At 42.3% G+C, this 1147150-nt stretch overlaps 7 protein-coding genes and 1 non-coding gene across 12 annotated transcripts; 5 read left to right on the forward strand and 3 right to left on the reverse strand.

Annotated features, from left to right (window-relative positions):
• The first annotated feature begins 165461 nt into the window (after positions 1 to 165461).
• On the forward strand, positions 165462 to 718907 carry KLHL29 (kelch like family member 29). Of its 3 annotated transcripts, none has more exons than XM_054024034.1 (14): positions 165711 to 165789; positions 251798 to 251907; positions 377984 to 378289; positions 525521 to 525662; positions 526450 to 526989; positions 627156 to 627294; positions 643845 to 644044; positions 649465 to 649724; positions 670983 to 671181; positions 675605 to 675787; positions 679984 to 680164; positions 690455 to 690648; positions 705313 to 705457; positions 716519 to 718907. In XM_054024034.1, the coding sequence occupies exons 3-14, from the start codon at positions 378029 to 378031 to the stop codon at positions 716700 to 716702; spliced, it is 2628 nt and encodes an 875-aa protein (XP_053880009.1). In that variant the 5' UTR covers positions 165711 to 165789; positions 251798 to 251907; positions 377984 to 378028; the 3' UTR covers positions 716703 to 718907. The 3 variants fall into 3 exon arrangements, with proteins under 3 accessions (XP_053880008.1, XP_053880009.1, XP_053880007.1); XM_054024032.1 differs by lacking the exon at positions 165711 to 165789 and adding an exon at positions 169033 to 169094; XM_054024033.1 differs by lacking the exon at positions 251798 to 251907 and having other exon boundaries at positions 165462 to 165789.
• A 17128-nt stretch (positions 718908 to 736035) lies between these two features.
• Positions 736036 to 898707, reverse strand: ATAD2B (ATPase family AAA domain containing 2B). 2 transcript variants are annotated; one of them, XM_054023138.1, is made up of 28 exons: positions 898414 to 898707; positions 877753 to 877907; positions 873904 to 873950; positions 871670 to 871823; positions 869086 to 869188; positions 868431 to 868539; positions 860575 to 860691; positions 859141 to 859216; positions 844714 to 844812; positions 843061 to 843172; positions 842507 to 842622; positions 840526 to 840700; positions 837722 to 837810; positions 837178 to 837337; positions 834395 to 834485; positions 827178 to 827489; positions 815188 to 815317; positions 811846 to 812032; positions 808610 to 808795; positions 801926 to 802061; positions 801409 to 801590; positions 799038 to 799197; positions 786495 to 786617; positions 780378 to 780515; positions 754497 to 755198; positions 742309 to 742436; positions 741385 to 741513; positions 736036 to 739531 (listed from the first exon to the last, which is right to left on the reverse strand). In XM_054023138.1, exons 1-28 carry the CDS (start codon positions 898558 to 898560, stop codon positions 739490 to 739492), a joined length of 4305 nt encoding a protein of 1434 aa, XP_053879113.1. In that variant the 5' UTR covers positions 898561 to 898707; the 3' UTR covers positions 736036 to 739489. The 2 variants fall into 2 exon arrangements, with proteins under 2 accessions (XP_053879113.1, XP_053879112.1); XM_054023137.1 differs by having other exon boundaries at positions 801394 to 801590.
• A 19808-nt stretch (positions 898708 to 918515) lies between these two features.
• Positions 918516 to 942867, forward strand: UBXN2A (UBX domain protein 2A). The gene is made up of 6 exons (XM_054023398.1): positions 918516 to 918569; positions 921672 to 921807; positions 929686 to 929799; positions 932146 to 932276; positions 938354 to 938515; positions 941574 to 942867. Exons 1-6 carry the CDS (start codon positions 918529 to 918531, stop codon positions 941761 to 941763), a joined length of 774 nt encoding a protein of 257 aa, XP_053879373.1. The 5' UTR covers positions 918516 to 918528; the 3' UTR covers positions 941764 to 942867.
• A 4122-nt stretch (positions 942868 to 946989) lies between these two features.
• Positions 946990 to 1004365, forward strand: MFSD2B (MFSD2 lysolipid transporter B, sphingolipid). Its single transcript, XM_054024569.1, has 14 exons — positions 946990 to 947196; positions 954848 to 954973; positions 957807 to 957931; positions 961814 to 961937; positions 964739 to 964817; positions 969550 to 969728; positions 978061 to 978151; positions 978248 to 978369; positions 980141 to 980224; positions 989663 to 989743; positions 994461 to 994570; positions 995926 to 996069; positions 998484 to 998660; positions 999792 to 1004365. The coding sequence occupies exons 1-14, from the start codon at positions 947074 to 947076 to the stop codon at positions 999847 to 999849; spliced, it is 1623 nt and encodes a 540-aa protein (XP_053880544.1). The 5' UTR covers positions 946990 to 947073; the 3' UTR covers positions 999850 to 1004365.
• Positions 1004366 to 1021569: 17204 nt separating this feature from the next.
• TRNAK-UUU (transfer RNA lysine (anticodon UUU)) lies at positions 1021570 to 1021642 on the forward strand. Its single transcript has one exon. It is a non-coding gene; the product is annotated as a tRNA-Lys (tRNA).
• Positions 1021643 to 1023370: 1728 nt separating this feature from the next.
• Positions 1023371 to 1037106, reverse strand: LOC128833429 (WD repeat and coiled-coil-containing protein-like). Of its 2 annotated transcripts, XM_054021297.1 has the most exons (4): positions 1036886 to 1037106; positions 1030890 to 1032823; positions 1028399 to 1028516; positions 1023371 to 1024064 (listed from the first exon to the last, which is right to left on the reverse strand). In XM_054021297.1, exons 2-4 carry the CDS (start codon positions 1032801 to 1032803, stop codon positions 1023793 to 1023795), a joined length of 2304 nt encoding a protein of 767 aa, XP_053877272.1. In that variant the 5' UTR covers positions 1032804 to 1032823; positions 1036886 to 1037106; the 3' UTR covers positions 1023371 to 1023792. The 2 variants fall into 2 exon arrangements, with proteins under 2 accessions (XP_053877272.1, XP_053877273.1); XM_054021298.1 differs by lacking the exon at positions 1028399 to 1028516 and having other exon boundaries at positions 1023917 to 1024064.
• Positions 1037107 to 1042261: 5155 nt separating this feature from the next.
• On the reverse strand, positions 1042262 to 1075251 carry LOC128834291 (WD repeat and coiled-coil-containing protein-like). The gene is made up of 5 exons (XM_054022900.1): positions 1073329 to 1075251; positions 1057639 to 1057759; positions 1050367 to 1050522; positions 1043999 to 1044072; positions 1042262 to 1042381 (listed from the first exon to the last, which is right to left on the reverse strand). Exons 1-5 carry the CDS (start codon positions 1075249 to 1075251, stop codon positions 1042262 to 1042264), a joined length of 2394 nt encoding a protein of 797 aa, XP_053878875.1.
• A 12825-nt stretch (positions 1075252 to 1088076) lies between these two features.
• FKBP1B (FKBP prolyl isomerase 1B) lies at positions 1088077 to 1145227 on the forward strand. Its single transcript, XM_054022961.1, has 4 exons — positions 1088077 to 1088250; positions 1095502 to 1095549; positions 1139451 to 1139563; positions 1144554 to 1145227. The coding sequence occupies exons 1-4, from the start codon at positions 1088214 to 1088216 to the stop codon at positions 1144680 to 1144682; spliced, it is 327 nt and encodes a 108-aa protein (XP_053878936.1). The 5' UTR covers positions 1088077 to 1088213; the 3' UTR covers positions 1144683 to 1145227.
• The last annotated feature ends 1923 nt before the right edge of the window (positions 1145228 to 1147150 follow it).

Raw genomic sequence — 1147150 nt, forward strand, 5'->3', positions numbered from 1 at the left:
AAAATATTCTGAGCCACTCTCAGTATGAACAGTGTTAAAGATAACTCCTGCATATAACATGCACAATTGGCTAGGAATCACTAGTGCAGATAAATAATGGAGATTTATTACCTGACTCATAATTCAAGTAGAGTAAACTGAATTACAGAGTAAATGTCTCAAAGGACAGTTCTCCAGCATACTCTTGCAAATTCAGAGCATGTACTCCAAGCCATAAAACCCCATTTATGGTTGATAGAATATGGCTTACAGCTTTTAAGGTATGAGAAACTGAATATAGTGGAAATGTAATTTTCTATACTCTGAAAAAACAACGAGGTGGAATAAACAGTCATAGCAAGACATTAATATATCCCCTGAGATGAGAAAACTGATCACATTAAGACAAATGTTATAGAAGATATAACATACAGGACAACAGAGGAGGTCGAAAATGAATCAGCCCTTGAGCATGTATGTCTTTAAGAACTAAAGAGTTACTATACTATACATTCTACAGATCGAGAATACTGAGCTGCTAGTAATGCAACTTCTGAGGGATAGTTGCCTGCCCTGAGACAGGTATGGAAGAGAGACAGACAGCTGATAGGAGAGCTCATGTTACCCTCTCTCAGGAATCCTCACCCCTCCTACACCCAGAGAATTATTTTCCCAAATAGCTAGAGGGACTATGGTAGGACCCAAAAGGATCAACTATCAGTTCATAAAACTGGGCTTTGATCAACAGGGCAAGAGGTTCACAAGCCAGGTTTTTCTCTCACTCACATTAGCTTTACACTGGTGTGACTCCATTTTCTTCAGAGAAGTGACTCCAGGTTTACTTCAATGTAACTGGGTGAAGAAAAGTCAAGCAAAACTTGCAGGATTAGACACTTCCATCTCTACTGAAGAATGCCCCAGGTAAACATGCATTATGAGACTATGGGTAAAATTTTCAAAAGGGCCTGAGAATTAGGAGTTTACAACCCATTTTCAAATATGTCAAGGCCGAGATGAAGGTGGCCAGGTCTACTGGTTAGAGCCAGAGCTAGAATTAGAGAGTCAAGCCAAGGGTCAGGCCAAATGTGAGAGCTGGAGCTGGAAAGACAAGCCAAGGATCAGAGCTGGAGCTAGAACTCAGGGCCAAGGATCGGGAACAAGGCAGGAAAACAGGAACCAGGAACAGGTCAGTGAACCAGGAGTCAGGCAAGAGGGCAAGATCCAATGTAGCAGTTGTGCAGACGGCATCCTGTGTCTCTCTTTGGATTTAAATAAAAAGCCCTGACCAATCAGAGTTCTTGGTGTTCCTCCAGAGAGGCCCAGGGAAGCCGTCCCGGATGTATCTTCAGGTATCATGGTCTCTCCTGTTCAGCTGGTTAGCAGCAAGCCGCTGGGTGGGTGCAAGACAGTAACTGTTGAGTAGGACCCTTGAAAAACCAGGTTCAAGCACTGTGGTATCATGACAGTGCCCTCTCCCCAAGAGAGCTCCTGGTTGGAACCTGTAGTTTACAAAGAAAAGGATTTGACTTGTGGATGCATGATCTGTACTCTTGTATGTGAATTCTGCATATGGTAACAGCGAGGACCAATCATCTTGATGAAAGTTGGATTAGTAGTGTAGGTACAGCTCCAAGATTTGGTTTACTCTCTCCATTTGCCATTGGTCTGAGGATGCAGAGGAGAGGTGTGTGGACCCCCAGAATTTAGAGTGTCTCGCGCTAGAACTGAGAGATGAATTGCAGACTATGATCAGAGATACTGTGATTTAGGAGACCATGGAAATGGACAGCATAGATTATCCATAATTGGGCTGTTTCTTTGGATGAGGAGAGGTGGGCACAGGGAAGAAAATGGGCCATTTTTGCAAGGCTGTCTGTGACTGTCAGGATTGGTATAAACCCATTGGTCTCTCACAGTTTTATAATAAAAATCTAATGCTATACTTGCCCAAGGCCTAGGTCAAGTTTCCAGGGGTTGAAGGAGGCTGAAGGGTTTACCATGTGATGTCTTGGCATAAGCACCCATATTACAGGAAGCAACAAACAACTGTGTTGTAGAATGCATTCAGGGCTGCCAGAAGAAACAGGATACAAATGTTGGGTTTTGAACTTCCCTAGTTGTCCCTCTAGTGGGAAGTCATGGCATAGTGGTAGGGCCGCCAGGTACAGAGGAGCAGGAGGATTTTAGATACAGTCCTTCAAACGTGACTTAGAATCATAGAATATCAGGGTTGGAAGGGACCTCAAGAGGTCATCTAGTCCAACCCCCTGCTCAAAGCAGGACCAATTCCCAACTAAATCATCCCAGCCAGGGCTTTGTCAAGCCGGGCCTTAAAAATCTCCAAGGAAGGAGACTCCACCACCTCCCTAGGTAACGCATTCCAGTGCTTCACCACCCTCCTAGTGAAATAGTGTTTCCTAATATCCAACCTGGACCTCCCCCACTGTAACTTGAGACCATTGCTCCTTGTTCTGTCTGACTTCCTCCCTAGTGTCATGTGGTTCTTCGTTTATTCCACTTGACTCTTTGGAAGTTTTCCAAAGCAGAGGCAGAATGGATTAAAGAAAATAAATCCTGTCATATGGTGGCATTCAGGAAATTATGGGGTTTAAGTGTATGAGGTGGAGATGGCGATAGGAGACAGACTTGTTGAAAGTCTCTGGGTAAGGATAAAAGGGGTAAAAAACAAGGGTGATGTTATAGTAGGGGTCTACTACAGACCACCTAATCAGGAAGAAGAGGTGGATGAAGCTATTTTTAAACAACTAATAAAACCATCCAAAGCACAGAATTTGGTGGTGATGGGAGACTTCAACTACCCATACATCTGTTGGGAAAATAACACAGAAGGGCCCAGATTATCCAAGAAGTTCTTGGATAACTGGAGACAATTTTTTTTATTTCAGAAGGTGGAGACAGCTACTAGGGGAGAGGCTGTTCTAGAATTTATGTTGATAAATAGGGAGGAACTGGTTGAGACTTTGAAAGTGATCATGAAATGGTAGAGTTCATGATTCTAAGGGAAGTAGCCTTTTATTCTTTTGAAAGTGAATTTTGTAATGTGGTATTACACCACTGTGGGTTTTGCTCTGTTGGCTCCAGTTTCAGATCAACAGAGCGAAAGCCACCTCTGCTACTTGTTTCAGATTTAGAGTTTCTAGGAACACATAAAGACTAAAGATAGTGACCACACACAAATGTACAAGTACAGGGTCTAGTCTGCTTTACAAGTTTTATTAAAGTTACAATTAAAGTCATGATTACCCAAGCATATAGAAATTCTATAAAGTCCTATTTACAAGTTACAAATATAGTCATACTCATATCTTCCTAGATAGTGTTAGGGTCTGATGGGTCTCATGGATTGATCATCAGTAGAGGGATGGTTCCTGTGGAGTTTCCCATTGAGAGCTTAGTTGTCCTAATCTGGGAACCCTCTTTTTAGAATATGATTCTGAGTCTACCTCATTAGAATTTACACACATAGTGCCCCACCACTTAGGGCATGTGTTAGAAAAATGTGACTTCTGGGTAGCTTGTAAGCAAAAAATTACTCTTACTATTAATTTTTTTGCAATATCACCTATTAGTACATCTTTTCCCACAATCTTGTAGCATAGGATCATTCTCTGGTCACTTACTTATGTCAAGCATTTCTTAAGCCTATGGCCTAGTACAGCTAAGCTAAAATTTTAGAGGCCTCAGACTGTAGGCCTTGTGTTTCAGCCCTACTTAGATACCTAATACATAAATATCCCTTCTAACTACTGATCAATCTTATACTTCTATAATCCTACAATTTAACTCTATTTAGCATATATATGGCATAACATGTTAGTTAATCAGAACATTACACAATAAATGAACAATAAACTAAAATCATTGGCTACTAGTCTAAGGGGAAGAACAGTTCAAGAGAGTTGGCAGTTTTTCAAAGAGGCATTATTAAGGGCACAAGAGCAAACTATCCCACTGCATAGGAAAGATAGGAAGTATGGCACCCCGGCTTAACCAGGAGATCTTCAATGATCTGAAACTCAAAAGAGAGAGTCCTACAAAAAGTGGAAACTAGGTCAAATTATAAAAAATGAATATAAACAAATAACACAAGCATGTAGGGACAAAATTAAAAAAAACAAGGCACAAAATGAGATTAAACAAGATAGAGACATAAAGGGTAACAAGAAAATATTCTATAAATACATTAGAAGCTCTCAATGGGAGGGGAGAGAGGAGGCAGACAATAACAGAAAATGTGGAAATGGCAAAAATGCTAAATGACCTTTTTGTTTCAGTTTTCATCAAAAAGCTAAGTAGCAATTGGACATCTAACTTAATGAATGGCAGTGAAAATGAGGTAGGATCAGAGATTAAAATAGGGAAAGAACAAATTAAAAATTACTTATACAATTTAGATGTCTTCAGGTCACTAGGGCCTGATGAAATACAACCTAGAATACTCAAGGAGCTGACAGAGGAGATATCTGAGCCATTAGCAACTATTTTCAAAAAGTCATGGAAGATGGGAGAGATTCCAGAGGACTGGAAAAGGGCAAATATAGTACCCATCTATGAAAAAGGGAAATAAGGAAAACCCAGGGAATTATAGACCAGTCAGCTTAACTTCGGTACCTGGAAAGATAATGGAGCAAATAATTAAGCAATCAATTTGCAAACACCTAGAAGATAAAGTGATAAGTAACAGACAGTATGTATTTGTCAAGAACAAATCATGTCAAACCAACCCCCTAGCTTTCTTTGACAGAGTAACAAGCCTTGTGGATGGGGGGGGGGGGAAGCAGAAGATGTGGTATACCTTGACTTCACTAAGGCTTTTGATACTGTCTCGCATGACCTTCTCAAACAAACTAGGGAAATGCAACCTAGATGGAATTACTATAAAATGGGTGCATAACTGGTTGGAAAACCATTCCCAGAGAGCAGTTATCAGTGGTTTGCAGTGAAGATGGAAGGGCATATCAAGTAGGGTCCCACAGGGATCAGTTCTGGATCTGGTTCTGTTCAGTATCTTCACCAATGATTTAGATAATGGCATAGAAAGTACACTTACAAAGTTTGTGGATGATACCAAGCAGGGAGGGGTTGCAAGTGCTTTTGAAGGATAGGATTAAAATTCAAAATAACCTGGACAAACTGGAGAAATGGTCTGAAGTAAATGGGATGAAATTCAATAAGAACAAATGCAAAGTATCCACTTAGATAGGAACAATCAATTGCACACATGCTGTAGTGGGGCGAACTGCCCCACTCCCAGAGTATGGGCTGCGGCAGGCCAGTGGGCCTTCACAGCTGGACAGCCAATGGAAGAAGAGCTTATTGAGAGCCAATCAGGGCCCAGGTTGGAGACAGCCAATCAGGGCCAGGCGCAGCCCTATAAAAGGCTGCTCAGGGAGAGAGCAGTCAGTCTGTCCCAGGCCTTCAACAGGGGAAATTCTGTCTCCAGAGGTGAGAGACTAGCACCGCGGACAGCGCAGTGCTGGCCAGGCTTGGGAGCAAAAGGGAACTCTAGCCTGAGGCCTGCCAGGCTGCAGGCCCTGAAGGGAAGGGCCTAGCGGATGCAAGGGGCCATAGGGGAAGCGGCCCAGGGAAGCAGACAGATGAGGGGAGAGAAGGAGGACAGCGAGGCTGCCGCCAAAGGGTAGTGGGCGGGCCTGGGTCCCTCCCTTTCCCCCCTTGCAGTACATACAGCCATCGGCCGTAGGGAGCGGCCATCATAGACCCACCAGATCCCCGACAAGAAGGGATTAGACTCAAAGGGTGTGGTTGGGCGTGGTGGCTGGAATGTAGGACTGCTGATCACCCAATCCACGGAAGGGGATATGGATGGACTGAGGGGCACTGCCAGAGGGCAGTGGTCCTGAAGAGGATGCCGCAAGTTGGTAAGTGACATGGGCTCAGAAGCAAGGGCAAGACAACGGGCGGGACACCACCAGGAGAGGGCGCTCCACTGGACTGAGCTAATTCCCAGAGGCAACCAGTAGGAGGTGCCGCGGTGGTGAGTCCCAACCCTGTTACACATGCAAAATGGGCAACAACTGCCTACGATGGAGTACTGCAGAAAGGAGTCTGGGGGTCATAGTGGATCACAAGCTAAATATGAGTCAACACTTGCAAAAAAAAAAAAAAAAGAAAACATCATTCTGGGACGCATTAGCAGGAGTGTTGTAAGCAAGACACAAGAAGTAATTATTCTGCTCTACTCTGCACTGATTAGGCCTTAACTGGAGTATTGTGTCCAGTTCTGGTGCCACATTTCAGGAAGGATGTGGACAAATTGGAGAAAGTCTAGAGAAAAGCAACAAAAATGATTAAAAGTCTAGGAAACATGGCGTATGAGGGAAGACTGAAAAAATGGGTTTTGTTTAGTCTGGAGAACAGAAGACTGAGTGGAAGACATAACAATTTTCAAATACATAAAAAGTTGTTACCCCTGAGAATAGGACAAGCAGTGGGCTTAAATTGCAACAAGGGTGGTTTAGGTTGGACATTAGAAAAACTTCCTAACTCTCAGGCTGGTTAAGCACTGGAATAAATTGCTTAGGGAGATTGTGGAATCTTGATCATTAGAGATTTTTAAGATCAGGTTAGACAAACAACTGTCAGGGATGGTTTAGATAATACTTACTCCTGCCATGAGTGCAGGGAACTGGACTAGATGATCTCTTGAGGTCCCTTCCAGTCCTATGATTTTCAATTTTCAGCGAGACTCTGAGCTAATAAGTCTCAGCTGTTTCCCTTTGTTTCTAACACCTGTTGTGGTGATTGTGCCTACAAATTTACCTTAATTGTGAGCACAACTGTTAAAAGTGAGTGAAAGTTCATAAAGTGTTACAATAACATATAATAATAAATGTTCCTGGGGAAAGTTGCAAAAGGTAGACAGACTAAATTAGTACAAACAAAAAGGCCTCCTGATATAACTGTAGGACTGTGTTAAGATGGTAAACAAGAACAGTGTGAGACTCAAAATTAAAAAACAAAAATTGGTATGTCAGAAATTAGGCCTAACTGGTATATAAAATAATGAGGGGATAGGCTGTTCTGTCTATCACTCCCCTTTGGGGTCTTTGAGAGGAAAATTGATGGACAAATGGATGGAAGCTACCATCCACTGGCTGACTAAAAGGTGAGAGGAGAGGAAGAAGCGAGCTTCACCATCATGGCTGCCATCCCCACTGTCTCTTCGAACCCTGAGCCTTTGTCATTCTGATCCTGAGAGATGTCCTGACCAGACCAGGCCAGAGAGAGGGACCCAGGTGGCATCACCACCTCTACCAGCTATGATTCAACGTTCTAGTTTTGTGCACTGGCACATGAGGGGAGTGGGCTGGCAGTTACTAAAAGATGTAATACTAGAGGCTCAACATCAAGCTATTCCAATGCAGAGGAAAGATAAAAAGAGCTGCAGGAAGCCAACATGACTGTAGAAGGAGCTCTTTAACTATCTAAAATCCAAAAGGGACGGTGATTCATAGATTATAGGACTGGAAGGGACCTCGAGAGGTCATCGAGTCCAGTCCCCTGCCCGCATGGCAGGACCAAATACTGTCTAGACCATCCCTGATAGACATTTATCTAACCTACTCTTAAATATCTCCAGAGACGGAGATTCCACAACCTCCCTAGGCAATTTGTTCCAGTGTTTAACCACCCTGACAGTTAGGAACTTTTTCCTAATGTCCAACCTAGACCTCCCTTGCTGCAGTTTAAACCCATTGTTTCTGGTTCTATCCTTAGAGGCTAAGGTGAACAAGTTCTCTCCCTCCTCCTTATGACACCCTTTTAGATACCTGAAAACTGCTATCATGTCCCCTCTCAGTCTTCTCTTTTCCAAACTAAACAAACCCAGTTCTTTCAGCCTTCCTTCATAGGTCATGTTCTCAAGACCTTTAATCATTCTTGTTGCTCTTCTTTGGACCCTTTCCAATTTCTCCACATCTTTTTTAAAAAAGCACGTGATGGGGCACGCTTGCCCTGCACTGGTCCAGCAGAGGTTAACTCCATTCTGTCAGCGGAGGAGACCATGCCCCCTTGGCCCTGCCGGATGCTCCTGTTGGAACCCAGGTATAAAAGGCAGCTACTCAGCTTGGGAGCCACCAAGTCTCCAGAGAGTGAAAGTCAGGCATGCTGAGACCCAGGCAAGCAGCAAGATGACAGAGGATGCCCAAGTGGGGTTGGAGCCACTGGGAGCTGCCCAATCCACAGAATCCTGAGACAATGGAAACACACAGGCCACCACATGGGGAGACAGGACAGGAAGTGGCCCAGGGGCACTAGCCTTTGGGCCATGCACTGTCAGCATGTTTTGGTTGGATCCCCGCTGACCCAATGTCGGAACACTCTGCCACTGTTAGGGCCCTGGGTTGAGACCTGGTGGAGTAGGATCAGCCCAGGTCTCCTTACCCCCTGCAAACCCCACTCCTGGGGTGGCTGCCTCCCTACCTTAGGGTCAGAGGCCTGTGTTTATCTGCCATCCACCCGAACTGGGACATCAGACAAAAGGCTCTTTGTTTGTGACTCTGCCCTGCTCAAGGCTCTGAGCACCCCTAAAATGTTTGTTTGTGTCTCTGCCCTGCCTGAGGACCTCAGCTGCTATACTGTTTGGTGCTCCACACTGCCTGAGGGCCTGAGCCCCCAGACTGTTTGGGGCTACCCCCGCAAGGGAGAAGGCAGCCATATTGACTCTGGCCACTAGGCCACACAGCCCTGAGGGAGAGGGCCATTATATTGACTCTAGCCATTGGACCACACAGCCCTGAGAGAGAGGGCTGCCACATTGACTATGACCACTATGCCACACCACCCTGAGGCTACGGGTGGTCAGGAGGATTCAGCCATGGGGCTATAGCAACCCTTACCCATCCCAAAAGGTGTTGCCACACAACAGGGACACACACAGAAAATGGAAAAAGGGGCATGTCACATAGGAAGTATACATGGGAATAGCGGTAGTGTGTAGGGACAAAATCAGGAAAGCCAACACAAAGAATGTGTTACAGCTTGCAAAGAATGTTAGACAACAAGAAGGAGTTCTCCAAATATGACAGACAGAAGAGTAAGAGCAGGATGTGAGTCTTCACACAAAAAATTTAACATGTGACTGAATGACTAGCAAAGTTACCATAAACAATAAAGGGTAAGGGATGCAGATCAGGATAAGTAAAGAACACACCAGATATCTTCTGACCAATTTGAATGAATTCAAGTCAGTGGGCCTGATGCCATTCACCACAGGGTACTGAAGGAATTAGCTGAAGAAGTCTTGGAGCCACTGGCAATAATCTTTGCAAACTCATGGATGACAGGAGAGGTCCAAGAAGATTGGAGAAGGGCTAACAGTGCCCATCTTTAAAAAGGGGGGAAAGGAGAAGCCAGGGAACTGTAGACCAGTCAGCCTGACTTTGATACCTGGAAAGCTACTAGAGCAATGTATAAAACATTCAATTTGCAAATACCTGGAGGGTGGATCCAGGATTTGCAAATACCTGGAAGGTCATCACTAGCAGCTAGCAAGGATTTATTAAGAATAAATCATGCCAACGCAGCTTGATTTCCTTCTTTGACAAGGTAAGGTTTGGTGAATAGGGGGAATTTGGTGGACATAATACATCTGGACTTCAGCAAGGCTTTTGACACAGTCCAGCATGACATTCTGATAAATAAGCTGGAGAAATGTGGCTCAGCAGAACTACAATTAAGTAGATGCATTATTGGCTTAAAACCACAAAGAGTAACTATTAATGGAATGATGTCAGGTTGGAGGGAGGTCTGTGGGGTTCCACAGGGATCTGTTCTGGGTCTGGTGTTGTTTAACATATTTACTAATCTGTTTTTTCAGATTTTTAGATAATACAAAGCTGAGGGGGTTGCCAGCACTTTGGAGGATAGAGCTGAAATTCAGAGAGGTCTTGATAAATTGGAGAACTGGGCTATAGACAACAAAATGAAATTCAGCAAAGACAAATGTAAGGTACTACACTTAGGGAAGAAAAACGAAATGCACAAATATAGAATTTGGGGATAACTAGCTTGGCAGCAGCACTACTGCGAAGGATCTGGGAGTTGTGGTGGATCACAACCTCAACATGAGTCAGCAATGTGATGCTGTTGCAAAAAAAGCAAATGTAATTTTAGGCTGCATTACCAGAGGTATAGTATGCAAGTCACGGGAGGTGATAGTACCACTCTACTCAGCATTAGTTAGGCCTCATCTGGAGTACTGTGTCCAGTTTTGGTCACCAATGTATAGAAAGGATGAAGAGAAACTGGATAGGATCCAGAGGCAAGCAACAAAGATTATCAAAGGGATGGAATACAAGCCATATGAACAAAGGCTGAAGAAACTGGGTATGTTTAGTTTGGAAAAGAGGAGATTGATGGGGGGCATAATGGAGGTCTTCAACTACTTGAAAGACTGCCAAAGATGTAGCTTTGTAAATATTTGAGCAGTCCCCCCATGAGCCAATATTTCAGGAATTAGGGACGGAGGGTATCAATTCTGGATTGTGATTTGATTCAAGGCTCAGTGTTCTACACAGAGGCAAAGGCTGCTATCTTTCTTCTTATAGAGAGTACTGGTGCTCCAGCTGGTGATGTTGATTTACAAATGAACCTTTTAGGTAGGTTTTCTTGGTGATAATCTCATAATGCTGACAATTTGAGCTCTGACATAGTGTAGATTCGTCCAAATGGACTCTGAGCTCCTGATTGCAAATCCATTGGGCAATCATAGGCTTGGTGTGGTGGGAGGATATCTGCATTTTTCTTTTGAAACATATCAGCGAACTCTTGGTATTTACAGAGGAGTTCTGCCATGGGCACTATGGCACTACCCTTCTAGGTAGCCACTCTTATTTGAGATGTTCTTGGGTTGGAGGTTGGATCAACATCAGTAGCTGGCAAAATTCTGAAGGGAAGCTGATTCCTTGTCTTTGCCAGTGGATGAGGGGATCGTAGAGTGCCAGTCAGGTGATCCCAAGGATCAATGGGAAGTGTGGAGAGTGTATCACCCCAAATTGCAATATTTCCCTGTGCTCCTGGACAAAGACTTCCACAGAGACTGGCTCTTGGATTATGAGTCCTAAGGACAGGAGTGAGCCATCAATAGCCTTGATCAGATGATCTTAGGCTGTAAGAAGATTTGCAGTGTGCAGGCTGCCACAGTTCTATAAAGTTGTCAGCTCCTCCTAAATAGATCAGGGCCTGCTGTATTGGGATTCACAGGACCTCTCCAAGGATACACAGCTGAATTGATACTGGCAGGTGGGAGTCCTTCTTAGGAAGTTGGGTTCATGAGCCAGTCAGAGTTGAGGTTTCAAGCTCAAGGGCTTCTTTTGATTTTTATGTCCAGGCTGATCCACCATATTGTGGCTGGGTCAGTTCATCTCCTGAGTTCTTTAGGATTCATATGGGACAACCGGAAATAGCATGACCAGATTTGCCACAAATAAAAACATAGGTGTATTTTCAGCACCCTTCCTTCTCTTTGCAGGCAAGCTGCCTGAGGGCCAGGTCTATCTGCATTGGTTCGGTAAGCAGGGCACACATTGATGGACCTGCATAGAGACAAGATGGCTGGCAGGACCCCTTCTTTTCCTGTCTTCATTCTCATAATCGGCCATCAGTTTGGACTGCAATATCAATGAAATCATCCAGGCCTGCACAATCCTCTTCCCAGGCCAACTCCTCTTTAATTTCTTCCTGAAAGCCCCATCGGAATCTGTATCATTCTGCTGCTTCATTCCATTCAGTGTCTAGAATAAGCTGCCAGAAGTGTGCCATGTAAGTGGTGATGGTGCCCTGTTCTTGCTGAAGCTTCCTTAAAGCAGCTTCTGTCAAGTGGACACAATGAGGGCCATCATACATTGATGATATTCACTGAAGAAAAGTTTCCCAGTTTGACAATAGCAGGATATTGCTTTCCAGCAAAGGAGAGACCCAGTTCAAAGCTTATCCAGACAATAAACAAGTTACCAGGCCTAATCAAAAGTTTAGGGCTGGGGATGGAATAAGAACTGAGGGCAGCATTGATTCCTAAATCCCCAGAACCTCTGACAATTACCATTAAACCATTCCAGCAGGGGTATCAAGGAACTCTGCTCCAGGACACATACCATGGATTGTGGCGGCAGCATTGTGTTCTGAGTGCAGAAATGGCTCATCTACTCCTCCAGCAGTTGATTCTCACTGGTCAGTTGCGCAATTCAAGCCTGTAATGCTTGGTTCTCTGCATGGAGGCAGGCGGCCCATTCAGGCAAGCCCAGATCTTATCAGAGCTGAGGTTGACCAATTGGTTCCATCCTCATTCCTTTCTTGGGCACACCTCTTGGGGTAGTGGTCCACACAAACCGATGAGGCTGAGATGGAGGTGGGCAGGTCTAGTAGTTGGACCGGGAATTTAAGACAAGGGTCAGAGTTGAAATCAGAATCTGAGAGTCAGGCCAAGGGTCAGAACTGGATTCAGAGATCAGGGGCAAGGATCCGGAACAAGGCAGGAAGTCAGGAACCGGCAGGAAGGCAGGGAAGCAGGTTTCAGGAGTCAGTCAAGAGAGCAAGGTCCAACACAGCAGCCAAGAAGAGCCCAGCTGTGGAGACAACCTCCTTTACCTCTTTTGGGATAAAATAGGAAGCCCTGACCAGAATTCCCAGTGTTCCTCCAGTCAGACCCTGGGAAGCCCTCCCTGATGTATGTTCAGGTTTCATGCTCTCTTCTGTGCAGCTGGCTAGTTGCAAGCCACTAGTTGGGAGCAGAGAGGCAGCAATAAACCAGGAACCCTGCAGACCCTTGTTCAAGACCTATGGGGTCATGTCAAAATGTGTTTAGGAGGTTAAATCCTGCTGATTTTCAATGAGATTTTGGTTCCTACGTTTCTTTGTCAGTTTTAGAAATGGGACACAGGCTTCTAAGTCATGTGGACACTTTTGAAATTTTTACCTAATGTCCGATAACACATTTATAATGTTAACTTAGCAAGATATAAACATTTGCCACATCGTCCCCTTTATCTAAAAGATGAGACAAGCAACACTATGGAACAGGTACATTTCTCTCACCCAAATTAATTCAAAGCTAGGAAAAGTCTATTGGTTCTTACTCCCCAAGGGTATATGCTAACACACACATAGCTTAAAATTCTCAGCAGCCCAGGTGACACTTTAGGCAGCAGCCAACTGATGTGAGTCCATAAATACTGTTTCCTAATAAATCCCCCACCTCTTCCCCTTGATTAGGTGGCAATGAATGCTTCTGAACTGTAATTTTTCAACAGTGCTAGAATGCAAGTCAAGGGCTGCTCTCAAGCTACCAGAGAATGAGAGTCTATTTCTGGAAAAAGCCAAACCCGTGAGAGTGTATGGACTTCCCTAGGAAGTTCATTTAAGTGAATACATTAGAGTCACTGCATGCTGGCATGCCACAGAAAACTACCGAACATGAGGCAAACAGATGAGAACTTGTGCTTTCCACAGAATAGAGTCTCCCCTGACTGCAGAGAGTGTGATTAGGGAGTGGATCTGACATATGTAACTGAAAAGGCTAAGTTCTTCAGTCACTAAGCAAAAAGTAAAAGCACAACCAGGCTGTGACTCAGTTACCAGCAGGTGATAAGCTGTTGTTCAGTGTTTCCAAGTGCATAGAGAGGATATTGCCAGATTCCTCCATAGGTCTGTGATCATATTCATGGTGGCCAAATTCTTTTCTCTTACACCAGTTTAAATCCTAAGGAATTCATTGACTTCAGTGGATCTGCTTCAGATTTACACCAGTCCGGTGAGCATAATGTTGCATCTTTACTGTATCCCAAAACACTTGACATATCAATTAAAGAAATGGAGTTGAGTCATGCACCTGGCACAGATGTGTGCTGATGTACAGCAAGACATGGATGGCCCAAATATCAGAAAATACATCAGAGATTTTACCAGGTTGTTGCTATTCAATGTTCAATAGATATTAATAGGAGAATACATATACCCTGTTATCGGTTTAAATGATCTGATCATTATAACCCTTAATAAACATCTGGAATCTAAACATCATTATCCTTAACAAACATCTGGATCCAATACACATTGACATCAATGAAAACTCCATTGACTCCAGTGAGTATTGGATCAGGCTCTAAAAGTGGGAAAAATTTCCACAGATTCTTTCTTTCAGAGCACCCTTTAGAAACCAACTCGTACCTCCCACTCAAATCTTTTGGTTTTTTCTCCACAGCTCAAACACCCTCTCATACTCTGAAATAATTATTAGCTGGAAGTACATTCTTGATTCCTACCATTCCAGATGAGAATGACAAGTCGTTTCCAAAGGAATTTGGGCCATCGTATTTCCCCAGGCTGTGTTTGAAAGTGACTGACATTTGAGTAGGGCTTAAGCAACTTTGCAGTTAAGGGATATTAGGGGCCACTTTGCCAGCATGAGAAGTGATGATATGTTCACTGCAGAAATTTCAATGAATCCTCCTTACCCCTTAAAGCTGTCTGAGCACAGGAAAAAGATATTTATGAACCTACATTTAAATAAAAGCTGATTTTGCTTGACAGTATTTTATTTGCTTTCCACAAGGAAGCAAGATTTTGCTCACAAGAATGTTTGCAGAGAGAGAGTCGTATGAACACCTGGGCAAATATATATTCTCCCAACTATTCACACTGGAAGTTCTGCCAATATGTATCTGAGCCACAAACAACGTATTCCAGCTCTCCTACAGTTTCTAAAAGTTTCATTTATCTAAATAGGAAATAGAAACCATGCCATGTCATTTAGGTTGTCAGGCGGAATCTGTATTAGGAATGACAGATACTTGAAGCCATAGCTGAAGTGAACAGTTCTCAAGCAAACTGACAGTTGAAATTTCATCACAAGAAAAGTTCATTGACTATTTTCAATTGATGTACAAATTCATAAAAAATAACCTAAGCCTCTCCACAAATAATTTACAAATAAAAAAGCACTAAATTTGTTCAATAAATTATTTTCTGTTAATTGATGTTCCAGCAGTATCAACCATTTAAGGTGTGTGAGGCTGCCGTTTGGTTCTGCTCCACAGTAAAGTCCATATAACATGGGGAAAAACACCACTTGATTTAAATGATTCAGTAAATTGATAGTCATGCTGAGCATATTTATAGTGGCACTTTAACCATGTAAAGTGCTGTAATGAATTAATCCTCACACTCTCGCATGGTAAGTATTGGTCATCACATTTTGTACATAGGGCAACCTGAAGAAGAGAGGTGAAGTGTCTTGCCCAGGGCCAAAAACATGACCGTGCCTGAGTCAGGATTAGAATTCACAACCTGATGGGTGAAATCCTGGCTCCCTTGCAGTCAATGACAAAATTCCCATTGATTTCAAAAGGACTAGAATTTCAATCCCTGAATCTTAACCCTGTACTCTGCCCTCAAACCATGCTGCTCTGATTTCTTTGTATGTAACCTTCCTTGTATGTAACTCTCTGATCAGTATGTATTATAAGTTAGCCTTTGCACTGGAGCTACAGAGGCTATGAATCTGCTATAGATGTCAACTAGGGGACTTAGTCCTCTAACTTAAGCAGTAGGGGCTCATTCTTTAGCTCTTGAATTCCCAGGTGCAGTTCCCAGCGACATAAATTGTGCCCCTATGCTGAATTAAGCACCCCATGGAGAAATCACTAGCTTCCCTAAGCAAAGAAGATTAAACTGCAAACCAAAAAAGGCATGCACTTGAAAGAACATTGCATACTTTTCCCAAGTGCATGAGGGACACAACTCATAGGTACATTATTTAATAGGGTATTTTTAATGAGTCCTATGGCAGCTATTTTATGACCAAAAAAATCCTATTGTATTTTCCAATAAGGTCACTGTACATGCGAGTTCCCAAATTAATTCATTGGCCTCCCTTGAAGAGCAATTCTTAATGCTCTCTATTAAATTAAATCTCTTTGGTTTGAGAGAATGAATTTACTTACTCAGTTGTAAGAAAGCTAAGAATATCACCAATCACTTTTTGTTATATCTCCACTCCAGCAACACTGGGTTATGCAGTGACTGACAACTGAGACTTCTTCTGTAGCTGAGAAGAATTTAATAAAATTGACTTTTACAAAAAAAAGTTGTTATATCCCAGAACAGAGTTGATAATGAGATTTTTAGCTAACCACCTTTCACTTGACAAATTATGAAGAGATAATTTCCTCCCCCGCACATTAGCCTCTTCCTCATTAATGACTCGGCTGAAGTCAACTACTCCTTCACTTGTAGTTAATGGTACACAATCTTTGTCTTCTGTTAGACTCTGATAAAGAAAAATGTGTAACAGAATAAAATCAATGGTCCCTATTTAAAGTTCACAGGGAAATATTTTGGTTTAAATTAAAAACTACTCTCACTTAAAGGACACATAAGGAATATATTTCAGCAAGAGGTCATTAGTCTAAAACAATGACAGTTCAATGTAGAATTGGAAGGCCAAAACCTCAGTGGTGTTGAGCACCTGAAAATCCCCGGGATTGGCCCAATGAAGTCAATGGGAGTTTTGTCATGAGTGTCAATGAGGCCTCCCCACTCTTTGTTGCGTTCACTCATTGTGTGATGTCTAAAATAGGACTGAACCCTCAGGGCTCAGCCATATCGATTATTATTAATTTATTATTTTTTTTATTATTATTATTCCCATAAATCCCAATGATTGACCAAGGCTTCATTATGCTAGGCATTGTCCAACACAACGAAAAAGACAGTCCCTGCCCCCAAAGAGCTTATTTGTTGTCTAAAGTACACTCTGGCATTGTATAGAATAAATAATCCTAATAATACATAAGACAGATGCCATGACGACTGCTCTTCATGCCTGAATGTACCATGTGTGCCCCAAATTTGTGATCTTGTCTCTGTTTTATACCAACCCAGGATATCAGATTAAACTCTCCCTCTCCCAAATATTGCCAGTATTCATACCAGGTCCTGTAAAAATAGTGACAGATACTATACCTCCTTTTAATGGGCTACAAGCAAAATTAAATACTTAAGGATTCATTTAACCTCAGATGATCAGTACACGTATAAAGCAAATTTTGTAGAGATAATTCATCAGCTTCAAAGAGAAGCTTGCGTACAGATACGTTTATTCATTAACTGGCTGGAGAGAGCCAATGAAGCATGAACTGACTACCTCAAATACATTATCTTTGCTAGATGCTGCCAGCTGTGGTTCCTTCTTCCTTTTTGTAGTACTTGAAATAGAATCATGATTTCTGTTATTTGGCTTAGAAAGAGGCTAAGTTTGAAAAACTCAATAATAGCTGAAGGATTGGCTAAGACCTGATCTTCAAAATTATTATTATGAAATCCAGTTCAGAGCTAATTTTTCCTTGGAGAGTTGAGCTGATATGGTGCTGAAATTGCCCTACGTAGATAAGAGCAGGTGTGGGTAGAAGACCTTAAAGCTAGGGAAAAGTCTGCTTGGAAATTATTTGATTTATCTCCCCTCCCCAACAATAGCAACAACCCTAAATATATGGGAAAACATTGTGCAATACATTTACAACCAGGTCAGACATTGATATGACACAATATGCATTACCAAGCTGCCAATTTAGAGCTATGGGATACAAATATGGAACTGAAGGGTTTTATATATTTCTTTCCGGCTATGATGAGCTGACTTCTTGTCCCTCAGTGAGAATAGGATCAAATGGAAAACACCAGATTTTTCTGGCAATTACATTTCTCCCTAGAGGCACACTCCTCTTTGAAACAGTTCTCACTGGGCCTGATCTAAAGCCCACAATAGTCAGGAGCCGTCTTTCTATTGACTTCAATGGGATATGGGTCAAACCCCAGTATTTTGACTGTCATGACAGCCTCTCAAGAAACTTATATAAAGCACTCATCCAGAATGACATACATTTATTTATAATAAAAGTATGTTATTTTTAATGCACTTCAGCTAGTTTTAAAAAGTGAGATGGTTATTTCCTAGTGCTGGTCTATGTAGCCTCTGCATTTTAGCTGATAACAGTATTGCTATAAATGAATTATAGCAGAGCAGTTGCCTTTTCAATATTTACTTTGCATAGCTAGGTAATGTTACCTCAGTATTTGCACTGTTCTCTACATTGTTTCCATAGTACTCCATGCTAACCTAGAAGCAATGAATCAAATTCATTTGGATCCCAATTTCAACCCATGAAATGGCTTAAAACGAGTTCTGGGTAGTTATTTTTTAAATGTCATTTTATACCAAAAAAAAGTTCATTCGATTTTCAATTCATTTTCTTACCACTTCTTTCCTGCATTAAGTTAGCAGCTCCAGATTCCTCATCACATGCTTCACTGTAGGTATTTCACAAATTAAATACAATTGTAAGATGAAAGTTTTATTTCATGAGGAAAGGCATATATATAATTTATGTGTTTGGGCATTTTCGGGTGGGTTGTTAATTATTAATATAAAAATGAATAACAATTATTGTTATTTCATTTTCACCTCAGTCTCCATTCCATATTTATTCTTTTGTTGCATTTTAGGCTAGAAGAGATAATACAAGATGACTGTGCTCTTTTCCCAAGCCATAGCCTGTCAGATTTTTGAATTAACAATGCCTAGTCAAGCAGCATAGTAGAGAAAGATCTCATATGCCAATTTCCCCCACTTGGTAACCATTTTCCAGTCACTGGAGGAAACAGCCAAGGCCATTCGCTCTCTTGAACCATGGAAGTGAGCTGAACTCTGCTGTATAGCAGATATCCAGGGGCAACAGGTAGTTGAACAAATTATAATATAGACACCAATAAGTTGTGTGCTATTCTGGAGTCTGTTGGCCATCTGCCTTGTTATAAATAACAGCTTACATTTTTTTTTTTACTGATTTTCACTCAACCCCAAAACTCTCTTTAAAAAAAATCTAATAAAATATGAAGTGATTAAACTCCTTTTGTCTAAGCCAATTTACAAATCAAATACTTATTTCAATATCCAAAAATATACAGGGCCAGATCCCCAGTTTGTGTAAATTGCCACAGTCCCACTGAAGTCAATGGAGCTATGACTATTTACACCAGCTGGATATTTGGCCCACATTTTGCAATAGTAATCTCAAATGAAAAGCAATGTAGTGTTATATTGTCAAGGGCATTGGGAAATATTTTAATGATGACCACCATAAATGTCACATACACACCTCAACAGAACTGCCCAAAAGTTGTTAATATATTGTCAAGCAATCTTTATCAGGCTATAAAACTACTATCAGCCAATAGTCCATCAATATCTGCCTTCTTCATAGTGTACACCAGGGGTTGGCAATCTTTCAGAAGTGGTGTGCCGAGTCTTCATTTATTCACTCTAATTTAAGGTTTCGCATGCCAGTAATACATTAACGTTTTTTGAAGGTCTCTTTCTATAAGTCTATAGTATATAACTAAACTATTGTTGTATGTAAAGTAAATAAGGTTTTTAAAATGTTTAAGAAGCTTCATTTAAAATTAAATTAAAATGCAGAGCCCCCCGGACCAGTGGCCAGGACCCAGGCAGTGTGAGTGCCACTGAAAATCAGCTCGCATGCTGCCTTTGGCACGCATGCCATAGGTTGCCTACCCCTGATGTACACTATCATACATATTCACCTCAGATTTAGACCTCATGGTAGCCATTAACAGTCATGCTATCAGGCAGAAATAATATTTTATGTCTAATGCACAGGATTGGGAGTTAGAACATCTGGATGCTAGTCCTGTCTCCAAAATGCTTTCTTTGTGATCTTGACAAATCTCTGAATTTCTTTTTGCCTCAGTTTTCCCATGTATGGAATGAAGATACTAGTAATTCTCTTACTTACTAGCATGCTATGAAGATTAATTTGTGAATGTTTGTACAATACTTTAAGATGCTTGGTTGGAAAGCACTATACATGTAAATTATTAATTATTATTATTATTACCATCCTATCTAGGAAAGATAGGATCCTGTTGTGGATGAGATGTGTAATGAGATGTATATAAACCTATATCTTCAATGCAGCCAGCACCCCAGTAATTCTATGAATTAGAGAGGAAAGTATGTGCAGTCTATGTTTTCTTCTATAAAATTAGAGCTGTACACATGGCAGAAAATGAATTTATAAATGGACCTTATTTGTGGCATAGTGTGATTTGTCGACTTTAAGCAATAATACAGTGTTACATTAACCACTCCTGTATTCACACCCTACACACTATTGTAATAACCTTTATACAAAATATGCCTTGTAAGGTATCATTTGAAAACTAATAACTCACGGATCATTAATATTCTTGTGTTATGTATGTAAGTGACAGGTATTAAGAGTTATGAATATACACTGGAATTATAACTAAAGTGTGTGAACTAGGTATGTCAGGGGGAGTTGTTAAACAAAGGAATGTGTGTTTACTTCAATTTACATATAAGTAATAAACAGAGCCATCAAGCTAACAGGAGGTGGAGGCAAATCTCACACTAACAAGTGGGGGAGAAAAGATAGCATGGTGTCTACACACAGCATATGAATCCATTTCAAAGGTTTACTGGTCTATAAAGATAGGGGGGCTGAACCATGTGTAATAAGCAATTGAATCAACTGATTGACTACAATATTACTGGATTACAAAAGTGTATAGAATGAGGTCTTTTCTGAAAGCTAATGACACACCAGTGATTAATATCTTTGTGAAATGTATGTATTAACACAATGTAAGGAATTATGGATACTCAATTATATCAGGCTATACAGTCTGCCAAGACAGGAGAGACTGTCACAACCTGAAGCAAATACTCACCAGCAACTACACACCACACAACAAAAACACTAACCCAGGAACCTATCCCTGCAACAAACACTATTGCTAACTCTGTCCGTATATCTATTCAAGGGACACCATCATAGGACCTAACCACATCAGCCGGGGCTCGTTCACCTGCACATCTACCAATGTGATATATGCCATCATGTGCCAGCAATGCCCCTCTGCCATGTACATGGGCCAAACCAGACAGTCTCTATACAAAAGAATAAATGGACACAAATCAGATGTCAAGAATTATAACATTCAAAAACCAGTCAGAGAACACTTCAATCTCCCTGGACACTCAATAACAGACCTAAAAGTGGCAATTCTTCAAAAACAAAAACTTCAAAAACAGACTCAAATGAGAAACTGCAGAAGTGGAATTAATTTGCAAACTGGACACCATCAGATTAGGGCTGAATAAAGACTGGGAGTGGATGGTCACTACAAAACCAATTTCCCCATACTAATTTCCCCCTACTGTTACTCACACCTTCTTGTCAACTGTTTGAAATGGGCCACCCTGATTACATTGCCCTCATTACCACTACAAAAGTGATTTTTCCTCCTTTGGTATTATGCTGTTGAGAACAGCCCACTTCCACCTTAATTGAATTGTCTCGTTAGCACTGACTCCCCACTTGGTAAGGCAACTCCCATATTTTCATGTACCTGTATATATATAACCTGCCTGCTGTATTTTCCACTCCATGCATCTAATGAAGTTGGTTTCAGCCCATGAAAGCTTATGCCCAAATAAATTTGTTAGTCTCTAAGGTGCCACAAGTTCTCATTGTTTTAACCATCTACCTGTCTCCTATGTAAATTACTCACGGTGGAATCCGAAACAATGTGAGCCTCATCTGCACACAGGAAGGGAAGAACAGCACGAGGTCACCTTGCCTCTTGAAACAAGTCCATTGAACTCTGAAAGATATAATTAAAGACAGAAGCCATCTTTGACCCCCCATCACTAGACAGACACAAGGAAACAGAGCTCTTTCTAGCTGAGAAAGATCTGTCTCTCAACCAAGGGAGAGGAGGTGTTGAGGTCTCTGGAAACTGAATATAGGTGAGAAACCTGCTTTGGCAAAAGATTTTTTACCTAAGAAGACAAGGGAAGTCAGCATCTTGTACTTTTGCAAAAGGTCCTAACTGAGGGAAAGTGAGCCTGGCTGGGAAGAAACCATCTTGAACAAAGCCTGCTTCTTGCTAGATTAAGTTTTAGATCTTTACAAGTGTATATTGTTTTGTTTTACTTGTAACTCTTTCTATCTCATTCTTCATACTTGAACTCATTTAATTCTACATCTTTTTCATTAACAAATTTATATCATTTTTACCATAAACTATCTCAGTGCTGTGTTTAAAGGGAAGGGTGTATTTACCCCCAGTTAGGTTAATAAGCTGTGATATGGTTTTGTCATTTTAAAGAAACAAACCAACCATACTGTTTCTTTGAACTGTCCAGGAGAGGGCTAGATAGGGTGACCAGATATCCCGATTTTATAGGGACAGTCCCGATATTCGTGGCTTTGTCTTATATAGGTGCCTATTCCCCCCACCCCCCAACTCCCTGACCCGATTTTTCACACTTGTTATCTGGTCACCCTAGGGCTGGACATTGCAGAGCACATGGTCTGGGGAAAATTTGGAACTGGCAGTGTTTTGGCGTCACCCTGCAAATGGTAATCCAGGCCAGTGGAGGCCAGAGTGAGGTTGTAGGGCTGTCAACAGGCTGCTGGGGTCAGAGCTGCTGAACCAGGGATGTCTACCACACACACACTCAGAGTGCGACTGGTGCATGCTGTTTGGTTGGGAGTGGGTTGGGAGCTACAACAGCAAAGCATCATGAGGCCCCCAAGAATACAGGGCAGGCAGTGACACAGCCCCTCACTGGTCTGGATTTGCACCCCAAACCAATCGGACCATGACATACAATCAGACTGCTACTAGTGAATCAGAAAACAAATGAGCAAAGCAAAGAGATAGAGGCTTAGGATGCTTCTCTTGCATTACTTAAGTTTTATGTATCTTAGTGTACTCTAAATGAGAAGACTACAGATTTCTGACCATCCAAATGAAACCTTCAACTGGGCATTTCAAAACTCCCAGATTTTGTTCAATTTATATAGCAGGATGTTTGTATCTAATAACAGATACAACAAATCTCCTGGTGCAACCTGCTCCAAAGAATGAGTTAAACTGTGGAAACTGAGTATTTAAACAGCACCTACCTACTTGGCAGATATGCTCCTTGTGCATATTAAGAGGCACATCCAGTTACTTGTTGGAAAAAATACATTTCACTCCTCTTACCTCTGCAGAACCAACACAGCTAAGAGAGAATGAGAATGAGTCTATTTCTACTTGTGCATCATCAGCAGAACAGTTTACAAACTTCCTAATCCACTGAAGGCAATGAAGCTGCACAGATGTCATCGAGGGTAGAATTAAGACTTGGTGGGAGGAGAGAGAGGAGAGAAATCATCAGATTCTCAGTTTTCTTGGACCTTGTCTACCATGTACACCTGTGCAAAGTGAGAGTCATAGGCTCCCGTGTGAGAATTCTCCACGCACATACACAGGTGGTAACATTTTACACCCACTTTGCACAGGTATTTATACAGCGTAAGGCACAAGACAGTGGAGAATGAAGTATACGGTTATTGTATAATTTGCCCTATGGAGTCATTATGGCTGTTGATGTTGCTCAAGAAGCAAAGAAGTCAGCTTTGTTCTGAAAGCTCAGGCTGAGTTTGCTGCACTGGTTTTTAGGAAAATAGATTTTATTTTTACTTGAACTCATTGAGACATGATAAACATTGTGCCCTATGATATCACTTTTACAGAGTCTCTTTCATAGAAGAGCCTCACTTTAAGGGCTTAATTATAGTTCTTGAGATCCTTCAGCACCCAAGAAAAGAGGCTGGAGACATTAGGCCTCTGTAAGTCCTAATGCATCATCAACATTGGGAGATAGCATGGGCTATCTAGTGCTCCTCAATGCTGCTCCGCTGGAGCCTGCAAATGCACAGGGGAAGGGATAGAGTTATTACCATGATCCATGCTATGCCCAGCAATGCCCTTCGGGGGCAGCATGTACTAGAAGCAGTGCTAGCTGGCCTTCCTCTGCAGCATATGCAGCAGTATGATGGGTGGGTCCACTATGGGAATGCGAGGGGAGAAGGGGCTACCTGTATATTGTCCAACCAGACACCTGCACACAGGCTGCAATGACTTGACTGCACTATGCTTTTCCAAATTTTAGAAATGTTTCAAAAAGAGCATCATGCCCTGCAGTTAGAGCAACCTGCGAGGAAAGGTATTAAAATACTGAAGAAATAAAGAGACTAAATTGCAAAGGATGCCATTCACACAGGAGGGGATTTTCTTTACCACACTCTTTCTACTGGTGATATAATGCTGTTCAATGATACTGTAGTGGCAATCCAGTTAATAGAATAAGGGTCTCTGCCATGGCTCTCTGAGCCATGTGGCTAATTTTTCACTTTCTATGCAGCAGTAGGTGCACCAGAATTAGGGCCAATTTATGCCCTTGGATGAATTGATACAAGCTCTTATTTACTTCAATCTAAAGGGAGGATTTAGCTGTTACAATTTTCACTTCTAGCATTTCAGTGGATCACTGCACAGTTTTCACCCATCAGCATGGTATGAGGTCATTGTGTTTTCATCCTAATTTAAAGCAGGATCCTTCTTCAATTAGAGTCAATGACAAAACTCCCTTTGTCTTCAAATCAATGGAAGTCTTTGCACTGACCTCTTCAATGTACACTGGACCAGTAACATTAGAGACAGATTTTTCAAAGGTATTTAGGCACCTACAGATGCAGAAAGGCACCTAATGAGATATTCAAGAACACTTAGGTGCCATACTCCCAATGGGAGTTAAACATCTAGCCTTGAATCTGGAACTCTTCACCAAGGGGGCAAAAAGCCTGTCTCTTTATTTGACTAGAAAGCTCTATGTTTCCTTCTTGTGGTTCTACATCAGGGTTTCTCAAACAGGGATCGCCACTTGTGTAGGGAAAGCCCCTGGCGGGCCAGGCCAGTTTGTTTACCTGCCACTGGTCGCTGATCGCTGCTCCGGGCCAATGGGAGCTGCTGGAAGAAGCAGCCAGTAAGTCCCTTGGCCCGTGCCACTTCCCGCAGCTCCCATTGGCCCGGAGCAGCGATCTGCGGCCAGTGGGAGCCGCGATCGGCCGGACCTGCGGACAGAGCAGGTAAATAAACCGGCCCGGCTCGCCAGGGGCTTTCCCTACACAAGCGGCGACCCCTGTTTGAGAAACTCTGTTCTACATAAACTACAATTAAAACAGATATTGACATTATGAAAGAAGACCTACACACCAGCAATTTTCAATAAAGTGGCATTCATCACAATACTCTATTTTAAAGCAGAGGGCAAAAAAAGTTGCCATGGAACAGGTTGGAGGTTGTTGGCTTATCATTTTGCCACTGAGTTATATGACATTACAAAAGACCAAAACAAGAAGCCCTGAACAATGAAAATCTCTTGTAAAGTACACCCAAGCAGTGGGGGCGGGGGAGGGGAGAGGAATAGTGCAATACACTATTTCAATCACCTAGTATTAGCTGGAAGAAAAAAGCTGAGTGTTTAACCATATCAGATAAGCAGGGGGGAAAGAAAGTAGAGTACCTGCTAAATCATCCTTATCCAGATGTGATCAGACTTCTGCAGAAAATGTGAAGACTGAGTTCAATTAAAAAGACTGAAATTGCAGTAATTAAAGTTGATAAGGTTGTTGTCATTTAAAAGCTAATAGAACTGTGCAAGAGAGGGGTACTAAGGTTTTGCAGTGATGAGGGTCATATGAGTAGATAGATAGATATAGATAGATATGAAAGAGAAGGGAAGTTCAATTTAATTAAAGGGGTAAGGTACCCTGAATTTAAGAGAGGCTGTTCTAGTCTCTACTATTTTCCATTCTGCCAGAGAAAATGAAAAGGGGGGCATTGGAAGTAATGCATAACGTTGCTACTGGATGGCAGAGAAAATCAGCTAATGCACCCCAAGATGTAAGAAAGTCAATGGACCAATGAAGTTTGTAATCACACTAGTCTGTTTTACTTTGCATTTAGCCTAATTTCATAAGATTCCAGGCCTTACCCTAAACCTGCCCAGGTTTTACTGACTTCAGTGGAGTTATTCCTGATTTAAACCAGTGTAAGTGAGATCAGAATCAGGTGCTTTACACTCATCTGATTAAAAATAGTTTTCACAGAGCCACCCAGATAGCTTAACTTTACAAAAAACAAAGGAATAGAGTCAACAATGGAGTTTCTACCTTACAGGAGAAAAGTACACACACCTGCTACTGTCTAATACATTAATTGCTACTCATTAGGCAGTTCCCTATGTAATAAGAATGTAGCACATAGGCATTCTGGAAAGAGACTAGTCTTCATGTCCTGGCTTAATCAAAATACAGAAATTGCCCATGGGTCAGGGTTACAAAAAGTTATACCCCTATCACATGACCATGGTCAAAATCCACTGATGCCTCCTACTGGCCACATTATGATCTGACACTTTTTCATAGCAAATGAAATGTCTCCAAATCCATTACAGTGTCCGTGGAAAAAACACTGCTTGCAGTTAAATAAGGAATGGGTGAATCTAACATGGCAGGGTGGTAAGATTCAGTTTTGTCCCTGTCCCATCCATACACCAGTAGCTGAACAACCATTTTTGACACAATGCACCACTTGTGAGGGGCAGGGGATTTCCGTGTTTTACACCCATGTCAAACATAGCAGTTTCTGTAGCTTAGATAGAGCATTGATGTCTGGTTTCTATGAAAGGAAATCTAAGTAGGATGTTTTACTTTGAAATGACATTACCAGTACACGACACACAGTTTTATCCACATCTTCAGTTGACAGCTTACTCTCTGTAAACTGTACAGAAGCATCGTTTGGTCACAAAAAACTGACAGTTGGGAATCTAATTCAACTTTTATCCAAAGCTGATGTATGAGTCCCAACAAACTTTCCAAGTTTTATAGAGCTCTCTAACATACAGATGAAGAAATGACTGCCTGACTATACAGTAGTTAGGACACACATACAAATAAATCAGTAACTAAAGAAAATATGTCCCTGTCCACCCTATAGCTTAAATCATGCTAGTGAGAGCTGTGTTCAAAACAGTTGTCAACCATGATTCTACAGAACTGGGTTTGACTGATAACATTTCAGAAGTGCCTAAGAGGCTCTCAGTAGTACACAGCCAACAGAGTCACTAAAGTACTATTGAAATTTTTACCTTATATCCACTTCCCAACACAGTTGTTCCTAGTACAGATTTCCTGTCTAGTGGGGAGAGAGGCTTTATTTCATTTTTTGAGAATTGAGTTACTTAGATTTTCAACTGTCTTTTTGTTTGATGTCTGTACACAGGGTCCTGGTGCATGACTGGGGCTCCTAGTTGGTATGATAATACAAATAATAATAAATAATAATAATAATACTCCCAGCCTTGCTATAGACTGGTAGTCGGTAGCAAGCTTTCTAACCACAGCTGTAGCATGGTTTTAACCATATCAAGTGTGGACATAAAGCTTATTACAATCATATTAAAGTATAATGATATTTGAAAATGGTTTCAGACCCAGTTAAAAGCCACCCTGTGGACAAGGCATTATATGCACCACACAGATGAAAGGTACAAGGAAACAGGACCTTCAGTTCTGCAGCAATATGGCCAATGAAAGATTACTGCACTCACATGATCCAATGTCAGTGCACTAGTACTTCAGACAAAGCTTGCAATAAATTTGAAGAGAGCCCCATAAATCTCAGAAGGTGAAACTGACCCAAGACTGATGATAAATGAACTGAGATTCAACTCTCCAAGTGATAATTCAGTGAGAAATAATAATGAGCTATGCCTGAAGATGAGAGGCTAAAATAATCCCCGGGACACAGAGGGCTTCTCCATTCCATATTAAAAGAAAGAAGATATTGTTATCCGTGTGACACAATTCCTGTAATAGAAGCTCACTTCATAACACCTCAGTGCTTCTCTAGCACTTTTAGCTTTTCTCTAGTGCTGCTCATTAAAAAAAAAAAAAAAAAAAAAAAAAAAAAAGCCACTTCCCACATTGATTCATTAATATGAACAGTTTTGGTTACACACACGGTAAGCCCACGTGACCCTGTGCTTTCCTTACTGTTATCCTCAACTTCCCCTCCCCTCCACCTCTGCTATCACATGCTACACCTACCCGTTGCCCACCCCCCATCCCAGGCTTCAAAGTCCGAGTTCCAGCCCAAGCCACAACTTCAAAACACTGTCTATTCAGCTATTTTAGGGCACTAGTGTGAGCCCTGCTAGCCCAAGTCCGTTGACCTGGGCTGGAAGGCTTGCTCCAAAATGCTGCACAGACATACTTGTAAGGTCTTGGGACCAAAACTGTCTGCTAAGGTAGGTTTATAGAGTGCCCAGCACAATGGGGTGCCAGTACTGATGATTGGCTGTAGGCACTATTGTAATACCAATAATTAATAATAAAATTAACTCTTATAGAGCACTTTATAGTAATTAATTGCTCCTCACAACACCACTGTAGGAGCAGTATTGTTGTTCTTCATTAACAGATGGAAAAACTGAGGCACAGAAAGATAAAAAAGAAATTTTTGCTAAAATTGTGTCTACAGACACAATCTGCACACACATCTTCTTCTTTGAAATTTTGGCCGTAAATCACTTGTCTGAGGTCACATAGTAGGTCAGCAGCACAGTCAGCATTAGCAGTACAATAGAGTTAAGAATTATTATTCATGAATAGTGTACTGACTGCTACACAGAATTTTACTTCAGCCATGTTCGTACCCGGTAAGGATATTTTAGAAGGGGAGATCGCTTTTCATAACTGTTCATATGAGCAAAGACTTGTTCAACAAATCATCACAGAAAACAAATTTTAGAATCATTTACTAATGAAATGCTTGAACATCAAATTGTGAATATCAAATACTTTCAGAAATAATAGTAGCAAAATATGTCTGCACAAAACATTGTGGAACAAACTCAAGTATCAAACAAATTTGTAAATATTACCATCTGTTTGTAGACAGATAAATACAAACAACTAAATGTGTGACTAACAAAGTATGCCAGTCATCACCTTGATCATTAATTTGTGTGTTATTTCCCTGTCCCTACTCTTTATTTGATCCTGTGCCTTTTAGACTCTGAGCTCTTCAAGGCAGTGGCTTTTTATATGTGTGTATGTTTTGTACAGCACTCAACACAATGGGGCTTCAATTCTGACTGAGACCTTTGGTACTACCATAATATGGATAATCACAATAATAGTAGCAACCTGCATGGAACATGGAGGGTGGAGGCAAATCCCCCCCCCCCCCCCCCAGAGTGATGACAGAAACAAACAGTGGAAGACTGATTCAAAGACCATCACATCTGAAGGACTTTGGGGCCTAACAGGCTGGCAGTAAAGGCTGTGTCCCTACAGTGGACTATATACTAGTAAGCAAATGCTGACACAAAAGACAGTAATTGTTAAAAAAAAGATGTAACAACCTGCATGGAACTTGAATGGAGGAGTACAGGTGGCAGAAGGGAAGAGTTTGGAGGAAGCACCAGGAAGTTAGTCTGTGTGCACATGGCTGAAATACTATCTACTACAGTTGCAGTACCTCTGTAATCAGTTCTCTTAAGAAAGAGCCAGTTTAGTATTAGGAATATGGAATCCTCTCTTGTTATTATCCAGCACACAGTACATGTAACAAAAATAGAAAATTTACAAACAGGAAAAGGGGCTAAAGACATCCAATAACTTATGTGTTGTAAATTGTGCACTTCGGCTCTGTTAAGAACTCTGGAGTTCTTGGCTCACAGCTGCATGCTCAGTCCACCAGACCAAGCTGCCTCCCATTTTAATTATAATGAGGGCAAGGATTAAATGTTGGACAGGTACACAAAGCCATTTTGTCATTAGTCCCTCACCTAAATACTAGCGAGAAAAATATTTATCTAATGCTAAGTGAGTTTGCTAGCACCAATAAGAATAAAGCATTCCAGCATTCCCTTGCTGTTACTTTGAAGGAGTGGAACAGAATTTCCATGATTTTCTATTAACAGATCTGGATTCATTTTGATATTGTGAGATGGGGGTAACATTTTCAAATGTGTTTAAGTAGAAGCCTAAGTTTTATTTGTAGGGATGCATAGCTCCCGAATCGCCAGCCCACGGGCGCAGCAAACTGCTCCCATGGCTACGAGGCAGGAGTGACCTTCAATCCAGCGTTTGTGTTTGGGAAACGTATTTGGCTGATTTGATTGTACCCTCGCAGCTGGTGTTCACGCGCTCAAGAGATGGGTTCGTTATCTTATGTGCATGTATACTGCCTGGCTCTTCTATGCGCAAGAATGTAACCACTAAGAAGAGTTGTAAACAAAGTAAGGAGAGAAATAAAAACCCCAGGAAAAGTTTTCCTGGGAGGCTTTTTGCAAGAGGCTTGTAAAGCTCTCTAGCTACCACAGACCTGGCGTTCTGTTTCCTTTCCTGCGTCGTCACCACAGCTGGTGACCCCGACGTGATACCCCTCTACTCACCGGCTGGATACGCCGAGCGCGCCCGCGGCTGTTTGCCGCCCCTTATTCGTGAGTATGGGGGGGAAACTTTCCAGTGCCCAGAAGGAGCACGCAAGAGAGTTACAAGAGATTATACGACAGCGATCATGTGTCGCTGTCCCGGTCGCTCATATTGAGGACCTCCTAAGGGAAATAGATCGCCAGTGCCCCTGGTATCCAGACTGCGGGTCATTGCAGCTTTTTGATTGGATACAGATTGGGATCACCTTGTATAGTAAACCCCGTGCCCCAGTTCAGTGCCTGCTGCTCTGGCAGCGTTGTAAGGAGGCACTGGAGGGGATCGGCCCCAACAGCCCCAAGCCGGTCCCCCTTTTGCCCCCAGGTGATGGGCCACCCCCCTCCTGCCCACAGCTGACCCTCCCTGCGCCGCCGCCCGTGGCGGCGCCCCCCTGCCTACCGGTCGGGCAGGGGGGCGCTGTCGCCGCGGCGGTGCGGCAAGCGCGTGAGGCCGGTCTCTTGACCGATGAGGAATCCAAGTGTGGGTTCGAGGCGTTTCCCGTCTCTTGGCGGGATAATGGAAATGGGGGGCAGATAGTGGACTGGGAGGCTCTCCCCTACTCAGTTCTGCGCGAGCTCCGCAAGGCAGTTCGTGAGACCGGGGTGCGGTCCACTTTCACCCTGGGGATCTTGGAAGGTGTGTCAAACGGTTACTTCTTGCTCCCCCAAGATTGGAAAGACATGTGTCGCATGGTGCTGTCTCCCGCGCAATACGTTGTGTGGGATAGCGAGTACCAGCGAGAGGCGCTTGCAGCAGCAGCGCAAGGTGGGGGGGCTTATCTTGCTGAGCAGTTATATGGCACAGGGCAGTTTTCGAGCATCCCCGAGCAGGCGGCGGGCACGCCCCGGGTAGCTTTTCCCATCATTGGCCAGTGTGTCCGTCGCGCGTTCCGCAGGGTCCCCGCTGCAGGCGAGTCCTCTAAGTCCTTTGCGGTTACTCGGCAGGGTGCCACCGAACCATTCCACCAGTTTATTGACCGCCTCCAAGAGGCAGTCCAGAGGCAGATTGATAACCCGCAAGCCCAGACTGAACTAATGATAAAATTGGCTTACGAAAATGCCAATGCAGACTGCCGCCGTGCCATGCAGGCAGTGGTCGGGCGCCCCGGGTATACCCTGGCAGAATTGCTGCAGGCGTGTGCTGACGTAGGCACTCAGACCCATCAGATGGCCCTGCTGGCAGCTGCCCTGCACAAGGGGCAGAAGCCTCAGGGGAACTGCTTTAACTGCCAGAAGCCCGGACATTTTTGGCGGGAGTGTCGGGCCCCTGCGGGGGGCATGTGTAAAAACAAACCCAAGCCCCGGACAGACCAGAGGCCCCGCACGCTGTGTCCGAAATGCAAAAAGGGCTACCATTGGGCTGCGCAGTGTCGCTTGGCCGGGGGTGACAGCCGGGTCTTGGCTGCTAACCGAGACAACCCCCCGGGAAACTAGTAGGCGGGCCTGCGACCAGCCCGAGACCCAAGGCCGCGCCCCTCTCCATGCACGACGCCCCCGCCGCCACAAGGGGCAGTGCGGGGATTGACCTTGTTAATCAGGAAAATATGGATATCACTCTCCCCGGGGAGGTCCTCCTCATGCCGTCCCAGATTCAGGGCCCGCTGCCGGAGGGCATGGTGGGCCTTGTCCTACCCCGCTCGTCCGCCAGCAAGCAGGGCCTGTTTGTGGTGCCTGGGGTGGTGGATTCGGACTATGGTGGAATTATCCATGTTCAACTGTGGAGTCATCTCCCGAAACGGCTGTTTCAGGGAGATGCCTGGGCGCAACTCATACTTGTGCCCTACTCCCTTCCGGCAGGGGGAAGAAACGTTCCCCGAACCGGAGGCTTCGGGTCCACCGACCAGCGCACTATTCACCCACAAGTGGCAGCAGTTGTTAAAGACATTGGAGCACCCCAACCCAAACGCATTTACTGCCTCAACGATCAGCCGTTCGAGGGTGTTATCGACTCTGGGGCAGACATTACCGTCATTGCCGCTGCGCAGTGGCCCGCCCATTGGCCCACAGAGCAGGCTCCGGCAGTTTGGGGTGTGGGCGGGGCACAGGACTCACAACGAAGTGCCCGATGGTTGGAGGTTAGGGCGCCCCAAGGCATCCGCCGCGCCCGTATCCGGCCTATCATTCTCCCCGTCCACCTCAACCTGTGGGGCCGTGATTTATTGACACAGTTCACTGCCACCATCCATATCAATGATTAGGCATACGGCCCTCCCCCTCCGTTGGCTCACTGACGAACCCGTATGGGTTGCGCAGTGGCCGCTTCCTTTAGAAAAGCTGGAGGCCCTCCAGCACTTGGTTAATGACCAGCTGAAGGCAGGACGTTTGGAGGAGTCCACTAGCCCCTTTAATACCCCCGTGTTTGTGATTAAAAAGAAATCTGGCAAGTGGCGCCTCCTGCAGGACCTTCGCGCCATTAACAAAATTATACAGCCTATGGGTCCCCTGCAGTGTGGTACCCCTAATCCCAACCTTATTCCCTGTGATTACCGGTTATTTGTAATAGATTTAAAGGATTATTTTTTTACCATCCCCTTGCACCCTGAGGACCGGGTGCACTTTGCCTTCACTGTTCCGGTTTTGAATCACTCCCAGCCCACTCCACGCTATCAGTGGAATGTGCTCCCTCAAGGCATGTTGAATAGCCCCACCTTGTGTCAGCATTTTGTTGCGCAGGCCCTACGGCCCTTCCGCGCAGCACACCCAGATGCCTTAATTTACCACTACATGGATGACATCCTGGTGGCTCACCCCGTCCTCCCTGATGACTGGCTGGACGAACTGCGCCACCAGCTTGCGGCGTGTGGCCTGGTTGTGGCACCGGACAAGATCCAGCGTCAGCCACCCTTTTTGTATCTTGGTCACCGCATGCTCCAGTCATATGCCCGTCCAGTTTGTCCCGAGTTGGTATTGCCCAACCCTCTTACGTTTGTACAGCTTCAACAGTTATTGGGGTCCCTTAATTGGATTCGTCCTTTTTGCCCTCTGACTACCTCCATGCTGTCCCCTCTTTTTTCTGGCCTTCGGCAGGGCCGTCTCCCCGGAGATATCATTCCCGTTTCCCAGGAACAGCGCCAAGCGGTCACCCTCATTAACCAGACCCTGGCCCAGGTGTGGGTCGACCGCCGAGAAAGGGAACAGCCCCTTTTTGCCATTTTGCTTCCCACACTCTCACAACCGACAGCTGTCCTCGCCCAGGAGGGGGCGGCAGCGCGTCTTCGTTTAATTGAATGGATTTATTTGACCCACTCCCCTCCGCATACTATTCAGACACTCCCTCAACAGGCCGCAGAGCTGATTTTTAAAGTGCGAGAACGGTCCCGTACCCTCTTGGGTTGGGACCCCGTTGCCATTATTGTCCCCATCCCGGCTAAAGACTGGGAACGCACTGTCTCTTGCAGTGCCACCCTCCAATTGTCTCTTGCTGACTATGTTGGGGAAGTTAAATATCACATTCCCCCTGACCCCCGTCTTTCATTCCTACAACAACGTTGCCTTCACCTCCGGCCGTCCTTGTCAACCGTCCCCATTAAGGATGCACTTACCCTTTTTACGGACGGCGGCCCAACACGAGGTGCGGTCAGCTGGCAGGTGCAAGGCACTTGGCAAGTCCGCTTTACCCTGCCTCAGCGCTCCCCACAGCGCGCAGAGTTGGCTGCTGTCATCCTGGCCTGCCGATGCTTCCAGGATGACCCTTTTAATTTGATTACTGACAGTCTTTATGTTGCTAATGTTCTTAAGTCTCTTCCAGGTTCCTATGTGTCGCCCTCCTGTGATGACAATTTGTTGGCCCTTTTTCTTACCCTGCAACAGCTCCTTTCCTCCCGCTCTAGCCCACTGTTTGTGGCACACATTCGCAGTCACACCACACTACCGGGCCTATTAACAGAAGGCAACACGGTGGCCGACCAGGCGGTCAAATCGGTGGCCTCAATTTTTTCCTCCCCAATCGAAAGCCACGCCTTTTTTCATCAATCCGCCAAGGCCCTTGCCAAGCAGTTCACTCTCCCATTGTATCAGGCGCAGGCCATTGTTCGCCAGTGTGACCTTTGCGCTTCTCTCTCCAATAGCCCGGAGGTAGGGGTTAACCCTCGTGGAACCTCGGCCAACCAGCTCTGGCAAATGGATGTTACACATTTCCCTCCCTTTGCCCCCTGGCAGTATCTTCACGTGTGTGTAGATACCTTTTCCCATTATGTGTGGGTCACCCCTCAGAAGGGTGAGGCCTCTCGTCATGTTATTAATCACATGATTCGCGCTATGGCAATCATGGGTCACCCATCCCATCTTAAGACCGACAACGGCCCCGCCTACTGTAGCTCGGCCTTTGCCTCCTTCTGTACCACGTGGGACATTGTCCACACGTTTGGTATCCCGTATAACCCCACAGGCCAGGCCATTGTGGAACGAGCCAATCGTGCGCTCAAACAAGCCCTGGTCCGCCAAAAACAGAAAGGGGGGATTCCCGTAGGCCTTCCTCCCCGCCAGGAATGGCTGGCTGCAGTGCTTTTTACCCTGAATCATTTGAATTTGACTGACAACTACTCTGCAGCAGAATGTCATTTTCGCAGCTACCAGGCCTTGCCCCGCCCCTTTGTTAAATATCGCAAGGCCCCAGACCCTCAGTGGCATGGCCCAGTGCCCCTTATAACGTGGGGACGAGGGCATGCTGCCGTTTCTCTTCCTACAGGTCCGTTGTGGGTCCCGGCGCGTAACGTCCGCCCGTGGCACGGCGATGGCCTGGCACCAGGGACTATCGAACCCCATTCCACAGTTCAACCTACATCTGCAGGATCCCGAGCATCCTCGCCAGCGCCCCCCGCGGGGGCCCCCGCAGCGCATAACCTGGGGACAGGTTAAAGCCCTTTCATTGCAGGCCGAGCAGCTGCGAGTGCAGCAGCAGCTAGAACCTACCGCAGAAAATTACCTTGTGACATTGTTAGCTTGCCTTAATGCTAATTCACTCCTTATTTTGTGTGTATTGGGGAGTTTCCTGTTGGCCCCTAGCTGCCAAGGCGAACCCCAGATGGAGCAGCGGCTGCAGTTTAACACCTGGGTCCACCTGGCAGAAGTATTAAATCAATCTGATTTCTGCCTGGCCGTTGCCCCGGAAATGCAAGGTCTGTTAAGTACCTGCCTTGTTCCTGTCTGTAAACCACCCAGCAACATCTGGGGTGTGAGACAGTGAAAGAAATGTGCTGTTTTAAGCTTGCTGATAATAGTTTTGTATGCAATAGCAAATTGATATGCTGAAATGTTATGTTTAAGTTATCCGCTAAGACGTTTTTCTTCCTTAGTGGGATTATATCTAGTCATAGCTACTCTTAGAGTGGATAAAGACCCTCTTATAGTATGGGGTCCTAGTTTTGATGTTTGACGTTTTACTTTGCTGCTTTGTTTAATGTTTACCCAATCTAGTGACATTGTGCATGCTACCCTGCGAAGGTGCTTTGTTTAAACACTGCATCTATGAAATAAAACAGGGGGGGATGTAGGGATGCATAGCTCCCGAATCGCCAGCCCACGGGCGCAGCAAACTGCTCCCATGGCTACGAGGCAGGAGTGACCTTCAATCCAGCGTTTGTGTTTGGGAAACGTATTTGGCTGATTTGATTGTACCCTCGCAGCTGGTGTTCACGCGCTCAAGAGATGGGTTCGTTATCTTATGTGCATGTATACTGCCTGGCTCTTCTATGCGCAAGAATGTAACCACTAAGAAGAGTTGTAAACAAAGTAAGGAGAGAAATAAAAACCCCAGGAAAAGTTTTCCTGGGAGGCTTTTTGCAAGAGGCTTGTAAAGCTCTCTAGCTACCACAGACCTGGCGTTCTGTTTCCTTTCCTGCGTCGTCACCACATTATTTTCAAAAGAGATGTATGCATTTTGGAGCCCACATCTCATTGCCTGTCTCTGAAATTTAGGTTCCTAAGTGCCTAAGTAACTTTTGAAAATAGGATTTAGGATTCTAGATTATTTAGGACCAAATTTTTAAAGGCATTTAGGGACCTAATTCCCATCCCAACATTTTTTTAAAATCTGAATCTAAAAACATTTTTAGGCTTTTTTGAAAATTTTACCATAGTCTATTGACAAATCATTTCCCATAACTTGATCAGCATTTTATGGTATACAATAGTCACCAAACCCAACCTACAGATAGGTCAAGAATCTGTGTCCATTAAGGGCCAGATTTAAAAAGGTAGAAACTCAACATGTTGAGTGGTGAGCTTCTTTGATAGCATAGCTACAGGTGTCACTAGAGGAGTTTCTGGCCCCATGCTCATTTGGAAATTGGCTTTTATTTATGTGTCTAAACAGGAGCTGAGATCTTTTGAAAATCTATTTCCATGTGGGGACTTGCAAATCTTGCGCTAAAATAATTTGAAGATTTGCCCTCAAGAATCTACATGTAGAAAGTTTCCTTGTAGTAATGGGAACAGATGGATACTACAATGTGGCCAAAATTTTCGCTCTTAGGTGCAGATCTTACATATATGTCCTGATTTTCAGAGACACTCCCATTGCCCTTAGCTCTGAAAACTAGGAAGCTGCTTCAGCTGTGTCACCTCCAAGAGAAGTGAAACAAACATTGCTTAGCTAGCACAGTGGCACAGGAATGTCCGTTCTCAGCCTCGCAATCCAACCTTCCACCAGAAGATGCAATAAGATAAAGTATTCTTCTTTTTCTGCAATAAACTTGTGTGCTCTATGTTGCTGTTCACTGCTAAACAACTGCAGTATCTAGACCAGGGGTAAGCAACCTATGGCACGCGTGCTGAAGGCGGCACACGAGCTGATTTTCAGTGGCCCTCAAACTGCCTGGGTCCTGGCCACCGGTCAGGAGGGCTCTGCATAGAATCATAGACAAAGGTCAGAAGGGACCATTATGATCATCTAGTCTGACCTCCTCCACAGTGCAGGCAACAGAATCTCACCCACCCACTCCTGTATCAAACCTATGTCTGAGCCATTGAAGTCCTCAAATCATGGTTTAAAGACTTCAAAGTGCAGAGAATCTTCCAACAAGTGCCCCACACTGCAGAGGAAGGCAAAAAACCCCCAGGGCCTCTGCCAATCTGCCCTGGAGGAAAATTCCTTCCCGACCCCAAATATGGCAATCAGCTAAACCCTGAGCATGTGGGCAAGACTCACCAGGCAGACACCCAGGAAAGAATTCTCTGTAGTAACTCAGATCCCACCCCATCTAACATCCCATCACAGGCCATTGGGCATATTTACTGCTAATAGTCAAAGATAAATTAATTGCCAAAATTAGGCTATCCCATTATACCATCCCCTTTTAAAAACCTTATTTTCTTTACATACAACAATAGTTTAGTTATATATTATAGACTTTGTGACAAAGTTCCTCCTCTATCTTGGTGGGTCCTGTGCTTATTGGTAGATTTTCTTGCCTCAGAGATTCACCATGTGGGTTGGGGAACAGCCCAGAGACCTTCCCCTCTGGAAGAACCCACTGTCCAGGTCAATTGGGAGGTTTGGGGGGAATCCGGGCCCACCCTCTACTCCGGGTTCCAGCCCAGGGCCCTGTGGACTGCAGCTGTCTATAGTGCCTCCTGTAACAGCTGCATGACAGCTACAACTCCCTGGGCTACTTCCCCATGGCCTCCTCCAAACACCTTCCTTATTCTCACTACAGGACCTTCCTCCTGGTGTCTGATAACGCTTGTGCTCCTCAGTCCTCCAGCAGCACACCCTCTCACTTTCAGCTCCTTGCACCTCTTGCTCCCAGCTCCTCACACTCACACCACAAACTGAAGTGAGCTCCTTTTTAAAACCCAGGTGCCCTGATTAGCCTGCCTTAATTGATTCTAGCAGCTTCTTCTTAATTGGCTCCAGGTGTCCTAATTAGCCTGCCTGCCTTAACTGGTTCTAGCAGGTTCCTGATTACTCTAGTGCAGCCCCTGCTCTGGTCAGTCAGGGAACAGAAAACTACTCATCCAGTGACCAGTATATTTGCCCTCTACCAGACTCCTGTACCCCACTGGTCTGGGTCTGTCACAACTTATAGAAAGAGACCTTCTAAAAACGTTTAAATGTATTACTGGCACGCAAAACCTTAAATTGGAGTGAGTAAATGAAGACTCGGCACACCACTGCTGAAAGGTTGCCGACCCCTGATCTAGACAGATGGATGACTGACCTTCTGTGGTCCACAAATTTCATAGACTGCACTTTTTACCCATTCAACAAGCAAAACAATTGTGGCACCACCAGTGGAAAAAGTAGGAAAAACATTGTGAGTTGCAGCTGCAAGTTTTCCTTCCTCCCCAACACTATGCGCACCTAGAGAAACCATCTAGCCTCCAGGCAGTAAATAGAGGCAAAAGACAAGAAGAGAGAGAATGAGGTCTGGTATTCAGCTCTGACAAGAGGGCAGTCAAATGTAGGTAAAGTTAGCACTAAATCCAATGGGTGCCTCTGCTGACAAAGAATGGAAATCCGTTACCTTTGAATGTAAATGCCAGCCCTGTGGGTGACTGTGACAATGTTCTAAGGCTTTCTTTTACTCATCAAAGCATTTTAAATATGTTAAGAGATTTCCTCAACAAACAATTCTTGCATATTGGAGCCTCTGATCATTGTTACTTCAAAGCCAAGAATGTTGAAGCATGATCCTGACTCTCACCAGGAGAAATCACTCATGTAAACTAGGAGGCAAGGTGTCATTGTACTGTGCATTTATACTGCTGTATGTGTTCAAGTGGATGTAGGTTCTGCTGAAGTATGCTGCACATAAAGTCCATCTCCTGGTTGTGGATTTGATATTTCTTACACCTTTCCCAGCTGCAGAGTTGATAATGTGCATGACTCTTGGAAAGGAGCACAGCATGGGAGGGTGCAAGGCGATTCCAACGTTCCCTGCGCAAAGATTAGAGGCAACCGGAGTCCCTGAATTAAAGGAACTCAGAGGCTGCTACCTCTGTTTGTCTCTCAATCCACCTCAGTGGGGGCGGTAAGGAGGCCACTCCTCCGAACCATGCTGAAGAACAGGCTGGGCTGCAATTGGAATGGTATAACCAGCCCACTCCCGCAGCACTTCCACTGGATTGATGCAGCTCCACACCCTCCCCAATGCAGACCAGCAGGTAAATGGTACCATCTGGCCCATACAGGATGAATATACAATGGCCAGAATTTGAAGTCACTGCTCAGCATCTCTGAAGTTCAGATCACTTATTTGGGGATCTACATGTGGCTTTAAGAGCATCATATTAGGCACCATGTTTGAATATTTTGGCTGGGATGTGTAGTGGCAGTGACTGCCATAGTTAAAGTTGAATAATGATTTCTATTCCAGCATTGTGATTTCCAATGCTTCCTTTCTGGGCACCTTAGCAGTTCCACAGCTATGGGACTTCTGCTGGGGAAGTTTGAGAAAGAAGGAGTTGGATGGCCCAAGAATCAGAGGAGAACAGGGGGAAAGGGTGTTGAGAGGGTCAGGTAGCCAGAAAAGTTTGAGATAGAGAAAGGTTTGGGTGTTGGGGGTGGGATCAGGTTGGACAGAAACCCAATAACATTGAATCTCTTTATGTGAGAAACTTAAAGCAAATAAAAATTTCTATGTGAACCAAGGGAAGCCTGTAAACTCGATGAGCCGGGTACATACATTTGTCAGCACCCTAGAAAACTGACTGAAAACAAAGAGCTAGAATGCAACTTTCCCCACAGCAGTCACTGTCCATATATACACTGGGGGCTTGATCATCATATGATGTATACAGACCAGCTCTGCTGACTTCAGACATGTTGCTAGATAGCTATGGTAGATAAGCTCAGACCTGATCAAAATGTGATGCTTGTGTTTCTACAGTCATACAATTCTGACAGGCTTATATTGGGGCTGAGTCTGTTGTCATATCGGGAACATTCCTTAAGGAATATAAGTGCCATAGGAAGGAAATATCACAGGGTGACCCCAACTATAGGCAAAGTTCACGGTGCACAGGTAGACCTTCCATCAAAAAACCCAGTACCAAAAGGAAAGGTGACTGCCCTAAGTGAGAACTGGCCCTAGAAGAAGAAATAACCTAAACTATAGAAGCCTTAATGTTAGACTCCTGCCCCACAATTAGGACCCTGCATTGGTTCTGTAGCCTTCATTGGAGACTTGAGATGTAACTTTTCTATTCTCCTAGGTGACGAGAATTTGACTCTGAGGCTGTTCCATTTAGAGGATAGTATTCCAAGATTGGCTCCAGCTGGACAGATTCTATATCCTCATCCAACACTGCAAGGAGCAAGAAGGAATGATGTTTAGAATATCTATCCAAGAAGTCACCAGCTCCCAATGTATTAGAGCCAAAAGGAGCCATTAATAACAACAGTGTTATTACCAGTAGCTCCTTTAAATCAAGAATAGATGTAATCCTTGTTACAGGAGTGATCTACATCTTGATATATGTAAATAGTTAAATAGATATGGTGCCAGTAAATAGTACTTCAAAATATATAGCATAATGTCTAGGTTTTGTAGAACCAATAATACTTGTTGTTGACAGCAGATGGCTTCCTCAGGCTGCTCTTTATATTGGCTCTTAACAATCCTGACTCCTTCCTCTGATACACTGCAATCCTAGAATATGTCTGGAACATGAGGAACTTCTCCTCACCAAATTCAAATGTCTCAAATGCTTATTTAGCTTTTCTTTTTCTTCATCATCAAATAAGCGAGACTCAATCATGCAAGACACCAACTCTGCCTCAGCCCTGGGAATGGCATGGGGAGCATCCAATGGTTTTGATCAACTCTTAATCTTCCTTTTAAGGTCTGAACCTGCTGACAGACATTTTGTAGTCTAGGGTCTATCATCTCATATTGGCCACAAACTGTGTTTAAAGAGAGCTGGATATGAGGAGAGTATGATTTAGAACAGGGGTCGGCAACCTTTCAGAAGATATGTGTCGAGTCTTCATTTATTCACTCTGATTTAAGGTTTCGCGTGCCAGTAATACATTTTAACGTTTTTAGAAAGTCTCTTTCTATAAGTCTATAATATATAACTAAACTATTGTTGTATGTAAAGTAAATAAGGTTTTTAAAATGTTTAAGAAGCTTCATTTAAAATTAAATTAAAATGCAGAGCCCCCCGGACTGATGGCCAGGACCCGGGCAGTGTGAGTGCCACTGAAAATCAGCTAGCATGCTATAGATTGCCTACCCCTGATTTAGAAGCTGAAAAACCAGTCTCCCTAAAATGGCACTGATGAGAAGCCAATTCCTTTTCCAACAGAAAAATGTACCATCTATACTCCCCATGCACTCTCCTTGGCATAAAGGCAACACATACTGAGACATCTTGAATGAGTTCTCAGATAGGCACTCCAGATAGCAAATGCATTGCCCCAGCAGAGGCATCTTGCTATTGCAAGACAATACTACGTTAAACCCCTTTATTTCCAACTTACGATTGAGCCTCCATTCCACAGAATTTACTTCCAAGGGCTGGGCAACATATGTTGTATATAGGGCCGAAGCCCAAGAAGGATATAAAGAAGGAAGGTCTAAAATCTTTTGGCAAAGTAGTTGTTTAAAGCCTTTCAGAAGCCTGTTAAAAGTTTGTTTTAAATGTGCTTTTTGTGAGCCAAAAAGTTTTCTACACAATTTATTTTCTTGACAAAAGAGATGTGTTTTAAAACCAGACCTGCCATGCTGATCCCTCCAACAATGTAGCTTTTTCTTTTTTGCAAGTTGTGGTTGCTTCTTAACACTGTAATTAAGTCTGAATAATGCTGCCAAAGTAAATCATGTACTTTGTACAATTACTGTAGCGAATGTAAGGGGAAAATATGACGTGAGCTTTGTTAAACTTAAAATACACTTGGCAACCACTTAATCAACTGCATTCTCTTTCTGAAAAGCTACTATGTTAAAGATGATGCTTCACCTCTCCAGAACAGAATAATGTTACTTCAGATGTGGAGAAACATATCCTGGCCTACCAGCTACCACTCAGTTATTTATCATTATTATGAGTATTAGTATTAGTATTTATATTACCATAGCCTAGGAACTCTTTTCGAGGACCCAATTGCGAGTTTTTTCTAGGCATCACAGCAAGGAAACTTTTAAGAAGGGATTTGAAGAAAGGCAATGAGTTAGTTTGGCAGATGTTTACAGGGAGTTTCTCCCAGGCATGAGGGTCAGCACGGGAGAAAACAGGAAGGTGCCTGTTTGAAAATTTAACAAGTGGGCGATGGAGGATGGCATCATGGGCTGGTCAGAGGTGGGAGCAAATGAAACATGATAGGTAGGGGGGATAGGCTGGTAAGGGTCTTCAAAGTGAAGACAAGTAGCTTATGTTTGACACAATAGAGGAGGAGAGAAAAGGGAGGGGTGCAAAGATAGGCAAAATGGTGCTATTACATTCATATATAAAATACAGCCTGGGAATTAAGAAATATGTGAACTATTCCCAGCTCAGCCAGTGACCTGCTAGGCAATCTTGGGCAACTCACCTGAGCTTTCTGCACCTCTGTTTCCACTCCCATCTTTTGTGTGTCTTGTCTGTTTAGGAGCTACTGTAGTATATATTAAGAACAACAATTAATAGAATAAGGTGGGATAAAACATCCCAAATGCTAATAATTTAGATAAGGACAAAGTTCATGGTTATTGGTTAACCTAGTTTTGTTATTCCTGTGTTTTTATTAGTGTTGGTTCCTTTCCTTTAATATTTAAACATTAGTTATTTTCAAGGTAGTTTCAATTTCCTTTTTCTATATTTTTTTCTAGGATCCTTGTAAACAGCTCAGTAACAGTATTAGAATCTGGCCCTTTATCTTTTTAATCTGCTTCCCCCTACCTTGTGGACACTGCTTTATTTTTAAACATCTTTAGCAATATAATAGAGGAACTCAAACATGACCACTTTAAAGTTGTGAAACTCATTATTCGTAGATGGAACCAGGGAGATGAACTTTAGTCTTGGAGAACTGCCAGAATGATGGAAAGGGGTCTTACTATGAATTAGAATTAGTTTCTAATGTGACAGATTTTTGTTACCTATTTGCCTGGAGCGTCAGGTGATTAGGCTGACGCCAAGATTGTTTGGGGAGGAGATGACGTAACACACCAAGTGTTTAAATTTTAAAGCTTTATTAATAAAATAATAAAATACAGCCGAGAGTGCTAGAAAAGCTACCACGTCACTCAAAGGAAGGAGGAAAGCATTAATGCCGCAAGCCCCAAGTCCTAACCCAAATTCATAGTCACATACACCCAACCCAAAGCTGGCCAGGCCTGGGTGTAACGTAAGATGAAGAAGAGGGGGAGGGGTGGATGGGAGTTCTTGCCCTGGGCCCAGGTTGTTCGGGGAATCCGCTGTAATCTCCGAATTGCTCCAGCTCTCGGGAGGGTTTTTAAGTACTGGGTTTTTTGGGGGTGTTGTTATTCAGTGCCTTCTGTGCCTGGTGCTTTTTGTACCAGTTTTAATTAGCTTGCTGTGGCCTTTTTGGCTGCTTAAAACACACTGGCTTTGGAGAACTTGTTTGGGTTTTTTTGTTGGCCTTTACCGTCGCCACCTCATTCACTCTGTTTTTGCTGCTATTTTTGCAGCTTTGCGTTTTAGTGTATTTTTTTTTTCTTATGGCTGGCTGAAAACTGTGAGAGTTAAATGCAGGTGTAGATTTTTTGTTTTGCGCTGCGACCTTGGACTGGGGCCAGTGTCTTATCTTCAGACTGAGCTTGCTAGCTGCAGTGTTGAGTTAACCCGTTCTCTGCTCTCTTCTTCTTTCTCCCCCCCTCAGCCTCATATACCTGCAAAAAACACTTCCACTCCCCACTTACACACCTTTGACTCTTCCCAGAATGCTTTGCAATGCTTGCAACAGCGTTTGCCACATACAATGCTAATCTGCCTTCCCCGGGGATTCCCTGAGGGAGGGGGCCATTGGGGTGTGACATTCCCCCCCCTTGACCTCGAATCAACATTTTGTCGGTAGGGGTCACCATTTAGGTTTAGACCTCCCCTCCCCCTGGATACGGTGGCAAGGGTTACTGTTGGTTTCTTATTTAAACAGCAATACGGCATGCACCTGATTGTTAGGACAGCAACAACTGCATACACCAGCCAATAATGACTTTTTGTCTTTTATAGTAACATAGGATAACATTTCCCTTTTGACATAGATGTCCCATCCGGATGGCTGTGGTAAAGGCAGCTTTCATGTGTGTTTTAACATCGTGGAGGAGGAGGCATCTGTCTGGAATACAGAAAGTTGCTTTTGGGTGTGTGCCAACGGAAGAAACACATTGGGCATTATTGATGAAAAATTAAACAAACATAGTTAGAAATATTAACAGTTTGTTGCAGAACGGTGGGCCAAGTGTTGCCCTCTGCAATCCATATGTGCTGATAGAAGACGTAGTCAGCACATACTGCTTAGCCATGTTATTGGAGGGAGCCACCTTCCACACGTTGCGATGGACCACCCAATCACAGATAACATGTGATGTCACATTTTTAGAATGCTAAGCCACAATTGCCCTTCCTCCCCCCGCCAGTGGATAATTGACCGTTTTTTTTTTACCATGGCCAATTTTGAACAGTGGTAAAATTAACAAAGGAGGACAAAAGCGTTGGACACCCGAGGATGCCCATAGATATGTGCCACTATACATACATGATTTTGCCCTGACGAATTTTGCAGGCTTGAAGCAAGCAAGAGCGTTTCCACCACTTTTGTTTGGGGTGTTTTTAGGCTCCCGCTGTTACTGCTTTGTTCTGTTAACAAAGCAAGAGGGAAAGAAAAAGAACAACATAAATGCACCTACTGGGCAAACTGAGGCACGGATGAAAACTCCCTACATTATTAGTTGTTTCGTTACAGCCCTGGCTTTCGTTATGGATGTTGTTTGCCTGGTTTAGGCGGTTACAACAACCATATTACATCCCAAGATCAGTAATTGCTATTGCTTGCCAAAGGGCTTCCCATTCCACTTTTACTTTAGGCCACCACAGGAGAAACAGGGTTTGTTTTTATGGGGTCCAGGGGAGGTTCAGGGCCACTCACCAGGTATTTTGCTGTGGCCCTACTGTGTTTATTTGCAAATGCACTGTTTCCCAGGCAACTCCTCTTTAGCCTTGCGCCACACTGTGGCTTGGGCCCCATTAGCAGCTTGAGCCAGGGTGAGTCTTTGGAGGGTTTTTTTTTTCTTTTTTAATTATAATTATCCAGATAATCCCATGGATAGTTAGAAACCCGGATGGTCCAGGCAGATGGCTGGTTTACAACCGAGGCCCACAATGCCATGACCAGAAATTTAGGGAGAAACTTATGTTTTGAGCTGATTGGCATGTGCCCATTTCTATTTGCCTGGTAGCTGAAGCTGGTACACTACCAGGGAGATGCGATTTACAATGGAGTACAGACCCACCCACTTGGCGTTTAGAGTGTGGGCCACCTTCCCCAGCTTTTGCAACATTACCTTGTTTTTAATTTGCTATTCCCAGACGTCTTAACTGACGATATTTTTACGCTTGCCTTTTATGTTATTGAAAGCGGTTTTTACGGCTTCACGGTTTTACATAGCTTTTTTTTAACTGGGCAAAGCTGAGACTTTTTGGTTGTGGCAAACAGTAAATGTAATTATTGGTAAACACAGTACTAACATTACATTTACATTTGTTTATTAGCGGGCTGCTAACATTTTTATTTTTTTTAAATACTTTTTTTTAAGAATTGACACATACCCATTGCCCATTATACAGTACTTTGATTTTATTATTTAATTTATTATTTATTATTTTATTTTATTAATTTATTATTATTCTACCAAAACTGTGACAGATTTTCATTACCAATCTGCCTGGAGCGTCAGGTGATTAGGCTGACGCCGCAGGATTGTTTGGGGAGGAGATGACGTAACACACCAAGTGTTTAAATTTTAAAGCTTTATTAATAAAATAATAAAATACAGCCGAGAGTGCTGGAAAAGCTTCCATGTCACTCAAAGGAAGAGAGAAAGCATTAATGCCCCAAGCTCTAACCCACTTTCATACTCACATATGCCCAACCCAAAGCTGGCCAGGCCTGGGTGTAACGTAAGATGAAGAAGAGGGGGAGGGGTGGATGGGAGTTCTTGCCCTGGGCCCAGGTTGTTCGGGGAATCCGCTGTAATCTCCGAATTGCTCCAGCTCTCGGGAGGGTTTTTAAGTACTGGGTTTTTTGGGGGTGTTGTTATTCAGTGCCTTCTGTGCCTGGTGCTTTTTGTACCAGTTTTAATTAGCTTGCTGTGGCCTTTTTGGCTGCTTAAAACACACTGGCTTTGGAGAACTTGTTTGGGTTTTTTTGTTGGCCTTTACCGTCGCCACCTCATTCACTCTGTTTTTGCTGCTATTTTTGCAGTTTTGCATTTTAGTGTATTTTTTTTTCTTATGGCTGGCTGAAAACTGTGAGAGTTAAACGCAGCTGCAGATTTTTTGTTTTGCACCATGATCTTGGACTGGGGATAGCGGCTTATCTTCGGACTGAGCTTGCTAGCTGCAGTGTTGAGTTAACCCGTTCTCTGCTCTCTTCTTCTTTCTCCCCCCGCCCAGCCTCTCGTACCTGCAAAAAACACTTCCACTCCCCACTTACACACCTTTAACCCTTCCCAAAATGCTTTGCAATACTTGCAACAGCATTAGCCACATACAATGCTAATCTGCCTTCCCCAAAAACTCCCTAAAAAAGGAGGCCATTAAAATGGAACACTAAGCAATGAGTCTTCAGCTGCATCTAGTCTACACTCCACACAGCTAATAAAGGAGTGGAGAAAGGTGGCTGTAATCCACCTTTCTACTCCACCAGTCCTAGCCCCATTGGTAGGGCTGGCTCTAGCTTTTTTGCTGCCCCCGCAGAATGCCGCCGGGCTCCCCCCGCTGCCCCTTACCAGGTGCCGCCCCAAGCATGTGCTTGGGTGCCTGGTGCCGGCCCTGCCCATTGGAGCCTAAATGGTTCCTGATGTAAATTAAAGCAGCCTCAAGACTGTTCTAAATTATTCTGCTTGCAGAATCCAAGAATCTGGCAAAGCACCAAGTGTGCTGTCTCACTGGCCAGCACTCCCCTGACATGCCCGTCCACTGTTGGCAGGGTTGGATAGGCTAGAGCTGACAATACTATCTTTGCACCATCCTGTATTTCCCTGTGCCAGAAGGAACCCTTGGCTGCTCCCTTAGAGTAGCTTTCAAGCTGCTTTGGGCCACTTCAGACAGTGCCAAGGATTGAGGTTCAGAATGATTAAAAATTATCAAAGCCAACTCTAATGTAAGATAATCAGACTCAGTTGGGCACATAGACAGTTTTTGTGCTACATAGATTCTGGGTTAAAACATGATATTACCACTCCTTCTACCTCCTAGTCAGTCACTCCGTGGGAGAACCATTACATCACATTTGTTAGACAAGCATTTATACAGCCCCTTCTCTCTTTAGCTCTCATTTTGATGATCTGCTGGTTAATTAATTAAAACACTCTGCCAACTCCAGCACAGGTTTTCTAACTCAGTGAAATGGACTTCAGCTATTTAATGAAGTTGGATGGATAATGGGAGGCAGGGGGCATTTGTGAAAATATCACTAAATTTTAACTCAATTTTTTTCATTTATGTTTGAAATTTTGATGAATAATGTGGGCCAGCTCTGTCTGTGAGTTTATTGTAGAATATGCTGTTATATGTGATTATTCTTTCAGACACTGGAAAATATGAATGACCTATTTTTTTTTTAAAGACAGCTGGGTATTTTTTAAGTATCTCCATCCCCAGACAAAAGGATCTTCCCCTCTACAGAGTATCAGTGTGGGGAGGAAGGGAACTGAGCCCAAGAAAGAACTAGGGCAATTCAGGTTAATACACAATTTTTCTTACCAGAAGGTAAATCAATAAATGGTTACCTAGATCAATTTTCTGTCATATCTATGCAACATTCTGAGAGAATGTAACAAGGGAAACCTTTGAGGATGTGGCAGAGAGGAATAGAACTGGCATTTAGATGATTGCCCATGTACCTAGGGAGCTTTGAATCACTAGGTTTTAAATGTGCGGGGAATTTTTTCATAGATAAATTCAGGCCCACATGAGACTGAGTTGTGTATGCATTGCACGTATGCAGTACTGCACTTGTTGTTTATGGTCACTGATTAACTGTACAAAACATTATTCCATTTAAGTGTGAAGGTCTCCTGTAAAATTAAAGAAATGTATTTATGGAAGATGCCATATGTACATCAGTTGTGTATTAAGGTCATTGGTATAAAATGAATGATAGCATCTATCATGACTATCATTACAGCACCGATCATAAAATATATCCTGGGTCATCTTGCCAGAAGCAAACAGCCTCTCCAGGATAGAGCTGAGGTTGATGTGGGGAAAACTTACACTGCTGCTGCCTGTGCTCTGCCTGTACTATGGATAGAGGACTTCTAGGGCTGTTAAACTGGCTCCCTGCACTGAATTCATTAAATGCTAGCATCTGACAGATGATGGGTTAGATTCACCAGCCTGTTAAGTCTGCTTTGCCACTCCAGTGGTGCAAAACAGACTTAAAGCTAGCTTTACTTGGCTATTGGGAATTGCATTGGTGTAGGAGATTTCCCAGGTGGCATAGGACAGCCTGGCTGTTCCTATGCCTCCCGCTTTCACTGGCCCCAAAATAAAGAATCTGGTCAAGAACAGTGGCATGGCCAGGGAGCTACTATATACCCCTGATCTCCAGTTGCCCTAGAGGCCCAAGGGAGCTGGTACCTGCCAGTCCCAGGATCAGAGACCTATACAGGTGGTCTAATACCACAACTGCCCTTCCTCATCCCTCCCCCAGATACACCGTCTTCCAGCATGGCTCAGACAGTCTGGTGAATCTGAGCCTACATTTAAAAATTCCATCCACTCAGCTTCTAAAAATGTCTGTACCAAAGTTGGAGAGACAAAGTAACAGGGTTTAATTTTTGTACTGTGTTAGGCAGCTGCTTTAGATTGCATGTAGCTACTGGATCCTCATTCAAAAATGCAGCACTGGGAATGATTGGGGAAATAAGAGCAAAGGTTTGGGTTGCGGGGGCAGGTCTTTTTGCTTTTGGCGTCTTATCTTCGGACTGAGCTTGCTAGCTGCAGTGTTGAGTTAACCCGTTCTCTGCTCTCTTCTTCTTTCTCCCCCCCTCGGCCTCTCGTACCTGCAAAAAACACTTCCACTCCCCACTTACACACCTTTAACCCTTCCCAAAATGCTTTGCAATGCTTGCAACAGCATTAGCCACAACACAATGCTAATCTGCCTTCCCCACAAACTCCCTAAAAAAGGAGGCCATTAAAATGGAACACTAAGCAATGAGTCTTCAGCTGCATCTAGTCTACACTCCACACAGCTAATAAAGGAGTGGAGAAAAGTGGCTGTAATCCACCTTTCTACTCCACCAGTCCTAGCCCCATTGGAGCTTAAGCTGGATAACATGGAGGCGCCACATGGCACAGTGCAGGTGAGTCAGTGGAAGTAAGGACTCCTGATGAAAGTTTCCATCTTGTTCATTTGTGCCAGATTTTTCAAGCCTACACACAGCTAAAATAATCCAATGGCAACAGGAGACTCTAAGGAGAAAATTCCTACCCCACTACCTAGAGGGGTAGCATCTTTTTTCAACATCCTCAGAATCTTAAGCTCTCTCTTCTCCTCCATCAGCAAACCAGTATTTAGAAAATACATACCCTTAGGAAACCTAATCACAGTAACTTAGACCAGCCACAGGTGTTTATTACAACCCTGTGTTCACTGTCTAGTCACCAGAGAGAATGAGTTCATTACGACATGCAGACGGATTTGACAGACAGCTGGACATCTAAGTACCTTGTTACTAGGTAGAAACCAAGGTCAGCAGGAAGCATTATGCTCAGCAGTGTTTTTGCAGGGTGGGGTGCCAAGTTCTGACATCTGGATTAGCTGTTAGTTTGATGGAGAACAAACTGCTTAGTAATGTTGTGATAGAACCAAGCTACAGTTTATAGCTCTGAAAGAGACAGCCAAAAAAAAAATTGTCATGCAATTATTTTACTTCATTCCAAAAATGTGTTGTGCAAAGCACAGTAGCTTTGGGAGGAAGCTTTCAGGGCTACAGCAGGAGGCATGCTGGGATCTTTGCCTTCCCAAGAGGGAGTTTAAACACCTGTGCTCCAATAGGTAGAAGCAAGGATGATGGAAAATGGAGGATGCTGAAGCACGGGCAATAATTCTGTTGTCTGTGTTTCCATGAAGGCAGGACCAAAGAAGGCTTTAATATCCTTTGTAGGTGTAGCATCTCATAGTAGCAAATCCAGGGACAACAAACAGGTATGGGGTTAATGACTCTTTTATTAGCAGAGTTCTAGCAGTCTGCTCCACATGCCAACAACTGATGTACTAGACTAACCTCCAGCTGTGCTGAGGTTGTCAGATTTGTAACAGGGAGCTGAAATACTAACCTAGGAATAGGCCTGAACTACAACATTCAGATCCAGACCCAAACTTAGCCAGAGTTCATGGATGTTTTATTTCCATCCATTGTGCAGACAAGGGCCAGTATCAAAGTTCAGATTTTTTATCTGGGCCTTTCTCTGGTGAATGAAAGGAGTATGTTTGTTGAGGAGTTTAAATATTTGTAATAAAAAAATAGCTTTGGCCTTCCCTAGGAAGTTTAATCCTACAAATTCCAGCAGGAAGGAGTGTGAAGAGCAAAGGAGCCAAAGGCTAATATCCTGCCTAGTGGTGTTTCCTTGAGGGTACACTGGAACAGATTAAATCACCTTCCTGAATCTCTCTGCCCTCGTGTGCTTGGCTTGAGGTACATGTGTACACATACACATACGCTCCTCAGACAACGGGCCTCAGTTCACAAAGAAAACAAAAGTTTGTGCCACTTAACCTGGAACTACCTTATGTTGGAATAAAAAAAAAATATTGCAGGATTATTACCACCACATTGTGGTAACAGAGGTGATTGCCCCTTCGAGTTAATCTAATATATTGTTTTTAGAGAGGGAACTGGACAACTCAGGGCAATGGGTATGGAACAATTACTCGGGCCATGGTCCTTCAGACTGACTGGTCATATGTGCAGCGGCGGCTCCAAGCACCAGCGCTCCAAGCGCGTGCCTGGGGCAGCAAGCCGCGGGGGGCGCCCTGCCGGTCCCTGCAAGGGCAGCAGTCACGCAGCCTTTGGCGGCTTGCCTGCAGGAGGTCCGCCGGTCCCACGGATTTGGCGACAATTCGGCGGCGGGTACACCGAAGCCGTGGGACCAGCGGACCTCCCGCAGGCAAGCCGCCAAAGGCTGCCTGACTGCCGCCCTCGCAGGGACCAGCAGGGCGCCCTCCAGTACAGAATTTAAAGGTAGTTGTGGGCTAGTTTATGAGAGAATAAATATTTAAGCACTATTAAACAGCAATGTTTCCTTCTAAAAAAGATCATAATGTACATAAAATAAACATCAAAAACTGGAAATTTGAACTATAAGGCAGAAAATGTCTAGTATGCTATTTCAGCTTGGATTAAGCTGAAGTGGAGCATAAATCCATCAAAATATTGCTTTCCTCACCTGACAGTCCCTCACAACTGGATGGACACCCCCACACACACACACACATACCACATTGCTCTAGCTGAATCCAGAAAATGTTGAGACATCATTGATACTTCTTCTGCAGCACATGCATCAGACTGATCCCTCTTCCATCCTCCACTCCTGTAGATGATTTCATAGGGTACAAGGCAGTGGAGAATCAAGCCCTCAAAAACTAAAGCTTAATTGTTTATTATTGCCTGGCCAATACTCCAGATGTTCCATTAAGTTCTTCCTAAGCAAAGGAGCAGGGGTGGCCAACCTGTGTCTCTGGAGCCACATGCAGCTCTTCAGAAGTTAATATGTGGCTCCTTGTATAGGCACCGACTCCGGGGCTGTAGCTACAGCCGCCAACTTTCCAATGTACCCTGGCTCTGCCACAGGCCCTGCCCCCACTCCACCCCTTCCTGTGCCTCCCCTGAGCCTGCCATACCTTTGCTCCTCCCCCTCCCCCCCAGAGCCTCCTGCATGCCACAAAACAGCTGATCAGGAGGTGCGGGAGGGAGAGGCACTGACTGGCAGGGCTGCCGGTGGGCGGGAGGCACTAGGAGCGGGGGTGGAGATGAGGAATTGATGGGGGGCTGCTGACGTATTACTTTCAGAGTAACAGCCGTGTTAGTCTGTATCCGCAAAAAGAAGAACAGGAGTACTTGTGGCACCTTAGAGACTAACAAATTTATTAGAGCATAAGCTTTCGTGGACTACAGCCGAAGAAGTGGGCTGTAGTCCACGAAAGCTTATGCTCTAATAAATTTGTTAGTCTCTAAGGTGCCACAAGTACTCCTGTTCTTCTTTTTGACGTATTACTGTGACTCTTCGGCAATGAACATTGGTAAATTCTGGCTCCTTCTCAGGCTCAGGTTGGCCACCCCTGCAAAGGAGAATTTAGAGCAATTCATGAAGTGAATGTTACATATTCTGAGGATCATCTATGGAGTGTTTTATTTGCTCATTTGGCCTATCTAGCTCACAGCTATTATGATGAAATTCACAGTATAAATTTTATGGTGTTCATTGCTTCCAGATATACCAGTGGAATCCCCTCTGTCATTGCTATTGCCCAGCATAGAGGAGAACAGAATTTGGCCGTGGATGTCAGAAATGTAAAAGGCAATGCATACATTTTTAATGGGATAATTTGCAGTATACATGTTATATAAAAAACAGAGCATTTCTAAAGGGGTCTCCCGTCCCTCTATAAACCTGTGGTCATAAAAGTCCATTTTCTCATCATACATTGTAAATTATTTTCAAAGTTGGATTTTGTTTCATTCCATATGTAGCTGGACTTTACTAGTTTCCTCAGAGGGACGATATTAAGCAGTTGCTTAGATCATGAACTCCAAGCTAAAAAGCATAAAATTCCAGACAACGAAATTCAACCTTTTTCAGCCATCACTTCTTTGCTTTTTTTAATACATTAGGACAAAACTCAGAATTCTTTCAAAAACAGGAAACATTTCCAGTTCCTACTTTTTTTTCTCTAAATAGAATGCCGAAAGAGTTAACCTTTATATTTATCCATCTGTCCCGCTCAGCCTACAAGTATCTCAAAGCACCTTCCAAGAATCAAATAAATTTAAAATCAGAAGTAAGCAAAAAGGTTCACAGCTAAATTCTAAATCTCTCTCTCTCAAACTCTTCCCAACGCGACCAAACATTGAAGTACTGGACACTTGCAATTCGCAAATATGAAGTGACTCCAAGAAGGAAGAATAATCTTGCGCTTTAGCACAGGAATGAGAGTCAGGAGAGTTCAGTTGTATTCCCAGCTCTGCCACCGCTTTCCTGTATGTCACTCATCCTCTTTGTACCTCAGTTTCTCCATCAAATAATAAAATAAATTAATAACCCCACTGTGTTCCTGTGCAGCTTAGTATTCATAAAGTGCTATGAAAATCCTTCGGTGGTAGGTGATGTAGAAATGACTAGTGTTAATAATAATAATTATTTGAAATTTAATTTAAATTTCAAGTTGAAAGATGGGTCACAGCTTCAGCAGCCATTGATTATTTAGGAGCCCCAAATATGTACCAGAACCCCATTGTTCTAGGCACTGTACAAACACAGAACAAAAAGATAAGACAAGAGACAAAGATGAATGCAGACAGACAGATGAGGGAGTACAAAGAAACTATAAGCAATATTGATCAACATGACAGGCAGCTTTCCTACAAGACGTTACTTGATACACTTCTATAGTACAATAGTACTGTATACAATTAGTTAGCTCAATTGCTTATTCTTTGGGGTTCAGATCCCCTATTCTTCTCCTGGGGTGTCTAGACCTGATTGTCACAGATGGCTAGCAAGGTGATTCTTTGGGAGACATTCCCTCCTTACAGACTCATTTCATATCAAAAACATGTCTTAGGGCCCTCAGCTTTCTTTTGCAGAAGTGGTGCCCAGCTGCTTGCACTGAAATCGTGCATAGCTGGTAGGCTCACGAAGGACAACTGGTAAAATTGCACATTTTCAAAAATTACATTCACATGGTTCAAAAGCAAACTGTATAAAGGTCTGTACTTCAACCAAACTGGGTACAGTAACGAATTCCCAGAGATTTTGAGGAGAATGACAGTTAAACACAACGAATGGCATGCCTGCCACTATAAACATGTGATTGAATGAGACGTGCCATTATTATTATTTTTGTATTATTATCTAGAGGCCCGATGTCAGGATGCCAATGTGCTAAGCACAGAACAAACACACAGCACAAGATAGTCCCTTCCCTGAAGAGCTTTAGATCTAAATAGATAAAACACTCAAAGAATTGGGAGAAAGGAATTTTACAGATGGGGAATTGGAGCAAAGAGATATTAATTAACTGGCACAAGCTTTACACTGGAAATTTGTGGCAGAACTGAAGACTAAAGATGGACTTTCTCACTCTCAGTCCAATGCTTTAACCACACTGCTAACCCTCTATGGGTATCTCTACACTGCATTGTAAACCAGGTCTGTGGGATCTAGGCTTGGTACTCGATGTTTCCAACTCTGCACTCGAGCATCCGCACTGCACTGTAGACCTGGGTTTACAATTGTTGGATCCAGGACTTACAGCCATGCTAACATGCCTCCATCCTGCACTATGCAGACCTTCTGACTCAGCCAGGGCCACCCAGAGGGGGGGCAAGTGGGGCAATTTGCCCCAGGCCCCACAGGGGCCCCCACGAGAATATAGTATTCTATAGTATTGCAACTTTTTTTTAATGGAAGGGGCCCTGTGGTGGGGCGACTACCCCACACCCAGAGAGACTGGGCTGCGGCAGGCCTAGGCGCCTGCGTAGACGCGCAGCCAATCAGGAGAGGGCTTACTGGGAGCCAATCAGAAGGCAGATTGGAGCCAGCCAATCAGGGCCCCGCTTAGCCATATAAAAGACTGCCCAGAGCAGGAGCAGTCAGTCTGTCCCAGGCCTTCAGAGGGGAAGGTCTGTCTCCAGAGCTGGGAGGCCAGCACCACGGACAGCGCAGCGCAGCCTGAGGCCTTGTCTACACTACGAGAGTAGTTCGATTTTACTTAAATCGAATTTTTGGAATCGATATTGCAAAGTCGAACGTGTGTGTCCACACTAAGGACAGTAATTCGACTTTGTGAGTCCACACTAACGGGGAAAGCGTCGACATTGGAAGCTGTGCACTGTGGGCAGCTATCCCACAGTTCCCGGAGTCCCCGCTGCCCATTGGAATTCTGGGTGGAGCCGCAAATGCCTTCTGGGTAAAAAAAATGTGTCCAGGGTGCTTTTGGGTAACTGTCGTCATCCGTCCATCACTCCCGCCCTCCCTCCCTGAAAGCGCCGGCGGGAAATCAGTTCGCGCACTTTTCTAGTCAGTGACAGCGCGGACGCCACAGCACTGCGAGCATGGAGCACACTGCGACCATCGCTGCAGTTGTGGCCGCTCTCAACGCCTCGCAGCTTATCATACACCTTTCCCTGAGGCAGATGCAGATAAGTCAGGCGAGGAGGCTACGTCACCGCGGTGATGGCCTGAAGTCCGAGAGTAGCACAGACCTCTCAGAAAGCAGGGGACCCAGCGCCGAGGACATCACGGTCGCAATGGGTCATGTTGATGCCGTGGAACGGCGATTCTGGGCACGGGAAACAAGCACTGAGTGGTGGGACCGCATAGTGCTGCAGGTCTGGGATGAATCCCAGTGGCTGCGAAACTTTCGCATGCGGAAGGGAACTTTCCTGGAACTTTGTGAGTTGCTGTCCCCTGCCCTGAAGCGCAATGACACCCGGATGCGAGTAGCCCTGACTGTCCAGAAGCGAGTGGCCATAGCCCTCTGGAAGCTTGCAACGCCAGACAGCTACCGGTCAGTCGCGAACCAGTTTGGGGTGGGCAAATCTACTGTGGGGGTTGTTGTGATGCAAGTAGCCAAGGCAATCGTTGATGTACTGCTACCAAAGGTAGTGACCCTGGGAAACGTGGAGGCGATCATAGATGGCTTCGCAGCGATGGGATTCCCAAACTGCGGTGGGGCCATAGATGGAACTCACATCCCTATCCTGGCACCGGACCACCAGGCCAGCCAGTACATTAACAGAAAGGGCTACTTTTCCATGGTGCTGCAAGCACTGGTGGACCACAGGGGACGTTTTACAAACATCTACGTCGGATGGCCGGGCAAGGTTCATGACGCTCGTGTTTTCAGGAACTCTGGTCTGTTTAGACGGCTGCAGCAAGGTATTTACTTCCCGGACCACAAAATAACTGTTGGGGATGTGGAGATGCCTATAGTCATCCTCGGGGACCCAGCCTACCCGCTAATGCCCTGGCTCATGAAGCCCTATACTGGCGCCCTGGACAGTGAAAAAGAACTCTTCAACTACCGGCTGAGCAAGTGCAGAATGGTGGTGGAGTGTGCTTTTGGCCGTCTCAAGGGGAGATGGAGAAGCTTGCTGACTCGCTGTGATCTCAGCGAAACCAATATCCCCATTGTTATAGCAGCTTGCTGTGTGCTCCACAATCTCTGTGAGAGCAAGGGGGAGACCTTTATGGCGGGGTGGGAGGTTGAGGAAAATAGCCTGGCTTCTGATTACGCACAGCCAGACAGCCGGGCGATTAGAAGAGACCAGCGGGACGCGCTGTGCATCCGGGAGGCTTTGAAAGCTAAGTTCCTGAGTGAGCAGGGTAACCTGTGACTGTAAAGTTTGTGTACAGAGAAGCCGAACCTGCCCCCGTTTCTTTACCCAGTTTATGTTGACTATCCTCTCCAGTTACATACCCCCTTCTCCCCCCCTTCCAACACACGTTTCGAAATAAAATCAGTTCTACTAAGTTAATGAACACCGTTTTCTTTACTACTGTTTTCGCGGGAATTTTTTAAAACTGGGACGCGGATTGTGGTGCGGAGCGGGTGTAGTGTAGTGACGCAAAGAAAGCTTCTAAACTCAAGGATTGACAGGCTCCGCTGTGGTGGGCTGGTTCTTTCAATGGAGCCTGTCACCCCTCCTGATCGGGACTGTGTGTATGGGGGGGCTATGTGACTTTGTGGCAGGGGGAGGACGGTTACAGATCTCCTGCTGTGTGGCTCTGTGATCCTGCATAAGGACCGCCGCTTAAGATCTGTAACTGCCCTCCCCCGCCACAAAGTCACAGAGCAACCCACCCCCCACTACAGAACATGAAAACCACCTCCCAGACTGACCAGGGCAACTAGTCACTGCACTGTGTATGTGCCCTGCTGCTGTACCTGCCCCCGCCTATGTACCCTGCCAAAGGTGACTGTCCTGTCCAATTACCATCCCCCTTTCCCCCCCTCCTCCAAAAGAACATGATGGAAACATTAGTTAACAGAAACATATTTTTTATTATCAACTACACATGGAACTGGGAGGTGAAACTTGGACGGGGGCTTGTGTCAGGCGGGAAGGAAAGAACTTGTCAAATTTTGGGGAATGAGAGCCTTCTGCTACTAGAGCTCTCTGCAGGGGTGGAGTGAGAGTTGGCGTGGACTCTGCCGCCTCTCCTTCTGTGCACTTTGGGTGAGGGGGGTATGGGACTTGGTGGCGGGGGAGGGCGGTTAGAGATGGACTGCAGTGGGGCTCTGTCCTCCTGCAGAACATCCACAAGGCGCCGGAGCGTGTCCGTTTGCTCCCTCAGTAGTCCAAGCAGGGTTTGAGTCGCCTGCTGGTCTTCCTGCCGCCACCTCTCCTCCCGATCCATGTTTGCTTGCTGCATTTGGGACAAGTTCTCCCGCCACTGGGTCTGCTGTGCTGCCTGGGCTCGGGAGCAGGCCATAAGCTCTGAGAACATGTCCTCCCGTGTCCTCTTCTTCCTATGCCTAATCCTCGCTAGCCTCTGGGAGTGTGATGCCAGGCTAAGTTGTGAGACAGTCGCAGATGGGGCTGTGGGAATGGGAAAAAGGGAGTGAATTCCTCAGAAAGATAAATGTAGTTGTGAACAAAGAACATAGTCTTTCTCTGTGAACAAGACCATGCACAGCACCTATCACATGCGCACTCAGCACAAGGTCGAATTCTCGGCCTTCGCATTCAGTGCCTGGGGTCTTGCACAGCACATTTGAGAACCGTGTCAGGACAACGGAATTTCTGTTGCAGGCAGACATGGTAAGCCGTAGACTCGTGGCAGCTTAAAACTTTAATATTAGCAATGGCCTCATTTCACATTGAAATCAATGTCGGTCCCTGCTGCCAGCAATCCGGCAAGCAGGAACTCTGCTCCTGTCCCACACCCTCGCGGCTGTCCCCGGGAACGATCCCTTTCGGCTGCCCCTCTCCTGCCTCCACCGCGTGGCTGCAAACCAGCGGTTACAGTTCTGTAAAGGAACGGTAAAGCAGTCCCAACACTAACATTCCCCTACCTCATTCAAAGCAGGTCACCATGAGCGATATCACCCTCATGAGGATCTCTGACAGCGAGAAAGAGAGAATGCTCCGGGAAAGCCTCCAAAGACCAGGGCCGTATGCCGCCCTGCTGTGCAGAGCAATGATTCCCGAGTACTTGCTTGTCTCGTGGCGCGGCAACGTGTCGTACTACGGAGGACCCAATAAGGCCGCTCTCCCCAGGAACCTAATGCAACGGATTTCCAATTACCTCCAGGAGAGCTTCCTTGAGATGTCACAGGAGGATTTCTGCTCCATCCCCGGACATATAGACCGCATTTTACTGTAGCTGCTGTAGCAGTGACTAAACAGTAGAGCGGCTTGGGCAGGACAATCATGCAAAACTGGACATTGCTAGATTTTTTTTTCAATAGTTGCACTGCCCATGACTGAACCGTTAAGCGCCTAGGGCAAACTAATCATGAGAAACCCATTTTTTTAATTGTTAATATTCCTGTTCTGTTAAAAATAAATGTTTAGATGTTTACAACACTTACTGGCTGATCCTTCCCCAGATTCTGTGTCCGGGGTAACGGCTGGGGATGGTTGGTAGGGGATCTCTGTAAGGGTGATGAAGAGATCCTGGCTGTCGGGGAAACCAGCGTTGTGAGTGCTGTCGACTGCCTCGTCCACCTCTTCTCCTTCCTCATCTTCCCCGTCCGCTAACATGTCCGAGGATCCGGCCGTGGACAATATCCCATCCTCAGAGTCCACGGTCACTGGTGGGGTAGTGGTGGCGGCCGCACCTAGGATGGAATGCAGTGCCTCGTAGAAACGGGATGTCTGGGGATGGGATCCGGAGCGTCCGTTTGCCTCTTTGGTCTTCTGGTAGCCTTGTCTCAGCTCCTTGATTTTCACGCGGCACTGCGTTGCATCCCGGCTGTATCCTCTCTCTGACATGTCTTTAGAGATCTTCTCGTAGATCTTTGCATTCCGTTTCTTGGAGCGCAGCTCGGAAAGCACGGACTCATCACCCCACACAGCGATGAGATCCAAGACTTCCCGATCAGTCCATGCTGGGGCCCTCTTTCTATTCTGAGATTGCACGGCCATCACTGCTGGAGAGCTCTGCATCATTGCCAGTGCTGCTGAGCTCGCCACAATGTCCAGACAGGAAATGAGATTCAAACTGGCCAGACAGGAAAAGGAATTCAAATTCAAATTTTCCCGGGGCTTTTCCTGTGTGGCTGTTCAGAGCATCCGAGCTCGTACTGCTGTCCAGAGCGTCAACAGAGTGGTGCACTGTGGGATAGCTCCCGGAGCTATTAGCGTCGATTTCCATCCACACCTAGCCTAATTCGACATGGCCATGTCGAATTTAGCGCTACTCCCCTCGTCGGGGAGGAGTACAGAAGTCGAATTAAAGAGACCTCTATATCGAACTAAATACCTTCGCGGTGTGGACGGGTGCAGGGTTAATTCGATGTAACGGCGCTAACTTCGACATAAACGCCTAGTGTAGACCAGGCCTGAGAGAGTGGGAGAAGGCCCTACTCCATAGCCTGCAAGGTGTCAGGCCTGGGAGGAGGAGGCCTAGCGTAGCGAAGGGCTGTTGGGGAAGCGGTCCAGAGGGATAGTCAGAGGAGGAAGGAGAAGGAAGACAGTGAGACTGTCGCCCGAGGGCCTCTGGACCGGGACTCAGAGTACTGGGCGGGCCTGAGTCCCCCCTCTTTCCCCCCCCTTGTTTGCTGTACTGCCCTACGCACAGCCACAGGCCGCAGGGAGTGGCTGGCCAGAACCATGCCTGGTCCTGGACTGTGAGGATCGGACTCGAAGGCGTGGGGCTGTTGTTTACCCCCCCCCGGAAGGGGGTGTGAATGGACCAGGGAACACTGTCAAAGGGCAGTGCTCCGGAAGAGGATGCCGTACGTGGAGAGCAGCGCAAATCCGCGCACCCAACGAAGGCGAGACGACAGGCGGGATGCCACCCAAAGAGGGCGCTCTACTGGCTAAGACTAATTCCCCGAGATGACCAGGAGGGGGCGCCACAGCGGTGAGCAACCGACCCTGTCACAGGCCCCCAAAATTGCTTTGCCTCTGGACGGCCCTGGACTCAGCTCTCTGCCTTAAGCTGCATCCACACTGCAAAACGACAGAGCTTGGACTCAGGCTCTGACCTAACCCCCCAGAAAGGTCCTGGGACCTGAGTGCTTACAGAGCCAAGTCACACTGATTTGTGTGCAGACAGAAGGAGGGCTTGGGCTCAAACCTGAATAAAAGCCCAGTCTAAGGGTACATCTACACTACAGGGGGGAGTCGATTTAAGATGCGCAAATTCAGCTACGTGAATAGCGTAGCTGAATTCGACGTATCACAGCCGACTTACCCCGTTGTGAGGACGGCGGCAAAATCGACTTCTGCGGCTTTCTGTCGGCGGCGCTTACTACCACCTCCGCTGGTGGAGTAAGAGCGCCGATTCAGGGATCGATTGTCGTGTCCCAACGGGACGCGATAAATCGATCCCCGAGAGGTCGATTTCTACCCGCCGATTCAGGCGGGTAGTATAGACCTAGCCTTAGTGTTAAGTGTAGACATCCCCTATTAGTCTCTATTATCACTCCATCATAACATTCTCCAAAATGTTCTGATAAGGCTACATTTTCTCATGCTCGGCCTCAGTGCAAAGGCAAAATGTTTTGAGTGATAGCTGAATTATATCTGGGTTGTTAGAAGAGTGGGGAAATATGTCTGTCCTTTTTGACAATGTTAGATGCCCCTTTTCACTCAATAACTCAAACAAATTCCTTTTTATCTTATATTGAACTTAGCTAAAAGTGAACATTTTTCCTGCTGCACCTGTGTTCAGTTGGAAATGAAAAGAAAAACAAAGTAATGTGCAGAGATAATATGCCTCATGCAATTTTGCAACTTCTCTTTGTGATTCAGATTTTTTCAGACACATCAAAGGAACTTGTCCTCCCTGAGATCAGAGGCCACTTTTCTAATGTTGTGACTTTAAAGACAAACCTGGTTTTTAGTTCTCCAAGGGTAAAATAATAAAACCTTACATTTACATTTGTCTTTAGTCTTTTTAGATTCTTACAAACAAGGGTTTTCTTAAACATTTTGCTGTTCACCTTTGAATAAAAACATTAACGTTGAGCACTTAGATAGGACTTATACCTTCAAAACACTGCACAAGCAGGAATGAATTTGCCCTTGCAACGCCCATGTAAAGTGGGTCAGTAATTAGTATTAACCTGATTTTGAAGACAATGCAGCACAGAGGGCTGATTCTCCTCTGTGCACTCTGGCACCTTGTGTCACCATTTACACCTGTGACATGGAAGTGTAAAATGCTTCCCAGTGAGCACAGCTCACTTTGCAAAAGCATAAATGGCTCCATAAGGCAAACGAGAATCAAGTCCAGTATATGTGGGAGGGTAGTATTCATCATGAACAGGCTGGCAGCATTATTGGATGACAGACCTGAGGCGTGTACCCTGAGGTTCACATGTGCTTATCCAGCCTTCTGCCAATCTCAGCTGGCCAGCAACTCCTCCAGGTGGCCCATCTGCTAGAGCTTACAAAAACCAGGACAACACAGTGCTTGCTGTGAAACCAGCAGGAATGGGGCCTGAAAGTAGAGACAGTCCTTGTTCTCCATCACACATGTTTGCCATGTTGATTTATAAAACTTGGATAGTTTTGTCCGTTCTCATGAATGCAGGGTGTGGTGTCATCCCGGTGGACAAAAGGCAAGGAGCTATTTTGGGTGGCCAGGACTGGAGTCAGTAATTTTTTTCTGCAGGGTGACTAGGTAGAGGGGCAAAATGTTATGCAAGCCTGGCAATAAAATGGTATGGCCAGCCCTGGATATCATTAGATATCTTCTATCTGTTGGTTTGACCCTGATTTCCTGTGATCCTGGCAGTGCTACTTTATATACAAGGGCCTTGACTGTGATAGGCCTGTACATATGCAGTGTTGTTGTAGCCATGTTGGTCCCATGATACTAGAGAGACAAGGAGGGTAAGGTAACACCTTTTATTGGACCAACTTCTGTTGGTGAGAGAGACAAGCATGAAGAAGAGCTCTGTAAGCTCAAAAGCTTGTCTCTCTCACTAACAGAAGTTGTTCCAATAAAAGATATTACCTCACCCACCAGGCCTTTATGTCGGCATATAAGGGGATGGGGAAGACAAGGTGCCACTCCTCCCCATTTATTATTCATTATCAATTTGCATTTTAGTAGCACAGAGGAGTCCCGGAACAAGGATCCCATTGTGCTAGATGCAGTACAAATAGTGTCCCTAGCCTCTGTTTGCCAGAAACTGGGAATGAGTGACAGGGGTTGGATCACTAGATTACCTGTTTTGTTCATTCCCTCTGAAGAACCTGGCATTGGCCACTGTGGGGAGACAGGATACTGGGCTAGATGGGCTCTTGGTCTGACCCAATATATCCATTCTTATGTTCTTAAATACAGAACAAAAGGACAGTTCCTGCCCCAAAGATCCATAATTGTAGTCTCTGTACTTGGGGGAGTGCTCCCTAAACTGCCCCATGAGATGCGTGTGATCCCAAAGGGATGAGGGACACTCAGTACATCCCAGGGTACATATTTACCTAAGGGAGCAGGGAGGAGCATAAAAGAGTAGTGACAATGGCTGTGCCCCTTCCGCATTCGCCTGCAGAGCAACGCCCCCACAGGCCACACCATCCTGAGGCACAATCTTCCCCCAGGCTCCCTTTGGAATGGGAGGTTCATCATCGCCGCTGACTGGGGTTAGTGACCTAAAAGCCACAATCTGGCCCCAAGCCTCTTAGGAAAGACAGAATGCACCTGGAACACAATTTACTAAGAGAAGAAAGTAGAAGAGATGAGCAAGAAGCAATAAGATACAGGCTGTGTATGAGCTTTGTAAAAAAGAGAAAATATAAGCAATGATAGAGAAAGGGACCAAGAATGTTTATTAAGAAGCTGTCGAGAGGAGGGGAGCTTTTTAGGAACAATCTGAGACAGCACCGAGGTATAATGAAACAAAGCAACACGAGAAGTTTGGTCAACCAATGTTGGGGCCAGAGGAGGGGGAAGGGACAAGGAATGAAAACTCTGCCCTCTGCAGCTCTGGGAGTCTGTGCTGGGGAAGGAGTGGGAGAAGACCAGCCAGTCTGTGTGCTGGGTATGGGTGGGAGCTGTGAGGGGAGGAAGCCATTTGGGACATTAATGAACAGGGAGATGGCTGCAGTGGGAGAAGGTCAGGAATAATAATAAAAAAATGAGAAAGAAGCTTGCCTTTTATATAGCACCAGTCATCCAAAATGAATCTGTCTATGTACTGTCTTTGTATTGATACAACTATGTCAGTTAGAGGTGTGATTTTTTTAAACCAAATATTTATACCAGTACAAAACCTAGTGTGGACACAGTTATACCAGGATAAAAGTGCCTTAGGCTAGGTCTACACTACCCGCCTGAATCGGTGGGTAGAAATCGATCTCTTGGGGATCGAATTATCGCGTCTCGTCGGGACAAGACAATCGATCCCCAAATCGACGCGCTTACTCCACCAGCGGAGGTAGGAGTAAGCGCCGTCAACGGGGAGCCCCGGAGGTCGATTTTGCCACCGTCCTCACAGCGGGGTAAGTTGGCTCCGATACGTCGAATTCAGCTATGCTATTCGCGTAGCTGAATTTGCGTATCTTAAATCGACCCCCCCCTGTAGTGAAGACCTGCCCTTATATTGGTATAGCTTAGGGTAGGTCTATACTTACCTCCGGGTCTGGCAGTAAGCAATCGATCTTCTGGGATCGATCCCGGAAGTGCTCGCCGTCGACGCTGGTACTCCTGCTCGGCGAGAGGAGTACGCGACATCGATGGGGGAGCCTGCCTGCCGCGTCTGGACCCGCGGTAAGTTCGAACTAAGGTACTTGGACTTCACTACGTTATTCACGTAGCTGAAGTTGCGTATCTTAGTTCGAAGTGGGGGGTTAGTGTGGACCAGACCTTATTCCCCTTCTTGTACAGGAATAAGGTATACCAGCATAAGCACATTTATACTGGTATGATTGTCTACATTAGTAGGTTTCTACCACTTTAACTTCGGGGAAGCAAAAGGCATAATTGTGCAAGAACTAGAAGGTATCACACACCTTCTATGCACAATTTTTTAAAATAATTGTGTTTGTTTTTAACTCTATTTATCAGAGTCTTACCTTTCAACTAGCACCCAGCATAATCTGAAAAAGCCACACTAATTTAACCAAGGGAGTAGATAGAATCACTTTATGTCCAGCATGTAAATTCGAGGAACTGCTTAGATTTAGTGGAGAAAAACTTGTAATATCTTAATGAGACAATTGATAAAACTTGGAGGGTTGGTACATCTCACATATGGTTAGAGAAATCAAAGGACACAGCAGATAAAGATCTATATTACGCCAATGTAATACACTGACAGGGAGACTAGGTCTAATAAACATGCTGAACTAAGATCAACGTGAGCAACATAAACAAGTCATTGTCGGAAGAGTACTCCCAACGTTCATAATACATATTCTAAATCAAGTAACTCATAAAAGGTGTTGATAGACAATTCCAGTGGGACATAGATCAAGAGGTATCTGTGGAGCCATCATAAATACAGCTGTTGTGGCTAAATCAGAAACTAGCAACCTCACTGAATATAGTTCAAGAGCAAATGCATTAAATGAAAGAGCTGCTTGGGATGGAAATCTGGAAGTTAGAGCAGAGATACAGGAGTCAACTTTTATACCTTATTTTGCTGCTGACGCACTGTTTGACCTCGGACAAGTCACTTCCGACTTCATCCTGCAAGATGCTGAGCACTCTATATCTTACCAGCATGGCACTTAGGCATGTGCTTAACTTTAAGCATTTTGAATAGTCCCACTGACTTGTGAGCTTTGCTGGATAGGGGACAGAGTGCTCAGGACCTGGCAGGATTAAGCCCTGTAGTGGCACTCCCTTCTGCATTCCCTACACTTGTTTATATGCCCAAGCGGTGAATCAGGACAGAGCTGTGGGAGGGCATGGTCTGGGCTAAGGTGACCAGATAGCAAGTGTGAAAAATTGAGACACTTTTTGCACTGAAGCCACCGATGCCAACATAACCCTTCCTATTGGCACTCTTCCAGCCTTCACTGAGCATACCCACACCCACTCTGCCCCCCCTCCGTTGAAAATCATCACAACTTATCTCCTACTTGTGACCCCAAATAATCACCATATTGGGAATTGCATATATGAGGGTGGTTAAAATCGGGTCTTTAATTTGCTGGGCCTGCTTCTTCTCTCTCTGGCACCAATTTTACACAGAAAACCCCAGTGATTTCAACAGTTACTCCTGATTTACACAGGGATGAGTGAAAGGATGATTTACACAGGGATGATGTGCCCCATGTAAAGTGGGGATAATCATCCTTACCTACAATGCAGGGGGATTGTAATGTTTAATTAATTAGTATTGTAATTCACATGGAGTGCCTAGCAGTCTATAAATGAAATGAAAAGGCACCCAAGGGAGTGCAGATAAAATTGTTCTTCCCTGAAATTTTCAAAAAAATTTGAAAAGAAAAAAGTAGACAGCCCCAAACCCAGATCCAACCCCCCTGAACATTTTGGTATTTGAGATCTGGATCCAGATGTGGATTTGGGACCCCTCTCCAGAAAGAATGTGATGAAAGTGAAGGATTTATTGTGGCTTTCCTCTTGAAAGCAAGGAACACTGACATTGTCCTTAAAAGTAAATTGTTGTCAATGCAGCCAAAGCAAGTTCACAAAGGGGCCTGCTTTAAGTTTAGTCAAGTAAAGAAACAAGTGAAAGAACCTTAGACATCACTGACCCAGAGCTTCTTTGGCATTTATAGTCATAAAAGCTCAGAATATGGACCCAATGAATTGCGAGATAAATTCCCAATACAGATGGTTAACTTGCCATTCTGCCCTTCAATAGTGAAAAAGTCAGAAAGGTGACAGAGTCAGATGTAGAGGGCTATTCCCGGATCAAAAGAGCAAAGTATGCTATTTAAGAGCAATGAAAATGCAGAGGAGGGTGTTTCTTTTACATTGTTGGATCACGTGAATTATGACTCTAATGGGGACCATAGCTTTCTATACTAGTTGGACTGGAAAAATAGCAGGGCTTTGGAGCGGAGCCTGGAGCTGGAGCAGCTCTGGGGCAGTGGAGCTGCAGGTTTTTACCTGGAGCTGAAGCAGAGCCGGAGCACAGCTCCAAAGCCCTGAAAAATAGGCACTCTTCTTACTGCAATCTCCATTTTCAAACATGTCTCCTTTCATATGACACCCAAACATACTTAGGTACTCAGATCAGCATGTGGGTGCATAAATGGGTTATGTTGTGTCATTGTATAATGGGGTGGCACCGACCTCTTGCGAGTGGTCCCTCATCAAGTCTGTGCATGCCTGCAGTTTTCCCTCAATTTCTTGGCTCCCAGTGCTCCCCCATCAGCCACTACACTTGTCAAGCATGTCTTCAGTGACTCAGCCCTCTGGCCAAGTCACTACTCTATTCATGTGCGAAAACTAAACAAAACAAGTCCCTTAGCATCATGGAAGAGACCTCAGGAGGTCATCTAGTCCAACCCCCTGCTCAAAGCAGGACCAATCCCCAACTAAATCATCCCAGCCAGGGCTTTGTCAAACCTGACCTTAAAAACCGCTAAGGAAGGAGATTCCACCACCTCCCTAGGTAACCCATTCCAGTGCTTCACCACCCTCCTAGTGAAAAAGATTTTCCTAATATCCATCCTAAACCTCCCCCATTGCAACTTGAGACCATTACTCAATGTTCTGCCTTTGGGGTACACAATCCAACTGGGCCTACCTCAAAGCCCTGTAGCCCTCCCCAGGCTCAGTCCTTTAAACAGCCCAACGGAGCCCATCCTGGTATCCTCAGTTGATCGTGTCCCTGCCACCTTCCCTGGGCTCAGTCCTCAGTCTGACCAATAGGGCCTATCTCAGTACCTTAGTTGGCCAGCTTGTGTGCAAAGGTTCCTGCTCTGGGATGCAGCAGCACTCCCAGGGCTTTCTCCCTGGAGGCTCTTCACATGCCCTTTAATCCTCTGACCCCAGCTCTCCAGCACGGTCAGTCTCAGTTCAGCCCTCTTCCAGGGGTAACAGTTCCATGTACAGTCCCTTCCCTAGGCCTGTCTAAACTCCTTTTTCAGGGCACAGCCTCTTCCCCAATGGCTGTTGGGGGGGAGGGAGAGGGACTCAGGCTCGCCCACCCACTACTTCAGGTCCCAGCCCAGGAACCCTCTAAGTAGCAGCCATTTGCTACATCCATTTAACTAACTGCATTTCCCTGGGCGACTGCCCTATAGCCTGTTTTAATTGAGTCCTGGCGGCCACTCACTCCCTTCCTTGGTCCCTGCTAGAAACTACCTGTCTTTGCCCTTGCAGCCCCTGTAGCCAGTCAGGAGCAACTTTTGCTCCTCTAGTCCCTGCAAGCAGACTGAACTCACTTTGGCTATGCAGCTCCTTTTATATGAGCCTCTTAGGCACTGATTGGCTGCCCCTTGCAGCCCCTCTTATTGGCTGTGTCCCACATAGCCACTCTAGGCAGCTTGGAGGACCTCTCTATTGTTTTTTTCGTTTTTTTTCTGAGATGAGTATGGCAGGGCCCAGAGGCCTCCAACATTCACTAAAGGAGGAAGGATCACACATTGTTCCCCATCACACATTGTTATTTATTATTTCTATTATAGTAGTGTGTAGGGACCACAGGCAGGATCAGGTCCCTTTGTGCTAGGCTCTTACAAATAAATAGCACAAAGACAATCCCTGCCCCAAAAAAACTCAAAATTGAGGCACCTAAGTGTCCATTTCTATATCCAAATGTGGGATTGAAACATCCTTTTAAAATACATGTTTGAAGATTGCACTCTGTGTTTCTGATAAAGTATGGGGAAAGGTCTGCAAAGGGTGATTAAAGTCTAATACATTCATTATTTAGTGGGTATTTATTTTCCTGTTCACTCTAGCTTCCATTCCCACAAACCGAGCAGGAGACCAAATTCTGATCTCAATCACAACAGTGTAAATCTAGAGTTAACACCACTGGAAAATCAGTGTAGTTACATCAGATTTGCATCACTGTAACTGAGATCTGAATCTGGCCCAAAGGACGTACGTTTAAAAACATACTCAATGTACTAGCCAGCTTTTTCTATTCAATGCAGCTAGAGTGAAGCTCTTACACAGCTATACATCTAAGGGCTATTTCTGTCCTCAGGTAGATGAGCACAGATCTAATTGAAATCAATGGGAGTTACTACCTTACCTATGATGGGAGAGGTGGTCCTATTAGGTTATTTTTCTTGGCATGACTTTCATATAAGTAGCATGGTAGCGCTGGATCTGCTTCTTTACACATATATGTTTGATGCTGAGGTCTTCTAATGAATATTCTGCAATCACATGCCAATGTAGGAGAGGAGTGTATTCAGTACAGAGGGGCAGATCCTTCCTCCTTTAGTGAATGTAAATCAGCATGGCTCCATTGACTTCACCAACTTGAGTGACACTACACCAGTTTACACCAGCTGAGGATAGGGCCCAGAAGAAAAACAAAGCCTACCCCCAAAAAGCCTTTACTGTGTATATTTAAAAAAAAACTTTAAAACAGCTAAACATAAGCAAATGATTCTGGTTTCCAGCAGAAAATGTCAACATCACAAAAGTACCATCCTCGTTAGCACTCATGCCCGCCCCCCATCCCCCTCTCAGCTGGCAGATTGAAGGAACAAAAGACTGATCCAAATCCCTTAGGTGTTCAGATTAAGGATGAAGTACATTGGCAGGACAGAATGAGGAAGGTTCACTGATGCTGTACATGCTTCTATGTGTGGCAGTGTGCTCCAGGAGTTTGGGCACTGGACAGGCAACCTGAACCGTTATCTGCCCTTAGGCAAGTAATTTAACCTCTCTGTTTCCTTTTGTTGGGCTTATCTATCTTGACTGCGAACTCTTTGAGGCAGCACTTAGTAGGCGTTTGTACAGTGCCTAGCACAATAAGACCTCAATAGGGATTGGGGCCCCGAGGAGGTATTGTAATATACACAGGTTTCAGAGTAGCAGCCGTGTTAGTCTGTATCCGCAAAAAGAAGAACAGGAGTACTTGTGGCACCTTAGAGACTAACAAATTTATTAGAGCATAAGCTTTCGTGGACTACAGCCCACTTCTTCGGATGCATATCATATGTTAGTCTCTAAGGTGCCACAAGTACTTCTGTTCTTCTTTTTGTAATATACACAATTAAAATGGCTTCTCTCGCCAAGGTGGACCCTCCTGCAACTTTCCCTGATAAAGTCAGGTGAAAAGTGATGAATTAAAAAATATCAAAGCAATTAGTTTTAAAAAGATGGCAAACAATTATATTTGAATTAAGTAGGTGATTTCCTGGGCTAGTGGAACCTATTTTTAATGTACAGTAATGAGCGGTGTAAACCCTGCACCTGAAGCCTTAGAGAGTGGGGAGCTCATTATTGATTCCTGTTAGTGAACAGAGAGAAGAGCAGCCCAGAGCTGCTTCAGAACTCCAGGTGGACTGAGGCTCCATTGGAGGAAGCTCTCTGCTGGCATTATATATATATATATATATTTAGTTTGGGGGCAATAAAATGCTATTGACCCTGTTGGGAAATGAAGGTACAAGAGAACTACACCAAATGTGCCTGAGATGAGGGGTCATCCTGACTGAAACCATAATCAGGCACAACTGGGTAAGGAAGCCTGGCTAGGAAAGAGGGAGATGGGGAGAAAGGGTTCTTGCTTTCTGATGGAAGTGCTTCTCTTGCATTAAGGACTTTCTTAATGGTCTACATACTACTAGTCCCTCTCTACAGACTCAGCAGAGAGGCAGGTTTGAGGTGGTGGGCAGAGCCAAGGCAGCAGGCAAAGCTAGATCGAGGCCTGGGCTGAAGCCACAGATAATAGCAGCCCACCTTAGGTGGGGGTCTCCTTTAGGGTAACCAGATAGCAAGTGTGAAAAATGGGGACAGGGGGTGGGGGGTAATAGGTGCCTATATAAGAAAAAGCCCCAAATATCAGGACTGTCCCTATAAAATCAGACCATCTGGTCACCCTAGTCTCCCTGCCCAGCCCCACAGCTAAAATCACTTCAGCTGGGTCCGGTGGTAGAGCCCCCAGAGCAGCCCAGGCAACACTTCCCTTAGGGGCTGAAGACAGATTTGCCAGAATTCTTGAACTCCACCAACTCTTGACAGCAAACTGAGAGTTGGGAGCTGGGAAGGAGGGAAGTGACAGAACACATTAGTCACTCACAGCAGCCAGAGGAGGACTGAGGTTGGGATTATTGTTAAAAAAGCTCCTTCAGGGGATGGAAATCTTACCTAATAGATATTTTTAATATATTAAGTGCTGGCTTTCCCAAATCTATTCTATTGTTCCTCTTTCCTCCTCTTTCTCTCCATAAAGTTCTCTTTGGTTTAAGCCCCTGGACTCAGAGCTTGTGAGTGAAGAAGTACTGTCCATCAAGGGCACCCAGAATGGTAGATATAGTTTCCCAGGTTTCTGTGTTGGGGCCTGAGGAGGAGTTATTTATGTTTTGAGAAGGAACCCCTAGAAAACTGAATCAGGCCCTTTTTGCTGTCAGCATTAGCAGGCAGAAGGGTCACAGCAGTATTACTGAGGTAAAGAACTACCGGATATATTAAATACACCCATCTTCTGGGGAGGTTTACAGAAAGCTCTCCACGTCTTTTCTCTGAATGTTTTGTGTTTGGGGTGTGGGGTTTATGAAGGATCAGCCTTTGAAAATCTCCCCCAATATCTCTTTGAACCTGTTTCCCTGCGTGTAAAAATGGTGATGATGATGATAAAAATATTTATATTGCAATAGTGCCTAGAGGGCAACTGTGTTAGGGTCCTATTGTGCTTAGTGCTATACAAATATATGGAATAATGACAATCTCTACCCCCATGACCTTGCAATTGCTTACCTACATCAAAGAGTTCTTGTGAGGCTTAATGTTTGTAAAGTGCTTAGAAAGCCTGTGGTGAAAGGTGGTCTATAAATGCAAAGTACTATTATCAAAGGTAACCGATTCTTTTGTGGTTCAGGGAAAGCCACAAATAAACACACAATGCTGCGCATCAAAATTAAAAAAATCAAAACAAGGCATCATCAAACAGGAAAGAAGAGTTTTGTCACCATGGACTCTGATCAGAGAAAGTGGTGGGTAGGCATCAGTTCAATAGTTCAATTATACAACTTCAGATCCAAAGGAAACTTCAGCTCAGCATCGCCTAGTGATACTATTACTGAAAATTTTGCAAGAATGAAATTGAATTGGAACAGCGCATAGGGGAAGTAATTTACCAGAGGTCGTATTCAGGAAACATTAACCTTATAAATGCCATGGTCATAGGAGCACTGATTACTGTGGTAGTTGCTTATCTCTGAAGACATCGATCAGCTGCATTTATTTATTCACACCTTAAAACACAGGAGAGATATGGCTTTGAATAGACCATAGTCAGTCGTGGAAGTGAGCTTTGTGGTTTCATATGAAGGAACATTTGCTCATGTTGCGCAATTTGAAATTGGAATTGCCACACGGCATCAGACCAGTGGTCACTTAATCCAGTATCCTGGCTGACAAAGTTAGCACCAGCTGCATCAGTGAAAGTGCTAGAAACCCCATCAGTAGGAAGTGATGGGATAACCAGCCTCAGGGAAGTTGTCTCCAATAGTTGGAGGTTAGCTTATGCTCTTGAGTATTAATTTATATTCTTTCAAAAACTCTTGTTTTGTTCTTTGGGTATTTTTTTTAAATTTTTACCATTATAGCTCTTGGTCTTGTTATCCATGTACAAGACATAATTCCTCAATATGTGACTGTAGGCTGTATGGCCATCCCTGTCACTGAGAGAGGCCACGCCTCCTCGCTGTCACATACCTGTAAAGGTGAGCTCAAAAGGGGGGAAACTAGCTGCCCCTAGTGTTCTGGCCCTCCAGCCAGGCAGAGCAGTATGGCAGTCTATGAGCCCTAGGCCCTCGGGGCAGTAAACAGTGAGTTGGCTCTGGCCTGCAATCATGGCAGAGCGACTACGCAGTCTATGAGCCCCAGGTAAGGGTAAGCATCAGCAAAGTCTAGAGGCTCAGGTCAGGGTGAGCACCAGCACAGTCTAGGGCAGTAGTGGGCAACCTGTGGCCCATCAGGGTAATCCCCTGGCGGGCCGTGAGACAGTTTACATTGACCATCCGCAGGCACAGCCACCCACAGCTCCCCATGGCCACGGTTCGCCCATTCCCCCATAAAAAGTAAGGAAAATACATGACTGAGCCTTGATGTGTAGTAAATATACTAGAAGGCAGCATGTGTGACCTTTTGAACGTGCACTAGGCAGTTAGTCACTATGACCACATCCCTGATGGAAGTACTCTATGTAAAGAAGCCTGGCAGGAGAACATGGCACTCAACGAGTAAAGCCCTTAATCTTGCTAGACAGCTGGGATAAACATTTATATAGGAAACATTTTCAAAAGACTAGGCAGATTATAAAGGCACTAGGAGTCACTGAAATCTTGTTATACATTGTTCACTGCATCACTTTAGATTTTAGTTTGAACTTACACTGTCAGATAAATTCCATTTATCTCCTGAATACTTTTCCTCACTGTGAGTGTTTGTTGCTATGAATTCACACCTTCAGTAAAGATTTACATTTCTTCCTTGATCGAGATGAAGATAAATGCTCAGTTTCAATCATTCTTAAGCATCTTTTTTTCCCACTTAAAGGGGTCACTGTTTCTTCATGTGACACTGAGAGCATGAGTTGCTCGTTTTGGCAGGTAGGGCAGAGAAAGATGATGATCTTGGAGTTAAGGCAGAGGATTGGGTCTCAGGAAAGCTATGCTGAATTCCTAACTCTTCCTATCTGACTTTGGATAAGTCACTTAGTTTTTCTGGGCCTCAATTCCTCATCTGTCAAATGGGGATATTACTACATTCCTTCTCCCTGTTTTCAAGTATCAGGGGGTAGCCGTGTTAGTCTGTATCTACAAAAACAACAAAGAGTCTGGTGGCACCTTAAAGACTAACAGATTTATTTGGGCATAAGCTTTCGTGAGTAAAAACCTCACTTCTTCGGATGCATAGAGTGAAAGCTACAGATGCAGGCATTATATACAGACACATGGAGAGCAGGGAGTTACTTCACAAGTGGCGAACCAGTGTTGACAAGGCCAATTCAATCAGGGTGGATGTAGTCCACTCCCAATAATAGATGAGGAGGTGTCAATTCCAGGAGAGGAAAAGCTGCTTCTGTAGTGAGCCAGCCACTCCCAATCCCTATTCAAGCCCAGATTAATGGTGTTGAATTTGCAAATGAATTTTAGTTCTGCTGTTTCTCTTTGAAGTCTGTTTCTGAAGTTTTTTTGTTCAATGACAGTGACTTTTAAATCTGTGATAGAATGACCAGGGAGATTGAAGTGTTCACTTACTGGCTTGTGTATGTTACCATTCCTGATGTCCGATTTGTGTCCATTTATTCTTTTGCGGAGGGACTGTCCGGTTTGGCCAATGTAAATGGCAGAGGGGCATTGCTGGCACATGATGGCATATATGACATTAGTGGATGTGCAGGTGGCCAAACCGGACAGTCCCTCCGCAAAAGAATAAATGGACACAAATCGGACATCAGGAATGGTAACATACACAAGCCAGTAAGTGAACACTTCAATCTCCCTGGTCATTCTATCACAGATTTAAAAGTCACTGTCATTGAACAAAAAAACTTCAGAAACAGACTTCAAAGAGAAACAGCAGAACTAAAATTCATTTGCAAATTCAACACCATTAATCTGGGCTTGAATAGGGATTGGGAGTGGCTGGCTCACTACAGAAGCAGCTTTTCCTCTCCTGGAATTGACACCTCCTCATCTATTATTGGGAGTGGACTACATCCACCCTGATTGAATTGGCCTTGTCAACACTGGTTCGCCACTTGTGAAGTAACTCCCTGCTCTCCATGTGTCTGTATATAATGCCTGCATCTGTAGCTTTCACTCTATGCATCCGAAGAAGTGAGGTTTTTACTCACGAAAGCTTATGCCCAAATAAATCTGTTAGTCTTTAAGGTGCCACCAGACTCTTTGTTCTCCCTGTTTTGACTATCTAGATTGTAAGCTTTGGGACAGGGACTGTCTCTTTCTCTCTGTGCGTATGAATGTACGGGATGAGCACAATGGAGCCACAATTTTAACTGGGGCATCTGGGCACTACTTTAATAGAACTAATAATAAAATAATAACAGGGGTTTAACTGAAATTATTACTTAAAATGAGTCCATAAATACAAAGTCCCCAGGTGGTATTTTTAGAAAATTCCCATAAGCATTCCTGCACTTCCATTTGATCTTCCTTCTCACTGCTTACAAAATAACCTGAGTGCCATTTTCCTTCTCCATTTATAGTCTACCTTCTCTTTCTGTCCAGCTTTTTCAGTGATGCCATTAAACTAGTACTGAGAGATGCACCAAAACTGGAAACATTTATCTAAACCATCCCACAAACATTGATGTTTCAGATAAAATGGGACCTTAGTACAAAACAGGTCCAATTTTAGTACTACAAAAACAAACTGAACTGACACTCAAATTTAGCTGACAAATTTAAATGACACTGCCCAAACTCTACTAGAAATTAATTCTTTCCACCCCTTTCAATCCCTCTTTATTGAAAAGGTGTGGAGAAAAGATATCCCATGCTCCCTTTCACCTTTTTCTGTACCTTTTCCAGTTCTTGAACATCAAACTAAGAAACAAACTCTGCCCTCAAATGAGCCTGCTTGGTTCCCACTTCATTTAGCACATCCAAGGTCAAATATTAGCCCTGATTCACACTGGTTTAAATCCAAAGAAATTCTATTTAAGCCAACAGAGTATATTTTGCATACCGGTACACATGAGGCCAGAATCTGGTTCATTATCTCTAAATATTTAATATGGAGAGAAACAATGGAGAAATTGGTGTACAGAGAGGAAAAGACTTAAGGAGTTGAGGCTAGATTCTGTGCTGTGTCTCCAAAAGGAGAGGAGGGACAAAGAGGGCTTTAGGCTACATTTTCACTCCCTGGATCCAGAGTTACTGTATGGGCTTAAACAGCCCCTGGTGCAAGCAGGGCAACCTGAGGGCTGTCTGAGATTATCCAGGACTGCCTACCAACTGTACTGCAGCCTAAAATCTTTGCAATGCTTCTCTCATTCTTGGCACCTCCCCATGCTAGGGCTTGGAAGGAAGTGCAGTATAGGATTTCATGCATAGGTTTGATATGCTGCTGCCTGTGGAGAATTCTCTCCTGGTCCATTGTGGCTCATTTATGGCTCCTATATACTACTGGAACAGCTTCCGGAGCCTAGACCAGAGACTACAATCAGCTCCTTAAAGTCTCCATGGAAAGGACCTTGTTTAAAAGAGCTGGACATTTGGTTTAACCTGCAAGAGGGGGGGGAAATCCAGAAATCCTAGAACTACTGAAAACGCAAAGTGATATTTTTCCTTCCCGGCAGTAGTAGTACTATGCTGAAGTCATTGGTAAAAGCATTAATTTATCACAAGGCTTTAAAGATCTCTATCTCTGTCAGTAATGAAATAAACACATGACAGGGTAGCCAGACTGTTCTTGTTTATTGTGTGTGTTATTACAATAATTAAGATTAATAGTGATTACCTGTCATGTTTGTTGATATTTTCTTGGTCAAGTAATTGTCATTTAATATAGCTTACAATCTAAACAAATGTTTGGATCACCACTCAGTGGTATATAATCCCTCCCTTCTATGCAGCAAGGGCATTGTGACAAAACTCACAGACGTCAAGAACTAATATGCAGTAATCAACTCACTGGAATTTACAGGGCGAGTAATGTCGGGATAGGGAGGGGGGATTATTTGCAAATATATTTGCAAAATCCAAGCTGAGATTCAGTCTGACCAGACTGTTCCTTTTTCACTTGCTTGTGAACATGCATGAAATCCTATTTTGTTCACACAAATATCTAGTCAGAGAAAAGAACAGGAGAACTTGTGGCACCTTAGAGACTAACAAATTTATTAGAGCATAAGCTTTCGTGGACTACAGCCCACTTCTTCGGATGCATACAGAGTGGAATAAATATTGAGGAGATATATATACACACACATACAGAGAGCATAAACAGGTGGGAGTTGTCTTACCAACTCTGAGAGGCCAATTAAGTAAGAGAAAAAAAACTTTTGAAGTGATAATCAAGCTAGCCCAGTACAGACAGTTTGATAAGAAGTGTGAGAATACTTACAAGGGGAGATAGATTCAATGTTTGGAATGGCTCAGCCATTCCCAGTCCTTATTCAATCCTGAGTTGATTGTGTCTAGTTTGCATATCAATTCCAGCTCAGCAGTCTCTCGTTGGAGTCTGTTTTTGAAGTTTTTCTGTTGTAATATAGCCACCCGCAGGTCTGTCATTGAATGACCAGACAGGTTAAAGTGTTCTCCCACTGGTTTTTGAGTATTATGATTCCTGATGTCAGATTTGTGTCCATTAATTCTTTTGCGGAGAGACTGTCCGGTTTGGCCAATGTACATGGCAGAGGGGCATTGCTGGCACATGATGGCATATATCACATTGGTAGATGTGCAGGTGAACGAGCCCCTGATGGTATGGCTGATGTGATTAGGTCCTATGATGATGTCACTTGAATAGATATGTGGACAGAGTTGGCATCGGGCTTTGTTACAAGGATAGGTTCCTGGGTCAGTGGTTTTGTTCAGTGATGTGTGGTTGCTGGTGAGTATTTGCTTTAGGTTGGGGGGTTGTCTGTAAGCGAGGACAGGTCTGTCTCCCAAGATCTGTGAGAGTAAAGGATCATCTTTCAGGATAGGTTGTAGATCTCTGATGATGCGCTGGAGAGGTTTTAGTTGGGGGCTGAAGGTGACAGCTAGTGGTGTTCTGTTATTTTCTTTGTTGGGCCTGTCTTGTAGGAGGTGACTTCTGGGTACTCGTCTGGTTCTGTCAATCTGTTTTTTCACTTCAGCAGGTGGGTATTGTAGTTTTAAGAATGCTTGATAGAGATCTTGTAGGTGCTTGTCTCTATCTGAGGGACTGGAGCAAATGCGGTTATATCTTAGAGCTTGGCTGTAGACAATGGATCGTGTGGTGTGTCCTGGATGGAAGCTGGAGGCATGTAGGTAAGTGTAGCGGTCAGTATAGGGTGGCATTGGCACCCTAACATCAGGCTTGTCTGGTTATGTGGACTCTCTCCTCAGACCCTACGCTATCAGCACTCCCAGCTATCTTCGAGACACCACTGACTTCCTGAGAAAACTACAATCCATCGGTGATCTTCCAGAAAACACCATCCTGACCACTATGGACGTAGAAGCCCTCTACACCAATATTCCACACAAAGATGGACTACAAGCTATCAGGAACAGTATCCCCGATAATGTCACAGCTAACCTGGTGGCTGAACTTTGTGATTTTGTCCTCACCCACAACTATTTCACATTTGGGGACAATATATACCTTCAAGTCAGCGGCACTGCTATGGGTACCTGCATGGCCCCACAATATGCCAACATTTTTATGTTGGACTTAGAACAACGCTTCCTTAGCTCTCGTCCCCTAAGCCCCTACTCGCGCTACATTGATGACATCTTCATCATCTGGACCCATGGAAAAGAAGCCCTTGAGGAATTTCACCATGATTTCAATAATTTCCATCCCGCCATCAACCTCAGCCTAGATCAATCCACACAAGCGGTCCATTTCCTGGACACTACTGTGCTAATAAGCGATGGTCACATAAATACCACCCTATACCGGAAACCTACTGACCGCTACACTTACCTACATGAGAAAAATAGTGATTTGCAAGCAAACTGAGTGCATGAGCCTCAGCAAGATGGAGAGTGGAAGATGGGGACAAACTGCAGGCAGAGCAAGTGAAAGGATTCTTGCTTAGTTGTACAGTTCTAAGAACATGAAGCAGGGTGTTTGTGGTGGGGACAGATATAGAAGCCGGAGGATCAGTGCTCAGGGACAAACCACTCTATAGAACCAGGTCTACACACAGCATAGGCCATACTCATGGTCCTGCAGCCAGTTAGTTGGCTGCAACCAGGGCCGGCTCTAGGCACCAGCAAAACAAGCTGGTGCTTGGGGCGGCACATGTCTAAGGGCGGCATTCTGGCGCCGGCCATGCCGCCCCTAAAAATGTGCCCCGGCCGCCCTAGCTCACCTCCGCTGCTGCCGCTCGTGCGCCACGGCGCGCGAAACAGCTGATTCGCACGCCACTGCTCCCCCTCCCTCCCAGGTTTGAGAGCCTGGGAGGGAGAGGGAGATCCCAAGCGGCCGCAGCGCGCAAAACACCTGATTGGCGCGTCGCTGCTCCCCCTCCCTCCCAGGTTTGAGAGCCTGGGGGGAGGAGGCAGGGCTGGGGATTTGGGGAAGGGGGGAGTTGAGGCAGGGCCAGGGGTGGAGTAAGAAAAAAACGGGGATGGGGGGGGCGGCCAAAATTGTTTTTGCTTGGGGCGGCAAAAATCCTAGAGCCAGCCCTGGCTGCAACAGCAACATCAGGGAAACCCCATCATAGATTCACAGTGGAATAGTTACTTTCTTCCTCTAAGACCACGATTAAGCAAATCAATGAGTATATATTTAACTTTAAGCTTGTGCTTAAGTCCTCTCATTAAAGTTAGGCATTATGCTTAAATGCTTTGCTGAATCAGGCCTTAAGTGGATACAGGATTCCATCTAATCCACGAGAAATTAATCTACAGGGAAAACTGGATTCCAGTGAGAATATTCTAATACTTTCTCCTTGTGTACACTTTCTGTCCCAAATTGTTGAGTAGTGTTGCTCTAAGGTTTTAGACAGCTGCAGCATTCCGTCCCAGAGGGGCTTGCAGTTCAGTGCTGAGGGAACAGATATATTAGGCTTGACCGAGTGTGCAAAGTGAATTAGCATCCTTTGGGAAGTACAAAGCTATAAAAATGCAAGGTACTGTACTATCATTAAAGTGATTAACTAAGTTACCATTAAAATGCAGGAGGAACTGACAGGCTGAGAGTCTGACAAACAACTAAACAAACAATTACAAGAATCTCCATTTTGTGAGCTGGGCTTTAGCCAGTTTTGATATACACAGCCGTGAGTGTCATGTGTACATTGGCGCAGCATAAAGATGCTGGGTAAAGATGCCTGGGGTAGCAAAACATACAGAGCCTTGCTGTCCTCTGTGCTGAGAGAAACACTTAGGTTATAAAAGTTTGATGTAACCAAGGGAAGTGGGATCCCGGCACATAAACGCTAAAGAGGATAGGAGCCAGTATGGAGCACTGAGGGAACCACAATTTATCTCAGAGTAGCAGCCGTGTTAGTCTGTATCCGCAAAAAGAAGAACAGGAGTACTTGTGGCACCTTAGAGACTAACAAATTTATTAGAGCATAAGCTTTCGTGGACTACAGCCCACTTCTTCGGATGCATCCGAAGAAGTGGGCTGTAGTCCACGAAAGCTTATGCTCTAATAAATTTGTTAGTCTCTAAGGTGCCACAAGTACTCCTGTTCTACAATTTATCTCATCAGGCTCAAATAGAGCACTGTCTAACAAGATAAACTGAGCACAGACAGAGAGGAAAGATTTAAACCATGTAAGTACCATAGCAGAAAACCCTGCATACACCTCAAGTTGCTCCATGATCTTGAGAGGCCAGAGCATTTTAAACCATTAGAAATAACAGGAGACAAACAGTAGCTTGTTGTCATGATGAGAATGGCAAAGTACAGCAGCCTTCCTTATAGTAGCTGTCGGCAGGGGATTAGTGAGGACTTCATATATCACAAAGAAAGAAGGTGTTAACACATCATTAGGGCATCAGGAGAATCTAGTAATGCTGAAGTGCCAACATTCTTAGCAAGCATAGACAAAAGAAAACAAAGCAGAGACCACACAGTATATTAATAAACAAATATAATACAGAGGGAAGAAGGATGGTCTTGTTGTTAAGGTACAAGGGCTTTATGACAAAGAAACCACTGTAGATATTTTGCAGCTATTAAGAAGGATAGTCCAGTGATTAAGTTGCTAACTTGGGACTCTGGAGAGCAGCATTAAGTACCCTGTTTTGCTGCAGCTACCCTGTGTGATCCTGCGGGGGGGGACTTGTCTCTACAGAGAGTTAGTGCGCAGCAAGCTGGGGTATACACTGACAGCATCCTAGCTTGCCACACGCTAACTGGCAATGTGGACCTTGCACTGAAAGTTCCAAAGTGCACTTTCAAACAGGAGTAGATCAAAGTGCACTATGGAACTTTTAGTGCCTGGTAGCAGGGTGCAGTAAGTTAATGTGCTGTAGGTTTACACCCCAGTGCTGTAGGTTTACACCCCAGCTTGCGTACTAACTCTCACTAGAGATAAGTCCTTAGTTCCTCTGTGACTCAGTTCTTCATCTGTAAAATGGGGATTTTAGCACTTCCCTATCTCACCAGGCTGTTCTGAGGATAAATACATTAACGATTATGAGGTGTTTAGATGTTACAGAAATTGAGACCTTATAAGTACCTACAATAGGTAGGTATTCAAACACTGACAATTCATCTGTCTTATGTCTTTGTAGATACTAAAGACTTTGGGTCAAGTTCATCGCTGGTGCAACTCCACTGATGAGGTCATGATTTTCCAACTTCTGCAATGTCTGTCTTTATCTTACTGATGAGAGAAATGACACCCAGATCTACTGAAGAATGAGGGAGAGGTGATGAGAGATGCTCCTGTGCTTAATATCCAAAGTGACAAGTCTCTTGTAAGAGATTCTCTTGTACAGAACACAGCGATGAGGCTTGAAAGCAGCCAGTTGCTGGATTAAATAGGGTAATTGCTGTACAATTTGGTACAAGCACTTAACTCCCCTATTCCAATCCTAAGTTACAGTAACAAAAATTCTTTTATTTTGCCTTTTGTGCTTCCTGGCTTTCAAATGCTCCTTTCTTATGCTGCTCAAGAGAAAAAAGGGGAAGAGTGTTGACTCATTTCCAGTGCAAGTGGTACAGTGTTCCTCATGCACTCATGCAATACGTTCTACTGATTCCTAAACTATAACAGCCTTCGTCTAACAGCACAGCTGAGTCTATGACTACATTTCCGCCTTGTGAAAACACCATTGGTTAAGATGCAAAAGAATGTTCATGAATGATCTTTCCTGGGGTTCCAGAATTATATCTTGAACTTATCTGGTAAATTACTCACCTGAGCAGACATGGGATACAGGTCAGGGTCCCATCATTGTGATTAACTTCAGTGTACACTTACTAGCGACAGTGGTGAGCATATGGGGAAAGAACTCACGCTTGTATCTTTAAGATCCCATGATGTTGGAAGTTGAAACCCCCAAGTCTGACATATAATTGCAAAATGTATCTGGACAAAACTTTACACAGTTGAACGCTGAGATCCAAACCCAAAGACAAGATAGCAGGTTCAGTATAAGGTGCACTAATTTCAGTATTTTCGTTGTCTAATTAAAGACTACAGGTTAGATATTAAGGGCCAGACTTTAAATTACATTGTTGCAAATCTGGAACAACTCTACCGACTACATTTAAACATATGGAGATACAGCAAATTTATCCTGGTATAACAGAGCAGAATTTGCTAGTGACCACAACACATACAATAATTGTATACATTTATGCACAGTTTCAGCTTTGTAAACTCTGTAATTTGAATCTGCAGAAATTTAAATAGCAAATGCAGCCTCCCCTTCCTCCCTCAAATCCCACCACCAACCCTGTTACTTTTAGTCACCTTCCAATGCTGAACTTATCCTTCTGCAACAATTACATTAAAATAAGTAAATAAAATATAAAAGTGATGCAAGATACAAGAATAATAGGAACTGACCCAACTTGTGCTATGCTCATGAAAATCCTCATGGCACTACATTTTGTAAACCGTGTCTATCTATTCCTCCCTCCTCTGCTCCTTCTTTCACTCACACTCACTCATGCCCGTCACCCCAATTGGGGTATGGGCCGCCAACCACAGATCTCCAGAGTCCTCTATCCTGGGCCATTTGCTCTAACTGGTTCCAGCTATAGTCCATTTTTATGCTATCAGCCTGAAGGTCGCGTCACCAGGTGTTTCTTGGACGGCCTCTTTTCCGCTTGCCTTGGGGATTCCACCGCAATGCCTGTCTAGTGATGTTGGTTGGCTGCTTGCGTAGTGTGTGTCCTATCCAGCCCCACCTTCTCCTTCTAATTTCTTCCTCTGCTGGAAGTTGACGGGTCCTCTCCAAGAGGTAGATGTTGCTGATGGTGTCTGGCCAACGGATCTGGAGAATCCTTCTAAGGCAACTATTTATGAAAGTCTGGATCTTCCTGGTGGTTGTTTTAGTTGTCCTCCAGGTTTCAGCTCCATACAATAAGACTGATTTCACATTGGAGTTGAACAGTTGAATCTTTGTTGCCAAAGACAGCTCTCTGGAGCTCCAAATGTTCTTGAGCTGCAAGAAAGCTGCTCTTGCCTTACCGATCCTTGCTTTGATGTCTGCGTCCATGCCAACCTGTTGGTCGATGATGCTGCCTAGGTAGGTGAAGGACTGCACTTCTTCCAGAGGGCTTCCGTTCAGTGTGACTGGATCATTACTGATGGAGTTAAACTTGAGGATCTTGGTCTTGTCCTTGTGGATGTTGAGGCCAACCTGTGATGATGTGGCTGCCACTACGTTGGTCTTCTCTTGCATCTGCTGTTTGCTATGCGAGAGGAGTGCAAGGTCCTCAGCAAAGTCCAGGTCATCAAGCTGGGTCCACAACGTCCACTGGATTCCGTTCCTGCGATCATAGGTGGATATCTTCATAATCCAATCAATGACAAGGAGAAAAAGCAATGGTGACAACAAGCATCCTTGTCTGACTCCGGTTCGCACCTGGAAGCTGTTTGTAAGCTGCCCTCCATGGATCACTCTACAGTGTATGCCGTCATATAAGTTCTTAATCAGGTTAACCACCTTTACTGGGATGCCATAGTGCCGAAGGAGCTTCCAGAGAGTCTCTCGATCCACGCTATCGAATGCTTTCTCATAGTCAACAAAGTTGATGTACAACGAGGAGTTCCACTCCATAGACTGCTCGACTATGATGCAGAGCGTTGCTATCTGGTCCATGCATGATCTATTTTGCCAGAAACCTGCCTGCTCATCTCGTAGCTGTGGATCGACGGTATCCTTCATTCTCTCTAAGAGGACTCGGTTGAAGACCTTCCCTGGCACCGACAGAAGTGTGATTCCTCTGTAGTTGGCACAATTGCTGAGGTCTCCTTTCTTGGGGATTTTAATAAGGCAACCCTCTTTCCAGTCTGCCGGAATCACTTCTTCTTCCCATATCTTCTCAAAGAGGGGGTACAGCATTTCCACTGAAGCATCCAGATCTACTTTCAAGGCCTCTGCTGGGATATCGTCAGGTCCAGCCACCTTCCTGTTCTTCATCATAGTGATGGCTTTTCTGATCTCATCTCTGGTTGGTCTGTCACAATTGATTGGAAGGTTTTCGTTGGCTGGGTCAATGTCTGGTGGATTTAGTGGTGCTGGTCTATTCAGGAGTTCCTCAAAATGCTCCGCCCATCTATTCATCTGTTGTTCTATTTCTGTTATAGACTTTCCCTGCTTGTCTTTGACGGGACGTTCTGGCTTGCTGAACTTTCCAGACAGTCGCTTGGTGACGTCATACAGCTGTTTCATATTACCATTGTATGCTGCCTGCTCCGCTTCTGCTGCCAGTCCATCCACATAATCTCTCTTATCCTGCCTAATATTCCTCTTCATGGCTCTATGGGCTTCAGCATACTCTTTTTGCACTTTAGCCTTTGCTGCTCTAGTCCTGCTGTTATTAACTACTGCCTTCTTTTTCTTCCTATCTTCTATCTTAGTCAAGGTCTCTGCTGTGATCCACTCTTTCTGCTGGTATTTCTTGATCCCAAGCACTTCCTGGCATGCTGATCTAAGTGTCTCTCTCACTTTCTGCCATCTGTTGGATACACTGTCTTCCTCAGACCGATCCTGTAGTACTGAAAACTTATTCTTCAGCGTCAGTCCAAAATCTTCCTTGATCTTATGATCCTTCAAAAGGCTGACATTGTACTTCACTCTTCTATCTGACGTGTCTATCCAGTTCTTCTTCAACTTCAGCTTCCATCTGGCCACCACTAAGTGATGGTCGGACGCTACGTCTGCTCCTCTTCTAACTCTAACGTCCTGCAAAGATCTTCTAAACTTCTTACTAATACAGACATGATCGATCTGGTTTTCTATCATGCCTGCTGGCGATACCCAGGTACTCTTGTGGATCCGCTTGTGAGGAAAGATGCTACCTCCTATGACCAGGTTATTAAGTGCACACAGATCCACAAATCTCTCTCCATTCTCACTCATCTCTCCCGAGCGTGGGTCCCCATGACTTGTTCATATCCTGTATTGTCAGGTCCAATTTTGGCATTAAAGTCTCCCATAAAGGATGGTGATGTCTTTGTCTGGGAGAATCTCTAATATTTTCTGAAGTCTGTTGTAAAAATAGTCTTTGTCCTCCTCTTCACTGTCATTGGTTGGAGCTTAGCACTGTACAACATTCATCTTAATCCTCTTCGTTTTAGTTCTGAAGGATGCTGTGATGATCCTGGAACCATGTGCCTCCCAACCAATCAGTGCTCTCTGTGCCTACTTGGACAACATGAAGCCTACTCCCTGTGTGTGGGGTGCGTCGCTCTCTTCATGTCCAGAATATAGCAACAGCTCTCCTGTCAACAGTCGTATCTGTCCAGCTTGCGTCCATCTTGTCTCGCTAATGCCTAGTAGGGTCAGGTTGTTGCTCCTCATCTCTGCTGCGACCTGCGCCATCTTTCTTAACTCATACATGGTCCTCACGTTCCATGGACCGATGGTAATCCCCAAGGTTGCAAGAAGGGTAATCGGCTTTGTGGCTTCCTCACGACTTTCACCACCCAGCGTCATGCTTCTTCGAGTCGAAGACCCTTCTTTTTCCAGGCTAAAAGTCTCTGTTATCTCTATTTTTGGCGTTTCTGTAGCAAGTTGATTTTTTACGGGGTGGAGTTGCTAGCCCCATGCCCAACCCTCCTCCTTTATCCTGACTTGGGACAGCAGATGGCCCCAAAGGATCTCTCTGGTGGAGTTTGCTTCTTCTTTGTCTGGTATTATCTCTTCCTAGGCCACATTCAGAAAAGCATTGGTATTCAGGACAGCAGTTGCCTATTGAAGTCAATGGCACTTAAGCATATGCTTAAAGTTAAGAACATATTTAAGTGCATTCCTGAATGAGAGCCTACCACATACCTCTTGAGAGCTGCTCAGCATGTTCAGCTCAAAGGGAGCCTAGGACATTCAGCACTTCCCAGGATTAAGTCTGCAGTTGATAAATTGTTAAATTCCTTGGGGCAGCACCTGTCATCTCCTTTGTGTTTGCAAAGCACCATACAGACCTACAGGATAAACCAATAATAATATGCCCCAGCAAAGCAGAGCTTCTTCCTTACATTTCTTGTATTGATTCTGCTCTTACTTATCATCAGTGCAAATTAGGAGTGACTCCTGCAAACATAATGGAGTTGTACTGGGAAAACCAGTGTAAGTGAAATAAGAATCAGGCCCTTTGCTCTCAATAAACTCTTAGGTCTTACAGAGACTCCTATGCCCAAAACATATGTCACCTCAAGTCACACAGCATGATTTTTATCCAGTTTCAGAAATAAAAAGTAGAAAAAATCTTTACTATCATGTATGGAAGAAATGAGCTCAAAAGCTGTCCTTCCTGAAACATCCCAACAAACATGTCCCTCGAGGGTTCCAAAGAGACAGTAGCATTTCTGTGTGTGCTAAGTGTTCTCTACCTCTTACTTCTCCTTACAAGTCCATCTATCTTACCTTATAGCAGGAGTTCTCAAACTAAAGGTCTCCCACCCCGAGGGTTTGTGAAGATCCCCCTAAGCAGGACCACAGTCCCCCAATACTGAACTCCTTGGAACAGTGGAAGCCAGTGAACATGGACACCATTGCTGCTTCATTAGGAGCACACAACAGCCCTCAGCTCTTTGCCTGCCCCTTTTCCTTACACTCGGTACCCAAATGAGGTAGCACTGGTGGCTGTCCTCAGGTCTCAGCCTGGTCACCTCCACAGCTTGAGTCACTGCAGCCAAAAGGTGTACAGTGGAGACAGTGGTCTCATGTGAGTCATCACTGTATTGTCTGTTGTATGTGCTCTCTTTAGATATATGCAACCAGCATCAAGGAAGAGTATGCTTGAGATGAGGTTCAGATATTAAGGAGTTGTAGTCTTCCCAGCTGCTATGAAGACATGCTGGTATTTTAAAAAGAAGAACAGGAGTACTTGTGGCACCTTAGAGACTAACAAATTTATTAGAGCATAAGCTTTCGTGGACTACAGCCCACTTCTTCGGATGCATATAGAATGGAACATATAATGAGGAGATATATATACACACATACAGAGAGCATAAACAGGTGGGAGTTGTCTTACTAACTCTGAGAGGCCAATTAATTAAGAGAAAAAAAAAAAAAAAAAAAACTTTTGAAGTGATAATCAAGCTAGCCGAGTACAGACAGTGTGATAAGAAGTGTGAGAGTACTTACAAGGGGAGATAGTCAACGTTTGTAATGGCTCAGCCATTCCCAGTCCTTATTCAAACCGGAGTTAATTGTGTCTAGTTTGCATATCAATTCTAGCTCTGCAGTCTCTCTTTGGAGTCTGTTTTTGAAGTTTTTCTGTTGTAATATAGCCACCCGCAGGTCTGTCACTGAATGACCAGACAGGTTAAAGTGTTCTCCCACTGGTTTTTGAGTATTTTGATTCCTGATGTCAGATTTGTGTCCATTAATTCTTTTGCGTAGAGACTGTCCGGTTTGGCCAATGTACATGGCAGAGGGGCATTGCTGGCACATGATGGCATAGATCACATTGGTAGATGTGCAGGTGAACGAGCCCCTGATGGTATGGCTGATGTGATTAGGTCCTATGATGATGTCACTTGAATAGATATGTGGACAGAGTTGGCATCGGGGTTTGTTACAAGGATAGGTTCCTGGGTTAGTGGTTTTGTTCAGTGATGTGTGGTTGCTGGTGAGTATTTGCTTTAGGTTGGGGGGTTGTCTGTAAGCGAGGACAGGTCTGTCTCCCAAGATCTGTGAGAGTAAAGGATCATCTTTCAGGATAGGTTGTAGATCTCTGATGATGCGCTGGAGAGGTTTTAGTTGGGGGCTGAAGGTGACAGCTAGTGGTGTTCTGTTATTTTCTTTGTTGGGCCTGTCTTGTAAGAGGTGACTTCTGGGTACTCGTCTGGCTCTGTCAATCTGTTTTTTCACTTCAGCAGGTGGGTATTGTAGTTTTAAGAATGCTTGATAGAGATCTTGTAGGTGCTTGTCTCTATCCGAGGGATTGGAGCAAATGCGGTTATATCTTAGAGCTTGGCTGTAGACAATGGATCGTGTGGTGTGTCCTGGATGGAAGCTGGAGGCATGTAGGTAAGTGTAGCGGTCAGTAGGTTTCCGGTATAGGGTGGTATTGATGTGACCATCGCTTATTAGCACAGTAGTGTCCAGGAAATGGACCGCTTGTGTGGATTGATCTAGGCTGAGGTTGATGGTGGGATGGAAATTATTGAAATCATGGTGAAATTCCTCAAGGGCTTCTTTTCCATGGGTCCATGGAAAAGAAGCCCTTGAGGAATTTCACCATGATTTCAATAATTTCCATCCCACCATCAACCTCAGCCTAGATCAATCCACACAAGCGGTCCATTTCCTGGACACTACTGTGCTAATAAGCGATGGTCACATCAATACCACCCTATACCGGAAACCTACTGACCGCTACACTTACCTACATGCCTCCAGCTTCCATCCAGGACACACCACACGATCCATTGTCTACAGCCAAGCTCTAAGATATAACCGCATTTGCTCCAATCCCTCGGATAGAGACAAGCACCTACAAGATCTCTATCAAGCATTCTTAAAACTACAATACCCACCTGCTGAAGTGAAAAAACAGATTGACAGAGCCAGACGAGTACCCAGAAGTCACCTCTTACAAGACAGGCCCAACAAAGAAAATAACAGAACACCACTAGCTGTCACCTTCAGCCCCCAACTAAAACCTCTCCAGCGCATCATCAGAGATCTACAACCTATCCTGAAAGATGATCCTTTACTCTCACAGATCTTGGGAGACAGACCTGTCCTCGCTTACAGACAACCCCCCAACCTAAAGCAAATACTCACCAGCAACCACACATCACTGAACAAAACCACTAACCCAGGAACCTATCCTTGTAACAAACCCCGATGCCAACTCTGTCCACATATCTATTCAAGTGACATCATCATAGGACCTAATCACATCAGCCATACCATCAGGGGCTCGTTCACCTGCACATCTACCAATGTGATCTATGCCATCATGTGCCAGCAATGCCCCTCTGCCATGTACATTGGCCAAACCGGACAGTCTCTACGCAAAAGAATTAATGGACACAAATCTGACATCAGGAATCAAAATACTCAAAAACCAGTGGGAGAACACTTTAACCTGTCTGGTCATTCAGTGACAGACCTGCGGGTGGCTATATTACAACAGAAAAACTTCAAAAACAGACTCCAAAGAGAGACTGCAGAGCTAGAATTGATATGCAAACTAGACACAATTAACTCCGGTTTGAATAAGGACTGGGAATGGCTGAGCCATTACAAACGTTGACTATCTCCCCTTGTAAGTACTCTCACACTTCTTATCACACTGTCTGTACTCGGCTAGCTTGATTATCACTTCAAAAGTTTTTTTTTTTTTTTTTCTCTTAATTAATTGGCCTCTCAGAGTTAGTAAGACAACTCCCACCTGTTTATGCTCTCTGTATGTGTGTATATATATCTCCTCATTATATGTTCCATTCTATATGCATCCGAAGAAGTGGGCTGTAGTCCACGAAAGCTTATGCTCTAATAAATTTGTTAGTCTCTAAGGTGCCACAAGTACTCCTGTTCTTCTTTTTGCGGATACAGACTAACACGGCTGTTACTCTGAAGCTGGTATTTTAGTGAGGCTTTAGACACAGTCCCACATGACATTCTCATAAGCAAACTAGGGAACTCTAGTCTAGACTAAATTACTATAAACCTGGTGCACAACTGGCTAAAAGACCATTCTCAGAGTAGTTATCAATGGTTTGCTGTCAATCTGGGAAGATAAATATGTAGTGGGGAGTACCAGGGTCAGTACTATTCAATATTTTCAGTAATTACTTGGATAATGGAGTGGAGAGTATCCTTATAAAATTTGTGGATGACACCAAGCTAAAAAGGGTTGCAAGCACTTTGGAGGATAGGATTAGAATTCAAAACAACTGCAACAAATTAGAGACTTGGTCTGACATCCGTAAGCTGAAATTCAATAAAGATAAGTGAAAAGTACTACCTTTAGGAATTAAAATCAAATGCACAACTACAAAATGGGCACTAAGTGGCTAGGTGGTAGTACTGCTGAAAAAAATGGGGGTTATAGTAGATATGAATATGAGTCCACAGTGTTCAAAAAAGGCAAATATCATTCAGCGGTGTAGTAACAGAAATGCTGTATGTAAGACATGGGAGGTAATTATCCGTCTCTACTCAGTTTTGGTGAGGCCTCTGCTGAAGTAGTGTCCAGTTCTGGCTGCCATGCTTTGGGAAATATGTGGATACATTAGAAAGAGTCCAGAGGAGAACAACGAAAATGACAAACTGTTTAGAAAGCCTGATTTCTGAGGAATGGTGAAAAGAACAGAGCATGTTGAGTCATCAGAAAAGAAGACTGAGGGGGGACCTGATAAGGGCAGGGATCAATTGTTCTCCATGTCTACTGAAGGTAGGACAAGAAGTAAGGGGCTTAATCTGAAACAAGAGACATTTAGGTTGGATATTATGAAAAACTTTCTAACTCTAAGGGTAGTTAGGCTCTGGAATAGTCTTCCAAGCAATCCCCATCACTAGAGGTTTTTAAGAACAGGTTTCACACCTGTCAGGGATGGTCTAGATTTCCTTGGTCCTGCCTCAGCTAAGGGGACTGGACTTGATGACCTCTTGAGGTCCCTTTCAGTCCTACTTTTCTATGATTCTGTGCCATCTTAGCTCTGAAATGAAGAAAGCCCTGATTACTCATTACATTAAGGCTTGTTTATGCCACGGTGTACTGTACAGGGACCTCATTATATAGCTGATGTAAGGGCTCTACACTTCCTCTCCCCACTCCCAGCTTTTGGCAAAAAGAGAGAAGGCAGAGCCTGCAGCACCATTCACTACATTTTCGGGCAGTCAGAGGATTCCCCAGTCTCCAGTATAAGTTAGAGAAGCTCTGACTTACACGCTCTCCTCTCCCAAATATCTACCAGAACCTATGGGCTCAATGCAGGAACTACTGGGTGAAATTCCTTTGTTATACAGGAGGCAGAGTGGATAATCATAATGGTCCTTTGTGGTCTTAAGATATATGAATGTGACTATTGAGAGTGCAAATGTCCCAACTTTGTCCTGCCACAACTTGTTCCAGCCCACAAGCAGCTATGGAGTAGCTGAGTATTGGGCCCTTTAGTCTCTCAGCTGTGCTTTCTTGTGATCCTTCCTGAATTCCAGAACTATAGTGACTGCAGCTCATTCATGGACATTAAATCTTTATAGTCCATGATACAGAATATGATACATGCAGAAGAGAAAGGATATGGGATAGTGGAAAGAACCTGCCCTCAGCTGAGAGGTGGGTGCTGGTTCCTCTTTACTCCTATGGTAGCCCTAGAAGTAATGTGATTCTGGCTGTAAACATCCTCACCCTACAGTGGAAGGAGACAGGGTGACCAGATGTCCCAATTTTATAGGGACAGTCCAGATATTTGGGGCTTTCTCTTACATAGGTGCCTATTACTCCCCACCCTCTGTCCTGATTTTTCACACTTGCTATCTGGTCACCTTAGAAGGAGAAGGCAGGAGAAAGTGGCAGGGACCTAAAGAAGAGAGGATAAGGGAATGGTAAAGGAGACCGAGATTTCACAATAGAGAAGTGAACCAGAATTTTAAAGAATGAAGATGAAGTCACAGAAAGAAAATGCCAGCGTTAAAAAATCAAGCTCAGAGAAGGAAAGAAAAGGGAGGGGGAAACAATCTTGAAGGGAAACAAAGAAAGATGTTCTCGTGAGTAAATAAACTGATTTAATATTTGAAAGCATCAATCAGGAAAATTGATGGAAAACACTAAAAATATCGAAAGGCATACAGCTGGTCAAATTATTCAATGCAAGTAAATTGTCCAAACTCATTTAGCATTTTTATTTGTTTGTGAATCATTGGTGAACAAACCCTGATTTCTGCAAATTCATTACTAGCAAGTATTCGCCAAGTAGTCTAAATGAAAAATTCAGTGTCATGGAGGGATGTTGACTTTAGCCATTCAATATTTGCAATTCTCATGGCGCATGACTGGTTTCTTATGTCACTGGATATGAGTTTTGCTCCCAGATTGGATGACTGACTTAAAAAAAAAAAAAAAAAAAAAACAGAAGAACAAAAAATAACAATTGGTGAACCGAAAATACTTACTCCATGGGTATCCTTCTTCACATGTGATTATGGACAATGAATTCTCGTTCCTCAAGTGTTTCAGTGAACAAAACCCCCTTTTCACAAATGTTCATTAGTAGCAAATAATGAGCAGTAAAAATGGCCGACCTGGGCAGATGTTCAGAATGTTCATGCACCCTGGTTTAAACACTCAGAGACTTTAAGGCCAGAAGGAATTACCACGATCACCTAGTCTGACCACCTGCACATTGCAGGCCACAGAATGTCACCCACGCACTCCTGTAGTAGACCCATAAACTGTGGCTGAGATACTGAAGTCCTGAAATCATTATTTAAAGACTTCAAGTTTCAGAGAATCCACCATTTACACTAGTTTAAATCTACAAGTGATGCGTGCCACATGCTGCAAAGGAAGGCAACAACAACAACAACAAAAACCAGGGTCTCCGCCACTCTGACCAGAGTGAAAATTCCTTTGTGACCCCAAATATGATGATAATTTGGACCCAGAGCATTTTAGCAAGACCCCATGGCCAGACACCTGGGAAAGAATTCTCTGTAGTAACTCAAGCCCTCCCCATCTAGCGTCCCATCACCGATCATTAGAAATATTTGCTAGCAGTCACAGATCAGCTACCTGCCATTGTAAGAAGTTTCATCAGACCATTCCCCTCCATGAACATATCAAGCTCAGGCTTGAAGCCTGTTAGGTTATTTTGCCCCCACTGCTCCCCTTGAAAGGTTGTTCCAAAACTTCACTCCTCTGATGGTTAGAACCCTTTGCCTAATTTCAAGCCTAAACTTTTTGATTGCCTGTTTATTATCATTTGTTCTTGTGTCCACACTGGATGCTTAACTTAAATAACTCCTCTCCCTCCCTGGTATTTATCCCTCTGATCTAATTAAAGAGAGAAATCATTTCTCCATTAACCTTTGTTTGGTTAGGCTAAACAAGCCAAGCTCTTTGAGTCTCTTCTCAGAAGGTAGTTTTCCAGTCCTCGGATCATCCTAGTAGCCCTTCTTTGTGCCTGTTCCTTCTTAAACAGGAGAGACCAGAATTGCACACAGTGTTCCAGATGAGGTCTCACCCGTACTTTGTGGTACGGTAACACTTCCATCTCTCTACTGGAAATACCTCACCTGATGCCAGTGCCGCCCAGAGGATTCAGGAGGTCTGGGGCAAAGCGGGGGAGCTGCGGCCAGGCCAGCTTTAGGCACCGCGGGCCCGACTCGAAGAAGCTGCCGCCGAAGTCCCGGCACTGTCTTCGGTGGCATTTCGGCGGAGGATCCATCCTCCGCACCAGCGATTGAGCTTCCACCGAAGACAGTGGCGGGACTTCGGCAGCAGCTCTTTCGGGACATTGCGGGGCCCTCTTAGGGGTGCGGGGCCCAATTCCAGCCCTGGATGCGGCGCTTGTACTCACCCGGCGGCAGTCCGGGTCTTCGGCGGCATTTCAGCGGTGGGGGGCCCTTCAGTTGCTCCGCATTTTCGGCAGCACTGAAGAACCCGCTGCCAAAATGCCGCCGAAGACCCAGAACGCTGCCGGGCCAGGGCTCACAGGGCCCCTGCGAGGCCCGGGGCAAATTGCCCCACTGGCCCCTCCCCTCTAGGCGGCCCTGCCTGATGTGTCCTAGGACTGCATTAGCTTTTTTTCCACAGCTGCATCACACTGGTGCCTTGTACTCATCCTGTGATCAACCAATACACGCAGGTCTTTCTCATCCGCTGTTGCTTCCAACTGATAAGTCCCCAGCTTATAGCAAACATGCTAGTTGTTAGTCCCTAAGTGCATGACCTTGCATTTTGCGTTATTAAATTTCATCCCATTTTTATTACTCCAGTATTCAAGGTCATCCAGAATGGAAGCCTCAGCCCTGAAAAATACTTAAGCACAGGCATAACTTTATGCACATAAGTAGTCCCAATGACATTAATGGGATTATTGACCTGATTAAGTGTTTGAGAAGAGCATAAAAATGGAAAAGAAAAGAAAAAGAGAAGGGAAAGAAAAGAAGGGAAAGAGAAAAAACAAACAAAATATTGCATATTAATGTTTCTGCAAATGATTATGCTGCTAGAACCAAGACATAAATATGCAAGTCTGCAGTTCATTAAGACACATTAATCCCATATTTCATTGTCATTTACATTTCAGACTAATTAGGAGGAGATAAAGTGAAGAATTTCCTATTTCCAATTTGCAGAAAAAATATTTTTGCCGCTATTCATGTGATGTTTCAGTGTAGCTCACAGATTTGTTGTTGTCACTTTGAAAAAAAAAAAAAGAAAAACACTGTCGTTAGTTAAAGTAAATATTCATCCAAACGATTTCTGAGGGACTGTGATTCCAGGCCTCTTTGATTTATGACTTTTTAATCAAGCCCATAACTTGCTCTTGTCTGCCCTCTTTAAGATATCAGCAGCCTCTACTGGTCATATGACAGTGTATCTTCAATGAATTTTGAGGTATTTCATGGATCAGGTCCATGGGTTTTGAAAATACTATTAAGGAATGTTGAGTGCCACTGCTGTCTGGTAGCATTGATCCTTGACTACTGTCAGTCAGAAACAAAGATGAAGCTCTTCTCTAGTGCATCCGAACAGGATTTTCTCCTACCCCAACCCTGTATTATAGCTGAGAGAGAGAGCCGGGCTGGTGGGGAGAGGAGGTGCACCACCTGAAGAGAGGCACTGAGTAGGAGCTGAGTTAGAAGCAGCAATTGTCCTACTATTGACAGACTTCTTCACTAAATAGTTGTGGAACCAACAAGAGGTGACACCATTTTAGATTTGATATTGGTGAGTAGTGAGGACCTCATACAAGAACTGGTTGTAGGGGACAACCTTGGTTTGAGGGATCAGGAGCTAATTCAGTTTAAACTAAATGGAAGGCTAAACAAAAATAGATCTGCAACTGGGGTTCTTGATCTCAAAAGGACTAACTTAAAAAAATTAAGGGAATTAGTCAGGGAAGTGGACTGGAACAAAGATCAAGGATCTGAATGTGGAGGAGGCTTGGAATTACTGTAAGTCAAAGTTGCAGAAACTGTCTAAAGCCTGCATCCCAAGCAGGGGGTGGAAATTTGATAGGGAAAGGTTGCAGACCAAGCTGGATGAGCAAGCATCTCAAACAGGCGATTAAGAGAAAACAGAAAGCCTACAAGAAATAGAAGTTGGGATGGATCAGCAAGGAAATCGGCCTCTTGGAGGTCAGAAAGAGAAAGAAGTTAAGGACATAGAAGTTAACACTAATTAGGATAATATACAACATGGTTTGACAAAATTTGGATCGTGCCAGACCAACCTTATCTCCTTCTTTGAGAAGATAACTGTTTTTTAGAGAAAGGAAATGCAGTAGCTCTACTGTACCTGGATTTCAGTGAGACATTTGATACAGTTCCTCATGGGAAATTATTAGTTAAATTGGTGAAGATAGTGATTAATATGAGAATTGAAAGGTGGATAAGGAATTGGATAAAGGGGAGACTACATCAGACTGGAGGGAGGTCACTAGTGGAGTTCGTCAGGGATCGGTCTTGGGACCAATCTTATTTAACATTTTTACTACTAATGTTGGCACAAAAATTGGGAGTGTGCTAATAAAATTTGTGGATGGAAGACTGGAATATCATACAAGAAGATCTGGATGACCTTGTAATAGAAATAGAATGAAATTTAATAGTGCAAATTGAAAGGTCTATTACAGGAGTGGGTGGGTGAGGTTCAGTAGCCTGCAATGTGCAGGAGGTCCGACTAGATGATCACCTTAAAGTCTATGAAAAAAGAACAGGAGTACTTGTGGCACCTTAGAGACTAACAAATTTAAAAATGTAGATTATAATGGATTTTTTACCTTTAGTCCTTTTGGTATGATGTCCATCTGCTTGCATTTGGAAAGGAAGATGATGTCTGTCTGTATCTGTACGAGTTTTTTCATGAGGTTGATGGATTTCCACTCCATACGGCTAAATGCAGTGCCTTGCATAATGACAGGTTTCAGAGTAGAAGCCGTACAGACTAACACGGCTGCTACTCTGAAACCTGTCATTAAAGTCTATGGTCTCCCCTGTACTGTCTGTATCTGCAGACCAGCATGCAGAATGGGAGGGCTACATCTCTGCCCCATCATAATCTATCTGTAGCCTAGGGCTCTACAGTCAGACTACAGTCTACCTCCCCATGCCATTGGATACAATCAACTAAATTATAGCTGTCTCCTAAACATGTGTGTAGGGGAGAAGAGACTCTCTTTCCTACATTCATCTACACAGGGTGTCCAGGCTTAGAGCCCAGAGTTCACAACCAGCAGGAAGCTCTCACTACTGTCTCGTATATTGCAATATTGACAATACAAGCCTGGACACTTCTGGTTACATCAGCCATCTTTATTTGTGTAGTGCCATGTGACCCACAGAGGTTGCCTCTTGTTCCCTAAATGTCAGACTGGATGATACAGTGAATAGGGCTCAGACTTCCTGTGTGACTTTGGGTAAGTCATTTAGTCTCTTTGTGACTCCGTTCCCTATCTGTAAAATGCATTTCACTACCTCACAGAGAATAAGTATATTAAAGTTTATGAACTGCTCAGCTACTATGGTAATTTGGGTCATACAAATGCCTAAGCCTGTGGTTCTCAACCAGGGAGGAGTAGGTGTACCCCCAGGTACACACAGAGGTCTTCCAGGGGGTACTCAACTCATCTAGATCTGTGTTTCTCAACCTGGGGGTTGTAGCCCCCAGGGGGGTCATGGGACAAGTTTAGGGGGAACACAAGTGTAGGGCCTTAGTGAGTGGCAAGCAGGCCAATTGCCCAGGACCCCAGGCCAGAGGGGGCCCGTGAAGCTAAGTTTCATAGATTCATAGATTCATAGATTCTAGGACTGGAAGGGACCTCGAGAGGTCATCGAGTCCAGTCCCCTGCCCGCATGGCAGGACCAAATACTGTCTAGACCATCCCTGATAGACATTTATCTAACCTACTCTTAAATATCTCCAGAGATGGAGATTCCACAACCTCCCTAGGCAATTTATTCCAGTGTTTAACCACCCTGACAGTTAGGAACTTTTTCCTAATGTCCAACCTAGACCTCCCTTGCTGCAGTTTAAACCCATTGCTTCTTATTCTATCCTTAGAGGCTAAGGTGAACAAGTTTCCTCCCTCCTCCTTATGACACCCTTTTAAATACCTGAAAACTGCTATCATGTCCCCTCTCAGTCTTCTCTTTTCCAAACTAAACAAACCCAATTCTTTCAGCCTTCCTTCATAGGTCATGTTCTCAAGACCTTTCATCATTCTTGTTGCTCTTCTCTGGACCCTTTCCAATTTCTGAACATCTTTTTTAAAATGCGGTGCCCAGAACCGGACACAATACTCCAGCTGAGGCCTAACCAGAGCAGAGTAGAGCGGAAGAATGACTTCTCGTGTCTTGCTCACAACACACCTGTTAATACATCCCAGAATCATGTTTGCTTTTTTTGCAACAGCATCACACTGTTGACTCATATTTAGCTTGTGGTCCACTATAACCCCTAGATCCCTTTCTGCCGTACTCCTTCCTAGACAGTCTCTTCCCATTCTGTATGTGTGAAACTGATTTTTTCTTCCTAAGTGGAGCACTTTGCATTTGTCTTTGTTAAACTTCATCCTGTTTAACTCAGACCATTTCTCCAATTTGTCCAGATCATTTTGAATTATGACCCTGTCCTCCAAAGCAGTTGCAATCCCTCCCAGTTTGGTATCAAGTTACATGCTTCAACCCCATCATCTGGGGCTCGGACTTCAGATAAGGTTCACAAGTGAAAAACAGGCTCAAGTATCACACTGAAATGTAAGTACAATATTTATATTCCAACCATTTTATAATTATATGGTAAAGAGAAGAAAGTAAGCAATTTGTCAGTAAAAGTGTGCTGTGACACTTTTATATTTTTGTGTCTGATTTTGTAAGCAAGTAGTTTTTAAGTGAGGGGAAACTTGGGGTATGCAAGAAAAATCAGACTACTGAAAGGTGTCAGGTATCAGAAGGGTGTTTGCCTCTGTTTGTTGCTTTTTACAGATTCAGACTCAGGGTCCTGTGGCACCTTTAAGACTAACAGAAGTATTGGAGCATAAGCTTTCATGGGTAAAAACCTCATTTCTTCAGATGCAAGTCTGAAGTCTTGCATCTGAAGAAGTGAGGATTTTACCCACGAAAGCTTATGCTCCAATACTTCTGTTAGTCTTAAAGGTGCCACAGGATCCTCTGTTGCTTACTACTGAAAGGATGAGAACCACTGTCCTAAGCCATTAAGAGACTTCAACACACATCTTATTCAGGGAGCTGTTTAAAAAAAGCCACACTTTCTTTTTCATTACTAACAAAATCAATGTTAATATTCAATATTTTGGAGGTCTCCGTTTCTTGAGAGTCTCCTAGAACCATTCAGCTCATCTTCCAGCCATTGTCATTACATTTATTTCTAAGCTATTTTCCTCTAACTTCATGTGCCTTCTTTCCTCTTAAGATCATATGCCATCTCTCATCTCTTTTGAATTCTGCATAAATCAGAACCCTCTCTGCTTGCTTCTCCCTAAAAGTGAGTTAGTAACCAGGCAGTGTGGTCACCCAAAAGCGATGCCTGCTTCTGCCCACCTCTTCACCCCTTCCAGATTCATTCTTAAGTTTTCAGAATGTTTGGAAAGCATTTGTCAATTTTCCAGTCCATGGTATGTTGTCTAGATACTTGCTTTCCCCGACACATTGTGCCATGCCTTAGATCAGAAATATGTATTTACAGGACACCGATGCTGATAAAAGATATGAATTTTGCATTCAACAAGAGAAGAGATTTTTCGTTTTTCATCAGCCTATAAGTCTTGCTCTCAAATTCATTTCTTTCCAGTGGATACAATCTAATGCGGTGAGAGAGTATCCGAGCAATCTCAGTGCAGCACCTGTTGAAATATACATGGCCACCTCCTGGGGTGTGGATAAAACCTCAAAATGGAGAATAAATAACTTATTATAAAGAACTAGATTTCCTGTCGTTATTCACGGTAATATGAAAGGGCTCCTGCTTTATAATTTAGAAACTCTATCAGGGTCATACCTTTACAGAACATTGAAGGCATGTATCAAGTAAGCATTTACTTTTCCATTAGAAAAGATGTGGGGGGAGACGGAATGCAATGCAGTTATATTTAAGCCACACACAAGCAAGAAATCCTGAGACGAAAAAGCTATATACATTGCCATACAAACAAACAATGATCTTGTTTTTAAGTTGATCATGAGAGGAATATATTAAAGAAGGACATTAACGGCCTTAAACAAGAATAAAAAAGCAAAACAATCTACTGAGCCTGAGGGTCACAGAGTCAGGAGACATCAACATGAGAACAAATTTGTGCTCCTGGCCCCAAGCCAGGGGAAGAATGAGTTCCAAATGGAGGTGATGTGTTCCTATTCTGTGCAAGGCAGGGCACTGGCCACATTAATCATCCATGGTGTCTTAGTGGCAAATCCATGGACCAATAAGGCAGCTAACACTGAATTGAGCTCCCTGACCTCTTGGCCAGAACAAAATCAAATGCCATGATATCACAGCAAGTGGAAATGAAAAATACAATGTAGCGAACAACAACAACAACAACAAAACAGGAAAAAGATTTGAGGATACCTGCAGTAGGCTGACATTTGGACATGTGTTTCCATTTCAAAACAGATGGCTATTATGTGAAAGCCATGAAATATGACATTTTTCAATAGCTAGCAGTGGGATTCTTGTTATATCTGTTACATGCTCTCTGCGTGTGTGAGAGAGTGCATTCATTTATTACACCCTTGCACAGCCAAAAGCAATCTAAACTGCCTGAAGACTGAGCTAGTTTCCTGCTCTTGCATTCCTGACTGGGTTTTTGTGTCCCCAATTCTTGGGGCTGGGTTTTCAAAGCCATCTAGGGGATATGGACAAATCTCAGCACTGACTTCTTTAGCCATTGTCTCAGACAGAGCCATGTTGCCCTGTGATCTAAAATAAAGTATCTCTCTGAGGTTGCTGCTTGTTCATTCATAGATTCCAAGGCCAGAAGGGACCATTGTGATCATCTGGTCTGACCTCCTGTGGAACGCAGTCCATAGAACTTCCCCAAAATAATTCCCAGAGCAGATATTTTAGAAAAACATCCAATCTTGATTTTAAAATTGTCAATGATGGAGAATCAACCACAGCTTTTGGTAAATTGTTCCAATGGTTAATTGTTCTCACTGTCAAAAATGTATGCTTTATTTCCAGTCTGACTGAGGATAAAAAGAACATACACTGAAGTTATTTCAATTTATTCCATACTTAGCTGAGCAGCTGAGACATATTTACAGGCTCCTCAGATGCTTTCAAGGTTTGACATGTTGTAGAGCACAGATACTCGGTGAAACGATAAGTAAAAGGACCAATAATATACAATGAATTACAATAATTATGAATAATTTTGAACAGTCTTGGGAGCACCAGAAACTCATCATCTTTATGAATAAAAATAAACTGAGCAGGGAAGGGTCATCTTGTGGTTAAGTCACTGTACTGGGAGTCAGGAAATATGGTTTCAGTTCTGAGCTATACCATAGGTTTCCTGTGGGACTTCGGGAAAGTCTCTCAGGCTATGTCTACACTACTGCGGTAAGTTGACCTACACTATGCAACTCCAGCTACGTGAGTTGAGCTATGTAGCTGGAGTCGACTTACCTTAAGTCGAGTTACCGTGGGGTCTACACCATGGGAGGGGGGGGGCGGTGATGGGAGAAAAATCTCCTGTTGACTTACCTTACTCTTTTCATCGGGGGTAGAGTACAGGGGTTGACTGGAGAGCGATCTGCAGTCGATTTGGCGGGTCTTTACTAGACCTGCTAAATTGACAGCCGGTAGATCGATCTCAGAGCGTCGATCTCTGCCGTAGTGTAGGCCTGCCCTCAGTTTTTCTGAGCCTCCACTCCCCATCTGAAAAACTGGAATAATAATACTTGCTTACTTCCCTGTTTGGATACCAAGCTTCTCAGGGCAGTGTGTCCCCTAATGTGGATTTGTACAGCTCCTAGTACAATGGCCTCTCAGTTGGGGCTTCTAGGCTACTGGAATACACATAACAAAATGGTACATTTTGAATAGCTTTATCAATTCATATAATTAAAAGTGTATTTTCGCTGAGCACGCCGGGTACCTCAGAGGTTGATGTGCTGCCACAATGTTAACATTGATCTATCTTAGGCTATTAGAGAAACAGGTAGGGGAGGTAATATCTTAGGCTGTGTCTACACTTACAGCAACATGTAGAGTACATGTACTTCAAGACTCCCGAGCATAGCTATAAATAGCAGCATAGTGAGGCACAGAGTAGTGAGTAAACATGCAGCAGAATATTAAGGTTGTATCCCACACAGCTCTCTACACACCAAGCAGTGCCTTCCCCATCTACACTGCTTTTTTAGCAGTGTAGGATGCAGCTGCCTCCCCCATGCTAGAGACTGGCATTGTTACACCTTGCTGCCCACCATAGGGTGGATGCAGCCTGCTTTTCAGTGCAGCATATAGTTACACAACTCACATGCTGCTATATTATAAGCATGTCCTAAGTGACTTGCTTAAGGTTACATAGTAAGACAGTGACAGAGCAGGGAATTTAACCTCCTTTTCCTAATCCCCATGCTGATGCCCTAACCACTGAGCCATCCTTCCTCTCAAAATTGCTTTTCCTCCCTGAAAAAAATCAGGATCTTCTTTCCTGCCTCAACAAAAAAAATCCATCAGGTGACTCATCCTGCAGCATCTAGCTGTGGGGCAGTGGCTCAGGTGAGAAGGGGGTCCCCAACCAGTGGTGAGCTGGGCAGTCAGTTGAGGAACCAGGTATACTTCAATTGCTCAGGTCTTGCCCTAGATTGTGTGAGGGATTGGGAGTGGAAGTAGGTTTCTCATGAGTGCTGAATGATGGGGGAAGGAAATAGGGATCCAGATTTCCTCCCACTAGTTCTGGGTTGGCTGGGTTTCTGAGCAGGCAGGCACTGGTGGGGAGAGACTTCACTCGCTATTATTTTAAAATCCATGATGGAGTTAAACAATTGCAGAGATAAGTTACACAGGGCAAGAGAACTAAAGAGCAAGGTTTTAAAGCGAATATAAGGTTAGGAACTTTTTTTTTTTTAAGGCGACTTCTCCAGGAAATACTAGATCACAAATCAACAAGAAAATATAGCTGTTACTGGTTCTTTTAGGACATATGTCATTCTAAAGTGAGAGCAACTGGTGAGTCAGGCCAGAAGAGGAATTTAGCAAAATAGGAACTTGGGCAAGCCACATCATCCTCTCTTTTCCTGCTGTTTGATTGTGTTTTAAAAAAACTGAGGTGGGAAGGCTAGTTTTCATTTTCAACACTCTTTTGGAGATCACCCAAAATATTTAATGCAGGTCAGCACCTCAGCCAGGGAACAGGAGGTAGTTAAATTACAGTTGTCCAGGCTGGTTGTTGAGCTGTTGTGGGTGGCCGAACAATAAAACTTTTCCCAGACTGGAGAAAATATCTGTTTTCCAATGAACTTTACATAAAAACATAAAAACAGCCATACTGAGTCAAATCAACGGTCCATCTAGCTAAGTATCCAGTCTCTGATGGTGGACAGTGCCAGATGTTTCAGAGGAAATGAATCGAATAGGGCAATTTCAAGTGATCCAATCCCTGTCGTCCAGTCCCAGCTTCTGGTAGTTGGATGTTTAGGGACACTCAGAATATGGGGTTGTATCCCTGACCATCATGGCTAATAGCCATGAATGGACCAATCCTCCATGAATTTATCTAATTCTTCTTTGAACCCAGCTATACTTTTGGACCTCACAACATACCCTGGCAATGAGTTACACAGGTTGGCTGTGCATTGTGCAAAATACTTCATTTTGTTTGTTTTAAACCTGCTGCCTATTCATTTATTTGGGGAACCTCTGGTTCTTGTCTTATGTGAAAGGGTAAAGAACACTTTCTTATTCACTTTTGCCATACCATTCATGATTTATAGACCTCTGTCATATCTCCCCTTAATCATCTCTTTTCTAAACTGAACAGTCCCAGACTTTTTAATTTCTCCTTGTATGGAAGCTATTCCATCCCTTTAATCATTTTTGCTGCCCTTCTCTGTACCTTTCCCAATTTTAATACATCTTTTTTTGAGATAGAGTAAAACCTGTAACATCAACAGACCCTGGTTGCTGGTGGGCAGGATCAAACCCGGGACCTTGTTAGCTCAATGCCTGAGCCTCTACTATATGAGCTAAAATCCACATGGCCTTTAGCTCAGGCTGTAGCAGACTCATTTATCTCTACGTGGTCTCGGTGCAACTAAAGGGGACAGAGCACCACACCCAAGAGGTGTGTGGGTTACAATGGGACAACCAGAACTGTTCACAATCTTCAAGGTGTGGGCATATCATGGATTTATATGACATTATGATATTTTCTGTTTTATTGTCTATCCCTTTCCTAATGGTTCCTAACAGTCTGTTAGCTTTTTTTGACTGCTGCTGCACATTTAGTAGATGTTTTCAGAGAATTATTTACGATGACTCCAAGATCTCTTTCTTGAGTGGTAACAGCTAATTTAGATCCCATCATATTGTATGTATAGTTGGGATTATTTTGACCAACATGCAATACTTTGCATTTACCAACATTTAATTTCATTTGCCACTTTGTTGCCAGTCCCCAGTTTTGCAAGATTTCTTTGTAACTCTTAGCTGTCAACTTTGGATTTAAGTTATTTGGTATAGTCTGCAAATTTTTCCACTTCACTGTTCACCCCCTTTTCCAGATCATTTATGAAAGTGTTGTTCAACACTGGTCCCTTTAGAGGTCCTTGGGGGATCCTGCTATTTACCCTTCTCCATTGTGAAAAGGGACCATTTATTCCTACCCTTTGTTTCCTGTCTAACTGATCAATGAAAGGACCTTCCTTCTTATCCTATGACTGCTTAGTTTCTTTAAGAGACTTTGGTGAAGGACCTTGTCATAGGCTTTCTGAAAGTCCAAGTATACTATATTGACTGAGCCCTTGCCCATATGTTTGTTGACCCCCTCAATGAATTCTAATAGATTGGTGAGGCATGATTTCCCTTTACAAAAGCCATGTTGACTCTTCCCCAACATATCATGTTTACCCATGTGTCTGATCATCTTGTTCTTTACTGTAGTTTCAACTTTGTACACCGATTGAGAGACAATGAGTCAGAGAGATACAGGAAGGATGCTCAAAATGGTAGGAGCTGCAGAGGAGGAAGATATTGTGCCTACATGGGCTGTACAAACGGACATTGAGAGGTTTGTGCAAGAACAGAGAGGGTGAGAAAAGCAGAAGAGGGAATAAAAAGGCATATACTTACAATCTAACTTCCTCGGGGTAGTTTGTAGTTTGGAACTCTGTCTTTATTCTGTGTTTATATAGCACCATGGGGTCCTGGCCCATGACAGGAGCTCCTGAGTGCTAGTGCAATATTATTAACACAAATATTATCATTATTATTAATAATGATGAGGAGGTAGGCTGGAACAAGCCCATGAATTATTTTGGATCCAGATTCTGATATGATAGGGAAGCCAGTGGCATGGTTTGACGAATTTGAAGAGACAGTTGTGCTTCTTTGTTTGAGAAGATGGGCAAGTTTCAACTGTGGCATCTTTCTTCTCCATGAGCTCCCCAGGTTCCAGCTCCTCAGGCTCCAGCAAGTGCAGAACTCAGTACAACACGCTGCTAAAATACTGCTTTAATTTTGATAGGTAGTATTTCAGAGACTATTTGCCTCCCCACACTATCCTGGTCCTCCTGCCCACAAAAGTTCTCTTCAGAATGAAAAGAGGATGTTTTACACAGCATGCCAAACACACACCTCATTTGGAGTGTTTGGTTTTCAGCACCTCTGAAAAGCAGGCCTCTTTTATTTAGGTGCCTAAATATAGTTAGGTGACTAAAGCTAGGCTCCCAAATTTGAATTTTTTGGTTGAAATTACAGCTTGCAATTCTGTCCATAATTTGGTACAATGTTGAAAACTCTGTCTCACTATTTTACAAATTTTTAATTTTGTATATGCAATTCACACCTAACAAAAAGCCAGGTGACAACTTTCATCATATGTTGTTTTGTTACTCCTGTATTTATGTTCTTTTAGTACTAGTTTTTGCTTAATATGCTTTTCCCCATCACTCTGCTCTTAGCCTCTGTGTGTAAAAGGGAGAATCTACTCCAAAATATATACTTTGTACAAGAGAATGTTTTCCATATTTATATGATCTTTTATTTCAATCACTTCTGTCTGCATACCCTCTTTGCAAGATGGGAACAATGTGAAAAATTTAGTTTGTCTCAAAATAGTTTAGGCTCCAAACTTAAACAATTCTTTGCCTGAGTAGTCTTTACTCACAAGTGTTGCTCTACTCAAGCCATGGGGGGGGGGGGGGCGGGGAGGACAGATAGCTCAGTGGTCTGAGCATTGGCCTTCTAAACCCCAAGGTTATGAGCTCAATCCTTGAGGGGGCCACTTGGGGATCTGGGGCAAAAATCTGTCTGGGGATTGGTCCTGCCCCAAGCAGGGGCTTAGATTAAATGATCTCCTGAGGGCCCTTCCAACCCTGATATTCTATGTCAAAGGACTACACACAAGCATAAGGACTACTCAGATGTATGAAGGACTCCACAGTTGGGTCTTAGATTGAAAGCAACATATTTTGTGCCAAAAATAACTCATTAGGAAGATAAAAGTCTGAAAAAATAAACATCATGTGACAATTTTAAAACACAGCTGTATCTTCTAGCTAATTCAGCTGGAGAAAGACATGTTAATTGTCTTAATTAACTAGCTTAATTTGGTCATAGAACCACAACAGTGTTGGGCTGTTCTACAATTTTGCATAAGTAGAAAATTGACAGAGTTCCAAACTACATTTTAAGTTGGGTGTGAACTTAAAGCACATGCAGAACCATACAGATGGGAAGGGAGAGAAAGGAAACACATGATAAGAGATACAGTTCTGTTCCTATGCCTCGGATTTATTTCTTGTCTTCTCCTATATATTGATCTATTAATTTCAATTTAATCTAAAGGGTCTATTCCCCTTAATTCTAGGCACATACACATCAATTAAAATATAGAAAGAGATTTTAAAAGTCCCTGGGAAAAAAAAATGTTAAATTAGATGAGACAGCTCTGCCTAATATATCACCCTAAGAGATGCCAACATCCACAATAAACACAGCTCTTGACTCTCTCCCTGGGAGAAGATCTAAGTGGAGTGCCAAAATGATTGACAAATCCAGGCTCTAACAGACCAAGGAGGTGATCTGAGAACATCTACCAGAAAAACATGCTGCAGAAAACTCCATCCCATTTAAAACAGAGGTGTCTAGGCTGAACACCTCCACTGAGCACAACTATATTCTCCCAAAGAAACAAGTGAAAGCTTTATAGGTTAAAACCCATGACTTGAACTCCAATCAGAAGTTAAGGATATGTCTACACTGCAGTTAAAAACCTGTGACTGGCCAATGCCAGCTGACTCAGATTCATGGGGCTCATGCTCAGGGGCTATTTAACTGCTGTGTAGACATTAGGGCCCAGGCTGGAGCCTGGGCTGTAGGACCCTCACAAAAGGGCCTCAGAACCAAGGCCCTGAGTTTAGCTCTTATAAATAAGGTAATTTGTTTTCTTAACCATACTGTAGGACATTATTGCTAATGAGTTCTGAAGAAGCTCAAGTATGAAGTGGCTGAGCTGCTAGCAAAAATACACACTTTCTCAATAAAAACAGCTACTACATCAGAAAATTGGAGGATAGCAAATACAGAACCTATATTTTAAAAAGACTCTGGGGTGATCCAGAAAGTTACAGTCCCGTAAGCCTTACATCTGTACTTGGTAACAGTGATAATTACAATTAGAGTATCAAAATTACCTGGAAGATCATGATAGACTGATCTAACCAGTATGGTTTCTGGGAAGGGAAATTGTGCCTCACTAAGCTTTTAGAATTCTTTGAATGTGTCAATAAAGTAGTGGATAAATTCACTTTGATTTTCAAAAGTTGACAAGGTCCCTCACAAGAAGTTATTAAAGAAACTAAGTAGTGTGAGCGGGGCAGGTGGCAAAGTATTGGAATGGATCAAAAACTGGCTAAGAGACAGAACACAAAAAGTAAGTAGTAATGGTCAAGTTTCTTCATAACAAACATTTAACAGCAGGGTTCCTCAAGGCAGTGCATTAGGTCTGGTGTTGTTTAATATGTCTATTAATGACCTGGAAAGGAAACAGAACAGTGAGGCAGCAACATTTGCAGATGTCACAATGTTATTTAGGTTATTCAGGTCCAGAGAAGACTAGAGGAACTTAAACTAAGTGAATGGGCAATATGATGGCAGATGAAGTTCAAAGTAATGCACATCGAATTGAAAAATACCAAACTACTCATACTCTTTACAGTTTTCTAAATTAGCTATGATATTAGGAAAGGCAGGTGGACATTGTGGACAACTCAATGAAGATTGCTGCTTAATATGTAACTGCAGTCAAACTAGCAAAAACTGTGGTTGGATGCATTAGGAGTGGGATGAAGCATAATATGAAAATATAATGTCATTATATAAATTAATAGTGTGGTCTCTTCTGGACTACTATGCCCAGTACTGGTCACCTGATCTAAAAAGGATATTTTGTAAGCAGGGTCCGAATGAGCTCCCCCGACACGTAGTGATGTACTGGGAGAAAAGACCTCAGGAGCAGATTATATTTGCTTAGACACCTACTTTGTCTAGGTGACCAGCATACAGACCTGCTTTGCTGAAAGTAATCACTGTATTGAATACAGGGGTAATGAAATGTTGCTATGCTTATTGCATGAATAAAGGGCAGCAGAAGTATATTTAGCATGCCCTAATTGAGAGGATAACCCTAATGTTAAGCTCAGTCACTAAGTAGGGGGTAGTGATGCCAAATCCAAGTTAAAAAAAAAATCAAAGAGGGTAGGTATATACATACCTGTCTGATAGTGAAGACTGTTTAAAGAGTCCTAGTTACCATTTGACCTTCTTCCTCTAGTTTAAATACAGTGTTGATCAGACTCAATTTAGAGCTCTTGTTTCTGCTCAGTGATTAACACAGCTGAAATCACTGATGAGCAAGTCTAGAGGCTGAGGCTTAGACCTGGTGTGGAGACAGTGTTGCAGCAAAAGACAAATGCAGTCGCAGTGAGGTTTGCTGCTACCCGGTGAAATCATTGAGAGTTAAAATCACTAAGGACTGAGCTACATGGTGGAACCTCAGAACAAAGCATTAGAGACAAGAGGAGATAACAGCAGCACATGCATTGCTTGACTCCACTTCCTTTAGAAATGGGGGGTGAACACCCCCTGAATTCTGAGATTTCACTGACTTTGGAAAACCAACTGGGAGTGGGGTGCAATGGAGAGACAGGAGAATGGCATGTTAAAGGGACATTCATCCATTGGACTTTCCTGCCACAAGGTGAGAAACTGAGGCAAGGACACTGCCCAATATACTGTGGGGCGGGTGTTAGTTACTTAGGATTTGTACTTTTGAATCATTGTTGTGGTGTTTTCCCAAAATAATGCTGAGTTCCCTCTCCCTTTTACATGATAATATATATATAATATAAGAGACCTTTTGAAATCTCTATTGGGGTGTCGGAGGAGGACTGTCCGTGGGGCCATCTGCCCCTGTTGGGCTCACGCCATCCGAACTTATTGACTGTGCAGCAAGGTCAGATGCTGAGCGGCGTAATAGGGGAATTGTTTGCCGCCCCCTGTAAGCATATGCTAAGTGCATAGGGTTTGCACCTGTGTTGAGGGGTTGTTACCGCCTCAAGAGGGGTTTTTACCGCCTCAAGTGATGCATCGAGGTACTTGGGAATAGTACCTGGAGGTACTCAGGAGTAGTATCTGGTATAAGGCCTTGGTGTGTGTGTGGTCTGTATGTGTGTGTGCACAGTGTGAATTGAGTGTTACCGGAAGACGCCCAGAGTACTCTGCGAAGTCTTTTGGCTCGTGACCAGAACTACTCTAACGCAAGCCCGGTAACTAGAGGATCTTTTAGGAGATCCGACCCATGTAGGTTGACTCGGCCTGGCATCGTCCGGCGAGGAGGCTACCTGGGTCTAGGAGTGTGTGCACCCATCTTCCCTCCCCTTTTCCTCTCCGTGTGAGCCACTGACAGTCTGACCGTCTCACTGGATGCAACAAAGTAAGCGGCGCTTTCTCTCTGAGATTAGCCGTTGCTCTTTGCTGAAGGGAGGTGTAGGGGGTCATGGCTATCCTCGTTAGTCACTCCTGTGTGAATACCCTGTAGGGAGAGTCCTTAGTTTATGAGCCGCTAGCGCGGACAGGGCATCCTTCCCCTTTTGAGTGTGTGATTGGAAAATGGGTGGGGGACAGTCTAAGTCTTCCCTTTCACCCCCTAAGGGTACCCCAGCTTATTTCATGTACGTACATTATGGTCCGAAAACCTGCAGGTATTTAGATAGTTGGAATATATGTGAACGATGTTGAGGGCTGCCATCACACCATTGATGATGTTGCAGGCTACAAGATCACCTTCCATGAAGAAGAATGGGACAAGATCCTTTTGACGGTCACGGAACATGGAAACCCTAACATCACCTGCCAGGAGATTCCACTGCTGTAGTCTGGAGCCCAACAGCTCTGCCTTACACTTGGGTAGTTCCAAATCCCTGACAAGGTCATTCAGTTCACCTTGTGTTATGAGGTGTGGTTCAGAGGAGGAGGATGGGAGAAAATGTGAGTCCTGTGACATTGATGGTTCAGGACCAGAAGTTTCATCTTCTTCCTCTTCCTCGTCTGACTCAAGTGAGAATGATTCTGGTGCATCAGGAACTGGCAGTCCTTCTCCGTGGGGTACTGGGCGTATAGCTGATGGAATATTTGGGTAATGCACAGTCCACTTTTTCTTCTTTGACACACCTTTCCCAACTGGAGGCACCATGCAGAAGTAACAATTGCTGGTATGATCTGTTGGCTCTCTCCAAATCATTGGCACTGCAAAAGGCATAGATTTCCTTTTCCTGTTCAACCACTGCTGAAGATTTGTTGCACAAGTGTTGCAGCATATGTGTGGGGCCCACCTCTTGTCCTGATCTCCAATTTTGCAGCCAAAATAAAGGTGATAGGCTTTCTTAACCATAGTGGTTATACTGTGCTTTTGTGATGCAAAAGTCACTGCACCACAAACATAGCAGAAGTTATCTGCACTGTTCACACAAGTACGAGGCATCTCTGCTCACTTTGGCTAAACAGAAATGTGTCCCTTTGCAAAATCAAACACTGACAAATGAGAGGATGACACTGTATGATTTCTAGAGCTGATATAGGGCAATTTGTTCAGCAGAGTGATGTAAGCTTCGTTATGATTGCATCATCCATGACTTCTAGGAATAACATGATGCAATTCATATCATGTATGACGCAATACCAGCTTCAGATTGCATCATTCATTGTTTTGCCTAAAAGGCAAGTACTGTCCTAACCCAGTCATAGATTTATTCATAGATCCAGTCAAAGATGTATTTTAGTCATTTCTGGTTTAAATTGAGATCCCTTCCCTTTATAACTCACTTATCCTCCACCATTCCCAAGTCAAGGGTCGTATATACTGACCCAATAGCATATCTTGAAAACTAGAGCCAATCAACAATTTTAAGCATCATTTTCATTCTCAGTGACCCAGAATTAGTAAAGTTTGACTACATTTATTTCAGAAGCATTTTGGCTGTAGAGCAGTGTAATTTTTGGTTGTGCCTACCCCCAGCCACAACCAAGACAGGCTGAGTGGCCTGCTGAAGTGAATCAGGGGGTGGAGGCAGCACTCCCTCCCTGGACCTGCCCTATGGAACTGGCTTGAGCCCCACTGGTCCCTGCCCCCAAAACAGAAGTCATACTATTCCTATGGCTGAAGCCCCCCACTGGGCCCCAGAGTTTTTATAGCATTTGGGGAGGGGGCTACTGCACAGTTCTGATTCATTGATTGCCATCGAACTTGCTTGAATTTGAGCAATTTTACCAGGTGTCCTATATTCAGCATAAGGGAATATGGTCACCCTATCCTATACACATCTTTCTTTACACATTACAGTATCTAATGAAGGTGAAAGCTTACATATTGTTGAATAGTTCATAGAGTGGATTTTCTATCTATTCTTTTTTCCCCCCATGATAGATAGCACAGCTCTCCTTCCTCACATTTACAAAGATTTTTCTCAAATGAACTATGAATAATTAAAATCTAACTCCATTTGTTCTTTTTTCCTTAATTGAAGAAATTAAAGATGTATGCAGTATCACTTCAAGCACTGCATAGAAAAAAGGTATACATTATTTTATTCAAGTATAGTACTTTAAACGGTACAGTGCATATATTTTTTTACTAATTCATGCCTAGTTCTAGATAAATATGTGGCATATTAAGCTAATGAAAACAATTTCATCAGACAGTGGTGTTTGTGACATCTGCACACTCTTATTTCTACAGCTTTCTGAATGGTAATATCGTTTATCTCCTACGCTTTTTCTTTTCTCCTCCCACCTACATTGAGTTATTGCATTTATATTATTAATCAGCCTGTCCACAACTAAATAGCTGGAATATAGATTCATTAAGAATATATATATATTGATACTTCAGAGTATAAGCCAACCACAAACTGCTTGGGGTTAGGAAGAAATTTCTCCTAAGGGCAGGATATTGTATAAATGTCCATTATGAGATTTCTTGCTCCTTCTGAAGCACCCATTGATGGTCGCTGTTGGAGATGGGATATTAGACTGATGATTTGGCAGTTCCACCTTGGCAATTCCTCTCATACTAAACTACTGCTATTGGAAAACTTATGCAAGAGTATCATTGGAACTGAAGGAGAAAAGAAAAAGTCAATGGAGGATATATTCCATATGGCCCCTTTGTCAATTAATTCCTTCCATGATCAAAGCAAAGTTTCTGGAGCAGTGTATGTATTTGCACACAAAGCTCCCTCATTGACCTCTATTTTCTATGATCATTGCAAACACACCTCAGTTATGCACTTCCTATATACTCTAGAGTGCATTTTCACCGATAGTGGCTTAGAAGTGGTGGTGAGAAAAAACTAAGAGAATCTGAATGTTGATTTCCAACCTTTATTAGTTTGCCCAACACCACTTTATTTTACTAAGAAAGAAAGAAATCCTTAGAAATTCCATAGAAGTATTTTAAAGAAAAAGTTGCTAAGTGACAACTGTGACAGACTAACAATTTCTTCAGTATCTTGAATGGACTTGTTGAATTAGGTTTAATTCCTGTGGGGTCCATTGTGCTAAAAATGCAATTGTGTATGTGTTGTGGCATTGTATGTACCTTCTCTAGTAGGAAGGGGATGCTAGTGTACTTCCTCTGTTATCCACCCTTTGAAGCCACCCCTTAGAGAGGTACATATATACTAGTTCAAACTGGATTCTCCAGGGACTGACAGACAAAGAAAGGATTGTTGGATAAATAGACTGGTTTTAAACTAGCTCACGGACTTTTTTCTGATCAAGCAAACAGACAGGACCTCTGGTCCATGGAGGGCCCCAATCCTTAAGGAAGGCTTAGAAGGGCTAGGCCTACTGAGGCCCCATAACATTGTGTGCTTGTTCTGAGCTGTAGCTGTGAAGAACTAGTAACCACAACAGTGAGGTGTTGAAGGACTGCTCCTGCCAGAGTCCATGTTACTGGGGAGGTGAACTCTGGTAAGCTTATTGGCATGTGCATGGGTTGTTTTATTATTTTAAAATGTTTTATCTGTAGTGATTTTTTACCTTAAGAATAAAATAGTTTTGCATAGAAAGAACTATGTGGTATGTATAACTGTTGACAATCACTCTTATCAGTCTCTGAAGAGAAAGCTAAGCAGGTGTGTTTGAGCAGCAGCTAAGGTAGGGAATTGTGTAGCCTGGAAATACCCCAGTCAGAAGGGCCAGATGTGCGTTTCCAACCAAAAGTCAACGGTTGGGGAGCTCAAAGCCTGATAGCGGGTGCCCTGGCTGAACCACTGAGGGGAAAGACAAGATCCAGTTGCCCTGAACAGTGACAACAATGTATGTTGTTTACAAGGTTTTAAACTGTCAGCCGACTCAGGCTCGTGGGGCTGTTTCATTGCTGTGTGGACTTCCGGGCTTGGGCTGGAGCCTGGACTCTGGGACCCTGACGGGTGGGACGGTCCCAGAGCCCAGGCCCCAGCCCAAGCCCAGACGTCTACATAGCAATGAAACAGTCCCACAAGTCAGAGCCCGCCAAGCCCTAGTCAGCTGGCACCGGCGAGCAGTGAGTTTTTCTTTGCTGTGTAGATGTACCGCTAGGGTATGTCTACACTGCAATAAAAACACCCATGCGTGGCCCAGGTCAGCTGACCCAGGCTCACAGGGCTCAAGCTGCAGAGCTGTAAAACTGCAGAGTAAACGTTTGGGCTCCAGCCCAAGCCTGAACAACTACACTGCAGTTGTATAGACCCACAGCCTGAGCCAGTTGACATGGGCAGCCACGGGTGTTTTATTGCAGCACAGACATACCCTCTGTTGTTTGACACTAAATTGCCTTTCCTTATCAATTTTGTTCTTTCCATTTTTTTCCTTTTGAATGGTGCCTAAACCAGCACCACTCTCTCTTTTGTTTGTTTGTACACCAGCACCACTGATAATCTTAGCAGAGCTCTAGGGATCAGTGAAATTTTTGATATTATTGATATCTACCAATGTGATATAAGCCATCATGTGCCAGCAATGCCCCTCTGCCATGTACAATGGCCAAACCGGAGAGTCTCTACGCAAAAGAATAAATGGACACAAATCTGACATCAGGAATCATAACATTCAAAAACCAGTAGGAGAACACTTCAACCTCTCTGGTCACTCAGTAACAGACTTAGAGGTGGCAATCTTGCAACAGAAAAGCTTCAAAAACAGACTCCAACGAGAAACTGCAGAACTTGAATTAATATGCAAACTAGATACCATCAATTTAAGCTTGAATGGAGACTGGGAATGGCTGAACCATTACACACATTGAATCTATTTCCCCATGTTAAGTATCCTCACACCTTCTTGTCATTATCACTACAAAAGTTTTTTTTTCTCCTGCTGATAATTGCTTATCTTAATCAATTAGCCTCTTAGAGTTGGTAGGGCAACTCCCACCTCTCAGGTGCCCCAAATACTCCTGTTCTTATTACTCAACCAGTGCTCCCTCTTCTGGCTCTGAAAAATGGAAAGCTCAAAACAATGTTGGAATACACCATAAAGGTCATGGGCCTGGTCTATGCTACAAAGTTAGGTCGACATAAGTTGCCTTACGTCAACCTAATTGAGCATGTATCTACACTTAAATTTGCCTCCCACCCATGTAGTGCCCCATTACACTGATGTAGTAACACCAGCTCCCCAAGCAGTGTTGAGCCATGGTTGATGTATGGAGGTTGATGTATGGAGGTTGACACAGTACAAGTCTAGACACTTATCTATGTCAACCCTAACAGTCCTCCAGCAGTCCCACAATGCCCACCACTGATCACGCATCACAATTATTAATTCCACTGGCCAGGAGCCACATAGACTGGAAGCCCCCCGCCCATCCTTTAAAACCCCTGCAAATTTTTTAAATGCCTTTTCCTGGTTGTCCAGCTTGGTGAGCACACCTCTATCCGCTGTGTTGTGCGCAACTGCCCAGCTGACCTTCCCAGCTACACACTCCACATGCACTCCTGCCTACGGCAGGAGATATTGGATTTTCTTGGCCTGTCAGGAGAAGAGGCTGCAAAGGCACAGTTCTGAACCAGCCATAGAAACATTGACCTCTATGAGCAGGTTGTATGGGGGATGCAGGAGAAGGGGTATGACAGGGATAAGCAGCAGTGCTGTGTGAAAAGCCAAGGAACTGCAGCAAGTGTCCAGGGAGGCCAACCATCAATCTGGTGCCAAGTCACAGACCTGCTGCTTTTACAAAGAACTGCATGCCACACTTCTCAGAGACACCACCACCCCGCAAACCATGTGGATGCCTCTGAGGAGTCCAAGTCACAGGCCCCTGCCATGCCTGGCAAGGAGGAGAAGGTGGACAAGGAAGAGAAGTATGGGGGCAGGCGACCCAGAGCCACAACCTATTTTTGACTCTACCGCAGTCCAGCCAGTCCCTTCAGCTGAGCACAGGAGATCCCGAGGTAGGGAAAGGAACCTTGGGTAAGAGGGTAAATAAGTTTCCTGTTACAGTGACGGGACCCCCAACTTAGCAGGATGCAGCTATTGACTTGTGATTGATGTACCTGAGGCAGTGGTACAAGAGTGGCTATCTGCTCTTCATTCCCCTGGAGAGTTAGGGGGGGATTCGAAGCAGGGGCAGGGGGGGATTCAGAGCAGTTTGTTTATGTACACAAGGATGTCCCTTGACTCCTCCTGTGAGATCTCAATGAATTTTTCACGTGGGCACACTGCAATCCCCTCCCAAAGGTTTCTAGGGGTGGCAGCCTTATTTCTTCCTCCACCGTAGGCCAGTTGGTGATTACAGTAATGGTGCCTGCCACAGGCTAGCAACATACGGGCATGGGTGGCTTTGGGATGCCAGCAGCAGCATTCTCTGTGCCTTTGTTACCCTCAGGAGTGAAATACCAGCTAAAAACCACCAGCTGTGGACAATGGTGCCAGTATTCAGTGCCCTTGCCTTATAGTCCTAATTTCATGCAATCAAGCAATTCTCTCCTTGTTTCCCCCAGTCCCTGGTGGGCTATACTCACCATGGCTTAAACTGAGCAGGACACTGGGCACCAGCACTCCAAAGCAGAAGTGTCAATAAGCAGGTCTTGTTTAACACTTTAAGAGAGCAAGGGAATGGGAGAGTTCTGAATCTTACCTTTCTGGTCCTACTATACAGCTCGTGGTACCTCGATTTATCTGTAGCTGAGGCCATGAGGGGTTCCCCCTCCACACCAGCAGAATGACTGACCCAGATAAGAAGAAGGGGTGGGGAAAAGAGAGATGGGAGGGGACGTTCTGAGAGCTCCTGCAAGCCAGTGCTGCATCAGACCTTGAACAGCCAGCCAGAAGGGTGAATATTGCAGACTGACTCAAGAACGAAAGAGTGGACAGCAGAGTCGTAACTAGATATTTTAGCACCCAGGATGAGCAAGCATATTTGCACTCCCTACCACTTTTTTCCATCAGTTTTCCACCCAGAGGCGATGCGTGGGGGAGCACACAGGGTCACGTCCACCCCCCCACCCACCCCCCCGCAGATTTTTCTTGCTGGCACTCCCAATCCAGACAGGGTGGAGGCCCACTGAGGTGAGTTGGGGAGTGAAGGTGGCACTCCCTCCTCAACCTCAGCCCACCAAGCCCCGCTACGCAGGGCTTTACATGTCACCTGTGTTTCCACCCAGTTTTTCAGACCATGGCTTTGTGCCCTGGGTGGCTGTCCCACTCACCCTGCCCTGGTTACGGCCACAGTGGACAAGAGAAAGGCACAGGAAAAAGAGGGAGATGCACCAGGACATAATGGAGCTTCTCCGTCAGCAAGCTCAGAGGCTGCAGACTCTTGTAGATCTCCAGGTTCAACAATCCCGGGCTCGACTCTCATTGCAATCTGGACAGCCACGCTTCACATACATCAACTGTGGCTCTCACAGATCAGTGTATGTGTAGCTTGAATGGACATCTATGTTCCTTCCTAGTATTTATTTGTTAAGGTTCCTAATTTTTTTTAAGTTAAAATGTGTTCACTTTAAAGTTCTTCAGATCTTTTTTTAGTTGTTTTTGTAAGTGAATAAAGCTTTTGTTTTGAAAGTTATTCATCTTTGTTAGCTTACAAACACCTGGTGCATAATGCCTGCATGCAGTGAAAGTAGTGGTCCTGTACATTCACAAGCAGCAGAATCAGTGTCAAACAGTGTAGTCATCATACCTGTAGAGGAAGCACCCCAACATTAATATGTGCAGTCGCCGTGATATATGCACAGATGTGCAGCATGTACTACACAGTTCCTAACAGGCCTCCAAACTGCAGTGCCAGGTTGAGCGTAGCACACCACAGTATATTTCAGTGTCCTGCCGGTAAAGTGCTTTTTCAAAGCCTCCCTAAGCCATATAGCTCCCTGTTGAGATCCCCTGATAGCCCTTGTGTCTGGCTGTTCAAACTTGGCAGACAGCTGTTCCACCTCTGCCCTCTACCCCTGCAGCAACTTTTCCCCCTGGGCTTCACAAATATTTATGGAAGACACAACGGGCAGCTATAACCATTGGGATATTTTTCACACTGAGATCCAATCTGGTGAGTAAACAATGCCAGTGCCCTTTCAATCTACCAAAGGCACATTCAACTGTCATTCTGCCCCTGCTGAGCTGGTAGGTGAATCTTTCCTTGGTGCCGTCAATGCAGCTGATCTACGGCTTCATGAGGGGTACGGGGAAGGCTGGATTCCCCAGGATCACTACTGGCATTCCAGCATCACCAGGGGTAATCCACCAGTCAGGCCAGAAGGTTCCTGCTTGCAGTTTCTGAACAGTCCTGTGTTCATAAAGATGCACATCATGCACCTTCCCTGACCAGCCCACACCAAGGTCAATGAAGTATCCCTGGTGATCTACCAGAGCTTGCATAATATGGAAAAGTAGCCCTTTCTTTTGAGGTACTCCAGGCAAGGTGCTCTGGGGCTAAACTAGGGACGTGCATGCCATCTGTTGCTCCACCACAGTTCAGGAACCCCATAGCTGCAAAGCCATCCACTACCTCTTTCACATTGCCAAGAGTCACAGTCCTACACAGCCTAGGGTTACCATATTCTGTACCTCCAAATGGAGGACACTCCACGGCCCCCGCCCCCGCCCCCAGCCCCGCCCATACCCCCTCCCCAACCCCGCCCCCTCCCCAAAGTCTCCGCCCCCTCCCCTGCTTCCCGCGAACATTTGATTCGCGGGAAGCCTGAAGCAGGTAAGGAGGGTGTGGGGGGGAGGAGGCGCAGCCCAGGCTAGCCCCCCCGGCGGCTCCAGCCTGGGTCGGCTCGGGCCCTGGGGTGCCAGCCCCGGCCCACCACCCCCGGCCCGCCCAGCACTGCCGGACCCCGGCTCCCCGGCGGCCCGGCTCCCCGTGGGCCCGGCCGACCCGGCTCCCCGCGGGCCCGGCCGACCCGGCTCCCCGCCGGCCCGGCTCCCCGCCGGCCCGGCCGGCCCGGCTCCCCGCCGGCCCGGCTCCCCGCGGGCCCGGCCGGCCCGGCCGACCCGGCTCCCAGCCCGGACCCCGGCCCGGCACCATGCCCCCGGCCCCGCACCGCCGGCCCCGGCCGAGCACCACCCAGCCCTCCCGATTTTCCCGGACATGCCCGGCTTTTGGGGATTTCCCCCCGGACGGGGATTTGAGCCCCCAAAAGCCGGACATGTCCGGGAAAATCCGGACGTATGGTAACCCTAACACAGCCAGAGATGATTAATGGCCCTGCACACTTCCATGACAACAGCTTCCACAGTCGATTTTCTGACTAAAATGACTTCCCGCTGACTGGTAGTAATCTAGCATTGCAAGTTCCCACTGTGTGATTGCCACTTGCTTCTCAACTGTCAGTGCAGCTCATTCTGGTGTCCCCATGTTGGAGGGCTGGTACGAGCTTGTCACACAGATCCAAATGTGGCCTTGCACATCCAGAAGTTCTTCAGTCACTGTTTGTCACCCCAAACCTGCATTACAATGCAATCCCACCAGCCAGTGTGCATTTCTGAGGCCCAGAAGCAGTGCTCCACTCTTTGACCACCACCAACAACCTTGAATAGGTTCTCGATATGTCCAACAAAACTGACCACTTGGAAATCATCATGTTCCCTGCGGTTCTTCTTGCAGTTCTGCAAATACTGGAAGATAGTGAGTCCTGTGCTTGCAATGCTCCTGACAATAGCACAGAGATGTGCAAGCTTCATGCTTCTGTCAGAGATGGCAGACAGCAACAAGTCCTGCATGGGTTCATGGGAAATGGAAAATAGGCCTGAACATGATGGGATAGCGATATTATAGGATGGAGATCATTGCATTATGGAAAATTGATCCCTTGCTCCCAGTCACTCCTGTGTAACTCGTTTCTGCCCCACAATGCATTGCCAAAACTACCCAAGACACTGTGCTGAACAGTGGCAACTTGCACAGAGGAATAACTACCCATAGTGCACTGCAGCACTTGACACAAGCACTCCCAGTGAGTACACGCAGCACCAATGCAAGGAGTCAGGGATGCAAGCACACAAGCGATATACTAACTGCAGTGGCTGTATGCTGATGTAACTTAGATCAGCAAAACTTTGTAGTATAGACATGGCCTACGTCCTGCTTGTTTACTCACAATAGTAGTTCTGTTCTTGCCTTACTCACGGAAATAAAGTAAATCGATGATGGGGCTGCAACTGGCCCAACTAGAACTATTAATTTTATTTAATTAATTTCCCAGGCTTTTTTATTAAAATGTTTAGAATCTGACATTAATACTACTAATATTAATCTGACAATTTTTACTAAAAGCAATATTTTAGTAAAATCAGAAAGAGATACCTCCCCAGATCATAACTATAAAGTGCAGTAGATCAAAATCTTTTTCAGTCTAAACTACTGGACCACATCAATTTACGGATCAGGAATAAGGAGCCTAGTAGTCTGACTTTAAGTTTATTATTGATGTATATGGGTTTTTTTCTAGGTGCACTTCTAAGTGCTGTACAATTTCAGATCCCTCAGCAAAGACTAGACTGGCAATACTAAATATGTGCATGCTTTCATAATGATATACTGTATATGCTAAAAAGCTGGCCAGCAATCTATTGACTTTCAGAACAGCTACCCTGACCAAAGAGTGCAGCAAAGTAGGCAATTCTAGTCATATATTCATACAGAGCTAAACTGTCTTTGCCATTGCTGGACATCTTCAGAAGCAGAATGTGAAGCAGATTGAGACTCGGAGTTGAGACTCACTCTGCCTCCAGGTTCACCCTTTACTCCTATATCTGACCTATACCTGGCACAGGATGTTTCCCCTGACACATTTATAGGGGCCAGCATGCTAGGGGGTGCAGCCCACACCATTCACATGTGCGTCGGACTGGTTGGGCAAATGAAGGTGACATAGCAGCCCCATGAAGGCTGCTTTCCCATTACCACAGGTCCCAATGGTATGGGTAGCCCACGCAAGGGAATATTGGGGCTGCAACATTCTCCCTCACTTCCCAGCATGGCTGTGCAGAGGCCGTGACCTGGCCCTCCCTATTATGAACTTAGCCCACTAGGTTCACATTTTCCATCAAAATATTTTAGGTCAAACTAAGGAAAAATCAGAGGCCTGGTTGTGCCTGCAGATCCACCGTGTGATGGCTTGATGTACTTTGTAAACTAAACAATGTAAAATAAGTGCTACTGACATAGCATTCCCTTAAATGTTACATGTGTAACTTCTATCAGTCAGGATTTATTAGCCATGAATCCTGCCTACCTAGCTTCTTTTCCTATGAGTTCTAGTGTCCATAGGAAAATTTAGGGTGGGAATTGGAAAATATCCTTGTATGCAAATCAGCATAGAAGAATACTTTTTAATTTATTGTTTGGATATTAGGTGCTATGACAAGATAAGTCCTATGATGTGTAATTGGCCCAGTGAGGATTTAGTGGTGTGTATAATGTATACGCTTTTATTAAAGTACAAAAAGAAAATTACTTTGTCAATCATTTCCAAGCGGAAAAAAACAGGGCCTGGAGGAAGCATTAATTCTGCTACTGTCACTTTGTGCTGGTGTAGCCTTTTCTATGCAAAGTGTTGCTACTGCACTTTGATCATAAACAATGTAGAATTTTCATTTCTGATCTGATACATACAACTGTTCAGACTGCGCGCACACACACAAGCACCATTTAGCTGGGTCGGGGTTACATGCATTACATGTCTATTGTTGTCTCTAGACTACCACAAAGAGGCAAATCTGTTAAGCTTTCTAAGTACAGTATCTATCTATCTTAGGCATTCCTAATGCTTCTGTCACACCCATGTTATCAATGTGCATTCCTTTTTAAATCTATTGCTAGCTTCTTCCACCTGCTCAAAAATAAGCAACCATCAAATAATCATCATATGAATAAAAGTATTTCCTTATCTTTGTTCTTACTTTGGCCTTATCCACAATGAGATTAATTAAGTTCACAGATCTCTAATGAAAAAAAAAAAGTCTCTCACATCTCTCACAGCAGAGAATAGCAAAGGTCTTACCTCTTGGAGCGCTCCTTTACAACAGAAGAAGCAGACACAATGAGGCTGCTCTACACCGACTCTCTGCAATCCAGATGCCCACGGTTCCATCCAACCACTGCAGGGAACAAGGTCAGAGATCTCTGACTCCTGCCTTAGTCATTTCATCTCCCATGCCAGCTTTCAGGTGATTGTACACTGTTCTTGGGAAGTAGAGCAAAACCATCCACAAAGCAGACTTATGCAGCAAAGTGGAAAGTTTCTCTCTTCAAGCATAATAGAAACATATCATCCCAGCACTTGAGTTTAGAATATTTACTATCTTTTTATGACATCTAATTTGGCCTCTAAGCACAGTGAACTTCCATACGGTGGTCAGACTAGTTTCTATGCACAGAAACTCTGTGGTTAAAAACGTTCTTGAAGTACTGATTCATGCTGTCCCATCTGTGCATGAACTGCCAATTACATGGGACTTGACTCTAGTTCTTACTGAACGGAATAATTCAATACACCATCTCTCCTTGGAGCCGTATTCCTGATAGCGGTAAAATCATCCAAGAAACTCAGTGAGACGATCGAAGGCTGATCTTATTTAACATGTTTCACAAGGATAATGTTGTAGGGTGGAATTTTCAAAAGCATTCAGTGTTGGCCTAATTCTGCTCCCATCAATGGGCCTTTTACTATTGATTTCAGTTGGAGCCAATTTAAGCCAATGGTGAGCACTTTTGAAACTGCACAGGATAGGTAACCTTAACTCAGTCATTTCCTAACTTTTAAGTGCTTGACTTTGCAACCTTAATGATGTTCCTTTAATATAGGTTTGTGTGTGCAATTTCCTACATCTTTATAAGATAAAAAAGTGAAAAAAAACTAGAAATTCCATCATGTGGCAACATATTGACACCCACATGGTTTAGCAGCAGGGTTGGAATCTTCAGAGCCACAGCACAAACTCTGCTATGTCAGGTAACAAAGTAACGAATAGTGATAGTAAGTCATGATCTTCTGCGCAGGCCAGCCACTAAGGCAGGGGTTCTCAAACTGGGGGTCGGGACTCCTCAGGTGGTCACGAGGTTATTACATGGTGGGTCACGAGCTGTCAGCCTCCAAACCAAACACCTCCACCCCAAACTCCATAATTTATAATGGTGTTAAATATATAAAAAGTGTTTTTAATGTATAAGGGGGGCAGAGGGTCGCACTCAGAGGCGGGCTATGTGAAAGGCATCACCAGTACAAAAGTTTGAGAACCACTGTACTAAGGGGAGATGAAGCACCTATTTTACCATGTGTCTTACAGGTATTTGCTATTTGCAGAGGACTGTTGAGACTCATGAATCCTGGGTTCTATTTCAGGTTTAGAAGGGAAATAGTCCATTGGTTGCAGACCCTGCTGCCCCTGGAACCCCAAGCCTGTCCTTGTTTCTCCCCCTTCTATTCCACATCCCAATCCTAGTCCTTCCCCCTCCTCCAGCTCTTACCAGCCCCCATGTTCCTCATCCCCACACTCTCATTCCTGTTCCCAATTTCAACCCACTCTCGGTTTCTTGTCGCAGTCCCCCACCACTCCCAATACTTTGTGACATTCTCTCCCCTTTTGCCACCCACCTCAGGCCCAGCTCATCACTCCCTCTGCATTGAGAGCATGGGAGAGACAGTCTCCCATCTCTCCATTCCTGTTCCTGGCACCACAGCAGCCCTGGCTGCTGGGAAGAACAAGTGCATGGAAAGTCCTGTTCAGCCCTTGAGTCCCTGGGATGGAGTATATGCAGTGCAGATAGAAATCTTTGGAATATTTAGCTGCTGGCTTCTAATAAGTCTATACTTAGAATGTGCAAGCAGACATATTGAGAGGCTCATAGTTTGGCCAAATTAGGGCAGATTTTCACAAGGATGGCAAAAGGCACACCCCTGACACAAAAGCAACCAACCTGCCAAATTTCAAATCACTGCTCCAAAGCATGGGGGCACTGGACCTTGTCAATAAAACAAGGGTAAAAAAAATGTACATGATCAATACAATGTATTTTTCCTTAACCGCATTTGGAGAAACAGCTGAACCATTTTTGCTGAAATTTACCCAAACGTTCAATCTGAGGCAGGCACCTGGCATGGAAGTTTTCAGATCAAATAGTTAAAGTTTGGCAAAACTACAAGCAACTGAAAACAAGGTCTTATCATGGAAACTGTGAATGACCTTAACTATAGGCTTGCTCACTGCACTGCCTATAATCCACCTCCTTTGATACTGCTAGTTAACCGCAGAAGTGGAGATATATACCAATAATAATTTGAATAGACTCTAGGATTTCCTTTAACCCTAAATTTCCTACATTCAATGCTTGACTTTGCAACCTTAATGTTCTTTTGAGGTGGGTTTTGTGTGTGTAGCTCAAAAGTGCATGTTAATTAGCCTGTTGGAGTTCGCTAACGAAAGAGAAATACTCAATGCTCGTGTGTGTGTGTGCGCGCACATGTCCATATAACAATACAGTCACTACCAAGCAAGTTGCAAATTCAGGTTCTTGAAAGTAACACTAGAATTAGAGCTGCAAGAGTAACTGATTTTTTTAGTTCTCTGACAGTTCAAAAAAATGGCAAAATGAGGGGAAGGGGGGAATTGTTTCTGCTGAACCCAAATCAAAATATTTTTGAAATTTTCAGTAAATCAAAAAATTGGGGGTGGGGAAATTGTTTCAGGTCAAACTGAAGTTTGACCTGAGTTTCATTTCATTTTCAATCTTATTTTAATTATAAGATTGAGAAGGAAATTTCAAGACAAAGTTTCAAATAAAAAAGAATCAGAAGATCTCAATTCAAAAGTGTGAAGATCAAATGTTTCAATTTCAGAATATATTTGTTTGTTTTCAACTAAAACAATTTGGCAACATTGATACAAATTCACAACATGTGTTGGTTTACCCAAATCTGCATTTTTTTTTTCAGCTAAAAAACCTTTGGCCCACAAATTTCACACCACTCTAATGAGAGCATACAATCTTGTTTCCTTTGTTACCCAAGGAAAAGGAAATTCTTCAATTCCCCAGTGGCTGGCAGGGGAATCCAGGTCTATCCTTTAGACTGGGTTCCAGCCCAAGGACTCTACAACAAGTAGTCAAGGTCTGCACAATCCTGATCCTCACTGTTGTATCTTTGGGCTACTACCTACTTTGTCTTCTTGCACCCTGTCACATTCTGCAGTCACATTCTCTACAGCCCTTTCTGTTGCCAGCTTCCTGGCTTTATAATAGCCCAGCCCACACCTGCCTAGATGAGCTCCATCAAGGGTTGCTTCTCTAACCTAATCCCCTCATGCCTGGCCTAATCACACTAATTAACCCTTTCTCAGCTTCCTTAATCCTCTCAGGGCTGGTGTGTGGTGAACACCCAATCACAGTGTCATAATACTTTGTCATTCCTATCCTGGCACATGAAATGTGCTTCCCTGCACTGTTTCAAAAGAACAAGCATTTCAGACCAAAAGAATAGTAGTGATAAGTTGAATCAACATCCCTAATATCAGCTGCCATGCTTGGTACAATTGTATTAAATGATCCTGTCATATATTTTATAACTTCAAATTAGCAACATGGAGCTTTTTTCTTTTCTTTTCTGGTTTGTTTTAAGGGTGGCTGATATTTTTTTTGCTTGTCTAAACTTCATTTAATTCAGGTCCCATCTGCCCCTCTTTGATTTTATTTCCAAATCCTAAATAAAAGTGATAACTCTCTCTGATAATTGTAACAAACCTCTCTTGTCAGTTATTGGTTTGTGGAGGGAAAAAATCCTTAAAAACTTAGCTGACAGCTCTAAACAAAAACAAAAACAGAAACATAAAAAAATAATCCCGGCCTTTCAAAATGGCCCAATATATTTGTCACAACCTCTTTACCGAGTTCATGTATCTTCTTTATTGTTCTTCATAAACAGGCTATTGGATCTTTCTAGTTTCCAATGTGAAAAATGAAGGAATTTCCTCTCATTCTTGCTTCCCTTATCACATAATTGTTTTGTTCGGAGCAGTAGGGGAGACCAATATAAATGTCTCTGTTGTTTTATTTGTCCTTTTCAAGCTCATTCATACTTTTCTCCAGGGCATTTTTTCTCCCTTTCTCTGTATCTGTTTACTGTTCTGTACATCAAGCGAGCTAAATTGTTTGAGATTTTATTGCAGAGTTTTATGTAATGTAGATAAAAGAAAAAATATTTAAAAGTGAGATTTCATGGTGTCTTGTAAGAGGTAAAAACAGTTAGGGATGAATTCTGCCACTGGTAATACCAGTGCAACCACATGGAATTCAGTGCGGAGGGACATTCTCAGACCTGTTAATCTTCTGGACATGCTACATAGGCCATCTTTTCTCCCCGACACTTAGGACTATATTGTCACAGCACTTACTCTGCTCTAGAGATGAGAAAGTGTCAGGAGACAGCTGAGTGTAGCCAGCTGAGAATTCCTCCAGCTTGAGGGAGCTCACAGCTGATGCGGGGATTGTAATACCAGTGGTACTAAAGAACAGGGGTCAGGTTTCAGGAGGAACCTAGTTTGGCATGACTCCAGGGACACAAGCTGGAGTGAGGCTGCTAACAGAGAAACTCTAGAGCCTGAACATGTAATACTGGCCTGTCAGCATGTTTAATAAAGATCTCTTTCCTCAAACTCTGCCTGCCTTCCTGCCACATCACATTGCTAATGAAACAGGGTTAACATACCCATCCCCTGTACTTCCCCCACCTTCCTGGCCCCCATAGAGAGAAGGGAAGATAACACACTGTGGTCTGGCTTCTTTAACCTATGACAGGGTTCAGACCTTCCCTGGCAATAAAAGCCATAACTTGCTCCCCGATGACTCCTCCCTTTGCTATGCTGAGTGGAAACTTGTCATAACTGGACATCTGGGCCTCCATTTTCACACAAACACTTTTAGGCTATGTCTACCTTGGTGCGCTTACCCGAGTAGTGAATCATGCTCATGCTGGTGCGTGCCAGCCAAATCCACCCCAAGAGTCCACTTTTACTCTGCTGGAAACGCATAGAACACTGTTTACATGCACGTACCTGCGTCCACACTGCTGCTCTAGGTACACAAGGTTAATGCTACCACTTCAAGTTCTAGGGTTCTATGCATCACACACAGCCACTCTAGGAACCACTTTGTAGTACATTGTTGGTACTGTTCCACTCTTTCAGACATCTGTTTTTGGCACCTCCAGATCATATTTCCCCTTACTTTTACCCATGCAAAAGTGGGTTGAAGTCATGAATTAATTAGATGATATCTTTCTCCTTACTGCAGGACAAATGTTTATGCAGTGGACTAGGCACTCAGGGAAATGCTGGATGGCATTTCAGCAGCATTTTCTGACAAGTCAAAGTTGGCATGTCTTGAGGAAGGATGAAAATTAATTTATGACACAGTGGACAGATATATTGAATGCTGCTATTGCAATGGAATCCCCTTTGGTTTATCATAGATTCTGGTGCATGAGAACTAGCACGATGTGGTGCAATCACATGATCCTGGAAACCTGGAATGACCAGTAGTGGTTGTGGAACTTCTGTGTGAGGTAACATCCTTATGGAGCTTTGTGAGAAGCTTGCACCAGCATTCCAGCACCAGAACATTCAATTCAGGGATCCCATACTAGTTCAGAAAAGGTGGCTATGGCCCTGTGGAAGCTGTCTACACCAGACAGCTACAGGTTCATTGCAAACCACTTTTGAGTTGGAAAGTCCACTGCTGGGGTTGTGGTTGCAGAGGTTTTAGAGGCAAGTAGAGGTTTACCCATGTGTGGCTGGCATAAGAAAAGTCCCAGAAATAATAGCTGCTTTTCAGAGGATGGGGTTCCCCAGCTGTGCATGAGCCCATAATTTACCTGCAACAAGGGGCAAGTGAGCATGTGAACTACAAAGGACACTATTCCATCATTTTGCAAGGCTTGGTGGGCCATAGATGCAGATTCATTAATACTAATAAGGGGAGCATGGGAAAGATTCATGATGCCAACATGCTGAGGAGATCAGGCTTGTTCATGAAAAAGGAAGCAGGGACTTTATTCCCACAAATGATATTGCAGCGTATCTGTGCCAACTGCTGATTTGGGGACCCCACATAAGCACTGCTGCCATGGCTTCCGAAACAATACCCTGATGTCCATGGCCCTGGAAAAAGGGAGTTCAATTTCAAGATCAGTAGTTGTAGGATGGTGGAGGAATGCACATTTGGTAGGCTCGTTGGCACTGCCTGCAAACCTGTCTGGATGCCAGAGTAGCCAACTCCGTGCATATGATCACTGTGCACTGCACAATATTTGTGAAGGTAAAGTTAAGTGTTACCACTTTGGTTTGCAAACCTTGTACAGATAGCCAGATCCTACACATGTGCACATTGGTCCTGGATCCAGGCAGGCAAGGGAATGCCATATGTCCACAGAGCCTAGCACAGCAAGGAGACGGAAGATGACATCGGCCTATGCTTCTGCTGAGGCCACTTTTACAACCTTTCTGGGAAGCTGTTTCAACTTACATAAGGGCACATGGCAATGAATGTATGGGGCTAAAGGGCTTCTGAAAGTTATGGTATAATGTGATTTGCACTTCCTTAAAGTTGATAATCTGTTTATGCCTGTCACATTGCAAACCTGAATAAAACCTGTCAGTACAGAGTACCTAGAATATGTTTACAGCTGGAGGTGGGGTTTTGGATGTGCAGTTGTGGTGTGATGCATCCCTTCTCCACTGTATTTGCCCATCTCAACAACTTTGAAGAGCTGTTGATACATCTTGGGTTGGGTCTGCTGGTGGCAACAGCATTGCTTCTAATTTTCTATGTCCTTAATCCCAATTTCCAGGTCTATGGGGAAACCCACTTACCTGAATTTATACAATGGTTTAATGGTTCATTTAGCAAGTGTCACTGGGGAGGGTCACAGTCCTTTTTGTGACCTACCGGGCTTTGAATTACTTTACTGACTAACACAATCCACAGCTGAATGGACACCTTTTAACAAAGGTGTTTAAGGTGAAGTGTTGATCTGGGGAAGGTGACAAATACAGCCATTGTGTGCCATTATTCCTTTTCAGTACCTGCCACAATTCAAACCTGTGTTAAACCCCTGTTAATAGGTATCCTTAAATGTTTTTAAGGTTTGGGGACAGATTGCTGGGGGAAATGCAGCCATTCTGTCACTGTTTTGACCACAGGCGCCAACTTTTTCCTTTGCCTTGGGGTCCTCAACCACCACTCAGCCCCAGGCCCTAACCCTGCTCCACCCCTTCCCCAAGGCCCCACCCTCGCCCTGCCTCTTCCTGTCCAGGCCCCACCTCTTCCCACCCAGTTCCACCCCCTCCCTGCTCCCTCCCCCTCCCAGTACCTCCTGCAGGCTGCAGAACAGCTGACCGCAGCCGGTGGGAGGTGCTGGGAGGGAAGGAGAGGAGTTGATTAGTGGGGCCACGGGCCCACTGCAATTCACAGTTGTTTTAGACCCCTCGTAACAGGTCTGATGGCATGACTTTCAGATTTGTTTGAGGGGAGGGGAGGGGGTACAGTTGAGTGAGAGTCACTGTGATTCTTAGCATGTTCCATGTTGTTGTTTTTTGGTTTGTTTTTAATATTCAACCTGTGCAATAAAGGCATTAAGAAACACAGATACTTACCCTTTGCTGATGATGTGGAGGACACCAGCTATGCTGAAAAGTAGCAAATGTATTCCAGCACAGAAAAAATACCCACATCTTTCCCCATCTCTGATGTGTATCCCTCAGACTTATGAGGTTTCTGAACTTTGGGGGTGATTTTAAAAGATTTCCACAGTCATCCCAGCACAATTTTCTACACCATGCACCAGGGTAGAAAACATAAGCCTCATTCTACAACCAAAGACATACTCTCCGTTCGCCATACACAAGAGAGAAAAGACACACAGAGTGAATTAAATTTGAAATTTTACTGAAACTATGAAGTAGATGATCAAATATATAAAGAAGTATAATATGAACAAGTAAAAGAACTTCTATGTACAACATATGTTGGAGATCTCTTGCTGCCACGACTAAAACATCCTTGGAATTTCTAAATATTAGATGGCAATTTCTTAACTTAAAAAGTGTTGCATCCCACATGAGGGAATTCTACATTAGACCTTGTCTTGACAGATAAAAAGGAACTGATCAGAGAACTAAAAATTAATGGTAGCTTAAGTACATGTCCTGACTTGATTACATTTATAATGTACAAACAGAATAAAGTCCAGACTAGTGTTATATATATTATTATATATATTAATATATATATATATACTTGGGACTTTAAAACAGCCAATTTCACAAAGCCAAAAACAGTTATTAGTCAAATCAGCTTGGAGGAAGAATTTGATCAGAAAAATGTGAATTACAATTGGGAATTGTTTAAGAATTTTACTAGAAGCCTAAAAAGACCACAATCTCACAATTAAGGGGAAAAGCCATATTAGTTTAAAAACCAACCTAGTTTAGAATAGAAGTGAAAGCAGCCATAAAAATTATACACACACACACACACAAACAAAACAAATTGAAGAAAGGGAAAGTTGATAGTAATGAATATAAATCAGAAGCTAGAAATTGTTGGAAATTGATAAGGGAAGCAAAGGGACACAAGAGGAAATCTATGGCCAGCAAAGTTAAACACTATAAGAATGAGTTTAAGTGTATTAAGAACAAAAAGAATCCAAACAATGATATTGGTCCATTGCTAGATAGAAATTATAGAATTATCAATAATAATGCAGAAAAGGCACAAGTGTTCAATAAATATTTTAGTTCTGTATTTGGGGGGAAAACAGAAGATGTAATTGTATCATATGATAACACACTTTCCATTCCACTAGCATCACAGGAGGATGTTAATCAGCAGTGCTAAAGTTAGACATTTTAAAATTAGCAGGTCTAGATAACTTGCATGCAAGAGTTTTAAAAGAAGTGGCTGAGGAGCTCACTGGACCATTAATATTAATTTTTAGTAAGTCTTGGAGCTTAGGAGAAGTTTCAGAAGGCTTGAAGAAAATTAACATTGTGGAAATATTTAAAAGGTGATAATGGAATTACCTGGGCAGTTATAGGCTGATCACTATGACATTGAGACTGGGCAAAATAATGGGGCTGCTGATACTGGATACAATTAATAAACAATGAAAGGAAGGTAATATAATTAATGTAAATCAACGTGGGTTTATGGAGAATAGATTCTGTCAACCTAACTTTATGTATTTTTATGAGATTAAAAATTTGGGTGATAAAGGTGATAGTGTTGATCTAAAATACTTAAACTTCTGTAAGGCATTTGAATTGGTACCACATGACATTTTGATTAAAAAAAACAGAATGATATCAAATTAACATGGCACACAGTTAATGGATTGAATGCTGGCTAACTGATAATTCTCAAAATGTAATCATAAACAGGGAACCATCATTCAGCAGGCATCTTTCTAATAGGGTCCCACAGGGATCAGTTCTTGGCCCTACACTCTCAATGTCCTGGGGGAAAAAATCATCACTGATAAAGTTTGCAGATGACACTAAAATTGGGTGAGTGGTAAATAATGAAGAGGGCAGCTCTTTGATACAGAGCCATCAGGATTTCTTGGTAGACTAGGCACAAGTAAATGATATGCATTTTAATATGGTGAAACATAAATGCATACATCCAGGAACAAAGAATGTAGACCATATTTACGGCATCGGGGACTGTAACCTGGCAAGTAGTTTCCTTGGAAATTATTTGGGAGTTGTGGTGGATAATCAGCTGAACATGAGCTTCCAGCGTGATGCTGTGACCTAAAGGTCTAATGTGATCCCTGGACATATAAACAGGGGAATCTTGAGCAGTAGTAGAGAGGTTATTTTACCTCTGTATTTGGCAATCTTGCAACTGCTGCTGAAATACTGTGTCTAGTTCCAGTGTCCACCATTCAAGAAGAATGTTGATAAATTGGAGAAGGTTCAGAGAAGAGCCACAAGAATGATTAAAGTATTAGAAAACCTGCCTTATAGTGATGGAGTCAAGAAGCTCAAGCTATTTAATTTAACAAAGAAAAGGTTCAGGGGCGACTTGATTACCATCTAGAGTTAAAGGTGTTATCATGACTTTGAAACTGTCCAACAGTAAACAGATTTAAACAAGGGCTTGGGATTTGGTATCCAGAGATCTTAGCTTGGCAAACACACCATTAAATATTTTTTAACCTTTTAGAAACAAGGAAAAACAAGGAAAAACAGTTAAAGCATTTGAAATGTAAACAATAAAGCAACGCTTTCGTTTTCATAACATCCCCTTTCCCTTTAGCTGGAGAGAGATTCTAGAAGGAAAAAAACCCTTGACTGATGGACTTTTACATGGTATCGAATATGGTAGTAACTGTCCTTTTTGGGGAAAAGAGAAGTTGGTTGAGATGGGCTGGAGCTGTTATTATTGCTGTAGTTGTGAAGTCCAATTCAATTTCCTAAGAAGCAAACAAGACAAACACACACAAAAGGGGAGAGAAAAGAACAGCATAGCTGAAAAATGCAGATGCTATCTGTGGTGTTGCCTTTCGCTTGCAACTTCACTTCTGGAAAAACACAGGCACAACAGGTCTCATCAGCCCCTCCAAGCCCTGGCAGATTTGTACCAGAATCAGGCTGGTTAGGGTATTGCATTTAGTTACCTCTTTCTGGTCACAGGCTTGCAGTAGTGTTGCAACACATACTGTCCTGGTGGCTTCACCAGACTTTTATTACAGAAGGAAAAAGGAGAGACATTGGAAAGAAAAGAAATAAGGTAGGGAAGGAAAAAGACACAGGCAGGGGAAAAGGCAGGAAAAGTCTCACAATCCAAGTGGTGGTTGGGATTCAACCAAAACTGGTAGAAGGGAAATGTCACCTGTGTCTCTTTCTCTGGCCCAGTCTGGTCAGGACATCTCTGAGGATCAGGATGACAAAGGCCTGGGATCTGTGGGGGTGACAGCCAAGATGGTGAGGCTTGTTCCAGTAGCCAATTTTTCCTGAAAGTCTCTTTCTTTAAGGCCCTCAAAAGGGAGAGATGGGTGGAAAAGCCCATCCTTTTATTATTTTATCCACCACTTACCTAGTTTCTGACACATCAGTTTTGCTTTACTGATTTTCAGTTCCACACTTTTCTTGTTTACCAGGCATAATCTTAACACAGTCCTCAAGTTATAGCAACAGACCTTTTTCTTTGGACTAATTCAGTCTTTCTGTTTTACTTTTGTACTTTTTCCCATTGACATTTGTTGTTACAGGTTATTGTGAGTTTTTTATGAACTTTCACTCACTTTTTACAGTTGAGCTCACAATTAGGCTAAATTTATAGGCCTCATGTTCTCAACATAATTGAGGCACAGACAAATTAAATGACTTGCCAGTAGTCAAAGGAAGTTTGGGACAAAGCCAAAAATTATAGAATCATAGAAGATTAGAACTGGAAGAGACCTCAGGAGGTCATCTAGTCCAACCCCCTGCTCAAAGCAGGACCAACACCAACTAAATCATCCCAGCCAGGGCTTTATCAAGCCTGTCCTTAAAAACCTCTAAGGAAGGAGATTCCACCACCTCCCTAGGTAACCCATTCCGGTGCTTCACCACCTTCTTAGTGAAATAGTTTTTTCTAATATCCAACCTAGACCTCCCCCACTGCAACTTGAGACCATTGCTCCTTGTTCTGTCATCTGCCACCACTGAGAACAGCCAAGCTCCATCCTCTTTGGAACCCCCCCTTCAGGTAGTTGAAGGCTGCTATTAAATCCCCCCTCACTTTTCTCTTCTGCAGACTAAATAAGACCAGTTCCCTCAGCCCTCCTCATAAGTCATGTGGCCCAAGCCTCGTAATCATTTTGTTGCCCTCCGCTGGACTCTCCAATTTGTCTACATCCTTTCTGTAGTGGAGGCCCAAAACTGGACGCAATACTCCAGATGTGGCCTCACCAGTGCCAAATAGAGGGAAATAAGCTCTTCCCTCGATCTGCTGGCAATGCTCCTACTAATGCAGGCCAATATGCCATTAGCCTTCTTGGCAACAAGGGCACACTGTTGACTCATATCCAGCTTCTCATCCACTGTAATCCCAAGGTCTTTGACTGCAGAACTGCCACTTAGCCAGTCGGTCCCCAGCCTGTAGCAGTGCCTGGGATTCTTCCTTCCTAAGGGCAGGACTCTGCACTTGTCCTTGTTGAACATCATCAGATTTCTTTTGGCCCAATCCTCCAATTTGTCTAGTCACTCTGGACCCTATCCCTACCCTCTAGAGTATCTTCCTCTCCTCCCACCATAGTGTCATCTGCGACCTTGCTGAGGGTGCAATCCATCCCATCATCCAGATCTCCTGAGTCCCAACCCAATGCCTTAACCACATCATCATCCTTCCTCTCTTTACTTCTAGAGGTCAACAGTTAAGTCTTTTCAAGGACTGTGGCTGCTTTAGCTTAGGTTCACCTTCATAATAATAATAATATTTGGCACTTAAGTAGCTCTTTACATCTTCAAAGCTCTGCACAAACATTAACTAATTTAATATTGCAAGACCCCTCTGAGGTAAGTACAGACTACGCTTCTCAAATGCACGCTCTCTCACTCTCACTCTGCCTCTTAGTGTGCAGTCAAAATTACAAACAAAATGAATAATGCATTTGTGTGGTAACCATGGTAATCACCTGTATTAACTACTGTAAATAACAGTATATCCACCAAGTCATCATAGAAGCAGACCTACTACAGTTTCGGACGACAGCTTAGGCGAAGATGGCCTAAAGGTGATTAGTGACTTTGGATATTTCTGGTTTTGGGGGCCCTACCTGTGCCTGGATGGTCCAGTAACAAGGCCCTGAGCAAGGATATAGAAGACCTAAGTTCAATTCCCTGCTCGTCCAGGGACTTCCTGTGTGACCTTGGGCAAGTTACTTGTCCTCTCTGTGTCTCATCTTCCCATCATAGCTCTTCCCTACCTCATAGAGGTTTTGTGAAGATAAATATATTAAAGAGTATGAAGTGCTTTGACATCCAGTGGCACTGAGACCACTTCGAGAGAGAGAGATTAATGAGTCTGCTCTACAGTCTTAGCTAACAAGCAGTTGGCTTTTAGCTCATGCAGTAGAGACTCATGCACTAAGCTCCAGAGGCCCCAGGTTCAATCCCGCCCGCTGATGACCATGGTCTGTTGGTGTCACAAAAGCAGCAGATAAGTGTATTATCAAAGGTTCAAGATTCAAGAGAAAGGATAATGGAAATAAAAGGGCTGCATATAAAACAAAATCATAACAACCTTTCTAGAGAATAAACTTAACATAACAGCCTAACCTTCTGTCTAAAGAAGTTTATCTCACCCAAATGTGCTTTGCAGTGTTTCAACCAAGATTGGTTGTGATCCTGTTTTCATGAATGTAATCGCACTGTTTGATTACTTTGTACGTGCAGGACAAAGCGGTGCCTTCTCCTTATGTTCCCCAAAGTTCATAGTTTGTACCTAGGAGTCAAGACAACACCCCACCCCCGATAACTCAATTTCCAGTAAGCTCCTTCCCTGTTGATTTCACACACACCCCATCGACTTTATATGTAAATGGGGCTCCCATTGTGTTGGTTTACAATGCTTAATTTGCATGCAGACTAAGACAGGCAGGTGACTAAACATCCTTTGCCTGACAGGAACCAGTTTCAACTCTGGCTTGATATAGATTTTAGGAACTTATTTTTCAGTGTATATACATAACTCCTTACATAGAATCTGTACATACATTTCACAACAATATTAATGACCAGTATGACCCTGGAGTTCATTTAAGAACTCACATGAAATTCTTTGGTGCATTAGAATGTAAATATTCTTGTAACCCCTTTGCCAGCTGGCATTGAAGGGCTTATGGATTACAATGTGTGCTAAGTAAACAGGACATTAAGAGATTTTCTGCATTCAAATTGGAATGCTACAGGCAACTGCTGCATGTTAGGTATACCTATGCTTGGAAGGATTCAATTTTTATCAGTAAATGTTGGTAAACGTCAATTTCACCATACACACACAAAGCAAAGAAAAATATTTCCATTGATGATCATTGAATTTGTAGCTAGGCATAGGAAGAAAAGTGCTGCTTGAGAACATATTTGAGTTGATTTAAGGATATTTGCTTTATATATTTTGACATATTTGTGTTTCAACAGTTATAAAGTTTTAACTTTTTGAATCTTAGCCTCTACTCTCATTAAATAATCATTGTCTTATCCCCCCATTGTCTGATTCCCCTTATAACTTCCCGCAATTCTAAAAATTTAAATCAACAAAAATAAAAATAAAAAAGCTTAAACATAAACATCAATATTAGCCATTGAAATTATAAAAAAATATAGACTGAATTCTGTCAAGCATAGCTATAGCTCACAACAACTAATGAAGAGGTAATTGTCCATTATTTACAGCATAACTGGAATGAAACCTGATATCTCCAAGTTGACCAATGAAAACTTTAGTTTGTGGGACAAGTGGGTCGGAAGATTGCCAAAGCAGAAGGCGCCCCCAGAAAACATGGTTCCACAACATGGCTGCCTGGACAGGATGCTGCATGGTGTATTGTGAAGACTGAGAAATGTAGAGAAAGATTGTTGGCCAATAACTCCCATGTGTTGGGTTTACTGTTCATTGTGATGTGACTTTGTGGTGCATTGCTCTATGAGAATAATAAAATAGTAATTTGAAAATGTCCTGGCATATCAGGAAAGACTTCATCTCCAGGAATGGATTATTTCCCTTTTAGGATTGAAGAGCATGGGCTCAGACTCATGACATTCTTTTCTAATCTAGATTTATTTACAGTATGACATAGTTCCTGTTACTGCTTTAAGCAAGGATGACTAAACCACTAAAATAACAGTGACACTTCCAAAGGTGTAGCAGCACTTTCAGAACTCCAGTAATACAAGTCTCTCTTTAAGACCCAACACCCAAATCTACTCAGTTTTTCTGCCTCTTCAACTATGGTGGTTTGAAACTAGTATAGTGAAAGCAGTTCTGCTCCCTAGTGTGGATGAAGTTATTATACAGGTGCATATAGCAAAATAGCTTATTCCCTTAAAATTATTCCTATGGGTCATAGAATCATAGAATCATAGAATATCAGAGTTCGAAGGGACCTCAAGAGGTCATCTAGTCCAACCCCCTGCTCAAAGCAGGACCAATTCCCAGCTAAATCATCCCAGCCAGGGCTTTGTCAAGCCGGGCCTTAAAAACCTCCAAGGAAGGAGACTCCACCACTTCCCTAGGTAACGCATTCCAGTGTTTCACCACCCTCCTAGTGAAATAGTTTTTCCTGATATCTCAGATATTTATTTCAGTAATATTATTTGTTTCAGATTGTTATTCCTTTTGCTACATCAGTATCATATGACCTGCTTTAAATACAGACTGCTTGGCTTAATTATCTTGGATCCTTTGTGTGCTCTTCCAGTCTCATGAGTAGGTTAACGCTCACATCATACATGTGTTCATATAATTGTGCACAATGAATTGCATAATTCGGGGAGTTGCAGGGGAAGTGGAGCACATTACAAAGAAATTATCATTAATCATTTAAACTAAACAGGTCTATAGTGATACACTGATATGAATTTACAGATATGATTCTACAGGTCTGTAGTGATAGACTGAAACTTCTACTCTGAATGTTAGATTCGTTACCTCAAGATTTGCTATTTTTTGTCCAAACACACATACAAATATGTACAATATACATGCCCGATCTAGCAATGCTTTATCATGTGATTAGGCCTTAGTCAATGGGAGCACTCACATGAGTCAGGGTTATAGGTCTAGGCTCTAACTCTTTAATAATACTTCACATTTCTATGACAATTTTTTTGCCACCATGTTTCACAAGCTTTATATACACAGCACCATAGGCACTTCTGGGTGGAGAGGGCAGTAGATAACCAGAAAACAGAATAGAGGACAAAAGTAGAGGGGAAGGAGAAATTTTGACAAAGGACACGAAGGTAGCATGCAAACCCAGACTTTTGAAACATGCCAAAGGATATTAGGCCCCAATCTTGCAATGATCTTCTGTAGGGCTCTGTGTGAGTATAGATGTTCACCTGCACAGAGCTCACCGCAGGACTGGGGCCTTAACATCTATACAGGAAGAGACAAACCCTCAACTATTAAGGTTTCATTCGAAAGATCAACACACATTACTTAATTAATCAATCTATCAAACTTAGAAGGATAAAAGGCTGAGTTCAGGTTGCTGGAATTTGACCCTGTGGGTCTAATAAGTACTCCAAACCTGATTCTTCAACTACAACAGCATCTTCCCTATTCAGGAATATGTTCTTCTTTGGAAGCCTCCATTAAAGATAGAAGGAACTTATGTAAATCTCACTGTTACAGTCTATGTTTTGGTAGGGTTTTGTTTGGGGTTTGTTTTCTTTTTTAATGTACGTGCTGCTATAAGTTTATGTTAGAGAAGGCATGTTGAATAAGTGAACCTTGCTTGCACTTGAAGCCAAAGGTGGTGAGGTTTGTTATAGTCCTAAGTTCTTGTGGGAGTTTGTTGATTGGGAGGAGAATATACCTTCTTAATTTGCTAATGCTATTTTAATAACAGCATGAATGGAAAGGAGAATGTAGTTTGTTAGCCATGTTTTCATTTTTGATTGAAATTAATTGGGGAATCGCATAAAACTTCTAATGCTGAGCCTTAAAATGGATAAACAGAATTCAGTTAGTTTTCCAGCATATTCAAAGGCAATCTGACTTCTTTCCACAACTAGAACTGTGGCATTTGTAATACAGCTCTGATGTGCATTTGAAAGAAGTTCTATGAATGTGATGACAGAGAATAAAGTGCATCTCCCTCTGGTGGCCAAAGCTCCAAATTAAAAAGGAGCAGCATTGACCTTCCAACCTAATAGTAAATACAGATTTGCTTACACATTAAAGAAATGTGAATACAACTGTGAATGTTTCCCCCTTCCTACCAAAAACTACCAGCATTAAAGAAGAAAAGAAAAAAAGAAATTTGAAATTGTTAAAAAACCTTTCATTGTCATGTTTCTATATAACTACAAGACGACTTTGGAGGTGCAGCTAAATTAAAGACAACAATATTCCTTCTGACTATTTAATATTTATGTTTTTGACTGTTGAAAGTCTTTGACTCAGTTCAGTTAAATAAAAGGAGCTACTGTATTATATTATTTGGATATCATTGACTATACCAGAGCCTAAGCAACCAGAGGGACAGACATTGGTGATTGTGGCATGAAACAGGAAAATGAAGGAGCAGGAAAAGCAATAATCAGCAAAGGCAAACAGCAAAAGAAGGATCTAAGGAGATGTGAGGGAAGAGTTCCCGGTTTGTTTGTCTTTTTCATCCTGAAATGCAAATACATTTAATTGTTTATCAAAGGGAGCTGATAACGCTTCTGCCTAGAAAAAGAAACTTTCAAAAATTGAAGATCATGTTTATGAAAAACAAATGGGAGTTTAAAATCTTTTGCTAATTTAGAGACACTGTTTCATAGAGAAGGCTCTTTTAATTGTAGACTATACCATGGATACCACTAAAAATAATTAGCATTTACCAGGCCACAGCATTGACATCACCATAGCATTCTGCATTATTTCCTATGATTCAAATATATTACCAAATACAAATTTTAAGATCTTTCATGTTTTTCTGTACATAAAGATCAACCGTGTGCTATCAGTTAGAAGGACCTTTATTTTCACATATAGAGATCATGAAATCAAGAAGGAACAAAAGTAATCTCCCCTGCAAGAGCAACTGATTCTGATTGCAGGGCTTTAAATGTGTCCGTGTGTTTCCTGTAGCATGCTACATCTCAGAAAAAAATCTCCACCAAAGTCTTCAGCCAAGGAAAGGTCTTAGAAATTTAAAGGTCCAGGACACAAAAAACACACCACAAGACCACATACTACTGCAGAGTAAAAGCTCTTTTTTTAGTGGTGACATTAACTTGCACTTTCCGAAGTCCTTTGCACAGAAATACAGTATACATCTGTTTATTAGAAGCCTTGGCTTTTGTTAACTTGAATTATTTTCCACCTATGGCTTTAACCTGAGGGCATCTTCTCTATACATTTAATTACTTTCCATTTTAGATTGTGTGATGATAATAACAATAACAAAATTTTTAACTTTACATAAGTGTACCTGGATACTGGTGAATGGGAAAAGTATGACAGTTAAACAAAGGTAGCAACTAAGCAAAGATACATGAATGTACTTAGCCAGGGAAAACCTTCCATTGTGTCTCTTGGTAAGATTTAACATCCTCCTGTTAAAGAAGGAAATGAACCATAACTTATGAAAGCTCGACTCACTAGAGATCCAGAGAGGTGTGAGGGGTTTGCCATTCCATTTTCCCTGGAAATCAATTACATTCTCCGACTACCTGCTGTCATATAAAGCGAGCATATTACTGTGCTCTCTCACTGTACAGGTCTCTGTTATAAGATTGTTGTTTCCATTTTCAGTGAAGACTAAAATTTGCCAGATATTTGTTGGTGAAAAAAAAATGTTCAATATAAAAATGGAAAAAGGTTTGGTTGAAAATTTCCCCAAAAACATGGATTGGATTTCCCACGTGCCCTCTCTCCCAAAGAGCATTACAACCCCTCCCCCCCCCAATTAAATTTTGCAGGGTTCTCATAGGGTATAACAGCAGGATTCCACTTGGGTATATCAAAAGTCACTATTTAACCTGATAGCTGAAAACTGCAGTGTCATTTATTCCCCCTAACTCCTATCCCGAGTAAAATACCCTGTCGTACCTAGCATCACCATAAGGGGATTCCATAAATCCTGTCTGGACTCACAGTCATAGATGAGGATCCTGATAACATTATATACATCACTATAACATATGACATTTTTGGCATGATCTTGGTCTGACAGAGAACAGAACTCTATCTAAAGCTGTGTTTATATTTACATCCTGATCGGTCTTTTTCATTCCGTGAAATTCTACTTTGAATTAATGCTCTGGCCAGTTGGATCCATTGTTTTGTTGCCTATTGCAAACAACATCTTTGGTTTTAAGTTTTACATTGCAACTAGTTGCCAATGTGATGAGCATCAGATAAATATCAGAGAGGTAGCCGTGTTAGTCTGAATCTGTAAAAAGCAACAGAGGGTCCTGTGGCACCTTTGAGACTAACAGAAGTACTGGGAGCATAAGCTTTCGTGGGTCAGAACCTCACTTCTTCAGATGCAAGGGTCTGACTTGCATCTGAAGAAGTGAGGTTCTGACCCACGAAAGCTTATGCTCCCAGTACTTCTGTTAGTCTCAAAGGTGCCACAGGACCCTCTGTTGCTTTCATCAGATAAATGTTTATGTTTATTTAATTAATTTATTAAATGGCAAATCCCTTATGGAAATTCTCCTATAGAATTCCCTGGTCAGGTATAGCAGAGTAGCCGCCCCCGTAAACGAAATTGGGCCCATCTCTCTCAGTCCAGTCCAGTTGTGCCCTAGCTTGGTATAATGTGGAAGGTGGGGCTACCCCAGGAGTTACAAAGGAGAGACAGCCCCGAGGAATGAGAGCGTTCAGAGTTCTATGAGGGGGAGTTCAGCATTTAGCAAGGGAGAGAGTCTATAACCCTGAGCTGAGAGAGAAGAACAGAGCTAAGACCCTCTGGGAAGGGGATGCCCCTGAAGGAGGGAGCAGAAAGAGTTCTCTAGTGTACAGTGGAGCCAAATCGGGTTGATGAAAGCGGAAAGTGGGGGTCACCTATAGACTTCCCCAGGACAGACAGCAATGGCCAGAGAGGGCTGGAAAGGGCTGAAGGTTGAAAGCGGCAGAAGAAGATGCCTGCTGGCTTTCTGAGCCAAAGAACTGAAGCTAGAGGACTGGAGAGGGCTGAACACTGGGGAACAATGTAGGGGTGAGTCTGCTGATGTCTCCAGGCAAGAGCTGGAGCCATACCTGGGAAGGAAACAGGGCAGAGAAGCATCCTGACTGGAGGAGCTGGGGTGAGGAATGAGGAGAGACGACAGATTTGTACTGGAGAGCTGGGCTGTGGGGAGGAAAGCCAGAGCCATACTGGAGAGCTGGACTGTGGTGAAGGAAACCAGAGCCGTACCAGAGAGCTAGGCCGTGGTGAGGGAAGTCAGAACCGTACTGGAGAGCTGGGTCATGGTGAGGGATGCTGGAGCCATACTTTGCGTGTGGATGGACTGTTGGGACTCACAAGATTGAATTTACTGTTTGGAGTGTGCTGGGGAATTCTAGACTTTGGTTGTGGGACTTTTGTAATAAACTAACCCCTCAGAGGACTATTTATATTCAGAAAGCTTGTGTGGAGTCACTGGTGACTCCATAACAAAAGGGGAAACTGACACAGGTGCACTGATCATACCACAGCCTGCTGCCAAAGGGTGTCCCAAGCAGCGGCTGTCCTATCATATAAGTTGGAGAATATGAGTGGCCCCTGACGGGAGGGGAACTGCGAGTGCCTGGAAGAAAGGAAGTAAGGTGGAGGGGGGCACATGGAAGCCACAAGGGGGCATCCTGGAGGCAGCCACTTATGACACAGGGCTATATATTTCTCTGAAATTTTATAGACAGCTTAAAATATTTAAGATGTTCTCACTTTTTCATTAAATTCTATAGAGCTTTTCAAAAGGATGCACTTTGAATTTTCTGATAGACTGGCATTGAGGTCAGTATCCATGTTTGCAAGGCTTTATAATATACAGGTCTAACTCTGATCTTCATTTTTACATCTTGATTGCATTCCATCATAGCAGCCAGACACTCCAGGTGGTGATTTTAGGGCAATTACTACAATTCTCAGGTGGTCACTCTGCATTAGATTTCATGCTTTATAAAACAACAATAATCACTCAGAAATATACAGCCTTTCACATCCTATTGCTTAATTAAGGAGGGTGTTTCGCAGTGCAGATACTGTTACTAGACTGTGGTTTTTAATTTTACTGTACAGTAAAACTTCGCTAATTCACAGTAATAACTGGCAAACTCACTGCAGATTAATGAATTTTGTGAATTAGAAAGTAAACAAACATGATAAAAAATGTCAAGAATACTGCAACACGCAAGGAACTTTGCTTATTCTGACAAATATAGTTTCGTTTTAATTATGCTGATGCTTGATAGTTTATTGCAGCAAAATGTAATGGAGGATTAGACCTGAATCCTACTATCAGCATTCTGTGATTGGACTCTTGTGTGTGCATTGAGCAACATTGACTTTACCGAGACGCCGTACGACAGCCCCCTGGGTGGAGCTCATCTCAATTTTGAAAATTTAGTAACATGACACCCGAGCTATTGCATCTTTGCTGAGTCTGGTGGGTTTTGTGGTGATCAAATTTGTGGAATTGTGGAGTGAGAAATAGTGAGCTTCTATTATAAAAAAATACTGTAACTTTTAAAGCTGTGTTTGCATGCTGTTTAAAGGAACACTGGTAAATAGATAAATCACAATTCGACCTGCTTGAATAAAATTACTGTCATCTGACTAGCAGTGTGCTCTGATCTCAGATACCTCTCATTTTGTTTATAAGTCCACAGTGTGACTGCTGGGACATTCAGAGTGATAAACTACACTAACCAATATTATTTAGAAGTGCTAGTGTTTTATGATCTTGAACTCCCCCCTCCACAAGAAATTAACAAACATTAATATCCCGCGCTGTCTCCCCAAATTATTTTTATGTCATCAGTGCTCACCTTCACATGGAATTAAAAGACTCTTCCCCACCAGGTCAGACCAGTTACCATCAAACTTATTATGCCTAGTGCAGTGGTTCTCAAACTTTTTGTATTGGTGACCCCTTTCACACAGCAAGTCTCTGAGTGCAACCCCCCCTTATAAATTAAAAACACATTTTTATATTTGACACTATTTTAAAATATTTGTATATTTGTTAATATCACTTTTCACAGCAGACTTCCTAGTGCAGACTTCACAGCAGACTTGCTAACTAGCTGGGAGGAGTGTACTCACGACTCCCCACATAATAACCTTGTGACCCTCTGAGAGGGGTCATGACCCCCAGTTTGAGAACCCCTGTCCGAGTGCTTCCAGTAATAGCCTGTGCCGGAAATTTATAACAGAAAGAGTGGGGAAGGAATTTCCCAATGAGCAGGCTATTTCATAATTGCCCATTTCAAGGTTTTTTGCTCCTTCTGCAACATCTGGTGGTAGTCACTGCCAGAGACAGGATACGGGGCTAGATGGGCTACTGCTCTAATCAGGTGTAGCAAATGCTGTTGGCGAAATTGTGGTCCTATTGAAGTCCTTGGGACTTTTGACTTTGATGGGGGCCAAGATTTTGCCTTATGTTTTTAAGGCAAAATCTACCTTTCATGTGTGAAAGGAGCACTCTAGCCCCACCTGAACTGTAATATCTGAATATGTGTTATCATTGGTCAAAAAATTACCCCGCCCCTTTTTAAATTCAATTTGCTTATCTGACCCCCAGAAGCAGCGAACAGAATAGGCTGCTGGCATGACATGTGAAGAAATATTTCTTTTTGTTGGATTCAAATTTACCTGCCATTTATTTCAGTGTAAAACATCTCTTTCCTCTTCCTATGGGAAAATGAAAATAGAATCAACAGCTATGTTTTTATTTATCCCCTTCATAATCATAAATACTGCATTAAGTCTTTCTTTTACAAGGCTAAGTAATCATACATTGCAAGCTCTCATCACAGGCCCAATCTGGCTCTTATTGTAGAAAATGGCAAAACTCGTGTTGATTTCCCAGGGAGCAGGAGTAGGCCCAGTATATAAGCTCTCACTGTACATCTGGCCATCTGTGCCGAAGTAAATAAAAAGAGCAAAAGTAAAGTAAAGCTGAGATGGAAACAGAAGAGGGCATGGGGAAGTACCAGCAATTCCTAAATATAAAAAGATAATCCGTTCTAAAAAGGTGCTATAAATAATAGATAGTAAAGAATTCAGAACTATATATGTAGTCTAAAAAGCATAGTCATTTTCTTGGATTCTTTTTCTTCTTTATAAAGCTGCTAGAATTATTTAGGGTTGAAGGAGGAAAAACACATGTATTTCATTTTTTTTATAAAGTTTGTTTTATTTTCTCAAGGACAGAGGCTTATTAATTACTATTCTGATCCTGCAACTTTTTCTGAGCAGCTAGTACAATGCCCTATTATTGAAGAAGCCTATTAACTTCAGTGGAGTACCGTGCTCTACCCCTTTGGAACAAGCTGCAGCATTAGGGTGTGAGGGCCCACTCCTGCAAACTTGATGACGTGGCATGGGTGCCAATTCAATAAAACATCCCTAATTCAGGAAAGAATACATGCTTAAATCTTATTGAAGTCAATGGGACATGGTGTTTTCTTGAATCAAGGCCATAAAGCACACAGCCATACGGAGTCCCATGAAGTTCAGATGATAAGGTTCACAGGATCAGACCCAAATTTTGGACAGCCTCCAATGACACTTTAAGTTAGTCTCTCTTTCTTCCTCCTCCTCTTCTCTTTGCCACAAGAGCTATTTTTGCAACATACATTCTCTTGTCCACATCCAGAAGAAAAAGAATCCAAGAATTATATTCGTTGTTTATAGAGGTGTACAGAAAAAACATTTTAATGGAAGAGAGTTCTTGCTGGGTTGCAGGATTTTAACAAGTGACTACATAACTGGACTACTTTGTCCCTGGATTTGTTAGTCACAGGATTAACTCCAGACTGAACTGCAGTTTCTATATCAAGTTATTGACTTTAAAAATTCTCATGCTGCTTATCAAAACAAGCTGCACTGAAAGCACGTCCTTTCTACAGCCCAGTATGGTGGGAAAGCCAACCTCCCCCTATACAGCAGCCCTTACTGTTACCCTAGTAGGTCTTTGAAGTTTGCTTTATTTAGAGACCCATCCCCAAGTCACACTAAAGAACCAGCCTTTTCTGTCTTCTCTCCTGAAATAAGCAAGGTCTGGAGAGCACAAGGCCTGCTTCAGACAGGATTTGTTTCTTATTTGAAGTAAGCTAGGGGTCTTTCTATGCTCTTTTGCGCTAAAGGCATGATCCAATTGGCATTTAAAATTAGTGCAAAGACTCCCATTGACTTCAATGGAAGTTGGATCAGGCTCTAGATAAGGATATTACATAGGTGAAAATACCAAAGATGAAGAAAACATCTGTCTATCTCGGTATTTACTCAGCCCTTATCACAATAATATTGTGAGTAGACGTGACTGGATTTTTTTCCCCCCAAAGCCAGACAACTTTTCACTGACAATAGACAAAAACCAAAACAAATTTCATCTGAAAGTCAAAAAATGTTTGGATTTCAACCAACACATTTTTGGGGTTTGGGTTTCCAATGAAAAATTGAACCTATCTGAGGAAAGTTTAAATTTGAGGACAATTTTAACAACACACCACTCAGTAGTTTTATATGTCATTCAGGTGGCTGGAGTTTTCTTTCTTTCACTTAAAATTAGATTATTTTATTAAAATTCCATAATCAAGTGCCTTCTAGTAAAGGCCACTGTCCTGTAAACACTTGCACACATGTGAAACTGTATACCCATGAAAACTCCCATTAAAGTCAGATCTCAATCAATAGAACCCAGATGTTCTGAGTCCCAGTCCAGTGCTGAGTAGTATCACTAGTGACTACCATTATATAATTACAAAATGGAGACTTTCTGGCCCAGTACTACAGCTGTGCCATGCATGGAATTGCCATTGGCTTCAATGGTAGTTCTGCATCAGTGTTTCTGCACACTGACAATTGCAGCATCACATCAGGCCCTAATATTTCTTCACTGAATGCCCTGGGAAATATGCACTAGTATATATCCTGCAAAGGGACCCAGACATGACCCCTGTGAGATTGTGCTGTCAACAGAAATAGAACAGCTCTTAAATAAAAATAAAGGCCATTCAAATGAGTTAAAAAGAAAGCAACATGTGCTTCTAAGTGATTTACATCACTTCAGAGAATTGCCAGACAGACATTTTGCCATCTACACTGCCTGTACCATTGCCGGATCTTTCAAAACACAGATTGCTCTCTTGAAAGAAGAGAGTGGAAACTGATCATGTTATTGAACAGTGATTAGCCCCATGTGGATTGAGTATTACAGGGTTGGACTGGCTTGTTCACAGGCCAACATGCTATGCTACAAGCATGGTCAAAAATTATATGGCTTTCTACCTAATGCATGCAGATACTTGGCACTCTCCTCTTCCTTTCTCCAGTGCAGGAAGACACCTTTCTTAAGTTCCTGTGGGTGCTGATGAAGGACAGCAGTGCTAGGACTGGAGTGGGAGGTGGACTGAGTGCAGAACTTTTTTCCTTTGTTGGCAGAGGTCCATGGCCAGTGCTTAGAAAAATTACTGGGTTTGAAAACATTTCTTTTGTTATCTACCAAAGTATTATTCTGACCTGGCAAGATGCAAAAGATTAGATATCCAAGATTTGGTACAACCTAATTCATTAATTTTTCATTATTGTTGGTACTGTTTAATATTCGTCATGAAAATCTTCAATAGTCTCATAAAATTTCAGAAATATTTTTGTACATCTTTTATTCCGTCTCACATCAAGTCCAAGATGCTGTTTTGAATTTCATACTATAATGACATCACAGGCAGTTCCTGTGTCCACATTCCAGAGAAGCCATTGCATTATTAATTAGTATTATATACACGTTTATATAACACCCATCTTTTCCCCCCTAAATTCAATACTTTTACCACTGACCATCACTGAGCCATTATAATTCTCTATAATGGAGATATGTTTAGGATGTTGAGTATGAAACAGAGTCAGATTTTGTTGGGAAAGGGAACCACAGCCAAAGTTCACATTTAGCTTTTGGTTTGTGACATTATGGAAGTTTTACTTAATTATCAATCAGTAACAAAATATAGAACAATATTTACATAAATAAGGTGACACTTTAAAATCATGTCCTTCTGATTACTCTCTGGTCTTCCCCACCACTTCAACTCCTACATGACTTTAGCAGCCAATGGTCTGAAACACCTGAGGTTAGAAATGAATGCTTTATACTAGAGCTGGATGAAGAACAGGAAAACTTTCTCAATTTTGCATTTTTTCTACCAGCTCTACTTTAATACCATTTAGAAGCTGGGATTACAAACTTTCCAATATCTAACAGCTTTGGTCCCAGCTTGAAGAGTTCTCAGAACAGCAGCCACTGATGTCAGTTAGGGCTTGAAGCGAGGGGTATAAAGGCTAGATGATAATCAGAATGTTGTGCTTTTAAGGTCTGATAACTACTGAAAGTGAATCGCAAGGACGAGAAAATACAGCTATACACTCTTAGGCTCCAACCCTGCAACCACTCATACTCTTGTTTAATTTTACAGCCATGAATAGCTTCATTTAAGCCAATGGGACTGCTTGTGGTAGTGCCTCCCAGCCCGGGTAGACAGACGCACTAGTTCTGCTCATGCTACCATATTAAAAATAATAGCATGGATGTTGCGACAGGGGCCAGCTGCCTAAGCTCGGACCCAGGGAGTCAGGTGGGCTTGTACTCAGACAGCTAGCCTGTGCCATCGCCTGTACCGCAACATCCACACTGCTACTCTTTGCCAGAGGATGTTGTGAAGGCCAAGATTATAAAAGGGTTCAAAAAAGAACTAGATAAATTCATGGAGGACAGGGTGTCCATCAATGGCTATTAGCCAGGATGGGCAGGGATGGTGTCCCTAGCCTCTGTTCGCCAGAAGCTGGGAATGGGCAACAAGGGAGGGATCACTTGATGATTACCTGTTCTGTTCATTCCCTCTGAAGCACCTGGCATCGGCCACTGTCGGAAGACAGGATACGGGGCTAGATGGACCTTTGGTCTGACCCAGTATGGCCGTTCTTATGTTCTTATGCTATTTTTAGAATACTAACTCAGGCAGAACTACCATGTCTGTCTGTCTCTCTGGGCCTGGAGACACACTCCCAGCTGCAATGTAGACATGCCCTAGAAGTTTGCAGGCTCAAAGTCTTAGATATTATGGGGTCCCAGCTTTTCAAGGTATAAGCTTCATCATTTGCTATTTGTATTATTGTACAGCCTAGGAGCCCTACTCATGGACCAGGGCAAGGATAAGAACAAGGGAGTTAGCTGTGTGCTTGGATAATAAGGTCAATCTTAGATCTTATGCAGCAAGAATCAGTAAGAGTTAGATATAGCCTGGATGTGAGGACTTAAGGAGAGGTCAGAGTAGAAGATGACACCCAGGATATGGGCCTAAGTGAAGCCAGGATGGGGGTGTTGTCCACAGTGATCCAGAAAGGATTTTATTTTATTTTTCGTGGCTCTCAAGATATCATACCTTAAAATAGTCATCGGTGCACCAGACCAGGCAAAAATAAAAGTCATTTACCAAAGAGGCCAGGGTGTTTTTAGCATCCCAAATATCCTGAGACAGTCTGTCATTGGTCAGTGAAGAGTGACTACATTTAAATTCAAAGTTCTTACCGTACATTTCTTACTAATCTTAAATTTCTAAAAAGAGTAGCCATTTATTGGAAGTCACGCCAGCTAGCATAAAAGTTATAAAGGTTAGCAATCCACATGTATCAGCTAATCAGCAGCTGGAGGTAGGAAGAAATCTCTCCCCTGGTGGTAGAAGCTTACTCAAATATTAAATGGAGTCCATCGTTGTGCTTTGCCTTTAATAACTCAGACGGTGTTTGCCATATCCTGTCCTAGAGCCTGATATCAATGGGAATTTTAATTCAGTAAGGCCAGCAACATCAGCCCCATAATGTGTGTCCACTGTTTTGCTTAGGGGTTAATACAATGTCAAGTTGGGCATTTCAGTTTGTAAACAACTTCTGAGCACAGGAAGGATTGTTTGGCAAATGTGTAAAGTAGGGAGGGTGAGGGTGGGAATCTAGGAGAGATGAGAATTCCTAGGAATCAGACTTTGATAGAGGACAAATGTCAAGGTAAGTAACTTTTTATTTTTTATTTAGCTATTTTAAAGCTGTCCCTTTAACTTGGAACTGCTGTACAGCTGCAATCAAACCACTTTCAAAGAAGAGTTATTCTATAATGTCTCTAGCCACATTGAAATGGTAATTTAGACATGTTATTCATATGCTGGGTTTCTTACAAAGGAGGAAATAAACCAAAGGAAAATGCCTTTCATCCGTAGTTAAAAGAAAATGAATTTGGGAGAGGCCTTAAAATCATTGATGGGAGTTAGAAATTGCCCTGTTTATATAGGGGCTGAGGTGTAGAAGGTGTTATGGAGTAGTCTTCTGCAATTCTATCCCTCCAAAAACATATAGAAAAGTTGCCCAATAGACCCCCCTCAACAGAAGGCATAGGAAGGACATTCCAAGGAGAGGCTTGCGGGTCAGAGTCCATAGTCAAAGGCTGTCCCTATGCGGCTACTATCTCCTGACAGGAATAATTCATGCATTGGATTGTTGGTGTGAATGGCTCATCAAAATAAGAGCATGCAGTAGTGCTGCTTTTATGCAGTCTATTAATATGATATAATATTACAGTGGTCCCTGGAGGGCCCCATCAGGGATCAAAGTCTCTTGTACTAGGTGTTATACAAGCATGTAGTGAAGAGTGAGGCTCAGCCCAAGACAGCTTACAACTTGGACCCCTATCCTGCAAACACCAAGCCACATGGGTGATTTTACTCCTCTGAGTATCCCCACTGAAATCAGAGGGGTTACTCATGTGCGGCGTTATACATGTGATTGTATGTACCCATATTCATGACTGGGACACAACCTGGCCCTCCTGTAAGTGTTCAGAGATTGTTCTTTGTGTTGTCAATCATAAACCTACTTTTCCTAAGGGATTTTGTGGCAATCATAAATCAGCTACTTACAGAATATGTCTGCACACAAATTTAATCTAGCTAAGGTGAGTAACAATAGCAGTGAAGGTGCATCGGCACTGGCTTAAGCACTGGCTAGCTACCCAAGTACCAGCCCTTTGGATGCGTACTCAAGTTGTTGGCCTGTGCTGGGGTCCATGCCACTGCGTCTTCACTACTATTGTTCCCCATGCCAGCTAGATTAAAGCTAGTGTTGCTGTGCCTATGTGTGCTACAGTTACATCTTAATTTACAGTGTAGACATATCCATAGAGAGAATTACTTGAATTCTGCTGCTGCTGCTGGAGATTCATCATTTGAAGTCCAACAGTTTGAATACTTTCAATATTGTTAAATTAACAATCTCTATATATATTTATATGGAGAAAAAGGGAATCTATCCCTACAAAGAAAAACATGCAGGTCAGGAAGTTCCTCAAATATTCATCCTTTTATACGACACAGTACTTTCAAAATAAAATAAGTTGCCCTTTATAATATAGATTCTGGGCTCTTATGTGACATACTCCCTAAAAGGCAATACAGCAAACATTTTAATTTAGAAAGAACAATAGATGAGGTATTTATAACATGATTTGCTTACAATTTTTTGAAAGGATGATTTTTTTCGTTGGATCTGATACTGAAATTACATAGGGGAAATGGACTAGATGAGGAAAAGGCTTCACTTTTGCAATAGGCTGGCATTTTCAAAAGTGCCTAAGGACCACATTATTAAAAGGATTTAGGCATCTCAAGGCACAAACAGGTGCCTACTAGGATTTTCAAAACCACTAAGCAGGTTAGGTGCCTAAAGCTTCATTGCAAACAATGGTAATTAGGCGCCTAACATAGATGCTTTTGCATATCCCAGTAAGTCTCTATGTCCATCTTTAGGCACCTACATAGCTTTGTAAATCTGGCCCCTAGCCATGGAACTATGGGCTTGATCATATGAGATGCTAAGTGCCCTCAATAGAAGTTGGCATCAGGGGGAGCTTAGGGCTCTCATTATGTGATGGGATTGGCCCATAGAGATACATGTCTTCGCTGACTGAAATCAAGGTGGGTGTTTACAAGTAAGCAATTTCTGTGAAAACCATAAGTAATATAAAAAGAAAAGTCCTTGCAGAAAATGACATAGTATTAGTTAAGTGAAAAGATAGCACTACACTAAACACCATCTCTGAAACAGCTAAATTGGTAGCAAACCACTTTTTAGAGAAATTGCTGTTGATGTAGATATACTACAGTGTCTCCCAAAATACCCATCTATACCACAAGACATACAGAAATATACTTTCCAAAAAGATAATTGCATCTCATTTCTACAAAATATACCACTGAACACTTTCATATGCTGCATGTGTTGGGCCCTAACACATTGTATACATTAACATGACTAGGGCTTGATTCAGTAAACACTTACACAGATAATTTACTCATGTGTATAGTCCCACTGGACTAGATCATCCCCTTACACAATAAAAACCCATGGGAAGGGGCTTTGGGGAGAGAAGAAGCCTGCACAAGGATACATTCATGGAGATACCCCAACCCCACACCGACAGAAGGGTTTTCTCTGTCCCCTTGACAAAAAAGGCTGCAGGGTCTCCCCAGAAAACTTATGAATTCCCAAGGATCCGCACAGAGGTTCTTGCATCTGAAGAAGTGAGGTTCTTACCCCCAAAAGCTTATGCTCCCAATACTACTGTTAGTCTTAAAAGTGCCACAGGACCCTCTGTTGCTTTTTACAGAGGTTCTGTGACTCTGCATTAGTTCCGGCTTTTGATGCCATCTCCCATCCTATCCCCTGGCTGCCCTGAACAGATAATTGAACCTGTAGATTCTCTGCAGGAGCTGGAAGGACACAATGTGTGCTCCCTTGGCTCCCATCTTCTGTGGAGCTCAGAGTGCCCTCCTTCAAGACAGAAACTGGTGGGATGACACTATGGAGGCAGCTTAGCCCCCTTCCATGGGAGAAGAATGATATACACATAGGAAGGCTCCCTTCCGCCCCCCCTCCCCCATGTTCAGGTCTCGGGGCCATTGAGTTTATGTGAGTAAAGTTCGTTGTGAGCATAAGTATTTGAAAGATCAGAGCCACAGGTGGTAACTTTCAAATGTGTTTGAAGTACATGTGACACCTGCTATACTGTGCTCTAAGGCCCCAATTCAGCAAAGCGTATAAGGACATGCTTAACTTCTAGCACTTGAAACCATTTAAGTCAATTACACTTAACCACATAGTCCAGTGTTTTGCTGAATTGGGGCATTAGGACCTGATCCAAAGGTCCACGGAAGGCAATAGAAGGCTTGTATTAATTTAAATACATTTTTAATCAAACCTAGATTAGACTTAACATTCAGGCCCCTGTCCCATACCCCTCATGCAGGCTAAACTCCTTGTCATTTCAGTGGGAACTCACCTGAACATACCTGAGTTTGGTCCCGAACTGTGGACTACTTTTTTATGAAAGGAGGGGAGACTGCTGGAAGTTCATAAGAAGTTCAGTTCCCTGCTTTTCCACCCACCCCAATATGCTCAACAAAGATCATTCTGTAGCTAGAGCACTTCTCTAAACAGACCTTGCAGAATTCAGGCTGCTATGGATTTTACCATAGTATCAAATCTCCTACCCCAAGACCCCGAGGGACAATTTTTATAGTGGCACAGTCCTTTCTCCACAGTGACTGTGGATGCTTCTCAGAACACCATGTCAGCTTAATGAATGAGGAAATGAATGAGCAATGGATCTTGAAACCTCTAATTCATATTCCTAGATGATGGGACACTTTGCACTTATGCAGCACTTTTATCAGATGATCTTAAAGCACTTTGAAGCCCTGTGGTCAGCCGCACCTTAAGTCAGGTAGTTAATGGCAATACTACTACACCCAATCATTTGTAGAAGGGTAGACTGAAGTTCACAGGAGTTTTATCCAAGGTCACACCACCAGAATACAAATTGTAAGTGAAATGTACATATTTTTATTGGGCTGTATCAGCCTTTCAAAACTGTCATAACAATTTACCGGCTAATAAAATATACTCACCCACATTGCAACAGTGATACTTGCCTATTTAAAAAAAAATACTTACTGTTGTTGAGCTGAGTTTTGCCCACAGGGGTTAAAAGAAATAGAGTTAAAAAGTACTTCTAGGCAACTTTTATTTTGTGGGTTTTTTTTATCTAAAGGTACATTAGCTCGGGTCCATACTATAAAAATAAAATATCAGTATACAAACGTACTCTTTTTCAAACACAGGAAACTAAACTCACACATTGCCTGAAAGTTGCTGACAAGCTCCAAGGAAAGGTGCCCTTTTCCTTTCACTGTCAAACAGAGGTGATCCTGTCATTTCCCTCCACCTTCAGTGGTTATGTCGTTGCTGAGGTCAGTTTTGAACATGACTTGGCTGTTTATGAAATGTGAAATCAACATCAACAATCAGTATCAAGTTCAAGAAGAGAGCCCTGGGCTAACAAATAAAAAAAATCCTATTTTTCCCCACAATCAGAAAAATCTATACACAGCCACTACCTAAGGGCTTTCATTGCCTTGGGCACAGACGGAATCCATATTTAGAGAGTGCAGTCTAAACATTTTCACTCACTGCACTCATTTATTTTAGTGGCAGTCTTCCCTCTACCAGACAATGTTGCCAGTCATGAATCCCTATTTAGATTAAACATGAAAGGGGGTCTATCCTCCCATCAGCACAGTGGGGATTTATTTATACAGCCCAAATTAATGTCCTAATCAGATCTGACAGAACAGAACTCAAAATATCCCATCTCTGGAGAGCTAAAGAAATATAGTCTGAATCTGATCATTTGAGAATCAGCATGGCCACATATTTCAATAAAAGAATTCATGGAGAAAAGTGCTAACAAGAATGAGGTGAATAGTGTGTGTGTGTTAGGGTGACCAGATGTCCCGATTTTATAGGGACAGTCCCGATATTTGGGGCTTTTTTTTATACAGGCTTCTACTACCTATTACTCTGTGTGCAGGGGGTGGGGGAGAATTATCTGAACATTCCGTTAAATTCTAAAGAGAATGCAATTCAGCTCTACTGTGACCCTTCTTATTCATTTGAAGCTAATACTCATAGAGCAATATTTTTATTCAAAAGAATGTGTGTGGAAAGCACCTATCTCATACATACTTGTCTGACTATACATTTGCATGCACATGTTTTCATTCTGCAAGTTTTTGCACGAGCCTGGGTTATGATTCTCCAGCCAACTTGCTTGTAGAACATGTGGTTACCCTTTCAGACTACTGCCAAAGGGGTGGGTAGGAGAAAATTCCACTTTCCAAAATGTTTTTTTCTGTCCTTAATAATCAGGAACAATTCCTTTCTGGGACTGTCCCCATTGCTTGTGAATGTGTGTGTCTCTGTGTAATAGTGTACCAAAGCAAAGCTTGATAACACCTAAGCTCTGCACAAAGGAAGTGACAGAACAGGGTTACACATAACCAAATCGTTATATAATCTGACCAGGTTTAGACTTGTAGTATTTGCTCATGGGGTTTGTATATCCCTAAAGAATCCTCTGAAGTTCAGTGTGGGTAATTAACTATTCAAACAACCTAGTGAAGGATGTGGTGGATTCACCATAACTTGAAGTCTTTAAACCAAGATTGAATGTCCTTTTTGAAAAAATGCTCTTGCTCAACTACAAGATATGGGCTTGCTGTAGGAATTACTGGCCGAAGTTCTATGGCCTGTGTTATGCAGGTCATCAGATTAGATAATCATAATGGTCCTTGGAGTTCAAATTTATGAATTTACATAGATAGCCAGAATGTTATGCAGAATATACTAAATGAAGACATTGTTAATCAGGTATAGGGCATCACATCACTCACACAAACACACTATATAGTATATAGGAGCTGTCCATAGATTTTTAAAAATAAGGTCAGAAATTAAATTCTAGACCTCTGCAAAGCATTATCAGGAGCAAAAACAGCATCAGCACTTTCATTCTCACCCTCACCTATATGCAGGGTTTCACATAAGCAGGATAACCTACTATTAAATCACTGAGCTGGGATTGCAGAGATCTGGGATCAATTCCCAACTCTGCCACAGACTTTCTTTGTGACATTGGGCAAATCACTTAATATCGCTGCCTCATTTCTCCACTTAATGGGATTTTGTAAGGACAAGCTCTTTAACATCTGTGAATCGCTCAGATATACCACAGTAATGGAGGCCAGTACCTACAAAGATAATGTGTAGTTGCTGAACAAACATCTTCTTGCATAAATTTAGGCCTATATATTAAATTAAAGAACTCAGGAAGTAGCAAAAGCAGCAGTCGTAGCTTCCACACATATACAGGTTGTCACAGGGCTATTTCTCTCAGAGCTGAAATGAATTGTTTGACAAGACTCTGGTAAATGATGTCTCTGTTAAAGTAAATTTGACTGAATATTCCTGGACACTGTTTTTGTCCTGTCTTCCAGCTCTAGTGATACTGTAGGTGATGAATATATGGACTACACCAGTATATGGTAGGAGGGGACATAACGCTACTGCTTAAAAATAACACCATAGACACTATTTCTCCAAACACCAAGCCAGAACTCTGGCACTAATACAATTAATTCAATGACAGTGAAAAAGGATAGGATCAGAGGGCACTTGAAAACAAAGTTAAACAAAGTCTTAATAAGTTTTGAAAAATTTCATCAGAAGGGCTGACTTTTCTACAATAAAGCCCAAACTAATAGGCACTGCCACATAATAATTCAAGACTTGGACACCACCCATACAGTAAAGTGATTTTACTTTTATTACTGTCCATCATAAATCAAAATGACTCCAGCAGAACCCCCTTCTGTCTTCTGGAGAAGTTGTAGCAAGTGACTTTGTCATATGTAATAGAATTCAACTCGGTATATATATTGCTTGTTCTTCTAGGAATAGGTTCCCTTCACACCCCCACCCACTCCGAAGACAAAGTCATTTCAGCTTACACAACTAAAACCACATTAACTCTTATTTCACCAGTTTCAAGCAAATAACCCGGCACCTTTGCAAATAGAACTGTGCATGTACACACAAACAATTTTTGAGAAGGTGGCAGGTAAAACCTGAATGTCTACAGAAACTCAGGTATTTTTTAAAGTCTGAGATCTACAAAATATAACACCAGAACTAATACTCTTGTGGAAAAAGGCAAAGGAAACTGTTTAAAATTCACTAAAACTCACTGCTGATATCCTGCTAAAGTGCTTCTTGCTCTGTCCCACTCGGAGAGTATCAAACTCACAGTGGCTTAATCAGATGTGCTCCTCTTCTTTATAAAAGTCATCCAAACAGAGAACAGAAACACTACCATGTGACTTAGGTAACCAATCAGGACTTGTGTGAAAGATTGTGAGTACAGAACACTTGAAGTGAACAGTTCATGAACAATCCATGCACAGGAACATGTTCACTCACATTTGTTGAATCACATTAATTGACAACCACATATAAAACACATCCATGCCATGGACAATTTACAAAGGGAATGAAAGGGCTATATCTGAGGAGGAAGTTGTTTCTTAGGAATTGTTTGCCTAGTTGTCACTAATAAGCTCCCTGAAAACTACCCTATAAAAAGACATTGTTCGAGGTGCATGTGTAATAGCAAATATCAACATTAGAAAATCTCCTTGCTCACAGAGGGTAACGGCAAAGATGTATGTTTGCTACAAGTCTGCTATCAATATCGAGGCCCAATATAACCCTTGGGAAGGGGGGTATTACGGGGATGGACCACAGGTAGGAGGAGGTGTGGGACTAAACAAGGTCCATGGCAATTGGGACACAGAAATGAGGACTCAAAATTGCCTCAGTCCTTCTAGTGCTGCCAAGGCCAAGCAGGAATAAATTTTCTCTGGAAAGTCTGTATCTTACATGCAGGTTTTCAGGGCGGGAGACCAGGATGCTGTAATATAGGTACAGAGAACACAGAGTTTCTGTGTATAGTTCAGCCTATGAGAACTCCTCCATAACTTAACACATTTAAAGCTAGTCTGGAGACAACATTTGACAACATAATGTGGGGAACAATCCTGCATTGGCAAGGTAATGGACTAAAAGCCTTAACAGGTCTTTTTCAACTCTATTTTCTATTCTGTTTACCCTGTTGTGATCTTTAAAGGCCTCAAGGCCAGATATTTAAGAGTATTTGGGGACTGTGATGGGGCGTATAAGCCCCACACCGGGGAACCAAGGGTTAACGAGCAGCTCTGTGCCCAGAAGGCCCCGCTTAGCCACACCTGCTGGGCAATGGAGGCCCAGCTCAAAAGGGAATAGCCAGCTCAAGCAAGGTGGATAAAATAAGGGAATGTTCATATACTGTTTGCTCCTGCTGAGAGGCTGCAGGAATGCCACACCATCTGGACCAAACTCTGTTGCCAAGCCGCTGCAGACCCCCTTGGAGACCAGGAATGGTGGGTTGTGATTATAGGACAAGAGCCTCCGGGTCACTGTCAAGAAGAACCATCCCTGTGAGTCCATAAGCTGACCTTGTTGTGACTTTGGAGGAGAAAAGGCTGAGGTTGGAAGGGACCCAGGGAGTAGGCTTGGTGGTGTCTGCCCCCAGGCAGGGCTGGCTGTAATTTTTTTGCCGCCCCAGGCAAAAAAGAAGAGCGCTGCCCCCCGCGAGCGCCGCGCCACCGACCCCCCCCCCGCGAGTGCTGCGCAACCGGACCCCCCCCCAGCACCGCCGAAATCTCTGCTGCCCCCGAGCACCACGCTGCCCGAAGCCCCGCCCCCGGAGTGCCACGCCGCCTGAAACCCCACCCCCTCCAGGTGCCGCAGCGCCCGAAGCCCCCGCCCCTCCCTCCAAGTGCCGCACCAAGCTACCGCCCCCCTCCAAACGCCGCTCCGCACCAAGCCCCTGCCCCCTCAGTGTCACGCTGTGCCAAGCCCCCGCCCCCTCCGAGCGCCGTGCCGCGCCAGCCCCCGACCTCCCAGCGCTGTGCCAAGCCCCCGCCCCCATGAGCACCATGCCACCTGAAAGCCCCGCCACCCTGAGCGCCACGCCACGGAAACAAAAAAAACCCCTCCAGCACTGCCCCGATGAACCAATAAATAAATAAATAAATAAAAACCCGAGCGCCGCCCCGCCCCAAGGTGCTGCCCCAAGCACGTGCTTGATCGGCTGGTGCCTGGAGCCAGCCCTGCCCCCAGGCCACATATCTGACCTGCCAGTGACAGGGTCTTGGGCTAAACCTGGTGGAGGAGGGAGAGTCCAGGTTCCGCTACAGCTGACCCCACAGACTCTCCCTGTACTGCTGCAGACTCTCACCATGGGGCAACACTGTCCCTCCCCCCGCCCCAACAGGGACTTCATGGGATTTTCAAAAGCACCTAAACTCATTGATTTCAATGGATGCTATGCACCTAGATGCTTTTGAAAATACTACTAGGTGCCTAAATACCTTCAAAAATCTGGCCCCAGCTCCCAAGCCTCATAACGTTCAATATTTAACAGTCAAGAAGAAGTCATCTTGGGCCCATTCCTAATGTCTCAGGTACAACTCAGATGGATTTCAATGGTAGTATTTCCTGAGTAATGGCTGCAGGGCTGGACATTTTATAGACCATAGAAAAAATAAATTGACAAGAATTCCTCTATAACCAGATAATAACTAAAGGTTATTGTTTCTGTTAATGTCAGCAATAAAAACCCAGGAGGATTGTACAATCTTACATTTAGATGGGTAGCTGAACAATAATCCTACATAGCAAGTTCATATTATGTTTTACTTTCAGATGCATTTAAAATGTAAAAATATGTAACAAGATAAGCAGTTAAACATGAGAGGAAAAATCCCACGTAAACTGGATAGTCTTGTGCTCGAAGCAGGAGTTCTGGCTTAGTCACTGAGGCCTGATTTTCAGATGTGCTGATTACCTTGGCTTCGATTCAGTGAAAGTAGGTGCTCAGCACTTCCGAACATCAGGCCTAAAGAGTCTCAAGCTCGCCATTCAAAATTAGAGGCTGCTTTTGAAATGTTGAGTGGTAACCTCTCTCGGGTTCAGTGTGTAAAACAAAAACAATACTTTTCATTAGTGTTTATAAAGGACTTAAAGATGACCATGAAGGGAAGGCACTGTGGAAGTGCAGAAGTATTGTTATGTAGTGTGAGCTGGTGAGGTTCCCATCTTGCTCTCAAATACTGCCCACATACTATTTAGAGTCCAAAGTCACCGGCTTCTTGGGGTTTGCTTTTATTAGTACATGACATAAAGTTCAGCTCAAACCTCCCTCCAGCTTGGCTGTTCCTAGGGCTCAGACCACAGGACTGCTCTATTCCCACTCTAGAACCTTTGTCTCCCGAAAGCCACTCCCGCCTCCCTTATCCAACCACCTGCTCCAGTGAGCCAGCAGAACCCACCATGTGTTGATTCTGCTGTAAAAGGTTAAAAGGATGAGGTGTTTCACCAAAAACTTGCAGTCTGGTATGTACGGCTATACAGTTGGGGTTAAATCCTGGCTCCACTAAAGTCAACGGGAGTTTGCCATTGACTTCCACCGGGCCAGGATTTCGCCCTAGACATAATAGCAATATAAAACGTATATTTATTTTAGACAGCTAATTCAAGCTGCAAACCTTCTACAAAAAGATTTTTAAATGTCAATTTCTATTCCTCTGATTTTTAAAAAAATGAAAAATTAAGGATAATTGAAACACATAGGCAGACAAAACTTAAAAGCACAAGTACAAACTAACATTCTCACTGTGAAAAACTAATGAAATTATATTATTATAAAAATGTAATACACTGGGCCTGATTTTTACTCACATTAAGGCCCCAACACACTGCTCCGAAAAACTCGTAACAGGCTGCTGGAATGAGTAAAAGACTTATTTGGAAGTTCATATATCAAATTTCTCAATACTCCTTTACACTGCTCTGGCATACTTTACTAGAAGAGGTGTGTTCTGACCAGGGCTGGCTCCAGGGTTTTGGCCGCCCCAAGCAGCCAAAAAAAAAAAAAAAAAAGCCGCGATCGCGATCTGCGGCGGCAATTGGGCAGGAGGTCCTTCGCTCCGAGTGGGAGTGAGGGACCATCCGCCGAATTGCTGCCGAATAGCTGGACCTGCCGCCCCTCTCCGGAGCGGCCGCCCCAAGCACCTGCTTGCCAGGCTGGTGCTTGGAGCCGGCCCTGGTTCTGACAACATCCAACATGTGAACTTCCAAAAAAAGTCTTGTGGTCATTCCAAAACTCTATTACTAGAATTCCCAGCAGCAGAAAAATTACAGTGTTTCAAATACGTACTACTAGTCTCCCCATTTTTGAGGATGACGTTGACAATCACAGTTTGTTCCAATGGGTCTTCACATAGCTCCATAGAACAGTTTGGAAAGAACATTTACCGCACTGATCACAGAGGCATTGGCCTGGTTGAGTTAATTGAGCTGTGCCTTGATTCCATGCCTGGAACTGCACTTGGAGCTGTGTAACGCAGTTCTTCTCAAAGTCATGGACACTCACCCTTACAGCGTAGTAAAATATCTGTGTACATGATAAGCAACAAGGAGTGCTGTGGCACCTTATAGACTAACAGACGTATCGGAGCATAAGCTTTCGTGGGTGAATACCCACTTCGTCAGACGCATGTGGTGGAAATTTCCAGAGGCAGGTATACGTCTGACGAAGTGGGTATTCACCCACGAAAGCTTATGCGTCAATACGTCTGTTAGTCTAAGGTGCCACAGGACTCCTTGTCGCTTTTTACAGCTCCAGACTAACACACTAACCCCTCTGATACTTGTGTACGTGATAAAGAAGATGTCCATTGGTTGAAAATGGATCTGGCACTTAAGACACAAAGTTGTGATGCAGAGCCAAGTTTCCTTGCCTCTGGTGGCAGACACTTCTCTCTGGCTACTGCTTAAACAATCTCTGGTGGCTAATAAAAGTTCTTTGGAAATTAAATCTTTTTGCTTTGGACTTGGACCAGATTGTGCAAAAAGGCAGGAATTTTTTAAAGCATCCCAATACCCCTAAAATAAATAAAAATGTCCCTCATCTCTCCTTTCTGCAGCACACTCACTCCTGAGACCTGGGGTTTATCACAGGAAAACTGGGTAATGTTTGTGGGAGCCCCTTGATAAAATACTGGCACTACCCTGGTACCTGCATTGTGCTGCCAACAGCTGATCTGACTGCAGTGTCATCAGCTATTTTGAAGAACGGAACAAAATGTACAGTAAAGTAAGTAGTATGTCCTCTGATATTGTACCAAAATATGGGCCTGATGCTGTGACAATGCAAGACACCCTTGGTTTCAATACAATCAGTACAGATAAAGGCAAATAGCAGTACTCCCATGCTAATATAGGGTTTTAATATAGTACTGTACACTAGCATGCAAAAATCTCCCCTTTCTGGAGAGTAAGAGGATCCACTTGCACGCTACCAGCTGACTGTCTCATCTCAAGGTGCTGCCCTTGTATCTCAGGATTTTCATAAACAACCTTCTATCTTCTCCTCCAGTCACAGCTCCACAACTTGTTTAAAAAACAAAACAAAACACAACTTCTGGTTCGCTGTAGACTGACCCTCTATTTCATCAGTATCCAAACTTTTTAGGAAATTAAATGTGGGAATCTTGTTTTATCAATATTTTTATTACCCACACAACCCATATTATTAATCCCTAAAAGAAATGCTTGGCAAGCTGCCAACCCTTTTTGCATAATGAAAGTTAGCAATCACATGTTGTAGATAGCACTGGGTCATTCCCACTATCAGGAACAGTGTCCGAGGCTCAGAGAAATGTACTGAAAGATCAGGCACTGATCTTGGTTTTAAAGCAATATATGCCACCGTGCACACATTGATTCCACTGCTCTATGAACAGGATACCCAGAATCATTTTTCCATCCACCTGCCCCCTCACAATGCCAGGATGCAAATGGTTCATTGGGAAATTAGGAAAGCAGGTTTTTCTTCCAGAAATGCACAAAACAGGAAGAAAGAAAATGAGTGCAACTGACCAGAGTTAAAATGAACTGCCTTCTCCTGAAATCATCACAGTTAATATGACAAGAAAATGTAAATGCTTAAATTCACTGACAATATAGTATTTATTGTGAAATGTGTATTCACTGTTAGTTTGATCAGTGGGGAAAACTATGGGCTATATTCTGAGTTACTCTGGTTTAAAACTAGAATACCTCCCTTGAAGTCAATGGAGTTACTTTGAATTAGATCAGAATCTGGCCCATTTCCCCTGAATAGAGCAAATGGGTAATAGTAATATTTTGAGGAGGAAAAAATCCAGAGCAAGATTTAAACTTCCTCTGCCTTATAAAATACTTTGAGGTGAAAGAGTATGAAATACTTTCTAAAATAAAAACATTGGAAAGTGGTGAGAACACTTGAAAAGTATTGTACAAGTGTTAACTAGTTAATTATCACAAGAGACCAGTGAGGGAGTGAAATGGAAGCACTTATGCTAAAAAAAAATTAAAAAATAAAAAACAAGGTCTGTCCCACATAACTGCAAGATTTTGTAAATAATAAACAGAGATGATTGGTCAAGGTCATGAAGCAAAGTACTAAGTATTAAGGGATAGCAAGACAAACCAGTGCTCCAAAATCACTGTGTATAATTAAGGATTCTGAAGAACCTCTGCATCGTGCTCTCTTCTGTCTTCACGCATTCACTCCGAGAACATTCAAATGCCATGGGGAGACTGACATGCTACTTGTTAGGTCAACAGTCCCATTGAGATTTCTTCTCATCAGATTCTGGGTCAACTACATACTCTGGGCAAATAACACAGCACCAGGGCAAATAACATTGGACTGGGCTGTTGTATTTTAGAAAACAGAAAACTTGCATGGAAATCAAAAGAGTGTGTCGCTTGTGTTTGTTAAATAATTCAAACTGTTCTGAACTTCTGACCTCACATTGCACAGCAGTGTAAAAGACTGAAGATTTCAGTGTTAATATACCATATATCATCAGCAAGAATTTGTGGTGTATTAACACAGTTCATTCCTATTTCAGAGTGAGACCATGTTCTGCTAAAAGCATTCTAATAGTAATAATCATCATCGTTATTTTTAGAAATCTCTTCCACTATTGCAATAAGATATTTTCATTTTTGTGTGTGTGGATGGGAAGAGGGAGGAAAATTAAATTGTTCTTTTAACCTACCTCTCTGTTGCCTCCTAGGCAGTAAAAAGGATATGTCCTTTCTTCAAACATTTTTTCATTGCCCATTTGTGTACAGTGGAGCTTCCCTGCTCTTCGTTGTTCTGGATGATACTTTAGCTGTTTTGTGGCATCTCTCTCTCACAGTACATGTGTTAGAGCATATATATGTCCTTATTACGCGTTCTAGAATTTTAAAAAAACTGATTGGATTACACTTATTCTATGTCTATATGAACTATGATAGTGTTCTGTATGTTTTTAAACTATTGCATTTACAGTACATGCACAGATTAGAAAATCCCTATGATACAGCATATCATATAATATATATAATCTGCAGTATGTACATATATGTTATACTGTACAAGTGTACATGTTTTTTTAAAAAATCTGGAATGAAAAGTGCATAGGAACTTATCCAAAAACTCCCACCGACTTCACTGGGCTTTGGATCAGGCCCATAGATAAATGCCCATGTATTTCTCATAAAATATAGTATACATATTACTTTTGAAGATGACTGGGAGGTTCATGACATTTGCAGAAATATTATATATATATGTGTGTGTGTGTGTCTATGTATGCATATATATATATGTATTTGTATATATATATATATATATACATTTTACTTTTGAAGACGACTGGGAGGTTCATGACATTTGCAGAAATATATATATATATATGTATTTGTGTGTGTATGTATATATATACACACAAACTCACATAGGCATATACTGTACAGTATATGCCTACACACGTGTATACACATACCCACCACAGTATACATTTCTTAAAATGGCATAAACCTGGTACTCTTAAATTATGGGAAACATGCAGATAATCTCTTCGTGCTTTTACCTGGCCTTAAAAACACGTTTTGTTTAAGTGGATTTCTAAGTAACATAACAGGGAACGCTAAACGCCTGCACGTGGTTACTCGTGTATCGTCTAAGCAGGAAGAAGTCCGGTTTTATTCTCAGGCATATTCATGGACAGATGATTTAGCGTGGCAGCCAACAACCATGTGCTGTATGTGTGCACGGGTACAGACGCAATGGATGGCCGTGGGAAACATGCATGAGTCCCGGCGCAGGTGGCAGACAGAACTCCCCTATCTCGCTGTTTCTTTACCAGCCGCCCTCTGATCCCACATGTGTGTCTAACTTTCCCGGCGAGTGCTGCCATTGATCTCTCGCTCGGGCTCTCCCTCGCACCCCCGGGAGTGAATGCACCTCCCAGCCTCGCAGCTCAGCGGCCGCCGGCCCAGCCCCGCTCCCTGGGAATGCCCCCTGCCTGGCAGCCCAGCCGGAGCCCGGGGCCACAGGCAGAGCCGCGCACGCCGCAGCCTGGCGGCTCTCCTGTGCCGAGTGCCCGCTGCAAACCCCTCCCGCAGGGGGCGGCTGACACATCGGCGGGGAGCCGGGAGGAGGGCTCGGCTCCGAGGAGTCCCCGCCTCCCCCCTTGGCCCTCCCTCCTGCTGCTGTGATTGGTTTCGCCCGCCCCTTGCCTGGGCTCGGAGGCCGCCTCCCTCCCCATCTAAAGCGGACAGTCTGTGAACAGGAGGGAGCCAGAAGGGAGCATGGTACCGACTCTGCACCAGCCTCCTCCTCCGCTCTGCGCACACAGCCCCGCCGAGCCCCCTGCTGCCTGCGCCGCCGCCTCCTTGTCGCCCAGGCTGCGGAGCCATCTGACCGGCTGGGCAGCAGCTGAGAGGCAGCCCCAGCGGTGCGGGGCTTCGCATTAGGGGGGGAGGCTGCAATGCATAAGCCGCCGCCTCCTCTTCCTCCCGCCGCCGCTGCTGTCTCGGTGCATCTGCCTCCAGCCTGAAGAAGACACCGTGTAGCCGCTTCGCCTGCCAAGGACACGAACCCGCGTTTGCCCCCCGGTGCGCACCGCCCAGCGGGGAGAGGTAGGAGCCGGCCGGGCAGAATCCAGGGCAAAGAGGGATGGCTAGAGGGGGCTGTGCAGCCCTGCCCGGAGGGCTGGGGGGGCTCGGCCCCCAGGTGACAGTCCTTGGGTGTGTGTATGTGTGTGTCGGTGTTGTGTGCCCCTTAATAGTGTTGTTGTTGTTGTAAAGCTTGGGGTTTGCCAGCAGCAGCAGCCTCCCGTGTATTGAATGCCTGGCTAATGAATCCCTTGCGCCTGCGCTTGCTCTCTGCATTAAAAACTTCCTGCCTGTGTGTTTGTGTGGCAGCGAAAGGAGGCGGGTGCCATGGGGTAGTTGAGCTTTGGGGAGGGGTGTGTGTATTCCCCCTCCCCTCCATCCCTATACAAACTCCACTACAGCCACACAACAAAGTGAGTACCCCCTCCCCATACAAACAGCCCAACCCACAACTTCCCACAGTTGGTGTAGTCGTGGGCACCTGACACATCCAGGCGAGGGGCTGCTGACAATATTTTAAACGAGGGTGGTGGTTATTTTTTAAGAGGCATCTGTTGTAAATGCCTCCTTGAAACGCACACCCACAGCAAAACCATCTACCCCAGAGGCAGAGGCTAGCTTTAAAACTGCCTCAGAATGAATACAAAAAATGGGGAAGTCTTTCTTCCCCAAATGAGAGCTGCCAAATCTGTATGCCCTCATTTTTACATGTTGCCTTGAGAGTATTTTTTAAAAGCATGACATGAATATGTTGATATCTGAGTAACTTCAAGACAAAACATTGATTTTTTTTTAAAAAGTGAAATCAATAAATCACTTCTAAATCTGTTTCCCACTCATTGTGTAGTCCCAGATGAAATTTATTACTTGTTTTTTATTTATCCTTGTACAGTTTTGTAGGTGTTCTGTGCATCATCCCTTGGGTACCTTTTTTTTAATCTGAGGTCTTGTTAAGGTTGAGAATAGAGTAGGACTTTTTTGTTGTTCTTGACATTGAGTGGATGTGACTGTCTTTGTCATACTATAATGCAGGTCTGTGGACATCATGATTTTTGGTTCAGGTCCCCAAATAAAGAGCGGGAAAAACCTTCTTGGGGGCTTCGCTGAGGAGTGGTGTTGCTATTAATACTCTCCATACATTCTGCATGCTTATGATCTGTCTTTTTTCCTCCCTGTAATCTTGTTTATTAAATAGTGAGTTCCTAGATTTTTGAGATGTTATGATCATTCTTTTACCAAAAAATGCTGAAGGCTTGCTTACATAAAATTTGATTGATTGATTGTTGTTGTTGTTTTTTTTTAACTGAAAACTGCTTAGAAAAATAGTATTCTGGCAACTAGTTTAAGGGAGGAACAATCCAAATTTTTCATCAGGGAAGGAAAACTAAGATGTGTGAATGCTTGCTGTGGGCATTTTATTTATGTTTCTAAGGTTCATGTATATAAAACTGGTAAGCTGAGAAACTGTTTTTCTTTGTTGGGTATATCTTTTTAAAGTGTGTGTGTGTGTGTGTGTGTGTGTGTTTTTAAAAATGGTTTAAATATACTTAGCAGACTATCTTTTGAGGTCAGTTTTCAGCTACTTAAAAGCCAAACTACTGTAGCTTTAAGGTGACTGCAGATAACAGTATTGCTGTCTCTTATAATTAGCAATCTGCTGAAACTTTAAATCCCCCTTGATAGATGTTATGATCCGTGTGAGAGAAGCAGCAGTTTTGCAGCCAGCTTTCTTTCCCCCCCCTTAAATAAGGCAACAGTGTGTCTCTTTATTGTATTCTGGATTAAATTGATGATGACACTTTTTTCTTTAGAAAAGTAAAGGACAGCTATGTTTTACACTGATGTTCAACTGCTTCAAACTTTAGTTATGCTCAGTAGAATACTTACTCTTCCCTGAATAACTAATGTACGTTTTTTTTGTTATAACCTGTCCTCGCGGTAGCTATTTATGGAAGTCTTTTCCAATGTACAAGGCAGACATGAAAGTAATTTGGCATACTGACCTATCTAGATCAACACTTAGCAAGTATATGTAAATTTCAACTTTCATTACCTCTTCCTCATAAGACCAGTTCTGACATTTTAACAAGAACTCATACCTTAAATTTGTAGGTTGCCTGAATTATTCAAGATATTTACTCTTTTCAAAATGTGTAAATATTATTATAATTTATTTTAAAGCCAATTATGTCCAGTGGTCATTTTACAGGTAATGGTCATTAAAGTTTCATTTTGACCTGTTGTAGTTCATGCTCTGCAGAACTCCAAATAAAGTAGTTAAAAATTAATGATATAGAAGTTAAATTGGATTCAAGTGGGCTTGGAAGAACTACTGTGTATTTGAAAATTCAAAAACTCCCAAGTTTTCAGTGTGTATCTGTCATCCTTTGTAACTTATGAAATGCAAGTACGGTGTGTCAACCTTTCCCTTGACAACAAAACCCATGAACAAATGTTCAGCATGAATTATATTGCTTAAATAAAATCTATGGTTGTCATAGTTACAAATAGAGTAACGGTTACTAGTTTTCATCTGAATGCAGTGGGATGGGGGGAGAAATTTACATTCCTCATGAGAGGTGGTCATACTTCAAGTACCCAATATGTGAGCGAACCTAATTCACTATTCTGCTTTTTTAAAAGACTTGCTGGACCAAAAAGTGGTAGAATGTAGGAGAAAATCTTTTCTTTTTCTATCACTAGACTCATTCTATCCCTGTTTCTACCTGCAGAGTAGTATTCAGTAAAATTGCTGCTCTTACTTTCCAAACAACAATAAAAAGTATATTGCATGTAGAGTGACTGGAACTTCTAATGATTAAAGGAATGCAGCACATGCTTCAGTAATACACAGTTCTAGAATTTAGATTTGTGTATTTATGGTATGGCATCACCACTACTAGCACTTTTAATGTCCACTTACAGTAAAGAACACATTTTCCGCTGGAGTCTTTTATTTATCCATGACTTCCTTGCTGATCTGGGCAATTCTTTTTATTTTATTTTATGTGCTCATTTGTACTGGGCCCAATTCTCCTGTCTCATGCAGGTATTAATCCATTGACTTTGCTAGAGTAATTCCACCTGTATACTGTTTGAGAACAGAATCAGGCTCTTGATATCTTGGCACCTAACTGTTGGCATCCGTCCCAGTGCTGCTTCTCTCATCTATTGTTCACTCATCTGAAATTCAATTTTGTCCATTACTACTTGTTTTTCCTGACCTTTTAATTTAGTTCCTAAAACGGGTGTACCCGATGTTTCATCAAGCACACCAGAAATGAAGAGTTCCCTTTCTCCCTCCCATCTGACTCCAATAGAGGTTACAGGTGTGTATGTTAGGAAAACATATCCTTGGATGTGTAAACAGATTAGTCCCATTTCTTCCCTGCTCCTCCCCCGGCAAGACATGACTGCATTGTACTATTAGTGTTTCTTTTTCCTTTACTAAGTTTATTAAAGAAATTGAATTGTTAACAATTTGACCAGTAAAAAGACGTTGTTGGATGTATAATGTAATACAGGCGAGCTGAATAATGTAGGTCATGGATTAAGGTAAATAGCATGCTATTCTAAAAGTTCTATGAATGACTTGTTTGGTGACAACACGCTGTTCCACTTGGATTTATTGCTATATGATGCCTTTGGAGTCTTCAGAACCCTATCATTCCATAAACCGTGTGCACTCAGTAAAAACCTAATCTTGCAGTTACTCTGGTGTGTAGTCCAATCATGTCAGAGGGGCTACACGCAAAAGGACCTCTTTCCAATAGTGCAAAGACTAATAATCTATCTAGTTTAGTATAATTTCTCCAATATAGAAGAGCAAATTCTTTTTGGTGCTGATGGGTTTTTGCCTGGAAGCATGAGAATTTGATAACCATTAGCCGTGGTACTATTACAATAGATTCTATGATTATTCATGTGTCTGATACTTTTATGTATATTTACTAATCTCTCTGCCCAAATAATACCCTGCAGCAATGAGTTCCATATTCATATATATCCTAAACGTCCAAAAATAAATGAGTGGATTGATATTACACGTTACTCTTTAAATAAAGGGTAGTCAAAATTTCGGGGTCCATTCAAATGCATCTGGCAGTCTGGATTTGGTCTGCCTATTGACTACCCCTGCTTTAAATAAACCTATGGCTAGTTCAAATGATCATATTATACTTGTGCAATTCTCTTGGCTGTTTTTGTGAAACCTTCTTCTTAAAAAGACAAAGGACCAGCTTTGTTAGCTCAGTTAGCTAACTGTGTTAGCAGTACCATACATTTAGAGCCATTAATTACTGCTGTAAGGGACGGTAATGCAAATTTCCTCCTAGAAATATCTTACCAACAGCATCTTTAACTGCAGGAATATATGAAATGTAAATAGCTTTGATATGCCTCTATCATCTTTACATTTCTTCTGTTTCCAGTGGTGCAAAGGCTTCTTTCTGAGCTATAACAAAATGTATTAAAAATCTAATATGGGAGTACTGTGTCATTGGATTAATAAAAAACCGCATGCTTCACAAATCTTGAGTACATGTTGTTGTTGTTGTTGTTTAATTGTAGGTTATTGTTTGTTGTTTTTAACTATGGTTTCATCGGAAGTTTGAAAACTGTTCATATTACTCTGTATGAAGCAAGTTCTCTTCAGACTGTAATTCGTGCGTGCTCTTGATCATAATTTAGTTTCAAGTCACACTTTCCATAAATATTTTTGAAGCTTTTTTTTTTTTTTTTTTTTTTTAAGCTTGGAATTAGATATTTAGAATAGCTGGAATAACAGCTTTCTTGGAACATTTTCCCTAATAACTATGTTATGTTTTCTTTTTGTTTTTATTGGGACACGGGGTCTAGATTTTAAAGTGATAAATTTGGCTAGTTACCATAACTGGCTTTAACTTTGTAATGTCAAACCTCTTCCTGACACCATTAGAAATTTGAGGCAACCTGCAACCTTTACATGCAGTAATACTGACTTGCACAACAGTTTCATCTGTAATCTATAGGGGCTATAGAGAAGACTAATCCCTTAAAGCTTGGGTACTGTATGGTAAACTCATCATTACTTTTTGCAGTAGTGTCACATGTTAAAAATGAATGCTGACTCAGTCTGTAATAAAGCATTTTTATAACAGGTGATTATAAAATGAAAGGGCTATTACCAGTGCCTTTTTGTTAGGGATATTAGCGTGCATTTTTGTGTTTATTTGTATAGATCATGATTCTTCTCCCTGGAACGCTAGACCAGAAAAGTTTGCCTAAATGTGGGTGAAAAGTGCACCTTTGGGTCCAATAATGTTACTCTTTCTAAGGGTACGTTTTGAAACTGAGACAATGTAGTCAAATGCAAGGAAATCTTCCATTGTATTGTAACAAATGAATCTTATTAATCAACTGAAAACTGTCAAACAGATGCATGTTGCAGGAATCTGCATCGTAAAGCGCATATATAGTGCGGAAACTCTGTAAAGAATCCCTCAAATTCACACACAAATAATTCAGATGATACTGCTCTTATGCAGCAGGGCTCATAAATTCAAGATCTGCCTAATATGTCGAGCTGGACTTTAATCATACATCTATTGATATTTTTGAACATTGAGAGAGACTCATTATCTGTGTTCAACTCTAAAAAGCATGATTTGCATCACAATGCAGACAGTAAAAATCCTGGACTTAAAGTGTGATTTAAAAGCTTTTGCTTCAGACACTTCTTAAGGTCTGTGTTGATGAGTAATTAATATTTAAATCAGATAATACCGTTCTGAGAGATGCTTTGTCAGACCTTGTTATAAGGCTCTGATTTTGTTTTTGGTCTGTGAACACTACTAGTGGATATGCAGATCACAGTGTGCTGAACTGCTCAAAGAAAAGTTTCTTTTCAGTATGATATTCAAACGCACTAGCTTCTGTAATGAAGAATACACAGAACTCAAATGCTTTGGTTTTCCATTTTGAACAACAGTCGGATAAACTACAAATAAAAAAAACAACAAGGGAATGATGGGGAAAGGTTCATTAAACCCACAAAATCAAGTAAGGTATGGTCAGGTAACTCGATTAAATGTTCACATGTTGAAACAAACACAGCTGTGTTTCTTTTAACTGCTTATTGAAATATAGGTGAGAATATATGACATGACAATTGGAACATATATATTTTTTTTAAAGAAAATGATTTGTGTACGACACACTTCTTTTAACCGTATTTCTCAGCTAGTATATTCCTACACCTGTCAACTAATGAGACCTGCTAAGTTGGAAGGTTTTAAATTAAAACAGTTCTTGGGTTTTTTTTGTTTGGTTTTGTTTATCTAGTACAAAAAAAACCCCACTTGTGACTCATCACAAAATGCTTCAAAAAATAACTTGCAAGCTAAACGGGATTCTGTCAAACTTCTTGCTCCCCTTCTATGGGTTGAAAAGCAGTACAAAAAATGTCACCTCAAGAAACTAACTTTTTATCTTTTCCCCTCTCGAGAGCGTCAGATGGCCCTGCAACCAGAATGAAAGCACTCCCTCTACCACACTCAATATAGATGAACAGGACTATCCTGTGTAGTGCCTGCTCAGTGGCTAAAGTGCTGGGGCTGGGAATAGTGACAACGAATGAGGGATTTTTATTTATTTTTGTGGCTTTGTGTGTGTAGTGACTTTCTTTACGTGTTTGTTTTGCCCCCCTCCCCCCCTTCTGCCCCCCGGGTGTGTCCGGCTTTTGTTTAAGAAGATAAAAATGGAAGCAGTAAGGGCCTCATGTGGAGGGATGTTGTAAATGTTGAAGTGGTGGGATGGAACAAATTTACCTCCTTTAAAAATAAGGTACTAGATAGTCCAGTGGTATGCCAGAGAGTTGCCAAAACATAAAGGTAGATGGCTGTGTCTAGTGTAAGAAAGTGAAACTCTAAAGTAAATGTTTCCTTTTTAACTCTGTAATACTAGCTCTAATGCTTAAAGGTGATCTCAGCGGGACCTGAGGGTCATATCAATGACAGTCACAACTGTAGTAAGCCATTTTTCTCCCCTCTTTGCCATCATAGCTGCTGATGGGGGCAGATAAGGAGGAAAGGAAGGTGGCAGCCATAATGAAGCCTGTTTAGTGTTCTGTGTCCATTGCTGAATCATTCCTCCCCTCATTTTTCCCCATGCTAGCAGGGAGCATTGTGCAAGTGCTCATAAGGTTGACTCACATCCCAGGAAAGGAGTTTGAGGCCTATAGGACTCTGCCTATTGCAAGTAGCCTTAGACAAAGGTGGTGTGTTGCTTTTAGTCCTAGAAACACTCACTGGAGTAGGCAGGCACAAACCCCTCCAAGGCTCTTGTTGAGTGATGTCTAAGGCCCGGTCTACACTAATCCCCCAATTCGAACTAAGGTACACAACTTCAGCTACATGAATAACGTACCTGACGTCGACGTACCTTAGTTCAAACTTACCGCGGTCCAGACGCGGCAGGCAGGCTCTCCCGTCGACTCCACGTACTCCTTGCGCCAAGCAGGATTACCAGAGTCAACGGGGAGCACTTCTGGGTTCGATTTATCGCATCCAGACAAGACGCGATAAATCGATCCCAGAAGTTCGATTGCCTGTCGCCGAACCAGTGCGTAAGTATAGACAAGCCCTAACTTATCAAGTATCATACTAGTTTTAGGCTTAGCACATTTTCCCTTTTTAACTCTCTAACTGTGGTTATTTTGACATTTAAAGACACTTCCCCTTGCCACCGCTCCCCCCTCCCCGCCCCGTTTCACAAACCACTTGACCTCTTGCATCTGAGAAGCTCAAATACTAACACAGGCATTCTGTACTCTGTCCTCCTGGGAGCAGAGGAGTACCAGACATAGTAAGTATATTGTGTGTTGAGGGATTATGAGAAACACTGTACTTGCCTCTTGAGGAGACGGGAGTAGAGAGTGTGTGGTTAGTGTTTCCAGTGCACTCTGACAGACTTGCTAACACAATGAAAGGCGCAGTGTTAACCATACTGCATTGCCCTCATTCTTTTTTTTTTCAGACCCTATTTTTAGCTATTAATAGAAGAAAAATGTATGGAAAATCCACTGCTAAATTGGTCTCTCTCTTGCACTCCTTTTAAAAAACAATTTTTTTTTTCTCTTTAAAGATTATTTCAGATTTCCAAACATCAGGCATGCTGATCAATATTCCATTAGAAGTGAATTAATTTGGGAGAAACTTGCATGTATTCACATGTGGTATTGCTTCTTTTTCTGTATCCTCTGCTTTAATAACAATTTAGCCAGGCATGCCAATTGATCTTCTATTAGCAGCCACTGTCTATTTTAATTTTTTCTATCAATATATGTTGCTGGTACAATATTTTGCAATAGCCTGCTTGTAGGTAGGTATGGTAGGTCAGTAATATTAATATGTACTTTGTTTCTGTTTTTAATATTTAGGCATTATAGTATTAGGCTAGGGGTCAAATGCTGCTCTTAGGGTACATCTACACTACCGGGGGGAGTCGATTTAAGATACGCAAATTCAGCTACGTGAATAGCGTAGCTGAATTCGACGTATTGCAGCCGACTTACCCCGTTGTGAGGACGGCGGCAAAATCGACTTCTGCGGCTTTTGTCGGCGGCGCTTACTACCACCTCCGCTGGTGGAGTTAGAGCGCCGATTCGGGGATCGATTGTCGCGTCCCAACGGGACGCGATAAATCGATCCCCGAGAGGTCGATTTCTACCCGCCGATTCAGGCGGGTAGTATAGACCTAGCCTCAGTTATTCATGCAATTCCTCACAAAACAATGAAGGAGTGTACTGATGTAAAAGAGTAGAATTTGTCCCTTGTAATCAAATTCTGGTTTCATGGACACTAATGTCAGTCTAGATTTTTCTCTAGATATATAACCAGAATTGCTAACACCGAGTGTTTAAAAAAAATCATGAGATTATTCAAAATAATACATTTTGGGATTATTTTTAGTTTTGCTTTTTTGTCTTTAGGTTCACTTTTTTCCAGCTGTTTTTTCTACAGCCATGAGGGCTACAAACTCACTTCTTAAATATAAGATGTGTCTCTTGTTATCTCATGATTCTGAGAGCTCTGGCTTCAAGGGAAAACATCAAGTATTGTGAGAGATGGAAAAACTGTATACCGGTGTGGCTGAGAGTAGAATTTGGCTCTAATTGAAGCTTCTGGACACACCTTGGTTTATTTCATTTTGTGAGTTTGTAGACATGCAACTGAACTGAGGGCCAAATTCTGAGCTAACTTGCATCTGGGCAAGCCTGATGACCATGGAGTTAACATGCTTTAATGCATGTTTGGTAACACATGATACACTTGAATCACAAAGAGCAAACCTCCTTGTATTATCAGGCCCAAAAGTGAATCCTCCTGAAGCTTGTGCAACTATTTAACTAAATTCCATCCTCTTTGCTGGAGGCAAGAGATAGCAAGAGAGAGATTTGTTAAAGACTGGCTATATTTGCTGATCTCCTGATGGATGGGATAAAGCAAGTCACTTAAAACATTGGTTTTGGGCTTTTTTAAAATGTTTTTGTCCAGATCAATATTATATAATGGGCCAAATTCATCCTTGTCTCAAATCTGTTGAAATAAATGAAGGTACATTTGGGGCTGTAAAATCCTAGGTAAACATTGGGCCTTGTCTTCAAGATTATCAAATCACCAAAGTAAATAAAAGCCTATTTTCTAGTACACCTTCCTCCGTTTAAAAATACAATTTTATAACTAAACTTCTAGGGGGTTGGCGGCCTTAGCTTTGCAACATCAGGCTTATCTCTCCAGGAATGAAATGGAATCATTGTTTGGAGGAGGAAAAATGCTGGCATAGGAGGTAAGAAAACAAAAAGGCTTTCCTGAAATGTGTATTTAAAAAAAAAAAGGCTGCCTTTCAAAGCAGTGGGGTCACTACATAGCTGAATCTCTAAGCTAAAGAAAACTATAGGCTATTTGCTGTCATAATGTCCCATATTAGATTTTTTTCATCTTTCTTAGACAGAAGTGCTTTGCAGTCTGTGTTAAAATTTGTGATCTTCACAAAAAGAAATTGCATCAAGTTTAGGGAAAATTCACTTGGTTTCAATATCACACTTGAATGGTTCACACCAGTATCCATCAAGACTTTGAAAAGGGATTTTTAGATAACAACAACTCGCCTCCCCCTCCAGAAAACCACTAAAGTTGCCATAACTAAGTTATTGGAGTGTATATTATCTTTAAAGAACATTGGGATTTAAGATTAAAAACAGACAAAGTCAAAGTGTGCAACACTTCCTGCTTCATTCTAAGAATATTGTATGGCTGCAACTTTATTGGGCCAGAGTTAAGGTTGTGTTGGCTAGAGTGCAAAACAGTGCCTTCTCTGAGAAGTACAGCTTTAGCTCTTAGCTTCCTCAGTGTTTAATGCTTCCTTTTTGTCTTAAATACCTCCTCAAAAGGTAGTATATATTTGAGGATCATGTATATGGAACCTCAGTTTCACATTAAGGATTTTTATTTAGTTAATCAGTTTTTGTTTAGTCTTTTTATCTGGAGCTCGGGAATGGATGGGGGTGTTTTTACATTTTTTCCCCTTCTCCCCTTTTTGTTGACTTCCTGAGGCTTGGGACAGAGGAGCCTCACTAATGCACAACCCAGGGATCGGCAACCTTTGGCAGGTGGCTCGGGCTGGCTTGTTTACCTGCCGCGTCTGCAGGTTCGGCCGATCGCGGCTTCCACTGGCTGCGGTTCGCCGCTCCAGGCCAATGGGGGCGGCGGGAAGCAGTGGTGAGCACATCCCTTGGCCCGTGCCACTTCCCTGCAGCCAGTGGGAGCTGCGATAGGCCGAACCTGTGGATGCGGCAAGTAAACAAACCGGCTCAACCCGCCAGCTGTGTGCCAAAGGTTGCCGACCCCTGGCATAACCCATAATGCCCACAGGAGGGGATCAGCGCAGGTGTAGGATTCTGACTGGGTAAGCTTATCAACCCCTTACGCTTGTTAAGAGGATCATTTCTGCAGGGATAGTGGAGAGTTCCTGGGGCCTCCTATGGAGGTCATGGTGGTGAGGGGAGGAATCCCCCTATCAATCTCTAGGAGGCAGTTTGACTTCCTTTAGAACCCCAGCCCCCACAAGCTATAGTAGCTGACCCCGAAAGCCTTAGCAGGTTTGTTGGTGACCACGCTGCTTCTGTCTCATTGGGAGTCTCCATTCCAAATGCACTAACAGGCTCCTTTGCCTCTGAGCCAATTTTGGCTTGTCTGGATCCTAGTAAGGCCTGTGGGGAGTTGTGGAGTGACCACCAAAAATTGCACAAGACTCTCACGGGGGGGGGGGGGTGTCTTACTTGAAATGGGAGAAATACCCCACTAACCTCCTCTCTTCAGTTGCCACCCTCATTCCTCCCCCATAGACCATCTATGGGCCAGAAGAGTGGAGCTCTTGCAAAGTTCAGGATGTATGTATGCAAGTGGAAGGAAGTAATAAGAAGACAGGGAGCCTTGAAAGATGTAGAATACCCATCTCTTTTCCCCTCTTCCTGAGGCTCTGTGCAGGAAATCATGGGCCCCAGTGGTGTTTCTAGCATTACAGATGAGCCAGAATTAGCTTACCAGCACCTGATGTGTCATGCTGACATTTAATATCTAAAAAATCTCAAATTTTAATGTAAATCTAAGTTTCTAATACTTGGATCTCTGCACTAGATATCAACTACATGAGTCTTGTGACCCATAATTTTTCTCATTATGTGTAAAAGTTTTTGTTTTTTGCCTCTTTTGTAAGGAGGAGAAAAAAAGCTTTAATTCTGAAAACTTCTCTTTGCATGTTGTAATTCATGAACCCTTTGTCCACCTGACCTTAATTTAGGCAGAAAAATTCTACTTCAACCTAAGCTTTCAAGTTTGAGGCCAATATTCTGTGGTGGTTCAGCTGGACTGAAGGGTCTGACAAATTTGGGCTTATAATGGAAACTCAGTTGAATCGTTAACTATGAAGCAGCTGCCGCCTCTCCATAATGCTGTATTCTTGCGTATCTTGATCCACAGTTTGACTTGCTGTAAAGAGAAGTTGCCAAGCTAAGAGCAGGATTCTTGTAAATCTTCATGCAGGAACGGATGGCAGATTGGTCAATTGACTTTCCAGATGTTCATATATATACTCTGCTATTATTGTGACAGTCAGGCATTGAGGTGATGGTTTAATCAGGGTCTTAGGCACTTTTGCAATCTAAAGAAGCTAGTAGTGTAGAAAAATCAATTGGATCTAAATAAGATTCTGCTTAACCACTTCCTTCCTGTTGCTTTCAGGCACCATGGTTCTCTTCCAATCATTCGACCTTGTCAAACATGAATATTTGATGGGTCATATATCCTTCAAGTATTTATAAAAAAGGTTATTTGTAAAGGATGGCACGCTGAAAGTCTTGCAACTATCTAAACTCCGATCCTTCATAGAATAAAGGTCATATACTAAACCTGAGTTTGGTTTTGGATTTGGGGCAGAGTTGTAACCATTTGGACTTGACTATAGCCCTTTCCAAAATTTGCTTTAGGGGTATGATAATTCTTACTTTTATGAGCCAAAATCTGCACTTGTGGACATCAGAATAAGGATTCCCATTGAAGTTAATGAGAACAATATGTGTATCCTTGGGCAGATATTTGGCCCTGTTTTTTTGTTTTTCACTACTAAATTGCTATGAAACTTAAAGACCATTTTTGTGGATCCCTTGTTCTTGCCTTGCATACTGGTATAAAAACAGGAGGGACATGTAATTTCCGCTTGTCGTCTCTAATAAGCAGGAAAAGATTCATTGCTGTTAGTATCAAAACCGAATACCTAGAATTAGTTGTGTACAATAGCAACTGTTGAACAATAGTGATAAATTATACTGAGTTGCTGGGGTATGAAATCTTATATTCAAGCTTTAAGAGGATATTACAAATGTAACACCACAGCCCCAGATGGACAGTTGGCTGCAGGGACCCAAACATGGGATCTCTGGATCTTATAGCATCAGCTTCTACTTCCTGAGCTCTGTTATTTTAAATTGCCTGTTAGCCAAGGCTGTAGCAGGGTCAATATATGACCTAGCCACCACTAGAGAGGGACAGAGCACTGCACTGTGTGGGTGTGGGATACACAAATGAAGGGGTTTCTTTTTTGTTGGTGTCAAAAAGGATAAACTGAAACCCTGATCCTGCCGGCTTAAATCTAGGATTAACTTTACATAAGTGAATAGTCCCATTGACTTCAAGTTAATTATATGCGTAACTGTTTTGTAGGATGAGGGCCTAAAAAGGGATACTGAGAAGCGTTCCACAAACACCATGGAACTAAAACTAACAAATTTTACTACTCTAAATGAGCAAATAAACTTTGTTTTAAAATTAAAATTCTATATAAAGCTGCAAAGAGGGTGGGGTGTAGGGAAGGTAAATGGAAGCATTAATATCTTTTTGAGGAACCTCTCTGCAAATCAGTGCTGCAGGGAGGAAAAAATGCTTCGGTTAATCTTACACCACACATCCACACTTCTTTCCTGTGGTGTAAGTGTTTTGTACTACTTAGACTCTTATAGCAGTAGCTCTGCAGTTTGACTTTGGCTGTACTGAAAAACTCTTAAGTGTATAGTGAACTACAATGAGGTATAGGTTAGTTCTGATACAGATCTAAAAGACATCTTGCATTCTGTGAAATCCTGGTGCTTCTTAGCATTGTAGTTCATATCCTTTCTGCTCAGATTTCTCTAAGAGTTTATTTCGTTTCGATTTTTATTCCTTAGACACAAGAAAGGGAGCATTCGTTTGTCCAAACAAACAAACGAACAAAACCCCCATCAAAACCCACAACAACAAAACCATGTAGTTGTTATAGTAAATTGTGGCTACATTGAGGATAGCAGTGCTTTCATATTTGCACGGTTTAGAACCCTAAAACGTGTATGGATGAGATACTTAGTAACCAAATATAGTCTTACTAGGGTCTGTGGGTATCCACTTCTGCTGGAAAGCAAGACTGTGCTTTCCCTCATTAAAATTAAACAGAAATTTTCAGAAATATGTGAAGTCTCTGTAGATTCAGGAACTCTTGGTGCTACTGAGGTGGTCCACGCTCAAGTCCACAAGAGGGCATTTTATCACCAATTACTGGAGAAAATAAAATGGTTTTAAAGGGAAGATATAATATTAATAAAACATGGAAGGAAAAAAATATCCTAAATTTGCACTGATAGCTTCTTGCAGTTGATGTGTATAAATGTTTATTTTCTGGATGAATTTGGTATGTTGCTGGCCAGATATGTCAACATAATCTGTTTTCCCCCCTGTTCACTGCTTGAATGATTTCACATCTTACCTAGAACTCATCTAGAGATGGAAGAATTTTTTTTTTTTTTTTACAAGTGTCTTGCAGCTGGTTCAAAACCCCCCATTAGTAATCAAGAAAATTTGGACTATACATAGTACAAGTATGACAAACACTGAATAATCACAGTGTACCTCTGCTCACCTCCTTCTAGGGATCTCAAGAGGCAAGGATTCTATTCAGGAACACAGCTCACCTAGGAGATTGGAATTTGCAAATACACCCAACCGTAAATCCACTGAATCTTAAGGAACATTTGGCAGCCCGGGAAGTATACATGTGCCAGATGGACCTGATATCTTTTATTTGGCAGCAGTTAATGCAAAAGGCATAAAATGATTGGGAGATTGGGGGCGACATCCTAGTTGTCGCTCTTCTTTTTATTAAAAAAAATGTAATTTTCTCTTGTAAATGTCTTTGCATTTTCCTCCTCTCTTCCTCATCCTTCTGCTGGTAATGATGGCATCTGTGCTGAAGGTCAGGCTGCCTAGTTCTCAGATTTGTGACCTTCCTCAGCCTTTCACAGTGCACATAATGAGATTAATTCAGTTTGGTTCCCTGTGGACAAATATATTCGCGCTATAGCTGGTTTGCAGCCTCAGCATATGCCAAAGACTGAATAGGCCATGGGGATGGAACTGCCAGACTAGTGATGATCGGGCTTGGGCAGACATATTGGCAAGGCAGTGTGGCAAAGCTTTCACTGCCTACTCTGTACTTGTTCTATAGAGGCAGAGGGTTTAAGGTTCAGATTGCCCCTCCCATTGAAAATCTTGCAGGAAAAACCTGGGAAGGATAAGAGGAGTTTGAGTTACCCCAGGTATAGGCTTCCTCAAATTGTTCTGGATCAGGCTGTGGATTCATGTGGAACAAACAGGGGTTTCTGTCCCCAGTCCATGCAGATGCCCTTAGTTCCGTAATGAGGCCTTCTGCTTGCACTGGTTCTGGAATCTCCCGCCCACACCCTTTAGTGTGGAGCCAGTCGTGCCATCAGGGCTTCCCCGGCTGATGGCTGTCCCTGAAACAACCATTAACAGAGATCTCTGCAGCATGGAGAGAGCCATTAGTTGCACTGGCGTCTTCTGTGGTGTCAGTAGGTGGCAGGGTGATGCAAAGTCTCTATTTCTCCATCTCTTCTCTGTATTCAGAGCTCTCTGTGGGAGGTCAGAGGGGATGCTGGAAGGGTGCTGTGGAATTAGATGACTCCTTCCCTTTCCATGGTGGAGAGCTGAGACCCTCCACAAGTGGCTTTTGGGTATTAAAAGGACATAAATTCTCACACCTTAAAAATGAGGGGGCGGGTGGAATTAACCAAGACTAGCTCCTCTTTGATCAGCAACAGGCAGTCTCCTAGTCAAATGTCTGAATATTTTAAAACTCTTAATTCAGATGAGATATTTTGGCCAGGAAATATTTTTCCAGCTATATTGATGTCCCAGCAAATAAATGATTTTATAAAAGCATTTTAGTATCCCTCAAGGACTGGAACTTGGAGTACTATTTTATTTTTAGCTTGGGAGACATTTGCTTTCCAGAAGTGTCCTAAAGTCACTTGTTGCTCTCACCCTGTCACTTTTGGGCAGAACACTGGATTTGGTAGCTTAACGTCTACTAGAATAGTAAAAGGCCAGTTGTTGCTGAGACTTAAAGAAAAAATGTCAGGCATTTGATGATTAGTGCAGAATAGTAAATCTTTCTTTTCAAGTCTCTTATGTGTGGGGATAAGGTGAATTCAGGCATAATTTTTGTGGAGATTTGAGTGAGCCCAACTCAGTGCTGAGTCAGTAGGTAATGAGATAGATGTTGGGAGAAAATGTATGGAGAAGACAATGGGGGTGGGAGGGGAGTTGGGGGTGGCTTGTGGAGGAGATGGATGCAGAATCCAGTTAGTGTATATGTGAGACAATCATAGCAACAACATGCAGTCCCGTAACATATTAATAGTTCCAGTGTTCAGATTAGTGAAGGAATCTTAAATCCTGGTTTTCCCTGCTGTTCTATTGGGATCCAGCATCATTGCTGCCTCCAGATTCATTAGCAAAGTCTGCATGACCTCTAGGTGTAGCTTTGAGGTTTCCCACAGATTGAAATGAGGGCTTGACCTGGCTTCTGTTCATGTCTTGGGACTGTGTATTACCAGTAATCATGGCATATAAGAGCTACTTCATTGGCTTCTGAGATATAGAGAAGAGAAACTATGCTACATTTTAATTTCAGCATACCTTTTTTGGCTGGGAGCACAACTCCGTGAAACAAAGCTGTAGCATCCTTTTTCTCAATAGGCATACCATGCAGGACATCAGCTGTCTATGGCAGAAGTAGTTGAGAGCCTTTCCAGACTAGACAGAAATCTACTTATAAAATGTTATCCTATGTCTGAATTAATGTATTGCTTCAGCAGAAGTCTTTATTATTGTAAACAACTACTTGTCACCTTTTGTAAATATGTGTTCTTCACTTCAGCCTCGTTTTAAACACTGAATGATTCAGGGAACATTTCCAATGTATGACAGTGGCTTAAAAAACAAAAACAGTATGAAAGCCAGGGTCATATAAATTGCTTCCTGGCCCACAGAGCAGTTGCTACTGCAGGGGTCCACAAACTTTTCATGGTTGCGCCCCCACCCCCAGGTTGCCACCCCCCACAACCCAGGGAGCCAGGGCTGGGAGCGGGACTGTGGTTCGGGAGAGGGGTGTGGAAAGAGGTAAGGGAGCCAAGGCTGGGGCCGCAGCTGGAGGTGGGGCTGGGAACAGAGCCGCGCTCAGGGGCTGAGGCTAGAGGTGGGGCTAGGACGAGGGCCGAGAGTGGAAGCCATGGTCAGGCCACGGTCGGGGGGCCAAGGCTAGGGACAGGGCTATGGCTGTGGCCGGGAGCAGGGATGCATCTGGGTGTGAGGCTGGAGTGGGGCTGGGTGGTACTCTCTGCCCGCCCCCTGTGGGGGCTAGCCCAGGCCCCACTGCACCTCCCAAACATTCCTCTGTGCCCCCTAGGGGGTGTTCCCCACAGTTTGAGTGCCTCTGTGCTACTGCCTCATTGCTATCCACTCCTTATCTCCAGCAGAAAAGGAACCCAAGTAAGATAATACTAGCAAGATTACAGATGGTTACAAGTCGCTGTGGAGTTGAAGGGCTTAAAAAGATCCTGCGCCTGTTAAAAACTAGTCCTGATTTGTGGAGTCCTGTGTCTGCAGAGCAACTGTTGGGTGTCTTCTATAGAAATGAAGGAAGAGAGAACATACCTTAGAGCAGTGGTCTCCAACCTTTTTAGGCCCAAGATCACTTTTTGAATTTAAGGGCAACTCAGAATCTACCCCACCCCTTCCCCGAGGCCCCTTCCCTTCCCTGCAGCCCCACCCTGCTCACTCCACCTGCTCACCCCCGTCGCTCACTCTCCCCCAGCCTCACTCACTTTCACTGGGCTGGGGTTGGGGTTCGGGAGGGGGTGTGGGTTCTGGGCTGGGGCCAAGGGGTTCGGAGTGTGGGAGGGGGCTCCGGGCTGAGCCTGGGGCAAGGGGTTGGGGTGCAGGAGCAGGTGAGGGGTGCAAGCTCTGGGAGGGAATTTGGGTGCAGGAGGGGGCTCCAGGCTGGGGCAGAGTGTTGGGATGCAGGGTGCTTGCTCTGGAAGGGGGGACAAGACAGGGCGTTGGGTGCTGGCTCTGTGAGGGGGCTCAGGGCTGGGGTGGGGGCTTGGGGTGCAGGAGGGGGGTAAGGGTGCCGGGGCAGTATGGGGTGCTGGCTCTGGGAAGGGGATCAGGTCTGGGGTTTGGAGTACAGGAGGGGGTTTGGGGTGCAGGAGCAGGTTTGCTGGCTCTGGGAGGGGGATGGGGGTTGGGGTGCAGACTCCTACTGGGCGGCACTTACCGTAGGCAGCTCCCAGTTGGCGGCACAGTGAGGCTAAGGTAGGCTTCCTGCCTGCCCTGGCCCCACGCCACTCCCGGAATGGACCAACACGCTGCTGTGGCCCCTGGGGAGGGAGCAGGGGGCACGTGGTTCCGTGTGCTGCCCCTCTCTGCTCCCATTGGCCACAGTTTCCCGTTCCCGGCCAATGGGAGCTGGGGGGACGGTGCTTGCAGGCAGGAGCAGTGCACTGAGACCCCGGCCCCCCCACCGCGGGGCCGAGCTGGCCGCTTCTGGGAGCGGCATGGGGCTGCGGCAGGCAGGGAGCAAGGCTACCGGCAGACCCGCTGCACCACTGGAGATCGTGATCGACTAGGAGAGTTCCCAGGATCGACCAGTCGATTGCGATCAACTGGTTGGTGACCACTGCCTTATGGCCTGTGCCCATGCTCGCAAGGACAGGCCCTTAATCTCTGAAAATGTAAATCCATAATGTTATAGGAAATGTTGATTTATCTTACCTTTAACAGGGCCTGCCTGACTTTCAGTGAGTGGGTGCCCCATGCTTACGGAACACCAGGCCCCTTTGAAATGTCTAGTGAGGCACCCAAATTTAGTAGTCATTCTAGGAAACTTAGGGCCATGTGCAGAAATTTCTGACAAACGTCTTCTGAATATGAAAGAGTGTCATAGGATTGAACAATCTAGCACTAGAATTCATTCTCCCACTGAATCTCTTATTCTCTCTATTAACACAGTCATCCAAACTACTCAACAATTTCATTCAGTATTTCTTTGGAGAACAGCTCTGGAAAAAGTTGTTAAAATTACTGTAACAGCAGACATAAAAACATTATGCAGCTCCAAGTACAATCATACTGAGGGATCATACCTTTACAAAATAGTCTTGCATAGCTTTTATTTTAAAATGCTTGCTGTCTATCTGCCATGCCTTTTTGCTCGCCTCTTGAGTAAATCTAGCCCTTCTTTTATGATAAATGCTGATATAAATGAAAGATTTTTCAGATTCAAACCTTTTGATATTTAAAATGTATGCAGATAAAATGTCAAACATTCCTTTAATGGAACTGGATAACTGAACAAAATGTTATCCTAAAGTAAAGCAAAAAAATTGTATTTTAAAGAGACCCTGTCATCTTGAAATCTAATTAGTTTCATATACCACACCTTCTCCAGAGTCTTCCAACCATTTTTGTGGCTTTGGATTTTACAGTTGTTACTCTGTTCTATGAAACTATAGACCAAATTAGGGTGGATTGCTGATTTAAATGACTAAAATTGGTGATTTAAATTGCTTTGATTTATATCAATCAGGAAACCTTGATTTTTAAATCATCCATTTTAATTGTTTTGCATTTGTACTTTTTAGTTATTTGCCCAAAGAGAGGCTGAATTTCAGTGTTTGGTACCTACTAAAAAGGTTGATTTGCAACTAAATATAGCCTTTACACTAAATTTGGTGCGCGCTCTCTCTCTTTTTTCTTTTCTTTTCTTTTTCTTTTCTTTTTTCTTCTTTTGCTAATCAGGAGGATATGTATACATACTTCTTAAAGTAGTTACATAGCTTAACTTATATCTGTCCAGACTCTTAATTTTTACCTTTTTATTATATTAGAAAATGGTGAACGATTCATTTCTTTACTGGGTGATTATTTTTTACTTGGGATTTATGTAAATGTTTAGTTAGATGGACATTCAAATTCAATTTAAAATGCACAAAAACAAAATTTGAATTTTAAAAAGAATTAAGCTACCTTAAAGGTTCTGAATACTTAAGAAGAAGAAGTTTTTATCAAAACCCATTTTTCAGTTGTAAAATGAAATTCAACAAAGGCAAATGTAAGGTGCTATACTTAGGGAAGAAAAACCAAATGCACAAATATGAAATAAGGGATCCCTGGCTTGGCAGCAGCCCTACCCGAGAAGGATCTGGGAGTTGTGGTGGATCACAACCACAACATGAGTCAACAATGCGATGCTGTTGCAAAAAAAAGCAAATGCAATTTTGGGTTTCGTTAACAGAGGTATAGCATTTGCAAGTCATGGGACGTGATAGTACCGCTCTACGTGCTAGTTAGGCCTCAACTGGAGTACTGTATCCAATTTTGGTCACTGCTGTATAGAAAGGATGTGAAGAAATTGGAAAGAATCCAGAGGCAAACAACAAAAATGATCAAAGGGATAGAATGCAAGCCATGAGCAAAGGCTGAAGGAACTGGGTATGTTTTGTTTGGAACAGAGGAGATTAAGGGGAGGACATGTCTCCAAATACTTGAAAGGGCGACATAAGAAAGATGGAGACCAATTGTTCTGTCTTGCCACAGAGGGCAGCACAAGAGGCAATGGGTTCTAACTACAGGATAGCAGATTTAGGAGATTTTTTCCTTGGATTTTGTCCAACTGTTCTTACAGTTAGATTATGGAACACACTACCTACGCAAGTTGTGGAGGCTCCTTCACTGGAGGTTTTCAAAAAGAAGGTGGATAGCCATCTGTCTTTGATGGTTTAGACACAACAAATCCTGCATCTTGGCAGGGGGTGGGGGGTGTAGACTAGATGACCCTTGAGGTCCCTCCTAACCTTGTGATTCTATGATTTATAACTAACTGATTTATTAAACAAAGGAAGAATTGTCTGTAGTTAGTGAATTGAATTGATTGTTTCTGGTCACAATGTCCTTCAAGATTTTAGAGCTAGTAGATTTCATCCTCTCATATCTAATTTTTATTCATTGGAAGAGGAGAAAAAAACAAAAGGAAAAGTGTATTCTGCATGTGCTTCCCCAAGCCTGCACTATGGTTTGGAAATGGTGGATCTTGTGGAAATGGAAGAAAAGAAGATACATGTAGTAGAAAATAGTACATGGAGGAGAATGGCAGGCAGGTGGAGGGAAGACAATGTGTGCATGGAGGAAATTTGGGGGAAGATGAACTTGGGACTCTCAGTGATAGGCTGGAGAGCACACAATTGAGTTGGGCTGGGCATGTTTTAAGAATGAGAGAAGAATGACCAGCAAAGAAAGCATGGGAGGAAGAGGACATCAAGGAAGGACATGGAACACAGAGAATATGATGGAAAAGCTCCATCAACAGAAGTCTGAGGAGAAAAGGACTAGAACTCCAAAACCTATTAACCTGTGCCATGGAGTAGAAAGAGTTGCGAAGAATCATGGGCACCTCTTACCCCATGTAAACAGGAAATGGAGTCAAGAAGTGAAATGAAGATTGGAAGTGGAAAACTAGCTTTCCTGCTTTTTCAACTCCCAATCAGTTTCTTAATTTTGAATGGCCTAGCCATTGAACTGAACTAGTTGAATAAACTGAAAGGAATAAAACATTTTGTCTGCACCTGCAGAAGAGGCTACTGCTGACAAAAGCTGGTTTGGCACTTTAACAAACTCTAATTCTTGGTGACTTCCACCAGTTCAGTGATCTGACTTTCTTTAAAACTTGGCAGCAAACATGTCCTTCTTAATATTATTTTTTGTATTTAATTTAAATGATTTGAATAGATTATAGTACGTTTAGGACTGAAATTATGTTGTTTAAAATTCAATTTTAAATTGGATTATTTAAAAATATATTTAAATAGTTAGTTATTTTTTTTAAAACCCACTTTTAAAAAAATCCCCACTGGACAAAATGCTAATATCCAGCAAAGATTGTGGGAGGGAGGAGAGGACAAATTCAGGCTGGAAATAAGGTGCAAATTTTTAACAGAGGAGGGTAATTAACCATTGGAACATTTTACCAGAGGTTATGATGGATTTTCTAGTTCTCCAGCACTGGAAACTTTAAAATCAAGATTGGGCGTTTTTTCTAAAATATATGCTCTAGTTAAAGCACAGCTATTGAACTTGAAACAGGAATTAATATAGGGAAGTTCTATGGTCTGTGTTATACAAACTGTCAGATTAGATGATCGCCGTGGTCCCTTTTGGACTTAAAATGAACCTATAGGAAAAATGAAGAAATATATTTTTGTTACACTCCCTAGATTAGTGTAAAAATATAAGTAAAACGATCTTCAGAGAAGTATGAAATACCTAGATGTATTTAAAAAGAAGGGACCTCTCCAACTTTTTTTTTTAAGTTAGCCCTATGCATTTTTGAATTCAAAGTCTCCAATACAAGAATTCTTAAAGTTCAATTTAACCATTAAAAGAATTAAGAATAAAGATGGAGAAAGTACGAGGAGTGAAATACAACTTGGACAATTCATTTAAAAACAGTGTACCCTCTAATGAACATCCTGGCTCACAGTGAAATATCTGCCACGTTGATTTGGGGATGGAGACTAAAACCAAACTGGCAAGATAATCTTATTCTAATATAAACCACTACAGTTCCATAGAGTGTGTGTTCTTCCAGATTCCATTTACTTTTAACAATTCCTACATGGCATAACTCCAATGACTCTTCTGCTTAGCCAGAGCAGGAGACAGAATTAATCAATTAAAAAATATGCAATTTACAATCTGCATTAACTAGGTGTTTTGACTCATTAGACCAAATAGCTAATACAATTTAAAAAAGAAAAGGCAAGAGTGTCCAAAATAAATAAAATAATGCTCCATGTAATGTGCCAGCAGATTCTAGCTTCTCATCCAGGCTCAAGTATTTAAAAAAGAAACATGTCTATACCATTATGAAGCTAACTGTTACAGCTACAGTACAGACAATTTTACTTGTACAGAAAGTGACTCTCCTACTGTTTAAACATCGGGAGCCTTTTAGAAAAGAGCAAGCACAAGCCATTGTTGGAAAATCTGGGACTTCATGACATTTAAAGTTTTTGTTGTTGTTGCTGCCTCATAAATATAACGAATAGATTTTTTTTGTCTAATTCACAGCTGAAATAATACACAATAGCTATAATACATGGTTTTTCTATCAATGTAGAATGGGAAGGCCATAATAATCTTACATGTATCTTCTTTCATTCTGAAGGATTCCCAAGGGACAAGAAATATCATAGGTTCTTTACTCTAGAACCATAAAATACTGTCTGAACATTCAAGATGAAGCTGTATGCACTCGATTTTAGTTGAACACTCATTCCAATACAGATACATTCATGTAACTCAGAGAATATATTTCTTAAAACTCTCAATATGTTAGGGTAAACCTATTTAATTTTGAATCTGAACAAACATCCAGAAAATCAGATTCAATTGGAACATAGGAATTGCCATACTACATCAGAGCCATAGTCCATCTACTACCGTATCCTGTCTCCAATTGTGCACAGTACCAGATACTTCAAAGAAAGGGGCAAGAAATTTTGCATTAAACTGACATGAGATAATCTGCCTCCCATATTAGGTCTTGTCCTAATTCTTAGGTTTTGAGACTAGCTGGAAGACCTAAAGGGGGCATGATCTTTCTCTTCCAAAACTTATTTGCTATTATAACGCTGGATATTCTTACTGTATAATTGTCCAATCCTTCCTTCAGTCTTGCTTAGTTCTTGGCCTTAGTGACACAACAGTACTTCAGTGAGTGACTTCTGTGGCAGAGAGTTCCACAGCCCATGCGTTGTGCGAAGAAGTATTTCCTTCTCTCTGTTTTGAATTGGCTACCTTTCATTTTTATTGTATGTTTTTGTGTTAGGGAGCCCAATCTGTCTCGTATCTTCTCTGTAACATTCATTATTTTATATACTTTTATCGTGTCCCCTCTATTTCAGCTTGTTTCTAAGGTGAATAATTCTAGTCTCTTCAATCTATCTCCATATGCGAGTCTTCATGCCCCGTATCATTCTTATTGCCTTTTTCTGAACTCCTATTGGTTCTTCAGTATCCTTTTTGTGATGGGATGACCACTACTGTATGCAGTATTCCAGATGAGGCCACACCATTGATTATTTAATAGCATTATAACGTTTTCTGTATTATTTCCCATCTTGTTAATTGTGCATGCTAAAATCTTGTTTGCTGTTTTCTTTGCAGCTCACACTAAGCAGATGTGGTCTTTGAGATGTCCACAATGGTTCCCATATCCCTTTAGATACCCCTCTGGTATCTGATATTCAGAGGACATACTCTGGGATTGCTCTGTCTAGCTATACCACAAGCATTTGGATATTAGATATGGAATGGGTTGAGGTGCACTGTAGCTCTGTATGCAGAGTTTTCTAGCTACATTTTAGTAGCAACAAGGAAAGTCCCATCTCTAAAGTAATGGTTCTGGAGAGATTTCTGCAGATTAGAGCCTTTTGGAATTCTGCATTTTGGGAATCTGACTGTTGTGTCCCAAAACTGGGGTCCTCCAAAGAAGTTTACATCAAGACCTTCATTTCCCATTTCTATCATCTCTCAGCCAAGGATTCAATCCCATAGTTACTCCCCTCCCTCACATATAGGTTCTCCTTTACTATATCTTGTTTATTTCAGTGAGACTCTGTGAGGGAAGAGCTATGCTTTGGTGAGTTACTGTCTTCAGGATTGGGCCTCAATTCATCCACAAAGAAGGTCATCATATGGAAGTTTAATAAAAAGGGAAAGGGAGGGAAGGATTATGTGTATAATACAAGGACTTGGTATACTGATCATGCCTCCTCTACGGGTTGGCTTCACTGCTCAACTGCTCAAGTTGTGGCATCTGTACGTATAGCCCTGGCTTATTACAACATCTTGTGTTAAGTTTCTTTTTTTTTTTTTTTTTTTTTTTGTCTTAATTGTCAAACCAAACACTATAAATCAAGGATTCAAGACTTCGATATCACTAGATTTCCTACATCTCATCATCTGTTTTCTCTGATTTAATCTAGACTTACTTTTTGGGAGAGGTCTCCTCCTCTGCTCCCACACAGAGCTTTAAACAATAACTCCTCTCAAGTCTTTTTTAATAAACATTTTGATAGAAACAAGCAAATGTGGCTTTGACTTGTCATTTCAGGTATCTGGACAATTGCCATGGGGATTCTGCTGCTCTGTTCAGTTACGCTGACTTTAACGGACGTAGACTGATTGTACGAAACATCCTTGCCATTCTATTAGATACCTAAAAATATCTACAAACTGATCAACTTCATAGAAATATTTTCCCTAAGATAGTGTTTGTCTTTACGCTAATTTTAAGAGTATGACAAACTTATGACTATGTACAATAGGCCATGTGTTTGTTAAATACACACTGACAAATGTGCATAAAGTAAATATCCATTTTCTATAAATACTTTAGGCTGTAATGCCACAAACATGACTACTGAAGAAATAAAACATTTGCTATTTTATTATTATTTACATATATAAAAAAGCAAATATTTTATTGCTTGTTTGTGCAATTTGTTGTTTAGCTCTGCAACATACTCCTGTTGCTGGTTGCTAATTAAAGTCACATCAGATATGCTTCAAAGTCAGATTGAGTCATAAACACTGTAGGGAAGTCATGCCCAAGGTCAGCCAATAGCAGACCTGGGAAAAGAACTTGAGTCTCAGTCTAGTGCTAGACCCTCTAGACTACACTGCCACATCTGCCTATGGTGGCAGACAGACAATGCTTTCTGGTGTTCCAAAGTGCTGTGTGGCTGTAGATCAGGGGTCGGCAACCTGCTGCCAGCTGGGGCCCGCTCAGCCCACTGCCGGCCTGGATTACGGAACTCCAGACCAGCAGTGGAGTGAGCCACTGCCAGTCTGGGGTCCCGGACACCGGCCCCTTGCCAGCCGGGGTCCCGGCTGCCGGCCCTGCTTAGCCCGCTGCTAGCCTGGATGGATGGAACCCGGGCTGGCAGCAGGCTGAGCAGGGCCAGCAGCCGGGACCCTGGCTGGCAGGGGCTGGTCTGGGGTTCCATCTGCTGCCCACGCTGCCGGTGTGGCACGCGAAACCTTTTACTGGCACGTGAAACCTTAAATTAATGAAGACTTGGCACTCCATTTCCCAAAGGTTGCCAACCCCTTCTGTAGATTTTTCATAAACTGATTCTCTCCTCGGTTTCTAGTAAACATTGTACTGTGATAACCCCCGGTGCGACATCCGGCCCATAGAGGGCAACGTAATCCCTCTAGCACAAGCTCCTGGACTGCCAGAGGTCAGAGAGGGCAGAATCTGTATATGAGCAAAACAGCAGGCTGGGAGTTAATAGCAGTGAGATGGCCAGGCTCCTCAAGACCTAGGATTTAAAGGCTGAGAACTGACCTGGGAAGCAGCTCCTTGCTGGCAAAGGGGGCAGGGGTGGTTGTGACAGACAAATACTTGGGCATAGATGCAAACAAGGGGGCTGCATGGAAGGTCCAAACAAGGTTGACTAAGGGACTGAATGCTGGCTGGGGAATGGGCGGGCCAGCATGTGACTGCCTCCTGTAAGGAGTAGCCCTGGCACTAGGCTGGAGGAGGCCCCCCTTTGTACCCAGCACTGGTCTCCGTGTTGCCATCTCATGGGATTTCTGCCTGGCTGGAGCCAGTCTGGCAATTTGAAGCCAGAAGCCCCGGCCCTTTGGGAACTGTAGCCCTGCTGGTGAGGGGGTGCTTGGATTGGCTGCCTTCCCAGCCTCCTGAGGAAGAGCAGCCAATCAGAGCTGCTGCAGGAGGCAGACGGCGCTCACCCGCCCCTCAAAGCTCACACTAGGGTTGCCAACAGTCCCATGTTATAAGGAATGTCCCTTATTCAGGGCCAGCGTTAGGGGGTAGCAAGCAGGGCAATTTTCCAAGGCCCCACGCAACAGGGGGCCCTGCAAAGCTACATGACATGATATCTGCACAGTCACTCTGGGTAAATGTAACGCGAGTATTACAGTAATTTAATCTCTAAAAGTGGAAATAAATCACACTAAAGTAGAGGTTTTAAAACTGTGGGGTGTGTCCCTTAGGGGTGTGTGGAGGAACATTTGGAAGGGTGAGCTGTGATGCCAGACGGCTCATGCTTCAGCCCCGGGAGGCAGGACTTGGACTTCGGCTTCAGCCCTGCACGGCAAGGCTCAGGGTGGGGGCCCACTTCTTAGTTTCTGCCCTGGGCCTCAGCGAGTGTAACGCCGGCCCTGCCCTTATTTAAATAAAATATTGTCTGTCCCATACTAAATAAGCACAGGATACCTTTCCTCCCATATTTCAACCAGGGTAGTGCCTCTGGCTGGCAACTTGACCTGGTGCACAGTGTCACAATGCCACTCAAATTTGGCCCAGCCACCCCTTGGACCTCTGAGTTTCTCCTGTATTTTTGAATTACAGTGTTGGCAACCCTAGCAGACAGCCTGCCCCCCCCCTCCTCTCGTGAGCAATGGAATGGCTTCTGTACAACCCTCAGCCTTGGGAGGGGGAGATGGTGACTCCCCAGGGAAAGGGGTGAAGAGCCCCTGCAGTTGTAGGAGGAGCAGAAGTGAGGCTATGGGGCAGATGTAGGAGGAGATTTGATATGAAGACTTCAGGAACAGGCTTCGTGGGGGGCAGAATTAATTGCTAGGCAGAAGGATGAGCTGATGTGGGGGTTGAAGCTCCTGCAGCAGGAGCCACAAGCACCTTATTCAATAGATGTGGGAGCACTGATAATACTGACGTGCCCATTGGGTATGGAGAGCTAAAAATCAAGTCCGACTAAACCCTTCCCCCCAATATAATCTTTTTACAAAACTGATGTTTTGGGGCCAATCTTGTGATTCTTTGGTGGTGTGGGGGATGGGGTGGGTGCTGCAAGGCTGCTTGTGCATTATGGTGAATTTTAGGTTATTTTTTCTCTGCCTCTTTAAAGGAATAGTGCATAGCCATCCAATAGCTGGAGACACTGGGGGGCCTGGCCCTCTAGTTAATTAGCATTTTTCCTTGCAGTTTATTTCTGTGTCTAGAAATAATTTGAGGAAAATATTATTAAACCATTCCAATCACGTTCTTAAATACAACTTGATCATGCTGGGTATAGGGAGCAGGGAGCAGAATGGACAAATGACCCTTCTTCTTTTGTACCCAGGGGCCTTGATTGTTTTAATCTGCTCCTACATCTCATTTCTTCCCATCTGTAATGAAGACACTGAGGCATGAACTCAGACAAGTCCTAAAGTTTTGAATGGTGATCATGGCAGAAAACAGGTACAAACACCTGCACGTCAGTTGGTGCTGGAACTAGGGATTCTGGAGGTGCTGCTGTACCCCTTGGCTTGTTGTAATAAGAAACACCAAATACATGGTTTCTGTCAGCTGCATCCCATTCTAAAAATTGTTCCAACCCCCCTGCCAGGCCTCTTAGGAAACATTCTGCATTTTGGACAAATCTGATGTATTCATTTCCCCATCCCAATTTTACATGTAAGTTAAGTGAGAGACAGCACAAGGTCACTTCAAGAGTAACTAGCAGGCACTAGAACCTACTTCTCCAGAATGGCAACCCCAACACTCATCCACTGAGCCATACTGTCCATTCATAATAAACATGTCCAATTATGCACCTACCTGTCTTGTTGGTGACTGTCGCTCCAACTCCTAGTCCACATTTCCTTTCCCAGAGTCAGGAGCAGAGCCCAGGAATCTTGCTTTTCCCCCCAACATTCTACTGGCAAAGTGTGTCACATCCTTCTCTAGATGTTGATAGGGTTGCCAGGCGTCGGTTTTAGACTGGAACGCCCAGTCAAAAAGGGACCCTGGCGGTTCCGGTCAGCACCGCTGACCAGGCTGTTAAAAGTTTGGTTGGCGGGTTAAGGCAGGCTCCCTGCCCTGGCTCTGCGTGGCTCCCAGAAGCGGCCGGCATGTCCCTCTGGCATCTAAGCAAAGAGGGAACCATGGCCAATAGGAGTTGCGGGGGCAGCACCCACCTAGGGACATGTTGCTGCTTCCGGGCAGCTGCCTGAGGTGAGCGCTGGCTGGAGCCCACACCCCAAACTTCCTCCCCCACCCCTACCCCATCTCTGAGCCCCCTCCTGCACCCAAACTCCCTCCCGGAGTCCACACCCCCTCCCATGCCCCAACACCCTGCCCCAGCTCGGAACCCCCTCCCACACTCCGAACCCTTCAGCTGCAGTCTGGAGACCTTCCTGCACCATGAACCCCTCATCCCCGGCCACACCCCAGAGCCGCACCCCCAGCTGGAGCTCTCACCCCCTCCGGCACCCCAACCCCCTGTCCTAGCCCAGTGAGAGGGCGAGGGTTGGGGGAGAGCGAGTGATGGAGGGAATGGGGGATGGACTGAGCGGGGGGCAGGGGCTCGGAGAAAGGGCCAGGCAGGGGCAGGGCCTCAGGGAAGGGGTGGGGCAGGGGGCAGGGCAAGGGTGTTCAGTTTTCTGCAGTCAGAAAGTTGGCAACCTTAGGAGTTGATCCACCTAAATAACTGTTATCCTCTTAGCCCAAATGGCAGAGGTTTGTGTTTGAACATCTGAAGGCCCATGGCAGAGGGATGCGTATGGCTGCACATGATAGTTTTCCAATTTTTAAAAAAGAAAAGCTCATTTATTTAAGACAGTGAGAAAACATCCTTTAAAACACATTTGATAGTTAAAAAACATTTTCAGTTGTGGGGCAACACAACAAAACACAAGTGTTCCATACTTTTTTATGGCACATGACACACATTGGCAGGTTTGAAGGTTGAGCAATGCTCTTAATAACACTGGACTATAAAGTGATAATAGTCAGTCTCATGAGTGCGGAGCTTGCTTACGTGATTTTAGCCAAAGAAGCTGGTCAAAACAGAAAAGGAAGGAAAGCAAAACTTTCTAGAACTACAGAGTAAAGTGTGCTCTGTTAAGTTTTAAACATAGCATGGAATGGCACCCTCTTTCTAATCAAGACAGACTGCATTGCAAGAGTGACCTGAACAAACAGGAGGAAATGAGGCACTGATTCAGTCATCAAAGAGTAGGGTTACCATACGTCCGGGTTTCCCCGGACATGTCCGGCTTTTCACTTTTTAAATAGCCGTCTGGGGGGATTTCTAAAAATGTCCGGGATTTTCCCCCCGGTTGGCTATTTCAAGAGCAAAAAGCAGCTGACATGGCGGCCGAGCGCCGCTCGCATTGGGGCCTCGGCAGCCAAAGCCCCTTCCTGGCTCCCCACATCCCCTGCAGCCATAGCACTCCGCCCGGCAGCGCTGGGGGGCGGGGCTGTGTGCCTGTGAGGGAACGCGAAGGCGGGGCTGGCAGCGGCAGCCAGAGCCCCTCTCCCGTTTCCCCTCCTCCTCCACAGCCTTAGCACGCCGCCCGGCAGTGCTGGGGGAGAGCAGACACCTGCTCTAAATCGAACGGCATGGTAAGGGGGCTGGGGAGTTGGAGAAGGGGGCCAGTCAGGGGACAGGGAGTGGGGCGGTTGGATGGGTCGGGAGTTCAGGGGGGAGGGCTGTCAGGGTGGTAGGGGTGTGGAGAGGGGTTGGGACAGTCAGGGACAGGGAGTGGGGCGGTTGGATGGGTCGGGAGTTCAGGGGGGAGGGCTGTCAGGGCGGTAGGGGTGTGGAGAGGGGTTGGGACAGTCAGGGACAGGGAGCAGGGGGAGTTAGATGGGTCGGGAGTTCGGGGGGGCTGTCGGAGGCAGGGGTATGGAGAGGGGTCGAGGCAGGCAGGTGGCAGAGGGGGTTGGATGGGTCAGGAGTTCTGGGGGTCCTGTCGGGGCGGGGAGCAGTTGGATAGGGCATGGGAGTCCCGGGGGTCTGTCTGGCTGTGGGGGTGTGAATATGAGGTAGGGGTGTGGATAAGGGTCGGGGCAGTCAGGGGACAGGTTAGGGGGGGGTTCTTAGTATGCGGCTGTCAGGGGACAAGAAGCAGGGAGGCTTAGATAGGGGTGGGGTCCTAGGGGACAGTTAGTGGCAGGGTTCCCAGGAGGGGACAGTCAGGGGACAAGGAGTGGGGTGGGTTGGGGGTTCTGAGGGGGGCAGTCAGGGGGTGGGGAGTGGATGGAGGTGGGGCAGTGCGGGGGCAGGGCTAGAGCAGGGCTACTCCCCCCCACCAGTGTCCTCTTTTTCGATTGTGGAAATATGGTAACCCTATCAAAGAGTAGCCGTAGAGATTATACAAACCAAATCTATTATGCTCAAGAACTAGTAGTCCCATTGGAGTGGACCCTAAAACAAGCAGGTTTTTCTATTGCTAAGGCATCTTAGGTGGATTTTTTTTTTCTTCAGGGAAGTACAGCTATCTCAAAATCTACACTTTCCGAGGAAGAGGTCGAGGGCCAATAAATATGGATCATCTATCATGCAAGTGACCCCTAGGTCGGTATTCCTACTCTCCTGTGATAGAAGATCACCCACATCCGTAATTTAGTACCATTGCAGAGACTGCAGTATTTTGACAAAAACAGACAAGTGAATTAATCTTCTATGAAGTGTCATAAATAATTTAAAGCAAACTACAATTGTCAAAATAAATGAACAGAGCACATTCTGTGATACTTTAACTTGTTCACTCACTTGCTAATTGGCAAATTCAGTAATTTGCAATGAGTCTCCCACTCATTAGTGAGCATTAATTAGATTTGACCATAATAACTATTGGCAATTTCAAGATTAGGGTGAGAAATAGAAATAAAAATTAAACAGGTCAGAATTGGCTGTCTGGTAAGCACCTGTTGACTGACTTTACATTTAAAGGCATAGAATAATGACCTACTAATTGGATGTAGGCACATGTCTGCAACCATTCAGGGGAACATCACTGTTCTAACCTCAGTCACAGCCCAGTTATATTGCAGCTCAACTTTGATTTGAAAGTGTCAAAAATATTATGTGCTTTTTTGGTGCTGCCTAGCTGGGGTGAAGAAATCCATCAGTCCACCCTTCCTTTTATCTTCCTGACTGTTTTGAGAAGAGGAAGAGGATCTTTGCTACTCTTGCCTATAAGTACAACTCCCTGCAAACAGCATCTGCCTCTTCTATTACTCAGAGCTTTCCCAGGAAGGTGCAAAATGAAATTGATGTAATTCTTGCCTGGGTTTCAGTTGTCCACAAGGCTGTGGATAGCATTCGTGAAAACTGATCGTAGTAGTGTTGCTGCTTGGATAACTCATAGCAATGTCAGTAGCATGGAAGATGAGTGCAGTTTTAGGAAGAAAGCACTGCATTGGATCATATATGCATGGCTGTCTTTGCAGTAATCAAAGCTAGAGGTTTTTTTTTTTTTTTGGGGGGGGGTAAATTAAAGCATTAATTCTGCAGAAATAAATGCCTTGGTTCTCAACCCAATCCCACAGCCTATTCACCAGGAAAGGGTTCCTCCTTCCCATATGTGTGTGGATTTTTCAAGTTCTAATATTAATAGATCTAAGGAAAGAAGCATGGGAAGGAGACTGAATTCCATAGGCTTCAATTTAATCCGATCAGAAGCTGTAACTGTAGTTTGTAAGGGTACTATAGCCTATCTACATCAACACATTTTTGGGCACCAGTAAAACAAACAAGAATTATGTCAATTTCATTCCAGTGCTGTTGGTGAAAGCTATAAGCAGGGATTGGTAAGGGAGGCAGGGCCAATCTGCTCCCCTGCCCCGAAGCTGGAGAGTTAGTGGAGTAGTCTTCAGTGCCCCCTCCCCTCCACTCCCCCCGCACTGTCCGTCTCCCTAGAGAGGAGGTTTGTGAGGTAATACCTTTTATTGGACCAACTTCTGTTGGTGAAAGAGACAAGCTTTTGAGCTTTTCTTCTTCAGCTTTGTGTAAGTTTGTCTCTTTCACTCACAGAAGTTGTCCAATAAAAGATATTACCTCACCCATCTTGTCCTAGTGTACTAGAGAGACCAACATGGCTGCAAAGAATCTCCCTAATGGCAGCCAGGAGTATGAGAGGTACAAAATTTCCATCCCACTGAGTCTGTCCCTAGGGGACAGGTACAATAGCCACTCTGCTTTTCTCCCACCACCATCACAGCCATGAGTAAGACTCTGATGCAAGGAAAGAAACTTCCAGAGGCTGATGTGAAAAACAGAGCATCAGAGCAGGGTCTAGAGACAGCACTCTCCCTCTTCAGTAGCTGGGAGTGGGGATGAGCTAGTCTTATCACCAGAACATTATCCCTGGACCTCGCCAGGGTCCTGCCCTGCTAATATTTCTTATCTGCCTCTAGCTAGTAGGTCAAGTTTTCAGGCCCTGATTAGCCCTTCTTTTAAGATGCACCTTTTTGATGTTCTCTCTCTTCCTGAACTTTGCATTGGCATTGGCTAAATCCTGCGTTCAACAATATTATTTTTATTGGTCTGGTGAATCTAGCACAGAGGTTCCTTTTCCTTTTCAGTTGTTGCTTGGTCTGGGCCACAACTTGGCTAGAGCATGCTGCTGGTATGTTGATTATGAATTTGTCCTAAGCCTCTTGAGTGGAATACAGTTTTAGATTACAGAATTACCAATATAGCAAAACAAAAAAATGCAGCAAGTAAAACTGAAATTGGATGGGTTGGTTACACTTTGTCGCTAATGTTCGCTGACTACATGTTGCTGCAAGTTTTGTAAGTCTTTCGGATAATGTCTTTATTAGTCTAGTGCTGAACTTTTGTTTTTTATTTTCAGGGAATTATTCCATTCTAAAATAATACTGAATGACTTCAGTTACTTTAGGGAAAACAAAAGTGAATTTAGTACTTGTGGAAAACAGCTATGCTGGCAGCATGGAATAGCTAGAGCAAGAGGAATGGTAGAGTAGTATAATCCTATATGCTAAAAAGTCTAATGTTCTTCAGAGCCTTAATTGATCTGGGCCCAGGCCAATCTCAGAGACTACCTTCCTCCCATGATTTCCTGCTGGCAGCTGCAGTCAGTGGGGGTGTTCAAACTGGATCCCCCTCATTGTCAAAATAAATAAATAAAAACAGGGGGTTGTTCGCAGAATGTCTGCTGTGTTGGCCTCTGGACTCTGAAATTTGCTCCACATCCTTGGTCTGAAATAGCCAGAACTTGAGGACCCTCTGGACATACTGCAAATGCAATTTATTTGGCAGGGTTGATAGGGAAGGTTGAGAGTATGTTCATGGGGGAAAGGAAGTTTAATTTGTTATTTGTGTATAAATTCTGGGTTTTTTAAATTGCTGCTTAGTAGTCATTGTAAGCTTAATTCCTAGAGAACCTAGGCCCAGATTTTTCAAGACATCTAGGCATTATTGCTGTGCTCAGTGTCACACCACCTAACTAATTAGGGACCACATCTCTTTCAAAAAGGACGTAAAAAGAAGAACAGGAGTACTTGTGGCACCTTAGAGACTAACAAATTTATTAGAGCATAAGCTTTTGTGGACTACAGCCCACTTCTTCGGATGCATATAGAATGGAACATATATTGAGGAGATATATATATACACACATACAGAGAGCATAAACAGGTGGGAGTTGTCTTACCAACTCTGAGAGGCCAATTAATTAAGAGAAAAAAAACTTTTGAAGTGATAATCAAGCTAGCCCAGTACAGACAGTTAAGAAGTGTGAGAATACTTACAAGGGGAGATAGATTCAATGTTTGTAATGGCTCAGCCATTCCCAGTCCTTATTCAAACCGGAGTTGATTGTGTCTAGTTTGCATATCAATTCTAGCTCAGCAGTCTTTCGTTGGAGTCTGTTTTTGAAGTTTTTCTGTTGTAATATAGCCACCCGCAGGTCTGTCACTGAATGACCAGACAGGTTAAAGTGTTCTCCCACTGGTTTTTGAGTATTTTGATTCCTGATGTCAGATTTGTGTCCATTAATTCTTTTGCGTAGAGACTGTCCGGTTTGGCCAATGTACATGGCAGAGGGGCATTGCTGGCACATGATGGCATATATCACATTGGTAGATGTTCACCTGCACATTTATACTCTTGGGCAGATGGATTACCTACGCCAATGGGAGAAGCTCGTCCATCAGCATAGGTAGTGTCTTCCCTGCAGCTGCGCCTCTGCAGCGGCATTCTAAGTGTAGACAAGCCCTGGGTGCAGCCACCCACAAGTACCTTCAAAACTCTGGACCCAAATGTGTTTCTTTATGTAGGTTCTTTATTGTTTTAAATATAAAGAAAGCAAGTCTGATACACTCTGATCCTACAAAATGTCTTAATCCCCGTAGAATTCAGTTGAGACTGATAGTCTTCTAAAATTATTCTGTAGAACTGTATAGCAGGACTATAATTAGCTAGGACTTTTCCATGCGGGTAGAAGGCTCGCACTGTGTCTTGTGCATGTCTACTGGAGCATAGAATGTCCCCTGCTCAACTCTTTACTTTTACATAATTGTACTCGATTGGATATTAAATAAGCATTCATGCTTAGCTCTCTTTATTTTAAACTGCTTTGCATAGTTTGCCTTACCCATGGTGCCAGAATGCATCTATAAAAAGTTGCCAATGTGAGCAAAAAAATAATAGTACCGGTAATAGTAATTTAACCACCAGGAAATGTATCCTAAGATCTATTGGTATGGAAAGAAAATGGGCTAAAAATAAGTCTGTCATTTTAATACTATGATGATGAGAATCTGATAGGAGTTTTCCCTCTTCTGTTTTTCCCTTTTGTTGGTTAATATAAGATTCTGATTGAATAGGGATTAGGAATTTTAGCCAGCCAGGAAATAATTCAGACTAGAAATAAGGTGTAATTTTTTAATGGTGAGTGTAATTAACCATTGGAACAACTTATCAAGGGTCTTGATGGATTCTCCATCACTGACAATTTTCTAAATCAAGATTGGATCTGCTCTACAAATTATTTTGGGGAAGTCTTATGGCCTGTATTCCATAGGAGATCAGATTTGTTGATCACAGTGGTTCTTTCTGGCCTTGAAATCTATGATTCAAGTACACAAATAAAATAAAATACACTTTTAAACAATACCTTCCAGTATTTACTGGTGCTGAGCACATCCTTCTTGCTGCAGAAGGACAGAGAAGAGAGCACTGCAATAGAAAATGTGTGCTTTTGTTTTAAAGACAGCAGTAATAGGATTTGTTTTTGGTGCTTAAATATGTCAATTTTTGTAAAGAGCCAGCAACCCACCTTGTTTTTAAATGTTTAAATAATCGTTCATATGCTGTTCCTTATTGAATTATGAATATGTCACAATTCAATAAGAAACAGCACATGAAGGACACATATATTGTCTTAACTTGAATTTTAAAACCAGACAGGAAAGTTGTCTGTCATTATTACAAAATAATGCTAGAGAACTCTGAGCAGCAGAGAGGCACATCATGATGGAATCCAGCCAGGAGGATTAAGGTATCTTAGAATGTCTTTGCCTCAGGCTTAATCTAGTGGTTGAGGGAGCACATAATTCCCCCTTCCCCCTTTTTTTTTTCCTGTACAAGGCAAGGGGAGCCAGTCAAAATTCTGCTGTTGCTGTGGAGGGATATGGGGAGTGCCCCAAAACCAAATCCAGTCTGGTTTGGTGGAGGCCTGGGAACAGGGAGGGGAATTTAGAGACATATGGACACAGAAAGGAATGGATTGTGGAAGAGTGTCACCATCTGTAAGGCATTAGATACTATCTCGCATGACCTTGTATCAAACTAGGGAAATACATCCTAGATCAGTGATTCTTGGGGGCACTCAGCAGTCTTACAGGGAGTACATCAACTCATCTAGATATTTGCCTCCTTTTACAACAGTCTACATAAAAAGCACTAGCAAAGTCAATACAAACTAAAATGTCATAGACAATTATTTGTTTATACTTTTCTGTATACTGTACACTGAAATGTAAGTACAATATTTATATTCCAGTTGATTGATTTTATAATTATATGGTAAAAATGAGAAAGTAAGCAATTTTTTCAGTACTAGTGTGCTGTGACACTTTTTTGTATTTTTATGTCTGATTTTGTAAGTTTTTAAATGAGGTGAAACTTGGGAGTACACAAGACAGATCATACTCTTGAAAGGGGTACAGTAGTCTGGAAAGGTTGAGAGCCAGTGACCTAGATGGAGGTACTATAAGGTGGGTGCATAATTGGTTGGAAAACCATTCACAGAGAGTAGTTAGTAGTGGTGGTTCTCAGTCAAGCTGGAAGAACATATCAAGTGGGGTCCTGCATGGATCAGTTCTGAGTCCAGTTCTGATCAATATCTTCATCAGTGATTTAATTAATGGCATGAAGAGCACATTAATAAAGTTTACGGACGATACCAAGCTGGGAAGGGTTTCAAGTGCTTTGGAGGATTGTTTTGAATTTTAATCTTATCTGGACAAATTGGAGAAATGGTCTGAAGTAAATAGGATGAAATTCAATAAAGACAAATGCAAAGTACTCCACTTAGGAAGGAACAATCAGTTCCACACATACAAAATGGAGTACTGCAGAAAGGGATCTGGGGGTCATAGTGCATCACAAGCTAAATATGAGTCAACAGTGTAACACTGTTGCAAAAAAAGCAAACATCCTTCTGGGATGTATTAGCAGAGTGTTGTAAGCAAGACACGAGAAGTAATTCTTCTGCTCTACTCCGTGCTGATTAGGTCTCACCTGGAGTATTGTGTCCAGGTCTGGGTGCCACATTTCAGGAAAGATGTGGACAAATTGGAGAAGTCCAGAGAAGAGCAACAAAAATGATTAAAGGTCTAGAAAACATGACCTATGAGGGAAGATTGAAAAAACTGGATTTGTTCAATCTGGAAAAAAGAAGACTGAAGGGGGACATGATAACAGTTTTTAAGTACATAAAAGATTGTTACAAGGAGAAGAGAGAAGAATTATTCTCAACCTCTGAGGATAGAACAACAAGTAATGGTGCTTAAATTGGAGCAAGAGTGGCTTAGGCTGGACATTAGGAAAAAATTCCTAACTGTCATGGTGGTTTAGCACTGGAATAAATTGCCTAGGGAGGCTGTGGAATCGCCATCATTGGAGATTTTTAAGAGCAGGTTAGACAAACACCCGTTAGGGATGGTCTAGATAATACTTAGTCCTGCTATGAGTGCAGGGGACTGGACTAGATGACCTCTTGAGCTCCCTTCCTCTCACTATGTTTCTAAGAAAATGAGGGTGGACTTAATCATTACCCCTTATTTGAACGGCAAAAGTTTAAAGTCAGGATTATAGTAATGAAAACCTATTATTTCGATATTGAGGCTGGATTGGCAGAATTCTGTGGGGATCTTCACTTGATATTAAGTGGGTGCTGCCAAGTTAAGCCCTGTTTTAGACAAACATACCATGTTGCCTCAGATACTAACAACATGTTGGATTTATTAAAACTGATCACTTGAAATCCAGTTCATTTTGTGGGGTTTACTTGTTGTTTCTTCTTTGCATGTCATCCTTGTTATTTCTAATGTGACTGTGCCCGTTGTGCGTGAGCACTAGCAAATGTCTTTACATAAGATCAGTTAAAGGAACTATTTGTTCATCTTGGAAAACCAAAGAAGTCAGTTTCACTTTTAGATTCAGTATTTTGGGTTGTAAACATTGCAGTGGAATTTTTCTTTGTGTAAACAATTCTTCCCCCTTAGAATTGGAAAAAAAAAATAAAGTGAAAACTTTCCATTGGTTTAAAGTTTTCTAAAACTTGTTTCTCCAGAAATATAGATCTGGGGTCAAAATTGAGTTGACATTGCTCCTTTAATACTTACACTATCAAGTTCCACAACATAATTTCTCTTAATTAATCCCCATGTTCCAGTGCCTCCATTATCTAGTCTGTCCACTTCTTTAAAATAACATTCTTCGTAGCTATTTTATTTTGCTTTCAAGATGTTGAGCACTTGTTCCCTTCTCCTAAAATCCTTTCCAAAAGAGATTAGAAGGGTGACTTGCTGCCTGTTTTTTTTAAATCCTCTTTGAGAACTTTTTATTTTTTTCCCATTTAATATTTTTCCGTTTTTTTTTCTAAGGCAGTTTGCAGCACAACACTATTCGTATAACTACTGAGAAGCTCACATTTTGGAAGGAAAACATAAAATCTGTTTAATCTTTTTTGAGATCTAGTTTTGATGCTATCCTGTTTAGTAAGTAGTCAGATGGCAGGTAGGCTGGGCACAGGCCTCAAATACACAAACATTCAACTTGGTTAAGATTTGCTCAGGCTTCTGGAAATATCTGTTAACAGTGGCAATCTCAGAGATTTAACATGGGTATTATATAGTATGGACTATAACACAGATCTTATATACTATAGGATTGACTAACATTATCGAATGATCATTTTACTGGTGTGAGAAGGTATGCTACCTACCCGATCAGGTGCAATTTATGAAAAACTACTAGAGAAGATTTATACAGAGCTATGTGGTGGGGATATTTGGGGTGGAGGAAGGTTGAATGCAACGACCGATTTGGGGTTGTAATTCTTTGCATTGATGTCCACTGAAGATACCTGACTAATTAGCCAGCGTAACCCCTCTCCACCTACTGCAGCTGATAAATCTGTCTCATAGAGCTGGAAGGGACCCTGAAAGGTCATCGAGTCCAGCCCCCTGCCTTCACTAGCAGGACCAAGTACTGATTTTTGCCCCAGATCCCTAAGTGGCCCCCTCAAGGACTGAACTCACAACCCTGGATTTAGCAGGCCAATGATCAAACCACTGAGCTATCCCTCCCCCCTTTAATCAGTGCCCAGTTCAGGGATTCTCTCTTGTCCCAGATTCCCAGAGCATACCAAATCAGAATCACGGGTCCCAGACACATGATGTTTGTTAGTTTATCTCTTAGGTCTGCTTGCAAAGTACAAGGCACGTTTTGGATTTTTTTTCTTTTTTTCAAATGATATCCATTGTCTTGTGGTATGCAGTAAAATGCATCTAAATCCTTTTTTGCTTAGACTATGGAGTACATGTTATAGCCTCTTAATTTTGTTGTAGGCATGATCTAATGCAGCTCAACTTGCCAAAAACATAACAAATGGTGAAGGCCTTTATTAATCATTCTTTTCTCTACTCTTCATTAAATTGCCATAATTAGTGCTAGATGAGCCTTCATATTAGCAAGGAAAAAATGCAGACAGCAAGATGAAAGCCTAGTCTGCATTGAGCGCTATAATGTAAGTGTTGATGAGATAGAATTGAAGAGGGAGGCCATCTCGTCATTGTTGTACTATTAAATTTTGCTCCCAAAACAGTAGCATATAAAGCTCCATCTATGTGGCTAATCATGTTTGCATTGTTAAGCATTTCCATAGCACAGCAGCGTTCACAGTGCTGCTTTAGATTAGATTAGCAACATACTGTGTTGAATAGATAGCATTTGAGTACCAATGTGTCAAATTACATGGCCAGAAGAGAAATTGACTGAAGCAGAATCTCTCTTCCTTTCCTTTCCACCCCCCAAAAAACCCACAATCTTGTCTCTAGGAAACTATTTAAACTCTTATTATTTTAGGGTTAACAGCCAGTGGTGGTGGTGCTGTTGAGAAAAGCTGATCTGAAAAAGAAAACGTCTCTCTGTATTGGAGAGAGAGCAATTTCGCATTCTCTTAAATGTTAATTTTAAAAACAACCATACAATCAAAACCAAGTGAATCTTGCATATCCTATAAAGAGAAAATTCACTGTAGCCCAATTGCATAGCAATTTTATGATCAAATCCGAAATGCAGAGGACATACCACCTGCTCTCACTAGTCTAAAATTCAGCAATAGGCTATCAAAGAGAAGAGTTGCTCTTCTCCTGTACATATTTAGATCCCAATTAGGGAGAAATCTTCTGGATATTAATAACTGGGAATGGAAGGTGGTCTAACATCCTGTCGTGTATATGTGTTGTCTATTCATATAGCAGTGGGGTACATGCCTACGAAACTATATTTTTCATAGCTGATTGCCACTTGGATGTCATTTTTTCAGTCTCTATATGTGTTCAGAATTCTTGCCGCGTTGCTTGCCACACTGTGGGATTGTACCTTTTTGTTGTTGCTGTTGTTATATAGCTCCACTTTAAAATATGGTTGTGGCAGCATGCATTGCCATGAAAGCGATGTTTGTTTTTAAGCATGAGCTACTGTGTTGCATGCCAATTAATCTTTTCCAAAAATTGTTAAAATTATAGAATGGAGAAAAAAAGATCTCATAGGCCAATTATAATAGTTTTATCCTGACTCGAGTCCAAAGATTCGATCCCACTATTAGTCATACCAGTGTGTTTTTTAGTACATTAAGAAATGTCATGACTCAGACAAGCAGACACTCAATTATTAATGACTTCTCTACAAAAAAAAAAAAAAAAAAATTAAAAAACAAGCCACAAAACAAAGTGCTAATTAAGACTTGGTAACTGAGTTTCTATAAGAGTGAGATCTGCTTCAGTTTGCTTCCCTGCAGAAGAGAAGTTGATTCTACTCAAAAAGTAAGCAGACCTGTTGATTCTATGCAAGTCAGAAAGGAGCTCGTGCATTAATGTGTGGTTAGAGACTGGATGTGGAAATCAAATACCAGGTGGTTTATAGGAGGCCAAAGGAAGTTTCATTCCAGAAGCAAGTTTTAATGTTTTGGTCCCTTTATTGCCGTTGCTCCTTTTGGTACCTTGTTGTCTTGCTGACTTCAGACTGCTTTTCATTGATTTCCAAGGGGTATCATCCTAGACGGAGTACCTCAGATTTTGTTGGTTGTTGCTATCAGATGCCTTGTTCTTGTCTCCAAAAAAAGGACTGTAGTGAGTTATCCCAGAGATGGTGTAAGAGCCAAATGTCTTAAATACAACCAAGTTTTTTGGAAAATTTAAAGGAAATGAAAACAAAAGTAGAACAGTAATTAGGACTAAGCCTCCTTAGCTTCACCTAGGCAATCCCAAACCCCTTGAGATAATCTAATGCTTGCATCAGTAATCTGCTGTGCCTGTCAGTTTTCCAGGCCTGTTTTCTAATTATCGAGCATCATCAACCTCCAGTCCCTGTGTGAGTGACCTTCAGTCTGTCAGGAATGTCTTCCATCCCCCACCCCTTTGTCCTTCATGCCTGCAAATTTAAATTCTTGGAGCCCGTTAGGTTGATGTGGTGTTAACTGTCATTATCTTATTAGCTAAGGAATCTTGGCTTTTATTCAGATCGAGCAGATGATGTTTATGCCAGTCCACTACCTTTGAAAATGAATTCCTCTTTAGTTACCTGGGCAAATAGTTATAAGTCTTCATCTCTAGTCTCTTAAGAAATATTGATTCACGATTGCCTTTGGAACTAACATTAAATTATCTGCTTCCTCACCCATACCTTTCTTGCCTCCTCATTTTGGATTTCTCTTATGTTTATGTAGCTTTGCTTTACAGGTAGGTTGCACCTGTTGTTTTTCCATGCTTCCTTCTCCATACCCACTTTCCATAGCCTCTCTATATTCCCTTCATTGTTACATCAAGGGTTTTCAAACATTTTCACAGTGTGGACCGACCTTGTCTAGTCCCATTCATGATCACCTGGTCTCCCCTTTCTTTCCATTAGCAATTTGTAACATCTGTTTGGTAACTATAGCAATTGCTTACGTGGAAAAGTAATATTAAGGGAGTACTTGATATAGCTTAATGAAATATGGCATGCTATCTACCACAGCAGTCCTCAAACTGGACTACAGAACACTTGTTGGTCTCATGGTGCTGGTTCTCCTCCTTGTTTCATTCTCATTAATTCTGCCATTGCCTTAAAATGCTGATATTTTCCATACATTCAATTTTCTCAATCCCATCCATATAAAATGTCAGCTGGCAGTATCCAGACTGTCAAATGACTGATCTTAATAAAATCCAATACTCATAACATTACCGGCTTTTCCTCAAGAAATTCTGTAATTGGAGGAAGGCTCTAATTCAGTTACTTGGAAGAATAGACTAAGAGTGTTCACTTAAGATCTCAGCATGTCTTTTAATCCACAGACTCACTTAAAGAGTGGCTTGAGACAGGAAGCTCAATGAAAATCAAGAATATTAAATTCAAATTAAATCCCACATAGTCCCTCTATTTTAATTAAGTTATTTTATGTCTCCTCTATGTTTCCTTTCCAGAAATAAGTTGCCAAGTATTCAAGGTTGCATGAGGGGAAACTGTTAATGAATCTTAAGTCACAGTATTTCAATGTTCTCAATTAAAATTAATACTAATAATAGCCTAAAGCTTGGCAGTGCCTGTGCAGAAATTCATCATCAGCCAAAGTTGGCTGCTAGTGAAGTCTTCTTCTTGTAGACTTGAATTAGCTGAAGGATTCTTTAGGATGCAAGCATTCTGTCCTTCTCTTTGAGTCAAATGCTATGGAGCAGAACTCTTCTGTATGAGAGTGCTTTTGAGAGGGTGGTGTAGGTTATCAGCTGCTTTCAGTTAGGTTCTAATTGCACAAGGATCAAGAAACTTTTTCATCTTTCTCTTTTTAGAGTTTATTGAAGTGGGAGAATACATCTCTTTTTGGTAAATGGAAATTGATTTGATTCAGGGATCAGAACTTAATGCATCTTGATTGGTTTAGCTCTTTATGGGCTGAGCTTGGTCACTTCTTCATTGATGCAATTACAGGGAAGCAGTAAATGATATGACAAAGAAAATGTGCAGAGGAGTCTTTATATGTTAAAGGGTTGTGTTGTTCTAACTTGAAAGCTGATGCTGGAAAGAGTGGCACTGTGGAATAAAATCTTTGTTTTGCCCCACTGACTCCATATTCAGTTTGCTTGGTTAACAACTTTGCTTTTCTCCATAGCAGTTCTGTCAGGATGGGTTCGCTCTGGTTTAGTCTTCATCACCACTAAAGGTGCTACAGGTTGACTTACTACTCCTGGGAAAATTCTGCACTACTGAGCACATGCATAATTAATGAACTGGGCATATTTTTGAATTTTTGTGCAGAAAAAAAGCGTCTATTGAAATGTTGCTGCAGTTCCACCTTTTGCCCACCAGAGGGCACTGTGGTGATAGAACACAGCAGCAGCTCCCGGCCAGGAAAGGAAGAGAAAGAACCTGCCTTCTTCACAGCACCTGTCAGGCCAGGTCAGGAGACAAGGGCTATGAAGAGACTGACATCATGGGGTGCTCATAAGGGGCACATAAGGGCTGGGGCAGGGTGCAGGGGCCGAATGGGAGTGGAGACGCAGGGCCACAGGGGGCAAGGAGGTGCAGGGCCACATGGTGATGGGGGAGGAGGTGCAGAACTACATAGGGACAGGGGAGTGGCTGGGTGGGCGCACAGAGCCACATGGGGACAGGGAGAGGGGGGTACAGAGCCACATGGGGACAGGGGGAGGGGTGCAGGGTCACATGGGAATGGGGGGAGTGGGTGTCTGAATGGGGGTGGAGGGACACATGGGGATGCAGGAACACATGGGGACAAGGGCAGATGTGCCTGACTGAATGGAAAAGGCTAAGGGTCAGCCAGGGTCTGCATGGGGGAAGGTCCCTTCCCCACCCCCCAAAAAACCTGTTCTGTACTTTTTCCGCCCATACCGAACAGCCCTCCAAGTTCATACCAAGGCTCCTTCCCAGCAATTTACTTCTCTCTACCTCAACTACTCCGTTCCCCTGAGTCCCCCAAGCCTTTGAACTGCTTCTGAAGGGTGGGGGAAATATTTTTCTGTATTGTGGCTTAAATGAATTATTACTCAGAGTTCTGAATTAATATGCCTAGTAAGGAATCTATTTGTTAAAAAAGATTTCTTGATTTTTGTTGTTGTCTGTATTGTTGCAGACATACTTGCTGACAGGTATTTTGAAAAAAAAATGACCAAAAACAATTGAAACTGGTGTGATTATATTGTGTTATTTTGACATAAAATATGAGAATTTTGCAGAATTTTAAAATATTGTGCACATAATTTTTAATTTTTTGTTGCAGAATTGCCCCAGGAGTAGACTTATGTGCTCTTTTACACTTGTGTAATCCTACTGAAGGCTACTGATTGCTACAGCTAGTGTAGAAAGCACATCCTGTTAGGCTTTGTCAGACAAAAAATGCATTGTGCATCAACACTCTGAAGACTACACTGGTTTTCTATTTGCTTCTCTCTGCATTTTAGGGTTTTGGTATTGATCTATCAAGCCCTATATGCTCTGGGTCCTGAGACACAGCCTCCTTTCCTGTGAACCACCTTAATTGTTTGAGTTCAGCTGGGCCACTCTTGCTAACATTGCCTACATGGTGTACTAAAGATAGGGTCTCTCCATTGAGAAAGTGCCAACATTGGCACTTGCGTCCCTCACTGCTCCAATAGAGGTAGTTTGTTGAGCATCAGGGTGCAATGCTATTTTTGCGCTTTACGTAAAAAAGGTGGGAGGTTGTGCTGGTGATTACTGTTTGGCCATGTACTTAGCCTATTGTAGCACATAATTGTCTTTTATCCATACTTGGTAAAATATTTGTAACGCTGTATCTTTCCCTAGGAACACTTTGGAGGAGGCATATTTTTAATAGATCAAAACTAATCTTTATAATGAATGTTCACTTCCATAGGGGTCTGAAGTGGATTGTCTGTCTTGCTATTAGGGCTGTAACACAATTTTGATCCATTTGAAAAAATTGCATGTGTGTGATCCATACGGAATACTGTTTGTTCAGGTAAAAACACATTTTGTGTAGATGCAGTGTCATTGTGTGTACTCTTTTGTAGTCTGTATGTTAATATATATTTTCTGCCTTAATGTTTCTTCTGCTAAACATTATGAAGCATTAAGTAAAATATCGTCTGCATTTTTAACCTGGCTGAACAGTCAACCTACTTTCAAGCTCATACTCTTGATGGGTGCTGAAATTTATCTCAAACCATGATTGAGAGGAACAGCTTGTCATTGTGGAAGATTAATGGCATTGCCACCTGCTGTGCAGCCTTATAAGTGGTAACAGCAATCCACACTGGAGTGTACTTTTAGCTGAGCCTGAATTCAAGTTACAGATTTTTTTTATTTTACTTTTTTCCCCTGAAGCAAGGATCAGCTGAAAGAAAAGTTCCTACGTGCCTTTAAAGACGTAGGAGCACAACCAGAAAAATTGCTTGGAGCAGATGCTTTCCAGTAAGGATGTGGCATGGTATATTGGTGGAAAGAGCAGATTGCAGTGTTGTTTATGTTTCAGTTGTGTGTAATAGTTTATATAAACAAATGAACATAACAGTCTTTGCAGACTAGGCGCTTTCCCGTTTGGAATCTAGTAAAGAGTTGGTTCAGATGTGCAGCGGCCCCTTGGATCAAAGAGTCATCCAGACTGCAATGCTTTGTGAAATCCTAAAATTCCTGCAGGCAAGTCCCACCTCCCTAAATCTATGGTTTAAGTCTTGTTAGTACTAAATTAACACCACACCTACCTGTTCCCTAACTGGCTACCCTTGTTGATGGTTATAGCTAATTCTTGCTTGGCTTCATCTTGGGTCAAAACCTCACCATGAATAAAGTTAAGCATTCAAGCCATGCCTCCACATACAACATAGATAAATCTTATCCAGTATCTGAGAAGTAAATGCACTAGATCAGCGTGAAATATACTCCAGCAATCATCAGTGATCCCTCCATTCCCGAACTCTGCCACAAACATGCTTAAACATACTCCTTGCCTTGTGAATACCATTCTAGGCCTGGCCCTATATAGGGACTATTAGATAAGAGATAGCTTAGGGTGTGTCTACACTACAAGTGCTACAGCAGTGCTGCAACTATGCTGATGTAGTGCTGCAGTGTGTTATGACAATGAAAGATGTTTTTCTGTCACTATAGAAAATCCACCCCTTCGAGAGGTGGTCGGCAGGTCAATGGAAGAATTCTAGCGATGTCTTCAGTGTGGGGTTAGGTCGAGTTAACTATGTCACGTAGGGTGTGGAATTTTTCACACCCCTGAGCAATATAGCTAGGTCGACCTAAGTTTTAGGTGTACACCTGGCCTCAGACCATAGAAACGCTGCCCACGTGAAACATGCTTATCTTTTTATCATTGCCAGTAAACATTCATACGTAGCTGTAGCCAAACTATGACTTCCTAAAAAGCATGATCCTACTAGAGTGGACAATAGAGAACTTTAAAATCATGCGTTGGAAGCAGAGACTGGTCCTGCTTCATTCATTAGGAGTCTGAATAACAATGTTGGGCACAAGTACTGCTTAGAATTGGGTTTGGCCTGGTGTATGTTTATAACAGAAGTCTTTCTGAAAAGACTGTCTGCTTCTAGCATCACATGATACCAACCCTTCAGCATCTCTCGTGGTAGTAAACAGGGTAATTTACAACTTTTCATGGTGGAAATTGCACACAGGCTGAGAGAAAGCAGTGGAATCTACTAACAACCTAAGAGTTACAAAAGTTGCTTCTAGTTGTGAAAAATCTGTGAGATGGCCGTAGGGGGAAAAAATCAAATACAATTGGTATTTCTAGCTACCTGCTGGGAGTAACCAACATGCTTAAAATTTGCCGACATTTTTGACACTTGTAGTATAAAAGCCCTATGTGTCAGATTGTTTAAAACAGGGTGAAATTCTGTTGACAGAAAAGTGTTCATGTTCTATATTGAAATTTGTTCCAGGATACTGACTGTTCCTAAAAACATAGGGCTGTAGTTCTCCAGTCCTGCTGGATGTGGAACTATGGGTGAAGATATGTGGTTTTAGCTGGTAAAATGATTGATGATTTAGGCACTTAGTTTCCAATTGTATTTGATCATTTATTCGCGGTGAGAAGTGCGGCCATGTCTAGTGTTCTCAACTCTCTGGGCTGAGTAAAAGCTTGACATTTCCTTTTAAATGATAAAAATATAAGTTTCCAATGCCTATCTTTTGAATGGAATAGCAGAAAGTATGTGCATTGCCTGCTCTGTATCTTGCATATGGCATGCTTTCTGACTGCAGCATGACATTAACATCGTTTGTCTTCAAAAAATGTTAACACGTTATGTACATCCTTATGTGACAGTGTAATAGGACCACTATGTCCAGCCTTACCTCTCTCTTTTTACACACTGAAGAGATGATACCAGTTGAAGTAATGAGGGAGGCAAATACAGCAACTTCCTCTGTGAAGATAAACCCAGTACTCTTATTCTGGCGATATAGAACTGTCTCTTCTACTTTGGACTAAGGAGAAATGAGATACTGTAGATCTCCAGTTCCCACAACTACTGCTTTGTTCTAAACAATGTGTAAGTGGCCACATTGCTTAACATGTCTGTATAGGACATAATGTTTGATGACAAATACATTGCACAAATACAAAATGGAAAATGACTGCCTAGGAAGAAATACATCAGACAAGGATTTGGGGGTAATGGTGGATGACAAACTAGATATGGGTCCACAAAGCAATACTGTTGCGAAAAGAAAAAAGAAAAGAAAAAGTGAATGTCATTCTGGAATGTATTAGCAGGAGAGTTGTAAGCAAGCCATGAGAAGTAATTCTTCCACTCTACTCAGCACTGATAAGTAAGGCTAAGATTTTGTCATGGATATTTTTAGTAAAAGTCACGGACAAGTCACGGGCAATAAAGAAAAATTCACGGAAGCCCATGACCTGTCCCTGACTTTTACTAACAATATCCATGATAAAATGGGCAGGGACAGGGCAGCTATGGGATGGCTGGGAGCTCTGAGGCCCCCACCACTAATGGGGGCTTAGAGCTCCAGGGTCCCCTGCCACCAGCGGCGGAGAGGAGCTGCAGGGTCCCCCTGCCCCCTTCCCAGCAGTGGGGAGCGCTGTGGGAATCCCCCTGCCACTGCCTCAGTGGGGAGCTGCGGAGGTCCCCCTGCCCGTCCCCCATGGCAGCTGGGGGCTGCGGTGGTCCTCCTGCCCCATGGCGGTGGCAGAGAGTTGCTGGGGTCCCCCTGCTCCCCTACGGTGGCAGCAGGGGAGCTATGGGGGTCCCCCTTCCCTCCTGCAGTGGCGGCAGGGGAGCTGCCAGTGCCCCTACCCCATAGCGGGGATCCCCCTCAGCAGCCGGGAGCTGCAGAGTACCCCCCTGCCTGCAGTGGCTGGGAGCTGTGGGGTACCTCCGCTGCTCACGGTGGCTGAGAACTTGGGGGCTGCTGCCTCAGGCGGCGGGAGTACTTTACAGCTTCCTGCCACTGCAGGAGGCGACGAGATCCTGCAGTTCCCACCTCCCGGGGCTGAAGTCACGGAGGTCTTTGGAAGTCACAGATTCCGTGACTTCCGCGACCTCTATCACAAAACTGTAGCCTTACTAATAAGGCCTCAGCTGGAGTACTATGTCCAGTTCTGGGCACCGCACTTTGAGAAAGATGTGGACAAATTAGAGGAAGTTCGGAGAAGAGTAACAAAAATGAGTAAAGGTCTGGAAAACATGACCTATGAGGAAAGATTGAGAAGACTGAGGGGGGACATATTAACAGTCTTCAAGTAAGTAAAAGGTTGTTATAAAGAGGAGAGTGATCAATTGTTCTCCTTAACCACTGAAGACAGGACAAAAAGCAATGGGCTTAAATTGCAACTAGGGAGATTTAGGTTAAACATTAGGAAAAACTTCCCAACTATATGTGTAGTTAAGCACTGGAACAAATTACCTATGAAGGTTGTGGAGTCTCTGTCATTGGAAATTTTGAAGAACGGGGTTAGAAAAACACCCTCTCATGGGGAGCCGCAATTGGCCGAACCTGTGGAACCTGCGGACGTGGCCAGTAAACAAACAGGCCCAGACCGCCAGGGGCTTTCCCTACACAAGTGGCTGACCGGCTTTGAGAAGCACTGGTCTAGAAAATACTTATTCCTGCCTTAAATGCTGGAGACTAAACTAGATGACCTATCAAGGTCCCTTCCAGTCCTACATTTCTATGAAATACCTGATCTGGTATGCTGCACAGATTTACATTTGTGGGGGAGGAAATACAAGGAAACATTTGGATGATAGAATAACTTATTTTTATTTATAGGCTCACATTACTGATGTATCTGAGCACCTTGCATACATTAGCAAATTCTCCTGAGAGTTAAGGAAATATCCTAATCCCCATTTCACAGTTAGGGAATTGAGCCACAGAGAGACTGGCACTTATTAGACAGGATATCTGTGCCAAAGCCAAGAATAGAACCCAGATCTCCTGAGTCCCAGTCCTCTGCCTTAACTACAAGCATCCATTCTTTTAGGGAGCTAATAAATCCTGGAACATTTGAGTAATCAGATTGGCATGATATTGGGCATTGACCTTAGGCACTGAACATTTTCACTTGGGATTTAAATGAGTTAGAGGCTGTAATGCTCTCAGTGATAATATTAAGAACACTTTTACTGGAGTGTTGGAGAGTATTTTGGTTTTTGATACATCACTTTAATGAGTTTCATAGAAACAATGCAGTTGTATTTATTCTTTGATACCAAAAATGTGGATTGTTTTGCATTACAGTTATATATCTGCAAAATGGGGATTATAATATTTCCTGTGTGGAATTCTGGCTCCATTGAAAGCAATGAAAGTTTTGCTGTTGACGTTGCTGGGGCGAGAATTTCATCCCCTGTAGCGTTATGAGGCTAAATTCATTAATTTTAGTAAGGCACTCAGATGCTATTCTGCAAAGCAACACAGACAAGTCTATAAACAGAAACAATCCATAGGTGGTGCAGGGTTTGTATGGTGTGCAGTCTATGAGATATGGGGTAATATAGCATTAAAGGCAAGGGTTTAAAAGTTGACCAGGGAAACTTTAATTTTATTTAATTTTATTTTGTGAGTTAAGCACTCAACATTCTTTTAAGGTAGTTTTTAAAGACTAAAATTAATTTTGTTCTAAAGGCAAAAGCGCAGTTAACAATCAGAAAAAAAGTGACTAGGTAAACGGATGAGATCTTGCTCAACAAGTCTGCTCGCTATCTGTATTTCCAATTGAATTGAGAAATGTTCCTGCCTGCTCTGCAGAGCCAACACAGCTTTGAGAAAGGGAGCTGCATGCTTCTCCTAATGCTGAATAATCATCAGAGTTATTAACTGCACTGCCAAATTCTGCCATCAGTGACATCTGTGCAACCCCACTGACGATGATGAGGATGCCCACGTGTCACTGAAGGTAGAATATGACTTGCAGGAGTGTTATTCCTGGTGGTGATGCACAAAAAAGGAAAGAGCCCAGTTTGACTCTGAGTATTATTGCGGGGCTGGCCAGGAGGGGAAAGGAGGAAAATCTCTTTTATTTGTAAATTGAGCAAACTTCATATGGAAGCACTGCGCAATCATAAATATGGGATCCCCTGGGTGCTTCTTTTTAGAGTAATTTTTCAGAGTGAAATCCTGTTTTAAGCCTTCTAAGAACAAAGACCTATTTCTGAAGGGTGGGAAAGAAAACAAAAGGGAAAATGCTAGAACTCCAGCCAATTGCTTGTAGCATCTCTCATTTTGTGAAAATAAGTGTGAATGAGTTGTCGTTTCTGGAACAATTTCCCTCTGGATTTATGGTATAGCATGTATTAAAAAAAAAAAAGGCAAAAAAAAAAATCCCTGCTGTCCAATTAAATATTGGAATTTTGAAGAATTAAGGATAGTTATAACGAAGTACAGCAATTTTTCACTTTTAATTACCTCAAAGCACTTTGCAAGCTGCAAATAGGTGCCATGTCCCATAATCCACAAAACTGAAATGCAGGCAAGTCTGGGACAAAACCAAGGGTATGTCTACACTGCAATTAAACATGCGTGGCTGGCCCGTGTCAGCTCATGGCGCTCAGGCTACGTAGGCTGTAAAACTGCGGCATAGATATTTGGGCTTGGGCTTGAGCCCAAGCTCTGGGACCCCACAAAGGGGGAGGTTCCCAGAACCTCGGCTCTAATCTGAGCCTGAACATCTATACTGCAGTTTTATAGCCCTGCGAGCCCGAGTCAGCTGACCCGGGCCAGCCATGGGTGTTGAACTGCAGCGTAGACAGATCCAAAGTGGCTGTTTAAAGAGGGCACAGTGTTAGGATAGGAAAAAGTTTCAAAATTACATTTAGGGATGATACTAACTAGGAAACTTGGGTCCATATGTGACAGTTAAAGGATCTATGTGTATGAAGCTAGGTGTACGGTTGGGGCCTTAAGTAGGTATATTATGTTTCTAATTCTGCCAATATATCTCTCTGCTCTGCACACAATTCCCTCCCTGCCCTCCCACCAAACAAAAGAGGGGTGTTTCAAATTTCTGTATTGGATCTTTCAAGTTTCATACTTTGAGTTACTTACTTACTTATTGTCGATGTGATAAAGTGGAGGAAAGCTTATCCTTTTAGTAAACACATCAGTATCTTTTCCATCTGGAATTATTTCACAATTTCCTTTTAACTGGGGGAACAAAAATAATACCCACAAAACATGTCAAAAGAAAACCGAGTTTTTGAAAGGTAGCATTTCAAGGGGAAAGGAAAGCATTCTCTCAAGTTGTCCTGGCTGTTGATAATCTTTTCTTTTATATTCTGACATCAAGTGCTCTTAACTATAAACATATGAAACGCACAGATTCTAAGAAATTCTTCAGTTAAAAAAGAGACTGTACACTATCAGTGTGGGATACCATCATCTCACTTAATAGAGATTGTAATGTTTTAGCCTTTATGGATGTATCTGATGGGCATCAGTACACTGCACCTGGATTTCTGGAAGGATGTGATTCCAGTTAGAGATTCAAGCAGGGAACAAAACTTGATTGGTGCAACCAGAACATCTAACTAATTGCATGGCTGTGAACCTAGCAGTTCTAAGATCTTACTGCCTATTCGTTCAGTTAAAAAGAGATTATAACACTGTCTGTAATAGTGCTATCTAGAGACTTACAATAATGTTAGAAGTCTAAGGCTAGATCCAGGAGTCAGTTTATCCAGAAGGGACCACCAGATTAGCTAGTCTGACCCCACCCAGCACCCGCACACTAAACCCAACAACAGAAATTAGACCGAAGTATTACAGTACATTCCACAGGAGTTCTAGGAATTATATTATGTGCCCCTGTGATGGCAGGGAAATGATTAAGTGAGATATATCCAGATAATCCTGGCAAGTGGCCCCCACCCACACATCACAGAGAGAGGCAAAAAACATCCAAGATCATTGCCAATCTGACCTGGAGGGAAATTCCTTCCCTTTCCCACATACGGTAATCAGTTAGACCCCAAGCATGTGAGCAAGAACTAGCCAGCCAAGCACCTGACAGAGAGAATTATCTGTACAAAACTGTTATTGAAGTTTGTCACCAGGCCTGGCTTCTCCTGCGCTCCAAAGCATGCACTGCCATGCCCCGTGGTTTGCGAGGAGGTTTTTTTTTCCTTAACAGAAGTTAGCAAAACAAACAAAAAAACAGTCTCTTAACTCATTCCTTTGCTTCAGGCTTCAAGTCCACTTCTCCCAGGGTTGTCTGGCACCCCTGCTCCTGGGAGCTTCCCAGTTTCAGTCAGCCCTGCTCCCTTCTGGGAGCAGCCACCCCAGGGCTGCTTCTCTGAGCTCTTCCTCCAGGGATCCACCACAGGAGCTAACTCCACTCTTTTTCTCCTCCAGTCTATCTTAGGCTATGTCTACTCTGAGAGCTTACAGTGACGCAGCTGTACCGATGCAGCTGCATAGCTGTAAGGTCTCTAGTGTAGCTGACGGGAGACAGCTCTCCTGTAGATGTAATAAATCCACCCCCCAGTGAGTGGCGGTGGAAGAACACACTAGCTCTTATGCTGGTGTAGCTTATGTCGCTTAGGGGGTGGAATACTCACTCCCACTTATGTCGGCAAAATTTATATCTTTCAGGGAAGTGTAAATATAGCCTTAGTTCATCTCATCTGCCCACTAGCAACCCTTTATAGGCCCAGGTGGAGCCCAGCCCTTTTTAATTACTTGGATTGGACTCCCCTGCCATGTTACTGGGGAGCTGGGTTTAGTCTATCCACAGGGACCAGCTATCCTGTGACAAATTCATTGAGAGTTTTGTGTGTAAAACAACTAAAGGACTTGGGTACATTGGACTCTCCGGTTTGGTGGCTTCCTTTCTTTGGCAAGACATGCTTAGAAAGCTGAAACATGTGAGAGGCCTGCTTGCAAACTGGCAACTCTGCAGTTGTTACGAAACATGTTTAAGAGATTCAATCACTCACTGGAGTGACTGATACTCAGGATTCCTCAGGATTCTGTTTCCTAAGCTGCTGATTTTTATATTTGACCTTAGGATGTGGGTTTGGCAAGCAACCATATATAGACTCTGGTTTTTGTTTGTTTGGTTAAATGTAGTATTGCTTAGCGAAATACTTAATATGAATCTTTTTCTACAGAATTCGCTAATGCTCAACACCACACTCCCTATAATCTTTATCAGGTAATTACAAATTTCAAACAAAATACCCTAAAGGCAATAAGAGGCTTTATCTTAAAAACACAAAGTCCTACATGGAATAGAGAATAAATGCTCATTGAATACTGCGTTGGTGTCTATTCCCAGCCACTTTGCCCTTGCTCTGAAGAAGGTGAGGTTGTTGACCTTAAATATGATAGAGGCTGTTTTTAATATTGAAAGGCAGCACATTCTAATGGATTGAGCCAGGGAATGAGAGACACTAGTTCATGAGTGCTACTCCTATATTGCCTTGGGATAATTCGTTTCTGTTCTCTGTCTCAGGCTACGTCTACACTATGGGAGGGGGGTGGGGGGAGAGGAATCGATTTCAGATACGCAAATTCAGCTATGGGAATAGTGTCACGGAATTCGACGTATCTGATCCAACTTACCCCGCTGTGAGGATGGCAGCAAATCGACCGCCGCGGCTCCCCCGTCGACGGCGCTTACTCTTACCTGGGCTGGTGGAGTATGCGCGTCGATTCGGGGATTGATTATCGCGTCCCGACGAGACGCGATAAATTGATCCGCAAGAGATCCATTTTCTACCGCAGATCCGGGCGGGTAGTGAAGACCAGCCCTCAGTCTGTAGCTGTAAAATGGGGGTGGTGATAATCTCTTTCAGCAGAGCGTAGTGAGGAATTGGATGTGACTGAATTCTGCTCTCATTGAGATCAGTAGAAAATGTAGCCACAGACTTCAATGTTTGAATGTCCTTTACCAAAGCATTTTGAAGGTACTGCAGCTTTCTGGGGTGAGGAAGATCCCCTGACATGTACCCAGAGCTATGCAGGGGTCACTCCCCCACCCCCCACACCTCCTCTGGGGGCCCATGCAAGCTATGTGGGCTGGGGCAGAGAAGTATTCCAGGGAGGAGCCAGTCCCCCAGGCCAGCAAAACTAAAGCTGGCAGAACAGACACAGACCAAAGCAGCCTGAGCAGGTTCTGCAGCAGGAACCAACAGGTGTCATCAGCTGCTTTTCACAGTTCTCATTCTGGTCATTCCCTCTCCAGCCCTCTTGCTCACCTCATTGTCACTGCACCTGCGTTTCATGCCCCGTCCCTTTCGCCACCTTTCCCCCTTCATCCCCCTCTCTTCTGTGTCCTTTCTCCATTCCTTGTCTTTCTGGTTAGCTGACTCCCTCTTAACAAAATCTTACCCCCCCCCAATAAACTCAAAACTGACCAACATCAATAAAAATGACACTAATGTTACATTTGCTGCCATCACTTCATCACTTTGTGTAAGTATGTGTTTGTGTGTGTGTGATACCCTTACTCTTATCTGTCTTGTCTATTTAGATTAAAGGCTTTTCTGGGCAGGTGCTGTCTACTACTGTGTGTTTGTACAGTGCCTAGCACAACAAGCCCTGAAGCACTATCTTAATAAGCATAATAAATAATAGTGAATTCAGAGTGCTATGCCTGTTCCTTTTTGGTATTGTTTGGCTCTTCCCCTCTTAGAGCTCTCCTAATTATTTAAAAGGGAGTAAATAGCTTGTCTTTCTTGTAAATGCTGCATTCAGTTAGAGAGGATTGCTTATCTTCATCCAGATATTTCAAGCTGAGAGCTTTCCAGAATGGTCCTTAAAATTCCACATCCATCTCATGTGCGGCTGACATAGCAATAAAGTCCACTGGCAAGTAGAGGTTTACTCTAGAGCAGTGCTGCTTGCAGTTTTTTTGTTGTCTGTCACTTTTAATGCTCATGCAGACTGCCGTAAAATTGCAGGTGCTGCTAAGGTCTATAATTAGCTGATGGTGTCTTTAAAAAGTTGAAGTTTTGGACCAGCTACCTTCCTTTGCTCCCCTTGGGTTACAATGAATGTGACTATCATAAAACATACAGCAAAAAAAAAGTGTTCCATCACCAGAACTCTGAGTTAAAATTATTGCATTGCACTGAAGGGAAGCACTTGTTAATTTCCTTTTAAAGAGATTTCGAAATTGTGCTGCCACAGTTGATCTGGGTCTTTCTAATTTAATGTCTGGACTTTTTTTTTTTTTAACAGGAAACTATTCTTTCCTCCAGCTATATTCAGTGCACCATTCCTAGAATTTTATAGAGAAAGGAGAATATTTAGGTCACATGAAGTATTCTGTAGGAAAGCTTGTTTTAGATGTATTCTAATTTCATAAGAGTTATAAAAGGGGGAGAATAGTCGCCTCTTATGGTACTATGTGACAAGTGGCTCAGCTAAGATATTAATTAAAATATCTGAAATGCTGTGGAATGCTGCATTACACTGTGAGTGACCCAGAACAGACATTTTGTGAAATTGTTTATGGGAAAAGTGAAGTTTGTTGGGTTCGCCTTTTGTGTCTAGGGATGCAGAAGGGAGACGGAGTGACACTTCTTGGGGTGCCAGAACTGGGAGTTACTTGTTACCCTCCTGTCTTCAACAAGAAGAAGAATTGCTGGTGTTTCACAGGGTGTCAGTTTCCTAACACTGCCGGTTTGCTAATCACCCAGTCACCACAGGGCTCTGTCAGCCCTTACTTTGCCTTGGAGGTTAACAATAAGTGTACCCCAGCTCTCAAGTACCTTTGAAAGTGTTCCTCTGTCACTGGACACTCATAGAAAATTACCAGGTTTGCTGTCCACAAGGGAACAGTATACTCACAGTTCGAAGGGTGTCAGGATCAGGTCCTTTACAACAACACAGCACTGAGATTTATTTATAGTGGAAACAGTCATAAATCTATTATCAAAGGCTAAGATTTAAGGAAATAGTGATTAGGGATAACAAATGGAAACAGAAATGATTACATATAAAAGAAAAGTATAACATGCTTTTTAGAAATTCAACTTAATTTAGCAATCTAACCTTTTGTCTAAAAAAGTTTATCTCACCCCAAAGCCTTTTCCAGCATTTTCAACCAAACCCTGGTTGAGATTCTGTGCAGTATCAAAGGGTGTCATTTTGCCTTCCCCTCATATTCACCAAGTCAGCGTCGTCGTTGCCATCCCTCCCCCACCATACTCCCATCCCCCCACCCTGGCCTGGAGACAGCACAACCCTGTTGTGGTTCAATCTCTGGTCTCTTGCTTCGCTGTTGATTTACCATCCCCTATTGACTTCATATGTAAATGGTATTTCCATTGTGTTGACTTAATCTACATGGTCAAAAGAAAGAGTGGTGAATCAACATCCTTTGTCTAACCTAAAATCTGTTTGCCAGCTCTGCATTGGATGCTGACTTCAAAATATATTTTAATCACATATAGACAACTCTGCAAACATCATCCATGTTATGAGGATCAATATTAAATGAGCTTTTATTAGAGACTTCACATGACATCATTTATGGATAAATACTGTGAAAGCAGAATGCTAGCTGTAGTGAGCTTGTCAGGCCTATTAGGAGTTGATGTTACACAACAGTGAAGCCTTTGTCAGTTGGCACCAAAGGCTGCGTGAAAGGGTGTCGGTAACATTGGGAGCGCTTGACTTGACTTTAATGATTTGACGAAGGGGAAAGAAAAATAACTAACAAAGCAAAGCAAACATCATAGATCATTTACATTCAAAATGTATGTGGTCTGTCCTAAGAGTGATCTCTGTGTGGGTCTTTAACATGTAACACACTGTGATCTACCAAACGTGTAATTTTTCATGTATTTTTAATTTTACTGTGAAATTAAAATAAATATATAATTCTCTCTCTTTCATTCTATAGTTATGATATATCTAGGTTTAAAGAACTGACCTACTTCTACGATTTTTGATAAGGGGGCCGAGAACATATTTTGAGAACCAAAGGGGTGCAGGCTGCAGTAAAGGTTATGAACCACTGGTGTTAAGTGTTCTGAGATTTACACGCAAAAAAGTGCTGTATGTGCAAAGTATTTATTGCTGAAAAACAGGTTGCCGCTGAAAGACCGTGGAATGACTCTGCAGAAACAGGTTCAATCGGCAAGGTCTTTTTCTCAGAGGTTGGTGTTTATACCAAAAAAAGTAAAATAAATCATCATCAGAAAGTTAAAAACTGGTCAGGTTAAGGTTCTGTGGCCCCTATGTGTGAGTCTCAGTTTCCATTCTGTCTCCCAAGCACTGCTCGTAGTATAGCCCTTCACCTTTGCAAGCTAAGTTGAAGTGAACCTGTTGTCCACCAAGTACCAGCTAGTTTCCCAGCATTTTCTCCCAGTCTCCTACTAGCTCTGTTAGGTAATTGTTCTGCTCTTCGATTTGTTTGCAGCAGTTGCAGGTAACAAGCATAAACAAAGATAGGCGAGTCACAAAGTAGATTTTCCTCTGGGGGATGATTGTTGTTTGTAGTCTAAAAACCACAGATGCATGATCAAAGTTTTTTTCCTTAATTTTGCATTAATATCCTTGAGGATTACAATGGTGTAAACACGCTGTTACTTCCGCAGGCATATGAGGCAGTTTTAATAATCCATCTCGATTTCCCCTCTCCCCCCTCCCCCCCACATCCGTCTCTTTTGTGTGAGAGGTATTCGGTGTACTTAGCACATAGATGCAACTAAAGTAATGTGGTGATTGGTTGACTTTTTGTAACCAAAAGCTATAATTTTGAATTATCCCTTGGACTGGAATTCTGTTTTGCAGAACGAAAAACAGGGCTCTGATTGTTTGCATTTCTTCGTACCTACTGGGAGCACTGAAGAACAAGTTGTTGTGGGACTGAAAGATGAATGGGTTTAAACAAGTTTTCAGTAATGCAAGTCGGGGGGAAAAAAGACCCGGAAACAAAATGTAACTGTTTTTCACATATGGAAAATGATCTAATCAGGAAAAAGATTGCAGCAGAAACAAGGTTGTTTGAAAATAGAGTATTTATGTCACTGTATAACAATACACAGTTGTGGCTTACCTTTCTGTTCGAATGGTGTACAGTGATGGGATTGTAAATGTCACTCTGTGCTAAATGTATGCAAACCAAATTCTATGAAGCAATGATTTAAAATAACAACCGTCTTTCATCTTTAGAAAAACCAACAAATATTATAAAAATCTAAATTGTCTGGCAGAAGTAGCTTATCTTCAGATCCTGACAGGATTCAGCATCTGAAATGTATAAAATGTGCTCAGTTTTAGCTTTCAAGCCTAGATTTAGTGAGATGCTCAGAAGGAAATCTTTGGACCAGTTTATATAAATTGTAAAAATGGGTCCCTCTGTAGTCATAAATAAACTATTTTATCAACTTTTGATCCATTTATAGCCAATGATTTTTATCAAGTAAAGAACCCAACCCAGGCATTGTCTGTCCTTTTAAGAATTAATTGTGAACTGCAATACTTAGGCCTGGTCTACACTGGGGGGGGATTGATCTAAGATACGCAACTTCAGCTATGAGAATAGTATAGCTGAAGTCGACGTATCTTAGTTCGACTTAGATTGACTTACTTTGCGTCCTCGCGGCGCGGGATCGATGGCCGCCGCTCCCCTGTCGACTCCGCTTCCGCCTCTTGCCCTGGTGGAGTTCCGGAGTCGACGGGGAGCGCGTTCGGGGATCGATGTATCGCGTCCAGACGAGATGTGATACATCGATCCCCGATAGATCAATCACTACCCGCCGGTAGTATAGACATACCCTTAATCATTTGGGAGGGAGCACAGTCTCATAGTTGAAGCTAGGAAATGGGAACTGAGACTTCAGCACCCAGAGCCTTCAATGAATGCTGCACAAACAGAGCCCCGGTAGAGCTCCATAGGGTGCAAGGAATCAGTCACACAGAGCTCATTGTAGGATTGAGGCCCTAGTTTCCAGTTTAGGATTTTTCTGCTAAAAATGTGTGTTTAGATGTAGGTCTGGCATCCTTGTTATCTGTTGAAAAGACCACTAGGGCAAGATTAGATCAAGCACATCAGTGCATGTTTGTATTTAACATTGGTTTTTTTTTTTCTCCCACAACATCACTCTGTCTTGTTTCAAATATCCCTAAGCCATGGGACATCTATTCCTTCCCTTGGAAGGCTATTTCATGGTCCAGTATAATAGAGCTCACTGGCAGGAAATGATTCCTGATACTTGGCCTAAATTTTTCTGGTCAGCTGGATCTTCCATTTAGTCAGAGTTTTACCATATTCACTGCTGTCTACTCTTTTTTTCTTGCTTATATTGATGCAGAGAAACATGAAAGTTATACGAAAACTATATTTAAAAAAAAGGCAAATGCAATAATACATCTGGAACCAACAAGACTCGTGCCAAACCGTATCAAATTTAATGATTTTTAAAATTTCTCCCCTTTTTCTTGCGTCCAGTATATAGCTTAAATCACAAACTTTTGGGGGCAATGACTGAGTCTTCCTTAATATTTGTAAATTCATAAAGTGCCATGTGCACAAATAGCACTAGATTATTACAGTGGAGTCACCAGATGGTGCTGTCACACATAGTTTTAAAAGTCCTTTTTCTTAGTGTGTGAGCATTCTTCAGTCTATGAAGAAATGTTGCATTGTCAGTTTTATTATGGAGTTTATTTTTAGAAGAGTGGTTACAAGCAGTAATAATAGTTTGCTGTCTACCTTGATCTCTCTAACTAGAGAAAATTCTTGGGACAGAGTTGTTCCATGGGAGTTGCACATTGGTGTTGGGTTAGGATTCCTGGAAGAAGAGAATGCCCTGCATGTTGTTTGACCACCACCTCTCAAGGACTAGTGTATATAAATAAATAAAACAAGTTACATTAAGAAAAGTGAATATCACTGACCTCTCTCTTCCAATGCAAAATCAACACAAATCATAGAAATATAGGGCTGGAAGAGACCTTAAGAGGTCATCTAGTCCAGCCCCTTGCACTGATGCAGGACCAAGTAGACCATCCCTTGCAGGTGTTTGTCTAGCCTACTCTTAAAAACCTTCAGTGACTGGGATTGCACAAGCTACTTTGGAAGCCTATTCCAATGCTTAACTATCTTCATACTTATGTTAGATGTTAGGAAAAACTTTCGAAATGTCAGTTCCTGCAAATTAAGTCCAAAACTTCTCCTACCTTCAGTGGACATGGAGAACAATTGCCTTCTTTGTAAGAATCCTTACCGTACTTGAAGACTGTATGCAGGTCCCTCCTCAGTCTTCTTTTCTCAAGACTAAACATGCCCTGTTTTTTTTTTTTTTTTTTTTTTTTTTTAACATTTCTTCATAGGTCAGGGTTTCTAAACTTTTTATCATTTTTGTTGCTCTCTTCTAGACTCTATCCAGTTTGTCCACATCTTTCTTAAAATGTGGTGACCAGAACTAGATACAGTACTCCGGCTGAGGCCTTGCCAGTGCTGAGTAGAGAAGGACAATTACCACCTGTCTTACATATAACATTCCTGTCAGTACACCCCAAAATGATATTAGTCTTTTTTTCAACTGCATCAAATTATTCATATTCAATTTGTTATCCACTATCACCCCCAGATCCTTTTCAGTGGTACTACTGCATAGCCAGTTATTACCCATTTTGTAGTTTTGCATTTGATTTTTTTTCTTCCTAAATCTAGTATTTTGCATTTGTCTTTATTTAATTGTTGATTTCAGACCAATTCTTCAGTTTTCCAAGATTGTTTTGAATTTTCATCCTGTCTCCAAAGTGCTTGCAACTCCTCCTAGCTTGGTGTCATCCACAAATTTTATAAACATACTCCCCATTCCATTTTACAAAACATTAATGGAAATACTGAATACTACTAGACCCAGGACTGACCCCTGTGGGGACCCACTACATTTGTTCCCCAAATAATGACAGCATACTCTTTGAGTATGGTGTCAGGTTCCAGAGGGGGTAGCCATGTTGTTCATTCAGCCAGTTACGCACCCACCTTATAATAATTTCATCTAGACCCCATTTCTCTAGTTAGCTTATGAGAATGTCTGTCATGTAGGGCTATATCAAAAGCCTTACAAAATCAAGATATATCATATCCATAGCTTTCCCCAATCCACTAGGCCAGTATCCTGTCAAAGAAGGAAATATGGCATGATTTGTTCTTGACAATTTCATGCTGACTATTCTTTATAGTCCTCTTATCCTCTAGGTGCTTACAAAGTGTTTGTTTAATAATTTGTTCCACTTTCTTTCCAGGTATCAAAATTAGGCTGACTGGTCTATGATTCCTCGGGTTCTCTTTGTTCCCCTTTTTAAATATAGGCATTATGTTTGCCCTTCACCAGTCTTCTGGGTTCTTACCCATCCTCCAAGTGTTCTCAAAGATAATTGCTAATGGTTCTGAAATTGCTTCAGTTAGTTCCTGAAGTACCCTAAGATGAATTTCATCGGGTCCTTTGACTTGAATACATCTAACTTACCTAAATATTATTTCTTTAACCTGTTCTTTCCCTATTTTGGCTTACTTTCCTTCCCCTTTATCAGTGATGTTAATATTGTTAAGTGTCCTGTCACAATTTACCTTTTTAGTGAAGACTGAAGCAAAATAGGCATTAAACAATTCAGCATTCTTGATGTCATCCATTATTAGCTGTCCTTCCTCGCTGAGCAGACAACCTACACTTCCCTTTGTATTTCTCTTGCTCATAATGTATTTATAGAGCCTCTTCTTTACTGCTTTTTTGTCCCTTGTTAGGTTTAATTCATTTTGTGCGTTAGCTTTTCTGATTTTGTCCCAACATGCTTATGCTATCCTTTTTGTATTCATCCTTAGCAATTTGTCTATGTTTCCATTTTTTTTTTTTTTATAGAATTCCTTTTTGATTTTCAGGTCATTAAAGAGCTCCTCATGGAGCCATATTGGCATCTTACTATTCTTCCTATGTTTCTTGTGCATCGGAATTGTTTACAGTTGTGCTTTTCATATTGTCTCCTTCACCACTCCATTCCATATCCCCCAGCATATCCATTAGTGGAATCCAACTAAAGCAAGTCGACAATTTACCTATCTCGGCAGCAACATCTCCAATGATTGATCTCTTGACAAAGAGATCACGAACAGGTTACAGAAAGCTTCTCAGTCACTAGGAAAGCTATGCAACAAAGTCCTGAAATCCCACAACATAACCCTGTCAACAAAAATAAAAAACTTTACAATGCTTTTGTGCTCACATCTTTCCTCTATGGTGTGGGACCTGGATACCATACAAATGGCATATCAATCAGCTAGAGGCCTTAAATATGTGGGCTCTGTGTGCCATTATGGGGATCTGCTGGCAAGACAAAATTACCAACCTGGAGGTTCTCTAAAAGCATTGAGGCCATGCTGATAAAAGCCCAACTACGCTGGGTTGGACACATCATTAGGATGCCTGAACATCAACGCCCCAGAAAAATTTTCTATGGAGAATTGGCACAAGGATGTTGAAATCATAGCCAGCCCAGAAAGTGCTACAAGGACAGCACCAAGAAAAGCATACACTTTGGTGCAATAAAACCAGATGATCTCGAGCAGGCTGTGTCAAATAGATCAGCATGGTGACACACAACACTCCGAGCTTTCCAAGTATTTGAAGAGGATGGAAATAATTGATTATAAGCTGAAAGGGAAAATCATCATACCACTACTATAGCTACCAAGACGCTCACCAATAACTTTGTCTGCCTGATCTGCTCACGAGCATGCGCGTCACTCTTTGGGCTTCAGAGTCACTCTCACTCCATAATCCACAAAAAGAGAGAGCATGAAAACGTCATTGTTGAACCGACGGACTATGTGAAGATTGTCTCCTTGAGAAACTGGCAGTTCTCCTGAGCTCCTTTTATCCCTTAGGTTTTCTTCCCATGGGACCTTACCTACAAGTTCTCTAAGTTTGTTAAAGTCTGCTTTTTGGAAGTCCATTGTCCTTATTCTGCTGCTGTCACTCCTTCCTTTCCTTAGAATCATGAAATCTATCATTTCATGATCACTTTCACCCAAATTGCCTTCCACATTCAGATTCACAACCAGTTCCTCAAACAACCCCTCAACATTTCCAAGCTCATCATCAGAAGTAACCTCACCAGCCAGGACATACTGACTCAAAGCAGCATCAGAGCCTGCGGAAACAACAGATGCAAACTCTCCAGACATATTTCCACTGCTATAATGATTAATTCACCCCACAACACACCTTTCAAGATCCCTAGATCCTACACATTCCTATCACAACATAGATGCACTGGACGAGGTACATCACGAAGCTCCAAAAACAACTATGGGTAGGTCTACACTACGGGATTAATCCGAATTTAGATAATTCGGATTTGAGAAACAGGTTGTATAAAGTCGAAATGAGTGCGGCCACACTAGCACAGTAATTCGGTGGTGTGCGTCCAAGTACCGGGGCTAGCGTCGATTTCTGCACCGTTGCACTGTGGGTAGCAATTCCATAGCTATCCCATAGTTCCCGCAGTCTCCCGCGCCCATTGGGATTGTGGGTTAAGATCCCAGTGCCTGATGGGACAAAAAACATCGTCGCAGGTGGTTCTGGGTACAGCCTCACTTCCTCCCTCCCTCCCTCCCTGCATGAAAGCAACGGACGGCAGACAACCATTTTCGCGCCTTTTTTCCTGGGTGGGTGAACACTGCAGACTCCATACCACGGCAAGCATGGAGCCCGCTGAGGTCAAGACAGCACTCATGAATATTGCAAACACCTCGCGCGTTCTCGTGGAGTTTATGCTCAGCCAGGACCAGAAAAACGAGGCGAGGAGGCAGCGGCGGCGGCAGCGCAGCGACAAGCATGATGAGGACATGGACACGGACACAGAATTCAGTGAAACCACAGGCCCCGGTGCTTTGGAGATCATGTTGTTAATGGGGCAGATTCTATCCATGGAACGCCGATTCTGGGCAAGGGAAACAAGCACAGACTGGTGGGACCGCATAGTGTTGCAGGTCTGGGACGATTCCCAGTGGCTGCGGAACTTTCGCATGCGTAAGGGCACTTTCATGGAACTTTGTGACTTGCTGTCCCCTGCCCTGAAACGCCAGAATACCAAGATGAGAGCAGCCCTCACAGTTGAGAAGCGCGTGGCGATAGCCCTGTGGAAGCTTGCAACGCCAGACAGCTACCGGTCAGTCGGGAATCAATTTGGAGTGGGCAAATCTACTGTGGGGGCTGCTGTGATGCAAGTAGCCAAAGCAATCACTCAGGTGCTGCTACGAAAGTTAGTGACTCTGGGAAATGTGCAGGCTATAGTGGATGGTTTTGCTGCAATGGGATTCCCTAACTGTGGTGGGGCAATAGACGGAACCCATATCCCTATCTTGGCACCGGAGCACCAAGCCACCGAGTACATAAACCGCAAGGGGTACTTTTCAATGGTGCTGCAAGCACTTGTGGATCACAAGGGACGTTTCACCAACATCAACGCGGGCTGGGCGGGAAGGGTTCATGACGCTCGCGTCTTCAGGAACACTACTCTGTTTAAAGGGCTGCAGCAAGGGACTTACTTTCCGGACCAGAAAATAACCGTTGGGGATGTTGAAATGCCAATAGTTATTCTTGGGGACCCAGCCTACCCCTTAATGCCATGGCTTATGAAGCCATACACAGGCAGCCTGGACAGGAGTCAGGAGCTGTTTAACTACAGGCTAAGCAAGTGCAGAATGGTGGTAGAATGTGCATTTGGCCGTTTAAAAGGTCGCTGGCGTTCATTATTGACTCGCTCTGACCTCAGCCAAAGAAATCTCCCCATTGTTATTTCTGCTTGCTGTGTGCTCCACAATCTCTGTGAAAGTAAGGGGGAGACCTTTATGGCGGGGTGGGAGGCTGAGGCAAATCGCCTGGCTGCTGATTACGCGCAGCCAGACACCAGGGCGATTAGAAGATCACACCATGAAGCGCTGTGCATCAGAGAAGCTTTGAAAACCAGTTTCATGGCTGGCCAGGCTACCGTGTGAAATATCTGTTTGTTTCTCCTTCATGAAAACCCTCCCCCTTTACTGACTGATTTTCTGTAAGGAACCCACCCTGCCCCTTCCCCCATCTTTCTTTCAAACCAAATAAAGTCACTATCATTTAAAAATCATTTATTCTTTATTAATAGATTAGAAAAAGAGGGAGGGAACCCGGGTGGTATTTGGGAGGAGGATTGCTGGGAAGGAAAAACCCACAAAGAAAAGGTTAAAAAAATGACAGCCTTTTGCTTGGGCTGTCTACTGGGGTGGAATGGGAAGGTGTACGGAGCCTCCCCCCCCGCGTTCTTACACGTCTGGGTGAGGAGGATACGGAACATGGGGAGGAGGGAGGGTGGAACAGGGGCTGAAGCGGCAGTCTGTTTTCCAGCAGCCGTTCCTGAACCTCCACCAGACGCCGGAGCAGCCCCAGCGTTGCATCCTTCATCCTCTGGTCTTCCTGTCGCCATCTCTCATCTCGATCGTCTCTCCTCTCCTCACGTTGGTCCCTCCTCTCCTCACGTTCACTGACTTCTTTCCTATACTTTGAAACTGTTTCCTTCCACTCATTCAGATGAGCTCTGTCACTCCTGCTGGATTGCATAATTTCAGAAAACATGTCCTCCCGCGTCTTCTTCTTACGACGCCTTATCTGTGATAACCTTCGGGATGGAGGAGGGAGGCTTGAGGAATTTGCAGCTGCTGTAGGGAGGGGAAAAAAGAGAGAATTGTTTTAAAAGCTACATTTTGCAGAACAATGCTTATACTCTTTCACGGTGACCAACACTGTTCACATTACATAGCACATGTGATTTCTGTGCAAGGTCGCATTTTGCCTCTTAATGCTGAGTGCCTGTGGCTTTGCTGCTAGAGATCACAGGTCTGGGCAACAGAATTCGGCTTCCATGCGGCCATGGTAAGCTTCTGCGCCGTGCTTTCCCACATACCAAGCATAGCTTGTAGAGTGCTGCAGAAGCCTGGCCAATCAGCCAGTTGGGGGGGGGGGCAGTGTGGTGGGGCTTGTCTGGGCCCCTTCAGGCAAGTAGAGTGCTGCGGTTTTTCTGTTAACATTCAGCAGCACCAGAAAACAAACTAACCCCCCCCCCTCGCCATGAATTCTCTGGGATGATCACGGTACCCCTCCCCCCACCGCGTGGCTGGTATCAGGGAAGATCCCTGCAGGCACCAAACTACACCCCCTCCCGCCGCCGACCCCCCCCCCCCCGCCATGAATTCTCTGGGATGATCACGGTACCCTCCCCCCACCGCGTGGCTGGTAACAGGGAAGATCCCTGCTAGCCAAACGCGAAAAACTCAGGGCCAATTTCCCATCTGCGCTTGGCTAACTGCAGGGAAGGATTTATTTTCCGCCACAGGCAAACAGCCCAGTAGGAACGGCCACCTCTGTCCCCTTAATTAAGTTCCCGTATTTCAACCAGGTTACCAGGAGTGATATCACTCTCCTGAGGATTACACAACAAGATAAAGAACGGATGTTGCTTGAATGCCAGCAAACACCGGGACCATACGCTGCCAGGCTTTGTCAGGCAATGATACCAGATTACTTGCTGCAAGCATGGCGTGGTCAAGTGTCCTACCATGGAGGAGGGAATAAGGATGCACTGCCCAGAAACCTTCTGGCAAGGCTTTCGGAGTACCTCCAGGAGAGCTTCATGGAGATGTCCCTGGAGGATTTCCGCTCCATCCCCATACACGTTAACAGACTTTTCCAGTAGCTACAGACTTTTCCAGTAGCTGAACTGACCGCGAATGCAAAGTCAGGCAAAGTAATCATTAAAAACCGTTTGCTTTTAAAACAAGTTTTATATTTTAAAAGGTAAACTCACCTGAGGTCCCTTCCATGGGGTCAGAGTCTTGGGTACTGGCTTGGGAGGCTTGGGAGGGTACTTCAGTCAGGGTGATAAAAAGATCCTGGCTGTTGGGGAGAATGGAGTGCTGTGTGCTCTCTGCAAGCTCATCCTCCTCCTCCTCCTCCTCCTCCTCTACCCCATCGGCAGAATCCTCAGGCGTCGAGACTATCCCCGACCCAGAATCCACGAACAAAGGTGGGGTAGTGGTGGCAGCCCCCCCTAGAATTGCATGCAGCTCGGCGTAGTAGCGGCATGTCCGCGGCTCTGACCCGGAGCGACCGTTTGCCTCCTTTGTTTTTTGATAGGCTTGTCTGAGCTCCTTGACCTTCACGCGGCACTGCTCAGAGTCCCTATTGTGGCCTCTCTCCATCATGCCCTTGGAAATTTTTTCAAAAGTTTTTGCATTTCGTCTTTTAGAACGAAGTTCTGCAAGCACTGAATCCTCTCCCCATACAGCGATCAGATCCAGTACCTCCCTCACGGTCCATGCTGGTGCTCTTTTTCGATTATCAGCCTGCATGGTTACCTGTGCTGATGAGGTATCTGTGGTCACCTGTGCTCTCCACGCTGGGCAAACAGGAAATGAAGTTCAAATGTTCGCGGGGCTTTTCCTGTCTACCTGGCCAGTGCATCCGAGTTCGGATTGCTGTCCAGAGCGGTCACAATGATGCACTGTGGGATAGCTCCCGGAGGCCAATACCATCGAATTGCGGCCACACTAACCCTAATTCGAATTGCTAAAATCGATTTTGGCGCTACTCCGCTCGTTGGGGTGGAGTACAGAAATCGATTTAAAGGGCCCTTTACATCGAATTAAATGGCGTCGTTGTGTGGACGGTTACAGGGTTAATTCGAATTAAAGCTGATAAATCCGAATTAAAGTCGTAGTGTAGACCAGGCCTAAGTGGTTGAAGCCGGACTGGCGCTACTCTTTCGAATGAACTCACACAGAAAAATGATAAGACAAAAACACGCTATCACCCACAGGCGAACACTTTTCAGTCCTCATCCTCAAAGGAAACCTGTGCAACATCTTCAAAAGACAAGCTTGGGAACTTAAATTCATAACTCTGCTGAATACTGGAAACCATGGTCTTAAAAGAGGCACTAGTTTTATGGCTCATTACAACAACTTGTAACACACCCTGCTGCCTACTAAACCTTCTTTGTCCTACAGTGGCAGAGGTGTTAATTTCCTTTTTCATTTTAATTGGTTTCACGTACTGTGTATGAACCCCTTATGCTTAATAATCTGTCCCATCTTGTATTTAGCTTGGATACTCTAGTTACCTTCTCCGGATCTGAGGAAGAGCTCTGGGAAGCTTGAAAGCTTGTCCCTTCCACCAACACAAGTTGGTCCGACGAAAGATACCTTACTTACTTTGTCTCTAAAATTATATTTGTCCATTTCTTTTATCACCTGTGTGTTTTTTTTCTTGTTGCAGCCATTGTTCTAATTTTCCAGAAACCTACTTTCATAGTTTGTTTTGCTTTTAGTAGAGAACTTTTCAGTTTTGGGCTTCCTGATGGCTTTCACCAAGACTCATCACTTTTACCAAGACAGAGTCCGTAACTTTGCCATGCTGTTTGCCAGAATGGCTACCTTCCTGTATTAGTGTGACTTAATTTTTTTTTTTTACAAGGATAGGTTGTTGCTCAATTACAAAACTGGAGAACCAGTTGACTGTTTTGCATCTGGTCCCTACCCTTTGACCTGTCTGGCTTGGGTTTGAAAACCCTATCAGGATTGAAAACTCCCACCAACATAGCTTGTTGATTCAGTGCTGCACACAAGCATTCCCACTCTATCAAGGTGCAATCCACAGGGAAGATATTCCTTGGACTTTATTGCTTTTAAATGTTAAATAATTTCTATGCTTTCTTAGTATTACACAGCCAGTTAACTCTCTGCCCCTTAGCCAAGCTATATGTATCTACTTTTAAAAAAAAGTTGTAATGATAATCAATTCATCCCCTTAATCATTTATGTTGTTTTTCTCTACTTCTCTAACTTTTTTTGGAGTGAAAAACAAGTGCTGCCAGTGTATACAATAATGGACTGTCCCTTCATAGCACAATGATGAAATGTCTCTGCATCTGAAATCCTAAATCACATTGGCCTTGAGCCATATAGTATTGCATGCTGATCTCTAATTGACTATCCACTAACTCCTCTAGGTCTCTTGGCGGTATTATGTGCCAGGTTTCTCTCTCCCATGGAATGCCTGTACACTTGTGTGTACATAGAATAATTTCTTATTATTACTTTGCAGTTGTGTTCTAACTGGCACACAAATGCTATTCCTAGGGTCTCCTTATAGTTTAATATGTCATGTAGCTAAACCAAAAAAAGCCTCCCAAAACTCAAACCATGTACACATATGCATCAGAGGGTGCATCTACACTGCACTCCTCTTTCGGTACTGTGTAGAGTACATACCCATGTAGCTCCCCTAGTAGGGGTATAACTAGCAGTATAGACTGGGAGGCATGCTTAGGCGAATACAGTAAAGCAGGGGTAGGCAACCTATGGCACGCAGGCCGAAGGCGGCACGCGAGCTGATTTTCAGTGGCACTCACACTGCCCGGGTCCTGGCCACCGGTTCGGGGGGCTCTGCATTTTAATTTAATTTTAAATGAAGCTTCTTAAACATTTTAAAAACCTTATTTACTTTACATACAACAATCAGTTAGTTATATATTATAGACTTATAGAAAGAGACCTTCTAAAAAAGTTAAAATGTATTACTGGCACGCGAAACCTTAAATTAGAGTGAATAAATGAAGACTTGGCACACCGCTTCTGAAAGGTTGCCGACCCCTGCAGTAAAGACATGCCTGAATGGTGTGGGTATATATTTGAGTATATTCCCAACATGACTGTCTACTTGCCAAGCCGTTGCCACCATGTCTACACCACCACAGCGAAAGGCTTCAGCAGAGGGGAAAGACTGTGGCCGGGAGAAGCAGCAGGGAAAGGCTTGGCCTTTTCCCCGCTGCCTCTCCTTTGCCAGAGCCTTTCACTGGCATGTGTAACTACACACCATGGTGTGGACGTGGTGTGCTTTTCGCTGCAGCGAGCAGCTACACATACACTAGATGCAGCTGGCGGTGGTATAGAAGTGTAGACGTGGCCTGAGGTTTTTCCCTGAGACTATATTAAGCAATGTTGTTTAAATATACTCTTGAGGGAAGAAAAGAATTCTACAGTGCTTTTCCTGTTGCTGCTTGTTACAATGTGGGGGGTAGGTTTTTTTTGTTCCTTTTTTGAAGTAGGTTAAACTTAGGCATCCTTTTATCATCTCCCAAGAGGTGATGGCTGCTAACATTAAGATGCTACATTTTCTCCTTTACCAGTTGCAAAGCTGTGGAAAAGTGTAGGTTTGTCTCCTGGGTCTCATCAGTTCATTTAAAGTAGCCAGTTCATATTGTGTATTTGGACGACTGGCATTTTTGCTCTGTGAGATACTGGTTAGGTTAGGCTTGTACTTTTGAGAGCGCTTTAAGTCTTAAATAGTCTTAAATACAGAGCTGTAGAAGACCCAATCTAAGTTAAACAAAAAATCATAATTACTGATTATTATAAGAAATGAACAGAAAATAGATGTTTCAGTCCTGGGTGAGGTAGCAAATACTTTGCCTCATGGAAACCGTTATTAAGAAAATTTGATTTAAGAATATATTTTTATAAAGTTCACCAGGCCATGTTCAGTTAGCTACTTGGCTAGGGTTGAAATGGTTTAAATCAATGGTGCAGTTATTCATACAGTAGAAACTAAAATGATGCTCCCCCACTAGTCTACTTTCTTCAGAGGAAAAAGTATCTTAGGCTAGATCTACACTAGGGAGAAGGATCAATTTAAGATACGCAAATTCAGCTACACGAATATTGTAGCTGAATTCGACGTATCCGATCCAACTTACCCCACTGTGAGGACGGCTCCCCCGTCAATAGCGCTTCCTCCTAGCTGGGCTGGTGGAGTGCACGCGTCAATTCGGGGATCGATTGTCGCGTCCCAACGAGACGCAATAATTTGATCTCTGAGAGATCGATTTCTACTCGCCGATCCAGGCGGGTAGTGAAGACAAGCCTTTAGATTCAATTCCCTGCTCTGTTACAGACTTCCTGTGTGACCTGGGGCAAATCACTTAGCCTCTTTCTTCCTCAGGTTCCAGTCTGTAAAATGGTGATAATAGCATATGTACATTAAAAGTTTGTGAAGTGCTTTTGTGATCTACTAATGAAAAATAGTGTAAGAGCTGAGTAGTACTATTAAATAAAACAATCCCATAGGTCTGATCCAAGGCCCATCATGAGCTTCAATTTAGGCTCCAGGGGTATGTCTACACTGGGGGGGAAAAAAGCACAGCAAGTCTCAGCAGCTGGGTCAACTGATTTGGGCTGGTGGGGCTCCTGCTACAGGGCCAAATATAGCACTGTATAATATATTCCCATCAGGCTGGACCTCAAGTTCTGAAACCTGGGGAAGAGGGTGGATCTCAGCCTGAGCTCCAGCCCAAGCGGGAAAGTCTAAACTGTGGTTTTGAACCCCATAGTGAGAACCCGGGCTCTGATGCTTGTTTCCGCAGGTTTTTTTCTGTTTGTTCTACAGTGTAGATATACCCTATGAGACTACACACAACAAGATGAGTAAATAAGAAGTAAAGAAAGGTGTTTTTTTTTTTCTAATACTGAATGTAGACCGTATTAGTGGCTTATTTTAATCTCAGAGCCTTTACGATATTAACTCTAACAGAATTGATTTGATGTGTCATCTGAATAAATAATGCTAAAATATAAATGAACTTTCGGTACATCGCCTGCAGAGAAATTGGGTCTGCAGTAGTCTAATGAGTGTATACATCCTCATTTGAGATTTTACATGGAGTTTAAAGTGAAGAGGTAGAAAGTTTACTCTCATGTGATGAGCGCTACCTTTTTTTAATACAACTGCATATATTAAATAATGGATTTGCATCATAGCAAACTAAATGCTGAAAACCTGAATATTGTTTTCGAAATGCTTTCTTCCACGGTGTCTCTGTATTACAGTGCTCTCTGGGTTTAGCCCTTTCATCATATAACAAACAAGTCAGATCCCAGTTCAGCAAAGCACTTAAAACATGTTTAAGTCTAATTGAATTCAGTGGAACTTAAATTAATGTTTACATGCTTGCTGAACTGGGGCCTCAGTTTGCAACTGTAAAAAAGTGTTGAGGAGAGTGTTGAAATCTAGATTTCCTTATCCCTCCAAACCACTACTAGTCAACTTGCATATCTTCCAACTTGCATATCTTGCACTGTGCAAGCCAGCTGGGGTCTAGTAGATTCATAACATGCTATCCCTCTGGAGATCAGAGTGCAAGATTCTAATTAGGTCCTTCAGGTCCTCAGCTGGGAGTGCTGTGGAGTTACTATACTTTACTCCTGGGGGAAGAAGAGTCTTTTCAAAGCTTTGCAGTGATACTTCTGGACAAATCAGGATTAGCACTAACTGGCTCCAAAGGGAGTTTAGCTCAGTCCTCCTTGTCAAGAAGACCTGGAGTCTTCAGGGTGGAGGAAGGAAGGAATCTTGAGGCTCAGAAGTCCATAGAGGAAGAACAACAAAGCATTCTATGTAAGTGTGAGTTTTACATTTATTGTAAAAGAAATGTGTCGTGCTAATTAACCATCTTCACTAACTGAAAATCCCAGTCCACAATAATCATCAGATCATAAAATGGCTTAAGGAAAATTATTTCTTCCAATTCTACAGAAGCTGTAAAGTGCATGATCAGGCAGAATAAATACCTTCAGAATAACTAGGTGTACAAAAACATATTCCCATAGAATTTTATTTGTCCTCTTTTTAGGTATCATGCAGATATTGGTACCTATGAATTTTTTACTGCATTTTTGAGGGTTTTTGCTGCCAAGGTAAATTCCTTCTTAATACACTTGACTCCCAGTCCCTGAATAGATGCAGTTACTGTGACAATTCTGAACCAGATTTTTTAAGCACCTTTTTCATACTACATTTACCTCTGAAACCTCAAGTTATGAGACTTAGAAAATACAGCCTTGAGTTGACTAAATTAACTTTTCCTGATCCAAGAGATTAAATGTTGCTGTAATTTTTTAAGTAGAACCTGTTTAAGTAGAATTTGCCATCAAAGAAAATCTTGTGAAGTTGAGCAAATAGGATTTAGGGAAAGAGTTCTCCTGGGGAAACTGATTAGTTAATACTTAAGTAATCTTTGTCTTTTTGTCATCCCCACTGCACTTCCAAACCTGCAACAACACAAATGATTCTTGGATCAAGGTGATACTTGAGTCCTTTATTGGATAAATATAAAAAATAGTAGATTATTTGTTTTTATTTTGGCCTGAGAACAGGTATAGACTCTTGTGATTCCTTTAATAAAACTCAAAGTAGGTCATAATCCCCAGCACTGTCTCCTTTAACTAGTTTTATTCTCAGTTTCCAGAGTTTTAATTACAGTGGTTGCTCCCATTAGGTGGTCTTGTTTCATGGCAGGATGTTAGACAGCATTCTCACTCTCAGTCATTTATGTGGACTGCGGGTATGTCTGTCAAACCATAATGAGCAATGAAAGAATGAAGAATGTTAATTTAACTGATGCTGCTTTTGCTGTTAACGGTAAGTACCACCAGCTGCACCTCATAAACATTGCTGTTTGTCTGCCTGAGCCCTGCTATTCAGTGAGGCCTGGCTTGATTGATAGAGGCGGAATTAGAATGATGGGTTGCGCGGAGCAACTTTCCTGTAATGCTACTTCTGTGAGTGGTTTTTTTATTGTGAGAGACAGCTCCTAAATTTTAATTGCTTTTCGAACTTGCAAGTGCTGCTTGTGTCAAATGTTGATAATTGGTTTATGACAGAGGTATTCTAAATTAAGGAGAGGTCAGCACAGATAATTTGCATATTACCTACTAGAACAAAAAAGGTTCTGTTGAAGTGACACTTCGCTACTAGGAGGACTTCACTCTTATGTGTAAAGTTTCCATTACCGATACATGATTTCTTAAACAATGAGTCGTACTAGGAAAGGAATATCTTGAATAGCAGAGTGCAAAGTCTATAATTAGTGAAGTTACTGAACAATGTACAACTTTATGAAGAGTTTGGTTCCAGCACATTCAATATTCATGATAACCTGCAAAATAAAGCTGGACGCTTCTGTAAATCTATCCGTCTCCGTATGTGTTAGGCAAAATATACACTTTGCTTCTGCTGAATGCTTCATCATTATATCGGCCAATATCAAGCAAAGAACATAACACTGGCCACTTGTGCTCTGGTGCCACCCTCACCTTGTGAATCTCTCCTTCCTTTGGTAGCCATGGGGCCTGTGTTCTGGTTGCCCCTATGGTATGTCATCCTTTCCAGTGGTTCCCTGCTTGGTCTAAATGCCTTGATCCTTTCCTAAACTGTTTTTATTTTTTGCATGACCCCTTATTTGTATATTCTTTCCCCTTCTCACTTTTTAGACCAGTTTAGACACCCTTAGTTTGATGATGTTTATTTGCATTTTACTCTGTGTGCATGTGCATAAAGCATTTAAGGAGTGGGAAGGGAAAGTAAAATTAAAATTTTAAACTTTCTCAGTAACATTATATTATTTTCCCCTCCCTTCTAATACCTATCCCAAACTCTGCATGCTTAACTATTAAAAGGGACAATAATCTATGACCAATCAAAGTGCCATCAAACACTTGATTGGGCCACCATTAGCAAAAAAAAAAAAAAAAAGCCATTAATATTTTCCAACACCCTACTTAGGTATGGAAGTACATAGCCTTCTCTAGTTCTTTTGTTTTCTGTATATCGTTAATGAATAAACGGAAGAAGGCAGTGATGGAGTGCTGGGATGGGAATATACAAACCCTAGAGTGAGCTAGGTGAGGAAGGTGTTAATAATTTGGCCTTCAAATAGAGGACTGCAGTTAGTTCCTCTCTGCAACACCTGTGAGAAATATTCAACTTAAAATAAACAACCTTCCAAGTGGAGACGATAAAAGGGAGGAAACAGGCTTTGGAGAGCTGGCTGCCTTGCCAAGTGGAATACAACCCTTCCAGGCTCAGAAGGACCTATCCTCACAAGGACTGAGAACTACAGCTACAAGTAGAGGACTGAGTTTTGGTCTGTAATTTGGGTTAGGGGTCAGAATGCTGGAGGAACCCATGCCCTGGTTGCATTTCTTGTCCCCCATTTGTGCCTGCTGGCTTGTTTGCAGGCAGATGCTAATCCAGGGGTTTCCTGGTGGTATGGAAGGCTCATTTTAGAGTGTCTGGCTGCTTCCAGAGTGGGACAGAGTACGCCGGTTTCCTTGATATAGGGGAAGGCCTCTAGACAACTAATTCGTGGGATTTTGTTCATCTGAGCCGGTGTATGGACTGACCAATGGGCGAATAGTAGCAGCTGACCAAGGCTTGTCTAAAGAAAGCAAAGGCCTTGTTATGGACTCTGTGACTTTGGAGACTAACCTCAGCCTACACTTGGCTTGGAACAATGATCTTTATTCAACTAGATTTAACTTGTGAATTTAAATAAGCACCGCTGTCTTCCCAGCTTCCCGCTGAAGGCATCTCTGTCATTTATTTGTCTGTAGCCTGCTGATCCTCCCACTGAGGGCACCTGCATGCTTGCCTAGAAGCCACAAGCCAGGATCAGAACTCAGGAGTTCTTGGCTCCCAGTCCAGTGCTCTGACTGTGCCTCTTACATGAGTCATTACATTGAGCATCACCCTTCTCCGCCTTCCTCTTCAGGTGTTTATCTGTCTTCTTTCTGGTGTTGATCTCATCTTTGCCACCAGTAGAGCTATGATAACAAACGTTCCTTAGTAACTGGATTAGATTTTCTGTCTTTAAAATGGGGTGAGGGAGGAAGAGAACTAGTTTTCTAAACTTCTGATCACACGTGAGGTAATTATTAACTTCAGGCAGACTGCATTAAACAACAAATAAACAAAATCTTTATTTTCAACAACTCCATCACCGTTGTGCTCATTTTCCTCAGGCAGGGCATTCCAGATAGACCTCTTAATGTACTACTAACCATTATCTTCTCATCTAGTTTGCTCAGTATTGACAGTTAATAGATGATCCCATTACAAATAAATTTGACACTGCATCCACGAAGATGTGAAAATTGGAGTCTCTCATCATGATTTAAAATGTGTGCTCCCTTGCTCAAATTGGGTGTAAGACTCTACTTGCAGATAAAGTAGGCCAAATTGCTGGAAAGGCTGCTTCAGTGGCATACAGGTTAATGTAGATGTATTATGTCTTTATGTAACCCATAAGAGGATAACTTTTTAGCAGATGATTTGGGCTGAATGTGCACTTGATCAGGGATCCTCATTTATAACTCATGGTCACACTACTAGTATGGCATGAAGTCACCCCTATAATCATGAAGATTAATTCTATAGCTATACAACGTAGATTGGGAGGAAAGATCCTGAGGCCTTGTGATTAAGGCACTGGATTGCGGACCCAAGATACCTGGATAATATTCTCACTGGCCCCTTGTGTGCGCATGGGCAAGTCACTTCAATCTCTTTACCTCAGTTCCCCATTTCTAATAATACTTCCTTTCATGCCCCGCCCCATCATTTTTTTTTTAAAGACTGTATTCTCTGTGGGAAAGATACTGTCTCTTCCTATGTATATGTACAGTACAGAGCACAATCTGGCTCCAATATTAGTTGGGGAATTGTACGCACTATTGCAATACAAATAATAAATAGTTGCCTTTGTTGAGGGGAGGGGAATAATTTCCCTGCAACTTTCCATATGAATTGCAATAACACCTTCGTCAAAATATAGCAAATAACCTACTGACACACACGTGACTTAATTCAAATAGAGGAAGAAGTGACATGATTCATGTGTAACCATGAGCATATGTCATCTTTTCTTTGTAACTCTTACCCCCCACATCCTTTGCCATCTTTTGCTGTGCTATGTCTGTCTTTTGAGTGTAAGCTCCTTGGATCATGGACCTGTCACCTTTATTTGCCTGTGTCACTTCAGTGGTTCATACTGCAAGCCTCTGTGAAACGAAACAGCCCCACTGTGCAATACAGTGAAAAAAGCCTTTTTTGTTTGTTTGTTTTGTATAGTCACTTTCATGCAAAAGTCCCCTGTCTGGGACACCCAACGGAGCAGGCGAGTGACTGTTCATGTGACCAGCCTGCACCATTAAATGCTCCATGGATCGCTGTTTTGAGAGCTTCTGATTTTAAATGACAAAAGAGGGACAGAGAAATTGAGTGAGGAGAAGTTCTGAGCTGAGACTTTAAATGAGATGAAGTGTGTGACAAAGGAAGAATGTTCCCAAATAGCTGGAGATGCAGAGGAGAAGGCTCTTGCACTTGTAGTGGGGTGAGCGTGTGGCAAGATGGACAGGGATTAATGTTAGCTGAGCAGAAGGAGCAGTGTGAGAGACATTCCATTAGGTAAACTGGAGCATGTTTATCTTAGTCTCAACACATACACACATCAGTTTATTGAATAACAAGCTTCTCATAAATCTTTACAGACAGGATGCAGAACCATGCCTGGGTCTATAGTGCATATAACATTGGCCTTCCAACTTGTATTGTCTAAACTCACTTTTGAAAAAAATGTCTAACACAAATTCCTGACTAACAAATCAATATTAGTGTAGACCTAATACATTTAGGTCTTTCTCCCTTCCATGTATCTATATAAATCCAGCTAATCTTGGTGAGAGGTGTAAGTGTGTGTGTATCAAGGGAAGTGTTTTAGTTCTACTGCTTACCTATTAGTGGCTCCCTAGATAAGATCAAAGGAGTGAGAATGGAGGTAAAAATGACATAACAGGACACAAGTTTGCTTTATACTTTGGCAAAACACATTAAAAGTGGCAGGGGTCAAGGTGGTTGTTTGAGGGTTGGCAGGCTGTCTCAATGGCTTAAGCAAGTGATTTAACCCACCATGCATTATCCTTGTAGTTACACCACCAGCCATTTGGTTGGCATTTCTGGGTTCAATCCTTACGTTGTTGCCGGGTGCATTGAGGAGAGACTGGGAAGGCTCTGGAAGAGTGCTGCCTCCTATTCTCTATCCCCAATTCCATGCATGCACATCTGGACTATGATGAATTCTAGTGACTGTTGGGAGAGTTTTTATGATGCTGGGCCAGTGTGGTGCAGGAAAACAGAGGCAAAAAATCTATGGCACCACTGCTGCAACTCCTCTAAAAGATAGATTTTAATTGTGATTTTGTGTGTGTGTGTGTGATGTTGGTCGTGTGCATGCATTCCACAGCTTCACATGGTTCATTCCTCCACAAGTCTCAAATCCCACCCATCTTAAGTGTTGGAAGTAGCTAGAAGACTTTGGCTGCTGAAGCAACTATCTTTGCTCACAAGGATTCCAGTTACCCCGCTCTAGGATGCAGCAGCTCTTCAATACTTCATCTTTTAAAACACATTTTTCTTTGTATTAAACACCCTCAGCTGCCAGTGTCTGGATTTTTGGCCAATTCTGCTTGTGTTTTTTGCCACATGCTTTTTTTTTTTTTTTTTTTTTTTAATGTGGTGTTTATTTTCATTTAGACTTCAGTTTAAATCTAGTGAAACCAGAACAAGCCCACAAAGTATAAGTTGACTGTAGAGACCACATAATAGTGGGGAAAGACAGATGTGTAGTGCTCCTCAGCACCACATGGAAAGGCCGCAGACTCTGGGTTTATATAGCCTAAGTCACTTTTCATTTTTATTATTTTAAATTGAACAGCTCAATTTTCATGGCATATCATCCTTAACTCAGTTGAATGATATCTATAGTACCAAGAGAACAATGACATCTATAGTATCAAGAGAACAAATTCTTGCTGTGAACACATTATTTTAGATTGTCATGGGATCCAGAACTCCCATCTGCTTGCTTGACTCTAAGGTACCCAGCCCCCTCCCACACGCAATCAGCTTCCTTCTCCCTCTTCACCTCCAAAGAGCCTTTTTTTAAGGCAGGAAGAGCCGGTAGTCTGTTATATCTCTGTGGTGGCATCCCCCAAGGACAAGTCAGGGTGCTGGTGGTCTCTTAAAACATAATGGGGAAAGGCAGGTTAGGGCTCCTATGAGTGCATGAGGATGCTGCCCACAGCTAGTCTGTGCCTCTGACTGGCTAAAAGGGATACCATGTTAGATTTTCAGCTTAAGGCTCAAGCCCCAGCCAAAATAAGAGTAGGGATCTTTTCCCCCCTCCAACCTTAACACCCCAAGTGGTCGAGTGAGAGCACACACAATGCATCTTCACATCCCTCTGCTTTAAATAAGTAGAAATCACTTTTGCCAAACCTTCTGGACACATGGGAGAAATTCAGCTAGTTAAGGAACAAGAAGAAATACCTGTTACTTCAGCCAGAATGTAATAGGGATCTTATCGAAGTTACTCCTGTAGGTTTTGAAATCCTTTCTGCAGGAATCTTTTTAACCACCTGTTTCAGGGTGCTGTCCAACTCAGGCCACCCCACAGTGGGGCAACGCAGTCACCCCATCTCATGTTCCCTAATTGGCACTCACTCAGGCATTTCAAAATAATGTTCCCTCTCTTGGGTTCTGGCATATTAAGCCGTAAAATAAAATAATCAGTTTGGCCTTTCTAGGCACAAGCCATTCTTCCCAAGTCCTGTTTAACACACACTTCCTTCCCGTTTTGCAGCAGCAGGCCAAGGAGGTTTCTTCCTAGTTTCTGCTGTCTTTTGGCTCTTTGCTAAACCCAGCATGGTTCCTTTTAGCTCTGTGATCAAAGTCTTCCTGCCTGTGGTGCAGGGTTTCTCTACCGTCTTCCTTCTTAGGACAGGGTTTCATAGTCTGCTATCATCCTGGCTCTACTGCTGCAAAGCCTTCTTGCTCCCTTCAGGTCTCTGTATCCGTGTGAACACACAGCCCATCTTACAGAATGCATGGCCTGGCTACCTCCTCACATGACCTTTGATTATCTGACTCAGCACAGGCCAGAGCTTGGGGGAATGAATGGGTTTGTGCCAGTTTTGCTTGCTTACAGAGAAGGCCTGAAAAAAGTTTCTCAAGGGCAAAAACAAACATAGTTTTATTTACAATGGACATTTTAGGTATTTTCTATCTTGGCAGACTCTGGAATACCTGTAAAACTTTTAACATCTCAGGATACAGAGGCTGAAAGTTGAGCAACAGGTGTAGAAAACAATTAAACTTTAAAAGTCTTTATTCTTGTTGGTGACACCTGTAATTCCAATGTCTAACAGCCGTTTTAGTGAGAAGGGTGAATTTTGGTTAAGATACAATAGCCACTGCTTCAGTTAAGAGATTAGAGAGCTCTCAACGTACTGTGTGCCTCCGAGACGCTCACCAAATCCTCAAGAAAGCCAGAAGATCATAATGAGGCATGAAAAGTTTGCTGTGAATTTTTAAGGACATCCAGCTAGTGTAGCAAGCTGCTCGTGTCCAACTTCAAAGAAACTGTATTGCTGAGGTGAACGAATTTGCTCAGAATACTGCCTGTTCATAGAAAAAGACTTTCTAGAGTCTATTTTTTTGCATCTGAATATCCTGTCTTTGAGCGCCACATATTGCAACATCAGTTTTCACTCAACATTTTTTGGGAACATTTTAGATAATTTAGAACAGACAAGAACTTCTCCTTTGCAGCATGACAGTTATCTGTATGCATTAGCTGCTAGAGATAAACATTGTCTGGATAATGTAATGACCATTAATAATGGTCTAGAGTGGTCCAATGCAAGAGAAGGTAATCACATCTCATGCTTTGGGGGTCTAACCTCAGGCTTCATCTCCATGTGCAGTATTGCACAAATATGCATATTAGAATTTTAACTTTCATTTAAAGCAGTGAACGCTTTGGGGTTCGCAAAATGTATCAGGGGGTCTCAGAAAAAATTCTGTAATGGCGGACAGATCCGTCCCTTGGGCCGTCAGCCCAAGCCCCGTGACCATAACTTCCTGGCAGAACATAAACTTTGGTTGGATCAGTACACTAAAACCAATATAACTGCACACCTAAAAGGACTTGGCACAACGTTCAGGCAATACTTTCCAGTTATGTCAGCTGATAGTGGCTGGATTCGCAACCTCTTTGATGATACCACTTTCTCAACGCAGATAATAAAATAAAAATAATAATATATGGAGATATCCTATCTCCTAGAACTGGAAGGGACCCGGAAGGGTCATTGAGTCCAGCCCCCTGCCTTCACTAGCAGGACCAAGTACTGATTTTGCCCCAGATCCCTAAGTGGCCCCCTCAAGGATTGAGCTCACAATCCTGGGTTTAGCAGGCTAATGCTCAAAACACTGAGCTATCCCTCCCCCCAATATTGAGACCTGAGGAAAAAGAGAAATCGATTGAGATCTCCTGTGATTATGAACTAAAAAGGAGTTTCAGGAGTCTGTCATTGATCAACTTTTGGCTGAGTTTAAGAAACGAATACCCCCTGCTGGCAGCAAAAGCTACTATAGTTTTGTTACAGTTTTCAACAACTTACTTATGCTAGAAAGTATTTTCCTCATATGCACATCTGAATACCAAATACAGAAGCAGACTCAATGCTGAACCAGACCTGAGATGGTTCTAGACTTCCAAGAGCTATGCAGATCAAAGCAAGTACATCCATCACACTCAGGAGATTTAAACTTCAAGACTCCTTATGAGAAATGAAAAGGGAGGTGGATATTTTTTGCTGTTTCTAAAATTAAATAGGCTGCTAGTGTTTTTTTTTAAATTATTGTGAAGAACAAGTTTAAGCTTTGTTGTAGTCGTGCGTTGTTTGCATGGACTGCTCAAGACCCGAATGCTTGTGGGAGGAATTCTTTATTTGAGTTGGCTTCTTAAATACCTTCATGCTGTTTCAGGTTTGGTACGCCTTGATGAAATATGTAGGAGGATTAATCGAAGTGATATGAGCTACAAAAGTGAAATCTTGGAAGAGTGTTGCTGTTTTCATAATGTAATAAAATTAATAATATAATAATGTAATAATAAATGTGTTAGAAAAACCCCAAATTATTTCCAATATCACTGCTTCTATAATTTATGCTCAGGTAAGTGAGAAAATCCCTGGAAATATTCTTTTTTAGGAGGGGGTTTGCAAGATTTGATATTTTCGTGAAAGGGGTTGGTGGGTTGTTAAAGTTTGGGAACCACTGATTTAAAGCATCAAGTGTAGACCCCTTCAGGCAAAATACCAGATTAGATTTAACACTATTCCATTATGAAATGGCCGGTCATCTTTCCCTATAGAGCTGCGCACCCAGAAATAATCTGTGGTCCTTGTCTAATATTGATTGTGTGCACAACTTCTAGCAAAATGCCCCTCTCCCCTTCCCTCCCCTCCTCTTTCCCAGTAAGTGCTTTGTTTGCAAAGGATTCTGGCGAGCTTTTTTGTAATACTTATTCATTGCGTTTGAGTCTGTGTAAAATAGCTTTGTTTATGATCTGATATTTTTAATAGCATATTTCACTGTTTCCATTTAAACTGAGAAGTGACATCTTTGTTTTTCCCTTTTAAAAGGCAGCATAATCCAGATGCCTGTCAAAGGAATTGTTGATGTAGCATTTTATGAGCAATCCTTCTGTTTGAGTTTATTTTTGTTTTGTCAGAAATGTTTGCCAAGCTCTTGTGAACTCCCCGTGAATATTACTGAGGTATGCTCCCTTTTTAAGAAATGATTATCCATGCAGGAATACAAATTGTACAGTCAGTCATAATTCTGGGCCATGAAAATTTTTTAAACCTATGGAATGCATTAGGAGGGGTGGGGTTTCATTTTTGTCTTCAGTGTACATTATCCAGCATTGTATATCTTTAAAATCACTTTCTGTCTCACCATTGACTTACGTGCTGAGGTCTGTGTGCTCCAAAAGATGGAGATGATATCAGCCCACAACACCCAAAGTAATTGGATATTTGAATGCTAAGCTACACTCCTGTCTCTGACATACAAAGATGCTCATTTTCTGCAGTGCTAAACAGTGGCCCGTCTACCTGGTGTCTTATGTTCACAAGGTAGTTGATGTCTGAAAATATAACACATTAAAAAGAAAGTGATAACTATCGGGTAGGGAGTTTAAAAAACCCTCTCTTCTCTAATTTGGCTCATACAGGACATGCATTTTGTTTTAATGGCTTAGAATTTTATGCTGAATCTGCAGTTGTTACAGTTGTTTTCTTAATGCAATCTGCTATTGAACCACAACTAAATTTGTTAAGATTAAAAAAAACATCTTTTAGAAATCCTTTTCAGGATTTTTTGCTGCTAGGTATGTAAATAGCAGCAAGTTTAAACACACTCTCTAATCCTGTTTTTGTGTTGCCCATATAATAATTTTGCCTGCTCTTTGGGACAGCGGGTGGTGGAAGTGGTGATCAAGCAAGGATTTTGGCATAAGCCCTTCTTTATAAACCATTTTCATGGTGGAGGATTACAGCGCTCTCTCTCTCTCTCTCTCCCCTCCACCCCCTTCAGACTGCCTCTGTCTAGCTGTGCCTGCCATTTTTCCCTCTTCTCCACCTCCATCTACATTAAGGAGCAATACTGCATCTGGCTGTGCTTAGAGCACCACAGAAGTCAATTTGGCTCCGTGTAGGTGTGAACTCAGTCTGCCTGCATGGAGCCAGTTGCAGATTGGGGCCTTCGCTGTTTGGGTATTTGAATAGTGCTTAGGACACTATTCTGTATGGAGTCTCTGCATGCTAAACTAATACAACAACCTCTCCCAACATTTTGCTTTTGTTATTGCTGTTTTCTCTAATAGCACATCATGCAATTGGGGGCTTTATGAGTCCTTAGAATTTATCATCTCTTGCTTAAAACCGTATGTTGCAACATACTCCTCTTATAGATATTGTACTCAGAATTTGTGCCATTCTCATTAAACTCCATTAAAGGAGATATAGCCTGGCCCTGTGGATAAGGCATAGGAGTGAAGAGGCCTAGGTGCTTTACACTTACCCAGAGTCACATGGCAAGTAAGTCACTTCACCTGCTTCTATTTCTGTTTCCCTTCCCACCCTGTGGCGTATCTATTTGGATTGTAAACTCTTCGGGGCAGAGACTGTCTCTTAACGTGTGTTTGCACAGATTGTGTTTGAGGCTTCTAGGTGCTGCCATAGTAAAAATAATTGATGGGAATACTCAGTGGGGGGAGGGCCATGAATGCTCACATCTCATGAGATGGAGCATGTGACTGTGGTGCAGCGTGTAGGTAGAGCCCCTGAATCGTTTTGTGCTGATTCAGAATGTATCTAAAATGTAAGTAGTGTGTATCTGTCAGTGCAAAGTGTGTGTGTGTGTGTGCTGGGGGGAACGCTTAACTTGAGGTATCTGGAGGAAAGAACCACTGATTGCATTGTTCAAGGGAAGGAAGCTAGCTGTAAATTGGGAATTAATTTATACTAACTCATTTACCTGTCCAAGGATCTCTTGTCACTGTAAAAATTTTCTCCATACAGCCCAAAACTCAAAGTAAAAATGTGAAATCAATAGGTAGTGTTATATTCAGTTAAAATAATTGTATTGATTCCCAGATAATGGCAGCAGTTCATTCTTGCAGGGATACATGCCACTTCCTCTCATGAAGATTACTTTCACATATATTACATCTGAAAGAGGGAACATAGGCATAAAATTGCTTTGTTATTATGAATAGTGACTTTACACTAGGCATTAAAACTATATATATATTTATTTGAAATTGATCTTCTGGGATTATTTTTACTGCATAGGCATGTTTCAGTACAGTCATATAGCTTTTAAATTATCTTGGTCCACTTTGTCTTGTGCATGTGCTTGTGTGCTCTCTTTTTTGTAGCAGTTTATTAAAGAGAAGATTGCCACAACCCCCTGGTTTTTTTCCATCTTGATAAGAGGGTTAACACCATGTTACCTGGGGTATTGGCCATTCTCTGTTAAACCCTAATAATCCACCAGGAACCTGGCTCTCTACACTTCATGGAGATTTTTGTCACCTCTGGGAGATTAAAGTTCTTCATGCCGATCATGGTGACATTTAACTTCTCCGATTGTGGAGCTATTTTTCACTTGTGCTGTGCTCATTGGAAGGCTCTTCTTATTAAATATAGATTACTTCATCTTCAGATAGAAAATAGCCTTTTTTTTCTTCAACTCTTTCTAGGTAGTCTGGTTTCCCAGAAATCTCCTGCTAAATGCAAGGATTTGCTGTCCTGCAGTTTACTTACTGTATTGCCAGAAATTGAATTTGACACAGATTCTGGAAACCACAAGGTAAGAGTACAATTATTTATTTTTTATAACCTAGAAAACAGTTTGTTTTCATGAAAGCAAGTCCACCTATAAAATCTTTTCAGCTTTCTCCTTCATGACCTTTTGTCACCTAACAAATACAATTTGGGCCCTGTTTTATCTTTCAATGACTGCAGTAAATCTGTATCTGGGCAGATGCAACTGAATTGCTGCATTACAATATAAGAAGTGGGGAAGTAGGGTAAAAACTGATTCTGCAAACACTACCACGAGGAGTCCTATTTCAATTCAGTGGGATGACTCAGAGAAGTGAGTACAATGTCAGTACTAAGACTTCAGAATCAGGCCCTACATTATGTAACCTTTACAATAAGAAGCTATAAACTGGGTGGACAAATTTTATGTCTTAATTTATATATGTGCATGCACACACTTTATTATATATTACACACAAAAATATGTTAAACAAACATTATTAAGGTTGCAAAGGTAAACACTCAAAAGTGAAGAAACGCCAGAATTAAGATTGCCTACGTTTTTTTAAACAAAACAGACTAAAAAAATAGAAATTCCATCATGTGGCATCCACGTGGGTCATCAGCACAGTTGGAAGCTTTAGATCCACTGCACAGACCTCTGCTACTTGAGCTAAAGAAGTAAATAATAGCAGTAATCGGTTGTAATCTTCTATGTGGACAAGCACTAGCGGGAGATGAGATTTGCCAAATACCTGCCGACAGCAGAGGAAAGATGGGACTCTGGAATCTTGGGTTCCAATCCAAGGCGGGGTGCTCTATTGGACACACTCTTCTGCCTGTTTCCCCCAAGTGTGACCCCTTTGCCCCTAACCAGACCCTGTCTAGTCATGTCTCTTTCCCACCCATCTCCTTGTTCCAGTGCTATTCGCTTTACCTAGACCAGCAGTTCTCAACCAGGGGTCTGAGGCCTCCTGGTGGGCTGCGAGCAGATTTGAGGGGGTCCGCCAAGCAGAGACTCACTGGGGTTCAGGGCAGAAAGCTGAAGCCCCGCCACCCCACGCCCTGCCACCTGGGGCTGAAGCTAAAGCCTGAGCAACTTAGCTTCACTGGTCCCTGTGTGGCGTGAGGCCCCAGGCAGTTACCCTACTTGCTACTCCCTAATGCCGGCCCTGGCTTTTATATGCAAAAAAACAGTTGTTGTGGCACAGGTGGGCTGTGGAGTTTTTATAGCATGTTGGGTGTGTGTGTGTGTGGGGGGGGACTCAGAAAGAAAAAGGTTGAGAACCCCTGACCTAGACAGTATCTGTCTCCACTCCTCAGGTTTCTTGTCCCAGTCCCAGACTTTCTCTCTCCCCTCCCAGACTCAGTCTTCTTGTCCAGCTATTTCCAGTTCCCTCCACCTCTGATCCTTGTCCCCAGTTTTCTTGTCTAGCCCCTCCTAGTTCCCAGTCACACCCCATTCCTCATCTGATCTCTCTCTTCCCCCTCAGCCCAAGTTTCCAATCACTCTTATGCCCATATTCTACGTTCCCCCAATGGCTCTGTCTCCCTCCCGTGGTTCCTCATCCACTTTGTGTCCTCACCTTGGCTTCTTCTCACAGTCTCTTTTCCCAGTCTCTTCCTGCCACCTACCAGTCCCCTCCCCACCCTAGGTCCTTGTGCTGTGCTCCTTCCCAGGTCTGGCTCCTGTCCCCTTTGCATTTGAATTAGGCAGCTTCCTCTTCCATGCTGCCTGGATGTCCGCAGGGGGTTACTGAGGGAACAAGAGAGGCTTCCTGCTCTTAGTTCTGGTGCCCTGATCCCGACCTGGCACTGTTGCTGCAGGAACTGCAATTACAGGGAAAAATCCTCCTCATCTCTCTGCACCTCCGGCTGGAGCATGCTCACCGCTCTGCCAAATTTCAAGCCCCTGCTCCAAAGCATGGGGGCACTAGGTCTTCTCAAAAGGTCTTTACTAAACTAGGGTTTAACAGAGACAAAACAACCTATTTTTCCCTGGTCTCAGTCTTGGAAATGGATGAACTCTTTTGGCCAAAATTTTCCTGAGGCAGACAGACACCTAGTGTGGAAAATTTCAGCCCAGTCTCTTAAAGTTTGGCAATATTTTAAGTAAATGAAAACAGGGTCTTAGAATGGGAAGTATCGGGCATTGTTAATACTGGACCTGCCTATAATACATGCGCACACATATGCAAACACATTACATTTCTGAGACTTGCACCATCCTTTGGTGAAACCATTAGCTTGCAGCTTCTTAATGTGTGTTTTACAAATTAAGGGCCTGATCTCACACGCACATATCGGTTGGGAGACCGTGTGTGTATGCACATTATTAGAGTGCTCGGGATAGAACAGAGAGATATATAAAATGGAATCATTTTACTGGCAACGGAGATTAAAAATGAAATGTGATCATAGCCCAGCTGTATAAATATAAAATAAATGTATTTGAAAAATAAACCAGAATTGTGAGTAAGGTTTTCGCCTGGAATTGTATTCTAGTTGTAGTAAAAGTAAATGTTCAATTATGTATTTAAAAAGTAGCTCTGTTTCTGTATGTGTTGGTAGAGCATAACTTGGGCCACCATCCAGGAGACAGACCCAGTATGGATACTCTGCCAAGCTTGGCCTGGCCAGGGGTGTGTCAGCTGATGAAAAGGTCAGCAGGGAGAGGAAGAGATCTCCTGCCTGCTTTGCTGACTAACTCATTGGTGGGTGGGGAGGGAAAAAAGAGAGAAGAGTCCCTGTTGCAGTGCTCCAACAACAACTAGTACTCTGGCCAGGGTGGCTGGAGCTTCATGTGGAAGTACCTTGGCTTGATATGTGCAGGGAAGGAGATGAAAACAGCGGCTCAAGAGGCAAACAGGAGTCAGGGGAGTCTGAGGGAGAGTGTTTAATAGAGTGAGATGGGAAAGTACAGTTAAGAGGAGGGAAAATGGGCTAAATGAGAGGAATTTGTGTTTGTACAATACAGACAAATGAATTTATTTTCTGTTGTGCTAATAACACAAGTTCAATTCGTTGGGCATGTGGCAGTATAATACACTTGATATGAAATTAAAAAACCTTCCTCTGATGTTCCGAGGATGGTCCTTGGCTGGCTACCGAAGTAAAGATATTGTGACATTCCTCCTACTAATATTTCTGAAACAATGTACTGTGCCTGTTACTTGATGACAGGAGAACTCTTGTGGTTTTGTTAGAGCAAATTATAATCTATTAATAAAATTGTCATGTGTATATTCGTATGAAGTCTGAAATCTGACATCGTTAGTTTCTCCCCTTACGCTGACTTTCATCCGGAATCATAATTTTTTCTAAGGTGTCCGAGTCTGTCTCCTTTTTCCTTGTCCACTGCTGTAGTGGGCTGAGAGTATGAATGACCCTTTGGTCTTCCTGGCCCATTTTCAGATGTTCTCAGTCTTTGTTGCTTCCCTTAAAATACATTTTAATCTTTTATGTAGGGGTAGGGGAGCTGTTCACACATCTTGTTCGAGGCGTTATAAATCCTGACTATGGTGCAGAGTATGGAAATAAATCTTCAGTATTCTAAGTGGGCAGTTACATAGGAATCTTTGGTCCCTGATTCAAACTGACATCAGTTTTGACTATATGTAGCATTAAAAAACAAAGTAATTTGAAATGGAGGAAACGAGTGTGAGAGCTGTGATTGTAATGCAGTTGTTTTAATAGCTGTGGCTCCTCCAGCACAGCAGAATAATTGCTTTACAGAGTACTTGCTACCTGAGGAAAGTGTGGGAGAGGCATGTAAACGATAAAGTGAGACTTCTATTGACCACATGCTATTAGATGCTTGTCTACTCTACCACTGAACAGCATGGGTTTTAGCTGTATGTTGCAGTGGAACAGTGGGTCACATCTAATGTGATACTGTGTGTAATCTATATGGTAAAGAACAACTGACAATATAGTACGGAGAAACAAAAGGGGCCACAAGAACGTCTCCATCCTCTGAAGTATAAGAGCGCTGCTTTTATCTCTGACACAGCCTTGCTGCTTTAACATTTCTGTTCTGCATCTTAGGTGGTTTGAAGCAAAGATTTCAGTTTTCATTGACTCATTCAGTTGGGGAGAAAAGCAAGTAAAACAAAGTTGAAAAGGCTCGCTGCACTGGCGTCCAGTATCTATAACCTTAAGTAGGAGTCTAATGTGATATGTATTGGCATATGGCACAGAAACTAAGCAGGTTTCAGAGTAGCAGCCGTGTTAGTCTGTATCCGCAAAAAGAACAGGAGTACTGAGCACCTTAGAGCCTAACAAATTTATTTGAGCATAAGCTTTCGTGGGCTACAGCCTACTTCTTCGGATACAATTAAGCAGAAACTAAACAGTAACTCTCCTTCACACTGTGGGAGATTCACTTATCCAGAAAAATTCAGAGTTCTATATCTTAAAAAGAGATTGGATTTTTTTTTTTTTTTTTTGCCCATTAACCATTGCTATACATGTTAAGATGAGGCAATCTAATCACATGTCTGCAAATCTGCTAAACAGTATTATTCTGGGAAGCATGCTCCATATGCACGGGGGGAGGGATAGGTCAGTGCTTTGAGCATCGGCCTGCTAAATCCAGGGTTGTGAGCTCAATCCTTGAGGGGGGCCACTCAAGGATCTGGGGCAAAATCAGTACTTGGTCCTGCTAGTGAAGGCAGGGGCTGGACTCAATGACCTTTTGGGGGTCCCTTCCAGTTCTATGAGATAGATATATCTCCACATACACTCCCAGTATTGCACAATGAGCTAGTAGCATGATTTCAGGAAGGGAGGTGGATTTTCTCTAGCTGAGACACAGGAAATACTAACAAATATTCTATGAATGTTGATCAGGGGTTGCCTGTCTGAATTCTGTAAGTGAAAGGGAGAAATATGGTCCTGTTGATTTATGTATTTATATAGCTTCTATCGATAGCCACAATTCTAGCCACAACATCATAACTCCAGGCTTACAAGTTATATCTGGGTTCTCGTCCCAAGGAAACTGAGGCACACGCTTCCTTTGTAACTACTGTGCCTCATCTTCCTTGTCTTTTTAAATGGAGAGTCTATCCTTCTAATTCACAAGGGTGCTGTGAGACCTCCAGAAACTGTTCAATATTTTTAGTTCCTTGGGAAAAAGACGCTGTAAAAAGGTCAAAATATGTATGTTTATAGTATAAAATTATGTTATCTCTGCAATGTTAATAGGTTGCTTTTAAACCAGAGAAGTACAGTTTCTAATGTTTTGTGTTACTATACAGATTAGATGCTTCTATCTAAATCACTTGTTAGAAGTCAAAGGAAAGACACATGAGGGTTGCTATGAGGCTGCCATCTTACACAGTCAAGGTTTAGGACTAGAAACAAAGCCTGGAAACGTGATATCTTTTTAAATTAAGTTCCTTTTACAAGAGCAGTTTAAAATATTTTTGCCAGCTTTAATAATAATGAGCTCATCTAGGACTGAGATGAGTGATAATTATGAATGGATCATGAGTCATCAGGCCATGATGTTGCCTGGATTGCAGATTTTATTTATTACAAATGAAATTGTTCACCACAGAGGATATTTTTGTGCATGCAAATTATATGGAGTTCTGCTGGATAGTTTTTTTATTTTGTATTGACCTTACCCTCAAGGCATTTCACATTTCTGTCCTTCCCTTCTAGTTTGCTCTTATGTCACACCTGTACTTTTGCTCCATCAGTGGCCTGAGCTTCACATGTTTGTTTGCTTACTTCTTGCAACAAATGTTGCCATATCTTCTTCTGTGCTGCCTCTCATCAATGGGCCTGTTTCCTGAGATGAAGGAACTCCTGATCTCTTTGCCAGATTCAGTTCCGCCACAGTGTGCAGAGGAACTCAATCTCTCAGTAATGGCTTGTGGGATGGATGGGGGGGAATGTTGGCACTTGCTTTATAAGTTTAATGGGTTGCGGGAATTATAACTGTATATTAAAAATTGTATCCTTCTCCCCTGACTCTTCATATCCCACTTTTCTTCTTAGACTCTTATTCATTAAAGCACTTAAGCACCTTCTTCACTGTAAATGCATGAACAGTCCCTTTGTATTCAGTTGGACTACTCCATGGGCTTAAAGTTATGCATATGCTTAAGTACCGTATTTTCCGGCGTATAAGACGACTGGGCGTATAAGACGACCCCCAACTTTTCCAGTTAAAATATAGAGTTTGGGATATACTCGCCGTATAAGACTACCCCTCTTCCAACGCACACCAAAAAAAAAATTAAAAAAACATCAGATTTGATTTCAATATGGTAATTTTAATTCAAATGCTTATGACATGCAGGTACTTAGCAGGAAAACTGTCACTTATAAACATAAGGCTGTTTGTCATCAAACATGTAAACATAAAACAGTGCAAGTGGATTAAACTTTTCCTAATTCACTCTAAAGCTGAAAGGAAGGATAAGACAATAAACCCATGGGAGCTGCCATGCTGTTTGTTTTCTAAGCTGTCAACCAAACTGGAACTGATGATGATAGGAGGAAGATAACAAACAAGAGAGAGAGAGCAAGTGCTGGGCAAGTCCCTGGCGAGTTAGCAACGCCCATCATAACTGCAAGCTACGGTATTTTTACAGGTTTTGCTGGCGTGACAGTTTCCCTTTAAAAGCCTTCAAAATCCTCCTGTTCGTCATCTGATATCATAAGTACATCAATGACATCTTGTGATACATTTGTAAGGCAGTCATCGTATGGATCGAATTCCGTATCAGATGGTGTGGTCTCAGCTTCGGCTTCCTCTTCATCTTGCCACAAGTAGTCGTCCTCCATACCATCTAATGAATTTGATATGCCACACTCCTTGAAAGACTTGATTACTGTTTCTGCATCAATATCATTCCAGGCTTTTATGACAAACTTGCACAAAACATCCAACTGTGGAGCACGCATGTTTCCTCCTTTTGTGAATGACTTTTCGCCGCTAACCATCCATTCATTCCACTGTTCTTGAATGCGATCTTTAAATGGCTTGTTTAGGCACACATCCAGTGGCTGTACCAACGATGTCAATCCTGCAGGAATAACTGCCGCATCTGTGTTTAGTCTTGCAAGCATTTGCTTGGTGCTGGGAGTTAAATGAGCCCTGAACATATCCCACACCAGTAGACTACATTTTTGAATAAGTCCACCTGGTCGCCTGCTCCATACATTGTCAAGCCATAGCTTTACCCCTTCTTCATCCATCCAGCCTTTTTCATTCACATGTACAAAACAACCAACAGGGAACTTGAATTTCGGCATTGTTTTTCTTTTAAAAATAATCATTGGTCTCAGTTTGGCGCCATCAGCTGTGCATCCTAGTACCACTGTAAAACTGGACTTCTCATGTCCTGTTGTTTTAATTAAAATTGTTTTTTCACCTTTTTGATGGACAGTTTTATTTCCAACCATATCAAAATTCATTGGAGTTTCATCCATATTTCCAATACTACTTAACGCATAGCTATGTTTAGTGCGCTGTTGTATTACGTATCGATGGAAACTATTTACTTTGCTATCAAGATCTGCAGGTAATTTTGGGGCAATTTTCATCTTTTGCCTCAGTACCATATTATGCCTTCCCATGAATCTAGTACACCAGGATACAGTGGCCTTAAATCTGTTGCTGTGATCTGGGTTAGATTTGGCCCACTGAAGTGCAAACAAATGTATTTTATTTCGTGTCACTACATAACCGTTTTGGCGATGCTCATTCACCATGTCTGCTACATGTTTTTCGAGTTCTGGCCAATGTGGAGTGCCTCTTCTTAATGCACACTTACCCCTTGGCATACTCTTTAATGCTTTTTCATTTGCTTTCCAGTCCCGAACCATCTTTTCTGTTACTCCATATTGTCTTGCAGCAGCGCAGTTATTATGTTCCATGGCAAAGTTTACAACTTTAAGTTTGAAACTGGCTTCATATTTCTTTCTTCTTGCTGGTGGAGCCATGATGGGGTTTTGACTGTTGGACATTTGTATACTGTACTGTATGTACTGGTGCTATACTGTATGAACAGGTACAGATACTGGTGCTGTACTGTATGTGGTACCCAGTATACAACAACCAGCCAATCACAGCAAGCGATGTACCTTACCGGCGATTGGCTGGTTGTTGTATACAAAGCCTGCTTGGATTGGTCAGCTCTCCCTGCCTGCCCAGCCCTCCCTGTCTCCAAGACTATCAGAGCGGTAGCGCAAACACGCCTCTTTCACCCGTCTGGCCCGCCCTTGTATCCTATTACCTCCTTCTTTGCCTCTCAGATCTCGCACATGCGCGCCTGCGCCGCTTCACTGCAGTCCTCAGGAGCGAGATCTGAGAGGCAGAGAAGGAGGTACGGTAATAGGATACAAGGGCAGGCCAGACGGGTGAAAGAGGCGTGTTTTTCTGGGCACAGCGCCGCTCTATCTCTTTTTTCCATACCCCGGGCGTCCCGGACGCCTGCAGCTTGCTCCGCCCTTCACTTACACCTTCCCGGTGAGGCGCCCCCTCACCTCGTCATCGGGCGGGGATGCGGCCGCGGCCGTTTTTGAGCTCCCCCCACCATATGCGGCGACCGCAGATTCTCCAGTCCTGCTCGGAAGTTTCAGCACCCGCCCTATAAGACGACACCCGGCGTATAAGACGACCCCTGACTTTTGAGAAGATTTTCCTGGGTTAAAAAGTAGTCTTATACGCCAGAAAATACAGTACTTTGTTGGATTTACACTTTAGACTAAATTCAGCTGAGAAAGGACAGCATCTTCCCATGTGTTTGAGAAACACCTAGGACAATGGATATTATCATAGTATAAATATTAAAAAAACTGTGCACCACTTATTCTTTCTGTTGTGGTATTAATGTAGGTGCCGATTCTGACTCTGATCCTGAAAAGATTTGGGTGCACGCATGATTATATGCATGTCATTAGTCCCATTGACCAAATTCTGCACATGCTTAAGTTTTGCAGGATGGGGCCTCTGAGAGATGCTGAGCTGCTATTGCTGCTTTTAACACTGGCAGGCCTGATCCTGCTGTTGCTGATGTAGCAATGTGGGTTAGTGCCTAGGCCTGGGGTGCTTAATAATAATACTTATTACAGGAAAGCACACATTGACTTCAATAGTGCAGAACTGAGCTCTTTCAATTGATGTTGTAGGTACTCAGTGCTTCTCAGGATCCACCTCTGTACAGAGTAACAGATATTCATCATGGCACAGTAGATTTGAAAGTGAACTACATTTATGTTCAGGATTCTGGCCTAAAAGATACATATTTTAAAATGTATATGAGGCCTATGCATCTATTTCCTAAATTTAATGTTTCAAAACCTATAGATTGTGGTCTCAGATGAAATGAGACATTTAAACCATACAACGTATTTCAACACAAAATTACCCAGACTAAAATAACCATCACTATGGTAGATGGTGCAGATACCTCTGTTTCAAGCTGCAAACGCTTCTGCTAAAGTCAGATGATACAGACTTGTCAAATTGCTCAAGAAAGGAAAGATCACCGTGGGATAGAATTAATTTGCGGCATCTCGTTTACCATTTTGTGTTTTGTCAGGAATTTCCCCCCATGCAGTCTGAAATGTCAAGTGAGAGATTTTCAGTGAGAGGTAATATAACATATTAAGAAAATGTTATTGATCACAGTATGCTGTTACTGGAAGATGGCTTTTTCTAACTGGAACACAAGGGACTTTCTGTTGTTATGATAGGAAAATATATTGTAACATGCAAAAAGGATCATTATAAAGGTCAGAGTATCTTAGCACTAAATTTTTCTCTTAACAGTGTTGAGTTTCTTCACAGCAAGCTCAAGATTTTCAGTGGGGAGGGGGAAACCTTACAAATAAAGCATTACATTCATAAAGGAAGGCAGTAAGAATTATGTCCACCATCACCAGAGATCAGAAATTACAAAGTGATAGGCATTACTGTAAATCACATTCTTGTGAACATGGACTATTGTGAAACAGTGGGGCTAGATTAGAACCAGTTTATACATACTCTCTAGTCACGTGTATATTTATACACATGCACAAAATTTTGTATCCACAATAAAACATTATACTCCTCTTAAATAAAAACAATTGTAAACCAAGATGTTTTATTAGGCTTCTAGTATAAAAAAGTTAAGGGGAAAATCTTCATTGCATACAGAAGGTTTGCTGAGCAAATGTACATCAGCACTTCACAAAGAGTCGGGTAGCAAGCTATCTCACTCTGTAGCAGGGTGCCCAGTTCGTGCAACTTTTAAAAAAAAAGAAGTCTTAAATGTATTTAAAGAGGACTCCCACAGCATAATCAACAACACTGAGCAACTTTTTTATATATATATAATCTCCAATGTGCAATATGAATATAAATTATGACTGGTCTCAAAATAGAACTTCAAGAATAGACCCGTCATGAATATGATGCCCAATAAAGTTATTTCAACATATTCCTAACCAAACACTCCAAAAACATGTAATGCAAAACATAACTCTTCACCAAATATATTATTTCAATACCATGAATAATATTTATGTGGTATATACACAAAAAACCACATGCCTATTTCAAATGAGCCATTGCTGGTCTGCACAGTAAACCAAATAAAATAATGTTCTCAATATTTGTTTTCTTTTGTCCAGCTCCACTTTCAACATGTCTCCAGTGCCTCCCTCAGTCTTTGATGCAATCAATCTCCACTTCAGTGGATTTGAAAATATAAACTTGACCAAGAAAATTCATTTGTGTTACTGCAGCTGGTTACTAAACCACTGGCGGTTCCCATATCCCAGAATGATTCTTCACTTCAGCAGCCCTTTTCTTCACAAACAAAGCACTGTAGCATCTCTACAGAAATGCCAATTTTTTTCTTGTGAAATTTTCAGTATTTGGTTTCTACTTTGTAGACTTTAAGCAAGTTGTTCCTGTTTCTCTCAGGTATCCAAAGTCACAGGAATGGTTCTAGGTTATGTGAGAGCTTGAGTTTTCCCATCCCTACCCCCGCACACGGAAGCCTTTGTGCAGCAGTAAAAGAGAGCTTGGGTTCTCAAGCAGGCAGTCAACATAAATAATCTAAATTTTCAGATACATTTTTCCCAGGGAGTTAAAAAATTTTCAAGCTATAGATTTTCTCTCATTAACTGCACTGAGGCTGTTACAATCTACTGCAGCAATAAACATGACCTCAAGTGTAAGAGCACTGGGGATTCTCTACAAGAACTCTCTCCATTGACCTCCAAGAGTATATCCATTTCCTGGTCAACCACTCAAGTCTTTTCATTAATTAAATCCATACCTGTTGATCACGGCAGTTTCAGTATGAATTCTGAAAGCATTTAATAAAGATTAACTTACCCTCACAACACCTTGATGAAGTACCTCTGTGGAAAGAAGGGATTATACTGAAACTACAAGGGAATTTTAGGTAGATGGAATAGGGTTATCTGAACTGGAATTTTCCCAGAACACAAGGGAGGGATTTTAACCCTGAAGAAAGTGCTATGTGATCTTACCATGACTGCAGTTGGTTAGAATATCAGTTGTACAAGTCAACCAACAGACTTTGTTGCAAAGGATCATCATCACTAGGTTGGAATACAAGTTCATTACTGTCGCAGAAGGAAGAAAGCCACTAGCTCAGGGGCGGGCAAACTTTTTGGCCTGAGGGCCGCATCAGGATTCCAAAATTGTATGGAGGGCTGGTTAGCGGAGGCTGTGCTCCCCAAACAGCCAGGCATGGCCCGACCCCGGCCCCTATCCGACCCCTCCTGCTTCTCACACCCTGACAGACCCCCCGGGACTCCTGCCCCATCCAAACCTCCCTCCCCCATTTCCTGCCCCCTGACAGCCCCCGGAACCTCCGCCCCTGACTGTCCCCCGCCACCCCATCCAATCCCTCCTTTCATTCCTGACTGCCCCCCCAGGATCCCTGCCTCCATTCAGCCCCCTGTTCTCCACTCTCTGACCGCCCCGACCCCTATCCACACCTCTGACCACCACCCCAAACTCCCCTGCCCTATATCCAACCCCCACCCCCTGCTCTCTGTCCCCTTACCATGCTGCCTGGGGCACCGATGGCTGGCAGTGCTACAGCCACGCCTCCCAGAGTGCCAGGACAGGCAGCCACGTCACCTGGCTGGAGCCAGCCACACCACCGCACAGCACAGAGCACCGGGTCAGGCCCGGGCTCTGCAGCTGCACTGCCCGGCAAGAGTTCGCAGCCCCGCCGCCAGCCGCGCAGTGAGCTGAAGCTGCAGGAGAGGGAGAACTGTGGAGGAGGGGCTGGGGGCTAGTCTCCCGGGGCAGGAGCTGAGGGGCTAGGCAGGAAGGTCCCACGGGCCGTAGTTGCCCACCTCTGCACTAGCTGAATGGTCAGCATCACATCTTGTAAGGTGATCTTTGGTGGCCACCAATACAGGTGAAAGACCAGACTACACTTGGCTTTTGAAACCTACTGGGATCTTATCTTGAGCTGACATGGCTGTAGGATCAGATGAGCAAGTCCCACAGCCCATGCTGCAGGAGTTAATTTTCACAAGTTAAGTCAGCTTCTACTGCAGCCAGGCTCCCCACCATTTAAAAAAACAAAAATGTACTCATCTGCTTATTCTCCATGGAAGAATTCTTTTGTAGCCCTCCCTTCATACCCACAGACATAGACACAGAAATGAAAAATAAGACTTTTGAGCAGGAGCAATTCTACAAAATAAGTGTAGCATTTGAGGAGATGGCTGGTATTGTGTCCCCCTCAGACTGGGTAGAGTTTCATCATGTGCTATAGAGCAGTTTTTGACATAAACACAGCTGTGCAAAGTTTCCTATAAGCCTTTTGTGACCATCACTACAGAACACTCTTTAAAATACTATTTGAATCAGCTAAATCGGGCTAGCACTGTGGATGAACTTTGGTGCTTAGTTAGACATGACTGTAAAAGAAATGAATTATTGAAATATAAATCCTCTTAGTTCCCATGTTTCTGTGTTCATGGAGTGAGAGGTTGAGGGAAGATGAGGGAGAGAAGAAAGCCAGTGGCAGAACAGATTGTGCTGTGTAAATGATAGCTAAGTTTTTTGTTTTGTTTATTTGAATTGGAGCTTGGTAGATGATGTAAATATATGTATATTTTACACCAGGGGTAGGCAACCTATGGCACACGTGCTAAAGGCGGCACGTGAGCTGATTTTCAGTGGCACTCACCCTGCCCGGGTCCTGGCCACCAGTCCGGGGGGGCTCTGCATTTTAATTTAATTTTAAATGAAGCTTCTTAAACATTTTAAAAACCTTATTTACTTTACATACAACAATAGTTTAGCTCTATATTATAGAGGTATAGAAAGAGAGCTTCTAAAAACATTATAATGTATTACTGGCACGTGAAACCTTAAATTAGAGTGAATAAATGAAGACTCGGCACACCACTTCTGAAAGGTTGCTGACCCCTGATTTACACTTTCACTTCATTTTGCACTGAGTGTAAAAAATTTAGTTTTAAGCAGAAAATTAGACAACTTGCAAACTCGTTTTAGTAATTTTCTGAAAGAGGTTTGTATAGTGATAAGAACCTTTAATTGTAACATACTAAAGAATTGTATTTCTTCTTACTGATACACGAGCAAAAACAATTGCACTGAGTGTCTCTTATGTTATTAAGGAAGGATAGAGTTCTTTAAGCATGCAAAAAGATTTCTAATATTTCACTGGTTACAGGAATTAAAAACTGCCTTTTTCACAGACTAGATAAACTGAGAAATGCAGAACCCCTCATCTTTGCCTGCTCTAAAGTTATAGTAAGAGGATTTTAGTAAGATTAGAATCTTCCATTGCCTACTTAAAAGTCTACTCAGAACTGCTTTACATCCCTATGAAGGGAAAATCTACACTAGCTAGATTTGAATAATGGAATTGCCATTAATATCTAGCATAAAAGGATGATTGGTTGTATATTTGATTTACGGGAAGCTGAAATTGACAAAGTGTACTGTATGTGTGAGGGTATATTTATGCTAGCAACCCTTGAAAACCAATCCAATCTTATTATGTTCACTAAACATTTAAATGGCTAAAACAACAATTTATGCTGCAGTAAATCTAGTTACTGTAATTCTGATAGTTTTGATAATGGCTTTGGGTTAGTAAAAAATTGTGCAAACGTTCCACATTCAGAGCAAGTCTGACAAGTCACCATTTAGTTACTGGCTGTTACGGGATTATCAGCTTTGAACCAAAGGAAATAATTTCAAATGTACTAGGGGTTTAAGGTATATTGTTTCTTCATCAATTGCTAATACAAGAATTGTGTTTTCCAATTTATGTGCAAATGGGCTTCCAAAATCTTTACTGTGAATTGAGATTTTGTTGTCAGTTTTTTTTTTTCTATTTTTTCTATTATTTTTGTTTATTATTTTACCCCTGTTTTGCTAATATCCATCATATTGCATATGTGTGCAGCCGTTTCTTGATTTTGCTTTGCCTGCAATACCTAATTCTCTGATCTGTATTGTCTGGTTGCTTCTCAAACAAGGTGTCCTTAAGATATTCAGCTATGCATTCATTTTTGAAATGTTCTGGAAATTATTTGATTTTAGGAGAATATCTTGTTGATTCAAATCAGACAAATTACTTAAGGGTGTCTAATGTGTTTTGTGTATTGATAAGTCTAGTGTATGTACTGCACTCATCATACTTTGATATGTATCTATCTAGAACATACAGTAGCTCAATAAAATTCATTTGGCTTAAATATACGATATTAGGTTGGGCTTCCTGCTAAGTAATTTCATGTTATGAGGCATTTGTCCCAACTTGCCCACATAGTTCAACTGGAGTAGTTCACAGACTTGGTGCAATGGGCCCTCTTGTAGGGGCGGGTTGGTGTTGTTATTCAATTACATTAGTAGTAGTTCATGCTGCTTGGTGCATTTGGAGGGCACAAACCAAAACTATTTGTCAGAAGTATATTTTATGAGCTTGGGATAAATCCTCTTTGGCAGGGACAGTTTAGCAATATCCCTCCAAAGTCCCCCCTTTCAACCCAAGCTGTGCATTTTTAGCCATTTATTTCTCTCACCCACTTGTGGAATTCTTAGCCACCAAACCTTTCAAATTAAAGTATTCCTCATCCAATCTTAACTCACTACACAACTTTTTCATTATTATTTTGAAAGAAAATGTTTAATACTAAGAAAATGCAGATGAATAACTCACTCAATATGCTTTGTGGGCTTGAACCAACATGATCCATGCATCCAAATTATGGCAGCTTTATCTAGTGTGAATGAGATGCTACTTACATTTGCAGGTAAAAAATCAACAACTATTAATTTGGCAGAATTATTTATTTCTTACTGATGATTTTTGCAGTGTATCTAATCAGAGTGCTCATGAATAGAAATGACACAATTTAAATATAGAGGCACTGCTGTACATTGTATGATCTTGTTTTCTCAAACTGTTCCATAATGCAGTGAGTAAATTTATCTCTTCTGAAAAGACTTTTGCAGAAATCACACACAGTGCGTTCACCTCTATTATTTAATATGACTGTTTTATAACTCTCATAAATCGGTGATTTTTCAGGTGCCAGTAGCAGAAGGAGAAAGGAGTTCATTCTGAGGAGAAAAAGAAGAAAGGCAAAATCATATGGAAGCTAAAAGTGAAGCTAAATGCACCAGAAGCACTTCAGTGAAAATGAGCATTAAAAAATAGTTACATAGATTTTGCTGAGATCATTCCCCACCACCCCCTTGTCCGGCAATCCCCAGGTAAACATATAGAGGGCGCTCTCCCAGTGTATATCTCTCCATTCCCTTGTGGAAAGGAGGTGGTGGTGGATCAGCAACACCTGGTCTCCTTAGGGTATGTCTACACTGCAATTAAACATAAGGCAAGTAGGATCCCAGAGCTTGAATTTCAGCCTGAGACCAAACATCTACATCACAATTAAACAGCCCCTTAGCCCAGCCTGAGACAGCTGACAAGGGCCAGCTGCAGGTGTTTAATTGCAATGTAGATGTACCTTTAGAGGCCCCTCTTAGGGGCTTCACAGAGGGAGAGATGTATTCTAGGCAGGCTGGTGAAGGAGTGGGCAGGCAGTGAGGTGTGGATACCATTGGCCTGTCATCCCCAGTCCTATGGAGAATCTCTGGAAAAGAGTGGGATGGGTGAGAAAGGATTGGGTTTATGTCACTGCCAAATGACATAAGACAGCATCCAGTCAATGGAAGATCTGGCCGCAGTGTGTAAGTGCCTCCATTCCCCTTTAGACATCACACTACTGACCAAATAGAGGCCTACATATGGCTCTCAGCCTAACCTTGGCAGTGGTGGTTGAGGTGTTGAGAATCCTTGGGACAGAGACTTCCATATTGAAAAGAAAGTGAGTCTGGAAGCACAGTGTTACAGATAGAGTTGGTTGAAATGTTTCATTGAAATTACTCATCCAAACTTCACATTTAGACTTTTAAAAAAAATCAAGGACATTTTTTTTAAATTAAATTTCTTTCATGTTTTTTGCACAGCTTTAGCTTCAGCATTAACATTGGGGATCTTTATTTGTCTTGGGTAATTGATAACTTAAGCAGAATGGAACCGCCATAATCTTAGAACCGCCATAAAGAACTGGAAACCAATGCGTTAAGGTGCACCCGAGTCTTGTTAGTGCGTGAAAGATACATTCATTAAGTATCTTAGCAATTCACATTATTTTCCCTTTCTAAGCACTTTGATGTGCAGTTATGCACCCTGTGTTAGACCAGCTCCTGGTAACCAGAATCTCTCTCCCCCTAACCTAACTGCCTTAAATCACAGTAATGCATTTCTCAGTACCTGTCTTTGGTATTGTAAAAGCATATTTAGCGTCCTTCATTGTGATACGCTACATAATTTTACAAAGCTGGAAAAAGCAGAGCCTGTAATCCTCAAGGGAAGGTTGAGGACAGCCCAACTGAATCTAGCTGCTACTTTAATATTCCACCTCTTTTAGACTTGTGGTATTTTAATCCCACAATGAATTTCAACATTTACATGTGCTTGAAAACCTTACTGGGAACCAGCACCTCCTAATCTTCTACATTTCTTGTGATTAGCACTGCCTACTAATCCTAACACTAGACCCAATACCAACTGTTAACTGCACTACTGTTTTCCAGCTAAATCTAATCCTTCTAGCAGTCTGAGACCGGCATTATATTGATCGCTCTTAAATTGTCAGCTGTAAGATGTTGTGGCAGTTGTTGGGTTGTATTTTTTTTTCTTCGTCACAGGCTGATAAATGCAGTGATTAGTATGAGATTATTTTGTATATGATGAATGGTACAAAAACAAAACAATAGTCTCTTTTGTATGTGAGGAAGTATTTCACTTTCTACTTACATTAGTAATTAGTAGCAAGATGTGTATGTGTAATGACTTTCCTTAGTGGCAATTCCCCCCTCCCTGCCCCCCACCTTTAATACATTTGTTTTAAAGCTTTTGCTATTAGGTTATGTAGACTTTGTTTAATGTACTAGGAAAGATAACACACAGTCAAACCCATCCAGGTCCCAACATGCAGACAGCTTTAGAGACAAACATCTGGTTCTAGCAAAGGTTCATTGTGTGTTTATCCACCCAGCAGCAGTAGATTTTGTACCTCAGTCATATTGAACTACCTAGATGAATTAAGAGTAAAGAAGCTTCTATTGTGTTTTGTTTTTTTTTTTTTTTTTATGGAAACTTGTGTAGGTGTATAAAATCTCCAAGAGCTGTTCAGAATTTACATTAGGAGAGAGCAAAAGAGACTGCACTTGATCTTAGCTCAAAGAGCCGAGAAGAATAATTCTTTGTTTTTTTTTTTTGTTAGCAACAGGACCCTCTCCCCTAAATAGTTTTTAAATTGCACTGAAAATAACAGGGAAATTAGACATAGAATATGAAATTACACTTCTATATAAATGGAGCTGATATGGCTGGCAGTTCCCTAAATGTTTCTGCTGTCATGGTTGTATTTAACATGTCAGTCACACGGCCCCAAAAAAGGATAAACAATTTTTGTTATTGACATGGTTTTCTTACCTATGTGATGGTCTTTGTAGTTTTAAATGGGAGAAAAATCTAAAATTGTCTGTTGATCAAAATGAAGGTTAAAAACTCAAGTGCATGCTTTTTCTAATTAACTTACTAAAATACATGATTATTTAAACACAAAACCCTCTATTTTAACTCCATTGCTACTAAGAGTTGCTGTCTAGGAATTGGAGTGGCGGTCTGGGTGTCAGGAGACAGGGGTTTTAACCTCTACTCGGACAAAGACTTGCTGTGCAACTGTGGGCAAATCAATTAGGCCAAAACTGCCTGCAGACTGCATCCTATCCAAATGGACATAGATGCTCATGTTCCCTTCTAAAAGTGCCTTTGTGAATTTTAACTTTGTCCAAAAGGAACTTTTAATGTGGATAAGAGTGTCCAGGCAGGGAGTTAGTGTGGAATAGCTATTGTACTTTTAATCCATACCCTAGATTATTTTACACTATCTTTCCTGTGTAGAGGAGCAATTAGGCTCTGAAGAACCTAAGGCTAGGTCTACACTACCCGCCTGAATCGGCGGGTAGAAATCGATCTCTCGGGGATCGAATTATCGCATCTCGTCGGGACGCGACAATCGATCCCCGAATCGACGCTCTTATTCCACCAGCGGAGGTGGGAGTAAGCGCCGTCGATGGGGAGCCGCGGAGGTCGATTTTGCCACCGTCCTCACAGCGGGGTAAGTTAGCTCCGATAGGTCGAATTCAGCTATGCTATTCGCGTAGCTGAATTTGCGTATCTTAAATCGCCCCCCCCCGCCCCCCCCCGTAGTGAAGACCTGCCCTAAGTCTCACTGAAAGTAACAAATCTGAGTCACACCAGACTTTCAGTGAGACTTCGGCCCAGATTTGAAAATGGGACTTAGGCTTGTAGAGTCACTTAGGTGCTATTGAAAATTTTACCCCTTTAGTGGTGTAGCTTTAAAAAGAATTTTAAAGGATTGTTGCTACAAAAATAGTTTTTATAGCAAAAAACTGTTAATGTTAATAAACCTTATCAGAGGACTGTAAAAAGTTTTAGCAAATGTGAATCATGAGAATTCAGACATGAATTTCTAAAGTGATGATGACTCATAATGTGTGATGAAATGGAACTGCCGTGCTTTTTAGTTAATTCATTGCTACACATTTTTGAAATCCTTCCCTCCTACATATCACATTTTTTTCAGAGGTTGAGAGTTACAGATGCCAGCAGCCGAGAATCAGGCTTCATAGTCAGATTCTTGCAGAGGCTTGTGCACCTGTTGGTCTCTTTGGGGAAGCTCAGCAGGGGGCAATGAGCCCTCTAGCTATTCTGAATTGCTAGCACTTTCAGCTGCAGGAGGAGAAGATAAAGTGAGAGCTGATCTGGGAACTCTGGAGATGTTCTACAGTTACATGTAAAGAAGCCTCGTGAGTTGCTACATGTGCAACTCTCAGTAGAATGGAGCTAGTAACACCCCTGTTGGTGGAACAGACACTAAAGTTCAGGGTTCTAACGCTGAAATTATTGTTCCTGGCTTCAGTGGGAGATTGTTTGTTTGAATAAGGACATTGGATTTATCCCCCAAATGTAAGGAGAGACTGGGAAATGACTGACAAGGTTGAAAGTCAGGAGAAAAACATAACTGTTTCCCCCCGCTTGATCCCCCCCAAAAGGGCAAATCCTAGTACAAAAAAGTAAAACAACAATTTCGGGAGAATATGCAACTAAGAAGAAAGCTGGATACCTTGGAGAAAGCACAAAGCATGGGAGAGTGAAATTTACAAAAGCAGTTGTCCTATTGATTTTCACCTAGTGACTTAGTATATAAGACTTATGTTAGGGTTACCATATTCTGTACCTCCAAATGGAGGACACTCCACGGCCCCCGGCCCCGCCCCCAGCCCCGCCCATACCCCCTCCCCAACCCCGCCCCCTCCCCAAAGTCTCCGCCCCCTCCCCTGCTTCCCGCGAACATTTGATTCGCGGGAAGCCTGAAGCAGGTAAGGGGGGTGTGGGGGGGGAGGAGGCGCAGCCCAGGCTGGCCCCCCCGGCGGCTCCAGCCTGGGTCGGCTCGGGCCCTGGGGTGCCGGCCCCGGCCCACCACCCCCGGCCCGCCCAGCACTGCCGGCCCCCGGCGGCCCGGCGCACCCCCGGCCCGGCTCCCCGGCTCCCCGGCGGCCCGGCTCCCCGCGGGCCCGGCCGACCCGGCTCCCCGCCGGCCCGGCCGACCCGGCTCCCAGCCCGGACCCCAGCCCGGCACCGCGCCCCCGGCTCCCCGTCCGGCCCCGCGCCCGGCCCTGCACTGCGCCCCTGGTTCCCAGCCCGGCACCATGCCCCCGGCCCCGCACCGCCGGCCCCGGCCGAGCACCACCCAGCCCTCCCGATTTTCCCGGACATGCCCGGCTTTTGGGGATTTCCCCCCAGACGGGGATTTGAGCCCCCAAAAGCCGGACATGTCCGGGAAAATCCGGACGTATGGTAACCCTACTTATGTGCTTTTGAAAAGTTTACCCATAAACTTCTGTTGATAACATTCCCAAGGACTCTCAAAGTTTAAGCAACACTGAAAATGTCTCTTGAAGTCTCTGAAAATTCTTTCTATCTATTCGCCCCCTCCTTCAGGGTTTCATGCACTGTATAGCACCTATCTACAGTACATAAAGAGATTTCCAGAATATGAACACGAAAAGAGAAAACATACTTAGCAAGCATTTCTCTGCTTTAACAAAGTGGGAAAATCTGTTCCTTTGAAGTCTTACAACTGAAAATCATGTTGAGAATTGATTGATGTGAAAGAAATTGGCTCTTCCATTTCCTTAGCCCCTACTTTGAATTCCAGCTACAGAACATGCATGTTGGGCTGATGAACCCATTATTGTGCTTCTGCTTTGCTCCATCTGGTGAGAAATTATTTTGTACAATATGGGCTGTAAAAATCAATATTCCAGTTGATGGAGACAAGGGAGCATAATACAGGTCAATGCTTAGAGATCTGTGATGTCTTAGGTGCAAGTTTGCTTTATCTGTTTTTAGATTTTGGTCTTAATCTCCCATATTTCCTACAAATGGCCTCATTACCAATATCCATACTGCTTTGACTTTTACTGGTAATTTTTAAGGGGCACAGTTGATCAAAGTTGCTGAGGTCCAACACTGATATTACAAAGCATGTGTCTGTAGGAAAACACTTCTGTAAAGAAACAGTGTTCTCAGGGGGTGATGCTCCCATTACCTCCCTCCCCTCCCCCATTGCAATGACTATCATTCATTCTTTCACTACCACAAATGCAATTTACTTGGTATTTTGTGAGCTTCTCAAACAATATTCTGCAGGCCACTGTGTACCTGAAGTTCCCCACTAATAGCAGCAGGAATACTGAAGGTTAAGGCCGAAAAGGGAAGACAAATTTAAACTTTAAACTCAGCTCCTTGCAAAAGGCTTTTAACGGCAATTGGGCTTTCTCAAGTTCAGGAACCTTGAGACCCACTGATATAGGGCCCTGAATCACAGCCAGATAGTAACAATTCTTAACCAGAAATGTATTTCACTACCAATTCTGTGTTCAGTTAGTTTATACCATTTGGGGGAAGGTTGTTTGCACTACTGCAGGAGCCTGCATAGGCATCTATACCAGTGTCATAGGCTATGCAAGTAGGAAAGCATATAGATGTGCTGTGTTTTAACTACTTGAAACCTGGGGACATATCCCACCAGATCAAAATCTATTTCAAGGTCTGTCAGCATCAAGGTTTCACCAGGTTGCCAGTGTGGCTCTTTGAACATGCCCGTGAAAATAATTGTAAACAATTAATTTTAATTATAGCTGGTTCAGAGTAGATCGTTGAATAATGATGTGAGGCTGGATTTCATATAAAACCTGTCTCGGTGCTGTCTGAAGCAGGGGGTTCTCCAACTTCTTCAGAGTGTGGAGTTTCCCACAGCTCCCAACTCTCCTGTCATTCATAATCACTTAGTATCATTGTGGCAACTATAGCAATTTCCTACATGGGGAACAACATGCCAGACAGTGTTTAATGTAGTCTGAATGGAACAAGTTTTGAAAAATAATCCTGGTTATTTCTTCTCCTTTAATCTCCCTGTGATGGAGTCTGTCGTGACTTTTCTGCCCCATGCTGGAGGCTTTGACACCCTGATACTCCCTGCTCAGGAAAAAAACCCACTCAGGCTGGACTTCCAACAAGACTTACTCCTGCAGGGGCCTAGGCGGGCCAGGAGGAGACACTAACCAATGACGAGCCAGGAGGCCATTTAAGAAGGCTTGCCGGCAGTCATCTCAGGGAAAATGTGGGAGGGACAGGAGAAGAGCTCCTTAGTCCTAACCCAGAGCCCCCATGCCAGACCCAGCCTTTTGTTTGAAGTGCTATGTCCAAGCAGGTACCATTTGTGTGTCTTTACCGGCTTAAAGGTGCAGATAGCCAGCCAGTTTCTGAGTTTATTTGTTGATTCACATTTTAAAGGTCCTCTTGCTCTGGGCAGGCTGCCATGCTGTCCTTCCCACTTGTTGTTTCTCTCCAGTCTGGAAACTAGCAGAGATAGCAGCAAGTGACTAGCCATGGACCACAAATTGAGACCATCTGGTCTAATCACCAAAGAAATGGGTTTAGAGGGGATTCTTTTAACACTTAGAATGCACTTTAAAATGTCCTCCATCACCATAGTATCTGAGAACTTCAGAATTTTTAATGTATTTATCCTCGCCGTACCCCCATGAGGTAGGAAAATACTATTAACCTCATTTTACAGATGGGAAACTGAGGCACAGACAAAGTGAGTTGATTAGTGCCATAGATGATGCTTGTGGAGGAACAGGATCTGAACCAGGGTCTCCCACAGCTCAGGCTAGCACTCTAACCACTGACCAATCCTTCCTCCCTGCAGCTGAACTTCATTCTGGTTTTAGAGCGATTCCCTGCTTAAAATGGGGTATGCCATTAGAACCAGTAGTATGAGAGGCAGTATGGTCTAATAGATAGAACACTGACCTGGAGCTCTGGAAACCTGTATGCAGTATGACTTCTCGTCTGGGTGGTCACTTGACCTCTCCATTCATCTGTTTCCCCTCATCCTTTGTCTGATATGTAAGCTCTTCTGGGCAGGGACAGTTTTTTTGCATTTGTACAGTGCTTTGTACAATGAAAATTCTGGGTGTGACCAGAATTTAGACTGTTTACATGTATGCAGGAAAAAACTCCCTTATTCTGAAATGGCTGCACATGGGGATGTTCGAACTGCCCATATCTGCTCTAGGTACGTGGCACTCAATTAGCAGTACTATAAATTTGGACCAAAATTATATATTGATCAATGGGGTTGGATTTTGTTTCTGCAAAGACTAAGGAATATTGATAAAGCCAAGCATAGGCACTGACTCCGTGGGTGCACCAGCAGCCCCCATATCAGCTTCACCCCCTCCCCCTAGCACCTCCTGCCTACTGGCAACCCCGCTGATCAGCGCTTCCCCTTCCCTCTCAGCTCCTCCTGCCCACTGCAATCAGCTGTTCTATAGCATGCAGAAGGTGCTGGGGGAGGGGGGAGGAGTGAGGTCACCGCACGCTTGGGAGAGGGGGTGGGAAGAGACGGGGCAGGGTGGGGCCTTGGGGGAAGGGGTGGAATGGGGCCAGGGCCTGGGGCACAGCCGGGGGGAGGACCCCTCCCACTATATTAGAAAGTCAGCACCTCCGAAGCCAAGTGCTTCTATGAGCCTCGTGAAGAAATTCTTCTTCTGAACTGAACTTTCTGCTCCACAGAAGCCCAAATTCCAGAACTTTTAATGTCTTGCTCAGTATAGCCTTAAGTGCTGATAATACACTGTAGTATTTTATCCTATCTAGCTACTTTTTATGATCCCTAGCAACACAATTTCAGGTTGCCTTTCAAGTATTTGTGGATTTATTCATACAATGCCTACCTGTAAGATACAGAAGTATTAATATTTCCCAAGTAGCTAATGGCAGAGCTGGGAATTGAGCCCAGGTCTCCTGAGTCAGAACTGAGTGCTTTAGATCATCCCTCCTCTGTCACTAACAAATGGAGTAAACTGTTTTCATAGCTTACTGTGAAGGCGAATTCCATTGCTCAGACTGGTTGTGCTCATGTTAACAGAATCCATTGGTTGCCATTAAACAACCAGCACTTGCTGACAGTTTTCAGAATAGGAAACAACTGCCAAATATCAGATAGAGGGAAAATGTCAGTTTTTTAATGATAACCACTGTACAAAGTTTGTGTTTAACCCTCTTTCTTTAGCTCCATTGGCAGGACACAGTGACCACAAGAGAACTGGCAATCTGCCATCATATTATCTATAGAGAGAACCCTTTTTCCAGGATAATAATTCTGACAGTATGATAATCCTCTGGACCCTCTTTAATTCAATTAGCCAAAACAATAGCAAAATTTTATTGGAACTCTAAATTTAATATAACTGATTCATTGTCTCTGATGGAGACTGACCACAGACACATTCTTTGTCAGCCTTCATTGTTTTTTCCCTTGTGTTGCCACCTAAGTCTGTGCACTGATTATTTGAGCACAGTTCTTTTCAACCAGCTTCCTACTTCTTTAATCTTTCTAGAGGAACACGTGCCTTTTTGCATAGTTCTTTCATCTGAAGTTGTTCTGTATTTTTCCCTCTTTCATTTATTATCTTTCCACCTCTATGTATCTGCCTTGTTATTAACTGCTAGAGTAATAAGGGGTCAATAGGAAATCTATTAATTATTTTGGCTTAGCCCTGATATTTTGTTTGATCTTTCAAATGTGAACACAGTTTCATGTCATTCTTTCCCCTACCATTTCACAATAATCTATCCCTCTTTTAACATTTACTACAGTGCCCATTACTTGCTACATGCTTTTTTGTCTCACTTCCTGTCTCCTTTCTTTAAAGCAATATGAAGATCGAAATATGTGCATACAGAACATACGATACACAACAAACCATAAAACAGAAAGAAAAAACTGTATTACAAGTCATGTCAGAGTATGTAATTCTTTTTTCTTCAGATTTTCCTGGCATAATGGTGTCTAGCATCATTCATTGCATAGTCTATAATTCTGTGGTTATCCAAACAACTTTTTACAGTATTCTATATGGAATAAAAGTTGAGTAAACCATCTTTTCTTTTTCAGTATACAGCTTTATGATTTCAGGTATATTTAGTATGGAAGAAATCCAAGCATTAAAAAGGATTGGAATTATCCTTCCAGGTGAGTCCATCTAATTTAACTGCCAATCTTACTGTAAATTGTGGAGCATGGTTACCTTTTTTTAAATCATACCGTCTTGGTTAGAACCTCACTCAATTTAATAAAAACAAATATTAATTTAAAAAAACCTAACATTGTAGAATGGGGTGTGGATTGGGTATCCATGGAACTAAACCTGGAGTCAAGGGACTGGGTTAAGCAGCATGGCTGGAGAGGTACGGACAGCAGAGGGTAAGAGTTAGTGGGGAGTCCTTTTCCCTCTGTCACAGTTCCAGGCAACTGCAACTCTATTTTCCCTCAGTGGTCCGGTAAGGGAACCCACTCTAAAGCTTCTGGCTCCCTGAATGTCACCTCTCTGGGGTGGAGACCAGCGTCTCTCTCCCTTTCGACCGGGTTATTTCCAGTCTGCATAGTTCCCTGCCTTCACTGTGTTAATCCCCACCTGCTTGCTTTCCCTTCAGAGGCAATCAGGTGTAATTGCTACAGTTATAAGTACCACACGGTTCTTTCTATGTAAGCCTATTTTATTCTGAAGGTAAAAGCACTACAGCAATAACATATTAAAAACAATAAAATAACCGACATGTGTGCTAATAAGCTTACCAAGGTTCACCCTAACATGGATTCTGGCAGGAAAAGTCCTCCCCCAACACCCCAGGACTGCTTGCGGTTATAAGTTCATCACAGCTTCTGCTCAGAACAAGCATCCAGGCTGATGAGGTCTCAGTAGGCCCAGTCCCTCCAGCCTACCCTAAGGATTAGGGCCCTCTGTGAACGAGGAGGTCCCATCTGTTTGCTGAGTCAGGAAGAAGGTCCTGAGCCAGTTTTAAACCATACTATTTATCCAAAAATCCTTTTTTTGTTGTTCCCTGGATAATCCAGTTTGAACTAGTATATGCACATCTCTCCAGTCAGATGGCTTCTCTGGAGATGTTACAACCTGAGTGAATTTGCCTAATCACCCGCTGCTGTTCTCCTGTTTACCTTCTCATAGAAATACATATAACTCGACAATAACATACACAGTTGCATTTTTAATACAATGTACCCCAACGATATTAACCCTATTTCAGTAAAAGTTTATCCTAATTCCATATGGTTTGTTCAGGATATTACAGGATGTTGTCAGTCTGTCACACCATCTGCAAGGGGGACTTGGCAAAAGAGGCTTGCTTTCCCATGTAGGGTCCTACAACCTCCTGTACAGAGGGATTTTTGTTTTTGCATACCATAAGGAAAATTGCTAAAGCTTAGAACCATTCCTGCAGTGTCAGGAAATAAGGGGGAAGCGTAAAGAACAAAATAAAAGCAGCTGGATTTCTCCTATTATTTAGGCCTATTGCTAAAAAACAAACAAACAAACATTGAAGGTGCTTTGTTGTTGAGTCCAGTTACAGTAAACCCTTGCACCTTCCCATCATAAAATGGTACAGAGGAGGTGGAAATATCTCCCCATGCATGTAATGTTGAAATCCAAGTCCCAGTTTTTTTATCCATTTGCAGAGAAGATAAAACATTGTACATGGAGTCATTTTGCCTTGTCTTAAATGAAAGGTTTCATTTCCATTTTCTGCAAATGAATTGCGAATGAATTTCTGACATCAGTTACACAACATGAGCCTTGATATAATAAACACAGCATTGTGATTTCAGTGTAGAAACCAGCTGAAGGTGAGAGACGTCTCTTAATCGCACTCGCCTATCTTAAAGCACAGAGGAACGTGCTTTAAAAAACGAAGTATCAGCAAAGTAAATTCTCTTTCCCTCCCTTCTTTCTTCAATGTGACAGCGCCTCTGGAAGCTATATTATAATCGCCATTATATTATTCATGCAAATGAAAAAGTACAGCTGAGCTATTGCTGAGCTGAGGCACTGGCTTGCCTCTGTGAGCCAAGGACAAGCTTAGCTGGAAAGAATGTTCCCTTATTTTAGTGCTGGCTTCATGGCAGTGCCAGGATCCTGTGGTGCAGCCCATGAGCAGCCCATAAATCTTAAGAGTGAAGCTTTGATGGGCTGTGCCACCTCTATTTTGTAATACTAACACCTCTTAAAAACAACGAAAGCACGTGGGGTTTCAATGATGCTGTGTCAGTCTGAGGAACAACTGCTTTCTTGAGTCTATGCTACGGGGCAGGGGAAGATTGACAGCTCTGCAGACTGAAGTTCTTGTGTCATTCACAGAACAGGTCCAAGACAAGGAATAGCACCGGAGCAAGCTTTACTTTGCCACCATGACGCTATGGATCAACTCTAGCCTTGTAACTGCCAGTAGGTCATTTCTTAGACTTTTTGCTGGGTTTGCCAATTGTTCTTTTGGTCTTTAGGAATTAACTCCGAAGTGGCAATTGGGCTAAGACTGACAACTCATTTTACGCAGACCTGAATAGTCATTGGACAGTAATTAGTTGTACTAATCTACTAAATTTGAATCAGCTTTCTGGAAGTGAAAGGCATCCTAGCTCATAATAAATCATCAGTGCCATCCAGTATGCTGAATTTTTTAAGGCTATTTTAAAGAAATGGCTTGTTCCAACTCCTGTGAGTGCAGTTATTAAAGATAAATATGCATTGGTGCTTTTGTTTATAAAGCACTCACCTGGATTTTATGGGTCTGTGCACATACATCCTGAGTTCCCTCTCAGGCGCAGAACTTGTTTATAATGCTGAGGGAAAGAGGGTTTGAAACCATTAAATGTTAGAAAGGTGCTGCTGTCAAATACAGGCTGTAGGTAAGTGGTGCTGAGTACCCCAAATTAGGGATCATATGGCACTCTGTGTGTGTGTGTGTGTGTGTGTGTGTGTACAAGTATGTATGTGTACACACACACATGTATATACACTGTACTTGATGAGCAGTTTCTAGACTTCATTTAGATTCCATGTGGGTTTATGTCTCCATCCACTTGGATCCTTTTGAAGATTTCAGACCTGCAGGTACAAATAATAACTGCATTAAGGTAGGGCCCACATTATGCTAGGTGCTGTCCAAACATATACAGTAGTGAGATACAGTCTATTTCTCTCCACTCCCAGAACACCTTTCGCCAAAAGAGGGGGAGAAAGTGGGGAATCTAATAAGCCTCTTCAGAGTTATTGTGTATAGGTGTTGAGGGGGAGGGATAGCTCAGTGGTTTGAGCATTGGCCTGCTAAACCTACGGTTGTGAGTTTAGTCCTTGAGGGGGCCACTTAGGGATCTGGGGCAAAATCAGTATTTGGTCCTGCTAGTGAAGGCAGAGGGCTGGACTTGATGACCTTTCAAGGTCTGTTCCAGTTCTAGGAGATAGGATATCTCCATTTAAAAAACTTAAACTCCCACTGATTTCATTGGGGCTGTCTGAGTGGCAGCAGGGATCCACAATATGTCGTCAGGATAGATTATTTTCTTCTAAACTGTAATTGCTCTTGCCCTTCAATTGTCCTGGGAGCACTGTAAGTGTTGCCAATTCTCACAGTTTTACAAGAAGTCTTACAGTAGTTGGTGTTTTTCTTAGAGCCTGACCTGATGGAGTGCCATGGCGTGACTTGGCTATGTCTACACTACGAGCTCGGGTGTCATTCCCAGCTCACGTACACTTACTCACGCTAGCTCCCATCTGAGCTAGCACACTAAAAAAGTAGTGTAGCTGCAGTAGCACCAAGCAGCAGCAGCACAGGCTAGCTGACCCAAGTACATACCCAGGGGGATCAGGCGGGTTTGTGCTTGGGATGGCTAGCCTGTGCTGCTGCTGCCATTGCCCATTCTGTCCTGGCTACACTGCTATGTTTAACATGGTAGCTCAGATGAGAGCTAGTGTGGGTACATGTCTGAGAGCTGGGAATCGCTCCCCTAGCTTAGAGTGTAGTGGAGTCCCACGATTATGTAAGAATTTCAGCTTTCACTTTAAAATAAAAAGTAAGTTTCTAGCCCTCACGGCTGTGGAGGAAAACGCTCAAAATATGAACCCTAAAGAGTCAAAGAGAAATTAAAAGAATACAAAATGTATTTATAAATCTCATGATTTTTAAGCCAGCCTCAGGAGTTTGAGGGCCTGACTCATGATTTTTGAATACCAGTACTGCTATTGCTTTTCTTCATTTTCTTATCCTTTCTTTTCTCACCTCCTCTCTTTTCTCTTTGGTTGTTCCACTCAGTTTCACTCCTGTAACATCCATGAATATAGATGGTCCAAGAGGTGAATATAGTTGGAACCACTTGGTCATAGCGACCATAAAGTAATTTAAATGTTACATCCTTGTTGGGAGGAAAATACCAAAGAAATCCACCATAGTAGCACTGAACTTCGAAAAGGGAAATATAGAAAAATGAGGAAGCTAGTTAAACAGAAATTAAAAGGAACAGTCACAAGAGTAAAATGTCTGCAAGTTGCATGGAAATGATTTAAAAATAGCATAATAGATGCTCAAACTAAATGTATACTCCAATTAAAAAAAATAAAACTAAGAGGACTAAAATAATTCCACCATGGCTAAACAGTAGAATAAAAGAGGCGGTTAGAGGCAAAAAGACATCTTTTAAATTTTGGAAATCAAATACTAGTGAGGAAAATAGAAAGCAGCATAAACAAGTGTAAAAGTATAATTCAGCAAGCCAGAAAAGAATCTGAAGAATAACTAGCAAAAGACACAAAAACTAACAGCATTTTTTTAAGCACGTCAGAAGCAAGAAGTTTGCCCAATAATTAGTGGGGCCACTGGATGGTTGAGTGCTAAACAAGCACTCAAGGAAGACCAGGCCTTTGCAGGATGTGGTGAAGATTGCCGCACCTGAGCCATTCTTTTTAGGTGACAGATCTGAGGAACTGTCCCAGATTGAGGTGTCCATAGAGGAGGTTTTGGAACAAATTGATAATTCAACAGTGATAAGTCTCCAGGAAAAGAGTTCTGAAAGAACTCAAATATGAAACTGCAGGACTACTAACTTGTATGTAACCTATTGTTTAAATCAGCCTCTGTGCCAAATGACTGGAGGGAGAATAGCTAGTCTAATGCTGATTTTTTTTGGGAGGGGGGGTTTTTTGTTAAGGCTGAAGAGGTGGTGCTGGCTGATAAATCTAACTTCAGTACCAGGAAAATTGTTTGAAACTATAGTAAAATACAGAATTATCAGACACAAAGATGAGCATATGATGTTTGGGAAGAGTCAATATGGCCTCACTAATCTATTAGAATTCTTTTGAAGGTGTCAATAATCATGTGGACAAGGGTGATCCAGTTGATATACTGAACTTGGACTTTTGGAAAGCCTTTGACAAGGTCCCACAGCAAAGGCTCTTAAGCAAATTAAGGAATCATGGGATAAGAGGGAAGGTCCTCATATGGATCATTAGCTCATTTAAAATATAGAAAACAAAGGGTAGGAATAAATGGACAGTTTTTACAATGGAAGAGGTAAATAGCAAGGTTCCCCAACAATCTTAACTGGGACCTGTGCTGTTCAACATACTCATAAATTATCTGGCTAAAGGTGGTGAATAGTGAGGTGGCAAAGTTTGCAGATGGTACAAAATTACTCAAGATATTTAAGTCCAAAGCTGACTGCAAAAAGTTACAGAGGGATCTCACCTGACTGGACAACAAAATGGCAGATGAAATTCAATGTTGATAAGTGTAAAGTAATGCACTTTGGAAATAATAATCCCAACTATACACGCAAAATAATGGGTTCTAAATTAGTTGTTACCACTCAATAAAGAGATTTTGGAGTCATTATGGATGGTTCTCTGAAAACATCTGCTCAGCATACAGTGGCAGTCAAAAAAGCTAACAATGTTAAGAACCTTTGGGAAAGGAGTAGATAAGACAGTAAATATCATAATGCCACTATATAAATCCATGGTATGTTGAGAAGGGCAACAAAAATAATTAGGGGTATGGAAGTGCCACTGTTGGAAGACAGGATTCTGGGCTACATGGACCATTAGTCTCAGCCAGTATGGCCATGCTTATGTTTTTTATTATAGGCACCTGTTATAAATAATAGTTTTGTAAAGTTCCTTGTTACCTCCATTGTTGCAACTAAAACCTTATAAAACAAATTATATACATGCCATCCCACCGATGCCATCCCACCGATCCACTCTTCTTTCATAAATCTGCAACAGAGCCTACCTTGATAAGATAATGTCCTTTTGTTCAGATTCAGATTGTTTTTGTAAAGGGGATATTTCTTTTTTTAAACTAAGAACATGAAATGTGGGGAAGCTGTTTTGGTAACACAGTTGTGATATATGTGTACTCCTCACCTTTACTCTAAATTGTTTTTAATATGGTGGATTCCAAATGAACGGCCCACTATTGTTCCATTTCCTGTTTTTTGTTGCTTTATTTAGTACCAATCTAACATTTTTACTTTATTTTATTTAAAGTTTTCCCTATCTGTATTGTTCCGTGTCCTGGGTTAAAGGAACTATGTAAGCCCAACATTTGACTTTCTAAAGAAGATAATAATACTTAAGCTAAAAAATTACCTGTTAATTTAGCCACTTAGTAGGTTAAATACTGATTATATGCACAAAGTCGGTCATAATCTAGGTGGTTTTGTGTGTGTGTGTGTGTGTGTGTGTGTGTACACGGCGCCGTAAGGTATCCCTTTTTATTTCTCTCCTCTGATTCCCATACCATCCCTGAAATATCAAACCTCCTACCTGTGAATTCTGCTCCTAGAGATGGACTAGAAGAAAGTATCCTCATAAAAGCATTTGCCCTCATTTGCTGTCTTTCACTGTAATGTGACACATCTATGACCCTTGTCTGAGCATTGGTGTCTTTGATATTTTGCCCTTTTTAGTCCCTTTCATCTGAGGAACTTTAAGGACTGTCTGTCAACTGTCTAAGGCTCTCAACGTTCCATTGATAGTGATGTCACATGACTCCCCACTAAAATACAGGTGTCACACAACCCTAGAAGAGCTGCTCCAGCTGGACACTCATCAGGGTGCTGTGTTTGGGACCCTCCTCACTAGGCCACATGTGTTTTAAACTTCCTGAATCTGAGCAGATCCCAGGCGCTGCCCTCTGGCTTTGGGTTTCTAGACACATTCTCAGGGTGCAGATCCTCTGTCTAGCATCCCTTTATGAAGACTGAGACCTGGCATTCCACCTGCCTACACTCTGAAACTACTGCTGACTCCCCCAAAGTTGCCTAGAGCTTCAGCACACCATCTTCCAGAGCTCTAACGCTGTGGGCACTCTGGGTGTACAGGTCACCTCTTCAGGTGTACATGGTAGGTGTAGTACATAATACACAGACAGGCTTTTCAAAGGTTTCTGCAGCTCTTCACTTCTCCTCCAAGTCATGGTGTGAGTTAGAGTGCATGTAGGTGTGTGTCTCTGGGTGTGTGTCCATGCATGTGTCTGTGCACTCTCATCTCAGACCCCTGCAGACGGTGCCTTCTGTTCTCTGTCTCCAGAATGGCAAGTGAGAGATCTTCTCCTTTATAACCTTCTGTCCCCTTTGTCAGGTGACCCTCTCATCAGAATTGTCAGGTGAGCCCTTGTTTATTTATGTCCCCTCTGGAGTCCAGACTTGAGAATTGCTTTGGTGGCAGCCATTTCTTTGCCTAAGGATGTCTCATTTGAATGGACAATTGTCAAAAATTAACAACCCTCCATTGTTAGCCCTGTGCTTGGTGCAGAAATTTCTCCTTTAACCTCCGGTAGGTTTTAGCTTAATGTGCAGACAAAAGACAGCAGAAAAGGCAAACCAGCTCCACATTCAAAATGAGTTTGCCATCTGACACAGATACAGAGAGTCCACAGTATCAACCAGAATCCATAAGCTGTACACAGATTCCCTCACATCATATCACTCACAATTAAAGTACAGTCTCTTATGGCGTGGAATGCAGCAGTTTATCAGCACGTAGACCCTGAATTAGGAATGCATCCTTTTCCAGGAGTGCACTTGGCTGCACAGATTCAATTTACACTATTGAAGTCAATAGGAGTTAAGCATGTCCATAAAGTTGTGTGTAAGTGGTTTCTTGAATCAGAGCCACAGAGATGCTATACATCAGTTTGTTTCAGGAAGTGAGGAAAAAGGTGAAGAAGAAATTGTTAAGAAGAATGGAATTATCCAGAGTTCTTAATTTACCCCGCAAAATCAGGTGTGGCACCCCTAATCTTACAGACGTGCCAGGGGATATCTGTACAGAACCTTGGTTTTACATCTGACGTGCAAAGACTGTGCTTTCAACGGCTCCTGAAACTGGTTCAGCATTGCCTCAAAAGGAAGAATGCAATCCAGAGAGCCACCAGGATGAACTCCTGTAGCACCTAAGTGCACAATTAAGCGCTTCTGCTTTTAAAGAACTAACCCAGCTCAACCCTGCCTAGCTTGTGAGATCTGATGACCTCACATTGCAAGATGGTAAAACTGCTAGACATCTCATTCCCAAACCTGGCTGTCTTTTATGCAGCACAATACACTCTTCTTATACCACTCTACTATGGCTTGTAGTTATGGTTTTAATTAACATTGCTCTTGTAAGTAACTGTACTGCATTTTGTCTGCTGCAAAAATACCAGCTCATGTGTGGTGAATTATTCTGACAGCTGGCTGTCACCTAACAGCGGGGAGAATAGCAAAGCATTACTGTCTAGACCTACTTGCAGAACTATTATGGTGAAAAGGAGTAATCTTACAGGAGAGGTACCCATTTCCGAGATCTATTTGTACGTTCTGACTCTTCTCTGCATAATAGGATTACACATTTCTTATCACAACCACAGGCTGGATGCATGCCAGCCATAAACTGTGCATAGTGTAACAATATGATTGGAGGCAATTTTTCTCTCTCTGTCTCTGACTCCTATTCTGGGTTAAAAAAAAACTGTCATGTTAGACAGAGCACCACATGTGACAGTGTATTTATCACTTTAAACGTCACTGTGGATTGTTGGGCATAAGGAAAACATCTCAGCTTGTGGAAACTATAATTACAGATAAAACTGCATAAAGAAAGGCAGAAAGCCTTACATTGAACAGATAAAAACTGTCCTTAATGCATTTATTCTAATTTTGGACAGGAAAGTTGAGGCCATACTATCATATTGGGAACTTCATCTACTGATACAGTTGTTTGTAGTTGCAACTTTAGCTGAACAATTCTGTGCACAGATTACACTCAATGATTATTTTAGTTAACATTTGTATATAGTGCCATACAAGACCAGACAATGCAGTGATGCACACTGTATTAATGTCTAGACTTCCATTGTTGGGTAGGTTAAATATTGGGACCTACAATTGTATAAACCTAAACAGACTGGGGGGAAAAAACCTTCCATAAGTGTCACCACTTATTTACTCAGCTAGACTGCCACAAAACTGAACTTTGGAGTCTTTCTTCTGATATGTTAATGTGTGGACCATTGTAGCTGAAGTCTCTGGTTTGAATATATAATAATGGTCTGTCTTTTTACTTCAAGGAATTCTGACCTGTCTGGGGACTGCTGATTCTATATGAATGTGTGGCATGGAGAGCAGATCAGACTAGAGGTTTTGTTTTAGCACATTTTGCTTTTATTTAGTAGATTTAGTTTAATGGGATTGTTTCCTTAGCTTTACTAAATTCTAATCGTGTTTAGTTACTGTTAATGTAGCTGTAAGCATCCAATTGCGGCCTTAAAGAAGGGCTTTCATAACAGAACAACAAAAAGCGTTATAAAAATACTTACCTAGTATATATCTTCCTTTTTCTATTAATGAAAGTAGTTTAAACACAGTTGTTGCTAATAGGATTTGAGTATGGTTTCCCTGATCAATTCTGACATGGATATTTAAAGGCTACTAGCCAAACCATACTAAGAATACCCGTCTTATGTCTACGCAATAGAAAGCTACCATGTTGCAAGACCTTGTTACAGTATGATAGTTTAAAACATGATTCTTTCTGGCAGAGTTGGACTGGGATGTTTAAACGTGTTGGGAACTCTCATGTTGTAAATTGGGCCGTCCTATACTGTAGCATTCAGTACCCTAGATGGGACCATAGATAGCCTATAGTGCGACTTTATAACCCTGTTCTAATGTGGCTCTCAGCCAATAATATCTCCATCTAGTTTAGTAAGGAAACAGTGCTAGAACCCTGCTTGAAACAACAGTGTGTCAATGTGGTAATGGTTAGCATGGTTCCTCAGCTGTCTACGGGACCTTGTTTAAGCACAAAATAGAAGACCTGCTAAATGACAGGGGAAGCAGGGGAAGGGAGACTGGGTCTCCCACTTCCTAGGTGGGTGCCCTAACCACTGGTTTATTGACTCTCTCTCTCTCTCTCTCTCTAAAAATTTGTAATGTGCCAGGCTCCAATTATATGTACTGCCGGGTCTGAGCATGTTACATACAAAAAAAAATGTTTATTTCAATATGTATTCCTAAAGCTAAAGGTAAGTGTAAGAATCAGATAAATAAACAATGTTAGTAAAATTGCACATAGAAACACAGCAGAACTCAAGTGCAGTTATTTCAGTGTCTGATCACTTGCTGTCTTCCCTCCTTTATTTTAAACCAGGGGAATTCAATGTAAAAAACTGTTAATGCAACATTAAGGTTGTGAATTTAATATACAAAAGGCAGGAAATTCAAAGTTATGGTTCCCAATGTAACTGTAATTCTGTCATAATGCATATATATGAAGGCATGAATTTCTCACCATATACAGCAGTATAAAATTCTGCATATGCGCAAAGGGTTCATTACAGTTGTTATGGGAATTACAGTTTTGTGTTTCCTGACAAGTGCATTTAAATTCTGAATCTTAACATTCCATTAACCTGTTTTTTTGTTGTTTTTTTTTGCCAATCTACAGTATGTTCTTTGAGTTTTCCTTTTTTCTGAAAAAAATAGAACTACTCAATATATTTAAAATCAAAGAGCTGTAGGTAGAAAAATATCACGTTACCAGATTGTTTGTTTTATATATATATATAATAATTATATATATAAATATAACAATTTATATATATAAATCAGGTCTGCTGCAGCTTCATTATGACTAAATGTTAGGCCACTGATGTAATAGTAAAACTGTCACTAATTTCATGGGGACTAACCATGGGCCACTGTGGAGGCCCTCTTGACTCTCTGTGACTGAGGAGAAGGGTTTTTTGTTTTTTTTGCTGCAGAACTGTTATGGATTTGCAGAGCGTGTGCAGAGATTATTTGCCTCCTGTGTGCCATGGAGCCCTGATCCACAGGAGATCCTAGAGCTAGGAGGGCAGGAGTGGGACAAGGGTAATGGATTTGTTGCTATGTGGTTCCTGCTTCTGAAGAGTGCTGACTGCTTCTCCCCTCCCAGTCTCTAAGGTGCACGCTGGATGCATCTTCACTTCAGTTAACTTGAGTGAACCACACTCTGGTCATTTCTCTTGTATTACCCTAGCATAAACTAGAGTGGCCATGTTGCAAATTAACACTCAAGTTGCTGCAATGCCCTGTGTCCACGCTGGCACCACACTGATTCTCATGTAGCACTGACGTCTAGGGGCAGATCCTATGGTCTGTAGCACGTTCTGTGAATTCTTTTGCAGTATGCTGTGTGAGAACTTGTCTGTCCTTTCTGGGCGTGAGGCCGGAAGTGATGTTGCAACTCATTAAAGTCAACCACTTCTACCCTGGCATGCTCCACAGTTCTGTCCACAGAACTGGTGGCAAGGTCTGAAACCAGCTCTGAGCAATGACCCGTGACAAACATTGGTATCAGTGCAACCCATCTAGGTGTTCATGCTGTGCACTGGGGAGGATATGGATGCTATGGTATTTAATAATCAAGAAAGATTGGCAAAAAGAGGAAGCAATGGGAGTTAGAGGTTGTAAACCTGTAGAGGTTGTGGGGAGTCGGACAGGGAATTCCACAAGCTGAACATTTCTCTCTTCAAAGCTTGTGTTAGTGCATGGCCATTTATATTATGTGTTTAATGCAAAATTGGCCTTATTTCTGAAACTCTTCTGGTTAAACACTTTATCTTGCCACAGCCAACTGCTGGAAACTCCACACAAAAACAAGAATAACCAAATCTTTTAAGACTTAGTAGCTGAACCTGTTTCAAATATAATAAATAGCAAAAGCCATTGTTTACGATAAGTGTTATCTGATTGCTGGCAGACCTGTGTTTATTGCCTTTGTGCATTACGGTCTCTTGTAATTTGAACAGCCAAAAATTGTATTCCTTTATGCAGTGTGTGAGGCGATTTGTAAGTAGTGAGGCATCTATAATTACACTGAGTGGAATTGGAGAGCTTCATAGAGGCATAAAATAAAATTGCCTGTTTTTAATCCGAGTAGTTTCACATCAAATTTTCCACTTTTTTTACATTTCTCAGAACAAATTTGTTTTTCTTTCCTTGGATAATCAAGGGAGGATCTTTAGTGAGTGAACTCAGACCTATTCTTTCTACAGACAGTTCTCTCATACTTTTGTTTTTTTGAAGCATATGTGAAAAGTCAAATGTTAGGCGCTTATTGTGCTAGTGGTCATCAATGAAAGCTGTAAAGTAGGTTCCGAGAAGTGTCGATGAACATCTGAACTGAATTAATCATTCGGAATATATTGTGATTGAGGATTTTTTCCCATTAAAGACTGTACCTGGACCTCACAGTTCATTTTTCCTATTCTGTCACTTCTGTTTAAAGCCCATGCCATTGTTTCACATGTTGAATGAAGAGCACAAAACTCAAATTTTGTAAAATTGGAAGCTGTGGAAGGGGAGAGGCAGCTCGGATATAATTCTCCTTATAGTCAGTGTACTCTTGACTTAGTGGCTTTTATTGCTTATTTACATGCATAGTTTGTTTGTAATAAACTAACTTTTTCTTTCCTCTGAAGGTCAAGGAATATTCATATATTATTTACACCTTGGACTGTCAAATAATACAGCACTTTACACATTCAAAGCGTTCTAAACTAATCCTTCCTACAGTCCTGTGAGCTAGAGAAGTGTATGATCCTTCACAAACATTCATCATTAATAAAACTTCACTGCCTATGCTCCTTTAAAAAAAAAACGTGGCTTTTGAATAACCAGCTAAAGTTGGAAGACAACACCCCACTGCTGTTCACTATCTCTCTCATTAACTCATTTGTACCTTCTAGGCCAAAACAACGGGAGTAGGGGAAAATGAGAGTTTCACCCAAAAGATTCTTCATAGATGAGTTGTTACTTCCCAGGCCAATGGAAAATTCTGTAAATTGTCATTAACCCACCCACACTAGGAACTTTCGTAAATATCAGGAGTTGGTAACCAGTGTGTTACTCACCACAAAAGATTTTGAACCAACTAAGGAATGTGTGCTCTGTGGATATTTCCATCAGTGTAGCTCCACCAGCATAATGATACACAAGCAAACCCTCAGTGTGGATTCACTCCACTGGCTACACTAAGAGTGCATTTACATACACTGTGTCTCTGCATCAGTATAGCTATATCTGTACAAATACACACAGTATAGGCAGGCCCTAGAACTGTTATTTTTTTAAAGACTACTTAGCAAACATAATGAGCAACACAGAGGGATTTTTATGCTTTTAAACCAAAGTCTTGAAGTTGCCCTTATGAAAGAATACTGTACCTCTTGTACTCTTGTATTTGTCTTGACTCCAGGCATTTTATCCTAGTGTAAACATTAGATTCTTGTGGTTGCTTTAGTATATATAGAGAAAGCAGGTTCTCCAAAACCCAGCCTCAAACATTTGATATGTCATAGAATATGAATGTAGAAGTAGTTAGTTAAATCAATTAACTGAATGACAGGACTGTGCAGCCAGTTTTCCAAAGAATCCCTATAGTTGGGGGACGGGGAGCTGTTCTTTAGTAACATGAGCTGCATTAAATAAATAGAGAAAACATTGTAATGAATGAAACTAGATATATTAGAGATGTTAAGGAGAGTAAAAGGAAATTCTTTGAAACTCTTTAACTAAACAAGGAACATTAGCCACCTGGTTATGTCTTTGATATCGGACTATGATCCATACATAATATGCTGACGCCATCTACTAAACTAGAGAAAATTCAATTCAGTGATACTTTTACAGCATGACAAGCTCTGTAAGCGTTGCAGCGGAGAGAAAAAGTGACAGATCACTCAGGTATTTGTTGGAGGTAGGTATGATGGACAGGCAAACACCTATCTTCCCCCTGTTCGTTGATCGCTCTGGGGCTTCGGGAGATAGGCATCTGGATGCCTAGAGGGAGGCAGCAGTGCATATGCCCAGAAGCAGTAACTTAGGCACCCAGAGAATTTTTTGTCTGAAAACTTAGGAGCTGAGTGAGTTTAGGCACCTACAGGGTTAGGCGGGAGTTTTGTGGATTGTAATGGAGCCTACAATTCAGAGTTTGGGTATGTCTACACTGCAGTTAGACACCTGTGACTGGCCTGTGCTAGATGACTCAGATTGATGGAGTTTAGTCTAAGGAGCTGTTTCATTGCAGTGTAGCGGTTCAGGCTCAGTCTGGAGCCCAGGCTCAACTCTCCCAGAACTCAAGCTCCAGCCCAAGCCCAAACATCTACACCACAATTAAAGAGCCCCTGATCCTGAGCCCCACGAGCCCAAGTCAGCTCGCACAGGCCAGCTGTGGGTGTCTAATTGCACTGTAGATGTACCTTTAGGAGCCTGAGTGCCTTAGTGGAGCTAGGCCTCTATGCCTTAATTCCCCATCTGTTAAGTGGGGATAATAGGACTTCCCTATCACAAAAGAGTATTTGTATTTATTCTCTCATTAAAGATTGTGATGTGCTCAGATAAAACAGTAATAGGAGCTGTAGAAGTACCTAGGATAATTCGAGGAAGCCATTCTCATTTTGGTAAGTGCTTCATTTTAAAGGCTCACATGCAAGTCTCTGCTGACCCTCCATAAGTGTGAACATTCTCTTATGAATCCAGGTTTCTGATTAACTTAGTATGTCATTTGCCAGCACTGTCTGAATGGGCCTGTGAGCCCAATTAGCAGCAGAAGCGGAGCTAACACTCTTCACCTGCTGTGCTTACCAGTCTTCAGATCAGGAAAAGAAGGGAATATATCAAAGACTCATGGATGAAGGGAAGCTTAGAAAAGGGTTGAGAAAGGGTGAGTGAAATAGATATCTTTTATGGTTACTGTGATATTCCCCTCTGGTGTTATCTGGACCGGTGATCTGCTAGGTCACTCCAATCCTTGACTCTGGGAGCCAGCCTTACCCTGCTCTGCTGTGAGAACCCCCACTCCTGGGCTGTTCACGCACAGCCTCTGGCAAGGAAGCTGCTCCTTGGATTGTGCAACTGAATGACACTAGCCGATATCTCCGGTCCCAGACACAACCCTAGGAACCTCTGTCTTGCAGTTATGCCCACTGGACGCTGCAAGCTTATATGAGTTCATCAGTTTAACAAAGAAATTGATATGTACCAGGCTTGTTATCCCAAGGGGAGTCTCTGACATGCTTTAAACCAAACACATTGCTTCAGGTAGAATAAACAAACAGATTTATTTACTACAAAGATAGAATTTAAGTGATGATAAGTCAAAACATAGCAAGTCAGATTTGGTCAAATGAAATAAAAACAAAACACATTCTAAGCTGATCTTAACACTTTCAATGTCCTTACAAACTTAGATGCTTCTCACCACAGGCTGGCTGGTTGCTCTTCAGCCAGGCTCTCCCCTTTGATCAGCGTTTCAGTCGCTTGGTAGTGTCTGTAGATGGAAGAGAGAGAGAAAGCATGGCAAAGTCTCTCCCTTTTATCATGTTCGTTCTTCCTTCTTGGCTTTGCCCCCACCCCTTCAGAGTCAGGTGAGCATTACCTCATCGCAGTCCCAAACTAGACAAAGGAAGGGGGGTGACTCACTCAAGAGTCCAACAGATCCTTTCGTTGCTACCTAGGTCAGCATCCTTTATTCCTGTGAAGCTAGGCTGGGTTTGTCCCATACCTGCTTGATGAGGTGTGAACTGCCTCTGTGCTATGGAGAGTTTTTGCCTGGGCTTATTTTAAGTCATGAGGACACATTTTCAGCCTCATAACCCAATACATGAAATTATAACCTATAACATTACGTAACAACAATGCTCAGTGCATCATGAGCCTTCCAAAGACACCCAACATGACAAACTTTGCATTGGATACCACACAATCATTTTACAAGGATGAACATGGGGGTGCTGGGTGTTCCCCTGAGGTACAGAGCGTCTCAGTTACTAAAAGAGAAAACGGAACAAATGGAGACCTATACAGATGGGTAATGTACTAGACCTATGGGAGATGTTACTACAGATCATGCAGAGGGTTAAAAATAACAGTTTCTGAGCTTGCTGAAGATGTGCCACCAGATTGCATCCCTCCTTGTTTACTGTAAAGTGTGTTGGGGAGACTATGGGTGAAATCCTGGACCCATTGAGGGCAATGGCAATTTTGCCATTGACCTTAGTGGGGCCGGGATTTCACCCTAGGTAGTCTGAGGAATTAGCATTAGATTAGGAGTCAGGTCATCTTTGTTTCTTTGGGAGGTTCTGCCACTCATTGTCTCCAACCCCTTTGACAAGTCACTTAATCTTTCTATGCCTCTGTTTCCCCAGCTATAAAAGGGAGACAATTGATTAATATTTGTTAAATGCTTTGGAGATATAGAGTGCCCAAACAGTATTAAGCCAACATTTTCCTGTGTTAGTAACCATGCTTGCCACAGCTTTCTGCTTTAAAGCAGTTTAAAGAAGGTTGTTATTCATAATATGGTCAGATAGACCTCTTGGGGCCCTAGGAGCATTTCTGTGCATTTTTATTGGTGCCTGCTTTTTAAAACTTAGTCTGTTTTCTGAGATCATAGAGTTTGTGTGACTTCATCTGTCAACTGCTAGCTAGCTACCAGTTAGAGCCCACACATCACTGATCAGCTTGGCAATAGTGCAAATAGAGAGGCATGACGTAGCCTTAAGCAGCTGGATTGTGTTAGATAGAGAAGGGCACTCATGAATTCCCGATGACTTAATTCAGTCTGGGTGAGAACAGCTTCCTCTGTGGCCTTGGGTTTTTCCAAATATGAGTATCTAAAGCTAGAAAATTAAAGGCGTGGCTTTGTTTTCCATAGGGGCCAAGCATCTTTATTTCCCAGCTGTAAAATGGATATGATGATGATGCCGTGTCAGAAAAGAGGAGAGTTAATCCCTCTTTCCAATTGTTTTAGCACCAGTCTGCTTTTCAGATACATGTTCTTCGTTCTCAGTTTTCTGAAATGAATTTAATGCTCCAGGTCCGTGCAGAGCATATCACACTAGCAGATATCTCACCCGTGGGAAGTGTGCAGAATTATGGCAGACTCTGATCAAATACAGAATTGGTGACCATGAACTAGCGGTAGAAATTGGGAGGCACAAAAGCACAGTGTAAACCCAGGGAGGAGTGACTTTTGCAGCATGACAGAGAGGTTAAGATAAAGATACTTTCTCCTCCAACATCCAAAATACAAGGAACCACGAGGAAGTGTTCCTCCAATCATCAGAAATCATACACAACTTTAAAAAAAAAAATGGAGGAAAATCTCTGCCTGAGTCTTAGAAAAAAGAGAGATGGCATTGTACTATATAGCAGCTTGCCACCAGCTCAGCAACGGGCAGTAATGACAAATAGAGGAGGTAAAACCCCCAAGACTGTGTTAATTCCCTTGTGGGCAGATCTTTCATAGATTCCAGGGCCAGAAGGGACCATTGTGATTATTTAGTCTGACCTCCTGTATAACACAGGCCATAGAACGTGTTTTTAAAAAAAAAAAAAAAAAAAGCCTGAGGTGGGAGAAAGGATTTGAACAGGGGTCACCAACCTCTCAGGAGAGTGCTGTGACTGCGGAGTTTTCAGATATTCTGATGTAGGGCTCCCTCAGTCTCTCCTGTTCTATTCTGAATAAATAATTTAAAAGACTCATTGGGCCAGAGAGAGAGAGAATGACTCTAGTCTGGTGATTCAGGCCCACACCTGGGAGGTGGCAGATCCAGGGTCCTGCCCTCCTGCTCCTGTGAGCCACTCTACTCCCCTCACTTTACTTTGTGTGGAGTGAGCAATTCATAGATTCTAGGACTGGAAGGGACCTCGAGAGGTCATCGAGTCCAGTCCCCTGCCCGCATGGCAGGACCAAATACTGTCTAGACCATCCCTGATAGACATTTATCTAACCTACTCTTAAATATCTTCAGAGATGGAGATTCCACAACCTCCCTAGGCAATTTATTCCAGTGTTTAACCACCCTGACAGTTAGGAACTTTTTCCTAATGTCCAACCTAGACCTCCCTTGCTGCAGTTTAAACCCATTGCTTCTTATTCTATCCTTAGAGGCTACGGTGAACAAGTTTTCTCCCTCCTCCTTATGACACCCTTTTAAATACCTGAAAACTGCTATCATGTCCCCTCTCAGTCTTCTCTTTTCCAAACTAAACAAACCCAATTCTTTCAGCCTTCCTTCATAGGTCATGTTCTCAAGACTTTTAATCATTCTTGTTGCTCTTCTCTGGACCCTTTCCAATTTCTCCACATCTTTTTTAAATGTGATGCCCAGAACTGGACACAATACTCCAGCTGAGGCCTAACCAGAGCAGAGTAGAGCGGAAGAATGACTTCTCGTGTCTTGCTCACAACACACCTGTTAATACATCCCAGAATCATGTTTGCACGTTTGCTTTGAATTGCCTAACTCATTCTTACAAGAAATCACATAGGCATGTAAGCTGCCTGACACCAAGAGTGGGGTTCCCGGTTGTGAATCATTAACCAGAGATAGGCACCTCCCTGCAACCTGGACTTAGGTGCCTATTTCCATGAGAGGGATGGGGTTTAAGACACACTGCTCTCTTTTGCCTCTCCCATTGGTTAGTTTAGGTAACCATGTGTGGTGGCTTTTTTGGATCCCATTCTGTCTCTCCCCATGCATTGTAGAGGCAACATAGGCACCTAACTCAGACTTTGTGGATCTCCGCAGACTCCTGTGATTTGCTAGGTGCCAAAAAGTTAGCTGTTGCAATGCTCAGCATTGCAGCACCTACATCCCTTTGTGGATCTGAACCAGAGAGACTTAGGGCTTGTCTACACTTGAAACTCTGCAGCTGCACAATTGGAGCTCTTCATTGTAGACACTCAATACACAGGCAGTAGCTAGGTCAACGGAAGCATTCTTCTGTCAACCTAACATTGTCTACACCGGGGCTAGGTGAACTTAGCTATGTCATTTGGGTGTGTGATTTTTTTCACACCCCTATGCAACGTAGCTGGGTCAACCTAGCTTTTTAGTGTATACCAGTCCTACAGGTACGTTTACACTTTGAGCTGAGGCATAATTCCCAGTCTGAGGAGACACACGTGCTAGTTTTCAAAAAATAGTGTAGCTGCAGCAGTGCGAGTGGCTAGCCACCCAAAGTACATACACCTCAAAGACCCAAGGCATGTCCTTGGGGCGGCTAGCCCCTCCCACCCCATGAATATGTCTCCTGGAGTTGGGAATTACACTCAATATCAAAAGGTAGACATGTCGTTCAGTGGCTTGCTCAAGGTCACTTGGGAAGCTTTTGGAGGAGCAAGGTTTGAACCCATATTTCCCAAGTCCGAGCCAGCACCAAAACCACTGGGTCATTTTTTCCTTTACATCTTTAAACCTAGCTCAAACTCCTGAGGCCCTGTAGAATGTGAACAATCCAGGGCAAGGGACTTTGTCTGCAAAGGCCATGCATGACTATTTACTTTGTCAGGAGAAGTGTTCTTTTCTAGTTTCTCATGTGTTCCCTCTGTTCTCGGCTTGCTCAGATGATGATATCACTCTCAAAGCACTGGGCAGAAGCTCGTCTCCCTTTCCTCAAAAATACGGCAGGAACAGCAGCTGCACTGGCATGAATCTTTCGTTCTTCCCACGCTGCTGTGGTATGGCATTAGGAGCCAAAGACCAAGCCTGATTTGAGCTCTGGTCTTATTCATGGTAGTCACGTGGAAGATGTATGCTAAAAAGTGATTTTGCTGTGTCATTCTTTTAGTCACACAAGCCAAGAAACAGTTCACTCCTGTTTGCTCACAGGCTTTGCATAAAAAGCACAACAAGTGAGGTAGATCTAGCCTAAAGAAGAAGAGACTCTAACGTTAGCACAGCATGGCACAGGGGAAATGAAAATAAGATATTGAATGCATCATTTCCAGGTCACTTGTCAAACCCAGCCTAGGTCAGTGGAGACCTGAAGTCCTTGCCATCTGTCAACTGTTTCTTGTGACTTCTGGTACAGGAAATGATTTGTTGGCATGCCCACATCACAGAAGTGAATATGACAATTAACACCTTTTTGGCAGCCTTTGAATACAGCCAAAAGATTGAATTAGCAATTCATTCCCTGTGCTCTCCTCTGTAGAGGTGGCCCTTCAATCAGACATGCAGCAGGGGCTCGTACATCCTTTCTATTGTTCCTCTCCTGTGAGATCCCAGTCAGTTAGGTACCTTTGTGTTTGTTCTCTTGTATCAACAATTGTGCTTCCTTGGTCTTTTCAACTAACTCCTCTTATTGGTCCAATTATGCTGTTGTTCCTTCTTTGGTGATATGTAATTCCTTTAAAGATGTACAGTAATTGCTTCTGCATTGTACATGGCTCAATCAAGTAGGATTCCCAGGTAAATTCTCCTGTGCATGCATCCAAAATTCATGCCAGCAGCCTTCCATAATTGACAATTAACTTGTGAATCCGTTCTCACACTTTTTTCTTTCACCTTAAGCACCCGCCATGTTGGATCTCTGCCACCTCATATTTCCTGGATAAAGTCACTTGTTTTAGAATGTGCCTGACTCAATTGTTGATCTCTTGCAGAAGTGAAATTGAACAAAAACAAAACATATTGGGGTTTTTTAAAGGGAAAAGTATCTGTTGCTTAAGAATAGTGTTCATGGAGGAAAGAGAAAGTGAAAAGCATTGATCTCTCCCCAAATAAATAAAATAAAAGCTTGTTGGGAAGTTACCTATTAGATGACACAGTTGGTCAATACCCTTGGCAAAAGAGTTACTGTATTTTCTGGCGTATAAGACTACTTTTTAACCCAGGAAAATCTTCTCAAAAGTCAGGGGTCGTCTTATACGCCGGGTGTCGTCTTATAGGGCGGGTGCTGAAACTTCCGAGCAGGACTGGAGAATCTGCGGTCGCCGCATATGGTGGGGGGAGCTCAAAAACGGCCGCGGCCGCATCCCCGCCCGATGACGAGGTGAGGGGGCGCCTCACCGGGAAGGTGTAAGTGAAGGGCGGAGCAAGCTGCAGGCGTCCGGGACGCCCGGGGTATGGAAAAAAGAGATAGAGCGGCGCTGTGCCCAGAAAAACACGCCTCTTTCACCCGTCTGGCCTGCCCTTGTATCCTATTACCGTACCTCCTTCTCTGCCTCTCAGATCTCGCTCCTGAGGACTGCAGTGAAGCGGCGCAGGCGCGCATGTGCGAGATCTGAGAGGCAAAGAAGGAGGTAATAGGATACAAGGGCGGGCCAGACGGGTGAAAGAGGCGTGTTTGCGCTACCGCTCTGATAGTCTTGGAGACAGGGAGGGCTGGGCAGGCAGGGAGAGCTGACCAATCCAAGCAGGCTTTGTATACAACAACCAGCCAATCGCCGGTAAGGTACATCGCTTGCTGTGATTGGCTGGTTGTTGTATACTGGGTACCACATACAGTACAGCACCAGTATCTGTACCTGTTCATACAGTATAGCACCAGTACATACAGTACAGTATACAAATGTCCAACAGTCAAAACCCCATCATGGCTCCACCAGCAAGAAGAAAGAAATATGAAGCCAGTTTCAAACTTAAAGTTGTAAACTTTGCCATGGAACATAATAACTGCGCTGCTGCAAGACAATATGGAGTAACAGAAAAGATGGTTCGGGACTGGAAAGCAAATGAAAAAGCATTAAAGAGTATGCCAAGGGGTAAGTGTGCATTAAGAAGAGGCACTCCACATTGGCCAGAACTCGAAAAACATGTAGCAGACATGGTGAATGAGCATCGCCAAAACGGTTATGTAGTGACACGAAATAAAATACATTTGTTTGCACTTCAGTGGGCCAAATCTAACCCAGATCACAGCAACAGATTTAAGGCCACTGTATCCTGGTGTACTAGATTCATGGGAAGGCATAATATGGTACTGAGGCAAAAGATGAAAATTGCCCCAAAATTACCTGCAGATCTTGATAGCAAAGTAAATAGTTTCCATCGATACGTAATACAACAGCGCACTAAACATAGCTATGCGTTAAGTAGTATTGGAAATATGGATGAAACTCCAATGAATTTTGATATGGTTGGAAATAAAACTGTCCATCAAAAAGGTGAAAAAACAATTTTAATTAAAACAACAGGACATGAGAAGTCCAGTTTTACAGTGGTACTAGGATGCACAGCTGATGGCGCCAAACTGAGACCAATGATTATTTTTAAAAGAAAAACAATGCCGAAATTCAAGTTCCCTGTTGGTTGTTTTGTACATGTGAATGAAAAAGGCTGGATGGATGAAGAAGGGGTAAAGCTATGGCTTGACAATGTATGGAGCAGGCGACCAGGTGGACTTATTCAAAAATGTAGTCTACTGGTGTGGGATATGTTCAGGGCTCATTTAACTCCCAGCACCAAGCAAATGCTTGCAAGACTAAACACAGATGCGGCAGTTATTCCTGCAGGATTGACATCGTTGGTACAGCCACTGGATGTGTGCCTAAACAAGCCATTTAAAGATCGCATTCAAGAACAGTGGAATGAATGGATGGTTAGCGGCGAAAAGTCATTCACAAAAGGAGGAAACATGCGTGCTCCACAGTTGGATGTTTTGTGCAAGTTTGTCATAAAAGCCTGGAATGATATTGATGCAGAAACAGTAATCAAGTCTTTCAAGGAGTGTGGCATATCAAATTCATTAGATGGTATGGAGGACGACTACTTGTGGCAAGATGAAGAGGAAGCCGAAGCTGAGACCACACCATCTGATACGGAATTCGATCCATACGATGACTGCCTTACAAATGTATCACAAGATGTCATTGATGTACTTATGATATCAGATGACGAACAGGAGGATTTTGAAGGCTTTTAAAGGGAAACTGTCACGCCAGCAAAACCTGTAAAAATACCGTAGCTTGCAGTTATGATGGGCGTTGCTAACTCGCCAGGGACTTGCCCAGCACTTGCTCTCTCTCTCTTGTTTGTTATCTTCCTCCTATCATCATCAGTTCCAGTTTGGTTGACAGCTTAGAAAACAAACAGCATGGCAGCTCCCATGGGTTTATTGTCTTATCCTTCCTTTCAGCTTTAGAGTGAATTAGGAAAAGTTTAATCCACTTGCACTGTTTTATGTTTACATGTTTGATGACAAACAGCCTTATGTTTATAAGTGACAGTTTTCCTGCTAAGTACCTGCATGTCATAAGCATTTGAATTAAAATTACCATATTGAAATCAAATCTGATGTTTTTTTAATTTTTTTTTTGGTGTGCGTTGGAAGAGGGGTAGTCTTATACGGCGAGTATATCCCAAACTCTATATTTTAACTGGAAAAGTTGGGGGTCGTCTTATACGCCCAGTCGTCTTATACGCCGGAAAATACGGTACATTTGGGTTATTCTGATGCCTGAAAAGGTTCTATAAACTATTTGCAGGGATACCTTATTTCCACTCCATATAAACACATACAATTCCACTCCAGTGTGGCTGTGAAATTCTAACCTTTAAAAGTTATGAGCTGTGACAGAGAAAATTATAAATTCCCATTTGTTTTGTTCACTTGTGTGTGGAAATTTTGTCTCAGCCCAAATGACATCAAGTCCTGTGTCTTCATGAAGCTTTTTTTCTTGATTCGCTTGCAGCTGGTGTGTGTAAGTACAAATTCCGTTACCGCACCTGCAGTAAATGAGCAATATATAAATGTTTCCTAACTTAGGAGGATATCCATTAGTGGTTGAATTCAAACCTTTAAAAGTCTCTTGTTTCCTGATTGTTAGGATACGATAACTTTTATGTGCGATTTTTAGCATGTTTTGAAGTGTTAGGCCAAGTACAAAGAGCATCTAGGTGACAGTTGTTAAGGTACTTGAAGAGCAGTATGCTCCTAATAAAAAGGGCTCTGTAAATAAATAGAAGCTAAACCTGGTTCAATGTAGCAACTCTTGTCTTACATATATAATACTGTAGTGGAAGGTTATAAATAGTGACTCATCAGGCCTGAATCCAGTGGCTTTGGGCCTTGTTGGTACTTCTTCATCCCAAGGCTTTTGCTGCAAAGGTAACAATGATGATAGGCCACTGTGTCACAGGAAAAGGTGAGTGGAAACTAGTCAATACTTGTTAACAAGCTTCCTCTTTCCCCCCCTCTTAGCATTTTCCTGGGACTGAGAGATATATATGTATTGTATCTCAAAGAGCTAGAAGGGACCCTGAAAGGTCATTGAGTTGAGTCCAGCCCCCTGCCTTCACTAGCAGGACCAAGTACTGACTGTACCCCAGATCCCTAAGTGGCCTCCTCAAGGATTGAACTCACAACCCTGGGTTTAGCAGGCCAATGCTCAAACCACTGAGCTGTCCCTCCTCCCCGGCTCTGAGATTAGGATGGATCAAATTTCTCTGCTGCTTCTTTCCATCTCCTGACCCAGGATTAGGGTGTTGAAGGCTTCCCAGTTTTAGGGGAGTGACCAGAGAACAGGTCCTAATCTAAATCGCCTCAGAATATGAGTTTGAGAACCTGAAACTGTCTTACATGAGAATGTGGGTTTGGGGCTCATGGGATAGAGTGGGCTATTCCCTTCAGACTGGTGAATGAGGGAGCTGTTCCCATGTTGGGTTAGAGGAGGGAAAAGACCTAACAGGGACCTTATGACAATGCTACTCCCATAAATGCTCCTGACTTGCTATTCCTGTAGTGTCCCAAAGCAAGATAAACCCACAGGTACTAGTCAGCAGTCTAGTGGCTGAAGCACAGCACTAGTAAGACATGGGTTTAAGGTGACCAGACAGCAAGTGTGAAAAATCGGGAGGGGGGTGGGGGGTAATAGGAGCCTATATAAGAAAAAGACCCCAAAATCATGACTGTCCCTATAAAATTGGGACATCTGGTCACCCTACATGGGTTCCATGCCTGACCTGGATACTGAGTTCCAGTATGACCTTGTGTAGTTGTTTTAAAGCTAAATTGTGCCCTTGTCTTGCTTCCCCACAGAGGGGGAGTAAGACCCATTCCACCACACTGCTTGGCTAAGACCCGTATCCTCTGGACCTGTGAAAAGTGCAGCCCACGCTCTCTGGATGCAGTCTCTGTGATAGTGGATGGTGAAAGCGAGAATCAAGACCTTGTCTATCTTTTCCCTCCTTTTTCCTCCCTTCTGTCCCAATTTACCAGCCAGCACAACTGGAACAGCACAAGGAAATAAGCCAGCTGCAACTCTTTCAGGGCTGCAGGAAGTTGCTTCCCCTCCTTTTTCCCCACTCCCACGCCAGAAAGTGTGGGAGAGCATGGAAGGACTAATTCTGTTACATTTAGGTCCTGGGGCATCTCCTGCACCTACCCCCCCACCTTCCAAGGGCTGAGAGTGAACACTCTGGATGGGATAAATGGCAATGGAAATCTGTCTCCATTTTTTCTGTACAGTCTCTCCCCCTCACGTTATTTTAATTTCTCACTCCCATTGTTATCAGGTCCACCTTTCAGTTCCCAAGGGAGTCTGTGAAAAGTATTTTTATTTACTTTAGCTTTGAAGATTTTTAACTTCATCTGTCCCATAACTTTTGTTTCCTACAGTGTTTCTCAGCCCTCCCCCTCCTCCTCCCCTCCAAAAAACATGGAATTCACAGCATGCATTAAGGTCCTTCTGGAAAATGTCCTTCTTCCCTAAATATGATGCAATATTAGATTTATCCTGTGCTGATTCTTTCCTGTAGGCCCATAAGATCATATGATTTTCATCTAAATCCATCTAGACCATTCTTGATTCCAAAAATACTTGAACAGATTGGAGGATAGGGATCCCAAACTGTTTATTTTCCATTGGACAGATAATCCATTTGGCAGTTCAAAAGTATATATGTAATATAATTTCCCATTTGGTTTAACCAAAAAGCATGGGCAACATATCAAATAATAGTAGTACTTGCACAGTGCCTTTCAGCTAGGGTGACCAGACCTCCAGATATTAGGGGCTTTGTTTTATATAGGCATCTATTGCCCCCACCCTGAAAAAAAGTGTTCCAATTTTTCACACTTGCTATCTGATCACCCTACTTTCAGTCAAGGTTCCAAAAGCCATTTACAAGGTGGGTCAGGAATTTCTTCCCCGTTTAATAGATGAGTTAACTGCCCATGATCAGAATGAGCTAGTAGTAGAGACTGGTAACGAAGCCTGCATCTCTTGACTCCTATCCATGAGATTAAGTTGCATCACTACTCTTAGTCTGCTGGCCAATGGCAGAATCATGACCTTGGCTGCCAAAGTGTTCTAGGTTAGCAGTCCACTGGACTGCTGATGTCCTGTCTAAACTCTCCCAAGGGACAAAGTTCAATCAGCTTTCACTTATAAGAGCATTACCAGTATATAATACTAATCCTATGTAAGGTTATTCTTAGCTTGTAAGGGGACTTAAAGTAGATTTTTGGCATCAGAGATAACCCTTTTGAGATCCAAAATTTAGAAAATATCACTCTGGTACAGAGACTTTGTCAAAGTCGATAAGCCAAATGTACCTTTTAAAAAAATATTTACAGTCTAGTTACTAGTTACAATCATATTGCTCTCCTGATGATTGGAAAAATCCATTTTTGCCCCATGGACTGCAGCACACAGGTGCTAATAGTTAACATGCAGTGAAGTCTGAGTTATAGCAATTCCTGAGCAGTAATTGCTGGTCCACATTGGTTTGGTGTTTTTTTTTAAATAGAGACCATTGTGCCTTGAATTAAAAAAAACCTGCCTAGTGATTGATCCTCCCGGGCACCTTTCTTTATGTTACACCAGTCTCTTGTGTGTGGGACAGTAAAATGTGCATTCAAATAAAAACCGAGCTGGTAGATGAAATTTCAGTTCTTCCAGCCTTGACAGTATAATTTTGATTTTTTTAATGTTAAGGAAAAAAGGGGAAAAAAAAAACCCTCTTCATAAAATTGTAACAGATTCTCTAAAAAAAGAACAGGAGTACTTATGGCACCTTAGAGACTAACAAATTTATTTAATTTGTTAGTCTCTAAGGTGCCACAAGTACTCCTGTTCTTTTTGCGGATACAGACTAACACAGCTGCTACTCTGAAACCTAATAGCTTCTCTGTAGCACACCCAGGGTGCAGTCAGGATTCTCCTATCCCTGATATTATTTTTTAATCCAAATAATTAGAAACATTTTCAGGGTCACTCAAACTCTCAGAAAACTATGGATTTATTGTGGCTATAGATATTATGCTATTAGGAGGAACTAGACCAGGGTTCCTATTCGTTCACAACCCTGTTCTATACCCTTTTCCTTCATATTATGTTACCTCCCTCCTGTCTCCCCTCAACCCTCTGTTTGTATTTCTCTCTCTCTCTCTCTCTCTCTTTGCATATTGTGGGGTTTTTTTTATTGTGTTCTTCCCTGATATGCCGCTCTGCTGTGTGCACTATAAGCAGCAAAGTGAAATTGACTAAAATCGTGATCTAAAGCACTGGCACAGAGTGCTTTCACACATTAGGATTTTAGTCCATTATACTCAGCTTCAACCAGAGCAGAGCACTGTAACAAGGAAACACAATGCAGGAGCCAGAGGTTGTGGCTCGGAACCTTAGCCTCAATCCCTGTGCACAAGAGAAGGCTAGCAGGTACCTTGGGATGCACTTTTTGTATAACTTTTGTTTTTGTTGAACATGTTATATAGAGTATCAGGGCTTTAAATTTACTAATTAGGACTTAAGTGGAAAGGAAGAACTATGAGAGGTAGTAGGGAGACTCCTTCTCTTCCATAGATCATACTTTTTGATGACATATTAATCAGAAAATATTCTTGTTCAAAAAAACTTTAGTCTTGGTGTTGGGAATGCTCCATCTGTCTGACCTATTTGTTGCCACACATCCTCTCCATTTCTCATCTGCTGTCCTGGTTCTTTCCTTTCCCATTTTTATAGCATTTTTATGTTGTACTGAAAGCTGAAGGAGAGAATGGACTTAGATTTTGCTATTGTCTGAACAGAATTGCAGTCACAATTGCTGTCAGTTTCATACTGCTGCTATAGCCACTGCATGTAAAACACCAAATGTTAGCAGGGACAGGATCTAGGTCCTGGTCAATTCCATAAGCTTCTCAAGTTGCAGTTTATGGGGTATTGGGAAAAGGTGAGTTTAATGCAGTCTAGTGCCATCATAATTAAAGCCCTCGGGAAATATGTACCTTACACTAATTTTGAAAGAGCCATTTGAATGACTATTGTCCTTTTTAAAAATTTGGTAATGTTATTAGAGGTTATCAAATATGGGATAAACACACAATATATAGTGTATAATGTCCATCAATTTAAGGACATTTCGTTTTGTAAATATTAACACTGTCATTGTTCAGTTCAACTGCACCTTGTATTTCCCCTCAGTGGTCCAGCAAGGGCACCCACTGTCAGGTTTCCAGCACCCCAGCCATTACCTTTTTGGGTGGAGACCTTCATCTGGCCTCTCTGACCAGGTTATTTCCAGGCTTCATAGTTCCCTGCCTTCGCTGTGTTATTCCCAGCAGAGACAAGCTGCTCAAACACTCCTGCTTGCTTTCTCTTCAGAGATTGATAACAGAGCGATTGTCAACAGTAATAAGTACCACACAGCTCTTTCTATGCAAACCTATTTTATTTTTAAGGTAGAAAAGCTCTACAGAGAAAACATTAAAACAATACAAGAACCCACGTGCATGCTAATAACCTTATCAGGGTTCACCCCACCACGAACATGGATTCTGGCAGGAGCAGTCCTTCAAATCCTCACACACACGGATTCCTTGTGGTTACAAGTTCACCGCAGCTTCATCTCAGAACAAGCACACAGTCTTATGGGGCCTCAATAGGCCCAGGGCTTTCAATTCTTCCTAAGGATTGGAGCTCTCTCCGGACCAAGGATCCTATCTGTTTGCTGGATCAGAAAGAAGATCCTGAGCCAGTTTAAAACCAAGTTATTTATCCAAAAACCCTTCCTTTGTCAGCTGGCCTCTGGAGAATCAAGTTTGAACTAGTATGTGAGCCCCTCTCCACAGGGTGGCTTCAAAAGGCTGATAAAGGTGGAAATAGATTAGCATCCCCCTCCTGTTAGAGAAGGTACATGCAATGCCACAATAACATACACACAATTGCATTTTTAATACAATGTTACCCCAAAGGTATTAACTCTAATTAGGTAAGGTTAAACTTCATTGAATTAAGTTAATCTTAATTCTATAAGGTTTGTTCAGGATGTTACAGGATATGATCAGTCTATCACAAACACCTTTTATTGGCTATGTTTAAATCCTTTTTGAGCGATTGTGTTCCGTATTATTTAGGAGTGGAGGGAAGAAATACCCATTGTTAGAGGAAATTCTCTCTTTCACAATGATGAAATATTTCTCTAGCACGGGCTGGGGTTTGTGCCAGTGTCTGTCTCTTCCTAAAATTCGGAGAATCTTACTGCTGTTCTGCCCAGATGCTCCCATCTTCCCCCGCAGGCTCATTCCTCCTCCTTTGAGTATTACTATGTCCGACTCCTCGTCCCTCTCTTTTCCATGCAGCACTATTGGCACTTCTTCCCTCCTGCTTCCTTTCTAATTTATGATGCATCGCTCTTCCTCTTTCTTTGCCTTGGATTCTTCTACTCATCCTCTATGACATTAATTTTCACACTAGCATTCCTTCTCACCATTTAGCCTCCTACACTCTGGCCCTCACATCCTCAACTGACCTTTGACTCTGAATCAGTTCTGTTATGCATGAAATTGGCCACTCGTTGACCCTCATTCCACCAGCACTGCTCCTTCTCTTATTTTTTTTTTATCACAGAATTCCCTCTTTCTGATCACTGTCCTATTTCCATCGGTATTGTGTGCTTCCCTCCAGCACCTAAACTTGCTTCCTGCCTCCTCTGTAACTTCTAATCTAATGCATCAGCATCCCTGAGTTCTCTGCTACTCATGTTCCATTCCTGTCCTCTGTCAACCCCATTTTTCTCCTTCACAATTGACTTTTCTTCCCCTTTCTCTCACTGCACTGTCATCCCACCAAACCCTGGCCTTAGCTAATCCCTGTAGCCTATTTTTTCTGTTCCTACTATCATACAACCAAATGCCACGAAAGGAATCATGTGACCCCTCCATTGGATTTCCTCCATTACATGCCTGTTTTCTTCTTTTATCACTGCCCCCTCACTCACAAAGCAACTCTGCTTCTCCCTCATTGAGTTCAATGCCTGTCGTCCCCATAATCTGTTCATCACCTTCAACTACCTCCTCAAGACTGTATTCCCCCTACATCATCTGTCTCATATCCAGGATCTTGCCAACACCTTAAAGGAGAAGGTTGACAGGATCTCAAATGATATTCTTCTGTCCCATTTACTCCCCTCTACTGCCATGCTCCTCTCCCAACTTCCTCACCTTTCATTTTTCTCAGTCACCAAACTTGAGATCTTCCAACTACTCTCTTCTTCCATCTGGCTGCTTGGCCCTAGCTCCTCCTCCTTTGTCTTGCTACCCTTTCTACTTCCTCATGCTGAACCTTTTGTTTCTCTGTGTAGAAACATACCTTGGTATCCTTGGAAAAGCAGACCGTTTCTTCTTTGTGTCTCTAACTGCTGTCCTATCTCCTTTTGTCTCCTTCACTTATAAACATGTCTAGCACGTTGTCAACAACAACCACATGAACTTCTTCACTGCAGATTCACTGCTAGTTCTGCCCCAGTCTAGCATTTTCCCTCTCTACCCCATGTGAACTGCTCTCACCAAAGTTCCAGTGGACTTCTGTAAACGAGGTCTGGAGGCCTGAATTCCATCTCCTTTTACTTTTATGCTGTTTCTTATACTGTTAATCTCTCCTTCCTCCTTGGCATCTTGTCTGCCCTTGGTTCTGCAGCTCTGTCCTCCCTTGAATATCCTCCAGTCTCTCCACCCACATGTTCTACATCTGCTTTGGCAGCAATTTCTGCTCTTCCAATCACCATCTATTGGAGTCCCTCAGTGTTCTTCACCTCCTCCTCTTTTTCCTCTAGATTCTGTCCTAGGGTGACCTCTTCTTATCTCCTCTGCTTTGAGGAGAGACTGACAGAGCAGCCTGGGAGATAGGAGGAGAACCAAGATAGGAGAGTCATGGAAGCCAAGAATGTCAGGGAAGGTGAAATTATCAAAGGTGTGTGTATATATATATAAAAGGTTGTAAAAAGGTCAAGGAAGGTCTGGATGTATTCTAGTCCTTCAGACATAGTCAGGAAATGATCATTAGGGACTTTGATAGCAGTTTCTCTAGAGTGCACAGGGGAGAAGGTGGGCGGAGGGGATCCAGCAGAATCACCAACTTGTAAAAATATTTACAACATAAATATGCCTTAGATTAGTAACCAGTTGCCTTAACGACTGTTGGATTATACTGTAAATAGATGTGTAATGTACCTAATGACATATTTGAAAAATGGTTAATGAAGGGTTCTGATGGGAGTTCCCTCTTCCCTCCCTAAATAAAAGCATGGGAGGAAGAAAAGAAGTTTTGCAATAGGGGTATTTTTGTTGACTGTCCTAGTCAGTGATAACCCTGCTTGCATATGCTAACCTAACCTGATGCACTTTTCTGACCCATAGGTCTATTTTGGGTTCTATGTGGAACCATTTCCATGCCAGTGATCATAAAGTTCTTGTAATGAATCATCTGCATTTGGGATTGTTAACATGTCTTGAGATAGTTCTGCACACAAACTTTTGGTTCTTCCTGATATAACAAGAAGGGGACAGCAGTAGGGTACCTTTTCCTTTTCCTCTACCCTGCACCCTATAAAATTGTTGAGGCAAAGTGCCGAGTTACGCTGAGCACCACATGGGAGAAAGACAGAGGAGAGAGTACAAGCAGTTAACCCCTGACACACACAGTAACATATTTTAACCATGGTCTGATTTATTAGATAGCAACGCTATGTCTCCAGCAGGTGTATGTAATTAAAACTTGGCCGATTCACTTTCAAAAAATGCAGACATGCTGCATTTTCTATTAGCACTCTTGATCTCTGCTGGCTTGCCTGCCCTGCTAGCAGTGCTGACCTGTGACAACGGACCTCTCCTAATGTGGAGTTGCGGGGCAGAGGAGGTGGCTGTTTATAAGCATAAAGGAAAATTTAAGCTTGTATTTAACTTTGCATTAAAAAAGTGTCTAGACATTTCTTCTTTGCAAATAACCTTCAAAATGTAAACCAACATAATTAATGCACAGTGGCCACTAGGGCTGAAAGCTCATCACCAATTTCATTTTCCTAATGGTTGTCAGTCTCTCACAGTCGCCCAGGACTGGCCTTCAAGGTCTGGAAATACTATGGCCATCGGTCCCTTGATTTTCAGGAAGACCCAAGATCAGTTCACAGCTGGACAGAGCAGGGATGCCCAGGCTACTGCTGATAGAACTCAGGTTGGTGCTTGTATAACACCGACAGACCCCGGTCATCGGCAGGCGGGATCAAACATGGGACCTCTGGAGCTTAGTGCATGAGCCTCTAATGCGTGAGCTAAAAGCCACTGGCTGTTAGTTAAGGCGGTAGAGCAAACTCATTCATCTCTCCTCCTCCCCTCCTCAGTGATCTCGGTGCCACTAGATGGGACAGAACACCACACCCAGGAGGTGTGTGGGTTACACTTGCTCCCTGTAGTACATTGTGTGGAATTGAGCCAGCTTCTCTGCTGAGCAGCCAGCGTGACCCCTGACCTCAGGCCAGCTCAGGGGTAGCTAGTAACATGAGAGGCAGCATGGGTTAGTAGAGTGAGAGCAAAGGAATAATCTCTGCTCTGATGCAGTTTCCTGCTGGGGTCACTAAGTGAGACAGACCACCCTGCAATCTGGATTGGTAGCCATATGGTAGCAATTCAGCTGTGTAGCCTGTAAATTTACTACTTGTGTCTGTGCCCAGAGTCTGATTCTACATGAGGTCGGCCTGCATGCGTGTGCAGGGTAGTGTTAGACTCTAGTGTTTGCTCACTGGGAGGCTTCATGGAGAGTAAGGTGGCAATAATCTTGTGTGACAGACCTCAGGACCATCTAATGGGACTTCACCCAGCTTGCTGTCAGTTCCACTGGCTCAGCTGGCCAGCAGCTCCACAAAAAACAGATGATACATTGTGTTGTGTGACACAAATGAGCAGACCCTGAAACCAGATTACCCTATTTGAGTGTGAATTGTTCTGGGATTGTTTTATTTCTAATTAAGGCAGAGTGGGTTGTGAGCTGGAGGGTGGCCAGAATCAGTGTTTATATATATATAAAATCTTTGGGAGGTTGGGACATGAATGGACTGCTCAGCTGGTGGCTGGATTGATGATGCACAGGATCATTTGTGCCAGGTTTCTCCGGGAGCTGATGTCTGTAAAATCCTGAGTCTGGAAATTGTTGCTACTATCAGCCCTGTGAAGTGTTGAGTGGAGTATGGAAGTGAGATCTATGGAAGCACCTGTCATATAGTTACTTTCGTGCCTTTCCTGCATGCCAGGTTTTCCTAGCTATTCTGTTTCTTCTGCCAAAGCATGTTGCAGTATTGACCCTCGGAACCAGGAGTGTTGCAAGCATGTAATATCTTGGTTTAAGCATCCCTTAAAACCTTTAATTCAGAGGTCCCCAAACTGTGGGGCCCACCCCCGTAGGGGGGCATGGAGGAACATTTGGGGGGCATTGCATGGCCTGGGCCAGCCCCCCTGGAGTGGGCAGGGAGGGAGCACCACCCAGCCCCGCTCCGCTCCCAACTGCGTTCCGGTCCTGCCCCTAGTCCCAGACCCGCCTCCAGCTGCGGCCCCAGCTCTGTCGGGTCCCCCATACGGACAAGGGTAAGGGAGGGCGTGATGCTGAAAAGTTTGAAGACCACTGCTTTAATCATTCTACAACTGGTCAGTCCTCTTCAGACCACTGGCATATCATTATCTGGTGTCTAGTTGCACACACTGAAACCATCAGTTTTCCTTTGAAAGCTCCATTTCACATTTCAAGAGTATATATTCATTCTCTATCATTTGTTTATAGCACACCAACCACCGTCGCATATAGGCATCGGGAGTTGTATGACTTGATGCGAGGAGGCTGCTTCAGCAAGCACATCCCTTGTGGTGGTCTCAGATGATACATAACGGTTGCATCATGTTCCACTAAACTGGGAGTAATGTCGCCTAAGCAGTAATCATGCACATACTGTTTCTGTTCATGAAGGTGCTGATATATGTATGTAAAATACAGTTCCACCTGGTAGGGACATCTTGGATTAGTTTAAATAGCCTTTTCTTATTTTAGCTGTATTCTAAACAGGCTATTCACAGCCTTGGAAAAATTGCTAAAAGGAACCCCCCGTCTTCTTCTGCACACTCACAAAGAACTTCTGTTAAGTTCCATACCTTTTCTAGAAACCATAAACTAAAGGTTGGAATAAGGCATGCCATATTTATAAAGCCACCCTCGTCATCTGTTCCAATGTGCACTGCAGTGACAGTAAACCCTGTTCTCTGTCCTTAGCCATTCTCATAATTGTGGTTCAAGTACATATTGCAGATTTTTAGCTAAAACAGACTGACAAAAGGCTTCCAGAAATGACAGTTCCACTATTATTAGGGCTTTATTGAAGTAGTCAGAGTGGCGGATGAATGTTAAGCAATGGGATAGAAGATTAATTGTTGGATGGCATGTTGCTAATTCTGGTTGCAGTAGGACAATGAGGTCACTAGTATGAGTTCTAAGAAGATTCCTAGGAGGTAACTTTTGGTAACCTCGTTGTTTTGTTCTAAGAAGTAAGACGTGTGTTATCCTATAGAGAATAACTTACATTTAAATGCTGTTGAGCAGAGAGCGAGGAGGAATGTGACCATGGATAAGCTCACACATGCAGCCTACGGCATTTCCAAACCCACAAGACTTAATTGGCTCGAAATTAGGCTGAATATCTTCTTTCCCTCCATAGAGTCTGTTATTTTTTCACATTGTTCTACTTTTTTTTATGCCTGTGCAGACGATACGTTATGCTGGCATTCGTTCACTGAGTGTATTTGTCAGCAGTAAAATGAATGAAATCCTAGAGGCAGAATTTGAACCAGCTGCTGCTGTTTACCAACCAGGCTAACAGTGACCCCTTACATCTATAAATACTTTCCCAGTGAATTAGAAGCAGTGAACTAAACCCTATTTCTTTTACTCCTGTTTCCCTGATTATCTTTCTCACTCTCACTTTTTACTTTTCATGTTCTCTCTCTCTCTTTTCTTCGCCACCTCAAAACTGTCAAACCCTACAAGAGAGGGATTAATTTCAAGTGACGTAATTAATCATTTGTTAGGAGTGTATCAAATTGTTTGCCTGTGTAGACCTGTAAAGAATTTAACTCTTCTCTTGATATGTGTGATGCTGATTTTTGACAGTGATGGTTTTAAAGTACAAGTTTGGAATCTTAAAAATACCGGATCACTGTTAGAATTTATCACTCTTAATAAGGAGCCAATTTCATGTCATCAATTAGTTAATATGTTGTAATGTCATCTTAGCTTTAGGTGAAAATATGTGTAAAAAGATCACAATTTCCATCCTAACCTACCACCCATACTCTTTATTTTTATTTATTTAGGCTAGTTTTAGAAATTGGAATGGGACAGAGTTTTATCTCAGACATAATACTCAAGTTACATGTTGTTCCAGTTTGGGTTTCCCCCAAGGAATATTTACAATATTGCCAGCCTTAAGCATTCAAAAATCTTCAGTCACATCCCAAAATATCATGAGGTTGGATTAAAAATCATGAGGTTGTTTTTCAAAGTTGGATTCTTTTATTTGCCTTTCGGGTATATTGGGGTAATATTTTTCAACCTTTTCTCTGCAAGCATGAGGGTTTGCATCTTACTTTTTCTTTTTAATGAAAACTGAACTTTCCTAGCCACATGCCTCTAAGAACTGGTGCTGTAAGAAAAACATCAAATATCATGACAGTTGCAACAAAATCACAAGAGTTGGCAACACTGCATTTATAACAAAACAACTTAACACAAGCGTATGTGTACTCATGTGCGTGAACACATACGCACACACACTAATGTGAACAGAGAAACCAACCTAGCTTGTTGTTCAGCCCAACTCTGTGATCCCAGATAATTTAGTTTTTCCTGCCCAAAACCGTTCTCCCCCCAGCTGTCTTGCAATCAGCCATTTTTACAGCCTTTTTCACTGCACATCTTTGTAAGAGGAGGAGGAAATTTCTCAGTGGTAACACTCTTTTCCTTGATGACCAGATAGTGCCCCTTGTGGTTGAAAAGAGTGCCACACTATAACAAGATGGCCCCAACCACACATTTAGGGACTAGTCCTGGAGCTCTTCCTCATACACGCAACCACATTAACTTTGTGATCCTCCTGGTAAGTGTTGCAGGATCAGGCTCTTAGCTCATAATTGCCCGCTTTATTAAGAAGAATTACTTACAAAAACACTTTCAAACTTATTCAAGGAAGAAATTATTTTTACCTTTTGGACGTATGTCCTGAGCATCATAGGTAGAATTTCCTTTCTAAGACAACCTTTGTGAGGTTGTGAGGAATAAAGATACTGGCCACCTGACCCTGTAGTAGTGCAGATTATTATTATTTTTTTGTTTAAAGGAGGAAATTAATTGTTAGACTTTTTTGTCTAAATGGCTGAGCTTTGCCTTTTACCTGCAATCTAAAAGGAACATTCAGTATTGTTGAAAGGAAAGATTGTAATGATATGGTAAAATTGTTTCTATTTTCTTCTTGAAAGACAAAGAAAAATCCAGTAGAACAGATGGGAATCTGCAGACCTGTAGTATTCAAAAATAATTGCTCTACCCAATATAAGGTGCCGAACTGCTATAATTTCAGTGTGGTTTTGCTTGTCCACTTCCTGGGTTGCGATGTTGTTTGATAGGCTAGTCCATATTTGCTCTGCTAGATTAATTCTTTTGGAAGTGGCATCCTTTTTATTCCCTGGGTTGTTATCACAGCAAGAGGAAGAGGAAACGTGTGATGAATGAAGAATGTTCACATTTCTGTATGCCACACATGACGTTAGGGATCCCCTGGGATTTGTTTGTGTTCTTGTATATGTGTGGATGAACATCTGTGGAATGACAGCCTAACAACTTCCTACTGACATTATAAAGGGACCATAATAGCATTAGATTTTTTTAAGCCCTAGCTCATTTTGTTAACTCTTTCAGCTTCCACTTGCTTCATGCCCTTCCTCACTCTTTCAGTTGATAAGAAAGTTGCAATAGCCAGGGAGTTGATTAGACCTTGAAATTAAAACCAATAATGTCAGAGTGGTAAGCCTTGATCTATGGGGAACAAGAGTTCTGATTTGAGCTCTTTTCCTAAATCTATATTAACTTTCTTTTTGCTTCATGATTGCTTTTTATTCCTCTGTTTCCCTCTCTAATCTATTCCTTTGTGTTCTATTTTCTGTTCTTTTGCAGTAAGATAAAGAACATCCCATTTAGTGAAATTGACAATTATAGCTCCACAACCTGGAGAAGTAAAGATGAATATACTTTGTGCCTGATAGGTAAACCTATAAGCTGAGAAGTCTGCAGAGATGTTAAAGTTCTCAGTAAAGTATTTCAACACCTCAGGCCTTATACGAAACTCATGGGAAGTCAATGGAGAGACTCTATGTATGCATGAAACACACAAATATTCAGATTGTTGCATTGCCTGGTGCTGTCCACTACCACACTCTTTTATTTTAGAAATGTATATTTTCATAAGGTCTGAGTCTCGCATTTGTAAAATAATTTAGCTCTCAGCAACAGCTCCTTCATGCCTGTATTTTGTGTTGTTGCTTTTATTTTTTAACTCTACATTTTAATTCATGTTGGCTATTATGATATTGCAGTGCAGATAATAAACTCGAGAGTCTAAAAACTGGTCCTTTTGCTCTGATGGCTTCATCATGTGCTCCAGAATCTAAGCCGGCAGTTTAAAAACACGTTTGCCTCTAGCCATTATGAATTGTCAAGACAGCCTTCAAAATGTGAACCAATGCAATGGTATTTTCCAGAATCTACAGGCATCCTGACACGATTATTCTGATTGCTGTGAACTGCGCTTTTTCATTCATTTTTGAGAGAATGTTAATTGTGAAGATTAAGGATGACAATTTAAATGCCATCATTGATTATTTCACTGCGGATAGAAAGCATGCTACAGAGAAGACAGATAAACGTGTTTTGAAGATTTGCTCAATCTAATGTTAGTGGCATTTCATTTTCATATAATGAGTGGGTGGAGCTTGGGGGAGAGTACCATCACTCATGTTTGCAATCTGACTCAGAGTCCATGAATGCTGTTCCCCTCTGATAACCTGATTACATCGATTTGAAGACCAGAAGGGATCATTATGATCATCTAATTTGACTTCTGCATTAATACAGGCCATAGAATTTGACCTAGTGATTCTTACATCATCCAGCCCTGCAACTTGTGGTTCAACTTTGAAGTTTTTCATTTCCTTTTTGACAGTTTAAAGTCTTTCAGTATCACTCCATAGTTGGTTGTACCATTGGTTCTCAAACTGCTGCTGGGCTGCAGAAATTGGGCTAATAGTATATTTCCACCTGCTAAGTTACATTAAAAGACATGAAATAATTTCCAGGGAATTAATTCTCCATGAAAGCAATTGCTGTACTTGCTACAGGGATGTTATCTGATTGTGAACAGGGGTAAGATGAGGTCTGCACCATGACAAATGTGAGAGGAGATGCTCCATAAGTCAATATCTCTATAAGATGTAGTCTGCACTGAAAACATTTAGGAAACTCTGCTCTACACCAATTGTCAAACTGCTCCTAAGGCCTTCTTACAAGGCAATTACAAAGATCCCTGGAGGGTTGAGGTCTATATTATAGAATGTGGAATACGTAGCACGTTGGTGCTCTGAAATGTCAGATGCTACTAAGTGACTTTTGATAACATTCAAGGTTTTTCTAATAACTAATCCATAGATTTTTAAGGCCAGAAGGGGAGGACCATTATGATCCTCACTAGTCTGACCTCCTGCATAACACAAGCCAAAGAATTTCACCCACTAATCTCTGCATCAAGCCCATTAACTTCTGTCTCAGCTATAGTACATATTTTAGAAAGACATCCAGTCTGGATTTAGAAATGGGGAGTCCACAATGTCCCTTGGTAAGTGGTTCCAATAGTTAATTACTCACTGTTAAATATCTGAACCCTAGTTCTAGTCTGAATTTGTCTAGTTTCAGCTTCCAACCATTGGATGTTGTTATACCTTTTTCTGCTAGACTAAAATGCTGGGTCTACTTTCCGAAATCTCTTCCCCAGGTAGATACTTAGACCATGGTAAGGTCACCTCTTTACCTTCTCTTGGCTAGATTAAATAGATTGAGCTTCTTAAATCTCTCCTATAAGGCATGTTTTTCAGACTTCACATCATTCTTGTAGTTTTTTTCTGAACCCTTTCCAATTTTTTTTAAACATCCTTTTCAAAGTACAGACACCAAAACTGGACACAGTATATCAATAATGGTCTCATTAATGCCATATACAGGGGTATTACCCCCTCCCTACTCCTACTTGATAATATCCTGTTTACATATCCAAGCATCCCTCCTAGCTACAGCATCACACTGGGAACTTGTTCCATTGTTTATCTATCAAGAACCCTTCTTAGCTATGGTGTATTGATTTTCCTACCCTGTTCTCAGGAAAAAAAGTTATTTAAAGGTTAGAAATCCCCTTCATGGCTCAACTTAATATTGATTAACATAATCTTCCAAGCTATTAAGATCTATCAAATAAAGTATTCAGAGACTTTGAAAAATGCACACTAGCCTGCAGGTAAATAATAAAATATCTAAAATTCTTAACTCTTAGATTAGACTGTTCAGCTACTGCATGTGAGAATTACGTCAATGTGCTAAAAATCTTTATATATTTGTATTTGGGGAATTGGCAGAATAGATGTTCATTTATGGAAAACCAAGGTTCTATATGTTAAGTAACCCAGTAATGCACATCATAGACAAAGAACCTAAAAAATTTCAGTTTTAAACCAGTAAATGTACCAGTTTTGTGTACTGAAAGCTCCCACAGCACTTTATAAATTATATGTTTCAGAGTAACAGTCGTGTTAGTCTGTATCCGCAAAAAGAAGAATAGGAGTACTTGTGGCACCTTAGAGACTAACAAATTTATTAGAGCATAAGCTTTCGTGGACTACAGCCCACTTCTTTGGATGCATCCGAAGAAGTGGGCTGTAGTCCACGAAAGCTTATGTTCTAATAAATTTGTTAGTCTCTAAGGTGCCACAAGTACTCCTATTCTTCTTTTTATAAATTATATATGCAGCAATCCAATCATAGAATATCAGGGCTGAAAGGGACCTCAGTAGGTCATCCTAGTCCAACCCCCTGCTCAAAGCAGAGCCAATCCCCAGACATATTTTTGCCCCAGATCCCTAAGTGGCCCCCTCAAGGATTGAACTCACAACCCTGGGTTTAGCAGGCCAATGCTCAAACCACTGAGCTATCTCTCCCCCTTTTGAGCTATTCCCCCCTCCCCTTTCCACTCAGCAATGAAATGCGGGCAGCTCTGGGGTAGGACATGGCAGTCTTTGAACAGAACGCAGCAACACTGCACGACTGTAGGATGGACATTAAAGAAGAATATTCTATCTAATTGAAACTCTGTGGAATGTAGGAGGACAGAATGTAATTATCTGATTTGAAATTTGGCCAAGACACCTAGGGTTAACACTCCTACCGCGGGATAAGTGCCATGAGTCTGACTAGTGTTCATGTTCTGTGCTTTACATCTCATCTGAAAATAGTCATGAAAGCTAGTTCAGCTGTAAGCACAGAACAATAACCGTCTGACATAAATAACTTCAGTTTAATGGTGTATCATCCTTTGTGCTTTTAAGATCTACAGTACTATTGTTATTATTTATTATTAAAGTTATATATGTACATCATGTACTTTAACAAAATCTAACAAGAAATTGAACACATCTTTTGTAAGTTACTATTTTCTGGGGAGGGGGTCCTGCATTTGAATAGATTATTTTTACCTGTCATATAAGAAAGCGTTTGGGTTTTTTATATGGGACCTCTTCTCAGATTGCAGCCTGCAGCAAATATTTTAAGTAACATCATAAAACACCCCAAACTGAGCTTTATAATGGAAACCTGACCAAACATTTCTTACAGTGCTATAATTGCAAGTATAGTGGTAGTTTCTATTGTTCTCCTCACATGAATGTTATGTCTTTTTGGTTGGCAATGACTAGACAATTGGAAGCAATTTATAGTTCTGCTTTGTAAGGCTGAACATCCCCTTCCTCATGCTGTTGTCTCTGACAGCTGGATGTTACTCTCTAACACCAAGGAGACCAAATGTCTCTGGTTTACTGTGTGCTTTATTACATCTTTACCTACACTTTTGACCTGAAGGCTAACCCTTTGTGTATTATGGGGTGTTTTCTTTGCTGATCTAGTGGCAAAAAGCTGCTTAAGGTGGACCTATAATGCCCCGATCCTGTTAATATGACGTTACTTTTGCAGTCAGAAGAGCAGCCTGTTCTGATATTTACCCTGAAAATTGAATTATATAAGTACACCAAGAATATGGGATGGGTGCTTGTCTGCTTTATGGTAATTAAAATAAATACACCTGAGCAGGCAAGGTCAGGCCTTGGAATGGTAAAATCCTATGTGTAAGGTTATATTCATCTCTGGGATTAGGTAGCAGAGAGAAATTTGTAGCTTTTTTTTTTTTTTTTTTTTTTTTTACTGGATACTGGATTTATTCTTGACTTGTTATCTCTGACCCAAAAGTTTTCTATACAGTTGCAGTAGAAGATCCTTTTAAAAAATACTTCTTGTTTCAGCTGATTCCTTGGCCAGTAATTTTGTGTCTTTTGCTTTTCTCCTGCAGTTTTCCTAGTCTTTTGGATAAAATAATAAAAAAACACTTAGGTTTTTTTCCCCTCCCTGTAACATTTAGCCTATCTCATTATAGCAAAATATTGCATTTTACATGCCAAGCATTAAAACCTGCTTTCTAAAAATGGTAACTGTATTTAATAACTAATTACTCTAATGATCCTGCAGAAGTGCTTGAGACCTGTTTTAGTAGTGGTGTCAATTACAACCATCTGCACAATGAATAAAGGAACCATGGCCCAGCTGTAGAGTTGAAACATGTTGGCATTTTCCTACGGGCAACCATATGGTACTTAACGAAAGCGAATTGTTCACACTGCAAACTGCTCTGCTCCTGATGAATGATAACGTTTTGTTCTGGAAAATAGTTCCACAAATGCGTGGAGTATTTTTAAATGCCGGAGGCGTCTGTAAGTGACAGGCTATAAAGGGGAAGGCCCTTGGAAAAAAAAAAAAAAAAGCACACGTTGCTTAGGAGTTCTAGCACATCCTTCCTGGTTCTTAATCATAGTGTCCCCTTTGTGAATATGCAACCATGATTCTGTAAATTGGATTCAATTTAGTATAGGAAGGATAGAACTAGAAATGTAATTCTGATTTGCCATAAGCATGTCAGAGCTTGAAGTTGGTATGAGCTTTAAAATAGCAAATCTGAAGCTGTGTAGAATTCATAACATTTTGCCTTGCGTATGTGCAAAAATGTGTGCACCATCTAAAAGAAACTTAGAGTTGCATGGTAACTGCAATAATTAGGTTTCACACAGGAGTAGGGTTACCATACGTCCTCTTTTCCCCGGACATGTCCGGCTTTTCGGCAGTCAAACCCCCGTCCGGGGGGAATTGCCAAAAAGCCGAACATGTCCGGGAAAATGGCGGCTCTGCTCCTCCCCGACTCTTCGGCTCTGTTTAAGAGCCGGGCTGCCCGAGCGCTACTGGCTTCGGGCAGCCCCCGTGCCTCTGGACCCTGTGCCCCCAGCCGGGCACTTCCCCGCCCGGGCTCCGGCGGCGCAGGGTCCGGAGGCACGGGGGCTGCCCGAAGCCGGTAGCGCTCGGGCAGCCCGGCTCTTAAACAGAGCCGAAGAGTTGGGGAGGAGCAGAGCCCCCATGACTGGAGGCTCTGCTCCTCTTCGGCTCTGTTTAAGAGCCGGGCTGCCCGAGCGCTACCGGCTTCGGGCAGCCCCCGTGCCTCTGGACCCTGCGCCGCCGGAGCCCGGGAGGGGAAGTGCCCGGCTGGGGGCGCAGGGTCCGGAGGCATAGGGGCTGCCCAAAGCCCGAGCGCTACCGGCTTCACGGTTTGCTGGGCAGCCTCCAGACCCTGCGCGTCCGGCTGGGCGCTTCCCCTTCCGGGCTCCAGCTGCGCTGGGGAAGCGCCGGCTGGGGGCACAGGGTCTGGGGGCTGCCCGGCAAACCCTGAAGCTGGTAGCGTTGGGGCAGCCCTTTCCCCCTGGCTGGGAGTGGGAGGGAGGAGGGGGCGGAGTTAGGGCGGGGCTAGGGGTGGGGAAATGGGCAGGGCCAGGGCCCGTGGAGGGTCCTCTTTTTTTATTTATTAGATATGGTAACCCTACACAGGAGTGCTGGTTATAGACTGGTCTCTATTTCCTGGCCTTGGTCACCTGACATTAGGCAGGGTGGCAGAATGTCTCATGAAATGAGTCACTTTCTTTTCTTTTCTTTTTAAGGAGATATCCTATCTCCTAGAACTGGAAGGGACCTTGAAAGGTCATCGAGTCCAGCCTCCTGCCTTCACTAGCAGGACCAAGTATGGATTTTGCCCCCGATCTCTAAGTGGCTCCCTCAAGAATTGAACTCACAACCCTGGGCTTAACAGGCTAATGCTCAAACCACTGAGCTATCCTTTCAAATTGACTCCACTGGTCACTGTTACAGCACCAACAAAATGTAGGTCTTTTCTTAGAAAATTGCCCTCAGTCCTTCTCCTTAGAAACAGTAGTGCATTTTGTTTTCCTGTTTGTGCAATGGAGGGCTCAAGAAACTGGTAATGGGATTCATAGCCTTTCACTGGTTTGAAATCTGAACCAGATCAACAGTGATAGAAAGCTGTTGCCATTTCATAGTTGGTAAGTAATTATTTGGACAATGTGAAATGAATTTGGTCTCAGTACATTTCGTACCGTCCATCTTGCACAAATAGCCATCATCAGTTACCTGAATTAACGATTTTATTAGTGTCAGAAATTAGCTATTTTTTCATGTTATTACTTTTTAGTGAAATACAGTTGTTAAGGAATTTTGTATATATTTGATGTTCTGTTTGGATGGTTAATAATAATAATAAACATCCCAAACCTGGGAATTTTAAACTGTTCTGTGTGATAGATTGGGCAGCTTTTGTGAGCATTGCCTTGTTTCTGTGTTGATGCATATTGATGGGGCAGTAAAGGGCTACTTTATTATTTTTTTTGTTAATTAATCCATCACATTTCAGAAGCGCTGAAGTAACTTGAAACAACTTGATAGATCTTGCTGTTGCTTATACAGATGAAGTTGTAACAACTCTTTGCCTTGGACTTCAAGGTTCTCATTACACTCAAGCACAGTTCTGGCTTCAGATCCAACAGCTGACATCCCAGGCCAGGTTTCAGCAGCAGCTGAGCTCCCTACGCAGCGCTGGCATGAGTTTGCAAGCTTGTCCTGCTCCCTGCAGGTAGGTAGGTAGGGTGTGTGTGTGTGTGTGAGTGTGTGTGTGTGTGTGTGTGTGTGTGTGTGTGCGCGCGCGCTCTGCTCCTGCTCTGCTGGCTCCGGCTGCCTTGGTCTGCAGTCCCAGCGTCTTGCTGTAAGTGGCTGCCCTGTGCGTGGGGATAGGGTTGAGGTGGGAACAAGCAGATGTGCCTACCTTTGAGATGCAATACAGGCAGAATACAGTATTTGCTTTTTTTTTTTTTTTTTCTCTGCTGCCCTCCTGTTTGGTTACTTCCAGTTTCACATGGTGTCCGGTTGACCGGTCAGTCCGTAACTCTGGTGTTCATATCTTTGAGGTTCTACTGTATTTGCAAATTCACAGTAGCAGAAGAGATGCAACTCAGGAGATCTTGGAACAGGAGGACTTGAGCTAAAGGAAAAATCTTTGTTAGCTATTAGCAATACAGGGTTGCGAAACATTGTTGAGAGACTCTAGATAATGCTATTGCAGATGGACTTGCTAATACTGAATGCCCAAAAGTTAGCACTAGAAAAAAAATGCTTATTCTTAGCTGGGATACAGTTTATTGTGGAGGCAGTGTCTGTCACCTGTAAAATGTGGGGTGGGGGAGATTCCCCCTGGAACTCTCTCTAAGATCTATTTTCTGACATGCAGTTATTGCCTACAGGTTCTGCCCAACTATACAGGAAATCAAATCACTGCATGGTGCAAAAACACTGCAGGGCCTGTGAAATACAAACAGCTGTGATCTAAGATGCACTAGCCAGTTAATTACTGAGTGCAATATGCTTTATACTTCTTGGTATTTGATCTGTTACAGAATCACCATTTGGTTCAGTAAATCTTCCTTACTTTTAATTAATAGTAACTCATTGGTATTGTAATAATTTCAGTCTAACGTTTACTTTAAAAAAAAAAAAAAAAACTTTGTGCAGGAATGTAGTGGGAAATGTTTCTTTACCTGAGAGGCAAATGTTTATTATAATTGGGAGGAAAATATTACTAGTGTTTGTTGAGTGCTGACTTTATGCTCTATACCAGGGGTTGGCAACCTTTCAGAAGTGGTGTGCCGAGTCTTCATTTAGTCACTCTGATTTAACGTTTCGCGTTCCAGTAATACATTTAAACGTTTTTAGAAGGTCTCTTTCTATAAGTCTATAATATATAACTAAACTATTGTTGTATGTAAAGTAAATAAGGTTTTTAAAATGTTTAAGAAGCTTCATTTAAAATTAAATTAAAATACAGAGCCCCCCAGGCTGGTGGCCAGGACCCAGGCAGTGTGAGTCCCACTGAAACGCAGCTTGCGAGCCATCTTTGGCACGGATGCCATAGGTTACCTACCCCTGCTCTATACGATACAGAAAGGAAGACACAACCCCCTGTGCAAGCTTGTATTCAACTTCAAACTCAGTCAAGGCAGGTTAGATATACCTGTACAACACCTGCTAACAGCTCAGCCTTAGTTTACAAGCTTATTTAAAGAGTTAACTCCTTGGGGCAGAAACCTTGTCTGCTTAATAGCCATAAAGCATCATGTATGCCTCTGGAGGTATATAAATGTATGTCTGAAGGATTTGAAGGAAGAGAGAGGTAGGTCATACTAGGTGTAAGGGAGGCATGAAAGACTTTTAGAGAGTCAGTGGGAGATAGATGCAAAGTGTCTATAAGGAGGGAAGTTGGGATGAGAATAAGTACTGAGAGGGTCCAGGGGGAGGAATGAGAGTGCTGATGTATGTGGGTGAGGAGTCATGTAGTAACTTGAAGTTTATAAATATTAGGTACCGGGCACATAGCACTAGTCATAGTATAACTTCCACAATGTTTGTTCCTGAAGGGAATGAATTAAAATATTACAAACTATGGATACTCCCAGCACTGGGCTACTTAGCATACAGGTAGCCCATGATGTTTTCTTACAAGGAAATATGCAGAGAGTAGATTAAAGGGAAACATAATGGTGACAAATTTAGTCAACACCCGGGTTTGAGAAAAGGGGTCTGAAGCACCCATCCCACAATGTTGCCAGCTCCTATGATCTTATCATGAATCTTGCGATATTTGGTGTTTTGGTAATTTGTTTTGTTGGTGGGGGTGGGAGGTTGGTAAAGGCTCAGCTTCTGGATTCATGTGAGTAGGTGAGAATTTTTCAGTTTTCATTAATACATTTTTACAAGATTCTAGCCCTCATATTTATGGAGAAAACCTTGAAAATGTGACCCAAATGCACCATAATGGCTCAAAAAACAGAAGGCAAATTAACATAATCCATTTTTTTATAATCTTGCGATTTTTTTTAAACCAGTCTCTGAGTTTTGAAGACATGAGGCTGGCAGTACTGCCACCAGCCACAGCTGTGCATCATGTAGCTAGTCTCCAACACACCACAAAGGAAACAGCCATGTATTCCTTTGAGAGTCCATATCTTCAAACCTTTCAGTCAGTTAAATGTTTTAATGCTTGGTCACTCCTGTAAGGATGGATGAGTTGGGCGGGTGCTACTTTGTTACTCACAATCTAATATGGCAACGCTAGTAGAAGGAAGCGTGAGCACTTCGGGCTGATGAGAACACTATAGGCAGCATAGGTCATTGGTGTTGCCAACCATAGGTACCGACTCCATAGGTGCTCCAGAGCTGGAGCAGCCACGGGGATAAAAACAGTGGGTGCTCAGCACCCACTGGAAACCCCGCGGATCAGCTCCTCCCCTTTCCCGTTCCCCCCCAGCGCCTCCTGGCTGCCAATGGACCCCTCTGATCAGCTCCTCCTCCTCCCTCCCCAGCACCCCCTGGGAAATCACAAAGCCAGTGCCTCTGTTGCCATCTCTCATGAATTTATCATGAACCATGTGGTTTTTGGTCCCTGCTGCAGGAGCTGTTGTGAAAATGTTTTTTCATAGAGTTGAAGGCCATAAGGGACTAGCTAATTATTTAGTCTGACCTTGTGTATATCTCTGGGCACCAACCCCACCCAGTACCCAAACACTAAACCCAACAACCAAAACTAGACCAAAATATTACAGCCCACAGGTAACTATACTGTTATGTGCCACAGCTAGAGAATAGGAGGGATTGAGATGCGTCAGTGCTTGAGGCCATCCCAGGAACTGGCCTGCACTCAGTGTTGTAGAGGAAAGTGAAAAACTCCCAAGGTCATGGCCAATCTGATCTGGAGGAAAATCCCTTCCCAACCCACACGTGGTGATCAGTTAGACCAGGGGTGGGCAAACTACGGCCCACGGGCCGGATCCAACCTGCCCCATAGGCTGGACAATGACATCCACTCAGGGATGCATTCTTATACACAGGTACAAACAAGTTACACATCACTTCTGACGCATCGAGGTACAACCCCTCTGCGTGTTGGGGTGCTGCCTTTCTCCTGGTACACGTTGGTTTGAACAAACAAGTCTATCCGTCATATTCTTTTGACCCTGTCTTTTAGGATGGGTGAGCCTGTTCCTCATTATCTCTGTGGAATGTATTCGTACTGGAATGTTCTGGTGCCATCCTGGCACATGTTTATCCTATTAGTACTTGATACCCTTTAGATATGTGTATACGTCCAATTAGCAGCCTTCTTCTTGCCAACTTTTATGAGCAGGGCCTACCTCTGGCTCACAGCTTAACTTTGCTTTATGTTAGCAAAGTCTTGACCATTACTTTAGTTCAGGCCTCATACCTGGCCTCTGATACCAAGGATTTATGTTTCAGGACCTCATCTTACTACAGAGCTCTTTGCCCCGCCTCCCCCAGGGGCCACAGGGACGTGGTGCTGGCCACATCCAGGAGCGGCATGGGACCAGGGCAGGCAGGCAGGGAGCCTGCCCTGGCCCCAGTGCACACCGCTGCCAACCCGGAGTTGCTCCAGGTAAGTGGCACCGGGCCGGAGCCTGCACCCCAAAACCCTCCTGCACCCTGCCACCCAACCCCCTGCCCTGAGCCCCCTTGTATACCCCGCAGCCGTCCTCCACTCCAACCCCTTGCTCTGAGCCCCTTCCTGCACACTGCACCCCCTCCCACACCCTGCCCTCCCTCCCGCACCCCAGCCCCCTGCCCCAGCCCTACATTCATGGCCCTGCATGAACTTTCCACACCCAGATGTTTGCCCACCCCTGAGTTAGACCCTAGTATATGAGCAAGAACTAGCCAACTAAGCTCGTGAGAGCAACGAGCACTGTCCCACTCTGCCCAGCATCCCTTCTCCAGTGTGATAAACTCTTGCTTTAATGTGTTTTTTGGAGCACATAGAAAGTCCTCTTACAGAATGTCTTCATAATCCTTGCTATTATTAAGGCCTCATATTACTACTTTCGGAAATAACTATCGTTCAGCCATCTTAACGGGTGTGATTGCTCAGAGCTTCCACAAAGTCAATTCAAGCATAGCTAGGATTAGGACTCAGGATTTTAATATAACAGATCCAAGTCTTGTTCACTTTAGTACACTGATTTTCACAAGGAATATGCCAGATTAGGTGCTTGTGTAACCCATGCTAACGCAGTGGGCTCTCTGTCACCTTCTACGGCTAGGTCAAATCTAGAGGTTTGATTCTGCTATTGCCACTATGCTAATAGGCCTGATCAGCTCATAGCCCCTGGGTTCCATCCCCAAAGATGACCAAACCGGGGCATTGTTATCCTTGGCTAGACAGTCTGTAATGACTAGACCACACTCTGCTCCCAGCAATAGGAATTAGCAGTCCTATGCCTAGCATTCCATTACTGTCTCACCTATTGGCAGTGTGTATAGATGACTCCCCACCCTCTTTCCACATTTGATAATGGCTCACCAGTACACAACTTAATACTTTAAAATACAGTTTTCTTTTAGAAAATCATTTCTAGTTAGCAAAAATATATTTGCAGAAAACAAATACCCATGTTGGTGAGTAAAGGCACACTGTATTTTAGTTTCCAAAATTAGGCATACAGGGTCTTTTCCTTAAACTTAATAAAAAATGAAGCTTTAAAAACAAAATCCTAATGAAAAGTATTTTCTTTGGGTCTAAACCTTTTTCTTCACTTGCCAACTCCCTTTGGTTAGGGGATTAAAGCTCTTGTGTTCATCTCTTGGTTTTGTTTTGTTTTTCTTTAAGTAAACTTGTGTATAATTTTTTCCACTAAAAGTCTCCCATGCCATGGCATTTCAGTTACATTCAGTATTGGCAGTCTAAACCATATGGAACTATACTAGTGCATGAGTACGAGAAGGTGAAACTAATTATGAACAATGTAAAACAGAGCTTATCTTCACTTCCCAAACAAAGTGAATTGCAGAAAGTAAATGCATAAGTGGTGAGAAGTTAATTATATATTTTAAAATCTTGCTTACTTTTAATAATCTAAAGTGGTGATAATAATATATGTAAGAAGATATAAGTAATATATGTATTAACTTAATACTATCCCATTTAAACACCATGGTGTATTAGTAAAATAACGAACCAACCAATCCCCTTATGCCTGTGTGAATCTGACCCAGTGTCTGCATTAATATTTTCTAAAAGAAGCAAAGATAACTCCATTGCCAAAGCATATACAACACTTTGTTTTTGTTTAAATACTTTCCACCAGAACTGACAAATTCTATTGAATTTTGATCAATTGATCATATTGATCAATACAATAAATTATTCTAATTTCCAAACATTTCCTTTGACGTGAAATACCAAATAAACTGTACATAGTCTCAGAAGTGACTGAAAGTCAGATCCTCCTCTGGAGCTCACTTCCTTAGAGGTTTTTACAGTATAACATTAAACTGAAAGTGACAGAAGTGAATTTAAGACATGGCAGATAGTCATTGTACTTTTGAATGTTTTATCCGCTTAATCCTCATTCTTCTTCCCTTTACAGAGTGTGTTAAAATATAGGATAACACTGTGATAATTGCTGCTTTGTTGATTCAGTATAGGCTGGTTTGCAGGTATTCTTCATTATGAGATGGTTACTTATATTGAAAAGGCAGAACCTCTGTATTGCATGGATAAAACTGCTGCAAGTGTAGATTTTCTGCCATTGGTTGGCAGTAGAGAGATGACTATATATATATATATATAATTTTACAGTAGGATAAAACACAGCTTTCATTAAAGCAACCAGCAGCATATAGTTCACTTCAAGTTTCAGTACTGATAAGGAGAGCTTCTGGCACAGAAGCTGACTTCTTACATGGTCAGTAGCCCAGTACACAATATCATGCCAACCCTTTACTTCATCTCTTTACCCAAAGCTTACCTGTCTGGGCCCCATGCTAGCACATCTTAGCTTCCAGTGTAATTTAAAGGAGAGGACTGCATGAGGAGCCTCTGTAGTTTGTCAGTTCTAGAACTTTCTGGTACTGGTACGTTACCTTTCGTCCTGGAAGATCCCAGAGCTCTTTACAGACTCTGTAGAGGAGTCACTTCATTCACTGCAGAAATGCAGACAGTTCTGAGGTGGAATTGACAAAATCTAATTTTGGCCTGGACACAAAGGAAACAGCATTATTCTTAAGGGTGGGCAAAAAAAGTGACATGGGATTATTTAATGGCCATATTTTTATAATTATTTTAAATAATAATTTTAAAATAATTTAAAACTTGTTACTTTTATTATTTATATTGTGGAAGTCTCTACACACACCAGTCATGGACACAGACAGATAGGGAAGCACAAGGAAACAATAAGATAACACTGGTCTGCACGCTAAGCAGTGGTCCCTGCATACCGGCTGCCTGTCGGGTGTTTTGTAGGCATCATGACAAAGGACAGAGATTGTGAGGGATTTGTAGGATGACAAGGAGGTAGCTTTGTGGATGTTCACAGGGAGCACCTCCCACACTTGAGGGCAGCATGGGGAAAAGCATGAAAGTGCTTGTTTGAAAATTTAACAGATTGGTGATGGAGGCTGGCCTCATGGGTTGATCAGAGGCAGAGTCAGCAGCATATTAGAGATGATGGGTTGGGTGGAGATGGGCTGAGAAGGGCCTTGCACATATGAGTACAGGGACATAGATAAACAACTACATAGGGACATAAGACTAAGGGACTTCCTGGGTCATCATGTTCAATCTCCTGCTATCACAGGCAACCCCATCATAACACCCTGTTCATGAATTTATCAAGCTCCATTTTAAAACTAGTTAGGTTGTTTGCCCTATTGTTTATGAACTTTCACCCACTTTCTACAGTTAGGCTCACAACTGGGGTAGGTGTACTAGGCCCCAGTTACCACTACACCACACTGCTCCTATTGGAAGGCTGTAGTTTGTTTGATATAATGGAGAAGGGGAAGCCAGGAAGGGATGCAAGAGATGGACATTATGAAAATGACAAGCTAGGAAAATGATCTGTGCAGCAACATTTTGAATGGATCACCAGCATCACTTCCTTCAGTTCTTGGCCTTGATAAATCATGAGATTTACTGTGATTACAGCCCACGTGATGCAACTTATCTGAGGATGGGGAATGTTGCTCCAGTTCTAAATGAGCCAAGTTGTATGCATTTTCATCTCAAGGAACATAAAAAGCTATTTAAAAATTGATGTGTATACATTAGAACTGTTCTCTGGTCCTTCCCCTACCCTAGTTTTCAAAAGTAGTGACTGAAAAGTCAGTATAAAATTACTTTATAAAATTATAAAAGGGGACAAACTAAAAATTACCTTCTGTAGTTTAGAAATAGCGGCATCACTTTTCTCAGCATTAGTGCAAAACACATATAATTAACACAATGCAGTGGTAGCACGAAAACATTTTAAATGCATTTAGGGGTGGAAACATGAGATGCGCTGAATATTATGGAGAGACAGTAGTGTTGCTATAGCTAAAGTTATGGAGAGACAGTAGTGTTGCCTTTAGGTTTCATAAATCCATTCTGAAGCCTCCCACTCCAATTCCTAAAATTTTTGCTAAGAAAAATTGATTCGTTCTAAAAATTGCCAGGCTTACTCTGAAGGCCAAATAGAATTTTTCTTCAAAGTTTAAAAACAATGGTTGAACTGTTTTTGATCTGGGCATTAAATGAGACTTGCAAAGGGGGTAGGGGGAGTGGGCTTTATGTTCTTTTTTCTTCTTCTTCTTTTCTTGCTTGTTTGTTCAAATTTCAGTTTTATACAAACATCATACGCAAATGCACCCAACCAGAGCTCTGAGTGCCCTTATGTACATTTAAAAACACACAAATGTAGGAGATTCAAAGTAAAATGTGATGATTTAGAACCGCGTGAAAAGGAGGCCTGAAAGCATAGTGGTGGTTTTGTTGATGATGATGATGTTTTGATTGGTTTAAAACAACTTTTTAGGAGCCTTTCTCTACTCGCTTTTAACATTAGAAATAGAGGGTCAGCCTGCCTAGGCTGGGAAACTTGAATGACTCGAGAGCTAGTGCAATGTTGAATTTTTAAAAGGAGAATGGAGTTTCAATCAAACTGTTTAGAACTTTTTTTTTGTCAGTTACTATTTAACTTCAGTGCCTAAATCACCACACAGACTTTCACTGATTTAATTAAATAGATTTTCTAAAACCAATTTAGTTACGGTAATTATTTTGGTGCAAGTCGGTGCACAAACCATCTCATCTCAGAATGAAAGTAGTTAAAGGTGAGTTATCTAAAATACACGTTCTCAATCCATCTTTAACAACTTTTATTGTGAAATACAAGTTCTCACACAAAGTCTTGTACTGAAATAGCTGAATAGATTTTAATTTGCACCTTTTGATATTTTGGTGCAAGCCTGTACAGAGACCAGCCCTAACATTTTGACTAAAGGAAGGATTTGTTAAAGATTCAACAGCCTTGCCCCTTCAGTTAAGATGATAAGAGCTAATAATAAATATCCTTTATCACTTTCAGAGGTTCTCCTAGAAAATCAACATTCCTGATGTGTCTAACTTAAGAAAAAGCAAGCAAAAATGTAAATAAATGAATAAATAAATTTCAGGCCCCCTGTATCTTAAAAAAAAACAACAACAATTAAAACAATCAGATAATTTTCATTTGTAAAAAAAAAGAAAAAAAGAAGGGTGTGGGGGGAAATTTTCTAGTTATTAACATTTTGAAATTTAGACTTCTATCTATGATTTTTTTCCCAGTTTTGAATGAGTCTAAAGCTGTTGCTTTAGAGTCTGATCATCAACCAAGGCAATCCATCTGTTGTCCTTTGCTTTTGATAGTGATACTTCTTCTGGGCCCCTAGAAGAAGTATTTTTTCTATCAGCCTCTGGCATGGGGAAGGTTTATGGTCTGATTGGTAGATTCCAAGCAGACCTGCCAAGCACCCAAAACCACAATTGTTGGTCTGATTTTCAGAGATGGTGAAGAGTTGCTGCTCCCAGGGAAGCTAGTGAAACCTGTGGTTGCTCAGGATCTCTGAAAATCTCTAGCTGTGATTTGAACATGTATAATAATATTTCCCTGTAAATATCCCTATGGAACACAGTTTTTAAAAAAGAAACCAGGTGACTCTGATAAAACGTTTATTTATAACGTCTATCAGAACATTAAATTGTTTTAAAAATCAAGTATCTTTCAAAAAATCTGAGAGTTGGAATAACTAATATAAAACGTTGGTCTTTCTCCCATGCCGACCCCCCAAAAAATATTCTAGAACCTTTACTCCAGATTTCTGCCAGGAGTGGATACACGGCAACTTTCTTAACTGGTTGGCTGGAGAGCTGCCTTTATTTTGAATTCAGCTACCTTAGAACAGTATCTGTGGTCCTTTTTGCACTGTAGGAAATAAAGCAGGAAATTCTTAATCTTATGTGTGAAATTCCTCCTGTGTTTTGAGATGTTAACATAATCTAAATGACTCAGATGGCAATAAGATATTGCCCAAGGGTAAAAATAGTTTGTGAGACCGTGCCGTAGTAGATAGTTCGAAGCTTGAAGATATGTTGTGACGTTGCACAATCAAGTTATTTTCACCTCAGGGCAATTTCTGTTTTGCCCTAGGGCAGTTGCTGCAATTGCCCCTTAAGACTGCTGCTACTCATCAGAAGAAGCAGTCATTATACTTTGCCAACTGCATTGCGCTCACCATCTTCAAAGCATTTTATTAAATAACACTTAAAGCACAGCTGAAAGGTGGAGAAGTATTAGCCCCATTTTATAGTGTAGAGGGGGAAATTGTGGCAGAGATGTTAAGACCCACAATTGTGGAAGATCCCGCTAATTTTGGGTGCCCAACTTGAGAACTCAGGCTTCCCCACAAATGCTGGGCACTGCACCTCTGATTGAAGCAGGTAAGATCTGCAGGTTCTGAACACCTCTGAAAATCAGACCCCGCATCTCATCTCTCACTTTCATCCTCCTTTGTGGAAAAATCAGTTTATTTATACCTCCTCTAATACTTTTATTTCAAATAAAAGTGATGTAGTTGTACTGACTAATATGGATACCTGTGTAGCTGCATTATCTACTGCCCAGATGACAAACTGTTTGTTGAGCACTGACAGTGCACACAGCACTGTACAGAACAAAAAGGGTAGCGGGGAAAGGTTCCTTCTTCTAGAGAGACAAATAATGCTAAACAACAGTTCACAGCTGAAGCATCACCAAGATGGAATCACGGTGATGCAACTGGGTGAAGAAAAGTGGATTTGTGTGTGTTGGTTTAATGTATAATAAATAATGAGGGGCAGATTAGCATTGCTTGGCTTCATGATTGAGGAATGAGTTGGAAAAGCAGAGGGTGGAAATCTGTGTGAAAAGAATAATGTGGAAGAAGCAACAAAGATGAGAATGAGAGAAGGCTACAGAGAATTATGAGAGAAGGCAGGAGCCAGGGAAGACGGGGCAGTAGGAAGAAAAGAGGTTGGAAACACAGGCAAGGGTGGAGCTATGCAGAGTTTTGAAGGCAAGAATAAGCAGCTGTAAACTTGGTGAGCCAATAAAAGGATTTGCTGAGGGCAGTGCTGTGATCAGAGCCTCTGGGTTTTTTTATGTGAACATTAATTCTCCTTTTGGGGTCCCACAAAATGAGGCCAACAGTGGAAAGAAGTTGGAACCAGTGAAGGAAATTTGCATGCCAAGAAGTGAGCTAGTTCTCCTGCAGACCATTCTAGGGTGGAAATGAAGAAGATGTAAGAGTTCAGGATACTGTTAGGTTGCGGTAGCAGGAAGAGCTCTGGAACAGGCCCGATTTGCACCAATGGCAGGATTTTCAAAAGGATTTGGCGTCAGCCTAACTCTGCTCCCAACGGAGTCAGTGGGAATGGAGCTCGGCCAAAGGCTTTTGAAAATCGAACCTCTTCCCATCAAAGGGCACTTTTGCCAGAAGGACAAAGCGTCCCTGAGCCTTCCCCCAACAAGCAACTGATAGGGAAACCTTAGAAATAAATCCCCCAAATTAAGAATTTAAATTTGCAAGGCATGGCCTGAGCACAGGACTGAGAACCAAGGACAGTTGAGTTCTGGTCCTAACTTGGACACTGTCTTCACAAAGCCCATTGTTTTCAAGACTGACTCCTAATTTTTTGGGTGCACACTCTGACACCCACAGTGATTTTTTTTTTAAATCCCCTTTTACTCTATGTAAACATGTCTTGTTTATAAAAGAAATACTCACACTGCTTGTGTGTTCCAGGCTCATAAAAGCCTCTTTAGGTTAAAAACTTCCGTTGAGGTTGGAGTTCTGAATGTTTTCATATCTACTTAGGTCTTTATGACAATCTCTCTGTGATGCCTCTTGGATATTTTGCAACTCCTAATACAAGACATTTCACCATATAGCTCTTAACTGGATAGAGGGCCGGCAATGTAAAGTTTGGTAAAATAATGTTCGTAAAGTTAAAATCACAATGTTATTTGGTTAGTGTATTTCGCTAACTTTTTTTTTTTTATTCTGTTTTTTCTCTGAAATGCACTGATCCATGTAAAGGGGGAATGCAGTATTGGTTTGGGAGAGGGACAACAAACCTGCATGAGGAAATTAAAAAGTTGTTTTGATTATATATTATTTTCTGCCTTTTTATGAATGTTTGCCTTATTTTTTTTTGAAAGGGGCATTTAAAATATGAATGTAAGAAATAGTAAGAGCACATGCTTCCAAAACCATTTTTATTGAAACATTACTCAAGTATTCATTTAGCTATAAATATATATTGATTCAATTTTGTGCCCGATGGAGGGAAAGTGCTTTTGATTCGTTTGAAAAATTGTAAGCCTTATGACATACAGTACTGTTGATTTACAGAAGAGCAATATTGGATTTCTCTGTTATGTCTGAAAGTTAGATATCAGATGGAAAGTTATTGCTCTCCTGCTTACTCTAAAGAATTGCTCCCAGACTGTTCCTTTTTTTATAGTCATAAAGTTTAAGGTCAGAAGGACCACCTGATCATCTCATCTGACCCCCTGGTCATAGACCACCAACACCACCCAGCACTTACACACTAAACTCAACATCTGAAAATAGACCAAAGTATTACAGCCCACAGGAGACTAGACTATTATGTGCCACAGGTGGAGAACACGGGAGGCCAAAGTGCACCAGTGTCCAGGAAATGATTAAGTGAGAGATATCCAGTTAATTCTGGCTAGTGACCCACACCCACACACTGTAGAGCAGAGGTGGGCAAACTATGACCCAGGAGCTGCATCTAGGCCCTCTAGACATTTTTAATCTGGCCCTTGAGCTCCTGCTGGGGACTGGGGTTGGGGCTTGCCCCACTCACCAGAGTGGGGAGCGGAGTAACGGGGTTGCCCCACTCAGCATGGCTCCCAGAAGCAGTGGCATATCCCCCCTCTGGCTCCTATGCATAGGGGCGGCCAGGAGGCTCTGCACGCTGCCCCTGATCTAAGCACCGCCCCTGCAGCTCCCATTGGCTGGGAACCACGGCCAATAGGAGCTGCAGGGGTGGCGCCTGCAGACAGGGCAACACACAGAGCCGCCTGGCTGCGCCTTCGCATAGGAGCCAGAGGGGGGACATGCCGCTGCTTCTGGGAGCTGCTTGAGATAAGCGTCGCCCAGAGCCTTCACCCCTGACCTCCTCCTGCGCCCCAACCCCCTACCCCAGCCCTGATCCCCCTCCTGCCCTCCGAACCCCTCAGTTCCAGCCCAGAGCACCCTCCTGCACCCCAAACCCCTCATCCCCACTCCAGACCCCGCACCCCCAGCCGGTGACCTCTCGCCCTGCACCCCAACCCCCTGCCCCAGATGTGGCCCTTGGGCCAAAAAGTTTGCCCACCCCTGCTGTAGAGGAAGGTGAAAAAAAATCCTAAGGTCACTGAGGGGCGGTTTCTGACCTGAGTGAAAATTCCTTCCCAACCTCAGATATGGCAATCAGTAAGTAGACCCTGAGCATGTGAATCAGCCAGCCATACACGTGGGAGAGAGAATGCTTGATGTCACCTCAGAGCCATGTGCTCATGGTATTTAGACTCTTTTATTGGTTGGGATAACTTCTGTTGATGCATAGCATGAGTTGAGCATTTGCAGTGATTCCTGAGAGAATGTTATATTGTGTGTATTGTGATCTTGCTATGAAACTAGTGCACACATTACAAGAAAAGTATATTCACAAATAACCAGTAAAATATTGAAGATTTTAATAGAAGAAAAAAAATCTTCCTAACCACCCTTTTATCCACAGTGTATAACATTGACTAATTACACATGGATATGAATGTGATGCTCAGGTACCATGGTGATGGATGCATTAGAAACAGCTAGTGCAATAAAAGTTGGTATGCAAATTTCCCTTTGTCTGAGGTACATATAAGGCTTCTTTCACATTAGTGAAAAGGCGGGGAAAGCAACCTGGTCCAGTCAATAGGACACAGAATTGAGTTGGCAGACCTCGCTTTTATTTCTGTCTGTGCTCATGACTGTGTGTGTGACTTTGGGCAAGTCACTTCACCTCTCCCTGTAAAATGAGAAAAATATTTACCCTACTTTTGTATAGCAATTTGTGATCTACAGATGAAAAGCACCGTGTAAGTGCTCTGTGTTTATTTAGAAGAGCAATGAAATTTCATTGGAATGACTGCACCATTATTTTCAAAAGACTGTAAAGAACTACCTCACAATTAGGGTGACCAGATGTCCCGATTTTATAGGGACAGTTCTGATTTTTGGGTCTCTTTCTTATATAGGCTCCTATTACCCCCCACCCCCATCCCGATTTTTCACATTTGTTCTCTGGTCACTCTACTCACAATAATAGCCAGAGACACCTTGGAATAAGAGTATTCTGTTTTTTGTGCCTCTTATATGGGGTGGCACCACTCCACAAGAAGAGTTTGTTTAATAAAAATAATGCAGAGTGATACTATTGCCAATTTATATTCATGAATAGAGCACTTGTACTATTAAATCCAAGGGCACTTGAAATCATTATAACAATAATACACTTTGCGTCACTGGATTAAGTCACACTTGCTTCTGTTTAAAAAAAAATTCAGTTGTACCCTGTACATTTTGGAGTATCTGTACTCCCTGCAGTCTTCTTAGTATCTCTTGGATACAGTTGCTATAAACATATACAATGGTACTTTCAGTGGCATACCATAGATAATTGTGAAATATGAAATATGTTTACTGATGTGCCTTATGTAAAAAGATTGTAAATATGTGATCATTTGTGTACTTCGGGTCTGATCTAGTCATGATTATGAGGCCTCTCTCTTTATTATATAGTACTCCTTTAATAAACAGGATCGTATTGCAGTGGTCTGATGTTTGCACCATTTGTATGAGCAGGACTTGGGGCTTATTTTTTTAAAGGTGGTGAGCACCTTAAAATTATTTTCTTAATTAACAATAATTAAGAGGATGCCTCTTACAATTTGGATTTCAGGGACTCTTCTCTACATTTGAGGTATATACAGTCTGCTCCCACTGAGCTCAATGGAAAGAGTCCATTGACTTTAATGGATCAGGCCCCTAGTCAGGCCAGTAAGAAAAACATGAAGTCATCTGTACAAGACATTTAAAACCTTTCTTGGTGATTGACTGAGCTGCTGCAACCCCTGTTGTATGGGGTCTCTATGGAGATTATTAGCTAATTTGGTTGGGATTTATGACCAGACCCACTTTTTTCTGTCACAGATGAGGATATTTACATAATAACATTTAAAAATGTTAACATAAGCCTCCGGAAGCAGCATTAGGAGTCTGAGATGAACCTCCCCCTCCCCCCGCCCGTCCCAAAAAAGAACATTCGGAGCTCAGTCTGTCAGTTTGTCCATGACTCAAGTGGTTGTTCACGGGGATGTAGCTCGTGTAGTATTTAAAATCGTTCACATCTCTTGGGTCTCCTGACCTGTTGAACCTGATCACAGTAAGGTTGAACGAAGGATGGAGTAGGAATATTTGACCCTGAATATTAGTAGGTTTAATTCAATACACTAATACGTTAAAGTTTTAGGCTATCGCAGCTTGTAGGGCAGAGGTCCCCAAACTGTGGAGAGCACCTTTAGGGAGGTGCGGAGGAACATTCGGGGGGTGTGCCTGGGGCCTGGGCCAGCCCCCATGGGTTGGGGGCAGAGAGGGAGCGCCAGCACCCAGAGCTACGCTGCCAACCTCACATCTGCTCCCGGCCCTGGCTACCGGCCTTGCGCCCGGGGGTCCGGCTACTGGCCTTGGCCCCCAGCCGAGACTCTGCTTCCGCCCCCACCCCCAGCTGTGGCCCCAGCCTTGGTCCCCTTACCCCTGTCTGCGTCTCCCCCTCCTGGAGCCGCGGCCCCACTTTTGGGGACGGGGATGCCGGACAGAGGTAAGGGGGGGGTATGAGATAAAAAGTTTGTGGACCACTGGTGTGTAGGTTTGTGGAGCCACATGCCACAGTGAAAAGCAAGCTGCATCCATGCATGCAGCTATATGTCTCTCATTGAAAGACTCCGATAGCAGGGAAAAGGTTTGGCAGCTCCCCATTGCCAGAGCCTTTACCTGCAGTGAGGAAAGGCGCTGGCAGGAGGGAGACAGCCAGAGCCTTTCCCTGCTGCTGGAGTTTTTCCCTGCTGCAGAGAAAGGTTCCGGCAAATGGGGACAGAGCCTTTCCCTGCCCTCCCCACTACTGGAATCTTTCCCTGCGGTGGGGAAAGTCTTCAGCAGCAGGGAGGCAGCAGGACATTACACTACTAAAAATAGCAGTATGGATGGGAAGGCACAGCTTGGGCGAGTAGACAGCCATGCATACGTGCTTGCGTAATACCGATACCCCTGAGTCTTTACTCACCTAAGCCATACTTCAGCAGCTACACTGCTGTTTATACCCTGTCCTAGGGGAGCTATGCGCATATGTACTCTGCATGCTGCAGAAAGAAGTTTGCATCCTAGTTTAGTTTGCACCATAGCTACATTAAAGACATTATTATATAAAACACATACATATAATATCATATATATATACCTCTACCTCAATATAACGCTGTCCTCGGGAGCCAAAAAATCTTACCACATTATAGGTGAAGCCGCGTTATATTGAACTTGCTTTGATCCACCGGAGTGCGCAGCCTCCTCCCCCCCGGAGAACTGCTTTACCGCATTATATCCAAATTTGTGTTATATCAGGTCGCGTTATATCGGGGTAGAGATGTATATATATAGAGAGAGAGACAAATATCTAATGTAAACAGTGCCATTTTGCAAGTAGTGTTCATTTTCAGGCTAAAATCATTAGTATCCTAAAACCAGACCCTTGGATAGTTTTGGGAGAAGTCTTTTCTACCAAAGGTATGTTAATGTGAGTTTGGGGAGCCTAAGGGTTCAGAAAACTTCAAAGACCTCACTCCAGGGTGTTTTTTGCATTGGAATGATTGGGTCTAAAGCTGTCAGTCCCTCCCGCTGAGTCACCTCTTCCCTCTCCCCTACCTCATGCTTTTTTTCTGATATCTTGAGACTGCCATGACTTGAGTGTGGCTCTGAGGAGCTCATAGACTGCTTCTCTGGAAACACAATTCTTTGTTTTTGTATCTGTCTTGGCAAGTGCACTTGTGTCTATATCTAGGCCTGATTGTGTAGAATATAATTGAGTGATGCTGAACTTGCAAGGAGAACAACCAGAAGCTGTATTGATTTTTTTTCTTTTCTTTTTTATTTTTGGTTTCTTTTACATCTTGAGATCGAACAAGAAACTCTCCCCGTTTCTTTCTCCCTGGAATATTTTCACCGTATTTGGATAATATTTACTCTTCCCATGCACTTTGTTACTGTCTTCTTTGTTATATGTCTGTACAGCACCTAGCGCTGTTGGACCCTAAGTTATGGTTAACTAATAACTCTGAAAAATTGTAACTTAATATTTTTCTTACATAAAAATTAGAGAGGACCCAGAAAATCATAGAAAAATGTACCATAGCATAGTATTAAAAGGACACACTGTCAAGATATAAATATCTTAAAAACAAGTCCTTTCCTGTGTTAATAACTTTAGTTTATCACAACTGAAATATTTTTAAATCAAATTTGTTTCTCACCATTTGTGCTGTTTATTTTTTAATTTTTACTCAGTTTGGACAAAGAAATTTTATTGGCCACTTCACTTTATTGGTGGCAAATGTAACTTGTTGGTTATTATGGCTGAGCGCAATATTTTTGTGTCTGGATTTCCAGTGGTGTAGAGGAATGTTTAATTCATAAAAATACTACTTTGATTGTTCTTTTCTTTTTAATTGCATGAAATTATTTCTATTATATTCTACAGTTCAGCAAGTAATCATGCCTCTCCCAGCCAAAATGAATAAATATGTGTTTTGGTTTGGGGGGAGGGGGTTTGAAACCTAAACTAAGTTGACAACATTTGTTCAGGGGAGAATAGTCTAGTACACATTGTTCATTTAAATCAGAAGAGTTGTTTTCCCAAGAAACACAAGATTCCACTTAGCAGATCACTGTGGAGTTGGCTGGATGTTCAAAGACTTGTCAAGGAAGACGAGCTTGGGTATTCTGCTCCTCATTCTTTCAGGGTTTACATTTTCCTCCAAGTTCTCAAATTTGCATCAAGGCACCGTGAACATTAAGGCTCTAGAGAACAAAATGAGTCGGTTCCTAGTCTTCAAGCAGCTTTCCAACCAAGGTTGAATTCCAGAAAATTCTAAAATCAGACATCTAGGTCCCCATTGGAATTTTGGCTTCAAACGCCTATTCATGTCTGCATCAGGTAGCAGGATGTCTAAGCTTCAGTCTTAACTGTGCCTTCAGTTTTCCCCTTTGAATGAAGGTTAGCCGGCATGTTTGTCCATTTCATGCAAAATGTGCCACAAATTTGGCTCATATATGCATCTGGGTTAGATTACAATTTATCAGAAATATTGCAGTTTTAGCTATGTCTGAAGGCTTAATACTGCATAACCTCTAGTAGTGTTTGCCCTCATCCAGTCATTTATCATAAGACATCTGAATTTTATGTTCATTCCATAGTTCTCACAAGGGATTGTGTGTGATGTTCCTAAAGTAGGCCAGCAGTAAGCAATCAAATGCGTGGCTTTTCTCATTTCCACTTTTCTCATTTTTTAAAGAAAAGACTAGAAATAAACGTGGAACTTTTATATCTGATATGTATATGTTATGGTGTCAGACAAGGAGGAAAAAAGTCACTGGCTAATGAGTCTTAATTGTACCAAAACATCAAATCATTGTCATTTCCTTTGCAGTACTTGGCACTCATTAAATTAATCCACTCTATTACAGAAGTATTTTAGAGAGAATACCATGACCCTACTGCTTCTGTAATAATAATAAGCTGAAGACATCAGTGTGGCACTATTAAGAGTATTAGAAAGCAGTTAGATGTGTGGCACATATGACCTGAAGCAGCATCATCAGTCTCAGGTAGCATGTTTGAAAAAATAAATTACTTTAATTAGAGAAGGGAAGGGACTGAGGCAAACCCCCAGATCTGAACATCTCTGAAGTTTGGTGCTGTATGAAATTCAAACCCAGATCACAAGCTGAATTTTTGCAAATGGCTCCATTTGTCCTCCAGATAGGAGGCCAAACCAAAAAAAATGCAGATGTTGAATTTGGGGTGGGGAGTGTCAAAATCTGCTTGCTGCTTGGTTTCTTGCTGTTTGAGTCCATCTCTGACTTCAAGCCTTCAAATCATGGGGTTTTTTTTCCCCTATTTTTTTCTCCTAATATTGCTACCTTGTGAGCTGTGTTGTATCCCAATCCCTTTTTTTATAGCACTGCCATCAAAAATTTCTGTCAGGAGTTGATCTGACGTTTAACAGTGTTATATTTCATACTATATGCGTATATACACCAACTGATGATATGCAGTACTTGTCACTAGGGTATGGCTGGCTTTGTTAAACAACTCCCTTGCCAATGGTAAAAGTGAGCAGCCATAGGAAAGAGATGCAATGAGGAGAAGAATGGTCATAGCTGTATTGCAGCGCAGGAAGAACCTCAGGAAGAAAAGGATGAACTCTAATTGGCTCTGAATGCAACAGCCTACCTATGTAGCAAAACAGGCTTCCGAAACCATATTGGCCTGGTGCTCCATTTTCTGCACTGCCTTGCCACTGAACAAAGCCTTCTTTGTTTGAAAACTGTAGTCTTCATTTTCAAAGCCCTCCATGGGCTGGCACATGCTACCTTCTGAGGCTAGGGGATTCAACAGCACTCCAATAAATGGAGGCCAGTACCAAAGCACATTTTGGCCCTGAACAAATAAGATAAATGAAAATTTGTCAATGAGACATTGCACAGAGCTGAGCGTTCGTTGGCTGTCGAGTTTTCAGTAACTGATGTGTATGTGTAACACACACACCTCCTGGGTGTGGTGTTCTGTTCCATGTAGTGTCACCGAGACCACTTAGAGAGAGAGATAAAATGAGTCTGCTCAACAGCCTTAGCTAAAAGGCAGCTACCTTTTAGCTCACGCAGTAGAGGCTCATGCCCTAAGCTCCAGAGGTCCCAGGTTCAATCCCGCCTGCTGAGGACCGGGATCCTCTTGGCATTACATATGCATGCATTGCAAGTGGAATGCAGGAATTTAACATATAAACATTCTGTTGAGAGCCAGTGTAATCCATGTGCCTAATGGAGAGATATCTCTTTCAGAGACCCATTGGAGGGGTGTAGGAGTGAGTTGTGTCTAGGCCCTTGTTGCTAGGCAAATTTAGCACTTCACAGCCAGAAGCTTCATAGCTGGAATTGGTTGTGGTCGTTTTGGGTGTGCTCCAATAGGTTCCCTGTTGCTGGGGTCAGACTCAGACTCCATGAGGACAAGCAGTCAGAGCAGCTGCTTTACAAAGGGCCATGGCCCTGTGTGAGTTGGGAGAAGCTGAGCCCAGGAGCAGAAAGTAGGCTGCTGTCCCTAACTCTGAAGCATTTTGCATCAGGTTATTGATATTGTTAACTCTCTAACAGGGAAGCCTGGGCAATGTTACAGGAGTGGGTGGGTGAGATTCTGTGGCCTGCATTGTGCAGGAGGTCAGACTAGAACAGTGGTCCCCAACCTTTTTCGTCTGGCGGGTGCCAGACGACAAGCCACCGTGGACTGTGGCCAGCGGACGAGCATCCGCCGAAATGCCACCGAGAAGCGGCAACATCAATAGGCGTCGCCGCTGACAAGCAGCGTCATCCAGAGGCGTCGCGGCCCGAAATGCCGCCAAAAATCAGCAGCAATTCAGCGGCAACGCCTCTGGATGACACTGCTTGTCGGTGGCATTTCGGCGGATGCTCATCTGCCAGCCAGTACATGGGAGCACATAGATGCCCCAGCAGGCGCCATGGTGCCCACGGGCACCGCGTTGGGGACCCCTGGACTAGAAGATCACGATGGTCCCTTCTGACCTTAAAGTCTATGAATCTATAATTGTATGCTTTGAATGTTGTTTTGATTTTAGCCAAACTGTTCTAGTTAAATTGTCTCAACTAGTCTGAGTCACCAACTTTTCTTTAAATGTGATAACAGGGAAAGAGTCATTTCTATTTTGCTATTCTCAGTTTTGTATTTTCTTGTAACAGGGTTTTCTTTAAATCTATACACTTTGCTGAGTGGTTGGTTAATCCGTTAGCTGACTGGCTAACAGTGATTTCAGCAGCGGAAGAGTCTGCATGGATTCCAACTGAAGAGCCCTACAAGCAAGTGGAGGGAAGAAGATGTTGTTTTAGACTCAGCAGACTGTCTAGATTTGGTGATCAAAGACTCTAACTGAGACTTAGGTGAACTAAACCTAAGCTTTTGGGAACTTTCAGTTTCTTCTCACTGTATTTCTGTGGGGACTGAACTGTTCAGATTTTAATTTGTTTTCTTTATTTATGTTTATGTATAACTGACGATAATGTCTGTGGATTATAAAATAGCCATGTCATGCTGTAAAAATAGATTATTTGTTTATCATAAGATTTTATAAACTTATTTAATTAAATACATTTCTTTGGTTCCTTTTGGGACTTGAATGTAGGGAGGTTGACCCTGTGCAATCCTTGCTGAAAATCCTTAGAGACTGAACTCTGGGTCTCCAGCTATCTTCTATGGGAGTTGGGTATTTTTAGGCACTGGGGAAGGGCAATGAAGTAAACAATAGTCCACCTAAAGGTTACACCAGCACTTTGCTGTCACTTGCAAAAAGGAATAACAACATGTTTCTTGGCCTTACTGGTAGGCCCAAGTGCTCAGGTATCCCAGGGATAATCATGGGATGGATTGTACTGTTTGTATCTTCTGAATCCATGAATTCAACAATTTTCCCCCCCTAGCTGCTGCTGAAACTGTTTCTAGTAAACTGATACACTGACTAAGACTCCTGGGGGTCGTCGTGTGCCCATCACTGGAGAACAGAATTAAAATTTTAAAAGAACACTATCAAGTAACTTTTTTGAAATACAACTAGCATCTTTTTTTATCTGTGTTGGGTGAAATGCTCTCTTAGAATCTGAACAATTACATTTTTTTCTTTAATGTCCTCTTCTGTTTCACCATTTCACCATCATTGATATCCCACCTGCTCCACTCACACCTTTCTGTGGCTGAAATGTAGATAGTATTTTTGTTTCTGTTTAATGATATCAGCTTACCAAAATCTTTTTGCGCCATGAGGTCAGGCCTCCTTTTGGCCTAATGTTAGTTTAGTTGCTGTTTTTCAGAGAGTGTGAAATGGTTTTGGAGATGGTCACGAAAGTTGTGGCATAGGGGCTAGCTAGGGTGACCAGATGTCCCGATTTTATAGGGACAGTCCCAATTTGGGGGTCTTTCTTATATAGGCTCCTATTACCCCCCGCCCCGTCCCGATTTTTCACACTTGCTGTCTGGTCACCCTAGGGCTAGCTAGTAGGCAGCGATTTACGGAGTCCCTTTGAGCTATGGCTCTGATCCAGCAAAGACTTACACACGTGCTTCGCTTTAAGCAGATGAGTAGTCTCACTGACTTCACTATGATTACTCACCTGCTTAAAGTAAGCCATATCTTATATGTCTTTGCAGGATCAAATCCTTTATCATTGTGGAGTATGGGGAGAGTTGGAGCTGTCTATGCTCGTAGTTTCTGCATCTGGGAAATCAGCATAATGCTTAATGTACCTAGTGCACAAGACTGTTGTGAAGCTAGTTTTACCAAAATTTAATTTATCTGGGATCTTTGGTGAAAGGCATTATATAAAAGTCCCATGGTTCTATGACTGTCTTATTTATATCAATCTTTATTGTAGTGATTCCTGGAGCTTTTAATATCCTTACTTTATAGTAGTATTTAAAGAAAAATAACATTTAAAAACCCGTGAAACTTTACTATTATAATGAATATTTTATTCTTTGTTGCTGTAGCAGCCAAAAACCCCAGCATCATTGATGTACTAGGCATTGTAGAAACACCCATTAAGAGAGAACCGGTTAACACTGGGTCTTACTGTATAAAGACTATAAAATAGAGGAAAGGAAATGAAAAGTAATTCAGCACAGGGGCATAGTGGTCAGAGTGATTGGCACATGTGTTTGGTTTTTTACTTCTTTTTACCTTTAACCCTTTGTTAACATTATTTTCATTTATTTGTATTACAGTAATACCTAGGGCTGAGAATGGACCCCACTGTGCTAGACACTGGGCAAACACAGAATAGCAGACAGCCCCTTCCCTTAAGATCTTACAGTCTAAATAGAGACGACAGAAAAAGGATAGGGGAAAGGGATATTATAGACTAGCAGAGTGACAACATGGGAGTTCCATTATTTGGGGAGTGGGGTGTTCTTTTTTGTTGCTGGGATTTTATTATTATTTCGTGGTGGGGTATGGACCGGGGGGCGGGGACTAGCTAACCAGTAAGACAAGGGAAGGAAAAGGAGACATAGAGGGGGAGGTGAAGGAGTAAGGCAGGGAGGAGGGCAGCATGGAGGATAGGTAGAGTGAAGCTGAACTGCCCAGACCGTGAGGGAGGGGGGAGCTGTAGCAAACAGCCAGTAGCCCAGGGGAGGGAACATCCAGCCTATAGCAAGCAGCATGAAGATGTAACCCAATGATAAATATCTGTAACAGGCCCCCTTTGTGCATATCCACAGAAGATACAAGTTGCTACAGAGCCTTGGCGCTTCAGCTCAAGCTGTAGCAGCTCATGCTTTTGGCTCTAGAAGTCCCCAGTTCAGTCCCAAAAGTGTGCTAGAGGTGTCTGAATACAGGTATAAGGTCTAGCAGCAGACAACCTCATGGACAGTATGACACAAGTAGGAGGAGAGCAGGGAGGGGTGGAAAGGGCAACATCAGTAACTGAAGTAGAGTTACACAATGAATGGGTTTGGCCCTCCCCCACATAAAGTCTGACACAATTCTGCTGCTGTGTTCTGTATAGGTTCTTGTACTGTGCTTATCACCATAGCATCTGAGCACCTTCCATTAGTGCATTAAGCGTCATGACTATACCTCTGTCACCCACTTCCCATAAGTCATTTACAGTTTTATTTCTCAGTGTGAAAGGGCCCTCAGCACAGGGAATGCTAGGGCATCGCACTGAGCACTTAGCTAATTACATCAGGACCATACTTCATGAGATACAAAACCAAACCAAAAAAATTAAGATAAGTTTTAGTATTTAAAGCTCTGTGTGCAGAATGCTGTGCCTCTCTGGTTACTTAGGATTTTCAGCTCACGTTGCTCAAGCTCGCTTTATTTTTTATTTTAATAACTTTTCAGGTCACCTTTAAAGTACAGTACTTGCATTGCACGGGAGCAGGATAGTCAGGTTTTATTGGATCTTTCAGAGAAACAATGCTACAAGATTAAAAGACCAATAGTGCCAGCAAGCTGGGCTTCACTGGGTTCTGAAAAGTGCTTAAATGGAGTGTTATTTGCTATTTCCATAGCTGAAAAGGACTGAACAGTCATATTTCTTTTTTTAAATGACTGTGTGAATAATTCTTTTCTCAAAGCAATTAAATCTCAGTCATTTTGCTAATGTATAAAATTCCCTAGAGGAAATTTGATTTTTTTTCTTCCATATTCAGATTACTGACACAACATGAATTGAGTTCTGTAGACTTTACTGTAACCTGTACTTTAGCCGGTCAGTGTAATTTATTACAGAAAAGCTACATATTATAATGGCATCGCTTTTCTCCGACTTGTGTGTTGCCTACATTATGCTATTTTACAGCAGTGCTACACAATATTTTACCAGCCTCTGTGTAAATCCTATAATCTGTGAAACCGGAATGGCAGGAACAGCTTCTGTCTGACTGATAACCCAGAAGCATGTACTTTATGTGGGTGCCTTAGTAAGATGGGGCAGGTTCCTTAATTACTGCTTTGTGTATGACCTGGCTCCTTTTAGTGGCTTCCTCCCAAATAATAGTGGGGGTGAAAGCATAAGTGTCCTCCCTCAAGGTTTTTGTCTGTTTGTTTAGGGAAGCAGCTTTAGGTAGTGGCAAAACCTGCGCAGGAGCCCAGTTAACAAAGACAGATGAAGAAATATACAGAATCAGCTTGTATCATGGTTTGTTCTCACCCTCCTTAGCTAGTGCTCTCCCCTTTGGGCAGTATTTGTTCCTATGGCTCCAACCCTAAGGTGGGGAAGTGGGGAAGAGGATAGGTGTGGGAGAAGAGAGAGGGAACAGAGGAGGATCGCATGGAGGGTAGGTAGAGTGAGACTGAAGTGGAGAGGGCAGGAGGTGGTTGACCTTAAAAAGGATGGGTCAGTGTTTTGGGCAATACCCCAGAACTTGGGAGATCTGGGATTCCTGCTCTGCTACAGATTTTCTGTGTGGCACTGGCCATGTCAATTAGTCTCTGTGTGTCTCAGTTCCCCATCTGTAAAATGGGATTAATAGCATGTCCCTACTTTACATGGATGTTATGAGAATAAATACATTAAATATTGTGAGGTCCTCAGGTATTACAGTGGCGGAGAGGCCATATATAAGTACCATAGATAGATAGCTTCCTTCTCTCTGCCAACAAGTTGTGTGTGTTTTGGACAGCGTCATATACCTAGCTTTCTGCCAGTTAACCTCCTTCCATCCTCAAGTGTACTTCCTGTGGGGACCTTACTCCTAGGTGCATATCGGTAGAAGTCTGCTTAAATCTGAGCTGAATCTAACCCTATAAATGTAAGGAATCCAGAATGTAGTATAAACAATATCAGTGGCCTTCTTTGCTGCTTCAGTTGTACGTGAGTAAGGGCCGGATCCTTTCTGTGTGAAGTCTGGTGATCACCCTAAGTCAGGGGTCGGCAACCTACGCCACGCATGCCAAAGGTGGCACGTGTGCCGATTTTTGATGGCACGTGGCATGGGCTGAGACGCTCAGCCCGCCGCCACTCTGGGGCTTTCCGCAACCGGCTCCTGCCAGCCGGGGTCGTCTGGCCACTCAGCATCCGCTGCTGGCCTGGGTGAAGGAACCTCAGGCTGGCAGCGGGCGGAGACCCCAGCTGGCAGGAGCCAGTGGCTGAAACCCCAGAGCGGGAGCGGCTGAGCCGCTCAGTCACTGCTCTGGGGTTCCGGTTGCTAGCCCCTTGCCAGCTGGGGTCCCCCCCCCGCTGCAACCCCACTCACCTTGCTTCAGGTTGGATTTCCAGCGCAGGTCCCCTGCCAGACAGGGTCCAGGCTCCGGCCCTGCTCAGCCCTACCAGCCGCCAGCTCCACTCACCTCAGCTGCTGATCTGGGGTTCCAGCCGCTGACCTCCTGCCAGCCAGAGTCTGGATCTCCAGCCTGGCTCAGCCTGCTTTCCGGCCTGGAGTCCCAGCAGGCCACCCTGGGCTCTGCTCCTGGCCTTGGATCAGTGCTCTGCAGCCTCCCCACTGTGGCCCACTGTCCCCAGCCTGGGACAGTGAAGGTTGCACACAAGGCAAGAGGGGGTGCAGCTCAGCACCTCCATCTTAAAATTACTTATATCAGACCCCACTGTGTTTGACCTTGTGCCTGCCTTCTATCGCCATGTTTTTTCCCACTGAGAGTTGAAGGGAACATTTGACAAAATGGCAGCTCCTAAGAAAGCAAAGCTAGATGTCCGATCATTTCAGCCTGCTTGGACAGACGTATTTGGATTTATTGAAAAGAAGGACCGTGCTATTTGTGCTTTCTGTTATGAAAGTGTTCTTTGTCGCACATCAAGTGTTCGACGACATTTTGAAATGAAGCACGAGAAAAACCTTTCTTGATGAAACAGTCAAGACTGAATCAATCAAAAAGGCAGTAGCAGCCTATGAGAAGCAAAGCAGTGTTTTTAAAAGCTTAAGTGTAAGTAAAAATCAAGCTACAGAAGGAAGTTACAAGATTGCACAGTGCATTGCAAAAAACGGAAAGCCGTTTACAGATGGGGAATATATAAAAGAAGTTTTTCTCAGCAGTTCAGAGATTTTGTTCAATGATTTGCCAAATAAAGATACAATCATATCTAGAATAAAAGAACTGTCCATCTCTGCCAGAACAGTTGAGAGATGCATAAGTGAAATGGCAGAAAACATTAAGGAAAAGCAGATGACTGCATTGAAAGACACAGTGGTGTTTAGTATTGCAGTTGATGAGAGCGTGGATATAAACGACATTCCACGTTTGGCAGTTGTTGCAAGATATTGTGCTTCCAAAATCCAAGAGGAACTTTGTTGCCTAAAACCCCTTCATGGCACAACAAACGGGGAAGATATACTGGAAAATTTTGTAAATCATTTTGAAGAACGAGGAGTTGACATCAGAAAAATATTTTGTGTGACAACAGATGGTGCTCCTGCCATGGTCGGAAAACAGAAGGGATTTGTAAAGTTACTTGAAGAGCAAGTTGGCCTACCGACAGTCAAATTTCACTGTAGCATCCATCAAGAAAACCTGTGTGCTAAAATTTCTAATTCAGAGCTCAATAATGTGATGAATACAGTGGTGCGAATTGTGAATTTCCTTGTTGCTCGATCTGCTTTGACTCACAGACAGTTTTAAGCACTGCTAGAAGAGATGGACAGTGCTTATAACGACATCCCACTTCACAGCAACATTCGGTGGCTAAGTCGTGGCAAGGTTTTGATGCGCGTTGTAAACTGTTTTGATGAAATCAAGGCCTTTTTGTCAGAAAAAGAACAAACTGCCCCGAACTGGATGATGACAAATGGCTGTGTAAACTCATGTTTCTAACTGATATCACCGCTCACCTAAATGAACTCAACCTCTGTCTCCAGGGTGCAGGGCAAACAGTTCTGGATCTTTATGAAGCCTGGAAAGCATTTGTTGTGAAACTAGCAGTTTTTTCCAGGGATATTCAAAAGTCTACTTTCCGCTACTTTCAACTCATAAAAGAACTATCGACATGTTGCACTGTCAATGTTGATGAGATTGGAAAGTACATGCAAGAACTGGAATCAGAATTTTCTGACAGATTTCAAGATTTCCAGCGATTTGGCCCAATGCTTTCTTTTCTAATTAAACCTGAAAAGTTCAACGAAAGCGACTTGGATTTCTCTGTATTTCAATGGATGGGTGTTGAAGATTTCATTCAGTTAAAAAGCTCAGAATTGTGGGCATCAAAGTTTGGAGATCTGCGGAGCGCACTTGAAGCTACTGAGAGAGATCATGGGGCCTCTATTCTGACCTGCTGGATGCCCTGCCAGTGAAATTTAACTGTGTGAAGAAAATTGCGTTTGCAATGCTTTCAGCATTTGGATCTACATTCCTGTGTGAACAGGTATTTTCACACATGAAATCTGTCCTCTGTCCCTCTCGGAGCTGGTTAACAAGTGATCACTCAGAAGCCTGTGTGCAGCTTAAAGTATCCAAATACGTGCCAGACATTGGAAAACTCAGCAAGGAAAAGCAAGGGCAAGGATCACACTAAACTGATAAGATCTGCATTTTAATTTAATTTTAAATAAAGCTTCTGAAACATTTTGAAAACCTTGTTTACTTTACATATAACAGTAGTTTGGTTATATATTATAGACTTATAGAGAGACCGTCTAAAAAACGGTTAAAATGTATTACGGGCGTGCGAAGCCTTAAATTAGAGTGTATAAATGAAGACTCGGCACACCACTGCTGAAAGGTTGCCGACTTCTGCCCTAAGTGAAGAAGATGCACTCTGTCACTGAACCTAAGGCTGCATTTGTCTTTGTACTCGGATGCCGTGTTAACAAGAAACTTCAACATAGTCATGAGTCACTAGAAGGCAATTAGACTGTTTTATGAATAGTGAGTGGGTGCTGGATAGTATCTTCTGGTTCTGTAAGCCCATCCCTAGAGAATGGAGGAGCTTTCTTTTAGATATGGAAAGTTCTTTAGAGGCCATAAAATAGACTTCTAATACCAGTCCGACACTCTGCACTTGTTCTCATAGAACATACAGTTAATGTTACATACAGAGTTTGTTTAGACCTCCTGCCTGGATGAAAGAAATGCTGAAGTTAAGTTCCATTATTCTGGAAACTTTATGTAGCAAGGTGCACCTCTTCAAATGACTGATTAGCTTTTTGTTATCTTGTTGCAAATCTTAGCATTGGTATTCTTGTACTTTATTTTAAAAGGCTTTTGCTCTGTGCAATTGAAAATACTGTAATCTCCTTATCAAATACTAAAGCTCTTTACTGAAGCCATTTTGGAACAGACTACAATTGTTTTAAATTGCAAATTTTTCTCTGGCTTGAAGGTCTGTGTTTTTTGGTTTGGGTAGTGTTTGGGAAAATATGTCTCAGAAAATGTTGTGTGAATGCACTAATTATGCCCCTATCTGTGAAGATGATTGTTTTTGCTAACACTAAACATTATGTGTGTTGTGGTTTACACTGTAGGGCACTGCTAGACAACTTCAGGATACAAGAGAACCTCCCCAAAGAAGGGTGGCAAAGAAGAACGAGGAAATTATTAAACAAATTATTCTGTTTAATCTGGCCACAATAGGTAATGGAGCCAGTATGGGAATGTTTGAGAAAAACATGTCTAATAATAGACTATGTCTTTTAAAACGTATGCCAAATCGATCTTATAGCCTCTTTGGATGTCATTATTGACTTAAGGTACAGGGAATCTGGTGGGTATATGCTATCTGCAGTAAAGCAACTGATGTGGCACCACATCTGAGTGAGTTTGTAAACTGTGTGTTCTGTAAAGCGGCGCAGACATTTATAATGTATAAATAATATATAGTAATGGGGAAAATAGCAACTTGAACTAATATGCCATAACGTGGATCAAAAATTGGTTAATAAACTGGGAATGATGAGCAAGTGTTCCCCAAATCGGAAGCAGACTCAAGTGAGTTACCACAAGTGGGGAGAGGGGGGCCTTTTTTTCTGTGATGGTTTATCACCATAATATCTGAGCACTTTGTGTGAACAAATTAATTTATCCTCGTAGTGTCCCTGTGAGGTAGGGGAGTATTAGTGTTTCCATTCTACATATGGGGGGACCCCAAAGTGCAGACAGGCTAAGTCACTTGCCCAAGGTCACGCAGGAAGCCTATTGCAGAGCCCTGACCTGTGGAGTCCTAGTCCAGTGTCATAACCACAAGACCATCCTTCCTCTCACATTCGGGTAGTATGTTTATTAATTAATTTAAAACCAAACATAATCAACTTCACTGGGGATCAGAGGTGTCCAGCCTCCCTGCTATCCACTTGCTAGGTTCAGGGCCGCCCGGGGGTGGGGGGGCAAGTGGGGCAATTTGTCCCAGGCCCCGGGCTCCACAGGGGCCTCCACAAGAATGGCTGAGGCTCTCTCCCCGGCCCTGGGGGACGGTGAAGGACAAGGAGCAGGATGGGTCGGGAATTCTGAGGGGGGCGGGCAGTTGGAGGGCAGGAAGTGGGTGGGGGTCGGATAGGGGGCAGGGACAGTCTGTTTGGGAGGCACAGCCTTCCCTACACTAAAGCTCATTCAGCAGTTTGAGGTTTGCAGAAGAGCCAAGCTGTTAGCTTTTCCATTACGGCTGCCGTCCCTTTCACTTCTCAAATGCCAAATTATAGTCTATATTTAATTTCAGTGCCATAGGGAGATTCATGTCAGGGGAGGGTAGCTTCATTTAAAATTAGCCATTGGGGGAGGGATCACATGAGAAGAGCAATATCATACACCACCTACCTCCTTCCCAACCCTACCAAGGGAGATGCCCCCACACATTCCCTGAGGCTTCAGAGGAGTTAATTCAGTGGTTATCAAACTTTTGTACTGGTGACCCCTTTCACATAGCAAACCTCTGAGTGCGACCCCCCCTTATAAATTAAAAACACTTTTTAATATATTTAACACTATTATAAATGCTGGAGGCAAAGCGAGGTTTGAGGTGGAGGCTGGCAGCTCGCGACCCCCAGTAATAACCTCGTGACTCCCGGAGGGATCCTGACTCTCAGTTTGAGACCGCCTGGGTTAATTTAATTTTAGCACCCTGTGTCCATTCACATGCATGTGCTATTTTGAGCATTTCAATTTTCACAACATAGGCTAATCCCAGATTCGGGAACAAGCTCAAATGCTCAGTTCGTGGAGTATGTACATAGTTTATACTAAAGACAAACCTACAGTAACCATCTCCAGTTTGTGCGGGACCCCATGGAGCCAGTTACTAGGAAACAGAAAAATGCATGGAGGTTAAGTCCATTACTGGCTATTAGCCAGGATGGGTAAGGAATGGTGTCCCTAGCCTCTGTTTGTCAGAGGGTGGATGGAGATGGATGGCAGGAGAGAGATCACTTAATCATTACCTCTTAGGTTCACTCCCTCTGGGACACCTGGCATTGGTCACTGTCGGTAGACAGGATACTGGGCTGGATGGACCTTTGGTCTGACCCAGTATGGCCGTTCTTATGTTCTTATGTTCTAACCTAAATGAACCCAAAGTTATGGAGACAGATATAAGTCAAGGAAGCCAGCAGAGTATCAGAAACCTGGAAAAATCTCTGACTGGATGGGCTCAGGCGTTTGGTCACAAGCTGAGGTGGTTCAAAAGTTTTGGATTTTTTTTAAGCAGAATTTTGTTTATTGTTTCTTTAAACAATCAAACACAACAAGCAGCAAATATTTGGCCACACACTTCTGAAACCCCAAACCATATTCAGGTTTTGGCACACTAATTTCAGCTTTTCAATTAAAAAAACCACAACAAATTTTGAAGGAAAGCAGACATTGTCCGTGATTTTTTTCTGATTTTTAAAAACCCCTAGTTTTCGATCCAAAAAAAGTTTTGACGGAAAATATTTGTCCAACCCTTTTAATGAGCTTTAGTGCCTTTTAGCACTAGCTGATGCTGAGAACCAGTGATACCTTGTAAAGAAGTTTTCTCAAAACTGGGTTTGTGCCGAGATGCGGAAGGTTTATTTTTCCCAGGGCCGCCCATGGGTGAGGGGGGGAGCAAGTGGGGCAATTTGCCCTAGGGCCCGCAGGGGCCCCCACGAGAATATAGTATTGTATAGTATTGCAAATTTTTTTTTATGGAAGGGGCCCCCGAAATTGCTTTGCCCCAGGCCCCCTGAATCCTCTGGCCGGCCCTGGCTAGGTTTCTACTGAGGTGCTGTGCCTGGATCCTGTTTGACTTCTGGAAGAGATGAGCTTTTTCAGTCTCTTCTCTGCTCTGCTTCACTCACCCAAGAGCCTCCCAGCCACGGTGAAGTGCACAGGTGTACAGCAAAGAAATCCCTGGAAGGGAGGTATTAGGAAACCCTCTGTCTGAATGGTTTGAAGCTGAGGAAAGATTAATTTGGGTAGTTATTAGGAAGAATATCTTAACAACTAAGATCCATTGGTCACTGGAATGACCCAACACAGACAATTTATAGAGCCTCCAACTATTAACAGGTTGGATATGTTTAGAATAAGTAGGTGTTCTTTCTGCACTATAGTTTATCCACAAGATATTGTGTGCGATAACAAAAGTTTTCTTGGTGAAACTGGATGGCCTGTGTTTAGAATGTTAGACTAGATTATAATAATGGTTCTTGTGTTTTCTGGCCCATAAAAATATATGTGTGGGTAAGTCTGATGGAAATAATGTAATGAGTCAGCCTGCAAAATGCAAAGGATCAGACTCGCTGAACCAAAAGATATCATTGTGGCCCAGCTTTCACTGATTCTTTGATGGGACCTGAGTCAAAGAAGAAATAAATAGAATTGTTAATGGAATGCAGTGTACCTGGTGCACCTAAGTATGCAGTGTATCTGTGCTTTACCTTCTACCTAAGTATAGTACCATTATATTTACAGTATGGGTATTTATGCATGTGTATTTTTAAGTTTTAACATGTCCATGTAATTGCAAATTTCTTACTTAGGATGTGGGGTCTTGAAAGCATTATCTTTGGCTTCGTCATTTCATATTTCAAGATAACAAAATTAGATTTTGCCTTTGATACCTTTTCCTAGTGCCTAAAACTGACTTTAACTCTCAGATGATACAGAACCATTATGACTGTTCTCTGGGGGTTTAGTGTTATGGTCATCACATCACTGCTGCTGGCTCTGCTGCTGACATCAGGCAACCAATTAGGTTTCACTGCTTTGCAGATTTGGACCTATGACTTTGCTCCTGCTTCTCCAGAGGTCTAGAATTTCTAGGTGAATTGATATAGTATACCATCGGTTCACTACTGCTGCTGTGGGCATATACTCCTCTTCAGAGTGGCAGAAGTTGTATGTCCCTGTAGCGGGGTGAACACCCTGCTCCGGCCCTGGAAGGGTGAAAGCAGCCCTGGAGAGTGCTGCAGCAGGGTAAGAGTGATTAAGAATGGCTGGGGAAGCTGAGTGGGTAGCTGACCACAGCTGTGGCCAGCTTAATCAGGGCACAGCTGGCCCTTATAAGAGGTCTGTGGGCCAGACGCTAAGAGACTCTCTCTCTAGCTTTGAGAGGGAAGGACCTAGAGCTGCTGGGGAACCAAATACCTAAAGTGGGATAGAGCTGTGGAAAAGCTAGAGGAGCTGGGGAGCTCCGGCGTGGAAACCCCCAGGCTGCAGGCCTTGATAAAGGCTGGAAGGGGAACTGGGGATGCAGAGGGCAGCCCATGGGTAGGCACAGGCAGCAGGTCCAAACCCCCCTTGCCTATGAGGAGTGGCTTTTACACTGCAGTCTGCCCCAGTGAGTGGGGGCTAGATGGTGACTGGCAGTAGCCCAAGACTGAGGCGAGGTGGGAATAGGGGGTTGGTGGGTAGGGGAGACCCAGAAACTGTGGGGTACTGCAGGGGGCAGAACCCTGGCAGAAGGGGCACTGGGGTCCGGAAGGGACAGGGGGGCCAGCGGCAAGACGAGACACCGGCCTGCAAAGGGCGCTCCTGAGTCGAAGAGCTAATTCCCAGGATGACTGACAGGAGGTGCTGCGCCAGTGAGTCATCACCTCGTTACAGTCCCCATCAACAGAATTTAGATCTACCTGTCATTTTGTATACCACTGTGAAAATGAACTGCTTTATAAGCGTACCACTAATGCAATACAATTGTTTGTTTTAATATATCTAATCTAGTCCGTCACAAGTTATTTATATACACAGTTGGTTTTCTTTCTGATGTTTTTAGTTGAGGATGGGGGGGAAATAAAGACCAACTAAGCAGGAAGATGATCCATTGATTCCCACCTCTTCCTCCACCCCAAAAAGAGTATAACTAAAATAACTAAGTGGCAATGATGTAAAACCACTATAATGTACATGAAGTATGTGACTGCAGCAAACTAGGTAGCCAGATACAAACATTGTAGAATAGAAACACAAGATTTATCTAAAAATAAACAAAAAAGGAACAGAAATCTATGCTTCAGTTTCTACACACAAGCTGTTCAAACAGTCAGGTCTCAATACTAGATTTAAAAGTGTCAATAGAAATGGCCTTGTTTTTTTGCATGGTTAAAACTTGGCAGCAAATTCAGTAGCCTGAATGATGATAATGCTAAAAGGCTTACAACAGACTGTCCTTGGTGTATTTAAAAACAACAGAGACAACAAGCATCTGTTGACCTGAGGTCAGGATGGGACTCTCAGGTCACTGTTGTAGGCTGGGGAGCTTCTTGAGAAAGGAGCAAAATCCATGAAATTATTTCATTGCTTAACCATGCAGTGAAAGGTCAAAAGATAGCAGGCATCTTCAGATTATATTTAGTAACTGTGAGAATCCTGCATGTAGTAATTGCTTTGCAACAAATACATTTCTACACACACACACACACACACGCTGCTCTTACCTCTCCTGAAAACGATAAAGTGTGTATTAGCAATGTTTCCATTGTGCAACAAGCCAGACAGATTTTTTCTGAAAGCAAAAAGAAATGATTCAAAAAGTCCAGGTATGATTATCATGAGATGATTCTGAGGATGCAGGGACAGGACAGTAGAAACTAATAAAGATTTGATGCCTCCAAAGATTAAATGTCCCTTTGATACACTCCTGTAAATTGAAGTGACTGCTGTTGCTGTTAAGGTTGGCTTAAAACATATTTTTTGCTGGTGTTGACATCTACTGGATAAATTTGCAACTGGCAGGGTGAATATATTATATATTTCATGGAACAAGAAAACAGCATCTATTGCCTCTCAAGAAGTTTAAATTCTGAACAACGCGCTCTCTTATAGGGTCATATACTCTTCCTGGTTCCTGATATTATTTCCCCCCAAACACTCTGTGAATAAAAATTGAATTAAAGACAGTAAATTGCAAGAGGGTTTGAGCAACAAATAGATAAAGCAGCTGCAGTCTTCCCCCCTCCCCCCCGGGACTTGAATTTTTGAGTTCTGCCTGAGGCTTTAAGTGAAATTAATTTATTAGCTTCACTGTGGTCACTGGCGAACATCATTCCACATAACAAAAATACCACATTTAATTTGGAATAATTGACCAATCAGGAGCAAAATCCACGAAGTGAGCTGACGGGAGACTGAATTACATTGTACCCCTGGGGTGGTCAATTGGTTGGGTGAGATTGCTGAGGTGTAACAAGCTCATATTACATCTATCTGTATATTACACTTGGCCTGTGAGGAAGGTAATGCACCATTCTGATGGTACCTCACACAAGCACCAAATCTAAAATGAGTTAAAATGATTACATGTTGCTGTAACTCAAGTTAGTCTCTGAGTAAATGAATGAGCTATGTACTCAGATGAATTCCACATCCAATAATTTGAACTTCTCATTTACAGCAGTACCCATGTGTTTCTTTCCTTTCATTTTATGCTAATGTTATATTGCCAAATGCAATTTTTCAAATATTTAATTTTTCATTAGCACTTCCAGTGATTTACCAGTAACAATAGCGCAAATTGCTAGTAAAATTAGCCTCATAGGAAAACTATCAGAATGCTGTGTGTCTCTTCTTCCATTTTTTAATTAACTTTATTTCATGAAATAAAGACAGGAGGAGAAAAAATCTTGTAGGATTGTTTATGTGGCAAATATATGAAAAAGAATTGGGTGCAGACTTTCAGTACATATAGGCAGTTGGCACATGTATGTGACTGTATTTACAAAATTACACAAAAACTCTGACCAACTTTGGTTAAACATAACATGAATTATTGCTACCCAGGATCAATGTTTTAGCCAATATTTTCAAAACTGAGGGCTTAAGTTAGACTCCTAAATTCATATTTAGGTTTAATTTTTGCTTTGATTTTTCAGAAGTGCTGAGCATTCACAAATTCAACTCAAGTCAATGAGAGCTGTAAGTGCTTATCACTCTTGGAAATCAGGCTTTTTTGTGTGTCCCCAAATGTGGATTTAGGCGCTTAAGTTTAGGGACCCAAATTTGAAAATGTTGGTGGCTGATTTCTTTTTATGTCAATATGATTGTGGGCACACGCTGTAAATATTTAGGAAAGTGCCACCAATTCCTGAAGTACTAATGTAAAAATAAGAGACGTAAGAAATGACCATGGAACAACAGATGTCTGTGATTACTTATAACAAGCACTGGAGCAGTATAGCTGAGAAGTGGTTAACTTTGGCTTTGGGGTTTTAGTATTCATTCATTAGGATAGTGGCACTGTCCCTGTCATTCTTGAGGTGCTGGCTTTCAGAATAAAAGAAGTAAGCGATTCGTTTTTATTAAGCTAACTAAAAATAAAATGGGTCAATTTTATATATAGTTAGTTCAATAAAAAGGTAATGATCTGTGACTGCGTACATATGGATAATATGGTCTCCAGCCAACTGCAAAATGACATGCACCAGGAATGGAACTCATGACCTTGGACTTGAAAAATATCCGCCTCTGTTAGGTGAGTTAACAAGAACAATCCCATCAGTTCAGTCAATGAAAGGATACTGATACATAATCAGACCTGCAGAAGCAAATGTCTCATGGAAGCATACAGAAAAATCTGCACCCCCAAAACCTCTCTTACTATAAAGGACCAGAGAACATTATGAGAGTAGAGGAAAAAAGTGGTTCTGAGATAAGGAAAAGGATGGTCAAGGGGAAAGGGTGGTAGCCTCGGACTCAGAAGACCCAAATAGAGAGGAAGGATAGTCCAATGATTAGAACATTATCCTAGGACTTTATAAACCCAGGGCCAATTCTCTGCCCTTCCGCAGCCTTCCTGTGTGACCTTGGGCAAGTTAGTTAGTCTCCTTGTGCCTCAGTTCCCCATCTGTAAAATGGGGATTATAGCACTGCCTTACCTCACAGAAGTGCTGTGAGGAAAAATGCATTAAAGATTGTGAGGCATTTTGATACTATGATAATGGGAGTCTGTATAATATTTCTTCGTAATTGTTATTGAAATATTCTGCAAACTCTACGCTTTCATTGTTTAATAAATATTTAATTCCTATCTCTTGCTGTTGTGTCAATGTAGCCAGTGCACTGGAATCTGATGTGCTGCTTCCCATTAACCAGGTTTATCCGAAAACTTGCAGCCAAAAAGCCCCAGCATCAGCCCCAGATGAGGTAATTTACAGCCCTCTTTGGTGCCACTCACCTCAAGGAGGTGTTAACTTTCAAAGCTACTTGAAGCTATTTATCCAGACCATTTATGAATATGTTGAACAGCACAGGTCCCAGTATAGATCCTTGGAGGACCCTACTATTTATCTCTCTCCACTGTGAAAACTGATAATTTATTCCTATCCTATGTTTCCTGCCTTTTAACCAGATATTGATTCATGAAAGGAAATTCCCACTTATCCCAGAACTGCCTACTTTGCTTAATACCTTTGGTGAGAGACCTTGTCAAAGGCTTTCTGACAGTCTAAGTATACTATACACTGAAACATTCTTGTCCACATATTTGCTGACGCCCTTAAAGAATTCTAATAGATTGGCGAGGCATGATTTCATTTTACAAAACCCGTTTTGATTCTTCCCCAAGATATTGGGGGGAGGGATAGCTCAGCGGTTTGAGCCTTGACCTGCTAAACTCAGGGTTGTGAGTTCAATCCTTGAGGGGGCTACTTGGGGATCTGGGGCAAAATCAGTACTTGGTCCTGCTAATGAAGGCAGGGGGCTGGACTCAATGACCTTTCAAGGTCCCTTCCAGTTCTAGGAGATGGGAATATCTCCATTAATTATTATTGTGTTCATCTATGTGTATGATGATTCTGTTCATTACTATAGTTTCAACCTATTTGCCTGATACTGAAGTTAGGCTTACTAGCCTTTCATTGTCAGAATCACCTCTGGAATTTTTTTTTTAAATTGGCATTACATTAGCTATCCTTCAGTTTTAACTTATTTAAACGATAGGTTACATACCACAGTTAGTAATTCCACAGTCTCATATTTGAATTCCTTCAGAACTCTTGGTTGAATACCACTGGTGACTTATTACTGTTTAATTTATCAATTTGTTCCTCTATTGACACCTCAGTCTGGGACAGTTCCTCAGATTTGTCTCCTAAAAAGAATGGCTCAGGTGTGGGAATCTCCTTCATATCCTGTGCAGTGAAGACCAATGCAAAGAATTAATTTAGCGTCTCTGAAATGGGCTTGTCTTTCTTGAGTGCTACTTTATCACCTTGATAATCCAGTGGCCCCGCTGAGTGTTTGCCAGGCTTCCTGCTTCTGTTGTACTTTAAAAAAAAAATGCTGTTAGTTTTTGTGTCTTTTGCTAGTTGCTCTTCAAATTCTTTTTTGGCCTGCCTAATTATACTTTTACACTGGATTTGGCTTTCTGTTTTCCTCAGTAGGATTTGACTTCTAATTTTGAAAAGATGTCTTTTTGTCTCTAATGCCTCTTTTATTCTGTTGTTTATCAATGGTGGCATTTTTTGGTCTTCTTTTTTGTTTCTTTGCTTTTTTTTGTATTATTTATTTTGGGGCATGCAGGGACTGACGCTCCATCCCCCTTTCCCAGGGCACTCAAGCAGAGTTTAAATATGGGGAAATTCTAGCAGTAGAGGGCTAGTGCAGCGCAGGTCCCTTTCCTTTCCTTTCCTTTCCTTTCCTTTCCTTTCCTTTCCTTTCCTTTCCCTGGTTTGCATCAGCAACATTTCCCCAAATCTCCCCTTTCCTCCCTCCCCATCTTGGCTGGTGGAATGTTAGAACCTCCTTCTGTTTCCATCTGCTTTAGTCCCTTCTGCTAAATGTTGCAAATAGGAGTCCTGCCACATGTTCCCTCACCCAGCAGGAGCATCAGACATTCAACTGGGTTGCAGATAAAAGCTGCAGCTTCTTCCACAGATGTGGAGGGCTGCAGTGGGCACCTGGCTTCAGGCAGTTAAGTGGCCTCTCTGTTCTCCATTTGTTATGCAAACACCAAGGGACTCTGGAGCCCCCAGGGGGAGAAGGAGGCAGCAGCAACTGATGGGGATGGGCAGGGGATTGAGGTGAGTGTCTACTTGAGTGTGCTGGCAAAGGGTGACGGAGCTTCAGACCCAGGCAGCACAGGCAGGCAGCCAAGAGTGTCTTCCTTGTGCGTATCCTGCAGCTTCAGTATTTCAGGAACACAGAGTGAGATGGGGCATATGAAGTTTAAACGGCAGCTCTCTGTGTTAGATACATAACAAGATGTGTCCTACAGACTCTGAGCATCTAGACCCTGAGTGTGCCTGCATCAGTGTTAAGTGTCAGAATTTACTTTCTGGTGGTTCTGATGCAACCTGTGTCTCAGAAGATATTAGTGTCGATTCTCATTTCTGGTTTTCTGGGACAGGTAGAATAATAAAAAATTAGGGTTGGAAGAGACCTCAGGAGGTCATCTAGTCCAACCCACTGCTCAGAGCAGGACCAACACCAACAAGGTACTGCTTGTTGTTCCTGTGAGTCTTCCAGTGTATCTGTTGTTGGCACTGGCTGACCTTGTCTTAAGTGCCTGCTAAAATGTCTTTAACTTTCTCCTGTACGTGTTTCAATATGGTATGACCATGGCTCTGGAGATATGGCTACCACCTCTTGGTGGTTGTCAACATTGTGTTTTCTCCATACATATTGGGTCTCCATAATGAACACAGATAGTGGCTTAGATGTTCAGTCATAGTATTTCTTTTGTCTTTCCCATAGGTGCTTTAATCTTGTGTGAGACAGCTGAGGTATTTTGGGTTGTATCAGTGCATGTGACAATGGAAACATTGTTCTCAACATCCTCCCCATTCCATACCTCTCAGTGGTGTATTTCTCAATTCCAAAAGAGCTAAGCAGGATCTCTACCCACTGCAGCTGTTTTGTGAAACATAAATTTTGTTGTCTGAATGTTTCTCTCAGCCATTCCATTTGATTGTGGGTATCAGGACTGAAGTGAGGAGTTATAGTCCCCAAGATCTTTTCAAGTTACCCATTGCTCTGCTCACAGATGGAACATGGATATTCACTAACTCTGCTGGGATGCTGTGTTTTGCAAATCCAGCTCTCAGTTTAGCAATCCTGGAATGTGCTGACTTGTCTGGCAGACACAGGACCTCTGGAAATTTGGAGAAGTAGTCCACTAGGACTAGATACAAATATCTGCTGAAGTCAAAAATACCTGCAGCTATCTTGTGCCATGGTGTCAGGAATCTCCTGAGATTATAATGGTTCTTTTTGGTTATTTGGTCTACGTTCCTGACGTACTCTGCATCCTTCTGTAAGATATTCTGTGTTCGGTCATACCTGACCAGTACATTATCTGCTTAGTTCGTGCCTTTGTTCTCTGAATGCCTTGATGTGACTCATACAAGCAGTTAAGCATTCCCTGCATTGTATTATTAGGAATAATTATCTTGTCACCAGCCATTAACAAACCTTGTTGTAATGAAATAGTGTCTTTCACCACCCAGCATAAATGTAGTCTGGGATTCACTTTTCTTCTGCAGGGCCAGCCCTCACATACAATAGCATGTCAGGCTTGCACTACAGGAACTTCCCATATGTTCTCCTTCAGTTTGTTTAACGAAGTGTAAAGGTGGCCTGATCATCTGGTTCTTTAGTATGTTCCACTGCAGCTCTCGATAATGGGTCTGCAATTAACATTTCTTTACCGGCGGTATGTTTTAAGAACATATTTTTGTAACTGAAGTAGCATGTGGTATAGCCTCACGGGTGCTTTTCCAAGAGATTGGAGAAGATTGCCTCCAGTGGTTCTGATCAGACTGTATCTCAGTCTATACTCCATATATGTACTGATGAAATTTCTTTGTGACAAATCCAATAGTCAGTAGTTCCATCTAAATTTGGGCATAATTTTGTTCTGCTCTGTCAGAGCTCATGATGCCTATGAAACGAGGCCTCTGTCTTACAGTAGACAAGCTTGTAAACCATCTTTGGATGCATCTGATTGTGTGGTGACTGGCTTGTTGGGATCATGGAATCTAAGTATTGGTGCATGACAGAGTGCTGTCTTTAGCTGTTGCAGTGTATTCCCATGATCATTGCCCAGTTATGTTCTCATGTAGTGGTTGTCTTAGTGGAGTAGTCAAAGATGCTTCACCTAGGATGCATTGTGCAAGGAATCTAATAATCTCCAGGATCCTCCATAATGCTTTCTTGTCTTATGGAGGTTTCATGTTAACTATGTCTTCAACCTTATTGTCATCTGGCTTGATTCCTTGTGATGAGAGAATGTGTCCCATGTATTTCTCTTCTTTTACTATGAACTGGATTTTATCTGGGTTGAACTTGATATTCTCTGCTTGAGCCCTTGCCATCATTCTCTTCAGTATCTGATCATGTTCTGCCTGAACTGATGCTGCTATTATCATGTCATGGCTATTATATGGATGCCTGCAATATCTCCAAATATTTCATTATTCTTTTGTTGAAACACTTCACTAGCTGTTTTTATTCCAAAAGGTAGACGGAAAAACTGTATCTGCCCCAGTATTGAAAGTGCATAGTTAAGTTGACTCTTATGTGATTTGCCAATATCCGCCTTTCTCATGTGGAATAGCGAATATGCTTTTACCAACTAGTTGGCACTGAACATTGGCTGGCATGTGGGTGGAGTAATACTGCCTCAGTACAGCCATATTAAGATCTCGTGGATCCAAAAAATCCATATTTAAAGTCTGGGTTGATGCCACCAGTAGCATTTCCCCAAAGAACAAAGAGAGGGGCGACTTTCAGACTCGATGCAAACCCCACAACGTCAAGTGTACCTGAGTTGTGTACCCAACACTGTGTAGGCTCTTTTCACCTCCTATTCTTGTAGAATGAATGGGCGAGGGGGGCTGGGGGGTGGAAGAGTGCAAATGGCTTCAGACTTCCAAAAGTAGGATTACCTCATGATGCTGGGGTACATGAACAGCAAATACCAGCACGTGTCATTTAACCCCCTGAAGCTGCGTAGGAATTAGCATCTGAAAACAAATGATAAACTATGGAGAATTATCAGATTTGAAAATAAATTTCACTTTGAAATTCTAAGATGTTTAGTAAGAAAAAATTAAATAGAATGTATATATTTAATTGCTCTATTAAGAAGATGTCTACTTATCTTGGGATGAAACCAGACTTACAGGATTGGGTATCATTGACAATGTGGCTGTTTTTATTGCCTTAAATATTCTTGGGTCCTTATCTCTTTTCTTATCTCCAGAGAAATCTCCATATCCCTCCTAAGTATTTTAGAATAATAAGTCTTTGCTTTCCTATAATGTTTACAATCTGAACTACCAAATCTGCCTTGTCATTCTTGGGTACAGACTTCGTTACCAAAGAATGACGACACTGTTGTGTTGGTGCTCTGATTTAAAAAAACAAAACAGCAGCAAAAAATCCCATTGTATTATCCCCACATATAGTTAGAAAAATTAAATCCTCATTACTCTCTTAGATCTTCTGCTCTTTTATCACTTACTGGTGGGGTTTTTTAGATCTGACTAAGGTGGCTCAAGTCTGTCTGCCTTGCCTTGGATTTCACAGGAGCTTTATAATTGTTTACCCTATTTACAAGCCTAAATCAGGGATTTACAAAAGTAGACCTTGCTTGATAATAAAGTGGTTTCCTTGCCCCTCAAATATTTCTAGTTCTTATCTTTCTACACAGCTGCTTGTAAGTTCAGCTTTACAAAATCTCGATTGGATTCCTACCGATGTAGTCTAACAAAGAAGTCTTTCACTGAAGTTGTCCAAAATAAATAGATAAGTTAAGCAAAAATGTGAAAATGGATTAGTTGGATCTATGTAGGCCTAGAACAATGATTCTGTACATGTATAAGAAATTCCTCATAATGTATAAATACTGTTGAGCATGAATAAAACATTTTGTTTATTTATTGCACTTGTATAGAATAAATCAACTCCCAAAGCTGGCTCACCCTAAAAAGCATAGGAAAGGTGATGTCCCAACTTTGACCTGACCTAGCAGACTTATGGAATTCCACTTAGAGATGGAAAAGCACCACTTATTGCAGCAAGATTTACTATAATCTGTAGTATTACATAGATTTACTATAATCTGTAGTACTATAATACTAGATGAAATGTACAAATAGGCATTGTTATGAGTTTATAACTCACCCATGATGATGATGAACAGAGCTGTCTGACCTAGCAGTTTTATACTGTATTGTTTCCAGGATTTTTTTAAAGCCATATTTATATGGTTATGTGTGTGTTGTGTGTCCTTAAAATTTAAAATATCCTGAGTGCTTGTAAACATAGGTATATTTTGGGATAATGGTGGTTTCTGATATGTGAACATTGTGTGGTTAGCCCTATGCTGGAGGAAGAAGCGACTGTATCGGTATGCTCTGATAAAACTGCATCCAGTAACATTTTCCCTCCAGCATGTATCTGAAATCATTCAAGCATAAGTACTTAGACATTTTCTCCCTATCAGTTACAGTTCTTCATGTTAGAGCCGATTACATCAAGTCTCTCTCCTCCTCCTCATCCCTGTTTTTGTGTAGATCTCATAAAATACTTATGCTATGCATATACTTAACTGATTGTGAAGCTTTCTAATAAGCTATTTGATATGTGCTTCTGTTTGTCCAGTCTGAACATTAATGATGCAGTTTAGCTGCTTATTTGAATGTTTCATTTCTCTTTTATTTTCTTCCATTCCTCTAATAACCAAGTAGCCACTTCGGTAGATGCCTCCAGGCTTTCATGCAAATGGCATATCATATTTCTCTCATTTTACTTTGTTTTTTTTAATATTAAATTTAGAAACAGAAGCTTATCCAGGAAAAATTTAAATTAAAAGGTTGACCTTTAGTTTTGAAGTCACTTAATGAAGCTGAATCTCTAATAGTCCAAGAAATCTGATTCTGTAGCTTTAGACTGGCTGCAAGCCTGTTTTTCCGGACAGGCATTTTAAGGAGTCTGAGGCTAGATGAATGTGGAAAGCAAGGGGAAAGCTGCCCTAAGGCATAGGCTGGGCTGTCATTTAGAAGAGCATGACCGGGAAAGTTTTTCTACAAAACAGTAAGTGTTCGGCTTGGGGGAAGGAGGACTCTGATAAATGTTGAGCACATAATATAAAATGTTAAGCACTAAAATTTACCTTAATGATCTGCCTAAACCTAGCAAAGTCTGTGCAGTGCAATGCAATTGCAAATGCTTCTAATGTAGCTCTTGCATCCGTACATATGTGTTTGTTTAAGATAATGTGTTCAATTCCACAGTTAATATCTAAGATATATGCTGTGAATGGGATGTAGGTGCTTTTGAACATAGGATTTAGTCTTTACGTCACTTAGGTGCTTTTCAGAAAGTTATCCTTGTCTAGAAATTTTATCCGTAACGTCAGTATAACATACCCTTCTCATTCCAGAGTTGGAAGGGCTTTGTTGACTCCTTTTGAAGTTCATGGGCTTCACATAGTTAAAATATTCTGCTTACATACATACTTGATGATTACCTGCTCTGTTCATTCCCTCTGGAGCACCTGGCATTGGCCACTGTTGGAAGACTGTTCTTATATAAAATACCTCTCATTTTAGTCCCATAGTTACCTGCATTCTACACAGACCTGGTGTCCCTAAGTTTTTATTATTGAATTTTATTGTTGAAAATTACTTGCATGAGAAATAATCATGAAAATCTGGTTATAGAAAGCGTTATTTACCTTTATGGAAGGAATCCCACTGCATTTTAACTGTCCTGCATAGATAATAATTTTGTCTCTCTCCTTTCTAAGGGCTTTATCTACATTGAGTTGCACATTTGGACCTTGACAGGTTAAGAGAGATGAAAGTTTATCTCATAGTTTTGTATATAAATCCCCCCCTTTCCTGTAAATGTAAGATGTGGGGAAGTGATGCCCTTCTTTTATTAGCATTGTAGCAGGGTTGATGCAACCAATATGATGTCAATAGCCTTACACATCCTTTCCCTGAAATTTTAATGGTTCTAAATGTTTGGTGTGAATTTTGCACTGCACGTGCAGTGATGAGTTATTCTTGGGTTTAGTGGACATTGGTATAGATTGGTGGGTTGCTCCCTCTTCCATATCTGTATATCGGGTTTCAGCTTGCCAGAGGATTTTTAGACCATTCTGGTGGCTAGATCTCTCTTCTCCAGCCTATTACCTTCTTCTAAACCGTCCACCTAATTCCATCTTGATCTCCTTTCTGTCTCTAAATTTATCATTTCATCCAATAACTGCTGGGTCATCCCCTCCCCCCCAAAAAAGTATTTGTTCTTCCCATTGGTTGCGCGCTCGCGCACACACACACACAACTTTTGATTGCATGTGACAAACAGGAACAAGGGTTGCCCTGTCTATTTAAAATTAGAGGTATTCTAATCTACAGAAGCGGTTGCATCTTATGTGTAGAAGGCTGTCTTGTTGATGCTGCACCTTCGCAAAGCTGTATGATGAACAGCGGATTAAGACAGTGTAGAATGTGCTTCACCTCTGCAATGTGTAATTTCCCCTTCTACAGAATTCCAGCCTGACCTTGGGCAAGTTACTTACTCTTTCTGTGCCACAGTTCTTCATCTGTAAAATGGGGATAATAGCACTTCCTAACCTCATGAGGTGTTGTGAAGATAAACACATTAAAGATTGTGAGGTGCTCAGATGCTATGATAATGGGCATCATAGACATTAAGTCCAGAAGGGACCATTATGATCATCTAGCCTGGCCTGCACAGAACGCCACAGAACCTCACTAACCCACTCCTGTAATAGGCCCATAACCTCCGGCTGAGTTACTGAAGTTCTCAAATCTTGATTGAAAGTTATAGAGAATCCACCATTTACTCTAGTTTAAACTAGCAGGTGACCTGTGCCCCATGCTGCAAAGGAAGACAAAAAAAAAAAACACAGAGTCTTTGCCAATCTAACGGGGGGACGGCGGGGGGCAGTGGGGAATCCTTCCAGACCCCAAATATGTCAGTCAGTTAGACCCTAAGCATGTCGGCAAAACCCACCAGCCAGACACCTGGGAAAGAATTCTCTGTAGTAACTCAAAATCATTCCCACCTCATGCCTAGTCTCCACATATTTGCTACTAACAGTTGCAGATGGGCCACATGCTGTTGTAGACAATCTCTTCATACCATCCCCTCTATAAATTTATCAAGCTCAGTCTTAAAACAATTAAGATTTTTTACCTCCATTATTTCTTATGGAAGGTTGTTCCAGAACTTCACTCCTCTGCTGGTTAGAAACCTTTGTTTAATTTCAAGCCTAAACTTATTGATGGCAAGTTTATACACATTTGTTCTTGTGCCAGCACTGGCCTTTAAATTAAATAACTCCTCTCCCTCCCTGATGTTGTTCTCTCTGATGTGTGTATATATAGAGAGCAATCAAATCTCCCTTCAACCTTTATTTTGTTAGGGTAAAGAAGCCAAGCTCCTTAAGTCTCCTCTCGTAATGTAGGTTCTCCATTCCTCTGATCATCCTAATAGCCTTTCGCTGTACCTGTTCCACTTTGAATCAATCTTTCTTAAACATGGGAGATGAGAATTGCACACAGTATTGCAGATGACGTCTCACCAGTGACTTCTGTAATGATAATAACACTTCCCTATCTCTACTGGAAATACGTTGCCTGTTGCATCCAAGGACTACATTAGCCTTTTTCACAGCTGCTTCACACTGGTGGATTGTAGGTATCCTGTGATTGACCAATATACCCAGATTTTCCTCTTCCTCTGTTATTTCCAACGGATACATCCCCAGCTTATAGCAAACATTCTTGTTGTTAGGTGTTAATCCCTAAGTGCATGACATTGCATTTTCACTATTAAATTTCATTCTGTTTCTATTACTACAGTTTTCAAGGTCATCCAAATCTTCTTGTATGATATTACCTCCCACTTTTTGTGCCAAGGTCATTAATGAAAATGTTAAACAAGACTGTTCCGAAGACTTATCCTTGAGGAACTCCACTATTAACCTTCTCCCAGCTTGACTTTCAGCATGACCTGTTGTAGTCTCCCCTTCAACCAGTTCCTTACTCACCTTTCAATTTTTATATTAATCCCCATCTTCTCCAGTTTAATGAATAATTTCCAGTGTGGAACTGTATCAAATACTTTATTGAAATCCAAGTAGATTAGATCTACTATTTTTTCTTTGTCTAGAAAGTGGGTTATCTTCTCAAAGAAAGAGATCAGGTTGGTCTGGCACGATCTACCTTTTGTAAAACCATGTTGTATTTTATCCCAATTGCCGTTTGCCTGTATGTCTTTAATGACTCTCTCTTTCAAGATTTGTTTTAGGATCTTGCATACAATTGAGGTCAAAGTAATGGGACTGTCACTTTTGGAATCTCTCCCCCCCCCCTTTTTTTTTAAATATACATATTATATTTGCAATCCCCTCCCTTTTTAAATATACGTATTATATTTGCAATTCTCCAGGCATCAAGTATGACTCCCAAGTTTATAGATGCCACTGGGCTTTCAATTTCATGTACTAGTTCCTTTAATGTTGTTGGATGGAGGTTATCCAGGCTCCCCAGTTTGGCCCCATTAATCTGTTTGAGTTTGGCTTCTACCTTAGATATAATTTCTGTTTCCATATCCTTGTTCCCATTACCCACCTTGCCACTGCCCCAAGCTTTTTATTACCCTTATTAAAAGTTGAGGCAAAGTATTCATTTAGATGTTGGGCCATGCCTAGATTATCTTTAATCTCCACCCCGTCCTCAGTGTTTAGTGGTCCCACTTCTTCTTTCCCTGTTTTCTTTTTATTTATATGGCTAAAGACCCTTTTACTATTGATTTTAATTTCCTTTGCAAGGTCCAACTCTGCTTGGCTTTTGGCACTTCTTACTTTTCCCCTACACTTTCTGACCTCCAAGCGTTTATCCTTCCATTTAGTTTAAACTGAATTAATTCATGATTGATTACTCATTAAAAATGTGTAACAAAAGAAAAGTTCTTTGAAAAGAGACCATGCCTGGAAATTTTTAGCCTGGAAAGTGAACATTTTGGAGCCACTGAAAACTGAGTTAGGATGGATATGCATATACATCCTTAACTATAATGGTTGCTGCCATCCCTGCTACTGACGAGAATAATTTGCAATCCCATTTCAGTGCAGTTTTTCAAGAGATCTTACACAGGGCTGTGATCAATACCATGTAGAGGGATGTAATAATTATGCTCCATTCATTACATAGTTTCAGTGGGATAAGCTTGAGTTATGAGTGTAGGTGTGTTTGCACATTATGTCACTCTGGCCTCACCAATTAAATAGGGGAGGGAGATGACCTGTAAGCCATGGCTCCATAAATATATTGCAAAATTCAATAACCTGTTCATGAGCAACTTCCTCTCTCTCTCTTCCCTCGCCCCACATAGCAGCTATTTATGGGACTATTTTATATTAGTTTTTATTTAAAAAATAATAATAGCAAGCACTGGCAATTGAATTCTCATGCATTATGTAGCCATCACCACAGTCTCACTTTTGCACATCTTGTTGCTGTCAGATCTTTGTCGTCAGCCAAAAGTGATGTGTCTAAACTAGTAGCATATGTTTGATGACGTATGTAGAAACAGTGATGCTTCCGGTGTTTGATCTTAACTTTTATTGAGAACATCAGAAAATGTTTTTAAGAATGGCAGCCATGGCGTGGAAGGAGTTTGCTCATAAACAGGGTATAGGGTTTTAAATAAACTTCTTAATAAATAGGTTCTTTGCAGCCCTTTCCTCTGCTAGTTATTGGTGTAATTGCCTGTCAGTATCATCTGATCGTGGAACTGCTGGGGGCATGGTGTCTTAGATCATGCAGTAGAAACTGCTAGGTGTTGACTTACGTGCATGTTTACCACTGCTCTCTGCTGAGTGACATGTCAATTCTGCTCAAGTAATAGTGCGTTTGTGGGGGTGTACATTCAGGCATGATTTGATTCACTCTAGATGGTTGGCCTACAGAAGATTTAAACCTGAATACTAATACAACTATGGAGATTCCCCTTTAGCTCAGCTGGAGCGGGCCATTTGATTCCCAACCACCTTCCAAAACAAGAGCCCACAAAGATGTCCCCAGACACACGTGCAGGTTGCACAGATTTAGGGGCAAAAATGTAGAGAGACAGACTTCTCCAGAGATATAAAATAATAAAGTACTATGATGCTGGCAGGCCACGGGCCAGCTCATGCCAAGGCCACTGGGCCTCACTGAACACTGACAAATGCAGAGCTGAAAACCGCCTTTGTGTTAGTATTGTTAAAATAGGTTATTAGAGTTATAAGAATGTGTTTAGCGTTTAGACTTTATGAAACGCTTGTAGGATGCTGCATGTATTCATGTTACTTATAATTAGGATTGCCAGGTGCCTAGTCAAAAAGGGATCCTGGCATCTCCGGTCAGTGCTCTGACCGGGCCGTTAAAAGTCCGGTTAGTGCGGTGCTGGCAGACTCCCTGCTCTGGCTCCACGCAGCTCCCCGGAAACAGCGACGTCTCTTGGCTCCTAGGCAGAGGGATAGCCATGGGGGCTCCATGCTCTGCCCCTGTCCTGCCCTGAGCACTGGCTCTGCAGCTCCCATTGGCTGGGAACCATGGTCAATGGGAGTGGCGGGGGTGGTGCCTTGCGGGTGGAGGCAGCGCGCAGAGATGCCTGGCCGCGCCTCCGCCTAGGAGCCGATGGACATGTCGCTGCTTGCAGGGAGTCGCCCGCAACCCATACTCTGGAACCCTTCCCGCACCCCAATCCCTTGCCCCAGCCCTGAGCCCCCTCTCGCACCCAAACTCCTTCCCAGAGCCCACACTCCTCACCCACTCCTGTGTACCAACCCTCTGCCCCAGCTTGGAACACCCTCCCACACTGCAAACCCCCGGCCCCAGCCTGGAGCCCCTTCCTGCACCCCAAACCCCTCATACAGAGCCCCACTACAGAGCCCCTGCCCCATCCTGGATCCCACTCACTGAACCCCTCATTTCTGGCCCCAGCCCAGAGCCCACACCCCAGCCCAGAGCCTGTATCCCCTGCCCCAGCCCGGTGAAAATGAGTGAGGGTGGGGGTGAGCGAGCGACCGGGGGTGGTAGAGTGAGCAGCGGCGGAGCCTCGGGGAACGGGCAGGGCCTCAGGAAAGGGCCAGAGAAGGGAGGCGGGGCAAGGGTGTTTGTGTTCGGTTTTGTGCAATTAGAAAGTTGGCAACCGTACTTGTAATATTGGTATCCCATGTTATAAGGTAATATTTAAGTGTTTGCTCTGGAAATATAAAAATGTTTGCTAAGACTGTAAATGCCCTCAATCAGAAGAGAAGCATTACCAAGTGTGAAATACTAGTTTACCACAAGAGGTCTCATCTTCTCCCCAACACAAGAAGGCCTATAGACACTAGTCAAACCATTTTGTTGATTGCTTCCCCCTAACCCATGAATCATAGAAGATTAGGGTTGGAAGAAACCTCAGGAGGTAATTTTAGTCCAACCCTCTACTCAAGGCAGGACCAATCCCAACTAAATCATCCCAGCCAGGGCTTTGTCAAGCCTGACCTTAAAAACCTTTAAGGAAGGAGATTCCACCACCTCCCTAGGTAACCCATTCCAGTGCTTCACCACCCTCCTAGTGAAATAGTGTTTCCTAATATCCAACCTAAATCTCCCCCACTGCCACTTGAGACCATTGCTCCTTGTTCTGTCATCTGCCACCCCTGTGAACAGCCTAGCTCCATCCTCTTTGGAACCCCCCTTCCAAAGTAGTAATAGTTGAAGGCTGCTATCAAATCTGCCCTCACTTTTCTCTTCTGCAGACTAAACAAGTCCAGTTCCCTCAGCCTCTCTTCGTAAGTTATGTGCCCCAGCCCCCTAATCATTTTCATTGCCCTCCAATTGACTCTCTCCAATTTGTCCACATCCTTTTCGTTTGGGGGGGGAGGGGCAAAATGAATGCTGGGGGAAGGGAACAAAAATTTGTTAAGGAGAGAATGTTATCACTATGCTGCTTGGAATTTGGAGAGGGCAATATTTCTAAGCATAAGCAAGGGATCACCAGCTGCTTGGCTTGGGTTAGCCCTAAAGGAAATACAGAGCTTGTATGTATAACAGCTATCACCTTTTGGAACTTAAGACTGTAACTCATTTGTGTGTATGTTTTCATCCTTTAGCATTGTAAATAACTCTGTCCTTTTTTTTAGGGCTTGTACACACTTGCACTTACGTCAGTATAACTTATGTCACGTGGGGTGTGTGAAAAAGTGCCCCCTGAATGATGTAAGTTACACCAACCTAAGTGCTGTTATGGACAGTTCTGTGTCGGCAGGAGATATATCTACTGCCTCTCACAGAGGTGGATTTATTATGCCGATGGGAGAGCTATCTCCCGTCAGCACAGAGCGTCTGCACTAGCAATGCTGCATCAGTACAGCTATGCTGCTGCAGCGATTCTAGTGTAGACTAGCCCTTTGTTAATGGTCCTTTCATTAGTTTATTATAGGATTGGCAACAAGCATGGTCTTTGGTGAGTGATCTAGTAAGATCTTGACCTGGGGTAAGTGTTTGGGACTGGGAGTAACCTGTTGTGATTTTTGGTATACGGGACCATCTATCACAAAGACAAGCTTCCTGGGTGGCTAGATAGACCGGCGTGTCCAAGGAGACTGTCTGTGACTCCATGGTAAGGCTGTTATAGTGCTTGAGGAATTCACACTTATTTGGTTGGTGAAATCTAATTGTGTAACATACAACCAGTTTGGGGTTTGTGCCCAGTTCCTTGACAGTCTGCCCTGAGGTTGGCACTCACAGTAGTGAGCCCCTCTCCACAGCTTGACAAGTACATTTTAAAATTGTAAATTTGAGTTGATAGTGCCCCTTTTGATTACAGTGTGTGAAGTATTTTTAGACCATGATGCAAGAGCTGCTATAAAAGTTTTAAATTATTTAAGTCTTAAAGCTACATTTCTGGTACGACTGTTCTGTGAGATGGCAGTCATTGCTCACAGAAAATCTCCCCGCCCACTATGTTTTTAAAAGTTTTTTATTTAGACAAAGATGTTCTATTTACTGTACCCTTGTTGATGCACAGTGTGCCTCTAATTTTTGCCATAATCAGAAGTTGGTATGTCACTTCTATGTCATTTCAAAAAGTTTGAGAGGCATCCTCATAAACTGCATGTCAGAAGGGCCATGAAATTCTGTTTGAACAGGACACAAGTATCATGAGTTTACTGAGAGCTCCCCTAGAAGACTGAGAGCCCCCCCTTCACGTATTTCTGAAGCATAGGCTGCTCAGGGCAAACCTTGCCCTGCCGCCCTTCCCAGGAGAAGCAATGCCACCTCTTGGATGAAGAGGTGCAAAAAGTTCCTAAACAGCAATTACAAAAGCTGATATGTGGGCCTCTGCACACAATTTTACTAGTCATAGAGTAGAAGGACAAACCTCTGCAGATGCAGTTTTTGGCAGAATTTTTCTTGTTTATGTTCTTGAGAAGTAGTCCCATGTTATAAGGAATGTGATATAAATCCCCTCTAGTACAATTGGAGAACATTCTTTAAGCGTAAATGGTATATCTCTGATGGGCCACGTTCGTCTCTAATACGCCAGCTTTACTTGCCATTCTGTTGTATTACCAGTTGTGTTATTACTAAAGTTGTTCACTTGCTACTGTCTTACAGTATGTCTGAATTATATCTCTTGAGGACAGTCTATTAGTGGCTTAGGTTTGAACTTTCTAGATACGTTTTTTTCCACCTTACACTTAAGATAAAGTAGTCTCACTCAACAGCGTGAAGACATTTGTGGTGGACAAGCTAATAGGAGCCGCAGGACAGCTTGTGTCGGTGCTCAGAAATTCTGCTCATTCTGTGATTGTTCATGATGATAACATAAGTAAAACCACACATAGTGCAATGCTGACCTTATCCAGCAGAAAAATAACAAGAAGTAATATCTCTTCAGCTATCATAAGCTGGGATATTTTTCTTGTCCATTTTTGTTTTATGCATTCTTAAATACAAAATGAGTTTCACTGATCTCATAATAAATTGGATTGTGTGATGCAAGTAAAATAGATGAGTTGCTGTAATGATTTATTAATGCGAGAAACTGTATTTAGCATTTATATATAATATTCTTCACTTCCTAATGCTGTACAAATGTCACAGTGTCACTTGGAGGATATTCCCATTTTAATCAGAGAGGGTTTAGTGACTTGCTCGAGGCCATGTGTAGCGGGATTTCAGGCCACTGGGGGAGAAAAAGGAGGGAGAACACCCCCTTTTTGTGAATGTAGCTCCTTGTGGTCAAGGTAGAGAGGCCTAGTGGTTGGAGATCAGGGGGCTGTCCTTATCCTCAGGGCAGTGAGGCGTAATGACCACAGTTTACAGAGCTACCCTTGCTCTCAGAGCAGTGAGGCTTAGTGGCCAGAGTCCATGAAGCTGCTCTTGCTCTCAAGGCTGCGAGGCCTCCTGGCCAAAATCCATGAAGTTGCCTTTGGCCTCAGGGCAACGAAGCCTAGTGGCTGGAGTCTGTGTAGCTGCCTTAGTCCTCTGGGCAGCGGGGCCTAATGATAGGTGTGGAAAGGGGTAGAGGGATCTGGGCCCATCCTACTCCACTGGGTCCCAACCCCAGGCCCTATGGAACCAGCAGTCCTGGCTTCAGGTTCAGGTTCCCCTCTCAACAAACTTCCTACCCTTGCTTCTGGATCCCCCTCTGGGATAGTGGCCTGCCATATCCCTCATCCTCCGCAGTTGCCTGGGGTCCCGCCATGGATTTAGCACCTTCAGCCTCCACAGGCTGGCACTCTAGCGGCTCCCTGTCAGGAGACTGCAGCGTGTATCCACTCTCCTTCTCAGTCAGCCCAGACTGAGCTAAGTCGCCTCGTTTTATATACTGCTTCCAACCAGAGCATGCCAAGCAAGTGCATGGGAGCATTGACTCCTGGGCCCGAAGTGCGTGGCCAACCCTTGCTAGGCCAGTGCAGGCTTGGTACACCCCATCACACAATGTAGAGTGAAATTGTCAGAGCTGGGATTTGAACTCAGGAGTTTCTGCTTCCCTGTTCTGTGCTGAGATGACTTGCCCTCTGCTGGTATAATTTGCAGATGACACAAAGATTGACAGAGTAGTAAATGATGATAAGGACAGGATAGTCGTACGGAGTGATCTGGATTTCTTGGTAAACTGGGTCCATTCAAAGATTATACAACTAAATGCAAAGTTATACATCTAGAAAAAAAGAATGCAGGCCACACCTACAAAATGGGGACTGTATCCTGGAAAGCAGGGACTGAAAAGGAGCCTTGTGGGAGGTCAGAGAGGACAGACAATTCACTGTGAGCTTTCAATGCAATGTTCTGGCAAAAAAGGACTAATACGACCTTTGGATGTATAAGAAAAGTAGTAGTGAGTAGGACTAAGGAGGTGATTATATCTCACTACACGGATTTGGTGAGACTGATACTGTAATACTACATTCAGTTCTGGTGTTCATATTTTTAAAAAGATGTTAAAAAATTGGAGAGCGTGAAGAAAAGAGGCACAAAAATTATTCAAGACCTGGAGAACCTTAAAATAAGAGACTTAAAGAGCTTAATCTGTTTAATTTATCAAAAAAAAATTGAAAGGTGACTTGATTACAGTATATAAGTATCTTCACGAGGAGAAAATAGTGGGTACTAAAGGGCTCTTTAATCTAGTAGAGAGAAATATGAAGTAGAACCTCAGAGGTTACAAACACTTCGGGAATGGCGGTTCTTTGTAATTGTGAAATTTTCGTAACACTGAACAAAACGTTATGGTTGATCTTTCAAAAGTTTACAACTGAACATTGACTTAATACAGCTTTGAAATTTTACTATGCAGAAGAAAAATGCTTCTTTTAATCATCGTAATGTAAATGAAACAAGCACAGAAACAGTTTCCTCACCTTGTCAAATCTTTTTTGTAAACTTTCTTATTATTTTAGTAGGTTACATTTTAACACAGTACTGTACTGTACTCTATTTAATTATTTTTTTTGGTCTCTGCTGCCTGATTGCATACTTCCAGTTCCAAATGCGGTGTGTGGTTGACCAGTCAGTCAGGGCCAGATTGACACTTTCCGCACACCTAGGCACAGCATCTTAAGTGCCCCCCGCCTACAGCTGACCTTTGTGTTGCACCCAGTTTCAGAGAGGTAAGGGGGACCTAGAATGCTGGGCACATGCCTCCTGTGACTAATTGGAAATCCGGCCCTGCAGTCAGTTTGTAATGTTGGTGTTCGTAACTCTGAGGTTCTACTGTAAAAGAACCAACGGCTGGAAGCTGTAGCTAGACAAACTCAAATTGGAAATAAGGCTCAACTTTCTACCATGAGGATGATTAACCATTGGAACAAACCACCAAGGAGGGTGGTGGATTCTCCATCTTGATGTCTTTCAGTCAAGTCTGGATGCCTTTCTGGAAGATCTGTTTTTGTCAAACACAAGTTACTGGGCTCAAAAACGGGTAATTGGGTGAAATTTAATGGGCTATGATATGCAGGAAGTCAGACTGGACAATCTAATGGTCATTTCTGAACTTAATGAACTCTGTGAATGGATCTATGAATCTGTATGTGTTGAAATAAATGAGCGGCAGGAGCAATGACAAATATAAAGGCTTTCTTTTCATCTTCTCCTCATTGGGATTGGTGGGGTGGACATTTCTTTGGTGCAAGATCCATGAAAGATTTAATTTTCAAAAGGACATCTTTAGGAAGCTGTCAGAGAGGTTGGATGATGAATTGGTTCTAACTTGGTGTTTCGTTCTTTGTGTATTGCCTCTTGAGATCCTGCTAGAAAGTTTGGGCATGTGGAATTCCCTGGAAAATGAGTGACTATTCTCTCCACCACATGCTCAGTCAGTATTCTAACTCTCTCATTTCGATTTTTAATTAAGATTGCTACAAACATAATCCCCTCTTCTGATGTTTGATTGGCACAATTTCACCTGTACTGCGAAATAGGCATGGTGGCGACTGGCAGGACTGGCCCAAATGATTGAGTAGGAATTTTACTTTGGGCTTACTTTATAACACCTCTTTGCTTTTAACATTTCAGGCGAGCTCTCGAATTCCCTTTGAGAAGAAGCCATACTCGACCGAGATGTCACGGCACCACAGCCGATTTGAAAGAGATTATCGCACTGGGTGGGATCGCCGAGAATGGAGCTCCAACGGGAATCATGTGAACAGCAGTAACTGTAACAGTACAGCGAGCAACAACTGCAACAACAGACCTGGGCTGTTGCCTTTGCCAATTGTTCCCTCTCGACTACCTACTCCAGCCACGGCTGCTTGCACCACAGTGAACAGCGACGTGATAACGAGTCTTGTGGCCAACTCATCTGCAGGTTCAACTACCAAAGTAAGAATTTACTTGTTTTCAGTAATGATGAGCTGGAGGAAACTACAGATGGGGCAACACTTGTCCCCTTCAGAAGCCCCTTGTTTATGATGTGCCATGGGAATAAGAAGTCCAATGGCCGTTTGCCTTTTTCCTTCTGTTGGTCATTATGTGTGCTGTTTGTGTAGTAAGATGACCTTCATGGGCTGGCGGATCGCCCACTTCATTCCATCACTGAACAGAGAGAGCAATCAGTTCCCTATATCACAGAATGAGTTTCATGCTTTTATTAATTTTTCTGAAGCACTTAGTTCTCAGTTTTGTTGTTGGGAATGATCCACTTTGTTTGTCTAATTACCCGAGGAGTGTTCCAAATGGAGCCACAGTTTTCCTACGCAGATCTATTTTTATGTCACAAAGAGCAGAAACTGAGCAACGTACATAGGGGTTTTTTGTTTTTGTTGCTTGGCCCTTTCCTATAAGTCGTCCAGAGTGCCTTTCCACATTGCCATCTATAACATCATAATAGGAATAGCGGGAACCCACAGTTGAGACAAGGCTGTCTGGTTTATACATAAATACAGTTTAAGAAGGAAGAAAATGTCAGGTTTCAGAGTAGCAGCCGTGTTAGTCTGTATCCGCAAAAAGAAGAACAGGAGTACTTGTGGCACCTTAGAGACTAACAAATTTATTAGAGCATAAGCTTTCGTGGACTACAGCCCACTTCTTCGGATGCATATCGATATGCATCCGAAGAAGTGGGCTGTAGTCCACGAAAGCTTATGCTCTAATAAATTTGTTAGTCTCTAAGGTGCCACAAGTACTCCTGTTCTTCTTTTTAAGGAAGAAAATGTTAAAGAGCAAAGAAATAAAATCACTAGTGGTTTTTTATTGATTTTATTCTACTGACTAGTAGTGTTTTTTGGCTTTCTTTTAACTTGTAGCTCCTCTTAAGTCTACAAAGTAAAAATTTTTATATCGGTGAAAAGTTGTTTGTTGCCTTCCTGCGTACAAAATTGACTAGGGAAGCTGAAGTGGGGGTGGAGCGTGGTGGAAAACCCTAGCAAATTGTAAAGGTATCCGTAGCTTTAGCCAAGCGAGCCAGATGCCCTGCTGCTTTTCTTTTTATGATATTTAAATTTTTCTTTCAACTTGGTTTCATGTTAATAAATTCAAGTGCCAAATACAACAGACGCAGACAGGGGAAAAGAAGACAATGAAGTTATTTAAAGTAAGCCAAGAACAAGCTGAAATTTTACTGTAATACCATACCATATTGATTTTTTTTCACACAGTAGAAAAACAAGGTCAATGCTGCAGAAGGAAACAGTGGGCCAAAGTTTACAGCGTGAATGTTTTTTAAAATGGTTCATAGTATTTTTCATTTATTTTTATTTGACAACAGGCAGTAAGTTCCCAATGAAAATGAATATGGGATTTCCCCAGATGTCCTCCACAATAGATGCATTTTGGTCACGCTTTGTCTGGAGAAGATTATAAAGCAAGTTTTGAAGCCAGCACAGTGGTTTCATTTATCATGACCTCTGTACTGCTAAAAGTCCAGCTGCTGGCTGGGGTTGATCAGCCTTTGCTGCAGATGTTTAACAGCCCATTGAGGTTGAGCTATGATACTAAAGTGTTTGCTTCTTGGAGGAGGGAGGGAAAGATCAGCATTTTAAGTGTTTTGTGATCATATGTTAAATGTGAAGCATTTTCTAAATTATCTTATTAGGCAATTTCCTAGATGAGTTTTACTAGTAAGAATGGTTTTGACACCACTAGATCAATGGGAAGAAAACAAACGGTGTGTAGGTGATATAGGATGATCTTTACCAGGAAAGCTACTAATCACCTGTGTGGTCTCCCATCCAATTCATGTATAAAAAGTCCCAGTGTCCCCACTCTCTCCTCTGTTGCTGAGGATTACCTGAGCAAGTCTGACAACTAAAACCACATGGATTGAGGGGGAAAAAACTTTGGAAACAGAAGTGGGTGAGGAATCTGAATAGTTGATGTAAGGGGATGTTGTCTAGGAAACTTCCGACAAACTACATGAGAGAGTTTTGTAAATGAAAAAGTGTGCTCTCTGTCTCGCATACTGCAGATTTACACTTGTGGTTCAGCTCAGATTAGTAGTATCCCAAACCGATGAGTTTGCCTCCAACCGTTGACTATCCAGCTAATGGTTAACCATAAAAATTTAAATCCATGTAAATGGAAAATCACAAACCAGAAGAATGTACAGTTGCTTAGTCTATTTTAAAAACAGATATATACCAAGTTCTGAGCCTAATATTGAGCCCAATAACACTGATCTACAATTTTTGAGACGTCGTCTGCTGCAGAGATAAAATGTGCTATTTATTATGTATTTTGATGTGCTGAATTCAAATATGACAATTAAAACAACTAATTGGCTTCTGTTTCTAAGATATTTAAGCTTTTACATTTTATGTCTATTTATATTGTGTAGATAGTAGAGTTTTAATCATAAATTGTAAACCTAGGACTTTTCATGTGTTTATGGTTGCTTTACATGATAATATTTCACCTGTCCTGTTTATGTAACACTTTAAAAATCAGCAAAAGGGTTATATAAATAAAATGTATTATGAAACAAAAGGCAAAAAACTATTATGTACATAGTTTAGTCCTATTCAGTGTCTACTCAGTGCTTTTTGGCTTGTCTCTTGTATTCATTAAATGCAGCATCTCTTGTCACTGTCCAGCAATAGTCTGCAAGCATTGATGGGCTCCATTTGCCCTGATAGCCTTTCTCCATTGTTGCAATGTCCTGGTGAAATCACTCGCCGTGCTCGTCGCTCACTGCTCCGCAGTTCGGTGGAAAAAAATCTAGATGAGAGTGCAAAAAATGTATCTTTAGTGACATGTTGCAACCAAGGCTTTTGTATGCCTTGAGGAGGTTTTCCACCAACAACCTGTAGTTGTCTGCCTTGTTGTTTCCAAGAAAATTTATTGCCACTAACTGGAAGGCTTTCCATGCTGTCTTTTCGTTGCCACGCAGTGCATGGTCAAATGCATCATCTCGAAGAAGTTCACGAATCTGAGGATCAACAAAGACACCTTCCTCTATCTTAGCTTCACTTAACCTTGGAAATTTTCCATGGAGGTACTTGAAAGCTGCTTGTGTTTTGTCAATGGCCTTGACAAAGTTCTTCATCAGACCCAGCTTGATGTGTAAGGGTGGTAACAAAATCTTCCTTGATTCAACAAGTGGTGGATGCTGAACACTTTTCCTCCCAGGCTCCAATGACTGTCCGAGTGGCCAGTCTTTCTTGATGTAGTGGGAATCTCTTGCACGACTATCCCATTCACAGAGAAAACAGCAGTACTTTGTGTATCCAGTCTGCAGGCCAAGCAAGAGAGCAACAACCTTCACATCGCCACAAATCTGCCACTGATGTTGGTCATAGTTTATGTACCTCAAAAGTTGTTTCATGTTGTCATAGGTTTCCTTCATATGGACTGCATGACCAACCGGAATTGATGGAAAAACATTGCCATTATGCAGTAAAACAGCTTTAAGACTTGTCTTCGATGAATCAATGAACAGTCTCCACTCATCTGGATCGTGAACGATGTTGAGGGCAGCCATCACACCATCGATGATGTTGCAGGCTACAAGATCACCTTCCATGAAGAAGAATGGGACAAGATCCTTTTGACGGTCACGGACCATGGAAACCCTAACATCACCTGCCAGGAGATTCCACTGCTGTAGTCTGGAGCCCAACAGCTCTGCCTTACTCTTGGGTAGTTCCAAATCCCTGACAAGGTCATTCAGTTCACCTTGTGTTATGAGGTGTGGTTCTGAGGAGGAGGATGGGAGAAAATGTGGGTCCTGTGACATTGATGGTTCAGGACCAGAAGTTTCATCCTCTTCCTCTTCCTCATCTGACTCAAGTGAGAATGATTCTGGTGCATCAGGAACCGGCAGCCCTTCTCCGTGGGGTACTGGGCGTATAGCCGATGGAATGTTTGGATAATGCACAGTCCACTTTTTCTTCTTTGACACACCTTTCCCAACTGGAGGCACCATACAGAAGTAACAATTGTTGGTATGATCTGTTGGCTCTCTCCAAATCATTGGCACTGCAAAAGGCATAGATTTCCTTTTCCTGTTCAACCACTGGCGAAGATTTGTTGCACAAGTGTTGCAGCATATGTGTGTGGCCCACCTCTTGTCCTGATCTCCAATTTTGCAGCCAAAATAAAGGTGATAAGCTTTTTTAACCAGAGTGGTTATAACTGCGCTTTTGTGATGCAAAAGTCACTTTACCACAAACATGGCAGAAGTTATCTGCACTGTTCACACAAGTACGAGGCATCTCTGCTCACTTTGGCTAAACAGAAATGTGTCCCTTTGCAAAATCAAACACTGACAAATAAGAGAGGATGACACTGTATGATTTCTAGAGCTGATATAGGGCAATTTGTTCAGCAGAGTGATGTAAGCTTCATTATGATTGCATCATCCATGACTTCCAGGAATAACATGATGCAATTCATATCATGTATGACGCAATACCAGCTTCAGATTGCATCATTCATTGTTTTGCCTAAAAAGCAAGTACTGTCCAAACGCAGTCATAAATTTATTCATAGATCCAGTCAAAGATGTATTTTAGTCATTTCTGGTTTAAATTGAGATCCCTGCCCTTTATAACTCACTTATCCTCTGCCATTCCCAAGTCAAGGGTCGTATATACTGACCCAATAGCATATCTTGAAAACTAGAGCCAATCAACAATTTTAAGCATCATTTTCGTTCTCAGTGACCCAGAATTAGTAAAGTTTGACTACATTTATTTCAGAAGCATTTTGGCTGTAGAGCAGTGTAACTTGTGTTTGGCTAAAGCATATCTTCCAGAAGGGCATCCAGTCTTGATTTTGAAGACATCCAGAGATGGAGAATCTGGTAGCTCTCTTCCTACCTTGTTCCAGTGTTAGTGACCCGCCCTATTAAAAATGTCTGTCTAATTCTACTTTGAATTTATCTGGCTTCAGCTTTCAATGGTGATTTTATATTTATGGTCAGACCATTGATGAAAATGTTGAATAGCTTCAGGCCTAGTACTGATCTCTTCAGAACCCCACTGGAAACACCTCCATTCAATGATGATTCTCCATTGACAACTACTCTTTGAGATCTGTCAGCCTTAATCCAATTAACATGTGCTTTATTGATAGTGTATATTGGTATTTTTTAACTGCCCTACAGAAGTCTAAGTATATTACATCTACGCAGTTACTTTTGATCTCATCAGAGAATTATACCAGGTTTGTTTGGCAAGACTTATTGTACATAAAATCTTGTTGACCACTACTAATTACACCTCTACCTCGATATAACGCTGTCCTCGGGAGCCAAAAAATCTTACCGTATTATAGGTGAAACCACGTTATATTGAACTTGCTTTGATCCACTGGAGTGCGCAGCCCCGCCCCACCCCTCCTCCCCCAGAGCGCTGTTTTACTGCATTATATCCTAATTTGTTATATCGGGTGGCGTTATATCGAGGTAGCGGTGTATATTTCCATCCTTTTATTCTTTATTAATTGAAACCCTAGGTGAAAAATCAGAATGGATAAAAGGAAATATATTTTCACATAACATGTCATTAGACTGTGGAACTCATTGTGACATGATGTCATTGAGTCCCAGAGTTCAAAGATCCATAGGTGTTAAGTCCAGAAGGGCCCTTTAGAATATCTAGTCTGAGCAGACAAAATTATAACAAGAATATCCAGAACTATAATAACTAATGGTAACAAAAAGAGTACTGGAAGGAATATAAAACTTTGTTTTGGGGTTTAAGCCAATTTCTAACTATTAGGGATGAGGTGAAACCTTCATGGAATGCAGGTCATCCTACATCTGCCTACTGTGAGGTTCCTTGCACCTTCTTCTGAAGCATCTGGTGTTGGCCATTGGTGGAGACCAAATACTGGATTAGACAGATCTGATTCATTGTGGCAACTCCTGTGTTCCTAGAAGGTGGCCTCAAAAGTACTTGTGCTTCATATCACAGACAAAACATTGATATGTGTGTGGACAAACTATATTACTAAAGATATGATGCAAATCTTCAGTGTTTAATATTACTCGCCGGACATACCAATAACTTGCTAACTGCAAGTGAAATTCCTTTCAACAAATCACACATACCTGTCTCTTATTGTCTTGAAAAATTGCATGTTTGGCCTGGGTTATTTAAAATAAAAATGTGGTAATTTTTATTTTTTCATTTTTACTGAACAGAAAAATAAAAAAGGACTTTAGGCTACTGTCGCCCTTTTCATCTGAGGCTCTGAAAACACTTTTCAAACATTGTTTAAGCCTCAATGCCCCTCTAAGGTATGTTAATATTATAATCCCTATATAACGATAGAGAAACTGAGACACAGAGAAATTGTGATTTTGCTCAAGGTCACTGAGCAAATATTCTCACCTTTTTGTCAAGCTGGGGCTCCTGACTCTCAGTCCTGTGTGCAAGCCACTGGGCCACAGAGCTTCCACCTGGGGAGGCTCATTCTGAATCCTAGGGTCAAAATCCCCAGTTGTGGAGTACTTTCTGCATTTGGCGTCCTTTAATTGCTGAAATGTTTGGCAGGAGAAAGCGGGTGACTCGTAGCACTAAAGGGCAATGTGCAGCTTCATTTTGACACACTCTTATTCCCATCGCGTATGATTATTTGGCTTAGTTTTTTCTCCCAGGGGTTTATTTGCTAGTAGAACTATCAAGGAAATCCCCATAAAACTGCAGCATTATTTAAGATATTGGCAATGAAACACTCTAGAATCCGATTAAGGGCGCCACACAATATTCCAACCATGTTATCTGTTCATATTAGCAGCACCTCTATTCTCTGTTGCTTTTCCAAATTACTTTCTGTGTTACTTGTACAATTTTCTCCATCAAAGCTTCTGCATCACAGCTGCAATTTAGAAGTGTTGTCATGGGCTGTAATTTGAAATTTTATTACCAAGAGATTTTTTGGTTATAGAACATTTACTTTTATCATCTGGATATTATTTTTAAATGCCTGAAAAGATTGATACGTCAACAGGATCTGTGCGGTGTCAGGCACTGTCTGATTATTTTTTGTTCGGCATTAATTTAAAAAACCCTTTGCCTGGAAAATGAATTGATTCCTAAGCCCCCACATGCTTAATGATTTGTTAATTTCAAGGTTAAACCTATGACAATGGGTATAAAAAATCCAGTCGCAAATTCTGATAGGATTTTCTCCAGCATAACCGAGGGTAACTGTCTGTCGTGTAGTTACTCTGGGCTTACCGGGGAATAACTGAAATCAGAGCCTGGCCTTCTATGTTTACAGTGCTCCCATATAATTTAAGGGTTGTGTGTTGTTACTAGCAGAGTTTTGATCCTAGGGTGGTTCGGCTCAAAGGAAATGTGGGAGGAGAGAAGGAGAGCGTAAAACGTTTTGTTAACCTCTCTGGAAAGCAGCACAGGGAATGCAGAGGGAAAAATCACCCTCTGTCTCACCATGTTCTGGCTTAACCAAGTCAGATAAAACAAATGAGCAGGAAAGTGGGGGAAATTCTTGTTTTAAAGGAGAAACAAATCTGTATGGCTGGAGAATGCATTGTAAAAGGAAGTAAGATAAAATACTGTAGAGGTAAAATGTTAACACATTTATTTCCTTTGAGATCCAAAATAATTTAGTTCCCCTACCTCAACTGGTAAAAGGTTCTCACTCTTCAGTCTGTTACCTGCCGACTGTTTACTGTACATAGAATCATATGATTAGAAGGGACCCCAAGGGTTATCTAGTCCAGTGGCTCTCAACCTTTCCAGACTACTGTGCCCCTTTCAGGAGTCTAATTTGTCTTGCATAACCCCAGTTTCACTGCACTTAAAACCTACTTGCTTACAAAATCAGACACAATAATACAAAAATGTTTCAGCAGACTTACTGAACTTCGGTGTGTAGAGCAGTATAAACAACTCATTGTATGAAATTTTAGTTTGTACTCACTTTGCTAGTGCTTTTTATGTAGCCTGATTTAAAACTTGGCAAATATCTAGATGAGTTGATGTACCCCCTGGAAGACCTATGTGTACTCCTGGTTGAGAACCACTGACCTCATATAACCCTCTGCCAAGATGCAGGATTTGTTGTTTCTAAACCATCCAAGACAGATGGCTATCCAGCCTCCTTTTGAAAACCTCCAGTGAAGAAGCTGCCACAGCTTCCCAAGGCAGTCTGTTCCATTGTCCTGCTGTTCTTACAGTAAGGAAGATTTCCTGAGATTTAATCTAAATCTGCTATGCTGTAGTTTGAACCCATTTCCTCCTGTCCTGCCCTTGGTGGCAAGAAAGAACCATTTTTCTCCATCTTCTTTATGGCAGCCTTTCAAGAATCTGAAGATTGCTATCATAGAATATCCGGTTTGGAAGGGACCTCAATAGGTCATCTAGTCCAACCCCCTGCTCAAAGCAGGACCAATCCCCAGACAGCTTTTTGCCCCAGATCCCTAAATGACCCCTTCAAGGATTAAACTCACAACCCTGGGTTTAGCAGACCAATGCTCAAACCACTGAGCTATCCCTCCCCCCTTAATGGCCTCTATTCCAAACGAAACATATCCAGTTCCTTCAGCCTTTGCTCATATGGTTTGCATTCCATCCCTTTGATCATCTTTGTCGCTCGCCTCTGGATCCTTTCCATTTTTTCAGTATCTTTTCTATACATTGGTTACCAAAATTAGACACATTACTCCATCTGAGGCCTAACCAGTGCTGAGTAGAGCAGTACTATTACCTCCCGTAATTGGCATGTTATGCCTCTGTTAATGCAATCTAACATTGCATTTGCTTCATGTGCATCTCATTGCTGACTCATGTTGAGGTTGTGATTCACTACAACTCCCAGGTCCTTCTCAGCAGTGCTGCTGCCAAGCCAATTTCCCCCCCAATCTGTATTTGTGCATTGGGTTTTCTTCCCTAAATGTAGCACCTTACATTTGTCTTCATTGGATTTCATTTTGTTATCTATAACCCATTTCTCCAATGTATCAAGATTCCTCTGAATCTTAGGTCTATCCTCCAAAGTATTGGCAACCATCCTTAGCTTTGTGTCATTTGCAAACTTGATCAATATGCTCTGTATACTTCCATCCAAGTCATTAATAAAGATGTTAAACAACACCAGACTCAGAACAGATCCCTGTGGAACCCCACTTGAGACCTCCCTCCAATCCGACATCATTCCATTAATACAGTGGTGGGCAATAATTTTTGCTGGGGGGCCACTCCATGAATTTTGGGTTGCACATTTCTACTATATTAATGGAGGTGGTGCGGGGAATGAGAGGGAGTTTGGGTGCAGGAGAGACCTCCGGGCTGGTGCAGAGTGTTGGGGTGCAGGAGAAGGTGAGGAGTGTGGGCTCTGGGAGGGAGTTTGATGCAGGCGGGGGCTCCAGGCTAGGGCAGGGGATTGGGGTATAGGAGGGGGTGAGAGATGCAGGCTCTGGCCAGGAGTTGCTTACCACAGGCGCCTCCTGGCCGGCAATGCAGCAGGACTCAGGCATGCTGCCTGCATACCGTGGCCCCACGCTGCTCCCAGAAGTGGCGGCGGCTGGTTGCTGCTGGCACATCTCTGTGCGCCCCTTGACGGGAGGAGGGCAGCGGGTCTCAGTGCGCTGCCTGTACCTGCAAGCACCACCCCTGCAGCTCCCATTGGCCGGTTTCTGACCAATGGGAACTGTGAGGACGGTGCTGGGGTGGGGGCAGTGTATGGAGGTCTTCCCTGCCACCGGGGGCACGAAGAGACATGCCAGCAGCAGCCAGCCACTTCTGGGAGTGATGTGGGGCCACAGCAGGCAGGCAGCCTGCCTGAGCGCCCACTGCGCTGCGGGACTTTTAGCGGCCCGGAGATTGCGAGGGGGCAACCAAAGAGCCTGGTAGGCTGGACAGAAATGTTAGATGGACCAAATCCCCCCTTTTAAAATATGGGCACTATATTAGCCCTTCTCCATTCTTCCACGACCTCTCCTGTCATCCATGAGTTTGTAAATATTGTTGACAGTTGCTCCGAAATTTCTTCAGCTAATTACTTCAGTACCCTCAGGTGAATAGCATCTGGCCCCACTGATCTAAAATAAAAATAAATAATATATATATATATATGGAGATATACCTATCTCACAGAGCTGGAAGGGACCCTGAAAGGTCATTGAGTCCAGCCCCCCCTGCCTTCACTAGCAGGACCAAGTATGGATTTTTGCCCCAGATCCCTAAGAGGCCCCCTCAAGGATTGAACTCACAACCCTGGGTTTAGCAGGCCAATGCTTAAACCACTGAGCTATCCCTCCCCTTGATTTCATTCAACTTGGTCAGGAGATCTCTGACATGTTCTTTACTCATCCCTATCTACATCCCTTCCTCTTTATTGTCTGTGGTAACTTTGCTGGTCATTCAGTCATATGTTATTTTTTGTGAGAAGACTGAAGCAAATTAGGCATTCAGCAGCTCTGCCTTCCTATCATCTTCCATTACCAGCTCACCTTGTCCATTGATCAGCAGACCAACACCATCCCCAATCTTTCTTTTTTAACTGACATATTTGAAGAACCCCTTCTTGTTGTCTCTAACATTTCTTGCGATCTGTAACTCATTCTTTGCCTTGGCCTTCCTTTCTAGTGAAGACCTGCTAAATTGACTGCCGATCGCTCTCCCATCGACTATCACATTCACAACTAATTCATCCCTGTAGGCCAAAAGTAGTTCCAAAATGGATAGCCCCCTAGTTGCTAAGAATTTGCAGGACGTATTATGTTTTGCTGCAATAGTCTTCCAACAGATATCAGGGAATTTAAAATCCCCCATTAATAAATGCTCATGTGTGTTAGCTAATCTTGTTACCTGCTTGCAGAATGACTTATCCACTTCCTTTTCCTGATTTGGTGATCTATACTAGGCCCCCACCATAATGTCACTACTGTTCTTTTCCCTTCTTATCCTTACCAGAGATTCTCAGGTCTGTTGCTCACTTCCTCTTGGACCTTGGAGCAAGTTTATACATTCTTGACATACAGTGCAACACCTCCTCCTTTTTCCCCATACCTATCCTTTTGAAACAAGCTATCCCTCAATGCTGGTATTCCAATCATGGGAATTGTCTGTCCCACCAAGTCTTTGTGTTGCCAATTAAGTCATAATTTTCTTCATTTACCATGACTTCCAGTTCATCCTATGTGTTCCACATACTCCAGGCATTGAAGATATTTTGCAGACTACCCTGTTGCTTTTCTTTTTGCCTTTTTAATGCAGTTGTAATTTCTAGAAATTAGCCCCTTTCCCTTGTCTTCGTTACTTGAGCCTAGATGCGCATTGGCTGGATTTTTTTCACTGCCCCCCGCCCACCATATGGCCTAGTTTCCTGGAACATCAGCTTGTTGTCAAAGAAGCCAAAGCACTACCACAGTTTGACAGTCCTTGCCTGGGCCTTTTCCTTCAACAGGGAGGTTGGACAAGAACACCACTTGTGCCTAAAACTCTTTTATCCTTCTTCCCAGAGCCATGTAGTCTGCAGTGATTCATTCAAGGTCATTCTTGGCAGTACCGTTGGTGCCCATGTGGATAAGTAGGCACTGGAAGCAGTTGCCCCTCACCTAGTTCACACTCCAGTCAACCACTCAAGGCCCACTTGGAACAAAGCATTCCCACTCACACTTTTCAAACAGACATACACACAGTCAAACAGTTCCTGTAACTAGCTTCAGTCAAGCCAAGGGTGGGCAAACTTTTTGGCCCAAGGGTAGGGAAATTGTATGCAGGGACATGAATGTAGGGCTGAGGCAGGGGTTTGAGGTGTGGGAGGGGGTGTAGGAGGGGGGTATGGTGTGCAGGAAGGGGCTCAGGGCAAGGGGTTGGGGTGCGGGAGGGGTTCAGGTGTGGGCTCCGGCCCAGCACCGCTTACCTCGAGTGGCTCCAGGGGTGGCAGCAGTGCGCAGTGAGGCTAAGGCAGGCTCCCTGCCTGGCCTGGCCTCATGCCGCTCCCAGAAGTGGCCAGCATGTCCGGCAGTGGCTCCTGGGGGTGGGGTGGGAGGGAGGGAGGGGGCTGCCCCGTGCGCTTCTGTTGCCTGCGGGTACCACCCCCGAAGCTCCCATTGGCCACGGTTTCCCGTTCCCAGCCAATGGGAGCTGTGGGGGGGCGGTGCCTGCAGGCGAGAGTAGCGCACGGAACCCTCTGTCCCCCTCTCCTCCAGGAACCATAGGGACATGGTGCCGTCTGCTTCCGGGAGCCAGGTTGAAAGCCCTGACCGGCCAGATCCGGCCTGTGGGTCAAAGTTTGCCGTCCCCTGAGTCAAACACTGGCCAAACAAATGGTCATAGTAGACAGACACTCAGGTATTCAGATATACATCGCTGTATTTAGTATTGTAGGATCTTGTCCTTTCAGTTCTGAGATAACTGCCTAAGCTGGTGTTTGGCTTCTGTAAATATTTAAAATATCGATTAAGCAGAGGAAAAGTAAACATGAATTGTTTTTCAAGTTGTGCCTTATGTTGTACACGACCAATTACATGCAACAATTTGTTGCTTTACACAGTCACTAAAATGTATGTACTCTTACTATTATAAAACATAAGCGGCTTGCATAAAGAGAGATTATAAATATTGGAATATGTGCTTGCTAGAAAACAGTAAATATGCCATGATAAAATATACGTGACTAGCAGTGCAGCTTCTGTGCACTGGTCTACTGTAGGGTCTCATGGGGTCTGGTATTGACAGCTGGCACTTTTTTGTCAAAATTTCTGATGGAACACTGTTCTCCTTGGGTAGTCCGTCAATTCTTTTGATCTGGACACAGTGGAACAGCACAGACCAAGTGCAGAGGTGAAAAAAGTCACACTTCAGAGCCTTCCTTTTTTTTTCCTGTGGCAAATTACTATGATTCCAAGTCAGATTTCAGACTGTGTGTGTCAAAAAGTACAACTGTTTGTTCTAGGGAAATGGACTTGCAGGGGAAAAAAAAGTTTAAAACGTAGCACTGTCTGTGCTTTGTGGTTTTCCAGGTGCAAGCCTTTCCTGTGTCAGGCGAAGGATAGTGTTGTACATACAGGTCTAATTAGATCACTATATGTTTTTTAAATCTGCCGTCTCAAGAAACATCAAAAGATCAGAGCAATGTTCCCAGGTGCATTAGCACCAATATATTTGTAAGGGTAGACAGGGACATTTTTCCCTACCCTCCTTGTAGTTCACTGGGTCTGAAAGTTCAGTAGCTTTGCATGATTTGGTAAATACCTTATGATGTGATGTGTTATTTAATGTGGTCCACAGCTTCCAGACTTCTGTGTGGCTTCCCCTTCTTTAGGAATTTCCCAATGTAATCAGTGCACTTCTTCTTCCTTTAATCTTCCGCACCTTCAGAGGCACAGGGCATATGCTATTTTCTGCTATGTATGTTGGTCTTGTGCTGGTCTGTTCAGGCGTCTGAGAATCATGATGGTGGATCTGGCTTCTTTCTCTCTTGTTCTGCATAATGTTTCTCCAGGTCTCCCACTTTTTCTCTTCCCAGGTGATGTCCATATTATCACTTTTTGTGGAAGTCATGCTGGTGGCATCCTTAAAGCATACCCTAAATAGTTTCATTGTAGTCTTCTTACCATGTTTGATGCTGTAAGTTGGTTGCTCTACTTGAATTTTCTCATGTTGTAAGAAAGTCTGTCCAGTGGACTCTGAATATCTTCCACAGGCATTTCCTTTGAGTTGATCTTATCAATTTTGGCTGTAGATTTCCATGATTCTGCTCCATAAAGGAGGCCAGACATGATGCTGGTATCAAAAATTAATATTTTGCATCTGTGCCAATCATGCTACTTTTCCAGTTTTTTTCAAGTTTATGGAAATTGTTTGCTGATTTTGGAATTTGTCACTTGGCATCTAGCATGGTGTCACCATCATTGCACATCTCACTCTCTAAATAAGTAAAAAGACTTATTTCTAGCATTTCTCCATCTACTCTGATGCTTGCTTTTGGGACACTGATAGTCACATATTTTGTCTTGTCCCTCTTGATAAACAAACCAGTTTGTTTTGCTGTGTCTGCCAAAACCAGGGTCTTTTCTTCCATTAAGTTGTGTGTTGAACTAAACGGACAATGTCAGGAAAAGCAAGGTCATCCAGTTGTGCTTTATCATTTGTCCTTAACTATCTTGGTTGCCTTCTACAGTTACTTTCCTCATGACAATAGTCATTGACCAGTGCAACCAGTAGTGGGGACATAATACATACACCCTTGCCTTACTCCAGTGGTCAGTGCAAACCATTGGCTGTTGATGTCACCATCTGAAACTGAACATTTGGCCTTATGTAGGTTTTTGATCATTCTAATTATTTTTTGCTGGTATTCCATCATATGCCATAATTTCCCAAAGACTATTTCTATATAAGATATCAAAAACCTCCTGAAAATCTATAAAACAATATGGTCTGCACATGACTTCTGTGGTGTCAAATCTGCTTGTTCCTCTCTATGCTGGAAACCTGTTTGTTTCTTGATACATTCCAAGATAATGTTGAGCATGATTTTCCTAAGAATAGAGAGTAATGTGATTTCTCTCTAGTTATTGCAGTTGGTAAGGTCACCCTTCTTTGGCAGTTTGACTCTAAGTGGAATCTCTTCCACTGTGTTTGGTTCTTTTCTTCATTCCATAGTTGATCCGAAAACATAAGGAAAGTATGGAGGGATATATATATATTTTTTTTTTGGTCACTCATTTTAAGCATTTCTCCAGTAATATTATTATCTCTAGGTGTATTCCCATTTTTGAGTTTTCTTCTGGTTTCCTAACTTCTTTCATTGTGACATATTCAAAATCAATATCAAGCTCTGGTGGTAGGTCTTCATCACATATTTCAAGTGGTTCATTTGGGCTTGTTCTATTTAAAACAGCCTGAAAATGTTCTGCTCGTCTTTTCCTTTGTTCTTCCTCTGTACTAAGAGTCTTTTCATTTGCATCTTTAATAGTGGATTTCCAGTACGGCTAAAGTTTCCTGTTAGCTGATTGACTTATAGAAGGTTGTAAGGTCACCTCTGTGGCTAGCATTCAGCCTCTGAACATTTACTATCAATCCCTTTAATCCCTTCTATTACTCCTTTTTGCCTCTCAATTTAGAACTCAATCTAGAATCACTGCACATAAATATGTAATGGGCTATAGGCTAGTAGCTGCATGCTGCCTTCAACTGCACCATGCATTCTGGGAACCAAACCACCAAAGGAGGAGAGCATAGTTTCACTGCAACCTCCTGCTAACTCCCAGATGCTCATGGTAGGGGCTTTTGTGGGGGTGAGTGGGACATGGACCTGGCAGAGGTAAGGGGAGGAGCTGGGGAGCAGCTGCATTACACAGCATGCTCGTTGGCTCATGGCAGGTTTCTGATTAGAAATTGCCCAAAACCTGCTGCTGGTTGAACCCAAACAGTGACGTTTTCTACATGGCTGCAGCAAACGTGTCCAGCCGCTACGCAACTGCCATGGCAGCCAGGAGGAGCTGTGTTCCCATAGGGATAGGACAGCTAAGATCCACAGGCTGAAGGGGTTGACCCCACTTCCATCTCCAAAGGGGAATCATTTGACCTCTTATTTTCCAATTTGACTGAAACTCAAAGGAGGATTGAGGAGTCTCCTAGGCCCTCTCCTGGTGGCTTTTCCTGCTTACTGAAGATTGGACAGAACCAGAAGACAAAATCTCAACACACCCAAGCTTTGGGGAATTTTGGATTGACTCTTGATCTGAACTCTGCAGTTCAGACCATTTCTTTTTCATGCCCAATATACTGCACAGCTGTCACTTGCATTAATACTTCCTGCTTGGTGAATGTCTCAACAATGTGGACGCCTACAAAACTTGTGTAGTTAATTTATAAATTTCTCCTTACAGCTCAGGGATATTTTACTGGCTTGAGACGATTTAAATTTGGTAAGCACCGATGCCCTAATTAATCCATATAGTTAGTAAATAACCATGCTCGTTTTTGACTTGCAATGTGTTTATCATTTGTTGAAAGACCTAAGAGGTCAGGCCAGATTCTAGTCCCAGCTCCATTTGAAGATGAAAGGCAGTGTGTTTGCAACACTAATTGATGTAGCGAAGTAATTACAAAATCACAAACATGGCAATTTTGGGTAAAGGGGGAGGGGGTGTTTCCAGTCCTTGACGTTTGGATCCAAAAGTATCTTGACTTCTGAAAATGATAAATATCAGTAATATCCAGTAATCAAAATGTGTGCTGGCCAAGAGGTGAGCGCTTGATTCTTTGAAGTCCTTTTCATTTCCAATTCCTACCTTTCTTTTCAAATTTTGTTTTAATATTGCTTAATATTAACAGTCGATACAATTGACACAAGAAATCTTAATACAAGTCATTGTTGTCATCATCAGAATTCCCCAGGTTTCAAAATCTTCCTTTTTTAAAAAACAAAACAAAAAACCTTTGCACTTGTATGTAAGGTTTAGCTTCTTGTTTGTTTGTTTGTTTATCATTGCAAATGCTTAATTTTGCCAGGTGGTCTACAGAAATTTCTTTAAAGAGAACTAATTTTTTTTCACTCAATAAAACGTTGACTGCAATCATGCATTGGCAGAACAAAATTAGGAAACATTTTAGAGGGGTTGGAGAGGGCACCAATTTTCTATGGGATCTCCATGCAGACTCTGATTTTGAGTCTGCAGTTTTGCAGCTGTGGTTGGATGGTTGAATGTCTACATTCTGTCATTTGTGTTTGCAGTTTATGATGGGCAAAAATTAGTAGCTCTTTTTGAAGCCTAATCTATATCAGGCAAAAAAATCTTCTTTGTTTTATTTTTGTTGGGAGGATTGTTTTGTTGATACTACCATTTCATTTGCCTTCCTCAACTTAGAAATTGCTTGCAAACCAAGAAAAGTGAACTAAGCCTGACCAGTTAGCTCAGAGACCTGTGCACCTCTCTGCATGTTATTTCTGAGGGGGTTCACTTACCGTGTTTCCTTTGGCTTCACTTGTAGGTTTTTCCAGTTACGGGGTTGGTTTTCTTCTTGGCTTGGAGGTTAACACTTACCAAGTCTTAAAAGCCTGGGTCTTTTTTGTTAGCTTCTATAACATTTTGTTCTTGGAAGAGACACACTTTCCTAAAAATAAAAGGCATGTGTTTTAATTGGTGTGTTGGAGGAATTCACTGTTCAAAATTCTCCCACAAGTCTGTTTGCCTCTTCTTTTTTAACTGTGTTCTGCTGCTGTCAGGCTGAAATATATGTGCCTGTTACTCACTGCGATGTAGTATATCCAAACTGATGCACTTTTGAAAACAAAACAGAGAAGTTCTGTTAAGAAATATGTGCTGTCTGTAAAGCAGCATTTGTCTCTAAAGTCCAGTGCACCCACTGTATAAATAATAAATAATAAATTTCCCATGTCGCAAGGCTACTTTTACATTCTGCGATCCTGGATCTTTCATGATAATCCTAAAACAAAACACCGAGAAGTACATGAATAATAATTATTATTCTTAAGTTGTTGCACAAATATGTCAAGAAATGGAGGCTTTTTTGGCTTGGTAACTGCAACATTCTAGAACATATGCTGTTTATACAATACTAGTATATACATATAAAGTAACTTTCATCCCAAAAGATTCCAAAGCATTTTACAAAGTATATCCGTACAGAGGCACTGAAGTACTGCCCTGAGTGGAGTGGAGATCTCTGTTCTATGTTCAGGGAAGGAGAACCAGTGACAGGCCCTCACTATTACCCATTTGCCTTGCCCTCATATGTGGTTTCCCCTCTAGACTTTGTGAGCTGCATTGCCTATCATGTTACATGTTACATTGAGTAGCAGCTCTATGTAATATGTGGTGGAAGCACTATAGACTGCTGTAGAAAGGACTCTGTGAAGGAAAGATTCAAAAAGATAGAAAGGTAACATTGGGATATACAGTATAAAGGATAGCCCCCTTCTGTATTTCCTGCTTAATTTAATTTCTAGAAGCTTGTGATCGGTCCTGCCAGAGGCTTTCAGTTAGGGCTTGGCTCTGTAGCAATGGCATGAAGCAGTTACACTGAATATTGCTGGACTCAGTCTTTCTGTAGTCTGCCTCCTTACTGTGATCGTCTCACGAGGCTGAGTTGGCAAGGGAGGGGCTTCGTATATGTATCGTCTAAGAGACGATAACTGTCAAACTCCTCAGGATCTCCTGACTACTTTTCCCTCCCACATTTTCAGCTCCCAGTCATCAGGCTCAGCATGGCAGCCACCATTCTACCCTTGGAGAAAGACTGGACAAGGCTCCTTTCAAAGCTGGTCAATGGGAACCAGCAGATTGGAGGGAGAGACGTCCTTATTCTCACCATTTCCCCCAATTTTCCTATTCTAGGCCAGTTAACTCAGATTCCCCTGACATTTCCCAGTGTCTTAATTGGCTTTACTGGAGGCAGCACTTCCTATTTGTAACTGAAAAATGTTGTTTTACGGAACATTCTAGTGAAAACCAAAACAAAACCAGCATTCCCAGCACCTGTGTAAACCTTTCCTTGCATTTCAGCAATACTTCTATATAGACTATCCAAATCAGCCCGCTGCTGCAGTAAATCCCTCAGTAGAGAGTATCCCTGAGAAGTAAAATGGGTAGAAAATAAAATAAATGGGTAGGAGGAGCATGAATATTTTCACAAAATTTCATTTGTTTTTGACAGTTTTCCGGTTAGCTCTGCTCATCATGGAAATGCCTTAATGTTGGCATGAGTTAAATGGGTTGTAATTGGGATTCACAATTTCAAGCCTACTGAGATGAATCTGGGCATGGTGGGGGACATTCTCACCTCTGTTTGTGCTATTCTTTTAACCTGCTTGCAGACTCGATAGGACAATGGTTCATCAGTTTTGCATTGTGATTAGAGTCGTTGCAACCAGGAACGCTCATGAGTCTCATTCTTCCTTTTTAAATAGAAGCTGATGTTCTAGGGAACACAGTAGAAGCCACAGAAAGAGCCTATTCCTGTTGTTTAGTAGAAGTCTTTGTGGCACTGATTTGCAGAGAACCTCAAATAGCTAATGCCTTCAGTTCCCGTGCCAGAGTGAAGAATGTGGTCTTATACATTTCTGGTGCCAGAAAATGAATTTTTGGGGTCTGGAAATGAGAGACCATGTTAGTTATCGGATGAATGCTGACATATTTCTAGTATGAAAGAGCATGTTAATGTTGACATATATCTAGGATGAAAGAGCATGTTATCAATTAAGTGCTGAAGTAGAAACATCTCTCACTACCTGCACAATTGATTTTTCACTTACAAGATTGTCTATTCACTCTTTCACTGCAACATTGAATAGTAAATAATAGTTCTTTCTGCCAGCCAGGGTCCCATAAACCTGTGCTAGTTTCCAGGACTGGGAAAATTCCAAGGCTATGGTTATATCTTTTTGTTAAGCCCAATTTTCGCCTCCCCTCTTCCATTTCCTTCCACCTGAGATACAATTTTCTGTATATTTTGTTCTCTGGAAATGGATCACAAATCCCTTTTATTAACAGAAGTCGCCTGATTACTGTCATTTCATGAATAGAGAGTTTCAAACTGCCTCGGTGATACCCTCATGTAGGGTTGCAAGAAAACTGCTCCAGATTCTGATTGTCCTTCAGCATTTTAGTTTATCTAATGAACCAAGTGCAGTTTTCAGCCCCAACAAATAGCTGCTGCTAAACACCTACGTATCATTCCACATGTGGAGATGACGCTGCGAGCAAAATTCAAGTGGTCCTCCTGCATGTGTGTATCTCAGGATGTGATGGTTTGGGCCCTGGTTTTCAATCATAGTTGATAGATGGTTTCATGATTGTGAGGCTGTCCTGTGGCAGATATTGTGTTTTGTGGATTTATCAAAACGTGTGTGCAATGGGTAGTTTGCTTCCACGTGACAGAGCCTGGACTGAATTCCATGAGTCTACGTTATGTTTGGTAGACTTTTTATCAAAAGAAGACATACAAACAACACTTTGGTCTTCCTCGCTTGTGCTGCTATGTGTATGGACCCAGTGGCTCACCTTCTTCACCATACCAGCCTTAACAGGCTGCCAAACTTCTACAGATCTCTTGAAGTACAGTTTAATCAGGTCCATTTGATGGGTGGCTCAGGGTTAATACTGGGTATTGTGCAATTAAGATTCAGTCACTATTACCAATGTGAAACCATTACTATAAAGTGGTTATTCAGTCAGCTGTGTAAAATGAGCTGTTGATCTCAGTCCATTTCACCTCCACGTATGTACATCATCCTTGTTTGTAGTCTTTTATTTTGGAACTGGCCTTTCCTGGACAAAGTTAAGGCACATTGATGGTGCAGTGTGAAAAGGCTTGCATTGCTACAGCCCATCTTCTCTGTATGTATCTCTATACCAAGGACATTGGTCTTCAAAGCTGAAATCTTTCACTAAGCCAAAACTAACTATGTTTAAACAAAAAAAAAAAAAAGCCATTTATGAGAAGTGGATCTAAATAGGCTTGCACGCCGCCTTTTTCAATTTATTGAGGGAAGTATCTCGTTTTTTCCCCATATCTTTCAGCCTTTTAGATTGTTAAATCAAATTGAGCTAGTTGCGCTGAGACTGGGTGATTAGAATAGAAGTTCTGAAAACCTTCTCTGTTAAGCGACCGTCTGAGCTCTCTCACAAGACTCTCTGCACAATTGGTTTGCTTAAATTTGCTGTAATAACCTTTTTAAGAGTCCTGTGCCCGTTCTTCATTCATCATCACAGACACTGCTGTGCATTGGGATTGTGTTATCTGTTGCCTTCCTGAATGCCTAACATGGTAAAAGTGATTTTTTTTTCTGTTGCAAGTTTTTCCTTTCAAAGTATAAACTTATATTGCTATGTCTCTCTCTCCCTTTTTTCCCCCCTTAAAGTTTCTGCTTGTAAGTATTGAACAAGCATGCAGAGTAGCTCTGATAATGAGGTAATTTGAATTCAGGGATGAATCTTCACTGTTAAGATGGAAGCTGTTTATGCTGTAAGGCGATGCTTTCTGTCTCTGTGTAAGAGCGAATGAAATGCCCTTTATATCATCACTGGTTGCCAGCCAGCCAAGGGTACAGTGTTGAGTGCAAATGCAATTGCATGCCCTGCTCACCCTCTTTCTCAAGAACAGCAGCAGATGTTGACAGTGAATATAGTGAAGAGGGAATGGGTAAAATAATGAACTGAAGTGGTAGCTTAATGGAATTATTAATGGGATTTGTGTTCAAATAATGAACAAGGACTGATTTTATTAATATAGGTTTTACACATGTAAACCTATGCCAAAGATTATAAAATTCTTTTCCTTCTCTAGTAAAGGGTTTATAGAGTACATTGTGTAAGCAGAGTTCTCTGAACTTCTTTAAATATTGCTCTTTCTCCCACTTATCACACTGTACTTGTCAGTGTGCAGCACTCCATATAAATCTGTATAATGCACCTGAACAGTTAATTAAGCTGCAGGAAAATCTTGAAATTAAAGTAAAAGAGGGGTAGCCGTGTTAGTCTGTATCCACAAAAACAACCAGGGGTCTGGTGGCACCTTAAAGACTAACAGATTTATTGGATTTTTACCCATGAAAGCTTATGCCCAAATAAATCTGTTAGTCTTTAAGCTACCACCGGACTACTCACTGTTATTGAAATCAAAATGAAATTAAAATGTTAAAAGGAAAGTTGAAGGTGTGCATTGATAGTTCAGTGTTTTGACTTCATTTTTGTCAGAGTAAGAAGGGGAAACATGTTAGATAATGCCAGATGTTAAAGAGCAGAGTGCTCTGTGCCTTGGGTCATCTGATAAGTTATGTGCGTACAAGTTGGTGGCATAGGTGCTGGAACTAGGGGTGCTCCTGCACCCCCGGGCTTGAAGTGGTTTCCATCATAGACAGAGGTTACAGTTTGGTTCAATGGTTCAGCACACTCATTATGAAAATTGTTCCAGCACCCCTGGTTGGTGGTGTCATAGTTAAAAGCTGACATTTAAGAAAATGTTGGAAGGACACAGTTCTGTCCCTGCTTATCCGTCCTTTTTTCTTTTCACATTTCCTCTGCCCGTGCATACCCTCCGCTCTTCCAATTATAGCAGCCTTGATAACCCTTTGTCTGCTTTTTTGACAGGCATATCCACGCCTCCCTAAAACATAGAATGCCCTTCCTGAGCTCATCTGCAAGACCCCTATCCACTTTGCATACAGATTCTTACTAAAGGCCCCTTCTACCATGACACCTGCAAGAACTAACCTGCGGATTATGGTTAGGCTGTGGGTACTTGGTGAGAGTATGTATGTACGTGCCATGTAATATATATGCACATACCCAGTATTGTCCAATATCCACTGTGTATGTATGTATAAAATCCTAGATAGCACAGTATTAAAATATTGTTACCTAACATAGCCAATTATCTTTTACCATTTTACTTGTTTGTGCCATTTTCCTCTGCTCATTGTCTTCTTGTCTTTTAGTTTGCAAGCTCTTCAGGGCCAGGACCGTGCCCTTTCTGACATTTTGAAAGTGCCTAGAACCTCTACACCCTCTTCTGTTTGTCATTTTTTGTTTTTTTTCCATTTGGCAGACTTGGAGCCCCACCCCGTCTTAGTCCCTTTAATTTAATTCAGCTTGTAGTTAAAGGGGAGGAGGGTCTCTTTGTTATACTTCCTCTCTTGTGCACCAGCATCAGCAGTGATATTGGCACAACACTGTGAGTGTGGTTTAGTATTGAACAGACACATTGGTTTATGCAGTCCCTAAATATGGGGGGCAATTGATGATGAGTTTTACTTGAATTAGTTCTCGCTTTTAGAGCAGTGGATTATTTTGTTTTGTATTGTGTATCTAGAATCCAGGGAACATTCTTATTATATAAACTATAATAGCTGTAAGGTAGTTCAATGGCTACTAGGTGGTCATATTCTTCTTAATAAAAGATATAGAAGCCAGATTTAAATAGAACAAGCTGGTTATTTATGTTCAAATACCCTTAACTGAAAAATTCTACCTGTCTACTGTCATGGAGGAAGTTATTGGTTTTGTAAGGTATATAAAATATATTTTTTTTTCATTATTGCCTATTGTTATGGGAAAGGGGGATCAATAGATGTTGGGCTAGTACTTGACCACTTTACAAGGTTTTACAAGGTTGATGAAGATAAAAAGGGTTAGATCCAAGGTTGTTTGCCAAATGTGGGCGTTCTCTTTTATCTGTGTAATAAAGGACCACATATATGTCTTAAAATGACTGCAAGTGTGTCTTAAAACGGTATGTATAAGAAACTTGGTGTGCCTCAAAGGAAAAGCTTTGCTGTGGGGCCATTCCAGCTATGCCTCACGTTAACTTTCAGGTATGTTGCTTGCCATTAAAACCCTATATTCACCAACAGCTCTCACCACGTGGTACTCGTATCTGCGATACCACAGATAGGGCTCAATACTCTAAGGTGCTGAGCATTCTGGCCCTAGTCCAGTAAAACACCTAAGCATGTGCTTAAATTTAAGCATCTGTGTAATGCTATTGATATGAATGAGACTATTCTCATCCTTAAAATTAAACAGATGCTTAATTGCATGGCTGGACTGATGCCATACATATCACAGAGCGGCAACTGTTGGTAAATATTGACATTTTAATGGCAACAACTATAATTCTAGGTTATTGCTGCAGTTCTGCAAAACAGGCAGGCACAAAGTCAAGGTTAAATGTATAGTATCAGATATTGAGACTAATTTACAATGACTTTTAATGCTTTCTACTTGAGAAATGTGCTGACTGTGATTTTTATTGTAGAATCATGTCAGGGCTTGGGGTAGATGATATTGGGTAAAATATATTGTACCCATAATTCATATTAATGGAAATTCAATAATGGCAACCTGTCATCCACTGAGATTAGAAATAAGTGAAAATATTGTGCTATAAAAACATTAAAAAGGCATTATGAATTAGATTCTATTCCACCACTTTGTGTTCCATATAAATAATAGAGGGAAAAGCCGGTCCTTGAAGTTTTTGGATTGTCCATTTTGAGAGAGCCCAGCAATTACTTTCTAGAGCTGACTGTGCACCATTGATCTGACATATGGATTTCATAAATGCAATGGTCTGGTAATTTAATAAACTTATTCAATCTACGTTTTTAAACAGAGTATAGTACTTTGAAAAATGATTTCCTTTCAAACTAAAATGAACTCTTATGGCTTTTAAACATTAGATTGTGATTTTTGCTTCTACTTTTCATTAAAATACCTTCTGGTTTCACATTTTTTTCCTAGGATGGTATAGAAGCCAGTGATTCATGTTTCATTATATTAAATACTCATATTTCATTTATGTTTGTTTGGAAAAGAGTCATGAATTGAGACCTTAGACAAACTTTATTTGGCTCTATATTGGCAATAAAGATTCCATCTGCCCACAAAGTTTACATCTACTAAAAACTCATATAATCCTTGGATGTAATTGTTTAATAACCTAGGTTTTGCCATACTATATTGGATAGAATGTAGCCAGTACTTCAGGCTCCAGACAGATATGGGGAAAAGTCCACAATGCGTCTGATAAATTGTGCAGTGCAGTGAATATTGTGTGTATTTGGGGCGGGGAATTTCCTCTTAACTCCTTTTATATTCTCAAGCATGAGATTTGAATACATCTGTTCTGGCATTTATAACCACAGTATGTCATAAAACTGTCCAGCTATGCATGTAAATCTATAACATCGGTGTAGGACTTTGGCTTATAGAGATGAAACATTGTGGTGGCAAATTTCGTTACTCAGGCTTGGGGCGAAGGGGATGGGTGGGAGAAGGTATAGTGATCTGATTCCTATTAACTTCCAGAGAAACCTCACATCTAAATCTCTCCCCTATCACTGAAAATGGATACCTGTTTGTCTAATCATATTGTGCTTTGGAGCATACAGAGTATTTAATGAACAAGGTCTGATGTGTTAAATGAGTTCTGAACTTTATACTTCAGAACCTGTCCCTTCTCCACAGTCTACTCAGCATTTATGGTATCATGACACATCATTGAAAAGGTAAGTGCCTAGTCCTGGGTTAAGTGCCAGATTTAATTTAATTGTTATCAAGACCAAGAAATGACAGCGACAGAAATAATTATGTTCTGCTGAAAAGAAATGGAGAAAAAATGTATACTCTTCAACTAAAGGTGCAGATAAGGGAGAGTCAGGCAATTATATATATCATATGATTTTGACCTGTGCTTTAATTGCGCTTGACAATGTTTAAAAGGTACTACAATATATCCTAGCCAAGGAATAACTCTGTTCAAAGAAAATCCTTGCAACTGTTACCTTATTTGTATTATGTGTTGATAAAGTCGCCATTCAGACATGAGTTCCTGCGCAAAATCAATAACACATCTGCAGCACAGTCAGGAGTGCCGCCAGCTTTTTTGCCGCCCTAGGTGGCGGAAGGTCTCGCCCCCGACAGAGGCGGCGGAAGGTCCCGCCCCCGAAATACTGATGACGACCGGGGCAGCCAAAGATCTGGCTGCCACAGTCACCACCCCCAAAATGTTAGTGCCCTAGGCGACCGCCTAGGTCGCCTAATGGGTTGCTCCGGCCCTGAGCACGGTACAATAGGGGAGGCAGTTTGGTCCCTAGGGTTGGCAACTTTCGAATCACACAAAACTGAGCACCTTTGCTCCACCCCTTCCCTAAGGACCCACCCCTTCTTCAAGGCCACGGCCCCCACTCACTCCATGTTCCCTCCCTCCATCGCTCACTCTCCCCCACCCTCACTCACTTTCACTGGGCTGGGATTGGATTGGAGTGTGGAAAGGGGTGAGGGCTCCGACTGGGAGTTGTGGGCTCTGGGAAGGGGCCAGAAATGAGGGATGCAGGAAGGGGATCTGGGCTGGAGTCAAGGGTTTGCAGTGCAGGAGTGGGCTCAGGTCTGGGGCAGGGGATTGGGGTGCGGAAGGGGGTATGGGCTCTGGGGTAGGGCAGGGGATGAGGGGTTTTGGGTGCAAAAAGGGTCTCAGGGCTGGGGCAGGGGGTTGGAGTGCAGGAGGGGTGCGGGCTCCGGGAGGGAGTTTGGGTGTGGGACAGAGCTCAGGGCTGGGGTTGGGGTGCAGACTCCAGGATGGGGCTCAGGGCTGGGGCAGGGGGTTAGGGTGTGGGCTCTGGGAGGGGGTGCGGGAGTGGGTTCTGACCTGAGGCCAAGAGTTGAGGTGCGGGAGGGGGTTTGGGGTGCAGGCTTCAGCCAGGTGGCACTTATCTCAGGTGGCACCCACTCAGCGGTGCAGCGGAGCTAAGACAGGCTCCCTGCCTGCCCTGGCTCTGTGCTGCTCCCGGAACTGGCTGGCATGTCTGGCTCCTAGGTGCAAAGGCGGCCAGGTGGCTCCACACCTGCAGGTTCCACTCCTGCAGCTTTCATTGGCCGCAGTTCCCAGCCAATGGGAGCTGCAGAGCCGACGCTTGGGGCGGGGGCAGCGCGTGGAGCTTCCCTGATCACCCCTGCACCTAGAGGCCTCAGGGATATGCCAGCCGCTCCTGGGAGCTGCGCAGAGCCAGGGCAGGCAGGGAGCCTGCCTTAGCCCCGCTGCACCGCTGACTGGACTTTTAACGGCCCTTTTAGTGGTGCTGACCGAAGCCACCAGGGTCCCTTTCTGACCGGGCATTCCGGTCGAAAACCAGACACCTGGCAACCCTACATTTTCCCTTTCTGCTCTCCATTTCCCCATCAGTAAAATGGGGATGATAAAAATACTTTGCTAACTTTTTCTCAGTGCTGTTACGATGATTCTTTAGCCAATTTTTTACAGCACTTTGAACAAAGTGCCTAAAAAGGTGCCTAAAAGAGTTAGACCCAACTCTTATGAAATTCAGTGAGTTTGGGGTACCTGATTCCTGAGTGTATTGAAAATTGGGCTTATAGCAGGAGCTAGATCCTCCTGCCCAGCCCCTGAGCTCCTGGCCCCCGGCCCCTCCCCCGCTGTTCCCCCTTACCCGCAGCCTCAGCTCACTGGGTCAATGCTCTGAGCAGCGGGGCTGCGAGCTCTTGCCGGGCAGCGCAGCTGCAGAGCCGCAGCCTGACCCAGTGCTCTGCGCTGCATGGTGGCGTGGCTGGCTCCAGCCGAGCAGCACGGCTGCCTGTCATGGTGCTCTGGGCGGGGGAGTTCAGGGTAGTCAGGGAGCCAGGGGCTGGATAGGGGGTGGGGCGGTCAGAGGGCAGAGGGTCCCGGGGGCAGTTAGGAAGGAGGGGTGTTGGATGGGGCAGCAGGGGGCAGTCAGGGGCTGGGGTTCCGTGGCGGTCAGGGGACAGGGAGAAGGGGTGGTTGGATGGGGCAGGGGCCCCAGGGGGCCAGTCAGGAATGAGAGGAGGGGTTGGATGGGGCGGCAGGGGGCACTTGGGCAGAGGATCCAGGGACGGTCAGGGGATAGGGAGGGGTGGATGAGGCAGGGGTTCCAGGGGGCCGGCAGGGGACAGGGAACAGGGGCGGTTGGATGTGGGGTGAGGGGCCAGGCCAAGCCTGGCTGTTTGGGGAGACACAGCCTTCCCTAACCGGCCCTCCATACATTTTCGGAAATCCGATGTGGCCCTCAGGCCAAAAAGTTTGCCTACCGCTGAGCTAGATTCAACTTTAAACAGGGTAAAAGCAGTGTCCCATATTCCTTAAAGTCATTGGGAACTGCTTGGTACTCAAATTTTTGAAAATCAGACCACTTATTTGGGCACACAAATATGGATTTAGGAGTCTAACTTTTTAAAAATCTTGGCCCAAGCATTTTGCAGTCCTCCAAGGAAAGGGGCTTTACAAGTGCAAACGACTATTCAGCCAGGCCAATAGCTTAGTGGTGGTGCTATGCACCTCTTGTGCACTATCTGAATTCAGCTTCTCAGTCTTTGGGCAAATTCAGGAGTTGGGGATATTTCACCAACCACACAACTCTTCAATGAAGGCCTAATCCAATGCCCACTGCAGTCAGTTGAAGGACTTCCATTGAAATCACTGGGCACCTGATTGGGACTTAAATCAGGAGTTAGGTAGCAGGCATGGCAAATATTCCAAAGGTATTTTCCATCTGAGCAATGGGTTACTGAAGTGAATAGTTTCCCTTTGGCTTACTGGGTCATTCTGTGGTTTTTCCTCCTCTTTCCCAACTGTCTCAGAAGTTTCCTCTGTTCCGCGCAGAGCTTTCTTTCTGATTCTCCATCTTTTTATTTTATTTTTTTATTTTATTTTATTGTATTGTATTTGCTCTTTCTCTAATGCAGAAAAAGCTGAATTTCTTTTTAATGAAATTTCCTATATGAAAATGGAAGGTTTCAAAATGGCTCATTGATTTTTTGCTTTGTTGCTCGTTCATCAAAAATGAAATAGAAGAGACATAAATGAGACCCCGCTCGTCTCTTGTTTTTCGGTTTGTCTGAGATGGCTTTATTTCTCACCCTTCCTGTGCAGACATGATTTGCCTTTTTTTTTTTGTTTTGTTTTGTTTTCCTCCTCACATCTCATCTGTTTTTTCATTTTACAACTTTCCTTTCCACCTCCCTCTTCCTCCACCCCGAACAGTTTGTGAAATGCTTCTCAGAGGCATCTCTGTGTTATATCAGGAGGCAGCATGGATCTTATGGCATACAATGGGAGTTGCGTGATCTGGGATATACTATTGTTTTGCTGTGTGGCCTTGGGCAAGCCACTTAAACGCTAGACCTCATTGACCCCATCTGTTAAAACAGAGATAATGATATCTTCATACAGTGCTTTGAGATCTAAACATGAAAAGCTCTATATGCTGTGAATACTTATTAATATTATTATGTTTTACCTTCTAAAGGGGGGAAGTCATATGTTGCTTAAGCCCGTTTGGCTCTAGTAGCAGAAACTTTGCCAAATACTTAGAAATAGCATTTTTTCTACATACGTTTGTTTCCCTCTTAATATCTCTTTTCATTTTCATTTTGGTATTTCTCATTATTGCTAATTTTGCTCATTTGTTACACGAATGAGAGATATTTGGCCCATTGCACATAGCGTACTAATAAACAAGAGCTCTTGTATTTCTCATGAGATACAAAAGAGAGAATTTCGTTCTGGATTGGCAGATACATTATCATGCTGAAGTTTATTATTGTGAATAATTTCTATACAGAAGCTACACTGAGTGTCAATTTTTTGACAAATTAACAGCAAAAACAGCATAAACATACTGTTTATGATCAAACTGTTCAATTTCATTTATGGGGGAATAGGGTTGTGTAGGGGCATATGGAGGTAAACTAGGAGAGGGTATGGGATGTAGGGAGCCATAGAGTGGCTGGAAGGAGTGGAGAAGTGTGGGCTGGAGCTCTGAAGTAAGCGAGGAGAATGGAGCAAGGGGAAAAAAAGGATCTGGAGCTGGGTTCTGATGTGATTAGAAAGGGAGCAACATTCTGCTCTGACAAACTACCTGTGGTTCATCTGAGAGGATCTGTATTCTAATAATCCTTAAATAAGGTTTGTAAATTCTGTCAATGCCTTGGTACATTTTAAATCCTGGGCGTGCACATAAGTAAGCAAATTTGTTACTAACAAGCTATGCTTCAGCCAAGCACAAATTATTTGGCTCAATACAGGTGTAACCGGGTGAAATTATATAAGAACATAAGAATGGCCCTACTGGGTCAGACCAAAGGTCCATCTAGCCCAGTATCCTGTCTTCCGACAGTGGCCAGTGCCAGGTGCCCCAGAGGGAATGAACAGAACAGGTAATCATCAAGTGATACGTCCCCTGTCGCCCATTCCCAGTTTCTGGCAAACGGAGGCTAGGGGCACCATTCCTGCCCATCCTGGCTAATAGTCATTGATGGATCTATCCTCCATGAATTTATCTAGTTCTTTTTTGAACTCTGTTATGGCCTTGGCCTTCACAACAGCCTCTGGCAAGGAGTTCCACAGGTTGACTGTGCGTTGTATGAAGAAATACTTCATTTGTTTTAAATCTGCTGCCTGTTAATTTCATTTGGTAACCCCTAGTTCTTGTGTTACGAGAAGTAGTAAACAACACTTCCTTATCTACTTTCTCTACACCAGTCATGATTTTATAGACCTCAATCATATCTCCCCTTAGCCGTCTCTTTTCCAAGCTGAATAGTCCCAGTCTTATTAATCTCTCCTCATACGGAAACCGTTCCATACCCCTAATCATTTTTGTTGCCATTTCATTTTCTGAACCTTTTCCAAGGTCCAGTATATCTTTTCTGAGATGGGGCAATCACATCTGCACACAGTATTCAAGATGTGGGTGTACTATGGATTTAAATAGAGGGAACATGATATTTTCTGTCCTATTAGCTATCCCTTTCTTAATTATTCTGTTTGCTTTTTTGACTGCTGCTGCACATTGGGTGGATGTTTTCAGAGAACTATCCACAATGACCCCAAGATCTTTCTTGAGTGGTAACAGCTAATTTAGACCCCATCATTTTATATGTATAGTTGGGATTATGCTTTCCAGTTTGCATTTATCAACATTAAATTTCATCTGCCATTTTGTTGCCCAGTCACCTAGTTTTGAGAGATCCTTTTGTAGCTCTTCGCAGTCTGCGTGGGTCTTAACTATCTTTAGTAATTTTGTATCTGTAGATTTTGCCACCTCACTGTTTACCCCTTTTTCCAGATCATTTATTAATATGTTGAATAGGACTGGTCCCAGAAAAGACACCTGTGGGACACCACTATTTACCTCTCTCCATTCTGAAAACTGACCATTTATACCTATCCTTTGTCTCCTATCTTTTAACCAGTTACCAATCCATGAGATCACCTTCCCTCTTATCCCGTGGCAGCTTACTTTGCACAAGAGCCTTTGGTGAGGGATCTTGTCAAAGGCTTTCTGAAAATCTAAGTACACTGGATCCCCTTGGTTCACATGCTTGTTGACCCCCTCAAAGAATTCTAGTAGATTGGTGAGGCATGATTGCCCTTTACTAAAACCATGTTGACTCTTCCTCAACAAATTATGTTCATTTATATATGTCTGACGATATTGTTCTTTATTATAGTTTCAACCAGTTTGCCAGGTACTGAAGTCAGGTTTACAGACCTGTAATTGCCAGGATCACCTCTAACGCCCTTTTTAAAAAGTGGCCTCATATTAGCTATCCTCCAGTCATCTGGTACAGAAGCTGATTTAAATGATAGGTTACAGACTACAGTTAGTAGTTCTGCAATTTCACATTTGTGTTTCTTCAGAACTCTTGGGTAAATACCATCTGGTTCTGGTGACTTATTGCTGTTTAATTTATCAATTTGTTTCAAAACCTCCTCTAATGATCCCTCAATCTGGGACAGTTCCTCAGATCTGTCACCTAAAAAGAATGGCTCAGGTCTGGAAATCTCTCTCACAACCTCAGCCGTGAAGACCGATGCAAAGAATTCATTTAGTTTCTCCGCAATGGCCTTATCGTCCTTGAGTGCTCCTTGATTGTTCAGTGGCCTCACTGGTTGTTTAGCAGGCTTCCTGCTTCTGATGCACTTTAAAAAAAATTACTTTTTGAGTCTCTGGCTAATTGTTTCTCAAATTCTTTTTTGGCCTTCCTAATTGTATTTTTACACTTCATTTGCCAGGGTTTATGCTCCTTTCTATTTTCCTCACTGGGATTTAACTTTCACTTTTTAAAAGATGCCTTTTTGCCTCTTGCTGCTTCTTTTACTTTGTTGTTTAGCCCCGGTGGCTCTTTTTTGGTTCTCTTACTATGTTTTTTAATTTGGGGTATACATTTAAGTTGAACCTCTATTATGGTGTCTTTTAAAAGTTTCCACGCAGCTTGCAGAGATTTCACTTTTGGCACCATACCGTTTAATTTCTGTTTCACTAACCTCCTCATTTTTGTGTAGTTCCCCTTTCTGAAATTAAATGCTACAGTGTTGGGCTGCTGTGGTGTTTTTCCTGCCACAGGGATATTAAATGTAATTATATTATGGTCCTGATTACCAAGCGGTCCAGTTATATTCACCTCTTGGACCAGATCCTGTGCTCCACTTAGGACTAAATCAAGAATTGCCTCTCCTCTGGTGGGTTCCAGAACCAGCTACTCCAAGAAGCAGTCATTTAAGGTGTCAAGAAACTTTATCTCTGCATCCCTTCCTGAGGTGACATGAACCCAGTCAATATGGGGATAGTTTTAATCTCCCATTATTATTATTATTATTATTATTGAGTTTTTTTATATTAATAGCCTCTTTAATCTCCCTGAGCATTTCACAGTCACTATAACCATCCTGGTCAGGTGATCGGTAATATATCCCTACCACTATATTCTTATTATTAGAGCATAGAATTTCTATCCATAGAGATTCTGTGGTACAGTTTGATTCATTTACAATTTTTACTTCATTTGATTCTACGCTTTCTTTCACATACTATGCCACTCCTGCACCAGCACGATCTGTTCTGTGCTTCCGATATATTTTGTACCTTGGTATTACTGTATCCCATTGATTATCCTCATTCCACCAAGTTTCTGTGATGCCTATTATATCAATATCCTCATTTAATATGAGGCACTCTAGTTCACCCATTTTATTATTTAGACTTCTAGCATTGGTATATAAGGACTTTAAAAACTTGTCTCCTTTTAGCTGTCTGCCATTACATGATGTAATTGAATGGGACTCTTTTTTATTTGACTGTTTCTGATCAGATCCTGACTGTATTTTATCATTTTCCATCCTCTCGTCCTCACTAGGACATAGAGATTCTCTATTAATAGATCCTCCATTAAAGGATGTCCAAACCATGCGCTCCTCCGCACCTGTTGGCTTTCCCCCAGCCCTTAGTTTTAAAACTGCTCTATGACCTTTTTAACGTTAAGTGCCAGCAATCTGGTTCCATTTTGGTTTAGGTGGAGCCCATCCTTCCTGTATAGGCTCCCCTTTCCCAAAAGTTTCCCCAGTTCCTAATAAATCTAAACCTCTCCTCCTTACACCATCGTCTCATCCATCATTGAGACTCTGTCCAGGTTTGGGCCGCACACTTCAAGAAGGATGTGGAAAAATTGGAAAGAGTCCAGTGGAGGGCAACAAAAATGATTAGGGGGCTGGAGCACATGACTTATGAGGAGAGGCTGAGGGAACTGGGATTGATTAGTTTGCAGAAGAGAAGAAGGGGGCGGGGGTTGATAGCTGCTTTCAATTACCTGAAAGGGGGTTCCAAAGAGGATGGATCTAGACCAGAGGTCGGCAACCTTTCAGAAGTGGTGTGCCAAGTCTTCATTTATTCACTCTAATTTAAGGTTTCACATGCCAGTAATACATTTTAACTTTTTTAGAAGGTCTCTTTCTCTAAGTCTATAATATATAACTAAACTATTATTGTATGTAAAGTAAATAAGGTTTTTAAAATGTTTAAGAAGCTTCTTTTAAAATTAAATTAGAATGCAGAGCCCCCCTGACCGGTGGCCTGGACCCGGACAGTGTGAGTGCCGCTGAAAATCAGCTTGCGTGCCGCCTTCGGCACTCGTGCCATAGGTTGCCTACCCCTGATCTAGACTATTCTCAGTGGTACCAGATGACAGAACAAGGCATAATGGTCTCAAGTTGCAGTGGGGGAGGTTTAGGTTGGATATTAGGAAAAACTTTTTCACTAGGAGGATGGTGAAGCACTGTAATGGGTTACCTAGGGAGCTGGTGGAATCTCCTTCCTTAGAGGTTTTTAAGATCAGGCTTGACAAAGCCCTGGTTGGGATGATTTAGTTGGGAATTGGTCCTGCTTTGAGCAGGGGGTTGGACTAGATGACCTCCTGAGGTCCCTTCCAACTCTGATATTCTATGATTCTATGATCCGCAACCTTTGCACCAAGCAGGCAAGTCACCATGTGGTTCTCCCAATCATCATAAACCCAGCTATCTATGTTTCTAATGATCGAATCGCCCATAACTATTACCTGTCTCTATCTAATAGCTGGAGTTCCCTTCCCCAGAGAGGAATTCTCAGTGTGAGAGGATACCAAAACATCATCTGGAAGGAGGGTCCCAACTATGGAATTGTTCCCCTCTGCTCCTCTGCTTCAATTGGATGTTCTCCTTCCCTGGGACTTTCATCCTCCTCAAAAGCACAGAGGCTGTGAAACCAGGGGTGGGACCATCTATGTACCTCTCTGTCTCCCTCAGGTCTTCCAGTTCAGTCACTCATATTTAATGGCCTGTGATATCTAGTGGTCCCTTCTAACCTTCAATTCTATGGGGATGTATACACTGGATTTTGGATGTGTGATTTCCAGTGTGGGCAAACAGACTTGTTCTAGTTCAAGTAATCCAAACTAGTTGAGGCTTTTAGGCACAAGCCAATAAAAATGTTAAATCCATCATCATTATCATCATCATGAAAGAACAAATGCACACACATATAGAGATTTGGGTGTTCCCTTACTTCAAGCTCGGACCTACGAACTCGGGTGGGTTTGGACTCAGGTGGCAAGCCGGTGCCACCATCTGTGTCACAACATCCACAATGCTATTTTTAGCATGCTAACTCAGCAGAGCCAGCATGAGTCTGTCTGCAGGAGCTGGGAATCACACCTCCCAGCCACAGTGTAAACATACCCTATATATTATAGATTCATAGAAATCTAGGGCTGGAAGGGATCTTGAGAAGTCAAGTCCAGCCACCTGCACTGAGGCAGGACCAAATAAACCTAGACTACCCCTGACAGATTTTGTTCAACATGTTCTTAAAAACCTCCAATGATTGGGATTCCACAGCCTCCCTTGGAAGTCTATTCCAGAGTTTAACTACCCTTATAGTTAGAAAATTGTAGAAATAGCTAATCTAAATCTCCTATGCTGCAGTTTAAGACCATTACTTCTTGTCCTACCTTCAGTGAACATGGAGAATAATTGATCACAGTCCTCTTTATAACAGCCCTTAACATATTTGAAGACTGCTATCAGGTCTCCCCTCAGTCTTCTTTTCTCTAAACTAAATGTACCCGTTTTGTTTTTTTTTAACTTATCCTCATAGGCAGTGCCAGGGCTGAGCCTCAGCTCCTCTAGGCTTGTAGCTCCTCTAGTTCATAGTTCCAGCACCTCTGGGCTTGCCACATCAGTTATGAAAGTAAAACAATTACTTGAGCCCCGGCACCTCTTTCATTACAAATTAAGCACTGCTCATAGGTCAGGTTTTCTAAACTTTTTATCATTTTTCTTGCTGTCCTCTGTACTCTCTCCAATCTGTCCACATCTTTCCTAAAGTGTGGCACCCAGAACTGGACACAGTACTCCCGCTGAGGTTTCATCAATACCCAATAGACTGGTGCAATTACCTCCTGTGTCGGACATACAATACTCCTGTTCAGACACCCCAGAAATACATTAGCCTTTTTCACAGCTGTATCACATTGTTGACTCATATTCAGTTTGTGATGCTCTACACCCCTGATCCTTTTCAGCAGTATTTCCACCTACCTAGTTATTCCTCTTTTTGTTGTTGTGCATTTGATTTTTCCTTCCTAAATGTAGTACCCTGCACTTTATTGAATTTTATCCTGTTGCATTCAGACCAATTTGCCAAGATCGTTTTGAATTCTAATCCTGTTCTGTTGCAACCCCTCCCAGCTTGGTGTCATCTGCAAATTTTATAAGCATACTCTCCACTCCATTATCCAACTCACTAATGAAAATATTAAATATTATCAGACCCAGGACTGACCCAGGTAAGACCCCACTAGTTATGCTCTCCCAATTTGTCAGCAAACCATTGATAAGTAGTCTTTGAGTATGACCATTCAATCATTTGTGCCTTACAGTAATCATGTTGACCACATTTCCCTAGTTTGCTTATGAGAATATCATGTGGGAATGTGCCAAAAATCTTACTAAAATCAAGATATATCACAGCTACACCCTATCCACAAGGCCAGTAACCCTGTCAAAGAAGGAAATTAGGTTGGTATGACATCATTTGTTCTTGACAAACCCATGCTGACTTTTCTTTGTAACCCTATTATCCTCTAGGATGGTGCTTACAAACTGATTGTTTAATAATTTGTTCCAATAACTTTCTAGGTAACAAAGTTAGGCTGACTCATCTATGATTTCCTGGGTCCTTTTTGTTGCCCTTTTTAAAGATCTATTTGCCCTTGTCCAGTCCTTTGGGACCTCATCCTTCCTCCATGAGTTCTCAAAGATAATTGTTAATGGTTCCAAGATTTCTTCAGCTAGTTCCTTAAGTACCCTAGCATGAATTTCGTCAGGCCCTGCTGACTTGAATTCATCTAACTTACATAAATACCCAGCCATCCCACAGCCTGACTCCTGCACCCCTCACACACCTCCAGCCCCCCCACACCCCATGCCCTGACTCTTGCACCCCCCCCACATCCCCACCCCCATCCTGAGCAAACAGGAGCTCATGCACCCTTCCCCCCACATTCCCACCTGCACCTCTCGCACCAAATGGGAGCTGTCCCAGGTAAGCGCTCCACACCCAAACCTCCTTCCCCAATCCTGAGCCCCCTTCCTCATTCTAGCTCCTGGCCAGACCCTGCACCCCACCCCCAGCTTGCTCCTTCACCCCCAACCCTGTGCTCAGTGCACTCCCCACCCTCAGCTCAGTGCAGAGAGAGAGGAAGAGAATGGGCTCGAACCAGGGAGAAGGTAGATACCCAATCTATGTGGGCAGGGCCGGGACCCCAGACCGGCAGCCGCTCAGCCCACTGCCGGTCTGAGGTCCCGGCGGCCGTCCCCTTGCCAGCTGTGATCCTGGCCGTAGGCCCCCGCTCAGCCTGCTGCCGAACTAGGTTAACGGAACCGGCAGCGAGCTGAGCAGGCCGGCGGCGTAAGATCAGCATTTTAATTTAATTTTAAATGAAGCTTCTTAAACATTTTGAAAACCTTGTTTACTTTACATACAACAATAGTTTAGCTATATAATATAGACTTATAGAGAGAGGCCTTCTAAAGAATGTTAAAATGTATTACTGGCACGCGAAACCTTAAGTTAAAGTGAATAAGTGAAGACTTGGCACACCACTTCTGAAAGGTTGCCAACCCCTGCTATATAGAATAGAATAGCATCTTGCAAATGGTGAGTATCTAGTTTTCTGCCTTCTTATCTTTCTGTCTCTCTAGAACCTTGTATATCTCAGCCCCAAACATAATAAAATATGCCATTCTTATGTTCTTATAGTATCCAAGTACCTTCTTTGTAGTTATGACCGGATGGTCTGAAAATATGTGCTTTCTTTAAGGCAATGCTGAATCCCAATTGGTCTTGAGGCAATAAAATCCTAATATAGTTCTCCAGAAAAGCATTCAAGCATCTGTCTTGTGCTTACACATGTTACCAGTCTGTTTTATTGCATTTTTCATCCAGTTGCTATTTATGTCTTCCAGTGCTGCCAACCACAGATGTTCAAATATCATGAGTCAATCCCCTCAAAATCATGTGACTGGCTTAAAAATCATAAGATTTTTTTACAATAATCTTTTTATTTCCCATCTGGCTTGTGAGTCCGTAGGGTACACTCTACTCACAGTTCCAGCTCTCCTCATGACCATGAAGCTTAGAAACATATTTATTTTTTAAGTGAAAGCAGAGGGGTGTGTGTGTGTGTGTGTGTGTGTGTGTGTGTTTGTGTGTAGAAGCTGGGGCTTTTAAATAAAAACACAAAAATCATGAGACTCAAGATGAGATTGTAGAAGTTGGCAAAACTAAGTTCTGCAGATGACCATTAATGCATGATTTGTTTGGGGTTTTCAGTGCTATGAGAAAGCAAGGTGCCATATCTGCCTTGTCTCTCATATTTTTTGAGGAACAGCGAATTGTCAAGCTAAATTGTCAAGCTGTCACACCTCTGTTACTATTACTAATAGTCAGATTATTAAACCTTTAAATTTTAAAATTATCACATGCATCTACTTTTGCTTGGACAGCAAAACTGTTTAATTTCACTTCTTGGTTCCAATGCACTGACACAAGGCTGTGCTGTATGTTTGCCTCTGTGTTCTCAGATCTTCCAATGAAAAGGGCTATACCAGTGTAAAGTAGAAGGCTATCTTAAAGGCCAAAGTGTGGGCTTTAAAAATGTCTTGACTTAAAGTTCTGTACAAATTTATCAAAACACTTCAATTCTGCTGTCACCCTCTTCCTCTCCCAAAACCATTTGTTCAATAACCTAAATTTCAGACCCCAAACCACTTGGCAGTTGTTCCATTTCTCTCTTTTTTTCCCCGAGATGTATTTGAATTCACCCCTTTGCAGAGGGCTGGTGCAAGGCCCATGTGCTGCTTAAGCCCCACTTAAGGGATGCAATTTTCAAAAGTTCCTAAATGCCATTTTCAAAACTGACTTAGGCACTTATGAGCCTAAGTCTTCTTGAAAGTCAGTGGAACTTAGAATATGAAGTGCTTAAGACACTTTTGAAAATAAGATTCAGGCTGCCAAGTCACATAAGCACTTCTGAAAATTTTACCCAGGCCCTATTTTGCGGTCCATTATAGATGGCTTGTGCTACGTGTTTTCCTCCTCCTGCTCTGCTGCTCCTGTACATGAAATCAGATTGCTGCTGAATTTTTTCCAGCTGTTCTCCCATAGTCACACAACCCTTACTGGTATTTTAAACAACATTCACTACTCTCCTCCCAGTACTGAAATTTCACCCCCATCACTTAAGTTAATGCTATGGAAATATAGTCCCTTTTCCTTAGTGTCATGCATTGGGAGGTTAGGTTCCTCAGACTTAGGGCTTGTCTACTCTCCATTTTTGTAGATGCAAGATAAGCCGACAACCAAAAACCGATCTAATTATATTGCTTGTGCATGTTTACACCATGTTCCTTCCATTGGCAGAGTGCGTCCACAGTTGGTGCTCTAGCATCGACATAAAGAGCAGTGCACTGTGGGTAGCTATCCCACCGTGCTACTCACCATCTTCTGCAGCTTGGATTTGTGGGAAGGTGGAGTGCATCACAGTGCATCATGGTTGTGGGCTCAACATCCCATGATGCCGTTCTTTCCGTCCTAGCATTCCATGGGCCTCTGACTGCGTTTCACACCGTTTTTCAACACCAGCAGTTTACTGTATGCTCGCCATCTCTGTCTGAAAGGATGGATCCTGCACTGCTCTCTACTGTTGTAGTCACTGTTATGAACACATTGCGGAGGATAATGCCAAGGACCCTTTGGCAGAGGATTGGCAAGTACATCCAGGAAAGTTTCCTAGAGATCTCTCTGGAGATCTAATGGATTGCATTAACACACTGCTACAGCACACTGCTTAGATACATAAGGGAATGTGAAGCACATGCAAACACAGCGAGTCTTGTACATTTCTATCCCTTCACCCACTTCTAGAATATACAAAGCAAAGGGCAGCTCTACCTCATATAACGGAGCAGCATCAACTCAAAAAGGTCACTTACCTGGTCTCTCCTCTCGTGCATCATGCGCACCAGAGATGGAATGCTGGGACTGGCTAGACCCTTCCAGAGTGGACTCGCTGCACCACAGACGACCCTGCCGTGTGCTCCACATCATCCTCCAACTCGACCTCCTCATCCACGACTTCATCCTTGGGGTTGAGTCCATTGTCTGCTGCCTCCAGCCCCGCCGAACTATCCAAAGGGCTCTTAGCGGTGGAGGTAGGGTAATCACCAACAATGGCATCCAGCTCCTTATAGAAGCAGTAGGTCTTTGGCGCAGCACCAGAGCAAGTGTTTGCCTCCCTCGCGTTCTGGTACGCCTGCCTCAGGTCCTTTATCTTGGCACAGCACTGATGTGTCCCCTTCGTAGCCCTTATCCAACATGAGAAATCTGACTGTAGGTATTAAAGTTCCTACTGTTGGACAGAGCTGGGACTGCACAACCTTCTTTCCCTATAGAGACAGCAGTTCCAACAACTTAGATGCTCTCCAGGTGGAAGAGCGTTTGCTGCATGGAGCCACCCCAGTCATCTGGGAAGACATGATGTGAGCTGCCCATGCCGAGCACACAGGAAGTGGAATTTCAAAACTTCCTGAGCCTTTAAAGTGGGGGGGAGATGCCTGTGTATCTGGGGGCAGGGCAGAGGAGTTCAAACTGCTGACCAGAGTGGTCAGGACGGCCATTGTGGGACACCTCCTAGAAGCCATTTACAGTGACATAACCAAGTGTGGTGTCTACACGGACACTTTGTCGATATAACTTTGCTGCAAAAAGCTCTACACCTCTCTTTGAGGTGGTTTTATTTTGTCGGCAAAGCAGGAGAGTTTTATTGTCAGAAGGAGCATTGCAGTGTGTACACCTCCACTGTTTTGCCGATGAAAGCTGACTTTTGTTGACAAAATTGTGTAGTGTACACGAGGCCTTAGATTTCAAATGCTTACCTAATTATTCAAATTCTAAGCAAGGTTGCTTTTGTTTTTAGGGTATATACATAAATTTGCCTGTTTTGCTGCTGTTCTTTTTTGGGTTGGAAATGAATTTCATGATTTTTAAAAGGTGGGTATTTTGTTTTTTAGCGCATTAGGAGAAGATGGTTCATTAACTGATACAGACTTTCCAGACAGAGCAAGACTTATCAGCGACTTAAAAAAAACAAAACACCAAAAGACTGAACAATGAGTCATGCTCTAGGATAGTTGGCTAAATACAACTATATCGAAATTGCTAACTCAATAGTGGTGAAAGAAGAATGCAGATATGATGTTTGATATTTTCTTTAAATGGCAGTTCTAGAAAATTGTACTTGGTTTAGTAGAGAGGCATTCCAATATCCATAGTGGTATCCATTTGCTATGTGGGATCTGACTATATGGGATACCTGACTACTGTGTCTGGTATCCTGCATCTGACAGTGGCCATCTGATACATCAAAGAAAAACAAACTTTCCTCACACTGTACCTGAACAGTTCTGTGCTGTTATACAAACGTATTGGTGGGGAATTCCTGCCTAACCCTTATTGCAGTCAGTTTTGTTCCACGAAGCCAAATATTTTATTACCCAGGTTACTTTAGCATGCATGCCCAAAAATATTGCTGCTATTTGTAAAATTAACCAACTCACCTATAAGTCCTGCTGCGGTGTTTGACTCTTTGACCTCCTGCTGCAACACATTTCTCAGGCTGAGTAAACAATATAAAGTCTTTCCTTTTTATTAATTAGACATTCACTGGCCTTTAATTTCAAAAAATGACCCCCTATTCTTGTTTTATGAGAGAGTGTAAAAGCAGAACCCTGATCAGTTTCCTTTATACCTCTTTGTCTTAAATACCTCTCTCAGGTCCCTTTTAATTCTTCCCCTTTCCAAAGGGAGATGACTACAAAGATTGGGAAAGCAAACCATGTGCTGAAGACTGACAGTGAATGAAACTGTGGCGCAGCAGAAAAAAATATAATAGAAGTATGCAGTATAAATGTCTTGTCAGGACTCCTGTGTGTAGCACATATGGAAGCTAAAATATTTAAAAGAAAAGAAATGGAATTCATTAGTGAAAAATTCTTGGAGTAAGGTGGTTACAGCATGTGGCTCATAGATTAGTGCTAAAATTTCCAGATGTATTAAGTGCATTCAGGAAAGGGCATAGTATTTGCTGAGCATTTGACATGATTATTAGTCCTCCCACTCCCTGGATAATTGGGTGGCATGCTAGAATGAATACAAGGAAAATGTATTAAGTAGGTGGGGAAGAAAATAGTTGGCATAAGGGGTTACTACTTAAGTCTTTAACTTCAGGAATCCAGAGTTCAATTCCAATGGTAGGTTTGCCAATGAGTGCCCAATCCTTAACGTTATTCTACACAAGTTGGTATGATTGTCTCAGTCTGAAAATGCTCAGGACTAAAATAATATGGTTTATGCAGGTCAGAACTTAGATTGGCAGCATAGAGTGAAGAAGAATTTGTGGGTAACCAGTGCAATCAGTTCTACACTTCCTTAAGCACCAACGTTTAGCGTAGGCCTACTGAAGGAATCCATGTTAACAGAGCTTCACTGATCCACAGAGGGCCTAAAACCTGTGTTGTAACCAAGATACCCTTGAAATTTGAGAAGAGGGAAATTTTAAGCTAATAATCATGGGAAACCTGCTAATACTGAGGTCTATATGACTTCCATGTGATGGAATGGAAGCCTCGGTGCTTTTGACTGCATGATTGGACTGGATAAAGCACTAGAAAACATGCTAGGGACCAGTCATGCATTATCAGGGTTGGACTGGATTAGCTAATGGCTCTTTTTCCTGTGTAATGTCTGTGATCTAATGAGGAGGGTATGTAGCTGGAATGAACTAAAGAGAAATTACACAGTGGATAAAGATATTACACCGAAAATAAAGGGTTCAGGTTCCTGTGTGTATCCTTAGTCATAAGAAAATCCAGTCTTCCAGTGTGTACTAACACCTTTAACTCACGTTTTCTTAATCTTCAACCTAAAATAATTTCTTCAATGATTTGAATTCTTTTTCCTGATTAATTTTATTGGACTGTAGAGACAAACATTTAAAGAAAGGAAGTGGTAGGGAAGCAAATGTTAATGTTATAGCTTTTTAATTAGAAGTCTTTTAAATTACGGCAGTGTTTTACTATGGTAAGTTTTCAGTGCCATTTAGATTCTAAAATACCTGCCAGTTGGGAAAGCCAAAAGTTCAATTGTTGATTTTTTTCCTCCCTTCATTATTTTCCCAGCAGAATGGCTTTTATGGACATTTTGTTTACACTATGTTACCTGTTGATGCTTTTCCTTGTGATACTACATAATGCTGCACATGCTTCAAAATAGCTTATTGTGTACTAATCACTTTTGTACCCCACAGTTGTCCGTGTTTGTGTGGGACCAAGGGAATCAGTTATATTTCCTTGTGGATGCAATAGGTTGCTTAGGGCTTACAACTACTGGAAAAGGAGAAAAAAAAAACCCCACAAAACAAACACCCTGTTCTGCTTTTCTTTTGTCTGCTTACTGTTTGCTTCCTGCATTCACACTGTTGGTTGGTGCCTGAAAAGATCTGGAACAGTGACATTACTTGACTCTCATTTGTCACTCCATTGGAGAGTACCAATAGTAATGTTAAAAGTCTAGCACAACCCTCTGTTTCATGAATATTTTAAAGTGTTTGCTGGCATAGTTCTTACTGAGTGGTGTATTATATACTGTACATAACACTAGAGTTCTAGATTATAGTTGGAGGACAGGGAGAAAAGATGATGTTTCATCTTTGGGTTTTTATATTATTCTTGGACAAACACTTGATTAAGTAACATAACCTTGACGGGAAAGTTTGGGAAAATTATCCTCCACTAGGTCAGATTTGTATATCATCCAATGAGATTTGACTTTGGGGTAGGTCAACTATATACTTAACAATAGATGTTTTTGTGATAGTGTCCCTACTTTTTAATTTTTACATTGTTGTTTGTTTTTAAATTATCTTCATACTGTTCAGCAATTTTTATGTAATAAACACTGGGATTTGTTCACAGAGGCTTTTTTCTTTTAGTTTTGGCAACAGAGGCTACTGTGGGGGGTGACTTTTTTTATCTTACATTATAGTCTTCATCATATGTATGTGAAATGATGTGAAGTAATAATCAAAGTACATACCATCTGATCTAAGTAGACCAGACACTGCAAAGGCCCTGTCGTTGTACTCAGCAAATGCCTACAGGGTCTGTCAATATTGTTTTGTGTTAAACTACTGGCTGTGTAGGTCTGGATGGGGCATTAGAAAAGGTTATAGGACCTTTGATGTTGCATAGCAGGCCACCTGTTGTTTATCAACAAGATAAGATTTGGCATGCAAGCTAGCCAGAGGTATTCACATTATTTTACCAGAGTTCACTTTTTCTTTAATGCTGGTGCATTTTGTATTTCTGTACCCATATACTTTGATTACAGGATGGATTTTGTTGTTTTCTTTTGTTTTCTCCTCCCTGCATGGTTGCTGATAAAATCCCTATGTTGCTCATTTCATTATATTATTTATGGCCTGCCTGGGTGATGTTATTGCTGTTGATTACTCACAAAGGTTATTTCATCAAACTGTTTTCACGATGACTAAGAAATGGAGAGGTAGAATTCTATAATTAATAATTAATGCTGCCAACATGATTTGTAATAGATGTGTTTTTCAATATACAGAAACGAATAAACACTTGAATGCTTTTTATTTAGCTTTTAATGTCTTTGCTGTCAAAAAAGCTACCCTTTTCAAGCCTTCCATTTTTAGGCTACATTTAGTAACCTGTCAGATGCAGGTTAACTGCATAGATGGACTGAATTTGAAGAGTATAATTGACAAGTGCCCAGTCCAGCAGAAAGGAGACTCTGCAACGGGCCCATAGATGCTGGGAGGGATAGCTCAGTGATTTGAGCATTGGCCTGCTAAACCCAGGGATGTGAGTTCAATCCTTGAGGGGGCTATATGGATTTGGGGAAAAAATCTGTCTGGGGATTGGTCCTGCTTTGAGCAGGGGGTTGGACTAGATGACCTCCTGAGGTCCCTTCCAACCCTGATATTCTATGATTCTATGCTTAAGAAGAACATCTTAAGGCTTCTCCTAGATCCAGGGGAGGTATTTCTCTCTTTGATAACATCAGTATAATGCCTAAATTGGTGGGCCCAGTTCAGAGACTTTCTTCAATGCTCCCTCTTCCCCAGGGTCATGGTCAAAGCTGTTCCTTTCTGAGGGGCACAACAACAGGCTCTGCCCAGCTTGATTGTTGCATTTGGCAAATGACATCTGAAAACTTAGTGAGCATGCTCCATGCATCCCTCGAACTCCTAACCTAGGAATAGGGGTCTTCCCTGGCTGACTGATGTTCCCTCAGTTGGGAAAGAATTTTAAATGGTCTTTGTGGCTCAAATACATCTCTGGCTGACAGCTCTGTTGCATAGGGTTGTTTTAAATGCAAGTTAACTGTCAAGACTGAAGCATACAACATGAGGTGAAAACTTAAATAGTAAACTTCTGCTTTTCAAAGTTTTGTGGCTGCTTACTTTCAGGCTTCCCCCTTATTCACCCTGGGGCACATTGAAGAAGGAGCCAGCGATCCATAGCAAAGCTAGAGTATCATGGGACCTAAGAAAGGGGTGAATTATAACTAGTAACTTGCTGAATGGCTACCCTCCCCCCCATCCCACTTGCTTCTCCATTGGGGCATTTGGCATATATTGTTTAAAATGGATGCAAATATTACCTGGTTGGAAGGTCACCTTTAAAAGCCAGACAAATCACGCAATAGTTATCTGACAGATTCTAGCAAAGAGAGCACTCCATAGCCATCGGCCACACAATAAACACAGATGTGGCCGAGACAAACAGGCAAGAATGAGAATTTGAACGTGAAGTGAAAGCAGTTTTTGCATGTAAATGTGACTGGAAAATTTAGTAAACCGAGAAAATTTATCAAACACTTAAATGGATGCTTGTCATATCCAGCATGATTCACAATAAGAGAGAGATCTGTAATACAACACATCTACAAAGTGAAACAACTGTGCTGTAACCAGACAGCCAACATCTTAATAGTTCAATTAATGTGTTTGAGTAAATAACATTATTTTATAACACTTTAAGATTCCAAATCATTAGCAGACTATTTGTGTAAACTTGACCTTTCCAAATAAGTTTTAAAGCAAAATATTTGAAGATCTGTTTCTCCATTATTTGTCAAATGCTGACTTCAAAGTTGTGTATTTCTTTCTTCTGCAGTTGTTGATGAATCACTAATGCCTTTGGCTGTGTAGAGAATGAAGGTCTGGCTTTGTTTCCAGGTGCTAGTGATTCATCAGTGGTTGCTGGAGAAAGAAAGAAACCCGAACTCTAGTTTTAGTAGGTAAAAAAGCTTTTCAGTTCATCTTTTAATCTTGAAAAATATAATGAAACACTGAGTGAGGAAAACAAAGAACGTTATATAAATGCTTAACTGCACATATTGAGGAGAGATTAGTATGAATTACCTGGAATATAATAGTTATCAATCAAAAATAAACACTAGGTAAAGGCAATTTAAAAGTTGCAGCTTTTTTAGGTCAGTGAACTGAACACTTACTTGGGCGAGACCTATGGTCTAGTCCCAGCTGTGGTTTGTTAATCATTGTATTGTATGTGGTTATTTATTCTGCAAGTTGCTGAGAACTCTCTCTAAAGACAGTGAGATATGAAGGTGCTCAGGTGAGACTCAGCACCTTGCAGGATCTGTCCCACTATATGCTGGTGTACGCATGCATATGAAAATCTTCCTATGCCGTCCCATCTGGTGTCTATGACCTAAGCTTTTCTTTGCATAAGAAACTAGTGTAGTGTAGAGTAGTGATTAAAGAGTTTCTCCACTCTAGTTTAGTTTGGAGCAGGGGTCGGCAACCTTTCAGAAGTGGTGTGCCGAGTCTTCATTTATTCACTCTGATTTAAGGTTTCGCATGCCAGTAATACATTTTAATGTTTTTAGAAGGTCTCTTTCTATAAGTCTATAATATATAACTAAACTATTGTTAAAAGCTACAAAGAGTCCTGTGGCACCTTATAGACTAACAGACACTTTGGAGCAGAAGCTTTAGTGGGTGAATACTCATGACATGCATCTGACAAAGTGGGTATTCATCCATGAAATGCTTATGCTCCAAAACGTCTGTTAGTCTATAAGGTGCCACAGGACTCTGTCGCTTTTTACAGATCCAGACTAACACGGCTATCCCCCTGATACTGAACTATTGTTGTGTGTAAAGTAAATAAGGTTTTTAAAATGTTTAAGAAGCTTCATTTAAAATTAAATTAAAATGCAGAGCCCCCCGGACTGGTGGCCAGGACCCGGGCAGTGAGAGTGCCACTGAAAATCAGCTCAAGTGCCTCCTTTGGCATGCGTGCCATAGGTTGCCTACCCCTGGTTCGGAGTGAGAGAGAGCACCAGGCATGGAATGTTGGGGAGGCAATTGCTAGCACCAGCCCTGAATGTGCCATGTAAATGAGCCAATTGGCTGGCGTGCGTTCCTGTTGGCTGACGTTTGTAGTGGCTTCTGCAGTTGCATTTGGAAAGAGGACACCTCTTTTGTACTGTGGGTGGTGCACATTTCACCCTAGAGTAACAAAAGTAATGAATATTTGCAAAAACTAACACACGCAAAAAAGTTATAAAGCAGATTTCAGTTCTTGCCTAAATGTTGAATAAAAACATATGTGAAGAAAGCCGAGAGAGTCTATTCAGAATGCCATGGATAAATTCCAGGTGTGCTGTAGATCATAACACACTGTATTTTAAGGTTAAGCAAATAAAATTTGACACTCAGTAGGCTAAATATATATTCAGGACCCATATGGATATGTTTTATCTTTTTACCACCCATACACTCTATCCACTTCTTTGAGGACGCACACACAGTATACAGATTCTAGGTCTTGTGTTACTTGATCCACATCTACATCAAACTGCAATTACGATCACACCAGTTATAGCACCTCTTTAAAATGCTCCGAAGATGAAGTGAACACTTGCTTGATGACTTACTGTAGCTGCTATTTTGTGTTGCCACCTAGGAGACTGTTCAGAAGTAAGTTCACCATTCACTACTTGTGCTAGCTTTTGCTGCATGAAGGTGTATCAATCTCAGAAGTGTGCACATGTGGTGGAGGTGGCGGGGGGAGCGTCTTTGTTGCAGCTGACATTGGAGAGATGCTGCAGTGGCAGGGAAGCTGTCTATCCTCTCCCCCTGGATACAGCTAAGTACAACCATTGTGAGTTCTATGCTGGGGTGGGGGGAAGGTAGCATTATGGTCATAGATCTTCTAATGTTTCTCTTTCCTTAACATTCTTGATCTTTCATATTCCAGCTGCTTTTCTAATCCATTCCAGGGTCACACCACTGAACTGATCATCTCAAATTCTTTTCCCCCCCATCCCCTTCTCTGATCCCATCATCTGCAATCATTCTTCTTAAGTGCTTTGTAGTCCCTAAACTATTATTTCCCCCTTCATTCCTTTTGTCCCGTAACACACCTTTGCCTTTTGATTCTCTGCAAAAGAACAGTCTCCTACGAATATAGGCATCGCTATACCAGATTGGCCCAGGGTTCATCTTGTCCAGTATCCTCTCTGACAGTGGCCAGCATCATATGCCTCAGAGGAAGATACTAATAACCTCCCACCCCAAAAAAACCATAAGGTAACACAAGGTCTAGAGGCCATTGGTGCCTAGGGTTTTGTCACTGAATAATAATAATATAGGAGGTGGACAAAACACTGAACGCCAGGTGGTGGAATTTTAATGACAGTGTGGTATATTTAGGATACATAGATTTAGAGGGTAGTTATAGTCAGAAAAATAAACATGTAGTAATTGTTCTTATATAGGTCCTTGAGTCCTATTGAATAAAACCAAGTTTTTATCTGGTATTTGTTACATAGCACTAACTACTATGGAACAGGAGAGGTAGATTATATTCTGCCTTGTGCATCAATAAAATAGCCAACTGCATTTTAATTGGAGATTCTTTTTTACTGGTGCTGGTGGATAATGTTGAGATTCCTTCTGAGACCTCTTCAACTCAACTTATTCAGAACATCTTTTTCCAGTTCTGGGAGAGCACCTCATGCAGTTTTCTGAAACTCAGTTCGACTCCAGACTTCATCACTCAGGTTCCCTTATTAAGCATACAGCTAAGCTATACTGAGATGATCAGACTCAAGTGTAGGGGGTGGTTATTAGGTGGACCTCACATCCAAAAGTTACAGAAAAACCTTCTTCCATCTCATTGCATTTACTTTACATTACATCACGCATTTTTGGATTGACTTGGTTACTTTTTAGGAACAAATCCTTGTGGAGCTACTCTGTCCATGCTCAACCTCCCCTTTACATTCCTAAATTATATTGTCCCTTGTTAGTAAATGGTTCCCTGGGTGTTCCCCCTCTTACCTTAGCTAGCTCAAACATTGTCTTTTTCAACCGAATGATTTGTTTACCTCCCTAATTCTGTTCTCCAAGAAATGAGGCCTCCCTCTCCGGTGTTAATTACTCATGTCAGGCCAGGCCTCAGCCACAGTAAGTGACTATGGAGTCTTGACCTGCTGTGTGAGGCTTGAGAAAGTCACTTCACCTCTGTGTCTCTTTTTTTCCCTTTCGCCCATTTTGGTCTTGTTTATTCAGGTTGTAAGCTTTCCGGAGCAGGGATTCTTTCTTATTATGTATTCTAATAGGTCCTACCTCCAATCACAGCTGGGGCCTCCAAGTGCAATTGTAATACATATAAATAATAGTAATAATTCATAGTAAGAGGAACAAACTACCCAGCTTGACTTACAGATCCCAGGAAGTTAGCAGCAATGACAGATAGGAAAGTAACTTGCTGCTGCTGCTGTTGTTTTGTTTTTAAACTGCATAAGGTTTACATAGAGATCACAGAAAATAAAGGCTGCCCAGTTGTCAGATTTACAGTCACACTTCAACCAACAACCTGCAATTAATAACTTCTATTTATGGAGAAAATTGAATCAAGTCTACAGATTAACATATGAAAAAGTAAATATTCCCCCAGAATAAACATGACATTGAAGATAGGAACAGTTTGTATTATATAGCATATGCAAGCTCAGAGCAACTATAGTAGCTAAGTAAATATTTAAGATACTGTGATGTGTTGTATTGAACACACAGTAGTGCATTACTAGTTATGCAGCACTTATCAGTGTTTCTAATGGAACTACCAACTTGTATATCACAGTAGCTCAGTAAGTCATGGCTGTATATGGTTCTTGAATAGCTATGAAATTAGTAATGGTATTTCTTTGAACTGTAGTTGTTAATTCCAGAAATGGAAGTTAACTTTTTCAGAGGCTACTAAAAATTGCCTTTTTCGTTTCATGAAATCAATTTTAGAATTATACTGAAGGAGACCCCACAAGTTCTAATTTTTCTGCACGTTATGGAATGAAGACTTTAGCAGTTAGCATAACTCAGGCTTTACTTTCTCCTTTCAATTCAGCCACTCTTCTGACTTAAAAGATGGTTTTATGTTTTCCCCAGTTTTGCTTATCTTTAAAGTTGAACGGCTGAGATGGAATCATCTGCTAGTGTCTTTCGAATGACTTCTTACTTGTAATTAAAACCTTTTTTTGTTAAGTAGATTCCTTCCATTTTTTCTTCCATAAATTAAGCTTCTTGAACTGATTTTCACAGATTCCACTCTAATCCTGAAAGCAGCTTTGTTTTCCTTCATAGCTTAATATGGTGTTCCATGTTTTATTTTGTCCAGAGTGGAAACCAGACTAGAACTTAATAGGATGAGAGGAGAGACAGTGTCTCATTGGTACATCTTGTCTTGGCATTGTAGTGATGCATGATACAGCTGCTCTCAGAGACATTAGAGATGGAAGAGACCTGTTCTGTCATCCAGATAAGGTGCCCAGCAGTGCTTCCACTGTAAAACTCACTTCATTAGGATTTGATATCTTAACCATTCCAAATAGTAGCAAGTTGAAAAAACCGGCTATAAAAGTGATTTAAGGACAGGTGTGGCAGCAGTCTCAACTCCAAGATTTCTTGCATTTTTTTTTTAATCTAGCGTTTAATGTTACTGTAAATGAGACTTTTTCATCTAATCATTTTGGGGCTTTTATTCTGTAGTTGACATTGTTGCCTAAGCCCTTTAGTCTGCTGCTCTGTGTGCTATTTAAAGGTTCCCTAAGATTGTCATGACATTTTAAAAAAGAGACTCCCTCTATTACTTCAGGGTTCCTCTCAAAATCTTTTTTTTTTGCGGTCAACTTCAATTCCGTTTATTTTCGACATGTGTTTCCTACTTCATAGACCACAATGGAGAGCTTTACATTTCTGTCAGACTTCATGTTGCATGTTCCAATCCCTCAATACTTGGAAGTTTTCTTTGTCTTTCCTCATCTCCTTACCTACATTACCCCAACTCTGTTTTTAATGGGACCATTCATAGATTAAGGTACAACTCAATGTGAGGGTTCCATAATTGGGACCAGTAGTATTATTTATTATTGTTTATTTTATTATAATAATTGCTACTGTTTTAATAATATTTTATTCATCACTAATCTAGATAGTGCCACATTTCAGTGTGGACTTCGTAATATAGATACACAAGACAAACGTTTCTCCTCTGAGATGTTTGCAGTCTAAATACTTGACCTTGCTATGTTCTTTGCTCCTCCAACAAGGTCCTGAGTATCCTCAACCCCAAATTAAAATTAATGAATTTGAGCTTGCATGCATTGAAGTCAATGGCAAAAGTCCCATAGACTTCAGTGGAATATGTCATGCAGTCTGGAGTGGCTCACAACTGTGAGTGCCTATCTCAGGGAAGACTGCCAAAAAACAGGGGCAGACACCCCAAACTGGTGGTTTGTTCTATAATTAGATTTCACCAAGCCAGTAACAAATGTGAATTCCTGGAACACTATACCAGTCTTACTGTATAGTCACAGACAGTCCCCTTAGCCTCTCCAGTCTATCCTGCCACCTAGACAAACTGAACTTCATGATAAAAGGTTAGTTAAACTAAAATCACACTACATGAGGTTTCTCCAAGTCCCAAGAGACAAGTCACATAACCCAGATCAATTGGTACTCCAGATTTCACACCAAAGACAACACTGGCAGCAAATTCTATAGTAACCTAAAGATTTACTATAGAAACTAAACTATAGAAACTTTACTAACTAAAGATTTATTAGCTAAGGAAAAGAATGAGAGTTATTGAGAGGTTAAAGCAGGTAAAATATAATACCAGGTAAATCACAGTTTGTAACTCTCAGTGGTGGGAGTGATGTCATAAACTGCCGGTTTCCCAAAGGTCTTTCAAGGCTACCCAGAAGAATTCTTGGGATCTCCATTTTCTCGTTCAGTTATTCTGCCCTATTGGAATCCAAAGAGTCCAGAGATAAAGGATCTTTCTTTGAATCCATATTTATAGTATTTTCACACAGAAAGCAAGCTGGCAGTGTGTCTATACATGTGGGCTTTTCCTTTGATGAAGGTGGGTAAGGAATGCACGTAGACTTTTGACCTCCGACCATATACATAATGGCCACTCACTTTGAAATTAGCAATTTCTATTAAAGTCCTTAAGTCCATCATTAGCATTTCACAAGATTTCTTTGGTGGATAATTTAGTTACAAGGGTATGTACCATGTAAATGTTTGCTATTACATATGACAGGAACAGATAGGATGTTACATGCATTGTTTTCACTTATTAGTTTTATGAAATTTGAACACCCAAAACACTTATACGTTTACAATCGCTTTAATTTAATACACAGTGAATTGACCTGAGTACACTCTAGCATGATCTGGTCAGCCAACATCACAGATATGCGTTTTGGCCCAGTGGGAATCAAGGATGTCCCACACTTTATAGAGTGGGCCCTTAATGGATAGGAAACATAAGTAGTAAGATTAAAATAGCACTCATAACATGGTAAGTGGTGCTTAGAGAAAGATGGGCAAACAGATAGTGAGTAGGAGGTGATAAGGAAGTGGCGCGAGACAATAGTAAAAGTGGAAAAAGGGTGGATTACTAGGAATGGATTATTTTACAAGGAAAGCAAATTGAGCACATTGTTTAGTTTTTCATCTTTCTTTTAAATCATCCTGGTCAGGGTCAGAAGTAAAGGCTGCCATGGCAGAAGGTTGGCCGAAAGAGGTGCACTTTGATGATGGAAATGAAAGAGGAAGAGAGTGGTATGGGGCTATGTACAGCAGCTTTGTCCCTTTCATAGACAATGATAGTTGAATATTGGGAAACAGCATGGTCTAATGGTTGGAACACTTGACTGGGATTCAGGAGACTTGGCGCTATTGTCAACTCTGCCATGACCAGTTATGTGACCATGGGCACCTCACTTCACTTCTCTGTTCCTCTGTTTCTTCTCCAACCCTTTGTCATTTTTTGTCTGGTAACATTTAATCTCTTTGGGGCATGTGTGTATAGTACATGCATATACAGTGCCTAACACAGTGGGACTCCGATCTCAGTTGGGATCTCTAGGTCGGAGGTTCTCAAACTGTGGTCCAGGGACCACAAGTGGTCTGTGAGCTCCATTCAGGTGGCCCGCAGATAGTTCCCTCTAAGGTGCATGCCTGGGTGGCCGCACATGAGAGAATGAAGGTCCACCCACCTAATTAGTGAAACCGCGCAGGCGTGGCTCCACTAATTAGGTGCCTGGAGAAGATGCACATGTAAGGTGAGGTTGTGGCCTTGTGGGGAATAGTGGGTAGGTGGGAGGGGGCAGTGGGTTGAGAAGAGGGGGTGGGGAGAATTTGGGATGTGCAGAGTTGTGGCGGCCAGAGAAAGAGGTGACTATCCCCAGCTCCAGGGCTGCAGCTGCCAGAGAGAGATGGCCCTCCTTCCCAGCCTCAGCTCTGTGGCTGCTGTGGTGGGGGAGAGAACCGCCTCCTTACCAGCCACAGCTTGGGGGCTGCTGCGGTGGGGAAGAGAGGGAGAGAGAGAACCCCCTCCTTTCCAGCCCCAGCTCGGGGGCTGCCATGGCGGGGGAGAGAGAGAGAGACCCCACTCCTTCCCAGTACCAGCTCGCGAGCTGCCGCAGTGGGAGAGACGCCCCTCCTTCCCAGCCCCAGCTCAGGGGCTCCTGCGGCAGGGGAGAGAGGGCACATCCATAACATTAGAAAGGTGAGACTACTGATATTAAAATATCAGTTGTGTGCTTTTATCTGTAGAACAAAAAAGTTTATTATTAAGTTTTTTTAAATATATATAGCGCTTTTATCCAAAGTGCTTTACAATAGTTATCCAAAGTACAAACAACATTTGGAATGATCATTAAGTGGTCCGCCGAGACCCTCACCAATTTTCAAGTGGTCCATGAAAAAAAAAGTTTGAGAACCACTGCTCTTGGTGATACTGTAATACAAATTATAATACTTTCACTTGCCAATATGCCAGGGGATCTCATTCCTGAGATGTCCCCTAAATTGAGAACTGCTATGTGATGTTCAGAGAGAACTAACTGCCTTTTCTACCAGCAAGTCATTCAGAAGATTTTCTTTTATTTTGTTGTGATAGTTTCTGACATCACATATTAAATTGCAGCTCATCAAATTATGTCCTTTTATGGTAGCTGTGATGTGCTGCTGCATTACAAAATGTATGGTTAATTTCATTCTAAAGTATTATTTCATATCGTTTCATAACCCAGTGCCATATTTACTGATTTCTGTATTCCATCTGGAATTTATCAGGCTTTCCATGATGACTGCCAGTAGCCCAAAAGTTTCTCTCTTGATCTTCTCTAATACCCTAGGAAAATTTCCATCTGGTCCTAGAGATTTGTTACTTTTTTAGTCTCTCTAGGTTATTTTCTTCCTGTCTTGCTGCTGCTGAAATCAACCAGGGTAGTTATGACACTGGCATTTTCCCTCTTTTTACAAATACATTTAGAATTTACTTATTTATTTTTAGCTCTCTGGGTATCCTGCAGTTTTCTTCAATTTTCTTTCTGATTCCAATTTCTGTGATTGAAATTCTTTTGTTATTCTCCATTAGGAATTGGTAAAACAGCAAAAGCAAGAAATTAATGTCCCTAGCCCCTGGGGCTTTTCACAAAGTTAGATGAAATTAAAGTAAAATAATGACTAGAGACACAACTGTATTTTTTTCTCCTTTGATTTTCCTTTCATAATTTATTAGTAAATATTTTTTCCATTCCATGCTTTCTTATGGTGCGTGACTTGATATCATTTGAGTGAATTTACATACCAAATGGATTTTAATGTTATTTTTCAGCTTAGGGTCATGACTTGTATTTATTATTATTGAAACACAAGTGGTTTTAATTATTTTAGTGCTACTTGTGCAACTCTGGATTGCTGCTAGCTACTGAACTTCTACAGTTTTTGTTCATGTTATTAATAAGTACTATTTTTAATTTCATGAAAATTTACTATTTCTCTGCTATTTAAATTAAAACAATCACTTACAATAGAAATGGAGCTTTTAATAAATTCCAGGAGACTTCATTTCACACTTAGTCTGGGGGGTTGAGTTCTTCCCGGGCTTTAACCATCAGCTCAAATCAGATCAAAATTACCCTTTCAGAAGTCATAAGGTAGGTTTCCAATCAAAGATGATGTTCTTGTCTAACTGCTAATGGCCATGGTAGCATCAGTTTCTCCTTTCTCCTAGTTGTTAATGGACTGTTTACATGCAAGAGTGTTGACTTTTGGTCATAATATGTGGTGGCTCTGCTTCTGTGCATTCCCACCAGGCTATAGCTGAATGCTCCGCAGCATTAAAAATATGTGTCTGGGCATGACACATTAATTTCAGTCCATTCACCCAGGGATAAACCTTACAGCGAGGAGCACCTTTAATCAGTGGGATTAATCAATCCTGAAATCATCAGGACTGCTCCCAGAGTAAGGTATTTCTCAAGCTGAGTGAAGGTGGTGGAATTTGGCAATAGAACAGTATTTTTCCTTGGGATCTGTATTTTCAGTGTTGCTCTAGAAGAGAGAAACTCCAGCTAATGCAGATGCTGTAATGTAAATGGTGTGAGGTAGAAAGGGATGTTGAATGCCAAGTAATTTTATCCCCAAAATTACTAAAAATATATAGTCTAGAAAAACAAGAAATGGTAGGGGCCTAATCTTAATAATTGCCTCTCTTAATGCCAATTCAGGGATGTGACTCAGACTGTTGTAGTCACATGGGGTTTTCTTCCCTTGTTTTAGGGGATACCATGATTAAAGACAAGCAAAATAATCATAGTTATTAACTATGACTATTTTATTATCAACGAAAGAAAAAACAGAATGCAAACAAGTAATAAACAATGACTACTTCAGTTACAATCTCTTCTGTGAAGACCTTTCAGCAAAGCTTACCCCTTAGTAGTGGGGCTGCTCTGGTGTGGACTCTAGGTAAACTAAAATCAAAGTACATTATTCCCAATCAGTAGTGAGTCCTACCTCAGTATCTAGTACTGCACGTCTATTCAAGTGACACCATCATAGGACATAATCACCTCAGCTACACCATCAGGTGCTCCTACCAATGTGATATATGACATAATTTGCCAGCAATGCCCTTCTGCCATGTACATTGGCCAAACCGGACAGTCGCTACGCAAAAGAATAAATGGACACAAATCAAACATCAAGAATTGTAACATTCAAAAACCAGTAGAAGAGCACTTCAATCTCCCTGGATACTCAATAACAGACTTAAAAGTGGCCATTCGTCAACAAAAAAATTCAAAAACAGACTTCAATGAGAAACTGCAGAACTGGAATTAATTTGCAAACTTGACACCATCAAATTAGGCCTAAATAAAAATTGGGAGTGGCTGGGTCACTACAAAAAGTAATTTTCCCCTCTATTGATATTCACCCCTTCTTGTCAAGTGTTGGGAATGGCCACATCCACCCTAATTGAATTGGCCTCGTTAGCACTGATCCCCCACCACTTGGTAAGGCAACTCCCATCTTTTCATGTGCTGTATATTTATACCTGTTTACTGTATTTTCCACTCCATGCATCTGATGAAAGTTTATGCCCAAATAAATTTGTTAGTCTCTAAGGTGCCGCAAGGACGCCTCATTGTTTTTACTGATTCAGACTGACACGGCTACCCCTCTGAAACCTGCTACCTCAGTATGTCATAGATAACTAATTAAATCCCACTACTTCTCTGTTTACCAAGGTCAACTGATGTCTCCACTCCAGCTGTTAGCACCTTAAATTACAGTAGCATTTCAATATCTCATTAAAATTGTTACCAAAAAAATTTAAATCTATTCTCTTGGTAGTGCTTTTGCAAACTCCATCTCATCAACAATGCTGAAGTCTTCAGTGATGTCATCACACTGCAGAAGCAGTGCTGAGCTGGGAGGTTGCTGCTTCTTCATGCTGTGTTGTTGATTCTCTGTTCTTCTTAGCTGTCTGGTTGCTGCTGCTCTTTGCTTGTAGAGGTGCCAGGAATAGGCTGAACTAAGAGGAGAGTGCTGTGATGAGAGTGGTGCTGTTTGCTCTCTCAATTCAGAGAGCATTATACACTCCCTTTCCATAGTCTCGCTGAAGGAAGAAGGTATACTTCTTTCAAGGGCTTGGTTAGGTTCAAATATCAGATGCTGACACTTTTCATTGGCTCAACAGCTTCCTGGGATTGTCTTGTTTGTATCTTCAGCTCATGAATATGCAGTCTGCTAATGCATAGGCAGCGGGAATGTAATTGCTTTTGTCCTTGTGGTGGGAAACTCTCAGAACATCTTTAAAGCTAGAGTTTTAACTCTTTCTTTTGTTCAGTCCATTTTCTGAGATCTCTTTGAATTCCATCGGGGTTTACTAGGCAGGCTCCTATTTCCTGTATAAAGGTCTCTCTGCTCTCAAAATAGTATTTTTAAATTTAATTCTTAAACACAATCTTTAAACTTAAATAGTTATCAAATAAATTATTGGGGTTTCTTCTTACCAGTCTTTAGAGAGGTGACTCTTGTCTCTCTTAGTTTGTTAAGGAGTTGCTTAAGCGCTAGATAACTAATTCACAATTAATATCAATATTTTATACTCAAGTGGTTTTTATGTTATGTGACAGACCCAGACCAGTGGGGTACAGGAGTCTGGTAGAGGGCAAATATACTGGTCACTGAATGAGTAGTTTTCTGTTCCCTGAGTGACCAGAGCAGGGGCTGCACTAGAGTAATCAGGAACCTGCTAGAACCAGTTAAGGCAGGCAGGCTAATTAGGACACCTGGAGCCAATTAAGAAGAAGCTTCTAGAATCAATTAAGGCAGGCTAATCAGGGCACCTCGGTTTTAAAAAGGAGCTCACCCCAGTTTGTGGTGGGAGTGTGAGGAGCTGGGAGCAAGAGGCGTAAGGAGCTGAGAGTGAGAGGGTGTGCTACTGGAGGACTGAGGAGCACAAGCGTTATCAGACACCAGGAGGAAGGTCCTGTGGTGAGAATAAGGAAGGTGATTGGAGGAGGCCATGGGGAAGTAGCCCAGGGAGTTGTAGCTGTCATGCAGCTGTTACAGGAGGCACTATAGACAGCTGCAGTCCACAGGGCCCTGGGCTGGAACCCGGAGTAGAGGGTGGGCCCGGGTTCCCCCCAAACCTCCCAATTGACCTGGACTGTGGATTCTTCCAGAGGGGAAGGTCTCTGTGCTGTTCTCCATCCCACATGGTGAAACTCTGAGATAAGAAAATCCGCCAATAAGCGCAGGACCCACCAAGATAGAGGAGGAACTTTGTCACAGCTAGTAACCAGTTATAGCATAAAATGACCTTGCTACATTAGTACATATAACAATATAACATAACATAAAACAAACATTGATATCAGGCAGTTATATGAAGGCTTGCATTTAAATACATAATATTTGCAAATATACATTTCAAAAGACGTTTGTTATCTTAAGCATTTGAGGAAAAGGTTTTTACCTTTCAGTGGAAATTATTTAGAAGTAAAACATTTTTCAACCATAAATGTTCTTCTTACATTTGTAGAATGAAAACTTTAGATAGCTTATAAAAGAAATCAGTTTCAATAAAGATATTTTTAGTATTCTTTGTGTGGGTTTAAACTAGAGGTTTTCTTTGCAAAGGGGAGGGACGAATTTATGACTTAGTTTATAGCTCTGATAACACACATCCTAAGCATTACTCCTCTTTGGAATTTCCTGAATAAAGAGCATCCTTGCCTTCTTTTTACACAATTGGTTCTTTTTCTAAAACATGAGTATCTTACAAAGTCTGTTTTTCTTGAGGTAACAATCATATCTATGCCAAACTAGTATCTTACAGGAGAGGGATGTGTCTTTTTCTTTGATAAGATACTCTGGTTGGCTTGCTGCCTTTTGACCAAAGGGTTTCTAGATTGACAACTCACTATTTACACTAGTACATTTACAATTTGCAGTTAAAGACTCCTATCAAGTACTCCGTACAAAGCATGAATCCCCACAACTAACATGTATATACATCTTTCAAAACATAGTATCAAAGAATCATAGAATATCAGAGTTGGAAGGGACCTCAAGAGGTCATCTAGTCCAACCCCCTGCTCAAAGCAGGACCAATTCCCAGCTAAATCATCCCAGCCAGAGCTTTGTCAAGCCGGGCCTTAAAAACCTCCAAGGAAGGAGACTCCACCACCTCCCTAGGTAACGCATTCCAGTGTTTCACCACCCTCCTAGTGAAATAGTTTTTCCTGATATCCAACCTGGACCTCCCCCACTGCAACTTGAGACCATTGCTCCTTGTTCTGTCATCTGCCACCACTGAGAACAGCCGAGCTCCATCCTCTTTGGAACCCCCCTTCAGGTAGTTGAAGGCTGCTATCAAATCCCCCCTCATTCTTCTCTTCTGGAGACTAAACAATCCCAGTTCCCTCAGCCTCTCCTCATAAGTCATGTGCTCCAGACCCCTAATCATTTTTGTTGCCCTCCGCTGGACTCTTTCCAATTTTTCCACAAATCAAAGAAAATAGTATGGAATGCTAAAGCTAAATAGAAGCTATAAAGCTGCTTTCCAGAATCTGTTTAAACGCACGTGAAGGAAATAGACATAGTTTTATGGGTAAGGAGATATAAAAATAATAGTATTAATAATAACAATCGACAATAACTAGATCTTATGGAGCACTTTTCATCAATGCATCTCAGAGTGCTTCACAGTTTAATGTATTTGTCCCCACAACACCCTGGTGAGGAAGTGTGTGTTCTGCTATCCCCACTTTACAGATGGGGAACTAAGTCACAGAGAGGCTAAGTGACTCGTCTAAGGTCACAGAGGAAGCTTGTGGCAGAGCAGGAATTCCCAATCTGGGTCTCTCAAGTCCTAGGCTACTGCCTTGTCCACTGGTGTATCCTTCCCTTCCTTATCACTCAGGGGCTGTCTGTGGTTAGCAGAAAACAGATTCTCTAGAAATTTCCTTAGATTGGCTATTTCATATAATTACATAAGCATTGCTATGATATTCTCTAAGCATTGTAAGTAATTCTTAAAAGTGCAGGCAAGTTTGTTCTAACCTAACATTGTAAAAATAAATTATAATCATTTTATTAATAACCATTTTTGCATCAATGTTGAGATTTATCCCCCCCAGAGAGTCTGCTGAACATTGGTTTGGGCATTACCTGTGCAAATTGTCCATTAAGAGTATATACACACATTTACCAACAGATAAAATATTTTGGGGTATTTTTCCCCCAAAGGACAGCTCTGCCAGTTAGCCAGGGGTGAGAATTGCGTGTGTGTGTTCTGGTGAATGGCACATTTAACATAAATATCTTAATTATCACGGCCTCAAGCATTTTGAAGTTTGGATAAGTGCCCAACAGCATTGTATGGGAATGATGGATGGTCTCATAGTCCTTTGTCCCCAACAATGCCCCTCTTCTCCAAGGATTCCCCCAACTGGCACTTGTCTTGTGAGTGAGGCCAGTGTCTTACCTACTTCCCTCTAAGCCAGTGGTGGGCAAACTTTTTTTCCCGAGGGCCACAACGGGGTTGCAAAACTGTATGGAAGGCCAGGTAGGGAAGGAAGGCTGTGCCTCCCAACAGCCTGGCCCCCGCCACCTATCTGCCCCCTCCCACTTCCCGCCCCCTGACTGCCCCCCTCAGAACCTCTAACCCATCCAACCCCGCCCTGCTCCTTGTCCCCTGACCGCCCCCTCCTTATTCCCTGACTGCCCCCCGGGACCTCACCCCCTATTCAACTCCCCCTGCTCCCTGTCCCCTGACTGCCCCGACCCCTATCTACCCCCCCCCGCCTCCCGACAGGCCTTTTGGGACTCCCACATCTATCCAACTCCCCCTGTTCCCCATCCCCTGACCGCCTCCCCAGAACCCATGACCCATCTCACCCCCCCTGCTCCTTGTCCCTTGACCCCAACACACACTCTTTCTGGGGCTTCTTTATTCAATTGATGGGTCTTGGTTGTCTAAAGAGAGAACAAACGGGGCTCATGTAGGGAAGTTCCATGAAGAGATCTGTCACTGGGAATGAGAGGGAGAGTTCGGAGCTCTAAGGCAGCATTAAGTTGGCGAGAGGGGACTGATGTTGACGGTGATATTGCTACTCCCGTCCCTACTTTACCTCATTTGTTGCCTCAGCAGCTGTCAGCTCTGCTGGAGGCAAGAGAATGGGGAGAAGTTACTTGCTCATCTGCCCTCTCAATGCAGTTTTTTCATCGTCACGCCGCTGGAGGCTGGTATTTTTATAATAAAAAAACCTTCCCACATTTTTTCCCGCAAGGGGTCTGGGTCTGGTTTCTAAAGCAGGGGATAGTCTCCACCAGATTAGATAATTTAGCAATCTTATACATCACATAGTTCCACCAGCTCAAGGAGGTAAAAGCCTAATGCAAGTTCAAGGTCCCTCAGGGCTTCTCATTTTAGTTCTGAATGTTCACATTTTTGCTTTCAAAAAGGAGCAATCCCTAAATAAAGATCTTCTTGCCCAAAACACGAGCTTTTCCCAAGGTGTTCGCTTCCTCTGTGGCTTTTCATCTTGAGAAAATTCAGTGAGTGTTTATGGGTAGAGAACGAAACTATCCCACGCCCACGTTTTGTGCTAAGATGTTAGTGATTGGCATGGCTGTCTCGGAATTTGCCCCAGTGTCTTTGGAATCGACTTCTGCATAACTGGAGGTAGCATCTTTGGACCCTTGGCAATGGTGTTAGCTTTTATTAGATTTGTGCTACATAACACAAAACACTGAAAGGATAATATCTATGTTTCTGGTAGTGGCACCAGGCAGGCCAGTTTTTATCCCACATACACAGAGAACTTCCATGTAATGGCTAGGTACCTTTTTCCTTTGGTACTATTAAAAGTTTAAAGGTCATTACCTTTGGGTGTAATGCTGCTAGAATGAGTGCTGAACATCTGATTTTGGGGGTCCTATCTGAAGCAACACTCTCACAACCCTTCTCTGTGACTCTTCTCAAAAGGTGGCAACCACCTACATGTATTCAGAAGCCTGGAAATAGCACTGAATCATACCTATCTCTTCTAATTCATGAATGGGGACTGGTTTAAAAAATTCATTGTTTGGAGATGTAAACCATGCCTGCGCGGTATGGTGCTCTGTCCTGCTGTAGTGATGCCTAGCCCAGCTGGAAATTGAGTCTGCTACAGCCTTGGCTAAGAATCATGCGGCAGAAGCTCATAGGCTAAACTTCAGAGGTCCCAAATTCAATGCCAACGACCGGGATCTGTCAGCATTACACAGGCAGCAGAGTTAGAGATGGCACTGAGGATGAGAACTGAGGCTTGTGCATTCGTGAGTGGGGAGAGGTGAGTATGTAGTTTTGGGGGCCTGGAAGAATGAGGCTCCATGTAAGTGCATATGTTGTGTTTGTCATCAGGCTTTGTTCAGGACAACGCAAAAAATGGCCCCATTGAAGTCAATGGCAAAATTCTTATTGACTTCAGTGGGGTCAGATTTCATCCAAGGTCTTTGGGTAAGCAGAGATCCCAGAATGTCTGAGTCACTGCAAGGGGGAAAAAGCCTGGCAGATTTTATGCCTTGGCTTCACAAAAGTCTATATGATCTCTACAGGAGTTCACGTATAACTAGTTTTTACAAAAAACGTACTTTACCATTCCCCTTGGTGAATGAAAGATGAGATTGTGTTGGATGGAAGCCAGCAATTTAGCAAATCTTTTAATTCCTTGCATGTGAACATTTTCTTCTAAATTTAGGATACAAAGAGTTCTTTTACAGGAATCCTGGGAGACTGCAGCAAAATCACTTCAGACAATGGAAGAAATATTATTTTTTAGACCGTCTACTTCAGATACTGGCAGCTTACTTGGTTTCCTAGTAAATGTAAACCCAGCTACAATTGTCTGGTTCACCTATATTTCTCATTTTCTTTTTTTATTAGTCATTGTAGTTACCTAGATAATTCTACTTCTCAATCAATGTCCTCATATATCTGTTGTATTACTGTACGTACTTTGGATATTTTAAATCTCAATGGCACTTCAAGAATAAACCAGGAATTAATTTGATAAGAGGGTTTTGAATGTGCAGCAATTAAATGAAATCATTTTCAAGATAGTTTTATTGTATAAACCTTGTACAGATATAACACAAGCTATAAACATCTACCATAATTTTATATTAAAGAAATTCATTGTATAGCTAGACACTTTATAAATCCTCTGGGACCTTAAAGTATTAATTTAGGTTTTTATAGACTTTTATTGCATATACCAATAGTGATCCAGCCACCCATGGGAGTATCTTTAAGGCAACAACATTTTCAGAAACTATTATAGTAATTGTCCTAGGGTTCTTAAGCAGGATAGAACATTTTACACTACTGGAAGGCTAAAGTTTTGTGAGAGTGGGAGGTTAACAGTCCTTGACTTTAAACTACCTTTCTAATCAGAAATGTTTAAAATTATGTGTGACTTCAAAATGGATTTGGGCCCCATTTTGCGACCCTTACTGAGGTTGAGTGGTGTCAGAGTCTGACTCCTTAAATAGATGGAATAAAGCAATAAGAGTAATGTGAAGCTACTTCAGTAGTTGAGCAAATGAGAAGTTAGTTCTTGAATTGAGGTGGCATGTCAATTATCTGGTTAGTTTATTCATTTATGTATGTAAATTGTACTGACTTGTTTTTGGATTTTTAAATAACAGAGATTATTCTAGTGTGAGCCAGGGTTCTGCTGCCTGGAAAGTCAATGATAAAACTACCATTCACTTCAAGGACAGTAAGGTATCAGCCCAATCTTCTTGACCCACTCTTGTTGCATGCTGAAATCAAAAGAAGTCCTCAGTTGTGACACTAAGATTTTAACTAAAGCTGGCTAACATTTCTGTTTTGCTGAGGCCCTATCTACACTGGCAAGTTTCTGCACAGTAAAGCAGCTTTCTGCGCTGTAACTCCTGAGGTGTACACACTGCCCAGCCACTTAGTGTGCAGAAACTGCGCAGTTGTAGCGCTTTAAAAAAACTACCCCGCCGACTGGGACTCCAGTACTGTGGTGCCAGTGTAGACACCGTGGTCGATTATAGTGCTACGATTGGCCTCCGGGAGGTGTCCCACAATGCCTGTTCTCACCTCTCTGGTCATCAGTTTGAACTCTACTGCCCTGCCCTCAGGTGACCAACTGTCAGCCACACCCCGCATATTCCTTTGGAATTTTGAAAGTCCCCTTCCTCTTTGCTCGGTGATACATGCAATGGTCTCAGCGCATCTTTCCGGGTGGCCATGCCTGCTCCACGCACCAGGCAATCCCCCGCTTGGAGCAATGCCGAGCTGCTGGACCTCATCAGCATTTGGGGAAAGGAGGATGTCCAGTCCCCCAGCTGCGCTCCAGCTGTAGGAATTAATTATGATACCTATGGACAGATTTCATGATGCATGATAGAAAGGGGCCATGATCTGGACACATTGCAGTGCAGGCTCAAAGCGAAGGAGCTGCGGAACACCTACCACAAGGCGCGGGAGGCAAACTGCTGCTCCAGTGCTGTGCCCACAAGCTGCCGGTTCTACAAAGAGCTGGACACGATATTCAGCAGTGACCCCACCTCCACTGCAAAGACCGCTGTGGATACTTCGGTGGCTCGCGTGCCAGTTGAGAGTGGACCGAGCCAGGAGGAGGAAATCTTGGACAAGGATGTGGAGGGGGAGGGAGACCCAGAGGCAGAGGACAACTCGGAGGTCAGAGATGCATACAGCCAGGAGCTCTTTTCTACCCCGGAGGAGGCTAGCCAGTCACACCTGTTGGAGCTTGGCGGAGCACAAACAGGAGAGGAGGCCCATGGTAAGTGGATCTGATTTTGGGAATTGCTGAAGTGAGTTGTTGGGGGCAGGAGGGCTTCAGAAAGCAGGCTTGTCTCCCACTCCATGCCTAGTCTGAGCGGCGGAACAGGCTCCCTCACTTCACAGGAATCTCCCTTAGAGATCTCCAGGAAACTCTTGTGGAGATACTGGGCAATCCGCTGCTGCAGGTTCTTTGGCAGAGCTGCTTTGTTTCTTGCCCCATTAACGGTAACTTTCCCAGGCCACTGTGCCATCACAGGCGGGGACCATTGCTGCACACAGGCGAGCAGCATAGGGGCAAGGGCGGAAGCCGTAGGCTTGGAGAGGACCTTCTTTGATTCCCTGATCACCCTCAGCAACAAGATATCTGCCATAATGATCACATCCTGTGGAAAGTGTGGGGACAGGGAAGATTATCAGGTCCCCCCCTACAGTGCTGTCTCTCCCCAAAAACCATGTGCCCAGTGTACAGTAGGGTCTGGGAAGTGTGATTTACCCTGCCTGCCCCTGCGGCTACTCACCATTTTGAGGGTCGTGTGGCTCGTGTGCTTGCCTGGGGTCAGCCAATTAGTGACAGGTGTGTGAGTACTGGCTGTGTTTTAAATCACTGAATCATTGTTGTCTGTGTGGCAAACAATACTGCTTCTGTAAAATGTTGCATTTAAACTTCACAGAGATGACCTTGGGAGCCCAGCCTCCCTCTTTGTTATCAGCGGCTGAACGGTTGTGCAGAATTAGAAAGTGGCCAAGAAGAACTAAGGAGAACTTTCTGCGTGATGTTATGATGCACTCTGCCATTGAGAAACAGGAATTGAAGGAGTGGCAGGACAGCAAGAAGAGGGACCAAAAGAAGAACGCAGCACACCAGAATGGAGCCACGGAGCGGCTCTTATGGAGCGCCAAGTGGACACACTCTTCAAACTGAGCAGCTCCGCGCCCACCCTCTCCTGCAGCCACTGTCGCAAATTTCTTTCCTGTGTGCACGCCCCCCCCTCACACACACACACACACACACACATCGCCAACACACTCTTATCAATCTCCTGGCTCAGGTCTATACCTGTGGCATTTCACTCCTCCCACTTCACAGTCCAGCAGTGTGGACTCCCACTACCCACTGCACTCAACACCCATCCCTCTGCAGTTTGGCCCTGCTGAAGTACAGCACCCGCTGCATCGTACTCTAAAGGAGAAGGTTGGATATGATCCCTGGACATACACAAATCTGTAGCCGTCATGGGACCCCTCCTTCTCCTGGGACCTTCCCTTTCCCCATCCCCCTCACTGCTGATGGCTTTTTTATGTTTGACTCTCTCCTCTGGTTGTTGTCTTTTAATAAAAGAATTATGTTGGTTTGAAAGCAATCTTTATTCTATTAATTGAAAGCAAAAAGAGTTCTGCAAAGCAACATGTAATTATGTTAAACTCACATATTGCATCATGTGCACCGATCACCTCCTAGTATTACAAGCACTGAACTCCCAAGTATATCAACAAATATTAGTGGCTATCAGCTTCAAATTGCTGCCTCAAGGCATCCCTGATCTGTATGGCCCCTCTAATAGCCCTGGTCTCTGGCTGTTCAAACTCAGCCTCCAGGCACTGAGCCTCTGCGGTCCAGCCCTGAATGAAGCTTTCACCCTTCCCTTCACAAATATTATGGAGCATACAGCACGCGGCTATAAGCATAGGAATATTGTGATCGGCCAGGTCCAGCTTCCCATAGAGGCAGTGCCGGTAGGCTTTTAAACGGCCAAAAGTACATTCAACAGTCATTCTGCACTCACTCAGCCTATTGGTTAACCGCTACTTACTGCTGTCAAGTTGCCCCGTTTATGGCTTCATAAGCCATGGCAGTAAGGGGTAGGTGGGGTCTCCCAGGATCACAATGGGCATTTTGATTTCCCCTACGGTGATCTTCTGATCCAGGAAGAAAGTTCTTGTTTGCAGCTTCCTGAACAGGCCAGTGTTCCAAAAGATGCGTGTGTCATGCACCTTTCTGGACCAGCCTGCGTTAATGTCTGTGAAACGCCCACAGTTATCCACAAGCCCCTGAAGAACCATTGAGAAATACCCCTTGCGATTAATGTACTCAGTGGCTAGGTGGTCTGGTGCCAGAATTGGAATATGCGTGCCATCTATTACCGCTCCACAGTTAGGGAAGCCCATTTGTACAAAGCCATCTACAATGTCACACACGTTGCCCAGAATCAAGGTCTTTCGGAGCAGGATGTGATTAATGGCCCTGCACACTGTGTCAACACAAGTCCAACGGTCAACTTTCCACTCCAAACTGGTTAGCCACTGATCGGTAGCAGTCTGGAGTAGCCAGCTTCCACAGTGCAATCGTCACGTGCTTCTCCAGTGACAGCCTAGCTCTCATTCTCGTGTCCTTGCGCTGTAGGGCTGGGGCGAGCTCATCACACAGTCCCATGAATGTGGCTTTCCTCATGTGAAAGTTCTGCAGCCACTGCTCATCATCCCAGACGTACATGACGATGTGATCCCACCATTCTGTGCTTGTTTCCCAAGCCCAAAAGCGGCGTTCCACTGTGGTCAGCACCTCCGGGAAGGCCACAAGCAATGTCATATCGTAGCTACTATGTGTGGCTAAATCAATGTCTCACTCCTCTTGCCTTTGTAGTTTAAGGAATAACTCCACTGCCGATTGTGACGTGTTGGTCAGAGTGAGCAGCATATTGGTCAACAGTTCGGGATCCATTCCTGCAGCCCAAAGAGGCAGGGCGTGCAGTACACAAACTGTTGAAAGATGGCGCCAAATGCGGATGGAAGCACAGGGATTGCTGGCATGCTAAGCAATGCAGTACGGGTCATTGGGACAGAACCCAGGTTCCCCGCAATTCCCTCTGTCTTCCCACAAGTCTTAGCGGCATAAGAGAAAGAGATGCTCTGTGGGATAGCTGCTTAGAGTGCACCGCTCCGAATTCCGCTGCAAGTGCCGCAAGTGTGAACACGCTATTGCGCAGGCAGCTGACAAGTGTGAACACAACAGTGGTTTCTCTTCAGCGTGCTCTGAGCGGCGTTGTAACTCTGCCAGTGTAGACATGCCCTTATATTCTTTATCACTCTAAAGATTTTCATTTTAGATTTTTCAGGGCTAAGATATGTAAACTAAACTCTTACATGTACAATTTTAAAAAACAATGGCATAATCTCTGAAAGAGAGGAATGCTTTTATTTCGTGTCACTCTTTAATACTCCTCCAGGTTAACACCACTCCCACCTCAGTCAAACAAGGAAATAAACAAACAATTCCAGCTGAGTGAAGTTCAATTGAAGGCTGGTAGCAAAGGAAGTAGATTGCTTTAATGTTGCAGCTGTTCCTTTTCTAGGTTTAGATTGATGCACACTATACAATATTTGAAATAAGGATGTCCCTATGACATTAGTCATTTTGAATAATTTCATATAGTACCAAAAAATCCTAATATATATTCTAATCATACGTATTCTAAAGGGCTCTGAGGGCAATAGCTCTACATTTTGAACTTGCACATATGTCCTTGGTTAGTTATATACCTCTCCTATGACTCCACAATGGCATTTTCTATTTGGTGCAGTGGCTTTACACATAGCCTTATAAAGGCATTAGCAGAATATATATATTTGTGTGTGTGTGTGTGTATATATATATATATATATACTAAATTGTATCCTGAAATCCCTTTCTATCATATAGCGCAAGCCTACATTTTGACTTCTTATACTTTGAAGGTGACCTGCAAATGGAAAGTTTGGCTGATTTATAATATACTGAAAGGTGTTTCTGAAAATTACTTCTTCTTGCTTTATATATTAGAACTATTTTGTACATAACTTATTCCTTTTTGCTGGACAACTCCTTGTCATCTATCAACCAAGCTTACTTGTGAGAACTGTAGCTCATGATTTGAGGACTTCAGTATCTCAGCAAGAGGTTATGGGTCTATTACAGCAGTTGGTGGGCGAGGTTCTGGGGCCTATAATGTGCAGGAGGTCAGACTAGATAATCATGATGGTCCCCTCTGGTCTTGAAATCTGTGAGGATACCTAGGGGCATCAAATCCAGGACAAATGGTAATTTTATACAGATCAACTAAATCACTGACAAAATGGTCTGTCAGAGAAGCAGCATTCTCTTCTGAGGGCTCTGGAAGTTCCCACTCCAGGTCTTTAGTACTCACTGGAGTCCTTCAGCAGAAATAAGGAAGAAGAGACTTGTTATTCCTGATATTGCTGTAGTAAGAAGTGCAGTCAGGAAAGTAACAAATACTTTCCTCATGGATTGTATTTTCTAAATAGAGAACCAACCTAATTCTCAGTTACTAAGGGACAAGCCCCGCTCATTGATATATTTAGCTTTCCACAACCAAATCCGTGTACAACTTTTTATGAGTGATGTACCTGAGTATTCGGATTCTAATATCTAAACTGTATTGTTAAATCTATTCACCTAAATTTGGGTTATTACTGATTATGTACTCTATGTATCATATGACTTTTAAAAAATTAACTTTATATTTGTGGATAATCTAAGCACTATACCCAGATGTACAGACACTCTTTTCCCAAGCTATGTATTATATAATTTTTTTAACATTAGCTTTAATAAAATTTTAAAATATAAGAAAGCAGAGAAAAAAATCATTCAAGCCTGATTTTTTTAAAGATCACCTTCAATTATAAGAATAGCATAGTTTATTATGTGTTATCTCATCTGAGACTGATTAGTTGATGAGTGCTGCTGATTCTCCCCCATCCCCACCCACCCCCTCCCCGCCCCAGTCTCAGTACACATTATAAGCTGGTTTGCATCAGCTTTAGCTTGTATGCATTTGTCTTTTTTTCCCCCAGTTGTCTTGCTCTCCAGGGGAAGGTCCTTTCTGGCAAAGTTTGACCCCTCTGTTAGACTTTTACCCACCCATATACTCTTAGAAGCCTGTAGTTTTTATGCTCACAGAACGCCAGTGTTGCGCTAATTAAAAGGAGATTCCTGGAATGTGTATTTCACCGTAAACTATGCAAAAATTCAGTGGTATGATGATGGCATAAAATATTTTGAATAATGGTACATCTATCTGTTGCCCCAACCAATAGCCCCTTTACGTCCAAACTTAAGTGCTTGTAACATTTTGAGGCACTTAATCATCTAAAAGTAATTACCCTGAGACTTGGAGTTTTATTCCTTTATACAGAGACTGGCCTAAAAGCCTTCTGGAAAAGACAGGGTCCTTGTGCTGTTCACTAGTACTCCCCCCCCCCCCCCCCCCCCCGTTCCCCTGACCCCCAACACACACTCTGCAAAAATGTTTTATGGTCTCAGACTGAACCATGTCACCCTGGTGGAGAAAACCATCTGAAACTTTTAAATCCTCACAAATTACAAATGTTATAAAGCTGGGATGTTTCAAACCCAATGAGATCAGCAGGGGGATAATACATAGAAGATCCAATCTGTATGATTCCCTTCCTGCTATCCGCCTACCCTCACAATTGTTGTTATACTGAGTTATTAAAAATGGACCCAAAAGAAGACCATGATATGGTGGGCATGTTACTGTGTGCCAAGGTGGAACTGAGAGAATTGATCAGAATATCTGGCACAGTGATTCAACTGATTAAAGACAAAAGGAGAAAATCTGGTCACACTCTCAAACTGCTTTGAGCATATTTTTCACCTGTGTCTTTACATAGCTCAGAATGGAGGAAACTTTAATTACAAGAATGAGGGACGTTTTCTGAGTAGTCTTTGAAATATGTGTTCGTATCCAAGGATTCCCATCACAGGAAATATGAAGACCCAGGAAACTATGCATGTTGAAATCACTGAGATTTTTCCTGTCCACACACTTGTTGCCTCCAGTGCTGCAAAACCTCAGGCTGACCTGGGATGTATAGGAAAATCCTGCCTACCGGGAGATATACGGTGAGGGCAGGGGGTACTTGTGCAGAGTCTCAGTACCCCCAGCCTGTTCACAAGCCCACTTCTTTTTCTGTGGCAGTGTGACTTCTCTGAACCCATACTTGGAGCTCAGCACGCTGAAGAGGACTAAGCAGAAAACAATACAGCCAGGGTCAGCATTACCTTCCATGAGAAAATTCCTGTATCTGCATCTATCATTAAGGGAGTATACTATGGACAGCAATTGGTGCTGCAGCCCTGACCCGGCACTTCCTCCATATTCAATGTGCAGACCCTGAAGCTTTGAGACAGAGAGGCTTCCAGAGGATATGGCGGGGCGGAGCATGCTGCAGAGGTACTGCGCTGTCATGCTGTGCGTTTTCTGCAGTTTTCTCTGGGTTTGTTTTTTGTATTATGAGCTACAGAAATTAGAGAGGATTAAAAGAAAACTCTATGCCCATCCTTTTGCCAAGATTAGACCTGTATCCTTCAGTGTTCTTCCAGCCTGGTTTTAAAATGACCCCAGTGACTGAGATTTTTTTACTACTTTTGCTGGAGGCTGTATTCCATAGTCTTGTAGCTCTCACCAAGAGAATTCAGCTAAATATTTTTTTTTCTGATTTCAGCCATTATACAAAATTAAGATGTAGGCGTCACGGTGTCTGGAGTGGGTTACGGCCGTGAACACCAACCTCAGGGAAGCAGGGCAGAGACCCCCAAACTGCTTGAATGTTCTTTAATTAGATTTCACCATCTCAGTAACAAGTGTGAACTCCTACAGCACTATGACCAGGGCCAGCTCTAGGCACCAGCAAAACAAGCTGGTGCTTGGGGTAGCACATTTTTAGGGGCGGCATTCTGGCGTGGGCCATGCTGCCCCTAAAAATGTGCCCCGGCCGCCCTAACTCACCTCCGCTGCTGCCGGTCGCGTGCCGCTGCTCGCCCTCCCTCCCAGGCTCTCAAACCCGAGCGGCCGCGGCGCACAAAACAGCTGATTGGCGTGCCGCGGCCGCTCAGGATCTCCCCCTCCCTCCCAGGTTTGAGAGCCTGGGAGGGAGGGGGAGCAGTGGCGCGCGAATCAGCTGTTTCGCGTGCCACGGCCCCTCGGGATCTCCCCCTCCCTCCCAGGTTTGAGAGCCTGGGAGGGAGGGGGAGCAGTGGCGCGCGAATCAGCTGTTTCGCGTGCCACGGCCCCTCGGGATCTCCCCCTCCCTCCCAGGTTTGATAGCCTGGGAGGGAGGGGGAGACCCCGAGTGGCCACGGCGCATGCGCTGCTTCTCCCTCTCCCTCCCTCCCTCCTAGGCTTGAGAGCCTGGGGGGAGGAGGCAGGGCTGGGGATTTGGGGAAGGGGCGGAGTTGAGGTGGGGCCGGGGGGGGGGTAAGAAAAAATGGGGTGGGGGGCAAAATTGTTTTTGCTTGGGGCGGCAAAAATCCTAGAGCCGGCCCTGACTATGACAGTCTTACTACGGAGTCACAGAGAGACTGGAATGCCCAAGGGGACTATCTTGCCACCCAGGCAATCTGGACTTAGTGATAGATGGTTGCTATACATCAAAGATTACAAAATATTCAGGTTGCTCACAGTCCCAAGAGACCAGTCACTTACCCTGTTAGGATATAGATATTCAGGCCTGTCTGTAAAGGCCTATACTTTAAGAATTTAGGTGTATTCTTATCACTTAGCTAGTTGTAGAGATATAAAAGAAGAATCAAAATCACTGTCTTTGTAAGGGCCTTCTCTTACTGTGACAGTCTGAGGCCTGGTTCTTAGGCTAAGGCCTTCGGCTAAGCAGCAGAGGCAGCCATAAACTGGGAAGTGTTTGGTCACATCCTCACATTCCAAACTAGTCACATTAAAATAAGGTGCTATTGGGCTGTTAGGAATACAATCCTGTCCTGATATTCCTCTCACCTCCAGAGAAAGGGAAGAGCCTAGAAGATGTAAAAGGAAACTTAGTTTGATAGCATCCTGTCTGGCAAGAACTCACTTATCAATAGCTGGGATGTGAAATCCTCATTTCTGTATTGTTCTATCACTGTAGTCTCCACTTCCCTATTGTTTGTCTGAATAATCTCTGTCTGGTTCTGTGATTGTTTCTGTCTGCTGTATAATTAATTTTGTTGGGTGTAAACCAATTAAGGTGGTGGGATATAATTGGTTAAATAACCATGTTACAATGTGTCAGGATTGGTTAGTTAAATTTCAGTAAAATGATTGGTTAAGGTATAGCTAAGCAGAACTCAAGTTTTACTATATAGTCTGCAGTCAATCAGGAAGTAAGGGGGGGAAATGGAAACAGGGAATGGGGGTGGGGGAACTGGAATCGTGTTTTGCTAAGGGGTGGGGGGAAATGGGACCAGGGAATAGGAACAGGGAGACAGGCAAGGCTCTGTGGTGTCAGAGCTGGGAAGGGGGACACTGAGGAAGGAAACTGGAATCATGCTTGCTGGAAGTTCACCCCAATAAACATCGAATTGTTTGCGCCTTTGGACTTCGGGTATTGTTGCTCTCTGTTCATGCGAAAAGGACCAGGGATGTGAGAGGGTGAAGGAATAAGCCCCCTAACATACCCCAAGTAAATTTATACCTTACATCTCACACTAAAGACATCGCTTGTAGCCAATCCTATAGTAAAGTAACTAAGGATTTATTAACTAAGAAAAGAAATGAGAGAGTTATTACAAGGTGAAAGCAGGCAAACATATATACATAAATGAGTTGCACTCTATGGTTTCAATAGGTGACAGAGTTTTAGCAATCTATCAGCTCTGAATGTCTTGTAGGGCTAACCCAAGTTGACTCTGGGGATCTCTGCTTCTGGTTCATAGCTCTGGCCCTGTGAGAATCCAGATAGCAAAAGAGATGAAAAAATTTCTTGTCAGCTATTTTTATTTCCATCTTCCAGAATTCAAGCTGATGGGCTGAGCCCCTTTGCAAGTTGAAGGACATAAATCCACACCGTGTAGAGGTCAAGCATAGGAGTTTATTACACACAGCGCTGGCGGAGTGTCACCTGGCTTATTAGGCTCAGAGACACTGTCAATCTATTGATTACAATAGAATATATATATTTTCCATAGGCGGGGGAAGGTGACGGGGTAGGCAGTTCCACACCCCGGGATAGGTTTTGCAGCAAGACAAGATAGCACATTAGCCAAAGGTTAAAAGGTTACATAATGTCTCCGCCCATGGTCTCAAGTTAGCAAGTTAACATTTAATTAATACTTTGATAAAATGTTATTAGTATAAAATATATATGTTGAATTCTGATTTGGGGTCCATAGGAATGGAGCAACTCCTCTGATTGTCCAACCGGTATATTCCTAGGGGTTAAAGCAAAGAAACAGTGAGAGTATATGGCAATAGAGATTGTCTCCTTTATGTCTTAAGGCAGGGCATTGGTCCCTGGGAACGGAGGTGGAAGGATGCCATATTTTATACTGACATGTGCCAATTTTCATAAACTCAAGGTTGGATCTGTGGGAAGAAGGTTCCCTACAGGAGAAACACAATAGGAACAGGGATCCTTTGTTCAATTTGAAACATTGGATGAAACATAATTATTCAGTTATTGCTTCAACATCTGGCATTTCTACTGACCAAGCATATCTTAGCAAAGGCAATGTTATCTTGTTTAGCTTTCTCTTAGCTGATCACTATTAGCTAGGCCACTGGTCTCCAGACCAAACTCTGGACTTTGAGTCTGGAAAAGAGCTGGCACAATCCACATACCAGGTTGTTATATAAAATGCACATGGATTTTAACCCTTTACAAGTAGCCTCTCCAAGAGTGTAAAGGGTAATTTACAAAGTCTTTGTAATGTGATGTCCACAATGGCCCATTTAGTTTTGATAGGTCTTCTTGATAGGCAAGAGATGATCCCTCCTGACTAGGTTCACAGTTTCAGAGCAAACATTTTTTATAGTCATAAACTAAAAACTTAAATATTACCTTATAGCATCCAAAAAGAAATTATAAGTGAGATTAATGCATGCAGCAATTTACAAGCATTTCATAAAGTGTAAACACTAAACACATTATTATAAGTCCGATACCCATCTTAACCATATTAACAAACAAGTGAAACAGACTGGTTTCCAGCAATGAATTTGTTGGTGCTTGGCTGAGGCCTAAAGCTTTGGCAAGAGCTGGCACATGTTCTGCCAGTGACACAATAGGAACAGGAGGGTATCTTATTGTTTATGTGTTTGTGCAGCACCTAGTACAGTGGGGCCAGGATCGAGGCCCTTAGGCCCTTTCACAATACAAATTAATAATTATTATTATTACTAATAAAAGTGGTAGTAGAGATCATTGTGAGAATATGCTTGTCTATATTGGGAAAAAGAATCTCATCAAAATACATTACATTAATCAGTTTCTCACCTCTTTCCCCTTCCATACCCAAACATACATACACCCCTACCAAAAAAAGAAAAAGGTCTGAAATTACTGGTGGGAGCTGGATTTCAGTTATTAACATATGATATGTATACTGAAATGCCTTATTTTAGCTTGACATGAGCCAAGTCCTACAACTTCTGTGCAGTCCTGCCTCTCTCCTTACTCAACAAAACACGTATTTAAAAAGCTTTGCTTTAGGGGGTGGAATGAGTAGTGACCGCAAGGTTTGGCTCTCCATTGCTTCAGTGGTCATATGTGAGATTTAATTTTGTTGTATAACTGTTTGGCAGATATATAGGCAACATGTTAATCTTCATAACTTTCAAGCTGGTACTTCCATTTCCAATCTTACTTTTATTTTAATGGGGAAAAGTTAAGCTTTTTAAGAGTATAATTTTTCAAATGGTATTTTGATTCAGGGGCCTGGTCTAAAACTTTTATCGGCATAACTTTCATTTAGGGGAGTGATTTTTTCCCCCCACCAATATTGCAATGCTAGTAAAAGACCTACTGTGGAGACAGTTATACTGATCTAGGTGTGTGTGTACTATACTGGGAGTATAAACTTTTTTATTCCAATACTGCATCCACGCCAGAGCATTTTCCCATTTTATCTATATAATATATGTATACCAGAAAATCCTTCCAAGTGAAGACAAGGCCAAGATCTGTTTTAAAGACATTACCAAAATTCAAGCATGGGGAAAAGGTCAATTTCTCAAGTTCAAAAAAAAGTGTGCATTTTATTGGTCGCCTTTGGAGAGTTTGGGACTGTTTTAGAACATACTCAGAGAGGCCAGTCTTCTTTACAGCATATCCTGCCAGGTGCTCCATTCCCATTGAAGTCATTCAGAGTTGAGGGTGCTTCTTCAGGCTTGGGCCCTTAATCATTTTACATTTACCAACTAGGAATGGGGAAAGGCTAATTCTGTCCAGTAGTTATGGCTGCAGGGAGGTTAATTAAGCATTCAGTCGTTGTCCTTATTACCTCCTTTATTTTAATGTAGCGGCCACATGGAATATGTGGGGTTTGCATGTGTATGTGCTTTTGTCTTGTAAAACAGAATGATGGCTTCATTTTTTGCCATTGAAGGGGATTTTTTATAGCTTTTCTTCCTTTCTAATGTGGACCATTGCATTTATTTATGACTCTTTCACTTTTTGGTTTGGAATCAATAAATACCATTGGTTTGTTTGCCCACTGGGAAGTGCACATGCAGCTTCACCTCATTCAGTACAACTCCTGTTTAAAATAGAAAACTTATATTTATTTGTGGGGTGAATGCAGGGTGGGGGAGAAGTTTATCCCAGTGTATTATCTTGAGTGCTATATTACCTAAAGGGTGATGTTATAGAAATAATTGAAAGTAAATACTGCAAGACTGTTGAGATAAATTTTGACATAAAAATGTAGGTAGGTTCATAAAAGGTTGCAGTGACAATTCGTTATAGTGACAGCTTTTCAACAACTGTATAAGCCTCCAGATGGAAAGGAATTTGGCTTAATGAATTATAGGCAGCCTGTGTTAACACAAACGTCTTTTATAGGAACAGATCAGAAGAAAGAATAAAGTTATTCATACAGGCATGTGTTAAATAACATCATTGTTAAAAACACAGAGTTGAAAGAAAGAGGGAAAAGTGTTAAAGCTGTTAATATTGAAGGACCTTCAGGTTCCCAACCAGGACACTGCACAGTCGTTCATTTACTGGCTGATAATGAACATTGTTGTCAGCAGACTGCAGAGGCTGACAGTCTTCCGGTGACAAGATGCTAATGTTACAGGACCTTCTTTAGGGGTGTGCATCCTTGGCTGAGCTGATACAAAGAATATTTGGGTGGGTTTGTAAAGGAGGACATTTTTGGTTTGTTTTTCAATTTTTTTTAATACCTTTTCCTAATGTAAAATTTTAAATAGAAAAGAAATGTACACACCGTTTTAATGTATTTTATGCATTCTAATACTGATACAGCATATCCACTGGGAGCTATTTGTTTACCTGAACAGTTAGATATTGGGAGATACGAAAGGGCTTGACAGGACTCCTAGGTTTTGTTTCCAGCTCTGACAATGACTGGCTGCAGAACACTGGGTAAATCACTTAACCTCTCCTTCGCTATCCAGAAAATAAGGATGATACTTATCTCCCTCCCTCAGGGGGAGCAGTATGGCTTAATTAAGGATTGGAAAATGCTCTTAATTTCTATGCTCTTAGTTCCTATATTGAAAGGTGCTTTCTAAAAAAAATTATAATTTAAATAGTAAAAGCAAAAAAAATCTGTGTCAAAGTAATATAAAGGATTAAACCACCTCTAAGAGCAGTGACAAAGTTAAAGTCACATAATTTGTGATGTCACTAACAGAAGAGTATGACTAGAGGTTGAGAAAAATAGCAGATCTGAATGGCCCTAAAACAGCAAATCCATATTTCCATTTTTGCCAAAGTATTATAGCTCTTTCAGTAGGAAAGACTAACCATAGTTCATATTCCATCTCATGGGATTTTAAGCACAGTGAGTTAAGAACAGAGTTACAGCATTAAATCAGAATTCCTGAGTCAATGCCTGTCCCTTAACATTATTTCTAGTAAAGCAAATTAAAAGCCACAAGATTTAATTTTCTATATGCAAGAATAATTTCTGTAAAACCCCTTTGCTCATGGTCTAGTAGAACATCAAGTTACATATCTGAGATCTTGTATGTCTCCGAACAGACGAGGAATATGTCTCCAAAGGACAAGTCTCTTGATGCCGGTGGCTTTAACAGAATCCAGAAAGGGACTGTTTTTAAAAAAGTCTGGTATACAATTGCATAAAGAAAATTCATGTGCATTTACCACAATTGTGGTGAATTGCACAGTAAGTATTTTCTCACACAAAGGGCCAGATGTATAACTGGACAATCCAGTGCTTAATTTGTGCCAGGGCTTGCCAGGGCTGAGCCCCGGCACCTTTAGGCTGGGCAGTTCATAGCCCTGGCACCTCTGGGCTTGCTGCGTCAGTTATGAAAGTAAAAAAATTGCTTGAGCCCCGGCACCTCTTTCATTACAAATTAAGCACTGGGACAATCATTTATCCAAATCCCTGGTTCACTTTAATTGTGCATTCAAATCAGCGGTGTACATTTTTTGTGCATACAGTTGTGCACTTGACATCTTGAAAATCAGGATCCTTGAGCTGTATAAGAGCTTTTACTTTCAGAGTATTTTTTACATTCAAATGCGCCCCCGCGCGTTTACCTTTCCCCGTTGGTCTTAGTGAAGCTGGTTTTTAAATGTCCAGTATGTGTCAGATATGGATATTGTTCATTGCATTCTCACAGAGTAGGGAGTCTTTCACAGTAACCATTTGTGCCTTGCATTTTTATAATAGCGTGACAAATTTTGTGAAACAGTTTTTACCTGTACCTAGACACGCTCCATTCTGTGTTAAGCATTCCCACTGAACACCAACGTGACAGGTAACCTGGAACTGTGTGGCCTTTGTGCTCCATCTTCCTTGTCTGGTTAGGCTGTAAGCTCTTTGAGGCAAGGAGTAGTCTGTTACTTTGTGTTTGTAAAGTGTCTAGACCATTCTTGATCGGTCCTTAGGCACTACCATAATAAACATTAATGTAAAGAGAACACTGACTAGCGCCAGGGTGTCACTGTCAGTATTTTCCTTCCTTCTAGGTATTCATGTCTCTCTTGGAGTACAAAGCCACATTGTATGACACAGAATGACAAGCTGTTCTATATTAAGTAAGACATGAAAATACAGCTCATTAGAAGCCACACGGTTGATTGAAAGCATAATAAATGGCAACCTAACAACAAAGATTGTTTCTCTGGGTAGATAATCTGATTAGTAAATATTTATTTCATTATAAAACCTTTTTTAATATTTTGGATCCAAGTTCAATCAATGCAACTAACTGACCCTTTGAACAATTTAAATTGGATCTGGAAGTTCTATAGTTTGAACCAGAGATACTGCTAAACAAACAAACACATTCTGAGCAGTTAGAGGTAGTGGAAAGAAACGTAATAGTATTTATTTAGAGAAGCTTAACAGGGCATACATTGTTTGATTAGGCAGCTTATTTGCTTTGAACTCCTAAATCGTTTAATCTTAAATGTTTAAAAGATGCAGCCCACCCCTGCACAACAACAAATGTCAGTCCTTCAGTTACTGGTCTTCTAGAACAAGCAGTATTACTGTGGTTCATTAACCCATTTTTTTTATAAATCAGTGGTGTAGTACATTGCACTGTACCTGGTCTATTCAAGCAGGTAAGCAAGTGCATTCTGCCTGGGCCTGCCTGGTATTTTCAACTGTCAAGGGATTAAGATGGTGTGCTTTAGCTTGAACATCATGTTGGGAATTGTCCATACCAAATAAGAATGTGATTTGTACTTTCTTACAGGGTGTTCAATTATAAAACATACTTGGAAATTGTTAATTTCTGTTGCAGTTAATCTGGCCGAAAGGCAACAAGCAACTAATTAGTGAATTCCACTGTTGACTTTTGAACCAAGATAAGACGTGAGGAAGACCATAATCTGGTTTTATCAGCAATGCCGATGTGTTAGATCCACCAAAGTGAACCTCACAAATTGCAAGACCTTACCAACTGCATTCATTATAAATATATATCGCACAGAAGCTGCACTCTGTCTTTATGAACTCTTAAATTTAATGTTCAAGAGCTGGGGAAATAATAAAAGCCCTCTTCCTTTGTCCAGGGGGAATGTTTCAGATAAATGAATGCAGATTTAAGTAGGAGAGTAGAGTGCATTCTCTTACTAGAGGTTGTGGGTTTAGCTTTAAATTCAGAAAGTGCTTGGGAGAACCTTATAAAATGTAATAACATTCCCCCTGTCCTAGCACACACTCTCAAACTGATATTGTACTGCAGGAACTTGAGATTCAATAGTGTACTTACAGAGCTGCTGCGCTTATTACTTAGATATTAGAGATGCCCTGGTGATGTACAAACATTTGAATTCCAAAGGGAAATAAAGTCTGTATTTTCAGCTTATTATCGGGCAATATTGTAGACACTCTGCAGCGGATGTCTGGGAAAAAAATCATTTTCTCTTTCCCCCTAATTTTCACCACATAACGTTTTCCCCTCTGCTTCATACCTCTGCTGCAAAAGAAAACATCCGCTTACATTTCCAGTCTCCTAGGCGAGGTATTACATCCATAACTCCTATTATTGTTAATGTTGTTTGTGCTCATAATTCATTGTGCTAGCAGAGGTGGCCAGGATTTGAAATTATCAAGCCACCTGGCTCCGCATGGAAATCACTGAAAATGCCAGAGAGCAGTTTGCTAACCAGATGCTATTGCATCTCCTCTCTCACCCCATCTGACATTCTGTTTTAGCTTTCCCCCGCCAAGTGGGCTTCTAAGCATAGTTGCTCACCTGCTTACACAGCTCTAATGCTATTGCTTTAAGGGAAATCAGAACAAAGCGGTACCACAGATGCACAAATGCACCTTGGAATGAATGGGTTGTGGATACAGAGCCCTTGCCGCATCCTTATAATCTCATTTTCACTTGCACATGCTCCTGTGGTGTTGTGGGAATATACTGGGTGCTTGATCACCTGAATCCCAGTCTTGTTTTATTCTTCTGTCTACAAACAAAATAAAAATTCTCTGTTCTTGAGAAATGTAGCTGGGTGGACGGGGTGAGCACTTGAGCATGTGTAGTGATAGGGTAAGATTAGGAGGCAAGCCCATCCGGAGGGCCAGCAGCTGATCAATGTTTCCTACAACTCAGTCAACAGTCATCTCCCTTTGCTATGGACAGGAGTCCATATAAATGATCCACGGTGGGATCCTGGGGCCTGGGAAGACGATTTAGCGGTAGACTCATGAAAGGCTTACATGAGTGTACGCAGCCAAAGCTTTTTGGCATTTTCTCTCATCCTTTTCCCTTGCCCACAGAAAGGTCCTCGGGAACTGAGCAACCCTCTACTCTCTTAAAGAAGCAGTGGTGGGAGCAGCATCAGTCGGTTGTGGCACTGGTAGCCTTCCCACTGGGCCTTACTGCCACTATATATTAATACTCACCTTAATTAAAAACTACTTCTGGGTTTTACATTTAATCCCAAGAGTATGTTTATATAGATGCATTTCGAGCCATTTTCATTAGAGGTAGAGTGATGGATAAAGTGGGGAGGGATAGCTCAGTGGTTTGAGCATTGGCCTGCTAAGCCCAGGGTTGTGAGTTCAATCCTTGAGGGGGCTATTTAGGGAGCTGGTGCAAAAATCTGTCTGGGGATTGGTCCTGCTTTGAGCAGGGGGTGGGACTAGATGACCTATTGAGGTCCCTTCCAACCCTGATATTCTATGATTCTAAGTGCACCATGCATCTTAGGGGACCCCTTAATATGCTGCACCTTCTCCTCTACCCAACACATACAAAATCTTGTTGCTAAATAAACCCGGAGGATGAAATCTTAGTCCAATGAAAGTCAATAGGAGTTTTAACAGTGACTTCAGAAGGGCTAGAATTTCACCCTAAGGTTTTCTCTAAAATGTGATAGCCCTTCCTTTTGTTTGGTGCTTCACTGTGGCTGTGTATTTTATAATGTGATTATTGAAATATTCATATAACAGTTGAGTGTATATGTGCATTTCTTATTATACTTATGCCAACAGTAGCACTGTACAATGTAAGCTAATCTCCTTTCTATTTTATTAAGCCTGTTGGGGCTATACCCTAGCTGATTGGAAAGTGTCTGCCAGCTTGACCTTCTGGTATGATTTATGACTGTTCTACCAAAGGCATTCTCATTAAAACTAATTATAAAAAGTTAAAGGGATACTCTTAGCCTGCTTAAGTGAGTTGTGACCAACTTCAAAATTGTCCTAAATCCCTTCAGATTGCAAATATTTAGCTAAAGCACAAATACACCTTCAAGTCTCTCTTGCAAAGAAAAAGTGTGTAAAAGAGATTGAAGTATAGTGCACACATTCTGTAGTCAATGTTTTTGTATTAGCTACCTATCAAATTTCAGCAAAACCAACAAATAAACTCAATTTCCATAGATGTTCTGGCATCACTGATGAAGCTGGTGAACCAAAACCAAAAAAAGAAATCTTAATTTTCTGCTCCATTCAAAAGAAGGAGAAAAAAATCCTTGTTGGCAATTTTTAAAACAAGCAAGGTAAAGACAGAGAAATACTTTATTGTTGTTTTTGTTAACAGCAGTATTGTCCGTCCCAAGTGTTAAATAAAATCATGAATCTGGACCCAAAAATCTGAGAGTTTGAGAAATAACAAATTTTGGATTCTTTTTACTTGCTTTCTGGATTTTGAAGCTTTGCTCTGCAACTCTGAGTGCTAGAAACACTTTTCGTATTTTTATTTTTTAATGACACTTGGCATTCTGACACAATCACAATACTCCAGAATTTGGGCCATTAAGGAAAACACCAACTGTTATGAGACTGACAATAAAATAGTGACAATTGGCAACACTGTAGTGGTTTCAGTTATTTTAGACCATATCTTCTGAAAATAAGGGAAATTATCGTGTAGAAAACCTTCCCTTGCTAAACATAAAGAGCTGGCAGTACAGTAGAAGTCCATTTTTATCAGTGATGTACCAGCTGTGAGAGTTTTCACATTCAGTGGTTCATTTCTACCAGCCTAAATTTCTTTCCTCTGAACATTAGATAGACAAGGTGCATGATGGATTATCTTTGGTGGACCAACGTTTGTTCGTGAAAGAGACATGCTTTCGAGCTACACAGAGCTCTTCTTCAGGTTTAAACATGGAGCCCATTACCAATACACAACAGTTTAGGTCAGCAATTGTGCAACAATACTGGAGCCAACTCACTTTATGGGCTGTTGTCCCAACCCCCGACATGGTTACTCTGCTTTCAGTACAGAGATCACTGGATTCTCTTCTTACTTGTGACAGCGTAAATAGAAAGTAATTCTCCTGAAGTTAATGAAATTACACCAGTGGAAAGCTGGTGTAAAGGTAGAGGAGAATCCCCAGTTTGTAAAGCATTTTAGGAGTCCTTTAGGTCAGGATAACAGTAATAAGGGTTATTAGTAATTGCTCCCTAACCTTTTCTTGTGTTATGTTTCATTCCTTTTCATTTTACATTTGTTCTGAGTTTTGCATGATTAAGTTTCTGCTACCAAACCCATTGCTTTACATGTATGCGCATATTGCTACTTGACAGTACTGGATGTCCTGTCAGTTGGATGCATTGACATTCAAGCAGACAGAACATTGGAGAATGTGTATTGACATTTAGGAATTCTCTATATCAATCAAAGATTTATTTGCTCACATGAAAAAGAAAAATCCAAACCAAATAACCAAAAAGTCCTTATGTAGTCTGCAAGCTCAGAATGTGTCTTCAGCTGCTGAAGATAGTGGTAAAGAACACACACTCTTTTACCCTAAATAGCATTTTCCTTAGCAAAGTTCTAGTGTACAAATCATTGAGATTGATTGATGGCTGGAGGTTGGCATGTGAGGTTTTTCACCCTTGGTTTCATACATTGTGTAAGTTACAGGAAAAAAACTAGTCAGTCTGAAGAATTACACAAGGCTGAAATCATTCAAGCCTTGGAGATAATTAGATAAGTTGGAGGAGTCTAAAAGTACCCCATATGCAGAACAGAGTTGCTAACTGAGATTAGTTAGTAATGTAGCCCATTCCGCTACAGACTGATGATGTAATTGTTTATGCTGCACTTATTCTGCCATTTATGCACATGCATTATGGCAAATAAACACTCAGGATCACATTCGGACCTTAGAATGTGCTTTTCCAGTGGACATTTCTAAGGGATGAATTTTTGGTTTATGATTTTTCCTACCATGTCTTGGTTTTAGTTTCGCAGGGTTAAGAAGGTTAGCTCCAGCGGTTCTGTACTGTAAACATTAGAGGCTTGATTCTTTCTGCACTAAGGCATGTAATGCTTCTTTGGTATAAATCTGAACCAAGCCTTAGAAGTTGCTTTTAGAAATAAAATTTGCTGAATAAATAATTTTAGTAGTAACATTCTTTGGGCGGGAGGCATGGTCCTAACTGCCCTGTTTATATCCTTTTTCTTGTTAAAGCTCCTTTACTTTTCTTGTTCAACAAGAAATGCCTTCTCTGCATCAGATACCTACCTTCTGAAAACACACCCTTTCCCCAAAGACTTGCATCAATGATCTCTGAAAATATCCATGCTACTTCACAGGGAGCTGGTCTCCAGTGTATTTGGACGTCAAACTGTCTAGGCTTGGCGCAAACGCAGCCTCATTTATATGCACAGCATCACCCTGCACTTGGGACAGCGCTCAACAAATAAAAGCATGAGTTTTATCTGTTCTATTTTATGGTAAAAATTAAAAAAAAATCACAGTCTAGGATTGCCTGTTTGTCCCCACAATCTTCCGCATTTTTAAATTTTTCATGCCCCATGCTTTAAATATTTGTATTAACCTAGGAAAGCTTTTGGGCCTAGATTCTCAAGTCGCCTAAGGCCCCATTGCACAAAGAGACCTTAACCCATCTGGATAGTCCCAGTGGAGAATTCCCCCTGGATAGGGGGATTTCCTATGGCATACATCTGGTGGAGGCAGCATAGTCTCCTCCAGTGCTAGCTGCTCTTCCTTCCCAACCCCAAGAATAAAGCTGAGGGAGCGGTGTGTTAGGGGCTGTCTGGAGGAATATCAGTAGCAGAAGGTAAGAATTCTTACACCATCAATATGAGTTAGAGTAGGACCCCTCTTTATCTAACTTGCACCTGGGCTTGGTGGCCCCCTGCAGTCACCGTCTCCACTTTGTCCAAGCCCCGCTTGGATGAAGAATCAGGGCTGTGAATCAGGAAAGAAGCACAAATGGGGGATTTTAGGAGCTATTAGACTGTCTGTTCCAGGGAAGTGAGAATTATTCTGAAAAGCTACAAAATAACATCTTTAGCAAAATATTGAAGTACATAAGCCACAGTGAAACTAGGCACCCATTCAGTCCATTTGCCTAGAAGTCTGTAGGTCCCATTCCAAGACAGATGAAAGCAATAATAATTAGTAAGACAAAAACAAAAATTAAAGATAATCTGCATCCAGAATATTTGAATAAAGTGCCTGAGTTTGGAGTGGAGAGTAGGAGCTGTGTATAGAGGAAATGATGGGGCAGGGGAGGGTTTGAAAGGAGGGTTGTTTTAGACCTACAGTACCAGCTTTGTTTGCTGTTAGAAGTGTGTATGTGCACATTTCACCATCCCTTCCTCTCTGCCTGTCAGCCCCGTTCTTCTTGAACAGGCAAGATATACACGTATACTGTTCTCCACGGGATATCGCATAGGTAAATGGCAATTAATCTGCAGGGTGACCAACCAGCTTCAACACCCCGGGGCTCTGGGTTTGTTTGTGCTCATGAGCATGTCTGCACATAACAACCTCTCTCTGTTTGGAAGCCACCGGAGTATTGAAATATACAGGGTTCCCGCCCCTCGCAGAGGTACTGATTGCAACCAAACTCGGCATTCTGACCTGTTTGTTATATAAACATACATGAATATAACCCTAGTCCATTTGTCCCTGATACCAGATGTTCTTATAATTCACAGATATGGAGGAGTGGGAGGTAATGTCAATGAAGAGGAGAGATTATAATGGTCAAGGACGGCCTGACCTGCTTGGTCTTATACTGAATGGTTGAATGAGGCAACAGTGCAAGTCCCTCAAGGAAAGAGTTCTACAATCAGGAGCACTGAACTGAGAAGACCTGACCTCAGTATAACGAGGGGCCAGGGAGCATGAGCAACCCAGCTGCCTTAGCAGGATATAGATGGCCACTCAGGTATCTTGGGCATAAATTGTAGTTGGCACTTTAATAATCTTGCAGCCCTTGCTTTGGCAGGCTAATATATTTTTTCAGAATCAGGAGGACATTTGAAAAATTTATTTTCTAGGTTAGGTTTTAATTTTGGGGCCTGCCAACCTCGGCAATGTCCTTTTTAAAATAAGGTCACTGCGAATTCCTTAGCCAATAGAATGTGTACATCTTCCCAATCATTTAAATCTTTGAGAACTAATGTAATTCACGATGCTGTACAAAATGCTGTCGCATATTCTCAGGGTTGCCAACTCTCATGATTTTACTGCAGGTCTCTCATCCTATTTCATGGGGGAGGGGAGGTTCTTAAAGCCCCAGCTCCGGGGATTGTGTGATTATGGGAAAACGTTAGCTTTCATTTTAAAAAATAAAAAGGATATATCTGGTCCTCCTGGTTAGTGAGTAAAGCTCAAAAACAGGACGCCCTATAGGTTTAAAAAACCCATAAAGCAAATGAAGAGAACCCCAAATGTTTCATTTTCAAAAATCTCATAATTTTTAAGACTCACGATTTTTGAGGGTCCTGACTCATAATTTTTGAATGTTTGGGGGCAGGCAATCCTGTATACTCTAAGGAACAATCTCCACTAACAAGGAAGTAAACTAGCTGGTCTAATAGAGCTTTCATCTCTGAAGAGATCATAGAAATGGAAGTTAATTTAACCTTGTTTTACTGTATTTGATTCTCTAGATCAGGGGTCGGCAACTTTTGGCACGCAGCTCGCCAGGGTAAGCACCCTGGCAGGCCGCGCCAGTTTATTTACCTGCTGACGCGGCAGGTTCGGCCGATCGCAGCCCCCACTGGCCGCGGATCGCCGTCCCGAGCCAATGGGGGCGGCAGGAAACGGCACGGGAAAGCGATGTGCTGGCCGCGCCGCCAGGGTGCTTACCCTGGCGAGCCGTGTGCCAAACGTTGCCGACCCCTGCTCTAGATGAGACCAAATTAATGCTGTCTAATAATGGTGCTGGGGTCCAACCTATACATTGTATTTGTACTGCCTTGATTGTACTAATTTCAGTTCAGTCCTGCAGTTGCATATTGCAATGAGAACATTGGTGACTTGCTCAGTGCTCCATGTTTTGTGACCAGTTTGTATTATGTACAATATCCATTACTTTGCTTGATTCTTTACTTCATGAATTATGGTAATTACAGTCTCCAGCTTATCAGCAGGGAGCTGCATTCTCCTTTTACTCAGTCAGGTGTTTCAATTATCTCAGTCCTTCTGTATTAATTATTTGCTCTGCCTCCCAAGATAGAATCCCTAACAAAATTGGAAGTCTTGCTTTCAGAACCTTCCAAATCACTTAGAATAATAATAAAAATAACAATTATAATGATATTCTTGGTGTCAGTATTGATCCTGTGTGACACTTTTCCCCAGCCTGAAAGTATCAATTTATGACCACCCCTTTGTCTCTTACCTCAAAGCTTTTCTTACAGCATGTCGATTTTCTTCCTGTCCTAGATATTAACCTGTAGTGAGAAACAAGGTCAAAGGGTTTTGCAAATCCAAATAGCTAATCTTTGCTGTTCTTTCCTTGTCAAACATGGCAGTAAATCCTCAACGATATCCAGAAAGTGAAGCATGATCTCTCTCTCTCTCTCTCTCTCTTTTCTCCTTGCCTGAAATAAGATTGAAAAATAAATAAATAACCCATACTGACTGCCTGCATTGAGTAGTATTTTGAAATTTCATTTTATAATAATGCATTTGTTCCCCACTCCTCATTTTCCATTTGGTTTCTGATTCAGGAAAACTGTCACCATCTTACAAAGTCATTTTAATAAGCTGTCTTCTGTTTTCCTGGCTCCTTTGAGCAAAACAGAAGAGGTTAGGATTGTCAACTTTTGAAATTTGTCAAATTTTGCAAGTTCATAGTGGAAGCTTTTTTTATAGATTTCTGCAAACTTGAATAATTTCTTGTTCAAGGTGTGTAAATGAACACTATAGGCAAATGACTTAAAATCTAGTGGGCTCTGTCAATTAGTTCATAGAAAAATGATTCCTGTTCAGATTGCCTTCTTTAGAAAGAGCCCTGTTCAACAGTGTGTAAATATTAGCAGACTTCAGATCTGTATAATGGTGTTCAAAGTGGCTAAATGTAAGGGATTTTGTTATACAGTCTTCTCAAAAATGTTTCTTTTTTAATAAATCTCATTTTAAAAAAGTCTTTAGTTGGTGTGGTCATCGGAAGAATAACAGTTCTTTGATGTTTTGTCTGAAATCTAAAGCAGGTTGGTAGCTAGACAGTAAGTGACAGATTGATTGTGCTGCACATATTCAGCATCCCCGGCCCTATACTATTAGGGGTTCCTAATAGAACATGGTTGAAACTGCAGCTGAAACCTGAAAACTACAGCAGTGCTGCAGAAGGAGAAAATGGGTGGGTTACCACCCATCATTTGGTGACATAATATCCCACTTCCCAGGTCAAGCCAATAAAGAGTGCAAACTAACCTGTATTTTAGCAATAATCCGTGCAAAGGATCACATACGCCATAACACAAATGCATGATCTTGTACCATAAAAAACTCATGGTGGATTGCTGTTCCTTATAATGCCTTGTCCGCTATTTGTCATACAGTTGTTTTGTCCTTTTTTTTAAAAAAATCCTTGGAATGTAACAGGGAGGTTTAAAACTTGGCCCAATTTATAGAAAAAGCATGGAACAAATCATGCAAAATTGACCATTAAACATCCTAGAAAGAGTGATGTCTTTTTAATACTCTGCAACAGCTCTGCTATCGTAGACTGTGTTCAAATAAATTACCTATCTGTCTACGTATTTCAAAGCCACTCATGGCTATAATATCTAGGGGCCTAAAGTGTTTCCATATCCCCCTACCACAATCCCCTGAGCCAGACAGCTCCCTGAAGCAATGGTGTTTTTAACAAATAATGATTTTTTTAATGCAGGCAAATGAAGTTGAATACAACAAATATGTGGCATAATAAGAAACCTTTTATGAAAGATAATTTAGAGTTACCTTGGTATTGCCTACAGCTTCACTGCACTTGTACTCAAGGTAATCAATGAATTTTGCATGCATAGAACAAGGTATTCTAAACAAGAATACAATGGTTGGAAAGTTAAAAGATTAAAGTGCAGCTCAAGGAAAAGAATCTTCTTCTGTCTCCCTTGCTTACCTTCCATAGTAAGTGAATAATTGACTGACTCATCTCTGGCTGTATCCTCTCTTTGGCTGTGGTTTATAGTTGCTTTTGCATCATTTATTCATGTGTGTTGTTTATGGTTGCATGTTAAAGGCCGAGTCTTATGCAAGAATGCAAGAACTAACGTCAATTTTAAAACCAGAGGCCTGATTTTCAGAGATGCGAGCACCTCCCGCTCCAGCATTCAGCATTTCTGAAATTCGGACATTGTGTCTATGTGTATATGAGACAATGGATGGATAATGAGAGAGTGATGGGGGAGCCCAAGGAAACAATGATACAATATTGGTCAGCATGACAGGTAGGGGTCTCAGCACTCCCGCAGCCTAACCATTGTCGAGTTTTTTGTAGGCATCACAGAAGAGGAAAGTTTTAAGAACGTGTTTGAAGGAGAACAATGAAATGGCTTTGTGGATGTTTACAGAGAATTCCTCCCAACTCTGAGAGGGAACATGGGAGAAAGCATAAAGGTCCTTGTCTGAAAGTTAACAAGCGGGCAAGGGGGACTGGTGTCATGGGCTTATTGCAGGCTGGAGTAGACCTTTTGATAACTGAATGAGAGATGGTAAGTTGGATGGGGAGGTCATGAAAGGCCTTAAAAGCAAAGACAAGTAGCTTATGTTGATAGAAAACAGGGAGCCAGTCTTCTTCTTATCAGATGTGGAGATTGCCAAGCCAATTCACGAGAGGCTCATGAGCAAAGAGCAGAGACCTCAGAACACTATCAGATCCAGTCTGAGGGCAGTCATCAGTTATGTGAGACACGGTCCATCTTTGGCCACAGCCACATCTGAGACCCTCTTGTTGGCCCCAGGAGTGAAGGTAGCTGCACGTTGACCCTGACCAATTCAAAATCAGTTCAGAGAGCCCCAGAAGCGGTGTGGCAAATCAAAGCTGAGCACACGCATGATTGGGTCAGTGACAAGGGATTGGTTTCTGACATCAGCTGCAGACCATTTTTCATGCCACATTGACATTGCAAAGAAACCTGGGAAGGTCAGGTGGGTCCACAATGGGTACCTCAATGATAAGTCCACTATTGGGTGGTCGAAAAGATCTATGTATACTGCTAGGCCCAGGTTTGCCCTGATCATCTCAACCATTCTGACTGTAGCAACCTACCAACAGATATGGAAGAGTGATGTTGCTTAACATGGGGAGCTTCAGAACTGATGTGGGTTGAATCCTCCCAGTTATGATGCATATGTTTGTATAAGTTGTGTGTCAACCAACTTGACATGTGACAGATGGAGCCAGACAAGAGCACAGTATTCTGCTGCAAACTAACAGAGGGCTAAATCAGATGATCAGAGAGTCTGAGCATTTGCTCCCCGTGAACTGAAGTTCAGCAGTCTCTCTTTGAAGTCTGGTCCTGAAGTTTTTTTGCTGTAAGATGGCTACCTTAACATCTGCTATTGTGTGGCCAGGGAGGTTGAAGTGTTCTCCTACAGGTTTTTGTATATTGCCATTCCTAATATCTGACTTGTGTCCATTTATCCTTTTACGTAAGGACTGTCCAGTTTGGCCGATGTACATAGCAGAGGGGCATTGCTGGCACATGATGCTGTATATAACATCAGTGGACGTGCAGGGGAATGAACCGGTGATGTTGTAGCTGATCTGGTTAGGTCCTGTGATGGTGTCACTGGTGTAGATATGTGGGCAGAGTTGTCATCGAGGTTTGTTGCATGGATTGGTTCCTGAGTAAGAGTTGTTATGGTGCGGTGTGTGGTTGCTGGTGAGAATATGCTTAAGGTTGGCGGGTTGTCTCTGGGCGAGGACTGGCCTGCCTCCCAAGGTCTGTGAAAGCGAGGGATCATTATGCAGGATGGTTTGTAGATCACTGATGATGCGTTGGAGAGGTTTAAGCTGAGGACTGTAGGTGATGGCCAGTGGAGTTCTGTTGGTTTCTTTCTTGGGCTTGTCTTGTAGCAGGAGGCTTCTGGGTACACGTCTGGCTCTGTTGATTTGTTTCCTTATTTCCTCGTGCGAGTATCGTAGTTTTGAGAATGCTTGGTGAAGATCTTGTAGGTGTTGGTCTCTGAGAGGTTGGAGCAAATGCGGTTATACCTCAGCGCTTGGCTGTAGACCAGGGGTCGGCAACCTTTCAGAAGTGGTGTGCCGAGTCTTCATTTATTCACTGTAATTCGCGTGCCAGTAATACATTTTAACATTTTTAGAAGGTCTCTTTCTATAAGTCTATAATATATAACTAAACTATTGTTATATGTAAAGTAAATAAGGTTTTTAAAATGTTTAAGAAGCTTCATTTAAAATTAAATTAAAATACAAACACCCCCGGACCGGTGGCCAGGACCCGGGCAGTGTGAGTGCAACTGAAAATCAGCTCGTGTGCTGCCTTCGGCACGCATGCCATAGGTTGCCTACCCCTGCTGTAGACGATGGATCGTGTGGTGTGTCCGGGGTGGAAGCTGAAGGCATGAAGGTAGGCATAGCGGTCGGTGGGTTTTCGGTATAGGGTGGTGTTAACGTGACCATCACTTATTTGTATTGTGGTGTCTAGGAAGTGGACCTCCTGAGTAGATTGGTCCAGGCTGAGGTTGATGGTGGGGTGGAAGCTGTTGAAATCGTGGTGGAATTCTTCCAGAGTCTCCTTCCCATGGGTCCAGATGATGAAGATGTCGTCAATGTAGCATAGGTAGAGAAGGGGCGTGAGTGGATGAGAGCTGAGGAAGCGTTGTTCCAGGCCAGCCATAAAAATGTGGGCATATTGTGGGGCCATGCGGGTGCCCATGGCGGTGCCACTGGTCTGGAGGTATATATTGTCACCAAATTTGAAATAATTGTGCGTGAGGATAAAGTCACAGAGCTCAGCAACAAGTTGTGCTGTGTCATCATCAGGGATACTGTTCCTGACAGCTTGTATTCCAAACTATTGTTGTATGTAAAGTAAATAAGGTTTTTAAAATGTTTAAGAAGCTTCATTTAAAATTAAATTAAAATGCAGAGCTCCCTGGACTGGTGGCCAGGACCCGGGCAGTGTGAGTGCCATTGAAAATCAGCTCGCCTGCCGCCTTTGGCATGCGTGCCATAGGTTGCCTACCGCTGATCTACGCTATGAGCCAGAGATATGATTACCAGCTCGCAGACACATATGTTAGCTTTCATTGAGCTAGCATGGGGATTAGTGGCAAGAGTAGAGATATGGCTCAACTGTGCCAAGTACACTCACCCCAAAACCAGTGCATATGTACTTGGCATGGCTAAGCCATGCCATCGCTATCTCTGCTACTGCAGCTGCATTATTTATACTCACGTTAGCTTGGTTAGAGCTAGCATATGTATGTGTCCACAAGCTGCAAATCACACCCTAGCTTGTAGTGTAGACGTCTCTGCTCAAGGCATAGGACTGAGGATTGCAAGATCCAAATTCTCTTCCCATTGTGCTGAAAACACTCACAGGCAAGTCATTTAAATCTCTCTCTGCCTGAATTTCCTCAGCTGTGAAAATCACGATAACACCAACTTTCCAAAAGAAAACCTAATATTTAAATTTCTTATTGTACAGAATCGGTTTCCTTGGCTGCTTTTTTTGCTCCTGTTTGGAAGAAAGAAGTTTGTATGACTAGTCTGTTGGTACAATATACAGCTGCATAGACTGCCAGTTTTAATATATACACTGCCACAAGTTAAACTGTGTGGGGCCAGGAAGAAGCCCAGGTCTGTGTAGTGATAGAGGAGATTATGATCTAAAAATATTAACTTGCTGCCATGCTGTTGAAAACAAAGGGATAACATCCTCCTTTTTTGGCAGAAAATCGATGTATAACATCAAGACTGTATATTGACAACTTGATTATAAAGGGCACTGAATACGCTTAACCCTGGAATAACACAAGAGTGGAATAGAACAAGACATTTATGCAGCACCAACAACTCTAGCATGCATTAAATCTTACTTGCTCTTTTCATTTATGGCTGGTGGCATTATATTGCGGTTACTTTTTTTTTTTTTTTTTTTTTTTTTTTTTGGTGACTTGTGTTTTGCCTTTAGCTTTCTTGAATTCTTTGGCATCAGTAGTCATTGGTGAATGGGTAACTAGGTGTTAATTTTGTGTGCTGAAATTTAAACGCATCATGTCAATCCTCCAATATCCTGGTGCATCAGCTAGTGTGGTTGTGGGGAAGACGTTGGTTTATATCTGAAATAGAATGAGTGCTAAATTGCCTGGCTGTCTGACAAGGTGCAGCCTGGATTAGACTGCTGACCAGATTCCAACTTGGGGTTCATGGGCACAATCCCATTGAAGCCAGTGAAAATGCAGTATTTGCATCAGGTTTCAATTTGGTCCTCTGAGCATAACAGCAAAAGAACAATTTTCCTGCCATTTCTCTATATTTTATTGCTTACGTTTTCTACCTCATTTTATACATTTTCACTCTCGTACCACGAATGGGTCCCCAAGTGTGGCCTGTTGAGTGCTAACTGATCACATAGTGCTGGGTATCCTACTTGTTTCCAGCTGAAAGATGAGAGAGAAATTAAATAAAAGGCCAAAGTAGATTAAGTGATTCCTGTGACGTTGTGCAGTCTATATGGTTTTATAAAAACATAATAAGAAGTGAATAGTTTTATAAAAATATAAGTGAATATAATGTAACTGGAATATGCGTCATGCAAAAGGTCTCTTGTAAGGTATCATTACAAAGCTTATAATCTACTGAGTGTGATCATCCTATTTGTATAAATGTACCACTCTTGTATCTAAAACTAGAAATATGCAATATAACTCTGAGGGCCTATTGTAATTATGCAAAGTGTGGGCCATTAATGGTGGTTTGGAATCTTGATGACTCCCATTAACCAGGACCATTGTCTGCAGATAGCTGTGTTTACCTGTTAGTCTTCCTGTATATGTGTGTGCTGGCAAGTGGGTAATGAAGTCTTGCAGTGACATGTGATCATGTCACCTGACCTGGAATCCATCTTTAACCTGGTGCTAGGGTGACCAGATGTCCCGATTTTATAGGGACAGTCCTGATATGTGAGGCTTTTTTCTTGTATATGCACCTATTGCCCCCCACCCCCTGTCCAGATTTTTCACACTTGCTTTCTGGTCACCCTACCTGGTGCTTTTTCAGTGGGGGGGCAGGGTGGAAACCCAGAGGGACAAAGGGTTCCCCCTTTATGCAAAAGATATATAAAGGGGTGGAAGAGAACAAGGGGGGGAGAGAAGCCGTCATGAAGAATTCCCTAGCTACCACCTGAGCTGCAACAAGAGCTGTACGAGGGGAAAGAATTGTGCCCAGGCCTGGAAGGTGTCCAGTCTGAGAAAAAAACGTACTGAAGCATCTCTAAGGGTGAGATTATCTGTATTTAGCTTGATTAGACATAGATTTGCGCATTTTATTTTATTTTGCTTGGTGACTTACTTTGTTCTGTCTGTTACTACTTTGAACCACTTAAATCCTACTGTCTGTATTTAATAAAATCACTTTTTATTTAGTAATTTACTCAGAGTATGTATTAATACCTGGGGGAGCAAACAACTGTGCATATCAGTGTTATAGAGGGCGAACAATTTATGAGTCTGCCCTGCAGACTTTATGCAGGGTAAAACAGATTTATTTGGGTTTAGACCCCATTGGGAGTTGGACCTCTGAGTGCTAATGACAAGCATACTTTTGTGAGCTGTTTTCAGGTAAACTTGCAGCTTTGGGACAAGTGATTCAGACCCTGGATCTGTGCTGGAGCAGACGGGAGTGTCTGGCTCAGCAAGAGAGGGTGCTGGACTCCTGAGCTGGCAGGGAAAACAGGAATAAAAGTAGTCTTGGTACATTAGGTGGCAGCTCCCAAGGCGGTTTCCATGTTCCAACCCGTCACAATTCCCTTTCCTCAGAAAGGGACGAAACATTGAAGACAGTTAAAAGTACCTAAATGCTTTCCTTATATGACCTTTCTATGTAGGCCATAGCTGTAGTGGCCACAACAATTTTATGCAATCACAAATGAGTGGCCCATGAATCAAACTCTGTTATGATGTGATTGGCACTATGAACAGTTTGAGAAGTCCTGTTTACACAGAAAAATAGTCTTCTTACTTGTGTGTCTCTTCTGCTGCTTTGCTTCCTGCCTCTTCTATATTGTCTGACCCTGTCCATTACAAGCTCTTATAGCATGTTTGTCATATAATAATCCACTGTGATGTTAGATTGCATATCCCCATCTTGTTCTATTCGCTGTTCCTCCTCTCCCCATTTACATCTTTTTGCTGCAGTGTCTCCACTAACATTTTCCTCAGAACTCTTCACTTCCATATCACAGGACCTTGCCTTATTATTTCTTTGTAGTCGGGACAATTTTCAGAGGCTCCTAAATGGTTTAGGAGCTTAAGGCCTATTTGCAGAAGTCATTTAGATATCTGGGGGAGCTAAGGCTCATTGAAACTTTGAAAGTCACTTTTGAAAATGAGACGTAGGCTCTTTAGTGATTTAGACACTTCTGAAAGTTTTACCCACTAAGCATAGTCTAGTTACTCTTCCTTTTTTTTTTACCTTTTTGTGTGACAGTAACTCAAGGTTGCCAGTAATCCTCTCAACGTTCATTGTTAATAGGGTTAGCAGTCAGTGGTTTAGCTGTGGCAATGCTGAGTGCTCATCCCCAGAGTGTTAATTAAGACACTTAGATCTTGTCGCCATGTAATAACATTCACTTTATCTAAATGTCAACTTGTCTGATATGGATTTCATCAGACTCTAAGGCCGCTTCTAAATGTTGTCTGGTTCTCCTCCCCTCATAATCATTTTACTCTCTTTTAAAAAAAAAAATTCTTATCCCACTTACTTCCTGGTCTGTTGCATCATCTAGCCTTTGAGGAGTGAGGGAACTCCTCATTTCATCCTCACACTATTGGTAATTTGGGCACCCACACAGTCAATGCTTAAAAGACGCCTTCCATACTCGATAGGTACTGAGGTGATTGCTGTATGGTCAAAGTGAAATAGCTTTGCCATTGCTATTTCACTTTGACCATAGGAAAAGTTTGACCATAGGAAAGTTAAATAACAATTTTGAGTTCCATGTTAGCTTATATCCAGAGATTCCCAAAGCGCTTTACAAACGCTGAGTCTGGCGCATCATTGTGAGGTGGGGAATTAGAACCATAGAATCATAGAATATCAGGGTTGGAAGGGACCTCAGGAGGTCATCTAGTCCAACCCCCTGCTCAAAGCAGGACCAGTCCCCAACTAAATCATCCCAGCCAGGGCTTTGTCAAGCCGGGCCTTAAAAACCTCCAAGGAAGGAGACTCCACCACCTCCCTAGGTAACGCATTCCAGTGCTTCACCACCCTCATAGTGAAATAGTGTTTCCTAATATCCAACCTAGACCTCCCGCACTGCAACTTGAGACCATTGCTCCTTGTTCTGTCATCTGCCACCACTGAGACCAGCCGAGCTCCATCCTTTTTGGGACCCCCCTTCAGGTAGTTGAAGGCTGCTATCAAATCCCCCCTTATTCTTCTCTTCCGGAGACCTAACAATCCCAGTTCCTTCAGCCTCTCCTCATAAGTCATGTGCTCCAGACCCCTAATCATTCTTGTTGCCCTCCGCTGGACTCTTTCCAATTTTTCCACATCCTTCTTGTAGTGTGGGGCCCAAAACTGGACACAGTACTTCAGATGAGGCCTCACCAATGTCGAATAAAGGGGAACGATCACGTTCCTCGATCTGCTGGCAATGCCCCTACTTATACAGCCCAAAATGCCATTAGCCTTCTTGGCAACAAGAGCACATTGTTGACTCATATCCAGCTTCTCATCCACTGTGACCCCTAGGTCCTTTTCTGCAGAACTGCTACCTAGCCATTCAGTCCCTAGTCTGTAGCAATGCATGGGATTCTTCCGTCCTAAGTGCAGGACTCTGCACTTGTCCTTGTTGAACCTCATCAGGTTTTTTTCGGCCCAATCCTCTAATTTGTCTAGGTCCCTCTGTATCCGATCCCTTCCCTCTAGTGTATCTACCACGCCTCCTAGTTTAGTGTCATCTGCAAACTTGCTGAGAGTCCAGTCCACACCATCCTCCAGATCATTAATAAAGATATTAAACAAAACAAAACCGGCCCCAAGACCGACCCTTAGGGCACTCCGCTTGAAACCGGCTGCCAACTAGACATGGAGCCATTGATCACTACCCGTTGAGCCCGACGATCTAGCCAGCTTTCTATCCACCTTACAGTCCAAAGTATTCTTTGTATTTTACAGATGGGGAAATTGAAGCACAGAGAGATTAAATGACTTATCCACGGCTGCTCAGCACGCTTGTGGAAGAACTAGGAACAGAACTCTCATCTTCTGATCCAACTCGCAACATCAGCCTCCCTTGCAGAAAAAACGTTCATGTCATTAGAAGCACAATAGGAAATGGTTATGTAGAAAACTAAAATGTGTGTGTGCATGTGCACGCACATGTGTTTTTATATACCATCCAATCCTAAAATAAGCTGCTTCTGCAGTGGAACATTGCAACTATTTAAAGTGCATAGCAACACTACAAAACAATTTCAGACAGGAAGTGAAGAGTATGTTTTCCAGGTAAAGGTACAATGGGAATCTTGGGTAGCAAGTGTGAACTTGGCCTTGCTTCCTGGCAAATTATTATTGATTATTATTATTTTATTTATGTATGTGTATTGTGTTAGCACCTATAACTCCCATTCTGCTAGGTGCTGTGCTCACAGTTAACTAAAAGATAGTCCCGGCACCAGAGACCCTTTCAGTTTATGAGGCGAGACAACAGGTGGATGTAGCAAACTGAGGGAGAAGGACTCAAGGTAACAGTGGGATAATTATATTTACCATAATAATCAATGGTCACATTGCACCAGTTCCCTAGCCATTTGTATTCAAAATTCTGGCCCTTTCACTTCTGAATAGTGCCATGAAATCTTTAATGACCACAAGTAATCAGGACTTCAGTTTTACATCACATCTGTACAGCATTGTTTGGAAGCTGTATGCTGCTTTTTGAGACAATTTACCCAGGTGTTTTGCTCTGGAAATAATCCTGCCTTTGGTGATGGGATGCATGCCGTTATTAGAGCACATTTTCATATACTCGTTTGTTGTTGTAATTTGTGTAGAAAGGCCATAAGTTAAATCTCTAATTCACAACAAGTTTTAATGTAAATTGTATCCCATTACAGTACATCATAGTGATATAATACAATATGCTAGTTTGCCCTAAGTGGATGTATTTGTCTCTGTGTTCTGGCTCAGATAATAGTTACCATCTGGGTGGTGTTTGTTTGGGTTTTTTTAATCGTTTGCAAAGCTTGTTGTTTTAAAGCTGAAATGAGTAAATTTGAAGCTGATTTAGGAAATCGCCCGGAGAATCAAAAAGAACATCAGCGACTTTAAATGATTTACATTTTTAGCCTATTACTAAGAACATTTCAATAGGTCAGCTTTAAGTCATTGTCCTCCCCTCCTGCTCTAATGCCCATTGTTGTGTATCTTGTAAAACAGTTGCTCTTTGGCTGAGCTGTGGATGGCAGGATTGAGCCCCAAATGTCAAATCCTCTTCTTTTACCTGGACTTAGCATTGTGAAGGATTTGGGTGTGTTCCTCCCTGTGTGCAACAGAATGGACAAGAAAATGTTATAAGGATTGGAAGACCTTTACAGCCTGACACAGAATTTCAATGTGCATATTTCTGACTCTTCTGAGCTAAAAATCTGTCTTGTAGAGGAAGAAACCACTGTATATAGTATATAATATACATTATCTATGTATCGCTATCTACACGTATCTGAAAGTACATGTTCACTGGGTGTTTAAATAAAAACATTGCCCTGCATTCTGTCTATCCAGAGCAGCAGTCACCATAGGATCTAGGCACTGAACATAGTCAGCTAAGACTCGAAACAAGAGCTCTTCTCTCTCCTAGAAGTTTGGTGGCTTGTATTTCTGTTTCATTTTATGTTATGAAATTATTCTGGTACCTGCGCTTGATGGGGAGGCATTCACTAAAAGGAGGGTTTGGTATGGTCCCTAGAGGTTCTCAGACAAGTGCACGTTCTGAGCTGCTATGGTAAAGGGTTAAACAGCCAAGGGCCCAGCACTGAAAATGCCTATTTTCTTGGTGTCTCAATCTAGGTGCAGCTGATTTCTTTGTCCCTAGTGAGCCATGAATGATATGGTAGTCCCTGTACTAATCTGGTTCAATCCTAAAACAAGGTTTAGGATTTTCAATTGGATCTAGTTTCAAGGAACCAGGGATTTTGTGCTGCAGTATTCCAACACATTCCTTTACTGTTTTGAACCCATAGGGCAGTATTCTGGATGTGGATGGGAAAATCTAAGGGAGGCTCCAAACTTGCATACAAATTAAGTGAAGGATGTTTCAGAAAAGCACATCTGGAATCTAGCTCATTCCTCACACAGAGGACGGCATGTGTTGTAAAATGATGGAAGTCCATGAGTTTTCAAACCACCCGAACATAAGAACGGCCACACTGGGTCAGACCAAAGGTCCACCTAGCCCACTATTCCGTCTTCTGACAGTGACCAATGCCAGGTGCTCTAGAGGGAATGAACAGAACAGGTAATCATCAAGTGATCCTTTCCCTATTGCTCATTCCCAGCTTCTGGCAAACAGAGGCTAGGGACATCATCCCTGCCCACCTTGGCTAATGGCCATTAATGGACCTATCCTCCATGAATGTATCTACTTCTTTTTTGAACCCTGTTATAGTCTTGGCCTTCACAACATCCTCTGGCAAAGTGTTCCACAGGTTGACTGTGCATTGTGTGAAGAAATACTGCCTTTTGTTCGATTTAAACCTTCTGCCTATTTATTTCATTTGGTGACCCCTAGTTCTTGTGTTATGAGAAGGAGTAAATAACACTTCCTTCCTTTCTTACTTTCTCCACACCAGTCATGATTTTATAGACTTCAATCATATCCCCCGTGAGTCGTCTCTTTTCCAAGCTGAATAGTCCCAGTCTTATTAATCTCTCCTCATGTGGCAGCTGTTCCATATCCCTAATCATTTTTGTGCCCTTTTCTGAACCTTTTCCAATTCCAATATATCTTTTTTGAGATGGGATGACCACATCTGCATTCAGTATTTAAGATGTGGGCATACCATGGCCCACCATATAATTTCCATACCCAGATGTGGCCCGCAAGCCAAAAAGTTTGCCCATCCCTGGTCTAAGAGGCAATATGATATTTTCTGTCTTATTAGCTATCCCTTTCCTAACGATGCCCAACATTCAGTTCACTTTTTTGACTGCCGCTGCACATTGAGTAGATGTTTTCAGAGAACTATCCACAGTGACTCCAAGATCTTTTTCTTGAATGGTAACAGCTAATTCAGATCCTGTCATTTAATATGTATAGTTGGGCTTATTTTCCAGTGTGCATTACTTTGCATTTATCAACATTGAATTTCATCTGCCATTTTGTTGCCCAGTCACCTAGTTTTGAGAGATCCTTTTGTAGTTCTTCGCAGTCTGCCTGGGACTTAACTAAAAAGTTAACAACTATCCCAAGAACTGCGTAAACATCAGTCTAAATCACAACTCTAGTGCACAACTGTCTGCAGGAAATACACTCACCACCCCAAAGATACTAATACATAGGGTTACCATATTTCAGCAAGTAAAAAAGAGGACGGGAGGAGCCCCGCCCTAGCCTCTCCCACTTCCCGCCCCCCCCGCAGAACCCCCAACCCTCCCCCCGCTCCTTGTCCCCTGACTGCCCCCTCCTGGGACCCCTGCTCCTAACTGCCCTCCAGAACCCCACCCCCTACCTAAGCCTCCCTGTTCCTTGTCCCCTAACTGCCCCCTCCTAAGACCCCCCACACCCTAACTGCCCCCCAGGACCCTACCCCCTACTTGTACCCTGACTGCCCAAAACCTTATCCACACACACACACCCCCAGAAAGCCCCCCCCCGAATTCCTGACCCCCCCGTCTCTTGACTGCCCCCTCCAGAACCTCCCTGCCCCTTCTCCGACCCCCTGGCCCCCTTGTTGTTGGCCTTCGCCTAACGTCTCTGTGAGCTTGCTCAGGAATGGCCTGAGCCGTTCATCCCGGCACGCTGGGGAGCGGGGGAGGAGCTCCAGACTGCCGGAGGCGATGTGCGAATGCAGGGAGGGAGGGAGTGATCTCTGCTGCAGGGGAGAGGAGGGGGAAGTGGAGGAGGGGCTCTCTCTGGCTGTCGGAGCCCCATGTAAGTGGCACCATCCGGCCGGCTGCCCTGTTAGCCGCGCGTGCTCTGCATGGGAGGGGGGAAGTCCGGACATTTACAAATTCCCCCTGGACGCTATTTTTAGCTCAAAAGGCCGGACATGTCCGGGGGAATCCGGACGAATGGTAACCCTACTAATACAGGTGTACATTTAAAAATGGGAGAGACCATAATCTAACATGTGGCAACAAAGTGCCCCAATCAAGCTGAATCTTGGAAAGTCCCAGGGAGTGCACCTCTCTGTTTTCATGCCAGGATTTCCCCCCTTTCCAAGTATGATCTGTGATCGCTCATTGTCCCTTCTCTGAGACAAGGAGTGCCGAGCTTGGTGGTTTACGTTTTCTGCATGGAGAGGTTCTAAAGGTTCAGGATCTACACCTGCTTGTGGTTTGCCATTGTCATGAGTGTTTTGGCAGCTCTGCCATGGTTGATAGTTGGCTGCATACAGCTAGTACTAAATTCGCTTGGAATGGAGCTTGAATGAGTAGTTTTAGCATCTGTAACAATAATCCTCTGCACAGTGATGGGGCATCTTCTCTGTACTCCCTACAGTCCCAAACAATCTCTTCAGCCTTAGAGTTATGCAAATTTTGAGTCACATGAATTTTCCCAGTTTGTGGCATGTAGCATAAACCATTACTCCTTTTGGTGATCTGCTGTGTCACTCATGCAGCATCCATATTCTGTAGCTACCCTAAGCCTCCTTTTTGTTGACTCGGAATCACTTATTAGTTTTGATAAACTAGTTTTCTAGTCTCCTTTTGGTCCCTTTACTATATTAGCTTTTCCTTGTGTATATATAAGGGAAGCCAGAATTTGGCTTGCAGTTTTTCCAAAAGTTATAATATTCAACCACATTATAGCTCCCGAACAGGACACAGTACATACATATAATGAAAGGGTGGTCTCTGTCCCAAAGAGGTTGCAATCCAAATATATGATGAACAACAACAAATACATACAACAAACAAATGGGGAAGGGGGGGCACAAGGTTTTACTTAGATCAGGGATGGGCAAACTTTTTGGCCTGAGGGCCACATCTGGGTATGGAAATTATATGGTGAACCATGAATGCTCACAAAATTAACAATTCAGAGATATTCAAATAAACTTTATTTAATAAAGGTACATTTTAGTGGAAATAAACATCAAACCTTACTTTTATAAATATTCCATCATAAAGTATTACAATAACTAAACCAAACTTACTTCCTTTCCACGCCCCCTTTGATTAATGTGAACAATGCAGCTGGCACTCCCTGGCCAACGACTCTTTGTTTTATCCTCAGCAATGGAAAATTAACACTATTAAAACAGCAGAATCACCAAAGCCAACAAGTAGCAGGCACGGGGGCTTGCACATTCCAGGCTCTGATGGCGTGTTTGGGTTGTGCAGCCACAGTAACAAGCGTGCTGTCGTGCAGGTCCCACCTGAACACATGGGAGAGTCAGGCAAGCAGAGTGGGGCAAGCCCCCAACCCCATTCCCCAGCGGGAATGCCAGAGCGGGGCAAGCCCATCCTTCTGGGGGGGCCGGATTAAAAGGTCTGAGGGGCCAGATGTGGTCCGCAGGCCGTAGTTTGCCCACCCCGACTTAGACAATTATGATTACAAGCAGTCATGGTCAACACAGTTATTTTCGTTGTTCACAGTGCTCTTATATAATAAAAAGAGCAAAAAAAAGTTACACCCTAGAAAACATTACAGAAATAGCATTGCAATGTGGCTTAACAGACAACCAAACCGATGGTTTCTAGAGCTAAGTCCACAGCACTACCTGGAAATAACTATGAGCTGCAAAAGCCCTCTGGGGTTTACTTGAAATGAGCCCAAGAAGTATTTTTCATTGATTAGAATGTTAAAGCTAGCTCTGTCACTGACATAGGTTTTCAAGTGCAGTAAAGTTTATCTAGGCCAGATACTCAGCCACAACATAAATTGCCCTTCTCTTCTCCTCTTGCCCCTCCAGTCAGTATGGATTAGCAACCTAAATGGGAGAAATAGAACAAATTGAAAATGAAAGGATTGGGGCATACTTAGCTATGCCATGAGTTCTTTTGATTGCTCTGCACCCTAGTATGATGTGCAGCTTTTCCCATGTTAGTCTCCATCACCTTTATCAAATTAAACTGTATAAAATATATGCCAGATAATTTAAATTTCGCTTATTCAGGAATTTCAGAGATGAGGCAAGGAAATTTTATATATCTGCATAGCGAAGAATCTTTATTAAGTGGAACCAGATTTACTTCAACAGAAGAATGGCCAAGAGCTTTAAAGGAAATTAAAACGAGCCATAACAATTGGAATTCACACAGGAGTATAAAGGATCTTCCTAAGATAAATAAAACATGCATTAAAAAAGCATTGAGCAGGAAAGACTGTGATAATGGAGATTATATCTCAAAAGCAAAGGAAAACAATTGGGCAAATAAAAATAAGACCTTTGAATGCAGAACAAAACTCTGTCACCATGCCTACCAAAACTCCGGCTTCAAGCAGAAGGCTCACACATCCGTCCCATATTTTGTGTGTCTTTTTCTCTCATGTAGCAGTGGCTTTCATCCCTGTGTTCTCATGCCATGGAACTTATTAAGTATTGGTAAGCATACCCAGTCCCTGGGAGAAGAGCAAAGCCAGCCCCCAAGCAGAGTCAAAGTTAGGCTTAGTGGAACTTCAAAGTGAAGTTTGCTGTGTTGACAGCATGCTGGGTTAAGGGAGTGTCAGGGGAAGAAGAACAGCAGCTGTGAGGTGGGTGATCAGCTGTGGGTAACCAGGATGAGGGTGAATGGAAGGAGAAAAAAGGAAAATACTAGGGAGACAGTGTGTGAGCAGGTAACAGACTTGAGGAACAGGTCTTTGTCTAACTCTAGAGCACCTCATCACTATAGAATCTGGATATTAAATAAAAGATGCACCACAGCAGCTCAAGTAAGGATGGTCTTATCTACCACTGTTCCCGCAGGCTCACACGTTTGTGAGGATCACATCTTTGTAAAGAGGCAGAACCATAGTGGAAAGGGTGGTGTCACTTGGTCATTTTGTAGCATTAACTAGGAGGAGGTCTGGGCAAAGAGAGGTGTCTTTAATTGTGCTCCAAATAAATGAGACAGTAATGTATCATGATCTCCAGAGGCAGAGGGCACCAAAGACCCAGCGCGTTCCTAGTGATTGAAGTGTTCTCTACGGCTGCAGAAAGACAGGTGGTCTCTCGGGCAGCTAAGCTGCAGCCCGTTGAGGGCAAACTGGCTGCAACATCCCCCCCTACTCCTACCAGCTACGCATGTGCTATAAGTTCAAATTCTCTCCTTAAATGGCTTCTCATCCCTGTTCCTTGCAGTGCTCTGTTAAACGTGTGATCAGATCAAGGTGCCAAACTCTGATGAAAGAGATGTTGAGCATCACATCGCCCACCTTTTCAGTGCCTAGAAATCACAGGAGTAACGCTGTGATTCACAAAGCCTGAGTTAGGTGCCCAGGCTTCTTTATCATGAATGGGGACACTGGGATTCACAAAAGCCAGCATGCTAGTTGGGGAGCCACCTAAGCTAGCCAACGGGAGATGCTAAGGAGGGGGATGTGTGCTAGCCCACTCCTCTTGGGAGATAAGCATCTCTCTGAAGCCTATCTCTGCTAGTGATTGTCAGTGGTGAACCCTCTCTTGGAGCTGGGTGCCTAGGGCATTTTGGCAGGAAGCTGGGTGGGAAGAGGAGGAGGAGGAGCAGTCCTACCAGATCAGGCCCTGCACACGAGTTAGGCAGACAAGTGCCTATTTCCCTAGTTTGTGAATCGCTCTGGGTCTTAGGCGGGAGACAAAGGCAGTGCTTAATTTGTGTCAGAGCTTGCCAGGGCTGAGCCCCACAACCTCTAGGCTTGGCAGTTCAGAGCCCCGGCACCGCTGGGCTTGCTACATCCGTTATGAATGTAAAATATTGCTTGAGCCTCTTTCATTGCAAATTAAGGGAACTTTTTACTGCAAAAACTTAGATGCCGAGTGAATTTAGGTCCCTACAGGTTTGGCAGGAGTTTTGTGATTTTTGCATAGGTGCCTAAGTCTGGGGTTTAGGTGCCTAAGTCTCTTTGAATCTAGGCCATAAGCCTTTTCATTAACCCTAAAGTCTTTGGGGCCTGATCCAAAGCCCACTGACGTTGAAGGGAGTATTTCCATTGACTTCGTTGGGCTTTGGATCAGGTCCATGTGTTTTGTACATATCCAATATTCAGCTCCCTATTTGTGTGCACTTGAAAGGAGAGCTGTTATGTCTGTCCAGGTTTCATCGCCTCTTAATCTACTCGGTGATATCTGGAACTCTTTTCCAGGATGTTTCTGCTCACCTCCTCCTCCAGACTGTTTTGATGACTTAAAGCATATAAGTAGAAGCCTTCACCATCAAACAAAGCCCATCAAATACACATCCTTTGATGTACCTCAGGTCTTGGAGTGAAACTGCTCAAAAGCATCAAACAGAACAACAATTACCAATATTGTGTATAGACTTCTAAGCTTTTAAAATAAAGCTTTCTTTCATGTCTTCCATGAGTTAAAGGCAAGAGATAGGCTTTGGCCCTGATTCTCCAGAGATATGCCTTAAGATAATATTTTTTTCCTTGATTCCTTTTCAGGGTTTTTTTCATGCCACTTTAAAGTCAGATTAACTTTTTTTTTTAATGACAATTAGGAAACAGACTGAAGAGTCATAAAGAGAAAACTAATAATCCTAAAATAAGTAAGCTACAGACAGTGTGGAGAACATCTAATGAACTGAAAAATTCAGTGTCAGCATACATCCGATAAATGTGTCGTTAAGATCACTTTTCCTTGCTCCATATGGATTCAATACATCTTGTGCCCAGTGTCCTTATTTTTGTGAGAGTGGTAACGTAAATCTATCCCCACAAGGGACAGCAAGTCCTAGAGCTCTCAAGGGCAGAAGTAAATGTTTTGTAATAATTCTCTTTTTCATGTTACTCTTCTAAAGGGAATTTTTAATCCAGTGGTTCCCAAACTGTGAAATCTAACAGAAATATTTCATGACTGCAGATATTTGAGCCCATGTAGTGCTCTTTTATTTTTGATCATGAGGTCAACAGTACCATACTGGATGGGCTGCCAGTACAATGAGACAAAGCAACCCATCCAGCTCTTCCCAGCCTGAGAGAGACCAGTAAAGGAGAGGGACCAGGCCAACCAGAGGATGCCCCAGACTAGGAAATGAACCAGAGTCTAGATCACTTCTGTTGTGACTGACCTGCCAGCCTACAGCATCCATCTGAGACTGACCTGCCACCCAGAATCCTGAGAACATCTACATAAGCCTTGTCTCCTCCACCTTCACTATCATGTCTCTTCTCCCTTTGTATCTGTCTCTTTGTTAAAATCAGGAAAAGCAACCATCCCGCACAGCTTGGAACTTAGCAACTAAACTAACCCTTTCCTCCCCACTGAAAAGGACTGTCCAACTGATATTCCCTTAAAAGCAGGCTCTGATATGTTTGGGTTAAGTTTGCTTTGCATAACCATTTCATTTCAATTTTAAACCACACTGTAACTTGGTTTAAATTCTTTTCTTTTACGTGTCTTAGTTAATACATACTAAACTTTGGCATGAGTTTCTTAGTGTGTTTGCCAGGAAACTAACCTGGTTTAAAACTGTTTAATGTTGGACTGTTTCAGGCTTTTGTTAGTACCTTTAACTCTTTGCGCCCATGTATTCCATCTAAATTAATACAACGGGACACATCTCTGCTTTTCTCATTAACCACCAAGTCCAAATACAACCAACATCTTTCCAAGTAAGAGGAGTTAGATGTGAATCCCCTTGGAACCACTCATTGCTGCTCCTTAATTAGCAAGAGAGTTTGCTATTGAATAAAGCAGCCCTTTGCCCTCCTTACTGAATTTCTCTGTAGCCTAGCCTTCCTTTTTTCTTCCCCATCATGAATTTTGTTTTGCCTTTTTCATAGTTTCATAGATTGTAAGGCCAGCAGACCAATATGATCACCGACTGACTTTTGCATAACAAAGCCATAACATTTCACTAGGTGATTCTTGAATCAATCCCACATTTTGTGGTTGAGCTCAAACACATTTTTAGAAAGATATCCAGTCTTGATTTAGACTTGTAATGGGGAATCCACCACATCCCTTGGCAAGATGTTCCAATGGTTAATTACCCTCAGTTAAAAATGTGCACCTTATTTCCAGTTTGAATTACTATCTACTTGAGCTTCCAAACTTTGGATCTCATAGTCCTTTATCTGCTTCATTAAAGAACCCTTGACTGTAAGAAATCTTCTCCTTTTATAGCTACTGATTGACCATGATGAAGTTACCTATTGTCCTTCACTTGAATAAGATGCCCTTACAAGCCCTAGCCAAATCTCTATACTCGTGTTTGGTGTTGTGGGTACAAAGGGCAAGTTTACATATGAGTTGAGGAGTTCAGAACCAAATGATTTAATCCGCCCCAATTATTAATATTATAGTCTGAAGAAGCAAAGATTACATGGACTAAATAATAAATCATTGTTTTTTATGATAGAGGATTAGGGATGTGACCCCACTATTAGTGTCATGCTATAAAGGTTCTTTCTATGCCTTAGATTATGCCATGATAGATACAAGCAATCAAAATCAAAGTTATTAATCATTTTTTCTGAAGGGAAAATTAGAAACAAAAATAAGCAATAAAATTTAGTGTGCTAGTTCCATTACTCCTGGTTGAAAACTTCCATTGGCGATCATACCTCCCATTCAAGTGAGATCTGCTGTTAGATGTGTTACTTTAGAGGACATTTGTCTGTAAGGAAGTTGAAACAGGAGTTAATAAGGTAGAGCCTCTGTAATCATCGTAGATAATCCAGGCATTTTTAAAGACAGTTTTTAATGTTTAAAGGAAGGTGAATCATGCTTTTTATCGTAGATAAACTAGAAATATTTATAAATAGACAAAAGTAAGTCCCACAAAGTTTGGTAGCTGGAGAACTTTAATTCCATTACTTGATGAAGCAGTTCTAAGAGTATTCACTTAAAATCTCAGTGTGTTATTGAACCCCCCAATTTGTTTAAAGAATAGTTTGAGACAGAACATTTAATGAAAACTAAGCATCTTAAATTCAAGTTAAATCCCCCACAGTCTCTCTGTCATACCTTAGTCGGCTTATGTTGTCTAGCTATTTGGGGTTTAACAGGATAAGCTGTTAATAAAACTCAAGTTACAATAATATTTCAACATTCAAATTAAATCATTTTCAGTGACAAAGTTAACCCTTGGCCATGCTGGTGTAAGACTTTATCTCATTCAGTGAAGCTTGGGACTTGGTGGCACCATTTTTTCAGGGGAAGTGCTGAGATTGTAGGGTTCTTCTTGGGTCTTGCCTCATTGATGGTCCTTGCTTTGTCTGTGTCATTTCTGAGCTTTGTGTGAGCTTCTCAAATTGCAGTGAGTGACCTTGCATTGGCTTGAGCCTCCCATTCTGTGTTGTGTAATGATCTCCTTTGTCTTTTCCCTTCTTACCTTCATCAGTACATGCCTTTGAGGGGCTTGGTAGGATTCAAATATTGAGGCTTGTTGCTTTTGCATCTCTTTGTCGGGCTGGTCTCAGTTGCTTCTTCATTTAAATCTCTATTTTGGATAGTGCAGAACACTCTGGCTATATCCAGCAAAGAACTTAAGTGCATGCTTAACTTTAAGCACACAGTTAAGTGCTTTGCTGGATCAAGCACTTGATTCATATGCTGTAGGAGTTACATATGCACATCAGAAAGTATTTCTGATTCTCTGTCTTGGCAGGGATGTCTCTTAGACTCGCTTTGAAGTTTTACTTTGAAAACTTTTATTGGGTCCATTTTCTGCAATATCATTCCAGTTCCACAAATGTTTAAGAGTACTTGAAGAGCTCTTTCAGTTGAGTATAAATATAGACAGACTATGTAAAAGTTTCTTAGCTTTTTAGAAAAAGTACTTTAAAGGTTTATATTATTAATATAACATACTCACTAGAAGTACCAAAATAATCTCTCCAAAATGTAGCTTCTTCTATTAACACTTCTTCAGGCTGCTTCCTGTAACTTTAAGTTTGATCAGTACATTTCATAAGCATTCAAAATAATTACCTCCTCAGTTAAAATTATATATTTGAGTGACTTCCCAAGTATTAGAAAGGAGAAAATATCAATTATTTCTAACAACATTTTTGTTCTGTGATTGTGGCAAGTGCATGTCCATTGTACAGCTCAAAATAGCAATAAGTATTTATAATAAGGAATATTTACATTTAGAATTGAAATATTTATATAATTAAGAAAATAAGCAATTTACAAAATTTGAAGGAGAACATAAGCTTCTATAGTTTCTAAGCACTGAAGGACAAGACAACAGGTTTTCGCCTTTAAATAAAATCATGAGTTTACAGTGATTCTAATAAATTTTATCAAATGTTTCCTGCTGTGTTGTGGGAGCTGTGTGGGTCCCAGGATATTAGAGAGATAACCGGATGAGGTAATATCTTTTATTGGGCCAAATTCTGTTGGTAAGCAAGACAAGCTTTTGAGCTTACACAGAGCTCTTCTTCAGGTTTCAAATGTTTTCTAACTCTTAATATCTGGCTGATAAAAATGTCTTCCTTAAACTCTTGTACTGTGTGAAAAAGTGATAATTGTTTTATATGAACTTTTATTCTAGGATTAGTCTCAAGAGAAAAACTTCAAATAATTTTGTCAGGAATCAGGAGGAGATAAGATGGCCCATTTGCTATGGCCAGGTTTATGGTTGAAACAGATGACCAAGATTGCTTTGTACTCAGTGTATTCCTCTCAAAATGGTATTTCTAATCAAACCCAATTCTTTCTTTTGTTGTAAAGGGTAAATCTATCAGGGTTTATTAGGCTAGTCATTTCTTGACAAAAACTTATGTCTTTGCGGCACCTTGAAGTTGTGACTTCTCTTAAAAGAAGGTAGGGTTTTTTTGTCTTTTTGGCTTTGTACAGATTTTAATATAATTAATGATTAAATCTGAGTTTACATAAAGCAACAAACATTCTAAATATATTTCTTCATAACACATAGGAAGTTGCACAAAAGGTTTGTGGGGGAGCAAGAAGTAGGATCCAGGTTTCCTTACTCTCTTATCAACTTTTGCTATCCTTCTTCCCTTTTTATTCACTAGACTCACTAGAGGTTTTAATTTTACAATATTGCTATATTAGAATCTAATTCTCTCATACTGCTGTGCTCCAAAACTCTTTATGTTGTGGAACAAAATTAGTCTTTTTAACAAGTAATTACGTAAATTACCTTAATTAGATAATAATATAAGGTCAGCAACAAAATTATGTATACTCTAGCTGAATCATTATAACGCTGATGACAGTAAGTGCCAGACACTATGTTCCATCCTATCTTCTCCCCAAGCCAAGGGCTTGTACAATTCCCCTGCAGTTTACTCAGTGTAATTTCTGTCGAGGTGTTTATCACAGTAGATATGGCTGGAAAAGTATTTGGAGTAATTAGTTAAGTGATTTAATAACTGCTGAAACATCTGTCTGACTTAATCTCAGCAAGGTAGCCATTTTAATGAATTTAAAATATTCTCATAGTACAATAGGCAAAATAGCTACATGGAAGTCAATGGAGTGATATCAGGGAGGAATTTGGCCCGTCTATTAGTCTTGGGTTGCCTACTGTATAGGCCTTGTGTTTTGAGATGACATGGTCAGGTTCTAACTCAGTTCAATAAGTCGTTAGGTGCTTGTAATAAAACTCCATTAGCTCTTTCAGCTGTGCCATTCTTCTAAAGAGCCTGCATGGCTCTTGTAATGAGCTGGATGTTTCCTTTGTATTTTCTCTGACCCTTGATGTGACTCTGTTACAGTCTTTACACTTGTTAGGACTCTAATGAGGATCCAGGAAGGTGTTTTCTTCAAGATTCCATTATTTGTCGTTTCAGCAAGCTGCACACTACACTTCACGATTTCAAAGCCAATAAATGAAGCTACACCTTTACAAACAATTCTTTATTTAAAGGATTTAAAAAGAAAATATACAATGTAATAATTATTGAGAGCTATCATTTTGGTAAATGCATACAGCTAGATATCCGGGATAAAAAAAACAGCCTTATAATATAGGCCAACCATGGAGACTAAAGAGTGGCATTACTGTAGCTGTAGTCTTAATATATTTAATTTCCCACAGGTTGAAAATAAAGGTCAGGGGGATTGGTTGTGGGATAAAGAGCCTTTCTTCTCTAGGTCACTGGTTGGTATTTGGCTTAGTTCCACAATGTCATTGGGTATTAGCAACATTACATACCATCTAATAGCTGTTTGGACTACGTGAAACAAGTTTCAGGTCTCAGTTCTGTTCTTAATGGACAGCTGGTGAAAAGCAGTATTATGACTGGCAGTCTCAGCTGAAAGATCAAGGACTCAATGATTTTGTAGACAGACCTACCCTGTCATCACTACAGATGATCCCATCCAGTCAAAATTAAGGCACAGTGGCAGAGTGCTGTAGGGAAGCTTGCATTGCTAATACTGGCCCTGTTCTGTGCATAAACTTTAGGCAGACCAGACTGTGAGTCAATAAACCAATGAACGAGGACCAGGCAGACAGACAGACATTGGATCCCTGGATAGGGGTTTTCTCATGTATATTCTCCATGGCTATTCTAGAAGTTGTGAAGTAGCAATAGGTAGGGATTGACATCAAGGCCTGGGAAAGTGAAAGAACCCAGGAGACTCCAAAGAGTAAGGAGAACAGCAAGGAGGGGGTGGAACAGAGTGGCAGTGTAGTAGAGGAAAGGGGATTGGTAGGTGGTGGGAGACAAAGCACGAATTCATTATTTCTGTCCTTGAGTTCATAAAATATTCCTACCCTTCACTAGTTCCGAAGTGATGTTAGCATGTTGAGCCTCTTCCCCATAAACACCCTAGATGGCAGAGGATTAAATAAGAACTGGTGACTTCAGTGATCATTTAAAGTTGGTCAGTGCAAAATACTTTCGTTACCCCTGAGTTGCCATTGTTTGTTCAACTCTACGAAAAAATGAGAGGAGAACATTGCTTCAGACTACTGGCCTGGATGATTCCAGGCCACCAGTTTGACTAGTAACGGATGATGGGCTCTAGGAAGAATAGACAAGATATGACTCTGAAAATATGCATTTCAAAACAGAAAACAACAAAGCAGCTTGAAAGTACCATGTTATTTGATGGCTGCCTGCTTTGATGCTAAGCTTCAATGATGTGCTTGAGTGCTTAGAGACTGTGTTGACACAAATAGCCTCAATTCAGCAGAATCTAGGGTTGGGACTCCTGGAATTGTTATAAAAGAAGCAGAGCTTACTCCCCTTCTGTTTAAAGAAAGGAATGAGGACAAGTAACCTGTATAGCTGCTGCTTCCCCTACCTCAACTCCCCCTCCCCATTTTTAAAACCAGTCTCCAACATGTTGATGAAAAGGTAAGAATAAGATCTGGCCAACTGCAGGTTTGTGTGCAATGGACAAGAAATATTGTAAGGTTACTTGGCTGATTTGGATGGGGAGGCGGGGGAAAGGTGTTTGATGGAAGTGGTGTGAACGGTGTTCAAAGAAATATCACAAGGAAGCTCTGCTTAAGTGCAAGATGTTCTTTCTTTTTCTACATCACAGGGATCACTGCTGAGTAGACATCCATGTTCCTGGGCATCTTACAGTAGAAAAAAGGATAATGTGTGAAAAGACATTGGAAATAAGAACACTTTTTTCACCACTTTCAAAGAATGTTCAGATTTTTTTTTCTTTTCTTTTTTCCTGGGTTGATCTTTTTCAAAGACCCTTTGAAATTTTTTTTGGTTTTTGTGATGTCTGAAAAGTTTCTTAGAAATGAGGACTAAGAAGTTTTAAGTTCAAAAATTTTGGGAAATGTTGAATGGCATTGTCAGACCCCAGTTTACTTCTTAGTATTTTCATCTATGTTTTTCATAAGAGAGAATGTTTTTGTGCTACTATGTTGGTCATAATATACCAGAAAACCATCTAAGAATGAATTTATTGGTGACATCTGAAATACTATGCATCAAAGCATAAACATGAATGCTTGAAAAGCTGAGCTCTCGAATACTTAAAATCTAGTTACTTTAACTGGAAGTAAGCATGCAGTTAAATCAGTTTTAACATAGTCCTACAACACTCAAGTTCTCTTTCCTTTTGGTAAGAATTCATTTATTTGTTACCTACATTTGCAGAAAGAAGCAATAAAAAAGCATTCAAATGAAAATACTCTAGGATTTTATAGTAGTTGACTATTGATTTGTTGAATCCTAATTCTCCCCTGTGTTCTTTATTTTCCAAAAGAGGGTCACGAATAGCACAAATATATTGAACTAGCAGGCATTGGTCAAAGAGAGAAATACTTCAATAGTTGCAACGCTGTTCCTTTTTTTAAAAAAAGGAAACTGCATATTGTACGGAGGTGTAAGTCTATCTTGGTATAATAGAGGGGATTCAGAAATGGGCATCAAAAATGACCAGAAGCATGTGAAGTAAGATTTAAAATATTAGGGAGGTTTAGTTTAGAGATGAATAAAAGGGGACATGATTTTCTATGTGTATATGTCTCTGTCTGGTTGTACGTACGTACATATCAGTGTGTGTGTGCATAAAGCATAATAAAATAATTAATGGTGTAGAGCAATAAAGTATGTGTTCCTTTAAAAGAAGCAGTGGAACAGTCAATGAAACTGAAGGGCAACAAAATTAAAACTAATAGAAATATTTTTACATAGTACATAATTAACCCGTGTAACTCACCCACAAGATGTCTGTCTTACAGGGCTTGCTATACTTCTGCTCCTTTTACAGTCTGTCTGAAGCACTGACTTCAGGCCTTGATCCTCTTGTCCTTAACTGTCTCAGCATACATTCTCGTGATTTTTCCACTCTCAGACTGGGGCCTGGCTACATTGCCCTGTGTATACCAACCCCTTATCGTTTTGCAGGTTCAACTGGGGTTGGGGCACCTGTATTTCTTCCTTTTGGGAAGGGGTGGCCAATGATAGAATTACCAACAGCCTTCTTCAAACATTGTTTTTATTTAGCAAAGCATTAGGGAAAAAGGCATTTTAGTACAACAGTATTACGCACATATTTAGTCTTATCTCACCTTACACTTCACTACAAGCTAAGTTAGATAGGCTTTCCTCTTAGGTTTCAGGAATAGAATGGACTTGCATTCTTTTAAGAATCCAAGGACCAAACCAGGTCTCCGTTTGTATCCCAGTCTGTTCCCTTCTTCCAGGGAAACTGGGCTTTCTGAAAGCATGCACTTTCAATTATTATGCTGTGGATCCAATTATTATGCTGCTCTGTGGTCTTTGTTACATGGCCAAGGGGTGAGATCTTCTTTTTGCCTCATATTTGTTTTTTTCCTCTCAGCAAGCCCAGTCATTTTTCAGCAGTCAGACCCTTTCAGCCTTAATGGCTTGCAGTCACTAGTCTTGTGATTGTATCTACTTGTGGAGAAGAGTGTATAAGCTCCCAGGGTATGGGCGACCCACCTAGTAAGTGGAGCAGGACTTTGCCTGGTGGTTGCAATGGCAGTTCGAAGTAATAGTGAACAGCTATTCAGGAGTCAGGTACCAGGCTAAGGATGAAGCCAGAGTCAGGGTCAAGAAGCCAAGCCAAAGGTCAGGACCAGAGTTGGGATCAGGAACACCAAGGCGAAGGGTAAGCATTCTTGCCAGCAAGTTAAAGAAGTATGGGCTGGATGAATGGACTACAAGGTGGATAGAAAGCTGGCTAGGTCATTGGGCTCAGTGGATAGTGATCAATGGCTCTATGTCTAGTTGGCAGCCGGTATCAAGCAGAGTGCCCCAAGGGTCGGTACTGGGGCCGGTTTTGTTCAATATCTTCATTAATGATCTGGAGGATGACGTGGATTGCACCCTCAGCAAGTTCACAGATGACACTAAACTGGGAGGAGTGGTAGATATGCTGGAGGGTAGGGATAGGATACAGAGGGACCTACACAAATTAGAGGATTGGGCCAAAAGAAATCTGATGCAGTTCAACAAGGACAAGTGCAGAGTCCTGCACTTAGGATGGAAGAATCCCATGCACTGCTACAGACCAGGGACTGAATGGCTAGGCAGTTCTGCAGAAAGGGACGTAGGGGTTATAGTGGATGAGAAGTGTATGAGTCAACAGGGTGCCCTTGTTGCCAAGAAGACTAATGGCATTTTGGGCTGTATAATTAGGAGCATTTCCAACAGATCGAGGGACATGATCATTCCCCTCTATTCGGCATTGGTGAGGCCTCATCTGGAGTACTGTGTCCAGTTTGGGCCCCACACTACAAGAAGGATGTGGAAAAATTGGAAAGAGTCCAGTGGAGGGCAAGAAAAATGATTAGGGGGCTGGAGCACATGACTTATGAGGAAAGGCTGAGGGAACTGGGATTGTTTAGTCTGCAGAAGAGAAGAATGAGGTGGGATTTGATAGTTGCTTTCAACTACCTAAAAGGGGGTTCCAAATAGAATGGATCTAGACTGTTCTCAGTGGTAGCAGATGACAGAACAAGGAGTAATGGTTTCAAATTGAAGTGGGGGAGGTTTAGGTTGGATATTAGGAAAAACTTTTTCACTAGGAGGGTTGTGAAGCACTGGAATGGGTTACCTAGGGAGGTGGTGGAATCTCCTTCCTTAGAGGTTTTTAAGGTCAGGCTTGACAAAGCTCTGGCTGGGATGATTTAGTTGGGAATTGGACCTGCTTTGAGGTTGGACTAGATGACCTCCTGAGATCCCTTCCAACCCTGATATTCTATGATTCTAAGCTGAAGTCAATAAATCAAGTCGCAGGCTCAAGGCAGGGAGGCAAGGACTAGGTTGGAGAGGACAAGAGTCAAGGTGGGACAAGGCTGGAGCAAGGAGTGGAGGAAGGACTGGAAAATGGAGCAGGGCAAGTGCATCTGCAGGCCTGGTACACGATGAGCAGCCACTGTGCTGCTGCTGGAGATTAAATAGCATGCCACTGGCTCCTCTGCACAATTGGGAATCCAGGACAATTTGGAGAAGGCTCATTGGGCCCAGCTGAGCTTCCTGGGTTGCCTAGCATCAGGATGGGAACCAGATGTGCTCCTGACAGTTTGCTGAAACTCTCTGCTCCCCTATAATAGTCTAACACACCATCTCAGAAATCTAATACATTAGCCACATGATGGGATACAAATCAATATTTGTTACCGAGCACCCCCACATTTGTCACAGTGCCATAGAGGCGAAGAGCGCTCTACAGTCAAAAAGGGGATTAGACGTTTAACTGAATAATGGGAACATCCATGGTTGCAGGAGAAATGATAAAAATGTATGAGGGATATAAGCCCTCATGTTTCAGGGTTGATTGTATCTAACCACACTAATTGTGGGGTTAGGAAGGAACTTCATCGATGAGCAGATTATTTCATAATTGCCCATTTTGGGCATTCTTGCACCTTCCTCTGAATCTTCTGGTACCATTTGTGGAGGATGTGGGACTGCTATATATTAGTGCATGTGCACTAATTATGTTCTGTGATTCTCCAGTTCGTGTAAGGGAGATTTTTGTCTGACTCCATGGAGCTCAGTCAAAAGGAAAAGCAAAGCAGGAAATGAAACAACTAGAGATAAGATACTTCCTGGGAAAACTCTTCAAGGGTCACTAAGAAAACAGTGGCTGGGCTATTCATTGGGAAGGGCCCACCTGCCCAGTCTGGAACCCACGTAAAATCAAAAGGACACTAAACAGTAAGCCTAGGCCCTTTTCTTAATTACGCAGAGAGGTATTGTGGAGGGACTCTGAAGAAGTAAGGCCTACCCGGCTAATGTCAGGTGGGAGGGAGGGATGGTCAGCTCCACATACATAGGCCAGTGCTCCTGCTGTGAAGAATAAATGCTACTTTGTTTTGAAAAGTCTGGTCACTGGGTGCCACTGTTCACCTCTCCCGAGGAGCAGAACTGCAGGTACCGAACGTAACTCAAGCCTGCTGAGGTAATCGCATGTTAGCACACGGTGGGTTGCAAACCAGATCCTACTCTAAGACGGGGAATTGTATGATTCCTCCCTAATGGAGAGGCACATCACCCGTAGGGGGGTTACACATGGTGCAACTGTGACGCCAATCACTCTCAGAGACTAGATGGCTACGTAGTGTTTGAGGTAGGAATGAGAGTGGGGTGGATGGATTGGAGGCAGTAATCCAGAGGACTGAACTGGAAAAAGGAACAGCAGCAGCTCCAAATCAAAATATTAGGTTGCTCTTTTACGTTGGCTCCTTAATAATTAAGGGAATTTTGTAAAGTGTTTTCAGTGCTCTCTGTCTGTGCCTACAGGGCTGTGAAGTGAAATGGAGGTGTCCTCCTTGAGGGGACTGGTTTGGTGGAGGCGCCAGAAGGAGGAATTGGGTATCCATTGCAGGATGGGAATGGCAAATGGTGTTCCTGAAAAGTTATTTGAACAATCTTTATTTGAGGCCCCTCAGTGGTTAGCTCCTGTCACTCACAAGTGAGGCCTGAGTTCTGTTTCTCGGTCCAGCACAGAGCTGGGCAAATGTTTTGTGGCAAATAGTAAATTTGCCAGAAGTACATTTCTCAAGACACCAAAACTATTTGTGAATTCAAGTCGAACTTGGCGAGTATTTTCAGCTGAAAAAACCCTGAAAAAAATAGAAATGTCAATGTTGTGTTTAAACATTTTGTTTTGAATCAACATTTCATTTTGGAAATGTCATTTTGCCTTGACCTGAATGACTTTTTTTTTTTTTCCAGTTTTTCATTTTGGTGAGGGGGAAAAATCCATTTTGGTTTGAAACAAACTGGATTTTTTTCTAGATTTTTCAATATGGCCACCAAACCAAAAAATCAATTATTTGCTCAGCTCTAGTCCAGTCCCTCACTGAGGAACTAGATATTCCTGACATAGACAATTTACTTGATGAGCAGCCAGGGGTCTGGTTAGACAGGAATCTCACTGAAGAATGGTATAGAAGAAGTCTAATGGGAGACCCATCTGACACTTTTTTCAATGAGGCTTTTCTTTATATATACATATATGTATTAGAATTTTTTAAAGTTATATTTAATTGATATAGCCAATTTGCTGGACACCTTAACAGTGGACAATTAACTTTGAAATGTCCATTACATAACCTTGTCTCTGAATTCAAATAGCCAGATCCATGTTTAATGTAACTGCTGTAATTTCAGGAGGTTGTCAGCAGACATTAATGTGTCCTCTGCTATGCTCTCTTGCTGTCTAGTGATAGGGCCTGAAATTGTTTGGACTGTTGTTTAAAAGTGCAAATATTTCAAAAATACTACTAACAAGCTGAATATATTTTGATTCAGCGAAGGCCACAAATAACCTGGCTAAATGAGACATTAATTGCAAAGCTAATTGTAAATGTTTTTATTTCAGGTCCCTGAATTCACACTGACCGTATTCCACTCCCTTGAATTACCCTAGTGCGTAACACTATAACATTACAGCTGCCCCAGAGCCCTGCTGATCAGAGAATGATTTGCCAAAGATTTTTACAGAATGATTATCATAATTAGGGTTACCATACGTCCGGATTTTCCCGGACATGTCTGGCTTTTTGGGCCTCAAATCCCCATCCGGGGGGAAATCCCAAAAAGCCGGACATGCCCAGGAAAATAGGGAGGGAGGGCCCAGCGGTGCGGGGCCGGGGTCCGGCGCGGTGCTCGGCAGGGGCTGGGGCTGTGGGTGTGTGGCTGGGGGCCGGTGCAGTGCTCGGCCAGAGCAGGGGCCGGGGGTGCGGGCACTTGGCCGGGGGCTGGCGCGGTGCTCGGCCGGGGGCGCGGTGCTCGGCCGGAGCTGGGGCTGGTGGCGCGGGCACTTGGCCAGGGGCTGGCACGGTCCTTGGCCGGCCGGCTGGCCGCCAAAGGGAGCCGCTTGGCCAGGGGGGCCGGACTGGGCCGCGCTGCACGCCGCCCGAGCCCCAGCTTACCTGCTGCCTCCCTGTTTCAGGATTCCCACGAACATTTGATTTGCGGGAAGCAGGGGATGGGGAGGAGCAGGGGACGGAGCGTTCAGGGAGGGGGCAGAGTTGGAGCGGGGCTGGGGGCAGGGAAGGGGCGGAGTTGGGGCAGGGCCAGGGCCCCATGGAGTGTCCTCCTTTTTAAAAATTAAAATATGGTAACCCTAATCATAACATCTCAGAGGTGTAGGGTTAGAAATCCGTTGCAAAATCAATCCATAAACTGTAATAGCTGTGATATCAGCAAGAATGATGAATGCTGGGGCATCACAGCTTACATTGTCTCTGAATGCCATATGGGTGCAGGGTACTTTTAAAATTTATTTCCTGCTGAATGCCCCTCTTAGAATTGGGAGCAACTCAGCACGCGCGCGCGCATGTGCGCACACACACACACACACACATACGCTTGGGGGGAAAACACATGGAGGACACCTTTAAGAAAACCCACTAGTGTGGTACTTTATAGTGTCTATCTTGCAGACTGCAGCCCAAATTACTGTACTCTACTAATAGACACAGTAGAAAAATCAAGTTGCACAAAAGTGAAAATAAGATATATAGCACTTTTTACAGTTGCAATGCACACAGCATTTTGTGTAACCAAGAGATAATTGTGACCTAAACTTCCCCTAATGACTCCATCCTCTAAGCAGTAGTGAGAATTATCCCCTATTCCTCGTTTTTGATATTTTTTCAGGTAATCTCTTCTTCTCTGCTTCCCCTCCAACACTCTTTATGCAATTTTGTATCCCTCTCGAATTGCAGAATTGCATTTTGTAAAGCAAATGGAATTTGAATACATATATATAAAATGACAGGATTGATATTAAAATTTAAATAAAATATTACCATTTTTTAAATAAATTGCTTCAATAGCAGCAAATTAACAGTAAATTGATAGAGAAAGGTAAGCACAATCCTTTAAATCATAGTGAAGTTTTTAACATTCAAGCTAGAAGTGTCTCAGTTTAACACATCATTGGTTAGTATTATTAGAAATTTCATTGGGTTGTGGAGCGTATTATGGTTATGGTCTAAAATTGAAAGTACATAGACTCAGGACTTCTACAGTAGGCTGAGTTCTTATGCAGTTACTGATCAGTGTGCAGCAACTGACATGCCTTGTTAATAAGCACAGGCAAACTGCCACTAATACCCTATTTGCCGCTGTACAGAAAGATTTTTAATGGTACTTATTTTCTTGTTTATAGTTCGATATCAATCATGAAATGGGAACTGAGAAACCAGTAAATGTCATTTACTACTTCTCAACTGGCATGAATTTATCGTCTGCATTGCATTTAATCACATTCATCTACTCTCCTCAAAACAGGGTAGGGGATTAGAGTAAAAATGTGGCTTGAATCATTAAGAAGCCTGCTTAAATTAGTAGCATAAATGAAACTAGCAAAGCAGTTCCAATTAGTAGTTAGAGGAATACCACTGATGATTGTCTGACCTCCACTTTTATTATTTTGAACTTTATTCTCTGAAAATAATTCAAGCATTTGCTTTTCTTGATCTGCCAAAAAAATGGAGAGAAAGTTTTGGATAAAGAATTAAATACTCAGAGGACATTAATTTGCAAATCATTGTTGCTTCTTTCAGCAGCAGATTTGACTGTCATTTGACTCATGTTCCCTGGAAGTTCTATAAAAGTTATGATGTGACATTTATTCTTTGTAATGTAGAAGTTACACTAAATACTGAGGGAGTGTTTTGCCAAGATCATGAGGCTGATTTGATTCAGCTGATTGTTCTAGCATTTTGTATAGTGAGTAGGGTGGCCATATGTCCCATTTTTATAGGGACAATCCCATTTTTGGGGACTTTTTCTTATATAGGCTCCTATTACCCCCTATCCCCTGTCCCATTTTTTCACAATTGCTATCTGGTCACCCTAATTGTGCGGGACCTAACAAGCTACAGAACAGTCTGTTGATAACCGCATCCTGTGTTGTGCTAAAAGAGCATCACCTGGTACATTAATAAGGTTCCTCAGCTCCTGTCTAGAAAGATTTGACCCCCTTTAATGTTAAGCACCTTTCTTTAAGAAGTTCCTGAAAATCCATATATTATACATTGCTTCCTTTTGCATGTCAATTAAAAACAAGTTATGTGTGTGTGTATTTGTGGCATGTTTGTGATAAGAAGCTGCTGGTTTGGGAAAACAATTTGTTTCGATGGTTTATGAGATACTCAAGATAAACCAAAACCTGGCATCCAATCACCCCAGAATGCTGAGGAAGTTCAAATCCAACCTTTGCAGTTTAGTCCCTTTTCTGTCAGGTATGAAAGGAGTTAATTGCGTGTGTACATACCTTACCATTGTGATAGGGATGTGTTTGGTTAAGTGCAGATGAGATGCTGGGTATGGCTCTTTTAAGAAAAGCAGCAAGTGGATCAACTGCACTTGTGATAGAATGCTGCACTGAGACATTCCACTGTGGAGCACTTCTGAGCCAGACAGTCTGTTTTCTTAACGGAGCCAAGACTGGGATCTGAAAGACCGATTGCTTCTCTGCTTTTAATTAGCACCGATCGAATACTATTAGTTGAATAATGTATTTGATGAATAATGCTGTTGTCTGTCAAATAAATTATTCAATGAATCTTTTTTGCATTATCCAAACAGCTCTATAGATGGTTGAAAACATCCATTGAGTAATATATTAGAATGATGCATTGTTTTTCAAACATATTATTCAACAAATAATTGCATCCTGCATTCAACAAGGTCTGTCCTTAATTATAATTTGCATGTATGTAGCAACTTCTGCCTACAGGATCACAAAGAATGTAGGTAGCAGGAGAGGTGGGGTGGGAGGAGTGGAGAGAAGTAGTTCTGTGGCTTTGGATGATTTTTGTTTGTAACTCCTGTAGTATTGTGTTTTTAAGAGTATGTCAAGGGCACTGAGAGCTTGGAATGGAAGTCCTTTTTGGTATTGGACTTTTAGACTCATGAGTGCCACAAGTACTCCTGTTCTTCTTTTTGCGGATACAGACTAACACGGCTGTTACTCTGAGACTTTTAGACTGATATCCAAATAAATATACACACAACACCACACAAATGAAGCCACCTCTGAAGGTTGGATGGTATGCAACCATCACTATGCAACATCATGGTGATGAGAGCACTGGGACAAATCCCAACTCCGATGAAAAGAGTCTTGGGATCTTCAGTGTTCTCAGAGCGTAGACAGATCCTTAGTATTTATAGTCACAACCTTACTTAAACTCTGGATTTAAGGAGTTCAGGGATTCCTGACCTGATGTTTAGACTACTAACTGCCTTAGACAATTGAAAAGCTTAGGACAACAGAGAACGTAGTTTGGGGAACAAGCTCAGACTGACATTAGGGAATATAGAGCAATGGCTTACTACTACTACTCTTAGGGTACATCTACACTACAGGGGGGAGTCGATTTAAGATACGCAAATTCAGCTACGTGAATAGCGTAGCTGAATTCGATGTATCGCAGCCGACTTACCCCGTTGTGAGGACGGCGGCAAAATCAACTTCTGCGGCTTTCTGTCAGCGGCGCTTACTGCCACCTCCGCTGGTGGAGTAAGAGTGCCGATTCGGGGATCGATTGTCGCGTCCCAACGGGACGCGATAAATCGATCCCCGAGAGGTCGATTTCTACCCGCCGATTCAGGCGGGTAGTATAGACCTAGCCTTAGAAATCAAATATATCAATAAAAGGGAAGTATGACTTAGGCTTCAATGGTATACAATTAAACAGCCGATTCCACTTCTCCTCCCTGAGTTCTATGCTAACAACACTTTCCACCTTTTGATGTTACTGGATTTTACCTGGTTTAAGTCTGTCATGACTAAAACTAGTTACCATGTTATGTTTGTTCAATATTCCATGTGAACAGAGCCATTTCAGTTGTCACTTTTGTTGGCAGTTGAGAGGGGTCTGAGCCGTTGTGAAGTATGAATCCTGATCCAAATTTCTCCAAAGTTTTGGACACCTTCAGATTTGGAACTCTGTTTTCAGCCAATTTCTTATTAGCAGATTCAACAGAAAGCTGGGGGATGGGCTAGTCATGGCAAATGAACTACTCTTAGTCTCCTTTTCGGCTTCCTCTGCAACATAGGGCCCAGGTCATTTGCAGGTTTAAATGAGTGTAAATGGTGGATTCTCTCTAACTTGAAGTCTTTAAATTATGGTTTGAGGACATCAGTAACTCAGCCAGAGGTTATTGGTCTATTATGGGAGTGGGTGGGTGAGGTTCTGTGGCCTGCAATGTGCAGGAGGTCAGACTGGATGATCATGATGGTCCCTTTTGGCCTTAAAGTCTATAAGTCTACCATTTCACTTACCTTCTCCAGGTGAAGGTTGGGGTACACTGGTGAGGGAGTCTAAGAAGACTGTTGTGCTGCTACCTGTGCTGTCCCCAGGGAAAAGATTAAGTGTCTATGCTAGGGGTATGGGTTCTGCAGTCAGAAGTGGCCTAGATGAAGCTATGAGTAGCACAGGGAGAAGCACAAAACAATGGCTACCAGCTTCCTAGAACATGTGAGATGAATGTGACCTAGAGAAGAGGAGGAGAACCATGACCAGTGAGTGTTCCAAATCTTCAGTGTTTCAAATCTCCTGTTCAGATGGCAGGTAAAATTTTGAAAAGTGTCTAAATTCCATTTTCAAAAGTGATGTACACACCTAGAGCCAGATTTGCAAAGGTATTTAGGCACTTGAGGATGCTGATAGGTGCCTAGAAGGATTTTTAAAGTACCTAGTTTAAAAGCTTGAAATCTATGGCCACCTAATATGCTTAGGCACTGTTAAAAATCCCACTGGGTGCCTATCTGCATTTTTAGGCACCTAAATATCTTTAAAAATCTGGCTCTAAGGGGCGTTGGCAAATATTACCCAGCATGCACAGTACATACTGTCAGCTGGGTATGCTGTGACAGTCTTTTGTGAGGCACAAACATAACTATCAAATGCTAGTTGTGGAGTCAAACCTGGTATATTCTTAAGTAATCCACCTTTTAGCTGTAGTCATTCTATGGACAAATGGGATTGCAGCATCTAGGAACTGGTACCTTTCACTAAAATTCTCTGAAACAAATAAAATAATAAAATTCCGTGCCTTGTTTTGATTTGGGAGGAGAAAACAAGTCCCTTACTATTACAATTACATTTCCCTTTAGCTCCCAGTTAGCAGAATTAAAGAATAATTTAGAGGTTCAGAGGCTCTCCATGAAGTATGAAATAAACCAGTCACAGTAGTAGTTTCAAACTAGTTTGGGGACCTCAATGATAGCCAAGGCTCCTGAATAAAGGCCCATTAAGGTCATCTGGTTTTTGTCTCACCAAAATTAAGTATGTGTTGATGTCAAGTACCAGGCCAAGAACATTTTAGAAAAATCCTACTGGGTTATGTTGCTCCCCCTGGGAATTTTTTTACAACAGCTAACTGTCTTGTTTTAGAGTAACAGCCGTGTTAGTCTGTATCCGCAAAAAGAAGAACAGGAGTACTTGTGGCACCTTAGAGACTAACAAATTTATTAGAGCATAAGCTTTCGTGGACTACAGCCCACTTCTTCGGATGCATCCGAAGAAGTGGGCTGTAGTCCACGAAAGCTTATGCTCTAATAAATTTGTTAGTCTCTAAGGTGCCACAAGTACTCCTGTTCTTCTTTTTGTCTTGTTTTGTGTGTCTAACTTAGCTATATTTTCCTTTTATTAAAGTTAAACCTCCTATAATCGTGGATTTAATTTAATGCAAACTAAATTGTGTCTAGACAACATGATCTGACTCTGTCATGGAAACTTGTATTTAATAACGTTCCTCATGCACTAAGTAATAGCTTTGTTGCAGCATATTAATACAGTAAGCCTTATTTGTTTTGCTAATAATGCAGACTGTATGTTTCCTGTTTAGAACTAGTAACAAGGTTGAATTTTACACACCCTTAGGGAGAAGGTTAATTTATTTATTTATTTATTTACTTATTTCTGGAGTTGTTAAAAACTAAAAGTGGATTTTATGTGTGGATGAGAGAGAAGGAGAACACAAATTCTATGAAATCTAATTGGCATAATGAGTGACACTCCAGGGTGAGAGCATTAAATGATTACCCAAGGATAAAGAATAGTCCTGAGATCCAAGTATATTGCCTGAAGCTAAGCAGAATGCAAAATGAAGGCACTATTTTTACCGAAGAGCAATTTTTACTGTTACTGACCCTGCACGCACTTTCTGTTTCATTGTTTTCATGGGCTGTTTTTGTGCCCCATATTTATGCACTGAGTTACCTATAGAGATATAAAGGTAAGAGTGGATTAAGACTATGTAGGAACTCTTTCAAAACTGAACACCTCCACACTTCCAAATGGGCTTACGTAATTCATGTTGTTCTGTTAGGGAGCGCCTATCTGCATTTTATTTTACAAATCAATGAAAGTAAGTGTGAGCGAGAGTATGCATGTGTGTGTTTAAAAACATCAAACCAAACATTGTGTTGATTTTTCTTCTGAAACTTTTTGCATTAAAATTACTACAGGAAAATTTAACAGATTAGAGTATTACATCTTCCTTGGTTTTGGTCTTCCTTCTCTTCGCTCAGTCTCTTTTTTATCTTTCTTTCTACCTTGTAACTTGGAAGATCTTTTTTCCCCTCTCACGATAGTTTTGCTGTAATGCTGTATGACTTTAGGATAAGATTTTCAGAAGTGTTCAGCTTTGACTTAACTCTTCTCCCACTGAAGTCAGTGTTAAAACTCCCATTGATTTCAATGAGAGTAGCATGAGGTCAAAGCGGAGTGCTTTAAAAAAATCCCCACCCATATTATATACAGAATGTTAGTTTGGTTTGTTCTCTAAGACAACTTTTTCTTCCTTTCCTGTTTCTTCCTTTCTTCTTTAGTACTTTTTTCTCTGGGGCTTTTTTCAAATTCTCTTTCCGGTGTCTTATTTTCTTTCTCTTTTTTCCTTTTCACCCCATTCCCTCTAGCGTACAGAAATGTACATAAACAGATACATACACATTGCTCTGATTTTGTTAGTTGTTGGGACTTTTTGTTGGTTAGTCTTTTAATGGTAGCTGTTTGAAACTGCTTGGGTGTGTCAGAACACTAGAAATGGTCCCAGTGAAGAGTGGACAGAAGATGGGTAATACAGCCAAAGGTGTCATGTGATGACTTGCGTTTCTCATGCTTCTTTGTCTACCTCAGCTGCCCTCTGTTCACAAAGTCATCTCCCTAGAATTTATTCTAACAATCCAAATCCCTGACCAACTTCAAACAGCTGCCTTGTTTTAAAAATCAACCTGCCAAAACAACCATTCCTTCTGTCTCTCTAAATGTGGAAATTTCCCGCAAAATAACATTGGCCCGAGGCCCATGATAGGCAATAATCAGTCCTGTGTCAGTGACAGCTTTCAGGACAGATATCTTGTAACTATGCACAGCTAGAGAAGGTGTTTCATGCCTTTGGAAAGGGAATATTTCCAGTTTCTGATGATGGGATCCACAGCACTTGCTTATCAGCTAGGCCCTGAAATTCATGATATTTTTACATATAGAAAAGATTTTTTCAGAGTTTTTTAAATGTATTAGTTATATATACATTCTCTTGATATTTTATGCCGACAGCATTCCGAGACCAGCCGTTGAAAAAGCAGGTCTGAGCAGATCTGCACCACCCAGGCCAGTGTAATGAATACCCCTGCCCCTTTCCCATAATGACATTCCCATCTCCTCAGCAGTTCAAGTCCCTAAATCTGGCCCAACTCCCGAGTCCTCCAGAACCAGCAGGCGCAGACGCTGGCTCCATTGCGCATGGCAGCATCCCAGGAGCCAACAAGGGGGGGAGAGGGCGAGGCCTGGCGGAGAATTTCGGGGAAACAAGCCCTCCGTGCTCTGCTCGGGGGAAGCAGAGCAGCGGCATTTATTTTTTTTTTTCTTTTTTGGGGGGGAGGGATAGCTCAGTGGTTTGAGCATTGGCCTGCTAAACCCAGGGTTGTGAGTTCAATCCTTGAGGGGGCCACTTGGGGATCTGGGGCAAAATCAGTACTTGGTCCTGCTAGTGAAGGCAGGGGGCTGGACTTGATGACCTTTCAAGGTCCCTTCCAGTTCTAGGAGATGGGATATCTCCATTATTTTTTTTTTTTTTTTTTTTTTTTTTTTTTTTTTTTTTTTTTTTTATAGTTGGACCAATGCTAACTAAAGCACCCGGCCTTTCTGGTGGAGGCAAGATTCAGTGCTGGGTTTGGGTTGGATTTTCAAGACATTGAAATGTCACAACTTTAAAACTTGATATCTTTCTGTTCTGCATAGCCAGAAAGTACAGCTGTATTCCACTGAGAAGGGGGGATTCCCAGCTTCCCAGTGGAGTCAGTACTCAGGGCTAGCCTTAGGAAGGTCCAAGATATCTGAATTTGTGTATCAGAAAGCTATTTGAAATCAATTTTTGGAGGTATTTTACATTTATTAGCTTGAATTTCTCTCTCCCATTGAGCCTTGCACAATTGAATTTTTGCTTACTAATACACAGGAGTGCCGCCAGCTTTTCCGCCGTCCCGAAATGCCGCCCCCCCAGGGAGGCGGCGAAAGGTCCCGCCACGGAAATACCGCCGCGGTCGCCGCCCCCCAAATCGCAGCGCCCTAGGCGACCACCTAGGTTGCCTAATGGGTTGCGCCGGCCCTGCTAATACATGTATACAGATTCATTCAGAAAATGAAAAGAAATTAAAAGCAGATGTGAAAGTTCCTGAGGACTCGTTCTATAGCAGATAAATCATATTTAAAATAATAATAATAACTTTCAGTTTTCAACCCAAAGAATCCCAAGGCTTTTTAAAACATAACTGATATATAAACTATATAAAGGGATATGGCCCTGATCCTTGTTTGGTGGCTCTAAGCACTACTTTAGTAGAAAATATAGCCAGATATTTGGGATAGATTAATATTTGTATTCTGATCTGTTAGCATTTCTATTAAATCTGACAAACATTTGGACAGTCTGTATGAATAAATACAAAAAGTACCTGTTCATCATATTTTTGTGACAGTTTGGTGAGTCCTTGACATCTTAACGCTCTTGAAAGAACTGGTGCACAGTCTCTGTTTAATTTGTAGTGCTGAGTGAATTTATTTTGCCTAACTTTGATCCCATTTGCACATTGTAGATATGAAAGTTCAATTCTAACATGAATATAATTGGGTGTTCCTTCCACTTAAGAAAGAGTGTGATTAGGAGGGCATAGGAGGAAAACAAACATGGAAAAATAAGGTAAAAAATTGAGTTGAGATTTATCAGGAAGGAAAACAAATGCAGGGAGACTGTGAAAAAAGGAGCAGAGGAGAGAGAATTAAATATATATATATTACACATACTAATGAGACACTTTTGGAGGGGAAAGAGGTTCTTATCCCCAATACTGATGTTTCTCTGGCTAGAAAATCATAATGTTTTAAAATATATTCACACTGTGGAGGGAAACAAAAACAATTAGCCTTAAATTACAAGAGAAAAAAATACATTTGCAATCCTGAATTAGTGTTGCAAGCTCAATAGAGACGTTTGCAAAACCTTAAACCCCACGAGAGTCACCTGTCCTTACTAATTAGCATCTGAAATGCACTAGAGACTGTGAGCTAGTAGGATATAACACAGAGGCATGCTCACACACATGTGCCTACACCCCAAGGGCTTCTGATGACACCAAGTGAATTAATCTAGACTTGTTTGTCATCAGAATCCGGAGCAGTCCTCTTGCAGCTGTTTCATTTGTAACCTGTCTGTGTGGGCGGGGGCAGGGGGCATGTGTGCACACACACATGAATATTTGAAGGATCTCTCAAAATTTTAACTTTTTCAATGAACTTGGTGCTCATAAAGATGCAAGACTGGGACAGAGATAGAGATTCCACAACCTCCCTAGGCAGTTTATTCCAGTGTTTAACCACCCTGACAGTTAGAAACTTTTTCCTAATGTCCAACCTAAACTTCCCTTGCTGCAGTTTAAGCCCATTGCTTCTTGTTCTATCCTTAGAGGCTAAGGTGAACAAGTTTTCTCCCTCCTCCTTATGACACTCTTTTAGATACCTGAAAACTGCTATCATGTCCCCTCTCAGTCTTCTCTTTTCCAAACTAAACAAACCCAATTCTTTCAGCCTTCTTTCATAGGTCATGTTCTCAAGACCTTTAATCATTCTTGTTGCTCTTCTCTGGACCCTCTCCAATTTCTCCACATCTTTCTTGAAATGCGGTGCCCAGAACTGGACACAATACTCCAGTTGAATTATTCCCCTCTACTCCTAGATACATTCCCTTCCCCTGTTCTGAAGCCTTCCTTTGCCTGAATAGGTTTGGACATGGAGCCCCTTTGCAACCCATCCAACACTGCTCCCAGCTGTACCACGGGGGTTGTGGCAGAGTTGTGTGAGATGGCACTCCTCTCTCTCTGCAGGTCTGTGATCGTCTGTGAAATAAAGACCTACGTCAGGGATTAAAAATGAAAGTGATATTTGTACTTCATTTAATTTCATAGTTATTAATCTTGTTGGCAGCTGCATCCTTGGCAGACTCAGGTCTCTCGTAAATACTTCTTGTTGGATGGTGGTTTCTTTGAGGGCTCTCAGTTCATGCCTACTGCTGATGTCACAACATTAGGTACGATTCGGTGCCATTATATGAGATTGCTGTGCCTATCCTACGTTTATCATCACACACTCATTTCTGTTACTGTGTACTCCCCCGTCTCTCTTGCCTTATGCAGAGGTTGTAAGCTCTTTGAGTCTTTTTATTATGTGTTTTAACAGAGTTTAGCATAATGGGTTCCTGATTCCCTGCACTCCAAGGTGCTACCACAATATAAATTATAATAAATAATTTCAGCACTACCCATCATTGTGATACCGAGGCTTTCCTTGTCATGTGTGAAGAACTGTTGTGAAACAAAAACAATTTCATTTAAAATGGTCGATATATTCTCTTACAGAGCGGGGGAAATTCTGACATTACAGATCCAACAAATTCCCAGAAGTACAGACATGTTTCTTATTTTATATAGCGACTTCTACCTAATGTGATCCTGGTGAACTAAATCCTGTTTCATTTGATTGGATCCTCAGTAACCAAATCATTTGTATTGTATTTTCCCTGGTATTTTGATAATTTCAGCTGTTAATTTGATCAGGATTGATTGAATCAGTCATTGAAAATGAATCAAATAATTAATCACGTGAAGCATTAGAAAAACAGACATGTTGCCAGTCTCTGTTTTAATTCCCCCCTGTTTTTTTCCCCTCTTTTCTTTCATCAGTACACGGGATGGGGGTTTCTTTGGCAGGAACTGGAGATAGACATTTTCATAGTACTCATATTGCAGCCATACACATACATGCACTCCCTTTTGAAGGCTCAATCTTATGTATAAGCACTATTTTGTCACCTCTTCTGTTTCATGTGTATATGAAGTTGCTATAGGGGAGGTGGGGCATAGTCCTGTTCCCAATGACCTCATTGGGATTCTGATGAATTTTAGGGGTATTGTGAGTTGATCCATATTAAGCCAAGATGGTGTGGCGTTGTCAGTATATAAATGAGACGCAGCTCTGTGTTTCATTCTAACCAGATGGATGTTCTAATGTGTGCTTTCAAAGTGGTTGGCAGTGGCTGGGATTGGGACTGGAAAACGTCAGCCCAGAATAGACAGTGGTGAGGTTGGTGGGTTGGGGCAGGGACCTTGATGCAAGAAGGATGGTTTCTGTCACTAGTTGTTGAGGGGGAAGGAGGTTATTCCATCCTTCATTCAGTAGGGTCACAATTTTCAGTGCTCTTTGGACTTTTTCTAATCCTAGTTGGCATTTGTGGCCAAGAGTGCCATTTTGATATTCAACTGGCAAGATATTTTTACCCTTTCTTTCTAATCCCGGGATTATCATAGCAAACCAAGCCATTGTGGCATCTAGATCAGATTATTACACATGCTGTACCTGAGACTACATTTAGACCACTTAAAATTTACAGTAAGTGCAGTGTGCGGCTGCCTACCTCTTAGGTAGTATTATCCAAAAAGAATATGTTACCTGAGTTCTCCAGGAACTCCACTGGCTTCCTATCCACTTCTAAGTGTAATTCAAAGTATTGACTTTGATCTGTAAATCCCAATAATTAGGTTTAGATCTGGCTGCCTGAGACACCACCCATCTCCTAATCAGTCACCACAGTAGGTCATTGAGGTCATTTTCTGAACTCACAGTAACTGTCCATCGATTTAAGCATTTTGGGATTGTTGGGTTGTCCCCAATGGAGGGCCCTTTAACACTAAAATTTGATTCCATCATTGCTGACAGTCTCTGATATTTAGAGGTCACTGAAAGGCTCCTCTTTTCTCCATTCCCCCCCCCCACACACACACACACACACGTTTGTCTTTGAGGTAGTGAGTTGTGTGTGGCAGGGTTCTCTTGGTGTTGTGGAATATCCTTTTCATTGTTTTTGGCTTCTTGGAGAAAGAAATCACAACTGTTGTGTTTTTATTAAGTGTGATCAAATTTAATTTGAAGATAAATAATAAGGCTGGGACATTCAATAGCATTTACCATTGTCCTAATTCTGTTCCCTCTGCACTCAATTCTTCTCTCCTGGACTCCAGTAGCCACTAACAAGCACTTTTGAAAATCCCACCCTACATGAATTATATACACCTCTACCCCGATATAACGCTGTCCTTGGGAGCCAAAAAAATCTTACCATGTTATAGGTGAAACCGCGTTATATCGAACTTACTTTGATCCGCCGGAGTGCACAGCCCCGCCCCCCCAGAGCACTGCTTTACTGCGTTATATCCGAATTCGTGTTATATCAGGTCGTGTTATATCGGGGTAGAGGTGTATAATGAATGTCGTCGAGTCCCGTGTCAAAGGAAATGAAAAATAAAAAAAACCCTGAAAGAAGTTGTTACCTTTTAAAATTCTCCAATATACTCTGGCAACCAACGAGAAATGTTTCATAAAATGATGTAGTGACAACAAATGTATTGAGGGATCGTCCGGTTCATATCTCAAAAATAAGAGGAATGAATTTGAACGAAAAAGTGGAAGGCATCTTAATACAACTTCAGCATGCCTGTCGGCAGTGCTAGTCACAGTAACACCATGATCTGTTTTAGTTACACTGTGTGGCTCTGGACAGCAAAGTATTAGAGAGGCAAGGTAAGCAAGGTAATATCTTTTATTGGACCAACTTCTGTTGACAAGCTTTTGAGCTTTCCCAGAGCTCTTCTTCACATCTGAGCCTCTCACCCACAAAAGTTGGTCCAAAAAAGATATTATCTCTTCCCCCCCCCCCCCCCCCCCCGTTTCTCTAACATCCTGAGACCAACACGGCTACTACAACACGGCATGCAGCAAAGTATGTCTAATAGCAATGTGCTAGATTTATATTTCTTGGTATGCAAAGCTTTTGCCATAAATCTCTTAGAAGAATGAAGCTTGAAGCAGCTCAAGCATTTGTACCAATATGAGAAGTCAGTTCTACAGAGAGAAAACATATAGGGGAATTTGGCAGTTTCCTACTGGTAGGTCAGAGGTATGGAAACAAACCACACTTACCAGCCTCTTGTTTTGATGTAAGACTACAATCCAGTAAAATTAACATGGTAATTCTGTATTCCAGAAACCTTATATACCAGTAGTGTCTTATAAGTCAATCTAAATAACCATCTAAGGGCCCGATCCTGCATTGACCTACTTTCATGATTAAAGCTACATGACTGAATGTAAGCAGGATTGAGCCCTAACACTTTATGCCTGCTTGGCAGCTCCGTTTTGGGAACACAGTCAGAACAGCTTGTGGAACGTTAACCTCCTTTCAGAAACCAACAGAGAAATTCAAGGGTAAGGATATGTCTACGCTTATACTGCTACAGCTGGAGTGTTGAACCTGCACCACTGGAGACTGCTTCAGTGTAGACACTCACTACAATGATGAGAAGGGTTTTCCCATTACTGTAATTAATCCACCTGCCCAAGAGGCAGTAGCGAGGTTGATGGAAGAATTCTTCCATCATCCTTGCACTGTCTATACTGGGGGTTAGTTTAGCATAGCTACGGCTTTTTCACACCCCTGAGAGATGTAACTATGTGGATGTAAGTTCCCAGTGTAGACCAGCCCTAAGAGTGGTGTTTTGAACAGATATGTTGGAATCCTAAGGCCTGGACTACACTAAAAAATTAGGCCAACCCAGCTATACAGCTAAGGGGGGTTGAAAAATCCTCGCTCCTCAGCAATGGGTAGTTAAACTGACCTAATCCCCCGGGATGGACAGTGCTATGTTGACGGAAGAATTCTTCTGTCAACCTAGCTACCACCTCTGGGGCAGGTGGATTGCCTATGCTCCCATCAGCATAGGTAGTGTCTACACTGAAGCATTACAGCTGCAGCATTTCAAATGTAGACAAGCCTTCAAATGCATTTTCTTCAATCCAGCCAGAAGAGAAGTTTGTAATAAGAACTATCCAGATATAAGATTTTGGATGAGAAAAAAAGAGGGCTATACTCTTTAATATTTTTGCTGTAAAACATGATTATTTTTTCTCTGTGTAACCCAGATGTTTAGCGTGATTGATGCAGTTCCAGCAAACAAGCAGCATTTTGGGTGTTACCGTGTATGCATGAAAAGGAATGGATTATTAAAGTGTATATTCTCCTTGACAGGTGCAGATCTCTAATTCTGTTTTGCACCTCTTAATTTTAGTGGCCATATAACTCACCTTCAGAAAATGTTTTAATTGAACATTCATATTGAATTTGAGTAAATTCTAATAAGTGGGGTTTCTTCCATGCCCTGTTAATGTATGATGTGAAATTTGTTGCACATAATGTACATGTCCCAGAGCTAAGTGTTTTATCTTGTAAGTCAGTTTCCCCTCATCCTTCAGGTAGCTTTTACTTAAAATGTAGACAGTAAATAAATTCTATTTTGGAAAGTCTTTGTTGTTCAGCAAAAGAAAAGAGAATCAAAATTATAATATGAAAGGATTTTTGGTTGTTGTTTTTTATTTACAATTGCTCAGTGAGTTCAGAATTCACTATCCTTTAATTATGCATAGAGTAAACAATTTATTAATGGAAGACTATCAAAGCTGGGATTTGTAATTCACTTTAGGCCATATTAATCCCTGGTTTAATAATTCTGTTGATGCTAATGGAGCTACATCAGGGATGAATTTGGCCCTATGAGTTTATATTGCTACTTGCTATAAAAAGTAAACATACAGTTTTTACAGTACTGACTATCCTTTTGTTTGAGAGTTGACCAAATATACTTTGATCCCACTTTTAGAAAAATAATTCTCTGTTGTCCATTAAAGAAAGCTCTCCCGAGAACTGGATCAGATTATGGAAACTCGGGTGAATGTGCATAAGTGCTAGTTAGGAAGTGAAATTTATGAAGAAACAAAATAGGCCCTTGACAATAGATGTATCGATCAAGCCAATATCATGCAACACTATTCAACAAACCCACTCTTATATTTTTTTTAATGTTCCTGCTGTGTAGGCAAGGAACATGCATTTTCCTGCCAAAGAGAGTGCACTACAATTGAAACACTGAATTCAGAAAGGTTTGAATGTAAAAGGTTTGCATCCAGACCAACAAAAGGAAACACTGTAGAAACAACCTAATGCATGAATTGGAGTTTTAAGTGACATAGCTTTTCTTTTTAAAACACCCTTCTGTATTTCTCTAATGCTATAATCCTTATTGATGGTGGCATAAAACAGAGTAAGGAGTTCAGGGCAGTTGTTTAATTTTCAACATGGTCCCTTGTTGGGCCATTCCAGGGTTGCTTTGTTGACTCGCTCAGAAGTCAACTGGTATGTTAATTTCATGCATGTGAGAATGTGCTCAGAGGAGAAAGTGCTCTGTTCTTACTCCATTAAAAAAAATATTTGTGGTAAATTGAGGTTCCTCCCTCCGTTATAGCATTTGCAGAATCACAAAGAGCAAACTTATGCTGTGTACATGTTCTTCTGGGTGATGATTCACTGGCTTCTTATTATGAGAATTTTTTATATCTATATTTCATTAATTTGGATGGAGTTGTGCACATCCATGGTAGCAGAGCAGGAACTGCTTGAGCTGAAGCAGAGCTTCTTTGCATGAGTTTAGGCCAATGTTGCACTGAGGTGCTGAATGTGCTGGGAAAACTTAGTTTCACAAGCTGGGCTTTGGATCCATATGCCAGCAGTGTTCCCTCCAGATTGGTGGACATTAGTGGTCAAATATTTGATCCTCTAATGATAGAGCTTATCAAAACCTTCTTTAGGAAAGAGTGCCATGACGTTTGTTCAAGAAACCTTGGTGCTGACAATCTAGTCAACTATAGAACTTTTTCTGTCTTCCATTTCTGGTTAAGACAATGGAAAAGCCTGTGGTGAGACAACCCACAGTATTTAGACACCTTGGATCTCCTTGACCTATGTCAATATGGCTTCAGACCTATGTATGGCACTGAGACTTACTGGTAGTATTAGTCAATGATCTCCTTCTGGTGATGGATAAAAATCAGGTGTTCATGCTGATACTGTTAGATCTATCAGCTGCCTTCAAAACCATTAACAAGGAGGTGCTGCTGACTTGCCTATGGACCCAAACTGGCAGAGTTGGGATTGCCTTGTGATGGTTTGATTCTTTTCCTTCTGAGAGATCAGAGAAGGAAGGTTTGGGTAATTGCTTTTTTGGCCCAGGGATTCTCAAATTGAGTTCTATTACATGACCTTTCCTGATCAATGTGTATATGAAGTCTTAGTCAAGAAGGGGGTGGAGTTGATATATTTTCAGTATGTTAATGATGCTCAGCTCTCTCTACATTGTCTGATCTAGAGGGTTTAATTGAATGGCTATCTCATGTTATGGTAATGATTGGAGCATGCATGAGAATGAGATGGCTGAGGCTCAATCCAGACACGATTGGGGTGATTTTGATTGCTTAGGGGAAGCAACCAGAGGATATGGGGAAAATTATATCAGCCCCTCTGATTAAGTATGTGTTTGCCATTTGTCTGTCAGCTTGTCTTTTTAGACTCACAGCTACTGATAGATGATCATAGCAGCAGTGACGAGAGGACTGTTTTCCATCTGCAGTTGTAAAGAAGGTTGCAGCTCTCTCTTGGATGTGGACCTCACCACTCTCATCTGTGCCCTTGTGTCCTGGAGATTAAATTATTAAACTGTATGGGAGGCTGCACCTTAAATCATTTTAGAAACTGGAGTTAGTGCAGAAGGCAGTGCCTTCCTGTTAAGTGATGTATCGTATCTCACTTTGAGCATATCCCACCAATGCTCCATAATCTTCATTGGCTGTCTGTTGATTTCTGGATGGAGTTTAAGGTGCCAGTTATGAATTATTCACTCAACTCTACTAAAATTTAAGACTTCCTTTATTTATTTATTTTATCTTTTTTTGCTGGATTCCAACATTTTTCCTGTGTGTTAACTATATTATTCTCTTTTTCATTGCTGCCAGATAAGCTTTGAAAAGAGAATACCAATGCTGCATCATAGTTGAATTGGCTGTTAATGAGAAATGTAAGGTTGATGAGTTCTTCTCTCCACTCATGAACAAGTTCCCGAATGAGGTTTTATTGCAGGATAGCTCATTTTCTGCCTCTCCTGCACACTCCTCGTGTTTCAGATTTTTAATTCATTACGCTAGAGTTTTAATATATTTATTTCCCTTTTAAAATAGCACTATTTCCTGTCAATGGACCAGCTCAAAGGCCTTCTTAAAACATAAGAATGCCCATACTGGGTAAGACCAATGGTCCATCTAGCCCAGTATCCCGTCTTCCGACAGGGGCCGGTGCCAAATGCTTCAGAGGGACCAAACAGAGCAGAGCAAATAATCAAGTGATCCACCCCCTATTGTCCAATCCCAGCTTCTGCAAGTTATATTTTAGGGACATCCAGAGCATGGGGTTGCATCCCTGACCATCTTGGCTAATAGCCATTGATGGACCTCTCTTCCATGAACTTATCTAATTCTTTTTTGAACCCAGTTATACTCTTGGTCTTTACCACATCCCTGGCAAAGAGATCCACAGTTAACTGTGTGTTGTGTGAAGAAGTACTTCCTTATATTTGTTTTAAACCTACTGCCTGTTAATTTCATTAGTTCTTATGTTATGTGAAGGGGTGAATAACACTTCATTAGCTTTCTCCTCACCCCATTTATGATTTTATAGACCTCTGTCATATCCCCCTTAGTCGTCTCTTTTCTTAGCTGGATAGCCCCAGTCTTTTTAATCTCTCCTCTTGAGAAAGATGTTCCATACCCCTAGTCATTTTTGTTGTCCTTGTCTATGTCCTTTTTCCAGTTCTAATATATCTTTTTTGAGATGGGGCAATCGGAACTGCATACAGTATTCAAGGTATAGGTGTACCATGGATTTATATAATGGTATTATATTATATATCCCTTTCCTAATGGTTCCTAACATTCTGTTAGCTTTTTTGACTGCCGCTGCACACTGAGAAGATGTTTTCAGAGAACTGTCTACAATGACTCCAAGATCTCTTTTTTGGATAGTAACAGCTAATTTAGACCAATGTATAATTGGGATTCTATTTTCCTACCTGCATTACTTTGCATTTATCAGCATTGAATTTCATCTGCCATTTTGGATGGAGCCCATCCTTCCTGTATAGGCTCCTCCTTTCCCAAAAGGTTCCCCAGTTACTAGCAAACTTAAATCCCTCTTCCGAACACCACAATTCTGCCTGTCTTATTGGCCCTGCACATGGAACTGGAAGAATTTCAGAGAATGGTACCATGGAGGTCCTGCACTTTAATCTCTTACCTAGTAGCCTAAAAATTTGGCCAGCAAGGTCTCTCTCCTACCTTTCCCTATGTCACTGGTACTTAGATGTACCATAACCCAGGGCCGTCTCTAAATTTTTTGCTGCCCCAAGCAGCAAAAAAAAGCGCCGCCCCCCCGAGCCCACCGCCGAACGCCGCGCTCCCCCCCCCAGCGCCGCAGGAACACACACACACACCCCAGCGCCGTGCCCTGCGCTGTCCCCCCCCACCCCCCCCGCTGAGCCCATCCACTAGTGTTCTTTGTACAGCATCAACACAGCAGGGTTCAACTCCTGTTTAGGGCTTGGAGTTGTTGCTGGTTACAGCTAGTAATAACTAACTGTTTAAGGGGAATTTGCTCATTACATTGTAGCTGTTTTGATCCCTGATTACCTCTATGGGAGGGGATGTTTGCCTCTGTGCATTTGTCTGTCTGTGCCTTTTTATTTTCAGTGTGGGGAGAAAATAAAGTAGGTTGCATATTGGATACATTATCTCGGTATTAAAGTGCCATTCCCAATCTCTTTTGGATAATTGGAACAGAGAATCGCCACTCTTCATCCATCACTTTAAATGAAGGCCATAGTAAAATAGCTTCAGCTGCTGGGAATCACAAATAAGAACACTTTATCCATTTCAGTTCCCTTTTGCCCATGAAACTGTTTGAAGAGGTTTTAGCACTTTGAGCAGCAGCAGGAGGCATGTCAGCAGTTTTACAAGCCCCTTGGGGGATTGCTAAAGTGCACTGTAAGGACCTCCCAGGAAGTGTTTCATGTTCTTGGGTGTTTTTTTTTTTTTAATTCAACTGACATATTGTGTAGCGTGTTATTTGTATCATTTGATCCTGGATTCTCACTGACCGTAAAGGTCTCATTGACCAAAAAACTAGGTGTCATTTCACTGTAGCGTTCTAAACCATGTTACCTTAAGGTAACAAAGGCTATTCAAAGATAGGTTACCTTGACAGCTACTAGTGACCTAGTAAACCTATGTAATATGGGCTAACCAGGTGACTGTGGGTCAACTCTGCTCTCAGTTACCCTCGTAAGACTCTGGAGTAATTCCATATCTTTCCATTCATCCTTTATATTTGTAATGGAATTAATTTTCTTATGAATTGAGAGGGATTGTTTCTGACGGAGTGTTTTTTGTTATTTATAGCCAGATAAAAGGGCTTCTGGCTTTATTTCTGTGGTTTAAGAACCAGTCTAATCCTAGTTTTGTATTCTCTGTATGTCTTCGAATAATATAATCACTACATTTTACTCTTTTGAAAGCTGCCTGTTTTGAAGGACTGGGGCATAGGCAGTCTGGTCTAGCAGTCACGGTGGGGCTGGTGCCCACAAGTCAACGATGGCCAGGAGGCGGTAGGCACTGAGTAGGAGTTGGAGTAATCGCTAGAGCCAGGATCGATATGCAAGAGTCAGGGTCAGAGTCAGGCAGGGGTTGGAGATCAGAGATCAGAAAATGAGGTGAAGTCTGGAGTAGCAGCAGGCCAGGAGTCTGTGGGGTTGCCCAGACAACTTCATGAGGCATCCAGAAGGGTTAAATAGTATGTGTGGGCCAATCAGAGGGACGCAGAGTACTGTCACTATGGATGTTTTGGGCAATACATCCTATGGCACCTAATCTCCACGGTGCTCCTTGGATGTGGCTCTGCATGGCCTCCTGATGGTGCTGTGGGAACGTCAGCTGTCTCAGGCTCCACAGGACCAGGTTCTAGTACCATGGATCCAGACACCAGCCAAATTTAAATGGGTTGGGGGTGAAGTGTGAGTGGGAAGATAATCTGTCTCCTGTGAGGTTTGTAAGGTAACGCACCAAATCAGGATTCGATTGCATTCTTAATGATAATCCAAGGAAACTGAGCAAACTGCTTCAGGAGAGGAAGGCTTTCCATCAATTTTGAGGTGAAAGTCACTTTTATCATTTCATCAGTCCCCTGAACCATCCATTTTTTATTTAGGCCTAAGAATTTACTTATCCTGACAATGAAACCCATGCTACCATTTTTTACTTAGAGGGTTACATTATTTTTCATACATTATCTTTCAAACAGATCCTTGCTGCATTTTTGAGATTCATCTGATGCTGAAAGGCTCCAGCTTACGTGTGGCCTATCCGGGAAAAATCAAACTTCTTTTCATTACTCTTGATTAAAAGGGAAGGCCCTTTATAAAAAAAGAAAGGCGTACGAAAGAGAAAAATGCAAGGAACCAAACGAAGCCCAGTAGAGTGATGGAATTGTTCAGCCAATTGTTAGTAGATCTGTAGTTGCTATAGCCACAAACTAGCCAGTCTATTGTCCAAAGCAATTTCAGGTTGCAATAATTTATTTACATTTGATTAATTTACTGTATTGACCTTTCTATAATGCATGTCACTGTGGTATCTGAACGCCTGTGATAATACTTTGAACTTTTATAGTGCTTTTGACCTGAGAATCTCAAAGTGCTTTACTAACATTAAAGTATTGAAATTTACAACACCCATAGTAAGGAAATGAGGTATAGAGTGATTGGTTAAGACCATGCAGAAAATCTGTAGTAAAGCTAGGAGTAGAACACAGGTCTCCTGACTTCCAGTCGTGTGCCTTAAACACAGCTCAGCCTTCCTCCCCATTGTCTGACTCTGTGGCATTCACTCAACTTGCAAGGTGTAAGATGGAGTTATATACGGCAGCTCATGGGTATTAGCTTATTTAATTAGTTTAACTCTAAGCTAAATAAGACTGCTTATTGACACTTCTGCTTCAGAGTGCTTGTGCACAGCACCACTCACATCACCAGCCATGGTGAGTAGTGCCCTCCAGGGGCAAGGGAAATGGGGAGAGAATTGCTTGGTTGCATGAAACTATGAGCACAGGGCAATGGCACTGAATACTGGTACAATTTTACCCAGGCAGTGGTGATTTTAGCTGATATCCCACTCCTGGGGATATCAGAGGCACAGAAAGCACACCTGCTACTGGCATCCTGAAGCCACCCAGGCCCGTATGCTGCTAGCCTGTTTGTTGCAATGGTGCCTGCCAAAGTTATTGCAGACTGGTGTGGGAAACTATTCTACTATGGAGGAAGCTATAAGGCTGCCACCCCCAGAAACCTTTGGGAGAGAATTGCAGAGTAGCACCATGAAAGTTTCATCGAGATCTCTTCAGGAGGATTTAAGGGACATCCCTGTGTACATAAACAAACTGCTCCACATGGCCTGCCTGCCTAACTCTAAAGGGGAATGAAAAGCAGATAACAACGCTACCTCTTTATCGTACCACTACCTCTTCTAGTACGAGTAAATTAATGAAATGTCAATAGCTGTGTCCTGCTAAGTTGGGGGCGCCATCAGTACATCATTGTAATGGGAAATGCATTTACGTACTTACCCAAGGTTCTTTCTCCTGCATTGGGCTTGCCCATGCTCGAATGCTGGGACTGATTGGACTGTGGTGGAGTCTCAAACAGGTCCTGGCTCGCATCATAGCTGGATCTTCTGGTCACCTGTCCCCCATCCTCCTCTTCCTCCTCCTCCTAATTCCTTGCCTGGGGTCTGTGTCTTGGGCTCCTTGGAGGTATCCATGGTGGTCTGCAGGCTTCTGGTGGTGTCTCCTCCAAATATGGCATGCAGCTTTTTATAAAAGCAGCAGGTCTTCAGCTCAGAATCAGTTTGATTGTTGGCCTCCCTGGTCTTCTGGTATGGCTGCTGCAGTTCCTTCGCTTTCATGCAGCACAGCCGCTGATCCCTGTTGTACCCCTTTTCTCCTGCATCCCTCGTCCAATCTGCTCATAGATGTCCACATTTCTATGGCTGGTCGTCCTGTGCCTGCACGGCCTATTCTCCCCTCAGGCCCAGGAGATCCGATATCTCCTGTCTACTCCAGGCAGGAGTGTGTAGCCAGCCTGGTCAGCTGGGCAGTCGCACACAACAGTGTAGAGCTGCTAGGTGTGCTTGCCAAGATGAGCAATCAAGAAACGGTATTTCAAAAATTCACAGGGTTTTTAGGGAGAGGGGGGCTTATGGTCTCTGTGATCTCTGGGCAGTGGAGTTCACAATTGTGACAAAAGCAGTGTTGGGCATTGTGGGACAGCCGCTGGGAGACTGTTAGGGTCAACATAGGTAACGAACGAAGTGTCTACACGTGCACTGCATCAACCTCAGTACATTGACCATGGCTCAGCGCCATTCGGGGAGGTGGGGTTACTGTACTGTCATAATGGGGCACTTACATCAGTGGGAGACAAATTTAAGCACAGACATATGCACTACTAGGTTGATGCAAGGCAGCTTACGTTGACCTAACTGTTGTGTAGCCTAGTCCTAACACCTTTATTTATACCACCACACGTAAAGGTAGTTTCATTTGATGTTTAGCTGTATATCAAACTGATAAAAGCAGCAGGAAGTTCCAAACTAAAGCTAACAGACTCTTCAGAACTCACCTCTCTGTATTGAAAATGTAAAATCAGTCACTGTTCAGAGTGTTCATAATGTAGCAGGTTTCAGATGCAGTTTAACCCTCAACTTACAATTTATATACCTTTTAAAATGAAACTTTAAACAAAACAAAAAAGTGAAAAAACTCCTACCTAGATTGTGTGCGATTTACCTGTAATTAAGAACACAGAGTGAATGATACATATAAAGGGACTCTGAAAATATGCTGAGTATTGATTGAGTATTCTCTGTGGTCTATTGTGTGTTTCAGCCATTTCTGAAATGCATGCTGTTGATGAGATGGGCTGTAATAGACCTTCTAGAGACCTTCTTGTCTTTTCATATAAATAGGCATTTGGCAGCGTTTTTAAATGCATACCTGATAGAATTTTGTTTAATGCATTTCACTTTTTTCATGTGTTCCTTGTTTAATTCCAACAAGCATCTGACATGAAAGCTAAAGATAAAAGTGTGACATAGTACAATTAGCTTCTGTGAAGTCTGCATAACACTAATGGAACACAGCTCTTCCCTATGCACAACTAGCATAATGCAGACCATTTTTTAGTCATTTGTGTTATACATGAGAAGGTGAAATGAGTACTTTTGTCCCCCCGCACACACATAACCAAGGTCCCTATGTCTGATAATATTGGAAATAATTAATCTTTCCAAATATGAAAAGCAGTAATTTCTGCAATCAAGTCAGAGACATGTAACACTTGTAATGTAAACCTTTGTACAGTAAGAAAAATAACCTGGAATTTAGAGCAGAGTCTAGAAATACAGTAAATATCAGGAAATTTTGTAAGCTGCTTTCACCTTTTTCCATCCAGTATTGTCTAAATTGTGCCTTATTAGTGCGTGTTGTGATTTCATACCAACAAATTTGTAGCTGTTTCTAGTCAAATAAATACAAGCTTAAGAGTGCAGTTTGAAATCAATGTGCTGGACTTGTGCATTTAAATCCACTGAACTGTTAAGAAACAGGATTTGTGAACATGCTTTGTGAAAATGCTCTCTTGAAAAAGTTCTAATATTTTGCTGAAGCAAAATAGATTTATTATTGTAGCAAACCAGCAGGGTTCTTCCCACTGTGGTCATGCTTTTTTGTTTCCTTTGGCCTAAGTAAGTGTCTTTCCTACATTTCATAGTTATAATTAGAAATAGGTTCAAGCTATGGAGTTTGGGTCCAGATGCAAATGTGAATTTCCCTAAACTTCAGGGTGTGTTTGGATTTAGTGCTGTGGTTTGATCTGCTGGAGAGACAGCCTCAAGCTGTGAAGTTTGGGACTGAATTTTCCCAGTGTTTGGAAGGGGGTTGGACCTAGTGCTCTATTTTCAACCCACTTCTGGATATACTATGGGGGTTCTGCTACAGTTATGGCATATGTGTGGCCCTGTATCCATCAGGATGCTGATATAATTTCATCTGCCTTTAGAGCTACTCCACTATTTACCCTAAAACAATTTTGGTGTCCGGGTGTGAGAAAAGTTGCGCTGATAAGGTCTGATGGTTACTTCATTATGTTCTGCACCTCTTGATGATGATGTTACAGTTAATTTTTAAAAATGCTTTATAAACACTTCAGCCAGCCCCAGAACTTACAACAAAAAAGCACAGCACATAGCTGCCAAATTTAAAATAGGAGCACTTAGAAAGATGCCACAGATGGATTGTGTCATACATGGGGGTTAAGTATGAATGTTGGGTTCCTTCTGGAAAAGGTCTTGCCTCCTACCCTCTACTGATTATATATTGCATTTGCTGCTGTAGAACATAGGTGTGGGGTAAATATAAAAGGTACAGGAGAATATATTGCAGCCAGTTTGCTGGCAGGGAACAACAGCATTGCATTTCTTCTACCAGTTTTCAGTCCTGTGGAGGGCAGTTCAGCAGTGCTCGGTGTGGTATCTGCAGTGCTCCATCGCCTGTGCAGAGTGGCTTGGCAGCAGTTGAGTGGTGCAGCTGTTGAGCGGCGCAGCTGCGCACAGAGAAACATGTCTGGAGAACAGCGGGTCAAAAAAAAAAAAAAACCTAACCATTTTTTCCCCCTGTGAAAAATTTCTAACAAATTTTAATTTGAAATTTTTCACATGAGATGCTTCACAGGCAACTTTCCAAACTGAAAAATATTCAAAATTCCGATTATTCCCTCCCCCTCCGTTTTTTGCTGTTGAACTACAGTATAATAGAATTAATGCTATCTAGAGGATTTTTTTCCCTTCATTTTTTCCTCTATCTCTTTGTTTTTTCCTCCTGTTGACATTTTCCAAAGTCAAAAATGTTTTGAAATGTTACAGAAGGAAAAAAATGTGAAAAAAAGAACAAAACCAAAGCCTGGGCTTTATTCATTTTATTGTGCTTAGTGGGAATAGTGGGGGAGGCAGAAGGTGAGAAAAGTGGTAAAAACAAAAAATTAAAAATGTAATTATTGATTTTGGAGAAAAAAAAATAGAAACCAAATTTTCATTTCATGACTTCTCATAAAAAATCATCAAAAATTACATTTTTATAGGATAAAAGTACAGTTTTAACCAGAAAATGTTTCTCTGGAGGAGGAGTGTTGATGTAGCCGTGTCGGTCCCAGGATATTAGAGAGACAAGGTGGGTGAGGTAATATCTTTTATTGGACCAACTTCTGTTGGTGAGAGAGACAAGCTTTCAAGTTTACATAGAGGTCTAATTCAGGTGAGCTCTCTCACCAACAGAAGTTGATCAAGTTAAAAGATACTATCTCACCTACCTTGTCTCTCTCAAGCTATACTGTGCTAGCAGCTGGCCAGCAGGGAGAGCAGCACAAAGAAGGCTGTTTGCCTCTAGGCAGACTTGGGGAGGGAGAGGTTCTGGCTACTGGGTTTAGCTCTCCCCACTGCTCTAGGAGAAAGAAGGAGAACCCCCGGCACCTTCCAAAGCTCAAGGGAGAAAGGTGCTATTGGTGAGGGGCTGGCGATTAAGAGGAAGCAGAGCCTAGAGGTGAAATGAGGGAGTCAGAGGGGATTGGGATGAAAACAGGGGGAAACGTTAGCTAGAAAGATGAGGGGCAGAGGTAGGGTGACCATATTTCCGAAAGGGAAAACAGGACACCTGTGGAGCTAGTTTGAGCGCCACCCTCCCCCCCTCCTGTGCAGGACTGTCCCAAGTCCTTCACCCCCCTCATGAGGAGTCGCTGCTCGCCCGAGCCCTACCCGCCCCCCACACACGAGAGGCTGGGGCTGGCATCACTGCTCACTAAAGCCCTGCTGCCCCCGCCCAAGCCTTGCCTCCCCCACCTGGGCGGGCATCACCACTCCCCACCCTCACCCCCGATCATGTTGGCAAGAGCAAATGTGACACATGCCCACTTTTGCCAAAAACATCAGGACACCCAGGATGGTTTAAAAAAGGGACTGTCCTGGCTAAAATGGGGTGTATGTTTACCCTAGGCATGGGGACATTCTGAGGTAGGGGGAGTAGTGAGAAATTTGATGGATTTGGAGTGGAAGGGAAACAACTGATGGACTTGGTGGAGAAGCAGATGTATTTTGAGGGGCTGGAGATGGGGGAGTTGATGGGTTTGATAGAGGGGATTTCAGGTTCTGCTGAGGGCAAATGGGTTTGCAGTTCTGACAGAACTTGCAACTGGGACAGCAGCACCAAGAGCATTTATAGAGCCAGCTTCTTGTCCCTCAGCTTTAGGGCCAAATTACTCCTCTGAACATAGAGCAGCAAGTGGTCAACCTGGCAGGCAGGATTTATGTGCTTGAGGGCTCTAAATATTGTTTCAATGCTCATTCACTGACTAATCGGCAGCTTGTTCCATTTGTTTTATGGTTGCTAATACCAATAAACACTTTTAATCCCCCAGCAATGAAATAGGCTGCAGTTCTAGAAAAACTGGACCTGCTGGAGCACTCAAAGGCATCTTTTCAGTAGGATCATGAGTTGTTTGGGAGGAACCAGGAAAACTGTATGGCTGCCTAGCTGAACATTTAATCCTGTGTGATTGTTTACATGATTGTCATTCTGATTATGCCCCCGTCCATGATTAGTGAGCCTTGCTCCTTTCACTCCTTTACAGTTATGTTAACAGCTCTAAAGAACTGCCAGCATAGCCACTTTAGCAGCAGACAGTTACACTGTGCTTTTTTTATTATTATTAGTGTTCAATTTTAAGGGTTGCCAGACACTAAATACTAAGTCTTCTCTTTATAGTTCTATGGTAATTTGTCCTGCAGTTATAAAGTAGCTCTTTTTTTTCCTCCTGCTTCCTGCTAAACAAAAACTCATTTTTTTTTTAAAAGACTGAGCAAACAGAAAATTGTTCCATTTTTTATATAAACGGTGATTATATGAACAGATATTATCAAGGTTAAAAAAAGAATGCAGAGCAATTTATGTCTGAAAATCCTGGTTGGGTTGGGTTTTTGGGTTGTTTTTTTTTTTTGTTTGTTTTTTTTTTTGTTAATGGTGGTTCTATTACATTTTTCCAGAAATATTTTTTCAAATGCTGTTTGTATTGCGGTACTGACATTTAGTGCAAGTCTGGGTAAAAATGATATTTAAAGATCTTAAGATATATTCTTGTTCTACAACAATAAATGCTGCTAGCTTTCAGGTACAATTAGTATTCCATCTATTCTTAACATTTTTATTCCATGTATTCTCTCTCTTTCTGGTAGACGCCTTGCATTTCCAAGACTGAAAATCAGCCTCAAGGACTTGCAACTAGTGTTAGGTGGGGACAGACACCCATCAATCAGTCTACACCCTGGGACACAGATGAACCACCCTCTAAACAGATGAGGGAGAATGAAAACCCAGGTATGTTTTCAACCTTATTTGTAATTCTACTAGGGAAAATAGTTCAAAGCAAATTCAATACACTATCTCCAATTACCTCTCTCAATTAGACTTTATTGTAAGTCATATATATATATATGTATGTGACTTATGAATATATATATATATACACACACACACACACTGCAGCTGGATTTTTCTCTCTCGTTGTAAAGACCCCTTCAAGTTTCCTATACACCAGGTATCAAGAGGCCTGCAAGTTCATTAATGTGTTTTTCCCCTTCTCTGTTTTTGCCAAAGTAAAAAGCACTGGGTAGTACTTTAAGATCTCTTTTATGTCCAGAACTACCTAAAACGATTTCCAGCTTCCAGACACACACTGTACATTGTGCAGCTATGCCAGATGCCTAATTGCAACCTCTTTGTAGTGGCTGGAGCACTACTATTACACATGCAGGGTGTTTGTCAGGGAGCCATGAAAGCACGGTGGGGAAAGAGGTTAATTTTCTTGGAAGCATATACTTAAGCTGCATAAAGCACGAAATACATAAAACATGCTGCATGTTACCTGATCAGTATTTTAACAATTGCACTCACATCACTGCAGCAATTTTAGGCACTTATCAGTTTGGAATAGTTCCAGATCCTGCACCACTTTATATATTGTAAAGAAAAAAGAAACCTTAGGTGCTACTAAAAGGTTCATTTATGGGCAGCATTTACATAAAGAGAAAGTTTGTGTGGTGTGTTTTTTTTTTTGGCCAAAATTGTTCTTATTGCTAGCTTTCCTTTTTCCTCTCTGTTCCAGGTACAGCACCATGGGTTACAACAGTTGCAGCGGGTAGTCAGCCAACTCTTATAACTCATTCATATGGAATGACTCAGCCTCCAACCTTCAGCCCAGCAGTGAACGTCCAGGCCCCTATCATTGGAGTTACACCCTCACTCCCTCCTCACGTTACCCCTCAGCTTCCATTAATGCCAGCTCATTATCAGCTTCAACAGCAGCCTTCACAGCCTCTGAATAACATGGTTGTGAACCTGCAAAGCCAGCCTTTGTACACTAACAGCCAGCCGATCATGTCCTCTATGACTGGGGTTGGTCAGGTGACTCACCCAGGCCACACTGCAGTAGGGAATGGTCATATGACTTGCCCTATTCTGCCTCCACCACCACCTGCTCTGCCTTCAGCTGCCCTACCCAATAGTGTTCCAGCTACCAATGGGCAAGCTGCTCCTCCGCTTCCTCCCAACCAGACGGGCAATCAGGAGACCACAAATGGGGTACAAATGCTACGGACTATTGGCGTGGGAAAGTACGAGTTCACAGACCCTTGGCATCCAAAAGGTAAGTCAGACTGGACCTCTTAATGTTGTTTTTGGTACACGGTGCCACAATACACGGGCTCTCAGGAATGAATTAGGCCACAGTATTCAAGTTGTGCCAAGAAAGCTGTAAAAGAGGTGTAGCCTAGCCAATAAAAACATCTTTACTCTTGATGTACTTGTGCCAGTACTCCAGCATCAGTTTCCTGTCTTGTGCTCCGCAGTAGCTTTTATGAATTAAAGATGACAAAACCAATTCTTAAGAGGGGGAGAAAGAAAAGCTTGGACTTTTTTTAGTATTGAATGACACCTTTTAGGGTCCATCAAAGAATCTGGTATTCCACATCTCAAAGCACATGAGATGGCTGCTGTTCAGTGCTGCACAGTTTCTATGATTCCTTTTGAGATGTAATATATTTATTTATAAGTCAGACCACTTTCTTTGGCTTGAGTTGAGCCTGAGCTACAAGAGTAAAAACTTGTTTTTAACTGTTTCCTTCCTGTGCATTTCAAAGGGAACCAAACAAGTGAAAGTTACATTACTGACTGGAGCCAAAGAAAGCCAGGAAGTTCAATGTTAAAGGTGAAGGTCTATGTACTATCCACTTCATTGGGCTTAAGTGTTACAATAATTTATGAACAGTGGATCTTCAAAGATTGATCCTTCCTGAAGAGCAGCTTCGAAATGTGCTACTGTACTCAGGCACAATGGAATGTTATGTTCAGAGTTTCAGTCTGATACCAGACCCTGGAATGTTGTTTTAATCTAGTATCTGTGTGGTGATCATTTTTATTTCACTTTTTGGGTTTTGCCCAGCTTCTAAAAAAATCATTAATATACCATGTGTGAAGCTGAAACAAAATTTAGCTTAAAAAAAACACAAACATCCTGTCAGCAAAATCTATTTAATTGATGCAAAAGACCACAAAGAATCCATTAGGTCAGTGGTGTTATTTTTATATTTGTATTTAGGCAAGGCCCATGTGTAAATTATGTACTCACTATGAGCTATTAAAGTCTATTGTGTAAATCTGTGTTAAGGCCAAGGGATCTTTATTAAAAAATGGTTAGCCCAATAACCCTTACTGCTTATTATATAAATTATATTTTGGCAGGTGCAAACCCTTACCAACACCTCTTGAGACACCAGTACTGCACATGCTCAGCAGTTATTTTCCAAAGCAAAATATTGTGACTGCTTTCTAGTCTTTCAGTCCCAAACTACCAAATACAACTAAACCCCATTGCAGGCTGTTGGCCTTCCTTATTTTTCTCTCCTGTAAAAGCTTAAATGAACTTTGAGTGATACAAGTACAGACAAGCAGTTGAAAATGGGTAAACTGCTGTTTTGAGTGTTTTTTGTCAATTGTTTCCCTTAAAACGAATCCCTCTGGTCCAAGACCTTGTTTTCCCAGATGGTTTTACATGTTATAAACGATTGAAAAAAAGGGACTTCTAGACAAAACCTGAGAGATTCTTAGCTGTGGTGTTTCTATTAGATCCTTCTCTATTATACTGAAGCCATTCCTTTTCCAGAGCAATGTTTCTCAACCTTTATGGCCACTTACCTCAGTTTACCAGACAAAGGGTGTGATTACATTACAGCGGCTGCAGCAGCACAGCTACATCGCTGCAGCTGTGCCACTGTAGCGCCACAGTTTAGATGCCTCCTTCATCGACAGAAGGGATTTTCCATCAATGTAGTTAATCCATCTCTCTGAAAAGCAGTAGCTAGAAGAATTCTTCCATTGACCTGGCTGTATCCACACTGGGAGTTAGGCTGACCTAACTACATCGCACAGGGCACAACATTTTTCACAGCCTTTAGCGACATAGCTAGATCGATCTAATTTTTAAGTGTAGGCCAGGCCTAAGGCCTGATTCAGCATGTGCCTAGTTGTAAGTACTTGTGTAGTCCCATTGAAGTCAATGGGATTGCTTAAAAACCTTGCTTAATCAGTGCCAGTAGCTTCAGGTGTTCCAGATGCAACCTACCACTCCCCATCCAATTGTGGGTATTTAACTTGCAATATAACTCTGGCTGCTTCAAACCATAGTCTAATCTCATTAGGGTGACCAAATCACAACACTAAAATATTGGAACACATTGGGGTGCCATCAGCCCCACCCACAGTCCACCCCACCCCTCACAGGGTCTGCCCCCACTCTGCCCCAGGTCCCGCTCCCTCCCTGTTCACCCCCTCTCCACCACGCCCTTCCTCATCCCCCCAGCCCCCTGTTGGCTTGCTGCGTCCCTCCTCAGTCCCCCACCCACCTCTTGCCTTTTCACCCTCGCCACCCGTCACTCACCTCTTCACCCTCCCGCCCACCACTCACCCCTACGGCGCCAACTTCCCCTCTGCTGGGTGGGTGCTCACCCACTCCCCACCTCTTCCCACCCTCGCTCCGCCCCCATTCCACCCCTTTACCCCAAGTCCCCGCCCCTGCCCTGCCTCTTCTCCACCTCCTCCCCTGAGCGTGCCGAGTCCCCACTCCTCCCCCCTCCCTCCTGGAAAGCGCTAAGCGCCGCCAAACAACTGTTAGGTGGCGGGAAGCACTGGGACGGGGGGAGGAGTGGGGACGCAGTGTCCTGGGGGAGTGGGGGAGAAGAAGACGAGGAGGGGGGAGCTTGGCTGCAATTTTTCCCCGTGAGTGCTCCAACCCTGGAGCACCCACGGAGTTGGCGCCTCCCTCACACTCGCCTCCTTATCTGAATATCGGGACAAATGGCATCCCAATCGTACATTGATCGGGATGCGGGACAAAGGGCTAAATATCGGGACAGTTCCGATTTTATCGGGACATCTGGTCACCCTAAATCTCCTGGCGGAAAATTCATCATCATGGCAAGCTTTTAATACTGGTTTTCAAACTCTTGACTATCAATGACGCTAACGCTGCTCCAAACTCTAGGCTTGCAGCTGTAAAAGTACACCTCTACCCCAATATAACGCGACCCGATATAACACGAATTCGGATATAACATGGTAAAGCAGTGCTCCGGGGCGGGCGGGGCTGCGCGCTCTGCCAGATCAAAGCAAGTTCGATATAACACGGTTTCACCTATAATGGGGCAAGATTTTTTGGCTCCCAAGGACAGCGTTATATCGGGGTAGAGGTGTAGTCTCAGCTCCGTTGTGTGTTAGAACACAGACATATGAGGCAGGGAAACAGTGGGATACTTGAGTTCAGAGAAGCTCCTACTTAAGGGGAGGAAAGGGTACAGAGAATGCCAGTCATACAAGGCTAAAGCAGAAGAACTTAGTCCCCTATGTGTGATTGGGAACCTTTGTACCTAGGACATGTTCAGAAGCAGAATATGGAGAAAACCACCAATTCTAACCAGTGTTAACTGGTAACCGATTAGCCGTGCTATTTTTCATAAATTGCTGGCTAGACAGCTGTTTTCCCGGGAATTAGATTTAACTAGCTTCCCTATGTAGGGTCATCAGCAACTAATTTATTCCCTGTCTTTTAATGGTAAAGAGAGACAATGAAGCATGCATATTCAAATGCCTCAAAAGCAGAGCTTGTTTTGCAAAAAAAAAAAATAGGGCATTTCTTCCTCCGCTTCTAATCTTGAAAGCCTTTATTTATAAAACTATAATTCGACTTGGCAAATCGAATGTCAAACAAGCATATACAAGAAAAAAAGGGGGAGGTCAGGGGGCCAGGGAGGGAAGAGAGAAGAAAACTGAGTTTTGAAACCCGACCTTAAAAACTTGCTGTGGTAGAGTAGGATTCTTATTGTAAACCATGTGGGTTTGGATGTGGGTTGTTTTTTTTTTTTTTAATTGTTTTAATTTCTCCCCTAGGGGATGTAAGGCTCTACAGTCCAATTGATTTCACGCTCTTACATGATAGACGGCTTGCTCTCAGAGAAGGAATGGAAACACATGTGATGATATCAAGCCATTGAAACATTTAAAGTCAGAACTGGTTCTTTACCATTTTTTAAAAGATTTTCTCTCTTTTTGGGGGGAACCTTGGTCAGCAATATAAGACGATCTGCTGCAGACAGCCTTAGGATCTCTCTTATTAAATTCTTGAGATTTTCTATTTTATTGTTTGACTTGACAGTCCAGTCTTGCACAGGTCTGAATAATTACAGAACAATCCCCTAATTGAAAGAACAGATCTTGCCAGTCAGTACTCCCCTTATTCTGATATTTTTAGACTTCATTAGTGAACTGATTTGAAATTTCACATTTTGTTTCCTATAATTATGTTTCATTTGGCTGAGTTGTATTCCTGTAGGGGCCAAATTAGAATGCATTCACTCAAAACTGTGTTTCTTAATTGGTTACTTCTATTTAAAGCTAAGCAAATAAATTACAAAAAATTAAAGGCACTGTTGATATGCTGTTTCATTTGCAATAGGTCAAAGTGATCTTCTGTAATGTATGACTGAAGAAGTCAGATTGTTTGTGTTTTCTTGAGTGTTAACAAGAATAGTTACATACAGCAGATTTTCTTTCTATTTACGGTGTAAAGGACCAATCCTGCGATGTTTACTCATGCAAGTATTCCCTTTAATTGTAATATGACTTCTTGCATAAATAAAGATTTACTCACATGAGTCAGGCTTGCAGGATTGGCCTTTAAGTCTTTCTTCCTAACTGGGTTGTGGGAGGCGATCCTGTGAGGGTTTTTTGTTGTTTGTTTTTGTCACATATTAAATACAATTTTTTTTATATTTACCCTCATTAATGGATTTCCTATTTTAAAAGCAGCTATTATGGGAAAAGTAAATAGTATTTTAAAAAAGAATTACTTTTATGCATCATGTGTGAAGAATTGTATCTCTGTGCTTTGTGAATATGTGGGATCTATTATCATACATGATCAACAGTAGTACTGAGATGTGACTGGTTTAGACAGTAACTGCCTTTGGGCTGAATTTACAGTAAGCATTTCTAGCTGTCATCCAAAGCCATGTCACCTTACTACAGAAATGTCACACAAATATTCTAGTACAGAATTAGCTATTGCACTTCATCCCTGTTTCAAGTCCTGTTCTGTCTTGGAAAGATAAGTGTCATGGGAATTAGAAAGGAAAGTATATTCAGAAGTATGCGCTGAGGATCTACTGAAGCTCACATAAATAAATGTGTACATGCTTGCTGTAGAATATGAAATTATAGCAAGTCAAGAAGAATGTTCAAGTACAATTTTAGTATCTTGGGGCTAGACTGTCACTTGCCCAGCCCACCTGCTTGGAGGAGGAAGGGGATGTAAGTCGCCCCTTTACTCCCTCACACATGCTACCTGCATTGCAATTCATAGCACAATGTAGGAGAGCAACCTCTTCAGGGCTGCTGTTTCACCTTCTGCACTGTTGAGCCTGGAGTGGGGCAGAGCACAGCTGAGCCAGCACATGAGATGGGTGGAAGTAATATGTATCAGATAAAGGACTGGAACAGATTACATCCCTTCTGGAGTAATGGGGGAACTAGGTACCAAACTGAGATTGAGTCCTCATGGGGCCGCACAACCGCATGTTTCCTCTTACTGAGGGCCTGTGGAAAATCCACAGAATAGTCCTGCCATGTGTACAGTACTACATTCAAATTCCAAGACAAGCTCTGAGAACTTCTCTCAATATGAAAAGTGTATTTTTAAAGCAATTTGATATAACGTCAACCATGGAGGCTAACAAGGTTCTGTACTGCAGTGCTTTCCCCTGCAATTTATAATTAATCTTGAGAGGCTTTGGTTTTAATTTATGAATTTTGATGGATAATATTGCTGTTTATTTCCAAGTATTTTTCTTTTATATTTTATTGGTTTTATTGTTTTTTTAACTAGCAAGGAAAATAAATCAGATGCTAATTGTGGTTCAGAAAGAAATAACTGTAGAAGTCATCATAGATAAAGAAATAAAATCTGAGCATTTTTTACCTATAATACTAATTTCTCAACACTTCATTTTCAAGCATTATCACACATCATGAATTAAAACCAAGGTGATGCCTTCAAATGAATACTGTTGCACCATCACTGACCTAATCAAAGGGAGCATTTATACTCTTCACCCTTGACCTCATTACATTGGAACTCTCATTAGCCCTCAGACAATACTAACTTTTATTCTTTGTAAATGTTGACTTGGTACAATGCAGGGTTTTTTTGATGATAATCATTCATTTCTCTTTCTATGCAAAAATGATGTTTACTGAGTTAGGGCTTATTTTTAAAGGGGCTTCAACTTGACCTGCAGTTTTGTGACTGTAACTAATTCTGAGCGGAAAATTAACTGCAGGTGCAAAAGCTAACTTTTAGCCCTCTAACTACCTAAGAGAAAGCAGGGTCCTGTGGTTAAGGCTTTGGATTGAGACACAGAAGATCTGGATTCAATTTTTGACTTTGCCACAGACTATTTGTGTGCCCTTTGGCAAGTCATTTATTCTACGTGTCACACTTCCCTGTTTGTATAATTGTGATGATAATACGTCCTCTCTAATCTCCTTCATCTGTTTTGTCTATTTAGACTGTAAACTCTTCAGGGTAGTAAATGTCTTTTACTATGTGTTTGTAAGTGCCTAGGACATTGATGTCTTGATCTTGTTAGGCCAAAATACAAATAAATAATAACCTGTAGGCCCAATGTGGTACCTAGATATCAGCATTCTAGCATATTCACCCCCTGTTTTTAACTTGCAAATAACTGCGTGTACAATATCAGATATAAATATAATATACATCTTTAAATATAATCTTTCCAAGATTAAATATAATGATTTTAGGGAAGCTTTAGGCACTCAGACACCACAGTAATCAGCAGAACGAGGTTGCAATAATAATTTTCACCAATTCATGCTCCAGCGGGATTGTTTTCAAAGTTCACCACTGTATCTTAATGCCACCATGTGTCAATTCTTCACATACAGAGAGTTTTAGTGGAATAGTCAAAGAGAATTTGTAAGAGTTCTATTACTTACAGAATGGACGGTATAAAAGATAGGTATTTGATCTGTAGTCATTTTTTTTTGATTGATGAACTGGCAATCCATAGCAAGTGCATGTCTTCTAATTTCTGATTTACAACCAGCAAATGAGAATCTAATTGCTACAGTGTATTTTATTGGGACATTTGCAAATTAATTAATGAGAGTTGCCTAACTCTCTTAAAAGTAATCTGCTGCCTGATACCTTGTTTAATGCTACTTTTTTAAATAGAGTCATAGGTACCAGACCTGGTACCCTTGAGTTCACCTCCTTTTGAAAGTAATGTGTGACCAATCTTAGCTTGCTTATGTCTTGTACTGGTAGGTGGTGTGGTTCTGCCACCATAAGACCCTGTCCATGATAGAAATGGGGATATATTTGAAAATATGATTTAAAAAAAAACTGAACAATTGAAACAATTTCTCCCTGCCCAACTTCTTCAAACAATGGGTGGGGATTAAGGCTTTGAATGGGGGAATTGGTTTTGAATGTGGACTGTGGAACAGGTCTATGTCCAAAACGGTTTTGAAAAACCACACTCAAGACGAGGTTCCACAGAATATGGTTTCTGAATCCCTTTAGCCTTGCCCATGCCAACGTCAGCCAACTATTTTCAAAATAAATGTAGGGGGAGTCATGTCTGACCTTTGTTTAATTTTATTTTCAAACACTGCTTGCTCTGTAATTTGGTCTTGTCCATTCAGTGTTGTAGCCACATGGAACAAAGTAAGGACTTTTTTTTAGAGTCCTACAGGTGTCTGGGTCACCCTTTGGATTCACACCATGTAAGCAGCAAATTCCCATGGACGATTTGCAAAATTCTTTGGCAGGCATTAATTATTATGCCTTGGCTACTGCATTTTCCTCCTCTCTGGCCTTTGACACCCTGACTTCACCCACTTGAACCCACCAAAAACTCTGCTTCAGCATTCATTTGGACCATCTTAAAATCCCTTCACTGGCTCCCTGTATCCGCCCAAATCAAATTCAGACTCTTTGCTCAAGGCTCTTACATTTACTTTCTAATTTCTATGAATCTATCTCCCTTTGTTCCCCCTCTTCCTTGCCCTTCTTTCTTAGCTTGTGCCACTTATATGGATGTTCCATTTGTGTCATTTTATATGCCCACCTGTCTACCTGCTTTCATGCTATTCCGTATGCTTAGAACAACCTTCCTCGGGTTTTTCTTTATCAGTGACTAAGACACAGTAACAAGATAAATCACAAATTTCTGCTTTGAGCTTGGCTGTCCCTGGCGTTTCTCTCAGGATTTCCTCCCTTACCACGGGAGCGACTTCCACTTCCACTATAACTTCTTTAATTTTCTAGTAGAGTTAACAAGAATATACTGAGTCAGCAGAAGTTCAGCACCTTACCCGCTCAGCATTAACCTGTGCAGATGGCATATCAAACAGGTGGCGATTGTCAAATAGACGGAAGCATCACAGACAGTGCTGGAGGATGCTCAAAAGATGTGGACACTTGTATAGCAGAAGCCACCGCCATGTTCTGAGCCCTTCAGCAGCTTCTGTGGAGACTGTCACAGAGTCTGGTCCAGGGTCCCCAATGCGGTGCCTGCGGGCACCATGGCGCCCGCTGGGGCGTCTAAGTGTGCCTGCGTAGTGGCTGGCGGATGAGCATCCGCCGAAATGCCGCCGATTTCCGATGCCTCTGGATGACGCTGCTTCTCGGCGGCATTTCGGCAACGACGCCTATTGATGTTACCGCATCTCGGCAGCTTTCGGCAGATTCTCGTCCGCCGCCACGGTCCTCCGTGGCTCGTCGTCTGGCGCCCGCCAGATGAAAAAAGTTGGGGACCACTGGTCTGGTCTAGGCCTCAGCCTGTAACCTGTCTCCTGGAAGTGACCCCTCTAGTGTGCTGGACCCCAAGGACACATACACAGTTCCACAGGAGCAGGCTCATGGCCTCTAAGACTCAGAGATTGGGCCTTTGACATCAGTGATCCATGTCTCTCTCCATGGCTCATTCAGCCAAGCCAGACTCCTGTGGGAGGCTTGTACTGTGCCCCTTCAGGACACAATGCTCTCAGTGAGTATTTACAGTGACACAGGCAGCCATTTCAAAATAAGGTCACCATTTATTAGAAACCTGGCACACACAATCTGAAAGTCCTTAGGTTAGCCCAGAGAGGCAGAAGTTATGCCATAGTCCACCCTGTGCCATGATGAGTCGGCCAAGCAGTCATGGCCTCCATCTGCAGTTTTCTCTCTCTTCCTCTTTCCCCTCCTCCGTTTCCTTATCTGTCTTCCCAGGGTTTTCTGCTGTTAGGTGCCGATGGTTCAGTCATTGGGGTGTCTCTTTGTCTTGCTGGATGCTCTGATTTAGGGTCAGTTTCAGTCAGTTCTTTAATGACCTTACTTATTCCACCCTGACATACCTCATGCTTCCTGCGCTGTTTTAGCAGGAGACAATGTTTTTTACAATGTGAAGTGCAGTGGGAAACTGAGGCACACATAGGATTCATAAAAATGTTTCAGAAAATTCTCAGTTGGTCACAAAGACATCAAGACATGAAGCTTACTGTGAAGTTGAAGATTAGAACCACATGTATGCCAACTGTATTGTATGGCTGTGAAATTTGGGTGCTGAGGAGGCTAAAGAGTGGTGGATTGACGATTCTTGTCATCTTCAGCAAATGCTAGGACAAGATCAGCAATGAGGATATTCATAGGCAAACCCAGCAACCACCGCCATCACCCCTGGTTTGGTCGTGGCAGTTTTCTTGGTACAAACATACATTTAGGATGGAAGACCAGCAATTTACAAAGTGCATTTATGAAGGGATGCCATTTCACGGTTGGCAACCACATGGAAACTTCACTGGCACAGTAAGACCACCAATAATGGACATAGACTGAACATCCATCCAGAACATCTTAGCTAGAGATCAGTCCGGGCAGCAGGGGGTTCTCAAACTGGGGGTCGGGACCCCTCAGGGGGTCAATGAGGTTATTTCATGGGGGGTCGTGAGTTGTCAGCCTCCACCCAGGGGTGAAAGTAGAAATAGGGACTTACCGGTAGCCCCCGGAAGGGGCGGGGATGGGGGGTCAGAGCCAGCCCCGGCCTGCCCTGTACCAGTAAGTGCCCTCCCCCTCTCCCGCCAGGGTAGCAGCAGCAGCCAGGGGCTCTGGCAGCAGTTTAAAGGGCCCAGGGCTCTGCCGCCGCTACCACCCCGGGCCCTTTAAACCACGGCTGGAGCCCCGCCATTACTCCAGGGCTCTGGGAGCTATTTAAAGGGCCCAGGACTCCCCTGCTTCTACCGTCCTGGCCCTTTAAATAGCCCCCGGAGCCCTGGGGTAGCGGCGGCGGGGTTCCGGCGGCTATTTAAAGGGCCGGAGCCATAGAGGCAGCGGGAGCCCTGGGCCCTTTAAATAACCCCCGGAGCCCTGCTGCCGCTACCCCAGGGCTCCAGCAGCGGGGCTCTGGCAGCCCTTTAAATTGCCACCTGGGGAAGCCGGGCCACCCCGGTACGGCGCACCGGCTCTTGCCGGTATGCCGTACTGGGGTGTACCGGCTTACTTGCACCTCTGCCTCCACCTGAAACCCTGCTTTGCCTCCAGCATTTATAATAATGTTAAATATATAAAAAAGTATTTTTAATTTATAAGGGGGGGTCGCACTCAGAGGCTTGCTAAGTGAAAGGGGTAACCAATACAAAAGTTTGAGAACTACTGATCTACAGGGAGGCTACATTCCTTTGGGATTTGATGTTATGATAATGGTGAGTCAACAGAAGAGCCCTGCCATCCTGTTACTGTTCTCTGCTTTATACTTTATCTGTGTAGCCCATTACACATCTATGGTGCTATTGTGAGCATCACAATATATATACACACACACACACATTCTGGAGATTCTGAAGTGGGCTATCTTAGAAGAGAACCAGAGGCCTCGACACATGTGGATTTATTGAAGTACAAATGTTTGGGAGTCTCGCTCAAAATGTTTGGGAATATAGGAGACCATTGGTCACTCATCTGAAAACAGAGCAGTGTCTGAACTTTCTTCAGAAGAAGTGTGAAGGAATTATTTCCTCCTTTTTGTCTACCAGAACAAGAACCAGAAGGATTCTGTCCTATATTACATTGTTTTTAAAAGTCTCAACGGGCTTGTGAAATAGAAACTTTTCAGAACAGAAACGCTGCTCACCGTGCTGTACCTTGAGATTACCGATGATATGCTCCTCTAACCCACGGCAAAACTGGGCTTTGAACAGCAGCTATTTTAAATAATACTAATACTGTAGGACTTATATAGCGTTTTACGTCTTCAAAGCACTTGACAAACATTAATTTAAAAAATTAACTGCTTAACTGGAAATAATTGATGTTCAGGTTTTGTAAGACAAAAGGACATAAGGACCTTGTCTGAAGCAAAAGCAGGAGTAACCATTGTAAACTTAGATTTGGAATAAGGAGATAGATAACTGCCCATTTGAAATGTTTTGTTGCGTGTTAGTTTGAGATGTTCTCATATGTAATAAAGTAATTACTGATTTCTGTTCTGTATGTTTAAAATCCATAAAAATACATTTTCCAAAGTAGGAAATTCTTTGAGCGGCAATCATAATGGTTTGTGTAAGAGAATTCTTACCAGCAATAGGTTTTTCTGATGCATTTCTGCACATTTACCACAAGGATGTGCAGCTAAGTCCTCCATGTTGCAATATATGAGTTTAATGATCTGTAGAAACTTGTATTCAGTCTGTCTTCCATTATGGATATATTCAAAACCTGTTGTTGTGCTATTTATATATCTGAGGTTGACAACATATCTATCTCCACCCTCTTCTTCCCCCTCCCCCCCCAACACCAATGACACCACACCATCTTTATGTTTGCAATTTAGAGCAATTGTTTTCCTAACTGGATGCTCTGGGAAGAGTGGAATGTAGGGTAAATTCAGGACAAGCAATGAAGTACATGAGATAGCAGGAATGATGCTTTTACATATATAAGTCCCTGGGCCAGAGCTACACATAAAGCCTCTGCAATATTGCCTTCTATCAAATGAGTTCAGAAGTCATAGGATATGTCAAAAGCAATTAGCTTTTCAAGTAAGAGCCTCACCTCTGTGGAGAAAAAAATCCATGGAATGTTTTCAGGAGCCGGAGACTCAAGATAGTGCTTTGTCTGAGAATACACGCATGCAAAAATCTAGTGTATTACAGGGGTCGGTTATCTGATAAAGCCTAACACCGGTAAGATTTCCTTCCACGGAATCTGCTCTTGATAGAAGCACCATGTAAGTCTTTATGTAATGCATCATTATTTTACCTTTTTGTGAGGACTGCCTTCTTGACACACCACGTGCAGCAATACAAACAAGTGAACTCAAGGCGTTATCAAAGATCCTTTAATTTACTTTCACGGTGGTAAAGTGGTACTGAGAATGCCTCCTGACCTTAAGAATAAAGTCAGTTCAGAATTTCACCAAAGCCCGGAAATCATTTTACCATTTCTTTTTCTTCCCAAACTCTTGGAATAAAAAGAAAGGCTTAAATTCATTGGATGTGAGTGAAACCCTTAGCTACTATTTCAATAAGACTTGATGTTCCTTAAAGTTAAAATTCTCTTTCTTTTCAAAGCCTATGGGAAAGGGCAACATAGAAAATACTTGTACAAAGTACAGTACTGTAGTTATTTATGAAGTGAAAGGCAGCTATATAAGTGGACAGAAATAATTTCTTACTATAATTACAATGCACAATATAAATATATAAATATTTATTACAGAAAATAAAGCTATTTTATGGGAGAAATGGCTACTTCACGTGTACTAATGAAAATGATTTAATACAGTGCTTTTCATACCAAAGTGCCTTTGCAGACTTTACTAAATTATCAACTATAGGCTTGCTCCTAATACCTTTGGACTCAGGGGGAGCAAGATTGGGCATGAGGAATTATTTTACTCAGCATTGGAGTGTGGCCATCTCTGGGGCAGAATGTGGCAACACTATAAAAGTTTAGGACAGGAAGTGAATAAGTATATTGGATCCAATTGAAACAAAAAGGAGAATTTTAGGAATATAGATTATAATTATCTAAAAAACCTAGAATAATATGCTAACTCCTGGAGAGTAATGACATGGGATATTTAATGGCCACATCTGATTAGGATTTGGGTGTTCTGTCTCATTCAAGAGGCAGTGCTTCTAGTAGCATCGCATCCTCTAAGCATTTAAGCATTGGATCAGTCCTGACTTAGAGAGAAGAGTGCCACTTTGAACTGCCAGCACCACTTCCACTTGTGTTTGGGCTTTCCTGGCAGTTTCCTATCCAAGTGCTGACCCAGCCCCAAACCTGATCAGTTTCTGAGATCTGATGCTCACCACACTCTTTTTTTTCCAGGCATTGGTTTGGCCAGACTGCTTTTAGGCAGAAGAATTCTCCATGCAGAGGTCCTTTAGATATTCCTCCCCCTAGAGTCAGAAATACTGTTTCTTGGTATTAGTAATGTAGTGGAAACATCATAACTAGGAACCTCTGTAAAACGGAGTTTTATGAGTTTTTTTATAGAGGTGAACCCTCCCCCTTGGATGTGTTTGTTGGGGAAAGAGTAATTTCTGTTTCTGGTATATAATGATACAGTGAATTGGTGTGCATGCATGCTTGCTAAGCACTGCTCACTATTGGATGGAATCAGAACTACTGAACTTTGTCTCACGAGCCTATATTGAGATTTATTTGATAATGTAGATTCTCCTTTAGTTCAAATGGTAGGGGTCTGCATTTTTGGAGCAGGAAGATCTGAGTTCTTTTACTATGAACAAGACAGCTCTAAAGTGTTATTAATAAAAAAAAATCCTTTAATCCACTTTCACAATGGAAAGTGATGCTGAGATCACCTCCTCATTGTAAAGTCAGCTCAGAATTTTACCTCAATCAGGAAAACGTTTTGCTGGCAAGAGGACCAATCAAACCATCCTGATCTGAAACTGGGGGAATTAAAGGACCAAATGCTGAAGATGGGGGAGGGGGGTTCTTTTTAATTTATGAAATTACTAATAAACTTTCATGATAAGTGACACTCTAGGTTGGCTGGCAGAAATATTACCCCATGTAGTTAATTACCATTATTTTCACTGCTCTATTCTATTTCACATCATAAAGTGGGCATTATGAAACGAAGCAGCTGATTTGGATAGTGAATGTTCAAACTGGGCAAAGGTTGGATGAAAATGCACCGTCTTGGACACTGATACTGATACTTGCTAGTCAATAGTCAGGTTTTCAAAGTAAGGACATATACAGTCAATCCTTCAGCTACACTTTCATTCACCTAATGTATATCTTCACATCCCTGATTCCAATATTGGTGCACATCCACATGACCACTTCACACCTAAGTGGCTATGTGCATTAAATACCTGATTCTTTGTGCACCTATTAGGTATTTGCAAACCGATGCTTTTTGCCCAGTTTCACGTGCCTAACTTTGAAAATCTGGCACCAAAGAGAATTTCTGTTGTGCTGGTGTGATAAATTCTGGTTCACATTGGTTGATAGACTATTAGTATCATTGTGCAGAATTAAGTGTTTTAAGTAAATTGTGTTTTCGTATGGGTCAGGTTGATCTTGTAGCAACTCCCACAAGTGCAGAAGGGCTACTTATAAATTAAATAGATTCTCCTCCTGTCAAGCCTTTTTTGGTATACTAAGGAAACAAAAAAGAGAGGAAAATATAAATCAAAATAATGTGAATGTAAGTCCAAGTTTCAATCTTCTGTCTGTTGTAGGTAATTACCCATTAATTGGCTAAATGACAGTTTTCTATTAAAGAAAAGTTTTGTTTAGCTTTATCATGATGAGAAATTATGTAATTGCTATCATCCCCACATTGAAAATGATGAAAGCATTGCTCTTGTGTGATACTGCTTTTAGCCAGTATAATATCAAAAATGATAACAGTATGAAAATTGCACTGGCTGCTTTCATATTGTCTGTGTTGAATACCTCAGTGATATGGTACAGGTAATGACAGGTACTTTGCAATGGATTCATTTGCTCCTTTTTCTAGGCTTAATACTACAGTGAAATTAAAGCACAGCATTATGCAAACCAGGCGTGCCTGGATACAGTGTAGACCCAGTGTTAGAGACTGAGCACTGTTAGACTTTGCTATTCTAGTTATGATAATTAGATGATTATAAATAGGGGTTGGACATTAAATCATTTGTTTCGAAGTTAACAAGTGAAGAGGAAGTATCATTTTTAATTTCAGACCATATTTGTTGATTGATTTTTTTAAATTAAATTCTGCAGAAGCATCTGCCCCATATTCTGGTCTTGATGGTTTTAGAGATTCTAATTAAAAATAAAACAAATAAATACCAAAGTTGTTTAACTTAGACAAGCGATTGCTGTAACTGTGCTGTAACAGTATTTTCTTTGTTGCTATGGCTTGGATTTTTATACAAATTTTGCAAATATAATAAAGCTACTGGAGCGCCTCAACCAAGGAAATGGGTATATTCAGGGCAAATAAATTACATTACTACTGAGCTCTACAAAGTGCATTTATCCTTGTGAATTTATATAGTTTTAGCAAATCTATCCCAAAAAAAGGGCATGTTTTTGACTGTATTTTAACTGCATAGACTTTATTAATATTTCAGGATGTCCAAGTCAAATCTGAGCATATTGCAAATCCAAGGGAGGGGATTTAATTTTCTGATGACCTATGCCATGACCGCTGCTCCTAACAGACTAGGAAGAGTTAACTTTTGAAAGTTGAGATATACGCTAGATATACAGTCCCGTCTGTCACAGCCAGTATTTTTAACAAAGAGTCACGTAATAATTTCAATAAAATACTATGGCAGGCACATATGAGTCATGTTAAATAGTCGGTGTGCCTCAGGATAAAGTGACAAGCTGAATAAGGAAGGAAAAGGGAATAACAGTGGTTCTTGTTTAATATAAAACTCCCTACAACCAGTTTCCTCCTCTCCATCCTCCCTCTTTGCCAAAATTTGGACCCTTTTTCTATGGACAGGTTTTTGTGGTGGGGGGAGTCTTTGGGAGCAGGGTGGGGTCTGGGACACAAGGGTGTTCTCTTATGTGCATTTTGGTGAATTTTAGGTTATTTTACTCCTTTTCTTTTTAGAAGGGTGGTGAAGGGCAGAGAAAATTACCAAAATGTTATGGGAATGCTTAGGATGCGTGCTCTCTCTGTCTCTGTGAGCAAGGGACTGAGTGAGAGGGTGCTAGAATTTCAGACCCCCAGCTTACCTGAAAAACTGTCCCTTCATTATGTCACCCTTCCCTGCACTCCCTCCCATGTCACTGTGATCAGAGAGATGAGACCTCCCCTCTCTCTGTGGGGAAGGGAGCACAGGGAGTGCTATGTGTTCACCTCCCCACAGCACCCCTCATTGTGCTTCTCCTTGTTCCCCCAGCCCTTATGTCAGGCTCTCATTCTTTCCTTACTTTCTTGTTTCAGTTCTTGAAGGAGAATGTTGCATCTCTCAGCCTGGCCTCCCCAGCCTCTCAGATTCAGTGGAAGGAGCTGCTTTCAGCTCCCACTGACAGCACCTGAGGAGAACCAGTTTTGGTGCTGGGAAGAGTTCTGAGGGACCGCAGAGGGAGTGAGAACCTGCTCACATGTTGTCTGGATAGTTGGAAAGGTGCTTCCACACATTGTCAGTGCTCTAGCAACGCTGAAAATACCCAGGAACAATTTCCAAAGCTCAGGGCAGTTCCAGGCTAACTGGGTCTGTCACATAAGAGCTGGCCATACAGTCGCTACACTGGTTGACAGTAGTTGTCAGCAACAGCTCCTCTCCTGAACTGGTGAAGAAGACAGTTTAACTGGTGGTGCAGTTGGGACATGGCCATTTTCAACACCAAGAGAGAGAGCGTGATTAAGATATGATCTCAGCCCAAGTGACTGTGCTTATTCACTTGGTCTCAGTCACACTCCCATATTGCTTAAGAAATAAGGTTGTCAAAGCCAAAAGGAAACAACAGAAAGCCAGTCCTCTTCAGCTAGTTCAACACTAGCATCTTAAAAATGTGTACAAGAGAGTGAAATTGGGGGCAGACTCGGGGCTTGGACTTGAGCCTGGCTGATTCTTTCTGGGGCTCAGGTAAGAACTTGGACAGTCTTTCCCATGCTGCCCTCAGAAATCCACTTTTTTCTATCACATTCTCAGAAGGACTCTTAGGGCTTGCCTACAGACAAAAGTAGTATCACTTTAACTATATGTATATAGTTAAAGCAGTGCAACCCCATCCCCCACCCCCAGTGTGGATGCTGATATACCAGTATAACAATGCTTATACCAGGACAGGTGATTCCTGTAAGGAAAGGAAAATAAACTATACCAGTATAACTACATCAACACTAGGGGTTGTACCAGTATAACTATTGTGGTAAAAAAAATCACAGTCCTAAGCAACATTTCTTATACTGGTACAAACCTATGTGTAGACAAGGCTTTAGTTCAGAGTACTGTGTATTCTAGGACCACAGATTCCAGGCTCCATAAGCAGGCATTGTCAGAACAGAGTGTAGCAACTCCAAAGGAGCTATGTCATTGATGCATGGGTTAAGGGCCCCGAAGTGCACACTAATGAAACCATTATCTTCTCAGTGATTTGTGGATTAGAGCCATTCTTGGCAGACTCTGCTATGATCATACATTGGAGAACATAGGATTTCAGTGACATCTTTATGATTTATTTACATATTACCATAAAATAATCAATTTAACACACAAAACTCCATATTAAAAATTACGTTAAAGGTTTAGGTCAAATGGCTGAGAAATGAGGATTTGCAGACTGCTCAACCCTTGATACCAAAAGGCTTTGAGAATAATGTGAGAACAGAAAGGAAATGTTATCCACTGGTTAGAGCAGGACTGGAATTCAGAATTCCTGGGTTTTAGCTATGACTGTGCTACGAGTTTTTGCACAGCTCACTTACTACACATGCCTATGGAAATCAGCAAGAGCTGTTGTGATAAATGAAGGTGGGGGTAGCTCCCTTTTATGGACCCAACCAGCCAGTTAGCTATAAAATCCCTCTTAGTAGCTGTCCTCTACTTGCTTTACCTGTAAAGCATTAAAAAGTCTCACTGTGATGCATAGGTAAAAGGAAGAGAGTGGGCACCTGGCCAAAAGAGCCAATGGGAAGGCTAGAACTTTTTAAAATTGAAACAAGACTCCCCTTTTGTCTGTCTGTTGTTGTTCTTGGGGAGAAGCAGACACACAGCAATGATGCTGTAAGAAACTTGGGGCCAGGTATGAAAAATCATCGGTATCATACCTAGAAACTACTCATTTGAAATCCCAGATATGTTAGTAGATCAGGAAGTGTCTAGGAAGACGCGATTAGGTTTGTCTCTTTTTATTTCTTTATGACTTATGGACTCCTCTATGCTAACCCCAAATGCTTTTGTTTTGCTTATAACCTTTAAGCTGGACCTCAAGAACGATATTCTTAATGCTTAACTCTTGTAAGTGGGGGTTTTTTAAATCTAGCAATAGACTGAGTTTCCAGGTGTATTTTCTTTCTTTTTGTTTTTAATAAAATTTGTCTTTTTTAAGAACAGGATTGGATTTTTGTGGCCTAAGAGGTTTGTGCACCTGTTGTTTAATTAGGTGGTGGCAACAACTGATTTCCTTTGTTTTTTTTCTCAGTTCTTCCCCGGGGAGCGGGGCGAAAGGGCTTGAGGGTACCCCACAAAAATGGAATTCCCAAGTGCGCTTTCCTGGGTTCTCAAAGGAGTTTTGCACTTGGGTGGTGGCAGCATCTACCCATCCAAGGTTAGAGTAAAGCTGTAACCTTGGGAGTTTAATACAAGCCTGGAGTGGCCAGTATTAATTTTTAGAATCCTGGCGGGCCCCCACCTTCTGCACTCAAAGTGCCAGAGTGGGGAATCAGCCTTGACAGCTGTAATCAGAGTAGAACCTTACTTTTGCAAGGCCTAAATACTGTTTAAAAATCTGGGCCTTAATGTTTTACTGCAGGGGTGACCAACCTGTGGCTCTGGAACCACATGCGGCTCTTCAGAAGTTAATATGCGGCTCCTTGTATAGGCACCGACTCCGGGGCTGGAGCTACAAGTGCCAACTTTCCAATGTGCCAGAGGGTGCTCACTGCTCAACCCCTGGCTCTGCCACAGGCGCTGCCCCCACTCCACCCCTTCCAATCCCCTCCCCTGAGTTTGCCATGCCCTTGCTCCTCCCCCCCCCCAAGAGCCTCCTGCATGCCATGAAACAGCTGATCGGGAGGTGAGGGAGGCGCTGATTGGCGGGGCTGCCAGTGGGCGGGAGGCACTGGGAGCGGGGGTGGAGATGAGGAACTGATGTGGGGCTGCTGACGTATTACTGTGGATCTTTGGCAATATACATTGGTAAATTCTGGCTCCTTAGGCTCAGGTTGGCCACCCCAGTTTTACTGTATGATGTTTTATGGGTCTCGTATCAGGCCCCATTGACCCAAGTATAGCTTCCTTACAGAACTGTCAATGAAGACTCAACTATGATACATCATGTAGGGTACTGAGTGCCTCCCACAAGTTGCTGACCACCCTGAAGTCTCCATGAATTGAGATCTGGATTGAGCCCTATTATTGCTTATGAGACTGGAGCAGATCTGAATGATGGAAAGACTTATGGCAGCCTGCTAGCTCTCCTCAGCAGGGAAAATTAAAAAATGTTTATTAATAAAAACCTTTGACATGGAATGCATGATATGTACCCCCTACACAAGGTCCATGATTAATAACACTAATTATGAGGAGTTCATTACAGTCTCAAGAGGATATGTTGTGTAAACCAGCCAGAGAGTCATTGTAAATTACCATTATTGTCCACTTTAAGTACAGCAGCTATCTATAGCAATCTGGAGAGAACTACAGTGGTTATATACACTAACACCACTTTTTTTTTTTTTACTAAACTGTGGTATGCTTTTACCACTAAAGACTATGAAAATATAGTGCCCCTCTCCACAGCTATGGCACCCGTAGTGATTCACTGAAGGATGGTGCAGTAAAAAACTACACAGCAGTTTTCAGCAGAGGATGCTAAGCTCCTTGCCAAAGCTAGAGAGAAACGAGACAGTTTTAAAATCTGTTTCAAAGTGGTCATGATTCTTATTTTATTGCAGATGAAACAGTATATAAGCAGATGGATTTCCCACGCTGGTCCAGAATTAGACACAGTGGACTATCTTCTCAGCTGGTGTAAATCAGCACAGTTCTATTGAAGTCAACGGAGCTACACCAATATAAATCAACCGAGGAGCTGGCCCATTGTATATATTGCAAACGTACCTCTTCCTATGCTTTGGTTTTATTGTTTACTCAAAAAACAATACCAAAACATTAACCTTGCTCTAGGTTTTGTCCCCAAACTTGAGTTTTCTAGAAACTCCTTGCAAGACCTCTTCTATCCCAGCCCCTAGTTACCACTGCCCCAGCATGAGTCAACAGTAATTTCTCTGCATCCTGATGCAGGGTTCTAGTATCTGAGCATAAAGCAACCAAGAGAGAGAGACACTGTATTTCTAGGGAGGGTCCTAGAAACCGTCACCAAGTAATGTGGTCATTTAACACCAATATGTGAATATGAAAGTTCTAATACCTATTGTGCTTTAAATGCTGTACTTAGCATTCTCTTGTCCCACCACTGACATGCCACCAACTCTGGGGTAGAATGTGGCAGCTGTTAGGCAGCATTCAGCAACCATATTTAGTATAACAAGTAAAAAGAATATCACATTGAGTTGGAACTGTAAAGGGAGAATTGGGATTTGGCTAGAATTACAGGTTTAGCAGTCCTACTGATGTAAAAAGTGCCATAGGGTTATTAAGAACCTCAATCAGTCATAACCTTGGTTTTACATCTTGCCTAAGAAGGCACCTACAGCAGAACAGTGTCGACTAGGTAATATCGGGACACTAGTCTGTACTGATACAGAGTGATGAGTGCCACTGGCTTTTTCACCAGTGCCGCCACCTGAAGCACTTTGTTGGCTTCCCCTCTAAGAACTGACCTTGCTTTGCAGTTGAGATCTGAGCAGATATGACCATTGGCTTTCTTAGTGATTTGATACTAAAATGCTGTGCACTGTTTTTAAAATGTATAGACATAATTTTAACAAGCCCTTCATTTTGTCCAAGGTTTAAAAAGACAGTTGAATTTTCCTAGTTGTCTATCAAGAGGAGTAGGTGACAGAAAATAAATACACAGAAATCCTAAAGACCAATTTTCATTTTGATATCCTACCTTATTTCTTTTCTATTTTATCTAGGTACTTACATGGCCCTCTTACAGTACTATCTAAATGCCCTTCTTGCTGTGTATAGAGTCTTTTGAAGAGAAAAAGCCCTTGCTTGACAGTCTCTCAAATGGTATCAAATGTCCTTGCTGGGAAAAAGAGCAACTCAGTTTTAGGAGGTGCTCAACTTCTGATGTTAAGATTATCTGTGCTATTTAGACAAACATGACAAATACAAACGAGAGGAAGAAAAAGGATAGAGAAGAAAGGTAAACATCTGTCTCATTGATGCTTGCTTTATTCACATGCTGCACAGCATCTGGTCCATAGACAGGTCAGTTGCAAACAGGTGTGCTTTAGCCTCTAGGCCCCAGCTCATTTCCCCATTCTGGGATGACATCTGGCTGGTATGCTCTGGTTTCCTTCCACCTGTAAGCTTTTACATTGGGCCAAGGCAGCTCATGCCGTCTCAGCCTGTTATGCTGGTTATGATGATGACACCATGCAGTTAAATTAATTTCAAAGCTGGCCAGGCTTGGAATCAGTTAGACAGAAAGGAAGATAGGAAAGGGAGAAAATAGAATAGGAATGAAGTCACACAGGAGGATGAGGAATAGCAGGAATGTTAAAACTTGCATATCTTGGGACTGACACAGCTACAACAACACTACATATACTAAAAGTTGCTCGGGATCCATTCAGTACTGCAGCAATAGTCTGACATTCTCACTGGTCGTCTTGCAGCCTGAGTATACCAGAAATCACACCCAAACCCCAAGCAAAGCTAGTGCCTATTCAACGAGAGGATAAGATCCCCAGAGGACCTCCACAACCCTAAGGAATTGCCTATGCTTTTCTTATTAGAATGTCTAGAAGGGCTGTGGTTAACCATAAGGTTGAACGAAATGCTTTGACCTGAAATAATATTTTAATTAACTTTTTGATTTGCCAAAAATTCAGGAAAAATTCATTTTCAGTTTGACCTGAAACGAGTTTAAAAAAACCAAAAACGAACTTTCCAGTGGACCAAAAAAGTCCATTATTGGCACAGCTCTAGTTATAGCCAAGGCTCTGTCCCTGGAACTGTTTGCATGTGAGCAGGTCCCTGTGCACTTAGTAGGTGCTGGAGTTTGGCTGCAGAGTCCATTGCAAGATTGGGGACTTAGACTGTAAACTCTTTGGGGTGTGGACTGTAATTTTAATGCATGTTTGTGCAACACCTTGCACAGTAGGGAAATATTCCTTGATTAGAACTGTAGGGGCTACTGTACTATAAATAATAATCTTGGCTTTGCTGTTCTACCAACTTTTGACCTTGTAAGTGTCGTTGAAGATCAGTTTACCAATATGCTTGAACCTAAAAAAAACTCAGTTCATGTTTTAGCTCCCTTTTATAATTATTTTATCTATGTATATATATATATATATACATAGATAAAATATATATATATATATATATATCAGGGGTAAGCAACCTATGGCACGCGTGCCAAAGGTGGCACGCAAGCTGATTTTCAGTGGCACTCACACTGCCTGGGTCCTGGCCACCGGTCCGGGGGGCTCTGCATTTTAATTTAATTTTAAATGAAGCTTCTTAAATATTTTAAAAACCTTATTTACTTTACATGCAACAATAGTTTAGTTATATATTATAGCCTTCTAGAAAGAGACCTTCTAAAAACGTTAAAATGTATTACTGGCACGTGAAACCTTAAATTAGAGTGAATAAATGAAGACTTGGCACACCACTTCTGAAAGGTTGCCGACCCCTGATATATATAATACATGTGTAATGGTCACATTGGATTTTGTCACCTTTTACTTACTTTGGATCAGCAAGGGTTTCTAAAATTATTTAAAAAAAACTTTTTAAAATAACATGTTTTCACAACAACTGCTCTCCTGAACTACAGTAAAACAGGCTAATGCACAGGTCAGTCTTAGAAAATTAGGATGGATAATGAAGGTTTATTGCCATTAGTTCCATAGTGTTTATTACTTACGTAAATTATTTTTATTTGGTTTTATTTACTTTCTCTTAATGCAAATTAGCTAAATCACCATTCATACTAAAAAGCTCTTTTGCACTGGGATGCAGAGCAACAAAATGGCAAATGAAATTCAGTGTTGATAAATGCAAAGTAATGCACATTGGAAAACATATGCATACAAAATGATGGGGTCTAAATTAGCTATTACAACTCAAGAAATTGATCTTGGAGCCATAGTGGATAATTCTCTGAAAACATCCACTCAATGTGCAGAATATTAGGAATCATTAGAAAATATCATAATGCTACTATATAAATCTGGCCTGCATCTTGACTACTGCATGCAGTTCTGGTTACCCCATCTCCAGAAAGATATATTAGAATTGGTAAATGTATATAAAAGGGCAACAAAAATTATACTTCTGTATGAGGAAAAATTAAAAAGCCTGGGACTATTCATCTTAGAAAAGAGACGACTAAGGGGGGATATGATAGAGGTCTCTAAAATCATGAATGGTGTAGAGCAAGTGAAAAAGAAAGTGTTATTTATCCCGTCATATAACACAAGTACGAAGGGTTACCCGATGAAATTAATAGGCAGCAGGTTTAAATCAAACAGAAGGAAGTACTTCTTCACACAACAGACAGTCGACCTTTGAACTCATTCCCGTGGGATGTTGTGAAGGCCAAGAGTATAACTGGGTCTAAAAAAGTTCATGGAGGATAGGTCTATCATTGGCTATTAGCCAAGATGGTCAGAGGGCCCATGCTCTGGGTGCCCCTAAATTTCTAGCTGTCAGAGCTGGGACTGTACGACAGGATGGATCACTCAAAATTGCCCTGTTCTGTTTATTACCTCTGAAGCATCTGACAGTGGCCACTGTCAGAAGACAGAATACTGGGCTAGATGGACCTTTGGACTGATGCAGTATGGCTATTCTTATGGGGGGAGGGATAGCTCAGTGGTTTGAGCATTGGTCTGCTAAACCCAGAGTTGTGAGTTCAATCCTTGAGGGGGCCACTTAGGGATCTGGGGCAAAAATCAGTACTTGATCCTGCTAGTGGAAGCAGGGGGCTGGACTTGATCTTTCAAGGTCCCTTCAAGTTCTAGGAGATAGATAGGATATCTCCACTAATAAAAGAAATAAATGTTATCTACTCTAACTATAGAGTGTATTGTAATGTAACTTCACTTTTGAAATTTGCTACCAGTGGACAAAAACTAAAACCACAACTTAAATAAAGTGGAAGCATGTGAGGGATATGCTGCAGAACAGCCTGTTTTTTCTGGTAGTCTCAATGTGAACTGTAGAACAGGATCTTGAGGTAACTTAAGGTGGGAGGGTGTGAAAGAAAGACCACAAAGAAAAGAGTAACACGACTGTTGGTTTGAGACAGTTCACATTCATTCCATTGGCAGACGACTTGTAAGATAAAACATGGGCTGTCCTGCAACTATTTTGCTGTACTCCAAGTGCAAAGCTACACTAAAACCGGCATAGGCAGCAACAGAATGAGCTTTTGGTGTAGGGAATCTTCCAGTGGTGCAAAGGGGGTGTAGTGGCTCTGACCCTCCCGGTTGCCTGTGTAGAGGGTGTGGCCATGGAAAAGAGGACATGGCCAAGTCTTCCCTGCATCCCAACTGTGGTCAGCCGTAAGGGCTGTTCTAGATTATATCTGTAGAGTGGCCAGTACATTATATATAGATTATATCTGTAGAGTGGCCATAGAGCCCTGTGCGGATACAAAATTTGTATCCACATCCGATCCGCAGTCTGCAAAAATGGTCCGCTGGTATAAAGCAGATATCCACAGATTTGCAGGGCTCCAGATACAAAATTTGTATCCGTATCTGAGCCGCGATCTACAAACATGGTCATGGATAGTGGATATCTGCAGATATAAAGCGGATCTGCAGGGCTGATAGCTAGTCGGAGAGTTAAAGCCACTTTCCTGTGCTCCCCAATCCTGAAATGCACTGTGTGTTGCTTGGGCTCAGCCTGTGTATTTTATACACACAAATACTTCTTCTCAGTGCAATGTAATCACATGTTCTCCTTTTACAGAATATTTTCCCTGATCACATGTGATGGGGGGGAAAGCAGCTGTAGGGAGTCTCAGGTAAGACAAATGTTTGCTAATATTTAGCACAATCAACTCATACTTGAAGAAACTCAGAATCCAGTGAGACAATCAGGATGGATTTTTCAGAAATCTGGAGTGGTGGGTGAATCTTAAACAGGTTTCCTTTGCAAATTTAGGCTTCAAGGAATCTTGTCTGTTACCAATCAGTGACTAGTTACCTGGGAATGGAATCCACTATAGGAATCCTTGCCAAACCTAGATGAATGTACCGAAGCTAATTTTGAAGTTGGACGTCACTTTCTGAGCTTCATCTTTAGGGTTTTTTATTTGTAACCTTTTCCCAGGGTTTAATCAGTTCACAAGGGGAAAAATAATCCATAGACAATAGTGGAATTAGCTTAATCACAGTTTTGTAAGAAAAGCAATAAAGATATTTCAGCAGTGCTAGAAAACCTTAGTACTTTAGAAGCTTCTTTACTAAACCACTCATAAAAGCTTCAGCATAATAATCCTCAGCAAGATCAACAGAGCAACAGCCCTTCCCTACCCCTCATCCTTTGCCACGGTTTATTTCATAGGCACCTGACTGTTATTTTTATTATTTAGTTACTATGTATGTGCATGTGCTTTACAGTGTTTAAAAACAAGCAAACAAAAATACTAGTCCTCTGCCCCAAGGAATTTGCCGTTTAAAAGCCCAATCCTGCAAACATGTAAAACCAGGTACGGGGCTTGTTAATAAGAGTGGCTCCAGTAAAATCAAAGGGATTATACCTAGTATGTGCTACGCCTGGCCATAAGAGTTTACTGGGTGAGGCCCTACATTGCTACATGAGACTTCAATTACACTTACAACAGGGAAAACTCTTATAAGGTTCTAGAGGTTGTTTGTCTAGATGCTCGTCTAAGCAGCCTCACAAATGCTCTCCATAGTCTATTCTTATACTCAGCAAAGAGTCCTGTGGCACCTTATATACTAACAGACGTATTGGAGCGTGAGCTTTCGTGGGTGAATACCCACTCTGTCCGATGCATGTAGTGGACATTTCCAGAGGCAGGTATAAATATGCAAGCAATATAAATATATTTATACCTGCCTCTGGAAATGTCCACTACATGCATCCGACAGAGTGGGTATTCACCCACGAAAGCTCACGCTCCAATACGTCTGTTAGTCTATAAGGTGCCACAGGACTCTTTGCTGCTTTACAGATCCAGACTAACACGGCTACCGCCCTGATACTATTCTTATCCTGTGATCTTAGCTATGCTCCCGGTATGTCCCGTAGGTCTCTTAGCAGTGTTCTGCCTCCTTACATGTCTTGTCTGCAAGTTAACAGAAGATTTATTGGTCTGTGCTAGTTTCTAAGTTCAGGCTCCTGTTCCCAAGTGCAAAGCTCAGGTTTCCACCTTTGTGCCAAGGGTTATTTGAACCGTCCTATTCCTTAAATCCAGTTCAACTTTCAGTTTTAAGCAGTCGCAGTTCCATTTTGCAATTAAATTAGGTGAGGAAAACCATAACTTCAAATGGATAGGAGAGCTGCTTAGGGGTACTGGACTCAAAACCCCCTCTATGCTCAAATAAATGTGTTAGTCTCTAAGGTGCCACAAGTACTCCTGTTCTTTTTGCAAATACAGACTAACACGGCTGCTACTCTGAAACCTCTTTGAAAAGTTTCTCTTCATCAGCAAGCTGGATTGTGGCCTCTGAGCTCTTTTTGCTCTTTTTGGCCTTTCTCTGATTCTTATGGAATTGGAAAGAATGCTGGACGTAGCAGCTTTCTCCAAGGCTCATGGGAACCAGAATGGGTTAGAAGATAAATACAAAAGATAATTTTTTAGGGGTGCAAATGCAGGCGAATTGGAGCTCCTATATATTTCTATAGTAGAGTCTCAGATAGTTCAGTATTTCAAAGGGCAGGGAGGTTTCCCTGTGTGAGGGGTAGCAACTTCATTAACTAATTTTATCTTGGGACTTTTATAACCTCATCCTTTCGATATGCTCATAACATTGTGAAAAACTCTTCTATGGAACTTAAAACATGCCATGCTTGGTCTCAGTCCAGGTGTGAATTTTTGCTGCTGTTTTTGTGTAAATGTGTGCTTGAGTATGTGTGTGTGTGTGCACGTGTGTATGCACACATGCTTCAGGAAAATCTCTTCCGCTGCAGATAAACATATACTTTCCTAGTGTGTTAGGAGCCATTTTGCGGTCCAGCAACTTAAAAAACTGCTTCACAGCAAAACTCCATATCTTGCAAGCGAATAGCACTTACTGAGGTATCTGTGCTTTACTAGATTTGGGTGCCCAATTTTAAAATAATAAAGCTATAAGTAAATGGAGCATGCTCAAAATGTTAGCAGAGACTACTAAGCCCTGCCCCTTTGTGAAATCATAACAAATAATTTCCCATATGGCCTGTATATATTCCACCTCCTGTATTTTTCCAGGTGAAGGATTACTCCCCACTAACATTTACAATAGCTTATTTTTGGTTAAACATTGTGATTAGTAACCCTCCCTTTGCAGGCTCCCCACTTCACATCAAATTCAACCTTTTTGACTTTGCTTTCAAGTAGAGCTGGTCAGGAATTTTTTGACAAAATATATGGGTTTTGATGAAACTTTAGTCTGGAGCGTTTCTCAGGTCCAGGTGGAATGGGGGTGGGGGGAGAGAGAGAGAGAGAGGGAGAGAGACACCAGAATAGCCAAGAGCTGAGTGATAACAGCATGCACCTGGGTTTCCTACCGTCTCGGTGAATGTCCTAACTTGCTGTTCTGGGGCGGATCTCTCTGCTTTTCTGCAAAAAATATGAAAGGTCTCATTTTCATTTTGGTGCAGAATAAAAATCAAACTCTGGAAACTTTTTAATTTTGCATGAAACGGAATTTGTATTTTCCAGCTAGCACTACTTTCATAATTACCATCCTTCCCTACTTCTTAGACCTGATCTCTTCTCACATCTGTTCTGAATATGACACCATCCTCACTGCCCTTTTCATCTCTTTCTGTCACAAACATTGCCAGTGCCTTCTTCATTCAGGACATACCGGTATACATGTTTAATGACTGCCACCAAATCCACCACCAGTTGCCAGAAAAAATAAAACCGTGGGCTCCTTTCTAAAGCACAGACCTCTCTCACTGGAGTGAACTGCGTGACTCTGTTAGTGGCTAACAAGCAGTAGGCTCTTATCCTATATGTAGATTGCATTAGATGAAGCAGTCACTTAGCCAAGCAGCAAATGGGCTGCAAACTCCCTCTGCATCACCATTTGTCAGTGAAGATAGAACCCTGGATTTTCAGCTCTAAATCATGCACCTCTACTAATTGAACTAAATGCGTACTTGGCTCTCGTCCTCTATGCGTATATCTACACAGCCCACAGCTGCAAGCCTCCTAGCCTGGGTTGACAGACTAGGTCTAGCAGGCAGGGCCGGCTTTAGGCACCGCGGGGCCCGATTCGAAGGAGCTGCCACCGAAGTCCTGCCGCTGTCTTGGCGGCAGCTCAATCGCAGCCGCAGAGGAAGGACCCTCCGCCGAAATGCCGCCGAAGACAGCGGCAACGATTGAGCTGCCGATGACGACAGTGCTGGGACTTCGGCGGCAGCTCAATCGGCTGCTGGTGCCTTCGGCGGCACTTCGGCGGAGGGACCTTCCTCCGCGGCAGCGATTGAGCTGCTGCCGAAGACAGCGGCAGGACTTCGGCGGCAGCTCCTTCAGGACGTTGCGAGGCCCTCTTAGGGGCGCAGGGCCCGATTTCAGGGAATCGGCTGAATCTCCCTAAAGCCGGCCCTGCTAGCAGGGCTCATGCTAGCACTATAAAAACAGCGGTGTAGACAGCAATTTGAAGTGCACAAGCCCCGCTAGCCCACGTCTGTTGACCTCGGCTGGGAGGCTCCCTTCTGTAGGCTGTGAAGGCATACCCTGAATGTACCAACCACGAAAGGGAGACATGAGACAACAGCCTGTGTTACACCTACTTTACTGCGCTAATACTAAGGCATCCTGCCTCTCCACTCCCCACCTTGTCAGTTTACAACCCTCACTTGTCATGTCATCTCCGGATTTAGATTGCAAGCTGTTGAAGGCAGATACTATTTCCTTACTTGTTTTTGAGAGGCCCCCCGCAAACAATTGCAAAAAAATAAATAGTAAAAAGGTGGGATTTTTGTTTTACTATCAAGAATTCTCAGATTGTTTTCTCTCAGCAGTTTTAAGTATTTGTCTCTGCAGTGGATGTGGGTAGCCTAACATTGCAATGGCATGTTGATTCATGTAAGGATTTTTTCCTGCTTTCAAAACTCAAGAAACACAGTGCCTGCAGCAGGAATTGATCTGACCATAGCATTTCTGAGCGACACCCTGATAGATTCTATAATGCACTTAGCCTGGCTTACAAAATGGCAGTCAGACAGGCATATTAGCTGTATCCTTTTAGATGCAGGCCTTAAAGTTAAATCGTGTTGGCTAATCTTCCCTCAGGGGAAATTGGCTTTTTGTTGTTTTCCGCCTCCCCCCCAACCCAGTATAAAATATTTAATTGATTTTTAAAGTCTCATTTTCATTAGGACACTGGGCATTTTAATTGGCTTAAAGGAGGCACTCCTATAGAGAGTCTATTGATTAGCATTTTCATGTCAGAATATTTTTAAATGACACCACTTCCAGAGGCATTTTTCTTTGAACATTCATGGAATGCCAAGGCCATAAACACAGACTGTAGATGAACATGGATTTCTAACTTCTACCTGCTCTTCCCTCCCAATCCTTCTCAATTCCTTTAAAAAATAGCAAATGTCTGAAGATTTTTTTAGTGCCTCTTTTCCACAGTCCCTCTAGGACACCCTGTGTTAGACATAAAGTTAGGCATGTCACAGTGTTAGCCACATGGAAGCAAGCAAAAGTCACTGCTGGTAATATGATTGTTGGAGACATTTCTAAGAAGGTTCGAGTCAGTTGCAAGATCTCATTAGTTTTTTGGAAGCAGGCTCTCTGTCAGAAAAAGTATTTTAGCTTTATTTATTTATTTAGTCATTCCAGAGAAGTTGAAGTGTCTGTTTTATAATGATTGCAATATATATTTTTGACAGGAAAACCTTGGTGACCTCTGTGAGGGTTTTGTCCTCTCTGGTTTCCTGTGTTTGCTAGATTTAAATGAGTCACAATTACCAATTTCTGATGTGACAATCCCTGAAGTTGAAACTGTAGAGCCTATTTTCTATTTTACATCTGCATCAAGCTCAGTTTTCTTAGTTAATGGTGTTACTGATGACCTAAAGTCATGTTTGCTTTACGTTCAAGAGCATCTCTTGAAGACACAGTTCTTTCCATTCATGTTACAGCTTCTGCTCTACAGAGTATTAGTCATATTCAAAACTGTAAAGTGCTGCCTGGTTTCTTTCTTTTAACTAGCACACTGAATGTTAGAATTTCTGTAATGAGATGGCAGCAATACGTTTGTGAATTTTTATTTTATAATAACAATTCCTTCAACAATACAAACACTCAAGTTACAAGACCTTTTTTAGCACTAGAGTACAGAAATACTTGAGAGCAAGAATGTTGAAGTGAAGGCATTTCAGAGGTGATCCCAAGCCAATCTTGTTACACTGCTTATCACCAAAATCCAGTGCTTAGAGGCAGAATATTTTTGAGCAAGGGCCAGGCTTTCATATATTTTGTCTGTATTTTCCTTTATAGAAAGCTTCATAATGGTACTTTCCTTTGCCTGGAACTTGGGCCTAACGGTACTTTGCATTCATTTGGACCCTGGAGATATATGTAATTTTAGAACGTGGACCCTTGAGACATACGTAATTTTAGAATGTTTCAGATGTTTCTTCTGACCACTGAGGAACTAATTTTAAGAAATCACCATGAATTGCTTTGCTTTCTTAGCATGGTTCAGCTTTATCCTTAGTCAATAGACATCTTATCAATCCTTGTTCAAAGGCATTCTCTTGCTTCCCCTGGGCTAATGCTGGTGACAAATAAAAGGTCTGCAAGCCTGGGTTGTGATTTGTCAGTCTGAAGTTATTCAAGGCAAATGTATAATAAACAAATTTTGAAAGTCCACCCAGTTCTTTAAAACACTCAACAGTCATTTGGAAGTGTGGTGGGGTTTCACAGGGCTCTCAGCTTCATAGCCTGGCCCACGATGTTGCATATACAAACCAAAATGTAACATAAAGAACACTTCTTTCATCTTCACAAAGAGTTTGTCATATGCAGTTTTAAAGACCTTCAGATCTTGCTATTTCTGAAAGTAAGATCCATCATCTTTTGGAATCTCTCAGTATATATTTCAGAACTCGCTTAGCAAATCGTCCTTTAAAGTGCTGGGTTAAATTTCAGTGTGGGCTAGTAACAAAGTTTCTTTCTTTCTTTCTTTTTAAACCTCTACCCCGATATAACGCTGTCCTTGGGAGCCAAAAAAACTTTCCACGTTATAGGTGAAACCGTGTTATATTGAACTTGCTTTCATGCACCGGAGTGCGCAGCCCCGGCCACCTGGAGCGCTGCTTTACCGGGTTATATCCAAATTCATGTTATATCGGGTCGCGTTATATCGGGCTAGAGGTGTACTTACAGGGGTCATTAGAGATTATCCCTAAAGTTCAGAATAGCAGAATTGCCTTCCGAAGGCAGTGTCTGGCAACTATCATCGGTTTCTTTCCTGTGCTTAAATTGGCTTTTCACTTGAACCAAGAAATAATTCTTACCATCACTTTATCTTAATTCTAAAAACTTCCCTGTAGAACAAATTCAATTTTCTTTAATGTCAGTATTGTTAAAAAAAATTCACACAACTGAATGGTTTCATAAGAGCAATTTTTCTCTGTTAATGTTAAGAATGTTCTAAGGCTATGAAACTAAAGTACTATCTCAGACACAAACTCTTTGATACTTCAGTAGTAATTATAGGTCATTTCAAAAACTGTATACCTTATTGATTTGTCCATGGGTACATGAAAAAAACATAGGCAAAGCCTCCACTTTAATGTGCATTCAAATACAATATTCTGCAGCCAAGATACACCCTCTAAAGGAATCTCTACATCCAGCTAACCAGATCTCTGTCCCTGATTCCCTGCTATCTGATAGGCTTTTAACACATCCATTAGTCTAAAATACACAGACATCCCCAAATGGGAAAATTATAAAGAATTCCTGAGTTGAGCAGGCTTAACCATTTGAGGATGCCGCAGAAAGAAAAACATACCAAAACAGGCATTAAAAAAACACATAGATTAGCTCTGATATGCAACATGCTCTGACTAAAAGAACAAGAAATGACATCAGCAGTGTTGTTTGTTAGCACCACACAGTGAGACAGGTGCATTGGGTAGACAAAATAAAGGCACATGGTGAAATGCTGGCATCCATTCCAGTGGGGCCCCTGTTGCTCTGGGTGGCATGGGTGGAGTCGTCTGCCTCATCCTCATAGATGCACTAACTGACTTTTTGTAGACAATACTCTAACTGAGAACCTTAGATATTATCCAGCATTGAAATGTCTAAAGGGGAAAAAGATCAGATAAACGTATAGAGGTTCCTGAAGGTATAGCATCAGGAGAAGCCGTGGCCACGTTTCCTGAATACATGGTGAAGGTTCTGGGGATGGATCGTTTTCCGATCCTTTTACAGCATGCCATTGCCTGTTCTCACCTTGGAAAAGCCAGTCAGATAACACCTGAGATTTGGAATAGGAAATTATCAGAACAAGAGTTCCTCAGTCATCAGTCCTTAAAACATAGTATGATGAGTGGAACTGGAGAAAGAAGATCAGGTTTCTGGAGGGATTTAGTTCTGCGTGTCACCATAGCTGTGGGATGCAAGTGGGATCCCGGCCACTTGCACACAAACTCTGGAGCGGCCCCATGTAACACTGGACACTGAGCATACTGAAAAAAACCTCTCCCTTACACATTTACCTGCCACATCACTTACTGTTACTGAAATAAAACAGTTACCATGAAAAATTGACTGTAGAGTGTTCAGAACTGTTATAGACTTATCTTCTGCAGGTTAAAGCATTTACAGCTATGTGTGTTAGAGAGACAGAAGCTATAGGCACTGAAAAACTGTTATTTATCTGAAGGAAGCCAGGTATACCCAGGCCTGATTTTCAGAAACAATGTATGCATAATTACAGCAGAATTGTCTTTTTGACCAAACGTTTTGGCTTACCAAACTGCATACATAGGAGTTGCTATGCTGAATCACACATGTGGTCTGTCTAGTCCAGTATCTTGTCTCCAGAAATGGCCAGTACCAGAGTCGTCAGAGGAAGCTGTGAGAAACCATTCAGGAGGCAGCTGTGGGATAATCTTCTCCTAAACTCATCATGCTATTAAAGTTGGGGTCATCATTTGAGTGTTCCTCCAGCAGATGTTGCAGAGTTTCTGCATAAGGAGGAGGTAGACCATACCCAAATGTTGGATGGATGGAGGTAATGGGATTTTCTGTCTGTTAGAGATTATATTTTTTATGCTGGGTTGAAGAAAAGGTTATTCCTCCTGCTGGGTTTTTTTAAAGAATTTATGTGCCAGGAATTTTAATCACTTGCTGTTATTGCTTGCTTCTATGACCATTCCAAATTGCACTGGGAAGTCTAGAGGTGGTTTTTCTTTAACTGGAATCTATGGCCCAAATGCTGCCCTCATCGGTATTCCACTAGCTTCAGGTGTAATTGAGAGAGGAATTTGGCTCTATATCTTTTAGCTGTACGGGTATAGAGAATAATGCAACTAAGCATAAAATACGGTTAATTGGAATGGTGCAGAGTAGTCTGAATTAAAAGTACTGCTTAGGGAGTAGCAGTTGCTTAGAGCTAAGTATTTGTGGAGGAATTGTCTCATCATTCTGTAGACTGGAGTAGGTTCTTGGCATGGCTTATGGCTTGATTGTACTGGCCATTTTCATGACTTCAGCAAATCTGCAGATACCTGGCTGAGAACAAAGCTCAGACTTTGCTTCCACCCCCCAACTTCATGCTAACAAATCTTCAAAACACTCTGTTAAAAATAACCCTCTATTGTGTTTAGTTTCTCTTTAGCTAGGGCTCTCAGTTGCTTTACAAAGGCAGGTATAACTATCCCCTTTTTTTAGATGGGCACTGAGTTGCGGTGACTTGCCCAGGGTCACACAATAAATCTGTACACAGCTGGCAATAGAATCTAGGAGTTCTGATTCTCAGCACTCTCGCATAGCCATTTGTTTCCTCCCTTTTTGAAGTGAGTATATTTACAACAAATATATATAACACCCAGTATTAGGGGTGTGTATGTAATGTGTGTTATATATAACATAATCTTATTGCTAGAATTTTACTATAAATGGAATTGTAATTTGCACCCTGCAGTACATTGAAACAAGTTGTAACTTTCAATATGAAGAGGGCTTATTTAGGCCCTGATCCTCCAAACACTTATTCATGTGCTTAGCTTTACGCATGTGACTGGTATGGGGCTGGGGCTTAGAAGAGTGTTACACTAGTGTGTGTGTGATCCTGTGGATTATACATCAAGACTACTACAGTGACTGTTCAGAAGTTATGTCAGTTTGGATGAGTTTGAATTTGGAATAAGGGTTTAATCGTGATGGTAGGAGGGGCTGAAAAATTGTCTAGACTTTAGAACAGGGGTAGGCAACCTATGGCACGGATTTTCAGTGGCACTCACACTGCCCGGGTCCTGGCCACCGGTCCAGGGGGCTCTGCATTTTAATTTAATTTTAAATGAAGCGTCTTAAACATTTTAAAAACCTTATTTACTTTACATACAACAATAGTTTAGTTATATATTAGAGACTTATAGAAAGCGCCCTTCTAAAAACGTTAAAATGTATTACTGGCACGTGAAACCTTAAATTAGAGTGAATAAATGAAGACTCGGCACACCACTTCTGAAAGGTTGCCGACCCCTGCTTTAGAAGCATTTTCTTAAGGTTTGATATGGTAATTTATACTGGCATATGGTTTTTGGTGTGTTATCATTACGTTATCATGTGTTGATATGCTTATCCTAAACCCCAATTTAAAAAAAAAAAAAAATCCCAGCCTAGAGAGGAGGGAGTGAGGCAAAGTTTGGACTAGCCTGACTGCTAAATTACTTTTCATTCCTGGAATGGTTTCTCTATGATAGGATTAAAAGGTTGTCAGTGCACGTTCATACTGCCTGCCCTGTCCTCTGGCTAAGGATAAATAGAGGCTTGGCAGTTTCCAGTACAACATATTGTTTAACCTCTACATGTACCAATATTTACACAGAAATTTTAAACAAAGCATTCATCCTTTCCTTACCGGAGAGTAACAGGAATACAAAGTGGCTAGTCATGTCCATTGCATGTCTCTGTTCCCCGGGGGGTTCCTTTTCATTATCTCTCAGCTGTCTCCTTTTGTTTAATGTGGGAGTTGAGTTATGAACTGCTCAGAAATTCTGGACCCATTACAGGAGTGTGCTTTGCAGAGAAGGCTCTGTGTTAGTTATTCAGTGTTAGCCTGTCTCTTACCCAATGGAATAGAACATAAAATGAAAGATTCACCATTCTATATTATACAGCACAGGAATTCAATATTATGATGGCCACTCTACCAACTCTACAATTGAGGTTTTGTCCCAATTTCCATTTAAAACCTCCAATTTTCTATTTCCCCCAACTTTTGTTTGGAGAAGCCTTTTATTTTTTAAAAAAAAGTATATAGTTAAAATAGCTTAGTAGAAAAAAAATGTTTGGTGAAAATTTTGTAGATCCAAACTATGCATATGGCATTTCATTGCAAAATGTACCCTAGCATCTCAAGATATTTCTCTCATGTTTTCCCAGCAAAGAATAGAGTTTAAAAGTCTGAGAGTGGTCCATGTGATACATGATTTTGGTGTGCAATATGTTATCTTGTGTTGATATACTTATCCTTAAGCCCAATTTAAAAAACAAAATCTCAGCCTAGAGAGGAGGGAGTGAGGCAAAGTTTGGACTTGCCTAACTGCTAAATTACTTTTTCATTCCTGGAGTGGTGGATAAGGTAGTCTTCTAACAAAATGGAGTTTTTAACAGAAAAAATAGTTTAATAACAAATCTTCACATCGTGGAAGGACCCATATCAGGCAAGCGGGGTTGGAAATACATAACTTGATTGGCCACTTAATGTGTTGCAGAGGGAAACAGACTGTCAGATCTCTAAGCTGATTTACCTTCGCAGCACAAAGATATCAAAGCAGAGCCTTCAGTGGATCAAGTGGCTCTCCAACATCCCTGGAGTCTCCCTACCTGCTTCCCCTGATATTTCAGCCACTTCTACAACTCCCCTACTGCCATCTGCAGCCTGCGTGCCTACTCCATCACAGCCTCCACTGCTATCCTCCAGCACTCACTGCAACCCGTTTCCACCACTGCTTCTGTGCTGTCCAGCCCCACGCTGCCCCTAGTCCCTTTTGTGCTATTCACATTTCTCCTCATTCCCCAATTCTATTTCCCTTCTGCTCCCCAAGGTTGTTTTGGTGCTGCCCAGTGAAATTTCCAGTGTATGGCTGTGTGACAGTGAATGCTGTATTAAGCTTAGGGTCAGAATTGTATATTTAATCTTAGCTGGTGATTTCCCTCCTTTGTAATATTTGTGGGGGTTTTAATGCATGACGCAAACAGCATGTCTTCTTTGGACTCGTGTAACGCCGACAGAGCTCAGTCGTCAGTGAGCGGGATCGAACCTGGGTTCGAACCTCTGAAGCTTAGTGCATGAGCCTCTACTGCATGAGCTAAAAGCCACATGGTTCTTAGCTAAGGCTGTAGCAGACTCATTAATCTCTAAGTGGTCTCGGTGCCACTAGAGGGGGACAGAATACCACATTAGGAGGTATGTGGGTTCTCTAGCACTTAGCAACTTGAAATGCTAGCTAACTAAGTCTCTTGTTTGGTAATCTTATATTCATAGATTCTTCCATTTTAAGGCCAAAAGGGACCATTAGACCATCTAGTCGATCTCCTGTATGTCACAGACCATTAAATGTCACCCCGTTACCCCTGTATTGAGCCCAATAACCTGTGTTTGGCTAAAGAATATCTTCCAGAAAGACATCCCCTCTTAATTTGAAGACAATTGATATTTTCGTTTATTTTTTTTGGCTTCATTGTTGTTGCTATTTATTTGTACTGCCATACTGCCAAGAAGCCTTAGTCATGGACCAGGATTCCATTGTGCTAGACCCTTTGCAAACACAGGACACAAAAAGATAGTCCCTGCCCCAAAGAATTGACAACCTGAGTATAAAACAAGAGACGACAGATGGAGATAGACAGACAAAGAGGGGGGCACAAGAAAACAATGAAGCAGTGTGGATCAATAGGATAGGCAATAGTTTCAGAACACCACCAGCCTGTTATCAAGCTCAAAGGGTATTTTACAATTTTATAAAGTATGTACCTCGATTGCAAATCTTATTAACTGGCAACACCCTAGAAAATACCACATTTTCTGTATGAATACCATAGCTTTGGATGATGATTCTAATAGGTTGGGTGGAATTTTTTGTTTATATCATCCTTGTGGTTAAATTTGCAATAGAGATGTTGGAAGACTTTGAGTACCAGATATTATAGTTTGACTATATAGCGTTTGGGCCAAATTTACTGCTGACCTAACCCTTGGTTTTAATGGATTGTATTGATTTCAGTAGAGATGCACCTGTTTACACCAATTGGATTTAGCCCTCATGTGTGTAATATATACACCTCTCTCTGTGTGCCATAATGCCATTTCTGAAGTCAGCAGGGAAGTATGAGCTGGATCACTCTAGTTATAAAAGAGAGGGGGCAGCTGGCAGGGCATATTCCCTGTGAAGGCTCCAAGACTCAAGCGCTTGCTCCCCCCGGTCCAGAATAGCCTGAATTTGGTGAGTTTTTGAGCACATTGCCGAAGACACCTGCTTGAGAGGGCTTTTGGAGAAGTCTGAGATGATAAAGGGGGTAGGTGGCCAGCTGAGTTCCTGTGGATCGGATGATTTTGATGCTGCTGAGATTTAATTTAACTGTATTTATTGTATCATTATGATGTTAGGATGCCTAGAGCCTTGAATATTTTAAATCTAAATAAATAAATACATGGGGCTACCATTAAAGAGAACTCAGAAGCTACATCTGAAGCAGAATGCCTCTGCTTGGCATTGTTAGTTGTAGAAAGCGTATAACACCAATTCTCTGAAACATTCTGAAGCATTCTGTTTGCTTCCAGCTGCAATTTAAGGTGATCTATGACGCCCTGGATGGTTTGGGTCCTGCCTGTCTGAGAGGAGGCCATGCTTCTAATTCTGGCATATCAGTGGAGGCCAACTGGAGCACTCTTACATAACACTCCCTATGTTTGAAACTTTAGAGGATGGTGGGATGGAATTTTGGAGTTCACCTTATCCACTGGCTGCCAGAACTCATCTGCTGGGCTTGAGTCCATGGGGTATAGCCCATTTCTCTTCTTATGGCTTTGTCTCAAGGGGAGGGGGGTCATTGTGGATACCAGTCCTTAAAGTTGACTCAGTACAAAGTAGCATAGCAACCAGGGAGTATGTGAATGGGTGTCTTTTGTAAATCAATTAATGAAATAAACCCACGCCAGTTACAGGTATTAGATATCAGGAGAAGAGCTAAAATGTATTATTTTACTTTTCTTCTAAGAACACAAGACGTTTTAGTGACTTGTGCGATATTAAATTAAAATTTAAAAAAAGAACTCCACAGCACTTTTACTCTGTATTCAACAAATTTTCACCCATGGCTGGGCTGCTTTCAGGTTCAGCTTCTAAATTGGGTGCCTTAAATAACTTGTCAGTCTAGCTTTCCTGCTGGAAATCAAAAAGTTGAAAGCTTCACACAGTTGCTGCTGAAGAACTGTTGAATGTGCAATGGCAGCTGAGCTGATGGGGGAATGGGAAGGAAGGGTGGGTAGCAGGTTGGCTCAGAGTATTTGGGAAAGCAAAGCAAAAAAGTTACACACAGAATGTTTTTTTTAGTAAAAGCATTTGGAGAGACTGTTGGTCACCTTTGATCATCCTTGTGTCAAAGGTAGGGTTACCATGGTGCCGGGCCGGGAGCCGGGCCGGGCGTGCGGTGCCGGGCCGGGGTCGCAGTGCCAGGCCGGGCTGGGCGCGGTGCCGGGCCGGGGTCCGGTCTGGGCCCGCGGGGCCGGGAGCCGGTCCGGGCCCGCGGGGCCGGGAGCCGGTCCGGGCCCGCGGGGCCGGGAGCCGGGCCGGGGTGGCGGGGCCGGGAGGCCGGGGCCGGGAGCCGGTCCGGGGTCGCGGGGCCGGGCCACCGGGGGGTGCGCTGGGCCGCGGGGCCGGGAGCCGGGGGGCCGGTCCGGGAGCCGGTCCGGGGGGGCGGGGTTGCGGGGCCGGGGGGCCAGTCCGGGGTCGCCGGGCCGGGGTCGCGGGGCCGGGCCGCTGGGGGGTGCGCCGGACCGCCGGGGGCCGGCAGTGCTGGGCGGGCTGGGGGTGGTCGGCCGGGGGCCGGGGCCGGCACCCCGGGGCTGGGGCCGGCACCCCAGGGCCCGAGCCGACCCAGGCTGGAGCCGCCGGGGGGCCAGCCTGGGCCGCGCCTCCTCCCCTCACACTCCCCCTTACCTGCTTCAGGCTTCCCGCGAATTAAATGTTCGCGGGAAGCAGGGGAGGGGGCGGAGACTTTGGGGGGCGGAGTTGGGGCGGGGCTGGGGCAGGGGCGGGGCCCCGTGGAGTGTCCTCCATTTGGAGGCACAAAATATGGTAACCCTAGTCAAAGGCACATTGTGAAAATATCACTGACTATTCAAAGGGAATTTTCAGTGTAATTAATAGACCTAGGAAAGTCATATCCCTGTTTTAGATAATGGAGAGCTTTGGATAATTGAGCTTTAGGAGGAGGCTGGGCTACTTCCTGCTTGTGAACACTGATCCTCCATCTGCATTACAGGTTCTAGATAAGGAGGATCCCTCTGTAGCTGTAAAGAACAGGGAGAAAAGGGTATTTCAAGGTGGGGGAGAGCTTAAGATAGAAAAACTAAAGAGAAATCCTTAGGTTGAGAAACACTCTCACCTCCAGTGCAGTAAGAGGAAAATAAAAACAAAGAATTTAAAAAAATCTGCAATTGCAGTAAGTCACCTAAGCATGTGTTTTATGGGGCTTTTATTACATATATCAGGCCTACTCTGGGGCTCAAAATCACATGCATCTGGTCAGATTACTTGGTAGTGCATATACTGTAAGAACCTAAATAGAATGCAATTATTTTAAAAGGAAATTAGAGTCCCACTACCTTCTGTCTAGCTAATGTCCCTATCTTTCTCTTTTTAACTTTTATCGACTCTTTTATCTTATTTCTAAGATGCCTTTCACGTTCCTATCTACCTTGCAGTCCCTTGGTATGTACAAAGCCAATTTGGTACATGGCTCAGTGCTTTGCCTGTCCTTTCTGACTGTTTACAGCTGGTTTATTAGGTAGGCTTTGTCTTGGGCTATCACTGCTGAGAAGAGGGGCTAAACTGCTCATTTTGCATTAGGCCTGTGTACTCATGTGGAAATATCCAGCTATGCCCCTCAGCAGAGATATCTGTGTTAAAATTAAACCAACTTTTAATCTGAAAAAAAAATTAATTTATTACCAATGCAAGGCTATTACTTTTACCATATAATCCAATGTAAGTATGTGATATTACCTCCACCAAAGAGTCCTGGGTTCTTGATTAAAAAGTGCCAGGGGGGTGTGCGTGCCTCGCAACCGCTTATCTGCCCAGTTTTCAATTTCACCTGCTACAATATTCCATTTGGACTCTTTCTGAGAATTTGCCAGCTGGAGTGAAATATTTGACTTTCAGATTGGGCTGCAGTTTTGGAGTGAGAGACCAGATACATGAGGAATTCTTTCTCTTTCCCTCATACCCTCCCATGCTCTCCCCAGAAATACCCTATCAGTGCCTTTGGCAACATGGTGATTAGCTATAATGGAGAACGGTCAGGGAGAGATTACTGGCTTTATGAAGTGGCATTTTTCAATGTGACTGTTCTTTGTACCTTCCAGTCACTTAGTCCTCTGTACCCACAATGCTATTTGTTTATTTTGATTTATTATGTAAGTGTCTCTGTGCCAGGCTCCAGATGCTTTTATTTCATGTTTTAAAAACAACATGAAATGCACAGTATGTATCAAATAGAATGGACTTACCCACGTGATACGTTATAATCTTTGTCCACTATAACAATAAACCTATATATAACCATCCACTCACTCGCCAGATGTCCATGAAGAAAGATGCATCTTGCAGCATGTCTAGAAGGTTAACAAATCCAGACTCTGGTGTACCAAATGAGAGCACAAATTCCACAGTCAAGGTCCACTCGTGGAGAATGCTTTGTCAGCATATCCCTTCCTGTTTAAGCTAGAGTGCTTCCACTGTGAAGGTATCAGGTATCAGACATGGTGAAAGGTGATTTCCCTGGCAAGCAAGTCCCAAATCATTTAAGGCTTTTTAACCAACACCTTAAACTGAAGCCAGCGCAGTTCACTGATCACTGATGTCATGTACTCTCAGTCTGAAGCAAAGGCACCTATGCAGGCAGCCCAATTCTTCACTAGGTTCATCTTCTCCATAGTATCACAGGGTAGCCTCTAGTAGGTATATGCAAGTCTTTCTTTGGATCGGCTTGAGAGGAAAGACTGCCACACTGCAGACTGCATGTCTATGACCAATGCACAGGTTGTGATAAACACTTGTACGTTTTCTACCATATGCCATTCCCCATATTTAGTCCTGATTCACTAGATCTCCAAATGTGCCCAGCAAATCTCTATAAAAAGTTTACTGGAGTATAGCTGAACTCTTAAAGGAACTTTAGGCGCAAAGATAAATCCTGAAAGGTTTAATCTGTTTGGCTCAGGTTAGCTTTTCTCTTTTCAATGCTTGCAGAAGATGGAATCTCCTCCTCCAGTCCAAGAATAAGGAAAGTTAATCCCAATTGCACTTTGAAGTCAGGGGGTAGGGCGAATACACACAGCGATAACAATTCTGTTCTTAGCATCGTATCCTTAATGCTTATTGTTCTGATAATGTAATTTACCTTAGAACATTTTCTGCATGCTTTTACACCTCCACCCTGAATTTGTAACCCTCAATGGATACCCCCGACTGTATGATTTTAACCAGATCAACAAAGGCTGCTATTGAAAGTTTGTGTGTTTTAATCTAAAGGAGGGTTTTTAAAAAATAATAAAAAAAAAGGATTAGCTCCAGACACTATCCAGCTAGTGCTCAAAGATCCTTCACTCACCAGTCATGTAGTTCCTTGATTATACTTCCTCGGAGTTAATCTTTTCTATATTAACATGCAACTAGAAATTTCATACTGCTCATTTTTCTCACTGAGCACACTATGCAGTTCATTTGTGCACTGAACAACATAGTACTTAGCTGAGCATATGCAGTATTAACAAAGGGAGAAAAAAAGAAACTGACTGTTATCTGTGATCTTCAATGACAGCAGCTGTCCCTGCTGTTACTATGGTAGCCTGTTCATATGCATAGATGCACCTGTGAGAGTCCTTATTCTGTGGTCTGCTGGCTTTTAGTGTTCCCCTAATACTTTGTCTTGACCATTCTGAGTTTGGACACCACTCTGGACACATATATAAGTGTGTGTGTGTGTGTGTGTTTATTTTTCCACCCTCCCAAAGACAGGAAGCAAACATATTGACGACCACTCCTTGGAAATAGGAGGAAACTGTTGAGGGAAGGGTCATTTCTTCTCCAACCCCCATCTGAAAATTGGGGGACAAACTGCCTTGGATAAGGGGAGAGGGAACCAGCTCCAAGCCCTTAAATCAGGCTTTTCTCAGAAGCACTTCACAGCCTACCATCGTAGCAGCAAGGAAGAGAACTGTTTTCATGGTAGAACTGAGATGTTAGATGCAAACTATAAAAAATCATATGTACATATACTGAAAAAAATAGTAAAAAGAAGAACAGGAGTACTTGTGGCACCTTAGAGACTAACACATTTATTAGAGCATAAGCTTTCGTGGACTACAGCCCACTTCTTCGGATGCATATAGAATGGAACATATATTGAGGAGATATATATACACATACAGAGAGCATATGCTTTGGGAGGGTGGAAAAATAAACACACACACACACACTTATATATGTGTCCAGAGTGGTGTCCAAACTCATATGCATATGCTCTCTGTATGTGTGTATATATATCTCCTCAATATATTTTCCATTCTATATGCATCCGAAGAAGTGGGCTGTAGTCCACGAAAGCTTATGCTCTAATAAATGTGTTAGTCTCTAAGGTGCCACAAGTACTCCTGTTCTTCTTTTTGCGGATACAGACTAACACGGCTGCTACTCTGAAAAAAAATAGTTTGGCTCTTATCTGTCACTGTCACTTTTCTGGTATTGTGTATTTACAGGAGGCAGTAGTATCTGCCTTTCTCTCTCCTGTATGAGGGCGTTGGGCATACAGTATTATTGTACAAAAAAAAGTGGAGTTCTTGCTATTGTTTTCTTTCCTCGAGTCTAGACAGAACAGTGTCAAGTTTTTTCCCACTACCTGACAGTCCCCTGGTTTTAGTCAGTTCATGTGCAAAATCCCTTCAGGTGTTTTACGATGCACAAAGCTATAGCCGTAAAATGGATCTATCTAGAAGGAGTATTTCTATTAATTGCCCCATAAGCACTTCCTTATTTTATTATTGCTTAATTATCTACAGCCTGTTGCTGCAAAATGGCATGTGTAATAGATGCTTGTGTGTATATATTATATAAAGGAAATAAATTTTGTTTTAGTAAATTCTGTATTACTGATGATACAAAGTGACTTTATTTTAGCATGTCTTCTCTAAATGTGCTTTTGATTTTTGGAGTGTTAGTGATGATATTATTACGTACATTGCTGTTAGCTATTGACTGAATGATTGCTGTTGTATTCTGAATGTGCTGATGCTGAAAATCTGCGATATAAATAAACTTCCTCTGGTAGCATCATTATAATAGCACAAGCAGCAGAAATTTATGGAAAGAACAGATTAAATGCTTAGACTTAAATTCTTCAGTGTGCAAGTCAGCTTAAACTGCTGTGTCTGAATTTTGGCTTGCTGAATCAGGTGGAAAAAATCAAAACTGACACATCGCTTGTCTGTGCATTTTTACTATGATATATTATGTTACTAAAAGAAAAAGCTCAAAAGCTACCATTGATAATCCTGGCAAAATTTGGAACTTAATTATTAAAATCTGTAGTTTCTTTTCAGAATGACCTGGGACTTGGTGCGTATATCACAGCAAGGAAATGTAACATCAGTATGTAGTTATGGATTGTGACGTGGGGCATTTTTATGTCATAATTTTATGTAATAAAGGAGCGCTTTTCAACCTCTGGTCCTCGGACCCCTGCCCCTGGTGGTCCGCAGACTATGTCTAAGGGGTCCGCAAAAGGTAGTAGTTACTATAGAATTGTGGTTTTCAACCTGTGGTCTGTGGACCCTGAGGGTCCACAGACTATTTCTAAGATTTCCAAAGGGGTCTGCACCTCCATTCAAAATTGTTTAGGGGACACAAGTGAAAAAAAGTTGAAAATCACTCTAATAAAGCATTCACTATACAAGTATGTTTATTAAAGCATCAGATATGAAGGTCAAGAATTTGACACAGTTAATTATATTGATGTAGCCAATTAACATATAATAGCATTAATCATAACACACATGAGCATTTAGAAAACAATTATCATATGAAAAAAATCATAATTAATGTTGGTTACCAATAGATGTTTAAATTTATTTATTTAGATTTATAAACATCTCCGTAGCTGGCCATTTAGAGCTCTGGTCCCTTATCCCAGAAATTTAAAAAGCACCATACAAAGTACAACATCAAGAACTTTCCATAGATAAATATACACCCACCAAACCTCTCCAGTTCTCCTATGTAATCTCTTCCCTGCAATGGAAATGATTCCCTCAAAGTCAGCTTTACTTAGCTGTTGACAACTCATTTCTTAGTTACTTATACTGTGTGTCGGGCATCAGTGCTTTCCATAAATAAACTGAAACATACTATTGCAATTACAAAATATGATTAGTGGAAAAAAAACAACTTTTTCTGGTTTGCTAATAGAAGTAAGTTTGTTCACTCCCTCTCTATAACTTTATTGGCATGGCAAGTTACACCAGTATAATATGCTCAATATGATATTCACTGCTAAGGTAAGTTAGTGATCACTGTACGAGCTTTTTCAAAATTAGCTTATCTCACAGGTCACAGTAAGACAAATACAACAGCAAGATTTTTCTTTAAAAGTCTAGAAACAGAAGGTGGTGGGGTGGAAATTGTGAATAGCAAGCATTATATTAAAAATAAAATGATATTTAATTTATACATTTGTAACAAAGCTTAATTTAGTACTAGTAAATTGCTTAAATGGATAGATGTGCAAAAGCCAGAGAGTATAATCATTTGTAGCAAGTATTATAGCAACACATTAGCAATGCTATAGTTATGGCTGTGTGGGAGGCATTTTCATATGCCCTTGTTTTCAGATTTTTATAATTGTTTTGGAGAAAAAAAACTTTGGGCTGAAAATGTTCATATTCTGAGTGCTGTGGTGCATTTTTAAATTGGCAACATTCTGTTTGGCCATTTTTGAGTTATCAGTACATGATAAAACTGTTTTTCTCCCGTTTAAATTTTTTCAAAGGTTTTGGGGTTTTTTTGTATGTTTGGTTTTTTGGTGTTTTCTTTTTTTGTTTTGTTTTTTGTAGGGCTGTCAAGCGATTAAAAAAATTAATCGCGATTAATCGCGCTGTTAAACAATAATAGAATACCATTTATTCAAATATTTGTTGATGTTTTCTACATTTTCAAATATATTGATTTCAGTTACAACACAATACAAAGTGTACAGTGCTCACTTTATATTTATTTTTAATTACAAATACTTGTACTGTAAAAAAAAAAGAAAAAATATTTTCAGTTCAGTTAATACAAGTACTGTAGTGCCGTCTCTTTATTATGAAAGTTTACCTTACAAATGTAGAATTATGTACAAAAAAACTGCATTCAAAAATTAAATAATAACTTTAGTGCCTGCAAGTCCACTCAGTCCTACTTCAGCCAATCGCTCAGACAAACATGTTTGTTTACATTGACGGGAGATACTGCTGCCTGCTTCTTATTTACAATGTCACCTTAAAGTGAGAACGGGCGTTCGCATCGCACTGTTGTAGCTGGCGTCGCAAGACATTTACATGCCAGATGTGCTAAAGATTCATATGTCCCTTCATACTTCAACCACCATTCGAGGACATGCGTCCATGCTGATGACAGGTTCTGCTCGATAACAATCCAAGGTAGAATGGACTGATATAACTCAGTGGTTTGAGCGTTGGCCTGCTAAACCCAGGGTTGTGAGTTTAATCCTTGAGGGGGCCACTTAGGGATCTAAGGCAAAAAATCAGTACTTGGTTCTGCTAGTGAAGGCAGGGGGCTGGACTTGATGACCTTTCTGGGTCCCTTCCAATTCTAGGAGATAGGTATATCTCTATTTTCATCATCTGAGTCAGATGCAACCGGCAGAAGGTTGATTTTCTTTTTTGGTGGTTCAGGTTCTGTAGTTTTCACATCTGAGTCTTGCTCTTTTAAGACTTCTGAAAGCATGCTCCACACCTCGTCCCTTTCAGATTTTGGAAGGCACTTCAGATTCTTAAATCTTGGGTCGATTGCTGTAGCTATTTTTAGAAATCTCACATTGGTACCTTCTTTGTGTTTTGTCAAATCTGCTGTGAAAGTGTTCTTAAAACAAACATACTGGGTCATCATCCAAGAATGCTATAACATTAAATATATGGCAGAATGCAGGTAAACAGAACAGGAGACATACAATTCTCCCCCAAGGAGTTCAGTCACAAATTTAATTAATGCATTATTTTTCTAATGAGCATGATCAGCGTGGAAGCACATCACCCAGAATAGTGGCCTAAGCATGAAGGGGCATATGAATGTTTAGCATATCTCGGACGTAAATACCTTGCAACACTGGCTACAAAAGTGCCATGTGAACGCCTGTTCTCACTTTAAGGTGACATTGTAAATAAGAAGCAGGCAGCGTTATCTCCTGTAAATTAAACAAACTTGTTTATCTTAGCAATTGGTTGAACAAGAAGTAGGACTGAGTGGACTTGTAGGCTCTAAAGTTTTACATTGTTTTGTTTTTGAGTGCAGTTATGTAACAAAAATAATCTACATTTGTAAGTTACACTTTCTCGATAAAGAAATTTGCACTACAGTACTTGTATAAGTACTTTTTCTTTTACCATTTTTACAGTGCAAATATTTGTAAACAAAATTAATAATATAAAGTGAGTACTGTACACTTTGTATTCTGTGCTGTAATAGAAATCTATATACTTGAAAATGTAGAAAAACATCCAAAATATTTAATAAATTTCAATTGGTATTCTATTGCATTCAATCGCGATTAATTGCGATTAATTTTTTTAATCGTGATTAACTTTTTTGAGTTAATCGCCCTGAGTTAACTGCTATTAATCAACAGCCCTTTTTTTTTTGTTTTGTTTTTTTGATACTTGGTTTGGTTTTGGTTTTTGGGGCAAGCTGGGGTTTTGATTTATTGACGTGGAAGGGGGTTTGGGTTTTGGTTTCATTTTGAGTTTGTAATTCAAAATTGACTTCAGCCCCAATCTGGCACATGCTTAAGATGTCCCATTATGGAGTCCCATTTAAGTCAATGGAACTTAAGCCTGTACTTAACTTTAAAGGAGGTAGGGATAGAAACTGTAAAAAAACAAACACCCCTGAGTGACATAATTACACCAACCTAACTGCCCCCAGGTAGACAGATTACCTTCTGCCAACATAGCTACCTTCTCGGGGAGATGGGTTAATTATACTGACAGGAGAGCTCTCTCCCGTCAGCTTAGAGCGTCTTAATTAAAGTGCTAAAGCGGCACAGCTGCATTGGTGCAGCTGTGTCGATGCAGCATTTTAAGTGTGAACGTGTCCTAAGTTTCCCAGACTTGAAAAAGAGCTCTGTGTAAGCTCAAAAGCTTGCCTCTGTCACCAGCAGAAGTTGGTCCAATAAATGATATTACCTCACCGACCTAGTCTCTCTAATATCCTGGGGACTGACACGGCTATAACAACACTGCATATACAAAGATTATCATTTTCTCTTAAACCCTATAGAACTTTTCCATAAGAGTAACGGTGACTTATCATTCTTCATATACATTCTTCATCTTGGTGTAATTGGTGTGATTCATCTGCCATCAGCACTAATAAGTAATCAGTCCTTTGTGATGAAAACTAATGGAGAACAAAAGCATAAATTGATGCTGCATAGTTTAATGTATAAAACCAGAATATATTCTGATAAAAATGTTATAATCCATAAAATATATAAAAAGACAAAATCTATATAATTGTGGTAACCATCACATGAACTACTGTATTACATGTTGATATATAATATTCAAACCACTGTATATAGGTTGACTTTGTACTGCTCAGGCTCTGCCTTCTACACTGACATTATAGGCCCTGATCCAGCAAGGAATTTAAGCATATGATTAAAGTTTAACACATAAACAGTTTAATTGACTTCATTGGGACTACTCAGGTCCTCAAGTTAAGCACATGCTCAAGTGTGTTCTAAGTACAAAGCCAAAATAACTGTATAATGTGTAAAAAGCAACAGAGGGTCCTGTGGCACCTTTGAGACTAACAGAAGTACTGGGAGCATAAGCTTTCGTGGGTCAGAACCTCACTTCTTCAGATGCAAGTAATGGAAATCTCCAGAGGCAGGTATATATCAGTGTGGAGATAACGAGGTTAGTTCAATCAGGGAGGGTGAGGTGCTCTGCTAGCAGTTGAAGTGTGAACACCAAGGGAGGAGAAACTGCTTCTGTAGTTGGATAGCCATTCACAGTCTTTGTTTAATCCTGATCTGATGGTGTCAAATTTGCAGATGAGCAGTTTCTCTTTGGAGTCTGGTCCTGAAGTTTTTTTGCTGTAAGATGGCTACCTTAACATCTGCTATTGTGTGGCCAGGGAGGTTGAAGTGTTCTCCTACAGGTTTTAGTATATTGCCATTCCTGATATCTGACTTGTGTCCATTTATCCTCTTGCGTAGTGACTGTCCAGTTTGGCCAATGTACCTCACCCTCCCTGATTGAACTAACCTCGTTATCTCCACACTGATATATACCTGCCTCTGGAGATTTCCATTACTTGCATCTGAAGAAGTGAGGTTCTGACCCACGAAAGCTTATGCTCCCAGTACTTCTGTTAGTCTCAAAGGTGCCACAGGACCCTCTGTTGCTTTTTACAGATTCAGACTAACACGGCTACCCCTCTGATACTTGTGTAATGTGTATATGTGAATCATTTCTTTCCACAGTAAGGTGGGAGGGTAATAATATTTATCCACTTTTCAAATCTCCAAATCTTCTAATTAAAGGTGCTATATAAGTGCAGGGTGATATTACTATTGTTATAGTCACCAACTAGTGGTGACCCTTGGGGAACACCACTAGTTACCCCTCTCCATTCTGAAAATTTACCATTTATTCCTACCCTTTGTTCCCTGTCTTTTAACCAGTTCTCAGTCCATGAAAGGATCTTCCCTCTTAGCCCATGACAACTTAATTTACATAAGAGCCTTTGGTGAGGGACCTTGTCAAACGCTTTCTGGAAATCTAAGTACACCATGTCCACTGGATCCCCCTTGTCCACATGTTAGTTGACCCCTTCAAAGAACTTTAATAGATTAGTAAGTCATGATTTCCCTTTACAGAAACCATGTTGATTTTTGCCCAACAATTTATGTTCTTCTATGTGTCTGACAATTTTATTCTTTATTATTGTTTCAACTAATTTAATTTGCCCAATACTGACATTAGCCTTACCGATTTGCAATTGCCGGGATCACCTCTAGAGGCCTTTTTAAATATTGGTGTTACATTATCTATCTTCCAGTCATTGGGTACAGAAGCTGATTTAAAGGACAGGTTACAAACTATAGTTAATAGTTCCGCAATTTCACATTTGAGTTCTTTCAGAACTCTTGGGTGAATGCCATCTGGTCCCGGTGACTTGTTACTGTTAAGTTTATCAATTAATTCCAAAACCTCCTCTAGTGACACTTCAGTCTGTGACAATTCCTCAGATTTATCACCTACAAAGGACGGCTCAGGTTTGGGAATCTCCCTAACATTCTTAGCTGTGAAGACTGAAGCAAAGAATTCATTTAGTTTCTCTGCAATGACTTTATCATCTTTAAGTGCTCCTTTTGTATCTCGATCGTCCAGGGGCCCCACTGGTTGTTTAGCAGGCTTCCTGCTTCTGATGTACTTAAAAACATTTCGTTATTACCTTTTGAGTTTTTGGCTAGCTGTTCTTCAAACTCCTTTTTGGCTTTTCTTATTACATTTTTCACTTAATTTGTCAGTGTTTATGCTCCTTTCTATTTACCTCACTAGGATTTGACTTCCACTGTTTAAAAGATGCCTTTTTATCTCTTACTGCTTCTTTTACATGATTGTTAAGCCACGGTGGCTTTTTTTAGTTCTTTTACTGTGTTTTTTAATTTGGGGTATACATTTAAGTTGGGCCTCTATTATGGTGTCTCTGAAAAGTGTCCATGCAACTTGGAGGGATTTCACTCTAGTCACTGTACCTTTTAATTTCTGTTTAACTAACCTCCTCATTTTTGCATAGTTCCCCTTTCTGAAATTAAATGCCACAGTGTTGAGCTGTTGAGGTGTTCTTCCTACCACAGGAATGTTAAATGTTATTATATTATGGTCACTATTTCCAAGGGGTCCTGTTATAGTTACCTCTTGAACCAGATCCTGTGCTCCACTCAGGTCTAAATCGAGAATTGCCTCTCCCCTTGTGGGTTCCCATACCAGCTGCTCCAAGAGCAGTCATTTAAAGTATCAAGAAATTTTGTCTCTGCATTTCATACTGAGGTGACATGTACCCAGTCAATATGGGGATAATTGAAATCCCCCACTATTATTGAGTTCTTTATTTTGATAGCCTCTCTAATCTCCCTTAGCATTTCATCGTAGCCATATGCTACAGCTACCAGTCTTCTTGAGGAGATAGGGAAAGGCATCTTGTTGTTAGTTCTTGTATTACCATAGTACCTAGGAGCCCTAGTCGTGGACCAAGCCCCATTGTGCTAGGCACTGTGCAAACACAGAATAAAAACAGAGTCCCCATCCCAAGAGTCTTACAATCTAAGCATAAGGCAAGAGAAAATAGACAGATATAGACAGACAGAGAGCATAAGGAAACAATAAGACATGATTGGTCAGCGTGGTAGGCCTTTTTTTTTTTTTTTTGCAAGCGTCACAGCAAAGGAGGGATTTGGAGATGGATAATGAGTTTTGAGATCTTTATGGGAAGCACCGCCCAAGCATGTGGGGCAGCCTGGGAGAAAGCACAAAGGTGTTTGCTTGAAAATATAACAAGTGGGCAATGGAAGCTCACATCATGGGCTGGTCAGAGCAAGCATCGACAGCTCAGTAGTGAGTGAGAGATCACAGATCGGGTGAGGATTGACCATGGAGGGCCTTCAAAGTGAATACAGCAGCTTATGTTTTGTGCAATAGAGAAGGGGGAGCTAGTGGAGGGATTCAAAGAGAGGGGTGACATGTTCGAAGTGATGAATTAGGTAAGCGATCTCAGCAGTAGCATTGTGAATGGATATGAGCAGGGCAAGGTTGCATTTGTCAAGGCCAGAAAGAAGGACGTTGCAGTAACGAGATGTGAAATGATGAGAGCCTGGATGAGAATTTTAGCTGTGTGACTGAATAAGAAAGGCTATAGCTTAATGATGTTATACAGGCAGAATCAGCAGGTTTTAGACATAGCCAGGAGATGAGGACCTAGAGAAAGGTCAGAGTCAAAGATGACGCCCAGGTTACGGGCCTGAATGACAGGCAGAATGGATTGTTATCCACAGTGATGAAAGGAAGTTGTGGGAGGCATTGTGAGGGAAGATGACAAGGGGGTTGCTGGTGCTGAGGGAGGGTGTGCGGTTGTAGAGACCTAACAAGCTGAGATAGGTTTTGTATTCTAGTGAGTTTTGGATGTTCTTGAGGTTTGTCTGTCACTTGTCTCATGCTACAAGCTTACACATTACAACAGTACTTCATTGTGGTCATTTAAATATGTATTTTCAGGGCCGGTTGGGTTACTGTGCATTAGTTTTTCACATTGTTTCCAGCAAGTAGCTGAATGTAGTGTGCTGTAGAATATAGCAGCTTTTGTGAATTTTGTGCTATGATTATAGAATAGTTCATCCATAACAAAACCAGATCTCGGTCACCAGGAGATTGCAGCAACAAAAAGGGCATTTAATCATTTGGTTAGAATAGGAATAGAGAGGAAAGCACATTTCTGTTGCTGTGGTCTGACTACAGAGGAGAAGCAGCCAGAAATGAGCCACCAGGATAGGATTCCATCCATCTGCTCCCTCCTTTCCCGTTTTCTAATTTTTGTACCACTTTAATTACGATAAGCAGAGGTGTTTGACAGAAGCTCTTTGTTCTGATAGGTGTATTAGGCCCCTTGATTTGGAATGCAAACTTTAATTTCTGCATTCCTCCTGCTATGAACAGCAGATGAGCACTACAGAAGCGGAGATAGGTTATAATCTCTGGAGGTCCTTTTCCCTCACACTCACACTTGGAAGGACAGGCACGTTTTCCCCTCAACTCTGTCAGATAAGATACTCTGAAGTGGAACCTTAAAACCTGTTTCACGTGTTAGTATGCAATGTCTGATGCTTTCACGTTTCTCAAAGGCTTCTAAAGTTGTTGAAGCTTCGTGACAACTTAGCTATCTTTGGGATCAGAGGGCTCAGCATCCCTTGGGCCTGCCACATCTGATGGTTCATTTGGCAAGGGGAACACTGGTTTAGAGCACCGGCTCCCACTTCCCAAGACAAGTGGGGAATATATTAATTGCATGGTATAAGTTGTCATCTGTATGCTCTGGAAACAATTCGAGAAAAGTTTCCTAATTTCCAGGGGAAGCAGAGCCTGTGATTCTGTGAAGCAAACTAAGGCTTTGTCTACACTTTTGTCATTCAGAGGTGTTAAAAAAAACACACGCGCGTGAAAGACAAAAGTTTTGTCGATGACAAGCACTACTTGTTGTTAGTTCTTGTATTACCGTAGTACCTAGGAGCTGAAAAAAATGTAATGCTTTTTGTTAGTCCTTATTTCTGATCTTAATGTGTTACCTGTAAGGTATTCTGAAAGTGACATTTATAAATTGTTTTCTAGATTCTTCTGGATGTGATTATATACATCTGTCAGGAAAGTGGTCAATTGATCCTTTAAATATACTAAAAAAAGCACGCATAATAATAATGCTGCATTTCTCTGGCAAGTTTTATCTATGATCTCAATGCTTTACAACTGTTCCCCTAGCTTACAAAAGAGAAAACTGGAGCTAAATGACTTGCCCAGTGTTACACAATGGGACAGTAGCAATAATGGAAATACAGACTAGGAGTCCTGATTTTCCTACTTTAATCACACCCTCCAAGGATCAAGGGATACTTGCATGTCTTCCCTATGCTAGCACACAGTGCAGTATAAAGAGCAGCAAATTAATGCCTGAGGGTGTGTACTGAAGAGAAGTTAAGCTTCACCAGTTTAAGCAATCAGATCAATCTGCCTTCCTCATAAGTTAATGCAATGAGTGGGAATCATAATGTACCATGAAATAGGAAGCTTTGCTGTGAAGGTAAAAATATTCTGGTGCTTAGATAAACTCTAGAAGACAATGGCTTTTGGTTCCTGAACATGCACTATCAACTTCAAATAGTTTAATAGCATAAGAAATGACTTTTGCATCTGGACCGCTTCTAAATGAGGGTGTCAGGCATAAATGAATGCATTTGGACCACTAAAAGCGAATGGAAAAAATAAAGGGTAGATGCAGAGGCATTTCAGTTGTTCAAAGCAACTTATTTGCAGTTGTTCTTTGAAATCACCGAGTAATCCGTGAGGTATATCAGCATATCTGTGAATAAACTTCCTTGATATTTTTAGGCACTAGAAATTCTATTATCAGGCAAATATCGTTTAAAGTCATTATTCAAGCTACAAGAGGCAACTATATGTCTTAGGAAGTTGAAGATGCCACACTGGCGGAGCTGATGTTTCTCCAGATTTCATGACAACATAATCTTGTTGTTAGGTCTTCGTAGTAATTGAAACAGGTCTTCTGATGGATGGAATAACATTGTAGTGGTTTTTACTACTTTATACTAAGCCTATCTTATAGGAGTCACATCTTAACAGTGAAAGTGCAGTATCTTATTTCCAGGAAAGTTGCAGGGTTACTGAAGAGTCCAAATGACATCATAGTCAGGGATGTGCCTTCATGAAAAATGTAGCAAATTGCTTAGATTTTTTCCCCCTAGAGTGTCAACTAGTAAGATTCCCTGTAATAATAAAAGGGGAGGTGAAAACCTTACTACTGTGAATATTGATTCCTGGATAGTACACTGCTTATCCTGTAGATGACCCAGATCCTCAGTTCCCTACGGGTTTTGAATAGTAGCAGACAGAATGTGGGTTACATAACTGATCTGATACAGGTTAGTGACTTTGCTGACATTTTTATTTATTTGATTCTTTTAACTTGCTCCTCAGATTAACTGTCTTTCATTTATTCAAGAGAAGCCAGAAATTATTCAGTGGGATTGGCATTGACAGCATAGTATAACTGACTGTTTCACAAAATGTTCTTCCTAAACATCAATTTAACATAGATTCAATTAAAAAGTTACTTCCAGCAAAGACCATTTTTACTTAGCAAGCCGGTTAGATTTCTCAGCAGGTTAAGTGAATTGGTTGTAGCTCCTTCATGTAATATGCTGTTGGGGCTATATGTTGGTAGATACATATATGTGCAAGGACTTCTCTGAAGCCCACGATGACAGTATCTCCATGTGCTATAGGGAAGGTATAGCCACTTGGAAAATTAAAACAAAAATCAGAAAAAACTTGCCAATTTGTCCAGTATTTATCTACAAGATGAACTGTTGCCAACCGCAAGAATACAAAAATCATGAGTTAGCCCCTCCCCCCCCCCCCCCAATCATGAGATTGGCTTTAAAATCATGATTTAAAAAAATGGGGTTGGGTTCTTTTTATTTTCCTTCTGATTTCTGAGCCTTCAGGATGTGCTCAGATCAAATTATTAGTTGTCATAAGATTCTCAATTATATCTCAAGACTTGGCAACACGCTGGTCAGGATTAAAAAAAAAAAGAACACCTATAATTTCAGTGTAAAATGGGAAATTCCAGCAAAATTTTTCATGGGTGTCCCCTCCCCATTTTTTCTTTGATCAGTTATAAGGCGATTAGACCTGTTTGTTATTGATGACAAGTTTTATGCCTTCTCTGAAGATTGTTCCCGTCTCTGTACTCTCGAGGAGCACAAGCAGAATAGAATAAAAGTCCATTCATGCTCAGAAGTTTCTAGTCTTTTCTTGGTTTCTGTTACTGTGGGTTCATACATAGAGACTAGATGATCTTCAATGTCTGTTTTTTCTTTTTTGCAACCCTCTGGCCTGCTAATTCAGTTGCACGCCAAGTGCAGAGGAGAAAATTCAATATGTATAGTAGAGACAACAACAAAAAATTCTGTCTAGTAAGAGCTTTTTTGTCGTAAAACCTTCACCAAAGTGACTTGAATGTTCTCACTCAGATGTGTTCTTTATCCATTTTTCTTACAGTTGAGTGGTGAGGGAGTAAAACTTTTAATGTGGTAAGAATCATACAGTATCCTGTCTACAAAGTGGATGGTGGGAGTAGGAGTGTGTGTAATTACTACTACTGACATTAGAATTATGCACATTTATTAGAATAATAAAAGGTAGATTTAAATAACAGATATTGATTTTTAAACATAGAAGAAGAATTCTCAAAATGTCATGGAGTCCTGCAAGTTATAGATAATAATTTGGTCCAACCTGAGGAAAGATGCCTGAAAATGAACCCCTATACTTGTAATAGACATCTAGATAGAAAATAAGTAAACTAGTACACCTCCTGTAATAACTACTACACCTCCTCCATGTCTGATGCCAGTAACAAAATATGGGAAAGGGATTTGTTAAGAAATTAGAGTGTATTTCTGCAAATGTTGAAAATAATAACAATAATTATTAATAAATACTCTTGGGCCAGAAGGTTAGATGGTTAGATAGCACGCTTGCTTGTGCATTGTAAAACCCAACATACTTGAAAATCCAGCATACTTGGTTCACTTACCAAGAGGATAATCGTCCAAAATATTCTTCTAAATTGTATAAACGATTTCAAATAGTAAAGAGAAATTTGAGAAACTAATCGGGATGGAGCAGCCTACTCTGAGCCATGACCTTAAGCACCTTGAGCAAATATGGGATTTATTTTGGTCAGATGCAGTAGCTACAGTGACTTATATATGTCAAGCACATCCTGTTGCACCAAGTGGTCATACAACACTCAGCTCTGGGGCAGGGAAATAACTTTAGCATCTAAAGTTATTTCAGACAGTTGTGGTTTTGTTAACTTAATTTAATGCTGCATTTGGAATGAATCAGCAAACATTTTTATTAAAAAAAAAAATTAGGCTTGAAATTAGTTCACTATTTCATTTTATTATCAAAGGCAAAATACCTGTGTCAATCCCTTGAAAGATTAAGGGACAGAGGTTATGGCAGCGGTGGAGCAAAACCATTATGAATTCAGATTGCAAATGAATATGCAAGGCTGCCTAAGAACTGCTATTGCATTAACCAGAAGGCGGGGGAAAGCTAGAATTGTCCAAAGCGGAGAAAAACTTATCCCCATTTGTAAACTGCAAGGTCTCACAACTTAGCCGACACATTATAAACAACATGCAAACTGGGGGGGGGGGGGAGAAAGGTGTCCTTTGCTACAATACTTCAATACTTCACTAGTGGTTACTGGTTAGTAAAGCTACCTTGGTTAATAGCTACCTTAATTTAAAAGTCTACCTTCATTTTCTATGAATAAATTATTTCTTTGTCATTGTTTTTGTCAGCATTGTTAACTACGGAATATATTCAGGCTGGTCATTTTAAGTGTCCCTCTTATCAGTATTGTGCCTGGAATTCATTATCCTCTTATCTACCTGCCATTTCTCTCAGTAGAGAGGTAAATGGATTGATTACTTTCCCTGCTGAATTGGTCAGGATGTACAGCAAATTCTCTTCAGCTTTACAGCTAATTCATCATGGATATCCCCTTTTTCCCACCCCCAACTTAAATGTTTAATTCTCTTCATAGTCAGTGGAAACCATGAGCAGAGATGAGAATCCAACAGAAGTACCTCTTATCACACATTTACTGCAAAAACCTGTCATTGCAAAACCATGACTCTTCTTTTCTCCCTGATTATGCTGCTCAAAAGGAACTGCGTGCCTCTGAGCCTCTAATTCAGCAACCTGTGTGTTTTCTAGAATATTGACTGACCATCATTACTCTCTCTGTGAATTATGAATGTGTTTTATAGTTAACTCTTCTGTGGCATTTGAAGGCGATGACACTACTCTGTTAAAAAATTAAGGGTGATGTTGGATGTGAGGTAGCTAAATCATCTGTATACCACACAGTATACAAAACAACTCGGCATTTAGCAGATACCCTAGCTGTGAGCCAAAAGGGTGTGGTCTGAGCTGAGGAGCAGGAGTCAGAAACTGTCAAAAACTGAAAAGTCTAGCACCAGGGTATATTGGGGTAGAGACTGTTTCCCTGGAGCAGTTGCAGTCCCCCCTCTGTTTGATCAGGTGACTGCAATTCCCTTTGGAGACTTGCCATCCTTAGCAAAAATTTCCAGGCATCAGCAACTTGCCTTTAGACACCCAGGTGAGGGATCAAAGAAGCAGCAGCTCTGTGGGGCAAATTAAAAGTAAAATGATCCAAGGAGACCCTCCGTCCCACGCGCACACACACACCTCTATCTTGCTAGGAAATTCCTCATCTGTGCCTCCCCTATGTGAGTAAGACAAAAGGACAAAAGCCAAGCAGGGTCCAGCCCTCACTCCCAGATCCTCCCTTTTTCCCTGTGCCCAAAACCCTGTTCATTTTAAACTCAGAGTTGCAGATATCTCCTAATCTCTTTCGGACTCTGACCGAGGATGCTGTAGCTTGCCCTTATCCAAAGCTCTGGTCTGGAAAGAAAAAGGCAAAGGTTGTGAAAAGATAACCTTACCCACTGGCAGAGTCCCAGAGTCTGGGCTTCAGCCTGATCCTGAATGTCTACTCCACAATTAAACAGTCCCATAGCCATGTCCCAGAAGCCCAAGTCAGCAGACACAGGTTCACCCCAGGGTGTTTAATTGCAGTGTAGACATGCCCTGGATCCCAGATTCTTCCTCTGTGCATAACTAGTCTCAGTTCTTTCCTGTGCAGACAAATGGCCACCTGCCATATTGGGTAAATGGGTATCGGCCGTAGTCCGAGACATACTCAGTAGAATTAACCAGAATAGCCAAGTTTTGTTTCAGCTTATTCCATTGCTTTGAAATATGCATACATATCAAAAAAGAAGGTATCCCATCTCCTTCAGACTGGGATTATAGAGGAGATTCCTACCCCTTGAGAAAATGGGCGGGAACAGAGCACTTCTGGATTTGAAGTGCCTGAGTAAGTTTATGTGAAAGCTGAAGTTCAGGGAGGAGCTGTATTGCAAGGGAAATTCTCCTAAGCCAAGTCTTCAAGAAGACACATTGCCATATCCCTAACTGCTCATTCCACAGCAGGTTCACTCAGTTTGCTTATAGTTCATGTTTCAGATAATGATCCTTACCATCCACCTTATCACAGCTCCATAGAATCATAGGACTGTGAGGGACTTCAAGAGGTCATCTAGTCCAGTCCCCTGCACTCAAGGCAGGACTAAGTATTATCTAGACCATCCCTGACAGGTGTTTGTCTAACCTGCTTTTAAAAATCTCCAGTGATGAAGATTACACAACCTCCCTAGGCAATGTATTCCAATGCTTAGCCACTCTGACAGTTAGGAAGTTTTTCCTAATGTCCAACTTAAACTGCCCTTGCTGTGATTTAAGCCCGTTGCTTCTTGTCCTATCTTCAGAGGTTAAGGAAAACAATTTTTCTCCCTCCTCCTTTTAAGTACTTGAAAACTGTTATCATGTCCCCTCTCAGTCTTCTCTTCTCCAGACTAAACAAACCCAATTTTTTCAGTCTTCCCTCATAGGTCATGTTTTAATTATTTTTGTTGCTCCTCTCTAATTTGTCCACATCTTTCCTGAAATGTGGCGCCCAGAACTGGACACAATATTTCAGCTGAGGCCTAATCAGCATGGAGTAGAGCGGAAGAATTACATTTCGTATCTTGCTTACAACACTCCTGCTAATATATCCCAGAATTATGTTTGCTTTTTTTTTGCAACTGTGTTACACTGTTGACTCATATTTAGCTTGTGATCCACTATGACTCCCAGATCCCTTTCTGCAGTACTCCTTTCTAGGCAGTCATTTGCCATTTTGTATGTGTGCAACTGATTGTTCCTTCCTGAGTGGGGTAGTTTGCATTTGTTCTTATTGAATTTCATCCTATTTACTTCAGACCATTTCTCCAGTTTCTCTAGATCATTCTGAATTTTAATCCTATCCTCCAAAGCACTTGCAACTCCTCGGAGCTTGGTATCGTCCGCAAACTTTATAAGTGTACTCTGTATGCCATTATCCAAATCATTGATGAAGATATCGAACAGAACTGGACCCAAAACTGATCCCTGCACAACTCCACTTGTTATGCCCTTCTAGCTTGACTGTGAACCACTGATAATTATTCTCTGGGAATTGTTTTCCACCCAGTTATGCACACATCTTAGGTTGCATTTCCATCTAGGTTGTATTTCCCTAGTTTATTTATGAGAAGATCATGTGCAACAGTATGAAAAGCCTTACTAAAATCAAGATATACCACTTCTCCTTCTTCCCATCCACAAGGCTTCTTACCCCATCAAAGAAAGTTATGATGTTGGTTTGACATGATTTGTTCTTGACAAATCCATGCTGTCTGTTACTTATCACCTTATTATCTTCTAAGTATCTGCAAACTGATTGCTTAATAATTTGCTCCATTATCTTTCCGGGTACTGAAGTTACGCTGACTGGTCTGTAATTCCCCGGGTTGTCTTTATTCCCCTTTTTATAGATTGGCACTATATTTGCCCTTTTCCACTCCTCTGGAATCTCACCTGTCTTCCATGACTTTTCACAGATTAATCACTAGTGGCTCTGATATCTCCTTGGTCAACTCCTTAAGTATTCTAGGAAGTATTCCATCAGGCCTTGGTGACTTGAAGATATTTAACTTGTCTAAGTATCAGCGGGTAGACGTGTTAGTCTATATCCACAAAAACAACAAGGAGTCCGGTGGCACCTTAAAGACTAACAGATTTATTTGGTCATAAGCTTTCATGGGTAAAAGTGGTTTTTTACCCATGAAAGCTTATGCCCAAATAAATCTGTTAGTCTTTAAGGTGCCACCAGACTCCTTGTTGTTAACTTGTCTAAGTAATTTTTAACTTATTCTTTCCCTATTTTAGCCTCTGATCCTACTTCATTATTTTAACTGGCATTTATTAATTTAGATGTCCAATTGCTACTGAACTTTTTGGTGAAAACTGAAACAAAAAAGTAATTTAACACTTCTGCCATTCTACATTTTCTGTTATTGTTGCTCCCCCTCATCGAGTAATGGGCCTACCCTGTCCTTGGTCTTCCTCTTGCTGCTAATGTATTTGTAGAATATTTTCTTGTTACCATTTATATTTCTAGCTATTTTGATCTCATTTTGTGCCTTGGTCTTCTAATTTTGTCCCTACAGACTTGTGTTATTTGTTTATATTCATCCTTTGTAATTTGACTTACTTTCCACTTTTTGTAGGACTCTTTTTTTATTTTTAGACCATTGAAGATCTCCTGGTTAAGCCAGGGTGGTCTCTTGCCATATTTCCTATCTTTTCTATGCAATGGGATTGTTTGCTCTTGTGCCCTTAATGTCTCTTTGAAAAACTGCCAGCTCTCTTGAACTGTTTTTCCCCTTAGACTTGCTTTCCATGGGATCCTATCTACCAAGTCCCTGAGTTTGCTAAAGTCTGCCTTTTTAAAATCATTATATTTATTGTGCGGTTTTCCCTCCTACCATTCTTTGGAATTATGAACTCTATCATTTCATGATCACTTTCACCCAAGTTGTCTTTCTCTTTCAAATTCTCAACCAGTTCCTCCCTATTTATCAAAATGAAATCTAGAACAGTCTCTACGTGTTGATGTAGATCCTGGTGATTCTACTAGAACTCTCAGACAGGAAGTGGTTAATATTGACACCTTTTTAAATGGCCTGACTCAGCCACCATCCATTAATGTGGCCCCAGTGAACACTTGGCATGCAGTCGAGGACTTCATGATAAATAAAGAGAAGAACTAGCTCACAGCTGTTCAAACAATTATTCATACGGAGGTGCAGAAAGAGACAATTCATCACAAGACATTTTAGCTCCCAGGAGCAAAAATGGAAGTCAGTGAAAGTCATACAGATGATTCAGTCTTCCTCACAATCCACCATACAGTGCCTCCTGAGTCTCTTGATGATGACGATGTCTTGCATGCAAACCACCATGGATCAAACTCCATAAGAGATGGAAATTCTGACCTTACTGTCATGGCCAACCAAGTTCAAAGCCCTGTCAGAATTACCCAGGGCAGATCAATAGTGGATGAAAAGAGAAACCTCCATTCCTCAGAAGCAGACAGATCCTAACCACATATGGTGACCTGGATGAATAGGAAGAATACTTGAACATGGTAGTAATCCAAGGCATAGAATCCTTCCATACTCAAGAGAGACTATACAGCTATACCAAACAGTTCACCCATCATGATGTACCTAAAAAAGTAAGTGGGAAAGGTGAATCCGGGTTGCTCACTCTTGAGATCATACTCATATGTACAGAGAATCTCTTTTTGCCTGTGTATTGCACAAATGAACAGTCAAAGCCGGCAAAGAATAGATCAGGAATAATTGACCCTACTTCCAGAGATGTAGACAGTACACAGCTAGAACATTGACAAGCAAGGAACTGGTCTCTTTGTTTGTAGGCACAATAACATATCAACTGTTTTTGCCAGGTGACAAGATTAGGGATCGGTATCCACAAAAGTGCTATCCCATTCCTGGCCAAAGTACCTGCTGTATGGCTTTCTGTTATACATCCCAGCCATAAATACAAAATGCTGTTACCACTCAAGAAAGAGATCTGGGTGTCATTTTGGATAGTTCTATGTAAACATCTGCTCAATATGCAGCAGCAGTCAAAAAAGCTAACAGAATGCTAGAAACCATTAGGAAAGGGATAGATAATAAGACAGTAAATGTCATAATGCCACTATATAAATCCATGGTACGCCCATACCTTGAATACTGTATGCAGTTCTGGTTACCCCATCTCAAAAAAGATACATTCGAATTGGAAAAAGTACAGAGAAGGGCAACAAAAATTATTAGGGGTATGGAACGGCTTCCATATGAGGAGAGACTAAAAAGACTGGAACTGTTTGGCTTGGAAAAGAGACGACTAAGGAGGGGGTATGATAGAGATCTATAAAATCATAAATAGTGTGGTGATAGTGAATAGGGAAGTGTTAATTACCCTTTCACATAACACAAGAACTAGGGGTCAACCAATAAAATTAATTGGCAGCAGGTTTAAAATAAACCAAAATAAAAGTACTTCTTCACACAACACACAGTCAACCTGTGGAACCCACTGCCAGGGGATGTTGTGAAGGCCAGAAGTATAGCAGGGGTCAAAAAAGAATTAGACAAGTTCATGGAGAATAAGTCTATGACTAGCTATTAGCTAAAATGGTCAGGAATGCTGTGGGTGTCCCTAAGCCTCTGATTGTCAAGTGTTACAACTGGACGACATGGGATGAATCACTCAATGAGTGCCCTGTTCTTTCCCTCTGAAGCATCTGGCACCAGCCACTATTGGAAGACTCTGGACTAGATGGACCACTGGTCTTACCCAGTATGACTGTTCTTATATTCTCATGTATGCTGCTCCTACTTCTGCTCCAGATAATACAGAAAGTCAGGAAGAGGAGAGAGCTGTTGATTTGAACAGCATTATATTTGCTGCAATACATTGCTTATATATTTTTATAAAGTGCCTGGCACAATGGGGCCCAGATTCTTATTGCAGCGTCTAGGTGTTACCATAATATAAATAATGATAAGTGCAGAGACTGTGATTATCGGGCCTAGTCCGCCTAACAGAACTGCCCCTGTTCCTGACATTTAGAAAGGACCTGTTTACCTAGCATCCCATCACACAGCTCAACTCTGACAAAGCTGATTGTCTAAAATGTAAAAGGAAACCATCTAAGAAGAGGCAGGTAAATCTTTACTTTTTTGGCTGCTAGAGAAAAGTCCACCAACAAAGCGGTTTAAGTTGGCTAAGGTTTAAAAACTGGCGAACTAGTAGCAGCAATATATCAAGAGCAGAAAAATATATTACATGCTCACATTACTTCAGGACTGCCTCACTCTGGATTTAAAGACATTCAATTTAAAGTATCAGCTGTACTCAGTGTACTGGAAATGTCCAGAGGGAAGAATATATCACTTCAGCCAGACATCAAAAACTCTCTAAGCAACCCCTTGGATACTTCCCTGTCTCTCTGACATGTCCTCTTGGATGCCTTGCCCACATCTCTGTCTCTGACATATTCTCTCAGATGTCTTATTATTGGCTTAACTGCAACATGGCCAAAACCAAAGTTCTGATCCTTCCTCCCATAGTTTTCCCATTTCCCTTCTGTCACACTCAACAATATCACCATCCTTCTCTTTGCTCAGCACTAGGCATATTTATAGTTACATTTATCAATGACCGGTCAGATTTCAACCTCCAGAGCTAGAAGCATGCTGAAGGCCCATCATAGGCCCTGTGGAGTTTACTGCTTGAAGAAAGAAAATTTCTGGTAAGCACCAAAATTCCTACATGGAATTGCTAGTAAAGGAACCAAGTTAGTTGTGGGGCGGAAACTGAAGTTGTCTTTATCTCCGGACTGTCTTAATTTGTCAGAGCTATTAACATCCTTACCCCTTTATCATTTCCTGCATTTCTCACCGTATGTTGTCACCCTTTGCTTCATGCTGCTACAGGATTTAAATGTAGAGTCAGAGAACAGGGTATTTGTTGTCTTCAGAAATGTCATTTGTCCTGCATCACGGTATTTGATTTCCTGGCACTTTTAGCTCAAATTCACAGTTCACAGTGCGGGTAATGCTCTGTCTCAGTGACCCCATCGCACTGTGGCACAGCACTGTAATTCTTTCAGGTCGTATGTGCCCATGAGAAGAACAGTTAAAAGATTCAAATATTAAATTCTCCCACAAAGAATGATGCGTATTTCAGCTGAACATTCTTTATTTAAAATTTGACAGCCCCAGACATGGAGTGTTGCCATACCAGATGCATAGAAGAGTGATGCAGTTTTCAGTTTATCATCTGGCAAACCAAAAATATGTTTCAAATTTGCCTGATTTGTGGCTAGTCAATTTAAAAAAAAAAAACCAAAACCCTCAAACCCAGATTAGCAACATCTCCTGGATGTTGAGAGCATATTGTCATTGTAAATCTATCTGTGGAAGAGCCCTCGGTGTCAGCTGTATGCTATGATGGTTCATCTAACAGAGCAAGGTGCAACAATTTGCTATCTTATCTCTCTACCTGTATGTCCTGACCAGATGCCATAGCCTAGACACAAGTCTCCTTTCACAGCAAGCACAGCAAGATCTTTTAAAGCCCTGCTACCTTTTTCTCCTTCCTTGTCTATGTGAGGCTTCTGCTTCCCTGTGTGGTGTGATGTTTGCAGCAGACTAGAGCAATAAAAGGTTGTTTTGTTGTCCTGATCAAGAGAGTCACAATTTAGTACTCTGAACACTGGACTGAGAGCCAGGAACTCCTGAATTTTGTTCCTGGCTCTGACACTGGTTATTTCTGTGGCTTTGCTCTCATGATTTCAAATTGGAGAGCCTAAAGTTAAGTTATCTAAAAAGTAACCTAATTTTCAGAGGTACTAAGAATCCACAACTTCTATTCCTAATCAGGCTATAGCAGGGGTGGGCAAACTACTGCCTGCGGGCCAGATCCGGCCCCTCAGGGCTTTGGATCCGGCCCGCAGGATTGTTCCCATGGTGCCGCAGGCCCTGTGCTGCTTTCAGAAGTGGCCGACACCATGACCCTGCAGACCCGGGCGGGGAGGCAGAAGGCTCCGTGCATTGCCCTTGCCTCCAGGCACCGCCCCCCACAGCTCTCATTGGCCGGGAACGTGAAAACGCGGCCAATGGGGGTTTTGGGGAAGGTACCTGGAGGCGCGACAAGGGCAGCGCACGCAGAGCCCTCTGTCCCCCCTCCCCCAGGGGCCGCAGTGCTTCCTGGAGCGGCGCGGGGCTGGGGACAGGGCAGGCATGCAAGGAGCCTGCCCTGGCCCCGGTGCGCACCACTGCCACCCCAGAGCCCCTTTAGGTAAGCGGTGCTGGGCCAGAGCCTGAACCCCTCCTGCACCTCACCCCCCAACTCCCTGCCCTAAGCCCCCTGCCTGCACCTCGCACCACTCCTACACCCCAACTCCCTGCCCTGAGCCCCCTCGTATACTCCGCACCCCTCCTGCCCCCCAACCCTCTTCCCTGAGCCTCCTGCCACACCCCACACCCCTCCTGCACCCCAACCTCCTGCCCTGAGCCCCCTGTCACACCCCGGACCCCTCCTGCACCCCAACCCCCTTCTCTGAGCCCCCTCATATGCCCCGCACCCCTCCTCTGCCTCAATCCCTTGCCCTGAGCCCCTTCCTGCACACCGCACCCCCTCCCACACCCTGCACTCCCTCACGCACGCCAACGCTCTGCCCCAGCCCTGCATACAATTTCCCCACCCAGATGTGGCCCTCGGCCCAAAAGGTTTGCTCACCCCTGGGCTATAGAGTATCAGACCACATATTTTTGTGCCAAAGTATGAATTTACTATAGATTATGATCCAGAGACTGGATTTACTTTAAGCACACAAGTTTGACAATAATAGCCTCAATTTCTCTTTGCCTGTTTTCTAATGCATAAAATAGCAATAACACTACTTCCTTAACTCATAGGTGTCTTGTAAGTAAGGCTGTGTGAAATACTCAAAGTAATTTGAAAATGGGAGCATTTTAAGGTTTTATGGGGGGTTGAAATTGGTCCAGTTTCATACAAAAAATATAGAATCTACCATTATTAGCCTATTTTAATTCAAGAGGGTGCAATTTTCAAACAAGCTAAAAATATTGAAAATTTTCTTTTGTTTTTCAGCTTTTATATTAAACACCACCTACAATTTTGCCATTTTGATTTTTTTAGAGAAAATGCCACTTAAAGAAAGATACAGCTCAGAACAATTTAAAAAAAAAAAAAAAACAAATAAAAATATTTGCCACTTTCATAGAATCATAGAATAATAGGGTTGGAAGAGACCTCAGGAGGTCATCTCGTCCAATCCCCTGCTCAAAGCAGGACCAACACCAGCTAAATCATCCCAGCCAGGGCTTTGTCAAGCTGAGCCTTAAAAACCTCTAAGGAAGGAGATTCCATCACCTCCCTAGGTAACCCATTCCAGTGCTTCACCACCCTCCTAGTGAAATAGTGTTTCCTAATATCCAACCTAGACCTCCCTCACTGCAACTTGAGACCATTGCTTCTTGTTCTGTCATCTGCCACCACTGAGAACAGCCTAGCTCCATCCTCTTTGAAACCCCCCTTCGGGTAGTTGAAGGCTGCTATCAAATCCCCCCTCACTCTTCTCTTCTGAAGACTAAATAACTCCAGTTTCCTTAGCCTCTCCTCGTAAGTCATGTGCCCCAACCCCCTAATCATTTTTGTTGCCCTCCGCTGGACTCTCTCCCATTTGTCCACATCCCTTCTGTAGTGGGGGGACCAAAACTGGATGCAATACTTCAGGTGTGGCCTCACCAGTGCCAATAGAGGGGCATAATCACTTTCCTCAATCTGCTGGCGATGCTCCTACTAATACAGCCAAATATGCCATTAGCCTTCTTGGCAACAAGGGCACACTGCTGACTCATATCCAGCTTCTCGTCCACTGTAATCCCCAGGTCCTTTTCTGCAGAATTGCTGTTTAGCCAGTCAGTCCCCAGCCTATAGCGGTGCATGGGATTCTTCCTTCCTAAGTGCAGAACTCTGCACTTATCCTTGTTGAACCTCATCAGAGTTCTTTTGGCCCAATCCTCCAATTTGTCTAGGTCACTCTGGACTCTATCCCTACTCTCCAGCATATCTACCTCTCCCCCCAGCTTAGTGTCATCTGCGAACTTGCTGAGGGTGCAATTTATCCCATCATGTAGATTATTAATAAAGATGTTGAACAAAATCGAGCCCAGGACCGACCCCTGGAGCACTCTGCTTGATACTGGCTGCCAACTTGACATCAAGCCATTGATCATTACCCGTTGAGCCCAACAATCTAGCCAGGTTTCTATCCACCTTCATCCAAACCATACTTGTTTAATTTGCTGGCAAGAATATTGTGGGAGACCGTATCAAAAGCTTTGCTAAAGTCAACATATATCACATCCACCACTTTCCCCATATCCACAGAGCCAGTTATCTCATTATAGAAGGCAATCAGGTTGGTCAGGCATGACTTGCCCTTGTTGAATCCATGTTGACTGTTCCTGATCACCTTCCTCTCCTCCAAATGCTTCAGAATGGATTTATTGAGGAGCTGCTCCATGATTTTGCCGGGGACTGAAGTGAGGCTCACCGGTCTGTAGTTCCCTGGGTTCTCTTTCTTCCCTTTTTTAAATATGGGCACTATATTTGCCTTTTTCCAATCATCCGGGACCTCCCCTGATTGCCATGAATTTTCAAAGATAATGGCCAATGGCTCTGCAATCACACCAGCCAACTCCCTCAGCACCCTTGGATGTATTAGATCTGGATCCATGGACTTGTGCACGTCCAGCTTTTCTAAATAGCCCTTAACCTGTTCTTTCACCACTGAGGGCTGCTCACCTCCTCCCCGTACTGTGTTGCCCAGTGCAGCAGTCTGGGAGCTGACCTTGTCTGTGAAGACCAAGGCAAAAAAAGCATTAAGTACTTCAGCATTTCGTATAACACTAGCTGAGAGAATAAATTGTTTCCTTGTTAAAGGACATTGAAGATGAAAAGCTCTACACATAAATGCTAAATATTAACATTATTGTTTAAAAAATAATTTGAAAAGCAATTTTCATTGAACTAAAGTTTGATAATATATTTTACATTTAATTAATTTATTTTTTTGCTTGGATTCATACTACTGTAGTGGCATTTTACTATTAAGAGATTTCTCACCGTTCTTGCTATAAGAATAGTCTCTTTATGCGCCTTCAGATCATACAGAGTTTCCTCTGAAACATTGACACCTAACTTAAGAGGTTAACATCAAGGTTTTGCTTTGTTTTCTCTACAGCTATCTTGGATAAATACTGTATAGTCTAGGTTTCATGAGAACAAAGAGACATAAATAGCTTTAAATCTTCTGATAGAGACATTGAGTGTTTTTATTGTATGTGAACTTTGAGGAGGCCATTTTCAAACTGTGATGGAATTCTAAACTTCTGCTTCATAGTAACTTTTAATACAGGATCAGTAAGATTGAAACGACCTACTTTGAGATTGGCATTTAGCTATTGTGCACTATAATTTAAATGACAGGTCCATTCAGCCCCTTGTAGGCTACACATAGAGTCCTGTTATATAAACATTGTCGGGGCTTAGATTTAATTAAATTTAATTCCATGTAGTTTCCATGCACACTCATTCTCTCTCTGTGTGTGTGTGTGTGTGTGTGTGTGTGTGTGTGTGTGTGTTCAAATGCCTGTTGCTGGGGAGGTGGGGAGTAACATTAAATTCTGCCAGTGTAGCAACTAAACATTTCATTGTCAACAGAGAGATTCAGATTGCTGGGTAGAGCTGGAATACTAAGCCCTAGGCTGGCTGAAGCTGTAGATGTTAAAATGGCATGTGCTTAGTTTCTAAGGAAAACCGAACCACATCACTTTTATCATAAAATTCATTTAGAGAGAGCACGCCATGTTCCAGGTCATAGAGAGAGACATTTGGTTACCATGTGAATGCTGCCAACAAAGGAGAGAGACAAGGTAGGTGAGGTAATATCTTTTATTGGACCAACTTCTGTTGGTGGAAAGGACAAGCTGTTGAGCATCACACAGCTCTTCCTCAGGTTTGGAGAAGGTAACCAGAGTGTCCAAACTAAATACAAGGTGGGCCAAATTGATACACATAAGGGGTTCACACATGCTGTAGGAGACCATCTAGAAATGAAGGGCAGAACTAAGAGGTAGCAGGCTGTAGGGTGTGTATACAAATTGTTGTAATGAGCCATAAAACCAATGTTTGTTATGTCCATGGTTTTTAGCGTCCGGCACAGTTATGAATTTAAGCTCCCAGACTCATCTTTTGAAGGTATTGTTCAGGTAAACTTTGAAGACCAGGACTAAGCGGTCAGATATGGAGTGATCACTTTGTGAAAAGTGTTCACTCATGGGTGATATGGTGATTTTGTCTTTATCGTTTTTCTGTGTGAGTTCATTTGAGAGCATAGTGATTGTCTGGTTTCACCCACATAGTTGTTGCTGGGGCATTTGCAGCACTGAATGAGGTACACCACATGTTGTGATAGGCATGCATAAGGAACCCTGGATCTTGAAAGGTGTGTTGTGGGGTATATTGGTCATTTTAGCAGTGGAAGATGTCCGTTAGGTTTTGCATCTGTTGTTCTGGCAGGGTCTGGTGCCACTTCGAGTTGTTGTGTCCTGATCTGTGGGGAGCTTTCTTCTAATGATGTCCATGGCGAGGTTGGGAGGTCAGATTAACTGCTCAGATTAGTGTGGAATGTGAGTTCTGCAGAGAGGTGCTTCTTCCAGCTTGTGTCCCTGGGGCAGGGAGTCAGTGTTTTGTTTCAGAGTGGTAGCCATGTTAGTCTGTATCAGCAAAAACAACGAGGAGTCCTTGTGGCACCTTAGAGACTAACAAATTTATTTGGTCATAAGCTTTTGATGGCTAAAACCCACTTTATCAAATGCATGGAGTGAAAAATACAGTAAGCAGAATATATATTATAGCACATGAAAAGATGGGAGTTGCCTTACCAAGTGGGGGGTCAGTGCTAACAAGGTAGATTACTTGTTGAATTGTTTGCGGTTTAAGGGCTAGCATTGAAATCTTCCCCTCATTTCCCCTAGCTGACTCTATGCAATATCACTGTCTTGACGGTAATAGAGGCAGCAAGGGAGCAGATACTGCAAGCGTCTAGGTACAGACCTGGCCCTTTCGCTGCAATGCTGTATGCTGCAATGATGCCAGCAGAATTAATACTGGAATGGTGCGGGAAAGTGTCCTACCGTGGTGGATGAAATGAGGCAGCCCTTCCCAGAAACCTTCTGCAAAGGATTGCAGAGTACGCCATGAAAGCTTCCTAGATATCTCCATGGAGGATTCCTAGGCCATTTCGGGCAAATAAACAGTCTTTTTCAGAGAGCACCCTCGGTGACCACTAATACCCACTTCACCTACTTTTTTGTTCAGATTAAATATAAAAAATAATAGCATGTAACCCCAATAGTTTGATTGGAAATGTGTACTCACCAGACGTGCCTTCCCCAGCATCACGCTCCACCACCAGCTGGTCCTGTGAAGGGATGGGCTCCTGGGTTAAAAACTGTTCTTGACTTTTGGGGAGAATGGATCCTCCGCTTGCCTGCCTCACATTCTCCTCCTCCTCTTCCTCGTGAACTTTGGCATTTCCCTTTCCTTTCACTTATGCTGATTCAAGTTGAGTTAGCTTCTGACATCATGTAACAATGGTAAAAATTCACAGAAAAGGTAATTCCTATCTAACACTGAATTAGAAACTTGATCAGAATAAGAAAAATGGTACTATCCCTACAGCTACTCTATCTCTGTCCCTCTCTCTGCATCACTTTAGATCTCTGGCTAGTATCCTTCCCAGACTTTGATTGCTGACTTGCTGATACCTATTTAAAGCAGGGCCGGCTCCAGGCACCAGCTAAGGAAGCAGATGCTTGGGGCAGCCAATAAAAAGGGTCGGTGGGTCCGTCAGTCCCGCTCTTCCTCTTTGAGCTGCTGCCGAAGTGCCGCTGCAAAGGAGGAGAGGGAGTGAAGGACCGGCCACCGAACTGCCACCAAAGAATGGAGCGATGCACTCGAGCTGCCGCCGAGCGGCATTTTTTTTTTTCCCCCGCCGCTTGGGGCGGCAGAAAACCTGGAGCCGGCCCTGATTTAAAGGAACAGTACACATCCTTATAACCTGGGTATCTCAATGGAATGTTAACTCTGAAGCTTATTCATTATTTTTTGAAATGTCCATTGCTGATCAAAGCACACACAAGAAAGAAGAAGAATGACCATATGAAAAGCTACATAACTCCTATGAGTGGCATCTAGTTTTGGAACCACAAGTGGGCAGAACTTAGGTTAAAGAACATAACAATGGCCATACTGGGTCAGATCAACAGTCTGTCTATCCCAGTATTTTGTCTTCCAACAGTGGCCAGTTCCAGATACTTCAGAGAGAATGAACAGAACAGGGAAATTTATCGAGTGATCCATCCCCTGTCATCTTGTCCCAGCTTCTGGCAGAGGTTTTGGGATACCCAGAGCATGGGGTTGTGTCCCTGAACATCTTGGCTAATAGCCATTGATGGATCTATCCTCCATGAACTTATCTAGCTCTTTTTTTAACCCAGTTATAGTTTTGGCCTTCACAACATCCCCTGGCAATGAGTTCCACAGGTTGACTGTGCGTTGAGCGATGGGGGAAGGAGGACAAGGAGCGAATGCGGGGGCGGGGTTTTGGGGGGAAGGAGCGGGGCAGAGGTGGGGCCTCAGGGGGGAAAAGGGAGTGCAGAGGAGATTCTGGCACTCCTACTGGAGTGTCCGGTTTTTAAATATTACAAACTTGGCAACCCCACCCACAGCCCCTCAAAATGTTGTCAGCAGAACTTGGGTTGTGAGCAGAGCTAGTGATTACGATCATTTTTTCCTATTCTAACACCTGGATTCTACATCTAAAGAATAGATAAAAATTAGCTGTTTTTTTATGGGTGGGTTATTCCATAACTGACTCCCTCAGGGTTTTTTGCACTTTCCTCTGACATATCTGGTAGTAGCCACCATCAGGAATATGATACAGTAAGTAGACAATTGGTCTAAACCAGTGTGGCAAATCCTGTGTTTCAAAATTGACCTTTTCAAGGGAAAAGAGCTAGATTAATATAACCTTTCATCAGGTTATCATGAACGACAGAAGAGATGAAAAACAGAACATGAAGTTTTGGCTGAATCAAGCTACCAGCTCAAATGTTTTAGAAATGCCATTAGCTTGCCTCGGGGCAAAGGTATTGTCACTATTAACCCAAAGGAACATGATCATGTTGTACAAGTTAACAGCTCTAGATGTCAGACTTCCAGTTAATGTGAAAAATAACTCTGTCCACCACTTTAATTCTAACTGCTTAGTGAATTGAAGTAGCTATCTAAGCTGACAAATCACAAAGCTGTACAAGCACTTCCAAATTTGGTTCAAGAATGAGGTGGAAGGCAGCCTTCTCAGATTTTTTCTTAAATACTTCTTAGACAAATACATTCCAACATGGCTTGACATCTGCAGGATGATTGTACAAAAAAACCTCACTTGTTCTTCAGATACTCCTTATGACAGCTGGAAATCTCATTACTATATAAATATTGACTTGCTGGCCGGATATGGTTAATACTTGAGTATTAACAATCAGTGCTTTGTTCTTGTGTGATTCTCACGTTTGATTCCCAGTTTGGGGCAGAGAAAAAGGGATTTTAACTTAAGCAGAGGCTTTTTTTGTCTAGAATCCTAGTCACATGGGAAAATAGCCTTGATTCACCACTGTGTTAATATAGATTTACTTTGGTGTAACTCCAATAAAACTGGAGGAACAAATTGGTGAACCAGGCCCAGGATTTTTTTAATATCTTCTGAGTCAAGATCTGAAATCCAAGCAGTATGAGCTTTGACAGTGAACAGAAGAGTTGGTTAATTGATTTGTTTTTTTGTTAGATGCTCTTCTAACTACAGATGAATATTTTTCATAAGTTCTTGGTTAAAGCAGTTCTTAAATACCTTTATAGGGATTTCTGAAAGAATTATTAAAAAAACAGTGCTTAACTACAGAAATTCCCCTCCCCACTCCCAGCCCTTCCATTTAAGTCCAGACAAAATAGGCTTGAAATGTAGTAGGTGACAAAGGATATTTTCCAGAAGGAGAAGGACTGATGATAATAAATTTAATAAATAAATAACTTTTAAAATTGCATGAAATCCTTTGGCGAATGCTGATTTCTTAGGTTCCACCTTGGAATATCAAGCAGTTGACTCCTTCGTGATTCTTTCAGTCTCTTTCTGGAAATATTGGGGCAGTTCTCTTTCTTCAGTTTGTTTCTTGAGTTAGTTATAGCTTTGAGATAGTGTGTCTTTTTCCAGCAGGGCAGAGAGGAGGATGGTAAAGGTTCTGTTTTCTTTAAGATGTTTAATAAAAATTAGGAAAGTTTTTAGGATCTTTAAAAGAGGGGGGAGGGATAGCTCAGTGGTTTGAGCATTAGCCTGTTTAAACCCAGGGTTATGACTTCAATCCTTGAGGGAGGCCACTTAGGGAATTTGGGGCAAAATCAGTACTTGGTCCTGCTAGCAAAGGCAGGGGGCGGCTGGATTCAAGACCTGTCAAAGTCCCTTCCAGTTCTAGGAGATGGGATATCTCCATTAATTTAAAATTAAAAAAAAAAGTATATAAACTTCCTTCCCTTTTTGTAAATCTGTTAACATTTTTAACATTTCAAAAAGGAAGATAGAGAACTAAGATTAAATACAATTTCTGATGAATAAGTAATTTCTCCTTATGAAACTGGTAATAGAGGAGTCAAAATTGCTATTTTCTGTTTGAAAAAAATGCACACTAAACCATTCTACTTTATTTGTCTTTATGGCAAGAAAAGCCATTTGAAGAATATTGTCTTGGTTTTAAAACATGATTAAATGAACTGACTTGTTTTAAAAGCTCCTCATGCAATAAGTAATCACAGTACATGCAGTAAACAGTCTCCAAAGCGTAATTCATTTCTACCTTCTCCCCACCCCCAAAAATGTTGCAATTCAGATTAGACTTTGAAAGCCATTCAGCTGACCAATCAAATAATGTCAATTGATCAGTCAGTTGATTTCATATTATTTGAAAAGTTCAAATATTGTCAAATATTCCAAAAAGAATGCCCTGATGTAAGCAGACTGAACCATGGTTCCTTCAGTTAGCAAGCCTAGGAATGTCTTGATCACTCACTTTACTAAATGATAATGCCACTTGTTGGGAAAAAGGTGAGCATCTTGCATGCCTGGAATCTTCTAGAACAAATATTATATGAATATATGTGCATCATTATTTGTACAAGGCAGTTTACAAAGCACATTAAAGAAGTTAAAAGACAGTCCCTGCTGTGAAGACCCTACAAGCTTAACTTAGTAGACAAACATACAGAATTAACTCAGAAGGGAGTTGAGGAGGGAAAGGAGGGTCCACAGTCATTAAACCTCCTCTCCCACCACAAAAAGGAAAGATGCACAACCATTAAGCTGCTTGAAGAGTTGGCCTGCTGCCTCCCTAGCAGTCCATTTAAAAATGACTTTTTCTTTTATAGTTATGATGTTTGTTTTATTTCTGTTTAATTTCCTTTTTCTTTTCCTTTATAACTGTCCAGTCTTGAATAATATTCACTTTTAAATCTTAACCTAACATTGCTAAAAGGCAATAATTATTATCATTATTATTTCATTTTTTAGAACTTTATTTTATTCTGTTTTGCATTTTTCTGAGTTAAACTAACTCAGTTAAGCAACTTGTTTTTTGTTAATTAGGTATAAATATCTAAGATTAGCCTAATGGAGACCATAAAGTCTTAGGCCTTGTCTACACTGGCAAGTTCCTGCGCAGTAAAGCAGCTTTCTGTGCTGTAGCTCCCTAGGTGTACACACTGCCAAGCCACTTAGTGCGCAAAAACTGCACAGTTGCAGCGCTGTAAAAAAAACACCCCAACGAGAGGCATACAGCTTTCTGCACCAGGGCTACAGTGCCGCGGTGCCAGTGTAGATGTCCTGGTCGATTACAGCGCTGCGATTGGCCTCCAAGAGGTGTCCCACAATGTCTGTTCTCGCCTCTCTGGTCATCGGTTTGAACTCTACTGCCCTGCCTTCAGGTGACCAACCATCAACCCCACCCCTTAAATTTCTTGCGAATTTTGAAAGGCCCCTTCCTGTTTGTTTGGTGATGTGTGCAGTGGTTTCAGCGCATCTTTCTAGGTGCCCATGTCTGCACCACACACCAGGTGATTCCCCGCTTGGAGCAATGCCAAGCTGCTGGACCTCATCAGCATTTGGGGAGAGGAGGCTGTCCAGTCCCCACTGCACTCCAGCTGTAGGAATTATGATACCTATGGACAGATTTCACGATGCATGACAGAAAGGGGCCATGACTGGGACACACTGCAGTGCAGGGTCAAAGTGAAGGAGCTGTTGAACGCCTACCACAAGACTCGGGAGGCAAACCGCTGCACCGGTGCTGTGCCCATGAGCTGCCGTTTCTACAAAGAGCTGGACACGATACCCGGTGGCAACCCCATCTCCATTGCGAAGGCCACTGTGGATACTTCAGTGGCTTGTGTGCCAGTCGAGAGTGGACCGAGCGAGGAGGAGGAAATCTTGGATGAGGATGTGGAGTGGGAGGAGGACCCAGAGACAGAGGACAACTCGGAGGTCAGAGATACATGCAGCCAGGAGCTCTTCTCTACCCCGGAGGAGGCTAGCCAGTCACAGCTGTCGGATCTTGGCAAAGCGCAAACAGGAGAGGAGGCCCTTGGTAGTGGCTTTTGATTTCAGGAATTGCTGAAGTGAGTTGCTGGGGGCAGGAGGGTTGCAGAAAGCAGGCTTGTGTCTGTATGATTCACATACCACCACATTCCAAGTCTGAGTGGCGGAACACGGTGTTGATTGACACTCTCACTTCACGGGAATCTGCCACATAGACCTCCAGGAAACTGTCATGGAGATATTGGGCAATCCGCTGCAGCAGGTTCTTTGGCAGAGCCTCTTTGTTTCTTGCCCTATTAAGGGTAACTTTCTCACGCCACTCTGCCGTCACTGGTGGGGGACCATTGCTGCACACAGGCGAGCTGCATAGAGGTCAGGGCGGAAGCCGCAGTCTTGGGACAAGACCCTCTCTTGATTCCCTGCTCACCCTCAGCAGCGAGATATCTTCCATAATGAACACAGCCTATGGAAAATGTGGGGACAGGAATGATTATAAGGCCCCCCCCTACAGTGCTGGCTCACCCCAAGAGCCACGTGCCCAGTGTACAGTATGGTCCTGGAACACTGATCTCCCTCGCCCCTGCGGTTACTCATGATTTTGGGGGTCTTGTGGCTCATGTGTGCTTGCCTGCGGTTTGCTAGTTAGTGACAGGTATGTGAATGCTGGCTGTGTTTTAAATCAGTGGTCTATGTGTTGCAAACAATACTGCTTCTGTAAAATTTGCAGTTTGGTTTCACAAATATGACCTTGGGAGCCCAGCCTCCCTCTTGTTATCGCTGGCTGAACAGCTGCACAGAATTAGAAAGCGGCCACGAAGAACTAAAGAGGACTTTCTGCATGATGTCATGATGCACTCTGTGGCTGAAAAACAAGAATTGAAGGAGTGGTTGGACAGCGAGAAGCGGGACCGAAAGGAGAATGCGGCGTGCCAGAATGAAGCCACAGAGCGGCTCTTAAATGTTATGGAGCACCAAGCGGACATGCTCCAGGCATTACTAGCACTGCAAACCGAGCAACTCTGCGCCCGCCCTTCCCTCAGCCACTGTCACAAAACTCTTTCCCATGCGCCCCCCAGACACTGCCAACACACTCTTATCAAGCTCCTGGCTCCAGTCTATACCTGCTGCATTCCACTCCTGCCCCATCACTGTCCAGCCCTGTGGACTCCCAGTACCAACTGTACTCAACACCTGTCCCTCCGCAGTTTAGGCCTGCTGAAGTACAGTACCCACTGCATTGTATTCCAAAGGAGAAGGTTGGATATGATACCTGGACATACACAAATCTTTAACTGTCCCGGGACCCCATCTCCTCCTGGGATCCTCCCTTCCCTCATCCCCCTCAGTGCTAATGTGATTTTTTGTTTGTCTCTCCTCCGGTTGTTGTTTTTTAATAAAAGAATTGTTTTGGTTTGAAAGCAATCTTTATTCCACTAATTGAAAGCAAACAGAGCCCTGCAAAGCAACAGGCAATTTTCTTAAACCGTGATAGTGCATCATCTGCACCAATCACAGTCGCTTCCTAGGATTACAAGCACTGCACTCCCGCACATAGCAACAAATATTTGTGGCTTTCAGCTTCAAATTGCTGCCTCAAGGCATCCCTGATCCTTATGGCCCCGCCCTTCGGCCCTCTAATAGTCCTAGTCTCTGGCTGTTCAAATTCAGCTTCCAGGCACTGAACCTCAGCGGTCCAGCCCTGAGTGAAGCTTTCACCCTTCCTGTCACAAATATTATGGAGCGTTTGTCATCGGCCAGGTCCAGCCTCCCATATAGGCAGCACCAGCGGGCCTTTAAATGGCCAAAAGCACACACAACAGCCATTCTGCACTTGCTCAGCCTGTTGTTGAACCGCTCCTTGCTGCTGTCAAGTTGCCCCGTGTATGGCTTCATAAGCCATTGCATAAAGGGGTAGGTGGGGTCTCCCAGGATCACAATGGGCATTTCGACTTCCCCTTTGGTGATCTTCTGGTCCGGGAAGAAGTTCCCTGCTTGCAGCTTCCTTAACAGGCCAGTGTTCCGAAGGATGCTTGCGTCATGCACCTTTCTGGACCAGCCTACGTTAATGTTCCTGAAACACCCACTGTGATCCACAAGCGCCTGGAGAACCATGGAGAAATACCCCTTCCAATTAATGTACTCGGTGGCTAGGTGGTCTGGTGCCAGAATTGGGATATGCGTGCCATTTATCGTCCCTCCGCAGTTAGGGAAGCCCATTTGTGCAAAGCCATCCACAATGTCACTCACGTAGCCCAGAGTCATGGTCTTTCAGAGCTGGATGTGATCAATGGCCCTGAACACTTCCATCAACACAAGTCCAGTGGTCGACTTTCCCACTCCGAACTGGTTAGCGACCAATGGGTAGCAGTCTGGAGTAGCCAGCTTCCACAGTGCAGTCGCCACATGCTTCTCCAATGACAGGGCAGCTTTCATTCTCATGTCCTTGCGCCGCAAGGCTGAGGCAAGCCCATCACACAGTCCCATGAATGTGGTTTTCCTCATCCAAAAGTTCTGCAGCCACTGCTTGTCATCCCAGACATGCATCATGATGTGATTCCACCACTCAGTGCTTGTTTCCCGAGCCCAAAAGCGGCGTTCCACTGTGATCAGCACCTCCATGAATGCCACAAGTGATCTTGTGTCTTTGATCTCACCACACATAGTAGCTATGTCTCACTCCTCTTGCCTTTGTAGTTTAAGGAATAACTCCACTGCCACTCGTGACGTGTTGGTCAGAGTGAGCAGCATACTGGTCAACAGTGCAGGATCCATTCCTGCAGGCCGAAGAGGCAGAGCGCGCAGTACACAAACAGTTGAAAGATGGCACCAAATGTGGATGGAAGCAAAGGGATTGCTGGGATGCGAAGCAATGCATCACAGGGCATTGGGACAGGACGCAGGATGCCCCACGACTCCCTTCGTCTTCCCACAACTCTTAGCAGCAGAAGAGGAAGAGATGTTCTGTGGGATAGCTTCCCAGAGTGCACCACTCCAAATACCGCTGCAAGTGTGAACACGCTATTGTAGAGGCAGCTGACAGTGTGAACACACAACAGCAGTGTCCCTTCAGCCCTCTCTGAGCAGCCCTGTAACTGCCGGCACTATAACTTTGCCAGTGTAGACATACCCTAAGGGTACTCTTTTGTTACTGTTCTACTAAATTTACGAGATTTGACTATTTTTGACATTATTTGACAGGACAATTGTCCTATTATTTTTGGACCAACCCTAGATCAGAGTTACTGTTTATCAATCTCAATTTATTTTTAACCTATTAAAAGAGACTTTCAAAATTTGTTTCAACCAAACTTCTAATGCTGGGGGATTCAAAAGTGTTTGGTGCTTCACTTTAACAGGCTTCAGAGTCACATTCTTTGATACTGAGCACATTGAAGGTAGGTAGGTTCTTTGGGATGTGAACTGCATCTTTGACTAAGGAAATAAGGGGGCAGCTTATTATTGTTTCATGAACCCAGTGCTTTGATTAATCTAGTCAAATATTAACATGCCTAGTGGGGTAGACCAGAATGTCCACTAAGCCTTTGGATATATAAATATTCATATACTAACATCTGCCACAGCTGCATATTTACAGTTCTGTTTTCATGGGAGTAAAAAAGTTTCTTTGAGGAAGGTCCAATATAGCAGAGGATTTCTCTCTTCATATCTGTCACTGAGGAAGTTCCATAATTGATCATTTTAATATCTTTCATTACATTGTTAGCCTAGTGCATGAGGATTTAACTCCCACATGACTGCCATTAATGGGCTCCTCTTGGTATATATATGTATCTATGTCTATGTGGCGTTAGGCTAGTATATTTTTTAATTATGTAAAACAACCTCTGATACTTTTCTAGTCTGGTTTCAGCCATTGACAGAGTCCTGAAACTATCCCTTTGTATGTGGTTAATGCTCTTTTCTCATGTGGCCTTGGATTTTTCTTCTCATCCTTCTTGACCTCCGTATTGTTTTTGTTACTGTGGAACATTCCATCCTTTTCTATGACTTAGCACAAGTCTCTGGCATCTCAAGATCTTGCTGTCTTGGTTCCCCAGCTGCCTAACCAACCTTTCCTTATTCATGACTCCCCGACTGCCAGATGTCTTCATCTTGGTGTCCCTTTCCATTAGGTTCAGTCCCTGCCCTTCTCCTCTGAACTCTGTGTTCCAATTTATTTTGCCACCTCCTTTCTGATATTTAATCAGCAATATTGTTTCTTTATGGACTATGCATAAATCTATAATCCCTTCACATTATCAGCCTCTTCCTCATCAAGTGTTGCTCTTACTTTTTTAATTTTACATGGTTGAACTCTTTCAGGCTGTATACTTTGAGCATATGGATGATTTTTGATGCACAGTATTCCTTGAGCAGTTGTGGTATTCTCTTTTAAATGTCAGAAACGACTAAAAAGGACCAGTTTCAGGTAGAGTCCATTCTAGTCACTAATGACTAAAGTCCAGTTCTTGATGTACAGACCTTTTGTCAGGTTAGATAGAGGAGTACAATAGTGTTTGTCATTGGGTTCTAGACATTGCCTTTTGTGCTGATGAAGTCCCCTTTTCTCTGATTGGAGCTCTACTTGATACACAGTAGCTTTAAAGGTCTATATTTATTTCAACTAATTTCCAGAATAAATGCTATAAACCATGAGAATTGGGAATAAATGTCTACTTTCTGGTTTTTTTCCCAAGTTTCTGAAGGGAAAATAACAGAAGAAAAAGTGTTAACAAGAGGAAATTCTACAGTTACAGGTCTGGACTCTGATTCTTTCACTTACAAAAGTGTTACTCAAGTAGAACACAAAAAGCCCAATGGAGTTAAAATGTTGTAAAACCAGGAGAATCATATCTCCACCCCCCTCACACACACACACACTTCTCTTGCAGAAAGTTTTTCCTGCTTGAATGTGAACCCATTCTTACCTAAGGTAGGCAAATTCCTGCAGAATAGATAAAGTTTAAGGGTCCAGCAGTGTACTATGTAGCCATTTTATAGTATTGGTCTCCTCCCTCAAAATATTACCTTTTACTAATATGCAATCTGACCCTATTACTACAGATGTTAGTATCAACATTTTCCTTTTATGACAAATTATATATAGGGTAAAATTTACAAAAGCACCTAAATCACTTAGGGTATGTCTACACTGCAATGTAAGCCCGTTATTTGAATTTAGGCTCAAGTCTAACTTGACTTCCATCTATAGAAAAATTGTCTTAACCCAGGCCTTGGATCCAGGACCCAGTGGGGTTGGAGAGTCCAAGTCCAAATCAAGACAGGGCCCAGGATTCAAGCCCTATTGCTTTGCAGTGTAGATGCTGCCCCACTGGACACGTGCTCTTGGAGCCCACCAAAAGGATCCCACAATCCCATGAACTGACTTTCTTTGTCCTTGGACAGTCAAGTTTGGTGGACAGTCAAGTTTTCCTGGTGGACACTGCACCATGAACAAGGAGCTAGAATGGCCACATTTTGGGAGGGTGCTAGGAAGTCTGGGATATGGGTGGTTGGACTCAGGCCCACATAATGCACTGTAGATGCTGGAGCCCCTGGTTGGGACCCAGGATTCAACAATTCCTAATCTACAGTTATGAATGAGTGTAGATGCTCAAGCCCTAGGTTAAATCCAGTATCTCCTAACTCGAGTTCTACTAACTCTATGGGAATGTCTACACTGTAATGTAAGCATAGGGGTAGTGGACAGCCTACACTTAGTGGAACTCAAGTCAGCTGACCCTCGGTTAGAGAACTCAGGGCTTGAGTATGTACATTGATTGTCAACCTTAGGTTAAAAATTTTGTACCCAAGGCCCAAACCCTGGGCTCCAGTGTCCACACTGCAGTACGCAGACCTGAGTTCAACCATCCATATCCCAGATTTCCTAGTCCTCCTGAAATGGGGCCACTCTAGCCCTTTGTTCGTGATGCAGAGTGGAAAAACTCGAATGTCCACCAAACTTGACTGTCCAAAGGACAAAGAAAGTCAGCTCATGAGATTGTGGGATCCTTTTGGCATATTCCCGGAGCATGAATCCGGTGGTGCTGCATCTATACTGGCAAGCAATAGGACTTGAACACTGGGTCACAGCTTGATTCAGACTTGGACACTCCACCCCCATGGGGTTCTGGGGCCGGGGTCCAAGCCCTGGGTTAGCATGATTTGTGTGTAGACAGAAGGGGGGTAGCATTAAGCCTGAGTTTGAACCCTGGGTTTACATTACAGTGTAGATATACGCTTAGAAGCCTAAGTCCCAGGGTCCTAAGAGACTTAGCCACTCTGGAAAATGTAACCTAAATCTTCTTTTAAAAAATGCAGAAGACCCCTGGCTACTACTTCATTTTCAATCTTACTTTGCACTTACAGTATTACATATTTAAGGGGGGGAGGGGTTGCAGCCTACTCTAGATACCATGTCAGTCTTTAGCAATTTAGTGTTATAAGGAATGCACTAAATTATCCTAATCACATTCTACTGTGATATATTACCACCTTTAAAAATACTGCTAGGAGGAAATAGCAAGTACACAAGTGATAGTTACAAAATAAAGATCTAACACTTTTAAGGAAAAGAAAAAAAAACAGGTTTAGCAGACTAGAATTTTTTTTAAGAGCCTAAAACCATCAACAAAACCATACTTTTTCCTTAATCTTATTTTGATGGTATTGTATGTTAGTTTCAGCATAAATGTATTTGAATATATATATATATACACACACACACACCACCATACTGGTGTAAGTAAAAGGAGAATCAGAGTCCAGAACAATAACGGTAGACTCTCCTCTGGCTAACTATGTTTCTTCTCCTCCACTACACTACTGTCTCGACTGGACCCTGCTGAGCCGCACCGCAGGGGGGGCCCCGAGCCGCGCCGCGGGGGGGGACGGGGGGCCCGAGCCGCGGGGACCGGGCCGGAGCCGGGCCACGGGGGCCGTGCTGGGGCCTGCGGGAACGGGCCGCGCCTCCCCGGAGCCCTTCTCCCGCCCCCACCCCAGCTTACCTCATGCTGCCGGCCGGCCCGCCCCTGCTGCTTAGTCTCAGACTTCCCGCAAATCTCTGATTCGCGGGAAGCAGGGGAGGGGGCGGGGCGTGCAGGGGAGGGGAGGAGGGGGAAGTGAGCTGAGGGCGGGGCGGACAGCTGCAGCGCGGGGCCCTCTTGGCGCGGGGCCCAATTCAGCCGAATCGGCTGAATCGGCCTAAAGCCGGCCCTGGCCCCAACATTTCCTGCTCTTCAGGGAGGAAATAAATCCTTTTCCTGCTCCCCCCGGCATCACCAAAGGGGAGTAAGAAATTGAGTTAAACTAAATCAGTATAAGGAACTCCTAAACTGATTTACGATTGTTCACACAGAGAGGCTGTATAAGCTGAATTAAATCAACTGTATCAATTTAGTTAAATCAGTATAACTTTCATGTATAGACAAGGCCTAGGTATTTGCCAGATCAGGGCCTAGGAGTAACTCTGTTAAATTGTTCCAGATTTACACTACAAATGCATTTTGGTGTGCAGCTTGTAGTACTTGACTCTGGACTAAGAGATCATGAGTTGTCTCATCAGAACTTGGACATCTTCCCAGAGCTGAAACTGCATTGCAGTACTATGTTTGTGCTGCATTCCTATGTGTAATACTTTACTTTTAGTATGTTAGCAGTAGAGATATCTGTTAAATAGTACAGGCATGAGGTCATAAATGGTAAATACACTGAAGTAGTTATGTCAAACTAACATTTCAGTTTATAGGGTGACATGCTTGAAGATTTATAATGCCCACCTGGTGACGGTATCTTAAACTACAGATTTCTGCTGCCCACCTTTTTTCGTTGCCCATGTGGAAATTAAAATCCTCTTGCACTTTATGAAAAAAGTTGGCTTTAGCTTTTCTGTCCACTGAGATTCTGCTATTTAAAAATAAAAATTATAATGTCCATTCCTATACATATAAACTTCAGCTGTGTGCATAATGACAGCTGAATTTCCCTATGTAGTATTGCAGTGACTAGTCACTAACTCATTACTATGTAAACCACTTTAAGATACCTTGAAAGCTGTTATAGAATTCACTTTTAAATAACATTTCGCCTGCAGAAAGTAGGATGTTTCACAAATCATAAGAGGTTTTGTAAAGTATCAAGACAGGTGGCTATAAAGAAGTGGCAATGTGCTACCACAGGGTGAAAATCGCAGGCATCAAATTGAAGTACTTTCATATATTACATTAGATATAGGATACTGGGGGAGTTTCTATGGGGCCTGGAAAGTCGAGATATGAATAGAAAAGATGCTGGCATTCATCTTAAGGTAGTTTGTATGCCATAAAAATACATCTAGGCACATGTGAATTTGTGAGAACAGCCATATTTACTATTTATTTTTTAAATGTTAGTCTTCCTACTGCCATGCAAAAGAAAAAGATTAAGGGTGAAATCTTGTTCCCATTGAAGTCAATAGGAGTGTTTCCATTGATTTCAGTGGGGCCAGGATTTTCCCTGAAGTCTTTTATTTGTGCTTGTAAGGTATAAATAGGGCCCTACCAAATTCATGGCTGTGAAAAATGCGTTATGGACCATGAAATCTGGTCTCTCCCAGTGAAATCGTGTGCTTTTACCTTATACTATACAGATTTCACAGGGGAGACCAGCATTTCTCAAATTGAGGGTCCTGATCCAAAAGGGAGTTGTTGGGGGGGTTGCCAGGTTATTTTACTGGGGTCGCAGTATTACCACCCTTACTTCCGCTCTGCCTTCAGAGCTGGGCAGCCGGAGAGCGGCGGCTGTTGGCCAGGCACCCAGCTCTGAAGGCAGCACCCCCCTAGCAACAGTGTAGAAGTAAGGGTACTTAGATGGCATGCTATGGTAGTGCCACCCTTATTTCTGCGCTGCTGCCTTTAGAGCTGGGCGGCCGGAGAGTGGCAGCTGCCGACTGAGGGCCCAGCTCTAAAGGCAGCAGCACAGAAGTAAGGGTGGCAATCCCATACTATGCCATCTAAGTTCCCTCTAAGTTGTGCTGCCGCACAGCAGCCTATCAAGGGCCACACAGGTAGGGAGAGGCACCTTTCCCCCAGCCTCAAAGCTGCCACGGACAGGGGAGAGACACCTTTCCCCCAGTCCCAGCCTCAGAGCTGCCGTAGCGAGAGAGGGCTGGGGGAGTCCTCTTTCTCTGCCGCAGCCCCGGGGCAGCCTGCACCTCAAACCCCTCATCCCCGGCTCCACCCCAGAGCCTGCACCCCCAGCCGGAGCCCCCCCCCAGCACCCCAACTCTCTGCCCTGCCCTGAGCCCCCTCCCACACTCCAAACCCCTCAGCTCCACCCTCGCCACACATCACCTCCATATTGGTGCACATAGCAAAATTCATTCCACACACGGATATAAAAAATTAGAGGGAACATTACATGCCATCCTTACTTCTGCGCTGCTGCTAACGGCGGCTCTGCCTTCAGAGCTGGGATCCCAGCCAGCAGCCACCACTCTCCAGCAGCCCAGTTCTGAAGGCAGCAGCAGCGCAGAAATACGGGTAGTAGTACTGTAACCTCCCCTACAATAACCTTGTGACCCACCCCCCCCAACTCCTTTTTGTGTCAGGACCCCTAGAATTACAACATCGTGAAATTTCAGATTTAAATAGCTGAAAGCATGAAATTTATTATTTTTTAAATCCTATGGCCATAAAATTGATCAAAATGGACCGTGAATTTGGTGTGGCCCTAGGTATAAACACTACACAGCTGAGTCCAATTTTAAAAGAATGTGTATTTAAAGGAATGATGAGCATTAAGAATTGTAACCCCATTTAAAGAGGGATTTCTGACTGGAGCAAATCTGAGTAAAGGAACATTTTGTTCATAAAAAATGTGCACGTCCAATATTTCTTCCTATTCCCTTTGCTCTTGTGGAAGAAGAAAGGGGATGTTGGATTTGGTTTGGTTTGTTTTTTGGGGGAGTGGGGATTGGTTTTCAAGAACATCTTTCATTTTCTCATTCTCCCTCTCTTCTGGTTAATCTCACAAGAGACTCACAAACCCATATGTAGTCTTGTAAATATACTATATAATACAGCCTCACATATACATATGCATAAAATTGTGCAACTGACAAGTAGTGTGATCATCCTTATCTCTATGCTTCTGTGTTTTAACCTTTTGCCCCACCAATTGACTGTTCTTTTTAGACTGTAAACTCTTCAGGACAGGAACTGTATCTTCCAGTGCAGTGCCTTGTATGTTTTGGGTTCTGCCACAATCTAAATAATACATAGAAACTAATATACAAAAAACTTAGTTATGAAGCCCTTAAGGTTGCTGTGCACATAACATACCAAATACAAACCCACAAAGAAAGGAAATGAAGGCAAGCCACTTAACAATACATATTCCGTATTCCTCCATCCCGACAGACAGACGTTACCTCTGTTGCAAATACTGTACCCCACAGACCATGTGCCACAGCCTGATCTCAGCCCCCCCTTAGGGATTCCATTATTCCATCATCTTCTTTACCAAGCAACCACCTCCAAACACAACAGACTACTCCTTAGCATTCTGCACACTACTCCTTCCCAACACTATTAGTTGTGGATATGTGGTGTAGTAGTTTGGTGTGTTTGATTAGCTCACCTTTCTACCAGTGTTTGTAGAATGTTGTGTTAGAGATACAATCTGACATTAAGAAACCCTGATAAATTGTAGCCAAGACCAATTTCAAAAAAACTTCTCATTCAAACTGTATTACACAAAACCAAACAAAAACTACATAGAAAAATCAAAGGGTATAAAAACTGACTGTACTGGGAGATGTACCCTGAAAGGGCAGTTACATGCAAAAGACAAACAGAAGAGTGTGCCCCTCTTCGAGTCTGTTAAAGAACTCATTTTTACTGATGGTAGGGACTGTGCAGTGATTCTGTGCCTCTTTGAGGCTCCATTTCACACATTTTCACTCCTTTCTGCTCCAGAAGGGTTATCTTCTCTGTTTACCCCCAGCCCGTTTCATCCTGGTTGCTGCTCAAAAGAAAGGGAATGACTCTGGCAGCTCCAGTCTACTATTTAGCTGTCTCATGTGTGTCCAGCAGAGCTGTGAGCATTCCCAAAACCTGGCACTATGTTGCTCTAAAATATTCTGGATTAAACACATAAGGAATGCTTCTGTAATGATTCCCTGACAAGTTGTCAATACCCTGTATGTATAACACACTGGCTAAATGTGTGAAAATGTGTACTGTGGAAATGTCTACTTTCTCTACTAGATAAGTAAATAAAAACAAAATCCATTTATTTGCGTGTGACTATTGGTGACATCATAGCAGGATTTTTTAAAACCTTCTCAATCCATTGCTGTTTTTGAGCACTCAGGAGCTGACCTCCCGGTAATCTGTCCCATAACATCTATCCATCTCCTCACCGATCATCTCCTACCACCATGACCTACCCCCATTCTTTCCATGAAAACTTTCTTGAGGTTATTTCCATCTCTATGCTTGATGTGGCCAAAAGGACGTACATATCCACCTGTTGATTTCTGACAGCAGGCTCCGCTTCTCTCCAATAATATTTCTAACACAGACATTTGTCTTGTTTTCCATCCAGGAGATACACAAGAGTCTCTGCCAGCACCACATTTCAAAGGCTTCAATTTTCTTCTTGTCAGTAGCATTAATCTCCCACAATTCACATCCATAAGTCGCTGGGGGGGGGGGGGGGGATTAAGCTTTTTACCAGTTGAACTTTTGTACATTTCAAGTTGCCACCATTTTTCCAAACTTTCATAAGGGAGTTCCTGGCTAAGTGAACCATTCCTAGTCGTCTTCCTCATGGCTAGTCCACATAAAAGATAAGAGCCTACTACTGCCATCAGCTAATGAAGTTATTCCTTTAAACTCAAATGGTAGAAGACTGGATTTTGGTGTTGAAGATCTCAGGTTCTATCCACTAAGAGCCCACTGAATATCTAGAGCCACACATCGAGTCTTAATATTTTCATCATCATCATGTTCCTATTACGCCTCTGGTATTTAGTGCAGTGACAAAGCTCCTCCACTCCTGTCTGTTTCTGGCAAGTCTTTCAATGTTCCCCAGCTGTGCCCCAGGTTTTTCAGCTCGGCTTCCACAGCTCTTCACCATATTGTTTTCGGGCGGCCTCGTTTTCACTTGCCTTCAGGTGTCCATCTTATTGCTACTCTGGTGATGGAATCAGTTTCCATCCGAAGCACATGACTGATCCATCTCCGCCACCTCTTGGCAATGATGGTGCTCAGATCCTCTTGGCTGCACTTTGCCAATAGATCTTGGTTTGAGATTGTTCTGGGCCAAAAGATATGTAGGATTTTTCTGAGGCAGGTTGTATGGAATGAAGACAGTTTGGACATGTCCTACTTTCTTATTCCCCAACATTCTGCACTATAAAGTAGTGTTGAAAGTACTCAGCTCTGATAAATCTTGAGTTTGGTTTTGGTGTTATATTTTGATGATTTCCAGAGTGTATTTAAGCTCCCGAAATACTTCATTTTATACATATACTATTTGTGGAGGGCAGATCCCTACCCCAGTCAGGAAAGGGTTAAAAGAGCTCCATTTGGGCACAATTGGCCTCAAACCAGTGCACCTGTGGGGCTTTTGTAGCCTGGAGATGGGCAGGTCCTTAAAAGGGAAGATCCTGGCTCAATGCAGGGCAGTGCTCTGAATGAGCACAATTGCAACTCAGAGCTCCTTGGCTTCTGGAAGCGGGGGTTGTTGACTGAGGAAACAACTTGAGAGCTTTGGCCACCTATGCTCTCGCAAAAAGGAGAGGGCTGGTACTTTTCTCATCTTTTTCTTTTTTTTTTTTTTGGTCTTTGGCATCCCAAAGGCCTCAGACTCTGGTTATTGTGGGCTGTGGAAGTATACTGACTTTTTGTTTTGGATTCCTTTAACTTCCACCCACAAAGGGGCCAAGTCCTTGAACAGAACAGCTGGAGGGCTGTGTCCTGGTCTCTGAGAGGGGAACAGTCCTCCCTGGAGAGAAGTGCAGAGGGGCATCAGTACACTCTTGTGACTGTAGACTACGCCAGCTGATACCCAGAAGCCATCCTGCTGTGCTCTGCAAAGACAGAAATTTCCCCAGAACTCATGTAACTCTTCTTTTGAGTAGGGGTCCCTCAGGAGATACTGACGGATCAGGGGACCAGCTTTACATCCCAGGTAGTGCAGGAGCTATGGTTCCTGGTGAAGATCAAGTTGCTAAGAACATCCGTCTGTCATCCACAAGCAGATGGATTAGTTGAAAGATTCAACAAAACCCTGAAGACAGTGGTATGAAAAGATTTGTAGCCTCTGATCCCAAACATTGGGACTGGCTACTTTCTCCTCTGTTTACTATAAGAAAACCTTCACTGGGTTCTCTCCGTTCAAGCTGTTGTATGAGTAACAGCCTTGAGGAGTATTAGACCTCCTACAGGAGGGCTGGGAATAGCAGGACCCGAAGGCAACCAGTACAGCCCAGTTGTTATCCAACTTAGGGAGTGCTTCATGAAGCTGGGGAGGGAGTTGCTCATGAAAACCAGTTGGGGACCCAGCAGGCACAAGAACAAACATCCAACCAGGGTGCATGCCTACGGATCTTCCAACTTGGGGACCAAGTACTGATATTGCCTCCCAGCACGGATTCAAAGTTGCTAGCCAGGTATCAAGGACTTCTTGAAGTGTTTCATCAGCTTGGCCCTGTGGACTAAGAGGTCTGCCTGTCTGGGAAGTGTAAAGAAACTAAGCTATACCATGTGAACCTGCTAAACCCTTGGAAAATTAGAGAGGGGATGTTAATAACTCCTTACCCACCAGAACCATAACTAGGGCCTCAAGCACCCAATTCCCAAGAGCCAGTGCAAATGCAAATGGGCACTGAACTTCTACCTGAACAAAAAGTCAGACCCAGCTGTTACACCGCCACATCAAGCTAGCCCTGGGACAGTGGGTTGGAAATAACCCTGGGCCCTTACCTCAGAAGATGTGGGAGATAGGCCTGGAGGAATTGTAGGCTATGATGGATGTAAGAGTGGTTGAGGAATCCCAAAGCAACTGGCAAAGGCCCATCATTCTTGTTCAGAACTGATGGTTCAACATGTTTCTGCATAGACTTTTGAAAAGTTTATGCCATCTGGGAGTTGAATGTGTACCCAGTGCCATGAGTGGACAAGCTATTGGAATATTTAAGGACTGCCAGGTATATCAGCAACTTGGATCTTACAAATGGGTATTGGCAGAGCCCATTTTCAACTTCATCACAAGAGAAAACAGTCTTTTTAACACCCTTTGGGCTCTTCCATTTCAGGACAATGCCCTTTGACTTACATGAAGCAGCTGCAACATTTCAACAGTTAATGGACGGAGTACTCTGAGGTCACCAACACTATGCGGCTGTGTATTTAAATGACATAGTTACATACAGTGACAACTGGAATGACCACTTGCAACAGGTATGGGCAGTCCTCCAATCCCTGGCTGAGAGCCTCACAGCCAGTCCAGCAAAATGCAAACTGGCAAATCAGGAAGTGACTTACCTGGGTTACACTGTGGGAGGCGACCAACTTAGGCCTCTAGTGAGCAAGGCGCAGGCATTGTCAGCATATCCCTTTTTTTAGATGAGGAGGCAGGTAAGGCACTTCCTTGGGTCAGCTGGCTACTAGAGGCAATTCATTCCCAGTTTTGCCACCATCACCGCCCCTCTGCAGACAGGATAAAAGATGGGAATCCAAGGAAGGTCCCTGACACAACAACCGGTGAGAAGAACCTTAATGCCTTGAAAGACTGACAGTGCCAGGAACCTGCCGCCTCCCATCCAGATTTTTCCAAAGAGTTTGCTTTATAGACAGACACCTCTGATGGAGGCTTATGGCAATACGTTCACAAGAGGTGAACCCTGAGGAGCACCCAGTCTTGAATCTAAGTTGCAAGCTGTTTCCCAGGGAAAAGGGCTATTCAGTGATCAAAAGAGGAAGCACTGGCAGCCCTTAGGGACTGTTTATTGGGTAATACTTTCTCCCTCATTATGGCTCATGCCTCCCTCCGGGGACTAAGTACAATGAAGGAAATCAGCCCATGTTTTTTTTGATGGTACTTGTCTTGCCAACCCTATAGTTTAGAGTACAATACCATGCAGGAAAGAAACATAGTAATGGAGACTTATTTTTGCAGGAAGTGGGGCTTTGACTATGGGATCCTGAGCTCTGCCTTGAGGGGGAAGATATGTGGTGGGGCAGAACACCACCCCAGTCAGAAAAGAGTTAAAGAGCTCCTCTGGGCACAATCAGCCTCAACCCAGTGCACCTGTGATGCTTGTCAAGCCTGGAGATGGGCAGATCCTTAAAAGGAAGGATCCCTGCTCAGTGCAGGGTGAGTCCCTGAAGGACCAGGACTACAACTCAGAGCTTCCCAGGCCCTGGAAGCAGGGATTGCTGACCTGGGAAATGGTTTGGGAGCCTTGGCAGACCAGGCTCCTTTTTCTTTTTTTCTTTTTTCTTTGTTTTCTCTTTGACTTCCCAACACCTCAGACTCAGCTTTTTGTGGGCTGCGGGAGCATACTGAGTTTTTGTTTGGACTCCTTTAACTTCCCCCCTTGCAAGGGGGCTGATGCCTTGAACCACACAGCCAGAGGGCTATCTCTCGGATTCCAAGACAGGAGGCGCTAGAGAGGTATAGCGTGCTAAATTCTTCTATTTTATACTCATAGTATTTTTGTTTTAGATAATGCATTATGCCTTTTGAAAGTGTGGGGTTTCATGGCTTCTCTTTTAAATGTCATACAGTAATTTGAACAGTTATAAAATGGCTGTTACAATTGATGAATAAATATTGACTTCTCTCCAAGTTGTACTTTACTTATATCTGCCTCGTGGTGAGAGGAAAAGCCCCCAATCCTGCTCCTGTGGAAGTCAGTGGGAGTTCTGCTATTGACTAAATTGGGCATAGAATAGGGGGCTAATTCATTAAGTATGTAAAGTGCTTTGGTCGCCTCAGTTGACGGGTGTTATGCAAGTGCAAAGTATTTATTTATTAACCTCTAAAACTATCTGTAATTTCTGTTGGATACACCACTAATTAATTGTAAGAAATCATCTCACTTTTTTTAAAAAACTGTGGACTTTTGTGATTTGTACAGTTTGGCAAGCAAGCGTTTCCTTTCTCTGTGTGTGAATACTTCGTATGTCGTTTTTGTTTTTTATTCCATCTGAACTGGTCAACACTTGACGATTGCTGACATGTAGGGGAGCCTTTAATTACACTATCAGTTGCACAGATGGGTGCTTCTTGTTCAGAGCTTTCAAAACTAGAAAAATGTTCAGTTATGGCCTTGCACTACATAAGGACATCAAAAAAGGTCTAAAAGCTATCTACTAGTCTTCTGCTACAGGCAATTAGGATAAAGCTGAATCCATCCCAGATCACACAGTAATAAATATTTTAGCTGTCCCATAAGCATCTATTGATATTCAGATCTATCTTCTGGCAAATAAAACAACCAGGGCTAGATTTCTGTTTAAAACCAGGCAACTCTGAGTTTCCATGCTTGGATTTGTATCTCTCTGTCTCTGGAGAAGATAGTGGTCTGACTGGAAACCAGATTACAGTCCTACATGAAATAGTGGCATGTTGCGTACAGAACAGAGGGCCGCATTGGCAACTTGCCAGGATCCCCTGGGCTATGCCAGATTTGTCTAATGTGGAGCAGATTGCTGCCAGACTCATATTTAATCAGAAGGGACCCTCAGAAGCCTACAGATCTTGGCATATGATGCTCCATCTTAATCTGCACATCTTGATGGACCTCTGCATGTTGGAACTGTAGTCTCACTGCTTGTCCGTCCAGTGATCACAGGTCGCATTGGAGAACACATAGACCATATTTTTTCTATAATTGTCTTCTTTTTCCCATTCTTCCTGTCACCCCACGTATAGAGTAAAACCACTTCATTTCCCAAGCTAATCAAACAGGTTTTCCTTAGAGAGATTGGCAACCCCCAGCACTCTCAAACTCTCAGGCATATTGTCTACTCCACTAATTTTACAGTATAGAAGATTTTACTCTGAGAATGTGTGAGTCAAGATAGCTGAAGTTTGGCTTCTTATATGGGCCCTGAGTACAAAACAGACTCCTTTTATATTATATTTTTTAAAGCATACCTTATGCCAGCAATGATTTCTCCAGTAATACATTTTAAATGAATATTCTGCAATCAGATACTTAGCTCTTTTTCATCTCTGGATGTAAAAAGAAAAGGTGTTAAAATTATACACTAGAATTATCTCCATGACATAGGACTGGAAAATGTCACCTGCATAACATGTGAAGAGGTTTCTGTCCTCAGAGTACATCCTAATGTCAGCAAAGATGATGACAATGAACTACAAATTGGTGGGGGAAAATGATGCTCTAGCATTCCAGAGTTTTGAGTAACTTGAAGAAGACTAATTACAGGCCTAATCCTGCTCAGCTTCCTCCTTATTGAATAGTAGTCCCACTAACTTCAGTGTCCATTACTCACATGGGGAAGGCATGCCGGAGTTGGCCATATATGAATAATGGAAACCCCTTTTTAGCACCACAAGGCATCTCCTCATCACTGGCACCATTCTTGAAAATGGGAAAATCACTGACTAGAAGATGAAGTGTCTTTTGAAGGAAATGATCTTATGTAACTATCTGTTCAATGTTGAATTTAAAAATGATCTAACACTCCCTCCAGCAGCTAGGTTATTGCTTTCTTTGTCAGCATACATATTTAAAGTTGTCCACAATACTAAACTGACAGAAAACCCGGTCAGTGAGTTTGGGTTTTGGTTCCCCAGTACAGGGTGCGGTGGGTTTTTTTTTAATTGCTCATTTTATCTGATGTTGGGCCATATGGAAGTGAACTGCTCATAATATTGACCAGAAATCGATATGCATTGGGGTCACAATGGCCGAAGATCCCGGCTCTGCAGCAAACTGACTATTTGGGAGGAAGGTTGGTCTGCTGTGGACAGGTCACAATAAACACCTATAATTGTTCACACTGGGGAGGAGAGCTTTATATGAATGATTCTCTGCTTTACCCCAAACTTCAGACTCATGCCAGGGTCACAGACCAATGGATGGGAGCTCTCTCCTGCCCTCTATTGTTGGAAAGTCACTTATCCCCCTCCCCTCTCCTCCTACTGTTTTCTTGAGGAGGCAGGAGAGAATGATGGGCCTTTTCCTTTCCCTGACTCCTAAGTACAAATCTGTTATCCAAGGAGATGTTTTTGTCTTCACAGCATATGGAATCTTCTCCATCTGTCAAGTGGGGAATAACCAATCCCCATGTCACATCATGCTGGAATGTACAGAGTGATCAGCACAGTCATAGACAGGTGTGCAGTGTCAAAGTGCCACCTTGGAATAGAGAACAGCCTTAGCAGCTGCATAGCCAGGGAGGTCTAGGTACTTCTGATGGATGAGTCTAATAGCGTGTCTAGGCATATCGTTGAAACTTGCCTACACAGTTAAATCAGTCCTGTCATTAACACTATTGCCAGAGTAAGGGGACCAATTCAGCGTAGCATTCCCCATTCTTTTTACTTTTTTTGTCTGTGTGTTCATGTATGTTGGGATGGGGTGAAGAAGGGTTTTTCAAAAGATGCTAACAAAATGTGAGACCCAGTGCAATATCCTGCCAGGTCACATAGCTGGCTATGGTTCTGTGACTTGCCCTCAGAAATAACCATGCATCTCAGGAGGGGGCATTCATCTTGTTTTCCCAGGGAGCTACTCAAGTGAAGCAGCTCACTACTGTACAAAATTTTCTGTCATCATTACATACCTGACTCATTGTTTTTGCTTCATAATTGAACTTCTCATATGAACTTCTCAGAGTTTAAACTAAACTAATGAATCTATTATTACAAATGGAAGGAAATCTGAGGGCATTATTAAGAAACAAGTTAAGCCTCCAGGGATTGTGTTGCCAGTCCCCACTGTTTGAAATACAGTCTAAATGTGGGTAACCAGTTACTTTGTAGGCTGTTATAGCAGTATGATGGGTAGTTTGGAATAGGGTTGACTAGTTTACTTCTGCTCCCTTTGCTGGCTCTTCAGGAGTAGAACACAAATAATGTTGGTCCTACTGCAGCATGGTGATTGGGCTTTTTTGGCTTAGTTTGTAATTTCTCAGTTGAGTGGGAGGGACTGTTGTCCAGTGGTTAGAGTTGGAAACTGGGAATCAAAGATGCTGAATTCTGTTCCTGACTCTGCTACTGACTCACTGTATGACCTCAGCAGAGTCACTTCAACATTCTATGCCTCTCTTTCTCTTGTGAACTGGGTATAACGGTGTTTAAAGTACCTCCTAGCCATGTTGTGAAGACTAATAGTGGTAAAGTGGTAAAGTACCTCTCACCCCAAACTTTGCGGAGCTGTTTGGAGGCAGGGTTTTAAATCGTATCCCTTAGCCCAATGGCAGAGCCCATGGAGCTATGGGAGAGCAAGCTGGATTCTATTCTATATCATGCATCATCAGTTTTCAGCCAGGTTCTGGTTACAGGATCCTTAGCATTAGTAATGTTGTAAGCAACAGAAACGGCCCAGCTTAATTTCTTAGATCCTATAGTGAGTGGGCACATAGGAACAAATCCTTTGACTTGTGAATTGAGTATATCGGCTATGGAATCACTGAGGGGAGAAAACATTGGGGCCCATCGTGCTAGTTTTATGGTCTTTGGGTATGTCTGCACTGCAGTCGGGAGGTGTGATTATCACACACATAGGCATACCCATAGCTTTGATCAAGTTAGCTCGCTAAAAATAGAGTGTAGCCACTGCGGCAACATGGGTTAGCCAACCAAATACAGCCCTGCCCACAAGCCTGGCTACGTACTTGGGCAGCAGCTAGCCCTTGCCGCTGCTTGTGACACCGTGGGTACACTGCTATATTTACACGTGCTGCAGTTCCAGCTCTCCAACTCCCCGTTGCAGTGTAGATATTCCCTTTCCTCTATTTCGCTAGCTGTGCATATAAGTGGCTCCCTAAAGAAAGAAAGAAAGAAAGAGACTCCCTCTTTAAAAGCAAAGAAACCAAAAGAATAAATGAATAATACCCCACTGCGCTCCGTTATGATTCTTTTAGGGAATCCCATCTTTAGGAGGAAAAGATGAAAATCGGAACTCCAAAAAAGAGAAGCAAGGGAAAGCTCAGATCATTTTTCACTGCCAGGACTGCAGTGTACAATTCATCGGCAGGCATTATTACCTGGTGAAAAAATTTGTTTTGCAACTGAGCCTGAGTCCTCATAAATCATTAATGCCTGGCTAAGCACAGTATGAGCATTACAAATATACTGAGAATAAGGATACATTCTGATATAGCCTTGTATCCAGTACTAATGCCTGCTAGTTATTTAGTAATACAAAGGGGGTCTCAACAAGGAAGATCAATGAATCAATGGAGCTTCCTGACTTTCTCCTTTCTTCCTTCTCTTTTCTCCCTGCCTTGTCTCACTTTGATTCAGAAACTGAGCTACATAACAAAAAGGACTGTTCAGGGCGGTCTAATGGGTCAGACGGGAGAGGGGGGAATTATAACCTCAAAATTGCAGTGGCAAAATAGAAGCCTTTCTGCTGCTTCTCAGGATTTGTTCAGGTTTATATTGTTATGAGCCAAACTGAACCTTTGCTGCAGACCTGTGTTTTGTGATTTGCATCCCTTAATGAATGCGTGAAGTATACTGCACAAGTAAATCCTGCTTGCAAACAATGTAGACAGAGAGTCTAACAGCTACAGGGTTGGGTGTAATCAATGAGTGCTGTGTAAAGCCCAAGTAATCAGGCTTTACACGATGTATTGTGTAGGGTCTCAGGCACTTAAAAGCAACCATCCCAAATATGGGGAACAGCCCCTCAGTAGCCTCTGCTCCAGCCTGTGAGGAGGTATAGTGGTTGAATTCTGAATCCTAGTGTGAAGGAGTTCTTGGCCATGGTCATGGATCCAGTGACTCCCATCCCTGTTGTCTTTAATCTGTCCACAGGTGTAGGCATTGCTGCCAGATCCCACACACCTTCCATCCCAGCATGTTCAGAATGGTATTAAGTACCACCCACCCGCCCAGTCTGAAGGAGCGGCAAAGGTCCGCATGGTTGCTCTACCTGCAGCCCCCTTATCTTTCAACATCATAAATCTTGACTTAGGGGATTGGAGTGCCTGACCCTGTGCACAAGAGTAAGCTTTATTCTGTCTGACTGTATCGAAGGAAAAGATGTACCGAACTCAAAGGATCCATCTCCTTTCCCATTACCTGGATCTCTTATATGTGGAGGATTTTTTAATGGCTAGGCTATGTAGATATGGCTACTGGGGAAAGGAAGGAGGATTGACTAGGCGATTAAGAAAGGCAGAAGTGTAGAGAAAGGAGGAAAGGAAATTGGATGGGGAAATTTGAAAAAGAGATACAGAAAACAAAGGATGAAATATATAGGAGAAGAGACAGAATCAGAAAACATGTTTGAAGGAGAAAATGAGGTGTAAAGGTATAAAATGACAGAAAATTGGTCTGAGGAAGATCCAGTTACTGAAAATTAGAGAGGAAAAGATTGAGCAGATCTAGCAAAATGTGGTGTACATATGAAGAGAAAAGGGAAATTAAAAATAACAAAAAACCCAACATGTTTAAAAATAGCATCTAAAGATGTTCTTGTGGAACCAAAGACCTCGGTCACTTAGGCCTATTCAGGCAAAACACCCATTGGTGCCCTTGGATTTTCAGCAGGGTTTTTGACTGAACAACGCCTGCAGGGTTCAGGCCCAGCTCAAGCTTTGGCCCATGTTCTAGAGTCTATCATCAAATGTTTGCCACAAGCAAAAGCTTAAAACTTCTCTAGATAAGAGGGAACACTTTCATCCCCATTTAAGTTTTGCATTGGCTTGAGCAATAGTGTTATGTTTTAGTTTAAAAGAATGTGTTAAAAATAGTCCATGGTGTAGCACCCACAGGACAGAGTGGTATATTTTCCTCTATTATAGATCTGACACAAGCCTACTGTTATTTCAGTGCCCTCTCTAATGATCTGCTTGCTCTCCAGAGAATGCTGACCCATTTCAACGCATAGTAATTAGCCTTTCAGACACTACTGTGTTTCCATTAAATAGATATAAATGTGCAAGGTGACATTTGTTTACTTAGTCCTGAAAAATGTTCACCACAGATGTTGGGGTTTGGGTGGATTTCAGTTTGCTTTTTAATGTAGCAGTTGAGTATTTGCATGCTTTTTTGTTGCTGTGGGATAACTGAGGCTTCTCTAAAATGACACTTGTTTGATGAGTTTCATTTTAGAGGCAGAAGAAACATGACTACAGCATAAGATTATTTGGTCCTGATTCTCTTTTACACTAAGGCCCCTTTATATCACTCTGCAATATAGTGGGCATAAATACAATTATAGCCCTTTAAGATGCCTTTACACTGTAAAGGGGGCTTGCATGTGAATGAGAATTGGACCCTTTAGATGTAAAGATCTATCTGAAAATGGATCTGTACATGATTTTATGATGTTTGAGGAAATGAGGATGTTGACCTATTGCAAATATATATATATATATATGTGTGTGTGTGTGTTTGTGTGTGCACGCACGTGTGTGTATATGTGTGTGTGTATATACAGATATAGATATAATGTGCATATATAGATAGATGTGTATATATAAAACACATTAATATTAAAGTCAGTTTTATCATCTTGATCACTGTCTTCAACCCCGCTACTCCCCCTCAACTTAACTGTATGTTATTTGTCCTGCTAATTATTCTGGTCTCCAATCTTAGTGAAAGGCTTTCACCTAAATGATCCAACAGGCGTATAGAACATCTAGGTTGCTTAATAGTTCACATTCACATATGAAGACATGTGGCATGCTGTTATTTCATTCTCTCAGTACCGAGAGGCTGTGTGAGAGGAGGCATCATGAGAGGTAGGTGCTTACTGCAGGACAGAAATACTTTCAGAGGTTATTTTTGTCATTGTGAATCTCTTGTGATGTGCGAAAGTTGATTGTTGCTGTAAATGAAGCTATCAAAGGCTACAAATTAAAAATGCTGAAATGGTGAAAATCCTCTGAGTGTAAAAAATGGGAAATAGTTAAAAAAACAATAATTTACTCTCTCTCTGATTTTTTTTTTTAATCATAAGAATGCTGTTAAAAGATTGGCTTAACATATTACATTGTCACCTATAGTGTAAAGATATTTTATGAGCTGCATTGATAATCCTGGTTAAACTTTAATACAATATAGTATAACCTAATACTTACAATTAATACTATTGTATTTTGTAGACTGAGAAGCTTCACACATTCTTAGTATGTTTGAGTTTAGGATATGCTGTTTTTGCAGGGTTTGTGGTTTTATTCTTTTGACACATATCCAGTTCATATTACATCAAAATGCTATGTTTTTACTTAATATTATTCCAATACATTCAAAAGTTAGTTGCATTTGGAGAAAAATTATGTAGTTCTCACATTCTGTTATAACAAATTATATTCAACTTTCTGTGGTGATGCGTTATCTGTGTGTCTGATTTGCTGATGCTCGAATTTTTAAATTTTTGTTTTTAACCCCTACAAGTTTAGGATTTTTTTTTATTATTTAGACCTACTGGTTCCTGCTTATTTTTTTTAATACCCAGTTTGTTTATTATTTCTTTGACTGTCAGTGTTGAGCCAGTCTTGCCAACAAACAATATCAAGTGTTTCCTATTTCTCTACTTCTTTACAAGAAAAAAATAAATAAAAACTCTTAATGGGAACCCTGGCACTGTCTGTCTTCTCTGTTCTGCAGAAATGTTGAAGGAGTTGAACCAGCAACGCAGAGCGAAAGAGTTTACAGACCTGAAAATTATTGTTGAAGGCAAAGAGTTTGAAGTCCACCAAAATGTTCTAGCTTCCTGCAGCTTGTATTTCAAGGACCTGATTAAAAGGTTTGCCTTCCTTCCAGCTGTGATCTGGTCTGTTCTTTTGTAGGGCGCATTTGTGTCGCTTTTTTCTTCCCCTCTCTTGCAGGTTTATGAAGATTGAATCTCCTGTCACAGAGCCAGTAGCCATTCTTTCCACCTCCTTTGAATGTATTTTCAAACCGAGACTCAGATCCATTTGTTACACATCTGACTCATACAGTGTAATTATTTCTGATCAGTAATGGCCTATTTTGGCTGAAGAATGTGTTCCATCACTAAGAATTCTAAGCTTAAAACAGAACTATTAGTAGTAATCCAGACCACATGATAGAACTATTGCTATCAATATTTTAAAGGGATTCCATTACATAGTACAAAACTTTATCCTTCAGGCTACAGTAAGCCATAAGCTTTCCTGTGAATGATGCTGAAACTTCATAACAATAAAGTATTTAGACAATGTTAACCCCTTCAGCCCTGAAATCTTTGTCACATGCCATGTGTGGCACTTAGGAGAAAGGGGGTTAATATTTATAAAAATATTATTTGGGGCCTTTTTAAAGGCAAAAAGTCAATTGGCAAATTTTCATAGGAAAAATTGGAAAGAGACAATGTTAGATTAAAAATATAACTCAGTCTGCATGTTAGACTAAGAGGAGTTTTTCTTAAGCAAACACTGCTTTAGCTTAGAGTAGATGTAATATGTACATTTCTAAACCTCATGTCTCCGCCTTTGCATTCCCCACCCCCAGTTTCTAGCTGATTGATTCTAAACAGTGCATGATAATCTTTTTTTTCCATTACATTGATTTTTCAATTTGTATGCTTCATATACTCGATAGGAATAAATTGGTGCTTTCATATTATTAGTAAGTTAGAGTAGCAAGAAGGGAGGGATAAAAAAAACTACCACCAGGATAACTTTCATTTTTCTCTCAATCATCAGCAAATTAATGCAGCTGCTGATTTTGCCTTGCAGTATTTTCCTAAGCAGACTGAGCCTGGACTGTGCTAAAAAATGGAATTACAGAACATTTTGCTTGCTTTCAAATTCTGTATTTAAATTTTACCAACTAACACAATAGTGATGGTGTTTTATTTCAGGATGGCATATTGGCTGGTATCTCCTTTTCAGTGTATTATGTCCTTTTGCACAAAGCTGTTTTTCTAATTGTGCATATATATTACATTACTATGATATAATTGTGCTTGACTGCCTTATCAATTATTCATAAAAAATATGTTGGCCTGGTAGCTTGTTATTTTCCCTCTGTAAACCTAATGATTGCTAGCTCTAGCTATGATAGATCTCTTTTCTGTCCTTTTTCTCCTGTCTGCTCATTATCACTTGCTAGTTAACGCTACAGTATATGCCTCTCACAGAGATAAGGTATTCAGTCTATAGGGAAAGGAGATCTTAGACATCATTTATAGAAACCCAGTAATTGATTGGCCAAGGCGTGTCATTTGGATTTGACTGTGAAGACGTTGGTTCATCTACAAAAGTCATCAGGCACCATCTATTTCTAGAGAGACTCTGGGGAGGATTGTAATTTAGTTGTCGAACGGAGATGAACCATAGACTGAATGCTGATTTAACAGAGCAATCATTAAAAAAAAAAAAAGTCTTAAATGCAGTTCTCCTCTGAAAAGTGACTCTGTGAAAGTGGAATCCTGGAGTTCCACGCTTGTCTCTCTGTGACTCATATCAGACTCACTCAGTTTCCAACTGAAAAAGGTGGCTGTTTATTCCCCCTGAACTGCAGGCTCTGAAAACTCAACCAGGAATTTGAAAGTCAGCTTGTGTTCTTTTCCTTCTCACACATCTGCAGCAGTTGTAAAGTGTTCTCAGGTCAAATTCTGACCTCAGTTAGACCATTTCAGCCCCACTGTCTTCAATATATGGCCTCACTCTCACTCATGTAACCTTGATGAATGCTTATGGGGCTACACAGGGGGATCCAAGGCAGCAACATTTTTATTACTGGTGATGACACTTGAATAGGGAGGAACCCACCTTGATGCCAGGTTGAGTTTTCAGGCTGTCTGGTGGGGAAAATAGGAAAAATAAATGTTCACCTGTTGAATGTGCAAATTGGTGCTAGAGTCTTTGAGAGACCTTAAACCTGGGACCCTGAGGTGCCATTTTAAAGATGCACTTTTCAGGGACCCCATGGAAGTTAATGGAGTTGAGGACACTTAACTTGCAAGAGGCAATCAGCACCTTGTGGGAGCATGCCCTTAGTAATATAAAATCATGACAGTTCACAATGGCAGTATATTTATAAATATAGCATGTTTAGAATGTTCTCTTGATAATGGTCACCTGTTGCTAACAGCTCCTTTGAGGAAAGATGAAACACAGATCACACGTAAAGCTTAATGTGATTTATATTGCACTCTTTCTATTATCATAAAAATAAAAACAGACACAGTTGGATTAAGTGGCTGAAGAATAAGTAAATGTCTTTGTATTTCCTAAATATTTATATAAAGGACATTGAGTTCAGTGGTACAATAGATATAAGATCTGATTCTGCTCCAGCTGAAGTCAGCAAGAGTTTGGTCCCTGACTTCAGTGGGAACAGGATCATCCCCATAAAGATGCTCTGGGTATGTGTCTACATGTCCCCGTGGATATACATGTTTGCAAAATACCTTTCAGTGTACTTGCATCATATATCCTGTACTATGGACAAACTACTGCCCTAACACATCTGGTTATCTGCATCTGATACCACTGGGTGTTGTAGGTGAATATCTGAAGGCAGAATAGCAAGTTTCAGAGTAACAGCCGTGTTAGTCTGTATCCGCAAAAAGAAGAACAGGAGTACCTGTGACACCCCAAATGAGTAAAAACGGAATGTTAGAAAATAATTAAGGCCAATTACAACAATGTCTTTAAAGGATAAATCCAGCACTCAGACTCAGTGTACCACATTGTAATGAAAAAGACAGTCAGATTTGACTGACCCAAAACTGAATATACATTTTAAAACAAACATTAATTTATTTATATGCCATTAAAATATTTAGATTTTCAAATAAAAACATATTGTTCTCCTGATCCTAGAAGATCTGTTGGTTCTTAAAAATGGCTTGATCCTGTAAGGTGCTGAGCCCTCTAGCCCCACACCAGCAAAGCACTTAAGAGCATGAGTAGTCCCATTGACAATGTACTTACAATTAAACACAAGCTTGTACGCTTTGTTGGGTGAAAGCTAGAGTGCACCGGACCAAGCCCAAGTTGTGCTTTCAGCCAATATTTAAAAAAAAAAAACAAAAAACAGACTCCTATGCTGAACAACCCAACAATAACAAGTCAATAAATTGGGCTTCTTCACTGTCTGGCATTCTTTCCCCATCCTGCTGCTATACCTATATGCTTCATTCCTACAAGCAGGCAGCATATTGAAATGTGTCTGAACTCTGCTCCAGGTTTCTTGTACCCTCCATGCTCACAAGAATGAAGCAGACAGGCAAAGCAGAAGGATTGGGTGAGATGTGTGTGCCCTCAAACCAAAGCACAGCTGGCAGGCCTAATTATATTACTATCATTCTTATGCCCCTTTACTTTGTAGCTTTCTTAAACATCAAACTCTTGGAACAGACTTACTACTCTTTATGTTAAATTTGTAAGGATTTTTTTTCTTGGTGACTCTTTTGGCTAATGTTTAGAACTTTCCTCCTGAAAGAGATGTATTTCATTACTTGATCTTATCACTTGCTCCTAGAGCTGGTGCTAAGATAGACAGCATGTTCAGCCCTTGTTGGAGGGAGTCCTCTGGCTAATCAGGTGGCATTACTCAAGATCCTATTCAGACTTGGCCAACAGGAGGTTACTGCAGTAGACGACCTTGAGGGTGAGCGAATGTTAAACAAGGGTGAGAGGTGGAGAAACAGGAGGATCCCCTGTAACCTAAATAATATCCACATATCTTGTATGTGTGCATTGGAGTTGGCTCCTAACAGATACCCCAAGCTGAATTCTTTCCAATTATGGAAGTGAGGTTGAAATGCAGACCTGAACCTGAGTTTTGTGGCTCTGGCTCAACCCGTATGTGTATGCTATATGTGTGTATATGTCAGATACATCTGTGATCATCTTTACATGTCTAGAGAGAGACCAGAATCCAAACAGCCCTCCCTCCAACTTTGACACACACACACCATATATTTTTATGGGGGGTTAGAGGGCATGTTTCAAAATCCAAATCTTAATTTTTACATTGGGCTCCATCTCTATAATAGGCCAAACCAAAACCCCATACCCAAGCATCCCTCCCCTCCCAACTTTGGCAAGGTTGTCCACATTCCAGAACCAGATTTTACAGCTTCATTTGTAACTAGAATTCCTTGTTTTGACTGTGTGTATGTTTCTTTGTTTTGATTGTGTGTGTGTCTGGAAGAAAGGGATGGAAAATCCAATGATGTGGTATAATGTTTTTAAACTGCATCCTAAGTAGACAAATACAGCTGCCATATAAATGGAGTGTATGATGCTTCTAAGGCAAAGTGAACTTCACCGGGGCTCTTTAATTAGCTTTATTTTTTTTTCTAAACCCCAAGTCCTGGAATCCTTACCAAATTCACATTGATAGGAAGCTCTTGGCTTAAAATCCCTTTCTTGGCCCAAATACTGGCTCTTATAAGCAAACCTCAGAGTTGTATTTCTTTGTGAGGCAGCAGTACAGAGAAGTTCAGATAGTATTCTGTACCTTTTAACTGTTCAAGATTTGCTTTTAATGATGCTCTTAACTTTGTAGCCCTGAGGGCTGGCTAATTCCAGTAGCGTACAGCATAAAATACACACAGCAGGAGATTAGATCACAAAGCCAAGAATTTTGATGGAACATAATCTGGCAACACTCTGGTCCTCTTTCTTTTCCAAAGGAGCAAAGTCACTTTAGTTCATGACTAAATTGTTTTTCCAGGACAGCCTGCATCTTTTCTCTGTTGTTTTGTTTTTCTAAAATGGGGTAGCAGGTCCTCTTTCTGTATCTGGGACCTGGGTCCTAAAGCTAGAGAGATAATTTTGGACTGTTAGGGCCAAATTCTGCTTTCTCTTGCACCCTTGTAAATCCAGTGTGACTTCATTGAAGTCATGGGAGTTACTCTGGATTTACACCATTGTAAAAGAAGGCAGAATTTGGTTGCAAGAAGGAGAAATCTGCCTCTCTCCATCTGAAACAGTATGACAAAACTGCAAAAGCATTCAGGTGTCTGGAAAACAGACTGTCTGGTTTGTGTTTACCTTATGAGAAGCCAAAAATGAGAAATAGCAGATGAAAATAAAATCCACTCTTAGCAACCCCTTCCTGTTTTGCTTCTTATCAAGAACTTTTGCTTTTAACCCCAGTTGAGAAGTCGGGAGCATATCTGCACCTGTCTCTTTCAGCTTCCCTGTAAAGATAAAACGTTTGTGAAAGTAAATCCTTCCTTTATTTTTTTTTATTTTATTTTTTTTGAAAGAGGAGGAGAAAGTCTTGAAAATCAGATACGTTTTTCAGGTGCAATCAGAGATGTACTGTCCATAGAGGGATATCATCAGTCGTTTCTGTTAAACCATTTATGGGGCCTATGAAAAAGGAAAGTTTAATGGAAAGTACAAAGTGTACTGTTCCTTTGCTGCGAAGGTTCAAGTAATGCTATAAATGCCTTTCCTCTTAAACAAGTAACTCATAGCTACAGTATGTTGGGCTTGAAATACTGCCATGGGAAGTAGATTTATGCTCCTACAAGTGGCAGTCATTGCTGTTCTCCTGCCGTTTGTATTTTGTTAAGCAGCAGCAACACTCACACCCTAATGTCACAGCTGGCCGCTAGGGTTTGATACTACGCAGCTGCCAGGCTCTGAAAAACATGTTTTCACTGAGCAGAAATTTACATGCTTCACTATGAACAAACTGCAGGTTACAAATACTTAACTGTGCTTCTGAACCAAAGGGCCAAGGAACTGACACAGAGTCCAGAGCAGACGTTTCAGTGTGACTGTATTCAGCCAAGCAAACGCAGTCGTGGATTGGTGGGGTGACAGGCTTACTCTTGATGCTTGCTCTGCATTGGCAGGCAGATAAATTCATTCTGTTTTGAAAGACAAAACCTGGCAAGTGAGGCAGGGCAGGTCCATCTTGAAGCTCAGGCTATGGCGTGGAAATCAAGCATCTGCCTCAGGACAGTTCCAGCTTGCAGAGGTACCATGCAAAATCACTTAATCTCAGCCTCCTCTCTCTCTTTGGTAGGCAGGGGCTTCTCACTCACGTAATTTCTAGACAGAACTACAAATCCTACAAATCCAAGAAATGACAGACTAATCACTCTCTTGCCCTCACTCTGGCTAGACTTATCTGCAAGCCACATTGCTGTCATGCAGCCGCTCGGAAGACACTGATTCGTGTGACCTAGCTATATTTACTTACATCTCAGGGCCCAGTCTGGGCTTGACTGTGTTGTGGACTTGCAATTTACCAGCAACGGGGAAGAGTTATGTTACAAGAGCCAGTTCAAGCTAAATGGATCAAAGACAGATAGGCAAAAACTGCACAGTCCAGGGACTGGAACCACGCTGTGGTTTTTGGCCACCCCCCAAAAGCTTATCTTGACCTAAAATTAAAATAATCAAATATGATGGTTCAGGATGCTAGAAGGTAGCTGTAGAGGGTCAAGGATGACTCTGACCCTGCCTATGCCACTTGTGTTTACAACACTGCACAAGTTCATTTTGAGGTGGGATTTATTTATTTATTTTTGCCTTTCTTTAACATCCGGTATTGGCCACTGCTGGATTAGAATACTGAATTTACGTTAATGATATGATCAGCTTTTGCCAAATCCTTTGTTCCTGTTGCACGAAACACTGATGAGCAAAATGTGCAGAGCAGTCCTTGAAGTTTTGCTATAGGTAACAAATCCCCAGTACCAATAATAGGAGATACGTGAAAACACACTACCTGTTACGTGGTATAATACCTTTCACTTATATATTTCTTAAAAGTACTACATGCCTCTTCTAAGGGTTTGCCTCTACAGGGACACTCAGAAAAGTGAATTAAGCTAAACCAATTAAGGCCACTTTAATTTTGAATTAGAGTGCCCACACAAGGATCTAATGCAGTTTAACTAATTCACTTTAAATTCACACATTTAGTTAATGCAGATTAACTTTCCTGAATGTCCCCATGTAGACAAGGCTTAACTGTATTACAAAGATGTAACTGTAAGACCCTATATCAAAGAGCTAGCACCTTGCAAAATTCATTCTAATCCTTGAAATGCCAATTAGGGCCTTAGGGCTACTACCTTAATATAAATACGTAATCATAATAATTAATAAATAATTATTCCCCCCAGCGTTGAAAGGGAGCCTTAGATATACCTACATAAACACTTGTGTAAATTTCACCACATCCAATGAAATAGATTTGTTATTATTTGTATAATGCCAACTGTGTAGTAAGCTGTTTTATTATTGTGCAGTAAATATGATCAGAAGAGATCAGATCTGAGTGGGATGAGGGGAACCTTTAGTTTTTAGAATTAACTTCTTGCCGGACATGACATTTATTTTTAATTCTTCTTCCTTTGTCTAAAATCCCCAAAGCAAAATTTTTGTTCCTCAATATATTTTGCTGTTTTCTTTTCAAATAAGGCTTTTGCAAGTATGTTGGTGCCCAGACTCTTAAATCTGTGGCCCAGTTTTTCATTACTCCACAAGTAGGGACTCACTTTGTCCCCAGGCCCTAGCAAAAGAGTCCAGAGACAGCAAATGTTGCTCTTCCAAGAGCCATTGGCTCATTCTCTTGCCACTTGTTTAAGCTGACCTCTTGAAGCTTGTCTGTTTCTTAAGTCTCAGCAGGGAGGCAGATTTATATTTCAGTCTGTGATCTCAGCTACTATAGCATTACACCCTTCAACTGATCCTGGCCTTGCCTTTTTTGAAGCAGCCCGTATAGAGCAATTAGATCATGTTCCATCTTGGAATAGCCTTAAAAGCATATATGAGATTTGCCTCGTTTGTTTGTTTGTTGTTTTGTTCTGGCCATGTCTCTTGTTAACAAAAGCATTTGTTGTTAATCGTATAGTTCGTCTTGGTCTAAAATTATCATTTGTCTGATTTGTGGATGGTGCATTAGGAGAAAATGCCCGATACACAAACAGATTTACACCCATGGAACTCCACTGACTTTACTGGGGATTGAACAGCTGCAAACTGAGAGCATTTGGCCCCTGGTATGCCAAACCAGCCTTGCCAAATTCTATTTGCCTGGAGCAAGTAATAACATTATCTGCATCAATGTCATGGTGAAGCATGGACAAGTAGATTTTGTGCCTGGTCAGGTAAATTTTCATGATGAATTTGCAAGGCTGTGTTTAAACACTAATTTATTTAATCTCATGATTTTGCTAGTTCTTTACCCTAATCACACTATAGCATCATTACAGTACGTGTTTTTCTTGTTTCATGAGACAGATGGATAGTAACTCAGGCTCCAGATAATATTTATCTCTGAGATAGCGTAAAGAAGGCAGAGATTTGCAAGTTAGTACATTTTGATATCGATAAAATAATTCCAAAAGAGAAGCCATGCTAGGGTATAATTTATTTTTAAAAAATCCTATATAATAGAATATCCTCCGCCTTATGGCACATGTATTGCAATGATGTTGCTCTATAAATGTCCCTTGTTGTCATCATTTACATGACTGATTATCCTGCAGCTGTATAAACTCTAGTAACTCAGTAAATAATGTGTGACCACAGTGTGTACATGCATCTTGGGGTCTGTGTTGTGTAAATCCATGTTGTGTTTGTGTATCTGTACATTTATATCTCATGATGAGCCTATAATTATACAGAATCGTAAATCAAGCTCTTAGGCATGAAACATTGCTTTCCATGCAGAGTACAATATCTGTTCTCTACTTAGCTAGAGGTAAGCTATACATGTCATTAAGCTTCTTTTTTGTTTATCCCAAGATAAACAGACATGTGACTTTGAACCATTTAATAATTTTGATGATGAAAAGTCAAACAGTGGACAGTTAGTATGCAGCAATGCTGCACTTTGTTTTTATTTGTCTGGAGTTTCAGTACCTCCAGGATTATGTTCCACAGTAACCAAGATATTCCGCCTAAATTGTGTAGACTTGAACAAAAGTTTTTAATGAGCACATAACTAACAGACTCTTCAGCCTCATGAGAAGCTGCCAATCCCAGTCTAGTGTTCTCTATTTGGTAATCAAAACAATTTGACAGAGATAAAAAGAATTAGCTGTTCTTGGTTTAAGTGCTTCATCTCATATTCTAATCTTGGATTTCCTGTTTCCTTTAGACTCAAACAAAGTGTCCAGGGAATGAAGCAATTTAATTTCTGATTTTTTTTTTATCCCGTTAGCATAGGTAGCAAATGTTTTGCTCTAGTGAAATGAGAAAAGAGAACATTTGCTCTTATATTAATTATGTCCCTCACTATGAAACCAAAACCAATAAGAACAGAATGTCACAGTACATTTAGGAGGTGGAGCAGAAGCTGGAAGTTCATTAGGTAGTTGGATATAGAAGACAGCAATCCTAAGGGCCATATACTACAGTCTGTGTGTGCAACTTCCAGCCACACCAATGGCATCGGGGGGGTGGGGGGGGCAATATCATGGCTCTCGGATGCAGGTGTCAACATATGTTGTAAAGAATAGAATGCATGTTCCACTGCCCTCTGGATAGAATCAAAACTGCTAATTTGTTTGGGCCACAAGCCCTATTATGTTAACAGAAATCTCCTTTAGCACAAACCGTAGAGGCATGTGCTTTTCAAATACAGGGGTATCTGAGTTCTATTGCCATTAAATTCCAAGTGGCCAAGATGTGCAGGATAATGATCAATAGGGAAGTCAAAGATGCCCACAATAGCTGAATCTATCTGATAGAAATCAATTTAATTTTCTTGGCTGGTTAAATTTTGTTTGTTTGTTGATTTGTGATGGGCCCTGGATAGAAACAGAGAAAGAGGCAGACTCTAAACACTGCATGCTGGTGGGGTTGTGAGGGGTGTACAATACCAAAAATGTCTTTATTTTTAGGTTAAACTTTTATTCGGTGCCCATTTTCATAGGGAGAAGCTGTGATGTATGACATGCGTTTGAGGTTGCACCCCATGTAGTCATACTGCTTCAGACGTGAAAAGATGTCACTGAAAGGTCTATTAGTCTCCCTGTTCACATACAGCATGATGAGGCAGTGTGGGATAAAGTTTAACCAACTGTTCCGAGTCAGAAATGTACATTTACATAAAGCGTTTTGCATTATTCATGTGCATTCCTTGCAGGCGGCTCCATTTTGAATATTTTGAATTTGTTTTATGCAGTGTTGTTGTAGCCGTGTTGGTCCTAGAATATTAGAGACAAGATGGGTGAGGTTAGTCCAATAAAAGATATTACCTCACCCACCTTGTCTCTCTGAATTTGCTTTGACTTTTATTGTGACTGTAGCTTGTAAACAGTGAGAACTGGTTTCTCCACTGCTCATAGGTAGCTTTTCACATTTGAAGTGAAACTGAGTAAGATTGTAGCCAACTCTAAGAGGCAACCAGACCATTAGTCAATCAAAACAGTTTTGCAAGCCAGTTAGAGGCAACAGTATCGTTGTCTGTAAATTGATGAAGTGAAATACTAGGAGAACTCCGTATATAAGGGGACTTCAGCTGGAGTCTAAATGCTGCTTTGACACTCAAAAGCATCTCGTTATAAAATTTTTCGTACTGCATCACAGAAAGGTTATGTTAAAAAGAACCTCTTAATAAAATGATGCAGTGAAGTTATTTTATATAATACACCAAGTGCATTAGCTCATGAATAGAATTTATTTTTATATATATATGTATTCAACTTTATTCAGGAGATGATGAAGAAAACTTAGTTATGTCTGTACTAAGCATGAAACACTAGTGCTGATGTTTGTCTATGTGTGCTGGATCTCAGGAAATGCATTTCAAGGACAAAATTACTGGTAATACCAAGAATTCAGTGTGTGTGTGTGTAAGTAAGTAAGTAAAAAATTTTCCAGAGCACAATCTTGAACATTGCAAGCAAGGATTTTTTCCCCCCTTCTAATATTAATCCTACTTTACCGGTGTGCATTTCTATTAGCTTCCCTATATAGATTAACTCAATGAAAGGGCCAATAACTTTGTTCTTTGGGTTCCAGTTTATAACTGAGATGTCCTTTGCTTTAAAAATCTCCCTGTGCCTATGACCTCTCCAAATTAAGTTATTACATTGAAAGTTGTAACTGAGCTAAGTGGACAGAGCATGCCCAAGGACCCTGGCTTTATTTAGGTAGATCTAATTATCCCAAACAGTAAAAAGTTGTTTTGTTTATTTAGTAACTCTATCTGTGCAGAACTAATATGTGGTTTTGCTTATCTCTTCATTACATTTTGTTTTCACATTTTTTAAGGTCTACAATCACCCCATGGGAGGCTATATGATTTGTAAATCTGAAAAAATTCCCTGACAGCTACAATATAGTTAAGTTGTAAAAGAACTCTCTTAGCTTGTTTAAATATAGACCTAATCTAACCTTTTTGCTGCTTAGCCCAAGATGCATCTTTTTAAAGTTCTATTCTAAATCACTTCCTAATTTTAATGAGTTTATATATCAGGAATTACCGGCTTTTTACTCTAGCTGTTCTCTGAGATTGCAGCAATGATAAAGTAAGGTCTAAAATTGTTTATTACACATTATTCTTTAGAAGCAAAACTTTTTGCCCCCAGTGGCTGTTGGAAGAGTTATTGATTTTCTGTCACAATGTGAAATGTTTGACCTTTATAATATGAGCGATGATTGGAAGGCCCATAAAATGACATTGTTCCATTTAAACTTTAGAGTTCACAGAGCAAATAGCAAAATGTGCCTTGTTTAACTATGTCCATGGACCTAAAACATACATTACCCAGCTTCAAGCTAGAATAAAATCCTAAGAAGACAGTCTATCAGATGTCCAAAATGCATTGTGTATGTGCATGTTCTTATTTATATCTATAATGAGCTTCCATTAACATGTACTGTGTGTGCATGTGTTTATTTGTGTGCACTTTTGTCAGTTACAGACAAATTCTCCCCAACAGAAGTTTTGCTGTTGACCTCTCTGAGAACAATGTTAGACCATTAGGGTCTCATCTTGCACCCACTGAAGTGAGTGACAAAACTCCCATTGATTATAATCGTGCAGGATCAGACCCCTTGTGCACATATGTTTTTTCACTTGGTCAACTGTGTAAGCACTTACAGCAGGGCTAAATTCTCCTCGTGGTTATATTTGTGCAACTTCCTGACTTCACTGGGGTTGCACCAATATAACCGAGAGGAGAATATGGCCCACATTTACGAAGTCTGCTAGGTGCATAGAGGATCTTTATATCCCGCTGCATATAAAATAAGAAACACGGGAACCACTTTAAGAATATCATTATACAATACATCAGAGTTAGAAAGGAAATACCTAGGAAAAAGTCTATTATAAAACCATTTCACTAAATCAGACCCCAGAATCCCGTTTCAAACCACACTAATACTCTCTGTGATTTCTCCAGTCATAAGGCAGTCTCCACACACGTTTCTCTTTCTCTGTTTCTTTGAAAACTCACTGTTGATCCCTTAGGACTTGCTTTAGACAATAATCCATCTGGTTTCCAGGCTGAGTAAATCTACAGAGCCCAGGTCATCAGCATGGAAGCCATGCAGGCTTGTTATTTTACTTTGTTGGCTGAACCAGGCCTGTTTTAGTATGCATCCCAAGTAAGTGATGCCTCTAAACCAGTGGTGGGCAATCTGCAGCCTGTCAGGGTAATCCACTGGTGGGCCACGAGACATTTTGTTTACGTTGACGGTACACAGGCACGGCCCCATGCAGCTCCCAGTGGCCTCAGTTCGCCGTTCCCAGCCAATGGGAGCTGCGGGAACGGTGAACCACGGCCACTGGGAGCTGCGGGCGGTCAATGTAAACAAACTGTCTCACAGCCCGCCAGTGGATTACCCTGACGGGCCACGTGCAGGCCACAGGTTGCCCACCACTGCTCTAAGTTGTGCCCCTGTTGCCCAAGCACCACAACATGCTACTTTTAAAGCATCCGAGGCAGAAACTGACACAACTCAGTTTCCATTTCTGGCTGGTTGAGTAATATGAATAATCTCTATTGCTTTGTATTATACTTGCCATAAGTGGCTTTTGTGATTGAACACCTTAGCTTTGTTTTGGTATTTAATCAATTGCAGCAGCCATTTATTGCTTGGTGTATTACAAAGGAAAAGAGATTATAACTTAATTATTCTAAAGACTGACAGGTTGGAGTCGTTGCTTAAATTGGTATTTTCTTTATTCTAATGTCTAATGTCTAAGGCTACTGGTTTTGCACTGTCTGGCCTGTTCACTGCTGCAGTCACAGTCGGTGCACATGATTAGTCACCCAAAGAGCTTTGTTACCATGTCAGTGCACGCACTCACCCCCACAACATTTGCCAGCACAAATGGTATTAATACCGTAGACAATTATTTGCTTGCAACAGGCCTGCCTATCGTACAAGGACTCAATCCTGCCATTGCCGAATGCCATAAAATCCCATTTAAATTAGTGAGTGCTCTGGCCCAGATTGTTAAAGGTATTTTGGTGCAGTAATGCCTAACTGATTTAGGGTCCTAAATCTCATTTTCCAAAAGGGATTTAGGCACTTAAGAGTCTGAATTCCATCAGAATGCCTAAATCCCTTTGGAAAACGAAATTTAGGACCCTAAATCAGTTAGGTGTTGTGCTGCTCAGCACACCAATACCAAATGTGAGCATCTATGCCCAAACATTGAATAACATTAACCAAACCTGCCTGATGAACTCATGTCAAACAGTATGGTAGAGCAAGAGAACTTTTTACCTCAAGGTACTTCAGATACCAGGGAATCCCTCTGAGGCATGGCATCCGAAGAACCTTGTGATCGAAGGTTCTCTTGCTCTATCATTAGGTAGGTTCCGTATCTATACAGACCTAGAGATTAGGTACAGAGGACTGTGAGAGAGAGACTGTATTATGGGCTTCCTCTCAGGGCCCAACCAATCTTTACTTCTCTATCTCATCGCAAGAGGAATTGTAGCCTGAGCAAAATACTGCTTACATGCATGACAGTTCTGAGAGCATACAGCACGCCTGTTAAAAAGTCAGGGTTTAGTACAATGGGTGCATGTTGGGCAGTATAAGCAACCTGCTTAATGTACATGCTTATGCATCTGCTTTTGGAATATGGCATCACCCACAGGCTATGTCCACACAAAGGGATGACCCAGTGTTTAGGGCACTAGCCATGGACTTGGGAGATGTGGATTTAATTTCCTGCACTGACACAGATTTCCTGCATGACCGTGGGCAAGTCATTTAGTTTCTCTGGGCATATCTACACAGTATTTTGGAGTGAACCTCACAGACAGGCCAGCAGGGCTTGCACTAGTGCTCTAAAAATAGCTGTGTACACAGTGCTTTCCAAGTTGCAGTTCAGGCTGGAGCTCAGGCTCTGAAGCCTAGGCATAGGGGTGGGGTTCAGAGCCTGAGCTCCAATCTGAGCTGCATCTTCAAAGTGCTGTCTCTACAGCTATTTTTAGAGGGTTTGCACAAGCCCTGTTAGTCCAAGTCTGTTGACCTGATCTGGGAGGCATGATCCAAAATGCTGTGTAGACATACCCTCTGTAGTTCAGTTCCCCATCTGTAAAATGAGAATAACAGTACTTTGCTTCCTGGCCAGGGTGTTATGAGCATAAAAAGATTGTGAGGTGCTGAATATTTGTGGTAATTGAGGCCATATAAGTACCTTAAATAGAAATATGAAGCAAATTTAAGACTCCAATCCTGCAAAGACTTATGCATGCGCTTAATTTTACTCACTATCAGTACCATTGTATTAAATAGGACTGTTCACATACATAAGCTTTTGTAGGGTCAGGGCCTAAGTATGGCTTGTTCTATTACCTGAAACCATTGTCTAACTCAGAGGTATTAAAAAAAAGTGACAGGGCATGCCTCAAATTTACAGATCCCCCAAGTTGCTTTGTGGATTTTTGTATGTGTTTATGGGGAGATTGGCAGAATCAGAGTATGAATTTTTACAAGGGAAAGAAAATCTGGCCTTGTATACTTTGTCCTCTGGTTCCAGGACTAGAAGGGGATATCTGACCATCAGCTTCTTCACAGCATTGTGAACCTTGAACATGTAGGTTCCCAAGCAGTTGCTAGAAGTGATTCTTGCTTGTATTTAAAGCTGGCCCTGGCCAGTGGATAGTAATGTGACCATTTATTATGAAGAGTTCAGTGGTCTCTGTGATGCACATTGGTGCTGGTCGTGCGGTGGTTTTCACGAGAACTGTAGCAGTGATGGAGTGAGCGGACTTGGATTGTCTGGTCATTAGGAGAAATTAATGTTTCTGTAAGAAGATGCTGAATGGCTCTAACCACTAAAGGAGTTTATTTTCTTACTTTAACAGATTTTCCCCCCATTCTTGACGTTACCAAATTTATTATCATTTTTGTCTTTCAGGTGTTACCTGTCCTTAGTGTTGCAGCTACACCAGCCAACCATGCATTAGGAACTGGGCCCTTATTTTAATATATTACTATTACTTTTTGTCCCATAGTTTCACAAGCACTAATGCACACTTCAAATGCAGGAGATATTTTGATCCCCAAATTGTTTAGCACTTTATGCAGGAAAAATCGTAGACCACAGTCATGAAACTTCCTAGAGGATGGCTGCTGGCTTCCTGTGGCAGAGCTGGTTATTGTTTTCCCACCCCCCTCCCTTCTTTGCTCTAACCATTTTGTCTGTCTATCTTGTCTTGTATTCAGTTTTCAAAGCAATGCCATGAGGGGCTTCCTTTTTTAGTACCTATAAGGGAACAATATATTTTTAGAACAAAAACATAGATATTGTTACATTAACATTGATTGCGGAATCGAGCCAAAAAAAAAAAAAACCCACCAGTTTTTACGATCTTACTATTATTCTGGCTGATAGAAAAGGTCCTTAAATAGATCTCAAAATGCGCATGACATTTAAAATATTATTCCATGTTCTGGATGGGGATATGCTCTTGAAAAACTAGGTGACCTTTTCTCTTGAAATTTAGAATGGTTTTGCCTTACTATGTCATAGTATGCACAAAAGATGAGATGTTAACTCTGACTGTTAAAATGTATTGTTTCCCTTTGAAAGCTAATCCTGGTCCTCATTCTCATTAATGTTGGCTCATTCTTTTCTTTTTCTTTCTTTCTTCCTTTTTTTTTTTGCAACCTTCTTTTGCATGAAAATGCGGAGTAGCAATAAACTGATTTTTTTTTTTGTAAAACTCGCTTTAAGACTCTTCTCTTTCAGATCCAGTTAAAGTCTTTAAGTTCAGTTATTTTAAAATACAATACTCTTCAATTCCTTAAAAATATGGAGAAAGTTAATGAATCAGTTTTCTAGCCCTCACTAATTGGTAAACAACAACAAAAGGGGGATGGCATAATGTCCTGTAAGAATGTCATTGTCTGCTGTTACCAGGTCACCACGAGACAGTAGCAGAGGCGGGGAGAAGCTGGAATTGGCCATGTCAAACCTCACTGCAGAAGTCCTGGAATTACTACTGGAGTTTGTTTATACAGGTTCTTTGATCATAGATTCTGCCAACGCAAAAACTCTTCTGGAGGCTGCCAGCAAGTTCCAGTTTCATACTTTCTGTAAAGTCTGTGTGTCATTTCTAGGTAAGTGTCATCCCCATTCCATCTTGTGAGTTTATAGGCCTTAGGATTTTTTTTTTTTTTTTAATTTCGTAGTTCTGCTAGGAAATTCACGATTAAATGTTATTTGAAACACAATAGAACTTCATTTGTTTGGACTGAGATCTGAACGTAAAATGTTCCCATTGTTGCAGCACTAAACTGATTTACAGTCAGTAAAGTTGTTTGTGCAGCTGAAAAAAAAATCCAGCTGCATTCACATTTTGGATAGATTTTTTGTTCCTGGTATCAGCATCCCATTTAATTTGATGGTTGCACTTTATGCAGACACTGAGTTCTCAAATGCACAGGATGTCCCACTCATATGGTCATTACAGTAGATTACAGAAGCTATGCCAGACTAGGTTTGTTATAACAGTAGATGAATATGGACTCCCCATTAAGGGTCAGAGTCTGCCATTTTCCTGCACCCCTGAAAAACAGATTCTAAGGGTCAGGTGAAAGATCCTTGTGGCCACTGAAGTAATAGTCCTGGCACTCTCCAAAGTCTTATAAATGAGATCCATCTTAACCACAACAAGTAGAATGGTCACACTTTTATATTAAGGTTCCGTTAATAAATGATTAATAGATATTATAGTCAATGGTTATATGTTGATATAGAGTCTCAACAGGAAGATAGATTACCTATAACCATGCCTTATAACCATCTATAACACCTTGTACTGGTATGCCCATAACTACCTATAACACATGGTACTCATTTCTGTGACATGCTTATAAGATCTATTAATGTTTTGTTAACCCTGTATAAACCATTTATAAATGGAATCTTATTAATATAAAGTTTGACCCAGATGTTGTGTTGCTTTCAATACACATCATATCAAGACTTTTTTTCATGCCCTTGTTCTCTCCTTCCCTAAAACATATCTCTTAACTCTTCCTCATTGCAAGACATGTCATTCCCTTTGGAACCAAAATTTACCTCTGTCCCACATGAACCTGGAGTCATGTCAAGAGTTTGTCATTGTAAATTGACATCAGAAATGCAGAGTCTTGAAGATGAGCATTTAGAAAATGTTACACATGTTCAAAAATCAAAATCCAACCTTGGGTTTGGTTCATCACTGTGTTACTGCCCAGTGCAATGCTGACCTAACTGACTGCAATGGGGCTACACAAGTGTAAAACTGGAGTGATGCAGTAATGAATCAAGCCATTATTTCAAGCTCCCTCTTTCAATAAATTTTGTTGTCACTTGTTTAAAAATGTGAAATTCTTGTTTAAAATGAGTGTGCTATGGTAGGTTGAAAACTGTCTCTCTCAGTCCCAATTTGTTGGTTGTGAACCTTGAGTATAGGTTCTTGCACTGACATTGCTTTTCTGTAGCTTCCCTCCAGTCCCTTTTTAAATGAATATATCTTACAGCTTTCAATGATCACTAGATGTATTTAAGTACATTTTCACTAAAGAAAGATTCAGCCAGAAAAACAAAATACACTTATTTCACTAAATCAATGAGAGATTTCCCTTTTCCAATATTTAATATTTTAATTCAGTGAACCATGTTATGGTATGAACTAGGAGAGTTGGATATAAGTTTAGTGATATATGGGGAGTCACCAGAGTTTTAGATTTTCATTTGGAGAATTCATACAGTTCATTTGGAGAATGAATTTGTAGCTTTGACTGAATTGTGCTTCAGATATAGCGGAGTCTTTGCCATATAAATGTTTAGGAAAAGTATTTTGTTTTGGGCAATGACCTGGGATTTGTAATTATCCCCCAGTAGAAGCCAACTGAACCTGCAGAATTGGAAAATGGCCCTTTCTTTTGGACATAATGGCTTCAAGCACAGGGTATATTTCCTGTGCTATGTTTGCTAGTGGTTGATGATAACAAGGATTAAAGATTTTACTTACAGTGCCTGGTGCATGAACAAGCATTCTGGTGCATGAACAAAGAGAAAGGATGGCTTTCTTGTTTTGTTTCAGTGTTGCAGAGGAAACTGGATTAAAAACAACTCCTAAAAGCCACCCCGATGTAGTTAGTCTGTGCACCCAGGGAACAAAAAGGTTTGGGGCATGTGAACCAAACCAGAATTCAGGAGATATATCAGTATCTCAGTTGGGGTCTGTGAGGAGGGGGCTGCTGTCACAGGAGTGAACTAAACAGAGGGATTCTGGGACTTACAGTACAGTCTGGAACAGTAGGCTGATCACAAAGCATGTTGAGTATACAAGGGCCTCCTTTCCTCAGTCTGAGAGAGATGGTGGGACCTGCTGAAGGTCTGTATGTCAAGGAGGCAACTAGAGAAGAGCAGAATCTCTGATTTTTTTTCGGAGAGAAGAACAAGTTTCCAAAAGAAGCCTGAGAGGAAGCAGTGAGGGGAGCATTTGGGAGCCCTGCATGAAGAGAGGTCCACCCAGACCCTGCCCAAGAAAGTGTTCTGGATTGTTTTTGTTTACTCCAGATGGGGAATTTTTGGGTCAGCTGGAAAACCAGACCACCCAGCCAGTGAGGAAACTGAGGCACTAGACAGTTTGACGATGGGAAAGTGAGACCATCACAATGGCCTTGTGATCTTTTGGAGGATAAATTACATCCAGAAGCTTATAGATATGACCAGACAATATGCCACTAGAGGCTTGTGTGAACAAGCAAGGATGGACTCCCATTAACTAAATGGATCACAGCCTGTAACAGAGAGGTGTGTTTGTGCTGATTTTAGTAATGCCTAGCTCATATGCTCCATCCTCCCTAAATTAAAAAGACAATATTCAACACAAACCGATGGGACCTCACACTAATTATTGAACTCCTGTTACATTGGTACCACAGTTCTGCCAAGTAATCTTTCATGCATACTACCAATCTCTCCCTATATCCCTGCTGAGGCATCCACTCCATCCCCAGATACTTGGGATAAAAGATGGGCTTTGTAGCATGCCTGGAAGGTTAACAAATACAGACTCTGGCAGATCAACATAGGGAACGAATTCCAAAGTCAAAGCATAAGTAGAGAATGCCCTGCCAGCTCAAGTGCCTCCGTTGAGCTCCATTGCAACAGTCTGTCAAAGGTTAGAGAGGTGATCTTGTATTTAACCAGGTCTCAGACCATTTAGGAATTCGTAGGTTAAAACTGACATCATTAAATTACACCCAGAAATCTGTTGGCAGCTATCCCGTAGCACTGGTGTAATGTGCTCTCTACTTAACAATTGAATAATCTAGGGGTGGAGCCCCATGTGGAGTGCAATTCAAGTCTAGCCTTGAGATGACAAAGGCATGGATAATTGTAGCAAGGTCTGCATCAGAGGGAAAATGGAGCACTCTCTTATTCAATCATAGATGGAGCAAAGTGTTCTCCAGCCTTTCTTTGTTGCCTAGGCATCCAGAAGTATTTCAAGATCTAATCAGACACCTATATGATGAACTACAGATGCAAGTAGTTGGTGAACCCTTTCAATTAAAGGTGCTGAGATAATTTTTGCCAACTGCTTCCCCCAACATTATTATCCCCCAAATGCTTCCCCCACTAACATTATTTCAGTCTTACCCCAGTTGAATGGCATCCGGCTAGCCTACATCCGAGCTCTTATCTCGGAAAGGCACCGAGTCATTTGTTCCACTGTACCAGCCATGTTAGAATTGATGAAGTGTCATCAACCTGTTGAATATATCGCAGCCCGCACCTCTTCACAACCTTCTTGATGGCCTTATGTGCATGTGGGAAAGGATAATGATATAGAGCCCTTGGAATGCCACAAAAAGGTTTCTCAGGGAAGAACAGCAATTGTCCAACACTACCCTCTGGTCCTTCTAAAAAAGGAAAGACTGGGCCACTCAGAAACATCTGTCTACATCTACAAGGGATTAAAGATAGGTAAAATACCAAGATCAGATCTAGAAAAGTCAGCACAGATATATGATCATCATCCCCCATTCAGAGATGATAGGCCACAGCCAGTGCAGTTGTCCTATACCCAAGCCTGTTACCCGATAAACAGAAATCTGAGAACTCAAAAGACCCCACTTGCAAAGGTGTTGAAGTAGGCTACCTGCTCTCGTATGAGTAAAGGCATTCCACCAGATGTTTTCCATTGTGCAGAATTAAAGATATGTGTAGGGCTATGCCCTGGTGGTCTGGCTGGGGCATTTCTTTTAAAAATTACAAGATTGATGTGACTCCAGTGTCAGATTTGCTTTTTGGCTTTAGTTTTCCGAATATTGGTGGTGATAAGAATTTAGATTTCTATCGCCTGCTTATTTTATCCACCTAGTTTCAAACAGGTTTGTGTGTATATGTGGGCTTGTTTACCCATTAAAGTTAATCCAAAGTAAGGCAGGGTGTGAGTTTAATGCTGAGAAGCTATTGCTGATTAACTCCATGTATGCACACTCTATTCCAGAACAAGAGTGCTGCATTTTGGGAATATTTTTAATATTTTCTGAAACCCAGCAAGGGGTCAGAGTCTTGGAGCCCAGGATCCAGCCTAAGCAGGAACATCTACAGTGCTATTTTTAGTCCTACAGCCTGAGCCCCACAAGCCATGAGCTTGGTGCCAGGGGTTTCTCTTTGCAGTGTAGACATACTTTTTTAGGCTTTGTGCCTTGAATCTTAATAAAATGTATTCTGCTAATGCCTTGGCTAGTAAAGCTGAGACTCAATAACCTGTTAGCCTCTCTTGCACAAATTTCCTATTGGTGATTTTTTTTTTCAGAGGAGCTGAAAGGACAGCAAAGTGTACAGCATAGCTCATCCTTAACATACTACTACACACTGTGCAGTTGCTTGTTTGCCAGGAAGCAGATAATGCTGTCTCCTCTGTGCATGATTTGCTTTGAAACACCACTACACAACATTTAACAGAAACCATTAGTATAATCTGTGTTTTGCATAAGGAATGTCATCACATTCTATAGTAACAAAGTTCCTGTGGGGAATTTTTTTTATTATTATTTGAAGTGGCTTAGTAGGTAAGTAGGACATAACTTATCATGAAGCAACTGTAGCATCCTCAAAAAAGTCCTCAGAGCCGTTTGAGTTTATTCTTAAAGCACCTGCACTAGGGTTTACGTCTTTGCTGTTTCTTAAAGGAACATGGTAGGCATTAGAATTAGCAGTGGTCTCACTACTTGAGTCCTACTAGAGAAGAGGTCCTTAATTATAAGGTTATGTCAACAGTTTCTCCCAACCACACCACTAGACCACACACTGAAAAACAAGCCCAGAAAATACCTTCCACCCAGTTAAAGATTTAAGATGCAGATCTAAAGGAACTGCATTTGGTAGACTTTTTTCTTTTAATGGTGACTCATTGGAATAAGCTGGGTGCTATTCAAAGTGAACCAGAGTTATTTACGTTCATAGCATCTATTTGTCAGTGAAATAATGCCATTTTTCATTCATTCATTTATATTTTATTTGCTCCTTTTAGAAAAACAATTGACTGCCAGCAACTGCTTAGGAATATTAGCCATGGCTGAAGCTATGCAGTGCAGTGAACTATACAACATGGCCAAAGCATATGCCCTACAAATTTTCCCAGAGGTGGCGAATCAAGAGGAGATCCTTAATATCTCAAAAGATGACTTCATTTCCTACATGTCCAATGACAGCCTGAACACCAAAGCAGAAGAGCTGGTGTACGAAACAGTGATAAAATGGATTAAAAAGGACGCTGCACTCAGAGCTCAGGTAAAAATAATCTGAGAAACCACTCTCCTCCATTCTCATAAATACCTCTTTAAAGTAGAAACTATCCCCATGCAATTTTAAATGTGAAGATGAATAAAAGATGGGATTGTGGAGGTAAAAAGAGAGCAAGCGACTCCAGGTTATGCACAAATTGTATGCCATTTCAGAATCTGATTTCCCCCATCTGATTGTTTAGAATTAAAAGCTTCTCATTTGCTACACGTATATTAGAAACATAGACTCTTGGAATTGTTGGCTGCAGACTTGGTCAAAGATAAATCTTGAAGGTTTATAATTGCATGATATGTTACCTCAGGAAAGGGATACATTTTTGGGAAGGCATGCACATTCAGTAACAGTAGGAAGCAAAAATCCTCAGTAAATCACAATTTTTTTTGGTGCTGAATTCTAATAGCATGACCACCTTATAAGTACACTATGTATAAAAAATTATACTGTACCTTTACTGGCTATTCAGATACCCCCTCTGGTAGTATATAAATATTTATTAGGGTTAGCTTGTCTGCACCATTTGTCTGAGTTATGCAGTTGCCCTTAACTTGTGAAGTTAAATGTATTACCTTGCCTAGCACTATCTCCAGATAAGTGTTATAAATAGTGACTGGTTTTGAGGACAATAAAGGCAAAACATGGTCCTTGAGATAGACGAATTACATTGGTGACACTTAAAAACCTGCCATTCTCCTTAGATATAACTAAATAAGATTTGCAGTTAGCTGATCTTGGTAGCTAACTGTGGTGATAAGGGGATCTCTGAGTACCTAAATTGATTGTTGGTTTGAACCCCAACCTTAGTATTGGGTCAGAATGTTCCCTCTTGCAGATGGGCTCTGTCCAGGCCCACCCAGAAGGGAGAATGCCTCCCCCATGTTATTGTCGCTTCCCCAGTACCCTGCTGAGCTTCTGTTTGGGGAGTGGGGTGGGAGGGAAGGCCAAAGCAGGTGCTTGGCCATTTCTGGCTATCAGGCTCTGGGTTCTAGACTGTCAGCCCTGGTGGTTAGAGTGGTGGTTGAGAACAGGTACCAAGAGCCAAAGCTGGACATAGAATCAGGACCAGGCTGAGAGTGGTGCTGAAATCAGGGCCCCAAGTCAGGCTGTGGGTCAGAACTGGGGTCAGAATCTGTAGAGAAGCCAAATCAGGATGGTAGTTGGAGTCCAGATGCAGGTCAAAGGTCGGGTTGGTATCAGTCCAAGTGTCTGGGGTCAGGAGGCAGGTGCAGGGCTGAAGCAAGACAGGAACAGGGTTGGAGCAGGGCAAGAATAAGATACAGACAAGGCTGATGTGCGCTGGAACAAGGCTCGAGCAAGGCTGGGGCAACAGGATCGAGGGCAGGCTGGAAGCCTAAGGAGTCTGTAACACTACGTGGCAGCTGGAGGGTTCCTAGCTGAGTGGTGCTGTTTCACATACTAACTTGTGGCTCTGGTAGTGAGAGTGAAATACATTTGCCTGAAGGTCATCTGACCCCACTCCTGCCCAGGGATAGGCTGCTGCAGCATGCCTGAGTTAATGAGTCAATGCAGGCTTTGCTGAAGGGGTCAGTCATTTTAACTAAGTGAACAGCCCTGGTCTTGCTGCTTTTTGGCTCATACTGGCAGCTCCAACCTCAGCTGATCCCACTCTATTTCCCCAAAGAAATACGACCACGACTTGATCCATTTTAGAGTATGTCTACACAGGAGCTTTAGGTGTAATTTCTGATCAAGCTGGCATGCTACAAATAGAAATGTAGCCACAGTGGCGGGACGGGCTAGCCCGCCCAAGTATGATCCCGTCTGAGAGCATAGCTATGTAGTCAGGTCGCTAGTTCTTCGTGCTGCCGCAGCTGCGTGTCTGTTTTAGCGTGCTAGCGAGATCAGAGGTAGCGCAGATAGAACCGTCTGAGGTCTGGTGTACACATACTCGCAGAGTTGCATTAGCTCCCCCTGGATCCTTTCCAGGGTTGCTTAAAGAAGGAGGATGGTCCAGTTGTTAGGATACCAACCTGGGACTCAGGAGACCTAGGTATTATTCCTTGCTTTGCCACAAACTTCCTGTGTAAACTCAACCAAATCGCTTAGTCTTTCTGTATCCCAGTTTTCCATCTGTAAAATGAGGTAATAGAACTTCCCTACCTCAGAGCGGTGTTGGGAGGATAAACGATTGAAGAGGTACTCCGTTACTGTGGTAATGACTTCCATGTAAGTACCTAAGATAGACGTGCGGCCACAGGGGACTCGTCTGATGGCAGCACAGTTCCTGCAGTCAGTCTGTGGCTGTAGGGAGCCACCTCAAAACTTCTTCTCTCCTCTTCAAATGGACAATGTACATGAGACTCTGAGGGGAACTTCACAGAGTTTTCTTGCCTCTGTGGCCACCTTCTAGGCTTCTCTTCTGGAGGGGATTGTCTGGGCCATATATTAGGGTTACCATATTTTGTGCCTCCAAATGGAGGACACCCCCAGGGACCCCGGCCCCGCCCCCAGCCCCGCCCCCGCCCCCGCCCCAACTCCGCCCCCTCCCAAAGTCTCCGCCCCCTCCCCTGCTTCCCGCGAACATTTGAGTCGCGGGAAGCCTGTAGCAGGTAAGGGGCGGTGTGGGGGGAGGAGGCGCAGCCCAGGCTGGCCCCCCGGCGGCTCCAGCCTGGGTCGGCTCGGGCCCTGGGGTGCCGGCCCCGGCCCACCACCCCTGGCCCGCCCAGCACTGCCGGCCCCGCGGCCCCCCCGGCTCGCGGCCCCGCGGCCCCCCCGGCTCGCGGCCCCGCGGCCCCCCCGGCCCCTCCGGCTCGTGGCCCCGCGGCCCAGCGGACCCCCCGGCTCCTGGCCCCGCGGCCCAGCGGCCCCCCCGGCCCAGCGGACCCCACAGCCCCCCCGGCCCAGCGGACCCCACGGCCCCTCTGGCTCGCGGCCCCGCGGCCCCTCCGGCTCGCGGCCCCGCGGACCCCGCGGCCCAGCGGATCCTCCTGGCCCCGCGGCCCAGCGGACCCCCCCGGCTCGCGGCCCAGCGGACCCGCCGGCCCAGCGGACCCCGCGGACCCCCCGGCTCGCGGACCTCCCGGCCCAGCGGACCCCGCGGACCCCCCGGCTCGCGGACCTCCCGGCCCAGCGGACCCCACGGCCCAGCGGACCCCCCCGGCTCGCGGCCCAGCGGACCCCACGGCCCAGCGGACCCCGCGGACCCCCCGGCTTGCGGACCTCGCGGCCCAGCGGACCCCGCGGCCCAGCGGACCCCCCGGCTCCCGGCCCAGCGGACGCCCCGTCTCGCAGCCCCGCAGACCCCGCGGACCCCCCGGCCCTCGCAGCCCCGCGGACCCCCCGGCTCCCCGCCTGGCCCCGCGCCCACCCCGGACCGGCACTGCGACCCCGGCCCGGCACCGCGCGCCCGGCCGGGCTCGGCACCATGCCCCCGGCCCCGCGGCCCCGGCCAAAGAGCCCTCCTGATTTTCCCGGACATGCCCGGCTTTTGGGGATTTCCCCCCGGACGGGGATTTGAGCCCCCAAAAGCCGGACATGTCCGGGAAAATCCGGACGTATGGTAACCCTACCATATATATTATTATGTTTATCGCAAAAAATGTATACGGTGCTGTTGATTTACTGAAATGGGCCCCTTCTCAGCTCCCACTGGCCTTCGGAAATGTGCAGTACTGTTTGTGTGTTTCTCTGCTTGTTTAAAGATTGATGAAGACAGTCCGTTCTGAGCTGCTCCTGTACTGAATCAGAACTTAATGGAAACTATGGGATTATTCTCGAGGGCAGTAGTGGAAAGAACCTTGCAGAATGAATCTGTTTCTCTGTCACAAACAGAGGGTGTCAATCACCATGCAATCTAGGTTATGTTTTCAAGATTGCTGGTTTAAATATTTCTTTCTGCCTCCTACTGTGCTGATGTTATGAATTTGGTTTTTTTTTAAGTGGTGGTTTTTGTTTTCCCTCTCACTGCTGCCACTGCCACCACTACCTCCTCTTCTTTCACTTTCATGTTGCAGCAATCGGGGTGGTTTTTTTTTTCCAAGTTGCATTCCTTTTTGCATTCCTGCTTCTGAAGTGCTTTTATAGCTCTATTTGTTTCTCCAAATTTCTCACTGTGGTGTTTGATTTCCTGTGTTTTTCTTTCAATTTTTTATATGTATCTACCGGGAGATGAGTGTTTTGAATCAATTAATGTTAAAGGTATCAATAGTTGGCTGCTTTCATGTCCAGTCCTACTGCTAAGCCAGGTTTTAAGGGTGGCAGGCTGGCTGCTCTAACTTTTTCTTACCTCTCTGTATCCTGCTGTATTATATATAAGGCTCTTAGTCAGATGCTTATTTTCTGAAAGCAGAAGCTCTTGCTTTTTAGATTTACCATGAAACACCCTCTCGTTAAAATTTTATAGTGGCATCTACATTTTCAGAGCTCAGAAACAAATTACTCTGGGGATGGCTATAAAGTCAGACTAACCAGTCTTCTGTCTGATAAAGATGGTCTGTAGAAATTTTGATGACGCCTCCTTCCAGCATGAGAAATGCCGAGCCCAATCCTACCAGATCCGCAGTCCCTGAATTCATTGGGAGTCCAGGGTGCTCAACACCTTTACAGAATCAGACCCACCATTTCTGCCGAATCTATCAGGGTAATGTGGTATGTACATTGACCACTTCTCAAATGTGAATGGATATGTCCATTTAATCGGATGAAGTGGATTTTAGCCCACGAAAGCTTATGCCCAAATAAATTTGTTAGTCTCTAAGGTGCCACAAGTACTCCTCGTTCTTTTTGCTGATACAGACTAACACGACTACCACTCTGAAAAAAGTTTCAAAAGGTAATAGAAGCTTCTATGATGATCAAGCTCTATATGCCTTTTAGGGCTAACCCAGGCCAAGCACTGGGGATCTTATGCTTAGTCATCCTTGTCTCCCAGAGTCCAAGCAGCATTGAGATATAGTTTCTTCTTCTTGTCAGGGATTTTTTTATTGCCTTCCCCCCAGAGTTCAAGGTGATGGGACGAGTTCATGTGCACGTTTCCTCTTCATTGGGGGGGATGAGGGCCAATAACAAAGTCTTTTGTCTTCTGATGTTCCACAATGGTTTGTCTGATGTATATGAGCCTTTTTTTCTGTTGGGCAGGAGGAGATAATACCTCCTGTGGCAAACTAGTATTTCACATGTGGTAGTGCTTCTCTCTTGACTGGAAGTTTACAGTTTCAAAGAAAACACTTTTATGGTTATAGAGCAAACACTTAAATATTATCTTATAACATGGGATACAGCTATTATAAGTGAGATCAATACATGCAGCAACTTACAAGTCTAAACACTAAACATGTTTTTATAAATCTAATCCCGGTTTTAACAATATTAACACACAGGTGAGCCAGACTAATTCAGCTATGTATTTGTCAGTGTGGTGGCACCTTAAAGACTAACAGATTTATTTGGGCATAAGCTTTCGTGAGTAAAAACCTCACTTCTTTGGATGCATCCGAAGAAGTGAGGTTTTTACTCACGAAAGCTTATGCCCAAATAAATCTGTTAGTCTTTAAGGTGCCACCAGACTCCTTGTTGTTTTTGTAGATACAGACTAACACGGCTATCCCCTGGTATTTGTCAGTGTTCAGGTGAAGCATAGGGGCTTGGCATGAGCTGGCACCTGGCCTGCCAGCATCACAGGATGCTCTAACTTCATTCAGGGTATAATGGGATTGATTCACCCAGGCTCTGTCACTGAAGACCCCTTGGTACAGGGAACCAGAGGGTGCAGGGAACCACAGTAACTGCTTCAGTAACCAGCCAGCAAAGCCACAAAAGTGGGAGGCCCGAGAGACCGATTAATATGCTGGTTCAGGGCAGCCCCCGGGCAGCCTCTGCTAGTGGGGGGGTCCTGTGGAGCTCCAGTTACAAATTAAAATTCCTCTGGAAGGCACAGTGCACCCCTCACTGCTGTCCTTGACCAAGGGTGAATCCTTGCAGGGGTACAGCTGGTCAGGGGTCTGCAGTTTAATGGTGGAGAGTATGAAGGGCACACTCTTTAAACCACTATATTATATCCTGTATGGTATATGGATGGTGTGTCATGTGTGTGCATGGGGCTTTTTGAAAATACATTAAGACAAGGTCTTTGCCCAGAAGCGCTTGCTGTGTAATTCATAAAGTTGACATAGTGAGTAAAGGCATCGACGCATGGGAAGGCAGGTGTCGTGGTTACAGAGTGAGCTGTGTTTTAGATCCATTTTTCTCCTTCTAAAGTGCATGGAACCCTGTGGTTCAACTACTCTGGGACTGGATCTCTGGGCTGCAATCACCCTGTTTCCCAAGCATGTTAATCCTGTAGGCCCAGCTCTGTTTGGCACTTGTAAGCCCTTTTCCTTAGGGAGCTCAAAACAAAGCATTATTATTCACCCAGAGTTACATAGCAGGCAGAGCAAAGAGTAAAACAACAAAAGGCCTATATGCCTGGTTCTTACCTGCACCTCATTCTTTCCTTGCAAGTGCTGAGTGAGTTCTACTTAGCCCAGACATCCCTGCTCCTGGACTGGGGTGGGGGGGAGCAGGCTACCTGCTGCATCTTCTCCCTCTCTGTGTGTCTCTGGCAGCATCTCCCCCGAGGCAGCTGCTGGCAGCCCACTCAAGCCCCCTTCCTTCCTAGGCCTGGGGGGCTTTAATGGTTCAGTATCCCCTTCATGCTTAGACTGAGAGATGGAAATCATAAACCTAGCCAGACTGGTTGAAAGCTGGCCAGGGGCATTCCCCAATTAATAGTTCCCCGCATTGTTCCCTTAAGGAGCCTTATTTCTGTCACGGTCTTGTTCCTGTTTGTTCCCCCTTCCTCCCCCAAACATCCTCCTTTGATTGAACTCCATGCAGTCAGGCAGGATAATCTCAACTGGGTGAACTGAGATGATATTTATAAAAAAAAATTACACATAGCTCTTCATTCTCCACAGCAGGGAGTAAGTAGGGGGACAGCTCCAGGGAGGAAAAGCTCTTTGGAAAGCTGCTATTGCTTGTGCACCACCTTGGTTGTAATCACCAGAGTCCTCATATTATGTTAGCTTCTTCGGGGGAGGTGAGGGGGAGGTATATTTTCAGAAGCACAAATGGGATTTAGTCCCCTGTTCTCACTGCAAGAAAATGAGGATCAGGTGCCTAACTGTTCTTTGTGCCATTGAAAATCTACTCCTTGGGTATCAAATTCTTTTTAGTGTTGTTAATCCTCTTAAGGCCAGGCTCAAAGTGGCAGTGGGGGGCGCCTGAATGGACATGGGCTGTGGAAAGCAGGGTGAAAGGATATACCCTCGCCAGTTTTAATTCTGTTAAGTGTGCCGTTTAGGAGTCTTACGGTGCTATATAATAGAGCTTTATTGCTTTACAGAAAACTGCATCTAAGATGTGCTACAAAGGGAGAGTAACAGCTTTCAAAGGTCACCGATCCATCTACATAAGACTGATAGTGAGCTCAAATAATGAAATATTTATTAAACTAATATTTGGTAAATAACTGTACCCCAGTGCTTTGGAACGGTATGCCAATTGCATATGGCAACATTTATATAACTCTTTCAGCCCTGCTAGTAATGCAGTTGCATAAAATCAATCTAACTGAGAGAAATGGCATCTGATGTCAGGTTCCTGAACGGTTAGGTAATTTCCGGTGGCAGTGAAAGCAGACCACTGGTTGTAGGGATTCCTTTTATTTGTCACTCGGAAATCTCGCAATAGACTGACACATCTAGAAAAGCTGGATTTGCTGGTTTTCTATTTATTTCTCTTCCAGACTGATTGAGGAGATGGTAGGGTTTATCGTGGTAGTTATTCCTTTTAACCTTAGTTTACCTCTGGGGAGATCATACAAAATACATATTGCATAATAAGGCACTGTCATGTGAAAAGCATCATGGTATAGGGGTCGGAGCACAGGCAGGGCTTAATTCCAGAAACTCTTGTGCTCTAATCCTAGTTTAGCCATAGTCTCACTGTGTGGCCTTTGTGTGGCCTTGGGTAAGCCAGTTTACCTACCTCCACTTTCCTCTCTGTGAAATGTGTGTGTGGGGGGGGGGGGGGCAGGGGAATACCTGTCACATGGAGTGTTGATAGGATATACTAGATACTGGACCAGATCCTCAGCTAGTGCAAACCAGTGTTGCTGGGCTAACAGTGAATGGATTTATGTCAATATACTCAAGTTGGAGATCTGGACCAATGTCTATTCAAGACGTTAAAGATCTAAAGTAGTACATTTATTATCTGACCAGAGTGCCATATGCTATGTCACCATTCTCTGTGATCCATAAAGACATGATAGTGTGCCCTTTTTAAAAAAATACTGTTTATCATCAAAATGTTCACTTATAAAATGAAATGTCTTACCCATAAAAAAATTAATGAGCTGTCTATGAACTTGTGTCCTTAGAGCAAGCTCTGTCTAAATAGTATCTTAATGGCACCTGAGAACCAGAGATTTGTAGACAAATTGAAGGTAATTTAGAGAAGAACAAAACAAATGATTAAAGGACTAGAGGAATTGATTTTGAAGGAAAGATTAAAAGGATTGAATATGCTTGACTTGGTCTAACAACAGCTAAAGGGGGATAACTGTCTACAAGTATTTGAAGAGGAAAGGAGAGGAATTACCTAGGGTGAGGCAAGGGAGCATAACCACTGCAGGGGCAATGGGATAAAATTGAGACAAAGCAAATGCAGGCTGAATGAACACCATGCACACCAGTAAGTTTAGTAGCTAGGAGTGATGGAAAGGGAAGACAATGTGGAGAAGGAAAAGTGGCATTATGTCAAACGTTATATACGCCAATGAGCTACCTTTTGACAATTAAAGAGAATGGCAATAAAATGACTTTGGTTAGGATGCAGAAAATGACGAAGAAGAAACAGTGGATTTCTGGAAGGAAGAAAAATGGGCAACTCTCAAGGTGTCTGGATACCATAGTCGTGGAGAATTTTAAATACCCAGCTAACACATATCGTCAAACATGCAGCAACAGAAAGGTTCCATAGTTATGAAGAAGCTTAATGATACAGAAAGTATCAAAAACACTCTGAGCCTTTTCCTTAGCAATGGGTAGAAAATGATAAGAAAACTCAAAATGATGACATTCAGTACCAGGAAGCTACTTAAATTCATCATAGTAAGAAATGAATTCACTTAACAATGCAGTCCAAGAGTGTTAGCTTTAGGAAAGCAAATATGGGCTAAGTATGAAATGAAGGTTGGGATTTTCAAAGGAGCTGATAGGAGTTAGGCACCCAACTTCTTTTAAAATTTAATGAAATTTGAGTGCCTAGCACCTTTGGAAACCCCATCCTTAGTGACTACAATAATAGCAGAATGCATTGAAAGCCTCCCCTTTGGAAAGCAGAAGAGTCCTAATGGTTGCCATAATTGCAGTGTAACAAACTCCAATTTCTCGGAAAGTGAAGAGTGCAAGGAATGAGATGTAATCATTGTGTCTTCACATAGTGACAAACTGCTCAAAGATCTGGGGTTTAAATAAGTCCTTTTCTAGGGGGCCAAACAAACAAGAATTCACAGAACCAATGCAGGCTTGGAGAGAGAAGAACAAGAGTGGGAGGAAACAGAATGAGTGAGTTAATACTAGTCCCAGGGATCCAGGGGAATAATAAAAAAAAACACATCAAGAGAAGAAGTGATACAAGAGGGAAAACAGGTCCACTAATTAATAAAGCAGGGTAAAGGTGGAGTTCTCTGTTACTCACTAACGGCTGGTATACGGCACTCTTTATTTTTAAGGGATACTACCATCAACTTGAAATCTAGTTTATTTATTTATTTATTTATTTTTAAGTTGAAAGTAGCTTTGGGAGTTGCACCTGTCCTGAAATCCCCTCTCAGTTTTTTGTGGCTTTACCAACACATCTTCCTACTTTTAACAGTGTTTTTCTTTCTTCTGTTGCTGAGGAAACTGAATGACTAAGGCCTCCATCCTGCAAGCACATGCACATGCAGAGTAGCTGTATGCATGAGATTACTTGCATTCCACGTAGTCACACTTATGTCAGTGGCAGAATCATGAAGAGAACTCCTGACTCCCAAGTCATCCGGTCCAAACATTAGGCCACACTCCCGGCTTTTCTGAATGGAAAGGGAAATGAAGTTCAGGATTGCATTATAAATAGGAAAAAAATCTTTGTATGTGTGTATCACTATGCTGTATGTGTCAGGAGCGCGCTTCCTTTTTAAAGCACGTTATAAACACCATTTAATCTTGACAGCATGTCTTTGTGGTACATATGTGTGTGTACAGGTGTATATGTGGGTGTATATTTATAACCGGAACAAATGAAATGCCAATCACTGGTTGTTGGATGGTTTGTTACTTTCTGAGGACATTTATTTTGGTAGAGTTATTCTGCTGACTAAAGACGTTTGTGATAAGATTCTTTATTAAAATGTCTGAGTGTGAAATAAATTCTGAGTGTAATGAATTAATGATTCATCATCCTGTGTGCTTAAATATAACCTCATCACATTACATCTAGAAATACATGTTCACGTGCTGCTCCATGAACTGTTTGGAGAACAGGATAGCAGCTCCTTTTCTGCAACACTGATGACATTATGGTGTTTAGTCAGCTGTGCTGCCATAAAGATGTCATGTTAAAACTTCGTTTCAAGAAGTGAGGCGGGTGCTATTTTCCTCTTGCTGTGCATGGGATTTCTACATGTAGCTCCCTCCCACTGAGTCACTGCGTGAGTCCGGGGCCTGGGAACCAGACTTCATTCCAAATGTTCATCTCATTATGTTATAAGGTTTCCAGCTATAATGATACTCAAGCTTTATAGTTAGTGGATTTTCAGTTCAAAGAAATTGAACCAATGCAAACTAAACAGTAATAAATAGTAGACAAATGCTGTGCACACCAGAGAACAGAGATTTGATTTGGACTTGTCCTAACACTTATAAATATGGAAGAGATTATTAGAAAGAATGCGTGCCCTTGAGGCACCCATGGGCAATATGCATTGAAGTGGTTGCCCTGATCACCAGGTAGCACTGTGGTGCCCCAAAAATAAAGCTTTGCTTTGTTCTAGTGAAGCTTCGAATCAGCAACTGGTGCTGCTGTCTCGAGAACTCTGTTTAAACTTTCAAAAAACAGCCAGTTCCCCATTGTTGTTGCACTTGGACACCTATAGTTTTGTGAAGGCTTTTTGGTGTCATATAGGGAGTTCTAGTTCAGAAGATCATGGAGGATTTCCAGCAGCAGCGGGAAGGTGGGGACAGGTCAAGACTCTTGCCTGGCACTAACCTAGGGTTACCATTCGTCCGGATTTACCCGGACATGTCCTCCTTTTCGCGCTAAAAATAGCGTCCGGGGGGAATTTGTAAAGCACTCACAATGTCCGGGATTTCCCCCTCCCCCGGCACAGCAGAGCGAGCGGCTGGGAGGGCTGCAGAAAAATCCCGGGCTGGACTCCTGAGCAGCTGTAGAGGAGCCGGAGCCGCCCTGCATTCTGAGTTGGCCTCTCCTGCAACCCGGTCCGGCAGCACTGTGCAGGGCCAGGGACCGGGTTTTGTTGTGCTGGGGAGCGCAGCCACGTGTCCGGCTCGGCTCGCACAGAGCCCAACACCCTGTTCTGAGCAGCAGGGTAAGGGGGGCAGGAGAAGGGGCAGGGAGGTTCTGGAGGGGGCAGTCAAGAAACGGGGGGGAGGCTTTTGGGGGGGTGGAGAAAGTTTTGGGCAGCCAGGGTACAGGTAGGGGGTAGGGTCCTGGGGGGCAGTTGGGGGGGGTCTTAGGAGGGGGCAGTTAGGGGACAAGGAACAGGGAGGCTTAGGGGTGTGGAGGGCAGTTAGGAGCAGGGGTCCCAGGAGGGGGCAGTCAGGGGACAAGGAGCGGGGGGGTAGGGAGCTGGGAGTTCTGGGGGGGGCTGTCAGGGGGCAGGAGTGGGGAGAGGGATCGGAGCAGTCAGGGGACAGGGAGCAGAGAGGTTTAGATGGGTTGCGAGTTCTGGGGGGGGCTGTCAGGGGGCAGGAGTGGGGAGAGGGATCGGAGCAGTCAGGGGACAGGGAGCAGAGGGGTTTAGATGGGTCGGGAGTTCTGGGGGGGGCTGTCAGGGGGCAGGGGTGGGGAGAGGGATCGGAGCAGTCAGGGGACAGGGAGCAGAGGGGTTTAGATGGGTCGGGAGTTCTGGGGGGGGCTGTCAGGGGGCAGGGGTGGGGAGAGGGATCGGATCAGTCAGGGGACAGGGAGCAGAGAGGTTTAGATGGGTTGCGAGTTCTGGGGGGGGCTGTCAGGGGGCAGGAGTGGGGAGAGGGATCGGAGCAGTCAGGGGACAGGGAGCAGAGAGGTTTAGATGGGTTGGGAGTTCTGGGGGGGGCTGTCAGGGGATGGGGAGTGGTTGGATGGGGCGTGGGAGTCCCAGGGGTCTGTCTGGGGGTGGGGGTGTGGATAAGGGTTGGGGCAGTCAGGGGACAAGAGGCAGGGAGGCTTAGATAGGGAGTGGAGTCCTGGGGGGCAGTTAGGGGCAGGGGTCCCAGGAGGGGGCAGTCAGGGGACAAGGAATGGGGGGAGGGTTGGGGGTTCTGGGGGGGGCGGGAAGTGGGAGGGGCAGGGGCGGGGCTAGGGTGGGGCTCCTCCCGTCCTCTTTTTTGCTTGCTGAAATATGGTAACCCTAACTAACTCACAGTGCCTTGTCTCTTTGCCACTGGAAACTTCTTGATTTCTAGCATTCATTGCCAGTGCAGCTCAACATGCAGTTCATCATCTGACCACCAGTCCAGGAACTAAGGAATAACCTCTTCTTTTTAAAAACATGTTCCCCCTACAGGTCTCAGTGTGTTATTGTGGGTGTAGCATTGCTATCACTCAGAGTCATCTCATAATTGTTTAACAGCACTGCTGAGTTTTTGCCGCAACTGTCAGATTAGAATTTTTTTATTTTGTCTCTAAAATCCAGTTGAATTTGAACCCAGTCTCTGTGTGAGAGGGCAGAGAAATCTTTTTAAGGCTGTGGTGTATTAATCTTCTTAGTCTCTCTGATGAATTGAATGTATTCCTAGTTCAGTTTTAAAATGCTAAAAAATAGTCTCTTAGAATTATGCATTAACAGCTGAAACAGCAGTGTGTTGGACTAAAAACCTATCTTAATATGGATAATCTTACTTCTGTATGTGTACTTCTAGCTAAAATATGTTTCTTTAGGCAGCTAGCACAAAGGGTCTTTTGTATGAAAGAATAGTAAAACAGAGACAGAGAGATGAGCTATAAGGCATCAGGGAAACATTATTTTGACCTCTCTGGGCATTACTTCAAAAATGTCAAAAATCTTGATAGCTTTCCAGTGTAATATTTAAAGAGCAGGAAATTTGATTCTGCAACAATAAACATATTTCCTAAAACTAGCAGTATACTATTGTGACAATAGCCTAAGCAGAAGCACAGTGATAGTCGTTTAAAGAATACCTATGAGGATTTTACTAGCTTGGGGATTTCAGAGTAAAAAGCAATTTTTTTAAATGTGATACTGAAGAGAGTTTTGAAAGTCAGGTATCAGACTAAAGCCCACTTTCTATAAACTGCTAATAATACAGATATAATTACTAGGGGAAGAAAGGTCACAAAAAGTTTAACAAAGTAAACATCCTCATTCAGACCACCGAGCAGAAATGTAAATGGCATTAAAATATTCTGTGATCCAATTGGAGAGCTGTTCTGACTGCAGAAGTGGAGAAAACATATACAGAAGTTAGGTGGATAAACTATGCAAGGTTAGATATATGGATGAGACATCTCGAATCAGCAAGAAATAATCTTGATGGTACAACAGGCAGTACCATCATTCTGAGTCAGTACTGACCCAATAATATTTAACACTTACATCACAATTTATATCTTCACTATGCTGTGAAAACTGTAACCAGTGAATATCCCACTGTAGTACTGGGGGCATTATGGTGTCAGAGGTGCCATCCTTTCAGAGGAGATCTTAAACACACGTCATGACTATGTGTGGTCATTAAAGGTCCCACAGGATAGGGCCATTAACCACAAAGGCTTGGCCAAATTCCAGACTGGGTTATTGCTTTCTGCCTACTAGAAGCCCAGCGACATATGCGCACCACTGCTCAGTATGATCTGATTGGTATAACCCTGAGCTATCCCACTGCATGCGACCTTATGGTTTGTTTCTCTCGCTCACTGTGTCACATCTAAATTTAGATTGTAAGCTCTATGGGGCAGGAACCCTGTCTGTTTTGCAACATAAAGGCATTTTGTCCTGGGTTTTATAAATCCTCGGGGACTCAAGCTATGTGAAGAAGCTGCTGGCCAGCTGAGCTAATGCAATCGATAGCAGTCTGGCAAATGTATATGTGCCTCAGGAGCCAACCCACACCAAATCTGTCTACTCCTTCCCTCGTAGCCAGTCCCCCTTACTCATGAGTTGTCAAGCCAGCTCTCCTCCCCTGCCACCCCCACCCCCCATGGAGAGCAAACTCTACAAAGAGTCAGTGAGGGGGTCTAGCCTTCCATCCCCAACTGTCTGTGATTCTATGAGCCATATCCTCAGTTGGAATAAATCAGAATAGCTCCATTGATGTCAATGGAGCCACACCAGTTGAAGAGCTGTCCTGTCTGTTCCCATACTCATGCCTCATTCATTCTTTGTATAGGGGGAGGGATAGCTCAGTGGTTTGAGTATTGGCCTGCTAAACCCAGGGCTGTGAGTTCAATCATTGAGGGAGCCATTTAGGGATCTGGGGCAAAAAACTGTCTGGGGATTGATCCTGCTTTAAGCAGCAGGTTGGACTCGATGATCTCCTGAGGTCTCTTCCAACCCTGATATTCTATGATTGCAGTGATTGAATTTAAATGGTGAACTGCTTGGAGTAGAGCCTTGTCTAAACAATGGGCTAGATGCTCAAGGGGCTGAGATGTGGCCTGCCTTTTACCACCTGAAAAAATGAATTAACAGATTCATAGAATTTAAGGCCAGAAAAGACCATTATCGTATCGTAATCTAGTCTGACCTCCTGCATAGAATTACACCAATTGATTGCAGGTGCAAATCTGAATATTTGCATCTCTGACTATCCAATTTGCACTTGCATTCAGAATGTGAGAAATGAATGCTCTAAAAAATGTGTAGCCACAGTGGAATTACAGGCACAAACTGTAAGCCCATACTTGCATCCACAAAAATGGAGGCTGCTCTTTGAAAGTTTTGCCGTGTACATTTTGAAAAGTGCCCTTCACATCTATTGTACTATTTTATTATTAATAATAATAATATTAATAATGTAAAAGGGAACCATATAAGTTTTATATGTGTACAAGGAGCAAGGGAAGGAGAAAGAAAAGGAAGAAGAGCAAATAAGAGATGGTAAGAAGGTTGAAATGCTTAATAGTACTTATTCCAATCTTCAATAAAAAGGATAATGGTCACAAGCTATTTAATACAATCATAGCTAACGAGGCTATGAAGCAGTCACAAGGCAGAATCAGAAAGGAATAGGCTACAGAATCCCTAGACCACTTGGATGTACTTAAATCAGAAAAGCCAAATGAAACTCGCCATCGACTATAGTGCTTAAAGGAGCAAGTGCGAAAAGCCACTGGTTTATAAAAGCCTCTACCATCCTCTAGAGACAGTGAGATTATACATACCCTGCAAATCCCTTGGTAAAAAACAATAAGATGACACATACCCTTAATGCTAGCAGTGATGAAGCAGAGCAGCAACTGTGTGTGCTCTCTTTCTCACACACACATACAGCTGTATTTCTGTAGCTGTTTGGGTGGGGAAAGAATAAGAGTGAAATGTGACATTAGCTTTGATATGTGACATTAGCTTTCATGCTGATGAGAGAGAGCGACATGTTCTAATTATTATTAGCCTTCACAATGAGCCACAAGCTCAGACAGAGGAAGAGAGGGAGAGAAACACAGTTAGAGTTTCTCACTAATCTAATTAAGGAAAGGTGGGCGAAAGAGAGAGTGTTTCACTAATTCAGCAGCCGTTGCCTCATTTATTCTAGGAGGCCTGGGGGGAAGAATGCAGTATCTCTGCGGGTGGAGTCAGGAGAATTGCCTCTCGTTGCTGGAGGGGAGCTCTCCCCTAAATGCCAATTTAAGCTAAACATGGAGACATCCTGGTGTCTAACCCCAGGTTCTCATTTAATGACATGAGTATTTGCTTGCGTTTTGTCTTACTTGGCAGTATGGCTGCGTCCTGCACAGGGCCTATTGGAGAGGCAGAAGGGGCAGCTTTCTGATGAACCAGGATGCTTAGGAAGATTGTTTGGCCTGCCTTAGCTGTAGATTTGTGCATATTCCAATTTCTCCATTACTTAAACTATTATTTAGCTATTCCTTTTAGTTCATTACAGCATGGGATTAGCATCCCCATTAGAGACTCACTGGCTAAACTTTGATGTCCCCATCAATAGCCTCAGTATTCCTGGTGTCCTGATTCTGCATTTCATCTTGGCTCCTCTGTAAGGTTAAACGCCCCCAGACTTCTTAAAAAAGGCACTTCCTGAAATCGGAGCTTTGCCTCCCACTGCCATATGTCGACTGTGTTCCCTCTCCCACAAGTTAGCATCATTTTAATGGCATTAAAATGTCTGCAGCCAAGTCCCTGACATTTGTGACTCTAGGGAAAGGGCAGAACTTCCCTCCCCCCCTCCCCCCCCCCGCAATAAATTTTAGTAGAGGAAAGAGTCACGGAAGCATCTTTTATTTCACTGTACGGAACAGTGGCAGATGGCAGGGCTCAGATTCTTACCTGTGCCCAGCTACTCAACTGATCTTCTGCCAGGCAAAATTTAGGGGCACAAGTGAGGTCATTGAGTCCCCCTGATCCTGGGGCTGCTTCTATGGGGCCAACCTAGAGTTTGATGTAGATTAGAGTAGTCTCACACAAGTGACCATGACCCCCAAGCAGACAGATAGGAATTGCTACAGGGCAACCTGCTAAGACCGCACCTCCTGCATGCTTCCCCCACCTTTGACATGCCCCCTATGCTGCAGGCTGTAGGACGGGTCGCATAGACCCAGGTATAGATGGCTCTATACTCACTGAGGACGCCTCCTACCCCAGAAGGAGAAACCCTGTTGTTTTCTACTCCCTTTACACCACTTCCTTGATACAAGTGGAGCAGCGTGATGCTCAGGATTGAACCCAAAGGGTCCTTCCTGGAAGCGTTTGGCCTTATGCAAATACATCTCCCAAATCTCATGTTGTATTAAGGAAGTCTCCTGAATTAGCGGTTAGACTAAGGTAGTCAGCATTTGCTTCTGGTCATCTTTCTGTCACTCTGACATTGGGCAAGTCACTCTAATTGTTTTGCCTCGGCTTCCCCATCTGTAAAACCTGCCTGCCTCCTGGCGTATTGTGAGGCTCACAATAATTAGTGTGTGCGCAACATTTTGAGCTCTTCTGACAAAAAAGATGCTTCAGAAGTGTAAGGTGTTATTACTGTGTTATTTATTATAGTTGTGAAGTTCAGAGGTGTTACTGTTATGCAAACACACACTCATCTCTTCTCAGAAAACTGGACATTTCAGACTGCCAAGCACTTCCATGTCTGTTACACTCTGTTAAATGAAGTGATTGGATTTTGTGAAAACCCATATTCTTCTCTCTGCCAGACTGAATCCATTTCAGTCACATCACATGCTCATTTTAACTTAGTTTATATCATCACGGTGACATGGCTCTAAGGAGGTAGGTTAGTGCAAACTCCTACTGGAAAGAGATAATTGCATGTCCTACCAAACTGATGCCTCTGTTTTAAATTTATTGTAGGGAAATGGGAAGTGGTAGAAGATGTTCCTGTGATGAGTATGATCGCTTATCACCTAGCAGGGTGGAACCAATTGTGCACACTAGAACTTGAGAAATATTTCTAACCAACAACTGTTCACTCATCTTTCCTTTCTCCATCCCTGTATCTCTACGTTCTTCTTCCACTGCAGCTGTCACCTGATTCCCAGACACTAGAGGCACTCACACACTAAAAAAAATGAGGAGTCCTTGTGTCACCTTAGAGACTAACAATTTTGGGGGGCATAAGCTTTCATGGGCTAGAACCTACTTCATCAGATGCATGAAGTGAAAAATACAGGAGAAAGTATAAATACGTGAAAGGATGGGGGTTGCTTTACCAAGTCTGAGGTCAATCTAACGAGATAATTCAATTAACAGCAGGATACCAAGGGAGGAAAAATAACTTTTGAAGTGGTAAGAGAGAGGCCCATTACAGACAGTTGACAAGAAGGTGTGAGTAACAGTAGGGAGAAATTAGGATTGGGGAAATTAAGTTTAGGTTTTGTAATGATCCAACCACTCCCAGTCTCTATTCAGGCCTAATCTGATGATATCCAGTTTGCAAATTAATTCCAGTTCTGCAGCTTCACATTGGAGTCTGGTTTTGAAGTTTTTTTGTTGAAGAATTGCCACTTTTAGGTCTGTTATTGAGTGACCAGAGAGAAGTGTTCTCCTACTGGTTTTTGAATGTTATGATTCTTGATGTCAGATTTGTGTCCATTTATTCTTTTGCATAGAGACTGTCCAGTATGGCCAATGTACATGGCAGAGGGGCATTGCTGGCACATGATGGCATATATCACATTGACAGATGTGCAGGTGAACGAGCCCCTGATGGTGTGGCTGATGTGGTTAGGTCCTATGATGGCGTCCCTAGAATAGATATGTGGACAGAGTTGGCACCAGGGTTTGTAGCAGGGTTTGGTTCCTGGGTTGGTTTTTTTGTTGTGTGGTGTGTAGTTGCTGGTGCGTATTTCTTTCAGGCTTTGTTGGGGCCTGTCTTGTAGTTCTCGGTACCCTTCCGGCTCTGTCAATCTGTTTCTTCACTTCACCAGGTGGGTATTGCAGTTTTAAGAACTCTTGATAGAGATTCTGTAGGTGTTTGTCTCTGCCTGAGGGATCGGAGCAAATGTGGTTGTACCTTAGAGCTTGGCTGTAGACAATGGGTCATGTGATGTGTTCTGGATGAAAGCTGGAGGCATGTAGGTAAGTATAGCGGTCAGAAGATTTTCAGTATAGGGTGGTGTTTATGTGACCATCGCTTATTAGCACAGTAGTGTCTAGGAAGAGGACCTCTTTTGTGGACTGGTCCAGGCTGAGGTTGATGGTAGGGTGGAAATCGTGGAAATCTTGGTGGAATTCCTCAATGGCCTCCTTCCCATGTGTCCAGATGATGAAAATGTCATCAATGTAGCGCAAGTAGAGTAGGGGCGTAAGGAGACGAATGCTGAAGAAGCGTTGTTCTAAGTCGGCCATAAAAATGTTGGCATGCTGAGGGGCCATGTGGGTATCCAGAGCAGTCCCACTGACTTGAAGGTATAAGTTGTCCCCAAATCTGAAATAGTTGTGGGTGAGGACAAAGTCACAAAGTTCAGCCACCAGGTTTGCCGTGATGGTATCGGGGATACTGTTCCTGATGGCTTGTAGTCCATCTTTGTGCGGAATGTTGGTGTAAAGCGCTTCTACATCCATAGTGGCTAGGATGGTGTTTTCTGGAAGATCATCAAAGGATTTGAGTTTCCTCAGGAAGTCAGTGGTGTCTCGAAGATAGCTGGGAGTGCTGGCAGCGTAGGGCCTGAGGAGAGAGTCTGCATAGCCAGATAATCCTGCTGTCAGGGTTCCAATGCCTGAGATGATGGGGCATCCAGGATTCCCAGGTTTATGGATTTTGGGTAACAAGTAGAATACCCCTAGTCGGGGCTCTAGGGATGTGTCAGTGTAGATTTGTTCCTTTGCTTCTTTAGGGAGTTTTTTGAGCAGATGATGTAGTTTCTTTTGGTAATTCTCAGTGGGGTTAGAGGATAATGGCCTGTAGAATGTGGTGTCAGAGAGTTGTCTAGCAGCTTCTTGTTCATATTCTGACCTATTCATGATGACTACAGCACCTCCTTTGTCAGCCTTTTTTATTATGATGTCAGAATTGTTTCTGAGGCTGTGGATGGTGTTGTGTTCTGCACAGCTGAGATTATGGGGCAAGTGATGCTGCTTTTCCACAATTTCAGCTCGTGCACGTCAATGGAAGCACTCTATGTAGAAGTCCAGTCTGTTCATCACTAAGGTGATGAACATGGTCTAAACAACTAAACAGATAGATGGATTCCAGAAAGTAATGATCACCTGCAGCTCAGTGGAAGTTTTGGGTGTTAAGCGCCTCTCAGGCTCAACCCCTTAATCTTCAAGAATATTTCCTTGAATCTTGGTCCCAATCCCAATTGGGGCCTTTGGGCGCTCCGATAATATAAATGTTTACTAATAACAATCATCTTTGTTGCTTTTAATAGTCACCTTTCTTTTACTGTCCTTCTAAATATGCAGCCATAGTTAGTTCTTATTGTCCTGATATGTTCCCTATACCCAGCTCCATAAATGCATTCTCCAGCTCTTCTATCTCTCACTGTGAAGTGTTCTGTGATATGCTGTAAGATAAACAGTGATTTAAAATCAGTTCTCAGTGAATGGACTCTTCATTTATCAGTTGCAATTTTCACTTTTGTGGTTTTATTTTCCTTTAAGCAATAACCGGCGACAGACAGCTTCATTTCTTCCAATGTCCTTTGCACTACAAGGTTTATTTTATTTATATAGAAGATGGGGTGTAGTGTCAGTATTTGCGTAGCATCCACAGGAATCTGATTTCTAGGGAAACTTTGAAGTACGTGATTTGTTTCACCAACAAATAAATCCTACTAATTAAAAGATAGTTAACAAATTGGATGGTATTTTTCAGTATCCACCATAGAGGCTATTCAAACCCAAGCTGCTCATCTGCTTTTTTCACACACAAAATGCTAGAAAAGCCATTTGTTTTCAATGTAGCAGCCAGTCTTAAATTTCAAGGTGAATTCAGGAAGCTAGGAAGATGAATGCCTGTCTCCTGTGCATAAGGTGTTATATTGAGCATAAGTTGAGAATCTGCTTTTACAACAAAATCTCTGTATAACAAGAATTGTCAGCTTTTGAAGATTGTTTTTGTCTCCATATGGAACCCCTCCCCCCCCACAAAAAGCCTTCAGAGTGGAGCAGCTAAGGAATGTGTTGTCTTTGTGCTACCTGAACAATAATGAAGGTTTGGGGAGTGTATGCAGGGTCCATGAAAATCAGGACTGTGTACAACAAAGCTCAGGTACTAAGGGCAGCTCAAAGTATAATATATTCCCAAGTTGGGCAATAAGGGGAAGTGTTTGTGATGGGGGAGGAGGAAACGCCAAATGGTTGAAATCAAGCACTAAGGCTGTCATGTGTTCTTTCTCCAGTATGCTGCGGAGTTGCTTGCAGTGGTCCGCCTCCCCTTCATCCATCCCAGTTATCTGCTAAATGTTGTTGACAATGAGGAGTTGATAAAGTCTTCAGAGGCCTGCCGGGATCTAGTGAACGAAGCAAAACGTTATCACATGCTCCCACATGCCCGACAAGAGATGCAGACACCAAGAACCCGGCCCAGGCTATCAGCAGGTAAAGCAAAGCTAGCTTCAGAGGAAAAGCTCTCTGATCTGACACTTCCTGCAGTCCAAGACTGAATGGTTCAGACTGTCTGTAGTTCGCATAGGAAGGGAGGAGTAAGTGTCATTTCTTTTCCATTCACCACCTTTCACGAGCACAGGATTGGGAGCCAGAGAGTCCAGAGTTCCGACTCTGTCTCCTTCTGTGTAGGGTGACCATACATCCCGTTTTGGCCGAGTCAATCCCTTTTTTTAAGCTCTGTCCCGGCTGTCCTGACTTTTTGGGCAAAAGTGGGCATTTGTTCCATTTGCTCTTGCCAAACTGATCAAGCAGCAATGGCAGCCCCATGCAGGGGAGGAGGCAGGCAGGGCTGGGGCGAGCAACGATGCCAACTCCAGCCTCATGCAGGGGGGAAGGCAGGGCTCAGGCGAGCAGCGATCTCGGAACAGCCTTTGGGAACTATGGTCACCCTATCTAGTATGTGCATCGCTGCTCACCCAAGCCCTGCCTTCCCCTGTGCAAGGAAGGGGGCTCAGGCAAGCAGCTTGGGCCAGCTCTGCGGGCGAGGAGTGGGATGGGGAGGAGGTGTAGGTCTCAGGCCAGCCACTCGCAGTGTCCTGTTTTCTCTTTGAGAAATATTATCACCTTTCTTCTGTGGCATTTAGGCAAGTCACTTAAGGTCCAAAAAGTTTCCCCTCTTTTGGCTTACTCTATTTTTGGGAAGCCAAACTTTTTAGACACATGCACCAAAATGATCAAAGTAAGGTGCCTAAAGCTAAGCACTTGAATCCATATTTAGGCAACTAAATGAGTGGTCTGATTTTCAGGAATGATTAACTTCAGTGGCAGGTTGATCAGCACCTGTGAAAATAGGGCTCTAAGTACAGTAACTCCTCACTTAAAGTCGTCCCGGTTAACCTTGTTTCGTTGTTACGTTGCTGATCAATTAGGGAACATGCTCGTTTAAAGTTGTGCAATGCTCCCTTCTAACGTTGTTTGGCAGCCACCTGCTTTGTCCACTGCTTGCAGGAAGAGCAGCCCGTTGGAGCTAGTGGGGGATTGGAACCAGGGTGGACCAGCAGCCCCCCTATCAGCTCCCCGCTCCCCTAAGTTCCCTGTGTGGCAGCCACCCAGCAGGCTATCAATTGCCAGGCAGTTCAGCTGTCCCTCCCCCCACTGCCATGTGCTGCTCCTGCCCACTGTGCCGGGGGAGGGGGGAATTAATGTCAGGGTGTCCCCGTCCCCCCTGCTCCTGCACCCCACTTACCCCATCTCCATAGAGCAGGGGGAACACACGACAGGACTCAGGATGGAGGGAGCTTCCTGGCAGCAGCTGCCGTCTCAGCTTGCTGATCTACTTAAAAAGACAGTGTACTGAGAGTGGGGTCAGCCTTAAAGGGGCAATATGTGTCTCTGTCTCTCACACACAGGGTGTGTCTCTCTGTCTGCCATGCTGTCTCCCTTCCCTCCATTCCTGCTGCCTTTTAGTGTGTGAGACTACATTAACAACAATGTATTAACCCCTGAGGGCTCAGCCGAGTACTAGTTCATCATTTAGCAGTAAGGCATTCTCTGGGAAATATCCCTCCCTCTTCCACCCTCTAACTTCACCACCTCAACCAAGCTTCACAATCATCATCGCTGTATACAGTATTAAATTGTTTGTTTAAAACTTATACTCTGTGTGTGCCTGTGTATGTGTGTGTATATATCTATATCTATATATATCTATATCTATATATATATAGTCTTTTGTCTGATGAAAAAAATTTCCCTGGAACCTAACCCCCTCCCCCCCCCCCCATTTACATTAATTCTTATGGGGAAATTGGATTTGTTTAACATCGTTTCGCTTAAAGTCACATTTTTCAGGAACATAACTACAACATTAAGCGAGGAGTTACTGTATTTAAAGTTGAGCCCCCACACCTAGACAACACTTCTAAAAATGTGGTCCTTGTCCTCTCTACCTCAGCTTTTTCAGGACAATAATATTTTCTTACCTTCCTCTCAGGGTATTGTGAGGATCAGTTGATTAATTATTGTAAAGCAGTTTTCCCTTTCACAGCACTGTGTAGATGTATTCTTATTTCAATACCACAAGTCTTACAATATCAGATCAGGCTGTTTGTCGCATTCAGATCAAAAGGATCACACAGATATATTATGTTTAAAACACACACACACACACACAATCTATGAAGAAAGCGTTGCTTCAAGAAGCTTTCCACATGGGGCATACATGTGTTTTTTGTCTAGCAAAAACAAAGAAGAAGCAATTCTCCAGTGTAATAAATCAATCTGTTTCAAGGTAGTGTTAGAAAATTTCTAAATACTTGTTACTCTGGAAGTTAGTACAAATAGTATGTATCAAACAACTGCAACAAATAAGAATCAGATGTGGAAGAAATAGGTGAAACTTTCCTGTGTGTTTTGCTTGGTGCTTCTTCCGAGCAAGTACAATGACAAGGCTAAGCAGACTTCCTGATGTACATGGCTATTGAAGCTAGTACGTTATATGTACTGTATATCAAGCCTCATCATTTGCAGCTTGTGGAGACTGCCTAATCAAAGCACTTTTCAGAAGGAGGAAACATAGATGACTTTCAATAACAATTCACACTAAAAAGTCTTTTGCTGAAGACGGCTAATGGTGTGATGTTTGAAGATTTTTGAAAAATGCTTATTTTATCTTTGTATATAAAATTATAGATGTAATGCAAACCTTTTACAGAAGCTTGTTGATGAGGGGAAAGTAATTCTTTTGGGATAAGGGAGGGTGATTATATTTTTTTAGGTCAGAGTCTAATTATATAGAACCATTTATTTTGCATATTGTCTACATTTATGGATGCACAAAGGATCTCCAAACACCCTTTGTGGGTCTGCTGCAGGGTGTGAGATGCCCTCTCAAGGTCATTTATTATCAGCATATTATCTTTAGCACATACATTTTCTGGTATGTACTAAAAATAATGATCTCTCATTACTAAGAAATATTTGTTTAAAACTGTATAGTATTTTAGGTTCATATCTTAATAAGAGAGTAAACTTGTTTGAAGAACACTTCAATATAAAAACACAAAAATCCAGATGATGGAGGACAACAATCCAATATCCTGGTGAATAGTTCTTTGCACCAGGGCCTGCTGTTTCTGCTGTTACATTGAGCACTAAATCCAAAATATCTCAAGCACTTGACAGTGAGTGTTTCAGGCCAGAGGGTGTCAAACAGTTAAAATGTGATGTACCATAGGGATCCGGTATAGGGGCAGATCCTGAGAGTCTTGCTCAGATTTACCTCAGTCCAGGCACTTAGTAAACTGTGAGTTAAAACCTCAGTAGATGGGCCCCAGTAACTACAGTGGTGTATCACCCATTCACACTAGCAGGGAAATTGGCCCACTGTACACCTAAGATTAAAGGTTTTGGAAATCTCCGTCTGCGCAGGTAAATCTAAATCAACAAGCTCTTTAAGGAAGGGACTGCCTCTTCGCTGTGTGTTTGTACAGCACCTACCACAGTGGGGACCTGATCCAGGACTGAGGTTCCTGCGCACAACCATAATGCACATATAAAAATAATAATTAATAACTAGGCAAAGTTTATTTGGGATAATGTAACCTCTGGTGTGATGTTCTGTCCCATCTAGTGGCACCGAGACCACTTAAAGAGAGAGATTATGAGTTTGCTCTGTAGCCTTAGATAAGAGCCCACTGGCTTTTAGCTCATGCGGTAAAGGCTCATGCACTAAGTTCCAGAGGTTTCAGGTTCGATCCCACCCACCGATGACCAGGGTCTGTAGGTGTTACATAAGCACACAAGAGTATTTTGAAAAGGGGCCCCTTTGAAGGAGTGGATGGAAAACAAACTTAAATGTTGAAGAAATGCAGCCAAGAGGGATAAAGCCTAAAAGTTTTCAATACATCAGTCTTTGGTGTGAGGATACATTAATCAAGGACAAAGCCAGATGGCAGTTTAGATACTTAAGATCAAATCCTGATCCCATCATTGTCCATCTTTTGATATAGAGGCCTTTATATTATCTTCCCTATTGTGTGGGGGTGGGGTGGTATGCAAATACAACTGGTTCCAACCCTCCTTATTAAATCCTGCTATGTTTAAATTGTATCTCCTCACTCACCATTATCACCATGTCCTTTTCACCTTCTCCACACCCGCCTCCTGTTTTATCATTCAGCCTAAATATTTTTCATAGATGAGCCTTTAATAAGCTGCAACAATATTCAAGAAACCAAATTATAAATGATAGGCTAGCTGCAGACTATTGGAGACCAAAAAAAGACTTGTTTTTCTAAGGGTATTTTTAATGGGGATAGAGAACTGGATTGACTGCAAAGTGCTTTTAGATAGCTTACCTCCCCGGTGAGAGATGACGCTTTCTTAGAATGTATTTTGGTTAATTGCATCCTAGGTGTGGCCGAGGTAATAGTCCTAGTGGGAGGTCGTCAGATGATTGGCATGAACCAACGAGCTTTAACGGCGGTCACATGTTTAAATCCTCAAAACAATAAATGGTACCCGTTGGCCAGCCTGCCTTTCTACGATCGGGAGTTTTTCAGTGTAGTCAGCGCTGGAGACAACATCTATCTTTCAGGTAAGTAGCATACCCATTAGGAGCAGAAAAGCACTGGCTCCTCGCAATCTGTATTGTACAGTGTAAGCAGGGAGAAACGGTTGCCAGTTTTATTCAACCACCTCTCGGGGAAAGGAAAAAACAAACAAATATGCTTTTATCACTCTCCATTTCACTTCAGCTCCAATTTCGTCCCAGAGCAGTCAACAGCACAGACTAGAGAATAGGTTCGACAACCATCAAACCTGTGAAAGAGGTTTCCAGGTTGCAGTAACATAGTTTAAAACAGTGGCTGAAGTTGGGTCTAAATGGTGGGTTGCTGCATTCAAGATTGACTGAGCTGCTGAATATGTGACCTACACTTAAAATATTTGTTTACAAGAGTGTTGTTGAAATCTTTCTTTTGATAGAAGACTGTAGCCTAGGGTTACCATATTTGAACATTGAAAAAAGAGGACACTCCACGGGGCCCCGGCCCCGCCCCAACTCCGCCCCTTCCCCTCCCCCGCCCCACCCCTTTCCCCGCCCCTGGCCCCGCCCAACTCCGCCCCTTCCCTGCCCCCATTCCAACCCCTTCCCCAAAGTCTCCGCCCCTTCCCCTGAGCACCCCACATTCCCCCTCCTCCCTCCCAGCCACACGAAACAACTGCACCAATTCTAAAGTCAGGCACTCCACTAGTATAGACTCCCATGACTTTAATGAAGCTGCTCAGTGGAGGATCTGCCCCAGCGCTCCGTTTTTGGGAGCGGTCAGGACACGCAGCTCACACTGTTCTGTTTCCCAGCTCCCCAGATGCCTTGGAGCACCCAGTTCTCCTCCCTGCCGGGTAAAATCCCGGACATTTTGAGCTATTTAATTCTTTAATTCTAAAACGTAATTCTTTATATGTAGTGAGTCCTTTCCTTTCACCAGTTCTTCAGTTTTCTTTCTCCTCATGTGCCCACGCATACTTCTCTGCAGATCGCATTTTTCTCAGCAGTGGTTGATTGCTCTTTAAGAAGGCATGAAAGTCTTTACAAGAAGTTTGTCTGAAGTTGTACTGTACAAGTAGAATTCCTTTCAACGACTCAACATTCAAGTTGGTCCCTTCCTTTGTCCACTGGCTTTGCATCAGTGAAAAAATTCGCTCTACATTTGCATTGTGAGAAGGAATAGCAAAGAAAAACTGTGCAATCTTTAACAGTTCTGAATGACACTCAATGTTTTTGGATTTCTCAAAATATTTGGTCCACTTCTGGTGTGCTAGCAAATTACTGAACTCTTCATCACTGTTGCAACTTTCTGTAAACTTCTTCAGGTTGCTGAACTGATCAAAACACTTCACGTCATCAATTTGCATCCCCTTATCGGTCAGGTACTTGATACAAGGTTCCACATCACTCCAATTCGGTGTCTCACTCAGGGTAATCCACCTGAAACAAGAGAAGTCTTCAAGGGGTCTAAGCCACATCTCCAAATATTCTAAGCATCTGCTGTACATGTTATTCACTTCAGCACAGAATTTGTCACACTCTTCATCAATTCGCAGTGATCCACCACACTGCTGTGTCTCATCACAAATGGGGAGCTGAGTGCCATACAGCACACCCCAGCCCCAGGAGCTCTGATCCACTTGCAGGCAAGGCAGCCCGATGCCCATCGCAGCCAGAGCTCTGATCCCTCTGCACACTCCTGCCTTTTTCACACTGCCCTCCCTTCCTCCCCCACCAGTCAGTGCTTTTTGGCGACTCCCCGGAGCAGCTCCCCCAGCGCTGCCCCCCACCTGTGCAATCAGCGGCGCATGGTACTCCCAGCTTTGCTGGCATCCCTGGCTTACCTTAGAGCAGGCTCTGGCGACTGCTGCTGCTCCCTGACTCTTCGGCTCTGTTTAAGAGCCGAGCTGCCCTAGTGCTACCGGCTTCAGGCACTTCTCCTACCTGGGCTCCAGCTGAGCTGCTCCTCCCAGCTCAGACTGTAAGAGCCGAGCTGCTGGCTTCTGGCAGCCCTCCCCTACCTCAGGACCCAGAGCTGGCTGGACACGTCCCTTCCCCAGCTCCAGCCGAGCTCGGCTCCGCCCCCTCAGACTTACAGAGCAGAGCTGCAGGAGCCAGCGTTACCGGCTTCAGGCAGCACCCCCCCTGCCTCGGGACCTTGCACCGTGGGAGCAGCTCAGCTGGAGCCGGGTAGGAGAAGTGCCTGGCTGGGGGCTCGGGGTCCGGAGGCTGCCTGAAGCCAGTAGCGCTTGCTCGGGCAGCTTGGCTCTGTAAATCTGAGAGAGGAGGAGTGGAGCAGAGCCACAGGGGGAGAGGAAGTGCCGGCCATTTTCCCGGACATGTGTGGCTTTTCAGCAATTCCCCCCGGACGGGGGTTTGATTGCTGAAAAGCCGGACATGTCCGGGAAAAAGAGGACGTATGGTAACCCTACTGTAGCCCTATAATCTTGTTAGGTTCAATGCTCCTGAAGCCACGCTCCTGAAAAGGGTTTATCTAAAAGAGTTGCCGACTACAGTTTGTGCTTGAAGTATAAAGGTGTCTGTTTATATTCAATCATATGGTACATTTCCTTGGGTTGGGGAAAAAAGCAATCTCCAGTAGGTAATTGTAAGGATCCCCCTAGTGGTCCCTGGGTGTAAGTTTGAGTATGTCTGAGAATAGAAAGAATCTCAGGCAAGGAGTGGTTTGCATGGTTTTGAATTCCCTCATCACTTCTCCTTATGCTGACTAGAGAGATGTTAGAAGCCCCAGGAGCTGAATAAAAATTATTGCTACCAATTTAGCCAAATCTCTTTGTTTTCCTACCGGTGTTAAGTTCCCCAGTGGAGGTCTTTGTGCAATGCTGGCCATTTTGTTAACCTAAAAAGAACAGGAGTAGTTGTGGCACCTTAGAGACTAACAAATTTATTAGAGCATAAGCTTTCGTGGACTACAGCCCACTTCTTCGGATGCATCCGAAGAAGTGGGCTGTAGTCCACGAAAGCTTATGCTCTAATAAATTTGTTAGTCTCTAAGGTGCCACAACTACTCCTGTTCTTTTTGCGGATACAGACTAACACGGCTGCTACTCTGAAATTTGTTAACCTAGTTTCTATTAAGAATCGTATTAGGAATCCACATTGCAGACTGTGTAATAACCAGAGTTGTGCAAAAGATTAATAATGAAACCCAACCCCCCAAAGTTTATTAGATCCCTTTCTTGTGAACCTGGTGAATCTGGGCCCGTTTATGGTACTGGGTGGAAACCATGTAAAAGTCAGGAGCCTCACACAGTTTCAGTGCAAAACTTGCTGAGTATCACTGGGTTTTTTGCTTTGCTCAGATGTGAAACACAAAGCAAATGTAAAAGTAAAATAAAGTAAAACACCTGAAACTGCTGTGTTCCACAGTGGATAACACAGGAGGTTTAATGAAATATCCTTTGGTAAAGCATTACTGAGGAAGAAGCATGGTTTTGTCATTAAGGCATAGAACTGAGACTCTGTGTTCTGTTCCTGGCTCAATCACTGACTCCTGGTGTGGTCTTAGATAAATCACTTCGCCTTTCTGTACCTCAGTTTCCTATTCTGTAAAACAAGAATAATAATACGTACCTACCTTATGAGGTGTTGGAAAGTGAAACGCTTTGGGACCTTCAGTTAGAAAGAGCTACAGAAATATCCAGTATTAGTATACTGCTTGATCATTTTGAATTCTTTGGCAGTGCCTATAACACTGGCTCTGCACTGTAACAGAAAACCAAACTAAACATGGAAGTGATGCCTGAAAATTAGGAGTTAAACCTTAAAATCCCTTAATACTACTTTATATGTGTACAAAACATGTTGTTTCCATTCTTTGCCACTTAACTGAATTATGCATTCTGGATTTCAGAGTGGACAGTGTCTAGCAAGCCAGTCAGTCTCTGCCACATGACACCTTCTTACAAGTGTGTGGTAATTTAATAGATTGGAAGTTATTTATTGTTGGATGTGTATATTCCTTAATGCACATGTCCCTCTGACATCTTGATATCCTCATCTCATCTTAAAAAAAACAAACCTTTGAGACGCAAAGACGCAATGACACAGATCTGCTTCATAGGAACAGATGCTCCCTATTGAGGGTGATTTATTTTAATTACTCAAATGTCATTTGAAGAGCTTTTACTTAGTAACTGGCTTTGATTGCAACATACAGTGAACTACTTGCATCCAAGTTCTCACTTAATTCTCTCCTTTTCTCACCCATGCCTTGTTGGCAGGTGGCATGGAGTCTGGTGTCACGCTGTCTGATGTCTGGTGTTACATGTCCTTACTTGATAACTGGAATCTCGTATCCCGAATGACAGTCCCAAGGTGTCGGCACAACAGCCTGGTGTACGATGGGAAAATTTATACCATTGGAGGTGTTGGTGTGGCAGGCAATGTTGATCATGTGGAAAGGTAAGGGTCTCCTCCTAAAGAAATTATTTGACATGTGATGTAAAAGCACACTGTTGACGCAAATTAGCTCCAAAATTTTGATTTGGTCAAAACAAGCTTTTACAGAAGATAAGCAAAATAGAAATATTTACTCTTTTTTTAAAAGTTCCAGTGAAAAAAAATTGTATTAAAACAAATACACAGTAGCTTGTGGTGTGGGAACTGGAGCTGAGACATACCAAATTCATCTTATATAGGCATCCATTACATGGGATCACCTTTTAATCCATATTGAGGTGTGCTGAAAAGAGCATGGTGGGAACCAGATGTTTCATTTAACTTTTGAATGCTTGACTTTGTAAACTTAATGCTCTTTTAACATAGTTTTCTTTATGTAATTACACCTCTACCCTGATATAACGCTGTCCTGGGGAGCCAAAAAAAATCTTACCGCGTTATAGGTGAAACCGCATTATAACGAACTTGCTTTGATCCACCGGAGCGCGCAGCCCTGCTTCCCGCCCCACTCCCGGAGAGCTGCTTTACCACTTTATATCTGAATTCGTGTTATATTGGGTCGTGTTATATCGGGGTAGAGGTGTGTATATATAATAATATATAAATATTGCATATAAAAACTATATTAAAAGAAAATATTAAGGTTGCAAAGTCAAGCATGCAAACATTAGGAAATCCTAGAATTAAGGTTGCCTGTGCAATTTTCATTTGTCCTCCTTGTGTATATGCATTATGATTAGAGCTATGCAAATAACTGATTTTTCAATATACTAGCAGGTCCAAAAAAAGCCTTCCACAATGTTTTAACATGGGCAAAACAAAGTATTTCTCTCTTGCTGCATTCTTAGTAAAGACTGAACCATTTTGTCTAGAATTTTCCACACACAAAAAATCAGCATGAGGCAGACACCCAGCATAGAAAAATTCAGCCCAAATGGTTAATGAAAAAAGGTCTTAGTATGGGAAGTGTCAGGCAACCTTAATAATAGGTGGGGCTATCAGCAGCCCCTCCCGTCATGTAATAAGAAATGTCTCTGCAACCTTAAACCTGCCTCTTTGTGCTGTAGGATCATGCTGTAATTGCATGATCACCTACTGTTTGTCTCAGCATGGATCATGAGCAAGGTTCAAACCGAGTTTCTTCAGCTCCACATTACAGATTTTTTGAGCATGAGCTAATGATTAAGTAGGAGCAGAAAAATGATATTGGCCTCTATGGTGACCAACTTCTAGAGACACACAGACTTTGTAGTGGGTAATACAGCTATTTGTGAAATGTATCGCAATCTCTGACTCTACAACAGAACAAGTATTAGTGACAGATAGCATAGCTAAGTAGACATTCAATCTGAAAGGCACTGGGGACTTGGTACTACTATTGTAAAGACCTTGGTTCTGTTCTCAGTTCTGCCGGACATAACTGTGTACAACCTCTCAGTAAAATGGGAGAATCAGACGTATTTGCCATGATCTCCTGGCTCTTAGACCAGTGCGCCTTCCCCTGGGCAAAAGAGGATATGAGTGGTGTGGAGCTTGGTCTCTGTCTTCACATTGTAACATTGTACCTGAGATGTGGCACACATGTAACAGGGCTACCAAATGTCGTACAAGGTGTGTGACACTTCGCATGTCTGAGCCCTGGTCTACACTACGAGTTTAGGTCAACTTTAGCAGGGTTAAATCGAATTAAGCCTGGACATGTCCACACCACGAAGCCCTTTCTTTCGACTTAAAGGGCCCTTTAAACCGGTTTCTTTACTCCACCTCCGACGAGGGGATTAGCGCTAAAATCGGCCTTTGCGGGTTGGATTTGGGGTAGTGTGGTCGGAATTCGATGTTATTGACCTCCAGGAGCTATCCCACAGTGCTTCATTGTGACTGCTCTGGACAGCACTCTCAACTCAGATGCACTGACCAAGTAGACAGGAAAAGCCCTGCGAACTTTTGAATTTCATTTCCTGTTTGGCCAGCGAGGAAAGAATCTTCCTCCAGCTTTCGAAACAGACAAGAGTGCCTGAAGACGCGCGCATCATGTACCTTTCCCGGCCATCCCACGTTGATGTTGGTGAAACGTCCCTTGTGATCCACCAGGGCTTGCAGCAGCATTGAAAAGTACCCCTTGCGGTTTATGTACTTGGTGGCTTGGTGCTCCGGTGTCAAGATAGGGATATGGGTTCCGTCTATCGCCCCACCACAGTTTGGGAATCCCATTGCAGCAAAGCCTTCCACTATGGCCTGTACGTTTACCAGAGTCACTACCCTTGATACCAGCAGGTCTTTGATTGCCCTGGCAACTTGGATCACAGCAGCCCCCACAGTAGATTTGCCCACTCCAAATTGATTCCCGACTGACTGGTAGCTGTCTGGCGTTGCAAGCTTCCATAGGGCTATCGCCACTCACATCTCATCCGGGTATTCTGCCGCTTCAGGGCAGGGGAAAGCAAGTCACAAAATTCCATGAAAGTGCCCTTACGCATGCGAAAGTTTCGCAGCCACTGGAAATCGTCCCAGACCTGCAACACGATGCGGTCCCACCTGTCTGTGCTTGTTTCCCGGGCCCAGAATCGGCGTTCCATGGCATGAACCTGCCCCATTAACACCATGATTTGCACATTGCTGGGGGCCAGACCTTGTGTGAGGGCTGTGTCCATGTCAATTTCCTCATCACTCTCGTCGCCGCGCTGCAGTCGCCTCATCGGCTGGTCCTGGTTTTGCTTTGGCATGTCCTGGCTCTGCATATACTCCAGGACAATGCGTGTGGTGTTCATAGTGCTCATAATTGCCGCGGTGATCTGAGTGGGCTCCATGATCCCAGTGCTATGGCGTCTGGTCTGAAAAAAGGCGCGAAACTGACAGAGGGAGGGAGGGGCGACTGACGACATGGCGTACAGGTACAGGGAATTAAAATCAACAAAGGTGGCTGTGCATCAGGGAGAAACACAAACAACTGTCACACAGAATGGCCCCCCCAAAGATTGAACTCAAAACCCTGGGCTTAGCAGGCCATTGATTTCATGGAGGGAGGGGGAAGCAAATGAATACAGAACAAATCTGGTCCATTTATTTTTTACATCTTAAGCTGGCAGCAGACAGTGCAGCATGACTGATAGCCCTCGGCATCTTCTGGGTGCTTGGCAGAAGATACTGTATTACGATTGCTAGCCATCATCGTCAAGACGATTCAGTAGGACTGCCGGCAGGACTGAGTCTCCAGGAGACAAAGCATGTCTGCCCAGGTGCCTATGATTGAACTGGAATATGACGACGATGGATACCAATCGTAATACACCATCTACGGCCAAAAGGCAAGGGGCTGCTGCTGTGTAGCAATGCAGCCCCACGTCTGCCAGCACCCAGATAGCCGATGAAGGCTACCAGTCATACTGCGCCGTCTACTGCCAAAAGGCAATTAGCTGCTGCTGTGTAGCAATGCAGTACCACGTCTGCCGGCACCAAGATGACATATGGTGACGGTGAGCTGAGCTGAGCGGGCTCCATGCTTGCCGTGGTATGTTGTCTGCACAGGTAACCCAGGTAAAAAGGCGCGCGAATCGATTGTCTGCCATTGCTCTGACGGAGGGGGAGGGGCCTGGCGGCATGTACCCAGAACCCCCCACGACACTGTTTTGCATCATCAGCCATTGGGATCTCAACCCAGAATTCCAATGGGCGGCGGAGACTGCGGGAACTGTGGGATAGCTACCCACAGTGCAATGCTCCGGAAGTCGACGCTAGCCTCGGTACTGTGGACGCGATCCGCCGGCTTCATGCACTTAGAGCATTTTATGTGGACACACACACAATCGACTGTATAAAACCAATATCTATAAAACCGGCTTCTATAAATTCGACCTAATTTCGTAGTGTAGACATACCTTCAGAGTAAACCTTTCCATGCAGTGTTTGCAATCCCATCATTGCAGAGGTGAAATGAACAAAAATGAAACTGACTTTGTTGATTGTCTCAGTGAATGAGAGAACACAGGACGTAAACAAGCAGCATAAATAGTGAAGAGTAAATTGCTAGCATTGTGCATGCTGTACACTCCAAGCTGATGATGAGTGAGCCCAGGGGGACTAGAACTGTTTCATGGGTTTGCAAAATTTCTTCAAATTCCCAAACCTCTTCTCCTGTAATTTAAAGCCATGCTTTTTTTTACAAGGGAAGTGTAGAGGGTTTGTTTGTTTTTTAAATCCTCTTTTAGATAAAGAGGAATGACACTGATGCAAGCAGGTGTCCTGTGTGCACTAGTAGACTGTATTTAGTTTTGATTAGGGTATGTCCTTTTGCCTAGTCTGTTTCTTTCTCTGCTCTGATTCTCATGTTCTCTCTTAAACAGACCATCAACAAAAAAAAGAACAGTTTGTATTTCCAAAACCAGTGACTGTGTAGGCTGAGAATTAGGCAAAGCCGGTCCTTCCCCTTCCTAATACTAATACTAATAGTAGTACTAATAGTTAGTCCTGCCACAAGTGCAGGGGACTGGACTAGATGACCTCTCGAGGTCCCTTCCAGTTCTACAATTCTATGATTCTCCAGACCCCCGTCCCTCAAGATCAGCCTCCAGCCCCAAAATAAATCTTATGACTCTTGGAATTGTTATCACACGTCTCATCATATTTGGTATTTTTCTTAAATCCCCAGCTCCCAGAGTCATACGATTGCATTAGAATCTGAGCTTACATTTTAAAGGTGAGGCGCACACGTCATAGCTCCATTGAATTTTTAACCCTTGTGGTTGTGGAGAAAAGCTTGAAAACATACACCCTAATGGCTCAGAAGCCAGAAGGCTAATAAGAGAACCCCTAATATGTTTTTTAATCTCATGATTTTAAGGCAAGTCTCATGATTTGGAACTCTTGGGGTTGGCAGCACTGCAAGAATGAACTTAACTAACTGAGACCACGTGGTGCCTGCACATTGTGATCTCACAGAGACACACACGTTTTGATGAAAGATTTTGTGGCTCAGGCCCCAACAAGCCTTAAACTGAGCATGCTAGAATATTTACAGTTTAAAAAAGCAAGGCTAGTGTAGGCCTGTTATGCATGCTTATCTAGTAGAATAGTAGGCTTTCTCCATATCATTTCAATGCATTCTGCCTCTGCAGGGGTAGGTAAGCCCTTGTGATGGGGATTTGTTAAACTCGCAATTATAATTAATCTGCTATTATCGATAAAAGTGACTTATGAGAAGCAACGGTAGAACAGAGTGCATGCCTAGATTGTGTCCCCCTTTTGGGTTATGCTGGGAGATCAGCAGTTTTTAAACATTAAAGAGAAGTAGAGGGATTAAAGAGTGTGTCAGTTTCATTGCTTAAATCATTTGTGTGCACGTGTGTTGTGCATTCGGTTTTGGAATTGACATTCTGGGCTTTTAACAGTGGAAAAGTGAGGAGAGAAAAAGTTCACCTTAAAACTGCAACCCACAGACTGACATTATTCAAACAGAAACATCTCCCAATTGCCCCAACATCCTAATTTTAGAAGGTACTCAGGAAATTGAAGGTAGATGAAATAATTGTTCCAAGTCTATGAGCAATGAGGCATTTTGAATCTGGGTCATCTCTTTCAGGAGAATCATTAATGTTCAGAATAATGTTAATTTAATTGCTCAATTTTCTGATGTCACATGCACAATTAAAACCCAACTCAGAACTTCCCAGTTCCTTCCTTGCGTGTGGGGGTGTGTGGTTATGACCTGCACTAATAGAGAGATTACATTTTCCACTATAGTGTGGATTGGACATTGCTCTTTGAATGTGCCGGTTTGCTTTGGATGGGGCACAGAAATACAGCCTCAGGAGACCATCTATGCCTTTAGATCATTTATTATCCAGACTAGATAGTATTACATACAAAACACTGCATTACAAGAATGTTGAAGTTGCAAAGTCAAGCACTCAGAAATTAGGAAGTTCCAGAATTAAGACTGTCTGTGCAATTTTTAGTCAGCTCCTTTGCGAGTATACATTATGATACTGTTATGAGCTGGGGCCAAAATTTCATTCTTTGTTTTCTAATATGTCTTTAAAGAGCCAAGCAGGTGCCACTAAGATGGGCAACTTTCTTAAAACCTAAATAGATATATAAATAGACAGATATGTGTAATGCATTATTATTATTTATTAATTTATTGAAATAATGTGTACGTGCCAGCTGAGCTGAATCATAAACTCACTCTGTGAAATGGATGTTTTAAGCACATAGACTCATCTTCTGTGGGATTGGATTGTTGGGCTATGGTTTTGGAAGAAGGTTTTTAAGGAAATAGCAATGACACTACAGTTCTCAATCGAGCCCCTCTGGCAATTTTGTGAGTAACAGGAAATAAGTCCCTAGATGTTTAAGGTGAGAGATTTTCACATCAACCTGTCTGCTTCTGTTACTCCTGAGGGAACTCTGCGCCAAAATATTAAAGATTATGCGCACAGTATTTTAAAATTCTGCAAATTTTATTGGTCAGTAAATAAATGGGGCTCCAGCACAGCAGTGGGGAGCACAGACCATTGGCTGCATTGAGGTGGAAGATTACCCTGAAGCCCCCACCTCCCTCAGTACAGGGACTCGGCAGTGAGGCTGCACCTGACCCTGACACAGCACAAGGGCCGGGCCTGCCCCAGAAGCACCCCAGGGCCCTGCCCCTGTGCTCTAGGTACAGCAGGTGTGGGTAGGCAGGGCCAGCCCACCAGGATCCAAGTGTGGAGGGGCTTAGTTTGGGGGGGGTCCAGGTGTGGGGTGAGAGGTTTCTGTGTTGGGCAATCTGGGTGCAGGGGGCTCAATGGGAGATCTGGATACACAGGGGCTTGTTGGGGGGTTTTGGGTGCAGGGGCAATGGGACACTGCAGGGGATCCAGGTGAAAGTGGTTGGGGATCAGCGGGGGGGGTCTGGGTGTGGGGAGAAGGGGCTTGGTGTGAGTGTCTGGGTTTGGGGGGCTCACTGGGGTGGGGGGCTCATCAAAAGGGGTCTAGATGTAGGGGGATAGGGCTTCTTAGGGTGAGGGTTCAATGGGCCTGCTTAACGAGGGAGCCCCAGCTTCTGCTGAGGGGACACCGCATGCCGGACTCCCGCTTCCCCCCACAATTTCCCTATCCTCTGTTCTTCACCACCCCCTCCCCTCACTCCAACATTCCCCTGCCCTGTTCCACCCCCCTTCCTTCCCCACTGCCTCTTCCCCCCACCCCCTCACCCTCCTTCTCTCATTTCCCCCACCCTCTCCTTACCCAGCCACACTGCCAGCACTCACTGTTGCACAGAAAACAGGAAGGATCCCAGCACACAAAAGGAGAGCACAGCTGACACTGGTGGCAGCATTTAGCTGCAGAGTCAGCGGAGCCGAGATGCAGCCTCCTTCCTTCAGCTGGGCAGCTCTGCGCTTGCAGAAATGAGGGAGGGGGGCAGTGGCACATAACCATTTGCCCCCCCCCATGCCTCACCTCTGTTTGGGAGGGGCAGTCCCCCCAAAAAACTGCATCGATGGCAGTCCCCCCACACAAACATACGTGGCTTCCCTGACATTTTCTGCAAGGAAGTACAGGAATTCTACAGGGGGGAGAGGGGAGAGGGGCGTTTTCTGCCGGTGCGCAGTCCCGCAGAATCCCCCCAGGAGTATTCTGTGCTTGTGTACAAATAACGGATGGAGGGAAGAAGAGGATCTATGAACTGGGTTTCTAGATAATGGATGGGGCTTCTTAATATGTGAGAGCTGAAAAGGCAGCATATGCTGACTATATATATGACTAAATGTTTATGGATTTTGATACTTCATAGTAATTATCTGTCTGAAGGGTGTTGAACGATGAAGTATGTTGTTCTGATACAGGGCCTCTAGATTTATCTAAAATTGGCTGACTACTTTGATTTATATGTGCACATGGAATACAGTTTAAAAAATTAAATATAAAAATAATTTGTAATTGTCTCTACTCACAGTTTCAGAACCTACTGTTATATTGATGTCTTAACAAAATTACATCTAGAACCTTGTCTAAGAATAGTTCATTAAGATCCAGAACAGTCAGAAGGAAATGAAAAAGGCAAAACCATTAATTTGATTTTAAACATCATGTGAGCCATTTGGAGTGCAGATCGATACTACACAATGAAGCTTTATTTTGTATTGCATCCTTCCTGAAAATTGTATTCCAAAGTTAAATAATGTACAAGATAGTGAAGGGTTGGTGATCTATAAACTACTGATAATGATAGCATAAAGACTTTATAATGTGAATAAATTAAAGCATTCAGTCATAAGGCTGTTTAACCTTAGAAGGAGAGAAATTAAGAGGCCGATGAAAAGGGGGGGAAACGTGTTTTCAGATGAGGTATGAAAAGAGTTGGAGAGTCCATAAGGCAGAGAGCTGCTCCAAAGGACAGAAGTTGCAGAGTAAAAGCCTGTCTTGCCATTAATGCTGAGATTTTGGGAAAAGGAAGAGAAAGAAAGCACATGCTAAATGAGATGAGTGAGGTGAGAGAAAGATCAGTCCTACGAGGGAAAGCTGAGGAATGCAGAATTTTCAAAACAAGGAGGGTTATTTTTATTTTGCAGGTCTAGTCCATAAACTGGGAGGAGGCCAATAGACCCACAGTGTTTTGGTAGGCCCGCCACCAGAGAACGGTGTGGACAGGCTTGGAAACAGGGAAGCAGGAGCTAGCATTGGCATAGTAGAGAGCCAGAAGTACTGTGAGCACTTTTGCAGAGGGAAACCTTCGGGTGGATGGGATCCAGTACTGTAAACAGCAGAGTCAAATGAGAGGTCTGAGTCAAGGAAAGAGTTCAAGGTGGATATTTTTTAGGTTAATTCTCTTGGCTGTAAGCCATTGAACATAGTGTCAGAAGATACTCACCACTATTGTAAAAGTGGCAGGTAAGTTAAAGATGGAGATAACAAGAATGAAAGGAAGAATGTAAATAGAAAGGAGCAGAAAGCCAAGGCATGAACTGGCTGTGATTCTTCACTACACAAGAAAGTTGCATTGATTTAGCTTTATTCTACTTTTAAACCAATGTAGTTAATCCGGTGCAAATCCCTGTGTGGACACTTTAGGAGCTGACTGAAGTTAAACCAGAATGATCTAGTGTTTGGAAAACATGCCAGAGAGAGACTTAAGAAGCTCAAACTACTTAGTCTGCAGGGTCGGACTGGGAGGCTCACTCCCCGATGTTATGTAGATATACCCTGGCAGACTGAGAGATGTGTCACAAAGGGAGAATATCACTAGGAATAAATATGTCCGTTTCAGAAAGAGATTCTGAAGACCAGGAATCTAGAGTAAGTATCCATCCTGTTATCAGGCGCCAAAGCTCTAAATGGGTGGTGAAGGCTTGTGTGTTTGTCATCCACTGCTCCGAGTTACTACCATTTAGGCAACTGCTATTTGACTGAATGTACCATTACATGGAAATATTGAACCATGTTGTTTTCCACTGTCTCCAAGGCTCATTTTACTGGAGCTCTTTGGATCACTGCCACATTATTTAAAAAAAATAGATGTTTGATCTTGTGACATTGTCTAAAATGAATCTTAATCCATTGTTTATTAACTGCACATCCTTATGGTCAATGGCTTAATTAAATCAGATACTGATGACCTTAAAACTAATTTAGTGCTCTAATGAATATTCTTTTCTGTTGCGCTACATGTTAAAAATGGATGCAATGAGGAAATCTTATTCCAGTAGCAAACTCCCCATTAACATTTGCAATATCCTGCAATGAAGTGTAGTAGTAGCTTGATACATACAGTGGCAATTAAATGAAGCCAATTTACACATGCACAAAATGTGCATTAATGGCTAGTTAACTAGAGTAAAAAGAGCTATCATGTTGCATTATGTTTGATGATGTGATGAGTTTCACAAGCTAAACAATTTAAGTATATTAACAATTCCCTGCCTCTGGTTGCTGTTGGATATCACCACACTGATTTGCAAGAATAATCTTACTGTATTCCAATTAGTAGAAATTAATTAGTGGAAGTCATCTTGACAAAGGTGTCCTAAGTTTCTTTAGCCCAAGCTATAATTAGGCTTGAGAGGCATATGAAGAAATAGATCTGGTTTTCTCTTTGCCTGTATCATTATCTTCTTTAAAGGATAGAAAGTAGCATTAATGGCATTATCTACCAAAACAGTTGGATTGCTTTAGTGTTAGAAGGTATGTTTTCAGGTCTGTTTTATCTGTTTGCCTAGCTGCCTATCTCTCAGTCTGTTTTATCTGTCAATCTGTCATGCATTTACAACACATCCATCGCTGTATTATCTGGACTTATTCCTATTGCTTTTGTTTTAGGTATGACACAATCACCAATCAGTGGGAGACAATTGCTCCTCTGCCAAAGGCCGTGCATTCTGCAGCTGCCACTGTTTGTGGTGGCAAGATCTACGTGTTTGGTGGGGTGAATGAAGCTGGTCGTGCCGCTGGAGTCCTGCAGTCATATGTTCCTCAGACTAATGCATGGAGTTTTATAGAGTCTCCAATGATCGGTAAGTGATCAGCATTTCACAATTTGAAAAAGAAATAAATGTCATGATATAAATGTCTGTACCACAAAATAAGTAAACCAAAAGGGTTCAATGTAAATATGTCTTTAATATAAGGCTGAGGAAAAGGTGTTTGTAAGAGCAATGTTGGATGGGGTTGGCAGCAGTATGTAATATATTAACCTGGAGATGCAGTGGTCTGGATCCTTCACTCAAGGCAAATGACACTCATTAATCCTCCTAGTTATTTAACTAGAAGGGGTGGGTTCATGGTGGGGACAGAAAGGGAAGTAACACAGATATGGATACTCTATACATTATACAGTGCGCTAAAATGTTGTTATGCCATCAAATGTCACTTCATGCCTAAAACAATGCCATTCATTTAATGGATTATTATTACTGTTGCTGAAATCCCTCTTGTCCCAAAGGAAGCGAAGGTCTTTTTTGCAGTAACTCATAGATGTTGTTCAATGGAATTCACCCTGCAGGATAGAAAATCCACAAGATAGGTGGACTATGAAGATCCAGCACTGTTTTTATTAGTTATGTTTACAGTGCCCAGGAGAGTGCTACATGCTTTACAGAACAAGGGGGACTGTAAAGCATGTAGAAAGACAGGGGGACTAACATTTTCAAAAGCACCTAACGGCTAAATCTTTTAAATCCATAAATAGTCATCAGAGCAGGGACTTAGGTGCCAAGCAGCTTGGGTGTCAGGACTTAGGTGGCTTTGTGCATGTCCACCAGCAGAAATTAGGGTCCCTGGGGGACTTTATCATAGGTGCCTACTGCATTAGGTGGCATCCAAGTAGAGGTTTTGAGGATCTAAATTTTGCACCTAGGCACCTAAAATGGCATTTAGGCACTTGCATCCCTTTACAGAGCTAGCCCTAAGTGACTTAGAAGCCTAATAGTATGTCTGTACTGGATCTGGAAGATATAATTTCCAGCTCAAATAGACATACACACATTAGCAATGATCAAGCTAACATGCTAAAAATGGAGTGGTGCAAGTGGGGAGATGGACTAGCTGCCCTGAGTATGATCCCATCTGAGAGCCTATGTATGTATTAGAATAGCTAACCCCTCCCACCACTCATGCCACTGTGGCTAGACTTCTGCTTTTTTGCACACTAGCTCCATCAGAGCTAACACAGGTATGTCTATGAAGGCTGAAAAATTACACCTCCAGCTCCAGTGTAGACATACCCTAAGATCCATTCTCAAAAGTGACATAGGCACATAGGAGTTTAAATAGCATTGACTTTCAATGGGACTTCGTTTCCTGAGGCCCAGATCCTCAAACGTATTTAGGCACCTAACTCCCAAGCACCGGAACAACTTTGAGGATCCAGGCCTAAATTGCTTTTGAACATGGGACTCTTCTGAAACTTCAAACCAAGGGTACCTTGCCTAAAGATTTTAAACTCAGTGTTAGCTAGGATGCAACAGTAGGGTGCAGCACTACAATGACATGGTTATTCAGGTGAGGCCCAAGCACATATGGATGTCCAAAATAAACTACTTTTCCCCCTTTCTGTATATTAATTATTATTATTATTATATTTATGTATTTATTTATTTACTACATCCCTATTTCAGGCATCGTGGAAGAAGCAAGTTTTGGGGAGTCAGTTTTCGCCTATAAAATCTGTGTTTATAGCTTAACCCTGCGGATATAGCATTGCTCTTTTCCTTTTCCCTGGCTGTGCTTTGTGTCCAGTCTAACGTAACATGACATGCATGTGATGTAGCATGAAGCACCCAGCAGGAGGGCATCAACCACCAACAGTCATATTTATGTATTACAGCAATGCTAACAAACCTATTTCCTGGCTTTTTCCATCACATGGACACAACGGCTGCTGTTCCTATAATCGACTGAGTGACATTATGAGGTTTTTCTGTGCTCAGAGCATACTGCAAAAATGAATGTATTATGCAAAAAAGTATTCTTTTTCCTTACTGAAATAGTACAAGTGCCACAGGAGCTGAGAATTCATTCCCTGGACTCGTTATATTGTCTAGCAGGTGTCAAGGCCGTGCGTGCTTGGAAAAATCATCCAAAAATATCCCAAGATGGGTACATCCTACATTTTCAAATAAATTGTATTATTTCCCAACAAAAATACATCAAAACCATCGATGGGGGTGGGGAATAGTAATTGTGCTTTTTTTTTTTTTTTGAGAAAATGTAGGTAATGAGTTAACAATATTCTGAAAGTGTAACATGCTGTGATTTTTATTGGGAAATAAATACTACCAAATTATTTGCAAATTTATAAAGTCATTTAACACAAGAGACTGAAAAAATTGCTCCCCTACTGGAGGACATCTGTGATAGTGATTCTATGCTTGATCTTAACCAAAAGGCCCTGAGATTATTGAAAATATACTTTATTTTTGCAACTGTGAAGTAGTAGTAGTAGTAACCATATTGATAAAATGTCCTCCCACTAAAGCTCGGGGGACACTGTACAGAATGACATTCCACATTCAATATGATGAACCTTTAAAAACCAATGCAAAAAAACAAAGACAGAGAGAATGGGACTTGGTGGTCTTTTTATAAAAGGAAAATGGGTTTAATTCCAGTAGAGATCATATTTCATGCCCATAATAAAAATGTGCTGCTCTCTTGACCTTAGATAAGATAATGGACTCTTTAAATAAGTGTTATATGTGCTCGGATTCCCAGAATACAAGCAGCTCTTGAATGTAACCAGGACCAACCCTGTAAAGGGCTTTTCCACAACCAGTAATACTAATTTAAAACCAGTCTGTGATTCCAAGGTATTCAATGACAAGAATGCAGGGAGGGCAAGTATAGAATCATAGGACTGAAAGGGACCTCAAGAGATCATCTAGTCCAGTCCCCTGCACTCATGGCAGGAATAAGTATTATCTGAACCATCTCTGACAGGTGTTTGTCTAACCTGCTCTTAAAAATCTCCAATGATGGAGATTCCACAACCTCCCTAGGCAATTTATTCCAGTGCTTATCCACCCTGACAGGAAGTTTTTCCTAATGTCCAGGGCCGGCTCCAGGTTTTTTGCCACCCCAAGCAAGAAAAAAAAGGGCGGGGGGAGGAGTGCTGCCATCAAAGCAAAAAATAAATAAAAAAAAGCCAGAGTGCCCACATGCTTGGAACGCTGGTGCCTAGAGCCGGCCCTGCTAATGTCCAACCCAAACCTCCCTTGCTGCAATTTAAGCCCACTGATTCTTGTCCTGTCCTCAGAGGTTAAGAACAATTTTTCTCTCTCCTCCTTGTAACAACCTTTTACGTACTTGGAAACTATTATTATGTCCCCTCTCAGTCTTCTCTTCTCCAGACTAAACAAACCCAATTTTTTCAATCTTCCCTCATAGGTCATGTTTTCTAGACCTTTGATCATTTTTGTTGCTCTTCTCTGGACTTTCTCCAATTAATCCACATCTTTCCTTAAATGTGGTGCCCAGAACTGAACCCAGTTATCCAGCTGAAGCCTAATCAGCACAGAGTAGACTGGAAGTAGACTCCTCCTAATACATCCCAGAATGATGTTTGCTTTTTTTTTTTTTTTTTTTTTGCAACAGTGTTACACTGTTGACCCATATTTATCTTGTGGTTTACTATGACCCCCAGATCCCTTTCCGTAGTACTCCTTCTAGGCAGTCATTTCCCATTTTGTATGTGTGCAACTGATGGTTCCTTCCTAAGTGGAGTACTTTGCATTTGTCCTTATTGAATTTCATCCTATTTACTTCAGACCATTTCTCCAGTTTGTCCAGATCATTTTGAATTATAATCCTATCCTCCAAAGCACTTGCAATCCCGCCAGCTTGGTATCATCAGCAAGCTTTATAAGTGTACTCTCTATGCCATTATCTAAATCATTGATGAAGATACTGAACAGAACCGGATCCAGAACTGATCCCTGCAGGACCCCACTCATTATGCCTTTCCAGCATGGCTGTGAACCACTGATAACTACTCTCTGGGAATGGTATGACATATGGTAGCTCATACTTGTAAGTCCATCACTTCCAGAAAGTTGTGTGCTAACCTATCCAAGCCAACCTTGTCGTGAATGTTGAGATTTTAGGGGAGTAATTTGTTTTAAATTATCTCAATGCTAGTGAAACAAGCTGGAGACCAAACTCCTCCCTCCATAGAACAGATACTGCATAGGCAGCAATAGTGTGAGCTCTTTCACACAGCCCAGCCAATCTGCCTCCAGTCTATGCCACTTGGATTTGTCCTGGGAATAAGAAGGTAGTCCCAGCTCTATATTCTTTTAATCCCTGGCTTCTCTGCTGAGCCTGCCAGTAAGTGTACCAAATGAGATACTTGTGCAGTAGGACTGAAGCATGTTTCCCATAGGTCACGAAACAGTTATCAGGCAGTAATAACTTTTTGATGACTGCAGACCTGGAAATATACTCAGTGGAGTCTGAAAGGCTTTGTCTACACTGCGGTTAGACACTCTGTGGCTGACTCGTGCTTCTGACTCGAGCTCACGGTACTTGGGCCAAGGGGCCATTTAATTTTGGTGTAGACATTCAGGCTTGGGCTGCAGACCAAGTTTTGGGACCCTCTCACCTCGCAGGGTCCTAGAGCCCAGGCTCCAGTCTAAACCTGAACATCTACACTGCAATTAAACAGCCCCTTAGCCCAAGCCCCGTGAGCCCAAATAAGTGGCCTGGGCAAACCGTAGGTTTTTAATTGCAAAGTAAACATACCCTTTGTGGGCTTGAGATGATGTTGATTGGCAGGATTCTATAGTTAAACAGTCTCACATCTCTTCTTCCCAGTCTCTAACATCTAACAAAGCTGCCACTTAGTAACAATTCTGGTAACTGTAGTGCCACAAAATCAACCAAGCATTCATACTTGCACTGCTTACGTTTTTATTTCTTGCTATGCTGTCCTTACAGCGCTGAAGAAAATGTATTTCACGCACAACTTCCTAAGACTTGTCTTTTTTAACAAGACCGCTGTAGACATGCTGAAGTCAGTGATTGTAAATAAGCATAATTATCTTGTCACTTTGTGTTTTAGTTCACTTCGTGTCTAATGCTAGGGCACTAAAATGTACCCTTTATGCAATATCAAATAACCAGTTGCCTACATTAACTCAGCTATAAGTTTTGATTTGTGTTTCTGAATGGGTTTTCCATTTAAAGCGACCCACCCAGTTTATATGCAAAATAGGAGTTTTATTTACTTAGCACCATAGTTAAATTTTAAAATCTGGTGAGTGCTGTGGGGAAGCACAGGTCAGGGACCCATGAACGTTTCTGGTATCTAGTCTAAATCTAATTTCTTATACATGTCCATCTCTGGATCATTAGGTTCCCCCCAGGGAGGCAAGGGGTGGTGACTTTAGGACTCGCTTCTGGCAAGTGTTTCCCTAGCTGCCTCACTGGTGGAGTTCCCCCTCTGTTCTTAAAGTGGGTAGCTCTCCCCTGATGGCGGAAGTTCTCCCCAGACTGGTGGATGGGGATGGGCCTCCTCTGGCTGTAGAGTGAGAGAACAGGGCTTCAGGCTCCAAGCTCCTTCCCAATGCCAGCTCTTCAGACTGGGCAGGCAAGCACTGGCAGGAAGGGATAGGGGCTGCAGGATTGCCATTCAGTGCAGCTGCTGCTTGGCTTCCTTTTCTTGCATGTAGGATGATATCATGGGACTACATCTGATGTCTCCCATGTGCTCTTGAAAGTGCTTGTGGGGGCAGGTGCATAGAAACACAGAAGAGGATTACCCAGTAGCAACAATACCCTGGCAATAGCTGGTGTAACCTGTCAGCTCAGTCCCACCCTCTGAGAGGGCTGAAACTGTCAACAGGATGAGCCCGCTTTACCATTTCCAGTCAGGCCCTATCAAATAATTCCATCCCCCCAACTCCTATATCAGATTCTTATTACCATGATCACACCATTATAACCAGAGCTGGCCTAAGGATTTGAGGGGCTGTGCCCAAGCTCAGTGGTTTCCTCGGCACACAGACAGTGTTTGGCAGGATCTTACCCCAACGCACACACCTTCCCCTTCATCCATTCTCCTGCTGCACCTGCCAACCTCCCCTGGCTGGGTCGGTTTATATCAGTTCACATTTTGCAAGAAACATACTTTTTTTTTTTTTTTTTTACTAAAATGGAAGCCTAAATTTTGCTTTTGTGGCTGTCTCTGCTAACCAGGGGCTTGCACAAGTCTCTACCAGCTCCTCAGTGATGTGTTGTCATGGAAACTTTCTCTTGGTGAAGATGGCAATACTCTATTAGATTCCTTTCAGTAAGGTTGGATAAGGAAAGACATTTAGGGCCTGAGGAGAAACACCAGCTATAATTTCAATTTATGTCTGGCTGTCTCTCTCAAGAGGATCTCAGGTATACAGGGTTATGTTGTTCACTCTTTTGCCTCAGAAAGGGCAGACAGGCACTAGAGGCGTTTGCATGTAGGCCAAAGATGTGCTTGGCATCCTTTTCTCCCATGGTGGGTATCACTGCTTTCTGGAATGTGCTGAGACAGCGCATGGTAAACAGCAATTTAGATACTAGGGAAAGATCTGAGGCCAGGTCTCTGAGGCCTTCATCACTGCTTCATAGGAATGTCTGAGAGAATCAAGCGGCTAATTATATGCCCAGCCTGAGTGTTCAGTCAGAGCACTAAGGCTGTCCTGAACACTTTGAAGACAATATTAACCATGTCTGTACATTTCTACTTCATAATTCCAGGGCTTATTTTGCCTTGTTTAATTTAAAGGAGTAACAATTCCTGTGATTTTCTTTTAGAAATTCAGAATCAGAGAAAGTAGAGACAAGAAGGTCATGCAGAAGACTCCCTAGTCCAGGAGTGGCCAACCTGTGGCTCTGGAGCCACATGCAACTCCTTGTATAGGCACCGACTCCGGGGCTGGAGCTACAGACCCCAACTTTCCAATGTGCCGGGGGGTGCTCACTGCTCAACCCCTGGCTCTGCCCCCACTCCACCCCTTCCTGTGCCTCCCCTGAGCCTGCCATGCCCTCGCTCCTCCCTCTCCACCCCAGAGCCTCCTGCATGCCACAAAACAGCTGATCGGGAGGTGCGGGGAGGGAGGGAGAGGCACTGACTGGCAGTGCTGCCGGTCGGTGGGGGAGCTGATGCGGGGCTGCTGACGTATTACTGTGGCTCTTTGGTAATGTACATTGTTAAATTCTGGCTCCTTCTCAGGCCAAGGTTGGCCACCCCTGCCCTAGTCCATCCTTCTGCCAGGGCTGGACTGTTCCAGACAGCATATTTTCTAGTGCTTCATCCAGCTTAGTTTTAAATGTATCAAGCAATGTGTCTTCCACCGTGTCCCTTGGGAAACTATGCTACACCCAACTAGATCTCAGAATTTTTTCCCAGTGTTAAACCTAATTTTTCCTTTTCTTCATTTCACTTAGCTATAATCCACATGTACCACTCTAAATAATGCCTCTCCCTCCTTGGTGTTTCAATATTTATTAAGGTCTCTGTTTACCAAAGCTGATAACATTTCGGCTCTTCTAGTCTTTCTTCACAAGTCAATCCCTCCAGCCTCATGGTCTGTTTTGTTGCTGTCCTCTAACGCCCTCCAGTTCATCAGCATTTTCTGGGTTAGTTGGTGTCCAGACCTGAACAAATTATTTCAGGTAGGCTTTTTGCTTTTGAAAAATACAAGAGTAATTTCCTTCATACAGAAAAAAGGTACTATTGTGACTGAAGGCAAGAGACTTTGCTAAGGATTCATTTAAGTGCCTCTGGTGTATTACCTGTCCTCTGAAATTACAGAACATCATGACCTACTACACATAGTAAGCAGAAATCCTATATTAGACAGAGAGGGAGCAAGTGCCGGTTAGCTATTTGGTTTAGATGAGCATGGAGTGTGTGTTTCTTACCCCTTGGGTTAGTCCCTAGATTTGCTCACCCCTCCTCTTTAGATTTTCTGCACTGTCACCTCTGGTGCACACTCCATTGATCCGAAGCTGGGTGTGTGCTTGGTCAGTGGTATAATACTCATTCCCATTTTCTCCTTCCCTCCTGTTCCCACGAGGGCATTGGCTTCAAGGAGCTACAGCAGCTCCTTGCCAAATGTCTGAAATCTGAGAACTGGCTGCTAATTACAATATTTGCAGTTCAGACCTCACAAGCTATGTTAAGAATCAGACTGCAGTCTCTGGGCTGCTGAGGGATGTCATCTTATTCCATTCCTGTATGTTGATTTGCTACACAAGGCATGAGTTTTTCTGCCTTAGATACGCAGGGAGAAGTGGAGACACAGTTTTAAAAGCATATTTGGTTTCCATTAACTAGTTTTCCAGTCTGTTTCATAAGCATACATATATTCACCTCATAAGGAATTCAGTGGACTATTCAGTAGGAATAATATCTGGATACAGTCATACAGTGGTGTGCCAGCATTTTTTTGAAAAAAAAAATGTTTTGGCTGGTGTGATTTCAATAAGATGTTTACAATAGGGATCATTTCCGCCATTCATTTTAATACCATTTCAGGCTGTAACCAAGCACTGGTTTGGAATGCAATGTAAGATCTTTCAGCAGTTGCTGAGAGTGCAGGAAGACATTTTAGAATTCTGTCTTACTGAATATATAGTTTATTAATGTGATACTGTAGCCATAAGCCATAACAGAGGGAGCATATTGTTATTTTGAGGTTATTGGTATATGTCTCAGATAGGCTAGATTTTCAACCACCCAAGAAGCGCACCTGCCCAGTGATTTCCTACAAGTACAAACCACATCCTGGAATAACTTACTGCTAAAAGAATATCACTCACTGAGTTTAAACTACCCCTTTATTTTAAAGAGCAACAATTGCAGTGAACAGAGTTATGCAGTTCTTTCACTTTGAACAATAGTTCTTAGCAAAATGATAGGGGAAATAATAAAGCAGTGGACCTTTTTTCCTACCATTTAAAAAAAAAATCCTAACTTTTTTTTTTTTTTGCATTTAAATCTCAACTAACTTTCTGTTGCAAAAACTATACATGGAATACTGGGCAGTGGATTAAAGTGTCCAGATGTCTTCAAACTGCTGCTGAAAGGGTTCTTTGTGGGAAGGACAACGCTTTTCTCTTTCAGCCCCTTCTAGGTTGACCATATTTCCCAAAGGCAGGGACTGGCATTGCTGCTTGCCCCCTCCCCCCACCCGCGCACATTCCCCCACACCCCACTTTTTTGAAAAAATGGGCATTTGTCCCATTTGCTCTTGCCAGCTTGATCAGTTTGGCAAGAGCAAATGGGGCAAATGGCCACTTTTTACCAAAAAAGTCGGGACGGCTGGGACAGGGCTTAAAAAAGGGACTAGCCTGGCTAAAACGGGACGTTTGGTCACACTAACCCCTTCCTCCTCCTTTTTTTTGTCCTTCCCCATTTACCCATTCCCCCACTAGCCACTTAATATATAGAGTGCTTTGGTTTTGTTCCTCAGTAATGGGTCCCAAGCTGTCTGTTCATGGAAGCTCAGCGACACATCTATCATCATCATCAAAAAGGGCCAGTCAAAACATGGCTTTGGACAATTAGCATCTGGTTTCATCACTAACCTGCTAGCAAGTGACCTTTAAGGGGGGGACATGGAGCATGTGGAGTGTTTGAATAAGGTTATCCAACCTTGACGAGGAAAATTGAGAAAGGAAGGGGAATTGGTGCCATCCAAGTGATGTAGGAGCTAAGGATGGATATTGGCCATCTACCTGGAGGAAACTGGAAACATTTGGTTATCAAACCATGACATCTAGGGGGAAATTACGAGTTTGGAGATAAATCAGTGCCACTTGTGGGAGTTTACTGCAGCCACAGTAATATAAAATATGTTGGTTTATATCTTTTCTGACCCCATCTCTGTGGGGTTCCCTTATATTTTTATAATATAAAGTCCTCACCAGAGATCAAGAGTTTGCTTGCTATGAACTTATTCCTTCCTGAAACCTCTCAAATTTACTTTGTACTTACTTAGAAATTGTGGCTAAAATTAAAAACAATAAAAGATTATGAATAGGTGAAATACTGAAAATAGTGTTAGGAATCAAAGTTGATTGACTCTAGCAAAAGAATGAGAACCAGCCTATCTGCTTATATAAAAAGAGAAAAATATCACTATTTAAATAACCAAGGGGGTTTCCTCTTTTTTGCTGATAAATAGGAATATGAAGGCAGCAAGTCAGCCTCTTGAGAAGTTATTACTTCTGCCTTGAGGAAGCCCAAAATAATTTTCCTGTGAGATTTGGAAGTTTAATTCTGAGCTCTCTTTTGTGGGCTGTATATATCTCTTGCAGAATGTTAGCCAGAGAGAGACCAGAAAAATTTGATAGTTAAATATGGAGAACACACACACACACATTTTGATTTTGAAACAGATGGGATAAGAGGTGTTGGGACAGATAAGTCTTTTTGCTGTTATAATGGCTTAGTGGAGTTGAGAAGATATTGTTCTTCTTCTAAGTGAATTAGTTTCTTCCCACCTTTCTATTACATGATTATTATTTTTTTAAATCACAAAGAGCAATGACATTTTCCTAAGGGTAATTTGTTTTTTCGACATATGAATATAGATATTTGGTTAGCAACAGACTCTCCTGTCTTTTTCCAGTAACTTGCTTTAGCCACTTCAGTACTTTCTACACTTGGTGACAGGTTTCAGAGTGATAGACTTGTTAGTCTGTATCAGCAAAAACAACGAGGAGTCCTTGTGGCACCTTAGAGACTAACAAATTTATTTGGGCATAAGCTTTTGTGGCTAGAGCCCACTTCATCAGAATCATGAAGTGAAAAATACAGGAGCAGGTATAAATACATGAAAGGATGGGGGTTGCTTTTGCGTAGAGACTGTCCGGTTTGGCCAATGTACATGGCAGAGGGGCATTACTGGCACATGATGGCATGTATCACATTGGTAGCTGTGCAGGTGAACAAGCCCCGGATGGTGTGGCTGATGTGGTTAGGTCCTATGATGGTGTCCCTAGAATAGATATATGAACAGAGTTGGCACCGGGGTTTGTAGCAGGGTTTGGTTCCTGGGTTGTTTTTGTTATGTGATGTGTAGTTGCCAGTGAGTATTTGTTTCAGGTTGGGGGGCTGTCTGTAGGCGAGGACTGGCCTGCCTCCTAAGGTCTGTGGGAGTGAGGGATTGTCCTTCAGGATAGGTTGTAGATCCTTGATGATGCGCTGAAGAGGTTTTAGTTGGGGGCTGTAGGTGACGGCTAGTGGTGTACTGAGAAGTCACCTACTATCAAGACAGGCCCAACAAAGAAAGTAACAGAACACCACTAGCCGTCACCTACAGCCCCCAACTAAAACCTAAACTTAATTTCCCCATTACTAATTTCTCCCTACTGTTACTCACACCCAGGGCTGCCCAGAGGATTCAGGGGGCCTGTGGCAAAGCAATTTCGGGGGCCCCTTCCATAAAAAACAGTTGCAATACTATAGTAACATGTATTCGGAAATGTAAAAAATAACTAGTGAAATACATTCAAAAATTAATTTTTAATAATTTGAAAATACATGAAATACATTATTTATAAACATTAAAGGAGGCGGTCCCCGGCTCAGAGGGGCTGGGCTCAGAGCTGGGGGTCAGGGATGGGGCGGGGATGGGGTCGGGGGGTGCCCAGCTCAGAGGGGCTGGGCTCTGAGCTGGGGGTCAGGGGCTGCCTGGCTCAGAGCCCCTTACCATGCCGCTTACCCCCACCTCAGTGAGCCGCGTCCCGGAGCTCGCAGCCCCGCCCCCTTACCACACGGCTCCGAGCGGGAGGACCTCAGGCACCGCCCGAGCCACGCTGCTGCAGCGCTGTCCAGGGCCGCTCCTGGATGCAGCGTGCTGATGGGGGAAGGAGAAGGGGTAGGTGGGGGGAGCCTCCGACATTTTAATGGGGGCCCCTGTGGGGCCTGGGGCAAATTGCCCCATTTGTCCCGTCTACCCCCCCCCTCCGGGCGGCCCTGCTCACACCTTCTTCTCAACTGTCTGTAATGGGCTGCTCTCTTACCACTTCAAAAGTTATTTTTCCTCCCGTGGTATCCTGCTGTTAATTGATTTATCTCATTAGATTGACCTCACACTTGGTAAAGCAACCCCCTTCCTTTCATGTATTTATACCTGCTCCTGTATTTTTCACTTCATGCATCCGATGAAGTGGGGTTTAGCACACGAAAGCTTATGCCCAAATAAATTTGTTAGTTTCTAAGGTGCCACAATGACTCCTTGTTGTTTTTTCTACACTTGGGACGCTTTACTAACTGCTTACAGACAGCTGACATGCAATGACCCCTGGAGGCTGAAACTAAAAGTTTGAGCATATGCTGTAGCCCAACTTTTTGCAGGAGTCTTTCCTGCTAAAACTTGAACAATAGCATGCATCACATCACAGCCACTTACTTTCAGTGTAGTCTTTGCAAGGCAACTAACTTAGGCCCTGTTCAAGACAAGTGCATAAGCATGTGCTTACCTTTAAGCATTCATGCAACTCATATTGAAATAAAAAACTCCACTCAAAAGTGAGGAATAAAAGTTTCCTTAATTCTGTCCCGTGTGCATATGCCTTATGATACAGATTTTAAAGACATACTCACGTACTACTATAAGGCATACACACAAGAGGGCTGACTTAAGGTTTAACAGGCAACCTTAATTCTGGTATTTCCTAACTTGTGAGTGCTTTGACCTTGATAATGTTCTTTTAACATAGTTTTTGGTGTTTGTTTTGTATGTAACATTCTGTTTTTAAAAAAATTAAAAATGCAAAGGAAAAACAAATTCCCTCACTTGGAACCATATTGACTCCCCATGCAGAGCTGAGATCTCTAGATTCACAGCACAGTCCACTACCACCTGAGCTACCTCAGTAACTGATGCAATATACGCCTGTGTTGTCTATGTGGTCCTGCCACTGGAGAGGGATGGAGATATACTTTGCTATTGATTTCCCAGCTATTTGCTGACCCATAAAGAAATGTTAAGACTTGGGACTCCTTGGTTCAATTGCAGGTTCTGTAGGAGCGTGTGGTCTAGTGGTTACAGATCCTTCAGCCCCGCCCAGTGCCAGATTAATGATTTTGCCACCTCCATCTCCATATGAATTTATTTTAGTTTTTTTTACAAATTTGTTTGAACTAAAATGAATCTAAATATTATTAAAATAATTGAATATTTACAAGTTTTATTATAAATAAAATTACAAGTACAGCGGACCCTCGCTTGAACGCGCATCTGTATAGCACGATTTCGCTGGATCCAAAACTGAGAACCGCTTAATTTCTTCCTTCCGGTCATATTGTTAAGATTTAGGATTCTTGTGAGTATGTTTACTAGATGGTGTTGTGCCATCATTGGTGATTTCAGTACACACTATGATTGGTAGAGTTGCAGCATCACTGATGCCGCGATTACAAAAATGCTGCTATTATAAATTTGCCGCCCCTGCAAATTTGCCGCCCTAGGCCTAGGCCTTGTCGGTCTAGGCGATAATATGCCGCTGGCCCCGCCCCCAGCCTCTCCCTCTCACCTAGTGCAGAATGAATCTTCAGAGACTAGCTGCCAAATTCTACTGAGCATGTGCAAACTGAGATTTTTCAGAGGCTTATAACTTGGCCAAATTTGGGCACCTTTTCATTGGACCAACAAAAGGATTGTCCCTGACACAAAGACTGCCACTCTGCCAAATTACAAGTCCCTGCTCCAAAGCATGGAGCTGCTAGAACTTCTCAACTCAAGATTTGAGAAGTTTTTTAATATGTGCAGAACAACAATCTCGTTCTTGGAAACTGCTGGACCCATTTTAGCGGAAATGTTAAATAAAATAGCCTGAGACAAACACCAGGCATGGGAAATAGCAACCAGCATTGTTAAAGTTTCCCAATGTATAAGCATATAATGTGTTATAATAGGATATATGGAATAAGTCTGCTAGCTACAATTCAGATATTATTTATTAAAATAATGATATGGTTAACTTTACCAAGTATCGTCTGATAACTCTGCGGGTAACTCCTCAGTGTTAAAGCATTCCCTGGAAACTTCAACAGAAATCAGTTTAGGACATTTGGGGGCCTAACATGTCAGAAATGCTGAGCACTCACAACTCCAATTGAAGTCAGTGGCAGCTGCAGATCGTGCTCGAGGTTATGTTTGTAGGAAAGATTAAGGGAGAAATGTTAGGCCCCAGAAAATATGCTTAGATGTGTTGGGCCCCACCCACAAGCAATAAAGGAATACAAAAGATAATCTATTTTTTAATACTATTAAGAAGTGGGATTCTTTGCTCTAGGATTCATCTGTACTGAGCCACTGCTCAGAAATGGAAAGTGAGTTGAGATTTGCAGCAATTCAAAACTCTGCAACAAGTTGACACATTCATTTCAGATACAAGAACAGAGCTTTCACTGTGGCTCAATTAGGGTTTGGAGAGGATAATTGTAACTGTACCAGTTTAAAGGGGGGAGGAGGGGCTTACTGGGGAATGAAGGACTGATGAACTTTAAAAGTGCCTTTGAGAAGTTTAGGAGAAACGAATAAAAACAAAAAAGACTTCCTCATTTTTCTTTCCCTAGCCTTGGAGGTTTAGAGAAACGTGACTTATCTCTAAATAAAGGGAATGTATAAACAAAACCAACTCCAAACCTGAGCCTAGAAACTGATCTCAGTATTGCTTTCCATTGACAGATAACAAATATGCTCCTGCAGTCACTCTCAATGGGTTCATCTTTATTCTTGGAGGAGCTTACGCAAGAGCAACCACCATCTATGACCCAGAGAAAGGCAATATTAAAGCAGGTCCCAACATGAACCACTCCAGGCAGTTCTGCAGGTGAGAAAAACCATTAAGACTGAATTACCAGTGCCACAGTATTTTCTACTGGGGGGGAAAAATGACTATATAATAATAATAGTGAGAGTGGGAGGGGGAAGGGAGATGTATACAATATGTTTTTATTCATCTTCATTATGCATATTTAGGGATGTATTTTAATGCCCTTGTGCATCATACTGAACATTTGTCCCTTAATATTTAAGTACCATGATTTGCAATGTGAGACTGGGAGAGGCAGAACTCTTGGGTTCTAATCACTGACAGGCTGCATGACCTCAGGGCAAGCCATACAAATGCTCTGTGTATCAGTTTACCTGTCTGTAAAATGAGGATGATAATACTCAGTTCACATGGGTAAGGCTACGTTTTTGTCAGGGAGGTCAATCCCTGTTTTCCAGAGACCTCCCTGACATTTTCTGCTTCAGTCTCGGGGGCTGCAGGACTGGAGCTGGCAGCCAGCGGGGCCCTGGCAGGGTTCCAGTGACAGGCGACAGCCCCCCTCACCCCTTGCAGGTTTTCAGCAACAGGTGACAGTCTCCTCAGGGTCTCCCTGCAGGTTTCCAGGGACAGGTGACAGCCTCCTCAGGGGGCCCTCCTCAGGGTTCCAGGGACAGCCTGGCGGGGAGGGAGGAGAGAGAACCCTGCAGCTCCCCAGCCACCATGGTAGCAAGGAAAACCATGGAGCTGCAGCAGTAAAAGTCACAGACAGGTCCCAGCGTCGGTGAATTTTTGTTTATTGCCCATGACCTGTCCATGACTTCTACTAAAAATAACCATGACAAAATCTTAGCCATAGAAGCCACCTCTCCTGACCACCAAGACAGCTATGGAGCCACACTGCATCACTGCTAACACATGCCTAAACGTTTATATTTTTTAAAACTCCTCTTGTATTTTATTTTTGGTTTCAAAATAAGGACAGAAAACACCTTAAAATCAAAAGAGCCGTTTCAAATGTCAGTTCCACATTTTTTGTATTTAAGAGAGTGCCATCTTTTTGACTGCTGAGCTGAATTTTGTCCTGCAGCAAACAGATTAAAAAATCACACACCAACTTCCAGCCAATGCCACTGGGTTCCTGCTGCTTCTGTGCTAATTACAGATTTTCATTGTTCCTCTGTATTAACAAGAGTGAAATTGAATTGAGGAGAACCCCGCTGTGTTCAGACAGTAGTTAATGATATTTTTCTCTAAAGATTGTAAACCAGAACTAAAGGGTGTGATGCAGTTTACATGAGTTGCCTCATTATCTAGGATTTAAATAAATAAATAAATGCAGATGTTATTTAACAACATAAAAATTAACCACATGTTAATGTGATCCTCCCTCAATCAGGATCATACAAAGCCTGGTTTGCTGGGAAAAGTTTGTGCACCTCATTTTTATATTTTAACCAGAAGGTTTTTATCACTTTAATAACTAGCTAGTGTGATTGCGTATAGGATGGGAGGGGTGACTTGTGAAAAAATGTAAAGGTCAATTTAAATCTCTTTTTTAATGACAATTTAAAATAAATTGTTCAGATCCCCAAATCATGAGCAAAAGAAATATCAATTTCAGGATGCCTTTGGGACAAAACATAATCCCATTGTAGACAATGAGACTTTTGGTATTGACCTGAGGCAAGATTTGAATGGCACAAAGGGTAGTTATATACCAAGCTTGCTTTGAAAGTCAATGGGAGTTAGACACATAAGTGGCCTTTGTGCCTATAGAAAATCTCCTATTGTGTGTTTAGGGTGAACTGAATCTTTAGTTTCCCAAACAGCATGAAAATATGTGTTTAGCAACATGATCATGGTCTCATTTTCAGCCTGTATTTGTACTGCTGGATGTTTGGAGGCCCCCAACCACATGTTCTGCTGCAGTCACAGATGACAGCAGCAGACACGGGCTGGGAGCTGTGATTATCGCTCTTTGCACCGTCCTGATGGTCACCTCCCTCCACACTGCAAAAGAGTGGGGAAAAAAAGCCTCCCCTGCTCCATATAGCTCAGAAGTCCTCCCTTTGCAGACAGCTATCCTCCCTTTCCAGTTCATTCTTCAAGGGTTTATTTTTCTCCAAGCAAAAAGAATACAGAATGTGTTTCTGTGTCTGATTAAAAATTCCATTTTCCTGCTTACTTAGAATTCAGGCTGCATGCAAATAGAGCTGTGTTACAGAGATTCTCCACAGGGTAACTGCAGCAGCACGGTGGGGCCAGCAATGATTCCAGAGAAGCTAATTTAGTACCAGCAATTCCCAACAGACACAGAAAAGCAGTTTCGGCTCCTTCTCCAACTCTTAGCCAGTAAGATTTGTTATATGGCTCTGCCGAATGGGAACCTTTAATAAAACGTAGATTCAGGCTGAACAGTACAACACAAGCATGGTGGGGTTGGGTTTTTTTTTCTTCTTCACCTTTTAAATAAATTCTGGTTCTTGGTCAGTGAAGCATAACTTCACTTCTTAACTAGTGGGCCTGCTAACTTGTGGCACTAGCTATGGCTCTCCAGCCGATTCATTTCCTGTTACAAAGTTAGGATCAACTTCAGACACTGAAATGGGTTAGAGTACAGCTTGTTTGGAGAGAAATTCCCAGGTGGCTGTGGTTATGGAGTATGGTTTCTTAATAGTTGCCTACTTCTCAAGCCCACAGATTTAAAAGCTGGCCTTTCAGCATGCAGTGTCAGTTTTTCTACAGCTGGGAGAAAAGTGGTAGAGAGGGAAAACCTAGGTCTTCTAGCAGATCTGGAAGGAAATGTGTGGTTGGGACTTGAGACAATGGACAGCTGATTAAAATCACAGCAACGGACTAATAATAATCATCTTTCATTTATATAGCAGTTTATGCCCTGAAGGATCTCACTGTGCATTAAAGCATAACTGATATACAAATAATGCACAGAGACTGCCTTGGCTACTACTAAAATGCAGCCACCTCTGGGTTGAAGTGTGGCAGCTGTTCAGCAGCACACAGGAACACTACACAGCAGTTTAGGAACACTATCCAACTGAAAGCACTGGGGAAATATAGTTAGATAGAATATAATTAGAATATGGCCAGGGCACCAGCACTAATAATGCAACTACAAAAAGTTCCAGCACATCTTTAATGACCACGAGTGGTCTGGACCTTGATTTTCTATCTAATTTGAAAGATAGCATCTGCGGCAGCACAGGGACACCTAACAAAACCTATGGAAAACTTGGGCATTGAATCTTGAGCCTTCTAAAACATAACGTCTTGGCTTCAAAACTTTCTGTAAACATGGGCAGAGTTACCAAATTAGCACAGTTAGCAAAGTTACGAAATTCAGAGAGAGCCTTGTGGAGATTAGCATCCATTAAACTGTCACCTCCAAGTGGGTGTTCCTTGGAGGTGCCCCATCCAAGTATTAGCCCACTTTGTGAGCATCCTTCTGTTGCTCTTTTTAGTCAGATTTTCCCAAAACCTAATTATTTGTGGATTAATTTCTTACTTGTAAATACTTGAAAGAGGAAGGTGTTTTTTTTTAAAGAAATTCTATGTATATTTACCTGCTAGTCTTTAATTGTCTTTTTGGATCTGTTCCAATTAAATTAGTGTGTGTGGATCTGTGCCCATTCTCAGTATCTCCGCGTACTAAAAACAGTTTTGAAATGTTCAGTTAACCAGAATATGATGCACAAGGACAAACCAATTCAGCCATTTAAAAATGTCTTTTTATAACCTCAGAAACAGCTAGAAAGTTTTTTTTCCAAATGTTGTGAATTTCCAGCCAAGAATGAATGTTTTTTGGCCAGTTTGTATAGGGAATTTTATAAGTCTCACAATTTATAGTAGCCTGTAGCCATACCATCTTGTGCTGCTGTCTTGTGTAACCCTCACAAGCTAAGAAAGGTTGCACCAGGTGAGTTCTTGAATGGGAGATCTCTAAGGAACACCAGACCTAGCTGCTGTGGACAGTAATGCTGATGATTCAGGAGGTAGGATTCTTCCCTCTTTGAGTTAGTACTGACACAGTGCTTCATCACGAAGCAACGGTGCTGCTGGGGTTGGTCTTTTTTGGATGAGATGTGAAAGGCCCCTAGATGTCTTTGTGAGAATGTGGATGTTAAAAATCAATGTCATAGCCAAATTTCAATTTAGGCAATTGATATTCTGCCAAACGAGGGCCCTGATTATGGAAAGCACCCAAGCTGCTTGATACCTGCTTTTCTGAATAGAGAAAGACTTAAGCGTACCGTTAAGTACTTTCTTGAATCAGATCCTAAATTCCACCTCTCTGAGGCTGCACTTGGATAAGCTATTCATTTCCTGTCCTAAACATTATATACTTCCTATATTTTCTTAATGATCATTGGCTGTAACATAAGCACGTGATCTCAAAGAAATGAGAATTATTGTGGGTGGAATCAGACAATTGTTCACAAAAGCAGTAGAGCAAAAAACCAAGATGGCTCATGCAGTGCACACAAATTCACACACTTATTTAAAAACCAGGGATGGAGTCCTAATACATCACTTGTACCTAGTACTTCTGTAAAGTGCACTAAGAGCCTCTGATGAAAAGTAGGTAAGTATTTCTCTTGTCCTGTGGGTGAATAAAGAGTAAAAGAAAGGCTAAGGTCTAGATTTACAGAAGTACTTTGGCGCCCAAGTCCCAGGGTTAGGCTTCGTTGTGATTTCACAGAACTGCCAAACTCTGTAGATGCCTAAACTCACTTGGTGCCTAAATTCTTGCAGTTACCCAGTTCTTTGGGTACCTAAGTTTCTGCCTCTGGGTGTGTGCATTGCTGCCTTCCTCTAGCGTCCAGATGCCTATCTGCCACCTAAGCCCCAGAGCGATTCACAAGCCAAGGGAATACAGGCATTTAGCAGCCCAATTCACCTGCAGGGCCTGATCCGGTTGGTGTGCTCAGAGGCTGCCTAACAAAACAGCTGTGGGGGAAGAGTTCCCTTCTAACTTCTAGCCCAAAGGTTTGGGTACTCACCTGGGATGTGGGAGACCACCTAGTTCAAGTTCCCCCTCTGCCAGAGAAGTAATTTGAACAGCGATCTGTCACCTCTCAGGTACATGCCCTAACACACTGGGCTACGGGATCTTCTGATGTGGAGGTCCCTCAGTCACTCCTATTGAGGCTGTTCCACAGTGGATAAATACTCAGAGTGAGACTGACGCTGGAGCCTGGAGAATAGAGCACTCGTTCAAGGGCCAGTCTCCCTGCTCCGCGATGGCACAGCTTCAACAGGAGAGACGGAGGGAGCCACAGATCAAAATGTCCCATAGCTCAATATTTAGGGCACTCACCTGCGAAATGGTAGATTGTTACTCAACCCCCTCCTCCGTGTCTGGTGTGGGGAGACTTGAACTGGGAGGTCTCCCACATCCAGCTGAACCCCTTAACCCCCGGAGTAAAGATTATGAGGGAATGTCCCCTGGCTTCTTGCAAAAAACACATTAGGTGCCTAACTCCAAAGAGTGTTCACAGTTGAGAATCACTAGCACAACTAGGTGCTTCCTGAACCCTGTACACAGTGGGGGACAAACTACGGCCCACAGGCCGGATCCGGTCCATCAGGGGTTTGGATCCGGCCCACGGGATTACCACCCCTGTGGCGTCATGGGCCCCGGGCCGCTCCCAGAAGCAGCCGGCACTACGTCACTGCGGCCCCTGGGGGGGGAGGGGGCAGAGCGCTCCGTGCGCTGCCCTCGCCTGCAGTCACCGCCCCCCGCAGCTTCCATTGGCCAAGAACGGGGAACTGCAGCCAATGGAAGCTTCGGGGGAAGTACCCGCAGGTGAGGGCAGTTCGTGGAGCCTTCTGCCCCCCCCCCCCCCCCCCCAGGTGTTGCAGGGATGTGGTGCTGGCCACTTCCAGGAGCGGCGTGAGGCCAGGGCAGGCATGCAGGCAGCCTGCCCTGGCCCCAGTGCATGCCGCTGCCATCCCAGAGTAGCTCCAGGTAAGCGGCACTGGGCCGGAGCCTGCACCCGAACCCCTCCTGCAGTCCACACCCCAGCCCCCTGCCCTGAGGCCCCTAACCCCTTGAGCTCCCTGCCGCACTCCGTACCCCTCCCTGTACCCCAACCCCCTGCCCTGAGCCCCCTCTTGCACTCCGCACTCCCTCCCGCACCCCAATCCCCTGCCCCAGCCCTACATTCGTGGCCCTGCATGCAATTTCCCCACCCAGATGTGGCCCCCAGGCCAAAAAGTTTGCCCACCCCTGGTGTACACATAGGGTATCTCCACATTGTACTTAAACATCCGTGGTTGGCCCATGTCAGCCGATTTGGGCTCCCGGGGCTCGGCTGTGGGGCTGCAAAATTGTGGAGTAGACATTCGGACTCCAGCTCGAGCCCAAATATCTACATGGCAACTGTACAGCTTGATCCCTGAGAGCCTGAGGCAGCCATTAATTGCATTGTAGACATCCCCTTTGGCCCATTGGTCTGACCCAGTATGGCTGATTGTTCTTGTATGTTCTTATGGGCAGTTTTAAATGAAAGAAAATAAACCCACTTGCCTCAGGAACGGAGAGGAGAGATTGGAACCAGTCTAGCGCATAGCCATCCACCACCCTGTCTGATTTCCAAGCAGGAGTTGTGGAAAGTATTTCACTTGAAGATGGAAAAAATACCTCGGTTATGAAAAAATTACTCTCAGCCATTTGGCATTACAGTGACTCCTCCAAGCTCAGCTGTTCTTTGACCGGGGCTGTACGCTCCGCTCGCTACAGCTGCTGCCCCCGAGAGCAGGCATAGGGGCTTGTTGCTTCCACAGCAAAGTTCTTCTGCTTGCAGCTGTCTTTCTCTTCAGGTTCTGACAGCGTGTAATCACTTAGTGTTAATGGCACCGAACAACAAGCTTGCATCCTAATTATTGTGATTATTCCTTTCTTCATACATTAGCCTCGGTTAATTTTGTTTTTACAACTGAGGGGCTGGGAGGAGAAGAGCAATATTGTTGCCCTTAGGAAGAGGGAGTGATGAACATACCACTTTCCGTTCACCTCACCTTAAAGTTTTGGACTACACTTAGATGCTCAACTGCCTAAGGTCCCCTTGTTAATCTAGCCCTAAATCCAACATTTAGGCACCACTAGCATGCTGAGAACACCTGCTCAGCTTCCACCAACCCTGTCGGCGCGTAGAGGCCCCTAGGTGCCCCCAGTTTTTGCTGGTGAGCATGCATAAACATGCCTCAAGCCTGACCCTGCCTAGCTGCTTGATACCTAGCTCACACCTACCTTGTATATGGAGCCTCATTCAGACAGAGGAGGAGTCGGTGGTGCTGCCTATCCTTATACCCAGTGATTGGGGCAATTATCTGGGTTGGTGAAAGGACCTGGGTTCACATCCCTGCTCCAAATCAGGCAGAGCAGGGATTTGAACTTGGGTTGCCTACATCCCAGGTGAGTGCTCTAATCACCAGGCTATTGGGCATAACCACCACCGTCGCCTCCTTTTCTTGTGCAGGTTACATGTGTACCGTGCACACCTACCAAATCAGGCCCCTTAGGCAAGCGCAGCAGGGGAACAGCAGGGCTTAAGTGTGAGTTAGGCACTGAGCAGCTCAGTGATTTCATGCCTTATGGTGACTTTGCACGTGCCATCTGGCAGAAACTTAGGCAGCACACTGCCATCTTCTGCTTGAGAAAAGGCTGACCCGGCTTAGTTGCCTGACTCCAGGAGCGTGGTTGGGGCTGTGAATCCCGAGCAGAGACAGGTGTCTCAATCCAGCCCAGACTAAGGGTTTGTCTACACTTGAAATGCTACAGAAGCACATCTGCTGGGCTGCTGTAATGTTTTCATGTAGATACTCACTACATTGAAGGGAGGGGTTTCTCCCATCGGCCTAGTTAATCCACCGCCCCAAGAGGCGGAAGCTAGTCAACAGAAGAATTCTTCCACTGACCTAGCACTGTCTACATTGGGGGTTAGCTCGGCTTAACAACATTGCTCAGGGGTGTGGATTTTTCACACCCCTGAGCAATTAGCTGGGTCAACGTAACTTTCGAGTATAGACCTGGCCTTAGGGGCCTGCCTCACTCTGGCTGAGTGGTGGGTTTTAAGCGCACACATAAGGGGTGGAGCTGTATACAACGGGTTGCCCCTCTGATTGGCATTTCCTACTAGCTAGCGTAGATGGCTCACCACTCAGTCTGTGGGCTTTTGTGTATCCCGTTCTTAGGCACCCAACTCTCCACAGGCATTTTATAGGGAGCTTGGACACCTAACTTGGGAGTGTGGGGTCTACTGGGCCTAAAGTCAGGCTTTGCAACACTGAGCCTGAATCTCCTTGGTGGAGCTAACCCTGAGATGCTTTTGGAAATTTGATGTGTAAGCTATATAGGTATTTTCCCCAGATGTATTTACTTACATGTTTTCAGTTGGATCCCCTTTTATTGCCTATTCATACTGCTAACCTTTCCCCGTGTTCCTATTATTTTGTCTGTCCTCCCTGCTGGTGGTAACACCTCCCAGTAATTTGCAACTTTAATTTAGTGGGCTGCTTACATAGGTTTCCAATTATGTATTAGTAGCAGTATTACAGTCATACTCAGAGTTCCAATCAAGTTTGGGACCCCCTTTTTGGTAGGCTCTGTGCAAGCGCATATTTAGCAAGCTTCCCTGCCCTGCAGTGTTTACAATTCAAGACGCTGATTCTTCAAACAATTGTGCACTTCAGTGGCATTATTCCTTACATAAAGTTACACCTGTGGCCCTTAAGACAAGATGTAATGAGTCAGTGTAACTAACAAATGGATGGAGGGGCTGGGAGTGTTAGGAATATATGACTAAATAAAGTCTGGTTGGAGGTTCCTAGTTTCAGTCTCGTTCTATCTCTTTTATTTTATTTATTTATTCATTTAGACAGAGTAGATGGGTGAGGTAGTATCTTTTATTGGCCCAACTTCTCTTGGTGAGAGAGAGAGAGAGAGAAGCATACGCAGAGCGCTACTTCAAGTCTGGGACAGGTAGTGTCAACAGCTAAATACAAGTATGGAACAGATAAGGAGTTAATACATGTTGCAAGAGACCATTCAGGATGAAGGGGGCAGTTAATACCTCTGCAGTTATAGGACAAAGGAGGGTTAGTAGGTTACAAATTGTTATAAAAAGCCATAAATCCAGTATCTCCAGCTCTGATTTTTGGTGGCAAGCAGAGTTATGAATTTAAGTTCCCAGGCTTGTGTTCTGAAGGTGTTGTGCAGGTTTCTGTAGAGGATGAGGATCGAGAGGTCAGATATGGAGTGATCATTTTGAGAAAAAGTGTTTTGGTGTTTTTGTCTTTTATCATTTTTCTGTAGGAGTTCAGTTGAGGGCAAATTGTAAGGCTATACAGAATAGATATTAGCAATCTCACACTGAGGCTTGGTCTACACTACCCCCCCCAATTCGAACTAAGGTACGCAACTTCAGCTACGTGAATAACGTAGCTGAAGTCGAAGTACCTTAGTTCGAACTTACCTTGGTCCACACGCGGCAGGCAGGCTCCCCCGTCGACTCCGCGGTACTCCTCTCGCCGAGCTGGAGTACCGCAGTCGACGGCGAGCACTTCCGGGTTCGACTTATCGCGTCCAGACTAGACGCGATAAGTCGAACCCAGAACTTCGATTTCCAGCCGTCGAACTACCTGGTAAGTGTAGCCAAGGCCTTAGTCTTTGCTTTTTTGAATATTGGTACAACACTTGCTTTATTCAAATCCTCTGGTACTTCCCCATTTCTATGTGACTTTTCAAAAATAATTACCAGTGGTTCAGTAAATTCATTAGCAAATTCCCTTAAGACCCTGGGCTGTATATCAGCCAGCCCTGCTGATTTGTATATACGCGTTAATCAAATGTTTCAAGTATCCCCATTTACCTCCTTTCAGATTAACTGTTATTTTGACAAGATCTTCATTATTTCCTACTTACTTATGTAAGTAACTCATACTCGTCTTGTTTAAATCCTCCCCTCATCACTGTTTTCAGTACAGCTTTGTTTTTATCCGCAGAGCCTGATTCCTACTGAAGACATTGGCCACTTCTTGTTCTTTACATTCTTTTTTCAGAGGCATTTTCGTTGGTTGTTTTTTCATGCTGGCATCTTTTAGGAGTCTCCATTTGTCCCATCCTTAAATTTTAACTCTTCCTCCTTGTGCTGCAGCCCGCTCTGTATGGTTCTTATTGCTTCAAAATGAGCGCGATGAAATCTGTGAATGTGCTACTTAGTGTTAAGTTCAGCGAGCCCAGTCATTGGCACAGAGCCTCTCCCTTACCCTCCTTCGTTCCGATTGCTTTATTTGCAATATATTTAAAATTTGCAAAGTTTTAAAACGTGCTAATCTTTTTATAAACTAGGGCACCCAGCTCCCCCCCTCCCCCAGATGCTGTTCGGTATTCATAGCCATTGATTGGCTTTGTATGCATGCTGTAATGCCGTCTGCTAGACAGCACTCACACCAGCAACCACATACAGGCAGTAAGATGTGTTTCTGAGTCTGAGAGAGGAAAATGGGGGTGGAGAGGGTTTGGCTCAGGGGGAAATGTGGTCATGACCCCAACCTCCACAGTGTACAAAAGAGGTAACTGACCATTGAAGGGGTTGAGTCAAGAAAGGGTTTTCATTGAGCTTGTAGTCTGGGGGGGGGGGGGATGTTTCCTCCTTTACAGCTTTGGCAAAGACCGGTGGTATAAAAGAGGCATTTTGTATGCACAGGACTGGGAGCCAGAAACTTCTAAATAGCAGCTACATTTGTTTATACACTTGTATGTGGTGCATATGTGTGTATCTAGGCCTGGTACTTTGCAACAGTAGCTGTGCTGTTGATACCCTCTATAGGCTTGAGTGTGTCATGTCTTCTACGGTTTCCCTGCTGTATGTTTAAAGTGGGAAAAGCTTACTTGGGGGATGGAGGGGCAGCGCAGGTAGGGGAAGGTTATGAAGATTAATGGAAGGGGTGTTCAGCCTTCTAAAGCTGCAAGTGTGTCTTGCTATTTTAATAGTTATCCAGTTAGGCTTGTGTTACAAAAGGACACTAAAAACTACAAGAAATGTGAACTGTTTTACAAGATACTAAGCAAAACTTTTCTTTTCTTTTTGTGTATAGTGCTGTGGTTCTTGATGGAAAAATTTATGCCACCGGTGGAATTGTTAGCAGCGAAGGACCTGCGCTGGGGAATATGGAAGCCTACGACCCTAAGACAAACACGTGGACGCTTCTACCCAATATGCCATGCCCTGTGTTTCGACATGGCTGTGTAGTAATTAAAAAGTACATTCAGAGTGGTTGATGCTACCAAGGAGTTGGATGGAGAACTGGTTTTGCCTGCCAAGAGCAGGCAAGAAATAAAAAAAGCTATTACAACAACAAAAATAAATAAAATTAGAAGAACAAAAACACAAAAGCAACGAACATATTGCTCTAAAGTTTTGAATATTCTCTACATTGAATGTAGAAAATCATCTTCACCTTTTGGTGAACGAGGAGCAGAGAGCTCCGTGCTATGTAAGATAGTGTAACTTAATAATACAAGTGTGTCACTAGATGTTGTAGTGGCACTTGTTACGGATGTAGGCTTTGGGTCAACCCAGGTGCAATAGAATTTCACATATTTTTTAACTGGGGGAAGAGAAAAATCTGCATTTTACTCCTAGAGAGCAAGCTTGATTCTTAACATAGCTGTGCAGAAGATTAATTTTACTATTACACATTAGGCATCAGGCTATTTGAAAGAAGGTCAAAGTGTCCTTACCACTTTGATTCCTACATTTGTTTTTAACAAATACATGCTTTTCAATACCAATGACTGAGATATATCTTGTGTGACAGCTGGCGTAGGTTGGTGTCAGTCTTCCATCAGATCAAATAAATACTGCAGTTCTCTAGAGCAGCACCAAAAAAGGAAAGAAAGAGAGAGAAGAACTGATTGTAATGGCATTCTATGTGAAAAGGGTTTCTTCGGTTGTATGGATTTTTGCCCCCTACATGGCAGCATTTGTGTGTTGGGAGTGGAAGATGGTTTCTACCCTGTTTTCTACTGTATGAGCAAAACTTGACAGTGCTTGCAACCTCTAATGCAATTGTTATTTTTAGATTCCAGAGGCATTTTCTTGATTAAACTAACCTCTTTAAAATGTTCTGATTGGAATCATGTTAATAAAACAAACCATATGATGTGGGATTTCCACATTTTCAGTAAGTTATTTAAGAAGATGCCTCATATACGCATTTTTGGATCACAATCAAGATTCCTTATGTTGGGATATATGCCACTATCTTTTTGTTTTTAAATTACATCTAAGAGGACATCTTAAAAAAAACACACACAAAAACCCCGATCTCCTAATTAAAAGGTCTGGAAGTCTTAAATGCAAACTTCTCTCATTAAGGGGCATCAGAATGAGAACGTTTCAGAATAAAAATATTCACACATTTTAAACACACAAGTTTAAATCCCATGATAGAAAATGGATTGGGTGAAGCCCAGTATAAAAGACACAGAATGAGTACTGTGTAGAGTTGTAAGTATATGCACAGCACAGGGGTTATATTTTTTTATATATATATATTAAAACATTGTCTATCCAGAGAAGCATTGTGATGTGAAAATTCTTTATAAATTTGTAAATGGAATGATCAAATGGGAGATGAGCAGGGATATAATGGGGGGGAACAGATTCTTACAGTTAACACATGGAAAATAACCCTGAGCAGAGGATTTGTGTGATTTCTTTCCAAACAGAGCAGCAGAAAGAGAAAGAGTTACTACGTTTGCCTTCACAGTTTTAGATTCTAAATGCCATGGTGGTAATTCTGTGGAGAGATTCCTTTGCAGAATGCCTGTATGAGAGACACTATGGTCAATATCTAGTTGAATTTCATACCAAATATGTTAGCCTTTTTGTATAGGGGAGGTCTGGTTACAACTTTGGGGAAACCAATGCAGATGGTTAGCCAATCACCTTAAAGTTATTTTATTAATAATTGTTTATAAAAGAACAAAATAGTATGAAATTTGTATCTTGTAGTATTTAAAAATAATGTGCTCAATCAGGCGATAGGGTGACTCACGTCTCTCTCCTTTTGATAGTGAAGTTCCAACCTTTGTTATGCAGTTGTTTTGATTATTTATTCTTTAGGGAAAAAAATAAGCACAACAAAATTATATACATAATATGTCATTTAAAGTATTTATGTCAAACAGGGTACAAGTGTGAACCTAAAGATTGGAGCACAAGTTTCTAACTGCCTGGGGCAGGACTAATTTTAGTGTTGGTGTGTGTCTACCTCCAAAGGAGGTGCTAGCAGTCAACAAGACCTAACACATTCAACATTTCCAATTTAGCTTATTTCTTCATTTCTCACACTGGAGCAAAACTGGCTATTTCTGTGACTAATATAAAACAACCAGGGTTCTCTGTAATGGCATTGTATATAGTTTATGTTTACTGTTAAGTTCTTGTTATATTATAATAAATATATTTATAGATCTAGATTCATCATCCAGATTGGATTAATTTTGTTAAGAGTGAACACAAGGCAATGCCACGTTAATGTTACATTAATTTTCCATGCAACCATGGAGGAAAATGCTTTTGTTCCAGCTGGATCCGTCTCTGGTCCAATTTTTCTTGCCAGTATTTAACTGACTACTAACTTCCAACATACCTGCATCCTACTTTAAAAAAAAAAAAAAAAAAAAAAAAAAAGCTTATAAATAACTCTAGGATCTATTTATCTAGACGGCCTCGCTTTCCCCCACTCCATTTTTCCAAACCTCTATTAAGTAAAGAACCAGAGGGCTCGTTTTCTATCAAGGTTTATACAATTATCTTGACGCTTTATCTTAAAACCTTACTAAACTGCTTTATTTAAGTGAGCCTGGAGTTGTGCTACTTGGTCTTGTAATTTCTAAGAGATGAAAGCCACTTTTGCCCTGTGGTCAAGTTCCTTTGTATCGCCGAGTGGGAGTTCAGCAATCCACAAAAGGACACTTGTCTCCAAGAGCACTGAAATGAAACAGTTCATGGTTCCTCTGATGTTTCACTGGATGTCATCTGTAAAACACTGGGTTGGGAACTAATGAGGAGACAAATATAACTCGTCCCAGTCACCTCTCCAGTGGGAGAGGCAGTGCATTGCAGTGGAACATTTCAGACCCATAGTAGGAACCAAACGTCTGTTATATACATTTACAGAAATAATTAAACTATTGAGTTTGTCTCAGCTTTGTTCAGACCGCGACTTTGCAAGTATTTAGAAGCTTGACTGCAGTTTTCAAACATTTTTGTTTGGTCTTAGTGGATCAGGTTGAACAGCGCATGAAGATTGCTAAAAATCTTGCAAGTTGGTATTATGCAGCCCTGATCCAGACCACACAGGATAAGTTGCCAACCTTTTCATCAACACTGTGGAAAGACGGTCTTACTCAGCACCAGTCAATAAGGCTGGTAGGATAAGCAAAAGACAGGCTATTTGCTTTACTTTTATATTAAAATTATTTTAGTTGTCCTCTGGGAAGTTATCTGCGAGTCTGTGCTAAATGAATCATGTGCACAGATCTGCTAAGGGGTTTTGTCCTTAAAAGCTTTTAGAAACTCCATGGACAGGCTGGCTCAGTGGACTGGTAACGATACCAACCTTTTCACCTCTGGTTTACTAGTATGACTCTAGATCAGCTCACTGGGGACTGAAAGTTACCATGTAAGGGATGGTTCACTGCCTCCAGTGAACACCATATACTCCCACAGTTCCCAGGGTTGCTGTTTTCCTCTTTCTGATCATTTCATTGAGTAGCAAACTTACCAGTGAATAAAGTCTTAATGACAAGCAAGGAGACACTATCTGGGTGACTCCTGAATCTCAAATCTTTCCTGAGTAGTTTCTAATGAAAGGGCAGCGGTTCCCTTGGAAAGGTGCTACCTTACCCCTCCACACTACATTCAAAAGGTGGTTTAATTTCCAGTCCCGGCGGCTCAAACCCCAAATAGGATGTGTAGTCCTGTGCTGGGCAGGTCATACCAACCTCTGAAAAATACCAGTAAGGGGTGTCTTTAATACTTTGACAACACTTGTATAGCCTGTCATGCAAATAAAGGCTCATAGAATGGGATAAGCTCCTTAAACTAAACCCTTAATGCTCCATTTCGCCTTTCTAGGGTCCAGGAGCTTTAAAAGCAGGTATTGAACCCTCCTTTCAGCTATAATGGAGATACCAGGGTGTACAGAAAATGCAACACTAATTTTTGATCATCTGGAGGGTCCTGGTTAGAAAAAATGAAGAGCTAGAAAGAAAATTATCTCGAGAGAAGTAGGCAGAGATGTCTGCATGGTGGGTCTATCATCTTATTACACAAGGCCTGGCGAAACCAAGAAAGAAGTGTCATCTCTGGTTTGAAGAACCACTCTTTGTATAAGCCTAGATTAAACATTGGCCCAGATAAGACTTCATGCAAGTGAGGGCTGTCACCTGGCCAGAAGAGAATTGGGACTAGATTCTTTAGCCAAATTATCCTTATTGACAGAATTTAGTCTCTCTGCAAGTATCGAAGTCAGACATTGGCTCCAGCTGTTGGAGACAGAAAAACCAAAGGAAAAGTGGCAGATAACAGTGGAGAATGACGCTGTCTCAAGCTGCCCCTTGAAACAAGGTGTAAGTTGTCTTCTCTCGGGTGACACATTCCATGTTTAGAGTTGACGTTAGCTTGGGGGAAAGGTTACTTCTGAGAGAAAGGTAACAAATTCCATCTTCCGTCAGCCCACAAATTCAAGTATAGCAGCTTACTTCAAGGAATTACAAGTTTTGGCTCTGCTAGTGCCTAGGAGAGAGAAGCTTTGCCACTGACATCAAGCCTAACGTCTGCATTTGTTCCTTAATAGAGGAATAAAAAAGGTAACCAGCTGCTTGTGGTTTTTAATTTTGTCATCTTTCAATGTTTTACTAATATCCTCGCCCCTTTCCCAGTTCACAGGTGAGATCTCAAGGGTTACCTTGACAATGTCAGTCTCCTTTACGACCTGCCTGGAGGACAGTGCTGGCTGCCCAACTGATAATGCATGTTCTGAAACCTTCCTTCTTGCAGCCATTTGAAGAGCTCTCTTTGGCCCACAAATCAGGCTAGCAGCCTGAATTCCAATGTCTGTTTTGTAAGCCATAAAGTTGTTATAAAACCTAGGTTTTGTGATGGTGACTTAGGCCCAATCTGGGACATCAGTCCTGAACCATGTCGACCACAGCAATACATACATGTTCTCCATGGTTCAGTGTGTGAAGCCTTACATTTCTTCTCACCCCTTTGTGTGGCCACAGAGTATGGATACGATTAAGCTTAGCTGGCAACTGCAAGCTGTGGGAGCCTTTGTGTTTTATTTTTCCCCTGTGGTAAAAACAGATTTATAGAAATAATAGTTCTTAAAGGGGAGGGACTGGCACCTTCTTCTCAGGTTGGGGACCATGCTCACGCAGAGCGGTGCCCAGACTATGATCTATGCGGCATGGGCTGGTTTACCCCATAGTAGCAGAATAAGAATCTGTTGGATGAAATTATGAAAGCGGAAGACCAAATGCTTTTGATTTTTAAAATCTGAGAACCAGGAGCTTATTATAGAACGGGCCCCATCCCACAGTCAAAATAATCAGACTTTGGCAAGCTGAGTCTCCTGATTCATTCTGTAGCCACTTCATTTTTACTAAAAACTACCGTTGTAAATAATTATTAATTTTCTAGTTCAATTCGTGCAGTATCCCCTGTTATTTATTAATATTAAATTCAATTTGATCTTGTTCCCACCTTTTCAATATGTCACAGATTTTCATATTGGCAACATATAATTGCTATGTAGAAGCGTAGAGGGGAAAGTAGGAAGATTCCCATTCATATCGGGCAGTTAGCCAGTTCTTAATCTATTTAACATGTGCTCTATTGATACTGCATAGTGCTCAAATTTTAATCAGAATGTCATGAGGTGCTAAGACAAATTACAAGAGTCTAAGTATTACATCGACGCAGATTACATCAATTCCCTGGTATTAGAAGATTTATTAAAAATTAACATCTGCAGGGCAAAGATCTCCTCAGCCAACTCTTCAGGCCTTCTGACTGAAAAATGTTTATTCCAAGTAGATGATGTTTAATAACCTTCCCTTACTAATGCACTGGAAACTACTTCATCATTCTCTTATCATACAAACCTATGTTCCTGCTTCTTTCCACATACAGAAGAAAAATGTGCTGTTCCCAAACTCTTAGCTCAATCCCCATTGCCAAAACTTGAGATGCTCCTTAGAAGACTACAGTGCCCTACACACCAGAACCCCAGTGAATATACCCTACACAGCTCTCTCTACGTGGCCAAGCAGAACCTTCTACAGCTATACTATTTTTAACAGTGTAGTGTCCAACTGTTGGAGCCTTTTCATGCCACAGTGAAAGACTCCGTAAGTGGGAAAAGACTCTAGCAGAGGGAGGAAGCAGAAAAAGGCCCCAGGCAAATGCCCCCTGCCAAAGTCTTTCCCTGACACATGTACCTACACACTGCAATGAGTGAGTACTGAGTTTGCTTTTCATTGTGGTGTGTAGCTACAGGTACCTACATGCCGCAGCAAGTGTGGACAGGGTCCGAAAGGTGACTATTACAATGTATAAAGGACTTTCACTATGAGAAAATACCAGATAAGGGGTCTTTCATTTAGCAGAGAGAGGCAAAACAAGAACTGATGGTGGGAAGCCGAAGCCAGACATTGAATTTGGAAATACAGCATAAATTTGTAATGGTGAGGGTGATTAACCCTACCAAAGGAGGGAGTGGGTTCCCATCTCAATGTCTGCAAATTAAGACTGAATGCCTTTGTGGAAGATACGCTTTCGCTAAAAACACAAGTTATTGGGCTCAATACAAGGGTAACTGGGTAAATTTAATGGCCTCGGATATAAAGCAGGTCAGACTACATGTTCTAGTGATCCCTTCTGGCCTTAAACTCACTTGAGAGCAACTCCGGCCTGAGGGTCTTCTCCTTTGAGAAGCTATTTGTTATTAGATTTTGCTAATCTCTTCTATTTCTTCACATGTAACCCAAAATGTAAAGAAATGTAGTAACAGTGATTAATTGGTTCACTGAAAACAGCACAAATACTGTAGCATATTCATTCTCCTGGCACAACGTGTAAGGGGAAAATCAGGAACAGTGGCTTGGCTGGGGGCAGGGAAAGAAGCCAGCCATGACTTAGACACAGCAGCACTACATTATAATCTTTCCAGATATCGTTCAAACCCAGTGGCTGTGTACACACAGGACAGACTTTGAGAGAAAGCAGGTATGCGCCCTCCAGTACCTCTGTAACTGAAATTATGATCCATTTCTTCTGCCTCCTTTTCAAACAAAGCACTTGATTGGCAATTAATAAGAGCTGTATGAATAATTATTTTTTTTTGGTTCACTGGCAAGTCTGAAAAAGTAATTAACAAATGGTTTTGGATCAAACAAACAATTTTTCAAAATCTTTGGCAACCCAAGAAATTGAAAAAAAAAAATCCATGGCAGGTCAAAGTTTTGTTTTGACAAAATGAAACATTTTGTTTCAATTTTGACCATTTAAAAATGTTTTGTTTTTAATTAACAACATTTTGAAACGAGGTAATTCAAAGTGAAAAATCTAAACATTTCATTTCATATCCCTTTTTTATAATTTTTTAGAACTTTTTTCATCCAAAACAATTTGCTGCAAGCAACACGAATTCCCAAAACATTTTAGTGTCACCAAAGCTACATTTTTTTGCCCAAAAAGTTGTGTCTAAAAATTTTTGCGCAGCATTACTCATTAATACTTCTGCCACCTTTACCCTGCCAGTATGTGTTGCTTGGATTCTATGGGCCTTAGGATTTCTATCCTCTACTTCTAATATGATTTAATATGTAAGAATCCTATTGCCTCATCAGGCCTCTGCACTTTACTACTCTTAGAACCATAGAATATCAGGTTTGGAAGGGACCTCAGGAGGTCATCTAGTCCAACCCCCTGTTCAAAGCAGGACCAATCCCCAACTAAATCATCCCAGCCAGGGCTTTGTCAAGCCTGACTTTAAAAACCTCTAAGAAAGGAGATTCCACCACCTCCCTAGATAACCCATTCCAGTGCTTCACCACCCTCCTAGTGAAATAGTGTTTCCTAATATCCAACCTAAACCTCCCCCACTGCAACTTGAGACCATTACTTCTTGTTCTCTCATCTGGTACCACTGAGAACAGTCTAGATCCATCCTCTTTGGAACCCCCTTTTCAGGTAGTTGAAAGGAGCTATCAAATCCCCCCTCATTCTTCTCTTCTGCAAACTAAACAATCCCAGTTCCCTCAGCCTCTCCTCATAAATCGTGTTCCAGCCCCCTAATCATTTTTCAGAGGGGTAGCCGTGTTAGTCTGAATCTGTAAAAAGCAACAGAGGGTCCTGTGGCACCTTTGAGACTAACAGAAATACTGGGAGCATAAGCTTTCGTGGGTAAGAACCTCTGAAGAAGTGAGGTTCTTACCCATGAAAGCTTATGCTCCCAGTACTTCTGTTAGTCTCAAAGGTGCCACAGGACCCTCTGTTGCTAATCATTTTTGTTGCCCTCCGCTGGACTTCCAACCTAGACCTCCCCCACTGCAATTTGAGACCATTGCGTCTTGTTCTGTCATCTGCCACCACTGAGAACAGCTGAGCTCCATCCTCTTTGGAACCCCCCTTCAGGTAGTTGAAGGCTGCTATCAAATCCCCCCTCAGTCTTCTCTTCTGGAGACTAAACAATCCCAGTTCCCTCAGCCTCTCCTCATAAGTCATGTGCTCCAGACCCCTAATCATTTTTGTTGCCCTCTGCTGGACTCTTTCCAATTTTTCCACATCCTTCTTGTAGTGTGGGACCCAATACTGGACACAGTACTCCAGATGAGGCCTCACCAATGTCGAATAAAGGGGAACGATCACGTCCCTCAATCTGCTGGCAATGCCCCTACTTATACAGCCCAAAATGCCATTAGCCTTCTTGGCAACAAGAGCACACTGTTGACTCATATCCAGCTTCTCGTCCACTGTAACCCCTAGGTCCTTTTCTGCAGAACTGCTTCCTAGCCATTCGGTCCCTAGTCTGTAGCAGTGCATGGGATTCTTCCATCCTAAGTGCAGGACTACCGGCTGCCAACTAGACATGGAGCCAGTGATCACTACCCGTTGAGCCTGATGATCTAGCCAGCTTTCTATCCACCTTATAGTCCATTCAGCCAGCCCATACTTCTTTAACTTGCTGGTAAATAGCTAAAAAGCCCTTCTCAGAAGAAATGGGCAGGGGGAGGAGGGGGAAGTGTTTGATCTAGGGTGACCAGACAGCAAGCATGAAAAATCGGGGTGAGGGTAAGGGGTAATAGGACAAAGCCCCAAATATCAGACTGTCCCTATAAAATCAGGACAGCTGGTCACCCTAGTTTGAATTGTCAGAAGCGGTCAAGGGACACAGGGAGATTGTATGGAGGGAGTCTGAAGAAGTTGAACCAGGGAATGGTAAGCCTTGGAGAAAATCAGTCATTCATGAAGACTTGTTCATTGTTTTAAAATGTCTTTTTCTGTGAGATGCTTTGGTTCTAATACTTGGCTTTAGGAAGACTGTCTGTTCACTGGCACATAGCACCAAGAGCAAAGGTGCTTAAAGCAAAAAAGAATTATGTGCATTGGTCTTACCTATACTGTAATCTTTCATTGCCAACTTCTGTAAGTTCTCTTCTGCCCAACTACCTCTATCCCTGGGCTGGGAGAAACAGACTGCTCTGCTGCGTTCTGTCACTCCTTCAGTGTGTCTCCCTGTCAACGCTCACAAACACACACTGGCAGCCTGACAGCCCACCCAACCCAACCCCTTCTTCCCTAGGCAAGCATTTTTAAGGTTGGAGCATCCCCTTTAATCCTACATATAGGACTTGGAAGAATAAACCTTCCCAATGTAGCTGGAGCCAAGCCAGGGGTATTGCCCAATGAACGGCTTCCCCATTCTTTCCACAAGGACCCTTGGTATTCTCTCTGGCAGAACTGTATCTTTGCCATTATTTCATTTCCTATCTGTTTCCCCTTTCTAGTCTCTTAACTGTCTGCTGCTAGGCAGGAAAATATCACAGAAGGAAACTGAAGAATGCCTGGTAGTTATATATATAAAAAAAAAAATACAGCTATTTCCTTCCCTCTCTCCTGAGAGAATTGCATGAGTCTATCGCAGGAGACACGTACTGGTTAGAGGCCTGAGAGCTGATGCAAAGAGAGCAGGTAGGGTCAGAGATGCAGTTAGGTTGGGAACCATTATAATGATGGCATTATTTAAAAAAGAATGTGACCACATCATAACACTAAGTTATAATGCATATTGAGAAAGGGTGGAATCAATGTTGTGCAGAGGTGGACAAACTACGGCACACAGGCCACATCTGTCCCACGGGACCCTCCAGCCCTGCCCCTGAGCTCCTGGCCCGGGAGGCTAGCCCCTTCCCCCGCAGCCTCAGTTCACTGCGCTGCCAGTGCAATGCTCTGGACAGCGCAGCCGCAGAGCCGCAGCATGACCTGGTGCTCTGTGCTGTGCGGTGGCATGGCTGGCTCCAGCCAGGCGGCACGGCTGCCTGTCCTGATGCTCTGGGCAGTGCCGCTGTAGTGCCGCCAGCCACCAGTGCTCCAGGCAACGCGGTAAGGGAGCAGGGAGCATTAGATAGAGGGCAGGGGAGTTTGGGGTGGTGGTCAGGGGCAGGGGTGTGGATAAAGGGCGGGGTGGTCAGAGGGCAGGGAACAAGGGGGTTGAATAGGGCAGGGGTCCTGGGGGGGGCAGTCAGGAATGAGAGGAGGGGTTGGATGGGGCAGTCAGGGGCAGGGGTTCTGGGAGCGGTCAGGGGACAGGGAGCAGGGGGGGTGGATGGGGCAGGAGTCCCGTGGAGGCCCTCAGGGAACAGCGGGGTTGGATGGGGCAGGAGTCTTGGGGGGGCCATCAGGGAGTGAGAACCGGGGTGGAGGGTTAGATAGGGGTCGGGCCACGACTGGCTGGTTGGAGAGGCACAGCCTCCCCTAACCGGCCCTCCACACAATTTCAGAAACCCAATGCAGGCCTCAGGCCAAAAAGTTTGCCTGCCCCTGATGTTGTGCATGCAACTTTAACTTCTGATGCTTCACTTTGCAATCTCACTATTATTTTAATACAGTTTTTGTATTGAATTATCCATATTCATTGCCGTTCTATCATGCCTTCCATCCAAGGCTTTTAAGGAACTTAACAAATCCTAGAGCTAGATTCTGCCATCCTTCCTCACAATAAAAATAGTATCTTACTGCTCAAGTAGTTCCAGTGGAATCAATGGGAAAAGATACTTGTGATGGGATGTATAAATCCTGTGCCACTGCACCTTGAGAAATGGCAATCTTGGAGCAGAAGCTTTAAAAGGGAGAAGCTTGGTTCAGAAGAACCCAGCCCTGGGCTGGCAGGTAGACAGACCCTGCACTGCTAGCTCCCGGGAAGGAGCACTTTGGAGGATAAAATTGGCAGAGGGTTCTTGCAAACACTGCACAATAGCCTTGAGCGCACACAGCCAGACTATCGCTCTTCAGGTATCTCCTGAAAGGAGGCAGCCAAACAGGAGCGTAGTGAGTAAGAGTAGGGAGGTGATTTTATCTCTGTATATGGCATTGATGCGACCAATACTGGAATACTGCAGCCATATTTTTTAAAGGATATTGAATCACTGGAGCAGGCACAGAAATTAGCTACAAAAATGATTTGAGGGCTGGAGAAAATGCCTTACAGTGAGGGACTTAAAGAGCTCAATCTGTTTAGTTTACCCAAAAGAAGACTGAGGTGGCAATTACAATGTATAAACACCTTCATTGGGAGAAAATACCAGGTAAGAAATTGGTCTTTCATGTAACAGAGAAAGTCGGTATGAGAACCCATGTCTGGGAGCAGAAGCCAGACATTCAAACTGAAAATACAGCACAAATTTCTAATGCTGACAGTGGGGGATTAGCCACTGGGTTAACAGGGGCCAGGCCAATTGCCCCCCCCATCCCCCAGAAAAATAGGTACACAACGTTCCCCACAACCCCCGTGCCTGCCAGAGAGCAGGGGCATAGGGGCTTGCCTAGTTCACCTGGTGCTCCTGCTGGGCAGTGGGGCAAGGCCCCACACCCCAACCTAGCCCCCCAGCAGGAGCACCGAGTGGGCAGAGGAAGCCCGTGTCCCAATCCAGCTCCCTGTCAGGAGTGCTGGGTAGGGGAAGCCCCCGTGTCCCTATCCAGCTCCACAACAGGAGCGTGGGGGGGGGGGAACAGGAGGGACTCCAGGCAGCAGGGGTGGGGATCCCCCTTGCTCTGGCCCAGGGCCCCACAAACCCCTAATCCACCTCTGAATACTGAGGGGGATTAAGCTTTGGAACAAATTACCAAGGGAGGTGGTGGATTCTCCATTGCAATGTCTTCAAATTAAGAGTGAGTGCCTTTCTAGAAGATATGCTTTAGCCAAGTAAGTTATTAGTGAAATTTAATGGCCTCAAATATAAAGCAGGTCAGACTAGATGCCCTAATGCGTCCTTTTGGCCTTAAACTCTATGAATAACTTTTGATGTTTCTGCTAGAATGATCAGCAGTTAAATAGCTGATTATATTTAAATCGTCACTAGGATTCAGAATCAACAGACTAATTCCCGTCTCTGATTTATTATTGAAGACTGGAAAGTACAACACTGCAGCAGTTACACTCAGTTTTTATTTTTAAGGTTGTTTTCACAGTCCTGAGAGAGATAAAATTAATAATGAAAACTCCACTTCCGAACAAAATTCTAGAGCAAGAAGTAGATTAAGGATGGAATTCTACAGCTCTGATGCAAGGTGAAAGCTGTTAATTTTAGCTCCACTATTACACTGTGGTATTTTATGAAAATTACTTTGTATATTTGTGTTTCATATACTTAAAAATTGTAAAATTGTTTCCAAAATGTGATACTTTAATACAATTCAGCATCTCACCATCTATCCTTTATCCTATTACTAAAATCAATGAATATTTGTTGTTCTTCAAAGTGGCTTCTGCATATTCCTATAAGTCAGAGTCTACCCATGTGAGCAAGAAGATGTAAGCCCTACACTATACAGAGACAGCCGAGGTGTTATCTGAAAGCTGATTTTGGAGATGTATGAATGGCTCCATAGTTTAAGATGCATCGAGATTTGTACTTAGCAGAATGAGTACTCCATTTCATGCTTTAGTGATTGAATTTAGTCGAAATTTAATACTAACTCTTTCTAGGACAAATTAATTTTCTGCTTTTTTTGGTCTAAAATTTACTAACTTTGCCAGAGGAAATACTGTTCAAGCAAGCACTTTTTGAAACTTTCCCCGAGTTTCATTTCCCCACTTCCACACACCAATAACTGAAGAATCCTACAAACCCCTCTCACTTACTCACCTAATGTTCAGAGATAGGACAGTTTTCAAAATTCACACTGATGCAAAATGTTTCCCTCCTACTCATCACACCTAATTTAGTTCTGCAAAGACAAGCTGACAAATTCAAGTTACTCCAACTACTTTCATTCTCAAACATCACCCCGTCTACCTCACTGAGATCCCAGCTGCATTACTCAGATGCATCCCACCAACCCTCTGATCCGAAGGAGCCAAAGAAGCAGTCTGAGAAGCATGGGAAAGAGGCAAGAAGTTCCCTACAGCACTGCTTGCTCAACGACCCCTGTGCCCTAGCACCTTGGGGAGCTCTTGAGTGTCTTGCAGAGAAGCATAAAAATGTATGGCTGGAAGGGACCTCGAGAAGTCATCAAGTTTAGGCCCCTGCACTGAGGCAGAACCAATTAAACCTAGACCACCCTGACAAGCATTTGTCCAACCTGTTCCTAAAAACCTTCAGTGACAGGGATTGCACAAGCTCTCTTGGAAGCCTATTCCAGAGCTCAACTACCCTTATAGTTAGAAATCTTTTCCCAATATTTAACCTAAATCTCCCTTGCTGCAGATTAAGTCCAATACTTGTCCTACTTTCAGTGGACATGGAAAGCAACTGATCACCATCTTTATAAGAGCCCTTAATGTATATGAAGACTTAGGTCTCAGTCTTCTTTTCTCAAGATTAAGTGTGCCCAGTTTCTAAAAAAATCTTTCCTCATAGGTCAGGTTTTCTAACCCTTTTATATTTGTTGCTCTCCTCTGGGACGCTCTCCAATTTGTCTACATTTTCCTTTAAGGGTGGTGCCCAGAATTGGACACAGTACTCCAAGCGAGGCCTCACCAGTGCCCAGCAGAGCAGGAATTATCTCCCATGTCTTAAAATATGACAATCTTGTTAATACATTCCAGAATAACATTAGCCTTTTTTGCAACTGCATCAAATTGATGACTCTCATTCAATTTGTGATCCACTGTAAGCCCCAGATCCTTTTCAGCAGTACCACCTACCCAGTTATTCCCCATTTTGTAGTTGTGTATTTGTTTTATCTTCCTAAGTGAATTACTTTGCACTTATCGTTATTGAATTTCATCTTGTTGATTTCAGACCAATTCTCTAATTTGTCAAGGTCATTTTGAATTCTAATCCTGTCCTCCGAAGTGCTTGCAATCTCTGGGTGTCATCTGGAAATGTTATAAGCATACTCTCCTCCCCATTAGCCAAGTCATTAATGAAAATATTGAATAGTACTAGGCCCAAGACTGACCCCTGGGGGATGCCACTAGATACGTCCTCCCAGTTTGACAACAAACTATTGATCTTGGAATAACTTAACAGCTCCAAGATTCCTTCAGCTAGTTCCTTAAATGGTCTAGGATGAATTTAATCTCTGTCTCAGGATCTTCTTCTTAACATATGCGCAGGGGGCTGGTGACCTTTGCCATCAGTTATTGAAGTCTCCATTCCACTACCTTACTCTTCCCCACCCCCTTTGCTCTAACAACCCTATGACTTCTGAGTGGAACGAGGAAATGGAGTTGAGCCGGGATAAAACCATTGTCTAGCTCATGAAACAAGTCTGACTAGTAGAATGGTACAGTAGTATTCTCTTTACTGGAACAACTTGGGATGAATTTGCCTTCCCACTTAAATAGAAAAACTATTTTTAATCTTTATTTAGCAACTTTTATATTTTAAAAATAGCCTTAGAATTTCCCTACTCTTAAAGTATTATTTAATGGTACAGCATTATTCAAAGGTGACCGCACTGTAACTGGAATTTAGCAGTGGTCATTCCCATTCACTGTTATTGGGCTGAACTGAAACAGACTCCCTGGAAGGTGCCCGGTTTAAGTGAGCATAACATACATTAAATTATATATTTAACAAAAAATCATACATGGAGAAATGCAACAGTGGTTGGATTAACAGCTGTTGAAACGAATTTCCGGATTCTTTTCCATTTTAATTGTGCACCCACAATGATGTATTGAGGTTTTGGTTTAGTTTAAACAAAAGAAAAGAAGTGAGGTGTTCCTCTTCACCAGTTTACAAACTTCTTGCTTAGCAACTATTTCGCTTCCAGATCTCATAAATTCCTTTTCTTTCAATTTATGTGCAGGCCTAGATTAAGGCCTAGACTCAATAGGCTGGTGCCCAGGGACCCAACTGCTGGAGTCACAGGACAACAGAATCTCAGCCTTCAATACAAAAATTTCCCCCCCACACCTAGACTTCACAGTTGTAAAGAAACTCTTCAAAATATTATCTGAGTCTATCTAAGCCTCTCCTGAGTCTGTAGACAGCTTGAAACAATGGCTGCAATAGGTGTGAACTGCCCCATTCATCTTAACTGAAAGGTTTGATCCTGGGTAGAGGGAGGGTGTCTGTCAACAGAACAGGATTGTAGTTGGGAGTTAGGGGAACCCTTGCTGGTGCCATCCTATCATAGTACTTGCTGGAGAGATATCAGCAGGGGACACACATACACGCTCTTGCCCTCCCTCCCCCCACCTTTTGCTCTTATAGCTGCGTGCTAAACTCTCCCTTCACGGAGATAGACCACAGCCCGCCTAAAGACAGAGCATCAGGCTCCAGGGAAGGGCCAGTTTGCCACAAAAAGAGTGGTACCAGTCCCCTGCCAAGCCAGCACCCAGCTCTGGTGTGGATGATCCTGCAACTACCAAATCAAGGAGGGTTTGGGCTCCTTGCAGGGCCAGACTATGGACAGTTATAGGGGATGTGTCCAGAGCCCCGAATACACTTAATCTGCCCCTGTGCATATGGGTTTAATTAAGCTATGCGGGTACATACCTGTAGACTTAAGCTGTAAAATCCTATTTGCTCTTGATTCAAAGGGACTACAGTTTTCACCAAGAAAATTTCCTATTGTGCCTGCTCAGTATACAGTTTTCAACCAGTAATCTCCTAAACGAAACCCAATGTGCTGCACAGCGGAGGATGCTAGTCCAAGGTTAAAATTCAGGTCTCTGCCCTGAAGAGTCTGTAATCTAAACAGATAGTTTACAGAAGGAAGAAGAGCAGAAGCTCACATGTATATGGTCCTTTTCATCATTTTAGTTGCGTAATTTTGTTTTTTAAACCATTGCCTGTTTAGTTAACATTTCATGAAGAGAGGTTATATGCCTCTTGTAATAAGTAAGATTTATAGAAGGATTTGAAGGAGGAAGTGGTGAAGACACTGCAATGCAGTGTCAGGGGTCAGACTTTGCTCATATTTTCCAAAGAGCTTCACTCAAGACAGAGACCAAGCATGGAAAACTTGAGCCCAAACAGTTTATACTAGTCAAATATTCACATGAGCCAACAGGGTTTTAATGGAATCATTTTATAACTCAACTATGACAGCCACAACCAAACTACTGCTTACTACTTCTGAAGCATCATTCATCCAAAGGTATCAAAGCACTTTACAAACATTTATTACATCTGACAATTTGCTTCCGAGGCAGATGATATCCCTATTTTGCAGATGGGTTAGACAAAAGAAATGGGAATCGAATCTAGCAGCACTAGTATGTGCTCCAGATAACAATGCCTCCGACAGCACACAGTTTGAGACAGCCATCAGGTTATATATGGATAGTTCTTGTATCACTGAATTGCACTTGCAGTCCCAGCTGAACCATATCCAGTTCAAGAGAAGGTCCAGGTGCGTCCCTTTCTGCTGAATGATTGTTTTTATGGACACCTATCCATTAAATTACTATCCATTAGATAGTAATTTAAAAGGCTACTGTGAAGAGTTAAAACCCAAACTGACCTCAAATTATTCTGCCCTCTCAAACGTGGAGATGTATACATAGAACAGACTCATAGGTGTTAAGGTCAGAAGAGAACCATCATGATCATCTAGTCCAACTTCCTACACATTGCAGGCCACAGAACTGCCATCAGTCTTAATTGCAAGATCTACTCAGGACAGGCATTTGTGATTCCAGTCACAGTGAAATAGAGACGACAAAAATTCTCAGTGCTCTTTAGTCATGGAGACCAGGTAAAACAAATGTAGTTTAACAAATGTAATTTCAAGAGCTGTGCTCACATCAGTGTTGGGGTCACTAGGCCTACCTGAGCCAAAGTTCTTCCATGTTTAAACTCTGTCCTTCCATGTTTAACTCTAAATCGACCTCAAAAGCCAAGGGCAGGAATTGGAATGTGTAAACAGCCAGTTAGCAATTACGACCTTGCTCATACCAGGTACCAAGCGATAATGATGAGGTTTGCATGTTTCTAGCTGGAGAAGGGGTAATAAACTAAGGCTAAACAGGACCAAATAACTGTTTAGAGGAGTGTTACTAACAAGCTAGATTTATAGCCCTAGAATGATTTAATTGCTTAAATGTATAAACATGCCTTCGGTGGGGAGGGGGAGTAGAGGGAGAGATAGAGGGGGGGTGGTAGAGAGGGGGAGAGAGGGGGGGCTTAGTTGTAAAATGTATAAGAAGAGAGAAACTGTTTTTGCTGGTGTGCTTGATTTGAGACTTGCCTGTCTCCTTGCACCACTTTGAGATCTCAAATAATCTTTGATTGTTTCTCCACCCCGGTATGTTTATTGACGCAAAGCACACCGGGCAACGAACCCCACTGTTGCTGTCCTCGGGCCTCTGTGCCGGCAACATCAGCAAGGCACAAGTTTCATTCCTTTTACACCAGAGCAGTAGACACAAACATGTTGTAGAACAGAGGTGGGCAAACTACGGCCCGCAGGCTCATCCTGCCCAGCCCCCGAGCTCCTGGCCTGGTCGGGGCGGGGGTGTGGATGGTGGTTGGGGGGGAAACAGGAGGTTGTATGGGGGCGGGATCCTGGGGGGGCAGTCAGGAAGAAGGGGGGATTAGATGGGGAGGCAGGGGGCAGTCAGGGGACAGGGAGCCGGAGTGTGTGGATTGGGCAGGGATCCCAGGGGGGCTGTCAAGAATGAGAGGAGGGGTTGGATGGGGCAGCGGGGGTCTGAGGGCAGTCAGGGGACAGGGAGCGGTGGTGTGTGGATGGGGCAGGGGTCCCGGGGGGCTGTCAGGGAACAGAGGGGGTTAGATGGGGCAGGAGTTGGGGGGGGGCAGATAGGAGGTGGGGTCCAGGCCACGACCCTCTCCCCTAACTGGCCCTCCATACAATGTACAAAACCCAATGCGGCCCTCAGGCCAAAAAGTTTGCCTGCCCCTGTTGTAGGACCTGAGTGTACCTCTAACTGGTCGAGACTCTATTCTGATCCCCCTGAAGTTACTGTTTGCCAAAAGAGTGGCACTTGAAATCTATCTAAGCTATTGGGTTGGTGTATAAAAGCAGAACGGGAGAATCAGACCTGAAATAAGATGTTACCAACCTTCTTATCCCACATCCCCTTCACATGCACAGGAACTTTGTATTCCCGAAACACAAGGCAAAAAAGGGGAACAGGATCAAAAATTCAGTATGCCAATTCCCACAACTAGGCATAATCCTAAAGAACTGCACATCTGTATCTGCTTCATGTTATATAAATTACACACAGCCTTCTAGCTTCAGGTAAACTGCCCATATGGCCCTCAGCTGGGCAAAGTCTGGGTAACCCTTGATTTACGTAATCTCTATATTGACAGTTTGTCCCAATTTGTATTTCAGCTTGGATTTCTAAAAATAACCTTGGAGTCTTCTAGAAGCATATCTGTAACCTGGGTTGAGTTAGAATTTTAGCTTTAAATGAACTAAACCACTCCAAAATGTTAAAACAATTTGGAGAAGTGAAAAATGTTCATTACATATGAAGAAAAAGAGTTCAGCTGGGGAAAGGACTGTGAGACAAAAGAAATCAATGGCCCCACTTTGATGCTAATGTACAGCAAAGCAGCACTACCCACTTGCCATTACCCTACAATTTAACTTAGCTCATTTCCTAACAGTAGGGAGATTTTTTCCTTCTTAAGGTTATTTAATTATAATCCACACTGCAAATTTCAAATAGTTAGCCAAAATTAAAAGTGGATGTTTTCCTTTAACAGGCAAACATTGAGAGCAAAGTTACTGACTAAACTGCCTAAACAACCAAGCAGTGAGATCCCAGAATTAAATTATGCCTACTGAAACATCAATGAAATCTCTGGCTTGAAAAAGGCTGACATTCGGTTAGGAGATTACCATTTCATTGAAATGCAAGAACATTTTTAATGGAACTAAAGCCATGTTTTTCTTGTCATCTTTATTCAAGTATTTCACAGCAGTTATATTACAAATTACAGTAAAATGTTCAAAATTTCCAGAAGTTCAAAAATTAAATAACTTACTTAAAACTAATGTAAAATGAAGTTAAAATGCAAAACATCAATTTTAACACAATTCTGAATAAAACTATAGAATCCAAAATATATCATAGTTGATGAAAGAAGTCAACTTAATCCACAAAGTAGACATACATTAACCAAACAATAGGACTCCCCGATGTCTAAATAACCCAATGTACAAGATACACAAGATGCAGGTACAAGCCCGAATTCAAGCTTATGTTGTGATTACAAACAATAAAATAAAATGACTATCAGCTGCAGGACCTGACATTCAATATATTGAATGTAAAAGCCAGAGCTGACCCACCAACTTAATCAAAAAATGGGAAGACAAGATAATACAAAAAAACCAGTAATCCTATAAATACATTGGCATATGAGAAAAATCAACAATACAAAAGGAGACAAAAACAAACAAAAATTAATCACAGGTGAGATTCAAGCTTGCAAATACTATTAACTCCACAGCCACCAACTTCACCCTAGAACAGTTCCACTACCTCCAATACAGTCCCAATGGCCCACAAAGTTTACCTCCACCTGGCTCTGCCACATTTTACTGATCCAAGAAAAAGGCCTTGCACAGGAGTTTATTTGCAATTTTCACATCAGAAAACAAGGAATAGAGGTCGATTTGTACAAATTCTTGCCAGTGCTATATGGCAAAACAAAAATTAAAGATGTACAAACAGTAAACAAGTTTAGACCACATGGATAGATTAACAGCTGCTTTAACTCTATACCCACCAGGCATCTGTAAAGGAAAAGAAAAACCTGATATAGTAATGTGATTATTTGGGCCAGAAAGGCAGGTATAATTTTACCCAAGAAAAACATTTAGATTGGCTAATTCTTTTCAAAAGATCTAAAATATTGAAGTTGCAGCTCCTCAGTTAGTAAAGTTGTACCTTTCAGTTTCCATATCAACTTTTAAGGACTATTAAAAGTTATTTTAAAAAGAACTGACCTGTTGGAAGCATTTTAATGCTAGGCGCGAGCTTTAATGCTATGCGTGAGCTTATATTTGCTAGTCAAACTCACTGATGACTAAAAACTCAATTGTTTAATTCATACAAATTAAGCAACATGTTAAAAATGTATGCAGTTTTACCTTTCACAAGTCCTGCTACTACCTGAACAAATACTTCTCTGAATAAGTGAAACTGGAATAAATATTTGTTTAAAAAAAAAAAAAAAATCTGCAGCAAGAACCTGAGACTTGCAAAAAACCCTTTTACCAGAAACTTGCTACAAAAAATCTGCTACATTTTATTTAATCAAATCTTAAAGTTTGTAACAATTTCCATCAAAATACAAAATTGTTATTAATGTACCAGACAGCAAAATATCTGAAACAGGAATGATGGTAATACATACTAAAGGAAACATGAAAAAAGTCCCCATAATCAAATTTGAGAGAGCAAAGAACGCCTTGTTTGAAATATGGGGGTTTTGTTGCGTTGTTTGTTTTTTGTTTTTTTAATCGCACTTTCTCACCAAAATATACAGTGTTTCTACATGGGTTGCATTTAGAATAGTATGATTAGATGCATACTAAGCCTTCAAACTTTTTTCTCTTAGATATTAAGAAAACAAGTGGCATTTTGGGGGAGAAAAAGGTCAAACTAGAATTAGAAGGCTTAAACATAAAACACAAAGAAGCACTTTGGATTACTGCAGTAGCCCAAGGCCCAAGTTTGTTTTTCTGCAGTGGCATACTACTACTAGCCAAAGACATGGAGACAAGTACCTTAGCTTCAGCATGTAAACGGTAGCAGAGTGTTACAGTTTTCCGTCAACACTGTTGGTAACTAAAATAGAAAAAGCTGAGGTAGCTCAGTATCTCTGCAGTAGTCCAAGACTGTTTTCTCTAATTAAAAACAAAACACGTGTTGCATATTTTGGAAAGACGCTCCTGCAGCTACATATAACAGTTATAATGAACGGTAACATATGGTAACACCAGCCAACCTGTCTACAACATTTTCTACTTATTTGTCTGAAACAAATCAGCCCAGGTAATGTTTTAACACTGAGCCTGTGATAAGACTTTTACTGCAACGTCCTTGCCTCTTGCAACTGCCTAGATTGTGTGTCTCCAATTTCCAGAAAGGAAAGTTTTGAACTACTGATACACTCACTATTCAGCTATAGAGAACTGCAATCCACACAGCCCAGTTCAGAGGTCCACAAATGGCCAATGATCATATAAAGTATCTTCCCCGCCCACCCCCCACGTTAATACTGCTATACATGGCCCAAGGTGTGGGAGCCTGGATTAAATTGTACTTACAGTGAGCTAGGGGTCCAGGACTTTTGGCTAACTGTCTCTCCTTTCTATGTCTATTCAGCAAGTCTTAGCTTTAATAAAAAAAAACTTTAGAAAGAAACCTGCCAGAATTAAACATCTTTTGTTTCTAAGAACTAAAATGGACAACAAATAAATAGAATTGTGGGAAAAAAGAATAGCCCCCATAATGAATATTCTCTTCACTTCGTTTTCAGCAACATACGAGAGTTTCACTGTGTAGTTTATTTCAATAACAAATATACCAACAGAATAAAAGAATGTCACTGTTTTGGTAAAGTTGTGTTGCTTTTTTCAGTGTGTCTTAGTTTAGTTCTGTAGAGTAAGACAGGCATTTTAGAATCATAATACTGGTTGCCATTCAATGATGAGGAAATGCAAATCATCCTTTTGGAGCTCTTCATTCTGAAGACAACTTTCTAACTCTGCCATTTGCTACAAGCCCAACCATTTGAATAGCCTTATCTTTCTCAATTGACTAAAAAGGCACATTAAAGGCAGTTCTAGAGAGCCTCATTTTCAAATTACTGTACATCCAGTTACTAAAGTTTCCTACCACAATGCATCACTGCCATCTTTGAAACAGGTTTCTGTCCATTACCCCAGAGAACAAGAAAAAAAACTGAAAAGGAAAATTTAAAAAGTTGTCCATTTAAAAAAATTCAACCTAGTTAGATCTGCTCTATCCAGGTTCTGTGTTGGTTGGTCTGCTCCACTGTGTCTGAAGTTTCCCAAAAGATAATGCATGTAGAGAGAACAGGAGCAGAAATGAGAGCAGTTTCTGTAGCACCAAAAATCTCCAAGTTGTGGTGTTGTATTCTTTATTTATATCAGATACAACTGTCTGAAGTTCTGTTTGGTTCTTGTAGGCTGGTTGGTTTCAGGTACCTGAGACAATAGCACCAAATTTAACAGAAAGAAAGAGAGCGAGCACTTAAGACCAAGGCTCTGCACATACTTGGTGCAATTGGAAATCGAATGGCTCAGAAGACTGCTCTCCCATGAGCAGTTTAAGAGGATAAACCCACCCATCTCAAAGACATCACAGGAATGTTTCAAACATATGAACTGTTCGTTCCATTTCCTGCAAGAGACACCAAGCATTAATTATATATAAATATAAAGCAACAGAAATAAAGTTAGTGTTATATAATCAGATCTACTATGATTTTCTTTTAAACCTGAACAAATAATTTATAAGAAAATAGACAATTCTGTTAATCATTTCTGCTAGTAGATGGAAAACAATAAATGGGAGACTGTTTTCTGCATTAATGCTTCTTTAATTAGTTTTCCTAGTTGATGGTTAATGGGAAGACGTGGGTATACTAAGATAAAACTTCAGTTGATGCACTCTCCATGTATTACTAAATGAGGAAGGCTGAGGTATGGACCAGAGCTGCTGTCAAGCAATACTTCTATTTATTGATTTAAGGCCAATCATTTATCTGAAACATGGCCCCTGAAAAGTAGTAGTCTTTTTCCACATCATACAAAAATGTAAGGTTTCATAATAACCATCTACTGTCCAGTGGTTAGAAATGAATCTAATATTTTTTAAAACCTAATCTTATAAATGGACTATAGCAGGGATCGGCAACCTTCGGCACGCAGCCTGTCAGGAAAATCCACTGGCGGGCCAGGACAGTTTGTTTACCTGCAGCGTCCGCGGGTTCGGCCGATCGCAGCTCCCAGTGGCTGTGGTTTGCCGTTCCAGGCCAATGGGGGCTGCAGGAAGCAGCACAGGCCGAAGGATGTGCTGGCTGCGGCTTCCCGCAACCCCCATTGGCCTAGAACGGGGGACCGCGGCCAGTGGGAACTGTGATTGGCCAAACCCGCAGACACTGCAAGTAAACAAACCGTCCCGACCCATCAGCTGATATCCCTGACGGGCCGCGTGCCAAAGGTTGCCAATTCCTGGACTATAGCAAAAGACAGGTTCTTCAGTTTGAAAAGCCTTTTTAAAGGAAGATATTTAAGCCCTAATTGCACTTTACATTATTAAAACACTATGCTTACTCAAAAGTCCCCAAGTACTTTACAAACTCTTCAGATATAGAGCTTCTGAAATGCAAACATTTCTAAGGTGAAGGTGACAGTGACAGAAACAACAGGCTCACAGCCAGTTTTTGAAGATTTTCTGTTGCAAGATTCTCTCTGGTCACTCAGTAATGGACTTAAAGTGGCAATCTTGCAACAGAAAAGCTTCAAAAACAGACTCCAATGAGAAACTGCTGAGCTTGAATTAATATGAAAACTAGATACCATCAATTTAGGCTTGAATAGAGACTGGGAATGTAAGAGCCATTACACACATTGAATCTATTTCCCCATGTTAAGTATCCTCACACCTTCTTGTCATTATCACTACAAAAGGTTTTTTTCTCCTGCTGATAATTGCTCATCTTAATTAATTAGCCTCTTAGAGTTGGTAGGGCAACTCTCACCTTTTCATGTTCTCTGTACGTGTATATATCTCTCCTTACGATATGTTCCATTCTATGCATCCGATGAAGTGGGCTGTAGCCCACGAAAGCTTATGCTCAAATAAATGCGTTAGTCTCTAAGGTGCCACAAGTATTCCGCCTCTAGAGAATGAGTTGATACTATTCTCCAGTCTTATATCTGAATTTTATGGATTTTGTCATTTGCATCCTCTTTACGTTCTTTAAGATCGCATTTAATGAGACAGAAACAGAGACACCCCAGCATGGGTTTGATTGTTTGCAAGGGAAGGATAGGGGGATTGGGTCATATCAGAAATTAATGGTCACTGTGTTCCTTAAGCCATTATTGCTTAAGTTTCTTTTTATCCTTAGTAGTTAATATAGTTTTCACAAGAGGATTTCTAATGTGCACCAGTTAATACAGAAATATTGCTACCCAAAGTCTATTGCAAAATTCAGATGAGAAACAAGAGAAATTGTAAAACTTTACCTCTACAAGCTGTGATTTGTCATAATCTTTACGATGCCGATAGATGCACTGACTAAGGAGTGAGTACAGCCTCTCAAGTTGGTCAACAGTCAGGTTGTTACTTCTCTTAACCAACAAATCCAGTAGTTTCTGTTAAGAGGAAAAACATAACACAAATAAAGAATCAAGTTTTTCATATATTCATTCTTGAATTCTGTTTGAGGCTAATTATTACATTTAATTGTTTGTGGACAAAGCTGAAATGTGCTAGAAGGATATTTTATATTCAGAACAAGAACATGGTTCAGTATGTAAATAATATAACTGCTGTCAACTGTCTTAAGAGCAGATAACTCTTAATGGAGATCTTCTTTACATTTGTTTGTTTCAGTATGCAGAGATTCTCTAATTACTACACTTATGGAAAACATATTCACACTTGGGAGAAGCTCTCTGTAAACATTCAAAGCCCTTCTTAAAAAACTCCTTTGTTGTGATGCCTACAAAAAAAAAAAAACTAACTTGATGGGGGGCGGGAAGAGAGCAGATATTAACTCCACTTCACCAATCAACACAACTACATCATCAACCCCTATTACTGCATAATTGTGTCTGCACAAACTGCACTGGAAACACTGGACTGGACTTTTATACCATAATTATTAAAAAGCTTTTATATGTATATTTATTACTGTATCTGCAGATACAGCAGTAAGATAACAAAATTAACTACTCATTTGTATGTTGTCACTAATTAAATAAAAATTGCTGGATAAAGAAAATCTTCAAACAATAATGCTGACAGAAAAGATTATACTTTCTGCAGTATAAAATAAGGGAAGTTGGGTCTTCACAATTTTCTGTACAGAGTATAAAAATATCTTCCATGGTGTTTGAAAAGGGTTGGTAGTGGTAATTATTAAATTTAGTTCTCAGTCCCATTACCTTTAATCTGTCATGGTCAACAATTAGAGGGGGTATGATATCCAATGGCTCCTCCGGAACCTGCTCCAGACTTGCAGGTTTTGGGGGCTCCAAAGTGACTTTTCGAGATTTCTTAAATTTCGATACACCTGCAATTTGGATGCAAAATTATAGCACATCAGGAACAACTGATAAAAAATTAAAGTAAAGTAAAATATTTATTAAATGTAAAACATTTCCAATAGTCTTTCAACTATAATGTCCCATTCAAACTCCCACTAAAAATAGCTAATGGCATTTATATAGTCCATACCACCATATTATCGAGACATTGAAATTAAGATTTGACCTTGTGTTACTACTGACAGCTGTGAATAGGACAGAATCATTTGTAAACAATGTCCTGGTTTTGGAAACCTGGCTGAAAATATAAGAAGATAATTAGAATTTACTATTAAAGCAGCTACTGCCCATCAAAGTCAACAACAGATCATCTAGTCTGACCTGCTGCATAACACAGGCCACTAATTTCTGCAACCAGCTCATATCTTCTGGTTGAAATACTGCATACTGAAGGACAATCTTTATTGAAAAACATCAACAGTTGGAAAATCCACCACTTTCCACAAGATGTTCCAATGTTTAATTACCCTCACTATTAAAAGAGTACATCTTATTTAAAGTCTGAATTTGATTTATTAAAAATGTTTTAAATCAGGCTTTTGAAGAACGCACACTATGGAAATTGTTATTGACTCGTACTTTTTCACCCTTACTGTCACCAGACATTTCAACATTGTGTGACAGGATTAAACAGGCAAAAAGAATTGCATGGGTCAGAGTTTACTCTGACATACCTTGAATCTATTTATTGTATCACCCAGCAACAGTTTCACTGGTTAGTTTAATTCACAATTCATTTCTCTATAAAGTGGTGTCCCCTACAGTTCTAGTTGCGCTTGCTTTTCATTTCTACTTGGTTCCATTTTAAAGACGTATGAATTGCACTCATTGCTATGTGGAGGGCACTCTGGTATGGCAGACTTTTTTTATGTGAGACAAAGCAATGGATTTCTCAATTTTATTAAATGAAATAGACAAGACAGATTTTTTATTAAAAGGCTTAAAGTAGCAACTGAGCCATACTTTGGCCAGGGTAATTTCAACTGGCGATGCTATTGTGATCTCAGATGTCATTCTATCATCGGATTAGATTTCTTATCTGTAGGTCTACTATTGAGACTTTGTTTTACCATCTGAAAAATAATGCCAGGTGCTCAAGACAAGCCACTTATAGCTGCTGATATATGCTTAAGGCACAGGTAGGTTAATTAGCATAATTCTCTATTATCTGGTATACCTTCACATAAATATGAAGGATGCCACTCATCCAGAACACAGAAGCACATATCCTAACAAGTATAAGAAAGTCACAATTAGAGTTGGGCAAAATTTTTCAGATGTAACTCTTTCACCAAAAAATTCAGATTCAGGTCAACTGAAAGATTTCACAATGCCATGTTAAATTCACCAACCTGTTTCAGTAGAAAAAAATAATCCAGACAAGTTGAAACATTTTCAAAACTGAATGTTTCAACTTTTTGATTAAAAATTATGTTTTGTTTCTTATTTTGCTTCAATTGTATTTTTTAAGATACTTGGAAATAAATGTTTCGTTTGAAACAAAACTAGGGTGGGTTTTTTTTCCTTTTAGGTTTAGCTGAATTTTTTTTTTTTTTTTTTTTAAAACACCTCGTTTTGCTTCACTTCAAACCAAAATAATTTTTCTTCCTCCCAGACTTTTTGGTCAGGCCACTGAAATGAAAAATTGGATATTTGCAGAGCTCTAGTCACATCTCCCTGAGCTTTAAAAGTTCACAGCGATTCCCAGTAAACTTCTACATCAATATTAAGGCTTTTTTAACTTACATTTTAAGTAAGATTTCCAGATTGACCGGCTTTCACCTAATACATCCCTAGTGTTCCCTTACATTCCAAATGATTAGTTTAATTACCCTTCTCTCATCACAACATTCTGAGAGAGAGAGCAAGAATTCATAATAATTATGGCCTAATTGTAGAATAAACTTCCTTCTACTATTTCAGATTGCCAACTGGTGCCAGAATTGAAAAGTAGTTTAAAGAAATATGTTTATGGTAGCATTTATTTGTTCTTAATAATTGATGATTATATTATTTTATTACAAAGCGCTCCAAGACTTTTTCAAGTACTTGTGTTATGGGGATGCTCTTTGCCCCACACCAGAGCAGGGCATGTTTTCTTCAACATACTCTCAGTCAATGCCAGCCCAGGAGGAGTGATAAGGAGGAGGCATACCCAAGCAGAGGCAGGAATAGCAAACTGTCTCTTGGGCATACTAGTTCCCTGGACTATCCTACACCACAATGCAAACCCCTTACTGGTTTCATTTAATGTCTGTGACTCGTGTTTTCCTGACAGCATCTCAAAGCCCTACAATAATCACCCCTGAGGAAGGCTGGACACTGGCTCCACCTGGAACTCATTGGGACTGAAGGGGGACCATTGGGTATTGACATAAAACATTCTCTCCTCCCTACTGGGCCATGTGTGCTACCTCCCCAGTACTCTCAAGCTTCTAATGGGCTAGGGAAAAAGGGACAATTTGGTCCCAAACTTACTCTACCACTATACTAGCTTTCTTTCTCCCCCTTCATTTGTCTCTCTTTCACCATCTAGTGGAGAACTGCACCCATTCTTCTGCACATAGTACTTTCTCAGTGGGGTAACAAGGAACAAGGAAGTGAAACTGACAGCTGTGTTCTGCTCCTTCTGGGTCATTAGAGAAGGAGAGGTTACTCACCTTGTGCAGTAACTAGAGCTCCCTGTGGATGCTCCACTTTAGATGCACATGCACCCTGAGCCTTTGATCGAAGCTATTTGGTAGCTGTGCGCATTCAGCTTGCACATGTGCCCTATATATCCTTGTGTCCAGGGCTAAATTCAGCCGAAGCTGTCCAGAGTAGAGCTCCGGTAAATATTTTCAACGACCTGAGAGTTTTTATAGCATGTTGCGGAGGGGCAAGGGGGGCTCCGGGAAATAATCTATAAGAATTTAAGCCCTGCTTGTGTCCCATACTGAGGCTACAGATGGCCGCATGGGCGAACCACCCTCAGTTCCTTCTCTACCACAAAGTCCCACAGAGAAACTCTGAAGCGCAGGGGAAGGAGGATGGGTAGTAGAGCACCCACACAGACTGACATCTCAAAGAACTCCAGTTACAGCACAAGATGAGTAACCTCTCCTTCTTCAAGTAGTGTCTCTGTGAGTACTCCACTTCAGGTGGCTCCACCACAGCAACCCCTTAAGGAAGTGGGAGGTTCAGAACAGAGTCCAGCACTGAAGAGAGGTCTGCATTGCCTACTGCAGCATCTGATCTAGCTGCGTGAACCAAAGCACAATGGTAGGAAAAAGTCTGTAGTGAAGCCCATGTTGCAGCTCAGCAGATTTCTGCAAACATCCATGAACAGGGCTACAGATGTAGACTGATCTAGTAGATCAATGTGCAGTCACTCGTACAGAAGGTTGAGCAACAGCCAAGCCACAACAGGTGATAATATATTCAGAGATCCATTTATAGTCTCTCTGCATGAAGATACTGGATCCAGTAGACCTATCTGCAATAGAGGTAGGGAAAGTCTAGGGGACTTCCTGAATTGTTTGGTTCTGTTCAAGTAAAAGGCTAATGCTCTCTTAACATCTAGTGTATGGAAGGAAGGTGGCTTGCTGCATAGGGAGTTATGAGGCTTAGTAAAGAAAACTGAAAGGTGAATAGTTTGGTTAATGTGAAACTCACAAGAAACCTTAGGTAAAAATTTTGGATGGGGTTGTAATGATACTTTCTCCCTGGAGAACACAATAAATGGAGGGCCTGCCATTACAGCCCCACTCTCCCCAAACTTTAAAGCAGAAGCATTGCCCACCAAAAAGGCCACTTTCATAGACAAATGTAACAGAGAGCACACAGCTAGTGGCTCAAAAGCTTGTTTAACAGTTAAGGACAAGGTTGAGATCCCAAAGCAGAGTAAGATCTCTAATCATCAGAAAAAGATTCATAAGATCTTTCATGAACCTCCTTGTGGCTGGATGTGCAAAAATTGAGAAACCTTCTACTGGCAAACAGAAAGCTGTTATTGATACTAATTGAACCTTGATGAAACTCACATACAGAGACCAATGTCTTCAATTCCAACAGATAATCCAAGAAAAAGATGACTAGAATGCGAAAGATGATGGCAGTTACACCAAAGATGGTATCTGCTTCATTTCTGGAGGCAAGTTTATCTTGTAGATTTTCCTGATATTTAACAGCACGAATTATACTCCCAATGAACAGGATGCTTTTAGTTCCAAGAACCATTGAGACACTATGCTTGGAGTTGCAGAACATTCAGATTTGGGTGAAGTGTTCGATCCACATTGAGAATCAAGTAGGAGCTGCCACAAGGGGTCAGAGGTGAATCTGATAAGGTAAGGAAACCAAACTTGTCTTGGCCAAGTTGGTGCATTCAAAATGACCCTGGCATGGTCCTGCTTGATCTTGTTGACAACCTTTAAAGCAATGGCATTGATGGATATGCACTTCTAACTGCCCTCAATTCCAGCAGATTGATTTGCAAGCACTGTTCTTGTTGTGAGCATTTGCCCTGGCCTGAGTGATAACCCAAACGTACTCCCCATCCCAAGAGAGAAGGGTCTTGTTATGTTATGACAGTACAGGGATTCTGGATTAATGGGGTTCCTGCACAAACCCTGGAAGGATCCTTCTACCAGGTGAGTGATTGTTGCACCCAGCTTGGTTTAGACACCTGTTTGTTCAGACTGTGTCTGTTGGGCATGTAAAATGTCCTGAGCCACACCTGGAAACATCAAAGATGTAATCTAGGGTTCTGTGTTACAAAAACACAAAGAGACTTGAGGACTGTGCTGCATTCTTTGGATAAGGTTCTTTGGAGCGAGGAACCTATTGGGAGGGAGGATAAGCCATCATCAAATCCAGAAACGCTCCTCTGAAAAGTATTCACGGTGTAGGGGTCAAGGCCAATTTCTCCATATTTATTTGTAGGCCTAAACTGTGGAAAAGTTGTTGTTTTAACTGCCAACAGCACCTCCTGATAAGACCATCCTTTGAGAAGCCAGTGGTTGAGGTAGGGAAAAACTGTTATACCTAGACAATGGAGGTGGGCAGCTACAACCACCATAATTTTTGAGAAAACCCTTGGGGTGGAAGAAAGGCCAAAGGGTAGGATCTGGTATTGGTAGTGATCGTGAACAACTATGAAATGAAGAAATCTTTCATGAAAGGGCTGAATCGCTACATGGAAGTAGGCATCTTTGAGGCTGAGAGCTGCAAACCAGTCCTCTGACTTCAGGAAGGGAATTACAGCTGCTAGAGAGACTATTCTGAATTTCAGATATCTGACATTCTTCTTCACTTGTCTGAGATCTAATATTGGCTGCCAACATCTGTTTCTCTTGGGTATCAGAAAATACTTTTCCTTTGTGTTGAAGTGGAACTGGTTCTGTGGCCCCTAGACTTAGGATCAATGTGATCTTCTCTCTCTGCAACTGATTGTGAGGGGGATCCCTGAAGAGGGATGGGAGGGTAGGATGGAGATTATTCTGGTTATACTCCAACACCCATCTGTTTGATGTCGTAGTCTCCTACACATGCTGGTATATATTAGAGATATCTATCTATCTATACATCTATATATATGCGGGGGGAAGGGGGAAGACAACACAGGCAAGCCGTGTCCAACATGCGGAAAAGGGATAGACTGCTGCAGCTGAGAAACTCTTATCAAGTGGTTCAGACTCTCAACCAACCCATAAAAACTGGAGCTTGGAAGATGCCGATGGCTGGGATGACGCAATCAAGGTAGTTGTCATGTTCCTTTTAAGAGACTCTCGACCCCATATTGCCGTGGTTAAGATAATCTACAGAAGGTAAAAATCGAGCTAGATGGGAGCTTTGTGCAGATTGAGACCTGGTGAATTTTCTTTTACTTGCCTGTATATCCCCAAGGATCTAAGCGTAGCCCTAGAGTGTTTTAGGGTATGAAGTCAGCCATCTTTGAAGTCCTTGAAGAGCTTGTGGCCATTAAATGGTAATTCCTCAATATACCTCCTGCTGGAAACCAGACAACTGAAGCCGGGGGGGGAGGAGTAGGAGTGAGAGAAATAGACCTGGCTGCAATGTTGGCCACATCAAGTGAAGCCTGCAAAGACATCTTCACCAAAAGCTGATCCTTCTCTTTAATTATGGCTAGGGCTGTCGATTAATCGCAGTTAACTCACGTGATTAACTCAAAAAAATTAATCGCACTGTTAAGACAATAGAATACCAATAGAAATGTATTAAATATTTTTGGATGCTTTTCTACGTTTTCAAATATATTGATTTCAATTACAACACAGAATGCAAAGTGTACAGTGCTCATTTTTTATTACAAATCTTTGCACTGTAAAAATGATAAAGAAATTGTGTTTTTCAATTCACCTCATATAAGTAACATAATGCAATATCTTTATCATGAAAGTGTTACTTACAAATGTAGATTTTTTTGTTACATAACATCACTCAAAAAAACCAAAATAATGTAAAACTTTAGGACTGAGGGCTTGTAGGCTCTACTTCTTGTTCAGCCAATTGCTAAGACAAACAAGTTTGTTTACATTTACAGGACATAATGCTGCCTGCTTCTTATTTACAATGTCACCTGAAAGTGAGAACAGGCATTTACAGGACACTTTTGTAGCCGACATTGCAAGGAATTTACATGCCAGATAAATTAAACATTCATATGTCCCTTCATGCTTTGGACACCATTCCAGAGGACATACTTCCATGCTGATGATGCTCGTTTAAAAAAATGCGTTAATAAAATTTGTGATTGCACTCCTTGGGGGAGAATGTATGTCTTACGCTCTGTTTTACCCACATTCTGCCACATATTTCATGTTCTAGCCGTCTGGGATGATGACCCAGCACACGTTCATTTTAAGAACACTTTCACTTCAGATTTGACAAAACGCAAAGAAGGTACCAATGTGAGATTTCTAAAGATAGCTACAGCACTTGACCCAAGATTTAAGACTCTGAAGTGCCTTCCAAAATCTGAGAGGGACGAGGTGTGGTGCATGCTTTCAGAAGTCTTAAAAGAGCAACACTCCAATGCAGAAACTACAGAACCCGAACCACTCAAAACAAAAAACCCAAAAAAACAAAACAAAAAACCTCCCAACTTTCTGGTTGGTGGCATCGGACTCAGACGATGGAAATAAATATGTGTCGCTCCGCACTGCTTTGGATCATTATCAAGCAGAACCCATCATCGGCATGGACGCATGTCCTCTGGAAGGACAGTTGAAGCATGAAGGGACATATGAATCTTTAGAGCATCTGGCACGTAAATATCTTGCGATGCCGGCTACAACTGTGTCATGAAAACACCTGTGGTCACTTTCAGGTAACATTGTAAACAAGAAGCGGACAGCATTATTTCCTGTAAATGTAAACAAACTTGTTTGTCTGAGCGAATGACTGAACAAGAAGTAGGACTGAGTGAACATGTAGGCTCAAAAATTTTACATTGTTTTATTTTTGAGTGCAGTTATTATTTTTTTTTTTTACATAATTCTACATTTGTAAATTCAACTTTCGTGATAAAGGGATTACACTACATTATTCATATTAGGTGAATTGAAAAACACTTTCTTTTGTTTTTTACTGTACACATATTTGTAATAAAAATAGCATACAGTGAGCACTTTACACTTTGTATTTTATGTGGCAATTGAAATCAATATATTTGAAAATGTAGAAAACATCCAAAAATATTTAAATAAATGATATTCTATTATTCTTTAATCGCACGATTAATAGCAAAATTATTTTTTTAATCATGTGATTAATCGCAATTAATTTTTTGAATCATTTGACAGCCCTAATTATGGCACTAAACTGATCTTGATGTTCCTGTGGTAAATGGTCAATAATAGCATTAAACTTCTGGTTATTCAGGAAGTCATATTTCGACATTAGCGTTTTGTGATTTGCAATCCTAATATGTAATGTCACCAAAAAGACGCTTTTATGATCAAAATAGTCCAGACACTTCTGATCCTTGTTATATGGGGTAGCTTTAGGAACATGCGGTCTACACCTTTCATTAACTGTGTCCATGACCAGAGAATTTGATGTCAGGTGTAAAAACAAAAACTCGGGATCCCTGGCCTAGGTAGGGTGTGCTGCTGCTGGAATTTGGCCCTATGGTCTTGACTGGCTCAAGGAGAGCTTCATTAAATTGGTAGTGTCACCAGCGCTGAAGTAGAAGTATGTAATATGTCCAGAAGCTAGTGATGGGAATCCTGGATTTCTTCCAGGGGAATTTGAAGTGTGTTCACCATCTGCTTCAGCAGATCCGGGAACTGCTGAAAGTCATCAGCTAATGATGATGATGGAAGCATTTCTGCCTAATCAGGCAATGAAGAAGAGATATTTGTACCGTGGGTGACCTCCTTGTCCACCTTCGCCACTTGCTCCACAAAGGTCTCCTCTGCTGATTCAGCATAGAGGGGAGGAATGGAAGGTACTGGAAAATGAGGTCTTCTAAGCTCCTTATGAGACTGAATCAGGGACCCTGAAAACTGCAGATAGTATTCTGCCCATGGGTCCCAATAAGGCCAAAGAGGAGGTCCACAAGGCACGGGGGGAGGTAGCCATTGCTGATGATCCCAAGTATTAATAGGCAGAGAACTTGTATTCTTCCTTCCTTCCATCTGCAGAGAACAACATCTCCTTGAGCAAATACTATTATTTGAGCAAATAAACTGGAAAGCCTTGAACAGAAAGCTGTGAGTCTGACTACGAATGCTCTTCTACATATTGTAAAAGAAGTTACAACAGTTCTTTCTGAATGGTAGAAATTGGGAAGTAGTGCATCTGAATACAACATGCACAGTTGGTGACTGAGCAGCTCTCGGTACTGAAAGATGTCCGGAAGTTGCAAGGAGGGGAGACTCAGGAGGGTACCGGAACTCCTGTGGTACTCTGAGCACAATCGAACATGGTACAGGCACTGAAGTTGTTCTCAATGTCACTGTCCGAGTTGTTGATCATGGGTCTGAGGGTACTGCAGATTCCAGTGAGGCTACTCCTTACTAGCATAGGCTCTGATGGCAGCCACAGTAATAGTCTGATTCCATACCCTTTGTCGGCAAGGTATGGGACTTAGATGAAGTCTTAGAGTGCTTCATGGTACCCAAAGTACTGGTGCCTCAACAGCACTCCTCACAGGGCCCTGAGGTCTCTGGTTCCTGAATCTTCTTGGAGAAAGAACTTCCCATTCTCCTTCACTTACCTGCCCCCCTCCTTAGTCTTTGAGTGGTAAACTCTTGGTACCAAGGAAGCAATTATAGGTACCTTGCTAATGGAGTGTGTCAGAGACCAGGATCTCAACGCTGCCTTCACCTTGGAAGCTCTCGTGATCACGATCTCGATGTAGACAGGACATTAGCAAAGGGCTCCTGTTTAGGGGGTTTCCTGTCCCCAGCTCTGAAGTCAGTCTTAAGGCTTTCTCCATCACTAACACATTATACTTAAATCTCCCTGTTTTTGTGGGATCTTCCCTTAAAACAAGTGCAAATAATCCACTTGCTGGGGATATGAGAGTCTCCCAAACAATATGCTGAAAACGCTCATAACTGACGGGAATCACTTTTCAACAGGAGAGGTATGTTTTAAAATCTGGTGAGCCTGGCATCCCAGATACAAGAAAAAAAACCTGACACCTCAGTAAGGGAAAAAACAAAAACAAAATTCCCCCAAGAAAAAGGGAATAACAGTTCCAACAACTATAAAGTACTAAGAATCCTACCAACTAACTAAAGAACTAACACTATATACTACATTCTAACTCTAAAGAGGAAAACAGGCACACACTAAACTCTCTCTGTTCAAATGTGATTGAGAAAGAACTTAAGGCTGTTTACCCAGGTTGCGCTACATTGCCTTGGTACAGGGCACGGAGATGTGACGGACGCATGTGCAGGCTGAACAGGCAATGCTACCAAAAATTTCGGATCAAATTTTTCCATGGGTGAAATTTAAAAAAAAAGTAGGGAGAAGTATGGATAAATGTGGAATTCTCACAAACCTACAGAAAGTTTAAGCCACTGAAATCAATGGTTTAATGGTGTGATGCTCCCAGATAGATTTTTGTGGAAAATAAAGTTACTTTTAAACTTTTTTCCCCACATTTAGATAGAGGATAAAACAACAACTCTGCTGGAGTTTAGATAAGTAGATGGATATATTATTTAAAGTAAAAACTTGAGAAAAAAGTTTTAAGTTTTAAAAATAAATTATACTTTGTTTTAAGGTATATTGAATCATGTCATTTACGATATCAAAAGTTTGCTGAAGCTTTGTGCATTGAGATTTTTACAAAATGCACAGGTTCAGTTTTTTAATATATAAACATGAAGGTTCAACCAATACATAGTATTTGTCTTCACTTTCATTATGATATATAGTTTATTTAAGTTCATAAAAACTGTACAGTTCAAAGGCACTCATGAAATAGCTCAACTTTAAAACCGAGCCCTTAGTTCCCAACAATAATTTTTCAAGTCACTGCAAAAGTGGGTCTATTATATCTCCTCTATATAGCAACATCAAGTGCAGATGCAAGGGAAATTCTCCAAATCTCTCCACCTGATTAAACCAAATTTCTCATCTTTCCTTCCAAGCCCTCCCTTCTCCAACACTGCGTAAATTTTTAATCTCTTTTGACACCAAAGCTTGAAAACTCGGTCATATTTGACTTTTCTCTCCTTCTTCCACATCCAAGCATTTGCCAAACCCTAGTGATTCTTTCTCTACAACATCTCCCAAGATTTACTCTTCTCTCTTTATTGCTACTTCTGATCCTGTCCTACCATAGGTTCTCTCTTGCCTCAACTATTCAACCCACCTCTCGTCTTACAATACTGATTGTCACTTTGGTTTTCTTCAGTCTATACATAATTAAATTTCTAAAAGTATTTTCCTCCTCTGTTACTCAGACAACATTGCCCCCAGTTTGAGTCCCTTCACTGGCTACCACTTGCCTTCCACATCAAGTTGAAGCTTATGTTCCTAACTTACAAGGCCCTGCAAAAATCCACTCCTCCTGACAAATCAGCACTTTTTCCTGTTCATCTTCTCATGTACACTGCCTTGCTCAAGTTTCTAATCTACACATACTCTTCATCTCCTCCTATCACTTATTAGTGTACCTTATTCCATGCCACTCCTACCCTTGGAAAACACTTCCTAACCTTATACACTGAGGAATAACGACACCTATAATTTAAAAACCTTTATTAAAACTCATTTATTTTGCAAACCCTAACACTAACCTTTTAAAGATACATTGTTCTTTTACGTATTCATGAACAGCTAACAAAAAAGCAAGCGAACGAACACCTTTTACTTCTCTCTTCCCCTTGGGCCCCCAAGAGATGTTGTTTCTCTGCTTTTATTCACCATTATCCTTCCCACCTCTTTGTCTATTGTCCTTTCTCTGCAATGTCTGTCTATCTATTGATTGTAAACTGCTCCCAGCAGAGATCATCACTTGCAAAGCAACATATACACCTCAGGCAAAAAGCTTTTGTTACAAATTTTTTAAAGATATACTACTCTCAACCTGATTCCATCAAAATCCTTCAAATTTGCAATAAGGAAATCCTGTAAGATTATGTATGTTCTATATTTTATTGAATTAAAACCCAAACAGTGACACTGTAAATGCCTGGATCAAAAAGCACTATGAACCCACAACATACTAAGTCCCATACTAACAGTGGGAGGAATTTAAAAAAAAACATTTTCAGTATCACAAAACGTTACCTGTATATTTGCAGTTTCCCCACAGAAACCATACAGAAGCATATAGAACATTGTCAGTACTGAGGCAGACTTGTTTATCTAAGGAAATGTGACCAAAAAGGACGCTTAACTCAGGATGGAATTATGTTATACGAATATTAGATGTTCAAAATGTTCAGGTTGCAGTTCACAAAACACACTATTCACTTGCTATTGCAACAAAAAGTATACCCATCTATATTTACTTTAGCATTAATCTCAGTACTGGACATACTGAAAACAAACCATACCTTCTTTATCAGGTTCAATATCTTTAGTCTCAATGTCTGTGCTGCTCACTGGTGTCTTTTCATTATTGCTGTATTGTGGTACTTCAGTATTAGACTGTTTCACCAAATCAGCTCCCTGATTTTCACCAGAAGCTTCTGTTTTTTCCTTTGGCTGATCTTCAGACACAGCTTTTTGCTCATTATGAGGCACATCATCATTGTCACATGCTGAAACATCAACTGGTTCTGCTTTACCATTCTGACATTCTGGAACAGGTATCCCCTCTAAGCTGTGTGCAGATGCCTCACCATTCACGCAGTCCCACTTAGATGGAGACTCCTTCCTTGATTCCTTTTCAGCATTCACAGTAAGACTGTCATTTACTAACAGGGATTCATTTGAACTCTCTTCTTCTGTTGATGCGAAACTGTTTTCTTTTCCTGTTGTCCCATTGTTAAGTCTCTGTTCTGCATCTATATCCATGATATCACAAGAGGACTCATCGTTTGTCATAGACAGATCTCCCATTTCCTCTCCATTCTCCTCAATGCAATCTGTGCTGATTTCTAGTTCCCCATTCTCCAGCAGCTTCCTGCCCTCCCCATGATTTTCATCATCAGCAAATTTTGCATCATCTTCATCTTTCTTCAGATTGACTTTTCTCTTTTTAATAATGCCTTTACCCCACTGTGAACGTCGTCTTGATTTCCTCCTTATTCGAACTGAATTGGAAGAGACAGAAAACATGTCACTTTTAAATGCACACACATCTGCAACACATGGGTTAAGATAATTGACACCCACCATTCTCAAACTTTCCACAGTGGGGGATTTTCAAATTAGCACTGAACTAATTCTGCTCCCACTGAAATCAACAGCAAAACGAACTCCCACTGACTTCAATGAGAACAGAGTCAGGCCAATGCCGACCACTTCTGAAAGTCCCACCCATCGTGGATATTTTACACTAGCCAAGTATGCAGGAAGCACTAATTAAATTAATCTGTAAGGCCACTCCTCTTTCCTTCTTCACATTCCTCATGAAAACCTACTTCTATTTAGACCACTAAACATCAGGCAGACAATTATAGCTGTGGGATGCAGAATTTGAGAAAAGCCAATTTTACTTCACTTTTTTTTTTTTTTTTTTTTAAATCTTCAGATGACTTGGAACTATTATGTTGTGCAAGAATTAAGCTACATAACCCCATGACCTTATTTTCATTACCCTTGTCCTCCCTTCTACTGTATGCTTTGTTTCAAGGCAGATTACATACTGTCTGGGATGTGGCAGTATCTTTTAAGTGTGTATATGCATTGTCTAGGACAGCGGAACCCCAATCTCAAAAGGGGTTTTTGGTTATGTTCCTAATATAAACTTCAAACAATAGCTCAGGAAGAGTATTCACCTGTAATGTCGAATTTCAGTGTATCTTGTAAGACCACAGATGATGAGAAAAAGTGTATTTTAGTAGATTGAGCAAAAGACAGGTAGATGGGAACTCCTGGATTCCAATTTCTGCTATGATACAGATTACTTATGCTCTTTGGCAAGTTATAACCACTTTGCAAGAGCTTTTCCATCTAAAAATGGAGGCTGCTATACTTAAAGTGGTCACATTGTTTTCTCTGGAGAGATACTGCCAGCACAAATCAGTATTAACGGGAAGCTCTCTCAAAGTGACAGTCTTTCAAAATGAAAGAAACTAAGTCCATTAACTATACCTACCCACCTCACCGGGTCAGTTATGAAAATCAGTGTTCATAAAGTTGCTCTGAAGATGCTAGTACCATGTGAGTGCTGCGCATTAAATGACAAGAGGCCAGAGAAACATAACTAAATGTAATGTTGAGAAAGTCTTCCCTGATAGTGCCACTTAATCTGATAATGTAACTCGTTTCAAGCCTTTACTAACTACAACATTAATAAAAAATGTCATTAACTTTTTAGTTTAAAAAGTTCTTAAAAGGACACATTCACCTTGAAAATCATAAGTTAGGGAAGTGGATTGGACTGAAGAATTTGTGGATCTAAAGGCAGAGGAGGCCTGGAATAACTTCAAGTCAAAGTTGCAGAAACTATCAGAAGCCTGCATCCCAAGAAAGGGGAAAAAATTCATAGGCAGGAATTGTAGACCAAGCTGGATGAGCAAGCATCTCAGAGGTGATTAAGAAAAAGCAGAAAGCCGACAAGGAGTGGAAGATGGGAATGATCAGCAAGGAAAGCTACCTTATTGAGGTCAGAACATGTAGGGATAAAGTGAGAAAGGCCAAAAGCCATGTAGAGTTGGACCTTGCAAAGGGAATTAAAACCAATAGTAAAAGGTTCTAGAGCCATATAAATAAGAAAACAAAGAAAGAAGTGGGACCGCTAAACACGGAGGATGGAGTGGAGGTTAAGGATAATCTAGGCATGGCCCAATATGTAAAAAAATAGTTTGCCTCAGTCTTTAATGAGGTTAATGAGTAGCTTAGGGATAATGGTAGGATGACAAATGGGAATGAGGATATGGAGGTAGATACTAACACATCTGAGGTAGAAGCCAAACTTTAACAGCTTAATGGGACTAAATCGGGGGGCCCAGATAATCTTCATCCAAGAATATTAAAGGAACTGGCACATGAAATTGCAAGCCCATGAGCAAGAATTTTTAATGAATTTGTAAACTCAGGGGTTGTACCGTATGACTGGAAAATTGCCAACATAGGTCCTATTTTTAAGAAAGGGGGGGAAAAGTGATCCGAGTAACTACAGGCCTGTTAGTTTGACATCTGTAGCATGCAAGGTCTAGGGAAAAAAAATTGAAGGAGAAAGTAGTTAAGGACATTGAGGTCAATGGTAAATGAGACAAAATACAACATGGTTTTACAAAAGGTAGATCATGCCAAACCAACCTGATCTCCTTTGAGGAGGTAACAAATTTTTTAGACAAAGGAAACACAGTGGGTCTAATTTACCTCGATTTCAGTAAGGCATTTGATACGGTTCCACATGGGGAATTATTAGCTAAATTGGAAGAGATGGGGATCAATATGAAAATTGAAAGGTGGATAAGGAACTGGTTAAAGGGGAGACTACAACGGGTTGTACTGAAAGGAAAACGGTCAGGCTGGAGGGAGGTTACTAGTGGAGTTCCTCAAGGATCGGTTTTGGGACCAATCTTATTTAATCTTTTTATTACTGACCTTGGCACAAAAAGTGGGAATGCGCTAATAAAGTTTGCGGATGACACAAAGCTGGGAGGTATTGCCAATACAGAGAAGGACCAGGATATCATACAGGAAAATCTGGATGACCTTGTAAACTGGAGTAATAGTAATAGGAAGAAATTTAATAGTGAAAAGTGCAAGGTCATGCACTTAGGGATTAATAACAATTTTTTTTTATAAGCTGGGGACGCACCAGTTGGAAGTAATAGAGGAGGAGAAGGACCTCGGAGTATTGGTCGATCACAGGATGACTATGAGCCGCCAATGTGATATGGCCATAAAAAAAGCTAATGTGGTCTTGGGGTGCATCAGGCGAGGTATTTCCAGTAGAGACAAGAAGGTTTTAGTACTGCTATACGAGGCACTGGTGAGACCTCATCTGGAATACTGTGTGCAGTTCTGGTCTCCCATGTTTAAGAAGGATGAATTCAATCTGGAACAGGTACAGAGAAGGGCTACTAGGATGATCCAAGGAATGGAAAACCTGTCTTATGAAAGGAGACTCAAAGAGCTTGGCTTGTTTAGCCTAACCAAAAGAAGGCTATGGGGAGATAGGATTGCTCTCTATAAATATATCAGAGGAATAAATACCAGGGAGGGAGAGGAATTATTTAAGGTCAGTACCAATGTGGACAAAAGAACAAATGGATATAAACCAGCCGTCAGGAAGTTTAGACTTGAAATTAGACAAAGATTTCTAACCATTAGAGGAGTGAAGTTCTAGGACAGCCTTCCAAGGGGAGCAGTGGGGGCAAAAGACATATCTAGCTTCAAGACTAAGCTTGATAAGTTTATGGAGGGGATGGTATGATGGGATAGCCTAATTTTGGCAATTAATTGATCTTTGACTATTAGTGGTAAATATGCCCAATGGCCTGTGATGGGATGGGATCTGAGTACCCAGGAAAGAATTCTCTGTAGTGTCTGGCTGGTGAGTCTTGCCCACATGCTCAGGGTTTAGCTGACTGCCATATTTGGGGTTGGGAAGGAATTTTCCTCCAGGGCAGATTGGCAGAGGCCCTGGGGGGTTTTCACCTTCCTCTGCAGCGTGGGGCATGGGTAGGGTGACCAGATCACCACACTAAAATATTGGGACACACTGGCCCCGCCCACAGTCCACCCCTGCTCCTCCTGGGCTCCGCCCCCTCCCCACTCAGCCCTTCCTCATCCCCCTGCTTGATGCGACCTCCTCAGTCCCCCACCCACCGCTTGCCTCCTCACCCGCCACTCACCCCTACGGTGCTGACTTCCCTCTCCCGGATGAGTGCTCGCCCACCTGCTGCCTCTTTCCGCCCCTGCAGCGCCCTCACCTCGTCCCCATTCCACCCCCTTCCCCGCCTCTTCTCTGCCTCCTCCCCTGAGCGCGCTGTGTACCCACCCCGCCCTCCTGGAAAGCGCTAAGTGCTGCCAAACAGCTGCTTGGCCACGGGAAGTGCTGGAGAGGGGACGCGGCGCGCTGGGGGGAGGGGGAGGAGGAGGAGAAGGCGGCGAGGAGGGGGAAGCTTGGCTGCAATTTTTCCCCGTGGGTGCTCCCTCCCGCTGGCCTCCTTACCCGAATATTGGGACAAATGGCGTCCCGATCGTACATTGATCGGGACGCAGGCCAAAGGGTTAAATATCGGGACAGTCTCGATTTTATCAGGACATCTGGTCACCCTAGGCATGGGTCATTTGCTGATGGATTCTCTGCACCTTGAAGTCTTTAAACCACGATTTGAGGATTTCAATAGCTCAGACATAGGTTAGGGGTTTGATACAGGAGGGGTGGGTGAGATTCTGTGGCCTGCATTGTGCAGGAGGTCAGACTAGATGATCATAATGGTCCCTTCTGACCTTAAAGTCTATGATTCTATGATTCTACCTGAAAAGCGTATATACTATTGTTACGAGTAACCTCTAAGAATACTAGAGCTGAAAGAGTTTTGAAAAGAAAAAAAAAAATTCTCCCAGCTTAGTTTGTGTATTCAACAGCACTTTCTACACATCAATTTTACTATATTGTTAATGATCAGCTGCATTCGTATCATGCACAACTTTGGTGCAGCTCATATACACTTCTCCAGGTTCTGCAAGAAGGCATTCACCAATAATAGAAGCAGAAAAATTCAAACTGAAGGGGCAGAAGCAGGTGTACACAGAGAGAAAGCTCCACTTTCGGGGGACTCCCAATATGCTTGCTCTCAGGCCTACTCAAAAAGATGGTCTAGGTATACGTAGTCCTGCCTCAGCATGGGGGGGGGGGAGGAGGAGGAGGGACTAGATGATCTCTGGAGGTCCTTTTGGACCTATATTTTTAAGGTTCTATGACCCTTACAAAATACAGCAGGGGAGCAGAAACCTTACAACAATTTTTTAAAGGAATTTTCAAATAGCAGAGGACTTACTTTTTAAAAGGTTCTCCATCAGAAAGTTGAATTTTTAAAAACTGTTAATTTAAAACAAAAAAAGCATAGTTCCTTTAATGTCGGTTCTTTGCTGCAAGTAAAAGATTAAATATTTATCATCTCCCAATTTCTATATCAGATGTGGTCAGTTTACCAGCATAATACATTTGTTCTGTCAGCACTGCAAACTCATCCTGGGATCAGAGTCCATGAATCAAATACTTAAGCATGTGAGAAATCCCATTAAAATAAATGAAATTATTCATGTGCTTACAGTTAGATGTGTTTAGTGCTTTGGAGAATCAGGGCCAGAAAGTCTAGCTGGGTTCTTTCCAGTTAGTGCATCACCACCATAATAGAAGTTGAAGACCAAACTAGGCCTTGCCACATCTGTGCAAGCTTAGCTTCATAGGTGTAACTAACCGGGACATAGTGATCACAAGAAGTGATTCACAAGAAAAATTCCTCCCACGCCCTCTCTTTCAGCTGTATTGTCTTTTATTGGTAAGAAAAAACAGAAAACTTATTTTTGTCACTAAAGCAGCACACACAGAGGGAACCAATCTGTTGAATAAGACACTGCATTTTTAAAGAGTTACTTTATGTTGTAATACTGATAATATTATTTCCAATTTAATACCATCACTGAAAAATTAAAAATGAAAAATTGACGGTATTTGGTGACACATTATACAGTGGAAGCCCTTCTTGCTGACTGTATTAATTATAGCTGTAGCACAGATCAAAACAATAATCCAGTTATGTTGCCTTCTATTCACTTTAGTCACCCAAAACATGGCTAAATCTGTACTCCTTTCCTTCCTTCCCAAACTCTCCTCACCTCCCACTTTGTGGTCTACATCACTAAGTCTTGTGACTTAGATGTTGTCTTTAACTCTGGCATTATCTTAGACGAGGGGTAGTCTATTTTTTGTCAAGGTCCAAATTTCTTGGTCAAGGTATAGTCAAGGACCAGACTCCAAAGAAACTAAAAAAAAAAAAAAAAAAAAAAATGATGATGATAATAAGTAAATAAAAAGATTTCAGGATCCATTCAAAAGCATCTGGACATTTGGATTTGGCCCACAGTCCACCTATTGACTACCCCAGCTTAGACTTAGACCTGTAAACCAGGCAGTGACCAAATCTTGCTGCATCTTCCTCCACACTCTCTAAGAGCCAGCCCTTTTCCTCTGTCCATATAGCTACAACTCTCTCCAGACTTCGTCTGTTCCCATCCTGACTGCTGCAACCTTCTCCTCTCAGGTTTTCAAGACCCCAGTTAGCACTCCCCTCAGGTCCACTGAAAACATTACTGCTAAGATCATTCTCCTGATCTGTCAAACTGACCATGCCATCCCTCTCAAGTCCATTCATTGGCTTTCCCTTTTTTCACCAGGTCAAAAATACGCTTCCATGGCTTACTTTTAAGGCCTTTCACAGCTTGGCTTCTCCATACTAATCTATTCTATTTTCACATGGCGCCCCACTATCAATGCTAGCCTTTACTGCCCATTTGTCCACTTCTCAAGAACTTTTGTGCTATCTTCCATGCTCCCCTTTATGCATGTGCTGCCATCCTCGAATTAGTTTGTAAGGCCATTGCCTTGTCCCATCTACAAATTTCTCCTTAAGATCGATATCTACTGCTATGCTTATGAGTAACTGCCAAACGATAACAGCAAAGTAGATGGACAATTGTTGCTACATAGATTAATCTTATTTGTTTATACCTTATTTTCTATATGAAAACAATTAACTGATTCAAAACCATCTGCCTGTGCATGTCCTACACGACCGACTCCATGATTCTCCACACTAAACAAACCCAATTTTTTCAATCTTTCCTCAGAGGTCATGTTTTCTAGGCCTTTAAATCGTTTTTGTCGCTCTCCTCTGGACTTTTTTCCAATCCGATTTGTCCACATCTTTCCTGATATGTGGCGCCCAGAACTGGACACAATACTACAGCTGAGGCCTTATTAGTGGTGAGTAGAGTGGAAGAATTACTTCTCGTGTCTTGCTTACAACATTTCTGCTAATACATCTCAAAATGATTTTTTTTTTGCAATATTATATTGTTGACCCATATTTAGTTTCTGATCCACTATAACCTTCAGATCCTTTCCTGCAGTACTCCTTCCTATGCAGTCATTTCCCACTTTGTATGTGTACAGTTATTTATTCCTTCCTAAGTGGAGTACTTTGTATTTGTCCTTATTTAATTATCCTATCTATTTCAGACCAGTTCTCCAGTTTGTCCAGATCATTTTGAATTCTAATCCTGCCCTCCAGACCACTTGCAGCCCCATCCCGTTTGGTGTCATCTGCAAACTCTGAGTGTACTCTGTGCTATTAGCCAAATAATTTATAAAGATATTCAATAGAACTGGATCCACAACAGATACCTGCGGGACCCCACTCAATATGCCCTTCAATCTCTATTGCAAACCATTGGTAACTGCTTTCTGAATATGGTTTTCCAGCAAGTTGTACACCCACCTTGTAGTAGGTTCATCTCGGTCAGTGGTTCTCAACCAGGGATCCGGGGCCCCCTAGGGGGCCACAAGCAGGTTTCAGAGGGTCCGCCAAGCAGGACCAGTGTTAGACTTGCTGGAGCTCAGGGCAGAGAGCCAAAGCCTCACCGCATAGGGCTGAAGCCCGGGGCCCAGAACCCTGCCACTTGGGGCTGAAGCCGAAGTCTCAGCAGCATAGGTTCGTGTGGGCCCCTGTGACATGGGACCCCAGACAATTGCCCTGACTTTTATATGCAGAAAACCAATTGTTGCAGCACTGGTAAGCCATGGAATTTTTATAGCATGTTGGGGTGGGCCTCAGAAAGAAAAAGTTTGAGAACCGCTGATCTAGGTTGTATTTCTCTAGTTTATGAGAAGGTCATGTGAGACTATCAAAAGTCTTACTAAAGTGGAGATATGTGACATCTACTTCGTCTTCCCATCCACAAGGCTTGTTACCTTGTCAAAGAAGGATATTAGGTTGGTTTAACAGGATTTGTTCTTGACAAATCCATGTTGACTTATTTATTACCTAATTTTCTTCTAGGTGCTTACAAATTGATTGTTTGATTATTTTCTTTATAATCTTTCTGGGCATCGAAGTTAAGCTGATTGGTCTATAATTCCCTAGATTGTCCTTATTCACCTTTTTATAGATAAATACTATATTTACCCTTTTCCAGTATTCTGCTCTCTCCTATCTTTCACGAGTTCTCAGATAATCGCTAATGGCTCAGAGATCTCTTCAGCCAGTTTCTCAAATATTCTAGGATGTATTTCATCAGGCCTTGCTGACTTGAAGACATCTAACTTGTGTAAGTAATTCTTTACTTGTTCTTTTCCTATTTTAGCAGCAGATCCCGCCCTGTTTACACTTATGGCTCATTATGTTAGTCCAATCACTGCTAATTTTTTTGGTGAAAACAGAAGCAAAAGAAGACATTTAACACTTCAGACATTGCTGCGTTTTCTGTTATTGCCTTTCCCTCCAGTTACAAAATGAGGTCTACCCAGTCCTGGTTTTCCTCTTGCTTCTCATGTATTTGTTAAAATGCTTTCTTGTTACCCTTCACATTCATAGCTAGTTTAACCTTATTTTGTGCCTTGTTCTTTCTAATTCTGTCCCTGCATGCTTGTGTTATTTTTTTTATATTCATCCTTTGTAATTTGACCTAATTTTCACTTCTTGTGTGATTCTTTTTTGAATTTCAGATCGTTGAATATCTCCTGGTTAAGCCAGGGTGACCTCTTACCATACTTTCTATCTCTCATATGCACTGGGATAGTTTGCTTTGTGCCCTTAATTTAACTTTTAAAAAAACCCTGCCAACTCTCCTTTCCATTAGGCTTGCTTCCCACAGGATCTTACCTACCAATTCTCTGGGTTTGCTGAAGTCTGCCTTCTTGAAATCCATTGTTTTTATTCTGTTTTCTCTCCTCCCATTCCTTAGAATCATGAACTCATGATCACTTTTACCCAGGTTGCCTTCCACTTTCAGACTCTCAACCAATGCCTCCTTATTTGTCAAAATTAAATCTAGAACAGCCCCTCCCCCTTTCTCCAATGTCTGAAATAAAAAATTGTCTCCAATGCATTCCAAGAACTTGCTGGGTAATCTGTGACCTGCTGTATTATTTTCCCAACAGATCTCTGGGTAGTTCAAGTCCCCATCACTAAGACCTATGCTTTAGATGATTTTGTTAGTTGTTTAAAAAAGCCTCATCCACCTCTTTTTCCTCGTTAGGTGGTCTATAATAGACCCCTACCATGACATCACCTTTGTTTTTTACTCCTTTTATCTTTACTCAGAGACTTTCAACAAATCTGTCTCCAATTTCCATCTCAACCTCAAGGCAAGATCTCCTCCCTTTTTTCCTTGTCTGTCCCTCCTGAGCAAGCTGTACCCTTCTATACAAATATTCCAGTCATGGGTATTATCCCCCAAGTCTCTCATGCCAACTATGACATAGCTGTGTTTATTCACCAGTATTCTAGTTCTTCCTATTTATTCCTTATACTTATTGCATTAGTATACAGATATCTAAGATACTGATTTGATTTCCCTCTATGTTCCCTCTTGCCCCTGCTCTAATTGTCCATGCTCCCCCGCAGATTCCGGCCCTTCACCAGGTCTCCATGTTTTTGACTTACCTGTGGGCTTTTGTCTCCTGCCTCCGTCAAACCTAGTTTAAAGCCCTCCTCATTAGCCAGTTTGTATCCAAAGATACCTCTTCCCCTTACTCAACAGGTGAACCCCATCTCTGCTCAACAGTCCTTCCCCCCAGAACAGCACCCCATGGTCAAGGAAGCCAAAGCCCTCCTGGTGACACCATCTGCACAGCCACGCATTCACCTCTAGGATGCGTTAGTCTCTGCCTGGGCCCCTACCTTTGACCAGAAGGATTGAAGAATCACCACCTGCACCCCCAGCTACTTCACCTTTACTCCCAGAACCTGCCAGTCACTTCTGATCTGCTCAGGGCATACCCTGCAGTATTAGTGCCTACATGAATCCATGGGGTAGTAGTCAGAAGGCTGGATGATTCTTGACAATCCATCTGTAACATCTCAGATACCGGCCTCTGGCAGGCAGCATGCCTCCCAGGATGCTACATCAGGATGACAGAAGGGTGCCTCTGACCCCTTGGCAATGGTGGCTGCAATCCTCCCAGACGTGGGGGTACACAGCTTCTCCTCCTCCATCTTTGCAGGCAATTCCTCATCCTTTATTGCCAGGTTAGAATAACTGTTTTTCATCACTATGGTCAGTAGGTTGGGAGCAGGGATGGAGCACAGTCTGCTGCCTGAAGTAACCAGCAGCCAGTGTCCTCCCTGTGACAGAGTCATAGCCTCCTACCTCAGTGTGCATGGATGCTATTCAGCCTAGCCACCTTCTCCTCTAACTCTCCCCACCTGCTTTCTGAGAGATTTCACCAGCAGGCACCTTTCACACTGGACGATTTCCTCAGCCTAGTTTTCTATGAAAGGGAAATGCAGGCCACAGTCTACAAATCCACACCGGGATCTGGACAGAGGCATCCACAGCCAGGGTCTTTGTCTGGACACAGGTGCAGGTGGAGGAGACAGGAGCAGCATTGACACTGGCAATGTGGCCTTTCCTAATCACAGTGATTATATTGCGACTCCTTCCTACCATTTGCTGTCCCCCGTTTGCTAGTTCCTCTTGGTTGCTTAGCCTCTGGCTTTTAAAACCTTCTCTCATATGGCAGCCCAACCCCATCGTCAATCACACAGGGGGAGAGTGATCTCAAGGCTGACTGAAACTGACCAAAGATGATCTAGGGAACAAAGGCTCAAACAGTCCCTAAACACACAATCCCAACTGACACTGTAACTTGAAGTAACCCAAAAGAGAAAAAAAAAAACAACGAACCACAAACAAGCTCACTCACTCCAAGATTAGAAGAGAAGATTGAATGGGGATATGGTAACAGTCTTCACGTATACAAAAGGTTGTTATAAAGAGAAGGGTGATAAATTGTTCTCCTTAACCACTGAGAATAGAAGAAGTAACGGGCTTAAATTGCAGCAAGAGAGATTTAGGTTAGACTTTAGGAAAAACCTCCAATGTTTAACTACCCTTACAGTTAGAAACAAATTACCTAGGGAGGCTGTGGAATCTTCATGATTGTCTAAACCATTCTTAAAAACCTCCAAACGCCTGTCAGGGATGGTATAGATAATACTCAGCCCTGCCTCAGTGCCAGGGACCGGAACAGATGACTTGTCAAGGTCCCTTGCAGTCCTACATTTCTATGATTCTACCCATCAGCCCCACTCTCTCCATCACCAATTACTCCACCCTTGCTCACTTAGGTATCTAAACAATTACACACCTTTTTAAAAAAAACCTATTTCCTATTATACATAGCAAGAAGCTTGATGTCCTCATAATTTTCATTCAAATTCTTTAAAACTGATACTGAAGTTCAAAAAGCTCCATAAAAGTGCACTGGGTGGATGATGATGGTAAATTACTTTGAAGATTAAAATAAAATATATCTATTATATTCATATTAATACATATATATGTGCATGTATTACAATACACACACACACACAGTCTTGCCTCTGCTTTAACAACAAATTGTTCTCAGCCCAACACTAATTAAGATTATTTTTGTCTATGTTTCACACAAGAGGGAAAGTTCAGTCACCATTCAGTTCACAGATTTTTGTTTCCATTTTATTTTACAAACTTCTAATGAAATGAATGGGCAACACGCATGACAAGACAAAGCATATGAAAAAATATTCTACAAGCTTTGTGTGATAACTTATTGTACAGGATACAACCTAGTGTGGCAAAATATTTGCTTTTATTACAAGTATATGGATCTTAAGGTCCTACAAAGATGACCTGTAGTAATATAATAGCTTACGCTTACACAGCACCTTTACAAATACACTATACAGACTAAGAATACATCACACACTACTGAAATGCAGCAAGGTGTGGATTGGGGAAATCCAACTGTCCCTTAGTTCCTTCACCAATACAAAATCCAGGTGTTACAGGATTCCATAGTAGTGGGAAATGAGGGCAGATCACTGAATCTCTATGGACAACAAATCTAGAAGAAACACATTCACTGTAAGGTAAGTAACCATATCTTTGAGTGCTTGTCCATATATATATATTTATACATTCCATTGTTGGTAACTCACAAGCAGCGACCTAAGAGTATAGCTGAATAATGATTGTAAGACAGTCCTGCTAATGAGTACATAAGATATATAGATGATGTTACACCAGAATAATGTTGGATAAATGTATACACTGAACTCCATGTAGCTGCCCTACATATCTCTACTATTAACACTTTTCTCAAAAATGCTACCAGGGCTGCTTGAGCAATCTCAGAGTGGGCTGTAACCCTCAATGGTAGATCTAAATTGGCTATTTCATAGCACAATTTAATGCATTGAGAAATCCAACTAGAAAGTGTCTGTGTTGATATAACCTGTCCTTTCACCCTATATCCATAAACTACAAACAATCTAGGGCACATTCTAAATGGCTTAGACCTGTCTAGGTAGAAGGAAGGTGTCCTAATTATACCTAAGTTATGAAGTTTACCTTCCTCCTTGTATTTGTTGGAATATGGATGTGGGAAAGAAAACAGACAGATATATTATTTGATTGAGATGGAAATTACAGACCATCTTAGGCAGGAACTTCAAGTGAGGTCTCAAGGTCACCCTATCTTTGTGAAATACCATGTATGGAAGTCCTGTCACAAGTGCTTGTATCTTCCCAGCTTTTAGCAGATCTCTCTGCTACAAAAAAGGCTACTTTGATGGATAAATTAAACAGGGAACATGTAGCTAGTAGCTCAACAGTTGGACCCATCATCAACCAGTCAGTACAATGTTGAGATCCCAAGGAGGAGAAGACCCCGAACTGGGGGAATATACCTGCATAAGGTCCTTCATGAACTTAGTTACTGTAGAGTGTGAGAAGGTCAAATGTTCCTGAATTGGCAGATGGAAAGCTGAGATGATTGCTAGATGGACTCTCAAGGAGCTCACAGATAGACCAGAGATTCTTACCGATAGAAGGTATTCTGATATTTCAGGTATCTGAACCTGACAAAGATAACTGATGGTGGTGTGCCTAGACCGCAAATCTCTTCCACTTAGAGTAATCAAGCCTCACAGAGTCCTCTTTACAGTAGGTAAGAATATTCTGTAACTCAGATGAACAGGTCATCTCCACAGATGTTAAGCAGCCAGCATCCATGCCATGAGGTACAGGGAAGGTGGACCCAAACGGAGAATCTGTAGTGTCTTTGGGATATCACACTGGGTTGAAGAGGCAACTGGATTGGAGGTTGAACAGAGAGATTCACTGAGATTTTGAACTAAACAACCTTGGCTTGCCTGGTGCTATCATGATCATTCTGGTTGAGTCCTGTCTGAGCGTTCTGATAACTATCAAGATTAGAACAATGAAATAAGATGGTAAGCATATATTAGTCCCAGGGACCGGGGGATCAGGAATGTGTTGGATGAAGATCTTTGACTCTGCCCTGATCTGGAACAGAACTTGTGACTTTTTTTTGGTCTTTGAGGTGTTCCGGGTCTATGTTTGACCACGCCTGATGAATGTATCTTGAATAATGGTATCTTTTACTGACCACTCATGGTCACTTTTAAACTGTCTGCTTCAAGACTGTTGACGTGCTCAGCACCGAAGGAGGTACCCTTTACTACTGATAATACCAGTGAGTCTGGAGTGATGCCATGGTGATAAAACACCCTTGAGTCCACATGAGCCCTGTCTCAACGTGGCTGGACTTTACAAAAATGAGACAAGCCATTTACAATGCACATTTCACTTCTCTACAGAGGAAAAAGGACTGTAAACTATCTAAACTAATACCTGCCACTGGGGGCTATAACAATGGTACCCATCTAACAACATTGTCAATCTTTCCAACCACACACTTAGCCCAGCAGAAGAGTCTGTCCTATCTCGGGGACTCTCTTTCTGTCCCACCATCCCCACGAACATGATACAGTTCTGCGGTGATTTGGAAGCCTACTTTCGTCGTCTCCGACTCAAGGAATATTTTCAACGCACCACTGAACAGTGCACTGACCCACAGGAACCTTCCTACCAACACTACAAGAAGAGGAACTCTGCGTGGACTCCTCCTGATGGTCGAAATGACAGACTGGACCTCTACATAGAGTGTTTCCGCAGACGTGCACAGGCTGAAATTGTGGACAAACAACATCACTTGTCCCATAACCTCAGCCGTACAGAACGCAATGCCATCCACAGCCTCAGAAACAACTCTGACATTATCATCAAAGGGGCTGACAAAGGAGGTGCTGTAGTCATAATGAACAGGTCAGATTATGAACAGGAGGCTGCCAGGCAACTCTCCAAGACCACATTCTACAGGCCACTATCCTCTGATCCTACTGAGGAATACCAAAAGAAACTACACCATCTGCTCAAGAAACTCCCAGCTACAGTACGGGAACAAATCTACATGGACACACCCCCAGAACCCCGACCAGGGGTATTCTATCTGCTACCCAAGATCCATAAACCCGGAAACCCTGGACGCCCCATCATCTCAGGCATTGGTACTCTGACAGCAGGATTATCTGGCTATTTGGACACTCTCCTCAGACCCTATGCTACCAGCACTCCCAGCTATCTTCGAGACACCACCGACTTCCTGAGGAAACTACAGTGCATTGACGTTCTTCCTGAAAACACCATCCTGGCCACCATGGATGTAGAAGCACTTTATACCAATATTCCACATGAGGATGGACTACAAGCTGTCAGGAACAGTATCCCTGATGAGGCCACAGCAAGCCTGGTGGCTGAGCTTTGTGACTTTGTCCTCACCCACAACCACTTCAGATTTGGGGACAACTTATACCTTCAAGTCAGTGGCACTGCTATGGGTACCCGCATGGCCCCACAGTATGCCAACATTTTTATGGCTGACTTAGAACAACGCTTCCTCAGCTCTCGTCCCCTAGTGCCCCTCCTCTACTTGCGCTACATTGATGACATCTTCATCATATGGACCCACGGAAAGGAGGCCCTTGAAGAATTCCACCTGGACTTCAACAATTTCCACCCCACCATCAACCTCAGCCTGGACCAGTCCACACAAGAGATCCACTTCCTGGACACTACAGTACAAATAAGTGATGGTCACATAAACACCACCCTATACCGGAAACCTACTGACCGCTATACGTACCTACATGCCTCCAGCTTCCATCCAAGACACATCATACGATCCATTGTCTACAGCCAAGCCCTAAGATACAACCGAATTTGCTCCAACCCCTCAGACAGAGACAAACACCTACAAGATCTTTATCAAGCATTCGTAAAACTACAATACCCACCTGGGGAAGTGAGGAAACAGATTGACAGAGCAAGACGGGTACCCAGAAATCACCTACTACAGGACAGGCCCAACAAGGACAATAACAGAACACCACTGGCCATCACATACAGCCCCCAGCTAAAACCTCTCCAGCGCATTATCCACGACCTACAACCTATCCTGGAAAATGATCCCTCACTCTCACAGACCTTGGGAGGCAGGCCAGTCCTTGCTTACAGACAACCCCCCAACCTGAAGCAAATACTCACCAGCAACTACACACCACACCACAGAAACACCAACCCAGGAACCTATCCCTGTAGCAAACCTCGTTGCCTACTCTGTCCCCATGTCTACTCTGGCAACAGCATCAGAGGACCCAACCACATCAGCCACACCATCAGGGGCTCATTCACCTGCACATCCACTAATGTCATATATGCCATCATGTGCCAGCAATGCCCCTCTGCCATGTACATTGGCCAAACCGGACAGTCCCTCCGCAAAAGAATAAATGGACACAAATCGGACATCAGGAATGGTAACATACACAAGCCAGTAAGTGAACACTTCAATCTCCCTGGTCATTCTATCACAGATTTAAAAGTCACTGTCATTGAACAAAAAAACTTCAGAAACAGACTTCAAAGAGAAACAGCAGAACTAAAATTCATTTGCAAATTCAACACCATTAATCTGGGCTTGAATAGGGATTGGGAGTGGCTGGCTCACTACAGAAGCAGCTTTTCCTCTCCTGGAATTGACACCTCCTCATCTATTATTGGGAGTGGACTACATCCACCCTGATTGAATTGGCCTTGTCAACACTGGTTCACCACTTGTGAAGTAACTCCCTGCTCTCCATGTGTCTGTATATAATGCCTGCATCTGTAGCTTTCACTCTATGCATCCGAAGAAGTGAGGTTTATACTCACGAAAGCTTATGCCCAAATAAATCTGTAGTCTTTAAGGTGCCACCAGACTCTTTGTAGTATTGTTGGTAGGTGCATAGAAAGTGTTGGTACCGGGGCCTCAGTGACAAGAGGTTGGAAACAAGTAATTTCTGAGATACTGATGGTCTACGTATGCAGACAAGCCAGTAGGAATAATCTGAGGATGAGTGCTCAGGATTTTCATCCCCAGCCACTCCAGGATCTGAAGAGGAATGCACTGGCCTCCTCAAAAAGAGCGACTTCAGGTGAAACTTTAGCCTTGAGTTCTCTAAGAACAATTTACAAATGGCACATCACAGACATAATAAGCATTGTGTGTGCCCATTTTAAGAGGCATTAGTGTCTCTCATGAAGGGCAGTTTCTAAAGCCAGAGATGTGTGTTCAGTCATGACTGGCCACGGTACTGGTAAAATTTCAGACAAAGAAGAAAAAGTTTCTTCTTAGATATCAAAAATATTTAAGATCAACCCTAATGACTAAATACGTATCTATTTACAATACAGCTGACAGACCACACAGTGGGCAAGAAGCTCGGACACTGCAAGTTCCAACTCATAGCCGGTGGCAAGCAGTGATGGTGGGAGGGATAGCTCAGTGGTTTGCGCGTTGGCCTGTTAAGCCCAAGGTTGTGAGTTCAATCCTTGAGGGGGCCATAATAGGGATCTAGGGCAAAAGTCTATCTGGGGATTGATCCTACTTTGAGCAAGGGGTTGGACTAGATGACTTCCTGAGGTCCCTTCCAACCCTGATATTCTATGATTCATATAAGGAACTGAGGAACAATCTGAACAGGGGGCATACTGACCAAAAGTATATATAGACAAGTGTTCAAAAGATGAACCTGACTTCTCTTACTCAAGAAGGGAGACCGGAAACACAAATATGTAATCCTTTCATAATTTAGCATAAACCTTCTCCCATTCCAATCATTATATATCATCACAATAGTTAATTTTGGGATAGGACAGACACACACACAAAAATTAAAAAGAAAAATTATGCCAATTAAAAGAGAATGAAAACAGATTAATTCCATCTGTGGAGTCGTTATATACAGTCAATCTATATGGTCCAGAGCCTTAGTACTCCTGTTGAGCATCTCCATAAGTGGTAGCTACTACAGGTGTTGACATGACTAGCCAATCCAGTTGGCTCTTCAGACCCACTAAATACCATCCTTCATATAGCAATAATGTGAGGTAATTATGAACAACTGCAAAGTACAGCCTTTTACTTTAAGTTTATTAAAAAAAATCCAGACAGATGTTTCAAATCATTGGCTAGAAAAGAATGTTGTGAAGTCTTTTCACTGCAAGACTGGTTTCTCTGTCAAAAGGGGAAACGAAAATTAATAAAACACAGAACCAAAGAACATGGCTCAGAAAATAAAGCATGCAAAAGAAAAAGGTGGAAAACAAAATTACAGGTAGAAAGTAAAAAAAACGATTCTGTAACAATGTACAGCAACCTTTAACCCAATACTTTACACAATTTAATGCATAACAATCACATACTTTGTTTACCATCTTGTACTAATACATGCAGTGTTCGTGGTCAAATTGTTGATTTGAGTATAAACCTTGTGAACTCAGAAAAACTCATTTGCAACAGAAAAGGCTTTTCCTCAGTAGTCCCCTTCCTGGCCTGACAGAAATGTAACATGGTTGGTGATCAGAATGTTTACAGACATAGGAAGACTTCTCATACAAAGAGAGGCTGAACAGGTTGGGACTATTTGAGTTAGGGAGGAGACAAATATGAAGGGTGTTGAGAGAGAAGTGTACAAAAGAAAAAAATACAGAAAAGGTAATTCAGGAGCTCCCATTGGCTGTAGCGTAACACAAAACAAAAAGATTCAATTAAACTGAAAGGCAGCATATTTAAAAAGAACAAAAATATATTTTTACACTATCTATAATTAGCCTATGAAACTCACTGCAACCAGGTATTGAGAACAAGAGTTTAATGGAATTAAAAAAGCAACTAGAGAGTCAAGAGTAACAAAAACATCCATAGTTTCATTACATAGGATTTTTTTTTTTTTTTTTAAATCAGAAGCTATAAAAGCCTAATTCTGAAAGGCTTAGAAAGGCATTAACTAATGTAGTTAAGAAGTTTGCCTCAAAAATCAGCAATATATGATTGTCAACTGTGGGATTTCTTGCACCTTTCTGTGAAACATCTGTTTCTAGCTCATGTCAGAGATATGAAATTGCTCTAAATGGAACACTGCTCTGATCCAGCATGTCAATTCTTGTATGTTCCTAATACAAAACTATGTATGGCATAGTCATGATCTACGGTAGTTGTCTGAGCTCAGGCTAGAAAACCAGGGACTCCCGAGTTCTAATTTTAGGTAGTAATTGCATCTGCAGCCACTGCTCAAACACTCAATGTCAATAATACTTACCTCTACCTCATTATAAGATTGTTTTGAGGATTAATTAGTGTGTGTAACTCACTTTGAAGATGAAGTATCAGAGGGGTAGCCGTGTTAGTCTGGATCTGTAAAAAGCGACAAAGAGTCCTGTGGCACCTTACAGACTAACAGACGTACTGGAGCATAAGCTTTCGTGGGTGAATACCCACTTCATCAGATGAATGTAGTGGAAGTTTCCAGAGGCCGGTACTCTGACGAAGTGGGTATTGACCCACGAAAGCTTATGCTCCAATACGTCTGTTAGTCTATAAGGTGCCACAGGACTCCTTGTTGCTTTTTGAAGATGAAGATTTTTTTAAACTGCTTTAAAAAGTTTCCTCTAAAGTTCAGGCTTGTCAACTAACCCACCCCCTTAAGAGGCTGCACCATCTATTATTTGAAATGAAGCAATATAGCAGAGACCTATATGGCTTGCCCACAATTTTTTTTACCTCTGTTATGCTATCATCACTGCAGTTCTATCAGAAGCAGCAACACTTGGAACACTAGCCTGACAAGGCATCAGCAGCTACCAGCATTTTAACCAGTGTCAGTCATCTTAACCCTTCAGATCCAGGTGACAGTTAAAATGCCATCAGACACCGGTGCTGAAATTCCAGAGTAAACAGTGCAGATTTTGGTCCCAAATGCAGAAACTGGTTAAAATTGTTAAAAATATTGGGCAGCCAGTCTTCCTCTCCTTCCTCAGGCTCTCTCGCTTGTTTTATAGTCGCTAGTCAATGCTAGTTAACGTCTGCTAAGCATTCAGAAGTCATCACAAAGAGAATGGAAAGGAAACTGAATAAATGGAATTTGAGTGGAGGGAGTGAGAATGAAAAGAGGATGAGAAATGGAAATGTTTTCTTTTTAACATTGCTTTAGAAAAATTGTCACCATCCAAAAAAAAAAAAAAAAGGAGCAGAGCTTTCTTTACCCTTCCACCAGAGGGTTAACAGACATCAAAACTTCGGTCATTTGCAAATACTGGTGAAGACTACTCTATCCAAAGCCACAGCTTTTACTTAAATAATACACTAAACATTGGTTTTATTCAGGAAGGACTCCCCCCCCCCCCCCCAGTCATTTCCTTGGTTGGTCTCAGCAACAGGCAGCTTCGCAGACAGCATGGTTTACTCTAGTAGGATAAAGTCAGTAATATTTTTCTCATATTATTTTTACTTGGTGTGAAATAAATTTTAACCTGAAGTTTGGAATTTAATTCTATTTTTAATACTTCACTAGCTTTAAAATAAATCTACAAGAATTTTCCTTCCTGCAATTGTCAAACACGGATAAGACATTTGGAGCACCTCTCACTCCACATAACAAGCTGTGCAGGTTCTTATGCAAGTAGAACAGCACTTGGTCAGTCTACTCCACCAATTTAATACAGTGCTATTGAATACAGCAAAAAAACAAATCTTCCCCACAGGGACCATCTGGATGTAATATTGAAGCATCTGACTGTAAGACAGCAAAATAATGTGCTACATGCTCCATCTACTGGCAAGACACAGCAATATGAACTAAGTTTTTTTACAGCAACATTGCAATAGTTAAAGGGGCACTTCTAGCTGTTGTAGCCTCCAAAATCTATTTTTAACTGCTTCAGCAGTGACTAATTTACCAGCTACTTGGGACAACACACATCACCAGCACCACTTCTCTCTCTCTCTCTCTCACATACACACACACACAGACACAGTCAGTCACTCATGTCATACCACTGTAAATCCCACTCACCCTTCACTCATGTCACTGGTGTGTTCCCACAAAACTTACACCCAAATCACATCAGCGTCACCTCCACACAGGGCAAAGTTAGATGCCATGGTGATAAAACACCCTTGAGTCCACATGAGCCCTGTCTACACTACATCTTTCCTTGTTGCAAACACTGGTGGATCTGATGAATTACAGGTTCCCTATTTTGCCAGGGTACATAGAGCCTACACAAAGCTATTTTTAACAAATATTCCCCATTGGAACTACCAGATTTAATGTACACAATTGTAAAAACATTGAAAGCTGCCAGAGCCTAGGACAGCCACCAAGGTAGCTGAACTAGGGATAACAAACCGTGTTGGGATTTTATATTTTTGCTATTTATTTTAAATTAATTTTAATCTGACACTCCAATGGCCTATTTGCTAGCCAGGACCTCGGAATTGCTATAGCTTCATTTTATAATTGCAATCTCTACTATTTTCTTTTATATATTTAGTAAACCCTGGGTTTTGTCTGTATAGACAGCAGAGCTCTAACAGCTTTGGAAAAGGATGCAGAACTTAATACCAAAGAAAAGGCAAGATATACCCCTCAAAAGTGCCAATAAAAGAAGATTCTCTCTCCCTACAAAAATATTTTACCCACAAAACTGAAAAGTCTACCCTGCACTTACATTATTGCTTAAGAAATCTGACTGACAGTAAAAAAAGAAAAATATCACAGAGGCCTGGGTAAGAATGATCCATGTTTTCAAGGTAATGTGAAATAGAATTAACTATCTAGTCAAAGTATGAAAACAGTATGCCAGGGATATTATGAAAATACCAACAACACTGAACTTCACATATGGATAGTGAGGCACAAGAGAAGTAGTAAACACAATCAGAAGCATATGGTCAAATTTATCTCTTGGTGTAAACCCAGAGTAACTTCATTTACTTCAGTGGATACCAATGTATCAGAAGAGAATGTAGTTCATAATAAAGAATAGGCTAAACTGAGCCAAGTTGAAGGCATCTGTCAGTTGGTATTTTCAGGAATGAATTTTCATCAATTCCTATTAGAATAATCCTTTTAGGTCATCTACAATGTGACCGCTTCAACCAATGGTAGTAAAAGTGGAAGCCACAACTTAGATGCAGCTCAACTGCCTTTTCCACCATGTCATCGGGGTGACCAGGCAGCAAGTGTGAAAAATCGGGACAGGGAGTGGGAGGGAAATAGGCACCTATATAAGACAAAGCCCCAACTATCGGTACTATCCCTATAAAACCGGGACAGCTGGTCACCCTAATGTCATCTAACCCTGAGAAACACAATTGCACTGATATAGAGAGAGACCTTGAGCTTTAATCAATGAGAAACAAGCATTCCAAAATACATTACTAACATTAAAGTTAAAAGTATGGCACCAATTTCACAAAGTAGTAAATAGGTGAAATCCAAATGATAGGACTTTGTGATATAAAAATGCACAAGTCTTGGTTATTCTTGACCATAAATCTTTATTTGATAAAATGTAACTTCAATTCTTTGCTAAACTTGTTCTAGTAGTAGTTTTGCATAAACAATCCTATTCTTTTTTTACGATTTTGCAAAGCCATTGAAATATCGGAGGGAAAAAAGTGTCTTCTCCAGTATGGTTCCCAAGGAGAAGATGCACAACAGCTTGCTTTATAAAAAGGTTTATTATTATATGTTTCATAAGACTTGCCCCAATTTTTGGCAACTATTCTCTAAATGTTATAAACAAATCTCCTGGAAGAGAAAATTGATCAGGAAGATGTTGCAATTACATACAAAAAGACTACACCAAAGCTAGATCAACAACATATAAGGAAAAACTGAATTTAGTTTCAGACTTAAAGAAAAAAAAATGGAAGTCTGTTTCAGAAATGCTAACTATAAAGAAAAGTTTTGGTCCCATATAATCAAATTATATCAATCATTTTCTGATATTACTATTATGTTTCTAAGTCAAGTGTTGCCAAACTTTTTTGATAGCAAAGACTATCTCATCCCCTCCTAATTTCACTGACTTGTAAATCACAAAACATCCTACTCTGGCTCTAAAATAAATTATTCTCCCTCCATTCAGAATCAGTCCTTTCCAAACCAATCATACACACACTATCCACACATTATGACAGTCACCAGAAATCTGTAGAAGGTACTTCGGTTTTAATCTCTCTTCCAAAGGATTTCCTTTTTTCCTTTCTATAAACAAAATAATCTAGATAATAGTTAGTCCTGCTTCAATGCAGGGGATTAGACTAGATGACCTATTGAGGTCCCTTCCAGTTCTACATTTCTATGATTCTATGATTATCTTCTGCAATCTGTTTTACCACCACCTCACAAAATCAGTCCTGCTCCACAACCTCGTGCCACTCAAGCTCCCTTGTTCCTTGCTTAGTCTGCTCTTCCTTTCCTTGAGGCTGTCCCCTCACTCCCTCTGCTCCCAACTTCTTTCTCATGCTTGTTTCTAGGCCCTATTCCCCTCAATTCTTTCTTACTAGGCTCCATATCCTGTGCCTCCACCTCCTGGACCCTCTTCCCCAAGATACTGTTGGTCCATCCTGGTTATTCATTCAATTCTCGGTTTCTTCCACTAGTTCCCAGATACCTCACCCCAGTCCTGTGCAGCAGCCTAACCCAGCTCCCTTCTTACGACCTAGGTTACTGATTGCCTCCTGTCTGCTCCCAATCTCAGCCAGACCCCTAGTTTTCTTCTCTCCCACTCTTCATAGCTCCAGATCTTCCCAAGGACAGTGCCTTGACAGTAGCTCAGTTTGCACTTGTATATTGGAGAAGTTGGCAGTTCCTTCAGCTGATGGCTCCTCTCTGTGCCCCTGAGACAACTACCAATGGGTCACCAATAGAGGGTCAGGAAGAGAGAGGAAGGAAGCAGCAACTTTTTTTTTTTATACAACAGTGACTAGTGGCAGCTGACTCCTTTCCACAAGAGTCCTGGCTGGAAATGAAGGAAGGAAACAGCAGCACAGCACCTCAACCACCACCAGGAAGCACTCTGTGGACCACAGTGTGGCAATCCATTTTAGGGCACATAAAGACTGAGTGCAAACAATCATGGGCAACCTTCTTGTCTACCTTTATTTGTGTGTCAAGTGTCCACATTTTTCTTTATTCCTGTGGCAAAATGAAAACATAGAAAGCAAACTTCTGCTTCCACTATTTTAGAACACCTCAGACATAAACAATTACTTCATATTGCTGATTCTTTAATTTCTTAAGCATAGGAACTGAAGGAATGGGCAAGAAACAAAGCCACAAATACAGGCCACAGACTGAAATTATTTGATGCCAAGTCTATCCTATATATTTCCAAAACATTTTTTGGTGCCAGGAAGGTAGTATTATTACTATGCAAAAAACATACACAAAGCGGGTGAGGTAATATCTTTTACTGGACCAACTTCTATTGGTAGAAGAGACAAGCTTTCAAGCAAGAGAGATCTTTGTCAAGCTTATCTCTTCCACCAACAGATTTTGGTCCAATAAAAGATGTTACCACACCTTGTGTGCGTCTCGTATCCTGGGACCAACACTCATGCCCGGACGGATGCATGCACACAGCCCCTTCCCCCCAAAATACTCTAGAGAAAAAGGAAAGGTCAGTGAAGAAATTCCCCTCTTCAATCTATGTGAACTTCCCTAAGAAGTTATCCAGTTTTTGCTTAAATATTTATAATTGACTCCACAGTTTCAACTGGAAGCTGATTCACTAGTCTTAGTGAATTGCCCACATACATTCCCTCTCATATGCCCCCTTATTCTGGTTTGTCAAATAAGCTCACATAGTACAATTTTATAACCAAGCTCACCGCAGCTCATTTAATTACTTCTATCAGTAAACCTCTCAAGAATAGTTAATAGTCCCTATTATTACCTAAATCACATTCAGAAAACCTATACAATATACCATCAAACATAATATAAGATACTTTTGTACTTTAGAATTGATGTCCTGATTCTGCAAGGTGCTGGACAACCTCATCTTCCATTCATTTAAATGAGGTAATTTGAGGGTGCCCATCAGCTTTTAGCACTGGACACTTAAATTAAATTAAATTAATGGAGATATACCTATCTCCTAGAACTGGAAGGGACCCTGAAAGGTCATCAAGTCCAGCCCCCTGCCTTCACTAGCAGGACCAAGTACTAATTTTTGCCCCAGATCCCTAAATGGCCTCCTCAAGGACTGAACTCACAACCCTGGGTTTAGCAGGCCAATGCTCAAACCACTGAGCTATCCCTTCCAACACTTAAGTTGCTCACAACTGGATCCCTGTAAGGAAAAAAAAAGGCCTACCAATATCTACCATAAAAAAACTGCTTTGTAGACAACTTAACACAGGAAATATTTACTTATGTACAAATGTGAAACACAAAAAACATAAGCTGAAAACCTGCTTAAGATAATTCTAACCACACAGAAAGATAATTTTTTACTTATTTTACAGGGAAAAAATTTTTTTAAAGCTATTGTAATGCTTGTATTTTTTTGCATTGCAAAAACAGTTTGAAATCCTGCTTTCCACTTCCTTTCAATGGTTGCCTAAGCAGAGATTTAATGAAGTTGGAAAATGGATGCCTCAAAGACACAAGTGCTGTGTGGCTAATGTGGTTTTTCTACAGTGGAAATAAAAAAGAAATCACTAACTAAAACAGATATTTTATAGAAATAATAGTCCTTTTCTAGGTGCGTATCAAATCCATGATCATTGCTCTCTGGGCTAGTGGTTCTCGCTTCGATACAATGTGATCTGAAGTACTCACATGCACATTTATTTGCAGAGTTGTGCCAAACTGCTATTGCATTTTTTTGTTTGTTCCGAAATGCCTCTTCAACTCTAGTTTCTGTTTTCCGTACAGTGGAACCATGAGGATTTATTTGCTCTGCTGTTACTGATAAGCCTGCACATAAAAGATAAGCATACCTATTTAAATAATCTGAGCTGCATAAACCAAACACAAAAAGAAGCCTAGAACATAGTATTGCATTAAAAACATAGCAATTAACATATTTAGATAAACATTGCTAAACCAAGATTTAAATGAACAATATTTGCTTTTTAGCAGGCAATAGAATTTATTGGACATAAAATGTTAAAAACTGTCAGATATGATGGCTTAAGGCTTTTCTGCATTTGAAACGCTGCAGCAACACAGTTGTGTAGCACTTCAGTGTAGACACTGCCTACGCCGATGGGAGGGATTCACTCATCAATGTAGGTAATCCATCTCCCTGAGAGGTGGTAACTAGATCAACAGAAGTGCTGTCTACACCCTGTCAGCTTAACTACGTCATTCAGGGATGTGGATTTTTCACACAACTGAGCAATGAAGCTGGGTCAACCTAACTTTTTAGTGTGGACCAGGCCTTAGAAAAATATGGCTCTCTTTGTAAGTCACATGATAAGCAATTTTAACAATTAATTCCATATTTTGGAACACAAACCCTATTCTTTTTTTTAATCCATATTTTCCTGTCCTAGCCCAGATTATCTAAATAAAAGAATAAGATCCAAAAGCAACTTCACGTTGACAGTTTTCTATTTCCACTTATTTTAAATAAACTATTTAAAGTAAATACAAATTTGTATTAGCATTTTATAAAGGATTTCTATTCATGACGCAATGTTCAATAAATTTTCCAGTCTTAGGATTCATTACATTCCCTCAATACATTTGGGGAAAAACTTTCCACATGAACAATTAAGATATTTAAGTAAAAGTTTACATTATTACTGTATTTTATATATATTATATACACACACGCATGCACACTCCCTGTTGCAAAGTGTATTTGTTTCACAGTCTACCTGAATCCTCATATCAATAACAAGTAACAGAAACGATGACTGCTTTTTACTTTTGCAACTAACAGTCAGGTATAGTTGGTTACATTCTGTGATATTAATTAATCCAATATTTTCAGCCATTCTTTCCTTTTTTTTTAATTCATGGCTGTAATTCTGCTGTAGTGAGCCTATTACCACATTGTTTAGGTATGTTTTATAAAAGATCCCATAGACACAGAGTTAAAGCAATATTTATGTAAACATTATGATTTGCTACATACCCACTGCTGTGGCACATGCCTTTTATTACATGGGTACATAGACCAAAGGTCCATCTAGTCTAGTGTCACGTCTCTGCTGACAGTGGCCAGCCCCAGATGCTTCAGAGAAAGGTGCAAGAAACCCCAAAGTTGGCAGCTGTTGGATAATTTGTCCCACATGGGAATCTTCATTTAACATCCAATAGTTAAGAGATTTTCATAAACCCCAAAGCAGTAAGTTTTATATTCCTTTTAAAACTTCTAAAAACTATTTACTGAATTATAACTCTGTATATTCCTATTATGTATATCAATGTCCAATGAATTTGACATGGGGATCACTCTGGTGCAAAACATGCCTTTTGCTATTCCCGTGATAAAAATGCTCAAATTTGGCCGAGTTATAAACTCTTGAAAAATCTTAGTTTGCACATACACAGATGACATTAGTTAGAGTGTGATAAGTAGTTCATGATCATGAAATTAAAGACTATGATAATGCATGTGCAGAAAGGGGCCCTATTAAGGTTGCACAGGCAGCTATTTTTGCTAGCAGCTCAGTCACTTCATTTTTAAGCTCTAGAGAACTCTTGGGTGAATAACTTTCTGGACCTGGCGATGTATTACTTCTTAGTTTATGAATCTGCTCCAAGATTCTCTTACTCTGGCAGCTCAATATCATTGACTCATAGTCTTTAAGGTCAGAAGGAACAATCATGATCATCTAGTCTGACCTCCTGCACATTGCAGGCCACAGAACCTCATCCACCCATTCATGTAAGAGACTGGCTGAGTTACTGAAGCTGATAGTACCTCATCTTTGCTAAAGGGCAGATTTTCTTGGTATAAACTGTCATAGCTCTATTGATTTCAGTTGATCTGTAACAATTTACACCAAGAATCTGCCGCTAGGTATCTCCTTATTGTGAAGACTAATGCAAAGAAAACATTTAGCTTCTTAGTAATGTCCCTATCTTCTCCTTAATTATTTCTTTTAATTCTTGTTGATACAGCAGATGCCTTCACAGGCTTTCCAGATTCTGATATACTTAAAAGAATTTCTTGTTTGATTTTAGATCTTCACTTATTTCCTCTTTGGATTCCATCATAGCCCTCTTAAATTTTTCTTACATATTACCTTCTGGAGTTTAGACTCCTTTTAATGGCTTTAGTTGGGTTACATTTCCAAATTCTGAAGGGTATTTTTTTGGTTCAAATACTCTCTTGAAACTTGATATTTAGGTTTACTTCTTGCATTCCTGCTTCCCTTTTTGTTCAGAGGTACACAGGACTTATGAAACTCTACTACAAAATCCTGCTCTATAAAACACATTATAATAATAATACTGGTCCATTACTAGACAGAAAAGGTAGAATTGTCAATATTAACACAAAAAAGGTGAAGTGTTCAATAAATATTTCTATTCTGTATTTGGGAAAAAGACAGATGTACTTTGGAGCACAGCACTTGATCTCAAAAAGATCTTGACAAACTGGAGAAATGGTCTGAAAAACAGGATGAAATTCCATAAGGACAAATGCAAAGTACTATATTTAGGAATGAAAAATCAGCTGCACAAATACAAAGTGGGAAATGACTGCCTGGGAAGGAGTACTCTTGAAAAGGATCTGGGGTCATAGTGGATCACAAACTAAATATGGGTCAACAATGTAATACAGTTGCAAAAGAAGTTATTGTCATTCTGAGATGTATTAGCAGGAATGTTATAAGCAAGACACGAGAAGTAATTCTTCCACTCTACTCAGCAGTGATAAGGCCTCAACTGGATTACTGTGTCCAGTTCTGGGTACCATACATTTCAAGGAAGATGCGCACAAATTGGAGGAAGTCCAGAGGAGAGCAACAAAAATGGTCTAGAAAACATATCTATGAGGAAAGACTAAAAAAATTGGGTTTGTTTAGTCTGAAGAAAAGAAGACTGAAAGGGGAGACAATAAGAGTCTTAAGTATACAGAAGATTTTTATAAAGAGGAGGGTGATAAAACTATTTTTGTTAACCACTGGGGACAGGACAAGAAGCAACGGGCTTAAATTGCAGTAAGGGTGATTTAGGTTAGACATTAAGAAAACTTCCAGTGATTAACTACCCTTACAGTTAGGAACAAATTACCTATGTAGGTTCTTAAGAACAAGTTAGACAAACACCTGTCTGGGATGGGCTAGATAATACTTAGTCCTGTCTCAGTGCAGGGGTCTGGACTAGATCACCTATCAATGTCCATTCCTGTTCTATATTTCTATGATTCTATATATTCATATTATGATGATGAAATACTTTCCATTCCAACACTAAATCAGGAGGATGTTAAACAGCAGCTACGAAAGTTAAACCTTTTTAAATCAATAGGTCTGGATAACTTGCATCCGAGAGTTTAGAAGAGCTGGCCTAGGGGCTCTCTGGACTGTTAATGTTGATTTTAAATAAGTCTTAGAACATCTGGGAAGATCCAAAAGACTGCAGAAAAGCTACCATTATGCCAATACACTTCTACCTCGATATAACGCTGTCCTCGGGAGCCAAAAAATCCTACCGCTTTATAGGTGAAACCGCGTTATATCGAACTTGCTTTGATCCACCGGAGTGCAAAGCCCCACCCCCCCAGAGTGCTGCTTTACCGCATTATATCCAAATTCGTGTTATATCGGGTCACGTTATATCGGGGTAGAGGTGTATTTAACAAGTGTAAACAGGGCAACCCAGACAACCATAAGCCTGTCTGTCTGACATTGATTCTAGGGAAAATAACATAATAGCTAATACAGGTCTATTAATAAAGAATTAAAGGAGGGTAAGATAATTATGGGTTTGTGAAAAGCATGGGTTTGTGGAAATTAGATCCTGTCAAACTAAGTTGGTATCTTTTTGATTAGGTTACAGATTTGGTAGATAAAGTTAATAGCATTGATGTAATAGACTTCTGTAAGGTATGCAACTTGCCACTGCACAACATACTGATTAAAGAACTAACGCAATACAAAATCAATATGGAACACATGAAATAGATTAAAAACTGGCTAACTGTTAAGTTTCAAAACAAAACTGTAAATGGGGAATCGTCATCGAGCAGGTGTGCTTCTAGTGTGGTTCCAGAAGGATCAGTTCATGGCTCTACGCTATTTACCATTTTTGTCAATGACCTGGAACAAAATCACCACTGATAAGGTTTTCAGAGGACTCAAAATGGGGTAGTGATAAACAACAAAAAAGGACAGGTCACTGATACAGTGTGATCTGGATCAATTGTTAAGCTTGATGTAAGCAAACAATGTGTGTTTCAATACACCAAACAAAGCTATACATCAAGGAAAAAAGAATGTAGGCTTTACTCACAAGATGGACTTTATCCTGGAAAGCTGTGACTCTGAAAAAGGCTTGGGCCCATGGTGAATAATAAGCTGAATATGAGCTCCCAGTGTGATCTCATGGCCAAAAAGGCTAATGCAATCCTTGGATGTACGAACAGGGGAATCAACAAATAGAGCAGAAGCAGAGAGGTTATATTACCTCTGTATTTGGCTCAGGTGCAACTGCTACTGGAATACTTAATGTCCAGTTTTGGTGTCAATTCAAGAAGAATGTTGATAAACTGCAGAGTTCCAAGAAAAGCCACAAGAGTGCTTAAAGGATTGGAAAACATGCATTATAGTGAGACTCAAGGAGCTCAAGCTATGTAGTTTATTAAAGAGAAGGTTATAGAGGTAACTAGATCACATTCCAAGTTCTTAAATGGAGGAAGAGAATTTGGATTTCTGAGGACTCTTCAACCTAGCAGTCAAAGCTATAACAAGTTCCAATAGCTGGACGTTGAAGCTAGACAAATTTAGACTAGAAATAATATGGAAATTTTTAACCGTGTGGGTAATTAGCCATTGACACAACTTATTGCTAGATGTGGTCGATACTCCACCACTGGACATCTTTAAATCAAGATTGGATGGTCATCAAAAAAAATATGCTCTATTCCAACAGGAATTTAGGAAAGTCAGACTAGATGATCACAATAGTGCCTTCTGGCCCTAGAATATATGAAACTATTGTTTTCTTAAGTAGCATCCTTTATTTCCTCTGCTTTTGATTTTAGGGCTATTTTGACTAGCTTATTGATACTACTGAAACCTCCCTTTCTAAAGTTTAGTGTCATTGTGTTAGTTTTTGATATCTTTCCTCCCCCGTAGGATGTTGATTATAGTGTGGTCACTTTGGTCTATGTTGAGAATAGCATCTACTACTATGTGCTCTAGAAGGCTGTTTCAAGAAGCATTCATTTAAAATTTAACGAAATTTCTTCTCGGCTTATTGTGATATTTGAGCAGGTAATATGTGAATAGGTGAAGTCCCATTATTATTATTTTTTTTTTGTTAAACTTTGCTGCCTGTGTGAACTCTCTCAACATTGTGCACTCAGTATTCTTTTCTTGATCCAGAGGTATATTTGTACTCTTGCAGCTTGGGATTTGAATCCATATGTATCCAACTGCAATGCTCTCCGATCAGGATATTTATCCCACTAGATCCTATGGAAACTTTTTAGATACACCACCAACCACGCTTCACCTAATCTGTCCTTTCTGTATAATTTATAGCCAGGTATTACATTATTCCACCATGTTCAGTAATACCTTTTATATCAATGATTTTTTCCTCTGCCAGGCAATTTAGTACACCTGCTTTTGCTTTTAAACTTCTCCAATTTTTATACAAACGTTTATATTTTTTAGTTTTGACTTTATGCCTATTTTTATTTAACTATGTTATCTGATATTTTGCACTACAATAAATATTTCTTTAGATTAAAGTTCCAAAACTTACCTCTTTTTCTTCTCACTTCCTTGATTTCTTCACACATTTTATTAAATTCGGGATCCAGCTCAGCAGCAATTATGGCATGTGCTGTGTCCTTCAAGGTACAAGCTCTGTGTCTAATTATTTTATCTATAAAAAAAAGTTATTATAAGACATTAGTTTTACTTATTTTTACACACATTCTTATATATGTGTGTGTTTTTACTATATTTTAATAATATAGCTATTACAGTAACAATACATACCTTGAAATGGAAGAAAAAAACCCAGCAAATCAAACAAATATAAGAAAAATGAAGACAGACCACAGTCACATTAGCTCTGAAAGCTGGTGCCCCTGTGGAGTACATGTCGCACTTCAGTTTCCCTTTTTTCCCCCCCCTTTTCTTTTTTTTTAAATTAGTAGTTCGCATATGGATCACACGAATTTAAAAACAATTTAACTATTGGGCAATACAGAATTTTTCTAAGGTGGAAAACTGTTGCTTTGAGTTGATCATTGGTAGAGTTTCTCCAACGCCAACAAGTGGGCTTCCACCATCCTAAATAGATTAATTTATATCATAGTAGAAAGTGATGCCTAAAAATTTGTCAAGCTTGGTAGACAAAAGAAGAACCTATGCAACAAAGTGTTAAGTTCTATTTCCCGTGGTTTCCAAGCAGATATGCTATGGGATCACAAAGCCAGCATCACCAGGAACCCTCATCAGAGAATCAGAAGGGGGAAAAGTACCATTGAACAATTAGATGTGGCCTTGACTGCTTCAAGATAGTACAGAGTCCCTGTAATTAGGCCAGAGGATACTGTGGTATTCTCCCATGACATCGTTCACACAGGGCCTGCTGCCACCTCAATGAACTCATCTTCAGCGACAAACAAATCAGGAAGTCAGTTTGCTGAGTGGGTTACTGAAGTGAGTATTACTGGTCTATTTAGTTTAAAACACTTAAAAATTACAAGGGACTATGGAGACCTCAGTCTTATATGAAAAACCTGGAAAAGTCATTTATTCCTGAATCTGCTGTATAAAAAAACCTTCCAGAGTCTAGTGTCAATAGTATTAAGATTTTTAGTAGTCTTCTACATCACCCGCCTACTTCTTTGCTTCAGATTATGGTTGCCTTTTTATTTGTAAAATAAACATCATACTGTAACAGACTCAAGGTTGTGCTTAACTGACTATTATGCTGATGATATTGATATTTGCTTCTTTGGTGGCTTTAACGTTATGAACGTAACTGGCAGAAAGTAAGTCTGCAGAGGATTGCTGTGTATTCAGTTGGACCTGGGGGACATGGCACCAAGGAAACTTCACTGTCCAAATTGGAGCCACAGGTATTAAAAGTGAAAGAATATTTCTCAAGAGATTACTGGTTTCCACTAGTTTCAGATGTAGACAAGACAGTACTCCAACATTAGTTTGCTGGAAAATGAGCAGAGATTGTAATAGGAAAAGCTGCACTAGGGAGAAACAGCATTGTGGGATATGTTTTACTCAGCTAAATGCCCATCACCATTTTCTATCCAGTTATTTCTTTTTTTTTTTTTTTAAGTACAAACTAGATTGCCAATAACCCATCTTGAATTACTTTTTCTGAATGGTATAATTATTTCAACAACAAACATTAAATACTAATGGCTAAATTATATTATTGTGCAATTAACACATTTAATCCAGCTTTGAGAATCACTACAGATAATCATTAGAAGAGCATAAGAGAGCAATTAAGGATACCATTATTTAGAACTTTTAAAGTAGTGATTTTTGTGGCAGAGAGAGAATTTGCTGAGTCAAAAGCCAAAGTAGAGAAAACTCATTAACCTGGTCTCTTAGGCACTATCTGCACTTCTTTGGGAAGTCTCCCACCGTTGCATTATCACCCTTACAGGGACAGCAACAATAAGACTGTTCCTAGTGTTGACAGGACACCTATTTTTTATTTATTTTAATTTATTTTTACCATCATGTCACCTGGGATTAGAGGAAAGTGACAAAAATCTCCTATACCCTGTCTATGCTGGTATTCCCTCCTGCTATCACTATTGGTGCTTCACAGTTGATGAGTAATGGCAGGAGATTTCACCAAGTATAGTAGTGTAGATAGCCTTGACGATATATGATGTGGATAAGATCATCACTGTATAGTAATAAGCTGAGAGTACTAGAAGGGCTGGTAGAATCAGTCAATAGTGGAAACTAACTTCTGCAGATAGGAAATTATTAGTACATTCTAAGTACTATTGCAATATAAACATAAAAATAGTTAACCATTTTCTAGAGAATGAAGCAGGTTGCTGGAGCTTGACCCAAAACAGGGTGTTAGATCTATACTTCTGCATGCCCCTAGAATCACTTCCTACAAAACAGTCCCAAGTGCATGACTTTGGGATGCAAAGGTAACAGAGACTGTATATTAAGGATGTATTCACTTTTTGGTAGGGAAGGAGATACAATTTTACATTGCTTTAACTACCTTTATCATTTTTTAAATTACTCATAGCTGCAGATAGATTTGAAGAGCAAGCCTGGAGGTTTTTGGCAAAGTATGGTTATAAAGTATTTTGCTTTATGCCCTGTTGAGTTCACACAACAGTATGTATGCATTCTTTGTTTTAAGTGGAAAAGAGACTAAAGATGATCTAACAACAGCAGAGATGGTTCCAAAACAAAAAAACAACTTTGGCCCCAGATAAAAGCTCCTCCAAAGTCCAGGGTTTTCAGATCTAGGATTTTGGTTGGGGGCTTATCTCTAAGGCCTGGTCAACACTTGGAAGTTTCACTTTCAGTTTCATAACTATTTTGACTAGGGGTGTGATAGTCTACCACAGTGGTCTCCAAAGTGGGGTGTGCAAGAGGATCCTTGCGCGGCAGGAGGAGCACTTTTTTTTTTTGTTTTTTTTTTTTTTTTGCTTCGTCAGGCAGGAGTCCGAACGGCTTCCCCCCCCGACACACCCTTCGGTGCGGCAGGGGGTACGTACTCAAAAATATTTTCCTGATAGGGGTGCGCTATCAAAAAAGTTTGGAAACCACTGGTCTACCAGAATAGTTATACCAGTAAAAGCCTCAGTGACTATGCAGTTATGCTGTCATAAAGGTGACTTATATTGGCACAGCAAGTCATATATTCCACAGAGACCTGTAACAACTACAGAGAGGATACAAGAAAGGAAGGGTTGTTTACCTCATAGTAACTGTTCTTTGAGATGTTCTAAGCATGTAAATCCTGTGCATGGTGCTCTGGTTCCCCTTGCACAGTTTGAAAGGTCGGTAGTGTCCAACAAGGGTCACACATGTGTCCTTCATGCCCTCATGCTCCCTTCTGAGGGCATACGGGTAAACCAACCCCCCCCCCCAGCACTCAGTTCCTTCACCACCCAGCATCTCAAAGAATCCCTGATCTGCATTGATGTAGGGGTTCTGGGATCCACATACACAGACAGTAATGTGTGCGGTAAATACACTGACATTGCAAACAGGTGGTTACTTCTGACAGGCATTTTGTAAAAAAACTCGAGGTGCAGCTTAGAGGCCAAATGGGAGGACTCTGAACTAATAGTTGTCATCCAGCATCAGAAAGCAGAGAAACTTCCTGTGCAATGGATGTATTGGCACATGAAAATATGTGTGCTGCAAATTGAGGGTACTGAACCAGTACATGTGATTTATAGAGGGTATGGTGGATGCAAGAATCATCAGGTGAAATTTGACACTGGTTATCTAAGTGCTGAGGAGCCTGAGCTCTTGTATGGGTCACCATCTCCTTTCTTCTTTAGTACAAGAAAGGGGAATAAAATCCTCTCTCTGAAGGCTAGCAGTTGAGGCTCTATCACACCCAGTTCCAATAGATAATGTATTTCTTGGTGCATGAGACTCACGAGATTATTTCCTGAAAAGGGATGGGGGAAGGTATGAAATTGGAGGGTATGTCCCTCTTGGATTAACTACAAGACCCAACAGTCTGATGTTATTGCAGTCCAGACATCCACAAAGAGAGGCAGGAACCAAAATAGAGGGAGTGGCAGGAGAGAGGGATACAGATCCACATTGTCCTGTTCAGTATACCCAACCAAAGCATCAAAATTATTGCTTCTGTGACTGAGATGGTTGGATAGTAGATAAGGATGGTTCTCTCTTTTGGAACCTCTCTCTTTTCTGAACTGGCTTGATTGTTTCTGATGGTTAAAAACATGAAGTAGTTGATTGGGATTTCTCCCTAGAAGAGAACTGGGATTGACCATACTTTCTTCTAAAATTTGGGAAGTCAAAGCCCAAAGATCTGACCATGGTCCAACAATCCTGGAAGGAGTGCAATTTTGTGTCTGTCTTTGGACTGAACAAGTCCTTCCCATTAAATGTCAAGTCTTGCACTGTAGTCTGCACTTCCTTAGGGAGTCTTGACACAGACAAACCTGAATTCCTTCACTTGCAAATTCCAATAGCCAGCAATATAGCTCCCATGTCCATAGAGTCTAGAATTGCCTATAATGAGTGGTAGCAATGAACTGACCTTCTGCATAGATCAATTCAAACTCCTTCAGATCTGAAGGTAATTTGTTCAAGAAATCTGCCAAATAATTTGCAATTATGAGCTGAAGAAATGCTGAAGAATAAACTTTTCAGCCAAAAAGATCTAACTTCTTTGGTTGTGTCTCTCTGGAGGTGGATTTGTGTACTGGCTTGGATTTTCCACCACCAGGGATGACTGTGTACAGGATAAAAGGTTAAATTAGTTTAAAAAGAAAAAAATGTTTTCTGTAGGCCATGGCAGTCATGGGAAGGCCTTGCAAGGCAACGGCTTAATTGGAAAATCTGGATATAAAAAGTAACTGATAAGATAGAACAAAAAAAAGGTCCCAAATACCAGGAATAGTGAATAATAAGAAAGGATTTAACAGGCAGTGACACCAAACTGGCCAAACCTGGTTTTTAGCCACGTTAGCAATAGGCAATGATTTCACTTGTTTATTAAAGTGTATAAAAGGGTAACCTCTTAAAGTATTCATTGCTAATACCAGCCTAACCAAGTTAGGACTGACCATTGTGGGTCTAAACCCTTGAGGTTAGCCTGTTTGTAAGTATCTTGATTGAATGTTTATAAATTTGATTTAATTGGAGATTGGTCCTACTTTGAGCAGAGGGTTGGACTAGATGACCTCCTGAGTTCCCTTCCAACCCCGATATTCTAGGATTCTATGATTCTAAATATTTTGTTACTGTTTGGATTAGCAAATTGCTTATTATTTAGGCTTTTTAGGAATGTATACAGCTATTGTATAAATACCATTTGGCCTTTGGATTTAATAAGGAACTTATGGTTAAATTAGTGTAGTGGTAATACCCTGCATAAATAGTCATTCCAACGCTGCATCAGAAGTGAATAGAAATATTCAGATCTCTAAGGGGAGAATTGGTATTTTCATTCACCCTTCTGAGATTGCTGTGATAGATGGTGGGTGATGGCCCATAAATACTCCCCTGGCTGGAGGATTCCCTTATTAATTGGGAGGGCTATTCTGCTCTGTGCAGCTGGTTGCAGGATATGAAATAGCTTGTATGTTTTCTCTTGTACCAGGTCCGAGGAATCTTGCAGAGCCTCTTTCACTCTCTTTAAAAGCTCTTGATTCATCTTAAAATCATCCCCCTTATTGGAGGAATGTAGGAGATCATTGTTTTGTCCAGCGAAGATGATGAGAAATCTTGGCGTGGAGAAGTGTCATCCTGCACTCCTCCATCTTCCTCTTCAGAGATAGGTTGTTGAAACTTCATAGCCACTTGATGTACGGGGGAAGGAACAAGTCCCTGAGGGCTTTTATGACACAATTAAAATGCAGGCTCCTTCAGAGAAGCTGAATGATGGCTTGGGTTTCCTTCAGTGTTGAGGCCAGCCGGACCAGTATGGAATCCATACAGGTAGGGCACATTAGCCCAAGAACCCCAGAGTTATGAACACTAGAGTTACAATCTGATCAGTCAATCATATACCTCATTTGGAACTGGAAGTACACAATCAGGCAGCAGCAGAGACAAAAAAAGGGGAGGGGGTGGAGCTCAAATACAGTACAGAACTGTGTTAAACGTAAACTACTAAAAAATAAATGGAAAACACATTTTTTCTTCTGCATAGTAAAGTTTCAAAGCTGTACTAAATCAATGTTCAGTTGTAAACTTTTGAAAGAACAACCATAATGTTTTGTTCATAGTTACTAACATTTCAGCGTTATGAACAACCTCCATTCCTGAGGTGTTCGTAACTCTGAGGTGCTACTGTACTCCCTTTCTCTTGAAGGAGTCAGTGGAGGTGACCGAGGTTCCAGAAACTGCTCCTTGTTAGGTACCTGAAGATGAAGAGGAGGAAGGTGAAAAATCCTCCAAGAGTGGAGCTGAGCTGAGCTGGAAGGTGCCACTATCCATTATAAAGTAGGTGGCTTTGTATGACCCTGAACTCGGGGACCCAGCAATATCTTCAAATGACAGACACTCTAGGTTGCTCTGGTGGAGACTTTGATCTAGCCAACAAAGGAGAATATTCTAATAAATGAGTCCCAGGTCAGGAGTCACTCTTATGTCAGATGTGTCCCTAAAAGAGATAGCCAAAAACATTCCTCAGATATGTGCGTGAAGGGTGTTGAGCTTGGTACCATAGGTAGTATTCACTCATCAGTGGTTGATAATCTCAGTACCACAGGAGTTGACCTCATAGTCTTAGATGTTCTCTGACCTGGTGCCAAGGAGTCTGAGTACAGTTGCCCCAGTAGCGGAGCTTTGGCACATGTCGGGGTATGATGTAGCTTTGATACCAAGTGACCTCATGCCAAAGATTACTTTAGGGACATCTTTAAATGCAAAGCCAGTGTGAAGACTGAAGTCTCCAGTGCTGCATTTATTCTCAGTGCCAATTTGCCTGATGCCACCTTAAGTGGATTCCTCTGTATCTGTAATTCTACCTTCCTGTTGCATGGAACCAAGGAATGGGACAGAGACTTAGAAGTGGTTCTGAAAGAATGTTTTTTACTTCCTTTGGCAGCAGGGGTGTCTGACCTCTTCACCTGCTAAGTTTCCGAGCTCTTGTGACAGGAAAGATGCTTCGGGGGGGGGGGGGGGGGGGGGGGAGAGAGTGGGGCGCGGAATGGGAAGACGACACAGAGCTCAGAGTTACCTGCCTCATCTCTGAGGCACTTTCAGGCTGGGTCTGTTTCAGGCTGGGTCTTCAGCATAAACACTAAAAATCCTTGCAGCTGTGGCATGTCAAAGTCCAACTGTAATCTCACAGATTTCGCCATTAGAAAGAGTCTTAGTATGTACTCAAGATTTTTGAGTGCAGTTCCTCAAGACCCAGCAAATTGCACACTTTGAAGGAATCTCTCTCACCTAAACAAAACACACAAGCATTGTATCTATCCATGACGGGATTTATCTTCCTACATGATGGACATAACTTGAAGCCTCGCGAATGATGTTCCTGCATAAAAGCCTTTGACAGTAATGTAACAGTTCATGGGCTAACTAACAGCACTAACCTAAACTATTTTTTTCCCAATGTGCTAACAGAATTCTAAATAACTATCCTAAATAATAAAAGTAAAATATTCACAAAGAAAACAAACACCAACAGCTCTCTCTACTAAGGAGGACACTAAATTGTTCCAACTCTCAGAAGGGGGGCTATTAGAAGACATTGAGTAGCGAGCAGGGACACAATGCCCTTTATGTCCGCGGAAGGGAGTGTGGAGGTGTGAAGGGTGCATGTGCAACCCCTGGTGGGCTCTCCTCATAAAAATATCTGACTCCTGTCCAGAAGGCATGTGTGCACCATGAGTGGGATCCACATGCACAGGAACTCATAGAAAAACTATCCGTTTGGAATTCCTACCCAAAACTGGAAATAACATGAAATAGTTAAATCTGCTTCTGAACTATTAAACCAGCAAGTGTTCCCATTTAACTACTGGGGAGAAATAACATGGGAAGTCCCTATACTGTCTCAAGAAAAGAAAAATATCAGCTATACAGCTCTATTTTATATGAAGTATAGTGTGACCAGCAACCTTCTAAGGGAATGCTCTGACTAGAGGAGTTAGCTCTTGGAACAGACAATGACCTATAGCAATTAATGAACAACAAGTTCTTGAACAAACAGTGAGGTATCTCACAAAAGGGAAAACCTCTGAAATAACGCTAATGGGTGTTATGTAACCTTAGGAGTGCTTGGTATGGAGCACTAATCTTAAATGGAAAGTTGTCACCCAAGGAAAATGAATGGATAAAAACAGCATCAACCAAGATGTAAAAGCAGCCTGTCTCCCTACCCAAGGAAAATGAATGGATAAAAACAGCATCAAGCAAGATGTAAAAGCAGCCTGTCTCCCTATAGTAGAGGGATGCAGTTATTGCCTCAGTTTCCCTCTTGGTTTCCTTCTGGTCTGTAGTTTTCAAGCAGTTCTGGTGAGTTGAAGTGACTTGGCTCGCCAATTAGGTCATAAATACTGTCCCCTTCCTCAGAACTAAAAAGTCAACAAAACAGTCTTCCACCCTACCTCATGTTGGACCATAGCCATTCCCCCAGGCATGATTATTTCAGCTCTTTGCCAGACACAACAGTCCCTTCAGCCCTGATGTCAAAGGGTTCGGAGAAGGGGGCATTCCTCCTGCCCTTGCTGGAATCCACAGCGTAGGCCCCCACATACATCAACTCCAGCCTCAGTCCACACTGCAGTATCCAGCCAAAGCCTCGTCCTCTCACACTTCATACACACCCTTCCTGCAAGGGGGTGGGGGGGGTTAATTCTGCCTCTAATCCCCTCCGAGGCCCTTTCCCTCAACCTCCTCTAACTGTTTTCCAGGTCTCCTGCCTGGTCACAGTTGAAAGTTTCATCCCAGGTACTGCTTCAACCTTGGACTCTCCCAGGATTGCACTATATTCAGTCCTGAACTCAGTCATAAGGGTCACTTAATCATCTGAATCCCCATACTACAATTCCCAGGACCTCTGCAGATTACATTTCCCAATACTGAAGCACTGAGCCTCCAGTGACACTTGGGCTGGTGTTGCCTGGTTTTGAAGGGGCCAACACATTCTGTTAAACTCATTTCATTCCCTAGGAATAGTTGCAGTGTAAGTGCATTAAATCTGACCCTACAGTATCAGATTTTTGCCATTAGGAACAACTCCTACATATTAACAGGGTTATGCAAATATGCAAGTCTCCATAGTCCCAAACACTGCAAGCTGTACATGGAAATTCAAGGAAACTACTTCAGCTCAAAATCTAACTGGCCTAAGAAGTAAGTGCACAATTGATGCATATAAGATTTGTATCCTAGGTTCCAATTTTTCCAAAGAACAGCACTGAATGATAAATTTCAATCGAACCAGCTAGACAGAATCTTCATCAGTAACAAAGATCTTGGAGAAATGCCTTATATTTGAATAGCAGCACCTACTGGTTTGCAATTTGCATTTGTAAGGAGGAGGTCGAATAAATTTTCCTGCCCAGGAAATCCAACTTCTTTATCCTTGGGAGTGGACTTGTACCTCCCTTGACGTGACCTGTCATTGGCTACTGTCATGACAAGCAAGTTAAGGGCAGGATGCAAATAAAAACACTTGAATCCCTACATAAATACATAATGATTGTCCATATGCTTTCTCATAGATGTCAAAGATGTTGGGGTGTTCCACAATGCAGCAGGTTCCAACAGTGCATTGTTAACAGAGCTACTCTTCCTAGGTTCTAGGACTTAAAAATATCCACTAACTTGTGCATGTTTTCCTGCACCAATTCGGCCTGTATATCTATGGCCAATGCCAATCATCTAAGGATGTCCTCCTGTGCCTGAAAGTGTTCAGCCCTGGAGAGGAAGCATCTGTTACCATGGTGTCATCTGGTGATGAGGAAGATAAAGGAAGAGGTGTCACTGGCCTCTCTGGATGCAGTACCAGACCTTGCACCTGTTCTGAGGTAGTGTCCTCCACCTGAATCTGCAATGTAGGTGGCTGGGGAGGTGATGCCATGGGTGGGTTGGGTGCTCTTGCCCGGAAGTGGGTTGAAGGTCAGGACCTTAAGAAATAAGGAACATCCTATGGATACCCAGGCCACTGTGGATAGGGATAAGGCATCAGTGGCCAGTAGGCATTGGGCCAAGAGCCTGTCTCTGCTGCGGGAAGAGTCATGGATGAGAAAGGGGTCAGGATGAGAAAGGGGTTCTCAACTGTCTTTTAGACTGGGAGGGAGGACCTCAAGCTTGACTACGATGAATTCGCAAAATCATCCACAGGTAATGGGGGAGCAACCCCTGGCAGAGCAAGACAGAGTCCAGCCTCATCAGAGTTCCAATGTGCTGGTTGCATCAGCCCCAAGGCTGACAGAGAAGTTGGTGCCCTGAAGGACTGGCAAGGGCAATGCATTCTCATTTGGTACCAATGCCAAAAAAGGCACAGACACTGGTGTCGGTACTGATCCAGTAATGACACAGTCTGCACCATGACGACTATTGGTGCCACAGATGACTGCTGTGCTAACGAATCCCTCAGCACCGGTACCAGCGCCAGCCTCAATTATGTACTCAATATGATATGCACTGCTGAGGGCAGTGTTGGCAGCTGAGATACCTGTGGAGTTAACCTACTGATGGCTGATGAAGTCGCAGCACCTGAATATTCCCAGACAAGTGGAGAATGAGGATCCAAAAGGCAACGCACATCTGACATTGCCTGATATGTCAAAGGACTGGATAGCACTGGTGCCAATGTCACTGGTACCAGACTCAGCAGACATCCCATGGACAGAGCCAGAGTCGACGGTACAGCCCCAAACTAATGTTGCCTTGGTACTGGAGAGCAGGTAGAAGGGCCAGTTCCATCACGTGTACCTGAAGAGTCATGGTGCCAGCCTGCACTGATTCTGGCAGAGGAGGACTCTCTCCAAGTTCTGGAGTGGCTATGGTCTGTTTTATTGGTCATTTTCTCCGAGGCCCAAGGGAGGTGAATGATCCCTCTTCCTCCTAGAGGAGGCCTCAGAGTCTGACAGAGGAACATCGTCTTGTTATGGTTATGATGTTGGCTGAGGAGGCAATACTGTGCCTGGTGCCAACCAGGACTCATGGCATGCTGCATCAGGTGCTGCTTGAGATTCAAAGTCCCTTGACACCTGCATTCTTAAACGATTTGCAAATAGAGTACCTTTCCTTAATGTTCCCCTCTCTAAACACTACACATGAGGATCACTATTAGGAACAGCCACCCCACACGCCAGACAGAGCTTAAATCCTGGTGAAGGCATTCCACCTGAAAAAACACAGCTACTCAACCTAACTTTTCTAACTAAGGCACTACTAGATAACTGAGTATTATGACTATTTACAACAAAATTTCAGAAGAATGAAACACAAAATCAGAGTGAAGAAACACCTCACAAACTCCAGCTCAAGCTGAGGGCAGTGAGAAGGAATGGGGGGTGGGGAGAGAAAGAGGGTCAGAGCAGCAGTATCCTTAATAGTCATGTGAGGGGCCATAAAGAAAAGGTGCAAGCACCGGCCCTATGGCTACTGCTAGGCAAACTTTTCTGGCTTTGATGCACTGGACACATGCATACCTGAGTGGAACATATTTGCAACCACTCAAAGAACTATTTCTTGTTTTGTCTCATGGTATTTAATGAAAACCTTTTAATTCACTGTCTTCATTTGATGATAGGATCAGTTTTCCATTCTTCACACTATACTAACAAATGCTTTAAAGGGGCATTTTCTTTTTCATTTTAAAACCTGACTTGAGCTTTCGGAAGCTGTCAGATCAAATGCTTATTTAGCAACATCCATCTTCCCAATGCACAATAATGCATTCTTTACAACAAATACAGAGGATGACATTTCCCATATCTGTAGGTGGACAGCCTTCACACTAATGTCCTCTTGTAGTTTTGTTTTAATTGGAAACAGCCACATGAAAAACTGCCACTTAAATACATTTGCAAGACAATTCTTCCCTAATCAACTAAAACCGACCTCTTTGTTTGGGATTAGTTCTGCTCCTTTCCCCACCCCCAGGGGTGAGTTCTTAATTTAGTGGATGAATTTGGTCCTCATGAAAGTGACGATCACAGCTGGAGGCAAATGCTTAGCATGGCAAGGTGCTATGCAGGATTCTCCATATAGCTCTGCCAAATTATGTGATGGTTTTATTATGTGGACAGATGTCCCCTGAAGACCAAGAAGCAACTACCAAATTCATTTTCACTTCGGACCTACTCAGTATTGGAACCCGATTTACCAGAAGTGAATGTTAAGTGAATGTTAAGTGCTTTAGCCCTACTTTGCTTACTAGTCCCTGCACACTCACTGAACTACATAGCTCCTAGAATTTTTCACTTAAATTCTAACTGTCCACTTAAGAGTCTCTCAGAATATTAAAAACACAGACCTTCAGGGAAAAATTACTTGTTTAGCTAATTTATAACACAGTATGAAGTTTGCTTTGATGCCTGAATAATCATACACATGATTAAACAACTATTTTTCAAATTTAGGTAGACCAAAACTATTTCCTTACCTCCAGGGTCTTTGTCTGGATTATATTCCAATGCATTGCTACAGATGAGATCAATATCTGTTAGGAAATCCTTGGCAGTCAAATAGTTGTGTTTATCAATTTTGGTTATTACTGTTGACAGGTCCATTGGTTCTTTGATAACTTCAAGATAATCTGAAACCTACAATCAAACAGCATACTGAAGTGACACAGGGCCTTATGCATTTCATCGGCACACTTTCCCACGTTACACACATATTTATGGAGCATACTTAGTACTAATTAAGAAATGTGCCAGTTCAACATTTTGAGCATTCTCATTTTCAACACATCTTTAATTCAAACATTTTAAACACAGAAATTGAAATTATAGTGCTGGTGTTAGACTGCTAAAGTTATAGTTCCTTCAGAGAATCAATGATACGTCTAATTTTCAGAGCAAACTAAATTGGTGCTGCAATTAAAGCCTCTTTGATATTATTATTGTCCTGAACATGAAAAATAGTTGCCCTACCCCCACACAAAGCAGAACTGTGAAACTGTTTCTCCATTCTGTAGGTAAACCTTGTTAGTTTAAGTAGTCAAATCATTAATCTTTAAAAATAATTTTCTGCAAAACATTTGCAATAATAATATGTATGAACACCAAATCTAATTTCGCCACCATGGGCTTTCTCAGAAGAAGGCCTCTTGTCTGTGGAGTTCACTGCCTTCTATGGTGCACCTCATCATGGGTTCAGCAGCCCTCCAGGCAGAGTGAAAGGTATTTAACTGAATTAACTGTATGACGGGGGGTTAACTCTTGGCAAGAGAAGATACCAACAGAGCTCTACTAACTGTAGCTCACTGAGATATGCATGTATTTATTATTTATTCTTTATTTCGATTAAAACAAAGTATGATTCTGCATGAGTGCTTCAACGTAATTAAGATTACAATCAATTTAAAATGTAGGTAGGCCTCAGTGTTTGTGTAGTCCTGAATATTTTAAAATCACCCATATATTAAGGTGATGGTTGCCAAAAAAAGGAAATACATTTAGATCAAACTGTAATGGCTCCAGAGGAATAATTTTTGATTAACTAGGTAAACATGCATTTTTAGAAGTTCCAACAAAAAATATATCACAACATAAATCTTAGATTAAGATCATACTTCAATGTCATATACAATACCTATCTACTGGCTAAATGCTTAAACATATATTTAAAGTGCATTTTCTATTCTGAACAGGCAGTAAAAATGGCATCCCCAAATGTAAACTGTCCAGTTTGCAAGTAGAATGATATTTTTCTAAACAGAGGCCCCTGTTAACTCATCCTGGGATCTAAAAGTCAACCTGTATTTTTTCAAGTGTATCACCACCAGTAATAGAATCTTCATGTGAAACTGCAAATTTATATAGCAGATTAGTTAAATAAGAAAAGGAGGTCTTCTCGTTAAGGCACTAGGGACTGGGACTTGAGAGATCTGGGATTAATTCCTAGCACTGTCACAGATTTTGTATAACCCTTTGGCAAATCACTAAATCTCATCTGTGTCAATTCCCCATCTATAAAATGAAGATGATAATATTCCTTCTGCATAGTTGAAGAGAATAGTTCATAGTTCTTTAACAAACAAGTTAAGTTACAAATAATGTTCAAATACTGAATCTGGCTTGAAGCTGGTGGAGGACTGGATGGGGCCTCACATAAATGCCTGTTAACTCTGCATGTAATTTAAAGTGCAGTTCTTCTCTAAAAAATTACACTAAAAATGACATTGCAGGGTCCCATTTTAATTGTCTCTCAATGACTTACAGAATGAATGTTCAGATTGGAAGTAGAAGAGTGTGTTTTTTCTTACTGCCATCCCTACAAAGTTAGTCTTCTATCTGAAAGCCAAGCTAGGCTCTCTCCTTTTCACACACCAGCACATTAATAGACTTGAAGGCCAAATGATGCCCTCAGTTATAACTGCAACCCCACTATCTTCCAATTATGTCCTTCAACAGTAAGAGCTAATTTTTGTTAATTAAAGAAAGCAAATACAATTCCAAATACATCCTGGTAGCAGATTTGATGAATAAGGTGCTACCGTTTTTATAATGCTGATTTTCAGAGTGGAAAAGCACTTTAAACTGACTAGTATAGGCTAGAGTAATGAAAGTTTCTCTGCTGAACCAGTAGTGTGTCCAAGAATATGCTTCTGATCACTCACACTGTGGTACAGAAGGTTCTGACTAAGCCACCAGTTGATTACTGATGGGCAGAATTGGCTAGGTCATGGATAGCAAGGATATCTGGGATATTAATCTATCCATGCCCTTTTTAATTAATAGTATTTTTTTTCTAATAGGTTCAACTTCATTTTTTGCACGTTACTGAAACAAGACCTCTTCAATATCCACCGGTTTGCTGAAGATGTTAAAGCGTTTGTCTGTGGCCAGCCTCTTGGTAACATCCCTGAGAAACAACCGCAGTTCTCTCAATGTGTTCTCCTCCTGGTCCTCCATTCGTTGCTTTTCTGTTTCTGAGAGCTGGCGGGGAGGAGACGGTAATGCAAGAGGAAGAACTTCCAGAGCACAAAGAGCTAGGGAAGAAAGCAGGAAAAAGTCAGAAAGTAGTATTAGTAAGAGGGAATTGTAGGATTACGCCTTTCTGGACTTTCACAATGCATTTAATCAAGGGGGGGGGGGGGGGGATTTCCCATTTTCCTTCCGACTTTTCAACCTTCACCATTTAACCACCTTCCCATCTCACTCAGTATAATAGAAACAAGCGAGTTCTGCACATTGATAAACTGGCAGTTAGGGTCATTAACAACTGAATTTCCCAAAACCATTTAAAAAGAAAAACATTTTACAGTACAAAACTTTATTCAAACAGATTCTCACACTCCCGTGGCTTTATTGTAAAGTAGCTTACCAGCCTGTTTCCTTTTGGGAGGGGGCATTGATGCCTGATTAAGAATTAACTCCTGGAAAAATCTCAATCTGTCTTCTTCACTTGGTCTTTGAATATAAAAAACCTCTTCATACTGGATTCTAAAGATACACTTCACCTGCCAGAAAACAATGTCATGAAAAGTCAAAGGATTCAACTTGTTCTTGAACTATTTGATCAATGTATATTTTAAATACAGAGGATCAACTTTTCAAAAGACACAAACTGGCCGTACCTGAGAAGTTACCGAACCATTTCCAAAGAAGCACAACGTCCAAGGAAAAAACGGTTACCTACCTTTTCCTAACTGTTGTTCTTCGAGATGTGTTGTTCACATCCATTACACCTTAGGTGTGCGCGCGCTGCGTGCACGGACGTCGGAAACTTTTTCCCGCAGCGGCTCCCATCGGGCCAGCAGGGGTCCCCGCCCTCCGCCAGAGTGGCGCTCCACTCTAGAATATATATATATACACACCTGCCGACCCGACCCTCCCTCGGTTCCTTCTTGCCGGTGACTCCAACAGAGGGGAAGGAGGGTGGGAAGTGTAATGGACGTGAAAAACACATCTCGAAGAACTACAGTTACGAAAAGGTAGGCCGGCCTTTCATTCTGTCCGCAATCGCAATGAACAGTTGTGTCGACTTACGAAATGGCCTGGCCCATTCCAGATAGAACGCCAGGGCCCTACGGACATCGAGGGTATGCAGGCTGCGGTGGCTCGGGTCCGTATGGGGTTTGGGGAAGAACGCTGGTAAACAAATGTCCTGCCCCATATGAAATTGCAAGACCACTTTAGGGAGGAATTTGGGGTGCGGTCTCAGCTGCACCTTGTCCTTAAAAAAAAAAAAAAAAAAAAACCTGTATATGGAGGTTCCGAAGTGAGGGCTCTCAACTCCGACACCCTCCTAGCTGATGTAATGGCCACCAGAAACGCTACCTTCCATGAGAGGTGCATGAGAGAGCAAGAGGCTGGGATTCAAAGGGTGGTCCCATGAGCTTAGTTAAGACCAGGTTAAGGTTCCATGTAGGGACCGGCGGGCGTGAGTAGGGGAACACCCTTTCTAGACCCTTGAGAAATCTGACTACTGTGGGGTTGGAAAATACCGAATGCCCCAACTCTCCCGGGTGGAACGCCGATATGGCGGCCAGATGCACTTTAATTGAGGAGGGGGCAAGCCCTTGATGTTTGAGGTGCAACAAGTAGTCCAGTATTGATGGGATGGAGGCCTGCAGAGGCTGTATGTGATTAGGCTCGCACCAGTGGAAGAACCTCTTCCATTTGGCAAGGTAAGTCGCTCTTGTGGTGGGCTTCCTACTATCAAGGAGAATTTGTTGGGCTTGGTGGGAGCACCTATTCTCCATAGCATTTAGCCACAGAGATTCCACGCCGTGAGATGTAGTGACGGTAGGTTCGAGTGGAGTAGGCGACCCTGGTCCTGTGTGATGAGGTCTCGGTGCAGGGGTAGGGCAATCGGGGTGGTCAATGACCGTTCCAGCAGGGTCGTAAACCAACGCTGGCACGGCCACGCCGGTGCGATGAGGATAATCACCGCTTTGTCCCTGTGGGTCTTGAGCAGGACCCTGTGGATGAGCGGGAAGGCATACTTCAGGCTCCCGCCCCACTGAATCACGAAGGCACTGCCAATGAGCCCGGGCTGAGGTTCTGGAATGAACAAAACCGAGGGCATTGGCTGTTGTCCTTGGTGGCGAAGAGATCCACCTGGGGAAAACCTCACCTCCGGAAGCTTGAATGCAGGACGTCCTTTCTTAACGTCCATTCGTGCATGTGATACGACCTGCTGAGGCAGTCTGCTAACCTGTTTTGAACCCCCGGAAGATATGTTGCCATCAATTGGACTAAGTGGGCTATACAGAAGTCCCATAGGAGGAGCGCCTCGTGACAGAGGGGAGAGGAGCGGGCCCCGCCCTGCTTGTTTATGTAGAACATGGCGGTAGTGTTGTCTGTCAGAACAGTCATGCTGTGGCCTTCTATGGCAGCGTGAAAGGTCTGGCAGGTGAGGCGAACCGCCCTTAACTCCTTCACATTGATGTGGAGCAACTTTTCCTCCCTGGACCATAAGCCCTGCGTTCGTAGGTCCCTTAAGTGTGCCCCCCAGCCCAGGTCTGACGCATCTGTTACTAACGTCAGGGTGGGCTGTGGTGTAGTGAAGGGGACCCCTTCGCAAACTTGCTGTTGATCGAGCCACCAGTGGAGGGAGTTCGAAACCCGAACTGGGATTGTCACTACAAGGTCCAAGGGGTCTCTGCTGGAGCGATACGTTTGGGCTAGCCACAGCTGTAACAGTCTGAGTCTCAGGCGGGATGTTTGACTACCTGTGTGCAAGCCGCCATGTGCCCCAGGAGTTACATACAGCACCTGGCTGTGGTTGTGGGAAATTGTTGAATGGAGATTACAGCTCTTTGAATGGCCAGGAACCTGGGAACTGGAAGACTTGCTCGTGCCTCCACCGAGTCTAGGACTGCTCCTATGAAGTCTAGTCTTGGTGTGGGGATCAGTGAGGACTTGGGCACATTGACCAAGAGACCGAGCTTGTGGAACACATGTAACGCCAGTGTCACATGGGAGCAAACCTCGTACTCTGACCTGCTTGCGAGGATCCAGTCGTCCAAGTATGAGTATACCCGCATCTTTCTTTTTCGAAGAAAGGCTGCCACCATGGACATGCATTTCGTGAACACTCGAGGGGCCGTTGCCAGGCCGAAGGGCAAGACCGTAAATTGGAAATGGTGAAACGCAAGAACCGCCAGTGAGCAGGGCGGATGGCGATGTGAAAGTACGCATCTTTCATATCGAGGGCAGCGTACCAATCCCCTGGATCCAGGGATGGGATAATAGCGCCAAGAATTTGTTTAGTTTGCGAAGGTCCAAAATGGGGCAGATACCCCCTTTTGCTTTGGGGATAAGGAAATATCTGGAGTAGAACCCTTTCCCTCTTAGGTCTGGAGGGACTTCTTCCACCGCCCCTGCCCTGAGGAGGACCTGCACCTCCTGCATAAGGAGTTGCTCGTGACAGAGGTCCCTGAAGAGGGACAGGGAGGAGAGGTAGGGAGGAGGCGAGGAGAACTGAAAAGTGTATCCCACATCCACCGTGTGAAGGACCCAACGGTCCGATGTTATATGGGACCAAGCACAGTAGAAATGGGACAAACGGTCCCTGAAATATATGGGAGGATCCAGTGTGAGGGTCAGTACACGGTCATCGATCGCAACTTCAAAATCCTTGTTTGTTGCCAGGTTGCAGCTTGCCCTGGCCTTGGTTTTGGTTAGGCGTGTTGTTTCGCCTGTTGTCTCTGCCCCCTTCTGCGGTACGGTTCCTGCCTGGGGCGAGGGTGGTACTGCCTCTGCTGCGGCGGTTGGGGCTTAAAGGGCTTCCTCTGTGTCGCTGGAGTGTGCATTCCCGACAACTTGAGGGTCGCTCGGGAGTCTTTGAGGCTATGCAGCCTGGCATCCGTTTGGTCTGAGAACAAGCCTGACCCTTCGAACGGGAGGTCTTGTAAGGTGTTTTGCACCTCTGGTGAAAGGCCTGAAGCCTGTAACCACGCTGAGCACCTCATCACCACCTCTGACGCGATTGTCCTGGCAGCTGCGTCCGCAGAGTCAAGGGAGGCCTGCAGAGAGGTTTTGGCCACCGCCTTCCCTTTGTCCATGATGACTGCAAACTCGGATTGCGAGCCCTGAGGCAAGTCCTTAAACTTGGAGACTGATGCCCAAGAATTGAAATTGTGCCTGTTCAGGATCGCTTGCTGATTAGCGATCCTTAATTGGAGGCCCCCGGACGAGTACACCTTTCTACCAAACAAGTCCAAGCACTTTGCCTCCTTGGCCTTGGGGGCCGGGGCTTGTTGGCCATGTCGCTCTCATTTGTTGACCGCGGATATGACCAGCGAACAAGGTGTCAGGTGACAAAAGAGACAGTTGAACCCTTTGGAGGGGGTGAAGTACTTCCTCCCTATGCCCTTTGGAGTTGGTGCACTGGAGGCCGGTGTTTGCCATACTGTCTTATAATTAGACTATCATTTTTATGAGTGGGTGTGCAATTCTGGAGGAGCCTTTAGGGCTTAGGATGTCTACCATGGGATCCTCCTGCTCTACCATCTCCTCCACCTGTAAACCCAAATTGAGGGCTACTCGGCGGAGTAGTTCCTGGTGCGCCCGATGGTCAGTCGGGGGAGGGCCTGATACTGCCGTGCCCGCCATGGCTTCATCTGGCGAGGAAGAAAAAGTTAGAGCCTTTTGTGCTTCCTCCTCTAGCCCTTGCTGCATCTCCTCACCGGCTGGGAGCTCCTCTGGAGTCTGTCCAGCTGAGCGGGCCTGAGACGGTACCAGGCTCGGTGCCGTGTCGGCTCTCTCTTGCTCCGGTGGTCTGGAGACCATGGTCTCCTTGTGAGAGGAGAGGCGCCCCTGCGGGGAGTGGGACCGGTGTCCTGAGAGGCCGGATCTCGAGGCCCTGGATGGGGGGCCTTGGTGCTGGTGGTAGGCCCATGGAGTCCAGAATGGCCACTGTCCTGGCGTGCCCCACTGTGGGTGCCAAGGGGCTTGGTGCTGCTGGCTGGTGCCCTGTGGGTATATCTGCTGGAATGGCCCGAGTGACTCAAACCACGGACGGTGACCTTGAGGGTCACGGCGGTGCCGTGGAATGGTGCCGGTCCGGGACCGGAGAGCGGCGCTTTCTTGACTGGGACCGGGATTGGGAATGGTGCCTTTTCGACCCGGACCGGTGCCCTTGGGACCGGGAACGACTGCTAGTGGTCGGTCTCGGGGATCGCGTGACTGAAAAGTCCCGGTGCCTGTTCGGATAAGGAGCCGGGGAACGCTGGACCGGTGCCGGGCGTTTGCTAGGGCAAGACGCCTGTGAAGCTCTCTGTGCCGAGGGTAGCCGGGAGTCCACCGAGGCAGAGCTCGACCGGGACCGGCGCCGTGAACGGTGCCGAGATGGTGACTTTGATGGGCGCACCATTGCCGGTTTGCCTCTGGATGGTAGTCTCGGTGTCAGCCCCGGATGCTTGTCTTTGGCCTGGAGGGGGCTCTCCACGAACAATTCGATGAGGTCCCTTGCTGCCTCAAACGTGTCCGGCGTGGAGGGCTGTTCCAAAAGCTCCTCCTGCCCTTCCTCCTCACTCGAGGCGCTTATCCCGGGGCTCGACGGGCCTTTCGGCGCCGGAGCCACTGGCACCGGGATCTGTCCTGGGGCAGCAATGCCCTTTAGCGCACTCGAGTCCTTCACAGGCGCTACCTTTTTATGTGGGGAGCGCCCTCGGGCCTTGGGTTGGCCCTTTTGATTTGGTCGGCGAAGACGACCGGTGCCGGGGGCGGTCCTGTTGTTTTGGTGCTGTAGGCTTAGGGGGCCCCACCGGTGCAGGATCACGAACTGATGCCGGGGCACTCCGCACCGAGGCTGACGGTGCCACGGTCGGATGAGTTGAAGTGGAGGGCTGTAATGCAGCCTCCATGAGTAGCTGTTTAAGCCAAAAGTCTCTCTTTTTCTTAGTTCTGGGCTTGAAAGCCTTACAGATCTTGCAGCGCTCTTTCTGGTGCAATTCCCCAAGGCAACGGAGACACAAGTTGTGGGGATCGCTAATCGGCATAGGCTTGCGGCACATGGTACAAGCCTTGAAGGCTTGGGCGTGCGGTATGCCCCGCCGCCCAGGGCCGGTGTCGGAATTTAACCAAACACCTAAAACAAAGGAGCTTAACTATCTTCTAACAAACTGCTAACTACTAATATTAACACTGATAACTATTAACTCTAAGGGACACTCTCAGGCGAGAGATAAGAGTTGTTCCAACGACGTCACGGACAGTAAGAAGGAACTGAGGGAGAGTCGGGTCAGCAGGTGTATATATATATGCTAGAGCGGGGCGCCGCTCTGGCGGGGGGGGGACCCCTGCCGGCCCGACGGGAGCCTCTGAGGGAAAAAGTTTTCGACGTCCGTGCATGCGACGCGTGCACACCTAATGTGTAATGGACGTGAACAATCACTCGAAGAAGAAAATTAATAATCTGGAATGGTTATTCAAGTTTCCACAACATGCAGGTTAAAGAGGCAGTGCAGCTACAGTTGCTACTGCAATGATAGGAGGAGGAGAAAGAGAAAATTAGAAAAAAAAATTGTTTTAAAATTTAATGTATTAATACAACTAAAGCTACACTGCAGTCGCTGAGTCAAATTCTACTCTTTCTTACACTGCAATATAATCGAGACTAACTCCACTGACTTCAATCGGTTTTTCTGGAATTATACCAGTGTAACAGAGCAAAATCTAACATACAGTCTAGAATAGCAGGAGCTCCTTTATGGAGATCAAAGAAGATGGAGATCATTCTTAGTCGTAGAGGAAATACTGTCATTCAAATAAAGACAAAAGGATTTAAAGTTTGTTATTTCGGATGTTTTCCGTGCAGAAGATAATGTTTGCAAGAATTAGCACATATGAACTAACCTTAGACTTCATGTAAGGCAATTTTAGAGCTGAAATAAAATTAATTTAGCAATTTCAATGTGAGATATTTTAAAGTAAATTATAAGAACGATAGCATAAAGTTCTGGTTATGTACAGCTGTTCTATATTAAAGTGTTATATATTCTTAAAAAGAGACACACATTGGTAATGCTTCCACTCTCAAAAAATATGTAACACTCACCTCTTCAGGTAATTCACTATACATGGTTTCAGAGGTAGACAGCAGAAATATAGGAGAAAATGACGGTATGTCTTGCAGCAAAGTTAGAAAAGTAGCTCTCACAGTTTCACTGACAGCTTCCCACCAGTCACCAATATGAGGCATGTAAACAATACTTGGTACAGTTCTTCGAGCTTCACGAAAGATCTAGTAAAGAGAAACACTAGTATTTAAATTCAGAAATTAAGTATTACGACACACACAATAAAAAATGAATACTTATGGGCTTAGGTAATGCCTCCTGGTGCCTTCAATAGACATCCTCTCATCAGCTTAATTAGCTCAAATTACAATAAAAATGCTTTCCATTCAAGTTTTTATGAATATATTGTTTGCTTCATCGAATTACTTTAAGCCAGTATGCAAAACAGCTACAGGTCATATAAGTCAACATCCTGTTTTAATAATCTATTATAACAAAGATCCAACAAGCAAACCACATGGAAAGTTAAACTGTACCACATTTTGCAGCAGAAGAGAAAAATGTGAAATGTCACAACAAATACAAGATGAAATGTCATACTAGCTTTTTAAGATTTGTAAGCATTAAGTAGCTTTGTTCTGGCTCAGGCACTTGTAAATACAGTGCACTGAGTTGGTTGCTGGTGGTTAACCAAATAGAATGTTTGACAGGAGGACTGACATTTTTCAAGAGCAAGGAAACATTTTAATTAATTAACTTTAAGTTTCGGGTTTGTTTATCTTAGAATTTTAGCAGCTTTGCTATTATTCCCCATGGCCTGCTATTTTTTCCTCATAGGAGAACCAGTGTTCAGTGCATCTGTTACACCTCAAAATTTCACCCTCTATATCCCACTCTTTATGAGTACATAAAAACTCAGCTCAATTACCACTTCCCTTTGTCTCCTGGCAGCCCAGATATTCTGACATCATTATGATAGTAGAGAAAGAAATATTCCTCTAGTTTATTTTAACAAGTCCATATCTATTTGTAACTTTTTTTTAAACGTTCATTTTAATTCTGGTGGCAGATTCCTCAAGAACTCAAATTGTTTCTTCAGTTTGAGTTGTACTGCCCACAACAATTGCTACAAACTCTTTCAACTCCTTATTACTATTGATTCCATTCAGTTTGCCCAAAACACTTATAGAAAAGAATGACAACTTAAGGATTGTCTTTCTGGTCCTAAGTTTGACTCCAATCAGGAGTGAGAGATAAGGATGCCATTCCTTTTTTACAGTATTAGAGCTCTGAATCAGAATTTTGGCCTTACTTGTTTACTTCTTCCAGCCACGCCCTCTTTTAGGTGTTGAATGTAATATGTTAAAAATAAAGCTAACACACATTACCACAACATACATTTGTGATAACTCTGTGAAGCTTCTCTTCCACACAGCTGCTTGCTAACAGCATTATGGGACTCCAGCCTCACACAATTATTCACTAAACTGATAATGTGCGCACAGAGAGTTTAATGCAAAGAAAGACTTCAGTGGCCTTCTAGTGTAAGCCCACCATAATTGGCCTGTATATTTTGGCATACCAAAGGATCTGCCCTTAACAGTTAAAATTACAACAAAATAGTTAAGGTAGATACTATATATCATCAGAAATATTGCAGTACAGGATTCTCTTAGGGTTTCTGGTTTAAAGATCATATATGAAATTTTAAATTTTTAAGCCAATAAATTCCAAGAAAAAAATGTTAAAAACAGAGTTAAGGCTGAGAATACATATGAGTAAGTTTAGGATTAAAAAAATAACATTATATTTTACCCTTATGTTACTAATACACTTTTAACATTAACCTTAATACTTTTAAACAATTTTTTTGTCTTGCATAGATATAGATATAAAATGGAATCAGGCATAAGCAACTCTCAATGAAAAAACAGTATTCTTAAGGCATAAAAACATTTTAGTAATTAGACTTGATTTTTATGCTTCTTATAAGAATGAGTAATATTTGTAATGAAAATTTCAAGAAAAAAGTCACGTTCGCCAGTTCTGGGTTATCTCATAAAAATACATTTATGATCATATCATATTGTATGTGCACATCTTCCGTAGTAGTGGGTCCTCAATCTTTATATCTTCCCTCCCTTCCCCCCACCTATTCACTTCTCACTTCCTTTCTTAATCTCAGTATCCTCTCCTTCATATCGATCTCCTCCTCATTCTTCTTTTCACACAGATGAATAAGGCGTCAACTAAATACCATTAACCCAAACTCCCAAACAGTGACTCTCAAACTTTTTAGGAACATAGGATGTAAATAATAAATCAGGCTGTTTTAAAAAGCTTTTATGAATACTTGTATGTGTTTATTTCCTTGTCAACGAAGACAGATTTCTGTGCATGCACAGTTCAAACAAACCTATAGAAACTAGTTTTCCTTGGAAGTTACAAGGTATTGCATGGCTATAATATAGTTGTGGTCGCATATGAGGATGGAAGTCCATTCTAATAGTCCCTTGCAAGTCTTCCTTTGGCAAGAATCAGTATAGGAGAATTTGGCCTTCTTAAATCCCTCAGAATTGCATCTTCCACCCCATTCGTGGTCAATCTCATGCTCCACTTCCTTCAACCTCAGGTCTATAAACTTTCTGTGAAAACAAATCTTCTTTTGCACGCTAAACATAACCCCACTATGGCAGTTTTGCTCTCACCTGATGCAAGACTGCAAATGTCCAGGACCATTCAAATATTTTCTCATTTGTGACAAAAATCAAATGAGCAGACATCAAGAATACACCATAACTTTTGATACTGAAAACTTTTGTTTACTCTCTTCAACAGTTTTTAACGGTTCGGTTCTGTTCCACATAGGAATGTTCAACACAGAATTGACTACATGTCTTAACTTAGTTGTCACACAGACATCCGGCTGCCCAAGCAGGACTTTGAGACAGATCTAACATATGACTTCTTAAGATATAGAACCTTCTGCTGTCACCCGCCTACCTAGACAGATGAAACTGTTTACCCAGTCAGTGTCATTGCCATCTACATGCAGCATCGGCAGAAAAATCAGAATTCCTAATTATAAAACTATAAAAACTTTAACAAAAGATTTTTAATGTTATCATATTAGAATCTTCCTCTGCGTTAGCTTGCAATGGCACATGTACATTGTCTTTTATCCAAAAGACCATAATTGTGTATATCATACTTTATTGGAAATAAGTTTGAATAAAAAACAGCTCTATGATGCTCAGATATTATGTAGACTCACCTGTGCACATGATTCTTCAGGTGTTTTGGCACTAACTGAATAAAGTGCTGGCAGATCTAGCCTGTGTACAGAGAATTTTTCAAGAGAGTGCAATAGTGCTGGAGCAAGGTGAGAAGTTTGACCAGAACCTCTCTCTCCTGATAGCAGTAATCTTGGCCTATAAGAGGTTGGCTGGTGGTAAGCTGACCTATAACAGAAGTAATATTTTAAAAATATCACCATGTATCATTATATAAACATATATGTTTATCTATACAGAGTTCCTGGTGTTTCAGCTTTTATTTAGTAATGTTTAAAATTTTAATTCTTTTAGATTTTTTAATTTACTTCATCTCAACTAATACAATAATAGAGATCTTCTATTGGAGATCCTACAATGACTGTACTGTGCTAACTTTGGCATGCCTCAGTTTCAGCACTGATTACCTTGGGTCTTGTCTATACACACAGTTGCAACAGTGTAACTGATTAGAAGTTGATTTAATTAATCAGTGCAAAATCTGTGTGGGTATTATTAAATTGATGCAATCCTAGATTATAATCAACTGTCTTAAATATATTCCTTACCAAAAGAAGCTAAATCAATATAATCACTCTTAAATCCATTTAAAGGTTTACATGTGAGTTTGCATGAGTTTAAAAATGCAGCTTTAGAGTCCTGCTAACCCACGGATATCCACATCTGCGGATATCTGCGAACCGTTTTTGCAGATCGCAGCTTGGGTGCAGATACAAATTTTGTATCTGTGCAGAGCTCTACACCACACACCCGCCCAAACGGAGCAGCTGTCACCCAGTTCTCAGGCTCCAGCTCGGCTCTCTGAATCACGCAGCAGCAGGCTGCGATATGTGGCAATAGTCCACTGGGAATTCTGGGCATTCTAGTCCCCAGCTTGCTCAAAACGGAGGAGGTAAACTACAACTCCCAGAAGGGAGTGAGCCAAGCACCATTCTGAAAGAGGTGTAGTTGTACTTTAAACTAGCGGGCAGCAACAGCAAGCGTTACGGAGAGAGTAGTTGTTGCCGCTGTCTGTCCAGGCCGGATCTGTGTACGTTAGATCCGCCACAGCTGCATAGGGATGTCTGAACCCCCCCCCACTGTAAGGGCAGTGTTGCATAGGAGGGCCCAGAATTGTACCCTCCCTGCCTGGAGCAGAGAAGGAGATATGGCGGGGGTGGAGCAGGAGGTGAGGCAGGAGGTTTGTGGGGAGAAGTGGGGGGGCAATAGGAGGTTGGGGGCTTGGCACAGCCCTGTGTCACTGCTGCGCAGTGACCCGTGCAGCTGTTAGTAGAACCCTGCAAATCTGCGGATATCCATGGACAATTTTTGTGGATTGCGGATTGGATGCGGATATAAACATCTAGCTTTAGTCATGTGTGAAGCAAGGTGTTAGCTAACAAAGGTTACTTTTTAGCAGCCCACAAAAGACCAAAATGAAGGATGAAAAATATTGTCTAAATACCTGTCAGCTGTCTAAGAGCAAGTTATGCTGTTTATTTTCTGGGGTTTTTTAGGTGATAGTAGGTGAAGATATAAAATTATCTAAGTAAGCTCTTTGTCCGCTCTAAGAACAAAGTGAAATTGACACATTAGTTTTCAGAATTAAAAATATTGCACAGGGGCTGTTTATTTCATGCCAATGCATTTCTAACTGCCAAGACCCCAAGATTCAGCAAACCACTTAAGAATGTACTTAACTTTAAGCATGTTCTTAAGTCCCATGATTTAAAAGGATTTATGAAAATGCTGAAGCACTTTACTGATTTTGGGTCTAGTATCTAGTCTAGTATTTATATTGCACACTTCTTACTAATAAGCTTCCAGCTGGGAACACTCACTCCTTTAAAGATTGCAAATGTGAGTCTATCAAATTACTTTGTATTTTTGTGAAAGGGCAAAAATCTTAAAGGATTCTAGTCAGGTATTAAGGGAGAGGGGTTTAAAGCAGTGTCTCTTCCCATTAATATTACCTTGATTTGAAAGCTAAATTTTAAAATTAATTTAATTTTCTCTTTATTACTCTGTTTACTCTTTAAAATTCATTCAGCTTGAAGAGTGAAACTAGATTGCTCAGTTTTACTTTATGTTATCGGTCAATCACTTTCTAGTTGCCATGCATTATGCACAAAACTTGTCTTTTGCTTTACAAATCTGATGGTGAAGGTCATAAATCCATCCACCAAAAAAACGTATAATGAAATTTAAAAATTAGTTATATGTGTACATTTTTCTTCTCTTTTGTTTCAACTGAAACCTGAATTTTGGGCCTGCAGTGCTTGACAATGTACCTTCAGGGAAAGAGCAAGATTTTTATTTTAAGCTAATCAGTTATTTTTAAGTTCATGTTACTGCAAATACTGTTTAAACATCACTGTTCAGAAATAAAAAATTTCTTTCTTCCACAAGATGGCTCTACTAAACAGTGCCCTTTACTGGCCTCACATTTTCTTTAGTGAAATAGGCATCAACAGAATCTATACAAAATACTACTCTAAACAATTCATACTAAAATTAACATTTCTAGGTTTTTGTTGCTGCATCCATCTTAATAAACAGTTGTGTTTCATCCAAATTTAATACACAAATTCTAACCATAATGTCTCTGCAACTTTCCTTAGAAAAGCAGGTAAGAACACACAAAGTGAGGAAAAAATTAAGAGGAGGCTTTTTGGAATACAAGGAAATTTGACCTGAATCAAATTAATTTGTAATATCAGATTTAAATGCAATAAACATATATAATAACTTATATTGGTCCACTGACGCTCAATAGTACTTCTCAGTAAAAAAAAAAGCAGCTAATGTATTGCACACTTAATATTTCCCAAAATACACCAGCATTTTTGCTTCCTTACTAAAACAGCTGGAAATTCAGGTTTATAATCTCCACAGCAAATGTCTCAAAAATATCCCAGGGGCCAAGCATGGAAATTACATTCTTAAAATGCTATGTACCAAAGGCCAAACACTACTCTCGAATACCCATATGCTGTTTGTAATACCACAAAGTCATTATAAAACATTTAAAAGATTTTAGTTAAACTAAGGAGATCTCTCAAGCTAAATAGAGCTCAGCATGCAAAACAAGTTTAAATGGGGACAGAACCAGCTCATAGTTATCCATTCTTACTACTTCCCAGGAGTGTGAATGGCTTGGAAAATTGCTCATAAAGACTTCAACACAGAAATCTCTCCATAAACATATTTAGATATAAATATAAGGATGTTGCCATGAAGCACCTTTATAAACCCTTTCTTTGAACTCTAAGTGCAAAATATCAGTGTATGACCTTAGAATTTCAGATCTCCTATGAATTTCACAACTAAATGAATATACTCACATTGTAAAATGAAGGTAGGGTTTATGTATAGCAGCTGACGATTGTTTCTTTGGTGATCCTGAGTGACAGCCTGTCTCAAAAATTGAAGCATTTTCATCTTCACTATCGTCTAATATTAGACTTGGTGCATCTGTTCAAAATGAGATGTTTATTAATGTTAGACTTCTGTCACCTCTTGGTACACTTCAACAAAAAGACATTGGACATTTCTCGGTTAAAAAAAGTTTAATACATACTACATGAAGTGGGAAGAATATGTCTAAGAAATTACTATATGTGATTTTAGTAACCAATACTACCCAGAAAGTGTTAAAATACAGAGTTTAGTCAGAAATTCAAATGCCCTTTTACCATCAAGCAACGTGCCATTTTCATAACCACAAAGATACAAAAATAAGTTGTGTATTACAATAAATAAAATTGCTGGTTTAACTCATTACAAAATGCTTCCTCTTGATATATTTTGCTGCCAGATTCATTCATTGTTTATGTTATTGACTTGAACTTACTTACTGAGTATGCATAATTGTGCACAATAAATAAGCCCCCAAAATTTCAGAAGTATACTTCATATTTCAATATTTTTCCTAGTGATAAAGTGGACAACTTGTGTTTGGGAATGGAGAATTGCTTTCTACCACACACAAATTTGATAAAGAATATCAAAATGGTCAATGTCAGTTCAAGTCAACTTTGTTTTCATATCCTGGGGTCTTAATCTATTTTGATTCCTTCAATAACAAGTCATTCTCAGCTATTGAATTTAACTATACAGGGCTTCTTAAATTAAAGTAAAAGACTGAATACAACAGAGAAGAAAGACTATGCAAGAAAGTAAACTGAAAAACCCTGAGCACATGAAGCCAATCAGAAAAGTCATTTGGTAGAAGATTCAGCATGACTGGAAATCTACATTCCAAATTAATTCAAGATAAACAGGAATGACAAAGCAAAAACCAACATTGCTGGGTTGGAATTAAACTGGTAAGCATATACCATGTAACTGTCATTCAAACTCAAATAGAGGAAAAAAAATTCTAGACATCACTTACTTATGCTAACAATCAACTGGAATGTGGCATACGAGCACAAATATTTAAAACTATTACATGTAGAATCATAATATTGTAGGACTGGAAGGGCCCTCGAGAGATCATCTAGTCCAGTCTCCTGCACTCATGGCAGGACTAAGTATTATCTAGACCAGGCATGGCCAAACTATGGCTCCAGGAGGAATTGGTTACGAATCTGAAGGTGGAAAGCAATTTGGGTGAAAGTGATCATGAAATGCCATATTTCATGATTCTAAGTAAAGGAAGGAATGAGAGCAACAGAATAAGGACAATGGACTTCAAAAAAGCAGATTTTAACAAACTCAGAGAATTAGTAGGTAAGGTTCCATGAGACGAAAATCTAAGGGAAAAAGGAGGTCAGGCGAGCTGGAGTTTCCCAAGGAGACCACATTAAAGGCACAACTGCAAACCATCCTGATGCAAAAGAAAGACAGGAAGAATAGTAAGATGCCAATATGGCTCCATCAGGAGCTCTTAAATGACCTGTAAATCAAAAAGGAATCCTACAAAAAGTGGAAATATGGACAAAGTGCTCAGGTGGAGTACAAAAGACTTAGCATTAGAATGTAGGGACAAAATCAGAATGGCTAAGGCACAACATAAGTTACAACTTGCGAGGGACATAAAAGACAAGAAGAGGAGGTTCTTTAAATACATTAGAAACAAGAGAATGACAAAGGAGAGCACAGGTCCTGCGCATTTAGTGGGCAAAGAGTGCTAACTGATGACATCAAAGAAGCTGAAATGTTTAATACCAATTTTGCTAAAATGGTTAATACTATGTTAGAAAACTGTGTAATGAATTATGTTAGAGAAATTAATACTATATATACACATCATTATAAGACTGTAAAGGAATGTGCATTTTGAATGTGACTCTGCTGATATAGCATTTCAGAAATTAACTGAAACAGCTTCAGGGTTGTGTAACCCATGAAACCTGGTTTGCATGTCTTAGTTGTAAAATTTTTGGTCTGTGCAAATAGGGTAAAGCAGAGTACCAAGGCAGCTTCAGATGTGCCCCCCAAACCAACAAGACAAGCCAAAAATCCAGCCAACAAAAACAGACCAATAAGAAGGATAACTATTTTAAGATAAGAACTGGATAGAGCCAACTGGATTGAAAGCAGAGAATGGATGACAGAAGTGGACAGATGAAAGCAAGTTTTAGTAGGATAAACAAAAATCTATTAGTTTAGGCTAGTTATTGTGATTTATGCATGATAATATTTTAATTAGATAGGTACACAGATGAGGCAACTTGGTAAACTGAGTCTGCACAAAGCTACAAAACAAGGGATAAAAGACAGGTGCTTAAAAACAAAAGTAGAGAAGACACAGGAAAAGAAAACAGCAAAGACCTGAAATTTGAAGAGAGTCACCCTGTTCCTATGAGAGGTAACTTGATCAATTAACTTTCTTGCCTTATATTTTTCTGCCTGTATATGTAATTTATAGGTAATAATAGTGTTGTCCTAAAACATACAAAATAAAGGTTAAGAGAAACTGTTTAAGCCTAAACTGAAGTGGATCTTGGTTTTCATCCAATAGTGACCACATACTCAACACAATATTAACTTCAATGGTGAAGGAACGCAACCCAAAATAGGGAAAAACAGGTTAAAGAATGTTTAGATATGTTTGATATATTCAAGTTGGCAAGGCCTGATGAAATTCATCCTAGGGTAATTAAGGAACTAGCTGAAGTAATCTCAGAACCATTGGCAATTATCTTCAAGAAACTCAATGGAGGACAGATGATGTCCCAGCGGACTGGTGAAGGGAACACAGTACCCATCTTTTAAAAGGGTAGCAAAGAACAAACAGGGAATTATAGACCAGTCAGCCTAACTTTCATACCTGGAGAGATACTGCAACAAATTATTAAACAATCGATTTGTAAACACGTAGAGGATATTAGAGTTATGAGTAGCCAGCATGGATCTGTCAAGAACAAATCTTGCCAAAGCAACCTAATTTCCTTCTTTGACAGGGTTACTGGCCTAGTGGATGAGGTAAAGAGTAGACATGATATATCTTGATTTTAGGGTATGTCTACACTGCAATTAAACACCTGTGGCCGGCCCATCAGCTGACTCAGGCTCATAGGCTCGGGCTATTGGGCTGTTATATTGCATTGTAGATGTTCAGGCTCAGGCTGAAACCTGGCACTCCACGAGGGTCAAATGTAAGATTAAGTTAGATAAGTTTATGGAGGGAATGGTTTAATGGTAAAACATAGTAGTCAAGGAAAGCCAAGCAATGGTAGGTAAATAGTATAATGGCTAACAGGGGTCGGGCTGGAGACTTTTGCCTATATGCTCGGGGTCTTACTGATCGCCATATTTGGGGTCGGGAAGGAATTTTCCTCCAGGGCAGATTGGCTGAGCCTCTGGAGGTTTTTCGCCTTCCTCCGCAGCATGGGGCAGGGATCTCTAGCAGGAGGGTCTCTGCCAATTGAAGTCACTAAAAACAGGATTGGGGACTTCAACAGCAGAGTCCAGGGAAGGGGTAGGGACGGTTTTATGGCCTGCAGCATGCAGGGGGTCAGACCAAATGATCATAATGGTCCCTTCTGACCTTAAAGTCTATGAGTCTATGAGTAAGACACGGAAGGTAACTGTCCTGCTCTACTCAGCACTGGACAGACCTCCACTGGAGTTTTGTCCAATTCTGGGTGCCACACTTTTGGGAAAGATATGGATTAATTGGAAACAGCCCAGAGGAGAGTAACAAAATGATAAATGGTTTAGAAAACCTGTCCTCTCAGGAAAGATTAAAAAATGGGCAGGTTTAGTCTTGAGAAAAGAAAACTGAGGGGATATCTGATAACTATCTTCAAATATATATAAAAGAGAATGGTGTTATAAAAAAGAATGATTAATTGTTCTTCATGTCCCGGAGAAGAAGTAATCGGCTTAATCTACAACAAGGAAGATTTAGGTTAGACATTAGGAAAAACTTTCTTACTTACACTCTGGAACAGGCTGCTGAGGGAGTTTGTGGAATTTCCATCACGGGATGTTTTTAAGAACATGCTCGAAAAACACCTGTCCAGGATGGTCTAGATTCACTTAGTCCTGCCTCAGTGCAGGACACTAGACTTGGTAACTTCTTGAGGTCCCTACCATCCCTACTTTTCTATGATTCTATCTGTTTATGATTAATACTCAAACTCAATGAAAACTTCCAAACTCTCTTTGGTAAAAATAAGGAAAGATCAGTAGGAAGGAAAACAAACGAATATATAGACCATTTAACCATAAGCATAAAAGAATCTTTAGAACAAACTTTTTGTCATTGACTGCTTGGAAAGTACCAGCACAGAGCAAAAGCAACAGCACACAGACTTTGAAAAAACATGACAAAGAGAGCAATTTTTTTCTCTTAACAGTGTCAATAACAAAGGGCTTCTAAGGTGGTATTTCCTGGAGGTTAACAACTAGGTTTGTTAAGGAAGCTCTGGAGAAGAATTTAAATAATTCAAGCCAGAGACTGCTCTAGAGTAAGGAACTAGAAGTCAGAACTCCAGGATTCATGGCTCTGTCACTGACTTGCTTTGTGACATTGTGCAAGTCATTACTTCTCTGCATCTTGGTTTATCAATATCCATTCATAAAATGTAAATATTACCATGAGCCTTTTCAGATGCTGTACTAACACTAAAAAGTACTAAGCATATGTTAAAGTAAGCAAAGAATAAGGGCTGAAATTCTCAACTACTCCTGCCAGTAACTAACTTCCCAAGAAATGACCTGGGTCATTGCTTAAACATAACTAAGCACCCAACCAGGCACTGCCACAGACCCTTCTTTGCAGCCTGGACTCACTCCGTCACCAACAACGGGAAGCATGACTTGGAAGCTCTACCTCTTAGCAGTATATCCCTTCCCAGACAGCAGAGACTCAGCACCAGGGCCAGGAGCTGCCAGAGTTGCTTTGATATAGCATAGCCTTATCCCATCCCCTCAACAGTAATCTCATTTGCAAACACAAATTCATCTACTCTCTCTCTCTACTCCAGATATGTCTCCTTCTGTCCAAACTAAAACTTCAGCCGGTTTCTCTGACATTTCCTTGTGGATATCATGTCAGCTCAAGTTCATCATAGCTTAAACAGAACTCCTAATCTTCCCCCACCTAAGCCATCCCCCTTACTCTCTGACCTCCCTTCTAAATTACTGTGAACAGCAACACCATACTCTCCATCATTCAGGCCCATAACCTGGATTCATCTTCAACTCAGACCTCTCTAGATCCTCATATCCTGTCTGTTTAAATCTTGCAGGTTCTTGCTACACAACATCTTTAAGACATGCCCTATCCTATACATGCACTCAGCTAAAATTCTTGTGCAGGTGCTCATTATCTTGTGTCTCAGTTACAGAAACATCCTTTTCTCTGGCCTTGACAAATGCAACCATTCACATCCATTCAAAATGCTGTTTGCCCAACTCACATACATTCAAAATCCTGCTGCAAAGAATTTTCCTAGCCTGTCATTTTGACCATATCACCCTTTTCTTTGAATCCTTCCACTGGCTCCCCCTTCTCTAACGCATTTAAAAAAAAAAAAAAAAGTTACTCACCTTCTGTAACTACTATTCTTCAATGTGTTGTTCATGTCCATTCCAAGGTAGGTGTGCTCTTGCCGCAAGCACCGCCGCCGGAAACCTCTTCCTCGAGTGGTATCTGTCAGGTCGGCTCTGGTGCTCCCTGGGGTCACGCACTCATAGCGCTGGTATAAAGGATCCCACCGACCCGCAGCCCCCTTTCTTATCAGCTAACTCTGGCAGAGCGAGGCAGAGGGGGTTGGAATGGACATAAGCAACACATCTCGAAGAACAGTAGTTACGGAAGGTTAGTACCATTTTTTCTTCTTCAAGTGCTTGCTCATGTCTAATCCAATGTAGGTGACTCCCAAGCAGTTGTGCAGGTGGAAGGTTCAGAGTTTATTGGCAAGCTGATTGTAATATTCCTTGGTCAAATCCAGTATTGTCTCTAGCCTGTTGGGCAATGGCAGAGTGAGATGTGAAAGTATGAAATGATGACCACTTTGCCACTCTACAAATGTCCTGCATAGGAACTTGTGCCATGAATGCTACTGAAGATGCTTGAGCCCTTGTAGAATGTGCTGTCAGGGCACAGACAGATCTGCTTTGACAGATCATAGCATGTGCAGATACAGGAAGTGATCCATGATGAAATTCTCTGCGCTGAGATTGGAAGACCTTTCACCACCCTGTATGGAATGGCCACAAATAGCTGGGTAGATTTCCAAAATGATTTACTCCTTTCTATGTAGAAAGCTAGTGCACATCTGATGACCAGCAAGTGGAACCTCTGATTCTCTCTGTTGGCATGTGGTTTCGGACAGAAGACCGGTAGGAAGATATCCTGGTTACTATGGAACTGTGAAACCACCTTTGGAAGGAAGGCTGGATGCGGAAGCAATCGGACCTTCTCCTTGAAGAATACCATGTAAAGAGGTTCTAAAGAGAGCACCAGGATCTCCGAGACCCTTCTGGCAGAAGTAATGGCCATCAGGAAGGCCACATTGCAGGATAGGAAGAGCAGAGAGCATGTTGCCAATGTTTCAAATGGTGGTCCGGTCAGTTTTGACAATACGAGGCTGAAATTCCAGGGAGGGATTGGTTGCCATACCAGAGGATACAATCTCTCAATACCCTTAAGAAACCAACTACAGATGGAGTTTGAGAACACAGAATGGCCGTTCACCCATGCATGAAAAGCCGAGATTGCATCCAGATGGACCCTAATAGAGGACACGGTTAGCCCATGTTGTTTCAGGTGGAGTAAACAATCTAGAATGAATGGTGCTGTTGATTGTGTAGGTGAGACACTTCTGTGTAGACCAAATCGAGAACCTTTTCCACTTTTCCAGGTAAGTGGCTCCAGTGGAGATCTTCTGCACCCTAAAAGCACCTCATGAACTGCAGAGCATGTTAGCTCTGAGGGGTTCAGCCATGGAGCTTCCAGGCTGTGAGGGACTCGAGGTTCAGATGACACAGACAGCCGTGGTCTTGGGAGATCAGGTCTGGAAATGGAGGTAGACGGATTGGTGTTTACACCAAGGGTCTAGGAATGTGGTAAATAGTGCTGGCAGGGCCAAGCCGGGGCTATCAGGATGACTCGTGCTTGGTCCTCAGCAAGACCTTGTGTAGGAGAGGAAAAGCATAGAAGAGATGACCCATCCAAGGAAGGAGGAAGTCATCTACGAGAGACCCAGAGCTCTGACCCAGGAAGGAGCAGAACTGAAGACACTTCCTGTTGTGCTTCATCATGAACAGATCTATCTGGCGATTACTCCACTTCTGGAAAATGGCTTTCACAATATATGGATGGGTGGACCACTTGTGGCTGGAGAACAATCTGTTGATGTGATCCGCTAGCTCGTTCTTGTGATTCCAGCAGATAGGAGGCCTTGAGGTGAATCGAGTGGGCTATGCAGAATTCCTGCAAGCTAAGTGTTTCCTGGCACAGGTGAAAGGACCTCACTCCTCCCTGCCCACTGATATAAAACATCACTGTTGTGTAGTCTGTGAGAACTGATACACACCTGCCCTCCACATGGGGTTGGAATGCCTGGCAGGCCCAGCAAATCGCCCTGAGCTCCCTGGCATTGATATGTAACGAGCTCTTCCAGAGACCAGAGGCCCTGAGTTCTGAGGGACTCCAAGTCAGCCCCCCAGCCCATCGGCGAAGTGACTGTGACAAGAGACGCTGATGGTTGGGGTCTTGAGAATGGAACTCCTACACACACTGCCAGCAGATCCAGCCACCAATGGAGAGAGGCAATCACTGATGAGGGAACTGTGATGACTGCGTCTAAGTGGTGTCGGTTTGGTTAGTTTACAGATGCCATCCACATCTGGAGAGGTCTGAACCTAAGTCTTGCATGCTGCATCACATAGGTGCATAATGTCATGAGGCCCAAGAGCTTCAAGCAGTTTCTTGCTGTGGTAATGGAATGATTCCTGAGGCTCTCTATAAGCATCCCTACTGCTTGGAACTGTGCTTCTGGGATGAAGGCTCTTGCTTGAACTGAGTCACAGATCGCCCTAATGAACTCTAGCCTTTGAACCCAGGAAAGAGTAGACTTCTCTCACATTTATTAGCAGACCTAAACCCTGGAAAGTTGACTGTATTAACTTTATGTTGGACTCCACCTGGACCTTGGTCTGACCTTTGACCAGCCAGTCACTGAAGTAAGGGTACACCTGAACCCCCTCTCCTCAAGAAGGTGAACCTGAGGAACTTTCTGTATCCCTGAAAGATTGAGATATGGAAGTAAGCATCCTTCAAATCATGGGCAGTGTACCAGTCCCCTGGTTCCAGGGAAAAGAGGACGGAAACCAAGGAAACCATGAGGAACTTTAGCTTCTTCATGAATCTGTTGACCTTTCACAGGTCTGGAATCGGCCTGAAATCGCTGTTGGCTTTCAAAATTAGGAAATAGCGGGAATAGAAGGATCCCTAAAGAGAGATGGGGATGCGGACAACTAAACTGAAGGTTATATCCCAGTGCTATCATGCATAGCACCCAGAAATCTGAGGTAATACGGGCCCATGCCTGATAGAAATGGGATAAATGGTCCACAAAAACTAGGGAAGTTGGATCCCAGTTCTGTCCTTGTACATCGTCCTTGAGTGTCCCATCGAAAGGCCTGCTTAGACCCTGCAGAGTGTCAGGGGGAGGGGGAGAAGGCAGGTGCGGACCAGGATTGGTGCAGAGGTTTTCTCCTAAAGCCTCTGCTCCTATTGTAGTCTTGCCAGGTGGGTGGTGGGAAAAAAAGAGGAGCCAGCTGAGGCATATCATCATGTTTCCTCAAGGATGCCATGTATAAAGCCCTAAAGACTTCAGGATGGCCCTTGAGTCCTTTAGGCTGTGCAGCTTGGAGTCTGTCTGCTCAGAAAAGAGTGACGTACCCTCGAAATTAAGGTCCTGTGATGACTGTTGAACCTCATGCTGTAGGTCCGAGGACTGAAGCCCAGAGCTTCGCATTGCCACCACTGAGGCCATGGATCGAGCTGCAGAGTCCGCAGCATCCAAGGCTGCTTGCAGGGACACCCTTGCCACAGATTTGCCTTCCTCCATGAGAGCTGCAAATTCTTGCCTGGACTCCTGTGGTAGTAGCTCCTTAAATTTCAACACAGAGTCCCAGGAGTTAAAATTATACCTGCTCAGGAGCACTTGCTGATTTGCAATCCTGAGCTGAAGGCCATCTGTTGAATAGACCTTTTTGAATGAAGAGGTCTAATTTTTTGGCATCCTTGGCCTTGGCACTTGCTGACTCTGTTGTTCCCAACTCATTGGCTGCTGACACAACCAAAGGTTATGGTAGATGTGTATAAAGGAATTCGCACCCCTTAGCTGAGACAAATTATTTCTTTTCCATTTTCTTTGCCATTGGTTGGAGGGACGCCGGGGTATGCCATAATGCCACTATGGGGACCATAATAGCATCATTTAGTGACAATGCCACTCTTGAAGGGCCTGTTACCGCTAGAATGTCCACCAGGGCATGGGAGGACTCCCTGATCTCCTCTACCTGGATACCCAGGTTTTGAGCCACTTTCTTGAGGAGCTCTTGATGCTCCTTGTAATCGTCTGCTCCCGCGACAGCCTCACTTGTACAGGCAGAGGACACTGTTCTTCACCCTTGGCACTAGACAGGTTTCGTGGTGTCGAGTGTTGATATTTGGCATAGATCTTGGTACCAGAGCCTGGATCTCACTCCAAGGGGAGCGGTGGAGGTGTTTTGGACTCTTATACCACAGAGTATGATCTTCTGGAATGGGACCCTTGCATCGGAAGAAAAACCCAGGGGTTCTAGAAAGGCCACTATACTGGTATCTGTCACTGTCCTGGAGGCCAAGCCACAGGTGGGATGCCTTGGTTTGGGTCTATGGTCGGGTAGTGCCAGCTGGAGTTATGGTGCCGGCTCCTGAGAGAGGTGTACGACTCCACCTCCCCGTCAGTCTCTGAAGATTCCTTTCCTGGAGACCAGGGTGCAGCAGTGCCGACCAGTGCCAGAAAGCAGTGCCAGGAGGGAGGAGATTGGGGATGGGCCATCGTGGCCAGTTTCCCTTTTGAAGGCACCTGAGGCCTCGGAGCCACGGAGGTTCCTCCCACCGGTGCTGCCACTGACAGCTCCCGTACGGCTGGGAATGGTGGTACCGGTAGAGAGAGTAAATCTCTCGCTGCCTGAAATGCCTCTGGCATTGACGGTACCACCCAGGCAGTGGAGCTCTGGTGGCTCTCCTGTGGTGGAGAGTCCATAGGTGCCGGAGACAATAGCGCCACACGAGTTGTTAGAGACACCGAGTGGCCTGATGCGGTTCGCACTCTACTAGTGTCTCTGTGCTCAGGGTTGGGGGAATCGACCTCTATTGGTCTTTTTCTGCTTCCTTCTTGACACCGGTGATGGAGAGCAGTGCCAAAGTCCCTCACTGGCGCACTTTTCTTCGGCACTGAGGATGACCAACCGGGGATGCTGAGGCTCAAGAAGAAGGAGCATCTTTTCCTCAGTGCCAGAGAGGAACGGTGCTGAGTTTCCCAAAGAGCTGGGGCACTCCTTACTGAAGCTCAAGTACTCAGTGCCAAGTCTGAGTAACCCGGCTCCAAGGGAGGTTGAAATGCTGCCTCCATGAGGATAAATCTGAATCTAGTGTCTCTATCCTTTTTGTTGCAGGGCCTGAAGTCTTTGCCGATCTTGCAGCACTCCTACATGTGAGCTTTCCCCAGGCACTGAAGCTAGCTGGAATTGGGGTCACTCACAGGCATAGGCTTGTGGCAAGAAGCACAAGGCTTAAACCATGGAGACTGAGGCATGCCACTCTACTGGTCAGGGATTAACCCTGCTGGGTTGGTGTTCGCTAACCTATTTATCTAACAACTGAAACTTAACTACTAAGAATAAAAGATAACTATATACAACGAGGTTAGAAAGTCCACATAAGGAGTACTTGTGAACACAAGGACGAGGCAGTTGCAGCAACCATCACGGGCAGTAAAAAGGAACCAAGGGGGCTGTGGATCGGCAGGAGTCTTTATACCGGTACTATAAGCGTGCAACTCCTAGGGGCACCAGAGCCAATCCGATAGATACCACTGAAGGAAAAAATTTCCAGTGGTGGTGCATAGGGCGAGCACACATTTACATTGCAATGGACATAAGCAAGCACTGGAAGAAAATCAAGTTATTTGTCTTCACTTTCCAGGCCCTTCATGATTTATCCCCCAATCTACTCATTATCTCCCATTTGCTAACAAAATGTCAACTCCTACCTCCAATCAGCCCATGATGCCAGTCTCCATCAACCACTTGCTAAATTTTCAAACAAGCACTACCATGCCTTCTCCCAGGCTGCCCCTCATGCTTGAGAGAAGCTCCTCATAAACATCGGCTAAGCTACCTCCTTCAAATCCCTCTTTACAACTCTCTTTTGCTGTGATGCCCACAAAAAAACTGGACAACGAGCCACTGCTGTGTCCATACCACTCCCCATCATGCTGACCAACAGCATTTCATTGTCTGTCTCCATCTATTGTCTCGTCTTAACTTCGACTGTAAGGTCTTTGAGGCAGGAGTCATCTTTTTGTTCTGCATTTTTACAACACCTAGCACAATGAGATTCTGGTTCTTGACTGGGACTTCTAGACAGTACAGCAATACATTAATAAATTACAATTATTATTACAATTAATTATATGTCCAAGTAAAATAAGCAAATCAAAGTCAGTTCTGGCATAAGCTGGTGCAAACTTGATTCAGTACATTTCAGGCTAGGAGTAGGACAAGGATGCTAAAAGAAAAGCTACCTGAAATTTTTCCAACCTACAGCAGAATAGTTAAGAGCAAAACAATAAAAATAATAAAAAAACTAAAGTACCTTCTCTTTTGTCACCTTGACTAAATTCAGCATGGGGAAATACTTTGTGTAAAACCACCAGGAGGTTACTGAAGGTTCTTTCCAGCAGCGGCCTTATGACAAGGGATAGTGCATGTCCTGAAGACATCACGGCACGTTGGGAAGCAGGCACAATATTCTGCATTGCATGGTAAAAATCTTGTGCGCTGAGAACTATTGAAGAAACATCAAGCTGCAGTTTCTGACTGCTCGCGTAAATCTGAGGATAGCGCCGTCGCAAGGCAATCAAGGCAGCCTCAGTGCAAAGTGCTTTTATGTCAGCTCCACAGTACCCTAGTGTACAAAAAAACAAATATACATATGTTCCATAAAGAAGCACCAACATTTTGCATATCTACAACCAAGCCTGAAGCTAAAAGAGCAGCCAGTTGCACTTCATTGTCACAGACTCTTTCACATTGCATCAAGTGCAAATTAACCCAGGGACTGATTACAGCTTAAGAAGCAAATGTTAAACCCTTATTAAAACCAATGATACCATTATCTGGACTACTGTCAAAGACCACCAGAAAAAAAAAAAAAAAAAAAAAAAAAAAGAGATAGCTGTGGATAGCCTATGGAAGAAAGGCAAATGCAAATACAAAGTAGCATCCACTGATATTCCTATACAGCAATGTGATATGGCAAGAAATTAATATCATGTCAATATCAATATTTTCCAAGATTTTATTATAGAATTTACTGTAGCTTCCCCCCAGCTTTGTGTCATCTCTATTCCTTTTCTTTTTTATAGTCTTTGTTTTATACACGAATGCATCAGTTGCAACTGTAATTGCATGAAATAGAATTGTAAAAAGTTATAGGGAAGCCTATGTACAAAATGAAAAACTTATTTTGTGATTATTTTTTTAAAGCAGCAAATGGTCCAAATGAATTTTAGGAACAAAGTGCATATATCCACAAAGCATCTAAGAAAATGGAGGATATTAAGGAAAAATACTTAATCAGAGCATATAAGTAGACAAGAAAATTCCCTCACCTAATTCGTTCTTCATAGCTGCTAGAAGAAACTAAGGTTTTACTGTCAAGCACAACACTCTCTCTCTCTTTTTAATTTTATAACTCTAGTTGTATGGAGAAAGATAGCAGAAAATCACGATGGCCCTTGAGAGGGGGAGGGGGAGGGGGAGCGGAGCAGAGCAGAGCAGAGCAGAGCAGAGCCGAGCCGAACGGCAGCGTGCTCGCTGCTCCGTAGAGGATGCAGAAAGGTAGGGATGGGCCTTGGGGAAGAGGGTGGAACAGGGCATATCCCTCCCAGCCCCCTGCCATGAGCGCTCAGGGCAGGGGGCTGGGAGCACCCCCATGAGCTGAGCACCCCAGCCTTCTGCCCTGCACCCCCCCACCCCAACACACACCCATCCCTCTGCCCTACACCCCCACAGCCCCATCCCTCTGCCCTGAACCCCCACCACACACACACCCAGCCTTCTGCCCTGCACCCCCCACACCCCTTAGCCCTCTGCCCTGACCTCAAGACGCTCCCAACACCCAGCCTTCTGTCCTGCACCCCCACACACACCCAGCCTTCTGCCCTGCACCCTCTGCCCTGACCCCTGAACCCCCCACCCAGGTCTGGGGTCCCGGCTGCCGGCCCCTTGCCAGCTGGCGTCCCGGCCACAGGCCCTTCTCAGCCCACTGCAGGCCTAGGTGAACAGAACCACAGGCTGGAAGCGGGCTGAGCAGGCTGGTGGCGTAAGATCAGCATTTTTATTTAATTTTAAATGAAGCTTCTTAAACATTTTGAAAACCTTGTTTACATACAACAATAGTTTAGTTATAGAATATAGACTTAGAGAGAGACACCGTCTAAAAAACGTTAACATGTATTACCGGCATGCAAAACCTTAAATTAAAGTGAATAAATGAAGTCTCGGCACACCACTTGTGAAAGGTTGCCTACCCCTGATTTAGAGCCTTACATACAACTGTATTATATAGGCCTAAAACTTTTAAATAGTCTTTTATGGTACTCATTGATAGTTTTGCTGCTTTCAGGACTAAAACTATTGGATTTCTAATACTGGTATGTTTCTATCCTTCATAATAACAGATGTATATATTTTGGTGCATTTTGTTTTACCTCTGCTGAAGTACAGAATACCAATTTTTAAACCAATTACAAGATTATTCTCTTATAGAAAAAATTTTATAGCGTTTTTAACCCAGCATACAGAACGATACAATTAGCAGGGATATAATTTATTAAATTCTACTCATTTTTATAGAATCTATTCACAATTTTTTAAAAATTGGCCAAGCATCCTTTAAAATTGTATATCAAACTTTTTTTAGACCTCTTTTTAGAAAAACAGATCATGGTTTTCCTGCTCCTCTCTATGTTTAGGAGGGTCTTCTGGCAGGCACAAAACCCTCACCACTGAAATTGTTTATGCCTGCCTTCCTGCCTTGTTCCTCTCTTACTGTGCACACACGAGCCCACTCACTTTGTTACAGGTCTAACTTAGAGAATTTTTCACTTGACCACAGCTCTACCTCTGGTAAACACCCATTTACAAGGCCTGCACCACCAACAAAAAAATAAACATGACAATACAAAGTGTTGACAGATGAACTAAGTAAACAAACTGGGGGGATTACTAAGAATCTCTCCCCATTTTCTAATTTTTTAGTCATATTAATTTTAAGGGTTACTAGTAATAAAAGTAGGTAAACATTTTTAAGATGAAACTGTGGTTTTAAGCTGATGGTATCCCATTAAATTCTATAGGACTTTTCCATAAAGATTTGAATGTGAGTCAAAGTATGTGATTATAGTCAGAACATTACCATAAATATTGGATTCCATACACAACTTTTTTGAATAAACTTTTTCCATTTTGGAAAAATGGCTAGTAAAATGGTAAAAAGTTATAACTGTGTAAATAATCACAATAGTTGAGTTCAGGTTAAATTAAAAACTATCTTGAATTTCTTATTAATAAGCCATAGCTCAAGTGAAATCAAACAGATTAGATACAAGCAATCTTATTGTCCCTCATTTTGTTAGAGGATAAATCGGTCATTTATTTTCTTTCAGTTAACTAATTATAAGTGGCTTCTTATTAGCATTCATTGTTCAGGTACTAAGGCCCCAATTTCACAATTCAATCCATGTGGACAGACCCCAACACGTGGCAATCTACTTGCAGGGTCAGGGCATTCAATTGTACTGGATAAGTTAGAATTTGTGTTGTACACTAAAGGCTGCTTTGCCTTTTTAAACTTTGTGTATTATTTTACCAGTTCACAATGGTCCATTTGCTGATAGAACAGCACAACAGATTGAACAAATGAGTTTGGGGAAAACTAAATCAATGTTGTTAAGGTCAAACATGCATTAGGGTTATATTGCTCCTCTAATCTCCCTTTTATCGTAAAAATCCTGTTTAAGCATCTCTGACACAAATTAAGACTCAGCAAATCTAAAGCTATGTCCTTTCCAATTCTTCTATTAATAATGCTATAATACTCCTTACAAACAGTCTTTTTAATCACAGCTTGTACATCTCCATGGAATTGCAAAATTAGGAAATAATAGCCTATGGCCCATTTTGAAAATTAAATTCTCAGGTGATCAGATACACAATTAGTCTCCAGTTCTATTGCCCTATTTCTCAGGAGCAACTGCATTTGAAGAGTAATAATTCATCTTTTACTGAAGGATTCTCTTGTGCATACTTGTATATTCATTTGAGTGACTGACAAGACAACTGCAAGAAAATATCTTGCAGAACATTATAGGTTTTTTAGTATTAAGCAAATACATACTATGCCCAGAAGATGTAAGAACATAAGTAAGTTGTCAAGGCTGAATATGAAACATGGTTTTTCACTCTAACCTTGAAGGAACTCATTTTATCCCCAATTGTCACTGTAGTAATAAAACTAAATTTTAATGCATTTCCTTCTGCTTTTTAAAAATCTAGGAGATAATTCTGAATTTGGGGTGGGCATAATCACTGGCTTTCCTTGTGATAGAACAAAATTAAAGTAATCCATTCTGTGCTCCCTACCACCACCAGATTGTGTCAAACAAGCGACTTTTTTTTTTTTTTTTTTTGGCACAACTTTCAGGGAGAAGCACAGTAAGGAAGCAGGCTCCCATACAGCCTACTACAGAATATGCATCAGAGTTTTACAGAAACTTGCTAGTCATCTTTTCCTGTTTTTTCTCTTGGAAACGGATTTCTCCCCAAACTCTCTCCTCTCCAATGCCCGCCCCAAAAAACAGTTATAACTATTTCTACGACAAGAAAAAAGGTAGGATCTTCTTGTCAAATTAGGTCAAGATTTTGGCCTAACATCATCATAAGAGCATTATGGTCCAAATTCTGTGGCACACTGCACAGGAAGCATGCCAGCACAGAACTCACTATGAGGTTGAAGTGAAAGATACCACCATAGCTTTCTCACAACAGTGGGGTGAAAAAACCCCAAACAGTCATCTCTCTCCATCACTGTATTAAGATGGGAGAGAAAGAACCAATTGGTAACAAATTAACTCTTTTTCTTGTAAGTTGCTTAATTATGATAATGAACATGAAACAGAATATTTCTAAGAAGTGTCTTGACTCAGTGTTGAATTTCTTTAAAATCCTTGTTTAATATTATTTTAATGGCCTACCTAGGTTTTGAAAGGATATACCTGATTAACAGAGACGCCGGATGGAAGAGATCACAACTTTACTGTTGCTAATATGGTTTGCTTTCTAAAAGGTTGAGTTAACAAGACAATTGAGTACCCATTTACCTAGAAGGTAAATATTCAAAACAAAAATATGTACAAGAAATGGGCACAAGTCACAAACTTCAGGCTGGTTTGCGCCCATCTGTAACACACACTTAAACTGCATGAAGACCATACGTTTTTCCTGTGCTCATGGCTTTTTCCGCTTCCCATCTTGTGGCCATTTTGGGAATTTAAAATTCCCACTAAAACTCCAAAGGTCTGGTCTTTTATGTCACTTCAGTTCTCTCCCTGAGTTGCTGCATTCTATTAATCTCACAGGCAGCCCATGGCTTAATACTGCAGCTCTCAAGCCACTCAAAGAAGTTTTTTCAACTATTTAACAAACCCAGATATAAAAATCTCCAAATGGCACACGTCATTTTTAAGACATCAACTCATGAAATCCATGACAGTTGTGACAAAAATCTAGCTTTAGGAAACAACCTGCTATTGCCCTACAAGTCCTGGTTCTGTTTGTCTTATTTTTTTAACAATTAAATAAGCCCAGTCATGTTTTTTTAAAAAGTTGTATGGGAAGTATACATCAACAAGCAAGCTATCCACTCTCATGACTGCTTCTCAGTAGAGGTCAGTTATATTTGTAGCATTTTGGTAGTTTTCTTCATTAAGATTCAGGTATTTGTAGGTGTTGCCAAGTTCGCTAAACAAGGTAAAGGTAAAATCATGCTGTACCAAAACCCTGTTGAGTCTAGACTGGGTGGTGGTGGTGGTTGGGTTGTTTTTTTTTAAACTTTGTCCACTCAAGGGGAACAAGAGCAGACTAATAGCTACTGCATCAGTGTGAAAAGAGGACCAAAACGCAGGTTTGCATGGCTCCAAAGAATCTAGAAAGCCTGAATAAAAGGTTAGATGTTCGTGACATCATGAACAAAAACGATGAGGCAATCTTAGGGCAAGTGAGACAAACTAGCCTTATTGTGACTGATGTAGAGACTTTTTATAGTAGATACAAGGTTCTGATCTTGGAAATGCTGGAAGACATTAAAGCTCCAAGATACAGAAAGGAGAAATTCAAGTGCACAATATTAGAATGGTGCAAGAACCAGACACCAGATTCTGGGGATATTTCTTATTCTGGAAAATTAACAAATTTTCCCCCAGAACCAACGGCTTTTACTTCAGCACAAGGAATGTCTTGCAGTAAAACCTACAAAAGGCTGTCCTTGTAGTCTGAACATCTTAAAATATGTAATTGGACTCTCAAGGTGGACAGAAATATGGTGAACTTTCAAAGGAACAAAACTGGATTTTATCCCAGATATCCCCCCTCTCCCATTAAGTGGCACCAGGCCTTTGAAAAAGTCAAGCAGAATTTACATTAAATGGGTTTGGCACATGCTGTTTTATACCCGGCAAAGCTTAAATTGGAGTTTGCTGGATAGTTATATTTTCTCCTCACCAGAAGATGTTGAGGTCTTTGTGGATCAAAAGCGGAGGCATGCTGCTTCGAAGATGGTTGTCCCTGTGGATGAAGAGGATAATTCGGATGTACAGTAGCTGACTGAATGGACTGATGCTCAATTTAAAGTTCTTATTTCTTTGATGATGGATCCCACTGAACAGTTATCTGAGATTATCCTTGTTCTGAGAACTTCAATGCTTGCCCAAGCAGATGGTTGACAGAGGATGTATCTTTATATGACAAATTGTTGTGAGGAGGTTGTGGTGTGTATTTTAGGGTTATTTCCCCGTTAAAAATCTCACTACATGAACATTTGTTTTTATTTCTGTCCTGCTTTTAAGCAGCTGGCTTGAACAACCATCCTCCCATTCAGTACAGCAGGTCTGAGTGCTCCAACGGTATATTTAAGAAATTCATGGTTCCTGAGTCTAGAGGACAAAGTTTTTTGCCCTGTGCCTGCCACATGGGTATATTATGCAGTAATAGACTCTGGGGGATATATCTTAGCTTTAGGACCTGTGTTTAGTTTGTGAGTCTTTGTCTGAAGAGAGCATGGCAGAGATTCAATAAAAACTACTGAAATTTATTTTTGTCCACATATAAGGCAGGAAAACTGTGCCAACCAATCTCACCTGTAAAGTTTTTAAAGGAATCTTTACCTAAAGATTCTGCTTCCCACGTGCTTTTATTTTTGTTGGCACTAGTCCTACAAAAGGACATTGGCGGTTATGTCAGGAAAACATTATCTACTGAATTATTACCTTCAAACTATTATTGGGTATTTATTCTGTACATTAATCCCTCTGATACAATCATGCCTGATTTTTCTGATTACAAATAAGGGTTGTAGAAAGTACAGAAGTTTCAATAAAAATAAAATTGAAAAATAAATAAAAAAAACAAAGCATCTGATGCATGTTCAGAACTTCAGAAGCAAGTGTTCAACATACTTTACAAGCTTTAAGAAAAGGTTTTATGGATAGAAAAGGCATCTACAAGTGATAACACTAATATGGTACCACTCACCAACACATTTTTCAGCTAGCTCCCCCAAGAAAGGATCTGACAGTTTGGGGTTCCAGTCCCTGGTATGAATTTGTAAAATGTGCTTTCTTGCCTGATAAAGAAGTATTTCAGCATTAGCAAGCAAAATCAGCAGCCAACAGTAAATCAACATATTTCAAGCACTTAGGTCACATATTCAAGAGGAATCAATAATTATCCTAATTGTGTCAACACAATATCACAGGAACATGTGGAAGAATACAACACAAATTCTCAGGAGGAAAGGGAGTTTTGTGGCATAGGAAATACCTGTGTGTGCTGATTCTCTTAGTGGCAACCACTATACTTCCAATTAAGAGTTTCTGCCATTATAAAACGCCTCAGTATTTAATCTTTTACAAAGATAGTTTATTATTACAGAAAAATTCCATGAGTATTACACTAAAAAAATCAAGTTTTAGTCGATTAGATTGAAACAGCCTACACATTAAATCCAATATCAAAAATATATTTATGCAACATGTGGTTGTGAATATAAAATATTTTTACGTTTCTTAGTTTGAGTATGTTCACACTGCAATTACAACTCCTGTTTTGTACATGTGCAATTTTCATTATGATGCAGACAGCTAAGTGTATTTCTTCACATATATATAGTTATCTATTTATATTATCATAGCACTCAGCAGCCTCAATCAGGATTGGGCTAGGCATTGTACAAATCCATACAAAGATGAAGTCATTTCGCCAGACAGCTTACAGTGTAATGTGATCAAGTTACAACTGCAGTGGGAACCTTTCTGAATTTGCCAGTGTGTGCGCTTAAATTTACTGTTATAATGATGCATAAATGTCGATTTTTTTATACATTTCCTTTTTTAAAAGGGATAAATGCTGACACACAAACACAATATTTATTTATTTTACTGTTCAGTATTATTACATTCCAGACATGCAGAATTTCAAACATATCTGTAGGCCTGGAGATTTGCAGCTAGGGTTACTGAAATGACTTTAAAGTAATTTGCAAATAACAAAACAGTTTTATGTACTTCAACATGTGATGGATGCCCCCACTAACTAGGTGAAGAGGGGCTTTCAAAACTTAATTCACCAAGCTTACCTTTTTTACTCAAGTCCCCAAAAGTCATGAGTTGCCAGCTCCACTAGAATGCCCCTCAGAGCAGAACTACCAAAGAGCTTCAGTGGAGAATGAAGCCAGCCCAGAGAAAGCTCAGTTAAGGTCTCTAATTTTTCACTTCTAAAAGTACATTGCATGGTTTTGGAAAAGTGAGGCCTGGGGCTTTACCTTGTCCCTTCTCTGGGCCAGCTCCACACTTCAGTGAGATTACAGTAGCTATGATGTCACAGCACAGAGGATACTGACTAGGGCAGTGGTTCTCAACCAGGGGTACGTGTACCTCTGGGGGTACTCAGAGGTCTTCCAGGGGTACAACTCATCTAGATAGTTGTCTAGTTTTACAACAGGTTACATAAAAAGCACTAGCGAAGTCAGTACAAACTAAAATTTCATATGACGACTTGTTTACATGGCTCTACGTATTATACACTAAAATGTAAGTACAATATTTATATTCCAGTTGATTTATTTTATAATTATATAGTAAAATGAGAAAATAAACAATTTTTCAGTAGGTGTGCCGTGACACTTTTGTATTTTTATGTCTGATTTTTAGTTAAGCGAGGTGAGGTGACACTTATGGGTATGCAAGACAAATCAGATTCCTGAAAGGGGTACAATAGTCTGGACAGGTTGAGAGCCACTGGATTAGGGCACTGCAACAGACTATGAGCTGGCAAACAGACTTCAAGGGACCTAAAAAGAAGAAGGAGGAGGGTGACTAGCAGTTTTTGAACTGAGGAATCCTCTTTGTTTAGCTAGTGGGCATTTCTATTTTTCCAATTTGATTCTATTTGGAAACTGTGTCTTAGAATGGTTTAGTAAAATATTAAACGCTTGTGTATAAGAGCTTCAAAGAGGAGCGACAGAGACCGTTTTAAAAATCCCTCACTACTAGCAAACTGCAACGCAATTATTTGTTCTTGCAGATTTCAAGAATTCTGAGCTTTGTGTCCAGTTCCATGCTACGTTTGTCAAAATGGATGAAACCATAATTATAACAGAATCATCAAGTTAGTCCAGTGTTAATGTTTGCACAGTACTTTGAAGAGATATAACACTGTGCAAATTACTATGTATTATCAACTTGTTAAACTCTCAAAATGTTTTATTTTGTGATGAAATTTCTCATGTTTAGTCTCAGATGAAAGTTGACACTTCCAGTGAGGAGTCTGAGGTAGAGGAAGATTTGTACTTTTTTGCTATGGTTTGCCTGGAGAGAGTCTTCTGCAAACCTGAGACAACAGGAAAGAGGGTCTACTCAGTCTGCTGTTATAGATTGTTTTGGAGAAATTTCAATAAATTTAGTTGAGCTGTTTGAGTTGTGAGAACATATGGCCTATCACAGAGCCATTAAAATGCCTTTTTTTTCTTAAATGACTTTTAAAACATTTTTAAAACTTTAAATGTACTATGAACTGAGTTTTGCAAAGAGGGTAAGTGCCTTTGAGATGTCTAAAGAATTCTAGTTTCCAAATAAATAAATAAATAAATAAATAAATGAAAACACACTAACAAAAAGGACTAGCAATGGACAAATTGTTGCCGTTTTTGAAAACATACCAAATGCCATTTGATAGAGATCTGTATCAAATATGTGGATCTTCAGAGATACCCACTTACTTCACTCTAGAAATTTTTACATTATCCCTTTAACTTTTACCTTTTGATCAGGCAAGTTGAAAAGAAATTCCCTGTCAAAACGACCAGGTCTCCTGAGTGCAGGGTCTATAGATTCAAGTCTGTTTGTAGCACCAATTACGACAATTTCTCCTCTATTATCCAGTCCATCCATGAGGGCAAGTAGGGTAGACACTATAGAGCTAGAAGAAAGTTTTCAAAAACAATTTTTTGTAAATATCATCAACGTCTCCTACATAATAGGCCATCAAGGGCTGTCTAAATTAAGTTATGCCATCCTCCCTGGGCTGCTCTATGGGGTCATAGCATTGTCCAGTATCACTGCAGACAGAGTTTGCAAGGTGGTCTTGAAAAAGTATTGCATGGGCAGGGGTAATCATCACTTAGTCATAAACAGGGCTTTTAGTGACCCTTTACACCATGTTGGATCTTTCACCTGGTGTAAAAGTGCCAGAGGAGGGGCAAGGATCTAACCCAAGAAATAATCCAAATGAAGCTTTAAAAAAAGCCACTTTAAATTTACCAAAATAAAAACATAACCCGCAGTAGTATATTAAAAACATTACCTGTGAATCTGGTCTTGTCTACTAGAACGAACTGGGGCCAAACCATCTATTTCATCAAAGAAGATTATAGCAGGTCTCATCAAGTATGCCTGGTGGGTAGAAACAGGAATGGATATTAGCTGTTAATTCAAATTTCTTCTGCAATGGAGAAAAAACAAATTCTCTTCACTATGTGCTGGTAACACTTCCACGGGCTGTATGTTAAAAGCTTGCATTTGGGGAGGGGATAGCTCAGTAGCTTGAGCATTGGCTTGCTAAACCCAGGGTTGAGAGTTCAATTCTTGAGGGGGCCATTAGGTATCTGGGGCAAAAATCTGTCTGGGGATTGGTCCTGCTTTGAGCAGGGGGTTGGACTAGATGACCTCCTGAGGTCCCTTCCAACCCTGATATTCTATGATTCTCTGATGCTTTTTTAAACCCAGCTCTGAGAATAAATCTGAAGTTTAACAATTAAGTTGTAATATTAAAGCAAAGGAAAAAAAGTTAGACTGTATTTTCCTTTACCTAAGGAAGATGGCACCAGTGCCATAGTTTTCCTGCACTCTTGAACAATCCCAAACAGGGTGGCACTGATTCATAATGTGAGAATCCTGTCTTTAGAGACTGAATTCTCAATGCCTGGAGCAATGCAGGAGATCACATTTTTTGTAATTGTTTTAAATGTTTATTTTTGAATTTTTTGTTTTGTTTTTTAGAATATAAAATTGCAGTAAATAACCATAACAAAGAAAAAAGTATAATATTGAGGTAAAATGAAATCAAGGGACTAAGAAGCACAGGAGAAAAAAAATGACATGGTGGGATTAAAACACATTCTTGTAAAACAAGAATATGACCCCCAGATACATTCATTTAACTTGTAATATACATTTCTTCCTCTCATACAAAGCTGTTTCTGTTAATGCTGTAAACCATTTTCTTATGCTAGGTTCTGAGCCTCATTTCCAGTATCTCAATTACTCTTGCAATCATAATATTTATTTAACCTATACTCGACCCTCTAGATTATTCTTCTATTACTTTATAAGTGTAATAAACACAATCGGTTTCTTGTCATGTTTTAGTTAGCTGCTACTGGGTTTGTAGATCTTTACAAATCTAAAGATATAAAAACAAGTTCAGAAATGGGCATTGTATGTCCAGAAATGTGGCCTTTTTTCCTAAGAAAATAAGTAAAGAAAATAATTCTTGTTTTGCTTTACAGCCAGCCTTTAAGTAAAAAAGGGGTACTTTCTGACTTTTTTTTCTTCAAATAGTGGAAGATTTCCAAAATATATATTTATAGTCTTCACTTGAGCAAGAGTATTTCCAACATAGTTAACTGACAGTTAAGCATTACATTTTTAAAAAAACCCACAACACAACAGAACATAAAGAGAAAATTCAAAGCAAGAAAAAAAGCATTGTTTTTGCCTTTAATGCTCTTCTATGAGTCATAATTTGTTTTTTTGCTTGTGTTGTATATTAGAAATACAGGATGGAATTTTCAAAAGCCCTCAGCGTTGGCCTAATATTGGAGCAGAGTTATGACAGTGCTGATCACTTTTGAAAATCCCCACTCAAAGCCCACATTTCTCTCTTCTTGCTCAAGTACTAGGGAAAACTTTGGAGGACTTGGAATGTGACTTCACATCAGACAAACTTGAGTTTCAGTGCCACTAGCTCTGAACTTCTGAGAGAAGCAATATCAACAACCATAACATCCCTACATCCTCCTGGGAAAGCTGCAGCTTTCATCATTCTGTTATACCATATTCCCATTTTTAACAAGAATGGCAAATCCTCCAAGAATAGAAAGTTTTAAGATCAGACGTGATGTTTCTAATGTAAAACAAAAGCAAAATATTTTTAAAAGCTCTTTGAGGTGATGCAGGGCATAATTTTTTGGTTTGCTTTGCAGCCACACTAAGTAAAAAAGGTACTTCCTGATTTTCAACTAACACCTTTTATTGTCTGAAGTCTCTCCCCCCCCTCACAGCCTTACCTGGAAAACATTGAGAAATTAAAAGTCTAAGTCTCTTAATTATAGAAAGCATTGTATTTTTCTACAATATTATATTTGTTTAAACTAAGTACACCTCTACCTCGATATAACGCGACCCGATATAACACGAATTCAGATATAATGCGGTAAAGCAGTGCTGGGGGGGAGGGGGAGCTGTGCATTCAGGCGGATCAAAGCAAGTTCGATATAACACGGTTTCACCTATAACGCGGTAAGATTTTTTGGCTCCCGAGGACAGCGTTATATCGGGGCAGAGGTGTACCTATACCCGAAACCTGCATTTGTGCAAAAGATTGGATTCCACTGTTTTACCTGAATCTCTCCCCTCTCCATCATCCTCTCTAGCTGAATGAGTAAAGGATTGGTCATACTAAAGTGTCTGAAGTGTACTCTCAAAAACACAATTCTTAAATCAATCTTTACCATAGTATATGCACTGAATATGCCAGCCAGACACCAGGTCAATGATTCAAATCATTCTGTTGTGATTTCTACCCACAGCCATCATGACAACTATGATACTAGTAGTCCTGGACAGGTCAGGAAGCTCCTTCTTATATTGTTTTTTAATATATCCTGATTGATAACACTTAGATACAATGCAATATCATTTCATCACCATTGCTCTACGTTTTCATCTAAATTTAAAACTCTAGCAAATCCTGCCCCCTGTACTGTAACTTATATAAAAGTTTCCTTTTATCCAAAGACAATTTTGGCTGCATGAAACACATTGAAATGAAAAATATTATACGGGAAAAAAAAAAAATCTATCAAAAGTATCTGAACATCTTCCAACCTGATCGAAGAGGAGACGAAGTTGCCGTTCAGATTCACCAACCCACTTGCTGAGACAGTCTGCTCCTTTTCTCATAAAGAAAGCCACCTTTTTGTCTCCTTGACTGCATTCATTAGCTAGAGCTCTAGCTACCAAGGTTTTACCTGTTCCAGGAGGACCATAGAACAAACAGCCCCTGAAGATAAATGGATCAATATTATAGTCACAAATTTATTTCTTGTCTCTTGAAAAACTTCTTCAAGATAGGGAGCCCAGAGAAGAAAAAAATACTAATCTTTTCATCATTACTTGGCACATTTAAGTTAATCTTACAAAATTTAAGATGCCACAAACTAAAAGAAATGAAAAACTATTAAGCCAAGTCTTGTATTTTGTAATATTATTAGTTTTTTCTTCCTCATTTAAAATTTTGTGCTACATCAGAATTCAATTTTGTTTCCGCATATGTTTCATAACATGAAAAGTGCAAGTTTTGTTTCATGCTTTCAAATTATTACATATTTGCTTTGCAAAGCACACAGTAATCTGGTGGATATTAAGAATCTCAAGGGTTATTTTATATCAGGTAAATACTTCAAATGTTAAACCTGCAAAAACACCAGAGCTAGTTCTCTGATATTTGCTTACATAGAAGTAGATTCTAATGCTAGTTTCTTAAAATTAAAAAGGACTTTAATCAAATTCCCAAATTACAAAAATTCCACATATCTTTTTAAGCTCCTAAGATGCCTGTCCATAAGGATTAAAACCAGAATACAAATGTTATTTAAAGATTGCTTCCATAAAAGACACTGACATTCAATTTGACTTTAAATAAACCCACCAATTTTTAATACACTAAAAACAAAAGAATGCAGAATTTTAAGGTTGACAATCATATGGGGGAGGAGGGTCTTTAATTTTTGTTTTTACATGAACCTCAATATTTTTAATAGCTTTCTTATAAAGCATGTATGGTCCTTTCATATCTTCAACTGATCACTTTCTTCTTTACAAATAAGTTTTGACTAATACCAGCATGACAGGAACAATACAGCTAGGGATTCGAGTCTGCTTTGTACACTTAACATTGTCAATTAAGTTCTATTCACAGAAAAACATGTTTATACTACCTGCTAATTTTTTTATTCTGCAACTTGGTTAAGTCAGAACAGTGTCTTTCACTTAAGACTCTCAGGCAGGAGGCAATTAATCAAAGAATTTTCACGTTCTCCAACTGGTTCATCCCATTAGTTTCCCCTACCCAGTTGAATCCTTCAATAGCAGGATGTCTGTTTTGGGACTTGGTTAAACCAGCACAAAATTAGTAAAAGAGTTTGAGAGACTTGGCTGCCTCAAGTGGTTTTTTTTGGTTTTGTTTTTTTTAAGTTCATTCAAAACCTGCTGGCAAAATCATCTCTTGCCCATTGCTTCAACACTGTTATCTGGCCATCAGTCATATCACAGATTCTATTCCACTGTGCATTAAAGTTACTGTCCTTGTTTCAAGGCCCTATATCACACACAGCCTTGACTAATTTTCTCATCTGGTCTCTGCTAGTGTCCCCTCAACCCTTCTCTGTCAATAACACCAGCTCAATAACCCTTTTGTCTCCTTTTTCCAGAATTGTCTCCATGTCATCATGCTGATGATGATGACTGGAAACATGCTTCCAAAATGAATGTCAAACCTCCAACTCTCACCTCACCTCATTGAAAAAAAAAAAAAAAAAAAAAAAGCTCACTTCTGCAGCAGCCTGCAAAAAAATATTTCTCTAATTAAACCACAAAGAGATACACCTGCAATCCATATCTTCTTGCCTCTAATACTGGTGTATAGTATAGTATGATCCTCATTTGTCTATCCATCTATTTACCTTGTGTACTCTTCAGAGAAAGGACCAGTCCTTCTACATGTCATCCTATTAAGTACTTTTAGGGGGTGCAATGAAATAAAAAAATAAATATAAAAAAAACAGCAACAAAGAATAAATCCACCTACCTTGGTGGCTGTATTTTGAATTTTTCGAAGATTTCTGGATAGAGAAGAGGAAACACTACCATTTCCTTTAATGCATGGATATGATGGCTCAATCCACCTATGCTATCAAAACGAACCTAAGAAAATACAAAACATGTAAAGCAACAACTTTTTATTTTTAACATAGCATGTATGCAAAAAAGGATGTACTAGAACAGTAAAGTTTTCTCAAACATAAAAATTCAAATAAGAATCCACTAACTTTTAGAAATGCAATTATCTTTAGAGATAACCAGCAGAAGAAATATATATTGTGAATATGACCTGTTTGCTTCTTTATGATGCATTTCACCAGAGAATTACACACACACAGACTAAAATCAAGTGCTTTCTGGCCCAAAATTGGTGTATAGACATCACTGGGTGAACAGATAGACTGGTTAACAACACTTTGAAAGTTTATTTTGCATTCACTTCAACTCCGATTTTCACAAATCTGCCAATTAGGATTTCTGATTAATCTTCATTATCTCAAATGCATAATTATAAAAGAGACAAGTCTTAACAAATTTTACCGATTTGTCAAGAATCATTGGATCAACATCTGCCAAACTTGCACCAACTTTTACTCGTTCTCGCAGGATTCCACTGGCTAAGTCTTCTGCTCTGAAATTCATAGGCAGACATCTGTTCGACAAAAGCAAGCAATTTAGGTTGATGTTGAATATATGAGCAATAAAACAAGTAAAGATGGCTGTAACTGTCAGAACTAAAAGATTAAGATACTAGTGCAGCTATCCCTCTCAGGCAAAATCAACATTAAACTAAACAAGTTTGTTCCTGTCCCCTTCAACTTAACCCAACATATTTAAAATTATGATTCTTAAAACTACAAAGCGCTCTTAGCCGATTTTGCACAATTTTTTTTTTTTGTATTAAAGCACTCTGGTTCTTAAAAGTTTTGTTCATTTGTTTGTTTTTAATGGTTTCAAGGTTCTTCAGGATGGAAGAGGGAGACAAAGGAATGGCACTGTGGTGAGAAGATGATGACCAGCAGAAGGAAGAGGAGATGGAGACAGAGAGCTTTGCTGACTCATAGTTTCTGTACTGATATAGTTAAAGTAGCACAACCCTCTAGCATCAGCACAGTTATATCAATATTTAGATGTTTATCTTGGTATTACTTGTAGAGATCCAAGAATTGTGTTTGGATCTGTGCTTAGAAGGAAAGGAAGGGAGGAGACAGGGAGTTCAAGGTAGAGGGATAGAGGGGACAAGCAGGAATGAATGAGGGAAAGCAAGATGGAGAGGAGCGTGGAGGGTGAGGTGGCAGTATGGGGGAGGGAAAGTATTGTATTGGTAGGTGAAGCTGCCAGACTGGGTACGAACAGATCTGTTGGAAAGGGTGGAGAGTGTCCATTTAAAATGCAAGTAGAAATCTGAAGAATATGACACGAGAAAGGTTTGGTGGGCACCCAGTGTCACGTCTGGAAAAGACCTCCGGGGGATGGGGCTTTAAGACAACTCCCAGAACGGTTACCGCTTGTCTACATCCTACATAAGTATAAGCAACGAAGAGGGTCTTGGTGCCCCAGACAGCCCCCCAGTCTAGTAACAGGACCCATTCAGCCCCATCTGATAAAAAGAGGAATTTGTTAATTTCTTTGTTAAGTTATCACCATGGTATCTTTTACATCTTAGATAATTGTTGAGCAGGAGCTAGGTAAGAGCATTTTTTTATGTTTGGGATGCACATGGTATTACAGTGATAGGAAGGGGTGAGGAGGAAGAGAGGTGGTATTTGGAAGAGCTATTGTTTTAACTCCCTCCAAAACTAATTAAAAAAAGAAAACACCAGAGTAACCCTGGTTCTTTACAGTTCAATGAAAATCCATTTTTAATTGATACAAAATTTGGTTAACAGTGTCTTACACAGACCTTTATTTGGGTTTTCTTCTTTACTTTATAATCTGCACTGTTTATAACTATCTACTCATAAGACTTCAGTATTATACTGTAATATTTGTTCAGTAACTAAAACAAGCCCCCCCATATTCTTCTGTTGTAAGTTAAATTTATTGAAGTTTCATAAGAAGTAACTTTTCTAAATAGTTTGCTGAATCAAACTATTACTTTTCACACTAACTAGAATATTACACCATAATTCTGCTTTTTCCTGCCAGGCCCATATAAACTGGCCCTTACAAAGACTCAGCAAGTTGTGATACCTGTTCCTTGCTCTGGCCATGCTCTTAGACTTTCTCCTTTCAAAGCGTTCTTCGTCTGAAGAGGTTGTATCACTGCTATGAATGGCATGTTTCTTTCTCCTATTTAAAGAACAAAATAAACATGTAGCTAATAATACATTTCACTTTTTTAAAATGTTAAAACAAAATAAAAAGGATTTATGTAACAGCACTGTTCAAGTCTAGCAGACATTTTAGCAACTTTTTGTTCCATAAATAGTTGACATATCAAAACAGTCTTCTTATATTGTTCCACAGATGTCTGATTCCAACTTGAACATCTCTGAGAGGGAAGAAAGCCCTAGGGACATGTGGCTCATTCCACATCACCAAAATGGAGAAGTGAGCTACAATATCAAACGTTTTCAGAGTTTAAGGTTTCTAATGGACCTGTCATCTGATAAAACCTCCAAGCTACATCGCTCATCTCTCTCTGAAGCTAATAGAACAAAAACATCAGGAGTGTAACATTTTAGCTATTTAAATTCCTTTTTAAATTCCAAAGTTCTTTTAAGTCTTATAGTCAGTTTCTTTTTCTAAACGCTTTTCATACTGAACATTAAAATATTTTTAGAAATTGTTTATATTGTACTTGCAATTCTGAAGTAAAGAAAAATAAAATGTGCAATACAGGTTATTCTTCAAACTCCATACAGGTAACTTCTCTTCATTTTAGTATAGTACAGTAATCTAGAGAACTCTTTGAAAAAGATTGGGAGCTGTATTATATCCTAGACATAAACATATAAAAATAGACAAATGCAGTTTGAATTTAGGCTGCTAAAAAACAGTTGTTTCATTTATATTTGTATGAAATAACAGAAGCATCTGGCTGATGGACAGAGTAGCCAGAGATGTAATTCTCAAGGATCTCTCAGTGGATATAGAATTCCATCACCTATATGAATATGGTATTCTGCATTTGTTCAGCTATTTTAGCTGAGACACAAATAAAGCCAGCCAAGTTCAACAGTCTGACCACCAAGAGAAATCAGACAGGAAACTATGTCACTATGGTGAGTTTTTATGGAAGACTCTACAACAGCATTAAACAGGATAAAATGGAAAGGCAAAATAGACCAGAAAAAGTTGCAGGGAGGCAGTGATCAGTGTCTTTGGTATCCCTGCCATAAATTTGGAATCTAAGAGAAATTAATACCATCTTAAAGAGGATGATGGCTTAAATATATAATGCCTCCAACCTGTCTTTTTTCTTACCGACACAAGGAAAGTACAGGGAAGAAATGGTTACTTATCCTGTGCAGCAACAGTGGTTCTTTGAGAGGTCTCTCTCTATGGGTGCTCCATTCTAGGTGTGCTAGCGCCCCCTGCGCCTTTGATCGGAGATTTCTCATAGAAGAGTTTGTTAGGCCTGCACATGCATGGCAGTCAGCCTCATGCCGTTGTTACACAGCACAGCACGGGCCAACCGACCTCAGATCCTTCTCGATCACAAAGCTCCATAGCAGAGAACTCCAATGCAGAGGGGAAGGAGGGTGGGTAGTGGAGCACCGATAGGGACCCACATCTTGAAGAACCACAGTTACTGCACAGGGTGAGTAACCATTTCTTTGAGTAGTATCCCTACGCGTGCTCCACTCTAATGACTACCAAGCAATTCCCTTTAAGGCAGGGGCAGCTTCGGAGTCGAGTCCAGTAGCAAAGAAACTACAGCCTAGACAAACACAGTATCAGCAGTGTCACAAGTTATAGCATAGTGTTCAGCAAACGTATGTATAGACACCCAAGTAGTAGCCTCACATATCTCAATACGGGAATATTCTTGATGAATGCCACAGAGGTGGAAATGGACCTTGTAGAATGAGTATGTATATTCAAAGGTGTTTGAATATCGCAACATTCATAGCTAGAATTAGTGGAGCCAGATATCCACTTGGAAAGTTTTTGATTAGAGATTGCAGACCCTTTTGACTTATCTGCTTGCAAGGAAAATTATCTGTGGGTCTTTCTGAAAGGTTTTGTCCTATCCACACAGAAGGACAGGGCTCTCCTGATGTCCAGGGTGTGCAGGAGTGCCTCCTGGTTATCTAGATGCAGTTTGGGTTGGAAGACTGGCAGGTGAAGGAGTTGGTTAATATGAAATTCAGAAGAAACTTTAGGTAAAAATTTGGGATGGGGTTGCAGTGTGATCTTGTCCTTAAAAAAAAAAATATATATATATACTGTAAAAGGGGGCATCAGGGCTCCTATTTTCCCAACCTGTCATGTCAATGCGATGGATATCAGGAATGCCTTCTTCACTGATGAACAGAGCAGTGAGCAGGTACACATCAACTCAAAACAGTAGACTTCTGAGGCATTTACAGACCAGAATGAGGTCCCAATCAGGAGATGGACTGGTGGATAGAGGTTTCCAAGTCCCCTGAGGAATCTCGCTGACGTTGGATCAGCAAAAACAGAACAACCCTCTATTGGGAGGGGTGGGAGGGTGAAAAGCCGTGATGGCTGCCAGGTAGACTCTTATGGAGCTCATCAATAGTCCTGAACTTTTGAGTCAGGATGTAGTCTAGTATATTTTACAGCAATGAGGTCACACCAACAGACAAATCTGTAGCCGGCGGCGCCCCTCCCCCCCCCCCCCACCTTTGCTCTTTCAAGTGCAGTCTGCACAGTTTCCTGTTATGCTGTAACAAAGCCACAAGCAGCAGAAGCTCCCCAGTGATGTTAGATGCTTTCTTAAAGCTGCATTGCTCTATATAGCCAATTGTATTCATGCAGTTAATGTAAGGAGTGAGTGAGACAGGGAATGTGACAGCCAATGGCAAAACAAAGAAGCAAATATCGCGGTTTATGGAACCACGGTATTATCTTGATAAAGGTATAAATCTCAAGACCGGTGGCTAGGTAGGGTACCAATAAGGAAATGTAACAGCACGCTAAACTCGGGAACGGAATGGAAGCCCTCCTGCAGATCCGAAGGGACTTCGGGAACTCTTGTCGCCTCGCAGCCTATCTCCGGGCAGCTGACGCCTGGCCAGCCTCAGCCACCAGCAAATTCAAAACCAACACCCTCACTTGCAGCCTGCCAGCATGAATGAGTTGTGTTTGTGTCTGAGTATAATTGTGCAATAAGGGAAACAAATCAACCCTCAGTGCTGCTTGAGTTTGACCTTTCTCTGTGTTTATTTCTTGCATGGTTCCAAGAATGGGTAACAAAATCTTGTCCATTTTTAAGAGTCTGTGTAGCAAGTAGACTGTTTCCTGCTTCGTAGTAGTACTCTTTTTACTTCCTCTGAGCAGGTAAGTCTCTAATCCTGTGAATCATCTACCAATCATGTTTTGAGAAGCAGCACTGTGAGATTGGGGTGAAGGATGATCCCACCTTCCTGGGAGAGGAAATGAGGAGCAGCATGAAGAGTGATCGTGACCAAACAGCCAGCTGTATCAGGTAAGGAAATCACATTTGTCTGGGTCAAGTCATAACTATTAGTATGACTCTGGCTTTGTCTTTTCTTTTTATTTTGAGCATAACTTTGGCTTTTAGAGGAGTTGGTAGGAATGTACACAGGAGAGTTGACGACCAATGAAGGTGAAAATCATCCCCCAAGGATTTGTGACCCAGTCCACCTCTTGAGCAAAACTGGGTACATGTCTTGTTTAACTCTGTGACGAACAAGTCTATCTGAGGGGTGCCCCGTTGATGGAATATGTGGTGTCATATGCTGGGGTCTATTTCCCCACTCATGGTCTTGGAAGAAGCACCTGCTGAGTTCATCCATGGTCACATTCTCAACCCCCGCGAGATAGGCCATATCTGGTTGCATATGCACCAATTTCAAAGCTTGACAGTCTTGATGCAGAAGGACAGGATCTTGCTTCTCCTTGCCAACTGATGTAAAACATGCATGATATGTTGTCTGTTATGACCTTTATGTGTTTGACCCTGATAAATGGTAAAAACTGGAGACAGGGGCATCTGACTGCTCTGAGTTCCAGGAGGTTGTGTAGCAGCATGGTCTCTTGCAATGTCCACTCATCCTGGGTTGGGTGAGTGTTTAGATGCACTCCCCACTTTAGCAGAGAGGCATCCACCAAAATGATGAGTTTGGGGGTTGAACTTATCTATGTTGGCTATGCTGGAAAGGGCCACAAAGCTGTGCAGAGGAAGGTAGGGTCTTCCTGTTACTGAATCAAGATGTACCTGCATGGGGTCAAAGTGAATTTTTGAATGTTCAATTGCATGCCGAATTCGTGGAAGAGATCTATCACCTCATAAGTTACCTAAGCCACCGGTTCCAGGGAGCGACCTTTCAGCAGCCACTTGTCCAGGTATGGGACTACTAAAATACCTTTCCTATGGCTGCATTGCTACTTCTGACATAACTTTTGAAAAGTGCCTCGGGGCAGACGAGTCAAAAGGGGTGCACTCAGTATTGAAAGTGGTTCTGGCCAACAGTGAAACGTAGGTGTGACGTTGGCAGACCAGAGTGTATTCAGTCCAATTCACTTGTATATTATAGATCAAAGTGATTGCTGAACGTAGAAGAGTGCATTTGATGTTTAGACTTCATGAAACTAATAGGAGGTTACTTGCACTGTTTTCACTCGTCCTGTTATAATGCAGTAGCAAACATTTTCATTGTGTATACCCCTGTAACTAAAATAACCCATCAAAGGAGGATTGTGGAATGCTAATGAAGGACTTCAACAGAAAAAAGTGCTAATTCCAAAGGAAGCGGCCATTGTGTGTGATAACCAGAGGTCAAAGACACTGTCATAACTATAAAGGGAAGGGTAACAGCCCTCCTGTGTAGAATACTGTAAGATCCCTCCTGGCCAGAGACACCAAAATCCTTTTACCTGTAAAGGGTTAAGAAGCTCAGGTAACCTGGCTGACACCTGACCCAATAAGGGGACAAGATACTTTCAAATCTTGGTGGGGGGAAGGCTTTTGTTTGTGCTCTTTGTTTTGGGGGTTGTTCGCTCTTGGGAATAAGAGGGACCGGACATCAATCCATGCTCTCCAAATCTTTCTGAACAAGTCTCTCATATTTCAGACTTGTAAGTAACAGCCAGGCAAGGCGTGTTAGGTTTATCTTTGTTTTCTCAACTTGTAAATGTTCCTTTTGCTAGAGGGTTTACCTCTTTTTGCTGTAACTTTGAACCTAAGGCTAGAGGGGGGTCCTCTGGGCTCTTTGAATCTGATTACCCTGTAAAGTTATTTTCCATCCTGATTTTACAGAGATGATTTGTACCTTTCTTTATTTATTTAATTAAAAGCCTTCTTTTTAAGAACCTGACTGATTTTTCCTTGTTTTAAGATCCAAGGGGGTTGGATCTGGACTCACCAGGAATTGGTGGAGGGAAAGGAGGGGTAATGGTTAATTTCTCCTTGTTTTAAGATTCAAGGGTTTGGATCCGTGTTCACCAGGGAATTGGTGGAGAAGTCTCTCAAGGCTACCCAGAGAAGGGTTATAGTACTTGGGAGGGAGATATTCTGGGGGGGAAGGAGGTAGACAGAGTTTCCCAAATAACTCAAATAATTTGGGTGGTGGCAGCAAAAGCAGATCTAAGCTGGTAGTTAAGCTTAGAGGTTTTCATGCAGGTCCCCACATCTGTACCCTAGAGTTCAGAGTGGGGAAGTTTCAGAGTAACAGCCGTGTTAGTCTGTATCCGCAAAAAGAAGAACAGGAGTACTTGTGGCACCTTAGAGACTAACAAATTTATTAGAGCATAAGCTTTCGTGGACTACAGCCCACTTCTTCGGATGCATACAGAATGGAACATATAATGAGGAGATATATATACACACATACAGAGAGCATAAACAGGTGGGAGTTGTCTTACCAACTCTGAGAGGCCAATTAATTAAGAGAAAAACAACTTTTGAAGTGATAATCAAGCTAGCCGAGTACAGACAGTGTGATAAGAAGTGTGAGAGTACTTACAAGGGGAGATAGAGTCAATGTTTGTAATGGCTCCGCCATTCCCAGTCCCGGAGTTGATTGTGTCTAGTTTGCATATCAATTCTAGCTCTGCAGTCTCTCTTTGGAATCTGTTTTTGAAGTTTTTCTGTTGTAATATAGCCACCCGCAGGTCTGTCACTGAATGACCAGACAGGTTAAAGTGTTCTCCCACTGGTTTTTGAGTATTTTGATTCCTGATGTCAGATTTGTGTCCATTAATTCTTTTGCGTAGAGACTGTCCGGTTTGGCCAATGTACATGGCAGAGGGGCATTGCTGGCACATGATGGCATATATCACATTGGTAGATGTGCAGGTGAACGAGCCCCTGATGGTATGGCTGATGTGATTAGGTCCTATGATGATGTCACTTGAATAGATATGTGGACAGAGTTGGCATCGGGGTTTGTTACAAGGATAGGTTCCTGGGTTAGTGGTTTTGTTCAGTGATGTGTGGTTGCTTGTGAGTATTTGCTTTAGGTTGGGGGGTTGTCTGTAAGCGAGGACAGGTCTGTCTCCCAAGATCTGTGAGAGTAAAGGATCATCTTTCAGGATAGGTTGTAGATCTCTGATGATGCGCTGGAGAGGTTTTAGTTGGGGGCTGAAGGTGACAGCTAGTGGTGTTCTGTTATTTTCTTTGTTGGGCCTGTCTTGTAGGAGGTGACTTCTGGGTACTCGTCTGGCTCTGTCAGAGTGGGGAAGGAACCTTGAGAGACTCAAAGTGCATTCCTCACTCACTGCCATCAAAGGAAAAGCCCACATGGGCTCGGCTTGTTTTCGGTCAGAAGAAGTTATAAGTATGGATTCAAGGAAAGACCTTTCATCTCTGGACTCTTACAGGGAAATGTACCAGATGCAAAACAGAGGTCCCCAGAGACAATCTGGGTACCCTGAAAAGACTGCAACTATTTGGAATTACAAACTGTGACTCACCTGGGGGGATAGCTCAGTGGTTTGAGCATTGGCCTGCTAAATCCAGGGTTGTGAGTTCAATCCTTGAGGGGGCCACTTAGAGATTTGGGGCAAAATCAGTACTCAGTCCTGCTAGTGAAGGCAGGGGGGTTGGACAAAATGACCTTTCAGGGTCCCTTCCAGCTCTATGAGATATGTATATCTCCACATATTTTTTTTTTTTATTTTAACCTCTCAATAACTCTCATTTCCTTTTCTTAGGTAATAAATCTTTAGTTAATTTACTATAGAATTGGTTGCCAATTCTTTGTTTTAAGATCTGGAGTACCAATTAATCTGGGGTAAGCGACTGGTCTCTTGGGACTGGGAGCAACCTCATGTGGTGTGATTTTTGGTTAAACTGACCATTATCATCAAGTTCAGTTTGTCAGAATGGCAAGATAGAGTGGAGAGTTTAAAGGGATTGACTGTGACTCCATAGTAAGACTGGTATAGCTAATGATCCAACCAGCAGTCCAAATTCAGTGATGAATCCTGTTCACGTGCCACTTGAGGCATGTTGCACATAAGCTAAGACGACATTACTGGCTTGATGAAATCTAATTAAAGAACGTACCGCCAGCTGGGGATGTCTGCCCTGTTTTCTGACAGTCTGCCCTGAGGCAGGCACTCTCAGTTGTGAGCCACTCCAGACAGCAAGAATAGTTTGTGGATGGGTGGATCACAATATGGAAATATGCATCTTGAAGGTTGAGGGCTAAAAACCTATCCCCTTACTCTAGTGACAGGATAATCACCGCAGGTGTCAGCATTTTGAATTTGTGCGCATTCACATAGGTGTTGAGTAGCCTCAAATCTGGGATAGGTATCCAACTTCCACACTTTTTTTGGTAGCAGGAAATATCTTGAATAAAACCCCTTTCCTCTGTGGTGCATGGGGTTTGGTTCTATAGCTCCCAAGTGTGAGAGAGTCTATTTCTTGATGAAGCAAGCTCTCATGAGAGGGGTCTCTGAAGAACAACAGGGAATGGGGATTTGTTGGTTAAAGTGGATGGTGTATCCTGTTGAGATGATCTCCAAAACCCACTTGTCTGTAGTGACTGACTTCCAAGCCCTCCTGAAGTGGTAAAGGCAGTCAAGGCAGGTGACTCAGTGCAGCTGGCGAGGATGAGGATGGTAGTTCAGGCCCTCAACCAGCCTGTCAAAATTGCTGCTTGGAGGTGGAAGGGTGCGATGTAGGAGGCTCAGAAGTAGACTGTTTCCTTCGCTGGAATCTCTGTATCTTTTGATGCTGTTCACGTGGCTTCTGGGAGGTAAGGAATTGAGCAGGATGGTATCTCTGAGCTGTCTGGGACTTGTTGAGCTCTCTTGTAGGTGGGTGTATAAATACCAAGAGAAAGTAAGGTATCCCTAGAGTCTAACGTTTGCAGAGATTTATCCATGCTGTCCACAAACAACTTAGACCCACCAAAGAAAGGTGTTCCACCATATTCTGGACCCCTTTTAGAAATCCGGAGAGTTCAAGCCAGAAAGTCCTTTTTATAACTACCATTGTAGCAATCAGATGGGCGGCAGTATCAGTGGCATCGAGGGAGGCTTGTAGAAATATTGCCGAGGGCCAGCTACTTGCCAGAACAACTGTATTAATTAATTAATTAATGATCCCTGAGCTCTGCTGGTAGGTGGTCAACAAAAGAGTTTTGGTATATTTTTGTGATTGAATTTTGCCATTTGCACCTGGTAATTGGCAATTCTAAATTGGAAGGACACTGAGGAATAAGATTTCCTCCTCAGTAGGTCTAGACATTTGTGGTCTTTTTCACGAGGCATGCTTTTAGCATAGTACTGCTTTTCATGTTCATTAACTGCATCGACTGCCAAGGAGTTAGGTGAGGGATGAGAAAATAAAAATTCGGAGTCCTTTGCTGGGACACAATACCTCTTATCCACTCTCTTGCATGCAGTAACTGAAGTGTGCCAGATCTTCGCTGGGTCCAGAAGAGCTTCGTTGACAGGCAAAGCTAAGTGGGCAGAGGTAGGTGAATAGAGGATATCAAGCAGCTTATGATGAGGTTCTTTAACCTCCTGGAAAGAGAGCTGCAAGGAGTCAGCAATTCTCTTGACCAGAATCTGGAAGTGCTTAAAATCATCCACCAAGGATGGAGGAAGAATCATAACCGCTTCATCCAGAGATGATGATGAAATACTAGGAGAGACCTCTTCATCAGTATTAGTGGCCTGCTCCTCAAAAGATTCTGCTTGAGGGGCGTGTCTCCTGGAGGGAGCAAGTGATGCAGGTTGCCTCTCTCTGAGGAGTGATGATTAGGGCCTTACCAAATTCACGGCCACGAAAAACACATCACAGACCGTGAAATCCAGTCTTTTGCACACTTTTATCATCTACTATACCGATTTCACAGGGGAGACCAGAGTTTCTCAAATTGGGGGTCCTGACCCAAAAGGGAGTTGTAGGAGGATCGCAAGATTCTTTTAGGGGGGATTGTGGTATTGCCACCCTTATGTAGTAAGATGAGGCCCTGAAACAAACTCTTGTGTCAGAGGCCCAGTCTGAGGCCTGAAGCCTGAACCAAAGTACTTCCAGGCATTGCTAAGCAAAAGCTGGGCTGTGAGCCAGAGGCAGGCCCCACTCACAGAAGTTGGCGAGAAGAGGGTTGTTAGAAGCAGGTGCATTCACATGTAAGTACTAATAAGAGGAACTTGTGCCAAGATGGCACCGGGACATCCCGATATGAGGACACCCCACAGAGATAACAAGGAACAGGCAGGTGCATCTTAAAGACAGGGTCAAAAGGACAGCATGATGGATAGATCTGTTTGTTTGAAACAACATGATCAAAGGGGGAGACAGCACCCTAATGAGCCACGGGATTGTACCTCAATACGTCAGTAGGGATGAGTAATCTGTCCTGTAACTGTATAAAAGTAGGTCCCGGAGTGCACATCTTTGTCTGGCCTAGGGGGCAGTGGAAAGTCCTGCCACTGACTGAGCCGGTCCACTGCCAGGGGACACAAATTCGTAGTATGTCTTGTAGAGTCTACGGGAAACTATTACTGTGCTTCGTTTGACAATAAACCTGACTCGGGTTCCTTCGTACCTTACTAGAGACTGTGGTCTTTGGGGGATCTCTCAGGGTTTGCTGCGTCAGCTATCTGCGCAGAACTGGGGCAGCACACAGAGGGAACACATACGCAGCCGACCGTTATCATCATCAAACACGAGCAGAGCACCACACCAGTAGTTACTGACAACACCTTATTTCTGTGCTGACTTCAGAGCTGGGTGGCTGGAGAGTGGCAGCTGTTGGCTCTCTGAAGGCAGGACACCAGCAGCAGTGGAAAAGTAAGTGTGGCAATGCCATACAATGCCATCCTTACTTCTGTGCAGCTGCTGGAGGTGGCTCTTTCTTCAGAGCTAGGCTCCCGGCCAGCAGCCACCACTCTCCAGCTGCCCAGCTCTGAAGGCAGCACCGTCATCTGCAGCAGCACAGAAGTAAGGATAGCAGTACGTCTACCCCTCCAACAATAACCTTGCGAGCTCCCACAATTCCTTTTTGGGTCAGGACCCCGACAATTAAAACACAGTGAAATTTCAGATTCAAGTAGCTGAAATCATGAAAAATGCTATTTTTAAAATCCTAGGACCATGAAATTAACCAAAATGGACCATGAATTTGGTAGGGCCTGCTGATGCGCAATGCCCTGGAGAATTGTTGGCAATATGGCCAAGGAGGTGCATAAGGTGGAGGTGGCACCCACAGGTGCTCATACTAGTGAGATGTTGGTTGCAAATTTGTACCACGAGTAGTTATAGTTTCATCAGAGATTTCTAGAAAGGGGCCTCTATATGAGTGAGAGAACCCTGAGTGAATATTTGAGACACCAAGGCAAGGTCTTCATCAGCATCCTTTTCCTCAAACTCACTCTGGAATGATGGTGCACCTGGAGATCTGAGGTGAAACCACTGGTACTGGGTGAACCTCAGGCGATCTTGATGTTCTCAGTACTGACAGCATGTTGGAGCCGAGCAGTAGAAAATCTGGTGTCTCAGAAACAGCCAGGTCTCGGGGAAAATGGAACTCCTGTGAGTGTGTCATGGGTACTGACTCTGTAGTCTCCACCAAGGTGATGGTGGCTGAGGGCGCTAACAGTACCGTGGGTTTCGGGTGCTCCAGGGGAAGTGTATTCGGAGCCTGAGAGGGCTTCTTCAATATTGAGGAAGAATTCTTCTTGCCATCTTGGCCTGCTAACAGTACTAATGATTAAAGAAAGCTTTGCAGTCTTTCAGTCTAACGGTGCTCTGGGTACCTGAGGAACCAGCAGACTCATGGGTACCCAACTGGAGAGCAGATGGTGCCAGAGTGGCTGAAGAGACAGACAGACAATCTCGGCTTTTTAGAGGTAGATTCCCTACCTAGTGAGCCCAGGGCATGGCCCTCAGAGGAGTCTTGCGTCTTCCTCTTAGATGCCCTGGAGGAGTGGGGCTCTGATATTATGGAGGCAGAAAATTTGCTTGGAGACCAGTGTACAGGTGGGAACTCTTGGCCCAGGTCACAAGCCAGGCATAGAGAGCTCTCAGTCATGAGGAGACAAAGTTTTATCTCCCTGTTTTTTCTGGCTCTGGATTTCAGTGCCAGACAGATGTGTGTTTTCCCCAAGGCAACAGATGCAGCAGGAGTGCCCATCACTTACCAGGTTCACCTCCAGCACAACAGAAAACATTTGAAGCTGGGTAGAACGTCCCAGTGAACAAGAACTATCTAAATATAATATATAATAGAGAATTTTTTTTTATTTTTAAAACTAGGAAGCCGAAACTACTACTATTTACTAAATAACTAAACCAGGGGTTCTCAAACTTCATTGCACCGCGATCCCCTTCTGACAATAAAAATTACTTCACGACCCCAGGAGGGGGGACCGAAGCCTGAGCCTGCCCAAGCCCCACTGCCCTGGGTGGGAGGGCCAAAGCCCGAGTCCCACTGCTCCGGGCAGGGGGGGGCCAACCCTGAAGCTCAAGGGCTTCAGCCCCAGGCAGGGGGCCTGCAACCTGAAACCTGCCACCCAGTGCTGAAGCCCCAGGCTTTGGCTTCTGCCCTGGATAGTGAGGCTCAGGCTTCAGCAAGTCTAAGCCAGCCATGGAAACCCCATTCAAAGGGGGTTGTGACCCACTTTGGGGTCCTGATCCACAATTTGAGAACCGCTGAACTAAACTAACGCTAAGAACTACTACAACTAACTACTAGAATAAGAAATGAGGACAAAGTTGAGGAAATCTCAACGGGGATAACTGCCAGAGCTCCGTCTCAGGCCGCAGTGGTTGAGAAGAACTGAGGCAGTTTGTCAGTGCGGTACTACATAACGAAGTCATGGGGCACAGGCCTAACTAGCACACATACACAGGCCAAATGGACACTGCTATGAGAAATCTCCGATCAGAGGCATAAGGGGAGCTAGCACACCCAGATTGGAGCACCCATAGGGACACTATTCACAGAAGAACATCTGTTCAAGAAATGCTTTATCAACACTTTATTTAAAACTAGTTGGCTGGAACTAATGGACAAAACCCTTTTTAAAATCATCTTTAAAAACCACATTTTTTATCTTACAAACACAGGAAATTATTAAAACAAAGAATTTTAAGCATTATTTATTTGTTTCCCATATTCGCACTCTTTGCTCTTCTGTGAGCTTGGACAAGAAAACTGTCAATTTCAATGTGGTCTACAATCAGTTTCTACTTCATTTCACTTAAAAGGTAGAACAGTATCATGCTATTATATTTGGGTTGCAAACACCACAGGAGGCCTTTTTGTTTAAAAAAAAATCCTATTAATTTCAGTTCGTAGAAAGTTCATTTTTATAAACTCTAAGGTCGGGCTCTAATTGTGTGCCTAAGTTCACAAAAAAATTGCTCAAGGCTTTGGAGTTCAACTTACTATACACCAGTTTTATCTGGCAATAGAGCAAGTCAAAAAACCAAAATAAATTAAAAAAAAAAAAAAATCTTTTCTGTTTATTGACATTTGGATCAACTCTACTTGGAAGAAATTTTAACTATAACAGAACAGAAAATATGATTGCTTTTTTTTTAAATTGTATTTTGTTTCCTTTATTTCTTCAGTACAGAGGGAAATTTGCTGCTTTAAAAGACATAACAGGCTGTGGGACTATAAAATTGCAGTGTAGATGTTCAGGCTTGGCACTATTGGGTCCCAGAGCCCAGGCTCCAGCCCATGCATCGACACTGCAATTTTATAGTCCCACAACCTGGGCCCCACGAGCCCAAGTCAGCTGACACAGGCCAACCATGGGTGTTTTATTGAAGTGTAGACATACCCTAATATAGCACTATTTGAGACTGCTACAGTATACAAATACACAGGTTCTTTCAAAGAACCTGTTTCACACCCGCTATTCCAGTCTTGGGCCTCTCCTGAGCAGATTGCTTATAATTCATAGAATATCAGGGTTGGAAGGGACCTCAGGAGGTCATCTAGTCCAACCCCCTGCTCAAAGCAGGACCAATCCCCAGACAGATTTTTGCCCCAGGTCCCTAAGTGGCCCCCTTAAGGATTGAACTCACAACCCTAGCTTTAGTAGGCCAATGCTCAAACCACTGAGCTATCCCTCCCCCTAATCACACAAAACTTCTACTTGGCATTATGATACAACCATGACATTTATTTTCATTTGTTCCCTAATCAGAATGTGATCCTAAGGCACAATCCAAGACCCATATATTCATGTGATCAAACTATGGAATTCATTGCCTCAGAAAGTGGCTGATGCCAAGTACTTAAGATTCAATATGGGATTGGATATTTATAAGGCTATCAAGAATATCTAGATTTGTTACAATTAATAACAACCTTGGAAGGGATATTAAACCTTGTGCTTCAGGGCTTAAGAACCGGATGAGACCTATGTTGAGGTCAGGTTATCCCAAATCCACCTACTGCAATATTCTTACACCTTCCTCTGAAGCATCTGATGCTGGGCTACTGTCAATAGACAGGATACAGGACTAGCAGGACCTTGGGTCTGTTCTAGTCTAGTAATTCCTAATGTTCCTATATACTTCTGCAATTAAAAGTTTTATTTCACACTAGACTGCTTCATACTATTATTCAGATTAACTAACCATCTTCCCATGAAGGTATTCAGCAATCATTTCATTTATAACACCCTGATGCTATTATACTGATTTCTTTTGTATTAATTATAGGAAAATTCAGCTAAATTGGTCTTCAATTATTTTTAGATAACACAAGAAACAACAGGTTACAAACAGAAGAGCTTTAAAAAAAAAAAAAAAAAAAAAAAAGACTTAGGCCCCAAACCTGAAATGAGCTTTTCTATCTTACATAAGTTTTGGATGAACACAGGAGTCCACCTACATGAAGCTCACTGCAGGATGAGAGCCTTCCTTATTAAACCCAAAGAATCAGAACTATCACCCAGAGACAGAAAGTTTCAAAATAAACAGCTAACAAAATATGCTGAAGGAACACAAATATCTTCTACCTCCAAAAAGCTTGTGACATTTACCTGATATGGCTTCTTCTTGCAGGAGATCTGTGAATATCAAACAGTGCATTTTCCCTCTTTTTTTGATGAGCCGGCACTAAGAAAAAAAGGTAACAGCCTTGAAACATCAAATACAAAAAAGGGTAACCACATGACAATCTAAGGAAAAAAAAAAAAAACACTTATTTTCATTTATAACAAATCTATACAAAAAGTGCCTATCCTGAGCTCTAGGTGACTTTGCCGAAAATTAGAAATACCTCACTCAAAACCCAGAAAATAAGACCATAATGAAAATAAGCTCATCTATATCCCTCTTCCTCACAATCCTCATCTTTTATTGTGACCCTCTCGCTCCAAAAGCCATATGAAGAAATGGGCTTTGCAGCATACCCTCACTGTCAGAAGATTTGGATTATTTCAGATCAAGGGAAAGAATGAAAAAGATAGAGTGGTCTTCATGAGGGGCCTCCATTACCAGTTCCATCTCCTTTCAAACTTCTCAGCTGATTGCAGCTGTCACAATATAGCAGAGATAGAGAGGTGGTTTTTCAAATAGGCAGAATTCATGCCACCACATTCTGCAACACCTTCAGTTTCCATATTGTTTTAAGGTGTAATCTTATGTGCAGTGCACTGTGGTAGTTTAATTTTGAAGTGCTATACGCATGAACAACAGCAAGGTCTACACTCAAAAGAAATAGTTGCAATCTCTTATCTAGACGAAGACTGGAAAACGCTGCTTGTGATAAACTAACAGCATCCACGGATTCAACACTATCCCCAGTTACACACAGTAGTTATGAATGGTGGGCACGCAATCTCACTAAGAGGAACAAACTTAACCATTACCATATCTTCCATTCTAATTCCCCCAACCTACCAGGATCACCATCTCCTTATCTAGATTGAGCTTTAACCAGTTAGCTCTTATCTATGTCCTCATCTACGCCAGACTCTGAGCCAGGCATGCAACAGCACTAGGTAGGTCAGATTAGAGAGTTATAGAATTGATACCACCACCACACTGAATATACCAGAGTCTATCTCTCATTAACCTTCTCAGATGCCCCGCATACATGTTGAACAAAAGGGGAAGCACGATGCAACCCTGTGCAACTCTGCATAGAAGCTCCCTTAGGGATGAAGAGCAATTATCCAACTTCTGTCCCCTTGTCCATTGTTCTGACCAAAGCAACACAATAGATCAGAAGTGTGTGACCTTTGGCAAGACACTTAACAAGTCTGTGGCAGGCCTTGGAATAAAAACCTTACTTTCCTCATGTCCAATTGCATGCTTTAACAATCTGACAATGTTTATTCAGTAACCCACAGAATCAGAGCAAAACAGTTACAATACTTAACAGGGAAAAATCTATGGTATCTTTGAGCTCTATCGAAGAGCAAGTCCAGCTAATATGAGTAGAAAGGTCATCTATGGCCCTGATTCCTTACCTATTGGAGGTGCCTGGTACCTTTCCACAGTTTTTCTTTGCCTTAGATTATAAGGTCGATCATTTTCTTCTCCTTCTGCCTCTTCTACTTCTATATCTCCATCTTCCTCTTGAGATTCTAGAAAGAAAAAGCCAAAAACATTTTGAACCGTTCTATTACTTTATTTCACAGCAACCTTGCCCCTCTCACCCTCTCCCCAAAAATAAATCCACAAAATAAATTCTAAATGCATAAGGATCATTTTCTTCACTAATTAGAACAAACTAATCACCATTGGGGCCACTGGAAATCCGCAGGATGTTTTGCCAAATTCCCTACTGGCTTCCATAGGATTTTTTTGGAAAATCAGCAGGATATAACAATAATAAATGTAGTAGATTTCTATATATTTACAAAGTGGTTTTACATATAATTAGTTTATTTTACCCAGTTGGTGGGTGGTTTTGTTTTTCACTTTAATAATAATAATCCCTTGCCTACTTGAGACATGTGGCTGGTAAAATGAAGGCAGCTGGGAGACTAAAGAAGTTAGCCAACTGGTGAGCATTTGTGGGGCACTTCCATCTTACTGCTACTGATTAACTATGGTGAGGGAAGGGGACAAAAGAGAAGCACTTTCTGTGCTAGGAACTTGCTGACGAGCGTGGTAGGACTCTGGGTTGGATGCTGTGTTTTGAAATCTAGGCTTGGTTGCTGACTGTTTGAACAAGGTTGCCCTGCAGGTAGGTGAGTCAGCACCTGCTTTTCTTTGAAGGGCTCTAGCTGGGCTCTTTGAAGAGAGAGCAGTACAGTTTTTTGTGAACAGGCCAGTGATTACAGACAGCAGAGTGTGATGGGTTGAGTCACCCATTATAGCTGTGTGTAAGGCCCAGGCTTTAACAAGCATGCAAGCTCCAAATGGCTGGTAAGACAGATGGCTGCTGATGCAAAGGGAGTTAGCCAGATGGTATTTCCGGATCACTTCTGTCTTATTGCTATTGATTAACTTTGACCACTATCCCATGTCACTCATCCACGTGGGCACTAATGATACTACCAGTGACTACAGGGCTCTGGGGGCAAGGGTGAAGGTTGTGTTCTTGTCCATCCTCATGGCTGAGGGTAAGGTCCCAGACAGGGGGATATGCATCCTGGAGATTAATGCATATTGACACCATCTGTGCAACCAGAAGCTTTCTCAACCATGAATGCTATTCCAGGAAGGACTGCTGGGAGGAGATGGGGTCCACCTTCCAAGAGGAGGAAGAGCATCTTCAAGCACCAACTCACCCACCCACCTACAGCTCATATTACCCGACATGGAGAGAATTTTGAGCCTTGACCAAGCTGGTTTCTGCCAAGGCCATAGCACATGCGACCACGTACTCGCGCTGACCACATTTGTTGAAAATGGCTTTCAGAGAATCTTGAAAACAGGCGCGGTTTTCATCAATCTAACAGCAGCATACGATACGGTATGGCACACTGGCCTGCTCATGAAGGTATCATGGGTCCTGCTACCTTTGGTCACAGGAGTCGAACTGTTCCTCTGCGATAGGCAGTTCAGAGTCCATATGGGGGAGAAGACAAGTGCTTGGAGATGACAGAGCAATGGGTTACCCCCCAGAGCTCTGTGCTTTCTCCAATCCTCTTCAACCTTTACACCAATGACCTGCCAATAACGGAATCACGAAAGTTCATTTACGCAGATAACATCTGTTGTAGTACCCAGGTCCAGACATTCCACGAGTTTGATGCCACCTTAAACCAGGACATGGTAAAGTTAGCTGACTACTGTAAGACTTGGCGCCTCCAGTCACACGTCATAAAAACAGTTTCCACTTTGTTCCATCTTCATCACACCAGTGCAATCCGTAAACTGAATGTTTATCAGAATGGTCAAAAAGTGAAGCATGAAGTAGAACCGGTCTATCTAGGTGTGACCTTAGACTGCGCACTGAATTATCATGTCCACCTGAAGAAAACAACAGCTATAGTTGAGATGCGCAACAATCTTCTTAGCAAACTGGCAGGTTCGTCATGGGGTGCTCATGCTCCAACTCTGCGGACATCAGCTCTTGCACACCAGTTTAGAGTCGATCGCCACACACCAAACTGGTCAATACGCGATTACATGCCGCCATGCGTATCATCTCCGGCACCCTGTGTCTGACTCCACTCCCATGGCTTCCAGTTCTAAGCAATATTGCGCCTCCTCATGTAAGATGAGAGGTTGCCACTGGCAAGTTACTGGAGAAAGTATGTGCCAACCCAAGCCTGCCGCTGCACAATGACCTTTTTAATAATAATATAATAATAATAGGATATCTCCATATATTATATCTCCTAGAACTGGAAGGGACAACGAAAGGTAATAGAGTCCAGCCCCTGCCTTCACTAGCAGGACCAAGTACTGATTTTGCCCCAGATCTTTAAGTGGCTCCCTCACAACCCTGGGTTTAGCAGGCTAATGCTCAAACCACTGAGCTATCCCTCCTCCCTCAATACCAGCTGCACGTTTCCCATCACGTCACCCATTATGGTCTCATCTGCCACGCCAGGATGTTAGGGCGGGAATACTCTGGCGAGAGGAATGGGTATCTGTTATAATCCCCAAACAGTTCCTCATCACCAACCCCACAATTTGCCCACCTGGTTTTGACCTGCCCCATCGCCAATGGTCCCCGTTGAACAGGTTCCGGACTGGGCAAGGTCTCTGTGCAGCTAACCAGTATCGCTGGGGCCTTCGTGACGGCCTTTTGTGCAGCTGCAGCACAACACAGATGATGACACACACTGTCGATGAATGCCTGCTAACTAGGTTCAGTGGTGGCCTAGAAGAACTGCATCAACCCACTGAAGATGCCATTGCTTGGCTAGACGACTATGCACACACTAAATAAATAAGTGAGGAGAGTTTTAAACTAGGTTCAAAGGAGACAGGTGACAAAAGCCCACAGTTAAGCATAAAAAAGGCAACTAACAGAAGGCTAGAGGTTTGGGGGGAACCTTATGAGGGGGAGGCATGGAAAATTACGGTAGGATCTCAGGAGCAACAAGAGAATAATCAGCAAGGGAATCTGCTCAATATCTCAGATGTCAACACACAAATGCAAAGGGTATGGGCCATAAACAGGAAGAACTGGAAATACAAATACATAGGCTAAATCATGATTTAACTAGCAGCATAGGGACTTGGTGGGATAAATCTCATGACTTGAATATTGGTAAAGAGGGGTATAGGTAGGAAGACAAGGCAGAAAAAAAGGGAGGAGGTGTTGAAAGAATATATACACTTGTTCTGAGGTCAAGAAGGAGGTTGAGAGACAGACAGTTGAAAGTCTCTGGGTAAAGACAAAAGGTGAAAAAATATGGATGATATCATGGAAGGGGGTCTACAGTAGACACCAAACCAAAAAGAGGAGGTGGATGAGGCATTTGAAGAACAACAGAAACATCCAAAACACAAGACCCAGAAGTAGTGGGGGACTTTAAGTACTCAGAATCTGTTTGAAAAGTAATACAGCAAAACACAAAAGGTCCAATAAGTTCTTGGCATGCACAGGGAATAACTTTTTGTTTCAGAAAATGGATGAAGTAAACAGAGAGGCAACTCTTTTTGACTTGATTCTGACCAATAGGGAGAAATTCATTGCGAATCTGAAGGTGGAAGGCAATTTTGGTGAAAGTAATCATGAAATGATAGATTTCATTATTCTAAGGAGAAAAGGAGGAGTGAACGCAGCAGAATTAGGACAGTAAAAATCAAAAAAGCAGATTTTAACAAACTCAGAGAATTAATAGGTAAGGTTTCATGAGACGAAAATCTAAGGGAAAAGGGAGGTCAGGAGACCTGGCAGTTTCTCAAGGAGACAACATTACGGGCACAACTGCAAATCATCCCAATGCAAAAGAAAGATAGGAAGAATAGTAAGATGCCAATATGGCTCCATCAGGAGCTCTTAAATGACATGCAAATCAAAAAGGAATGCTAAAAGACGTGAAAACATGGACAAATTGCTAGGATGGAGCACAAAAGAACAACACAAGCATGTCTGAACAAAATCAGAAAGGCTAAGACACAACATGAGTTACACCTTGCAAGGGGCAAAGAAGATAAGACTAGGTTTTTTTAAAATACGTTAGGAACAAGAGAATAGTGAAGGAACGAGTAGTGAGGAAAGAGAGTTCATAACGGACTATACATCAAGAAAGCTGAAGTGTTCACTAAAAGGATTAATGAGGAGTAGATACTCAGCACAATTAATATTAAAAAAATGGGGAGGGAATGCAAGCCAAAACAGGAAATGAACAGTTTAAAGAATATTTAGATAAATTAAATGTATTCAAATCGACAGGGCCTGATGAAATTCATCCTAGGGTACTTAAGGCACTAGATGAAACAATCTTAGAACCATTAAGAATTATCTTCAAGAACTCATGGAAGACAGGTGAGGCCCCAGCAGACTGGCAAACATAGTATCTATCTTTTAAAAGTGGAACAAAGAGGATCTGGGGATTTATAGACCAGTCAGCCTAACTTTCATACCTGGAGAGATATTCGAACAACTTTTTAAACCATCAGTTTGTAAGCACCTATAGGATGATAGGGTTATAAGGAATAGCCAGCATGGATTCGTCAAGAACAAATCATGCCAAATCAACACAATTTCCTTCTTTGACTGGGTTAGTGGCCCAATGGATGGGGGGAAGCAGAAGATGTGATATATCTTGATTTCAGTAAGGCTTTTCACGGTCCTATATGACATTCTCATAAGCAAACTATGGAAAAGTGGTCTACATGAAATTACTATACAGTGGGTGCACAGCCGGTTGAAAGACCATAGTCAAAGAGGAGTTATCAATGGTTCACTGGGAGGGTATATGAAATGGGGTCCCCCACAGATCAGAACCAGGTCTGGTAGTATTCAATATTTTCATTAATTACTTGGATAATGGAGCAGAGAGTACACTTATAAAATATGCAGTTAACAGTAAGCTGGAGGGGTGCCAAGCACTTTAGACGACAGGATTAGAATTCAAAACAAACTTGACAAATTGGAGAATTAGTCTGAATTCAGCAAGAGGAAATTCAATAAAGATAAGTGCAATATACTTGCTTTAGAAAGGAAAAATAAAATGCACAGCTACAAAATGGCTAGGTAGTAGTACTGCTGTGACGAAGTGAGAATGTTCTTAATGTTTTCTCTGAATACTGTGTGTGGGCTTCAGTTTTCCCAATGTATTATTCAAGTGTCTAGGTGAAAGGATAAGAATGTGTGATCATAGCAGTGACCCCTAGACTACTGACTGTCTGCCTGGGCACAAAGAATGGCCAACACTCTGTATCATCACAACTGATGGCCAGAGCCCATCTTCTGCAAGGAGCCAGCCAAAGGCGTTGGAGAACAAAGAGACCAGGTGACCTGTTTGCTTGGGAAAGAGACAAAGTATGGAGGTGGGGCTGCTGGGCATGAATGAGGCTGGGCATGAGTGAGGCTGGGCTGCCGGAAGGAGTCCATCTGCTGGTCTGGGCGTCAGGAGAAGAGCCCAGGGCTCTGGAGCCCCTCAAGATGGACTTTGCTGTAACTTCCTGGTTTCTGTGTTAACAAGATCTGTTCTACGCGGTGTTCCTGACGACTAATAAAGCCTTCTGTTTTACTACACTGGCAGAGAGTCACTGCTGACTGCAAAGTTGGGGTACATGGCCCTTTGGGGGTTTGTAAGGCTTCCCCAGGTGTGCCATCCAGGTAGACTCACTGTGGGAAGCTCACTGTGTGAACAGGGGTGCTCATTCCTGGGTTTGACCTCGGAGCAATCACTGAAGCCGGGGAGGCCTCTTGCCCTGGTGAGTGTGTGCCCTGAGGGGAGACACATTACACTATAGTCCTGACTGGCTTCATTCAGATTACTGAAACTGTGACTCCGTGCCAACTGCTGAAAAGGATCTGAGAGTTATAGTGGGTCAAAAACTGAATACGAGTCAACCAAGTGATGCAGTTGCAAAAAAGGCTAATACTCTGGGGTGTATTAACAAGAGTATCAAATGTAAGATACAGGAAATAACTGTCCCGCTCGATTCAGCATTGGTGAGACTTCACTGCAGTGTTCAATGCTGGGCACAACACTTAGAAAAGATGTCAACAACTGGAGTATCCAGAGGACAGCAGATAAAATGATAAAAGGTTTAGAAAACTTGATCTAAAAGGAAAGGTTAAGAAAACTGGGTATGTTGAGTCTTGAGAAAAGAAGACTGAGCGGGGACCAAATAACAGTCTTCAAATATGTTAAGGACTATTATAAAAAGGACAGTGATCAATTGTTCTTCATGTTCACTGAAGTAAGCAGCATAGGCCTGATCTACACGGGGGTGGGGGTGGGGGGGGGTGGTTGATATAAGATACACAACTTCAGCTATGGGAATACCGTAGCTGAAGTCAACATATCTTATTCCGACTTACCTCCCATCCGCAAGGCGCGGGATCGACGGCCGCGGCTCCCCCGTCGACTCCGCTACCGTCACTCGCTCCGGTGGAGTTCCGGAGTCGACGGGGCGCGCATTCGGGGATCGATATATCGATCCCCGATAAATCGATCGCTACCCGCCAATATGGCGGGTAGTCTGGACGTACCCTTAATCTAAAGCAAGGGAAATTTAGAATAGATATTAGGAAAATCTTTCTAACTATGAGGGTAGTTGCACTCTGGAATAGCCTTCCAAGACAGGTTGTGAAATCCTCATCATTGGAGGTTTTTAAGAACACACTGGACAAACACTTGTCAGGGATGGTCTAGGTCAGGGGTCGGCAACCTTTCAGAAGTGGTGTGCCGAGTCTTCATTTATTCATGCTAATTTAAGGTTTCGCATGCCAGTAATATATTTTAATGTTTTTAGAAGGTCTCTTTCTATAAAAAAAGTCTATAATATATAACTAAACTATTGTTGTATGTAAAGTAAATAAGGTTTTTAAAATGTTTAAGAAGCTTCATTTAAAATTAAATTAAAATGCAGAGCCCCCCAGACTGGTGACCAAGACCCGGGCAGTGTGAGCGCTACTGAAAATCAGCTCGCGTGCCGCCTTTGGCACGTGTGCCATTGGTCGCCTACCCCTGGTCTAGGTTTACTTGATCTTGCCTCAGCACAGGGGATTGGTCTTGATGGCCCTCTCTAGATCCCTTCTGACGGTACAATTCTATAATTTCCAAAAACCTAGAATACCTTTGCTCCTCTTTTCATTCTCCCAAAATTCCCATGATAACCAAAAGAAATCAAATATTTGATAAAATACTAAAATAATTACAACTTTAAAATTTGCAGCCTAATGCCTATTAAAAGCTCTTCGAAAGAAACCTAAACACATAGGCTAAAGATATCAGCTGGATGTTTCTACTAAAATAATCACTACTATAACAGTTAATATCATTTAAATTGCCTCCACTGAGTTTCAAAATTTACACCCCACTGTGGTTTACACTACCCAGAGCAACTGTTTCAGTTCTAAGATACAGGAAATCTGGTTTAAATTGTTCCATATTTGTAATGCCAATTTAACAAACTTTTTTTCTTTTAAACAAAAGCTTTAGTTCAATTTGTGATCCACTATAACTCTCAGATCCTTTTCAGCAGTACATTGAAACCTGTGGACACCATAAATCTTTGCTAAAGAGCAGAATTTCTATATTGTGTATTTCCAATGACCCAGTTCATTTTCTATTAAGCAAAAGCAAATTATTACTAATTCTCTCTATTATAGTACAGTATTACAGTACAGTATTTGTATCAATACACTAGCTATTTTAAGAAGTTATTTCTTCTAAACAGTATGTTTCATTAGTGTTTCAAATGAAGCCCTATAGTTAATCTGTACAATACATACCTTCTTCTTCCCCTTCAGTGGACACTTCGTGATGGTTCTGAATTCCATAGCTATTTCTTCTCAGTGATTTCCGCCTTCTCTTCACTCGAGAATACATGTCCATGTTTTCCTAGAACAAAATGAATTTGCTCATTAATTGATACTATTCCTCGTAACCTGCATTGTTAGCCCAAATAGTAATGGTAATACCTAAGTAGTGCTTTCCATCTTCCATGTGCTTTACCAACAAATAACCCCGAGAGGTAGGGTAAGTATTCTCAGTTTACGAAATGAGGAGGATTGAGGAATGACTCTCCCGGGGCCACAGATTGTGTCAATGTCAAAGCCTGTGTTTAGAACTCAGGCCACCATGGTGCCCAGTCCTGTTTTCGACCACTAAACCACGTTTCCTCTCCAATTTAACAACACTAGCACTATATGAGAATGTGTCAGTCAATTCCACATTAACCAAACAGGATGACATATTAATATCTTTCTAAAATTAAATACACCTAGCATCAGTGTTTATTTATAACAGTGAGCATTAGCTAGGAGTTGAAAAAACGCTTTAGAATTTTAACATACTGTAGGCAACTGACGTATGGAGAGTTATAAAAATATACATATAGCCACTGGATGTTACCTTTATCCAAAATTTGAAAGATTCTGAACTTACAAATTCTGTGTCTGTCCACATTCGCAGCCGTTCTACTTCTCCAGACCTCCTATTCCGCCTGATGTTAATATTGTCCATTTCTTGTAGTACAGCTTCAGCAGTACTAAATATGCACAATATTTAACATAAAAGAGACAAATATTCAGACTTAAAATAGAAGAGCTGCAGAACTTTTACACACATAAATAATTCTATTATAAATTTCTTTGCAATCATTCCCAGAATTATATATGGAATAAAATCTACAGATTAACTAAAATTTTATTTCAGTCTCTCCTGCAACTCCTTGAATCCATCAATTAAACTAAAAATAGTCAGCCATAATAAAGAAAATTGAAAGAAGAGGGTAAAAGTATACAAAGTGTCTGCATAAGAGAAAAAATGATTATTTTATGGGCTGTGAATCAAACTCTAATATCAATTTTAATTTTAAGTGTGTGTTCTCTTTGTCAGTTGTGGGGGTTAATTTTTAAATCTGGTGAGTCTGAATGGTATACTTGTGAAAAGTACCAGACTGACAGCCTGTGAGACTGAAGCTTTTCATCCACATAACCAGCGTAGCACAGGTAGCAACACTGCACTCCTGTAAATGTACCTCAGTCCTGTAAGCTCTATCAAATGTCAGCATTTCTCTGAGGCAAGGGCTAACAAATAAAGAAATTTTTTTAAAATAACCAAATATGTGAAATGAAAGAGACATATAGAACTCCACTGCTCATTAATTTGCCTCTGTTGCATCACTTAACTTAATCATTGTATAATTAGACTGCAAGCTCTTCCAGAGAAGGACTTTTACCTTAAACGTCTTTAATGTGTTGTTAAACTGATGGTGCTAAGGACTGAGCAGGACGGACCACTTCTCGGGAAGGAGATGACAAGTCATCAGCCAGGCCCAAATCAATCATCTACTTATTTGTCATGACTGTTAAATTATTGCTAACTGTAGTGAAGGTTTGTGTACTGCGGATACCTGTCCACTGAAAATGTACGAAAGCTGCATAACAGTTGGAAACTTATCAACTTTCAATCATTTCCAGTCAGCACTTTAAAGGTAAATCCAAAGAGTGTGAAATCCTGAAATCAATGGAGGTAAGGATAACTATTTAGAAGTCTGGTGAAACTTTTGGGAATTTGTTGGAAGATGGTCATTCCCTTCCACCAAACCTGATCGTGTGTAGTGTGACCACCATACACACACACACACACACACACACACAGGGAGAAACCCCTTCAACAAGAGTCAAAATTAAACTAAAAATCAAGATGTTAAAATAAGGAAAACAGAGGAGGAAAAGGGACAAAAGCTTAATATCATGCACGGTTTTGACAGGACAACTAACAAACAGGTTACACATTTAAACATAAGAAAAACAGAAGTTTGGACCTAAATGAGATAATAAGAGACTTGAACCACCACTACCAATTGACAAAACAGAAGATAGAAACAAAGAGTAGAAAAGCATCAAACACAATATGTGACTGATACCACAAAACTGAAGAAAGCGATTAGTGGCAAGTCTTGTCAATACAGCTTTAGGGACTTCCATAGATCAATTTATAATTGTATACTTGTGTAAATACTAAGTTTCTCTCTATTTAAGTTGCAAAAAGCCTTATACGATTTCTATTACACTGAATGGAACTGTTAATATACAAAAGAAAAAAGAAAAAATGATGGAGGTTTTGCCATTAACATTAATAGGGAGAGAATGTCACCCAAAAGCATTTTTTCCCTTTGAATTTATAATCAATACTATTAAGTATTTCTGATGTACAACCTAACTGATCTAGATACATTCAAGTTATTGTTTATAATTTTGGACATTTTGGCTCAATGTAAACACAAATGCAGGCGTCAGTATCACAATCTTATCACATTACCATCTTTATAGTAGATTGCTTTCCTATTACTATATTGAGGAGGAAGAGGAGTTGAATAAAAAAGGGCTTTAAATTCAACCAGGGAAAAAGTAACTCAAGAGAAACTTATAAACTGATACCAACTGATTACTGAGAACATTGAAAAAAGCAGTTTCTGTGAAAAACTAAAGTTCAGCAGAATACATTTTTTATCAGTAATAAAGATCATACTTAGCAGTTACAGAACATTTTTCACGTTTAAAACATTTTGCAAACACTGATACTCAGTATCTCTCAAAGGTACATATTATACCCAGTTTACAGAAGAGAAAACTGAGACAGAGGGGTTAAGTGACTTGCCCAAGGCCACAGAGGAAACCACTTTCAAAGCAAGGAATTCCTGGCTCCCACTCCTGTGTTGAGATCAACAGACTGTGCCTTCCTCTCTGATCAACTTTATCTGCACTGTAAAGTCAAAAAGTGACACCAATCCTGTATGCAGTATCTCATTAACAACAAGTGGTAAAGAAACAGCTACGAACTTGTTGACATTTTATAATTCAGCCATACAAGCAAGATGTATTTAACTTCCAACCATTGTTGTTACTGTTGTTCACTTATTTAAATGACATTTAGATAGAAAGCCCTGTATTGCAGTTCTAACTGTTTAAAAAAAACCATCAAGATGCTTTGTGACGTGTGCAACTGAAGTATCCACACATACCTGTTTACTAGCTGATCAAACAATAAACTCTGATTCAAAGTTTCAAATCTGTTTTTCCTGGACCGACAACTTTTTCTCACTTCTATATCTCCGTTTATGCAACCATGGTCCCCATCTCCCTTTTTTTCCCCTCGAAGGGGATGGCTTTTGAGAGCTAAGAGAAATTTGTATTACTACTTCAAAATGCAGGAAACAACATTTTTACAAACAAGAATTCAATAATCAGATTACTTAACAAGGATAAGAAACCAAACGATATTAAGAAACAGAGTCAGTTCCCCCTGAATGTGCATCCTGACATTTACTGTAGTAGGAGTTATCTGTTTTAAGTCCCTACCAATGTTATTTTACTAACTGTACTTCTGTGCCATTTGGGCTATTTACTTGTACATAAATATATATTATTTTGTGGTAAATTTGTATTTGAACACCAAATATTCAGTATTTTAAAGTTAACATTAAGACTGTCAGTCACCCTTTGCAGTTTCAGTTCTTACTCTTTCCTTTAAGTACAGTATCAAAAGGTCTTATTTTACTGATACAATACAATTTTATTTTGCATAGAAATCTATGTATGCTACTTTGTCCAGTGCCTAGACTATGGAGCCCCATTTTTAGTTGGTTCTTTAGGCAATACAATAATAAAATTAATAAATAATTATCAAAATACTTAATGGAATTGAATATACTCTCGGACTCAATGCATAACTAAAGGAGACAGAAATTAAGAAGTATAGACATGAAAACTGGATACGTTTTCAGTTGAGATTTTAAATGAACTGGCAAACTGCTAAGGTGAAGATTCACAGGAACACTGTTTTAGGTGGCAGGAGCTGCAGACGTAGCAGGTCTCAAAAACAGTCGTGAAACAGCATGCTGAGCCAGAGAAGGCCAGGTATTAGGTAAGCAAAGGGACTGGATAAATTAAAGATATTACCTGCGAGAAACAGGCCAAAACAAGTCCATGAAGGTAAAATTTGGGATCAACGGCAGGTCTACACTTGTAACTGCACATAGGGTACATTGCACACCCAGCTAGCTAGGTAGAAATACCAGTGTAGACACTGAGGCACTGCTTAGGCAAGTAGACCCTTAGGGTATATACCCTATACGGCTCTCTACATGCCCAAGTAGTGTCTTCCATATCTATGCCGCTATTTTTAGCAGTGTGGTGTCCTGCTGTCAGAGCCTTTCCCTGCTGCAGTGAAATTCTCCAACATGGGATAAGAGACTGGCAGGGAGGAGGCAACGAGAAAAGGCTCTAGCAGCTCCCCACTGCCGCAGCCTTTTCCCAGTGCCTCCCACTGCCACATGTAGCTATACATCGCAGTGAGTGTGGATGCAGCCTGCCTTTCACTGCAGAGTGTAGCTGTACGTAACCTACACGTTGCTGCGAGTGTAGACAAGCTTATGGCCAGGAGGCACCAAATGGGAATTCTGAATTGGGAAGAGAGATGGAATTATGTTTGATGATGCTCCTTGTGCCTAAGAATACAGTTATGTCACAGAGGTCATGGATTCAGTGACTTTTCGGGACCTCCATGACTTCTTCTAGGCAGGGCTGGAGCAGCTGTCAGCCACGGGGCTGCCCGCCAGAACAGCTAACCTGCAGCCAGCCCCAGGCCCACTGAAGCAGTGGTTCCCCACCGCCACAGCAGCGGCTAGGGGTGGAGCAGCAGCAGTCAGCCCCTCCCGGAGAAGCAGCGGTGGGGCTGGAGCAGCTGCAAGCTCCAGCAGTCCTGGCAGTACTCTGTTCCTATCCCAGTCCCACTTCCATGGTATTTTTACTAAAAGTCAGGGACAGGTCGCAGGTAGAGCCCTGCTAATCTGTTGATATCCGTGGATTGGATGCAGATGCAAATTTTATATCTGGAGCCCCGCAAATCTGCAGCTATCCACTTTATATCCATGGCCCACGTTTGCCAATCGGATGCAGATACAAATTTTGTATCCATGCAGGGCTCTAGTCGCAGGCTTCCGTGAATTTTTGTTTATTGCCTGTGACCCGTCCCTGACTTTTACTAAAAATACCTGTGACAGAATCTTAACCTTACTCGTGCCCAAAGGAAGCATCCAATAAATTATCTGAAGGAATCAGAGAGAAAACAGTTTCTTGTAAACACAGGGAGAAACACACCAATGAAGGTGTCAAAATATATACATTTGAGAATCATCAATATAAAAGTAGTTAAGATTAAATATAGATATAAAATAACCAAAGGGAAAACACTCACATAAGCTACGTCCAGTTGGTAATGTAGCACCAGCCTGAGACGTTAACCTGGAAAACAATTATATTAAATATGCAAAATATATCAACATTTCATTTACTACATAAAAGCGACAATGCAACCAACACTTTTGAAATAGAAATCCTTAAGTGTTATACATTGAGCATAATTTAAAGCATTTGTAAAATATGCTCTCAAGAATTTGGCTTGCATCTGAAATTGGAACTGAAGTTGGCATTGGCCACTGTCAGAAGACAGGATACTGGGCTAGATGAACCATTAGTCTGACCCATCCTTGTGTTCTTAACATTATACTAATATTTTATTTTTATACTAATAAACAATTTTAACTAGTATCACCATACTGAAAAAGATATATCAATATCTGCTCCACTAATAGGCTACACCATTTCACTTATGTCCCCTCCTGTTAAAGAAGCCCCACACAGGTTCCAGAAACAGTACTCTTGCTGCTGCTAGTCAGAAGCAAACACCATTTAAGCTCTTAATGTTTTAGTAGATAACTGAAACCAATGAAAACTGAGCAATAAAAATGTGCAGGGCAAAGTTATAAAAACAAAAAAATTAAATCTATTTAACAAATCTAATAACTGAAGTGAAAGAGACTGACAAATCAAGATTACTTAAAATCAACAGTAAAAATATTACTTAAGACCTCAATCATAATTATTCTGTGTTTCTTTTTTTAAAGTTAGTTTTCCTAAAGGAAAGTTAACTCCCACTGGGTTGGTATGAGAGCCAAAACATGATCCAAACCTCTTCCATAAATTACATGGTTTAACAAATTATTGTACCATATATTTAGTCTTGATTTTTACATTAGAGTAAAAGATTGTACACCTCTACCCAGATACAATGCGACCCGATATAACACGAATTTGGATATAACGCGGTAAAGCAGTGCTTGGTGGGGGGTGGGGCTGCACACTCCAGTGGATCATAGCAAGTTCAATAGAACACGGTTTCACCTATAACTCGGTAAGATTTTTTGGCTTCCAAGGACAGCGTTATATTGGGGTAGAGGTGTATTTCTTATCTGTTAAGACTAACTTATTAAAACATAAGTTATACTCTTAGAATTAAAATGTACAAATGCCCTAAAATTATGATAGAATATTAGCTGAAAATATCCTGCTGGTACCAGTACATATAAAATCAAGATAGATTAGTCAAATCAGGAATTTATATTCATATACCACCTGTCATCCTGAAGGATCTTAAGTGCTTTACAATGTGTATAAAGGACCACTGAACTGCAATAACTATTCAGTGGAAGGCAGGGGGATAACTGATTTTAGGTTGGAAAATGAATAAATTAACCAGTTGAAAAAGGAAAAGGGAAATCATTTGACCCAGGCTCCACTGCCCCTTTACTCTTGCAAAAATTTCTACTTCTGAAGAGATGGATTTAACTAGGACATGGGCTTCTGCTATTATTTACCTGGGAAAGGCATACCAATTTTTCATAAACCAAGAGACTCATCATGGTAGACCTCAAAACCTTGTCACGGTGATGGATCAGAACACATAGGAGAATTGCATCTGCAAATCATGATCCTCTCAGGCATTTTTGACAAACAATTAGTAGTAATGGCTTTATGGTCACATGTATTTGTTGCTGAATACCAAAAAGCAGAATCTCCACACAAGTTATTATGCATGGCTCTTCTGGGCTTGTTCAAGTAGCCCATTGCTAAAATTTTATTTTAATCTCAGTTTTCTACTTTAAATCTAGTTTCTGTAACAGACCAAGATCCAGTCATTAAACACATCATAGCACTTCTTAAAAGGACCAATGATGTTAGCTCCAATGTCCTGGCCAAATTTCAGTTCAGGCAAATTGAGTTCACCTAAGTGATATTCTTCCAGGATCAATTAAAAAAAAAAAAAAAAAAAAAAACTCAGATTTTATTTAAATTAACATATTTTTTTAAAAATAAACCTGTATTTTATTTAAAGTTAAATTTGAAATTGACAACCTATGTGTAGGCCTAAACTTATATGATCTATTATAATTGTTTACATTAAATAATAAAATATTAAGCAGTACATGTTTGCTGCCCATTTTAAAGAAAGTCAAACCACTGGACTGGTGGAAGTCACAGAATAAGCATCTGGAACTGGAGTTTTCTGAAGTGATAAATGTTTTTGACAGCAGTAGCCTCTTCTGCAGGTGCAGGGAGAAGATTTTTTTCATTTCACTTTATTCAACTAGTTCAGTTCAACGACTAGTTCATTCAAAGTTAAGAGACCAATTGGGAACTGAAAAAGCAGGAAAACTTGCTTTCCCCTTACAATCTATCAATAAAAGACGAGGTCTGAAAGGATGAGACCTACACTAGTTCTAAAATCTTGAAGGACAGATGACAGAAACTACCAGTTCAATTCATTAACTATAGATAACACTTCCTTTTTTTTAATGTAAAATAGGTTTTGATAAACTTTTATACTTCTTTTTGTGTATCCAACACATTAAAGGAAGTTTATTACAAATTTAAAAAAAAAATGTGCATTTTAATCACATTTGAATTTCCATCCAAAGAGAGCTTGACAAATCACAAGTAAAAAAAAAAAAATCTAATAAGAAATTCACCATTTTCTAACATAATAAAAATGTAAGAGCTAAGAATATGAAAAAATTCAAGTTAGCTACGTAATTATTTAAATAAATGGGTGTCGATATAGTGTATCCCTCTGATTAGCAAAAAGAAACACTAAATTTAGCATAAAGGCTATACGTAGTTGCAATTCAACGTATCTTATTGGTTATCAACAAATGAGAATCAACCTTTCTTTAGGAAAATAATTAAAAAGTTCAAAAGCAAAGCATGATTAAAATCAATGATTTTAAACAAGGTTTCCAGTTTGCTGCTTTAAATGATTAAAATCGGTGATTTAAATTGCTTTGACTTAAATCAATCCACCGTGTTCTTTACATCTTGTCTAACAGCTAAACTGTTGTGTAGTGCTGGTGTAGACTGTTAAATGACCCAGCATATCAGAGGTGGCTGTATATGCTCCAAGATGATTTCTGAAGGAAGCATGCTATACAATAAGCTGTAGTCATCCAGTTCTCAGTTTAAATAATCACCTGTCTTATCCACATCAATTTGAATCAATTTGGTATCTAAATGTGTTGCCTTATAATTAGCTATTGTAGTTCCCATATGCTAACAGTAACAAGGATGACTTTGTCTCTCACTTACTGAGTTTAAAACCATATGAAACAAAGAATGTCTAGTCCTATACAATATGCAGTAGCAGTTACAAGGGCCAAGATCAGTGTTCAAACAAGCTGTCCCAGGCACAACAGCTTGAGGCTTTTGCTTGGTGTCCATATATTCGCATAATTACTTGTATCCAATTGAACCTCTTTAAACCTGGAAACTTTTTCTTAAAATTAAATCAATCGGTCAGAAAATGAAACTAATGTCTCCTTCAGTTTTGGTTATATAGAATGCATAGTACTTTGGCCTGCTTCTAATATACTAAACTCCTGAGTCAGCCATGAGTTGTCTAACAATGGAGAGGCTGAAAACATCATTGAAAAGGAGAAGGCTGGACCATCTTGTATACAAGAGGATGAAAACACCCATTTCCTAATTTAAATTTAGGGTCAGCTGCTTATTCCTTGAGCACATAGAACTCCTAATGAAGTCACAGAGTTCTGGATGCACAAACAACATAAAATTGGACCCTAACACCTTCCACCATTCCCATTTTAACAGATAAAGTGGTGTCACATAAGGAGGAACGCAACCCATAAGATTCACATAGTTCTCATTCCAGAAGACAGACAATGTAGACTGTAAGAAAAGTGCACCAGATTACCTGGACTGTCCAGCTGAAATGCTCCATTCCTCTCGCTGCCCAGTATTGCGTGATTTTGATTTGTCTTTGCACACAGGATCAGCATGTTTCAAGGTACGTTTGGCTGGAGGGGATATGTGGCTATCACTCAAACTACCATCACTACCTTCATCTTTCTGAAAGAGACAAAGCATCACTCCACATTTGATTGGTTCATTTTTACACTTCCCTTAACAAAAATAAGATTCCACTACTCACCTAAAGAAAGTCAAACCCAGTTCACACAGACATAACAGTGCTTTATTGATGCTCATGGAACACATGTACGGTAACTCCCCGCTTAACGTTGTTTCGATCTTACGTCCCTGCTCAATTACAGAACATGCTCCATTTAAAATTCTGCAATGCTTCGCCATAATGTCGTTTGGCTGCCTGCTTTGTCCACAGCTGGCAGCCCCCCTATCAGTTCCCCTACGCCCCTCCTACAGTGCTTCCCGCCCACCGGCAGACCCAGTGGATCAGTGCCTTCCCCCTTTTGCCCCCCCGCCTCCTGCCCGCAGCAATCAGCTGGCTTGTGGTGTTCAGGAGGCAGGAGGCAGGACTCGGCACACAGGCTCTCCCTCCCTCCCCTGTCTCCTGAACGCCACAAACCACCTGATTGCCGCAGGCAGAAGGCAGGAGAGGGAGGGGGAGGCTGGCGCCGAGTCCTCGCTCCTCCCCACTCCCTCCTGCCCCCTGAATGTCGCAAGCCAGCTGATTGCCACGGGCAGGAGGGCAGGGGAAGGAGCAAGGATGCAGCGTGCGGAGTAAGGGGGGGGGGGGGGAGAGAGAAGAAGGCACACATGCTGAATGCTAACTCACCAGTTCACCTAGCAAAGACTTAACCCTGGACCTGATGAGCATAAAATATTAAAATTCTGTACTTATCAATAAATTCTTTATAATGCTTCTAAACTAAATATTTCTAGTTTTACAAAACCCAATGTACTGTATCCCTGGAAACATTACTGCCCTCACTATTGCTGTAATTCATAAAACACCTTTTCTCTCTATTGTATTACTGAATTTTTTTAAGTAGCTATTAGAATAAGAAACAGCAAAATACTATGACCGGTTCTCTCATATACCTTTAGCAAAATGATTATCACATGAATTCTAAAGCATCCATCACCAAAGTGTCTGGGCGATTTTAGGTTTTGTGTTTTCAGTTAAAAAAATGTGCAAATATTGAGATATCTATCTCAATAAAAGATGAAAAGTGTTATAGATATTTTCAGAAGCTTTTATCAGAAATCAAAAATATTTAAAAAGAAACTAAATGCTTTTACCTCTTTTAACACTCTTCCTTTACAGTTTTCAATAACAGTATAAAGGCTTAGTAGAAAGAATACTTCTAAGTACCATACCATCCTGAAATTGCTATTAACCACATTGATCCATGAGGAAAAAAGCAGACAAGGGAGATAGCAAGACATCTTAACAGACCCAAAAATAAGTGACATACACGATTTCTACCCAACTAAAAACATCCCTTCTTCAGCGGGAATTGTCCATAATCAAACAAAAAAATGTAAACATTAAAAAAATGCAAAAAAAACCAGCAGATTTCAGTGAAACATCTTTTCCCACCAAAGAAATTACTCAAAGTCAAAGATCCATCCATCCATCCATCCAAAGTACTGTGTACTATTTTTCTAGAGGGTGAATTAACTACAGTGATGGAAAAATTCCTTCCCTCAATGTAGCAAGTTTCTACACTATGGTACTACAAAAGCACAGCTGCCGTACCAAAGACAAGCTCCACTTTCTTTAGGCTAGAAAGCTGTCAGGTAAACTTTTCAAGACTTGGCCCTTCTCCAAAGAAAACTGGCTGTGGGTTTCAGTAAAATACATAAGTCATCTTTTATTATGTCTACTATAGTAAAAATCCACTGATTTGCCACAATGAAATGATGTATATATTACTGATAGGGTGCTGATAGTTAAAGTGTAGTGGAAGAGACCTATTGTCATGGAGAATAGAAAACTATATATTCACAGTATGTTCTGACACAGTATGGAGCTTGTATCAAAGTTAAGCTAAGAATTCAACAAAAGAATGCTGATTGTCTGACAGAAGAAGGAGTCCAGTGTAGAGGCTGAGCCACTTTCACATTCCAGTATGAAGCCAAAAATGACTCCCAAACTGCATCAAGTGTAAGCTAGTCACACAACTGGCAGAAACAGCACATGAACATGGGCAACTGCTGACCCTTTTACGGCAGAAATGAAAGATCTATGTACAAAATGCAGCACCATTGTAAGATATAAAATAAACAATGGTGATGGAAGTGGAAGCCAACAGGAGACAAATGAAAGTAGGTGAGATAAGAACATAAAGAGGTAGGTTTCAGAGTAGCAGCCATGTTAGTCTGTATCCGCAAAAAGAAGAACAGGAGTACTTGTGGCACTTTAGAGACTAACAAATTTAAATTTGTTAGTCTCTAAAGTGCCACAAGTACTCCTGTTCTTCTTTTTATAAAGAGGTAGGTGGCCAGGCAGAGCCTACCCTGACACTTCAAGAATGGAATCTAGTTTTGGATCACTGTGAAAAGATCAGAAAATACAATGAAGGGCAGAGGCAGATGAGGATACTAAGATTTAGCAAGAACCAGACAGAGCATATTCAATTGATGGTGCCTCTATATTAAGAAGTGTACCCAAACATTTTGCCTATTGTTATTTTTCCTCTTTGCAGAAAGTCAAATCATCACACAACCGTTGGTTAACATCACTTGGACTTTGAAAGCACATTAGATATATGCAATAGAAGTGCAAAGCACTTTACAAGTATTAATGGTTTTAGCCTCAACACCATTGTGAAGTGCTCAAAGACTACAGGAGATAACTTACTCATCATAACAATCCAGCCAGAAGAAAACAAGAGGCAACTTCAGAGACCTGCATAGGAAATGACTGTACAGGTAACACTAGAGGGTTTTCCAGTGAAGGAGGCAAATTAAAGAAGAAATAATCAAGACTGTGGGAATGGGGAATTTGGGATCACACAGCAGCAGTCTTAATGTGGAGATTACGCAGCTTTTATTGCAACAGCAAGACACCCAATCTCCTAGGTAGCAGGGCTATTGGGAATGTCAGGAAATGTTTAAACTAGGAACAAAGTAGAATTTTACTCATACAAAAACTGATTATGCATCTCCAATTTACCCATCAGGCTTTATGGATTGCCTAACTAGAATGACAAACTGCAATTACTCAAGGGTAAAACAATTAAGAAACATGTATTTTGGAGGCAGGTTTGGCAGGTGGAGTTTTGGAGATGCTCCAAAACATGCAAAGGGAGAGATACTATTACAGTATTGGGCAACTGGCTAAGATGCAGCCCCATAAATGTCATATTGTAAGATCTTCTCTCCATTTACAAAAAACACACATTTTTGCCCATGTTGCATGGCATATGTTAATTAACCCATGTTAAAATCGCAATTCTAACACTTGTTAGCTAGTTAAAGTAACCCTGCGGGTGAGCCTAGCAAACATGTAAACTATAATTGCCTTGTCTTCACTAGGATCCAATACAAGCTAGCTTGACAAGGATTAAAAAGACACTTTTTTCCCCAAAGAACATACCGATTGGCTTTTTGCAGATCTAACTCCTTATAATTGTTTTTTAAGTATTCATCTCTTATCCAACAATGTGGAATCAAATTTTAAAACTTTAAAATAAAGCAGTGGTTTTGGATCCCAAAATTCTATTAAAATTCAGATAAATCGGTACTAGAACTCTCCACTCTAACTCCCTAACATTAAATGGACATCAAGGCTTGTTTAAAGTTATAAAATAAATGTTCATTACCAAATCTATTTTGCAACTAACAACCAGCAAGGTCTATACCTTGAATCCACTGAACACTCACAAAATTATAGTGCTGTACCATAACTTACAGCCACATCTGTACATGCTGTGTGAACTGCCAGAGATGTGTTCTGTGCTATTACTGAAGTGCACCACTAATGCAAGTCAATCTTAATGAACACTTCCTTTCTGAAATGCCAGGAGTTACCCTGTGCAACAGAGAAGCAGAGTTGCAAGTGAAGTCACAGCACTGGTTTGAAACTAGCCTGCGTGGTACAGGAGAACAAAGCTGAGTAAAGAAGAAAAAGACAGGAACAACCACCTAAAACCGCCTAAAGCCATTTGATAACTTGCTGTAAACTTAATACCACACCATTATTAAAAACAAAGCAGTTTTTTGCTTAACATAGGCTACAGTAACTTTTAATTATTCTTATTACTTCTAGAATATTAATTCCTAACCTGTTTAGAAAAAGCTACAAAATACTAGCACCTAACATTAACCTCATTAACCTGAGTGTGAAACAATCAAGCCCACTTCAAATACGAAAAACAACAAACCCTGAATTAGATTTGATGCAAGAGATGTTGCAGTCTATGCAATGTCTTTCACCGTGAAATCCTGAAAGCTAGCACAAGGAAAAGACCTAGGTTATTTTGATTCCCACACACAGTAAAAGTTAATCTGAAGTGTTGGGTCCAGATCAGGCGGGAAAACAACGGGACCCTTTCAGGTTTCAGAGTGGTAGCCATGTTAGTCTGTATCAGCAAAAAGAACGAGGAGTACTTGTGGAACCTTAGAGACTAACAAATTTATTTGAGCACAAGCGGAGGAGAGCCGACCTCAGGGGCAGGAGGTGGTGGCAGTGACTCAGGTTCAGGCAGAAGAGTTGAGTCAGAAAATGATTCAACCCTCTCAGGCTCAGAGTGGATGGGCTTGGGTCCAGGTCAGACCTAAAAATTAGACCTGAGCAGACCTCTAGGGCCAAAAAAGAAACAAGCACTGAGATAGGCTCAAGCTTCAAAATTAAGTCAGCACTGAAACAGCTGTGCAGGCACTAATGCAATGAGTAGCCTTAAGACTATTGTGAAACTGTGGCACTGGAGCAGGCATCTCATGTGCTGATAGCAATGCTGTCACCAGAGTGCAGAGAACACCCACTAAAATATCTTGGTAGTGCCAGGGTGTTGGCTGAAACAATATAGAGGCAACACAGTGGCAGGAACAAAAACTCTGTTCCAAAGCACCGAGACAAATGTCAGACCACTGCAGAGAAGCATGCACTAAAGGACCATGAAAATAAACAAGTTCTAAAGCGCATGGAAGCACAAGGCTTGAAAAATTTTGCACAACTATACTGGACCTGACTGGGAGAAGAGGATACCCAGTGAACCTCACTGTGATCCAAAGAGCTGGAATAATAAAGCACAGTCTCCTCCAGGAAGCTCCTTTACCAACCAAAAGTAAGGAACTGACTGAAGTTCGGAAGGTGCCGTTTACACTCTCTCTAAGAGGAGCACAGTGGTCATGCTCTTCACTACTACTGTTGTGCTCAAGAATAAAAACAAAACTTCACAGCTAGGGGAGTTTGGTTAGTCTCATACTAAGAAGCAAAGAGCCAGCGGTGAGAATCCTGCACAGGTGGTGAGCCAAATTTTATGCTAATCTAATGCCACTTAAATTAATGGACTAATGCCAGCAAAGAATCGAAGTGTAAAATATGCATGCAGGTTTATAATCCATTTACAGTCCTCTTACTTGGATGGAGAAAGGGGAGAACGAAGGGAAACTGAATTTACACTTTAAAATATATACTGTATAAATACACACATACACACATGTGCGCAGAGGAGTGTTTCCTTTCCCACTCTATACTTTTAATCTACAATCATATCAAAAACGAAATTCAACAAAAAAACTGCTTGCATGCAGTATTGTTATATTTTCAACTGTATCCTTTCCTTTCAATATTTTTAATTTCTGTTCTGGAGTTCTTCTATCCTGCAGAAAAACATATAGCAAGATCCAGAGGCTAGAAGTTTAAGGTAGACAAATTCTGAGTAAAAATAAGGCACAAAAGAGTGACAGCAATTAACCATTTGAACAATTTACCAAGAGTAATGGTAGATTCTCCATCACTGGGAATTTTTAAATCAAGACTGGATGTTTCTCTAAAGATATGCTCTAGTTCAGGGGTTCTCAACAATTTTTTTGGTGGCCTCAACTCTTGCTGGTGGCCGCTCTGACAATCTTTCCTAAAATATTCATTAACTTTAAGGAAAATAAATAAATATGCACATATACATGTCTAAATCATTGTAATTTATGTAGAGGTTGGGTTTTTTTGGCAGACTCAATAATAAAAAGAATGTACAGTTGTCGCTGTTATTTATTGGACCTAAACAGAATAGAAACACAAATAAGGTGCTTTGCACATTCTTGTCTTTTTCTTGTTGCTTCTTTAATATTTGTATGTTTGTTAATATCACTTTTCACAACTAGCTGGGAGGCTGTGAAAAGTGATATTAACAAACATACAAATATCAATTTTCACAAGGGACAAATTCACCTGGATGGGGAGGTGGGTAGAGAGACAGAGGGGCTAGGGCAAGGCGTGGATAGATGGAGGGCCGGGGAGGCAGCGGAGGTAGAGGGGGTGAGCCGAGGGCCGGAACCCGCGGCCATGTGACTGGGGTCCAGAGCCAGAGCCTGAAGCCCAATGACTGGAGCCTGCTGCATACCACCCCAAGGCTGAAGCCCGAAGCATGAGCCTCACCACCTCTGGGAAGGTGGGGAACTCACTGGCTGCCTACTCCTCCAGCGCTTGTGGGCTCCAGAGAGGGGCAGGGTTCAATGCCTGCTGGTAGCCCTGGGGGAGGGTCCACTGCTTCCCTCCTCTTCCACTCCCCCCCCCCCCCATCACTGCCCAGGAGGCTGTGCCCACAAGAAAAGCCCCTGGTGGCTGTATGCGGCCTCAGTGGCCACATTTGAGAAATGCTGCTCTAGTTCAAACAAATTAATTCAGGGAAGCATTATGGCCTGTGTTACACAGGAGGTCAAACTGGATGATTACAATGGTCCCTTCTGGCCTTCTCAACTATGAATCTATAATGCACCTATCACAATGTTGTTACATGTATTTATAACATTTATTTTTAAATATTAATAAATTAAAGAACTCTCCAAACTAGAAACTAAAGAAAATAACTAAAATGATCCTTCTCAACCCACTTCTTTAGAAAAAGACTTCAGTAAATAGATCAGGCCTTGCAGGATTGCCCAAGCATCAACAAACTTATGCCTTGATGAAGCAAGGAAGGGGAGCAAACTCCAGAGCCCTTCACTGATAAATGCCTGCCCCGAAGCTTACAATGGGGACTGCTATCTAAAGCATTTCAGATGATCAACTGTCAAGTTAATGGACGGAGAGAGGCAATCTCTAGCATGTAGAGGATACTAAACATAAAGGATTTATGGTTTAAAAAAAAAAAAAGTTACAAGCTGCTATCCAAGAGAAAATGAAAAAAAGATATCTTGGCTACAGCGGCTGTCTGGATATCCAGAAGCAACCACTGTTCCCACAGGTTTACTGATTGAGGAAAGTTGCTGATGCAGGACCAGCATATGCTTTCTCCATCGAAGAGGCCTCTGACACTTCTGGGTGTTTCTCAAACCCACAAGTGCCACCTTTGTTTTATCTGAACTGCACTTCAACCAAAAAATGTATAGTTCCAATTTGATTTAGGCCTAGGCTTGAAAAAATTTACCATTTCCTGGTAAATACAAAGGATTATGAATTAACCTAGAAGGTCATCATCCACATGGATAATGAAGTCGTCAATTCCGACAAGCCTTGACAATTCCAACTAAGCTGATAAGTAACTCAGTTCGCTCAGGAAATCAGAGGTGTAGTAGTAAAGCAACAATATAATCTAATCTCATGATTTTTACTAAGTGGGCACTCTAATTCAATCTAGTTTTGGAATAAGAGTTCTGATACATTTAGGCCACTTCTACAACTTGAGAATTTCAGAAGAAGATTCCCATTTGTGCAACTACTGATTCAGCGGCACTGAAATTTGTATCAGTGGACACCCTGGTATAAAAAAAAAGTTTCCATCATGGTAAAACCAGCTCTCTCAATCATCTATTTTATTGAATAATATGCCACACCATTCCCATGTCCAACTAGGGTGACCAGATAGCAAAAGTGAAAAATCGGGACAGGGGGTAATAGGAGCCTATATAAGAAAAAGACCCAAAAATCGGGACTATCCCTATAAAATTGGGACATCTGGTCACCCTACATCCAACAAAATTATTATACTGTTCATACCATTTCAGCAAAACTTGATACAATAGAGTTTTCCACCTATTATTTTACTCCCTTCAACATCTATAATCTTGTCTCCCTCTTCTACTATTCACCAACATATTCAATTTCAAGATTTTTAAATTAATTTCTTAACTGATTTCTTAACTACATAGTTTTAAAGGCGTCCAAACTATTTCAATTACTATTCTCTTCTTTCTCATTTTACAAATACTATATTAAGCTCCTGAAATGTACTTGTATTAAACAACTAAATGTTATCAGGAAATTTGCTTTACCCACTGATATTCAAAAGTATCTCTACTTCTGCCTTTATCTCCTTGAAATGAGATTTATGATTTGTAGACATTAACATTGCTCATAAGAGCAATGTGTTTTTACTAACCTTAGAAAATCTGGGGTCAGTAGCCACTGCTTATTTGTATATTCTGAACAGCAATGCAAACATGTCTCAGGGTATTGACGAACTGGGCTACTAAAGGATTTTATTATTTAACATGGATGTAACAAGTAGGGAAGAAAATGAAGAGGTGACCTGCTAAAGAATGTATCTTGTTTCTACCATACCAGGCAGGCCTGTTGTGATGCCCTATTTAGAATACTACTAGTTTTTTCTTGAGGGAAGAGGGATATTCTACTAAATACTATACTATGTGGGCTCACTTTATAAGCAATTTTATTCCTCAGACATAAAAACATACATACACTTTTTCCAAAAGAAAGTCCTGGTCTAGATCACATTGGCACTGTGAATTTTGTGGCTGAAGTGCAGTTCAGATAAAACAAAGGTGTAGTTTAAAGCTGTGTAATTCTGTACACAACTGCACAACTGAATCTAGCCTAACAAAAGAGTATCAAGCCTAATTAGTATCTGTCCTTGTATACCAATGCACTTTAACAACCTATTTGTTTTTTCTGCACCTAGCCTATGAAACCATCACAGCCAAACAAATACACAAATGCAAAACATACATTTTGAAGAGTTGGCTAGGAGAGCAGATTTAGGGGGGAAAAACGATAACAAACGTTCTGAATTCCATTGTCCTGCCTTCTGGGAGATTAAAAACTTGCAGAGTTTTCCACCATGTTCATACATGCCCCCACACCTCATCACCAATTTGAGGTGGAAATCTGGATCTTCAATTTTACATGCTAGGAGAGAAGGAAAGAATTCAAGATTACTGTCTATCATCCACATTTCAGCCTATTCTTCCTGTTCTGGGTTCAACCTCTAACCTTTATAGGGAAGCATTAATAGCCTGCTGAAACGAGCACTGGAATGGGACTCAGGAGACCTGGATTCAATTTCTAACTTTGAAACTGGTCTGCTGGGTGATCTTGGGCAAGTCACTTCCCTCCTTATACCTCAGTTTCCCCATTTGTGAAAAAATGGGGATAAGGATACGGACCTCCTTTGTACAGCACTTTTAGATCTACTAATGAAAGTGAGGCAAGTGATAGTATTGATCATAGTTAATAATACTTATTATATTTGGGGTCAGTCATTTTGACTGAGTCATGGAAAGGTTCCATAGCTTCCTTGAGCTGTTTTTGTGTGTGTGTGTGTGTGTGTGTTTGGTTTTGTTCTTGTATGGTTCCAGATCTTTGTTGTTAATTAGATCAAGTTAGATTTCCCAACACTGACAGTAGTGTCATCCTCCAGTAATTTGCCAAATTCCTTCAAAACTTCTTTCAATTACTTTTGTAAATTTAGTGCTTTCTTTTACAGTTTTTTTTTTTCAAAATTATTTGACTTAAGTTCTCTTCATGCTCGGTGCAAATTTAATCATATTTTATGGTAGTTGGAAGAAAACAGAGCAACAGTCTTACTAAAAATTCCATCAAGTGTCACTGGAGAACTAAACATAAAGCCTGCTTTTTCTATTCAACCAACCATGAAGGCTGATCGTGGATGCCAAAGTATTTTTTATCTTCTGCAATGAAGGTAGGCATAGCGGTCGGTGGGTTTTCGGTATAGGGTGGTGTTAACGTGGCCATCGCTTATTTGTACTGTGGTATCTAGGAAGTGGACCTCCCATGTAGACTGGTCCAGGCTGAGGTTGATGGTGGGGTGGAAGCTGTTGAAATCATGGTGGAATTCTTCCAGGGTCTCCTTCCCATGGGTCCAGATGATGATGTCATCAATATAGCGTAGGTAGAGAAGGGGCGTGAGTGGACAAGAGCTGAGGAAGCATTGTTCCAGGTCAGCCATAAAAATGTTGGCATATTGTGGGGCCATGCGGATGCCCATAGTGGTGCCACTGGTCTGGAGGTATATATTGTCACCAAATTTGAAATTGTGCATGAGGATAAAGTCACAGAGCTCAGCAACAAGTTGTGCTGTGTCATCATCAGGGATACTGTTCCTGACAGCTTGTTTTCCATCTGTGTGTGGGATGTTTGCGTAGAGAGCCTCTACATCCATGGTGGCTAGGATGGTGTTTTCTGGGAAGTCACCAATGCATTGTAGTTTTCTCAGGAAATCAGTGGTGTCACGGAGATAGCTGGGAGTGCTGGTGGCGTAGGGTCTGAGTAGGGAGTACACATATCCAGACAGTCCTTCAGTGATAGTGCCAATGCCCGAGATGATGGGGCGTCCAGGATTTCCAGGTTTGTGGATCTTGGGCAGTAGATAGAATAACCCCGGTCGGGGCTCCCGCCAACCTTAAGCATATTCTCACCAGCAACCACACACCGCACCGTAACAACTCTAACTCAGGAACCAACCCATGCAACAAACCTCGATGCCAACTCTGACCACATCTCTACACCAGCAACACCATCACAGGACCTAACCAGATCAGCTACAACATCACCGGCTCATTCACCTGCATGTCCACCAATGTTATATATGCCATCATGTGCCAGCAATGCCCCTCTGCTATGTACATTGGCCAAACTGGACAGTCACTACGCAAGAGGATAAATGGACACAAGTCAGATATCAGGAATGGCAATATACAAAAACCTGTAGGAAAACACTTCAACCTCCCTAGCCAGACAATAGCAGATGTAAAGATAGCCATCTTACAGCAAAAAAATTTCAGGACCAGACTCCAAAGAGAAACTGCTGAGCTCCAGTTCATTTGCAAATATGACACCATCAGATCAGAATTAAACAAAGACTGTGAATGGCTATCCAACTACAGAAGCAGTTTCTCCTCCCTTGGTGTTCACACCTCAACTGCTAGCAGAGCACCTCACCCTCCCTCATTGAACTAACCTCGTTTTCTCCAGAATGATTTATACCCGCCTCTGGAAATTTCCATTACTTACGTCTGAAGAAGTGAGGTTCTTACCCATGAAAGCTTATGCTCCCGATACTTCTGTTAGTCTTAAAGGTGCCACAGGACCCTCTATTGCTTTTTACAGATTCAGACTAACATGGCTACCCCTCTGATATATTCATGATGAGTGCTTTAATCATTTATTTAAATTGCTCACTTTGTGCTAGGTTGAAAGGTGACATTTATTGCATAAAAAAGATTGTGACTTTCTTACCAAAGTCTTTACTTTCAATTGTTTGTATTCCATAATCACGGACCGATTGTTGGGTTTTTTGGATGTCAAAGAACAGAAAACATTCCTGATGTTAAATAGCTGCTGGCCAGCCTTGGAACTGACTTCATAATGATTGATGCTACGTTTCAATGGTGACTATGGCATCAGAAATACCTTACTTGCAGAATCATCAAAACTTTTTCAGTCTTTTGCTCCTCTGCTTCAATAACCAATCTTTAATTTAGTGTCACATTTGATAAATCTGAAGAAGCCTATTTTCTGAACTTTTTAAAAGAAGCATGAATCCTTTCCCACTCACTACTTCATTCTTGACAATGTTTACATTTTACATCAGAAGAATCATTTTCATTACTTTAGTATATTCAATTTCTTATTTCCTACAACTTCCGGCATGTCAAGTCATACAGATGTTTACTAATCACTAAAAACTAACTCCCACTCTTTTCAAGTATTGATGAGCAGTTTACTAATTTACTAATTAGACATTTACTAATTAGAACAAGAAACAACCACCTAGTGCAGTGGTGCTCCATTTTTTTGCACATTGGTACCCAATTTTCTGTACAGGGACCATCCCATTTACCACTATGAAAGGGACAGAATATCTGCAATTACCTGATACCTGTTCACAACCGCCACATTAAGAGCCCCGATTTCGTTAATTTAACACCACAAAAATTGAAGAATACAAAAAGTTAGCCAGTTTTATATCGAACTATGTTATCAGACATCCTTCCCACCTTACAGAAATTTCTAGATTCTATTATCAAAGCATTTGAAATATATATTGAGTTCATGTAAATATTTAATGACAAGTTCAAAAACCTAAAGAAAAAAATTCAAAATCTACCATACACCAGCTTGGTTTTTTCCTTCGCGTTGTTTTTTTTCCTACAGCCCAAACTCCAAAGCTACACATAGCAGTTTAGAACTACATTTAGAAGCTACTGTATTAATTTAAATCTAAAAAAAGGGGGCATAATCTATATAATTTGTAAAAGTTCTTTTGGATTTATGATGTAAGGTGCTACAGAAATATCATACAAGGTAGACAGCCAAATTTCTTCCTCTCTACTGCTACTGAAACAGCAATGTGTTTGTGGTATGTATTTTTAGTTAGGTCAAGAAAGCCTAAAGTGTATGGCTAGGCACTCCTATAAATATAATTAAATAAATAAACGGAATGATTTGGGTGAAGATCACTGAGCAGGAGGATCGGAAGAATGCTGGGACCTGAAACGTCCACAGCAGTTCGACAGTGACCGGTAGGGTTGTGGGAATTGAGACAGGAGGAGATTTGGTAGGGGCAGCAGGAACACTCACTGAGGAGCAAAAAACGTTCCAAAGGTAATGAGGCTGTAAGTTAATGTGACAAAACCAGGCTCAGAGACCAGGAAAGTGAGTCAAAGGAAAAGGGAGAGCAAAACAAGAAGCCAGCAGACCAGGGAGAAAATAGCAGAGAAAAAAGGATGGAGAACTATACCTGGAAAGATACATAAGCTCATGGTCCTCTCTCTGCACTAGAAGTGGTGTGAGGGCTTTTACTGCCCAAACTGGGAGTGATATATTAGTAATAAAATATATAACACACTGAAATGACCAGGTCATAGCTACAACCAGAGTGGCAGAAGACTAAAGGTCATCCACGCCTAGGTACTGGATACTTGGTGTGAAAAGAGCTTTATAAAGAGTTATACAGTAATAAATTCAATTACTGGGCTGAACATCAACAGTTTATCAGTATATAGCAGTTTAGGGCAGAAAGTACAGAACAATATACCACATCCAATTGAAAGTACAGGGGGAATTGCGTGATCAGAATGTAATTACCTCATCTAATTACACCTCTACCTCGACATAATGCTATCCTCAGGAGCCAAAAAAATCTTACCGTGTTATAGGTGAAACCGCATTATATCGAACTTGCTTTGATCCACTGAAGTGCGCAGCCCCCCGCGGAACCCTGCTTTATTGCGGTGTATCCAAATTTGTGTTATATCGAGTAGCATTATATCAAGGTAGAGGTGTACCTTGCAGAACCCCAAGCTAAACACAATTCTGGCAAAAAAATGCCATGGGATCTTTAATGACAAGTGTCTGAGAGTGTTTTAAGACTCATCTGAAAGATGGCAGCTCCATAAGCAGCCTCCATTAATGCTACACTGGGATACTGGTTTAGTACTCAGAAGAAAGAGCGCAACCTACTAAATCACCAACACCATTTCCCGAACGTTCTTTGGAGGTCTTATTCACATATTAATTAGGTCTTATCCTGCTTCATTTCTGAGTTCCAAGGAGTTCAAAATCCAGAATAGTATGACTGCAGAATATGACCAGCAGTGTCAAGCAAAATGTGTAATTATTTTTCTATATGAAAATTAGCCAATAGTATGTGACCCAATTCCCAAATTATCACAGGCAAAATGCTGTTGAAAAATTCTATCCCCACATGTCCATTTGGGCACATTAAGTGATATAATGTCAAACAGGCTTTAAGTATATGAGAATATTGGCAGGAAGTTGACCACTTGGAACACTTGCTCCATTTCCCACTATGCACAGATGTGCGAATAACACAGTGCTAAGGAACAAATTACATGATTTATTCCTGAATTTCCCATGCCAGGTCTCAAAGTAAGGAACACCACTAAAACAAGAAAAAAAACCTAGCTTTCATTACCACCCTAAAAAGATGGGTTTCCTCAAGAATCTGCCTTTAACCAAAATCTTTTTCATAACTTCATAAGAATTGTGCAAGTTTTATCTGAAATACTCCCATTAGCATTACTGAAAACAGTAAAACTAAGACTCAACTCAGTGATTTGAAAATACAGGAGCATCTTTAGGAAGGATATTTTTCTTTAAAGAACTTTTAAACACAAGTACAAAGCAGTGTCATTTTATTTTTCCTACATGACCCAAGCTCAGTGAATTTTCCAGCGTTTTTATTTCAAATACATAGAATAGCCATTAAGAGTGTTAGGCACTGTCATATAGGTAACCATCAGAGGGAAATTCCAAACCAACAAGTCCTTACAACTTGTAAAAATGGAAGGGTAAGTGAAAAAGGAAAGACAATAATACTCATTAATCTGAATCAAGCATTTTTCAAAACAAAAACAAACACGTTACATCTTTTGCTATTCTGTTTGAAAGGAAAAAATACTTCTTTAATTTTTACAAATTTTTACACAAGTTTTAAAACTAATATTTTTAAATAAAATAAGTCAAAAACATGTCAAAAATATTTTAAAGTGTTTCAATTGTTGACCATTAAAGAGTAATTGGTATTTTTAAGAGCTAAAAATATACCCTGCAGAAGAATCTGTAAAGTAATATTATCACACCTTTAATGTGGAAAGAATTATTTCAATTAATTTTTATACATTTAGAAATTGAATCAAGAGATATATATTCACTGTTACTATGAATCATAAAAATGCTGTATAGTGCTTATGTTCCATGTAACTACAGTGCTTTATGTCAATCCCCAGTTCTGTTTGTGCTCCTATTAGCAATTAAGTACAATGGAGAGCTCTATGTTGCTACTGAATAAACTGAACGTGTTGGCAGTCCTACTTTTAGCTAGGAACTTGTATTACAGTAATCAGAGTGCCCTCAAGTAGCTCTTAAAGTACTTTTAATACTTCCTTGCCTAATTAAATTAGGTTAATCTTATCTACATTTCTAAAATGTCTGACCAATACAGTGGCATGATTAAAAAAAAAAAAAAACTACAATAATACAGGGCTTTTAGTTTTTTGCAACTGTGTTAAAGAATCATCTCTCAATATTGTGGAATAAGGTAAATTTAACTTCAATGGCTAATTAAACCTAATCATTGAAATCACAACCTATATCAGTATCTAAAAGACATCGAAAAATTAGTTTTGTGAATTAACAATAGAAACTCAAACACTTGCATGTATTTTATGGTCAAAAAACGTATACTTAAAAAGTGAGGTTCAAAATTGAAGTTTATAAACCTACTTTCATAATTTTATAATTTTGAATAGTTGTGATAAATTTGATAAATTTCGTTCCTGTCAGAATGTTTAAATATCAAGCAATACAAAACTTGCAAGTCAAATTTTAATAGTAAAATGGTAATTTTTTACTTTTTACATAAAAGGCAACCAAACCTCCCATTACACTTACAATATTACAAATTAAGCATGAAAACAATACACCTCACTTCCTCCTGTTCACATTCTAATGTACTAAATACTGCCATACCATTACAGAGAATAAAAATCTGATTCCTTGATCTATTTAGCTAGTTGATTTTCTTAATCTTAATATTTGGTCAATACATAGTGCATGTATTACATCTGAGTCTTTGAATCTACCAAGTAAATCACCTGAAACATGTTACTCAACAACATACTAACATTTACTACATTAGACATTTAAATCTCATACATTCCTTTCCCCTACATTTGGGTCTTTTCAAGTGTAGCCTCATAAATATGTGCATATAACCTAAAATATATTAGAAAATGCCAAGAAAAACCACAAGGGGGGGGGAACATGGAAGAGCGACAAAACAGATGAGTGCAACTTGTAGCCCCACATCTACTGTATCAGGTATGGCCAACATTTTTACAGGATACTGTTATACTGTTAGTTCAATTTTAATCAATGGTATGGAACACAAATATAATCTTAGCAATTCTCCCTGACTGGTATTTGCAAACATATTCAAGAAACAGCATTCCACAGGGATCCCAAGTCAACACTCTTGTGGAAGTAAACTCAGGCTCACAAAGGTATAGACAATATTTTTGATTTATAGAGCACCTGGAGTCTGCTGCAACCTTTAACTTCCAATTCACCAGACCTCCAGTAGAGCTGGGGTTCTCAGATCACAAATCTATGGTAGGCTTTAAAGAGAGACATCATTACAACGAACTTGAGAAGTAAATGAAACAATTGCCTCCAAACCCACACACATGCTAATCCACCCATTTCCCCCCCAACACTGCAGCTACAACACTGTCTCATAATAGTAATTTTATAAATCATGGCTTGGTGTGGGTTTTTTAATTTCAGCTACTTTTTTCTATATAAATATTGACATCTAACTGTCCTATTGATTTTGGCACATTTTAATCACAGAAAATTGTTAGATATTTTTAACATTATTTCATGGAGATCTGAAAGCTTACGAACATATGAATAACTACACTGGGTCAAGACCAATGTTACATCTAGCCTAGTATCCTATCTTCCTACAATGGCTAGTGCCAGATGTTTCAAAGGGAATGAACAGAACAGAGCAATTATCATGTGATCCATCCTGATGTCCAGTCCCACCATCTGCCAGTCAGAGGCTTCAGGAACACCCAGAGCCTGGGGTGGCTGGCATCTCTGACCATCTTGGCTAACAGCCATTGATGGACCTATCCTCCATGAACATACCTAATTCTTTTTTGAACCCAGTTATGCTTTCGGCCCTCACAACAATCCTTGGCAACAAGTTCCACAGGCTGATTGTGTATTTAGATGCAGTAGCACTTTCTTTTGTTTGTTTTAAACCTGCTGACTACTAATTTCATTGGGTGACTCCTGGTTTGTGTGTTATGTGAGGGGGTAAATAACACTTCCTCACCATTTGTGATTTTATAGATCTGTCATATCTCCCCACCTTAGTCATCTCTTTTCCAAACTGAACAGTCCCAGTTTTTTACTCTCCCCTAACACGGAAGCGTTCCATATACCTAATCATGTTTGTTGCACTTCTCTGTACCTTTTCCATATCACTTTATCAATTTCTTAGACCTTAATATTAACAACAGCTTCCCATACTTAAAACCACAGTGTAAAATGCATACTGAAAATGAAAATATGTATGCTCTAAAATTCTGAAAAGGAAGAAGAGCAAAAGCTTCTAACAAGTTCTGATAGCTTTTGGCTACTTTTTTTCTAAAGAAAGAAAGACTAATACACAACAGTGAATACTTGGAGTGTCCCTGAGATTAATGTAAGAGTGCTCCAATGTATTCCAAAACAAATCCATTAGGTCATGCAAAGATACACACTTGCCTTTAGAAACACTTCATTTGTATAAGTATCTTGGTATGGATGTAGTGATTTTCAGGACAATTTTACTTATCCCTTTCCCTCACTCCATAACAAGGAAATCATTTGGCTGTACATTTTAAATCAATGGAAAGGAACACTATCAGTCCCTGGAAAAATCATGGAGCAGGTCCTCAGGAATCCATTTTGAAGCACTTGGAGGAGAGGAAGGTGATCAGGAATGGTCAATATGGATTCACCAAGGGCAAGTCATGCCTGACCAACCTGATTGCCTTCTATGATGAGATAACTGGCTCTGCGGATATGGGGAAAGCGGTGGGCGTGATATATCTCGACTTGTATCAAAAGCTTTGCTAAGTCACACACAGTATTCTTGCCAGCAAGTTAAAAAAGCATGGATTGGATGAATGGATATAAGGTGGACAGAAAGCTGACTAAATCATCAGGCTCAACGGGTAGTGGACAACGGCTCAATGTCTAGCTGGCAGCCTGTACCAAGCTGAGTGTCACAGGGGTCTGTCCTGGGACCGGTTTTGTTCAACATCTTCATTAATGATCTGGATGATGTGATGGATTGCACTCTCAGCAAGTTCGCAGATGACACTAAACTGGGGGGAGAGGTACATACAATGGAGGGTAGGGATAAGGTCCAGAGTGACCTAGACAAATTGGGGGATTCGGCTAAAAGAAAACGGATGAGGTTCAACAAGGACAAGTGCTGAGTCCTGCACTTAGGACGGAAAAATCCCATGCACTGCTACAGGCTGGGGACCGACTGGCTAAGTGGCAGTTCTGCAGACAAGGACCTGGGGATTATAGTGGACAAGAAGCTGGATATGAGTCAACAGTATGCCCTTGTTGCCAAGAAGGCTAACAGCATATTGGGCTGCATTAGTAGCCAGCAGATCACGGAAAGTGATTATTCCCCTCTCTTCGGCACTGGTGAGGCCACAGACTGGAGTCCAGTCTGGGGGCCCCCATTAAAGAAAGGACGTGGAAAATTTGAGAGAGTCTAGCGGAGGGCAACAAAAATTATTAGGGGTCTGGGGTGCATGACTTACAAGGAAAGGCTGAGTGAACTGGGCTTATTTACTCTGCAGAAGAGTGAGGGTGGATTTGATAGCAGCCTTCAACTACCTGAAAGGGGGTTCCAAAGAGGATGGAGCTAGGCTGTTCTCAGTGGTGGCAAATGACCAAACAAGGAGCAATGGTGTCAAATTGCAGTGCGGGAGCCTAGGCTGGATATTACAAAAAAACTATTTCACTAGGAGGGTGGTGAAGCATTGGAATGGGTTACCTAGGGAAGTAGTGCAATCTCCATCTTTAGAGGTTTTTAAGGTTTGACAAAGCCCTAGCTGGGATGAATTAGTTGGGGCTAATCCTGCTTTGAGCAGGGGGTTGGACTAGATGACCTCCTGAGGTCTCTTCCAATGCTAATCTTCTATGATCTTAGTGCTTAGCAGCAGTAGACTCCTCTACACAGCAAGCCAGAGAGGGTTAAGTCAAACTTTGGCTCACAGGGTATACCAGGCCCATGGGACCGGCATACTGGAATGTGTGTGAGAAGCTTTACCAGCTATAGTGCAAAAAAATAGCACAGAGCAGAAACTGAAAGAAAAATCAGATAGAGGAAAAAAAGAAGGAAATTAAGACGAAACAGGAGAGGACTGAATAAGCACATTCAGTTTACAACTGACACCTAGTCAACAGTGTTCTTTAGTGTTTGTAAACAAAGGGAAGGGGAGAGGGTTTTTAACAATTCTGGCTGCTACTGCTTTTTTTCTACTTGTCTCCATCTCTTCCCCTTAGCAGTGAATGGGATGTGGTGCCTTGGTGCATGACTGTCAAACATTTTGATCCTCGGCTGTGTCATTCCTGTATTCATTCAGCCCTAAGTCTTTCTAGACACATTGAGTGCAGGGACAACCTACAGTGTATCATGTTTAGAATATGGTTTTCAGGTCAGAGCACAATAACCACCAGCAGAAAAGTTGTAATGCAATCAATTTTCTTCCTATCACACAAAGAGCCCCCTCTAATAAATGTGGACAAGGAGGAGCATATATCTGTTGTCAGCAAATCTTTCCAGAAACGGTGGAGAAGACAAGCCTCCTGAAATCGGCAGTAGATCTCAATTATAATCTACAAAATGTTCGTTTCATACATTAGGCTGTTGGATTCAGCTGTGATTAGACCATACAATCAAAGCTCTGATTATAAATCATGTTGGGAAAACAGCTAATTAGGCAAATAGGCAAAATTATTATTTTCCCTTGCTTTTCAAGGGCGGGATTAGAATACGGGAGACGTGCAAAGCAGGGCTGTCAAGGCTGATACGGATAGCTGTCACAGGTGAGCTGAGGTCAATATTTTGTAAGCTACTGAAGGCGCAGCTCCCAACTTTTGTTTCTTGTTGTCCCTCCAGTGCAGTCCCAGGCGCAGCCAGAGAGGGAGCTTTGCTCCGCTCCTACCTCCCCGATCCCCTGCCGGGCACAGCAGCAGCCTGTCTGTTCCCCTCTCGCACACAGATGTAGCTAGCCAGCGGCACGAGAACTTTTGTCCCCTCTGCTCCCAAGTCTTCCCCCACCCCACGGCTACAACCCCAGTCCCCCAAAGCTCCCGCCACACAAATCCGCCCTCCAGCCCCCCTCTTCACCCCGCGAGCCGCCGTCCCTCTCCCCAGCTCAGCGGAGCACACCCGAAAGTAGCCCAGCTGCACCCCTCGTCCCCCCGCAAATCCCAGCTCCCCTCGTCCTTACCGCCCCAGCCCCGCACTGCCGAGTGTGGACGGATCCTCTTCCCCCTGCCGCCCCCCCAAGTCACTCCCCCCCCCCGGGCAGAGACAGCCGCGCCGGTGCTCCCCTCCCCGTCTGCCCAGCTCTGCCTCTGCCCCCCCCCGGCCCTTCTCCGGCCCGCCGCTTCCCTCACCCGGGCCGCCGCCGCCTCCTCTAGCCCGGCCTTGGTGCCTCTCTTGGAGGAGCGGGTCCGGGACGAGATGAAATGGCTGCCGGCTCCGGCCGCGGCGGCCGCCGCTTTGCCCAGGGGGCGCAGGGAGCTCTTCCTGGTGTTCACCATGGCCCCGGCGAAGGCGGACACGGGGAGCCGCCGCCGCGGAGGGAGGGCTGCGGGGCGCCTCCTCCCGGGGAGCGGGGCGGCCGGGCAGAGAGACACACCGAGCGCGCCGAGTTCGCCGCCGTCTTCTCGGCTCAGTCACACACTAACTGGCCGCCATTACTCTCCCTCTCCCTTTCTCCGCTCGGTCACGGCGAAGCCGCTGGCTGCCGCTTGGGGGCGCTGTGCCGCTGCGCAAGCCCGGCGGCCCCTGCTGGGTACTCTCTAGCCCGGCGCCGCGCGCTCTATGGGTCCTGCTCTGCGTGCGGGGGGGGGGAGGGGGGTGTCTGGCTCAGAGTCAGCCCTGCTGCCCCGAGCTCCCCTGAGGGCGGGGCCTGTGCGTGCCTGCGGCCCAAGGATGGGGGAGGGGGGTTCTAGCTGCCTGCAGCCCCCAGGGAGGGGGGCGCCTGGCTACAGCCGGTGCCTGTTCTTCAGGGGTGTGCGGAACAGCCTGAGTGAGGCTGCCTGAGTCGCACGTTGTACAGGCTGAGGCTGTGTGAATAGCAGGGGGAATCCAGGGTAATAAAGCCTAGGTCTTATCAAAGTGCTTTACAAAGGGGGTCAGTAGCACCATCCCCATTTTGCCAGTGGGGAAACTGAGGTACATGGATGTATATCCTAAGTCCCCATGAGTCCCACTCCAGTGCCCTAGTCACTAGATCATCGTACTGCCTCTCCCCATCCAGCCGTTTCATTATTTGTATTGCAGTGGCACCTAGAAACCCAAACCTAGATTAGGGCCCTGACTTCTTTCGGGGTTGTTCATACACATAAGTGAGCCCTTGCCTCAAAGTAAGACCTTACAGTCTATATACAGACAGACAAAGGGAGTGTCGGCCTTATTTTATAGATGAGGAACCAAGGCACAGAGAATAAGTGACAATGCCACACAGGAGATTTGAACTTTTGTGTAGTATTGCTGTGTATTGTTAAAAGACTGTTATGTCTTATCCAAAGGGTGGCTGCATTTCAACCAGGAGAGTGGTGCTTCCTGTATAAAGACCCAAACTTGCAAAATGTACTTAGTCAAGCAGTTTATTTTAAGTCAATGGAATGACTATTTATGTGAATAAATGTTCCCAAGGATGGGACTTCCACCACTTTCTGTGAAAACTATGCCATGGTCTAATAAGTTTCACTATTAAGAAATTCTCTCAATAGTCAGGACAAGGGTACATTATAAAATTAAGTTGGCCTAAATTACGTTGATGTACAGCCACCACAGTAACTGAATCAGTTTTACATCTCCACACTACAATCCTTGTGTCAGCGGTGCGCATCCTCACCAGGAGTGCTTGCGTCAAATTAACTGCCAGTGTGGTGCATTGTGGGACATTTTCTGAAAGGCAGCAACTTACTGTGTTGACCTACCCTGTTTCCCCGAAAATAAGACAGTGTCTTATATTAATTTTTGCTCCCAAAGATGCGCTAGGTCTTATTTTCAGGGGATGTCTTATTTTTCAGAAATGAAAAATGCCTTATTATCGGTGGATGCCTTATTATCGGGGAGGTCTTATTATCGGGGGGATGCCTTATATTACAACGAGAGGCAAAACTGTAAGTAGGCCTTATTTTCGGAGGATGTCTTATTTTCGGGGAAACAGGGTAACTACATCGACTTAAGCGCTACACATCTTGTGGAGCTGGAGTTATTAAGTTGGTGAAGTGAGCGAGCTACATCAGTGGGAGCTATATTTTAGTGTAGACGCTTACTGCGTTAGGTCGACATAAGCTGCCTTATGTCAACCTACCTCTCTAGTGTAGACCAAGCCTCAGACTAAATGGGCTACTTGACTTGCTGGTTGTACAAGTCCCAGATAAGTTTCAGAATTTTTTGCCAGGTAGCCTCAGTCCACGTTTGATGTTTATTGCACTGTATTGGAATGCTAATTTTTATCTTATTTATGTACTTTTATACTAGACCCAATAATCTCCTTGGAGAGGGGAGAAAATAATACCTGCTATAACATGTTGGAGGCCAAAGAGTTTTACAGACTATTAATAGGATACAGTCTAATCCCTTTTCACTGATGTGAGGTATATGCAATTAGATCCCCTCCTCTCTCACCACTATTTTTTGCCTCCTATTGAACACATAGCTATCACAGACACAGTCACAAACCCAGGGCTTCAAGAAAGAAGTATGGTTGGTGTTGTGAACACAGAATTGTAAGTAACAAACTTCTGGAGTTTAATTCTAGTTCTGACACTGACTTGTTTGGTGCCACTAGGCAATTTGCTTCAATGTGTTCTGTTTCCCCAACTATACAATGAGGATACTAAAATTTACCATCACATGGCACACAATTGTTGTTGGGATGTATTAATCAATATTTTAAAAATCCTTTTGAGACTGAAATTGCAGTTTTATTCGAGATATAAAACAAAGAGAAAAACTGCTTATATGCAGATGGGATTCTGCTGTTTCTATATAATACCCATCATCTTTATATCACAGTTAGAAAATCTTCTGAAAACATGTGGCAAGACATGTTTTAAAATAAATATTACAAAATATTAAGCCATACCAGTCAGATATTTAAAAAAAAAAGTGTTCTACCCAGATTTTCAAACATAATGATTATTTACCCTGGGTTTGGTTTCAAATATATCTGAGTAATTAACTATTGTATATCATCCAAAAATCACAATAAACTTTATATCTTGCTTGCACTTTTACCAGGTACAGAAGTCTGATCAAGTGATAACGTGTGCTGGGGATTGGAAATCATTCTGATTGTCTCATTTGAAATTCCCATTTTCAGAACTTTCAGTTTGCTCTAGCAACTTTACCTCAAACATGTTCTTATCTATTGTTTAAATCCACACAGGACCTTTAAAAATTTTAGTTTGAGAATCAGTGAGCTGAGTTCTGTTGTATTTTCTTTCTTTTTCATATATATATTGAGTCTTCATGAAAGGTGACAGGAGCTGCAGGACAGGAGAGGAATGTTCCCTACCAAATGTATGGTGGGGACTGGACCAGAATATAATTTGGGTGAGGGGAGCTAGTATCACAGTTGATGGCAGATAATGTACCTTTCCCGTACTGCCGTGCAGTCTTAATAGTGCAGTGGATTAGTTCAATAATAGTTCACCTTTGGACATACTGGGTTCAAATTCTGGATGGAACAAAAAGCAAAGTAATTTAATGGTCTCCTCCTGCTTTTTTTGTATGCTTCACAAAAACATCACACATCTTGGCTGAATAAGCAGTCTATGATCAAGAAAAGCTCCAGAATACAATTACACAGAATGTTACAGATTATGATTGCAGTGTATTGGCAGAGCTATTTAGGGAAGCTTGCACAACATCTGCTTGCAACATGCCTGACTCAAGCCAACACCCTCAATTTCATGAACACCAAAATTACTGATGACTTTTTAAAAGTAACATGAACTTCATAGTTGTCCAAGTTGTCTCCGTAGTTGGGCTCCTGTCCAATTCTCCTTAAAGTTAAAACAATTCTCTTAAAAGCTACACTTTTATTTTATGATTTACTAATCTTTTGTACTTGTCCATTTTTTTAAAATATTCTGATCTCATTCCTGCAAACTGTACTCAAAGGAGTAGATCTTTTGAAGCCAATTGGACTACTCGTACTAAAGAGACTGATGCAGTTACAAAAATTCCTGCACGCTGCTTTGAACCTATATCCTACAACATCTAATTCTTAAATGTTTTATTCCCATTATGTTAGAGTGGTGGTGAACAGGCATGTTTCATGTTGGATGTTTTCGCCCCAGATTGCTTTTGGCAGGTGCTTTATTTTCAGGTTTCCTTGTTCTACAGATCCTACTATAAGGAATGGCTAATATTATTCTGATTGGGGTGCCAGCATGTGACTTTCCCCTCTATGTATCTTAGTTTGAATACCATTCACACATTCACATTTTCAATACTCAATATATAAATTAACAGATCACAAATTGCAAGGCTTAATTTTTTTTTTAGCACAAAAGGCCTAGTAACATAGGACTAACATTTTATAATATACATGCTAAGAGTCTAGATTTAAGAGCTGTTTAACAATAAAAAGTGAAGCCCTGGGGAAATGGATTTAAAATGATGCAGGAATTTATATGGTGCCATCCTCTTTTTAGATTGTTTGTTTCAAGTACTATATAAACTATACCACAGAAGGGTTTAACAACCAATTCTGGTCCTGTTCAGTACTCCTCATTCAAGAAAAGCTCCCAGTGAAGTCAGTGGGAACTTTGCATGAGTAAAGAGTGTTGAGTTTTCTTTGAGAGAAAGAGAAGAAGATAAAGAAAGAGGAGAGCAAAAGAGAATACAATGATTATTATTTATTTGTATTGTAGTAGGGTGCAGCGGTCAAAACAAGATCCGGTATTTGTGTTGGGTACTGTATAAACATTGTAAAAGATTTTCACTTCCATATTTTAAGGTGGAAATAACGTGTCAATTGAGGATTCATAATTTGGTCTTGCAGACAGGTGTCTAAATGCTTTCAAAAGCAAATGCCTCAAGAAAATACTAGGAATTACATTTATTTAATTTATAGAAATGCCAAGATTCGTCAGAGAGTTCATGAACTTCTCTCCAAAGTTATCCAGAAAAGAAGACACAAATGGCTGGGACATGTGCTAAGAATGAAGCCAGAGCATCTGCCCTAGCAGATGTGCCACTGGGCAGGTGGAGGAACACGTAGAGGGAGTTAACTGAAAGAATCCATCAAAAGGGAAAACTTATGGGACCTAACAATGTAGAGGACATGAAAGAGCAGCCTAGGATAGGCAGGGATGGTACAGCTGTGTTTGAGTTGGTCTAGGAAGGATTCAGAAGATTTTGTTCTAGCCTATCAATGTTTACAGTCTAGTCCGAAAAGGCACACACAAGTAAGGTGCATCTTACAAGTGGGAAAATCCTGCATTCCTTAATTAGGACTTCATTGGGGAGTTCGCCTGGAGAAGGACCGCAGGGTTTGATCCGGTGTTCATGTTTGCTTCAAACCTGGGTAATATTACCAAGGTTGATTTTGTAATATCTCTCACAAGTTGGAAAATTCCCAAAATACTAACCAAATAATCTTTTAGGAATCTATTTATAGTGTCTTGTGTGTTCTCCTTTGTCATGCTGCCAACTTATCTTGATTTTAGCTGAATCTTGGGGGGGAAATTGTTCATGAGGTATTTCACTGTTGTAAACTTACTAGAAGTCCTTTTCTCATAATACAGTATCTTAATACAGTAACTCCTCACTTAAAGTTGTCCCACTTAACATTGTTTCATTGTTAGTTGCTGATCAATTAGAGAACAGGCTCGTTTAAAGTTGTGCAATGATCCCTTATAATGTTGTTTGGCAGCCGCCTGCTTTGTCCACTGCTTGCAGAAAGAGCAACCCATTGGAGCAGCCCATTGGAGCTAGTGGGGGCTTGGAACCAGGATGGACTGGCAGCCCCCCATCAGCTACCCTAAGTTCTCTGTGCAGCAGCCGCCCAGCAGGCTATAAATTTCCGAGCAGTTCGGCTGTCCCTCCCCGCACTGCCTGCTCCTGCCCTCTGCCTTGGAGCTGCTCCCAGGAGCCTCCTGCTTGCTGTGCAGGGAGGGGGGAGCAAAGGGGTGCTAATGTCAAGGTGTCCTCCTCCCCCCGCTCCTGTACCTTATTGCCACTGAGAAGGGAGGGGGGCAGGACAGGGCTCAGGACGGAGGGAGCTTGCTGGCAGCAGCTGCTGTGTCAACTTGCTAATCTATTTAAAAAGGCAGTGTACTTAGAGTGGGGTCAGCGTACTTGAAGGGGCAATGCTCGTCTCTCTCTCTCACACACACAGTGTGTGTCTCTGTCTCTCTCTGCCATGCTGTCTCCCCTCCCTCTATTCGTGCTGCCTTGTTGAGGGCTCAGCCGAGTGCTTGTTCATCATTTATCACTAGGGTGACCAGACAGCAAGTGTGAAAAATCGGAACAGGGGGCGGGGGGTAATAGGAGCCTATATAAGACAAAGCCCCAAATATCGGGACCATCCCTATAAAATCGGGACATCTGGTCACCCTATTTATCAGTAAGGCATTCCCTGATATCCCACCCTATTCCACCCTCTGATTTCACTTCACCACCTCAACCAAGCTTTACAATCATCATTGCTGTATACAGTATTAAATTGTTTGTTTAAAACTTATACTGTGTATATGTGTATGTGTATAAAATATAGTCTTTTGTCTGGTGAAAAAAATTTCCCTGGAACCTAACCGCCCCTCCCCATTTACATTAATTCTTATGAGGAAATTGGATTTGCTTAACATCATTTTGCTTAAAGTAGCATTTTTCAGGAACATAACTACAACGTTAAGCGAGGAGTTACTGTACATTAAAATTGCAGTGATTCTCCTTTGAGAATTGTCCATACAAATACTCACTCTTGGGAGAAGGGTGCCCTTGGCATAGGAGTTCAGAAACCTCAAGCCAGTGTGCTTTGGGGCAGTGCCCAGAGGACAACCAATCAAGGTCGGGGGCCCCATAGTGCTACCACTGTACAAACACATAAAAAGACACAGTCCCTCCCATGAGCAGTTTACAATCTGATCAAAGAGCACAGATTAGGCTGCATATGTGGATTTTTTTTTTAATAAATACATTTCAAAATGAAATAGTTTGATGTCTATTCCTCCTTACCAGCCAAGAATATAAGGTTGAGGTTTTCCCTGCTACAATGAATAACATCACTGCAACTTGAAACAAGTGTTGGGGATGTGGCTCTTTGCATGGCTTTAGATGTTAATGATGACCCCATGTACCCGCAATTTCAAAATGAGCTTAATATCACATGCTGCAATTACTTAAAATAACATTTTTTCTATGAAGGTAAGGTGGTGTTACAAGACCAGATGCATCCTAACATTCTACAAATACATTAGAAGCAAGAGGAAGACCAAGGACAGAGTAGCCCCATTACTCAATGACGGGGGAAAGACAATAACAGAAAATGTGGAAATGGCAGAGGTGCTTAATGACTTCTTTGTTTCGGTTTTCGCCAAGAAGGTTGGTGGCGATTGGATGTCTAACATAGTGAATGCCAGTGAAAATGAGGTACGATCAGAGTCTAAAATAGGGAAAGAACAAGTCAAAAATTACTTAGGACAAGTTAAATGCATTCAAATCACCAGGGCCTGATGAAATGCATCCTAGAAAGATAATGGAGCAAATAATTGAGCAATCAATTTGCAAACATCTAGAAGATTATAAGGTGATAAATAACAGTCAGCATGGATTTGTCAAGAACAAACCGTGTCAAACCAACCTGATAGCTTTCTTTGACAGGGTAACAAGCCTTGTGGATAGTGAGGAAGCAGTAGATGTGGTATATCTTGACTTTAGTAAGGCTTCTGATACTGTCTCACATTACCCTCTCATAAACAAACTAGGGAAATGCAACCTACATGGAATTACTATAAGATGCATGCATAACTGAGTGGAAAATTGTTCCCAGGGAGTAGTTATCAGTGTTTCACTGTTGGGGTGACCAGATGTTCCGATTTTATAGGGACAGTCCTGATTTTTGGGTCTTTTTCTTATATAGGCTCCTGTTACCCTCCACCCCCTGTTCTGATTTTTCACATTTGCTGTCTGGTCATCCTATTCACAGTCATGCTGGAAGGGCATAACAAGTGGGGTCCCGCAGAGATTGGTTCTGGGTCCAGTTTTGTTCAATATCTTCATCAATGATTTAGATAATGACATAGAGAGTATACTTATAACATTTGTGGACAATACCAAGCTGGGAGGGGTTGCAAGTGCTTTGTAGGATAGGATTAAAATTCAAAATAATCTGGACAAACTGGAGAAATGGTCTGAAATAAATAGGATGAAATTCTGGGCGCCACATTTAAAGAAAGATGTAGACAAATTGTAGAAAATCCAGAGGAGCAAAAAACATGATTAAAGGTGTAGAAAACATGACCTGTGAGGGAAGATTGAAAAAATTTGGTTTGTTTAGTCTGGAGAAGAGAAGACTGAGAAGGGACATGATAACAGTTTTCAAGTTCCCTACATAAAAGGTTGTTACAAGGAGGAGGGAGAAAAATTGTTGTTCTTAACGTCTGTGGATAGGACAAGAAGCAATGGGCTTAAATTGCAGCAAGTGCGGTTTAGGTTGGACATTAGGAAAAACTCCCTAACTGTCAGAGTGGTTAAGCACTGGAATAAATTGCCTAGGGAGGTTGTGGAATCTCCATCATTGGGGACTTTTAAGAGCAGGTTGGACAAACACCTGTCAGGGATGGTCTAGATAAAACTTAGTCCTGCCTTGAGTGCAGGGAACTAGACTAGATGACCTCTCGAGGTCCCTTCCAGTTCTATGATTCTATGATTTATGATACCCTTAATTGTGATCCAAATGTCACTGTACTATTCCCTTCAAACTGGAATGGAAGTTAACCCTGTTAAAAAAAATCCCTAGGGAAATTTCAAAAACAAAGAAAGATAACATTTAGGACAAACCATTCGGATGCTTTAATTTAATTGACATCTCTGACACACTTTATACCAGCTATTGTAACTCAAAAAATTCCTTACGTTGAGTTCTTAACTAACATTTAGTGTTATATATTGTTTTCACAGTGCGCAGCAGTTGCAACTGTCAATCATCTTACTTTTACGGTGACAATTATTATTACAGAGCACCTAGAGCCCCAGTACAAACAACAAGGAGTCTGGTGGCACCTTAAAGACTAACAGATTTATTTGGGCATAAGCTTTTGTGGGTAAAAAGCCCACTTCTTCAGATGCATGGAAATGACTCCATGCATCTGAGGAAGTGGCCTTTTTACACCCAAAAGCTTAAGCCCAAATAAATCTGTTAGTCTTTAAGATGCCACCAGACTCCTCATTGTTTTTGTGGATACAGACTAACGTGGCTACTCCTCTGATACTTAGAGCCCCAGTATCATTGCAGTGTCACCATACATGGTGTTGTATAGACATATAATGAAAAACAGTCTCTGCCCTAAAGAGTTTACAATATAAGTAGACAGAGGGACAAGGGTTGGAAAAAGGATACATTTATCTACCCTATTATCTATATGGGGAGTTGGGATAGGGAGACATTAACTAACTTGCTCAACATCAATTAGAAAATCTGTAGCAGGAGCGGAACCCAAAGCTCCTTAGCCCTTGCTAAGTTTTAACCATTCTTACTGGAAGTTTGTGTTCTGTTTTATATGCTTTGTTACCATTTGGTTTCCTTATTGTACTTTCATCTTAAATTGTGTTTCATACTCAGGAATTCACACCATAGCTATTATGTTACTAGCATATATATGTGTTTGGCACAATTATACCATACATAAGAACAACAAAGAGTCTGGTGGCACCTTAAAGACTAACAGATTTATTTGGGCATAAGCTTTCGTGAGTAAAAACCTCACTTCTTCACGAAAGCTTATGCCCAAATAAATCTGTTAGTCTTTAAGGTGCCACCAGACTCTTTGTTGTTTTTGTAGATACAGACTAACACGGCTACCCCCTGATACTTACCATACATAAGAGTAGCTCAAACTGTCTTGACAGTCTCATTATTTCTTGTGTTCTATGCTGCTTTTAAATTTTCACTTAGATTACTTTTTCATGTTGCAGATTTATAGTCAGATCAGATCCCATTTGTGTCAACTGCTCTCACTTCATGGATTTTACAGCTGTTCATTAATGCTTATTCATCTTTCTGCCATAAAACCAATAACTCACTTTCCCGTTGTGCATCAAACTTTACAGAAGCATTGACTCCCCTAGCTTTTTCCCACTGTGTGGCTATAACACTCTTGTAAGAGAGATGTGTGGGAGGAAGACTTTTAACTCTGCATTTCCTGGTTTTCCAATGTTTGAGTTTTCGGAAGTATATTCTTGAGTTCAGAAATGGCACAAGAAGCAGATGGCACTCTTGAACACCTGAAATCTTAATTCCACGTTAACAGAGTTTTTTAGATTTTAATTTCCTTATCTTCAAATATTTCTCTCACCAACACCACAAGAGGAGCACCTGCTTTTTCCATAACAATTTCCTGTCTACCTGTATCAGATGCACCATTTGCATTACCTTTGACTTTGAGCTTTTTTCAGTGTTTGTTGTTACCATTTTCTCTACCCCTCCCGTTATCTATTATCATTCTCTGTGCTATGCCAGCAGAACCCCCAGCGGAGATGAAATATTAGCCAACAGAAGCATAGATACACCACCTTCCTGAACGACATTAGCCAAGACAACAAAAGTATTCTTCTGTCAACATAGTTGCATCTACACCAGGGGTTTTGCCAACACACGTAGGTCAATTATGGGGTGTGATTTTTTCACACTACTATCCAGCATAGCTATGCTGGCAAAACTTTGTAGTGAAATCTAAGCCTAAAATAGGACCCAGTCCTTCAAAGTATTGAGCACCTCCCTGTCCTGAAGTCAGTGTAATTTGAGGGCAGTCAGCACTTCACACATAGGTGCTCAGCACCTCTCCAGAGCAGACCTTTAGCTTTTAAGCTCTTCAGGACAGAGATCATGTCTTTACTAATTTTGTAAAGTGTTATTAATGTAAGGTCCTATGTAAAGCATAATAATCAACTACTGGTTTATCCCTAAACCTTAATTTGTGAGATCTGAGGACAGGACAGCTTGAGGAGATTCTTGCCACAGAGCAAGCATCCCACAGAAATGGAACACAGAAAAAGTGACAAAAACATTTTTGTCAATGGGAAAACTGAGTGTGGAATGACTGTGGAATATGCTCCCATATGTTTTTGCTAGAATCTCATTTTCCATACATTCTGTCATGACAATCTGCATATGCACACATTACTTCAAAGGTTTCTCTCTCAAGTTGTTAGGGTCACGCAATACAGGTGATGTGTTGGCATTTAATTGTGTTACATGTAGGTAGTTATTTTTTTCCTCTGGTACGGCTTATTTTTGTTTAATTTGCTGTTAAATAAAAGAAAATACCCCTTGCAACTCATTTTCTGTTTGTTTTTAAATATGCTGCTGTGCACTGCTTCTTCTGTTTTCCTTTGATGAGATGGGTGGTGACAGCTCAAACAATGCTTTAGTTTGTCAATGTCCAGATTCACTCCTACATCATGAAACAAGCTCACGGGTTGTTATTGTTTTCCACACCAGAGCTTCTGATCCCTCATGACAAAAGGGCAGAGATGCTTGCATTCATGTTGTGAATACCCTGTTAGAGTTTTTTCAGTGAACTCATTGTAGCCTGTTTGCTCTTATCACTTACCACACAGTAAGGAAAGGACCATTTATTCTTGTGCAACTCATGTAGTTCTTACCAGAGAATAAGTTGCATGAAATGCACGAACGGTGTTTTAGTGAAGTCTTGATCATGACCACACTTTTAACTTGGCAATATTTTTTCGTATTGTTTACATTATAGTGGAGCTGAAAAGATCGCTTTTGCTTGGATCCCTCCTGCCCCACATGCTTTTTCAATAGTTTTGATCTTGCAGTGGAAGGTATGTTAGGAGAACTACTAGGGGGCTAAAACAGACATTGAATTAATTGGGACACTACTTCCCATTCAGGGAGGCCAGTGGTAGAGCAAAATGCCACCAGCTGCATTATTATTTATATCAGTACTTCTTTAATATCAATTTTCCAAATCAACTATCTGACTGCAGTTCAGGACTCAACACCATTGCTCCAGGCACGTCTCATGGCTCCCTTCATGCCCACTTTGGTTCTACATACCTTTGCAGAACTGGTATGAGCTCCAAAATTAAAGTAAAGCACTTCTGTGTTAAGTTAAAGTAAAGCCTAAGTGTTTTGCTGAACTGGGGCCAGAGTGCTCACCACTTTGCAGGCTCAATCCCACTGGGAGGACAGTCTAGCTGTATCACAGCAGTAGCTTCTTAGATTTGGACAGTTTTGTAAAAATTTTTGCTAGTTCTTTAATTTTTGTAAAAAGTACCAACATATTAGTGAGATATGTGATATAAATGTCTTTAACATGGTAAAATAATAACACTTGTACTAATCTAGTGCCCTCATCGAAGGACCTCAATGCAGATTAAAAACTTTAAAAAGTACAGTAGAGCCTCACTAATTCATACTTTGAGACTTGGCTGATTTTATAATTTGCACTCACAAAAATGGCAATCTTGCCCCTATTCTCAATACAGATTTATAAGCAGACAGCTGTAATGAGGGCCCTGTCTACACAACCAGCTAGTGCATGGCAAGCCAGGGAGTAAATCTACTGCACACTATCTTGCCACACACTAACAAGACACTGTGTAGACCCTACTACCAGGTGCTAAAAGTTCCTTAGGGTGCTTTGGTGAATTCCCATTTCAAACATCAAAGCTGCTGTAGGAGGGTTCACATGTAGATTCACACCCTGCCTTACCAGGTACTAAATCACTGGTAGTCAAGCCCTTCATCCCATTTTGGAAAGCTTAATTGTTTTTACAAAATATCTTCCAGAACATTTAATAAATACTGATGTATCATAATACAATTAAGTGTAAATTACAACTACTGAATTAAAGATTCTGCTCTTCTTACTCACAATGAATGGTACCTTATTCTGTGAATAAACTTTATCGCAGTGGGGCTACTTGCAGAGTAAGGTACTAGTCAACATAAGGGAGTTCATAATCAAGCCCTAAATGAACAAAGTACATTCAATGAAGTACTATCTTTGCTTTTTAAATCATCTTTGCTCACACTCACTAATTCACAATGGGTCTCCTGTTAATTAGTGTGAATTGGCAAGTTTTGGCTGTGTTTAATTTAGGTTAACTTTAAGTGTTTTACAGTGTATCAGTGATTATTAAAACCTCTTGTTAAAAACGTGCATGCAGGAGTGAGTGCAAATCTTGTGACAACTGCTGCTATCAGTCAACTCTGCATGTGCTTTTAGTCATTGGCTCACGTTGTGTTTTTTGTTTGTTTGTTTGTTTGTTTGTTTGTTTTGGGTAGTTTCTAATATCAGCTTCTAACTGAGTTTGAGTTCTTGAAGTAGCAAGATACAGCGTTCAGGTCACACAGCATGGTATAAAGAAGGAAGACTCCTCTAAATGCCTATTGGATCTCTGAATATTCCATCCCATTCTCCTTTTTGCATCCCCTCTGCAACCTTGAGCCACTAGTTTGCAACCACCATGCAATTCTTTTGTACTTTGTACAAAGCCCAGACAGAACTCCTTTTGGAATACAGTATGTCAACACTAGTTCTTAATTGGTCCCTCAAGGAAAATGAGAGGTATTCTATTCCCCAAGGGGTTCAGAGTGCTGCTTCTACTGCAGTTCCAGCCGTTGCCCAATAACAAATCAGAAAGACCGAGAATTGGATGCAGGTCCCTTGTAGTCCCTTACATAGCTGTGACAAACACTCCCACTGTGTTGCAGTGTTGTTGGATACAATGTTTTGAGTAAGACAATGTTTATCCATTACTAACCTGTCTCTGAATGTACCTTCATGTACTTTTTGCCTACTCATGTTCAGATAACTTGATATTAATAGTTGTTGCAATGGAAGGAAGTAAAGCTGGCTATGCATCATCAGCCTCTCCTATCTGATTTTCAGAGATCCATTTATAACAAAATATATTGGCCTTACTAGGAGAACATTTGAAAAAGGAAGATAAACAATTTGCATAAAATTGTGATATAATTAATTCTGCATAATTCTAGATCTGTAATAAACTCTACATTGGCAGCCTCCTGTGTCTGTGCAGAGCTCTTTCCTAGATATTTGTACCTGCTGGTGTTATCCACTGGTGCTATAGTGGTGCAGACCTCCCTAGTAGATAGGCAGCAGCTTATTTAGGTTTGAAACAGTGGGATTTTCACAAGTGTGGCTACACTGGTACAACTATCTCCAGTACAGACAGGCCCTGTGACACTTGACAGCGTCGTGAAAAAATAAGAAAAAGAGACACCTGATTTTTAAATTACTTCATTACATATCTTGTATAATGATAACTACCTAAAACTGTAGGTTCAAATCTAGAGGAAATAATTTCTCCCTCCATGGTAAAGAAAACTAGGTTTTATCTATCATGTAGTGGAGTCTTTCAGACAGAGATTAAAAAAAATAAGGTTCTCTAGGGCTGTTCACAATATCTTTTCATGACAAGGATAGGCACCCATCTGACTGAATTCTTCCACAATGTGCATGATTATTGTTTTCATAAGTGCCTTTTTTTCCCGTGCACTTTACTGGTTTCCCTTCTCTCTCATCCTGCACTGGGGGTTGCTTGCTCTCTATTCCAGATTCAGTTGCAGCAGTGGCGTTGAAACAGTTTTTATAGTGCTGAGAGCCATTGAACAAAACTGTAAACCCTGTAAAAATATATGAATGGAATATATTTATTATTCCATTAATTTATTATTAATATAAAAAATATTAGTGGAAACCACTTCAAGCCAAGGAGTTCCAGCAATCCTTGGTTGCAGCGCTGTAGTGCTTCAGGATGAAAGTGCTTGCTATATGTGTGTAAATGATATATACCAGGGGATCCGAGTGCTTTATAATCAGGAATTAAGTCTCACAACCCCTTTCTGTATCCCCCACGTAGGGATTAATCAGAGATCTCCAGTAACCCCATACAAAGATAACACTGCAGACGAAGAACAAAAACAACATCAGGGGCGCGTCCCAGCCCCGCGCCTGCCCACCTCCCGGAACCCAACCAATAGGGCAAAGGCCCTGACTGCTTAACAGCCGCTGCAGCTAGATCCCCATAGAGCAATGGAGGACAAAGAGCAGGTCACGTGAGGTAAGAGGGCTCCACCCCCTTCTATTCTCAGCCCCGCCCCCGAGTGGGTGGAAGGAAGGGGGCTCCCCGGCCCTGCTGGCTGGGCCGGACGGCGGGTGTGTGGAACGCGGGGGGTTGATACATTGTAGCGCCCGCGCCAGGTGAGCGGAACTGGGGGCTGCGCGGGGTCTCCGGGCGGAGCGCGGTGGCGCCAGCAGCGGGTGTGTGACTGCGCTACACGAGGGCGAGCGGCTGGCTTCAGTGTTGCGCAGGCTGGAGCGGCGGGCCGAGCCGGGTAATCCCCGCCCGGAGGTGTGTGCAGGTGCTGCCGGGGGGGACTGAATGGGCATCGTGAGTTTTGCCTGCTCGGAAACGTACCTGCACTTTGTGTCGAGTTTGCAGTGTCTAGCCCTAAGGGGACAGCCTCGCCAAGGCGGGTACCTACCCCCAGCAGGAGAGAGCCCTGGGAGTTTTGCGGCTGAGTCTCAGCGACGCACACAGAGCAAAATCCTTCCCTCCTTGCACGTGTGAGTGTTAGAAAGTGATGCAGCCCCAAGCTAGGGAGACACCTCGGGTATAACACTAGAGTGGTGTCTGATTTCTTGCTGCTTATTGACACCCGCCCCCTGCCTCAGGGATTATTTAACTGATCCACCCTTCTATTTTGAAAGTGTGTGATTGTGGCTTGTCAGAGCATGGTGATGAACAGGTCTGTCCTTCCTTCCCCTTGGTTTTGTTGCTCTGGTGAGGTGGCGTCGTCGGTTATTCTTGGAGACCTGAGTAGTTGTAAATAAAATAAGGCAGCGTATACAAGCCTGATAATGTTTCCTTGTGCCGTTGCTTGCATTCTCTCGAAGTGAGTGCTGGGTGGTATACCAGGCGTAGCTTTGCTAAATGTCAATAGGACACTACAAATCAGTCATTAAAAAGAGTCTGGCAGAGCTGAGGTTGCTACCGGTAGTTACTGCCGAAGACAAGTCTGATCTGAGTTAGGGGACGGTCCTGGCAGTGGATGCAGTATGTTGGAGGTTTGCATAGCTGCCACATCACCCAAATGGATGGCAATATGCATTTAAGGAGGCTGGAATTTTATCCCCCTTTTTTGCATTTGACAGTTCAGATGGTGGGTATGTGACCTTGTTAAGATTATAGGTTTATATGCTCAAAGGTTAGAGTAGCTTGCTGTATGTTTGGATAACTTATGGCTTATGATATTGCATACATGTCACTCTAACTGGAGCTGATCAAAACCCTTCCACACATTGACTTTTTGACTGTAATGAAGATGTGGAAGATAACAGTTTTGGTTGAGACTTGGAGGTGGGTTTTTTTTATCATCAACATTTCTGTTTTAGAAAACAAAAATATTCTCCTTGGGCAAGAATGGAGTGGGAAAACCAAAATCTGAAAATATTTTCTGGTAGTGTTCTATTTAAAAAAATAAAAAGGGGGGGAGAAATAAGGCACTTGTCTTTGTTTCCTTGTACTCTTTGGGTTGGGGATGGTCTCTTTTATGTTTGTACCGTATCTAGCACAATGAGGTCTTGGCCCATGACTAGGGTTCTAAGTGCTATGATAATACAAATGATAATAAAACAGATAGTAAATGATTGGTCCCTGCTCCAAAGGATTTATAATCCATTTTAGTAGCTGTAGTAGGCAGTGTTTATGCTCTTCCTCTCATGGCTCTGTCACTTCTTCCTCCTAAGGAAAAATATTAATTTAGTGTATCTACTCCCTGCACTCCAGATATGGGCATGCTAATGTAGCTGTCCTTTGAAACAAGAGAAGCAGTGAGATTGGATCTAACTGTTTTCCTCCCTTGAAACTTAATTTGTGGGAGGATAACAGTTATAACCGAGAAACCATTTTTATTAGAAATTCTGTACCCATAAGAATGCATATGACAGGTCCCTGTTCCAATGAACTTGTAGTCTGAGGCTTCAGTCTCATGGTTGGAGTCTAAATGATGGACTTGAGACATGTGAGGGTGTAATGTACACGAGGAAATGGGATGGGGGAAGGAATGATATGACTTACAAGTATGATTACACAGATACAGATGTGCATGTTTTGATGGCTGAAAAGTTTTTAAAGTGTAAGTGCACATTTCTGTGAAACTAAAGGTAAATTTACAGTATATATTGTTGAGTGATATCTAGAAATGTCCAACAAAACTTTGACTCTGAGTGAAATTATTTGTGTGAATTGGGTTGATTTGTCTTTAGTATGCTCCTGGGTAATTCTGTGCCAAAAAATTAAATTCTATGCACAATAGTTTGAAATTCTGCATATTTTATTTGTCAAAATAACACAATATAATCACGCCAGTTTCAGTTCTTTTGGTAATTTTATTTCAAAATACCTGTCAGCAAGTATGTCTGTAACAATAAAGACAAAAAAGATTCAGTAAATGTTCTTTGACAAATTCCTTAGTAGGCATATTAATACAGAACTTTGAGTAATAATTCATTTAAATTACAATACAGAAACAGATTTCCCTCACCCCTCAGAAGCCGTGCAAAGTCTTGGCAGAATCAGGGGTAACGGAGGAGCTGAGGAAGATGGAAGTAATTGCTGGGAAGGAACATGGGAGTGAATGTGGAGGGTTGTTGGGTGTGAGCGGGAGAAGTATGGAACATTTTTTGGGTAGGGAGGGATTGTTAGGGAATTGGGAAGCCTGGTCCATGCAGACCCTGGCTGACCCCTAGCCTCTTCATTCAGTCAAGCAACATCTGCCTGTCCCCATATATCTTTGCACCTACACTCAGCTACCCTGTCCTCCCCTGTTCCCATGTGCCCCTGTTCCCGCCCCCACCCAGCCTCTCCAATCCCCATGTGGCCCTGCCCCCTCTCAGCCACACTCCATCCCCATGTGGCTCTCTGCTCCTACCCCGCCTCCCCTGTCCCCATGTGGCCCTGCACCCCCATTCCCATTGAGCCCATGGCTCAATGCTGTCACCAACTAGCTCCTGTGCCCCTGCCCCAATCTGTCTCTTCCCCCACTAGCCCTTCTGAACCCCAGTCTGTGACCCTTCCCCAGCAGCTCCATGTGCCTGATCTCTGTCCCCCCATCCCCATATCCTGTGCCTCCTCACCTGGCTTCACGGGCAGGGCACTGTGAGAAAAGTAACCTCTCCTCCTTCCTATCCAGGGCTGGCTGCCCCCTCTTTTGGCAGCACAGCAACCTTTGGTGGGCAAAAGGTATAACTGCAACACCTCTTTTGGCAGAATGTATTTTCTGCCGAGAAAAAAAATCAGTGGGGGATGTGAATTCTGCGCAACCGCAGTGGCACAGAATTCCCGCAGGAGTATTAGAACAAACTTAAGTGGTAGCTCCTAAATTCTGTAGACTTCCTTGCCAGCAATGTTTGTTAGAGTGCAAGTCACTAATTCCTCCTAATATTAAAGAATTTGACTTCTCAGACCAAATACTAATACAATCTAAATATAACTAATATAATGTAATGTAGTAATTTTTACTCCAAACTAAATAATTATTCCATTGTATAAAGCCAAGTGTGTCTTTCACAGCTGAATAAGTTTGTATACTGCTTCTATAAGTGCACGGCCTCTTTAGCATAGTAAAAACTTAGTTTTGAAGACTTGCTTCTGCCTGTCATGTGTTTTATAGTAATTCTGATTACATTTTAACTTCATTTTTTCATTACTGTCAAATTACGTGGATTCTAGACTTGAATATTGAATATATGAATATTCTATAAATATTCATCTTGAAGTGGAATATGTATAGAAGTAAATTTACCTTGTTTTTTAATAATGCAAATATTTAAAAAATGCAGATTTTTAGGTAGGTCAGATATGTAAACAAAACTGTATATAATAGCGTAGCTTTGCTTATATATGTGCTATTACAGCACTGTAAAATGGAGCAAGGACATTTTATATGCAGTGTTAGAGGGACACTAACTGTAGTCTTTTGACTGATACAAGAAATATTGCATAATCTAACCAGTTAAAGAAAAGAATAAATACATTTAGAAACTTATTACAGTAGTATTGATTGCTATTTTTGAGGGTGCGTCTGCATTTCTGTTATAAACTTATTTTTTTGTTTTTAGGGGGTTTATATGTAAAGTTGAGAAAATTAATATCCTGTTTAGCATAAATATCTATTTGGCTAACTAAGATTGGTTTTTATTCTCTCACGAATAAGCCCCAAAAGCAAGTGTAAATTAGGGGAGGAATACTGATCCTAACTCTTCAGGTTTTGCCTGGCTATTTCAGAAGTATTGGGAGTGGTGTTACCTGTTCTCTATTCTGTAATACCTATGCACAATGTGGTGCTTTGGAACCTGATCCTGCAAAGTGGTGAGCCCTTTCAACAAAGCACTTTGCAGGATCAGGCCCTTAAATGTGGTTCGAACCTCACTAGGAATTTTTCTGCTACTATTGGCTTGTCAGAACTTTAGTTTTTGTTTTTATTTTTGTGGCTTAATATCTCTCTTTGTAGAGAGATCAGGAGATAGCACAAGAACAGTATGGTACTTTTCAGTCTGCTGACTCAGCACACTAATCCTGTTGTATATTTAGTGCTTGAAAATCCAGGATTTAGTCTCTTGCCACGTATACAACAGGAATCATGACTTGATGTAGCAGTTTCTGGGACACTGCACCAATTTATTGGAGAATAGGGAAGCCTTAAGGGAGGAAATTGAAGGACACTGCATCTTTTGCTTATACACACTGTTAAATTGAAGGTCATTGATGGCAATAAACAGTTACAAAGGATGCCTGCGACGACATTCTGGTTTTCTGCAACCATCTGAGGGCGCACTGCTGTCAAAATCTGAGAGACAAGTTTCAACCAATTGGGTGAAAATGAGGATGACTTGTTTTCTAAATTAGCATAAGAATGAGGGGATATTTTTGTATCAGTGTTGTGTGGTGGGTTTTTTTGGGGGGTGAGGGGGCTGGGTACACTGAGAAAATGTAATAACCCAATTTTCCTCCTTCTAATGTTTGAGGCTGAAAAGGGTGCTAGGTATATTCATGACCAAATTAGAAGCCACAGGAAAAGCAAAGAACCATCTGGAGACTAAGGAATCTGAAATCTTCCCATGTGAAGTATCGACACAGAATAACTTTTAATCATAGAGAAAGTGTAAACAATGTATAGCCTTCAAAAGTGTGCTAAATGTGTTAAGAATTTTGCCTGTTTCTTAAAAAATTTCTTTTCATTATTTAGGGGAAGCAGCAGCATGAAAGATGTAGACAAAATTGAAACTTTAAAAGAAGAATGGTAGGTGCTTATTTTTTTTTCTTTGTATGGTTCTGTCCTGTCTTGTACCATCTCTTTATTTATTCAACATACCATTAATTAATAATAAAGCAAACCTTCTGTAGCTTTTATGAAAAAATATTATTGATTTAGTGACTGTGCTTTGATATGCACGTTTTATTTGGCTCCTGCCTTCAGGAATGAAAGTTGAATTAGAATCCAGTGACATTTTATGAAAAAAAAATTTTTTTTCTTTTTTTTTCTCCAGGCTAGCACATCCCTTGTTGGTTTGTTTCTCACTGCCTCTTGAAGTACAAAGCTGTCATAACTAACCGTCTGGCTAGAGCAAACGTTTCTGCTCCTATTATCCCACATCACTGAGTTCTTTTTATTATAAAGCACTGAGGAACACTTGCAATTAAAAACAAAAGCACTGTGTTGAAGATCTGTGTTCACTTTGTCCATCTGCTCCACATACATTTTAGTTTTTTTAGAAGAGGGAAATTGCTTTTGCAGAATACTTCTCATATAACTGCAATCACAAATTGTAGGGGTGGAAGCTTTCCAAGTGGCTGCATGAACATTTATGCTTACAAGTAAAATCATAAATCTGTCTGCCTTTCTACTTTGATCCATTGGAAGCCTTTACATTATATGTGAAGATGTTTAGTTTTTATGCCTATTAAAGCATAAGGTTTTAAGAAAAAACACTGTAAATGCCTTAACAAATGCTTTATAGTTCATCTTATCTTTTGTGGGAGGGGTGAGAAGGACAATTCATCGTAATGATGTAGTGAAAATAGGGATTGGGGGTGGGAATTATTAACTTTTTCTTGATGTCACTAAACCAACACTTAAAAATGTTGATCTTCTGTCTAACAATTGTTATGCTAATATTGATCATATTGCAAACTCTGCAATGAAGAGTTTTGTTAATACAAACAGACCTAATTAATATACTGAGCCATTCAAATGAACAATATTTTTTTCATGAACATTCTAACATGAAGTCCTAATTTAGGAAAATATTCAATTTTCTTTTATACAAGAGTTGGGATTATTTGAACTGTTTGAAATACTTCCTGAAGTGCTAAATTAAATAAACTTGTCTGAGCTCTTCAGTAATGCTTATCGTAGAAGTCAAATACTGTATGATCCTGTCTGAGAACTTAAACTAAGAGGTAATCAATCATTCTGAATGAACTATCTAGTTTCTAGTCACTAAAAAGGTAACATAGTAAAGAGGAGTCTGTTCCTTTACACAGTGTACATAGCACTGTGGGTGGAAATTTGTACTTAATAGTAAAATGTTTTTGTAGGCTTTCACATCATGCTCACTGCCAAAATATCAAAGCCTTTTGTTGTATAGGCTTTCAGTAGGCTAGAGTAGCACTGGGGGACAGTTATACCCAGGTTTATCAATTGTAGTGCTAAAGACCACAAATGTCACAAAGGTTTTAGGGATGTGGGGGTGAAGGGCAAATAACCAGAAAATTAAATGAGAATAACTGATATAGAGACCTCTTTTGTTTTGTACGTGACTTTTGAATTTTATCTCTGAAGAACTTTGCATGTATTTTTGCAGAAGTGGCTCAATGAAAGCTAACTCAGACAACAACAAATGTTTTTCTTAGTGGCAGGGTTGACTCTGACATGCAAGTTTTCCTGTTACTACAGCAAGTCAGAAGAGAACACATCCTCTCATAGAGTTGGATTCCAAATTTAGAAGCTTCAGTATGGCTGAATTTAATTCCCTTTGTACTCTCTTTGCACGTCAGAAGAATGGCATAATGTGAATCTACTATAGGCCGAGCCTTTTCATGAAAAGAATGTGACATTGCACTCTATATGATTTTATGAAAATATGCTAATGAGTATGACTATAATGTAACTGGAATATGCTTCATACAAGAGATCTCTTGTAAGGATACCTTACAAAGCTTATAATCTACTGAATGTGGTCATCCTATTTGTATAAATGTACCACTCTTGTATCTGAAACTAGAAATATGAAATATAACTCTGGGGGCTTATTGTAATTATGCAAAGTGTGGGCCATTAATGATGGCTCCCATTAACCAGGATAATTAACTGTGGATGGCTCTGTTTGCAGGCAGGCCTTCCTGTGAGTCAGGCTGGGAGGAATGAAGGCTTGGGGTCTTACACTGACATGTGATCATGTCACCTGAACTGGAATCCATCTTTAACCTAGTGTTTTTTTTCCATTGAGAAAGAGGGGTGGGAACCCAGAGGAACAAAGGATTCCCACCTTATGCAAAAGATATATAAGTGGGTGGAACAGAACAAAGGGGGCAGCCCTCATGAGAAATCCCCTAGCTACCATCTGAGCTGGAACAAGGGCTGTACCAGGGGAAAGGATTGTGCCCAGACTGGGAAGGCATCCAGTCTGTGAAAGAGATGTTTCAATAAATTTCTGAGGGTGAGATTTTATCTGTATTCAGTTTTATTACTGTATTAGGCTTAGATTTGCATGTTTTTATTTTATTTTACTTGGTAATTCACTTTGTTCTGTCTGTTACTATTTGGAACCACTTAAATCCTACTTTCTGTATTTAATAAAATCACTTATTAATTAACCCAGACTATGCATTAATACTGGGGGGGGGGGGGGAGGGAAGAGCAAACAGCTATGCATCTCTCTCTCTATTAGTGTGTTAGAGGGCAAACAGTTTAAGTTTACCCTGTATAAGCTTTATACAGGGTAAACGGATTTATTTGGAGTTTAGACCCCATTGGGACTTGGGCATCTGAGTGTTCAAGACAGGAACACTTCTGTAAGCTGCTTTCAGTTTAAGCCTATAGCTATTAGGGGACGTGGTTCAGACCTGGGTCTGGCTCAAACCAGGCAGGGCACTGAAGTCCTAAGCTTCCAGGGCAGGAAAGCAGGAGCAGTAGTAGTGTTGGCACATCAGTTGGCAGTTCCCCAGGAGGTTTCTGTGACCCAACCCGTCACACAATAGTACAGCAAACAAAGCGCATTAAAATAGTCCACAAGGCTGTTCTAGTTATTGTTTTCTAACAAATTACAAAATACATTTTGGTACATAATTTCTTGTGTCCTTTAATGTCTCCTTAAACGACTCATTTATTTTTATTTTGTAGGGTGTGTAAACAAGGAACTGATGACCAAATTCCTAATGGTACAGAGCAAAGCTGTGAATCTTTTGTTGATAACCTTTTTGAAGAAGCTCAAAAGGTTGGTGCTATATGCATGCCACCAGCTAAAGTTAAGAATGAAGTAAGTGGTCAGCCTTTTAATTTGTATTAATTTGTTAACATGTGTCTTGACTGTAATCAATGTTTTATCATGCTGGGTATAAATTCCAGAAAACCAGCAGGGTTTCTACCCAATGTACCTGGTGAAGGTAATGTACCAATAATAACTACCAAGCAGACTTCCATGTGGAAATCATCTGGTTAGCTAGGAGAACTTGACATTGAGACCAAATCCTGTGGAACTGGAGTAATGAACCCTTTATTCTCAAGAATGATGGAAAAGCATGCAGAAGAGCATCCCCACGGCCGTGTATAGCAGAGAGGAATATGCAACCCAAGGTTTTGATGTTGGACAGAGGTGACAGTGCCATAATGTCTTATATGTGTTCCTCCAAAATGTATTGCGCTTATTTTATGGTGCGCCTAAACTAGTTGAAGAACACTTCACTATGCTAATGAGAATATTAGTGAAGTCTTCGCACATTCTAATTTTAAAAAGTAATAATTCAGTACTAACTGGGATTCTAAAAGTCTATTGGTCAGTTTTGGGCTATTTAAGTGTCTGGGAAAACTGGTTAAAGTAACAACTGTAGTGAAATCAATGTAAGAGTGTCAACTGCAAGGATTTAGCTGAATCAGTTTGTACACTGATTAAATAGGTACAATTTATTTTTGGGTAGATAAGGCCTAAATGGACAGTGAGCAGATGAGAAATGAGATGTGACAGTGGGATGCTTGGCACTGGTCTGTAGCTCTGTGTCTTTCTCTCACACTCCCTATTGTTGCATGGGGATTGGGAGGGACAGGAGTTAATAGGCTTTTTGGACTAAGGACATTCCAAGGAAGAATTTGGAGGAGGCAAGGGTCTTGCTACTGTACCTTCACATGTAAAAAAGTATTTGTAAAGGAGTATAATTTGGCTGGGTGCCCTACTCTCTTTAGGTGGAGCGTGCCCACTGCTCGAAGGCAAGCGTTAGCTACCACCAATTTGGTAAACTTAATGTACCCTCTCTACACACATTTTCCCCCCACCAATCATACACCATTTGAATGCCTATTATGTCTACTTTGATGTGAGGGATTATGTTGTTCCGTTACCATAGAAACGGGGATAAACAATGACACCATCAGTATGTTTAAATATTTGCATTCATTCCTGTTTTATGACTGTATTTCAAGACATAAAACTGGATTTCTTTGGAACCTCAAAGCATCACAACAGCTATCTAAAGGGTAAAACAAAATCTAATACATTTGTACAGGTATCATTGAAATGTAATAGTGCTGGTGATATTTTTAGTCAACATCACTATCATCTTATTCATCAGCATGATTCTGTCAAAAGTGTGTGGGTTACCACACTCTTCATTGAATTGGCATGTACACAGTTCTGTGCAGTAAAGATTGTTCTAACTACAGACACCATTGATTATGATGTGTCCCCCAACTGGTACAGGCACAAATAAGGTCTTGTAGAAACTCAGATGCCATTAGGCCCTTGAAGAATACAGGAAGTAGTTCTTCATCCATATTTTTCCATCCATGTTGCAAGGGTAATCCAATATCTGGTTTACCTGTGTGCAAAGAAATCCAAATCGTTGTTTGTTCAAGATGCTCTTTTGATATGCTCTTCAAAACTCCCCTCATGTGGTGGGAGTTTGGCCACGACTTGTCCTTTTTGATGCCTAGATTGAGGTTTAAGCAATTCAGGTCTCTATGGGTCTTTGATTTCTCGCTCTTGTCATAGAGCACTGCACCAACCATTTGTTCATTTGAAAGCTATTCATCAGGCTCACTTGCCAGAAGAACATCCACAAAACATTTGGATGACTTAAATTCCTGCTGCAGATTACTAGCAGCTTGAATAGCATCAGCTAAGTTTATTGTGCTGCATAAAACAATCGTAGACTCACTTTGTCCTTGCTGTGCATGGAATGAATTTGCAGAAACAGTGGTGGTGGGTTTTTTTTGTTGTTTTTTCCTTTTTTCTAAACTTGCTGGTAATTTGCTATTGGACTAGCTTGCGGTTTCTACATCTGAGGAAAGTAGGGTTTTATACCTCTGTAGCAGCTTGAACAGAAGGACCTTCTTGTACATAACATGCAGATAATGATCTTATCAGCTCATTGACTCTTCAGTGTCATAAGGTGACTATTGTTACAGTGTAACTAGATGGTTTGCGTTAAGATTAATTTTACTCAAGTAGGAAGAAAGGCCATGTTGAGTGATTTAAACTGCATCCTTTGCAATTAAGTCTTCTGCACGTCATCTCGTCTTTGAAGTGCTGCCTCTTTTTTATATTGGTTGCTCTCTCAAATGTTTCTATTTTATGAAGTTTTGTTGGTCCCAGGATATTAGAGAGACCAGGTGGGGTGAGGTAATATCTTTATTGGAACAGTTTCTGTTGATGAGAGAGACAAGCTTTTGAGGTTACACAGAGCTTTTCTTTAGGTCTTCATTTTCTCAACCACCTTGTCTCTATTTTATGAAGCTTTTCTTGTTTTCTCAAGCAAACAGTGTAACAGGACCAATGGCAGGAAGACCTGCTTGCTCTGGTGGCTATAGAAGCAGGTGACAAACTGTCATGCATTGCATCCCCTTCCTGTCAGTTCTTTCTCTGCTTCCACAACATATAATGCTCAGATTTAGAGTCTGTTTTCTTTTCTGGTTCAATACAATTCTGACATGTGCCATGTTCTATTTGCATGTGTAGTTCTAAAAGCAACCCCTGTGATAAAGAGTTGCACATCATCTAAACTAGAAAATTAATCCAGTAGCTGCCAATACAATTAATCTCTCTTGGCTTTTGCTGCCAACACCACGGAATTCTGCCCAGCACTGGTTGCTTCGGAGAGGTTTACATTCTTTGTGTTTTTCTTGACAAATAACACACTTCTCAAAGTTTGTGGAGTCTTTTTCTCTTTAAGATGTTTGTAGCCTCCTGTCTACATATTCTATAACTGCCCTGTAGAGGTAAAATACCCAAAGTATATTGTTCGTAATGCAACACTGCTACCTCCATTTTTTTTATTTTGCACAAGTGTACAGGTTTGTGTTAAATTGGATAAGAGCATAAGAATGGCCTTACTGGGTCAGATCAAAGGTCCAACTAGTCCAGTATCCTGTCTTCCGACAGTGGCCAGTTCCAGGTGCCCCAGAGGGAATGAACAGAACAGGTAATCCTCAAGTGATCCATCTCCTGTCACTCATTCCCAGCTTCTGGCGAACCAAGGCTAGGGACACCATTCATGCCAATCCTGGTTAATAGCCATTAATGGACCTATCCTCCATGAATTTATCTAGTTTTTTTTTTTTGAAACCTGTTATGGACTTGGCCTTCGTAACATCCTCGGCAAGGAGTTCCACTGACTGACTGTGTGTTTGTGTGAAGAAATACTTTTTTATGTTTTAAACCTGCTGCCTATTAATTTAATTGGGTGACCCTTAGCTCTTGTGTTATGAGAAGTAGTAAACAACACTTCCTTATCTACTTTCTCTACACCAGTCATTTTACAGACCTCAATCATATCTCCCCTTAGCTGTCTCTTTTCCAAGCTGAAAAGTCCCAGTCTTATTAATCTCCCCTCATACGGAAGCCGTTCCATACCCCTAATCATTTTTTTTTTTCCCCTTTTCTGAACCTTTTCCAATTCTCTTTTGAGATAGGGCGACCACACGTGCACACAGTATTCAAGATGTGGACATACCATGGATTTATATAGCAGCAACATATTTTCTGTCCTATTTTTCTACCGTCTTCTTAATTATTCCCAGCATTCTGTTCACTTTTTTGACTGTTGCTGCACAATGGATGTTTTCAGAGAACTATCCACAATGATTCCAAGATCTTTCTTGAGTGGTAACAGCTAATTTAGACCCCATCATTTTATGTGTATAGTTGGGATTATGCTTTACAATGTGCATTACTTTGCATTTATCAACATTAAATTTCATCTGCCATTTTGTTGCCCAGTCACCCAGTTTTGAGAGATCCTTTTGTAGCTCTTCGCAGTCTGCCTGGGTCTTAACTATCTTTAGTAATTTTGTATCATCTGCTAATTTTGCCACCTCACTGTTTACCCCTTTTTCCAGCTCATTTATGAATATGTTGAATAGGACTGGTCCCAGAACAGACCCCTCGGGGACACCACCATTTACCTCTCTCCATTCTGAAAACTGACCATTTATACCTACCCTTTGTTTCCTATCTTTTAACCAGTTACCAGTCCATGAGAGGACCTTCCCACTTATCCCATGGCAGTTTACTTTGCATAAGAGCCTTTGGTGAGGGACCTTGTCAAAGGCTTTCTGAAAATCTAAAGTACACTATATCCATGGATCAGCTTGGTCCACAGGCTTGTTGACCTCCTCAAAGAATTCTAGTAGATTGGTGAGGCATGATTTCCCTTCCTAAAACCATGTTGACTCTTCCTCAGCAAATTATGTTCAACTATATGTCTGACAATATTGTTCTTTATTATAGTTTCAACCAGTTTGACCGGTACTGAAGTCAGGCTTACAGGCTTGTAGATCTGTTAGTATCAAAATTGCTATTTTTGTGTAGTCAGCATTTGACTGAATCCCAGTATGAAGCTGTGTATTATCTCTAATACTCCCCTGTGCATAAGTGTCACTGAATTAAAAAGATAGTTTCTAGAATATTTCAAAAGCTGATGTGCATGCATAGGCAATTACATATTAAAACTTTCTACCAGGCAGAGTAGATGCTACATTGTATGTACAGAATCTTACAAATGGAGAAGTATTACATTAGGAATTAACATGCAGTACAAAGTATGGGCATGCAAGCACACCTTCAGTGTGAGATTGGTCTGATCACCAAATCTCAATTGAAAATATAGAAAACTATTATTCACTTTTCAGATATTTTTACAGTTAAGAATGTGATGTGGAAACAATTCATGTTAGTATACTGCAAAATGTTGTTCGCCTTTTTTGCTAACCACCATCATTTCTGGGGAAAAAGTAGTTGCTCATGCAAGACCAATAAAAAAAATCTTTTCATACATTGTTTGGTAACTTTGACCAATAAACACCACATTAAGGTGTTGAAATGAACTTAAACAGTAAACTGTAATCATATTGCAGTGCTTCTAGAATTGTGCAAAAAATGACACTTTCTCAGTTTGGATACCATTGTTTCACCTTGCCTACAGGCTTATGGCACCACTTGACAGCTCCACGTCATACCTCCTCTAAATGTAGATTAAAATAAGCTTTCAAATGATACATAATATTGGTGCATGTAGGGTGAGAACTTAAAATTCCAAAAATGGCCCTTTTTTTGAAAATTGCCACATGCCTATTGTGCATGCTGCAAATTGCTATTCATCCTGTAAATAGGTTTATTTACATGGAGGTAGGAGGGGAGTCATGGGGGACACAAAGAGGGATTCTTCTCATCAAAAAGCTTCTAAGATATGTTTTGCATAACACGTACTGTGTAGGTTTGGCACATGCTTCTAATTTGACACAACTTCAAACCTAATTCACATGAATTTCCAGTTAGTTGAAAACTGATTTGAATTCTGCACTGGTACTTAATATTTTATATACTGTAAGTGTGGCCAACTGCCCAGGTACCTGTCAAGACTATTTAATTTCAGGAGACTTGGATGACCAAACACCTTTTAAAATGCCGTACATACTATCTGAAGACACTCCAGGTCAAATCCTCCTCCAAGTCTCATTGACATTGGAAAGATGCATTCGGCAGTAGTGCAAAGTCTACAAATTAGACAGGTTAAATAAGTTTTTGAAATAGTCAGATGTGCTCTGGCAATATTTTAAATGACTTGTGGATTATGAAAATTTACTCAGTATCTGTTCATGAAAGATTCTGTGTATATCTGGATCAGAGGTGTAGCTGTGTTAGTCTGAATCTGTAAAAAGCAACAGAGGGGCATATACTTCTGTTAGTCTTAAAGGTGCCTCAGGACCCTCTGTTGCGTATATCTGGATTCCCCAGGGTATAAATTGTCTGTCTAAAGGAATTCTTTCATGACCCATACTACTTCTGATCTGGATAAAAAAATTGCTGTATGTATTCTCTCCAATACCCGTACTTTGAAAAGCCATCCAGAATAGGTAGGACAAAGCTCTAGTTGAATAAACTCCCAATAGGACATGTTAGTTCTGGGACTTGGACTTCCAACTTGGGAGCCTGGGTTCTCAACCTGGGGATCGTCCATTGGTATCAGGCGGTTGGATTCCTCTTGCCCAACCCAAACTGCTAAATGGAAACAGAGTTCCAGAATGGGGGAGTTCTGCTATGGAAAAATGGGTACCAGTATAGAAGAGATTGAGAGCCACTTCACTAGAGCATCCAGTTTAGCTCCTGACACTTTGAGATCTTTCATCTGAGCATCATGAAATCCCTAAAGCTGCCTGCGTAGATCATGGTACAATGGTGCCTTAACAAATTTGGGTTTGAATGGCTCTCTGGGAGGGCCACAAATTCTGCAAGTCACAAACATAACAAGATGGTGTAGCACAGTGGTTCTCAAACTTTTGTACTGGTGACCCTTTCACATAGCAAGCCTCTGGGTATGACCACTCCTTATAAATTAAAAAGACATTTTTATATATTTAACCATTATAAATGCTGGAGGCAAAGCAGGGTTTGAGGTGGAGTCTGACAGCTTGCGACTCCCTCCTCCCTTCCCCCCACCCCCAATGAAATAACCTCGTGATCCCCCTGAGGGATCCCGACCCCTAGTTTGAGAACCTCTGGTGTAGCAAGCAATCTCTAGCAGCTGTATTCCAGGTAGTGATGATATCTGCCAGGAGGGTCAATGAGATTCCAGTCCTGATGGCTGACGCTTTCTTATGGTTAAAGTGACTGTTTTTGTGGGTGTGTGTGTGTTTTTTTTTTTTGTTTGTTTTTTGTTTTTTTTTTTTACACCTACATTCTAAATTTCCTCATAAAGTTGTCCGACTGATTGACTAAGACTAAAATCAGCTGGACTCCATTTTCCCTTGACTGCTAGCTTTATGTAGCTTAGCCTCTCCTGGTAGTTTAGTTGTGGAAAAAGGGTCATGTCCTCTGTAGGCAGGGCTAAAGTCTTACCTACATCTTCTAGATTTGTGGTCTATGGAGACAAGGGTAGAAGTAGATTCAGTGGATCAAGCTTTTGCATATAAAACTGTTATGAGCTTGTGGGACAATTACCAGTAAGCATAATTTTGAGTGTAAGTAACATTTCAGTCTAATAGTCTGTGTTTATATAGCAACTTTTATCTAAAGATCTGTAAAGCACTTGACAAACATGATTCACAGTACCCCTGTTAGGAAGGTCACTGTTACTACAGATGGCAAACAGAGACCGGCTTCAAGTGGCTTGCTCAAGATTACAGAGCAAATCAGCCAGAGATGGGAATTAGCTGCAGAAATCCTGTGCTCTAACGTCTCTCTCGACTACACCTCTCAAAATTCAAGTGAAAGCAGAATGTTGAATGATGCAAAACCTAGGATTCTAGATCTAGCATTTCTCAAGATAAGAGTTGTTCGATAACTTTTTAGTGCCCACAATGTGGCATGGGGTGGAAGACTAAGATGATGTGTACAACTGGAGTAATGTGGTTGATAAAGTCTTGCCTTGTGAACTTTAACCCAAAGGCCTTTTACCATTCTGATTCTGCTTTTCAGAGGTGCAAGGTCTTCTGCTGTCAGGTCTAGAAATGAAGATATTTAGAAATTAGAAATGTCATTTTTGTTCCTTGCTGTTGCTATGCGTTGTACTGGCACTGGCCCAAGATGGATTATAGTGAGACTTGTGCCGGTGTAATTTTCAGTCCCTTGAGTGGATGAGCTAAAATCATAAGGAGATGCTAGTCTATTGAGTTGTTTTTCAATGATTTCATTGTTTTTACTTCACAGGCTGATATCATTATTAAACTATGGAAAAACGGATTTACAGTAAATGACGGTGAACTCAGAAGCTACAAAGATGTTGCAAACCAGCAGTTCTTGGATTCAATTAAAAAAGGGCAAGTGAGCTTTGTCTACTGAGCCAGATTGTGTTAATGTACATTGTACTGTAATGCTGCATGATCTTGTAGTGTATAAGCAAAGTAACTGTGTTACAACAGTTCTGTATGAATTTATACTGCTGTTGTCTAAACTGGGCATTAAGGGTATGTCTGCACTGCAGCTGGAAGGTGTGATTGCCAGCACAGGTAGACAGACTCATGCTGGCTCACTGAAAAACAGCAGTGTAGACGCTGTGGCACAGTTGGCAGCTCAGGTTAGTCACCTGAATCCAAGCCTGCCCTGCTCCCTGGGTCTGAGCCCGGGCTGCTAGCCCAAACCGCTGCCTGTGCTGAAACGTCTACCCTGCTATCTTTACCATGTTAAACATGTGCTAGCTCAGCTTAAGCTATCTACCTATGCTGGGAATCGCACCTCCCAGTTGCAGTGAAACCTAATCTAATGCCTGGTCTACACCTACAAGTTAAATTGACCTAGCTATATTGCCCAGGGCTTTGAAAAATTGTGTGCCCTGTGCGACATAGTTAGGTTGACCCTAGGTACAACCCCCGTTGTAGATGTATATAGGAAGAGTTCTGTTGACCCAGCTACCACCTCTCAGAGAGGTGAATTAAGTACACCTCTACTCTGATATAACGTGAACCGATATAATACGGGTTCACATACAGTGCGGTAACCCCAGGGCTCCAGCAGCGGGCCTCGGGCAGGGCTTTAAAGGGCCCGGGGCTCTGGCTGCCGGCCCCTATAAATCACCGCTGGAGCCCTGCCGCCACTACCCCGATATAACAGGTTTCACCTATAACGTAGTAGGGATTTTTGGCTCCTGAGGACCACGTTATATCAGGGTAGAGGTGTACATTGAGGAAGAAAAAATTCTTCTGTCAATCTAGGAACCATCTACAGTACAGTGCTGCAGCACCATAGCTGTGGCACTATAGCTGCTGTAGCATAGATATATCCTAACACTGCAAGAATTAATGTCCCACCAATATAGTAGCTTTTAGATGCTATGGTTACACACTCAAAAGTTCTGAAATAGACAAAACAGAGTCCATGCCTTGAAGATCGTACTCTAAAGGTACAATACAGAATAGAGGACACGTCCAAGTGCCTGCCAGTAGTTGTGGCTGAACTACTATATGAAACTGATTGATTAACTTGAGTGTAGACCAGGCAGTACTCAAGAGGTGCTTTCATTGTGGTTGTGGATACTCAGCCTGGTCAAGTTTGAGGCATATTGGTGGGACATTTGGGGCGGGGCGGGACATCTGCGACCGCTGCCCATGAATTTTTGTAAAACTTAACGTTGGTCAGGGTTTCAGTCAATTACCCCCCCCCCCCACACACACACACATTAATTCACTATTTAAGCAAAATCTAAATCAAGATTTTTTTTTTTTTTACAGCTATATGAATTTATTTAGCCATTGTCTTTTAAATTACAAATCTTCCTTTCCACGTTGTTTCAGGTCTAATTCAGTGTTGGCAGCATTTCAAAAACAGTGTTTCATAAATATGCTATAAAATTATTCTCTGTGAACGCAACATACAAGAATATGTACTCCTATCCATAATCACAATGAGCAGCCTGTCATTAGCTGGGAAAGTACACCACTCTGAATCTATAAATACCCATATGCTGCTAGGGGAAGGCAAGGGGGGTAGGGTGGACAAGCTTATCTTCTAGTGAAATAATTACAAGCTGTAAGCTTTCAGATGGTCCCTGGAAGGTAGTTAAATGTGAATAGAATATTGCTAGCCAAACAGTGTTTAATTCACTAAAGATCATAGATCTTAGTGATACTCTATAGAAAATACTAAAATACATACCTTATTTTGCTTAGTCTGTAGTTACACCTGTTAATCAAATGGGTTTCCATATTATCGGTCTTAAAAAGGAATTCTGTGTCAAAGGTTGTTTTTATCCCGTTACCAAAGAATTAACATGCTGTAATGATGTCTATTATTAACATTTCACAACTTTTAAAGATACTGGGGTTATATTTCTTAGTGTTTTGATACTTCATGATATCTTTTTTTTAAACTGAACTATAGTTTACACAATACCAATGATGTGTTCTTTGCTTTTTTAGTTTTTTCACTTCCTAGTTACCTCATAATTCAGTAATTTGCAATGGATGCCTATCTCATTAGTGTGATTTACAGATTATGCTGAGTACGTGTTCGTAAAATAGTTGCAGTATCACTAACTCCTTTTGTATGGATAAGCTAGCCACATGTTAGTCAGAACTGTGTTTCAATTTTTAGACCAAATATCATTACTGTCTTCTCATCACATGCAGAGAGCCTTATTTTAATTTTGTCCATATTGGGTTTTTTAAAAGGGAGTTGCCATTTGAGTTACAAAAGACTTTTGATGATGAGGTGGATGTGAAGGTGGAAGATAAAAAAGATGAGGTATATGTTTTAAAGAAGCCAATATTTCACCCCTTTTCCGGACAAGGTTACCGGTTAGGCAGGTGAGTGGTCTGATGGGATCTATGCCTTCTGAGGTGGGTTGAGGTCAGGGAATGATAACTCATATCTTCATCCTTTATATGCTATCTATAGTAGTATTTTCTCCAATGACGCTATCCTGCCATACAAGGATTTAAATAGAAACACTGAATTTCCTCTTTAAAGGCAACTATGCAAGATGCAGCCTATGAAGAAAAGGTGAATATGATATTCACTTAGAGGTTAGGACTACAAGGGGCAAGAGTATCTCAACTAAATTAGCAAATTCCTTGGTTTTCAGCCATGTAATTTATCTCAGTAAAATAGTGTTTAAAATTACTTCAGACCATACATTAAACTGATTTATTTTTCTTTTTAATCCCGGTCTCTTTAGTGCAGGAATTCTAATGATAGTTTTAAAACTAGACTGATCTTATAAACACTACAAATGGCATTGTGGTTTAGAGGATTGATCTTGAGTATAAATGCCCCAGGAGCTTCTGAATGCTAAACCCAGAGATGCCACTTGAGTGCTGATCTGGGGACCTCTCTGCCTTAGTTTCTCTATCTGTAAAATAGGGATATTGCTTACCACATGGGGGCACTGTGCAGAATATCAGTACAATCCTTTGATGAATGTAACTATGTATGTGCCTCTTATTTCCAATAACCAGTCTAAAAATATCCCAATTGATAACTGTTCTTGTAATTCTAAGTGAATTAGTGAGTAGGGTTACCATATTTAGCAAATTAAAAAAAAAAAAAAGGACCCTCCACGGGCCCTGGCCCCGCCCATTTCCCCAGCCCTAACCCCGCCCCTTCCTCCCTCCCACTCGCAGCCACGCGAAAAGGGCTTCCCGAGCGCTACCAGCTTCACGGTTTGCCGGGCATCCCCCAGACCCTGCGCCCCCGGCTGGCGCTTCCCCAGCACAGCTGGAGCCCGGGAGGGGAAGCGCCCAGCTGGGGGCGCAGGGTTTGGAGGCTGCCCGGCAAACCGTGAAGCTGGTAGCACTTGGGCTTCAGGCAGCCCCTATGCCTCCGGATCCTGCGCCCCCAGCCGGGCACTTCCCCTCCCGGGCTCCGGCAGCACAGGGTCCAGAAGCATGGGGGCTGCCCAAAGCCTGTAGCGCTCGGCTCTTAAACAGAGCCGAAGAGTCAGGGGAGGAGCAGAGCCGCCGCGGCCGGAGGTTCTGCTCCTCCCCTGACTCTTCGGCTCTGTTTAAGAGCCGAGCGCTACAGGCTTTGGGCAGCCCCCATGCTTCTGGACCCTGCGCTGCTGGAGCCCGGGAGGGGAAGTGCCCCGCCGGCGGCTGGGGTCCGGAGGCAAGGGGGCTACCTGAAGCCCATAGCGCTCAGGCAGCTCGGCTCTTAAACAGAGCCAAAGAGTCCGGGGAGGAACAGAGCCGCCGCGGGAGGGGAAGTGCCCGGCCAGCATTTTCCCGGACATGTTCGGCTTTTTGGCAATTCCCCCCGGACGGGGGTTTGATTGCCGAAAAGCTGGACATGTCTGGGAAAAACCGGACGTATGGTAACCCTATTAGTGAGAACTCTGTGCTCTAAAATACTGTAATAAAGTAGATGGTTTTTCATAACCCTGATTGGGCCTGATTTGTTAGTTAAGTCCTTGCCTCAGAGTCCATAATTAACACTTGTTGTTAATTCGATTGACGTTATATCAATGCTCCAAATTGTTTCACGCAAATTAAACTGCCTGTTAAAATGATGTCTGCAGATATGGAGGGAGAAATGGCAATGGCAAAACTTTGGGCAAATATGAAAGGAGCCACCAAAATTGAGTTAAATAGGAAAAGCAAAATCTGGCCTGAATAGTGCTGGAGTTTGATTAAATGGTTGAGACAGATTGCTGTCTTAAGTGGTAAAAGGCAGGGTTGTTGAGTTATTTGTTGTGCTTTGTCATGCCTATAGCACAGGGGTGGGCAAACTACAGCCTGCAGGCCGGATCCGGCCCATGGGATTGCCACCCCCACGGTGCCACAGGCCCCCCACGCCGCTTCCGGGAGTGGCATGAGGCCAGGGCAGGCAGGCAGCCTGCCCTGGCCCCAGTGCATGCTGCTGCCACCCTGGAGCCGCTCCAGGTAAGTGGCACCGGGTTAGAGCCTGTATCCCGAACCTCTCCTGCACCCCAACCCCCTGCCCTGAGCCCCTGCTGCACCCCACATCCCTTCTGCACCCCAACCTGTCTGAGCCCCCTCCTGCACTCCGCATCCCCTCCTCTGCCCCAGCCCTACATTCATGGCCCTGCATGCAATTTCCCCACCCAGATATGGCCCTCAGGCCAAAAAGTTTGCCCACCCCTGCTATAGCAAGTAGTGATCCTGCTTTCCAACAGACAAACTAAAATCTGGAAACATAATATTCTTAAACTTCTGTGTGTTCTGTTTACTAGTTTCATACAATGAAACATTTTACCACTTGCTCAGCATTTTTGTTAAGGTTTGTAAGTTAAAATGTCTTGTTTTTTTTTTTTTTTTTTCCTGTTAGTCGAATCAATGGTATATTGTAGCTTGTTGCCTTTGTAAAAGTAGTAAATATGATGCTAGTCTTGGAAACCTAGGCCATGCTTGGGGAGGAGTGGGGTGGGTGTCACGCACTTGCTTTCATAAATTAACACTTGCTATCCTATAGAATGTTATGATTCATTAAGGCAGGTATTCATTACTACTGAGAGAAAGGGTGCTATTTTCACTGATTATAGGAAGGGACAGAATTCCTGAGGCAGATCGTGGGCTACAGCATTAATAGTCCAGGATTTGCTCCAGTGTGACTTCAGCTGCACTATAAAATTTAGGTCTGGTCTACACTAAAAAAGTTAAGTTGACCCATCTGTCTTTCAAAGATGTGAAAAATTCACATCCTTGAGCAGTGTAGTAACACCCAGTGTAGACAGAGCTAGGTCGACAAGAGAAACACTCCCATTGGCATAGGTAGTGTCTACACTGAAACGCTATTCACAGCTGCAGTATTTCAAGTGTAGACAAGCCCTTACTCTCCACACTTGCAGTTGTGTAGTTTACCAAGAGAATTTAAAAGAGAATTGTAGAAAGAACCAAACGTACAACTGGACAGTCTCCTTAAACTTGTGACTGATACGCAGAGTGAGTTAAAGCTTCTTTTATTAATATCCAGCAGTCCTAATAGACATGCTACCAACACTTCTGTTGGGCTAATTCTTAGCCCCAACAATGGAAGATGTGGTAGGGCAAATATTGTAGTCCTTGGACACATCTGCCAGTGACTTCTTGAGGCAAAGTTTCTATTGAAAGATGAGATGGCAGGATTGGAACCAGTCTGTTACACTTATGCATGCATACAAATATTCAGCTGAACAACTATATTTTTTTTCTTTTGTTATGCAGGAGGGCTCAATGAGACCTAGTTTTGAGTCCATTAAAATACTTTATTATTAATGGTGTAACTAATGGCTATATTATTTTTTTATCATCTGTAAGTTAGTATGCTGGTGTTGCCCTACTGTGTTTAATGGTTTTGTGATTTGTAATAGAAAAGTTTTGGTTCTGAATCTCGGTAAGCTTAAGATGTAACTTTAAAATTATATCCCAGAAATACATTAAACAAAAAGACAGACTAAAATCTCTTGTGGCAAAAGCAGATTTACCCTCTAACCCCACTAGGGTAAAACAATGTGTGTCATAAACCTTTTACCATTAGACTGGGCAAAGCACTAGAAAACTTACTTTGAGGAGCAATCTTGTATTGGCAGGGGATAGATCAAAGGGTCTAATGTCTTTTGAGAATCTCGTAAATTAAAGATGAGAGAGAGAATGTAAAATGAACAAGCCTTTAAAAGCAATGATGTTTCTTAAAGGTAAGAAGACTTGTATTTTAGCCTCCTTTCCCGCCACTAGAGGGCTTTAAACATCAGTTTTGCAAGACGGTGATTCTAGGTACAGTACAGTAACTCCTCACTTAAAGTCGTCCTGCTTAACGTTGTTTCACTGTTACATTGCTGATCAATTAGGGAACATGCTCGTTTAAAGTTGTGCATTGCTCCCTTTAACGTCATTTGGCAGCCACCTGCTTTGTCCACTGCTTGCAAGAAGAGCAGCCCATTGCAGCTAGCTGGTGGGGGCTTGGAACCAGGGTGGACCGGCAGCCCCCTATCAGCTCCCCACTCCCTTAAGTTCCCCGTGCAGCAGCTGCCCAGCAGGCTATCAATTGCCTGCCAGCAGTTCAGCTGTCCCTCCCCCCACTGCCCTGTGCTGCTCCTGTCCTCTGCCTTGGAGCTGCTCCCCGAGACTCCTGCTTGCTGTGCGGGCGGGGGGGGGGGAGGGAGAGGGGCTGTTAGGGTGTCCCCCTCTCCCCTGCACCCCGCTTACCCTATCTTCCATAAAGCAGGGAGGGACACACAACAGAGCTCAGGATGGAGGGAGCTCGCTGGCAGCAGCTGCAGTCTCAGCAAGCTGACCTAATTTAACAAGGCAGTGTACTTAAAGGGGAAATGCGCATCTCTCTCACACACAGGGTGTGTGTCGGAGTCTGCAATGCAGTCTCCCTTCCCTCCATTCCTGCTGCCTTGTGTGAGAGCTCAGCCAATTGCTAGTTCATCATTTAGCAGTAAGGCATTCCCTGGGAAATATCCCACCTTCTGACTCCTCCACCTCAGCCAAGCTTCACAATCATCATCACTGTGTACCAGTATTAAATTGTTTAAAACTTATAGTGTGTGTGTCTTTTGTCTGGTGAAAAAAATTTCCCTGGAACCTACCCCCTCATTTACATTAATTCTTATGGGGAAATTGGATTTGCTTAACATCGTTTCGCTCAAAGTCACATTTTTCAGGAACATAACTACAATGTTAAGTGAGGAGTTACTGTACAGGAATACACTTGAAAACTAGACTGTTAGCTTTTTAACTTATTCCCCATACTTGGATTAACATTTGGCAGCTCTGAAGTATTTTTTCTACAGTAGAACTAGCTGCTCTAATAATCAGTTATATAAGGTGTCAAAAATGGCTTCTCAATCATATTTTCGCGAGACAGTCGACCACTTCATACATGGGCAGCTGAAGTTGCCCATTGTTAGATTTAGATGTATTTCTGTTCTCCCTCAATGCTGCACATGCAACATTTATTTTTGTGGTCTGGAAAACCATTGTAGTTTAATTAGGTGCTTTTAAGGTTAAGCAAGAGGAACAAAAGAGCAGGATATGAGAAAAGACTAGAAAGGTGGATTAGAACTGATAGATGACTGCTGACAAGTGATTTTAATACTGATTTTGAATGATCAAATTAACCTGTAAGACTTTTTGGTTTTCCATTGTACCTCTGTGTTTTACCTAAACCTAAATATTTGTAGTCTAAGTGCAATACATCTCGGATTACAACATGTAATGCCGATCAATCAGCCATGATACAATTTAAAAAGTTAGACCACATAAACAGAGGAAGCCATATTTAACCTTTAATATCTAAAATTATTACATTGGACCGCTTATTGCAAGTATGTTTATAAATTATAAGATTTAGGACTAGCCTTTATTTCAGTGTTTAGAGATTTATTCTACCACTCTTAGAACACAGTACACATCACTAATGGGTGATGTGTAATCTATTTTTTATGTTTTATAAAAAGGTAAGTACCACACACATCACAGTTAAGCCCTCCAACAAATTACCGTTAGCCTGCAAATTCTTCAGTCAAACTCCTGAAAGTGTTACTTTATTTCCTCCCAGTGAAGGAGACATAGGCAACGGAACATCAAGTCCTGTTGTTTAGGCATTTAATTCTACATCTTATCTTTATCACTTAAATATCTCTCTCAATCTCTTTAATTATTTAAAATAGTCTTCATTTTCATTAACAGAAATAGGATCTTCTCTCCCTTAACATCATGTTTGAAGCTGTCAAGTTGAAGAGTTGTTGCATCTCTCTAGTAAAGCCTCAACCTCAATTTGTATTCCTAGGCTTGCTGCACATGAGTTGTTAGTACACTCTGACAGGATTTAGAACCTCCTAGAAATGTTTCAGTTCAGTCAAAAAAATAGATGTGGTAATGACTGCTCTAGCTTATGATTTTATGTGGATTGCATAATCTTGTTTGGCTCTTCTTTCCAGTGCGACTCCAAGAATAATTTCTAAAGTGAAAAAGGACCTTGAAGCTGAGAACAAAAGGCCTCTTCCTTCAGTAACGCTAAGCGATTTGGAACCAGTCACTAATATCCAGATCTGGTTAGCAGATGGGGAAAGGATAGTACAAAAGTTTAATGTTTCTCATAGGTAAGATTATCTTATCACTGTCCTATATAGGCACTGGAGGTGACTACCCCATTAACCCTTTTACACTAACATGTCTAGAAATTCTGTAAGTACGTATTTGACCCCTCATCATCTGAGTTCCTCTGAGATACACAAAAATAAAAATGACTTTTTTTTGTCCTTCCAAGCCTGTAGGATAAACCGATCAAATTCCGTGTGTACCCATGTGCAGCAGAAGGGAAAACAAAATGTAACTGCCAATGAATATAACAGACTGCCAAGTTAATTGATCAAGATCTGCGTAATACCAATTTATCAAGGCATAACTGTTGGATTTTTGTCATTTTACTGGGAGTTAAGTGTTTTTGAGGAGTCTATAATTCCTTGATGCAGGTTCTGTTATAGGGGATCTTTTAGGGGCAGTACAGACTTTTATTGTTTTGTTTTAGTTTATCTTTTTTAAGACCATTGGTCTTCAAAAAGACAAGTGTCTTCCAGGAAGTTCCTCCAAAGAATTTGTATGAGAAACTCACTAATAAAAGCAGTTGATTGCTTATGGCTGGGATTAAACACTAGTGGCAGGTGAGGATGGGTGGACAGCATGACAGACCTGAGGGCTTGAAAAATCCACTTGCCTGGGAAATAGAAAACACTCCCTGGTAAATGCAATCAATGTTTAAGTGCCTACGCTTTCACTCTTTAAAATTAAGTAAATTTTTCTAGCCCTTATGGCTGCAGAGAGAACCTTCCAGATATGAACTTATTCTAACCTAGTGTCTGCAGGCTGAGGAAGAGGATTCAGAGCCACTGCTCCTAGCTTTCCTAAGCATCAGCAGAGGTGAAAAGGACCAGAATCCTCATCAACTTTCATTGCTGCTATTGAGAACCCCTGTGGGCAGCAATGATGGCAGATTCAGATTGATTGTGCTGCTGAGGCAATCGGTTTCTGGGCCAGCCTCAGCAGCAGAGGCTGGAAGGGAGAGGTAGAGGAGCAGAAATGCACACCCGACAAAGCAGCCAGGAAACTGAGGGAGAAGAACAGTAGTGGAAACCTCATCCACCCTTAAGCTTATGTCCAAATAAATCTGTTAGTCTTTAAGGTGCCACCAGACTCCTTGTTGTGTTTGTAGATACAGACTAACACGGCTACTCCCTGATGCTTGTCATCCACCCTTCATCAGCTGGGAGGTTGAGGTAAAGGGTGAAAAACAGGAGATAATGTTTCTCGTCTCTCTCCGCAGTCAAGGGGAGTTATGGGAGGTGATCCAGATTTTAAGAACAGGAGTACTTGAGGCATCTTAAGAGACCCCTGAGCAGGGTCCAAGCTCAGAACGCTGGTGGAATTCCAGCATCCTGCAGGGGGGAGAGCACTCATCTAGGTGTCTGTCCTGACAGTGTGGGTGGAACACTTCAAACCAGTCTGTGGCTAATATGTCTACTGGGTGTCTAGTAAAACTTCCAAGCCCTGCAATTGACTGTGATAAGGCAGTAGTTCAGTGTACACACTTTTTTTTTAGGGGAAAGTAGGATCCACTACTAAAGGAGATTGGGTTGAACTAAAACCTTCAGTGACCTTTTCCTATAATTTACTATGCTGATAGCACTACTGTAATATATAGAATGAAGATCTTGTGCTATATGTCTTTCTGAAGCGATTAAAGGGACCATAAAGCTTACCTTCAACACCAGTTCAGGTTGTATTTCTCTCTAGTACACTGTATATTGGTTTATATCCAGTCAGGATGGCAGACTAAGGAAGACTTAGCAGTTGCAGGCTGTCTCTGAATTCAGCAAGATGCTAGAGGTCTGCGAGGATCCATTTGTTAGTATTCACGGTCTCTAAAGATCTCTAAAGTCGTATAATCCAAATAAGTCCATTACTATAGTGGATCCTTATTATTAATGAGGGGTGCATTTGCATTTTGATTATTAAACCCATTATTGGAGGGCTCAATATTTTTCCTATTCCAAAATGAATAGGATTAAAATTCTTAATATAAATTTTCATCCTAGTGCAAATAGATGCATCTTAAAAGTTCTTCAGACCAGTCTTATCTGACAAATTTGTACTTGGTATGAGTAGAACAGCCCCTTTCACATAGCCATATTGTCAGAAAACATTTAAAACAATGACACCTGTAACGTGACCCAATATAACATGAATTCGGTTATAACGCAGTAAAGCAGCACTCCGGGGGGGCAGGGCTGTGCACTCTGGTGGATCAAAGCAAGTTCGATATAACGTGGTTTCACCTATAACGGAGTAAGATTTTTTTGGCTCCCGAGGACAGCGTTATATCGGGGTAGAGGTGTACTCTATCATAACTTGTATTTGTGGTAGTGCACCAGTGAGCTTCTGTGGTCTGTACATATACATGCACTGTATTTAAAAATTTCTTTTTTATAGAAATGTTAAGGCAAATTCAAGGGACTTGTCTTTATGGTGCTATGATATCCTTAACCATTATTATCATAAACATGTTTTTTCATTGGCAGTCCAGAAAAAGGCTTAAAGCACTCTCTAGTATTTGTACTGCTGTGCTTGGGTTAAGGTTTGAGTTAAGAAAAAACCATTGTGCTTCTGACCTTAAATAGTTAAAGTCTAAATTCCACAACTTCCATATCTAACATTAATGTAGTTCTGGTGAAGGGTCCCAGGGCACATGCCTGAAGTCACAGAGCAGGTAGAATTTCAGGGTATTTTATGTGCAGAATTAAGGAGAAACCAGAATGAAGGCACTAAAGAATTTGTAGTGTTCAGCTAGCATGCCAGTTGCTGAGTCATAGTGAGTGCTGTGGGAATGTGTTGTGTAGGTTACCTATAGGGGTTTATTGCAACTCGTGGCTGCAAAGAAGAATATGTATAATATAGAAAAATTAGTTCCACTAGCTGTGCAAGAATCATACTTTGGAAACTGCCACAGAGCCTGCATAAGTGCTGCATGGAGTGCATGACTTGTGCTCAACCCCCACACCTCTTGAAAACAATTGACTCAAATACTTAGAAGCATTGTAACTTGCTGGGTGTTTTTTTTTTTTTTTTTTTTTTTTTTTTTTTTTTTCTCCTTCTCCTTTTCAGAATAAGCCATGTCAGAGACTTCATAACAAAATATCAAGGATCGCAGGGAAGTGTTCCCTTCAGCCTGACCACATCTCTTCCTTTCCTAGAGCTGCTGGATGAGACTCTCACTCTGGAGGAAGCTAATTTGCAAAACGCTGTTATCGTTCAGAGACTTCAGAAAACTGAGCCTTTCAGAAGTTTTTCATAGTCTTTTTGGTTTTAAGAGTACCTTGATTATGATCGTAGAACTGCTGCTACAAGTAATGGCCAAAAAACCATAAAGACTTACCCGAACAAATTAGCTTTCAACTCACCAAAAGGCTACATATAAGTTGAACTAAACTAGACAAAACCAAAAAAAACCTGAACAGCAATATCTGGATGCACTGTATCATCTCCACAAAGCTGCACTCTTCTTAAAGAGCAAAATGTGCGTGTTGTGCTGTAGTTTGAGGTATTTTCTAAGCATTTCAGTGTTTGGAGACCGGCAATAATGAAGCAGAGGTAACCTAGTAAGACAGGGCCCATCATCTAAGTTCCTCCTAGCTAGAAAGCACTGATGGCCTTTTAAAGGGATGTTTGGGTTAAAATCATAATTCTAAAATACTTTTGTGTTACTAACAGCAATTTAAGTGAAAATTAAGTCTAATTTAATAATTTTATTTTTTCACTTCAGTTTGGACAGTGAAACTAAACCACTTGGTTTCACTCCTGTTTCTATCAGTCAGTTTCAGCTTGTGATTCTCTTACACTAACATTTAGATTACAGATGCTTCAATTACAGACTTACATTTAAACACTTTTCACTATTTCCATAGAAACTCTTGATTTAAAGAAATCATGAAAAGCTACTGCAATTAAGTTTAACAAAATCTAAATTTTGGGACTTCCCTTTCAAAGCCTGTATTACACTTGTGCACGTGAGAAATCTCAAGACAAGAATGAGTTGGATCCATTGCATACTGTACATGAGGTATTACATCATAAACTCCTGAGGTTTGCTTTTCCTAATGGTTGAATTAGCTGCTTGCCTCACTGGCAACTCTGTTCCCATCCCCAAGACATGGAATGTCATAACAGGTGTGCTTTGAACTACTTGTGTCACTAGCAGCGTAATCCATTCTGAACCATGCAAGACACAAGCATGACACGCAGAGCTGGTAGATGGTTATAGAGAAATATTATATATAGTGAAAATACAAACCATCTATGCCAAATTGCCAGCTATGGGCAGAGCCAATTTGCACATGTAAGTCTTCCAATAACATTTTAAAACCCTTATTTGGCAATAAAGCTATTTCCTTCTCCTCTATTCATTTGTTTGTTCTTTATATCAGTCCTCACTTTCTGTTTGTTTGGTTTATTTTGCAACTTATAAAATATGCCCATTGTCCGCTTTTAATTCATGTCCCTTGGCCAATTACAATTAGTGTGCCATACAATACCTGTTGAGAAACCAATAGAAGGACTGTGTAGATTTTTGCATACAGTTTTGCTAGACAGTTTGCATGAATCATTAAGTTCAGTAGTGTGTGAATTTGTGAATGGAGCCATAAAGGTCTGTTAGATGTGGATTCCCGCCCCCCCCTCCCCCCCCCCCATGGATCCTTCAATGAAGAGTAACTGATTTTGTGCTGCATTCAAAAGGGAAAATTGTTTGGTTTAATACTTTTATTCACTACAGTTAAGTGAGAGGGTTTGTTTTTTTGGGGGGAAATATAAGATTACGGCATTGCAGTGACCTTAGTTCTGCATAAATCCAAGAATTCTTGAACCCTGGATGACCTGCTTTTTTTGCTACATCACCCATACTGAGGTGTGTGAAGCTGTCCAGACAACTTGAGTGGTATGGTTTGAAATTTAGCTTCCAAATACTCATTCAAGGGAGAGTCAGATTAAAAAAATGTATCTTTAAAAATTACTTTTTTTTTTTAAACAAATTTATTTTTGCACCACTTACTGAAGTTAATTACTTGCTCTTCATTCAGCTTGGATAATACAAATGTATGTCTCAGTTTTGCTTACTGTTAATTTCACTTGCTGACTCCTGTTAGCACAGACAGCACATGGAATGTTCAGTTGCAAGTATTCTCTTTTTGACCCTGATGCTAATAAGGGTTCTAAAACCACTCTCCTTTCATTTTCTAACAAAATGGAATTTTGGATGCAAACTATCCTAATAATTCCAATCCTGATAAGAACTGTGCAGGGATAGCTTAGTGGTTTGAGCATTGGCCTACTAAACCCAGGGTTGTGAGCTCAATCCTCGAGGTGGCCATTTTGGGATCTGGGGCAAAATCAGTACTTGGTCCTGTTTAGTGAAGGCAGGGGGCTGGACTTGATGACCTTTCAGGGTCCCTTCCAGTTCTAGGAGATATATATGGAGATATACCTAATTTTTTTTTTTTTTTTTTTAACTGTGCAGGGATAGCTCAGTGGTTTGAGCATTGGCCTGATATACCTAGCATTGTGAGTTCAATCCTCGAGGTGGCCATTTTGGGATCTGGGGCAAAAATCTGTTTGGGGATTGGTCCTGCTTTGAGCAGGGGGTTGGACTAGATGACCTCCTAAGGTCCTTTCCAACCCTGATATTCTATGAAATCAGGTGCACTCCTTTAAAATAAAAAATAGTGAGTACAGTAGACACAGGATTATCAAATTAAATGCATCTGAATCTCTAATGTAGGACTGTATAGGAAAATGCATGCGTTTGATTATCAAACGTCAATGTTCTATTACATAGAATGTGCATGACACCGCTAAATAGCAGTATCCTGCTCCTGCATGTGTATAGTACAATAAAAGATATTTCATAGCTTCTGTTGGTGAAAGAGACAAGCTTCTGAGTTCCTCAGGTTTAGGAAAGGAAATAGATATGCAATGTAGACATTTAGTAAGAAGAGTTAGTGCAACACAATTTAAGTACCCAAAATCAGATTAAATGGAGGCAGTTGTTCTTTCCAAAAACATGCTAATAGGGTAAGGAGCTGTGTATATAACTATTTTGCAATATTTGTTCACTTTTATGTTACCACTCCCTACAAAGACTAGAATATCTCTGTTTGGTTACTGGCTCAGTGATGGATTATAATCTGCATTTTCTTGAAACAATGATTGTGGCTGCAGTTGCAAAAAAGACTTTTAATAGTACACATATGATGGTTGTTTGTGAATCCAAAGCCTTAACATAATTTGGAAAGTCAAAATGGCCTAGAGCAAAATGACTGAAAGATACTCTAACCTCTCTCCCCCCTGCAATACAGGTACAATTTAAGCAAGAAACTGAAAATGAGGTCAGACACCTGCATTTGTGTATTATTCCCCTGCTTCTGTATTTCAACACCTGGAAACACTTTAAACTAAATTAGAAATTGCTTCATGTGCTGGGTTTTTTTAAATGGGGCACTCGACTTTTGCTTAGTTTAGCCTGTTTCTAGAACAAGCTTTGGATTCAGGTTAACAAGTGAGAAATGCTGGTGGAGTGGCTCAAATAAAGACTAGCTAAATTTACCATCTGTTATAAACCTCCAGTGCAAGGAATTTTAAGGGCCTGATCCAAAGCCCCAAAAAACTTCTGTTGCCTTCAATGGATTTTGAACCAGAATCTAAATATGAAACTGAAATTGTAGCCTAAACTTGACTGGGTGAATGAAAAATAAATCATACTGTCTGAAATCATGCTGGCCTGTCTAGGTAGTTCTTTGAAATGCCTAGTTCTTTAGATTAGATTATAAAAATTTGCTACTACAAGCATTTTTGGCAATATAGGTTGCAGAGGGATTGAATATCAAAAATTATTTCTTAGTTTGCTATGACTGTTCTAAAGCTAGGGAGCCCGTTTAGAGAATTCAATTAAATAATTACGGTAGTTGAGCTGTTGAAAATCAGTCTGGCCACCAGGTGCTGCACATGTGGACTGGTTTATGAATATTTCTGGGGGAAAGAAGTCCCTATTTTATTAATTCTAAAAAAAAGGGGGGGGGGGGGGAAAGTGAGCCTTACGCTGCATCTGCAACCTGAAGTTCTTTGAAAATAACTAATCCACTCCAAGGCTCTAGTTGGAGGAACCATTGCAAAGCTTTGCTAATCCATACATTTAGTTTCATGCCCAAAGCAGAAAGATTATTCCTTTACCCCTAGGGGAGCAAAATTGGTTATAGAAAATGTGTTGTACAGAAGCAAAATAAGTAACTCGAAAAGTACCCTCACCCTCGGAGTAATAGCGTTGATATGGCGCTAAAACACCCATGCCAAGTTTTAGCCTTCGGTGACTATTTTTGATTGTCCAATTGCTCGAAAACAGGTGTGCTGACAGACATCTGCTGTGTTAGAGCCAACTAAAAAGCCACCTTGTAATTAACAATGGTGCTGTTGGATGGGTTGGTTATTTATATAAAGGCACACACTGCAGGCGTTTTTTCTTATACCTACCTTGTGAGTGAATATGGGTCTGATCTGGCTTTTAAGTTATTTTGGTAATATGATCCTGAGCGTTTTAAAACAATATAGCTGTACAGGCGGCCCCCTGAAGCCCAAGTATCATAAATATTTAGACTAAGCGCTAGATAATATTTGAAACTAAATTAAGGTAAACTCCGTTTGAGGGGAAAAATGGAACTGGGCATTCTTATTCGCCGATCCTTCGTTCAAGAGCAATTTAACCCTGGGTTCTGGCACGTCTGTGGCTCAGCTACAGAGCCTCGGCAGGGGCACGTTCTCTCAGAAAAGGGTCTTTCACGTGGGACGATTTTAAAACTTGTACTTAAACAAATACGGGGCGGGCAGCGCCGAAGACGCACGAGATGAAATTGAAATCCAGGGTCGTGCCACCCTAACGTTGCCGTTCGTGGACAGCACTGGGATTGGGAAAGGAGTTAGCATTTCAGCTCTGTGGCCCCGTCCATGTGACGGTACAGGAAATGCTGGCGCTGTGCAGTCCGGCGCTCCAGTAAAATAAAGTCTGACTTTTAATTTTGCAAATTGTTTGGAGAGAGTTTATTTATTTTTTTTCTTCCTTAAAGGCGAAGAACAACGCAGCGCCTTCTCCCCGTGGCTCAGGGTTTGCAGCTCTGCTGGGGAAAGTGTCCAAACAAAGCGTGCTGCTCACCGCCCTGATCCGTGCTGCGAGATGCAGCCTGGGCATCTTACAGGGGAACGACTCTGTGCATGCCAGGCAGGTGGAGGCGCCCTCCCAGCTCCGCCGCATTGGGGGTGGTTGGACACCTTTGCACTGGGGCTGCAGCAGCAGCTCCTCCCTCCCGCGCCCGGAGCATGCTAGCAGGGGGGATCTGACTGCAGCGACCCTGCAGGGAGTCTCGGGCTCCAGCCAGTGGCGGAGCAGGAGCAGCAACCACCGAGGCTCCCCAGGGAGCTGCGGCCCTTAACTGCTTCTCCCGCGCCTCAGATGGCTGCGGAGGGGCCCCCGAGCCGCTACGAGCTCGGCCCGGCCCCGCCCCCCGGCTGACAGGTGCTGAAAAGCCCCGCGGCGGACGGCTTGGGGGGCGGCGGCTGCTGGGGCATGGCCGGGGCTGGAGGGGACACCCCGCAGCAGGGGGACGGGCCTGGGAAAGCGGCGCCGAAGGCCACCCTTCTCCCAGAGGAGCCGCCGCAGGAACAAGCGCTCAGGCGGTCCGCAGAAGAGGTGAGCGGCTGTGACTGCCCGTCGGGTCCCCAGCATCGCCCCTCGGGGCTGCTGGGCTTGCAGTGCTCCGACCCCCTTTGCTCCAGGCCCTTTCCCCCGCCTGCCCCTGAACGAGTTCGCCAGGGACCTCCCTGAGAATCTTAATTACAGTGTCCTAGAAATAATCCAGGAGCTCCGGCTCGCGGGGTGCTGTTCCCGCAATAGGGACTGGCCGGCTGAGATGCTTGATCACTGGGTTCCAGTGATCATCCTCTTTGCTGGACTCCCGCCCTGTGCAATGTGAACGAAACTCAGATAGATCCTCAATGAACGGTGACTCTTTTTTTGTTTGTTTGCCCCGGTGTAATTTTATTACTTTTCCTAAATTCCTGCCCCTCCAAGAATAAACTTCTTGTGTAGCAGCTTCTGAGGTAGCACCTCCTCGGGGGGTATCAGAAACACTAGATGCCTCTTTGACTGAGAACTTTGTCACCAAACAGAAAGCAGCATTGGAGTGGTTTTTATGTCAGAGATATTTTATCCACTGGGATTTGAGAGAACACGATATATAGAGATAGATTAGATATGTATTCTTCTTAGCATGGATCATATTTCCCCAAATGCTAGATATTTTCAGTGTTTGCAGTGTTGTAGCAGTGTTGGTCCCAGGATATGAGAAAGACAAGGTGAATGAGGTAATAATATCTTTTAGTGGACCAACTTCTGTTGGTGAAAAGGTAAGCTTTTAAGCTACACAGAGCTCTTCTTCAGATATTTTCAAAGTGTTTCCACAGAAATTTTTCACCCTTATCCCTTAATGTTGTGCTATACTCAGAATATCTTTTTTCAGGAGCAAAATGCCCAGTGTCTCTCACTCCTTGGTAATAGTTACGGGGGGGGGGGGGAATGGAGTAATTTTTCATCCATCTTCTTTGTGAGCACATTTCCCCTGCAACAGAACAAGAGTTACAGACCGAAGGGTGCAATTTTGGGGGGAACCCCTTTACTATGTTGTTTGTAGTATATGGTTGGAGAAGTGTGCGTTGAGAGCTCTAACAATATTCCAGGATGTATTTGTATCTTCCTAGAATACAGTTTTCCAGGGAGGCAATAGCTATAAAAGAAGATGAATATTTCCGTTTAAATTGCTGCCTGTGTGCATTTGTCTACATAGATATGAGCATGTGCATTCAGTTTAAAAATGGGCCTATTGTTCCATTACCGGTGTGAAAAATTAAGCACACAAATTGAGACATGCAGTTAAAGCTGAAATATCAACCTTGCTACACAGAAGATAGCAGCGTTAAAATGTCATCTTAAATATTTACCCCGTAATACATTATAAACTGGAATCAGATAGGTAACACCATATACAGCTTTGTAATATGCCATATCCAGACTGAAAAAAACAACTTTTTAAAAGGGAAAAAATCAAAATGGAAAAAGCCATCCCTTTAATTTCTGCAAATTCATCTGCAGAGTTAAATTCTAGTTGAGAGACAGGGTTGGAGGGAATCATTATACTGGGAAAGTTTCTCATCATGTTGAATCAGATAAACGTTGACTTAAACTATCTGAAAGTCTCAGCTGCTGCTATCCCTTCCCATTCCTCTTAAACCACTATTGGTTTTGTTCTGGACCTGCTTGATAAAGAAGAGCTTGTGACAAAATGTGTATACACCCAGCCGCAGTCCATCCAGCTACTGAAATATCTTCTTCTAGTTGCACAGGATTGCTTTTGCTAGTTGTCTTCTGAACCCACAAACACTTATTACTAATATTCTATTCAGTTTCAGTTCATATTAGTGAAGGAAGTAAAATTCCCAAGAAAATGAGATGTAGTTATTCAGTTACAAGATTAAAGACACTATTGTATATTAGAGAGACTTTCAAATTTACCTAAATTAAAAAACATCCACCATTGATCCACCATTCTACTTCAGAAGTGGAAGCACTCATTTTCTGTTTTAAACCTTCTTGCTTTACCTTAGATTCATAGAGCTCATGGCCAGAAAGGACCATTGTGATAATTTATTCTCACCTGCTGTATAAACACAGGCCATAGAACTTCCCTAAAATACTTCCTAGAGTGTATCTTTTAGAAAAAACATCCTATCTTCATATAACAATTGTCAGTTATGGAGAATCCACCATGATCCAAATTGTTCCAATAGTTAATTATTCTCACTGTTAAAAATTTACTCCTTATTTCCCGTTTGAATTTGCCTGGCTTCAACTTAGATATGTGTGATTGTTTCATTATTGTATTTTGTACAGTTTTTAACTCTACTGTAGTAAGTGCAAGGTTTCAAAGTGGATCTGAAGATAATAAGGAAAGAAGCTCAATCTTTCTTGCCTTCCTCCTCTTCCCCTCACTCCCATTTTTAAAAATAAATATTCAGGCTGGAGCTTTCTCTCTCTTCGCCCTGCTTCTGAAACAATCTGTAGAAGCAACTTGAGACTTAAATAACTTTGTTCAAATACAACTTAAAGAATCTCTCAAAGCAAGCCAGACTTTCTTTCAATCCAAAAAATCATGAGTGAAGAATGAACTTACTGAATGGCTAATTCTCCTGTTTAAAAAAATTGGGTTTAAGAGCTATTATGGTTACTTTTATTACAGCTGTGCCTAAAGGCTCCATATTGAATTAGAGCCCTATTGTGCTAAGCAGTGCACAAACACATAGAAAGTGTCCCTCTTCCGAAGAACCCAGAGTCTAATTTTTGAGATAAGAAGCAATGAATGGGTGGCATTTACAAACAAGGTGAGAAAGGGAAGGAAGGATGAAAGTAACGTTGATTTAAAATCATGTGCTTGCAAACCTTTGTAACAGACTCTCATATAGATCTGGAATGCAGGCTTTGCACCCTCTTATCATGTTGATTTGTGCCTTGGGTATGAGCAGGCTCAGTGATGGTGAGGCAAAAGGGCCAAATCTAACCCAGGATTCTCTTGCAATAAATGATTTGTGTTCAGCAATGCCAGAGTAATTAGAAACCTCTTTGGGTGCAATTCATCAGAGCCTACCACTAATGTCACAGCCCAGAATGGCAAAACAAATACAAGGAGAAATTGGGACTGAATGCCTCTGAGGTGGAGCGCAGTTTAAAATGCTGACAAAAGAAAACTGAGACAAGCATAGCACTTAATTCCTGGAGACCAGTGGGTCACTGTGTTAGGCACCATACGACAAATAACTGAAACTTGATCCCAGCCTGTTACATCTTGCAATCTAAGTTTAAGATGAGTCAATAGGTGGATATAATAGATAGGGGTGGGGCATAAGATAACAGTGAGACAGTTATCAATAGTGTAATAAGCGGTGGTCACAGCACCCCAGCTGCCTAACCACTGTCAAGTATTTCGCAGGTGGCTCATCATAGGTGAGTTTAAAAGAGGATAATGCAGTGGCCTGGTGCATTTTTGCAGGGAGCTTCTTCTCTGCATACAGCCAGTATGGAAGAAAACGTGAAAGTGCATGTTGAAATAATTTCAAATGGGCAATCAAGGGTGGAATCTTGCAGTTTATTCTTATATTTAAAAGGCAATATTAAAAAAAATCCAGCTTTCTGTCCTGTAAAGACCTATCACTCTAAGCCTTTCTACAAGAAAATGTCTAATACAGTTCGTCCTTTATAAAAACAATATATTTATATCACGATAACATCTAGAGGCGCCAACCAAGATCTGGAACCCATTGTGCGAAGCATGTGTACAAACGCATAGTAAGACACAGTCCCTGCCTCTGTGAAATAGATAAGACACATAGGGTGGGAGAAAGGAAGTGTTATTGTTCCCATTTTAGAGATAAGAGTACTGAGGCTCAAAGGTTAAGTACTTTGCCTAAGGCCACTGAAGAAGTCTGGCAGAGCCCTACCCAAAAGACCATCCTTTGTCCCATTATAAATCCCTTGGGCTGTTCAATGTGGGCTTACAGTTTCAAATCTTTGCAGTGTTTAAGCATGTAGTAATGCACAACTGTATGTTCAAGTGTCAGGGGCCAATTAAATCTCTAGTGAAAATTAAATATAAAGAGGGGGATTTGCACCCCGAGTATGAGACTTTCAAAAGTGTTCATCTCAGCATGCTGCTCCAAACTTTTTTTTTCCCCTTAATCTACAACACTCTTAAACAAGAAGTCTCCTGTTGGGGAAGTAGCATCCTCACTGTACAGGTGGGAAAAGTAAAGCACAGAGTGCATTAGAGAAATGGTTAGAATTTAGGAATTCCCAGCCATTTACTTTCACCACTAGATTCGCTGCCTCAAACACCATTGCCCCTTTCTAAGGCTATGAGAAGCAACATAGTCTAGTTGAATGAGCACAGGAATCAGAAAACCTGGTTCTAATCCCTACTGAATCTCTGGCAAGTCATTTAACTTCTCTGCCTCTGTTTCCTCATCTGTCATGTGGCTTATTACTTGCAAGGATAGATGAGAATTGTTTGAGCAGAGCTTTAAACCTGCAAAACTCTCTACAAGTGAGTGATATTGTACTAAATATAATCAGATTCCAGCCGCTCTTTTTATTCAAGCAATGGCATACATAGCTATAAACAAAATTAGTCACAGGTGAAAGCCTCCATTAACTGCTACTGAGACAAAAATGTTAACTTTGCTTGAAGGTGATCTGTAAGTATGCTACCCAAGCAGCCTAGCAGTATCTAGAAGGTGAGTAGAATTTCAATGAGACTTCTTAATCAAAAATGTAAAAGTATTGAGATCCTTAACTTTCTAGCCGTGAAGCTGACTGGAGAAATGAGAGTTGCTCAAGTCTGTAAGTCTCATTTTTTTATTTATTGCTAATTATTTCACAATGTAATATAACTATTCTAATTTCAAGTTCTTAAATATTAACTGTGGTGGACTGGAACTGCTATATAATAATTTTTAATACGGTATGTCACCTAGTCAGTGAGGTGAAGTTACTGTATGGGAAAGTCTAATAACTCAATGTAAGTGAATTAATCCATTGGTCTAGCTGAATGGGGGCTGTTGGAAAAACATGTCGGAAAGCAACACAATGGATCCTGACAAACAGCCTCCCAAGAAATACTTAGTGGGAAATTACAGGATGATAGACTACTTCCAGGCTCCAGCCCAGATTAACACAACTGTGTTGCAAGTGCTGCGAGCCAACAGTTCAGAGGGCTATAAACAATAAAAAATGACTTAGTCTCTGGGCAGGGGGGTGATGAAAAAGATTGAGCAGTTTTTAAAGGACACTCTCTCTGAAGCAGAGGGAAAGGAATTGTCTTTTAAGGGAACAGATTATGCCACCCGGACGCTAATGCTCTCTGTGTTGGGAGAGGAGGGGAGGTAGGAACCTTATACCTAACAGGATCCCCTGCTGAGGTAATCATGGTTAGCACCTCGGGACTGCTGCTCAAGGCATGGTCGGAGAGTGGAAGAATCATGTAATTCCACTCCAAGAGAGATGATAGCTTGAGGCCCAAGATGTGAGAGGTGTATGTACTCAAAGAGGAGTCAGAGATGTAGTTAGACCAGTAGCGGTGATTTGTACATGGAGATCTTGCTCTTTATCTGTATAGACATCACTCAGAAACAAAGGACTTTCATAAAACTAATACACTTGTTTACACCTATTTATATAGAATAGTTCAAAGGAGCCAGGCCAGATCTTGAAAGATTCTGTTGTCCATTAGTTCTTTATCAGTAAGTACACTATCACCTAATAATAAAAAAAAACGATACATTAAAAATGCTTTGAGAAATAGGTAATACATATCAGAATAATAAAGCATTTTATTGGAGCCTCGTCATTTTATTATCTTAATCTGACTGCAGTGGAAGCATGAGGTTATGTGCATTCAGTCCAGATATTTGGCCGCAACCAAGGCAGACCTAGGATTACCATTGCTATTGGAAGGAACTTGTAAAGGATCAACAGTTTTTTAAAGAGGGATTGAATTTAACAGTTAGAATTCTCAGAAATAGTTTTAGTCAGGATCTTAGTGTGTGGCCCCCATGGTGACTGGCACTCTATACTGAGATTAGCGTGTGGATATTTCCCACCTATGTTTTCAGCTAACACTAATACAGTAAATCAGAGTTTTTAGAAACATTTGCCAATAATGTGGCATTTTCCCCTATGAAAACCCGTTATCTTTCATCTATTAGACTCCTAACACTTTGTCTCTGAATTATTATTTTTTATAATAGGGTACAATAACTTATTCTGTTCCTTGATTTTTCTGCCAGTTACTTTCAGTCTAATAGGTACATTTTTTGCTTAGCACGTTTCATCCATACATCTCAAGGTGCTTCAACAAAGATGGACAAGTATCTTCAGGTAAAATTTTCAAAAGCGCATAAGTGATTTAGGCGCATAACTCCTAATGAAAAGCAATGGAACTTAGGCTCTGAAGTCACTTAGATCCTTTTCAGAACTCTACCCATTCTGCCTATTTTTTAACTGAGGCACAGAGAAGTTAAGTGACTTGCCCAAGGTCACACTGGAATTCTGTGGCAGAGCGAGGAATTGGACCCAAACAGTGCTCACAGTATGGAGAAAAAAGTTGGAGGGACCCTGAATGTCAAGCAGCTTGCTTTTTAATTTAAATAGTAGTGAGAAGCAAGGGGGTCACAAGACAGAAGTCCGGTAGCCCCTAGAACAGGGGCTGGCAACCTTTCAGAAGTGGTGTGCTGAGTCTTCATTTATTCACTCTGATTTAAGGTTTCGCATGCCAGTAATACATTTTAACATTTTTAGAGGTCTCTTTCTATAAGTCTATAACATATAACTAAACTATTGTTGTATGTAAAGTAAATAAGGTTTTTAAAATGTTTAAGAAGCTTCATTTAAAATTAAATTAAAATGCAGAGCCCCCAGAATGGTGGCCAGGACTCAGGCAGTGTGAGTGCCACTGAAAATCAGCTCGCGTGCTGCCTTCAGCACACGTGCCATAGGTTGCCTACCCCTGCCCTAGAAGAAGTAAGGGGGCCCAGAGAACTGCAACCGTCCTGTAATTCAAAAACTGGACCCAGACCTTCTGAGTCTGTGTGCAGATCCTTAACTGAAAGACCATCCCTCTTCTCTGAATATTGTCTAAGTAGAATAATATGAGACTATTTATTGATTTTTGTGGTCTGAAAGAATAGATACATATATAAGCAAAAAAAAATTGATATCTGATAATTACTCAACATTTTGCCATCTGAATAATTCATTCTTGGGCAGAGATAACACCGATCCTCAGCAAGTCATCCAAGACCCAGGAGCTGCCCTATAGATAGTGTCAATACTCTAGAAAGTCTGCCTGATTGCTTCTTATCATGTGTTCATGGACTCACTGCACTTGAATGGTCCATGCCCACTTGCAGCCCGTAAAAAGTGTGCTTTTCAGAATTAGCTCACGGGAAGTCAGTGCACCTGGACTCCAGTTCTGGTAACTTGGAACAGGCATTGAAAGCTGAATCACAGTGTTCAAACTTGGTTTCCTGAAGTAAGGAATAGCAACCAGTAGTCTGATTCTCAGTGGTGCTGAGCATTGAAGTCAGTGGGGTCTCTGGATGTTCAGCGTCTATGAAAATGCTGAACTTCAGATCACTTAAATAAGTGCCTGAATATGAGTTTAACCATAAACTTGTGAAACTTTTATTCTTAATGTTTTGCATTTTCTCTTAACTTGTCTGTTCTTGTTCTGTTTCAGCTCAGACAGGAAGACAGACTCTCTGTTTGCAGCAAATTATGCTATGCAATAGGAGGTGCTCCAAACCAAGTTGCAACAAGTGCCACTGCTTTTTTTCTACAGATCTACCTGTTAGATATAGCACATGTAAGTAATGTGCAAAGTGCTTTCTGGCTCCAACTTTGTTCAATTACGATGTCATCACCTACTTAATTTTCCTGTATCTAATATTAAGATAATTCAACTAATATACCTTTTAAACTATATTCTGTTGTTGTTTTTAATTGTTCAGCCCCTGTTAAAACTCTTTTGAGTTTAGTGACAAAACGTATTTAGTAATTATGCTTGATAAATATAATAGTATCGAGAGTGGATGGTAACAGTGCTTGATTATCTGGTCCCTATTAGTTTAATTGTTTGTCACTCCCACTAAATAAACAGAAAGGAGCCATTTGTTCCACAGTTTCTCCAGCAAAGGTCTGAGCTCCACTTTTTCCCCCTCCCCTCAACTTTTTAGGGGTCACACACCTCATTTTACAGGGATTACATGGAATTCTTCCCCACATAGAGGATTGAGCCATTCTCTTCCAAATCCCGGCTGTGCTGTTCCTGTGGGATTATGAAGCCCACTATGCGAAATCTTTTATATTCAATCTGAGCCATTCCCAAGAAATTAACATTCAGAGTTAACCCTTTGCAGCCTTCAATTTTACCATTAGAATTCCATCCATCTAATTTACCCTCATAACCTATCTAGGTATGTATATAATCCCTCACCACCTAGAAACCTTGGACCAAATTCAGAATTGCTGTAAGGAACTACGAATTGCACGCTCTTATAAGCAGGTGTGAATTGGTCCCTGTTGTATTTTAATATTTGTATCATTGCATTTAGGGCCCTGGTCATGGTAAGCACTGTGCAAACATGTATACAGAGATAGATCCCATGCTAGAAAGTTTATAATCTCTCCAAGTTTCCCTTCAACACTCTATAACCTAGTCCAGAATTAATTTCCTTGCTAACCCATTGTGTTATCTGAGCAATGCCAGTGCATGAACCTTCTCATCTGAAGCTGTCTGTGTGCCCCTCATCACCATAGTATCTGAGCACCTGTATCTGTATCTCTTTGGCTCATTGACTATCTCATTTCTAATTTCAGTGGAAGTTTATACCTTTTATCCCTCCTCCGTGCCTCTTAAATCCGTTTCTCCTGCTGTTATCTAGTGGAGCTGGATGGAAAATAGTAAATATTTTTGGTGGAAAAAATTCAAAAGAAATAAATTTTTTTTTTAAGTTGGGGGGAACATTTTTCAGTTTTTTCAAAGGGGGAAAACCCAAATATTTGCATAAATTTGTTTAAGAATAAAGACCATTTTTTGTTGTTGGAAAAAAGTTTGGATGGAAAATTTTCAACCAGCTCTTATTTAATATTAAATTTTTCAATCGCTATGATTTAATTCTAACATAGCTTGGGATAAATTTTGTATGAGACATGCACTGCAAATGTGTGCAGTGTCTGCCTTTAACAGATCATGGTGTATATCCTTGACGTTTCAAACCTTATCCTCACTTTGTCTGTCTTTGCTCTTCCCTTCCTATTGAAACAGAGAACAGCAGAAGATTTTGTAGGCAGTCTCGTTAGGCAGCTCCAGTCTCAATAAAGGTTTTGTTTTTTAAAGCAACATGGCTTAGCAAAACCGATGATATGCATATTGAAATGACTCTCTAGTCACTTAGCTTGGTGACAAGGAAATGCTAGAGTAACTACAGCAGATCCCACCTCAGGTGTCCCCTGCTCTCTTTCACCCTCCATGACTCTGTTGTTTATATGTGAATTCTTGCACTCAGTACAGATATACACCTCTACCCCGATATAACGCTGTCCTCGGGAGCCAAAAAATCTTACTGCGTTATAGGTGAAACCGCGTTATATCCAACTTGCTTTGATCCGCCAGAGTGCGCAGCTCCGCCCCCCCGGATCTCTTCTTTACCGCGTTATATCCAAATTCATGTTATATCGGGTTGCGTTATATTGAGGTAGAGGTGTATGTAGGAATGACTACATCCCACATAATTAATCATAATCTGAAAAATACACACTTGCTTGGTAAATTTCTTTTTTTTTCCATTTGATTTTTTTTTAATGTGGGAAAACTTTAAAATGTGCTTCATTTGACCAATGTGCTCTCTTCTGTTCTTTGGCATATACTGGATTTTAAGTAACAGTTTACATTATTCACTTGTGACCTTAACTGCAACTGTTATTAAAAAAACAAACAAACTAGATGTGTTCCAAGTTATCCAAATTCATCTTACTCAGGTTTAGTTGGGGAAAAAAAGTTGCATACAGAAATGTTGTACAGAAAATACAGAATAAGCATTCAGAAGAAACAGTATTATTTTGGAATATTAACTCTAGTAGTCACAGTTCAGTTATTTGTAGAAATAAGCCCATCATGCCAAAACCACTTTCACAATTAGCACCAGTTGGCACTCTTATAGGTAATCTCAGTAGAGATACTAAGGACTGAATGGGCATGGGAAATGAACTATACTCTTGTCTGCTCCAGCTCAGGAGCAGAAATTTAGAAATGGGGTCTTGTGGGAGAAGCTTACCTTACCTCTACTTCTGCTGTATCTGGTTTTATGATTAAACCACAGACTTCAGTCTCCAGTGTTGTCTTGCTGACACCTCTTCCATGCATTAAATTCACCTATGATCTTTCTCTCCTGGCCTTTTCCCCGTCACACACATTCTCTCCTGCGTAGTGCCTGTATCTCAGTGTCTAGTTTGTTGTCTCGCAACACGCATTGATGGTGGAGGGCTAGTTATTCATGATTTTTAATAGTAGTCGATGTGTGTTGTAAGTGAGCTATCACTACACTTTACATAAAACACTGAGATTCTTTTTGGAAAGTTGTTTATGTTGTTTCATTGAATGATGGATCTTGTTTAGAGCACTGTGTCTATACTTTCAGATTACTCCGTTTCATGCCTCTTTGGTGCTGTTCATTGGCAAAGCCTGGGGTGCAGTTACTGATCCTGTTGCTGGCTTTTTTATTAGCAAAAGTAAATGGACAAAAATTGGCCGGCTTATGCCTTGGTAAGCAGAAAATATTTTCCTTTTTTTTTCCTTTTTCCTTTAATCCTAGAATGGCTTCATTGAATTAAACCTTTTTTGTTTTGTTTTTGCTTTTTCCTTTCTCAAATGAGACTGATTTTAGTATGGATAGAATACTCCTGTCTGCTTAGAAGATTGGGCCAAAAGAAACCTGATGAGGTTCAACAAGGACAAGTGCAGAGTCCTGCACTTAGGACAGAAGAATCCCATGCACTGTTACAGACTAGGGACCGAATGGCTAGGAAGCAATTCTGCAGAAAAGGACCTAGGGGTTACAGTGGACGAGAAGCTGGATATGAGTCAACAGTGTGCCCTTGTTGCCAAGAAGGCTAACGGCATTTGGGGCTGTATAAGTAGGGGCATTGCCAGCAGATCGAGGGACATGATCATTCCCCTCTATTCGACATTGGTGAGGTCTCATCTGGAGTACTGTGTCCAGTTTTGGGCCCCACACTACAAGAATGATGTGGAAAAATTGGAAAGAATCCAGCGGAGGGCAACAAAAATGATGAGGGGTCTGGAGCACATGACTTATGAGGAAAGGCTGAGGGAACTGGGATTGTTTAGTCTGCAGAAGAGAAGAATGAGGGGAGATTTGATAGCTGCTTTCAATTACCTGAAAGGGGGTTCCAAAGAGGATGGATCTAGACTGTTCTCAGCGGTAGCAGATGACAGAACAAGGGGTAATGGTCTCAAGTTGCAGTTGGGGAGGTTTAGGTTGGATATTAGGAAAAACTTTTTTACTAGGAGGGAGGTGAAGCACTGGAATGGTGGTGGAATCTCCTTCCTTAGAGGTTTTTAAGGTCAGGCTTGACAAAGCCCTGGCTGGGATGATGTAGGTGGAGATTGGTCCTGCTTTGAGCAGAGGGTTGGACTAGATGACCTCCTGAGGTCCCTTCCAACCCTGATATTCTATGATTCCTGTTTTCAGCTGCACATCCATAAAATTACAACAAGCGGCTTTCTTGGAAGCTCCCTGAAGAAACCACTCAATTTTTTAGAGATGGGCCGAAACTGGAACCTCAAATCCAAAATCCTGTGGAATTTGGGTGGGAGAGGATCTGAACCTCCAGATCTGACCAAACCCCTTTGTGGTTTGAGTTGGATTCTGGAGTCTTTTGCCTTTGTCATTGATTTCAGTCTCATAGATTCAAAGAAACTACTGTCAGAGTATTTGAGTTAGTGACTAGACCTGTGCAAATAACTGATTCTCTTCCCCCAGCCCCCCTCCAGTTTGTTGGCCAATTGGAAAATTAAAAACAAATAAACAAAAAAGAAATCCAAGTTGACCCAAAAGAAAAAAATTAAATTTTTAGTGAACTGAAAAAGTTTCGGGTTGAATAAAACATTTAGTTTAGCAGGAATGGTGTCCCTAGCCTCTGTTTGCCAGAAGCTGGGAATGAGCAACAGGGGATGGATCACTTGATGATTACCTGTTCTGTTCATTCCTTCTGGGGCACCTGGCACTGGCCACTGTCGGAAGACAGGATACTGGGCTAGATGGACCTTTGGTCTGACCCAGTAGGGCCGTTCTTATGTTCTTATGTTTGAAGGAATTATTTTTTTTACCTTTTTAAAATAAAGTTGAAGTAAAATTTCAAATGAAAAATTGTTTTGAATTGAAAAATCAAAATACTTTATTCATTCACGAGCACTAAACTCACTGTATGAATAAAATTAAGCTAGAAGAAGATCATGATGAGGTAGGGTGCATTTTATAATAACCCAGTGGGATTAGCTGTTTTCGGAATCATTTCTCCGTTCTGTTATATCCTGTAAATACTGTCTGTTCAGGACAAAGAATAGTGTTAGAATGACTCTCAGCCTAGCATCACATAGACTTATCAGCCCCTTGCATTAAACTCCCTAGTGTACAACTTGCACTTACACTTCACTTATCTAATCAAGCCTTTAAAATACGCTTGTCAAACAGCCGTTGTTTTTCTGGAGGAATATTTTTTTAATGTTGTATTATCACGGAAAACTCTTTTACCCTATAGTATACAGCACTGCCCATTTACACCCATTGAAGACCTGGTATTGTATTTCTAATTAGCTTAAAACACCTTTTCTTGGGGTTTGATTTGATTAATATTTGTAGAGTGAAATTATTACAGCCATTTAAGTTTTTTAAGTGAACTAGGTAATTATGCAAACTTCACTCCTTGCCCCATCTGACAGGTGTATTTAATAAAGAAGGAGTAGATTTTTTTATTAAAAAAAGGTTAAGGTTTTATTTAATACAGTAACAAGCCATCAAAATGTTGGTAGTCTCCTTTTTACGGAGTGTAATGTTTCAAAGGAATGAGCAGGTGCTGGGATAAAGGATACTAACGCACAATGTTACACATTAGTTTCCTTCAGGAGGAACCACAGATAGACTTGTGATTCAGCAAGGCATTGAATCACATGCCTAACTTTAAGCATTAATATTGAAGTGAATGGGGAAGGGAAAGTGAAGGGTAGGAAGGGGGAAAAACAAGAAAGACAGTTATTTTTGTGAAGTAGCACAAAAGTTTGCTGTAAGAACCATTTTGGGGACAGGGAGGGTGAGTTTCCCCTACCTAATTGCCTTGGGATGCTTACATCACATCCTCGTTTACTGCTTCAAGGGCTGCCCCAGTATGAGCGAACTGAGCTGTGACCTAGAAACCAGGAAAGGCAGAGAGTACCAGAACCTGGCTACTTTCCTTGCTACTCTACACATTCAGCTCCCAGTGTTGCCTTTCATCCCATAGAGCAGTGTGGAAGAGCCATTGTTTTGCTGAACTATTTACCTACATTATTCTTTTGTAGTCCACTTTTTCAATACACCATTGCAAAAAAATCAGCTGACCCCTAACGTCAATAGGAGAAAACAGTAAGAATAGGCCTGTTGTGAAGGGATTAATCTGTTTTCTCTTTTGTTTGAATTTTTATTGTGACCTTGGTCATCTAATTGCATTGTTTAATGTCTGCTTTGCAAGAATACTGGAGAACACTGGTGCTGCATGTCATGCTGTGGGGAATGAATTGCATTTGATACAATGAAATTTGAAAATAGTGTTGTTTGTCTGATAGCCTTATATTAACTTGGCATATTGCTGCCTAGTGGCTATACTTGAATTCAAGTTTCCATGATATTTTTTTTAAACCATCCTTACTCATTAGGGGGCTGATCCTGCTGCTGTTGGAGTCATTGGGAGTTTTGCCACTGACTTAAATGGGAGCAGGCTTGGCCCTACAATCGTATTTCACAGGGATGGACAAACGTAGGTCCTAGGCAGTTCTACAACGTGACGCATGGCTGCCTCTCACCTATCACACTGAAATGTCAGGTCAGCAGTGAAAAGGCTAAGCTGAGAGGAGAGTTGGAGGTGCCAGGAGGGGGAAAAAAAGACCCTTGATAATAAAGAGGCTTGTACTGGCAGGTGGTGAAGCATGTTATAACATGTGACCATGTGGCTTGGTTCTCAGTGGGGCTTTTCAGTAAAGGTCTCGGGGTGTGTGGTGGGACTAAGTATTGACCTCGTGGTTATACCATAATAGCGGATGCAGGTTTTTTTTCCTGTTAATTGTAAATACATCATTAATTATAACTAACCTTTGCTCTTTTTCTTTAACTAATTATATTATTTAACTCTGGGGTGTGTTTTGGGGGAGTATGATTTAATATTGTTATGTATTGAATTGTGCTGATTATGCATTAATGGACTGAATAGTATTATATATAAACTGTGTCAAATAGTGCATCTAAAGCATTTTGAAAAACTGCACAAAATTAAGTTATTGCTTAAGTAGGTGCTGGGAAAGTTAATTTCTTTTTTTGTCAACCCAACAAGATGCTTTCTAATTAAGGTGACATGAACATGTCCTTCATTGTAGGATGTTGGGGTGTACGCCCTTCACGATTGTGTCCTATTTCTTCATGTGGTACTTGCCTCCTTTTGTAGCGGGAAGAGTTGTGTGGTACCTGACTTTCTATTGTCTTTTCCAAGCATTGACGACAGTAAGTAGATCTAGATTTACAACATTCTCAGCAATAAAATGCTTTCATTTTCTGGCTTTGCTTTATGTGCCTTCTGATTTAGTGGGTTGGGGGTTTTTGCACCCAGTTTGCACATTGACTTTCAGTGAGACTTAGAGTTCTAAGTGCCGAAACTACTTTTAAAAATGGGATTTAGGTATGTAAGTCACTTATTGCGTTTGGAAGGCAATGGAGAATCAGGCCCTCAGCTGTGAAATAGTTACTAAATAGTCATTCTTGGATATCCCTGGATGGGGAGGCTTGACTTCTTCACATTGATTTTAACATGAAGGGGCCTTACACCAGGTTAGCGGCAATATGTAATTTATGTATCATCTTTCATTTCAGTGGATTCCAAAGCACTTTTCTGACAGACTGCATGCCAGGGGTAATCAATAAGTGGACCGCGGGCCAAATCCGGACCACCAGACGCTTTTGAACAGATCCCAAAATCTTCTTATGTAGTTATTGTTATCATTATCATCGGGGCTTAAATTCAGCTGGAGCTGTATATTTCAGCTCCCCCTGGTGTTTTTAAAGCATGTTGTGGGTTGTGGGGGGCTCCGGGAAATACTCTGTGAGAATTTAAGCCCTGATTATCCTTATTTTTTTTATTATTTTCTCTGGAGTCTGGTGATGTGCAAAACAAGACCCAGGTTGTGAGAGGACACATGCACAGGAGAGGGCATGTGTGTATGTGAATCTCTGTTACAAAGTAATCTGCAGATTTAAAAAGCTGGAAAAACACTAGCTGAGAGCTCTCTGTCCAAATATCAACCTGACCTGATCTTGCTTAACTGATTAAATCTCATCTACATCGCAGTTTAACATAATGTGGCTGCAGGCCACCAAAATACTTGAACTCCTGAGTGACTTGGGCTTTTGTCATTCATGCAGATCATTGGAAGTTTAAGGGTCTGCTATATTTCAGTTTTTGGTTGGAGTATTAAGCTCAATTCCTTTGTTATTTTCTATGATGATAGATTGTCATTAAGAAACCCACAGTGAGTTTAAATGAGCAAGAATTTTATTCCCTGTCTTTTGAAGGAAAAGATCTACTCCACCCTTATAAAATCCTATTCGTGATTTCAGCTTTAAAGCCTGTTTGTACTGAACGTAAGGCATCAGGACTAGTCAGAAAGAAGGTTTTAGTTACAGCTCAGTAAGAAAACATCAACATTTGCCACATGTAATAGAGGCAAGTATGCACTTTGCGTGAATAGAGTACCATATGTCCTTCCCAGATATGTTCTCTCCTATTTTATCACATAAAGGAACAAAAGGCTAGTCCTGTTGGTTTAAAGCACAAGATTGGGAGTCAAGAGGTCTGGTTTCTCTTTCCAGCTTTGCTGAAGACCAGCTCTGTGAATCTGGGCAACTGGTTTAATCTCTGTGCCTCCGTTTTCCCTTTAATAAAATAGGAATATTATTACTTACTTATCTTATAAAGAGGGCGGTTGTGTGTATTTATTTACATAGCACTGGAAGCTTATTAGATGCTTCCGATAAATATATAGGCGAGGTCACTGTCTCAAAGGGTTTGCCATCTAAATAGGCAAAAGAGAATAGGATGGCTAGGGACAAGAATAAATGCTAGAGCTGGAATATTTAGCATACGTGTTGTTTCAAAATTTTGGAAGTTATTTTTTGTTTTAGTTTAAAACTTCGAGGTGAGAATTTATACTATATCTTTACTGCCAAAAAGGTATGTATTTTACAGCAAGATAACTAACTCTCTCCTATTAGGAAATGCTAGTAGTAACAAAACTCTGTAGCGTTTACCACAGTGTAGCTGCATAAGGCCAACCATGAGCATAGGCGCCGACTCCCTGGGTGTTCTGGGGCTGGAACACCCATGGGGAAAAATTGGTGGATGCTCTGCACCCACCGGCAGCTCCCTGGCCCCACCCCCCCAGATCCCAGCTCACCTCCGCCTCCGCTCCACCTCCTCCTCTGAGCGCGCTGCCGAGTCCTGCTTCTCCCCCCTCCCTCCTAGCGCTTGTGCCGCGAAACAGCTGTTTAGCACGGCAAGCGGTGGGAGGGAGGGGGAGGAGGAGGAACACGGCGCGCTCGGGGAAGAGGCTGGGCTGGGGTGGGGATTTGGGGAAGGGTCCAATAGGAGCAGTGAGGGGGCGGAGTCGGGGCGGGGCTGGGGACTAGCACCCACCGGCGCCAAGGAAAGTTGGTGCCTGTGGCCATGAGTGGTGTGGTTATAGTGCTGACCTAACCTAGCTACGTCACAGAAAAAACTACAGAGCCTTTTGGCCACTAGGATTTTACTTTGGGATAACTAACACACAGTAGTTATCTTGCTGTAAAACAAACAAAAAGACTTTCTTGGCCGTGAAGACAGCCTTAGGCAGTGTCTTCACCAGGAAAAAAGGGTGCATTCTTTGTGTTCACTAGGATTTTACCTTATGTTAGTTAAGAACACGGCTTTTTTTCCTGGTGAAGACAATCCCTAAGAGTTTTTGGCATCCTGAAAGAAGAGTGGTTTTTAAGGAGGAAGTTGAAGGAGCACAAAGCGGAGCTAAGGTGTACTGGGTACGTTATTTATTATTTATGTGATCGTATCACCTTGGAGCCCTAGTCATGGACCAGGACTCGATTGTGCTAATTGTTGGATAAACACAGAACAAAAAGATGATCCCTGTTCCAGAGATCTTATAGTCTGAGTGAGGGAGCAAATTCCTTTGCCCAATTACACATTGTTCCAGGCTATCAGAGGAACTGAGTACGCTACCCTGTAATGCTTTCCTATGTGGTGTTCTTTCTTTATGTAGTTATTCCAAGTACCGTATTCTGCTCTCACCATGTTTCTCAGCCCAGACCAGAAGGAGAGAGATTCAGCAACAGCATACCGTGAGTTTGACATGGGCTTCTTGTTTTAAGTTTGGTGTCTGAGTTTGGTTAAAATCCCTTTTATTGAAAGAAGTCTCCGGACATTTGTGTGGCCTAATATTGGGTTTCTAGACAAAGAATTATTAGGCTCTAATGGAAAAATGGGGCATCATAGGTTTTTTTTTTTAATGTGCCTTGTAAATATTTCCATCTTCCTTCATGTTTTACAACTGTTAGCCTGTTGGATTAGCCACAGACTTTCCTCCCAGGACATAAGTTAGCCACAAGAAACTACTCTTATCTATAGTGTTCTCTGTATTCATATAGCAACAACTGGCTTTAGAAATCATGGTGGCTAATTATAGGTGATCTGCAGAGGGGAAAAATTGGTGTTGATTATTTTTATAATGACATTTAAATAAGGCCTGAAAGTCTCTTTTTTTTTTTTTTCCTTTTTGCCTCCTTTGGATATTTTACAGTAGAAATTCAGGTCTTGTCTAATCCGTTTTTCATAGAAGACTTTGTGGGTGACAGGACAGCTGGTAGATTTGATATCATAGAACCAAGAAAATTAAATGTGACCAAGAAGGAAAGTGACTTGTCTAAAAATTATCTATCTTGTTTTGGTTAAACTCATTCAACTGTAACGCCCATCAAATAGTTTGGAAGAAAGACCTCTGTTAAAACAGTCAGTTGATCATAGAATCATATAAATGTAGGTCTGGAAGGGAACTTGAGATGTCGTGCAGTCCAGCCCCTTGCTGAGGCAGGACCAAGTATAGACCTCTTGTCTTCCAAAAAGTTCTCCAGGAAAACCATACAAGACTTGCTGTTCCTTTTGTTTTAAAGCTAAAGGGAAAAAAAAGTCTTAAAACTCCCTTTCAAGCTTTCTTTATACATCATAAAGAGCAAATAAGGGCACAGTTAATTTTTCCTCCTCTTCACATCAGCTTTAAAGTTGTCATTTCCCTCCTCCTCCCCACCCCGTCTCTCCCCCTTATATGTGAATATAACAGTCCATTCCTAGGTATCCTGGCCAAAAGCAGTGAAAGTGAAGAGAGAGCCTGCTATTTTGCTTGGGCCAAATTACTCAAGCTCTACATGAAAAACTATGTCTTGACTTGGCCTTCAATATTCCCTTAGTGCGCTTCGAATTACATGGCAGATTTTTTTGGGGTGGGGGATTGCTTTTGTTTTTTTATTTTATTTTATTTATTTTTTTTCCCCCCTGGTTGTGCTTGTTTTCTTACTGGCAAGAGGCTTTCTTCCTCTGTTTGTCAATCTAATCCTCAACATGCTGGCTAGACTAAATGTAAAACAAAACTGTGTAACCGGAATGGTATGGCCAAGTTTTTGAACAGACACAAATCCGAAATTTCAGAATTATGATACCCACAGCATCCATAACTCTCCCCTGAGGTGCAGTACATATGTGATCTTTCATGTTATCTAATATTTCAACAGGAAGCATGGTCTAGTAATTAAAGGACAGGATTGGGAATTGGGAGATCAGAGTTCTGTTCATATAGACAGACTGAGGGAGAAAAGGGAATAAACTTTGGGAAAGTCACTTAAACAGTATGCCTTAATTCCCATCTGCAAATTTAGCATAATACTTACCTCTCAGGGATGGTATGACACCTGTACATTAATATCTTTGAACTCCTGAAAGGCAGCATGTATAGACAGTGTTATCTTATTGTTTATGATTGGGTTTTATATGTCCAGTTGTGCAGTGCAGCCATGTTATAGCAGTGGCATGAATAATAACTTTGAATTGCCTGACTTGTGTGTGTGGGTTTTTTTTAAATATTTCTTTGGTGCTGAGATTTCTTGCAGTGCTGATGTTGACAAGGGAAATGGTCTCTTTTTACAAGGTCTTCTCAAAAACATTCCCCTCTGGCTCCTCTGCCTGATCCAAAGATCACTGTTTTTGTTTGTAACCTCTAGAACATCAGCTAAAGGAATCTGTTAAAGAAAAAAATGCGATGTAATATATGATAGTGTGCTTTTTAATAACATTGAGGCTATGGCTATACTACAGCTTAAGTCGACATAAATTATGTCGCTCAGGCATGTGAATTAGCCACCTCCTTGAGCGACATAATTTATGCCGATTTAAGCACTGGTGTGGATAGAGGAGAGCTTCTCCTGTTGCCATAGCTACTGCTGCTCGCTTGGGGGCGGAGGGGAGGAGCTGGAATAATTAAGCTGACAGGAGAGCTCTCTCCCATAGCCTGAGAAACAGAGGTACCACTGCCCTCCACTGGAAGAAGTAGAACTCCTTAACCATGTCAGTTCTATACTGTTACCCACTATTTGAATGCATGACAAAGGTAGATACTTTCAAAGTTATTTTAAGGCAAGTTCTACTTAAATTTAAGAAGTAGAACCTACCTTAAAACAGCTTTGGAAGCACTATTTTCTTGGCTAAGCTAGAAATTAACCATTAAAATGTAATAGATTATAGTTCACAACGACTTTGAAATATGCCACCTTTTCAGCCCAACACTGCTTAGAAAAGAAAATGCATTTGCAGGTGAATTTCTATTGCATCTTATGATGGCTTTCTTCTTATCATATGCAAGCATTAGGTACAGCACACCTTCACTAGCCACTATAGAGGTTACAAATGAAGAGGTGGTATTATGATACAGTGCTGTGACTCATCTCATAGCAGATGACAGAACAAGGAGTAATAGTCTCAAGTTGCAGTGGGGGAGGTTTAGGTTGGATATTAGGAAAAACTTTTTCACTAGAAGGGTGGTAAAGCACTGGAATGGGTTACCTAGGGAGGTGGTGGAATCTCCTTCCTTAGAGGTTTTTAAGGTCAGGCTTGACAAAGCCCTGGCTGGGATGATTTAGTTGGGGATTGGTCCTGCTTTGAGCTGGGGGCTGGACTAGATGACCTCCTGAGATCCCTTCCAACCCTGATATTCTATGATTCTGTGCTCTGTAGTTACCCATTGCACCAGATGCTCAGCGATTTTTGAAGCTCTGCATGGCATGTCCAATTGAAATTTTAGATTGGGTTACAGCCAAATATTTTAGGTCAGACTCATATTTGGATCCGGGCTAGCCAGCACTTTTGGTCAGCCAGTCAAGTTGGGAGTGAAATTTGGGGTTGGTGACTTAACCTGAATCAAGAAAACACGTCAGGTGACCCATAAGATCACATCCTCCATTCCATGGTCCTCTCTGTTTGAGAAGATAGCAGCAGTTGCTGGAAAGTCCCACACTGTGGAGAATGAAAACTCAAAACAGGAAACCTCTCTGTCTCTCTTAAGTAATGGCTCTGCACCGTCTTTCATCTAAGCCCAAACAAGAGTACTCATAACACACATTTGAAACAAAAATTCTCTTTACACAAATCAGGAACTATCTCTTTAAGTCATGCATGTTTGGAAATTGAATCCAGTTTGACGGAATGCAATAATGAGAAACCTGAATTTCGGATTTGTGCTCAGCACAGCAGACTTTAAGTCAGTAATGTCTAAGCAACCCAGTTTAGGGGGAAAGAGGATGCTATAGCTATATTAATTATGCATCACTTAGAGTCAGTGATGGTCCATGGATCACAGTTTGAGAAATGATGAACTAGGCAAACATGGCATTATAAAATGAGAGAACTGACTGGCTTGATCTCTCTGGAGGCTTTTCATTTAATGCTATAATACTGAGATGTAATGGATTTATCATTCTCTAGATCCTTAAAATGATGCTGCTCCTAAGATACTTGTCTCCATGGTGGAGGTAACTCCTGCCCCAAGACAGGCGAACAAGTTAGTTAATTCACACAGGTCATTTCCTACCAGACAGAAGGAATACCCTGGAGCTTTTGGGCTGATTGAGGGGATGGTATTCAATTTTGTGATGGCATCAGCTGCTGTCGTCACCAGTAGAAGTTGCTCTGATTAAAAACCACAAAACAAAACAAAAAGAGGCCCAATACACATGTGCAGTTAGCGCAGTCACATGCACACAGTTCTAAAAGTCTGGTCCTCAGTCACTTTAGATATTAAAACTTAGCATATAAGGGCTTCATGTTCTTCACAAACATCAACTAAGATAGACAGGGTGACTGTGAGGTAGGTAAATATCCATCCCGTTTACAGTTAGAAAAAGTGGGTACAGAGAAGGTACTTCCTAAGTCACTGTTAGACCCAGGATTAGAACACAGGTGTTCTGGCTCCCAGTCCTGTGCTCAGAGAATGCCTCTCAGCATTTAAGCTATATTTCAACTGTATTCCCCTACATACATTAGCCCTAGCCATATAGCTCTTACATATGTTCTATAGCAGAAGTTCTCAAACTGGGGGTCAGGACCCCTCACAGGGTCACAAGGTTATTCCAGCAGGGGTCATGAGCTGTCAGCCTCCACCCAAAACCCCGCTTTGCCTCCAGCATTTATAAATTAAAAACACTTTTTTATATGAGGGGGGAGTCGTACTCCGAGGCGTGCTATGTGAAAGGGGTCACCAGTACAAAGGTTTGAGAACCACCATCTATAGTAATATAGAGGTGGTCAGAGAATGGGAGGTGGAATTCCAACTCCATCAAGGGATGCTGACCAGTTGTAACTGATGTTCAAGTTCTGCTGGTTTTGTTGGTGCCATTTGTGAATGTTCCCCTGTGTAAAAGGAACATCGCTTGCCTCAATCAGTTCACTCTTTAGTGAGAGAAATAGCCAGGCTTAGTAACAGCGGGTGAAACAAGCTCACCTCCTAACACATGTTTCTGCTTCCTGTTACAGGAATGACTGTGGAAGTGCTTGGAACCTTGATGGGAGCTGCGCTCCATGGGCAGATTGTGGCAAGCGCCCATGCCTCTGATTACTGCACCGTGAATCTCACCATAAACGCTGCCGACTTTTCCAGTTCTCTAAGCAACGCTTCCAACCTGGCTGAGCCCTTGGGCCTCCAGTCTCATGGAGTAAGTGCATGCGGTACAAGGACGCTAAAATCCCTAGGGGAGGTTACAGTGGTGTTGCAGCACATCGTCCTGCGGGATATACATGAGGCTGACAGGCTTAAGGGTGGTGACATCAGAGCCAAGACAGATGCATCATTTTGAACAAGCCTTGCTGTCTGTTCTGTTTTTAATTGTTTCTTAGTGTGACAACCAAATTATGCCGAGGAGCTTTGCTGAAGATGCTGAGACATGGATGCTGAGGAGGTGTATGGCATCTTTTCTCTTCCCTAAAGACTGGCTGGCTGTTTAAAATGGAAGCCTAAATAACAGGGCTGTCAATTAGCTGCCGTTAACGCGTGCGATTAATGCACAGCACGCTTAACGTGTTAATTTTTTTAAAGCGCTTTAATTGCAGACCCTCTGGGCAGGAGGGCAGCATCAGCTGCTACAGAGAACCTATGTCTGGTCAGGCGCAGTAACGCGAGCTGCCAATGAAGAGTGGGAAGAGAAGGAGCTAGAGAAAGACGTGGTTCTCATCCCAGCCACGGAGGAGTAGCGATCTTGACCCCCCTCCAGGGTGACCATATTTCTTAAAGTAAAAACAGGATGACCAAGGGCTCATCCAAGCCGCCCCCCCACCTTGCAGGGCTCACCCGAGCCACCCTCCCCATGCCTCTCAGGGCTGGGGCTAAACTCCGCCCCACCCCGTGCCGCCCGCATCTGGGGCTGAGTCCTGTACTGCCGCAGCTGGGGCTGACCCCCCCAAGCTCCCCACTACCCACGGCGGGGTCTCCCCTCCGCCCCAGCTGTATGTCGGCCACAGCTGGGGCTAGGGCTGACCCCACTCCTGAGCCCCGTGCTGCCTGCAGCTGGGGCTGACCCCAAGCCCCGGGCTGCCTCTCTACTTCTACTTGAGATTCCCCTGTTTATCCATCCCAGGATTTATTTTACCTACATATTTGGCACTGGTGCAACCAATGCTGGAATATTGTGTCCAGTTCTGGTTCCCGCAATTCAAGAAGGATATTGATAAATTGGAGAGGGTTCAGAGAAGAGCCATGATAATGATTAAAGGATTAGAAAACCTGCCTTATAGTGATGAACTCAAGGAGCTCAATCTACTCAGTTTAACAAGGAGAAGGTTAAGTGGCTTGATTACAGTCTATAAGTATCTACATGCAGAACAAATATTTAAGAATGGGCTCTTCAGTCTATGAGAGAGGTTTAACACTATCCAATAGCTAGACAAATTCAGATGGGAAATAAGGTGTCAATTTTAGATTGTGTGGGTACTTAATCATTGGAACAACTTACCGAGGGGCGCAGTGATTCGCCATCACTGACAATTATTAAATCAAGGTTGGACATTTTTCTAAAAGATATACTAGGAATTATTTTGGGGAAGTTCTATAGCAGTGTTTCTCAAACTGGGGTCGCCACTTGTGTAGGGAAAGCCCCTGGTGGGCCGGGCCGGTTTGTTTACCTGCCCCGTCCGCAGGTCCGGCCGATTGTGGCTCCCACTGGCCGCGGTTCGCTGCTCCAATGGGAGCTGCTGGAAGCGGCCCAGGCCAAGGGACTTTCCCTACACAAGCGGCAACCCCAATTTGAGAAACACTGTCTATAGCATGTGTTTTACAGGAGGTCAGACTAGATGATCACAATGGTCCTTTCTGGCCTTGGAATCTATGAAACAATGAATTTGCTCACATCACAAAATTGCCATACAAATTGACAAGTCTCTGCACAAGAGGTTTTCAAGCGAGGACTGGCTGGAGGTGTGGCAGGGCAGGACTGAAGTACACTGGCAGCCTTTTGCCTTGCGGTGACTGTTTTCATTAGTGCTGTTGAGTAACCCCAGTCTTTGAAATCCCCTAAACAGCATTAAAGAAAAGAACCAGACATGAATAAAAAATCTGAGGTCATGTGGGAATGTTTGTGTGTGAAAATCCTACTCTCGTGCATTATTGGGGCAGGGGGATATGGTGGGTAGAAAGAGTTGTTTTGCGAAGTGTTGAGCTCCAAGTGATTTTATCCTCAAAATTACAAAAAAAAGATAATGTGGAGGACAAGAAGTAGTTGGGGCCAAATCTTAATTGTCTCCATTTCAGGGATGTGACCCCACTGTTATAGTCACATGAGGTTCTTCTGACTGTGCCATAGGGGAAAGCACAATGACAGACAAACAAAATAGCCACAATAATTAGCTATAACTCCCCCCCGTTACTTTAATAATATAATAACAAAAAACAAAACAGAACACAGCCAGTAAGCAATGGCTGCTACAGATACAATCTCTTCTGTATGTATTTCAGTGAAGAGCTCTCAACCGAGATTAGACCAGTGATACTCAGACCTCAGTGGTTCGGGAGCCAAATTAGTGATCAGTATTGCCCCAAAAAGCCACAGTAGTGTGAATTCATTGTTTCATTCTCACAGCAAAATGGCTGGCTAAGTATTAATATTTTATCAATTACAATTGGTTAATAACATAGTAAAAGCATCCTCATTGATTAATAACTTAGATTGGTTCATAATTAAATCACACAGTGTTTTAATATCACGTGCTGTAAAGAGCCTCAGGAGACACATTAAGGAGCCACTTGTGACTCGCGAACTTCAGACTGAGTATCACTGGATTAGTCCTTAAGAAGGGGTTCACCCCCAGTGGGAACACTCTTCTCTAGGAGAATTAAGACCGAAGTACATTTTCCCAAAATCAGTATGGAGGCCTGTCTCAGTGTGTCATAAATAACTAAAACAATTTATAGACGGGCTAAGGAATTTCATTTAAGGATCAGTGAATCCTGTTTGATTTGTCATAGATAACCTAACCGCTTTATACCTGGGCAAAAATGAAGAAAGCATTTAACTCAGTTACTTAAAAGGAAGCCATTCAAGGAGCAGTTTTGAGACAGGAAAATTAATAAATATTCAAGAATCTTAAATTCAAAGTACAGTAGAACCTCAGAGGTACAAACACCAGAGTTACAAACTGACCGGTCAACCACACACATAATTTGGAACCAGAAGTACACAGTCAGGCAGCAGCAGAGACCAAAAAAAAAAAAAAAAAATACGGTACAGTACTGTGTTAAATGTAAACTACTAAAAAGAAATAAAAGGAAAGTTCTAAAAAAAATGATTTGACAAGATAATGAAACTGTTTCTGTGCTTGTTTCATTTAAATTAAGATGGTTAAAAGCAGCATATTTCTTCTGCATAGTAAAGTGTCAAAGCCGTATTAAGTCACTGTTCAGTTGTAAACTTTTGAAAGAATAACTATAACATTTTGCTCAAAGTTACAGACATTTCAGAGTTACGAACAATCTCCATTCCCGAGGTGTTCGTAACTCTGAGGTTCTACTGTAAATCCTGCTATTTTTTCTCTTTTTACCAAGATTAACTCATGTATCCTTTTGGAGTTCACAGTCAAAGCAATCTAGTGTTTAATAGGAGAAGCTCTTAATGCCTTACATTACAATAGGATTTCAATAGTCCATTAAAATTATTACAAGAAACAACTCTAATCCCTTGGCAATGCTCTTGCAGACTCTATCTCACCAACGATGCTGAAGTCTCAATGATGTTTTCGTGCTGCAGAAGCAGTGCTGAGCTGGAAGGTTGCTGCTTCTTGATGCTGTGTTGTTGCCTCTTTATTCTTCTTAGCTGTCTGGTTGCTGCTGTGTGCTTGCTTGTAGAGATGAGGTGGCCAGGCTGAACTGAGCGCATAAGAAAGCGGAACCATGTAAGAGCATAAGAGCACATAAGAGTTTGTAAGAACAAGCATGAGAGTGCATGTCCCACTTCCAAGGAATTTATACTCTTCTCTTTGCATAGTCTCACTGAAGGTGGAAGAAGCACACCTTTCAGGGCTTGGCTGGATTCAGATATCAGATGCTGTTACATTTCATTGGCTTATCACCTTCATGGGATTGCCTTAGTAGCATCTTCATCTCATGAATATGCAGTCTGTTAACGCACATGCAGTAGAGCTGTAATTCTTCAGCTTTATAGTTGTATTGATTTTTGGCTTTGTGGCAGGAAATTCTCAGAACATCTTTTAGAGTTTTAACTCCCTTTTATTCAGTTCATTTTCTGAGAGATTCCTTTAGCTCCATCAAGGTTTTGAAATTGTTTCATATAAGTCAAAACGCAGTCCAAAAAGTATTTTAGCTGTTAAAATAGTCTTTTTTTAGTTTAAATTATTATTCAAAAGAGTCTTTAAACTTAAATGGTCATCAAATAAGGTATTGTCTTTTCTTAACAATCTTTGCAGACGTTTTTCTTGTCTTTTTTGAGTTTGGCAAGATGTTTAAGCTTTGCCAGGTAACTGATTAATTCCCCAGTGAATATCAATATTTTATACTCAGATGGTTTCTTATATTAACCTGCTACAGCATTCAAATGACCTTGCTATACTTGTACATAAAAAACTTTACGAATCACAGAATAGTAGTCTCAGGAAGTTACTATTTGAAGAGCTAGTCTTAGATACAAATCATTTGCGAATACACATCTCAAAGGAAGCATATAACATCTTAAACAGTTGAGGGACAGATGGGTTTTCCCCATCAAGAGGAAAGATGAGTCAGAATTAACCAATATCTTCTGTAAAACAGTTCCCAGCCATAAATATTCTCCTAGAAGTTTAAAGAATGAAGACGTTAAAGTTTTATAAAAGAAATCAGTTTTGATTAGGATATCTCTAGAAATCTTTGTGTGGGATTTAAAACTAAAGATTTTCTCTCTGTAAAGACGGAGAAAGAGGCCCAGTTTTATGCCTTAGTCTACAGCTCTGAAAACACATCTGAAGCATATCTTCTTCTCCTGAATAAAGAACAGCCTTACATTCATGTATACAGCTGACTCTTTCTCAAACATAAATAGCTTACAAAGTTTTGGGGGGTTTTTTAGATAAAGATCATGTCTGTACCAAACTTTTATCTTGTACATGGGGGAGGTAGCCTGTTCTTTGAGAAGATGCCATTGTTGGTTAATGGGCTTTTTTTGACCAAATGGTTCCTAGATTTGCAACCTACCATTTGTAGTATATTTATAAGCTTGGCAGAACTTTATTTTTTGATAATTTCAATGGCTAATATCAATGTTTACTTTTTAAGCATTTTTTTCTACTTTTATCAATTTAAATTTTCACAGTTGCATAATTTATGGGTTTTTGGCATTTTTTCTATTTTAATCTATTTAAATGTTCATGGTTGCAAGAAAATTATGGGGGGAAGTACAGCTGGGGGGCTCTAGACATTGAGATTCAAAAAGTTAAAGTGCTGTAACTGTTAAAACACAAATTGTCAACATCATATAATGTCAAAATATACAAAGTAAATATGCTTAAATCAAACTTTAATGATTTCTCAAGCAGTATTAGTAAGGCTTTTGTTACTGTCTCACATGACTTTCTCATAAACAAACTAGGGAAATATAGCCTAGACAAACCTACTATAAGGTGGATGCACAACTGGTTGGAAAACCGTATTCAGAGAATAGCCTGACACTTGTCATGACTCTCTTTGATTGAGACAGCAGAGATTTCCTAGGAATATCCTTAATTAGTTTGAACATTTTCATTTAATTAAATAAATATAAGCTACCAAAAACATAAGAATGTGAGCTTTATAGTCCCCAAGCATCAATGTATAAGAGTAATTGTAAATATCTCCTAAAATTCAGTAAAGGTGAAATCAAGATTGGAACATCATACACATAAATTATAATAATTTTATTAACTAATTTTGCATCTGTATTGAGGTCTCGCCCATAGAGTATGAAGACATATTGGCTGCAGTGTGCTGACCACAAAATCTGTAGCTAGATTAATCTCATTTGCAAAAATTCCGAACCATCCGACGCATGCTGCATATCTCTGACAGACGAATGTATATGTCGATCGCTAGTCTCAACATAGTTGCTTTTATATAAACATGTCCTGGCTGCTGACATACTAGACCTTTTGTTCATGGCCGGTTTACTTTTTGGTAGAAATGTATACTTACAGGTCCTGGATTTATCCTGAAGTAAATTTTATTTGTAAATAGTCTGCAGCCGTGAAAGTTCTTCACACAAAGGAAAAGAGCACACAGCTGGCTGTACGTACCTGGGAAGTTCTCCAGTTCCAGCCAAGCAACCAGAGAAAGACTGAGATTTTCAAAAGTGACTAGTTATTCTGGGGACTTGTCTTCGCTACAACAGTTAGCTCATGTTAGAACACTTGAGCTCACCTAGCTCCAGTGAGGGTGCGACCACACTTCAGAACTACATTGGAGTTTCATTGAGTGATTGGATTAGCAGCACAGAGTGATTGGTTTAATTACTTATGAGTTGTTGTAACCCCTTCACTTGCTTGAACCTCAGCATCACTCAAGGTTCAAACTCGGCCCATGGGCCAGCTACCTTGAGTTTAGAGCATCACTCAATTTGAGCTAGAGATTTTTGTGTGTAGATGGGAGTTCGATGAGGGGTAACACTCAAGTATAACTTGAGCTAACTGTGCTGTGAAGACACACGCTGAGTGCCTTAATTTTTGGATGCTCAACAGAAGAAACTTTAAAGGGGTCTAATTTTCTGAGCGTGGGTGCTCCGCACTTTCTGAAAGTCAGTGTCTTGAAATCTAGCTATTGCTTACTTATGGTCCCTATTACTGTATTACCCAGGCAGGGCCGGCTCTAGGTTTATTGTCGCCCCAAGCAAAAAAAATTTTGGCCACCCCACCCCTGGGCTCCCCCCACCAGTGCTGACTCGACCCGTGCCCCTCTCGCCTCCAGCCGGTCTGGCGCTGGCAGGGTCAGGTAAGCAACGGGCCTCCTGGGTCATGCCTCACCCCAGGGTCCCTCCAGCCAGGGCTCCCGCCTCCAGGAATGCCCGGGACCCTGGAGGGCAGAGCTGGGGGACAGCCCAGCAGGGGGCTGAGGAGCCGGGGCAGGGTAGCCCCAAACAGAGCGGAGCCCCAGAGAGCAGGACGCGGGCCCCGCACAGCAGCGCCCTGCCCTCTATGGGCCCGCTGCTGCTTCTGGTCACCCTGCCGCAGTCCCTGGGCGGCTCGGGCCGCTTCACCTAGCCCTGGCTGTGGCGCTGGGGGGGCGGCCGCCCTGTGGCATCTGCAGGCAGCTCCGTGTGCCCCGAGGGGCAGGCCCCAGCCCAAGTGTCCCCCGCTCGGAGCCTGCCCGGCCCAGCCACAAGGTGCGGGAGCTGCTCCCCCACAGCGCGAACCACAGTGGCCGCAGGGCGACACACTGCTGCTGCCAGGGCCGGTTCTAGGCTTTTGCTGCCCGAAGCAAAAAAAGACAGCCAGAATGCTGCTCTTGAAAATGTGCCACCCCAAGCACGTGCTTGGTTTGCTGGTGCCTAGAGCCGGCCCTGTACCCAGGTGCCTCACAATCTGTAATGTATTTATCCTCACAACACTCCTGTTAGGCAAGGAAATGCTATTTCCCCCTTTATACAGATAGGGAACTGTGGCAAAGAGAGACTAAGTGACTTGCCTCAGATCACGCAGAAGGTCTGTGGTGGAGCAAGGAGTTGAATCCAGGTCGCGCCAGTCCTAGGCTAGCATCTTAACCGCTGGACCGTCCTTTCTCTCCGTTGGGCACCCTGACACTGAGGTATCCAAAATCATTAGTCATTTTTGACAGTCTTAGCCCTGGTCCATAAGCAGTGCTGTTAGAAATGTGGTTTCGAGGTACAATAGCCAAGGCAGTAGTTAGCCTACCATAGCCAGTGCTTAATTTGTGCCAGGGCTTGCCCGGGCTGAGCCCCGGCACTTCTAGGCTTGGCAGTTCATAGCCCCAGCACCTCTGGGTTTGCTGCATCAGTTATGAATGTAAAAAACTTGTTTCAGCCCCGGCACATCTTTCATTACAAACTGACTCTAGCTGACTTAATTGGAAGATGTGGATGCTCAGCAGCACTGGGGATTGGGGCCTGCTATTGTTACAGATAAATATGAGATGTCAAAAGCAGGGCTGGTTTTGTTTTTCCAAAAATATTGTCAAGGTCAGCTCACGGCTGGGCCTCACCTTACCTTAACCTGAAAATGTTGAGGGAGCCAGGGTTCCCCATAATGGTCGTAACTTGTGCTAACCCCTGGAAAATGTCACTCTGTCCTTCATAAAACTGTAGCCTGCTCTGGCCAAATGAATAGGACGCTTATATCCTAACATGACACAATCCCCATTGTTTTGTATGTAAATCTTGCCCATGCTAGTATTAAAATTATTTCTATCTAGGATCTGTAATTTGTCTTTCCTCAATGTAGTGTTCCGTTCACTTTTGTTGAGCCAGAGCAGTGCGATCAGGCTTTTACTGTCCTTATCTGTAATAAGTCTCTTTCCTTTTAAAGAGAGAAGTCTACATGATTGCAGCGGGAGTAATAGGAGGGGTGTATCTATTCGGCATTGTCATCCTTTTCATTGGAGTAAAGGAGAGAGACGGTAAGTTAAATTCAAATACATCTGGGTTTCAAAGTGATTCTTTCACACTTAGCTTTGGAAAATATGACATTATTTTATGTATTCCACCCCTTGTAGATCCTTACGCCTTAAATTCAGACAAAGGAATTCCTTTCTTTAAGGGACTGAGACTCACAATGAAGCACGGTCCGTACTTGAAGCTTACAGCTTCGTTTCTTCTCATCTCAACAGCCGTTCAGGTAACTCCAGTCTTTGCAAGTCCATGCATCGGACTTGTTCTACCCACAGCATGAACGAGTCAGAAGCAGCAGCTGGAATGTAAATAGCCCTAGACTTGCAAGTAGAGCTGGTGATTTGGTAGATTGTGTTTTTCCCCTCTGAGTCAATATGGAACCAATGCCCTGCGGTCATGCTAAGGGGCATTGTGCTGCTGGAGGTAGTCTTTCAAACAAGAAATAAAACCTAAAGCCCTGACCACTTATTAAAGATTCTCTGGCTTTTTTTCATAAAAGGCCCAGTTTGGCTAATTATATACTACCTACCTAAAATCCCCTAGTTTCAACCAGCTAGGGAATGCTTTTTCACTTCTCCCAAAGCTGTTCTACAGCGTGTGCCGCAATAAACCATTGCCCCATTCCTTTCCCTATGTGACTGTGTTTTAATAGTGTCTGAAGTGGTTCCTATAGAGTATTTTGTGAAGGAAGGCACGATGTACGTGTAAGATGATATTCCATCATCTAGGCATACAGTACTAGTTCTAGTTATAACTAGAGCCACAAAATTCAGATCTGGATCGCCTGCTGTATTTCAAACCTCCCAAAAGAAACATTGATAGATGTTGTATAAAAACCTGAAACTGATAGATTCTCAACCCACATTCCCCAAAGTTCAGTTCTATTTTGATCCAGAATTTTGAGATCTGTGCTCATCTCCATTAATCATTTAAGTGTGTTTCCTTCACATTCATTACCTTAATCATTAGGCCCCTAACAAATTCATGGCCATGAAAAACACGTCATGGATTGTGAAATCTGGTCTCCCCTATGAAATCTGGTCTTTTGTGTAGTTTTACCCTATACTATACAGATTTCACCAGTGTTTCTCAAACTGGGGGTCCTGACCCAAAAGGGGGCCAGAGAGGGGGTTGCAAGGTTATTGTAGGGGGGTCACGGTATTGTCACCCTTACTTCTGCGCTGCTGCATCCTTCAGAGCTGAGCGGCTGGAGAGTGGCGGCTGCTGGCCGAGGGCCCAGCTCTGCAGTAAGGATGGCAATACCATACCCTGCCTTCCTTACTTCTGCGCTACTGCTGGAGGCGGTGCTGCCTTCGGAACTGGGCTCCTGGCCATCAGCCACTGCTCTCCAGCCACCCCATCCCCAACAATACCTTGCAACCGTTCCAACCCCCTTTCGGATCAGGACTTCTACAATTACAACAATGTGAGTGGCAATTTGCCCCAAGCCCCCATGAGAATATAGTATTCTATAGTATTGCAATATTTTTTTATGGAGAAATTATTTCCCCTGAAATTGCTTTGCCCCAGGCCCCCTGAATCCTCTGGGCGGCCCTGCCACTCTTGATTAGTTACTGCACTTCAGAGGGTTGCCATGATTAATTTCAGCTGAGGGGGACAGTAAATTGCTTAGGAGCCATGGCTTTAATTAAAAGATGCATGGTATTACTGTCTAAGAGGCAGTCTGTGGAAGGGGAGTGCAACTTTTTTTCAGCAAACTGCTCTCTGTAACTAACCAGTTACAATAGGCAAACTCCAAGGTTGCAAATAGACTCCTCTCCCCTTCCAATAAACTAGTCTTCCATATTGCAACCTACTAGTTTGCTACATTCAGGGTCTGATCCGTCTGACATTACTCCATTGTTTTCAGTGGAGTTACTTCTGTTTTAAACTGGTGAGAGCAGAATCAGGTCCTAAAAGCTTGGATTTATTTGATAACTGATTTTATTATAGGTGATGTAACGAAATTCTTTTTTGATGTTGTCTTCATCTCGCAGCTTGAGCAGAGCAATTTTGTCCTGTTTTGCACCCATGCAGCCAGTCTTCACAATCACTTCCAGTATTTAGTGGTGACCATCTTGGTGAGTTGCACTGAAACAAATGAGCATTTTTTTCAGGGAGTTTTGTTTCTTTGACAGAGGGGGTTGTTCAATGGAGCAGCTTTCATCTAAGCAACTCAGGTTAAGTGACTACAAATTGCTAGCACCTGCTGGCTGTTGGGAATGAGTTTGATCACCATCCCATTCCTAGCGGACATCATGGAACTTTTAGGGAGGGGAAAGGTCTGGAATATTAAATTTATTCCTTAGTGTTCACCTGTACCTACGAGCCACTTCCTGCCTCTTGAAAAGGTGAACCATTGTGCATGAAGGGAGGTCTGGAATTTTAGCTTCTGTTTCCCTCTCACCAGTCTGATATGCCGAGAATTAAACAAGTTTCCCTTGTGCATTCACACATGTGGGCCCTCCGTGCCAGGCAACCTGCAGGGATAAATATTTAAAGTATTCACAGATGATGTGAATTCCTGTATAAAGGCATCAGTGCTGCTTCACAGATACCTTTACTGAGCCCTCTTCCTTAGCGCTTTTGGGTGGAGTTCTGTCCAGCCTTACTTACATGGGTGATCCTCTTGCAACCAAGCTAGAAATTGCTCCTGTAATGCATGCCTCCCTCTCAGTGTACGTTGGTGAAATGCTGCAGCTCTCATGCTTCTGATTAAAGCCCTCCGAGGACAAATAGAAAGTTTAATGTGTAATTGCTGGGGTATCTGTCTGCTGAAAATGCTTCATGTAGACCTTTCCCTTTCCTTTGTCTGGCCTATTAAGTGCTGTACCAACCTTTGTCAGAGAAGCTCCTGCTTGCTCCCCTCTTGGGCCTGGCTTCTGCCAGGGGGACTGTTTGGGGTATCTGAGAGGAGCCTTCGTTGTTTCCATTTTGCCCCCCCCTTCCTCTTCAACCCTTTTAATGCTTCCTTTCTTACACTGAAGCACTGCAAAGGCTGATATTTTCCAGTGACTAAAATTAATAAGAGGTGGAGCAAAGGCTCACTTCTGCAAGTGCTGGTCCCTGTATATATTCCACTGTGGGCTATGCATGCACTCCATGTGCTTGAGACTGGATGATTCTTGTTAGTAGTGTCCCTTGGTCCTCATATGCACTCTTTCCCTCCTTGTGCTCTGATCTGAGGGTGTAAGCGGCCATGCGGACCAACTGCCTCTCCAGTTCCTTCTTACTGTTTCATGGTCTGAGTCTGAACTCTCCAGTGTCCAGAGGACTGATCCTCCTTCATCAAACCTGTAAATATTATAAACTGTAAATATTGAATATAAAAATTCCTAGTTAGTTTATTAGATAATTAGGTTTTGGGAAACACGCCCCCCTTCCCAGTATGGGATCCAGTTATGGGCAGGATTCTGGCCTTCAAGAACTGTGTCTCCTGTCCCTGTTCCTTCCCAAGGCAATGATCACCAGATATGCCTCTACTGCTTCAGAGAAGCTCATATCTCTGCTAAGTAAAGTATCTGTCACTGCTCCCCACCCTGTGTAGTAGTAAATTAAATTAAAATATATGGAGATATCCTATCTCCTAGAACTGGAAGGGACCCCAAAAGGTCATCAAGTCCAGCCCCCTGCCTTCACTAGCAGGACCAAGTACTGATTTTTGCCCCAGATCCCCAAGTGGCCCCCTCAAGGATTGAGCTCACAACCCTAGGTTTAGCAGGCTGATGCTCAAACCACTGAGCTATCCCTCCCCCCAAACATTTTATGTTTGTAACATTTTATGTTTGTATTTTATATAATTTAAAATGAATAATAATGTAGTATGTATTAAACGTATTGGTGTATGATTTGATCATATCCTGCCAGCCACCCTTTTTAAATAGCAAAAAGGAATGGCCTAATGGGCCATTGGTAGGGATACATCAGCCAGAATCTGTGTCTGGACTAATTTCAAGGCAGTAACAGATCCTTTGAGGGTCACCAATTTGTTGTAGGTTTAGCATTTTAAAATAAGTGAAGGAATGCCATGGTTGTTTTCTTTTACATTGCAATTTGATGTTCCTGTTCAAAATGTTCTGTGTAAATTAATTCTGTTTTGTGTGTAAATGAGGAATGTGTGAGTTAAGAAATAAGTGTGAAGGCCATTGCTGAACCAGATGGTCTAGGGAGGAGCCGGAGACAGACACAAGGGCGCCAGGAGACTGCAACACGCCCCTATTCAAAGGAGGGCAAATTAACGACTCTAAAAATAAGACAGGCAATGGGAACAAAATAGTGGTAATAAAACCCAGCATGGAATAACTCCCTAAAAAACGTAATAAAAATACAATTTAAAAAAAAAACAATTTAAAAAAACAAGCACTTGTCAAACAACAATTGATTACCGCATGACGGTGAAATACTCATTGGTCCCAACGAATGAAAATCACTATATAAACAGGGTGCCTTGCCATGAAACTTTGGGTTCGTCCTGGCAAGACTTCCACGGAGCATTGTGTCGCAACCGACGGAACCGGGCTCCTCCCTACTCGTGATCAACCTAGCTGGCCACTAGATTGATCCGGACTCTGAACTGGTAACTATAATATCGACTGGCGGGACAAGCATGGGAGTTCAGGCTTACGAAACACCTCATGGAACCAGACTGCTCTGCACAGTGGTTTGAGGCATTGAGGAGCACGCTGCCCAGCACTGGCACTTCAGACACAGTGACAGGCAAAGGTAGAGCCAAGCATTCCTCCTCTCAGGTTCACTGCAAAGGCAAGAAACCTCCAAAGCCTAGAGGAAAATTCCCCTCTAGATCCACTTCTACAAGTGTGTTGGGGAATCAGCCCTCCTCTAAACTGGGTGACTTTTCACACCTGGACCAGGGAAACTTGAAAACCCATCAAGGTCATGGTACCGACCCACAGGCTGCAAAGATAGAGGGCACCTCCCCTTCAGCACCGTCGGCAGCAGCAGGACCATTGGTGCTGAGTCAAGAGAGGCATGAGCCTAGACAGTCTGACCTCCACTACTAGCAAAGGGGCCATTGGTACTGATGCACACTTCTGAGCCAACACTGAAGGTTAAAAGAGAGAAGACGCCTCATGGGGGCAAATATACCCTTTCAGAGGACATCACCATCCTGCCAGATCTGGAATCTCCCATCTTATCAGGCCCAGTTCTTACAAGGGAGATCATGACACTGTCGGTCCATGAACATTATGAAAGAAGCTGATCTCCTGTTCCCTTTACTAGTCAGGGTATTTCACCTTTGGAGTTGGAGCCCCTGTTCTCTTCGCCAGGCAATTCTGATATGGGAGAAGGACTGTCATCAGTTCCCCGGCAGCAGGAAATTCTGCAAACTCCCCCCCGACTTCCTGCAACCATCGCTCCTCAGATACAGGGGGAGGGATCCCTGTACAGGGAGCTGCTCCTCCATCTGCCCAACCCCCGTGCATCCAGACCTCCTCATACTCAGACCCACCCGCCAAGCTGAAACCCCCCTGCACTCAGATCCCCCCCGATGAGCCCTGCTCCCCCGCATCTGGACCACCTGACGAGCCACCCACACCCAGATCCCCACCCCACCAAGCCCCAGCCAGCTACACCTGGATCCCCACCCCACTGAGCCCCACTCTCCCAGCATCTGGACCCCCCACTGATTCCCCGCACTGAGCCCCAACCCCCCTCACCTGGACCCCCCTGTAGAGTCCCATTACTGTTGCACCCAGAACCCCCAAACAAGCCCCTGTGCATCCAGATTCCCCCCCCCCCACCGGATCCACCACTGAGCCGCCTGCACCCAGATTGCTCCACACAGAACCCTCTCAACCCACACCTGGATCCCCCCCCCACTAAGCCCCTCCACACTTGGATCCTGCCTGCCCACACCTGGTGCACCTGACACGGAGAGGCAGGGCCCTGGGGTGTTTCTGGGGCAGGCCCGGCCCTTGTGCTGTGTCAGGGTTGGGTTCAGCCCCACAGCAGAGTCCATGTCCCCAGGGGGAATGGCACAATGATCTCCAAGCTCTGTGCAGCAAGTGACCTGTGCTCCCCAATGCCATGCTGGAGGCTCCACATTTATTTGACAAATAAAATTTGCAGAATTTTAAAATATTAAAATATATTAAAATAAAATTTTAATTTTTTTGGGGTGCAGAATATATATATATATATATTTTGGTGCAGAATGCCCTCGGAAATAACTAGGAATCTGCATGAAGGTAGAAAAGTCCATTTCAGCTCCAAAACAGACCACAGAATTCATTGGAGCAACTGTAGAAACAACCATGACCAGTTGGCCAGAGCTTACTTCCATATGGACAGATTTCAATCTATGAACATCCTGATCAATCAGCTGAGACAGCTCCCACAAACATCCTTGTCCTCCTGGGTTACATGGCATCTTGAACCTATGTGACACCATTCATGAGCCTCTGACTTGACTGTCTACAAGCCTGGTTTTGAGCAGTATATGTGCCAAGCAGGCACAGTATGGACCAGTTAGTTACACTTTGTGACGCTCTGTACCTCAGCGGAACACCCAGCACCCCCATGTTCATTCTTGTAAAATGATTGTGTGGTACCCAATGCAAAGTTTGTCATGTAAGGTGTCTTGTCATGTAAGGTGTCATGATGCACTGAGCATTGTTGTTACGGTAATGTTATAGTTATAATTTCATGTATATAGTTATGAGGCTGAAAATGTGTCTTTGTGGCTTAAAATAAGCCCAAGCAAAAACTCTCCAAGAGCAGATAGGCAGTTCACGCCTTATCAGGGAATGTATGGGACAAACCCAGCCCAGCCTCACAGAAACAAAGGACGCTGGCCTAGACAGCAACAAAAGGATTTTTTGGACTCTCGAGTGAGTCACCCCCTTCATTTGATCAGTTTGGCACTGCGATGAGGTAATGCTCACTTGACTTTAAGGGGGGGGGGGGGCAAAGCCAAGAGGGAAGAAAGGACATGATAAAAGAGAGAAATGTTTACCATGCTCTTCCTCTGTCTTCCACCAACATCTACACACACCACACCAAGCGACTAAAGTGCTGATCAAAGCGAAGAGCCTGGCTGAAGAGCAACCAGCCAGCCTGTGGTGAGAAGCATGTAAGTTTGTAAGGGCACTGAAAGTGTTAAGATCAGCTTAGAATGCATTTTGTTTTTATTTCATTTGACCAAATCTGATTTGTTGTGCTTTGACTTATGATCATTTAAAATCTATCTTTCATAGTTAATAAATTTGTTTGTTTATTCTACCTGAAGTATCAGAGGGCTAGCTGTGTTAGTCTGGATCTGTAAAAAGCAACAGAGAGTCCTGTGGCACCTTTAAGACTAACAGATGTATTGGAGCATAATCTTTCATGGGTGAATGCCCATGAAGCGTGTCAGAGACTCCCCTTGGGATAACAAGCCTGGTACATATCAATTTCTTAGTTAAATTGACGAACTCATATAAGCTTTCAGCTTCCAGCAGGCATAACCGGACACTGCAAGACAGAGGTTCTTAGGGTTGTGTCTGGGACTGGAGATATTGGCTAGTGTCATTCGGTTGCAAGTAGCTGGGAGCAGCTTACATGCCAAAGGCTGTGCGTGAATAGCCCAGGAGTGGGGGTTCTCACAGCAGAGCAGGGTAAGGCTGGCTCCCAGGGTCAAGGATTGGAGTGGTCTAGCAGATCACTGGTGCAGATAACACCAGAGGCGAACATCACACACTCCCCACCCATGATACAAGGTTTGGTGGCAGGACAAAGAACAGGTCCTTTCTCTCCGCTACCTGCTCAGAAAACGCTAATTGTGGATGCCTCCCTAGTAGCCTGGGGTACACATCTGGATGAACAAATAGCCCAAGGAACATGGACACCTTGTGAGTCCAGGGTGCACAAAAATCTCATGGAACTGAGAGCAGTCTGAGAGGCCTGCAAACAGTTCTCACCATTCATTCATTCCCAGCACATTCAGGTGATGTCAGGCAATATGACAGCTGTGTTCTACATCAACAAGCAAGGAGGAGCAAGATCTATGCCCTTTGCATAGAAGCAGTCTGCCTCTGGAATTGGTGCATGCGTCATCGGGTTACCTTGTTGGTAGGTCATGTTCCAGGAATTCACAATGCATGAGCAAACAGTCTCAGCACTTCTTGATGGATGACAAATGGGAGATTCACAATTCATTGGCGAAAGACCTATTCCAACAATGAGGATTTCCGATTCTGAACTTGTTTGCGTTTCAAGACAAGAAATGCACAATATACTGCACCGCAGGGTGTACAGTCATAATTCCAAGGGAGATATCCTTCTATTCCCATGGATGGGAAATTTGATGTAGTCTCCCTTTACCCCATCCCACTCTTACTTTAAGTTCTCAGGAATGTCCAGCGGGACAAGGCCATTGCTCCCATATGGCCAAGAGAATTCAGTTCCCCATCCTTCTCGATTTGTCATCTTGTCCACCAGTCCGCATCCAGTCCTTCCCAGACATCCTCCCCAGTATAAGGGCAAGATCAGGCATCTGAATCCAGAGTAACTTCACCTCGCAGCCTGGTATATGGATGGGCATTGAACATACAGCAGAAATGTTTGACAGCTGTTAAAGCCATCCTGAACAATAGCAGGAAAGAATACACGAGAAGGTGTTACTTAGCTAAGTTGAAAAGATTCTCTGTTTGGACTCAGTGTCACCAAATGTCCTCAGACGAAATGGACATTCCCATTACTTTAGACTGTCTGCTCACCTTGAAATTTTCTGGTCTTTCCCATAGATCCCTACAGGTTCATTTGGTAGCAATTAGTGCCTGCTACCGTCCTCTTGATGTCTACTCCGTCTTCACACATTCAGTGACTGTGCGATTTCTGAAAGGCTTGATCAGATCTTCTCTCCAATAGCCAGACCTGCCCCAACATGGGTTCCAACTTGGTCCTTTCCATGCTAAGTATACCACCATTTGAACCACTTGCAAAATGCTTGCTTTCATGTTACTCTAGGAAGTTAGCCTTCCTGGTGGACATCACCCTTATGGCTGACCCATTATACATCATGTTCCATAAGAATAAGACTGCACCCTCAGTTTGTGTCCAAAGTAATTTCAGACTCTACACTTACTTGTACGTTTTTTTTGCTAAGCCTCATACCGACAATTAGGATCAGAGACTCCATTCCATGGACATACCTTGGGCATTGGCATTCTATCTTCAGAGACAAAGCTCTTTCTGAGATTGCCTGGGCTCTTTGTGGCCCTAGTGGAACACATGAAAGGACAAGCGTTATCTTCACGAAGACTATCCAAGTGGATTTCAGGCTGTACCTTGCTCTCTTACCAGTTATCTCATGCACCTCCACCTGGCGGAGCAAGGCCCACTCCACCAGAGCAAAGGTGCTTCAGCAGCTTCGCTTCAGGAAGTATCCCTCCTTGATATATGTAAAGAAGCCCTGTGGCGTTCTATTCATATCCTCACAAGACACTTGTATCTTGGAGCAAGCCTCCTCAGTTAAGCATAGAAGTGTAGGATTGCAAGGGACCTCAGTACGTCATCTAGTCCAGTCCCCTGAACTGAAGGCAGGACTATTTAATAAAACATGTAGGTCAGCATTCCTACAGATAGTACAGCAGAATTCGTTGCACCCTCCTGCTTGTCAGTCATGCACAGTGAAATACACATAGGGACCAGCACTTGCAGAAAAGTTACCTACTTTCTGTAATTGGCGTTCTTTAAGATGTGTGCTCCCTTCCTGTATTCCATTACCTGCCCTCCTTCTCCTTTGCTTCGGATCGTAACACTTGATTTACAGTATAGATGGAACTGGAGAGGCGGTCAGTCAATGCTGTCCCTCCTACCCTTGCATCAGAGCATGGGAATCAACAGACACTACTAGCAAGAATCTTCTAGTCTCAGATACATAAAGCACATGCATATCCCACAGGTAATACAGGTAGGGACCACACATCTTGAAGAACCCTGGTTATGGAAGGTATGTAACCTTTCTTTTCTTATATCCCTAGTCGCTGCAGGTATTGGAAAGATATAAATACCAAGGAGGGAGAGGAATTGTTTAGGATGGTACAAGGTGGGGTAAAGCTAGGAATAATGGGATGATATTTTGGCTTTGATCAATTGCAATACTGGAGATATCCACCCTCAAAGGAGTGAATCCTGTACTTACTTCAGCTTTCCTTTAAAGGATGGTGTTGTGTTTAATTCTGTCTATTGTGATAGACCCAGGCCACTTGGGTACAGCAGAGTAGTAGAAGGCAGATATACTGGCCACTGGATAAGCAGTTTTTTGTTCTGTGACTGACCAGAGCAAGGGCTGCTCCAGGCTAGGGTGGACACCTGACGCCAATTAGCCTGCAAAGAGTCAGGTGAGGATGTTAAGCTAATGTGAACACCTGACTCTAATTAAGGCCCCTCTGATACTATAAAAGGGCTCACTCCAGTCAGGCCAAAGAGAGCCAGGGAGCCAGAGGAGAGGAAGTGCGGCTGAAGGGCTAGGTAATGAAGACACCCTCAAATCACTGGAAAGGGAGCCCTAAGGTAAGGGTGAAGAAAACATTAAGAGAGAGAAGTGGGGAGCTGTGGGGAAGTGACGCAGGGAAATGTAGCAACTCTGGCAGTGAAAGGTCGGCTGCCAACAGTTGCTGCCCTTAGGGTCCCTGGGCTGGAACCCGGAGTAGAGGGCGGGCCTGGGTTCCCCCCAACCTGCCACTACAGAAACACCTCCTGGGAGGGGAAGACAGGCCCCTGTCGGGACAGGAGGCTGAACTGTTCTTGAATAAGCCCGTAGGGACAACAGAGACTGTGGGAATTCTCTCACCAACTTCCTTGGTGGCTTATGATGAAAAGGGCTCAGTAGACTGTAACCCTGTCCCTAGAGAGAGAAGGGCTACGTGGAGGGTTGCAGTGAGCCTCTGAGGCTAGCATAAACCGCCTGGAAGTGCGGGACCCACAGGGACAAGGTTGGAGCTCTGCCACACACTATATATATATATAAATCTCTATATAGCTATACACACAAGTTTTCAGATGTTTAAATGGAAGGCAGTAGCATGAAGTACAATTAGAATTTGCTGGGGGATGGACTGAATGACTTAGCAGGTCATTTCTGTCTCTAATTTCTATGGCTTATGTTAAGAAAGGGAAAATTTAAGATGCTTATTTGGAGAAAATTTCTGTTCTTAAAATGTATTTGAATAGTCTATCACTTGGGACATTTAATAGTGCACTGGACAAATCACTGGGGAATGTACTGTATTCTTTTCTATTTAAATTCTTATATTGTACCCATCACCTTGGTGTTCTGTGTGTCTGCATGGGACAGTTCTGCATGGAAATGAGATGGATTAGATGACCTAATGAGTCTTTTTCATCTCTTATTTCTGTGATTCTTAGTTGTCTGTTAGCGGTGAAGGGAGCAGGAATGCCAGAGTCCTTCCTTAGTCCCAATCCTTCGCATAGTACAATATAGTGTGTCACTGCAGCCTCTGGAGATAACCCTACACCTAGTCAGTACTGTACAAATATTTTTCCATCATCTATAGGTATCAGCAGCGGTGAGCATTCCATTCTGGCAGTGGTTTCTACAGCAATTTGGCAAGAAAAGTGCAGCATGTGGGATTTCCGTAAGTAAACCATTATGAAAATCTACGCAACATGGCATCTTACATGTCAATAGCATCTTCTTCAGGAACCGTTCACAACTTTTGAATAAAAACCGACACCAGCTGAAGTTTGCCTGATTTCAGGGTTCATTTCAAACCTTGAATTGTACCAGTTCAGGCAAACGCCAAGTTTTTCAAAGACATTTTCCAAGAGATGGGTTAGTGAGTGAAGACGAGATGCAAACTTGACCCAAAGTCTAACCAGGTTCCACTTTGTATCCGTCTCACAGAGATGAACCTGAGCACAGAGTTTCAGATTCAGATCTGAACTGCCCTATGTTCAAGGGCTATGTTATCTGAGATTTAGCTTGGCCAAATTTGGTTGTTTCAGCTGACTAACTCAGTCATGGGGGAGGGAGTAGTGAAACCCCCGTGAACTGAATCGGGGGCAGATCTAGCACGAACCCCTTTGAACCAAAAGGATGAGCTTCCTGGAACGTTGGTTTTCCCTCTTCCTGCAAGTGTCCACAAAGTAAAATAAATAAATGGACTGCTAGCATCTTAGCGATCCCAGAGGAAAGACGCCTAATTTAACTGTCACAGCTTCCCAAGGCAGAGCCAAGATGCCTGCCTGAGCTTTTGCCATTTTTTTTTTTTTAACCCTTGACAGAGGGCAAGCAGCAGAGAGAGTTCCCATTGCTATCTGCCTTGACTCCTCACTCTGGAGCTCAACTTGAGCTTTCAGCCTGGACACGTCCTACAGGATGAGGCACTTTAAGTCCCTGGGAAGGAGGCAAGGAAGAAACTGGGAGCTTTATGCAAAACTCTGTCTGTAGATTAGTCTTGTCACTGGCTGGATTTCTCCCCTGATTCTAGCTTTTTAAGTGTTATAACCTTTTTAATAACCTCAAATACTTCACGGCTGGTGGTAGCTGTTGGCGTAACTAATAGCAGCAATTTGTTGAAGCTAAAATCTATCTATTGCAGTGACATCTGATGAATTGGAGATGGGCTGAAAGCAAAACACTGGCTTCAAATACCTCTGATCTTTGGATGCTTTGAAATATGCATCTGAAATTCACAGTTCAGGACCGTCCCTGCTTCTGACTAGCACGCCTCAAGGGAACAGAGTTACCTCCTAGGCACTGTCTACGCAGCAAAGAAAAGAGCTTTCTTCAATCAGGTTGGCTCAATGAAGTCAGTTTACCATTATTGGAAAGCCCCCTCAACACAAACAAATCATGGTCTAGCACTTTTACCATTGTGTTAGCTAGTTGTGTTGCAGACTATGAGGGAGCTGGATTGAAGAAAGCACCTTTTTTGCCATGTAGACACACCCTCGTATGGCGTGAGTACTTCCTGTTTGCTCGGTGAAAGTCTCTTGTCTGGCAGTGCATCCCAAAGGCTTCCTTCGCTGTAAGCTCAAGAGAACCTGTAGCTCTTCTATCTGCTCACCGTCACTGTGAAAGCAGAATTGCCTCATTAATTGCAACTGTATTTCTGTCACTGTAGAAGGTTCTGAAAAAAAAATCTGAAGAGAGGTGGTTTTCCCGCCATAATTTCAGCCCCCTTCAGGGTGAAGGGAAGAGGGACTTCTCTGAGGTGATTTGAAAATGGGATGGTTACCTGAAAAACTGAGCACCTGTATAGACTCAGCATTATAGTATAGTTCTTGTATTCAAGATGATGGATATAGACTCCTTTTTTACCACTCCTCCTCATGTTTAAATTGGTTGGAGGGGGTGGCTTAGTAGTCTAAACACCAGGTCTATAATATCTAAATTTCCTGGAACTACAGGTTTAAACCTCACTAAAGTTAACCCAGCCCTTTGTCCATCTGGGGTAAAGAGATTGAGTTATGTGTGGTGCATAGTTTTTTGGGTAGATATTTTAAAAATGGAGGCCATTTCTGCTCCATGTGGGTGTTAAAGATCTCATGCAGCTTTTTCTGTAAAGGATTGCTCCAACATTCTTGGCCAAAATTTCCCTTCCCTCTGCCCCACTGTGCTATGCAGGTTACTACCGTTCGGCCACAGGTGGCTCCATTTCCATAGTGCTGCTTGTCAATCGTTTGTGAAGTTCTTCTGGATGGGAGGCATGTTCTGACAATAGAATATTGCCGTTACTGCTCCTGGTGGGTCAGGTGAAAGGGGGGGAGAGTGATCACCTAAGGATTTAAAGGTCCTTTTGTTTTAGAAGTAGAAAAAATGAGATGCATGGGATGCTTATTGCAGTGATATTTTCTGCAGCTTAGAGAACTCTGGTCCCACATATCTGCCTTTGCAGAAGAGATGCTTTTGAGAATTACCATTTCAGTTCTGCCTGTCCTGGGTCATGCTCCTTCCTCACTGGAAAAATCAATTTTAAATCAGTATTATTATTGATTTAAAAACCTCTCTGGATGTTCTGGCTCCCGAGTGGGCACACAACGTTGAGCACAGAGTTAATCGTCAAATTGTTTGCAGGCAATGTATGATCTTGTATTGCTGGAGTGCTCTCTTGTGGTGAAGTAATGATTGTGCTACAAGCATTGTAGGCTAATGCAAAGGCTGTTTATGCTGGGAACTTGTAGTCTCGGAAGGTGGTTTGCTACTCCTTTGGGTTTACCAACAAATGCCTGTTCCTTAGATGGGAACTGCATTTAAAATGTAAGACAAGTGTCCCCTGTTTAAATGGATTAGACCCCAGCAGGCAAGATGTCCAAGATCATCGCTTTCCTGGCAGAAGAAATAAATAACAAGCGCAAAGTAGAAGCACCCTCACTGAAGTTCTCTGCTCATGCCCTCAGCCTCCCCAAGCCTCAAATATAGTGCAGAGAATCAAAATGAGCAACACAAACCCAAGAAGCTTTAAATGTTTGTTATTTAACATAAATTACATTTTCTGCAGACCTCAGCTTTGTGCTTTGTGACGCATTGTGTCAATTATTTGCAGGAATGTGAGGTGATAGCACAAGACTGGTACGGACAACTGGGGAGTATGGCTTTTGAGTCCACATTTTAAATGGGGAGTCTCTAACTCATATTAGCCCATTGTTTCAAATGGAAGCAAAGATGCTAAGCACTACTGAAAATCAAATCCAGGTCATCCAAATTTAGATTTCCAATTCTGGAAATGTGGGCCTTCATGATTTATCCGAGGTTATAGTGCGAGTCAGTGACAGACATGGGGAAGGTGGTGGGGTAAATTGTCCTACTGCTAGCCACTAGACCATATTGCCTTCCTAATGTTCGTTATTTATACTTAGTATCCAGGTTTTTGAAAAAGTCACTGAAGACCAAAGTGTGCCATAGCTCCTTGTAAATCAGTAATTGATTTCACCTGTGAAATGGGTTATTTTAAATCCAGACATGACTCAAAGCCCCTTGCAGTGCCTTGTCTGTACTGGAACTGTTCCTGTTGTTGAAAATAAAGGGGAGATGGCAGCACCGGCTGACTTGTTCTGTTCTAAAATATTGTCACTTCTAGAGCCCTGCGCAGGACTATTTTTTTTAATCTCACTCCTGTCTTGCTGTGCAATACCCACTCCCACCCATACCCTCATTGTTTCTTGCATTTTTACGCTGCTCCCACCCACAAAAATCGTAGATCCTGCAAATCCCGAAAGAGAGACAGATTTTTTTAAACAGTTGGTTTTTATATATATATATAATCTGTTTATAGATATATAAACAGAATTCAGACACAGTTTTTACTACTAAAAAAACCACAAATCTTGCTTAAACCATGTAAACAATACTTTAACTCTTGTTATAATAGACATCAAATCTCTTTCTACCCCTCACTTAAAGTTAAGTATTAAAACGTTTATTTAAAAAAAAATCGTGTTTTCCCACAAATTACTAGTCTGGGATTTTGCCCACCCATTCCCACCCACAACAAAGTACATTTTACCCACTCCCGCTATTATGGCAGTGGGCCTGCAGGACCTGTGGGATCCCAGTTCCGCTGCAGAGCTCTAGTCACTTCCTCCCTTATGCTAAGTTAAGTAATGAACTAGGACCCTGTGGGAGCACCATTCTCAGGGCCGTCTCTAGGCACCAGCAAAACAAGCTGGTGCTTAGGGCGACACATTTTTAGGGGTGGCATGGCCGGCGCCAGAATGCCACCCCTGCCGCCCCTAAAAATGTGCCCCGGCCGCCCTAGCTCACCTCCGCTGCTGCCGCTCGTGCGCCAGGGCGCGCAAAACAGCTGATTCACGCACCGCTGCTCGCCCTCCCTCCCAGGCTCTCAAACCTGGGAAGGAGGGCAAGATCCCGAGCGGCCACGGCGCACGTAACAGCTGATTCGCGCACCGCTGCTCACCCTCCCTCCCAGGCTCTCAAACCTGGGAAGGAGGGCGAGATCCCGAGCGGCCGCGGCGTGCGAAACAGCTGATTCGCGCGCCACTGCTCCCCCTTCCTCCCTCCCTCCCTCCTAGGCTTGAGAGCCTGGGAGGAGGAGGCAGGGCTGGGGATTTGGGGAAGGGGCGGAGTTGAGGCGGGGCCGAGGCTGGGGTAAGAAAACGGGGGGCGGCCAAAATTGTTTTTGCTTGGGGCAGCAAAAATCCTAGAGCCGGCCCTGACCGTTCTCTCACAACACTGACGCTTTAAGCTTTATTGGACCATAGCAATATATAAACTGCTGTTTCACAATGCTGCCTCTTCTGTGTGAAAAAATATATTTTCCGTTGTATGCCACATACTTTTCATATACCTTATCTACCATTTTTCTTCTGGTTCGTCTTTCCCTCTCTTAGTGGATGATTCCTTTTGCGGTCATGCTGGTTACAATCCCAAATCTGGTTTTGGCTTACGTGGTGGCCTTTGTCTCTGGTCTGAGTATTGCAGCATCTTTGCTGTTGCCATGGTAGGCAAATCTTATATTTGAAGTGCGTATGTGTGTGTACTGTGTGGAGTTCACCATGTAAACACTCAGAATTTGGCATCCTTACCACCCAGTGGTATCTGAGAAATTAGAGTTTTCCCCATATTTAGACTAGGAGAGATCTGTGATAACTATGTTGTAATCAGTGTCACGTGTCAACTCTTAATGGCTGGTATGTGTGTACATATGTGTAAATGTAAATGCTCTCTGAAAATATTCATAAATTAATTAGTAACCTACATGTGTCTAGACGTCCTGAGAATAGTAAATCAATCAGTCGTTTAGATTTAGTTTTTAATAGTACTCTAGAATTTATATTGGAAATTGCATACAAATCAATTAATGCTAAACAATTAAGAATGTAGCATGGGCAGCCTGCACCAAGCTGTAGATCCCTACAAAGCAGCCCTATGATGGAGAGCAAATGCAGGAGTGTGCTACAGGGGCAGGCATAGGTGCTGACTCCGTGGGTATTCCGGGGCTTTGACTTTAGGTCAGCAACTCTAAATCCTCTGCATCAGTGGGAGAATAGGCTCGTTTAGTGTCCTAACACTGCTGCTTTGTTAATGCATTCTAGTTAGTTATATGATAGGGCTTCTCATAGATTCACAATCACCCAATATCTAACTCAGATATTTTTGTACCTTTCTATTATCATAGAATCATAGAATATCAGGGTTGGAAGGGACCTCAGGAGGTCGTCTAGTCCAACCCCCTGCTCAAAGCAGGACCAATCCCCAACTAAATCATCCATTTCTGTTACTTTAAAAAAGAGGTAAATATTGTAACCATGGGATGTGAATAATATTCTACCTTGGGGTTTTGTTCGCTTACTAGATTACAACTTTGTGAACTACTGTTGTTGTCATGCATTTCCTATTAAAACTTTTTGTCCTCCTTTCAAACAGTATAACTTTCTGTATTTGACTAGGTCCCTGCAGAAGTAGTAAATTAAAACTTCATCAAACTCATTTCTGAAAGAAGGTTTTCTGTTTAGTAGTTAAATTACCCAGCAGTGTGCTGCAAATGTTTTAACAAGTGCCTCCCTCAAAAATGTTCCACATCAGTCAGCAAATTTTACCATTACTAATTTTGGTCTGTTGACCTAGCAGTGCAGAGTTAATATCTTCTTTTCTGTTTCTGTGTTCTTTGCCATCTGACTTTCTCTGTTTGTAATTCTCAGCCTAAATATCATATAAAAAATAAATGATCTCGTTTGCACAATTAATTCCACAAATCAAACCTTCAAGAAAAAAGACTCTGTAAACTCTATATTAAAGAGGCTCAGAAACTTCCGCTTGAGGCTTTTACACTCCTCTTCTCTTGCTGGTCTGCAGGTCAATGTTGCCTGATGTAGTTGATCACTTTCGCCTGCTGAATCCTCATGCAAAGGGACCCGAAACCATCTTTTATTCTTCATACGTCTTCTTTACCAAGATGTCGGCTGGGATTGGATTAGGAATTTCCGCAGCAAGCCTGGAGTAAGTGATGTTTTATATCCACTTAGTTGCTGTATTAAAGGGCTCTGAGGTGCTGTGTGGTAATTGCCTTCTCACCATTCGTGAAAGCTGGGAGCTCAAAGACCGAGTCTGGTTGCCAGCTCAAATTTATAATGGCCGAATCCTAAACACAAAATTGTTATCTGACAGGTCAGACTTCTGGTCACCAGGACACCTGGTGGCCTGTTAAGAACTGTTTGGTTTTATATTGTTTTCTTTAGGTAGCAGCATGGACTTAGTGGTTTGAGCACTAAGAGTCAGGAGACCTGGGTTCTGTTCTCAACTCTGCCTCAGGTCGTCTTTGTTATAGAATCATAGAATATCAGGGTTGGAAGGGACCTCAGGAGGTCATCTAGTCCAACCCCCTGCTCAAAGCAGGACCAACCCAACTAAATCATCCCAGTCAGGGCTTTGTCAAGCCTGACCTTAAAAACTTCTAAGGATGGAGATTCCACCACCTCCCTAGGTTGACTTCAAGCAAGTCAATTCTTTGGCCCTCTGTTTCTCCTCCCACTGTTTGTTTAGTCTGTTTAGATTTAATTTTATTTTGAACAAAACTAGCATTTTTTCTAGGAAAAGCAGACCATGCCTTTTAAAGCTTTCATGTCATCAAAAATCCAATATCCAATGGAAAAATTTCAACCAGCCAGATTAATGTCTCGAATCACTTTTCAAATAGATGGTAGAGCCAGTGTAATTAACCAGATATTTCTGAAATGTGCTTGAAAAGTGGAACTGGTCACTACAGGGCAGTTTTAAGCTGTCCTCCAAATTCTTGCACAGTGCTATGACCCTACAGTACCTCCGCTCCACGCTGACCTTGACTTTGCACTATAGAGGTCACGTTATGTAGAGCAGGAGATCAAGTCCCAGTTGGCAGTTGTGATTTAACTATGTGTCTTCTGCCACTGCTACTCCAGTTTAAGACTGGAGAACCAAAATGAGAAGAAAGTGGGATGTAGTAGCTCCCGTGTAGACTGCACTGGGAACCACTTGTCAGTACTTATCTGTCCACAAGATGTTATGAATTTGCAGCAGATGCTGCAGTGCTTTTTTTCCTCAAGAAAACAAGTCTCTGTGTTTTAGTGACTACATACGGAGAGCTCATAACTAACAGAATTACTGTCAACTGATTAACGCTACTTCACTCCAGTTAGCGAGCTCCCAGCAGTTTGCCATCTGCTGGAGTCCAGAGCTGACATTTATGGGAGAGCATAGGAGGCAGTTTGATGGAAAATGGGTAATAATTTTTCATAGGTGCATGTTCAGGATGAAACAGAATAATTCCACAAGTTGGCACTGAACAGCTCAGGGCATCAGTAATTGTAATATTATGCACACCCCTGGCCCTGATTCAGCCTATCACATAAGTACATGCTTAACTTTAAGCATCAGAGTAATCCTGTCCCTGTTCAGCAAAGCCCTGAAGCATGTCCTTAGCTTTAAGGAGATAAGAACTTCTGTTGATGGCAGAGGGACTACTCACCTTCGTTTAAAGTTAAGCACATGCTTAAGAGCTTTATTGAGTAGGGAGAGGATTCACTTATCAGACAAGCTCCCCTATACAGAGACTTGGCAGAATTCAATTTTTATTTTTTTATAATTCTGATGGATAAGATCAATATTTATTTTAAGCATTTTTTCAATTTTTATCTATTTAAATGTTCACAGTGGCACAAAATTATGGGTTTTAAGTTTTTATTTTATTTGTATCTATTTAAATGTTCACAGTTGTGGGAAATTATGGGGGGAGATCAGACCATTATTTAATTACAATAAATGTTGAGATTCAAAAAGCTACAGCTTTATAATCGTTAAAACACAAATTGTCAACATCACGTCAAAATATACAAAATAGATCTCCTTAAATCAAACTCTGATAAGTTCTCAAGGATCATTTTTTCTTATTTTGTCTCTGTGTACATTTTGATTATTGTCAATGGAAATATTTTTTTCCTCAGTTTGTGTGTGTACAGTGAAATCGACATTTATCAATAAAAATCTAATCCTTCCAAGTCTAGCTATATAGGATTTCATTTCACTATTGTCTCTCTTTGTTAATATTAAGTCTGTACAGTAGTAACAACAGCATGTAGTTCCATGCTTTGACTGCATAAAGGTAATGAAATTATTTCAGAGAAGGCACAAAGACAAGGACTGGAAGAAAGGGGGCAAAGGGCTGAAACCAATGACAAATCTCATGTTGGTAGCTGCAGGATTGACTCCCCTCCCCCCAAAGGGAGCAGATAAGATATAAAAAGAGGAAGTGTAAGAAGAAATTGGAGTAGATGTTCAGTTGGTGGTGTGGGGGCAGGAGATCGGGGAAAGCCCTTAACGTGACCAAGTGCCTTTTAGGTAGGGGAATAACAGCAATGTCCATATGTGTGTTTTTATAGGTTTGCTGGTTATAAAACAGGGATGTGCAGGCAATCCAGCACTGTGATCCTCACACTGAAAATCCTGATTGGGGCAGTCCCTGCCATCCTCATTGTTATAGGCTTATCCATACTCCTCTTCTACCCAATCACTGAAAAAAGTCGAAAAGAAACTGAATTTGCACTCGAGCTGTTAAGGTAGGTTTGACTCAGCAGCAAAGGGCAATAATATCGGAGCAGCCTCTCTTACAGGATGCCAGGATTCAGGGTGGGGGAAATTATTAGCTACTATCATAGTTTTGGGTTTTTTTTAAGTTTTTAAAATTCTGTAAATTAGCAGAACATTACGTTTTTCTAGTATAGGGTTCTCAAACTGGGGGTTGGAGCTGTCAGCCCCTAGCCCAAACCCCGCTTTGCCTCCAGCATTTATAATGGTGTTAAATATATTTTAAAGTGTTTTTAATTTATAAGGTGGGGTCACACTCAGAGGCTTGAAAGGAGTCACCAATACAAAGGTTTGAGAACCACTGTTCTAGTATCTTACCTTTGTTGCAGGGTCCTTGCGTATATAGGGTGTCTTTGTAAGAGATTACTTCTGTTTCGTTTCCCAAAGTAATCTGTAAATTTAAATGATACAAAATAATGCACAGAAATCGCATAATCCACCAGTCTTCTGTGGGTGAAACATAGCACAGCACCATTATACTAAAGTTTAAGCTTGGACGTGGAGAATATTGTACCCAGTGGAAACCAGAAGGGGATATTTCTTAGGTCATGTTTAATTATATTCTCCTAAGCTATCTGCATATGGGAAAAATGTGACTTTTTTTTTCTTTCTGGTGTGTAAAGAAGGTCTGAAATCTTGTGGTAGGGTGAGATTTAAGCTTTTGTTCTGTATGTTTTTTATATTTATTCATATTTTCTTTTCCTTTCCATTTCTTCCTGGAAGACTCCTGGTCCAATTAAAAAAAATAGGCCAAATATCAAGGGTGAGGGGAGTAAACCCTCAGCTGTCATTGAGCATCTTTAAGACAATATTAAGTCCTCAAAATATACTGTAGAACAATCCCCCCTATCTGGATGATGGATTAGGTAATATAATAGGTCTTTGCTGTTTCTCCTTTGTATGATCTTAAAATACCAGATGTGGAAATTGGTCAAGACAATATAATAAACATACCTTGCTAGAGGTTCTCACCTTCTCTCTGTTTATTATTTGAGGTTGCTAAATTTTAGCCTGTAAGTTTAGCTAAAAAAATAACAGTAAAATTACAGCCAGCAGGGAAAAATAGAAATCTCTTCACCTGTGATCCTCTCTGCTTTTTACAGAAGGAGTCATCCAAGCACTGACAACCTTTCCAAAACCGAAGAGGATACCTGGATATGAAAGTTCGGAGAGAAGTGACTTTTCAAACCTAAGTCTGACCTCAGATTCCAAAGCACTGTACTTGGGGGGTGGGAGGAAGGAATGGAAAGTCTTCTGAGTTATCCCACTTAAGTTTTATTAGAGGATACTGGAAGCACCAGTACACAAGTGCCAAGGGCTCTGTTACATTAATGGTAAGGATCTGATTTTGACTGACAAAATACGAAGATTCTGAGGACAGCCAATAGGGTGCCTCACGGGGATGCTCACAGTTCATAAGTATGTAAACTTCATCCAGTGTTCTGATGCCCTTAAAGTGGTGTTAGAAAGATTCAGTAGGTGGCACTCTTCCCTCTTGTCAGTGCTGAACCAAAGCCCCAGCACTGTACTGAGGATAACCTGCTTCTGAAGATGCTGTGTTTTGTATGAGACATAAAACCAAAGTCTTGCAATCACTAAATTTCTTCTGGAACTGTTGGCAAGATCCAGGGGTATTTAAATTTGGTGTCCTGGCCAAACTTTAACTCAGGAGATTACATTCTTCTGACCTAAATTATCCTGGTCGCCTCTGTTGGATACAGTATTCTTCATCACTTTTTTCTAAACTGTTTGCTGCACATTTGCTACGTGTCACTCCAGAAGTGTCTGCATTTCGGTGGCTGATGGACGTGATCCTTGTGTATAATTTGTTTAAGTTTGTAAAGCCCTTAGGGATTCTGAGGATGAAATGTGCTATAAACATGTAAGATTTAGTGCTTCTTTTTGAGTTCCAACAAGCCCTGGATGCAGTTGGTAACAGAGTCGCATGTTGAAAACGTTCTCACAAATAACTGCTCCAAACCTGATTTTAATGTGACTTTATTTGGGGGCGTTAAGTCAAACTTTTATATTAATAGAGGTCTACATTTTCAAGAGTGATTGACTAGTGGTCTTGGGTGCCTCAGTTTTTGAGTGCCCGCTTGATACTTCATGGTGCCCAGTTGTCAGAGTGTGGGTGCTCTGCCCTTTCTAAAAATCAGGCCCACTTCAGGCAGCTCATGTTGGAGCACCCAAAATCACTAGTCACTTCTGGAAGTTTAGGCCCTACATTTTTGTATTTTACTTGTATGAGGCACACATTCCCACCAGGGCCGGCTCCAGGCACCAGCGTTCCAAGCAGGTGATTGGGGTGGCAATCTGAAAGAGGCGGCAGTCCCTGTGTTTTTGCCACCTCAAGCAGCGCACCGAATTGCCGCCGCGGATGGTGGGGGCAGTCTGTGTGCCGTTAGGGCAGCAAGCACTTTTCCGCTGCAGCGGTAATTCGGCAGCAGCTTCTATGTTCAGCTGCCCGCGGCGGCAATTCGGCGGCAGCTTCTGTCTTCCGGCTGAAGACAGAAGCTGCCGCCGAATTGCCGCCGCCGCGGAAATGCGTGTGCCACCCTAACGGCACATGGACTGTCCCCGCCGTCCGTGGTGGCAATTCGGTGCGCTGCTTGGGGCGGCAAAAACAGTAGTGCCGGCCCTGATTCCCACATACAGAACGCTGTCCTGCATCTATTGAGAGCTGCAGCAATGCTACAAATTCTCAGCATATATGTAGCAATTTAGAATAACAAGCCTGCACCGGTTATCTAGTTGGTGCCTTTTTAAGCCAAGGTGCTTTAGAAGCATTAATTAAAGCCTCACCACACCCCTGTAAGGGGTACATACTATTGTGCACATCTTGCAGGGGGGGAACTGACCCACAGAGATTAAGAGCTAATCCACCTCCCATTGGAGTCAGTGGGAGTTGGATTAGGCTGTAAATGATTTGCTCAAGGTCATCCAGCAATTTAGTGATGATACCAAGACTAGATTCCAGGAAGCCTTTTATTGAAAGACATTGTGAAGTGAAATTAATGCATTCACTGGGGTCTTTTGTTTCTTTTTAGTAGTAGAAAGTTCTCAATCCAGTTTAAAATCTAATGCCTGATTTAGCGAACCGTCTCCATTTAGCAAAGCACTTAAGCATCTGCTTATGTCCTATTGACTTTAATGAGACTTAAACACATGGTTAAATGCTTGTTGACTAAGGATGGACTTAACCACATGTATAAGAGTTTTATGAATTGAAGCCAAAATCTCCTTTTGGTTTATGTCATGGACAAAACAGAAGTATCTGTATACTGGTGGCATTTGTCTTTGAGAGACTACAAATCATAAGCAGCTTTGTCAATTTGGAGTCTGATAGAATTTGAAACCGAGAGATATTATATTCTAAAATATTAGTTTTCTGTTATGCAAGTAATATTACATAGCAGCAAAACTGTAGAAAACAACCAAGTTAGAAGTACCAATCTATACCTGTAGGTAATTTTGGTGTCTTTAAATATTCCACTTTTAAGACAACAAAGTATTAGTAGAAGACAGGTTGCCTATTCAATTTAACTTTTTGCAATGCAAATGTTACTAGCTAGAGCAGGGGCGGGCAAACTTTCTGGCCTGAGGGCTGCATCAGGGTTCCAAAATTGTATGGAGGGCCAGTTAGGAGAGGCTTCTTGCCCCCTGACGGCCCCCTGGGACTCCTGCCCCATCCAACCCACCCGGCCTGTTCCCTGTCCCCTGACAGCCCCTGGAACCCCTGCCCCTGACTGCCCCCCGCTGCCCCATCCAATCCCACCTCTCCTTCCTGACTGCCCCTTAGAGACCCCTGCCCCCATTCAACCCCCCTGTTCCCCGCCCTCTGACCGCCCTGACCCCTATCCACACCCCCGCCCCCTGACCACCACCCCGAACTCCCCTGCCCTCTATCTAACCCCCCTGCTCTCTGCCCCCTTACCGTGCTGCCTGGAGCACCGGTGGCTGGCGGCGCTACAGCCACGCCACCCAGAGCACCAGGGCAGGCAGCCACGTCGCCTGGCTGGAGCCAGCCACACCACTGCGCAGCACAGAGACCGGGTCAGGCCCGGGCTCTGCAGCTACTCTGCCCCAGGAGCTCGCAGTGCAAGCTGAGGCTGCAGGGGCGGGGGAACAGCAGGGGAGGGGCTGGGGGCTAGCCTCCCAGGCCAGGAGCTAAGGGGCTGGGCAGGAGGGGCCTGTGCCCACCTCTGAGCTAGACAGCTAGCTCCTCAGTTGCTATAAATCCATAATTTCAGGTCAATGGAACTACATCCATTTATACAAGCTAAGGACCTAGCTTGGTGGGTTTTTTAATAGAAGGGTAGCTGAAACTGCAGACCATGTTTGATTAGACATTTTTAAGGCTGCATGTCGGTCATGGAGGTTACGGAAGTCACGGATTCCGTGACTTTCCATGACCTCCGTGACTTCTGCAGCAGCCAGTGTGGCTGGCTCCAGGGCTGCCCGAGCAGATCAGGCATCCCCTGGGCCAGCAGCACCAGCCACTTCTGGGACAGTTTGGGTATGGGAGGGGGCTCAGGGCTGGGGCAGGGGGCTGGGGTGCAGGGCAGCGCTTACCTCAGGAAGCAAGGGGGTGGGCCAGCACATCCCTGCAGTTCCTAGGCAGAGGGGCCAGAGGGCACCGCGCGCTGCCTGCACTTGCAGTCGCCGCCCCCGCAGCACCCATTGGCTGCGGTTCCAGGCCAATGGGAGCTGCGGAGCCGGAACTCGTGACAGGGGTAGCATGGGGAGCCCCCCGGCCTTCCCTCCCCCTAGGAGCTGCAGGACATGTGGAGCCAGGTAGGGAGCCTGCCAGCCCCGCCAACCCTCCCTCCCCGAACGGGTCCCGGGCCATGCGCCACCATCCCCCAGACCCTCTGCCAGCACCAGCAGGGGTCCCGGGCTGCGTGCTGCCACCTGCCTTGCCCCCAGCACCAGTGGGGGTCCCAGGCTGCCCGCCGCCCTCCCCACCCCCCAGCACCAGCAGGGGTCCCGGGCCGCACGCCGCCACCCGCCTCCCCCCCAGCACCAGCGGGGCTCCTGGGCCACCCCCATCACCTGCCACGCCCCCGTACTGCCCCCCCTCCCCGACCACCTGTGGCCCCCCAGCCCAAGTTTTAGTTAGAGGTATATAGTACAAATCATGGACAGTCATGGGCCTTGAATTTTTGTTTACTGCCTGTGACCTGTCCATGACTTTTACTAAAAATACCCATGACTAAAACATAGCCTTAGACATTTTTTAACTTGACCATGGCTGTGCAATGTATACTATATCAGCTGTGCAACTGGGTTTACAAATTGCATAATACACATCAGACTTCAGCCCTATGCAGTGTGCGCTTTCTGAGTTATAAAACCGCACCTTACCTCTGCTTCTGGCAAGAAATTTGTCAGGGTTTCTAATGGAAATACAAATAGTCCTGACCTTGCATATGACAGTGTTAATGAATATCATCAAAATATGGCAGAAATTTTTGTAGGTAAAACATATAACTATATTTTTATAATTTGAATAGTGCTGAGTTATTTTATCGTATTAATTATCAAAGTTGTATTTTTGTTCATAAAATGAATGTATTTTTGTAAGGTTTAAAGAAAAAGCACTAACAATGGATTTGGAGAAGGAAGCAGGATAGCGATTTTTTGTATCGTTTTTCAAGGCTTACTGTTTGCACTGTGAATGAATGGATTTTTTTTTTCTTCTAGCAATTTTTTAAAAACTAAGCACAATCATTGTCTATACCCTAAACGTGTGACAGAAAGAATCAGATCTCTGTATTATTATGTGTGTATATTAAATATTTACACCAAGTACAATCCGGATTGAGTTATAACTCTCTCTGCTATAGCTGAACCTTAGAGATAAGGCTGCTAACACAGGTCCATATTCAGTCCATGATGCATACAGGGATTTCCATTTGTCTTTTACATTCATACAAGAGCAGAATTTGAGTGGAGTTGGGCAGACCCGGGGCCCCAATTTTGCAGCCATGGACCTTCTTGACTGGGAGCTCTTTGGGGACTGTTGGGCCCATAGTTTGTTTCAGAATCTAAATCCTAATCTCCTTTTGGATTTGCCTTTATGGGTTATGCATCCATAAAGTTCAGAAAGATGTAAGTCTCCTTGGGAGACTGCAAGTGAGGGAAGCTCTTGAGTCCCTCAATGAATGACAATTGTACAGTAATTTGAAACAATTGCTCAGTTTATCAAGGACAAAATAGTACAGATCAGTGATTTCCAAGCTTTTCAGGCAACAGAATCCGTTATATTACAGCTCTCACTGTGCCAGTGCATTGTTATCTGACAGGGTTCGAGGGATATTAATTTTCTAACAGTTTTTGTTTGAAGTGTAATCTTATAATCTTATAACCAGGTTCTCCCAACCATACTAAAAACAACACCCTCCCCCCTCCAGTTAGAGTTGGAGTCCAATCCTGCCCCCCATTGGAACTGATGAATACCTGGTGTTGCTTTTAATGGGAGCAGGAGCAGGCTTGGCTTTTTAAATTGTGCATGGCCTTACTTAGCCCGCTCCAAACCTCAGTCCTACCAGCTCCAGAATTTGGAGGGCCCCAAGCTCCACTGTGGGTTAGAGTGCATACAGCTGAATGGGAAACAAGCACTGACAGTGCACTACGGCCCAGCATTAAAACAGGGAAGGGAGAGCCTAGAGAACCAGTGATAAAAGCCTGAAGCACCCATGCTTGTATGTTTATAAGTGATTGGGATAGACCAAGTGAAGCAGGTCTGTATGTATAGCCTTGGGTAGTCTGAGGCTTTCTAGATCCAGTCTGTAGTGATTGATGCAGATTCCCCATTGATTTTCTATATTTGTGAGCTACCTCAGATAATAAACACCCCCTTAATGGTGGAGAAATGGTGGTTTAACTTTGATCAAACAACTCCTTTCAACTTTATATATTTTTTTTCTGATATCAAAAAAACATTTCTGGCTTGATAACATTCCACCAAAGCCCATGAGGCTCTTTGCAAATATCATGAATTTCTGAGCTTTGGTTTTCCTTGACAGTGAACCGATGCTTGTTAGCAACCCAAGCATCCCCTCGTCACGGGCTGCAGGAAGAGGAGGAGGAGTGTTTATTTTGCTTTACAGAGAAGTCACTAAAATGTCCACTGTTGCAATGGAAACTGGGAGTTGCACTGTTGCATTTCCTGTAAGAAGAATTCCCAGATGTAAGTCCCAGCTCACATTTGTGTGTCAAATGTCTTTCACTTTGGAAAATTGATGCACTCCTCAAGACAGGCAGATCAATGGAGTTCATGTAATTGTTGGCGGAATGCGAGAGTCATATTTTCATATATTCTGCTCCAAGATTCCAGTGCTTCATTATGAGCTTTTTGTTATTTTTTTCTCATTCAAAGAACATGTTTCAGATACTTTGACAGCATGTGCTATATATTTCTTATGTCTATACAGGTAATATAGGTATAGTACATGTTCATAATATATAAAAGGAGTACTTTCATATTGGTTCACGTATAAGTCCATACATCATCTTGCATTGAATCCAGTGTGTAAGACACATGCTATTTGCATCCCCTGTTGCCTATTTAGATAGCATATTAAACACATATGGCCAAGAGATGAATGAGGTAGACAAAAAGGCTATGTCTACACTTGCGTGCTTCCCTGGGTATTTGTCCACGTACTGCTAGCGCATGAACCCTGTACCCATACTAAATATCCTCATATGCTGAGTTGGGCACAGGTACATACTGTGCACAGGCATAACCCATGTCCACGCTACCCCTTTTCGGTATGTGACAATAGTACTACCTTTTCAGGGGCAGTATCCCAGAGTCCTGTGTGTCACAGGAGACACAATGGGAACCACCTTGTTGTGTGTTGCTGGTACTGTACATCTCCTTCATACATTTGGTGATAGCAGGTTCTGGTCATCTTTCCTTTCTACCAAACAGCGCTGGAGATGTGGAGCAAGTGTACGATAATGTGATTCTGCTACTGCTCACTGGACAAATGTTCATGCGATACAGTATCGGATCCAGGACGGAACTGGTCCAGAAAAATTTGAGATAGTGAAGATGGCTGATCCAGAGGGGGAATGAAAATCCACTGTGGTCCCAAGGAACAGGTGTGTTGAGTGCTGGGTTTCCAATGTTATGTCCATGGGTGAACTGCCTAGTTCTGGTCCCAGAGAACCAGCTTGGTGTGGTGGGACCACATTAACTTGGAAACATGGGCTGATGACTAGTGGCTGCAGAATTTCAAAATGAGGAAGCAGACCTTCACTGAGTTGTGTGAGGAGTTTGCACCAATCCTTCAGCACCAGACAACTCGATTTCTGAAATCCATACCAGTGCAAAATTGGGTGGCTATCGTCCTTTGGAAGCTGGCAATACCTAACAGCTATTGGTCACTTGCAAAGCAGTTTGGAGTTAGGAAGTCAACTGTTGGAGCAGTGGTTGTACAGGTTTGCCAGGCTATCAATACTGTGATCTATCTGTGCATTCTTGCCATAACTGAAGTCCCTGAAATTATTGTGGGATTTCAGAGGACGGGTTTCCATATTTTGTGGGGCCATTTACGGAACACACATCCCTATACTTTGCCCAAAGAAAGGGGCCAGGAAATACGTGAATTGAAAAAGTTACTATTCACAGGTTCTCCAAGGCTTAGGAGGCCACAGGAATCGGTTGATGAACATGAATCTTGGGGACACCAGAAAGGTCCATGATGCCACGGTACTCAGGAGGTTGGGGTTGTACTGCTGGGGAGAACAAGGACTTTATTCCCCCAAAAGGGTGTGATTATGTACAATGTTTCTGTGATTACATTTATTTTTGGGGACCCCACATACCTACTCTTACTGTAGCTCATGAAGCTGTACCCCGACATTGCTGACTCAAGAAAAAGGGAAGTTAACTATAGATTTAGTAGCTCCAGAAAGGTGGCTAAGTGTGCCTTTGGGCGGCTGAAAGCCCACTGGTAATGCCTCTGGACCAGTCTGGATGCCAATGTGGCCAATAGGGTTTGGATTATTTTGGCATGCCGTGTCTTGCAGAATGTATGCGAGGCTAAAGGAGAATACTCCCACTCTGAGTAGTCACAGGACAGATCTGTTTCTCAAAGCGTGTACAGGCAGCCAGATCCAACCCATGTGCACACAGCGCAGGAAAATTTGTGATGCTGTGTGTTAGTACATCATGGAACAGGAGAGAGCTGGAAGATGATTGGGGTCTGCCGAAGGACACTACTGTGATGTGATGGTGCTGTTGGAAAAGCTCAATAGAGCATTGCCACATACTTCTGTTGTGAGACACCTTGGTGGGTTTCAATCCCCTGTAGCCAACATTAACATACTGATTGAAAAGCAGACAATTGGGGAGGGCCCTCAACGTTAACACCTTTGGCCATGGTGTTGTGCTGAGGAAAGTTTTAATGCACTTTGAGGGCATCCTTGTGCAATGTTTTATGGGGTGATGTGATGGGGCAGCTGCCCATCACTGGCAGAAAAGGGGTTAAAAGCAGCCCTCTGGGGGCTGTGACAGAGGCAGTCAATTAGAAAGGGGCGGAGAGGAGCAGCCAATCATAGCCTGGCAGGCTCATATAAGAAGGGCTGAAGGGCAGAGCAGAGTTCAGGAGCTGAGTGGAGCTCCAGGCAAGAAGACCAGGCTCCTAGCAGGAGAAAGGAGTGCCAGCACCTAGGACAGAGCAGTGCTGCAAGCAGGGACCGGGGGAGCTAGAGAGAGCTCCTGGCTGACTGCTAGGCCCTGCAGGCTGAGGCCCTGAGGTAAGGGCAGAAGAGGGTGCTGGAGCCACATAGGGTGACCAGACAGCAAATGTGAAAAATCGGGACAGGGAGTGGGGGGTAATAGGAACCTATATAAGAAAAAGACCCCAAAATTGGGACTATCCCTATAAAATTGGGACATCTGGTCACCCTAGAGCCACATGGGAAGCAGCCCCAGGACAATGGACTGCAGTTGCCAGTGAGGGAGTGGCTGGACAGAGATTGCAGGTCCCCTGGAAGGGGGGAACACAGAGTGTGGCACAGCCGGAGGGCAGTGTCAATGAAGAGGATGCTGCAGTCCTGGGAGTGGGGCAGATCCTGGAACAAAAGTGATGGCGGCAGGGCATCACCAGAGGAGGGCGCTCTGGCGAGCAGAGCTAATTCCCATGACAGCTGGCAGGAGGTGCCAGAGTGGTAAGTGAACCCCGTTACAGGCTTTAACATTGTTAAAGTAATTTTGTAAAAGTTCTGTAAGGCTTGGGGAAGCATTCCTTCCTCAATGTTTTCTGATTCTGTTGCTCTCAGCACTTATGAGGTGCTATGCACCATTACTCTGGTGGAATGAATACTCCCATGGTTTCCAGTGGTGACTGTTTGCTGGGGATAGGGGAGGAGGGGTAGTGAAAGCACTGCACTAATCTTCAGTGTCAATTTAGTTTTGTTTCCCTTGTCTGTATTGACACTTAAATCGTTAAAGCCATAAAGCAGTTTCAGTTAACTTATCTTCCGTTTTTCATTCTGGCGCTTTGGACAGTGGCAATTATTTCACAGCTCACTTCATTGTCATGAATGCTTTATTTATTTATTTTCAAGACATTAGGAAATGCATTGGCCGGGGGTGGAGAAAGGGGTTGTGGGAGAGAGGAAATTGATTGCATTTCCATGGCACCAGAAGTCAGCCATGTGTTGAGAATTCTGATACCCCATCCCAAGCCTGTGGGATATATCATGTGGATCATATTCAGAAAACAAGGCGTACACACAAGTGAAGTGAACAGTAACTTTTATTTACATACCTACATCAAACATAGAGCTAAAATGGTTTGTATCAGGAACAAATGAACAAAAAAAATCAGATTTCCTGGGAAGTAGGCAAATATTAATGTCTTGACCCAATTTCTCTTCTCGACAGAGGCAGCCAATTAGAAAGGGGCTGAAAGGAGCAGCCAATTGTTGCCTGGCAGGCTCATATAAGAAGAGCTGCAGGGCAGAGCAGGACTGTTAGGTTGCTGATACCATAGAGTGGGTGTGGAAGGTTGGAGGCTTGTTCTTTTAGGGTGTGGGTAGAACTAGGAGTGAGAGGCAGGTACTAAGGAGATGGAAGTTTTGTGATGTAGACCCACAGTTCCCTAGTAAGTTGACGCCAGCAAACTGATTTTATGTAGGCCATTGAACAGCCATTGGATGATAACTCTGTCACTACCTCCCTTGGCTGGATTCGAATCCCTAATTTAGAGGCAAAAGGTAGGCTAGCCCATTATCTAATCCCCTGAGTCATCACTCCCTCACTTGCTTGATGGTCCACCTCTTATTGTTACTTGAGGTTTCTGGCTGGAGGAAGCTTTAACTTTTTTATTTGTTCTCTTTGAAATTGGGCTGTGAGAAGCCATTTATTTTGTGTTGGACTCTTACCACACAAGGAGTTACTTTAGCAAGCAGCTGGATTGTAAGCATTGGCCAATCTGTTTCTACCCTGGACAGAAAACAGACTAGCCACGTTGTAAACATTGCCTTAGCTAGACCAGCAGCACTAATGCTATAGTCTCTAATCCTCCAAAGCCCTTCCTGTTGATTCCTAGAATTAAATATGTTGAGAAGAAAAATAGTCAGGGAAGGTAGGTGGATGCATATGAGGAGTCATCTTAAAGTATTCTATAGAATGCAGGAGCTGAAGAATTCCTGAACTGGACAGTTATGATTTTGCCCATGTAAAGGGGACACTGCCAGTTCAAGTTTGACCCAAAGTTTGGTTTAAAGGAAAACGCTTTAAAAACATCTAAAATCAGTAAAAATATTTTCAGGATTTAAAAAAAAAAAATCCACTGGAAACTATTTTGTTTTATATAAACAAACATTATTTCATTACTCCCATCCTCCCACCAGCTGGAGCTGGCCAATTTTTTTCAAACACAAAATGTTTTAAAAATGGCCTTTTTTTCTCTATCAGAAATGTTCATGAACATTTTTTTATTTTCTTGGCTTGGTATTCATCCCCCTCCCCCACCCATCCACTTTTTTCCCCAATCAAATTTGAAAACAAAAAATTGCAGTGGGATGGGGTTTTTTTTTGGTTTGTTCTGTTTTTTCTCCTTTCCCTTTTTAAAGTGAGGAAAGAAAAAAAGGGGGATGGATGTGGATGGAAAGTAAAATGAAAAATGTAAAAACTGAAAATTTTAGAATAAAAAATTGTTCCTTTTTGAACACTGCAGAAAGAAATTACTTGAAAGTGTCACCCCATTTCCTTCCCCCATTTTTCATCCAGCTCTATTTGCAATCCTATGTTCAACTCTAAATTCTATTAGCTGTAGCCTGCTAGTGCAAGAGAACCAAGAAGTGAAACTAACTAGAGTTTTTGTTGTTGTTGTTGTTTGCACTGTTATAGCCCTGTTGGTCTCAGGATATTAAAGAGACAAGGGTGGTGGGGTAAGGTAATATCCTTTATTGGACCAACTTCTGTGGGTGAGAGAAACAAGCTTTCAAGCTTCACAGAGCTCATCTTCGGGTCTCCTTTTCACTGTCCAAGCTGAGAAAAAGGCAAAGAGTAAACAAATGTGTAAAAATAAGTCAGATCAGTTGTTTAAAAGCTCATTTTTAAATAGGCTAAAGTGTCTGTAATGCAGCTGACAAAGTTATTTTCAAAATGTGATTGTTAAGGAGAGGAAGTGCCCCTTTAAAATTGTTTGTTACCCTTTGTGAGCCCCATAGCAGCACTGAAGTTTCATTGGTCACAGCACACTGCAAATAAAAATCTGGATTAAGCAGCATACTAATAGTGAGGCAGAGCAGAACAACAAAGCAGTCATTTAAATGGAATCCTTGTTTCTGGAGCCTTCATTAGTGATTCATACAACAGCCAGTGGAAAGAGGCTACTATTTTCAGTCTGCCTAGAAATTACATATGAAATATTAAAGGTGGCTGCTGGTAAAGAACACTATTTCTCATTTCTTTTGAACATACTTTTGTATGAGGCAATAAGATTAACACTTAATCCTGAGGCCTTTCAGCAATTCGCTTTAACGTCATTCTCTTTTTATGGGGTCGGAGGGAGAGAGCTGGATGGATTTATTAGGACAGATTAAAAAGAGTTATACATGTATCATTTGATTTGGAGGGAACATAACCATATAAAATATTTGAAGTATTTTAAATATTTGATCTAAACACCCAGGAAAAAGAGGAATTATTTAGTGAAATAAAAATGGCCTATCTAAACCTAGGAGCCATGGGATGAAATAGAAGATGCGAAAATTAAGTCTACCCAGAAAAGTTACCAGATGCTAGATTTATTCAGCTGTGGAATACTCTCCCAAAGGCAGTTCTCTGTTCTCCCAGCGTTATGCTGTACGTAGAAGGCCACATTCAATTAAATTAAAAAGTGGCAAATTCAAAACCGAGACAAGGAAAGGGTCCCACAGCCTGTAACGAAACTGTGGAACTCTTTGTACCAATATATCATCTAGGCCAAAACCTTAGCAAGATTCAAAAAGAACCCGGACCTCTAGGTAGAGAACAAGAATAGCCAAAGTTATGCTAGTTAATGCTAACAAATTTTGAAAGAGATATTAACCCTTATGCTTCAGCCATTAAACCATTCTCAAATTATTAGGAATTCTGAGCTGTAATGTGGAGGATAGATTATCCCAGCTCTGCCTAATGGAAGGTTACCTGCATCTTCCTCTGAAGCATTTAGTACTGGCCACTGTCAGAGACAGGAAACTGGACTAGATGGACCTCAGGTTGGGAAATTCCTGTGTGTCATAAGTGATTTGCTTGGCACATTGAAAACTAAACTGGAGAAAATTTGCATAAACTATCCAATAGGAACAATCCTGTATAGTACATTTGGATTATATGACTCAGTAGGCCATTTGCACATCTGTTTTTTGTTTTGAAATAATTGTGCAGGGGTCATGGGGTTTGTGAAAATAAATCACTGCAAATAAAAATCTGGATTAAGTGACATAATAAAATGAACTGAGCAGAGCAGCAAAGCAGTCTCTTAAACTGAAACCTCTTTTCTAGAGCTGTCAAGTGATTTGTACAACAGGCATGTGTGCTGCTGTTATTGATGGAAGCATTGCAATGAAGCTCTAAGGAGCACCTCACACTGCTAACTTGCGGGGGGGAAGTGAATGGTTAATAAAAAGTATAAACATTGCAACTGCTGCATCAGCCTTCTGCCTTTCATCTGTCCCCGTCTGATCCAGTAACATTCCAACAAACTTTAAAAGCACTAGCATTATGGGCATTGCATCACGCTTCGTGTCAGTGTTTAGCAAGACTAAATTAAGACTGAATCTGAAAACAGCCAAGTCAAGGCTTTTGTCTCTTAAAAACTCCAGCTTAAACTTGACCCCAGGCCAAAAAAGAAAGATGCCTCGTTGATCTCATTCCAGTTCCACATTTGCCAAAATTGCCATGTTATAATTCAGCACAAGTTGCCATTTGTGCAGAATCTTCTGCCTGGCACATTAGCCCAGCATTTGAATTGGCTTTTCTCTGAAGTGTGGCTGGCCTACATGCTGGCAGTGTACAAGTTTGCACAACAGCTGGCTGCAGTGCTCCTTCTTTGCAGAAATAAATGAAGGTGGCTGTCAGCTGCTGTCTGCCAGTTCTTTCAGAACAGTTGGTCTGCCAGTGTTTACCGGGATCCATCATAAATGACGTACAGCACCAGCATTCCTATTGTCAAAGGCTTGCAGCTTCCAGAATGAATTAATTATCTAGGGTTACCATACGTCCTCTTTTTCCCGGACATGTCCGGCTTTTCGGCAGTCAAACCCCCGTCCGGGGGGGAATTGCCAAAAGCTGAACATGTCCGGGAAAATGGCGGCTCTGCTCCTCCCCGACTCTTTGGCTCTGTTTAAGAGCCGGGCTGCCCGAGCGCTACCGGCTTCGGGCAGCCCCCGTGCCTCCGGACCCTGCGCCCCCAGCCGGGCACTTCCCCTCCCGGGCTTCGGTGGCGCAGGGGAAGCGCCGACCGGGGGCGCGGGGTCTGGGGGCTGCTCGGCAAACCCTGAAGCCGGTAGCACTGGGGCAGCCCTTTCCCTGTGACTGGGAGTGGGAGGGAGGAGGGGGCGGAGTTGGGGCGGGGCTAGGGGTGGGGAAATGGGCGGGGCCAGGTCCCGTGGAGGGTCCTCTTTTTTTATTTATTAGATATGGTAACCCTAAATTATCTCTCTGCCCTTTATTCTTACTGAGGCAGAGTCTTCGATGAATCACTAGCAAGAGGAGGAAATCATACTGTTGAGTAGAACTGGCTCTTTGCCTGTGTGCCTCCCTCCTCTACCCATCCAGCTTATGGAAAGTGGTGCTGGCTTGATTAGGAGTCCAACTGGGCGTTAAAGCTTAAGTCTTTGAAGGAGCAGGAGTGCTAGTGGGAAAGATAAAGGTCTGCACCCATGCCGCATGTAACACACATTGGGGCATAGAGTACACTAAACCCTGCGGTGACAGTAGTGTGCCATGTTTACTGCAACTCGGAGGCAAGCAGTGTAGGTGCTTCAGGAGCTAGACTTTGTAGGCACTAGCCCTGGTGGGTCCCAATAACCACTCAGACACATGGCTACGTGAAAGAGTATTTTATTCGGGCTGGCAGGAAAGGGAAAGTTTGCAGAGGGCCTACATATAGAGACAGACAAACTGTTACAGTTCATGTGAGCACTGGGCTAAATGTTTGGGCCCTGGGACAGTCCAATCAAGAGTCAGGGCTCTTCAGGCCTAGTGCCTGGGGTACCATCTGTAGGCCAGTTTCTAGTCGAGCAAATAGAAGCTTGCAAGTTTCATAAGTTTCATTTCAGTGGCCAATGTCAGGTGCCCCAGAGGGAATGAACAGAACAAGTAATCATCAAGTGATCCATCCCCTGTCACCTATTCCCAGCTTCTAGCAAACAGAGGCTAGGGACACCATTCCTGCCCATCCTGGCTAACAGCCATTGATGGATCTATCCTCCATGAATTTATCTAGTTCTTTTTTGAACCCTGTTATAGTCTTCACAACACCCTCTGGCAAAGAGTTCCACAGGTTGACTGTGAAGAAATACTTCCTTGTGTTTGTTTTAAACCTGCTGTCTATTAATTTCATTGGGTGACCCCTAGTTCTCGTGTTATGAGGAGTAAATAACACTTCCTTATTTACTTTCTCCACACCAGTCATGATTTTATAGACCTCTATCATATCCCCGCTTAGTTGTCTCTTTTCCAAGCTGAAAAGTCCCAGTCTTATTAATATCTCCTCATACCGAAGCCATTCCATTGTTGCCCTTTTCTGAACCTTTTCCAATTCCAATATATCTTTTTTGAGATGGAGTGACCACATCTGCACACTGTATTCAAGATGGAGTTATATAGAGGCAATATGATATTTTCTATCTTATTATCTATCCCTTCCCTAATGATTCCCAACATTCTGTTTGTTTTTTTGACTGCCGCTGCACATTGAGTGGATGTTTTCAGAGAACTATCCACAATGACTCCAAGATCTCTTACTTGAGTGGTAACAACTAATTTAGCCCTCGTCAGTTTATATGTATAGTTGGGATTATGTTTTCTAATGTGCATTACTTTGCATTTATCAGCATTGAATTTCATCTGCCATTTTGTTGCCCCGTCACTCAGTTTTGAGAGATCCCTTTGTAATTCTTTGCAGTCTGTCTGGGACTTAACCATCGTGAGTAGTTTTGTATTATCTGTGAATTGTGACACCTCGCTGTTTACCCCTTTTCCCAGATCATTTATGAATATGTTGAACAGGACTGGTCGCAGTACAGATCCCTGGGGGACACCACTATTTACCTCCCTTCATTCTGAAAACTGACCATTTATTCCTACCCTTTGTTTCCTATCTTTTAATCAGTTACCAATCCATCAATTCCAAGCCAGTTAGTGTTTCTCCTTGCAGCCGCTCTGCACTAGCTCACTGCATGGGTGGCAGGTATAATAGCCATGGGGAAGCTAAGCCTCCCCAAACAGGATCTGGAGCTCTACCAAAAGGGTGCCAGGGCCATGGCCCCGCCCATACTCCACCCCGAGGCCCCACCCCAGTGTCCTGCTCTTCCCCCATGTCCCCTTGGGGGAAGGGGCAGAGAGACCCATGGGCCAGAGTCAGGTGAGAAAATAATATTCCTTTGCTTACTGTTACCTGAGGTCTACCATGTGTGCCCCCCCCCCCCTTCCTGGCTCTTGCTGCGCCTCTTCCCACCCCCGGTCTGATTCTTCCCCCAAGCCCCGCCCCACCTGCTGCACTTGCTTCTCTGTCCCTTTCCCCTGCCCACCTGTCGCACCTCTTCACCCCCTCCCCCGCCCCCTGCCCCACCTGCTGCTCATGCCTCGTCACCCCCTGAGAGGAAGAGAGGCATGAGTGGTGGTGGGGTCCCTCAGGGGCGGGGTGGAGAGAGCAGCGGGGGGCTCCTTGTGGGAGAGGACAGAGAGGCGTGGGCAGCAGGTGGGGGGGCCCCTCGATGGAGGCAGAGAAGAGGTGCAAGTAGTGAGCACAGGGGCCTCTGGGGAGGGGGTGAAGAGGTGTGAGTGGTGGGTGGGGGAGGGCAGCAGGTGTGGGGCTGGGGGCAGAATGTGGCCAGGGCCTCGGGGGGGGGGGGTAGGAGGCTGAGTGGGGTGGGCCTCAGGACGGAGCAGGGGGCGGGACCATGGTCTGGCCCCCCAGGTGCTCAGGCCTAGCCTCCCCCAATGCGGGGGTCCCAGCCAAGCCACTGCTGCTCTCCCATTAGTCCCCCGGAGACCTGCACCAGCTGGCATTCACGCGGCTGTGCATACAGTTCCCAGGGAATCTTTTCCGTCTTCAGCTACCCCGCAGCTCCTGACTTACCCTGCAGCCTCTGCATCCAGCTTCGCTGTTGCTCCTTGCTAGCTCTGCAACTGCTGCTTTCAAAACAGCACCAGCTACTTACTGGTGCAGGACCTTTCCCCTTACCAGTCCAGGAGGGGGGAGGGGAGGCTGATGGGAGTTATAGTCCCTGCTTAGCAGATCCAGCACACTCATAAGGCTGGTACAGCAGCATATCTGGTCCCATGGAGGTAGACTCGTGGGGGGAACTGCGGTTCTCAACTCGGTGATGTGAGTGGTGTGGCCTTTATTTATTTTTAAAAAAGAGGTGGAAAAGCAGGTGACAGGAAAGGAAATCTAGGGCCAGGCTAACAGCAGAACTATGGATGGAGAGGGAGCCAGCCCTGATGGCACAAAAGAAGGCAGAAATGGGCTTGACTGGAGGCCAGGAGCAGAGAGCCTTGTACAAGCCCATTATGTAAAGAGGCGGGGATTTTAATTTTCTGCTCCAGTCTCATCTTTTGGTTTTGTTTGTTTAAAAGAAGTTTCTTACAAAAACAAGCGTTCTGTCTCTGGGGCTCAGACTTCCAAACACCCTCTTTAAAGTGCAATATAAATAAATACTTGTAATAAATAGCAGCACTGTTATTAACCCATTTCCGCCCCCTCTTCCTGTAGCAGACATATGGTGTAGTAGAAACAGCTGATCCCATCCCAATGGTTAGCATTATGGTGCTCTCACACGGAGGGCCCATAAGGACATGGCACTTAGTATATGTGATGAAATATAACACCCTGGACTGTGGGTCAGGTAAGGTGGCTTAATGGCCACCTAACCTGCTGCTGTGGTGAGTGCTGAGATCTATAACGAAGGGAGCAATCCACATGCTTTTCAGCCAGCCAAATAGCTGATTGGTACAATGTATGATCTTCTGGGGAAGGGGGGCGCATGTGGGGGAATAAAGAAGAACATTTGGGGAGTTGCCAGGGAAACAATGTAAAATGTAGGATATATATCTTGGAAGCTTGTGCCTGAGCCCTGGGTATTTGCACTCGAGGCTTCATGTTGTAGTTAACTCTTCTCCAGCCAACCTGGTTGTGGTTCCCCTAGGAGCCCCTCAACACTGCTCCTTAACTGAGCACAATGGGTGCTGCTGACCCCTGCAAAAACGGCATACGCATCCCCAATTGACTGAAGCCGCTGCTTCTTCCGAACTCCCAAGCTGCCAACTCTCCATATGTTGTGAGCCACACACATGAAAAACCAAGCCTCAGATTCAGGGCTGGCTCCAGGCACCAGCTTAACAAGCAGGTGCTTGGGGCGGCCGAGGGAGAGGGGCGGCACCTGTGGCAATTCGGGGGCGGCAGGTCCCTCACTCCCTCTAGGAGCGAAGGACCTGCCGCTGAACTGCCACCGCCGATCGCGGCTTTTTTTTTTTCTTCCCAAAATTGCTGCCGCCGATCGCGGCTTTTTTTTTTTTTTTTTTGCGCTTGGGGCGGCAGAAATGCTGGAGCCGGCCCTTCTCAGATTTAGCAATGCAGAAAGCTACTTCGAGGCAACGGCTGCAGTATCAAGATTGGGTCCTGATTCAGTGAGGTGCTTAAGTATGTGCCTTACTTTAAGCATGTGAGTAGTCTCATTGACTTCAGTTGGTCTCTTCACAGGCTTAATTATTTTGCTGAATTGGGACCTATAGCAGGAAGGCGCTTTTCCCTTTTAAGGTTTGAAAAGAAAACTTCTTGTGCTCTGTCCAGAGTTTTATCTGTGGTCAGAGCTACCACTGGGTATTATTTGCATTTCATTTACAGAAAATGTATCCTAGTGTTGGAAGAAAGTGTCCTTCGTTGAAGTGCCTCTGTGGGGCACGGATAATGACTCTGGCTGAAGGATAATTTTTAGTAAAGAATCTTTAGCTTGAATATGAACTACCCATGGCTGAAGATTATATTGGTCTATGGCCAATGAAGCAATGTCTGTACTTGAAGCTACAGTGTGAGTACAGTAGTTGTACTACTCTAATGGAACCCTTCTTGAAAGGTATTTCCTAAGATTTGTTTCCTTAGGGTTGGAAAAGCTGTTAGGAAGCTAAGAGGAAATCTGTTATCTAAGGCTAGTTCCTTTCTAGGGGTGAACGATAATCCATTTAACAGCAGCTTTAGCTGTATCTTTGCATTTCAGTAAGCCTTAGTTTTAGAGGAATTTTGTTCTGTTCAGAAATGTTAAATCCAGTTATTGTTTTTTAATGGTTGTTATGGAGCTTGCAATATTGTGAGATACAATGGATATATGGAAGTTTGCATTATTATCTGGCTTATTAATTTTTCACTTATTTTGAAAACATTTTGGGGAAACAGAAGATTAACTGTGATTTGAGGGTGCAAAATTCATTTAATGCTCAGGATCTCTTTTTCAAAGGCACCAGCTGAGTACACATTCTCCTAGGACTTCATATTCAATAAGGAGCCTTCAGAAATCTTAGATAAAAGAAAATGCAATAACCTCTTACCCCATACACATATATGGAAATAACTGAAGATTACTTTTTAATAAAATTTCAAAGAGATCTTGGCACCCACCTTCTGTGCATTTCTTGACATAAACAGGATTGTCCCCAACAGCAACAATACATCTGTCTTGAAGTTTCAGTGAAATTACAGTAATCTCAATACTTTACTTATTTTCTTGTATAAACTACATGTATCACCACTTCTAGGCGCATGTATGTCGAACATAAAACACAACTCACTGTCACAGTATCAACTCCGGCTGCCTATATTGGTGGACATATTAGAAATGCCTATGACCGAGATGGCAAAAGGATTAAAAAAACCCCACATATTAATGTAAATTTAAATTCAGATCCACCAACTCAAGCGAACTCCTGCTAGAATAGGATTTGAAACATGCCCTGAAGGATAACCACCACAGGCTGGATCAAGCCAATAGAGAAAGTGAATTCCAGAGTAAGTGTGAGGTATGATGTCTCAAGTAAGTTTTACATTCGTTTCTATCTTGTTTTTATTCACATGAGGGAGGGTCTAGAAGGAATTAGTTTTTCAAAAGAATGTTTATGGGGGAAAATGTGTTCTTGTTTTCAATGAAATTATTTTTAAACATTTTGTTTAAATACCTGTTGGGGTATTTTATTTGTTGCCTATTAATGCAATAATAATACTTTGCACTCCTTTAGCGTGTCACAACCATTTAATAAGCCTAACCAGTCCCATGCTTTAAGCCTGTGGACAACAGTGCCTTTCGTTTTTCACATGGGCTTCAGTTCTAGGTGATGAGTTACCGGTAGATGACAAATAACTTTGAATTTTTTAGTGTAATAGCTGCGGCAGTTACTGCTATAGCTATATTTATTTCAGGTACTATTCGTATACAGTACATTGGCAGCTGTGCTGTGTACAAGCTGAAAAAATTTATAAAAGATGTCAAAGAAGGAACAAGACAATGTCCTTTTAAAATTGTCTTCATTGTTGATATTTAAGGTCTCATGACTGCAACTCCTAATTTATAAAGTTTCAGTTGTTTGGACCTTTGTTACATTCAAGCTTAGTTGAGAAGAGGATTATGGATTTATACGCTTTCCTGCATTCAGGACAATTAATCACCAATCCTATAAATCCAAGGATTTAATACTTTTGAGATTTCCAGTGAACTTATTCCAAATCTCTGTATACATATACAGAGCTATTCATTATTTTTTTTTTGCCATAATGCTCTGATTGTACTGTTAATAGCTGTAGAATGGCTGAATTGTATTGATTGTCTGATTTAAAAAGTGACAGAGTCCTGTGGCACCTTATAGACTAACAGATGTATCGGAGCATAAGCTTTCGTGGGTGAATACCCACTTTGTCAGTATTCACCCACGAAAGCTCATGCTCCAATACGTCTGTTAGTCTATAAGGTGCCACAGGACTCTTTGTCACTTTTAACAGATCCAGACTAACACGGCTCCCCTCTGATACTTGTCTGATTTAAGTTGCTGCTCCTGCAATATGTTCCATACAGGTAGATCCCAGTGCCTGTGCAGAGCATCATTGACTTCAGGGATCTGTCCATGCAGTGCCTAGCAGGGTGGAGGTAGTTAGATTGTAAACTCTTAAAGTGGAGGAAACTATAACTTCTATGTTTGAAAGCACCAAGCACACTGCTGTCACTCAGAAACAACAAATACACCCCTACGCCTATATAACGCTGTCCTTGGGAGCCAAAAAAATCTTACTGCGTTATAGGTGAAACCGTGTTATATCAAACTTGCTTTGATCCGCCGGAGTGCGCAGCCCTGCCCGCCTGGAGCGCTGCTTTACCGCGTTATATCCGAATTTGTGTTATATCGGGGTAGAGGTGTATGTGAATATGACATTATTCAACGAAGTATATAGCTAATTAGTATTTCAGGTACTGGTATATGTTTAGCCACAGGATCAACTCCCACCCGTCGTGTAAGACATGTAAATGATCTGAAACTTCCTCCCCCAGTGAGAAGGATATTTCTTGCATCACTCAACCCTCCCTTATAACATCTCCAAGCTACTGTGATGTTTGGATCTGGCTCAGAACCTCATGGCTTAGGACCTCTGTACCATTGACAACTTTTATATGACACTGTACTTGACTACAGCACACTTCTAACATGCACCCAGTGTTGAGGTTTTGAGTTGCTTACATTTGTTCTAGATTAGGTGAATAATTCATCTGACTTTTTGGTTAAACAACTTTGGAGGTGTCCAAGGAATCAGTGCTCTCTAGTGCATTTTGATTCCTTTTTGCACAGCGGATGATCTTCTAAAAGAGCAGTATGTTGTTTACTAGATTAAAGTATTTAATTTTATAGGTAGAAATCCTGGAACCTTATTTACAGAGAAGCTTGCAATCCTCTTTAGCCCACTCCTAATCTAACTGGGTTGACACGTAAAATCTCTGCCTGCACACGGTTTTTATATGCAACAATAGATCAAAGCCTACAGGAACAGGCTCTTACATATTTTCTTCATAGTCAATTTTTAACCTGAAAATAGTGTAGTAATAGGATTGTGTTTAGACTTTAACAATATATATGCCTTGTCCATGAACACTAAAACTGATTTGTGAGCCTGGCTAGGTCAGTTGGTAGCCCATCAGACTTTTAATCTGAGGGTCCAGGGTTCAAGTCCCTGGTCAGGTGGTAAACTATTTACTAAGTTCTTAGACATATGTGTCTTTAGGGGGGAGGAATAGCTCAGTGGTTTGAGCATTGGCCTGCTAAGCCCAGGGTTGTGAGTTCAATCCTTGAGGGGGGCCATTTAGGGATATAGGGCAAAAATCTGCCTGGGGATTGGTCCTGCTTTGAGCAGGGGGTTGGACTAGATGACCTCCCAAGGTCCCATCCAACTGGACATTCTATGATTTGTTAACAACAGTGTATTTTAAATTGCTGTATTGTTTGCAAGAGAATAAAGAATCAGTCCCTATTTGAAGGAGAAAGTCTGACATTGAGCAAGAAACTTGACTAGTTCTAAATCCTTATTAATTTAACATAACCATATAAAGGTGATGGCCATTGCTGTACCCCAACAAATTTTCCAAGGCTTATACAGAAGAATAAAGACAGGGTAGAAGGCAAAGGGCAAATTGAGGGTGGGGAAGATGGTAATACTCTTGTAATAGATGTTCCAAATCTTGATCACACATGGTCATTGGGTTCCTTGGGTTTGGCTCCCACTCAGTGGGATCTGAATATATTGTGGGCTTTGCTAGGATTCTCAGGTGCGGCTTCCCCACAATGCTGCTTGGATGGCTTGCTGGACTTTTAGGGCTTGGCTCCCCCTTGAAATGACTCAGATGCCTTGCTGGGCTCAGTTCCTTTTTGTTCCAGGAGGGGAAAAAAAACTGGTATGTTCCAGATCCACCTACTCATGGTGTCAAAATCTGAGGCTGCTATTAGTAAGTGGGACAGATCTTCATAATATAATTGCCTCTTTCCTTTCTTACGTGCTTTGAGGAGCAGGGAAACAGTTAATAATATTGACATTTAAAGAATCCTCATTGCACACCTAAATTAATCCCTCAGTGAGATGAAAATGGTAGTCCACACCTCTTAAAGGTACAATATGGTCTTAGGTTCCCTGCTAGTTCAGGCAGACGTAGCTGTATGGGTCACATTTTCAAGGTCACGTCAGCAGGTACAAGGGCTAAGAGAACAACAAGACACATTTTTGTGCTCCCTTCTAATTTGAAAACAACTAGAAAAAGTTTCCAAATTTTGTATGTGAATATTTGCTATGTTTAGGAGTAATAAAACAAGCCAAACCACAAAACCCTACCATAAGTGACTGAAAAATTACTTCTCAACATACAGACGTCCCCCAACTTATGCAAGGCTTTCCGGAACGGAACAATTGCGTAACTCGAAAATCCTATTTCTGGCTTAGGGAACTTTTTCCATAAGTGTGAATTTGCGTAAGTTGGGTCTTGCGTAAGCTGGGGAGTGTCTGTACTTAGTTACCATCTGCTAACATTGTTGTGGCATTGCAATACCGTGTCACATATGGTTCAAAGGGCTGATTTTGGGATAGGAGTGAAATAGTACATGTCTCAGACTCACTGTTTACAAGCCAACCCTAGAAACATTTGCACCTGCTTTCCACAAACATAATAACTATACGAGTGCTAGTACAGATGCAAGTGCTAGCACGAAAAGGGCTCAAGTTTTCATGACATGATAAATATGCCCAAACCCTGTTAAGCTGGTGCTTATACCATTACCAACACTGTTGGAGAAGAGGTATAAAATTTTCTTGCGTAGATAAGACAATTTGTCTTCAGAGTTTCTGAATAAAAACTGAGGACTTCAGGATCTGACCACCAGTTTGGGTTTTTTTTTTTTGTCTCCAATAAAGAAAAGAAAAGGCAGAACTGTCTACTTATTTTTTTATTCTGTGAGTTCTGCTGTAATTTAAAACCATAAACAAATCAGAGGCAAGATGGTAAGGAAGCCCTTTTTCTGAACCTTGTAGAAAGCCAGATGTCCAGCCACAGACACAAAGCCTGGTTTATGATTTCTAGCACAAAAAAAAAAAAAAAAAAAGTTTAAAACACATATTGCTCAGTAAAAGAGTGCTAGTTTCCAAACTTGGTGTAAAGAGGGCCAAATAAATAAGAGAGAAGATTTATCGAGTGATGAACCCAACAAAATTGTATAAGATCTAGTTACAAGAAAAACTCAACAGACGTATCAATTATAATATACAGACAGTTATGTAAAGGAGCCCGTCCTGTGTGACAATGATTTAAAAACTGTCCAACTATAGCAGCTAATATCATCGTAATTCAAAATTACGTTTTACTGGTTGACTGTTCTGAAGAGCTGCTGGTGTCTAGACTTTTAGAAGAATGTTCTCTTAAGACTTCCAAAGAACTAGTGATATCCAGACTTTCTGAAGAAATGGGTCTATACCCTTCTGTAGAACTGATGATATCCAAAGTTTTGGAAGAATGGGTGCTATAGCCTTTTGAACTGGCATCTCTTATGATTATCTCCTGCATGGATCCGAATGTTAATGGAACAAAGCCTTCACTGTCAGTTGTGAGAACAATCCAGGTTGAACCTATGAGGACATTAAAATATCTATTTATTAACAATACTTTTTTTTGCAACTCAGTATATTTTAGGCATAAATAATATTACCAAATACTGACCCTTTGATGCAACACAAAATCTGAAAATTGAATTTAACAAGAAAAGAATGTTTACTGTTTTTTCTAGCTAAGCCTAGAGGTGAGATAAATTGGATTTTCTCTGAAAGAAAAAACATGTATTGTTGTATAAAATGCTACTGACTGAAAATCAGACAACAGCTGTGCAAAAGCCAGTTCTCTCAGACCAACTTTCCCACCAGAAGCCACAGCTACAACACATATATCATGACACAATTTCAGATTAGGAATGGGAATGAAATTCTGAACACTGAGATGCAGACGTGCCTTCTTCTTCTTTTCTGGTCTCCTGCTCAAATGAAATATTCAGAGGTCAAGCCAATATTTACTGCCAACAGAGCTAAATAAGATCAACTGCACACTATAGTCTTGACATTTGAGTTAATATTTTAAGTAAAACCCAACTCAACCCCCAATTTGGCATCAAAGCCCCATCCTGGATAAAGGGCTAGCCTTCTGGTCGCTCTGAGTGCAGCCCCTCTGTTGTCAGGCCTTTTGCATTTATCTGTCCCTGGGTGGAATTCTACAATTCTCCCACTCTTACACCAGGACATGAGCTATAGTGCTCTTTGTATCAACTGTGGTTACCAAGCAGGTCTGACCGGGTTTGGCACCTATAATTCCTCCCTTGGGGGTGTCTGTGGAGAGAAGGGCAACAAAAACTGCTTAAGGGTATGGAACAGCTTCCATTTGAACAGAGGTTAAAAAGATAGGGGCTGTTGAGCTTAGAAAGGAGACAACTAAGGGGGGATATGATAGAGGTCTATGAATATCATAAATAGTGTGGAGAAAGTACATTAAGGAAGCGTTATGTATCCCATCACATAACACAAGAATCAGGGGTCGCCCAACGAAATTACTGGGCAGAAGGTTTAAAACAAACATAAGGAAGTACTTCTTCACACAACGCATAGCCAACCTGTGGAACTCATTTATTCCTGAGCGAATTCTGTGCCAAAAAAATAAAAATTCTCTACCAAAAAATTTAAAAATCTGCAAAATTCTGCATATTTTATTTGTCTAAATAACACTATATAATCACACCCATTTCAATTAATTTGGTAATTTATTTCAAAATACCTGTCAGCAACTATGTCTGTAACAATACAGACAACAAAAAAAATCTCCCCTGGAGTAGAGAGTTAAAGAAACCCCTATGACAACCCAGTTCCTGTTTCTCTGCCCCTTCCTCCCCAGAGCCCAGCTGAGGGGCCAGACACCCACACTCCCTTCCCCAAGAGCCCACCTGTGGGGCGCCCCCCCGCCCAAACACACACACACCCCGTGCCCCCGAGCCCAGCTGCAGCCCCCCCCCCAGTCCAGACATTCTCAACCCCTCCCCCATAGAGCCCAGCTGCGGGGCATCTCCAGCCAGAAACCCACACCCAAACTCCCCGGAGCCCAACTGCAGGGCACCGCCCCAGCCCAGACACTAGCACCCCCTACCACCCAGAAATCCAGAGAGAGAAACAGACTGATGCTGGGTCCTGGGCTTGTAGTGCATTTCCTGCACGCTGCCTCCTTCCTCCAGGGCATGCCAGGAACTGCAGCTGCCGGGAACTCTCCAGCTCTCCCTCCCCCTCCCCCCAGCAGTGTCTGCTATTTGCAAGCCAGGCTCTGCTCTGTCCAGCGGCTCCTAGTGGCAGCCAACAGCACATTTCTATGAGGAAAAAAAAAGAAATTCTGCGCAGAACGTTAATTCTGCGCAAATTGCGCAGTGGTGCAAAATTCCCCCAGGAGTAACTCATTCCTAGGGGATGTTGTGAAAGCCAAAAGTATAACTGGGTTAAAAAAAAACAATGAGATAAGTCCATGAAGGACAGAGCCATTAATGGCTATTAGCCAAGATAGTCATGGATGCAATCCCATGCTCTGGGTGTTCCTAAAGCTCTGACTGCCAGATCCTGGGACTAGACTACAGGGGATGGTTCACTCGATAATTGCCCTGTTCTGATCATTCCGTCTGAAGCATCTGGTGCTGTCCACTGTTGAAAGACAGGATAATGAGCTATATGAACCATTGGTCTGACCCAATATGGCCATTCTTATGTTCTTAAACAACCTAGCAATCAGGTCAACAAACAGAATTCATAAATCTGTACAGAGCAATTTCATCACCCGCCCCATCCAATTAAAATTGGATATGGCAATACTAGTGAAACAATCATTTACTGTATGTAACTAGTGATTTTGAAAGCAATGTTAGTTTAGTATTTAAACATGACTAAAGATTTCCCTACCTACACTGGCAGTGACAAATATGACCAGTAGCTCAAAGATTCCACAAAGTATTTTTATTAGATACTATGATATGCTTAGACATTTCCATAAAGATTTATTTTATAAGGTGTTACATAAACACCTGTAACAAAAATGTGCACATAATGTACTAAGCTTTTCATTTCAGTTCTTAGGTTTAAAAGAAAATTTCAAATTAATTTAATAAAAACCAACAGAGAGCTTGTTTATGCACGCGCACACATACACACACACACATATATATGCTGCTTCTAGCCATATGGTTTCAATATAATGAATTTACATAATTTTAGAAGAGAAAAATTCTTCAAGTCCTAAATCTCTGGGCCTGTTGCTATTTCATGTAGTATTCTTATTAGTGTTACACTACCTACATGCTTTCAAACTGTAAAAATGTTACTGGATTAGAGGTGTATACTTTTGCTAATTTTCACATCCCATAAGCAAGTCTTCTCATATTTTATCTCATCACTTTTGCAATCACAAAATAAAACTGGTTTGAAAAAAAAAAAGTGAGTTCAGTAAGCACATTTCCCAGCTGCTCCATTTACTTCTATTATGTAACACATTGCAAGAAATGTCACAAGAAGATTATTAAAAGCAAATGAACTTTAATCTTATGCTTAATACCTCATTTGAACCTCACTTTATAATTCAGGCATTTGAAGATATTACTACTAGTATGAGTAATGTAGCCAGTAATATTACTTATGTTCATTTAAAAAATGACAAAAACCATGATTTTTTTCTACTAAAAAAAAAGAACTTTAGACAATATAACTAATCATGCCTTTTTGATAAGACATAAAAAATGGAGGCCCTCGCCACTGGTGATCATTAAAGATTCCATGGGCCTTCTTGTAAAAGAAGTTACGTTAATCTCACTGTCCTGGACAAATTTCAGTTTAGTTAATTAGATGCTGCATTTCCAAAATTTGTCTGCTTTTCCCTAGTGGACTTGGCATAAACGTCTGTGTGCGCCACTGTGTGCTGTTCACTAATCACCATGTTTCACCAGAGAGGTGGCTGCATTTCAGTGGTGGCTGAAGAAATAACTTTTTATACAGTATAAAGGTTTTTTTAAATCTCTCAGTATTAAAGGTGCTATATGCTGTAATAACAAAATTGTATTAATAATCTTTCCTAGAATGTAGACACTGGTGAATGATGCACACTGATTTTATCTAGTCATAGGAATATAAAACATATCTGAACTCTAATCACCATGTATCTGAAAAGTCAGTACTTCTGAAAGTATGAAGCAGCAGCCTCCGTCTTTAACAGCTGTGCACAGCGACTTGCCAATGGACTTTTCCTGCAGGTGTTAAACTCTAGATGTTGGAAAATACTGTACAGAACATTTCCAACAGAGAAACATTTCATATCTCAAAGATGTATCTTTTATATCTTTGCCACAAACAAAACATCAGGTTGGATGGGGGGTATGTGTGAGGTGAGTGGATAATGGCAGAGAAGAAAAAAAACCCAACAACATAAGATTGACAATGGCTGGAGAAATCAATCAGAAAAATAAGCATAACAAAATCCCCAAATCTGCCTTTGCGGTGTTAAAAAGGAATGATAAAATTTGGTTATATGAGAGTAGATGATGAACTTGACAGGTTAAAATACTGAACAGGGATTCTAAGAAATGATTATTTCAGACAACCAGACCTTTCAGTCAGAATTCTCTTTGTAAAAGCTACAAAGTCTGAATAAAAAAATGGGATAAATATGATTTTCCTGCACCTCCACCTGTTAGCTAAACAAAGGTAAATTGGACAGGAAATCTAAATTTTAGGTAAAAAGGAACTAATTTTAATACAAGAACATAAATTGGGTATTTTTAATATCTTTTCATTGTTTTACACCTTGTCTTTTTTCTAAATAAGACTGTATTTGTTGCTAATGCAAATTGAGAACGTCAAATATCTGAACTTCATTGTATTGGATGAACAGAACTTACCATGTTGCATTTCAACAAGAGAGAGACTGAAAATCTGCTGAACTATACTTAGACGGAGTTTACCATCACATAGAATAACAGCTCGCCTTTCATCTATCCCACTTCCAGAAAGCTGCTTCTGTAGATACAAGGAAGAAACCATTAGGTATAGCTGAGTGTGTTTTAGTTACAGAGCTATTAAAATAGGACAGTTTCATCAAAACACCATCACACAGATATGTTTTCAACAATAGTACCACTTGCAAAAATCAAATACTACATTTGTCTGGACCAACTAGTTTGCAAGGGTTATGGTCTGAAATCCTTTTACTTATGATGAAAACATCAGTGAGCAATGGTATCAAAGTAACTACAATCTAAGGTTAGTGTGCATGTGGATGGAGGATGAGAGATCAGGCCACATGGCTGACATGGAACCAGTGGTAAGAATTCATCCTCACTTAGTCCAATTTTTTGTTGCTGTATTTGTTAATATTTGTTTATTGGAAACTTTAAATGTATGCCTTTTTGTAACTAAACTGACTTTATTTACAGTCAGTTTCCCTTTCTTCTTCAAATGCAACAAGGCTTGTGCAGTACATACCCTAGGGGAAAAAATGTTTACACCCAAACAATTGTTTTCACCGACTTTTTAAAAACCTCATGAATTTATTTGTTTATTAATAGAGTGTGTAAACCCCCCTTCCCCCCGCACACTCTCTAAGACTGAATTTAGTCTAGTGCTAGTCTACCTTAAGTACCACTGCCCAAATACAGTCTTCAGAATGTCTCCCCCACATGGCAGGTGAACGGGTTTTTAAATCTAGCCAGAAGATAAGTCATTATCAAGGCTATGGAGAGTCCTGTGGTACCTTTAAGACTAACAGATGTTAGTTTTAAAGGTGCCACAGGACTCTCTGTTGCTTTTTACAGATCCAAACTAACACGGCTACCCCTCTGATACTATCAAGGCTATATACTGTGAGCGAATGTAACTATATCCTAAATAAAATAGCCAGGGCACTTATAAGAATTCCCTGAGAACCCTTAATGTCTCTGTCAGGGCAAACATTACGAGGCGAATCTTGTCCCCTCTTCTGTGCTGTCAAAGGACCCATACTGAAAAAACAGTTCAGTTACATTTCATGGGGGAGCTTGGAGGTGCACAGGAGTTGTTTATCTAGCTACCACTGTCCCACAAAGCCATTTCATTGCCTGGGGTTGGGGAAGAGGAAAGAAGAAAAAATCATTCCTTTATCATTGGCATTCCTTAAATCTGCAATCTGGCAGTGCTCAGATAGCCTAGGTTTGGATGAATCTGAGTAGCAATTGACTTTAAAACATGATATTGTGGTGATCCATGTTTATTGTGTCAATGATTTCCATAGTAAATATACTCATTTTACTGGTAAAAAGTTGTATTTTCTAACTGTTAGGTTTCACACTAAACCTGTGATCTGAAGGGCAGACTAAGTTCTTTCCTTTTCACAAAATTGTATGTGAAGAAGCATCTACAGGACACATTGTACACTTAATTAAACTTGTGCAACCCCTTTGCATAGGTATAACTCAACTGGCTAGATTTCAATTTCAGATAGATAGGTAAATCTTTGGTCTTGGATTCCAACAATTGTTTAAACTCTTAAAAAATTAATGAGGGTAGCGACTAAAAGTGGGAGTAGGTTTAATTGCCTAGAATTTTTATATACGAAAAGCGTTTCTTTTTAAATATGGAAAGAGCACTAGAACTTAATAGAACTTCATCAGAAGGCCCTGATCCTGTAACTGAATCGGTATATGGGGACCCATGCACTGAAGTAAATGGGAATCCACAAAGATGCAGGGGCCTGGATCTGGCTGTAGGATATGAGCATAAGTGAGAAGATGGGGGTAATGAGTAGCAGACACTCGTTAATAGGGAAATCATATAATTTACATTGTTTAAAATCTCCAGAATAATGGAACCATTGTTGGCATAAATCGAACCCTATTAATAGTTAAACGATAACATTATCTTTGCTTCTTTTTTAAAATATGGCCCTATGTGCACTACGTGCACCAGTGATGAAAATAAAGTATGGATGAAAAACACTGAAGCAATATACTTGTGAAATGGCAATATTTTTAGTTTAAAATCTCATGAGATATCAAATATTTTCATCTTTTTTTATTTCATATCAACAAAATCTGACAATAGACAATTCTGTTAGCACCATGACCATAGATAGGGACTGGTATACAAGCTGGTAAAACATCTCTTCTGCATAGGAATTAAAGTCCCAATCCTTATTATACCACATAGAAATTAAGGCCCTAATTAAACCTAACTGAACGTAATGGGATTTCTCACATGTAAAGTTCAGCACATGAATAACTGTTTGCAGGATTGGGGCCTTACTGGGCATAATCTGGAACGAGACTCTTGCAGAACTATACATTTTAAAGATATCTATAATCTTAAAATATATGGCCACAAACAGATTTTACACTGAGCTTTCAGCATTAAACTTACCTGACAAGTGATGTTAATAAAAGAGGGCTCCTGAGAAGACGGGTATGCTGGAAGAAATTTCTTCCTGGATTTTAGAAGTTCTGTTAGCTCAGAAAGGTGATGCTGTACTTCTGTAAAATTGCCACATAATTTTTCTATGTTCTTAGATAAATAACTTGCTTCTTTTTCATCTAGCAGAATGTTATTTTTAGGAGAATTTGAAATTTCTGGAACTACATCCGCCTGCCCTTTTGGAGATGCTGGTCTGTTAGAAAATGCAGTAGGTGTTCTAAGCCCATGTAGGGCCAATGATCGATTAATTGGTTCAGCATCCAAAGTTTCCAGAGCTGGAGGAAAATCCATGGAAATCTTTTTTTCTTCGACGTCTCTCACACTTGACAACAGGCGTTGCTCATAAGTAGGGCTTTTAATTTCTTCAATAAGTTTTCTTCTGCTACTAGGAGATTGAATAATAGCATGACCTGGTATCAGGAGTCCGCTGCTTAGAGGATGAACTTCTGTATAGAGAATTTCTGGTGGCTCTCTTTTCACAGGTATGTTCAAAAAGGCATTCAAACTGGAGCTACCACTTGTTCCTGCAGATGCTGAAGAACCCTCTTCAAATATTATTTCTTTGATCATCAAACGGATGACATACTTGTCTGACCTTGAAGATGGCAGAAATGCAGGGTCAGTGAATTTCTGCTTTCCAACTAAAATCAATAACAATTTATCGGTTAGGAAGCATAAGCCCTTTGGTCTTTCACTTTTCTCAAGCTGAATTTGTTGAATATTGGGTAAATGGGATGAAGTCAAAGAATAGACCAAAATAATGTTACAAGTATTGGAGGCTACTGACACAGTATGAGTTTTATGATCAAAAGCCATTATGTCGGGGACCAGAATGCCTGGGATGCTGACTTTTCTGGTAGTGGTAACCTTTCTTTCAAAAGTCACCAAGATCAGGTGTGAAGAGTCCTGGCCGCTTCCTGTTAGGTAGTCCTTGTGCCTAAGATGGATGAGAGGACTGGAACTAAGTCTTTGTTTGCTGGAAAGGATATGGGTTAGATCCACAGGAGCTGATGAAGGAGAAGGTACTGAAACAATGGGCACAGATTTTTCTGAGTCTAGTGATTTCCCCCCCACATCTATGGAGAACTCTTCATCACCACATAATACAGTAGACGGTGAAGGAAAAGAATTTGTTTCACCACCAGCTGGGACTTCAAATGCAATACCTGAATTTAAGCCACAGATCTTATCTAACGGAAGCTCAGTAGCAACAGCAACTTGGGAATCCAAAGTAGCTTCTACAGCACAGATGTAGCCTCCCACATCAAATACAGGGCAAAACACGCAAGAATTTAAAGTTTTCTGAGCATCATCCCATATATAGGAATGAAGGGCACTGCCTATAGCAACTACTAAGCGATTGCCTTCCTTAGTCCAACAAGCGCAGTGGATGAGACCACTACCTTTTATATCGGCTTTAATTCTGGAGTTGTTGCGACGAACCGAGTGTAAGACTGAGGCATCCCGTGTAGTAAGCACAGCCAAGATCTCTTTCTTGGGATGCCACACACAGCCCTGGGGAAGCACTGGAAATGGCTCACCAGTTTCGCAAATCTGAGAAACCAAGAGTTTATTCCTTTCTGAAATGTTATAGCTCAGCTGCCAAATAGTGATGTGCTTTTTATGCTGAACAGCAAGCAGAGTCGTGGTGTCTGTAGCATATGGGCCCCAGTAAAGTCCATGAACATGTTCAAACTGACCAATAACACTCGAGTCACCAAACTTTGGTTCTCCATTATGAAGGTGTAAAGCAGTCAGTATCACTTGCTTCCCATCTGTCCAGGCAATACCATGCACAGGGTGGATTGCCTGATACAAAGCATTAAGGCCAGTTCTCAGAAGTTTTCCTTTTCCCAGCTCCATTTTTTCCTAGTGAGAGGCATCTGTAATTATTAAAAACAAGTGATACATTAGTCTAGAGACTTTGATCACAACTCTGCAGTTAAATGAATTATTTTTTATCAGGTAAGTCGGAGATGGGGAAAAAACCACTAAGTCATCTAATGTACATCATCGGGCCAATGCAGCATTGTTCCTTTCAGTACATTTTCTAGTATTTGTATCTGTCCTGGGGGCAGTGTTGATATTCTCATTAAACTCCACCTGTCATAGTTCAGGGCACCTGCACCCTTCTGTGGTCGAGCAAGGCCACTCGCTCTCAGGCTTCCAGCCCCCAGTCTTCACCTCTCCTGGATGGAGACCCGCATCTCCCTCCTGACCAGGGTTTTCCCAGCCTGCACAATTCTCTTCCTACACTGTGAGTTCCCCTGCAAGTCAGACAGCCAAAGGAGGCCTGCTTTGCTTCCTCCTCAGAGGTTAAAAACAGTATAATCACCCATGGTTTAACTAGAGCAGGGTCAGTCAATTGCGCCTGCCTGAATTCCAATGTGGGAGCTGGAAGGCTGAACTCAGCTTGGTCATTGTGGCCCACTTTCCCCCAGCCTGAGGTCAGCACTCTGCATGGTGCCAGGCCATGCACTCACACTTTTAGACAGCCAGCCAAGGGTCACTGCTCTTCCAGACAGCTGGGAGCACCATTCTCCACTCCAGCAAGCAAAGAAAGTTTGCTGAAGGGGTTGCTCAGCAACCACCCACCTTCCTCTTCCCTTTGCAGGGGCAGAAGTCAGTGGCTCTCTTACACTGCTCCCCATAAGAGGAGAGGCAGCAGCAGAGATTCCTGGTTGGGCTCTCTGGTCCAGTCAGCTCTTGTCCTGGCTTTGTGCCTCAGCGTAATTTTGAATTGGTCATAGCGGGCTCTGATTGGCTAGTAGTGTCAACATCACCCACAATACGGTTACTCCTATCAACAGACCAACTGTGTAAAGGAAAGTAGGGAGGCAAAAATATTGGGGTGTTGGCAAAAATATTGTGGTTCAACATACAGTTGTGAACACGACCAATAAAACACCATGTTTTAAATGTCTTCAAGAAACAAAAACAAAAATTAGCCTCTTTCTTGTAAAAAGAAGAACAGGAGTATTTGTGGCACCTTAGAGACTAACAAATTTATTAGAGCATTTGTTAGACCCCACTGGGCTGTAGTCCACGAAAGCTTATGCTCTAATAAATTTGTTAGTCTCTAAGGTGCCACAAGTACTCCTGTTCTTCTTTTTGCGGATACAGACTAACACGGCTGCTACTCTGAAACCTCTTTCTTGTGTGCAAGCTGAGTGGAATACAAAACTAAAAGGTGTTCAATTAATTCAGTTTTAATACTCTCATGTGTCACAAGTAAAGACATTTTTACAAACGTGATTGTTTGATAGTGTATATTAAAGTCATTGCAAGCTGTGTGACAAAATGCACTCAGTGTGCAGTCTTGGAGATTTTTCTACAAGGCGCTGCTTTTTTTTTAAATTTTACTTTTTTATTTGTCTACAGAGACCAACGCAAACAGGACAGTTAAACAAACCAGGAAAGATCTCTCAGGGTAAACCAATCCTCTATATAATAATTAATGGATTTAACCTCACGATAGCACTTCTGAGGTAGGCATTACAGTCTCCATCTTATAGATGAGGAAACAGGCTGTAAGGTTTGTGGCCTGATTTTCAGTGGTGCCAAGCATCTGCATTGCCCAAAGCAAGTAGGTGTTCATCATCTGTGAAAATCCATTAGTGCCTTGCACAAGGCCACAGCAGAAATCTGTGACAGAGATGGAAATGGAAACTAGTTCTTCTGTGCTTTAATAACAAAGACATCTTTCCTTGCACTCTAATTGCATAGATTAGTAGTTCTCAAACTTTTTCAGTGTAGACAGAGACTGTCTCATGGCTCACCACCCTTCTCATTCGCAATTGCATGGACCAGCTCTCCTCTCATTTGTGATCATATAGCATCTGTGCAGCAATTACTGCAATTGCTTGCATGTAAAACTAATATTAGGAAAGTAATGTATTTTATTTATAATTTGATGGTATATTTACTAGGTAAAAACAAGAAGAGTTAAAGCCACATTACTAGCAAGCTCCCAAAGACTACCAGAAAGATCTACCACAGTGCAGCTTTAGGACAGGATGTCATGAAGCTGGTGCTCCCCGCTTTTGCGCCACTCTTTTACTTAGGGGGCCACCCAATGTGAGTCTTGTTCACTTGTGTTGCTGGAGGGAACACTGGGCCCTTAATGATTTGTTACACAATATTCCTAGGGCTTGCCTACATTTAAAACACTATAGCGGCACAGAGAGACCCACCCCCAGATTTCTCCCCTAGCTGAAGGAAGCTCTGCAAACTCCCTCCCCGCACCCCGCTTCCTGCACCCATCGCTCCTCAGCTGCAGGGATAGGGATCCCTGTACAGGGAGCTGCTCCCGCATCAGCCCAACCTCTGTGCATCCAGACCCCCTCATACCCAGACCCTCCCGCAGAGCCTCACCCCCCGCTGAACCCAAACCACCTTGACCTGGACCCCCTGCGGAGTCCCATTACCACTGCACCCAGAACCACCCAACAAGCCCCCGTGCATCCAGATCCCCCCACACTCGGATACCCCCACTGAGCCGCCCACACCCAGATTGCCCACACCAAACCCTTTCAACCTACACCTGGATTCCCCCACACTAAGCCCCCTCCACACTTGGATCCTGCCTTGCTGACCCTGTCTACCCCCACCTGATGCACCTGGCACAGAGGGGAAGGGCCCTGGGGTGTTTCTGAGGCAGGCCTGGTCCTTACGGTTTATCAGGGTATGGGTATGACTCACTGCTGAGTCTCAGAGTGGTAGTCGTGTTAGTCTGTATCAGCAAAAAGAACGAGGAGTCCTTGTGGCACCTTAAAAACTAACAAATTTATTTGAGCATCAGCTTTCGTGGGCTAAAACCCACTTCATCGGATGCATACAGACTGCTGAGTCTGTGTCCCGAGGGGAGCTGCACAGTGATCTCCCACCTAATATAAATTTAGGCCTGAATAAAGACTAGGAGTGGTTGGGTCATTACAAAACCTAACTTAATTTCCCCAATCCTAATTTCTCCCTACTGTTACTCACACCTTCTTGTCGACTGTCTGTAATGGGTCACTCTCTTACCACTTCAAAAGTTATTTTTCCTCCCTCGGTATCCTGCTGTTAATTGATTTATCTCGGTAGACTGACCTCACACTTAGTAAAGCAACCCCCATCCTTTCATGTATTTATACCTGCTCCTGTATTTTTCACTTCATGCATCTGATGAAGTGGGCTGTAGCCCATGAAAGCTTATGCCCAAATAAATGTTAGTCTCTAAGGTGCCACAAGGACTCCTTGTTCTGTTTGACAGTGTCAGTCTTTACATCTCTCTGCCTCCATTTCCCCATGCATCTGTGAACAGCAGGCAATAACACACCTTCCCTGTCCTACGGCAAGGATCCTGGTCCATGTGCCTACAATGAGGCACGGTTATTATCTTGGGAACGAGCTGTCTGCTAGCAAGGAAGACTCTTTCCCACAAGCGCTTTCTCAGACTGTAGGTGCTGGGGCGGTGGTGACAGAGCCCACGTGCTGAGTGAGATACACCCCTCGCCCTGGTCCTGCATCGCGGGGCTACTGGCTGTCCGGCTGTACCCTGAAGTAGGCCACCCCCACTGCACCTATATCCCTTGCGGCATCAGGGGGAGTTGGCAGGGACGGTCAGATTCGTAGCCCCCTCATCCCCCACAGCAGGGGGTGGGCAGGCAGTAGGAGGGGTTTCCTCTCTCCTGGCACCTCCCACCCAGAACTACACGCCCACACTATCCGGCCCGCCCACATCACTTTCTCCGCCCGCCCGGCTTCTGTTCCCCACCCCTTCGCGGGCCCGCCCGCACTACTTTCCCTCCCATCATTTCCCTTCCGCCCCGCTTCCCTCCCACTCGGGCCCATTACCCCGTTTTCCTCCTCGCGCCTTCCTGCCCCCGCCCCCCACGCGCTCACGCCGCACCCTCGGGACCGGTCAGACATCGGGGCGCCTGTCCGCCAGCGGCTCCTCTTACCCGAGCGGCTGCTGGGCCCGGCTCCCAGCGGGTGAAATGGCGGCGCTGGCTCGCGCTGGCCCCCGCAGACCGAGGTCCCAGCCCCGGCCGGAGTGGGACTGAGTCGTAGCACTCGGGGCTCTTAGACGCTCTACCCCACCCTTCGTCGTTCCTATGCCCCCTAGCGGCACTCTAGCCTCCTGCGTGCAGCTCTGTGATCTGGTAACGGACTCCTCGTAGTGGAAAACTACAGCGCCCAGAATGCAATGGGGCGGGCGCGTGCCTTCCCCCCCACAGCCCCGGAGACTCATAGAGGCGGAGCCGGAGTCAGTAACCCGCCCCCTGGCTCCTGAAGGGGGCGGGGCGGGGCGGGACGGGACGGGGCGGGACTACTCTACTCTCCATTTCACAAACAAGTCTCCTGGGGGTTGGGCTTGGCCAGGCCTCCTCTCCTGAAGCTCCCGCCCTGGGGACCACCTGACTGCCCCTGTTGGATGGTGCGAGAGCCCAGGGCGGTGCCTCTTGACTCTTGTGTGGCCAGGGGGTAGCAGGCCAGCCGTGTGCTGAGCAGGCCTAGCCCCGAATCACTCTTCCCCTGCCCAGGCGCCTGACCTCGCCACGGCCTGACCCCCTGCCTCACGCTTCCCTGTGTTTCCCGTGGGCGCTTCACGGGCTGCGTCGAGAGGAGGGCACTAAGGGTCCCTGCACGAAGGCCTTGGTGGTGCGGTATTGGGGGTTGAACACAACATCAGGACTCTGTTATTGCATCTCACACAAGATAAAGGTGCAAAAAAGGACACACACCTGATTTATTTCTCCCCCCTTTTGGATCACCTTTAACTCCAAGTGAGGATTATAGGGAATGCAGTATCTTTGGTCTGGAATCCTCAGTCATAATGTTACATAATACTTATATAGAGACATCTGAGGCCTCTACAAAGACACTTAAGTCTTACCCACACTTCCTGCAGTTGTAAACCTTGCAACTTTGTCATCTCTTGACTGGACTGCTTCAATGCAGTCTAGAGCAGTGATTCTCAAGCTAGGGCTGTCGCTTGTTCAGGGAAAGCCCCTGGCAGGCCAGGTCAGTTTGTTTATCTGCTGCGTCCGCAGGTTCAGCCAATCGCGGCTCCCACTGGCCGTTTTGCTGCTCCAGGCCAATGGGGGGCTGCAGGAAGGGCGGCCAGCGCATCCCTCGGCCCGCGTCGCTTCCTGCAGCCCTCATTGGCCTGGAGCGGCAAACTGCAGCCAGTGGGAGCCGCAATCGGCCGAACCTGTGGACTCAGCAGGTAAACAAATGCCCAGCCCACCAGGGGCTTTCCCTGAACAAGCGACGGCTCTAGTTTGAGAACCACTGGTCTAGAGAATACACTTTACAGCCTTTTGAAACTTGAAGCAAATCCAAAATGTGGCAACTTGATTGCTAAGTAATTTGCCAGAAGCATGTTACACCTTTGCTTTGGGATCTGTGCTGGCAGACATAAAAAGGTCTAAAATACGCAACAGAAAAGAAGGATGCTAAGAAGGCAAATGTGGTACAAACTCAGCATATTGAGAACAAAGTGAAACAATATGGCAAAGAATGTGAAGAGAAGAAATGCTATACCAATGCTAGGAGTCTGAGTAACAAGGAAGACGAATTGGAAATTCTCATTGATGAGAAATTTGGTACAATTGGCATTATTGAAACCTGGTGGGATGAGTTGCATGATTGGGATGTTAAAATCACTGGTTATCCCGTGTTTAGGAAGGAGAAAGTAGGTAAAGGGTGAAAGAATGGCACTCTACATTAAAGACAATATTACTTATTTTAGAGTTACTGACAACTCAGAACCCCAGGATCTCGAATGTATATGGATCAATATGGTAACAGCCGAGGAGAGTGTTCTGGTGGGGGTCTGTTACCACCAAATCAAACTAGATAACAAAATGAATTACTCCTTAAGCACCTGTCTGTAATGTGTGGAAAGAAAAATAGTGTTAATATGTGGTTCTTCCACTTGGGAGGAAGACATATGCCAGAGGTCTCATGCAGCCTGCAGTAGAACATTTTTAGAGCTTCTAAAAGTTATAGATGATAATTTTCTAAAACAAAAGGTATTGTGCCTACCATGAGGTAACTATTTTGGACCTCATTAAGATGGATAAAAATTAATTAATCATTGGACTAAAAGTTGGTGGTTTCCCAAAGACTAGTGACTGTGACTGGTTACATTCAATAGGATAAAATAAAGGACAGGCCAAACCAGTAATTTACATTTAGTGCTTCAAAAGAGCTAATTTCCCCAAGGTGAGGAAAATTATGAGCAAAATTGACTAGGATGAAGATTTTAGACAAAAAAATGTGAATGAATATTGGGAATTTTTAAACAAAAGTTTCCATCGCCAAAAAGCCACGATTCCACAACCAAGAAATAGGACAACTTGGACTAAAAATCTATCCTGGTTCAATGGCAAAGTGAAGGCAACAGTTAGAAAAAAAAAAAGCAATATATAACAAATGGAAAAGAGCAAAAATAGCAATTAATACAAATTAGAAGTTACAAAATGTAGACAATTGATAAGGGATGCTAGAGATATTAGGGAATAATCCATAGCTGGCAAAACTAAGGTCAATAAGAAGGATTTTTTAAAATATATAAAGAACAAAAGGAATCCTAGCAATGGTATGGGCCCATTACTAGATGGAGATGGTAAAATTATTAATAATAATGCTGAAAGGGCAGACATGTTCAATAACTATTTTTGGTCCATATTTGGAAAGAAGCAGGATGATGTTCTTGTATCACATGACAAAGTACTTTCCAGTCTATTAGCAAGCGAGGAAGATGTTAAACCAGATTGACTATGGATAAACATTTTTAAATTAGCAGGCCTGGATAACTTGCACCCAAGTGTCCTAAAAGAGCTGGCTGAGGAGATCGCAGGCCCACAGATGTGAATTTTTAATAAATCTTGGAATACCAGGGGTATACCAGGGGAGTGGCAGACTGCTAATGTTGTGCCAACATTTAAAAGTGGCAAGCAGGATGATCTAGGTAAGTATAGGCCATTTAGCCTAACATCCAACTCAAGGGAGGTAATGGAAAAGTTGAAACAGGATTCAATTAATAACGAATTAAAGGTTAGGAATATAATTAAAGCCAGTCAGCATGGTTTATGGAAACTAGGTCTTGTCATATGAATGTGCTTTCATTTTTTCAAGAAATTACACGTTTGGTTGATAAAAGTAACTATGTAGGTGTAATATCCTTAGACTTTGTAAGGTGTTTGACTTAGAATTGCACAACATTCTGGTTAAAAACTTAACACTATACGTTATCTAGAAAGCACATGTTAAATGGATTAAGAACTGGCTGACAGATTACAGATCATTATTGAATGGTAGTGTTTCTAGTGGGGCTCTACAGTGATCACCATTTGCATCAATGATCTGGAAGTACATATAAAATCACTGCTGATAAAATATAGGGAGACACAAAGTTTGGTGGAGGGGTAAATAATGAAGACAGGGGAATCATACAAAGCAATCTGGATCACTTGGTAAGATGGGCTCATTCTAACAAAAGGCATCTAACAAAAGGCAAAATTATACATCTAGGCAGGACCATCCCTTGTCGGAGTGCGGGGCCCAGGACATAGGTGCCGAGTTTCTAATCTGCCAGGGGTGTGTGCTCCCCCTGGCTATGCCCAGGCCCCACCCCCACTCCATCCCTTCCCACAAGGCCCACCCCTGCTCTGCTTCTTCCCACCCCTGCTTCGTCCCTGCCCCGCCTCTTCCCTGCCTCTTCCTGCCTCTCCTCTTCCCCACCCATTTCCACCCCCTCCCGTGAGCGCACTGAGCCCTCGCTTCTCTCCCCTCCCCGCAATGCCTCCTGACGCTGCGGGCGAAACATCTGATCTGCAGTAGGCGCTGAGAGGGAGGGGGAGGTGCTGATCAGGGGGGCCTGCTGGCGGGCAGGAGGTGCTGAGGGGAGGGATGTTCTGGTAGGGGGGGCTCCTCCTCGTTCCCCCTGCCCGCCTGCCATTTGCCTCCTCACCCTGCTTGTCTGCCCGCCTCACCTCTCCACCCCCTCCTGCGGGGCCCCCCAAAGTGCAGGGCCCAGGGCGGTCACCCCGATTCGCCATACCCAAGGGATGGCTCTGCATCTAGGAACAAGGAATGCATGTGATACCTACAGAATGCAGGACTGTATCCTGGAAAGCAGCAACTCTGAAAAGGATTTAGGAATCATAGTGGATAAGCAACACCATCATTTGCCAGCCAGTGCGATGCTGTGGCAAAAAGGGCTCATGTGATCCTTGGATGTATAAATAGCAATAGTGAGTAGGGAGGTGATTTTACCTGTGTATACCTGTGGGGGTAGGGAAGTGATTTTACCTGTTGGACCAAAACTGGAATATTGTGTACAGTTCTAGTGTCCACCTCTTAAAAACTATGTTGAAAAATTGGAGAGGGTGCAGAAAAGAGCCACAAAAACGACTTGAGGACTGGAGAAAATGCCTTTCAATGAGAGACTTAAAGAGCTCAATCTGTTTAGCTAATCAAAAAGAAGATCAAGAGGTGACTTCATTACAGCGTGTAAATACAGGGAGAAAATACTGGATACTAAAGGGCACTTCAACCTTGTGGAGTATGGCATGACAAGAACCAGTGGCTGAAAGCTGAAGCCAGACAAATTCAAATGGGAAATAAGTCACAAATTTCTAAAAATTTGTGATTAACTATTAGAACAAATTACCATGAGAAGTGATGGATTCTCCATCTCTGGATGTCTTCCAGTTAATACTCAATGCCTTTTTTTGGACGATATGCTTTAGCCAAACATGAGTTATTGGGCTCACTCCAGGGGTAACTGCGTGAAATTTAATGGTTGTCAAACTAAATGATCTAATGGTCCTTTCTGGCCTTAAACTTTATCTATGACAATCTATTGGCAACTGGATGGAGTAGAAGGTGTTATTTCTGTCCTAGAAAGCTCAAAATAGCATGGGTGCTTCCTACCTGACATGCCATGTGTTTCCTTTTGACATATTGCTTAGCTGAGATCAGCAGGCGTGCGCAAGATGAATGCAGGGAAGAGGGTTTCCTCCTCCCCTTAATATGGCTATGGTGGAAAAGATTTGTCAAACAGCAAGGTCTTGCAGTGCAACTTGAAACTGGTCAAACTCCAGTCTGATCTCCTCTGCAAGCTCATTCCATAGCTGAGAACTTGCAATGGAAATAGACTGGGTGCTGTGGAAGGATTGGAGCAAAGGGGTGAGTTGGGCTACTGTATTTTGCACAGAATAGAGATTCTTCATTGTTGAAGCTTTCAGACCTAGATACTGTCAGTTACAATAAACCAGTCTTGAGGTGAGTAAATAAATTTCTAATGTTAAAAAAAATCTGGAACCTCAAATATCCTCCATATCCTGCCTCTGCACAAACACACATAGATCCCCACAACTTTTCAGGTTATCATAAACCATGAAAAAGGGCACAAACTCCATTTTGTTTTCCCCTTCGTAGGTCACCTTTAAAAGTATAGAGGACAAAACATTTGTAGATGAACAATAGAGAACAATCCTGGCACAGAGGTGAACAGGAAATTAAGTAGATGCATTAGTTTCTTCCATCTCTCCCCAGGACGGGAGGAATGGAGACAAAACCCATTTGAGAGATGCTAGTCACTTTGTTTATGTTTTAGCTCTGAAAGGTGCCGAGATACCACAGTGTCATAAGAACCTGAATAGAATAGAGTAGAATGTGTAGAATATATGGTTTTGTGAGATTGATACTGATGCAGTTTGAGGACTAATGGGTGTTTTCAAGCCATTGATTAATAAGAAAACTTTTGCTAACTTGTTTAAACAGGAAGTGTAGCTAGCCTAGCAAGTTTCTTAGCACTAGGCATTTAAGAGATTTCTACTATACTGTTTTTTCCCCTATATTTAACATAGTGTTTAGCCACTAGGGGGCTTTATTTGTCAATATCAGTTTGTTGAGAGAGAAACTAATTCATGAGTACAATCATATTTCTGTAATAGGGTGACCAGATGTCCCGATTTTATAGGGACAGTCCCGATTTTTGTTTTTTTTTTCTTATATAGGCTCCTATTACCCCCTACCCCCTGTCCTGATTTTTCACACTTGCTGTCTGGTCACCCTATTCTGTAACCTTACAGTGAATTGTGCTTAGATAATTTGCATACCTGTATTCTCCAAAACAAAGGTTTGATGTATCCTTAGATTGAATGTTAATGGTAATATTCAGAAATTAAGGTTTTAAAACATTTTGTTTCTTCAGGCTGGGAGACGTCATTTTAACTGTGTGCCAGTAGATGTCTTCATACTAGGTATTTCTTTTTTCTTCTTCTTATATCTACAATTATATGAGTATTCAGTTTAAAAGTTTAAAACATTATTATTTTTTTAACATGTACAATATCTTATATGCAGAACTGTAAAACAAAGTCATACATAGATGAATCAAAGAGTCCACAAAACAAACATTATAAAATATTTAAAATGGTATAAACATTATCATATATCATAACAAACATTATAATATATTTACAATTGAAATTAAATCAGATGTAAGATCAATACACTGAAATGGAATTGTGTTAGCCTACCAGAATGCTGAGATGCTATATAGTTAATAACAACATTGTTTCTCAGTTATGCAAGTCCCTGGATTCGGTTATGAGTATATTATTTGCATAACCACTGAATGATTATTTCACAATTACAGTACAGTATGTGAATCCCTGTACTCTGATTGGCTGGCAGCCATTGTTAGCCAGACAGCAGTGATTTGCATAATCACTATGGTTATTTCTTAACAATTGTACTGCAAATAAGCAAATCTCTCTGCTCCCCTTGGTTCGTCTCTTCAGAATTTTTAATCTGTTTGCCAACAACATAGATGATGCTTCAGTTTCTTCTGACCTTCAGCTGATGCTGAAAATCTCCAAGATTTACATGAAAGAGAAGGAAAAAATGGGGCAATTAAAATACTGTTTAAAAAACAAAAACAGTGGAATTCATTTTCCATGTTCAGGCTCAGTCCTAGCACACATTTTGTCTTTGCTAAATAATAATAATCTCTCTCACATTCAGTCAATGGGAATTTTGACATTGGCTCTAACCTTCCACTCATCCCTCAATACCTGTAATTTAACAAAGTTGTGGTTCCCACAATAACGATCATAAATTTGTTGACCTGTAGGGAAGAAAAAAGGTTGGGGAAAGGGGAAGTTATAGATGAGGTCCCAGGGGAGGGGCAGGAGAGAGGTAATCGAGGAAGGAATAGAGGGGAAGGAGAAAATAAAAAGGTTATTTAACATTTTTTAAAGTACCACACTGCAGGTACCTACTCCAGTTTTATGATTTGTACATATTTTTTCTTCACTTTTGTTGTAAAATTGAATGTTTAAAATTTCAGCATAATAATAACTTGAGTGATTCCTGTTAATGTCATCATAATTATTTTCTTTGAGCTTATTATCCAGGATATGGTTATTACCTCATAAATCAGGTGCATTTTCAAGTTATCATTATAGTCTACCCTGTGTCATGGTTCAGGCTCCCAGCCTCCCTGTGACAGGCTCCACTAAAGAGAATGAACCAACCCAGATCCACCTGTGGTTGGTTAATTGGATAAGTAGCTGGGTGGTAGTTAATTAGTTAAAGAACAACAGGGTCTTATAAAGGGTTATGAGGGCTCAAGCAGGAGCCCAGAATAGAGAGAGGAAGCTCTTGGGGAGAGAACTCCTTGGGGAAGCTGGGTAGGAAGCTATTTCCAGTGGCCTCTCCTGGGGAGAGGAACTGTGCCCAGAACACAAAGAGAAAAAGCACCAGAGGAGAGAGACTATAAATCTCTCCAGGCAGGAAGGCTTGGGAGATACCCTGAATTAGCAGGGGAGAGACTGCAAAGCTGCAGGCTGTGGGGAAGCCTGAGGACTTACAGCAGAAGAAGGCTTGTTTACATACCATACCATAGAAAAAAACTTGTCTACATACCATACCATAAACTACCCCTCCTCCTTGAAGGCTGCATTGAACTTGGGAAACAGAGGCAGAAATTTAACTGTGGTTCCACACTAGGGCTCCTGGGGTGAGTGACTGCCATTACATCTGAGGGGAGAGTTTACAGGGGCACTGTCAGGTAGTTTAGGCCCCAAATACAGGGCAGGCTGTTTGGAAAAAATGTTAAAACTTAGTATTAGTAGGCTTGTTTTTATTTGTTTATATTATTAATTCAGTAAAAATAATTTTGGACATGAAGCTGGGCTGGAAGTGCCACATAGGGAACATAACAGTGATGGGTACATTAGATATACTGTTACCTTGTTGACTCCTGCGACTAGTCAAAGGTTGGGTCCCTGGGCATGTCCTGGTTGGGAGTAGAAATTGCTGATGGAGTCTGGTGTTTTCTTTGATGCAATCTTGTTTACTTACAAGGAACGTACAAAGTCCTCTTCCAAACACAGGAGGGACCAAAACCAAAAGGAACAGTTTCTCAGCTTATAGGTCGATGCTTCGTTCAGCCATCACCTCCGACTTCAATCTCTCTCTAGAGTTCTCCAGGGTCTCACCATACTTACAGGCTGCTTGCTTGGCTTTCTTGCTCAGGCCCTAAGTCTCTCTCATTCTGCTGTCCCTCACACTCGTGCGCATGCTTGCCCAAATGATACTCAACAAAACTTCTCCACTCCAGCCTTTGTATTCAAAACTACCTGGTGGGTTCACATTTTTCATAACCCCTTTTTTCTCAGCTGTGGGGCTTGTGATTCTCTTCATAGTTATGTTAATTGAAGGGTGTGCTCACACCCAATCTCAAAGAGGTTGATGTAGTAACCAGTACCTCACAGCACAACAATACTTGTATGTAATTTAAGAACACCTGTTAATGATTGGTTGAACCCTTGTGTTTCAGAGAGAGGATCATAGAATTCTAAGAGGGTTCTTTTATGTTTCAGAGTAACTGAACAAAGAGTTACAAGCCACTTTCCCAAAACTCAGAAATATATGAAACAAAGAGCAAACAGGTTTCAGAGGGGTGGCCGTGTTAGTCTGTATCAGCAAAAACAACGAGGAGTCCTTGTGGCACCTTAGAGACTAACAAATTTATTTAGGCATAAGCTTTCATGGGCTAAACCCACTTCATCAGATGCATGGAGTGAAAAATACAGTAGGTAGGTATATATATTACAGCACATGAAAAGATGGGAGTTGCCTTACCAAGTGGGGAGTCAGGGCTAACGGAGCCAATTCAATCATTGACTCCCCTCTTGACTCCCATCTTTTTATGTGCTGTAATATATGCACCTGCCTACTGTATTTTTCACTCCATGCAACTGATGAAGTGGGTTTTAGCCCACGAAAGCTTATGCCCAAATACATTTGTTAGTCTTTAAAGAGTGAACAGTTTGTAACAAAAGGATTTTCCTATTGTGAAAAGTAATCATTGCAGAAGGCTAAAATTCAATTATATGGCTAGAGCCTTTTATCATGTCCAACTTTTCATTCCTTTTCTTCTGAAAGTTAACAAAATTATCACAAATATCTCCATAGGATGTTCTATTCTCTTAGTATGTCGCCTTCTTACAAACCATTCATGTTTTTCCTGTTTGTAAAGGTTTAAGTATTAGTTTGATTTAAAGGAAATGATTGGGGTCTCTAATGTGAAATTCTGGTTTGCCTTTTTTTCTGGAGCTATGAATCAGTTTTGTGTCTAGTATTACACGGAGATATATTCCTTTCTTGGCTGCATACTCTCTCGTCTGTTAAGATAGCATGGTGTCTGCTGACAAGTTGGATGGATCCTTGCCAAAGGACATAGGTTGTCAGGCACTGATGGTTTTCGGTGGCAAGTTTTCATAACATTGCAAATGTCATCTCCTCTGCAGGAAGTCTTTCTGTGCCAATACAGAAGTATTGGCACCGCATGCCACCAAACATTTGATCACACCTGGCTGCTGATACGTATGTGTCAAATAATAGTGGAGACATAAAGTTCAAGGACAATTTTGGCTGTCTGCAAAACGAGGTTGTATTGCAGTAAGCACATCCAAATGTCAGTAACAGCAAGATACTGGCAATTCTCTAATAGATGATAACACCAGGGGAAAAGTAAATCTAAGCAAACTGAATCTGGATTTAACACAGACATTGTGGAATGACCTCAGGTTGGTAAAAAATCAAAGGCTCAAAATCACTATCCCACAACCGTGTGTGTGTGTGTGTGTGTGTGTGCAGTGCTCTTTTGTGTGAGGTAATGGAAAAGCAGCTCATATGTTCAACTTGAGTAAGATCTGTTATGGTCTACCTACGCTAGAGCACTGCACTATGTCAATGCTACATTTTAGGTTTACTAAGGGTTACTCAGCCCCTCCTCTCTGCAGATAGAGACGGTGAGGGGGAGGCCTATTTGTGTGATGTTCTGTCTTTGGAGTTGAATAAACTAGATCCTGCTGTTGAAGATATAAGCTTTCTAGGATTTATTAAAACCCTCCTTCAGGGGAAACTGAGGCAGGGATGCAATGGTGGCACTGCACTGAGCTGCCAGGGGGAACTCCAGGGGTGAGGGCTCCCATTACAGCCAGCCTCCAATCTTTTTTTGTTAGCCACTGTCATTGGCTGTGTCTTTGCTCAGTACAATTGCATGGTATAATCTGACCTTTAGTTTGGTGTGGAGACCTCTGTTTGACCAGATGTTGTTAATCCTTTCAAAAGTGGTGTTTGCTTTTCCTAATCTCGTATGAACATCTTTATTTTAGCCACCTTCAAATGTCATCACACTTTCCGGTTACAGAACTTTTCTACCACTTCGATTTCTTATCCAGTCACATACACCTTTGCATCTGTTGTCCAGTTTCCTATCTTCATAATCTTGGTTTTATCTGCATTTACTTTCCAATTTTGGCTGCTTGCTCTTCTCTCTCTGACATAAGGGCAATAATTCCATTCCCTGTCGTACTTAGTAAAGCAATGTTGTCGGCAAAGCCAAGATCATGTAACTCATATCCATGATCCCATTTTACACCTTTTGTTGCTCATCACACAGTCTATTGCTAATGCAAAAGGGATTGGTGATAACACACACCCTTGTCTAATTCCAGTTATAATATCAAACCACTCACCCAGCCCAGTATCTGATCTTACTGCACGTCTGCTTCCATCATATCAACTCCTTATTATGTTGATCAGCTTGTCTGGTGTCCCATAACTGCTAGCAATATTCCACAGTGTCTCTCTGTGGACACTATCTCGTGCTTTCTTAACGTTGATTAAGATGGGGTTTTGCCAAACAGGAGCTTTGCTGATGATCTGTTGAAGAATGAGTATCTGTTCACAACATGAGCTACATGGATGGAACCTATCCTGTTCTTCTCGTAACATTTTATCCACTGTCTTGTTCATTCTATTCAGCATAACAGTAGCCAGTACTTTGCCCAGGATTGATAATAGCACAGTACCTCTCCAGTGCATACATGGAGTAAGATCACCCTTTTCTGGCAGTGCTACGATGATACTGCTATTCTAAGAGGTGCAGCACAGAGGGAATGAGTGCTGCTAAGGTGGCTTTAAACCATCTTTGTGTCCTCTTGACCCCTGGTTATTCTGGGGGGTGGAGTGGCCCCTGGCATAAATTAGGGCGCCTATCTAAGTTACAGCTGCCTCCCTGGGCTGGGCCTGTGGACTGCACTGCTGCCTGGAATTTCCACAGTGCTGCATGCTACAGCCCTGCTGTTGACACACACTTCCTGCTTCCAGCCCCACACCCAATACATCTCCTACACCAGGGCTTGTAAAGAGTCCTCAGAAAGCCTCTCAAGGAATTGGCCCCCCAGCTGGATTTGAGATTTTTAGAGCCCTAGATGCTGCTCTGGCCCTTTTACCCAATGTTAAGAGACAGAGGCTACCTTAGTATAAGAGTCCAGTGGTACTGGTCTTGGAGAGGCCACATTTTAAAAACCTCTAAAAATTACCTAAAATTATTTTTACATACTTTTCCCCGCTAGCAATGCTGGGATTTTAAGGTCCAAGATCTTGTGACCTACCAGTATTAGCCATATGCTATTGGGAAAGGGGTAGAAAAATTCTTGCCTTTAAACTGATGGTTTAAAGCTTCCATTGCTGGCCCTGATATGTGATATTGAACCTTAAACCTTTCATTGGTAGAAGACTGATTATTGCCCATCTTGAGTCATAGGCCTATGTAATTTTGGAAGAGAAATCCCACATTTTGGGGGAATAGAAAGAAACATGTCTTTTATTGCTCAGTACTGTGGAATGTTAGAATAAGTCTCAGGAGGAGATTCATATATGGGGAGAGTGCAAGTGAAATGAGTTGTATGATAAATGCGGTTTATCACATAGATTTTACCATATGTCTGCTATATAAACAATGTTACCAAGATTCCCAAGGTGCAGGGAAAACACTTCTCAGAGATATTCAAAGAGACAAAAATTCAGACTGTGAATATAAATGTTTATAACAAACTTAAGGACTAAAATGTGTTGGGAAAAGATTACATAAAAAATCATCCTTCATTCCTTTAGAGCTAAGGATGAAACAGGTATGCCTCTCCATACTTTCTGTCAGTGCATACCCAGTAGGAGAAGCAGGAGCCACACACAGGATGGACTGTAACACTTCACCCTTCCCTCCCTACTTCCTGGAAAAACAGTGAGAGTTTATTCAATTCCTTTGTTGTTCCTTCTCTCATCCTCATAATCATTATAGTTTGAGCTCCCACAAATCTGTCCATCTGCTCCCAGGATGTGCCTGTATTACGTAGTGTCTTTGAATGTCTTTGATCCTTGCTTTACCTTTTTTTTTCTCCTTTATTGCATGCTAAATAGTTGTTTTCCTAGGTTCCGCTATACAAATCCTCATGGCAGATGAGACACCGATATAGCTCTTTTAACAGTCATGCATCTTCACATAAAAATCATGTATTTCTCCAAAATGCTGCAAGTTTCCCTAGGATCCACTGGAGCAGCAAACTGTTGCCAAGCCAAAAAAGTGACAGCTTTCTGTGTATGTTAATAAACAGAAATGAACTTTAAAAAACTTCCTTCAGTAACACCAGCTTTTAGTGCAAAAGGTGTACCTGTTACTGCTGAGTTGCCCCCCCCACTCTTGATATTTATCCATTATTTTCATCACACGATTTTAACTTGCCACTCCAAGAATAGCTTGAACAGAATTAAAGTACCAGCTACAGAGAAACAGTCTTTCCCACCCACTGCTCAAAACCTGCCACAAGCCTTATGAGTGTCAGATGAAATAGACATGAATCTAGAGCTGATTCTGCAGCAGGGACCATGGAAGCCCAGATAGGATCTAACTACTGTGAAACTGGGCCACATGTATTACAGTTTCAACGCACTGAATATATGGGAGACAGTTTTCTAGTCATGCAGTTTCTGATACTGCAGAATGTCTTTTTTTATTGTCTCATAACAGAAGGGCATTTGCATTCTTCATCCTGAAATTATGTCACACTGCTTGGTGGTTGTATAGACATGCTGTTTTTGCAGGAGTGACTTCCACAGACTTCTGAACTGTCACTTCCATCCCTTATGATTATCTCTTGTTTTGCTTTGAACATTAATGGAACAAAGCCTTCGCTGTCTGCAGTGAGAACAATCCAAGAAGAACCTATAAAGAAATTGAGCATTAAAGAAAATGAATGTACTGATGTGATTACATACAATATACAATCACACTTTAGAAGTCCAGCACATTAGCCTTCCTTTTCCTTGGCATTAAAACCTTGTCTATACTAGCAAAATTCATATCTGGCAATCCACTGTAAGTGAAGCTTCCCCAATGGTAACATTAATGGAAGTCCTAGTGTACAAAGGGCTCCGGCATTTTTACTAACCCTGCTCAGTGATAGTGAAAAACAAATTCAATTTTTGCTAATGTGGATGTCCCCTAAGCACCCCCGCTTTCCTCCTCAAAACTTTTTTGTCTAGCCTTCCACAACTAACCTATGCTCCAATGCCATCTACTTCTGCTCATCCATCTGCTCATTCCCTCCTCCCAAATGATGAAGGAATGACAAAAATTAAAATAAATTATTAAGAAACTACCTATGCTATATTTGTTTTGGGGATAAATAGAAACTTCCATCTCCAGGGCTTTCAATCCAGCACTGTTCAGCAGCTCTAAATTCAGGTGACATGCAGAAGAAAAAAATGACTTTGTACTTTTCCCCACTCCTAATTATGATTAGGGCTGTCAATTAATCACAGCTAACTCACATGATTAACTCAAAAAAAATCGCGATTAAAAAAATTAATCATGATTAATCACAGTTTTAATCACCTTGTTAAACAATAGAATACCAATTGAAATGTATTAAATATTTTGAATGTTTTTCCACATTTTCATATATATTATATTCTGTGTTGTAATTGAAATCAAAGTGCATATTATTTTTGATTACAATATTTACACTATAAAAATGATAAACAAAATAAATAGTATTTTTCAATTCACCTCATACAAGTACTGTAGTACAATCTTTGTCATGAAAGTGCAACTTATAAATGTAGATTTTTTGTTACATAACTGCACTCAAAAACAAAACAATGTAAAACTTCAGAGCCTACAAGTCCACTCAGTCCTACTTCTTGTTCAGCCAATCGCTCAGACAAACAAGTTTGTTTACATTTACAGGAGATAATGCTGCCCTCTTCTTATTTACAATTTCACCTAAAAGTGAGAAGAGGCATTTGCATGGCACTTTTGTAGCCGGCATTGCAAGGTATTTATGTGGCAGATATGCTAAATATTCGTATGCCCCTTCATGCTTCAGCCACCATTCCAGAGGACGTGTTTCCATGCTGATAACGCTCATTAAAAAGAAATGCGTTAATTACATTTGTGACTGACCTCCTTTGGGGGTGGGGGTGGGAATTGTACGTCTCCTGCTCTGTTTTACCCGCATTCTGGCACATATTTCATGTTATAGCAGTCTCGGATAAAGACCCAGCACATGTTCATTTTAAGAACACTTTCACTGCAGATTTCACAAAATGCAAAGGTAGCAATGTGAGATTTCTAAAGATAGCTACAGCACTTGACCCAAGATTTAAGAATCTGAAGTGCCTTCCCAAAATCTGAGAGGGATGAGGTGTTGAGCATGTTTTCAGAAGTCTTAAAAGAGCAACACTCTGATGCGGAAACTACAGAACCTGAACCACCAAAAAAGAAAATCTGCTGGTGGCATCTAACTCAGATAATGAAAATGAACATGTGTCTGTCCGCACTGCTTGGATTGTTATTGAGCAGAACCGTCATCAGCATGGACACATGTCCCCGGGAATGGTGGTTGAAGCATGAAGGGACATATGAATCTTTAGCGCATCTGGCAGGTAAATACCTTGCGACGCCGGCTACAACGGTCCCATGAGAATGCCTGTTCTCACTTTCAGGTGACATTGTAAACAAGAAGTGGACATTATCTCCTGCAAATGTAAACAAACTTGTTTGTCTGAGCTACTGGCTGAACAAGAAGTAGGACTGAGTGGACTTTGTTTTATTTTTGAATGCAATTTTTTTGTACATAACTGTACATTTGTAAGTTTCAACTTTCATGATAACGAGATTGCACTACAGTACTTGTATTAGGTGAATTGAAAAATGCTATTTCTTTTGTTTTTTTACAGTGCATATACTTGTAATAAAAAATAAATATAAAGTGAGCACTGTACACTTTGTATTCCATGTTGTAATTGAAATCAATATATTTGAAAATGTAGAAAACATCCAATATTAAAATAAATGCTATTCTATTATTGTTTAACAGCACGATTAATCGCATGATTAATTTTTTCAATCACTTGACAGCCTTACTTATGATATAAAGAGGTCTTGAAAGGATCCCATTTTCATATGTCTGTTTTTTATTATTGCATGGTTTTTACCTTAGAAATATCAGGAATGTCAAGTCTTGTTCTTAGTGGGTTTGTGGGATGACTTGTTAGAGGTCTCAGAAATGTGGATTTTGAGCTTTCTTACTCCTCAGTTGAAAAGGTGGGTTGTTGAATCTCTGACAAAGATGTATTTTCTCCCAAGTGTTTCTCGGGCATTTGTATTAAATAGGTGATAACAATAACAACAACAAGATTTTTAAACAGACTGAATAAAAATCACTTTCCCTCTCAATTAATTAGGTTTCACTTGTATAGTACGTCTGATATAATAAACCTACTAGTTCGCCAGATCTCGACAGATTCTCAGGAAAATATAGGGTAGACAGATCTGAATTTCTAATGTTTAAAAAAGCAGAAAAAAAGAAGAAATAAAGAAAGAAAATCAAAACCATTCAGGTTTGCTTCATGCATCATATAGATGCAGAAAATAATACAAATCCATTTTCTTTCCTTTGTAAATCACCTTTTAAAATAAAGCAATATTTACTGTGTATGTTTACTGCTAGTGGGTCTTTTCCTTAATGGGCTACCTATTATGTTATCCTAGGACATAACATACACATATATAACAATTTGTCTGTATATCCTTTGTTTTATTCAGTTGGACATTTCAGAAGAAAGAACACTGACAGCAGTACCACTCTGTGAACCTGTGTGTGCCATATTATTGATAAGGCCTACTTGTCTTGTAATTATGGAATAGAGGACCTTGAATAGCATCATTTGATATATAGGAAGGTAGGTTATGTTTCATTGTGTATATTTTAATAGTTCTTATACATTTTGCTTTTCTACACAAAATGAAAAAGATTATGGAAAAAGGAAGTATAAAAACCCTAAAATGCTGTGCTTGATTTTTTTTTTTCAGTTGCAACATTGTGTATTTGGCAAAGCGAAATCTCCTTTCTTTATGCTATTAACTAAGCACTTTCACAAGCTGCTTCACTATTTCATGTTGTCATGTCACCTATAACGTCATAAGAAGATTGTCATTCCCAACCATGAACCTTTAATCTTTTTCTGTTAATACCTTCTTTCTAATTCTGGACAGACTTTGGAGTCCATAAACTAGAGGGCTGTAATTGGAAATGCTGCCACACAAACCAACAGAACTGCATTATCAGCCAAACTGATAAAACCTGCTTTTTTATTATTCTCTTGTGAGTTTTTATCCCGATTCATCTGAAAGTTTGAAAAATCACAATTGCAATAAGTTAACACTCGTGTTATATTATATCCCACAAAATGTTTTGTTACTTAGAGATAGGGTAGTGCAAAAAGTAATGTTAAAAATACCCTTTTACCTTGCATAATTATTACAGATGACCTGCAGAAGACTGAGACCTCCAAATATGTGCTGTTACCAATGCTGTATTTGACAGGCTATATTTAGCAAGGGTAATGGCATTACGCTACTGGACTTAAGCATTTAGGACAAGGCTAAGTTTATTCCTGATGCAATTCCATTCATTTCAGTGGGTTTGCATCAGTGTGAATTTGGCCCACTGTTGCAGATTAGCATTTCAAAATGTTAATTCAAAAGAAAAAAATTTGGAAACCATCACTGCAAACTAAGGACATTTGTCAAAGTGTCCCATCTAATTATGTGGCGTTAGAGGATGGGATGGAGCTGAGTAACATTTTTGTTAACCCTTCAGCGTACTTTGTGTTTTGTTGCAAACTGGAAAAATCACCCCATATTTGTGGTACAGTCTGCTAATGTTCACAAACACTTGTGCCCAGGCCATCTCATGGTTTTGTGTCAAAACTATGCAAAACTTGTGGATTTACAGGGTTTCAATGCAAAACGAGGTGAAACTCAGCAATTTTGATGGATTATACTTTGAGCTTTGCAGCTCACCTAAATCCCAAACTCAAAGGAAAACTCAGGGAGCGCAACCTCCCCCTACTCCCGGTCAGTTCTTCAATTGATTGAAGAATCACATAAATCCCTCTGCTCTGAATCTGGTACATTTTGCATGGTTTGAGAGGGATTCTTAGTTCAACAATTCCCTTTGCTCTTTACAAACAGACTCCTTTTTTGAAGAGTGTAACAGCACACTGGACAGAAGAGACATCTGGAGGTGCTTCTGTGCTGTGGCATTTGTCTTCTATAAAACCTGGGGCATCAAAATGAAGAGTGTTGATGTTAACTAAACTATCAGCCTTTCTATAGGCTGAAAAGAGGCTTTCTCTCAGGCTTTCTTGTTAATTTTCATAATAATCTCTCCATGTTTTCTTTAATTAAACAGGTGAATTTGGTGCTCTTAAAATCAAGAACTGGTAGTGCTGGCCAAAGATGGGAATTCATCCCCTCCTCCCCATGCTAAAGCCACTTTGTGTTGCTGCAAAGGGATCTCTCTGAAAATACCAATTCCATAGAAGGCCTCCCCAGTAGGTGAACAGTTGGCATAGTTGCCTCTATTCCACCACCTGCAGCCACCTCCAGTGTAAAAGGTATGCTGATAAAGGGAGAGATGTCTTATGTCCCTCCCATGCTTGGCTGCTAGAGCTACCCAGAGAGACCATTGCAGCCAGGGTACAAGTTAAGGCAGCCCAAGACCAAACCAGTTTCAGGGATCCCCAGTGTCAGGGAGACACCATCCTCAGTTTTTGCACTGGTCTCAGCATCAGCACCAGGATGAATCAGGCCCAGTGTAAGCAGCTGCTGTGCAGATTTTCCTACGCTAGTCTGTCCTCACTGACAGCACCCGTGCCATCCCTCTGCTAGTCTCTGTTTAGCAGTGAGCTGCCAATCATAGCATATGACATAGTCAGGAAGGTTTCTAAGGTACAGAATGGAAGTTTTGGTCAAAATGAGAGAGAGAGAGAGAATCCCATCCCAGAATAGCCAATAGCCTAGTAGATATGGGAGAGCCAAGTTCAAGTATCTGATTCAGAGCAGGGGTTTAAACCTAGGTTTCCCTCATCCCAGGTGAGTGCCCTAACCACTAGGTTATTGGGGCCAGGATTGCTTTTGCTCTCTGAACATTTTTGAAATGTTGAAAATTTTCATAGGACAGGAAAATCATCTCCCACCCAGCTCTAATTATGAGGAATATTTTTATTTGTTGGTGGCAACTGGGCTGGGAGGTAGGAATTTATTGTTGGGTGTCCCTGTGGGAGGGAAGCCACTCAAAGAGATCACAGCTACAGACCAAGGCAAACATTTATAATGTATAGAACGTATGATAAAACAAGCCACAGAAACCATTTCAGAGGAGAGGAGGAGAAATAAATGCCCTGCAGTGGCTGAGAAGATGATAAACATTTGCAGACAAGGATTGGATAGTTCAGGGACCAGGGAGAAGATTTTCCTGGCTCCTCCCCATCTTTACAAATAAATCACTGGTGGAAGGTAAAGAGAAGAGTTTGGCAGATTAGAACTCCTGCGCTAATTTTAGATTACACTAATCCCAAGAATTTCCAGACATAAAAAGTGTAATATCCCAGGAATGATTCCCTCCCCCCCCCCGAACCTCTCGTATCATCAGGTACATGGCATGTTTGTGGAAAGGGGTAAAGATGCCAAAAGGCTTTAAAAGGAAGCATCCCTGTTTACAAAGAACTTTGTGTTCTGATTATTTTCTCTGTCTCCCTCCACAGAGGAATCTAACTGATTGCTCTGGTTTGGGGGCAGCATGTCAGGGCACACTTGTTCTTCATAGAATCATAGAATCTCAGGGTTGGAAGGGACCTCAGGAGGTCATCTAGTCTAACCCCCTGCTCAAAGTAGGACTGATCCCCAACTAAATCATCCCAGCCAGGGCTTTGTCAAGCCTGACCTTAAAAACCTCTAAGGAAGCAGATTCCACCACCTCCCTAGGTAACGCATTCCAGTGCTTCACCACCCACCTAGTGAAAAAGTTTTTCCTAATATCCAACCTAAACCTCCCCCACTGCCACTTGAGCCATTACTACTTGTTCTGTCATTGCCGCCTTACTCTGTCTTGCCTCTGCTTAAGTCCACAAACAGCTCAAAGACATTTTTGCTGGTAAAACACCCCATGCAATTTACAATATTTATAATTTACAATATTGCTTTCCACCATCCTTATACTCTGTACAGCCTTACTTACACCTACTGTCCTAGGGAGTCTTCAGCTCCTGAGGTAAGCAGGGAAGAGTAATCAATCAATCCAATCAATCAATCTCTCTCTCTGCTTCCTTCCATCCCTCTTCCTTCCCGTGCCTTTTGTACCATTTGCCCAATGGCCTAATTAGCCTCTTAGTTCTCTCCAGCCCGTCAGTTAGGCACAACTCTTCTTAATGAGGTCTTCTCTGGGGTAATTAGATCCGCAGTGACCAGAGTGCTGGCTTAGGTGCTGTTGCCCAGCACTCTGTCATAGGCAGCTATGCAATCATCCCTAACATTTAAGTACACCTCCACCCCGATATAACGCCACCTGATACAACACAAATTCAGATATAACGCAGTAAAGCAGTGCTCCGGGGGGGGGGGGGGGGGGGGGGCTGCACAGTCCGGCGGTTCAAAGCAAGTTCGATATAACGCGGTTTCACCTATAACGCGGTAAGATTTTTTTGGCTCCTGAGGACAGCGTTATATCGGGGTAGAGGTGTAATTTTGGGAGATGTTCTGACAGGGGTACTAGAACAAATTTTATAGTGGTGTGCTGATGATGGAAACCAGGTGTTTGGTGTTTGTAATTACTACTTCAAGCCAGGACTACTAGATTCTGCCATGTTTCAGACAAGAAAAACAAGGGCTTATTGGGAAAAATGTCAAAATACCTATATATGTTTCCAAGTACAACTTTGATATTGAAAATGTCGTCTGTAACCCAGCCACCAGAAATATACAAGAACGTACCATGTTTCATTTCAATAATGGGTAGATCAAAAAGCTGCTGGACTAAATTCAGGTGGATCTTGCCATCACAAAGGAGAACAGTTCTTGTTTCTTCAGCAACAGCTCCATTTGAGAAATACTTCTGCGGATACATACAGGTAAAAGAAAAGGTCATGTTAGAATACTAGCCACTTTTTACTTCAAGAATCAGGCCTTACAGCTCCTTTATCATTTTGGGTTTTCATCTTCTCTTTACTCCCAACAATGTATCTATATATTTATGGGAATAAGGCACCCATATTTAATTGCAATATTACAGGTTCTGTCTCACCAGACCCAAGAAGAGAGGGACTCATTTGGCTCCTGGCTCCTTAGAGTCATGTCTGCAGGTTGTAGCCCTTTATTTTATTTAAAGTGAATTTTATAAAATGGTATTAAATCACCATGGATTCAGCTTTGGCAGCTACAGTTTCAAGCTTAACAGAGTGAAAGTCACCTCTGCTGCTTGCTTCAGAGTTAGAGTCTCTAGGAACACATAAAGACCAAGAGTAGTGACCACACATACCTTCACTAGTACAAAGTCTAGTCTGTTTTAAAAGTTTTAAGTTATGATTACCCATGCATATAGAAATTCTATAGAGACCTATGCACAAGTTACAAATATAGTTATACTCACATTCTTAACAACAGTGTTAGGGTCTGATGGGTCTCTCATGGCTTGATCATCAGTAGAGGGATGATTCCTGCTGGAGTCTCCCAGAGGGAGCTCAGTTTTCCCATTCTGGGCATCCTCTATTTATAATGTGATTCTGTCTACACCTACATTCGGCGTGTGTCAATAAAAGTGTCCACCCTCTTTTCTCTTATTGGTCGGTGTCCCCTAGAAACTTAAGGGACCACAATTTTCTATAGGCTGTGTAAGTTCCCTTTGTTCTCATTAGCATTGATGCACAACCTGTATCCCGTGGTTTAACACATGTGTCTGATATACCTGAAATATCTGTATGATATTTTTATGATCTAATATTAATCTTCTGAGTAATTTTGTGCAATTTTACCAGTTGGTACCTCTTTCTGCATAATCTTAGGGCATCGAATTATTTCTTGGTCACTTATGTCATTGTTTCTTGTTTCCAACACCTAAAATAGCTAAGCTAAAGTCTTGCAGGCCTCAACCTACAGGTCTTGTGTTTCAGCTTGTCTTACTCATGTGTACTTGGTTCCTTACTTACTGAGTTCCTCTAAATACTGATCAATCTTATACTTTTATAATCCTACAAATTAACTCTAATTAACATACAATGAATATATGTAACATAACAAATTGATTAATCATAACATCACACAATAAATGACTACTAAGCTAAAATCATTGGCTACAACATGCAGCTCAAAACTGCACCAGCTTCTTTGATGCCATATTGCCTTGCAAATTTAACTACTCCTGGGGGAATTCAGCGCTACTGCACATGCACAGAATTTATGTTCCCTGCAGATTTCTTTGCTTCCTCGCAGAAAAATGACTTTCTGACAGGGAAGCAAAGGGAAGCCACGAGAGTAGTCATGTGACCCTTCCCAGCAGTGTGTTTCAGGTGCCCAGAGAAGCCAGCAGAGAGGTAAGTCACTATGGGGCAGGGGCAGAACTGGGGAAGACCCAGGTGGTGGATCCTATCCTGCGCTGGGCTCAGAGCTGGGGAGGACGGGACTTCCTCTTCCCATGCATGGCGTCCGGGGCTGGATCAGTCACACCCCCAGATTTCTCCCTTAGCTTCAGGAAGTTCTGCAAACTCCCTTGCCCCCCCCCTTCCTGCATCCATCGCTCCTCAGCTGCAGGGGGAGGGATCCCTGTACAGGGAGCTGCTCCCCCATCCACCCAACCCCTGTGCATCCAGACCCATTCATACCCAGACCTTCCCACCGAGCCCCACACACCCCTCACTCAGAACTCCCCCAATAAGCCCCCTGCACCTGGACCACCCCTATAAGCCACCCGGCTCCCCACCCCACCGAGCCCCAACCAGATGAACCTGGATCCCCACCCCACTGAGCCCCACTCCCCCAGCATCTGGACCCCCCACTGAGCTCCCCACACCCAGACCCCCTGCCAAGTTCTATCCCCACACACCCAGATCCCCCCCTGAGCCCCAACCATTTTCATCTGGACCCCCCTGCAGAGTCCCTTTACCATTGCACCCAGAACCCCCCAACAAGCCCCTGTGCCTCTGGATCCCCCCTGTACTTGGATCCCCACACACTAAACCCCTCAACACTTGGATCCTGCCTTGATGAGCCTGCCTGCCCCATACCTGGTACACCTAGTAGGGAGAGGAAGAGCCAGGGGGTGTTTCTGGGGCAGGCCTGGTCCTTGTGCTGTGTCAGAGTTGGGTGCAGCCTCACCGCTGAATACGTGTCCTGGTGGGGGAGCTGCACAGTGATCTCCCACCTCTGTGCAGCCAGTGGCCTGTGCTCCCCAATGCCATGCTGGAGCCTCCACATTTATTTGACAAATAAAATTTGCAGAATTTTAAAATATTGTGTGCTCAGAATTTATTTATTTTTTGGTGCAGAATTTTTAATTTTTTGGCACAGGAGTATGTAATGTACTGGGCCATGTGTATAAGTGTCTGTCCTCTTCTGGGTGAATTTCAGTCCTGCTTAAGTGGATCTGATCATGTCATCCACTAGTGATTGGCCTACAGAGCTTACAAGCCTAATGCTACTACAACTAATAAGCAGCCTCCTTAATTCCAGTTGTACAGGTATGTGTTTGTCACACATTTGGCCCCAATACAATCCATCTCACAGCTCTAGCAGAACAGAGGACTGTAGATCTGCCCTAATCAGGCAGCTGGGGAATCTGTCTTGGCATGTCTGGTATAGCTTTCTAAGGAGGGGTGGAACTTATACTGGGAGCCAAACCAGACAAACCAGAGAATGGGGGAGTATAAAGATGGCATACAGCCAGCCTTGTCCTCCTTTTTGGTGCTGTGTTGGGTGGACTTTAGCTGGACTAAGGACTGAGGCCTCTGAATTCTGTTCCTACTGATGACCGCCCATTTTGGTCCAGATCCACAGAGATATTTAGGCTCCCAACTTTCATCAAAGTCAATAGAAATTAAGAGCCTAAATACCTCTGTGAATCCAAGTCCACAAGACCACAGCATGAGGAACAGCTGATGATTGTAAAGTCTAAGTAGCTATGTAATTGATAGATATGCTTATATATAATTTGCTGTCCACTATTATCCAGAGACAAATTTCAACATTACTGCTTTTCAAGTGACTCTCTGCCATTATTAAATATCTATGGTTTGGATTATTTCCCCCTAAAACATACTATTGTATTTTTCTACTTTGAAGTTCACTTTATTTCCTGCCCTTATTTTCCATTACTTTAGAACCTATTTTATTCCCCTGGCATCACTTGTGTTTGCAACACCTCCCAATTTAACATAATCTTCTAATTTAATTACTATGCTGTTGACCCCTTCCTCCTCCAACTTTTCCTTTTGTGTATTCAACATGAAACCAACTGCAGCACTGTAACATTTTAGGACAGAAAGAAGAGACACCATCTACCCTAAACCTAATTTGGGTTCTTCTCTAGTTAGTGTTTGCACTTTGTATCCTTTGATATTTCTTCTTGATGTCAAACTTCTTTTTAAATCAGTTCACAGCTGCATCTTCTATTTCTGTACTGAGTAATCTGTTCCACATGTTAATTAACCTTTGGCTTAAATAAATGTCTCCTAATCTCCTTTAATGCTCAATTCTTAGTTTCTATTCAAGCTCTCTTGCTGCTTTTGATTCTGTCCACATCTCAGACAGTTTTTCTGCAGCCACGTGCTCTTTACCCTGCAGCGTTTTAAACCCTTCCTAAACCATGTAGTCTCTTTTCTTTCATTGCAGCACATTAAATCCTCCTGGTTTTCACGTAACCACATTGGGTTATAAATACCATCACAGTGCCACTGAACTTCTGTGAAATTACCTTTTCCCCATTCTATTTTAAATAACACATGCAGATGAGTAGCTTAATATTATTTAATTTGTGTATTATGGTTGCTCTGAGAGGTCCTATTAGGATAGGTACTGTACAAATGTCTCTAAATTAAAAAAAAAAATCCCTGCAGATATTTGTATTCTTGTCCCCATGCTAAAAATAATTAGCAATTTGTTATTGTGTAATGACTGGAAGAAAAAAATCCAAGTAATTTGAAATACTTCAAATAAGTCCCCTTTCTGATCTTAAACCACTGTAATTTCTTTAATCTTTGTTTGTAGCCATAATTTATGAGACCTCTTCCCTGGTCATTTTAGTTCCCCTCAAGTTCTTGCTTTTCTTTTTAGTAATACTATATTGCACTTAGATTTATACACAGGGTTCAAGAGACATAATTTTCAGCAATGGGTATAATGAGTGTCCCTGCAAACCTTTGCATTTGCACTCAAAAAATTGATATTTGCATATGCAGAACAGATATTTGTGCACAAAAGCAAAGTGGTGGTTTTTTTTGTTCTTATGAGCTTGTACGATCCAAATGTACGGCCACATTTTGCCTGAATACTGGTAGAAACAAAAAAACGTTGTCTGTTTTACTCTTGCATCAATAACTTATAAACAATGATGGGCCTGAGCTGAAAAATTCTGACCCAAAGGTGATCCTTCATAGAATTTGAAGGGGTTTTGGATGTAGTGGAGGCCCATTTCTTCATACCAGTTATCTTCAAGTCAAGAATGATCAAGACAAATTCATCCCAGCTCCATCTCAATTGACTACAAATCAGTTGATTATAATTAGTGAAGTTATGTTAGGGATGAATTTGGTGCATTATGTTTTTTGCTTAATCCTGCCAGCTCTTATTGTAGCCTCCCCCAAGAAGTGAATCACAATTTTATAGTATGACCTACTCTTTATAAAACCACATGGACTGTCTTAGATCACTCTGCTCTGTCCAAGATCCTTTATCTTATTCCTGCCTATGATTTTACATATTTTCCTTGTACAGATTTCAGAAATCCAGATCTTTAGTTTCAGGTTTTTTTCTTTTCATTGCTTTTAAACATTAGTGTTACATTAGTCTCTCTCCAGTGGTCAGGCACTTCTCCTGTTTGTAGAGATAAATTAATCTCTGTTACATTTTATGTCTGACTGTTGGAGAATTCTATTAGATCATGGGCTTCCTCTGTTTTTAATTGCTCCAAATTATTTCAGCCTCTTCTGATTTATCATTTAGTTTAAGTAACAATAATGCACCTTTTCTTTGAGGAACACATAATACTTTACATACATTAATCAATTTAGCCTCATAACATTCTTGAGAGGTAGTTGATTATTATTCCCATTTTATAGATGATGAAACCAAGGCACAGAGAAATTAAGTGATTTACTGAAGCCCATACAGGTAATTTGTGGCAGTGTAGAGAAAAGAACCAAGATCTCATGCCTCCCACCCTTGTGCTTTAACCCCAAGATCATTTTTCCTCCAATTCCATCAAGTTTCACTGTCTGTTCCTAGAAGCTGTATCTCTGATTCTGATGTATTGCTCTCCCTAGGAGGCTAAAAGGGCTTGTAGTTTTCAGTTTCAAAGTCTTTACTGTAAACTGCTTTGTCCATAAACAAAGTTTATTGGAGGACTAAGGGCATACGTATACAGAAGTGACAAATATTTCCAGATACTCAAGTGGATATTATCTGCCCAGGCTTCTTTTGGCCAACTTCCTTTAATGTATCTGGTTCCAGCTCTCCCTCAACAAGAATCTGGCAACATGAGCAAGTCTTTCCCTCATCTGTCGCAGCTTAACCGCCACCAGATTTTACAGCTTTGTAAAAGGATCACATAGCTTGCAGCCAGGCAGCCTCTGTATTGCCAACCCAAACTTTCCAAACTCATGAGTCAGGACCCCAAAATCACAAAGCTGCCTTCAAAATCACAAGATTTAAAAAAATGGATTGCATGTTTTTTCTTTTTGTTGTTGAACCTTTAGGGTACCCTCAAGTCACATGTTCAAGCTTTTCTCTGCAACCATGAGGGCTAGAAAACTTTTTTTTTTAAATGAAAGCTGAGAATCTCATGTAACCACATGCCTCAATGAGCTGAAGCTTTAAGTAAAACATTAAATAGCGCTAGACTTATAATAAAATCGCAAGAGTTGGCAACACTAATTTGCCTGCCACCTCCCAAAGAGCTATTGTTATTCTACCTTATTCTTCTCCCTTTCTTGACAGCTTTCCAGAAACTCATCAGCTAATAGTTTTTTACTGCTGTCCTGGGTTCTGCTTCTCTGAGCCTTCAGGTAAATTTGTAATGTACGTGATAGGAAAAAGTTGAAATACTACATTTATACTATGGTAGATGTGATATATCTTGACTAGGGCTGTCAACCGATTAAAAAAATTAATCACGATTAATTGCACTGTTAATAATAGAATGCCATTTATTTAAATATTTTTGGATGTTTTCTACATTTTCAAATATATTGATTTCAATTACCACAAAGAATACAAAGTGTACAGTGCTCACTTTATATTATTATTTTTTATTAAAAATATTTGCACAGTAGAAAACAAAAGAAATAGTATTTTTCAATTCACCTAATACAAGGACTGTAGTGATATCTCTTTATCATGAAAGTTGAACTTACAAATGTACAGTTATGTACAAAAAAAATGCACTCAAAAATAAAACAATTTAAAATTTTAGAGCCTGCATGTCCACTCAGTCCTATTTCTTGTTCAGCCAATCGCTGAGACAAACATGTTTGTTTACATTTGCAGGAGATAATGCTGCCCACTTCTTGTTTACAATGTTACCTGAAAGTGATAACAGGTGTTTGCATGGCACAGTTTAGTCAGCATCGCAAGATATTTATGTGCCAGATAAGCTAAAGATTCATATGTCCCTTCATGCTTCAACCACTCTTCCAGAGGACAGATGTCCATGCCGACGATGGGTTCTGCTTGATAATGATCCAAAGCAGTGCGGACTGACGCATGTTCATTTTCATTATCTGAGTCAGATGTCACCAACAGAAAGTTGTTTTTCTTTTTTGGTGGTTCGGGTTCTGTAGTTTCCGCATCAGAGTGTTGCTCTTTTAAGACTTCTGAAAGCATGCTCCACGCCTCATCCCTCTCAGATTTTGGAAGGCACTTCAGATTCACTCACGTTGGTGCCTTCTTTGCGTTTTGTCAAATCTGAGGTGAAAGTGTTCTTAAAATGAACAACATGTGCTGGGTCATCATCCGCGACTGCTATAACATGAAATATGCAGGTAAAACAGAGCAGGAGACATACAATTATTCCCCAAGGAGTGCAGTCACAAATTTAATTAATGCATTTTTTAAAATGAGCATCATCAGCCTGGAAGCATGTCCTCTGGAATGGTGTCCAAAGCATGAAGAGGTAAACGAATGTTTAGCTTATCTGGCACGTAAATTCCTTGCTATGCCGGCTACAAGAGTGCCATGTAAATGCCTGTTCTCACTTTCAGGTGACATTGTAAATAAGAAGCAGGCAGCGTTATGTCCTGTAAATGTAAACAAACTTGTTTGTCTTAGCGATTGGCTGAACAAGAAGTAGGACAGCGTGGGCTTGAAGCTCTAAAGTTTTACATTGTTTTGATTTTTGAGTGCAGTTATGTAACCAAAAAAAAGATCTACATTTGTAAGTTGCACTTTCATGATAAAGATCTTGCATTATGGGACTTGTATGATTTGAATTGAAAACTATTTCAATTGTTTATCATTTTTATCATTAAAGACTAACAGATTTATTTGGGCATAAGCTTTCATGGGTAAAAATCCCACTTCTTCAGATGTATCTTCACTCCATGCATCTGAAGAAGTGGGGTTTTTACCCACGAATGCTTATGCCCAAATAAATCTGTTTGTCTTTAAGGTGGCACCGGACTCCTTGTTCTTTTGTGGATACAGACTAACACAGCTACCCCTTTTATGCTTGACATTTTATCATTGTTTATCAATTCAGTATTTCTTTGTTTATCATTTTTACAGTGCAAATATTTGTATAAAATATAATATAAAATGAACACTGTACACTTTGTATTCTGTGTTGTAATTGAAATCAATATATTTGAAAATGTAGAAAAGCATCCAAAAATATTTAATAATTTTCAATTGGTATTCTATTTTTTAACAGTGCAATTAATATCAATCAATTATTTTAATCTCGATTAATTTTTTTAAGTTAATCGCGTGAGTTAACTGCAATTAATCGACAGCCCTAATCTTGATTTTAATAAGTCTTTTGATACTGTCTCACATGACCTTGTCATAAACAAACTAGGGAAATACAACCTAGATGGAACTACTATAAGATGGGTGCATAACTGGTTGGAAACCCATCCTCAGACAGTAGTTATTAGTGGTTCACAGTCAGGCTGGAAGGACATATTGAGTGGGGTGCCACAGGGATCAATTCTGGGTCTTGTTCTGTTCATTATCTTCATAAATGATTTAGATAATGGCATACAGAATACACTTATAAATATTATGGACTATACCAAGCTGGGAGGGGTTGCAAGTGCTTTGGAGGATAGGATTAAAATTGAAAATGATCTTGACAAACTGGAGAAATGGTCTGAAGTAAATAGGATGAAATTCAATAAGGACAAATGCAAAGTCCTAAATTTAGGAAGGAACTATCAGTTGCACACATACAACATAGGAAATGACTGCCTAGGAAGGAGTACTGCAGAAAGGGATCCGGGGGTCATAGGTGATCACAAGCTGAATATGAGTCAACAGTGTAACACTTGCAAAACATGCAAACATCATTCTGGGATGTATTAGCAGGAGTGTTCTAAGCAAGACATGAGAAGTAATTCTTCCGCTCTGCTCTACACTGATTAGGCCTCAACTGGAATATTGTGTTCAGTTCTGGGTGCCACATTTAAGGAAAGATGTGGACAAATTAGAGAAAGTCCAGAGAAGAGCAACAAAAATGATTCAAGGTCTAGAAAACATGACCTATGAGGGAAGATTAAAAAAATTGAATTTGTTTAATCTGGAGAAAAGAAGACTGTGAGGGGACTTGATAACAGTTTTCAAATACTACAATGTTGTTGTAAGGAGGAGGGAGAAAAATTGTTCTCCTTAACCTCTGAGGATAGGACAAGAAGCAATAGGCTTAAATTGCAGCAAGGGTGGTTTAGGTTGGACATTAGGAAAAAATTCCTGTCAGGATGGTTAAGCACTTGAATAAATTGCCCAGGGAGGTTGTGGAATCTCGATCATTGGAGATTTTTAAGAGCAGGTTAGACAAACACCTGTCAGGCATGGTCTAGATCAATGGTTCTCAAACTAGGGCCGCCTCTTGTTCAGGGAAAGCCCCTGGTGGGCCGGGCCAGTTTGTTTGAGAACCACTGGTCTAGATAATATGTATTCCTGCCATGAGTGCAGGGGACTGGACTAGATGACCTCTCAAGATCCCTTCCAGTCCTACAATTCTATGATTCTATGATTAATGATCATTCTTTGCTACTGTCTTCCCCCATTCAGTGACAGGGCATGTTCCTATCACACTAAGAATCTTTATTTTCTGAGTCATATTTGTCTCTTCCATTCATGAGTTTCTTTCACCAAACCTTAGGAGGTCTCGAGGAAAAACTATTATCTCAAATTCTTTCTTGTTTCGAAAAGTGCAGGTTATTCAAAAGATAACATTATTCAAAACTGAAAATGAAGTGAGAGATCTTAACCAGATATTGAAGTATGAATACAATCAAACCTCAAGAAATCTTGTAAGAAAATTGAGGAAAAGTGGTGTGCTAAATATATGAAAATTCTAAGGTCATTTCCAGTTAAGGGCTTGAAATGCACTAGCAACTGTTTTCCAACACATGGCTGGGAGGCTACAGTGGTCAAATCCATGCTATCTATTTGTAACATGTGAGCTAGTATATTTATGGGTGGAATTGTTTACTAAAGCAAAGAGCAAATAGGTTTTTAAAAGCCCTTGGATTACATGTCTTATACAATCTGTTTGTACTATAAGTAAACAACATATTTTATCCCCACCCATCAGTCTGCCAATATCTTCAACTCTATCCTTTCCTCTTCTTAACCCTTTTGCTTAATTTTAATCTTGTACATCCTCCTGTACCACCCACATTCATTCACCTTTGTACAAAGATCATCTCTATGAATTTAAGTCCAGCTACTGATGAGATGGTGGTACAAATCAGAGTACACTGTCCACTCACAGTTGTGGGTAGCCCAGCTTACTACCTATGGACCAGATTGTGATACTCACCTTGAATAGTGCCTTATTCCACCAATGATCCCATTAAAATCCATGGGGCATCTCATGTGTACATGCTCCTTAGTGTCACTAAGAGTGGCAGAATCTGTTTCTATGGAAATACGCTATGTAATGCAGAAAACATCCTTTTTTTTTTAAAGGCAAAAAATGTGCTTAATTCTCCCCGATCTACCTACAGCCTAGTACCTTCCTCTATTTCTTTCAGCTGTAGTAAATCCATGAACCATTTCGATAATCAGGAGGGTAGTTTTGAATTGGATTGAAGAATAGAAAGGAAGCCATGAAAATGATGGAAGATAAAGGTGATCTGACTCTTGCTTCCTGGAGTGACAGACTAGTCAGGCAGCCTGAAGTTTAGAGAGCAGAGATTTAGGAAGACCATAAAAAATGGAACTGCAGCAGTCAAGATAGGAGGTGATTAATGCTTGGATAAGGATGTAAGCAATAGCAGAGAGGACATGGTAAGGACAAATTCTGATTATGTTCTGAAACTGGTGGTAAGCAGAAATACAGACAAGGGAAATGTGGAAAGTAAAGTAACATGGGAGGTTAAAGATGACGCTGAGATTTCTTGCTTTGGAAGCAAAGTTAAGGCCTGAGTTAAGGAAAGTGATAGCTGAATCAGAAACTTGGGGGCAAAAGAGGGCCATCTTACCCAAAAGAGAGTCTTGATTATTGTATGTATTCATTAATAGTCTTTGATGTATTCATTAATAGAGTTATTATTGTATAGCTTGGATCTAAAAGTCAAGACAGTAATATAGACAGCTTGGTATCCTATATGTCAAGGTGCTGAATTCTTCTAGTGAGATATATGCACTGACTGCATTAGGAGTTGATGGTACTCAGCACCTCATGTACCCCTTCCAACCTGAACATCTTGCAGGATCATGCCTTTAGAGTTGATGGAGATGGAAATTTGGGTGCCATGTACAAAAGCCTTGAGACTTTATTACCAATAAAGAGATTAATTTACTACCGCCAATCTCCCTCGCCTAATACTGTATACCTATTCCTTAGCTCATTCACTTTACTCCTCTAACCTTGGTCTCCTGTCTATCCTCTGCCCTTGCCTTCCCACTATTGTGTATAATCGTGTCCCAGGTTTTGTTGTTGTTCCCTATACTCGTCTCATAACTTACTGTACAACCTTGCTTTTCTCTTTATTTTATAATTGATCAGGTCAGTGTACATGTACGGTACAGGTCTGAAGGGTGCTTAAAGAAGTATAAATTGAATTCTATACACTATCAGTGAGTGTTAAGTGGGAAATCATGATAGCTAATAATCCAAAATACATTTGGTTTTCTCTTTAATTTTGTGATATACCCTGTCAGTGATATCAATTTCTGAGACAATACTGCTTGTGAACAAAATGTGAGCGTAACAGTATTCTTCAAGTTACAGCAGATGAATCTTATCCCTGTTAGTGAGGTTTGCCTAAATGGCAGTCACCTGGAATCCTGATGGTCCAATTTCCTACTGTAATTTGTTTCTAAATGGGGCTAATTACTTGTTCTTTTTTTCTACAGAGAAACTGAGTGATAAAATATCTTGTTGCAAAAAGCACTCTCCGAAACAAATCTATACCACATTATTTTACTTACTCTTTTTTTACTTATTTAATAAAAACCTGTTACTAAGTCTCTCTGCCTGCCCTCCCACAATATTCACAAAACCATTCATCTCTACATGATGCAGCTGCAATCATATATGAAGGCCTGGAAGAATTAGATTTTAATTTTTTTTGTACTTTTGACAGATAATATTGCTGCTTGTTTTAAAGGTTTTAAAATATTTTTATCAATTTACATTTTCATAGTTGCAGGAAATTATGGGGAGGGGTCAGACAAGACAATTGTGTTTTAACAGCTATAAAGCTTTAACTTTTCAAATCTCAACATCTACTGTAATTAAATAATTGTTGTCTGACCATCAAATTGTCAATATCGTGTCAAAATATACAAGGTAAATATCCTTAAATAAAACTCTAATAAATTCACAAGCTGCATTTTTCTTACTTTGTCTGTCCGTACATTTTGATTATTATCAATGGAAATATTTTTTGTCTGTGTACAGTGTACAGTAAAATTGATGTTTACCAGCATTTGCTGATAAAAATCTAATAGTTCCAAGCTTAAATATATGCTGTTCAAAGTGAATGATGGCATCACCTCTATAGCTGAAGGCTATTACACAAGCTACAATTGTGACAGCTCCAAAGTTTGAGTGGTCATCAGGGATCCCACTTTTCAGTGATAAGACCCCCCAAAATTCTCTAATAAAAAAACATAAAAATCTGCATTTGTCTGCAATTGAAATGAAACGCTGAACTTTAGTTTCTCTAGCCACAATATACGTAGGTATCAGTTGAACACATTATTGATATAGTTACAATTTTTAAGTTGACAGCTGAAGTCCCACTGCCTGGGGCTGACAGTTCATGCCCCATCCATTCTCCTAATTATCCAAATTTTTGATGATCAGTTCTGGCCCTGGTCCCAATTAGATTAGATAATTGGGGTTTCACTGTATATGGGTTTTTCCCCCCACAAAACGTAAAAACTAAAGATTCTCTGTAAAAGTGCAAATTCCACATTTTTCCAAGGCAAGCGGATTTCTAGGATCCCTGGTGATCATGGCTCTCGCCAGTGTCCGTAATTTACATAGGATATAAGCCTGGGGACTACTGAATAGACATAAGTGTCTCAGAAGTTACAGTTAGTATTGTCATGGCAAATCTGTAAAGAACATAGACTCCTCCTTACAGGTAGTGTAAAACAAATACCGTTTTTGGAACTTACTATGGAGAGAAATGGAAATTGTTAAATAATTTTAGATTCAGATTTATCTTAGACCATAGTTTTCTTAATAGTTTGGTGTATATTAACATTGTCACATAATAAAGTTCATAATTGGTCATTAATTACTGCTGTTTTTTACTTATAATGATTTAAACCTTACTTTTATGTTTTTAAGTAGCCCTATTGTTATACTGTGTTGTAGTTATTATTGTATGTATTTTATAATACAGTACTGCCCCGATGCCTGCCTCAGTCAGGATTGGGCCCACATTGTGGTGAGTGCTGTACAAACCCATACAAAGACACAGACCTTGCAATGACAAGCTTACAAATAAATGCTGTACTACAGTATTACAGTACTGCAGTGTTACCTATATTTAGAATGTTTACCACAGAAAGGTATTTATACAGAAGGCAGCAAGGCCATTTCCTGAGCCTTTTGCTGGATGAATACAGAGTCTGGCTGTAACTCCGTGGCTCAGCTGGTCTCTGAGCTCAGAGAGTGCTAATCAGCTCGTGAAGCAGGAACAAGACTCAGATGTCTGAATCCAAACTAATCAAAACATTTATTTTCTGAGAAAATTATTGGCGGTCTCTGAGGCAAAATATATCTCTGTCTGTCTGGATGTCTCTTTGCCATCAATCTCTTTTTCATTATCTTTGACCTCATGTTGTATTGCTACATCTCAGAAGCTAAAAAGGGTTAGACTAGGTCAGTACTTAGATGAGAAACCTTCAAAGAACACCTAAATGTGGAAGAAACCTATTCATTAAGCTGGAGAGACAAGGTGGGTGAGGGTAATATATTTTGTTGGCCCAACTTCTGATAAAAGATATTACCTCACCAACCTTTGTCTCTCTCATGTCCTGGGACTAACATGGCTACAACACTGCAAACATTCATTAAGTGGCTCTTTTTCTGAATTAGTTTAATGTGGTGCTGTCTTTGGATGAGCTAAGAAACCAACCTGTTCTTTTCGTAAACAAAGAAATTCATTCTCCAATGGGGTCAGGCTGGCATCGTTTTACCAGCACCAAATTCACTTTGATTTAAAAGAAAAGCAATCATATTTCTTACTACTTGTGCAAAAATAGTTATGTGCAATCAAGCACTTACGTCGTAATTCAAATCTTATGCCGGTGCTAGATCCCATAGCCTAAACTTCTATTTGGAAAAGAATTGGCCCCACTAATTCTAACCCAAAAGAAGGTGCTTCTTGCAAGACAATGAGATAGTAAATGTTCAGAAGGCAAAAGAGCTTCAGTTCACTATAAGGTACAGGAGCTTACTTTTTGGTGAATATAACACTAAAATATTTAAATTAGTATTTTTTCTTTTTATATTGGAGTTTATGCAATATATTCAAGTGAAATTATTGACTAAACGAGATCAAACACTTCGCTTTCACCCAGAGTGCCAACACATTCATACTCCAAAATGGCAAGAAAATAATTTCTAAAATGCTATGAATGATGTTTGAATCAAGTAATCACTTCCTTACAGGATGTGTAGAGGAAGATTCTCTCCTTGGATGGGCACGTGGCTGTCATTAGTGTAACAGGAAACCACTGGCACACATCTGAGAATCAAATTTGACCCAGAGATATATAATTTTAATACCACTACATAATAAAAATTAATATCTTATATTTCCGTAATGCCTTCCACACCAAAGGATCCTAAAGTATTTTCAAAAGCTACAAGGTATACAAATAAATGTATCTAGTTTCCTATTATACTAATCTGAAGGGTGTCTCAATAATAATAATAATTAATTAATAATGGGCCAAATATTGAAGTCCTTACTCAGTTAAAACTCTCACTGAAATCAATGGAAGTTTTGTCTGAATAAGGGCTAGATAAGGACTTGATTATTTGGTATATTACTTATTAGTTAATAAAATAATTAGCAGTTAAGTACATACACATTTTTTAAAGAAATCAAGTTAAAATGGTAATATTTAAAAAAAAAAGTAAACTGTCCTGATGTGTAAATATTGTCAGTGAAAAACTAAACTAGAGATGGGCCAAGTTGCAAAGTTCAGCGCTTTCCCATCTGAACTTTGCAAAAGTCTAGATCTAAAGTTTTGTTTCAGCCCATCAGAGATACTGGCTAGCTGCAAACTTTGGATCTGAACCCAGATCTGAACTTCATAGGCTTGAACTTTGGATCTGAACCCAGATCTGAACTTCATAGGCTTGTTGGTGGGAGTAGCTGTCACATCCAGTGGGAGTGTTTGTGGGCCCATCTCTACACTGAACTAATTCAAAACCCTTTTGTACAGTGATAGTTAATGTTCTGTGCTCCTTTTTGATATTTGCATGCAACTCCAATTAGCCTCAGTGGTAGTTACATCTGAGCAATGAAGGAAGAAAAGACCCTGATTTCTTATGCAGAATCTCCTATAAAATTCAGCCAACTGGTTGCAGAAATGCAAGTGATTGTTTCAATGGCAAGTTATTTCACAACTCTGAATCAAGTTGAGTGTCAAGCTCTGATGAAATCTGCTAATTGGACTGTGAAAATTAAAATACATCCCCTTCCTTTAAAATAAAATGTTCAAAAAGAGAATTTTAAAAGAGCTACCTGATAAGAATGTTAAATTAATAAAAAAAATTACCTGATAAGTGATGTGGACAAAAGGTGGCTCCTGAAAAGATGGATATGCTAGAGATAACCTCTTTCCATTTTTAGTGGAGTCTGTTAGTTCAGAAAGGTGCAGCTGTAACTCAGTGAAGCTGCCACAGAGTCTTTCTAGATTCTTGGATATGTGACTTGCTCCTTTTTCACTTGGCAAGTTGTTATTTTTAGGAGAAACAGAAATTTCTTGAAACACATCCAGCTGCACTTTAGGAGAAGCTGGTCTGTTGGAAAACCTGGTTGGTGTACCAAGTCCAAAGAGGGCCACTGACCGATTAATTGGCTCAGCATCCAACGTTTCCAAAGCAATGGATGGGTCACCGGAGACCCTTTTTTCATCAAGGTCACTCACACTTGATGATGAGCTTCGTTCATAACTGGGACTCTTCACTTCTTCTATAAGCCTTCTCCTGCCACTAGAGGATTGAATTATAGTGCTACCTGGTATTAACAGCTCCCTGCTCAAGGGTTGATCTTCCATGGCAAGATTTTCAAAGAACTTCCGTTTTCCAAGAGTATTTATGGAGGATTCAAAATTAGAAAGCAGATTCTGGGTGGCATCCGACGGCACTGAAAAATCTTCTTCAAATATTAATTCTTTGATCATTAAACGAATAATGTACCTTTCTGAACTTGAAGATGGAATGAGAGCAGGGTCAGTGAATTTCTGCTTTCCAATCAAAATCAACAAGAGTTTATCTGTCAAGAAGCACAAACCCTTCGGTCTTTCACTTTTCTCCAATTGGATTTGTTGAATATTGGGCATGCAGGAAGAGGTTACCGAATAAACCAAAACAATGTTACAAGTATTGGAAGCTACTGCCACAATCTGAGCTCTAGGGTCAAAAGCTATTATATCAGGGACCAGAATGCCTGGGATGCTGACTTTTCGGGTGGTCGTTACCTTTCTCTCAAAAGTCACCAAGATCAGGTATGAAGAGTCTTGATTGTTTCCTGGGACATAGTCCTTGCGTCTCAGAGGAATGAGAGGACTGGGATCAGATCTCCGACGGTTTGCAAGGATATGGGTCAAATCCACAGGACCTGATGAAGAAGAAGCTACTGAATCAACAGCCACTGATTTTTCTGAATCTATTGATTTTCTTCTTAGGTCCATGGAGTATTCCTCATCCCCAAGTGCCAGAGTAGACTGTGAAGTTAAAGAACCTGTTTCAGTACCAGATGGCACATCAAAAGTAATGCCTGCATTTAAGCCGCAGATCTTATCTAACGGAAGCTCTGTGGCTACAGCAATTTGGAAATCTAAAGTAGCTTCTATAGCACAGATATAACCACCCACATCAAATATTGGGCAAAAGAAGCAAGCATTTAAAGCTTTCTGAGCATCATCCCATATGTAAGAATGAAGGGCACTGCCTATAGCAACCACTAAGCGATTACCATCTTTAGTCCAGCAAGCGCAGTGGATGAGACCACTGCTTTTGATATCCGCCTTAACCCTGGAATTATCAGAACGAACAGCGTGTAAAACTGAGGCGTCCCGTTTAGTAAGCACAGCCAAAATATCCTTCTTGGGATGCCACACACAGCCCTGGGGAAGCATTGGGAATGGCTCACCCATTTCACAAGTCTGAGAAACCAGGAGCTTTTTCTTTTCCAAAATGTTATAGCTCACCTGCCAAACAGTGACATGTTTTTTATGCTGAACAGCAAGCAGAGCTGGTGTGTCTGCAGCACAACATGAGCCCCAGTAAAGTCCATGAACATGTTCAAACTGACCAATTACACTCGAGTCACCAAACTTGAGTTCTCCATGATGAAAATGTAAAGCAGTCAGTGCCACTTGCTTCCCATCTGTCCAGGCAATTCCATGCACAGGATGTATGGCCTGATACAAGGCATTAAGGCCAGTTCTTAGAAGTTTTGCCTTTCCCAACTCCATCCTTTTAAACTTCCTCCCTAGAGGTGATTGTTCCAAGGTAAAAAATCCACAGGATTCAGTTGAGCATCTTGATAAGGAAAATGAGTCCCTCGGCTGTTGAGTTGTTTCCCGGTAGGTGAATCGAGCCGATTTTTTTTCTAATAAGCAAGGAGCCTGAAATGCAGACTCCTTCACACTGTGCTCTTCTAAGGATAAATCCAGGTGAAAGATGCTTTTACTATGCTTTTCCCTGGGAGGAGTTATACTCTTCATGTGATGTCTAACAAGGTTTAGCTAATTACTGTATGCTTCAGTGACGTTTATCTCAGTAGCCTATTTTTAACTCTTAAATGCTGGGAGTATATTTAAAAATAACACTCTAATACCTTGACCTTCAGTGAACGAAGGGCTTCTTCAATGAATGGAGGAGAGAGATCCTATGCTGTTAAGCCTTGGCATTAAGCTACAGCATGAAATAATGATCTGACACTTCTTTACGGACAGGCTTTGAAGGAAAAAGTAAGATTTAAACATATCCATTAAGAGTAAGGGCCAGATTCCAATCTCTGATATGCAGCACATTTCAAAGATTCCTAAGGGGGTGTAGAAGGGGAAATAGGAGAGAGCAATCATACTCACGGGTTATATGAAATGTGTGAGAGAGGGCGACAAAAAGATAAGCAACATAAACTAGAAGCCAGGGCACCTGATCTAATTAGTGTTTGTTTCTCTGGATCAGATTCCCCGGCTTCTCATTTATGTCACTTCCCTTTTGGTCTCCCGCGTGTTCATTTCTGCATATCTGTGCCCACCTCTTGTGAGCCTACAGTACAAGCCGAAAAGGGCAGGTTGTGGATTCTCCATCCCGGGCAATTTTTAAATCAAGTTGGATATTTTTCTAAAAGATATTCTCTAGTTCGAACAGGAATTAATTCAGTGATGTCCTATGGCATGTGTTAAACAGGAGTTCAGACTAAATGACCCAGTGGTGCCTTCTGACTTTATAATCTGGGTCTTTTTCTCTTTTGCAACGTGTTCCACTGGGTGTCTTTTGGCTGAGATCTCCTTGTTGCTATTGTTCTTACTAATGCACTTGTTGTGTCTTTTGCTCTTTACACAACAATAGTGATATGAAGAAAGCCCAGTTGGGTTCCAAATAACTGTGTGTACAAACACTTAATAGATCATGAAAGGCCTAGCTATATACAACCTGCAGCTCTGTCTGGTTTCTGGAAACTTCTAAAAATATAAAACATGGTGAGCACCACCAAAGGGCTCACAGACTATAAGCTGGTGAGCCCTTTGGTGGCGCTCACCATGTTTTATATTTTATATTTCAAGGAACACTACCCTATTCCTATACATTACACTACTATTGGCTTCTTCTAGTTTATTATGTGCAGATTGCATTTAAAATCAAAACCCTGTCAGCATTATTGAGGAGAAGTCTGAAGTGATGCACGGCATAGATGCCCTCAATGAAAATTAAAAAAAACTTTCAGCTGAAATACACAAGTTGGAAGAGCACACTTTATCTCCGGTTTCTGAATCCTTGCTGATCAAGCTTTGTTTTTGTCTACACCTACAGTTAAACCATGTTCATCACCAATTCAGTTTCAACTGTGGCTGACCAGGGAACTTCCATAATATACCCAAGGCTCAGGGTAAAACACTGCAGTGCCTGAGATTAGGAAGCCTGATTGTGCTGTGTTTCCATCATTCTCCAGGGATGATTGAGTGAGCTATTCAGAGGTTCTGCCAAATATAACAGTAGCTGTTTATCCACAGTGATTGCAGTAAATAAGGATTGAGATTACATTAAAATTTCCCAGCAACTCCACAGACTTGCAGAGTCCATACAGATTTTTTTGTGTGTTTTTAAGTCAATGGCTTGTTAACTGTTTCCCTACCTTCTGGATTTATTTCACTAACCCCAGTATTGGTATTCTTCAAAATGATTGTCTCAACTAAACTCTGAATGGCACCTTTGTTATCACAGCAGACTATATTGCAGCTGGATGGTAGTAGCTTAAAATGGGGGTCTGGCGTACAAGCAATTATATAAACTTCCTCTGCTTCAACATGGCTGAACTGTTCATTTTCAGATTAAAGGCTATAACAGTCTCTCTAGTGGGAAAAACCTGCAGGAGGGACAATGTTGTACAAGAAACTCTAATAGTCAAATCTTTTTGAGTATGCAGCTCATCGTCCCATAAGCCATGTAGGGTTTCAAACAGACAAAGCAAGTAAGGAACATACAGCCTTCCAATCATGTGGGTGTGCTGAGATCCATGGGAAAATCCAGTGATTCTTGGGCCATTCGTGTGGAAGATCAGGCTCTCTCTGCTACTCTTGGGACTTCCTCATCTCCAAGGGCATATGTCTTTCAGGAGTCACACTGCCATTGCCTTCTCAACCATGCCTGTGCCAAACCTTCCCACCCACCCATACCTCCAAGGGGATACATGCTACAAGGACAAATTTGTGGGACTGGCTGCTGACAGACATCCCCACAGGGGATGGTGCTGTGCAAAACGTCTGCAGCTGGCCATGAAGACTCTTCCAGATGGCTTGTTACAGCTATAGGGACAACAGACTTACTGTGTTTATTTCTCTCTCTGATTAATTTACCAATGTGTTCAACTATTATAATGACAAACTCAGAAAATTTCACTAGGGTGGTAATGAGACTTCATAACACAATCAACGGTGATTTCACTATAGAGTGTTTCTAGTTCTTCCATTGTTAAGTCCAATTTTTTTTTCAAACCCTAGCACCACCTAACTTCACCTTAACTAACAAGCGCACCAGATATTTCACATATTAGATCACATCGAAGGATAGAATTTTGAAGTAAATTAGAAAAGGCATTTAGTAGCTATGAGGTTAACAAATTTGATCTATTAATTCATTTCAGGAAAATTCAGTCCAAGACTACATTATCTTTTCTGTTTAGGTCTTTTCAAAGGTTTTTGAGCCAGCTGCTATCAAGGAGAACCCTGAGGGTAGTAGTAATAGTAGTAGTTAGTTGTTTGTTTATTACCATAGCATCTAGCGTCCTAGTCATTACCAGGAGCCTTTGTGCTAGGAGCTGTACGACCACAGAATAAAAAAGATGGTCCCTGCTCCAAAGAGTTTATAAATCTAAGTATGAGACAAGACACAATGGATGGGTACAAACAGATTGACGGGGGAGCATAAGGAAACAATGAGCCAGTGTTGGTCAGCATGACAGGCAGTGATCTCAGCATACCGGGAGTAGCCTAACCATTGTCGAGTTTTTTGTAGATGTCATGGCAAAGAAGAGTTTTAGGAAGGGTCTTGAAGGAGAATAATGAGCTAGTTTTGAGATGTTTATGGGGAACTCTTCCCAAGAGTGAGGAGCAGCATGGGTGAGTGTATGAAGGTTTGAAAATTTAACAGGAGAGCGATGGAGTCTGGCATCTTAGGCTATTCGGAGATAGGAGTCAACCTCTCTATAGTGAATGAGAGATGACAGGTACAACTCCAATGGAAGGGTGGTGTGTGTGGAGGGCCAGTACTCATGGGAAGGCACAGGACTTGCCCTCCTGTGAATCCCTTGAATTCTACACAGATTCCTGGGAGTCCGCCAGGTTTTGGGCAGCCCCTGAGACCTATCCTGTAGGGAATGGGGGAACCTCACCACCAAAGACATAATGTATGAGGATCTTTGCAAAGGGATCCTAATTCAGGCTTCCTTCTTCTCAGACCCTTCCCACAGGCTTTTCTGTGGGAGGGAGTAATGTGGGCAAAAGGTGTCCATGCCAATGTATGTACTCTGCAGCATCTTTGACGGCTTACTGTTTGCATGCGTTTTCAGGGATTAAATTAGACATTAGGGGGTGCCTGAACAGCTGTATGTATATAATAGAAGACTACTGAAAATGATAAAGGAAAAAAATAATTGAAAAGGCTACAGAATTTAAAATAAGTGCATTCTCAAGTTCTACATGCAGGCAGTATATGAATGAAAGTCTGATACAATGTACTACGACTCATCATATTTTGCTTCTTCAGCCAGGAGAATAAAAAGTAGAAGTAAATAGACAATTTCCCCTCATTCAGACTGCTTATATTTCTATAACAAGAACAAGTATTTAATATTTTTTTCATGCAAATTTGGTGTGTACTGATCTCTACGACACACACACACAAAACATAGACCTGTCATTGGGAATTGTCATGGCAGCACCATAGATTTCCTTTAAAATCTCCTCTCTTACAGCAGCAATGTTAACAATCTGTCACTCACTTAAGACCACCGTAGTGTGATACAAAAAGTGAGGATGGCTGTCAAGCGCCTGCATAGATAGTGAGCCAGATTCGGATCTCATTAGTAGCATTGTAACTTCTGATTCACATTGGTGTAACTGAGATGAGAACATAGCCCCTTGTTTAGAACATTTTATATTCCACCAAGCTGGCAGTTTTCTCTCTTACATAACTGTTCTTATTATAAACAACACCTTGTGAAATACAGAGCACGTTATCCATTCAATGTGAATTGAAGGCACTCAGGTCCAGATCCTCAAAGGTTACAAAGGATGCCTCCCCATGAGATTTAGATGCCTTTAGGGATCTGGGCCTCAGAGCCACATGGGAAGTTCTCAGCATCTCATAGGATCAGACTTCATTTTTTTTCTTTACTCATGGTAAAACAGAGAATAAAGCAATAAATCTTTCTTGGCCAAATCCTGCTCCAAATTAATTAAATCAAAGGTAGAACTTCCGTTGACTTCAACAGAAGCAGGAACCAGCCCCATATTGAATAAAATCTTAACAGTAACAGATTCTCCAATATTAATCCAAAGGTATAAATTGTCTAATACAATGTGATATTTTTAACTTCCAAAAATACTACTCTTGAAAGCAACCCACTCCATTTTTAGTTATTTTAGTTGAGGTATCATTTAATGTAATGAAGTCAAGAATCTTGAGTAACTTTCTTTAATGCTCGCATTTCTATGCCATTCCAAAGGCATCTGTTTTTAAAAATAGTTTAGCTGTCACAAGCTAACTGAAACAGTGTGAGAAAATGTGCACAATTAATAAAGATACATAATAAGTAACCTGTCAGAGGAGATCTACTGGTGACAATATGTAAATCATATCCTCCTGAGGGGGATATTTCTCTCTGCCATTACTGCTCTCTGAACTAGACTTCACCCACTCTGCTGCCAGGAAGATTTTGTGTGTGGATAGCAAATTAGAGTGAGACCTAGTGTCATTTTTTAAATACAAGTGTTTCTTTTCTTTTGGCAAGGTAGCTTACTTTCCTTTAAAAAATGTTTATATAAATGTAGGACCTCGGGTTTCCCTCTGCAGATTATACCAGAGTCAAGGAGTAGATACTTCAAGTTGAAACTCAGTTTCCTTCTAATTCTTCTCTCAGGTAGGAGGAGATGGCGGGTGCGTCTTCCTGGAAGTTGCTAGGAGTAGGCGTTGGCCCCATCTCCCAACCTGTAATTCCGTGAGAGCCCAGGGGATCTCAGGGAAACCACCAGAGGCAAAGAACATCCACATGGAGGCATTTTCCACCACACTGCTCCTCTTTGGTACACAAAGCTCTGGCAGGAGCCATGCTGTCAGGGGCTCTCTTGACCTTTGGTGCACTTGGCACTCCCTTTGGGTGTGGTTCTGTGTATGGAAGGAAATACTGCACAAGTTATAGTAGGACAGTCCAGCAAGTGTGTAAGGACCTGTGAGTCCCCCAACACTTCCTGTAACCAGCCTGCAGAGCTAGAACTTCATGCAGTACCTGAAGAAGGGTCTCTGCAGGCAGGGCTGGCTCCAGGCACCAGCTTGGCAAGCAGGTGCTTGGGGCGGCCGCTCAGGAGAGGGGCGGCACATCCAGGTATTCGGCGGCAATTCGGCGGACAGTCCCTCACTCCGCCTGGGAGCGAAGGACCTCCCGCCGAATTGCTGCCGCAGATCGCGATAGCGGCTTTTTTTTTTTTTTTTTTTTGGCTGCTTGAGGCGGCCAAAACCCTGGAGCCGGCCCTGTCTGCAGGATTGGGGAGAAGGGGACCAAGCCATGGAGAGGGTACTTCTCCCCGACACCCAGCAGAAAACCATGGGCTTAGGCTCTCTGCAGCTTGCCAAAGTGCTGTACCTCATGACACAATACATCAGGAAGTAGGAGGAGGGGCAGGTGAAGTAAGTTACCTAAATAATATCACACAGCTACTTGGTTGTTATGCACATGCCATGTTACAAATATGTTTCCTGATATGTACAGAAATCCTCATCAGCACCAGCCCACTAATATCCCTTTCCAGAGCATGATTCCCCCTTTACTAACACCCTCCCAACCAGGGAATGCCCTATTATCCCTCCCTATCCAACCTCCCTCTCAACTATCTGATCCTCCTTCACTTTCTCCCTCACCATATACCATTCCCCAGCCCTCCCTCTATGGAAACCCCAATCAAATCATCCTCCGAGTACTCCATACTTCCCCTGGACAATCAAACTTCTCCACATCACACTCAGAAAGAAACATTTCCTGAGCGTGAACTGTATTCAGGTGTGGAATAGGCTCTTAAGGAAAAGGATGGGAGCCTGTTGCTTGGAACTGTTAAAATTGGACTGGGCAGAAGATTACCAGGAAACATACTTTAGGGAAGAATCCTGTCTCGGCAAGGAGAGGGGATTGAATGATCTAATGCAGGGGTTCTCAAACTGGGGGTCACAAGGTTATTACGTGGGGGGGTCACGAGCTGTCAGCACCCCCAAATCACACTTTGCCTCCAGCATTTATAACTGTTAAACATAAAAAATGTTATGGGGGGGGGTCACACTCAGAGGTTTGCTGTGTGAAAGGGGTCACCAATGCAAAGGTTTGAGTACCACTGATCTAATGGATGTTCTCCATTTCTAACTCATCATTCACCGGCCAAATTATCCCTGGCTTTAGTGACTGCTTTCAGTCTGTCACTTTGATTTTTATTAAAAAAAGAACATTTTCTAACTTTTTGTTTGCTTTCAGTGAGAACATAAATTTACTTACTGTGAAGTGATATTTCATTGAATACACCACATTATCAAATAATTTAGAGGCATTTTGCTTTGCTACAGTTTGCACACTCAGATCATTCTCATTTGAGAATGCTTGTTGCGACTTGTGAAAAAGAGAAGAGGATAATGACATTTCTAGCAGAAGAATTGTACCGTTTTGATGACAAATAGTTGCTGGACCTTCTAAATGTCACTTAGATGACCTATTCTTCACTATAACCCTGTTTACTCTAGGAAAATTATTTACTGTTGGGGGGGTGCATGCAGGAATTTAAATTTTACTGCTTTTGGAGGGGCACTTTCTGTGGCCCCAGGGCTGGAGGAACTGTCACGTCCCACTGTGGCCCTGTGGCCAGAGGAGCTCTGTGCCCTTACTGATTATTGGGGGACTTGTGCCCATGCTTGCCCCCCTTATGCACACCCCTGATTGTTAGCAAGGAGTGTCCACTCTGGGAGTTGACCAACTGGGTGTTGAAAATAGGTTGGCTGATAGTGTAGACAGGACCAAACAGGACAACACCCATTACAGAAATTGTGCAAGATGACGAGTTCCATCACAAATGCAGAAGATGGTTTGGTCCTGTCTGTTCTAGCAGTTAAATCATGTTCAATGCTGGCTGAGAAGGGTCCTAGGAATCCATCCATCCATCCATCCATTTTCAACCAGTCATTTTCCTAATGTAGAGAGTACCTGGAAGAGAAAGGTGTTTAAAATATGCTATGTTTCTGTAGCTAGTGAAGACCAAACCTGAGACATTGCCTACAATTTTAGGGAAATCTTCCACCATTGCATGGGTATATTTCCTCTGGTGTTAGCAAAGGTGGGAGTACTTAATTTGTTAGTCTCTAAGGTGCCACAAGTACTCCTGTTCTTCTTTTTGCGGATACAGACTAACATGGCTGCTACTCTGAAACTTGTGTAGTCTGGTTGCCAGTGTTTTTGCCATCATTTCATCTAGACTTTCTCCATGTATGGTGAATGTATGGTAGTAAAAATGCTGGTGGCCAATCTACACTAATGCTTCTACCGCTGTTGTTGTTGACAGAGCTGTGCCAATGGTATGGCAATGGTTAGATTTTCAGATAAATCTCAGAGTAGATGCATTAGATACCCTTTACCAACCCATCTTTGTCTGCATTAGAAATTACTTACCAGTTATTACCAACAGTAGACAATTATCTAGTGTAGATGCATGCCTCTATGCTTTGTGGTTTATAAAGTGGTTTCAAACAGTGACATATTAGAACCATTGTATCACCTTGCTGGTAAGAATCTTGTTTTTAAATAGTTTACCTCTAAGCTCTGTCTGCAGTAGGAAACAGAACCATTGTGGACAATGGTTTTAAGCAACTTGTCCCCCTGAACTAGTATTGAAAACAATTTATGTGCAGGTGCAGACCCAGGGCCAGCTCCAGGGTTTTGGCCGCCCCAAGCAGCCAAAAAAAAAAAAAAAAAAAAAAAAAAGCCGCGATTGTGATCTGCGGCGACAATTCAGTGGAAGGTCCTTCGCTCCGAGCGGGAGTGAGGGACCGTCCGCCGAATTGCCGCTGAATAGCTGGACCTGACGCCCCTCTCCGGAGCGGCCGCCCCAAGCACCTGCTTGCCAAGCTGGTGCCTGGAGCCGGCCCTGTGCAGACCAGACAAGACAGCTTTGGTGGAACTGTGTCATAATCATGCTTTGTGAAATGGTATTGAAAATGGTTTTGTCCTGTCTAAAGTATTTCTCAAATTGTTGCTTAAAACCATTGCCTGCAATGATTCTGTCCCTGCAGTAGAGTGTGCTGTAGTTTAGAGGGAACCTTAGAACTGTAGAAAATATAGAGTTTGTATTTGTCATACTGCACAATTCAAAAACTTTGTACCAGAGAGGTATTGCTTAATGGTCTAAACATAGCTTTGCAGTACTTTGACTCTTTGAAATCGTAGGGTCAAATACTAGTAAGGCTGATTCAGTCTTTTAGCCTTCCAAGGTAGTTAAAGGCTGAAGGGCTGAGTCAACCTTGATAAGGAACAGAGTGCCATGAAGATAAGTGTGGGTGTGGGTACGTGTTTTCCAGATAAGACTCATAAACCTGAGTTTCTTGGTGGACATTAAAGATCTCTGAAGAACATAAGAACGGCCATACTGGATCAGACCAAAGGTCCATCTAGCCCAGTATCCTATCTTCTGACAGTGGCCAATGCCAGATGCCCCAGAGGAATGAACAGAAGAGGTAATCATCAAGTGATGCATCCCCTGTTGCCCATTCCCAGCTTCTGGCAAACAGAGGCTAGGGATACCATCCCTGCCCATCCTGGCTAATAGTCATTGATGGACCTATCCTCCATGAACTCATCTAGTTCTTTTTTTGAACGCTGTTATAATCTTGGCCTTCACAACATCCTCTGGCAAGGAGTTCCACAGGTTGACTGTGCATTGTGCGAAAAAATACTTCCTTTTGTTTGTTTTAAACCTGCTGCCTATTAATTTCATTTGCTGACCCCTAGTTCTTGTGTTATGAGGAGTAAATAACACTTCTTTATTTACTTTCTCCATGGCAGTCATGATTTTATAGACCTCTATCATATACCCCCCCTTAGTCGTCTGTTTTCCAAGCTGAAAAGTCCCAGTCTTATTAATCTCTCCTAATAGGGAAGCCGTTCCATACCCCAATAATTTTTGTTGCCCTTTTCTGAACCTTTTCCAATTCCAATATATCTTTTTTGAGATGGAGCAACCATATCTGCACACAGTATTCAAGATATGGGCATACCATGGATTTATAGAGAGGCAATATGATATTTTCTGTCTTACTATCTATCCTTTTCTTAATGATTCCCAACATTCTGTTCGCTCTTTTAACTCTATATTTTTCACAAGAGTAAAGGTTTGCCCTGGTGTGTTGGAAATTTTTTTCCCTCCTTTACCACTTCACAAAAGTGAACATGTAAAATATATTTAGAAAGAACAAAAATAAATGCCACTTTGTACATGATCTAGTTCCAGTTATTCATTTATTTGGGGGATTTAGAATGTCAGTTAGTTTTTCTTCCATAGTTAGATTTTTCCAGAATAATAAAAACACTACTACAGAAGCTTATAGTTAAGCTTGGTTTCTTGGGTTTTTTGTTTTTGTTTTTCTATTATAGTCTGAACTGCTTCCAGTCTGTCTAGCCTGTGACATTTCCCCACCAATAAAAATAGCAAAAGTATAAAGAAAATAATTTTGACGGTGAGAGTGTCTAATGTATTGCATTGTCAATTGTAACCTTTTACAGAATGACCCCATTTTAACCCCCAGTTCTGTATCAAGAAAGTGACAAAGCTGAACTAAATATTTTGCTTGTTTATAAGTGTGAGTGATTTCTCTTCATTTTTGCTCTCTTTGCAAAATGGATTTGTTTAAAAATTCCTTTTGTCCATTTTCTGCCTTGAAAGACCACATGGCAGAATAATCCTAATTCTTTCTGGGTTAACCCCATAGGTTGTTGTTATTATTTATATGACAATAGCACTTAGAGGCTGTAATTTAGATCAGGGCCCTGTTGTGTTAGGTGCTATATAAAAGACAGTTCCTGCCCCAAAATTCTTTACTAACTAGACAAGGCAGAATTATTATCTCCGCACAGAGAGATTAAGTGACTTGCCCCAGGTCATAAAGGAATCTGTGTCAGAATTAGGGTATGAATCCAGATCTCCTGAGTTCCAGTGCCTTAACTCTAAGGTCATTCGTCCACCTCCACTCCTTTTTCACTGCCCAGCTTGTAGGAAAAGGACTATGATTAACATGTTTTGGCTATGTGAGCGTGTGTATATGAGTTAAGAAATTACTGTGTTAATGCTAAATAGGAGAAATGAGTTGTTTATTTAGTTCTGAAAGTGGTTAGTCATGTTTCTCTCTCATCGAAGTAAGTTCCAGAATCTAGGTCCAGCACTTGTGAAAGTTCTGTCTCTTTTACTCATGAGCTTTCACATATTGGGCCACAATTTCATGGCTCCAGTAGTTGTTGCTGGAGGTCCTGGCTGTGTATCTCTCAGGTAACCAACCCCAGTCCCATGAAAGGCTTTGAATATCAGGACAAAGACTATGAACTGGACTCTTTATTCAATGACATCCAGATATTATTGTGATGGAGACCACATGAGCACCTTACTAGATAAGGACCCGGTGCAAAGGACAGAGTCCAAATGATGTGTTCTTGTCAATCTGCACTGCTAAGCAAATGGGCCACTGTGTTTTGTAGTAGCTGAGACATTTTCAGGGTGTACTCTGTATTTTAATGCAACGCCCAGTCAGGTTAGGCAGTGGGAGCCAGTTCCAGAGGTGATGTGAGTGACAGAGTGCCCTCTTCCTCTCTCATGTGAGTAGCTGTCTTTTGAAGCAAGAGCCACTTGGAGAAGGAGATGCCCCCACATGCAGATCCATCTTAGGGGCTGTCGGATTCAAATGGGAGCTGATTCCCCTGAGCAGCTGCCACTGACATTATGGCAAGTTCTAAGGCAGGTGCAGTAGAGTCCATGACACTAATACTTATAAGAAATATCAGAATCCCTACGGAAATAATAACTACAGCCCTATGACTCACAGAGTCACTCAGGGGACTGTTTTTAAGTTACATAAAAATATAGTGATTAAGAGAAAAGTGCAAATACAGGTGTAAAATGTCAGACCAGTACAGGCTGGATGCAGATAATTCTTCCAGTTAAAAAACAAAAATGATCAGACCATTTTCCAGAACCAAAGAAAGAGAATTGTCAGCAAATTATTATTCCCTAAGAGCTGATGGGAATGGTGAGATTCATGTATAGATTCTTGTGGGGGAAACAGTTTTTCAGACACAGGTATCTGAAATATGTGTATCTCTTTTTACAACGTTTAATCCAACATTATGGGAACAATTAACCAGTAAATACAGGTTTTTAAAAAAATATTTGAAATATATTTTAGTGCATATTTCAGCCCCCCACCCTCCCACCCCACAGACAAGGAAACATGCACACACGTACATCATGCCAGACTGGAGCATGAGTGGTAAACATCACTGTCATTTCAATCTATCCTTGGTGCAGTAAAGATTCCATGCCCTGCCCTCCCCTCCCCTGCCCCACCCCCCCTTCACCCCCCTCCACATCTGCAAGTTTGGCATTTTCATCCCTGGTGACTATTCCCTCCTGATTTGATTCCTTATGATGTAACCAGCAATGAAACTTGGACTGCTCCAAAAGCCACTGGGAACAGCTTGCACATTCCACAAGCAAGCTTCACTGCCGGTTAGAGGGCATAGAAGTGAATTAGAAGCAGTGGGCATTGGTAACACACTATGACACACCACAGAAGCTCATCATTAGGAAGAGAATGGGAGCCTAGTGCACCAGACACCAGAACGTGTACTGGGGCCATGTACCACCGGATTGGGGACTACTGAACTGACTACATCTGCCTTGAAGGATGCATTTGGCAGAGGCAGCACATTCTTCTAGGCAGACAGCACTAGCTTATTCCCCAGCACAGGGGGGGGGGGGGCATCTTCTGCAGGGCTATTTAAGGAGTATATGTTGTGTGAGGAAGGAGCGAGTACTTGCTGGAAAGGAATAGTATTAAAGTGTTAAGTCCTTAAATGCTTCATGCAGCAGCAAATCCCAGCCAACTACAGCCCGGGAGGCCTGCCCCCACTCCCATCTCCCAGCCCCTCTGAGGGACCTGCCTTTCCTGTGCAGCTGGGAAGGGGGATTGGGTGACAGAGTAGGCAGCCCCCACCCATCCCAGCTTTTGCATTGGCTGGAAGCGTGTGATGGGCAGCTGTGATGCTCCTTGTCAGTCAGCTGGGAAGGAGAATGCATTCAGCAGCGGGTCCAGCTGAGCCGTGGCGTGGGGAAGGCAGGATAGTGCCCAGCTGAACGCAGAGGGAGACCCAGGCAGCAGCAAGAATTGCTCTGTGTTGCCGCAGACCAGCAGTGCAATAATGGGAGTGGAAATTGAGACAATCTCCCCTGGAGACGGTAGGGTCTGTCTCTCTCCTGATTTGCTTTTAGGTGGTACTGTGGTGACTGTGATCACAAGAGAGGGAGCCTGGGGGCGCGATCCGGGATCAAGGGACAGTGCAGAGGAAGGGTTTCTGGAGGGGGAGTGGGAATCTCGGCTCGGAGGAAGAGGGAGCCCAGGGGTCTCTTGCATCAAGAGAGTGAGAGAAATCTGAGATCAGAGGGAGCTCCTTGCCGGGATACTCTGGCATCAGAAGAGGAAGGAGTCCAGGGGTCTCTGGCTTCAGGAGTGGGGGTGGGAGGTGGATAAGAGGCAGGATGGATATGTGGTCAGAGGGGGCAGAAGTACAAGGGTGCCTTGCATTGAGGGTGGGGATATAGAATCAGAGGAAGCTCAGGAGTCTCTGGGATTAGGAGCGGGATCTAGTGTTAGAGAAGACAGTGAGCCTAGGGTCTCCAGAATTAGGAAGGGTTATCTGGAATCACTGCAGCCTCAGGGCTCTGGCATCAAAAGATGATATGAGACCAGATGAAGGGGAACCTAGGGATGTCCAACATCTGAAGAAGAAATAAAAGACTGCAGGGTAGAAAGGGGTGTGGGTGACATCCCTAGTATCAGGGAGGGTAAAAGCCTGAGGGTTCTGGGATCAGATGTTTGGGGGGAAGGTCTCTGGGATCAGAGGAACAGAAGGAAAGCCGACTAGATTCTCTGGGATGAGAAGGCTGCAGTGTCTGCTGCTCCTTTGGTGGCAACGGCAGAGGCAGTGAATGGTTTGGGATATTTAAATGGCATTTGCTGACAGCTGCATAAATCCAAGTGCAGTGAAGTAATTTAGTAACGAGAGCAAATTATAGTCCAGTGCACACCCACTTTAAAATGTGAGCCTTAGCAGTCAGCAGCGAAAGCAGGTTCACTTCCAAATCGCACTCTGGACCAGGCATTATTGGGGTAGCAGCAGCAAGACAATTAATTTCTGTAGAGGATGGAAATCAACATAATATATGATTGCTGATTAGTGTGTGTGGCTGTGGTGAAAGTTGGCACTTAACGTGCACAGTAACAAAGCTTCCCAAATTTATTTCCAAACCTTTTCATGAACCATAGGCCATTTATGTCAGAATCACTTCAGATGGCACCAGCATTTTGACCGGACTAGCTGTTTTCTCCCCTTTTAAAATACTATTATTGCATCTATAACACTTTATAATGGCTCCAGATTAAAGAGTGTATTAATCTTTGGTTTTTGTGGGATCATTTTTTCAGAGTGGCTGCTCCAATCTGGTGTTAGAACATTATCCCATAACTCTTGAAGACAAATGTCATTAGCAGGAACCCTATTTTTCTGTGATAATAACTCCAAAATTCTCTAATAAAAACATAAAAATCCATGTTTTTCCATGATTAAAATGAAATGCTGAACTTTAGTTTCCCTAGCTACAATATATATAGGTATCAGTTGAACACAATGTTTTATAAATATATTTACAGTTTTTAAGCTGTCAGACAGAGCCCTGCCACCCAGGGCAGAGAGCCAGAGCCGTGCCCATTCTCCTGATTATCTGATCTGACCCCAGTCTCAATTAGATCGGATAATCAGGGTTCTACTATACGTTTCTATCTTTTCACAAAATGTAAAAACCAAAGATTCTCTGGAAAAATGCAAATTTCTCATTTTTCCATGGCAAACGGATTTTTGGAATCTCTGGTCATTACTAATATAGAGCCATACGTATCTGTAGGCCAAATTCATCCTCGGCTTAACTCTGTTGGCCCAACATCATTTCCTCCCTTGCCTATGCCTTTTAACTGTTTTCTCCATCTACTATTGTTTACCTCTGTGGGCCAGATTCTGCTCCAATTTACAGTGCTGTAAATTCAGAGTAACTCCATTGATGTACGTACTGTTATTCTATTGTAAATGTAAGTAAGGGCAGAATTTAGCCTTGTCATTTTATTATTCATCTCTAGAGTGTATTGGGATATGGTTTGTATGAAAGATGCTCTTCAAAATAAAGTTATAAATGTGATTTCTTCTGGTTGCAAATCTTGATCCAATCCAGTTGATTTAAACAGTGTCATTAAAACCAAAACCAGTAAGCACTATTGCCTTCAGATCCACTCAGAAGTCAATTTGCTGTAGTGACTCATTGATGGTCTTAACATCTTTGAGCCTAATTCAGCCTTGGTATAAGATACTGTACCAATGGAGATGCATCATTACACCAAGTTATGCCAGGGTGGAATATGGGCCACTGAACACTTGTATCACACCCTTTCTGATCTACTTCCACATTGAATGGTGCATCGTACCTGGCGGTGTTATTAGTTGTGATATTACAGTAGTGCCTACTGCGATCGGGGTCCCATTGTGCTAGGCTTTGTACAGACAGGTAGAGTACATTTACACTGCAATGTAAGTCAAGGGTTAGTGGGACTCGAATTCACGGACCCTGGCTTTAAAAGCTCAGGGTTTGAGCATCCACACTCATTGGCGACTTTAGGTTAAGAATTTTTGATCTTGGGCCCCACACCAGGGCTCCAATCATATCCCAGATTACCTATATCCCCGAGTCCAACCAATCACATCCCAGACTATCTAGCACACTCTCTAGCCCTTTGTGGTGCAGCGTGGGAAAACTTCACTGTTCACCCTGCACATCACAGGAAGTTGTTGCAGCCCACCAACACATTCTGCTGAGCTGTCCTTTTGGGCTGCACGCTCCCAGCACTCAGAAACATGGAGTCATCATTTGAAGAACTTTTCTTGCTTGGGCTTTTGCTCCTGTTTCAGGAAATGGGCAGAGGTTTCATGAGATGCTGGTGGACATTTTGGTGGCGTTTTCTGAACCACTGAAGGCATCTGCCAGAGCTAATGATGGAGGAGGAGGATACAGACATGGAAAACTCGAACTGGCTGATGCTTCTCATGACTTTTGGTATAGCTGCTAATGCCCTCTATGTAGACCAGTGCTTATGGAGCAGGGCCACAAGCACAGATTGGTAGGATCACATCGTCATGCAGACCTGGGATGATCAGCAGTGGGTCCAGAACTTTTCCATGAAGAAAGCTACATTTCTGGTGCTTTGTGAGCAGCTTGCCCTGACCCTCCAGCATCTCAACATACTCATGAGGGTGGCCATATTGGACCTGAAGCAGGTTGTTATAGCTATCTGGAAGCTGGCTACCCCAGACTGCTACAGGTCTGTTGCGAACCGTTTGGTGTTGGAAAGTCAACTCTGGGTAAAGTGGAGGCAGAAGTTTTTGAGGCAGTCAGGCCTGTGATTTACCCAAAGGTGATGGGCATAAACAATCGGCAGCAGCTGTGGTGGCGATCCCTTGATTCAAGGATTGCTACCACGGATGTACATGTGGGTCTTGAGATGACTCTGGAGTCCGATCCTGGAACGACAGATCCACCCACAGTAGGTGCAGACATTTCCTGTCGGGCCACTGCCTGCTGGGAAAAAGTTCTTTCTTTTTCTTTCCTTTTCTCCCTCTTTTCAGCTTTAAGGGCAAGGCGCTTCTTCTCGAAGTGGGCCACTGCCTGATGTAGCACCATTGGGGTTGGTTGGTGGTTTGCTCCTCCCAGCTTGTGATGTCCACATCAGTTTTCTTGAGATACAGTTTTAATATGTCTTTGTAATGATCTCTGACTGTAGGTCAGCTGAGAGTAGAAGGCTTGTTTTGGCAGGCGAGAATCTGACATCCACACACAATGTCCAACCCAGCGGAGTTGGTGCATAAGGATCATTCCTTCAATGCTGGTGACATTGGCTACAGTGAGGATGCTGGCGTTAGTGCAGCGAGCTTCCCACTTGATGTGAAGGGTTTTCCACTGGTTGATAGTCTACCTTCATGGACAGACTGGGACACTATTCCCACCAAATGGCATTGTCATAAATGGAGTTACTGTCCCCCACTGCTATTCTGGGGAAACCCCGCATACCTCCTTTTTGCCCTGCCCTATGAAACCATATACTGATTTCAGAGGGCCTGGCAAAAGAAAGTTTAATTACACTCTCCGAAGGTGTAGAATGGTGGTTGAATGTGCGTTTGGCAGCTTGGAATCCTGCTGGCATGGTCTACAGACCCATTTGGATTCCAGTGTCATCAGTGATGTCTGATTTATTGTGCCTTGCTGGGCTCTTCACAGTCTTTGTGAGGTCAAAGGGGAGCCATTTGCCCCTGAATGGACCTATGACGGTAATGGACTGCTGAACCAGTACACTCAACCAGAAAGTGCACTGATCTCACAGCTGGAACAGACAACGGAAATCAGGGGTGCTCTGTGATCCCACATTATGGACTTGGATGGACCAATGGAAGAGGGAGAATAGTACATTTATGAATGTTTTTGTACAGCAATGTTTACAGTAAATGAGGCACTATCCCACCATTCAATGAAAGGGTGCACGGTCACTATACACAGTGAATGGGGGAGGTATTGATTGTCATGAATTTTTATTTCGGACGACATGACTGTTAATGTAATGCGTGTGGGGGAGCAGTGCATTTACTATTGATTGCTGTACGGAGAAATTGTTTGTATGCAACTTTTGCCTTACCCTGTATTTATCTTTATTATTCAAAATACACATTATAAGATGTGATGTTGTGAGCGCAATAAACTTTCCTAATAAAATACAAGCCTATATTTGTATTATAAAAATAACAATATTAGAGCATTGCCAGGCAGGCCTGCATACCAAAACAACAGTCATAAACCAACACCACCCAACCATGGAATTGTCCAAAGTGCTCCTGGTATGCAGCTCCTGGTACTGTAGACTGGGCTCACGCCATGGAGTGGGCACAGCAGGAGCCTGCAATCTTGTGGCCATTAGCGAAAGCAGCCACTCAAACAGGTTTTTCTGCTGTGCTCTGACATCCTCCTTCAGCCAATGTTCTTGTTCCTGGGACTGAAATGCAAGTGTCTGCTGCCTTGTTGCAATTCTGTCCTCAGCATGTATGCTGCTGAAATATGCAAACTTATGGTGACTGAACAGCACATCTATGAGGGGAGTGGCTGGTCAGCTACGGAGCTGACCCTGGAAAATACATCCTTCCTCAAAATGTGACTACCTATCTGGAGTTCCTGCTATGGGAAAACTTTGCAGCTATCAGCACCCAGATTGCCCCGCGCAGGACCCTTTCACCCCACACCTGGATCGCCCCCACAGTAAGCCCCTCCACACTTGGATCCTGCCGGGCTGAGTCTGCTTGCCCCACACCTGGATCAGGAGAGAAGGCTGGGTGTGCATGTGAGACTCTGCCCTTCTCGCTCGCTGTGGAGCCGTATAGATGTGCTAATATGCCCAGTAAGGAATCTATTTGTCAAAAAAACATTCCTGAATCTTTTTTGTTGTCTGTATTGTTACAGACATGCTTGCTGACAGGTATTTTGAAAGAAATTATCCAAATAATTGCAAATGGTGTGATTATACTGTGTTATTTTGACAATAAAATATTCAGAATTTTGCAGAATTTTAAAATATTGTGCACATAATTTTTATATTTTTTGGTATAGAATTTTTAATTTTTTTGGTGCAGGATTCCCCCAGGAGTAATCTTCCAATCTAAATAGGCCAGACAATAGGTTGTAACGAGCACCACCACTACCATTTTGTATTGTGATTCTCTGGTGAACCTACCTGTCTCAATGCTTTGCCTATCATAGGCTTTGTCCTCCTGCCATTTGCTGTTCACGGTGTTTGGCTTTGGCTCACTACCTTGTTATGCATTATTGGGTATCTCAGCTCATAGCCTGTATAATGCACAACACATTAGCACACTACATTCAGTGAGAAGAGGCAACAGAAGGCAGGCAGGATCAGCTCATGGTCCTACCTGAATCCCCAATTTATGGTTTCCTGACCTTGCTGTTCTGTAGTGGTGGGGCCTTCTGATGGATTATGGATCAAAGTTCTGTTGAATCTGGGGCCTTTGTCTGCCAGTTCAGATACACAAATCAATGGTGCCATTATTAGGAGTATTTTTGGTGCATCCTGAAAAATTGCCTTGTTGCTGTATTTTAGCAATATAGAGAGTGGGAGGATGGAGGCGGTAACTCTTATCAGTGGCAGGAAAATCATTCAGACCTCTTGCCCTTGGTGTCAAAATATTAACAAGGGGCTAACAAGATCGCTCTTCACCCATCACTGCTTTACTATCTCATGTGACTGCAGATCTGAAAATGCATTTGCAGTGTATGAGATAGGATTTTTTTTAAAAACCATCGCCGCTTGCTAATTATATGTGTTCTTATTAAAGTAGACTTAAGTAAAAGGTATTGGAATTATGAATATGAACACATTACTTTACCACATCTTCATAATGTAATCTTATTCATTTGTGAACAATAGCAAAATATAGGTTCAGTGAAGTTAAAGATTATTATAATTAAGGCTAAGATTTATTCACGGGTATTTTTGGTAAAAGTCATGGACAGGTCACGGGCAATAAATAAAAATTCACAGGCTGGCCTGTCCATGACTTTTACCAAAAATACCCCAAACTAAATCTCTACTTCTGGGGCTCCGCTGCTCTGGGGGGGCCCTGCTGGAGAAGGGCCCTACACCAGTGCTGGGCGTTGACTGCTCCTCGGGCGGTCTGTGGGACCAGCCGCAACGGCCGCTGCTTGGGCGGTCCCCAGAGCCAGATGCCCAGGGTTTCCTGAGCAGTGGCCGGTGTGGCTGGCCCCAGGGACCACCAGAGCAGCTGGTCCCGGGTCGCTCCAGCAGCAGCCGGTGTGGCTGGCTGTGGGGCACCTGAGAAGCTGTCCCAGGAGCCAGCTGCTCGGGCAGCCCTGAAGTCAGCTGCACTAGCCACTGCGAAAGTCACGGAGGTCGTGGAAAGTCATGGAATCCGTGACTTCCCCAACCTCCGTGAAAGAATTGCAGCCTTAATTATAATTCATTATGTCTTTCCAAAGGCCATCCCTTGCATTTGTAGGATGTAGTCTGCTGTCAGAGGACAAATCAGATGTTAAAGCTAGTAAGAAAAGATATTAGACTTGACAGAAAGGAGAAACCACATTAATATAAGAAAACACGTCTTCCTAAACTAAATAGGGGACCTTTTATCCTAAACCATTTCACTCTCATCCTGAATATTGGTGACTAAGATAAAATGACACCCAGACTCAAAGCAGCCCTAGAGTCAAACCCCAGTCTAACCTCCTGAGCCAACTTCTCCTAAAAGCAAAACTTTCCCACACAGGATGGTTAATCAGAGACTTATTAAAAATATATTTTTCTATTTTTAACAGGAAGGACATTTCCAAAGAAGGGTCAGACGTGCGTGGTACACTACACAGGTGAGGCGTGTTCTGAATGTTCTGTCCGGACGGCTTTGCACTTCGGGAGCCGTTTGTCATTTCAGATTTCATGATCATATTTTTTCCCCTTCCTTTGCCCCTTCTTGGCCTTTTAATATTTTTCTGTGTAGTTTCCTGAAGGCATCACTCTTGACTGGGTAGCTCCAACTACAATATATATGTGTGCATGCTATTCTTTGCTAAGTGGAATGTTTAATAGCGTATGGTTAATAAATGACACTGTGGGCCTGATTCTCCGCTCCATTACACTAGCCATTGAAGGCAAGTGGAAAACACATGTTACACAGTGGAGGATCAGGCCCTCTATCTTCATCATCTCGGACCCTGAGGTCATTAATTGAGATGCAATGATATTCCTTCTTTCTTTTGGCTGTGTATAAGATAAAAGCATGTATCCCAGAGATTAGGGGTAAATTCACCCCTGTGCAAGGAGGCGGGGGGGACAGTACAAAGTCCTACTTTGAGGACTTAAATGGGTTTTAATGTTGCCTGTTGATGCTCTTCTATTGTGTATAAATACTTAAAGAGTCATTGGGCTAAAGAGAGTGAGTATGACTTTGTAGCCTAGTGGGTAGAGCACCCACCTGTGAGATGGGAAACCTGGTGTTTAGTCCCCTACTCCAATGACTGTTGTGTCTTGTGTATTTAGATTATATGCAATTTGGGCCAGGGACGGTCTCTTACTACGTGTATGTAAGCACCTAGCACATTGCCCTGGTCTCAGTTGAGTTTGCTAGGTCATACTGTAATATTGATAATAATAACAATAAGGGAATAACAGTGGCCTTAGTACTGGTGTATCTCAACATTAGGAAGGTATTTTTCTACAGTTCAGTATAGTTTCTTAAGATTAAATTCAGTGAGTTCTTGGTGTGGGGAATCTGTAGTGTCAACTCTTCAAAGCAGCCTGGCTGGAGGTAGGGTTGCCAACGCTCCCGGATTGGCCGGGAGTCTCCCGGAATCAGAATCGATCTCACGGTGACTACTGAAACCGATCCAGGAGATTTTAATAGGCTGCTAAAAGTCCGGTTGGCAGCACAACGGGGCAAAGGCAGGCTCCCTACCTTCCCTGGCTCCACGTGGCTCCCGGAAGTGACTGGCAAGTCCCTCTGGCTCCTAGGCACAGGGATGACCAGGGGGGTCTCTCTGTGCTTCCTCTGCCCTGTGTGCTGACTCCGCAGCACCCATTGGCTGGGAACCACGGCCAATGGGAGCTGCGGAGACGGTGCCTGCAGGCAGAGAAAGCGCACAGAGCCGCCTGGCCGCCCCTGAGCCAAGGAGCCAGACATGCCAGTTGCTTCCAGGAGCTGCCTGAAGTAAGCACTGCCTGGCTGGAGCCCGCATCCCTCACCCTCTCCCACGCCTCAACCCCCTGCCCCAGCCCTGGGCCCCCTCCCACACCCAAACTCCCTCCCCTCCTGCACCCCACACCTTCTCCTGTATTCCAACCCCCTGACCCAGGCTCAACCCAGAGCCCTCTCCCACATTCTGAAACCCTCGGGCCCACCCTCCAGCTCAGAGCCCGCACCTCCCTCCCCTCACCCCAACCCCCTGCCGCGGCCCGGTGAAAGTGAGTGAGGGTGGGGGAAAGCGAGCGAGGGGGGGGAATGGAGTGAGCGGGGGGTGGGGCCTCAGAGATGGGACAGAGCCTCGGGGAAGGGGCGGGGCAGGGCAAGTTGGCAACCTTAGCTGGAGGTATGGAAGTTGTGACTCTCCATTAAATAAAATCTCTATAAGTTCTAGTTTTTGTCACATGTGTTATGACTTTGAATACTTTGTCTAGTGGCTAAAGCATAGGATTGGGAGTCAGGAATTCTGGATCCTGTTCCTGGCACTGCTGCTGAATTGCTGTGTGACTTCAAACAACCCTTGAATACATAGGCCCAAATTCAGCCTTTAATTATAGTGGGGCAGCTCTTATTCACAATCATTGTAACTGAGGATAGAACTGAGCCTTTAATCCCTCCGTACCTCTGTTTACCCATCTGTAAAATTGGAATAATACTGCAATTACCCACTTCGGAGGAATATTACAAGCCTCAATTCATTAATGTTTGTGAAGTGCTGTGAGGTTTTTGTTTGAAAGATGCGATAGCAGTGCACATTATATTATTATTTATTTATTAAATTAAACATCTTTCAGAGCAGCATTTTGCTGATGGTCACAGACCTAATTAATGTCCAGTAGGAAATCAATCCGTTTCTTTTTAAAACACTTAAGATGAGATAGATCTTCAGCTGGAGTCAATCAGTACAGCTCCATTGACTATTGACTTCAATGGAGCTACCCAAATTGGCCCTGTATTTAAATCAGAATTCATAAATGATGCTCTTATCTTTTTTGTTATTGCTTGCACTAGTGATCTGGGGGCACATTGCTGTCATTCCTTTTGCCATATGTTACCAAACATTTTATATTTATGTATACATTACCAAATGCTTTGTAATTTTTGTTTCTGATGTTGGGTGAAGGCCATGGTTGCAATTGTGAAATTGCACAAGTCTACTGCATAATGTGCAGATTACACTGCTCTACAGCCAAAATGCTTCTGAAATAAATGTAGTCCAACTTTACTAATTCTGGGTCACTGAGAATGAAAATGATGCTTAAGATTGTTGATTGGCTCTAGTTTTCAAGATATGCTATTGGGTCAGTATATACGACCCTTGACTTGGGAATGGCGGAGGATAAGTGAGTTATAAAGGGAAGGGATCTCAATTTAAACCAGAAATGTCTAAAATACATCTTTGACTGGATCTATGAATAAATCTATGACTGGGTTTGGACAGTACTTGCTTTTTAGGCAAAACAATGAATGATGCAATCTGAAGCTGGTATTGCATCATACATGATATGAATTGCATCATGTTATTCCTAGAAGTCATGGATGATGCAATCATAACGAAGCTTACATCACTCTGCTGAACAAATTGCCCTATATCAGCTCTAGAAATCATACAGTGTCATGCTCTCTTATTTGTCAGTGTTTGATTTTGCAAAGGGACACATTTCTGTTTAGCCAAAGTGAGCAGAGATGCCTCGTACTTGTGTGAACAGTGCAGATAACTTCTGCTATGTTTGTGGTGAAGTGACTTTTGCATCACAAAAGCGCAGTATAACCACTATGGTTAAGAAAGCCTATCACCTATATTTTGGCTGCAAAATTGGAGATCAGGACAAGAGGTGGGCCCCACACATATGCTGCAACACTTATGCAACAGCTCTTCACCAGTGGTTGAACAGGAAAAGGAAATCTATGCCTTTTGCAGTGCCAATGATTTGGAGAGAGCCAACAGATCATACCAGCAATTGTTACTTCTGCATGGTGCCTCCAGTTGGGAAAGGTGTGTCAAAGAAGAAAAAGTGGACTGTGCATTATCCAAACATTCCATCAGCTATACTCCCAGTACCCCACAGAGAAGGACTGCCGGTTCCTGATGCACCAGAATCATTCTCACTTGAGTCAGACGAGGAAGAGGATGAAACTTCTGGTCCTGAGCCATCAATGTCATAGGACCTACATTTTCTCCCATCCTCCTCCTCTGAACCACACCTCATAACACAAGGTGAACTGAATGACCTTGTCAGGGATTTGGAACTATCCAAGAGTAAGGCAGAGCTGTTGGGCTCCAGACTACAGCAGTGGAATCTCCTGGCAGGTGATGTTAGGGTTTCCATGTTCCGTGACCGTCAAAAGGATCTTGTCCCATTCTTCTTCATGGAAGGTGATCTTATAGCCTGCAACAATATCGATGGTGTGATGGCAGCCCTCAACATCGTTCACGATCCAGATGAGTGGAGACTGTTCATTGATTCATCGAAGACGAGTCTTAAAGCTGTTTTACTGCATAATGGCAATGTTTTCCCATCAATTCCAGTTGGTCATGCAGTCCATATGAAGGAAACCTATGACAACATGAAACAACTTTTGAGGTGCATAAACTATGACCAACATCAGTGGCAGCTTTGTGGCGATTTGAAGGTTGTTGCTCTCTTGCTTGGTCTGCAGACTGGATACACAAAGTACTGCTGTTTTCTCTGCGAATGGGATAGTCGTGCAAGAGATTCCCAGTACATCAAGAAAGATTGGCCACTCCGACAGTCATTGGAGCCTGGGAGGAAAAGTGTTCAGCATCCACCACTTGTTGAATCAAGGAAGATTTTGTTACCACCCTTACACATCAAGCTGGGTCTGATGAAGAACTTGTCAAGGTCATTGACAAAACACAAGCAGCTTTCAAGTACCACCGTGGAAAATTTCCAAGGTTAAGTGAAGCTAAGATAAAGGAAGGTGTCTTTGTTGGTCCTCAGATTCGTGAACTTCTTCGAGATGATGCATTTGACCATGCACTGCGTGGTAAGGAAAAGATGGCATGCAAAGCCTTCCAGTTAGTGGCAATAAATTTTCTCGGAAACAACAAGGCAGACAACTACAGGTTGTTGGTGGAAAACCTCCTCAAGGCATACAAAAGCCTTGGTTGCAACATGTCACTAAAGATACATTTTTTGCACTCTCATCTAGATTTTTTTCCACCGAACTGTGGAGCAGTGAGCGACGAGCACGGCGAGCGATTTCACCAGGACATTGCAACAATGGAGAAACGGTATCAGGGCAAATGGAGCCCATCAATGCTTGCAGACTATTGCTGGACAGTGACAAGAGATGCTCCATTGAATGAATACAAGAGACAAGCCAAGAAGCGCCAAGTAGACACTGAATAGGACTAAACTATGTACATAATAGTTTTTTGCCTTTTGTTTCATAATAAATTTTATTTATATAACCCTTTTGCTGATTTTTAAAGTGTTACATAAACAGGACAGATGAAATATTATCATGTAAAGCAACCATAAACACATGAAAAGACCTAGGTTTACAATTTATGATTAAAACTCCTCTATCTACACAATATACATAGACATAAAATGTAAAAACTTAAATATCTTAGAAACAGTAGCCAATCAGTTGTTTTAATTGTCATATTTGAATTCAGCACATCAAAATACATAATAAATAGCACATTTTATCTCTGAAGCAGATGACTTCTCAAAAATTGTAGACCAGTGTTATTGGTAGTTTATGAAATGTACTTGATTTATCGGGATGAAAAAAGAAAAAAAATCCATTTAACACAACACAGATTTCTATGGAATTTGATTATATGACTCTGCCAAAAAGAGAAGAATTTTCTATGTATTTCACGGGCCAAAATCAATACAGCCTTAATACAGTATTCTTATTATAATGGTTGGAAATCTATGGGCATAAGTCCAGATTCCCATCTCAGCAAGACTGATGTAAATCAAGTGTAATGCCACTGAATGGAATGGAGTTACACCAGTCTTTCTAGATGAGAATCTGGCCAATATAGCTTAATGTTTGCATGGCTTAATATACGTTCATCCAATCTGGAAGTGCTCTGTGTCAGCATAAATGCAAAAAAACTCATATTAGCCCAATCCTGTTCTCAAACAAACACATAAACACCCATTGACTTCAGTGGGTGTTGTGCTTGTGTATCTGAGGAAAGAATTAGGCTCTAAGCAAGGAATTTAATCAAAATTCTTTGTCTTTAATTAGCTGTCTGGGTGATTTTGTAATAGATAGCGAAAACAGAAATACTGGGTGACAGTATTTGGTCCTGCCATGCGGGCAGGGGACTGGACTCGATGACCTCTCGAGGTCCCTTCCAGTCCTATAATCTATGAATCTATGAATCTATGAATCTAGGGTAAGTGACTTGCTTCCACTGTGCCTCAGTTTTGAAATTTGTAAGTAAAGGAGATAGTGCCTCACAGGATTGTCATGCAACCTAAATAATGTTCACAAAATGTTTTGAGAGTCTCATGTTAAAAGAGACTGTAGAAGTGAAAAAAGATTGAGCTGGTAGGGAGCATACACAGACCTTGTAAGCAAAATATAGTAGCTTCAACAAGTAAATGAATGAGTTTGAGTTGAACATCTCAGTTCATTTCCTTGTGGAAAAGGGTCCATATCATAAAATGGACCCTCAGATTGCCCAGTTCTTCCACCCTTACTCACATTGAGCAATACCTTACTATGCAATAGTCCTATTGTTGAAGTGAAATCACTTGCAGAGTTAGGTACTACAGTAACTCCTCACTTAAAGTCATCCCAGTTAATGTTGTTTCATTGTTACATTGCTGATCAATTAGGGAACATGCTCGTTTAAAGTTGTGCAATGCTCCCTTCTAACGTCGTTTGGCTGCCGCCTGCTTTGTCCACTGCTTGCAAGAAGAGCAGCCCGGTGGAGCTAGCTGGTGGGTGGTTGGAACCACGGTGGACCGACAGCCCCCCTATTAGCTCCCCGCTCCCCTAAGTTCCCAGTGCAGCAGCTGCCCAGCAGGCTAGCAATTGCAGCTGTCCCTCCCCCCACTGTCCTCTGCCATGGAGCTGCTCCCTGAGACTCCTGCTTGCTGTGGGGAGGAGGGAGGAAAAGGGGGGCTAATGTCAGGGTGTCCCCCTTCCCCCTGCTCCTGCACCCCGCTTACCCCATCTCCATAGAGCAGGGGGTCACACAACAGAGGGAGCTTCCAGGCAGCAGCAGCTGCGGTGGGTCTCAGCTTGCTGAGCTAATTAACAAGGCAGTGTACTTCTGACCCCACCCTTCATACTTAAAGGGGAAATGTGCATCTCTCTCTTGCGCACACACACACAGGTTGTGTGTCTCTGTCTCTGTCTGCCCTCCCTCCTTTCCTGCTGCCTTGTACAGTAGAGTGTGAGAGTTAACCCTTGAGGGCTCAGACAATTACTAGTTCATCGTTTAGCAGTAAGGCATTCCCTGGAAATATCCCACCCTCTGACTCCTCCACTAGGGTTACCATATGTCCGGATTTCCCCAGACATGTCCGGCTTTTTGGTCCTCAAATCCCCATTGGGGGGAATTTTCAAAAAGCCGGGGAAATAGGGAGGCATAAGCCAGGGTCCGCCAGCCCCAGCACGACCCGCCAGGTCCGCAGTGCAGCCCAGCTGCCCCGGCTACATTGTAGCGAGCTCGGGTGGGAGGAGGGGGGGCGCAGCCGCAGAAGGCGGCGGAGGGGCCGCTGCTGCCCCACAGGCTGGGCAGACCGTGTGCCCCAGCCGAGCCCGCAGGACCACGGGGAGGCCGGGCCCAGCCAGCGGCTCGGGCTTCCCTCGCGGGCGGGGATCCCCCGGCCACTGGGGGACCCTTCCTGCGGCCCCGTCGCCCTACGTGGCTCGGAACCCGGCGCCACGGGAGCTGTTACCAGCGGGGAACGTGCTCGGTGGCAGGAAGGAGGCTGCAGCGCGGGTCGGGGAGTGCGGCGTGTGCCGGGGCTGCAGGGACCCGCGCCGCCCCGGTCGCCGCTGAGCGTCCGAAGTCCCCGCCAGGCAGAGGCTGCCGGGTGAGCGGGGGAGCAGGGCAGCCAGGGGGTGCAAGAGGCTGCAGGGCAAGGAGGAGCAGGGCAGGCAGGGGCATAGAGGCTGCAGGGGTAGGGGGGCACAGGGGCTGCAGGGCGAATGGGGAGTAGGGGTCAGAGGCTGTAGGGCAAGGGGGGTGCAGAGGCTGCAGGGCGAGTGGGGAGCAGGTAAGCACTTAGCAACCCCCAACCAAGATCAGAGCGGGAAGGAGGAGGGGGAATGTGGGGTGCTAAAAGGAGGGGGCAGAGTTGGGGCAGGGACTTTGGGGAAGGGGTTGGAATGGGGGCGGGGTTGGGGCGGGGTTGGGGTGGGGCCAGGGGTGGGGAAGGGGCGGAGTTGGGGCAGGGCCAGGGCCCCCGTGGGGTGTCCTTTTTTTTAAGTGTTGAAATATGGTAACCCTATCCTCCACCTCATCCAAGCTTCACAATCATCATCACTGTGTACCAGTATTAAATTGTTTGTTTAAAACTTATACTGTGTGTGTGTGTGTGTGTGTGTGTGTGTGTGTGTGTATATGTATATACACTATAAAATATAGTCTTTTGTCTGGTGAAAAAAATTTCCCTGGAACCTAACCCCCTCATTTACATTAATTCTTATGGGGAAATTGGATTTGCTTAACATCGTTTTGCTTAAAGTCGCATTTTTCAGGAACATAACTACAACGTTAAGTGAGGAGTTACTGTACTTAACATGAATAGAGTAACAGAATTAGACCCAGAATTGGCACTGGACAGCAACCTTGCTGGCAATCTCAGATGAGAGATAAGGATTGATTAGGCAGGCAGACTTCTTTATCATTGTATCCCCTTAAAGATGATCTCTGCCGGTCAGAGTTTTGACACCTGGTCTGCATGGTGAGAAGAAGCTAGCATTGCTGCTAGAGCTGGTTGGGATTTTTTTGACGAAACAGTATTCTGTCAGAAAATGCCAATTTGTCAAAACCAACATTTTTTGCAGGAAAAGGTCGGCTTCTACAATTTTTTGACAGGAAAGGTTTCTCAGGTCCACAGTGGATGTTAGAGAGCAAGCAAGAATCCGAGTCAGGGCGAGCAGGGACTTGAATATAGATCTCTCCCCTTCCTGATGAGTACCCTAACCACTGAGCTATTGGCTGTTTTGGAGGTGGGTTTCTTGGTTTTCTAGGAGAATTTTGAATGGTCTCAGTATCATCCCAACACGGAACAGAAAAACGTGTGAAATCTCAAAAAAAGTGCATGATGGGAAGACTGTTTCTCATCCAGCTCTACTGCTGCCTGTTGTCTGGATAAATAGAAAACTTCAGTCTTCAGGACAGCTCTGTAAGCCCAACAACCTTAAAACTCATTTGAGAAAAACAAAGGACCTGGTTTCTTTTATGCAGATTTAAGAAGACAAAAGAGATATTTCTTCAAGACAACAAAAAAAAGGGGCTTTCTGCTCTGTGAGTGACTTTGCTGTCATTGGAAGACCGGTTTGGAGACTACCAGTCTTCTGTGCTGACGGAGCACCCATTAAACTCAATAGGAGTTCCTTTCACAGAGGATTTGCTGCATCAAGCTGCCTCCCTGTGTGCATTGAAATTAAATTGCTAGAAAATAATTAAGCCCCCTGCTGTTTAGTCCATGAAAAAGCTATCATAAGTTTATATGAAGTCAAGAAAAGTTGCAAAGGAGCTTATGTAACGTAACAAAGAAGTAATGGCCTCTGTTCATCAGGCTTTCTGAGCTCAGTACTAATCTGGGGCAACACACACTTGCAGAATAATTGATGCTCTTTCAAACTGAGGGTTGCTGGCTCCCATTTGCACATGTTTATAGTGCACAATTATGTTCACGCTGCACATTTCTAGCTCATGTAAATTTAATGGCCAGGATCTGAAAGCTTTGTAATAATTGATGCCAATTAGAATTCCAGATTCAGATCTTCACCAAAATGAAATAGATTTCTAATGGGTTTATATATATACAAAGAGTTCCACAATTATTCATACTTCTGAGTCAGTACTGAACTAGTGCCAGCATGGGATTAAGGGGCTTTATATTGAAAGTACCGTCTTTCAAAGAAAATTTAAAATTTAGTCCTAGCTATTTGAGGGTATTATAAATCCTACATTACTATTTCCTAAGAATGTTGGCCTCAAAGTCCGTGTTCCCTGCACATCACATGGCACAAAGAATCCTTATGACACCACATGCATGGGATTGCTAGGCAGAGGCAGGGGACCAATATAATCAGAGCACCAGTGGATCCACATAGCAGCCAACACCTGTATCCATCACCCAAGCAGGGATGCAGTAACTGTTGGGACTACAGAAGCCTGGAGACCCCAGCAGCTGTGAACTATCTCTGATTCCACACTGTGATCTAGGTGGGGGTATTCTATCTCCCCCAATCTGTGCCTCACTTCTTAGTCCAGCTCTTGCTCCCCCTTTCTGACTTGGCTCATTAGTCCTATAATATATAGGTTCTTATACTGTCCTCATCACCATGGTATCTGAGCCCCTTCCAGAAGTGCATATAATGATGTGACTAACATCTGTCCCATGTGGGTTGTTCTTTCTCTCATCCTCTCTCCAGGGAGAGAGTTGTGTGTGCAGTGTAATGTGTTAGTTTGGTAGGTTTGTTTTGTTTTATTTTTAATATACAATGGAGAAGGCATGTTAGTTTATCTAGTCCATCTGCTAGTCCAGCATTGTTCTCTGCAGTACATTTGCTAGTGCTTTGTACAGTCTAGTTTTAAATCTCGCAAGTGATAGCTACTTATGCTACTTCCAAACCCTTTAAAGTTGGTGCTGATGCAGCATTCTTTGGAAATGAGACAAGGACACACTGGATTTTCTGATAAAATCATGGGGAAAATCAACTTGCACCCACAGGACTTTTGACTGAAAGCAGTGGACACTGACCATGGACTCTGGGAAAAATTCTGACTCCTCCACTGGCAAGAAAACTTGACAATGTGTCTTGCAGCTAGGGAACAGCCAAACCCAAAGTCCTAGATATGAACTCCCCTCAACTTCAGGAAGAAGGGCTGGTTGAAAATTTTCTGTCAAAACTGTTTTTCAGTGGAACATTCGGTTTTTGACTAAAGAAAACTTTTCATGAAAAATACCTGCTTTCTGTGGAAACTTTTTCTTTTGGTTGAAAAACTGAAAATGTTTTAGTTTTGGGACAAAACCCAAATAATTTTATTTGGCAATGTTATGGCCTTGCCTCACAGGCGTTTTAGGTTGAGAGCCTCAGGCCTCCATTCTCAGGTCTGGGCTGGATTTCCTAGCCAGACTACATCTCCCATGATGCACCATGGCCTAGGACTCACATAATGTGCCACAGTAACTCAGAAAGATGAGAGATTGGAACATCATGGTAGATGTAGTCTGTCCAAGCAACTTGGCCCAACGAGGAGAATGGAGTGTGAGGTACTCAAACGTCAGTTCCCTTGAGACACCACAGTAGCATTTCCAATTGAAATGGTAAGTTTTCAGATGAAAGTTTTTGACTACTTTTTTGTTTTGTTTGTTTGTTTTTTCACTGAAAATTCAACATTTTCTGCAGAAAAACTTCCACTTCCTGACAAACTCTAGGAGGAGGTCCAGAATCCAGGTCTAAAATTCATTAGTTGGTTGCTCTCTCTGTAATGAGTTAAAACCCTGTATCTGATCCCCCCACCCCAACTATCAATTTTTATTTAGCGATTTGGATCTGCATTTTGCAATTTAGTGACATTTCAAATTGCAATCCAGCTTAATCTTGCATTGTTCCTGCTCCAGTGTCCGTTCGTCATAGGGAGAAATGATTTTTTCTTGTTCAGTAATGATCCCATCTGTCCCACCAGTTTAATCCTTTCATGTCTGTATTGCTTAAAAGTTATATGAAATTGTGGCAGCCCCACTAGACATTCATTATTTTACCTCCCCATTCACTCTCCCTCTCTCTCATCCCCACAATCACTACATAAATGTATTTTATATATTATTCATCGTGTCCATTTTATAGGTGAATATGATCATATGTCCTCTTCAAATTCTAAAAGAAAGTGTATTCTTCAGTCTCCTGGTCTTGTAGCTGCAATAGGGAAATCAAGCTATAATGTTTGCAGTACTTCAATACCCTGAGCGTTAGTCACTCATGTTATATATATAATTCTACTTTTATGCTCTGATTAATCTTTTCTCATTCTAAAAAGGTTCTCCTTTTTCTTTGGAAGGGATGTAGTGAGTAGCTGGCAACAGCTCTGGAAAGGCTACAGCTGCTTCCTCCCTTATTCTGCCAGTGGAATTTTTGGAGCGGGTAGACAGTGGCATTGATAGCTTGCACCTTCAGGTTTATGCCCTTCCCTGATTTTTCAGTGGTGTCACTTGCACCTTGTCTCCAATCAAGTGAGCAGCAAGGCAGGTGCACAATTCCTGCCCTACTCCCCGAGCCAGTCAGCAATGCTTCTACAGCGCACAGCTGAATGCTATCGTCTGCGTTGTCTAAGTGATTCCCTTTTTCAGAGTGTCCTGTTCACTTCCTGGCCTGAACCCAGAGACATGATCCTGTTTCTGAACCTTGATTTTCTGAGTCAGTGCTTCTAGTCCCTAGCAGGAGAGGCAGTTAAAGGGCCACCATGTCAAAATGAAGAGCACATGTTAAAAAAGATCCTTAGCTGGGTTACTAATAATACCTTAGATTGTTTGACGTGAAAGCCTTTAAATATCTAATTTCCTCTTCCACATTTGTGCTTATGATTCAAATTCCTGGATTCAAACAGAAGTTTTAAACGTCAGCAGGTCAAATCCAAGCCCTGGACCAAATTCTGCACTGATGTAAGTGGGCAAATTTCTATCATGGGCAATACAGTTGCGCTCTCTTATGCCAGCAGTGAATTTGACCATTGCAATAGCCACCTAAAATTTAGACTTGGATTTCAACCCCCCCAAATTCAAGAGCGTGCAGATCTGGCATTTTGGTTAGTCCCATTACAATACAGATATCATTTCACCTATGTAGCTAGGTTCCTTTACCATGCCTAACACTGTAGTATCTGAGAACCTGAGATATGAAGCTCTCATCCATATCTAGAGTCTGGATCGCTGATTATGTTTTTTGTTTACATTTCACATTTCTTTCCGTTTAGACAGTGAAATTAAACTGTTCAGATTCATTTTCTGGGTCTTCTCTAATCATAATAATACTTAGCTCTTACCCAGTGCTTTTTATCTGTAGATCTCAAAGTACTTTATAAAGGAGTTCAGTATTATGGCTCTCACTTTACAAATGGAGAAACTGAGGCACAGAGAGAGGTAAAGCAACTTGCCCAAGCTACCCAACAGGTTAGTGTCAAAGCTAGGAATAGAACCCATGTGTCCCAATGCCATGTTCTACTCACTAGTCTACACTGCCTCTCTCAAGCAATTCCTTTGTGTCTTTCCAGTCCTGCAGTGAATGTGTAATGCTTCGGAACAAATCATTTAAACTGAAATGGGCTGGCAGGAAAATTTTTATTCTTATTAGATTTTGTGTTTTTTTTTTAAACCAAACCTAATTTTGGGGCCAAATTGAAATAGAAATTATTGTTTTTATAAGAGTTGTAAACAGATGAAGGGCCCGAGTCTTTCTTGCTAAAAAGAATAATGAGGTCATCTACAATAATGATTCAAAACACTACAAAACCATAGCTAAAGCCATTATTTTACCTCACATTACATTACTGGGACATTACTGAAGAATATTGTACTGTTTTTAATAAGGTCACCATCAATGCACACTCAAAGCTCCTATTGATTTCGTGGAAGTTTAGAATGGGTAAAAATAAATAACAGAATTGGAACCTTAGTGAGCTAGAAAATATAAATGCAGAGCCAGGGATGATGGAGAGATGGAAAATAGTTGGAGACGTTGGATCTTACAGAGAGCAGAGAAATTATAGTTTCGAAGGGACTTCACACTAAAAGGGTATGAGGAGAAATGTTAGATAACTATAAAATGCCATAGTTCAGTAAGGGAGATCTTATTGGACTCCTCCTGACTGGGAAACCTCCCTCTGATTCATTCTGCCACTGTTGGGCCGGCCCATTTGTAGACTACAAAGCATTTAAATGTTGCCTGTTGTGTTAGTGAGTAATGGACATTGCCAACCCATTGTGTTTAAAGTGGACAGTCAGATAAGAATAGCAACAGCTCTTCCACACGGGCCAAATTTATTTTAAATTTCAGGCACCTCTGTACATTTTACGGACAAGTAGCTGTGTTGAAAGAACAAGGGTACTGGGGCAACAGTTATCTGAGCCTTTCCTTTTCCCCTGAGAAACCAATGTATAATGCAGCCTACCAGGGTGTCAGCTGATAAAAGCCAAACAGATGTTTCTCGTGAAGTGATCTCTGGATTTGGTGTCGTGGAGCTGGCTGTGCAAGTGAAGCCAGACATTATCCTGAAGCACAGTGAATGAATGAATAACTCTGACATGGATGCTTCTATTGCACCATCCAGTCTGTCTCTCTAGGTTCTCATACTGTGCCCAAGAGCACCCTCCCTTGTCCATCCCCATTCCAGGGCATTTAGGTTACTATAAGCTATTTTGGAGAAGTCAGTTGATTATTGAAGTAGATCTGAACACTTCCAAATTTTGGGGTAGTGTGGTTCTGAATTTGACCTCTGGGCACGGCACCAATCCCTATAATGGACTGAAACTCACCCTCAAACCGGAACATCCCCTATATTTTGGAAAAGTTCTCATCTAGTTATGAATTTTGTGGGTTGGGCCCATCTATAACTGACTAGAATAGAACAAACTGAGAGGAAAAATAGAGAGGGAAATGGGAGGCAACTACTCTAGTCAGGTAGAGTAGTGTTCTGTGAATAAGGACATTTGAGTTCTATACTGCTCTATACTACTGATTCACCATGTGCCCCAACCCAGTCACTATCTATTTAAGTCTTCCCATCTGTAAAATGGGTATAATAATGTTCTGAAGCTTCACAGAAAGTGTTTGTAAAGCTACATTAATATTTGTAATGCCTTTTGAGTGCCTCCGAAGGAAGGCATTAAGTACAAAGAATTGCTAAATTGTGATATGGGAAAGTATGTGTACTCCTTTAGGATGGGGAAAGAAAAAGCAAAGAGAAATAACATTCCTTGTAAACTTATTTATTTCAGTGAAAAAACATGGACATAAGAGATGTGACTGTATATGTAAATACACCTCTACCCCGATATAACGCTGTCCTCGGGAGCCAAAAAATCTTACCGTGTTATAGGTGAAACCGCGTTATATCGAACTTGCTTTGATCCACCGGAGTGCGCAGCCCCGCCCCCCCCGGAGCACTGCTTTACCGCGTTTTATCCGAATTTGTGTTATATCGGGTCGCGTTATGTTGAGGTAGAGGTGTATTTATAGACATTTTGAGGTGACTGGAGTCACTCAAAATCAGGGCCGGCTCCAGGCACCAGCGTCGCAAGCAGATGCCTGGGGCGGCCAATGAAGAGGAGGGCGGCACGTCCGGCTGTTTGGCGGCAATTCGGCAGCGGGGCCATCTCTGGGTGCGAAGAACCTGTCGCCGAATTGCCACCGATCGTGATTGTGGATTTTGTTTTGTTGTTTTTTTGTGCTTGAGGCAGCAAAAACGCTAGAGCTGGCCCTGCTCAAAATTTAGCTAAACCAGAAAAGAATGACTACTAAATTATCAGATTGTAAATTGTATAGAAAGGTACATTCAACCAGACAGGAGAGAACATTACATTAGAAACCAAAGAGAATATATTTATATCTGAAGAAAGAAATGATGTGCAGGCTGACAACTGTAGGAAGGTCTGAGATTGTCTTCTTTAAATTGAGTCTGAAGAAGAAAATGACTTATAACCCTTCACTAATATCTTCCAGCAGACCTGGGAATTGCTGCTGGATGATAATGCAGTTTGAGGAATGTTTATTAGAATTGTCCAAAACTCATCCATTTTAGCTCCCGGTTTGCCAGAGATTTGACTCATGCTTTGGTTCGGAAAGAGAGTGAAGTTTCATCTGTCCTCCCCCTCTGAGTTTCATTTTGTTTGGATTCAAAACTTCTGTAAACAACACTTGAGCAAAAATGATGTGGTTTGCCTGGTTTCAAGTAGATTGATCACTAGCAACTGCATGGAAGGAGAGTGATGGCTTCAAACTTGCCACAGATTTGTTCTCAACGATGGGGAAACATTTTAACAAACAGGCGCTGAATTTTGGCTTGTTAACTCAGAGTTATAATGAAGAACTTATACAGCTCTAACGTTTATGTTAATGTTTTGGTAAGAGAAAGCCTCTAGGAAAAAGTACCAGGACTCTAACTGGACCAGGACACAATCTGTGTAGCTCCTCCTGCCATTAGTAGTCCTTGCATGAGTAACATGCCTTGAGAATCTTTTGACTTCGGTGCCAATTGGCCTGCATGACTTCATAGAAACATAAAAGGAAGAGCAACTCTGTCTGCAGGTGTTATCATGGCTCTGGATTCTTATTTTACTCAGTGATGTTTAGTTAATCCAGCAAGATCCAAGTTCTATTTTAGACTTGCCGTATTCCTAGAAAATGTATTGGAGATATTACATAGGAGATAAGTTGTTGAGTAATTGGTCCTAATGTTGCAATCAGGTTTGGGATATTTGTGAGGGTGTTCTGTGAAGCTGATACATATTTCCACCAACTGCTCCCTCTCCCCATTCCATTTCCACAGGGACAGCCCATACATGAAAATACTTCACAGTGTGAAATGTATCTGTGCCATGCCGAAATTAGGTTCCAAAGGTGCTGACATGTAAATAATTACTCATGAGATTAAGTGCAGCAACTTGTCTTTTTCCCTGCATTATTAGAGTCATACAGTATTTAACAGGTGGAGCTGTCACACATGCAATCATTGGGGCAGTAGAACAATGGAAAGAGACAAACTTGCCACGAGGAATGAGGTGGAATAAATCTCTCCTTCTCGCCTTCCTGGCCTCTGAAATCTCGTGGGAATGAGCCACCCTAGAGCTCCTGCCATTACAGGCTCTAATCCGTTTGGTGTGGTAAATACTGTGAGAAAAGTGTTTCCTTTGTTAGCTCCTTTTCAATATTTTACACTGTTGTGGCAGGTGTCACCAGCTGGCGCTATTACATATAGGCTCCCACAAGTTCTTTTTCTACGTGTTACTCCTGAGGGAATTCTGCACCAAAAAATTAAAAATTCTGTGCACAATATTTTAAAATTCTGCAAATTTTAGTTGTCAATAAATAAATGAGGAGGCTCTAGCATGGCAGTGGGTCCAGGCCACTGGCTGCACGGAGGGGTGAGATCATCCTGCAGCCCCGTGCTCTCCCGGCCCCGGACAAGGACTTGGCGGTGAGACTGCACCTGACCCAACACAAGGGCCAGGCCTGCCCCAGAAACACCCTGGAGCCATGCCCCTCCATGCTAGGCACATGAGGTGTGGGCAAACAGGCTCTGACCAGCAGGATCTTAGTGTGAGGGGATCCTTGTGTGGGGTGAGAGGGTTCTGTGGGGGACAGTCTGGGTGCAGGTGGCTGAGTGGTGGATCTGGATGCCAGGAGCTCATCGGGGGGTTCCAGGTGCAGGGGCAATGTGACTCTGCAGAGGGGTCCAAGTGAAGATAGCTGGGGTTTAGCAGGGGTGGTCTGGGTGTGGGGTGATGTGGCTCGCTGGGGGAGTCTGGGTGCTGGGGGAATGGGGTTTGGTGGGGGTCTGGGTGCAGCTGTCGGGGGATCAGTGGGGTGGGTGGTCCAGGTGGCCTCGTTGGCGTGGTCCAGGTGCTGGGTGGTAGAGCTCGTTGGGTTGGAGGTTCAGTGGGCCTCCTTAAGGGGGAAGCCCCAGCTACTGCAGCTGCCACGGAGAGGACGCTGCATACGAGGCTCCTGCTTCCCCTCCAATTCCCCTATCCCCTTCTCTTCTGCATCCCTTTCCCACTGCCCTCTACCCCATCTCTTCCCCTCACTCCCACATTCCCCTGCCCTACCTGATCCCCCTTCCTTCTCCACTGCCTCTTCCCCGCTTCCACCATTTCCCCCCCACACTTCCCCTGCCCCACTGCAGGCACTCACTGTTGTACAGAAAACCATACAGCACACACAGAAGGGGAAGTCAACTGGCACTAGGTCCCAGGAGGCGGCATCCAGTTGCAGAATCAGGAACCAGAACAGCCACCTTCCCTCACCTGGGCAGCTCTGCGCCTGCAGAATTGGGGGTGGGAGGCAGTGGTGCATGCCCTCCCAAGTCTCGCCTCTGTTTGGGGGGGCATTACCCCCCTGCAATGCTCCAGGCACTGGAAACCAGGCACCCAAACTGCTGGGGAGGGGCGCCTGACTACTTTTGCAGGTTCTCTTTGCTTCCCTGTCATTTTCTGCAGGGAAGGAAAAAATCCGTGGAGTGAAATGATTTCTGCGCCCGCGCAGTGGCGCATAATTCCCCCAAGAGTATCAGGGTGCAAGTAGCATTTGAAGAAATGCTGTGCAATTAGGCAGCATCTTCACTATGAACTAGGGGTGTGATTTCCAGCTTGTCTAGATGTGCTGGTGCTAGCGCTCATCTGACCTAGCATGCTAAAAATAGTAGTGTATCCGTGGTAGCATAGGCAGTGGCAGCACGGGTTAGCCACTTTGCGTACAAACCTGCCTGATCCCCGTGAGTATGTACTCAGGGCTGCTAGCGTGTGCTGCTGCCGATGCCTATTTTTAGCTTGCTAGCTCAGATGAGAGCTAGCACCAGTACATCTCCACAAGCTGGCAATCTCACCCCTACTTCATAGTGTAGACATAGCCTTAGTTTTGTGATGTACTGTTCTTTTCGTGATGCAGTTTCTTTGGAAGGTGTTGTTGCAAATAGAAAGACAGTTTGTGCTTTTCCTCAATCTCTCTAACTCGAGTCAACTTTTGGTGTGGAGTTGTTTCCTGGGAACTGGGTATTCGTTCTTGGGCTGTGACTTCTGAAAAAAGGGAGTGCCTGCATGCCATTTGTGACCTCCTCTGTACAAGGATTGGCTTATAAACAAAAAATTACACTGAGAAAATACCTTGACTTTGTGCCACTGATTTCTTCTCTAGTAAGAAACTAACTACAAAGCCCTGAAATCTGCTACCACTCAGCAGGATGGACACAGTATTTTCCCAAAACAAAACTGTACATTTCCAATCATATTAAAGTAGCATATTAATATTTTTTGCAATCTATGAACAATTGGTATGACTATTTAAGATGTTTTCAGGTAAGATTCTCTAATTATGAAGAATAAACAGTACATTAAAAATGGCCTCTAGTGAATTAGTTTATTAACTTCCCAACTTCTCCTTTAGCTTAACAGCTCTTTGACTGACCTTTGTCATAATAGAAAAGAGGAAGGATTTTTTTTTAATTTTTTTCGCAGTTAACATACTGTATACCTAGGTATCGTTGACTTTGAGTGAGATTTTCAAAAACATCTACACCCAGCTCCTCAGGTCTAAAATAGAACTTGGATGAATTAACTGCCAGTCAGTAAAATAAGTGTCTGAATACTGGTGTTTACTATTTTATCATAATTAGCTAGATTTGTCTTAGTCTATGCGCCGGTCCACTATAAATGTTTTGCCACTGTCTTCTGTGGAAGCAGGATTTGGGTTTATGGAAAATAGGTCTTGTCAAATTAACTTGATATCACATCCTCTTTGAATGGCCTTTTCTTCAAGAAAATCAATCCTAGGTTTTCCAGCTCTTTCATAGATTAAGAGATCTTAAAGCTAGAAGGACCATTAGGTCATCTAGTCTGACCTCTTGTAAATCACAGGCCATAGAATGTGGCCCAGTTAACCCTGGTTCTTCATTCATATAAGTTCATTCCTGTGGGTTACCTTTCCTGTTGTGTTTCTGTAGATCTTTTCTACGTCCTTCCTATATAAGGATGGATGAGAACCAAAACCCAGGAGAACTCTCTCTGCTCTTTAGAACTACTTTCTGTCCCTATAATGGGTCAGATCAAAACTCTGGATCTGCACATCCATGCAAAGCTCTGATGCAAATTTTGCAGGTTAGCTCCATCTCTGTACCTGCATTATGGTACCAGAAATTGGGAACAGAAACCTGTATGGGGCCAACAATCACCCACTCCTGTGTAGTGCTGAGTGTCCTCGACCCCAGAGGGAGCTGACTTCAATGCAATCTAAGGGTCCTCAGCATTTTGCAGGAAGTGTGCCATACAAGGAAGGATTGGGCCCATACAGAGCACTAGAACCATTTATGTTCACTTGCAATCTGTTGCCCAGCTTGTATCTGAATTGGTCGCCTCTTCTGGTAAGAAGTAATTAGAGCATAATGCAACTAAGAACGTACTTCTCAGAACTGCCAACTCCGCAAAGCAATATCACATTTTTCATTGAAGTAATTTTCCATGCTAAGCCAAGGGGTCATAATTGTGTTTCTTACATTGCTTTGGCTGATGTCATTTTATTGAATTATGCTTATTTTGCATTTTTAAATAAAAATAGCTGCTGTTTTTCTTATTGCTTTTACATTTGCTTTGGTTTCCTGGGATTTCCTTCCCTTCTCCCCTGCCTCACCATTGCTTTAGAGATTTATATACAGGGGTGTCGGAATTATTATTATTTATGCAGGGTATTACCACAATACTAATGTAACCATAAACTCCTTTATTAAATCCAAAGGCCAAATGGTATTTATACAATTGCTCTAAAAGTGCCTAAAAAGCCTAAATAATAAGCAATTTACTACATACAAACAGTAACAAATAGGCATTTGATCAAGATATTTACAAATGGCCTAACCCTATGAGTACTTAGACCCATATTGGTTGGCTCCAGTATGGTCATTAGCAATGAATCCTTTAAGAGTTTACTTTTTTATATCCTTTAACAAACAAGTGATGTCATTGCCAATTATCAACTTCAGCTAAACACCAATTTGAGACAGTTCACCCCTTACTTCCAGTCTTAATCCAGCTAAGATTTACAACCTCCTTTCTCCGCAAGGCCTTTCCTCCCTATCTCTTCCCCTCCTTTCTGACCATCAGTTTTTCTCTTGCACCTGCGTTCACAAAGGCCCTGATTTTTGAGATAACACTGGGGTGGAAAGGTCCATGTTGGTTCCTTCTAAGACAAATTGTCTTTGTCTTATTTAAAACCATCTGCAGTCATCCCATCAGAGGCCTTCTTTTTAAAAACTTCCCCTTATTTCATTAGTTGTTCTTTGAACCAGACATCCTCCCTACTTCATTCTTTCTGGTCTTATAACTCATTTTCATTATTTTATTTGCTAGTTAGGGCCTTTCTTTACAACATATATTTCTTTAACCAAACTTAAGCTAACTTTAATTCTCTAATTTTATATTTATTCTACAAAGAGCCATCCTGAAGTCCTTACACGCATTGTGTTTACTTAAGCAAACACCCATTAGATGCACTTGAATAAGGACTGCAGAATTTAGCCCATTGAGCAAAATCCTGCATTTGGACGTCCAGTGAGTCACGCTTGATGTCAGTGGGAATTCTGCATGCAGAAGGAATGCAGGAGAGGATACATTGTCTTGTGGTTAAAGTTAGGGCTCAGATATTGGGAGCTTGGAGTTCTAACCCTGGTTCTGTTTCAGATTAATTGTGACTCCTGGGGGAATACAGCATATGTGCAGAATTTATGTCCCCTGCAGATTTCTTTGCTTCCCTGCAGAAAAATGACTTTCTGATGGGGAAGCAAAGGGAAGCCACAAGAGTTGGTCATGTGACCCTCCCCAGCAGTATGTTTTGGGTCCCCATGGCAGTTGGCTGAGAGGTAAATCACTGTGGGGATGGGGGCGGGACTGGGGAATACCCGGCTGGTGGCTCCTACCCTGCACCGGGCTCAGCTGCTAGTCCCGGCTGGGCTGGGGAGGACGGGACTTCCTCTTCCCCTTCATGGGATCTGGGGCTGTGTCAGACCTACCCCCAGATTTTCCCCCCTCACTTCCTGCACCCATCACTCCTCAGCTGCATGGGGAGGGATCCCTGTACAGGGATTTTCTCCCCTATCCGCCCAACCCCTGTGCATCGAGACCCCCTCATACCCAGACCCTCCTGCCAAGCCTCACTCCCCCTGCGCATCCAGAACCTCTCCAATGAGCCCCTCTACCTCTGCACCTGAACCACCCCAACGAGCCATTCACACCCTGATCCCAACCCTACTGAGCCTCAACCAGCTGCACCTGGAACCCCACCCCACTGAGCCCCACTCCCCCAGCATCTGACCCCCCCCCACTGAGCTCTCCACACCCAGACATGCCTGCCGAGCTGTATCCGTTCCACACCCAGATCCCCCGCTGATCCCCAAACACCTTCACCTGGACCCTCCTGCAGAGTCCCATTACTGTTGCACCCAGAACCCCCCAACAAGCCCCTGTTCATCAAGATTCCCCCTGCACCTGGATCCCCCACTGAGTCGCCTGTACCCAGATTGCCCCACACTGAATCCTCTCAACCCACACCTGGATCCCCCCACACTAGACCCCTCCACACTTGGATCCTGCCTTGCTGAGCCTGCCTGCCCACACCTGGTGCACCTGGCAAGGAGGGGAAGGGACCTGGGGTGTTTCTGGGACAGGCCTGGTCCTTGCGCTGTGTCAGGGTTGGGTGGAACCTCACCACTGAGTCTGTGTCCTGGTGGGGGAGCTGCACAGTGATCTCCCACCTCTGTGCAGCCAGTGGCTTGTGCTCCCCAATGCCATGCTGGAGCCTCCAGATTTATTTGACAAATATAATTTGCAGAATTTTAAAATAGTCTGTGCAGAATTTTGAATCTCTTGGCGCAGAATTTTTAATTTTTTTGGTGCAGAGTGCCCTCAGGAGTAAATCATTGTGGAACAGTCACTAAGGACCTGATTCTGCCATCTTTACTCACATTCATGAATACTTTATTACCTAAGTAGTCGTGTTGGAATGAATGGGATTACTACCAGAATAGGGCCCTACTCAGGGCTGGCTTTAGGAACTGCTGGGCCTGATTCGAATACCTGGTGGCGGTCTGGGTCTTCGGCGGCACTTCGGCGGCAAGGGGTCCTTCACTCACTCCAGACTCCCCGCTGCCGAAATTCCGCCAAAGACCTGGAGCGAGTGAAGGACCCCCCGCCGCCGAAGTGCCGCCGAAGACCCGGACCACCGCCGGGTTTGTAAAAAAAAATAAAAAATTAAAAAGGCGCCTAAGGCGCGGGGCCCGATTCCGGGGAATCGGGGGAATCGGCTTAAAGCTGGCTCTGGCACTACTAAATGTGAACCAGTGTACTGGAACCAGGGCCTTAGACCCACTCAGTCTTAGTTTCCCTCTCTCTGTAATGATATTATATTACTTCCTTGCTTCCCAGAAGTGTTGTGAAGATAAATCAATAGATGTTTGTCAAGTTCACCGAGAAGTGCAAATTATTATAAGTATAATAACTAATAATAAAGTAAGTATAATAATAGCAAACAATATACTCTAGTTCAACTACGAGATATGGACTTCATGCAGGAATTACTGGGTGAATTATTTGGCCTGTGCGATGCAAGAGGTCAGACTACATGGTCAAACTGAACATTTCTACCCTTAAAATCGATGAGTATATGAAACTATTAGAGATCCTGGGTATGAGATGGCAGTGCTGATTGGAGAGATTCTCCAATCTTTAGTTTATAGCTAACAAAGAATGAGGGTTCAGATGCACTTGCCATTCACAGTAAGGAAAGCAATTTGTATAACCCCCCTCACAACCTGCTGGACAAAAGTCCCCTCTCACATGCATGATAGCTGACTTGACACTTCACTGGCCTGTTTTTCTGGAAGACTTTTGAAAAAGAAGTTTAAAGGAATTTTCTGAACTGTTCTGCATCATCAGTTTAGTGCAGGCACAGTGAGTTCTAATGTTCCTGTAGCAGTTGCTATTTTCAGTAGCTAATTTTAGCCGATTGAAGCAGTGTTGTACCTTCAGCTCCGCTTTGCAGCAGTATTGCTTAATGTGCAGTATGGTGGGGTGCTTCCAGATGGAATGTGCTTGTTTATATGGGTTGCATATTGCACACACGTCGGTGCCGTAGCCTGTTATGGGAAAAATGATACGTTTTAATCGTTTATTCTGGTTCAAGGATGGTTGTGTACAATAAAAATGCCCACTATGGATAGAACACTCAGAAATTCACCAGAGAGTTATGAAATTAAATGGTCACAATTGAAAAATGTTATAGCCACTAAAATCGATGATCATTCAGGATTTAAATAACTGGTAATGTGGGAAACTAGTTGGAGGCCAAATCCTCAGGGCAGCTGAACAGCTGTGTATCTCCAGTGGGAGATATAGGTACTGAGCACCTTAGCACCTCTGCAGTTTTAGTCTCATATATATAAGAACACATGGAGGTGCAGCCTTATAGCCAGGGTCTGGATATTTATGTCAGGAGTTTCCCACACTCTCATTAATGTGTAAATTGTAAACCACAGCATTGAAGATCATCTGATTTGTACAGTATATGCTTATCAGCAGAATCCATGCATAAAAACACAGCTTTATTGTATTGAGTGTATGGAGGATTTTTGTTTGTTTGTTTTGTGTATGTTTCTCTCTCTCGCTCTCTCTCTCTCTCTCTCTCCCGGTATATATTATATAGAAGGAGCAGCCTCTGTGTAAGTAAAGTTGTATGTTATACACAGACTTATATGAAACACAAGCACATTCTAGTGCCTGGACAGCACTGTAGTTTCAAAGACAGAGTCAGCCCTCTAAACTGTAAGATTAGTTGTCAAGATACAGCCAAGTCATGTGACCAGGGGGGATGGAAGGGAAATTCAGTGAGTAAATGATGAACAAGTCAAAGGAGTGAGAAAAGCCCCATGACCTCTGCTGGCACCAGCTATAATTTTGAAGTTCTTCGCTGGTGATAATCCCCACTGGCTCATGTCCTGTCTGGGCTCAGGCTGGTCAACCAAAGACTGAAAATATTTCACTGGGGAACAAAAACATTAAATATAATGAAAGGAATGAAACACTTACCTTAGAATTAAAATCTGAGAAGGATTCAGTTTAGCTCATCAAATGTAATGCCCCCACAGCTTGGTGTGCAGTTCACAGACTTACCATTTAATGGGAAACAGATCGACATATTAGAACATACATTAGACCAATGAAAATCAACACGCACATCTAGAGCCCACCACACAGCTTTCATGGAGTCCACTGATCAGATCATAGTTCCTCTTGTTTAGCCTGAACTTGGGCAGAACAGAGTCCTGATCACAAGAGTGCCCCTCATACACTGACCAGGACATGTGACTTAGTATTTAGCAACTAGACAGCCAGGATCCCTCTTCTCCCCTTCAGGCAGCCAGAACCGGGTGTGGGGGAGACGAGGGAGAGAAGACATGGAGTTATACAGCACCATAAAATAGTCACAGTAAGACCCTGAGGGCACTTTGCAATGCGATGTGTTAGTCACACAAGGCCAACATTGCAGTGGGTGGGGTCAGGACATTGACCTGTGTTTGTTTTGACCCTCAGCAGGGCCATGCAGTGATAGGGTGACCAGATATCCTGATTTTATAGGGACAGTCCCGATATTTGGGTCTTTGTCTTATATAGGTGCATATTCCCCCCACCCGCTATCCTGATTTTTCACACTTGCTGTCTGGTCACCCTATGCAGTGACAAAGTGTCTCTTCAGCTCTCCAAGGCTGAATGATACCGCTGTACACAGTAACTTTTTGCTAAAGAATTTTACTGATTTTTTTAAAAGAAAAGATGGATATAAAATTATTCACTTGTACATAATGAGCTGGATCAGAGTTCAGGGTAACTTAATTAGAGCTCAGGACAAATTTATAAACTTTATATGAGACATTAAAGACTTTCATTATTTAGCCAAACAATAATGGACGTTTTCTTTTGCCATGATCTCTTATATAAGTGTTTTGCTGAGTGTTCCTGTAATGTTCTACTTATCTGACCCTATGCCGAGCTGTTTTTGTAGGTGCATTGCTTTGTTTTAAGTGATTCTAAAGCTTCCAGGAAAAATATTTTGCATTTGATTTGATGCCACCAAGGGCAGCTATTCATTTCAGGGTCCTTATTACTAAAGACATGTTGCTGCAGTGATCAGACAATGGCAGTCCGTGGACTTCAGTTATAAAGTATCTTAACAAAGCTACTGGCTGTGAAGATCCTCCCCAACACCTCCCCTTCAATTGTCTTTATCAGAACTGGTCCTATCTGGTTTTGGGTATATGGTAACAGAGTAATCCCTGGTAAGAGTTTAAGAATTAGCAACTTTTAATCACAATAAAACAAAAATTATAAATGGTCATTTGCTTGTTTCCATTTTGTATAGATTTAAGGCAAAATTCTGCTCTCAGACTCATATGACAGATAATCCCTAGGCACTATTTCCACGCATTATTCTGCTTTCCATCTATTCATAGCACCCTCATTGTCCCCTCTGTAGGGAGAGGAGAATATTATTATTATATTTGTATCACAATAGTATCCCAGGGCCTCGTTGTGTGAAATTCTGAACAAATAGGTAATAGAAGAAAGTCCTGGTCCCAGAGAGTGGAGAAGAATGGAGGAGAGAAGGTTGCAGTTGAATATATGCAAATATTAATTTTTTAATATTTGCTTTTTATTTTTCAAATTATATTATCATAACTAAATAACATGAGCGCCAACTAGCCCCATCTGCCTCTTAGCCTAGACATCTGTTTCTTGTAGGTGTCATGGCTGATTTCTTGTAGGTGTTATGGCTTAGCTGGGTCTTGGAGAGGGATTTGAAAGAGAGGGAATTGGCCTCACAGACCAGTTCTGAGAGAGAGAGAGAGACAGAGAGAGAGAGGAGTCAGTGCACAGCACTTTGGAGTGAAGGACTGCTGTGTGCCTCAGAGAAAATAGTTTTGTCCTGTGTTTGCTTTGAAAACCTTGCTTTCTGCTGGCAGCCCTGCACATTCCCTTGATGTGGAAATGCTGGTACTACAGTATGTACAGTATGAGCACGCAGCTATTAATACCCCCCTTGGGAGGGGAGGACTGGGCAGTACAGTATGTGTGAAAAGACATCTTGTACTGGTGGTATCATGACTTTATGACTGAGTCATTCCATCCCGTCTGATGCCACTACAGACCCCAGTCACTTCAGTGATGTAAGCCAACACGAGCCACCGTTATATTAAGCAGCTAGGACGGTCGCCCAGCTTTCCCCCTTTTGTCTCTCCCCACTTTAGGTCTGTAAATATTTGTACTGTCCGCATCTATTGTTGGCACAAAGGCTCCAGAAGAAAGTTCTCTTAAGCCTTTCTTTAAATACTTGGCTGTGTGCCAGTGAAAGTTAAACCCAAACATGTCAGCCTCTCACTGCCCCTGGCTGGTTCTTTTTTCAGTAATAAATGATCTCTGTCTTCAAGACAGGAATTTCCTGAGGGCAGGTTTGCGCTTCCCGAGGGCAACTTTCTGTCATACTGGTTTAATAGCATGTGCCAGCACAGGAAGCACCAGAACAGATTTTTTTCCTCCCATTTGCACACACCATCCTGTTTGCATCTTGGTACTTTTCCTCTGGCAAGTAAGGGCTGAGGGGCATATGTTTCTACAGTGCATTCATTTGCTCTGTGCCAAGGCTCCTTCCCCACTCTGAACTCTAGGGTACAGATGTGGGGACCTGCATGAGAACCTCTAAGCTTAACTACCAGCTTAGATCTGGTTTTGCTGCCACCACCCAAATTATTTATGAGTCATTTGGGAAACGCTGTCTACCTCCCCCCTAGAATATCTCCCTCCCAAGTACTATAACCCTTCCCTGGGGAGCCTTGAGAGACTTTTTCACCAATTTCCTGGTGAACACCGATCCAAACCCTTGGATCTTAAAACAAGGAAAAATCAATCAGGTTCTTTAAAAGAAGGCTTTTAATTAAAGAAAGAAAGGTAAAAATCATCTTTGTAAAATCAGGATGGAAAATAACTTTACAGGGTAATCAGATTCAAAGAGCCCAGAGGAACCCCCTCTAACCTTAGGCTCAAAGTTACAGCAAATAGAGGTAAACCCTCTAGCAAAAGGAACATTTACAAGTTGAGAAAACAAAGATAAACCTAACACGCCTTGCCTGGCTGTTACTTACAAGTTTGAAATATGAGAGACTTGTTCAGAAAGATTTGGAGAGCATGGATTGATGTCCGGTCCCTCTTATTCCCAAGAGCGAACAACCCCCAAAACAAAGAGCACAAACAAAAGCCTTCCCCCCACCAAGATTTGAAAGTATCTTGTCCCTTATTGGTCCTTTGGGTCAGGTGTCAGCCAGGTTACCTGAGCTTCTTAACCCTTTACAGGTAAAAGGATTTTGGTGTCTCTGGCCAGGAGGGATTTTATAGTATTGTACACAGGAGGGCTGTTACCCTTCCCTTTATAGTTATGACATTCTGTGAGTCAGAGGCTCCTCATTTGCTGTTGGTAGCGGACCTGCCCAATTTCCCAATATGAAGCAGTTAATGCAAATGTCACCTACTGGCCAATGAGCACGCAGTGTCATGAAGCTTCCCTGTTGCTGCCCCCATCAAAATTCACATCTCTGCAAGTATTTACAAGCAACCACAAATGAAGCTGAACAACACAGATGTACAACACAGCTCTGCCTCAGACGGTTTATTGTGGAAGTGTCTCAGGAACATGTATGAACATTTCTATCAGTACTCAAACTCGATTGGTTACTCAGACTTGAGTCAAATGGTTTTGGTGAACTAACACAAACACAACAAACCCACCTGAACTAAATCTCCCTGGGGGTTGCTTTGAATTTGGGGTCTGTATGAACCCATAAAATAATTCATTATCATAATGAAACTAGCGAGGTTCATTGCCCTAACTGCCCTCAAAAGACCTCAGCCTCCCTTCCCACCAAATTAAGCTTTATGTGCCTACAATGGCATGTCTAGTGTCCTACAGGCCCCCTTCCTCCTGAAGTCTATCAGAGGGGGCCATCTTGTATCTGGGGTATGACTTTGTCAATGCCAACTGATGAAACATCACTACTTTAATGCTTCATGTACAGATCTTGTCTCCTTAACAAAAAAATTATCTACATAGATGAAGTATACTGAATATTCTGTCTTTAAAGTGTTATATGGAAGAGTCTGGAGTTGTGTCGTGTCATCTCCCTCCCTTTTCAGAAGGCTATTGATGCCAGGACCAATGAAGGAAGAATTTGGATCCAGCTGAACCACAATGCGCTCATGTTGTTTGCGTCTGTTATTAATCCAGAGTTACAATTTAAAACATACTCTGCTGTGTCTTTCGTTAGTGATCCTTCCAGGGTTCCTGAGCTGTGGGTTCTACAGAACACTCTCAGACTACAGCCCATAGCTATTCAGCCACATGAGAGAACATGACCTGGTGTGAGAGGTGGGCTATGTTAATTTGTATGATGCGAGAAGTGCAGGTCTTCTTTTCATTTGCCAAGTGCCGAAACAAATGGAAATAGCAAGGAACAAGACAGCAGGTGCAGGGAGCCAGGGTCTCATGCTCTGGGTTCTAGGCAATCAGACCTGGTGGTTGGAGCAGTGGGCAAGAACAGGTACCAAGGATGGAAGCCATACATAGAGTCAGGACCGGGTCAAGGGCATCGCTGAAACCGGGATCTGGGGACAGGCCACAGGTCAGAGTCGGTACAAGCCAAATCAGGATCAAAAGCTGGCCAAAGGCGAAGCCAGGTTGGAGTCAGTCCAAGGGTCTGGAAGTCAGGAGGTGGGTGCAGGGCTGGAGTGGGTAAGGAACAGGGCTGGACTAGAGTTGGTATAGGGCATGGAGAAGGCAGAAGTGAGCTGGAACAAGGCTCAGATGAGGCTGGCGCAAGGGCAGGTAACACATTGAGGCAGCAGGAGGGTTCCTAGCTGAGTGGTGCTGTTGCACTGACTAACTTGCAGCTCTGGCGGTGAGAATGACCTGTGCCTGGGGATCATCTGACCTGGGCTCTGCCCAGGGATAGGTTGCTGTGGAATGCCCGAGAGATGAGTCACCGCAGGCTTGGCTGGAGATGTGAGTCATTGTAGCTGAGTGACCAGCCCTGATCTGACTATGGGTTCACCTCATACAGGGCGTCTGTGAGCATGTAGGAGAAGTGAAAGTAGAATGTCGGAGTTAAAGGGGAAAATTAAGACTACATCCTAAGATTCAATGCTGAGATAGTCACAATTATATGGATCAGTGCCTGTTTCCCCCAGTATTGGGCCAGATTCTTGGCTAGCTCTATTGACTGCAGTAAAGCTACACTAGTTTACCCCAGCTGAGAATCTGCCCTGTTCTTTTCAGCTAGTAATATGGAAGACAACTGGAAGAGATTGGAGCAACACTTCCTAATCTTTATGAAGGCTTCTTGAGTAGATAAAAAAAGGAGAGGATTTAAAAGAGGCAGTCTTGCTTCAAAGTGCTTAACACATTAGCAGAGCAAGCAGGGGACAATGAACCTACACTGAATGAGATCTGAACAATGTTTAGGAATTCTTGTAACCCTAAAAATGCAAATAGCATAGATTCTGGCATCATTACTACCTGGAAGTAGTGGGATTGATAAGAAAGCAACAGAATTGAGAGGAAGAGCTCAAGACTGGGAGTTTGGTAGCATTGTAACCGAAAGACACAAATGAAGATGATAACGGCAAAACATTGAAATGCTTGTATAGGGCTATTAAACAAATTAGGGCTCAGGATAACATGCCCTGATGAGAATCTATACGAGCAAACTGAATAGCCTATGCCCTGGTTAAAAACAGGGGCTGTGAAGTTGTCGCACTTGGAAACGCACCTAACTCTCCTCAGATGTCACCGCAACGGATCTACCTCAGAGAAGGGATGCAAATCTGTGGCAGGAATAGACTGCCAGCCTGTACTCTTTCTAGGGACAGTGTTGAGATAACCAAAGTCCCAGAGCTGATCCAGCAGAAGCTTGGTATTTGACTCTGTATATAAGGAGGTTTCCTATAAAATTCAGACTCGATACTGGGGCTAAGGCTAATATTATCCCAGCACATATTTTAACACAGATTCCGGGTCCAGTCTGCATATGATAGCCTAATTTTATGCTAGTAACATGTGTTGTCTCTAGGACAGAATCTGAAAGAGAAATCACCTTCACAGCAGCAACAGCCAAGGACAGTTTTTTACTATTAAAATGTCTAACAACTATTGGGTAAAGAAGCTGGCCCTGATCTCAACCTAATTCGAAGAACTGGAACTGTACGCATCTATGCACACACCATCAAAGAAGAACTAGTGTTGCCAAAGTATAAGAAAAGGCAAGAGCCCTTATATATGTCAGAGGAAGGTATGATCCAGCCAACATGGGGCTGGCTACACACTCACTGTGCTTGGGGTTTGAGCTCCCATGATCATTCGTCATTACTGTCCGTTTCTAGCAGGAAGCTCTATAATGCGATGCCCTCTCTCTCCCTCTCCTGGCTCCCAGGGTTAGGCATGATTTTCCCAATTGCTTTTTGGTTATGTAAACCCCCCACAAGATAAAACGACACTTCAGGGGATTTTAGGGATTGCTGGATTTCTAGTATAGTACATCCCAAGTGAAGCAGCTTTGATGGATCCCCTGAGGAAGTTGTTACAGGATGACATAATCTGGCAGTGGGCACCATAACAAGACAAGACACTGCAGCAACTGAAAATGACAGCCTGCAATGCACCAGGAGTTGGATTCTGTGATCCTAACAATCAGCTCCTTATTCAAACAGATGGATCTAAAGACTGGTTAGGAGCCTGGTTGTTGCAAGATGCAGGTATTGTGCCTATATTATGTAACAGAGGCAGAAAACATTACACCCAAATTGAAAAAGAATATTGCATTTCCCACCAAAAAATGCCATCCCGTACCTAACAAGGTGCTTGTAACAGGGTGCTCTTCCCCACGACTCACTGCCCTACTCACAGTCTCTTTTATGCAGTTTTGTTGTCCAAACTTAGGTCAAATCAATAAAAACACAGTTCCCTGGGCTACAGCTCTCAGGTGTTTCCCCTCTACAGTTCTCAGGTTCCTTCTACTGCTCCTCCCAGGGGACTCAGGCAGACCTTAATCAACTGGGCTCCCTATTCCCAGGGAGCAGGTAGTGAAAGCCCCATGTCTACTCTCACTGCCCCTTCCTGGCTCACCCAGGCTCCCCATCACCTGATCTCTCCGGCTCTAAGTCCAGGTGCCCTATTTTAAAGCTTAACTGGGATCAGCTGATCACTCATAGAGGCACTGGCCTTGTTCCTTCTTAAAGGGCTAGGGTAGATCAGTCTCAATCTGAGATGACCGACAAGAGTGCTGACTGTGTGGTGACCTTTATCATGCGGACACTTGTCTGATAGGAACTGAGATCACCAACTTGCTTCATATAGGACACCAGACAACCTTCAAATGGCAGTCACTTTCAGTCTCTACTAACCTGGGGTGATAAAAATCAGTGACCTATCAGTGAAAGACTCTCTGATCCATAACCAGTCCTGTGAGTGGATGCAGAATTTCCCCATCCCTTCATATTTTCATTTAACGTCATCATCCATAAATTGTTTGTTTTGGAGCCTGAAGTCTTCCTATCTCCCACTGCATCAACTGGTGTGTTAGTCCTGCTGTTTGTGCCATGCTTTCCCATTGTTCCTTTTGAGCTCACTCGCAACATGTGTTCGTTTCTGTTTTCCCCTCTGGTAAGCCACCAAGATATTTGCTGTGATTTTGTCTTTGTTGTTTGTACCTGCTATTACTTCTATTGATAGTGTCTAAATTGAATTCCCATACAAATGCCCTTTGTTTCAAATGATGCTAAGGATGATGGTACAGATTGTTCGCGTTTTATTTCTATTGAAGTCAACGGGAGCTTTACCTGGCTAAACAATGCAGGGTCACCCCTATGTTATATCAATCACAGCTCAACTTTGGATTTAAAGAGCTACTGAAAATAGGTGTTGGGGTCTCTTCTACACATAACACCTATTACTTCCTATCCAGTGGGGTCACAATGTTTGTCCTTAAATGTGATCAGAGGGTTTTTGTAGACTGGGTCTTTACCAATTCACATTACACCTCTGATAATTAAACATAGCTTGCCTTTGATTTTCAGTAACCTGCAGGAAATACGGTAAAGTTATTTATATTATATATTTTGATTATTCTTTAATTTTTTAAAAGATGGTTTTACAGTAAATTTTGTAATTCTCCTTTTTCTTTTGGATACAAACACTTCCACATTAAAGGGACATGGTCAAGATAAAAAAATCAGTTTAAAATAAAATGTTCTCATGCAAACATTTCTCTTCATAGTGAGCCAAATTTTCAAAAATAGCCTCTGTTTGTACCTGTGCAGTTTTGTCCACACAGTCTCTTGCATGCGCTATTTTTGAGCACTCTGACATATGTGCACAAATGATAGCATTACAAATATGAGCCCCATTTGTGTGCACAACCGGAGGGCAAATTTCCTAACTGAGATGTAGTCGTATGTGGAAAAGTCCTCCTAGGAAGTGGTGGAAGCTCTATTGCTTGGGATCTTTAGGCTAGTCAAAACACTGGCGAAATGGACTGTAGGGAACAGCCCTGTAGTATCTGGGACAGGGTGATCCAACAGGTCTTTTCTATCTCTAGATTTTATGAATCTCCAAAGGGAATTACAAACAGATAGAGGCTGGATTGAAGCCCCTTTACAGATTTGCCCCTCCCTAAATTTGGGACCCAAACTACTCAACAGTTTGCCCCTAAAATGTTTATTTTTCATTCTCTTTGCTTGTGATCTCCTGGTTAGTCTAGAAAAATCTGTGTGGCTTGTTAAGAACATGAAAATAGAAACAAGCACTTAGAAATTCCTATTGTTCTTCAGAGAGCTTACTCCCTAATGTCCTGCAGAGCTGTGCCTGGGTCCCATCTGTCAAGATAACAGCTGCCACTTTTTCCCCGAGTTAGTTTGATAAGATCCTAGAATCAAAAGTTACAGCTGGAGAAGATCTATTTATAACAACAATCAATGCTGCTATAGCCCCTTTCAGCTGCAGCTCTGAAGGCACTTGAGAAGTATTCCTCAATTAAGCCCCCCTAGATCCCTGAGTTAGGGTAAACCTCATAATTAATACTGTTATTCCTGGTTGTGCCACCGATTCACTGTCTGACTTGGTCAAATCAGTAATCCCTATTTTATAGAAGGGTAAACTGAGGTTTGGTTACTTGGTCAAGGTCCCACAGGTAGTTGATGGCAGAACCAAGTCATTAAGACTCTCAGTCCCGTGCTTTGATCACAGTCCCACACAATTCCATCTCCTTTCAGGATTGCTCCCTACAGAATACTCTCTAGGGCTTGGTTCACTTTAATTTTAAATGTCTTTAAGCCAGATCCTCAGCTGGTGTAAATCTGCTGAAGTCAGTGGAGCTGTGCCAGTTTACACCAGCTGAAGATCTGGCCCTTTACCAGCAGCAACAGGGATTGAGTTAAACCTGGTCAAAATGGCATAAGGAGATTGTCTCAGCTGACAGTACACCTCTACCCCGATATAACGCGATCCGATATAACATGAATTCGGATACAGCGCAGTAAAGCAATGCTCCACCTGCGCACTCCGGTGGATCAAAGCAAATTCGATATAACGCGGTTTCACCTATAACGCGGTAAGATTTTTTGGATCCCGAGGACAGCGCTATATCGAGGTAGCGGTGTATTTCAGCATGTAGTCTGAGAGTTTACTGGCAGAGGGATATATATAACTCTGCTGGTGTCTGCACTGGAGCACATGAAGCACCGTTTACATTGAAAACAAGATTGGGAAGCACTAGTCTGTGTGAAAGCAGACTTGTTCCTAGCAGCTGGGAAGAATAAATTATACACAGTTTAACAGATTTGCACCTTTGATCAGTATAACCTATATTTTTAAAAAAGATGATAGATTTTGTAACAATCTGGAAAAATAACGCACTGTGACCAAGGTGCTCTTTGGAACGTTGGAGCCAATGACAAAGATAAAGGGTGTAGATATACTAACGTGCAGTCATAAAGCAGGATGACACCTCTGACCATAAAATGCTGATGATATTGTATATACTTTGTTAATAAACCCTTGGCAGGGTTCACACAAAGGCTGGAGTTAACCATTATCACATATTATTTATAGAGTACTGTCAGTATGCACATTACTGTGCAGTAAGTGACTTCTAAACAGGTCCCCAAACAGACAGTCTGAAGGACCTGAGGCAGAATGATCTAGAGGAATAAGTTTGGGTTGCAAATCAGGAAGTCCTGAGTTTTAAATCACACTCTGCCTGTGACCCACGGGGTAGCCTTCGGGATGTCTTAGGTATGTCTACGCTTCAATAAAAGACTCACAACATGGCTGCGGCTGGCCCGGGTTAGCTGATTTGGACTCGCAAGGCTTGGGCTCCGGGGCTATAAAATTGCAGTGTAGATGTTCGGGCTCAGGCTGGAGCCCAAGCTCTGAAACCCTGCAAGGGGCCTGGGGTGGGAGAAGAGAGGGGTCTCAGAGCCCGGGCTACGGCTTGAGTCAGAATGTCTGCACTGCAGTTTTATGGTCCCACAGCCCGAGCCCTGCAAGCCCAAGTCAGCTGACCTGGTCTCTGAGACTCGGTGCTCTGGTTTTTTATTGGAATATAGACATACCCTCAGGGATGTCTACATTGTACACTAAACCCTCTGACTCAGGTCTGAGCCCAAGCCTTGCACAAATCAGTCTGACTCAGGTCAGCAAGCTCTCATGGCCTGTGTCCTAGGAACCTGCTAGGGAGGGGGTCAGAGCCTGAGTCCTGCCGTGACTTGGGTCTAGACCCGTCATTTTACAGTATGGTTGCAGTTACAGTTGGGTCAAGCCGCAGACCCAAGTCAGAAGGTCTGCATAGTGCAGTATGGACGTGTTAGCATGGCTGTGAGAGCTGGCTCCAGCAATTGTAAGCCCAGGTTTACAATGCAATGCAGACGCTCAAGTGTGGGTTTGGAAACACTGAGTCCACAAGCCCAAGTTCCACTGACCCAGGTTTACGTCTCTGTCCATCCGTGACCAGGCTATTAGGGCCTTACGTAAAAGCGGTGATCTATTTCACCCTTCTACACTGGAAACTGCAGATATTTGTGCTGAAGTGTGGCTAGGGTTGCCAATTTTGATTGGATGTATTCCTGGAGATTTAATCATAGGACATAATCTTTAATTAAAAATTAATCTTTAATTCCCGGAGACTCCAGGCCAATCCTGGAGGGTTGGGAACCCTAAGGGAGGCACCAGGCAGTCCTGTGTGCTCTTATCCCACTGGTGCCAGTGATATCATGTCTTATTTTCCAACATGGAATCTGTGACTGGAGGAGATGGTGTGTTAGTAACTTTCAGGACATTTGCAGGGGAGCGGATATTGCATAACACCTGCTAATACTATTATCCAGTGACCCCTTAAATAAAATACATTTCTGAGATAATTTCCCAATACAGATCAAAGTGCTGGATGCCCAAGGTGATTATACTAGTGTTTGACTTCTGCATTGTGCATGTTTTATATATGTGTGAGATCATGTTTGAACTGTATTGTCTGTGTCTGACTTATTTAGATTATTAGTGACCTTGGTGTATTGACTGTCTTCTTTCATGGCTCAGGCAGTCGGCACCCTTTTTCGTAAATCATAGTTGTTTCTTTCGAACATGTTTCTCTCTTTTCTTCCCATGTATTTGTCTTGCTCTTTCCAAAGAGTTTCTCTCTGTTGCACCCAAATATTTAGTAGCTCAGTGGTTGCTAAATCCTTTGCAAGGTGTTAGATGCTTGCTCTGTTTGACAGCAATAAGGTTTCAGTAAGATGATCTTCCACATTAGAAGCATAACCATGTTGTGCATAAAGTAAATTGAATGTGACAAAGAACTTATCAGCAAGGGGGCTCTAGGAAAGAGGGTATTCGTAAGACATTCATTTGGGGTATGGGAGATGGGTATTTTAAAAATAATGAATGCTCCCCAGGGTCAAAATACCATGTTAACAGGTTGGCACTAAGGTGTAATTCATTAATAATATTTCTTTTCATGGTCAAGTGTATTGTCCCTGAATACAGACAGCCTCTAAATCCAGTACCCTGCCTCCTAGACGCAACCTTTGGGAAGCTTGTCACTAGCTTTGGCCAAGGGAATCCAGTGTGCGAAGTTGCCAAGTGAAGCTTTCAACACAGCCTGTATTCAGAAGGGAGTGCAGCCAGTGTGAGAAGGAGATTTGGTAGACCAAAGTGTTGCCAATCCTGCCCAGAACAATAAGGTCATTGTAGGTTATCTGACATTAATCATTATAAATTTGTATTAGGAAGTAGATCCACCAAGATTAGTAACTGGAGATGCTCACTCACGTGTTCACACTCACACACACATGTACCATAATGGTGAACCTATGACACAAAGTCAAGTCCGTTGGCAGGATACCTCAGTTGCAGGCATGTGCATCTTCGGACAGGAGGAAGATCGGAGTGATTAATGTGTGCATGATGGTGGGATAGGGAGACTGAGAAGGAAGAGGATGCCTGATTATATTGTTATTTTATCTTGTTTGATTAGACATTAGAGGTGTTTCCTTTCTTTGGGCCAGGTTCTGCTACTCACATTCACATGGTGCAGTACCTCACTCCTTGGGTAGTCTCACCTTGAATCCCCGCCACACTCCTCAATTGTACTTTGTATTCCTCCGCCACAGCCAAGGATCTGGAACACAGAGCCCTTCCCCAATATAATATAGTATATTACTGTGTAATCTGCTACAATGGTATATTTGATATTTATTGGGTAGATGCAAACTATTTCCATGGCTGTACATGCTGTGTAAAATATTGAATAAAAATTTATTGCATGGTTTCGTAGCATGCCCAGTAATGGCCCAATTAAAACACCCTTATTCCCATAAAGTAGTACCTTACTCTGTAAGTCATCCCATTGATTGTAATGGGACTGCTCATGGAGTAATGCACTACTCAGCGAGAGTACGGGTAGCAGAATTAGGCCCCAAAACAATGTCTTAATTTTAGGCCAGGGGGCAGTAGAGGATCTGTAGCTGTCCTTACGGTTGATATGGAAATCCTATGAAACTCATTTTGGCCTTGAAGCCAAATCTACGCTTTCTTCCCTTTTGAAAATATACAAATCTATAAAGCAGTTAAGACAGAATAATGTCTTCCTATGGAATGAACTAGACATTTGCATGTCATTCCCTTGACTGTGAAGCCACCCAACATGCAAGGCTCAGTCATTTTGCCTTGTGGTTGTACATAACGCTGATATATGGCGTACTGTAATGCATTATTGAATAGTTGTCTATTGTGTCCCTGTTGGCCAATGTCAGCTGCATATTAAATAATTAATTGTGTTGCTCTCTCTCTATATTCAGTATATATAATACAGAACGGAAAGGAAAGGAAAGGAAAGGAAAGGAAAGGAGCTAAGCTGCCTGCATTTGCCTTTTAAATATCGACCCTGATTGAAATATATAGTGGCAACAGAAGCTCAAAAGTAACTATCAGTCTTTACCTCTCCTGTAATTTGAGTTAGTAATTGTCTGTCATGGCACCAAATGCCAATACACGTCTCCCCAATCACCATCTCTCTTGTGCTAAAATTCTCTCAGAAATACTTAGGAACTTTTCTTAGGTGACTATAAACTGGTGGAATGACTCAGTGGTGAAAAATACAGTCACAGTCAGCAAATCTTTTTCAACAAAAGATCATGTTTATTCCTAGGGGGTAAACCTATGTTAACCTATGCAGGGAAAGAAATAGAAAGCTTCTCAGGTTGGGGTTCATATCCGGACTACACCTCTGGGTGTGGAGCCTGTCCTTCCCACAAGCATTCTCCCCTCACTGTCTCCTAAACAGCCATGCTCTCCAACTGCCAAAGCCCAAATATGGGACAGAATCAATGTGTGACAAAGACCCACAGTGAGGGGCACAAGAAATTATTCATGCAGAAAATTTGAAATTCTGTGGGATTCCTCCCATTAGTGTTTGTAAGACTTTTGCTGTAACCTCTGTGTGATGGGTTGGATCACAGAAACCCCCTGGGGGCTGCCAACTGATGTGCCAAGACTACTTCTGCCCCTGCTTTCCCTGCCAGCTTTGAACTCCAGCACCCTGTCTTGTTGAACCAGACACGCCAGTCTGCTCCAACACAGACCCAAAGTCTGAACCACATACCCCAAAGCTGAGACTTAACTGAAAGCAACTTGAGAAGTGTTCCTGTCTTTAACACTCAGATGCCCAACTCCCAATGGGGTCTAAATCCAAATAAATCCATTTTACACTGTATAAAGCTTATGCAGGGTAAACTCATAAATTGTTCGCCCTCTATAACACTGATAGAGAGATATGCACAGCTGTTTGCCCCCCTCCCCCCCCAGGTATTAATACATACTCTGAGTTAATTAATAAGTAAAAAATGATTTTATTAAATGCAGAAAGTAGGATTTAAGTGGTTCCAAGTAGTAACAGACAGAACAAAGTGAATTACCAAGCAAAATAAAATAGAACATGCAAGTCTATGTCTAATACAATAGGCAGCCACTGTTTACATGCTACCCTGAACGTCCTCAGGTAGACTCCTTATGTGGATTGGAGCCTGCCAAAATTCATTGTCCTTTAAGTGTTTCTTGATTGGGCACTTAATTTGCACATTCCTTTCTCAAGAAGCTGACCAAATGCTTTAGTAAGGCTACTTAGAAATCAAGCAAGTACACAGCCAATATTCATAACTTCGAATACAACAATGACACATGCATTCAAATAGGATGAATACATTCAGGAGATCATAACCTTTACAGAGATATGTTATATGGCATATGTAGCATAAAACATATTCCAGTTATGTCATATATACATTCATAAGCATATTTCCATAAAGCCTTAGGGGTGCACTGTTTCAGCAGTTAAAAAGTGAGGGGTCATGAAGTTTGGGTGGAACTGAGGTAACTTTGGGACTGAGATTAGGGACACTGAGAGGTATGAATGTACCCACTATATAGTCCTTCCCCCTGGGCAAGAGAAGAAAGAAGATGCTGAGCTTAATCTGTTGTTTACTGGGGAGCAGGTAGTGCTCTTGCCTGACACAGTGAAAAATTCCTCGCTGTGAATCTATGTGAACTGTACTTTTGCAGTGATGATGACCTGGCGAACGAAGGTGTAAGATGAGTGGGGGCAGATGAGTGATCTCGCTACCCGCATGCATGTGAGCACTTTGTGCCCTTTGGTTATTTCTCTGGGAACAAGTACAAGATACTGACTGAGCTTGCCAAAAAGAAAAGAAGAAGAAGAAAAAGCAAAAAAGTTAACTGCTGCTTCGATCCTCCTGTCCAGCACTGATGCACACTTGAACTGCTTAGTTCTTGGTGGAATGGAATATGGTTCTCTCTAAATTTCTGCAACCAGTTCTAATAATTTGAATTACTGCTACATACAAGGGGGCAATTTTTTTGTCAGTTACTATGGTGCAGATTTCATAGAATCATAGAATATCAGGGTTGGAAGGGACCTCAAGAGGTCATCTAGTCCAACCCCCTGCTCAAAGCAGGACCAATCTCCAACTAAATCATCCCAGCCAGGGCTTTGTCAAGCCGGGCCTTAAAAACCTCTAAGGAAGGAGAAGAACAGGAGTACTTGTGGCACCTTAGAGACTAACAAATTTATTAGAGCATAAGCTTTCGTGGACTACAGCCCACTTCTTCGGATGCATAAGTGGGCTGTAGTCCACGAAAGCTTATGCTCTAATAAATTTGTTAGTCTCTAAGGTGCCACAAGTACTCCTGTTCTTCTTTTTGCGGATACAGACTAACACGGCTGCTACTCTGAAACCTGTCATTGTCTAAGGAAGGAGATTCCACCACCTCTGTAGATAACCCATTCCAGTGTTTCACCACCCTCCTAGTGAAAAAGTTTTTCCTAATATCCAACCTAAACCTCCCCCACTGCAACTTGAGACCATTACTCCTTGTTCTGTCATCTGCTACCACTGAGAACAGTCTAGATCCATCCCCTTTGGAACCCACTTTCAGGTAGTTGAAAGCAGCTATCAAATCCCCCCTCATTCTTCTCTTCTGCAGACTAAATAATCCCAGTTGCACTAACAAGTCAACAGAATTGCTCCCTATTTACACAGATTTAACTGACAGCAAATTTGGCTCAAGGTTCCTGTGGCAGAAGGTTTGCGGCACTACAATAAAATGTAATATACACCCTAATTCATTGGTTTTCATTTTTTTTCATTTACGGACTGCTAAAAAATTTCAACTAGAGATGTGGACCCCTTTGGAAATCTTAGACATAGTCTGTGGATCCCCAGCGGTCCACAGACCACTGGTTGAAAACTGTTATATGGTAACAACAATTTTTCATGGACCCCTTGGACATAGTCTGTGGATTCTCAATTGCCTGCTGACCGTGGGTTGAAAAACACTGTCCTAATTCAAAGGCCGCTGAAGTCAATGAAAGGACACCCATTGATTTAACTGGGTTTTAGATCAGGACCACACATAGCAACATTAACCTGGCTATCTATACTGCATATGCTACACATAGTATTTTTTATTAGTAGTTATGCTGTTAACATTGTACCTTAAGAGAAACACTATGTACTTGACCTACCATTGCTATAATATTGCCCTCCCCACCCCCCGACCCTTGCGATTTTTGGGAAGAGGGTGATTTGAGACTGAAGAAACAACAGTTTTGAGAGGGTTAGTGAATTATCTATAGTTGCATGTGATAATAATCTTGGTGGTGTTTATGAATATTTCAATTGCTTAATTTATTTGTTGTTTTATTGTAGGGATTGTGTAGATTTTAAATGGTGTAAGTTTGGCAGATGTGGCAATTTCCTGCAATATCTTTGGGGAGATCTGACTGTATTAAGTTTATGTATCATTGTGGGCCAGGGATTGTGTGTAATCCCATGGGAGAGGATGACCTCAGCTCCTCCAGGAACTAAGAACAATGAGGCAGGGTTGACGGTGATTAGGCAAATTCACTCAGGTTGTAGCATCTCCAGAGAAGTACCATCCAGTGGAGAGATATACCTATATTAGTTCAAACTGGATTCTCCAGAGGCCAACAGACAAAGAAAGGGCTTTTGGATAAATAGCCTGAGTTTAAACTGACTCAGGGCCTTCTTTCTCATCCAGCAAACAGACAGGACTTTCTGTTGAAGGGGGGCCCCGTTCCTTCCTGGGAAAGATTGGCTGCCACTTGGAATGTGGTGCTCTAGCCCCCGCACCTCCTGCATTACTGAGCTGCCACTTGTCCCTGGGGAGCAGGGCTGAACCAGAAAGAGAACCTTTCCACCACTGCTGTTCATTTCCAGTTTGGTGCCTCCATCAGGTGGTGGCCCCTGTGCAAAGTAGGCTCTGAGCTCTGCGGGAGCTCTTGGCACCACCTTCCTCCTTGTGCCCTGGTGCCGGAGCATGGCCGCGCACACCAGAGAGCTGTTGTGGCACAGGTGTGCCCTGGCAGGTATATTACAGCTGCGTCCCACCATCTTCTTGCTATTTCGCTGAAGGGGGTCTCTTTGTGTGTGGTCTATACCCAAAACTAAGAACTAGCAGGGTGGAAACCATTTTTAGAGACATGTAACATGAGAATGTTGGTTTCCAAAACTGGTGGAGGTGAAACTTGTCACCTGTGGCAGGGTGGGTCTCAGAACTGACTCAGTCAACACTGACAACAGTCGACATCCACACTAGGGAGGTGACACTGTGCCAGTGGAGTGTCTCCTGAAAAGTGATCCCAGCTTTCTGGACTGGACAAGTGCTGCAAGGACTGACCATTGGGTGAGAAATATCTTACTGGACAGGAAAGGAACTTGTTAATAAGTATAGGCTCTAGAATGCATTTGATATTTTTCTTTTACCTGTAACTCTTGTTTCCAATCCTCTTATTTGAATCTTTAACACAAGCTTTGTTAGCTAAACTTTTATTTGGTTGTACTATAGACACGTCTGGTGTCTTGTGCTAAGTCGAGTGTTGAACCGAGGTGAAGCCAGTAAACTGGGGTGCATGGCTTCCATGGAGACGGCGAATCGGTGTACATTGTGGCTGTCCAGGAGACAAGGGACTGGGTGCTCTAGTGTACAAGGTGGGGTGTGCAAATGACTAGCCTGCAGAGGGAAAGAGCGGGGTTTATGGAGCACAGAGTGGAGTGCGTGTGTTGCCTGCAGCTGGAAACTTTGGGAGAATGCCCCACAGTGGGCACAGACAAGACTCCCTCACGCTGTAAGCAGGTGGTAGTGATTCACCCCCAGACACCTTGGTTAACACCAAAAATGTCACAGCTGCCATGGGTGTGGAGTCTCTGTGGGTGGTCAGGTCAGGTCCCAGGGGGAGCTGGGGCCTGTGCATTTCCTGCCAGAGGTGACACACTCAAAAGTAACCAGCTGGTCCCAGCTGCTGGCGGTACCATCTTGACCCCAGCTCCCCCTGCCCTGGGGATCACAACAGCGGTGGCTACCAGCGTCGCACCCACGTCCTGCTGCACCGGACCTACATGGAGCTCACAGTGCTGGTGGACCAGTGATTGCCATGCTCTGACTCCCCTGCTTTGCCCCCTGCCCTGGAACCCCACTGACCCCACCTGTGAGGCACCTGAACTAAAGGAGGGCCCCACTCCCTGCCTGTGAGCCCAGCACCCATGAGCCCATCTCCTCATCCCAGGGCCCGTGAGATCTGGGGATGGGGACAAGGTGTCAAATGCAACTACTTTGTGGAAACAAGCTCATTCCCCCCACCGATAAGGTAGGAGTGGTGGCTACTGACACAACTGATAATTGTTTGGTGGTATGAGTTCCCTAATGAGTTTACCTAATGTCCGGGCAGTGTTATTTAGCTGTTGCTATGTGTGGGCTTTGAACAGAAGTGTGAGTTAACGCAGGAGGCGCTTTATGACCTTATTATAGCTCTATTGCTCAAAGCCCTTTTACTTTATTACTCGTATTCTGTGGAGTGTAGGACGTTCAGTTCCTCGTGTTGCCTTTGGAAGCTATGAGGAGGCGCAATTGCTTTCGTTTCGTAGCTTAGGGACAAAGTTTGAGAACCCCCGCTCTAGGGATGAGGTCATTGGACTGGGCGACAGGAGATCTGGGCTCTTATCTTAGATCTGCCACAGACCCGCACTCTGACCTTGGGCAAATGGCTTCCCCACTCTGTGCCTGTGTTTCCTGCCCACTCTTTGTCCCCTTGGCTATTTAGCTTGTAAAGGCTATTTAGCTTTAGGTGTGTTTGTACAGTGCCTAGCACAACAGGGGCCCCAGTCTTGGTTGGGTTTTCTAGCTGCTACTCAATACAAATCATTACAATATAGTTCTACAATCAGTTACTTCCTGTTAGAACCTGTGATGCCTCTGGGTGAGGGTCTCTTGCCTTATAAAGCTTGGATTGGCCTTTTTTTTTTTTTTAAAGGAAATATATGATTGATCTGACCAACACATCAGTCTTCATTCCATCCCCTCAGCACTTAACTTCAAGCTTAGTTGGAACTGAAATCGTTTGTGTTGTTTTGGCAGGGATGCTACAGAATGGAAAGAAGTTTGATTCCTCCAGAGACCGAAACAAGCCTTTCAGGTTCAAGATCGGCAGACAAGAAGTCATTAAAGGATTTGAGGAAGGAGCTGCACAGGTACAGAAGGATGATGCTGGCTGAATTTCAATTTAGCTGGAGTGCATGCCGGCATGTTCAGTACAATAATGATGGTTTAACATCAGGGTAAGCAAGTGAAAATCACAGTCTATAATCCTGGGTGTTTTTTCTGATGGTGAGGTGCATACTAATGTAAAATTTCTTAGTCCTCCATTGATTATCCTAATTGCGATGGCCAGAACTCAGGGGTTGATCATGATGGCTTGGCTTTGCACATGCTTCTCCGGGTGGGTTGTGGAGAATGGAATCCTCTCCTGTCTGTAAATCACTCAGCATCCACAACCTCCTGAGCTCCCCTTCTACAAGGTGAGCGGAGGGTTGGCTTATAGATCCACCTCGTCAGTGCAACCCACCCAGCCCCTACAATGATCCAGCATGGTAGTGTGTCATGGAGCAGCATCCATGCAGTTGAACAGTAGAAGGCTAGTCCTGCTGCATTTGATGCCTTCCACTCAGGGCCGGTGCTACCATTTAGGCCAACTAGGCGGTTGCTTAGGGCGCCAAGATTTGGGGGCACCAAAAAGCGGCGCCCCCAATTTTTTTTTTTTTTTACAGCGGCCGCTGCGCTGGGAGGGAGAGGGAGTCTGAGCCGCCGGCGGGCAGCCCAGGGGTTCCCCTGGGTCAGCGCGCCGCCGGCAGCCCAGGGGTTCCCCTGGGTCAATGCGCTGCCGGCAGCCCAGGGGTTCCCCTGGGTCAGTGCGCTGCCGGCAGCCCAGGGGTTCCCCGGGTCAGCGCGCCGCCGGCAGCCCAGGGGTTCCCCTGGGTCAGTGCGCTGCCGGCAGCCCAGGGGTTCCCCTGGGTCAGTGCGCTGCCGGCAGCCCAGGGGTTCCCCGGGTCAGCGCGCCGCCGGCAGCCCAGGGGTTCCCCTGGGTCAGTGCGCCGCCGGCAGCCCAGGGGTTCCCCGGGTCAGAGCTGCTGCACGGATCCCAGGGCCGGGGAGCTGCCGCAGGGGGTGCCTCAGGGCGGGGGGGGGGGGCGGGGAGCTGCCGCAGGGATGGGGGGGGCGCAAGGTGGAAGTTTTGCCTAGGGCGCGAAACTTCTTTGCACCAGCCCTGCTTCCACTGAATTTGACCCTCACTGAATAGGATACAGAACTGTGCTGTTAAGTCTCTATGACATTCCACTCATGACTGCACAATGTAATGTTCAATGATCAATGTGAAACCAAGGGCAAGGAAAAGGAAGCTGCCCTCAAGTCATTAAGGCTTCAGTGTCTGGAGGCTGCATGGCCGTCCCTCTCTGTCAGTCTCTGAGGGAGGCCACACCTCCTCGCTGTCGCATACCTGTAAAGGTGCTCAAAGCGGGGAGTAAGCTCATCTAATGCTCCGTCTATGAGCCCCAGACCCAGTCAGGGAGGGGCAGCAAAGCAATGAGAGGGCTCTTGCTTGCAATCTGGGCAGCATGGCTATGCAGTCTATGAGCCCCAGTAGGGGTGAGCACCATAAAGTCGAGAGGCTCAGGTAAGGGTGAGCATCTAGAGAGTCTAGGGCAGTGGTGGGCAACCTGTGGGCTGCGGGCTGCATGCGGCCCATCAGGGTAATTCGCTGGCGGGCCACCAGACAGTTTGTTTACATTTGCACGGCCGCCCGCAGCTCCCAGTGGCCCGCACCGCTTCCCGCAACTCTCATTGGCCAGGAACGGCGAACTGCGGCCACTGACAGCTGCGGGCGGCTGTGCAAATGTAAACAAACTGTCTGGTGGCCCGCCAGCAGATTACCCTGATGTGCTGCATGCATAGGTGCTGACTCTGTGGGTGCTCCGGGGCTGGAGCACCCATGGGGAAAAATTAGTGGGTGCTCTGCACCCACCGGCAGCCAAGTTCCCCTCCCCCCCACATCACCTCTGCCTCCTCTCCTGAGCGCACTGCGTCCCCACTTCTCACCTACCTCCCAGCACTTGCCTCTGCAAAACAGCTGTTTCGCGGCGTAACAAGCTCCGGGAGGGAAGGGAGAGGAGCGGGAACGCGGTGTGCTCAGGGGAGGAGGCGGGGAAGAGGAGGGGCCGGGGATTTGGGGAAGGGGTTGGAATAGGGGTGGGGGGATGGAGTTGGGATGGGGACTTTGGGGAAGGGGTTGGAACGGGGGCAGGGCAGGGGCGGGAGGGGGCTGGGAGCAGAGGGGGGGTTGAACACCCACCGGTGCCAGCAGAAGTCGGCACCTATGGTTGCGTGCGGTCCACAGGCCGCAGGTTGCCCACCACTGGTTTAGGGGCTCAGGCAAGCCTGAACACCAATAACAGTCTAGGGGGCTCAGGCAGGCATGCCTGAAGAGTGCAGGCCTCCTGGTCTAAAGAGGGGGAGTAGTGCCACCCCAGGGGTGGGGTGGCAGGGGGGACTCAGGCCCGCCCAACTCTACCACATCCCAGCCCAGGACCCTAACAACGGCAGTGTGATCCGCCACTGGGCCAGCGGGGATCCACTCGCAACACGCTGACCTTGTATAAGGCCAGCTCCCAACCAGACTGTTGCCTGGTTTCCCTGGGCTGCTTCCTACTCTCCCCCTCGGGTGTATCTGCATCTGTCGTCTCGAGGAGCTCTGGCCAGTCCATTGGCGGCAGCCCCGGAAGCTCCTCGGCATCTTGGGTGGCCGGCAGCCTGGGGAGATCCAGCCAGTCCTTAGGTGGCAGCCCTGGCAACTGTTCAGCATCTTGGTCAGCCAGCGATCCTGGGAGCTCTAGCCAGTCCTCAGGAGACAGCCCCAGCAGCTCCTCTGCAGGCTCCAGCAGCAGGCAGGATGCATCCATCTCCTGTGGTGGCTCCAGACCATCTGAGCTGCAGGGCCTGCCATTTGTACTTCCCCTTCCTGTCCTGCCCTTCCGCTTCTGGCGGGGCGGACGTGGCTCTCCTGGTTCAGCCCACCAGGGGGCGTGTTGTGGTCCCTGCCTGTCAGATTCTGAGGGAGGCCATGCCTCCTCGCTACAGTGTCATCCCAATAAAACCCAAATGCAATCTATTTTAATATAATGCATGTTTCCCATAGGCACCTTAGCTGCAGTGCCACTCTACACAGAGAGTGAAGCTGAGCTATGTTTGATATACAGAGCTAACAAGGCCAGGGTGCGAACTCACTGCAACAGCACATTTCTGGGTCCCAAAGGTCAGACTGGATGATGGATTTGCTTGAGTTTGTTACTAATGCATAAAACAAGGTGGGGGAACAGGGCAAATAAGAAACAATCCAGATGCTAGTACAAACCTACCACTGTGCTGTTTCAGATACGAATGGACAAGAATCCGGTTCCTAACCACATTACTCCCATCTCTTAAATCATAAATGCCTTGAGGATACGAGTTCATTCTAGGAATCCCAGATGTTCAGTTCTCCCTACCATTCAAGCTGCATGCTTTAGTAATAGTAGTAAAATGTATTATTTGTATTATGGTAGAACCTAGAGATAAGATCAGGATTCCTCTGTACAAACATAGAATAAATGACGGTCCCTGAAGAACTAACTAGACCAGCGGTTCTCAAACTGTGGGTTGTGACCCCATGTTAATGGAGTCCCCAGTGCTAGCTTAGACTTGCTGGGGTCTGGGGCCAAAGCTGAAGCCCAAGCACCACCGCCTGGGGCCGAAGCCTGAAGGCTTTAGCCCTGGGCTTCGGGACTCAGATTACAGGCCCCTGCCTGGGACTGAAGCCCTTGGGCTTTGGCTTTGCCCCTCCTCCTTCCCTGGGGCTCGGGCTGGCTCAGGCTTCGGTCCCCCCTCCTGAGGACATGTAGTAATTTTTATTGTCGAAAGGGTGTTGCGATGCAATGAAGTTTGAGAACCCCTGAACTAGACAAATCAGCAAATGGTTGGAGGGAAGGGAAATAACACACAAACAGAGTGAATAATGTGGTGGTTTGCAAATGTCCTGTAAGTGCCATGATTTTTGTTTAGTGATGTGGATGTTGGCACAGAGAGACGATATGTGTATATGCTTAGTCCTGGGACTAGTATGAAAACTCATGATGGGGTCCCAAAAATAGCATGAATCTGAAAGACCATTTAAGGTCAAAAAGGGGAACAGATTTATCCCTGTTAGAAGCCGACTCAGCTAAAGCTCTGGCAGTGATTCCAAATAAGTCAATTTATAACCTCCCAGAACACCCCGACTACCTTCCCTAAATTAATTATGTAGCCTAAATCCTTTTCAATAATCTGCCTAGAAAAAAATTAGCCTCTAGCTCCACCTAGTGGATTGTTACACTAAGAATTAATAATAATTATTGAACACTTTGACAACACCTTCCAGCTCAGGATCTTAAAGTGCCTTGGGAACATGAACACATTAAACCTTGGAACACACTTATGAGGGCGGTTGGTAGCATTATCCCCATTGGATAGACGGGGAAACAGGCAGAGAGGTTAATGGACTGAACATTGAAGACAATGATGTCGACGAAAATGGGAGATGCAAAGCACTCTGGAAATCACATGTTGGCTTCAGCAAAGCACTTCTCCACATGCATCCCAGTCAATTTAAGCACATGCTTACGTGTCTTACTGAGTTGGAGCCTTTCTGAATCCAGAGCCTTGATCCTGTTAAGTGTTGAGAGCCTCTTGTGACTTGTCAGATATCCATAACTCCCACTGCAGTCAGGTTTTGCAAGAGCTCTGCAGCTCAGAAGAGGCCTTAATAAAGAAATAATGTAGGTCTACGCTGGCACAAAAGGGTATTCTGTCGGGTTACAAAACTGGCACTAGAGGATTATTAGATATTGCCAATGAGAGGCCGTTATCCAGTGGTAAAGGAACAGGACTGGGAGCCAGGAGATCTGAGGCTAAATTGTTGGGACCAGATTTATACAGGTATTTGGGGCCTAAAGATGCAAATAGGACTTAGTGAGATTTACAAAAGCATCAAGCGAGTTAGGGGCCAAACTCTCACTGACTTTGCAAATTTGCCTCTTAGTGACTTTACTATTGTATTTCTCCTAACACATTCTTTCCCCTTCTCCCTCCCCCTCTCCAACTCCCAAACACTAGATGAGCTTAGGACAAAGAGCAAAGCTAACCTGTACGCCTGACATGGCGTATGGAGCCACAGGCCATCCTGGAGTCATCCCTCCCAATGCTACCCTCATCTTCGACGTGGAGCTGCTCAGGTTAGAGTAAAGCCTTTCATGGGAGCCGGGTGAAGACTTCTGCTGATAATCATCCATTCTTTTCCCCTTCCCTACGGTAAGAGGAGGCCGCACTGGAATCGCAATCTTCCCTGCTTGAGCTGTCATGCCAATAGAGCCTGCCCTTAGGTTGTTTATTCCTTTCCCTCTTTTTTAAAATTGTTGTGTCCATATTTGTCTTCTATTAGAAGCTTCTTTGCTCTGAGAAAAATTTCCACCGTTGTAACATTTTTGAGTTGTACATTTCATTTAATTTGCATGTGATTAAAATTCACAATGATAATTAAATATATATATATATATATATATTCCTTATGGAAAAACCACTGCCTTACTGTACACAAACCAAGACAAACAAAAGGTGCTCAGAAATCAAATGTACATCTCGTACATGAAGGGGCATTAGCCAAACGGAGTTACCTGCGCTGCCACTTTTCTCTCAACTTGTACGTGCTTGCTCGCGGCCGTTTTAAACAAATGTCTCATTTGAAAATTTAAAAAAATATGGAAACAATAAAATCTTGATACTTTACCATTTCTGCGCTGTTTCTTGTCCTTCACTTTTAATGTAGATGGGCATTTTTTCTAATATAAAAGTTCTTCTAGAAACTACTGACTGATCTTCTGGTTTGTTAATGATTTCTTTTCTTGTATAAAATATGCTTATGGCATGTTAGAATACTGTTAAAAATTACAAACCGGACTGGTGTCACTGTGGAGACCTGTGGGCTCAAGAAGAAACAGGTCCACGCTATAATGAATATAAAGCGGGTTCTTTGAGGCTGCTGGACAGACTTTCTGCTTGTTCTGGCTCTCCAGCTCCCAGACCAATCAAACAGACTTTGTGCAGCTCAGTGCCCCTCAGTCCTGGCCAGAAAAGAGACCATGGACCATGGGTTGGATTTTTCAAAAGCACTCAGCCCCATATTTCAGTGGGAGCCAGGCAACTAAATACCTTTGAGAAGCTAATGTGTCAGCCTAATTCTACTCCTATTGAAGTCCGTGGGAGTTTTACCGCTGATTTCAGTGGGAGCTGAGTTAGGCCAATGCTGAGTGTTTTTGAAAATCTGCATGGAGATGCCTGACCACCAAATCCCCACGGCCTCAGGATTACTGGAAGAACTCGCTGGGAACCTGCATATCTCTTTATGAAGCACTCTGTGGTTTAGCCTCCTTTTCCATCAGACTTCTCCCCTTGGACTACCTACAGGAAGCTCTAGAATACCACAAAGTAATCAGACCAGCTGCCCCCACCAACACGTAAGTAGTTAACCTAATCCATGTCCAACCCATTCTTCCTTGAGTCCTCCCCCTGGCCCGGTGACATGTTCGCCTCCAAACCATCTAACAGTGACACATACTCCAACCCCATCCCATGGCACAAGTCCCTATCCAATAGCTCCGTTTACATGCTACTGTTTGTCCCTTTCCTGCCCATCCCTGAGATGGCACTCGTCAGAAAGATGTCTCACTGTTTGGTTTCATCTTGATAATAATGTAGAACACTGCTAAGGCTGAGAAAAAAAAAATACCTTCATCAAAACTAATTCCAATGCAACATGACACATTGATTCCAGGCAAAGGTGACCAGCTGACAGGTCTGTCTAAGCCTTTCATACATTGACATCACAGCAATTTACTAACAATAATTATATATCATAACATCCCTGTGCATTTGGCAAATCAGTTTGGGTAAACTGAGGCATGGAACACTTGTCACTTGCCCAAATCAGCAATAGCTTCCCTCACGCCCCAGGAGTTTTAACACTGGCTAACTGCCTTCCTCATATAATTATTCTGCCTCATCCTAAACTAATTCCTGGTATGCTGGGCTTGATGGGTAACGTCACTAGCTTCTTATTGTTATTAGTACAAACAGACATATTTTTTCTATGGCACAGCCAAGGAAATGGGCATTGTTAAGGTGTTGGTGTTTAGTCTTATTTTCAAAACATGCTCAAAAATACCTGTACATATTTCCAACTATACTGCTGGATTTTTAACTGAAGAATTTACTACAATTGCTAGTGGTGGGTTTTGGTTTTGTGTGCATGCATGTGTGTGTGGTTCTTTGTAAGAAAATTAAAATTAGAATAGAATTTTGAATGTAAAATAACCCAGACTACAATACTAGAAAGAAAACAATCAGTGGGCTGATAACTCCAGATGAATGAATATAAATCCAGCATGAAAAATCGAACCCTGCAATCTGTACACTAGCCCCTATAAGTCTCTCTCTTTTTCTCAGAAGAACGGCCATACTGGGTCAGATCAAAGGTCCATCTATCCCAGGGTCTTGTCTTCCGACAGTGGCCAAAGCCAGGTACCCCAGAGGGAATGAACAGACCAGATAACCATCAAGTGATCTATCCCCTGTCACTGATGCTCAGCTTCTGGCAATCAGAGGCTAGGGACTCCATCCCTGCCCATCCTGGCTAATAGCCGTTGATGGACCTATCT

Source organism: Malaclemys terrapin, chromosome 3 (genome assembly GCF_027887155.1).
Source record: "Malaclemys terrapin pileata isolate rMalTer1 chromosome 3, rMalTer1.hap1, whole genome shotgun sequence".
Taxonomy (NCBI): domain Eukaryota; kingdom Metazoa; phylum Chordata; order Testudines; family Emydidae; genus Malaclemys; species Malaclemys terrapin.

What these genes read in the sequence shown, in the direction of transcription:
- UBXN2A (XM_054023398.1), top strand. Translation starts at nt 918,529, where the DNA reads ATGAAAGATGTAGACAAAATTGAAACTTTAAAAGAAGAATG. An exon ending in ATTCAATTAAAAAAGGGCAA is followed by an intron (nt 929,800 to 932,145) that starts GTGAGCTTTGTC and finishes TTTAAAAGGGAG; the next exon opens with TTGCCATTTGAGTTACAAAA. An exon ending in AAGTTTAATGTTTCTCATAG is followed by an intron (nt 938,516 to 941,573) that starts GTAAGATTATCT and finishes TCTCCTTTTCAG; the next exon opens with AATAAGCCATGTCAGAGACT.
- LOC128834291 (XM_054022900.1), bottom strand. Translation starts at nt 1,075,251, where the DNA reads ATGGAGTTGGGAAAGGCAAAACTTCTAAGAACTGGCCTTAATGCCTTG. An exon ending in CATTATTGAAATGAAACATG is followed by an intron (nt 1,050,523 to 1,057,638) that starts GTACGTTCTTGT and finishes ATTTCTTTATAG; the next exon opens with GTTCTTCTTGGATTGTTCTC. An exon ending in TATTGAGGGATGAGTGGAAG is followed by an intron (nt 1,042,382 to 1,043,998) that starts GTTAGAGCCAAT and finishes ATACTTTTAAAG; the next exon opens with GTGACCTACGAAGGGGAAAA.
- FKBP1B (XM_054022961.1), top strand. Translation starts at nt 1,088,214, where the DNA reads ATGGGAGTGGAAATTGAGACAATCTCCCCTGGAGACG. An exon ending in GTGCGTGGTACACTACACAG is followed by an intron (nt 1,095,550 to 1,139,450) that starts GTGAGGCGTGTT and finishes TTGTTTTGGCAG; the next exon opens with GGATGCTACAGAATGGAAAG. An exon ending in TTGAGGAAGGAGCTGCACAG is followed by an intron (nt 1,139,564 to 1,144,553) that starts GTACAGAAGGAT and finishes CCCAAACACTAG; the next exon opens with ATGAGCTTAGGACAAAGAGC.
- KLHL29 (XM_054024032.1), top strand. Translation starts at nt 169,046, where the DNA reads ATGAAGAGTTCCCTTTCTCCCTCCCATCTGACTCCAATAGAGGTTACA. An exon ending in GACTCCAATAGAGGTTACAG is followed by an intron (nt 169,095 to 251,797) that starts GTGTGTATGTTA and finishes AACTCTTTCTAG; the next exon opens with GTAGTCTGGTTTCCCAGAAA. An exon ending in CTGCAGGTTCAACTACCAAA is followed by an intron (nt 378,290 to 525,520) that starts GTAAGAATTTAC and finishes TCTTTCTGGTAG; the next exon opens with ACGCCTTGCATTTCCAAGAC.
- ATAD2B (XM_054023137.1), bottom strand. Translation starts at nt 898,560, where the DNA reads ATGGTGAACACCAGGAAGAGCTCCCTGCGCCCCCTGGGCAAAGCGGCG. An exon ending in CTGAAGAATCATGTGCACAG is followed by an intron (nt 808,796 to 811,845) that starts GTGAGTCTACAT and finishes TCTCTTTACTAG; the next exon opens with ATCTTTCGTGAAGCTCGAAG. An exon ending in GGAAGTGAGAAGAAAAAGAG is followed by an intron (nt 780,516 to 786,494) that starts GTAAGTTTTGGA and finishes TTTTATGTGCAG; the next exon opens with GCTTATCAGTAACAGCAGAG.
- LOC128833429 (XM_054021297.1), bottom strand. Translation starts at nt 1,032,803, where the DNA reads ATGGAGCTGGGAAAAGGAAAACTTCTGAGAACTGGCCTTAATGCTTTG. An exon ending in TTATTAACATCACTTGTCAG is followed by an intron (nt 1,028,517 to 1,030,889) that starts GTAAGTTTAATG and finishes TTGTATCTACAG; the next exon opens with AAGCAGCTTTCTGGAAGTGG. An exon ending in TCTTGTTGAAATGCAACATG is followed by an intron (nt 1,024,065 to 1,028,398) that starts GTAAGTTCTGTT and finishes ATGTCCTCATAG; the next exon opens with GTTCAACCTGGATTGTTCTC.
- MFSD2B (XM_054024569.1), top strand. Translation starts at nt 947,074, where the DNA reads ATGGCCGGGGCTGGAGGGGACACCCCGCAGCAGGGGGACGGGCCTGGG. An exon ending in TTTTCCAAGCATTGACGACA is followed by an intron (nt 961,938 to 964,738) that starts GTAAGTAGATCT and finishes TTCTTTATGTAG; the next exon opens with TTATTCCAAGTACCGTATTC. An exon ending in GTGCAGCATGTGGGATTTCC is followed by an intron (nt 989,744 to 994,460) that starts GTAAGTAAACCA and finishes TCCCTCTCTTAG; the next exon opens with TGGATGATTCCTTTTGCGGT.